This window comes from Podarcis muralis, chromosome 9, assembly GCF_964188315.1.
Source record: "Podarcis muralis chromosome 9, rPodMur119.hap1.1, whole genome shotgun sequence".
Taxonomy (NCBI): Eukaryota; Metazoa; Chordata; class Lepidosauria; order Squamata; family Lacertidae; genus Podarcis; species Podarcis muralis.
In genome coordinates, this window is record NC_135663.1 from 7,025,555 (window position 1) to 8,178,987 (window position 1,153,433).

General features: G+C 43.7%; 2 protein-coding genes and 1 pseudogene across 5 annotated transcripts; 2 read left to right on the plus strand and 1 right to left on the minus strand.

Moving 5' to 3' along the window:
• Positions 1 to 255,052: 255,052 nt before the first annotated feature.
• CTNNA2 (catenin alpha 2) lies at positions 255,053 to 802,461 on the plus strand. 4 transcript variants are annotated; one of them, XM_028744068.2, is made up of 19 exons: positions 255,053 to 255,148; positions 305,532 to 305,638; positions 351,959 to 352,154; positions 373,032 to 373,198; positions 391,909 to 392,028; positions 395,482 to 395,748; positions 413,824 to 414,027; positions 645,007 to 645,087; positions 665,846 to 665,998; positions 711,697 to 711,789; positions 712,122 to 712,278; positions 717,359 to 717,559; positions 739,493 to 739,644; positions 747,698 to 747,811; positions 754,903 to 755,084; positions 762,590 to 762,695; positions 768,955 to 769,089; positions 782,244 to 782,387; positions 801,222 to 802,461. In XM_028744068.2, exons 2-19 carry the CDS (start codon positions 305,537 to 305,539, stop codon positions 801,507 to 801,509), a joined length of 2,862 nt encoding a protein of 953 aa, XP_028599901.1. In that variant the 5' UTR covers positions 255,053 to 255,148; positions 305,532 to 305,536; the 3' UTR covers positions 801,510 to 802,461. The 4 variants fall into 4 exon arrangements, with proteins under 4 accessions (XP_028599901.1, XP_028599900.1, XP_028599902.1 ...); XM_028744067.2 differs by lacking the exon at positions 255,053 to 255,148 and adding an exon at positions 255,348 to 255,591; XM_028744069.2 differs by lacking the exons at positions 255,053 to 255,148; positions 782,244 to 782,387 and adding an exon at positions 255,349 to 255,591.
• LOC114604379 (1-acylglycerol-3-phosphate O-acyltransferase ABHD5 pseudogene) lies at positions 352,959 to 353,729 on the plus strand (annotated as a pseudogene).
• LRRTM1 (leucine rich repeat transmembrane neuronal 1) lies at positions 591,076 to 593,513 on the minus strand. The gene has a single exon (XM_028744072.2). The coding sequence runs from the start codon at positions 593,014 to 593,016 to the stop codon at positions 591,448 to 591,450; it is 1,569 nt and encodes a 522-aa protein (XP_028599905.1). The 5' UTR covers positions 593,017 to 593,513; the 3' UTR covers positions 591,076 to 591,447.
• Positions 802,462 to 1,153,433: the final 350,972 nt, after the last annotated feature.

A 1,153,433-nucleotide genomic window follows, 5' to 3' on the forward strand; every position in this document is an offset into this window, starting at 1 on the left:
GCCTGGACGTTAGGATTCTCCCCAAACCACACCCTTCACTCCCCCTCTGCTAGTGTTTTTAACTGGCTGGAATGTATCTCTGAATGGGGGGGGGGGGCTTTTGCATGCTCAGGTGGAAAGATGTCTTTAACAGGGATGTAGTAAAAACAAAAAAAAAATCCTTCCAGTAGCACCTTAAAGACCAACTAAGTTAGTTCTTGGTATGAGCTTTCGTGTGCATGCACACTTCTTCAGATGCCTTCAGATGGTATCTGAAGAAGTGTGCATGCACACGAAAGCTCATACCAAGAACTAACTTAGTTGGTCTTTAAGGTGCTACTGGAAGGAATTTTTTTTGTCTTGACTATGGCAGACCAACACGGCTACCTATCTGTAACAGGGATGTAGTAAAGCATTGTCTTCTGTTCCATACCGTATTTGTTGCATGTAACACTGTATCCATTCTGCTGAATATCATCTTCTGCAAAACAAAAAAAAAAAAAACCCACCACCCACACCTACATTAGCCATCCCACTGTCCTCTGTTGCAAAATTTCATAAGTTACATGATTTGCATAATTAATTACATATTTTAGCCATTGTGGATAGTAGCCATTGGTAGCTTTAACCTCCATGAACAACAACAATAGTTTCAGGTCAGGTAAGATGACTAGGAATGGTTTCTGAACTTTTGGATATTCCTCCCATTTAGCTTATGGAGTTCAAATCTCCTCTTTTGCTCCCCCTGATCCATAATTCCAGCTCCTTCTTTGCTGAGTTGTCACCAAATTTTTCCTGAAGTAAAATTTCAAGGCATATTTGGAGGTTCCTATTCAAGCCAAAAAAAATATTATTATTCTACAAAAAAGCAAAGAGAACTTTGATAGGACGAGCCAAGCGAAAAGGAGGAGCGTTCCAAAATGATATCAACTCAAAATTAATACCCATTGAAATGCCAGGGCAGGCATCTGCTATCAATGCATAACAAAAAGGGACTGCCAGCTTTGTTGACATGCAAGGGCAAATAGTGGTCTGAAGCTGACTGGCAAGAATTGCATTTCCTTGGCAAATGACTGCACTGTGTACACATGATTAAGCTTCCAGCTTGAAATAATAAACCACGCTGAGTGGACATTTTTATTATTGCCAAAATCGGGGATTAATAGATTCTGAATGAAGTTGTAGCTAAATGCAAATGGCTTGGGGTCAGAAGATTGAAGGGTTGAAAGCTTCAGGGATTTCGCCGGCGAATTTTGCTGAAGCAAAGGTAATTTTTTTGCAAGTCAAGAGTGTGTACAAAAGAGCACAAACACAGCCAATTTATACTACATGAATAAATTCAGTACACATTCCTCATGCATAGATTTTTTTTAATGCTTTATTTGCCATAATTGCATCCATACATCCAAGGCATATCATTTTCTATATATCAAAATTATCAAAATAAAACTCAAACAGAGAAATGTGAAAACAAAAAAAAATTCCTTCCAGTAGCACCTTAAAGACCAACTAAGTTAGTTCTTGGTATGAGCTTTCGTGTGCATGAACACTTCTTCAGATACACATTGAAATGTGTGTATCTGAAGAAGTGTGCATGCACACGAAAGCTCATACCAAGAACTAACTTAGTTGGTCTTTAAGGTGCTACTGGAAGGAATTTTTTTTGTTTTGACTATGGCAGACCAACACAGCTACCTATCTGTAACTAGAGAAATGTGAGTCTTCAAATCATAAGTTTGGTACATAGTTTGACTTCCCATCCTTTTAAACATCTTTTCACTCTAATAAACCTGTTGCCTTAAGTTATCAACGTATTAATAATAAACTAATAATATACATCTGTGTAAACAGATCTTATTCTTACCCTTATATCCTTAATTATTTACAGAGCTTACTCAAACGCTGTAACCGAATTCAAATTGCAAAACTTATTTTTTTAGAGGTCCCCAATAATCCTCATGCATAGAAATGCATTTTCGAATTCTAGAAATACCACCAGGGACAATTGAAGTATGTGACTGGGCTATAGCTCAATCCATTGCTCGCCATGCCATCACCTGTCCAGTTTTCCGTTCCTCTGTTATGTTGCCCTGACTAGAATGCTAGATATATTCAGTAGTTTTGCATTTTCAGACCTTGCTAGTAACTGTAGACTCATGACAACCATTGGCGCATTCTGTGTCAGATGCCTTGGTCCCTCGAGCTCAGTCTACGCGGACCGGGTGGTGCTGTGGTCTAAACCACTGAGCCTCTTGGGCTTGCTGATCAGAAGGTTGGCGGTTTGAATCTGCACAATGGAGTGAGCTCCTGTTGCTCTGTCCCAGCAGTTTCAAAGCACACCAGTGCAAATAGATAAATAGGTACCGCTGCAACGGGAAGGTAAACGGTGTTTCCGTGTGCTGCTCTGGTTTCTGTCATGGTGTTCAGTTGCACAAGAAGCGGTTTAGTCATGCTGCCCACATGACCCGGAAAGCTGTCTGTGGACAAACGCCAGCTCCCTCGGCCTGAAAGCGAGATGAGCGCTGCAACCTCATTGTCACCATTGACTGGACTTAACAATCCAGCGGTCCTTTACCTTTACTTTTACTTTTACCTACACGGATTGGGAGCACACTGGCACCTTCAGATAGGGGGCATTGGCCACCCTAGTTGGAGAAGACGGGGACTGAACCTGGGATCTTCTGCAAACAAAGCGTCTGCTCTGCCACTGAGCTACAGCCCCCAGAAATATCAAACTTATTTAAAATCAGATCATTGATCCACCTAGTTCAATACATGCCCTCCATTTGAAGGACCGGTGTACACTCCCTGGTCACTCCCAGGTTGTATGTGTTCAAGTGTGGTAGCTGCTTCTCACTGTAATCGGTACCAACCATGTGTGACGTTAACATAGAGTGCTGAAGACTACCCAATCAGAACCCAGGGGGGTGGAGTCAGAGGGACTATAAAACCAGCTCTGGGAGGGGCAAAGGGAGGAGTTCGTTGGGAGTTGGGTGGTTGGTTGGAGTGGGAGTGAATTGGGATAGAGTCTGTGGGCAGGTTGAGTTAGTGTAGTGAAATAAGCTGAGTCAGGAACAGTTAGGAGCTAGGAAGACAAGTAAATATCTGAGAGGTGGTTTAGTGAGTGAGAGCAGGTAGCAGAAGTTATAGGTCTGGATAGGCACCCCATGATTGTAATTGACCGATACCGTTTATGAAACCACATGCTTGTTAAACTGCAGTAAATAAACAGAAGTTTATGTTCTAATTTAACCCTGACTGGACTCAGTATTGTACCAGGTAGGGCCTGGGTGGTGGCAGCGAGAAATAAAGAGGTGGCACAGGGATCAGTAGACCGTGAAACGTCTGGGGACCCTGTGTGATCGCCACACCATGCAACAGCCACCTCACCACATCCTAGATACAAGGAAGCAAAGGATAACATCATGTCCCATCTGCAACTAGCCATGCCTCCAGGGAGAGGTTAATCCCCTTAATTTGAGAGTCACTGACCTCTGACAAAAATAACCATGCAGTTGTAGTGATTTTAACAGTGCCTCTGTAAATCCAAATTTGGTAGGAAGAGAATCTCCAGGTGGAGAGGGAGAAATCTTCTCCCTGTCTCTGTCATCATAATTGACTTGGCTGCAGATTAGATAAACTAACTTTGACAACATATTATTGTTTTCAGCTCTTGGCTGAATACATGTTTATTTGCTCTCCCGCTGCTCTTGTGAGAATCACAATCTGCTTTCAATAGCATCCTTTGTGTGGTGCCTTTTTGCTACCCTATTTTATTTTAAATAGATTGCTAAGGAGAAAGAAAGCCTTGTGCCATGTGCTCCATTATCTCTGCACATAAATCAAAATAAACAACAATGGTGAATTAATTCAGCCACATGAGGCCTTTCAGTTCAAAGCGGAGATAGGAGGTTGGGGTGTATAGGAATGTTAGCCAGGAATCTTGAAGGCTTCTTTGCACAACCAGCTCAGTTTGTGTTGATCTCAGAAAAGAGCCAACCCAGGCTGACTTCTCATTGTTTTGGCCCAGAGTAAGGATGGGGAATAAATACAATTCAGCTTGCACTTAAAGGCAAATCTATCAAATTTACATTTTCTGAAACAATAGGTGAAGCAAAACGTAAATTATCCTTTGAAATTTACACTTTTCCACATTTTGCAATGCAGTTCTCCAGCCAACTAATCTGTGCATAGATTAGGGTAAAGAGTGCATATAAATCAATACCATAGCCAAAATAATATACAAAATGCATTATGTACTACAAAATTGCAAATGCAAAAGTGCATATCAGGAGAAATTAACACCCAATGCTGATGAGAATTCATGAGGTCTTAAAAAAGAAAAGAAAAAGAAAACTGATGCAGACATGCAGAGAGCGGGATTTAAGACTGGGAAGATGAGAAACTGAGAGAAACTGAAATTTACAGATATGCCCACCCTAGCTCAGAGTAAGGCAATTGTGACACAGAACTGCTGAGGTTCCAAAAGCAAGCAGGGTGTGTAGTGGAGTGGCCGAAACCATGTTAGATGCTACTCATGTCCTGACAATTGCTCCTGCACAAACACGATGCTAATGAACCCTGGTTCCAACACAGGGATGTGAAACCTTGTCAATCAGGCACCACTGCTTAATTTGGGGACTCCTGCTTAATTCCTAAAAGGTGCCAGGTGCTATTGTAGATACAAAAGGCTTCCTGCTACAGACAGTCACCTTCCACAAGTTGGAAATTGACTGAAATTGGGGGGAGAGAAGAGGGAGTGTGTTCATTTCCATATTCACCCACACATGAGTTAGTTAGTACTTTAAACCTAGCACCAGAAGAAGGCTAGAGTTTCTTCAGGTTTCACATGATGGGAGTGACTAGGGATGTATGAAGGCATCGTTTTCCCTTCCACTTTGCAGTCATCGCACGCAACACTGTTTCCATTCCACTGCAGTTTGTCTTCTGCCAAAACCTATATTATTCATCTCCCATAAATTCCATTGCCGTTATGTTATTTCTCTCCACTCATTTCAGTGCAAAGGAAATGCAATGCAAATGGAAAAGTGGGGGACCATAATCAATAATGCCTTGTTTGTGAATGGAGAGCATTAATAACAGTGCATAAGTAGAGATCAGCCATTTTTGCTCCTATTTCCATTGGAATTTTCTGACACTTATTTCACTTATTTTAAGATGTGGTAAGACATTTCCAATGTATTTTGAGGGGCACTTCTTATTCTACTGAGGGGGGGCCTGGCCTTCTGCTCCCAAGGCCCAACCCGATGGAACCACTATCCTAAATGACATTTGAGAAGGGGTGGGTTTTGTCTAAAATTATGAGCTGATGGGGCTTGTGGATTTCAGAAAAAGTTCCCCCTACTCTTTTCCTCCTACAATTCAACCACAGATCTACAATGGAAATTTCATTAAAGTCTCATATGCAGTCTTGTGACTTTTTTGTATGTCCGCTGACATTGCCTAAACGAAGCCCTCTGTCAACGCTACACAAACCAATTTTAGAGTCCTTGCAACTTAGCCAAAGAAACAGAATACTTTACTGCATTTTCTGCCCATAATTCAGACCCTTTTATAGGTTTCAGCAGGATGATTGGTATACCAGTAAATTCACAAAGGCGAAGCATCTGGAAATTTTAATAAGCTGAACCCCAAGCATCTGATACCATAAATTCTTTTTATTTATAAAAGCCCTAGAATTAGTAAATGCTTTCTAGCTATGAGTCACATTCATTTCCCTTTCACTGGCAGGACGACTCATCAATTCTGTAGCACATATTACATTTACTAGCACTCAAGTCTCATATATATATATATATATATATATATATATATATATATATATCCAGTACATTTTTTTTAATCTTTTACCCAATTGTTTGAATCTGATATAATATTATGAACTTTTGGAATGTACAAGGCAATAAGAACCCAAGGCTTTGGTTATCCACTGCATTGAATGAAAGGAAGACTGCAATGAAGTCATCAACTGGATGAAGCTGTCGAAAGGGATTCCAAAATCAATGGGGAAGTGGGAAAAGAGAAAGTTCATTGGCACTGAAAAGGGGGAATGGAAATCCATGAATATGTATAAGCTAAGAAATCAATTGAATGCCATGGAAGGACAAATTACATTGCCCAATATCTCAAAACGGTACAAGGTCAGCATGGAGCCCTAAATATAGTTTCATCAGTAATCAGGGGGCAATATGGGCTTCTAGAGGCAGAGATTAATTTAAGTGTACTCCCAGAACATGTTATTGTTCCATCAGGATTGCAATCCATCCTGAAAAGGCAGTTTACCTAATTCCCAAGCATTAGAACTGCCTATCCACAGGACCTCTGACTCGCTGGGATTCAGCTTCAGTTTATTAGCCCACACCCAGTCCATCCCTGCCTCTAGACACCCGTCCAACACTTCTGATTCAATGAATTGGAAAGGCAGAGCTGGGTGTCACCAGCATCATGATGACATTGTGCTTCCAATCCTCTGATGATACCTTCCAGTGGCTTCACAGAGATGACAAACAGCATGGAGACAGGATGTAGGCCTGTGAAACCACATTGTATAAATGTCATATGGCCAAGGAGAAGTCCCCCTTTGCCACCTTCTGGAAATAGCCCTGCACATAGGAGTGGAACCCCCATGTGCACCTTCAACCCCCAGTCCACAGAGGCAAGTCAAAGAGATACCATCTTCAATGGTTTCAGAAGCCACTGAGAGATCTAAGAGGGCAGGTCATCAATCAGGATGACTAACGTCATTTCAGTGCCCAAACAGGTTGAAATGGTTCTAGATCAGGTTCAGGAAACCTTTGGCCTTCTAGGCAGTGTTTCCCAACCGGTGTTCCGCGGCACACTAGTGTGCCGCGAGACGTTGCCTGGTGTGCCGCGGGAAAAATTAAAAAATTGGAAAGATATCTGGAGAGGCGGCCTTCAGGCGAGTTTTAATTTTAATTTTCCTTCTCCCACTTAATGCCCCACGCTCGCCCGAGCAGCTTGCAGTCCTCGGTAACCACGGCGACCCGAGGGAGGGGAGGGAACAGGGAAGTCGAGGGCGGCAGCGAGCCGCGATGACGTCAGTGGGCTGCGCCGCCTTGCCCTGGCACGCTGTGAGAGCCCCGGCTAGTGGCGCGAGCTTCGGAATAAGTGGGATCCGCGTGCGCGAGACCGAGATCGCGGGTAAGGAGCTCAGCCCTGGGCAGGAGGAAGCGGGGCCGCGCGTGCGGGCCACATCCCCACAGAGAGCGAGCCTCCCCCGGCCCACCACTCCGGGCAGGTCCACTCGCATGAGGGGGCGGCGATGGCGACGGCCGGCAGCTTGCCTGCAATGCCATCCCTCGAGCCCGGAGGCTACCAGATGCGAGTCCTCTTTCCCACCCTGCTCGGGAGTCCAGAGCACTTGGTCGCATTCAGGATCTAGAGTGGGGAAGCGGGGCTTGTGTCTGGGCTGGACACATTGGGCTGCCTGTGCCGCTCGACCTGCGGGGAGAAATCAGGGTGGGAGTCACGACCGTGAGGCAGGGCTGCCAAGTGTGGCAGAAGAGGACACGGCCGTCGCACCTGTCCTTAGGTAGGAGCTTCTTCCGTGTCGACCTGCTGCCCTAAAGTCTTGGCTTTTTTCTTGGCTTTTTGGCGGTTGGCACAGAAGGAAGGCAAGGGGGAGGGGAAAAAATTGAAACTTACACTTTCGTGCGTCCCTCCCGGCGTGACACTGCGCGCTGACGTCACGGGGCTGTAATGGTGGTGTGCCTCGAGATTTTTTTCATGAAACAAGTGTGCCTTTGCCCAAAAAAGGTTGGGAAACACTAGAGATAAACTAGAGATAAACTGAACTAGAATCTGAACTATAAATCCCATCATCCCTGGCCATTGGGCATGCTTCCTGGGGATGACAGGAGTTGTAGTTCAGTAACTTCTGGAGGACCAAAGTTCCCCCACACCTGGTCAAGGTAATACACTTCTTCCAAGTATGCTGCCCTGAACCCACGATCAGCTTCTCAAGCACTTCTACGTTAAGGCATTGCAGATGATGGTATTCCTTGCATCTTGTGTCAAGATGTATTGCAGTGTTATGGACAGAGGATTTCATTTGGCACCCCCTTTTAGAAAAGTAGTACAAAACTCACAGATGAATATACAGATTGGAACCTAAATAGCAATCTTCTCCAAAGATTGTTCTGTGAATCTGGAACAGAAATAATAATAATAATAATAATAATAATAATAATAGTAATAATAATAATAATTGTACCCTGCCCTTCCCGGCCAGAGCTGGGCTCAGTGAGGCTAACATCATGGAGTTTCAAACTGGGAAACAAGGGGTATGCATTAGCAAACCAAGTTTCTTATTAATGACAGAGATCATAAGAATTTTTAAGGGGCAAATCTATGGCGAAGAGTTCCAAAGAGGTAGACTGACACTTAGGTAGGCTTCTAAGCAGCAACATTCCCTGGTTTTTTCTCTCACACACCTTCCCAAAGAGGAGGTCAGAACTTTCCCACATTCACTCCACTTAAGTACCGACAGTCAGCAGAGAATTCCCAGAAGATCCTTGAAGGCACAGAGGATTTGCATGTGGATGGTTGCCAAAGATGAGTTCCAAAGAGTGGAAGTTAAGCAAGACTTGAAAACTCCCAGCTTGGGCTCCTGAAATCTAGGACGAAGAAGACATCATGGGAAGGGATGTTTGCTGTTGCTGCGTTTGGCAGCAATCAGCTTCCAGTCACCACTGCTACAAGACTTGAGTCATACTCCAGCCACCTGCGTCAGACCCAACAGTCTTCTTCCTTTGTTGACAGGCAACACAGGGCTTAAACCAGGAATCCTGAAGGAGATGTGTGAGTTCCTTTCTCAATGCACCATTTTGAAAATTCATAGAATCCTAAAGTGGTCATGCCTGGTGGATTCCCCCCCCACACACCTTTTCCCTTCCCTTGTTCTGTCATATCCCACATTGCCCCTTTGTCCATAGCCTGCTGATCTGGTTTTAATCATTCACCTGTCCACAGGAGTGGATCTGCCTGTTTCAATCCCATGCCAGCTGCAGCAGCGTCCAATCATAAATCCATTCCACATTGTTTTCTGCATATTTTTGTGTGAAAAACCTGTCCCCAAATTGCAGTTAAACTGGATGATCCCCTAATATTGTGGGAGAGACACAGCTTAGCAGAAGGGCATCCACTTTTCATGCAGTAAGTTCTTGGTTCAATTCCTGGCGTCTCCAAGCAGGGCTAGGAATGACCCTTATCTGGAAACTCAGAGAACTACTGAGCTGTCTGATAGGGCTCGTTCACACCCCCATTTGCCCCACTATTTCCCCCTGGGAAAACCTGTGATTTACCGCTGAAATGGATCAGATGGTTTTCCACACATTGCTGTTTGTTCTGATTCGGTAGTAAAGAATGTTTTCCAGGGAAAGCTGTGGGACAAATGCAAAACCACTGGACTCATGCCTAGAAAGTATGGAACAAGTGGGAAACTGCTCAGATATGTGTTTTCTAGGCATGGAACCAGCAAAAATGTGGACAAGCCCTTAGTCTAGGCAATACTGAGCTACAGTGGTACCTCGGGTTACATACGCTTCAGGTTACAGACTCCGCTAACCCAGAAATAGTACCTTGGGTTAAGAACTTTGCTTCAGGATGAGAACAGAAATCGTGCTCCGGCGGTGCGACGGCAGCAGCGGGAGGCCCCATTAGCTAAAGTGGTGCTTCAGGTTAAGAACAGACCTCCAGAACGAATTAAGTTCTTAACCCAAGTTACCACTGTACATGGATTCATATGAGCCAACTACTAGGGGCCGAGCTCCCTTCGGCCCCCCAATAAAATATTGAAGGGGGCTGGGTCCCCCCAAAGTTGATGGGCATTGCTATCCAAATAGTGTGTGCAAGTGCCACATCATGTGAATGGTTATAGCCATCTTCAAATAACTCACGGGCTGTCACATGGAAGAGAGAACAAGCTTGTTTTCTCCTGTTCTAGAGGGTAGGACTTGAACCAAAGGCTTCAAGTTACAAGGAAGGAGATTCCGACTCAACATCACAAAGAACTTTCTGACAGTAAGAGCTGTTCAGCCGTGGAATGGACTCCCTTGGGTGATTGTGGACTCTCCTTCCTTGGGGGTTCATAAGCAAAGATTGGGTGGCCATCTGTCATGGATGCTTTAGCTGAGATTCCTGGTTGCACTAGATGACCCTTAGGGTCCTTTCTAACACTACAATTCTCTGATTCTCTAATGCTTTAGCAGAGTTTCCTGCATTGCAGGAAGTTGGACTAGATGACCCTTGGAATCCCTTCCAACTTTGCAATTCTATGAATCTATGTGGGATGGGGCTTACCTCGGAGCGTCTCCACCCCCATCGTTCTGCCCAGACGCTGAGGTCCAGCACCGAGGGCCTTCTGGTGGTTCCCTCACTGCGAGAAGCCAAGTTACAGGGAACCAGGCAGAGGGCCTTCTCAGTAGTGGCACCCACCCTGTGTAACACTCTCCCACCAGATATCAAAGAACAACTACCAGACTTTTAGACATCTGAAGGCAGCCCTGTTTAGGGAAGCTTTTAATGTTTAACAGACCACTGCATTTTAATACTTTGTTGGAAGCCGCCCAGAGTGGCTGGGGAAACCCAACCAGATGGGTGGGGTATAAATAATAAATTCTATTCTATTCTATTCTGTTCTGTTCTGTTCTATTTTATTCTATTCTACCTGCCCCCTCCCCAATATTTTATTTAAGTTGGCCCCCCTGCATGGATCGGTGATCTAATAAGTCAGTTTCATTTGTTCCTAATACAGTGGTACCCCGCAAGACGAATGCCTCGCAAGACGGAAAACCCGCAAGACGAAAGGGTTTTCTGTTTTGGAGGCGCTTCGCAAGACGAATTTCCCTATGGGCTTGCATCGCAAGACGAAAGCCCATAGGGAAATGCTGGCGGTCGGGAGCAAAGACTTTCGCCCACAGCCGGCCTTCAGAAGAGGACCTCTTCTGAAGGCCGGCGGGGGGCAAAAGTCTTTGCTCCCCCCCGCCTGCCTTCCCCCCGCCTGCCCCGGCGATCTTAAAATGCTGGCGGGCGGGAGCGAAGCGTTCGCTGCTGACCCCCAGCATTTTAAAATCTCCCCCTGTCCCGGGGAGATTTTAAAATGCTGGGGGTCGGGAGCGAAGCGTTCGTGTCCCGGGGAGATTTAAAAATGCTGGGGGTCGGCAGCGCTTCGCTCCCGACCCCCAGCATTTTAAAACGCTGTTCCGAAGCGGGGAGGGGGGGCGGGGACACCTGCCCCAGCCGCCCCACTTCGGAACGCTGTTCCGAAGCGGGGAGGGGGGGCAGGAAGACCTGCCCCAGCCGCCCCACTTCGGAACGCTGTTCCGAAGCGGGGAGGGGGGGCGGGGACACCTGCCCCAGCCGCCCCACTTCGGAACGCTGTTCCGAAGCGGGGAGGGGGGGGCGGGAAGACCTGCCCCAGCCGCCCCACTTCGGAACGCTGTTCCGAAGCGGGGCGGGGGGCGGGAACACCTTCTGAAGGCGGGCAGGGGGCGAAAGTCTTTGTCCCCCCTGCCTGCCTTCCCAGGGGCTTTTAAATCTCCCCGGACAGCGGAGAAGTCCTCCGCTCTCCCGGGGCGATTTTAAAATGCCGCCCGCCAGCATTTTAAGATCGCCCGGACAGCGAAGAAGTCCTCCGCTGTCCCAGGGTTTTTTAAAATGCTGGGGGTGGGAAGAAAAGCCCTTGTCCCCCCCCCAGCCTTCAGAAGAGGTCCGGGGACAGACTGTCCCCGGACCTGGTCTGAAGGCGGTTTCCCTAGGAACGCATTAATTGATTTTCAATGCATTCCTATGGGAAACCGTGCATCGCAAGACGAAAAAACCGCAAGACGAAGAGACTTGCGGAACGAATTAATTTCGTCTTGCGAGGCACCACTGTATGTGCATTATTAAGGCACTTCCTTATAAAATAGTTTGTACACATTTCTGTCTAAAATATTAAGTTTGAGTATGCATTTTAAAATTCAGAGAAGTGTGCAATCCAATTGATAAGCACTATCTGATCTGCGTATATGTATCTGGGGACTGCAGATTAGGCCAGTTTCCCTTTAAAATGTGGACAAAATTGCCCTCCATCCCTGTCTGCCCATAAACTTGCAAAGACTTGGCCCTATCCATCTTTGTCGCCCAACTCCCTGGATCCTTGCAAAAACTTGGAGATGGGAGCATCTGATGCTAGCCAGCCATCGCCTGCAATATTCTCAACTTGATTTTTGTATCTACTCTATGCAGAGGCTAAAAAAGATATCAATAAACTCAATCGACTCCTCTCTCGCTTTCTCTTTTTGGCACCACTTTTAGTAACTGACCTTTCAGCCATCCAGGATAATCAGTTCTGCAATGTGATTGTGCAAAAGTGATTTTTCTCCCTTGCTTGAAACTTGCTCCCCGTTAAATGTCATCACGCGTCCTTGAATTATGGAGAATGCTAAACAGTATCCACTAAAAGCACATGCAGAATGGAACGTGTCTTGTTATATTTAGGTAGTTAATGGAAGGAGGGAACGATAAGGACTTACAGTCCAATTTAGAGCAATTTAAATTAATCCCCCACCCCATGAACTAATATTAACTTGGAAGTGGTTTTAATTTCCTTGAAGCAATTAAAATACTGGATGCGGGAGTCATAAAAATGCATGGTTCAAAATAATTCCTCGTTGCTTCTGGAGAGATGAAAACAAAGTTATCAACCCTCAGATTCCTTCTCTCCCCCGCCCCCAAGTACCAAATGTTAGCAGTTAGGTGTGTACCACAAACCACAAAGGATGCTGTGTAGTGGAGACTCTTGCACTAGGGCTATTGGGACATAGCCCTGTGAATGAGAATATCACACAAATTTTTAAAAGCTGCCCCCCCCCCGAAAAGGAAATCTTAAAGCCACAACTCTTTTCTGATGCACAGACCTTTTATACTCCCATTTGAGCTCCTGCATACATTCGAGTCCGTCTTCTGTTCCCTCATATCTCTGCACCTCTCAGCCAATCCTAATATAAAAGTGGCTGGGGAAACCCAGTCAGATGGACTGGGTTATAGCTATTGCAAAGAGATCCCTCCCATGTGTCTCTAGACAGAAAACCCATGTAAAATATGAATATAAGGATGACTGCCAATTTTTCAGCCCCAAATGTGCAGGTTCCCACTCCTTCCTATTGCAGTGAGGGTAATCCAGGGAGATTACATTGCCTGGGGAGGACTGAGGTACTTCCCGTGCTATCAGAATCATACATCTGTTCTGAGCATGCTCAGAGCTGTTTCCTTGAAGGCCGAACCCACAAAACATATTTCATTCAAGTAAATGTGATGCAAGAATGTTTGTCTAGAAAACACAGTAGGTGGGGGAGTCCTCTGGCATCTTAAGAGGAGAGTTACAGAGCAATTATATGCATGTCTACTCAGAAGTAAGTCTTCCTTGGGACTTATTCCCAGGTAAATGTGCATAGATCACAGAGTATGAAAGAAGGATCATGTGTGTTAGGGAAATTGATGAAGCCAATGTAGATTGATGACGGCATTGCAGGATGCTTCTTCAATGTTGAGAGGATATAATTTGTGAATGAAGAAGATTGGTGTCCCTAAGCATACACAAAGTGCCTTTTCCTCAGTCCTGCATAATTGCAATTCAGTGCCAGCCAGTGCCTACAATTGCTGTACTGAACCACCCATGTTTTCTATTCATGGTTACAGATTTTCACTTCATAACTGTCACTTAAAACATACATTATCCTTTTCAACGACAAAATGGTTGTTGCAAATGTGCTCAGCAGGAGAAAATCTCATTTCATTCCTGCAGTCATGCCAGTGTGCCAGATTGAGTTAAGCAAGTTTAAATTGTGAAACTCTGTACGTGTGCCATGTCACTGTTAATATATATATATATCAGCAGAATTGTCATTGCTGTTATTGCTGCTGTCATAATTTTGTTGTGAGGAATGAAGCAGCATAAATCATGGAATGTGGGGTTGCTTGCCAGTTCAAGTAGAGTGAAGCACATCATCATCTGGGACTAGAGTGGGGAAGTCTGTAAGACCACAGCGTCGAGGGTCAAAAATCGCCTAGCTGCCCCCTGGTCACAGATGGCAATTTACTTGTAGAATTTACATATATGAAGCAGCACTCCAAATTTGAAGAATAGTGGAGAGGTTACTTCTGGTGGGTAAGTGATCAGTTATACAGAGAAACCACTGTTTGCAAATTGACTCGATATAGCCAGGAAGGGTGTATCGCAAAATTGGCCTGCAATTTTTACCTTGATAGGAGCTGAAATTTCTGGATAACGTCAGCCGAGGAAACAATCGAAGAGTTGGCTATTTCATGCAAACTGGGAAATTATAGGCACGGAAAATTCAATACAGAGATGCCTATAAATGGTGCAGATTTGAATAATTTCCCTTCTTTGCAAAATTCATTTTGTAGTTGGTTACTCTTTTGTAGATTCCTGCCTCCCTCCACCTTGCAGAAACTCTCTACTCAATCCAGTGGTGTCTGGTGGCTGCTGGGACTGGTAGGGTGGATCTAAAGGAGCCCACCAGTAGGTGGCGCTGGAGTCAATGGCAGGCAGAGACAACTAATTCCCATTTTGTCTCCAACCTCCTCCCAGCAGAGTTCTAAAAGGGCAACACTGTCACTAAGGAAGAGGAAGGTGACCCACAGGACTCGATGTGACTTAGAAGATAAGCAAGTGGGAGCTGGCTAAGGATAGGCTGGATTTTGTGGGGAACTGTCCAGTTTGCCATAATGGATCAAGCTCATCCTTCCAGCCATCTCTCTGGCTTCTGAGATTATCTGGACAGGTGGAAAAGGGACGCGGGTGGCGCTGTGGGTTAAACCACAGAGCCTAGGACTTGCCGATCAGAAGGTCGGCGGTTCGAATCCCTGTGACGGGGTGAGCTCCCGTTGCTTGGTCCCTGCCCCTGCCAACCTAACAGTTCGAAAGCACACCAAAGTGCAAGTAGATAAATAGGTACCACTCTGGCGGGAAGGTAAACAGCGTTTCCGTGTGCTGCTCTGGTTCGCCAGAAGCGGCTTAGTCATGCTGGCCACATGACCCAGAAGCTGTCTGCGGAGAAACGCCGGCTGCCTCGGCCACTAAAGCGAGATGAGCGCCGCAACCCCAGAGTCGGTCACGACTGGACCTAATGGTCAGGGGTCCCTTTACCTTTACCTTATTTATCATATTATATTTATTTATTTATATCCTGCCTTTTTCTTAGGCCAGAACTCAATGAGGCTTACCGATAAAGTAGGAGGAAAAAGCTAGAAACACAGAGAAGATAGTAATTAAAAAGCAATTAAACATTAGAACAATATATAAAAAATTCTATTTAAAAATACAGATAACAACAGCAACAATAGAAATCACAGCAACAGTCCTTTCCAGGCATTTTCCAAACGTCTCTTGACCTAAAAAGTTCTTCACCTGCCAGTGGAAGGACAACAAGGAGGGAGTCCATCTAACTTCTCTAGGAAGAGAGTTCCAAAGTCTGGGAGCAACCACCGAGAAGGCCCTGATGTTTCCTTGATATTTCCCTGTTCATTTCTGCATTATATTTGAGGTTTCACATGATGTAAAAGCCAGTTCTGGAAATCTAGTAAAATCGAGTGAAAGCTTAGCGCTAATTTCTGTGTTAACTGGTTCCAGGAAAAAAAATCCTTTTGCAACACAATTTCCCTAGGAAAATTGTGCAAGTAAAGTGACAAAATATGGGACAGTATGCCAGTTTAAAGTCATTTCCTGCCATTTTCATAGAGGAACAGAAGCATGCATGTGTGGAAAGGTTAAAGGTGCAGGGACATTGTTCAGCGACATTCACTGCTGTGCCGCACCACACGCACTGGTGGGAATGAAATTTAGCAGGGCATGTTGATAAATTGGTCAGAAAGCTACAGTTCCATAATGCAACAAGGACTGCAATGAGAAAGAAATGTTAGAAAACAGGAGAGAAGCACTAAGTTATAATCAGGAAAACTAACACAATATTCCACATGATGGAATACACCCTGAGCGGTGGTGGCAGGAACCACGTACACAAGATACTTCCTGTGAAGGTGAAAATAGGCATCTAATTCTGTGCTGCTTCCTCAAAATGGTCCTTTCCCATGTTGTTGTTGCTGTTTAGTCGTTTAGTCGTGTCCGACTCTTCGTGACCCCATGGACCAGAGCACGCCAGGCACTCCTGTCTTCCACTGCCTCCCACAGTTTGGTCAGACTCATGTTTGTAGCTTCCAGAACACTGTCCAACCATCTCGTCCTCTGTCGTCCCCTTCTCCTTGTGCCCTCCATCTTTCCCAAAATCAGGGTCTTTTCCAGGGAGTCTTCTCTTCTCATGAGGTGGCCAAAGTATTGGAGCCTCAGCTTCAGGATCTGTCCTTCCAGTGAGCACTCAGGGCTGATTTCCTTCAGAATGGATAGGTTTGATCTTCTTGCAGTCCATGGGCCCATCCCATGTACATACTGTCAACTCCTTGCAAAAGGAAAATGCAGAGAAACACTCTGTTTGGCAGGACAGGGTGTCAGGCAGCTCTGAGCCTTGCAGCCAAAGTTTTTCTCTGCACATCTAAGCAAATATTTACGTCCAATTTTATCTATGTAGACTATTAGCCAAATGGACCACGAGTGACAGAAAGCACTTTGAAACCAAGCTGGGACGGACTCAGCTGCATCCCGAGAGATTGTTCAGGATTGTTTGTGCCTCCGGCGAAAAATAAAGCAAAACAACAAAGCCTCCAATGACAAACCTAATCTAGCAGCAAATTTTGAAACCTTCATGGTGCACAAGATCTGTATCGAAATTACTAGTAAGCAGAAGTACTGGCAGCACCCAGCACTGTCCCTGCAAGGCGTACAATGATGGCAGTTTGGTGTTCTTATTGTGGCCTCCAAGTTGGAATCTGTTTCCGTAAACTCAAGCCCCAAGGAGCTGAGCAAACTAGGAAATTTTGCAGAACTGCAGAGCGTTACGCGGTGTGAATTCATATCTCTACACCCCAGACGTAAGCTGGCACAGACCGACATCCCTCTCTACTCTGGAAGCGACGGGAACTGTACCTCTGGAAGGCTGCTCTAGAAACATACAATTTTCATCCTAAGATCCTTTGTAGCACATTGCAACAGTAGGTAGAGCCATAGGTGAAATACAAAAGCCTGAGGAGCTTACACCGGTTTACATTAAACTAGCATGTTGTTGATGTTTAGTCGTTCAGTTGTGTCCGACTCTTCATGACCCCCTGGACCAGAGCACACCAGGCACTCCTGTCTTCCACTGCCTCCCGCAGTTTGGTCAAACTCATGCTGGTAGCTTTGAGAACACTGTCCAACCATCTCGTACTCTGTCGTTCCCTTCTCCTTGTGCCCTCCATCTTTCCCAACATCAGGGTCTTTTCCAGGGAGCCTTCTCTTCTCATGAAGTGGCCAAATAATTGGAGCCTCAGCTTCAGGATATGTCCTTCCAGTGAACACTCAGGGCTGATTTCCTTCAGAATGGAGAGGTTTGATCTTCTTGCAGTCCATGGGACTCTCAAGAGTCTCCTCCAGCACCATAATTCAAAAGCATCAATTCTTCGGCGATCAGCCTTCTTTATGGTCCAGCTCTCACTTCCATACACCACTACTGGGAAAACCATAGCTTTAAATATACGGACCTTTGTTGGCAAGGTGATGTCTCTGCTTTTTAAGATGCTGTCTAGGTTTAAACTAGCATAGAACCATAGAATTGTAGACTTGGAAGGGACACCAAGGGTCATCTAGCCCAACCTCCTGCAGTGCAGGATTCTCAGCCAAAGCATCCATGACAGATGGCCATTGAATCTCTGCTTTAAAACCTCCAAGGAAGAAGAGTCCACTACCTCCCGAGGGAGACTGTTCCACCATCTCCCTTAGGAGGCGGTGGACTCTCCTTCCTTGAAGGTTTTTAAGCAGAGATTCACAGCTCGGTTCTTAATTGTATTTTTATTGGTATTTATCTGTGATATTTTTATGATGCTGCAAACCATTTAGAGCCTTCTTTGAAGTACGCCACGGTAAATAAACAGCCTCAATAAATAAGTGGTGAGTCATACAATTTGGATGCTTCTTCACACAAAACAATTAATAAATCCATAGCTGTACCGCAGTGATTTGTCTACAAGACGGTTGATAATAAGAAGGGCTTCATATAGATCAAGGAGAAACAGCTTCATCAAGTCTCTTGCACTAGGAAACTGACAGAGTTCAGCTGTAGTGAAGCAGGTCAGCTGTACTCAAGATGAAGCAAATACTTAAAATACCAAGGCGGGGGAGGGTTGACAGAGAGAGAGAGAGAGAGAGAGAGAGAGAGAGAGAGAGAGGAAAGAAAAAGAATGAATGAATGAATGAATGAATGCCAGGAGGAGGAGGACATTCTAATCTTCAAATAGGTTGAGCTTGAGAAAACAATTCTACCCTAGGAATGTCAGATGTCCCCTTTTTCTCTGAATGATTGATTTTTTAAATTTATTTTTTTAAAAAATATTTATATCCTGTTTTCTTGGAAAATTCAAGAATCGAAGGAGAGACAAAAAAGAGTTTCCTAAAGAAGAACATTAGAAAAGTAATGGAAGCAGTCACTGAAGCACTCTCAGATTATAGACAGGTGATTTTAGTATTCTCAGAGGCCACTATCTGGACAGAAGATAGCCAACATGGTGACCGCCAGCTGTTGTCGAACTACAACTCCCATCAGACGCAGCATGGCCAATGGTAAAAAAATGATGGAAGTTGTAGTACAACAACATTGGGAGGGCTCCGTGTTGGGTATCCCCAGTCTATATGGTGTCCCAAGCCCTGGCTGTATCTTTTCCTGCATGGTGCAAGTCAGGCTTCAGGATACAACGGGTGCCACTTAGCAACAAGGGTGCCATCATTATGGCATCGTACACACATGCAATATTATATCAAATCCAAAAGAGAGACAGCACATTAAAAGTCAGTGTGGTATATTACTTAAAGTGTTGGACTGGGGTCCAAGAGACCCAGATTCAAATCCCCACTCAGCCATGAAGCTCCCTGGGTGATTTTGGGGCGGTCATTGTCTCTCTCTCTCTAATCTACCTCATAGGGTTGTTGTGTAGAGAAAATATGGAGAGGGGAAGCCATGTGTTCTGCGTTGAACTCTTTGGAGAAACGGTGGGATATAAATGTAATGACAAATGTGTGTATGTTTAAAAATGTGATGATCTTTACCTAATGACTGGAACTAGGGGATGATTTATTTATTTGAAAGAACTTATAAACCACTTCATATTTAAATTAATTCTAAGCAGTGTACAACCTATAAAAACAAAGAGGCATGAAAGTGTTTAAATACCACAACCTAAAACCAATAAAACAGCAGTATAAAAACACATAAAAGCAAATCAACCAAATTTCAAAAGACTCTTTTCCCCACGCTGGATTGCAGATTAACCCCTTTCCTTCCTTTGGGTTCTTCACGCTGATACGCCAGTCCAGGCTTCCCCAACATTAGACTACAACTCCCATCAGTCCGAAGCAATACAGTACAGCCATGTTGGCTGTGGCTGATGGGAGTTGTAGTCCAAAACAGATGGAGGGCACCAGGTTGACCAAGGCTGTTTGCTATGTTGCTATTGACATTGAGCAAGGAGTTGTCTCCCTTGATTTGCTAAGCTGCTTCAAAGAGAGAGGGGGGGCAGAGGGGGACTGGCACCTGAGGCGATGAGGTGGAAGGCAAGCAACTCTAGTTTTACTTTATATTTTAAAAATGCCACCCACCGATTCCAGACTTTTGAGCGAGGGTGAGTTCTGAAGTTGCTTCTTCAATAATTGGCTGCAGAGGTGCGGCAGCGCTTTGTTCCAGGGCAAGTTCTGTTTTGGTGTCTGAAACACCAGGGGTCCCCACAATTTGAGGTGGCGGGATGCCAACGGCCATTGTTAAGTGTACACAAACAATTCAGTCAGGGACCATCATCTTAGGCTGTGATCTTCTACAATCTTGTCTGATAGCATGTCCCATTTACTCAGACGTATGAGTAGATATGCATGGCATTCAAATGACAAGAAAGGAAATTCTGATTTAGTACAAAGGGCCTGTTGGAGGTGGGCTCTGTTCACCCTCTGTGTGGGCTCCATATGCACCGACACCCCAGATGCTCAACTCATCAGGGGAGCACAGCACTTGCCCTGGCCTGGGCCTGGCAACCCACGCTATGCCAGGGTTATAGATAGATAGATGATAGATAGATAGATGATAGATAGATAGATAGATAGATAGATAGATAGATAGATAGATATAGATAGATAGATATAGATAGATAGATGATAGATAGATAGATGATAGATAGATAGATGATGATAGATAGATAGATAGATGATAGATAGATAGATAGATAGATAGATAGATGATAGATAGATGATAGATAGGTAGGTAGATAGATATAGATGTGGGTGGCGCTGTGGGTTAAACCACTGTGCCGCTTGGGCTCGCCAATCGGAAGGTCGCAGTTCGAATCCCCATGATGGGGTGAGCTCCCGCTGTTTGGTCCCAGCTCCTGCCAACCTAGCAGTTCAAAAGCACACAGTGCAAGTAGATAAATAGGTACCGCTCTGACAGGAAGGTAAATGGCATTTCTGTGCACAGCTCTGGTTTCACCAGAAGCAGCTTAGTCATGCTGGCCACATGACCCGGAAAAACTGTCTGCAGAAGCGGACAAACGCCAGCTCCCTCAATCTGTTAAGCTAGATGAGCGCCGCAACCCCAGAGTCGTTCGCGACTGGACTTAATTGTCAGGGGTCCCTTTACCATATATATATATATATATATATATATATATATATATATATATGCATGCCGGGGGATGGGGAGCTATAAAGGAAACATGGTGGCAATTCTAACTCCAGTCTGCAAAGTTTACAGTTCTCATTCTCCCACTGTTTTTAATTCCAGTATATGAGAAAACCAAACAGTTTCAGGGAGAACACAGTCTGTGGTTTGCATTGCAGAGGGATTATCTGTATTTAATTCTTTAAAAAGGAAGGAAGATTCAAGGCAGGGAACTAAACAATACACATTTCCTCTCCCCATTCTGTAAATCTCTGTTTTAAACCTCATTTCAAAACTGCTTCTTGAAAGGCAGAAAGCAGATATAGATAGTGCCCAGATCCTCTACTATCCTGTCAACAGAGCATGAAATTTATGAGTGTTGGGCTGGAAAGGTCCCAGTTCTTATTTAAGAAATCCCTGGAGATAAAAAAATAAAAGATAAAGATAAAAAGAGCTGGCATAAAACAAGCGCTGGTTTACAATTAGTGCAGTGAAGTAGAACTGTTATTTACTTACCTATTAGTGCAGGCTGTCTGGATGCATATAAATGGGGGAAATATAAGTTAAGTGGTTAATGTGCATAGGCATTGAACATAAAATCATAGAATTAGAAGGGATCCCCAAGGGTCATCTAGACTAACCCCCTGCAATGCAGGGATAACAGCTAAAAAAGCCCTAGCGGATGGCAATGCAAACTCTGCTTAAAAGCCTCCAATGAATGAGAGCCCATCACCTTCCGAGGGAGTCGCTCCCACCACTGAACTGTCAGAAAGTTCTTCTTAATGTTTAGCCAGAATCTGATTTCTTGTAACTTGGGGTTTGGGTCCGACCCTCCAGAGCAGGAGAAAACAAGCTTGCTCCTTCTTCCATGGGACGGACCTTCAGATATTTGAAGATGGCTATCGTATCTCCTCTCAGTCTTCTCTTATCCAGGCTAAACATACCCAGCTCCTTCAACTGTTGCTCATAAGGCTTAGCTTCCAGAACTTTGATAATCTTGGTTGCCTTCCTCTGCACACATTCTTGGGTAGTCAATATCCTTCTTGAATTGTGGTCCCTAGGACTGGACACAGTGTTTCAGGCGTGGTCAGACTGAGGCAGACTAGAGTAGTACTATTGTTTCCCATGATCTGGACACCATACTCCTGTTGATGCAGCCTAGAATTGCATTATCTACTTTTGCTGTTGCATCACACTGTTGACTCATGTTAAACATGTGGTCTACAAAGGCCCTGAGATCCTTTTCACATGCATCACTGGCAAGCAAAGTGTTCCCCATCCCATATTTGTGCATATGGTTACTCTTGCTTGAGTGCAGAACCTTGCATTTGTCCCTATTGAATCCTCATCATCATCTCATATGTGTTTCTGTTCTGATTTTAGTTATAGCCCAACTCTTCAGTTTGTAATTGTCAATTGTTGATATAAAAACCTCAACTTGCCTGCCAGCTCTTCCCTTGCACAGCCTTCTTGTGTTCTATACAACATTAGCAGCACACCTTCTGCAATCTTCACATAGCTGCTAAATGTCAACAGCCTTGGAATTTGAAGCCTCTAGGATGCTACAAACATGCATCCATCTGGACCAGTTCACAATTGCCTACAAGCTCCCATTTCCCACTGCTCTGTAGGTAACACAAAGCAATTCATCCTACAACTCTGACAACAGCTACTGAGCAATGCCCAGACTTTGAAGAGAGGTGTGAAGCTGCTTGTGCATGTGAGCACATTCTCCAACATTTCCCCGATAAAAATAGAGACGTCCCATTCCATAATGATAATTTTACTATTTATACCCCACATATCTTAGTGGGTTGCCCCAGCCACTCTGGGCAGCTTCCAACATATATAAAAACATAATAAAACATTAAACATTAAACAAACTTCCCTATACAGAATTGCCTTCAGACGGCTCAGGGATCGGATAACTCACTGGAAAATAGGGACACTTGGAGGGTCAGGACGTCCCATTACATAATGATATTAATAATTTTATTATATGTACCCTGCCCTTCTGATTGGGTTACCCCAGCTACTCTAGACCACTTCCAACATATATAAAACAGAATAAAACATTAAACATTAAAAAAGATTCCCCATACAGGGCTGTCTTCTAAAGGTTGTAGTTACCTGTTTGGTTCGGGGGGTCACAAGACTCCACACCCCTTGATGAAAATAGAGATGTCCTAAGGAAAAGTGGGACATTCCGGGATCAAATCAGAAACTGGGACAGCTTCTGTCAATCCGGGATGGTCCCTGGAAAATAGGGTACACACACACACACACACACACACACACACACACACACTGAATCGAATCTATCTGCTAATGAGAACTATGTGATTGACATTAACCGCTTGCTTATTTCACTAACTTAATTAGGACTGTCTGATAAACACACAAAGAGAGATCCAGGTCTCTCTCACACACAATGGGGAAAAGACAGGCTTTGAGCTTGGATATTTAGCATGAGGACCTCTTGCACTAATGGTGCAATGCTACATTGAAGTACTTTCTGGCAAGAAGATGAGGTGAGCAGTGGCGTAGCGTGGGGGGTGCAGGGGGGGCCGGCCGCACCAGGCGCAACATCTGGGGTTAGGGCAAATCCACAGGTTAGGGGGCACAAATCCACGGGTTAGGGGGCGCAAATTACTTGCCTTGCCCCGGGTGCTGACAACCCACGCTACGCCGCTGGAGGTGAGGACAGATGTGGGGTAGCCTTTCAGCATCCCTAGGAGTGACAATGTCTACCATATCTCTAGTCTCCACATTTGTTGTTAGCATTGGGAGAGTGCCTTTCAGCCCTCTGGCGGCTGCAGGGAACGATCTGATCTCCGTGCTATTTAATATCTACATAGAGCCATCAGGAGCGGTCATTAGGAGTTATGCAGTGATATTATTAAGACAAATTGTAAACAACTTAAAGCATAAGGAGGATTGACATAAGCACGTGCAGCAAGAAATAATCAAAAGGGGATATCAAGGGGGAAATTAGTAAATAGGCTTCAATTGGATATGCAGTAAATAAGTAACCGCAGAAAGGAGGGGGAGGGAAGTCGCGGGAAATGCAGATTGATTTTGTAAAGATTTTGCCCTTTTTTGTTAAAACATTTGTAAAATGAAAAAATTAAAATTAAAAAAGGAGTTCTGGATAATGTGCCATCGGTTTGCCGATGACACTCAGGTCTGTTGCTCCATGACATCTAAATCAGGAGAGACAGTGTGGTCCCTGGACCATTGCTTGGGGCAATGGATGAGGAAAAACAGGGCAAGATCAAATCTGGGCAAGACAGAGGCACTGTGGGTGAGTAGTTCCTTTTCCCCAAAACATCATTTTTATTTGATTTTACAAATACAAAATTATAACAATCCAAATGCATATCCATTTATAGAGATTACTCTGAATCTCATAGCTTCCCCTCCCTGGGCCCTATTCTCAACATATATAATTGCATATTGTTCCACAATCCCTATTTTATATCAATCCATATTATCCATAAACTCCATTATTTGACCATTGACCCAAACCCCCAAAATGTATTTTATATAACTGACTTTTTTACCTTTATCCTCTGTATATCACATTTTGTTTGTTTTATTGCTATGGCTGGTGGCTGATGCAAATAAAGATTCATTCATGGTATTTGTTACATTACAAGTGAGATTAAAATTGAGATTAAAATCCTGCTAGTGTTTCCATCTGCTTGGATTGGTCTCCTAAATAACTTACAAATTTTTCCCATTCTTTTTTTAAAGCTTTTGTCCTCTTGGTTCCTGAGTTGTTTTCCAGTCAGCTTTGCCATTTCAACATAGTCCATCAGCTGGGTTTGTCATTCCTCTCTGGTAGGGACTTTGTCTTCTTTCCATCTCTGGGCTAGTAGCATCCAAGCAGCTGTTGTCCCATACATAAAAAGCCTTTTCTGATTTTTTGGGATGTTGGTACTTATAATTCCTAATAAAAAAACTTCTGGTTTTTGTGGTTTTTTAAAATAAAGGTTATTTTAAACATTGTGGTTGAGTAGTTCCTGTGTCTGAGAAATTGGTCAGCTGTCTAACCTGGATTGGGTTGTACTACCCCTGAAGAAGCAGGTTTGCAGTTTGGGGATGCTACTGGATGTAGCTCATAGCTGTCAGCTTTTCCCTTTTCTTGCGAGGAATCCTATTTGGAATAAGGGAATTTCCCTTTTAAAAAGGGAAAAGTTGACAGCTATGATTTAGCTTTGTCCTTGCAGGCTCTGGTACCCTCAGTAGCTGAAAGTGCATTTGACCATCTTACATTAAGGGGTGTACCAAACTATGTTTCTCCCCTATCCCCCATACAATCTACAACTGAAATAAATGCATGAAAATGACATGTGCTCCCTGATGGTAGCAGTGATTGCGTCTTGAGGCCCCAAGCCAGCCCCCAGTAAAAAAAACTACACACGGACACAGAATTAAGGTTGATGGGTAACATTAAGGCCACAACTTTATTGATTGCAAATTAAATGTGAGTGGTATTGGCATAGGCATTGGCTGGAGACTATAACTGACTACTGCCCCAGTTGACAGAGTCTATGTAGGTAAACCTATCGGGGCAGCAACATTAGGGTTTCGCCCGACAGAAGCTTACTGCGAGGTTCCTGTGATCCCGGCATGGCCCTAGCCCATCAAGAGGACTTCGGACGAGATCCCGGACCTCCACATTCCTTTAAGGGAATACCTTTTGATCATTGAGGGGCAGGTGATGGCCACAGGTCCCTTCCACACACAAAATTAAGCCAATGCCTAACCACCAAACCTGGAAAGTTGTGACGATTGTTAAGGGGGTAGGCAAAAAACCAAGTGGCCAGTGCCAATTTGCCAAATGGATAAAAATTCCTACCCGGCCCCTGTCCCAAGACAGGCGACTCACACAAAGTCCAAAGCAAGGCTGAGAACCTACACTAAGGGCGGGAGGGCGGGTGTTTAGCAGCACCAATCAAGTGCCTAGGGAACTCTTGCACTAATGCTTATATCATTCCTTAACCACCCCCACCCCTTTCCTGATTGGCTGTGACCCATGATGCCTATTTAGAGAAATGAAACTTAGACCTAGAAATGAAACCTATTTAGTCAGGGGTGTGTCTAGGGACCCAGTCACAAGAAGGACCACCTTCTGAGGATGATCCCGTTTGCATTTGCTTTGGAAGCTTCTTCCCTTAAAATTTTAGATCTCACGGAGATGGCAGATCTTCTTACTACAGAAGATCTGCAGAAGTGGCTCCATGATGGACTGTCCAAAAGGAGGGGATAAATTATGACCACTGGGGTCCCTTCCAACAGTACAATTTCACGATTCTATGAAATAATAAAGGCTTGGATCCAATGCCAGGCCTGTGTGGAGCTGACCACTGAAATTAAAAGGCATGTTTAACATATTCCCATTAATTTCAATGGCCTGCTAGGAACAGGATTTTGTTGGATGCAATCCAAAAGTCATGCATTCCTCAAATTCCATTTAACACATTCCTATTCACATCTGATTGCTAGGATATTTAATAGCAGCCTTTGCTCCAGACCTTGATGTGGGCATCAGTGTCCACTGTTAATGAAAACCAGTATGAGAAATGGCAGTTGCTTTTAAAAAGAAAAGAAAAAGAAAGAACAACAATAACTTTGTTTCTTAACTTGCATCCGTGTTTCTTTCTTGTACTCTTTTTCTTCATTGTAAGAGTTTAAAATAACATATAATAAAGTTGTCTGCCCCAGAGCCTTTTGACATCAGTTCTTGAAAATTTCCAATCCTGAGGAAGCAGGTTTGCAGTTTGGGGATGCTACTGGATGTAGCTCATAGCTGTCAGCTTTTCCCTTTTCTTGCGAGGAATCCTATTTGGAATAAGGGAATTTCCCTTTTAAAAAGGGAAAAGTTGACAGCTATGATTTAGCTTTGTCCTTGCAGGCTCTGGTACCCTCAGTAGCTGAAAGTGCATTTGACCATCTTACATTAAGGGGTGTACCAAACTATGTTTCTCCCCTATCCCCCATACAATCTACAACTGAAATAAATGCATGAAAATGACATGTGCTCCCTGATGGTAGCAGTGATTGCGTCTTGAGGCCCCAAGCCAGCCCCCAGTAAAAAAAACTACACACGGACACAGAATTAAGGTTGATGGGTAACATTAAGGCCACAACTTTATTGATTGCAAATTAAATGTGAGTGGTATTGGCATAGGCATTGGCTGGAGACTATAACTGACTACTGCCCCAGTTGACAGAGTCTATGTAGGTAAACCTATCGGGGCAGCAACATTAGGGTTTCGCCCGACAGAAGCTTACTGCGAGGTTCCTGTGATCCCGGCATGGCCCTAGCCCATCAAGAGGACTTCGGACGAGATCCCGGACCTCCACATTCCTTTAAGGGAATACCTTTTGATCATTGAGGGGCAGGTGATGGCCACAGGTCCCTTCCACACACAAAATTAAGCCAATGCCTAACCACCAAACCTGGAAAGTTGTGACGATTGTTAAGGGGGTAGGCAAAAAACCAAGTGGCCAGTGCCAATTTGCCAAATGGATAAAAATTCCTACCCGGCCCCTGTCCCAAGACAGGCGACTCACACAAAGTCCAAAGCAAGGCTGAGAACCTACACTAAGGGCGGGAGGGCGGGTGTTTAGCAGCACCAATCAAGTGCCTAGGGAACTCTTGCACTAATGCTTATATCATTCCTTAACCACCCCCACCCCTTTCCTGATTGGCTGTGACCCATGATGCCTATTTAGAGAAATGAAACTTAGACCTAGAAATGAAACCTATTTAGTCAGGGGTGTGTCTAGGGACCCAGTCACAAGAAGGACCACCTTCTGAGGATGATCCCGTTTGCATTTGCTTTGGAAGCTTCTTCCCTTAAAATTTTAGATCTCACGGAGATGGCAGATCTTCTTACTACAGAAGATCTGCAGAAGTGGCTCCATGATGGACTGTCCAAAAGGAGGGGATAAATTATGACCACTGGGGTCCCTTCCAACAGTACAATTTCACGATTCTATGAAATAATAAAGGCTTGGATCCAATGCCAGGCCTGTGTGGAGCTGACCACTGAAATTAAAAGGCATGTTTAACATATTCCCATTAATTTCAATGGCCTGCTAGGAACAGGATTTTGTTGGATGCAATCCAAAAGTCATGCATTCCTCAAATTCCATTTAACACATTCCTATTCACATCTGATTGCTAGGATATTTAATAGCAGCCTTTGCTCCAGACCTTGATGTGGGCATCAGTGTCCACTGTTAATGAAAACCAGTATGAGAAATGGCAGTTGCTTTTAAAAAGAAAAGAAAAAGAAAGAACAACAATAACTTTGTTTCTTAACTTGCATCCGTGTTTCTTTCTTGTACTCTTTTTCTTCATTGTAAGAGTTTAAAATAACATATAATAAAGTTGTCTGCCCCAGAGCCTTTTGACATCAGTTCTTGAAAATTTCCAATCCTGAGGATAGAATCTCATCTGTCCAAGGTCACAATGGCTGATATCTCAGAAGTTCATCAGCAACTGAACTATGCTGAATGTTATCCTTAGAAAATTCTTCTCACCAATTTCAGATTTCTTCTTGTGTCACAAGAACCTTGGGTTGTTTTTTTTAGATTCCATTTTGGTTTCCATTTTGAGTTCAAAGCAAAAGGCTTGGGGCCATGGAACACAAAGCTTCCCTAAAAGCAGAGGTCAGCCCCAAGAGCTTGGTGCTTCCTAGGAGAGCATGTCCGCTACATACTGGATCCAAATGAGCCAAATTCTGCATGGCACATGGTGAAAGTGGATAGAGAAATGCTTTTTATTACACTGGAACCCATGGGCATCTAGTGAAGATGAATGTTGGAAGATTCGTGACAGATAAAAGAAAGTACTACTTCACACAGCCCATAGTTAAAGGATGGAACTCAGAGTCCTTTTTGTTGGGGATAATTCCAATGGAAATTTCCAGGTGTCAAAAAAGGTTATTTATGTATGCCACTACTGAATTATGGTGCTGGAGGAGACTCTTAAGAGTCCCATGGACTGCAAGAAAATCAAACCTATCCATTCTGAAGGAAATCAGCGCTGAATGCTCACTGGAAGGACAGATCGTGAAGCTGAGGCTCCAATACTTTGGCCACCTCATGAGAAGAGAAGACTCCCTGGAAAAGACCCTGATGTTGGGAAAGATGGAGGGCACTAAGAGAAGGGGATGACAGAGGACAGGATGGTTAGACAGTGTTCTTGAAGCTACCAACCTGAGTTTGACCAAACTGCAGGGGGCAGTGGAAGACAGGAGTGCCTGGTGTGCTCTGGTCCATGGGGTCATGAAGAGGCTGACACGACTAAATGACTAAACAACAACAACACTGCAGCCCATGTTTTGTTAGCCCAAAAACAGAAAATGAGTGAGGTCCCAACTAAAGAAGAATGGCAACTTAAACTGATGGAATATGCACAACTTGCAGACCTAACATATAGAATAAGAAGATATAGTTTAAAGAAGACTGGAAAACGTTTATTGAATATGTAGGAGAAAACTGTGTACACTTGAAAACGTCGGCAGCATTAAGATAAATTCAACAGTGTAAATGTTGAATGATGGATGTAATAATGGAATACTGAATGGTCTAGTCTATGTAAAATATACAGGGATTTATGTTATGCAAATGAACCATGCAAAGAGAAGAAGGGAAGTCATTGATATTTTAAGGTTATTTAAATTGATACTTTAAATTGTAAAACTAACTTGGATGGCTTTGAAAGCGGGTTAGACAAATTCATGGAGGAGAGGGCTATTGTTGGCTACTAGCCAGAATGGCTATGCTTTGGCTCCACAGCTGGAGGAAGCAATGCTTCTGAATACCTCTTGCTGGAAGCTGCTGGAGAGGAGAGGGCTCTTGTGCTCACAGTCTGCTTACTGTTTGTCCACGTACATCTGGACGGCCACTGTGAGAACAGGATGCTAGACTAGATGGGCCATTGGCAACAAAGTGCCCTGATTAAACAAACAACTGTTTCCGTTAATATTTTGTTTGTGTCAGTCCATACATAGGCCAGATACTATTCAAAAAGATTTTAACAGCATGGGAGAAAATAATCAATTTTGCTCATCTCTGTAAAAGTTGCATTAAAAATAGGTTCTTTTTCCCCAACACTGCAGAGGCAGAGTCATTCATTATGTGGAATAGCAAAATCATCATCATCATCATCATCATCTGCCACCCATTACAGCAGAAGGAAGGCAATTAAATCTAGCTGTAGAAAAATATGCATTGACAAATCTGCATGAAGAACATAGAGCAAGTGGAAGAATATAGATTCAGGTAGGTAGCTGTGTTGGTCTGACGCAGTCAAAATATATATAAAAATAAAATAAAATAAATTGTCCAGTAGCACCTTAGAGACCAACTAAGTTTGTTCTTTTGTGTGCATGCACACTATATAGCCACTCATACAGCACAATTCATCACAATTCATCCTAATTTCCATTTTACATGCTCCCAAATATGGAAGCTGGTTGGGATAATCCATTTATTGTTAGAGCACCATAGATAATAATAATGATGATGATGAACACTGCCCCTTATTATTGTGTATAGGTAAGATCATGCAAACCAAAATTTGGGAGCTTGAGGCACCCAGCTGGGAAGATTTGAACAAAAAAAAAATCTATTATTTATCCTTAACCATAGCTTAAAGGAGAGAAAGGGAAACAAAAATATAGGAAATGACACTTCCTCTCCCTCTCCAGCATGGACTGATACTGTAGGATCATTTACACTTGCAGCAGTCTCCATGAATGTTGAAATTGCAACAGCGGGGATCATCTACCTAGTTTGTAACTTAAGGGTTAATTCTGTTAGTGTTAAAGTCTACCAGCCATAAGGGGGAAGGGTGGAGGTGTTCTTTAGCAACTAGCAGAGCAGCATGATTTTTACTGAGGTAGCACATGCTCTGATTTGCTGTCTGGTTTCTGAGGGAGCTTTCCCCCTACATGTTTAGTTGAATGCCTCCCTGCTATAAACAAGGCCTAAACTAAGAAAGCCCAAACATCTCTGTTCTGTTTTTCCTCAAATTATACAGGTGTTTGTTTTTTTGTTCAGTATCAAAGTGTTTTCAGGATTTCCTTTCTCATCAGCAGCCATCTCTAGGCCTTGCTTTGTATGCTCTCCATCCCCCAAGCTTGTGGAACAAGGCCTCACATAGCCTCTCAAAGACTTGGATTGCCTGGATTGTTACCTAGAACAACATGAGAAGAACTTGGTGGGCTACCTTTGCCTTCTCTGCCTTCTCTGTGAAGGCAAAATCCATTATGGGAGTGGATTTTGGGCTCTGTTCCAGATTACAAAAGTTGGGAGAAACCTTGAAGGTTAAAAGACCCTCCTGACTCAATGCACGGTCTGCAGTGCAAGATGCAACCATTGGTATCTGTCTACCCTCCTTGCTTAAATATATCCAGCAAAAGAGAGTCTCCTGGCTCCATTGAGGAACAGCTCTTAATGTCAGAGTTTCTCTTGTTGTTTTTCACTGAACTCTGCTTTCCTGCAATTTCCACCCATTGGAACGTATGGGGCTGCCTTGTACCGCGTCTCCGACAAAAGGACCAAGTCACCAGGAACCCAATTAAGAGTGATCTCCATATAAACATATGCATCAGCCTCATGCCAAGGACACTGAGTAATTACAAGCAAAGGCCGCTACGTGAACAACAACGCAACACTCCAAAGAGTACAGCACATGGAGACGGCAAAACAATTATCCAAACAATCCAGGACAGGATCTCCAAGGCTGAGCGTCATTCCATAGCTCGTCAGACACCAATTGGAGGATATACAAGGATGGCAGCTGTTAACCCTTGATTGCCTCAATTCTTCTTTCTGGGTTTTCTTCCTCTCAAGGAAAATCCTGCTGAAAACCTGTGAGATGCTCCTGAGAATCCAAGTACAGTGGTACCTCAGGTTAAGTACTTAATTTGTTCTGGAGGTCCATTCTTAACCTGAAACTGTTCTTAACCTGAAGCACCGCTTTAGCTAATGGGGCCTCCTGCTGCTGCCGTGCCACCAGAGCACGATTTCTGTTCTCATCCTGAAGCAAAGTACTTAACCCGAGGTGATATTTCTGGGTTAGCGGAGTCTGTAACCTGAAGTGTATGTAACCTGAAGCATATGTAACCTAAAGCGTATGTAACCTGAGGTACCACTGTATAGCCAAGACAGTTTCAAATCCAAACAGTTCAATAAAGGAGGATTGTTTTCAACACACATAGAGGAGGGGTGAACACATAAAAGCTGCTGGTCCTTCAGGCTCAGTATTGTTGACACTGACTGACAGCAGTTGTCCAGGACAACTGGACAACTAACTGACTTTTAGAAGACATCTGTAGGCAGACCTGTACTGGGAGGTTTTTAATGTTTGAGGTTTCTTGTGTTCTTTGTTGGAAGCAAGAAATCAGATGCTGCAATCAGATGCTCTGACATTGAGCTTCCCCAGAAGCAGTGGCGATGGCATCCTGATGCTCACACTTCTCAGCTTAGTGCGTTGGAAGCAACTACATTGCTGGATTGGGGCACCCAGGGCTGGCCTGCCCATAAGACTAGGTTAGGCAACCACCTCAGGTGGCAGGACCCCAGGGGTAGCAGATCCCAGGGTTGATCTTTCTCTCCCCCCCCCCCCAATATTGATCTTCACTCACCCCTTCTTCCCTAGGGGGGAGAAGGGCACTCCATTTTGGGGTACACCTCAGGTGTTGAAATGCATTGGGCCAGCCCTGGGAGCATTGGCTTATTTTCTGTTGCCCAGAGGGAATCGTTGTTTTCTCCTTTTCCCAAATAGAGATGCTTTTAAAGAAAAGCAATGTTTTAAAACGTTTATCAGTAGAATCAGCTGCGAGTAAATCGCTGCTTATTTTGGATCAAACTTCCTGTGGCTCACAGCCATGAGAAACAAATGACCGACATTTGATATGTTGTTATCACGTTGTCACTTCTTTTGCAGCTTAACCGAAAAGAAACTATTCCCCCCCCCCCCCAGTGCCTCTTCAAGAAGTTCTGGTCCGCTCCATCGTGCATTCCAGCTGCATTCATTTTCTTGCTGTGTATCAGTACAAAGTGTGTTAAAAGTCCTGGAATCATAGCATCGTAGAATTGGGAGAGACTCTTAATGCAGGAATAACAGCTAAAGCATCCCTGAAAGATGGCCGTCCAACCTCTGCTGAAAAACCTCCAATGAAGGAGAGTACTCTAAAACTAACAAGAAGCATTAGGCTTCTGTGCAAACACAATTCTAGAACACTAATTAGAAGGTTGCACATTTATCAACAGAATATTATGCTAAAGAACTATGCAAAATGTTGCCTGCCAGAGACTATTTTCCCCTTAAAATTGTGCACATAACCCATAGGACAAATAAAGGTTGGATTCACAGACTGGAAAAGGCAAGCGGGACCAACATCAAAATGTTGCAGCATGGAATATGCCTAGTCAGTGTTTCAGCCAGCTTTCCTTCTTTCAAGATCTTCTTCTTTGGTGATCACTCGTATTCGAGTAAGATTGTCTTTCATAAACATGGGTTTAACACTGAGTCTGTCAGTGACTGTGGAGGCCAATTCTGTTTTTTTATATATATATAATTTTTTTTATTAATTTTCCAACATAAATAAAAAACAATACAATAAACAATACATAAACACACAAACATATAAACACATATAATTTCACAACCTCTTTTTCATAAACCTTACTTCCCCGACTTCCCCATACCTCCCCCTTCTGCATCCCTATTTCAAAATTTCTTCAGCAACCCCTCACTTCAATTGACTGATTACTCATTTTCTCCCCCCCCTTTCTTCTATTACTTAATCAATTTACAGCTGTAATTCTATATTTTCTTAACCTTGACATTTTAGCACTCATCAATTTTACAACAATTCTTAAGGTAAACTTTAAATTTCTTCCAATCTTCATCCACCGTCTCTTTTCCTTGGTCTCGGATTCTGCCGGTCATCTCCGCCAATCCCATATCGTCAATCACTTTCGTCTGCCATTCTTCCAGCGTGGGTAGTTCTTGTGTCTTCCAATACTTTGCTAAGAGAATCCTTGCTGCTGTGGTAGCATACATAAAAAACGTCCTATCTTTTCTTGACACCAATTGGCCGACCATGCCCAGGAGAATTGGCCTCCACAGCCACAGCCTCCTGGGATGTGGAGGCCAATTCTGGATCCACACGTCCTTCCACAGTGGGGACATAGGTTTCCAGGCGGAAGTTGATCACGGTGTGGATTTGCCAAGCGTGTCTTCCTCTTAGCATGTTTCTCCCTTTCATCCTGAGATCGATTGTCTTCAAAGCCCATGTTCTCCAATTGGCTGTTCTCCAATTGGAGCACTCGAAGGCCAGTGTTCCCAGTTGTCGGTGTTTATACTACATTTTTTTAAAAATTTGCCATGAGAGAGTCTTTAAACCTCTTTTGTTGACCACAAGCATTACGCTTTCCATTTTTAAGTTCAGAATAGCGTAGTTGCTTTGGAAGACGATAATCAGGCACCCACACAACATGACCAGTCCAACGAAGTTGATGTTGAAGAATCATTGCTTTGACAATGGTGATCTTTGCTTCTTCCAGTACACTGGAAGTACACTGCTTGTCTTCCCAAGTGTTGTGTAAATTTTTAGACATTGTTGATGGAATCTTTTGAGGAGTTGGAGATGGCGTTTATAAGTGGTCCATGTTTCACAAGCATACAGTAAGGTTGGTAGTACTATAGCTTTGTAAACAAGCATTTTGGTTTCCCTGTGAATGTCCTGGTCCTCAAACACTCTGCACTTCAATCGGGAGAAAGCCGCACTCGCAGAGATCAGGCGATGCTGGTTATCGGCATCAATGTCAGCCCTTGTGGAAAGATAACTGGCCAGGTAGGAGAAGTGTTCAAGATTTTCCAGTTACACCATTGAGTTGGATTTGTGGCACTTTGTGGTTGTTTTGTGCTTGTTGGTGCAGCACTTTGGTTTTTTGGATGTTGAGCGATAGGCCAAGCTTTTCATAAGCTTCTGCAAAGATATTTAGGATGGTTTGGAGGGCAACCTCTGAGTGCGCACACAAAATACTCTATGCCAGGACAGAACAAATCCAGTTTGTAACTCAGAAGCAGTGGCTGCTCTGACTCCCTGAGCAGTAAGTAGGTCAGCCAATCTGGATTGGGTTTGAGAGCATGGCCAGAGATTGCAATTCAGCACTTTTTCAAACCCTGCAGTACCAGGATTTCTTGTTCTTCTGTAGTTCTGTAAAGAGACATTTAGGCAAGGAAGCACTTCAGCTGGAGTTATCCCCACTCCCTGTTGTCTAATCTTTATTAGTAGTTTGTTCATCTCAGGGATGTTGAGGAAATTCAATTCGGCTCACATTGCAAGGTGAACGCCTACCTAATAAATCACAATTTCTGAAACAATGTGCAACCCAAAACACAACCATCCTTTGAAATTTACACTTCATTGAATTTTGCAGTGCAGTTTTCCAGCTAAGTTATATGTACAAATATGCATATACGAGGGTCATCAGCCCAGCACCTTCACTGTACTCTTTATGGCACCTGTCAAAAATATTTTTGTTTGGGCAGACCTATCCAGACATGTAGAAAGTTGACTTGTGTTTTAGTCTGGTTTTTAGCTTGTTGATTGTGATTCTATTTTTGAAAATTTTAAAAGGTTGTTAATTTTTTCTTACTGATAACTTCATTGCATTATTGCTTCATTCTTTTTGTACATCACTTTGACAACAAACACGACCAATGATCAGGGATGATGGGAATTATAGTCCAGAAATATCTACAAAGTCACATCCTGCTTATCCCTGATCTTGATGTTTATTTGTTGCTTTTTCTGCCACACCATTTGAGTTGTTCGCTTTTGTGACTGCTTGGGGGAGGCTCCTTGCACATTGCATTAGAGACTGATTTCCCCCCAGAATTCAGTTGTCTCTTGTTGTGGGTCACTTCTTAAAATGCCTTTTGCATTTTAAAACACCTAGTGGGTCTCTACAAGCACTGCAACATGGTCTACAAATATAGCAAACATGGATATCAATAAATGTAGCATTCTTGTGGGGAAGGCAAAAAATTAATAAATAACCTACCCTATCCCACCTGATCCCTTTCAGTAAAGTCCATCACAGACACCCATTCCTTTCCTTCATACTCAGCCCTACCAAAAAAAAAATCTACTCAGCTCTATTTCTCCTTTACATCTGCAGGTGAGGCAGTGGAAGTGCTGGACCAGTGTCTTGCCTTGGTAATGGACTGGATGAGAGCCAACAAACAGAAGCTCAAGAGTGAGGCACTGTTAGTGGGTAGTTCCTTAGAGCAGATGGGTGGGAGCTCACCTGCTCTTGATAGGGTTACGCTTCCCCTGAAGGAGCAGGTTTGTAGCTTGGGGGTACTCCTGGATCCTTTGCTGTCGCTCAAGGCTCAGGTGGCCTCAGTGGCCCAGAGTGCTTTTCATCAGCTTCAGCTGGTGGCCAAGCTGTGCCCCTATCTGGACAGGGATAGCCTAACTACTGTTGTCTATGCTCTGGTAACCTCAAGGTTAGATTACTGCAATGGGTTATATGTAGGGCTGCCTCTGAAGACAGTTCAGAAACTTCAGCTGGTGCAGAATTCAGCGGCCAGGTTGCTCATTGGACCAAGACAGTTTGAGCATATTACACAGATCCTGGTACAACTGCACTGGCTACCGATTAGTTTCCGGGCTCAATTCAAAGTGCTGTTTTTGACCTATAAAGCCTTAAACATCTCAGGACTGCAGTACCTAAAGGACCACCACTTTCCATAGGAACCTACCCAGACCCTGAGATTATCCTCTGAGGCCTCTTCCTCGAGCGGTCCGGAGGCTGGCAACACAAGAACAGGGCCTTCTCTGCAGTGGCTCCCTGTCTGTGGAATGCTCTCCCCAGGGAAGTTCATCTGGTGCCTTCAATATACACCTTTAGGCAGCAGGCCAAAACATTCCTTTTTAACCAGGCCTTTGGCTGACCTAATCAACATCCTATACCCTTTAAAATGTGGCTTTTTGGGGGGGGGTGTTATTGGATTATTGTTTTTATTTTGATTTATATATTGTGACCTTTTTGTGAACCACCCTGAGACCTCCAGGTATAGGGAGGTATATAAATTCAATAAATAATAATGATGATGTTGATGATGATGTTGCAAACTCACAGTGGTGGTGGTGGTTTTTTAAGACATCAGAAGAACATCAAATGTAGATGTTGATTAGGGCAGCTTCTAAAGTGGCAAGCACACACTGCTCCCTCCTGATCACATAGCTTCGTCTAACATAAGTTGGAGAATCATCCAACTTCCCTGAGTTTGCAATCAAACTGAGACGGCTAATTAAAAGAGCTACCCAAACATATAAAGCTTCTAATCAGATGGTGAGTATTATCAGATCTTTGCAAACTGGTTATTAATGATGAGTAATAGCTTAACAAGGCTGCAAAGCTAAATGCTACAGCAGAAACAAGGTTAGGATAACAGTTCGGTCCTCTGGGTTCATCTGAGGAATAGCAGCAATAGCAATGCAAATTGCCTATATGACATCACAATTTTCTCAGAACTGTTGGAGCAGCTGTGGGAAAAGAGGCCACCTATGGTGGGACTGCCCACAGATGCAGTGGTACCTCGGGCTACAGACACTTCAGGTTATAGACTCCACTAACCCAGAAATAGTACCTCAGGTTAAGAATTTTGCTTCAGGATGAGAACAGAAATTGCGCAGTGGCAGCATGGAGGTTGCAGGAGGCCCAATTAGCTAAAGTGGTACCTCAGGTTAAGAACAGTTTCAGATTAAGAATGGACATCCAGAACGAATTAAGTTCTTAACCCGAGGCACCGCTGTATTGAAATTCTGGACAATGGTTTGTGAAGAAGTGACCAAATGCTCACACGATGTTAGAGAGGAGGTTGAGGAGTACTGCTCTGATGAGCAATGGTGGGAGCCTCCCCCACCCTGCTCCTGACCAGGATCCTGAAGCTGCCCAGGAGCAGTGGAGGAGTATAGATTTGGAACAGTGGTTTGCAGAGGGGCATAGTTCTGAAGACAAAAGTTGGGGCGCATTGGGGGTGAACAGCAAAGCGAAGATGAACTGGAAGAGAGAGAACTAACAGACTCTCTCTCTCTCTCTCTCTCTCTCTTTCTCTCTCTCTCTCTCGTATTCAGCATATCAGTCCAAGGTCACATAGAGCGGATAAGGTGGCTACACGAAAAGCACAGTGGTTGTGAGATCAGGTTTCAAGGCACGGAAGTAACTAGGGGGGAAGTGGGTGGAAACCTTAATTGGGAACACCTTCATTCTGAGAATGGCTGCTTTGTTCTTTTGTTGTGATCATTAAACACTCTTTAAATGGTAGGTGACTCTTTTCACTTTGTTCTGCTTATCTACCGCATAAGGGGGGGGGGGGGAGCCGAGTCCCCAAAACCTGATACACATCCCATTCCAACCACCTTCACTACAATTTTGCTTACTAAATCTATGGGATTACCAGTCGAAAAAGTTTAGCACTCAGGAACTCTTGACATGGGTGCTAGAAGATGCCAGGCCCTCAATTGCCCCCAAATGGAAAACCTTACAGGAGTTGCAACTTTTGCTCTGGTATTTTAAAAACGTGGAGTTCAGCATTAGCTGAAAAAATAAGTCATAAATTACATGTTTCAAAGGCTTAGAGGACTCTGAAATATCCTATGGTGTTTGGTGGGATTGTGTTTTATAAACAACACATACAGATGCACAGGACTCCCTCTCTGCAACAACATGAAATTTGGATTTCCTAATGGTCTTAAGTACTTTAACAACCTAATATTCAGTCTCTCCTGGATGAGGTGCTCCTTTTTGTACTTTTATTATTTTTATTGCATTGATTTTACTTCAATAAAATCTTTAAAAGGATAATAAAAAAGCAAAAGCAATATGTTCCAGAGCTCACGTTACCCTCAACAAGTATAAAATCTGTATACACAAATGGTTGAGTTGCACGCTCATAAAGTTAGTCACATGTAGCATTCAATGAGTGTACTATCTGTGTGAACAATAGTTCCACAAATGTTCCCTGACATCTTCAGGTAGGACTGGGAATGTCTCCTGTATGAAGTCCTAGGGCATGGGTAGGCAAGCTATGGCCTGGGGGCCGGATCCAGCCCAATCGCCTTCTAAATCCGGCCTGTGGACAGTCCGAGAATCAGCGTGTTTTTACATGAGTAGAATGTGTCCTTTTATTTAAAATGCATCTCTGGGTTATTTGTGGGGCATAGGAATTCATTCTCCCTCCACACAAAAAAATACAGTCTGGCCCCCCACAAGGTCTGAGGGATAGTGGACCGGCCCCCCTGCTGAAAAAGTTTGCTGACCCCTGCCCTAGAGAGCTGCTACCCATCTGTGCAGACAATGCTGATCTGGATAGACCAGTGGTCCAAATCAAGGATAAGACAGCTCCCTATTTTCCTTTGCTTTTGTAGACTCTGCCTTATATTTACTATCTACATTGGCTCCCAGTATGTTTCCAAGCACAGTTCAAAGTGTTGATGCTGACCTTTAAAGCCCTAAACGGCCTTGGCCCAGAATACCTGAAGGAGCGTCTCCACCTCCATCGTTCTGCCCGGACACTGAGGTCCAGCGCCGAGGGCCTTCTGGCGGTTCCCTCACTGCGAAAAGCCAAGTTACAGGGAACCAGGCAGAGGGCCTTCTCAGTAGTGGCACCCGCCCTGTGGAACCCCCTCCTGTCAAAGAGAACAACTACCAGACTTTTAGAAGACATCTGAAGGCAGCCCTCTTTAGGGAAGCTTTTAATGTTTAACAGACCACTGTATTTTAATACTTTGTTGGAAGCCACCCAGAGTGGCTGGGGAAATCCAGCCAGATGGGCGGGGTATAAATAATTCTATTCTATTCTAATTCTATTCTTATTCTTATTCTTATTCTTATTCTTATTCTTATTCCTATTCCTATTCCTATTCCTATTCCTATTCCTATTCCCATTCCCATTCCCATTCCCATTCCATTCTATTCTATTCTATTCTATTCTATTCTATTCTATTCTATCAATACTCACCTACCTGCCCAATTTCCAGATCCTACTTGAGTCCTTCAGCTTCCTAAAACCTAAAACACACACTTCAGTTCATCTCCCTTCCAGTTTCCATCCCACATTCATCATGCTCTGTCTTGCCCATTTCTACACAACAACCAATGCAGCAATCTGGATTGCCCCCACACTCCTGGCACAACAGCAGCTAGCATTCCAACACTGTGCCTTTTCTTGTTTGTAAAATGGTGGAGTAATCATCAAGATCAGGCTACATTTAAGCTGTCGTACAATGCTTCCAGATCGATTCCAAATATCATTCTTTTGTTCTTTAACCTTAAGGTGACACATGTAAAAACAACAACACAAAAAACCCCAAACAGTTTGTGTGCTATGCTGAATGTCCCTAAATCTCCCTCAGTCGTGGAAGGAGCCAAACTGTTGCACAACATGCCACCAGGATTTCTCCCATGTGTTTCTGAAGATCCTGCTCAGAGGAGGGGATGCTAATGACATAGAAGAAGCCAAAACAAACATGTCATTGCCATGGAGAGGAACCAGCAGACGTGTGCTCCCAGAGACTTAAGCCTTTAGTGCTATTGTTATCCCGTTGCTTTTTAGAATATTGGTTGCTGGGAAATCACAAGCGGGGAGAGTTCTGCTGTGTTCAGGCCCTATTTGTGAGCTTCCCATAGGCATCTTGTTGGTCACCATGAAGCCAGGATGCTGGACCAAATATGAGCTCTTGGTCTGATCCAGCAGGGCTCTGCTTCTGCTCTTAGTTTTACAGAAAAAAATGTACAGTGGTGCCTCGCAAGACGAAATTAATTCGTTCCGCGAGTTTTGTCGTCTTGCGATTTTTTTCGTCTTGCGAAGCACGGTGTCAGGAAAGTTTTGGGAAAGCTTCAAAAATCACCAAAGTCTTTAAAAACCTCAAAAAAGGCTACCACACCGCGTTCTATGAGTTGCTCCTCGAAGTCAAGTCACAACTGTATTAACGGTGTTAAGAAAAAGGAAACAAACTTGCAAGACGTTTCCGTCTTGCGAAGCAAGCCCATAGGGAAAATCGTCTTGCGAAGCAGCTCAAAAAACCCTTTCGTCTAGCGAGTTTTTTGTCTTGCGAGACATTCGTCTTGCGAGGTACCACTGTAGCTGTGGAGCTTCATTCACAATGGCTATGTCCTACCTCCTCTGTCAGAAACAGTGTACTTCTGAATCCTAGTTGCTCAGCATGTTCTTGTGAAAGTCAATACTTTCCTTACTGGAAAGAGTTAAAACGTTGATCTCCCTGCTTGCATATGGTTGGGAGGAGGTCGACAAAGGCTTGATCATGTAGAGCAGGACAGGGGGACAAGGGCAGGTAGAGAGTCTATGACCTTCCTGTTGTTCTTGGACTACAATTCCTATCAGCCCAAGCCATCATGGTCAATGGTCAGGGATGATGGGAGTTGTAGTCCAACAAACATGTAGAGCAGTGTTCCCCAACCTTGGGCCTCCAGCTGTTTTTGGACTACAATTCCCATCATCCTTGACCACTGGTCTTGCTAGCGAGGGATGATGGGAGTTGTAGTCCAAAAACAGCTGGAGGCCCAAGGTTGGGGAACACTGATGTAGAGGGCTGTAATTCTCCCATTCTGAATGCACTTTACCCTAGAAAAGCCCTAGGAGCTTTACACATTGCCTGCCAGTATATAGTGCTGCTTTAACATGGCTGCTAGGAGGCAGAATATTATTCATCACATTTGCATCGTAACCCTCCTTCAAGGAGCTCTGAGAGGCATTTTGCAGCCTTATTCCATATATATTTGATTATAAATCCGTTGAGCTGACATCAGCGGAGCTTAGCATTTAGCTTCACATAAAGCTGGTGAGGTTGATCAATCTGATAAAGGGTCACAGCCAGTGAGCTTCATAACTGAGCGGGGATTTTATTCTTGTGCTCAACAGCTGCTATGCCCCATATATTAGATTCCGTTTCTTTTAAAAAGAAAACCCCAAAATTCTTATTTGAACATTGGCTCCGCCGTGGGTTATTGGGAAGGTTTCAAAGACATTGATCGGCAGCAGATGCAGGGCAGGCAAATGAATGCACTGCCAACCACAGCACATAATTAGTGTGTGAAATTACCCGCTGCAAGATGTGGTTGGTGGCCTCTTGGGGATGAAGCACATTCATAGAAGACAGGTCCATCAATGACGTCAGTTTGGTCTTGATGGCTGGGTGGTTCAGAGATTGTATGCCACTGAATATCATTTGCTGGGGAGTTTTAGTAAAAGAAGGCTACTGTCTTCAAGCTCTGCTTATGGGCTTCCCAGAGTCATCTGACTGGTCATTGTGGAATCAGCATGCTGGACTAGATCTATACCTCTGGTCTGATCCAGCAGGTCTCTTAAGTTACTATGGGTAAAAGGTAAAGGTAAAGGGACCCCTGACCATTAGGTCCAGTTGTGGATGACTCTGGGGTTGTGGCGCTCATCTCGCTTTACTGGCTGAGGGAACCGGCTTACAGCTTCTGGGTCATGTGGCCAGCATGACTAAGCTGCTTCTGGCAAACCAGAGCAGCGCACAGAAATGCTGTTTACCTTGCCACAGGAGCGGTACCTATTTCTCTACTTTCACTTTTACATGCTTTCGAACTGCTAGGTTGGCAGGAGCAGGGACCAAGCAATGGGAGCTCACTCCGTTGTGGGGATTCGAACTGCCAACCTTCTGATCAGCAAGAGATTTCCCTTAATGCAGTGTGGTTTCCCCTCTTGGGTCCTGTTTCAAAGACCTTCATTTTAGCAAGGTCCCAAAGCAACCCCCCAGCCTGATTCTGGAAGGGGTTTCCATGGAAATCTTCCTACACTTGTGGTTGGAAGTTAAATCCTGCTGACTTGGCAGCACAGTCTGTTCCCTCCTGGGAACAAGCAAGTGCAGCCAATGCAAAGTTTAACCCTGTCTTCCCATCAAATGTCATCAACCGATGGGCAGCTGGCAACAGTTGGGAGAAAGTGGGTTCGTGGGCCAATTGGACCCTATAGCAAGTCGAGATTGGCCTGTGGGCCAGAGACTCCCTACCCCTGCTTTGGGAGGACAATGAAAGGGGTAGTGCCAGAATCCCCACTCAACATCTACCCCACAGTTGGGGAATTTATGATCCAACAGTTGGATTCCAACTTCCATCAGCCCCAACCAGCATAACTAATAATAATAATAATAATAATAATAATAATAATAATAATAATAATTTATTTATACCCCACCCATCTGGCTGGGTTTCCCCAGCCACTCTAGGCGGCTTCCAACAAAACACTAAAATACAATAACCTATTAAACATTAAAAGCTTCCCCAAACAGGGCTGCCTTCAGATGTCTTCTAAAAGTTTGGTAGTTATTTTTCTCTTTGACATCTGATGGGAGGGCGTTCCATAGGGCGGGTGCCACTACCGAGAAGGCCCTCTGCCTGGTTCCCTGTAACTTGGCTTCTCGCAGCGATGGAACCACCAGAAGGCCCTCAGAGCTGGACCTCAGTGTCCGGGCAGAACGATGGGGGAGGAGATGCTCCTTCAGACATACTGGACCGAGGCCGTTTAGGGCTTTAAAGGTCAGCACCAACACTTTGAATTGTGCTCGGAAACGTACTGGGAGCCAGTGTAGGTCTTTATATGGTCTCGGCGTGTGTTATATGGTCTCGGCGGCCGCTCCCAGTCACCAGATGATGATGGGCACTACAACCCTACAGCACTGGAATGCCTCAGGTTCCCTATCGCAGATTAAGCCTAAGACTGTGTGATTTTATTGCACAAGCCCAGTGTCAAAGCAAGACTACAGAGGCCTCTTGTTATTGTTGAATATCTGCTCTCCAAGGTCTTCCAAAGGATAAGTCCAAGCACCATTAGGATTCTTGGATGTGATCTGCTTGAAAACAAAAACAAAGAACCATAAATCACAGAGAGGCTCTGTTGCTTCCCAGCCAAATGCTTAAAGCCTTGAGGGCAGCCACCCTGACCTTTCTCCTTTTAGGCCCAGCTGTGAAGGAAGAGCTAAAACATCATTAGAGGGTTTTGTTGCACAGTGTAAAAATCATTTTAGTTTTTAAAACTTTCCTTTTGTTCCTACTTAGGTGGCTTCCTGTTGTTTGGAGACAGGCTCCCACCAGTTTCTGGGCAGAGAACCTTTCCTGAACACAGGAGTTGCCTCTTGCTCAATCGCACCATGGTTCAAGTAGCCTGGGATCCTTCCTGTTCCGAAAGCAGCTGGCCTTATACACTTTTGAATTTTCAAAAGTAGGGTTTATAGGCAGATGAAGCCTGGTCCAGATGTTGTTAGGATTTATTTAAACTGCTTTTAGCCCTGTCTTTGGCCCGAAAACAAGAGCGGCTTACGAACATCAATTTTAAGATAGTCCCTGCCCTCACAATCATATCGTAAAATATATCATTTATGATCTAAAATGACACAAAAGGAAACTGGAGGAGGTGTAAAAAGCAAACACCATCACTAGTTCTTAGTATGTGCTTCTAACAATGGATCAAACCAATGGATTCAAATTACAAGTGTGGAGATTTCAACTAAACATTAGGAAGAACTTTCTAGTGGTAAGAGAAGAAGAAGAAGAAGAAGAAGTTTGGATTTGATATCCCGCTTTATCACTACCCGAAGGAGTCTCAAAGCGGCTAACATTCTCCTTTCCCTTCCTCCCCCACAACAAACACTCTGTGAGGTGAGTGGGGCTGAGAGACTTCAGAGAAGTGTGACTAACCCAAGGTCACCCAGCAGCTGCATGTAGAGGAGCGGAGATGCGAACCCGGTTCACCAGATTACGAGTCTACCGCCCATAACCACTACACCACACAGTGGAACGGACCACGTTGGAGCGGAGGTGGACTCTCCTTCATTTGAGGTTTTTAAACAGAGGTTGGATGGACAGCTGTCAGGGATGCTTCAGGTGTGATTCCTGAATTGCAGGGGGTTGGACTAGATGGCCCTTGGAGGACTGCTTCCATCTCTACAATTTTATGATTCAATAAACAACTGGCTAGAACGGAAAGGGCTTTAGGAGAAGAGGAGCCAAATGTTCTTGGTGGAGATGACCTATAGCTCCATCCCTCCTTTCAGTGGCACCAATTCCATGGGGCCCAGGAGGTCCAGGCACCCCAGCCTCTGTCCCTCCCCTGTTTTTCTTTCTTGCCCACCTAGAAATATACTTCGCTCTTTCTGTACCCCCACAAACCATTTTTCTGCCACTGACTGCAACTGCTACCCAGCATGGCCAACAGCCAGGTATGATGTAGCCAGCAGCCTCAAGGGTGGCCCTGCAAATGTTCCCCACACCTGGTCTAGAGGATGCTAACTTTTTTACCACTCCCTGTGTCTTTATGCTGCAGCTTTCCGTGCCAGCATTAGGCAATTTTGTTTATCTCCTTCATGCTGTGAAACCTACCAATTTCTGCAGATGAAGCCATGGCTGAATGCACAGGAGCAGGCCAGGCTATGTTTTTTTGGTCAGTTGGCAACCGTACAATCACCTGAAAGGAAACTTTGCCTGGAGGAGAGAGAGAGAGAGAGAGAGAGAGAGAGAGAGAGAGATTACTTGCATTCCATGCTAACAGCAGAGACATAATGGTCTGACATACTATTATTTTTTTATAACGTCAGTAGCTTATGACTCATTCCCAAGAGAGGGAGGTTTTTTTGCCCCTTCCTGGTCAGTCTTCATATTAAATCTCCATTTAAGCACCACACACTTGCCACTTACAGTGCTACTTTATCTGCATCCTAAATAGGTACACAAAGCTTTGAGAAAGACCGAGAAAAATTAAGCTTATCTGGCTTTTCATTGTCTGTTTTGAAAAGTTAGCTTCTGTTTCTTCTCCAGTCTTCGTTCCCTTCAAGGAAATTAATGGACCTCTTTGAAAATAAATTCATGGCATAAGCCTTTACACGAGAGTTGCCACAGAGTGGCAAATAGGATTCGACGGAAGTCTGGCTACACCGGAAGAGAGAGATGCTGGTGGGACACACCGAATATGGTGATGAAATGGCCAAAATGAGCCAGAGTTGCAGGATGTGAGCAGATGAGGTGAGGACCAGATGCTATCCTAGTGCACATCAGCCATTATCTCCAGTTCCTGCTCAACTGCCAGCTGCTGAGCCCGCACGGAATTCATCATGCATCCAACTATTTGCCCTTGAAGCTCCAGCCACAGATATCAGCCACAAGAAACCCACTTCACCCAATTTATATACCACTCAATGATATATAAATCTAAGTAGTTTACCAAAACAAAAACAAAAAAGGTGGTTTTGCCCATCTCTGATATTGCCAGTGGAGCAATTTCATTGAGTGCTGAATTCCTTCCCAATGACTTTCCATTATTCAAGAAGGTTTAAAAGAAGTAAATAGCCACTACCCCATACACAGTCTCTTCCACGAACTCATCCCATATTCCCCCAACAGAGCACAGGATATAGTGTGATTCAGCACCCAGTGGGAGAAATTAAACTTCATGCTACATCGATTGTACCATCACTTCTCTCTACTGACTGGAGGCCTGCAAGGCAGCTTATATCCAACGCAACATCATCTGGAGGAGCCGCAGATTTCCCATCTCTGGTTTCTTGCGTGCCAAGGCCCTGTGACCCCACAGTTCCTTAGGGGATGGATAACCAGACAGGACAACACATATAGATTTATGGGTTCAAATAGGCCACAATTTTATTGGTTGCAGATGTGAATGCTTTGGCATAGGCATTGGGTGAAGCCAAATTATACCACTCCAGCCCATCTGCTGGGAGTGAATCTAAGGATAGACCACCACTTGGGGGGGGGGCTATGACCTACATCAAACAGGGAAACCCTCAAGGGGTCCCCGTTGCAGGAGTGATATGGCCCTAGCCCCCGCTTGGGCGTTGTACAGAAATCACTCCCCATGGATCCGTTTAACAGGATGCCCTTAACCCAAGAGGGGCAGGCAGAGGCTAGAATCTCCTCTCCAGCCAAGACCAAAGCTTACCTGATGCCTAACCTAAGTTGTGACGATTGCTATGAGGTAAGCAAAGAGCAAATGGCTGGTGTCAACAGCACCTACCGATTATGGTGAGCGGACTACTTGCCTATGACACTGTCTTTTTGTTTATAGCTCACTCTCCCTCCTCTCTTCTCAAGCAAAAGTGTGATGCCTTCAAGAGTAAACAAACCTAGACAGAATTCTCCCATCATCATGGCAGGAAGAAGAATTAAGTCTCTTGATTATTCTCATCGCCAGGTCTCAGCCTGGGGAATATGACTCATGCTGCAGTAAACGGATCACAGGCAACAATAACTTCTGGATTTTGGGCCTGTGTCTTGTATGCAATCGAGTTCTGTCCCTTGGTCAGAACTTTTGCAAGTTCCAGCCTCATGGATCAGCCAGTGTGGTGTAGTGGTTAAGAGCGGTAGTCTCGTAATCTGGGGAACCGGGTTCGCGTCTCCGCTCCTCCACATGCAGCTGCTGGGTGACCTTGGGCTAGTCACACTTCTCTGAAGTCTCTCAGCCTCACTCACCTCACAGAGTGTTTGTTGTGGGGGAGGAAGGGAAAGGAGAATGTTAGCCGCTTTGAGACTTCTTAAAGGGAGTGAAAGGCGGGATATCAAATCCAAACTCTTCTTCTTCTTCTTCTTCCTTTACACTTAGAAATGAGACATGAGTATCTTCATCTGTGTTACTGCAGAGTTTGTAAAGCCTTTCCACCATTGTGGCCCAATTGATGCCTATTTTTTTAAAAATAAAATCCTCTCAATGTCAAGCCTGTGTTTGTGACGAAAGCCAAGAAAGGAGAATCCTGGGTACTGTAGTTATGGAAGCCGCCCAGAGTGGCTGGGGAAACCCAGCCAGATGGGCGGGGTACAAATAATAAATTATTATTATTATTATTATTATTATTATTATTATTATTATTATTATTCCTCCCCTCATGGCAGCATCATTCCCCAGAATTCTTTGGGAGAAGTCATCTGCTTTAAAAGTACATTGAACATGCTTTAAATGTATAGTCCCCATGGAACACCCTGCCTTCAGATGTCAAGGAGATAGAGAATTACACAACTTTTAGAAGACATCTGAAGGCAGCCCTGTATTAGGAGGTTTTTAATGCTTGGTGTTTTATGTTTTTAGATATGCTGAAAGCTGCCCAGAGTTGCTGACAAAACCCAGCCAAATGGACGGGGTATAAACAATAACATTATAACTATTACTATCACTAATCTAGCCTGAGTGAGCTCCCCAGAAGCTGCCCTCCCAGGTCATTGCAGTTTCTGCTAGTGGTTCCCAACCTTTTTTTGGCCATGCCCCACCTAAGCATCTCTAAAATCCTGGTGACGCCCCCCCCCCCCGACATAGAATTCTTGTTATTCAAAAAGTGAACTCCTTTTTAAAAAATCTTATATATAATAATTTTTATTAAGTACAAATTAGAAAACATACATATTTACACATTTACATACATATTTACAACAAAAGAAAATACAAAGGAATAAGGAAATACATATAACATATAACCAAGGAAAAAAATTAGAGAATACTTTGCCTCTTTTCATATTTACAGTTATTTACAGTTAAACACCCCCCCCCCAACATAGAATTCTTGTTATTCAAAAAGTGAACTCCTATTCACGTGGAGAAAGCCTAAAAGGCCATTCACTGTTAATAACTCATTCTCAAATTGCCCCCCTTAAAAATTGAAGTGTCCCCCTGTGGGGCATGTGCTCCATGTTGGGAACCACAGTACTAGAGGAACCACATGCCAATATTTAGTCAATAATGAATACATCATGCCCTCCGTGAGTACTTCTCCCTGGCTTGAATGTGTCCTTGAGCTATGATAATGCCTCTTGTTTACATGGATGGAGAGCTTGCTTAGGAAACTATGAGCCCTGAGAGGCTGGAATGTAACCTGCTGTACAGAAGTGGCAGCCATTGCTCTACCCAGCTTTGCCTCTGGCCACACTCAGCACGGACACGGGCTCCCTGCGCAGAAGGCTGCATATGACAGAAAGAGGCCCACAGGCTGAAAAGCATTCTTCATTCCAGTTCTAGAGCAACACAGTGCTCAGGACGGTGCACTTCACACTGGGTGAATGGAAAGGAAGGTCATATCTCTTTATGACATGCCCTACTTGGTGTCCTGGGTACCACTGGTTAGAAGGATGAAGATTATATGAATTTCTCCCTCCAATAAACAACATCTCCCTTATCTCTCTACAAAACATTGTTCACCGTTACTCACTGCAGTAACGATATTACCAAGAAGATGCTCCCAAGAGATCAGAGATTTTACCTTTTAACACAAGAGGTACCAACAAACATTGGGGTTGTGTGCCAGATCTGGCCAAATCTTGGATAACAAACTGAGAAGGTGGGGAGAGAAGGAGACATGCAGGCAGTGGTTATGGGTCTTATTCACCCCCCACCACACACTGCATGATTAATCAGGGTTTTGTGATTTCACATGTTCCCGCTTGGTCTCACAGAACCTTGTCTCATAAAGGCCAGCAGTTTCCAAACAGCATTTACCTTCCAACATTTCTCTGAATGAAAATAGGGATGTCCAATTCTATGATGATAATTTTACTATTTATACCCCACACATCTCACTGAGTTGCCCCATCCACTCTGAGCAGCTTCCAACATATACAAAAACATAATAAAGCATTCAACATTTTTTTTAAAAAAATCCCTATACAGGATTGCCTTTAGATGGCTCAGGGGTCAGATAACTCCATACCCTCCAACATTTTTCCAATGAAAATAGGGACATCCTAAGGAAAAGTGGGACATTCCAGGATGAAATCAGAAACCGGGACAGTTTCTCTAAATCAGGGATGTCCCTGGAAAACAGGGGCACTTGGGGGGTTTGAAACAGGTCTGGGACCACAGGTGATGCCACCAAACGTGTGATAGACAAGGGCATAGCCACAGCAAAATCCTACCCCTCACAAGCACAGTGGAAGAGTCTCGGAGGGCGCAGCAGAACTTCTATGTGGTCACATGCTGTTAGCAACAATCAGACCCTCAGTCCACCTAACAGTATTGCCTGCACTTTGGGATGCGGGTGGCGCTGTGGTCTAAACCACTGAGCCTCTTGGGCTTGCCTATCGGAAGCTGGGCGGTTTGAATCCCCATGACGGGGCGAGCTCCCATTGCTCTGTTCCAGCTCCTGCCAACCTAGCACACCAATGCAAGTGGATAAATAGGTACCTCTGGGGTGGGAGGGGCACGGGTGGCACTGTGGGTTAAACCACAGAGCCTAGGACTTGCTGATCAGAAGGTCGGCGGTTTGAATCCCTGTGACGGGGTGAGCTCCCGTTGCTCGGTCCCTGCCCCTGCCAACCTAACAGTTCGAAAGCACACCAAAGTGCAAGTAGATAAATAGGTACCACTCTGGCGGGAAGGTAAACAGCGTTTCCGTGTGCTGCTCTGGTTCGCCAGAAGCGACTTAGTCATGCTGGCCACATGACCCAGAAGCTGTACGCCTGCTCACTTGGCCAATAAAGCGAGATGAGCGCTGCAACCCCAGAGTCGGCCACAACTGGACCTAATGGTCAGGGGTCCCTTTACTTTACCTGGGGCGGGAAGGTAAACGGTGTATCCGTGCGCTCTGGTTTCCATCGCGGTGTCCCATTGCACCAGAAGTGGTTAATTCATGCCAGCCACATGACCCAGAAAGTTGTCTGTGGGCAAACGCTGGCTCCCTCGGCTGGAAAGCGAGATAAACACTGCAACCCCATTGACTGGACTTAACCGTCCAGGGGTCCTTTACCTTTACTGCCTACACTGACTGGCAGCAGCTCTCCAGGGTTCCGGACAGGAAGCCTTTCTCAGTCCTTCCAAGAGATGCTTAGGGATCAAACCTAGGACCTTTGATGTATGGAGCATGTGCTCTAACACTCTGGCCTGATAAGACACAGCTTGGGCTAGTAATGTGACTATTACTCATAGATCCTTTGTATTAGAGTGACACCATGAGGCTTTGGAGAGTGCTTGCATCCAGTTATCTAAGCCAGTGTTTCCCAACCTTTTTGGGCAAAGGCACACTTGTTTCATGAAAAAAATCTCGAGGCACACCACCATGCCAGATGGGGAAAGGTCACTTTTTACTTATGTAAAAAAAAAATAAAAAAATAGTAACAGCATAGAAGGTAATGGTTAGGCTAGCATCCCTCTTCCAAATATGCTAGGTTTTTATTTGCAGGGACTGTTCTACATGGGAAAGCATTCAGCACTGTCATTCTCCCATCTGCCATCTGAATTGGTACTATTCTGGGTCAACTTACTCTGCTGCATGTGTAGATGAAAATGGCACCAAGTGTGGGGGAGGGGGCAGAACAGGTTTCAGATACAGGATATTAAGCATACACGTACTTCAGATTGAACTGGTTGCTTGCTTTGCAAGTTTTCATTTCCCAAATGACTGCCTTGGCAAGCGCAATACCTACCAGGCTCAACGCCGGTCTCGCGCTGCCGCTTCCCGCGCTCTCAAGGACCCGGGAGGAGGAAGGCGTGAAGGGAATCCCGAAGGCGCGAAAACCTCGCGCATGTGCGAAAACCTCGCGCATGCGACAGCCCCAGGGGCGCCGACTTGTGGGAGGTACGTTCGCAACCCGCAGTGTTCGCAACTCACATTGCTGTGTCTGCGCACACACAGGTTGTGATTTAGCGCTTCTGTGCATGCACAAGTGCCGAAACCTGGAAGTAACCCATTCCGGTACTTCTGGGTTTCAGTGCATCCATAACCTGAAAATGCTTAAGCTGAAGCATCTGTAACCCGAGGTATGACTGTATGTACCAGTCCTAAGGAACTGGCCAAGTAAGGCAATCAGCATCTGCAGGTCCCTTGACAGACAGGAGAGAAGCCACACTCTTGGATTTCTGTTGGTAGATGCCTCTTCCTGAGATGCTTGTATTATGCTAATCATAGAATCATAGAGACAGAAGGGACCCCAAGGTCATCTAGTCCAGCCCCCTGCAATGCAGGAATCTTAGCTCAAGCATCCCTGACAGATGGCCACCTAGCCTCTCCCAGGGAGCAGAGACCGTCTGAACAGCTCTTATTGTCAGAAAGCTCTTCCTGATGTTGAGCCGGAAAAGTCTTTCAAAGCTGCTGCACACCTTTGTTTGGGGTCCTCCCCTCCTTGCAAATGTCAGTGGGAAGGAGGGCTCTGTTTCAACAGAAAAATAAAGATCCCCCCTTTCTTCCAGCTTCCACTCATTCGTCTCCGACTGATAATGGACTTGGGAGGCTTTGAGCCCCTTGGGGAGCTGAGCTGTAAAGGACAACCTCCAATTTTCATGCATCAGAAGGAGCCCAGGAGCCCCATCGGGGCTTACCCTGCACAGGCTGGTTCCCCCCCCACACAAACACACACACTGGGTTGCAATTTTGTGGGTCAGCTTTGGCTGGGAGAGGCAGCCCCCCGTTAAGTCTCTGCCAGCCCAATAGCACAGCCCCGCCCCCCACCAAGTCCATGGCAGGAGACAGGCAGCAGCACCCAGACCCCAGAGGCTGCCCTTGGGACTGGCGTTCCCACACTGCCGCCTCCGCAACAAAGGCCAGCGGCCAAGTCCCCCCCCCCCAGCCGCTTCCTTGGTCCCACAGGAAAGCCAGGCAGGGGCTGCACATCCTGCCCTCCGCCTCTTCCTGCTGCCCCCAACAGACAACCAGGCCTGCAAGCTTCCTCTTCTGACATCGCCCAGGCCCCCATGCAGCCCCCCACCAGCAAAACGCCCAGGAGTTTGAAGGGACCCGAGGGCCACGCAGCCAAGGGATCTAACTCTGCAGGGAAAAGCTTCCTGTCTTTCCTCTGCCCCCTCCCCACCGGAAAGGGATGGTGGCTGCAGGCTCTGCCCCCCCCTTAACATCTGCAAAATGATTAAGGCTGATACATTGTGTTACAGGATTTTATCTAGGTAACTTCCCTGAGCTGTCAAGTTGAAAGGGTACATTCAGGCATAATATTTGCAACATTTAACAACTTTAAAGATGTGCCCCCCCCCTGTAATTTCCATAACAGTTGGAAGGTCAAAAATATAACCTCCTATGACAACTCCTGCAACCCATGAGCTTTCAGACAAAGATCATGCATGGACAAATGTAAAGATCTTTGGAAAGTATTGATCGAAACCACAGTAACAAACGAATCAATGTATCTTCAAGGGAAAGAATAAGTAGATCCATTTGCATATATAGCTCTGTAGGCTTAATTATATTCCATTGCTATTTTGTTATTGCTCTTTTCCTCTGCTTCTATTTATTTTTAATGCATGTAACCTTTTTATTCCCCCTCCCCCCCCCCGCCAATTTAACTCCTTGTAATACTCTCAATAAAATATAAGGAAACAAGAAAGGAGATTCCCACAAAACATTAGGAAGGCCTTTCTGGTGGTGAGAGCAGTCAGACAGGGGAAGGGGCTTTTAGGGAGAGGTCGGGGGGGCATCTGCCAGGGATGCTTTAGCTGTGAGTCCTGAATTGCTGGGGGTTGGACTGGATGACCTTTGGGTCCCTTCCACCTCTATGATTCCATGACCTTTAAGGGAAGTCACCTCCATCTTCCTCTCAGAGCAGATGCCCACAAGCCCTGGGCGGGAAGAGCCAGAGAGAGAGAGAGAGAGAGAGAGAGAGAGAGAGAGAGAGAGAGAGAGAGAGAGGAGGACATTCCTAAGAACCGGCAGCTCAGCTCTCGCCTCCCTCCAGGAACCAGAAAAGCCAGTTTAGGGCTCAGATCTTTCCCACAGGCCTTTCTGAGTTCTTCTCCGGGGACACCCCAGGATGGCCAGAGCGTCACAAGAACCGCACCAGACATTCACCAGACCCCAAATCTTTCCCCCTTCCTGGCCTGAGAGGCTGCAAATTCTACCTGCCTTCCCCCCTCCAGTTGATCAACACACAGAGACGCAGGTGGCCAGGGACCCACCTGTGCACACCTGAGCCTGCAAGGGGCAGCCAAGCCCCCTTCACCGCCTGCCCCCCCCCGCCAGCCCCCTCTCCCCTCCTCCCTAGGCGGCAGCTCCGCCATGACCACAAACGGCGGCGGCAGCAGCAGCCGCGTGCGGCCCGGGCTCCCCTCGCCGGCCGCGGGAGCCAAGGCACGCGACGAGGGAGCCAAGGCGCGCGATAATTTTCTTAAATTATGTCAGCGGCGCCCGGCAGAGCAGCCCTCTTGGCCACGGCAGCCCGGCTCTCCCAGCCCCCGGGGGCCGCCCTCCTCCCTCGCGCACCCGCAGCGTTCCCGCCCGGGAAGGTGGCGCCCCCAGGAGAGGCGGCGGCGACAGCAGCAGCCGTGCGCGGCCCGGGCTCCCCTCGCCGGCTGCGGGAGCCAAGGCGCGCAACGAGGGAGCCAAGGCGCGCGATAATTTTTTTAATTATTGGGGGGGCGGAGCCGCCCCGCGTGTGCCTATGTGGGGCACGTTACAGCCCCGTGACGTCAGCGCCACGCAGGCAGCCAGGCAGGCAGACGGCGAGAGCCCCGCGCTGGGCGGCCTCTCCTCGCCGCCGCCGCCCCGCCTCTCGCCGCCCGACTCGCCCGCCTCCCTCCAGGCAACATCTCGCGGCACACCAGGCAACGTCTCGCGGCACACTAGTGTGCCGCGGAACACCGGTTGGGAAACACTGATCTAAGCCACCCACCAGGCAAAGATAGCGCCGTGCAGAGAGACCTTTAAAGTTCCTTGTAATGGAACTGTAATCCACCTACCGCTTAAAGCCACCCGTTCCAACACTGGCATTATTAAAAATAAATATTAATCAGCTGCCCTTTAGCACTATCACCTTCTTACCCCCACTGTTTCAAATGGTGACGTGAAAAATATACGATTTGTTCTTGGCGAGGAGCTCAGAAGCCCACTCCTCTGTCCTTTCTTAAAAAAACCCCGCATCCTTTTTTTATACCATTTCAGAGCCTAATGAGGAGAGATTAAGAGTCATCATGGATATTACACTCTGCTCAGTTGTGGAGTGCAGGCTGTACATTACAAGTGGCATAGATAAGCCCCTCTCCTTCTGAAGATTCGTCAAACAGGTAGCAAGGACCAAGTTTGCAACATCTAGGCTGGGGCTAGGGAAGCTGTTTCAGCTGGAGGGCCACTTTTCCCCGTTGGCAACTTTCCAGGGGCCACACACCAGCGACGGGCAGGTCCAGATGGCAAGGCAGGCAGAGCAATGGTTGTGACAGTTAAGACCACATCCCTGTTGTGCAAAACCCAGAGGGTTGGGGTTTTTTTTTTGCACACATACAAACACTCCGTTCAAGGGCTACTAGCCATGATGGTTGGAGGCAGGAATGCTTCTGCCAGAAGCCACAGGAGGGGAGAGGGCTCTTGTGCTCAGGTCCTGTTTGAGGTTTCCTACAGCCTGGGGGTCATTTTGTACTCATAGCTGTCCATGGAGGCGCAGGTCAATTCTGTATTCAGGGCAGCTGTCTACCAGCTCCATCTGGTATGCAGGATGAGACCCTACCTGCCCGCAGACTGTCTGGCCAGAATGGTGCATGCTCTGGTTATCTCCCGCTTGGACTACTGCAATGCACTCTACGTGGGACTACCTTTGAAGGTGACTCGGAAACTACAGCTAATCCATAATGTGGCAGCTAGACTGGTGACTGGGGGCGGCCGCCGAAACCACATAACACCGGTCTTGAAAGACCTACATTGGTTCCCAGTATGTTTCCGAGCACAATTCAGTGTTGGTGCTGACCTTTAAAGCCCTAAACGGCCTCGGTCCAGTATACCTGAAGGAGTGTCTCCACCCCCATCGTTCTGCCCGGACGCTGAGGTCCAGCTTTGAGGGCCTTCTGGTGGTTCCCTCACTGCGAGAAGCAAAGCTACCGGGAACCAGGCAGAGGGCCTTCTCAGTAGTGGCACCCGCCCTGTGGAACGCCCTCCCTTCAGATGTCAAAGAGATAAACAACTACCTGACATTTAGAAGACATCTGAAGGGGAAGTTTTTAATGGGTGACATTTTAATGAAGCCACCCAAATAATAAATTATTATTGTTGTTGTTGTTGTTGTTGTTGTTGTTGTTGTTGTTGTTATTATTATTATTATTATTATTATTATTAACATCTGGGTGGCCACTGTAAGAACAGGATGCTGAACTAGATGAGCCATTGGCCTGATCCTGCAGGCTCTTCTTATCTAGAGACACTGCTGCCGCTAACCAGAGCCGGATTTAGGTTTGATGAGGCCCTAAGCTCCTGAAGGTAATGGGGTCCTTTATATGTCCAGCTCTCCTTTGTCAACAACAAATTGTCGCTGTTTTTTTGTGTTGAATATATGCTATATGGTAATTTATGGACCTAATAGGTATCTAAAGCCATTTGCACATAACAAAATATGTATTTTATCAAAGTAATTGTTGAACTGAAATACAATTAAGAAGAAGTATATTAATAGTGAAATAATTATTAAACTCTAACTGTATGCAGGTTTTACTTTATTTGTTTTTTATGTTATATTTTGGAAATGTACATCCAGTTGTTTTTTCCCTTTAATTTTTTTGGGGCCCCCCAAGAGAGTGGGGCCCTAAGCTATAGCTTGTTTAGCTTATACATAAATCCGGCACTTCCTCCAAGTATGCCGCATTAGTATGCCTAATTCCAGTTTCCATAATTCACTAATGATGGTGGGGAAAGATGCACAGGCCCTAGAGAACCCAGGTCTTGTGGCCTTTGTTGTTGTTTTTTTTGGTCTTGTGGCTTTTGTGGCTTTTGTGTCCCTGCAGTATTTGTGGGGAAGGGGAGTTTTGGGGAAACTGATTTTGCATTATCTTCCCAATAATTTGGAATACCTTTTGTGTTTTGGTTTTCAGTCCCTAACCTCTGACTTGTACATCATTGGGAGCATTACTGGGTTCTTAGTCTCACCCATTTGCCTTCCAATGAAATGAGTGCTTTCTGACTTGTCATGTCAACCACGGTAGCCATCTTGTGAATGGACACCCCCCCACACACACACCATTTTGTGATGGCACAGACATTTTCTTAAAATACTCAAAATGTGCTCACCAAAGAAGCTGTGTATAAGATGGTCCTTCCCTTACAGATTTCATTTCCAGTAATGGGGTAAGGGCCACTGCTCACTCACGGAACATCTGCTTTGCATGCAAACTGGCATCTCTATGTAGGAGTCGGAGAGACTCATGTCTGAAACCCTGGAGAGCTGCTTCCAGTCAGTGTCAACAATTCTGAGCTAGATGGACTTATAGTCCAACTCAGCTTCCTGTTTTCCAAGCAATGCCTCATAAGAACTACAGTTGCCATGATGCAGCGTAACTGTGGAAGAAACATTGCCATGCAAAGGAGCTGTTAAGTTTTCGCTAGAACTTCAGGTACATTGTTCTGACCCATCTCAACCTCACATGTTAATGTAAATTCTACATTAGCTGAAATTCATAAGCAATCCTACATTTCCTCCTAGGCTATGCCTATATGTTTTCTACTGGCAGTTAATCACCTAGGAATAGGGGTTGATGAATCTGCCGATTTCAGTTTCTCTCAGCTTGTCATTTTTCCAGTCGTAAGTTCAATTTGCCACATCTCTGCTTCAGTTTGTGATTGAAAAAGAAAAGAAAAAAATTGATTGGCAGTTTAAGGTGGATTTCTTCTGATATATACATTTCTGGACAAGCAGACAGACCTGTTGCATGTAGACAATATTCATCAGAAACATGGGAACAGTGTGGACAATTTGTACAATTAAGATTTGTCTTGAAGAAAAAAAATTCTACAGTAATCAGATCTAGAATATGACAATTCACAGCACTTCTTCCCCAAAAGCATTTCCTTTATGTTATTAACCCAGAGGGAACAGAAAAGAGAGGAAAATGTCTGGGAGCAAGACAATACGTCTTGATGAGCCAAACAAGAAAAGAAACTTTGGGAAATTCTAGAGCAAAATTTCCACAAAACGTTAGGCCAACAGGTGATGCATTTATTGCATAAGATGTCCCGTGATTGGCATTGGAACAAAATGCCTGTGATGAGGCTGCCCTAAAAGTCATTATCTTGCAGCAGTCGAGATCATTTCTGCAAGCTCAGAAATACCTTTAGATTCTAGATGAATGGGAAACTCAGTGGGACGTCCTTGGTTAAAAGCTGCCAATCATGGCAATGGCTACCCGATGCTTTTAAAAGCTGATGAGATGCCATAAAATCCAAGCCTTCATTAAGTCTTCTGAGCCAGGGCAGGTGTGGGGATGAGAGGAATACAGATAAGCATGCTGTGCTGAAACATGCAGAATTCTATATCGAATCAGAAGGCAAGATGGGGATCAGAAAGTTTTTTCAAGTTAGAGTCCCAAGGTAGCATCCTTTTCATAAACTACATAGGGACCCCCCTTTTTTTTCTTTTTAGAAAAGCAAGACAAAGATGTACCAAGCCACTAGCTAAGAAAGTAGATTCCAATCACTTCCGCTTCTGAGTCCATTGTTACATCACAGGCAAAGGATAAAACTTAGACATTAAGGCATCCCAAATTTCTCAGAATAAAGTTATTTGAGCAGGGGAAACTGATGGATAATCCCACCTCTTCTCCCCTTCCCTGAACAGTATTTTTAAAAAAACTCTCCCAATTTCCCCAACCGCAAATAACATGGAGAACGTTGGGATATCATTTTCATTCAGTCCAGCCTTGAACTTCCCACCTGAGATCAATTCTCCTAGCTTCAAGCACCAGGTTGCAGAGGACAGAACTCTGCAACCACCACTTCTACAATACAGACCACACAATACAGACCTCTTCAGGTGTTACAACAGCAGGGATGAGTGTGTTAACTCCACCACCTCTCTGTCACCACCAAATTCATGGAAGGCAAAGGTCTGAAGAGGTGAAGGGGGATTTGGGGAGACTTTCTGCACTATTTAGAACTCTGATTTTCCAGTGTTCTGAAATTACACAAGAAGTCTCTACAACAGGGAACTTTTCCCAGCTTGAGGGCCACATTCCTTTCTGTGCAAGCTTCCAAGGGCCATTAGCACAATTGTTGTTGTTGTTGTTGTTGTTTAGTCCGACTCTTTGTGACCCCATGGACCAGAGCACGCCAGGCATTCCTGTCCTCCACTGCCTCCCTCAGTTTGGTCAAACTCATGCTAGTAGCTTCGAGAACACTATCCAACCATCTCGTCCTCTGTTGTCCCCTTCTCCTTGTGCCCTTCATCTTTCCCAACATCAGGGTCTTTTCCAGAGAGTCTTCTCTTCTCATGAGGTGGCTAAAGTACTGGAGCCTCAGCTGCAGGATCTGTTCTTCCAGTGAGCACTCAGAGCTGATTTCCTTCAGAATGGAGAGGTCTGATCTTCTTGCAGTCCATGGGACTCTCAAGAGTCTCCTCCAGCACCCACTCACCCACCCTTCTCTACTCTCCTGTTAAACAAGCAAGAGTCACTTTCAATCTCAGGGATGCGTCCAGCGAGACAATGTCATTTGAGGTGTGGAGTGGGGCTGGTGAAGGTTGTGTTCTGGGCAAAGGGTGTGCAGCCCAGGGAAAGGTCTGGGGGAGCAAAAGAGGCATGAATGGACAGATTTGGTCTCCAGTCCTGAGGTCTTCCAACCCTGCTCCAAAAGTACAGGTGGCTTACTCCTTCACACCTGTGACATCCACAAGTTGTAATGCAATCGGAACAGTGACAGAGCAGGGGCGGAGCTAGCATGCTCCTCCCCACTGCCCCCTCCCTTGTGCATTTTCCTTAACCTAATTGTCACATTGGAACCCTAGAGCGCTTTAAAAGAGGATCGGACAAAATCATGGAGAGGACTATAGATGGTTCTTAGCCAAGGGTGCCAACTTGAATAAAATATTGGGGTGGGGAGTGAACCCAGCCCTGAATAATTGGTCACAGGATGTGGCGATGGCAATGCGCATCAACTTTGTGATGCCTGGCTCCCTGAAATAATTTATTGGAGGATAAAGGGACTTCAGCCCAGAGGAATTGGCTCCTATGTTCTTAGCCATGATGATTATGATTTGCCTCCACAGCTGGAAGCAGTAATGCTCCTGCTTACCAGTTGCTAGAAGATGCAGGAGGGGAAAGGGCCAGAGATGTACCCAGGCTCCCTTGCACCCTTGGCAAGTGTGGGATGTAATCCATTGGTACAGTCAAGTGCAACATTCCTTATTTCCCTAGAGTGGGCACAGGCAGGGGGACATCCAGTCCGTGTAACTTCCTGTTCCACTGGTCTGGAGATTCCTCCCCCTGCATGTGACCTGGGAGATGGGAGTAACTCTGGTTGACTCCATAAAAGAGCCGAGTCATGCAGCCATTTTCTCAGTCTCTAGTTTTGTGTTTCCATTGTCTTGCTGTTCTATATTTTGCTGTCATGCTGCTCTCCTGCAGCCATTCTGTTGTCTTAATGTCATTTTTGCTGTCTGCCGGCTCTCAGCCAGCGGCATATGAGTTCAGTCTCCATATGAGATGAACGCACAGATTCTTTGTGTAACTAACAAGTAAAGCCTGCCTTTCAGGGATCATACCGTGAACTGAAATGTGAGTAAACATTTTGTTACTTTACTCAGAAAGACTATTGTGTCTTTATTCTTTTAGGAGGGATAAAAGGGGACACCGGGAATAAACTTAACTAAGAGTTTCAAACGAATCTGCAAACTAGCTTCCAGCTATAGTGAGGGGAATCTGCTCTGCTACATCACTTACTAGCATGAGCGAAGGAAGTGTAATACTTATTCAATATATCCTTTCCTGCTATCCTTAACACTCCCACAGCAAGGAGCTATATCAGCACCTCCAAAGCAAGGAGATGCCATGGAAAAGAAACTCAGAAAGTTTCCTTTTTGTCACCTTTTGTGCTCCACCAGCAACTTCCTCTACAGCAGGGGTAGGAAACCCGAGGCCCATGGGCCAGATGCAGCCCAATCCCCTCTCAATCCAGCCCACGGACGGTCTGGGAATCAGCATATTTTTACATGAGTAGAATGTGTGCTTTTATTTAAAATGCATCTCTGGGTTATTTGTGGGGCATAGGAATTTATTCATCCCCCCCCCCCAAAAAAAATATAGTCCAGCCCACCATATGGTCTGAGGGACGGTGGACCGGCCCACGGCTGAAAAAGGTTTCTGACCCCTGCTCTACAGCTTTAGAGGTCAGGTCTGGTCTGCTCCTCTTCCCCTCCTCTTCCTCCTTCATCAGTCTATCTACCTGCCTGCCTTCCTCCCTCTGCTCACTTCCAGCATTCCTCAGCTGGACTTCCCAGAGCAGTGGAGAACAGTCCACTGGACAGCTCTGGACAGCCCAGAGCTCAGGGAATCCAGATGATCACAGAGCCAAGGGTCCAGATGGAGAGCTGGAAGCAGCAAGGTAGAGCCAGAAACCAACAGGTGTTGTTTCCAGCATCTGACCACTGCTGAGAGCTCTGTTTAAGAAGGCTGAAGCTAGCTGGTTCTCCTCAGTGCCTTCTCCTCCTGTCCTTGAAGGCTGATGCTCAGCAGGTGGAGTCACTCCACCTTCTCCCCCTTCAGGCTGCTGTTCAGTAGGTGAAGCTGACTCCTGGCCCATGGCACCCTGGGCCTGGGCCCTTGGCAGGCGCGCCAACCTGGCCAAGCCCTAAGTCTGCCCCTGGAGAGGGCTCTTGTGCTCAGTTCCTTGCTGGTTTCCCGCAGGGATTTGGTTGGCCTGTGTAAGAACAGGATGCTGAGGTAGATGGACCATTAGTCTGATCTGGCAGGCTCTTCTGTTCTGAAGTGGGCTTAAATTTTGCCAGAGCTGGGGGGACGGACCCTGAACATACAACACAAATCTCATTTTGAAATATCCTTCCTCCGCCACCCTCCCATGCACAACTGTCTGTGTGGTTTGGAAGCTTGCAAGTTTCCCAGCATATTTGCTGTTCCGCCAGAAGAAAGCATCTCACTTCCTCTTCAGGTTCACCCGGGACGGTTTCCATGGACTTCTTATTGAAATCCTTTTCATAAATTTCTCAGAATCAGCCTTTAATAGCTGTTGACACTCGGAGTCATTCCCATTTAATAACGTCCTCCCCCACTGCTGCAGCCTATTCACAGAGGAAATGGGAAGAATATGAAATTTCAATATGCGATAGAACGTACTGTAGCAAATCTTCAACAGGGGGGGGGGGGAATGTACCTCTGATCCCCCCGAGGAAATATGGTTTTAATTGCTTATTCCAGCAGATATATTGCTTATTTATCTAAATATCAAGTTATTCAGATGGGGAGAAGGCGAAGGAAGAAGTGAGGGAATCGGCTGAATTGTACTGTGACAAAAGCCATTTATATTTTTCAAGTGATGCGTTGGCTGCTTACGCAAATATGATGAATCCTCCTAAGTAATACAAACATTTCCGTTCTACTAATATGTACCACTGCTAATAAATTAATCTTGCATTGCACTGTAACCCCAAATAAAAAGAATAAAGAGACACGACTGATGGGATAAACTGGGCCAGCAGCTTTATCCGAAGGTGCAAAATGCTGTTTTAAATGCTGTTTTAATTGTATTGTTATGCATAGCCTTTTTAAAGCAAAATTCTGCAGCAAAATCTGAAAAGACTGTGTGGGGAACAGCAGAGAGAAAGGCTACTTCTTTCTTGCCTTTCTATATTTGGGCAAGACTAGCCCTGTCCCGGACAGAAACCTCAAGATCAGGGGTACCAACTTAAATAAAATATAATAATTGAACACATGGTGTGGTGCATGCACACCATTTGAATGGCAATGTCCATCAACTTGGAGGGGCAGCCCCCTTAAATATTTACCATAATTGGGGGGTTGAAGGCACTCAGCCCCTAGGAGTTGGCTCCTATGCCCAAGATCATTGAATGGAAGTTTGTTTTTAATTGTCATTGTTTTCCGAAAGTTTTGATCTCGCTGCGGAATGGAAAAAGTCCTGTGTTCCCCCTCCACAGCATGAATGATGGTAAGGCAGAGAAAATTCCATCAGAATTCCCTCTGCGGAAAAGGAAAGGAAAAAAACATCAGAACAACTTGAAAGACCAAGAAAGGAAGAAATAATAATAATGCAGGGAGCATTGACAGAATTGGTTATTGCTGTAAACGTGCTGCAATCTTGCAGGAAATAATTAATATTTTATCTCGGTTTCTTTCGCACGATTCAGCCCTTTCATTCCCTTCTGAAAGATACAAAGGATGTTTGCTGAAACAGAAATGGCTGTGTTCTCTTTTCTTCTCCCTCAACACAAGGGATTACTTACTATTAAACCGTGTTTGCAGAATAACTTTCAAAATGCTTTTTGGGGAAAAGCTCTTGTAGAACTAAATAGAATCTTTATTATTGAAAAAGGAGGGAGGGAAGCTTTGTTCTTGAGGTTCCTCTGAGACTTCCAGGTTTGCTCGGGTTTTTTTTCTTCCTCATAGCTTATCATTTGGGCAACATTAACAGGAAATGGAAAATACCACCATCTTCCACTTCTGCACTTCATCGAAGAAGAATGAGCGCTTTGGTTGGCCCTCTTTGAGCAGAAGTTGCTGAATTACAACTTATTACTAAACTGAAAACTATGCAAAGGCCTGGTCTGAATAGAGATATTGGATTCTTGTCTCATTACATATGCTAAAGCTATTTTTGGTCATCTGCACACTATCCCTTGCTTTTTCCTGTAGGACTAATTGCAGTTGTTAACAGTCGTCAACAGGTTTACCATACCCATTGAGTCAATCTCCTACTACCCTGAGAAAAACCCCACCCCGCCCTCCCACTATATATAAGGGTCTGGTGACTTCTGTTTCTGTGTACTGTGGTACCTCAGGTTACAGACGCTTCAGGTTACAGACACTTCAGGTAACAGACTCAGCTAACCCAGAAATAGTACCTCAGGTTAAGAACTTTGCTTCAGGATGAGAACAGAAATTGCTCTATGGCAGCGGGAGGCCCCATTAGCTAAAGTGGAACCTCAGGTTAAGAACAGTTTCAGGTTAAGAACAGATCTCCGGAACGAATTAAGTTCTTAACCCAAGGTACCACTGTATCTGAAGAAGTGTGCATGCACACAAAAGCTTATACCCAGAACAAACTTAGTTGGTCTCTAAGGTGCTACTGGACAATTTTTTACTGATCAAGCCAGACTGGATTGCTTAACTAAAGAGATTCAAACAAATCTGCAAACTAGCTTCGTGCTGAAGTGAGGGTAATCTGTTTTGCTACATCACTCACTAGTGTGAGTGAGAAAGGATAATATTTAATCAATATATCCTCTTCTACTATCATTAGTACAGTGGTGCCTCGCAAGACGAAATTAATTCGTTCCGCAAGTTTTTTCTTCTTGCGAGTTTTTCGTCTTGCGAAGCACGGTTTCCCATAGGAATGCATTGAAAATCAATCAATGCGTTCCTATGGAAACCGCCTTCAGACCAGGTCCGGGGACAGTCTGTCCCCCGACCCATTCTGAAGGCTGGGGGGGGGGACAAGGGCTTTTCTTCCCACCCCCAGCATTTTAAAAAAACCCGGGACAGCGGAGACTTCCGCTGCCACCCGCCAGCATTTTAAAATCGCCCTGGGACAGCGGAGGACATCTCCGCAGTCCCGGGGTGATTTAAAAGCCCCCGGGAAGGCAGGCAGGGGGGAGCAAAGACTTTTGCCCCCCGCCGGCCTTCAGAAGAGGTCCTGGACCTCTTCTGAAGGCCGGCGGGGGGCGAAAGTCTTTGCTCCCCCCCGCCTGCCTTCAAAAGCCGTCCGGGATAGCGGAGAAACGAAGGCTGGCGGCAGGAGGAGGTCTCTCCGCCCCGCCGCCAGCCTTCAGAGGAGGTCCGAGGACAGTGGGGAAGACGCGCTGCGCTTCCCCTCTGTCCCGGAGATTTCCCTATGGGCTTTCGTCTTGCGAAGGAAGCCCATAGGGAAATTCGTTTTGCGAAGCGCCTCCAAAACGGAAAACCCTTTCATCTAGCGGGTTTTCCGTCTTGCAAGGCGTTCGTCTTGTGGGGCACCACTGTACAACTACTATCATTAGAGCCAGTGTGGTGTAGTGGTTAAGAGCGGTAGACTTGTAATCTGGTGAACCGGGTTCGCGTCTCCACTCCTCCACATGCAGCTGCTGGGTGACCTTGGGCCAGTCACACTTCTCTGAAGTCTCTCAGCCCCACTCACCTCACAGAGTGTTTGTTGTGGGGGAGGAAGGGAAAGGAGAATGTTAGCCACTTTGAGAGTCCTTCGGGTAGTGATAAAGCGGGATATCAAATCCAAACTCTTCTTCTTCTTCATTAACATTCCCACAATGGCTTCCCCCTGATAAACCTGGACACTGAACTAAAGGTGCTGAGAGTTATTAGGAGACTGCTATCCCCGCCCCCCTGAGCTGCAGTTCCCAGAGTAGTTTAAGAACCAATTCCTCTTCACAGAGAATGCTGGGAAATGTAGCTCTGGGACGGGGTGAATAGAGGGTATTCTAACAAATCTCAGTACCCATGAGTAAAGCTCCCAGAATTCTTTTGGGGAAGCCATGACTATTTACAATGGTATGATAATGTGTCTATGGTTAGCGCCATCGGCTAATGGCGGATTCTCTCCGAGCTCCGGAGAGAATCGGCTCCGCAGGATCGGGTCTTGTCCGCGGCGGCGACGCGGGGACCCTTAAAAATCACAGGCGCAGATGCCTGTGAGCGTGGTGACTCGGCGGGCACCATTTGCGCCCCCCCAAACCGCGAAGGAGCCTTTTTAAAGGCTCCGGAACGGGGACGGGGTACGGCGTGGTGCTGTGAGTAGACTGCTATTTCTGCGGAGCGAAGCCGCATGCCATTGTCGGAGAAGCGCTGACTTTTTCCTTGGAACATTTGGACCTAAAAACAAGAACCCATGAGTAAAACGGAATTCGGAATTTAAAGAAAATTCTGCTGAATTAGGAACGAGCGGGGAGGGCTAAAAAGGAAGTCCCCTCCCCCCTTTGTAGATATTTTAAAGCAAAGAGCTCGCCATTTAAGGTCGAGAGAATTTTTTTAAAAAAAGTAAAAAGCTTTTAACCTTCACGGTTTGACACTACAAGAATTTTACCGGAGGATAAAAGTAATTCTGGGAGTTAAAGTTTCACCCCCCCCCCAAACCCGGGGGCGTCCCGCGAGAGAGCCTGTTGATGAAGTACTGAAGAGTTTGACAGCTGTCAAACTAGCTGGCAAAAGGAAAGGAAAAAGGGGAACTTTGTCTTTGTCGCTTATGCTGGTTACATTTGTTGCAATTTTTGAAAATAAGAGAGAGCTGATACAAATTAATTTGTTTACTGGGTTTAAATTGAAAGACAGTAAAGCACCAAAATTCCCCCTGTGGGGGGTTGGGACATTACAAGAATGGCTGAAGGAAGTAAAAATCAGACTGAACTCAATAGAATACTTATTCTCCTGGGAAAGTTACAAGACCAGACCGATGTTTTGACTACAAGTGTGAACACTTTGGTCTTCGCAGTAAACAACATTGTTGAGACTGATAAGGAATGGAAGCAAGAAATCTACACAACTGAACAATCAGAGAAACTTGAGAGCCACGAGAATATGGAGAAGGAGACACATGCTGCTTTTGAAGAAAAGGAAGGAGGAGTTCTAACCTTACAGATGCTAATGGAGAGTTACAATTTGGGGTCTGGCATGAAGGTAAAACAGGAGAATAAATACTTGAGGTGGAAAGCCCGGCCTGAGATGGAAACTGAAGACCTAAGGATTACAAATATGACCTTTGGAGGGTCAGTTGGAAAAAACATGGATCCTGTGGGGTTGGAGCCCCTCCGAGCCTTGGGGCTTAACATTAAGGACTGTCAAAGAGGTCGACAGAGAGGAACTGAGGGTGACTTGAGAGCCTCGGATGTGAGATCTCCAGGCTAAACAGGACATGATGAACATTTGTTTGGGACCAAAACCGGGAAAGGGGGGGTGGAGTCTGATAATCCAAGGGGTATTCAATTATAAATTACTTTGTTTTAATGTGTTTGTTATTTACATGGAAGTTGGGAAAGCCGTGGAAGGGGAATATCGGTCGACTTTAAGAAATAGGCTTAAGAATAAGAAATGATGTATAAGTATTGATGTTTAAGTTTAGACAAGTTAAAATTGGTCTTTAGAATGGTTAAATGAAAATGAAAATAAGAGTTGCAAAATAATTTAAGGAAATGGAAGAAAGAGGAAAGGTAAAATCACAGTATGTAAAATTTATTAAGCGAAAGTTGAGAAATAAATAATAAGGATTTGCTGGATTAACATTTGAATTGGAATACAAGAAGGGGAGGTGTGAGGAGGTCTGAGAAAGAAGTTATATGAAAATAAGCAATTGAAATTTATATGTTTTTTAATTGTCCTTTTTAAGGTTTTTTTGTATTTTTGTTACTTTTTTTGTTTATGTTTGTTATTGAAAATGCTAATAAATATTCATTATGGTGTGAACACAAAATATTTGAGGGGGGCAGCTCCCCCCAAAAGATTGATGGGCATTGCCATTCAAATGGTGTGTGTGTGCCATGTCTTGTGCTCAATTTTGTGGGGTGGGCCTTATCTGCCTCCCCACCTCCAATATTATATTCAAGTTGGCAATGCTGGACTTCCGGGTTGGCGCCATCGCCGAATGGCGGACTCCCTCCGAGCTCCGGAGGGAGCCTGCTCGGCAGGGGTTGGGTCCTCCCGCGCCGGCGACGCGGGGACCCTCAAAAACCATGGGCGCTGAAACCCATGGACATGGTGACTCGGCTGGCACCTTTAAGCCCCCCCTCGACCCGTGAAGGAGCCTTTTTAAAGGCTACGGAACGGGTGACGGGGGGGTGCTTTGAGTACTCCGCTTCCCCTGCCGAGCGAAGCCGCATGCCATTCGACGGAGAGCGCTGACTTCTTCCATTGGAAATTCGGACTTAAAGTATAACCCGTGAGTAATTGGAACTTGGATTAAAAAGGACAAAATTTATAAAAAATTTGGAACGAGCGGGGAGGGCGTAAAAAGGAAGTCAGCCCCCCCCCCCCGTTGTAGAGGAGTTAAAGCAAAGGACTTAACATCTAAGATCGAGTGCAACCCTATTTTGAAAAAGTTATTAAATTTCGCGATGGAAAATTATAAGACTGAGCTGGAGGAGAATAGTGGAAGTGAATTAAAAAGCAACCCCCCCACGGAAGCTGGGAGCGTTTTAGCTAGAGCGCCTGGAGAAGACAAGGAGAGGTTTTGACAGCTGTCAAAGAGCTGTCAAAGCAGAAGAACAAAAAAGAACTTTGGTGCAAGGACTTTACCGGTTACATTTGTTATAATTTGGATTTAGAATGTTTAAAACAAGGAATACTAAGTTACTATGATTGCTGGTTGTGATCTGGAAGGGAACTGAGTTATTGCAATTCACCTAGAGGAGCTGAGGGATATTACAAGTTGTCAGCACTGAATTTGAACAGAACTCTTTATCTCCTGGGAAACTGCAGAAATGGAACACTATTTTGGCTACAGAGGCTTACACATGTAAAGCAGACAATGGATTTATCTACCGATGTTTGGTTCCTGAATAACAGAGCCTTTGCAGAGGAATTTAGAGACTTTTTGAATTGGAACATCTGTGCAGGAAAATAGGAAAAGAAAAGGAGGGGAAAAAGAGGAGACAGATCAACAAGAACAACAAGAACAATCGACAATTGGATAAAGCTGGAAGCGGGAACATTTGGAACATCCAGAAAAAGTATGAAGAAGTAAAACTGGAGTTTTCACTCCCAAGTATAAAAAAGTCTGGATGGGAAAAATGGGCCCTTTCGAGATAGACTCCTTCCAAGATTGGATATACAAAATTAAAAAAGACTGGTAAAGGACTATGGTTTTTTTAAAAAAATGTGGGAGCTACAGGAAGACATCAGATTCGAGAAATATTGGGGACGCAACCGGGGAAAGGGGGATGGAAATTTGGAATCCAAAGGGTGTAAAACTACATTTTATTTTATTATATTTTAATCTATTATGTATATTAAAGGGGAGAACGCGTGGAAGGGACTAAGTCGATTTTAGGAGGTGGGCTAATATTTTTAAATTGGGATAATGACACTAAGTTTAAAATCTGGGATAAGAAATTGCTGAACTTATTTGTAAGAATTGGAATGCAAGAGGGGGAGGGGAGGGGAAGTCCTGGAAAGATGATATGGAAAATAAGACTCTAAATTGGGATGTTTTGTTTTTGATATTGTTATAATTGGAAATGCCTAATAAATATTATTAAAAAAAAAACAAGTTGGCAATGCTGAGTGTGAATGTGGCCTCAGTGTCGTCACTTGTAGAACTCTGCAAGCAAGAAGATGGGAACAAAACTGCCTATCAGTGGCTCTAGCGCCACCTACTGGTGTCCTTCCTGCCTTCCACCCTATCATTTCCAATGGGTATTAGCCACCACTGGTGAGGCAGGAGAGAGAGATTGCTTTCAATCTGAAATTCTACACAGGGCAGGCAGCAAAGGAACAGGAGAAAGATGGAGCCAAACGTAATCTGGTGCGTGTGAGGGGCTTAAAGTCAGCAGCATATGCCTAATTGCAGTAGGGAGCGAGAACAAAAAGGTTAAGTTAAAGGATCTGGGCGGAACTTGCCCTCCCCTGACTAAGAGGAAAGAAAGACACAATTAGGTGCGTCAGCAGAGTGTTCTCTGCTGACGGGTTGCTAATGTAATAGGGGTGTGACCTTCAGAGCTGCCACTGGAAAATGTCACATTGCACATAAGGTAACAAGATGGCTGTGGCCACAATTAGCTTGAGAACATGAGGAGGCTGAACTTAGTGGGTGAGCACATTGGCATGGAAATCATCACATCACCTATGCAAGGAGGATATCAGGTCTGCATGGTGATGGAGAGCCTGAACAGCGAAGCAGGAAACCTCTACTTCAAACCTTGTTGCTGCCATGAATTGACTAGGCATTCCTAGACAAGTCACTTGCTCAGCCTCAGTACCTCCGCCTGCAATATGGGTATAACAGCAACAGCAGTAATAGTGGCTACATTGACAAAACTGCATTTCCATACCGTGTGGACAGTGTATGTAGGTGTTAGATGTAGGAATGTAACAGTAGAACAGAGGTGAGGATTGTGTGTTTCTCCAGCTGTTGCTGAACTCCAACTCCCATCAGCCCCAGCCAGCTTAGCCAGTGGTCAGAGATGCTGGGAGTTGGAGTACAACAATGTCTAGAGGGCCAAAGAGTCCCTTTCCCTGCACTGCACTGACATCTTCATGCCTGTGGTCAAAGCATAGTCAAGGTCTAATACTCTCTTTCTTAAATTTATACCTTGCCTTTACTCCAAAGAGTTCAGGTGGCCAGCATAGTTTTTCCCACACATGAGGTGGGTCTAGCTGAAAGAGGTGACTGGACCAAGGTCACCCACGGAGCTTCATGACTGCTTACGAATTTGCATCTGGGTTTTCTCAGTCCAAGAATCTAACCACTACACCACATTGCTCTTCACGTCGTCATCGCCCCCCCCCCCCCGTTATATACAGTTCCTGGAAAAGAACAGTTGTTAGAGTGTGATCAATAGAAACACTTGCTTGACTGACTTTTTTCTGACAGATTCAGACAAGTATGCAAATTTATTTCTTGATTTAATTGTTGCTTTTTATATGTTGGTTAAAGAATAACATGCACTAGGTACAATAAAAAGGAGAATTCCCTGAATGCCAAGATCCAGGTTTGGGGCAAATACTCATTGCTGAGAGGACCCCAACTGATATTTAAGATTAAAACACTTGCAGCAAAGTAAAATGTGTATATATAGGCTGTCAGACCTTTAAAATATCCCTTTTGGAAGTTCCTTCCAAAGTTCCCCTCTTCCCATAGCAAAGAAAAAGACTATGCGTTTGGTAAGTTAAACATGGTTTACTTACAAACTCTTCAAATGTCAGATTCATGTGCTTTCCATACAGCAGCAAGAAAACATAGGCAGTGCAACCTAGGTTCCCAAATGGTAAATATTTCTAAATTATTTGTATAGAAACACAAAGATGGCTTGCTTAAGCCACATGATCTACCTCCTTACTAGTAAGGTTCACCTGCTGGAATGATGGAAAGTGGGAGAACAAAGAGCTTCAGAGTAACCTAGGGGGGATAACCTATCTTAGCCTGACAGGACAGTTTATGGTTTTAACCCCTTCGCACAGTAATTAGACTTAAGCATGTTGGTTATATGAGGCTGGATATCCCACGTTAATCAACACATTGGATATCAGCACATTTCAGGCCATAGGGAGAATATTTGCTCTGTATGAAAGACCCCACTTTCTTGGATTCAGAAAGCTTAGTGAAATTCCACAGTGGGGAGGTTCGGACATTTCTTAAGGGTCTTAATTCCTAGGCCACATCTCATAACTTTCGTCTGTAGGCTGGTCTCATAGCAGATGATTCTACAGAGTACTGTGCTCACACAGTGACTAATAAGATGGAGGCAGGAGTTAAATACTAAGGATCTGCCTACCTGCAGTGCTTCAGTTCCCACATTACCCTTGAAATGAAGGAAGATGGGGAGGCAACCAGAACAGCTGGCCATACCCCTGTGACCTAATTGGTCACAACCCATGACTTCCCAGCAGCCCTGCCAGGTCTAGAGGGTACCACCTGCTACTGAATGAGGGCCAGGCATCCCTTTCTTAACCTGAGAAGACCATTGACAAGGAGGCACAGAGAAACAACAGCATCACATCCAAGCATCCCCACCCCACAAAAAACCCACACTCTTTAATATTGATTATCTACAAATACATTGCATTGCTGCCAGGGCCAGATTTAGGTTTGATGAGGCCCTAAGCTACTGAAGGTAATGGGGCCCTTTAAATGTCCAGCTTTCCTTTGTCAACAAGAAATTGCTGCTGTTTTCTGTGTTGAATATATGCTATATGGTAATTTATGGACCTATAAGGTACCTAAAGCCATTTGCACATGCAGAATGTAGGCATCCTATATAAAGAAATGAGCAAACCAGTGGTATTTTAGGGAGCAGGCTAGCAGGCGGGGCCCATTACTTACATCATAGGAGCCTACACAACACAAAACACTGTTGCTGTATTTAGGTTTTATTTGTTTTTTATCTTATATTTTGGAAATGTACATCCAGGTTTTTTTCCTTTAATTTTTTTGGGGGCCCCCAAGAGAGTGGAGCCCTAAGCTATATACGTAAATCTGGCACTGATTGCTGCAGTGGTGTCCTTCCAACTTCTTCCTTTTCGTTTGTGGGAGGGGGGGGGGTAGGGAAGCAAAACAAAAAATGGTCTAGCATTTATCCAAACCATTAATAAAACTTTCCCCTGTAGCAGAATACTGTGCATCACGGGTCTCTCCTTAGTTGAGGATCTGAAGACATATGTTCCCTCACTCTTCACTGGCAAAACCAAGCCTGGGCTCCACCATCCATCCATCCCCTCCATCAATAATATTCCGCCTTGCTGGCGACGCTTTACATTGGCTAGAGGGATTGTCTTCCTTAATTGCGCCATTCATCCTCGGTGACATCTCAGCATACTTCTCTCCCGCTCCCGCGACGCCAACCCAGAGACAAGATTGATCATGCCCCATCATAGGTTCTCATTACAAGGTTGTGAAAGCATATTTATGGCAGGACCGCGGCAGTCTTCTCTGTCCCTGTGGCCAGTTGATATGTAGCCATTTCATAGGGCTGTGGATGAGGACAGAAAACACCTGGGGTTGGAGAGCTTCTGAGATGACGAGGAATTCCCTGTTCTCTGGGAACACCCCGGCAATGCAAGATAATTCCTTCTCTCACTCAATGTCAGCCTGACAAAGGAGCAAGAGGAAATGTTGCTGCTTGGGCAGGGGAGTAGTTTAGAGAAAAAGTGAGCAAGAAGTGTCACAATAGAAGTTTGTAAAATCAATCATGGCATGGAGAAAGTGGATAGAGGGAAGTTTTTCTCCCTCTCTCATAATGCTTGAACTCGTGGACAACCAATGAAGCTGAATGTTGGAAGATTCAAGACAGATAAAAGAAAATACTTCTTCATGCAGCACATAAACTATGGAACTCGCTGTCACAGAATGGCCACCAACTTGGATGGCTTTTAAAAGAGGATTAGATGAATTCATGGGGGATAAGACTAGCAATGGCTGCTAGCTATGTTGGCTATGTTCTTCCTCCATAGTCAGAGGCAAGAATGCTTCTGAAGGCCAGTTTTTTGGAAACCACAGGAAGTGAGAGTGCTGTTGTGCTCGGGTCATGCTTGTGGGATTTGAAATGAAATGAAATGCTTTATTATCACTTGTACAATTTGTATGCAATGAGATTACACGAGCACCCCCCACTCAGTTCTCTTTGTCTAAATTCCCCTCATTCACTGACGCACACCCACCAAACCCGAAAGTCAGTTGCCCTGTTGTTATCTTTTCATTCAGCAGCCTAACAGCCCATGGATAGAAGCTGTTCTTTACCTTGTTGGTGCGACTAATCATACTTCTATATCTTCTGCCTGAGGGCAGGAGATCAAGAAAGTGCCGGCCAGGGTGTGAATCATCCCCGAGAATTTTCCTCACTCTCCTGAGGCAACGTTCTTCCGTTATTTCATCCAGCGGATTCACGGGACAGCCCGTAATATCTTGTGCTGTATTCACCACCCTCTGTAGGCACTTCCTATCAGTTGATGTCAAACCAGCGTACCACACCATGATGCAGTATGAAAAGACACTTTCTATTGTTGACCGGTAGAAGGAGATCATCAAATGTTGATTGACATCGTTCTTCTGCAATACTCTGAGGAGATGGAGTCTGTTGGGCTTTCTTAACCACCTGGGTTGTATTAATTTTTCAAGTAAGGTCTTCACTGAGATAAACTCCTAGGAATTTAAAGGAAGAGATTCTGTCCACACAGCCCTCCCCGGTGTACAGCGGGGCTAGTTCTCCTCTCTTCCTCTGAAAGTCCAACACCATCTCCTTTGTCTTGCTGATATTAAGGTGCAAGTTGTTCCCTAGGCACCATGTAGATATTTTTTTGGATTTCCAGAGGCATCTACTGGATCACTGTGAACACAGGAAGCTGGATGAGATTGGTCATTGGTTTGATCTAGCAGACTCTTCCTATGTTCTTGAGTTCCTATACTGAAGCTCCTTATACTGTTAGACCACTGGTTCATCAAGCTCCATGATATCTGCACTGACTGGAAGAAGCTCTCCTGGATTTCAAACACAGGTCTATTCCAGCCCTACCTGGAGAAGCTGGGGGTGCCAACCTAGGACCTTCTGCATGCAAAGGAGATGCTCTACTAAGCCACAACCCTTCCCCTCTCATGTAATCTGCCATTGCCCTCTGTTTCTGCTTTCCGAATGACTTTGGTAAATCTTTTAAACCCATCTTCTTGTCAAAGTGTATTAAAATTCAAAGTAGATGGCAGTAGCAGCAGCAGCTGGCTAATTTCTGTGCGCAGTGCAGCAACTTGCTTCCCTCGCTTGCAACAGAGAGCTGTTGCTTAAGACTTCGATCCCACATCCTTATGCATAAATCACATTTCAAGTCAATGAGATGTACCCGCCAGATAACAGACAGAATGTCATTACCTGGATTTCAGAGCCAAGAGGTAAGCTAGGCTGCAGCTATGAGTTACTATAACCTGAAAGCCTATTCTCCATTGCAAAGCAGTCTAGCTGGGACTCTACCCCCCCCCACCTATTTGTCCTCACTGAGTTCTAGATCCACCTTCCCCCAACCTAGTATTCTCCAAATGTTGCTGGACCACAGCTCCCATATCCCCTGACCATTGGCCATGTTGACTAGGGCTGATGAGAGTTGAGGTAATAGAGTGTTGGGGATTCTAGATGTTGTTTGATCCCAATTGCCATGTGGATGGCACCAGGCTGCAGGAGGTTGTAGATGGCCTGTGATATGTGCACACAGAGGGAGTTTAGAGACTGACTTTGGAGAGCAAACACGGTTGGAAGAAAGGCTTGCAGGACCTTGGACAGATCACAAGAAACGATTTGCTCCAGTGGAATCCCAGCTGTACCTGAACCATAAGTCTCCTGGCCCTCAAGACAGTTTCTATGTTCCACCACTTTGTTGAGGCATCAGTATCCTTAAGGAGGAAGCCTTCAGACTTGGAGCTGTGCACTCCATCACTTCTCTAGTACTCTGCTTGGAGCATTCCCTTTGCTTGTGAGTGTGCATTGGAGACCTGTTCCTCGGAGGCTATTTGGGGAAGAATGGTTTCTGGAGACCTGGGTTCAAGGGTCCTGAGCCCCAGAAGCTCTTGGCTACCAGATTTAGGCTTGGTGTGATGCATGAGGCCGATACCTTTGCAGGTGACACTAGTGACCTGAATTGGACTTGTAATGCGTATGGGTTGCTCGTGCGTAAGCTGCCGCCTCTCCAGGCTAAATTGCCTTGTTAAACCTTTCTGACTGGACAGCCCTTCTCACCGTGGCTGCCTCAGTCACTAGCAGAATCTGTCAGTGGGCATTTCTTAAACCTCTTCCAACATAAAAGTTGTTTGACGCCCAGTCTCCTCCTCCTCTCACTGCGCAGAAGTCTTCTGCGCAGGGAGGGCGTGGGTAGCGGAGGACCTGCGCTCTCCCCGCTGGTGTCCAGTGAAGAGTCCTGGAGCCCTCTCGCTGATTCCCCCATCTGCCCCCCTTTATCCCTGGTGTTGCGCTGATTTGCTTCCCCCTCTACTGAGCTGCCTCTCTCCCTGCTGGGCCCTTCTCCAGCATCATCTGAGAGCCTTCCCTTCGCCTCTAACTCCGATGTCAGTTCCTTGACAGGACTGATTCTTCCCCTTCCATGCCAAGAATCCAGAATCATGACAACGATGAGCCAGGCAGACCACTGAACCCTGATCTCCCCTACCCAGGTTTGCTTTTTATTTCCCCACCCTGGTTCTCATTTAAAGGAGTGCAACAGAACTTTAGGCAGTGGCATCCATCTCTGCCAGCTCTGCCTTTGTTCTGGTCACCTTTTTAGCTCATCATCATGTCTTGAAAGCCCTGGTATTCCTCTTAAAGTTTGTAAAGCCATCTGCTGCTTAAAAAACAACAACAGTGTTGGAATAACTCTTGGTTCCTGCTCCATTTTACATTGTCAGCTGCCATTTTGAGTGTAATTTTGCAACCCAGTAGTACAAAACAGAAACAAAATCAATTTCGCTTAAAACCCAGGACAAGTTGTGGGGCAGTTAAATCTAAACGAGAGAAGATATTTCCTCTGCATTCTTGGACTGTCCTATGCATCTCATTCAACAAGTGGGAGACCAAATGTGTCTGGCCAAATCTTCCATCCTCTGTGAGTTTGCCTTCCCCTCAACTGCATCAGATTTTTTTAAACTTTTGGGCCACACTGCATTTCATGGTGTGGTGAAATGTAGAATATAATGGCTAAAAGAAAAAAAGAAACATTAGGAAGGACTTTCTGAAAGTAAGAGCTGTTAGACAGTGGAGCTGACTACCTCAAAATGTGGTGGACTTTCCTTCATGGCAGGTTTTTAAACAGATGATGGATGTTCGTCTATCAGGGATTTCTGCATTGCTTGGGGTTGGTCTAGATGATCTTTAGAGATCCATTTCAACTCTACAATTCTATGAAAGCTATAAGAAACACCAAAACCTAAAGTTATTTGTTGTGGGTGTTTTGTTTTGTTTTGTTTTGTTTTAAGATTCTTAAAGAAACCTTAATCCACACAAAAATAATTTTCTAAGCAAGCCAAGGGAAATTTACCTATCTCTAGAAACCATGCATTTAGCAAACTGTGCAGCACCACACACAGCTTCTGTGTCTCTTTGCAAAGATACAGCCACTAGCTTTGGGTATCATATTTTCTGGCACACCTGTGGCAAGAATCCCAGAAATGTGTTCATCTCTTTGCCGTTATAATCTGCTTAATAGTGTTCCTAGCTAAGTGTGATGCTTTAGCACAATGCCAATAAAACATGATTTACAAATTCTCTTAAGAGCTAAATTACATTCACAATGTGCACAATTAAGAGAGAAAGTCATAAAATGTGCCTAATTGCATTTGCCTAATGCAAAGCCTGATATATTTAGCATCATTTTTCTTGGCATAGGTCCCAACCAGCTCTAGAAAAGGGACTAGTCTTTTCACATTGTGGACAGGGCAAAGGTCCAGTTCTCATTGCTCAATTCTTCCATGCAATCCTATATGCTAGTAAAGTACTAGCATTATATCACCACCTTGGGTTCCATGATGGGGGAATGGCAGAAAAGGAATGTAAATAAAGCTGGGTGGAACATTCTCAATATTAATTTTGTGTCACACATAAAGCAATTGTGCAATGAACAGAGCACAGACAAATATTTATGGGGCACATTTATGACATTATTCAACAAATTGGCCTCCTTGTCTGTGGATTTGACCACAAGGCACAATGAGCAAGAACTCCACAGTGGAGATTTACTTCTGGTTTAAATGCTACAGGATGTAGACCAGAAGCCCTGAGTATGAAACAGTGGTTTCCTGCTCCCAGCGCCCATAGAGCTTTGGGTCAGATGGGAGAACTGCTGGCAGTTCCAGAAACGGAACTCAGTCAACAGCCCAGAATTCTGCTGAGCCAGAGTCAGGTGACAGCACAGGGTGAACCCATTGTCACCATCACAAAAGTCCTGGGACCTGCACCAGGCTTTGCTGCCTTCCGCCACCCTGCTGCCTGCCTGCTCTAATACTTTGGGCCTGAACATCTGACAGCTTCTGCTTAATACAAGACACAAAATCCCATTCATTTTCATTATTCAATCAATCAAAATGTTTATTCAGCTTTACGCCCATCATGAAACACAACACAACAAAACAAATCAAATAAAACAGCGGACTCGTACAAACCACAAGTAGTATAACACAGTTCACAACTCACAAGGACAGATATTAGCCATTCATAAGAAAAGATTAAGATTAAGATTAAAAATTTTAGGCACTACACTAAAATCAATATCTGATGTCATTATAGAAAATTCTTATAGCTATCAATAATCTGCTAACATTCCATTCCGTCGCTTGTACGAGAGGACGGCTGTTAGGAATTTAGCAACCTGTAGGGTAATATAGGGATCCACATCTTGAAGAACTCAGGCAAGCTGTAGGTCTACTGGTTTGTCAGCCATAGGCTGGATTATGGAGTTTAGTATACTAGCACGGGCTGAACTGTACAAAGGGCAGATAAACATAACATGATGTAGAGATTCAAATGTTTTAATTTCACACGCACACATTGTAGGGACTTGGCCTTTAGTGAATCTATGTCTCAGCATGTTTGTTGGAAAGACATTGAACCTAGCTCTAATGAAGGCAATTTCATTATTAAAAATGTTGTCCACTGTGGATATTTGTTGTGGATATTAAAATCATACTTTCATTTTGTAATTTGTTTGTCAGGGACGCACTCATTTTTGTTATTCAACTTCATGTGTGTATCTTCCTAATCTCTGCTTATTACAATGTTGGCCTGAATGACATCAACATTTTTTTGTTGCCCCAGAATAATGCAGTGCCCAGGACACTGTTTGCAAATAAGATAGCAACTACTAGGAGTCAGTCACTGAGTGCACCTCTGCTGGCACCAGAGAAGGCAAACCTCTCACCCCAAAATGAGCAAGCAGACATTCAAAATCCTTTGCACAAACTGGATAATGAAAATGAACTCTGCTGATATCCTTTCTTTCTTTTTTGCATAGATTTTGTAATTAATGAAATCATTTTTTCATATGTTACAAAACAAACACACACCCTGAAACACACATGAGGAAGCAGAAGGTCCAGCTCATTGCAGCTGTTCTTGGGGAGCTGAAACAAACTTTTCCAAGCTGTTATTAAAAAATCACTTCCTTTCCTTAAATGTGTTGGGAACTCAGCATAGAGAAGAAGAAGAAGAAGAAGAAGAAGAAGAAGAAGAAGAAGAAGAAGAAGAAGAAGAAGTTGTTTTTATACCCCGCCCTCCCCAGCCAAGAAGGGGCTCAGGGTGGCTAACACCTGGTATAAAAACAATTGATTAAAATACAACAACAACAAAAAAAGATTAAAATACAACATTAAAATGCAGCCTCATTTCAGTAGAAACTCAAATCAAAAACTTTCGGGGGATGAAAATGTCAAATCTTCACCAAGGCCAGCTATCCAGACTGGTCCTACGTGGGCCAGAAAAAAGCCAGGGAAGTCCCCAAATAGGAGTTCCATCACAGAAGGAGAAAGGAAAAAGGAAAGAGGGGAAGGGGATCAAGTTGATTGCAAGCCAAAGGCCAGGTGGAACAACACTGTCTTACAGGCCCTGCAGAAATAAACCAGATCTGACATTGCATTCTCTTAGTAGCATCAAAAACCCAGTACAAGCCCATATATGTATTAATCCTTGCTGTCTCTTCTTCCTTCAACCCCCAGTCAAAACAAAAAAAGGAAAAAACACAACTCTGCAGCATCAGATGTCAAGCTTAGGGCACCCTCTTGTGTCCATATGCCATAAATGCATGACTGACTTTTGTTCTGTAGCTGCTTGCTGTATACTGCTGCTGCTGATAAACTCATAGAATGGTAGAATTGGAAGAGACCCTAAGGGTTATCTAGTCCAACACCCTGCAATGTAGGAGTCTCAGCTAAAGCATCCATGACAAATGGCCATCCAACCTTTGCTTAGAAACCTCCAAGGAAGGAGAGTCCACAACCTCAGGAGGGAGACCGTTCCACTGTTGAACACCTCTTATTGCCAGAAAGTTCTTCCTGATGCTTAGTCTGAAAAGGACCCCCTTGCTTAGCAAGCCCTCTGGGAAGAACTGGTTCTAAATGTGAGACAAGAACTGATTAATCTTGAGTCTTGTGCCACATCAATGCAAAACGATGCATGCATAAACGCTGGGGCACCTGCAGGTTGTCATTTCACACAATGTAGCTCCTGTGATATATTTCAAACTAGTGAGAAGATATTGTAAAGGATTTCCATTTTCCCTAATACAGCTAACAAAAGAACACCATACAGTGGTACCTCGGGTTAAGTACTTCCAGAGGTCCATTCTTAACCTGAAACTGTTCTTAACCTGAAGCACCACTTTAGCTAATGGGGCCTCCTGCTGCTGCCTCCCCGCCGGAGCACAATTTCTGTTCTCATCCTGAAGCAAAGTTCTTAACCCGAGGTAATATTTCTGGGTTAGTGAAGTCTGTAACCTGAAACGTATGTAACCTGAGGTGTATGTAACCCGAGGTACCACTGTATTTCCCCCTCTTTTTAATCTACACGGGATTGGCTGTTGCAGACTAAATTATCACAGCAGGCGGAGAAAAGGCTTGAGCTGCGGCCTGTGATGGATCAGCCTGCATCTCATGTTTGGCCATACAAAGAGGGCATGGAGGAGGGTGCCAGAGAAGGCAGGAGATGCAGCAATGCCTCCAGGGAGGAGGAAACGGGCACTGAGGATGAAGATCACCCAGAAGAGGTTTGCTTGGGAGAAAGTGAAAGCAAGGGTGAAGAGTAAGGTTACCAGATTTCTTTCAATTAATCCAGGGACACTCTAAATAAATAAATACTACACACTTGGGATGTTGATGCTGCAGCTATAGTGGTGGCAGAAGGGCCGCCGCCGCCTTGACCTCAACTGCCACGTTTCCCCTTCCTCCAAGGCTTCTATCTCCTTTCTCCATGAGCCTGGGCAGCCCCTGAGTTGTTGGTTCTTCAGCGGTGGGGAAGTGGTGCGCAGTGGGTCAGGCATGGAAGGCGGAGAAGGAGGGCCGAGAGCGGCGGTGGCGAGACCATCGGAGCATCCCCAATCCCTGCAGGAGGGAGCAGGGATCCCTCAGCTGGAAAGGGAGAGATCCCCGCCCCACTCCTGCTTGCATGCAAGTAGGAGTTGGGAGGCTGCTCCGATAGGCAGCATGAAGCCTCCCTTCGCAGTTTAGTTGTTGGGATCAGGGAAGGTGGAGGCAGCCCGGAAGCTGCATCTTAGAGCCCCTGCACCACCATCATATGGGGACTTCCAAGCAGCTCCTGAAGCCAGCCAGAGCCAACTGCTCCGGGCTGCTGAGACTGCCGCTGCTGCGTTTCCTGGGAAATTAGATGAAATCTGGGGACATTCTGGGGATGGAATTTGTCCGGGGACTTATTCGCAAATCCGGGGACTGTCCCCAGGAAACGGGGACATCTGGTAACCCTAGTGAAGAGTGCCCTAGGCTGAGTTGTCAGGATGAGGCAGGCATGGGAACCCGGAAGAGGGCAGCTTACTGGAGAGTGAGCACAGAACCAGTGGAGGAATTATAAGAGAAAGGAGCCCAAACACTCCCCTCCCCTCTACCACTGTCATCTCAAACCCAAAGGTGGACAAGGAGCATATGACCCCTGCATGTGTAGACTGTCTTGCCAGAGTGGTGCAAGCTCTAGTTATCTCCCGCTTGGACTATTGCAATGCGCTCTACGTGGGGCTACCTTTGAAGATGACTCAGAAACTACAACTAATCTAGAATGCGGCAGCTAGACTGGTGACTGGGAGTGGCCGCCGAGACCACATAACACCAGTCCTGAAAGACCTACATTGGCTCCCAGTATGTTTCTGAGCACAATTCAAAGTGTTAGTGCTTACCTTTAAAGCCCTAAACGGACTCGGCCCAGTATACCTGAAGAAGTGTGTCCACCCCCATCGTTCAGCCCGGACACTGAGGTCCAGCTCCAAGGGCCTTCTGGTGGTTCCCTCACTGTGAGGAGTGAGGTTACAGGGAACCAGGCAGAGGGTCTTCTCGGTAGTGGCACCCGCCCTGTGGAATGCCATCCCATCAGATGCCAAGGAAATAAACAACTACAGTTGTACCTCAGGTTAAGAACTTAATTTGTTCTGGAGGTCCATTCTTAACCTTAAACTGTTCTTAAACTGAGGTACCACTTTAGCTTATTGGGACCTCCTGCTGCTGCTGCCACACAATTTCTGTTCTCATCCTGAAGCAAAGTTCATAACCCGAGGTACTATTTCTGGGTTAGCGGAGTCTGTAACCTGAAGCATCTGTAACCCAAGGAACCACTGTATCTGACTTTTAGAAGATATCTGAAAGCAGCCCTGTTTAGGAAAGTTTTTAATGTTTGATGTTTTATTGTGTTCTTAATGTCCTGTTGGGACCGATGGGCAGGGTATAAATTATTATTATTATTATTATTATTATTATTATTATTGTTATTATTATTATTATTATTTCTGATTTGGATTGAAACCTGCCCTAATAGTAGTGCCCTATTTAAGGACAGAAGAGGCAAGCCCTGTGTTATGGGCACAACTCTCCAGGGTAGGCATGAGGAGGGGGATGAGGAGTATCGTGAAGACCAAAGGGATAATGTCGGATGTTGGAGCACTGAGGAAGATGGAGAGACCCATGCTGGATGACATTATGTAATTGTTTTATATATGGAAGTTCTCTTAATTGTTTTTAAATTTCTGGTTGTTCTTAATTGTCTTAGAGTGATCCAGAAATGGAATTAACCAAATAAATTAATAGAGGCATGCCCTCCTTTTTCCCTCCACCCATCAAAAGTTGCAGTATATTATTTGTTTTGGTTCAGTAGAAATGAGAAGCTGGGAGTGGAAGGGGCTCTGAGTCCTTAAATTCACAACTTTATACTTTATCTCATTGAACTGGACAGCTATCATTTTCTTCCCCAAAAAGGGGGGGGGGGGGAGAGAGAATGGTTTATTAGTTTAAACCAGTACTGCTTTATTGTATCCTTGGGGTCTTAAACTTCTCAACCCCCTTTCCTTTCCTAAGCTTATAAAAGCACTTTTAAAACCATTGATGGATGATCTGTGATATCTAAAGAGCTTTTCCTGATCCCTTAGCTTACCCTGCTCTTCACGCACACACAAATGCTCCCCTCCCTCCTCCCAGCCTGCTCTGGGCATTTTGCCTAAACCATTCCTTCTCTACTGCTTGGTCTTATTCCCAAGGGAGGAAAGGATCCATCAACCCTGTATCGATCTCCATGTTGTCAGCATAATTTCCTCGTATCAATTTCCCTTTTTCTTGGCTCCAGCCCCACGGTTGCTAGGCCCATTCAGAAAGCTCTCAAAGGCCAAGAGGTCAGCCTGCAATTCTCACATGCACAGAGAGGTGGTGGAAGAGGAAGAGACTAGGATTGTCACAGGCTTTTTGCAGAAAGAAAGCACACCTCTTTCCAACACCATGAAATACAGTGAAGACCTAAACTTGCAGCTGATTGATGATCAGTCATGATGGCGAAACCCCACTTGGGGATGAAAGGAGAAGCTGAATTCTGTACACGTCTAAAGACTAACTTACCTAATCTGCATTTACTGAAACATGACTATCCTTTAACATTCGCACCTCTCTGAATGTTGCAAGGCAGTTTTCCAACCAAGTAAGGTATACAAGATGGGACACGGGTGGCGCTGTGGGTAAATGCCTCAGCGCCTAGGGCTTGCCGATCGAAAGGTCAGCGGTTCGAATCCCCGCAGTGGGGTGTGCTCCCATTGCTCGGTCCCAGCGCCTGCCAACCTAGCAGTTCGAAAGCACCCCCGGGTGCAAGTAGATAAATAGGGACTGCTTTCTAGCGGGAAGGTAAACAGCGTTTCTGTGTGCGGCTCTGGCTAGCCAGAGCAGCGATGTCACGCTGGCCACGTGACCCGGAAGTGTCTCCGGACAACGCTGGCCCCTGGCCTCTTAAGTGAGATGGGCGCACAACCCCAGAGTCTGTCAAGACTGGCCCGTACGGGCAGGGGTACCTTTACCTTTACCTTTACCTTAAGGTATACAAAAAAAGCATGTACTGGAGTAAAACGTGCCCATAAATGCATATATTAGTGAAAATAACAAACAACAGTGCATTGTATTCAGGGAGTTATTGCTTTGCAAAAATTGTGTACATTAGCCAAAATTGCATACAAAAATGTACGCTTCAGGTGAGATTCGCACTAAAATGCTGAGGAATTTTCCTGAGGGTTTTAATCACAAACTGTAGCAGAAATGTGGTGAGTTGAATTTAAAACTGGGGGGGAAATGGCAGTGAGAAATAAAAAATGACATAGACACCCACCTCTGCTGTGGTTACCCTGTAGGAATTGCCATATGGGCTGAGAGTCATGATTGGTTCCACTGGTGTGTTAACAGTGTTGACTTCTCCAACACCTCACCCCTCCCACCATACTTCCTGGTAAGTGTCAATGACTCAACTGCCAGGAAGTCATTTGAGTGATGTTGCCCCACCATGCCTTCCACTTCTTGCCCCTTCCTGTACTGATGAAAGTCTCCGCTCGCCGCATATGCTACCCATGACAAAGAGTATCTCCAGAATGTGAACTTGTTTGTTTCATGGAACCCCATGCAGAAGACCATCTCCAAATAAATAACCTGCTCTCCCAGAACCTCCATGTTGTTGGGATTGTGTTCCAGTTTATGGACCTCCTTGCCAGTTCTGGGGAACCTGTGTGAATTCCCGTGTGAAGCCATCTGCTCCACATCTCACAAACTAAGGTGAGGATCCAAATTTTGTCATCCACCAGATTTCTTGCTTCCCCATATGTTGCAATGCCATTCTCAGCAATTTGAAAGCATTGGTATATGTAGCTTAGTGTGTGTACAGACAGTAAAGGAAAAAGACTCACAGGTGAGGTGGCAATGAGATGCAACAACAGGTAAAAATACTCAGAAGTGCCATGGATGATGAGGTCTGCCTGACACCTTTTCTGAGATCTGACAAAGTCATAGCATTTCCCCCTTAGATTTTTTATTAACTCAGTGCTTACTTTCGGAGGGGGGACAGGGGGACGCGTGTTGGGATGCTTCCAAGGAAGTGGGGGCATTTGGCAGGCCCCAGCTGGCTCCAGCCCACCGGCCAGTTGCAGGGCGATCTCCAGTCCGTGGATCAGCATGTAACTGTGACTCGAGCTTCAGAAGCCTTCAGAAGCTGAGCATGCAAGCCAGCAGAGTAAAAAAAACCAACTCTTCACAACAGAAGGGCAGATAGAGGCTGTGTAAAGCATATTTCCAAGCAGTTTATTCAGGACAAAGGAAAAACATGTCTTCTCCCTTTCGTGTCCAAGCAAGCAGCATAAGCAAAAGCTATACACACAACGGAAGTTCCCAGCAAGCTGTGCTGGAATGTAAACAGGCATGGAGTGTAAACAGACACAACAGCCTGTTCCTCTTAAGGTGGAATGGAATATCTTAGCAACGCGTACACCTACATATTTTGTGTTGCCCTGACTGACCAATGGACATGCCAGCTGTCTCCGCAGTAGCAGCATGGACTGGAGCTCCATCATTTTCCCCTCCGGTGCCCAGGGAGGGGCGTCTGGAGTGGCCATGGTGGAGGGTCCTCCTCCTCTTGCCAGGTTAGAGCCAGCCAATGAGTGCTCACCCCTCCTCATTCAAGCCGACCCCACCACCATTGCCAGGGGCCTTCCCATCCTCTTAGCGCTGCTGCCGCCTTGAGTCCCTTGTCTGGAGGTTGGGAAGGGGTTGGGGGAGGGAGGAGGGGGGAGGGGAGATGGAGAGGGTATTGTGAATTCTTCGTGGTGCTTTAACAGAAATGCTCAGAGTTCCAGGTTCTTCAGTGTGGTATATTTATTGTGAGCTTGCCGATCAGAAGGTCGGTGGTTTGAATCCTCGTGACAGGGTGAGCTCCCATTGCTCAGTCCCTGCTCCTGCCAACCTAGCAGTTCGAAAGCATGTCAAAGTGCAAGTAGATAAACAGGTACCACTCCAGCGGGAAGGTAAACAGCGTTTCTGTGCGCTGCTCTGGTTCACCAGAAGTGGCTTAGTCATGCTGGCCAAATGACCCGGAAGCTGTACACTAGCTCCCTCGGCCAGTAAAGTGAGATGAGCGCCGCTACCCCAGAGTCGGCCACGACTGGACCTAACGGTCAGGGGTCCCTTTACCTTTTATATATACAAATATCTACAGGCTCTAATACACGAGCAGTTCATACAGTCAAACAGAGTACCTGGCTGCACCTTAAGGCAAATAGGAAGACCTCTAACTCTCTCTGACCACACTCCTCTACACCACCCCATTACTGCTGGACAGGTTTCCCTTTTAAACCGATGACAGCCAATCAACTGACAGCACATTACTGCTGAGTCTTTCTGACCCAGCACTGCCATAGAAAGTATTGCAGGCTGACTGCATCAGCCAGTTGCATCAGCTAGCAACCTCAAGTCTGCAGACTTACTATCTCACACAGCATTCTGTGAATCCCGACAGAGGGAGCAGCCAAAATGAGAGTACCCCTAAACATTTTCTTTTTGTTGTTGTTGTTGTTGAAAATAGCATTGGATGAACTCTTGCCTGACTGTTCAGGGTGCAGGTTGCTTTATTTATGTTTTATATAAATTGCATGTGTTTTTGCTTGACGGAACATAAGTGACTGAACATAAGGGCATAAGAAGAGCCTGTTGGACTAAGCTAGTGGGCACCCAAATATCTGTGGGATTCCCTGGAAGATCCATTCACTACTTTCCCCTCCTGAAGTTTCCAGCAACTAGCATTCAGAAGAATAACGGCCTCTGCTTGTAGAGGCAGATCATAGCCATTGTGAGGCAGATCAATAGCCCTCTCTTCCACGAACGTAACCCCCTTGTCAGTGGGGGGATGCCTGCACCCAACTCCCTCAACCAGAGAGGTCTCCACAGAGCACACTGGGCCTGAGGGAGCTTCACTGAGAAGCTGCAGTCCAGTGGCTCCCCACACGAGGCAGATGCTTACAGGAGCTCCTGGCAAAGGGTTCTGCATCCCTTCAAACTGAGGAAGGTCCTTGCCCGAAGGGGGGATTATCTGATAAGTCATATCCGTGTCTCTATGCAATTTGTTTTGCATTGCGCAAGCAACCCAATATGGCATTAACACTAAATCCGATAAGGTGGGGGAATGGTCCTGTGGGCGCTGATAGAAATCTCCAGATTCATTTCCTTGTTGTTGTTTGCTTGGCAGCTAATCAGGATTTGGCAGCTGGGTAAAAATCTCAGCGCAGTCAGACATAAATATGTAAAACAGAGGAGTAAGCTCTCTGGTTAATTTCCAAGGAGGCAGGGGACTTAGCGGGGACCACAGTTGCTGTGGCAACCAAGCATGACAATGTATCAAACAAGTTAATTTTAGGAAATCAACTGTTTCTGAAAGTTGTTAAATAAACAGATGGGTTATGTCTTAAAACAGCTCTGGAGCATTTATTCTCCCAAAATAAGGATTGATGCAGTTTGCACAATACCTGCTCGCATGAGTGTTTTGCTGAGAGGATAGGGTACTTTGAGGGTACGTTGAGACAAGAATGGTGCAACCATTCACCTGAGCACCCTTGGATCTGGTTTTCACCTCTATAAGAGATATGAGGACCCTTCCCCAACCTGCTGCCCTCCAGATATTTTTTTAACTACAACTCCCATCATGCTGGACCATTGACCACGCTGGCTGGGGCTCATAGGAGTTGTAGTCCAAAATATCTAGAAGGCTGGGATGATCTGTGGGTGAGGCAGCCAATGATGACTCCGTTTTATGGTCTGACCTTCAGGATACTTATAGCCTCCACAAGAATGGAGCACCATTTTCTATATTCCACCCCTGGAGACTGGTGAGCTGGGTGGCTTTTTTAAAACAACAGCAACAATTCTAGGGTGTTTTACTGTACTTTTATTCTGCCAAAGCCCTAGCATCTGCTTGGAATGAGGGTTTGGCCCCCAGACCATGGATACACTCACTCCTAAATATCCTAAACTAAAACATAGAGACGTTTTTGGATCCTTGTTACACCAAGGAGCTGAAGGCAATGAAACAATGGAGCCAACAGCTATTATTTTTATTATTATTACTAATATTGCTAATTTATAAACAGCATGACAGCCTATGGCCATCAAGGCTGTGTAGAAAAAGATAAAATGAAATTAAAAACAATTAAAACCCCTCCCACAATTAATATTTAGTAAATGACTGGGTTACGCTTCAAGGAAAGCCTTCCTAAGCACAAACAGGTTACAGTGTTGTATATAGGAAACGTGCATGGAAACTCAATTGCATCCCAGAAGTCATAACACCCAGACTCACCAGGTCACCGTCAACTCTTAATTAGAAGCAGATAATCTCACCCTGCCAGGACAGCATGGAGCTATTTGCCTGCTTACTTTCTGGGGCTCTATGAAAAAATAATTGTAGCTGCATGGGACAATTGCAAGCCACAACTAATTGATCTTCTCAGTGGTGCCTGGTTCTGCAGGAACTATGCTAGCACAAACCCTTAACAGCATGTTTTCTCCTCAGTGAGTATCAATTTATTTTTCTGTGGAGTTTGGTATTCAGGTACATGGCCTGCAGAAAACCGGTATGGTCCAATGAGTAGGGCTTATCCTATTGCTCCTGTCCTATTGCATGAGGAAGTGGGAATCAGGGCTGTTTCTAACCCCACAAGGTCAACCAATATAAGAAAGAAATATTCCATGACAACCTCATTTCTCTTCCATACTATCAGCCTCGGCTGGTCCCTAAATCAGGAATTTTTCTGATACTCCCACCATCGTCAAATGAAAATACTAACTCTAGTTTGCTGAAAGAATAAGGAGTCAGTTGGCTTCTCTCACCAACTATTATTAGCTTGACTGTCCCTGTGTCTCAGGCTCTTGACCACTGCTGACCTAGTCTAGGAATAACCAGAGCTTCCAAGTTATCACTCTGATCCTCCTTGAGCAGCTGGAAGCTTCATGGACTTGGTCTATGCAAGCATGAGGAACCATGGGCCTGGGAAACAAATATGGGCCTGCAAGCCTTTCTGTGTGGTCCTTGGCTCTCTCCAAAGGTCTTGCCCCATCTCCACAAGCCACATTCTTCACTGGTCCAGTTCCACCACTTCCCTGAGTGTCCTTGAAGGGTTATAACCCCTCTGAGTTGCTTGGATGGAGGATTTAGAAGTGAGAGAGAGGGGTACACCACCTTCTTTTGTCCAGTACTTTGTCTCTCTACACTTCCCTTAGTGATGACCGTCACTGACTACATGCCTTCACTTGTGCAAAGCCCACATTTACAGCTCTCATGTTCTCCAAATGTACTGTCTATGATTCAAAAGTTTTACCATTTCTCTCTGTCTGTGTGTGCTTCTGTAGAGCATGGACATGTGCAGAGTTCCCAGTCCTCTTTCTTATTGCTAGCTGTAGCCTAACCACAAGTTGTATTTACTGTTCTGATGCAGCTAGCTTCTTACTGGATAAGTAAGCAGCTTTCTTACTTTTGAAATACGACAGGTGCTAACCCTCAGCATCACCCAAATGAAATTAATTTCATTTCTAAATTTCTCCTACAGTTTCAATCTGTGTTTGAAATCAATAAATGTGGCTTAGCAGGAGAAGTGGGGAGATCAAATTTTGTTTTTGTTTTAAATATGTAAATTCTTCTTATCCTAATACAGTCGTACCTCGGAAGTCGAACAGAATCCATGCCGGAAGTCCATTCGACTTCCAAAACATTCGGGCACAAAGGCGCGGCTTCCAATTGGCTGCAGGAAGCTCCTGCAGCCAATTGGAAGCTGTGGAAGGCGTGACGAACATTTGGGTTCCAAAGAACATTCGCAAACTGGAACAATCACTTCTGGGGTTGCGGCGTTCAGGAGCCAAAACGTTCAACTCGCAAGGCATTCAGCTTCCAAGGTATGACTGTACACATGTACTTTTCAATAACCTAATATATTCAGTGTAAACTCTTCCAAATATCATTGTATTTATCCAAAGACCATGTCTATAAGCTGTCTGTTCATATGTTGCCAATGTTGTCATGTCATCAAGCCATAGATTAAGGGGAATTGTAACTCTATTCTTCCAATTCATCATATCAGTCTCTTGGCCACCATTATTGTGTGCAGAATTCATTTTTGCTGCCCTGTTGTCAATTTCCATACAATAGGTATATAGTTCAAGAGCATATTTACCTCTGAAAATCTTAATTATTTCCATGAAGTCTTGTTTCTATAGTCTGGCACTTTCTCCCAAAACTCAGTAAGTGTGGGACACAGTTAAAGCATATGTTTCAAAGAAGCATTGGTCCATATTGAGTGGGGAGATCAGATTATCTCAAAATATAATCATATGATGACAAGGTGCCTACATATTGTTTGATTCACTACCATGGCTCTCGTGGTTTCCCTCACCTTATGGCAGTGATATAACTACATCCCATATCAGCATTTAACATTGCACTCTGTCATGTCTGGGTCTTCACTGACTGCGTAATATCACATGACATAGCAGGTGTTATTGTCTGCCGCAGAGACATCAGAGCTGGAGGCAGTTTCAGTTCCTTTTCCCCAAGCACATAATAATGTATGCAAAATGACACAAGTTTATGCTCTCAATTGTACAAATGCAAAAAGAAAATAACTCTGCACACCTATAAATAGATTGTATTCTATTGCAAGAACATGAGATTCCACACTACTAAAGGAATGGCAGAGAACTAAACCGAGGACCTACCATGTCAATGTATAAAAAAAGGATTTTCCAAAGCAAGTACTGGATAATTCACCAGTCGAAGGAGATGGGTTGAGAGTTTCTTGGTAATGGCCCCCTAAGTCTGCATGATTAATTTAACAAAGGAAGCAGTTCTGAGCCAGAGAGGTAAATGGGTAGAGCCCCCACCCCTAAATTGTCTGCTAGTTAGAAATTTAAAAGGCAGAGTTGGGGTGTGTGAGCTAGAAGCTAGAGGCAGGCTGTGGGCTGGGACAGCTGAGAGACAGAGCCATGCCTGATTTCTGCTGGGATCCAAGGCTGTGCCTATGGGAGAAGCAAGACCTTATTGGAGGGACTGGGAGAGTTAATGCTGTGAGCCCCTCCATTGTAGGCTAAGGTTGTAAAGGTAAAAGGTAAAGGGACCCCTGACCATTAGGTCCAGTCGTGGCCAACTCTGGGGTTGTGGCGCTCATCTCGCTTTATTGGCCGAGGGAGCCGGTGTACAGCTTCCGGGTCATGTGGCCAGCATGACTAAGCCACTTCTGGCGAACCAGAGCAGTGCACGGAAACACTATTTACCTTCCCACCAGAGCGGTACCTATTTATCTACTTGCACTTTGATGTGCTTTCGAACTGCTAGGTTGGCAGGAGCTGGGACCGAGCAACGGGAGCTCACCCCATCGTGGGGATTCAAGCCGCCAACCTTCTGATTGGCAAGTCCTAGGCTCTGTGGTTTAACCCACAGTGCCACCCGTGTCCCCAGGCTCAGGTTGTATATATGTGTAAATGAACCATATATCCTAAAGACATAACAATCTCTGTGGCACCTCATTCCAAGGAAACTAAAGCCTGGTTAAGCACCTGGAAGCCCTGGAATCTCATGCCACTTGGAGATTAAGGTGGAGTGCAACAGCAGGCAGACTCTAGAATTGTAACATGCAGAAAAATAATATTGCTAAAATGTATATGATAGTACTATTGTATGTCATTCTTTAAGTCTTATCCCATTTCTCTTTTCAGTGTATGGTTCTGCTTCTACCTGTTATTACAAAACAATAAAATACATGTTGTTGTTGTTGCTTAAAAAATTCTGCAACAGAACTGTTTAAACAGTACAAGCCTATGCATGTCTACTAAGAAAAAAGTACTGCTGAGTTCATTGGGCTTTTTCCCACTTAATTGCTCATAAAATTTCATCCTCCTTGCCATTGTGAAGGCTAGAAACTCAGCTTTGTTTATTGCCAGGATGAGAAATCTACAACCATCTAGACATTGTTGTTGTTTAGTCGTTTAGTCGTGTCCGACTCATCGTGACCCCATGGACCAGAGCATGCCAGGCACTCCTGTCTTCCACTGCCTCCCGCAGTTTGGTCAGACTCATGTCTGTAGCTTCGAGAACACCATCCAACCATCTCATCCTCTGTCGTCTCCTTCTCCAATCTAGACATTGCTGGCCTTCAACTCCCAAAAGCCTCAGGCAGCATGGCCAATGATCAGAGATCATGGGTGTCAAAGTCAAGTTACATCTGGAGAGACACGGGTTCTTAATTCCTTGCTTAAAGGAACAAATTTGAAATTCTCATGTTCTTAGCAAGCTATGAGCTAGCACAGGCTTCCTCAGCCTCGGCCCTCCAGATGTTTTGAGACTACAATTCCCATCATCCCTGACCACTGGTCCTGCTAGCTAGGGATCATGGGAGTTGTAGGCCAAAAACATCTGGACGTCCAAGGTTGAGGAAGCCTGAGCTAGCAGATTCTTTACTGTGGCCAGGCCGTTTCTCTACTAATTCCACACTCCGTTCAATCATTATGTGTTTAATGGGGATCTCAACTTCATGGGGACCTTTCCCATAGACCTAATTTGCCATATGAACCAATCTGGACCCTGTATTTATCTTCTGAGGCCCTTCTTCATGTCTGCACAAGAGGTCTGCACAAGAACGGGCCTTTTCTGTGGTGGCTCCCCATTTGTGGAATGCTCTCCCTGGGGAGGCTGACTTGGCATCTTCAATCCACATCTTCAGTCACATACTTTCCCCTAGGAAAACCAGGCCTTTGACTTTTAACTATCTGTGGCCTTTTACATGTGGGCGGGCTGTTTCTAATGTATTTCTATTTCCTCTTGGTTTTAATGTATGTAGGGTTTACTGTCTCTCTGCTTGGGTGGTTGTACGTTGCTTTGGGCTGCCTGCAGGCATCTCTTTCTCTCTCTAAAAAGAAAAATGCAAATTTGTACCATGTGCCTTGAATCCTTTGAATACCCAGCAACGCCCTGCTGGACCTGCAAAATATCTACTCTAATATTGGCTAACAAAGGAATTCATCTGATAGAAAGGAGATCATTGACTGATCTACAAAAAGGATCTGATCAGCTGACAGAACTAATCAGCACAGCCCAACACCCCAAAAGGCCTTTGTCTAACCTGAGGTAGGTTGCAAGACAGATGGTGAATGTCGATAGCTGCTGGTTGTTCCATAGTTTCTAATTCTCTCGAGCAGATAACAGGCAGCACCGAGAGGCGCTCAGAGCTAAATAATTGGTTGATGACTAATCCCTTCTTCAAAAATGAGAAAGCAATCAGTCCTGTGTTTTGTTGTCTGGGCTTTCCTCTACAGGTGGTATTAAACTTGGAGCCAGCCTTCCTAACGATAATATCCACAAAATGAATTTCCCCAGACTGGCACTTAAATTAAATTTAACCAGAGGCCTGACATGATTTAACAAAATCTCGGGAGGTGGGGGCGGGGATCTAATTCTTTGTCAGAGTAAAAACCACACGCAGAGAGAGGAAAAGCAGGGCAGCAAATGTCTAACTGTGTGGCTTTGCGGGGCGATTTGCTGAGCCTTTTAGAATAACATTTATGAGGATAACTAGATAACTGAACTCCAGTGTTCTGGAAATGTGTGTGTATACACACACATGCACAAACACATTCTTAGAAGACACACTCAGGAAAACCAGAGGAGCCAACATCTAACTGTGTGTCTTTCTTGGTGATGGGACTACAGCAGCAGAAGCTGCGATGCAGCAGTGGAGACCCTCTGGCTGTTCCTCCCAAGCCCACCAGTCAGTTCTCTCTGTTGGAAGGCAGAGCTGTGTGTGCCACACAGTCTGTTCTGAACAAATAATCTGATGCCTCAGAGATGTGATGAAGCATTAGTGATGCTAAAGATAAAATTCTGCTGCTGACCCGGTCGATTTCTGAACAGGGAATGAGGACCAGGTGCCACCTTGTCCTTGCATTCAGGCAGCAAAATGTCCTGGGCTGGCCCTGTTTGTATAATAATAATAATAATAATAATAATAATAATAATAATAATAATGTTTATACTCCGCCCATCTGGCTGGGTTTCCCCAGCCACTCTGGGCGGCTTCCAACAAAATATTAAAATACACTAGTCTATTAAACATTAAAAGCTTCCGTAAACAGGGCTGCCTTCAGATGTCTTCTAAAAGTCTGGTAGTTGTTTTTCTCTTTGACATCTGGTGGGAGGGCGTTCCACTGGGTGGGTGCCATTACTGAGAAGGCCCTCTGCCTGGTTCCCTGTAACTTGACTTCTCGCAGCGAGGGAACCGCCAGAAGGCCCTTGGCGCTGGACCTCAGTGTCCGAGCAGAACGATGCGGGTGGAGATGCTCCTTCAGGTATACTGGACTGGGGCCGTTTAGGGCTTTAAAGGTCAGCACCAATGATTTGAATTGTGCTCAAAAACGTAGAGAGGTCTTTCAAGAATATGTATTAGGATAAGTAGATAACAAATCTAGTGCTATGGAGATAGACACCCACCCACACACACACACACACTTTCATAATTGGAGTGTGTTCTCCCCCCAGGGGACTCATTAACTGGGCAGAATTAGGATGGCTAAGTGTCCCACTTTATGGAGGACAGCCCTCTATTTGATGGGTTGTCCAATGATGGTCCTATGTTTGGGAGTGTCCTCTATTTGAGGGCTGTCCAGCCCAAGTCTGGTTTAAAAGTGAGGAACTATGAAAAGGAAGAGCAGGTGAGCCTTGAAGTTGCTCATCAACAGCTAACAGTGTACAGTCAACAGACCATAGAACAAGCCACTTGGTGTCCAATGCAATTGCATGCACCTTATTTCTGTTCAAATTTTAGTTGCTGTTTCTAAATTTGCATCTGATGCGTATGCATTACTGTATGCAAACTGGTGTTCTCTCTTTTGGTGATGCAAATCTTCTGCTTTGGCCATGCATCACGGGCCACACCCTATGGAAAATGCAACGCTGAGCAATTTATATCAAATAGCCATGCTCAAAAGTGATGCATACATTAATAGCCATAGTCTGTGCATTTATACGCTGCATTTCCACAAATGCATTGTTTGTGCTGCGGTTGGTGATCCAAACCAGCCTTGCAACAGCCCTGAAAGGTAGATCAGTGTTATTATCAGCATCTTGCAGGTGTGGGACTGAGGCTCAGAGAAGGCGGCTTTCCTGGGGCCACCTGCTGTGGAGTCTGTGTCCATTTCCAGCTTCTCCCAAACTGGTGGAATTCTAGCACAGGATATTTGTGTCCTGAAACATCCTAGCACATTCCTCTACATTTCCTCTGCTATCTTTATCTTTTAACAGGGAGTGATCTCAGCGAGGAGAGACATGAAAACGAAATTTAACAAGCGCTAAGAAGTGTATTTCTGGCTTTTCCAAATGTGTGCGCGTCTGTCTTTTAACTGAACTTATAAATCTGGAGAAGATATAACGGGGAGTGTGAGCGGGGGGGAACCTTGCCTGAAGAAAGATAAGGAAGATGAAATGATAAAAGTCAGAGGCAAGCTGTTAAACTAATTTAGCAATCGAATGAATGAAAGGATGCAGAGCTTTTATCAGGATGGGTTTGTACTGCCTGCAAAATTTGCCTGGAGCATCACTGACCTTTAAAATTACATTCTGCGCCCAAATATTGTTCTGTTTTTGCTATTTTGCAGCCTCTGTTTATCAAGCTGCTCCCTCTCTATTTACCTTGGGCCTTTCAGAAGCAATTATACAAGAGATGAGAAGCAGCCGCAGATAATATGGGCATGGAGCAATAAAAGGAAAGGAGAGAAGGAGAGATTCTTGGGCATAGCTGAGCAAGAAGAAGACTCCAGACCCTACTGCACAAGGCCAGGTAGAATGGTGCCTTTTCCCATTTGGCCCCGTGTTTGGCGGTGGGGAGAGTACCTTTCCCCTCCCTCCACTTCTGGTGCTCCTGGTTGACATCTCAACCCATGGGCTCATCATCGGAGGAAGACTTAGGAGGCCCCAGCATTGTACCAAGTTTCAGGTCTGGCTCCATCTGGAGATGGCGAGCCAGGAGCCTTAGCTGAGTCCAAAGCAGGGCTGCGCATACAGGAGTCAGCCTTATGATGGCATGGTTGATTGAGTTCTGTAATCATGTAATCATGTGATGATTGATTCTATAAGCCTGTATTGTATTTAACTGCTTGTTATGAGCCTGAACACTAGCTGTGCCTGTGAATACTTTCTTTATCCTGAGCAAACCATTTTGTATGATTGGGTAAGGTATAGTATGAGACTGATATTTTCTAAATTTTATGGTTTACCACACATTGTAATTGGAGTGCTATTTTGTATCATGCAGCTTTTCGGACTGATGAAGCGTGTAGCGAAACCTGTAATATAACTGGAGAACAGGTCTCCTTTTGCCCACTTGCGTTATTCTCACCAGGGTGGTGGCTCTGATTTGCCTTCCCATGATTGATTGATTGATCCATGCATACAGCTTTCTGTTTCCAACTCAAGACCCATTGAAGAACATCTCATCCAGTTCAATCTTTGAAAAACAGCTTTGAAAAACTTTTTCATATTCTCCAGTGTGCTACCCTTGCCATTGTGGCGGCACAGGATTGCCGTTCTGTGATTGGACATGCTGCTTGTTGAATGGTTCATTTATACAGTCTGTATAACATTTACTGCACATGTAACTTGTTAAGATAGAGTTGTACATTTATCCATTCCATGTTTACAGTATCTCCAGGCTTTGTCTTGCACATGACACCTTAGTATGCTTGTTGTTTGAATGGTTACAAGTCTATCTCTATCTTGCTATTATTCTAGTATATTTGGTTTTAGACTTATAAACTAGTTTGTGGTGTTGTTGTTTTGTAGTATGATTGAGTTCTGAGCCTGTGGGGGAGATGGTACCTCAAAGGCCAGACTGAAGCCCGCCCCATCCAGAGTAAAAGCTTCCTCTGAAGGAGACCTCTGGACCAAGGCAGCAGATAGGAGTCAGCTGAGGTCAAGGTGTGGTTCCAGGACCTCACAGAATCATAGATTTATAGAGCTGGGATGGACCCCAGGTGTAATCTAGTCCAATGCGGAAATTACAGCTAAAGAATCCCTGACAGATAGCCGCCCAACCTCTGCTTAGAAATCTCCAAGGAAAGAGAGCCCACAACCTTCCAAGGGAGTCCATTTCACGGTCAAACAAGAAAGTTCTTCCTAATGATCAGTTGGAATTTCCTTCCTTGCAATTTGAAGCCTTTGGTTTGGGTCTTTGTGGGATGTAATCCGCTGGGAGCAGTCAAGTACAACATTCCTTGTAATGCTAGAGAAGACATGTGAGGGAAAGTTTGGTCCAGCCAGTCGAAACTTCCTGTTCCTCCTGGCTGGAGCATCCTTCCTTTTGCATGTGATAGAAGGTGGGCGTGACTTAACCTGTCCAGGTAACAAAAGGAGGAGTCATGCAGCACACCTCTCTCTTTCTCCATCTTCCTTTCACTGTGTGAACTGCTGGACTGCTAGCTTGCAGTCACTGGGATTATTCTCCCACATGGGGTAGATCCACATGTGCATATTTGTAACTAAGTCTGCCTTCAGGGATCACACTGTGCTCTGCCTGATGCAAGTAAACTTCTTTTATTAGCTTTGAATAAGATTGTAGCATCTTTATTCCTTTAAGAGGGATTCAAGGGAACTTACCAGGAACATGCAATTCAGTCTAAGACAGACTGAACTGTATAAAAGTGAGAGGCTCACACGAGCCTGCAACCAGCTATCCTCTCTGCTGTGTAAAGGGGAATGCACTATGCTAAGTAAAGAAACTTGCTAATGCAAGTTAGGAAGGATATTAATACATAATATATCCTCTCCTGCCACCCTGAACATCCCCACAGTTTTCCCCTCTGGAGCAGCAGAAAGCCTCCAAATTAATCCACCCCATGCCAGACTGGAAGCGATGTGCCAGCTCTGTGCTTTGACTTTAACTGGAGCTGCTGAGCATGACCTTGGACTGCCTTGGCCTTGGCCTCTCACCTGCATTTGTTTGACTATGGAACACCCTGATTGTGGTCTTGCCTCCCAACTGACCCTTTGTTTTGTATTCCAGTTACCTGGACTAGACTTAGTTATAGTGGTGATGGTGGTGACCATGATGCTGGCTGAGAATGGGTTTGATCCTGCCTTGCCCTAAGGGTTCCTTCCAACTCTACAACTCTAGGATTCCTGGTCTCCCAGGTCCTGATCTGGCACTTTAGCCTGTATATAACAGAAGGACTTATCCAAGTCCTTCAGTGTCCCTTAGATGCCCTGTGACCCTGCCATCTCATGCCTGTTCCAACATCACTTTAGCAGGGTGTTCAGATGTTTCTTTGGGTGTTCCTGGAAATTAGCAGGGGACATGTTTTATTTTCCCCTCTGGGAGAGGAAACAACCATGCATGTTTTCCATTCCAGAAAGAAAACGCGCCAATTAATTTGGAGTGGGGGGAATGAAGAAACACAACCAAAGCCTGATTCTGCCCCAGCCTTTCAAGTTGTATTAGACAGAGCGGTGAAAGCAATCATTAAAAGCAACACCCTGCAAGCATTTGGCTTGGTTTACATGGAGGCCGAAAGCAAAAACAACATAAAGATGGATGAGTTTGTTAAAAAGGAGAGCAGAATTCAGGTGTCGCTTGTGGAGAAAATGAATAGCCCTTTCTTATCCCTGGGAACCGGCCACAAATTCAGCTTTCCTTAATGACCCAGGTCATTAGTAGCTTACAGACCGACTGAAAAATAGTGACAGCCTGGCATTCACTGATAGAATGAAAATGGGGTGTCATTCAAGGTTGATGTCAGGGAGATGCAATTCAATGGTTGTGGTTTCTGTTTGGGCACCAAACTCTTGAGTAACTCCCATTCACTTCATGGAGGCTTACGTAGGAGAGGCATAATGGCTGGTACCCATTAATTGTATTGGTGTGTCTTGTGATTTTGTACCATACAATGTTGTGTTTTCATACAAGTGGGGCTTGGTCCCTACAACTGGCAGGGAGGACCCTGTTGTAATGCCAGCTCTGGGTGCTGCCTGACTACCATTGACATTTGTTGGGGTCTTTTTGGTGGTGGTTCCCCATTTTTGGAATGCCTTCCCTGGTGAGGCGTGTCTCTCATCATTAACACACGGGGGGAATTTGAAAACACTGTTTACTCAGACATTGGATGGCTGAAAGATACCATTGCTGGCAACAAACCATTTCTTATTTGGCATTTTTCTTTGGGGAGGGCAGAAGGGACACTGAGCTGCTCAGTGTGGTTAAGCAAACACCTGAGCAAGAGTTTTGGGTGGAGCTTCCCGAAATGAAATTTTGCACCATTTCAAAAATTTCGCAACCCTTCAGAAAGTACATATTCCATAAGACAAGTGAATTCAAACAACACTTGCTGGCTTTGAATTCCTTTGTTCAGCCTGGAAACCTTTCAACACAGAGACTCATTTGTTCTCTTTAAATTAATTGCACAAATACCTGCAGCGTCTTGTGTCAGTTAACGATTTATCCCCACAACACATGGAGAATGGTGAAATGCAGGACAAAGAATGTCAAATGTTGGATCTTAATATACAGATAGTGATTGGGCAGACAGCAACGGTGCCTGGAGACAGACAGACAGGTCATGCATCTATAGCAGTGACCAGAGGAGGAATGACTGGTGAGAGGAATGCACAGAAAATAAACACTATGATGCATCTGTATAGCAGTGAAACTGGATGCCTTCACCTGCCCCAGCTGCAATGAAGCATATCTCTCCCTTATCGGTCTCTACAGCTGCAGCAGGCACTGTGACTTCCCAATGGTTTGACATCACCCCCAAAGGCACACTCCTCCATTGCCTCCCGAGACAGATGGATACCAACCAGGGCAGCCATTTCATTCTTCATAGAACCATCTCATCCAACCCCCTGCAATTCAGGTATCTCAACTTAAGCATCCATAACAGATAGCCATCCAACCTCTGCTTAAAAACTGCAAATGAAGGAAACTCCCAAAGGAGTTTGTCCCACCCACAACCACTCAAGGGAGTCCTTTTTCCTTCCCGGAGCTGCAGCTGTCATTGGGTATTGTATTGTGGCGCATAACAAATGCATCACCTGCAATCATGCATACGTTCCTCAGCCCCATATCAATGGAAAGATGAGAAACAAAATTGGCCGATCCGCCCATCTTTGACCCACAAGGCCAAATGCAGCTCAACAGCTGAGTAACTGTCATGATCCTTGACCATCTTAAGAACATAAGAAGACTCCGTTGGCTCAGGCCAAAGGCCCATGTAATTGAACATTATCTTCCTGCTTTTGCAGCTAACACCCAGCTAATGGCATGCACAGATCGCAAGCCACTAAGCCAAACGCAATGAAATGAAGAGATGTGGCAGGTTCCTGGAAGGCCCATAGATATTGTTGTTGTTGTTGTTGTTGTTGTTGTTGTTGTTATTTTAGGTTTTCTTTTTTAAAAACACACACACAGTTAATCTTAAACAACTCACTGGTTTAGGATTTTATGAGCCAACCTCTACAGGGGAGAAAGCTATGCAAGCAGATCCAACTTGATCTTAAAAGAAAACTAATTACATCAACCCCGTGTTCCTTCAAACAGGCTTTTTTAATCGAACAACGCTTACATCGTGTAGGGTGCTTGTGAAAATATAAACAGCTATTCACCTGCTGAAAATCCCATTAGAGCAAAAAGAAAAGAAGGTGAATTGAACTGAATGAAAGCCTGAACTTTCTCAAAATGTATTTGGAGTTTGCTGTTTAGTAAATAATTAATGGGTACAAATCCTGGCTTTGGTTCAAGATGATAAAAGAGCAGGTATTTTAGAGACCAGAGTAAGTATTTCAGATACCAATATTCCCCCAGGGGCATCCAAACTCCCCACTGTTGACAAAACTGAAAATATAAAATATATTTTTATTTTATTAAGTGGCATCATAACTTCCTAAACTTACCGTATTTTTCGCCCGATAAGATGCACTTTTCCCCCTCCAAAAATGAAGGGGAAATGTGTGTCCGTCCTATGGGGTGAATGCAGGCTTTCGCTGAAGCCTGGAGAGCGAGGGGGTCAGTGCGCACCGACCCCTCTCGCTCTCCAGGCTTCAGGAAACTATCCGCTAGCCGTGGGAGACCCAGCTCTCTCAGGGCTAGCGGAGAGCTTGCCTGCACCCAGAAGCTTGGGGCGCGCTGAGCTCCGCACGCCCCAAGCTTCGGGCTTAGCACAGCGCACCTGGGGGGAAATAAAATTTTTTTTCCTTTATTTTCCCCCAAAAAAATGATGTCCGTCCTATGGGCCGGTGCATCCTATGGGGCGAAAAATACGGTACCTCCTTCCTTTTCCCATGGACTATGCTTTTCTGGATTCATTGCAGTGTTGAGAGGACTGGCCCCCTGATTCAAAATATTAAGGGGGCTAGAGCCCCTTGGAGCCCATATACCCGGCGCCAGTAGGCACGTCTGTGCAATTGAGAACTGTTGTGGCCATTTCATGAGCACCACAACTCTCTCATCCTCAGCTGCAACACATGCCAAAATTTTCCCCCACATAGGGTTGCCACCTGTCCCTAGAAAAAGGCATTCGTTCCTTTTCTGGGGGAAAGTGTCCCCTGTCCTGTTTGGATGCCTTTTTTTCACATATTTGAGTTCAATCTATTCCTCATCTTCAAAACTGCATGGGCAGAGGGTGGGTCCGGTTGCAAGAGGGGAGCCAAGAGTGAGAATGAGAGTTACCACAGAATGTGAGCAGAAAGGGGGGCGGGAGGAGGAGTTTGAGAGGGACAGAGTTTTTGCACAGGCAGAGGGTGGGTCGTGGAGAGCAAGAGAGGGTGGCTGCATGGGCCTGGTTTGTCCTGTCCAGAGGGGGCGGGGTTTGCTTGGGCAGAGGCAGGTGTGTGGGAGGGTGTCGAAAAGTGAGAGGTGGTGTTGCACTTTGCAGGTGCCTTGTGCATCTGGTTCGAGGGAGAGTTTGCATGGGCAGCAAGAAGGAAGGATGGCTGGCCAAAGAGCAAGATCGGAAGAAAAATAAATCACTGAGTGCAGTGCAGCAGCCAAAACACAAGGGCGCTTGCCCCCCAAACTCCTTCCTTGCAAAGGTATTGGTGAGCCAGCTCAAATTTTTGCTTTCTGATTGTATTTACCCTTGTAACTCAAAGTGTTTTATTGTTATTATTATTTAATAAAGCACCGTAAACCATGTGAGCCATTGCAATAGATTGCTTTGAAGTCATTTCTGCAGCAGGTAAATGAAGTGGTAGCCTCCCCAATTTGCCCTACCAACCTGTCCTATATTTTGCCTGACCAAAGGTGGCAACTTTACCTGCACATCATGGTTAGGCTTCTACAGGGAGAGGGAGAATTCTTTTGGCTTAGAGGTTGTATTGCAACGAAGCAGTAGATCAATCTTGTTAAATAAAAAAATAAATAAATAAATAAATAAATAAATAAATAAAATTGCACACAGAAATGTAAGCAGAATTACACTGACACTGATGAATTTCCACAACAAGGTTTTTCTTTTAAGAGAAAAGATCTTTTAAGAAAAAAAGACTATATCTGATGTGGAAATTAACTTAAGATTGGGGGAGAGGGGGAGGAGAATGAGAAACTGAGATGGACAGATTCACTGATCCCTAATTAAAACAAATTTACAAGTTCTACGACAAAAGCCAATGGAAAGAAACAAATGGTTTGCTCTTGAATTATCATTCACATTTATCTTGCCCTAGTATTGTTAAAGGCTCTCATAATTTATCACAGGTTTTTAGCATTCAGTTCCATCATTCCTCAATAACTATTGGCCTGTTTGGGTAATTAGCATTAGCTATTGAACATTCCAGCGACTTTGCTATTGATCTACTGTGTAAAAATGCTTGATCTATAGCTGCAAATATTTGACTGATCCATGGATGCTCTGTATTTATTTATCACAGTTGAACAAGAACATGCCCTATACGGCTGACAATAAAATAAGCACAAAAAGGAGACGGTCACATGAAATATCACAATACAAAATCCGGCATGGCCGATGGTCCATCAATATTTGTAGGGCAATATCTGGAGAGTCTGTTTTCCTTACCCCGGGCTGAGAAACTTAGGAATGAATCAAGTGGTAGTTTTTGGTTCAGACATTGCCTACCCTCCAACACCAGAGTGAGGCAAACCAGGACATGACCTCGACAAAGGCAGCACCCTGTCTTACTCAAACCCGGCCCCTCTCTTGGCTCCCTCCCTCGCACCTTCACTTGCCGCAGCTTGCCGCAGTCACCGCATTCACTGCAGCCGCCACCACAGTCACCGCCGCCATACTTACGGAAGCTGGTGTCCACTTCCGGAAGCTGGTACCACTTCCGAAAGTGGGGCCCCAGCTTAGAATCATAGAATCATAGAGTTGGAAGAGACCACAAGGGCCATCGAGTCCAACCCCTTGCCAAGCAGGAAACTTCTGGAAGTACCGTATTTTTCGCCCTATAGGACGCACTTTTTCCCCTCCAAAAATGAAGGGGAAATCTGGGTGCGTCCTATGGGGAAATGCAGGCTTTCGCTGAAGCCTGGAGAGCAAGAGGGGTCGGTGCGCACCGACCCCTCTCAGTCTCCAGGCTTCGCGGACCTCTCCGCAAGCAGCGGGAGCGCTCCCGCTGCTTGCGGAGAGTTGCTGGCATGCCGAAGCCTGCGCGTGCTGAGATCAGCGCGCCCAGGCTTCGCGGACCTCTCCCAAAAAAAACTAGGTGCGCCTTATGGGACGGTGCGTCCTATAGGGCGAAAAATACGGTATGTCAACCAAAAAGATGTAGTGGAAGGAGGAAGAAGAGTGGACAATGTTTGGGAATGAAGTAAGTTGGCCTTGTCTTTTGGTTCCATTTTTTGTTGTTGCTCCACACTCTGGTGTGAGCCAACTAGACTTACTTCACCTATCCAGGCAGGCATTGGACTCTTCTGGCCAGGAAGGAGACAAAGAGGGCTTCCTGTTCCCGTTGAGCCTAAAGGGAGACATTGGACACCTGCGGTGCTTCAGATATGAAATCTTCATGGCCCAATGCCGCTCCTCACGTGCACTTGAGAACTCCTACAAGAGCAATTGTCATGCACAAGCACACAGGCACATTAGCATTTCTAAGAAAAAAGCACACCAAGAACTCAGGCAATGTAAGTTTCAATAGTGGGAGTGGTCCCTACTCGCAAATAGTCAGATTCGACATTTTCCACACACAGAGAAGCTCAAGATACACGTTGATCTACCCACACATACCGTATTTTTTGCTCTATAAGACTCACTTTTCCCCTCTAAAAAGTTAGGGGAAATGTGTGTGCGTCTTATGGAGCGAATGCAGGCTGCGCAGCTATCCCAGAAGCCAGAACAGCACAAGGGATTGCTGCTTTCACTGCACAGCGATCCCTCTTGCTGTTCTGGCTTCTGGGATTCAGAATATTTTTTTTCTTGTTTTCCTCCTCCAAAAACTAGGTGCGTCTTGTGGTCTGGTGCGTCTTATAGAGTGAAAAATACGGTAGTTGTTTTCCCTGAGAAACGTAGAAAATAACAGGATATATTTATCCGAAAGTCTTCAAATTTACACAACCCTTTAAAAATTAGCTGATGAAGGTGAATACCTCAAAACAGGGCCCTGTCCTGGTCTCTGATCCATAATTGACTTCTGACTTCTGCTCAATGATTGAAACTCTTCACGTCGAATCTGACTATGGACTAACATGAACTTATCTCTACTCATAAACTCTTATTTCTAATTCTGTAATGAATCTTTATGAATTTGAGTTTGTAATCTCTGTTAGAGTTTGTAAACTCTATTTGAGTTTGTAATCCTTGTCAGAATACATACTTTTGAATGGATTAGTCTTTGTTACTATTGACTGTTGATTTGTGAGTAGGGACCACTCCCACTATTGAAACTTACATTGGCCTGAGTTCTTGGTGTGATTTTTTCTTGGTATATTTAATAACATTAGCATTTCTGACAGGATGTGCAAACACTATTTTGATCCTTCTGGCAAACCCTCACCACGATCAACTCCCACCTGAAAACCTGTGTCCCCACTGTGGAACAATGTGTGGATCCAGAATTGGCCTCCACAGTCACTTGGGGACTCACTGTTAAGACTGTGTTCATGGAAGACAATCTTACTCGGCTACGAGTGATCGCCAAAGAAGAGGAATACCATGTTTTAAAGCAATGGCATGTGGTGAAATTTTCCATAGGGGAATAGTTAGGGCCAGAGGCACCAGCTTGAGAGGGTGATGGGAAGGCAAAACACACGGCATGCGTCTCCCTCCCTATGCCTTGGAGAAGTTTCCCAGGCTTTGGGAAGGTGGTGCCAGGGGAACATTTAGGGGACTTATCTAGTAGAGATAGAAGGGAATAGCTGCAAGCTTTAACTTTATTTATTTTGGTCTGGGAGTCTAATTCTCAACCTGATTTCCCTCTCTGCTGCTTTGAAAACATTATCTACTAGCACTGCATTCTTTTGTTTCATTTTGCCTAAGGGACTACGCAAGCCCTCGTTTCTTCTCAGAGGTTTCCTACAGCCACCGTTAAAGGGATTTTGCAAGGCCTGAGCTTGAAGCAAAGCTCTTTGCAAGACCTCAGCTTCTCCGCAAGCTCATTAGCTTGTCCTATGGCTGCTCTGGGGCAGGGGATGTGGTGAAGGTACATCATAAATCATCCTGAACTTTTGGGACTGGGGCGAGAAAGAAATCCAAGCAAGCAATAAAATAAGCCTTAAGGCATTTTGAATGAAAGAAAAGCTTTTTACAAGATAATTAAAATACAATTGGCTTAGCCAGCTACAGCACCATTTGATTTTAAGGGATCTCAGTTGTGCCCAGTGCAACTTTAATGGGGAATGGTGAGATGTTCCCAAAGCAGAGATGAGGAGATGATGTTAAACTGCAGCTCTTACCCCCCCCCCCCAATTACTGGCCGTGGTCACTAGGGCTGATTAGAAATGGAGTCCAATAACATTTGGAATGAAACAGGTTCTCATACAAACATAGGCAGCTGCCTTAGTCAGATCATTGGTCTATCTAGGTTTCTGGCAGTGGCTGCCTAGAGTTCCAGGCAAAGAACATTCTCAGACCAACCTGGAGATATTGGACATTGGACTGCATGATCCATGCTGGATCAAACCAAAGATCTTTCTATCTAGCTCTGCATTCTGCCTCTAACAGTGGCCAGCTGGATACCTCTGGGAAGCCCACAGGGCAGACCTGAAGGCAGCAATTCTCTCCCACTTCTTGAAATTGGCACCTGACATTCAACAGTATATTTCTGCTGAACATGAAGGGTCTGTTTAGTGACTGTCACAAATAGCCATTGATAGGCCAGCTCTCTCTGCATTGCACTAATCACTTCAAAAAGCCAACTGAGCTATCAGGTATCAAGGACGTTCTTCAGAGTTTCCTTTTAAGAACCCCAAACTAATCATTGCAATAATGGCAACACCTCATTAAATTATGATTGACGGTGATAAAAGAATTAATTCCGCCAGAGTCTGAAGAGTAATTGAATATGCTGCTATCTTAAATGACTTCTGTCCTTGCAGTCATTCTCACTTAGAAGCTGAAGATGCCATCTGTTGGGGCTTTAAAGTGAGAGCATCATTAATTTCTTGCCATCCAATCACAGCGTATGAAGAGCAATCGACAGCCCTGTTTATTCTTTCTTCTCCAGCTGATGATGGCATTGTCACACATTTTAAACTAGGAAATGACAACCAGAGCCCCAGGGGTTCAGTCTGGGGGTTTCCTTCATACTTCTGGAAAAGTGCCCCCCCCAAAAAAAACCCTCCTCCATTTATTATACATCTCAGATGCTCCTTCTCATCCACACTACAGCATTCTTGTTTACATGGAGTAAGGTAAAGGTAAAGGGACCCCGGACCATTAGGTCCAGTCGTGACCGACTCTGGGGTTGCGGCGCTCATCTTGCTTTATTGGCCAAGAGAGCCGGAGTGCAGCTTCCGGGTCATGTGGCCAGCATGACTAAGCTGCTCCTGGCGAACCAGAGCAGCGCACGGAAATGCTGTTTACCTTCCCGCCAGAGCGGTACCTATTTATCTACTTGCACTTTGACGTGCTTTTGAACTGCTAGATTGGCAGGAGCAGGGACCGAGCAATGGGAACTCACCCCGTTGCGGGGATTCGAACCGCCAACCTTCTGATCGGCAAGTCCTAGGCTCTGTGGTTTAACCCACAGCGCCACCCACGTCCCTGTTTATATGGAAGCATACCTATAATCAAATTGTAAAGTTGGAAGGGACCTTGAGGGTCATCTAGTCCAACCCCCTGCAATGCAGGAATCGCAACTAAAGCACCCGGGATAGATAGCCACCCCAGCTCTGCTTTAAAGTCCTACCCATCTAGTTCAGCTTCCAGGACTCAGGCAAGTACCTTAATGCAGCCTTCACCAACTTGGTGTGCGCCAACTGTTTTGGACTGTATTTCCCATCAGCCCCAGCTAGCATAGCCAATGGTCAGGGGTGATAGGGGTTGTAGTCCAACAACATCTGGCATGTATGTATGTATGTATGTATGTATAAATCTGGGTGGCCCAACTTTTCATACCAAGTGGGCCACAAGAGTACTTCAATGCAGAACCCACAGACCACACACTGCCTTGTTGGAGGGGTGAAGCTAAAATCTGAAGCCAGGCCTTGCACTACCCTCCCAAAGCTAGCTAAGCGAGGGACCCTGCCAGAGCCCTCACGCCACTTCTTTTACAAAATTTCAGGAATTAGTTAGCTTTTTCAAGCTTCTCTTTCTGGCAAATCACTGTCTGTTGCCCTGACCGCCTCCAGGTTGGACGAAAGTGCTACCTTGCAGCAGTGATCACCAAAAGCCGTGAAGGATCATTGAACCAGCAGATTACCTGTCTTCTCCTGCTCTGCTGGGAAATATAAATGTATTTCTCTGCTGTAAAGAATCTAGGAAGGGAAAGTGAGATGGAATTTCAACTTTTAAGGCTTCTGAATGTGGCCTCCCTGGAGGACGGTAACTCTTGGTTAGACATCCATGTAAGTGCTGCAAGATACTGTTATGGTTTATTAATGTGCAGTCATTGTGACCTCCAAGGGTTAATTAATAATGCTGGAATCTTTATGCAATTGCCTCTCAAAAACATTTCATGAGCAAAATCCTGTTCCTGGGGTGATAGGCAGTTAGAGTCAGGGACTGATAGAGAGGCATTAATCAATAAAGAGGCAGTGCAAAAGAGGTCTGCCAATTTAGGAAGTCGGCTGCTTACATGATAAGGAATTGTAGAATTGTAGAATTGGAAGGTGCTCCAAACCCCTGCAATGCAGGAATCACAGCTAAATAGTCCCTGACAAATGGCCATCCAGCATCTGTTTAAAAGCCACCATGGAAGGAGCATCCATCACCTTCTGAGAGAGTCCACTGAACGTTCAAAAATCTCTTACTATCAGAGAGTTCTCCTAATGTTCAGTCGGAATCTCCTTTCTTGTCATTGGAACCCATTAGTTCAAGTCCTATCCTCTAGAGCAACAGAAAACAAGGTTGCTTTGGCCCAGTATACCTGAAGGAGCGTCTCCACCCCCATCGTTCAGCCCGGACACTGAGGTACAGCTCTGAGGGCCTTCTGGAAGTTCCCTCCCTGTGAGAAGTGAGGCTACAGGAAACCAGGCAGAGGGCCTTCTCAGTGGTGGCGCCTACCCTGTGGAACGCCCTCCCATCAGATGTCAAGGAAATAAACAACTACCTGACTTTTAGAAGACATCTGAAGGCAGCCCTGTTTAGGGAAGTTTTTAATGTTTTATGTTTTATCATGTTTTTAATATTCTGTTGGGAGCCGCCCAGAGTGGCTGGGGAAACCCAGCCAGATGGGCAGCATGTAAACAATAAATTGTTGTTGTTGTTGTTGTTGTTGTTGTTGTTGTTGTTGTTGTTGTTGTTGTTGTTGTTGTTGTTGTTATATTCTATATGACAGCTCTTCAGATATTTGAAGACAGCTAACATATAATTTGATTTGATTATTTAATTTCTATACCACTATATATAACTGCCCACTCACAACTGGCAGGTGCAGCGAGTCTATTTTGAACCTAAATAGCACAGTACAGTACTTCAAAAATGTTTTCAGCAGTGTGCCTCTCTGGGTTCCCTGCTCCCCTCTGATCCCAAATGACAGAGCATATGCTTGTAAATTTCAAAGTGCTAATTAAACTAAACGTGCCTAAGTAAGGAACTTTTAATACATTTCTTCCAAAAAGAAAAAAGAAAAAGGAAAGACAAACATGGTCTCCCATTATCAAGAAGGAAAGCAAATACCAGTCTGCTAAAGGAGTTTTAATGGGCTATGCTATCTGCATTTCAGATGTTGGCCGCCCACATTGAAATCTTTTGACTCCAACATCCACATTTAACCTCTCCCCACAGAAAGTGGCACATTGGAGACCCTGCTTGCTCTGCTCCGGCACAACCGCTGTAGTGTTTTGTGGTTATTAAAGTCTATGGGGTACAGCCGCCAAAGCACTCGCTGCCAGATTACTCTAATCGAAAATTGCACGATGCAAAATTGAACCATCCTTTAAGAGCTCAGGAAAGGGAGTAATTGGAATGAAATTGAAATCCTTCCCTCACCCTGCCCCCCACTAAACTAAGGAGTAGTGGCCTGGTTTTTAATCCCTTCTAACATAGAGAGACCCATAGACTGCAGGATCTCTGGAAAGCTGATTGTTGGACTGAATTCTTCATGTGAGGGCGGGTGGTGCTGTGGTCTAAACCACTGAGCCTCTTGGGCTTGCCGATCAGAAGTTTGTCGGTTCGAATCCCCACAACAGGGTAAGCTCCCGTTACTCTGTCCCAGCTCCTGCCAACCTAGCAGTTTGAAAGCATACCAGCACAAGTGGATAAACAGGTAGCACTGCGGTGGGAAGGTAAACAGCATTTCCATGTGCTTAGTCATGCTGGCCACATGACTCGGAAAGCTGTCTGTGGACAAACGCCGGCTCCCTCAGCCTGAAAAGCGAGGTGAGCATCGCAACCCCATAGCTGCCTTTGACCAGAGTTAACCATCCAGATTAAACCACATTTACCTTTTAACATACCTTTCAACGAGACATCCCATATTTTTCTTGCTAATTAAAATCTTGAAAGATAAAATATTCTGGTGAAATATAATAGTAGTGGCAGGTGCTGAACTTCAGTATACTTTATTCACCTCTTTTATTTATACCATATGTGCTGCATCAGGAAGATTTTGGACATAAGATGGCAGAATAGAGTCTCAAACAAAGATGTGCTCTTCTATGTACAGATTCCCAGCATGTTCGCACTCCTACCTCAGTAACATCTACACTGGCTTGGTCATGCTTACAGAATGGAAGATGGCAGGATCCCCAAGGATGTGTTCTAAGGGGAGCTGGGTTCAGGCAGCAGGACAGTTGGCAGACCAACTCTGCTTTTCAAAGTTGTCTGCACCATGACATGAAGGCTGGCAACATTGACCCTGCCATGTGGGAATCCTTTGCAGATTATCACAGTGCCTAGGGACAGGCGGTCTGGTCATGTATCCACAGCAGTGAGCAGAGGAGGAATGACCACTGGGAGGAAGACAGAGAAAAGAAATGCCATGGTGCATCTGCAGCAGAATGGCCAGACGCCTTCATCTGCCCCAGCTGCAGCAAAACATGTCTCTCCTGTATCAGTCTCTGCTTCCCCAGCAGGCTCACTCCTCCAATGTCTGCCAAAACAGATGGATGCCTACAACATTTATTTATTCGATTTCCCTTCACTTCTTAGCTGACTAGTTCCCAGAGTGGCTTACAGTAACAAAGTAATCACATTAAAATGCAACAGAGCAGCAATTAAAATGATATTTAAAATCCATCAGTCAAAACAATCAAGGGCAGGCGGAATGACAGATCTGTTGGTTAGGGAACCAAAGTGTAGCAAACCCCACTGAGTTATAATTAATAAATCCTGAACTGCTGATTCAGGTGTTTGTGTTTGGGGAATGAAGGGAATGTAGCCTTCAAGCTGAAGAACATTCCCTACCCTGTTCTACACCCATTTTTTTTCTATTAAAAAGAACCTGGACCTGAGCTCAGAAGGTCATTCCACAATAGGGGTGCCCATAAGGATCTGGTAACACCTTGGATCTGGTAGATTGTTGTTGTTTAGTCATTTAGTTGTGTCCGACTCTTCGTGACCCTGTGGACCAGAACACACCAGGCCCTCCTGTCTTCCACTGCCTCCCGCAGTGGTCAAACTCATGCTGGTAGCTTCGAGAACACTGTCCAACCATCTCATTCTCTGTTGTCCCCTTCTCCTTGTGCCCTCCATCTTTCCCAACATCAGGGTCTTACCCACACATTAAAGTTCTGATGTTGGGGGCATCCATAAGAGACACTCTCCCACTGATTTCAAGAATCACCTCAGGACAATGAGACAATTCAACGGGAGAATAAATTCACTGTATTTATTTTCCCCAATTTGAACAGTATTTATTTTTCCCCAGTTGTGATTTTCTTGAGTCAAAATGAGAGTACCCCTAAACATTTTTAAAAGAAAAAAAGCACTGCATTATACCATAAAATTATATATCAGTGGAAAGATAATTTAATGAAGATTGTACTGTAATGCAATAACTTTTATGAAGGATTATTTATTACAACAGCAGTCATAAAGAAGAAACATGAAACAGACACAAAAAATGAGATATACAGATTAAATTGCTGTGTTGGCACTTTGCGATAAATAAGTGGGTTTGGGGTTGCGGTTTGGGCACGCGGTCTCTAAAAGGTTTGCCATCACTGCTCTATAATCACTGCTTTATGACTATAGTTCTGAAGTAAACAAAATGAAAGTGTAAAGAAAGAATCCAGTGCATATTCCTACAAGAATTTCAGTTGCAGCCAGTATAGCAATTTGAGAAGCGCTTTTTAGGTCTATCTGAATCATCTTTAACTCCATATTCTGGACCATTTGCCATTTCTGAACACCTTCCAAAGGCAGGAGATTGCAGCTGTCCAGTCATGTGGTTACCAGGGCTTGAATCAGTGCCTAGGTCTCTATTCACCAGGAGAGGGTGCAGCTGGCACAGAGTTGGGAAAAGTCGCTCTTGACCATCAATCAATCCCACATAAATATGAAACAGCACAGCCTGGTTCAGAATGCACCCAAACTCTTAGAATCATAGAATAGTAGAGTTGGTACCCCGAGGAACATCTGGTCTACCCCCTGTAATGCAGGAATCTCAACATCCTCAACTGAAGGCAAGACCACAACCTCCCAAGGGAGTCTGTTCCTGAACCCTATCACCCAGTGGGGTTGCTATCATATCCAGCACCATGACACCACAGAATTGTAGAGTTGGAAGGGACCCCAAGGGTCATCTAGTCCAACCCCCTGCAATGCAGGAATCTCAGCTAAAGCATCCAAGACAGGTGGCCACCCAACCTCTGCTTAAAAACCTCAAATGAAGGCGAGACCACAACCTCCCGAGGGAGCCTGTTCTTGAACCCTATCACCCAATGGGATTGTTACCATAACCAGAACAGCTGGGATACCTCCTCCTAGTTTAATAGGTTAAAAAGGTGCGTCTTCAGCAGCCCAGCTGGTGCAAAACATATTGCTCTTCTTTTGTTTAGACCACATCAGTGAGGACCAGAGGGGGGTCTTGTCATCTGAGCAATCCAGGACCTCCATATATTGCCAGGCTTGTGCCCCAGAGAGGTCACTTTGGTGTGGCTAACACAGCAAAAACAATGCAGCAGCTACGAGTCTCCAGTCTCCAGATTGACTTCACCCCTAGCAGTCTCACTCCATTGTTTCTCAAGACGGACAGATGCCAACAACATCAACAACTTCAGCAGTCCCCAAAAGCTATGTAATAGAGGTTTCCTGGGCTGCCACCCTCTGAGTGCCTGAGTTCAGTGAAACAACCAGGAAGGCCTCTTCCACTGATCTTAGCATCTGGGTTGTCTGTATGGAAAATCCAACATGACCTAGGGAAGATATTGGGTAGATTGGTGTACTCCCAGCCCTCTCCCACTCACTAAGAACATAAGAAGTGTCCGGCTGGATCAGCCCAAAGGCCCTTCTTGTCCAACACCTTGTTCCCACAGTGGTCAACACCATCGGGCAGCCTGAAGCAAGATATGAGTGCAACAACACTTTGTGTTGCGCACTCCAAGAACTTGTATCCAGACACCAATGAGTGTCTAGAGCCTCATTGTATCACAGTGATTGGACCATGCTGGCTGAAGACATCTTGCTGCTTCAAATGGAGCCCAAATATCTCTTGCAAAGATCAGAATGTTAATATGAGGGTATGGGATACACCTGATGAGAGAAGGAAGGATGGAAAATGTAGTTTTCTGGACATGTCCTAGTTTTTATGGAGTCAGAGAAATGCATTTGTATGTATAAAGCAAGCATGGAGAACGTGTGGCCTTCCAAATGACATCGGACTCCAACTTGTATCCATCCTCTCTATCACGGCTTTTCAGAAAGGTCCTGCTGCAACATTCAGACACCAGTCATGCCTTCATGGACTCAGGTGAATTCAGGTTGCTACAGTCTGAGGGTGCGGACCAACCCTTTGCAGAGCAGATTTTTGCACTTCCTGGCTCATTCTGGTGATGAGCCAGGAGGTGAGCTTGTGGTTTCTTCTGCTGGCAACAAGAAAAGCATGGAGGACGTTCCATTCATTTCCTTAAAGCCATACATAGTGATGGAATCTTTTTGCAGTCCTGTGTCAAAACTGTTTGCACTGCATACTCTGTACCCATTAGGGGACCTGCATTCAGAATCCAGCAGCTGTCTGAGTTAAGTGCTAAATATCCACATTGGCAGGTGCTTCACAGTGGAAAATCCATTGTGGGTTTTTTTTTTTCCTCCCTCCAAGCCAAAGCAGGTGCTACAAGTGATGGGCTAATTGCTCCATTACTTGTCTTTAGAAACTAAGGAGGATAGTTAACAGCAATTAAGTTGGGAGTAGAAGGGCTTATGGGTGGGGGGCAGAGGAAAAGGATAATTTGTCAAGTGCTGCCCAAGTCTAGGTCTTTGGACCTTGGAATCCAGGACTGACTGCATATGCCCTGAGTGCCCTTTTTTCTAGATCACATCAGCTAGAAATACAGTTAAAATATTACATTTATTCTCACAGATGATACATTGGAGATATATATTTGTTTGCTGGCACAAATACACCCCTAATGGCTTTATGGAGTCTCCTTATAAAAGCAGAACAGGATTACCTGCCATTGCAGTTTGTTTATCGTTCCAAAATTGTTTGAACCATTTCCAGTGTTGTTCAAATTCCATGCAAGCATACATTTCCCCGGCTTGCTCAAATAGCCCAAGTTAATTTATTTGGGGATGCCATATCCCATCATTTAATACACTGTTCTCTGAGTCCTGGTATCTGATTTAGTTTCCTTTCGCTTGTAAACAGCTCTAACTGCCACAATCATATCTAAGAAAGGAGCCTTTTTATCCTTAGCCACCTGCCCTTTAACGTAAGTTAACAAGAATACTTTAGGGTCAAGAGAGAGGTTATTGGGGTGTTTTTTTCATAAAGAATTTTATTTATCACTGCCAGAAGTCATTTCCAGAATCTCTTGGCTTCTTTGCATTGCTGACAGCAGGGATAAAAATCTTCTCCCTCTTTGTCGCATTTCCAGCAAACATCAAAATAATCCTCCTATATCTTCTATATTTTTTAGCAGAGCCATTAGCACAGCTTTCTTTTAGAGATGTAGCTGCTGTGTATTTATATATCTGGCTCCACATAAATTTTCACGAGTCCACTGATGCTGCTCTTTGAAAATCCCTATTCCTGCCTGATCCTTCTTAATGTTTAATAAAATATTATAAATCGGAGATAATGACTTTTGGGGGTTTGTTCACTAAGATCGGTTCAAACTGGGTCAGTGGTCTAAAGCAGCCCAGGCAACCTGATACCCTCCAGATCTTCCCATCATCCCTGACCATTGGCCATGCTGGCTGGGAATGATTGGAGAGCATCACATTGGAGATGGTCGGTTAAAGGTCATTACTCCCTTGTCTAATCCTTTGCTGCAAAAAAAAAAAAAAAGCCTTCTAATATGAAATATGCATAAAGAGGAGTGCATCTCCTTCTGAAATAATATGTATATGATTTAGCATTGAAAATCGTTTCATCTTAAATCTTATTACACCCAGGCTGATATTTTTGGCCAAGCTGGTCTTGATCATTTGTGGATAGAGAGTCAAAAGAAAAGATAAGGCAGATGGGAGCATGAGGAGGAGATGCTGTTTTCGGCTTTCCATTGTGGTATCTGATGGGCCACTGTGGAAACAGGATACTGGAGTCACGGGCCTTTAGTCAGACCCAGCAGGGCTCTTCTTGTAATCTTAGGAAAGTGCTTCCTCACAAAATAGAGGGTGGTGGGAAGGGAGACATTTCTAAGAATTTACCGTATTTTTTGCTCCATAAGACACACTTTTTTCCTCCTAAAAGGTAAGGGGAAATGTCTGTGCGTCTTATGGAGTGAATGTGTGGTCAATCGCTGGCTCCCTTTCTGGCCCCGCCCCCTTGTCCAGGCCTCCATTGTTGAATGTTCTGCAAACGGAGGCTGTTTGTTTCCCCAGCAACATGTGACTGGCTGATTAGATTATCTGTCTGGAAACGCCTCCCTTTCCTTTCCTAAAGAAGCTGCAGAACTGTGAGTTGAACCCCATAAAAACAGGATTTTTTTCCCTTTGCAAAGTAAGCTCAACAACTTTGAGCTGATCCTCAAAAAAGGGGCATTTCCCCTTTGCAAAAGAAGCTGCACAGCTGTGAGCTGATTCCCCCAAATATGGGGCTTTCCCCCTTTCCTCCTCTAAAAACTAGGTGTGTCTTATAGTCAGGTGCGTCTTATGGAGCGAAAACTATTTTGCATATGAGGTTGCTTAGGGTGGGTTTTTAATTCTAATTTTCTCCCCCCCCCCCACTCTCTTGTTTAAAAATGCTGCTCCTGCCCTAAATGCTTTGGGTCCAGGATACCTATAAGTTCATGATGCTGATCGTCCTTTGATGTCTGTTAGAGATGCTCTGCCCTTCCCCATCACCATCCAAAGTGTGTTTGCCGGGCATGCAGGGCTTCCGCTCTTGCACCCAAGCTTTGGAACTCTTGGAAGAACCATGCTGACCCTTCTCTTTCCATGTCTATCAAAATGAAAACTGCCTTGGTTAGATGGGCTGTCAGTTTTGATTATATGATTTTTAAAAAACAACAACAACAACATAATCAATACTGCCATTTAGATACCACCTACCTGCGAGTGCTGAATGGACAGCACCTTTGGGGTGTCTGTTCACAGACCATCAGCTTTGAGCGCTTTGACATCTCCTGTAATGCTGCTGGGAATAATTGGATCTTTGCTGTGACCTTCATGACTGAGTGGGAATTTGAACCCTGGTCTCCCAGGCCCTAGTCCAGTAGTCTGACCACCGCACTGCTCTTCCCCCTCCCCCTCTCTCTTTCCCCCTCTCACATGACAAAGTTGACCGCCTGGGGACCCTCAATAAGCTGCTCTTAGCTCTTTGGAAGCACAGCAGCCTATGAGTGCAGTCAATTAATCCATCCATCACGCTTGAAAAGTATTTAATTAGTTTGTTGAATACTCCTCCACCTGAGCTTTGGGGATGGGCTGTAAGCTCAAATAAATAAATGAAATAACCCAAATATAGAAATGAAAGATTGAAAATGAGGAATGGCCAGCCTTTCTTTTGCTGGTGCATGTTTTCCAGCTTGTTCTCTCTCCCTGTTCACTGTCACTCCCTCTCTGTCTCTCTGTGTCTCTCTCCATCACACACACCACAATTTCCCTCCTTCTCTTGCAGTTCCTGTAAGCTGAGTGAATACTTCCATCTGAGACCTGCCTGGTATAAATGATTCATTGAGAACTTTTGTCAACCCTATTAGCGGTGCAGGAATCGAGGTAAATGTCAAGCCATCTCTGTTAATCCCGCATCCAGGCAGCTGGGAGTAGTTCTCCACCAAGCAATAATGTGTTTGATCTCCAGGAATGTCTGTGTTGATGGCGCACTCTGTTTTGATGGGTTAGCAGCAACAAGTCTTGCTATCAGAGACACGGCAGCTCATCTTCCAAGCACAGGGAGATCCCACGTGTTTGTGTGGATCAGGGCGGAGGGATATTATTATTTTTTCACACACTAGAACAGGTTTAGTCAACATGGTGCCTCCAGATGTTTTTGCACTCTAGCTGTGAAGGCTTCCCATAGATGGATGGTGGGCCATTGTGGGAACAAGATGCTAGACCAGATGGTCCTTTGGCATCCTCAAACAGGACTTTTCTTATGCTCTTGATGTGCCCCTGCACTAGAGACTGTGTGTGTGTGTGTGTGTGTGTGTGTGTGTGTGTGTGTGTGTGTGTCAGGGGGTGGATGATGGCTGATTATAGCCCAAACCAACGTGACACTTGGCTTCTACATGCACACCTATGAACACATTTAAGATGTGCCTTTGACCTTTCTGCATCCATGGTTCACACATCCACCAATATTTATGTATTTACTTAGACAATTTATTTACCACTTGGGCATGGCTTCCAGAAAATGGCTTGGTGGGCCAAATGACAATGACTGGTGGGCCAAGTTTGGCTCATAGGAGCCAACTTCTAGGGGCTGAGGTCCCTTTGCCCTCCATAAAATATTTGAGGGGACCAGGGCCCCCCAAAGTTGATGGGCATTGCCAGTCAAATGGTGTGCATGTACCACATCTTGTGATTGATTATGTGGGGTGGGGCTTGCCTGGCCCCCCATATTTTATTCCAGTTGGCACCCTTGTGGGCTCATGAGCCACAAGCTTCCCACCACTACTTTGCAAACACTGATGGATGTGTTATTCAAGAAATCCCTATCTCCTAACCATTCATTTCCAATTAAGGAAGCATCAACCAGCCAATCTAGCTAACAAAGGAATCACCAGCCAGAAGCAGTAAGAAAATGGTTGCATCTATATGCTTGCAATATCATTGGGGTGTGGGGAGATAATGGCAGTGCCCCACTGATGAACTGGAGTGGGCTTATAGCTGACTAGCAGAGCACACATTTGCTTTATATGTAGGGTGTGTTCTTCTCTTGTTCTTGTTTTTCTTCTTCTTTGTACCTTCTGCTTCTGTAAAACAAAGCAATTTTTTAAAAAAGATTCATTACAACTTGGGGTTACTGTGTGGAATGGATTGGCACTTCATAAGTTCAGGATTGACATAATGAAGTGCTCTCTCAAATGCCCATGTACTGAGCATGCCAGAGGCACTAAGAACTGAGGATAGAAGAGAACTGTGTCCACTTCCCATTTTATTGCAAACCTAGCACATTTGCATTTCCCGAAAAGCTCTCCTTTCTAACCCTGACTTCTCCAAATTTTGTGATGCAGTTCTCCGACTAAAGAATGCATACAGAAATTGTGTGTGCTTATGAAAAATGCACAGAAGAAAGGAGGATACTGGTGAAACTATGGGCAAAAATGAAATGCAATTCTATTAAGGTAAATAGTAAGGCTGTGCACAGTCCCCAGTACTCTCAGTTTGGGGCAGGGGACATGCTGGGGCTCCCTGTTTATCCATCTTTCCACCCTGTGCATTTCCCCCTGACAGCATTGGCTCACTCCAGGTAACCCCACCCTACCCAGGGCATTCTGGAGTTGCTGCAGTCCAGACCTCCCAAAATCAGTTTCCTTCAGTTTGGTATTCCGCTGAATTCCCTGCACAGCCCAAGCAATTGATTTGAAAGATCCATATACTCAGCAGAGTAGTGTACCTAAGTCTGGACATAGGAGAAATGTGCAGAAAAAAATGCATATGAATTTTCATGCAGGCTTTTTATTATTTTATTTTTTCCAAAAAAAATTGAAAACATCTGCAGAAATGGGGCAAAGTGAACTTAAAATGACAGGGAGAGATAAACCAAAACTAATGCGTTTCCCATCCAAACTGGGGACTGGGAACGAGGGTCCATTTTTATTTGTAGAAAGGCACTTGCCCTCTGTTGCAAGAAACCAGGAGCAATTGTGGCTTATCATAGTATATTTGTGTGCACCTGCAGCAAAAACACAGGTGATCTCATTGCTCAGTTCACTGCAGGTGAAAACTAATTTTTCATTGCAGGCAGCATCCCTTAGAGGTCAGTGTCAAGTAAGGCATGATTTCTTGTATTGCTCAAAACACAGAAGCCCCCTCCGGTCATGTTATCGGATATGACAAATGACATTAGCTGAAAAGTTGAGTCAAGAATGTAAGGTAGGCAGAGGAAGGAACTGAACAAGGTTTGCTTTTTAGATACATGATTCCATTTCACCTCTTACGTAAATTTTACTCTTGGTTTGACCTCTGATTGCTCAGAATTCACCTTGAGAGGGGCACGAACACACGCAATCTTAGATCTTGTTGTGCTGTCTCACATCCTGCAGGTGGATGTCTTGCTGACGCAAGACAGATACTGAAAAGAGCACAGGACACCGTGACTCACAAAGCTTGTCTTCTTTGAGCTTTGATGTATGCCTTATATTGTTAGGTACAATGCTGAAATCTTTTCAATACAGGGGTACCTCTAGTTGCGAATGGGATCCATTCCGGAGGCTCGTACGCAACATGAGCAGAAAGCAACTCGCATCTGCGCATGCATGGGTCGTGATTTGCCACTTCTGCGCATGTGCATGATGTCATTTTGCACGCCTGCGCATGAGTGAGCGGCGAAACCCGGAAGTAACCCTTTCTGGTACTTCCAGGTCGCTGCGGGACGCAACCTGAAAAGAAGTATCATGCAGCAAACGTAACACGAGGTATGACTGTATGTTGGGGGGCCCCCTCCATATATGATGCATAAAGAAGGAATGTCATGGTAAAGAGAGGGAGGATTTTGTGATTTTGAACACTTGTGTAGCATCTGACAGAGTGAAAAGCCAGCAATCAGGGCCGGCCCTATCATTAGACACAGTCAAGCAGCAGATGCTGGAGTCGTTGGAGGATAGAGCTGTGTATTCCAGGTGGCTTGCCCTGGGTGCCCTAAGCTAGCCTCCTGCCTTCAGGTGCCATGGAGAATGCTACTTTATCTCCACGTTTAAAGCAATATTCAACTGCCAATCTGGTTGGCTTTTGTAAGTGGGCAGCATCTTGTCCTTTGCTTCAGGCAGCAAAATGTCCCGTGCTGGCCCTGCTGTCAACCTGTTGCACAAGGGTTTAGAGCTGAGCTGAAACCCATTAATTCACATCATCTTCTTCTGCTGAATCATGCCCCACAGTTTTCCACATTCAGCCTCCTTGGCCCATGCTGCAGAAGTAGTAGTCCTGTTGGAGGAAACTTAAAAAGGGGTTCCTAGACTGGAGGCGTCCCTCCCCAAAAAAACCCCAAAGAAAAGGATGCAGGCTCCAAGTGAAAAGATAGGCCTCTATTGAAATACAAATGCACCTCAAAAATAAGGAGGGGGCTGCAAAGAACCACATCCAAAGCAATGGCTTTTATACACTTCCAGATTACTCATCTTAATAGCTACAACCCAATGACATCATCCTGAACCAATCAACATCATTTAGTTCTCCAGATCAGCTGTCATCATAATATCATGTGATTACATATAACAATTTTTCAGTCTCTTTCTTTATTAAGCCTTTGACTAACTTTCCTATTTGTTAAATGTTTCCCAATACCCCTTTTCATATGTCTACAAAACAACTCAAGATTACTCACAATTGCCATGCCTAGCGGATTCTCTTTTCATGAACTCCATAAATTATAGCAGTTTATTCTTTTCAGTGTTCTGGAATGGAAATTTTCAACATGCAGCACAAGTTCTGTGCTCTTAAAATGGTTGGGCACAGGCCTTTTCAGTTTAGCTAGGCCATGGGCTCAAAAGAAAATGGAATCGTCAAAACGCTAGCTTTATGAAATTATTAATTTCTCCAACGGTCCAAAACATTTGGAGCGGGGGCACCAGGTTGGGGAAGGCTGATTTACAGATGAAATGTCTATGCAAGCAAATGAGGCCGGAAACAGTGAGAGGAAAGCGTCAGAAGCAAAAGAACTGAAGTGTGTTGAACACTAACACAGAAATGCAAATGTCTGCTGAGATATCTCACTGCCTCCACTACCACTGCTTCTTTCAGCTGCATCAAATGTGCTCCTTTGAGAGTAAATCTTGAAAATAGAGGATATTCAGTGCAGTCCTACATGTGCCTCTGCTTTGGCAAGTGCTGTGTGTTAAATGTCAGCCTCACAAACATCCCCGGAGTAAGGCGTAGGGGAAGCAGAGATTTGTTGGAAGCCAAAAATCTGTGCCCGCTCCGATAACGCAGGCGCCCGACCAGCAAAGTTGAAACTGGTTCTGTTGAAGGCGAAAGCGAAGGGAGGGACTTTCCGCCACACGGAAGCCTGTCAGCTGCTAAGTCGCAGATGTTCTTTTATGCGCTGACCTCCTTCTTCTCAACATCCAGAGGAGGAGAGCGAAAAACAAACACCCCTCAAGGAATTTGGTCGCAGGGAGTTAAGCACGCGGCCAAGCTCACTGAAAAGAACAAGCCGAGGAAAGACCGGGTTCATGATGGATTAGACAAGCTCCCCGCTTCACAGTGAAACTCAAGAGAGTTTGCAAAGCTTGTGTCTGGTCCAGGCCTCTTTTGATAGTCTTGTTTTTGTCTTCAGCTGTCATGGGGCTGCCTGGCTCTCCTCTTCAGCTGAGAAGGAACACCAGGATTCTGCTGGGATTTGGCTGGCACGCACGAGCTGGCAAAAGGTGCTTAGAGTCTCTAAGGGGCCTTGATTGGTTTGGGCTGGAAATGGAATCACTAGTCACAAGTGGTGTTCGGTGGCATCAGGGATCATTCAGTTTGTAACATAAGGGGTTAATTCTGTTCTCAGTGTTAGACAACTACCTGGGACGTGGGGAGAGGAGGTGTTTCTTAGCAGCCAGCATGATGTTTACTGAGGCAACTCAATGCTCTGATTTGTAGTTCTGAGGCTGTGTAGTTCTGAGGGAGTTCTCTCCCTGTATGTTTAGTCGAATGTCTCACTGCTATGTTCGAGACCTGAAGTAAGAAAGACAAGATCTCCCTGTTCCTTTTCTCTCATCTTATGTACTGTTTTGCTCAACTTGGTCAACCAAGTGTCATCAAGACTTTTGTCTCTCTGGACTCTGCCTGCACTGTTGAAGTGACTTTGCTTCCACCCTGTTTCTTCATTGAGGGACTGAAGCTTCAGTCCTCTGTTGAACTTCTGTCTCCAAGGTACTTGATCCTTTCTCCAAGGTATGTTGAACTCCTGTTGAGTTCAACACACCTTGGATAAAGGATCAAATAGAGTTTGAACTCCAAGTGTAAAAAGAGACCTGCATGATCTTGTCAGGTGTGTCCTGCTATGATCTATGAAGGACTATCAAGTCTCAGAGAAGAAGAAGAAGAATTTGGATTTGATATCCCGCTTTATCACTACCCAAAGGAGTCTCAAAGCAGATAACAATCTCCTTTCCCTTCCTCCCCCACAACAAACAGTCTGTGAGGTGAGTGGGGCTGAGAGACTTCAGAGAAGTGTGGCTAGCCCAAGGTCACCTAGCAGCTGCATGTGGAGGAGCGGAGACACGAACCTGGTTCACCAAATTACGAGTCTACCGCTCTTAACCACTACACCACACAGAGCCTCAAATCCCCTTTCATTCATGTAGATCATGTTATGAGTCTCTTATTCCTGAATCAGGAAGAAGGTCCACATCGTCCAACACCCTGTTTTCCCAGTGGCCGACCAGATACCCCCAAGGGAAGCCCATGACCAAGACCAGAGTGTAACAGCCCTCTCCTACTTTTGATTTCCAGAAATTGGCATACAGAGCAGAACAAAGCCATCACAGTGACTTGCAGACAACAATAGCCTCCACTATATTCTGGCAGTGGGTGGAACCATAGACTGTGTTGGGTGGGGCCAGAGCCAATAGGGGGTGTGGCTACCCATCTCCTTCTTCCTCCCCACCCTGTTCTGAGACATTGCAAGCAGAGAGAATAGAACCTGCCACACACAATATGGTGGATAACGTGCATAGAAAAAAAATTGCACAGTAGTTTCTTTTTTCCAGCAGAATGGGGAAAAGGGAAATCTCAGAAATTTCCTCAGCGGGGGTGGGGGGAGGGGGAGAAAAATGTCTTCTGGCAAATTTTGGCTGCTCTCTATTCCTCACTTTATTTCAGAGCCAGACTTCATTAGAGAAGCTGTTCGACTCTTTGATGCCTGCAGTCGGACATGGAAGCTGCACAGCCATGCCTCAGGATAAACAAGGATGTAGCAAAGAGTGAGGCAGGACACATTTCATTCTTTAAGCTCCATATATTTGGGCTGCTTTCTTTACTGCTTCCTCTGGTGCAGCTTAAATGGGGCAAGGGGATTCCAGAGGCGTAAGTCAGGAAGGCCACGGCCCACCGTTGGGTTCAATCAGCTTTGTAGGGAAAAGAGAGGTTTGATCCAGACTTAGTCAAGACCCTCCCAACGAGAGAGACAGCTGCACTGGTATTAATTCTGTTTTTTGCTCCAAAGCAGCCCGGGCAAGCAATTTATGGCCTCACTAATTTGCCATTGCTGCCAGGGCTTATTGATTTCATTTTTATCTCTACATGGCCTTCAGGCTGTATTCGCGGCGTCTCAAAATGGAACTCGTATATTTGAGAGAGGAAAAATAAGTACCGGCCGTAGCTTTTGCAGGTGATGTGGGGATTTTATAACTGAGGAGGGGAGAGGGGAGGTGTTGTGTATTACAAAAATGGCAAAATGGCGTAGCTGGTAATATTATGGGAGAATATTGAGATAAATTTTATGGCAGTCGTACAGAGTAATTTGTATGCAGGGAAAGATAAAACCAGCTGCTGTCCATCGCCCTACGGGCAAGCAGGGTTTAGAAGGAAGATGAGGGCCAAAAGTACTTTTACATCGCCATCTGCAAGAAGAACATCGCTATCTGGAAATTAGAACTACATTAGTTTTAGTCAACTGGATCTAACAGAGGGAAATCATCAGAAAATGTGTCCCAGAACTGTAATACCTTTCCCCTGCACTTTCACGAACCTTTCTGAAAATCCAAATATCAGAATTAACCAGATATAATCCTTACCTAAAGCTATTTCTCAGGTTGCCACCTCTCTCCCTGACTGAGGATCCTGTGTCTTAATGGTGGAGAATGCTGCTCCCACCTTGAGTGGGTGTGAATTTGCCACACCCCAGATCCATGGGAAGAAAACCCCAAATGGTTTTGACCTGGGGAGGATTATTATTGTTATCAGTGGGACACGGGTGGCACTGTGGTCTAAACCACTGAGCCTCTTGGGCTTGCTGATCAGAAGGTTAGCAGTTCGAATCCCAGTGATGGGGTGAGCTCCCGTTGCTCTGTCCCAGCTCCTGCAAACCTAGCAGTTCGAAAGCACGCCAGTGCGAGTAGATAAATAGGTACTGCTGTGGCGGGAAGGTAAACAGTGTTTCCATGCGCTCTGGTTTCCGTCACGGTGTTCCATTGCACCAGTAGCGGTTTAGTCCTGCTGGCCACATGACCTGGAAAACTGTATGTGGACAAACGCCGGCTCCCTCGGCTTGAAAGTGAGATGAGCGCCGCAACCCCAGAGTCGCCTTTGACTGGACTTAACCATCCAGGGATCCTTTACCTTTTTATCTATTAATATTATTATTATTGGGAAGGGTCAGGTGGGCCATCTGGCCAATAAGCTGGCTCTGCCACAAACACACTGCAGCGTCCTCTCCCTCCCTCTGCAGCATGGGCTTTGCTCGTTTCCTGTGGGGAGGCTATGTAGGCATTTTTTGGGGGAAGCCCTTGATTAGCTTTGGGGCTTCTCTTTTTCGCTGCTCCATACCACTGGAGTGATGTTTTTTGTTTGTTTGTTTGTTTGTTTGTTTGTTTGTTTGTTTGTTTGTTTAATTGGCTTTTAGTCCAGGCATGAAAGATAAATTAAGATCTGGTGGGGTAAATGCCTGAGGAATTCCTGAGTTAAGGGCACTCTTTGTCACCCTACACTGCCCTAGCATTGGGTCCTTTGTGGTGTCCTTTAGACTTGACAGGCTCTCCAGAGTGACAGCCAGCCTGGTGGGGCTACAGGTCAGCGTCACATAGCCAGGAGGAAGAGTTCCTTCCAGCCCTTTGCTGCAGTGACACACTGCACACAGCTACCCCCAGCGCTCTGAACATGAGTTTTATTTTATTAGATAAAGCTACACTTCCTGTTTGGCTATATTGATGGGTCATTCCTGTTGTTTTTACAACCCTGTATTGGAATAGATAAGATATTGTCCCTTTAAGAGAGTAGTTGACGGCTGTTACAGCTCATATAAATGGAGAGATATATCCAGTGTGGAAACAGACATTGTAACATTAACTTATAAAAGTGCTGATAGACTCTTTCATCCAAACCACCAGGGGTAACTTTCTGTAGTGCAAAAATCCAATAGGGTTCCAGGTGATCTATAATGGTCGTAAATTTATATTAGTATAACATGATACTATCTGGATGCAGTTCCATATTTTTGTTTTCTGGGAGAACTGTTGAGAGCCTTTAATATTGTGCACCGTAATATTTGCCACTGCGCTAAAATATAGCACTTATGAGACACGAAGAAGGACAGTAGCTCAGTGGTGGAGCAAACGTTTTGTGTGCAGAAGGTCCCAGGTTCCATATTCAGCATCTCTATGTAGATTTTGGAATGGCAGGCATTGATGAACTCCTGCCTGCAATACCAGAAGATAAGGCTATGAATGGCTGCTGATATGATGGCTATGCTCTGCCTCAATGATCAGAGGTGGTAAAGTTTCTGAATACCTGTCAAGGGGCTGTCAGGAGAATGCAGGTCATCCACAGGTCAGGAAAAGGACTTGAGACATGAAATGCAATTCAATTTTATTCACAAAATTAGAAACACAACGGAGTCCATCTGTCACGGTATGGTTCATGGGCGACCGAAGTCCTGGCAGAGGACATCAGGACCAGGGGCAAGATGGTGGGGTGGGAGCAGGAACGGGGGTCCAGAAACCAGGAGTCAGGAAGCCAAGAGTCCGAGGGTCAGAGAACCGGGAGTCAAGAAGCCAAGGGTCCAAGGGTCAGGAAGCAAGGAGTCACAAAGTCAAGGTCCGAGGATAAAGAAGCAAGGAGTCACAAAGTCAGGGGTCTGAGGATCAAGAAGCAGGGAGTCAAGAAGCTGAGGTTCAAGGATCAGGAAGCAAGAAGCCAAAGGCAGAAAGCATGTTGCTGTGGCAAACAGCTGAAGGGAAATGCTGACCTTATAACCCTTCCCAGATCTTGCCACCAGGTGCTGTGAGTTACCAATCGGCCTCACCTGTGAGGCCGCGCCTTGCCTCTTCAGAACAAATTTAAGAAGGCCCCAGTCCTGCAAAGTCCTATTGGTCACAGGGCCTGGCTCCTGCACACACACCTGACACTATCTGGGCTAGTCTTCTCCAGTTGAAGATGTTGCTGGAACTGTCATGTGGCCCCTCCTCCCCTCTCTAGCCTCCTTAGTCTTGACTCCTCCCAAGTAGCTGTAGACTGCAGCAAGGGAGAGGGTTTCTCCTCTGGGCCTGTCTAGGCTGTTGCTCACCAATGTGCAGGACTTTTTGCATTCTGGGTGTCAGGGGAGAGTCAGTAGGAATGCTAGTCCAGATGCTGAGCAGTAGAACCAGCTTCCTCCTCCTCTGACAGAGAGGAGTCTGCTCACACTCTTGGCACCCAGCCCTGTCCTAGAATAGCTTCCTTCTTCTCCCCCCCCCCCCCCCATGTTCACTCAAAATTCCTGCTTCTAGCACCTCCCAGCTCATCCCTTCGGGAGACTGATCCCCTGTGTCCCACCACCACTGTTCTGGGTCTACTGTTCTGGCTTTACCATCCCTCACTGTTGTCAGACAGCAAAAAATTAGGGCAACTATCTTTCAACTCACAAGTGAAGAATGAGCCAGCCCTTTGGATCCTATTGCAATTATCAAGAGGGTTCATTGTCTGGACTTCCTCTGGGCAACTCTCTCTTGTTGTCATGGATATATATTACTAATCATACAACCACAAGCCACTGCTGCAGTGAAAAATTTTGCTTATTTAGAACAGTGAATTCTCAAGGGCCCCAGTGATTTAGATTTCACTTCTTCCTGTTCTGCCCCTTGTCTAATTTTCACTCTTTCTGCGGTTGTTTTTTTTTTAATGCATCTGATGTTGTTTCATTTTCCCACCACCAAGAGACTGCGGAGAAGACTGAAGCCGTTATCATGTCACCAAACAAATTAGCATCCTGACAAGCTTGCTTGCAAAGGCAAAAGGTGCTAGCAAAATGGGTATCGTTGTGGAAGGCAATTATTTGGTTTTAAATGGTAAGAGATCCTGTGGGGAACTGATAGTGACTGAGAGTATGCAGGGCAACCGAGTAATAAATCCAAAGGTGGGGTAGGGGAAAGGCTTCATGTTCCTCAATCCATGGGTGGGTGGGTGCTTTCCCTATTCAGACATTATATACAGTATATATACAAACATACAGAGAGAATTTTGTTGTTGCTGCTGCTGTAAAGTACTATAGACTTTGATTTCCAGTGCAGGAACATACTCAAATGTTTCTGAGTGCATTCTAAACATAACAAGAGGCTCTGCCTCTCTAGTTAAAGCTCTGTAAAAATATGTTTGCAGTGAAGCAAGAGGTAAATTAAAGCCTTGGTAATATCTGACTGGTGTATCATAGCTATATACCTCCTCATAATTTGGAAGAATGCCATTCCCACTCTTATATGGGAGTGAATTTGCCACGCCTGGTAACTCAAATGATTTCACCCTGGGGAGGAGCTGCATGAATTGTCAACTGACCAATCTGGATTCCTCAGTTTTTACAGGTCCATACAATACACTTCTCCATCCTGCCAAGCCAAAAGTGTCGTTGCAGTTCAAGGACTCATTCCAGCCAGGACAAGCACTGGGCAAGGTCTTGGGTGGTTCCCCATCTCTGCCTTAAATATTGTAACTGAAATAAAAGATATAGAACTGGTTCAGAATGGTAGGGGCCTGGATGTCAAAGAGCAACTTTGCTGAAATGTTAAGTGCAGCCTTCTATTGACCCATATTTCCAGCTGCAAATTCTACTAATGATGAAATAAATGACAGACTACATGATTCCTACAAAGCCTTTAGGAGGTGTTATTCAGTTCTGTCAAAGGAATTGTTAACAAGTCCCACGGTGAACTGACATGGAATGCATTAATATCTGCAAAAAAAGATCTTCCCCATAATTAGAAGAATTGGGCAAAACGTACGCTGCTTCAGTTAGAAAATGGATTTCCTAGGTATGGGATGTGACAGGCATGGATACATTTTTAAACACCAGTAATACTTTTCAAAAATAACCCAAGAGCTTTGTGCAACCTTATTATGGCTCAAAATTTGTAGATGACAGTTACTTCATTAGATGCATGGGATGAAATCCCAGGTTGTTACACAAACACACACATACAAGAGGTTGTAAAGAGGACAAAATTGTGGAGGTTGGAGTTAAATGGGAACTGGATTTGTTTTTAAAAAATCAATTGATGCTTAAATATATGCAAAATGACCCTTCACCTCAGCAAGAACTGGTGAGAACACACTTGCTACAATCACATTTACCCGAGTAAATTGTGTAAAAATAAATTGATTGATAAAATATTGACTGTATAGAAATGCAGGTAAAACTAAGACAGTGGTTGGCAGTGGTTGGTGGTGGCCAGTGGCGTAGCGTGGGGGTGCAGGGGGGGCCGGCCGCACCGGGCGCAACATCTGGGGGTTAGGGTTAGGGGGCGCAAATCCACAGGTTAGGGGGTGCAAATTACTTGCCTTGCCCCGGGTGCTGACAACCCACACTACGCCACTGGTGGCGGCAGAATCTTTGTAGCACTGTTGAGTGAATGAGTAACTGCGGCAGGTAAGGAAATCGTTGCTTCTCTTCAGAAGATCCAAATGAATAAAATAAAAACTTTTAAAACTAGCAAGGGGGTCTATCACTTTTACATTTTCCCATCTTAAATTCAGTTCTCCGCATTTCTGCAGCAATTCATGATTGATTTGTTTTCACATCCTCATGAAAATTCTTTTCATTTCAATTTCTTCTAATAAACACATCTTTGTACGTAGTTTTTACTTACTTTTTTCTTCTTCACATTTTTGCAAGCTATTCCTCCTAATGTTATTTTCACAGATGTATTCATTTTTACATACACTTTCCCCAAATATGTGAATTTTTGTAAATATTATTTGGAGAACCACATCATCAAATTTGGATAAGTGCACATGTTGAAGGATTGCTGTTTCAGTTCTCATATTGTTCCTAAAAGGGAAAATTTGATCAAGTCATCTTTAAGCATGTATGGGGTCTGTATGAACTGACAAGGTTCAACCCATAAGCCAAATGTACACAAGTCTCCAGCTCATTATATTAACTTTGCTGGAGTTTCTGTAAAAATAACTGTACACCTTCATCTATAATGTTGGGTCCAAATTTGTTGTTAACATGGAAAATGTGATTTAAGAATGTTACCAAAAGCCCTGAGTAACTGAGAGAGCAGATTCTGAGCAGAGCAGCCGAAAATCAACTCATCGCATTGATTTCCCTTCCGAGAACCACTGCCTTAAAATGTAACTCAGCTGAGCACATAAACGTTTAATAGCTGTATATAAAAACATGAATGTATACCTATCTCGGACCACTGGAGCTGAAGTCAGGAGGGATGTGCTTTTGTATTCATTGGCACAAATCTCTCTCTTTGAGTGCTGAGTGGAGCGGTGCAAAACCCTGACCCCTTTGGTTGCTGTTGGAGATCTGACAACTCTGGAATGTGCTGGTTGCAGTGTTGTATTTGCTTTTACCGCTCCAGCCCCGAAAGAATCTGTGCCTTTTGAAAATTTTATGTCCTTCCCTTTGTTTGCACCGTTTCGAGTTTAGTGCCATCAGCACATTGCAGGCGGTGCTGTCTATTCAGCAAAGACACTCTTGGAAAGAGGAAAAGGTCAGCACTCAGGAGATTGAAATATGGGAGTTCTCTCTGTCCCTCGGGAGGACCACAGTCCTCTTATCACAGGTACACACAAACAGAGGTTTTCCGGGGGTCCCTTGCGCCCTTGGCAAGCAGCTGTATTGGCGCCCCCTCCAGAAAAAATAATCACTTTACTGCCAATGCCCATTAGAAATTACAACGTTTGACATGACCCATGTACTCAAAGCTTTTGGAGTGAGGGCAAGTTGAAGGATGGGGGGAGGGAAATGCATTCCTTTGCTTTAGCTGAGATTCCTGCATTGCTGGGGGTTGGACTAGATGACCTTGGGGTCCCTTCCAACTCTACAATTCTAGGATTCTAGGATTTGTGCCGTGATGCAAGGACAGGAAGCTTCTCCCACGTTTGATCTCATTGCAACACCAGTATTCTTCTTCTTTTTCTATGGCAATCACTCATTGCTGAGTAAGATTGTCTTCCATAAACATGGTTTTAACAATGAGTCCGTAAGTGACTGTGGAGGCCAATTCTGGATCCACACGTCTTGCCACAGTGGGACATTGGTTTCCGGGCAGGAGTTGATCACGGTGTGGATTTGCCAAGTGTGCCTTCCTCTAAGAAGGTTTCTCCCTTGCGTCCTGAGTTTGAGTGTCTTCAAAGCCCATGACACCTTTGGTAAAGGCTGTTCTCCAACTGGAGTGCTCGCAGGCCAGTGTGACACATCTCCCCCACACATAGCCAGTGTGGTGTAGTGGTTAAGAGCGGTAGTCTCGTAATCTGGGGAACTGGGTTTGTGTCTCCACTCCTCCTCATGCAGCTGCTGGGTCACCTTGGGCTAGTCACACTTCTTTGAAGTCTCTCAGCCCCACTCACCTCACAGAGTGTTTGTTGTGGGGGAGGAAGGGAAAGGAGAATGTTAGCCGCTTTGAGACGCCTTTGGGTAGTGATAAAGCGGGATATCAGATCCAAACTCCTCTTCTTCTTCTTCTTCTTCTTCTTCTTCTTCTTCTTCTTCTTCTTCTTCTTCACATAGTCCATAGTCTGATATTTTTGCACATATTCCGTGGCCACTGCACATGGTGGGAGCCAGTTTTGCCAACCCCCAACACGTTTTGCCAACATGTTTGTGTACGTCTCTGCACACAAACCTCTCTTGCTCAGAAGTTGGGCAGTCTTTTATTTGAACCCTTCTTCCCTGCTCAGTTTTTATGTTAACATGTTTTGCAGAAGCCTTCCTAAGAGTCTCAAAGCCAGCTGGAGCTGTGAAAGATGTTCTCTAATGCTGCTGTTTGCTTGGAATGTAGCAGACTGGATGGAGCAGTTCAATGAAAACAATCTCGCCTCACCAAATATGGGGAAGGGATACAGGTCAGTGGTGTAGTGGTCTGGGGTTGCAGAAGGTCAAAGGCCCATTGCTGTTTCTGCAGTGGTGTCCTAGAGCCAGCTAAGCAGCATGTGTGCTCCAATACTAAGCATTTAGGAACACAGAAAACACAAGGTGATTCAGTGTCAAGAGAATGCTGTGCAGGTTCACCATTCTGTGTATTGAGCGAGGTGGACCAAGATTCTTACACAGTGAATGTTCTTTTGTTTTCATTTTTTTAAAACTGGCTTTGACATTTTTCAATCAGCTCTAATTACTATCTTGGCTTCAGAAAACATTGTTCAACACACCATTCTTCATGTGCATCCTATGTCGATACAGACCTTTTGACAGTTTTCAATCAATGTCACCCTTTCTCTGACTCAATGTTCTCAATAAGAGGAGTTGACATGCCTGATTATTAATGCTTGCTGCCAACCTACCCCCAATTTCCTAATTATAGCTAAAGTAACACAGCATGGGTTTGTTCATATTCTTCAGTAGAGCTGTACTTTCTCAGTTGTAACCAGCAGAAGACTTCAGGGTGGGTGTTATTTGCTTTTAATACTTGCCTCAACAATTCATTGCCCCAAACAATATGATTCTATCTTTAGCCGTATAAATCAATATCACTTGCATTCCGCAAGCTGAGTGACATTTCTGAAACCTCCACCCACTCCTGAGTGTAAAGAATGTGGAAGTGGGAAAGGTCTATCAATGCCCCATTTTCAGTTATCCTGTCCTGCTTGCCACTTTCATATCACTTGTCACCCAATTGGAAGCTGGAACAGAACCCAATATTCCTTCTCCTCTGCTGCAGTGCTATTATGAAATAGACTCTTCAGGGAAAGAGGTAAATATGTCTTTTTTTCATGACTTTACTGGGAAGGAGCCTGACAATATTGGTTCAACTACCAAGAAGGCCCAGCTATTGATAGAGACAGAAGTCTAAGGACACTTTCAAATTTCATTATATTCCAAATGCTGAACCTAAGAAATTAATGAATGAATCTAGCTGATATTTGAAGTATTGAAGGGAAGGTTCCAAGCCAGTGGAAGAATACAGTCTAGACTTCTTTTCGAAACCAGGATCTCACCTAGGATAGATTTGTTAACATGGCAAAAGGTGGCCCATATCAAAGATTTGTTAACATGGCAAAAGGTGGCCCATATCAAAGATGAATCCTCCCCTGGCTAGACAGGGGTTGCCAAGGTGACAGGGAGGGGTCAGGCTGTGCTCACATGAAAAACGTGCCTCTTAAAAACTAGGTGGGATAGCAGATGGGTGGGGAGGAGCTGCTTAAAGCAGGAGTTTCTGGGAGCAAGAATTGGGAACAAAGGGCAGAATCGTCTTGACTGCTGCTTGGAGAGGCTGCAACCCAGAGATTGGGAGCGTGGCTAGATGATCTGGACTCAAACTGGCTGAAGCTATGAGAGGGGTCTTGGGGGATGTTCTTGGAGTATAATGTTTTCCACCATCTCCATGGAAGACTTGAGGTGCATATAGGTGTACAATAGACTATATAGCAAAAGAAGAATGGATACAAAAACTTGTGGAATATGCAGAAATGACAAAAATTACTCGGAAAAAAAAAGAAATCAAGATAACAAACTTTTTATTAAAAAATGGAAATGGTTTATTGAATATTTGCAAATAAACCATAGTAAGAGTATATATTTAAAGTAATAATTTATATATATATATATATATATATATATAAAATACCCCGCCCTCCCCAGCCAAGGCTGGGCTCAGAGCGGCTTACAAGGAATAATAAAAACAAGTTGAATGATAACAACTTAAAAACAAAATTAAAATACAACATTAAAATATTGAAGCATTAAAATATTAAATGTAGCCTCATTGCAGGAGGAGAAGGAAAAGAAAAAAGAAAGAGAGGGAGGGAATCAAATTGGCTCCAAGCCAAAGGCCAGGCAGAACAACTCTGTCTTAGAGGCCCTGCGGAAAGAAATCAGATCCTGCAGGGCCCTGGTCTCATGAGGCAGAGCGTTCCACCAGGCCGGAGCCAGTGTGGAAAAGGCCCTGGCTCTGGTTGAAGCCAATCTAACTTCCTTAGGGCCCGGGACCACTAGGGTGTTGCTATTTATGGACCTTGAGGCTCTCTGTGGGGCATACCGGGAGAGGCGGTCCCGTAGGTACGAGGGTCCTAGGCCGTGAAGGGCTTTAAAGGTCAAAAGCAGCACCTTAAATCTGACCCTGTACTCCACCGGGAGCCAGTGCAGCTTGAAAAGCACTGGGTGAATATGCTCCCATGGCAGAGACCCCGTGAGGAGTCTCGCTGCAGCATTCTGCACCTGCTGGAGTTTCTGGGACAGCTTCAAGGGCAGCCCCGCGTAGAGCGAATTACAGTAGTCAAGCCTGGAGATGACCGTCGCATGGATCACTGTGGCCAGGTTGGGGCGGGAAAGGTAAGGGACCAACTGCTTGATGCGGCGAAGGTGGAAAAATGTCGCCTTGGCTGTTGCTGTAACTTGCGCCTCCATGGAAAGGGAGGCGTCATGGATTACACCCAAACTCTTAACGGAAGGCAATGGCACTAAGTAGATGAATAAATGAGTAAAATTAAGTTAATATGGAATATGCAGGAATGATAAAGAATAAATTTAAGGAACCACAGAAAGAGGGGGAAAGAAGTCGAGTTTTGAAATGTCAAAATGATTGTATTTTTTTTTAAAATGTATATAACTGAAAATCATAAATAAAATAATAAAAATAAATAAAAATAAATAAAATATGTATGCTATAGCCTCTGTCGTGCTCTGAATTCACAACAAACCTTGGTTGTGTGCCTCCCACCCCTGGAATCTTGCAACTACTTGGCAGAGATTGGGGTAGCATGTAACAATAGTCAGCCATAATGCGATAGGGATGGGGGAAAGGACTTGCATGAGGGAAAATCGCAAGATGCTTTTTGTAACACAGCTGCCATTGTATGGCGAGTCAGTGTGCTTAGTTAAAACCTTATGGGCTAGGAACTTGAAAAATCAAAAGGTACATTTCTCAAAAAGCCCATGCTTGCACACAGATTATTTGAAGTGCAGTGTGCAGATGAGTGGAATGCAAAAAAAAAAAGTGATGAACAGTTGGACCCATTTGAATTGCAATAGCACATCGCATGATAAATCTTCAGATCTAGCAGAGAGACATCAAGGACTGCTGAAGAGTTCAGTGGAGTTTGAAGATGCATTGAGTTCAGGGGAGCAGAAGGAAGCTCAAATTGGTTTTCTTATGAAAGCCCAGCCGTCTCTTCCAATTCCTACCCTGTGCTTGTGAGGTATTTTCTTTCAGATCAGAGAATCTATGATGGGGGGGAAATATAGACAAATCTTCTCCAGGTGTTCTGGCCTGTGCTTGAAAAGGTGGTGCAGGCAGCAGCACAACAAATCATTTTATTTCCACTCCAGTGACATTTGCTACATCAAGGGGTTTACCTCTGCAGAAGTGAGCGCTTTCATAAATAGAATCAAAAAGGGGAGAAGAGGCAGATAGCTCTGGCAGAAGCAAACACGGGAAGAAAATCAGGCAGAGTTGTGATCTACTGCAGTTGCAGAAAGAATGAAGACATCCCCTCCATCAGTTACCATTAGTTGCTGTTGTTTCCCTTCTCTTTCCGTCACTTGCCCTCAGTGTTCAAAAGCAACAGCAGACGAAACAAGAGGCAACCCCTGCTTCCCTTTACAAAAATATGTTTAGATTCCCCTTGCCTTTTCTTTTCTCTGAGGATATGATCTTAATGGTCTTGCCTGGGTAACTGCTTCTCAGCTACCAAGAAATGTCACAGGAGTGTGCAGCTGCGTAATCACACAGTTCAAAGTTGGAGTTAACTCTTTATTAGGAAAAACATGAGCTCCACAGACTTGGTTGTGTGTCAGGCCTAACGTGCCTTGCAGCTCATTCCCGGTGGTCTTACTCCATGAAAATCAGTTGCTGAGACGGAAAATCCCTGCCTCCTCACAGCTGTCTGTGTCTCCTCCTTGCCAGGGCTTTTCCTAAGCAATCAGAGACTGCACCTGCGTGAAGCTACCCTCTCCTTCCTCCTTTTCATGCCTCTTTTGGTTCTGAGAGACAAGAAGAAAGGGGAGCAGGCGTGAAAGACACCTGTAACTCTTCACCAGCCAAACTCATCTCTGCCTCTGGGCCTTCCTCATCTCCTGCTTCAGCTTCTGCCTCTGGTTCTGATCTTCTCTCTGCCACAGATTCTCTCTGCTCACCAAGCCCTGTTTCCCCTTCCACCTCTGACACCTCCTCTTCCCAGTCTTCTCCCTCTGACTACTCATTGTGGTTCCACCACCGCTCCTCGGGTTCTGAGCCTTCTTCCCTTGGTGGTTCCCCAGCAGATACTTCCCACCATTGCTCTGCATCCAGCCAATCAATGACAGCAGAAATTTCTGTATACTGAACTATTTTAATGCTGCTTTGGCTGCTTGTTTGGGTGTTTGGCATATTGTTGTTGATGTGCTTTCAAATGAATTTTTATAACCCATTTGGATGTTTCCTTTTAAATAGTTGTTCTTAAGCTACACTCACATACAAGGCCTTAGCTGAGCATGTTTGGCAGGTGAGAAGTGAATGGATGGATGGATGAAAATCCTGCTAATGCCCACACCACCTAATGCCTTCACTGAAGGTGATCAGGTGCAACCAAGGCAGGTTCTCCACAGAACTCTTACCTGGTAATACTTCTCGCATCTCTGAAAAGCCACCTTTAGCCTAATTCCTTTGGCCAAACTGTTCAGCGCTCCCTCCCAAATGAAAGAAAGCCTACAGGTGTGTGGCAGCATTTGATCATTAAAAGACAAAAAAGGGGGGGCATTACAATAGCAGGTGCAGTTCAATGAAAGCACATTGAGGACAAAAGGAAATCCTAATTTCATATATACACTAATGGGGTCTGAAATGGTGGGGACTGATGGTGAAGGAGACATTAGGGTCATGGTGAGTAGCTCAATGTTAAGCCAATGTGTGTGTAGAGGCTGTGAAAAAGCAAAATCTATGCTACGGAACATTAGGAAAGAGATTGAAAATTAAACTGGCAATATCATAAAGCCTATATTATGATGGGGTTTGAGCTCACGGTGCCTGAAAGAAATTGTTGGGTTATGGCGAAGAGCCTCATGAAAAGGTCAACACAGTGTGTGGCTGCTACTGCAGCAATAACAATAAAACCATGGAGGCTATATCTTATGGCATGCCACCCCAATCTCTGAGCAGTACAAGATTCAGGGGGTTCCAAGTGCTTACCCCAGGATTCGTGTTTCCTTATGGAAATAAGGCACAGGGGAGACTGTGGTGTCTTTATGATATATGGTTTATTTACACATATATACAACCTGAGCATACGATGGAGGGGTTCACAGCAACAACATCCCAAAAGGGTCTTGTTTCTCCTATAGCCACAGCCTTGAATTCTAACAGAAATCAACCATTGCTTTGCCTTTCTGCCTTTGCAGCCTTCTGCTTCTGCTTCTAGGTCACATCACCCCCTAACCACTCTACTCTAAACTCTGGCTTTATCTGTTGAAGGAGGAGAGCTCCACCCACCTGTCATCTCACTTGTGCCCCTTGATCCTTTGTTCTCTTGATGGCCCATCACAAGGGAGCTAGCCTGGCTTGATTAGCTTTTAACATTTACTGGATCCAGGAATTTAGAGGGGTCTGGCACGTCCAAACTTTTTGTGACGTGAGGTGAGGGACAAGATGGCACCCTCCTCCAAGGCACATACAGAAGCCAATTGGACTTGAAACTGGAGAAGGAACAATATCTTCAACTGCAAGTGAGGGCAGCAGGCTAGCATAGGAGGTACAAGGCAAGCCACATGGCATTCACAGCTCTGTCCACTCCCCACAGCTCAGCATCTGCCACCTGAGGCAGCTGCCTCACTCTGCCTCATTGTAGGGCCGGCCCTGGTATGGGCCCTCAGTCTGAACCAACAGGGCTCTTCTCATGTCCTTATGTTAATCAACAACCTGCCAACTTGCCATGTCCATCCACTGCACTCTCTGAGTTTGGCAGGGAATTCCCTTCCCACTCTCTGCCCTACATGCCAGGAATAGAATCTCACGGTTTCTCGCTCAATTACTGCAGTGCAAATCAATGCTTGCAAGGCAACAGCTCAAAACCAATCCATAGGTTCAGGCTGTTAGCTAATGACAAACAGAGGCGCCATCTCCGTCATCCAGTCTGGGAATGGGCTGGTTGAGGGGGAAGCATTGGAGAGAGGGTGGACCGATGCAGCCGCCGCGATGCCGTGCTCCTGTAAAACAAAGTGTCAGAGTCTTGTGGTGCGGCAGAATCACTCCCTGCGTCCCAGCTGCTGGCAAAATTGTGTTTCCTGACCTCCCAATTGATAGCTGGAGAACCTTCTGCAGTGACTCTGCTTATTAGCACTCCAGGCATTGGAATAAAAAGGGAGCGCTCCCTTGTAATTATCATCCTGACAGTGGTATTTGCACAGGTGTGAGCTTTGGAGGGAACTCTGCAAACCTCAGGGGCTAACTACAAGCTGCACATTAATGCACAAAACACTGCCCTGTTTAAGACATTCCTCTGCCAATCTAACAGTCATGACTTCCCCCAAAGAATCTTGGAAGCTGTGAATCAATTCAGGTGCTGAGAGATGTTAGGAAGCCCCAATTCCCTTCCTGGAGCTACAGTTGCCAGAGTTCCCCGAGAAGAGGTTTTGATTTTTTAAACTACTCTGGGAATTGGGGAAAGGGCAATGCCTTTAAATGCATAGTGCCCTAAATATATGGTGCAGAGGTGGCCTAAAGGGGGGGGGGGGATCACTTTGTGTGAGTGGGTATTTATTGCATTTCTTTCTTTCTTTCTTTCTTTCTTTCTTTCTTTCTTTCTTTCTTTCTTTCTTTCTTTCTTTCTTTCTTTCGTCTTCATTCATTCAGTTTATATCTCATCTTCCAACTTGCTGAAGGTGGAACACATGATTGCCGCCTTCTCATTTTATTCCTCCGGACAAACCCTGGAAGGAAAGTAGGTAAGTAAGGCTGAGAGATAATTCATTTTGTTTATTATATTTCTATGCCTGTTTTCACTCACACAAGTCACAAACCGGTTTAGAAACAGTAAATGGCAATAACAGAACAGAGCACCACAGCCGCAACACAAAGCATATAGAACGATTAAAAGATCCTCAGTAGAACAATTACAGATCATCAGTAAAACAACCACCTTCTATTAAAAAAAAAATCTGTTCGCAAAACAACTAATGAAACAAGCTAAACAGTGCAGCCACGACAAAAGGCGTGTTATAAGGTTCAAATAGCATTACAGCACTCATAATCCACAAAACATTATTAACATTAACAAACCAAACTAAGCACTGTTGGGATTCACGCACTCACTCTCCCCACCCCCATGACTCAGGATGATAGATTTGTAGAGTTGGAAGGGACCCGGGGGTCATCTAGTCCAACCCCCTGAAATGCAGGAATCTTCCTCTCAGTTCATCAAAAGACTGGAGGGTGGGGCAAGGCAGGAAGGAAAAGCCATTGCCTGATGGTCAGCACAAAGTCACATTCCCCTCACAGATAAGGGCTGGTCCAAGGTCACCCTACAAGCTTCATGGCTGTGTGGGGTCCCAGTCTGACACCCTAACCACTACAACATAAAAGGTAAAGAGACCCCTGACCATTAGGTCCAGTCATGGCCGACTCTGGAGTTGTGGCACTCATCTTGCTTTATTGGCCAAGGGAGCCGGGGTACAGCTTCCGGGTCATGTGGGCAGCATGACTAAGCTGCTTCTGGTGAACCAGAGCAGCGCACAGAAACGCCGTTTACCTTCCCGCCAGAGTGGTACCTATTGATCTACTTGCACTTTGACGTGGTTTCGAACTGCTAGGTTGGCAGGAGCTGGGACCGAGCAACGGGAGCTCACCCTGTCGCAGGGATTCGAACCGCCGACCTTCTGATCGGCAAGTCCTAGGCTCTGTGGTTTAACCCACAGCGCCACCCGCATCCCTTAACCACTACAACATACAACATACTCCTGGCTATTTAGAGAGAAGAAGAATCAGAAGGTGGAGAAGGAGGAGCAGTGAACCCCCTCCCTGCCTGCCATTTCCCCACCCCAAATCACTCCCTCTGAGTTGATTTCCCCTTGTCCATGAGAGTTTGTGGTACTTATTTCTATTTCACCTCATAAAGATATGTTTTGAACACCACTGTTTGGTGGAGGGCATGATTTGGAGTGGAGGGAGAGGGAAGGGTTAAGCACCCTTTCTCCCCGGGGCCCAGGCTTATGTGATGCCTTTACTTTTTGAAAAAAAAAGGACTTGGAGCTCTGTTGGGCATGTTTTCGTGTCACACATTCTCTCCCCCACCCCCAATGCGTCCCGTTACAATATCTATTGCAGCTGCTCTTGTTTCACTCCTGCTACCTTGGGCTACCCAGGTAGGTCGTGCCTGAGATCCTTGTAATCATTTAACAGCTCTGAGACATGGGGATTTGCTCAGTCTTCTAGATAACAGAGCCGGAACGTGCATACACAATTCAGCAGACAGGCAGCTTCAGCTATTGCTAATACTTAGAGATCCAAGAGGAGCAGGTGTGATAGGAATCAGGGCTCATTCCACCCGCTCCTCTGGCATGTCAGCTGTATCAGGCATCCCCTCCCAGCCCAGCCAAGTCATGACAAATAGCCGCTATCAAACTTAAAAAATGGACACCTGAGTTTGATTTTCTCCTCTTCCCTCCCAGTTCACTTTCCCTTTCGTGTCATGTATTTTACATTGTAAGCTCTTCGGTCAGTGACTGTCTTGATTTAATTGATGACATGTGAGTCACCCTGGGAGCAGTGGCGGAGGAAGAGGAGTGCAGGGGGAGTGCACCGCCCCCAGCAGTGTGATCCCGGTGGGGTGCCATCACAGCTCCACCCCTGCCCACGGTGGGCACCACGCCCTGCAGGCTGCATGCCATGCCCCTGTGGGCAATGCGTCATGCCCCCGGGACGCGCACCAGTCCTGCCTGCTCTCTGCCCCCGGTGCCGAAGCATGAAGCTCTGCCACTGCCTGGGAGCCTTTTTGGCTGAAGAGTTGAGCGTGGTGACTGTGGGTTGCCTCCAGAAGAAAAACCCTTAACATATTCAAAGAATGCACAAAGAGCTCACATGCCTCAGCAACCTAGCCTTGCCTCCCCTACCTCCCAGTGGCCACACATCTACTCAGCTTGTGCATTCAACACACATGGGAAGGAGCTGTACATGCATGTGCACAGAGCTCCAGTAGGAGGTATCATGATTGGTCCAGCATTCACCATCTTCTGGAGAAGTTTGATGCATGTACATCGGGCTGATTCCAGAAGCTGGCACGAAGCATAGCTGATGTGCCAAACCTGGCAGGAGGACATGGCTACTGTGTGGTTCTGCACTCCACAATATGTTGCAGGATTAATTGAGTGGTGGTAGCGAGAGGTGGTGATTCTGACACGCACCCACTCAAGTCTTCTGCTGTCTCAGTAGAGCAGCTGCAATAAATACAGAATAACTGATCACAGCCCCGCTGGAATGCAAAGCAAGAACAAAAAGGGCTGATGACCCACTAGGCTAAATGTATATCTGATTTACAAATGAAAACGTTGCAGTGGAAGAGTCTCAAGAAATGGTCATGGCCCTGGAACAGGTTCAGAGTCTTCCTATGACAGTATCTGCTCCCCAGTACTTCCCAAGCGTTCCCATGCCAACACCAGAGTCTGCATCTCATTCTCTAAAAGCAGAGAAGGTGCATCTGTCCCCAGACTCAATGGTTTCAGACTTCTCAGAGAATCAGGAAAGACACCCCCACCCCAGGAAATTCCTCCGAAAATGTCCCTACATCTTGAAAACTGTGTTGCCTAGAGGAAGCCAATGGCTGTGGAATAAGACCCTAGCTAGTAGTAGTGACTGGTGCCCATTTGAACTAGTAAGGAAGGAGGCAGAGGTCACAAGAAGGAGGTGACTCAAGAGCCAATGACAAGCAATTTCCTCCCTATCCTAGCACAGATGATTAAGCTCTAACAATGGCTCCAAGACACTGCTAAGCCAACTTGCTTTTTCTGCCTGAGTTGTAAGACTGCTGGCCATGGTACTGAACCAGCCCCTTGATCCCTTTCCAAGGTTCTGACTTTGCCTTATTTCCAGGTCTGTTGCTCTCCACCTTGCTTGAGCCATCATCTTCCCTTGATGGACATCAAAGACATCACAGTGGATCAGGACAAAAATTACAGCTGTAGCAGAAGCATTGTGGGTCACTGCTTAACCTACCTCTCAGGGTTGTTGTGATGGTAAAATGCAAAGGAGGAGAACCCTGTATGCCATCTTGAGCTCTTTGAAGGAAAGGGGGGGATATAAATATAACAATAACAACTTGATTAATAAAGCACATGCATTTGTATATGGACACCTTCCAAGGAACAGCCTCCAAAAAGTTAAGGGCAGTAATTTTTGGGTTTTCTCATTTTATCTCCACAATAGTCCTCTAAGGCAGGTTAGGCTGAAATAGACTTAATGGCCCAATGCCACCCAATGAGCTGTGCAGGGATTTGAGCCTATGTCGCCCCATTCATCTAGCTATTACAACACCAACAGCTATAAAGCCAAGCATGTACAATGGCTAAGCAGCAATGCTTCTGCATACTAGTCGCTGGAGACCACAGGGAAGTGCTCTTGTGTTCTGTTCCTGCTTCAAAGTTCCCCACAAGCATATGGTAGGCCACTGTGAGAACAGAATGCTGGATTAGAGGCTACTGGTCTGATCCAGCAGGCTTTTCTCGTGATCTTGCATCTACCATACCACACCTCTGAAGGAGGACAATACCTACAAATGATGCAACACTCTGTCCACTCACCACACTGGTTGCTGTGTTGAATTATGTGACTTCACCAGGAAACATGTCGCTCCAGTTCATTTCAGTGGTGTATGCACAGGGGAACATCTTGGTGCATTATGCCCACGGTTTCATGAATTGCCAATAGATAGAGAAATGCAGTATGCCTATCATATATGCTACCAGGTTCTCTCATCCATCCTTTAGCATAGATTGGTTTGGGGGTGTTTTGTAAGCCACAGAACGAGAGCTCTGATGCTTCTGCATGTGCATACTCTTAGCATCCCTTTTTAAAACAATAAAAAAGAGAGAATGGAATACTTCCTAATCATGGCTAAGTAAGAAACCCAAAATTACTATTTACCCTCTGCTGGGATAGTTACTTACACGCAAAGTGACAAGGTAGCAAACAGCCCACACACACAATTGCTGTGATTATCCGTTCTTTGTTGTTTGAGATATATTTATTTTGGGAAGAGCTGCAATGGCTTATGCATTTTTACTTGATATGAACCCAGCTCAGAAGCTGAATTTTAAGCCTCGTCTTGTGCTCAAACTCAGGGGATGTGTGTGCGCGTTTTCCAAAAAGCCAATCCCCTTTGAACTGCATTATGAAATACAGAATACCTGTATTCTCCCATCTCCTTTCTCACCTTGGTTTTCAAGAAGCCATATTAAATGTACAATATCCTCCCTACATTCTGCAGATCCACTGCTTCTATTATGATGCCAGTAAAGGGAATGTGGGCTGCTCTATAGAATAGATTATCCACATTGGCTATTGTGCCGGCTTCCCTTGGTAGCAAAATTGGGCACAGAGTCTAGTTTCATTATCTCAGTAAATGAATTTAGCATAAGTGAATTCTCCGCAGTACACACACAAAAATCTCTTGCTGCACTTCCCTGAAGCTCAGCATACAATTCTTGACAGCATAATGGGGTCCAGAGGTGGAATTACTTCCCCTCCAGGGCAAGGGATAAGTTGATAGATGTGTCAGAAAGAATCTCTCACCAACATTTGTGATTAGCTGTACATCTGTGCTGGAGAAAAGACTAAGCGGCCGAACACTGAGTTGAGCCACTGGTCCATCGAAGGCCACTGTTGTGTACAGTGACTGGCAGACAACAATTCTCCAGAGTCTCAGGTAAAGAAAGCCTACCCAACCATGCTAGCAGAGATTGTTTTAACTGATGATGCCAGGAACTGAACCTGGGGTTTGGGGCATGCAAAGTATGTGTGCTATCTCTAAACTACAGCCCTTCCCCTCTCACCCATGCCCAGGAGACTTGGCAAGCTGTTCATGAGTGAAGCTGGCAGAGGGTCCAGGATAATGCCCTAGGTGAGAACTGCAGTCACAATAACACCTTCACAAGTCTGCCTCTGAGAAGTCTGCAAGCAGATTTGAGTGCAGCACCCCACTGTGCTCCTAACATTGCCTAGTCCTTTTTTGAAGGCATCTAGGTTGGCAGCCATCATTGCCTCCTGTTAGAATAGCTATGCAAGTATGTGAAGAAGTTTGCCACCCTGCTTCCCCTTGCTTCCATTCCCCTCCCTTTCCTGTATTGTTTTCAGTGTGGAATTTCAGATTGGAAGATCTTCAGGGCAGGGACCTGTATTCTTGTATACAGTTAGGCACTCTTGTTGTGATAGTCATCACCATCACTTGGGTAACTGTGCTTTTTTAACATCCTTCCCAAATTGAACCATCTCCTGTTAGCTCATCCCCGTTTCCCAGGCTAGCATCTTTTCACACTAAGACTGTGTGGGCTTTTCTATGCATACGGCAATGCAATGCCTCAGCGCAGAAACAGGCAAATAAGCATGTGCAATGGACCTGTGTTTCTGCACATTTAACAGGGGCTAGCAAGTAGATAAATAGGTACCACTCTGGTGGGAAGGTAAACGGTGTTTCTGTGCACTGCTCTGGTTTCGGTGTTCCGTTGCACCAGAAGCAGCTTAGTCATGCTGGCCACATGAGCCGGAAAAACTGTCTGCGGACAAACGCTGGCTCCCTCGGCCTGTAAAGCGAGATGAGAGCTGCAACCCCAGAGTCGTCTGTGACTGGACTTAACTGTCAGGGGTCCTAGGCAGCTCCCCAGAGTAACTGGCCCAGGCAGATAGAAACAGAGCCAGGCTGGGCATGGCTTGGAAGTGTCGGTGCTTGGGTTCGGATCTTCCAATGCAACCCCAGCAGTTATATATGCCACTGTGGGCAGCCAAGAAGCATGCAGAAGGGGGCAGGGGGTGGGAAGAGGAAGAGAAAAGGGGAGGGGCCAGAGAGTCAGGCCACATTCACAACATTTAAAGCATTGTTAAAGCTCTTTAATACAGTTGTGGCTTCCCCCAGAGAATTCTGGGAGCTGCATTTTAACGGTGCTGAGAGTTGTTAGCACATCCCTATTTCCCTCATAGAGGTACAGTTTCAGAGTTGCCTGTGAAAAGAGATTGTTACACCCAGTGCTTTTTTCTCCCTGGGGGGATGCAGGGGTACGCATACCCCTAAACATTTTGTGAATCTAAAGTTTGGTCTCATTGAGGGGCAGTATTTCAATATGAGTAGGGAAATGAGAGTACCCCTAAACATTTTTTTTAAGGAAAAAAGCACTGGTTACACCACTCTGGCTCCCTGAATGCTCCTGCTAGGATTGCCATATTTCAAAAAGTGAAAATCCCAACAGAAACCTTGTTTAGTTGGGGGGTGGGGTGCAAAATATCAAATATTTTTTTGAAGTTTTGGAGCTATTTTTAAGGGAAATCTACAAAAATGACATGGCCGACATGGGTTGCCATATGTCCAGATTTTCCCCGATGTTCAGTGATTTCCACCCAGGCACTGCTTTCGACGCCCAGTTGCCTGCTATGTCCAGGAAATTCCGGAGGTATGGCAACCCTATCTGAGTATTAACCTTTAAGGCTCAGGACCCCAATATCTTCTAGAACACCTCTCTCAAAATGAAACTACCTGATCCATCCAATCTTCTGAGATCCTTCTCCAGGTCTGCCCTTTGAGGGAGGCTCACATGTGATGACAAAGGAGATGGTATTTTTACTTGTGGCTCACCATCTGTAGAACTCTCTCCCCCTTGAGATCTGCCTGACACCTTCACCAACATCTTTTTGGCACCAAGGACTTGACTTTCCCATAGGAAGGACTGAAATTACCGTATTTTTCTGTCTATAAGACGCCCCCATGTATAAGACAACTCCTATTTTTTGAGCCCAAAATTAATAAATACATATTTTAAACATTCCATGTATAAGATGACCCCCAAATTTAAAATTAAAGAAATTAGGGGGGAAATATAGTCTTATACAGGTAAAAATACGGTATGTTGTTTTGCTGTCCATGGACTGCCCAAGCTTCCTGTTTCTGTTGGGGGGGGCATGTTGTTTGTGCGAGAGAGATGGTATAGTGTATTTATGTTAATGTTTTAAAACGTGTTGTAAGGTGCTTGTAGACTTTGGGGTAGCTAACAAGCCTAATAAATCGTCATCCACACTATTACTGATTTCAATGGGCCAGGATAGCTCAGTCGGTAAGATCTTAATCTCAGGGTTGTGGGTTTGAGCCTCATGCTGGGCAAAAAGATTGCTGCTTTGCATGGGGTTGGACTAGATGATCCTCGTGGTCACCTCCAACTCTACAATTCTATGATTCTATGTCCATCTGAATCAAACAACAAACTATATTAAAAGCAATCAAAGGTCATCAGCTCTTGAGTCGGGGGAAGAGAGAGACAGCAGGAGTTCACAGGTTGCTCAATGACACTCAAACTCTTCAGCCTCACCTGGTATGCTGTGTGTGTGTGTGTGTGTGTGTGTGTGTGTGTGTGTGTGTGTCTTCTGATAACTTAAATATTTGAAAGCAACTAAGCCAGTGTTCCTGATTCAGCTTTTTTCTTTTGACTTTGACTTGACATTAAGGGTCAGAGACCTGAATCATCTAAGACTGCAGTTTGCAAATTATTTAAACCAGATGAAAAATATATGCTGATGGATCTCTTGCAGCCTGTAGGGCATGACCCATTAATTCCCATATGGATGCACTTGCCAACATTTCAAATTACTGACAGTGAAATCAGACTACCCCTGTTCTTTTGACAACAGCACCTTCCCGTCCACACACACACACACACAAAACACAGCTGTGAATTTTATTATCCCTATAGAATCACAGAATATGCACATCCCACTATGCAGACACATGGATTGACCATTGAGCTGGGAGATACCAGAAACTCTATTCGCTGCACAGAAGCAGCAATTGTGAGCATCCTGAAAGGACAACCACAGGTGTTAACCATCTGCCTTAAACATGAGGTTTACATGCTGACAGGCCACAATAACTGGCTGGTGGGCCACGTTTGCCTTTGAATCACAGGATCATAGAATGGTAGAGTTAGAAGGGACTCCAACTCCCATCAGTCACAGCCAGCCTGGTCAGCAGTCAGGGGTGGTGGGAGGTGGGAGGGGTGGTGGGGCCACCAGTTCCCTACTTTTACCATGTTGCACACAAGAAAGCATAGGCGCTAATTCATGGGGGCCAGCTCTTTTGGGACCCCCGATAATTATTTTTTGGGTGGTAGGCTCCTCCAGTGCTCAGACCAGTCATGGGCAAAACAACAACAAACCTCTGGTTACGTGAAACATATTCAATAAACACAAATATCTGTGCATCTGTGCATCTTTTTAATCACAAACAACATTCTCTCTACCTTCCACCCACTTCTAGTTGAGAAGAGTAAATTATTTCTCTTCGCACCGGAATAATTTCCTTTTGCCCGGATTTTTATTTTCTGTAATATTTCTCTGCTAAAGACTCTGGCACTTCGAACTGCTTTATTTTGCTAATCTGGAACTAAAAGGGGAGCAGGGAGGGGGGAAAGGGAGAGTTGCATACAGAAGGAAATGCATTATCTAAACAAGGGTTGGTTCCCTCCTCCACCCCATAAGGGGCAGGGGAATAATAAATGCATTCAGATAATGTGTTCTGTTTGCAACATCCAGATGTTTTCAGAATCTCTCTGCATTGAATTTGGGGGGTGGAGAAGAAGCACAGTGTGTGTGTAGACAATACCCACGGCTCTTTTTTTAGCTGGAGCTTACCCTTCTTCTTCTTCTTCTTCTTCTTCTTCTTCTTCTTCTTCTTCTTCTTCTTCTTCTTCTTCTTCTTCTTCTTCCTAATTGTTTAAACCCATTCATGAACCAAGAATTTATACACTGACCACTAACATATGTTGTAGATATTTTCCCGCATTTGTTGTGCTAATTTTGTGATATACAAACGACATGAGAAAACTTGGTATACTTATTTGTATAGCATTATTCTTGTGTATAAAACCCCTTTTTTAAAAAAAGGGGGGGGGAGAGAAAAGAAAAATAGCACTGACAATACCCCACCTCCCTGTTGCATAACTGTAAATGTTGAGGTCACCCAGGGAATTTGATTACCAGTAAGTTCAAAACAGCACACCCTCACATACACCCTCCCCGAAAATGCATAAATAATCTGGAATCTGCAGTCTGCAATTATGGGGGAGGAAGGAATCTGGTGAGCTGCTCTGGATCCAATCCACCCAGAACGATGTGCACATCTGAACATCTGGAACCTGCACATTGTTGAATTCCCCTCTCTCTCACACACACTCACACATATTCCAGCAACCTAGACAAGCAGGTAGCTTGAACTCCAGGCTCATATTGCCACATGTGTCAAGAAGACTGTAGCAAGTCCCATAAGACCAGCCTGGGTGCTGGATCAGCCAAAAGACCTTATGGTCCACCATCATGTATCTCATGAGTCAGAGATGCCTCTAGGAAACCTGCAAGCAGGAACTGAGTGCAACAGCGATCTCCCAGCTTATGATTCCTTGCAACCTCTTCACAAAGAACTGAGCTATACAATCATTTCATGCATGTGTAGAGACAGATTGTACCTGCATTCAGCGTAATGTGTAAACAGACCTGCGGTAATATTCTGCACCCTATTTGTGGGCAGAGAAATTGAGCTGGAGTGGAAAACCATTTCTGCTTAGAGGTTTTGACAATTCAAATGATATATGGAAACCCTGTTAAATAAAATAAAAATGAATAAGGGGCTGGGCACACCTTCAGCAATGGGTGATATTCAGCTAGGCTTCACTCAGAGTTAGCTTATGGAAACCAGTGGAGATAACTTAGCTATCTTCATTCTTCTCAATGGGTCTACTCTGGGTGAAACGTAGTTGAACAGTACCCAATGGCAGTAGCATGGTGTGTGGGGTTTTTTTGGTCTCCTTTTGTCAGATTTTCTTTCTGGGACGGCTTTGCCCATGGCAGCAGCCTGGCCACCATTTTGCTTCTCCTTCACAGTGTCCTTGACCCAACCTCATTCCCAGACATTGTAGGGAGGGAGGTAATTGTGGGCGCTGCATAAAATAAAAATAAAAAAATGGTGGTGAAAATTTGGAGATAATCCTTGAAAGTGGTCTTTTTCGGGGTGGGGGGTGAGAAAAATAATGTTTCTCTTCTGAGAAAATGTTGGCTCAGCACTCAGACAAATTGATGGCAGACAGGTTAGCTGTTAGTCATAGGAGCTATTAGCTAAATGAGACTTCCATGTAGAGCAGTTTGTCATTGAATGCCAAATGCTGGAGGAAAAGAGGAGAAGGGCCATCACCCTTGTGAGCTCTCATCTGCTTCCAAGAAGCATCTGGCTGGGCACCACTGGAAGCAGAATACTGGGCTAGATGAAAGCTTTACCCAGTCTAGTAGGATAAAATACATTTGCCTAGCAGTGGAAATATACTGTTTTGAATGAAGACAAGGGAGTACGACTGTTAGAATTGCAAAAACAAGGTGAGGGGCTTTGGGGTATCAGTACTTGCAGGTCTAAAGCATGGCTAGGCAAACTGAGGCCCGGGGGCCGGATCCGGCCCAATCGCCTTCTAAATCCGGCTCATGGATGTTCTGGGAATCAGCATGTTTTTACACACGTAGAATGTGTCCTTTTATTTAAAATGCATCTCTGGGTTATTTGTGGGTCCTGCCTGGTGTTTTTACATGAGTAGAATGTGTGCTTTTATTTAAAATGCATCTCTGGGTTATTTGTGGGACATAGGAATCCGTTCATTTTTTTTTTCTTTTCAAAATATAGTCCGGCCCCCCACAAGGTCTGAAGGACAGTGGACCGACCCCCTGCTGAAAAAGTTTGCTGACCCCTGGTCTAAAGCTTGAAAATAAGGTCCCAAAACTTTGTTCTCAGCCGTTTGGCCAATATGGGACATACACCAGGCCTTCTGTGTAAGGCTTGTTCACATGTTACATTGGACACTATACAAGCTGTCTCTATACATATACAAGTGTTGGTGTAAAAGAGTGTAAGCTTGTTGATTTGTACACTTCAGCTAACTATGCCAGTGTGGTATAGTGGTTAGAGTGTTGTCATGGATTGGACTCAAGGGAACAAGAGGGAAGAGGAATGGTGGAGCTCTCTCTCTCTCTCTCTCTCTCTCTCTCTCACACACACACACACACACACACACACACACACACACACACCAGTTCTCCTGATGCTGCAGGAGAAGACGAATGCAGCATTGATTTACAGCAGGGGTTTGAGGAGTCTGAGGGAGGTCGCAGCTCAGAGACTGATGAACAGCAGAGTTGTGAAGTGTTAGAAGAAGAGGGAGGGAGACAGAGGCAGGGCAGCCAGCTCACACATTGTCACTGGAGAGTATTTCTGAACCCCCTCCTCCCAGAACTCGTTGTTCATTAAGAGTGCAGGAACAAAAGACTCAGAGACATTTGGCCACGAGCAGTGGTGGAGGAAGCCTCTCGGACACCTGGGGTAGAGTGCCCAGGGGTGGGATGAACCACCCATAGGGGCAGGGCATGGTGTCCATAGGGGCAGGGTGCCCGGCACCAATAAATAATAATAATTATTATTTCTTATTTATACCCTGCCCATCTGTCTGGACTTCCCCAGCATAGGGACAGAACAGGGTGCTCGGCGTCCTGTGCCATACCTACAGGTGCCACAGTGTGCCCAGTCCCTATGGGCGCCATGCACTCTGTGCCATGCTGCCCCATGCCGTCCCTATGGGCGTCGCTGTGGCGCCCATAGGGATGAGAGGCAGCACGCAGCACCCATAGGGATGGGGAGTGCAGTGGGGCCTCAGCTGTCCTACAGCTGGGGGGGGAGGCAGCGGGCGGACAGCGCGGAGCCTGCAGGCACTGAGACACATGGCTCATGTGCGCTGCAGGCCCCGCAGTGACGAGTGCCACCCACCATTTTGTCACCCCCCATGAGGGTGGCACACGGGGCAGACTGCACCCCTGCACTCCCTTCCTATGCCCCTGGCCACGAGTAGCTACCATAAGGGGAGATGCTGTTGCTAGGAAGGAGGGAGGAGGAGCCCAGTTGGAGCAATGCCATTGTCAGGGCTTGCTGTGTTCTGTTGTCCCTCGCTATTATGAATGAACTCACTCGTTAAAAAGGACTCTACCTTGTTTTCCGTGCTCTTGCTGCAACCGGAGGAGGAATAGCTTTACTGAAGCCTTGACAAGTGTCAGACTAGGACCTGGGAGATGTGGGATCAAATCCTCACTTGGCCTTTGAAGCTCACCAAGTGATGATGGGCCAGTCACTGCCTCTCAGCCTAACCTACCTCACAGGGTTGTCATGGGATGGGGTGAACCATGAAGGCCACCTCGAGCTCCTTGGAAAAAGGTGGGATATGAATGTGACAGACAAACAAACAAACAAGCAAACAAGCAAACGGTACACAGAGTGTACACTCATAGAATATAACCTGGGAACATCCCTTTAGCCTTTCACTGTAATTGCAAGATCTCTCAAACTGTTTGGCTTCTATCTCTGCTTTGGAAGGTCCTGTATATAGTGTTGCAAGCTTTAAAAGGTACACCGGTCTTTGGAGGTAGAGGATGAGATCAGATTATCCCTCCCATTTAATCATTATGTATTACAAGTTTACTTACACTGAGCGTGGTGGAAGGTAGACTATAAATAAATACTTTCATCAAAATTATTGTTCTTTTCCTCATGTTCTTGCATCAGGTAATCTTTTATCTTCTCCATTGTTTCAGTCGTCTGTCTTCTGCAGACTTTAGAAAAATGCTAACTATATAAAAAATAACCTGTTATTGGGGTGAAAGGATAATGAATGAAAGAGGCAAAGTCAAAATGTGGTAGCTGATAAATCTCAACATTATTATTATTATTACTGGCTGATCTTCACCAGGGGAATCTACAAAAACACATATCCGCAAATAGACAATTTAACTATGGCATAAAAATAATCCTCCCAGTAACTGTGAATCTGCCAGCAACATTAAAGTGAAGTCATTAAAGCGAATATATAACCATACATTTATATAATAACCCTAGCAAGATTTGTGGGTATGTTTCTTTAGATTCTCCTGATGAAGATCAGGAAGCTGAACTGAGGAATGATCTATTAAATAATCAGTGCGTCTTATGTTGCCTTGGCTCCCTGCAATCTATCTAGATTTCAGGGGTAGCCCCCTCCTTTTCTTGGGGGATGGGAGATGGCCTTTGCTGTTTGCAGCGAGTTAATGTTAGAGGAAGCATTTCTCTGAATCCCACGCATTGGAGGACAAACTAAGCAGAAAATTGTCACTTGCTGAACAGCACCCTGACTGCCTCAGAAACCACTCAGTAAGTCTGCATTCCCATGATCTAAATACTCCAACACTTGTAGCTCAGTAGCTGTGGTTTTTTTAACAATTTAAAAAACCAAATCGTTGTAAACCTTTTGGTTGTTTGCATTTTGCTGAGAGGCGAGAAGGTTTCTAGAATGGCTCAGCAATTTGGAAGCAGCAGGCTTGCACACAACCAAGTGGTTGCCATTTGGGAAGACTGGCTGCCCTTACTCTCCCAGGGCTGTGGACCTTCTGAAAGAACATGATCCCAAGCAGAGGTGAAGTGGTGTGGGGTTGTAGGGGTTGAGGCCCTACTGCTATATCTGTAGCAGGGTCCTATAGCTGCGCAATCGGCTTGAAATGAGAGCTTTTTAGCTGTTGAGAAGAAGTTATCTCGCTGACTGGAGCCAATCAGAGTGGAAGGACGTAAGTCAGCCACTGAGGAGTGGCTCCTAGGGTCACTCTGGAGAAGGCACACAAGAGGAAGAGTGGAATGGATCAGAGGGCTGGATTGCTCTGTTAGTCAGTCATGGTTGCTGTGCAACTTGACTTGGGAGGAGAGTGGGGTTGCATTCTGCCCAAGGCAGTTGTTTTCCTCAAGCGTCAAAATGTATTGGCCAACCGTAAAGACATATTATGCAAATATGATGATAAAATATCTGCTCAGCTCTATATTTGTATTGCCATGCTGACATGGACAGAACTTCCTTTCTTTAAAAAGATGAATAAACCCAGTTTAAAAGAAAAAAGTTTAAGAAGACAATGTACATTTGTAATATACTGTACTGTGTGTTTTACTTTCAGTGAATTTACAGTAACTCTGAAAAGAGAATATGCGAGTGAAAATTAGTCGTTTTGTTTAAAATCAGTCTTTAATGTTGTTAGATGTATTGGTCTTTTGTAATTTAAAAAATGTTCAAAGTCATTTTTAGAGTCTTTCTATAGATAAAGGGGAAATGGATGGATCCTCTTCTGAACCAGCAACGTCTCCCTTACATTCTTAGATCTTCAAATTTGTCCATGCACTGAATGCAATAAAAGCATCACAGTTTCCCTACAGACCATCTACTGTGCGAACAACCTACTTTCTCAGAGAAAATGTTTCCCATTTAAAATAATGATGGGATTTCAGCCGGAAGAGCAAAGTGGGGAAATGAAGTCTGCAGCTCAGAAATCAAAAAACGTGGCTGTGATTCACTTGAGTAAACATGGTTCTGTGTGAAACCCAAGCCAAACGATCAGGCTGTGCAAGTGAAGCGCTTGATACCTCCTTTAATTTTGAGTGCACAAAATCAGACACTCCTGAGAAACATCCTTTCATTGCATGAAGTTGGTGTTTTGTCCTCCTTAATGTCAGGGACACAGCACCTGTAGGAGCCTAAATTGCTTACGTGTTGCCCTTGAAGACGTATCAGGGGTGGAAAAGCAGGCTCTTGAGCTACAAGCCAAGAGGCATCATGCTTATTATCTGGTGGTGGAGCTCCTCTAGGAGAATCCCAAAAGAACATAGGAAGCTCCCTTTATAATGAGTCAGTCTACTTGTCCATTTAGCTCAGTATGCTCAACACTGATTGGCAGCAGCTGTCCAAGGTTTCAGGCAGGAGACATTCCCATGCCTTGCCTGGAGATCTGAGGATCTTCTGCATGGACCCCTGAACCATGGCCCTTGCCCTATAGCATATAACAGTACAACCTCTTCATTGTTGTTATGGATTATTCATATTGCCACAGGGAAACGGGTGGTGCTGTGGTGTGAACCACAGAGCCGAGGGCTTGCCGATCAGAAGGTCAGCAGTTCGAATCCCTGTGATGGGGTGAGGTCCCGTTGTTCAGTCCCAGCTCCTGCCAACCTAGCAATTCGAAAGCACGTCAGAGTGCAAGTAGATAAATAGGTACCGCTCCGGCGGGAAGGTAAATGGCATTTCCGTGCGCTGCTCTGGTTTCACCAGAAGCGGCTTAGTCATGCTGGCCACATGACCCAGAAAAACTGTCTGCGGACAAACACCGGCTCCCTCGGCCTATAGAGTGAGATGAGTGCGCAACCCCAGAGTCATCCGCAACTGGACCTAATGGTCAGGGGTACCTTTACCTTTTATTCATATTGCAGGAGCTCTGTCTCCCATAAGGAGCAAGTCTATCTTGTGTTGTCATTAGTTATTTCTCCCCTCCAAAAAATAAATTCCTAAAGGTTAATGGCAAATTTTGCATGAGAAATTGCTCCGAGCACACTGATAAATTGAATGGATATTTTCACTGCCTACACAATGCAATCTACAATGCAATATTTATTTTCCTTCTGTATTTAATACTAGCATGATTAAAGCTGCATCGCCTACAATTATACTGCGGCTGTAATTAGCCTCTTGCTGCCCTACCCATATTTCCATACTGACATGACAAATGCCTAGATTGCCCTGAACTCACTCAGCAAAAGGGCAGTGACCTTAGTGTTTCCCAGTACCTCCCATAGCCAGCTACAGGGCACAGTCCATAGATCCCAAGGAAGAGAACGACTCCAATGTCTCAGCAGCAGTCTGTCCTCAAGGAACATAGGAAGCTGCCTTAGAATGAGTTGGAGTAACACTCCATGGAGACCAGTATTGTCTACAGTGACTGACAGAGAGTCTTCCCCAGCCTGGAAATGCTGAGGATTGAACCTGGATAGAGGACAGAGAAGAATGTGTGCGGACAAAGGAGAAATAATAAAACTTACCTCTGTCTGGAAGGAAATGTGACGTTTGTGCTGAAATGTGCTCCCTCCTCCTGCCCCCAAAGGTGTCTGCTGCTGCTGCTTCATCTTGTTTTTCTTCTTCTTCTTCTTCTTCTTCTTCTTCTTCTTCTTCTTCTTCTTCTTCTTCTTCATATTCTTCTTCATCTTCTTCATCATCATCTTCATCAGCATCTTGTTCTTCTTGTTGTTCTTCTTCTTCATCATCATCTTGTTCTTCTTCTTCATCATCTTGTTCTTCTTCATCATCTTGTTCTTCTTCATCATCATCTAGTTCATCATCATCATCATCTTGTTCTTCTCCTTCATCATCTTGTTCTTCTTCATCATCATCTTGTTTTCTCCATCATCATCTTCTTCTTCCTCCTTATCTTGTTTTTCGTCTCTTCTTCTTCCTCCTCCTCCTCCTCTTCCTTGTCCTCTTCTTAGCATCACCATTAACTTATTACTTACCTTCTGCACAAATAGTCTCAAAAACACAAACAGCAGGTATTTTTAAAGCAAAACAGAAAGGACACAAAATAGACACTAATGGCAGAGACCTATTCATAAAGCCCATCGGGGGGGGGGGGGGAGTTTTCAATTATTTCCAGAAAGTGCAGGTTGTAGGTGCCATAGGTGCTAGGGAGGGGCCTCAGGACACCCCTGAAATTTTCAAGGGGGGGTGGGCTCCCTCCATATCCTGCATGTGATGTGAGCATGTCGCATGACAATGGCCCCCTGAAGCGCAGGGAAAAGTCGAAGTGCCTGGTGGGCGCCTGCCATATCTTGACAGGAAGGGTGCCATACTGAAAGCTCTGCTCTAAGTTAATGCAGATCAGGCTTCTGGGTACTTGCAAGAGAAGCTCTTCCTGCAGACTGCAGTGATCTGCTGTGTATTTGAGGTATAAGGCAGCTTCGCATGTAACCTGGTCTTGAGCTTTATAGGGCACCAGTGTTATGAACTTGGCTCAGTAGCAGGTTGGAAACCAGTGCGAATTCCACACAAAAAGGTGTTATGTGCTGGTGGTAGTTTCTCCCCACAAGCAACTTAAACACCACATTCTGCACCAGCTGCAGCCTCCAGAACAACCCTAAGGGTAGCCCACATTGAGCACATTGCATTAATCCAGCCATGAAGTTACAAATGCAATTGTGCTGGTCCATAATGCTGTTATTCGATTGCTTGATGCACTTGTTATTTATATAAAAAATACAGTTTGAATCCATTCTCCCCACCCCTCAAAAAAGCATCCCATGTTCAGATGAATGGAGCTATGATTACATTTGCCTAATCTTCTTTCTTCGCTGCCTTTGAAATCCGGCACAGTGTTTGCAGGCCACATATTGACAGCAGTCTCAGAAGGCGTTTTGGAGAGGCAGGTTTGATTGCAGTGACAAACCTCTATTCTTTTCCTAATAAGCACCAGGCAGAACCTGGGCAGTGTTGCATGTGCGCAACCGGCGTCAAGGCCACTGGAGCGTAGGGAACAATTGCCTTAATCTGCACAGGCAGGACTTGATGCAAAAGATGAACACTGTGATCCTATTAAGTCTGCTACACTCAAGCTCTTAACTTGTACTAAGGAAGCCCAGTTTCCCTACCACCTGTCTAATAAGAATGCCAACGTTTGATCAGCAGTGGTATGTGATGGGGGTCAGAGTGGCAGTGGCACCCTAATGCAGTGGCTCTGCCACTCGTCACGATGGGGTGAGATGGCTCTGGAGCACAGGCACCGAGTTGTGCCCAACATTGGGAGTGCTGACGACATGCGCATGATGAGCATCATCCATGTGATGTCACATGTGTGGCCTCCTCCGGATGCAGCATTTGCATGGCAGGCCAAATTAATTTCATGAATGGGATTGGTTCACTGCTGACTTCCCACCAGGCCAAGTAGCATCAGGAGATGCCATGTGGCCTGGGTTGACATTCCACCAGGCCTCCTCTTCCCCCTCCAGATTGGGGGGGGGGGGCTGAGTCCTGTCCCAGCGGATATTGGGGAAACTATAGAGGCCTCCGCCCCATAGAGTTGGCACACCTGCTATGCTGTCAGAAGAGCAGCAGCCTCACAGGTATGTGTGGACCAGCAGAGCTGTCAACCCAGACCTCCTCTGAACTTACCACTGCCAGGAGGCTGCCACTGTTGTGTGTTCAATACAAATAATATAGCATCATCATTGGATATCAAGATGTCAGAAGAGCCCTGGATATGGGCAGGGTAGCCTATGTGTAGAATAGTTTGCCCCCATAATCAGGGTGCTTAAAAAGTGCTCACTGGGTAAGATGTTTCACATCCTTTGTTCAATTCATGTTCAAGAGTGAATTTGGGATGCTAATCCGTGTTTGCAGTGTTGAATACAGAAACAGGATGCAACAGCTACTCTATTTCCTCCCGATAACATTAGAACTCATGGACATCCTGTAAAGCTGAATGTCGGGAGATTTGGGACAGACAAATGAAAGTCCTTCATCTCACTGTGCATAGTTAAGCTATGGAATTCACTCCCACAATAGGCAGTGAAGGCCAGTGACTTGGATGGCTTTAACAGAGGATTGGACAAATCCATGAATGGCTACCAGCCACAATGGCTGTACCAGTTGCTAGAAACCACAATTGAGGAGAGCTCAATTTTGAGCTCAGGTCCTATTTGCAGGCTTCCTGTGGGCATCTGGTCAGCCACTGTAAGAGCAGGATACTGTTGAATTATCTGTTCTAGAACCTTCCTTGGTATTGATGTCAAGCTCACCAGTCGGTAGTTACCTGGGTCTTCCTCCCCTCCCCCCTCCTTTTGAAGTTGGGGACAACATTTCCCCACCTCCAGTCTGTAGGGACCTCACCTGTTCTCCAAGAATTCTCAAAGATAAAGGGCAAAGGCTCTGAAATTACATCCACAAGCTCCTTTAGCACCCTTGGATGCAGCTCATCAGGCCCTGGAGATTTGAATTCATTTAAAGTAGCTAGGTGTTCCCTTACTACCTCTTTTCCTATCTTGGGCTGCAGCTCCTTCCTTACATCATTTATTTTGCTGGGCATCAGTTTCCTTTTGGGTGAAGACAGAGGCAAAGTAGGTGTTGAGTAATTCCACCTTCTCTCTGTCACCCAATAGCATTTCTCCATCTTCCCCATGCAGAGGACCTCCCACTTGTTTGTTCTTCCTCTTTTTTATTTTTAACCTCTCTTGCAAGCCTGAGCTCATTCTGAACTTTAGCCAGCCTGACTTCCCCCTGCAACTGTTTGTGTCTTCTCCTCCTTTGTGATTTTCCCTTTCCTCCATTTCTTATGTATGCCCTTCTTAATTCACAGCTCATCTGTGAGCTCGTTATGCAGCTACATCAGTTTCCTTAGATGCCTCCCACTTTTCTTTTTTGTTGGTATTGTCTGCATTTGGGCCTTCAATATTTCTCCTTTCAGAAACTCCCATCCTTCTTGGACTCCCTTCTCTTTGAGTATTTCTGAGCACGGGATCACACCCAGTAGCTCCTTAAGCTTTTCGAAATTGGCCACCTTAAAGTCCAGAGTGCGTGTCCGACTACACTCAGTTTTCCCATACCTCTGTATCCTAAAACCCAGGAGAACATGATCACTTCCTCCCAAGTTTCTGAGCACTTCCACTTCAATCAGTTTCTCCCTATTGGTGAGGACCAGGTCCAAGATAGATGATCCCCTTGTTGGTTCTTCCACCTTCTGAGAAATGAAATTGTCAGCGATGCAATGGAGGAATTTGTCAGACCTTACACTTTTGGCCGCGGGTGGCGCTGTGGGTAAAACCTCAGTGCCTAGGACTTGCTGATCGTATGGTCGGCGGTTCGAATCCCTGCGGCAGGGTGAGCTCCCATCTTTCGGTCCCAGGTCCTGCCCACCTAGCAGTTCGAAAGCACCCCTAAGTGCAAGTAGATAAATAGGTGCCGCTTTATAGCGGGAAGGTAAACGGCGTTTCCGTGTGCTGCGCTGGTGCTGGCTCGCCAGAGCAGCTTCGTCACGCTGGCTAGGTGACCCGGAAGTGTCTCCGGACAGCGCTGGCTCCCAGCCTCTTAAGTGAGATGGGTGCACAACCCTAGAGTCGGACACGACTGGCCCGTACCGGCAGGGGTACCTTTACTTTACACTTTTGGCAGAGTTTGAGTCCCAACAGATATTGGGGAAGTTGAAGTCCCCCTTGATTACTTTTTCTCTCCTTTTTGAATGTTTGGTAATCTGCTCTAGTAAGGCATCATCCAAGTCTTCAGTCTAGCTTGGCAGTCTATAGCAGAAACCCACAGTAAGGTCACTGTTGTTTCTCTCTCCTACAGTTTTTACCCATATACTCTCAATTTGCTTTTCATGCTCCAGGTCATGGATTTCTTCATAAGTGTACACATCCTTTATCTACAATGCTACTCCTCCTGCCTTCCTGTTTGGTCTATTCATGAGCTAAGTTTGATTGCTGCTGGTTGCTAACTCCTCCCTCAGCCTGGCTTCCTCTCAGCTGTAACTCCTCCCCCTCAGATCCTGTGTTCCCACAGAGCGATCAGCTACACATACCCTCAGGCCTGCAATGAAAGAAAAGTAATCAGGAAAAGTAATCAAGCCTCTAGCAGAGCACTCAGCCACTCCCTGAGGCTTGCTATCAATCTATCAAAATTTTAAACAGCTCAGAGAAGCAGGCAAGCAAACTCCAAAAGACAAGCTCACTCGCTTCAGTCTCCTCCAGCAATCCTTGTTCCTGGTTGCAAGCTCTGGTCGTGAGCTCCCAGGATCTGCACTGAGCTAAGTTTGACAGCAGCTGTTTGCTGCTGGTTCGCTTCTCTACACAGCAGAAGAAAGAGCCAAAAATATGCTGCTCCAGAACTAAATAAAAATGAAGCAAGCTAGAGCAAATATCTCATCATGAGGGCTGAGAAATTTTGCATTAACCGACAAGCACATAGAGGAGTGATAGCTAAGGAGACCAAAGACACGAGTCAAACATGACACTCCCTGTTCCCTACCCCACTGAGATGAAAGACTATCACATCTAAGCGAAAACTGTAGGAGGCTGCAGCAGCAGAAAAAGATTTCTTTTCACTAGGAGAGAAAATGTGAAGCTTCTGGAGAGAAGCCAGACTCTGTGATGGAACAGAATGGTTTTTTTTAAAAAAAATGACCACTTTTCCCATGGCTCGGGCATTGGCTGGGTTTGCACATCATGCTAAGCCAAACTTTGGCTCGGCATCAATGTGCAAATGCACAGGCTGCTGGAGAGGAGCTTACAGCTGCTTTGTTCCTCCACGGTCCTCAGAGCTGCCTGCCACATCACGCTGCATTAAGCCCAAGTTTGGCTTTACATGTTGTCCAAGCCAGGGCTCATGGTTAGACTCTCTCCCAATTAACCTCAAGCTGTAATCAAACTTTAGCACAGCTCAACAGGGAAGCAAAAAGGACTTGAAAAGAGCAAAGAGGCTGTGAACTCCTTTCCGGGAAACTGCATGGCTGTTTACTGTCTCCAAGATCAAAGGCATAAAAACAGGAGACAAACCCGTTGGATCAGGCCAATCGCCAACTAATCCAGCAACTTGTCCTCACAGTGACGATCAGATGCCAATGGGAAGCACACAAGCAAAACGGAAGCACAGCAACATTCTTGTGTATGCTTGTGTATCAGGGATTGGCTGGATGAGGCAGAGTGGTGGGAGACTCCCACCCAGAAGCCCCCCAAGGAGGACAGGGAAGACAAGGACTTAGAGTCTGGGTGGTGAGTCCTGGTGGTGAGGCAACAGGGAGGAAGAGGCTGGGAAAGAGGCAAGCTGGGAGGTGCTGGCAGCCAGGGGTTGGAGTGATCAAGAGGAGTCAGAAGAAGAAGGCCCTTCCAGGACAGGACAGAGGTCAGTTTCCAACAACATCTCAAGCTGAAAAAGTCGAGCCAGGGAGAGCCCACTGTGTTACCTTCTGTGAATAAAAATCAGTTGCATTCCAAGCCTCCAGCCTTGTCCTGACTTGTGGAGACCTATATTTCTCTGCCAGCCTCGTGACATTGTGATTCACAGCAAATGCCAACCAGAGGCATAATGCCTCTGATAGTAGAGTTGTTGTTGTTGTTTAGTCGTTTAGTCGTGTCCGACTCTTCGTGACCCCATGGACCAGAGCACGCCAGGCACTCCTGTCTTCCACTGCCTCCCACAGTTTGGTCAAACTCATGCTGGTAGCTTCGAGAACACTGTCCAACCATCCCATCCTCTGTTGTCCCCTTCTCCTTGTGCCCTCAATCTTTCCCAGCATCAAGGTCTTTTTCAGGGAGTCTTCTCTTCTCATGAGGTGGCCCAAGTATTGGAGCCTCAGCTTCAGGATCTGTCCTTCCAGTGAGCACTCAGGGCTGATTTCCTTCAGAATGGAGAGGTTTGATCTTCTTGCAGTGCATGGGACTCTCAAGAGTCTCCTCCAGCACCATAATTCAAAAGCATCAATTCTTCGGCGATCAGCCTTCTTTATGACAGTAGAGAGTAGTAGCCATTGATAGCCTTGCCCTCCATGAATTTGTCCAATCCTCCTTTAAAACCATCCAGGCTGGTGGCCATCACTGCCTCCTGTTGGAGCATGTGCCATAGTTTATCTATGCACTGCATCTTCCAATATTCAGCTTCATTGACATCTTGCTTCTCACTGCCAATCAATGGGGCACACCTGGGGCTAATGTGCTCATGACCTGTTGCAGGCTCCCAATAATCATATGATTGGCCACTGTGAGGAACACAATACTGGACTTGATAGGTCTTTGGTTTGATCCGCAGAGCTCATCTTGAGTTCTCCCACATTTCATTCTGTTTTCTTCTATTTTGTTCTTTTACATGATGCAACATGAAGCAGATAAACAAGATTTTTGCATTTCTCACCTATAAATAGGAATATGGTAGGAGTTGCCTGAGTTTTGGATGCATTTGGAGCTTGAGTTCCTCCCCAGCGGGGGAGATGTATGATAAATCCCATTTTCAAACAGGATGTATGACGAGAAGCAGAAACTCCTTGCTTAAGTGCTGTTATGCTGTACCTTGTCATGAGCAAAACTACTGCAGCACAGGCTAGTCTTTTCATCCTTCACCCCCATCTAATTCTACATAAACCATAGAAAACACAGTTGCTCCACCACCTGTAAAGCCTCACTACTGGTTCCATTCCTCACTCACACTCAAGTGTGACCAAGAGATGGAAGGCTGGAACTGACTCACATATAGACTGTCTACATGTCTGTCACCCTGATGGGTGGGAGAGAGAACTTGCATAATAGGGGGTTCACATTATTCCATCCCTCCCCTGAAGAGTGTTAAAAGCATGGTGAGGTGATCACACTTGCCAGCCCCGCCCTTGCTGATGAAGATGTGTGCAGTGGCCACGCTCCCACACCAATGCACACAACAGCTGCTCTCCACCAGACATGCGTTTGGTGCTTGTGAGAAGCGGTCCCATATCAGTACTAACACATGGATGTAAGATTCCGCTATTAGAAGTGTGAGGTGAGATCCTGAGTGGCCCAGGATCTGCCCTCAGTGGAAGAAGAGCCTGCTCACAACCACTGAACACATGGCTGTGGGGAAATTATTCCACCCTGAGAGCCATATTCCCCCATGAGCATCTTTCCAGGGGCCACATCCCAGTGGTGGGAAGGACCACACAGTGAGAAACACATTGGATGGGACAGTGAGAAGGGCCCCCTCAAGGTGGGCCCAGACTGACTGAGATGAAGAGAGGCAACCCTTCTGAAGGACCACAAATTAGTGGAGGACAAGGTTCTCAGAGGCTACCTGCCATGACGACTATGCTCTGCCTCAACGGTAAGAGGAAGTAACATTTCTGATTGCCCATTGCTGGGAACTGCAGGAGGGGAGAAGGCTCTTGTGCTCGGGTCTTGTATGAGAGTTAACCACAGGCATCTGGTTGGCCACTGTGAGAACATGATGGTGGACTAGATGGGCCATTGGCCTGAATTAGCAGGCTCTTCTTATGCTACGCACCTTAATGACTATTATAAAGTTACGGCTGTGAGGATAGGTGGTCCTAAACATACTTGGGGAAAGGAGAATTGACACTGTACGGTGTGTAAGATATTTATCTCATGCGGCAACACAGAATGAGCTTGCGTGGACTCAAATTCAGAGGAAGTCCCAGGGAAGTGAATAGGGCTTGCTAGCTTGCTTTGTGGGCGCAAGACTGCACCTTTGATAACAGCTGAATGTGCGCTCTCTCTCTCTCTCTCTCTCTCACACACACACACACACTCACACACACACACACACACACACACACTCACACACACACACACACACACACACACACACACACACACATACAAACACACTGCAGTCCTGCATTATCTTGCCCAGCACAGCTATGCCATCAGTATTAAATTGCTTCTCTATATCAGTGCTGCATTAGTCACTCAGTGTTATCACCAGCTCCTTCTTGTTGAGACAGCTTGATCTCCCCACTGCTTCATTTTACCTCCTTAACCACTTGCTCTTCTGCACCTGAAGTCCCTGTGAAGACAAATGGAGGGCTGGAGGGCAGGCACAACCCAAAAAAAGAACAACCCTCATTTGTTTTCATGCTCGTATTGGCCAACAACCAAGACTGTGGACTATTCTCAGCTTTTCTCTCTCACACACACACCTTCCAGCCCATTCCTGAAATGTTTGCCTGGGTTAATTTAAAACCAGCATACATGACTCAATGGGAAGGTGCATGACATGAAATTCTGACTGCACAATTAATGGAGCTTGCATGTTCCCTGATACTCTGTTATGGCCCATGCAACAACATGTCCTATTGGTTGCCCAATATAGAGCCTTATTGGCTACATAAGAAGAATCTGATGGATCAGGCCAATGGCCCACCTAGTCCAGCACCCTTTTCTCAGAGTAGCATCTCATCTTTATCTGGTTCACTTGATACATAAAGGCAGCATTTGATGAACAGCAGTCAAGCAGAAGGTGTTCTTCTCATAATGTGTCATAAGCTGGCAGAGGTATGAAGGGTGATATCACTCAGTCCTATGTGGGCACCTGGCTGCTGACTAGCTAGCCCTGTCTAATGTGTACAGCAGCTGCCCTGTCCACCTGGCCAGGAAATTGTCACATGCTCCTGGATCTGATCACTGTGGTGACAGTGGTGAAGAAGAGATCGCTCCCAGGAGACAGCCAGAACCACCACTGATATTGACGAGGTGTTGCTGCTCTTGTGGACATGCAATATCTGAATAGACAGGACTGTAGAACTCCATATAGAACCACAGTGTGCTTGCTTCTCCCTCTTTCCACCCATTCTGGTTTCCCTGTGTGTTCTGTCTTTCTAGATTGTGAGCTTGAAGACATAGACAGCCTTAATACTGTTTTCTTGTATGTTGCTCTGAGAGCATTTTGAGGGGAACGAGGAAGAAGAAATGCCTTCAATAAAAGATTTTTTTCTACTGCAAAGTGGTATGCCGCTTCCCATTGCACCTGGGCTGGCAAATGAATCTTACTTCCACTCTGCTAACAGAATAGCACTCTCCAATGCAGCAGGAGGGACACGGGTGGCACTGTGGGTTCAACCACAGAGCCTAGGGCTTGCCGATCAGAAGGTCGGTGGTTCAAATCCCCGCAACGGAATGAGCTCCCGTTGTTTGCTCCCAGCTCCTGCCCACCTAGCAGTTCGAAAGCACATCAAAGTACAAGTAGATAAATAGGTACCGCTCTGGTGGGAAGGTAAACGGCATTTCTGTGTGCTGCTCTGGTTCGCCAGAAGCAGCTTAGTCATGCTGGCCACATGACTTGGAAGCTCTCTGTGGACAAACGCCAGCTTCCTCAGCCAGTAAAGCGAGATGAGCGCCGCAACCCCAGAGTCGTTCGCAACTGGACTTAACAGTCAGGGGTCCCTTTACCTTTAATGCAGCAGGAAGTGTGTGACAAGCATACATAGCTCTGATCCCCAGCAGAGGGGACACTGCTGTCCCTCCCATTATGCCACCTGAGATAATTAACTCAATCTTTATCATTGTAGTCCATGGGTCATGATGTCAGTGATGAGTGCTAGGCACTTTGTAGCCATTTGCTCACCTGCATGTTGGTAATATAGAAACCCCCAGGTCTCTACCACCACTTCAGAAGAGTGCTGCCTCTCTCCTTTCTCTCCTTCCCATGGCCACCACTACACAAGAGCTGGTTTTCCACTTTCGGCAAACACCTTCCCTAACTGCTGAGCTGATTCCGCCTGAGTCCCTCTGCTGCAGCCGTTTCGCTCTGTCCTTTTGCAAATGCTGAGGCCCTGGTAGCTTCCCCTCAAATGCCCCCACCTGCTAGTCACGGCTCCACAACTCTCACCCTGAAGGCATCAGACTTCAAGGGGTGAAACAGCCTTTTCTAATTGGCCGTCCCAACTGAACCGGCAGAACCCAGTTTCCGCCTACCCCACCAATGCAGAGCAAATGTTTTGCGAAGCTCACACTGTGATCCCAACGTGCTGCTCCTTTCTAAAGGCAATGGTGATTTCTCTGCATAAGAGGTTGTTTGATGCTTCAAGCAGGGTGGCTGTGCAAGGAAGAATACAGTCACACACACTGGCTGGAAGAAAGAGGTTTAATCTTAACAACAGCATTCAAGCGCATGGTATTCACTATCTATTATACATGATGCTGTCCCAGTTTCTGGGAAGTTAAAAAGACTCCTTTCTGAATTGCCAGCTCCCTCGCTGGGAAGATATGAGTCAGGATTATGTTTGTCTTGCTTATTTTATTTCCTGATCCTTGAGATCTGGCCATAGAAAGGAAGGGGCACGTAATTTATGAAATGCAGCAGTGTGCCATTATGTCCAGCAGTGCAGATGGCTTTAAAGGGAGATTAGACAAGTTCTTGGAGGAGAGATCCATCAGTAGCTATTGGTCATCATGGTTATGGAACCTCCAGTTCAGAGGCACTCTACCTCTAAAGACCAGCTGCTAGGGAGCAGCAGTGAGAGAGGGCTGCTGCTGCGTGCCCTGCTTGTGAGTTTCCATGGGGCACCTGCTTGGCCACTGTGGCAAGTAAGATTTGTTTTTTGTCTAGATCAGGGGTGTAATTGTGGGATTTGGAACTTAACAGGTTAAGTTTTACCCATGATGCCACAGCATTCTGACATCAGCTTTTAGAAGCTGGGAGGAGCTGGGAGGAGTTACGTTCAGTTCTCTCTGCGTTTGAGTGAGAGAGGCATGTTTGCAATGGCTGCCAGCAGCGATGGCTGAACTGTTTCAATAAAGAGCTGTAAATAGACAAACCTGACTGTGTGTGTCGGTAAAAGGACGTGATAGTTTTCCCGCTGTGTCCAACTCTGCTAAGCCGTGAACTGGAGGGAGCAACAATGGCGCAGCTTTTGAAGAAGTGTGCCGGACCCGTTGTAAACTGCTGATTGACGTTCGTAAAGTAATCAGAGGTCACGGCTCATCGATCAAGCTCTGCAGATCGAATTTCGCCACAGGTTATGGGTACTTAATTACCGCTTGTAAAACTATCACGGGAGCTTTGAAGTTGCGGTTTAGAGCAACGGAGCACGGCAGGAGACGGAGGCCGGAATCTGAGGCAAGCAGCTGGCTGAAAGATGCAAAGTGTTTGCCTGTGCTGAGGACTCGTTTCTCCACGGACAGGAGCCAGAGGAGCTGGTGATTTGTGAGTACAGCTTGGGGCCCCTTGGGAGAACGGGAGAAGATGGCAGAGAGCCAGGATATACCAGTGGAAAAGCTCACTCTAAAGAGTTGGGCAACCTGGAGGCAAAGAATAAAGGGGTGGTTCCTGGTCCATGGGCTTTGGGGAGCAAGCCAGAGGGAGCCACTACCACCAACCCCCAGCGCCGAAGCGGCTGGAGACGTTGCAGGCTGTGAGGCTGCGTTGCCTGAAGATAGCCAGCAGAAAATGCAAAGAGAGCTGGAGATGCTCAAGGCATGCGTTGATGCATCGCTGAGACCCCACTTGGAGGGTGTGAAATCAGCGTGGGCTGCCTGGAATGTGCTGAAAGGTTTGTGCGAAGTTTCAGCGGGAGGCCAGGGCCCTGCAGACGCTGGACTAGAAGCCCCTATTCCCCAATCAGCCTCAAGGAGCGCTGATGCGCAGATCGGGGGGGCAAAGAGTTCCAAAGGCAAGTTTAAAGGACTTTCCACTTGTGCTGAAACGAAGAGCAGCTTCAAGGGGGGCGAGGCTGGTGGGAGGCGCCGTTCCAGAAGGAGGAAGGCCAGGCCAGCTGGGAGCCCCGGGCAGTGTTTTTCCACTGAAGTTCGTTGTTGCTACATTTGCAATTCAGCTGACCACGTACGTCGAGATTGCCCCACCGGAGCAGAGAGGCAAGGCAGGAATTTGCCAAGGACACTTCTCATGGGAACCAGTCGGGTTTCCATGGCAACAGGCCTGGGAAGACAGGCAGGCGTGGAACTGAGTCTGGTGGACGTGACAGACACCAGGAGGATTCTTATCAACTCGCAGCTAGTCTGGCGTTGTCTGGGGACAGCTCAACCAGCTGTGGGACAGGCTCAGAGCTTTGTTTCGTTATTGACTCTGCAGCAAATTGCAATTTGATTCCAGATACCCCTGCTGTCGAGATGTGGAATTGCAAGGCAATTCCGGCTGGGAAAACTGTACTTTTTGCAAATGGACAGAAAAAGAATGTAACTAATGCTGGCAAAATGTATGTTTCTATTTTACAGGAGAAGTTGGACTTTTGTACCGTTCCTGGGATGCACCACTGTCTTTTATCTGTGCCTTATTTGTTGAAAAAGGGGTTTAAGGTTTGTTTCGAAGATACTGTCTGCACAATCTCCAAAGGAGGGAGGATATTTGCCAAGGTTGAAAAGGGGCAAAATGATCTCTTTGTTCTTAAAACACCTCTGGAGGGTGAGGGGAAGGTTGGGAAAGCACAGGCTTTACGTGCAAAAATCAACAACCACGAGCAATGTGCCCATGCATGGCATACAAGAACAGCTCATGGTTCCCTAGAGGAACTACAGGTGCTGCCGGAGGTTTCCAAAGGTTGTAAAATTACAGAATGTGGATATGCTGTAAGTTGTGAAACCTGCAGGCTGGCAAAGGTAAAAGGATGCAGTTATCCAAAAGTGAAGAGGGTAACCGAAAAACCTTTTGAACTGGTCCACATGGATTTGTGGGGTCCTGTAAGGGAAGCAAGTCTGGGAGGTGCAAGGTTTCTCCTGACGGTGCAGGATAATTTTACGCAGAACACTTGGACCCATGGTCTCAAATCCAAAGATGATGCAGCACAGCTGATCAAAAGATGGATTGAGGAGGTGGAACAAAGATTTTCCACCAGAGTGCAAGCGGTGACCAGTGATAGAGGAGCTCAATTTACAGGGTCTGCTTTGCAGAAATTCTTTCACAAGAAAGGGATACGTCACGCAGTGACTTCACCCAAACAGAGAGGGGTGGCAGAGCTGAGAAGTGAGGCTCTGGTTCAGGCTGCACAGGTGATGCTGGCAGATGCTGGGTTACCTCCAAGGTTTTGGCTGGAGGCAATCAAGTATGTGGGCTTCACCTGGAATCGTACCTACAATTCACTGGTAGGTGACACACCTTTTGGGTTGTTGCATGGCAGGAAACCCCAGGTTCATTTTTTGCGAATGTTTGGTGCAAGTGCATCTGTGCCGGTACCTACTGCTTTGCAGGGGCCAGATGGATCCAAGTTCCAGAAAATGATCTTCTGCGGGTATGAGCCAGCAGCACGTGCATGGAGGTTTGCATATCCATCAGGTGATCAGAGTAAGGTGCTGATCAGTAAACACGCTGAGTTCTTTGAGCAGGATAAAAGGTCAAAAACTGCTGTCCAGCGTGATCTGCTCTCAGAATGCCTGTCTGATTCTGAGGAGGAAAGGGAGGCAGAGGCTGATCCCGATGATGAGGACCAGGTCCAGGATCAGGGTTCAAAATCCGATGATGACGATCAGGTCACTGAACAAAGTCAGGAGCAAAGTCAGGAGCAGGATGACGTTTCGGTGGCTTCTCCACAAGATGTTAAGAGAGCACCCAAAAGCGAGCCTAGTTCTCCTGTGAGTGTAATGGAAAGGATTCGAAAACGCTTTAAGTCAGAGGGGGAATCCCGTGATGCTGAGGACACACCTTCTGGTGGCGGTGAGTCAGACGTAACATCTGAGTTTGTGCCTAGAAGGTCCAGTCGCACAACAAAGGGTGTTCCACCTGAAAGATATCAGGCCACAAGTGCGTGGATAAGTTTCGCACAGTGTGATTCTGAGAGTGTTGAAGGGGTTCAACAGGTGCCTGGGAAAAATGCTGGAAAGAGGCACAAGGCAAAGGGAAAGGTGTTGAACTCTAAAAGGGTCTTGTCAGAATGCGCGGCAAAGGGGGGTGTGGGATTTGGAACTTAACAGGTTAAGTTTTACCCATGATGCCACAGCATTCTGACATCAGCTTTTAGAAGCTGGGAGGAGCTGGGAGGAGTTACGTTCAGTTCTCTCTGCGTTTGAGTGAGAGAGGCATGTTTGCAATGGCTGCCAGCAGCGATGGCTGAACTGTTTCAATAAAGAGCTGTAAATAGACAAACCTGACTGTGTGTGTCGGTAAAAGGACGTGATAGTTTTCCCGCTGTGTCCAACTCTGCTAAGCCGTGAACTGGAGGGAGCAACAATGGCGCAGCTTTTGAAGAAGTGTGCCGGACCCGTTGTAAACTGCTGATTGACGTTCGTAAAGTAATCAGAGGTCACGGCTCATCGATCAAGCTCTGCAGATCGAATTTCGCCACAGTAATACCTCTAGAAGCTGTTTTGCTACAAGGCCCATCAGCTTCAGCAAGCATGGCCAGCAACATTTGGAGGGTCAATGGTTCCCCACACCTAGGCAAAGATGGACCTTTGTTCAAATACAGGAGAACTCTTCTTGTGGGACACAGTCACAGAACAGATTTTTTTAATGGTGCCAAACCAGCTATAAGGTTCCCTTAGCTGAGATCCAGCTCTGAGGGCCTTCTGGCCATTACTTCATTGGAAATAAACAACTATCTGAATTTTAGAAGATACCTGAAGGCAGACCTGTATAGGGAAGTTTTTGATATTTGATGTCTTACTGAATTTTAATTTGTTGGAAGCCACCCAGAGTGGCTGGAGCAACCCAGTCAGATGGGTGGCATATAAAATCATCATCATCATCATCATACATCTAAAATGCATTTACTTTCTTAAACCTTCATATTTACTTCACATTTCCACCTCCCCACACTTCCTATGTGCTAGACAAATTTCACAGTCATTGGAAATGTTCTCCCACCCATTGGGCAGATGTGACGATTGTCCTGGTTTGCTAATTTCAAGTGCTAGTAAACAGCCACTATTCTTTTGCTGCCTTCATAGATTGTAGCTATGTTAGAGCTATATCATGGATGGATAACTTGATGAACACATTGACCAAATGTGGGGGGAAAGGCAAATTCCAAGTCCAAGAATGTGCTATCTCCCTTGCTACATCTAGGGCTTCCTTCTGTGCCTAGGCTGCACAACTTAAGAGCACCAGTGAGGGCTCACACACAGGACAAGGTTGTAGCTCAGTGATGGAGCATCTCTGCAAGAGAGCCTCTGCAAGTCAGCGTAGGCAATTCTGAGCTATTATGATCAACTGACACATTTCCTCTGTTCCTAAAGTTCCTCTCTACCATGCTTGCTTTCTAATTATTTTCTACAGAAGAGCATTCCCAAAGTCAATGGGAACTAAAATCCACTTAAGCAACAATTAAGTGGATTAAGTGGACCTATCAGACCTCATCCTATTCTGATTCTAAATGTGATAGATAGAACTTTAAGTACTGCATGGACTTGCATTCGAAATAGTGGTGTAGTAACCAGAGCATTGAGATTTGATGGGGGAGACTTGGTTCCAAAACCTTTACAGCCCTAAAAGTCTTGAGAAGATGCTATCTCTCACACTTACCTAGTTTACACTGCCACTCTGAGATCAGACTGGCATAGCCTTTTGTCTGCTGGTGGGGTATGCATTAATTTTCAGGTGTGCACCAGTGTGCCATTGGTAGCTTCAGCTGTAGGTTACAATAAATCTGCTGGTCACAGCTGCTCAAGAAACCTCTTTTGCATTGTGTGTCTGGATCCGAGGGTCGAAATGACAACGTTAATGCCTGGTTATGAAATCCACTGCCGATGTCTCCATTGTTTCACAGATGCTTTGCCTCCCTTTCTCAAAGTTACCCATTGCTTTATGCAACCATCAATTCCATGGCGCCTAAATGCGCAGCATATTTTCGTCAGGCGTCAGCCACGAGGCTGCAGCAAACAGGACTGTACAAAAGATCCTCATTTGAAATGACGACATGCAGTCTTTCAGCCCCAGCTGAACTCCTTTCATTTCTAGTTAGCTTTAGAGCAGTATTTTCAGGGACCCAGAAATACATCATTGCCCACTAATAGCAGTGGTGACCTCCGATCCCAGCATCTGGCGTGTGTTTTTTTTCTTTTTCAAAGCTGCTTTATAAAAAAGGCTTGCTAAATAATCCTGCTAAGAGTTTTGGTTATTTGCTTGCTCTTTATATTCCAATTCCTTCTGACCTTTTTATGCTGCTAATTATCAGAGTGCATTTTCGTTTCGGGCTGAAGCGACGCAGCTCCACACTGCTTTAGATTTCAATTGACAGTGACAGCTTATGGGCTCATAATGTTATTAAGACATTCTCCTTGAATTCACGACCTCACCTTGAATTGCTCCATGTCAGTCCCGTTTTCCACCGACCGACCCACCCCATTTTTTTTGTTTTACTAGCATCCCTTTAAAAAACAGACAGCACACATTTATATGGGGGTGATTTCACAGTGTTTCTCATGGAAGTGAGCTCTGCCCGTGACTATGATAGTGAACCTCCATGTTCAGAGGCACTGTATCTCAGAATGTCAGGTGCTGTGTACAAAATGCAGGGAAGAGCTGTTGTTTTTGTACACTCTTTTTAAGCTTCCTGAACCACCCAGTTTGACACTTTTAACTGAGTTAAGATTTAAAAAGGATGTGTACAAAAAATGGAAAAGGGGGAAAACCACCAAAGAGGAATTCAAACAAATAGCCAGCACATGTAGACACAGAGTCAGAAAAGCTAAAGCACAGAATGAACTCAGGCTTGCTAGAGAGGTTAAAAGCAACAAAAAAGGCTTTTATGGATATGGTCGTAGCAAAAGGAAGAACAAAGAAACAGTGGGGTCACTCAGAGGAGAAGATGGAGAAATGCAAACAGGGGACACAGAAAGGGCTGAACTCCTCAATGCCTTCTTTGCCTCAGTCTTCTCCGATAAAGAAAACAATGCCCGACCTGAAGAATTTGGAGCAAATGATTCAGCAGAGGAAACACAGCCCAGAATAACTAAGGCGATAGTACAAGAATACTTGGCTAGTTTAGATGTATTCAAGTCTCCAGGGCCAGATGAACTGCACCCAAGAGTATTAAAAGAACTGGCAGATGTGATCTCAGAACCACTGGCAGTCATCTTTGAGAATTCCTGGAGAACAGGCGAAGTCCCGGCAGACTGGAGGAGGGCAAATGTTGTCCCTATTTTCAAAAAGGGGGAAAGAGAGGACCCAAATAATTATCACCCAGTCAGTCTGACATCAATACCAGGGAAGATTCTGGAGCAGATCATTTAGCAAACAGTCTGTGAGCACCTAGAAAGGAATGCTGTGATCGCCAATAGTCAGCATGGATTTCTGAAAAATAAGTCATGTCAGACTAACCTGATCTCATTTTTTGACAGAATTACAAACCTGGTAGATGAAGGGAACGCAGTGGATGTAGCCTACCTTGATTTCAGCAAGGCATTCGACAAGGTGCCCCATGATATTCTTGTAAAGAAGCTGGTAAAATGTGGTCTTGACTATGCTACCACTCAGTGGATTTGTAACTGGCTGACTGACCGAACCCAAAGGGTGCTCATCAATGGTTCCTCTTCATCCTGGAGAAGAGTGACTAGTGGGGTGCCACAGGGTTCTGTCTTGGGCCCGGTCTTATTCAACATCTTTATCAACGACTTGGATGATGGACTCAAGGGCATCCTGATCAAATTTGCAGATGACACCAAACTGGGAGGGTTGACTTCAAAATGACCTTGACAGATTAGAGAACTGGGCCAAAACAAACAAGATGAACTTTAACAGGGAGAAATGTAAAGTATTGCACTTGGGCAAAAAAAATGAGAGGCACAAATACAAGATGGGGGACACCTGGCTTGAGAGCAGTACATGTGAAAAGGATCTAGGAGTCTTGGTTGACCACAAACTTGACATGAGCCAACAGTATGACGCGGCAGCTAAAAAAGCCAATGCAATTCTGGGCTGCATCAATAGGAGTATAGCATCTAGATCAAGGGAAGTAATAGTGCCACTGTATTCTGCTCTGGTCAGACCTCACCTGGAGTACTGTGTCCAGTTCTGGGCACCACAGTTCAAGAAGGACACTGACAAACTGGAACGTGTCCAGAGGAGGGCAACCAAAATGGTCAAAGGCCTGGAAACAATGTCTTATGAGGAATGGCTAAGGGAGCTGGGCATGTTTAGCCTGGAGAAGAGGAGGTTAAGGGGTGATATGATAGCCATGTTCAAATATATAAAAGGATGTCATATAGAGGGAGAAAGGTTGCTTTCTGCTGCTCCAGAGAAGCAGACACGGAGCAATGGATCCAAACTACAAGAAAGAAGATTCCACCTAAACATTAGGAAGAACTTCCTGACAGTAAGAGCTGTTCGACAGTGGAATTTGCTGCCAAGGAGTGTGGTGGAGTCTCCTTCTTTGGAGGTCTTTAAGCAGAGGCTTGACAACCATATGTCAGGAGTGCTCTGATGGTGTTTCCTGCTTGGCAGGGGGTTGGACTTGATGGCCATTTGCTCCTTCTTCAGCTAGCTTATTTCCATTACAATAAAAATCTCACCCCTAAATTGATTTCACAAAAAGGGGCGGAAAGACCTCTTGATACAACTTATTTCCTGTTTCCGGCTTCTGTTCTCTTTCAAGCGTAATTCCATCAAACCTTTTGAGAAACTTCCTTAGTTTCCACACATTTGTTTTTCACTCCCACCTCTGACAACCCCTGAGAATTTCCCTGCTGCTCTCATTCTTATTTTACCTGCTTTCAACTCATTTTGAAATAATAGTCAATCTTCCTTGTTCTGTTGAATGCTTGCATCAATTGCATCTTTCTAGCAACTAGGGGGTCCCTTTACGATTAAAAAGTATTGCTTCCGATGTATGCAAAACATTGCTATTCGACAGATCTTAGAATAAGCTTTCACACCAAGCAGTCATTGATTAACACTGCAATAAAAGCTAGATAATTGCGTGACAGGATTCACATTCCTTGATAAAGTGTCCTATAATAATTCGCAAACATTGCTGATCTTTCATAGGATTCTTTAATCCTCTTCATTCACTAATGAGTGTGCATGATATACTCATTATAGCAAATGTTTCAGGAAGAGGGAGCTGGGGATGGGCTTTTATCATTAAGAGGAGCGTGCAAAAACCCTTCTGTTCACTAAAGCTCAGAAGCAGGAACTAGAGTAGCACAGACAGAGTGGCATTGCTCACCTCCCTTCTCAACACAAGCATTGGTGCTGGTTGCTGAGATGTAGAGGAGGAGGGGCAATGTGGTGCAGGCATGGTGGTAGGAACATCAGATTAGCTTCGCTGCTGTGCTCGTACCACACTGAGCTCCTTGCACCTTCCCTATCTCTCTCAGGAATCAGAAGCAATGCTCAATGCGTTGGGAAGGCAAATGAGCAGTGCCACCTTACCTGTGCCATCCCACTGCCCACGATCGCTGACTTGAGTCTACAGATGAAGGAGAAATTCAGTTCAACTTTAAAGGTGAGCCAGCCTGAATTCACTACTTTCCAGAACAAAATGCGAACCCGAAAGCGAGTCAACCTTTGAAATTCGCTCTTCTCCGAATTTTGCAGTTCACTTCTCCAGCCAAGCAATGTGTACAAAGATGCATATATAGCAGTGCAAATGACACACAAACATGATTATATTGGGCAAATTTGCATACATCAATATGTATATCGGAAGAAATTTGCCATGAAAAGCGGTTGGATTTTCACAAGGACTTTTTTTTTAAGGAATTCATAAACTGAAATGTGGAGCGCTGAACTTAAGAATGTAGAAATGAGAAAGAGAGACAAAGTGAAATGGTGAAATTTGCCCATTCCTACTGGAGACCCGTAAATCTGAAGCATAAAACTGCTTTGAGTCGCCTTCGTCTTTGATGGAAAAGGAGTTGCCATGACCTACTTCATAGTTTTATTGCAAAACCTGACCAGGGAACAGTTGTAAGACACATTCCATCCCATCCCGCAAATCTGCAGTCAGTATATGGCTGTCAACGCAACACATGGGGAAATGATCCATGACTTGACCCTGCTAATAAACTCCCACTGCTACCTTTAAAATAAACACTCCCTCAATTTCATTGCCTTTTACAGCAGCTTGGTTAATGCCGCATAGGTAGCAGGTTGACCTAGAACTGAGACTAGCAAATGCACAACTGAGACAGCTTTAACAGGAATCAAAGTAATTAAAGGGATTAATATATATCCAAATGGGATTAAAGGTTGGTGGAAAATTTAGGCTCTTTTCAGGCATTTAGCCTGATCACGTGACCCCCCCCCCCAATAAGCAGGGGGCTGGGGATGTTTACAATATCCACAATATCCCCAAGTATGTAGGACATGCCCCACTCTGATTCACGTTTCTCTGAATTTTGCAGAGCAGTCTTCCAGCCAAGCAATATGTACAAAAATGCACATACTAAGGCAAAGGATGTGATAAAATTCATATATTATTGAAAATAAAAAAAAAATGCCTTATATATGGTAAAATATAGTTTTAATTTTAATTTTTTTATCTTTATTGAATTAAAATACAAATACATATACATACATAAAGATAAAAAAGAAAAGATTAAGACAAGAAAAGGAAAAGGAAAAAAGAAAACATACAAAACAAGAATTTGCATTATTATGCAATCATTCACTGAATCTCTAAATAAAAGACTTCCAGTTCTTCTCATTGTACTTGTATTGTTATTTACGTTTAATACAGAGCCTTCTATTACCCTGGTTTGTTTTCGTGTACTCTAATAAATTGACATTTGCACATTGTGTTTTACAAGGATCAGTTTAATTCCACAAGGAGATTGCTATTTGGACAATATGTTTTTAGGTAATATTTGAATATATTCCATTCTTTGTATACTTTCTGGTTTGAGAGCCCTTTTACTTTCCCTGTCATCTTTGCCAGTTCAAGGTATTCAATCATAAGAGTCTGCCATTCTATTATCGTGGGTGGTGTTTCATTTTTCCAATTTCTTGCCACTCATATTCTGGCTGCTATTGTTCTGTACATAAACAATGGTCTTATATCTTTTCTGATTTCTGTTGACATGTCAGCGGTAAAATATAATTTTTAGGGGAAATAATTTTTTCAGAAATGTGTATTAAAATGCTGGGGGGGGGAATCATGAAGACTTCTTTTTTAAAAAAATATACAAAATGATGTAGGGACATGGGCATAGCCAGGAGGCAGGGGGCAGATACCCCCCATCAAGTAAATTAATAAAAATGCTTAACTAAAAGTAGAAATTGTGGAAAGATTTTGGCAGATTTTTCTGAGTACCTGGGGTCAAAAGAAAGTAAATTAAAATTGTTTGGTAAGACATTTTGTTCTGAAACTGCTAGACAGAGGCCATCAGAGGATGGTGACGGGTGGATACCCCCCTCCCCAACATAAATCCTAGCTATCTGCCCCACCCCCCTGCAACATAATTCCTGGCTAAACCCATGTGTGCAAATACGGAGAATTGAATTTAAGATTGGGGGGAAATGAAAAATGGAGAGAACTTAAATTGACCTTCTTGCAATGGTTTGCAAAGGGCTTGTGTGTTCAGTCTCCTTGTAACTGGAGACACTCTTTAACCAGCATGTTCAGTTGAACAGACTTAAAAGCTGCATTATATCTTTCTGCAAATGTTAGGAGTGCAGAAGGCTGGCTGAGAGCACATAAGGAAGCTGGGTGCAGGGCTGGTGCATAGGTACCTGGTTACTTTCATTTTCCTTTCTGCCAAGTGGTTGGGCTGAATGCCTGAAGAGGGCTATAGGGTTGTAAGTTGCTATACGGTTGTAAGTTGCTGCCATGGAATGGCCAAGTTAGGACAGTGAGAATGGAGGATTGGTTGACGACCTGGGGGAGGGCTCCAGCAGGACGTGTATCAGGGACTGTGCTGAGGAGGCCTGCACTGAGGAAGAATGGTGGGAGCCGCCACCCCCTCCCCCTGATCCTCAATCTTCCCAGGAGCAGGAGGACAGTATAGATTTGGAACAGTGGTTTGCAGAGGGGCACAGTTTATAAAGAGAAGCTAGGAAATACTGGATGGGGAACAGCTAGCAGAAGAAACACCAGAAGAGAGAGAGTTAACAGATTCACAGTATCTGGACAGCATTCACACACACCCCTTCTCCAAAGACACGGAGAGCTCAGAAAGTGTTAGAACAGAAAGCGCAGAGGCTAGAAGCTCAGATTACAAAACGTAGGAGTGATGTAGATTAATAGGGATGGGGAGTAAACCTTAATTGGGAGCACCGCTATTTCTAGTCATGTGTTCTTTTCTCCCTCACTGTGATTATTAAAGAATCTAACTAGTAAGACGTTTCTTTCATTTTATCTCTTCTTATTTACTGCCATGGAGGAGAAAGCTGATTCAACGAAGCCTGACAATGTGAGAGCCTCTGCCAGAAGTGGGGCAGTCTGCTAGTGAGGATCTGGGGTTGGGGGGCTCCCTCAACCTGCTGTCTTGTCTCATCCATCCCTGCTACAACAGTCATGAGCCTTGCCTCCATCTCCATCTGACATTCCTATGTTGCTCCTAGCACTGCCTACCACTACACTATCAGATACTGGGAGTAGCTCTGTCTACTGAGAGAGGGATGTTCCACCACAGTAAGCTGAGCGTTAAAGCCTTTGTGGGGGAAATCATTATCTGAGTCTTTTTTCTTCAGAAACTGGGAGCCAGGACAGTTACAATCACAGCTTCCGATAAGAAGAGCCCTGCAGGATCAGGCCAATGTCCCCTCTAACCCAGCCTTCTTTTTTCTCGCAGTGGCCAAGATGTTGTGCCTTATTGAAGCTCGGTATACTTGCTAAAGAATATGAAAGCCCTATCTGTCTAATTAGCTTTGTATTTAAATCCAGAGCCTAATTCCTCTCTTCAAGGCAGACGAAATGAAGTACTTCTGCACACATCACAGAGTTAAACTATTCACTGTAGTGAGTTAATTGGTGTTGGGCACCAATATGGGTGGCTTTAAAAGGAGATTAGACAGATTATTGGGGGATATCAATAGCTGCTAGTCATGATGGCTATATTACTGCAGCTTCAGTAATATATGCCTCTGGGTACCAGTTGTTGGGAACCACAGGAGGGGGAAATGCTGTGGGCTTTGCACAGTGAGCATTCATGTGCTGGCAACTGTAGGTCAGCGTGAACATATGACACCCGTATTACGACCACAGAATGTAGGATTGCCATATTTCAAAAGGTTGTTGAGCTTTTCTTGAAAAAATCTCAGAAAAATTGAAGTTTTAAAGTTATTTTTAAGGGAAATTGCCCCGAATGGCACTGCCAACAGGGGTTGCCATACATCCAGATTTTCCTAGACATTTTGTTTATTATTATTATTATTATTATTATTATTATTATTATTATTATTATATTTATTTATTTATTTATTTATACCCCGCCCTTCCCGGTTCAAAAACCGGGCTCAGGATGGCAAAGAACAAATTTAAAACATTTAATTGTAAAAGCAGCATAAAATACAGTATAAAAACATGAATAACAATAAATTCAAAAATCAATTTAGGAGTAATAAGCATTAGATAATCCCCAGGGCTAGCTGGCTGAATTGGTCCTACTTGGGCCAGCGAGGAGGCCAGGGGAGAATTAGCTGTGGGGTCTCAGAGCGGGTGATCTTCATAAAAGGGGAGGGAAGGGAAGGGATATAAAAGATCAGGCTGAATTCAAATTAAAGGCCAGGCGGAATAGCTCTGTCTTACAGGCCAGACAGAATGAGGTTAAATCCTGAAGGGCCCTAGTCTCCTGGGACAGAGCATTCCACCAGGTTTCAGTGATTTCCGCCTGGACACTGTTTCCGACGGCCGATTGCCGGCTATGTCTGGGAAATTCTGGACGTCTGGCAACCCTACAGGATGGAAGATAGCAGGATCCCCAAGGACATGTTCTACAGAGAGCTGGCTTCTGGCACCAGGCCAATTGGCAGACCAACTCTGCACCACAAAGATGTCTGCAAGTGTGACATGAAGGCTGGCAACATAAGCCCTGCCATGTGGGAATCCCTTGTAGATGACCGCAGTGCCTGGAGACAGACAGTCAGATTGTGTATCCGTAGCAGTGACCAGAGGAGGAATGACCGCTGGGAGGAGCTTAGAGAGAAGAAACGCCTTGGTGAATCTGCAGCAGCACAACCAGATGCCTTCATCTGTCCCAGCTGTAACAAAACATGTCTCTTCCTTGTCTCTACAGCCACAGCAGGCTCTGCAGGCTTCCAGCAGCTTGACCTCACCCCCAAAGGCCCGCTTCTCTGTTGTCTCCAGAGACAGATAGATGCCAACAACTATGACATCTCCATTAGCTGATGGTTTGCTAGTGGGCACAATTCCAAATACTGGTTTTAACCTTTAAAGCCCCCCATGGCCAAGGCCCTAAGTACCTCACTGAACGAGTGGTAGACTCATAATCTGGTGAACCGGGTTCGCTTCCCCACTCCTCCACATGCATCTGCTGGGTGACCTTGGGCTAGTCACACTTCTCTGAAGTCTCCCAGCCTCACTCACCTCACAGAGTGTTTGTTGTGGGGGAGGAAGGGAAAGAAGAAGAAGAGTTTGGATTTGATATCCCGCCTTTCACTCCCTTTAAGGAGTCTCAAAGCGGCTAACATTCTCCTTTCCCTTCCTCCCCCACAACAAACACTCTGTGAGGTGAGTGAGGCTGAGAGACTTCAAGGAAGTATGACTGGCCCAAGGTCACCCAGCAGCTGCAAGTGGAGGAGCGGAGACGCGAACCCGGTTCCCCAGATTAACAGACTACCGCTCTTAACCACTACACCACACTGGAGAATGTTAGCTGCTTTGAGACTCCTTCGGGTAGTGATAAAGCAGGATATCAAATCCAAACTCTTCTTCACTTGGAGAAAACCAGTTTGGTGGTGGTTCCTGAAGTGTTCTGTGCTCTTTCTTCAGAAATGTGCTTATTTTCCTCTTTGGTCTCTTCCCGGAGGCATGTAAAAACATTTGTATTCTGAACGAGCTAAGTGTCTGTCATTGTTTTCACTGTTCCTCTGAACTTGAAATGTGTTTTAAAGTGTCTTTAGCTGCCTTGCTGTTGACTGATTTTTCCATCCACTGGATATGCGCTTTTTATACACAAACAATCAGATAGACACAACACATTCCCTACCCACATGCCTCTGAGGAACCATTTCCGCTAACTGCCCAGGCTTAAAATCATATTTACCTCTGAAGGCTTTTGCAAATATCCCAGGAATAAGCATATTGGATGTGTATTTGCTTAAGGCTTATACTGGAAGCAGATATAAATGTGCATTTCTCTGTGGGAGATGGCGGTTTTCTGCAGGGATCTGATAAGGATATCAGAACAATGTGATATCAACAGTGCACACAGATACATTGTGTGTGTGTGTGTGTGTGTGTGTGTGTGTGTGTGTGTGTGTAAAAATGAAGATTTCTATGGGCGCTGTTTCCACCCTCCCACTTCAAAGACTGGTTCCTTAATCTATCTTGAATAAGGAGCAAAAATCTCTGTGCATCTCTTTGTCAATCATTTTCCTCCTCTTGGGGTTTATAGATGTACTTCTTAAGAGAAGCATTGACCTGATAAGAATATGGATAATGTACCTCTGAACTCTTCAAAGCCTCTGTATTACAATGATACCAAATGTAAGCTGTTTCTTTAAAAATCTGAAAGAAAAACCTGAAGCCGTGCCTTTTTTTTTTTTACCTATCCACCTTTCAAATTAAAAAAACCCTGACCTTGAACCTTAACTTAGCAGGCAATTTTCTCAGCAGCCAAAGCAGTGATTTAACAAGTAGTCACATTTTTCAAGATCACACATAGGAATAATACACAGTGTTACAAAAGCTGGGCACCACCTCTGCTCTCTGCCAAGCAGTAGCAGGAGGTCCCAGGCACTCACCCTGGGTCTGTGTTCCTTTGAGATTCAAGACACAGTAGAGACTGTCCTAGCTTTAAGAAATATGATTTATTCACATATTTACACCTTCTGTCTCCATGGAGGGAGTCCAGATCTTATGGCATGGTCTTCTCAGGAAGGGCTTGTACCCGACAGCAGTTCAGCATTGGAGTCAATGGCATCTCTCCCAGCCAACCTTCAGCCATCCTGCCCAAGATGGATCCCAGTCTTCCCCTCTTTCTTCCCAGCACACCTTGCTAAAGACACTCTTTTCCTCTCACCTCAGACACCCAGTTACCCTGGCAAGGTCTCTGTTCACACCTCAGGGCAAGAAGGGAGGACAGTTGACTTGCATTGCCCATGGCCCTGTATTGTTTCCTCATGGCCCTCGCTTGGCCAAGTCACGTTGCATGGACTAGCTCAGGAACTCCTCTGCATTTCTCCCTTCATAAATCAGCCCCCATCCCACAGCATACATTTTGATAATGGGGACAGAGCAGAGCTGTTTTGAATGCTTATAAAAGTATAAACGTGAATGCACTTTGAATGTCCTCTCAACTTGTAGAATCTGCAATGCAGCACCCACTGCCCCATATACGCATTTGTCTGTATTGTGATCTGGATCAAGCATGGAAGTAGCGCCACAGTTATATGTGGTTCTTTATAAAGTAACATAAACAACTACAACAGTTCCCTGTTCCAAGGAGCATGCAAGTTAAATTACATCAATGCCTATCATACTCTTTCCTAAATAAGTAAGAGAATTAATTTGATTCAGTGATGGTACTTTTTATTCTGTTTTTTATGATTTTATAATTTTATGATGTTTACATTGTTTTATTGTGTACTGCCATGATTTATTTTCAACAAGTGAGGGGTTTAGAAATACTCATAAATAATAAATATGCATAGAATTTGGCTTGATGGTTGCCATTAATTTGATTTTAATTTAATTTGATTTAATTAATTTTATAATGAATGTTTTAGAATGTCGGATTATTTTGATTGTTGTTAGCCGCCCTGAGCCCAGCTTCGGCTGGGGAGGGCGGGATATAAATAAAATTTATTATTATTATTATTATTATTATTATTATTATTATTATTATTAAAGCAAAATTCAAGGTGGCTGCATGCATTCTAAGTAATTTCTGTTTTGACGAGGACTGTCATTCCATCAGGTACCAGGAAGGACAGAACAGACACCAGAGAAAAGGTTTCAGCTGCTCAATCAGTCTAGCTTCAGACATTCCATAACAAATGTTAACTGCAGCACAAAACATGTGGAATGCAATGAGAGAAATCAGGGTGTGTTTTTTTAGTAGTTAAAAAAACGAGCTGGAGCAACACTACCTTGTCATAAGCATTATCGTTATTAGGCACATCTGTGTTTTGTTCACACAGGTTCATCCTTTACTTTACTAGGGAGAATAGTTCAAAAAAGGGGAGAGATCGATGTCATAAGTGCTAACCAATAGACACATGAAACAGCAGATCACATGAATTTTCTATTTGATTTGTAGACTTTAAGGTAGAAACACAGCTGGTGCTTTTTTAAAAAAGATGGAAAAATAAAGCTACACACAGTAGCTTCATTTATTTTTTGTTTATTTTATTTATTAAATTGGTATACTGCCCTCCATCTGCAGATCTCAGGGTGGCTCACAATATAAAAATACAATATAAAAGCAGAAGACACAAGATAAAAACAAGGAGAAAACACACCCACCAATAACGCCCGCCCTTCCCCAGCTGGGCAGCCTTATCTGCCTTCGTGAAAAGGAGAGGTTGGCTTTTCCCTGGTTCAACCTGAAATGAACCGACCCCTTGCAAAACCACTGAAGAGAGAATGACACAGGAAACAGACATCTATGCTGCTGACAGTGATGACAATATCAAACTGCTCTCACTGCTCATCCCCATTCATTATTTACAGAAGTGTCTACTCCGTGCTATGCAAAGACAAAGGCGAAGCGATGAGGCCCTGCCTGAAGGCTCGCAATCAAACAACAGCAACACAAAAGCGAAGGGCAATCAGAAGGGCAATGGTGTTGACCCCCTTAGTATCAAGGACTAGAATATGGCTTGTCAGTCTGGAGGATGCGGTTCCTTCTTAGAACAGGAGAGGACCTGCAATAAACCCTGACTTTGAAGCCTAGGAACTCCTGGTTTGACCACTGGCATCAAGGAGGGAGGGAGGGAGGGAGGGAGGGAGGGAGGGAAGGAAGGAAGGAAGGAAGGAAGGAAGGAAGGAAGGAAGGAAGGAAGGGTGGGTCCTGCCAGTGGTATAGCAGGGGGGCAGGGGGGACATGGCCCCAGGCACAGAATTCTGAGAGGACGCAACCCGGCACCCCCAGGGCAGGCTCCCTCGCGTTGACCATGTGGCTGCCACCTTCCAGAGCCGCAGGGAGGCAAGACGCATCCAGGGTGGGCATTCAGGAGTGGCAGCTGCAGTGACACAGTGGCATTACATGCCCTGGGCGCTGCCAGAGCATGCTACGCCACCTTCCTCCTTCCATACATAACTACTAAGCCCCTTTCCACCCAGTTATGAAGTCACCATCATCACCTGTTCTACAGCTACTTTCGTACGTCTCCTTTCATCTTCACTCGCATCCCAATGCATCCGACTCCCTCCTTTTTCAAACCGTCCTTTGCACACACACACACACACGTTTCCCCTCCCGTCTCCTCCTTCCTTTCACAGTTGGAGGCAGTCGTGCTTCTGAATAGCAGTTGCTGGAAACTGCGCCAAGGGAGAGTGCTCCCTTGCTCAAATCCTGCCTGCGGGTCCCAACTGCAGGCATCTAGGTGGCCATTGTGGGAACAGGAAGCTGTAAGCTTCATTTGTCTGTAAAAGAATATATGGAGCATCATATGTTCATGCAGATGCATAAGAATGTTAAGAAGAGCCTTGTGGATCAGGTAAATGGTCCATCATGCTGAAATCCAGCATCGCCCGAGCTCTGTAAGTGCAGCTTTCTCCCGATTGAAGTACAGAGTGTTTGAGGACCAGGATATTCACAGGGAAACCAAAAGGCTTGTTTACAAAGCTATTGTACTATCAACCTTACTGTATGCTTGTGAAACATGGATCACTTATGAACACCATCTCCAACTCCTCGAAAGATTCCATCAACAGTGTCTCCAAAAAAATTTCCACATCACTTGGGAAGACAGGCAGACTAATACCAGTGTACTGGAAGAAGCAAAGAACACCAGTGTTGAAGCAATGGTTCTTCAACATCACCTTCGTTGGACTGGTCATGTTGTGCAGATGCCTGATTATCGTCTTGCAAAGCAACTACTCTATTCCGAACTTAAAAATGGAAAGCGTAATGCTGGTGGTCAACAAAAGAGATTTAAAGACTGTTTTAAGGCAAATATTTGAAAATGTAGTATAAACACCAACAATTGGAAAACACTGGCCTACGAGCGCTCCAATTGGAGAACAGCCTTTACTAAAGGTGTCATGGGCTTTGAAGACACTCAACCTCAGAATGCAAGGGAGAAACGTGCTAAGAGGAAGGCACGCTTGGCAAATCCACACCATGATCAACTCCCACCCAGAAAACCATGTCCCCACTGTGGAAGGACTGGCCTCCTCAGTCTCTTACAGACTCATTGTCAAAACCATGTTTATGGAAGACAATCTTACTCAGTTACGAGTGATCACCAAAGAATTAGATAGACCAGCATCCTGTTCTCACAGTGGCCAACAAGATGCATCTGTGAAGTCCACAAGCAGGACCTGGGCACAAGAGCACTCTCTCCACTTGTGTTGCCCAGCAACTGGTGTTAGAAGAAGCTATTTCCAATTAGGCTCATGCAGGAATACTCTCAAAATCTGAGATGAGGAAGGAAAACATTTTCATATAAATGCAGCCATAGAACCCTGCCTTTTTAAATTTTAGATATTAACCCCTGGCCTGTGTTGATGCAGAAAGACAACAGAAAGAGCTGAGTAGAGCTGTATATTGAGCATTGCTCAGCTACCCCAAGGAACTGCTATTTTGCTACACACGAACAACAGACTTTAGCCAACAGCTGCTCAGCTTTTCTTTCAGCTTTGGAGAAAAGAAATCCCAAAGCAGTCCCAAGAAGTAAGACTTGTAAATGATTTACTTTTAGTTCATTGTTAATAAATGATTCCTCCCCCCCCCTCTTTTTTTCAGGTTGCTACGAACTCCAGCAAAGTAAAACCCCACTGTGATCCTGAGATGGCTGCATGCACAGAACGGTGTTAAATTTAGCCACCGCTGTGTTTGCGTATTGGAGACAGGGGTATTTACTTAAGTTAATGAGGAATGTGATCGACTCTAATATATGTATGCAAATGAAAGTAATTAGCATGAGTAAATGAGGAATAGGTTCCAGGGGAAGTTTGCTGTTTGCTTTCTAGAAGTTGTGTCTGTCAGTGATCAAAATAAGATTGGTAAATCTTCCTTTCCGTATGTGTGTGTGTTGTAACAACAAGGATGCTATTATGATTTTCTGGACTTCAAAATGTTAGGGTTCACCACAGCAATTGGCACGTCAAATGTCAAATGACATCACCGCCCTGCCCCCCTGGGACATTCACTGCTCGCTGTGGACAGCCCTCCCCCCAGACACTCGCCCCACCCCCAAGGGCGGCTAGCCCCACCCCCAGGTGCACAACATGTGCACCACTCTGGGTGCTGGAGCAGCTAGCTCCACCTCTGCGGCCAGGCACTCTCAGTTGCTGACCTCTACTGCAGAAATTGGGTGTGCACACCTCAGTTCCATTTGTTTTATCAGTACCTACTGCATCAAACTCCCTCAATAAAGATGGGAGCGGGGTAATGTGACTGAGTTTGGGGTGTTTAAAAACTGAAACACACCTGGCCAGTAACAGATGAGAGGCCTGATATTCTCTTGATGTGGTAGCAGTTACTGATATCCAGCAGCAAGGAACCTAAGCAATTTATTTATACATACATACATACATACATACATACATACATACATACCCACCCCACCCATCTGCCTGGTTTTCCCCAGCTACTCTGGGTGACTCCCAACAGAATATTAAAAACACCATAAAACATTAAACATTAAAAACTTCCCTAAAGAGGGCTGCCTTCAGATGTCTCCTAAAAGTCAGATAGTTGTTTATTTCCTTAACATCTGATGAGAGGGCATTCCACAGGGCGGGCGCCACTACCGAGAAGGCCCTCTGCCTGGTTCCCTGCAACCTCACTTCTCACAGGGAGGGAACCTCCAGAAGGCCCCACAGCTGGACTTCAGTGTCTGGGCTGAATGATAGGGGTGGAGATGCTCCTTCAGGTATACTGGGCCGAGCCCATTTAGGGCTTTAAAGGTCAGCGCCAACACTTTGAATTGTGCCCAGAAATGTACAGTGTGAAAGGAAAACTTGTGACTACTTATCCCTCAGCCAGAGGATCAAGGTAACGATGATGCACATTGAAAACAAAACTGGAATTTTATGTAAACGTTCTTGATGAGGGTTAGCACTTAATACAGTCATACCTCAAGTTACAGATGCTTCAGGTTGTGTTGGGTGGCAAACTGCTGAAACCCGGAAGTACTGGAATGGGTTACTTTCGGGTTTCTGCGGTCACACATGTGCAGACATGCGCAGACGCGCCTCTGCAGATTGCGAACATGCATCCCACACAGATCACGTTCGCAACCCGAGCGTCCACTGTAGTTACTTTGATAAGGCCACTTTACTTAAAACTTCCACTTTAAGCCTGTTTCTGGTGAAACCCATTCCTCCAAGAAAGGCTATTTGTTCCAGCCCCTCGTAGGATCTTTTCCATCCCCTGACCGGTGGCAGCAGCAGGAGGAGGAGGAGCTGCCAGCCACAGAGGCCGTTGTTTGGGCAAACCACCCTGCCTTAGCATGTATGTTCCGTTCTTTAAAACTGTTAGTTTGTTGTTGTTTGTTCAAATTGTTTTAAGTAAGCATGGAACCAAAGTCAGCCCAGGTAAACTGTGCCTTGGACAGCGGTGGCTGATTTGAAACAACAAGAACAAAAAAGCCACCTGTAAATGGCTAACGACATCGAATTCATATCAGTAACTAGTATTTTTTACATGAGAAACGCTGCTTAGCAACACACTTCCCAAAGATCATTTGAACAGCCAAGGTTGCTTACATTGGAGTGCACTATCAACATATTTGTGCCGTACTGTACATTAAGGCTGCAGTCCTTTGCAAACCTAAGCATCCTTCAAATCAGTGGGGCTCATTTCCAAGTAATCATGCTTTGCATATGCTATATCTTTGAAGACTATGTCCTATTTGTTGTTGAGGGGAGCAGCATGTACAAATTCAGTACCTATCCATTATTAAATAAAAGTTAATGCTTAAGAATTGATGATAATGCACAATAGAGGAAAGTTTTGAGATGAATACGTCATGAGAAAAAAGATTCAGGCCCCATCTGCACTGTAAATTTAAAGTAGTATTATACCACGTCAAACCATCACGGTTTCCCGCTCTGAGCTTCACAGTTGATGGAGGCTTGAACCTCAGACTCTTTGGTCCAAACCACAGCATTACACTGGCTGTTGGATGGATGAGTCCCAGACTTTGTTGTTGTTTAGTTATTTAGTCGTGTCCGACTCTTCGTGACCCCATGGACCATGAACTGCCTCCAGCAGTTTGGTCAAACTCATGCTGGTAGCTTCGAGAACACTGTCCAACCATCTCATCCTCTGTCGTCCCCTTCTCCTTGTGCCCTCAATCTTTCCCAACATCAAGGGAGTCTCCTATTTTCATGAGGTGGCCAAAGTATTGGAGCCTGAGCTTCAGGACCTGTCCTTCCAGCACTCAGGGCTGATTTCCTTAAGAATTGATAGGTTTGATCTTCTTGCAGTCCATGGGACTCTCAGTCCCAGACCAGATGAACCAATAACTGTATAAACTTCTTTTGCATTATTATTATTATTATTATTATTATTATTATTATTACCCCGGCTACTCTGGACGGCTCCCAACAAAACACTAAAAACAAAATAAAATTTTAACAGGGCTGCCTTCAGATGTCTTCTAAAAGCCAGATTGTTGTTTATTTCATTGACATCTGGTGGGAGGGTGTTCCACAGGGCAGGCGCTACTACTGAGAAGGCCCTCTGCCTGGTTCCCTGTAACCTCACTTGCCACAGTGAGGAAACTGCCAGAAGGCCCTCGGCACTGGACCTCAGTTTCTGGGTTGATCGATGGGGGTGGAAACGCTCCTTCAGGTATACCGGGCCGAGGCCGCTTATGGCTTTCAAGGTCAGCACCAACACTTTGAATTGTGCTCGGAAACATACTGAGAGCCAATATAGGTCTTTCAGGACCAGTGCTATATGGTCTCAGCAGCCACTCTCAGTCATTAGTCTGGCTGCCGCATTCTGGATTAGTTGTAGTTTCCGAGTCACCTTCAAAGGTAGCCCCACATACAGTGCATTGCAGTAGTCTAAGCGGGAGATAACCAAAGCATGCACCACTCTGGAGAGACAGTCTGTGGGCAGGGAGGGTCTCAGCCACATACCAGATGGAGCTGGTAGACAGCTGCCCTGGACACAGAATGGACCTGCGCCACCATGGACAGCGGTGAGTTTTTAGTTGTATGAATATGGAGGTGAGTCATGGGCAATTTACACCCACCAGGAATGATGCCTCGTTGCCTTCCATATGTGCTGCATCTCTCAAGCCTGCATCCCCAACAAGTTCACACTCTTGCCCCAGCAATGTCTGCACTGGCTTGGCTATGTCCACGGAATGGAAGTTGGGGGGATCCCCAAAGATGTGCACTATGGGGAGCTGGCTTCTAGCATCAGGCCCATTGGCAGACCGTGCCTGCATTACAAAGATGATGGCCGCAGTACCTGGAGACAGACAGTCGGGTTGTACATCTACAGCAGTGACCAGAGGAGGAATGACCGCTGGGAGGAGCACATCTGCAGCAGCACAACCAGACGCCTTCTTCTGTCCCCGCTGCAGCAAAACATGTCTCTCCTGTATCGGTCTCTGCAGCCACAGCAGGCTCTGTAACCTTCCATCAGTTTGACTTCACCCTCAAAGGTACGCTCCTCCATTATCTCCCGAGACAGACGGGTGGCAACCTAGTTGTATGAATATATTGTAGTAATGTGCCCTAGGACTTCCTAGGGAAGGGAGAGTACGAAATCTTGCAAGTAAAACTTTTTTATATGAAAAAAAGAGAGAGTAAAAGAATATCTCCCAGCATAAGGCAGCTTGACATGCTCAAAGTCCTTCAAAGTCCTTTTGAGAGTTGCAAGAGAGTCCAGTAGCCAGGAACAGCTGGAGCCTCTGTGACCTGAGATGATCTCCGCCTAAAACAGCTGGGCTGTTAAAATATCTTTGGTTTCTCTGTTCGTGGACTGGCATGGGGGGGGCAGGGGAGAGGGGAGAGGGGAGAGGAAGAAGCACTTCAAAGAGTGAGCCCCTTTGCCCAAAGCATTAAGATCTGAGAGTCGTACTGCTGAACATGGTTACAATTCCCAAGCTAGACCGAGATCAAAAACGGGAGCTTCACGAGCTCTCCCTGACAATAAAGCTAATCACATTAGCCACTTCACAAGTAATAAATCTTTCATTTCCATTTCACTTTGATTCTTCCCTTTCTGGCTTCAGCCGCAATGGGAAGTGGTTTTGCACACAATCACATTCAGGCAAAAGCAATGCGCAGAGTACACATTTGGGACCGCTTTGCGCCAGCTCTTAATAGCAACATTGCCTCTACAGCCGTTTCAAACAGCCGCAAAGCCAGGGCAGTGGGATTCTGCAGAAAGTTTTGGTCCTCCAGTGCTCAGGTCTCAGGCTTTAGCATCCCCTGGGGGCAAATGCAAGGCTCTCGCATCTGTTGCCACCCCCACCTGCTGCAGAAATAGCAACTTAGCACTACCTACCAGTGAACCATTTCTCCCTGCAGTCATTTCTGCTTCAGTATTTCCCGGGTCTCAGATCTCGGCCGTGTGATTTAGACTTTGGGGCAGGGAAGCTTTTTGGCCCAAAGACCACATTCCCTTCACACAGTCACACACCTGTGGTGAATGGGACAAGAGGCAAAAGTAGGCAAAGCAACAGGTGTGAATTTTACCTTTTGCACAGTAGGATATCCTCCATGCAGGCAAGCGAGAAGAATATTCAGGCAGGCAAGGACCCTCAAGGTGGATGCAAAGCAGGGCTAGGGAAGAGGTGTGGCCTTGTGAAAGTCACGAGGACCACATAGAGAGGACTGGAGGGCCACATGTGTTTTTCTAAGGGCACTGCTAAAAAAAGCAGGTGAATGTGGGTGTCAGGGTACTTCCATTGAAAGGGGGAAGGGGGCAGAAGAGCACAGGGAGCCTCCAACATTGCTGAGCAGTAGCACTTTTTCAGGCAGTGGAGAGAGTCAAGCCTTTGGCGAAGCAGAGGGGGAAAGGAGGGGCGAAGCGAGGCAAAGGCTCACAGATGTTACTGTGATACCAAGCACCTCGCTCAGCCAGGCTGGTTGGGAAACAGACATGCCGCTTCCGCCGCTCAGTTTTCGCAAGAGGGTCAAACGTAAGGAGGGGAGGTGGAGATTTGGGGTCTCTAAGTTCTTATGCTGGGGGCGGGGGACAGGAAGAGGCCACTCCCGGAATCTGCAAGTGACTGAGACAGACATGAACTTTGGGTGTCTGCACTGTACACAGTTTGCACTAAATAAAACCTGTAAAAAGCAGGTCGGAGTCCTGGCTGTTTACTCGTGAGCAACCACCTGCAAACCTGACAGTGGGGGACTAGAGATTCAGAAGAGAAACAAGATTGGGTCTGACTCCCTGCCCAGAGTGCAACTGGTAGCAAGTCTGAAGGAAAATACTAGCTCAGGGCTGAATGAGATGGGATGTGGGAAATTCCTGACTGACCTCGCAGCATCTTATTCAAAGCTTGCTGGGGGTGGGGCACTCTGTTGCAGGACAGTGGCCCTGGATAAGAGGGTTTACTGTTTCCCTGTGTGGTTTCCCCAACCAAAATCTTACTCCCTGCAATGCAGGAAAATATCAGATGATTCAATCCCAGATCTTCTGCCTAGTTAAGAAGAGCCCTTCTGGATCAGGGGCCTAATCCAGCACCCTGTTCCCACAGTGGCCCATCAGATGCTGTGGGAAACCCAGGACCCTCGGGCAAGATTCCCCTCCCCTCCTGTGGTTTCCAGCAGCTGGTATTCAGAAGCATTGCTGCCTGCCAGCTGTGGAGGCAGAGGATAGCTATCATGGCAAGCAGCCGCTGAAAGCCTTATCGTCCACAGATTGTTCCAAATCTCATTTAAAGCCTTTGAATAAACATTCATAATCTTTTTTTTGACAAGAATCAGTTAAATAACTTAAGGATTTACAGTGGTACCTCGGGATGCGAATGGGATCCGTTCCGGAGCCCTGTTCGCATCCTGAATGGAATGTAAGATGCGACGGCGCATCTGCGCATGCGCGGGTCGCGTTTTGCTGCTTCTGTGCATGCGCATGATGTCATTTTGAGCGTCTGCGCATGCGTGAGCGGCGAAACCCAGAAGTAACGCGCTCTGTTACTTCCAGGTTGCCGTGGAGCACAACCCGAAAGCGTTCAACCTGAAGCACATTCAACCCGAGGTATGACTATATACAACTTTGTAACATGCAGAGAACAGCATCCATAGAGAAACTAAAGACTGAAACTGAGGGAAGTCGGGGGGCGGGTTGTGAGGGAGGGTGGGGGGAGGGAGGGAAATGGGGAAAAAATAAGGATGATTTTTTTTGGATAATATGTTTTGTTTAAATCTTTAATAAAAATTATATATATAAAAAATAAGAAACAAATCTTGTTTAAAGCCATCCAGTTCAAGCCCAAGCACTGAAGCAGGAGGGATGCAGCGGAAGATAGAAGACTTCCCCAGGCAGCAGCAAATAGAGAAGAAGGGGAAACTACTGTTGGCCTGCCTCTCTATTGCCCAGCAACCCTTTTTTGTTCTGTTCCCAGGGGAACGGTCTCTTCCCAGCAACGCTGGGCACTTTGTTCCACTCCTCAAGTCTCCCAGCCCGCCCCGTCCCCACTTTAGAATGTCAATCTCTGTGCGTATGGAAGAAAACTCATCTACTGAATATGACATCCAGGGATAGAATACACGCGTCTGCACAGAGGGACGGGCAACATTTGCATTTAATTTCCTTGCTTCTTAACATAAAGGAGAGGAAAGAGAAAAAGAAACCCTTCTCTGCCAGCATTTATATTTCCATGAATTGCCTCTGTTTCTTTGGCAGATCTCTAACAGGCTGAACACAAAAGGCTGAGGTGCTTTTCTTCATGCTGCAGTCACTGCCAGGGAAGGCCAGGAACTCGCTTGGCATGGAAAAGAGGGCATCTTCCTGATCCGCTTGCAGCAATGCGGGGGGGGGGGGGGATTTCAAAGTGGGACTCCAGAGGTCCAATCCCAAACAGCGACATTGATAGCAACATTCTCTACCAAGGCCACTAACAGTTCAAGAGCAGCGGCAGAGAGTTTGCTATTTCCACCCAGGGCAGGACTCAGAGGGAGTTCGCTGCAGCCACATCAGCCCAGCTCTCACTGCTGCTGGCAGCCCTGTGCAGAGTGGAGAGGCTGGGGCAGAAATCTTCTCTTTCGCAAGCTGGAATCGGCACCACTATCATTGCAGATGCACTCCAGTCTGGATTTCTGCTGCAACTGAGTGATTCCTGACTCAAATATTTCCCTTTGCAGCAGGGGCGGCGGGGGGTGGGGAATTCTTGCCTCTGAAACACGAGAAATCCTTCCCTCTTAGCCCCAAGTGATCACTTCAGTCTAACCATTTATCCTGAGGGCAATTCTTAACTTCAGTCTTCCACAGCAATTACTCCAACACAGCAGCTCTTAAAATGTGGCCAGGGGAGCACCTGGGGCCTCTGATGTGCTTTCAGGGGATCTGGGAGATCATGATAGAAATAATCGAAAGTGCTGAAGACCTCAGGGCGGAGAGTAAGCAGCCGCAATTCTTAGTCATTTCCACTCAGTGCTGAAGGGAAAGCTTGCTTTTCTGTGTACATTTTAAACAGACAACCAAGAACCTTGCCTAGAGCCAAATGGATGCAGAAATTCGGAAGAAAGGGAAGGGAGGGATAGGGAATGGAACCGCAGAGAGAGGGCCAGGTTTCATAGTGGGAAACATATAGGCAATGGACCAGGAAGTGTGCAGGGACATGGGCTTTTTTCAGCTGGAACTCACCGGAACTGAGTTCCGGCACCTCTCGGATGGGTGCCATTGCCATTGTAAGAGAACAAGGAGGCATTTATGGTGAGTTCTGGCCCTTCTTTTTCTAGAAAAATAGCATTGGTCAGAACCCTCTGCTCAACATCCTGTTTCTGAATATGTGGCGGTGGTCTCAATTTAAACTGGTGGGATGGAGACAGGACCTGTCATAGGAACAACTTCTCTCACAGGCGCACATACACATGGTTGCACTTAATGCAGCCACACACACCTCTGACACTGGTGCACACTCCATACACACACACACACACAGAGAGAGAGAGAGAGAGAGAGAGAGGCCCCTTTCTCTCTTCCGTATTGTATGAGACTCAGCTCACAGATCCAGCCACCTCTCCACTCTCCAATTTGTGTGTGTTGTTCCTAGCTAAGTTCCTGTCTCTCTCCCCCCCCCCCCACCACCCTTTGCTCTAACCCTCCTTCTCATCTTTCATGAGCAGGCTGATTAGCTATTGAGCTGTTTTCTCACTCCCTCACTAGCTTGCTTGGCATCCAGCTGGGCAGCTGTTCCAACAGCGATTTGCAAAACATTAAAGCAAACACAGGAAAAGGAAAAAGAATAGCACGGACAAAGTGAGCCATCGTCTTTCAACAGAAATAGGGAGAGGACCCTCACTGTGGTCCCTAATAACGTGATGATATATTGTGAGCCTTGTCTAAGGCTCCATGCAGTGCATTGTCAAACTAGGGAACTTGCTCCCCCAGGAGGCACTGATGGCCACCAACCTACATGGCTTTAAAAGAGGATTAGACAGATTCATGGAGGAGAGGGCTATGAATGGCTACTAGCCAGGATGACTATGCTCTTTGGTCGAACCACGGGCACCTCTTAGACTATGTAATTGTCCGAGCTGAAGATTTCCATTATGTGCTCCTTACCAGAGCTATGACGAATGCTGACGAGTGCTGGACAGATCACTGACTAATATGTTCCATGTGCAAAATGAACACTCAAACCCTTCAAGATCCTATTAAGCGGGATTGCTTCCAAGCGACTCTTAAGCACCATCTGCTTTTGGAGTTCTACCATTCCTCCTCTGCCCAGTCCCTGACATAGAGCTGCAGTATGCTGATGACAACACACTCAGAGGATGACCTCCAAACCATCCTAAATATCTTTGCAGAAGCTTACGAAAAGCTTGGCCTATCGCTCAACATCCAAAAAAACCAAAGTGTTGCTCCAACAAACACAAAACAACCCCTCTGCAGCACCACAAATCCAACTCAATAGTGTAACGTTGGAAAGTGTTTGTCACTTTTCCTACCTGGGCAGTTATCTTTCCAAAAGGACCAACACTGATGCTGAAATCCAGCATCACCTGAGCTCTGCAAGTGCAGCTTTCTCCCGATTGAAGTACAGATTGTTTCAGGACCGGGGCATTCACAGGGAAAACAGAAATGCTTGTTTACAAAGCTATTGCACTATCAACCTTACTGTATGCCTGTGAAACATGGATCCCTTATAAACGCCTTCTCCAACTCTTCGAAAGATTCCATCAACAGTGTCTCCAAAAATTTTTACACATCACTTGGGAAGACAGGCAAACTAATGCCAGTGTACTGGAAAAATCAAAGATCACCAGTGTCAAAGCAATGTCTCTTCAACATCAGCTTTGTTGGACGGTCACGTTATGCAGATGCCTGGTTATCATCTTCCAAAGCAACTACTCTATTCCATTTCCGAATGGAAAGCGTAATGCTGGTGGTCAACAAAAGAGGTTTAAAGACTCAAAGTAAATCTTTAAAAAACGTAGTATAAACACCGACAACTGGTAAACACTGGCCTGCAAGCGCTCCAGTTGGAGAACAGCCTTTACCAAAGGTGTCATGGACTTTGAAGACGCTTGAACTCAGAACGAAAGGGAGAAACATGCTAAGAGGAAGGCACGCTTGGCAAATCCACACCATGATCAACTCCCGCCCAGAAACCTATGTCCCCACTGTGGAAGGACATGTGGATCCAGAATTAACTTCCATAGTCACTTACGGACTCATTATTAAAACCGTGTTTATGGAAGACAATCTTCCTCGGCTACAAGTGATCACCAAAGAAGAAGAAGATATAAATTGCATGAGTTTTTGTGTGACTGAACATAAGTGACTGAACATAAAAGCATAAGAAGAGCCTGTTGGACTAGGCCAGTGGCCCAGTGGGCACTTACTTGGCTACAAGTGATTGCCAAAGAAGAAGTAGAAGCTCTGGCATCACAGTTAGAGGCAGCAATGCTTCTGAATTCCTGGTGCTGGAAATCATGGGAGGAGTGACAGGAGTGAGTTGGCAGTAAATCCCACAAAGTAAGAGCCAGTGTGGTGTAGTGGTTAAGAGCGGTAGTCTCATAATCTGGGGAACCGGGTTCGCGTCTCCGCTCCTCCACATGCAGCTGCTGGGTGACCTTGGGCCAGTCACACTTCTCTGAAGTCTCTCAGCCCCACTCACCTCACAGAGTGTTTCTTGTGGGGGAGGAAGGGAAAGGAGATTGTTAGCCGCTTTGAGACTCCTTAAAGGGAGTGAAAGGCGGGATATCAAATCCAAACTCTTCTAAGAGGAGTCAACTCTTTGTTAGGAAAAAAACAGGATCTGCACAGGCATGTCAAGCCTAACGAGCACAGCAGCTCTTCTTTGGTAGGTCTTGCCCCTATGAAGGAGTGTCACAGACTGCCTTCCCACAGCTGTCTGTCCGCTCCTGCCCAGGGCTTTTCCCAAGCAATCTGAGACTGTGCCTCTGTGCCTGTCTTTGCTCCTCCCTCTTCATGTCTCTTCCAGTTCTGGAAGACCAGAGGGGAGGGGAGTTTGTTGCAGCAGGAGCGGGGGACACCCATGCCTCTTCAGCAGCTGGACTCCGTTGTGCCTTTTATCCTCCCTCCCAATTCCAGTGAGGAGCTATACGTTCATGAAGTGGAGATATTTTTCTGCTTTGGTTACTGCTTTCTTGGGGCGACCTGTGTTGCAAAAATGGGAATTGAAATTAGTAAACAATTAAGAGTCCTAATTCTCTCTTTCTTTCTTTTCTAAATCAATCAGGCTGAATTATCTGACACAAGAGAAATGAATCTTAATGGGAGCTTTTGTTTGTTTGTTTGCTTGCTTACTTACTTTCTTGCTTGCATTTGGAGAAAGGAAATGCATTTAAAACTGGAAGACTTTAATCCAACAGAAAACGATGTAGAAAATAAATCTAACAACAGGATGCAATTATAAAACCAATATTGATTTCTGCCAAGTAAGATGCCTAGTCTGAAACCAAATGGTTCCTAACCTCTGTGTGTGTGTGTGTGTTTGTAGATTAGATAGATGAAGAAGAAGAGTTTGGATTTGATATCCCGCCTTTCACTCCCTTTAAGGAGTCTCAAAGCAGCTAACATTCTCCTTTCCCTCCCTCCCCCACAACAAACACTCTGTGAGGTGAGTGGGGCTGAGAGTCTTCAAAGAAGTGTGACTGGCCCAAGGTCACACAGCAGCTGCATGTGGAGAAGCGGAGACATGAACCCAGTTCACCAGATTACGAGTCCACTGCTCTTAACCACTACACCACACTGGCTCTCTAGATGATAGATAGATGATAGACGATAGACGATAGATAGATAGATAGATAGATAGATAGATAGATAGATAGATAGATAGATAGATGATAGATAGATAGATAGATATAGATAGATAGATGATAGATAGATAGATGATAGATAGATAGATAGATAGATAGATAGATAGATATAGATAGATAGATATAGATGATAGATAGATAGATGATAGATAGACAGACAGATAAACCAACACACAGATGGACAATAGAGTTCTTTGAGAGTGTCAATAAGCATATAGAAAGAGGTGACCCACTAGACATTTTGTACATGGCCTTAAAAGATTTGTGGTAAAGTTCGTCATTAAAGACTCCTGAAAAATCTTAGTAGCCATGGCATGAGAGGAAAGATTCTCCTTTGAATCAGTAACTGGTTTAAGAGCAGAAAGCTAAATGGACAGTTCTCACCATGAGATGGGATGTGAGGCCACCCAAGGATATTGGGTTCAGCACTTTTTAACTTGTTCATCAGTTACCTGGAGTTAAGAGTTGAGCGGTGAGGTGGCCAGGTTTGCTGACAACACCAAGTTGTTTGGGTTTGTAAAATCAAAAAAGGAATTGTGGGGAGCTCTGAAAAGGACTTCTCCAAACTGGGTGAATAGGCATTGCATAGGCACCTCCTTCTATCACATTTGCAGTCTGAATAACAAAATCCATGCATGCATTTAACATATCATCCAGTTGGACTCTTGGCCATTTTGCAGTAGCAGCACAATCTTCATCAACCTGATGACCACAGTTCTCACCAGCTCCAGCCATCTTTGACATCTCAATTAAAGGGAAAGGAGTCATTTTACAATATAGTAATCACAATCAGCATACAGAGGGAGAAACACATGCACAATTTTTTGGAGGAAAACCTGCAGAAACCAGAAACGGAGAAAGAGAATGAGGTTTGGATGTAAACAGAGGCAAAGTTGTGTTTGTGTATGTGTTTGTTTGTTTGTGCGTGCGTGCGCTTGTTTTGTGTGTGTGTGTGTGTGTGTGTGTGTGTGTGTATGTGTGTACACACAAATAAATAAATAAATTTGCTTATAACACTATTTGATCATTAGTGTCCGTACATGCTTTAATTTAACATTAAAGAAGAAAGTCCCTTGATTATTTACACCCACATGGTTTTTTCTGCAGGATAAACATATTTCTTTTTACAAAAATAGATAACCCACTCCAACACCTGATATTCCCCGTCTGCTTTTTACATAATCTGTTAACACACTCTATTTAACTAATTTCTCTTTATAATTTTCTCTGTTCCTTAATATCACTGCTAGTTTTTTTAATCAGGTATAGCTATTCCCAGTTTTTTCTCATTACATATTGTTCATCTGGTTGAGGGATAATTTTCCCAGCCCTGGCACATAACACTCAGAAATGCTCAAAACAGCACCTTTGCCTGCAGAATATAACAGGGGGTGCTTTTCATGGTGCATAGGGAAGAACTTAAGAGTCCTGCTGGATCAAGCCAAAGGCCCGTCTAGTCTATCATTCTGTTCTCCTGGTGGCCAACCAGATTGGATGCCTGTGTGAAACCCAAAAGCTGAAACCCAAAAAAGAGTGCAACAGCCCTCTCCCCACTCTGGTATTCAGAGGCATACAGCCTCCAACTGTGGAGGTACATAGACAGTTACCACCACCACCCACGAACCATCATTCCCAGCTTTACTCTCCATTACTTTGTCTAGTCTTCTTTTAAAGCCATCCAAGTTGGTGGCCATCACTGCCTTCTGTGGAAGCAAATTCCATAGTTTAACAGATGCACCTTCACCAGAACTACACTTCCCAAGGTTCTTTGGAGAAAACCAGGGTATGTATAAATGAGCACAAAACCAACATAAATCTGTCATGTCAATCTGCCCCCCTTCCCCACGCATTTAACTAAAATGATCAGACATTGCAGTTTTCAAGGGCCTCCCATTCCTTTCTGGCAACTCCAATTCATGTGACTCATAGTTTCATTAAACTTATATACAAAAGTTATTTATGTAAAGAGCACACACATTGTGTTCGACAAGGCTCTCGGTTATGCCGGGCATTTCATAAGTTAAGAAAACTGTGATTAAACCTTGTTAAGATTCAATAAGCGCAGCAGAGGTTAATTAAATCTTTATAGATTTATCCTCCATTCGGGGTTTCCTCTATTGCAACGATCATTGCCAACTTGGTGATGGGAGAAATTGAGAACTCCGAGCTACATCAATCTTTTCCTTAGATTGCCATGGCAGTATGAAATAGAAGGGAAATTGAAGGGGGAAATAGAAAGAAAACATTGCTTTGACACCATTTAGATGGCAAGTGGAACACTTTCTCTCTCATACAGACATTAAAGAATGAACTCCAAAATTCTATCCCTTTTCACACATTGAGCAGATGCATTTGGGGGGGTGTGTGTGGAATCAGAACCATCAGGACTGACCCAAGATACTTTGCTGTTTGAGACCCAAGTAGGAGCATCTCTACCCCCATCGTTCTGCCCGGACACTGAGGTCCAGCTCCGAAGGCCTTCTGGTGGTTTCCTCCCTGCGAGAAGCCAAGTGACAGGGAACCAGGCAGAGGGCCTTCTTGGTAGTGGCACCCGCCCTGTGGAACGCCCTCCCACCAGATGCCAAAGAGAAAAACAACTACCAGACTTTTAGAAGACATCTGAAGGCAGCCCTGTTTAGGGAAGCTTTTAATGTTTAATAGACTATTGTATTTTAATATTCTGTTGGAAGCCACCCAGAGTGGCTGGGGAAACCCAGCCAGATGTTTGTTTAGTCGTTTAGTCGTGTCCGACTCTTCGTGACCCCATGGACCAGAGCACGCCAGGCACCTCTGTCCTCCACTACCTCCCGCAGTTGCTGGGTATAAATAATAAATTATTATTATGAAGTAAGAAGGCAACGTTTTCTGTCCCGCCTTGTATTTGACAGTTGCAGCATTGTTTTCATCCTGCTGCAATTCATCATCCACCCAAAAACTACATTATCCATCTCACTGTCTGCCATGGTGGCATTATGTAACTTGTGTAATTTACGTAATCATTAATGATGGTGGCAGTGGTAGCAGTAGTTGGTGTTGTTGCTGCTATTTACTTGTACCCCTCCTATCTGACTGGATTGCCCCAGCCACTCTGGGCAGCTTCCAATACAATATAACAGAATACAGAGAAACATCAGACATTAAAACAGGTGTCTTCTAGAAGTCATTTAGTTGTTTATTTCCTTGACATCTGATGCGAGGGCGTTCCACAGAGCAGGCACCACTACCAAGAAGGCCCTCTGCCTGGTTCCCTGTAACCTCACTTCTCACAGCGAGGGAACTGCCTGAAGGCCCTCAGAGCTGGACCTCAGTGTCCAGGCTGAACGATGGGGGTGGAGACACTCCTTCAGGTATATAGGGCTGAAGCCTTTTAGGGCATTAAAGGTCAGCACCAACACTTTGAATTGTGCTCATAAATGTACTAAGTACGGAGTGGGGGGAGTTATTTCAGCAGCCATGTATTTTGTGGGGGAGGGATGAAATCAAAATGCTTTGTAATAACCCATGCTTGAAGGTTTTTCCACATAGCAGTCACAAATTCCTGTTTAAATATATGTAAACAAGCACAACAAAGTTGTGCCCCATGATATTCTTGTAAAGAAGCTGGTAAAATGCGGTCTTGACTATGCTACCACTCAGTGGATTTGTAACTGGCTGACTGACCGAACCCAAAGGGTGCTCATCAATGGTTCCTCTTCATCCTGGAGAAGAGTGACTAGTGGGGTGCCACAGGGTTCTGTCTTGGGCCCGGTCTTATTCAACATCTTTATCAACGACTTGGATGATGGACTCAAGGGCATCCTGATCAAATTTGCAGATGACACCAAACTAGGAGGGTTGACTTCAAAACGACCTTGACAGATTAGAGAACTGGGCCAAAACAAACAAGATGAACTTTAACAGGGAGAAATGTAAAGTATTGCACTTGGGCAAAAAAAATGATAGGCACAAATACAAGATGGGGGACACCTGGCTTGAGAGCAGTACATGTGAAAAGGATCTAGGAGTCTTGGTTGACCACAAACTTGACATGAGCCAACAGTGTGACGCGGCAGCTAAAAAAGCCAATGCAATTCTGGGCTGCATCAATAGGAGTATAGCATCTAGATCAAGGGAAGTAATAGTGCCACTGTATTCTGCTCTGGTCAGACCTCACCTGGAGTACTGTGTCCAATTCTGGGCACCACAGTTCAAGAAGGACACTGACAAACTGGAACGTGTCCAGAGGAGGGCAACCAAAATGGTCAAAGGCCTGGAAACGATGCCTTATGAGGAACGGCTAAGGGAGCTGGGCATGTTTAGCCTGGAGAAGAGGAGGTTAAGGGGTGATATGATAGCCATGTTCAAATATATAAAAGGATGTCATATAGAGGAGGGAGAAAGGTTGTTTTCTGCTGCTCCAGAGAAGCGGACACGGAGCAATGGATCCAAACTACAAGAAAGAAGATTCCACCTAAACATTAGGAAGAACTTCCTGACAGTAAGAGCTGTTCAACAGTGGAATTTGCTGCCAAGGAGTGTGGTGGAGTCTCCTTCTTTGGAGGTCTTTAAGCAGAGGCTTGACAACCATATGTCAGGAGTGCTCTGGTGGTGTTTCCTGCTTGGCAGGGGGTTGGACTCGATGGCCCTTGTGGTCTATTCCAACTCTATGATTCTATGATTCTATGAAAGTTTGCACTAAAGACTGTGCAATTGTAATGCACTACTCAGTTGTATAATTTCATACATGTGTCCCCTAATTGCACATCCAAGCCAATACTCTTAGAGTATTAAGCCACTTGTTACATTGGAAACTAAACAAAATAAATAAAATAAAGTAAAAAAATAAAAAATCCTTCCAGTAGCACCTTAGAGACCAACTAAATTAGTTATTGGTATGAGCTTTCATGTGCTTGCATACTTCTTCAGATACCACATGGAAGGAATTTTTATTTTTTTTACTTTATTTTATTTATTTTCTTTTGTTTCAACTACGGCAGACCAACACAGCTACCTACCTGTAACTTGTTACATTGGACTTCAAATGTTTGCTTTGTACTGGCTAATACTACATTTTTTAAACCAAAATTACCAAAAGCCAATGAAGGAAACCAAAACAAATACTTTTTTCCAAAAATGAACTACATTAGTTGCTGCTAAAAACTCACCAGCACTGGAAACGGGCTTCAGAACAACTGCCTCCAGATTCTTTGCTTCATACTTCAGAAACCCACCAATCACTGACATGGCGTAGGGAATTTTCTTGTTCTTCTAAGCCCCTTTGTTGTGCTTGTTTCCATATTCATGACAATTCAAATAATTTGACATTGTGCGCTTCCAGATTAAATTGCTTTATTTCCGCCGAGACATTAGAAGCATGCCGTTTCCTTCACAATCATTTGTGTAGCGCTGGGAATCATTTTCCCTACGTGAGTGCATTGTGCCTGTACATTTCCTGTACCTGAAAGTTCGAGGTAACTGCCTAAAATTAATGCCGAATTGCTCGGCATCACTCTCAATGGAGCGCTCGTCTCTGAAAACACCCCGTCAAAATCCAAAACGGCACATGCTAAGAAAAGAGAGACCGGGGCGAAAAATCAGGAGCATGATGTGAATGGGAAACCAGACTGAGATGCGTTCCTCGCAACAGGGGATGTCACCACATGGGCCAATATAAACGAAATGTTTACTAAGAGAAAAGAAAGGCTTGCTGCACAATCCTCTTGAGCAGGGGTCAGCAAACTTTTTCATCAGGGGGCCAGTCCACTGTCCCTCAGACCTTGTTGGGTGCCAGACTAATTTTTTTTTGGGGGGGGGGGGGATGAACGAATTCCTATGCCCCACAAATAACCCAGAGATGCATTTTAAATAAAAGGTCACATTCTACTCATGTAAAATCACGCTGATTCCCGGACCGTCCACAGGCCGGATTGAGAAGGCAATTGGGCCGGATCCGGCCCCTCAGGCCTTAGTTTGCCTACCCATGCTCTTGAGTCTTCTTGGTGCTAGGACTTATTATTGTTGCCCAGGAGGTCTGCCTTTCTTAGAAACCGACTCCAGGGACTTCAGGTAAACTCAGCTTTATTTTCATATAAAAAAAAAGGTAAAGGACCCCTGACAGTTAAGTCCAGTCACAGACAACTCTGAGGTTGCGGCGCTCATCTCGCTTTACAGGCCAAGGGAGCCAGCGTTTGTCCGCAGACAGTTTTTCTAGGTCATGTGGCCAGCGTGACTAAGCCGCTTCTGGTGAAACCAGAGCAGCGCACACAAATGCCGTTTACCTTCCTGCCGGAGCGGTATCTATTTATCCACTTGCACTTTTTGGCGTGCTTTCGAACTGCTAGGTTGGCAGGAGCAGGGACCGAGCAACGGGAGCTCACCCCGTTGTGGGGATTCGAATCACTGACCTTCTGATCAGCAAGCCCAAGAGGCTCAGTGGTTTAGACCACCGGCGTCCCTTTATTTTTATATAGTAGACAGCAAATCTCCAAGTTCACACTGGCTTGCTCCTCCCCATCACCTCTACAGGAAGTTTCCCTTTCAAGTACTTCCTCTTGACCCTGGACTATCTATATGCACACTCAGATGGCCTCAGGGAGCCAGTGCCACACACGTTTAATGTGGGCAACATTGCTGAGGATCTGCCCGGTTTCCAGCCTCCTGGTCGTCTGCCTGATAACTGGACTTCCTGATGCTTTACTCCAGGTGTTTTGCCTGCCACCAGAGCAATTTGCATGTCATGCCAAGCAAAAGTTGCCAAATAGCTTTTCAAATATCAAGACCTTTTTGTTTGCAATGAGAAAGGCAGAGAGACGTAGGAAGGAGAAGAGAAAACAGAGACACAATGTAAACACACACACTTGGGCAGTGGCGTAGCGTGGGTTGTCAGCACCCGGGGCAAGGCAAGTAATTTGCGCCCTCTAACCCGTGGATTTGCGCCTCCTAACCCATGGATTTGCCCTAACCCCAGATGTTGCGCCCGGTGCGGCCGGCCCCCCCTGCACCCCCCACGCTACGCCACTGCACTTGGGCATTAAGATGTGTCCTGTTTTGCTAATAGGTATAAACTGTGGGAGGCAGTGGAAGACAGGAGTGTCTGGCGTGCTCTGGTCCATGGGGTCACGAAGAGTCGGACACGACTAAACGACTAAACAACAGCATAAAGGTGGTTGCTTGATCTAAAAATGGTGAAGCCTGTTATTTAGCCCATTGGCCTTCAAGCCGTAGGTCACAAGCCATGAATGGGTCATAGAATCATAGAATTGTAGAGTTGGAAGGGACCTCAAGGGTTGTCTAGTCCTCTAGTCCAACTCCCTGCAATGCAGGAATCTCAGCTGAAGCATCCATGACAAATGGCCATCTAACCTCTGCTTAAAAAGCTCCGAGGAAGGAGAGGGTCTTGTGGGAGAATATTCCCTCTGGGCATTCAACAGAGGCTCACACCAAATTCTGTTAGCCAGACTTTATTAAGCAGTGCATTACAGTACAGAGTCCAAGAGTGTCATGTGAGAGCATTTCATTAATACATACCCTATATAGGAAATTTAGGTCATCTTAGCTGTTTATTCTCTAGCCAATCACCTTCTGCCATCCCAGCACCTCACTATCTCTTCATCCAACCAAACTCCTTGAAAATACTTCTGTGAGCCAAGTTTTTAGTTGTATGTGCAGAGCCCTCCTTGCACATTATCCAGAGTTGTTTTTCACTTTTAACAGTCAGTGTTGGGTACTTCCTAAACAGATTCTTACCAGTTTTGTGGTCAGTCCACACAGTCTTAGTCCACACAGACATGGGTTTTGCAGAATTTCTACCTCAGTCACAGTCTGATCTAAATTAGCTAGCAAGATCAATGGTACCACCAAACAAACACATAGTAAAATAAGGAGGAGGAAGAGGTGGATCCCCAAATTTACATTTGGGATAAAGGTGGGTATTGGATCTAATGGTGGTGGAAAACCTATGCTTTTGCCAACACCAGAATAAGACAATCCCCTCTCCTTCAGCCGAGACTCTTCCAGCACAACCAGAAAACCTTCCTCTATCATCCATCAATCATAGACAACACAGACTCTATATCTGGCCACCAAGTTCTCCCCTACATAAACCCCCCAGATAGCAATCAGCCATATGCATGTACTCAACCTACCACCACAGGTAATTTCACCATTTCCTATCTTGATCAGGTCAGACCATTTATCAAGAGAATCCTCACATTCTTTGGGAAACGGATCACCACGTTGGGGCATTAATGGCTAGCTAACAAAATGTTCATTTTAATTTTATTGCAGTACTCCATGTCCCCGGTCTGTGCTGCACACTGGTGCTATCCAGATGTTGTTCTCAGCAAGCTGAGAGATCCTTTTGATGAAACGTCCTCTCCAGGAATGCTCGGAATTGGCAGGAGCACAGCATAATCCAAAGGGCTTGCCTTTTACATTGTCACAGTCCTTGTCTTGATTTAAAAGCCTGGCTCTCTATGGATCCTGCCAGTGAGCAATCGTTAGATTCTGGAGAGAGAGAGAGCCAAATTGACCCTCCTGGAGCATCCAACAAATCATTTATTCATGTCAGATCGTCTTAAACCAGCAAAACCTGGAAGGTTGCCCACACACTCAACTCAACTCATAGACATATAAAAAGATAATGGATAAAATTTGACCTACATAAATAATCAATAAAACACTGTGAGCTTCACCATTTTGGCAGTGCATGGTGTGTGGATGTGGATGTACTGGGGGCGGGGGTGTAGCTCAGTTTTTTTAATTCCCTAAATTCCTGGATGGAGCAGCAGCCTGGGCTCTGACTCAAGCAAGGAGGGACAGGCCAGATTCATCAGCTTTATGAGACAAGAAGAATATTGCTGTGGGTTGGGCTGGGTCAGTCTAGATGATGCCCTGAGTCCCTTCCAATTCTCGGGGTCCCGGAGGCTTAGCATCTAATAGAGGATTCTATTGCTGAACAAGTCAGACACGTTTCTTTGTAAGACAATGACCTCTCCAGCATCCCTAAAGAATGAGCTATGTTGCAAGAGCTAAAACTATGAGATGTTGTTGCCCTTTAGGACAATGTGTGGGCCTTTCCTCCACCCCACTCACCTAGCAGCTAGGTATGAGAACAATAGCCAGAGTGGTGTATAGGAGCTGAGCTGGAAATAGGCTGGAAGCTGAAGACAAAGAGACATGCTTGCTCTGGCTGGATCCAAAGCTGTCACTAATGGAGAAGCAAGATATTTGGGTGCCTTAATGCTGTAAGCACCTCCATCTTCTGCTCAGCTTGTGTATGTGCGTAAATAAGACCATATATCCTAAAGACAGCACAGTCTGATCTGACCTTCATTCCCAGCAACCCAAACTTGGGTAGGACGCGAACCAATGGATTCAAGTTACACGATTCTGACTAAACATCAGAAAGAACCTTCTGACTTGACAATGAAATGAACTCTATTGGAAGATTGTGGACTCTCCTTCACTGGAGGTTTTTAAGCAAAGGTTGGATGGTCATCTCTCATGGATGTTTTAGTTGAGATTCCTGAATTGCAAGAGGTTGGACAACATGGTCCTTGGGGTCCCTTCCAACTCTACAATTTTATGATTCTATGAAGAGCCGGAACCCATGAAGTGTCTCCTCAGTAGAAGGTTGGAGTAGTGTGTAGCAATATGTTGGTGCACCTGCCTTGTGCACCATCCTGTCTCTAGCTCAGAAGATCCAGTCCATCTATCAGCATCAGGGGTCAACTCAGGAGCCAGCACCATGTCCATGCCTGATCCACAGTTGAACCAGGTCATTTTGAGTCTGCACCATCTAAGCCAGAGAAATATTGGAGGGTATGTATTTATACCCCACCTTATTCTCCAAAGAGTTCAAGGTGGTGTACATGGTTCACCTCTTTCTAATTTAATGCCCACAGCAACCCTGCAAGGTAGGCTAGGCTGAAAGTGACTGACCCAAGATCACCGAGTGGCTGAGTGGGGATTTGAACCATCATCTCCCAGGTCCTAGTCTTGCACTCGGACCACTACACCACACTGATGCTCAAATAGCCAAACATCTGAAATAGCTCTGAGAAATCCAGAAGGAGAACACCAATTAGGATCAGGCACTTGAAGTAAAGAGGCCTGCACCTGGCATTTGCTCTATTTCCAGACAGAAATAACTCAGGAACTGGCTGGTGTAAAAACATGCCCTCAGAGAACCGGGCACTCATCTCCCATCAGCACATTTTCATGACCCATTAATAGTCAATTTGTTGACTGCATGTTCTTTCCTAAGGCATGCAAAAAACAAACAAACAAACAAACTCACTTTATGCTTACTGAGTAGTTACCAAAAAGCCTTAGAGGGCATCTTGTGTCTAATTTTTCTTTTATGTCATCCTCATTATTTGCCCATTCAGTTTGTTCAATGGAATCACAGCATCATAGAACTGTAAAGTTGGAAGGGATGCTGAGAGCCGTCCAGTCCAATCCTAGCAATTATTTCTCCCATTTGCTGCTTGCGCGCAAACACTTGGGATAGTTCCGACTTTGAATTGTGCATCTATTAGTCATTTTGACCCCTTTAAATTTTTTGCCCTGGCAGAGAGGAAACTAGCATGACAAAAGACACAGGTCTGTTAGATCGAAGGGGAAACATTAGCACCCAAAATGCTAAAATCTATTTTTGCTATAGGTCCCAAAGGGTTTCTAGGATTACAATGCCCCTCCACCTCCACTTATTCTGACCTTTAGAGGCTCAGTACTTGTCAATGTATGCTTAATAGACTGTGCAGCAAAATATATTAGTTCCCAGGCAACAGAATTTAAAATCTTATTGTCCTGGCAAACCAAGACAGAATCCATCAGAAATGTACAAAGTTAATTAGCAAAGCCAAAACAGTTCAGAATTTTAAACCTTTAGTTTAAAAATAACTTATTGGATTAGTTCCACTACTAGTAAGCTCAGAGTTGGTGTTGTCTATGAGGACCAGATCTACTGAATATTTATCTGTTTATTATATTTTAATGTACTCTTCCTCTGAAGAGCACAGGGAGGCATTCATTCCCTCTTTTTTAATCTCTGTAACAACCCGGAGAGGTGACTTAGGACAAGACAGAATGTGAATGTCTCAAGATCACTGTATTAGCTACAGAGCTGAGTGGAGTTTTGAATGTCTGCAATATACATGTTAAAGAGTATCATACCACCTTAAACAGCCATGGCTTCCCCCTAAACATTCCTTGGAACTGCAGTTTATTCAGGGTGCTGAGAATTGTTAGGAGACTAGGGTTGCCATATGTTCGGGATTTCCTGGACATTTTGGGGAATTGGCAGTTGTCAACAGTGCTCAGGTGGAATGTATGGCAAGGAGGTGTGGATTTTCCATTTTAAAAAGCCCATCATCTTTTTTTTAGAGAGAGAGGTCTTGCCAAAAAAAAAAAAAAAAAAAGCTGAACAGCTTTGGGCAAAACTAAAAAAACCCCAACAACTTTTGTGTCCATATTTTCCCTTTTGGAAATATGGCTGCCCTACTGTTGACCTCACAGAACTACAATTCTTTGAGTGGCTTAACAATCAACTCCTCTTCCCAGAGAACTCTGGGAATTGTAATTTGTGGATAACAGGGGCCCCCTGGCAATTCTCTGCACCATTAACAACCTACAGTTCCCATGATTCTTTGAGTGAAGCTTTGACTGTTTAAAGTGGTGTCATAGTACTTTAAATGTATAGGGTAGATGGGGCCAGGATCTCTCTAGGTCTAGCTACAAATTGTAAACACTAAACCATACCATTCTTGGTTCACGAACACATGCACCTGTATTGTCCAAACATAAGCAGTATCATCTGGGAGCTGTAGTTTGTGAAGGGTGCTGAGAGTTGTTAGGAGACACACACCCGTTCCCTTCCCAGAGCTACAATTCTCAGAGTTCCATGTCAAGAAGGATTGAATGTTAAACCACTCTGAGAATTGTAGCTCTGGGGTAGGAGGAGGTGACGCGGCAGCTAAAAAAGCCAATGCAATTCTGGGCTGCATCAGTAGGAGTATAGCGTCTAGATCAAGGGAAGTAATAGTGCCACTGTATTCTGCTCTGGTCAGACCTCACCTGGAGTACTGTGTCCAGTTCTGGGCACCACAGTTCAAGAAGGACACTGACAAACTGGAACGTGTCCAGAGGAGGGCAACCAAAATGGTCAAAGGCCTGGAAACGATGCCTTATGAGGAACGGCTAAGGGAGCTGGGCATGTTTAGCCTGGAGAAGAGGAGGTTAAGGGGTGATATGATAGCCATGTTCAAATATGTAAAAGGATGTCATATAGAGGAGGGAGAAAGGTTGTTTTCTGCTGCTCCAGAGAAGCGGACACGGAGCAATGGATCCAAACTACAAGAAAGAAGATTCCACCTAAACATTAGGAAGAACTTCCTGACAGTAAGAGCTGTTCGACAGTGGAATTTGCTGCCAAGGAGTGTGGTGGAGTCTCCTTCTTTGGAGGTCTTTAAGCAGAGGCTTGACAACCATATGTCAGGAGGGCTCTGATGGTGTTTCCTGCTTGGCAAGGGGTTGGACTCGATGGCCCTTGTGGTCTCTTCCAACTCTATGATTCTATGAATACAGGAGTCTCCTAACAACTCTCAGCACCCTTCACAAACTACAGCTCCCAGAATCCTGCGGGGGGAGCCATGACTGTTTAAAGTGGCATCAAAGTGTTTTAAATGCATGGTGTGAATGCGAACATAGCCATAATTACTACCATGAGGTGATTGCCATCGATACAGGGTCAAAGCAAGGTGCAAAACACTCTTTGTGTTCATTCTGGTGCTTTCTTTTTTAGCGTTGGGTGTCTGGTGGGGAATATGTACAGTTGGTAAATCTGCTTAACACCTTTGCAGAGTGGGTATGGCCTGTGAAGACTCTCAAGGGCCTGACAGAGGCATCTGAAGGCCACATTCAGAAAGTAGACTTGAGGCTTCCCACCCAAGCTAGAACATTCCATCGCAGTGCCACAGATCAAAACTGCTCTGACTGAAAGGAGTACACCCTGGTTATATTTATTTGCATTTGAGGAAATTAGGCATTCTCACGCCAAGGAGAGCAGGCAGTTCAGATTACGCTGTGTGTTTTGTGTGGAAACAATGGCTTTCTGCTGGAATTAATCAAAGGTTCCGTACATATGTTAGACGCTGCTGTTTTCCAAGCAGACAGAGCAGCAAAGCAGAAAAATTACCAGCGTTAGCGACTAATTAATTGCATGTGCCAATGGTAATTATGAAAGGATAATGCTTGGTATCAATAGTATGTGAAATATTAGGAAGCATTCTCTATTGTGGGGATAGAAGATGAAAACAATATGCAGATTTTTTCCGCAACTGAAAATGATTCCTTGAGCACTGTTGAAAACACATTGCTTCTTCTTTTTTAAGTGAACGAAAAACTAAAAAGATACAAGTCGTATTGTGCCCATATTTGCATCAGGGCAGGAGATGATGAAAGAGCATTACTGGATTTTGTCATCTCCTAGACTTGATACTTTATTTAGAGTATAATTTCCCACAAGGTCTCTGTATTTAGATACACTCTCCAAAATGTTGAGTCCCTAAACGGGGATGCTGTCTTCCTGTCCATGCTCCTGTGTGAGTCATTTTACCCATGCAAGATAATGGAGCCCAAAAGATGCACTGATTGGGGGGCCATGCTCTCATGGTGCCCCCCAAAATGTGTGTGTCAATTGACAGGCCCTCTGCTGGTTTTACAAAGTGCTCTCATGCTCTTAATAATGTATGGGTTGCCCATACATTGCATGAATTCAATCTATAACACTCATCCGTGTCAAGCTGTGAAAACACTTAAATCTTCCTAGTTTATTCTTGGATGGAGGAGCCGCCAGTTCAACAAAAGTGTGGCAGATGTTAGTTGCAGCCGCCGTAATATTCAGAACAATATTTCAAAACCTTTGGAGCCACGGGATTCAGCTTGAATTTTGCTTTGGACTAATTTCAGTGGTAGCTCTGGAAACAGCCGCTTAATGTGGGCATGTCTAGGCTTATTAATTCCACCAGCAAAGCCAAGGATGTAGCGAGAAGGCTTCTATTTAAAGCACTGGAGTAAACAGGCACATTTAGCAGCAGCCCAGGAAGCATTGTAATAAATTCGCATGGAAGCTCTTTGGGCTTCAAAGTAAACAACAGAAACATCTGCCAACTCCAGGGAGGGCAGCCGTCATCTAATCCGAAAGGACAGATTCCAGAAGAGGAGCCCAGCTAGTCTGTAGCTTCAAAAAGGCAAAAGGCACCAAAAAAACTTAAGAGCTGCTTCGCACATGCATAATCATTGCTCAGAATCTCATTGATCACCCGTTGTTGCTCAGCTAAATGCATGACTGAAAAATGTATGAGACAATGTCAGGTGCCATGAAAACTCTGCCTGTGTTGTTTGCCCCACGCTGTCCATTTCACACACACAGGTTGCCACATAATAAATAGGTAGGTGAGAACTCAGCCTAACTGGAAGAGGTTAATAACAAGGCCGGCTCTACCACTAGGCAGTGTGAGAGAAGCACCTCAGGTTGCAGAACCTGAGGGCATTGGAGTGAACACAGCTGTGTGTACTATGCAATTTGCCCTCCACCCCCTAAACTAGGCTACTGCCCTCAGGTGCAGGTGAGGATGCTGTCCCATTGCCAGTGCTGAAATGAGATTCATGCGCCAGTCCGGTTGTGCTAGGAATGGGGAGAAAGCACCGTCTTTGCCTCAGGCAGCAAAATGTATTGGGCTGGTGGTGAACAGGGGTTCTGGGTTTATAAACGAGAGCCTGCAGGATCTGGGGGATTAGGAGTAGGATTCATAAGAACGTAAAAAGAGCCTGCAGGACCAGGCTAATGGCTCAACTACTCCAGCATCTTGTTCTTACAGTGGTCAACTACCCAAAAGCAGGACCAGACCACAAGAGCACTGTCACCTCCTGTGGCTTCCAGCAACTGGTTTATGGAAGCATTATTGCCTCCAAAATTCAGGAACTGCGGGGGCCCAGAATGTGGGAAAATATGCCCCCAATGAAGAATGCTAACTGGCAAGAGTGACCATTGGGAAGAATGGTCCACCCCACATATGCCCTCTTGGCAGCAGAGTCACTGTTGCCTCCCAGGAGAGAGAAGGCAAGGGTGGGGATTCAAACCCTGGTCTCCCAGGTCATAGTCCAACACTCTAACCATTACATCCCACTGGTTGTCCAGGGATAACTGGATACAAGCCAACATTCATATTTCAACTTCTGCTTCCCGTTAGAAGACCACCTCAAGACACCTCTGTACATGAAGTCTTTTCCACCACTGCCTGTGTTGAGTTCTATCCTTAGTTCCTTGCAAATTTATCACTCTCCAAGATCGAGAGTGTTGGAATTAAAAGGGCAAATAAATTTGCAGCGCCCAATTAAACCACCATTTAATGATTCCAGAGCTGAAGCGCACTTATATTCTGAGAAGTAGCTCTTCTGGAAAACAGAGGGAGAGTTGACAGCTGGGCCCATCATTAAACATTAGAGGTTTAACGGGCCAAAGGCCTGTGATTCCACACACAGTGCAAGTGCAGTTGAGGCAGAGAATAGGCCTGAGCTTGTTGAAAGGTGCAAGTTTCACACAAGCATTTTCAATGTGTTTATGCCAGAAATTCTATTTTAAAGGCATGAAGCAAAAAAGAGGTCACACCCTTATCTTCATGCATAAACTGAAGGTGTTGTAGGTGATTTCTAGCTGAATCACTTCAACCTTCTTCAACCTTCAAATAGGCTTCTCAGTGGCTTCTCCCAGACTTTGGAACTCCCTCTCTAGAGATGTTAGGCTGGCTCCCTCCTTGATGCCCTTCTGCTGGTAGGTGAAGACTGTCTTATGCCAACAGGCATTTGGGAACTGACTAGGTTTTTTTTAAGAAAAAAGAAAAAAGGAAAGAGCTTTAATCGTGCAGTACTGTGTTTATTATCTGTATTTTAATTGGTTTGTTTTATATATTGTTTTAATTATATTAATTACTTTTTCATGATGATCTTTTGTATGTTTTTAGCTTTTTGCATTTTAGCTACATTGTTTTAAGTTGTTTAGCCTAACTTGAGTCCCAGTCTGAGGAAAATGCAGGATATTATTATTATTATTAGCCAACTTTCTGATCAATCATTTCTAACCTACCTCACAGGATTATTGTGAGGATAATAAGTGGAGGGGGAGAAGCATGCATGCCACTTTGAGTTTACTGGAGGAAAGACGGGATAAAAATATAATGATCAATTAATTTAATTAATTGATTAATACCTGGTACTAAATATTGTGCGCTATCAGCACAGGTTCTGTCAGCACAAGTATTTATAATTGCACAATGGAACTTCCTCCCTCCTTTCTCTGTGCTTGCCCCATGGCCACCACCAACCCGCTCCAGAAAATTGAGGGGAACCCCAGAACAAATTTAGGGGGTGCACAGATGGAGGGAAGTTCAATTGCACAAGAAGAAATGGTTGCACAGACAGAAAAATTTAGTTGCTCTTTTCATTAAACTCTGTCCCCTAATTTTAGCCCTCAGCAGAACAAAGTTTTGTTGTCACCAAGGGCATAGCAAATCTCCATATTTCCCCATAAATCCACCGGGTGCAGCTCACTCACATTTGATGCAACAATAATAAATAGAACAAAATACCCAAAATAGTAATAATAATTTTGCAAAGGCTCCTTCATCTCCCACAGTGACAATCAAAGCCAAACCAAGAGGCATGATTTTGTCCAAAGAACCTCCAGAGTTCCTGCTGACTTTGCTCCTTGAAGATCCTCAAGTTGTTTATTTCACTTTCTTGCCTTTCATCCCTCTGCTGGTGTTGTTGCTGGGCTCCGCAAGGGCTTCTCTGAGTTCCAAAAGAGCAGAGATTTGTTCTCTCATTTCTCCTGTCTCGAGTTCCCTGTTCCAGCCCTCATCCCAAGTGAGCCTTCCGCCACACTGAAAAACCTACAATGCTTACCAACAGTCCTGGCAGCTACGATCTTCCTTACCTCCATGCCTTCTGCCACAATGGCATGCTGCTGAAATGCGATTTCTGAACAGCATTTGGAATGCTGCTTCCAAGTCTGAAACCCTATGTCTGATTCAAATCCTTCCCTGCACCTCATGTACGTCAGGGCTCATAACTACAGCTGCCTCCACAGGTCCACTCCCCACACTGAGTAGTAGAAGAATCTTCCAGTTCTGGGACCACAGTTTAAGGAGGATATATCGGTGCCAGCTCCCTGGGACCTTGGGTGCCCAAGCACCCACAAAATTCCCCATGAAGGGCCCAGGAACCCACAAATTATGGCGCCAGTGCTGGCACTCTTGAAGGAAGATATTGGCAAGCTGGAAGGTGTACAGAGGAGGGTGATCAAAACTATCAAGGTTCTGGAAACCAAGCCTTAGGAGGAACTGTTGAGGGAGCTGCGTACAATTCTATGATTATTTGAGAGAAGTAACATTCAGCTGGCAGTGGATCTGAATATTATGGGCTAGTCAAGCTTGTATTCAAATGGGCAAATGAGTCTTTTCAGATGGGCAAATGAGTCTTTTCAGCCAGTGTGTGCATCCCATTTTTTCATTAATCTGCATTTTAAAAATGTATTTAAATAGCGTTTCCAAACACGTTCTCTCAAAGTACACTTTTCTAAACACACATTGATACACGTTTCGATGACATCGTGGGGAAATTTGAAATCTGGTGGGTAGCTATTAATGTCCAATCCACATGTTACCCCACAAGGTGTGGAACGTGTCTGCCCATATTGGAATTAAAAAAGAAACCCAATCCCTCAGTCAACCTGAATTCCGAGGAGAGGAGAGTATTTGGTTCAGCGGCAGCACTTCGTCCATTCGCCAGCTGAACTGCATGCCAGAGAAAAGGAGGGGGCTTACTGCCGACACTTTGAGTCCTGCTCTGAATTTGTCAAGGGCCTGTTTCTAACGAGTTGGTAGCAAAGCCTTGCAAATCCCAGGTGTCGTCATCAGTCTTTTCCAATCCTTCCTGTAGAGCCACAGGGCTCTGCTTTCAAAGGGATAACGGTATTCATGAGGCCATCTCCACTCATTCAAGCATAGCAGGGTCATATTTTCCAATCTTGCAGTAGCTGTAGGTTTCCTCTTGCCTCCAGTTTCACAGTGTCCCACGTGATTATTGAATTTACAGTAGCTGCATGGTGAGTAGCGATCCATTTCCTTGTTTACTTTGGGCTCAGCCGGCCAAAGCCATCTCCTCCATATTCTTCCGCATGGCGGGGGGAGGAATATAGCTAAACAATCCATTACAGCAAATCAATTCTTCTTTGCTTCTTGGGTGCATTTAATTGCCTTTGTAAACTAATTACATGTTATTTGAACAAAGATGGGCTGAAAAGGAGACTTAGAGCACTGTTGCCAAACACAGCTGGGATTCCACCACGTTGATCAGAGCGTTAGATGAGAATCTGAGCACCAGCTTGTCTAAATTGATACATGGCAGTTTTTTGACAACCTAGCACCCTCTAGATGCTTTGAACTACAACTCCCATCAGCTGGAACCAGTACAGCCATCAGTCACAAACCGTATGGCTGCTTTAGACTGCAACCCGCATCAATCACAGTCACCACAGCTGTTTTGGATAACAACTCACATCACTCATATAACAAAAACACTGGGGACTTCCAGACTGCCTTTATTTTGTGGGAGCACCGAGAGATTTGGGCTTGCACCATTAAAGTGGTTTAAAGTCCTCTGTCACCCTATTGCAATAAATCAGCTTTTAAAAAGAAATGGACTATTTGCAGATAAGAAAGTGATGGGGAAATGCATTGACCAATATGGAATGAACAGGTGATTAATGGGAAGATGTATTCAACACCTTACAAGCAAATCAGGATGACTGCAGGATGACTGCTCATTGTCATATAACCTCCCTGAAAACCAATCAGAACAAATGTTCAATCTCCACATAAGCTTTGTACAAGCAAATCAGAATCAACGCAACGAATATGTGTGAAGACGAGCCTGTTCTATTGCAAAGACATAAGAACATAGAAATCTACCTTTTAATGAGTCAGACCATTGGTCCTTTTAACTCAGTAATTTCTACATTGACCGGCAGCAGTCTCCTTGGACCTTCGGCATGCAAAGCAGGTGTTCTATCAAGACCAAAAATGTGAAGGAAACCATGGTTGAAGACTGAGCAGTCAAGAAATGTCCATGGGTTATGAGGCATATTTTGGCTCTGGCTGAAACATCAAAAGATTGACTGATGTTGTTCATGGATCAAGACTGTTCTAATATGACAATTATTAGTCTAACTTTCTACATCACATCTTGCTTTCTCTGTATTTTTGAAGATACCCTTGTGAGGCAAGAAAAGGTGTGGTAGCTCTCTGTTAGGGACTTAACAGGGAAACAAGCAGCAGATTTTACCTGCTGTTTTTATCCCAATTAATTTCGCTACAGGACTGAGGAATCCGCTTCCAAACATATGACAATTGTATTTTAGGAACATATACAAGGAAGCCTCTCCAGTTTTAAAAAGACAGGTCAGTCCAGGGGGCTTATGAAAAGCATAGTGCTTTGAGAAAGTTGACTACAGCTTCCAGTAAAGTGGAATACTTTGAAAGGTCTATCATTATTTCCATATGCTATTGTGGTTGCATGATGTTTGATGACAATTATGTGCAATTTTTCAATTTTCTGGAAATGCATTTTTTAAGGATGCAGGGTTGCCAAGAAGAAGTGGCATAAGGGGGAACAAATATAAAAGTGGATTTGGGAATAATAAATGGCCACAGCTAAATGGATAGCTGAAAATTTGCCAGCTGAAGCCTTGGCTCCTTGCAAGACCTATCAATGGGGCCTTAAAGACCAAGTGCTGCATGGCAAGGAAAGTTTTTGAACACATGAAACTGCTTCATATGTGATTCAGATCATCTATCCCAAGATATTGACAATAGCTCTCTCTCCAGTTTTGGGTAGCCAGGGGGTCTTATTCAGCCCTTCTACTTCCAAGCCTGTTTATACAGGGAGGTGATGATGGCTGCATTCTAGCTCCACTGATACAGAGGCTGTTATTATATACTGCAAAGTTACTGACTCACACTTGTGTGCATGGAAGGGTTAACCTGAGCAAAAGTTGCCAGTGAGTGAAGCATAGCTGGCTCCCAGCAGCCTTTGCTCTCCCCTCTTTCTGTCTCTGCCTGCTTCCTCAAGGAAGAAATAAGCCAATCAGAATGGCTCCCACATAAATGCAATCTCTCTAAAGAGGTTTTTACAGCCTGCATCTTTGCTAATCCAAATGCTGCATGATTCCATTTGTAAGGAAACCAAGTTCTTTCTTTAAAAAAGGTTTTTTGGAACCTTTTTCTTCTTTTTACTGCCAACAGATGGAGACTTGCTTGCTGTAACTCCTGAAACTCTGAGTACAATTTTCAATTACTTACAAAGCTAAATATCTGTGATTTATTCTAGCCTAGGTACTTTCATGGGGAACATTTATTTAAAAGTGGATGAGGGCAGATGTAATTCTAACCAAGTTTAATGTGCTTGGACCAATCACAATTGTGCTCACTCTGCTATGAGAGAGTAAGGAATCTCTTCCAAACCTTTCATCTCCAACAAAGACAGCATACCTTTGAATACCCAGTGCTGGAAATCACAAGTGGGGAGAATGCTGTTGTCCTCAGGTCCTGTTTGGAGGTTCCCATAATGGACATCTGGTTGGCCACTGTAAGAACAGGATGCTGGACTAGATAGGTCACTTGCGTGATCCAGCAGGCTCTTCCTGTGTTCTTAAGACACTTTGTTGAGAGCCCTCAACCCTGGAACTGACCCCACTACAGATGGAAACCATTTTGCACAGGGGTTCTGTTCCTGGTCCCCATGCACATTGGCAGACCATGCATAAGCCTGCCCCACCCTACTTCATCCCATTCCTCCCTCTTCTGGGTCCAAAAAGACCCACATGTTGGCAGTCATGCATAAGCCTGCCCCACCCTACTTCATCCCATTCCTCCCTCTTCTGGGTCCAAAAAGACCCACATGTTGGCAGTCATGTGTCAATTGAATATGCCTAAAACCTTACCACCTGTGGTTCTACAAACACAATCACACACCATATTGTAGCTCAGCCTTCCCCAACCTGTTGCCCTCCAGAGACTCCAGCGCCCATCAACAGCCCATCATCCCATGAATGGCCAATGGTCAGGGATGGAGTTGGGATCCAATAGCACTAGGGCATTGGGAAGACAGCCCTACTTTGCCGCCCCATGTAACTCTATGTGTCATTGTAATAATGGAGAGGGCACTTGGTCTTTTTCCTCCCTCTTGTCCTTTGGAGAGTCCCCATTGGATTGAAGAAGGGCAAATGAGGGCACTAATTAAGGCAAGCCTGAAAGAAAAGAGAAGCATAAAATAGGTCATAGCTGGGTTCTGAGTGAGTAAGGACAAGGACACTTGCATTTGGCTCTTTTGTGGGAGTGGGAGTCAACTAATTTAAAGCAAGCCTCTTAATAGCAGCCCACCTTTTTATCTTGTTGACCAGCATTAGTGGCCTTGGACAGACAAAGGGAAGTCTTTCTTCATGCAAAACCATCATTCTGTTGTAGTGAAGGCTAAGATGGCTTTAAAAAGACTCTGAGACAAAGAAAGCAGATCTGTTCTTTCATGAGATTTTATGCTGTTCACTGCTGATATATTTTCTTTTGATTTAGCTGGATACATAGTTGTATAATAAATAAACATCCATGGCTATGAGTCAAGATGGCTATATGCAACCTCCTTGTTTAGAGGCAATATACCATGTTTTGGGGGGGGCATAGACTGGAAGAGGACCATTGTCTTCAAGCCTTTCTTCTACTTAGGATAGCTATCTCCAGAATCAGAGCCACCTGGTCTCTGAATACTAGTTGTGGAGAACCGTGAGTTGGAGAATATTGTTGTGTTCATGCCCTGCTTTTGAGCTTCCTGCAGTGGCAGACTTTGGTACTATGGCACTCTGAGCTAGACCAAAATTTTGCACACACCACCTCCAGCCTTCGCACTGTGCCGGGCTTTGGGAAGAAGGCACAAGGGCTCCAGCAGGTCCTAGGACCCTCCCACTTCTTTCCGAAAGCAGGGCAAGCCCTAATTAGGCTTTGGGGAGGAGGTGGGAGGACTCTAGGACCCTATCAGAGCTCTCACTTGTAGCTGGACAAATGCTCACTGGGTGCACTCTGTTAGGATATTGCACTCTGTTCCACCCTAAGAGGAACAGATATGTGGATTGTTGTAAGTCACATGTCTGTTTACATTCCAGCACAGCTTCCTGGGAACTTCCATTTGTGTATAGCTTTTGCCTTATGCTTCTTGCTCTTGGACATGAAGGAGCGGACATGTTTTTCTTTGTCCTGATCTATGCTGAATAAACTGCTTGTAAATATGCTTTGCATATGCCTCTGTCTGCCCTTCCATCGTGAAGAGTTTGTCATCTCTGCTGGCTTGCGTGCTCAGCTTCTGAAAGCCTTCTGAAGCTCTGAGTCGCACTTTTGATGCTGAACCGAGGATTGGAGTTCAACCGGCTGCCGGCTGGTGGGTTGGACCAGCTGGGGGCCTGCCAATTGCCCCTGGTTCCCTTGGATGCATCGCAACACACTCCACCTGGAGCCCAGTGTAGAGGAATTGGTCACACAGCCCTAAAACCATCTCTGCTTCCTGTAGGCATCTGCTGTAGTTGTCTACTGTTAAAAACAGAGTGTTGGACTAAACGGACCTTTGGTTTGATCCAGCAGGGCTCTCCTTATGTTTGTAAGATCTGAAGTGGCATGGTGGGGAAACACTAGAAAAATAACAATCCTTGGCAGCCTCCTGGAACAACTTTTGCCTAGACTCCTGCTTAGAAAGCCATGCTGATTTCGCAACTGCCTTATGCACTGGTACATCTAGCCCAGAATTAACTCCTTTGTCAGGGGATCTGAGGCAAAAGAGGTCTTTGCCATCACCTGCTATCTGACTTATTTGGCTGGAGATGCTGGGGACTGAACTGCTTGTCTGATTGTCACACTGTTCTTGTCTGTTGGTTTGGTTGTAAGTCACTGCGGGTTGCCCTGAGCAACATAAAGTGACTGGCAAATTGAATGACTAGAAATCTGGGTCTTTCTGCATGTAAGACAGCCACTGAGCTATAACCCTGGCCCAGTTAAACTAGCTTAAAGACAGTCTTGGACTTTGTTGGGTCCAAAGCAGGTGTCGACCTCCAGGTGTTGCTCTCATCATCCCTGGCCATTGGCTATGCTGATGGGAGTTGTAGTCCAGCAACAACTGGAATCTTGTTTAGCTTAGTTGGCAGAGCAGGAGACTCTTAATCTCAGGGTCATGGGTTTGAGCCCCACATTGGACAAAAGATTACACTGGTCAACAACAAATTTGTTGTCTGCATTTTTTTCAGTTGATTTAGGACGAATCTGATGTGCTGAATCCAAAAATCACATTGGTTTTGCTCAATCAGGTCAAGTTTTTGAGCTATGGCCACATGTCATTTTTTTACGTTTTTGTTCACATGTACGCTTGTGTGGAGCATTTTAGAAGTTGGTGGGGGTAAAATGCCATGTCAAATAATTGTTTTGATTGGAAATGATTATTTTAATGACAAGAAGTATTCAGGTCCGATAGTTCTGGGTGATTATGTTGAAAAGGGATCAGTTTGAAGTCATAAAACCTCGAAATCTTCCATAAATTGGTGCGGCAAAGCATAAAGTTATTTTTGGTATTAAACTTGGTGACCAGGATAAAGCTTGGGTGCCACACATGGTGTGCAAGGCATGCACCGAGACTCTACGTGGGTGGACCAATGGCAAGAGGAGTCTGAACTTTGGAATTCCCATGGTTTGGAGAGAGCCGACAAACCATGTCACTGACTGCTACTTCTGCACTGTTGATGTGACTGGGATCAACAGAAAGAACCGGAGCAGCCTCAAGTATCCTGATCTTCAATCAGCACGTCGTCCTGTAGCTCATTGTGATGAAATTCCAGTGCCTATCTTTGGAGAATTTCCTGACATTAGTGACGAAGATGCCTCCAGTGTTGAAGGACATGAAGAAGAAGTGGTTCTTGAAGATGATGCTTCACATCCATTTCCCCAAAAGGAGTTGAATGATCTAGTTCGTGGTCTCAGCTTGTCAAAGGACTCTGCCGAACTGTTGGCATCCAGATTGAAGGAAAACATCCTCCTCTCTGACAATGCTCACATCAGCTTCTTCCGCAACAGGCATCAAGAGTACCTCCATTTTTTCTCGGTGCTCAAGCTTGGAGTGGCACAGTACGAACCCAAAGATTGGAGACTGTTCATTGACAGCAGCAAACAATCACTGAAATGTGTTCTGCTACACAACGGCAACCAGTTTGCCTCTATACCCCTGGCTCACTCGAGTACACTAAAGGAGAACTATGAAGCGGTGAAGTATGGCCTGTGCGGGAGGAATTGGTGCCTTGCAGAAAAAGGAGAGTCATCAACGACCCTCTGGTGGACAGAGACAGAATTCTCTTCTCACCGCTGCACATCAAGCTCGGCTTAATCAAGCAGTTCACCAAGGCTCTGGACAAGGATGGTGACTGCTTCACTTACTTGTGCCAGGCTTTTCCAGGATTGACCATGGAGAAGTTGAAAGCTGGCATCTTTGATGGTCCTCAGATCCGTCAGCTCATCAGAGATCCAGAGTTCGGAAACTCAATGAACGAAGTGGAACTGGAAGCGTGGAAGGCATTTGTGTAGTGAAGAACTTTCTTGGCAACAATAAGGCCAGAAACTATGCAGAACTTGTCAACAACATGCTGACTGCTTTCAGAAACCTGGGAGCGTCACATATGGACCGGTTTCCTGAGAGCCTGGGTTCAACGAGTGACAAGCAGGGGGAGAGATTCCATCAGGACATGAAAGAGATGGAGACCAGGTATCAGGGTCGCTGGGACGCAGTCATTATGGCTGACTACTGTTGGACTCTGAAGAGAGACCTCCCTGCCGCTGAGCATTCCAGGAGTTCCAAGAAACAGAAGTTCAAGCCCTGAAGTTTGAAAAATGGTGAAGCAACATGCAACTTACATGTACTTACCTTTTTCAATGCCCACCATTCAGTTTACAGTAATCGATGTTTCTATCAGGTAATCAATATATGTTGCTGGAAAAACATTTTTTCTCTTAAAAACATATTTAGGATGATATGTGTTGACAAAAATCAGCTGATAATGCCACAAAAATGTAATCGATTTTGTCACAAGATCTGATTTTTTTCAAATCAACATAGCACAAAAACCTGACCTGATGGAGAGAAACGGATGCCATTTCCTGATTCAGCAGTGCAAAAATACCCTAAATCAATTGTAGAAATCTAGACAACCTTCAAAAAGAAAAAAATTGTTGCCCAGTGTTATTTCATTGCAGGGTGTTGGACTAGATGATCATTGTGGTCCCTTCCAACTCTGAATTTCAATGAGCCCAAGGTTCCCCAGATCTGTATTATGAATAAGGATGCAATTTCATATACAGTTATTGGACTGGGAGTAAGTCTGACTGAGCTCAGTAAGATTTACTTCTGAAAAGAGGCATGTAGCTCTGCACTGCTCAGAACTATCATTGCTTTGTAAGTGCAGGTGAATGTTCAGAAAGAAAAGAATGGCGGCACAATAATTAATTGGGCAAACGAGGCATTTGGCACCAGTTGGGTAGCTGCAGCTGAGTCTTCTGAAATGTTGGTTCGAAAAGTGTAATCGCATCATGAAAATCAGCTGCTCTGCATTCTGATCATCAGGCGCTGATGATATAATTGTGTTATAATGAAAAGTGTTCTGTTGATTATTCCACAGAGACCTTCTTTACAGATAATATTCAAATTTACTTTAATTTGGCATCATTTCAAAGAAAATGCAAATACAATGAGAACAGCTGGGCTGTGAGATTCAAAGCGTATGAAGTGCATCCCTTATTTTCACCCGCTGTCTCTGCAAAGTCCTCTTTGAAAAGTTTCTTCACATAAATAATACTAACCCCAGTGTGTGTTTCTCTCTGTGTGTGCTAAATGCCAGCTTTTTATGCAATTTGGAATTTATGGCCAAAATATGAAGATGCAGCTTCATTCAGCCAGAATACAGAAATAGAATACTACTAAACATTCCAATTCTGCAGCAGAAGCTCCAATACAATATTCTTTCATGGAGTCTCTCTTGGAAGGGAAACGTCTTCATCTGATGTCTTAACCATCAAGGATGGGAAAACCATTCCACAGGGAGTGAGTTGCACTAATGGAGGCCACCACAAAGAAGGCACTGTCCCACATCCTCATATGGTTAGCCCTCCTCACAAAGAGGGGCCACGAGGTTAGCCATTAGGCCACTGGGTTCAGCCTGGCCGAGAGCAGCACTCCATCAAGTAGCTGAATCCTAAGTCATTTAGGGTTTTGTTGCTTATCAGATATCATTGTAATCTATTAGGATGTTTCACAATTGTTAAAATTGGGGAGAATCAAGAGCACCCTTGTTGTCATTTTACATACTGGTGTCCATAGGCCTTTGGCTATTTAAGCAATCTATGGCCTTTAAAACTGTGTTTGTGGTGGTGGAGTCTATTGTTTTTGTTACTACGTTACGTATTATTGTGTTTTATATTGTAAACGGCCCTGTTCTCCTTGGATGAAGGGCAGTATAGAAATTAAATAGATAAATTAATAAATATAAACAATAGCCATCTGAGTCATTTCTGTTCAGATGGGATTGCAATGGAAGCAATCGTTGTCTCCGAAAGCTCGGAATCTGTTCTGGTGCTGTTTTCTTTACCCCATACAATGACAAGCCCAGTGGGTTTGCTGAAAAACAGCAGTACGCGCCCACATTTTAGGAAGTACATTTGGTGATTATGTTTTAACTATCAGCACATCATTTATTGCTCTTAACAGGGCACAGGTGAAGCCATCCGGAGGTCTTTACCCACCATGTAATCACACATTAGGAGCAACCACTTAGAGGGATAGCTATTTTCTCAAAGAAAATTGTGTGCACTTTGTATGCTGTGCATTACAGATTGACCCATTCCCCAGATCTCTGCCCTCTGTGTCTGCACGGTTTATTTTTGTCCAGTGTATTTTAAGCTTCTCTCAGACCTTTCTCAAAGTCCGCTAAGGCTTAGTTTCCTCTGATGCTCAAGTTCTCTACTGTTTCATTCAATCTGTTATGGCAAGGGTGGTGAACGAACCCTTTTCAGCCTGAGGGCCATGTTCCTCTCTGGGCAACCTTCCAAGGGCCACATTCCAATGATGGGTGGCAAAAAAAGAGGCAAAAATGGGCAGTGGACCTCATGCAAATTTTAACTTTCTACAGTAAGCTACTTCTGCAGCTGCACAACTTGAATTCGGCAGTATGTGACAGAACCCCACCCAAAATAATGGCAGCCTTGAAGCACCCTTATTCCAGTATCATATTCTCACAGTGGCCACTCAGATACCTATGGGAAGTCCACAAACAGGGCATGAGCACAGCAGCCCTCTTCCTTCCTGAAGTTTGCAGCAACTGGTATTGATAAACATGCCACTTCTGACAGTGCCTAACCCAATACTGTAGCCACGATGGCCACGTGAAAAGTTATCACCCTGTCTTTTTCCTGCATTTTAATTTTCCCCTTATTGGGTCTCATATTTGCAACTCAATCAGTATTCCGGTGATCTCTCCCCCTCCCCACATCATCCTCTTGCATCATTTTGAGACCTCATCTGGTTCAGATATTTTCCTGGAGTGCTTATCCTATTCCCAATGGCGAAGGAGGCAAGTATCTCTGCTGAACTCCCAGCATAACCACGTGCAGTTATGCACACATTCTGTTGCACCCATCTATTTAGCATTCATTACTTGGGAGCCTCTCGGGGCACGGGTGGCACTGTGGTCTAAACCACTGAGCCTAGGGCTTGCCGATCAGAAGGTTGGCGGTTCGAATCCCCGCAACGGGGTGAGCTCCCATTGTTCGGTCCCAGCTCCTGCCTACCTAGCAGTTTAAAAGCACGTCAAAGTGCAAGCAGATAAATAGGTATTTCTGTGCACTGCTCTGTTTTCACCAAAAGTGGCTTAGTCATGCTGATCACATGACCCAGAAGCTGTCTGCGGACAAACACCAGCTCCCTTGGCCTGTAAAGTGAGATGAGTGCCGCAACCCCAGAGTCGTCCATGACTGGACCTAATGGTCAGGGGTACCTTTACCTTTATTTGGGAATCTAGGGTGGAAGATACAGAACCCAGTGACCTTGAATTGACCTTGCCCTGTAAGTCTAGACCCCATGACAGAGGAGAAGGTCCTCTCTGCCCAATGGAGGATTCCCCCCCCCCCTTTTAAGTTCTGCAGGAACCCTGAAGCAAGACCAACTCAGGAGCAGGTAGACTTTGCATTCTAATGTTGACTCCCTGAAACAGCAGCCCAGTTTCATCTCTCCCAATGCCCTTTATGTTTTGCTTGCACAGGATCTGGCACATAATGTGCGTTAGCCCCAATACTCCCTAAATCCACCCCCACCCCACCCCTGATGCACACACTCCAGCGCCAAGATGCTTTAGCTCATTCCACAGTCTGTTGAAGCTAATTGGAAAAGATGCTGCAACTCATCTATATTCAAAGGCACAGCAGGTGTCTGCCATTTGGCTGGCCCTCGCAATATTCTGTACCCTTCAGAAGATAGAGGCGTTTCGATTGCCTTAATTGAAAGCCAAACTGTGACATGAGTTTCTGCTTTTGAAGAAGTTGGACACAATCTGGATAACATGAGGCATGCCATGGATCTCATTGGATTGCCTTTTTTTTTAAGGGTGGGGGCTTGAGGAACACACTTAACTTTTGACATGCTGATTGCAGGGAGGAAACGTCGAATCAAGGTTGTCCATCCATAGCTGTTCCTTTCTTTCCCAGATCCAGTCTGGGGTCTGTGAATGGAGCTGTAATGGTAGGTTGATGTAATGACAGAGTAAAGTTAGCGAGCACTGGTTTGACAGCTCTGACTTGCCAGCTATTACGATTTCATAGAAAGTTGGCTTTTTCGCACTGGTGTAATGTGAGTAGGTCATTCTTTGATGACAACTGGGACCCAATTCTTTTCTGCAGAAACCAAGCAGATCCACAATTTTTGTGCTTTTATACTTCACTGGGTAGAGCAGGGGTGGGGAATGTGTGGCTCTCCAAATGTTGTTGGACTCCAATTCCTGGACTGTCCAGAGTGTGGGGGGGTGCATGAGGATGCAAATGTTATGCAAATTTCACTGCTGTTGGTAGCACTTTGGGAATGCTGCGGAAACAAGAGGGCATATTTTCTATCTGGGTTTCTGTGCATATATTAGAGAGGACAAGTTCTAGTATCACTGAGGTCAATAGCACATGTTGCACATCTTAAGAACGTAAAGGTTATGGCCTAGAGGACAGAAAAAATTATTTCCACTTCATACTGCACGCATATTTCAAGTATTAAAATAAATGTCTTATTGGAAAGTTTGCAATGGGGGAAATCAAGGAAGTGGTTTATTAATTGTCACTTCTGCAGGCCACACTGTTCAGAGCCAACATCCTGTCCCTGCTGTATGGAGACGTAACAGAATTCATAGAAGCTGGACTTAAATTCCCAAAGGCAATAAGGAAGTTACTGCAAACACAGAAGACAAGGACAATCTCATTATAAGAACAATTAGTGTGAAATTACAAAAAGCTTTGTTCATCTCACTATAATTAAAGACCTTTCTGTGCTTCCAATTTAAGCACCTCCATTGAATTAGCTGCAAAAGTTCACTTTGGGCTAAGTTGCAAGGTTTCAGTCTTAGAAACCATTACAACCAGGAGGGTTTTTTCCCCTTTCCCAATTTGACTTACGAGTGTGATTTGCTAATTAAAATTGACTGCATGTTTAAACGGAAGCGAGGTGGAAAGTTATTCTATTATATAAAATAATTGCTTCGTTATTTCTCTCCTTGTTTAAACTGCCAATTTGTACAGCCAGTTCTCAACAGTGATCATTCATAAGGGGTTGTAATTACATGGACATTATGCTGATATGTATAACGAAAGCTTCATAGAAGCTACACGTGTCATTCATTGGAAAAGGCATCTTTAAGGGTCTAAAAAGGCCACAATTGGTTGTTCTGGGATCAGAATCCTTGTACTTGAGGACTGATTTAGTTGATATGCTAGATTCTCAAGGACTGAATCAGAGGTTGAAGTCTCGCAAACATGACTCAGCATTCACTTGTCAAGATCAGGGATAGCTGACTCATCCCCCCCCCCACCCAAGGTTGTGATCAAGTAAACAACTGCAGGATTCCCGTCAGTAAATCAAGTCCATAGATATATGGGGCAGGTTAGATGTTTGGGGGTTGGCATGGCGTTGCCATGGAAGAAAGGTAATCTCTTTTTTGTATGCTGCCTGGGTAAGTTAGAGCCAACTGGCGGAGTCGATCCCATGGCAAATATTTTAAAATTACTCTGTTTGAATATTAATGTAAGTAACAATTACAAGAATGCAGTTGGCTTCCAGGGTCCCCTTTAAACATTCAGAAACAGCAATGCAGGGTACAGTTTTATCTGCACTATTTAAAGCTCAACACTTGAATCAATCTTCCCTTAGAGTCGAATTAGAGATGTGTGAACACAATCAATGTGTACATAAAAAAAAAAGAATTATCAGTCCAGCAATTACACTTTTCCACTCAAAAGTTCTTCCTGGTGATGGAAAAGACTCCTTTATTGCTGAAATGGTTTTCCCAGTAGTGATGCATGGAAGTGAGAGCTGGACCATAAAGAAGGCTGATCGCCGAAGAATTGATGCTTTTGAATTATGGTGCTGGAGGAGACTCTTGAGAGTCCCATGGACTGCAAGAAGATCCAACCTCTCCATTCTGAAGGAAATCAGCCCTGAGTGCTCACTGGGAGGACAGATCCTGAAGCTGAGGCTCCAATACTTTGGAGAAGACTCCCTAGATATGTCCCTGATGCTGGGAAAGATTGAGGGCACAAGGAGAAGGGGACGACAGAGGACGAGATGGTTGGACAGTGTTCTCGAAGCTACCAGCATGTGTTTGACCAAACTGAGGGAGGCAGTGGAAGACAGGAGTGCCTGGCATGCTCTGGTCCATGGGGTCACGAAAAGTCGGACACGACTATACAACTAAACAACAACAACAACAAATTGCTGAAATGATTATGCCATTACAGTTTAACTTGTTCAACTAGTGCTGAGTAGGGCTGGGTGATATGCCATCCAAAACAGTTTCATAATTTTTGACCTGGCAATATGTCACGAATCTCTCTCTCTCTCTCTCTCTCTCTCTCTCTCTCTCTCTCTCTGTGTGTGTGTGTGTGTGTGTGTGTGTGTTGCACTAATCCTTTGGACCAGCTATGGGTCTGTTTCCTAATATCAGTCAAAAATGGCCACCATTATTTCGTTCCTTTCTTGAAATCTCTGCTGACACTTATCAGGACCCCAGATTGTATCAGGCTGCTATGATGGGGGGTGGAGCTTATTGGGTTCTTTTTGTTTTTGTTTCAGTTATGTATTTTGTGGTTTTATATTCTGATTTTATCCTGCCTAGAGACCTGCGGGTAGAGGGCGGTATACAAGTGTAATAAATAAAATGGCCCAGTTGAAGTCCTTTAACTGGGAGGGAGATTCAGCTCCTCTTATTGAGCTGAAGTTTCACTGTGGGAGTCTTTCTCTTTCCTGATGGCATTTTTTTTTATAGGCCACAAACGTTTTGCTTTAACACAGCAGGCCTTGGGGGGATGAGAACATCACAGCTAAGCTATTTTAAAAAAAGGAAAGAAAGAGAAACAAAAGTGATAACCTAATAGCATTGCTGCACATTGATCAGCAGTAGCTGGTGGAGCTGAACCGTGATGTCATAATCCTGTTATCCAAGCAGAGTGTGTTGAGTTTCTGCTGTTGCAAGGCAAGGACATATACTAGAAAGCTATAATTACAACAACAATTCTTGTTCCTCTGTCTATTGGGTTTATAAGCGAATGCAGTTATGGGGCTGGTGTGGGTAACTGGAAGTTTGCAGAATCCCCCATTATGTTTTGCTCGATAGATCTGTAACTGAAAGAATAAGTGCCCTCTTTTGCAAGTGGAGTGGATCCTTCAGCGGTGTGTAATATCGGAGGCGGAGATTTGCTCAGCAATTCACGGGACAAAAATAGAGCTGTTTATATGGTTAATTCAAATAGGCCCTTTTCACTGACATGCACAACTGACCGACAAACATATCTACATGCCTCTAGCTACCATCCCAAACATACCAAACAGTCCATTGTATATAGCCAGGCACTACGTTACAGCCGTATCTGTTCCAATTCTACAGACAGAGACTCTCACCTAAGAGATCTACAGCAAACCTTTTTAGAACTAAAATACCCAGCAGATGAAGTTAGACAACAGATCAACAGAGCCAGACTGATACCCAGAGAGAACTTGCTGCAAGACAGACCCAAAAAAGAAAATAACAGAACACCTCTAGTCATCACATACAGCTCCCAAGTTAAAACAGTACAACGCATCATCAGAGATCTACAACCTCTCCTGGACAATGACAGTTCTCTTTCTCAAGCTCTGGGAGGAAGACCTTTCATTGCCTACAGACAGCCACCCAATCTTAAACAACTCCTAACCCACAATAATACTACAACCAGACTTAACACGGACACTGGCACCAGAGCCTGCAATAAACCCAGATGCCAACTTTGCTGCCACATACACCCGGACAACACCATTACTGGCCCCAACAACATCACACATACCATCTCGGGACTATTTAATTGCTCATCGTCTAACATTGTGTATGCCATCAAATGCCAACAGTGTCCTTCAGCTCTCTATATTGGACAAACAGGCCAAACCTTACGCCAAAGAATAAACGGACATAAATCTGACATCAAGAATCACAAGACAGAGAAACCAATAGGAGAACACTTCAATCTCCCAGGACATTCTATACAAGATCTCAAAGTAGCTGTTTTACTACAAAGGAATTTCAGAAATAGACTGGAAAGAGAAGCTGCTGAATTGCAACTCATTACCAAACTTAAAACCATGGAGAGACCTGGTCTGAACAAAGACATTGGATTCTTATCTCATTATACATGACAAAGCCATTTTTCACCTTCTCACCCCTTGCTTTTTCCTAAGACCTATTGCAGTCGTTAAGAGTCGTCAACAGGCTCATCACAGCTATCTGCCAATCACCCATTCCCACCACCCTTCTGAGTAATACCCCTCCCCACCTTCTCACTATATAGAAGGATCTGGCAACTTCTGTTTCAGTGTATCTTAAGAAGTGTGCATGCACACGAAAGCTCATACCAAGAACTAACTTAGTTGGTCTTTAAGGTGCTACTGGAAGGAATTTTTTTTGTTTTGACTATGGCAGACCAACACAGCTACCTATCTGTAACATGCACAGGGTCACTTACTTGCATTTACATCTAATCTTTCCTCCAAGGAGCTCAAGGACATAGAATAGTATAGAATTGAACAGTTGGAAGGGACCACAAAAATAATCTAGTCACTCCTCAATATTTCACTCAATGTGGGGTTCGAACCCATGACCCTGGGATTATGAGTCTAATGCTCTGCTGACTGACCTATTCCTCTTAAGACATGTCATGTGCTCCAGGTGTTTCCCACTCACTTTCCCTTTTATCATGACAGCTGTCTTGATGGACTTTCAGCGACCCAAGGTCACCCAATGAGCTTCATGGCTGAGTGGGGTTTTGAATCTTGGTCTCACAGGTCCTCAACTGATACTTTAACCACTGTACCACGTTGCTTGAAGACATTCCAGGAGAACTTCGCGCTTCTATAACCTCTGCTGCAGTTTTTTTAAAAAAACAAATAAAAAATAAATATTGAAATGAATGTTACAATGAATTTACAAATGGCTCCTCTTTAATAAATCTCTCCAGTTCTCCATTATTACACCATCATCATAAATAGCCATAACTGTCTAAAGGTTGCACCAAGAGCAGTTTTGTAATAATTCATTCCGAGCCATGGGCCTATTTACGGAAACATGTAGCAACCCCAAGCTTTTTGTCAGCAAGGTTAATAGTAGCCTTCATTCTCCATTCTTCTTTTGGTCCCACAGGTAAGACCTGAACCATCCTTCCCCAACCTGGTGCCCTCCAAATGCTTTGGACTATAATTCCTATTATCCCCAGCTAGCATGGTCAATGGTCCGACATGATGGGGCCAATAATTTTAAATGTCTGGAGGGAGCCAGTTTACATTCCCCAGCAATTTTCAGATCTGTCCATCAGACCATTTCCCCATCTAACTCACTGAGGGCCCATCTTCATTATATATGTAAATATATATATTTTGAATCCCCGCACAGGGTGAGCTCCCATTGCTCTGCCCCAGCTCCTGCCAACCTAGCAGTTTGAAAGCACACCAGTGCAAGTAGATAAATAGGTACCGTTGCGGCTGGAAGGTAACGGCGTTTCCGTGCACTCTGGTTTCCATCACTGTGTTTCTTTGCACCAGAAGCTGTTTAGATATGCTGGCCACATGATCCAAAAAGCTGTCTGTGGAGAAATGCCGGCTCCCTTGGCCTGAAAGCGAGATGAGCGCTGCAACCCCATAGTCACCTTTGACTGGACATAACTGTCCAGGGGTCCTTTACCTTTTTTTTACCTTATATGTAAAGCTGCATCTAACCTCTTTAAACTGATACAGCTTCCCCCCAAAAACCCTGGGAACTGTAGTTTGGTACAAATCCTCAAAGTTGTTAGGAGACTCCTATTCCACTTACAGAACTCCAGTTTCCAGCATGGTTTAACAATCAATCCATCTGCTTTGGGAACTGAGGGGTGCTCTGCTGCCCTCAGCAGGGAAAATCATTGTAGTTTTCATTTCATTTTTATTTATTACATTTATACAGTGGTCCTCGGGTTACAGACGCTTCAGGTTACAGACTCCGCTAACCCAGAAATAGTAGTAGTTAAGAGTGGTGGACTCGTAATCTGGTGAACCGGGTTCGCTTCCCCGCTCCTCCACATGCAGCTGCTAGGTGACCTTGGGCTAGTCACACTTCTCTGAAGTCTCTCAGCCTCACTCACCTCACAGAGTGTTTCTTGTGGGGGAGGAAGGGAAAGGAGAATGTTAGCCGCTTTGAAACTCCTTAGGGTAGGGATAAAGCGGGATATCAAATCCAAACTCTTCTTCTCCTACTGTCCTTTTGTGTTTGAGTTTCATATAGTGCTTTGCAACTAGGGAGACACCATATCTACCTGTTTCAAATTCACGACACTGTGAAGAGCTCAACATCAGGCCTCCTCTCATATCTTTCCAAACCGACACAAATTGCTTGTGAGAGCCAAACTCAAAGCACTTACCATCAATCCTGGGTCATATCATTGTATCACTTGTACTTATCTTAGGGAAAGTGTCACCTTCAAACGCAGAAAGATTGGGAAGACCAATTACATTAAACATCAGGATCGTCCACCAAGTCTGAGAATGTAATACATTTTATAGACTACAAATGTCCTGAACACCACATAGAGCAGGTTGGGAAGATGACAACAGACCAATGTAATCATTTCAGAAATCACACGTCTACAATCACAATGAAGAAAGCTTGAGCCAATTGCAAGTCATTTTGATTTAGACGAACACAAAACGTGGAAATATTTCAAATAGAAAATAGAATCAATCCAGGGGTGTTAAAAGTAAATGAGTCTGTATCTGTATTGGATTTGAAATTGTTTGACATTGGTTTTTTACAAATATTCTAATTGTTTACATATGACAATAGTTTGTGTGTGAAGCTTTGTAATTGATTTATATTTCTGATGTTTTTATTGTGATATCTCTTCGAGATGTTTTATGGGAAGTGATTCATAAATGGAAATAAATAAGAGAGAACTTTTGAATATCAAGAGTGAACATACCCTAATACCCCATGGACTCAACTTGGATTTAAACCCATAAACCTTTACCTATGCCTTTAAATCTTTGGAGAGCAGCTCCCACAAATCTGCCCACAACTTGGGTTTGTGGATGAAAAACTGATCACTTTTCCCTTATTGGATTATCCATGGAACAGGATAATTGTAACAAATTGGAAAACAGGGCAGGCTGGCTTTTGGATGAGACAAGATGCTATCCATGCACGCATGGTTTTCCTCAGATCCACATTAAACTGCCTTGTGTACAAGCTCTCACTTTCTTTCCCAACCCATCGCCCTCCAAATGTTTTGAACTACAACTCCCATGATTCCTGACTGCTGACCATGCTAGCTGGGGGTCAGTGGGAGTTGTGGTACAAAAACTCTGGAGGGCACAAGGTTGGGGGAGGCTGTGCTGTAGCATCTTTCCTGTGTATTTGGGGTTCCTGAATCCTAAAGAAAGCTATAAAAGAAAGTAGCAGTAGAATCTTCCTCGTGCTGTTCCAAAAAAATGACCTTGCAACTGTTCTCCATCAATTAATAAGAGAGAGAAAAAACAATTGTATTTGAAAATTATCAAGTAGGGGATATAGGTGAAAGTTTCATGAGTGGTTTTGTTGCTGTTGCTGCTGCTGTGCTAACTTTGATTTTGAGACAAAATTAAAAAATTCCTTCCAGTTGCACCTTAGAGACCAACTGAGTTTGTTATTGGTATGTGCTTTAGTGTGCATGCACACTTCTTCAGATCCAGGTTCTTGCATTTTAGTCAGAAAGAAGATGTCAGTCTGTACCTGTGCAAGTTTCTTGGTGAGGTTGATGGACTTGCATTCCATGCAGCTCAATGTGGTGCCTTCCATAGTTCTAGTTACAGGTAGGTAGCCGTGTTGGTCTGCCGTAGTCGAAACCAAATAAAAAAATTCCTTCCAGTAGCACCTTGCTGTTGTTGTTTAGTCGTTTAGTCGTCTCTGACTCTTCGTGACCCCATGGACCAGAGCACGCCAGGCACTTCTGTCTTCCACTGCCTCCCGCAGTTTGGTCAAACTCATGCTGGTAGCTTCGAGAACACTATCCAACCATCTCGTCCTCTGTCGTCCCCTTCTCCTTGTGCCCTCCATCTTTCCCAACATGAGGGTCTTTTCCAGGGAGTCTTCTCTTCTCATGAGGTGGCCAAAGTCTTGGAGCCTCAGCTTCAGGACCTGTCCTTCCAGTGAGCACTCAGGGCTGATTTCCTTCAGAATGGAGAGGTTTGATCTTCTTGCAGTCCATGGGACTCTCAAGAGTCTCCTCCAGCACCATAATTCAAAAGCATCCATTCTTCGGCAATCAGCCTTCTCAGTAGCACCTTAGAGACCAGCTAAGTTTGTTATTGAGGAATTTCATCAATTGAGGAATTCAGATTCTGCAAATCTCTCTGGTGGGCTGCACCATGCATCTTTCTCAGATGCTAATGCTTACAGGAAACTCAGTCAAGGATATCATGGAGTTTTGAGAAAGCATGACAGGTGAGAAGGCTGCAGAACTCCAAGAGATGGTTATGCTATTCAGGAGGGCACTCATTCCCACACATACCTCAGCCACCTTATAAGTAAGTTCAAGCTTTTCTAGAATGAAAATATAAAATCATTTCTCAAGCATCCTGAGACGTTGGTGGGATTGGGGGGACTCAGCTACTTTTGCAGGGGGCAAAGATTAACTCTAATAAAAATATAATAATCTATTATTTATGCCCTGCCCATCTGACTAGAAATTGGAGAGAGCAGAATACAGCACAGGAAGGCAGGGAGCTGCCTTATACTGCATCAGATTATAGGTCCATCTAGCTGAATATTCTCAACACTGGCTGGCAGCAGCTCTCCATCATTTGAGACTGGGAATCTTTCCCAGCCCCAGCAGGGATCGAACTTGGGACCTTCTGCACGCAAAGCAGATGCTGTACCGCTAAGCTACAGCCCTTCCCCAATCTCCCATAGTAAACAAATAAGCAGAACATCCTACTGGCGGTGATTTTATTTGAAGCCAGTGAAGCTAAAATGCCATATTGAGAGCATTTGCTGATTGCTTAACTCAGACACCATCCACGCTCCTACCAGAATGGGAAAGAGCACTGAGCATAAACATTGGCCAAGAATAGCAGAGTGATAGAGATTACTTCCTCTTTAAAGGATTCATCTGTCTCTATTAGGCAGTTCCAACCGCAGTTTAAGCCATTAGCAAGAATGCACCCGGCAAATGAGCTGAAGGTTTCAGTCCAAAACTCAAATAGGCTGCAGAAGCTGCAGGCAGAAATACGCATCTCTTCCGGGACTCAGAGAAATGAGTGTTCTCTCCTAGTCAGTTCTATGCTGAGCAGACATAACAATATCAAGGATGTTCAGCTTTATTCGCAGCCGTGAAGTATGGCCAAGAGAGGTGGTGGCACCTTCTCCTCCTGCAAGAATGCTGTCCAGTGGCTGCAGTTTAACAGCTCCTGAATTTTCAGAGCAGAAGCTCCCCTGTCCTAAGTGTTGGTCCCATGAGTGGCTCCGCAATAATCCAAACTAGTTGTGAGGATAAATATAGAGCTCTTCATGGAGGAGAGGGCTTTTGATAGCTACTAGCCACAATGGCTCAACTCTGCTTCCATAGTTGATCCTCCTTGTGAATTTCCCAAGGGGATCTTATCAGCCATGATGAGAACAGGATGATGAACTAGCAGGCTCTTCTTAAGTTCAGTTGTTCCTCCCTCACACTAGTTGCCTCACCTTGCCTCATGGGTGGGCCAGTCCTGGATGGGGTGGACCTCCTGGTCACACCTCCTGTGTCACATGATTATCACCAGCCTCCTCCTCCTCCACACATTGGGGTTTGAACTTCTGCAGTTGGGAGACAGTTCTGTTCATAAAGGCTCCTAGCACAATGCTGGTCTGGAAACCAAGCCTTATGAGGAATGGTTGAAGGAGCTGAGTATGTTTAGCCTGGAAAAGACAAGGCTAAGAGGAGATATGATAGCCAGCTTAGAATATCTGAAGATGGAGCAAGCTTGTTTTCTCCTGCTCCGGAGGGTTGGATTCGAACCAATGGATTTAAGTTACAATAAAAGAGATTCCGACTAAACATCAGGAAAAACTTTCTGACAGTAAGAGTTGTTAGACAGTGGAGCGGATTCCCTTTGGAGGTTGTGGACTCTCCTTCTTTGGGGGTTTTTAACCAGAGGTAGGATGGCCCGCTGTCATGGATGCTATAGCATAAACAAATGTGGGGTGGGGAGGATGAGCGTATCCATAGACCCATAGAATCGTGGAGTTGGAAGGGACCATGAAAGTCACCTAGTCCTGAAATGCAGGAATATTTTTCCCAATATGGGGCTCAAACCCACAACCCTGAGATTGAGTCACATGCCATATCACAATGCTTTTGGATCTCAGCCCACACTGATATTTCTTTTTTTCTTTGCTTTTTCAATTTTAAGAAGAAGAAGAAGAAGAGTTTGGATTTGATATCCCGCCTTTCACTCCCTTTAGAATAGAATAGAATAGAATAGAATAGATTCTTTATTGTCATTACACAAGTGCAACATTGCACAAGTGCAACGAAATTGGATGCCATCCCTTAAAAACAACAAAAGCAAAACAACAACAACAACCAAACAAACCACATTCCAGCCACACCCACACCAACACCCATCAAACTCCCAGGTCACACTATCGAGTTACAGCATTCAAAAAGGCCACAGCTCTTGGATAGAAACTGTTTTTCAGTCTATTTGTCCTTGACTTGATGTTTCTATATCTCCTGCCAGAAGGCAGTAGTGCAAACAGACTGTGTCCCGGGTGAGATGAATCCTGCAGGATGTTGTTTGCTTTCCTAAGACAACGGGAACCGTACAGTTCTTCCAAAGATGGGAGAGGATGACCAATAATCCTTTGGGCTGTGGTTATGACCTTCTGGAGCACCTTCCTCTCCCTAGCTGTACAACTGGAGAACCAAGCACAAATACAGTATGTAAGAATGCTCTCTATGGAGCCTCGGTAGAAGGACACCAGCAGTCTCTCACTCAGATTGTTCTTCTTCAAAAGTCTGAGGAAATAAATTCTCTGCTGGGCCTTCTTCACCAGAGCAGTGGTATTTGCGCTCCAAGTCATGCCCTGATCGATAGTTACTCCCAAAAACCTGAATTCCGCCACCCTCTCCACCCGTTCCCCGTTGATATACAAGGGCTGAATGTCCGCCTTTTTTTTCCTGTAATCCACCACCAATTCCTTGGTCTTAGCCGTATTAAGAGCCAGATTGTTCTCTCCACACCAAACACAGAGCCGCTCCACCTCGTCCCGATAGGCGGACTCATCCCCTCCTGAAATGAGCCCTACCACCGTAGTGTCATCAGCAAACTTGATGATTTTGTTGCTGGAATAGATGGCTGTACAGTCATACGTATAGAGAGCATAGAGCAGGGGACTCAACACACAACCCTGTGGTGAGCCGGTGTTAAGGCTAAGGGCTGTGGACATATGTGACCCTACTCTAACCCTCTGAGAACGTTCTGACAAAAAATCCAAAACCCAGAGACAGGTGGAGTTGGAGAGTCCAATCGCCTCTAGCTTGGACACCAGTCTATGGGGGAGGATAGTGTTAAAAGCAGAGCTAAAATCCACAAACAGCAGCCTCACATAACTCCCCGGCTGCTCCAGATGGGACAGAGCAGCATGGAGAGTGGTGATGATAGCGTCTTCTGTGGATCTATTTGCCCTGTATGCAAACTGGTAGTTGTCAAAAGTTGATGGAAGACAGGAAATAATGTGACGGCGCACCAGTTTCTCAAAACACTTCATGATGATTGGAGTCAGTGCAACTGGTCTGTAGTCATTCAAACTACTGATTGTGGATTTTTTAGGCAGAGGGACAATAGTTGACGACTTCAGGCAGGGTGGGACAATAGACTGGTGTAAGGACTTATTGAAGATCTTAGTAAAGACCCTCGCCAGCTGATCCGCACAGCCCTTCAACACCTTTCCAGTGATGCCATCAGGTCCAGCCGCCTTCCTCGGATTCGCCATCCTCAATACCTGTCTCACCTCATGCTCCTCTACCGTGAATGAGGGGCCCCTATGGGCTGGTGGCTGTAATACCGGCGTCTCAGGTGGCTCCCTCTCGAAGCGAGCAAAGAAGAGGTTAAGCTCCTCCGCCAGCAAAGGGTCACCGTCGACAGCACCAAGGTTAGGTTTGTAGTTGGTAATTTAAGGAGTCTCAAAGCGGCTAACAATCTCCTTTCCCTTCCTCCCCCACAACAAACACTCTGTGAGGTGAGTGGGGCTGAGAGACTTCAGAGAAGTGTGACTGGCCCAAGGTCACCCAGCAGCTGCATGTGGAGGAGCGGAGACACGAACCCGGTTCACCAGATTACGAGACTACCGCTCTTAACCACTACACCACACTGGTAGGTTCCTGTTGCTATGTTCTTAAATAGAGAAGGGGACTGAACCATGGGCCCTGCCCTGAACTCCCTTGTGGGAGGGCTGGATAGGAATGTCTTAGATGAATTAGATCAAAACAGATCCCGGGGGAAGATGGTTTAACTCCTACTCCCATGATGCCTTCTTCAATCAAAATTGGACCTTAGGTCTGGGGAGAGGCAGAGGTACAATGGTTTTCCGCCTTTCTTCTCCAACAGGAGCAAAAATGGCTTTAGGTGGGAGGTTTTTGATCAGGGAAGTGAAATCTTCACTTGTATTCTCCCCACCCCTCTCCGAGCAGCTACTTTTAAGTCTTGTTTTAAAATGTCAGTCTGATCAAAGGGCTTTCACTATTGTATATTCGCTTGGCCCTTCCTTCTGAACAAACATGCACAGATTCAGGCTGCGTATCACACTTTTAGGACACCAACTGTTCTTTCAATTATCATTCTGGTCACTCCTGGAATCTCATTATAATTTATAATGATACAGATTTCAGAGGGAGTCTGGAGATAAAAGAGTGGAGAAATTAGACTTTTTTCCTTCATTTTGTTGTTTTTCAAAGGCTATCGGCGGCGGCTGAAGTCTCTTTTTTCTTCCTTTTTTTATTCGAATATATTCAATGCTGGAATAAATTTCTAATATCCTGGGATGGGATGTTTAAGGGGTCGTCCGTTCTCAATCTGGCTTCCCGGTGAATTGCTACTTGCAAACAAAACGAATGAAAATACACAGAAGTGTGGATGTGTTAGCAATTAGCATGCAAAATGCTTTCGACCCTGCTTTCAGTCATCTTAACAAGAAACCTGTGAGGTTAAACTCTGCTGGGGGATTGTGTGTGGAAGACTGAATTAGAAGGGATTCTCTCAAGGTTGTCAAGGCAGAGAGGGATTCCACAGAGGGAAGAAGTGAACCCAGACTGCCTAGCTGTCCTCTGAAGCCTGCATATTCTTAGATTTTCTATGGTAGTAGCCAACATGGTGCCATCAAGATGTTGTGGACCACAACTACCATCAGCCCCGGTCAGTGTTACCAACAGTCAGTGATGGTGGGAACTGTAGTCCATAACACCTGGACCGCATCATAGTGGCGACTGAATGGGCCCCTCTGGTTTATGAATATGTCTTCCCAAGCCTTTGGGAAGCCTCACAGGGACAGGCCTAGAGTGTTCAGTGCCTCAGTGCCTCACAGGGACAGACCCAGAGTGTTCAGTGCCTCTGTGAACTTAGATGCAATAGAAATGAGTGTAATTTGTCCAGTACTTGTATTAACATACCCTCCAACACAATGAAGAATAGGATAGAATACTTAGCTCCAGCTAAGTATTGGCAATGGATTTCCTGGATAAAAAGTTAAATGAGTAATCCACTCAAAATTGCTCAGTTTTCTAACTGGTACCATTTCATTAGTAGTCAAAATTGGTGAATTTACCAGCTGCCTATCAAAAGTGGTCGTTTTGGACACGGAGGAGGCAAGATGCAGTGGGTTGCTGAGAATAAAAGGTGTGGGGGCTCTAGGTGTTTTGCTTGTTGTTCAGGGATGTTCCGACAGTTGTAGGGTATGGTATTAACCAGTTGCTGTTCTGCCTCAGGCAGCAAAATATCTTGGGTGGCTTTGACTGCAAGGAGAGGCTGCATACAAGGGAAAGGCATAAATCAGATACCAGGCTGGTTTTTCTTTGTACCTTTTTTAATCCCTCTCCTAAGCATGGACAACGATGAGAGATTGGGGTCGCATCGCTACTAATCCTGAAACTCAGCAGCTCAAGAAAATCCACCTATGGCCATATGAGTGGACAGGGAGGCAGCTGGCCCTATACCCAAAGACCATGGTCACTGGTTAAGGTAAAGGTAAAGGTACCCCTGCCCATACGGGCCAGTCTTGACAGACTCTAGGGTTGTGCGCCCATCTCACTTAAGAGGCCGGGGGCCAGCGCTGTCCGGAGACACTTCCGGGTCACGTGGCCAGCGTGACAAAGCTGCATCTGGCGAGCCAGCGCAGCACACGGAAACGCCGTTTACCTTCCCGCCAGTAAGCGGTCCCTATTTATCTACTTGCACCCGGGGGTGCTTTCGAACTGCTAGGTTGGCAGGCGCTGGGACCGAGCAACGGGAGCGCACCCCGCCGTGGGGATTCGAACCGCCGACCTTTCGATCGGCAAGCCCTAGGCGCTGAGGCTTTTACCCACAGCGCCACCCGCATCCTAGCGCCACCCGCATCCTTGGTCACTGGTTATTTTGCCTAAATCGCATTCCTCACAATGCGGGATGACGGCGACAATTTTGCAGGGTTCAAATACTCTCTGGGTGAAGGCGAATGCTCTGTCCATCCAATGAGGGGACAATATTATATTTCACCACACACACATGCACCTCTCTCCCATCTGGAGCCTGGAAGATGGAGATCTCTGGGGAAAGGCTGGGAAGGACTTGGCAGGCTAAATGGGGCAGAATGGGCTGCTACAATGATAGCAGGTTTGCAAACGTACATGGGATGGAAGGAGGGCATATGATGCACTTCAGTCAAACGGCTGCCCTGCAGCATATTTCGCCATTTAATCTCCAGATCAGCATGTTGACAAGAACGACCTTGATAACAGCGCAATTCACAATCTGTCGGAGCTGGCACGTTGCTTGCTGCTGGGTACGGGCCAGGTGGCTTCAGAAGGGCTAAGCCAGCACAGAATTTGTAAAACGAGAGGTTGTGGGGGGGGGGGAGGCCTGACTGCCCTAGAAGTCCCTTAGCCCTAAAACTGAGGGATGGTCCCAGTTACTCAATGGAAAGGAAAAGTGCGTGCAGAGAATGGCTACCAATGGCTCCTCGGCGCTGGATCTCAGTGTCCAGACTGGACGATGGGGGTGGAGATGCTCCTTCACACATTATATTGGCTTGCTTAATATAGACATTACTAGGGGTTGCCATCCCTATTCACTCTGGTTGCCAGCCCCACAAACCACTTCGCCAACTGCACTTCCCCACATTTGACCAACCCCCTTTCCTTCACATCTCACCTCACCTCTCATAGTTCACCCAAACCCATTTTAAAGGAAGAGGAGGCACTTCACACAGTGGTGGAACAAACTGCTCCTCCCCCATTAAATAGCGCACCTGGGCCACCTGCTGCCTGCATCCTTGCTCATTTGCTTGCCTGCTGCTTGTATGCTGGAGTTGGTGTGGCCACCTATTGGGAGCCATACAAACTGCAGAGCGACGACAGTCTTACATTTTTATGTACAGCATATAGGAAGATATGCGTATAGAAGGGATGGAGAATCTGTGGCCCTCCAGGGCTGAATTCACACTATGGGTGACATTCAACTATGTTTTGCTCAGAGGAGACCTATTGAAATTAATGAACGTGACTAAGGTAGGACCATTAATTTCAAAGGGCCTACTCTGATGAAATACCACCCCATGCCTTTAAAGCACCTTACCAGAATACTGGGAACTGTTGCTTACACCTTTCAGACCTCTGATTTGCAGCACCATTGACAAACTAAAATTCCCAGGATTTGGGAGTGTGCTTTAAATGTTTGGTGTGTACACAACCTACAGGTCATGAGACTCCGATTCCAATCATCTTTGACTATTGGCTGTGCTGGCTGTGGCTGATAGGTGTTGGAGATCGACAGGTACTCCCAGTTCCTTATGTGCACCTTTAAAATAGAAAATGTGGGGGCAAATGAAATGTTACAGGCAAATGTGTGTAATGAAGTTCCAGGGGCTATGGTTTAAAAATAAACTAAAATGAAAGCAGCCTCAGAAGACTGACTATTGCTAAAATGCTTCCCTACTGGCTCTTTTTCCACTTAAAGCCCACCCAAGTGGCTTCCCCCCCCCTCTCTCTCTCCCTACCCCCAGACTTGAAGTTCCAGATGGATATATAGAAAGGAAAATGCTTGCAAGTCATTTGGGGGCTGTACTGTTTAGCTTTCAGCACGTTGTGGCTGAACAACTAACTGCACAGGCTTGCTATTATGCAGGCCGTGTCCTGTCACTTGCCTTCATGACATTTCGAGTTAGCCTTGTTTGCTTTTCCTTGTACAAGTGGCTGCAAATACATTTATGAGACCCGCAAAGCATCCGAACTACTTGAATGGCACAATGAGACATTTTGAGTCCTCAGGAATGCCAGTCAGAATGGTTAGCTCTGGGACCTCCTCTGGGAGCTAGTTCAAATGTAGATGATGATGAAGAAGAAGAGTTTCGATTTGATATCCCGCCTTTCACTCCCTTTAAGGAGTCTCAAAGCGGCTAACATTCTCCTTTCCCTTCCTCCCCCACAACAAACACTCTGTGAGGTGAGTGGGGCTGAGAGACTTCAAAGAAGTGCGACTAGCCCAAGGTCACCCAGCAGCTGCATGTGGAGGAGCGGAGACGCGAACCCGGTTCACCAGATTATGAGACTACTGCTCTTAACCACTACACCACACTGGGTCTCAGGGCACTGGGTAGCACCTCATCATTCAGGCCGGGGAACTCTCGCTTGAATACACCCTATTGAAAGCCCCCCACACATGAAAAAGGAATACATCAGGGAGTTTCTGCAGTACAGACTTATAACATGGTATTGGGCTTTGAAGACATGATAAGTTGGAGATCTATATCTGGCTGTTCCTACATAAGCAAATTCACAAATCATAGGAATATACGAAACTGCCTTACAGGTGTTTTGTCCAGCCTATCCAGTTTTGTGTGCTCTGATGGGGGCAGTACACCAGATTGGATGCTGCCCATAGTTCTCCAATTTGGGGTCTGAAATCTTGGGGTGCTCCTGACCTAGCAACCCTTGACGGCAACGAAATGTATTTCTGGCAATAGGCCAAGTGCTTTCCTCTTATCACTGAATGTCAGCTCTTACATATTAGCGGAAAGAGTTTACAGGTTAAAAACATGATTCTAGGGTGGCACGTTTTATAAATCAAGGGCAGCAATCATGCGCACCTTGCAATAAACTAAGTGTCATACAGTTATATGGCGGATGTCTCCCAAAGTATCTCATAAAAGCACCTTGTATGTGACTTAACTTTCAGTCCTGTATTTACTGTTCCATGTCTTGTTTATCACCAGTATGATCTTTGACGATATATTCAAAGGGCTGAAGTGGATGCTGTATCCAAGCAATTGAAGCAGCCTTTCTGTTGAGATGTCTGTGGGAAAAGGACTGGCAGAGAACACCTGTGCCCTTTATGTGGCAGATATTGGGCCACATACTGCCCTTGAATAAGCAAGAACTAAGTGGCAAATTAATATTTCCCTCCTTTCGTTTGGCTGGCTGTTTCTTCTTTGGACTTGTATAATGCATTGTGCAAGGCGCCTCTGAACTCTGCCGCTGTCTCCCAGGACAGACGGGTGCCAACAACAACAGCATGTGATGTTCTATTACAGGGATGTCCAACCAGTAGATCGTGATCTACTGGTAGATCCCCAGCTGATCCTGGTAGATCGTGGGATCCTTATCATGTACAAAAAGTTACGGGGGGTGGGATGAATCCAAACTTCAGTGTCTAAAATCCCTGGTAGAGGACAAGGATCCTGAGACCATGTTAAAGGTAAAGGGACCCCTGACCATTAGGTCCAGTCGTGACTGACTCTGGGGTTGTGCCGCTCATCTCGCTTTATTGGCCAAATGAGCTGGCATACAGCTTCCGGGTCATGTGGCCAGCATAACTAAGCCGCTTCTGGTGAACCAGAGCAGCGCATGGAAACACCATTTACCTTCCCGCCACCTATTTATCTACTACTTGCACTTTGACATGCTTTCGAATTGCTAGGTTGGCAGGAGCTGGGACCAAGCAACAGAAGCTCACCCCATTGCGGGGATTCGAACTGCCGACCTTCTGATCAGCAAGTCCTAGGCTCTGTGGTTTAGACCACAGCGCCACCCACGTCCCCAAATTCCATGTGATTGCTATAAAACCTAGGGAACAAGCTGTGCTATCATAATGATTAAGGTTTTAAATGATAATTTTAGGTTATATGTTAGTGACTAAGTTTTAATTTATATATATTTTTAACTGTTGCTATATCTGTATTGTCCCTGTTATACCTAATTGCAAATTCAAATGTATCCCTATCATGTTTTATGACTTCCTTGATATTGTATGTGGGCTGGAACTAGTCTGTGACCAAAATAATAAAATTCATTCATTTGTTACGGGGAAAAGGCTAAAAACCTCTGTACAATCCTCCCCCCATAAAGCTCAACAACTCTGGGCAATCCACCCACCCCACACATGCTCCTCCACCCTCCAATGACAATGGGTAGATCACTGCCAGTTTTTTTATACTGGGAATAGATCACAGTCTCTTGGGAGTTGGATATGCCTGTTCTATTATGTTCTAGTTATTTATTGTTTTGAGATGCATTTGAATGAAAAGCGGCATGGAAATGCTAGAAATCAAATCACTTGAGCTGTGGACAAGCCAGTAAAAATTAAACAGGAAAACAAACACATTTTAACACTGAAGAGGGGGAGTGCAAAGAAGTCAGGACAACTACATTAAATTGGTCCTGAGATGATAGAACACTCCTTTAGGGGAACAGCAAGCCTTGCAAACAGTCTTTTTTTTGGGGGGGGGTGGCTGCGTGAATGAGAGGAAGACACAGGTTCTGTTTATTTGTAAATTACATACAGCAAACATACAGCTTACAAAGTTCATGGATGAGAATGTTCTGTGCTTACTATTTTGGGCACTAGCCAATAGGTGCAAGTGTGACGCATTCCATATCACACGCAATGCAGTGTATTAGACACAGTCGTGGTAAGAAAATTGTATTTTCCCAGTGGTGAAAAAAATATTATGATTTTTCTGCCACGAAGGTGCTACCTTGGAGAAAGGAATCTGAGTTTCCCTCTAAAGATTCAGTAATCGCTGCACAACATGATTGCCTGGAAAGACTCAGTGAGTCACCTCAGCCAAAGGTATGAATCCACCTGGAAATGATCACAGCTGTGAGACTAAAACCTATTCAATGAATATATGAATGCTTAGCCGGTTACCTAAAATGGAAAATAATAATAATAATAAAAGACTGAGCTCTCTCAGAAATAATAACAACAATTTTAAAAGGTGGTGTAAAAGAAATCAACTCGTAAACACTTTACTGCATAACTTTGCAAGCTGATATTTTGTTTTCTCCTTTGGATAGATTGCAACCAGATTTCCTCTGGGTGGAAAAAAGTGTATTTCAGTTGCACATTATCAAAAAGCTGCTCCGGATGACCTGTTTGTTTATTCACCATTTATCCTGATTTGCATGTATGTGGTGGTTAGCCTATGTCTTGTCTTTACTGAGCATTCAATCTCATTTGCATATGGGGCTGTTATATGACAATGTGCATTCATCTTCATTAGCTAGCAGGATGTTTACATGTCATTCCTTTAATTGTTCATTCATCTTTTCAGTGTGTTTCCCCATCACTTTCCTAACTGCAAAAGGACCATTTAAAAAGAAGAAGTAGTAGTTGAATTCTTGTGCTAGGGTGCTTTAATCAACTTCAGCTGAGCAAACCCAAAATTTCAGTATGCACTGGAATCCCTATTGCAAAATAATGACAGCCTGGATGCACTCAAAATTCATGCCACAGGATCCTAAGCATGTTTAATTAGAAGTATCAGTAAATGCCATGGGACTTGTGCTTATCCATGCAGCTGCTGCTATATGTGCTTACTCAGAAGCCAAACATGGTTGGTGGTTAGAGCCCACCCGGGGACGGCTGTGGGCAGGATTCCTGCAAACGAAATTAAACTATTTCATATGAAACAAAACACACCTCACTTGTTCCCTGAAATGCAAGACACAGAGGATGGAGGCAATCTCCACCCATTGCCACATGAGCTGATTACTTCCTGTTAACATCCAAGAGGCATCTGCAATCATTTCTTGAAAATAATGGGCAACACTAGCACATTTGTATTGCTGCATTACAGGGAGTATTCCTGCATTGCAGGGGGTTGGACTGGATGATCCTTAGGTTCCCTTCCAACTCTGCAATTCTATGATTCTATATTTTAACTATGCTTAATGTGAAAACGAGACGCGGGTGGCGCTGTGGGTAAAAGCCTCAGCGCCTAGGGCTTGCCGATCGAAAGGTCGGCGGTTCGAATCCCCGCGGCAGGGTGCGCTCCCATTGTTCGGTCCCAGCGCCTGCCAACCTAGCAGTTCGAAAGCACCCTTAAGTGCAAGTATATAAATAGGGACCGCTTACTAGCGGGAAGGTAAACGGCGTTTCCGTGTGCGGCTCTGGCTCGCCAGAGCAGCGATGTCACGCTGGCCACGTGACCCGGAAGTGTCTCCGGACAGCGCTGGCCCCCGACCTCTTGAGTGAGATGGGCGCACAACCCTAGAGTCTGTCAAGACTGGCCCGTACGGGCAGGGGTACCTTTACCTTTACCTTAATGTGAAAACATTGTGTTGTTTTATGAACATTAGGCAAGGCCTGCTAGATCAAAGGACCATGCAGTCCAGCTTCCTTTTCTTACAGTGGCCAAACAGATAGCTATGGGAGGCCCATGGGCTGGACCAGAGTTCAACAATGGTCTCCTAAGTTGTGATTCCCAATAACTGGTATTTGGAGGCCGATGGTCAGTTGTAGTGGAAGCACAACTTATCCATATTGGCTATGGAAAAGGGTTATGGAGAGAAGACCAATTGAACTCAGTGGTGATTTATTTTCAAATAAATATTATTTATTGAATTCATATACTATACTATACCCGGAGTTTCTTCCAAAAGCACCTGGATCTGGTCTGCGACCACTCGCTCCAGAACCTTGCTCAGGAAAGAGAGATTAGCAACTGACTGGTAGTTAGTTAGGTTTTCCGAATCCAGGGGAGGTTTCTTAAGGAGTGGTTTTACCACTGTCTCCTTCAAACAGGCAGGGACCACCCCCTCTCGTAAAGAGGCATTAATCAACTCCCTGGCCCAGTCAGCTGTTCCCTCTGTTAGAATTCCTGCTCCATGATTGCAGTCATGGGATAGTTGTCCTTCACATGACAGTGTACGTTTTGACTCCACAGAGTGGGAAGTGACGGAGTCAGGATGTTTCTGTTACTGTGTCTGTGAAGTGGGACTATTGTCCTTTGTTCTTTCCCTTTGCTGTCTGATGCTAGAGAGGGAGCCATGTTGCAGTGCTCCGTGTGTGTTTATATGTAAATAAAGTAGATTAGCCAAAATGCTGAGTTGCTGAGGTCTTCGCAACTGCGGATCCCTAAGTGTGCCGATGTCTGTTGGCATTGGTCGCTGTGATGTTTGGGCTGAAGAAAGCTTTTAAAGCTCCCAAACGATCGACCAGGAGGGAGAGAACATGCCAGTTGGGCATGTGTCTTTGCTAGGGTCCTACTCGACTGTAGGACAAGTTCCTGATACCCTCCCTGCTGGTTTTTATCAGCCAAGAGGGGCAAGGGTCTAGAGCGCAAGTGGTTGCCCTGACTGATCCAAGCACCTTGTCCACATCCTTGAGCCTTACCAACTGAAACTCATCCAATACAACAGGACTAGACTCTGCTCTGGACATCCCATGAGATTCATCTGCTATAACAGCAGAGTCAAGGTCTTGATGGATGCAAGCGATTTTATCCTCAAAATGCTACCCACAGAATTGGGCTGTGCTGTTGTGATCTTAAACACGATCCCTGGAAATCCACGCGGTATATGTTACAGTAAGACCAGGATTTCAAAAATGTTCACAATTGCCACCAAGTGTGTTTCTAAAAGCTGGATCTGCTATAGAGCAAGACTTTTGAATATATTCCAGGTTTCCAAACCACATTCCTAATAGCAAACAAAGGGTGGATCTTTCATGTGCTGCTCACGTCTGAAAACTACAGGAAGGACCACACAGCAAAGGGGGAAGCTAGGAAAGAAAGAAAGAAAGAAAGAAAGAAAGAAAGAAAGAAAGAAAGAAAGAAAGAAAGAAATTATTCCCAGGACTCTGAAGGAAAAGCATTAATAACAGGATGGTTTTTAATATATTTAACAACAGAAGAGTTTTTATATTGCAGGGTACTTTGTAGAGAATTGATGATATGCACATGTGAGGCTCTATCCTATGCATGTTTACTTGGAAGCAAGACCCACTATGTTCAATGAGTCTTACGCTCAGGTGAGCATGAAGAGGACTCTAGTCACTGCGGTTCTAAATCCAGCTTTAATAAAAAGGGAGATGCAGGGAGATGTTACCCCATCGTCTTTGAAATGTAAACGAGGGTAGAGGGCTCCCCTGGGGTTTTTCCAAAATAAACTACATCTGCTGCTTCCCCTTCAAGCTATTGCATACACAAGCTAGGATAAGTCCTTGGCTGCTTTGAGTGACAGGTTGTTCCGAGCCAGATGAGGAGGAACAGAATGACTGAGGGCATGGCGAGTGACCAAGAGTGCCAGACCTCAGCTTGTTGATGACTTTGCATACAATGCCTACTTTAAACGACTTGTGAGATTTGATAGCTTTACTGCCACACACTGGGCTGCTACTACTAATACCTGTCAGTCTGAGGCCTTTAGACATCAGGAGTGGCAAATGGAACGAGAAAGGACTTGATTAGGTATCTGGCATCAAGGGCCTAGTACTCTGAGGAGGTAAACTTGCATCTGTGCGCTGCTATTTCGGAATGCAGACAGGATCACAGGATTGAACACTCCTCCATACAAATATATTCCTACCAAGTTCATAAAAATAGATGGCACAGAGAGAAGCTAGCTTTATGTACACAAGGATTATTATTATTTGCACAGAGCAGCGTTCAGCCATGAAAGCCAGCAGCACGCAACTGAGACTTTAGTTTTCCACCTCAGAAAGGGCAGGGACTTTCAAAGATAGGATGCACTGGCAGGGCCGGCCCAAACATGAGGCAGGTGGTAGGGACAACCATCTGTTGGTTCCCTGATGGCATACAATTCTTCCTTTGCAGTCTTGCTTGAATTCAAGTCACAGCTGTAAAGGTCCCTGCTAAAACCAAGGTGGCAGGGATTGTCTCCATTCAGTAGTTCTTGAGTGAAGCCAATTCCGGCAGGCTTTGCACTCAGCGCTGATCTGGCCTATAGGAACAGAGGTTCCGCATCTGTGGTGTATACTTTGCAGGAAACACTGACACTGCCCCAGTTCTGTGATGTGACTTGGCCCAAAATGAAAAGGACCAGTGTGCTGCTTTCTCTTCTGCCTCCTCTTCAGTATCCAGTGGTATAAAGATGAAACAAGAAAGAACAAAGCGGAAGCAGAACAGGTCAGCCTGTACGCAAGAGAATGGACACAAATGTGACATTAAAAATTGCAGTGTTCAGAAATTAGTGGGAGAACATTTCACTTTCCCAGGACACACTGCTGCTGACCTCAGTCACCAGACTTCAAGGAAAATAAACTTCAAAAGGACTCTTCAATATGAAACTGCTGAAGTAGAATTTATTAGCAAATGCAGTTCTGTAGAATAGAATTCAGGCTCAGGTGAGGTTGTGGGTTTCTGCCCCACTAGACAAACTATTCTGCTTATGGTGTTCCTTTAGTATAGAAAGCAGGAGCTTATTTCAACCCAAGTCTGCAGTTGTGAAAGGTCATTTTGTTCTTAACTTGTATATATTTGGATCTTTATGGCCATTTCTACACACAAACATGTTTGTTGCTGGCATCCATCTATCTCGAAAGACAATGGATTGCGTCTCTGGATGAAATCAAATCACTGCATTAACATCACCAAAGTGACCTCCCTGGGCAGTTTGTATGAAGGTCCTGGGCTGTCCATGTGACAAGATCCCCCTCTCGGCCACACTGATGTTCAAAGGAAAGCAGAGCAATATGATTTGCACCTGCTTGGCTGCAGGAGTTGCTGGAAAGAGGCATACAAGGTGCCGGAAAGAGGCATACAAGTTGCCATCCAACTGCCTTAGGGACTCCTCTCTGGATTTGTGTAGGGTTTACTCCTGTGCCTTTCCTTCTTCTGAAGATACCCCACAAGGCAGCGGAGGTGTAGGATCCTAGATAAGCTACCTTCCCAGCCCCATCTGCCCCTCACTTCGCTCTACAGCACATGCAGAAACCGCCTTCTTGACCGTTGGACCCACTGTTAGTCTTGTCTGCCCAATCCGCCAGAGCCTGTCTTTGCATGCAGAGGAAGTTCTATCTCAGTGAGGGTTTGAGGCCCATCAGCTACCCTCACCCAGTTTAGATGGCCAGTTGTAGCTGTTCCCGAGATGTGGTCACTTTTGCATGCTGACAGCTTCTAAGAGCCGCAGGTCAGAGCTGAGTGCAGCGTCAGGACTAAAGGTGGACAAACTACCCCAGAAGGAGCATGATGAGTCTCCACCAGAGGTACTACTCCTCCCCTAACACCCCATACAACAAACATCCTTAAGCCACAATAAATGTGTTAGTCTTTAAAGGTGCCAAAAATTTAGTGATTCTAGCCACCATGTGTAACTAGCTCACATTACATAACAGCACATAATATAACTATGGCTGTTTTCTTTTAATCACTGCATCATGCAAGCATGGAATCTGACATCAAATGCACAATTCAGCATATTGAACATTTCACAGACTTTTTATCTAAAAAAAACCAACCAGTTTCTAGCCCACGTAACTGCAAAGTTTGAAAGCATGTAGGGCCATTTAGTTATGACACGTGCTGTTGATAATCTGAAAATATCAAAGTGCGGTTCAATGGGTAAAATTATACAGCAAATAATAATCATGAAACACTGAAGTAAAGTACAGCATTAGAGTTCTAATCTGTAAATGATTGATAAATGCATTCTTATTGGAGAGAAAGTCCCCCACTGAGATCAGTGAAATTTGCTTTCAAGTAAACATGCTGAAGACCGCACTGCAAGATGAATTGCTATTTGTCAGGGCATGTAAGTGCATTACTAGTCTGCACAGAATCTCTTTATCACAGACAGAAGCAGAATTGTTCATGCAAATAAGCAAATATGTGCACATTCAACTTCTCTGCATAACCAGGATGTAGAAAATTGTGGTTTTAAGAACAAAATTCAGGATACCTTGAAAAAGATTTTCAATATTTTTATTCTGTTCAGCATAACATAACATAGCATTTGCAGTCCTGCGGCAACCCATTAATGAATACATTAAAAACTCTCCTTTGCATTCTATATGGCATCTAGACTAAGGTTACCAGATTTTTTTCAATGAATCCAGGGATACTTTTCAACTTAAATGGATTTTGTATGGGGACTGATGTGTAAATCCGGGGACTGTCCCCGGGAAACGGGGACGTCTGGTAACCTTAATCTACCAGCAGCTTTGTCATGAAATGTTGAATCCCACCTTTTGGACTAAAGCGATTATGGATGCATATCTAACACGTGTGATCACGAAATCAAAAGGCTATTGTGAGAGTTTGTGAAAATTAACATTTTTGTATTGCAATTCTTTTGTGGCTCTAGCTAACGTCTAGGACGTCTTTCTGATGGCTGCAAAGCTTTACTGCATCCCAAAGTCAACTCAGGGATGTCACAGGAGCGCACATCCCTCTACACACCCAAGCAATTCTCACCCACCTGGCAGTGCAAACTTGAGTGCCACAACTTGTGTTTTGCTCAACAAAGGCACAATTTGCTAATTTGTGGTCTAACAGCATTTCTGAAAATTTCCTGGAAGCTTTGTTTCAGCTTTATTGATGAGAGTTATTGATGAGACTGGGTTTCAAAATCTAGAAATACTTCCCTGTATTGAAGGGTGTTTTTCCCTCCCTAAATAACCAGACAAAATTAACATCACAGGCAGAATACTTTCTACAGAAAATGGTAATGTAATTGCCTCATCGTGTTTTGTGAGAATTGGAAAAGACTGTCCTTTGGTTTCTCCAACCTGATAAATGTTGCCTTCTCAAGCTAAGAGGAACAAGCATTTTGCTTCAGTTTCACTTGAGGCAGTTAACAGTAATCAAAGAACATCAAGGCTTGTTTCTAACTAGCTGTTACCATAACACAGATAAACACAATTTTGTACCGCATATTCCTCCCCTCGCTTCATCTTCCAGAGCTCATGACTGCCTGGGAACCATGGAGGGAAAAATACATTTTAAAAACTGCTTCTGGTATTCAGCTGTACAGATCATTAGACTGAAGCTGCTCAAATCCTGACATCATGCCTTCAGAAAGGGGGAGGGGGGAAGTAATCAGCCATAAATAACTAGGGAGAATGACACAGTGTAAAGGTATATAAGCATGACCCATAAAAGTCACCTGCGGCTGAAATTACAGTAAATGTTTCCAGGAAAGAAAAATACTGTACCGTAATCTTCCTCTTCATAGCTTCATCTGCTGATTGTGATTCCTTTATTAACGCTGTGGGGTGAAAGGGGTGTTAGGGGAGGGGTAGTACCTCTGGTGGGGGAGACACCATGCGCCTTCTGGGGTACTTTGTCCACCGTTGGTCTCCACCCTGCACCCCATTGTCTCTCGAGACAGATGGATGCTAACAACACAAAGTCTTTGAGCCATTATTATTAAAAAAGAGATTTTCATTATGGCGATTTCTAATCCTATTTTACAGTAGCATGGTTGACTCATTCTCATTTAATTTTCTTGCCCACTTTTAACCAAAAGGTCCCAAAGCAGGTTACAGTAATTTAAAATTACAATATTAAAATCAGTTTTGTTTTGTAAAAAATTGCAGTCAAGGAAATAGGGTGAGCCTTTGGAGTTACCCATCAGTGATGAGCAAGTAAGATGTATCTCCCAAGGGCCTCTTATCTCACAGTCCACACAACTCCCTTCTTCAATAAATCATCCATAGACTTCCTGTGAATTTTATTAGTCGCCATCCCTTGCTGCTCTACACTAGAGTTTAATTTTTATTTTATCATTTGGCCTCCAATGATGCAACTCATAATCGGGAATTGGCTTTGCATTTTTATTTATTTAAGAAGATTTCTACACAACTCAATAAAAAATAAATAAAACCAAGCTGTTTATATATATATATAAAATACCAAAAATCAACAGACTTTAAAAACATGTATAAAATTATAAAGAAATTTATAAAATCAGCCTTAGTAGGCTTGCTATACATTTATAGTTTTCCTCTCTTGATGAAAGTTAATAGCTGGACTATGACATTAGAATGCTAAAAGAAAGTTCAGAAAAAAAGTCAATTTCATATATGTTACTTATGTGTTAATATAGTTGTGAAATTAGCAAGAATTGGATTATTTCAAATCATTATAGTAATACAATACGTATACACTGGTGCCTTGGTTGTTGAACATAATCTGTTTCGGGAGTCTGTTTGACTCCCAGAACGGTTTGAAAATCAAGGCACGGCTTCTGATTGGCTGCAGGAGCTTCCTGCCCTCAATCGGAAGACGCATGGGATGTTTGGCTTCCCATTCGCAAACCGGAATACTTGCTTCCAGGCGTTCGGGAGCTGATCTGTTCGACATCAAAGGCGTTCGACTACCAAGGTACCACAGTATTTAGTGATGGTACGTTTTTGCAATGATGTGAATGTTTGGTTGAAATTGAGGTGTATTTATTGATGAGGAGGGTATGGTGTTAAGCATTGGTGTATATTAATGACTTTTATTAAGCATTAGTAAACATTGGTGAGCATGCTACTTTTTCTGTACTGATTTACCTTTGACCATTTAATTTTTTTTAAAAAAACCGACGAGACTTTTCCCCAAAGAGTAGATTACAGACTGCAAGAGATGATGGATACAAAGAAAGGAACAGAGATGGTCAGAAATAAAGGCAAAGGACACAAGATAGGAAATGAAGCAAAAGAAGGAATGAAGGATGAAAAGGAAGGCATCTATCTATCTATCTCTGTGTGTGTTTGTTTGTGTGTGTGTGTGTGTATAAATATATGTATGTATATATTGTCAGGCTCCTGTTATGTTAGATAAACATATATAACACAAACAATAACATCCAAATAGTCAGAAATTATGCCTTTGTTGTAGCTTTTGAAACCCACTAAATACTTTTTTTTTGTCTTTACAGTTTTAACATGTCATTTTATTTTCAGCATATGCTGGTTTTGCACATATATATTGCTGTTTTTTTTTGGGGGGGGAACCATAACTTGCTTTTACAATTTGATTTTTATTTTAAAAATTGGCATTTTAAAATTTTCGATACAAACAGCTGGTGGTAGAGGAAAGCAGGATATAAATCCTGTGAAGTAAATATACATAACCACAAGTAGGAGAAAGGATCGGATGCAGACAAATTTGTGGAAATTTGGTATTGTTCTATTGATTACACATCTAACAAAGGCAATAATTTTATGCTACTTCAAACGCATGTAAATCTTTGGAGTATCCACTTTGGATAATAGTGTGAAAGACTGTGCACCAGTATTGATGACATATTTCTGAAAGATAACTTATTCTCATGTATTGTTTCCACACATACACACCCCACAAAGACGTAAGCATACAGTAACAGTTCTGCTATGTTCAGAGGTTTGCCTGCCCGTAAAAATAAATATTTGCCTAAAACCAGCAGGTATAGGAAGAAGGGGACAAAGGGGACATATGGAAGGAGAATGTGCATGGATATAGATTGGTAGGCCCTTGGCACAGGTGTGTAGGATCCTAGCTTTTGTGCACATGCATGCACACACACACACACACACCAGCAAAGGGACAGCACCCCTCCCCAATATATGATTTTAAAAAGAAAATAATAACACTTTCCGTTTGATATTTAAAACAACAGTATCACTTAGCATGGTTTTTATTTTGAAATGCACATTGGGAGGGTGGGATGCCCAACATAGTCTTTTCAGTGCTTGGGGTCTTAATGCTGCCCAGTCCCCCCACCCCGACCCTACTTGCCCTCCCTCATACCCTTAACCCTCCTCCATCCACCTGCTCTTCCTCACATCCCTCCCCTTCGCATCTCTAACATTTCCCCTCCCCCCTTACACCCCTAACCCTCCCCCACCCACTTGCTCTTCCTCACACGCCTCCCCCTCTAACCCTCCCTTCCCCCTTACAACCCTAACCCTCCCCCACCCACTTGCTCTCCCTCACACCCTCCCCCACTCCCTTTACACCCCACCCTCCCTCTCTAACCCTCCCCCTTTACACCCCTAACCCTCCCCCACCCACTTGCTCTCCCTCACACCCCTAACCCTCCCCCTTTACACCCCACCCTCCCCACCCACTTGCTCTCCCTCACACCCCTCCCCCTTACACCTCTAGCCCTCCCCACCCACCTGCTCTTCCTCACACCCTCCCTTCTCCCTCTAACCCTCCCCCTACACCCCTAACCCTCCCCCACCCACTTGCTCTCCCTCACACCCCTCCCCCCTTATACCCCTAACGCTCCCCCTTTACACCCCACCCTCCCCACCCACTTGCTCTCCCTCACACCCCTCCCCCTTATACCCCTAACCCTCCCCCTTTACACCCCACCCTCCCCACCCACTTGCTCTCCCTCACACCCCTCCCCCTTATACCCCTAACCCTCCCCCTTTACACCCCACCCTCCTCACCCACTTGCTCTTCCTCACACCCTCCCTTCCCCCTCTAACCCTCCCCCTACACCCATAACCCTTCCCCACCTACTTGCCCTCCCTCACGCCCTTATCCCCCTCTCTCTTCCTGAGGCCCCACAGGCGGACCCTCCGCCTCACGCCCCCCCCCCCCGCGCTTTGTAACGGGCGGCGCGTGGCCGCCGCGGGCGCTTAGCAACGCCGTTGCCATCCCCACAGGCGGCGGCGGCGGCACCTGCGCACTGGCCTCTGGCCGGGCCCTGCTCGCCCGTTCTCTCAGGTAACTAGCACTCCCCCCCCGCCCAACGCTCGCGAGCCGGCAGTGCGAGTGCCCCCCCCCCCCGCCACTGCACGCGCAACGTCTCCTCAGCGGGCGCCACCCGCCGTTATTCCCCCGGCGGCGCAGGCGCGCTCGCGGAACCTTCGGCTGCTGCGCGTCGCCGGCCCTTCCCTCACCGCCGCCGCCGCCGCCGCTTGCCAGGAGGAGGGAGGCGGAGGCGGGCCCGAGCGGGAGAGAAAGGCCGGGCGGAGGACGGGGAGGGAGGAGGACGAGGAGGAGGTAGGCGGGGACCGCCTTGGCCGCCGCCAGTCGCGCTCTCTGGCGTGCGTGAGGAGAGCCAGGGGAGCCCTCGCGAGGCAGCGCAGCCCGCTCGCTCGTTGGGCGCCACAAGCCCGGCGTGAGGAGGCGAACGAGGCGGCTCTCCCACCACGCACCGAGCGGAGGTGAGGCTGGGGCTCAGCAGCCTCCCCCCTGCATCCCTCCCTCCTCCTCTCCTGCTGCTGCTGCTGCCTTTCATCCTCCCGTCTGTCTCGCCTCCTCCCTGGCACCTTCCTCCCATCCCTCCTTCTCTCTCTCTCTCTCTCTCCCCCCCTCTTTTCCTTCCCGCCCCCCCCCCCGCGACTCCCTCCTTACCCCCCCTCGCCTCCCATCTGCCACCTTTCACCCCCTCCCCATCCTTACCTTAGCATCCCTTCCTGCATCCCTCCCTCCATCCCTCCATCCATCCTCCCTCCTTTGTGTTCACGCTCTTTCTCTCTTGCCAGCCAGGCTGTCACAGCGCTCACTTACCAACCTCCTCCCCCATCAAAATGCATGTCTATGTGCAGGATTTAAAATTCTTGCCTCTGCGAGAGGGAACCACATACATGCACATTGTGTGTGTGTGTGTGTGTGTTTATTCCCCCCTTCCACCGCCTCTTTCCCTCCTTTCCCTTTCTTCTTCTTCTTCTTCTTTCTCACATGCGTCTCTCTGTGCGCGCGCTTGGGAGAGAATCAGACAGAGAATCCATCCCTCCTGCCCCCCTCCCCCTGTTCTGAATAAGTGGTCATTTTTCTGCAGTGTGTGTACTGTATATGTGTGGGTATAAAAGGAGGGGGGGGGGAGGACCAGAGGAGCTTTTTTGGGTTTGTGTGTGTATGTCTGAAATAAAGAGAGAGAGAAATATCTTCTTTCCTCCTATTCCTAGGGAAGGGATGCTTGCTTGTGCCCCTTTCATGTTAGCCGGTCCTTTATTCAATACAACATTTTCTTTTCTCTGGGCATCGGTTTTATGGTTCAGCGTATGCGTTTAAACTCGTCGCTGGGCGGCCTCTAAATTACAAAGTCTCCTCCTGCTTTTAATTGTCTCAGTAAGATGCCACTGGGAAAAAGGAAATAGAGAGAGTATAGTTGAAAAAGATAAGCCAGCCGTTTGCTGCCTTTAGGCCTCTTTAAGCTTCTGAGCAACTTCAGGCAACCTGCTTTGTATCTGAGCCTGAGAAGGTCTCTGGTCCCGCCAAGGCATTTGTTGAAAATGATGAAATGACATGAATTTATAACTTAGTATAGCTATTACGGTATAGAGTTATTTATACCCAATTGGTTTGAGTATCTTCCTCTCCAAGGAATCTAATAAACAGAGGTTTTGGGATGGGAAGTAATTGTGTTTACTTGTGAGCATTATGTTGGCAGAGTATTATCTGAACTGTGTTAGACTTTGCGTGCTGAGTTTGTGTTGACTTCTGTGCAAAATGACAGTGTTGAGGAGTGGGCAGAAAGGAGATGCTTGATTTTAAAACCTCTACAATTAGTAGGCATCTGCTTCTCTGATGGTTCAGTGTACCTTTGACTTATCACAGCTGGAAAAGGGTGATGGCATTTCACTTGCAGTTCATATTTTAGCTGCTGGGTTATGTGTCTTCTAATATGTATCATGGGAGTGTTGCCATTTCGCCCTTCCCATAGCAAATATATTGTCAGCAGTACTGTGACATTTTCAACTGTGTTGTTAGATAATATATTACACGTAAATTTCCATTTTGAGTTTGCCTATTGAATGAAGAAGTTTATTACGTACTTTGTCAACCTGAGCCTGTACTCTGGAACTTTGACATTTCCAAAATACTACAATCAGCATTGTGCAGGTTTGTGTGTAACTGGTGGCACATATTTCCTTAGAGATGTTATATTCTGTTAACTTGTCAAAATTATTGGCAGGGTTCTTAATTGTGTATTCTGAATAGGTCGTATTCATTACACTATTTTGTAAAACTGCTTTATAAAAATCATGTTTATTTCCTTAGTTGGAAGAGCATAAAACGGGCATTTCATCATTGATAAAAACAAAATTCTATAAACAATATCATAATTAAAAACTAAATACGTATATAATCATGGCTACTTGTCCAAGTGTTTAATTTAAAATGGTTTGTCTAATGTTGCAAATATATTTAAACTATATTTAAACAGAGCAAGTTTTATCTTTGTAAAACACGGTGAGCAATTGTTAGTAAAGGCATCTCAAGATGTACAAATTAAAACCCTAAATTAAAACTTAATTGACATGTTCAGTTTGGTAAGAACCTATTACGCATGTGAGTGGTTTTAGAATTGAGACTTTTTCATCTGCATTTATGGGGTCTGTTGGTGGCCATGTGAATGAAATTTCAATGTTCTTTCAGGGCCAGAACTCTTAAGGCAGAGTTATGACTCTTATTTTGAGTGTCCTTGCAGAGGGGGAATATTGTTAAATGAGAAATATGACATCAGTAGTGTCACTGATGTGGTTGAGTCAAGTTTGTTACAAATCCCTGAAATATATATGCAATTTTGTGAGAAACTGTAGGACAAAGTGGATTGATGTCAATATACTCTGGATAGCTAAGTTGATAGAGCATGATGAGGCTCTTAATCTCAGGGTTGTGGGTTCAAGCCTCATGTTGGGCAAAAGAGTCCTGCATTGCAGGGGGTTGGACTAGATGACCCCACGGTACCTTCCAACTCTACAAGTTTATGATTCTATGATCTTACAAGGTTGAAATAGGAAGACTATTAGCTGTATACACATACACATGCATGTCCTTAAACTAGTAAGGCAATATTGATGTATAGTGTATTCAAACATAATGTGGAACTTGTAATGTGAAACTCACTGTGGCAGTGTACAACCAATACATTGGTTTTCATTGCATTCACTTAAAATATATGTCTCTGTGTTGGTGTGACTACTCTATAAAATACTATCTATAACACTGCTGTGCGGTAGGTCAGTTTAGAAAATATGTGATTAATGGGGTAGAATGAGTTGCATCTGGGGCAGGGCTAGGTTTGATGGGATCCTCAGTGGTAGCGGAACCCTCCCCTTATCTTGGTAGTGTCAGGTGGGTATAGCAGCAGGTTTTTTTTAAATTATTTTTTTAAACTCATCTAGCTGGCCAGGACTGCTTCTGTTCCTGCCAATTAAATTCCCCCAAAAGGTTTTTGTACACCTGGTAGTGTGTCCTAGAGCGACACTGTCAGGGACCCAGCTGCATTGTGGGGAGATTAATATGACAGGTGATTGCCTCCAAGGAGTGCTGAACCTGGATGACTACAGCTGGTGTTCTGGGTGATGACTAGGTAGGCAGCTGTCCTTCTTGCGGATTTGGGCTGTTGACCACTGTACAGTGGTGGTGAATTGGCACCAGGCCTGATCTGTAGCCCAAGCCTGCCACCAATGATGTTGAAATTCCCAGAAGTCCCCTGCTTTGGTTAGAATGGCTGTGTTAATAGTGTAATCATACACATCTTTACTCTTATGTTCATCTCACCAAGATGTGTTGAAGACTGTGGGATTTAATTTTCTAATCTTGATGGTGCCTTGATAATCACATTAAATGTACATTTCAGACACTTAGAATTCTGCTGGAGTTGATTAGCCAGAATCATAAGCACAGACACAGCTTCCTTTGTGCCCAAACAGAAACAAGCTGGGGATGAATTTTGTCCTGTTTTTGTTTCTCGCTTTGTAGAAGAATTGCATGTGTGTCCTGCTCTGCTGCAAACAAGCTGTTATTTTCTCCACTGATTCAGAAGGGTTTGCTTGCTGGTTGTGCATCACCCATTTGAACTTGCTGTCTGCTACCATTAGCATGCTTTTTCAACTGTTACTAGGAAGTTTTCACAGTTTCAAATAGAAATATTTGAATCTTAATGTTAACTGTGTACATCTCCCAATAAAAGTGCCTTGTAAATAATGTGAATATGAAATTAGGTTAATCATTGCAACCCCAAATTAAATTCTTATTCCTCCCATTGGTTGTATAAAATGTTCAAGAGGTGCACATCTAGGTAAATTGTTGGAATGAGGTCCACTGGCTCCAGCTGGGGAATCCTTCAGCCAAAGAAAGAAAGAAAGAAAGAAAGGATAGAGAGAGAGAAAGAGAGAGAAAGAGAAAGAGAAAGAGAAAGAGAAAGAGAAAGAGAAAGAAAGAAATTAAAAGGAAAAATAGAGGAGAAAGAGCTAAAGAAAAATCTACTCCCTGTGAACCTTGTCTGGAAAGAAGTCTCTTCTTAGCAAGAAGACAAACTTGGCCAAGAAAATGGGCTAATAGCAAAATGCAAAAGGCTTACACTCCATCTCCTTAAAGCCCTATGCCAGTATACCTTGAGCATTTAGGAGAGATTCTGTTGGGCAAGGGCAGAGGGACAGTGCACAGAGTAAAGGAAGAGAAATAAGGATAGAAAGCTAAGTAAGGTAAGGGGTAGGTAACTCTTCTTTGTGTGTTTCTCAGTATAAAGACTGCACTCATTTAAAATCTTTCCCCAAACTCTGATTACTTCTCTCTCTTGTTATACTCCTGAATAGCTTTCTCCTCATTAAAAACTACTCCATTAATTTATGACTTTCACCAAGATCCTGTGCCTTCTTTGTTTCTTTTCCCTCCCTTTCATCCTTTAATCTTTCAGCTTTCCTTATCAAAAGTAAGTTGCAAAGTCTGTCCAGGCCTGGACAAAAAAGTCTTCAAACCACCTGGTTTCTAACTGTCTCAAACTAATTGCACCAAACAAAGGTTTTTATTTCTAAACTGGAATGAAAATGTTGGGTAAAATAAAAACAATATACTATAAAGGCAAACACCTGGGCAATTACCAGATGACAGGGAAAGATGTCTCTCACCACAATACTGAGTGCCCAGTTCATATCTTGAACCACCTCTTCACCCCAGAGCTTATAATAGGAGATTTCCACCCCCTTGAATAGCTGCTTCCTAGATTAATCAAACGGACACAGATAATTCCTAAACTCTGATGAGGAAACATGTAAAATCAAAAGGTACCCAAATATAAAATTGAATAAAAGTAATATTTCATTCCCAATTAAACAAAAAAATCTGTGTTGTTCCAGCATCAACTCCAGTTGGTCACAGAGATAATTTTTCTCCCTTTTCTTGTTGTTAATTAGAACAGGGAATAACCAGAATGTCCTCGTCTAGGGGTCTCTTGGGTGCTGTGGTCAGAGAACTGTCAACCATCCAGACACCCATCTTCAAAGGATGATATAGGGCCCATTGCTGTGCTTGTCTCAAAGTTTGCATGGTAGGAAAAATGATACAGTACATGCATTCAAGAATGATTCAACGGTATCTTTTCTGCTTCTCCAGGCTTCAGCTTAGGCATAATGATCATCACTGCTTTCTGAAACTAAACTTTAGCTCATACAATATGTGGATCTGATCCTTCCATTTAGTTCCCCAGAGCCCAGAAAATAAGTTCAAAGAGGACATAACTAACAAAGGGATGCCTTATTGGCTCCCCAAATGGGTTCAAACACCCACTGACCCTTACTAATGGCTGATGGGTTGAGAGAGAACAACATCATAGAAGCATAGCTGTCAACTTTCAGATTTGAAAATAAGGGATCAGCAGCCTCGAAAATAAGGGATCAGCAGCCTCACCTGTCCCGGGGACAGTCTACGGGATATCTAGCAATCCGGGATAGCAGCAGGAAGCAGTGGGAAATGGTGCTGGAATAAGGGAATTTCCCGCAAAAAAAGGGAAGGTTGACCGCTATGCATAGAAGTGGTGTTTCCAGCTACCCATCCCTTGCTCTTGAAAGCCTTGCAAGTGTTTGCAGGAGAGAGACTGTGAGCAACATTATGGGAGGCGTGTTTCTAGGACTAAGTTGAAACAGTGAAACACTCTTGTTACTTTTGCTGTTGGATGCTGTATGGTGTTTAAGTAAACTTGTTAAATTTATAGTATTGAAATGTTGCTTTTTGTATATTATTATACTTGCTTTTGTTTTGCTATGTTATTATGAAATTGTTTCCATAGTGTTTGTTTGAAACGTATTCCTGTTTTCTTTGTTGTAAGGATGTTTGTGTGTGTGGAAAAGTGGAATACAAATAAAATGAATGAATGAATCTAGGAGCAGGTGCAAACCATGCTCTGGAGCTATAGTCCTAAACGGCTTTGGCTCTGTCTACCTGAAGGTTCTTCTCCACCCATCGTTCAGCCCGGACACTGAGCTCCTGCTCTGAGGGCCTTCTTGGTGGTTCCCTCATTGCGGGAAGTGAAGTTACAGGGAACCAGGCAGAGGGCCTTGTTGGTAGTGGTGCCCACCCTGTGCCCACCCTCCTGTCAGATGTCAAAGAGAAAGACAATTATAGGACTTTCTTTAGACATCTAAAGGCAGTCCTGTATTGGGAAGCTTTTAATTTCTGATGTATTGTGTGTTCTTTATATTCTTTTGGAAGCTGCCCATAGTGGCTGGGGCAACCCAGTCAGATAGGTGGGGTACAAGTAATAAATTATTATTATTATTATTATTATTATTATTATTATTATTAATTATCCACAACATCTGAAGTGTACCATATTGGCTACCTCTGATCTAGTGTGTGTGTGTGTGTGTGTGTGTAATATTAGATATAGCTATTCTCTCTCCTTTTTAAAGGTGAAAAGGTTTGGATGACTTATATACTGTGTCAAATCAGTGTGGTATTGTGATTAGAATGTGAGTGTAAACATTAGAAGGTTCAGCTCATTAAGCACTTATTTATTCTTTAGGCTACAATCTTGTATACACTTACCTGGGAGTGAGTTCCATTGAACTCAGTGGGGTTTAGACATGCATAGGATTGCTCTTATTAAGGACTCATTGAAGAGGGAAGGAGAATTTGCTGACTGAGCTCCATGTTGGCCACACCAGGCCAACTTGATTCCTAAAGTTTTCTGGACAGGCTCTCCCTTCTGACCTTACCTGTCCCTAAGGGCTTCTCAACTTGTAGAGAACAATTGGGCTTGTTTAGTTACTGATTGTAGCCGGAGGGAATTATTTAACCCAGTGATGTTCCATATTAAGGTACCACAAATTTGAGAATGGGTGGAGTTAGTAGTTTATTTAGGCTGCGTACACACTATACATTTAAAGCACATTTGAAGCACATTTTATCCCCTCAAAGAATTCTGGATGCTGTAGTTTGTTGAAGGTTGCTGGGAATTGTAACTCTGTGAAGGTTAAACTACATTGCCCAAAATTCTTTGAGAGGGGAAAGTGTGCTTTGAATGTGTTTAAAAGCTATAGAGTGTACATAGCCTTAGATTCATTACCCTGCTCAGGCCTGCAGGACATTAAGGACCGCCTCTCCCCATATGAACCGACTCAGACTCTGAGCTTGCCATCTGAGGCCCTTCTCTATGTCCCCTCCCTGAGCGGTTTGGAGGGTGATAGCATGAGAACAGGCCTTTTGCCATGGCTCCTCATCTGTGGAATGCTTTCCTCAGAGAGTCTTGTCTGGTACCATCATTACATGCCTTTAGGCACCAAGCAAAAACATTTCTATTTACTCAGGCCTTTGGCCATTAAATAATCTATGGCCTGTTAAATGTGCTTTTTGGGGGGAGCAGTTATTATTATTTTATTATTATGCTGTGTAGTATTAGGCTCTGTATTATGTTTTTATTATTATACTGTGTTAATTAGGTTCTTAATGTTGTACACCACTCTGGAATCTTTGAATAAAAGTTGGTATATAAATCACATAAAAAAGAATAATAAGTGAAATAAAGGTTCTCTGCTGTAAACTAAAGTACATTTATGCTTTGTTATGCCCACATGTTTCCCTATATTTTGCGAACATTAAAACCTGTGTTTAATAGTGTGTGTGTATGTCATGGGGGTTGCATTCCCACGTTTTGGTGCTCTAGAAACAGTCTGGGCTCATTTGCATTGTCTACTATGTTCAGGCAATTCCAGCCTGAATTTTTCCAGACCCCAAGTATTCATGCAAGAATACAGGCTACCTCCAGCCTAATAATTCTCCTCAGTCCACCAAATCACGAAATGACATTGAAGTGTAATGGTGGTGGAAGCATGCCCAGGTATTCTCCTGACAGCTTAAATGCACAAAGCTTGTTCTTTGGTTGGCTGACAATCAGTCAGCTAGGCAAGAAATTGTTAAAGGATTACATGTCCCAAAGAAATTTTCCTCACTGAGATCTTCTAAGTACTTAATCTGTAGTTGAGGTGGAAGAAATCAATTGGGCAGCGATTTTTTAAAATTCCAGTTTTTCTAATCTTAAACTGTGAGTAATTAAGGATAGTGTTTGCAGTTTTTATTATAAGCTTTAGTGTTGCTAAAGCCACATTGAAAGAGGAAAAAGGTTGCCAGGTTCTATGTGGGCCAGAAAAAACACTATTGTGGAAGAAGATTCATCTTACTTCTTCCTTCAGTGTACAGAAGTTGCAAGGACATTGCCCTATACTAAATCTCTAATTTCTAAAAGAGATTTGAGATACATTGGTGGCAAAATTTCCTTAGATTTTGAAGGATATGCTTTGTAACACATCTGTTTTCTGCCTTTCTTTGGGCTGGGATTGAAAACAGCAGTGGGTGAGGCCAGAGCCACTATCTCCCAGCTCTCTGTTTTACATCATTGTGACCATACTACTACTTTCTTGAGAAAGACAACCAGAGGGAGGCATGATCTTGTGAGAGATCATCACATGCTCTCTCATATCCCATTTCCCTGGCCATCCTGCTTGTTGTCTCTCTCCCTGTCACCCTGTTTTCTGCTAACTGTCCATCAGTTTTCCCTGTCTATCTACATTGTCTCATTTTGTTCAGCTTTTGGCTCCACAATTTCCATATTTTGCTGCCATTTCCTTTCCTGACAGAAGAATGAAGGGCAAGGGAAGCTTTAGCAGCTGCTGATTTAAGGTGCATGGGGTGCCTTGAAGAAGTAGCTCCTGACAAAGCACACTTTGTCAGGAATGGCAAGGGATGGGAAAGCAGTGGCTCTTGAAAGGGAAGTGTGGTACTCCCATGGAGGAGAGACTGTGGGCTGTGGTGTACACAGCAGACTGCATTAGTCCATGGGGCCAACATTTCCCCCCTCCTGCTTTCGGTCTTAGTCTCCTTTTTCAGAACCTGTCAAATTGGTACATAGCCAGTGTTGGAGGCACAGAGTATATCAGGTGCTAAGAATCACAAGTGGGGATAGTGCTGTTGCATTCATGTCCTGCTTAAAATCATAGAATCATAGAGTTGGAATAGACCACAAGGGCCATCGAGTCCAACCCCCTGCCAAGCAGGAAACACCATCAGAGCACTCCCGACATATGGTTGTCAAGCCTCCGCTTAAAGACCTCCAAAGAAGGAGACTCCACCACACTCCTTAGCAGCAAATTCCACTGTCGAACAGCTCTTACTGTCAGGAAGTTCTTCCTAATGTTTAGGTAGAATCTTATTTCTTGTAGTTTGGATCCATTGCTCCGTATCCGCTTCTCTGGAGCAGTAGAAAACAACCTTTCTCCCTCCTCTATGTGACATCCTTTTATATATTTGAACATGGCTATCATATCACCCCTTAACCTCCTCTTCTCCAGGCTAAACATGCCCAGCTCCCTTAGCCGTTCCTCATAAGGCATCGTTTCCAGGCCTTTGACCATTTTGGAAAGCTTCTGGGCTTTCCATAGGCATCTGGTACAATGCTGTACTAGGGGGCCTTTGGTCTGATTTAGCAGAGCTCTTGTATGCTTAAAATTTCAAATCTGGTAATGTACATTTGAGGTGCTCTGCTCAAAATTCGTTTGAATGTGCTTTTCTTGCCTCCTGCTGAGTTTTTTTAGTTCTTTGACCTGAGCTTATAGACTTTTCCACAATAATTGTACAGCTTAACAAAACAGTAGTCTGAAAAACTGGTTCGTCTGAAATATTATGTATATAAAGATGGCTTGAGTGTATAACTAAATACATCAATACTTGCTGATGTGCACAACAAATTAATGTGACTCTTAAAAATGGATGAAACTAACTGTTTCCACAACTGTGTTACTCTGGTTTCTGCAGGAAAAAAGGCATGCCTTTGGGTTGGGATGATTTGCCATACATTTTCAGTCCATGGGGCAGGGGTTTTCTGGATTATCCAGTGTGTCTGTGAATTGATACAATGTTGCACATTGCTTCCAAGCATTGTGCATGTTATTCTAACTTTGAAATTTAAGTTTTAACATTTCAGTTTCATAGGTTTCCAAACTTAGTTGCCTAGCATTAAAATATTAATAAGTATGGACAAGTATAATGAAGATGCCTTGAAGCCTGGCATTATGACATGGCCCCCAAATTGATCCAGCATTCACATTTGTGTATGGGGAAGGGTATTTCCACCAGCTTCTATTGATTGTTATGAATCATCTTACCATTTCTATGTCTATTTCTTATACCTATATAATCTGATTTATGTCTGCTGTTTTTGATAGGTTCTGCATGACTAGGAGGACTCTGACACAAATGTGGTATATCCAGAAATAATTTTATTATTTTATACTAATCAATACTCTGCTTCAGAGAAAGATACTGTATTGGAAGAACTGCTTTTCAGAGCTGTATAGTGTTTTGAAAACCTAATATATTTTGTATGCAGTGATTAAAACATCTGCTGTTATGAAGATATGATAGCATTTTAAAAACAAAACTCAAATATAAGTGATATATTCCTTTTTTCTCCCACTGACATTTTTTATTTAACCGTGAAGCAAAAATAACCCGTTGGTTATAGGAACAAAATGTCAGCACTGTTGCCAGCATATTCCAGTGCTATATTTCTTGTACAGTACAAAGTGTGAGATATTTAAGTAAAACAGCAGTTAAATTTATCCTTTGAATATGCCGTAAATCTTTTCACAATCAGTTTCTTCAACACTTGTTTTACTGAATGTTGTATGCCTCCTTTCTACACATAAGAGAGGCAGGTGGGTTTCCCCCCCAACCCCAGCTTAGAGGTATCCTCCAATCCACTGCATTGCCTTTATTGCTGCTGTCCTCTTGTCCTTTCCTTACCAGGTGGTGGAACAAAAATGGGTTCTTCCCCTGTCCCATATTTTGCATTTCAGGGAAGTGGCTTCCAGTCGACTGTAGCCATTTCTGCCACCATTTGACCAAGTGGCTCTGGGCCCACCTAAAGCTATTCTTGACAAATATAGTGCGCATGGTTTGAGCCAGGCCAGGTGGCAGTTGCACAGATCAGGCTGGTGAAGTGGACATAGAGCACTCTGCTTCACCAGCCCTGGCAGCTTCTGTACTGATTGTGGAGAAAGTGAAGCCACTTTTGTAACGACTGAGGAAACCAATTGGGACAATGAAGCAGAGTGTTCTATTCCATGCTTTGCCCACGATTTAAAGCTCCACGTCTGAGCACCCCCTCTAGAGTGTTCTCCATGAAAACCCTCTCTTTAAAGCTCAATTGGGGCATATATCAAACTGCGGAAAACCTGAATTTACATTTGCTCCAATTGAGCACTAAAGAGCAGATTTTTTGTAGGGGAAGTTTGGTGGGGAGGGAGAAAACCGCTTGAAGAACAAGCGTTAAAGTGCAGACCTGTGCATGGAAAGAGCAGGGCTAAAGGTCAAGCGTGGATAAGCCTTAACTTTCATGGAATTCCTGGTTGCCAGTGGTGGCAAGAGTGTAGTAGAGAATAATCACTACGTTTTTCCTTTTCTTTTCAAATGCAGCATACATAGTGATGGAAATAATATTTTCCATATCAGAGCCCTGACATTTTGATTTTATGAAGCTTGAAAATGGAAGCCAAATTAAAACTACTAGTGTAAATAGTTAAAACTTACCGTAATGTGACAGTTTCTATCAATAGCACACTTTGGAAGTGAAGCCTGAATTGTGTTTCCAGCTAAATATACTGGAGTTATCGCTTTCATTCCTGGTTATGGTACTTTTGGATTGTGATGGTGATTGAAAAGGCTATCTTAGATTTTTCTGCTTCTTATTCAACAGTGGAGAGTGCCTTTTGTAACATCTTGGTGGAGTTGCTAACTGTTTTCTTTTTGGGGAAAACATGTATCACAGATTGTGGAAGTAGATTTTGTTCTGTGCAGATAGTTCCTCACTTTCAACTCAGTTCTAAGAATTTATTACTGTTAATAGCAAAAACACATTGTGTTTATATCTCACCTTTCCTTCAAGGAGTTCAAGGCAGTATTTCTGATTCTTTCCCACCCTTCTTTATTCTCATAACAATTCTCTGAAGTAGATTAGGCAGAGAGATAAGTGACTGAATGAAAATCACCCAGTAAACCTCATTCCTGGCGCTGTTTTCATGAGCTTCTATTTTCCATATTAATGCTGCATTCATTAATATTTGTTTGTGAGGAAAAAAAGAATACTGTTCTTTTGTAAGTGGAGAAGATAACAGCATGTAAGGGCATTAATAAATGTAAGGGAAGAACTTGCTGTTGCTGTTGCTGTTGCTGTTGCTGTTGCTGAAGAAAACATAAAACTAACAATTAAAGATAAATTAAGTTCCTAAGCCAACAGATATAAAATAGATGTAAAATTTTGTTTTCTTTTAAACACACAGGATAGCTATCAGTCAAATTGAAATCAGCATGGGGTAGACTTACTGCATGTCACAGCAATATGCAAATCATTATAGAGCAGATGCATCATTATTGGCGGACATAAGTAGAAAGAATGTGAACACGTACTTTTAAGCTCAAATCAAGTAGTTTTGAGGATAGATGAAACCCTTTTCACACACTGAACTAAATTGTGTGAGGGGCGTGAATCCTAGAAAATGTAATTTAAATCTGTAACTTAGCATCTTACTGGCTGAAGGTGCTGATCCTCTCTGCACACAGAGCACTCATGAGCACATATTAATGTGCACACGGGCAAATATTAACATGGGAGAGGGCAGATTCCTATTAAACTTATGCCTGCAGCATGGCTAATAAGTGCTTACATTAATACTATATCTGGTGAAGGGAGGAGCTGCAGGGTAATATATTTGGATGAAGGATGGTATAGAAATTTAATAAATAATAATGATAATATAACCAATTTTGTAAAGATGCTCTTTAGTGCTTTATGAGGAAAGCCAAGCAGTTGTGGTGTGAAATTGTAGTTGCTTTGTACATACTGATTTTGGAGTGTGTAAAGTACTTAAGGCAGGTGTGGGGAACCTTCGGCCCTCTGTGTGTTGCTAGACTACAGCTCCCATCACCTCCGACCACTGACTATGCTGGCTGGAGTTGATATTTTTAAAGGAAAAAAGCACTGATTAGCAGCATAGTTCATGAAGCCTCTATTGAGCAGTATTTTATGGATAGCAGATTTTAAAAGACACCTATTTTATTTTGTTAACACACACCAACACTTTCTCTCAGGTTACACAAAGAAAGGGATATTATTATTGTGACAATGCACTTCACTCCCTCACCCAAGTTGTCCTGAAGGAGCATTGTAAAATATCAGTAGAAAGAGAAGAAAGATACCATCAAAATTGCCAGGAAACAAACGAACAAACAAACAAACAAACAAACAAACAAACAAACAAACAGGTGAACTTTAAACTTGTGCTTGGATCAAAATGTATTCAAATACATTATTGTCAGCAAAATGTCTTCTTCAGGGGCAACAGTCACATATTCTTCTGCTTCCAAAAGGTCCTTTTGGTGTTCTCATTCACACAAGATATTTATCAGAATGCAGTTTCTCTTACCGTACATTCTCTAACAAACATCCAGAATAAACTAGAACTCTGGAAAAGTGAATTTGTGAACATAATAGCATGTAACAATTACTCTTGAGGAAGAGTTACAGATGGGTAGCCGTGTTGGTCTGCCATAGTCAAAACAAAAAAAATTCCTTCCAGTAGCACCTTAAAGACCAACTAAGTTAGTTCTTGGTATGAGCTTTCGTGTGCATGCACACTTCTTCAGATACACGTGTACATATTGTTGTCATGTTGGGCAGAGGAAATAAATGATCCTTCACCTTTTTGAGACCCACTTCTTTCTTTGTTTTTCTGTTCTGGAAAAATAAGCATCTAAAAACTTCCTATAAAGGGGCTGGGGGTGGCAGAAACTGTCTCTTGATTTTTTTTGTGGTATCTGTTACTGGTGAGTATTAACTGCTTTCAATTTTAACCTGAGGGTTGTCATTTGTCCAGTTTTAACTTTAATTTTAATTTATTTGAATTAATTTTGGGATGCATTTTAATCAATTGATTGCTTGTTTTTACGCAAATTGTATTATTTATATGATGTTAGCCGCTCTGAGCCCAACTCTGGCTGGGGAGTGCGGGGTACAAATAAAAATTTATTATTATTATTAATCTATTGGGATGGAATGTATATAGATATTTTGATGGTTTACCATGCAGCATATAAAGACCTATTCAGAAGTCATACATTGTGGCATCAATGATTTTTAGTAAGCCTATGCTGACTTTTGGCTGCATTGCCTTGGACAGCTATGTAAATGCTTACCAGCATATGCAGAACACCATTGCAACTGCTGGGTTTTTTTTTGGCAACTGCCATAGGTTCTGGGCAACTACGGGCATGTTAGACCATGTAGGTTGCTTGTGGCAGTGAGGTTGGCTAGGTGTCCTCTTGATTCCTGCCCATTATGGTTGATAAAATTTAGTAGGAAGGGATCAACAGGATGAGTGGTCACTACCTTTTTATGGGGGGTAGTTATTCCCAGTGCATTGAAAGTGGAAGTGGTGCACCCCTATATTACGAGGTTTTTGGAAAATACTGCCCGGTATCTAATATTCCCTTTTTGGGCAAGAGTGGAGGCTGGCTGGGTGCAGGTATGGCTGGAGGAAGCAATTTTTCTAGACCCAATTCATTCTGGAATCTTAGCACTGACACAGCTTTGCTTGCCCTGACTAATGGCCTGTATTTGGTGAGAGACATGGGAGGGCATGGTTCTCCTTGACCTCTCTGTGGCTATTGACCAAGGTGTCTCAGAGTGCATTATATTACAGTGGTTTTGTTCCTAGCTGCAGGGATGTCACCAAAAAGTAGTACTAGGAGATTGTTGTTTGGCCCTGTGCCTTTTGAGTTGTAAGGTCCTGAAAAAGAGTCTATTCTGTCTCTTATGCTATTTAATATATTTATGAAACCATTGGGAGCTGTTGTTGGGCATTTGGAGCATAGTGCCACCAGTATGGTGATGAAATGCAGCTCTATCCATTTCATCTCAGTTGGGATGGGGAGAGATTGCACTTCCCCTGAAATCACAATCATAGTTTGACAGTATCCCTAGATTCTAATTTGTCACTGAAGTTTCATGTAGCATCTATGGCCTCAAGTTACGTTGCCTATCTTAGGCTGATTTGCCAGGTACGCCCATTCCTGGACTGGGATAGCCTGGCCTCAGTTGTCCATGCTCTAGTAACTCCACCTTAGACTACTATAATGTGCTGTATGAGGGGCTGCCCTTGAAAACATTCTGAAGGCTGCAGCTACTGCAGAATACAGCTGATAGATTGGTAGGAAAGGGAGAACCTTGGAATAGTGGCATTTTACAGGAAAATTTCTGAACCCTTTGCACTGAAGGATCAGCTCTAAAAATAAAATAAAATAAAAGGTTCCCCAAAAGCACATACACATAATAGGTTACCAAGTTAAGGCAATGGAGTAGATTTGGGACAGCAGTGAGGAGACTTTTCAGGCACCATGTGACTGGTTCTCCAGATGCTTGAACTAAAGGTGTTAATTATCCTCAAGTTGCAAACCTTTGGTCAAGCTCTAGTGCTGGCTGAGCTACTTCTTACCCTCCAAGGATTTTATGGCGTTGATGTGAAAAGTGGGAACTTTTAAAAACCTTAGCAGTTTTTAATGTGTTAACTACAGCACTGTTAATTTTACCTCCCCTCGCACTCTAGCAATTCTAATAAAAGTACCATTGACTATTGTTGTGCATTTATCTATTATCCATTGCTGCTTTCCTATTCATGCCTTCATAGATGTTACCTGAACAGAGTGGACATTGAAACCTTTAAGTTTACCACACACTGGACCGTTTGTGAAACAAAGCTGAGAGCAGCTTAGTTTTGGAAGCAGCTTAGTTCCTTTAACAACAAGGGGGGGGGAATAAAGTGAAGATGCCTTAGAAGTTGCATCTTGTACCAAATATCTGATTATACAAGGTGTACAGGGCTGTTGATTCCATAGCTTTACTTAGGTTCAAAGTTCTTACATGTGTATATACTGTTACATGCCACCCCAATCTCTGAGCAGTGCAAGATTCCAGGGGTTCTGGTGTGCTTTACCCAGAGACCACGTTTCCATTTGGAAAATGAGGCACAGCAGAGCCTGTGGTGTCTTGATGATATATGGTTTATTTACACATATATACAACCTAAGCCTGCAGTGGAGGGGTTCCCAGCATTACACTCCAAGAGGAACTTGCATTTTTGATAGGTGCAGCTAGTGATGTGAGGTGAGAATATTCTCTGGAGAATATTCTTGAGAATGAGAATATTCTGCTAGAAAATTCTCCGGAGAATATTCTCCACAAACTGTAAATTCTAATGTAAGAACCAGTTTTACAACCCACATTTAAAAAATCTAGTAAATAATAAGTCAAGCTGTGATATTGCCAGTGTAAGTAATGAATAATAATTATTTTTTTTGATCCAGTTACATTACTGGGCTTTGTGTCATTCACCATCGGCAGTTCTGAAATGTGAGCTACAGAAAACATATCTTATTATTTTTTTAGTTTCAAAAATGCTATTCATTTAATTTGATGAACATTTGAATTCGTATGTATTTCAACTACAGTGGCACCTCAGGGATGATGGGAATTGTAGGCCAAAAACATCTGGAGGGCTGAGTTTGCCTATGCCTGGTCTAAAGGCTCACCCACCCTTTCCTTTACAGTGGTACCTCGGGTTAAGTACTTAATTCATTCTGGAGGTCCGTACTTAACCTGAAACTGTTCTTAACCTGAAGCACCACTTTAGCTAATGGGGCCTCCTGCTGCTGCCGTGCCGCCGGAGCCCGATTTCTGTTCTCATCCTGAAGCAAAGTTCTTAACCTGAAGCACTATTTCTGGGTTAGTGGAGTCTTTAACCTGAAGTGTATGTAACCTGAAGCGTATGTAACCTGAGGTACCACTATATATGAAATAGCCTCCCCCCACCTATTTTGGTGTGACCTTATTCTTAGCAGTTCTGTACCCTTGGCCATATAGTGAATGTGAAGCAAAGAATGTGAATTTGCTGCATTGCCCCATTGAATAAAAGTATCTGTACAGTTTTTGGTTGCCATCTGAACATGTTTACCCATGAATAAACATGTATATTAACTAATTATATCATTTTCAATGCATTAAAATGAATATTCTCCTATTTTAAATGAAAATTCTCTAATATTCTCATTAATCAAGAATATTCTCGAGAATATTCTCCAAAAGATTATTCTCGAGAATTTCACATCACTAGGTGCAGCTCTGGATCCTAACAGACAACAGCCACCATCTTCTCTCTCCAGCCTGCTACTTACTTCTACATTGTACCACTCCAAACTGATCAATTCAACATTCAGCCTAACTTAATTAGCTTTTAACACATGCTTATTCTAGGAGATTAACATTGTCTAGCACACAGTTCGATATACGTACATGGCTCTAGCTTAATACACATTGGGTCTGGCTGAAATACCCATTGGGTCTGCATACCCAGTTTTAACACTCCAAGCACTGACTAACACCTTTTAGACCCAAGAATTTAGGGTGTCTGGCACCCACAAACTCATTCATTTATAGCTTTCAAACTTGGAAGTATAGTAGTGCATACCACATAGACAAGTGAGAAAGGAGAGTTTGGATTTATTTCCAACCACAGTGATCAAGTAAAGAAACTACATAAGCGTTATCATTATTTTGTTCTTTCTCTTTCAAACTCCTTTAACATAAACACCAAATAAATATGTGTTGAAAACATGTACAGCTTCTCTTTGGGGCTGATACTTGCAGGCCAAGTTTCTGCCTGAAGCAAATTTTTACAACTCTGCTTCAGACTTGAGTTTATAGCAGAATTGCTGACATGTTATTACTGTGGCAGCCCTAATATTTCCCCATAGAGGTTGTGGGGGAGGGGGGCCTATTGTGAGTGGCCTGAGGTATAGAAATCATGATGAGACACTTTGGAGTTTCTAGAAAATGATTCAAGCAGTGCAGAATATAATCTTTTTCAGGACAAGGAAATATTGCTATGCAGTGCATTTTAGGAGTGAATCATTGACACTACTGGGATCTGTGTTTGACCTGGGCAAAACGTGATTGGTGTCTAAATGATCATAGTCAATGTGATAACTAATCATTTGTACGATTTTTGACAGCTTAGTGTATGAGAAATGTAGTCTAAAAGGGTCTACAACTGTGGTTCCAAAGCTAGAGGAATCACTCTCTGCATTAGTCTTTGTGCTTTCTCTATATATGCATGAAGTTTCTAATCTTTATACTCAGAGATCTTTCCTCACCAGTGACAGCTTAGCATCTTATTGCTCTTACCACAGTCGTCTTCTTGCTGTCCTTTACTTCTCTCTTCTATTCCTATTTTATATTCTGCTGTGTGACTCCTTTGCCAGGAATAGCCTTTTCATCAAGTCAACTTTCTCCCCTTTAATTACTCTAAAATCTGACAAAATTGACCTTAGTTACTATTGTTTCTTTCTCCTCTGCTGTCTGCTGCCACATAAACGTCCTCTACTATAAATTTAAGATCTTACAACTTTGATCAGTCTCTAGTAGACTGTAAGACACCCACCTCCAACCCCAGAAAGAAGCATAATACAGAATCTAGCACACTGGGGAGAACTGTTATGTTGTGGCAGGTAGTTGCGAAATGTGCCTGTACAAAAAATAATAATAAAAGAGATAGACACAGGAAATAAAAACCAATCAGCTAGTATAAAATCCCAACAAAATGTGACAATGGATTGCCTTTAAGAAAATAAGCCGTAAATAGACCCCCGTGTTGCAATATAGACATGCTGAACAAAATAACACAACACGATGGCCAATAACAATGGCACTAAACACTATTTATAGACGAACAAAAATGATCAGAAATTATAACTAAATCTTTTAATCTTTAAATCTCTAAATCTTTTTCACCAGTTGCGGTAGAATAATTCAAAAGTTCAATATCGCCGGAACAGAGTTTCCGGATAACCAATCTGTTTCGTTCAATGCTTCATCAGCCAATCTTGATCAATTCTTCATCAGCCAGACTTGTAAGAATTAATATGAGAGGGATGCGGTTCAATTTCTTAACCAGGTGAAATTACAATATACATGCGATGAAACCGGTGTCTGTATAAAATAAAATGCATAATACAATATATACAACTAAAATACATAACCAATCTTACATGTAAGTAAATATATATAAACACTGTAGAAAAGTGTCCAAAAGAAGAGCCCTGCTGGATCAGACCAAAGGCCCATGTAGTCCAGCATTCTGTTCTCACACTGACCACCCAGATTCCTCTGGGACGCCTGCAAGCAAGACCAGAGTGCAACAGCCTCCCCACTTGTATGCAGAGGCATAATGCCTCTGACACTGCACTGGAAGTACCAGTATATGAGCCTTGTAGGCTTGGTTTGAGTGATATCCCAGACAGTACTAAAGATCTGACTAGATAAACTTTGGGGTCCTATCCATATTTGTATGTAAGTGAAGATGAGTGTTTAATGAAGCATATGCCATCTCTAGTATGATGTATGTTGCAAATTTGAATCAAATAATTGTCTATCTGGGAGCTATTTTTACACTGATAGGACACAGTTTTGTTTGGCATTTGCTTTCTGAACAAGCCCTGAAACCCTTAAAATTGTTCTCTGTCCGATATAAAATGTGTGATTTGGTGTTGGCTTTGCATGTTCATGTAGGGAGCATGTTCAGTCTACATAAACTCTGAATGTACCTAATGGGAAAGCTAACCTAGTATTTTATTGCATAATTGAAAGAGTGATACAGTATTGAGGTTGTTTGCATTTAATGGCTGCCCTCAGGTAAACCATCAAAATCCTCACTACATAGTGACTTTTATTAAATATATTTACATCTAACATTTCCCACTCTGCCCCCTCAAGTCTTGATGACACATATTGTTAGGAGGCCGTTTTAAAGCAGAAAGGGACTGTTTGGTTTTTCAGATCTAAGAGTATGTACATTTCTTTATAGTCTTTTTGTGCTCTCCTTTTATACATCAATGATTTCCTACGGGGTAAAAAGGTAAAGGACCCCTGGACGGTTAAGTCCAGTCAAAGGTGACTGTGGGGTTGTGGAGCTCATCTCGCTTTTAGGCCAAGGGAGCTTGCATTTGTCCACAGCAAACTTTCCAGATCATGTGGCCAGCATGACTAAACCGCTTCTGGCACAACAAAACACCATGATGGAAACCAGAATGCATAGAAATGCTGTTTACCTTCCTGCCACAGTGGTACCTATTTATCTACTTGCACTTGCTTGATTTCAAACTGCTAGGTTGGCAGGAGCTGGGAAAGAGCAGGTATATACAGTACTTCGTATATACCAGCATCCAAACATCCTTTTTCTGTACCCAATACAAACTTGTAACATGTCCACTCCACATTATATAATTTACTCATTAGTATGGTGATTGATTACCTTGATGGAATCTTCTGTCTGAGCAAAGGAACCACCAGCAGGAGTGAAGAAATTCAAACAGGGTGTCATACTGTCTCTTATATTATACTCTAGTGCAGTGTTTCCCAATCTTGGGTCTTCAGCTGTTTTCAGACTCCAATTCCCATTATCCCTGACCACTAGTCTGGAAGCACAAAGATGGGAAACACTGCATAGTTTCTCAGTTTTAGAGATGGGCTTAGGTCAGCAACTCACTCTTAGTTTTTTTGTTTGACTCCAGCAATTTTCACAAGTTCTCAGATCCTATATAGATGCATGGCAATAAGATTACATAAATCTCCTCAACTGTAATACAGTGGTACCTTGGTTCTCAAACTTAATCCGTTCTAGAAGTTCATTCCAAAACCAAAGCGTTCCAAAACCAAGGTGCACTTTCCCATAGAAAGTAATGCAAAATGGATTAATCTGTGCCAGGCTTTTAAAAACAACCCCTAAAACAGCAAATTAACATGAATTTTACTATCTAACAAGAGCATTGATCCATAAAATGAAAGTAATAAACAATGTACTGCAATCACACAATCAATCAATCAATCAATCAATCAAACAATCAGTAGTTGAACTGGGTTCCACACAATCACAAAAAAGAGCCACAAAAACGCAAATAAATAGCAAAAACAGACCAACCTCAGCATAACACTCAAAATGGAAGTGTGGCACTCAAATTGGAAGTGTAACACTCAAAATGGAGTACGTTCAGCTTCCGGAAAAGGTTCACAAAGCGGAACACTTACTTCCGGGTTTGTAGTGTTTCGGTTCCAAGTTGTTTGAGTACCAAGACGTTTGAGAACCAAGGTACCACTGCATATGAATAATTTTGTCCTCAGTTCCTCCCCTTGCCCATTGTAATGGATGTTTAGCTCAGATTTGAGGACCTGTTAATCTGAATAGTGCCATAGCCACATTTGAGCCCAATGGTAGACAGCTATGCATGTTGGCCTGAAAAAAAGATAATGGTTGGTAGTGGGTGACAGTGGAACTCTATTGGTCAAATGCCTGGCTTGCTGATTATTAGCTGAGTTTGGTTTTTTGACAGTCTTTGAACAATGACTTAAGCTCACTACACCATAAGGTAAAGGTAAAGGTACCCCTGCCCGTACGGGCCAGTCTCGTCAGACTCTAGGGTTGTGCGCTCATCTCACTCTAGAGGCCAGGAGCCGGCGCCGTCTGCAGATACTTCCGGGTCACGTGGCCAGTGTGACATCGCTGCTCTGGCGAGCCAGCACCGGCGCAGCACACGGAACACCGTTTACCTTCCCGCTATAAAGCGGTACCTATTTATCTACTTGCACTTAGGGGTGCTTTCGAACTGCTAGGTGGGCAGGAGCTGGGACCGAAAGACGGGAGCTCAACCCGCCGCGGGGATTCGAACCACTGACCACCATAGCCATGTCTTTTTACAGTAAAAAATTAACTAAAATGATCTACTCAACTTTACTGCCATAAAACATGAAGGCTTAACTGCTGACCCTAACTGCTGCTTGGTTATTCAGTGGCATGCCATTGGAGCCATATTACACCTATTTGGTCACTTACACTTCAATTCAAGTCCAGTTCAAGGTGCTGATGTTGGTTTTTGCCCAAATACTTAATGGAGTGCCTCTCCGGGTTATATGCCAACCTGGCTGTTAAGATCCTTGGAGGGAGCCAGTGGACGATTCCAAATTGGCAGTGATTCAGGTTGGGGCCTTCTTTGGTAGTGGTTCCCTCTCTGTAAGTCATAATTCATAAATTCACTGTCTGTTCAGGACACACCTCTTTACCTAGGCTTCTAATACAGTTTGTCTTTTGGCCTCTGGATCTTTTGTCATTTGTCCTTGGATCTTTTGATTTGTTGCACTGTTCAGCAGATTTGTTCTTACCCTTATTTTAATTTAATGGTTTTAGAGATTTCAAACATGTTTGATTATTTTTTGTGCTATTTTATATTTATATCAGGATTTCTGAACCTCTACAATTTTTTAAAAAAAGTAAAATCAGATATACATTAATACACTAGAGATGCCAGCAGAATTTGTTATTTCAGGATCCTAATCAAATTTCAGGAGCTCTTAATGCTCAGCTTCAAAGAAGAGGCAAGTATTAGGAGCCCAAATTCTATGGCTTGAATTAAAATCAGAGATAGAGAAGATTCCTATCCAAGCATCCTTCCCATCTAGCTTTCCAACTCCTCTTTCCCTTTAAAGTAATTTTATTTCATTTGTGTAGCCTGTGATAGATAGTAGTTATGAGGAAAGGAAAGGAAGAGGATATTTGTTTTCCCCATCCCCAACATCTGGTATGCCACCTTGCAACATGCCAGGAGGACAAAAGTCCCTAACAACCCTTAGAAAATGTAGTTTCCTCAAGGGTGATTTCAGTGTCAGTAGCCCTTGGACAAACTACACTTACCTGGGACAGCCAGGGTCGTGCATTTTCCTAACATGTAGCTTTGAGGAAAATAGGTCTGGCTAAGTTCCAAATTAGCTTGAAAACGAGTGGATCTTTTCTCCATTTTGGGGGGTGATAGTGGGTAACTTGGCTTATTTTTGAGCAACTAAGTTTGGGTGATTCACTCATCTGTAATATGGAGTGGTGGTTTGTGTAGTAGAGACCAAGCTAGAATGAGCTGGGGTTGGGAAGGAGACTGCATTTTTAATTTTGTGATTTGAATGGTTTTTCTGTATATAATATAAGGATGCCATGTGATTCACATATAGCTTAGGTTCTACTTACCCTAAGAGGTGCAGGATGATAAATACAATGGAAACAGGAAAATGTAACCATCTTACAAGAAAACACAGTATTGTGCAATAGAATGAAGCTACTCTGTCTTATTTCATCAGCTTGAATTAAAGAAGTGACCATATTTTGTTTGTTTTTATGGATTGTTCTGCACTGCAGAAAATTTCAGGCAACATGAAAATTATGACTATATAATAATTTATCTTGCCCTTGATTTTCTTATGGAAATGGTATAGTAATGAATATCAGGGCAACTGGAGTTGGAGTGGAGGAGAATTTTGTCAACTCTGATTTACTGGATACTAAAAATCCATTTGGATGCAAATCATCGTTCAGAAACTGATGTGATGTGACATGTGTCATTGCTTTACTACCGTTAAACTGTTTTTTCTTTGGTTAACAAATTTATTTTGAATGAAGTTTTCTTATCCAAGAATAAAGTTAGAGTTAAACGCAGCAAATAATAGAATTACCTGCTTGTCCACTGATGCACACTATCACAGTTTGTTTCTTTGCTGCTTAAAAATACCACAGCAGCTCTGCTAACTCCTCTTTATCAGGAAGGGCAAACGTTTTGGGGAGAATTGTGCAGTTACAGTTAGTTCCTGTTAATATTTCTCCAGGTAAATAGTTAAAATACAAAATATAATGAATGCATTTTAAGTTTTACTTATTATTTGGATTTTTAAAATCTGCTCATTTGATTAAGCTCCTCTGGTTAAGCAAATCAGTGGTCAGTCCACTCTGTATATGTCTTTGTGTATTTTTTTCCTGTGTATTTACAGTGGTACCTCGGGTTAAGTACTTAATTCGTTCCGGAGGTCCGTTCTTAACCTGAAACTGTTCTTAACCTGAAGCACCACTTTAGCTAATGGGGCCTCCTGCTGCTGCTGCGCCGCTGGAGCACGATTTCTGTTCTCATCCTGAAGCAAAGTTCTTAACCCGAGGTACTATTTCTGGGTTAGCAGAGTCTGTAACCTGAAGCGTATGTAACCTGAAGCGTCTGTAACCTGAGGTACCACTGTAGTAGGTTTTTATACCCACTGCCTTGTGGGACATCTTCAAGAGAAGAAAAGGCTAAGGAGTAAGCCCTACACAAATCTTGAGTGGAGTCCCTAAGGCGGTTGGATGGTGTCTTGCATGCCTCCTTCCAGCAACTCCTGCAGCCAAACTGGTGCCAAACATACTGCTCTGCTTTCATTTGGATCACATTAGCCCAGGACCTCCATACATACTGCCCAGGCTTGTGCCCTGGAGAGGTCACTTCAAAGATTCGGGGAGTTGTAATCCAAAACACTTAGATAATGGAGAAAAATTGTTTATCTCAATTGGTTTTAGTACTTCCCTGCTGCTTGTTGAGTTTATTGTTTCCCTGTTTGCAAATGTTGGAGACAGAAGCGATGGAAACCTTCACCTTCCCTATCCAGCCATTATAATAATAAGACATATGATGATTTGAACCTCCTGTGGTGTTCACGTCTGTTACAGTACTTGAAAAAATTGATGTTCTTTACATTTTGTTATGCACCCTCTCTTACATAAAATGTTCTGTGGGTAGGTGTTTGTTGAAAGTTACACTTCTACACAGCATTTTTTATGTCCAGAAAGCAAGCACTTTGTATATAATACTGTTGGTTTATTTATATAGCACCATCTTTTCATGGCACTTTGTTAGTCCCTAGTGAAAGGGACCTGCAACCTTAAAAATAGGCACAAGGGAAGCGACAGAGGCGGTGGTAAAATATGCAATTACTTCAATTACATATACTTGTTACAGTAAGGCATTGAGACTAGAGAGTTGTTCCAAAGTATTCAGGGAACCAGTATATTCTGAAAATGGGTGTGCAGGAAGTAAGGGGATGAGGTATCACAGAGGTGTTCTGGGTGCAAAGATAAGAGGCAGCAAGGGTGGAATGATTTGAAGGAGTAGGAAGCTTTCAGACAAATGAGGATGGTAGGGCTGTATGAGCAAAGATCTCTGGTGGGAATGTATCAGGATATAAAAGCAGAGATAAGGGAGGCAAGGCTTGGGGTTTTAAAGGAGGTAATGTGATCAGAGTGATGAAATAAATTATCATGGCAGCAAAATCATGGCAGCAAAGTTAGACAAACGCAAACATGATGAGGGCATGGATCAAAAAAAGGTGGGGTTACGGGGAAATGCTGTATTTTTCTTCTAATGTTAAAGAAGCATCAATATGATTTTGTGATGAATTGAATATGAGGAAGAAATATGAGAGAGGAGTCAAAACAGAAATTGCTAGACAACAGTGTGAATAGCAAGGTTGTCAATACATAAGCGTGAAAAAGGAGAAGAGGGCTTGGGAAGAAAAGTAAGATGAGTGCTGTATCAAACTTCATCCCCTTCGGGTGAATCTGTGTATGTAGTAAACTCACACAGGCATTTAAACCTCTGCACCCACCCCCCAACACCACACTGGTGATGAAAATCATGCCATTCCTGGTTGACACTTTCCCAGTGGCAGCACTGCTCCTGCTGAAACCTTGGATCAGTGGCTGTCAGGCATCTTAGGTCAGGAAAGCTTGGTGGACTGCATCAGGTTCTCTGCCTTAGGTGCTTCCTCTTGTATCCATTTTAGAGACAGATAAAGTCTATGAAAACTGTTTCAAGGTAAATTTAGTATGTAAGGTGCTACAAAAACCAAGGCTTTTCTTTTTAAATAAATAATAACAAGCTCCCACTGCTCTGCACTTGAATTTTACCAACAAATATATCGTACTTTGCTAATTGACATTTCATGTTCAAGACCCAGATGAACATACATACATACATACATACACAAATAAATAAATAAATAATGACCATTGGCTGGCTATTTGGCTGGCTAATGCTTTAAATGATTTCATTCTGTTATTCGTGGCGTTTCCACCTAGCTTAGTTGCATACCAATTCCCACTCCAGTTCTGAGCAGTTTAAAATCACGATTATGCTCTTTACTGTTCCCAGCTGGCTCTGCTCATAGCTGATGGAGATTCAAAAGACTCTTTCTTCTTCTACTTGCCAATGCAGAAGGTCTCTTCCATCACCCTTGTTGCCACCACCTTGCTTGTGCTTGCCTTCTATATAGAGTCTTCTATAAATAGGTAGCAAGCTTTGCAGATTGGCCATTTCTATTCATCTTAGAAATGTTAGTAGTTTATGAAAGTTGTTTTTAGAACTTTGGTTCATTTAAATAAAACGTAAGATATTTAATTCCTCAGGCACTTAAAATGTAAGAGGCCTCAGCAGATTTGTTTGTATTTGGGTGCTGAATTACTGTAAGGATTATTGTTGTATAGCCTGCTTTCAATTAAGTTTGTTGGCTTTTGCCTCCCATATCTACTGCAACAGAAAAAAAATAGCAGATACATTCATGCACACATACATAGATGTGTGTTTTAAATGGGAGGGGGTTTGAAGATTGAATGTGACAAAGTTTGTGATTGAAAAGTTGAATCAACTGTAAGAAAGGAGCAGAGAATATAGGCACAATAAACCTCTTGATATCTGTAATTTTGCCTGTGATTCATTTCATTGACGATATTAGTTCATTGTTTTGTATCTGTTCTCTAGAACAAAGATATGACGGTGTACCACGTCTAAGGCACTCTTTTCCCTTCCCATTATTCTTAAGTGTTTCTCTCATGATTTTAACAGCTTAAAAAGATATAACAATTTCTCACCATGTCCTTGTGAAAGTCAGTTGTTGAACATCTGCTGACTGAATGGAAGCTTTGTTGTAAATTTACTAACTTGAGATTTTTAGCCCACTCTCCCTTTGTGAGTAGCAATAATTTGTACTATAAGTTTCATTGTATATTAAAATTTGGCAAGTGGCATGACTGCTATCTACCACTCTCTTTTTGTTCAAGGATTAATCATATCTGTTGCAGTGCTGGCAGTTGAAATGGAAAGAAAGTTTGCCAGGTTCATCCTTGCCGAGTAGTATGCACATGTAGGCATTTGCGTATTGGCGGAAAGTTGTTTCTTCCTTGGTGTTAATGCTTTCCCAAAGTATGTGTTTGCTGAAAAAGTTAAGATAAAATTTCTACATGCTGAACTTCAGATACAGCTTGGTATGGATGAGGCTTCACAGTACACAAGTATAGTTGATGAGCATAGTAGTCTGCCAACAGGTTATCCACACCATCAAAAAAAGGGTATTTGAGAATTTTAGGGGAGGGCTAATATAGATGGGATACATTTAAGAAAACCTTATGTGGTGTTTTTCTGAACCAGTTGTAGGTATTATCATTTCTGTTTTATATTTGCATATATAGCATGTCCATGGACAAAGCTGTCACTAAGAAAAAGTACAGACAGAAAACAAGTCGTGGCTTACATCTTAAGGACACGCCCTCACTCATTAGTCACTCCCAACTAATGAGTGAGGGCGTGTCCTTAAGATGTAAGCCACGACTTGTTTTCTGTCTGTACTTTTTCTTAGTGACAGCTTTGTCCATGGACATGCTACTTTATTACTCCATGATCTGTGGGTGCCATCATTCCAAGTATATTGGACAGACCATTATTTCTTGATACTGTACAACCTTTCAGATATAGGGAGGGTTGGGGGACGCAGCAGTACCTAAACATGACTTTGGACAAACTATACTGGAAATGCTAGAAACCAGCCAACAAAAGTAATACTTCTCTACCCAGTTCCTGTGCCAACGCCCCACTGGGCAAGGCCTTGAAAGTGCTGGCTTGTTGACAAAGTTACCATGCTGCCAAATCAGTCTGGACTAATATAGAGTATAATGCTGGCACTGCAGTTGGCAATCTGGCACCATTCCTAGATTTGAGAAGATATTGCCAACATTTAAAATCATCTTGGCCCCTTTATCATTGTCTCGTTCAGTTTTGTTCATGCATCCTCATTAAGTTGCTTCCACCAAATCTGGCAATTTGTTGAAGCAGGCTGCAGTGCTGAAAATGTGATAAGAGTATATATCCCAGTCAATAATATTACTAAGTTGTTGCTTTGAGGTTTTAGAGTGCAATGTTTTAGGGCTACCAAACCTAATTCTACAGTAGAATAAGTCATTCACATCATTTCTGGAGTACTTGTGCTGACTTCTCTGTCAGGCAGGTTCAAGTTAACTTTTGGTAGTGCCAGAGAGACATAATAGTATTCTGCAGCAAGAATTTTCCCTGCTTCATGGATTCTGATTGTTTCGGACTTTAGCATTGTAACAGAATCTCATTACATATTTGCACATTTGCTTACCACATGTTCAGATGTATCTGGGTGGTACAGTGGTGCCTTGCAAGACGAAATTAATTCGTTCCGCAAGTTTTTTCTTCTTGCGAGTTTTTCGTCTTGCGAAGCACGGTTTCCCATAGGAATGCATTGAAAATCAATTAATGCGTTCCTAGGGAAACCGCCTTCAGACCAGGTCCGGGGACAGTCTGTCCCCCGACCTCTTCTGAAGGCTGGGGGGGGGGGGAACAAGGGCTTCTGAAGGCTGGGGGGGGGCTGGGGGGGAACAAGGGCTTCGCTGCCGACCCCCAGCATTTTAAAATCTCACCGGGACACGGGGAGATTTTAAAATGCTGGGGGTCAGCAGCGAACGCTTCGCTGATCCCGGGACGGCAGGCAGATCTGCGCCGGCATCCAGAGCGGGGCGGGACTTAGCGCCCCGCTCGGGATGGCGGCACAGATCTGCCTGCAGTCCCGGGACGGCAGACAGCTCTGCGCTGGCATCCAGAGCGGGGCGGGACTTAGCGCCCCGCTCGGGATGGCAGCACAGATCTGCCTGCAGTCCCGGGACGGCAGACAGCTCTGCGCTGGCATCCAGAGCGGGGCGGGACTTAGCGCCCCGCTCGGGATGGCAGCACAGATCTGCCTGCAGTCCCGGGACGGCAGACAGCTCTGCGCCGGCATCCAGAGCGGGGCGGGACTTAGCGCCCCGCTCGGGATGGCGGCACACATCTGCCTACAGTCCCGGGATGGCAGACAGCTCTGTGCCAGCATCCAGAGCGGGGCGGGACTTAGCGCCCCGCTCGGGATGGCGGCACAGATCTGCCTGCAGTCCCGGGACTGCAGGCAGCTTTGCGCGGCCATCCCGAGCGGGGCGGGCTTCGCCCCCGGCTCCCGATGGCCGCGCAGAGCTGCGCTGATCCCGGGATGGCAGACAGCTCTGCGCCGCCATCCCGAGCGGGGCGGGACTTAGCGCCCCACTCGGGATGGTGGTGCAGATCTGCCTGCAGTCCCGGGACTGCAGGCAGCTTTGCGCGGCCATCTGGAGCGGGGCGGGCTTCGCCCCGGCTCCCGATGGCCGCGCAGAGCTGCGCTGATCCCGGGACGGCAGACAGCTCTGCGCCGCCATCCCGAGTGGGGCGGGACTTAGCGCCCCGCTCGGGATGGTGGCGCAGATCTGCCTGCAGTCCCGGGACGGCAGACAGCTCTGCGCTGGCATCCAGAGCGGGGCGGGACTTAGCGCCCCGCTCGGGATGGTGGCGCAGATCTGCCTGCAGTCCCGGGACTGCAGGCAGCTTTGCGCGGCCATCTGTAGCGGGGCGGGTTCGCCCCCGGCTCCCGATGGCCGCGCAGAGCTGCGCTGATCCCGGGATGGCAGACAGCTCTGCGCCGCCATCCCGAGCGGGGCGGGACTTAGCGCCCCGCTCGGGATGGTGGCGCAGATCTGCCTGCAGTCCCGGGACTGCAGGCAGCTTTGCGCGGCCATCTGTAGCGGGGCGGGCTTCGCCCCCGGCTCCCGATGGCCGCGCAGAGCTGCGCTGATCCCGGCACAGCAGACAGCTCTGCGCCGCCATCCTGAGCGGGGCGGGACTTCTCTGCTGTCCTGGGGAGATTTTAAAATGCTGGGGGTCGGCAGCGAACGCTTCGCTCCCGCCCGCCAGCATTTTAAGATCGCCCGGGGCAGCGGAGAAGTCTCCGCTGTCCCGGGAAGGCAGGCGGGGGGGAGCAAAGACTTTTGCCCCCCGCCGGCCTTCAGAAGAGGTCCAGGACCTCTTCTGAAGGCTGGCTGTGGGCGAAAGTCTTTGCTCCCGACCGCCAGCAATTTAAAACAGGTCCCCGGAGATTTCCCTATGGGCTTTCGTCTTGCGAAGCAAGCCCATAGGGAAATTCGTCTTGCGAAGCGCCTCCGAAACAGAAAACCCTTTCGTCTTGCGGGTTTTCCGTCTTGCGAGGCATTCGTCTTGCGGGGTACCACTGTAGTTAGCTTTTCCCCCTCTAAAGGTAAAGGGTAAGGGGACCCCAGACCATTAGGTCCAGTCGCGGACGACTCATCTTGCTTTACTGGCTAAGGGAACCGGCGTACAGCTTCCGGGTCATGTGGCCAGCAAGACTAAGCCGCTTCTGGCAAACCAGAGCAGTGCACGGAAATGTCGTTTACCTTCCTGCCGGAGCGGTACCTATTTACCTATTTGCACTTTGACGTGCTTTCAAACTGCTAGGTTGGCAGGAGCTGGGACTGAACAACAGGAGCTCACCTTGTTATGGCGATTCGAACTGCCAACCTTCTGGTCGGCAAGCCCTAGGCTCTGTGGTTTAACCCATAGCGCCACCCACGTTTCCCCTCCCCCCCATAACTCTGTAAATATAATTCATATGCAAATTACTAAAGTTAAATAACAATAGAAAATACAGTAATTCCCAGGTTGTAGGATTTTGTTTTTAACAGCTTTTTTATAAGTATGACAATTATATGTAATAAAATATAATTACATTTAATTTTTCATATTGTTTTCTACTCAGTCATATTGCTCAGCAATGCTGGGATTTATTACCTCCCTCCACCCCATAGATTAGTGTATTTTTGTTTCTCTGTGAATGTTTCAGTCCTCAAGCACTCTGCTATTGTACTACCAGCTTTACTGTGAAACATGGACCACTTATAAACACCAGCTCCAACTCCTTGAAAAGATTCCATCAATGGTATCTCTGAAAAAATCTACACATCACTTGGGAAAAGTGTCAAAGCAATGATTCTTCAACATCAACAGTTGGACTGGTCTTGTTGTTCAGATGCCTGATTATCGTCTTCCAAAGCAACTACTCTATTCCAAACTTTAAAATGGAAAGCATAATGCTGGTGGTCAACAAAAGAGGTTTAAAGACTCTCTCAAGGCAAATATAAAAAAATGTAGTATAAACACCAACAACTGGGAACACTGGCCTACGATTGCTCCAACTGGAGAACAGCCTTTACCAAAGGTGTCATGGACTATGAAAAAGCACAAACTCAGGATGAAAAGGAGAAATGCACTAAGAGGAAGGGACATTTGGCAAACCCCCACTGTGATCAACTTCCTCCTGGAAACCTATGTCCCCACTGTGGAAGGGTGTGTGGATCCAGAATTGGCCTCCCTAGTCACTTATGGAACACACCATTAAGATTGTTTTCATGGAAGACAATCTTACTTGGCTTCAAGTGATCACCAAAGGAGAAGAAGATTAGTGTATAGAGACTCAGTATGTAAGGACTGTTACAGTATCTGTCTTCCTGCATTAATCCTTAGGAGGCTTTTTCTTTATTAATAACATGGATGGTTGTGAATCTGAAAAAGTCATAGAATATTATTAGAGTTATTAACATGTATTCGTATTTGACAACCACACCAAACATTTTTCTGCCTTGCATCAGGAGAACATAGGATCAAACTTCAAATTAAAGAAAGAAGCAAATTAATTCCTTGCTAATAACTTTTGCTTGACATGTGATCTGCTTATCTTCTGTTAAATCAGCCAGTTGTAATTAGATCACATTTCAGAGCAGCAGCATGAACTGGAACAGTGCATGTCAGCCTAATTACCAAGGAGTGAAACTTGTAGAACTGTGTATGTATACCAGTGTATCTGTTTGAATTTGACTTGAAGTTATTCCTTTTCCATGGTGCATTTAGAACAACAAATCATTGAAGCGTTGAACAACAAGGATTATTGTCTCATATGCTGTTAGTTTATTTAGTAATTTGTAATGGAGATAATAGAAAAGAGCAAATGGATATAGAAAAGAGCAGAATCAAATCCTTGAAGATTAGTTGTTGTTCAAAAAATAAGTGTATGTTTGTTGTTATAATTTGCCATTTTGTGTTTTTTGATATAAATATAAACAGTGGGCAAAATGCTCAGGCAACCCTTGTAAGGTCCATGTCTGCTTCCTGCCATATAATAATGGTAGTAGTGCCTTGGAGGAAAAATTCCTGGATTGGTTTCCCCACCTAGATCCCTTGATGAGTATCGAGGTGTTCCAGATAGGGACTCCCCACTCTACAGTCACAACTGCATTTGAGTATGATGATACTACATACCGTTCAACTTCCCTCAGATGAATATAAGGACATTTTTCACTCCCCCCCAACCCCCCTGACTCTCTTTGACTCCACAATTCCCCCCCAAGCATTTCCTATCATAAGAAGGGCAAGCGCTACCACTACTACCCCAATGAGACACAGCTCACATGCACTTCACCATCTTGAATAAATCCCTTAATCCCAATTTTATTTCATTCCTTGGTAGATTTACAAAAAGAAAACCCACACCAATAATTAGACGTGGACATACAAAGCATTTTGTTTAAAAATTGAGATTCCTTGCAGTCCACTCTGCTCCCCCAATCTTTCTGCCCAGGCTAGCCCTGTCCTCTGCCGGTCCCTCCAAGCCAGCACACCACATGGGTTGCAGCAGCAACCATAGAGAGGCCTGGGATGCTCCCTTGCCGCCACTCAAGACAGGCACCGGCTCATCCTCCTTCCCAAGCTCGGCAGCGGTAGCACCGGCAAGGAAAATAGGGATATTTCAGGATCATATCAGAAGCCAGGATGGCTTTTGTAATTCCAGGACTATGCCTGGAAAACCGGAACACTTGGAGGGTATGGTACCAGCAGCTTCTATGAGAAACCAACTCTTGTCAAATTTCAATTGATTTGGGCTTGCAGAATACATATGAATTAAATCTGACTTTATTAAAAAAAAAAAAAAAGAACTCTTCTCCCTACCTAGCCCTCTCCCATTCATATTTTATTTCCTTTAAGTTTTAGATAAAAAAAATGAAGTCAGAAATGCTTTGAAATACTTTCCTATGCAAAATGCCAGCCTTTTATGTTAATCTTTGAATGAAATCTTTTGTACTAAAGAAGAGGCGAAAAGTTATGGAAAAACATCTTCAAAGCTGATGCACATAGAACCCAATAGGTAAAATAAGTTATAGATATAGTTCTCATTCGATGTCATTGTTTGAATAAAACATCCTTCTGAGCATTATAATACTAAACATCCTTTAGTATTATAATTTCTCTTTTAATTGGAGTAATACCATTCTTGCAAATGAATGAGAGGGACCTGACTGATATTTAACATAAATGTAACAAAAATCTAAGTAATTGCTTCAGAAGGAATATAGGTGATTACAGGTGATGAGTTTTTTTATCTACTTTTGTGCCTAATAACACAGTCATGTACATTCTACTCAGAAGTTGGTCCCACTAAATTCAATGAGACTTATTTACAGGTAACCCAGTATAAAAGGTAAAGGTAAAGGGACCCCTGACCATTAGGTCCAGTCGTGACTGACTCTGGGGTTGCGGCGCTCATCTCGCTTTATTGGCCAAAGGAGCCGGCATACAGCTTCCAGGTCATGTGGCCAGCATGACTAAGCCACTTCTAGCGAACCAGAGCAGTGCACAGAAACGCCATTTACCTTCCCGCCGGAGCGGTACCTATTTATCTACTTGCACTTTGACATGTTTTCGAACTCCTAGGTTGGCAGGAGCAGAGACCGAGCAACGGGAGCTCACCCCATTGCGGGGATTCGAACCGCCAACCTTCTGATCGGCAAGTCCTAGGCTCTTTGTTTTTTTAACCCACAGCGCCATCTGCGTCCCAAACCTAGTATAGGATTGTAAAATTACTGATTTTGCTGGGAATGGGGCTTAAAGTTAAAAATGTACAAAAGATACACCAATAATATTTAAACATGCAAGGATGTAACCTGCTTTGTCTGTTCTGTGCCTTTGTTCTTTAGACTTTAGAGTTTTCTCTGTGTATGTATGAACATGTTTGTAGATGCTCTAGCTAGTCATTGAATAATCCTGATCACTTGGAATAATGTTTTAACCCCTATCCCCTTCTTCAGTATTATTGGTGGCCTGTTACCAATAATAGTGGAAGTGTTCCTCACAACATTTCCATTGATATATAATTTTATGGTATTACTCTCAAAAAAGTGGTGTTATGAGCCATTAAACCTCGGAAATACACTTTTCCCAAAAGGTTTCCACAATTTTGGCCACTGGTATAAATGCACATTGCTATCTTTTAATATCCTCTTTTTATTACTTTTGTGTGCAGAATCCTAATGCTTGAGTTCTGAACTAAAAGATGCTGAGAACCTGTCCAATCCCTTAAAGCACTTCAGAAGGTGCTTATGCTTGAGAAATTCCACTGGAGTCAAGACTAATCATGTGCAAAGAGATGTTTATGCCTTGCTGCTCCATCAGATGAAACTACTGTATTTAGCAGTTTGTTTCAGGAAAGAGACTTTGATTCCTGCTTCTTCACTTTTTATATTGTATATTTAATTCACCCATATTTATCCTCTGATTACCAATACTGTAAATGCAGGTATTCACAAGCAATGAGCGGTGGGGTTGATGTTTCTCTCATAGAGCTATAGCAGTCATATTTTTGGCCTGCTAGTGGTAACACCCTTGATTTAGAACTCTCTCCTCAGTGGGGTATACTTAGCTGGGTCCCAGATTAGTTTCCTCAGACTAAGAAATACCTTATTTAAAAAAGAGGTCTTCCATCACTCATTCGGGATGGTTTATTTTAAAATCTTAATGTTGATATATAGCTCTCACATCATAGATCTGTGGGAGGAGAGTAAAGGCGGGGTATTTTAATTAGTATTTTATTAGTATTTTTTATTAATGCTGTTTTTAGGATTTTTTAAATGTACGAATGCTTTAAATTTTGTAAGACACTGTAGGTATCCTTTGTGGACCGAGTGTTGTGTGGTAAAAGCAAATAACAGAAAAGTCAGTGGAGGTGGATCTACTAGGAGTTTGCAGATAGTGGGAGCAGTTCAGGAGATTTTTGAAGCTGGGTTCCTAGAAAGTTTATCAGAGATTCAGTGATGGCAATCAGCTTTCCTGAAAGGGAGCTTGGCCAGTGTCCACTGTTGTTGATTTCCTCTACATTGCACAGCCTCAGGTGTGTTTTGGCTGCATTCTAGGCTGTTTTAATTTGCCTGCTGTAAACCCTTCACAAAGCCTAGCAGGATGGCCCCATGCCCAGGACAAACTGTTTGCCTTAGAATGCATTTTAGGGGGCTTGGCAGCACAAAGGGAATTGTTTCTTTAGCAAATGGTTAGCCTTAGGGGAGTCCTTGGAAGACAAATCATTGCCAAAAATAGGAAGTGAGCATCTCTGAAAAGGAGATAGATTGGCTAACAATACAGCAGTGGGGGAAAACAGGTAAAGCAGTCAAAACAACTTTTTAAATCTAATGCATGGAAGTGTGAAATGTAATACAATTGGAATAAAATCCCTACCTCCCAGCTAGTCCCCCTCCCAATTTTTTTTCCTTACTAAGACAAGACTTAGTTGCTATGGTAGCCTATGGCAATTTTGCAGCTATAGAGGGGAATTGCGTGTGATTAGCCTAGCTACAGAAAATCCACATAATCCACAATATGGCTTCCTATATGAAAGAAAGCAACACAAGCTGTAAATTTATAGGTTTGCAAATTGAACTTGTTGACAGAATAAACTTTCCTTTTCTTTAATGCTCTATTGAAGTTAATGAAAAACAACGAACAGAAATTCATCCAGAAAGAAAACAGTAATAAATGTTACATCAAATCACAACAAATTATTACAACTATAACAACTTCCTTTCAATCCATCATGCATCTACCACTTATTTTTTCTAACGCACTATCCATTTTCCTTTATTAATTTCCATTAAAGACTTATTCTCCTGTAAGTATCCACATCACATAAGTTATTCAAGGCCTGCCATTGACATCATGTTATTACAATGTTCCTAAAGGTATTTTTTGTACATGTCCCATTCTTTAATAAATGTCTGTTCACTATGACCTCTCAGTTTCCCTTTCATTTTTGCCAACTTGGTGTATTCTAACAGTTTCCCACTCCAGTTTAGTCAGGATTTCCCCCCCTTTACAGTTTGTAGTGATTAATATTCTTGCAGCTACCATGGCATGCAAGAATATTCCCCTCACTTTTTTTATGTACGTATATCTGTGCCTAGTATCCCCAGGAGGAAGGCTTCCAGTTTTTTTTAATATAAAGGAGATCTTGAACATCCTTTTGAGCATGTTATAAATTAAACCCCAAAATTCCTTTATTTTCTTACAAGTCCACCACATATGTAGCACTGACCCTTCCACTTCCCCACATCTCCAACATTTACTTGAATTGTTTTTATACATTTTAGATAATTTTAATGGTGTTAGGTACCAGCTGAATCACATCTTTATAAAATTTTCTTTCAAGGCATAACATGCGGTGAACTTCATATCTACCTTCCATTGCTTTTCACAAGCATCCATAGGGGGGATGTAACCAAAATCTTGAACCCATTTAATCATTACTGATTTTACCGTAACGGTTGTCATGCCCTTCCAGATCGAAGAGGTCTGTATTTTGTAATATACACCACTCCCTGATCCAGGATAGGCTGGATGCCTCGTAGTAGAGTTTCAGATCTGGCAGGGGAAATCCCCCTCTTTCTTTGAGATCAATTAATAATTTATGCTTAATCCTGGGCTTTCCCCCCTGCCAGATATATCTTGTTGCCAATCTTTGAGGCAATTGTCTGAAATAGAAAAATTATTTATGGTAAAACATTCATTTTGATGGTGGATATTCCCCCCAAAAACATAGTTCTAATCTGCTCCAGATTTTTTAAAATCTCTGTCCAGGTCTTAATGTAATTATCTTGAAATAGGTTGATATTTTTCACCGAGATCCATATTCCCAAATATTTTGCCTTTTTACAAATCATCAAGTTTGAATCAGCTCTCTCCTGTGCTGTTAGATTCCTAACCAGGAGCTTTGTTTTAGAACTGTTTAGTTTGAACCCCACCACCTGCTCAAAATCCTTAATTGTTTCTAATACCTTTAATAAATTTTTGGGTTCTCTGTCGTAATGATGAGATCATGGGTGAACGCCTTTAGTTTGAATGCTTTCTCTCCTAAAGTTATTCATTTTATATTTTTGTCCTCTCTTATTCTCTCCCCCCCCCCCCAGCACTTACATTACCAGAATCAGGGATAGCGGTCACCCTCGCCTTGTCCCTTTTCTTATTACACAGTCTTCTGTAATGTTACCATTAATAATGATCTTAGCCCGTTGGCTGCCTCTTCGATGTTCCACTTGAGAATGTGAAGCTGGAATCTTGCATTCACCCTAGATATAGTTCATCCACTTCACATTCTCTTTCAGAATGGTAAACTTTATTTACTGATTTTAGCTATGCTCATAAATTCTTATACCTTTCATGAATTTAAGAACACTTAGGAGCTGGGGCATTACCTAATCCCTCCTTTTTCATAACTTGGTTACTTCCTTCTCCCTCCCTTGATATGTAAAATAGTTATCTTGCTCACTGGATTATACACACTAACTTTTGTGAGACCAGTTAGGCTTTGTCTAGTTATTTTATGTTTTAGTGGAGAGATTTATTGTGTGTTTCTGTGAGCTTTCCTTGTATCTGTAGAATGTTGTCAGAACTTTTGAGTGTCCACTCAAACGGGCTTGTGCAAGTATGGGTTTTCTGTTTGTTTGCATTAATTGTCTGGGAATAGATGAATATGAAATTGTCAATACTTCTTGGAATGACTTTTCTGGTTTCTTTCTACTGAGACAAGTGTGTTTGTGTCTAGGATGGAATTGTTGCTCAGAAAGCTAAAATCAGGGATTAATTGAATCTTCGTTTTATCTACTCCTGCATTTTGTGATCTAGTACTTGATCTTGTTTTAGTCATTTGGGACATTGAGCTAATGTTACAAAGGGGAATGTAGCTGTATCTTTAACCTGAGCAAAGATAAAATGCAATAGCAACATACAGGTCCTTTCAAAACAGCAGAGTCTGCTAACCAATGAGAAAACCATGCATGACAGTGTTCTTAGAGTCATAACTTTCTGTTGGGTTCCAGGATTGTGTAAGCAGCTGAAACTAACACATCTGATAGGTCCAGCTTTTCCTGTTCAAATTGTGCAGTATTGGTAGCTGCCTCAATCTCTTCAGTTGGGATATTTTCATGCCCTGCCTGTACAGTGCCTGATGAAGTATCTGCAGTATCTGGGGCTCAATATCTGTCTTCTGCTTTTTGAAGTAGTTGCAGATATCCATAGCTAGACAAAAAAAACCAATCTCTCTAGCAACCTATATGGAAAGCCTTCATGCCTTTCTGTCAACCTTCAAACCAATCAAAATGATAAGTTTCTATTTCCCAAGAAAATGATTTTTGCTACGATTTCCTGAGAGCCTTGCAAGCACTTTCAGTTTTTACTCTTCTGGGCTAGTTTTATTCTTGGCCACAGCCTCTCCTTGCTCCTCAGAAAGCATGATCAGGTCCAGCTGCAGCTCCAAGTGCCTCATCTGATCACAAGAAGGCATAACCGATTTGCTTATGTTAAGGGTTTTCAAATCTTGCAACATTTGCAGAAGCATCATCATTAGAGCAGAACAAGCAGCATTCATCTGAACTGCCTACTGGCCCCCAGAAAAGTGCAGTGTCTGGCAACCAGCCTCAACAGGAGTTGTCTCGGAGATCATTCTAAACCTCGTGTTGACTGGCTGGATGTGCATGTATCTGTGTACATTAAAAAAATGCATTTAGGACTCCTGGGGCATGGGGTAAGACTAGCTGATTATTTCTGTGATGGTTCCCTGATTGTTTCACTTGGCATTTATTTGTTTGTGGTTTATGGATTGTATATTTGTGGGAGATTTTCTGTTGTCTAGTTGTTTTGCTCTTATGTTTGTGAGCAATTCCCCTGCATGGGGCACCGAGCGGAAGGGATGCAAAATCAAGAAGATACATAATCGAGAAGATTCATTTGGGGGTGCCAATATTTGGCCTTTGTCAGGGTGCCATATTACCAAAGATTACTAAAGTCTCCACCCCTGGCATAGGTGTAGATATTCAGAATTCTTAATGTTTCTTTGCTTATTTTTCTTTGGTAGGGAAAAAAATCTATCTATTAGTGCATAAACCTGTAATGTCTCTAATCACAATTTTTGTGTGTCCTATAACTTCTGTTTGCCAGTGATATGTGTATTGCTGATCTGTTCATCTGCCTGTATTAATTTGGCTGTGACTATAGGATTAGCCTCACTGTAGTGAAATCTGCTGCTGTTGTCCTGCAAATTCTGCCAACTGGACCCTCATTATACTAAACTTGTCCCGTATTTATTGCGGTCAGCACATTTTCCATAGCGCTTGAAGCCGAGAGCTTAGCAACTATTTGTTTACTTATTTCAAAGAACATTGTTACAGTCTAGACAGCATTACTGGAATGAAGTAATGCTGCCTTGATTATGCCATGTGAATGACAAGCAGAAAACAAAATATGAGGGGGGAAATTGAAAATTAGTTTCTGTGCATTTAATGCAATTTACTTGCAGGAAAAAATTGCTAGCTTCTTATTAATACTCCGAATTAATACTCCTAAAAATAAATAATAAATTCCAGAAGAGTAGTTTGCTAGTGTGCAGTTGAGTGGTCTGCTTCCTTGGAAACTAACATATTGTTCTGACTTTTGTCTGTGAAATCTCAGGCCATAGAGTATCAGTGGCCAACTTTTTTTTGGACAAGTGTGACATTAGTCTTAATATTTTTTTAAAAAATGACTTATGTGTGCTGTGCTACACATGGCGCTCACACTGTACATGTGCTCTATGCTTTGGAGGGTTCTGCATTTTGTCTGCTGAGTCAGGATTTAGGAAAAAGTGCAGTCCTGACTATATCATACCTACATCTATAGGTCCTCCTGTTCCTGCTCCAGCAAACCCCTACTGCCTGTAGCATCTGTGCCATGATGGTCCATGCCGAAGTATATTTCATCAGATACATACAGTGGGCCTGTGCATTTAATAATGTTGGCTGATTCTTCCTGCAAAAGCATGTGTCTAGGATTTAAATTAAGCCTGGGCTCGGTGCCAGGACTTTCACAATGATGTAATAGTTGGGACATTTTTTCCTGTACTTCCATACTGTTTTGAGAGGACAGTGTGTCTGAGCATGTGCTGATTTGTTCCCACATAATGAATAATCATAGTTGGTTGTCACATATATGAGTTTAGGAGCACGGTTTTCAGGTCAGTTTTCAAAATAATGCTTGATGCCAAAGAATGCTTCTATCTTATGGAAAATAGTAGTATTCTCCTAGGCTTTTATGTTAGTTTTAGAACTTGCAAACCAGCACAGAATGGAAATCTACTATAAGCAAGTTAAAGAATGGATTAAAGAACATAATGTGAAGATACATGAACTACAGAGTATAGCTCTGCTTTAACTGTTGCTATGGAAATTATTGTTGCAGGTTTTTGGGATACGTGCAAGGAATTGGAGGCCGAGGAAAGGAAGGGAGGAGAAGAATTTCAAATGTATAGAATGGAGTGAGGCCTCTGTGCAAGTTGGCTGATCCTTATTCAATTGGATTTGGAGCAGGGGGAGGCGGGGGGGGGGAAGCTTGGGGTAATTAATGTGTCAATTTCTATAAGTGAAACCACTGCAGCAAACAATATTTCATCCTTGGCACTTACATGGAAACTTATTTAGTGAAGGAGTACTTTTGTAGTATGGTTGCCAGTTAAGATATCCAGAAAATAACCAGGATGGGAACCTCAGGGTAGGGAACCTCAGGTCTTAGGATGAAATGTGGCCCTCCAAGCTTCTCTTTCTCACCATAAAGATTGCTCTGAGAACTCTGGACCTTAATGCTGGGAACAAAAACAAGCAGCTTTTTTGAGGAGCGGGGTGGGTGGGTGCAGGATGTCAATTTAATAAGCTTTTAAATTCAGGTGCTTTTTATCTCCTTATTCTTTTCTACACATGTCTCCCTTGTAAGGCAGTTATCTTTGTAATATCACATTGGACATGGTAGTTCAATATTTACAGTAGTTTACAGATGTGAAAGTCAAGTGCAGTGATCAAGTGTCTTATCAGATGATACACAGGGAAATGACAAGATGGCAAGGAACTGAACAGAAACCCATAAGTTCTTGTAATAGGGCTAGACTGCCTTGACTGACAGAAGAAGGGAGTATTTGCTTTGCTTTTGTTAATTTCATTGAACTTTAACAAAATGCAAAACTAGACTGCAGTATTGAATGGAAAAGGCTCAGATATGAAAATGAAATATTGAGATCGCCCCAGGCAAGAGAACCATACAGCAGACTGTATTCCAGCACTTCACAGAACTCTTAATTCATATATGGGTATGTTTACAAAACTCCACATACATAAGCTTGGCTGTCACAAAGGTAACTGGGAATGCAAAAGTTCAGATTCTCAGGGACTTTTGGGCTAGCAGACCTTCATCACCTTGGATGTGTTTTGGAACAATGTTGCATAGCCTGGGCTTGTAGCAGTGATTCTTGTAGCCTGAAATTATGAGTGCAGTAAATGTACAAGGACACCAAAATCAATCTGAAGTTCAGTTCCTATTAAAAAGAGGAAGAGTTGCTATGTTGACATTTCTGGCATCTACACTGGGGTAAATAATATGTGGGAATGATAAAACACTGTAATGCAAGGCTGATTTAGTTGTAAACAGAGTGTGAAACGTTTCAGCAATAGCAGCTCACTGTTGATGTAAATTTGCTTTTTCAACTCCTTTGTGTAACTAAGGAGGGGCGACAACTTATTTAGAATATTTTTTGTTGTTGTAACAGGGTTTAAGTCTCAAGAATATCTTGCCTGGTATGGCTGTTTGCTCTCTGCATATTTTCAGTAAAACTCATCTGTTCTGGTCAGGTTTTTTTGGGTTTTTTTAAAATCTCTGGTTAGTTTTTTAGAAGCAAAGTTTTTGGCCTGCACTATAAGAAAGCTGCTTTTACTCTATCTCATAATGTCTTTGATGGTTCTGTTAACATGCATATGTCTCCTCCAGAAGTTTTAGAATTTGCAGGACATTGTTTGAAGCTTGTAGTCACAGTGGGAGTCTATATAGTCAAGCACTAATTAAATCTGGAAACATTTGCCTAAGCAAGCTGACTTTATACCATTAACATTTTTTGCTGTCATTCACAACTCGGAATCTGACAGTTTTGACACGAAATGGTTGCTTTACAGTCTGACAGTCTAATCTTCTGAATTGGCTTCCAATAGTGCTCTGCGCTAGCCTTGCAGGTGGCAGAGAGTTAAGAGAGCTGAACCAGATCAGTGACAGTTTTTAAAATGTTATGTCCAAGAAGCTTATGTAGAATAGGCAAGAAGCTACAACCAATGACAGTTTCTGTTTTGGTTTACTGTGCTTGCCATTTGGCAAGCCAGTTTGCTGAATATTTTGCCAAAAGGGCCAGAGGTCTTGGCAAAGTGCAAGTTCATCCTTATACTCTACATTCTTTCCTAGCACTGGGACAGAGATTATTGACATGTTGTGGGATAGATGATATGGCACTGACTCTAATTCCCTGTCATTGCCAAACCTCTGATCCTTAAAAAGTTGTGCTGGCCTAGGTCCCATTTAAGAAGGGTATGACCTTCAGCTTGTGGAGTTTGTTATCGCCTGGGTTGTAAATTGGTTTATAGATAATTATTGCACTGTGAAATTAAGCTCTCAATTTGCTCCATAAAACAGGAATTGCAGGAAAGTAGCAGTAAACTTCCTCATTCTCTCCTGCCAGTTCCTCCTACCAAGCTTAGTAGACCAACTGTGCAGTGACAGTGATTGTCTCCCCATGGCCACTTTAAAGACATTAAGTGAATGGCTCTAGGTTTTTTGGTTGAATGTTAACCATTAGCATTCAATGTCTGCTCCCCACAGCAAGTGCTCTGGTTTCTAGCTGCAGCAATTTCAAAATGCTAGTGACACTCCGGTCTTCTCTGTCTCCCTACCCTCTCCAAAAACATGGACTGTGATTTATGGCCAAAGTTAGAGGTAGGGAATTAAGTCCACACTTAATTTTGAAAGTGGGAATATGGTGTGTATTCAACTAAGTTTTACTCAGAGTAGTCCCATTGAAATTTATGAACATGTCTAAGTTAGGTCCATTCATTTCAATGGGTCTGAGTGAAGCTGTTTAATACCACCCATTTTTATTTTTTTTAGAAGCTCAGTGGCAAAGGAAAAGTATTATTAGAGTGAGACAGGTTTTCCCTCTATCCTACCTACCTGTGAGGCAAAAAAGAACAAACTTCAGTGCATCCACTTCCAGGCCACTCACAACTCGTAACAGCACAGGTTCGTTATTACTCTTGAGATATTTGGTCACCTTTGGATTTTACTTTTGCAGGCCTCTTGACAAGATCGATATGAAAAATCGACTGAAAACACTGGTTCTCTTGTAAACAGAGTTTGAAAGAGCGAGTTCCTCAAAAATTTCACTGCTAAGAGTATACAGTGGAGAGGTAGTGTCCTGTGTGGGGTAGCATGCCTAGGACAACATTCACCTAAGCAGAAGAGTTAACATGTATGTGCAATATAGAAAAGCGGAAGCTACAACTGATGATAGGATTTGCTAAATTGTTAGAAATTCAGGCCAAATGCTGTGCATCTGTTTTCTAACCTGTGAATGTAGATCCTCTGATAGACCTGAGTCCCATTTTTTTTTCATCTGTCACCGTTTCTCACTTCTCCTATATACTATTAAGCTGGTTATCATTGCCTTCTAATAATAGAAAACACTCCTGGTGACCATTCGCAGGGATCAGGTTTTGATCTTGGAATCTCTTTAAAAGGATTGGGTTTTTGTTTGTTTTTGGTTCAAGGGTGGTAGTGAGGGAGATATAAAAGACTCAACTATCATGGAAAAGTTGCGGAAGGTAGCTTTTAAAAATGTTTTCACATTAAGCAGCCAGTCCATTAAGACATTTCTGCATCAGTTGAGTGCCCCCCCATTGTGATTGGATCATATTTTCACTTCTACATTTCTTTCAGGGGGTGAAGGACATCCATTAGTTTATCCCATTTTTTTCTCACAACAACCTTCTGAAATAAGTTAGACTGAGAGTGTGACTGGTCCAACGTGACCTAGTAAGCTTACTGATGAGGAAAAAATAGAATACAGTGGTACCTCGGGTTACAAACACCTCAGGTTACAAAAACTTCGGGTTACAGACTCTGCTAACCCGGAAGTAGTACCTTGGGTTAAGAACTTCACTTCAGGATGAGAACAGAAATTGCATGGCGGCGGCGCGGCGGAAGCGGGAGGCCCCATTAGCTAAAGTGGTACCTCAGGTAAAGAGTGGTTTCAGGTTAAGAATGGACCTCCGGAATGAATTAAGTACGTAACCAGAGGTACCACTGTGTAGGTTTTCTCAGTCTGACTCCACCATTCTGAACACTGGTTTAAAAGAAACAAGGCTGTTTCTGTTTAAGATATTTGTTTGCTGCTTTCTCATCAATAGCATGGCTGCCTATGCAGCGAAGTGTTCATTAAATCATGAGTACCTGTTTACTCATAAATTTTGTAAAATTCTAATTAATGTCAAGTTATCTTGTTCTTTGAGGAAATTAAAGGATTAATTGCAATCTAAATGGGAAGGTTAGCTGCAGTCAAAGGAGATTATTTTTTTCAATTTAGTAGTAATGACTGTCCAGAATTGTTTAGCATGATCTAACAGAGGTGGGTAACACACCCCATGCATTCTTGATTTCATGTTTTGAACTCCAAAATCCTCTGAGAGAATCAGATGAGGCATTGCTCCCTTTTCCTCTAGGGCTCATACTTGCCATTAGCTCTTCCCTTCGATAACAGTATTTCCCATCTTCAGGTAGGTAGCCGTGTTGGTCTACTGCTGTCGAAATAAAAAATAATAATAATAAAAATGTTAAGTAGCACCTTAGAGAGCAACTAAGTTTGTTCTGGGTATAAGCTTTCGTGTGCATGCACACTTCTTCAGATACCAGATACTTCTTCAGATGCTTCAAAGCATTTTATTTATTTAACCAACATGGTTTGCTCATTAGGTCATGTATGTCATTATAATTGTCTGTACCTGGAAATCTTGAGGGTTCAAGATCATTTGTGGGATGAGGGCAATTGCTGTAAAAGTAATGAATCTCTTCATGATTTTCTTTTCCCTGTGTTCACCACATATATTATTCTGTTAATTCACAAAACTAAAAAATTATTACTTCATCCTGGAGCTGCTCAGTTAAATATTGTATTGGGATTATAAATTCTTTACAGTGACAGTGACTATATTAGCACTGGGATAGAGTCCAGCAGAGGAAAGTAAGGTGGATCTACACCATTTTCTGCATTTGAATGAAGATTAGATGCCTTTCTGAATGAGAGGCAGTGGCCAAATTTAAGTTAATGGGGCCTGATACTGTAATTACTGGAGGAAATTCAATCTTCTATTGGAATCCATTCTGCGAGCTATGCTTGAACTGCAGAGCCAATATTGCTGGTTGTGATATGCATTCCTTTTACTCTCAGGGATTATGGAGAGCGCATTTGGAGAAGTGTAATAGACCCCTTCTATATCAAATGGATTGCATGAAGAACTTCACAGGCGATTTCTTCAAAAGCATTTGAGTACTTTTCTGACACCACTAGGGAGAAAGCTTTAGGCATTTATTCAAAAGTGTTGTCCTCTGGATTGTGAAGTAGTTCAGTTGGTTGAACAGTATTATGAAAATGACTGAATTAAGAATAAGCTATTAGAAAATCAGGGATATAACATTCCCCCCCCCCCCCTTTGTGGTAAGTAAATGCACAATTACAGTACTCAAGTTCCTTTTCCATCTCTTGCCAGATTTCCCAATATTAAATCTCCCCCTATTTATTTATTTATTTATCTATCTATCTATCTATTTTACATATCTTAATACATTGATTATACAGTCCAATATTTGTGTGTGTGTGTGTGTGTGTGTGTGTGTGTGTGTGTGTGTGTATTTTGTTTGTTTTCTCTACAGGCAAAGGGCTTTGTTATATATTTTAGGACACCTGATGCAGCTAGCTAACATGATTGTTGCAGTCTCTCACTAGTTTTTCCTACTGAAAACATATGACATGCATGCATGCATATGTAAGCAGTTTTCAGTGTGTTTTGGGCTGCCTAGCCCAAGCAAGACTGGTAAGCATTGCTTCTTCCACCATGTTGTATGAATCCTTCTTGATAAAAGAGAAGAAATGCTGGATTTCCTTTTTTTCAGGGCAAATGTTTCCAGTCCATATGCTTAATCTGTAGTTTAGAGTTCCCCCTCTTTGTTCCGGGTAGTGGAAAAAACACAACTACAAATCTTAACTATGACTGCACAGGCATTGATTTAATAATTTTTATATTTAAGAATAGTTTGTAGTCCAAGCTGTAGAAATAAAATGCTAGCAAAGTCAGTGTGAGTTATGTGTGACACATATGCCATTTGTAGACGTCATTCCTGCCCAGGGCTAATGTACTGCGGCTTTGCACACTTGCCCTTTTTTATTTTATTCCTAAACTGTGATTATGTTGCTAGGTTTTATCTCTGGTGCAATCTCAAATTATCTATTTTCTACATAACCTTTACGGTAACATCTGAAAAACACTATTGTTAAGTCCGTCTGTTTTCAGGTTGACCAAAACTGGTCCTTGGTTGCCAGTGATCCTGCCCCCGCCCTCGTGTGCGTCATGTGTGTTTATTATTTAAAGCTAAAGTGTGGCAGTCACTTGTTTCTTGGCATGTGCCTGCACCAAAGTAAGTCTGCAGGTCAGTGTTATTTCTGTTGTTCTATTAACATGACACTGGTATCTCGGGTTACAGACGCTTCAGGTTACAGATGCTTCAGGTTACAGACTCCGCTAACCCAGAAATAGTACCTTGGGTCAAGAACTTTGCTTCAGGATGAGAACAGAAATCACATGGCGGCGGCGCGGCGGCAGCGGGAGGCCCCATTATCTAAAGTGGTACCTTAAGAACAGTTTCAGGTTAAGAACAGACCTCCAGAACGAATTAAGTTCTTAACCCGAGGTACCACTGTATAGAAATCATTTGAAAGGCTATAAAACTTTAAAGTATGTAACAAAAGTATGTCAAAACCATAAGGTTTAGTGGTGCAAAACATCCATTGGAACTATCTGCCTGAGTTGCACCATTTTTTTTCTGTAGCTAAAAGACAGCTTGGGCCCCCTCTGTCATCTCTTGGGGGGTTGCACTGCTTGTCAGTGAATAATGACAGGTGCTTACAAGCAATGTGTGTTTTCTTGATATGTTTCTTGATGCTTGCTGCCTTTCTTTTCTCTAAATTTCTACCTTCAATTCTGTTACCTCTGCTTGTCTCTTCAACAATCCCACATTCCGCCCCCATATATTTTTGTTTCCTTCTTTCCCCATCTTTCTCTCTGCCCCCCCCATCTCCTTCCTATTTGTAACTGAATTCTAGTTGTATCTGTTTCCATATATCACTGTGATATCCATAATAGGATTCATTATTTGGTTGAATACAAATTGATTAACCTCTTTAGTTGTTTGTCTTTAGGTTAGACAGCACACCCCTAGGGTATGCAAAGTTGTTTTCTAATATTTATAATCCTTTATATGAGGTAGCTATGTAGCATTTTATAGTACTTAGAAAGGATTTTATGCTAGGTAAAAGACTGCAGAGAACTGGCAGAATTTTTTGGTCCTATCTATTATTATTATTTATGGGACGTGAGTGGCGCTGTGGGTTAAACCACAGAGCCTAGGGCTTGCTGATTGGAAGGTCGACAGTTTGAATCCCCATGGCGGGGTGAGCTCCCATTGCTTGGTCCCTGCTCCTACCAACCTAGCAATTCGAAAACATGCAGTGCAAGTAAATAAATAAGTACCACTCCGGTGGGAAGGTAAACGGCATTTCCGTGCGCTGCTCTGGTTCGCCAGAAGCAGCTTAGTCATACTGGCCACATGACTTGGAAGCTGTCTGCGGGCAAAAGCCGGCTCCCTCGGCCAGTAAAGCGAGATGTGCACCGCAACCCCAGAGTCATCCACGAGTGGACCTAACGGTCAGGGGTCCCTCTACCTTTATTATTATTATTTATTATTATTATTATTTATTAAATTTATATACCACCCTTCATCTGAGGATCACAAAGCGGTTTACAGGATATGTCTGTTCAGACATAAGAAACCATGATTGTTCTTACAAAAATGAAGCTGCATAAGCCTTCGTCTTGCTCTCCTCCCCTCCCCTCCTCTTCTGTGTATATGTGTAGAAGGTCAAAAGCACCCATCCTATAGCTCTGTTGGTAGAGCATGAGACTCTTAATTGCAGGCTCATGGGTTCGACCCCCACATTGGGCAAAAGATTCCTGCATTGCAAGGAGTTGGACTAGATGACCCTTGTGGTCCTTTCCAACCCTGAAATTCTGTGATCTATTTTTGAACTAACTGCAGTTTCCCATTACATCTTAATTCAGGGAACTGTGCTTGCTTTTAAAAGCGGGTAGTTAGAAAACCTGAGTATCAAACCATGGCACTTATGTAGACTTATTTTCATAATAACAAATCATGGATTGTTGTTAAACATCTGAACAGGACCTTTTCTTTGGATGGGTTTATCTGAACCAGTGTGGTCTAGATGGGTCAAATTGTACTTAAGTAATGAATTTAATGGTAAAACTAAGCTACATACTTCTGACTATGTCTATCATCCTCACTGATACAAATGGAAAAAGTGGCCTACGTAAAAAGGCTTGCCAAGGGATTCTGGATATTAAACTATGAACTTTGTGGCCTAGATAGGAGACCTAGCCTGATGAAGTTGCCATAGATCTTCTATGCTGAATCTTCTTCATACACAGATAGAAACAGGCATATGCAATAGCATGATGCTGCTGGACTGGTTAAACTTTGTATAGGGACTTGACCTCCAGCTGGATGCATACTTCACTTAGCACCAGATTCCTGCTTCTATTTGGACACCTTCTGGCCTCTACGCTAGATTTGGATACAGCCACTCAAGACTCCAGCAAAGTACAGTAAACAGAATGGCTGCAAAGATGACCCAAAGAAAGATAGTAGAATATATTGTAAACTGAAAGAGCAGTTGAAATTACTATCTTTTTTGTTCAACACATATTTACTATGCTACACATCAACTTCAAAAATGTTTCCTTAAATGTAAATTTTTGATATATTTTTTCACAAAAAGTTTGTTAATTATAGCTACGGAATGGAAAATGAGTTCGTATTCATTGGAACCAGCCCTAAATCAACAATAATTTAAGTTGCTATCATTGTCATCAGACTTTTAGGAAACTAGGAGATAGCATCTTCTCAGTGTCTTACAGGATTTTTATTTTATTTTTAAAAAAGAATCTTTGGCTAAAAAGACCCCAACAACACATTTGTAGAAATGTTGTCTTACTGATTCAAATCAGAAATAACTCTTAGGGGGAATGTAAACCATCTCTGTTGTTGTTGTTGTTGTTGTTCCTATACATAATTAGTAAATGTAACTCCTTTCTAGTTTGAGGCTTGATTTAAGTTCTTAGTGATATGCAACTTTGTACACAGGTTTAGAATCATAATTGACCGATTTATTGTTTTCTTGCTCTAGGGAGCATGACTTCTGCAACTTCACCTATCATATTAAAATGGGATCCCAAAAGTTTGGAAATCAGGACCCTTACTGTGGAGAGACTGTTGGAGCCACTAGTTACACAGGTAAGCACAGCAATAGCTGCTATTCTGTTTGTTTAGTCATACTTTACATAATTTTCAGTATTTATAGTATGGTGGGAGCATTGTTAACTCATGAATGCAAGACAGAAAGACAAGGTAGGTTAAATATCTTTAGCTGAAATAGTTGTACAGTATTGTACATTTTTCAGGCTTCACCAACATTTTGATTCTGAGGGAGAGGGCGAGCAAAATTTCAAGTCGGATAGAATAATGTTCTGAATTATGATGGGTGGCCTTGAGTTGTCAGGTTTTCTTTGTCACAACTAATCATATACTAAAATGTGGATAGTAATTTAGCATTAAGAAGATGAAGAAGACCTTCAGTACATGATATGAATGTTAATGATGGTTGCATGTCTAAATAGTTCAATATCATTCATAGTTGTTTGCTTGCTGCCATAGTTATCAGAAGTGTTCAATTAACAAAAACCTTTTGTTTAAACATGTTGTGATAAGGCTTTTCCATGCTCATTCAAGTTACAAAATGGTGGGAGATTGCATCTGTCAATGGCCACACTTTTAACAGATGTCTACTGAAAACCTTTATATTCCGACAGGCTTATTAAGGCAATTAAAAATACCTTTTTCTATAATAGTTAAACGATTTTTTATCGAATGCTTTTATGTATAACTATTGCAATCTACTCTGATATTTTTTATGACTAGCGATATATAATTTTTAATAAAAAAAGAATGAATTATAAATGAATATTATATAGTAGCCTAACTTGTGGTTCAACTTCGCCAGTACTTTGGCACTAGCTTGCTGTCAGAAGCAGAGCAGTCCCAGATCTGTATGTTCACTGGAAGCATTACAAGTACCCACCTGGCAACCAGGACCATTCCCAGTGAAAGGACAAAGTTCGGATGGCCCTTGAGAGACTGCTGCCTCTTGAGGACTTTGTCCCCTTGCCTCCACATCTGTGAAAACTTAAGCTGCAAGCTCTTTGAGGTTCATTGTTCGCATATGAAGTCCCATGTATATTGTAGTTCTATATAAATAATAATATTGCTATTAATTTTCCTAGGTTTTTTGTGGCTTACTAACATATGGTTACCAGATTTATTTCAATGAATCCGGGGACCCTTTTTTTTAAAAAAAAAGTTAGATGCTTTATTATCCCTAATTACATCTATACATCAGCTCTTTTGCTATCTTGAGAAGTCTGGAGGAGGAGAGAAACCTGGGGGGTGGAGTTGGAAGCAGAGTTTGAGAATACGACTGTGGGATGTTCACAGAATCACAGATTTGGAAAGGACCTCTGAGGAGCATCTAGGCCAACCCCCTGCAATGGAGGTACCTCAACTCAAGCAGCCTCAACTTAAAAGAACATAAGGCTTCCCTGCTCCAATTTGACTTCTGCAGTTCCCGGCCGTCAGGGACACGCTCTCGTTCACGCTCTCTCACGCTCAGCTGCTCAGCTCTGCATCAGCTCCGCCGCTGCTCCAGTTGGCCACGGGGATCGAAGTCATTTCACCCCTCCGCAGCTTGCCCAGCAGAGAAACCACGCACCTTGGCCCCCTCCTAGGCAACTGCGCACCACTCACCCGTGACTCCCGAGCCTCCCCCAATCTCCTGTCCCTTCCCCCTTCGTTTTGAGAGTTTTACAGGGTTCGAAAGAAGAGCTTTGCACATTGCCCAGCAGAGAAACCGTGTGCCTTGAGCCCCTCTTGGGCAATGGCCGCCCACCTGCAATCTCTCAAAACGAAGGTGGAAGGGGGCAGGAGATTGGGGGAGGCTCAGGAGTCACAGGCGGGCGGTGCGCCGTTGCCCAGGAGGGGCGCAAGGCACGCGGTTTCTCTGCTGGGCAAGGTGCAAAGCCCTTCTTTTGCACTCTTGAATTCCCCACCCACCTCTGCCTCTGCCTGCGCAAAAACTATCTTCCCACCCCTCCAGCTGCATATTACTCCAGGAGAGCAGGGTGTCACGTTTCCCCGGGGACATTTAATGAAATCTGGGGACATTCCGGGGAGTGAATTTGTCCGGGGACAGATTTGCAAATCTGGGGACTGTCCCTGGGAAACGGGGACATCCGGTAACCCTATACTAACACTATTGCAGCAAAATATTAAGGAAAACACTTTTCCTTTTTGATATCATTGGAATAAATGTCTTCTGCCAATTTGTTTCACAGTTGCTTATACCAAAGATAAGATGTCCCCACCCCCCTTCTTCACAGTCACACTCTAAACACTTTGATTAGTAGTTGCAGAAGCACTAGTACTGCCTATTGTGTAATTTTGAAATAAATGAGTGCTCTAGTAACTATTGCTCCTATGTGAAGAGACCCTTATTTTTTATCTCTTATGCACTTGTGTTTTGTAGACCATTTTGTCATTTGTACAAGATAGATATGGAAATATAATCATAATCCAAATTATAGAAGCACAAAGTATTTGCTGCAGAAGAGACTAAGGCATGCCCAGAATATGAAAGGGTGAGAAAGAAGGTCAAATGCACTTTTGTAGGATATAATACTTTAAATATTTATCTGTAGCAATTGATAAATACTGTGGACTCCATTCAGATATAATTGCAAGGAAACATTTCTGCAAATAATCATGAACCAGGGAATTATTAAGAAAAATAATGATAGTAATAGAAGCAAAATAATGATAGTAATAGAAGCAATATCAATGCACATTAAAATATATGCTCTTCACCAGATAAAGATGAGAAATTGTAACCAGTTTTCCTGAAATCTTGCACAGTACAGTGGTACCTTGGTTTAAGAACAGCTTAGTTTGTGAAAAACTTGGATTAAGAACGTTGTAAACCCAGAAGTAGGTGTTTTGGTTTGTGAACTTTGCCTTGGAAGCAGAACATGTTCCGCTTCCTTTTGAGTGTGTTTCATTGGTAAATTGAGTCCCCCACTATGGGAAAGCATGCCTTGGTTTAAGAACGCTTTGGTTTAAAAACAGACTTCTGGAAAGGATTAAGTTCATAAACCAAGGTACCACTGTACAAATAAAAAAAGCAAGATGCATAAAAAGGCTAGAAAACTACTTTCCAGTACGAAATAACTCTGTTTACTTATTTGATTTGATTTATATACTGCCCTTCATCACAAGATCTTAGGGCAGTTCACAAAATAAAATACAAAGTAAAAGCACAAATAAGTCGTTAGAACATAAACAACAAACCAATATCTCCTGGCACCTAAAGATATATAATGAAAGCGCCAGACAAACTTCCTTGGAGAGAGCATTCCACAAATGGGGAGCCACTGCAGAAAAGACCCACTCTCCTGTTGCCACCCTCCGGACCTCATGAGGAGGAGGCACGTGAAGAAGGTCCTCAGAGGATGAACGCACGAGTCTGGGTTAGTTTATGTGGAGAGAGGTGATCCTTGAGCTATTTTGGTCCTGAGCCAGTTAAAGCTTTGTAGGTCAAAACCACACTTTGAATTGGGCCCGGAAGCTAATTGGTAGCCAGTGCAGTCAGGGCAGGGTGGATGTAAGATGCTCAAACCGTCTTGCCCCAGTGAGCAACTTGGCTGCAGAATTCTGCACCAGCTGAAGCGTTAAACCATCTTCAGTGGCAGCCTTGCGTATAACGTATTACAATAATCCAACCTAGAGGTTACCAGAGCATAAACAACAGGAGTTAGGCTCCTTCTTCTTTTCTTCTTTGGCAATCACTCATAGCCAAGTAAGATTGTCTTCCATGAACAAGGTCTTTGCGGTGTCTTTGTGGGTAACTGTGGAGGCCAGTTCTGGATCCACACACCCTTCCACAGTGGGGACATAGGTTTCTGGGTGGGAGTTGATCACGGTGAGGGTTTGCCAAACGTGCCTTCCTCTTAGCTCGTTTCTCCTTTTCGTTCTGAGTTTGAGTGTCTTCAAAGTCCATGACACCTTTGGTAAAGGCTGTTCTCCAACTGGAACACGTGCAGGCCAGTGTTTACCAGTTGTCGGTGTTTACACTACATTTTTTAATATTTGCCTTGAGAGAGTCTTTAAACCTCTTTTGTTGACCACGCAATACGCTTTCCATTTTTAAGTTCGGAATAGAGTAGTTGCTTTGGAAGATGATAATCGGGCATCCGCACAACATGACCAGTCCAACGAAGTTGATGTTGAAGAATCATTGCTTTGACATTGGTGGTCTTTGCTTCTTCCAGTACAGACATTAGTTTGCCTGTCTTCCCAAGTGATATGTAAAATTTTTCAGAGACACTGTTGATGGAATCTTTCGGGGAGTTGGAGATGGTGTTTATAAGTGGTCCACATTTCACAAGTAAAGTTGGTAGCACAGTGGCTTTGTAAACAAGCATTTTGGTTTCCCTGTGAATGTCCCGATCCTCAAACACTCCGTACTTCAGTTGGGAGAAAGCTTCACTTGCAGAGTTCAGGTGATGCTGGATTTCAGCATCAGTGTTGTCCCTTGAGGAAAGATGATTCCTCAGGTAGGAAAAGTGATCAACATTTTCCAGTGTTACACCATTAAATTGGATTTGTGGCTCTGCAGAGGGTTTGTTTTGTGCTTGTTGGTGCAGCACTTTGGTTTTTTGGATGTTGAGCTTTTTGTAAGCTTCTGCAAAGATGTTTAGGATGGTTTGAAGGATATCCTCTGAGTGCTCAGACACTATGTCATCAGCATATTAAAGCTCTATGATGGAGGTTATGGTCACCTTACTCTTTGCTTTCAGCCTACTCAAGTTAAAGAGCTTTTCATCTGTTCGATATATGACTTCTTGGATATAGTTAGGAGACAGTTTGCTAAAATCCTTGCAAGAATTTTGCTGGCTGCAGCTAGTAAAGAAATGCCTTGATAGTTTTTGCAATTTGTTCTATCACCTTTTAAAAAGAGATTGATAATTTACCTCTAGGGACGCGGGTGGTGCTGTGGTCTAAACCACTGAGCCTCTTGGGCTTGCTGATCAGAAGGCTGGCGGTTTGAATCCCCGCGACCGGGTGAGCTCCCGTTGCTCGGTCCCAGCTCCTGCCAACCTAGCAGTTCGAAAGCACACCAAAAGTGCAAGTAGAAAAATAGGTATCGTGCTGGCAGGAAGGTAAACGGCGTTTCCATGCGCTGCTCCGGTTTCACCAGAAACTGTCTGTGGACGAATGCCAGCTCCCTTGGCCTGTAAAGTGAGATGAGCGCTGCAACCCCAGAGTCGTCTGCGACTGGACTTAACTGTGAGGGGTCCTTTACCTTTTAAAGTCTGCTGGGATCTCCTCTCTCTCCCAGATTTTCTCGATGAGCTTGTGAAGTTGTTGTGTAAGTTCAGTTCCGCCCACTTTGAAGGCTTCGGCAGGTATCCCATTAGGTCCACTGGCTTTGTTGTTTTTCATTTGATTAATAGCTGTACACAACTCTCCCAGATTTGGAGATACTGCAAGCTCACCTCTAATTTGTTTTTGCGGAATTTATGAGAGGACCTCAGCAGCTACAAGGGAGTTGCGGTTACGAAGATGCTGGTAAAGTTAGGCTATCCTTATCCAAATAGGGCATAGCTGGGCCACCAGCCGAAGCTGATGGAAGGCACTCCAAGCCACCAGTGCCACCTGAGCCTCAAGTGACAGCAGCGGATCCAGGAGTATCCCCAAGCTATGTACCTGCTCCTTCAAAGGGAGTGTAACTCTATCCAGAGCAGGCAACCTCCCAGCCATCTGGTCTGAGGAACTGCCCACTAGCAGTGCCTTAGTCTTACCTGAATTTAGCTTCAGTTTGTTGGCTCTTATCCAGTCCATTACCAAGGCAAGACATCGGTCCAGCACATCCATTGACTCACTTGCAGATGTAAAGGAGAAATAAAGTTGTGTGTCATCAGCATATTGCTAACAGTATACTCCAAAACTCTGGCTGACCCCACCCAGCGGTTTCATGTAGATTTTAAATAGCATGGGGGATAAAATAGAGCCCTGGAGAACTCTACATTGAAGGCTCCACAGGACTTAAAAGCACTCCCCAGGCATCACCCTCTGGGAACTAAGTGCTCCCCAGAAATACATTTTGTGGAGTTGAATTATCCTTCTTCCATATAGTATGATGGGACCAGTGCAGATTGCAGCTGTGGACTGGAATTAGAATGTCTTCTTGAAATGGAGGGATTGTTATTTTGAACTTCAATTATTTAATTTTGTCTAATAGTTATGAATGTTTGTTCACTGACAGTGCCTTTCTGCAACTCTTGAATTAGATTTATATTCATCTTAAGAAAGCCATTAGGAAAGAATAACAAAATAGGATTGGTAAATGTTCATTAAGAAGATGGAAATGCAAAGTCTTTCTCTGCCCTTGGCAGGGTGGGGAATGAAAATTTCCAATCTAAATAAATACGGTTGGCAGCTCATTTTGCTTCCTTGCTGGCAGCAAGGTCAAGGACAGAAATAATCTTCCACCTCTCAATCATACCTCACCTGTACTGCCCAGATGTCATGATTCAGCTTGCTGCAATGGTTACTCATACAGGAAAATGGTTATGTAGAAAAATGTCCAAAATTGTCCAGTGATTAGGGTACTTTTTAGCCCACAGATCAAGATGTTGATGACAGGTTTATTGGAATAAGTGGACCTTTTTTTGGACAGAATCACTGTCTTCCTCAAGAATCAGGTCAGCTAGTTGGCAGTACTTCTGAAAGCACAGTTGGCATATATGGATGAGAATCCTTTTTCCTAGCTTTGGCTGGAAAACTTCCTGCAATTCTCCTAGGAAATGCTGGACACTAGTCACTAGTTTTCTGTGCTCTGTTCATTTCAGATTGGATCACTGTCGTGTTCTTTGCTGTGTTGCCACTGAAGAGCAGAGATTTCAAGGTGTTTTAGAATTTGGTTGCCCAGTTCTTTACTGGTGCAGGTCACAGAGCCTGTATTTATACTTGCTTTAAAGGAGCTTCATTAATTCCCAGTTAGTTTCATTTACCTTTTTTAAAAAAATCTAAAGTGACTGGGGCCACAATCTGACATTGTTTAAAATTTATGCAGAACTCTATAGAGTATTCAAAACTTGTTGAATATTTATATTAGCTTGTTATATATTAGTTTGTTGAAATCTTAATGTATTTGCAAAGCAGTATTATCACCCCTATATTGCAGACGGTGGGACAGTCTGAGAGAAAGAGTGGTATTTTCTAAGGTTAACTACTGAATTTATGATGGTGGTATAATTCAAACTGGGATACTCCTTATCCATAAGTAAATCAAACATTATGCTCTCTGAGCACATGCTCCCAGTTTCTCAATCATCTGAGGTTTGACTGGTTAGTATGGCACTCTCTGTGGTCCTTTCCTCATTGTAGAGTGTCTTTCCTGTGATGTTTAAACTCTGGAAGCTTTTGGGAAGACCTTAAAAGTGTTTCTGTTCCACTGAGCCTTTTGTCTGCTCTCTGAGTCTTTTATTACGATCCTGGCAACTGGTTTCAAATCTGGTTAGGTTTTGAAATTGTGTTTATTCATTTACTTCTTTGTTTTAAATTTGATTTGTTGTTCAGTTTTGCATTGTATTTTACTTCGTGAGCTGCTTTGTGGCCAAAATATATAAAAGGTGTGTGTGTGTTTGCGTGTGTGTGTATTCCACATCATTGTGTAGTGCTTTGATTAAATATTCTGGTTTTAGATTAAGGAAAATAAAGCTTAATCTATAGATGGGACAATTTGCGAGTGGTTGTGAGTATGGGTGAAATTGTACAATTATTTTGTAAAGTTAATCCTCTAAAACCGACTTCCACTAGGCTTATATTGGAAGTCAGTTAAAAATTATCTCAATAGCCTTGCAAATATACCTACAAAAGTTACTGGAATTTGTCTCAAACCATAAATTAGTGTTATGCTGATTACATTTCAGACACCTTTGTTTGTATTAGTAAGTACATAATTTAGCCCTTATAAACTGTGTTTGGCATAGGCATTAAAAAGAACCTCAAGCATCATCTTCATTACCTTTCTTGGCATATGTTTTCATTGTGCATAGAAAGCCAACTGACCAAAGAGCCAAACAGTCTGGCTTAGTCTTTTCTTGCCAGCTCCCTGGGAGAATTGACAAGATTCCCAGTTGCCCCTTCAGCAAGGCTCATATGTGCAGAGTTTTGAAAACCCCATAGGAATGAGGACTGGTGCCAAAGCACAGTGAACAGTTGTGGCATCTAAGAAGCCAAAATGCCTCCAGCTGAAAATCAGTGTAGTATAGTTTAGTGTATTGGGTTCAGTCTTGCAGATTTAAACATGCCTCTACCAAAGGCTCAGTATTTGGGTTTCAGCTGAAACAGGATGACTTGCATATATTGCAATAAATAACTAATTTGTTGCTGGTGTACATGTAATTAAGACTGGCACATTCTGTGAAAGTTGAAAATACGTGTGCAACAAAAGGACTTGTGATGCTGGGCAAATCAAATTAGAGGCAGAAAAACCAGAGCAATTTGGGAAGTTGCTAGTCAGAATGCCTTTTGACAGCTAAGCTGGCAAGCAAAGAGTATCGTACTCCTTGGACCCTAATCAGAAATGACTTCTAGATTTGGAAGCTTTGGACAGTATGAGTTGCTAGCTTAGTGCCAAAGCCGGCTCTTTGGACAGCGCCCTGGTGCTGAATCATGCAGGACTCTAGCTGCAGGCCTTAGCAATTAAGAGGCCGAAGCAGTAGGAGGGCCATAAAACGAACACTGGAATCAGAAGTATATTTAAGTAGGTTTGGTGCAGAGAAGGTATCAAGAAAACAGCAAGTTGAGCAAGCACTTAAGGCTTTTCCTTCCACACCCAGTTATTTTTTAAATTAACCTATAGATTCCTATTAGAATCTTTAAATCTTATTGTTTTTAGCATAGTGTACATGAGTGGTTTTGTTTTGAATTTTTGCTGCCCTTTTGCAGATGAGCGGAAATCGGGAAGGAAGAACTCCAAGTTACTAAATGGTTTGGGAATGTAAAGAAGCAAGTAGATACGAAATTCACCCCCCCCCCCTACTCAAGATTTCTAAGATCATCTATCTCACTGGCTCTCTCACTCTTAACCTTTGAAAGTATGTTACATAACAAGAAAGTGGCAGAGCTAGTGGTATCTGTCAACTCATTTTAATTTCTTACAGGTTCATGAAAATGCTGTCCATAATATGTTAATAACATGCAATTAAAATATGCAAATTTAGTGTGGCTCATGATCTACTTCCTACTTAGCCTTTGGTGCTGAACAAATTGTCCATTCCTAATTTAGCACAGGAGTCTGCATCTTCACTTCTATGATTCACCAAGATTCATGGAGTAATAGGATTTGACCCTGAAAGGGAATTTAATTTGTATCATTCAGAGCCTGACACCTTAATTATGCTTCTGAGCCAAGGGGAACAAGCAGTAAATGGAATGTAGGACAGATACAATATTTGGCAGGGCAGTTCTATAATCAATATATAGGTTTGGTAGGAAGTGAGTTGGCTACATATTTGCCTCTTTCAGTGTTCAGGTCATGAATAGCATCACTCTTACAATAACTTTTGTGTATATTTGCCTGCACTTCTTTAAGTGAAACAATATATACCCATTTTCCTCAACCAATTCTATAATATTCCCATTGCAGAATATTCCACTATTCATGTTACAGTTAAGCATGTTAATTTTTACATTCTGTGATGGTGCCATACTGGAACAACAGTTCCTTAGTTATTCAGATGTTTTTTCACCTTAATAGTCTGAAATTTGATACTGGGTGATAGAGCTTGATTATACTGAGAAATAACAAAATTTGAAAATGTCTAGTCCAAACCGTGGGACCCTTGGATCTCATATCCAACTGTAGCGGATCTTGGTACTACTGTAGAAGTGTTCTTGGGCTCCTTGATACATAATTGTGCTTGATGCATCCTCTCCTGATAGTGTTTGATGGAAGGCAGATAAAGGAAAATAAGAGCTATTGGAGTCTATAATATGCTTATGAGACCCTCCCTACAGGAGGTATCCTGCAGAAGTTAAAAATGTTAACCACCGAGCACACTTATTAAACGGGCAAGGCACTTAGGTTATGTATAAATTTGGCGGACATTTGCATTCTTTCTCTTGGAACAATACAGTCACAAACACCCAGTCACCAGAAATCATACAGGCAGTCTCTGATTACAGTTTCATAGGCAGGTCCCCCCTGCACCTTGAAAACCCAGCCTATGTATTATATTCTTACTTCATTTGCTGATGGATTATATTTGGTTTACACTTTTCCTCCAAGGTTGACAGATAGGCACAGTTGCTGCACAATTCTGTGATACTTACTTGGTGTTTGATGAGACTTACTCCCAGTCTCAGGTAAACTCAGGGTGAGTACCTGACAGATTGATGGATGCAAAGCACAGAAATGTGTGTGTGTGTGTGTGTGTGTGTGTGTGTGAGAGAGAGAGAGAGAGAGAGAGAGAGAGAGAGAGAGAATCTGACCCCTGAAATCCCACCTGGAAAAGATCCAAGCACACAGAACAGGAGTCAAAGTGACCCCCCCCCCAACTGTTGCCACCCCACGCTATCCCATCCCTCCCATGCAGTTCGGACTATCTCTCTACCTGTCCATCCTGGAGGGGGTGTGGGGAAGAGGCAGATAAGAGATCTCCTTTCCTTATTGATGTGTGTGTGCTGGATGAGGTGGGGATTTTTAAAATCTTTCCCTCACCGATCTAAAATTAGGAGCCCGAATTTCCTCTTCCCTGCCAAGCAGGGGTTTTTTTGCACTGCCAAGATCCACTACTCTGCTGCTCCTCCCCATCCCACCGATTCCCCTGCTCCAGCCCCCAGCCAGGCCCTTGATCTGCATGCACAGGAGAGAATGAGGATTTCCCCTAACTGAGCAGCGGCAGCATTGTCATGTCTCTGCCGATTTGGGGACTTTGGGGAGGCTGTCACCTAGACCCCTCTGCTCCCTCCTTCCTGGCAGGGCTGTAACCATTTCCCTTGGCATTTTTTCTCAGTCTGGCAAGTGCTTCCCTGGCTTTGGGGAAGGAGGTGTGAGAGCTCTGACAGGGTCCTAGAGTCCTCCCGCCTCCTTTCCAAAGCTGGCAAAGCACTAACTAGGCTTTGGGAAAGAGATGAGAGGGTTCTAGGACCCCATTAGAGTCCTCACGCTTCCTTTCCAATGCTGCTATCACTACTACCATAGGAGCTGCTTCCTGTTCCCTGCCCTGGGGCTTCCAAATGTGGCCCACTTGCCATGTGTTGGATCACCCTGGGTTGGTCTGAGAGATTGAGACATGCCCAAAGTCAACCAGCTGAGAATAAATATGCAACTTGTGTTTCTCACATCAAAGCCCAGTATACTTGGTTGTGGTTTGCCTCTGTATTTGTCTTTTGTGTGTTTCTACTATGGATGGGACGCGGGTGGTGCTGTGGGTAAAAGCCTCAGTGCCTAGGACTTGCCGATCGAAAGGTCGGCGGTTCGAATCCCCGCGGCGGGGTGCGCTCCCGTTGCTCGGTCCCAGCGCCTGCCAAGCTAGCAGTTCGAAAGCACCCCCGGGTGCAAGTAGATAAATAGGGACCGCTTACTGGCGGGAAGGTAAACGGCGTTTCCGTGTGCTGCGCTGGCTCGCCAGATGCAGCTTTGTCACGCTGGCCACGTGACCCGGAAGTGTCTCCGGACAGCGCTGGCCCCCGGCCTCTTAAGTGAGATGGGCGCACAACCCTAGAGTCTGGCAAGACTGGCCCGTACAGGCAGGGTTCCTTTACTATGGATGTAGCCTGTATAAGTACTTTTGTTTGACTCCAACATTGAAGACACTGTCTTCTATTTTATTTTTTGTAAGAGGGATAATACAGCTCTCCCAAGCCTTCTAAATATATTACTCCCTAGAGGCAAACTAATAAGATAGTAGTACAAGGACCTGATAATGTAAACAGAAGTAACACACATTAAATAGTTATGCATTTCACACTACATAAAGAGCTCCTAGAATATCATTTAGAATATGGATTAGTTTGAAAGCTAAACCAAGCAATAAATAACCATGTATTTTAATAGGAAATACGCTAATACATAAGTACATGCACCTCCCACCAATTTAAATCCTTAAGTCCCCTTATTTGAAAAACTTTCAAAGAGAAATTGGTACAGATTGTGGTTTCAAGATAAGGTCATGTGAAGAAAGAAATCAGATAGCTGTTTAGTAAGTTTCTAGAAGTGTAAACTAAAAATAATAAGTGAAGTGACCAATTGCCACAATGATTTGCTCTAGTTACCTCAATGCAATTATTTCATCAAAAGATTATTTGTAACTATGTCTGCTTTATTTCTCTCAACCCCCTACTCCCCTCGGCCCAACACAACTTACAGAGTTTGAGGATAGCTTTATCATGCCTTCTTGACTGGATGACATTCCATGCGACAAATTCCCCCTAGCTCACCTCCAATGCTTTCCAGGAGCAGAACACAAAGTGAGGATCATTAATAATTAATAGAAAGGTTTTAGCTGAGAAAAAAATAGAAAAAAGGTATGAAAGCTCTTCCTAAAAACAATATTTATCTCTAATGTAGAATCATAGAATTGTAGAGTTGGAAGGGACCCTGAAGGTCATTACTCCAAACTCCTGCAATGCAGGAATTGCAACTAGATCATACATGATAGATGATCATCCAGTCTCTACTTAAAAACCTCCAATGAAGGACAATCCACTACCTTCCAAGGGAGTCTGTTCCACTGTCAAACAGCTCTTACCACCTGAAAATTCTTCCTAATGTTTAATCAGAATTGCTTGAATCCATTGATTCAGGCCCTTTTTCAACAAGGCTCTTAAGCTGAGATATTTCCTTGTTTGCACCTGTATTGGAATTGTTTTTATGATAATTTTACTGTTGTCAAAATTTGTTGTTTGCCACTGTGGATGGGATATAAATATAATAGATAGGTAGATAGAGAGATTCTCTGTCTAGCATCTTAGGAAGGGATTACAAAACATCCTTAGCATGTTAGTTATTTGCTGAAATGTTCCGTTTTATTTCTGTTCATTTGCTTAATGACATACATTGTTTAGCATTAGAGCTAGAAAAGCTACCCAGTCATCTCTGCTTTTGAAGGGATAAGCCAATTATGAGCTCTTGCTTCCCAGCTTAATTGTATAAATATTCTTGTGTGTGGCCATTTGGAAGGAAATGCTGTTATTTTTCTACTCCAACATCTGAGAGCAGAGTTCTCTATATTCTAAGATATTAGAATATTCTAAGATAAACTGAACTCCCTTTTATCTAATCAATGCTTCACACTTTAAGAACATAAAGTGGATCTTAAAAATGTGAGGAGAGCCTGCTGGATCAGGCCAATGGCCCATCTAATAATTCTAAAATAATAATCCCGTTTTCACAGTGGCCAACCAGATGCTTGTGGAAAGCCGCAAGCAGGATTGGAGCACAAAGGCACTCTCTGCTCCTGATATCAAACAGAAATTCTTACGGTCATTTTCTGTTTCTGGGGTTTCCTGGAGGCCATTATCATAGGGTCATGATGTTTGGTAGTTGCTTCTGCCAGCGCCATATATGTATATGGGGTCGTAGACAGAGTCTGGGATTATTCTCTCCCTCTGAATTTCTGTATGTTCATGTGTTCTCATTCAGTTATAGTTACCCAGTGTAGCTGTTAGCATTGCTCATAGGCATTTCTCTAGCATATTGATTGAGTTGATTATAACCACAAGGGATTTCATTCCTCTATAGTCAGTGTCCTGTGCAATTTGTTTGCCATTGGAATACTGGAAGGTGTTATGCTATGGTATGTTTGTGGCATTTTTTTATTCCTTACTAGACTTCTTTAAGGACTTTTGTATCTGTTTCTGCATTTAAAACTCTGACTATACTTTGCCTTCTATTGCTATTTTAATCCGCTCATGTGGAATCATAATCAGTCAAGCATTCTGAACCATTGCTGAATATTGAGCTATTTCTAGAGGACATATATTCATCTATTGAAGTTTTCACAGCAAATTAAGCATATGTGTGCATTGCAGAACAGAGTGATTAAGCTTTAATTCATGGTTTGAAATGCTTTAATTAACGACACATTGCTACAAAAGTTTATACCGAGCACAATAGTGCAAAATAGTAAAAGTTAAGGCATTTAAAGACATGTATTTAATGTTTAAAAAAGTTAGACCTGAAACAAATAATGCTTTTGCAGTAAATTGTACACTTTGTAGATTTCATGACTTACACAATTTAGAATTCAAAGGAAATTTTCAGTGTTGAGCATTCCATCAGTAGTTGAATGATACATTGATCAATATTGAGCAAATTTTGAACAACCATGGGCCCAGGATAGAACTCTGTGGCACCCCGCTTGTCACTTTTTACCATGATGATGAGGAACCTGCCAGGAAGCTAGAGTAGCAGCTCTATACCACCTGGCAATCCACTTCTGATAAGTAGCCTTTCTTCTTTCCTGGCTAGAATGGTGAATGGTGTTTCTTAAATGGTGTTGTCAATCTGTGATGTTTATGTTTGGGTGTTAATATTTTCTCTTTGCCAAAATACATGCCAAACATAACAATGTTGAATTATACAACGTTCGTAATAAAGAGATTTTATATATTTGTATACATTGCCTTCTTTACACCACATATAGCAGTCTATTAGCAACTGTAACAGGTAATTTAAGAACAGTTGTATGCATAGCAGCATTTGGGTGCAGTTTCTATATGAAACAGATATTCTTAGAGGGATGTGAAGTACCAGTGAAAACATGGGTAGCCTACTCCTATTCTCATGTGCATTGAGCTATCAACCATGACTTCAAGATTTCTCTCCTGGTCAGTCACTGTCACTTCAGATCCCATTAATGTATACATGAAGTTTGGCTTTCTTGCCCCAATGTGCATCAGTTTACACTTGCTTACGCTGAGTAACATTTGCCATTTCAATACCCATTCATGCAGGGATGTTTTTGGAGCACAAATCCTTTTTGTTTTTATCACCCTGAATGCTTTGGTGCTATCAGCAAATTTAGAACCTCACTGGTTACTGTTAACTCCAGAAAAGTTATGGACTTGCTTAAAAACTTATGGACTTACTTAAAAATTATGAACACGTTCAAAAGCACCAACCCAAAGGCGCCAGCTTGCAAGGGTAATGAGGGGGGGGGGGGCGCCAATGTTGCACGTGATTTCCTGATGTTGCATGCTTGATGTCAGGACGTTGAGAGGAGCTGGGGTGGAGCCAAATGCTGTGGTCACATGGCTTCAATGGCCAGCGACTCAGCCCTCTGCCCCCTCCTGGCACTGTCGCTGGCAAGAGGCTGCTTCCACCCTCCTTCCCCTCCGCAGAAAGAGGAGAAGGAGCTGCTTACTGCAGCTGTGCCACACTCCACTCTGCACTGCTCCATCCCCTCAACATTGGATATTGAGGGGGTTCAAAATAGCTCAGACCCTCAGGAGCTGGTGCTCCTCCTATTCCCAGACTTGATGAAATCACACACACATATGTTACACCCAGTGGAGTTCCAAGAGTTAGCAGATGCCTCATTGCTCCAAAATTTTGATTGGCATGCAGAAGGCATTGCCACCACTATCTGTTTAAAGTTACACCACAGTTCTGAAATGGTGAAGCTTTGTTTGATTTGTGTATTACCTATTTTAACCAGGAGATGCTTTAAGTAGAGGAGCTTGTTCTTAGGCTTCTATTTGCAGATGTCTATCAAGATAGAGATGTCAAACACTTTGAACCTTTTTTCCTCGCTGTTTAAAATGTTAGTAAAAAACCTTTAAACAAAAACTAAACATTGATTCCATTTTCTTAGTGGGGTTTTTTTTTTTTTTGTCTTGCAAAAAGAGTTGCAAAATGTCAATAGCTGTGTGAATCAAATCCTGAGGAAGCAAGTTCCCCCATATAACGGAAAAATCAATTACATTATAATGCCTGCAAAACTGGCAGTTCAGAAAGTACTATTATGGTTGAGGAAAGTGGGCTGCAGACCAGGTGTTCTCTTCACCTGTTTACTTTGGTTCTCCGCACAAATGCTGCTGCTGTTAGGGCTGAGGGGGATGTTGTATTAGGCAGGATTGTGGGATCCAAAATTCAAGTTGAGGCTGAATGGCGCATAGGTTTGGAAATCAGTTTAAAGTTATGGGCTCCAAATAAATGCGTTCAGAATTGGAGTATAAGGTTCTGAAATCAGAAATTACCGTTGAGACCAGGTTGGGACCATTGTTGATCTGTTGTCAAACATAGTATATATGAGAAAATGGGCAGCATATAAATAATTTAAAATGTTATTATTATAAGGTAAGATATTGTGGTATCATGAGCTGGCTGAGTCATAGAATTGTAGAATTGGAAGGGACTCCAAGGGCCATCAAGTCCAAACCACTGCAATGCAGAAATCTCAACCAAAACGTCCATGTCACATGGCCATCCAATCTCTGCTTAAAGACCTTAAATGAAGGACAGTCAGCCACCTTCCGAGGGAATCTGTTCCACTGACAAACAGTTCTTACCATCAGAAAATTCTTTCTGATGTTTAGTTGGAATGGCCTTTGTTGTTACTTGAAGCCGTTGGTTTGGGTCCTACCCTCCGGAGCAGGGGAAAACAAGCTTACTCCATCCTCCATGGGACAGCCCTTCATATACTGGAAGATGGCTGTCATATCTCCTCTCAGTCTCCTCTTGTCTGGGCTAACTGCCTCAACCATTCCTCATAAGGCTTGGTTTCCAGGCCCTGCATCATCTTGGTCACTCCCCTCTACACACTTTCCAGCTTGTCAGTATCCTCCTTAAATTGTGGTGTCCAGTGGACATTATTCCAGGTTGGGTCTGACCAAGGCAGAATAGAGTACTATTACTTCCCTTGATCTGGACACTATACTTCTGTTGATTCAGCCTAGAATAATTTGAGTTCCTTGGGCTTCAGCTACTGGGAGCTAGGGCATGCGGCAACTCCATACACAATGGACTACACATCCCTGACCACTGGTCTTGCTAGCTAGGGATAATGGGAATTGTAATCCAAAAACAGCTGGACACCTAAGTTTGGGAAACTCTGTGTTAGAGGATAATAGAGCTTATGAGGGTCCCTCATTGCTGCAATGTAGTACTTGAGCAAGTTTCCATATTTTTACTTCAGGGAACTCAAGTTCAAGGCCAGGTTTGTAAGTGGGCAGACATCGACAAGTAAGCATATGAAGTTGGCACTCCAAATTGATTTTGTTTTCAGCCTGTAATATTGTCTTTTTAAAATAAATTTTGGCTGCATTAGTCACAAATACTGGCGATAAAATGCATCCGCTAGCATTGCTGAGGCTGCTACTAGGAATAGGACTGTGTATTTTGGGTTTCTGAGTGTTACTATATCTCATCAGTCATTTCCTATTCTATGCAGAAATCTTAAAACAATTCTCTTTTTTTGGCCTAGAGTTCTTAGACCATTGCCATGCTTGGCTTAACACACTAAGAGAGATAGCAACAGCCTGCTGGACTGTCCAGACAACCAGCTTATTTCCATCTGTCTCAATAAACCCTGTTCCTGACAGGGTTATTACTGTTACTATAGTATTACTATGCCCACCAACCCGTGCCATCATGTTTTGTGCCCAGTAGACCCATTGCTGCTACTAGGAATCTTTTTTGCTTATTGCATGCCATTTCCTTCCATATAGAGAAGCAAAAGGTTTGTTCTCCCACTCTTTTCCTCCCCCCGCCCTTGAATAGCTGGAATATGGGAAGAGAAAAGCTTTGTTGTCTTACTGTCAACAAAGTAAAGGTAAAGGTAAAGGTACCCCTGCCCATTCGGGCCAGTCGTGTCCGACTCTAGGGTTGACTGCTCATCTCGCTCTATAGGCCGGGAGCCGGCGCTGTCTGAAGACACTTCCAGGTCACATGGCCAGCGTGACGAAGCTGCAGCTGGTGAGCCAGCACCAGCGCAGCACATGGAAACGCCGTTTACTTTCCCGTTAGAAAGCGGTCCCTATTTATCTACTTGCACTTAGGGGTGCTTCCGAACTGCTAGGTGGGCAGGAGCTGGGACCGAACGACGGGAGCTCACCCTGCCGCGGGGATTCGAACCGCCGACCATACGATCAGCAAGTCCTAGGCACTGAGGTTTTACCCACAGCGCCACCCGCGTCCCTTGTCAACAAAGTGCTGCCTTGTAAATGGAAAGGGCCACATAAGCAATGTCTGTTCTGTGGCGTTCCTATGTGGGAATCTGTAATGTATTTAAATAAAGGTAAAGGACTCCTGATAGTTAAGTCCAGTCGCAGACGACTTTGGGGTTGCGGTGCTCATCTCACTTTACTGGCTGAGGGAGCTGATGTTTGTCCAGTTTTTCTGGGTCATGTGGCCAGTGTGACTAAGCTGCTTCTGACGAAACCAGAGCAGTGCACAGAAACGCCGTTTACCTTCCCGCCAGAGTGGTACCTATTTACCTACTTGCAGTTTTTGGCGTGCTTTCAAACTGCTCGGTTGGCAGGAGCTGGTACTGAACAACGGAAGTTCACTCCATCGCAGGGATTCGAACTGCCAACCTTCCGATCGGCAAGCTCAAGGCTCAGTGGTTTACACCACAGCGCCACCCATGTCCCTCTGTAATGTATTAAGAGGTCCTTAATGAGTATTTTTGGGTTAGTCATTGCCTCTCTGCTTCATTTTCTTCTGTTTAAGCATGTTGAATCATGTGGAAAGCAGTGTTCAGCATTTATTTAACACTACTTAAAGCATTAGGGACGCGGGTGGCGCTGTGGGTTAAACCACAAAGCTCGGCAGTTCGAATCCCCGCGACTGGGTGAGCTCCCGTTGCTTGGTCCCTGCTCCTGCCAACCCAGCAGTTCGAAAACACGTCAAAGTGCAAGTAGATAAATAGGTACCACTCCAGCGGGAAGGTAAACAGTGTTTCCATGCGCTGCTCTGGTTTGCCAGAAGTGGCTTAGTTATGCTGGCCACATGACTCGGAAGCTGTACGCCGGCTCATTCAGCCAGTAAAGCGAGATGAGCGCTGCACCCCAGAGTCGTCTGTGACTGGACCTAATGGTCAGGGATCCCTTTACCTTTACTTAAAGCATTATCTCAGTAACAGTAAGTAGCCCAATGTTATTACCCCAATATTGCCATGTGGGGTGAGCTTAGAGAGAGGCTGTGCCTTATTTGGGAGATGAATGAAATAAGGATTCTATATCAGAATGTGTAGTAGTTTTATTAATTAACAATCAATAGTAAATGATTAAGTAAATTGGATATTACATCTTTTTCCTCTTCTGCAGCTGTACAATCACAGATAGGTCTGAAAATTCTGTCTGAAATTAAAACGAAATAACAGTAAGGCAAGAAGGAATAAAGCAAAAGACTCGAGCTTTTTTATTTTATGATTTCCTTTGGTATCTCTAGGGACTCTTTGAAATCAAGTAAACGAACTGTTCTGTGGATGGTAGATGTGAAAAAAGAAAAAGAAAAGAGGCATTGCAAAAAGGAAATACATTTAAGTGCCAACTCATTTTAAGGAAGTTTTATTGCTTAAAGAATGCATTGAAATGCCTTTTAAATTAGTATATGTGTTCATTTGAACAGATGCTGTCTTTTTTAAAAAACAAGCTTATTTGGTGGGATAAAAGAAAAATACTCTCACTGCATGAGTAAATGTAAAGCCGAGATTACCCAAAAGTTTTATTTAAATCTGTTGCCAGATTTATTTTTTGTTTTTGCTGATGCACTCTTAACACTAAAACATTCAAGCTAAATGCCTTACATTATTCATTCAGTTACCTCAATGAATCTTGGGCAGCCTCAGTAATGAAGACCAATACATGTAGGCAGGCTTTGGCAGTTTGACAGCATCTCAGTGGATCTGAACAACCCAGCTGGTTTGCATCCTACAATAAGATTTTTTGAAAGGGTCTCAGATATAGTTGTTGTTTATTAAATTTCTATACTGCTTTTCGTACTAAGATCAATTTTTACAATATAAAAACAAAAAAATACATATCATAATTAGGCACACATGTACAAGTAGACATATTTGGTCAGTATCAGGTGTGTGTGTGTGTTACAAAACAGACACCCACACCTGCAACATACTGTTAGCCATGCAAATGTGTTATAAAATGCATTGGGCCACATTTTAGCTGCTGCTACATTGTGAAGGAACCTTTGATCTTGGGATTCTTATACAGTATGTGTGCAGCAAGAGTGCAGTCCTTCACGAGCCTTTCTCCAGATCTATGAAACCTAGTTCTGCTATGAGTCAGAGATGGCATTGAGTCTAGCAAGCCAGAAATCCCCCAAGGGGCAGACTCCTCCATGAAATTGTTGTGGGTGGTGATACCGGATTAAGAATGAAATCAAGGAAACATCCAGAAGAGGAAATGTTATAGTAATGCATGACTTCAATTATCTTCACATAATCTGGCTACATATGGGCATTTCTCTAGTAACTCATAGTATTTATCACATTTCCTTAAAGGCAGAACCCTGAAATTCACTTCAAATTTTGCTTTAGTGGAGATTTTGGTAGCAACTTTAGGTGAGATAGTGAGCCTGGCAACTACCACCTGTCAATTACTTTGCTAGCTTGCAAATACTGAAAATAAGGGGCTGTAGTTGATTAACTTTCTCAGTGTGCATTGAGTCAATCTCAACATGTACCAGAACATTTATGTGACAAAATAAATAGCATATGATGATTACTTTTAACATCTTGCTACCATATCCACATGGGCCAGTCATTATTTGGAATGGTGAGGCTGCCTTTGATTAGCCATTTTCCTTGTATGGTCCAGCTTAAAACAAGGCCCATTTTAAAAACAAATAAATAGTAGCACATCCACAGCTTATACGTTTTAATAAGCCACAGGAATTGCTATGTGCTGCTAATTTCTTCGACATTTCTGGTCTTCTGAATATTGTAATAGGTTAAAAGGAAAGTGATAAGAAAACTATTTGTTCCTGGGGCTTAATTAGAATAAAGGATGATAAATAAAATGAATTTATACTGTTATGACAAGTAACTCAATATTGCCTTTCCCCATCTCAGTAGAGTTCTACTGCTTCTGACAACAGTGACTAGATATTTCAGAATGCACAACTTGCACACTTTTATAATTGACCGTATGTCCCGTCGGTGTTTTTGCCTTGTAACTTGTAGTATCTCTGCTAAATATCTTGTCATGCAGATACTGACTCTGTATTGTTCCATTTCTGTTATTCAAAACCCTTGCCAATTATTCTTACCATCTGTTCACTAATAGATTTTCAGTGATAGATTTTCTCAGCTCAATTAACATAGTACTAAATATATTCTGCTAGTTCCTTGATAATGTAATGGAATTGACTGATCAATATATTATACTTTTATTTGCATGTTTCAGTTCCCTAGGGATGTGATGGCTGGGGCTCTAGGGAGTGGTGGTTCAAAACATTTGGAAGGTGCCAGGTTGGTGGAGACTGCCCTGTATGATATCGCCTACATATCTATTTTGCTATTCCTATAACCTGTAGTATAGAAATGCTGCTAGTAATCAAATCAAATAACATAAATTGAACATTTTTCTTGATGCAATACAGAACCTTTTATTCTTGGTACTCCCTGTGTCTCTTGTTTATTTCAGCTTTAGTCTTTTTGATTCTGCATCTGTTTACCCAAGGATCCCAGCTCTCTACTCTCTTTTCTTACAATGGTACTCTTTACTTACCTGTCTGTGTCTTATCGCAAATATTCAGATAACCAGCTTTATCATTTCTCCTTGTGAATGTAACATCCCATGCCAACCTTGGTTTGGTTTTTCGGTGTTTGTCTCATTAAGTTCTGTTTCATTGTTTGGTTTACATGGGAAAAAAATCAATAAAAATACTTTTTTAAAAAAAGTATTGGGTTTTATATATTTATTGATTAAAAGATTTCAACACCACTTTCCATTTACAGAAAGAAATGCCGAAGTGATTTACAGTAATAAAACAGAACAAATTAAACAAAAATAATTGGCTTTTGGAATACATTCATTGGGGAATGAAGGAACAGAATATTAAATAGTGGGAAAGGACATTAATTAAAAAGGAGGGATGTTGTAACATGTTTGTATTGTATGTTACATATGGGATGGTTGCGTTTTTCATGTGCCAATTCAGAAGAACTTTTTGAAAGCTATGGATAATTCATTTTCTGAAATAGCAATTGGTGGACATTGTCTTCTATAATAATAAGCAGCTGTTTTTTACTGAAACATTTTGTGTGTGCCTCTTCCCACTCCATATTCAACCCCAAACTGACATATTAATCAGCATAGACAATATGGACCTATCTTATATATTCTGCCTTCACGATACATCCACATCTTCTAAATTTGATTTGCAAAAGCTTGCATAACTATGCTTCTAGAATGAAATATTATCATTTTGTTTACTTGAAGGGATGCAGAAATAATTACATGTGATAAACCTTTTTGATTGAAAGAAGCAACCAGTGAAGATTTGTTGATGCAGTGCAAATGTTACTTCTGGTTTTAGGAAAGTTAGCATATTAAATCCCTATGTGTGGAGAGCCTTGTTTCCCTCACCTGATGTTGATTTAAAGTCTGAATGGCTCTTTGCCAATTTAGAATGATGCACAAGAGGATTTTGTGAATTGACTTTTTAGGCTGATCTGAATGCTGCCTTGAATTTTAGTTCTGCCTTTCCACTTGAGAATTAATTAAATCTCCTTATTGTTTTAACTGTGAAAAGAAGTCTTCATTGTTGGAACAAATCTCACAGTTAATAATATTTAAGCTTATCTTTTAGGTGCAATACCCAAGTGCCCAGTAAATGTAAATTTTACGTTTGCTGTTTTACTGTGCTATGTTGACCTTTTGCTGTTCTTGCTTATTGAAAAAAGAGAGTCTCTAAACACTGTATCAGAAAGTTTCACACAGCAACGGCTCAAACTGAGTTGGAAAGTCAATCTTGCATTGTTATCCATTGAGCACAAACCATTTCCCTTATTCAGAATTGTTGGTTAGAGACAACAACAACAATTTTATTTATGCCCCACCCTAACCTGGGGAGACCTAACCCGGGGAGAAAACAGTAAAGACCTGATGATGAGAGCACAGCAGAGGTTATATTTTCTGAGAATCCTCTGGAAAAATAATCTCTCAGAGGACCTGTTGATGGCATTTTACCATTGTACTGTTGAGAGTGTATTAACTTATGGTCTGTGTGTGTGGTTTGGGAGCTGCACGGTCAGGGAAAAAACAATGCTGTCCAGGGTTGTAAAGACTGCGGAGAGAATAATTGGGTGCACTCTTCCCACTTTGGATCAAATCTATGCTTCCAGGTGTCATAAGAAAGCTGCAGAGATAGTGCAGGATAGTACGCACCCCAGAAATGATCTCTTTCAGCTTCTGCCTTCTGGAAGAAGGTACAGGGTTATAAAGATTGGGACTAGCTCCCTGAGAATCAGTTTCTATCCAAATGCGATTTTGGTTTTAAAGGCAGTGTAAGGTAGTCTCTATGGGAGTATATTGTATTTAATTATGGGGCATCAGTGTTTTAGGAGGTTAACCAGGCTGGGATAGCTGGGATAGCAGGCTTGTTGGTTTTTGAATGTCTGATGTAGATTTTTTTCAGTTTCGTTGTTCTGTATGGGACAATGACAATAAAGATTATCATATCATATCGTACCCATCTGGCTGGGTTTCCCCAGCCTCTCTAGAATTTAGCCCTACTCTTTTCCCACTGGGTGCTCCACCACCCTCTCCCCTGCCACCCTAATCCCTCTGCTCTCCTCCCTTAGCTTAGTGTCCAGCAGCAGGAAGGGGCTGTTTTCCCCTTTTATTCACCTTTAGTTGGGTGTATGTGTTGTGTGGTGCCATCACTATCTGATTCTCAGCACTCTTGGAAGATGAGGATGGCAGGCCCAGATGGAATCTTAACACTGGGTTCTTTGCTATGCAGTGCTACTACTTAAATACCGTATTTTTCTCTCTATTACACGCAGATTTTTTCTCCTAAAAAGGAAGGGGAAATGTCTGTGCGTGTTATTGAGCGAATGTGGGGGGGTCCCTGGAGCCGATTAGGGGAGCGCAGGAACAAAAATCAGCAAAAATCAAATCGTGCGTTGCGTCGGAGAGGGAAACCTGAAAAGAGGAAGTTGCTGCTTTCCTGCATTCTGCCTCAGGGTCTTACTGCCCACTCGCTTGTGTTTCATTGCTGTGTTTGCTCAAACGGAACAAAGAGCAGGCAAATCCCCTCCCCTCCAGGCAAGCAGAGGGGAAAGCAGAGGTCTTTCCTTCTAATTCCTCTTCGTGCTCCTCGCAGGCAGCCAGAAAACATGCAGGAGAGAGAGAGCTGGCTTCGGTTTGGGGAAACCTTTGCCTTTCTTTCCTCCCTCCAGTTAAATCCCTCTCCTGCATTCTTAGCCAGCTGCTTCTCTGCACACCGCTCGCATGCTCCTTTTCCCTTCTGTGTTTTTCCTTCCCTCCCCACTTAAAATGTAGTTAAAAAGCATGGATCCACATGGATCCTCAGGATCTTTGGATTGGGCCACCCCAAATTCACCATCAGATCACATAGCAGCCTGCCCCCCCAAAATCACACACCCACTGTTGCCTGGGGCTGCAATGGTGCAAAAACGTGGTTAAAAAGCATGGATCCACATGGATCCTCAGGATCTTTGGATTGGGCCACCCCAAATTCACCATCAGATCACATAGCAGCCTGCCCCCCAAAAATCACACACCCACTGTTGCCTGGGGCTGCAATGGTGCAAAAATGTGGTTAAAAAGCATGGATCCACATGGATCCTCAGGATCTTTGCATTGAGCTATCCCAAATTCACCATCCGATCACATGTCTGTGGCCACAGCATGAAGCACAAAAATGATACATCCACTGTTTCATTCAGAATTTTTTTCCTTGTTTTCCTCCTCTAAAAAACGATGTGCGTGTTATGGTCAGGTGCGTGTTATAGAGCGAAAAATACGGTAAATCTGAAAGGAAAAGAAGAATGGGACCCCATCAACCCTAGTCACTCTCCTAGTCAACATCAAGTGGTGGAAATAGAAGGAGGGGGTCCTTTAGCACCATTTAGTCTTCCAAATGCATATTGGAAAGGTGGCGTTCATGGCCAGGGCTTCATCAGGTGCTTTGCTGTGTCAGCTGTGGCCCTGCTGGACTTGACATCTTTCCGCAGGGCCTGCAAGACGGAGCTGTTCTGCCAGGCCTTTGGTCGGGGTTCAGTCTGACTCCCTCTCCCCTTTCATAAGAACTTGCATGAAAGTGGCCTCCCAATTTTTCTCACAGGCCCATATAAGTTCAGCACAAACAGTTGGGCCTGGTGAGCATTTAAGGTCCCCAACCCTAATCTGCGGGTTGCCATCCGATTGGATTTTATTCTGATTCTGATCTAATTTGAGGATGTATTTTAATTGATTGTCAGATTTTATGTTAATGTGTTATACATTTGATGTTAGCCGCTCTGAGCCTGGCTTCGGCTGGGGAGGGCTGGATATAAATAAAATTTATTATTATTATTATTATTATTATTATTATTATTATTATTATTATTATTATCTAAAGGTTAAAGGGGCGGGAAGGGTGCAGAAAAATATGCACTGACTGGCGGGAGCCCTGGGATATAGCTGCCCTTGCCAGTTGCTCATGTTGTGCCTGTTTCTTCCTGTGCCGCCTGCAGTTTCCGCTTTTGTCAATCTGCCATTGCTTTCTGTTCAGCAGCTTCAGCTTTTGTAGCTGGAGTCATTTAGGGACCTGCCCTCTCAAGCCAGGTGGAAAAGGCATGCTAGGCAGGTCTCCAAGAACTCACAGCCAAGATTTAAAATTAAATGGCAAATTTGAGAAGGCTTAAGTATGTGGTGAACTGAGAATAGGAATTACCGTATTCTGTAAGTAGGTCAGAGCTGGCAACAGAATCCAGAAGCAGAGCAGGGTCTCCTGAATTAGCGCACCTCCCCCCCAAATTGGACCTTTCTTTCCGATGAAGCTAGAAGAAATAACTTTAGAGATATTAGTGTGAGGGAGGGAAGCTTCTTTTGAAAATCTAAACTTATGTGGTAATCTGAGGGCTGCCTTTTAAAAAATGTCTTTTTTTCTTTTGACGGTAAGAGCCACTCTGTGTGGCTAGAAAGCCTTGCTGTCACCATGCATGCTCAAAATCGGCAAATAAATGCCCTCGGGAGCAACAGGGCTGCCCTATCCTGGAAGGAAAGAGAGTAGCCAATTAGAGATCAGATTACATTTAATCAAAAAATGCTATGCAGAAGCCGAAGCATTGTGAGTTCAGCATTATGATCTCCATATGGCAGCTGGGGCATAGAGAATAGTGGTTTTTCTATAGTAACCTAGCACAGGACAAATTTGAGCCAGGAACTCTTTCACCTGTTTTCTCTTGGCTTTTCCCTGGCCATTAATACCAGTTCCTGGACTTCCTGGTTACTGTGATTTATATTTTAACTTTGTTTTATTGTGATATTTTGCTGTGGTTTTATTTGTTTGTGAATTGTCTTAGTGTTTGAAATAGAAGGCAGTACAGTGGTACCTCGGGTTACATACGCTTCAGGTTACATACACTTCGGGTTACAGACTCCGCTAACCCAGAAATAGTGCTTCAGGTTAAAAACTTTGCTTCAGGATAAGAACAGAAATCGTGTTCCGGCGGCACGGCAGCAGCAGGAGGCCCCATTTGCTAAAGTGGTGCTTCAGGTTAAGAACAGTTTCAGGTTAAGTGCGGACCTCCGGAACGAATTAAGTACTTAACCCGAGGTACCACTGTATATTAATTGTTCATATAAAACAATAAATAAATAATAGCTCTACCAACTGTTGGTAGCCATTTTTAGGTAGCATCCAAACATTTGTGAAAATAGTGCCATGTTCTAAACTCCTGCAGAAGTATCTAATGCTTTTTTTTTGCTGCTTCTCCCTGTGAATTTGATTGGTGAAAATGTAACAGGACAGGGATGAAAAGGTTACATGCGTTTCATTTCCCCCTTCTGAAATCGTACTTTACAAAAATGAAGTAGGTTTTATAAAGGTGATTAATTTGAGAAAGTTGACCAAATGTGAAAAAATAAACTGCATTTCTTCTCAACTGTAATTACTTAAAATGAAATGTTGAACAGGTAACTTAAAAAGGATAGTTAAGTATTTGGCTTTATTGATCTGTCTTCACAGAGAGCAAATGGCAAACAGGAACAAGAGACATTATGTTTAATTAGCTAAATTAAATACCTGTCCAATCATTTCTAGTTTGGCAGAAAACATTTTGTAATATTATACATAAGACACTAAAATATGACACCTTAAAAAGAACTGTAATGATCTGAGGTAAGAGGGTATCATAATTTTATCTTTTTAAAGATATTTGAAACTAAACAAGGTTTAGTTAAGCATTGCTGTTTGTATCAGCGAAGTTTAGACTTTGCACACTTTATCAGCTAAGAATGTGAACTTCAGGTACAAAATGATTCAGCTAATTTACTCTATTGCTATCAAGCACCATAGGAAATCTGAATCAGTATGGAACAGTAGTCTGTTTCCAAAGGATGGGTTTTTAACCACCAGAGTAAGAAGATGCACAGGTGCTGTCACAGCCATCCCACCTGGTGTGCCCTCCTCTGAGAAAGCAAGAGAGGTGATGGAGATGCAACTGCAGAGGCAATGGGTGAACCTAGTGGGTGGGGAGGAGATCCTGCCCAAGCAGGATGGAACTCTGTGACCATCAGCTGCTGCATGGGGAAATTCAATAGAGTGGTACCTCCGGTTACAAACTCAATGCATTCCGGAGGTCCGTTTTTAACCAGAAACTGTTCTTAACATGAGGCATGCTTTCGCTAATGGGGCCTCCTGCTGCCGCCACACCACTGGCGCATGACTTCCACTCGCATCCCAGGGCAAAGTTCGCTACTAGGAGCATCTACTTCCAGGTTAGCGGAACTCGTTACCCGAAGCGTTCGTAAGGAGGACGGTACGTAACCCGAGGTTCCACTGTAGTGCAACCCAGTTTCCATGGAAAACTCACTGGTGTGCCCGAACCAGGTAGGATTGAACTCTGTGGGTAAAGTCTGAGGGAGTTAAGAGGACACTTAATGTCAAGTAAGGAGAGGGAAAGGCCATAGATAGACATACATGTGGATAAACTGGTTTCAGAAGAGAAAGTAGACTATAAATTGCTCTGGCCTGGAGCAGTGTAGCTAACTTCATTGAGGAATTAGAGATGTGGAAAGACAGAAGAGGAGGAGGAAAAAGAGAACCAGTGAACAACAGATGATTTCCTGTCCTAGATTGAAGGTCAGAAACTTTATCAGCTTCATTATTGGTGTTCAGTTCCTTTGTCCTATGGAGATAATGCAATATTATTAAACAGGGTGGTTGGGGTCACTTTAATATTTAAAGTGTTGCTTTAAAATATTAGGCCATTGCATATGTAGTTAAATAACACTATGCTATCTAATTGGAGTACAATGAAGTACAGACACAGCAACAAGGCCCCAAGTTGACAGCTTTACTGTCTAATAGGCTGATGTTGGAAACAAAGAGGGCCTTTGGGGCCAAGTGATAGAAAATGAGTGTGTTGCTTTCAGCTCTGAAAATGTTGAGAATGTTTTGCATGTGAGCATTTGTACTGCGTAATAGATAGACTTCATTAATTTCATAGCCAGTATCCTGTACTCACATTAATTAAAAATGAAGCATCGTTTGGAAGAACCGTAGCATGAACTGTATGGATTGTAGTGGTGGCATTCTGATTATGAGAAGCTTCTGTAGAAGCTTCATGCTGGGCCTACTGAAGGATTCTTGCCCCATCCAAACTTGTCTGTGCATTTGTGTGTATGAGAACATTGTGTATGTATCTGTGGACATGCAGTTCCTCCCTGCAAGTCATCTGGATTTGACACTCTTGCTTTAAAAGCATATTGTTATAGATAAAGTAAAGGTAAAGGGACCCCTGACAGTTAAGTCCAGTTACCAGAGCAGCGCACGGAAACACCGTTTACCTTCTCGCCGGAGCGGTACCTATTTATCTACTTGCACTTTAACGTGCTTTCAAACTACTAGGTTGGCAGGAGCTGGGACCGAGCAACGGGAGCTCACCCCGTAGCGGGAATTCGAACCGCCAACCTTCCGATCGGCAAGCCCAAGGCTCAGTGGTTTAGACCACAGCGCCACCCATGTTCCTTATGATTTTTAAATGAATGCATTTCAAGAGGATTTGATCCTCTTCTGTAATACCTCATAGTTACAGCATTGTTATCAAGCAGATTTTTGTAAGCAAAAGCATTTGTGCCTTTTTGCATGCACTTTTGTTTTTGTGGGTTAGGACATTTAATTGCATGTAAAAGTGCACATAAATTTCATAACATTGTATAGAATCCATCACTTGGCCAAGACAGCTTTGCTTCCTTTCCTATCAACTTCTTCCCCAGTGCTTCCTTCAATTTTACTTTTATACCTGAGTTGAGAAGAAGTGCAAAGCTCATATATTTGATTGTTATCCAAGGACCAGGGTGTCTGATCCTCAATAATTTTTAAGGAGCCACTTGAGTGAGCTCCCATGTCCTGATCCTTAGGACAGCCTCCTGATTTATTGCAACCCACTGAAGAAGAGCTTCTTCCAACTTCCTTCCACCATGGAATAAGCAATATTTGACAGGGAAGGTGTCCTGTCCCCCGTCCCCCCGTGGCATAGAACCCCACAACTCACTGGTCTCTTCCCTGTGGTTCTCCTCCTCCTTATCCCATCTCACCACTGACAGAGCCTTAGTTTCACTCTCTATCCTATCTCCTCTCTCCAGGGCCCCTTCATCACCCTGCTAGTCCCTGGCATTTACTTTGAAATATATCTTTTGAGATAAAGTAATTGAAATGTCATTGAAATGTTAGTAGTATTTGTTGATTTATGACAGTACAGTGATACCTCGGGTTACTGACGCTTCAGGTTACAGACACTTCAGGTTACAGACTCCGCTAACCCAGAAATAGTACCTCGGGTTAAGAACTTTGCTTCAGGATGAGAACAGAAATCGTGTTCTGGCGGTGCGGCAGCAGCGGGATGCCCCATTAGCTAAAGTGGTATCTCAGGTTAAGAACAGTTTCAGGTTAAGAACGGACCTCCAAAACGAATTAAGTTCTTAACCCGAGGTACCACTGTATGGATATGGGTAATGTTTATAGCTAAAATACTATTCAGTGTAGTAGTGACAAGAAAATGGATTCGGCTAGAACAGCTCACACAGTTTCCTATAGGCAGCATGAGAGAAAGAAGGCTGCTAGAAAAATGAGGCGAAGAAGCTTATTCAGAGTTCTGGTTTGTTTGCTTTGAAGGTGACCAGGTGCTTTTCAGTGACCAGGTGCAATTGGCCACTGATGCTGTCCGGGATGAAATATCACCCCAGGCCAATGGAGGTGCTTGTCTGTCCTCCTGACAGCTACCAGACAGAATGTTTGACTCTGTTGAGATCAATGAAAAATCCAGTACTTGGAAAATAAACCATTTGAAGAATGGACTCAGAAGTCCTAAATACAACTTGCATGCTTTTCCATATTTTATCCCTGCCCCTCACCAAAATATGAGAGTTCTGAAAAGCTGTGCTTTGAGGGATGCTACTAGCAAAATCAGTCAGGCAACAAGATAGTGCATTCAAGTGGAATGCTAGCATTACATCTAAAAGGGATAAAGTCTTTATACTAAAATGTCAAGGCTGCCTTTTATTCAGGTCATTGACTGTTTCCAGCAGCTCAATGATATATAAGAATTTTAAGAAGAGTGAGAAGAATACACAGTCATTTATGGTTTGTTGTAAGTGGCACTATGTCTGTGTGTGGTGGTGGGGATATTTATATCAATACTGAGTAGTATTGCTGCATACTAAAACTATTGCAGAAATTCTATTTTTACGTAATAGCTGATTTCCTTTTAGTTATCTTTCTCTTAACCGTGGGCTGATTTATACAACCAGGTGTACTAGTTATAAACTCCCATTCCATTCCTGCAACTTATGGCAAGGTAGTGTGCATTGTGTCTCTGTTTGGAAGGAAACACTTGCATAACTGCACCAGAGATTCAGAAATGAGTATGGAAGTTCCAGTTTTATGTTAAATTAGAAGCAAACTATAAAACAGTTTCTTTGATTTTTCGATGTTGGGTGTTCTTTCAATTTTTGTTTTGTTTTGCTTTAGCGCTCTTTTCAGAAATATTTTAGTCAGTTGACTGAATCCTGTGATTCTTCAATGGCATCATGTGTCATAAAATAATAACATTTGATGTACTAAAGGGTAACAATTTTGTTCTACTTGCTATTTTGTTATACAGTTCTGCTTTCCTTCCACTTGTTATTTTTAACAAAAAAACTGGATATCTGTTTTTGTTGCTTAAAACTCTGTTTCAAAACACCCCCCCCCGCCGCCCTATACCAATGGAAGCCAAACATAAGTTAGCTTTCAGAGTTTTTGAAAACAGTTTGAAAACAGGTCTGATAAAACTGACTTTCTGAATTGGCTTCTGTGGGATAGTGTGGTCACTGCTTAGAAAATGCCTTGGCTTATCTGAGTTATTTTTTGATGTGATATTATTTGCTATTGATTTTGGTCAGGATACAATCCCCTTGTGGACAGGGTAGAATGAGAAGGACAATTTTCCCTTCTGGATGCATCTTCCCCATCCAACTGAATTTCCTATAGAGGTTCCTTGAAGGTCAGGGGTAGCTTTTCAGGTTGCATTAGGGAATGAATATGGAAAACCCTGGGTGCCTGCACTGTGTAGGCTTTTCAGGCTTGGCCTTTTGAAAGAAGAGGGATTATGCCATGAAAGAGCAAGTTGCTGAATGTCGGTTTATTATTGCATTTTATAATGTGAATTATAACCTTTGCAAACCATCTCTGTGTTTTAACTTGTATTTATAATAATTTATAATATAATATATGTCATCTTGTACATATTCAGTGTGACCTTTTAGGAAATTCCTATTAATGAATATATTTACTACAAAACTATTTCACCATTTACTACAAAAGTCATGGTAATTTCTGGATTTCTCCATTGAACTATGCTCCCATGTATGTGTGGTGACAGTCATACATTGCTATCAAGTATATACAATAATATGGCTGCGATCCTGTACACACTTGTCATACATAGCAGGAAGTAAACCCAATTGCACACATGCATAGTTATATTTCAGTGCCCAGAATCCTAAAGAGATACTTGAAGCCAGCCCAAGCCATCAGGTTATGACTTTTTCCTTTTGAAAAACAAATGTGTGCCACCTATGCATATTACAACTTGTTTCTGAAAATCCTATTAAGTTCAGAAAAAGTTTGACATGCAGTTTTATGTATTGTTGTCCCAGAAGTACCAGTTTTAAAACTCTCTGGGACATAGTCCCATTTTTTGTCTTGCTTTTAATCTAGTCAAGGCTAATACCTGTAGGTCAATGATTTCATATATGACATATATAATTTTCTAACAGCATACATCGTAGCACATTGCTGAAGAAAATGTAATTAAAATAACTGTTTTCTTTAAAAGGTCAGATTCAAATGGCATGACCAGGCATTCAACATAGAAGCTAATATTGTAAAGTGCATGTGCAGCAAAAGGCATGTGTGAGTGTGTGTGCATGCCTGTGTTTGTGTGTAGGTTTGATACATCTGTGCCATAACAACAACAACATATTTATAACCCACCCATCTGGCTAGGTTCCCCCAGCTACTCTGGCTGGCTCCCAACAGAATTGTTGTTGTTGTTTAGTCGTTTAGTCGTGTCGGACTCTTCGTGACCCCATGGACCAGAGCACGCCAGGCACCTCTGTCCTCCACTACTTCCCGCAGTTTGGTCAAACTCATGCTGGTAACCTCGAAAACACTATCCAACCATCTCGTCCTCTGTCGCCCCCTTCTCCTTGTGCCCTCCATCTTTCCCAACATCAGGGTCTTTTCCAGGGAGTCTTCTCTTCTCATGAGGTGGCCAAAGTACTGGAGCCTCAGCTTCACGATCTGTCCTTCCAGTGAGCACTCAGGGCTGATTTCCTTAAGAATGGATGCGTTTGATCTTCTTGCAGTCCATGGGACTCTCAAGAGTCTCCTCCAGCACCATAATTCAAAAGCATCAATTCTTCGGCGATCAGCCTTCTTGATGGTCCAGCTCTCACTTCCATACATCACTACTGGGAAAACCATGGCTTTAACTATACGGACCTTTGTTGGCAAGGTGACGTCTCTACTTCTCAAGATGCTGTCTAGGCCTGTCATTGCCCTTCTCCCAAGAAGCAGGCGTCTTTTAATTTCGTGGCTGCTGTCACCATCTGCAGTGATCATGGAGCCCAAGAAAGTAAAATCTCTCACTGCCTCCATTTCTTCCCCTTCTATTTGCCAGGAGGTGATGGGACCAGTGGCCATGATCTTCGTTTTTTTGATGTTGAGCTTCAGACCATATTTTGCGCTCTCCTCTTTCACCCTCATTAAAAGGTTCTTTAATTCCTCCTCACTTTCTGCCATCAAGGTTGTGTCATCTGCATATCTGAGGTTGTTGATATTTCTTCCGGCAATCTTAATTCCAGCTTGGGATTCATCCAGCCCAGCCTTTCGCATGATGTATTCTGCATATAAATTAAATAAGCAGGGAGACAAAATACAGCCTTGTCGTACTCCTTTCCCAATTTTGAACCAATCAGTTGTTCCATATCCAGTTCTAACTGTAGCTTCTTGTCCCACATAGAGATTTCTCAGGAGACAGATGAGGTGATCAGGCACTCCCATTTCTTTAAGAACTTGCCATAGTTTGCTGTGGTCGACACAGTCAAAGGCTTTTGCATAGTCAATGAAGCAGAAGTAGATGTCTTTCTGGAACTCTCTAGCTTTCTCCATAATCCAGCGCATGTTTGCAATTTGGTCTCTGGTTCCTCTGCCTCTTCTAAATCCAGCTTGCACTTCTGGGAGTTCTCGATCCACATACTGCTTGAGCCTTCCTTGTAGAATTTTAAGCATAACCTTGCTAGCGTGTGAAATGAGTGCAATTGTGCGGTAGTTGGAGCATTCTTTGGCACTGCCCTTCTTTGGGACTGGGATGTAGACTGATCTTCTCCAATCTTCTGGCCACTGCTGAGTTTTCCAAATTTGCTGGCATATTGAGTGTAGCACCTTAACAGCATCATCTTTTAAAATTTTAAATAGTTCAGCTGGAATACCATCACTTCCACTGGCCTTGTTATTTGCAGTGCTTTCTAAGGCCCATTTGACTTCACTCTCCAGGATGTCTGGCTCAAGGTCAGCAACCACACTACCTGGGGTGTACGAGACATCCATATCTTTCTGGTATAATTCCTCTGTGTATTCTTGCCACCTCTTCTTGATGTCTTCTGCTTCTGTTAGGTCCTTACCACTTTTGTCCTTTATTATGGTAATCTTTGTATGAAATGTTCCTTTCATATCTCCAATTTTCTTGAACAGATCTCTGGTTCTTCCCATTCTGTTGTTTTCCTCTATTTCTTTGCATTGCTCGTTTAAGAAGGCCTTCTTGTCTCTCCTTGCTATTCTTTGGAAATCTGCATTCAATTTCCTGTATCTTTCACTATCTCCCTCGCATTTTGCTTGCCTTCTCTCCCCCGCTATTTGTAAGGCCTCATTGGACAGCCACTTTGCTTTCTTGCATTTCCTTTTCATTGGGATGGTTTTCGTTGCTGCCTCCTGTACAATGTTACGAGCCTCCATCCATAGTTCTTCAGGCACTCTGTCCACCAAATCTAAATCCTTAAACCTGTTTGTCACTTCCACTGTGTATTCATAAGGGATTTGACTTAGATTGTATCTTACCGGCCCAGTGGTTTTTCCTACTTTCTTCAGTTTAAGCTTGAATTTTGCTATAAGAAGCTGATGATCTGAGCCACAGTCAGCTCCAGGTCTTGTTTTTGCTGACTGTATAGAGCTTCTCCATCTTTGGCTGCAGAGAATATAATCAATCTGATTTCGATGCTGCCCATCTGGTGATGTCCATGTGTAGAGTCGTCTCTTGTGTTGTTGGAAAAGCGTGTTTGTGATGACCAGCTTGTTCTCTTGACAGAACTCTATTAGCCTTTGCCCTGCTTCGTTTTGATCTCCAAGGCCAAACTTGCCAGTTGTTCCTTTTATCTCTTGCCTCCCTACTTTAGCATTCCAATCCCCTATAATGAGAAGAACATCCTTCTTTGGTGTCACTTCTATAAGGTGTTGTAAGTCTTCATAGAATTGGTCAATTTCAGTTTCTTCAGCACCAGTAGTTGGTGCATAAACTTGGATTACTGTGATGTTAAAAGGTCTGCCTTGGATTCGTATCGAGATCATTCTATCATTTTTGAGATTGCATCCCAGTACAGCTTTCACCACTCTTTTGTTGACTATGAGGGCCAACAGAATTAAAAGCACAATAAAACATCAAACATTAAAAACTTCCCTAAACAGGGCTGCCTTCAGATGTCTTCTAAAAGTCAGATAGTTGTTTATTTCCTTGACATCTTATGGGAGGACATTCCACAGGGTGGGCGCCACCCCCGAGAAGGTCCTCTGCCTTGTTCCCTGTAACCTCACTTCTCGCAGGGAAGTAACTGCCAGAAGGCTCAGTGTCCGGGCTGAACGATGGGGGTGGTGATGCTCCTTCAGGTACACTGGGCCGAAGCTGTTAAGGGCTTTCAAGGTCAGCACCAGCACTCTGAATTGCACTTAGAAACGTATTGGGAGCCAATGTAGGTCTTTCAGGACCCGTGTTATATGGTCATAGAAGTAATGTTGGGACTGGAGAAGAATCCCCCACCCCAGATTGTGGATGTCTATAGGTCTGAGTAATACCTGGTTTTCAATATCGCGATATATCATCAAGTAAACTCCACAATATCTCGATATATCATGATATGTATCTGTGTTGGCGGAGGGCCTTGCTGGGCCTTGCCAGGGAAATGGAGGATTTTGCTGGGTATCCCTGCAGCAGAGGAGGGCCTCACCACACCTATCCACAGTGGCAGAGGGCTTCCTGGGAATCCTTGCAGCGGCAGAGGGTCTCACTACACCTATCCACAGCGGCAGCAGGCCTTGCTGTGACTCCCCACAGCTGCTGAAGGCCTTGCAGTGCCTCCCTGCAGCTGTGGAGGGCCTCCCCAAGCATCCCCACAGAGGTGGAGGGCCCCATCGCGCCTTTCTGCAGTGGTGGAAGGCCTTGCCATGCCTCCCCATGGCAGTGGAGGGCTTTAAAATGTAAGGAAGTAGTAGATTTAATAAAAATATTAAATAAACTTCTCTATAATATTTTTAACATACAGTGGTACCTCAGGTTACATATGCTTCAGGTTACATACACTTCAGGTTACAGACTCCGCTAAGCAAGAAATAGTGCTTCAGGTTAAGAACTTTGCTTCAGGATGAGAACAGAAATCGTGTTCCGGTGGCGTGGCAGCAGCAGGAGGCCCCATGAGCTAAAGTGGTGCTTCAGGTTAAGTACAGTTTCAGGTTAAGTACAGACCTCCGGAACGAATTAAGTACTTAACCCGAGGTACCACTGTATTTTCAGCTAATTTAAGAATAGTTCAGGTGATTTCCTAGTCAAGTTGCATCTGCTTCTCCACTCAGAGGTCTAAGTGGAATCTGTGCATGCATAAGCCCCACTGAGTTCAACTAAACTTCTACCTTCCTGGGAGTAAGCCCCGTTGAATTCAGTAGGGCTTGCTTGTGAGTAGATATGTATTTGCTTGCGCTGCTTACAAACATCTTCTGCACCATTCTCACACAGTACCCAACCTCCCATTTTAGCAGAAGGCAGCCAGTTAAATCTCCCCTCCATTTCCCACTGACACAGAAGCCCCCTCCCAAAAAAACCCCCATCCCACCAATTTATCCCTTTTTATCAAAGGGAGGGAGTGCAAGCAAACAAAGACTTAGTCTCCAATCAACAAACAAACAAACAACTTTCCTTTTTAGTATGGAGGAAAGCTATTTAGGGGGATAACAAAAATAAAAACACTTCCTCTATTTTTTTCACTGAGGGAAGAAAGAAAGAAAAGTGCTTTCCACTTCTTTGTTTACATTCCCTGTTGGCGAGTTCCCGCCCCCCACCAGGATAAATAAAGACACGAGACACCATAATTTAAGGTTAAATGGGCGAATTAGGCCACAACTTTATTGAATTCAGGAATGAGAGGCATTGGCTTAGGCATTGGTCCTATCGACTATCCGGCTCCAGCCCATTTGCTGGAGACATGGGAAGGGTTAACACCAGAGAGGGGGAGTCTCCTGCTGAGGCACGTCAACTAGGAGCTCCCCCAGGTCACCACTTGGGGGCGTGCCTTTGGCCCACACCTCCATAGGCTTTGGACAGGGCCACGCCCCCTGGAGTCCTTTATCGGACCACCCTTCATTCACTGGGGGGAGGTGATGGCGTTCCTCCCCCCCCACATCCTCTTAACCCCTTCTTACCAATGCCTAACCGCCAATGCCGAGGAGTTGTGACGAGTTGCTACGAGGTAGGCGAAAAGAAAAACCAAATGGCTGTAAATTGCCAATTGGGAAAAATTCCTACCATGCCCCTTGCGGCGACAGACCGAAGTCCATAGCAAAGTCAGAGACCTACCTAAAGCCTACCTAAAGGGAGGGAGGGTGGGAAAACGTGGGGGCTAGCCGGCGAAAAGAGGGCGAGCCCCCTCTGCGCCGGCCCTAAATAGGGCAGGCCACCCCCCCCAGCCAGCCGATTGGCTGCCTGGGGGGGGGGAAGACGCGGCCGGGATTCCCCTGTTCTCGTGGGGGCTGAAACCAGCCCCCGCTCACGTGGGGGTGGGCGTGAAGCCCGCAACCCCACCTCCTGGGCAGGCCGGAAGTGGCTTTGTCTAGTCATGGGAGATCTCTCCTGGATTGTTAGCAGGTTCTTCATAATTAGCTGAGCTCTGAGAGTTTTTGAGAGCAGGAAGCTCTGCTGAAGGAGTTGGTTTGTGTGCTTCTGAGGGGTTAAAATTGGCTGCAGCCTAGGGCTTCTACAGTGGAACCTCGAGTTATGGCAGGGATCCGTTCCTGAAGCCTCGCCGCAACCCGAAAAATATGCAACCCAAAGTGTCGCTTCTGAGCATGCGCAGATGCGATTCAGCACTTTCTGCAAGCTGAGGGTGGCTGTTAGCCGGAGGCAACATAACCTGAGACTCCACTGTGTCCTTATTTTTCAGTGAGGGGAATGACAACAAAGCAGGGACAGAGGTGACTGTCTTCTTGCTGAGGAAAGTAGCAATAAACATACCGGTACCAGTAAAGCTGAAAGCGTTTGCAGGTTTGTGTGAGGGCTTATCATCATTTCTTATCAGTTAGGAGGGAGGAGGGAGAGAGCAAACAAAGCCTGCAAACTACCTGCAAACTATCTGTAAAGTATCCATTCAGCTGAGCTATTCCCACCCCCCACCCCCGAAGCTGTCAAGTCTCAACCTTTTGTTCACTGGTATATTGCCTTGTTTAAGTACTCATCCACAATGTCACAGTGGTACCTTGGGTTACATACGCTTCAGGTTACAGACTCCGCTAACCCAGAAATAGTACCTCGGGTTAAGAACTTTGCTTCAGGATGAGAACAGAAATCGTGCTCCGGCGGCGCGGCAGCAGCAGGAGGCCCCATTAGCTAAAGTGGTGCTTCAGGTTAAGAACAGTTTCAGGTTAAGAACAGACCTCTGGAACAAATTTAGTACTTAACCCGAGATACCACTGTATTTCAATACAGTCCTACCTTGGTTCTCAAACAGAATCCCTTCCAAAAGTCCATTGACTTCCGAAAACATTCAATAACCACGGCACGACTTCCGATTGGCTGCAGGAGCTTCCTGCACTCAATCAGAAGCCATGAAAGTCGTGTTGGACGTTCGGCTTCCAAAAAAAGCTTGCAAACCGGAACACTCATTTTTGGGTTTGCGGCGTTCAGAAGTGAAAACTTTAGAGTTACAGGACGTTCGAAAACCAAGGTTTTCAACGGTTTGATGATCTATTGCACAGCCCTAGATGTCTAGTTGAGAAACATTCTTTCCAGTTAGTTATGGTCGTCTTATACTTGACTATATCTTTTAGTTCTAATGTGCACTAGTAAAACAGGTTCTGGAGACTGCATGTAAAACTGAAATCAAGGAATAGCCAGAACAATCCTGTTCTGGGTGTGACCATTTCTACCTTTCCAGAGCTGGTGCACCAAGTAGGCCTTGTCTTCCTTGTAAAGCAGAGACCTTTTAAGCCTAGCTTACCAGGCCCTAGGAAGGTGTCACATGGGCTCTGCAGCCTTTCATGAGATCTCACATAGCCCCGTAAGATCTTGCAAGACCTTCCCAGAACTCTGAAGGCAAGTCCGTGAGAGCGTAAAGCACTTTATGCATGATAGCTTTTAAGCTCTCTGCCTTGCATGTGTTTAATTTGTGCAATTGCGTGAGGCTGGCTGCCAAGCATGCAAATTGCAAGGTGACTGTATACAAATGAATAAGGATTTTGCAGGGACAGTTACTTGGACTTGTAGCAAAGTCACAGATGCAAGAAATAAATTAGTTGAGGACTCAGCAAGTAGCTGAGAGAATCAATCTCTTCCTTGAGAAAATTCTGAGCTGTATATAGAACTTCCAGGAAAGTAGTCTCTTCAGCAGAATGTATTTGAGCTGTTGACAGTTATTTGCACTGACCTGTCTCCGCTCTCACTTTACGTACCCTTCCTGCCCTTTATGTCTCTCCAGACTCCCCCAGGTGCACTGGAATTGTACTTTAAACTGCAGGTCTTAGCATTTGAGCTGTGTCAATCTGAGGTTGCTTACACGGGTCTTTCAGTGTTGTGAATCTACAAAGCTACCCGTATTTAAAATTACAGTAGTACCTCGGGTTACATACACTTCAGGTTACAGACTCTGCTAACCCAGAAATAGTGCTTCAGGTTAAGATCTTTGCTTCAGGATGAGAACAGAAATCGTGCTCCGGCAGCGGGAGGCCCCATTAGCTAAAGTGGTGCTTCAGGTTAAGAACAGTTTCAGGTTAAGTAAGGACCTCTGGAACGAATTAAGTACTTAACCCGAGGTACCACTGTAGTGCAGTTATGTCTCTGGCTGCTTCTCTTGTTAACATTAATATGTCTGTTCATCCAAGACTGGAACTTGTATCATTATCCATTCATCACATAGCTTTAAACATTATCCTTTGTTCAAGGTAATGTCATGAAATATATTATTCAAGACTAAAAAACACCTGAAGATTTTCCTTTTCCTTCTTGAGACATATGTTTCACTGCCCAACAGGGTTTAGCAGAAGCTAAGTAAGGTCAGCCCTCCTCAAAAGCAGCTGATTAATTCCAGAGTACTTTCTAATTACTTCTTCTTCTGAAACAACCATTGTCTTGTAAGCATGCTTATTGTCATGCGTAGAGGTCTTGGGAGGGAAAGAAGGAAGGAAGGAAATGACCATTATCCAACAAGCTAGGCATGTCTAAAATTTTGCACAATGTAAGACACTCATACCATGTCTAAAGTGTCCCTTCAACATTCAGATCTATACGTTTCTTTAAAAAAATGTGCCATATCTGTTTAAACTCAGATTCACAGCTCAGATACTGGTGCCTTCAAGTGTTCTACTGAATTTCAGCATGCTGACTTTTTTGTTTAAAACAAGCTGGCCTAGATAATGATATTTTATAATCCCCTTACAGAGCAGCATAAAAACTGCTTAAGCCTTGTTAGCTCGACATCTTTTTAGCACTTTTCAGATTTGGAAAGCAGCCTGAATTAACAACATTTCTTTTTAGGTTTAAATTGAAAAGGAGGGGTGAACTTTGAGATGCTTTGCATGTTGAGATGTTTTGCATGTTTTGTACCAATGAACCCACATGCTACTGCAAGAGAGGGATTTCCCTTTTGGACTGCTTGTGTATGATTTATGACTCATTTGTGCTTGTGTATGATTTATGACATACTCTAGTAGTATGCTCACATAGTAAAATAAAATTAATTTTCTTTATTTTAAATAAAGTACAAACTGATATGTGGTAAAATATGTTTATATTTGTAAATATGTATTTATATTTAAATAAATTTTGGGGTGGAAAGAACTGTATGATACAGCTTTATCTTCTCTTTTAAATCTATTTATTGATTATATATTTTTAAAAAGCAACCACAAAACACTCTCAAATGGATCTAGCAGACCAAGCAATGCATGTTTGCCTGAAAGTAAGTCCCATTATAAGAAGTAGGGCTCACTGCTTAATAAGTGCGCCTAGTATTGCTCGAAATCATCATGTTCAGAATAAGAAATTGAGGGCTCTGCAGAAACAAAGTAAACTGCCCTTCAGAACTCTATTACAGAGTGGTATTCTGTATAGATGACTTCTGATAAATTATTTATTTAGGCTTAAAGTCTGGAAAAATGTTTACCCCTCTTAAGTTTGCTCCATTCTTGTTTAACATTTGGCAAATGTCAGTATGGCTGCTGTCAACACATATATATGAGAAGCTTGACAGTTAATGGGTGAAAACACTTTTTCATAGGCCAGGATCCAAAGAAAGGTGATTTGTCATGCTGTATAGTATAAGGGCACACTTCATACAAAATGAAAGTCCAAGCTTCCATTAGGTACATGGAAAAGAAGTTGTCTGGTTCCATAGATCCATACCTTATTTAAGAAAACTTATTAGAGGATCTATCTAACATTAACTGTATCTTCAGAATCTCTTGAAAAATAGTCATAACCATAATTAAATACTCTCTCCAGCTCCTTTTGCATAACCACCACATCACATAACTATATTTCACTATCATCTGCTTAACATCAGCATCAGTTATTATTTGCTCTTGACCAAATACAAAGTGGCAGATGGCAGACCTCTATCTCATACCATTTTAGAAAATCAAATTTGCCAAACCTCCTTTGTGTTTAATTTTCACCCCATTTTATATTTAATATTTATGCTTCCAAGAAGATGCAACAACTTTTTGATCATTGTATTCGTTCTGTTAGTATTAATTTATTCTAATACTTAGGGCCATGGTGGGTATGTTTTACTTGGTTGTTGTTGCAAAGATAATAGAAAATGCTTTATGTAGTGATAGAGATTCAGTAGATACCACATTCCAATATAATCAAATAATTTTGTCAAAAGAAAGAGTCTTATAAAGAAAGTTTAATATCAGTCAAAATTCATCTAGGTATATAATAAAAGTGTGAAATATCACTAAATCAGCAGTAAGAGATGATGCACTGAGATTTTTATTCCACTTTGTAGACCAGGAGATAGATTGTTCCAGCTTGTATTTAGCCTCTCTCAAACCATGGTATGTGCAAAGAAAGAATGACTGGAGAAGGAAACTTGGGTATATGAATCCCCAGTTCAACACCACAGGACTCAGGCATGATTGCCTTATTAGAAGAGCTTCTGAGGATTAAGCAAAATCCAGCTGGATACTGTACACAAGGTTCCAATTAGCCCTCTCAAGCTTTATTTATTCATTTTTTTAAAGACACATCTATACCACCTTTCAGACTAAAATTCTTCTCCAGGTGGTTCACATAAAACATAACAATAAAATACAATAGACATTGAAAAATATCAACAAAACAATGTCATATTATTTAAACTAGCAGTCTAATATCAAAAGTATACCATAATAGAATCGCCATGATCAGACCACAAAGTCAGATGCCTCACAGCAATTAGTTTCTGTAAGTCAAGTTAAAAGGTATCGTCTTACTCTTATTGATGATTTAGTGATTTTACTCTTTCCTAAATGGTCCATAGGACTGCTTTAATCCCATGACACTGGTATTGAACTACTTGAATATGAGTTTGTTATACACAACTGAATGTTGCCAATATTGAATCTTTATATCTACAGTATTCTAATGGGGAAAATATGGAATTGTTTGGTAGTCCATAACTAGAATGATTTTTTCATACATCTACATATTTGGCAATTTCTTTTGCATTGCTTCCATTAATTCATCAACGTTGAATCATTCTGCGCCAACATAGGAGGCAGCAGAAAGAGAGGACCTGAAGTTCCTTATGCTGTTCTGGGTCCGATGCAGACATTAGTGACATAGTTGCACTATCCATCAGTCTCATGTGGTGTATATATTTCTCTGCTCCACTTTGTGTTGGCTTTGAATCAGTACATAATCTGATGCAGGTCACATGGTGTCTTCAAATACTGAGGCATGGTTGATGTTCAACATCATCTTTGGATTTGTGTACAACTCATCACAGCCTTGGGTATATCACAGCACATAAACAGAAAATCTAATTTACAGTGGTGCCCCGCAAGACGAACGCCTCGCAAGACGGAAAACCCGCTAGACGAAAGGGTTTTCCGTTTTGGAGGCGCTTCGCAAAACGAATTTCCCTATGGGCTTGCTTCGCAAGACGACAGCCCATAGGGAAATCTCCGGGACAGCGGGGAAGCGCAGCGCGTCTTCCCCACTGTCCTCGGACCTCCTCCGAAGCCTGGCGGCTCCTCCGAAGCCGGGAGGTGGGGCGGGAACACCTCCCCCCACCGCCCGGCTTCAGAACGATGCTCCGAAGCCGGGCGGCAGGGAGGGAACACCTCCTCCCGCCGCCCGGCTTCGGAACGATGCTCCGAAGCCGGGCGGCAGGGAGGGAACGCCTGCCCCGCCGCCCGGCTTCGGAACGATGCTCTGAAGCCGAGCGGCGGGGAGGGAACGCCTGCCCCCGCCGCCCGGCTTCGGAACGATGCTCCGAAGCCAGGCGGCGGGGAGGGAACTCCTGCCCCCGCCGCCCGGCTTCGGAACGCAGCGCGTTTCTCCGCTGTCCCGGACGGCTTTTGAAGGCAGGCGGGGGGGGGGGGGAGCAAAGACTTGGAGCAAAGTCCTGGACCTCTTCTGAAGGCTGGCGGGGGGCAAAAGTCTTTGTCCCCCCTGCCTGCCTTCCCAGGGGCTTTTAAATCGCCCCGGACAGCGGAGAAGTCCTCCGCTGTCCCGGGGTTTTTTAAAATGCTGGGGGTGGGAAGAAAAGCCCTTGTTCCCCCCCCCAGCCTTCAGAAGAGGTCGGGGGACAGACTGTCCCCGGACCTGGTCTGAAGGCGGTTTCCATAGGAACGCATTAATTGATTTTCAATGCATTCCTATGGGAAACCGTGCATCGCAAGACGAAAAACTCGCAAGACGAAGAGACTTGCGGAACGAATTAATTTCGTCTTGCGAGGCACCACTGTACTTGCCTTGCCTTTAGTGTCTTGATTTTTCTTTTGTCCAGAAGTTCACTATATGTAGAACGGACTCAAATTGCACTTATGATTTATAACACAGCATAACAGAACTACAGTTTAGTGTCTTTGGAGATAATCTTTTTACAGAATCTCAGTTGTCATTTCAGTAACTGATCCAAGCTTGCATGTGTCTGTCTTTATGTGTGTCAGCTGTATAGCTGAGTTGAATAAAACATTCCTGAAGCTGGAAATTACTCGGTTCATCTTTCTTTCCATGATCTTTTGCTCTCAGTATAGCATGGTAGGCTGCTTTCAGTTCATTGTGTGAAAGCTGCCAAAACCACTTTTCTTTGTTTCAGAGGCTACTAGTTTGTGCTAAGCAAGCTGTCTATTGTAAAAACAACAACAACAGCAAGCCATCTGTAACTTTCAATCACTGAGTATCTATTATTGGTGACATTATACCTTTAGCACTGTTTAGTGCCCATTCCCCTGCGTCCTTTAGCTTTAACTGTGTGTGGCATGTTGTCACTGTGGGAATAACATTTTAGCACTGTGCCAAATACCTACAAGATCGGCTGTAGTTTTATTTTGTATGGTAATAGAGGCAGCACATAAGCAATGAGAGTTTAGTACAGAAGCAAGGATTTGTAAAATTATTCCATAGGCTGTATTGAGGCATTGCACTTATAAGGGGTAATGACTACAGGATTCCACTTCTTTCATTTAAAAATACACTATAAAGCTATACACTATATATCTATAAAGCAACTTTGCTGAACATACCTAATTTTCAGTGCACCTTCTCTCATCAGGTTGCTTGTGATAATAAATAATCATATTGGGATACAAGGCAGGGAAGTTGGTTTGGTTTTCGAACACAAATTAATTTAATTGGTCTGTGTGATTCACGTAGGTTAGGAAAAAAATATGTGCGGACTAGTAACTCTTGTGAACTCATATGCAAGACTGCAGATATATAGTCCAGGATCCATCCAATGTAAACCCTCTGGAAGCGGCTGGAGGGAGAAGACATGTCCTTCATTCATTGGTTCTCCTCAGCAACCATCACCAGAGAGTTTATGGCCAAACTGCATGGTGCACAAGAAGGATAGCTTTCCCATTACCTTAATGATAGGGCTAATGCTGTGCTTGCAATGGGGAACCTGGATGTCCTTTGAGTGGACAGGCTGGTCAAGGTTGCTTGCATGGCATGCCACATTGGGTTTAAAGGGCTATGGGGCAGGTTGAGAAGTAGAGAAACTCAGTGTTTTGTGGTAGAAAAGCAATTCTAGACAGAAGGAGCTAGACAGTCAGAAGCAACTCTTACCCTTTTGTATCTGAGGCTTTTGGGGAGCTCTATCGTACATTCTGCGAGTGTTGCTGGTGTCAGCAGCAAGTTGAATGCTGTGACACAGCTTTAGCCAGTAGTCATTGGCATATTGTCTAGCAATCCACTGGGCATCACTCCTTGCCTTTCTCAGTGTAGCAAGTGTCTTTTCACAGGGCACACACTTGTAGTTCATAAGAACCTTGTGCTTTGCAGTGATAACAGGCTCCATGTCCTTTATGCCAGACTCAAACCAATTGGGGATCTGTTGCTCTCTTTTGCCAAAGAAGGACATGGCTGTGTTGTAGATTGCCTCTTTGATGTGGTTCCACCTTGCAGTTCAGTAGAGCTTGTTCAATGGAATCAGAGAAGCGTTCACAAAGCTCAGATATGACTGATAAAAGTAGTGTGGAAGTTTTCCTCACCTCCTGGCTTCAAATGCTCTGACAACATTGGTTCTCTGTTTGCTCTCAGGAAGAAGGGTAGATGAATAAAGTTGGTGACACCTCTAATCAAATTAGAATGAGTTTTAGACTATCTGCATATTGAGTGTCATTTTCAATTTTGATATAATGATAATGATAATGATAATGATAATGATAATAATAAATCACTAACTGTGCATGACCATTAGTGTGCATGTTGTCTTGGAATTATATGGACAAAGACTAAGCTGTCTAATATAGAATCTTGTTTTTTATGTTTCCTGCTCTCCCTGAAGTCAGTACAATGGTATCCTTGAAGGTGGATTGTAGTCGGAGCTGTTTTGATGTATTTAATAATATTATAATAAATGTGTTTAAGGTGCCACAAGACTTTGCTGGTTTTTTAAAAAAGAAAAAAGAAAATGTTGAGTCATGTGTCTTATGTCTGCTGAGAACAATTGTAAAACAAATTAAAGTTGTAGTCATTAACCTTTTTTTAAAAAACTTCTTTAAAGGTGACAACCCTTGTAAATACAAGCAACAAAGGACCATCTGGTAAAAAGAAAGGTCGATCTAAGAAGGCTCATGTGCTGGCTGCTTCAGTTGAACAAGCTACTCAAAACTTTTTGGAAAAAGGAGAACAGATTGCAAAGGAGAGCCAGGACCTAAAAGATGAACTGGTGGCTGCTGTGGAGGATGTGCGGAAGCAAGGTGTGTACCTCTCTCTCCCCATCTCTCTCCCTGTCTCCCACACCTCCCACCTCTTTGTTAACATCAGATTACAGATGTCTCCTTGATCGTGACAATTTCATTAAAACTGCTTACCGATGCTGGGTATATTATTTGTGTATTGTGAAGGTACCATTTAATTTTCACATATGTGTGCAAGTACAATTTGATTTAAAATAGCTTTAAGATGGCACTACCTCTTCATGCAAGGTTGTACATTGAAAAATGAACAATTTGAAATGCTCTTGGTAAAAGTGCCTCTTGAAATCATTATTGCAGAATTTTGTTATTTTGTTTCATGTGATTCTTCTTCAAAAATTCAACTTTATCATGGGGGAAACCAAAACACTCATTGTACAAGGTGAATTTTCCCCTTGAATCCATCCTCACAGTTATTTCATGTGACTAATAAGCGAAACAATGCTTGTATGGTGTGATCAGACTTTTTAACTGTTTGGCTTAAATGCAGTTGAAGTACCACGTTTAATGGCAAAATTTGGTTGCAAATTTTAAAATAATACAACTATTTTGCTGCATTGGTTTTGGTAGACTCTTTGTAATACAACTATTTTGCTGCATTGGTTTTGGTAAACTCTTTGTAATAAAAACAAAATTTTAAAAGTGTCTAACATTGTGTAGGGTGCAATGATATCTGTTACATTCTATATGCTGTTGGGTGGGTCCCATGATGGCTGGCGGGGGTACTGCTGCCATGGTTGCTCTGTCACTCAGCTCCCAGCTGCTGCCCCTGGAATGGCTCCCAGATGCTGACACTGCCTCTGCGCTGCCATGGCTAAGGATGAGAGTAAGAGCCTGGAGTCTCCCAGCAAAGGGTTCGGATGGCTATGCAGTTGGCTTCTTGCTTGGTGTCCTATATCACTGGTATGCTGAGGAGCAAATACTGAAATGTATCACAAGTACATGCCGTAAACAATATGTCTTCCTATCCAATGAAAATAAAATATGGACACTAATGTTCTCTCACAGCCTCTTGCAGAAAACTCCACTTGTTCTTCTCTATGGGTTTGGAGGAGGTGTTGGACTTTGGGCACTGAACTGTTAAGATCATTGCAAAAACAGGACTGTGTATGCATTTGATCTCTTGGGATTTGGACACAGTAGTAGGTCACACTTTGACACAGATGCAGAAGTAGCAGAAAATCAATTTGTAGAAGAATGGAGGGGGGAAATGGGATTGGACAGAATGATTTTACTTGGACACAAACTGAGTGGATTCCTGGCAGATGCTTACTCACTGTAAAACATCTTATATCAGTGGAGCCACTGGGTTTCCCGGAGAGGCCCTCCTGTGCTGAACATGAGAGGCACATTCCAGTATGGATCAAAGCATTTGGAGCAGTTTTGACTCCATTTAATCCATTGTCTGGTCTCAGAATAGCGGGGCCCTTTGGACTGAGCCTTGTACAGTGCATTAGGCCTGACTTCCAGAGAAAGTACTCGTCCATGTTTGATGATGACATGGTCACTGAATATATCTACCACTGTAATGAGCAATAATCAAGTTTTGAAATGGCTTTCAAAAACATAGCAGTTATATATGGATGGGCAAAAAGACCAGTGCTTCAGCAGATTGTCCATATGCACCAATGCATTCCTATCACTGTGATTTACGGAGCATGATCATGCATAGAGGACAATTCTGGGACCACCATCCAGCTTCTGTGACCAAATTCATATGTGAAAACAATAGCTATCCTTGGTGCAGGTTATTATGTGTATGCTAATCAAACTGAAGACTTCAACCAGAAAATAAAAGAGATCTGCAGTTCTGTGGACTTACACGAGTTCTGTTCTTTGGAAAAGCCAGTCACAAATGCAATTCAAAGCAATACTTTGCTGTATATGATAAAATAAATAAATAAGGGAAACAGAAGTTTAACAAGCAAACACATATTTGTTTGCACCACTTATTTCAAAATGTTTGCACACTTTAAACCTTGCAATGTCTTTTTCTGGAATTTTCCAGGGATGGGGAGAGAAAACTTTGTACATTTTAGCTGGATGATGTTCTTTATATATTTAGATAAGGTGATTGTCTCTCTCTATACTATATTAAACACAACATTTAAAACTGGATTTTAAAATTTTGTTTTGAAGAATGTAGAGCTTTTAAAAATGTGCTCTACACACACAGCAAGTTTCAACATTTTTAATAAAATACAAATTTACAGTATACTATATCTAGCTGTCTGTCTTTGTGTTAGTTGTTAAATATATTACATAGAATAGTCAAAGCTGCACCCTTTAGAGAACTACTTCTCCGTTGTCATAAATATATGCAAATTATGCAGACCTGTTCTTCAGGCAGAATATAAAATTATTTTTTATCAGACAACTAATTGTGTGGAATTTCGGGCTAAAGTGAGATTCACAAACGTTTTTCATGAATCTTTTTCAATTTGTCAAAAGCACCTCCAGTGGAGATAGTGAAAGTGTGTGCCCATTAAGTTTGTGTGGGTTGTATAAGGAAATGTTTGTTCTTCTTCATCTATAGCAATTTTGATTAGGTTGGTGGAATCGTTAATATTTGGGGGAGTAATTCCTTTGTTGTCAGTTTCCGGAGAGAGTTGTGAGAAAAGAGATAAATAATGGCAGCTTGGTACATAAGGTTGCTAGTGACTTTCCATGGGAACAGAACATCTTGCATTCATTGACTTTGATTATGGGCATCTTGTCTGGTGGCAGCATCATTAACCACTTGTCAGTTTCCACCATTGCAAATCCCATTTACTAAAGATACTGTCTCCCAGGCTTGAGTTGGGAGGGGGATGTGATGCTCTGGCAGCATGATACTCCTGCTAAAAACAGCACCTCCTTTCTTCCCTAGTATCATGTAATGCCCTTTATGGCATGACCATGTTTTCAGTCAACATTATGTAGTCTTTTGGTCACCACAACTTGGAAATGAAAGATGTGTAATAATTAAGAGGTTGGAGGAGCATCTTGCCAATAAGCAAAAGCTAGGAAACATACATAAATTTCACAAACCTCTCTCATATCCTTTCTAGTTGTCTTTTTCTATAAACAAAAAGTTTATAGGTTTGCAAAATTTATGTATGATGGGAAAAGAGAACTCTCTCCCCCAAAATACTAGAACTGAATTTCAGACAACAGAAAGTATATGTGGTATCCAGCGAAGTAGTACCGTGAGTTCAAGGATTTCTGTTTGCGCAGTGGAACTTCCTTCTCCTCTCCTCATGCACCTCATATCCTCCTCATATCTGGGTGGTTGGGGGGGACCCCATAGAGCAGATTTGGGGCATGGGTGCAATGAGGAGAGAGCAGAGAAGTTGTGTTGCACAGCTTGAAATCATTGTGTTTATGGAACTACTTTCCATAGGATTCCATAGGATTTCCATAGGATTTCCATAGGATTCCAACCTATTTTTGTTCTTTGTCCTAGTTTCCATAGGATTCCAACCTATGTCTTCATAAAATACATAATTTAATGAAATTTGCTACCAAAATGTGCTTGCCAGAGTGGCACCCACAGGTGCCAATGTGCTTGCTGCTACCTCCCACGGCACCCAAATATCTTTTCCTGACTAGCCTGCTTTAAGTTGGTTCATTTGGACCACTATGAAATTCTAAATAAGACGCCTTATTAAACTTGGCTGCATCATCATTAAGACCAGTGTTGATGTATCCATAACCGTTCATCATATTTTATTGTGGGAAATATTCATAACCTGTTCTAAGTATTTGCCATCAGTTCCAATTGTTATTCAGGTTTGCCAGTTCTCGTTCTGTGAAATATTGTGCACTAAATGTCACTCTATGCAAATATTCTATTGTTAGTCCTCTCAGACTCTCTCTAAATCCATTAATTATCTTTCAGCTCTCAGAAAATGGAGATTGTGAAAGGCATTACATTACCTGTTCCAGGATGATACAAAGCACTTGTGATAAATGAATAGACATTGTGTGGGATCTTAGAGGTGAGGGAGATATGTTCAATTTACCTTTCTCAAGAACACAGAACTGTTTTCCATTTGATAAACAGACTTTAAAAGTTTGTTGTCTAATGAGGGGAGAGCAAAAGCCAAAGCTGCCTTTTCTCAATTCATCATCTACTGCTTTAAATTAAAGTAATCAGTCTGTTTGAGTGCAAATTTTTGTGCTAACTAAATTCTGAAACATTTGCACAGTGATTTACTTCCTTGTGTGATTCACTGTAGTTCAAGGTACTTCTTGCTTTTTTGCTGAATTTCTTCATGGGCACATGCCATAATGAAGAAGTAATTTCTAATCTAATGGGTGGGATGCCTCCTTCCCAAGAACTGCATTCCTGTGGGGAGCAGGGCTTTTTTTCAGCCAGAGCTCAGTTCCAGCACCTCTCAGGTGGGCACCATTGTCGTTCTAAGAGAACAAGGGAGAAGTTGATGATGAGTTCCAGCACCTCTTTTTCTAGAAAAATAGCACTGATGGGGGCAATGAGTTTTGGGGGCACATCAGTCTGCAACTCCCATGCGTCCTCACCCACATAAGAACAGTCTCTAGTCTCATAGCTGTCCATGGAGCTGCAGGTTAATTCTGTGTCCAGGGCAGCTGTCTACCAGCTCTATCTGGTAGAGAGACCCTACCTGCCCTACCTTCAGGCTGAGACCCTACCTGCCCGCATACTGTCTGGCCAGAGTGGTGCATGCTCTGGTTATCTCCTGCTTGGACTACTGCAATGTGCTCTACGTGGGGCTACCTTTGAAGGTGACCCGGAAACTACAACTAATCCAGAATGCAGCAATGAGACTGGTGACTGGGAGTGGTCTCCAAGACCATATAATACCGGTCCTGAAAGACCTACATTGTCTCCCAGGACGTTTCCGAGCACAATTCAAAGTGTTGGTGCTGACCTTTAAAGCCCAAAATGGCCTCGGCTCAGTATACCTGAAGGAGTGTCTCCACCCGCATTGTTCAGCCCGGACACTGAGGTCCAGCACCGAGGGCCTTCTGGCAGTTCCCACCTGAGAGAAGTGAGGTTACAGGCAACCAGGAAGAGGGCCTTCTCGGTAGCGGCGCCAGCCCTGTGGAACGCCCTCCTGTCAAGGAAATAAACTATCTGACTTTTAGAAGACATCTGAAGGCAGCCCTGTTTAGGGAAATTTTGAATGTTTGATTCTATTTTTAATATTTTGTTGGGAGCCGCCCAGAGTGGCTGGGGAAACCCAGCCAGATGGGCAGGGTAGAAATAATAAATTATTATTATTATTATTATTATTATTATTATTATTATTATTATTATTATTATTATTATGGCTCTTGCCTTCAGCCCTTCCCTTCCTCTCCAAATTGCAGGTGCAGGTGGCCTGAACCTGATCAGGACCCTGGTGTGGGGGCAGAGAAGCTTTAATTCTTTGCCTTTGTCAGGTGAACCATTTTCTGCCCAGTGCTGCGCAAGTCCCATTGATCAGTTGATTGTTGGGACTCGCAAAGTGCTGTGAAGGAGGCTATGGGGCTTTCAAACACCCTTTTGGCCCATCAACATCTTTACCTGCTTCATACCCGATGTCAGTTATAGGGCAGTTGGCTGTGGCTTGACCAAAACGACCTCATGGGCCAATGGGGAGTTCTGATGGATCTAATTAGGCACATATGCTGCTGGTTCTAAACCTTGACCCACAAAATTTACATGCTTAAATGATAGAAATGAGATGTATTCCAAACATTGTCAATTTTAAGTTAAGTTATTAAGTATTTATAATATACATTAGCACTTGATTATGTCTGAGTGTCTAAGTGTCAATGCTTATATAATTAACATTGGCTGGGTCTGTATCAGGCAGCGCTGAGGAGCTCGTACTAATGACTCACTGATTATGGGATGGTATTTATATTGAAATGTACTGTGTCAAGAATTCCTGGCCTTTAGAGAGGGGATGGTAAAATGTATGTACAACTTTGCCTCTAGTGCACTGGCATTTTATATTTGTTCATATGAATAGTTTAAATCAGGGGTGGGAAAATGTTGATATACTCCAATTTCCATCTGTCCCAGCCAGCATAGGATGATGGGACTTGTAGTCCAATAACATCTGAAGGACACCAGCTGACCTACCCCTGGTTTAAGCCTTAACTGTTCATTTAATATCTCATTTATTTCACTAGTACTACTCTGGAGTTTTCTCTCTTTCTCATAAAAAATTTTTGGCACATGGGAAGAAAATATTGAAAAACAGGAAATTTGTTGTTTAGTTATAATTGGAATTCTAATTAGACAGTACAGAGTGGAATAAGGATTGGGGCGAGCGATGTAAGATTTGTATGCCCAAATCATGTGTTTTCCATATCATTTTCCTACTGGTATTAGTGGGATTTGCAGTGCACAATCCTAAACTAAGCATATTAATTCAAAAAGAAAATCATTCCGATTTAAATGGATTTTGTTCCGTATTAATTATGTATTTGATTGCTGCCTTAAACACAACTGTGCATTTGTCCTTTGGATTAAAATAGGGCTGGTAGATTTGTTTTTGTCTTCCTCTTTATACTGCCTTTTCCCCCTTCATCTAAAAAAACCCCACATTGCTCTCCTCACAATGTTAACTTTACTTTGAGGAAGCAGAAGGGACATAACTCTATTAGTTTACACAGTATTATTCCCTTTATGCCTCTGGACCATCTTAGATTGCGTTATAAGTGACATTGATTTATTGATTGTGGACTACATGTGCTGGGTTTTCCCTCCAGAATAACTGACCTATGTGCTCTATCCAGCCTAGCTCTCTAGGGACACTTGGCTTTCATTCATATTCTGCAAGGAAATACCATGGGTTGTTTCCGTCTCTTTCAAGTGAGAACATGTTGAACATTATCACTTTATGATCCCATAAGTTCTTCCTCATTTTCAGATGTGCTTTCTTTCTAAAGCTTTCAAACATAGCACAAATAGAACAGACAGGACCCCCTGCCTGCCTTTAGGAGGTGATAACATTTTTATAGCTATTGCACTAGGAAGCTATCAAATCTACACACTATTAAAAAAACAAAAGTTTTGTCATTGAGAGCAAATAATGAGCTTGGGGTGGAAAGTTTGTTTTTTAGTTTAATATAACATCTATGGATTTTCTTCTTGTCTAGTAGGGGTATTATCCTTTATCTTAGTTTTTCCACTGTGCTACAGAATTAGGTAGACAGTTTAAGGTGTCTTCCCTGCCAACCTTTGTTTGGAAGCCACATCTTCCTCCCAGTTTCTTCAAGGAGTAATGGCATATGTAAAAATAATAATGAGTATAAAGTGTTCCGTTATCACTATTTTGGTAACGTTCTATTCTTCAAGCATTTATGCATTATGCATCTCTTGATAAGAGAAGGTTATCCATTTTGCATTAACATAAGCTGCCACAGAATTCTGATTTTTATCAGTAGCAAAATGTCAAATATTAAAATTTTACCAGAAATCAAGACTAGGTCAGTGCTTGTTACAGCTCATTGTGTTTTCTTTTAATCTAACACCCCGTTTTTTGCCTTGATAAACAAGAAAATGGATGTACCTTTCTTACAAGCTGACAGGTATGCTTGTTTATTTTTTAAACAAATGATTATTTCTTTGTAGCAAGACTCCAAAACGTGGACCTTGGCTTTCTTGAAGTTTCCATCTCCTTCTGTCTCAACAACCCCATTTGTTTTTTCCCCCTTTGAAATATTCCAAATTTTATTTCTTGAAGTACACCACGCTTGCTGCTGCCACACTAATTATGCCATCTTCTGATTTATATAGAAGTAGGCTCTACCTAGGGATGTGGGTGGCACTGTGGTCTAAACCACTGAGCCTAGGGCTTGCTGATCAGAAGGTCAGCGGTTCGAATCCCCACAATGGGGTGAACGCCCGTCGTTTGGTCCCAGCTCTTGCACATCAAGTGCAAGTAGATAAATAGGTACCACTCTGGCAGGAAGGTAAATGGCATTTTCGTGCACTGCTCTGGTTCACCAGAAGCGGCTTAGTCATGCTGGCCACATGACCCGAAAGCTGTCTGTAGACAAACGCCAGCTCCCTTGGCCTATAGAGCAAGATGAGCGCTGCAACCCCGGAGTCGTCTGCGACTGGACCTAACGGTCAGGGGTACCTTTACCTTTACCTTTAGGCTCTACCTACACATGCTACCTCCCAAACTGCAGATGCATGAAACGTTCAACCCCCCCCCCCCCACGAGGGTATCTCCACCTCACTGAACACTTGCTCCACACTGGGGACAATTTTGAGGTCTATCCAACTTTTGGCATTATTGTTCTCCTTTCAGAGCATGGGTTGGATATGATGTACAGTGAGCCCGCCACTTATGCAACAGTTCAGTTCTAGGGGTCCAAGCACAAGGGCAAACTTGCTTAAGGCCAGGAATTCTGAAACTGCCCCCATCCCATGACAATCCCTACCTGTCTGTAGCAGACTTTGGGATAGTCATGTGAGGGCCTTGGGGTACATCCTTTCCAAAGGCTGGTAAGCAAGGCGGATGGTTCAAAAAGCTATTTTTATGGTGGGCAACCTGGTGGGGAGCTAAAAAGGGTAAATAGGACCTTAGAAAAAAGCTTTATTCAAAAGTAAAAGCATTGCCTTCCTTACCAGCCTCTGGGAAGGAGGTGTGAAAGCTATGCGAGTTTCCCAGAGCTGGGTAAGCCAGGCAGAGGCCTTAAAAAGCTCTTTCCGTGGCTTTCCATTGACCCACCAGGCCATATAGGGCGAATCTTAATTTGCAGCCACAGCTTAAAGTTTCAATCACCTGATGCCATATGACATCATTGTGATTGACAGGTAGACAACCCCACCAGCCTAACCAAGCGGCCTGCAGAGAGTTGGCCACTTCGGGTCTAGGTAGTTGTGAATTTTGGGGTAGCAGCGGCTGCTGGCCGTGTGAAAAGTATGTAATTGAGATTTTGGCACATGACTACTGTTGCCCAATAGCCGAGACAGGAACACAATCTGTGGTTCTGACCTAGGAAGTGATTACTGCTCCTCTGTAGAGGTTGCTAACAGGTGTTCTGGCAAATCTAGATAGCGAAACTGCATATTGAACTGCAGCCAGGATGAAAGAGCAATTGCTATTGTGCCTAGGATACAGGTGTGGCATATTATATTCCTCTACAAAATGGGATCTATAATCTGCCTTAAGTAGCAGTGTAAAAGCAATACTCTAAGCAGTATAATAAGAATCTGCCTTGTACAGGACGTTCAAGTGTGTGTACTTCTTTTTGCTATTGTGAAAAAGCTCCCATTATATGCATGTCACATTTAAGGTTAGCACATTTATGTATCCATTTCAATCTTAGTACATGAAGTCAATACACTTGATTCAACTTCATTACGCTGCAGTTCGTCTCTCTCTCTCTCTCTCCCTCCCCTCCCCCCCAATTTTGCAAACACCCTTACAAGATTGCATTCCATTAGTGCCTCAAGCTATTTTATTATAAGATTTGCCAATAAACAACCTATTTTTTAAATTGACTTTCCTTTCCAGGCATTGGATTTTGGTGTGAGAATTGTTCTAATGCTGCTTCTTTATTTAGTAAGAAAAAAATACAGTTTGTGGAAGGACTGGTAAAGATTGTATTGGAAGTGCATGCCTGACTAATGAAAGATAATAAAATGCCACACCTCAAGCCTGTATTCTTCTTAAAAAAATAAAATTAAAAAAAACAACAGATAAGTTTGTTTGTCTCAGGCCAAGCTTCCAGCATTTTTTTATACTGTTACTGTTGACAATCTTTATGGAATATTGTACCGCACCAGGGGTTTTATCATCCACAGCTCTGCAGCTCTAAGATTCCTTTGAAGGGCATGTGGGGGAGGATGAGAACATCTGTTCAGATAACTGGTATTAGACTTTTGTCCCTCTTTTACCCTTTTGATTCAATAGGGTCAAAAGGTCTTCCTCTGCCAGTCTGTTCCTGAGAGGGCAGGGCTCCTCCTCCTCATGGAAAAGCACATAAGTTTGGCCCTGTCTGCAGACGCCAGAAGGAGATAGATGGCAAAGGGCCTGCAGGAGACTTGGAGGACAGAAATTCATGCTAAATAATTCCCATTTTGTCATACTTGGGAGATGGGAAGTATTTTCTTGAGTGGTTCCTCCCATTGTTCCCAGAGTGGCTGGGGAAACCCAGCCAGATGTGTGGGGTATAAATAAAAAATAAAAATTCTTATTCTTATTCTTCAGGTGGCTGGCCCTTGTCAGGTGATGATATTCTTCTGTGCTGATGTGTTTATATTTCAGACACGGCCATGCACTGTGCCCATGATAAGGCGTGCCTGCTTGTACAATAACCTGCATGTAGCGATTTCAAATAACTTAATGTAGCAATGAAATATCTAATAGTGAGCCACTTGCCTGAAGTCGCCTGTTTTTTTGCAATCATAAATAATCCTTCAAGGCTCACACTGTCAGAGGTTATGCAGCTGTCCAGAGTAAGGACTTTTTCTATATGGTAACAATTCCTCAGAGAGCCATCAAATAATACAGGGGGTGACCATTTTGTGCAGAGGTTCCATTCCTGGCCCCCCCTCACACATCAGCAGAGCGCACATAAGCCCGTCCCACCCTGCCCCTCATTCTGCCCTCTTCTGGGTCCAAAAGGACCCACACATTGGCGGTCACACGTCAATTGGACATGCACAAAGGGGTCACTGCCTGTACTCTAGTCTAGCGTTTCAGACAGCAGGGTCAATATGGTTCAATTTTTAGCCTGGGTTTTTAATAAGCAATAATTTGGATGGTTTTAACTGCTTTGAATGTTTTATTGTATTCATTCATTCATTCGTAATGATACAGCTGTGTTTTAATGTTATTTTACCTGGCTCTTATTTATTCTTGGAAACAGTAATTTTGGATTCAAAAGTTGCATACAGATCTCAATAATAATCGAAGATCCATTGCTAATGCTTTGTGATTTTCATCCCATTTATTGAAATGTTACTTCTAGGTAGTGCTTTTCCCTCGCAGAGGGTACTTAAGGGTGCACAGTTCCAGCACCTCTTTTGTTGTTAAAAAGTGTGGGACTTACTTTAACAACTTCATGGTGAGTAACAGCACATCTTTTTTGTTGTAAGCATCACACTTTTTAACTGTAACAACTTCATGGTGAGTACCGGCACCTATTTTTCTAGAGAAAAAAAGCACTGCTTCTTAGAATAGTGGGAGTTATGAAATGCAGAAAATGATTATACTTATTGCTATACTTTGCCTCTTGTTGCTTAAAGTTTGCAAGTTTTCAGTCACAAAGGACCATTCATATAAAGATGATCAAAGGTCATTTAAATGAATTTCTGGTTTACATAAACTTATTTACAGCTTGGAGGGATGCGGGTGGTGCTGTGGTCTAAACCACTGAGCCTAGGGCTTGCCGATCGGAAGGTTGGCGGTTCTAATCCCCACGATGGAGTGAGCTCCCGTTACTCGGTCCCTGCTCCTGCCACCTAGCAGTTCAAAAGCACGTGAAAGTGCAAGTAGATAAATAGGTACTGCTCTGACGGGAAGGCAAACGGCATTTCTGTGAGCTGCTCTGGTTTCTCCAGAAGCGGCTTAGTCATGCTGGCCACATAACCCAGAAACACTGTCTGTGGACAAACGTCGGCTCCCTTGGCCAGTAAAGCGAGAGGAGCTCTGCAACCCCAGAGTCGTTCGTGACTGTCAGGGGTCCGTTACCTTTTTTTATTTACAGCTCAGTCTGATGTGCTGAAGTTTAGAGCTACGGTCTGCTGGTATATGTATTTTAGAATTTATACTTTGTGTGAGCTGGAGAGGTGTGCCGACAGCTAGAATGTTTTAACTTGGAACTGGGACAGGATGGCTTTGAGTACTGACCCTCAGTTCTCATATAAACAGAATCTAAGTGAAATAATGTGTTTGTCCTAGGATGCAGTCTTTGAATAAATGTTGGTGTTTGTACATTTATTAAGTTTAAAACTCTTCCTGTCATCTGGACACTGTCTTCTAGCAATTGGTTGTGATCAGATGATAAACTGATTTATTATGATTTATTATGAGGAGGAAGAAGCGAGAAAACAAAGCAGAAGATGGGATGATAAAGGAGACAGACCAAATATATATATATGGTCATGATTTTTTTCTTGTAACTATTTCTGCTGTTTCAGGCTGAGGCTAATCCTGTTTATTTTGTTCAATATATGGTTTTAAAATAAAACAAAGGGAGCAGTACATACCAGTATCATGTAAATTGTAACATAGCTAAATATAGGCATGGTACATAGGCATAATGAAGAATGGAATTAATGTATTGGCTAAGGCTTAACCGAACAAAATTGTGCTGTTAACGGCAAGGTGACATTTGTGAGGTGCTGTACATCAGGTTGATAGTTTTGTGGCCTGATAGATCGTCAAGTTCTGCATTCTCCTCCAGCTTCCCCTGGGAAAGACTGTAGTTACGATAATTAAAATCTATACATTTAATGGCCTGTGCATTATGTGAAGCTGTGGGTGATTGGATCTAAAAATGTTTCACAGCCTTAGGAAAATCCAATATGCTATATAATCTTTAACTGACATTGATGTTGATTTTGTGATCCTGATGCAACTCAGTCATTACTAGCTTTTTAATACATAATGGTACATCAGCCATTGTGAAAAGGGAAAGCAAAAGAAAAAATGATATGGCTCTAAAGAGTTGCCTGGGACAAATAGATGGAAGCTATTTAAAGGAAGTTAATGATGCAGCTTAGCATTTAGAAAGTTAGAGTGGGAGTGTGAATCATTGTCAGAAGAATTGCTAATCACTGTTATTTAAAGTAGTGGTGCACCTTGAGCTTCATTAAATAGAAAGTGTTGGTAACGTTTGGAGCTATTATACCTGACAATCGTGGGTGGATGTCTTTTCTCTCTCCCCTGTCCCCAACCCTGCAGTCTTTTTTGTTGTAAGGCAGGAATACTGTCAGCATATGAGCATCCCTCAGTTTAGGAAACAAATTATTGTGCTCCCTAAGGCTACCAGCATGAGTTTGACCAAACTGCGGGAGGCAGTGGAAGACAGGAGTGCCTGGCGTGCTCTGGTCCATGGGGTCATGAAGAGTCGGACATGACTAAACAACAAAAAAAGCATCCTGGCAGCAAATACTTATGTCCTTAGCAGAAAGGTTGGGGGGGAGGGTGTGAACAGGTAAAGAGAACAGAAAAATACCACATTGGATCCCAGCTTGCATTGGGCTCCATGGGAAAGCAAAGTGATGTAGAGAATAGAGAAGACTGTCCCTTTCCTGTTCAAACTGAGTGACTAACTTGGAGTACCTAGGATCCAGTTTGTGTTGCTTAAGACAGGGTGAGAGGTAATTGTTTCTTGTCCGGTCAGCCTGCACAGCTGGGAAGACATATGGTAAGATTGACCTGCCTTCAGAATAGAGAATAAGGAGGCTCACATCACTCTTGGAGATGCGGGAAGAGAGAGAAAAAATAAGGATGAATAAACTTGTCCAGTAGCTACTGCATATGGCTCATAATTAATCAAGCTCTCCTGTGTCCTTTATGGGTTTTCTTGCAGATCCCTGCAGATTTTTCATTGATTGGTTCTATAGCATAAAATATTGGATGCTGAGTGGTCTAAAGTTGCAGACTCAAGCCAAAGCCAACCCTTATGCCACCATGTGTTCCCCTTAAAAATGCAAATGAGGTAGTGGGTTTTGCTCTCCCTGTCAGTCACTTAGAGTTCTGCTCCTCAGAGTAGAATCATAGTATTGTAGAACTGGAAAGGACCCAAAGGATCATTTAGTCCACCCCCAGCAATGCAGGAATCTCAGCTAAAGCATTTATGACAGATGGCCATCCAATCTCTGCTTAAAAACCTTCAAGGAAGTAGAGTCTACAACCTCCTAAGGAAGACCTTTCCACTGCCAAAGTTTCCCAGAAGAAGCTTTGCTGTTGCCAGTGATAAGCCCCACCCTGAGAAACTGTTGAAAATCTTTTCCTTTTCCTGGATAAATCAAGTGAAATAGCCTCCTAGTTTCTCCCTACAAACAGGGTGGAGAATTTAAAGAGGCCATATACTGTACAGTATGTCTAGCTCTAGAAAACACAGTCTTCTTAGCAGCTCACGAAAATACTCATTAGTTTAGATTAATTTTTAAATCACTGTATACATGTCGGCTCTTGCGTGCTGTGGATTTTCCAGTAAAAAAATAGTTTTTGTTTTTCTAACCAGACCCTTCAACCTCTTCTGCAACATTAGATGTTTTCTAATGTCTCATACTACCAGTGTGCCAAGAGATAATGTGGAAAGATGGCTGAGAACCGCAGATTTCTTTTTCAAAAATATATATATATCCTCCACCTGTGCTAAGCTTTGCCCTATTTTTTCTTAAGTAGGTTTATTTCTGTTTATTTCCAAAGGCAGAATTGCTGAGGTGTGGAGCTTGTACCATTTTATTAATGTTTTCCCCCTCTCTCACTAGATTTTCAAAATGCTCTAGGACTACTTGATATGCATCCTGCCTCTATAATAAAGCCACATCACCTAGTTTATTTTAAAATCTACAAGAAAATCAGTTGACTCATTTCTCCCCTACTTGAATGTCATTCATTTTTTAATTTACATATGTGTTAAATTAAATTTTCTGTTGAGCTTGGCTGAGTGCTATGCTTAAAACGAAGTGTCTGGCATGTGTCACAAATTACTTTTATTATGCACATACACCTCTGTGTTACAGGTTTAGTCTTCAAAATAAAAGTAGAAAGAATGCAATTTATTGATTGATTGCATTTCTAGCGCATTCATCATGGTTCACACAATCCCAGAGTGAAGAACACTAAAGTCCATACATACATACATACATACATACATACATACATACATACATAATTTGTACGCTGCCTTTACACAGTTAAAATCATGCTGAAGGCAGCTTTCAACATGAAAAAAATACTTAATACATAACAAAAGTAGTTATAAACAATAAAAACATCAAAAAGTACACAACCAAATGGAAACAATTTTCACATAAACCATAATATCTAAAATAAAGCTACAAAATATTAATATCAATAACAGCAACAACTCCCATCAGAAAAACATTTCATTTAAATGCAACATATAAAAACAAATATACTAATAGCTGAACCAGTGCCAGATTTACGTATAAGCTAAACATGCTATGGCTTAGGGTCCCACTCTCTTGGAAGCCCCCCCAACAAATAAAGGGGGGGGGGAACCTGGATGTACATTTCCAAAATATAAGATAAAAAACAAATAAAATAAAACCTACACACAGCAACAGTGTTTTGTGTTGTGTAGGCTCCTATGATGTAAGTAATGGGCCCCACCTGCTATATAAAGGCCTGCCATTAGGGCCTCATCAAACCTAAATCCGGCCCTGAGCTGAACCACACCAGCCACTTTAGTAAGATGCTTGAGTAAATCGCCACATTTTTACCTGGCATCGAAACTTCGTTAGAGTCACAGCTGAGAAAAGAGGGCAGTCCAGAGTTGTGGGGCCACATACTGTATCTGAGAGACCTGTGGCATCATGAGAAGCACACCCCACTACGACCTCAAAATCCAGGCAGCTGTAAAAGGGAGCAGGTGATCTTTCAGATACCTGAGTCCCGAGCCATCGAGGGCTGTAGTCAAAACAAGCACTTTAAAACCAGCTTGGCAGCCTGGCAGCAGTCAGTGCTGAGCTTTCTGCACCAGTGTTATATGTTAGTGGTAAGCTGCCCCTGCAAGCAGTCTTGCTGCTGCATTCTGCTCTAACTGCAGGCAAGATAATTTTGCAGGCCTGCTTAGATCTAGTTGAGGCCAAGACAGAGGCACTATCATTGGATCAAAGCAAGGCCAATCCAGGGCAGAGACTCTGGCTTCTTGCTTCTATTATTTTGAGTTAGCTTCACATTTGTATCTCAGCCTTCCTCTAATGAGCTCGGGCTGGCAATTACTGGCCCAAGGTCACCACCTGTTCTTCATGGCTGCATTTCGATTCCAGTATGCATCATACAATTTCGTTTTAATATTATTAATGGAGTGGGTGGTCCTAATTTGCCTCATTCTTTCGTCTACTGCTGGCATTCACTATGCCAAAACTCCTGATTAAGTTATCAGACAATTCTGTGTAGAGCAAGTTAGTATCATGTTTATTTTCATTTTCTGTACAGCTATATTGAAACTATATTAACTCTTCCCAGGATTTTGACAAGAGGGCTTATATAATTTCTAATATATACTTTTGTTAGGGTAGAAGGGGGTAAGGGTGAAACATATCCAAACAATATGTTTCTTGGAATAGGCTTGAGAGAGTGTAGCCCAACCTTTGCCATCCAGGTGCCCTCTAGAGGTTTTGAGCTACAACCCCCAATAGCCCTAGCCAGCATGGGTGCTGGTGTAGTCTCACAAATGTACCATGCAATCCCACCCAGTACAGCCCTGGTTCCAAGAATGTAGAAGATCTTGATTGTGTTTGATTAAGTATTCTCAGCAACTCCTGGTTGTATAATTCAATTCTGGTGCTCATTATTTCACGTAAATTTAAGTTCTTTCAGTCTGTAGAGATCTGCACCAATTTGACAGCTTCCAAAAGTATAAAATCAATCGTACATATTTAAATTATGATGTCAGCTCTTTAACAAGAATAAACTTCTGCAGTTCATAATGTGCTTTCAATCTTTACAGCTTCAAAGAATGTATTAGCGAGTGCAGTTCAGGAACTGGAGGCCCTGCCCTTTATCTTTTTCTACTGTAACATATTAACTACTGGAACTTTGGGCACTATGTATCCTATGGGACCGCCTCCCCTGGTATGCCCCGCAGAGGACCTTAAGGTCCACAAATGACAACACTTTGGAGGTCCCAAGCCGCAAGGTGGTTAGATTGGTCTCAACTAGGGCCAGGGCCTTTTCAGTACTGGCCCCGACTTGGTGGAATGCTCTGTCACAAGAGACTAGGGCCCTGTGGGACTTGACATCTTTCCGCAAGGCCTGCAAGTCAGAGCTGTTCCACCTGGCCTTTGGTTTGGTCTCAGTCTGACCCTTATGTTTTCCTCATGGTTTTGATCTATGGCCTACTTTTAAAATGAGGCTGCATTTTAACTTGTATTTTAACCTGTATTTTAAATTGGTCCCCCCCATTATGTTTTTATTGCAATTTTACTGGTATTAGCCGCCCTGAGCTCTGGCCAGGGAGGGTAGGGTATAAATTTTTTTTTTAAAATTCTTCCTCTTCAAAACTCATTGTGGCTGGCTGGGGGAACAAAATACGAAGCTTGTTAGATATAATTCTGATGTTGAGGAAGGTGAAAGCCTCTTTTTTGTGAGAGATTAGATGGCCACGTATCAGGGATGCTATCATAATGGATTTCCTGAATTGGCAAGGGATGGACACTGTGATCCACATCCTGTTTGGAAAATGAGCAATGAAATTAAGACTCAAGTTGGACATCAAAGGCAGCAGTCTTTTTATATTAATATTTGTGTTTGTTTCATTTGTTCCTCTCTAGATGCAGTGTGCATTGTCAGTGCTGCCATGACATTGCCACATTCTGTGTGTCACAATGTTGTCCAGTATTGTGCCACTAACTGCGAGACCATGTGGATCGGAGCGGGTGATCCTTGGTATATGGGAGGCCACAGTAATGGCGATGACAGCTATAGCAGCCATGGACTGAGCAGCAGAAAATAATTGGCATGGGATAGTGACAAAAGTACTAGGGGAATTGTAGGTTCTTAAAAAAACCCCCGCCTCTGAGGGAAACGTCAGCGTCTGTTTCAAGAAAGGTGTCAAAAGCCTGGGTAACTCTGCAGTTCTTCTGTGAGAAAATTCTTCAAATCTCCCTAGTTTTTAGACAAAAGAACAATGATTTACTTATTTTTAGGACAGACCTAGCCTGGTCCATTTGCTCTTGTTTCTAGAGTTCCATCAGCTTTTCTTTAGAGACAAGAACAGAATGTGTGTGTGCTTCCACAATGACAGTAATTTTCTTTATTCAGAATATTTCCCCACTGCTTAACTGCAAATTAATGTTTGTTAATATTTTATAATGTTTAATATTTAATCAAGAATTTTATTCCCTCCTACCCTGAAAGATATGTTGAGACAACACACATTTTTATCAAGCTGATTTGTACATATGGGTGCTGAAAATATAATGGATTCAGTTTATTTCTTTTGAAGCGCAGTTTCAAGAATGAAGAGTGAGAAAAGTAACATCTTGGTACCCTTATGTATTGATTCAAATTGTACTCTGGGCTACACAAAATATAGCAATAATTAAACTTCAAATTGAGTACCAAGGGAAAGAATCATTTATTGGATGTAGTTCTCAGTTTCAAATGCCTGTGTCTGTCCTAAGGGCTATTTGTACTGCTTTCTGTGTAATATTTTATTTAAATGCACTTCTAATGCCTCTATATACTACCAAGATAAAATTGGATTGTAGAGAAAAGAATGCTGTTCTACTAAACCTCTGTGTGATGCAGAGAAATAAATTTACAATTTTACGAAAGACCACTTCCTTCCCTAATTACACTCTTGGGTGTTAAGATGAGCAGAGTCTTGGTAGAAGTTCAGGGTAGAGATCAGGAGAGGACATTATCTGTGATAGCCCCTAAGATGTAGAATTCCCTTGCCAAAGAGGTGTGCCTGTCACTTTCATTATGTAATTTGTGTCCTATACTCTGGGTTTTGACACTTGAGATTTATTTTTTTTAAGGACCCAGAATGTTCTTGTGACTGTAATTTGTTTTAAACTATATTAGATACTGTATTTTTTACATTTCTGTAACCCACCCTGAGACCTTGTGGTGAAGGATGGGTATGAAATTGAAGTAGTAGTCATAATAATAATGTCTGCTATTAGATTCTACTAACTAAGGGGTACATAGGGAAATGTTGGTTTTCCTGGGGTTTGTGGTATTTGGTACTAATTTGCAAACTTACAGTATACAAATAATCTTCTCATTGGATCAACACTTTTGGTTCACAGTTTATACAATAACAGAGCGAAATGTAACACAGTATCTACCAGATATTAATTCGAGATTTTGGCAAGAGTTCTTCTGAGCTCGGCTGAAAAGATGAACTTCAGAGACTCATTAAAAACTGTGTCAGAGAAGAAGCATATTTTACAAACCAGCTTGGGGAACACACAATTTCAACTGTAGAAATGAATTGAGCAGAAAGAAAATCAGTCCTCCTTCACTGCTCTGGTTAGGTTCACCATCCCCTGTGGCTGATTTTTTAATTATTATTTTTTTTAAAGTCATTGAGAAACTGATTTTAACCCTCTATTTGGGCCCTAAAATGACACTTTGTAAGGAAAGAAAACAGTTGAAAGTTTCTGTGTCATCCGATTCAGACTGACATCATGCGAAGAAGAAGGAACCTTGTTTGTCTTCTGAAGAAAAGCTCTTCTCCTGTTCAGTCCTAAGACTCCCTGCCCCCCATCCCCAGTTGCTTTGGATAGGGTGTGTCACCTACCTTTCTAGTGCAGCATCTGAAATCATTGTGTTGGGCAGGCTTTAGAGTGGTGTGTATATGTTTTAAGGTCGTGATTTAAGAATTACACACGCATTAATTCTAGGGTGCAACTGATAAAACTGGTTGCGTGTCTCCCAGAGGCAGCAAAGGAACCAGCCTTCAAACTGATACTAGGATAAGTGTATTCCAAAGTCTGGCAAGTGTTGCCATACTTTTCGCTGCCCTTGTGGCAGCTCATAGATGTTTACCAGTCCAAGAGCAAATAACAGTAACCCAATCCTGTCTGTCTTTGTTTGCAAAGATTAAGCGGCTTTTATGACAGAGTGGCACAGCAGAACAAACCATTACCATCAGCAAAATATAGGATTTTGTTTGAACTGCCTCCTTGCAAATAATTCAGAGTGCAGCCGCTGTGGCTAGTTCTTGAGAGCAGGCGCTTTCACAATACACCTTTAGGTGCCAGGCAGAAACGTTCTTTTTAAACCAGGCCTTTGCCTGACTTGATCTACATCCTATACCCTTTCAAAAATGCTGGCTCTTTTGGGTTTTTTTTTAATTGGGTTGTTGTTTTTATTTTATGTATTTGATATTTTATGTGAACTGCCCTGAGACCTTCAGGTATAGTGCGGCATATAAATTAAATAAATAAATCAAATAATAAAATAATTGTGCTGGTCCCGGGGGGGGGGGGGAGGTTACCCTTGGCGTGGACAAAGTCCGGTCCTGGGTCACGAGTCTGGAAACAGTTCACAAAGAACGAGGCGGGGTCCGAAGCAGGAAGCCGGGCGGGGACGGGAACTCTGGAAGAACAGGCCTGGGTCCGGGCAGAAGCAGGTATTCAACGACGTTGCTCCCACAACCTGGGACCGGGCTGACTGGCCTTTATCTTCTCTGAGGCCAGGGGCAGTCCCGGCTCCCCAGGAGACCCACCTCTCCTGGCCTTAAGGCGAGCACTCCTCCTGGGAGAAACCAGTTCCCTCCACCTCTCTGCCCTGAGCCTCTGCAGCTCAGGAGAGGCTGGAGGGTTACTGGACCCAGGGGGAGACTCACCTTCCCCTGACAGGGCTGGGAGAGGTGCACTGTAGGCACTGTGTCCTCAATCACCTCCGGAGCCAGAGTGGATTCACCTGGTGCCTGCTCCTGAGGATCCGGCACAGGTGCAGGCGCTTCAGATCCAAGGCCCTGCCCCAGCTCAGCCGGCCCTGGAGGCGGGGACTCCTGTGCAGGCTGGGGTTCCTCCGGTTCAGCCTCTGAATCGTATTCCCAGGCCATCACAATAATAAAACAACTTGAAACTATGATTAATTCTTTAGTATTGGGTACCATAGTGCTTCTGGAAGAATTTCATTTTTCGTTATTGTCTTGTACATTTTTCAAGAAGCAGGGAGTAAGAAGTGGCTTTTGTAACCAGCTTTTCAAACATGCTTCTTTCTAATTGCCCTCCAGGTGAAACGATGAGAATTGCTTCGTCAGAGTTTGCCGATGATCCCTGTTCCTCTGTCAAGCGAGGCACCATGGTCCGGGCAGCACGGGCTCTGCTCTCAGCTGTCACTCGCCTGCTCATCCTGGCTGACATGGCGGATGTCATGAGGCTTTTGTCCCACTTGAAAATCGTAAGACTTCTTCAATACGTTATGCTCTTGTATGCACTGTGATGAGCAAGTGGTGGAAGGGATATGGTATGCTACATACAAAGGAAGGACAACCAGGTTTATATGGGGCTTGTATTTTGTAGTTGCAAATATTTCGGAGAAATATCATCATCAAAACCAAGTATCCCACCAGTATTGCTTCCTAGGCATAACTCTGGCTTACTTCTGTTTGGTAGTGGGGGAAATTCTGCATGGCCACTGCTGGATCTATTCCTTGGGGTTCGGCTTGGCAGCTGAGTACTGTATTTACTTGTTTGAATGCAGAAGTGCATCACAGATAGGAATTGGTAGTAAGAGTCATGGGGAGCGGGAATTTAAGTGTGAGCCCATTGGGATGTATTCAGACGCTCCATCAGACACACCTATTCAACATTACTATGTGTTCTCTGAAAAGCCATTGCTTTTTCACCATGCTTGGTTAAAGTTTCAAACTGAGAATGGATTTTGTTATGCTCATTTAATGTCTATGTAAAACAATAATGACAGCTATTTTTTTGCTTTGTTACACTGGCCATATCATGAATTAATACAGACATCCACACATATTATTACATGACTAATCCATGCGTACTATGTGTAATGCATCACTGGGCTATGCAGGTGCCTTTCCGGTAGTGTGTTGTCATTGCCTTGTGGACATTATCACATTAAAAAAATGGAATGACCATAGTTGGCCTCACGTGCATAATAAGCCACAGACAAATTAATGTAGAGTCACAATAGCTTTATGCTACCCCTAGAATTGAAGGCAGCAGCCTTGAATACCAGTTGCTGAGGACCATGAACAGGAGAGAGGACAGTCCTCACTTCCTGCTTTGTGGGCTGTTCAGAGGCACATTGTTGGCCCTGTGGAAAAACAAGATGCCGGACTAGACAGGGTTTTGCTCTGATCCAGCAGGGCTCATCTTCATTTTCTTATTGGGGCGTGGGGAAAGTGGTTTAGCCGTAACAGGTGCACACTGTGTGTGCTTCTTTGAGAGCTGCTTTTCAGACTGTCCTGTAACATAAGGAAGCTGTAGACTTACCACCCTCTTGTGGTAAAATTAAAGCACAGCAGTGTGCTTTTGCCTGTGAGCCACAGTATGAAATTAATTACATCCAAATGTCAGAACTCTTTTGATTGGAGATGGAAACAGCGAGTGCTTAATGAATCATCAAAGATGGGGAAAAAATATGAAAACCGCAGAGGAATTGCAGAGTGGCAAATGATTTACTGTGGGTTTGTATTTGGTTTGCCACTGTCTGCCTTCCTGCCTACAGAGGCATGTAACAAAATGCTTTGTAATTGGAGCTAACCAGTGTAATGATTGATTTTCCCATTCCTCTCTTCATAACTGAGCATTGCTAATTGTGCTGCTGGCGGAAGATCTGTTGTGTAAACTGGACTGAGCAGAATGTTTATAATCTTTTATTTTCTTGATCAGATCCCCCCCTGCCCCCTTCCTTTCCCCCTTCAAATGGCAGTAGAATGTTGTTTCCGAGGCAATGATGCGTTGCAACCTTTAGCTTGGAATGAGAGCTAGGCAGACTCTTCTTGAATTCTCCAGAACTAGGGTTTGCAATGGAAAATGCCAAATCCTCTCCTGCAGGAAGGTGACAGTCCATGCTTTAATGAACACATTGCTTTTTTACTCAAAAATCAACCACATTACCCTATAAATATTTGCACAGCTAGCAATGCACGTGTGACCATATTTTTCATTTCCTAATGAAGACTGGTCCAACTCACACAATCTCTTGACGCTGCAGACTTTCAAAGTCTTTGTTTGGCCTCAATCCCCTTTCATACAAATGCTTGAAGGACATGGTTGTGATTACAGAACTCAGTTTTTATAGCTTATCTACAGCCCTCATATTGCTAGACTTGATTGATTAATTTGTGGGCATCATGACACATTAATATTTGGGAACACTTACTGGCAGGGTAGGAAAGGAAAATATGTAATCACTTTTTTTTCCTTTCAAGAATCTCTGTAAATCACCATCATCCACTTAATTATATTTTGTTTACACTATTTAAAATTTGGATTACTTTAACTAACTTGTAAACATTAATTTGTTATTACAGCTGTTTCAAGTTAGTTTTGGATATTTCAGCAATAGTCAGTTATTTAACACATTTATAATGCCAACCTTTACATACTCATATACATTGTATATGTACAATGGAGCTTCCACTCTCACTCCTGCCCTCTCCAGCTCCCACCCCCTAGAATTGGGGGACCTTCTACATTAGATTTGGTTGGTATGCAGGGCTAGGAGAGGAAACACAAGTTTCACTGCAGTAGTAGATCTAAGCTTATGGAACACTGAAGACAGCCCAATATTAAGATAGAACTTTCTATACAGACCACCCAGCTGAGACACTAACATAATTTTGGATCCTACCTTGACTAGATTCCTTCCACATCTCTTGTGCCGCAGGCCTCTGCCTTGCTGGAGTAAGAACTGTGAGAAGATGTGAACTACCATAAAGTAGACCAGGTTTAGACTTCAGATCTCAAGATCCTCAAGCAAGTACAATCTGCTTCAACAACAAATAGCTACTTTCATTACTTCGCAATATTTATTCATATCTTCTAATATTGACAGAGTTGCATGAACCATTTTGCTATGTAATTACCTGGAAGTTCACCTCACCCCTTATCTGGTAGATCACTACACTCTGCAGGCGAGGGTCTCAAGCAGAGATCATCTTAATCAGGTGGTTCATTCTACGGAATATAGGAATTGGGCTCCAGTCTGGAATTCCACCCAGTTAAATATTAAACAGGCACTGTTTCTATTCTCTTTTCTGCTGAAGACCTTCCTCTTCCAAAAAAGCCTTTTAAGCTGAGATCTTTTCCAGTCTGCATCTACAATGGAATTATTTTTAAGTGGCTTAATTTTTTTAATTGTTTTATCTCGTTTGTTTGCACCCTAGGCTCCTTTGGGAGGAAGGTACAAATTTAAACTAATATAACAGCACTTCTATAACCTCTAGAGGTTCCATACTTAGTGAAAAGCAGCAAGATTGTGAGAAACTCTTTAGAGTTATTTATAATATAGAGTGGAAGGTTCTTTCACTTTCTTCACACTTGGATGTGCATTGCCCCCACTAACCATGGGGAGGTCCCATTATACAATTAAAATAAGTGAATGCATCTATATATGAGAGAGAAAGATGTGTGAGTTAAGTTCAGTGTGCTGTGGCTTCTAGATATTAGATGTGCTGAGAACCTTTAGTCTCCTGACCCCATTAGAAGCCTTCTACCAATGTGTGTATATTACAGTGGTACCTCGGTTTTCAAACGTAATCCATTCCGAAAGACTGTTTGAGTTCTGAAATGTTTGAAAACTGAAAACTCAGTAGCTGACAGCTAGTCCTCAGGATCTTGCACTCAGTGGAAGCTGTGTGGCATGTTCAACTTCCGAGGCGTTTTTGAAAACCGAAGCATTTACTTCCAGGTTTGTGGTGTTCACACTGAAATGGAGACGTTCAAAAACTGAGGTACCACTGTAGTTCTAAGCCACTTTAAGAGTTCTCTTCAGCTCTGCTAATCCCGCATCACATAATGTAGTAATAATAATCAAATTCTTTGAGCGAAACTTGGGATGGATAAAATTGGCCGGTGCACTTCAAGAACTTTCTGCATCAATATGACAGGCAGGTAGACATATCATCACCTTTAAGTTAGAGAACATCAACCGAGTACAGTAGAACTGTTCATTGTGCCAAAGGAGATGTTCATAAACTATTACACATAAAAAGGGGATAGCATGGTGTCAGGGAACTGCCATCGGAAAGACAGGAGGTGCAAAGGCTCACTGAGGTTGAGAGAGACGTAGCAGCTGAAGAGGGAACCAGTAGGGGGAGATCAGGAACTCCAAGGGAAAGTGAGTCGGAGGGATGGCTCAGAGACGCTTCCAGCGAAAACAGTGGGGAGGTCTCAGGACCTCCTATAGGGACACCCACTCCTCGCCGGAAACTGTCACGCCGAGAGTCCAGGAGACGTGTTTCCGTTAAGGAGCTTTTATGTTGGAAACGATTCCGAAAGCAACCACTTTCGGATTCTGCTAGCGATTGACGCAGCCATGCTGGAGGGGCTCCGTCACAGGCAGAGGTTTGAAAACCTGATCAAACTCTGAGGGACTTGCATTTTACGCACAAGCAGCTCATCATCCCATCACAGCAATCCGAAAGTCCCCGAAAGCCAGCTTGTGCAGGGAGAGGCATCATGAGCGACCCAGCCGGAACCGGAGGAGCAGGAGCAGCTGGAGGGGGTCCAAGCCTGGAAGAAAGGTACAGGGCGTTGGAAATCCAGCTTGCCATGCAAACGGCGAGGCTTGAGGAGAGGAGGGCTCAGGATGCAGAGAAGGGAAAGGAGAAAACCACCCCACTCGCCAGAAAGGTGCCAGGATTGGTGCAGAAATTCGGGGGGGATCCCAGAAACTATCATGCCTTTAGAACAGAGATGCAATACGCTCTCAACCTGCAGTTTGATGACTTCCCCGACGAGGAGTCGCGAGTGGCTTTTGTAATTGGCCATCTCGAATCGGGGGCGAAGGACTGGGTTAGACCCCTGATGGCAGTGAATAATGAGATCCTAAAGGACACGAGGAAGTTTTTTCGTGCCATGGACCTGATGTTTTCCAGCGACATTGAGCAGGGAGTGGTGCGAAGGCAGTTAATGGCTTGCAAACAGGGGAGCCGATCTGTCCGTGAGTACTGGACTGAGTTTACTATGTTGATTCATAAATTGGGGTGGGACCTATCGGCGGAACCCATCCAGATGCTTTTCGAAGAGGGGCTTTCTTCGGCCGTTAAAGATGAACTTTCCCGGGGGCCCAGGGCGGAGTCTATGGATCAGCTGACCAAATCCGCGCTGGCCATAGGAGCGCGCCAGGAAGCGAGGGCTTTGGAAAGGCGGGAAGGGAAAGGAGAACGTTGGAGGGATTTCCGCATTCCAGACGTTCCAGAGCCACCTTTCCCGCCGGCAGAGCCGATGGAAGTTGGAACAGCGCGGGCGCGCGCAGTTTCAAATCCCAGTGAAGGGCGGAAGAAGGAGGGAAAGAAATGTTATCTCTGCCAACAGCCAGGGCACTTTGCCAGAGTCTGCCCACAAAGAAAGGAATGGCAAGGGATGGCAGGAGCTGTTGGGGAAAAGGAGGAGGAAAGCAAGGAGCAAGTAAAAGCCAACGCCTGGCTGCCACCGTCGGGGCACAGCAGCCAGGCCAAAGAGCAGTGAAAGTGCCCACGCCAGAACCTCCCAGACCTGCTTTAGTGATAGAGGTGTTGCTAGAGCTGCCAAACGGACACCCACTACAGATCAAGGCGCTTTTGGATTCAGGCAGCTCCTGTAATTTCATGAGTAAGGAGTTTGCAGCTGAGCACCAGATACAGACCATCCCTTTAAGTAACCCCTTGCAGGTGACCACGATTGACGGCAGAGAGCTGTTGGGAGGAGAAGTTAGCCAACAGACTGTCCCGATGATAATGAGGGTGGCAAGGCACACCGAACGGATAGCGTTTAATGTGGCCACCTTGGGAGGAGCTCCCATCATTTTGGGGATGAGCTGGCTGGCGCTACACGATCCGTTAGTGGGCTGGCATCAGAGGGTGGTCTCCTTTGGGTCAGCGCATTGCCTAGAACACTGCAAGCAGGGGAAGGTTCCGGGAGGAGCCAGAGTCACCCTAGCCGGGATGGAAGTAATGGATAAAGGGAAGGTGCCCCCGCAATACGCAGATCTGAGCAATGTATTCAGCGAAAGGGAAGCAGACAAACTGCCGCCGCATAGACCCTTTGACTGTCAAATCAACCTACTCCCTGGGGCCCAACTCCCAGTGGGCAAGCTGTACGCCATGTCAGACAGGGAGATGCAGGAGTTGAGGGAGTTCATTGACAAAAACCTGAAGCGAGGTTTCATCAGAGAGTCCAGAGCGGTGGGGGGCAGCCCAGTGTTTTTTGTGGACAAAAAAAACACAGATAAGCCGAGACTTGTAGTGGACTTTAGGGCCCTGAATGCAGTGTCGGAACCCCTGGCTTTTCCTATGCCCCGAATTGATGACATTTTGACCAGGGTGAGGAAGGGGAAGATTTTTACAAAACTGGACCTGTGGGGGGCGTACAATCTGATACGCATAAGGAAGGGGGATGAATGGAAGACCACCATGTTCACACCTCTGGGAGCCTTTGAATACCTCGTTATGCCCTTCGGTCTACAAGCGGGCTCGGCGTGCTTTCAAGCTTTTATGAACCACGTCCTGGGACCTTTGCTCTACAAGAATTGTGTGGCCTTTTTAGACGACGTGTTGGTGTATTCGGAGAATGAGGAGCAGCATGTGAGGGACGTTCGAGAAGTGTTGGGCAGACTGCAAGCCAACCAGCTGTGGGTGAAACTGGAGAAGTGCCAGTTTCATACCAAGGAGGTGGAATTCCTGGGGTACCGCTTGTCAGACAAGGGATTGGCCATGGATCCAGGCAAGGTCCAAGCAGTACTGGAATGGAAGACACCGAAGACCAAGAAGGACGTGCAAAGATTCCTGGGGTTTGGGAACTTTTATCGGAAGTTCATCAAGAACTTTGCACACTTGACGGCGCTCATCACCGACTGCCTCAGCAGCAAGAAGAAATTTGTTTGGACGGCGGAGGCGGAGCGAGCTTTTGAAGAACTGAAAAGGGCTTTCGCCTCGGAAGAACAACTTCTGCATGTGGACTTACGAAAGCCCATGAGAGTGGAAACCGATGCGTCCGACCGGGCGATCGGGGCGGTACTTCTTCAACCGGGGAGGAATACGTCGGAGTGGAGACCGTGTGCCTTCTTCTCGAGGAAGCTGAATAAATCCGAGAGGAACTACACGGTGTATGACAGGGAACTACTCGCCATTCACGAAGCGTTCCGGAGGTGGAGACATTTATTAATTGGGGCACAACACAAGGTGCAAGTGTGCACCGACCACAAGAATTTAGAGTATTGGAGAACGGCACGAGTGCTCAACCAACGACAAGTGAGATGGGCACAGGAATTCTCCAAATTCCACTTTGAAATTTGTTATGTGCCAGGCCCAGAAAACGTCAGGGCGGACGCTCTCTCACGCAAACCAGAGTATTTGGAGGGGGAGGGGGCAATCGAAGAGAGACATGTCATCCCTGAAGACCGCTGGGTGTGTGGGGCGGCGCTGGTGGGGCAACGAGAACTGGTAGAGGAAACGGAAAATGATGAATATGCCCAGGATAAGCTCAGAGGTCTCAGGGGGGAGGGCGAGAAACCCGGAGGTTTTGAGGAAAGAAATAGGGCATTGTATTACAAAGGGGCACTGTATATACCAGAAGGTGAATTGAGGGGGAGAGTACTCAAGCAGTTGCACGATAGCCCCACGGCGGGACATTTTGGGCAACACAAGACCATGTGGTTGGTTACCAGGGAATTTTGGTGGCCCAAGGTGAGGGAAGATGTAAAGGAGTATGTAAGAGGGTGTGACCAATGTCAGCGAGCCAAAGGGGAAAGAAGGGCGCCGGCAGGGTTATTAGAACCATTACCCACACCAGAACAGCCTTGGGAAGCAGTATCAATAGATTTTATGACAGATCTGCCGAAGTCCAAGGGGAAAACAGCCATCATGGTAGTAGTAGACCTGTTAACTAAGATGTGCCACTTTGTAGCATGCTCACATGCAGTCACAGCGGAAGAAACAGCGAAGTTGTTTGTAGAACACATCTTTAGGTTGCACGGAGCCCCCTTGAGGGTGATCTCAGACCGCGGCAGACAATTTACTTCCAGGTTCTGGAGGAAGCTCATGAGCTTGCTGCACGTGGAAGTCAATTTTTCGACTGCCCAGCACCCTGAAACCAACGGGCAGGCGGAAAGAGCAAATGGCATCCTCCAACAATATCTGAGGTGTTATGTCGATGACAGAGAGAACGATTGGGTCGAAAAGTTGGCGCTGGCAGAATTTGCCTACAATAATGCGGAGAATGTGTCCACAGGGATGAGCCCCTTTTTGGCTAATTACGGGTGTCACCCCAGGGCATTTCCAGGGGATGGAGGGGAGAGATGGAGCGTTCCAGCGGCCGAACATTTTGTAGAAGAGATGGAAGCGATCCATCATCAGCTCCAGCTCAACTTAGAAAGGGCCAAGGCACAATATAAGAAGCAGGCAGACAAGAACAGAAGGGAAGGTGAAACCATAAGGGTGGGGGATCAGGTGTGGCTGTCAACCCAAGGGTTGCCGTTCAAAGGGGGTTGTAAGAAATTAAGACCCAAAAGATTGGGACCCTTTGAGGTCATTCAGCAGATCAACCCAGTGGCTTTCAAACTCCGGTTACCCAACCACATGAAATTGCACCCAGTGTTCCACAGGTCGTTACTGTCACCATACAGGGGGGGGGGGACGTGAAGGGGAGCACGCCAGGGGACCAGCCTTGGAAGAAAGGGAACGCAGCAATCATGTAGCGGAAATCCTCGATTCTAGGTGGAAGGGAAATCAGGTGGAGTATTTGGTGGCGTGGGAAGGGGAACCGGAGTCAGAAAACACCTGGGTGACTGCAGGGGAGGTCAATGACGAGGTTTTAACAGAAACGTTCCACCAAAGATTCCCGAGGAAACCACAGCCGGTAGCAAGGTTTAGGAGGGAGTATTTCGGCACCACCGACGAGGAAGAGGAACTGGAAGGATTCGCGGAGTCGGAGTTGGAAGAGGGAATGGACTCCGATGACGAGGAGTACCGAGAGACTAGGGACAGCAACAAGTGGAGGGAAGTGTTCGAAACTTCGGACGATGAGGAAGGTTCTTTCAGGGGTTTTACCTCCTCACAGCCCGTAGGGGAGGAGACGGGAGGGGGTGAAGGGGGCCCTGGAGGGGAGGTGGATGTCAGGGAACTGCCATCGGAGGGACAGGAGGTGCAAAGGCTCACTGAGGTTGAGAGAGACGTAGCAGCGGAAGAGGGAACCAGTAGGGGGAGATCAGGAACTCCAAGGGAAAGTGAGTCGGAGGGATGGCTCAGAGACGCTTCCAGCGAAAACAGTGGGGAGGTCTCAGGACCTCCTATAGGGACACCCACTCCTCGCCGGAAACTGTCACGCCGAGAGTCCAGGAGACGTGTTTCCGTTAAGGAGCTTTTATGTTGGAAACGATTCCGAAAGCAACCACTTTCGGATTCTGCTAGCGATTGACGCAGCCATGCTGGAGGGGCTCCGTCACAGGCAGAGGTTTGAAAACCTGATCAAACTCTGAGGGACTTGCATTTTACGCACAAGCAGCTCATCATCCCATCACACATGGGATAGTCATAGCTAACTTTAAAAGAATATTACATGCAAAAATATTTAAAAGTATGATATGAAGAGTTAAAACATATTCTGGGCAGACTTTCCCCCTCTTGTTTAGTTTCAGAATAAGTCTTCCTTCCTGAATAATTTGTCCTTCCAAAAGAGCCAGAATCATCTTGCCACCCATTCCACAATCTCTATTCCCACCTACCCACCCACCCTCCATCTCATCTCACTCTTGTGCTATTATCCAAGTTTTGGTGCTGAAGCAAGGCCACTTAGCTCCTGTTTTGGTTCCTATCAATCATGTCTCCTCCTGGCTTCCTGCAAAACCCTTAGGAAACGGTTGGCCCAGTTTGAGGAGAAACGGCTTTAAAAAGCTTGTGATGCATTCCCCTGCAGGTGTTCCACGCTGTCAGCTCCCACTGGAGCAGATGGGACCTAGGTAATTCTGTTCACCTTTGGAAATCAGGCTGCTCCAGAGAAATTTCTAATTAATTATGTAGAAGTGTCGCTTGGTAGCAAGCTGGCTGAGCTAACAAAGACTTTGACCCTAAAAATAAGTCACTTTTTTCCCTGGCACTCATGTCCGGAACAAGCCACTGTTTCAGACATTCTGATGAAATATTTAAAGGTAAAGGTAAAGGTACCCCTGCCCGTACGGGCCAGTTTTGCCAGACTCTGGGGTTGTGCGCCCATCTCACTTAAGAGGCCAGGGGCCAGCGCTGTCCGCAGACACTTCCGGGTCACGTGGCCAGCGTGACAAGCTGCATCTGGCGAGCCAGCGCAGCACACGGAACACCGTTTACCTTCCCGCTAGTAAGCGGTCCCTATTTATCTACTTGCACCCGAAGGTGCTTTCGAACTGCTAGGTTGGCAGGCGCTGGGACCGAATGACAGGAGCGCACCCCGCTGCAGGGATTCGAACCGCCGACCTTTCGATCGGCAAGTCCTAGGTGCTGAGGCTTTAACCCACAGCGCCACCTGCGTCCCTGAAATATTTACACCTACACAAATCAAGCAGTGTTACAGAAATGACACTTTGTCCCTTAAATATAGTTGCTGACATGAACGTAAATTTGCAGTGTTTTGCTGCAAGCAGACTTTCTATTTGTACCTCTACATATATTTCCCTGAAAAGTTTCAGAAGTCATGATTTGAGGCAGTTATTCTAAGACAATTGCCTAATTCAACTGACATTTTCACAAATATGCAATAGAAACATCTAATGGCCTCACAACCTGTTGTTCTATGCTCTTTTTTCTCTTATACCAACCCACCCACCCCTGGCTGAAGACATTGACATTAATTGGAAAAGGAGGGAAGCTGGTCTGTAATAGAATTTGTCAGCAACTTCATTTGCATAAGAATGGAAGTGATAGTGGTCCTCTTTATCCTAGGATTGTAGCAATTTTCCACGTCACAAAATTAGTATTTTTAGTGGTGGTGAAAAAGCAACTGGAACAAATTGCATGATGATGAGATTCTGGTTTTCACGGTAATTTTCTTAACTGTCATGGCAATCAGGAAGGTTTTGTACCTGCACTTCTTTTAACAGGAATGGAATGAGTTGATGCTATGATTGCTCAGTTATAAGCTGAATACTGTTTACCCGAATACTGAATATTATCTACAGGCACCTACTCAGTTATGCATGTTTTACTGTAGAGCTTGCGGTAGTAGTGGCTTTCCTGTCTCCATCCAGGTAAAATCTCAAGTGGTGAAGCTGATAAATGGCACTTTGAGGTGCAGAAGCTGCCTGGCCTCTACTGAGAGTGCTGAATGAATAAACTTCCCCAGACTGTAATCCTGATCCCCATTTAGAACAGAAGTGTAACTTCCTCTAAAACAGGTTGACCTGCAGCTACCTATCTGGATGAACTACCGTAGCAAAGAGTACCACCTTATCTGGGCAGAATCTTTTGTTCTCCCTCTTCCAGTCCATTGCCATACCCAAATACCGGTTCAGGACAGCTACAGCCTCACCTCTATCTAATTAATCAGATTTCCACCATTTTTTTCTTCATCTATGCGCTAGTCATCTGAGCCTTGTTCTAATTCTTTCAGATCAGGCCAAAGGTCCATCTAGTCAGCATCTTGTTCTCGCAATGGCCAAATGCCTCTTTCCAGAACTGGTAACTGATATTGGGTGTCCATGAGTTAGGAGAGAAAAATAAAGCTTTTCTTTATCCACTCTATCAGCTCCATGCATAATTTTACACACTTCTATCATGTTGCCTTTACTCTCCCTTTCTCTAAAGTAAAAAGCCCCATATTCTTTAACCTTTCATCATAGGGCTTTTGCTTGCCCTTTTCTGAACCTTTTCTAACTGTAGAAAACTGTACATAAGTGTTCCATAAGTGGTCACACCATAAATTTGTATATTGACATTATGATATCAGCAGTTTTATTTTTAAGTTCTTTCCAGATGATCCTTAGCCTTTTACACAGCTGCCATGTCATGCTAGCTGTACTTCAGCAAAGCTTATTCTTCTATATGCTTGTTTATTTTATCTTTAAAAATACTTTCCACCAGTTTTCAAGGGACAGACATTAAGCTATCTGGCCTGTAATTTCCAATATCTCCCCTTGATCGTTCTCTCTCTCTCTCTCTCTCTCTCTCTCTCTCTCTCTCTCTCTCTCATTACAATAGTTATTTTCCCATTGTCAGGTATAGAGGGTGATCTGAGGGACAAGTTGCATATTTTTGTTAGAAGGTCAACAATTTCACATTTGAGTTATCTGTCACCTCTGGGGTGGGTGCCATCTGGACCTGGTGATTTGCCAGTTTTTTTTTTGTCCAGGAGGCCTCAAACTTCATCTCTCATCTACCTCATCTCCTCAGGCTCCTTTCCAACAGAAGTTAGTTCAGCCACTGGGATCTTTCATATGCCTTCTGCTGTGGAGACAGATACCAAGTATTCATTCAGCATCTCTGCAGTCTCCTCACTCTCCTTCAGCATACTTCAACTCCCTTGTAATTCAAAGGTCCGACAGTTTCCTTAGCCAGTCTTCTGCTATGAACGTATTTTGCTGTTGCTGGTCATTATGGGATTATTATTTTTTTTGCAATGCGCTCCTCTCTTTCTTTCTTTCTTTCTTTCTTTCTTTCTTTCTTTCTTTCTTTCTTTCTTTCTGCATCTCTCACTGTCTGATCTTATTTGTTTGGTCAAAGTTTGGGTTCCTGTTTCCCTCATTTGAAGGAAGCCTTCTTGCCTCTAATAGCTTCTTTTACTTGGCTTGTTAACCAAACTGGTGGTATACACCAATATTTCTCAACCTTTTTCCGACCATGGCTCCCTTCCGACTTTGTTTCCTTCCTGTGTCCCCCTCTCGTCGTACTGGTAGAAAGGTAGCTATTTAAATGTTTTGTTTGTAACAGCAACCCCCCTCTCAACACTTCACAATTCTTTGATATTTGCTCGCTGTTCCAAAAAACACGACTTTTTGCATTTTTCAGCTACCACCACAGGAGTAATGCTACAGGACTAATGACCAGGCACACTAGCCAGTCTTGGGTTTCAACATTGCTATTAGGAAGTCTCAGAAAAGAATGTTCCTTTTTTTCTATCATAATTAAATAAGTCATGCCCATAGTTCTGCTGATTAGATCATGTACTCAAAATTTCCTAGCAAAGCTAATGGTATTTGATGCTGGAATTCCTAGATCACACGCCCCCTTCCACTTTACCCTGTACAAAATTTGTAACTGCTTGAATTAATTAAAATACCTCTAGCTACTTCGTTGCTGAGTGACCAACCCAATAACTTCCTTCTAACTGAATCCACAAATATTAAAATTATTCAGTTGCTCAATATTAACCCCATTGGTTTTCCATTTGTAAACCGCTAGTCGTTTTTCAAATACTACAGTTTTCATTTTAATGTAACTTTACATTTTTCTCTTTAATAAAACTCTCACAGATATCCAAGTAGTCCCTTATTTGTATTATATAAATGTGGGCTACTGATGCACAATAAGTCTGAAAGCTTAGAATCATCTCTGCTAGCTGGGAAATATTGATGGCCTTTGCAATCTTCTATATTGTTGACATAAAAAATTGAGAGAGCCCCAAAAGGCATCCCTGTGGGGAATATACTCTGAGAAACTCACTCTAAATGTCTGTTCTGTTCCTGTATAGAGTTTTCTTCAGGACTGATGCTTATCTATGTTGGTATTTAAAAGTTTAAACTAGAGCTGTTCTTTATTGACCTGGTCAAAGGCCAACGCTAAATCAATAAAAGCTACATATAGCTCTTGTCTTGTTCTTTCGACGTATTCTTAAATCAAATGATTTAAAACAAAGCATTGATTGATGGTACTTTTCCATGTGCAGAATCCTTCTTGCCTTCTGCTATAATTTGTCCAATTTTCAAAATGAGATAGTTGATTACCAATGATTATGTTCACATGCCATGGTAAGCCAGACTATGATTTACCTTGACCAATTTTAGGAGCAATCCCAGTTAAAAAATAAGCAGGCAGATTTTGAAATAGTTTTAACTTCCTTTTTAAAGGAATGACATAGCAATGCTAGATTCCTATCCCTTTGAGGCTGTACTTGTGTTGTTAACAAATATAACTGGGTTAGATTTTGGTTCAAAGATTTCTGCTGGAATAACAACTTCTTGCTTTTTTTTGGGGGGGGGTGGCGGCGGCGGAGATAAAAGTGTTGGTATTGATCTAGTGAAATTTTCCTCTTATCGAACCTCTGGCACTGCCTTTTGTATAGAGGAAGCTGCAGACCTCCTGTTAGTCTCAGACTGTCATCAGTGCCACCTGTTAAAGAAAATTCTGGGTTGAGAGACTGCTCAACAGCCCAGCTCGTCGGGGTACAAGTCCCCCACAGGTCCATGCGGTCAGTAAAAGAAGGAAATTCCAGCCAAGCAATTTGGAGCAAAACAGCAGTCAGTAGACTTAGATCCTTTATTGTTGCGCAACAGATTCAACAGCAGCGAGTGAACCCAGAGCATGGGGCAACATTGACTTTTAAAATTTTCCCACCATATCCCAGAATACAGTTCACACAGCATCATCAATACATCATTGTTACATCACTATCATGTCACAAAAGGGGAGGGTTACACAAGATTACAATAGACAGATATGTCAGGGCAACACCCAAGTATAAGATTAGAATAGGCAAACATGTCTTAAGTACCTACCACCCAAAAGTACAATAGAACTTCCTTTGCGTGTCTGGAGCCTGAGGCAAGTCTGGTGATGAGATTTGGCTTCCCTTAGAGAACAATGAGCCCAGCAATTGTCACCTCTGGGCATTTCTTGGGGTAGGAGGTGTGTATACATGTCTTCAAGCTTGGGGAGGTGGCAGGGGAAAGAGTCCCTTTTCCAAGGGAAAAATGGCGTTGGAATGGAGAAACTTGGCAAAGGGGTTGATTTTCTTATGTAAAGGACCCTTGACAGTAAAGTCCAGTCACAGACGACTCTGGGGTTGCGGCGCTCATCTCGCTTTACAGGCCGAGGGAGCCGGCGTTTGTCCGCAGGCAGTTTTTCTAGGTCATGTGGCCAGCATGACTAAGCCGCTTCTGGAGAAACCAGAGCAGCTCACAGAAACGGCATTTACCTTCCCGTTGGAGCGGTACCTAAAGGCCGGCTCAAGCAGGTGGGTGGCACCTGCCCAGGTGAGCCCCGCTCGGTGCCACAAACCCTGCCCAGGGCGGATATTATTTACTTGCACTTTTTGGCATGCTTTCAAACTGCTAGGTTGGCAGGAGCTGGGACCGAGCAATGGGAGCTCACCCCGTCGCGGGGATTCAAACCGCTGACCTTCTGATCGGCAAGCCCAAGAGGCTCAGTGGTTTAGACCAGAGCGCCACCCGCGTCCCTTCTTTTTGATGTACCTAACTCTAAATATAGAAATACATTTTTATTATATAGATTTCATAATTTTATAAATAATATTTTAATAATTCTATAGAAACTGGGCTGGGGTATTGTTTGGTTTTTTTGTTGTGGGTTGTTGCATATGCAATTTTATTATGATTTATGTGGAAATTGTTCAGTTTGGTTCAATTTGGTTGTGTATTTTTTGAGGTTTTGTTTATTTTATTTTATTTTTATTTTATTTTATTTATTTATTGTTTATGACTACTTTTGTTATGTTGTAAGTTTTTTCATGATGTAAGCTGCCGTGATCATGGTTTGAACTATGGAAAGGCAACATACAAATATTAATTTCATTTTATTTATTAAATTTCTAGACGGTGCAGTAATCTAACTTAGAGGTTGCCAGAGCATAGACAACAGAGGTTAGGCTATCCCTGTCCAGATAGGGGCATAGCTGGGCCACCAGCCAAAACTGATAGAAGGCAGTCTGTGCCACTGAGTCAACCTGAGCCTTAAGTGACAGCAAAGGATCCAGGAGTACCCTCAAGCTATGTGCCCACTCTTTCAAGAGCAGGCAGTCTCCCATCCATCTGGTCTAGGGAACCACTAACAGTGCTTTAGTCTTATCTGTAATTAGTTTCAGTTTGTTGGCTCCCATCCAGTCCACCACCAAAGCAAGACACTGGTCCACCACTTCCACTGCCAAAGCTGCATATGTAAAGGAGAAGTAGAGCTGTGTGTCGTCAGCATATTGCTGACAATGCACTTCAAAACGCTGGATAACTCTACTCAGCAATTTCATGTAGATATTAAATAGCACAGGAGACTAAATTGAACCCTGAGATACCCTACACTAAAGGCTCCATGGGACCAAAGAATACTCCCTAAGCATCACTCTTTGGAAACAACCAAATAGGACTGGAACCACTGCAATCAGCGCCACCTACCCCTAACTTGGACAGCTTGTTATTCTGCCCTTTGACCTGAAGATACTAAATAAATCTGAAATTCTGAGAAACCTACAGCAACCAGTCTTTCACATTGGCATAATCTATTAGCATGCCTCTGCTGCTCATTTAAGGCACAAAATGGCAGGTAACAAGGCAGACAGTCCTTCAGATACTTGGACCCTAGGATTTCTAGTGCCTTCTAGTGTTTTATATAAGGCAGTGCCTTAAATTTGGCTGTGCAGATCCTTAAAGACAAATCTAATTTTTCAGCACAGATCCATGACCCAGCTGCCACATTCTGCACCACAGTGTGAAAATATATTTTTATAAAAGCACAAATCACACTCTCTCCTTGCACATAAATGAAAGCAAAATTCCCCACTGAATCATCACTTCCTCCACTATTACAGATATTCATATGGTGTTTATATGCCAGTTTGAGTTGAAAGTGGCTAAACCCCGTTAAAAGGCTTACCTGGATGTTCTTTGTGACTGCTCAATTACATCTACTATGAAGCTTGCATTTTCACAAATGGCTTAATTCCAGGTTACCTAAATAACATAGGTTACCAGCCAATAAGTTAGAAAATCTGATCTAATGCCATTTGTTTTCCTTAACACATTGTCCAGTTCTTCCCATGTGTCCCTCTTCCTACTATTATTATTTCAATTATATCCCATCCTGTGGCTCAAATGAACCTAGGGCAGGAAACACATCAATAACAATATCATTAAAAATATTCTGAAACCAAAAACATTATAAAAACAGTTAAGAAATACATTCCAATGATTTCAGGATTGCCAAGAACAGCCATCAAATGTAGTAGATGGTCTCTCCAATATATCCAGCTTTCTCTATCCAAAACCTTGAGATTTTCTGCTTGATAGATACTGCAATTGAGTAGACTCATGGAATCATAGAATTGTAGAATTGGAAACAAGCAAAATATGGCTAAGGACTGATAGGAATTGGTTGGTTTCCCCAGTCCTCTAACCATTGTGCTTTTTGAAAACTCTTGGAAGAAAGGTTTAAGCACCACAGGTCATATTCCAATATTCTTTTCTCCTGATGCTGCTTTTGTATGGCAGAGTATATTTTCTAAATCCCATCTTACCATTCTAGCTATTCAGGGGGTAATATTAACTTAACATAAATGATATTTTACAGAGGGAATTAAAAATTATTATCTTGACCTTATTTGCGTGTATATGTGTTCATGCTGTTACACACCACTGTTTAGGCGTATAACCTCCCAAAGCAGTTTTCTAATTGTTTTAAACAAGGAAGCATTGCAATACAACAGAAGAAGACAGGGGCAGAAAAACCTTTAAAAAGACAGAATAACACAGAAACACACACACACACAAAACCCAGCATTCTGAAAAGTCAGGGCAAGAAATAAAAATAAACCAACTTCGGCTGGCACAAAAAAGATACCAAATGAGACTTCCTGGGGAGTGAATTTCAAAGGCAGGGTTTTCACATTCAGGGCTCTCACTTTTATTACTCATATCCCAAAGGTGACATGTTTGGTGTGGTCTTCCCTTTTTACCAATGGTACTTTAGTCTGTGTATGGAACCTCAGACCAGTAATGCTATTTTACAGGCATTTTGTATCCATACATATGGTCCAAATAGGCACTTTGACCCTAGAATGGATATATATAGTGTTTTTCAGCTCTTAAAGGTGAAACATTCACATTTTGATTTGACCAAATTATCATTTGTAATCACTCTGTAGTCATCCATGTGCAGAACCATTTTTTCAAGCAGTCTGAATACATATTTTGATATGCTTTTTCATAATCACCAGAATAACTAACTTTTACATGAACCATCCTGAAGTAGTAATTTAGTATGGCAAGTTAGGGTTCTTTTTGAGGGGTTGGGGATTGGGGATTGGCAATGTGATGAAAACTTCAGAGTTGCTCTTTTCGTATAGCAACGAAGAACAACCATGGGTGTATGTTCTTTTCTGCCAATAGTTTTGCAACAGATTGAGTGGAAGCACACATGTTAAAAATGGAAGGTTCAAAATCATCCTGATTGCACTGCTGCCATTCTTTATTTTCAGCTGTTCTTTTGTTACTGCAAATGGGTGGATTAGACAGCATATGGCATATCATAAATAGTTTCAGCACTGCATGTTTCCCCGTAGTCTGCTTTCCCAACTGTTTGAAGTGTACATGCGAAACACACAGAGATATCTGCTATTATGACAGACACCTGCAACCTGGTCCCTGGCTGTTGATTTGAAGTCCCACTCCCATCAGCTCCAGGTAGCATGGCCAATAGCCCGGGATGAGAAGAGTTGTATTCCCAAAAGCCTAAAGGCCACCTGGTTGTGGATGTCTGTGTTATGGGTTACAAGCAGGTGCATGCTAATGCATAAATCCAAAGAACCATGCAATATTTTTCACATGAAATCCACACTGTATCTATGTTTGCAGGTATTTAACCTTTAATCAAATTTTACGTGAAAATCTATTTGCTTCTTGTGATACATGATATAGGCAGATACGTGCCAAATCTGTAATGTGTGAAACACCTATTAGGCTGTAAATAATATCTGAAAATCAGCTGGCAGGAATTTAACCCTCTCTCGTATTTTTCTCCCTATTAGGTAGAAGAAGCATTAGAAGCTGTGAAGAATGCCACAAATGAGCAAGACCTTGCAAACCGCTTCAAAGAATTTGGGAAAGAGATGGTGAAGCTTAACTATGTAGCTGCTAGAAGACAACAGGTGGATATAATTAAAAACACTAAATGAAGAAAAGAAAACAGTACTATTTCAACATAGTATTCAAAGCTTCTAGATCTTTTATCAGTTTCAGAGACTGGGAAAGGGGGTGAGGCTCCAAAGATCCCCTGCATTTTGGGGTTCCTGATGTTATCCTTTCCCATTGCAGCCTCTTCAGCCCCCTGAAAAGCAACTCCAAAAATAACCATATATGCCACCTTGAGCTCCTGGGAGGAAAAGTGGGATATAAATGCAACAGTAAATCTTGTAGAACAGCACAGCATGGGGAGCTGTACTCATGGGAAACTTCCTTGTATCATTTGATGGGTCTACCTTGAGCCGAATTCCAGATTCAGAAATCCCATTGCATTTCCAGTTACCGTATTTTTCGCACTATAGGACGCACTTTTTCCCCTCCAAAAATGAAGGGGAAATGTGTGTGCGTCCTATGGTGCGAATGCAGGCTTTTTGCTGAAGCCTGGAGAGCGAGAGGGGTCCGTGCGCACCGACCCCTCTCGCTCTCCAGGCTTCAGGAAGCTATCCCAAGTCTTGCAAGCCCGGCGGGATGTCCCGCGGGCTCGCAAGGCTTGCGGGCAGCAGCCTGCACCCAAAAGCTGGGGACAGCGGGGAGGCGCAGAGCCGCCACCTCGCTATTCCCCGACCTGATCTGGAGGCTGGCGGGGGGAGAAGCAAGCCTGCTTCTCCCCCCCCCCCCAGCCCCACAAGCTCGGGGGATAGGGGGATGGCGAAGCGCCGCCATCCCGCTATTCCCCGACCTGATCTGGAGGCTGGGGGTGGGAGGAGCAAGCCTGCTTCTCCCCCCCCCAGCCCCACAACCTCCAGATCAGGTCGGGAAATAGCGGGATGGCGGCGCTCCGCCATCCCGCTATTCCCCGACCTGATCTGGAGGCTGGGGGTGAGAGAAGCAAGCCTGCTTCTCCCCCCCACCAGCCCCACAACCTCCAGGCTTCAGGAGAGCCCCACCGCCAGCCCCACAAGCTCGGGGGACAGCGGGAGAGGCGCAGCGCGCCCTTCCCGCTGTCCCCCGACTTGGCTAGAAGGCTGGCGGGGGGAGAAGCCTGCTCCTCCCCGTTGCCAGCCCCGCAAACTCGGGGGACAGCGGGAGAGGCGCAGCGCGCCTTTCCCGCTGTCCCCCGACTTGTCTAGAAGGCTGGCGGGGGGAGAAGCCTGCTCCTCCCCGTCGCCAGCCCCGCAAACTCGGGAGACAGCGGCAGGGGCGCAGTGCGCCCTTCCCGCTGTCCCCCGACTTGGTTAGAAGGCTGGCCCAGCCCCGCAAACTCGGGGGACAGCGGGAGAGGCGCAGCGCGCCATCCCGCTGTCTCCCGACATGGTTTGGAGGCTGGCGGAAGGCTTCCTCCTCCCCCAGCCCCGCAAGCTCCCAGAGCGATGCCAAATAAATTTTTTTGCCTTTATTTCCCCCCCCCCCAAATCTAGGTGCGTCCTATGGACCGGTGCGTCCAATAGTCCGAAAAATACGGTAGGTCACTGGAAGGATGGTGGGATCACCAATCCTAAGGCACCTTTGGGGAAGTGCCATAGCTCAGTGGTAGAGAAGCTGTGGTGCATGCAAGAACTCCCCTGTTCAATCCTCAACATCTGCAGTTAGGACTATGGAGAGGCCCTTGCCTGAAACCCTGGAGTTCTACTGCCATTGTAGACAGTACTGAGCTAAATGGGCCACAGGTCTGATTCAGTAGAAGGCAGCATCCTTATATGCCATCACACACGAATCAAACACCCGTAAGTGGGGGGGATGCCTGTACTACTTCTGAGCCTGGGAATTATGAACTTCAGTCGCAACTTTAGTTAAAAATCCTGCTGTGACTGTGGCTATGCTTCTGTGCCTCCTCTCTTCACCTTCTATTTGGAATCATCTTAATCCTAATTTCTGGAAGAGGTCAGGGTACCAGTGACCCCCTATAGATAACCAAACTACCTTGAGATGAGTCATAACTTCCTGTGCAGTAGTAATGAGGATTTTATTATGCTTTACATGCAGATGTGTGATAAACCCCTAATTGGTTATCTTGTTATACTGGTTTTCAGCTGAAAATTTTCATCCGAAGCGGATTGACACCAGACTGAATGAATCAGGCTGCTACCAGGGGAGGGGGCGTGGAAATGTGTGTATTTTTTTAAATGCAATGCAGCACTTTGAATGTCCTCCTTTTAAGAACCCTAATCATGATGTGCTTCCTTCCCAAATGGGCCATGCAGTGCTTCAATGGGAACAGAGGGCTTGCACTTCTGAAAATTAGGCCAGAGGATTATATAAGTTTAACCCATATTTTCAAGGCTTGGGTACAGAAAATCTTTTTTCTTTTCTTTTTGTACAAAAGGCACTATGTAGGAGGGAGGCAAGACAACTAAAGATACTTTCTTTTAATGAGAGCTGCAATGCCTTGTGTGAACCAAAACATTGTTAATCTTGGGGTGGTTTAAAAAGATGACTCTTTGGCTCATTCTTCCCATTAATGAAGGCAAAAAAGAGAGTGGTTCAAAAGTAATAATATAATATGATCTGCAGTTATAGTCCCATTGTTCCTAAAGAGCCTCTGGGTATAAAAATAAGTAGCCTATCTAGTCAATTTTGCTTGTCATGTAGCCCAAGATTTTAGATGTGCACGCAATTAATTCTGAAGCCTTGCTTCAACCTCCACATCACTCACCTTTTCGATTCCACCAAAAGTCTATTATATTTTTCATAGAGCACACACTTGGGACACATTTATCCAAATCATAGCCCTGGTTCATATGTTCAAAAGTCCCTAATGATGACCTGTTGGAGCTTGCAGGACAGGAATTGTGTGGAGACCTTGTATTTACCCCCCCCCCCTCTTTTGCTGCTGCCACCTGCATGATCAAGACTGTCCTTTTTTGAGTAGCTGCAATTGCGTGGACCTTGTCAGCAGTCCTGTTATGGAGGTGTTGGCTCATACAGTTGATGCAGCTACAGTTCCTGTTAGGATGTAAGACTGCCAGGAGCCCCTCATATGTCCATGGAAGATGGTTTTAGGGCTCTTGAAGAAAAGAAATGAGGTGCTATATTCTGGGTTCTGAATTAATTTGGTTTCCCCCTTGAAGACCCATAGATGTATTTTTCCCCTATGAAGGTGCCATTCCCCTTATCCATATCTCTTGACTATCAAGCAGCAGAGAGCCAGTTTGGGCAAACAGTTTGACTTGGACAACTGGGGTTCATAACAGCTATTCACCCATTTTGCTGAGTGATCATGGGTAAATCACAGTCTCTCAGCCAAGCACATCTCATGGGATAGTTGCAAAAATAAAATGAGAGCATCACCAATGTCTGCTCCCTGAGCTCCTTGGAGAAAGCAGAGGGTCCAAACCAGACTTTTAACATTTCCTCCAAGCCATTGGTTAGGAGGGGGAAATCCCATGCTTATATATGTATGTCTGTATATTTTGCAACAGGAACTCAAGGATCCCCACTGTCGGGATGAAATGGCTGCTGCTCGTGGTGCCCTGAAGAAGAATGCCACCATGCTGTATACTGCTTCTCAAGCTTTCCTCCGTCACCCTGACGTAGCAGCAACCAGAGCTAACCGGGATTACGTCTTTAAGCAAGTCCAAGAAGCTATTGCTGGCATCTCAAATGCTGCTCAGGCCACCTCACCAACTGATGAAAACAAGGGGCACACTGGCATTGGGGAACTCGCTGCAGCGCTGAATGAGTTTGATGTAAGTGTGTGTGTTTTCCCCCCAGCTTGCATGAAAAGAAAGAGGGGGTGCTTACTTTCACATGATCACAATGATTTCCGGGTGTCTAGGAATGAAGGTTAAAGTTGGAATTAATACTACACAGTGAAAAACAGTATGCAGGGCTGGCCTCAAACATTCTGCGTCTTATGGCGCAGAATAAGAAGATGTCTTCTCTTCTTTCCATATACATATACCTAACCAACTGGACCAGCGGTTGAATCTTCCTTTAGTACTGGTGATGGCACTGCATCTTTATCACATCTGTAGGGACGCGGGTGGCGCTGTGGGTTAAACCACAGAGCCTAGGACTTGCTGATCAGAAGGTTGGTGGTTCTAATCCCCGCGATGGGGTGAGTTCCCATTGCTCGGTCCTTGCTCCTGCCAACCTAGCAGTTTGAAAGCACGTCAAAGTGCAAGTAGATAAATAGGTAGCCCTCTGGCGGGAAGGTAAACGGTGTTTCCGTGCGCTGCTCTGGTTTGCCAGAAGCGGCTTAGTCATGCTGGCCACATGACACATGTACGCCAGCTCCCTCGGCCAATAAAGCGAGATGAGCACTGCAACCCCAGAGTCGGTCACAACTGGACCTAATGGTCAGGGGTCCCTTTACCTTTACCTTTAAGTGTAGCACATTAGCTGAGGAGGGGCGGAACGGACCACTTGGTATATACAGCTGTATCCTCGAGTAACTTGCTGCCACTTCCTGCCTCCAGCATCTACCACCCGAGGCAGGTTCCTAATATTAGTTCTGGCCCTGATACAATGCACTAAACTATTGGGATCATGTTATCTGAAAGATCTCCTACAAGCCTACCTGGCACCAAGATTTTCCTTGTAGGCACACACCTTTACAATTAATTCAGTTTCTGTGCATGAGAGATACAGTTTTTCCTTTAGTGGTCCCCAGATTGTGGAACTCCCTCCCCATGGAAGTGCAGACGGTTTTAAAAACGTATTTAGTTTGTCCTGCTTTTTTGTTAATTTAGGCCTTACTGTATGATTTTAATTTGTAGAGGTGTTTTAGTGTGTATTACTTTTTAATCTGCCAGGATTTATTTTCATTACAATTAAATTTGTAATTACGTAAATAAATTGTTAGGTTTTGGTTTGGTTTTGTATTGCATTGCATTGCAATGAATTGTGTCTTTTACTTTTACTTATGTTGCCTCTTGTGGGCTGCTATTCTCAAAAAGGTAGCCTATAAATTAGTGTATAGCTAGATAAGTAGCATGAAACTCTTTCTGGCTTTTCCTGCCAGTGTATCATAAGCCTTGACCAATTGAGGGTTCCATTGAGGGTTCCTGCAGCAAATGTGTGAGGAATTTACTTGGCATCAATGATGGCTTTACATAAAATATTTAGAAACCAACACCAGAGCAGGTAGAGGCTGTAACACACGATCCTATAGTCTTGTATGTTTAGGCTAGTATACACGTTATACAAAATGCCTACAGCGATGAGAGAAATTTCCCAAATATATGCTACTTTAGTCTGATCATGTTCTGGAACTGGCAGAAAATTCCCTCCCTCCCGATTTCCCACATGGTAATATGCACTGCACATTTTAAGCTCAGTAAAATCACCTGATGCTTGGCAGCTTCAAGATAATGCTAGTCAATGCCATCCAGAAAGGACTGCACTGAACACCAGCAGGGGACATTGTGTTGCATCATAATAAACACAATAACAAATAGGATGGAGGACACTATGCAGAGCTTCCAGCAGATACTCTACATAGCTGTGCTTTACTTGCATCCTTTTAACTACAGGTAATTTTTTCATACTTTTTGATGGGCTTTAGAAATGTCATTTTATCTCTCTAGTATAATTTGTAAATTGTTTAAAAAGGGGAAGTGATTGTGCATTATTAATATCACAGTATTCCCAATTTATGTATGAGTGACTTGCTTCCTTTGGACTTTTTTGTTCTTCAGGTGCATGAGATATTTCGTGAGCTTACTATGTATGGCCTTCAAAAATAAGCTTTGTATTTCCCTTGAAACATAAACATCATCCTTTTATAGCTTCATCTGCTGCCTACATTTCTAAAATTGCTCTTGGTTCTTGCATGTATGTGTTAAAGCTATCAAACAGACCTGTATAATGTGAACTTTGCATTACAAAGATTTCAGATGAAGGTCAAAATAAATCTTCTAGAATAAAGTAAGGAGAACAACTTTCTCTTTAAATAAGACAGGACTGATGACAGGGAAAATATTAGAAAGCAGCAGGCCATCCTGGAAAGTAGGCTTTTAAAGAACTGAATCATCAATTACACTTTACAAAATGAGGTCTGGCAAGTATTTTAACTTTGGTTGTTTGCATCTCAGAAACCCCCAAACTGCTATCTGGATATTTCTGCAGAGTAATTGTTGTTTTGTGTAGCAGCCAGAAATGTAATTTATTGGTCTGGAAGGATCATTTGTGCAGATACCAAAATTTAGAAATCCATTACGTGAAACTTTGTATTTTCAATCTTTTTTAAAAACTTATATACCTCTTTCCTTTTATCCTGCATTTAGTATTTAACATATCACTACTTAAAGTGTACCTTAAAAGTGGAGATTAGATTATGGCAGTTACTGTACTTCTTCTAGAGTTACTAGAATACATCTGCTAGCTACTTTATTCTAGGACACCAAAATGTAGAAGATGCATTTAATGATTTGAGTATATAGGTACTAGGGAACAAGTTCCATGCTACCTAAAAAAAGAAACACTTTTAATGAGATACAGTGGGTTTAGCAGCTAGCCAATTTATTTTTATTTCACATAATTTGCATACTGCTTCAGTGTAAACCTCTAAGCAGTTTACAGATAATATAAAATATACCTTGCAATTGTCAAAAGAAGTTTTTTTAAAAGGGCAAAGTTAAAAATCACTTTTAAAAAATCAGAATATAAATAAAACCAGCAGTTCTCTCAAGCCATTAGAACAATCCAACTCCCCTTCTCTTAAAATTATGACTTTGATTGCACTTGGAAACAAAGTGAGTTTTGACACATGTGTGCTGTTTTGCACCTGTGCTTTTTAGTATTCCTCCGACTAGGTGGCTGGTTTTGGCACAAGCTCAAAAGCTGATTACTTTAAATCCCTTATTTGGTCTCAGTGGAACCGTCCTAATTACTGTAATTGATTGAGTAGTTTGTGAGTTAGACAAGAAGCAGAAAGCAAGGATCACACATCTCCACTTGCTCTCCCCAGCTGGGCCAGGAGATGGTGAAATGGATGCATCCCATCATGCATGAAACGCTTTGTCAATCACTTAAGGTCAGGTCAAGGAAATTCAGAAGCACACTCTGCATGCTCCGTTATTCTTTTCTTCCTTGAAGCACAGTTGTTGTTGTTGTTGTTGTTTAGTCATTTAGTCGTGTCCAACTCTTCATGACCCCATGGACCAGAGCACGCCAGGCACTCCTGTCTTCCACTGCCTCCCGCAGTTTGGTCAAACTCATGCTGGTAGCTTCGAGAATGCTGTCCCACCATCTCGTCCTCTGTCGTCCCCTTCTCCTTGTGCCCTCAATCTTTCCCAACATCAGGGTCTTTTCCAGGGAGTCTTCTCTTCTCATGAGGTGGCCAAAGTATTGGAGCCTCAGCTTCAGGATCTGTCCTTCCAGGATTTCCTTAAGAATGGATAGGTTTGATCTTCTTGCAGTCCATGGGACTCTCAAAAGTTTCCTCCAGCACCATAATTCAAAAGCATCAATTCTTCAGCGATCAGCCTTCTTTATGGTCCAGGTCTCACTTCCATACATCACTCCTGGGAAAGCCATAGCTTTAACTATACGGGCCTTTAAGCACAGTGCCAACTTGCAAACACTGCTTTGGGCAGATATTGGTTTCATGCAGGAGCTGAGATCAGGAGTCCCTGAGTGGACCTGATTTGAGTGGGCCTTGCACTCAGTGCTTAACTTGAATTTAGTGCCAACCTGCAATCTGTTTTCAGCAGTGATGAGGTCCACTCAGGGGTTCCTGAGTCGAAGCAGTCCTAGCAGGGCTTGCATTTCGCACCAAATTTTAAAGGGAGCCAAATACAAGCTCTGCTTGCCAATGAATAATTAGGAACATACTTTAAATATTCCAGTTCTCTTGCAGCTGCACCTTTATCTGCCCCATACCTGATATCATAGGTGTCTTTGGGGGGAACTGTCTCACAGGCCAAATTTTGACAGCTTGTGAACCTTATGGGCTGGAGGTACTCTGTACATGCTGTGAGGCAGGGGTGAGTTAAGCTGTGATCATCCAAAGGTTGCTGTGACTACAAGTCCTATCATCCCTGACCATTGGCCAAGTTGTTCAGGGCTGATGGGAGATGGAGTTCAACAGCATATGAAGAGGCACAGGTTCTCCAACCCTACAGAAAGGCCAACAACTCTGATTGCCTTTTAGTCACTTCCAGGAGGGTTGGGTTATCATGTTTTCCCCCACTTCAGGGGCTACCAAGACCTGTTTGTTTTTAAATTGTGAACAGTCCATTTCCAGACAAGCTGGTCATATGTAAGAACCTCGGAAAGTTAAGGGGAACATTAAGAATTTGGTGCCTGAGTTTGCTTCCCTTCTTTCCTCTACCCTCACCCCATATTTCATTTTCTGTCATGTATTTTTAGATTGCAAGCCTGAGGGTAGGAACTGACTTGGTTTTTATTGATTCATAAGCCGCTGTGGGAGTTTTCCTGCTCAAGAGTAGGGTGTAAATGCCTTTAATGACTGAGTGAATAAAGTTGCAGTGCAAATTACAGAAGATAATAGAATATCCTGACTCTTGAAACTAGGAGAGTGAAGTATACCTAAAGGGTATGCACATTGATCATGTAAATGTAACCTTTACATAATGTAAATGTAACCTTTTTTTTTTTTTTTTTTTTGTTCTGTGGGAGAAGGAAAAAAATCAAGTGGCATTTCAAGAATGCACATTCACAAAAACAAAACCATGAATGCTTGAAACAAAGCAAGCTGATCATTTTTGATCAATTGATGGTGCCTCTCGTAACAGGCACTGCAGGAAGCTTTCTGTTCACTAGTGAACCACATAAACGTCCTCTTCCTTAACCTCATAAAACTCCTCTTTTATATATCTTTGTAAACTTAATCCAGAATCCCGATTCTAACAGGAGACCAGCCAGATGCCTGCAGGAAATCAGCCAAACTGCCTTTGGTCCTGGGTGGCGCTGTGGGTTAAACCACAGAGCCTAGGGCTTGCCAAACAGAAGGACGGCAGTTCGAATCCCCACGATGGAGTGAGCTCCCATTGCTCGGTCCCTACTCCTGCCAACCTAGCAGTTCGAAAGCACGTCAAAGTGCAAGTAGATAAATAGGTACCACTCTGGTGAGAAGGTAAACAACATTTCCATGCACTGCTCCGGTTCGCCAGAAGCAGCTTAGTCATGCTGGCCACATGACCCGGAAGTTGTACGCCGGCTCCCTCGGCCAGTAAAGCAAGATGAGTGCCCCAACCCCAGAGTTGGCCCCCGACTGGACCTAATGGTCAGGGATACCTTTACCTTTACCTTTACCCTGGCATTCAGAGATCAACTATCAACTACCTCTAAAGCTTATTTAGTTTGACAGGACGTAGAAAGGAGACTATTGCAATATGAACTCTTAGCATCATGATTAAAATAGGTCAGCTGGATGGCAACTCTGAGCATGGAGGTGTCACATGGACGGCTGGATATCAAATGACTTCTGGCATAACTGATAAACAGATCTATTGTGTTTGCATTTTAAAATGCAAACTGAGGCATGAAAGTTAAAATGGTAAACACAGGGAAAAGTCTAGTAAAGAAGCATCAACAACGGAAAATCATGGGAACCTCTTTGCTAATGCGATTCTAGAATTACTCAGTAACAGAGGAAGCAACAGAATAAAAGCAACTGTTTTCAACAATGCTGTGTTGACAGTGCCAATGGCAAAGAAATGGATACAGGAACAAAGAGCGGGCGTAAGCCTGCAGAAAAAGAACCCTTTTTGTTGCGTCCTTTTGCAAAGTACACTCATGCCATATACTTTGGACATGAAAAATACCCCCTGTGTGTAAATTGATGCACAAATGCACTATAACTGCCACTATAATTACAGAAGCAGCAGCAGCAGCAGCAGCAGCAGGAAAACTGTCAGTCAATCATTCTTGGAAAATACAGCTGGAAACAGGAGAGAACTCCTCAATAATTTAGGCCTCTTTGTGACCTGTGCTCACATTGACTTTCCTCCTCTTTTTTTTTAACCTTTTGTATCACCCCCACCCAATATCAGCCTGACTGAACTGCTGTGCTTCTGTCGTTAGAGGGTGAAGGCAAAGATATTGATAAATACAGTCAATGAAGGGTCAGCAAAGTCAAAATGCTTAAGCATTTTGCTTCCAGCTCCTTTTATTGTCAAAATCCCCCCAGTCTTTTGCTAGGAGGGACTCAGTTCTCCATAGCATGTTTTGTGTGTGTGTGTGTGTGTGTGTGTGTGTGCACAAGCACACACACAGGGAGGGGAGGGGAGGGGAGGGGAGGGGAGATGCAGACAGAAATGGGGTAAATAGGCCTTTGCCCCTCTATTCCTCCAGTGAAATTCTCAACTTTCTTTAAAAACAAAACAAAACAAAAATCTGATAATACCTACTATGTTTAATTTATAGCTTGTGTGTGTGTGTGTGTGTGTGTGTGTGTGTGTGTGTGTGTGTAACACTCCTTGCTGTGTCTCTTTCACTGATTTAGCAATGAGAATTCGCTACCTGTTGTATTTTTTTTGTTGTGTGATAGAGACATCTAGTGGGCATTGCATGGAACATTTCCCCCCCAAGTTAAAAGTTAAAATTCATGAAATGCTCCATGCAGTAAGTTTATTGTGGTAATTGTACTTCACATTTGAAGACGAATGCTTTCATGTATAGTTCATGATATGGCCAAGCTTTGTCTAAGGAATCAGTCCTTTTCTGGCAAATGACTCAGGTCATTCACTCAATAGGTTTAGTTAACATTCTGGCTAACTCCTTTAAAGCAAGACAGTAATAACTGAATATAAACAATATTCAGGATACAGAGGAATGGAAAGAATTCACAGCCCTATTACTGTGGTAGAACTTTGAAACAGAGATAGGGGTGGTGGTGTGTTATAATTATTATTTTCCTGGATTCATTTCCAGCCAGATCTTTCTCTGGAGGCGGAATAACCATTTTGGTTGCCTTTTTTTTTTGCACTACAGTTCCCAGCAGACCCAGCCTGTGTTGGCAGCGGTCAGGGCTGTTTGGAGTTGTAGTCCACAACTTATGGAGGGCATCCAAATGGATACCCCCAATCTAGTGATTCTTGCCGAACCCGGATGTGTAAGTTGCCCCAGTTGCTGCTGTGGCATTGCTGGGACTCTCAAATGCTGCCGCCTCTCCCACCCTCAGTTTTTGCAACTTACAGCAGAAAGCTCTAGAAACCCTATGGCAGGAGCAGAGAGGTCTTGGATACATTTGCATTCCAGTAATCAATCTTGCCACCCACCCAGCTTTTTAAACTGTGGAACCCACTCCCCCAGGAGGCAGTGATGATCACTAACTTGTGCGCCTTTAAAAGAGGACTGGACAAATTCATGGAGGGAAAGTCTATCAATGTATCAGGATTACAGATGTCCCTCTTACACCAAGAACACAGCAAGCTGGCGGTTTGATTGCGCTTAGAGTTATTAGTATTTACACAGTAGTTTCGGTCCGAGCTCATAGCTCAATCATCTGCCGAGGACGACGTTGAGCTCACTAAAGGGCGGGTCCTCCGCCAACAGGATATCCTCCATCAGCTGCCCCTCCTCCTGTTGGACTTACGCCAAGCATAGACCCTTCTCCTTCGTCAAGTCCGTGGGGACTCGGAGGCAGTTCGCCCATCCCCCTCTGGAGCCGTCTCTAAAGGCTGCAGTTCCTCTGAACCTGCCTCTGTCTGACCCACACTATCTTGGGAATTTACAGCCGGCACTCCAGGACAGGAGGGGCTTGCATCACTCTCAATATGGAAAGGAAGGAAGCCTCTGTTTTTCCCCAGCCTGCCACCCCTCCTCTTCAGAGTCCTCGCTGTCGCTCTGGGAAGCGACGTTCCTGACACAATAGCTACTAGCCACAATGACTATGCACCACCTCTGTTTCAGAGGCATTGTGCCTCTGAATGGCAATTTCTGGGAATTGCAGGTGGGCACAGGGCTCTTATGCACACGTCCTGCTTGCCAATTTCCCATGGACACCTGGTTGGCCACAGTGAGAAGGTGTTGCTGTACTAGATGTTCCATTGGACTGATCCAGCCTGCTGTCCTTGTGTTTTTGGGTTGTTCAATCCCTCCCCCCCCCCCCAGTTTCTGGGTTTTTTTGTGTTTTTAAATGGTCATTGATCTGAGATATATGGAAAGGGTACAGAGCCATCAGTGAGCCTTGTTTTACCACTTTCTGACAGCTTCCTAATCTACACTAGCTTTTTGTGACAGCTGAATTAAAAAAACAAATTGTTATTCTTGGATCTCAGTGTTGCGACTCCAGTCATTATAGCGCCTTTCATTATCACAGAGAAATTGTCATCTTTGGAAATATTATGATCAGGAAAAGACTTCATCAACCAGTATATTACCTGCAGATCTGTCAGTGTTACAGCATGCAGCTACCCAAGATGGTATGTTGGGGGAAAATGGAACAAAACTATAGATATTTATACCAGCTTCAAGAACTACAATTGCCTATTACCAAACAAACAGTGTGTTGTCAGACTTGTCAATGTGAGGTGATTTAAAGGTCCATTTCTTCTACATTTTTAAGGAACACTGCCTATTTCAAAATTTAACACCTGCAAATTAATGCCAAGGACGCTGCATTTAAGTAAAAATGATTTAATTTCATGTTTACATGTCTTTTTCTATTGCTCATTCACTTAGGCATTTTTTGACTGACTGCATCTGCCCATGGATGCAGCATTTCATGAAATCCTAAGTGCTGAGGCCAATTCAGCTTTTGGATCAATATTTTTTCCCCTACAGGCCTTGCTTACTACATTCCGTCTGTGCACATTCTATAAAGAATATTGTAATCTACTCTGCCTTGTTATTGTTGTTATTTCAATTTATTAGTCCCTTTCAAAGCAACTTAGAGAGCTTTAAAAACCTAAAGTAAACCTTAGAACAACAAGAAGAAAAATGTAAGTACATTACAATGAAAACCATACCCCAAATACCCAGAGAACAGACCCCGTAAAACAGCATGGGTTAAAACAAACAACACCCTGCTGGCAGCAAAACATTTCAGTAAAGTTAGCTATGGACCAAAGTTAATCAAGGCATGGCCTGTTGAATGCTTTTGGTAATTAAAATAAAACTGGAAAGCCAAGGGAGCTGAAATTGCAAGGCTTTTCATACAGTTGCAATCAAAATTATTCAACGACCCCATTGCAAGTCAAGTTTATTATCTAAATTTATAGACTTTCAGCTGTTTGCAATGAACAAATCAAACAAAAACAATTGAAATAGCTCAATACAACAATGCTTCAAGTGGTCTCCCCAAATTCAGCTGAAATTGCAGCTTATACAGGCTTTTCCAGTCTTATTATTATTTAACCCTCTGAATAGAATCCTTCACAACAGCACAAATACAACAGGTGTTGTCTCAAGCCCACCATATGCAACTAATTAAGGGCTTCTTTAGTTGCACCAGGTGTGCTTGAGCTGGAACACATGAAATACCTGAACTGGCTTGGGGTTTGCTGAATGTCAAATTTGGCTGCATGTTAGAAACACAGTGTACGCTCGGGTTGCGAACGTAATCCATGTGGGATGCATGTTCGCAACCCACAGTGTTCGCACCCCGCGTCTGCACATGCTTGGGTTGCGATTTGGTGCTTCTGCGCATGCACAAAGCATGATTTGTAGTTTCTGTGCATGCACGACCGCAAAAACCCGGAAGTAACCTGTTCCGGTACTTCTGGATTTTGGCGGTCTGCAACCTGAAAAAACGCAAGCTGAAGCGGCTGTAACCCGAGGTATGACTGTATGGCTAAATCAAGAGAATGATCCAAGAAGGTAAAAGAAGAGATTACCATATCACCCTTCACAAACAAGGAGCAGGATACAAGAAAATAGTGAAGGCACTGAGTGTTCCCAGAGACACCGTTGGAAGCATAGTTTGCAAGTTCCAAGTGAAAGGAACAGCAGCTACACTACCTGAACAGGACAGAAAAAGCAAGCTATCTGCGGCAGCAACCAGATGGGGGAAACCCTTGAGTGACTGCAAAGGAGTTGCAGCAAGACTGGTGGCAGCAGGCACCGAGATTTCAGTGAGCACAGTAAAGCACACTAAACGCAGGTTTCCATGCCAGAACTCCAAGACCTTCACCACTACTGACTCACAAGCACAATAAAAGTCAGCTCCAGTATGCTCAAAATCATATAAATAAGCCACAGAAGTTTTGGGATTCTGTTCAGTGAAGCGATGAAACCAAATGGGAGCTTTTCGACCCCATGGATCAGCGCTATGTCTGAAGGAAGCAGAATGCAGCATACGTTGAAAAGAACACTCTGCCTACAGTGAAGCATGGTGGTGGCTCAATGATGCTCTGGGGCTGCTTTGCATTGTCTGCCACTGGAAACTTGCAGCGTGTGGAAGGCAGGAGAGATTCATTGAAGTATCGGGAAATCCTGGGAGGAAACGTCATGCCAAGGATACCTCCAATTCCACTAAGGCTTGGTTGCAGAAGTAGTCCTGGAAGGTTCTACAGTGGCTATCAAAGTCACCTGACTTGAACCTCATAGAAAATCTCTAGTGCTGTCTGGCTATACATCCCGTTTACAGAATGTCATAGCAGCAAAAGGCTGTTCTACTAAGTACTAAAGATGCCATTACTATTTGACATTCTCATGCTTCCACACAGACAGCATAACATTTGGAAGCTGCTTGTTTTGTGGATCAGTCTGAGAGTCACTATAGTGGTACCTTGGTTCTCAAACGCCTTGGTGTGCAAACAACTTGGAACCCAAACACTGCAAACCTGGAAGTCAGTGTTCCGGTTTGCAAACGTTTTTCGGAAGCCAAACATGCTCCATTTTGAGTGTTACGCTTCTGATTTGAGTGCCACAATTGCATTTTGAGTGTTATGCTGAGGTCTGTCTGTTTTTGCTATTTATTTTGCCTTTTTGTGGCTCTTTCTGTTTTATTTTTGTGACTGTGTGGAACCCAGTTCAGCTACCAATTGATTGATTGTGTGACTGCAGTACATTGTTTATTGCTTTCATTTGATGGATCAATGGTCTCGTTAGATAGTAAAATTCATGTTAAATTGCTTTTTTAGGGGTTGTTTTTAAAAGTCTTGAACGGATTAATCCATTTTGCATTACTTTCTATGGGAAAGTGTGTGTTGGTTTTGGAATGGACTTCCGGAACGCTTTGGTTTTGGAATGGACTTCCGGAATGGATTAAGTTTGAGAACCAAGGTACCACTGTATTCTTATATATTTATATTAAATACGTACACCACACTTCATTGCAAGATCAGTTCATAAAAATACAAAATACATAAGAAAAAGCAACAAATAACCCCTCTTCCGCAAATTGTGGATGCTGCATATTTAAGCAGGTTTCAGGTGACTCCTCTCCCTCCACATGTGTGTAATGTTTCCATACCCTATCTTCCTTTTAGATGCATGTGTGCCCATCTGGAAGCTGAGATGGGGAGCAGCTCATGGCTTACCGGCACAGTGGTTTTTCCTACTTTCTTCAGTTTAAGCTTGAATTTTGCTATAAGAAGCTGATGATCTGAGCCACAGTCAGCTCCAGGTCTTGTTTTTGCTGACTGTATAGAGCTTCTCCATCTTTGGCTGCAAAGAATATAATGAATCTGATTTCGATGCTGCCCATCTGGTGATGTCCATGTGTAGAGTCGTCTCCTGTGTTGTTGGAAAAGAGTGTTTGTGATGACCAGCTTGTTCTCTTGGCAGAACTCTATTAGCCTTTGCCCTGCTTCGTTTTGAACTCCAAGGCCAAACTTGCCAGTTGTTCCTTTTATCTCTTGACTCCCTACTTTAGCATTCCAATCCCCTATAATGAGAAAAACATCCTTCTTTGGTGTCATTTCTATAAGGTGTTGTAAGTCTTCATAGAATTGGTCAATTTCAGTTTCTTCAGCACCAGTGGTTGGTGCATAAACTTGGATTACTGTGATGCTAAAAGGTCTGCCTTGGATTCGTAGCGAGATCATTCTATCATTTTTGAGATTGCATCCCAGTACAGCTTTCGCCACTCTTTTGTTGACTATGAGGGCCACTCCATTTCTTTTACGGGATTCTTGCCCACAGTAGTAGATATGATGGTCATCCGAACTGAATTCGCCCATTCCCGTCCATTTTAGTTCACTGATGCCCAGGATGTCAATATTTATTCTTGCCATCTCATTTTTGACCACATCCAACTTACCAAGGTTCATGGTTCTTACATTCCAGGTTCCTATGCAATATTTTTCTTTACAGCATTGGACTTTCCTTTTGCTTCCAGGCATATCCGCAACTGAGCGTCCTTTCGGCTTTGGCCCAGCCGCTTCATCAGCTCTGAATCTACTTGTACTTGTCCTCCGCTCTTCCTCAGTAGCATGTAGGACGCCTTCTGACCTGAGGGGCTCATCTTCCAGCGTCATAACTTTTATATGCCTGTTGTCTTTGTCCATGGAGTTTTCTTGGCAGGGATACTGGAGTGGCTTGCCAGTTCCTGCTCCAGGTGGATCACGTTTGGTCAAAACTCTCCACTATGACCTGTCCATCTTGGGTGGCCCTGCACGGCATAGCTCATAGCTTCTCTGAGTTATTCAAGCCCCTTCGCCACGGCAAGGCAGTGATCCATGAAGGGGTCTTAAACCTTAGCATGCTGTAAATTTTATATCCATATTCCACAATCGTTCTTATGCTTCCATGTCTGTCTTATAACCAATCTATTGCCCAATGTATTACTGAAGATTTTACTTGCTCATCCTTTGTCTCCCATTCCAATAATATCCTATGCATTTTATACAGCACTTTAACATTACATTCCAACAGATCTCTCTCCAATTGTGATATTTGTTCCCCAAACCCTTGTATCCTATCTTTCTTAAATACTTCATTCAAATGATGATATTGTATCCATGTTGTTAGCTTTCCTGATAAATCCTTAAATTCTTTTAATTTATACTCTCCTCCCTCTTGTTTTAATAAATTTCTATAAGTTGTCCAACTTTTGATCATTCCCCCCCCCCCCCTTTACCACTATGGCTTCCAGCGGTGAGAGCCAAAGTGGTGTTTTGTCTCCAATAAATTTTTGTATTTATTCCATACTTTATGCAGGTTTTCCCCCCCTAATTATGGGATTTGTAAATCCTTTATGTACTTTCACTTTTTCATACCACAAATAGGCGTGCCAACCAAAAATATTATCATGACCTTCTAAATCTAAGATATGTGGATTATTCAATGTCATCCATCCTTCAACCAACAAAGACAAGATGCTTCATAATATATCTCATATCCGGCAGGGAGAAACCTCTTCTCTCTTTTGCATCTATCAATATTTGATATTTTATTCTCAGTTTATTCCTTGCCACCAGATATATTTAGCAATATATTTTTGCCATACATTGAAACAATCTGTCTTGCTGATCACCGAAATTGATTAAAACAAAAATAACATTCTTGGTCATACATTCATTTTTATAGTCGACATTCTACCTAACAGTGAAAGTTTTATTCTGTTCCAAATTTGCAAATTTCTTTTAATGGCTTCCCAAGTTTTTAAATAATTATCTTTATACAGATTTATATTATTTGCTGTTAGCCATACACCTAGATCAGTGGTAGTGAACCTATGGCATGCGTGCCAGAGGCAACACTCAGAGCCCTCTCTGTGGGCACGCGTGCTGTCGCCCCAGCACTGAGTGAAATGGCGATCCCAGCCCCTTCACTATCTTGAAAGGGAGCTGGAGGAGGCTGCTAGAGGAGCGCTTGCGACCATGCACACTGCAAGTGTGTGTGTGTGTGTGTGTAGGGGGGCATCGGCTGGAAGAGAAGCGGCCGTAGCCAAGCAGAAGCCCAACCTTCCCGCCCTCTTGGCAGCCTGACAAGGACGGGTAGTTGAGATTTTGCACCGCGCGTAACGTGAGGGGGTGTGAGAGGGTGACTCGGTATGTGTGCATGTAAGAGGGAGGAAGGGAGTGTGCGAGCCCATGTGTTCGAAGTGGAGGTATGGAGGAGGGTGCCAGAGTTCATAAGTCCCTTTCTTAAAATGATTGTGTTGTTGCCGCTGCTGCGTGCCTGCCTGACAGCCACTCTCTATGCGCGTGTGTGGTGGAGTGTATGTGAGGTCCAGGCCAGTGGGGCATTGGCACCCAAAAAAAGCTTATCAACTCAGGGCAATCCTCCCCGCATTATCTTAATTAGTAGTCCCCGCAAACAGGGAGTGTGTTATGCCCGAAAAAATATGATAAATTGCGGTGTTGGCACTTTGTGATAAGTGGGTTTTGCATTGCAGTTTGGGCACTCTGTCTCTAAAGGTTCGTCGCCACTGACCTAGATACTTGACCTTCCTTTGAATCTTTGTCCTGACTCCTGACACATCATGTAATTTATTTTTGCTCTGATTGTTCATTTTTTTTTTACCAAGAGTTTGGTTTTGTCTTTATTAATCTTAAAACCTGCTACACTCCCCCCCCTTATCTCTTATAATACTTTCAGAATTGACTCTACAGTGGTACCTTGGTTTGTGAACAGACTGGTTTGCATACGTTTTGGATTGCAAACACATCAAACCCGGAAGTGCGTGTCCTGGTTTGCAAACTTTTTTTGGATTATAACCCATTTTTTTGGATTACAAACAATTTTTTTGGAGGCCCCATTGGCGAAAGTGCACCTTGGGTTACAACCTGCTTTGGTTTATGAACGAACCTCCGGAATGGATTATGGTTGTAAACCAAGATACCACTGTATTGGTTCTTCTAGAGATATCACCATGTTGTCTGTGAATGCTTTTAGTTGATATTGTCTCTGTCTCATTCTTATACCTTAATTTCTTGGTTACATCTTATTATTTGTGCCAATACTTCTAAAACTAATATAAACAACAATCGGCAGTCTTGCCTTGTTCCTTTAGTTATTTTGCAATTCTCAATCAGGACATTATTTACTCTCAATTTGACTGACTGTTCAGTATATATTGCCCTGACTACTTTTATAAGTGTCTCCACTTTTACAAAAGTGTGTAAAATCATGTGTTGACCATCCCACTACAGACACATTTTCTGTTACTTTGTCATTGGCAGCTAGGAACCTCAGAACAATTAATCATAATCTGAATTACGTTGTCAAGCTTTGATTTATGACTTCAATGATTTTGATTAATTACAAATGTAAATGAACTGGAACACTTTACATTAGTCATTCACTAACTGATTGTCAGTAGCTATGAGAAGTTTAAGGCTGCCATTTTTATAACTTTTGAGTTACCAAAAGTAAGACCTTCATTTATTTATTCATTTATGTTTGTATCAAAACTCATTTTTCCTGTTAAAAATGTAAATATTGAAACAAGGCGCTTTTTTTGTAAAGTGTTAGAAATGATTCTCACATGGGTCAAACTTGAATTCTGGAGTTTCATTTATAGCTCATTTTATCAGAATCAATTCAAATTGTCAAACAGGGAAATACTTTTTATTGAAGTGTGTGTGCGAGAGAGACAGAAGGAGAAAGGGAGAGAGAGAGAATGAACGTGGTCAGCTCTAGTCAGAACTTCAGCTTAGCATGTCATGGAACAGAACTGCAAATAAAAAAACCATTTCCCCTCTATCCCTTTCATACTATATGATTTTGAACGACTGAATAGGGCTCATTGGGTGCAAAAAAAATTCCATGTGCATTTTTATTCTTCTAATTGACTAGGAGTTCTGGACGTGCACGAATTTCCCTTTTACGTTGCTTTCCAAATTCTGTGTAGGCAGTGCCAAGGCTCGTCCTTTGTTATCAGGGGAAGCCATTATGCAGTCTTATTAGTCCATCTCTTCGTAGCACAAAAGTTAAATATTTATATTAATGTAGGGGATTTTGCCAGCCTGTTCTGTTTCATGGCTTTCTTGGTATTCCTACTTGGTTTTATTTCCTTCTTTTTTTGAAGTGCCTTTCGTTTAATGTTTGTGCTCTGGCTGCAGAGAAGAAGGCAACTTTCTGCTTCTGCAGACAGATTTCTCTTATGCCAGTTCTCTTGCAGCCTGTTTTATTGAGCAGCTGGCAGTGTGGGTAAAGTGCCGCAAGACAGGAGGACAAAATGGCACTATTTTTTGCAGCTGCCATCTTGAACCATAAAGAGACTACCATGAGTTAGAAAACAACCCAAGGGTGACCTAAAGCCCCTTATCATTGGGATGAAGGATTCTTCAAAGGGGGGAAGGGATGTGCCACCTGGGATTCTGTCTTGCTGCCTGCACTGGAAATCAAATTGCAGGTGGCTGCAGAAAGCATTAGTGTGGCGATAAAATGTCCTTAACGTAGTAAGACCAGAAAATCAAGGAAATTGTATCCACCAAAATAAATATAGCTTTGAATTGGTGTAAAATGGATCACTTTGTGGCTTTACACTCCAAAAATGGAAGAACAAGTGTGATTAGGAGCTCACCGCTCAGGGTATAATCTATTTGTAAGAACCATTCAATTCAGTAATCTGCTTTTGTGAGCATTTTTTTTTTTTCTGGCTCAAAATCGTTCAGGTTAATCCAATCTCTGCTTTGCTAGATGGTTTGAATGGAAATTTTCAATTCACCTCCTTCTCCTTCTCCAGAATCTGAGTAATTGCTCCCTGCAGTTGCCTTACCTTTGTCTGCATGGGAGGTGCAAAGGTCATGGGGTTGGTACATTAGAGGAAATAAGGGTAGAAAGATCACGTGGGGCAGTGACTGCTTCATGTCACTTTATAGGTAAGGAAAACAGTCTAAGGATATGACGAGGGGTGGCATGAAATACTGGAGATATGAGAAGTGAATTATTTTTACAGTAGGGTTTTGAGATGCAAGAACAGAGGATAGAATTATAGAGTTGGAAGGAACCCCAAGGCTTATCTTGTTCAACCCTCTGCAACGCAGAGAAGTCAACTAAAACATCCATGACAGATGGCCATCCAACTTCTGCTTAAAAACCTCCAATGAAGGTTGCAGTAATCAGGAGATTACCAAAGCATGAACCAACCAACCTTCCTTCCTACCTTCCTTCTTTTTCTTGACACTGAACTGGGAGATCTGAGAGGAAAGGGTGGACATTTGCAATTTTGTGTAGACAAAAGTGATTTGTGACAGATTGAATAAAGGGCAGAACATGAAAAGGACCTGAAGAACGAAGGCAAAGTTTTATATCTGATCAGTAGTGTGGGTGGGGATGTGAATGTAATGTTACCTGTTCCTGTCGCATAACTTAATAGTGGCATCATTTGCATGCAATATTGTCAGGAATCCTATGTCATAAACCTATTTTTGGTGCACAACTGCAGCCACAGGCAGCATCTCTACTGCTTTGTTCCCTGCTTCAAAGAAGCGGCAACAAGTCAGGATTTAGTATTTAACCATGGTTACCTTTTATGTGCAAACCCCAAAACGATGCCAAATGTGTTCCAAACAAGCCACAATATGAAGGCAACTTTAAACTATGTCATTATATTGTGGCTTATTTTGAAGCAATTAACCATTGTTTCCTGATTGGAATGTAACGGGAAACCCTGCCTTGTTTTGGTGTTTCAGCAAAGAGGAACAAAGCAGCCGCAAAGGGTCGGTATATATGTTTGACCTCCATATGCATATCGTGACTTAACAAATGCAGATGCAGCCAATGTTTGCTACATTTCAAAAAGGATGATTTAGGGGGGGAATACACTTCTAATCACTTGTTTTCCTTTGAAGGTTACATTTTTATGCTTTAAGCATTTGCAATGCTTTCCTTCACCAGATATATGTTGAACTTTAATTTTGGAATTTGAAACAATTATATACATTCTTTCAGGACCAGCTGTTTTGGCATGAGTTCCTCAAGTAATTGCTGGTGTGTGTTTTTTTTTTAATTTTCAGAACAAGATCATTTTAGACCCCATGACGTTCAGTGAAGCCCGATTTCGACCATCTCTTGAAGAGAGGTTGGAGAGCATTATCAGCGGTGCAGCGCTCATGGCAGACTCCTCCTGTACTCGTGATGACCGCCGGGAGAGAATTGTAGCTGAGTGCAATGCTGTACGACAAGCCCTCCAGGACTTGCTTAGTGAATACATGAATAATGTAAGTGACATTCTGCTTTTTGATTTCTTGTTCCTCTCTGATTGTTAAATGGCTCCATAGACATGGTTAAAGGTGTATATGCTGTGCTAGATCCTAAGAGTCCTGACCACTCGCAACCAAGGCAGTTTAAGTAACGGAAAGACTTCCACATTTTGAAGTCTTGCAAGTCCATCCTTCGAGGAATGATGTAAAAGCACAGAAGGTTCATTTGTGGTGGTTCGACGCTAAATAATGCTTGGATTACTGCAATATTAGAGGTTACCGCCAACACACTTCCGCTGCGCTACTCTGCATGTGTCGTGGCACTTCTTATTGTTTGTAGTAGAGTTTTCCCCAGAGGCAGAGGACAAGAACAGGAGTCATACTCAAATTCACAGCTTCTTTATTGCTTGAATGGTTGCACAAGCATTTCTGTTACTATTATATACAAACTATTTACATTCCTTCTTTATCTCTCCAGCACGGTATAATCTCAGTCCAGTAATTAACAATCTTGACACAGCAAAACTCACAGTATCAGCAGCACACCTTGTCTTACTTCCAACCTTGTTGTCAGTGTATGTGCTGATAGTGTGTGTGTGTGTGTGTGTGTGCGCGCGCGCTTTCCTCGTGCGGAAATTGCAGCTTGCAACTTCCTCCCTTTATTTGCACCTCCAGCTGACGCCAATCAAGCCTAGGGTCCCACTCCTACACACTAAAGAAAATTCTGGAACCCTCTTTAAAGCTTCCAGGAACTTTTATCTGTTTCTTAAATAATGTTTTCCTAACATGCAAATCATAGGGACGTGGGTGGCGCTGTGGGTTAAACCACAGAGCCTAGGACTTGCCGATCAGAAGGTCGGCGGTTCGAATCCCCGCGACGGGGTGAGCTCCCGTTGCTCGGTTCCTGCTCCTGCCAACCTAGCAGTTCGAAAGCACGTCAAAGTGCAAGTAGATAAATAGGTACCGCTCCGGCAGGAAGGTAAATGGCGTTTCCATGCGCTGCTCTGGTTCGCCAGAAGCGGCTTAGTCATGCTGGCCACATGAGGCGGAAGCTGTACGCCGGCTCCCTCGGCCAATAAAGCGAGATGAGCGCCGCAACCCCAGAGTCGGTCACGACTGGACCTAATGGTCAGGGGTCCCTTTACCCTTTACCTTTAACATGCAAATCATGTATAAAGCTCCGAGAACCTCAGAATTAGAGTCAGTTAAGAGCTTAAGAAGGATTTTCTTTTCTTTTAAAAAATAGCCTATGTTTTGGCCTGTTATTAAATATCTTCTTCTGTGGCTGCAGAGAAGACAATGCGTTAGGTAATTATTCAGCAAACAAATTGAATTGATTATATACAAATTGCATTTGGGCCTATGCATATCCTATGCATACTTACTCAAAATGGGGGGGGGGGAGCCTGCACCGATCTCTGTTAATTGTTTTACTTATCCACATTAACAGATGACTGAAATTACCATCTCAAAGCACCTGCTTATGTATGATGTATTATCTTTTAAACAGCCCCTAAGGAACACCTTTAGTCACAGCAGGCCAAAACATGTTCAGCTGTTTCTAAAGAATAAAACCCACATTTCATAAGCATCTTAAGTTATCTCCATTGTTCTGGATGCTCACCGTCTTTTTGCATTTTTAAAAATAAGTTTAAGAAACAAATTTACCATAGCAATACATTTGTTTTCTAACATTTTATCATCTCGCGAAAGGGGACTGGGTATATCCTCATGACAACAGACAATTCTGACAAAATATCTGCAAATGTTTTTGACCTTGCACTTTTTATATTTCTAAAAAGCTCAAATTCTGCTACAAAATGGGTAGATTCTGCTAGATATGTACTCAGCAGGAAAATGTGCAAATCAGGTGGAGCCTTAAACAGTTACCTTATGTTTCTTACACACACACACACACACAGACACACACACACACACACACCAGTTCCATTTATTAGTTAGAAGCATAATTTCCTCCATTATTAACTGTTATGACAAATGTGGGAATGTGTGTGGGAGGAAGTGAAACTGTAAAGGAAGGATAGCTGTTTGCTAACAGTCTAATTGGAGCTATTAAATGAGTGTGACTTGCGTGAGTTCCCTGGAGGTGCTGAGTAATCTCTATCATTATGGCAAGTGCACTCAGTGAAATATTTGAAATCTATTAAATACAGTGATTTGAATTTCCAGGCATATGAACCACAATCTTTCCTAGGAAAGTACACAATACTTTATATTATTCAGGGACTGCTGCACTTTGCAATATTGGGGGTAGTCTTTCCGTTAAATGGTACATCACAGCAAGATATTTCTGGATTTGAACCATTAATGGCTGTTTGGCAAATGGTTTGCTCTACTATTTCTGTTTCTGAAGTGTACAACATAAAAAACCACCACCAGTCACTTAGCACTTGGTATGTTGCAGAGTAACTTCTTTGTTTGTTGTCAAGAGTTGTATATTTCTGAATAACAGAGCATTTTATACTTTAAGTAAATCATGGATAATACTATAGAATATCTCTTCAGAAGGCTGCATAGGCATCTATCAATGTTCCAAAGCCATTTTTTCTTGACAATTTCATGTACCGGTAATTTGCCATTGCATGTCCTAAACTGGGGTGTCGGTGTGGGTGATAACCTATCCTTTTCAGTTGTGGACTGTACTTATCAAAATGAATTGTTTAGTCCAGCAGTAATAAAGTGCACCGCAAATAGAGCATTATCTATTCTTCACCCTACCTCCTTTGAGATGTAAAGGTTCAAGAAATATTGAGTTATTTATTGTATCCCTCTTAAGAAAATCCATAAATGTGCAGCATAAAAACAAAATCCCCATTGCTTTATTTTATGTGTAGCAAAGGCAACTTTGTTTTAATGCATCAGATCACTTTTACCATTCAGTCAAATGGCACTGACTTCAAAGAATCTCTCCTTCCCAGATAGAAATGGCTTGCTGTATTTTATCAGGTGACAGTTAAGATGTTTGAGTACAATTGACAATAAAAGGTGGATGCAGGTTTATCTCGAGGTGAGAGCTATAAAGTGAGAGAGTTAAAGAACAGGTGATTATGATGATGTGAAATATACTGCTTTGGCATTGCTGAATATAAAGTCTTGTCTTATGGAATTACTGCTTTTTGGTGGAAGCTCTAAAAGGTCTTTCCCTTAGATGGTTCATGGCTGATGGATGGTTGTCTTCCCTTACTAGCAGTGCCTGTTTTTTAAAAATGTGAAAAATTATTTGTGATAGCAGAAGACATTTACCCCTTCTTATGAAACTTTGCTTTTATTTTCTGAAGCTGCGCTTGGAGAAATTCTTAAAGTTGATTTCCCCCCCTGTATACATCTACATGTGTATGTTCTATAGCCATATTAAAACTGTGCCTTAAAGATGTAAAGTGATTTGGAGGGGGGCTGTGGGTTTTGCCCCACAGTTGTGATATTATCCACACAGAGTTGAACTAGCAACGATGAGGAACAGAGCAACTGGCCCTGTAGATCTGTTATGAGAAGTTGTAGTTCAAACAGCTGGACCTTTTATTTGTGAAGACCAGTAAACCATGTCCAATAGTTAGAAATGTTCTGTAATATGTTGTTTCATGAGGCACAGATATTTAACAAGGCTGGTGTGCTTGACTGTCAATATAATCATGTCAATCTTTTTAATCAATATTTTGGATTGCTTTTTAAAAACCGCTTAGAGGTCTTTGGTTCAGGTAAGCAGCATATAAATTAGATTAAATAAACAAATAAATGTGGTGAAGAACCTTTTGGTTCAGTTTTGTTACGAAGAATGTAGAACAGACAACCATAGTGATTAATTTAATATTTCTGCTCACCAATGAAAACAGAATATTCTGTGGGATGAACAAAAAATGTGACCCAATCGGCACTTGTGCTTGTGCTATATTTATAGACTGAACAATTTATATAAAGAGTGGGGCCAATCCTCCACCACTTTGCCATCACAGACACATTGTGATTCATTGAATCACATAGGTTTCTAAAATGTGCCCAACACTGAAGGAGAATGAAAATATATATCAGGCATAGGCAAACTCAGCCCTCCAGATGTTTTGGGACTACAACTCCCATCATCCCTAGCTAACAGGACCAGTGGTCAGGGATGATGGGAGTTGTACTTCCAAAACATCTGGAGGGCCGGGTTTGCCTATGCCTGATATATATCTTTCAGATTATATTCCAAGAATTGAAAGATAGTATTTGTACCTGTCTTTTTAAACCAAGGAGCCATTTTTAGGATTGCTAGCAGTGTCAAATCCTGCTATGCAGAAACACCAGTTATCTCCAACTCAGGGTCTAAATTAGCAACTGATATCCTGTCATTCACAATACCTCCTGCTGGAAACTTTCTGAGATGATTCATGAGCGTTTTTCTCAGTTATACTGTCAGCTGACCAAACCTGCCAATCTGCCTAGTGAATTGTCAGAGAGAAAGAAGTTCTTAGCAGAACTCTCATAGCAGTGGAATGGAGAGTCAGACCCCTAAGCGATGTTGAAATGGGGCTAAACAGATTTGGGATTATTTAAAGTCAATTGGTTCAATCCAATCACATAGCACATCAATGGTTATTTATTTTCTTGGTTTAAACGAGTGGTTGGCTCAATCATTAGCCTCAAGGAATCCTTGGGATAGGGTGACATCATTCTCAATGTGTTTTAAAAAGTGAACAAGATAGCTGGCAGCTGTTGTAAGCAGTTAGCATAATTACAAGTTGTACTTAGTGCAGTGAAAGGCTGTGGAGAATGATAACCAAACCAGAAAGACTGAAATTGAAAACCCAAAGAGATTCCTATACAGTGGGAAAAAACAGCAGAAATGTCCCATATGGATTTTCTATGATAGGAAGCATCAGGGCAGGAGAGAAAGTTGGATTCAGACAAGGAAGGGTCCATTTCAACAAGATGGTCTATCCATCTGATTCTGTTTGAAAGATCTTATATTTCTAAGGTAAAGAAATCATAAAGCATTCAGTGGTTTTGCTCCATGAAGTACAATAAATAGTTTTCATGGACCCCAAAATAAGACTATGTCAAGTAGGCTTGACGGTAAATGAAAGATGAAATATTTTATTGAACACTTAGAGGCAGCTGTTCTAGAAAGCAGAACGAAACTATAATGAAAAAGGTCGCAGGGAAATGAAAATCTATGAACTCACAAGATACTACCCAAGCCCATATTTAACATCTCTGGCTGAGCCTCATGCTTGAAAGGAAAGGAGAATAATTTTTGTACTCCTTCAAATGGTGACTTGGAACTGTACAAGGTTAATCTGGGAGATAGTGAGCAGTAAATTACTTTCATGAGACAGCAAAATATCCATAGCCGTCTCCAACTCACTCATCAGTGATTGGTGCTAGCTGAGTCATCAGGATTGCCTAATTTAGTTATGGTAGCCTAGAAAGGGCTATATATAAATTGATCGCAGTTTTGTATTTCTGGCTTTTCAGGGAATATTGAGAAAATCCAGGCTATTAAATGTACATGCTAGCAATCTGAACATTATTAACTCAGCTAGTTTTGATAAGTCCAAGGAAGTTTTGTCCCTGAGTTTGGATCAGAGATGTGAATTGCAAGCACCATTTTCTTAACACAGTAGACTTTATTGCTTGGAAGAAAAGGATTTGGTGATAAAATCTCATCTTCATCTCAAATGTCAAAGCAACTGAATCCTTAGAAGAAGTGTGTCAAACTAAATTCTGTTTGAAGAGGTAATTGAAATTCTGAAATGGATTGTTTCAAAGCCATTGATCACACTTTCTAGTTTGTCCTCCCTGTATATTGAGGGCATTCATATCCTTGCTGCAGAAAGAATTAACCTTGCCTCCTGATTGCTTGTGATCAAACTCATTTATATTTATTTAGCAAAAAATGCTTAATTGTAAATAAAACCTGTAAGTGATTAGCAAAGATTATAAAAAGTATAAAATACACAATAAACTACATCAATAAAAATCAGAGTTAGAAACAAGTTTTGTAAAAAAATCAAAATATTAGAAACTTCAAATACATATTAAAAGACAACTTTGCATGTCAGTATAGGCTTTCCTGAACAGAAATTTGTTAGCACTAAAAGAATGCATTAAAAAAACAAAAAACCTGCTTAATGTGAATGAGTAGGATGTTCTGGAGTATAGGAGTCACCATATTAAAAAATTGATTCCTTGCAGATGTGAAACAAATGTTATAAAAAGTAAAAGTTTTAAAAGTGCCAGTTTCACAGATTGAAGTGGTCAAGTGGGCATATATAGGGCAAAGCCGTCTGTTTTGTAAACTAGTCCGAAGCCTTTAAGGGCAATATATATACTATGTATACTAATAGTAACACCTTGAGCTTGGCCCAGTAACAAATCAGGGGCCAATACACATCAGGGGTCTTACAGGCAGACAGGATCTCAGTCCTATCAGCAATCACAGTGCAGTATTCAGCACTAACTGCAGTTTCTGGACCAGGCACAAGGAGATCCATACATAGCGTGCATGGCAGTCATTAAGTCTTGAAGTAATGACTTCACTACTGTGGTCAAGCTGCCCCTGTCCAGGAATGAAAACAGCTGCCATTGTTCAGCCTGGAAACTGAGGTCCAGCTCCGAGGGCCTTCTGGAAGTCCCCTCCCTGCGAGAAGTGAGGATACAGGGAACCAGGCAGAGGGCCTTCTCGGTAGTGGCACCCACACTGTGGAACACCCTATGTCAAGGAAGTAAACAACTATCTGGCTTTTAGAAGACATCTGAAGGCAGCCCTGTTTAGGGAAGTTTTTAATGTTTGATGTTTTATAGTGTTTTTAATATTCTGTTGGGAGCCTCCCAGAGTGGCTGGGGAAACCCAGCCAGATGGGCAGGGTATGTATGTATGTATGTATATGTATGTAATGTATGTATGTATGTATAAATAAATAAATAAATTATTATTATGTCATACTAGCTGGAGCTTCTAGAAGGCACTTCTAGCCACTGAAGCTACCTAGGCAGTCAGTGATAAAACTGGATCCAGAAGCAGCTCCAAACTAGATACCTGCTCCTTTAGGGGAGAAGTAAAACCACATGCAGGACAGGCAACTGGCCAGCTTCTTGGACACAGGAACTGCAGTGCCTCCATCTTGCCAGAATTCAAATTCAGCATATTCTCCCTTATCCATCCCAGCACTGTGCCCAGGCCCCCCACAGCCTCTTGTGACTTAGATGTTACGGAGAAATTGTAAATTGCTTTGAGGATTCTCAATCAAGCAGTATATAAATTTTATGAGATAAATAAAACAAATCTGTTTACGAAAAGCACCTTATCTCAAACCTCCTAATGACTATTTGTCTGTTACTGAGGATGAGAAACTGCTATTGTTAGGGTTGCCATTGGTCCGGAATTTCCCAGACATACTGAGGATTCGGTCCTTGGGAACTGTGTCTGGGCAGAAATCCCTGAGATTTCAGGGAAAATCCGGATGTATGGCAACCCATATCGGAAGTGGCGATTTTGGCAATTTCTCGGGGGGAAATAGCTCTAAAACCTCATTTTTTTTCAAATAAAAGCTCACTTTCTGAAATATGGCAACCCTAGCTATTGTGGATAGTGTACACACACACACACACACACACTCTACAAAAGTAGTTTTTCAAACACAAACTACAAAAGTAGTTCAAGACTTGTTTTGCTTCACTTTTCCTTGGTAATCAGATCTTGGCCTTACAAGCCATTGCTCTGACTGCTCAAAAACTCGTACAGGCGGAAGCCTCCAAGCAATCTCTGGATTCCATTATTTAATGGGAATTGCTTGCACTCTGACTATCCTGCTCTTGGCATGTCTTCATTTTTCAGGTCCAGAATACTAGGTTGCAGTCGTCCAATAAGCACAAGTCAAAACAGAGTAGCAGTGTGGAACCCCTAGGATTGCCAATAAGGCATCTAAACAATTTGTTGCAATTTTTTGCTTCAGTGGTCTCATTCCCTCTAGCATGCTGTTGAAATGCTCAACTAGATCTTCCATTCACAGAGGATAGACTGATGCTTTCTCTAAGTTAATATTCGAACAGGCAGCATATTTCTTTCAACAGAGAGACATTCTGTGTCTTGGTTGTGGCAGCGGCAGCAGCAGCAGCAGCAGCAGCAACAACAGCCGTGCTTCCTAAAGGTGCCCATCTTGGGCTTTAGTTCTCAGCTTTTTGAGAACGCTCTATTTCCAGGACTGGAACTTTTCAAATCTCAGAATAATACACTTAAGCTACCCCAAGGTCCCAGCCTTCCTTAGTTGACCATAACTTCAGCAGCAGAAAATTTACTGACCAATCACAATCTTGTGCGAACGTGTGTGGGGAAGGACATTATTGAAGGATAAAAGTTTGATACAACATTGATCTTAGATTTAGGCAGTAACTATACTAGATTAAAAAAATAATAATAGCAGTAACAACATAAAGCTCTTTGACTACTAGTTCATCCTGCGTTACAATTTGTTCATGCATAATCTTACCCTGCTTCGTTGCCATTGTTTCTTCTGTATGTACATTTCAGCCCAGTAGAAATACTGTGGGAAAGCCAATCAGCTTTTGTCCTTCCAAATCCCTCTCTACAGGCCAGTCAGTGAATCAGATTTATAAGCTGAAAATCAGATTTATAAGCTGAAAACCACTGGCCATCACAAGACTGTGAGCGATTGATACATTTTTAAGTAGATGATCCTCATCACAGGGGCGGAGGAAGGGGTGGGTGGTGGGTGCAGGCTGCCCTGGGTGTCACCACTAACGAGGGTGACTAAATATCGGGCGGCACTCACTGTGGGGTCTGCAGTGCACCCGAGCCACGTGTCTCTCCCAGGAGAGACGTGGTGACTTCGGTACGTGCAGGGTCCGCACTGCCCAAACGATCTACCCGCTGCATCCCCCCCCCCAGCTGTAGGGTGGCTGAGTGGGAGAAGGCAAGCTGATTCCGGAGGCCCCACGGTGCGCCACACCCCTATGGGCAGCTCGCCTCACCCTCGCCCCGCCCCTGGGCGCATCACCCCAGGCACCCAAGCGGCTTCCACTGCTGCTGCCTCAGCAGATTGTACCCTGTTTTGTGCATGGTTAAAGGTAAAGGTAAAGGGACCCCTGACCATTAGGTCTAGTTGTGACCGACTCTGGGGTTGCGGCGCTCATCTCGCTTTATTGGCCGAGGGAGCCGGTGTACAGCTTCCGGGTCATGTGGCCAGCATGACTAAGCCGCATCTGGCGAACCAGAGCAGTGCATGGAAACACTGTTTACCTTCCCGCCAAAGCAGTACCTATTTATCTACTTGCACTTTTACGTGCTTTCGAACTGCTAGGTTGGCAGGAGCAGGGACCGAGCAGCAGTTTACAGGTCTCTCCCCTCTAACCATATTGTGGGCATATTTTGGAATCTCATAGCAATACATGCTTTTCTCATTGCACCAACGGACAATGCCAAAAAGTAGCCTGGAGGACCACAACCAGATTTAACAAAATGGTAAAACGATTACAGCCGCACAGTGTAAGGATGGCATTGTTTTACAGCTCTTTCACTAGTTACTATAAAGATGTTGGGAATTCGCCCATACTTAATCATACAAGGATTTCATATTTATTGGCCCAGCTATTAGAAGTTCGCCCTGGATAACAATTTTTGGGGGAAGGGGCTTGTATCTGGCTTAGGCTGTGATTTCCACAAGTAATCGTTCCCTCTCCAGGGGCAGGCAGTCTACTTTTAGTAATATAAGTCAGATATAATTGGCATTTTTTTTTACCTGTGAATTCAAAGGAAAACCTTGCAAATATAGTAGAGACCACTTGCTTGAACTTCCTATAGTGGCTTAGCCTAAGTCAAGTTTTCCTTTCAACAAAACCTAAGGGTAAATTTAACTTTATAATAATTTATTAGAAATGGCATTCTTACTGTATTTTTTAAAAAATAGGTTCTTATGGTCTGTCTTTGTGAGTAGTCTTGAACTTGTATAAAGGTGAAATATAAATATTACACTCTATAGAGTTGTTTTTGTTTTTAAGTGTCAGGCATAAAGTACCAGTGCAAAGGAAATGCAGTTTTTCTGAGCTGCTGAGATAATCTCTGCATCCTGATGAAAAACAGACACTTAATATTGCAAAGTGTGTCTGTGTGTGCTCATGTAGAGACCCCTGAGAGTGCTTGTGCAAACTACATTATTGTCAGAGCTTGGGAAAGTGTGTTTTGAGTGTGCATCATATTGCAATAAAACAGCTGAAGCCAATACATAAAACGGCTTTAGTATGCATCTTCTTTTGCAAATGCAGAACAGTAAGATAATTTGTGGCTTCCAGTTTCTGATACCTCCACTAGGTGCCACTGCAACCTGTACAGTATATAATATAATGCAGTTAGAATTCAGTGCCCTTTATTCTCTGTAGGTAGCAAACACTGTGTGACATCCTGAACGTCTCATATGGCTTTCTGTTTTACTCTTGAGACCTTCTCTTTCCTTTTTGGGGCCAGATTAACAACATTTGGATAGTGTACTCAATAATTAAATAATACTCTAGTTTGCCCCGTTTGGTCATGTGAGATGAATACAGTTGATTTTTTGTACCACTCAGGATCTTACATTTCAGCTCTTGGGTACTTTAGATTATGGCTTGTCTGTCATACTGTGAAACTGACTTACCCTCCATGTTATGCATCCTGCTGGATGGGTCCTCTTATGAATTAGTAACTAGTTAAAGAACAGGATGCATAATGGAAGCATATATGCAGAGTTTTCATAATGTGGTGAGAAACAGACAATGGGATCCTCTATTTAAGGTCTGGTACTAGTGTTATCCCTAAATTATCTGGATAGGTGACAGTGAGATACAAAGTTGGCTAAATTATTAATCAACATTAACGACATCAGAACTGACTATGACTAATTAGGGAGGAGATATTGGTGTCACTGTAGTTTGCTCCATGAAAATGTAAATGCCATGTTACAGATTATTGGGGGTTGGGGTTGGGAATGAAAATAAGACTTGGTTTTACATCAATTGTGGTGTACAGTCCCAGTTTCCTCATCCCAGTTGCCTCAAAAACAGAGCTGGGAAAGCTGCAGGAAACAATAGCTGACAAATTTCAAGGTCTTAGGGCATCTTCCATATGAGGAAACATCTACTGTGCTTGTGGCTTTTTAGTTCAGAAAAAAAAGACACTGGACATGATAGAGGTAAAAAAAGAAAAGAAAAAAAATCCAAGTGATCTCTGCAGCAAAATGTAACAGTATATCCCCCTGCCCCTTGGAATGCTGCTGTTCATCGTACCAGCTGGTTATGCCCTCCAGGATACTCTGGGCTCAAATCAGGTAAATTCACTCCACATGCTATAGCTCCTAAGAGACCCTGAACATATTGTGGTGTGAGATTCTTGGGGTTCTAGGAAATAAGGCACAGGGGAAACTGTTGTGTCTTTAGGATATATGGTTTCTTTGCACATACAGTGGTACCTTGGGTTACATACGCTTCAGGTTACATACGCTTCAGGTTACAGACTCCGCTAACCCAGAAATAGTACCTCGGGTTAAGAACTTTGCTTCAGGATGAGAACAGAAACCGTGCTCTGGCGGCACGGCGGCAGCAGGAGGCCCCATTAGCTAAAGTGGTGCTTCAGGTTAAGAACAGTTTCAGGTTAAGAACAGACCTCTGGAATGAATTAAGTACTTAACCTGAGGTACCACTGTATATATAACCTGAGCCTACAATGGAGGGGTTCACAGAATCAAATCCATAACCACAGCCTTGGGTTCAAGCAGAGATCCTGCCTGGCTCTCTCTCTTTGCTTGCTGCTTTGCTTCTAGCTCACATCCCTGCCCAAAACTCACAGCTCTCAACTCTGGCTTGCCATCTCCCACAGAGCCTCTTCCTTGGTTCTCCTTACAGCTCTCCAGGAGGGTAGCCTGGCTATTCCAAGAATTAGAAGCCTTTTTTTAACACTTGCTGGATCCAGGGATTAAAAGGGTCTCTGCATACAGTCTACTTCAACACCCCTCCCTACAAACTCATAACAACATGTAGTCCTTGTTGGGTTGTCTCCTCTCCCTTTGTGCATTTACAACACCTTTGTTTCTTAGTTTCCTCCTTGTTGGTTCCAATCATGGTGTGAGCACTAAGTTGCTTTACTTAGCTGTTATGGGGTGAGGGCCAGTCTGTAACAAAATATTGCAAGGCGTATCCTTGGCATCTTACAGAAGTATTCCTATTGATGGCTCCAGTCAGCATGGAACAGAAGTCTTATGCTGCAGTTCAGGCCTCTTTTTGGGGTGGGGGGCAGAATTTAAACAGCACTAGGGAGCTGCTAGTTGAAACTCAAGTATACATATTGTGGTTGAAGGCACACAGTTCTGCAAAATGGAAAGACCATCCCCTAATCTAAAGCTTCTACGTTAGCTACTTACTTTCAGCTATCAGCAGCTTGAGCACACCCTTTCCTCTCATTCACTACCTTCCATGTTCTTCTCCTCTTTCAACTCACAAACATTCTGTCTCTCAAACTGCTCTTGGACATTGACTTTATTAGTAAGACTCACACAGACTTCTGGTCCCCTTGCACATTTCCACTGGTGTTGAAATAACTTCCCTTAGAATTCTTCCTAAATGTCTTGCCTTCTCTTTTGACTCTGCTCTTGGGAGAGCTTACTCCTTGCCACTTTTCAGACTTCAAGTCAGCAAAGTTCTTGAACATTAACTTAAAATTCAGTAGATGCTTGGCTTCTTTGCTGGTTTGGGGTCACTGTAAATCATCCTTGGCTTTCTGCTTTTGACTGCAGGCACTGCTTTAGAAGAGACCTGTAAAAGCAGAGTAAAATAAGATAGATGTGTCCCTGTTGATAATTTTTGGCTGTATAATTTCTGTAAGAAGATGTTCGTTATATGCACACACAATTATATTATCAACTTTGCAAAGTGAGCCTTTTTATGTTATAGTGTTAGGCTGAAGAAATTAAGGGATCAGTTATACTGAATGTCTGAGCAGATTTACCCCCCCCCCCCATGACTTAACCAGGGAAAGGGGGATCAATGAATGATTGTACTCTAGAGCTGTGCGGGGTTTGAGAATATGCTGTTGAATGGTTTCTTTAAATGTAAAGGTTCATCATTGTTCCACCAGATGTGTATGTCTTTAAGGGGCCAGAGCAAAATAACGAGACCCAGCTTTACAGCTGTGAAACATAGCAGGTGCTGCTGAGTTGTATTGATTAAGCTGTGTCAGCAACTGGGTATAGTATTGGGTGTAGTATATAAGGAGCATCTTATAAGGAGCACCTAGACAGCATCTTGAGAAGTAGAGACGTCACCTTGCCAACTAAGGTCCGTATAGTTAAAGCCATGGTTTTCCTAGTAGTGATGTATGGAAGTGAGAGCTGGACCATAAAGAAGGCTGATCGCCGAAGAATTGATGCTTTTGAATTATGGTGCTGGAGAAGACTCTTGAGAGTCCCATGGACTGCAAGAAGATCAAACACATCCATTCTTAAGGAAATCAGCCCTGAGTGCTCACTGGAAGGACAGATCGTGAAGCTGAGGCTCCAGTACTTTGGCCACCTCATGAGAAGAGAAGACTCCCTGGAGAAGACACTGATGCTGGGAAAGATGGAGGGCACAAGGAGAAGGGGGCGACAGAGGACGAGATGGTTGGATAGTGTTTTCGAGGTTACCAGCATGAGTTTGACCAAACTGCGGGAAGTAGTGGAGGACAGAGGTGCCTGGCGTGCTCTGGTCCATGGGGTCACGAAGAGTCGGACACGACTAAACGACTAAACAACAACAATATATAAGGAGCAGCACCTAGCTCTCCCATTACCCTGGGGGATGGGTTGGTGGTTGGGTCTGGTTTGTTGTTGTTGTATTTAGTGTAAAAGGAGTTTTTGTTTTTGTAATTAAAACCTTGTTTAAGTTATTTTTGAGTCCCTTTTTAATGCATGGTCTCCCCAGCAAGCTCTCTGCAGCGCTACCAAACTGCAAATAGCCAACATATGCCTCAGGAATTTGCTTTAACCCCTCTATTTTCTGGGTATAACAGGATCTAGGAGGGACCCTATTAAGCTGAAACCTATTTCTTGAGGAAATCTTCCTGGCTTAATCACATAACCCGCAAATTTCCTGGAAAAATCAGGACATCTCATTTTCCCTTGTGAGAGCATGGCAGCCATAATCTTGCACAATTTAAAATCAACATTTCACCCTGAAAAGTGCTTTTTTGGGGCCATGATCTCATGCGGCAGCTCAAAGCGCATGTTTTTGGGGTGCTGTAAGAACACGGCCCTGAAGAAAGTGCATATTTTGGGCTCCATGATCTCGCACAGGAGCACTGATGGGAAGATGAGCATCCCAGTTTTGGGACTCAACTTGTTGGAAGGTATGCAATCATCAACTCTTATTTCTTGGAATTCCTACTGGGCCCCACAATGTGCAAAGGCTTCCACAACCTTATTTCTTGCTCAAAAACATGGCTAAAATGTGCAGCCTTACACAACATGTTGCTTGCTTTTCTTCATTCTAAAGTCCAGCTACATTTTCCATTTCTGGGTTGTCAGGTTTCCAAGGAAGTGCCTTGTACCCAAGCTAACCCTGAGATATCCTCCGATGGAAGGGAGTTGACAGTCCTGTGCTTTGCAGAAATATTTATTTCCCAATGGAAACTCAAGGCAGCTTGTTCCCTGTATGTTGTTTCTTTCTCTGGTGATGTCTGTGAATGAGCCTGAGGCATGTAAAGGCCAAACTAGAGCTTTAATAAATATCCTGACTCTCTGTCTCTCTTTCTCTCTGTGTTTTTAGAGTGGAAAGTCTGTGTGAAGGAACTTTGGGGATGAGGGGCAGTTTATACATTTCAAGTATTTGACAAAGTCAGCCCTGATATTTCAGTTAGCGAACTGGCTAAGCACAGGCTAGGTGTTAATACCATCTGGTGGGGAATTGTACTCAGAGGGGTGGAGAGAATTCCTATGGAATTTGTGGATGCTGCAATTGTGAGAGGGATAAGCTAACATCCAAAGATAGGAATCAACTCAAAACAATTTTGATAGAATGGGAAACTGGGCCAGAATGAACAAAGCATGATATTAGGCTACATGAAGGAGACCCTAGTTTCTAATCACAAGAAACCATAGTGTCACTATTTTCTTCACTAATCTGCTGTTACCTGTAGCACTGTGTCTGGCTCTGACTGCCACACTTTAGGAAGGATATGGACTAAATGGAACATGTTCAGAGGAGGGCAGCAAAGATGGTAAGAGAACTGTTAAACAGGCGCCATGAGGAAAGGTTGTAGGAACTGAATACATTTAGTCTAGGGAAGAGAAGACCCTGCTGCCCCAGAGGGCAGGGTAAGAACAAATGGGCTTAAGTGACAGGAGGGTAGATTTATGTTGAGCATTGAGAGAAACGTCTTAACAAGCAGTTCAAAAATGGAAGCACATACTTAGAGGGCTTCAAGCTGAAGCTGGGTTGATTTCCTGTGTAAAGCAAGGGATTGCACTAAATGGCCTACAAGGCGTCCTCCAACTCTATGGTTGCTTTGAGAGCATGAGAACTTGCCCTCTATCTCTTTGTTGCTTTTGACATGCAAAAGCTTAATATTCCTGAATTTCATTGCTTTGCGAATCTAGGCGCAGCAGGATTGTTAAGCTGCAGAGATTCTGGACAGGTCTGCACATTATAACAGCTGCAGTGAAACACCTTTTTCCCAAAGCAGATGTTGACATTTGGATATCATACAAGCATGCCTGTGCACAAATATATGGCAAGGGAGTCTATTGTGTTTGCACAGGTTGGTGTTGCCAATGCATTGCAACGATGGTGAACCGCAGCATGAAGGGTTCCTTCCACCTCCCACCCCCCATCAGTCTTCAGTATGGAATATAAACATTTCCTTGATATACATGCATTTTTGAATGTATAAGTTTTCTATCTTTGGGTGGCCTTGAGTGTGTGATCCCCTCCCCATCTGCAATTGATGCCTTGCTTTTGTGAACCTATCACCTTTCTTACATGAATGTAAAGATGAAGGCATATATGTATGTTTGATATACATATGTCTTTGCTGTAATCAATATTGCAATTGTGGGTTGTTCGGTTTTTTGCAGTGGTTGTAATGTGAGAGCTTTACAACCCTTATAGCAGATTGTAAAAACACTATATAAAGTGCTTTCTTGGCCAGCCAGAAGATGGCATACTTGCACACTACAATACTTTTCTGCATAATTGAAAGATCTGTATTCTGCTGTGGTACAGCTATAATAAAAATGGAATTTAATAATAATAAACAAAATGCAGAGCTTATTTTTATGAGGTACAGGATCTTTAACAAGGCACTGTATTCTGACGGTTTCTCCAGCATATAATAACGATGTAAATGGTCCTACAAAAGGTCAGAAGGAAGCCCCACTTCTGGTATTTTAACATAAATGTATTAAATGTATTAAAAGATTTGGGGACTTACTGGTGGTTGAGGCAGGGCATCTGTTGGCAGCAAGCTGCTTCTTTCGGAAGGTGATGGGTATATATGAGCAGGAGTTGAGGTAAAATGCTCATCACTGTGTACTCCATGCAGTCCTTAACCAATATATAAATTTTACAGGGACAAAGCTTCCTGTTGCCTTTGTTTAGAGTATAAAAACAGAATCACTTTGTGAATGAACTCCAGTTCTGTATTTCTTGCTCCCAGCTAACACCTATCGTCATCACATTCTGAATCCCAGTGTATTAAATCCCACAGCTGGATATCCTAAAATTAGGGGTGCAGAGAGGATTGCATTTCATTTACTTTGAATGTGCTTTTACCATGTAGGTAAAAAAAGCAGACATCACAGGAGAGACACCTAGTTAGCTGACAATATAGTCACAACATGATTGCAGTGTGAGATGTGGTTCGTTATAATAGTTCCATGTAATCAGTAAATTATAAAATAAGCCGGCAAGCCAGTCATTAAGTGCTGACTTGAATATGGCAGTGTGCTTGGGCATTTCATTTTTTGTCCACAGAGTTTATTGACTAGCAATGCTTGTAAGCTAGTTTGTATTATTGCTGGGGAAAACTTCTCCCCCTATGAAATAGAACAGAAAAAGGAGATAAGAATAGCTGCCTTTAAGTATGTTACACCAATAGGTCTTGAGATGAAATCAGTCCCAGATAAGTTTTACCCAGATGTTACTGTGTATTTTCTCACTTGAAAAAGCTAGCATCTCGCACATTCATGCTGTAGCCTTTTCTAAACTTTCTAACCTGAGGCCATTAATCAACTTCAGCATCATCCACAGAGACAGAGATCAAGGAACCAAGCCATGTACTATTAACGGTACATAACGTCATACGTATTATCTCATTCACTGGCACATTAGGTAACAAAGTGTTTTTGCTTAGAGCTTTCATTACAATCAAGCAGTTTATAAAAGTTGTGAAATAGACTTCCGGAGGCGGCGCGTTCGGCAATGGCTGCCTTCTCCCGTTAAGGAGAGGGAAGCTCCGTTGAATTTGGGTCGTCCGCTACGGCGAAGCGGAGACCCACTTTGGAGAACCACAGGCGGCAGAAGCCTGTGGGCTCGAGACCCGGCGGGCGCCAGAAAGCACCCCCCAAAACGCTGAAGGGGCTCCGGATCGTGGAGGGGGTAGCGGCGCTGTGGGTCGTTTCGCGGTCAACGGAGTGAAGCCGCGTTGCTGTTGTCTTTCAGCGCTGACCTTTCTTCCTGAGACCTCCAAAATTGAGCTGCAACCCGTGAGTAATTTGGACTTTACAATTCTGGATTTTATAAATTTTAAGGCTCTTAAGGTTTCTTAAGAGCTGGAATTCGGCTGAAAGCGGAGTGACGATAAACAGGAAGTCCGTCTTCCGCTAACACTGAACTTGAAAGCAAAGTGCAGGAGGAGTGGAGACAAAGAGAGATGCTTTAATTAAATGATCTGGCACCCTATTTAAAGTGCTTTTTGGACTGGAAAAATTTGTTAAGCTGCTGACCTGTGGACTTAAAGATATCTTTCTTCTGTTGACCTAGTGGATTATAAATTAAACAAAAATCCCAGGTGCTGGAGCTGCCTGACTGTGCACCAGCTTGCAACTTTGAATACACTAAATTGAGACTTGGAAACATTCTGAGCAGGAACTTGATATTTTGAAACAGTGGCAGTCTGGCACTGCTAGAAACATTGTTTTGCCTTAAGTACACTCTGCTTGAAAAATATTACCTTGTGGAGGCTACTGGACGTGGAATTTGACTTCTTAACTTGAATTGGATTAAACTTTCTCCCCAAAGACATATTAAGCTCCCTCTAGAGGATTTGGAACTTACAGCAGTGACTTTGTTTTACTTTCCCTTTCCCGGCCTCTGTTTGACTATTGTATCTGGGACTTCACTTTCTCATGGGAACAACTTGGATTGACCTTGGATTACAGATAACTTTGGAATGAGTGGCGCAAGGAGAAGAGGAAGAACCAAACAAACAACTTTGACTTTATCTGCAGCCTCACAGCGTAGATCATCTGTGCCGGCTTTGCCTTCCACTTTGCCTCCAGACATAGAGGCGGCCTCCCTAATACAGGCAGGGGAGGGTGAGACAGAGGAGCTGCACCTGGAAGATATGGCTTCAGGGACAAGTAGCTCTGTCTTGGAGAAAATTTTGGAGAAACTGGAGGCTCTGGACAAGAAGGCTGATTTGCATACAGCTAAAATTGAACAGAACACAGAAAGTTTGAATAAGTTGACTGGGCAAGTTGCACAGAATGCCCAGTCTATTGGAGAATTAAAGGAGGCTGTAGGTGAAAATCGGAAACTGGCTGAAGATACTAGTCAAAGATTGGAAGAACTTGAGAAAGAAGTAAGACCACTCAGTAAACAAGTTGGAGAACATCAGATTTACTTTTCGATGACAGAACTGCGAAACAGGGAGACCAACTTGAGGATTCGGTCAATACCAGAGGTGGAAGAAGATAATTTTATTGATTTTTTAACTAAGGAATTTGCTAAGTTTTGGAAGTTAGAGGAAAAAGACTTTAAAATAGTATCTGCTTTTAGGCTTGGCAGAGTCAGAAGGATAGAGAAGCCCAGAGACTGTTTGATAACACTGAGATCAAAGGAGGAAAGGGACAAAATTTTGGGCCTGCACTACGAAAAGTCACTTGACATTTTGGGCAAGAGAATTGAAATCTACAAGGATATCCCTAAACAGTTGCTGGACCTCAGATCTAACTACACGGAACTGGCAAGATTGTTAAGAAGCAACGCAATTATATTCAGGTGGGAGTTTCCACAAGGATTATCCTTTACCTACAGAGGGAGAAAGATCAAAATCAAAACAGTGGAAGATAGAGACAAGTTTCTGGGAGCACACGGAGAAGACCTCCACAAAGGACTTGGACTACCAGCGCCAGAACCTCCAGGGGAGCCCACCCCCTCGGATCCTCAAGGACCGGAGAACAAGGTACCACCCCAGAAAGAATAACCAGATTTATCCAGGATGTCTCTGCAGCTTTTGAGCTGGAACATAAATGGCTGTAACAGCCCCGAAAAAAGGTCTAAAATTTTTCATATTTTAAAAAAGGAACAATTGGACATTATATGCTTACAAGAAACACATGTGATTAGGCTCCACAGAAAGGTGTTAATAAACAAAAGGCTTGGTCAAGAATTTATATCATCGGATACCGTTAAAAAGAGAGGCGTAGTGATCTATGCAAAAGAGAGCCTTTCACCAAAATTTCTCTTTAAAGACGAAAGTGGAAGAATCCTCGCAATAGAAGTACAATATCAAGGAGAAAAAATTTTGATATTAGGAATTTATGCTCCAAATGAAGGGAAATCGGACTTTTACAAGAAGTTGCATGAGACCATGCTGGATTATCTGGACTACAACAACGTCATTATGATGGGGGACATGAATGGGGTCGTATCAACAAATATGGATAAGTCACAGAACCAAAACATTACCAAAGAAGGAAGACTACCTAAGACTTTTTTTGAAATGACTGACAATATGGACTGGATTGACATTTGGAGAGTTAGAAACCCCTTGGGGAGAGAAGGAACATTCTTTTCTGAAGCCCAACTGACCTGGACACGAATCGACCAAATATGGATAACTAGAAGTCTGGCACCTAAGGTGAGGAAGGTGGAAATCTGCCCCAAAACATGCTCCGACCATAACGCTTTGAGAATGGATATGACACTGACCCCAACCGGCTCCTTTAGATGGAAGATGAATGATGGCCTGTTTAGAGACCAAAGAATCGTAAAGAAGGCCCAAAAAACTTTAAAGGACTACTTCGAGATTAATTTGAGCACCACGGTGGAAAAAAGAACTATCTGGGATGCAAGTAAAGCTGTGATGAGAGGGTTCTTGATTCAACAGAATTCTTTAAAGAAAAGATTGCAAAATGAAAAGAAAGACAAAATTTTGGAAAGAATCAAAGAGTTGGAGAAGAAGTTAAGATCTAACCCGAAGTCCCAACCGATTCTGAGAGAAATTAAACTTTATCAGGCACAATATTCTAAACTGATAAATCAGGAAATAGAATGGAAGATCAAAACAATGAAACAAAAAACCTTTGAGTCGGCTAATAAATGTGGGAAACTGCTAGCCTGGCAGTTGAAAAGGAGACAAAGACTGAATACAGTAACAAGCTTAGAGGTTGAAGGAAGGAACATTCAGAACCCGGGAGAGATTAGAAAGTGCTTCCAGAGGTATTTTAAAAAATTATACACTCAAGGGCCACAAGATGAAGCAGAGATTACACAATTTTTGGAGAAAAATGGATTAGCAAAGCTGTCAGAAGAAAATAGAACAATTTTGAATAGTAAAATAACGCGACAAGAGATTGAGCAGGCCATCCAGAGTTTGAAACAAGGCAAATCACCAGGGCCAGATGGACTGACCTCTAACTACTACAAGATACTGAAGGACTACTTGATACAACCATTGTTGGAGGTCAGTAATGAAATAATGGAGGGGAAGAAGGCGCCTGAATCGTGGAAAGAAGCATTTATCACATTGATACCAAAGTTGGAAACTGAAAAGACACAACTTAAGAACTACCGTCCCATCTCCCTTTTAAATGTGGATTACAAAATATTTGCAGATGTTTTGGCACGAAGATTTAAGAAAGTTTTAAGTGAGATAATCCATAAAGACCAGGCAGGCTTCCTCCCGGGCAGACACATGTTTGCTAACACAAGGAACATTATAGACATATTGGAACTTTTGCAAACAAATATAAACACTAAAGCAGTTCTAATTTTTATAGACGCGGAGAAAGCCTTTGACAATATATCCTGGAAATTTATGAAGGGAAATTTAAAAGAAATGGGAGTGGGACGGGGGTTTGAAAATGGGATTGAGGCAATATACTCAGAACAAAAGGCTAAACTGATAGGTAACAATGTGGTTACAGAAGGGTTCAAAGTTGAAAAAGGTACACGACAAGGTTGCCCGATTTCCCCTTTACTGTTTATTTCGGTTCTGGAAGTGCTCCTGAATACGATTAGGGGGGACCGGTTGGTGAAAGGGATCCAGGTCGGAGCGAAACAATATAAACTTAAAGCTTTTGCAGATGACCTAGTTTTGACACTACAGGAGCCGGAATCTAGTATGAAAAGAGTATTACAACTGATTCAAAACTTTGGTCGAGTGGCAGGATTTAAGTTAAATAAGCAAAAAACTAAGGTTTTGGGGAAGAACTTGACAGATACTGAGTTGGAACAGCTTCAGGAAGAGACAGAACTAAACATGGTTAAGAAAGTTAAATACTTGGGGGTAAACATAACAGCAAAAAATCTGAGTTTATTTAAAGATAACTATGAAAAATGTTGGTCAGAAATCAAGAGAGACTTGGATAGTTGGTCAAGACTAAAACTTTCTTTGTTAGGCCGAATAGCTGCCATCAAGATGAATGTATTGCCAAAAATGCTATTTTTGTTTCAGACATTACAGATTGTAGACAAGACAGAGTGTTTTCGGAAGTGGCAGAAAGATATCTCTAAATTTGTCTGGCAGGGCAAAAAGCCCAGAATCAAATTTAAAATACTAACAGATGCGAAAGAAAGAGGGGGCTTTGCCCTGCCAGACTTAAAGCTGTACTATGAAGCTGCAGCTTTCTGCTGGCTAAAAGATTGGTTACTTCTTGAAGATACGGATGTCTTGGATTTGGAAGGCTTCAATAATGCGTTTGGATGGCATGCTTATTTATGGTATGACAAAGCTAAGATAAATAAGGCCTTTAAAAACCATATTGTCAGAAAATCAGTTTTTAATGTCTGGATAAAATATAAAGACTTATTGGAGAGTAAAACTCCGAGGTGGCTGTCACCCCTGGAGGCCAAGGCTCGAAAAAGAGCCAATATGGAGGCCAATTGGCCAAAATACTGGGAGATAATAGAAAAAGATGGTGACAACTGGAAATTGCAGAGTTTAGAGAAGATGAGAGATAAAGTGTGAGACTGGTTACACTATGCTCAGATTAAAGAAGTGTTTAAAAATGATAAAAAGTTAGGATTCCAAGTGGAAAAGTCAAAGTTAGAAACTGAACTGTTAGAACCTAAGATTAAAGTACTTTCAAAAATGTATAACTTGCTGCTGAAATGGAACACACAAGACGAAATGGTAAAATCAACAATGATAAAATGGGCCCAGGACATTGGGCACAATATTATGTTTGAAGATTGGGAAAGGTTGTGGACCTCTGGGCTGAACTTCACTGCATGTAATGCGTTGAAGGAAAATGTGATGAAAATGATGTATAGATGGTACATGACCCCTGTTAAATTAGCCAAAATATACCATTCGTCTGATAGTAAATGTTGGAAATGTAAGGAAAATGAAGGAACATTTTTTCACCTCTGGTGGACCTGCCCTAGAGTGAAGGCCTTCTGGGAGACAATATATAATGAATTAAAAAAGGTGTTTAAATACACCTTCACTAAGAAACCAGAGGCCTTTCTCTTGGGTATCGTCGGCCAGAGTGTGTTAAAAAAGGACAGAACATTCTTTATGTATGCAACAACAGCAGCAAGAATATTGATTGCTAAGAATTGGAAAACTCAGAAGCTACCCACTGTGGAAGAATGGCAGATGCAGCTGATGGACTATATGCAGCTAGCCGAGATGACCGGCAGAATTCGAGACCAGGGAGAAGAAAGGATGGAAGAAGACTGGAAGAAATTTAAGATTTACTTACAAAAGTATTGTAATTTGGTTGAGTGTTGAACCGGATGCCAGAGCAGAAAATAACTGTCTATCACTAAATTAGATTTAAGGATGAATTATATGCTAACCAAAATTAAGATTATGAGTAAAATGATAATTTGTTTGAAATTAAGTTAATAATGATGCAAGTGTACACGGGAGGTGTGGGGGAGTCCTATGTAATAACTGAGAGATGTTAAATGGACAATGATGAGTTGTGTTTTTCTAATGCATGTTTTATGTGAAAATTTTAATAAATATATTTAAAAAAATAAAAAATAAAAGTTGTGAAATAAATAAAAATATGCATTTGTTCCACTTTCATGCTATATTTGGTTTCTCCCTACTTACGAGGGACAATGGGTGTCCCTTGCTGGAGATACATGACTACATTGTAAGATGGCCTCACAAGGGAGTCATCACAGTACCTATGCAAAATCCAAGCACAGTTGAGATGTAGAGAGCTAAGGACTTTATCTTTTAATAGCATTAATTTTATTACAGTGGTACCTCGGGTTGCATATGCTTCAGGTTACATACGCTTCAGGTTACAGACTCCGCTAACCCAGAAATAGTACCTCGGGTTAAGAACTTTGCTTCAGGATGAGAACAGAAATCGTGCTCCGGCGGCGCAGCAGCAGCAGGAGGCCCCATTAGCTAAAGTGGTGCTTCAGGTTAAGAACAGTTTCAAGTTAAGAACGGACCTCCGGAACGAATTAAGTACTTAACCTGAGGTACCACTGTATTGTTATTATTTTGGTACTATGGTCAGGCAAATTATTCTGCAATGTGAAAACACAGAGCCTCAGCTATATATTTCTTTGTCTTTTAAAATAGACACTGATTGGATTTTTTAAACACTATCCAAAATACCTTAGGGTGCAGTGTGTAGTAATGCAGTTACTGCAAGGCTGTCAGATTCATTGTCAAATAGTATTCTGAATCCAGGGATCAGATAAATTAGGTTTTAATTGGGTTTTAAGGCTAAGCGGAATAAGTAGATAAGGTTGAATTAGACAGAGAGACATTAATGCAATGAAACCCCTGGTTACTTTTAGTCTATTGTATTAAAGACCATGCCATATATCATTGATAGGAGATGTCACGCTAGAGCTGAGAGAGATTGGCATTGATAGGTAGAAACAAACAGTGCTTCTAATGTAATCATGTTACCTTGAACACTGGAAATCCCAGGAAATGGGCAATCCCATGTTGGTTACTCTATAGTATTTCAAAACCAAAACCAAATTAAGTTTCACAATGCCGGTAGGGGACCATTTGAGCAGAGAATTAAGGTTTTCTTTTCTTTCTTGAAAGAAGGCAAAATAAATTACTGCTTACTCTGAGAGGATAGTAACATTAGCCTATTTATCTCACTTATTAACAAGCTTATGATGTTTTTTTAACAGTGCCAAATGTAATTTTCATTGCAGACATGACCTTTTTCCTAATAACCTCATTTTGTCTTTCATTTAGCTTTTACGTAGACATGTTCAAATGACTGAAATTTAAATAAGGCTGTAAAACTCAAAGCACTGAATTAACTCCGTATTCCATTAGTCAAGTTAAAATATCTATCTGTTAAGAATTGCAACTAAGCAGTGCTTTACATGCAGAAGGGGTTGGTGCTGGCCAGCATTTGTATCTGTAAATCATCTCTTTAAATGGATTATTTGGCAAAATGTCTGTCTGGGTAGTAAACATTTGTTGTTTTCCACTTGGGAAAAAAGAAAGGGGGAAAAATACATATATTCGGAAGAATCCAGTTAGCAAATGAGTGTTCATAGAGTGGCACATGTACGGAAAGGATGCCTCTCTGCAACCTCCACACTCACATCATGGTACTTGAGCTGGCTGTGTGTTTGTTGATCCATACTTAATAAGGGTTGTATGTACCCTTGTCTACCAGGTGGTCTGTGTCCTCAACTTTGATAGTACCCATCAGCTGTTGTGAAAGGGCTGAATCTACGCCCTTCACCCGACAGGTGATCAGTGCACCTGACTTGACTGCACCAAGTCAACTGACATGCAGTATAATAAGGACCCAGGGTGCTGCTTTAAAATTTGCCCATGTCTTGATATCATTAGTTTCTGATGTGCTGGGAAAGCTGATGGGGCCAGGAACATAGGAAGCTGTGTTCTACTGAATCAGACCACTGGACCATCTAGCTGTTATCATCTACACCAGCTAGTAGCAACTCTCTCTTTAGTTGAGATTCCTGCATTGCAGGGGGTTGGACTAGATGACCCTTGGGGGGGTCCCTTCCAACTCTACAGTTCTATGATTCTCTCAGACGTGGGACACTCCCAACCCTAACTGGAGGTGCTAGGGATTCAGCCTGGGACTTTCTGCATGCCAAGCAAATGCTCTGCCAGTGAGTTGCAGCCATCCACTGTTCATCTTGCCATTTTCATGGCTTAAAGAAGCAGCGACTTCCATATTCATTCATGCTGTGCTCAAAAGGAAGGGAACTTCCTCTTCCCTTAAGACAGTGGTTCTCAAAGGGTGTAGCAGGAGAGAATGGCAAGTGTGGTGGAAAGATTTAAGGATGATCAAAGAAACATTTGAACATTCCAGCATAGCATAGCATTAAAATAATTGTTTTATACTTTCTGGATGTCCCATGATCATCTTATGAAGTAGTTGTGTTACATGTTATAAATAAAGCACTGCTATGAGTTATTTCTTTTTGTTTTCCAATGTATTTCTTATCGAGAGAGAAAAATCAGTGTGGCACAAGAAAATTTTTATTCTGAAAATGAGGTCCAGAGAAAAAACTTTGAGAACCACTGCTTTAGGAGTAGTGATGATGAGAACCATCAGCCTCATACCTTGATTAAGCTGTTGGAATCAAGCCTTGTCAGAGGAATTTGCCACTCTCCAGGCACCCGGCTTGAGTTCCTTGTTGACCTCCCCGTCTGCGACTCCCGGCATACAGGGAGATACAGGGGAGATCTCTATCGGCGATCCTCCTCAAACGTGAGAAGAACACACCACTCTTCCCCTCTTCCCTGCCATCCCCAGGGAGGGGAAAGAGACAGACAGAAATGTATTTACATGCCTTTATTTCTGTCTTTTGCAGCAGTACAGAGAAACGTGTCTGCACTCTCTAAACACCAACAGCAGAGAGAGAGAGACTCCACCCCTGTACTTCCAGTACAGGTCAGATGACACTCTGAGCTAACATCCGGTGCTCAGTACAGTGAATAGACTGTCCCTTTGTTCCCACGATACAGTCCCAAACATCAACATCCTGTTTGGCTTTCCAGCCAGCTGGAGCTCGCATTGCTCCTTTTTCATAACAGTGAATATCATACAGTGGAGTTAGCCATGAGGTCTGAACAAATAGGATCTGCAACAAAAGTTCACAATGTATAATCATATGCTCCTATTCAGGTTTCAGAACTGGTCAGTCACATGTTGTCTGCTAGGATACAATAAGCATGACTTCACCTTTTCCCCCAAAAGAAAGTTTTCCAGCTTACTTTTCTGACATTCAGCATTCTGGGGCTCCTGAACAACCTCAGTCCTCATTCTCCTGTTTTGAAGTGTTCCTGTTTTGATACTTTGGATCTTAAAATAATAATCATGCAACACGCCCCCCCCCCCCCCCGCTTCTGATAAACCTGTATAGTTTCTCAGTGGAACTGTTTTGCCTCCATTTTTAATTTCTGTTTGCTATTACAGGAAGTAATGCATGCCTGTAATGAAGATCAGACACATTTTGCCAGAGAATAATTAAGGATGGGGAAAAGTATTTATTGAAGAGAGTTCAGATTACATGCAAAACGACCTTCAACATACTGCTTTGATATTATGGCATAAAGAGGAATTAGTGTGTATGTGTGTGGAAAGTGTCATCTAATCCAGTTTTTCATTTTGTATCTCCAAGGTACCCCAAGCAGATGGTTGCTTGATCTCTTCTTGGAAATCTCTGAATCATGGAGACTCTGTAGCCTTCTTATGTATTCTGCGAGTAATGCTAAATAGCCTTGGCATAACTTGGATCAAATTCTGATCCAAGAAAATCTCAAGCGTGCTTCCCCTTCTTAAACCTTGAGTGTATACCATGGAATTGTTTGTACTTAATAATTTAAGAGATAAGGCTGCCATATTACTAGGGCTCAAAGTGAGTGGTTAAGCTGTGTTAAAGTTATGCAAGTGAAAATGCTAATTGTCCACTATTCTTAATATTCAGTCAGTAAAATCCATGACCCGCTATAGGTATGTGATAACAGTAGACTTTATCTGAGCGATCCACACACATCCATTGTAGAGGTAGCAGACAATAAAACTTGAAGGCTCATTAGCTTGGAATGACCCAGCTGTGTTTTATGCATAGGGGTCATTTCTTTACTAATGAGCCACTAAACCAGATGGCTAACCCCACAGTAGTCTAACTGCATTAGTTTGATTTAGCTCTTTAGGCAAATTACTTCAGGGAACAAAAGTACTCAGCCTTTGAAAGCCTCGTAGGTAGATGTGAGATGGCTGTTACCTTATTTATACAAACCATCCACTCATTTGGGTAGAAATACATAGCATAATGATGATAGTACCTTGTAGCTATAATGGTCCATGGGCTGCCTGTGAGTTGCTCTTTGAATAATGTCATTCTACAGCTGGTTCCTGGGTGGTAAGATGGAAAGTTAATCCACACATTATGCTTATCACATGGCCTGTGTTACTGCTTCTTATGTCTCACATAGTGATTTGGTGGTGGTAGTCGTAATGTGCTAATATTGGCCCACTAGGGCCCTTTCAGATTTGTATAGAATTGTGCAGAATATAGGATATTGGCTCTATCAAAGCTAGGCAAGAAAAATTTGGATTTTTTTGAAGTTTCATTGCCTCAGCATGCAGTCGAAGTAAAAACATCAGTGTGAATGAGTGATACATATTTCCTCTTACTTAGTTGTTCAGACACTTTTCCCTTCAGGACACTGTTGCCTTGGCGGTTCAGATAACCATTTTCACCTTCTCGTGGTTGATTGGTTTGATTATGACTTTGCCACATCATTGTCATCAGGATCAGCCATTGCCATCTTCAGAGAATGTACTCTAAATATGTACATGTTCCCCAAGTCCTGTTGAATATTATTTATATTGACTGGGAAATGTGCACAGTTCCCTCTTTGTAGACAGATATGTACACATCTACCATGAAGTATGGTGAATATCCACAATGGCTGGTTGTTAATGTCTAGCATATGTATAGTGAAAAGGTTGGTATTTTACTGCTGCCTTAAATGGAATTGCACTATCCAGCTGTATGATGTGCTAAGCATTGGCATGTCTGTCTGTCTGTCTGCTAGCTAGCTTAACAAATATCAAACTGGAAATAGATTTCTGTTTCTGAAAACCATATGGTACTCAGTAAAGGCAGATTGTAATTATGATCTAAAGAGGGTAAATTCAAGGCAGAGTTCTTCTCCTTTGACTTCCAGATATGAACTGTTTTAAAACTTTCAGATTTATATTAGATATGATGGCAATGAAAATGTTCAAGGCCATTTCTGTTTATAAACAACACATATCACAGCTTGGCTTATCTAAGGAACAACAAATGCAGAATTTTGTTCAGCTTCACTGATTTCTTAACCAAGTGCTGCTTCTTATAGGATATTTTGTGTTCAGGTAGAGATATACACAGAGAGTGCTGGTTATGAAGAGTGCACGCACATATAAATTATTTTCCTACCAATTAAAATTCATTAAGTCCCCACTCCCCCAATGATTGATTAGTTCAAGATTTAGTTGATTGATTGGCTGGTTAAACAGATGAAAGCTTGCAGCTATGGATAATACATATTTATGGGAAGGCTAATACTTTGCTAAAGAAGAATCAAAATGTTTACTTACCAAACAAAAGATGTGTTCCAGCCACTGAATTTATTTTCCTGACAAATGGATTAATATTGCAGAAAGAAGAGTGAGGACTGCATCCATATGGTTAAAAAGGTGCATTTCAAGAACAATTGATTCATAAGTTGATACTCCTACCAGTTCAGTGGCAATAAAGCAATATACTTTGCCCATAATAACAGGATTGACGATGGGTGAACCCTGCAGTTGATTGTTGATCATATAAATAGTTGTGTGATTCAGCATAGACAAGGGAAATTGCACAGTCTCCTCCCTCAAAAGAATTATGAATGGGTTTTGAAATGGAGCGGTGTGTGTGTGTGTGTGTGTGTGTGTGTGTGTGTGTAATGCAGGGGTAGGTAATGTAGATAATGTTTGGACTCTGGAAGTCATTAGCCCTAGCCGACCTGGGCCAGTGATCAAGAAGGGTGGATGTTTTGGTCCAGCAACTTCTGGAAGAGGGCACCACATTGGCTACCCCTGATGTAAAGGATGTAATTTTGCGGTCTACTTCCTCTCACTTTTTTTAAAAAAAATATAACACTAAGCTGAGAAAGAAGTTCTAGTACCAGTATTGCACAATGGGGAAATGCATTGATTCCAACTAACGGGCCTCATCAACTATATATAGTAGGTGCTCTAAGTGGTTGGTGTCACGGTCCGATTCACGGGCGATCGAAGTCCTGGCTGGGGACGTCAGGACCGGGGGCAAGATGGTGGGGTGGTAGCAGGAATGGGAGTCCAGAAGCCAGGAGTCAGGAAGCCAAGAGTCTGAGGGTCAGAGAGCCGGGAGGCAAGAAGTCAAGGGTCTGAGGATCAAGAAGCAAGGAGTCACGAGGTCAGGGGTCCGAGGATCAAGAAGCAAGGAGTGAAACGCAGCAAGGCAGGGAACGTGTTGCTGTGGCAAAGAACAGAAGGGAAAATGCTGACTTTATACCCCTCCCGGCTCTTGCCATCAGGTGCTGTGAGTTACCAATCAGCCTCACCTGTGTGGCCGCGCCTTGCCTCTTCAGAATAAACTTAGGAATGCCCCAGTCCTGCTGAGTCCTATTGGTCACAGGACCTGGCTCCTGCACGCACACCTGACAGTTGGGGAAGCTGCGTCCATGTGCTGTTGCCCTAGAATAGACAAGGCTACACTATCTGGGGACTGGAGGAGGAAATCAGTACTCCTCACCTGGAGTACTGTGTCCATTTCTGGGCACCACAGTTCAAGAAGGACACTGACAAACTGGAATGTGTCCAGAGGAGGGCAACCAAAATGGTCAAAGGCCTGGAAACGATGCCTTATGAGGAACGGCTAAGGGAGCTGGGCATGTTTAGCCTGGAGAAGAGGAGGTTAAGGGGTGATATGATAGCCATGTTCAAATATATAAAAGGATGTCATATAGAGGAGGGAGAAAGGTTGTTTTCTGCTGCTCCAGAGAAGCGGACACGGAGCAATGGATCCAAACTACAAGAAAGAAGATTCCACCTAAACACTAGGAAGAACTTCCTGACAGTAAGAGCTGTTCGACAGTGGAATTTGCTGCCAAGGAGTGTGGTGGAGTCTCCTTCTTTGGAGGTCTTTAAGCAGAGGCTTGACAACCATATGTCAGGAGTGCTCTGATGGTGTTTCCTGCTTGGCAGGGGGTTGGACTCGATGGCCCTTGTGGTCTATTCCAACTCTATGATTCTATGATTCTAAATGCTGAGATGAGGGTGAGAGTGCCCATCTTTGTAGGTGAATCTGGAGTCTGAAGGAGGTGTAAAGAGATCCAGATGGGATTTGAGGAAGAAACCAACACTCAGAAACAGAACACATACTTTGCATGTAAAAAGCCCTGGCCTTAGTCCCCATGCCTATGCAATTAAAATAATCCAGTTACAGGTGATTGAAAAATCTTCTGCCTGAGATGCTGAAGATCTGCTGCTAGGCAAGAATAGATAATATTGGGCTTGTTGGGCAAATAATCTGAACTGCTGTATGGTAGCTTCCTGCATTCCTGCATTCCTGAGAGATGAAGAGAATGGTCCAGATGAAAGTTGGATGGTGGCCTGCTATGAGTGAGAGATGTGGCTCCCACTCAAGGTAGGTCTGTGATTTGTGACTCACCTTGTTGCCTTCAAATCTGCTAACTCTGCATGCAATACACTTGGTATGTTTCAGAGTTTCCTTCCTGCTGGCTGGTATGATTGCACTTTTTGGAAATTTATATTTGTTGATTTAATAAACTGTTTCTGAAATTATTTTTGTGTTTCTTGATAAGCAGTTCTTCATTACTTGCTATACTGATATTGTTATGTTGGTTGAAATGTTATTTCATGTTCACATTTTTAGATGGAATTGTTACTGTTGTTGAGAGTATGAGGTGTAGCATAGCTGTTGAAAAAGCGTGCTAATATCAAATCAAAATCCTGTGAGTCTCAGAATGGAGCATATTGAGTGATGGGAATATATGAAACCCTTATAATGCTCACAAAATATTGAGGGCAGGAGCCCCAGATCTGTTTAATATAATCTTTCCATCCAAACAAATACTACTGTAATAGTTGTTTTTCTCCCTCAAAGTTCTAATGCTCTGCATCCACAATATATTTAAAATTAGGTGGGCTGAGAGCCTTAGATCTTCCATTAGAAAATGGCCACAAGAACATATATCTTACCACAAGTATAGTGTTATAAATTCTTTTAAGAGACTATAATGTAATTGACTTCAAACGAAGAAGGGCAGAACTGCTGATGTTTGCATGTAATTTTTAATTTCCGTGGGGTTTTTTTTTTTTATTATGTGAGAGAAGCTAAAGTTGGGCTTTCTAGTGACCTGTGGAAAGAACTATTAACAATTCAAAACGGTTCCCAACTGTTCTTGCTTTGACGACGTCTCTATTTTTCTTTATGGGGTCATTTTCATTTCTCTGACTCCTTTCAAGACTTCATGACACTCAACTGACAAAGCCCACCTGGAACATAATGCATGAAGGCTCCAGTGAAGGTGTTGGCAGAAGCAAGATGACACTTGGATATTAAATGCAACCTTTCCCTGTCACTTTGTTCTATATTAGAATCATGAATGGCAGCACCAAGCAACATACCTTTTTTCATCTGCCACAAAAAGAGATATTGGTCAACTAAAGGGAGGAGAATCTCTAGAAGTCTTTCTCCCATCTTTTGTTTTATGGTACTTGGAGATTTATTGCATTCTGTTCATCATTTTCTTTTAATTCTCTTTAAGAGCATAGGAAGAGTCTGCTGGATCAGGCCAATGGTCTGTCTAGTTCAGCATCCTGTTCTCACAGCAGCCAATCAGTTGCCTGTAGAAGACAGGCAAGTAGAACATGCTCCCCTCTTGTGGCTTCCAGTAATGGGTATTCCAAAGCATTGCTGCCTCCAACTGTGAAGGTAGAGCCATCATCGGGAGTAGTGTATTGCATGCACAGTTAGCCCTCCATGAATTTGCCTAATCCTCTTTTAAAGCCATCAAGGTTGGGGTCCATCAATGCCTCCAATGGGGATGAGTTGCATCATAGCTTAACAATATGTTGCATGAAGAAATGCTTTTATCTGTGCTGAATCTTCCAGCATTCAGCTTCATTGGATGTCTACAAGATCTAGTGTTACAAAGAGAAGGAAAACTTCATGTTTCCTTTCGTTTCAGCCCTACTTTATTCATCTACACTTTCTTCATCTTTATCTGAACAGCATAGTTATAAAGATTTCTGAGAAAATATGCTTGCCTAATAAATGGTTAATGCTGCAGCTGCTGCTGCTGCTACTACTACTACTACTACTACTAATAATAATAATAATACTATCAGTAGCACCTTAAAGACCAACTAAGTTAGTTCTTGGTATGAGCTTTCGTGTGCATGCACACTTCTTCAGTTTTGTTTTGACTATGGCAGACCAACACGGCTACCCATCTGCAACTAATAATAATACTGTAAGCTGCTTGAAGTCCAACTTGCTTAATAGCTGATGCTAGTGAATACTATCCCCTGGTCTTAAAAGCAGCAAGTAACTTTGATGCTCTTTGTTCACTGCTTACCTAGTTCTGCAAAACAGGAAGATACCGACCACCAATGCTATTTTATTTTATTTTATTGAGGTTCAGTTTTCAACATGAAAAGTGGACTTCTGAGATACAGAAGTAAACCATCTTAGAAGCCTCTCACCATTTGTGTACTCTTGCTTGCAGTCCAGATATAATACTGCTTCAGTGTCGCTATCCTTTTCCACTGCATGGTCCCCGTCCAGTTGGGAATCACTTAGTTAACATTCTGATGCTACAAAGATAGATATAAGGGCAAACAAAGTCTTCCTATTATGCTGACTCTGAATGAGATCATGGAGAGGGAATATGTCTCACAGTCTTTCTTGTCCAGGTAGCTGGTGTTACCATGTGTCCTCGTCCTCACATACAAGAAAGAAGATTCCACCTAAACATTAGGAAGAACTTCCTGACAGTAAGAGCTGTTCGACAGTGGAATTTGCTGCCAAGGAGTGTGGTGGAGTCTCCTTCTTTGGAGGTCTTTAAGCAGAGGCTTGACAACCATATGTCAGGAGTGCTCTGATGGTGTTTCCTGCTTGGCAGGGGGTTGGACTCGATGGCCCTTGTGGTCTCTTCCAACTCCTATGATTCTATTCTATGATTCTAGGCTGCATATGCACAGAACATTTGTTTTCAGGCCTTTAGCTCAGAGTCAGAGTGCATCATGGGGAGGGTATACTTAGTGGGGGTTTTTTCTTAAAAAAATGTTTAGGGGTACTCTCATTTTCCTACTCATATTGAAATACTTCCCTTCAGTGAGGCCAAACTTAGATTTACAAAATGTTTAGGGATATGTGTACCCCTGCGTACACCCCCCCCCCCGAAAAAAGCACTGCTTATACTAGTGGTATCAAAGGGAATTAACAACCACACAACAAAGTTTAGAATTAACTGGCAACTTTGGAGTTAACTCTAAGAGACTGTATTGACAGAAGGGATCTAGTGCCAATTACTGAGAGAAGAAGCAAGCAGGTGCCAGACTGGCATGTTTAAAGGTTAGACAGAGAAGTTAGGATGTGAATACACATTGTGCTTGAGTGACAGCTAGGATGTGAAAGAGAGACTCATCCCCAGGAATTGCACTGAATCAGAAGGTTGTCCTCAGCACTTAGAGACCATGGATTACCTGGGCTCTTCCTTGCAAATTCTTAAGACAATAAAATACCCTGTATAATCTAGGACTATCTTCCATGAGAAAAGCAGTGATGGGATACTTAGACCTGTATTGCCTGGAACTACTTTTTCAGTGAAGGGAGATACAGTGGGCTCATTCAGACTTACTTTTAATAATAATAATAATAATAATAATAATAATAATAATAATAATAGTAATAATAATAAATTTTATTTATATCCTGCCCTCCCCAGCCAAAGCCAGGCTCAGGGCGGCTAACAACAATAAAACAGTACAAAAGTACAGCATAAACAACATTCTAAAACCATTCATTATAAAAATTAATTAATTCAAGCCACTGGCAACCATTGGGCCAGAGCTCCGCGAAGATTGCCGAGGGAGGGAGTCAGGCTGTGCCCTTGCCAAAGGCCTGGTGGAACAGCTCTGTCTTGCAGGCCCTGCGGAAAGATGTCAAGTCCCGCAGGGCCCTGGTCTCTTGTGACAGAGTGTTCCACCAGATCGGAGCCACAGCCGAAAAAGCCCTGGCTCTAGTTGAGGCCAGCCTAACTTCTCTGTGGCCTGGGACCTTCAAGATGTTTTTATTTGAAGACCGTAAGTTTCTCTGTGGGGCATACCAGGAGAGGCAGTCCCGTAGGTACGAGGGTCCTAGGCCATATAGGGCTTTAAAGGTTAAAACCAGCACCTTAAACCTGATCCTGTACTCCACCGGGAGCCAGTGCAGCTGGTATAGCACCGGGTGAATGTGATCTCGCAGCAAAGACCTCGTAAGGAGTCTCGCTGCAGCATTCTGCACCCGCTGGAGTTTCTGGGTCAGTCTCAAGGGCAGCCCCACATAGAGCGAGTTACAATAATCCAGTCTGGAGGTGACTGTCGCGTGGATCACAGTGGCTAGGTCAGGGTGAGAGAGGTAAGGAGCCAACTGCTTAGCTTGGCGGAGATGGAAAAATGCCGCCTTTGTTATAGCTGCAATCTGCGCCTCCATGGAAAGGGAGGTGTCAAAGATTACACCCAAACTCTTAACGTGTCGCATTTCTAGGCATTGGTCTGTGTTCTATTGCTCTGTGTCCAAACACTTTTGTGTGTGTCCTAGAGCTTTCAGAAAACCCAAATTGTTGTTTGTTCTAGTGCAGCAGTAAAGAGCAGGTTTTCCAGGGGGAAACTGGAGGGGGTGTGTGCTTGGACACAGAGCTTTAAAGCATGGACCTGTGCCTAGAAAGTGTGGGGCAAAATGTAAGTGTGGATGAGTCCATAGTTGTGCATCTACATTGGTGTACACTATCATATATTTGAATAAAGTAATCCAATGCTGATGTCAAGGCAGTTTCAATGAGAAGCAGAGGTGGCAATACAATTTCTCTTTCATCCAATCAATTTTAAAGACATATAGCACCCCCCTCCCAAAAAACCACAAACCTTCCACAACTATTTGTCTAGCATCTGACTACCAAGAAAAAACCAGCAAATCAGCAAATTTCATTATATTCTGCTTTAAAAGTTAAGAGTGGTTTGTTGTTGTTGTTGTTGTTGTTGTTGTTGTTGTTGTTGTTGTTGTTGTTGTTGTTGTTGCTGCTGCTGCTGCTGCTGTTGATTTTCCCATTAGCAACAATTTTAGAAGTCACCCAAGACTTTTGAAAACAACCAAAATAGGACTCTGTTTCAGGTCTGAATCAAGGTGACTCACTGTCTGAAGCAATGAAGTGGGTTCCAGTTTGAATGTTACTGATCTTTTTTTGCACAGACCCAATAAGGATACAACAGAGAGTCTTTAAATCTTGTCGACAATCCTACCACACTGAAATCCCACTCTTTGGAACGGAATTTTGCAATGATACTCCTGGGAGCAGATGATAGGTAGAAGTCATAATGTTTTCATGAGCCAGCTTTGTAACATTTCACGTGGAGGCATAGTCATGGTGGTATCTATTCATAACATTTTTAGAAAAGTATTAATACCAATTAGGTGTATAATGAGTTCAGTCTACTGAACTTCCACTGTGTATAGGAAGCTGGCAGGAGCTGCTAATGGTGTAAGAGGACAACTTATCAAAAATAATAATGCCAGCTATAACTGTGCCTGCCCTGTGCAATTAATTCTTAGGGGGCAAGGTTGTGTTCTTTCTGTGGTTTGTTGTGAGATGTTTTTTGAGCTAAAATCCTAAAGATTTTAGCTTGTTTGCACTGGGCTTTAACTTGATAGCAGTATCTGGGGGCTGATATGACTCATTTATCAGCCAAGCATGGAGAGATTCAGAGTGATACTTCTGTCATTTACTACTGTCAAAATGATCTATTTTCTTACATCCTAGGTACTGCAAAATAGCTCAAGTTTCACATATTGTGCAAGGCAAACTTGTAGGTAGAAATGCCATGAGGAAAACAAACACGGATGGCAGATGTGGTACACCTTAGGGCACAAAAAGGTGGGAAGCTTCTTCTTCGCTCAAAACATTGGATTTGTGGATAAATAGTGAAGTAGAATGACAGGAGTTGTTTTAGTTTGTTGTTCTGAAGCATAGAGTAGGGAGGTGGAGAAGGATAAGAACATAAGATGAGCCTTTTGGATCAGGCCAATGGTTCATCTTGTCCACTGTCTTGTCTCTCAGATACCTGTGGAAAACCTGCAAGCGGAACCTGTGCACAAAAGCACTCTCCCCTCCTGTGTTTTCCAGCAACTGCTTTTTAGAAGCATTACTGTCTCTGACTGACAGTCCCTACTTTACAGAGGCAGAAAATACACCAGGTGGGTCCTATGTTTGCCAGTAATCTGCCATGGACCTAGTTTACCTTGATTTCAGCAAAGCATTTGACAAGGTCTTCCATGATATTCTTCTTGACTAGATAGTAAAATAGGAACAGGACAGCACTGCTGTGGATCCACAGCTGGTTCGACAATTGTACCCAACAAATTCTTGTTAAGGGCTCTGGAGCTCTGTTAAACTAAGCTCAAGGGACTGTGTCAAACTGGAGAGAAGTCTTGTGTGGAGTGGCTCAGGGCCCTGTTCCAAGCTCTGTGCTCTTCAGCGTTTTTTATTAATCACTTAGATGCAGGCATAGGGAGGATGCTTATCATATTTGCCGATGACACAAACTTGGGATGGATAGCCAATGCCATAGAAAGTATCAAGGTTCCAAACAATGTTGACAGGCTGAAACACTGGGCTGAAACCAAAAGATGAAATTCAGTGGAAATATATTTAAAGGCCTGCATTTAAGTACTACAACAAAATCAAATCAAAGGGACAAATAGATGGGGTAGACCTGACTTGGCAGAAGTACATGTGAAAATGATCCTAGCATCCTAACAGTTCACAAGCTGAACATGACCCAGCAGTGTAATGCACCCACTGAACAAGATAATGCAACCAAATTACAGGAAGTTATAGTTCCAGTAATGCTGCACTAGTTAGGTCACATTTAGAGGAGGGTAAATTAAATGATTTAGTGTTTGAAAACCATATGCTATGAGGATTGGTGGAGAGAGCTGGGCCTGCTTAGCCAAGAGAAGAGAAGAGGAAGGGGAGACATGGTAGTTAATACAGTTAACACAGAAGATGGAGCAGACTTGTTCTCTGTTGTTCCAGAAAACAGGAGAAGAATAGACTCATAGAATTGTAAAGTTGGAAGGAATCCCAAGGGTCATCTAGTTCAACCCCCTGCAGTATGAGAATCTCAACTAAAGCATCTATGACAGATGGCCATCCAACCTATGCCTTAAAACCTCAAGTGAAGGAGAGTCCACCTCCTTCCAAGGAAATCCGTTCCACAGTCAAACAGGCCATACCATCAGAAAATTATTCTTGATGTGTAGTCAAAGCCACTCCCGATATAAGAAGGGGGGGTTGCGGGCTCATGCCCACCTACATCCGCGCGGGGTCAACTTCAGTTTACAAGAAAGGAGATTCCATTGGTTCGAGTCCTACCCTCCGAAACAGGAGAAAACAAGCTTGACCCATCTTCCATGTATCAGTCCTTTATACTTGGCTTACAGACCCTTGGTCATCTTGGTTGCCCCCCTCTGCACATGTTCCAGCTTTTCAACATCCTTCTTAATTTGTGGTGCCCAGAACTGACTAATAGGTGGAAATTGCAGGGAAGCAGATTTCATCTTAATAGCTGGAGAAGCTGTTCGGCAGTGGAACATATTGCCTTGCACTGGGGTGGGTTCTCCTTCACTGAAGGTATTTGAGCAGAAGCTGGAGTGCCATCAGGATGCTGTAATTGCATCCTGCATTGTAGATCTTGCATTGAGCAAGCAGTTGGATTAGATGCCATGTAAGGTTACTTCACTTTCTTTTGTCCAAAACTCTATGTGTAGCATGGTTGAACTCTCATGAGATCACATATTGGAACATGCTTGGCATATTGACTTGGTTATATAGCACTTGAAATTGATGAAATACAGGGATGGAGGGAAAATAATTGCTGTGGGTATACCTTGGTTCATGTGTATCATCTAATATCATTTTGTACAATATACCATGATCATGTTACCTCTCACCTTTCATTGTGGTCATGACATTCTGAGTGAGGGCTGCTGAAGGTCAAGCAACTTTAAATAGCTTTGTTGGGCTAATCCAGGCATAGGCTAACTCGGCCCTCCAGTGTTTTGGGACTACAACTCCCATCATCCTTAGCTAACAGGACCAGCGGTCAGGGGTGATGGGAGTTGTAGTCCCAAAACATCTGGAGAGCCGAGTTTGCCTATGCCTGGGCTAATCAAACTATTACATTATAGAATTCAAGATCTCCAGAATTTTTCATCAGAGTAGATGTTAACCAAAGCAGTGTGGGGGTGGGGTGAAGCCATGGAGTCATAATCTGGCCAGAGTCTTAAGGGAGGAGCAGCTAGCAGACATTCAGATTAGGGTATTTTAAGTTTTATGCAGGTTTGAGCCCTGCACCAAGATATTCTGGGAACAAGAAGCATAGAAATGGCTAGTTTTTCATCTTGGAAAACAAAACAACACAAAAGGCTGTTATTCACATCTGATACCCAGATGGAGGCACACTTGAATAACAGACAGTTCCTCTTCTCTCTCTCTCTCTCTCTCTCTCTCTCTCTCTCTCTCTCTCTCTCTCTCACACACACACACACACACACACACACACGGAGGGAGAGGTGGACTATGGAGACCTACTCCTCTGTCTCTCTCTTTCTCACACAGATCACATATCTACTTGCCTCCCGTTTCTGTCTCTCTCTAATCCCAACCAGCCTGCTTGCCTCCCTCCCTCTCTCACATACACGTCCTACTCTTCAGTGGCAGATTTATGGTTTGTTGGACTTGCATGCAGCCAGGAATGGGGGGTCGGCTTTATTAATTCATGTAAATAAACATGAACAGCTTTTTTGTATGTGACAGAACTAGATAGAACTGATGGCTGCTCTGCTGCGGCTCGTTTGGGCTTTTCAAGTGGATGGAGAGGGAGGGGGCCGTCACTCTCAGGCTTCAGAAGAAGGTGTGCAAGGTAGGGAGGGCAGCTCAGAGGCCTTTTTGAAAATGCCCTTGGTGTTTTGCTTCTTGATTCCCACAGTGGTGATGAGGAAGCCTGTCACTGTAAATGAGATTGGGGTGGGGGTAAGGATTCTGGCTCTAGGCAGAGGGCTAACCACAGTCAGTGGCAGTAGGAGATTTATAGGTATGCAGTAAGGGTGTGCTGAGGGACCCCCCTCAGTCACTTGTGGTCCTTCTTTGCATATTGCGTGTGCCTATAAATCTGTTGCTGCCTCTCTGTCACACACTCGAACAATGGGTCTCTTCCTTCTCTCTCTCTCTCTCTGACATTAGGGATCTCTATTGTGTGTGTCCAAACAGAGAGAACACAGAGTGACACCTCCTCCCAGGCCCATCTTTAGCATATGCAGTGCCGGGTGCAAAGATTTGCCCAGCGCTCCCATTTCCCCCCCCCCGGGGGGGTGTAGCTCAAAGTTGTTGAGCTTTTTTAGAGGAGCAGCTATAACTCCGTTTTTTGCAATCATGAAAGACGCTAGATACGTTGATTCTGTAGCTCTTATGCAAAAGAGAATGGAAATGACCCAGCGGCCACAATCACCCAGGGGTTGCAGTTAAGAGCTTAGGCGGCTTCAGCGGCAGGCACTCCCCAGAATTCGGCACCCCGGTACACCACACCCCTTGCACCCCTGGGTAAAGACGGCCCTGCCTTCTCCCATCAGGAAAGCTCCTTTACGGACAACAAACACCCAAGAACAGAGCCCACTGTGGTTTATTCCTCCTTTAAGAATTAGCAACAACCTCAGATATGCAGATGACACAACCTTGATGGCAGAAAGTGAGGAGGAATTAAAGAACCTTTTAATGAGGGTGAAAGAGGAGAGTGCAAAATATGGTCTGAAGCTCAACATCAAAAAAACGAAGATCATGGCCACTGGTCCCATCACCTCCTGGCAAATAGAAGGGGAAGAAATGGAGGCAGTGAGAGATTTTACTTTCTTGTTTTTTTTTTTTTTTTAAGAATTTTTATTGGTTTTACAAAATTTTAAAAACAAACAAACACTTAAAAAGACATACCAACACGTATAATTTCATAATGTTTTTCATAAACCTCTTTTCTGAGACTCCCCCATACCCCCTCCTTTCTGCATCCCAATGTCCATAGTTTTATAGCAACTCCCAATTGTTACTTTCCAACCTCTGTCCTTAGTTGTCTCTATAGTCTGACCTTATATCACTGTATCCCTTTGTTCTTGAAAACCATAACACTCTAACATTCGTCAAGTTTATAATAGTCCTTAAGATAACTTTTAAATTTTCTCCATTCTTCTTCCACCGTCTCTTTTCCTTGGTCACGGATTCTGCCTGTCATCTCGGCCAGTGTCATATAGTCCATCACTTTCATCTGCCATTCTTCCAGAGTGGGTAGATCTTGTGTCTTCCAATACTTTGCGATAAGTATTCTTGCTGCTGTTGTAGCATACATAAAAAAAGTTCTATCTCTCTTTAACACCAATTGGCCGACAATACCCAAGAGAAAGGCCTCTGGTTTTTTAAGGAAAGTACTTTTAAGTACCTTTTTCATTTCATTGTAAATCATTTCCCAGAAAGCCTTAATCTTCGGGCATGTCCACCAAAGGTGATAAAAGGTACCTTCATTCTCTTTACATTTCCAACATTTGTTATCGGGCAAATGGTAAATTTTTGCAAGCTTGACTGGGGTCATGTACCACCTGTAAATCATTTTCATTATGTTTTCTCTTAAGGCATTACATGCCGTAAACTTAACACCGGTGGTCCATAACTGTTCCCAGTCAGCAAACATAATGTCATGGCCAATATCTTGTGCCCATTTAATCATAGCTGATTTCACCGTTTCGTCCTGTGTATTCCATTTCAGCAACAAGTTATACATTCTTGATAAATTCTTAGAATTGGGTTCTAACAGTTCAGTCTCTAGTTTTGATTTTTCCACCTGAAAGCCAATTTTCCTATCCTGTTTAAAAAGCTCCATTATTTGATGATATTGAAGCCAATTTTGTACTTTATGTTTCAATTTCTCGTAACTTTGTAATTTCCACTTATCTCCATCCTGTTCCAAGATTTCCCAATACTTCGGCCATCCGACCTCCATATTGAGTTTCTTTACTGCTTTAGCCTCCACTGGTGACACCCATCTCGGGGTTTTGTTTTCCAACAGATCTTTATATCTTGTCCATACATTAAACAATGCTTTTCTAACAATATGATTTTTAAAGGTACTATGCAGCTTGATTTTGTCATACCATAGATATGCATGCCAACCAAAAACATTGTTAAAACCTTCCAGATCCAAGATGTCTGTGTCCTCGAGGAGCATCCATTCTTTCAGCCAGCAAAAAGCTGCTGCCTCATAGTACAATTTTAAGTCCGGCAGGGCAAAACCCCCTCTTTCTTTAGCATCTGTCAATATTTTAAATTTGATTCTGGGCTTTTTGCCCTGCCAGACAAATTTCGAAATATCTTTCTGCCACCTCTTAAAACATTCCATCTTGTCAAGAATCTGCAAGGTCTGAAACAAAAATAACATTCTAGGCAATACATTCATTTTAATCACTGCAATTCTACCTAACATTGACAATTTCAAATTTGACCATATTTCTAGATCTTTTTTGATCTCTAACCAACATTTTTCATAATTGTCCTTATACAAATTCACATTTTTAGATGTCAAATAAACCCCTAGATATTTCACCTTCTTAACCACCGTTAACCCTGTCTCCTCTTGGAATTTCTCCTTTTCCATATCCGTTAAATTTTTTCCTAGGACTTTGGTTTTTTGTTTATTCAACTTAAATCCAGCTACCTGGCCAAACTGTTGGATTATTTCTAAAACCTTTTTCGTACTAGTGTTTGGCTCTTGCAAAGTCAATACTAGATCATCTGCAAATGCTCTTAACTTATAATGTTTAGCTCCGACCTGCACTCCTTTAACCTGCTGGTCATTCCTAATCATGTTCAGCAACACCTCCAGAACTGAAATAAAAAGTAACGGGGAAATTGGGCACCCCTGTCGTGTTCCTTTTTCTATCTTAAGCTCCTCAGTTATCACATTGTTTACAATCAATTTAGCTTTTTGTTCCGAATATATTGCAGCCATACCGTTCTCAAAACCTTGTCCTACCCCCATCCCATGAAGATTCTTTATCATAAAGCTCCAAGAAATGTTGTCAAAGGCTTTCTCCGCATCCACAAAAATCAGTACTGCTTTAGTATTTATATTCACCTCTAGCTTTTCCAAAATATCTATTATATTCCTTACATTGTCTGCTAGGTGTCTTTTTGGGAGGAAGCCTGCTTGATTCTTGTGAATCTTTTCCATCAACACTTTTTTAAATCTTTTTGCCAAAATGTCTGCAAAAATTTTGTAATCCACATTAAGTAATGATATTGGGCGGTAGTTCTTCAGTTGAGTCTTTTCAGTCTCTGTCTTTGGTATGAGTGAGATATATGCTTCTTTCCACGATTCAGGTGCCTTTTTCCCCTCAAGAATCTCATTACAAACTTCTTTTAGTGGTTGAATCAACCATTCCTTCAAGGATTTGTAGTATCTAGAAGTCAATCCATCTGGTCCTGGAGATTTGCCCAATTGCATATTCTGAATGGCGTCCTCTATCTCTTGTTCTGTTATTCTCTGGTTCAGATCCATCTTACTTTGATGAGAGATTTTTTGTAATCCATATTTATCAAGGAATTTATCTATATCTTCTTCATTTTGCGGGCCTTGGGTATAGAGTTTTTAAAAATAACTCAAAAAGCAATTTCTAATTTCATTAGGTTTGGATATATTCTTTCCATCCACTTCTAGACTTGTAACTGTATTTAATTTCTGCCTTTTCTTCAATTGCCATGCCAGAAGTTTACCACATTTATTTGCTGATTCAAACGTCTTTTGTTTCATTTGCTTTATCTTCCATTCAATCTCTTGGTTCATCAATTCCATATATTGTGTTTGATATAACTTAATCTCTCTTAAAATCTCCTGGGACTTTGGTTTTACTCTTAATTTTTTCTCTCCTTCCTTTATCTTTTCCAAAATCTTTTCTTTTTTCTCATTTTGTTTTTTCCTCTTTATTGAATTTTGTTGAATCAAGAAACCTCGCATCACCGCTTTGCTTGCGTCCCAAACCACTCTTTTCTCCACATCGGCCCTCAAATTTATTTCAAAATAGTCTTTTAAGGTTTTTTGGGCCTTCATAAGAATCTCCTCATCTCGAAAGAGGGTGTCATTCATTCTCCATCTAAATTGACCAGTTGTTGTGGATTTCATTTCCATCTTCACAGCGTTATGGTCGGAGCAAGTTTTTGGGCAGATTTCTACCTTCTTAATCTTTGTAGCCATACCACTAGTGATCCAAATTTGATCAATTCTGGTCCAGGTCATCATTGCTTGGGAGAAAAAGGTTCCCTCTCTCTCCAGAGGGTTCCTTGTTCTCCATATGTCTATCAAGTCCATGTTTTCCGTCATTTCAAAAAAGGTCTTAGGAAGTCTCCCTTCCTTAGTAACTGTTAGTCTTTGTGCCTTATCCATATTAGTGGAAACCACACCATTCATGTCTCCCATGATTATCATATTGTAATCCAAATAGTCCATTAGAGTTTCATGAAGTCTCTTAAAGAAATCAGATTTACCTTCATTTGGTGCGTAGATTCCAACAACCAAAATTTTTTCTCCTTGTACTTGTATCTCCACTGCCAAATATCTCCCTTGTTCATCTTTAAACATCATTTTTGGGGCCCATTTCTCTTTTACATATATCACAACTCCTCTTTTTTTTACTTTGTCTGATGAGATAAATTCTTGTCCAAGTCTTTTATTTGTAAGTAGTCTCCTGTGAGCTCTAGTTATGTGAGTTTCTTGTAGACATATCAGGTCCAATTGTTCTCTGTTCAAAATATGAAAAACTTGTCTTCTCTTCGAAGGCCCATTGAGCCCATTACAATTCCAACTAAGGAATTGCAGAGCCATTTTGTTATTTCTCTGACACTCCTCCAACAGCTCCAAGTTGTTGCTCTTCCTCTGAGGGTGGTGGTTTGTGTCCACGCGAAAGACTCAGAATGTCTAATGCTCTCCTCTGTTCTGCGATTGGGTCCACAGTCCCCTTCTGCAAGTCCTCTTGATTTCTTCCCAGAAATTTATCTTTGTCTTGGATAGTCTTTATTTTCACCTTCTTTCCCTTGTAATCAAAGGACAGTCCCTGTGGGAATTCCCACCTGAAGCGGATAGAGTTTTTCTTTAGCAAAATAGCTAAATCCTTATAAAAACTCCTCAAATCCAAGATGTATTTTGGAATGTCTTTAAAAATCTGTGCAGCTGAGTTTCCAATTTGTAGGGCCTTTTCAAAGTGTAGTCCTAGTATTTTATCTCTTTCTTCCTTAGATCTAAGTGTAATCAGGCAATCTCTCGGGGTCTTTCTATCCTGCTTTTTGCCTAGTCTAAAGGCTGTTGTGATTTTAAATTCGTCTTCCTCCAGATCCCAGCAATCCGCAAACTCCTGTGTTAAGAACTCCGCAAGGTTGTCACTTTCATTCTCTGAAATAAATCTCAATTTCAAATTTCTCTCTTTTCTCTGTAATTCCCACAGAGCCAGAGTTGCGTCATGCTCATGGACCTTCTTGGCAATCGGTTCTAAATTCTCCTGTGTCTCTCCAGCGATAGCTCTCGCTTCTTCAGCAATTTTACATGTAGTGGAATTTTCCTCAACCAGTTTATTTATAGATTCTGTATTCTGGTCTAGTCTTGCTGATATTTCTGTTAATTTTAGTGTATTTTCTGAAGTCTGTTTTGTCAGAGACTCCAGGGATTGATTTACCTTAAGCAGAGCTTCTGTCAGGGCTTCCATAGAAGCAGCTGTCACTTTTTCTTGTCCTGTTGTTCCTGCAAGTCCGGCAGTTACACTTGTAATTGAGCCTCTTTTCTTTGATTGTTGTTGTTGCTGCAGCTGGTGCTGTTGTTGTTGTTTGGTCTTGGCTCTTGTGACTATCTCTTCTTGTGAGCCACTCATGTCAAGGTCGTTTCCCACGGGAGCTATTCCCCACTGGGAAATTCCACTGTCTTAGGCAGTGCCAGCCTTTACCTTACCCTCTAGGGGGAGCAAATCAAAATGGCCAAATACAAAATGTCCAAATATACAAAGAGAATATCCAAATACGTAGGAAAAGGAGGAAAGGAAAAATAAAACAAGTACAGTTGGAGGCTTATAGCCACAATTTCCCAGTAGATACTGTCTCAGCTTGCTCTGATGTACTGTATCCAGGCAGTACAGAAACTTTGTATCCCAATGTAGCTTTCACAGGCAAAGTCAGTTCAGTGTCCTATTCCCTAAAAGGCAGATCGTTTCACAGTCTTAAACAACTGAGGCGGCAGAGGGTTTTTCTTTTGAGTAGATTATGCAGCTACCAAAGTCTCTCTTGCCTCCCCTCTGCCCTGCTAGCTAGAGGGGAGATCTAAAGTCCCAATGTCAGGTTTAATTAAATAAAAGCAAAATCTTTGACGGATGCAGCTTTACAGTTCCGTTGCTTTCACTTTCATGCAGTCGGGGGGAGGCAGACTTCCTTAATTTTGACCTCCCCGCTTTCAGCCAAATCTCCAAATTTTAGTTCCAAATATAGGTTCCGTATTACTCACGGGTTTTTTCTGTCCGTAATTTACAGGAAGGAATCGGCGCTCTCCACTAATAGCGACGCGGCTTCACCCTGCGGGCTGGGTAGCGATTCTCAGCACCGCGCTCCCCCGATGTCGTTCCAGAGCCTTTAAAAAGGCTCTTTCTGCGGTAAAGGGGGGGCGCTTTTGGTGCCCACCGAATCTCCTCGTTCACAGCCTTCCGCGCCTGTGATTTTAGGGGTCCCCCGCTTGCCGTAGCGGGACAGACCCAGGCTCGCAGGGCAGTCCTTCTCCGGAGCTCGGAAAAAGGACCGCCATTAGCGCTGGCGCCGACCGGAAGTCGAGAGATTTTACTTTCTTGGGCTCCATGATCACTGCAGATGGTGACAGCAGCCACGAAATTAAAAGACGCCTGCTTCTTGGGAGAAGGGCAATGACAGGCCTAGACAGCATCTTGAGAAGTAGAGACATCACCTTGCCAACAAAGGTCCGTATAGTTAAAGCCATGGTTTTCCCAGTAGTGATGTATGGAAGTGAGAGCTGGACCATAAAGAAGGCTGATCGCCGAAGAATTGATGCTTTTGAATTATGGTGCTGGAGAAGACTTTTGAGAGTCCCATGGACTGCAAGAAGATCAAACGCATCCATTCTTAAGGAAATCAGCCCTGAGTGCTCACTGGAAGGACAGATCGTGAAGCTGAGGCTCCAGTACTTTGGCCACCTCATGAGAAGAGAAGACTCCCTGGAGAAGACCCTGATGCTGGGAAAGATGGAGGGCACAAGGAGAAGGGGGCGACAGAGGACGAGATGGTTGGATAGTGTTTTCGAGGTTACCAGCATGAGTTTGACCAAACTGCGGGAGGTAGTGGAGGACAGAGGTGCCTGGCGTGCTCTGGTCCATGGGGTCACGAAGAGTCGGACACGACTAAACGACTAAACAACAACAAAAGAATTAGCAATGCCCCTTCAGAGGGCAGAGGATGTGGCTGGCATCAAACATCCCAGTTGCTTCTCGTCTTCATGCTCCTCTTTGGATGAAGCAAGCAAACAGGTGCCAGCAGCACATTGATCCCCCTCCCCCCCAAAAAGCCCTCCTGCTCTCCCCACAGCTCATGTCTGTGTGTCCTGCTGGGGAGGAGGGCATCTGGTGAGTGCTGATGGACTGGTACCTAGAGGTCATGGGCCCTCATCCAGACCCCTGCCAGGCCGCAGTGCTACTGCCAGCCATGTATTTTTACCCATCCCTACTTCTTTCCTGTTTGCTGCTTTGTTAATGCTGAGCTTTGAAATTTCGATCCACTTTCACCTTTTCTTCAGCTGTGCTGAATTGCCACCCACACTCACACTTTTCTTTCTCATGATATTTAACTTTGTCTTCTGCCATCTGCGTTCTTGAATTGGCAGTTGCAGTGTAATATTTGGAATCAAACTGAGTTGAGAGCTATAAAATACTTTGTTTTGATTTAATCCTGTGCTTCAGAGCTAAGCTGGTTTTAGAGCGTGCACCTTTTAATACCCATTAATGTTTACTAAAGCTGTAAAACATTTCCATCTGCATTTGCTAAGCAATGTGCTATATCACTTTATCTGCAGAAAGACTACTTTTAGTGGTGGTGGAGATGAAAGGCTGGTTGCTTCTTAACCATGATTAGGTCATTGAGAGCAGCCCTCAGGGTTGTTTGTGCTATTTCCCCAGTACTGTCCTTCCATGTGCAAATTTCCAAGGTTGTCCCTTCTGCTGCCCTCAATCATCCATCAACATTATATCTCCACTGTCAGGTGCTGTTAGCCCTATCTGGGGTTTTCCTCAACCAAGCACCTGAAAGCTTCTGCTCAGAGCAATCTGAATAATATTACCGTAAATATTACTTATAGAAAAACTCAACAATAACCCCTCCCTCCCCACCCATCCCAGGGTGAAGCAGAACTTCAGCTGATGCAAAAAATGGCAGCCAGGGACGTGTCCTAGGCTCATAAGGGTCTAAACCACTGAACCTCTTCGGCTTGCTGATCAGAAAGTCAGGTGAGCTCCTGTTGCTTTGTCCTGGCTTCTGCCAACCTAGCAATTTGAAAGCACGCCAGTGCAAGTAGATAAATAGGTACCCATGTGGCAGGAAGGTAAATGGCGTTTCCGTGCACTCTGGTTTATGTCATGGTGTCCTGTTTGCCCCAGAAGCAGTTTAGTCATGCTGGCCACATGACCCAGAAAGCTGTCTGTGGACAAACACTGGCTCCCTCTGCCTGAAGTGAGATGAGCGCCACACCCCATAGTTCCCTTGACTGGACTTAACTGTCCAGGGGTCCTTTACCTTTTTTTTAAAACTACAAATGCAATCTCAGCAGGCCCATGGAAGGGAAATTGTAAAATACATCACAAGGGGCACAACAAGGAAGGGTATTGGAATTCTCTACTACTATCTGGGAACTGCGCGGGTGGCGCTGTGGGCAAAACCTCAGTGCCTAGGACTTGCTGACCGTAAGGTCGGCGGTTCGAATCTCTGCGGTGGGTTGAGCTCCTGTCGTTCAGTCCCAGCTCCTGCCCACCTAGCAGTTTGAAAGCACCCCTAAGTGCAAGTAGATAAATAGGTACCGCTTTATAGCGGGAAGGTAAAACAGCGTTTCCATGTGCGGCGCTGGTGCTGGCTCACCAGTGCAGCCTCGTCACGCTGGCCACGTGACCCAGAAGTGTCTTCGGACGGCGCCAGCTCCCAGCCTCTTGAGTGAGATGAGCGCACAACCCTAGAGTCGGTCATGACTGGCCCGTATGGGCAGGGGTACCTTTACCTTTACTACCATCTTTGGTCTACAACTGTCCTCTAATATAAAAAGTAGTGGTAGTCTGTTTTGCATCTGACCATATCCCACAGAGGACAATGTCTCACAGTCATTGTGTGTGGCCCTTTCTTTAGTACCGCAGCTGTGAACTATGTCAAGCAACACACCCATATATAAAGAAACCTTCAGTGGAAGAAGACTGTTTTATCTACCTGTTTTACTTGGATCAACACCTCACCCTTTCCTTTGATTTTGGGACAATTTATCTCTTCTCAAAACCAAACTCAAACCATGCTACCTTGCAGCCTTGACCCTTCCCTCTAGAGTTTGATATGAACCAAGGTGCTGAGAGGGACGCGGGTGGCGCTGTGGGTAAAACCTCAGCGCCTAGGGCTTGCCGATCGCATGGTCGGCGGTTCGAATCCCCGCAGCGGGGTGCGCTCCCGTCGTTCAGTCCCAGCGCCTGCCAACCTAGCAGTTCGAAAGCACCCCCGGGTGCAAGTAGATAAATAGGGACTGCTTACCAGCGGGAAGGTAAACGGCGTTCCGTGTGCTGTGCTGGCTTGCCAGATGCAGCTTGTCACGCTGGCCACGTGACCCGGAAGTGTCTGCGGACAGCGCTGGCTCCCGGCCTATAGACTGAGATGAGCGCACAACCCTAGAGTCTGTCAAGACTGGCCCGTATGGGCAGGGGTACCTTTACCTTTTTAAGGTGCTGAGAAATGCTTATGCTCATGGGAAGCCTAGAAGTGGTGCTGGTTAGGAGGAAAACTTGCTGCTTCCCTTCCACTCTCCTGTGTGGGAGGCAAGGAACAGTATCCTAAACCCATTTCAATGATCAGTTGGTAGAGAGACTAGCTGTATTGTAAGCAGGCCAGGTGATTAATGGTCCAAAGGCTTTCTAAGGATATCTACCACCTATTTGAAAGCAACCTGCTGATGTTGTCAGCTTCTACCAGTCGAGAAGTATAGAAAATGAAATGTTCCATTTGGCATTCATATACTTGTTTTCTTCTTTTAGAGAAACTTTCCATGACAGAGTTTGAGAATCACAGCAGTAAACAAAATTTAGTAATTAGTCTCTGAACTGAAGGAGAATTTCAGATCCATAAATCCAAACCGACCCGCCTTCCTTTTCAATGTGTTAAGTTCAATAGATAAGAACTAGGAAATGCATCATTCTGAATTATGGCTCACCTCCCCCACCTAATAATTTTCCCTTGTGAGATTATAGAAATATCAATATATCCAGGATAGTTTATTTTACATATTCATCTTTCTAAGATATTTGTCAGAGGAATGACATGTGAAAATCTCATAAATCTTTTGTGGTGTGTCATTCTTGCAATAAGCTGCTATGGTAATAGCTACTGCTTCTACAGGTTCATAGTTAATATAATTCTTTGTTACAGTGCTGCCCATTGGCCTGATGGATGCTCAGTTGAGGTGAGGACCTCTTTCAGAAGAAACATTTTCACTTGGGTCAAGATCACGCTAAAGGCTCTGGCACGAGGTGTCCAGCTACCTGTGCCTTAAGCACAACTTTATGTCACCATCTGCTGCGTTCTAGCCCTTCATCTTCTAGGCCTTCTTCAGCCTGTGGCAAACTTCTCAGGCACTGTTTCTGCCACTTTTCCTGACTTCTCTAGCCTTCTGTCTTCCCCTCTTCCTTAGGCTCTTCTTTGCCCAACTCCAGATTCAACTGAACTCACAATAGGGCTTTGTCAGGTCTTTTATTCTCTGTTGGCCAGAGCCAATGACATGAACTGCGCACAGAAACAAAGACTAATAGAGTTTTTTAGATTGACTCTCAACAGCAATTGGATTAGGCCTTTCTGATGCTCCTGATAATCAGTATACATACTAGGAACATTCACTTTCTGCACTGCTAAGTGTCAAAAGTGCTTCTCTCCTTTGGCATCTGTTGGCAGGCCCTCCATACACTGTAACCTTCACAGAGACATGAGGCCTAATTACATGCAGATTTGCCTCTTGTTTAAAGTGCAGGTATTTTAAGTATTGCAAGCAACCTAGTTATTTCATAGCATGATCATATATCTAAGCACTTTTCATTTTACTTTAAATAATACTAAATGGTTTCTTCACAGGCTTGTGATGGTCAGGGATGTGGAATGATAGGTGCAAAGATTGGTACCCAACTGTTAGCCAGAGCATCTGCCTGCAGGCCTGTTCCCAGAAACACACCAAACATGGGGTCTGAAAGAAATGGCATTTTTTAAGAGAGAAAAACACAAGCTTGTCTATTGAAAATGAACATTTATGGGGAAAACAAAAGGGTAAACATGCCATGGCTGTTTTATGAAATAGGGACACTTGATGGGTGTATTCGGTCGTAGGCAGAAGATTACAACTGTACACTTGGGCTTGTCAATCAATAAGGGGTAGCATATTGATTCAACTGTTTTTGCGTGAAGAAGGTATTGGCTTAGCCTATCGCACATCCAGTAACTCTGCAGCTGAAGCCATTAGCACACTCTCCTCTGCATTTCAGGGTGGAGGCTGCTCCTGATAGCTAAGAATTTTGCCATTGGTTACTAGACTTTTCCAGCCTAGCACTGAGAAACAAAAAAAGAATTAAGAGCACAAAATAGAACCAACCTGGCAACATAGATTATTTCAAGAAGACCAAACAGAACTCATGGAGTGATGGTTTTCTGAAACCATTTGTGATTGGTATTTAAAATGTACATTCATTTTTTCCCCAAAATTGAACTCACATGGGGCAATGTTTTTACAGTTATAGTAATAATGGCTCTGCAAATATTATTCTCGCCTTTTACTATAGTAAAAATATGCCTATGTGTCTAACATTCACTGTTGATATGTTATAGTTGTCTGCTTTATCATGCCCTGAGCATCATTGTTATTGAATAACAACACTTAAATGAATTTCAGGACCTTGTTCTTGATTGACTGATGATTGTGGCTTTGTTTACGGAGCACCACAAATCCTCTTGCCATCATGGTTAAAGGGGATTGCCCCACAGCTAACCTTCCATGAATTACAAAGAATGCAGAGTAGGGAGCAAACTTTTTGTTCACTCGATATTTATTGTGCTCAGCTGCCAGGGTCACTAGCAAAAACTAACATACGGTAAATGGTGAGTTGCTATGGGGTGAGTGAGTAGGGTTGCTGTAGTAAAATAATCAGTCTAAAATCTAGCATAATAGTATTGCCCAAATTTTTTTCCAATATTGTGATATGTGTGTGTGTGGAGAGAGAATAAGAGAGAGAGTTTTGAGGCCATACTTCCTGTTGCTGATTAAGTTCCCAGTGACCAAGGCAAATATCCCATTGCTTGCAAATACTACATGCACAGAGTATGTGAGTGAGGGGGAGGGGACTCTGCTGCCCTTTGCACTGACTTGTGAGAAAAGGTGCAAGAGATCCTACATTTTCTTCTGCAAAAGCCCCCCCCCCCGCCCCATACCTCTCCATATATGTAGTGTTCTCAGGGTCACCACAAACAGTGACTGGTCAATGCTAAGCCAGCATTTGTGGACCCATGATTAAAGCAAATGCAGATACAGACTTTGGCTATGTACTTTTGACAGCTCTTATTATATTGGGATGTTTTACTTTAAATGAATGTCACGGTTAAATCTTCCTTGTTTCTTTTGTTCTATAAATGGCTTTGTCTTCAATCTCTATGGCACTGACAGGTATTGATGTACTTTGTCAAGGAAAAAATATCTTCTGCAACTAGGACTAAAAATTCAATGATTTTCAGCAGACTTTCTGAAGATAATAAAGTAATTTGTCTTCACGTGGGGATTACAGTCAAACCTTGAAGGTGGGGAGAAAGGGGAAAGAAAATAACTCAAAATTAAAAGGAACATCTCTGAAAAGACAGCATTTATAGAAACTTGCATTAATTCTTCCCTTGAGTCCTTTCCAGCCATAATAATTCTTTAATAAGGTGGTCTTTAAATTAGGAATATGTCTGCATGTGTATTACATTTGTGATACTGGGCTTGGTTTGTAAGGCAGTTACACCTTTTCAGGGTGTGAAGTGAAGGTGCATTCCACAGCTCTGTAGCCACACCCCCAAGACACACATGTCATAGCAGTCCTTCAATGAAACCTGCAATTACAGTATCCCCAGCCAATAGTGACAAGCCTGTGGCTCCTGTCTTCTCCAGCAGCTTATAAAACCCCATGGATTTGCAGTGGTGCCTTAAGATTCGCTGCACAGAAACTAAACTGTGAAGTTATGCTGGAGTTTAGCTCCCTCCAGAGGATGCTGAGGAGCAAGGGGTGGTGGTGTGGGGAGAGGGGACACACCAGCACAGTGGGGCACTTTTGTGGACAGCTTCCTTTCTTGTTCCCATTTACTGCTTTCAGACAGAACACCTTAGCTGCAGTGTATAGTATCTTAACAAGAGATCTGTTTAACATTCTTTCTTTACTTACGGTATGTCGTGCTATGTTGTAGTTCAATTTCCCTCCTTTTAATCAGGCAATGAATTATTTAATGAATAATACAGGTACAGTAAGGAAGAGGCATTAATGCATGTTCTGGGATTAATCTACAAAGCAGCATTTCTTTCTTTGTCTCTTTTCAAACAAAAATACACAGGCAAAACAATGCTGAGGATGCAACAGGTTCCAATTTTGTGATCCCAGTTTATCTACGCTTTCTAGGGGCATTTCCTGACTCACTATTTTCAAGTGGGATTTAATCACATCCTGGTGAATTCAGGTTGCATAATTAAAACTGATTTGGAAGGCTGGCAAAACAAACCTGTTCCCCAAAACGATTAGACTTTTTACAATAAGGAAAGTCAAAGCAAAATGCACTATAAATTCTGGGATAATATTTGTTTGATGCAATGTTGTCTAATCACCCCACAAACAAATCAGGATGAATACTCATTAAATAGCTGGTGTTGTCTAATCTCTTGACAAACAATTCAGGCAAAATGTTCATTAAACGGGTTGTTTGGAAGCAACCTAGTAAACATGGGTGTGGCATGCAGAAACATACTTGAACTCAAAGTTATACATTGAAAATCATCAGGAGATTCATGTAGGCTATACTACCTGGGTATATTTTACATGACCAACAGTATATAAGATAACAATATATGTTCTATTAAATATATACAAATCTGCAATATTCACAATATGAAGGGGAGTATCTATTAGGTGAGAGATATCTGAAGCAAAGGAGGAAAATGTAGTATTTATCTTGCTACTGTTTTTCTTTTTAATCATGCCATTTTGATAGTTATGTCATGCGGACTTAAACAAGCAAATGGGCCCAAAGGTCTGAAGTCTCATTGGATGCCAAACAACCAGACTTTGCTGATTTGCTATAAGAGAGGTGTGCATAGTTTTGATACAGTAAGACTAGAAACATTTTAGAAATTCATGCAGGCCTTGAAATTCATCTTCATTGTTCTGGTTGTTCAAGTCCCTGTTCTCTATGAAAGGAAAATCAAGTGAGTCGTCTTAACTATCTGTATTAGAAGACAACCTATATGGGTAGTACAGTGGTGACAAAATTTTTTGCTTTCCCAACCCCACATTCCCAGCTTCTTTGCACTCCTGTTGCAGTGATATCTACACTGGCTTGGTCATGTCCACAGAATGGAAGATGGTAACATCAAGACCATGCAGATGACTGCAGTTTCTACAAATAGACAGTCAGGTTGTGGTGGCGCTGTGGTTTAAACCACTGAGCGATTTGGGCTTGCTGATTGGAAGGTCAGTGGTTCAAATCTGTTCAACAGGGTGAGCTCTCATTGCTCTCTCCCAGTTCCTGCCAACCTAACAGTGATGGGAAGGTAAATGGCGTTTCTGTGCGCTCTGGCACTCGTCACTGTGTCCCATTGTACCAGAAGGGGTTTAGTCATGCTGACCACATGAACCAGAAAAGCTGTCTGTGGACAAACACTGGCTCCCTCGGCCTGAAGTGAGATGAGTGCTGCACCCCATAGTCACATTTGATTGGATTTAACTGTCCAGGGGTCCTTTACCTTTACCTTTTTACCATAGGATTGGCCAGAGGAAGAATGGCTGCTGGGAGGAGCACATAGAGAAACAATGCCATGGTGCATCTGCAGTAGCAGAACTGAACACCTTCATTTGCCCCCAGTGCAACAAAACATGTTTCTCTCACATTGATCTCCACAGCTACAGCAGGTGTTGCAACCTTCTTACAGTTTGACTTGATCCTCAAAGGCACGCGTCTCCAGAGACTGACAGATGCCAACAAAAATGATAGCCTATGGGGTATTGATCCATTAGCCCAACAAAGGGTCACAGGAATGGTGCCTCTCCTTCAGTTAGAAAAAGCCAGAGTTCAGGGATTGCAGTTAGATGTTGTGCAAGGGAGCTAGTAAGCAGTGGGCTAGAGAGTCAGAGAGCAACATTTGCGAGGAAATGGTTGGGGTCTGTTTAAGTCCAAGACTGCTGAGGCTATGGAAGAAGCCAGAGCCTCTTGGGGTGTGAAAGTTGTGTACCCCTCCATCATAGGCTCAGATTGTATATACTGTATGTGGAAATAGACCATATATCATAATGACACCAAAGTCTTCACTGTGCTGTAACAGTATAAAATGAATAACAGTTAACTTCCTTCTGTGGTGTTGATAGTAGGGAGAAAATGTTCCACTAAAAACAGGATGATCTGAATAAGCTAACTAAAGTCTTTTGTTAATGCTGAATCTTAAGTGAAAGATTATTGTGCTTACAGTGGCAGAAAGAGTTCTTGCAGTTCTTTTGTCTGATTACATCATTTGCTACATTAAGTTCATTAGGAATATTAAGTAGAAAATAAAGGGCAAGGGAAATGAACCATTTTTTTATTATTATAAATGAGTGATGGATATTGCTGAGACCATTTATTGAGTCAGGATGAATAGCTAATAAAACCACAACTTAGTTTCCTTGACAATCTATTAACATGTGGGGTGCTAAGTGTTTTCATTCAAGCACATGAATACATTTATGAAGAATCAGGCTGTAAGATAAATGCCAAAAGCATTTGGAACCCTAATATTATTTTTTTAAATATGCTTCAATCAGTTTTCTTGCAGTACCCAAAACTTTTGCAAAATATCCTGGTAGAACTGCCTTATTTGGTTCAAGGTGATGAACTGTATAAATAATTATATCATATGTACTGGTTATTGTTTTGCAGTCATTTAAAATGTAGTCTCTTCCCATCTCAGAGAAAGTTTAGCCGGTACTTCAGGTCAGAATTACTACCCTCATCTTCTAGTGTCTGATGGAAGAAAGTTGGGATAGAACGTAAGAAAATTAATAAATCAGTTGGTATATAAACTAGCTAAAATGTTTTAAAAAAGCAAACTAGAGCTGCTAGCCATGATGAATGTGTGCTGTGAATACTAGTTGCTGAGATTCACGATGTGTCTCTAACCAGAGATATACCCTTCCCTTAACATCCCATACAACCTGTGTGTGCCATTTATTAATATACAAAATGATTCACCATATTTTCTGTTTTCCTAACAATAGGATTATATTTTGCTGTCACCCATCCATGTTGTGTTATTGAATGAATAATATTGCCTCTGTAGTTTCATTCAACAGCCAGCAGACATGCTATATACATATTTTAGTCCTTTTTAAGATATGGTTGCGGGGGGGGGGGGGGGAGGGAATTGAAATAAACTCAGCCGAGAATGAGTAGGAAGGCAATCTTAACACACTAGTAGCTATATATAGATTGAAGTATGTGTCTCCACTGCCAATTACCTTCCGTTGTTTTGGTGTGATGGTGCTTTGCATTGCTCAGAGCAAAATTGTGTCTAAATATCTAATACTATGATTTGAAGTAATCCAAAGGTCATCTAGATCAGCACTTATAATCAACATTCCAGCCCCCCTTCATACCATCCCATTAAATTTTCAGCGCAGTATGTCAAAAGCAGAACATGCAGAGCTTTGAGTAACTCACAATCTTCTTAATCTAGCCAGGAAAACATTGGTATTGGCATCAGTCAAATTGCTGATGAATGTGTATGTGGTTTTCAGTTTCTGTCTATCTACCTGTCTGTCTGTCTGTCTGTCTGTCTGTCTGTCTGTCTGTCACCATGGTTAGGGGAGATGCAAAATAGCAAGGGGGAAAGCAGAACCTTTGTGACATCAGCAGTCATAGCTCAACAACTTTGACATGACCCCAATGTAATGGGGTAGATCACTGCCAGTTTTTAATTCTGTAGATCACAGTCTCTTGGAAGTTGGCCACCCCGGCTATAGAGGAAGGGAGGTCCATAGAAATGGGACCATCATTGAGAAAGCCTGGTCCTCTGTGCCCACCATCCTAGCTCACCCCACTGGTGGGCTTATGAAGAGGAAGTGTGTAGCTGATTTCAGTGCACATACAGACTCATATGGGTGTGGATGATCCTTTAAGCAATTTGGTTACATTCTGTGCTAGCTAGAGCTTCCTAACTGTCTTCAAATGTATCTTCATGCAAATAACATTAGTAGCCTGGAAACAACTAACTGGAAACAACTAACTGTGGAAAGATCTTTGCTGCTTCTGTTGACTCTGAACAGAGGATGAAGATTGCACATTCATTTCAGATGTCACAAAGCTGCTGCATCCCAACTCCAGGCAAATCAAATGTGTGCTATTCCCCCATAATATTTCTTAGGGAATAAGTGTTCGGGGGAGAGTGAAAATTTCTTGGGTGAAAATTTGCAGATAATGGTTTAGCATCTTTCCCTCCTCTTAGTAAAAGGAAGCAATTACTTTCAAGCATTTATCCCCCACCTGCATTTTCTTGATAATATTGCTGGGAGAATATATGTGAAGTGCTTTGAACACTTAATTAGCAACAACTTAGCATTAATATAGCATATTATCACCTCCCTGAGATGGTGAAATTTAGGAAGGTTGTTGCTGGCATCGGTCAGTCTTGAGAGCCAATAGAGTGCTTCTTCAGAGGTGAGGTCAAATTGGTGGAGAACCACAGCACCAGCTGTGGCTGCAGATAGTGGTAACTCATTACGGCTGCCTCCCACATTATTTTTGCTGCATTAGCAGGACTGAAGTGAGTGACCTCTCTGCGGTACAAGCCTGGGCAGTGTGTATGGAGGTCCTGGGCTGCCCAGATGATGATCCCTCTCTCAGCCTCACTAATGTGGTCCAAAGCAATACATTTGGCACCAGCTGGGCTGCAGAAGTTGCTGCAAGGAGGCATACAAGACACCATCAAACCACCTTAGGGACTCCACTCCGGATTTGTGTAGGGTTTACTGCTTAGCAATTTCTTCTCCCGAAGATATGCTGCAAGTCAGCAGAGGTTTAAGACCAGAGTTTTCCTTCTCCTAGATGGGATACTTCCCCAAGTTCACGAGTGCCATCTGCCCCTACACCACATTCAGTAACCACCTTCTTGACTGTTGGACCCACTGTTGCTCTTGTCTGCTCAATCCGCCAGAGCCGGTCTTTGTATGCGGGGAAAGTTCCTAACTCACTGAAGGTAGGAGACCCTTTGCTACCCTCACCTGGTTTAGCCAGCCAGTCAAAGCCATTCCTGGGGTGTGGTGACTGTTTCATGCTGACAGCTTATAGGAGCCACAGGTGAGAGTTTAAGTGCAGACTGGGGACAAACTATGCCAGAAGAAACATGGCACATCCTCCACCAGATGTACTACCCCTCCCCTAACACCTTCCCTCTGGGAAGGTAGGCTTTAAGTGAATTGATAACAAAAAGGAAAGAAGCCAAAGTTGTATTGGAGCCCATTTGCTTCTTCCTCAAATGTAACTGAATAGCTGTACACACTTCTTCTGTGTATCTGAAGAAGTGTGCATGCACACGAAAGCTCATACCAAGAACTAACTTAGTTGGTCTTTAAGGTGCTACTGGAAGGAATTTTTTTTGTTTTGACTATGGCAGACCAACACGGCTACCCATCTGTAACTGAATAGCTGTAGGGCTTCAAGCATTTAATCATCCTGAAGCATCCTGGGGCATTTGTTGCTTATTCTGAAAAGAAGAGGAGGCAAGTGCTGAAATGAAACATCAGCTGTCGCATACCAGTGGCTTGGCATAGTTTAAGAAGCTAATGCAGCCCTGACAAGGAATTTTGATTTTCTGCTATTCCTTTCATTTCAAGGTGAAGAAACAACGCCGAAAGGCAGTGTTATTTAATCTAAGCCTAAGGAATGATGCAGCAAACAGGGGGAAAGCAGGCGGAAGGAGACACTATGTTTAGGGGGCAAGATCGCTGGGATGACTAAATTAGAAATTGGCAGTTCACCCAGCTCAGACGAAGATATGTCAGGGTAACTTGCTTAACGTGGCTCAGATGGGTGAGCGGAAACTGGTATAAGCACCCCCAAATGGCTGTGGCAGGGGTGGGACCAGGTAGGGGTGACTAGCCGGACTTTAAGAGTCGCCTGAAAAGAGGAATTGCTTGTCAAACCACTTTGGGAATTGTAGAGGGGCATTGGGGTCTCCCTAGAACTCTTGGCAACCTTGACAAACTACAGTTCTCAGGATTGTTTTTAAAGGGGCAGCTGTGACTTGTTAAAAGTGATATGATATTGCTTTAAATGTACAATAAAGATGGAGCCTTGGAAGCAGGTCACTTGAGTAAGATCCTTGTTCAGTTCAAGCAGAGTGCTTTATACGTTCCATGCTACTCCCACAAGTGTTTTTTCTTTGTTTTCAACAATTGGATCATCAAAACAGACTTTTCCTTCCCCTTGCTCTCGGGCCCCTCCTTCTCTCTCCTGCTGCTTTATTGTTGATAGGGCCAAATGAAGTGCTTCACTGTGACCATTGAGTGAAAGCAAGGACTTCCATTCTGCAGCAGCTAAACATGGACAAGTTACATTGATTTCACTGGGAATTTACTTGTGCTTATCTGTCACATTGTCGCCAAAAGCTACAAATGAGTAGGTTCAAGCATGCTAAGAGCCAGATTTTAAATTATTTCCCATTAGGAGACAAGTCAGTGGTATTTTGTGGCAGCTTAATTGGCCTATTTAGAATAAACATCATCTGTTTCCTATTTCCCCTGAATGTTATACTCCTACTCTTGGACATTAAATGCTCATTGGATGGGCAATCAGAACAATTCCAGCATCAGATAGCCAAAATGAAGAGGTGCATTGCTTTCAAATGTACTCTTATACATTTTCCCTAAACATTAGTCAAAATTTTGGGGAGGGGGAATCTTGATTCATGCAATTTTCCTAAACAAACTACTCCCCTAATATCTTCATGTGGTTGTGTATTTCCCCAGATAACAACATTAGGTGTTTTCATTCTTCGCTTAGTGATTAATTTAACTTATTTCAGCAAAGAGTTTTGAGAGGAGATAATTCAAGTTGATTTAGAAGTGTTTCTGGTTGATTAAACAGGTTTAGGATTGCAACCTAACTCTTGTTTCTAGTGTGAGACGGTGTAAGATTATGTCATGTGCTTTAACTGTAAATTCCTCTATGGCTTGCTCCCAATGACTTCTTCTAAAAGACACTTACTTTCTTAGTGATCTTTCATGTGTTGGGGGTTAGGTAATGAAGCCCTGTTCCACACACTTGTAAGTATTTTTGATCTAGATTTATACACTGCCTTTGGGCAGAGCTTCCAGGATGCTTTACAGAAACAAGATAAAATCCATAAATATAAACAACTTGTTAAAAATGGAAAATGCACTTTAAAAGTAATTTTTACCACTTAGGCATTTTAGTTATTGTGGCTTGAAGGCTTTCATTTGGAAACTAAATAAAAATTAAGTCTAACAGTGTAAATAAGATGTAATTCCTCATATTCAGTTTTGTTATACTCCCCTCCTCTCCCAAATGGTGAAATGACATTATTGAAAGCTGTCAAGATAAAAAAAATATAATTAAACAAACAAAAATGCTAAGGCACTCTATTATCTTCTCTCCTCCTGTAGCATCACCTCATTTTTACTTGGCATATTTAATACATGTGCATGTGGAGGTGGGAGAGAGATTCCTACCCCCCTCCCTTAATTATATTTTAGGAACTGTGAACTTGTTTGCAGAAATAGCCACGGTAGAAGCTGAAATCACTGGGCTTATTGGGAGTGTTGACAGCTTCTGGTGAAAATCCCCCATGCTTGTGTCTGATAAATTAGCCTACTCACAAATTCTGAACCACTTTATTTGAAAGTCACTCTGATTCTAGTGGAACTTATTTCTCAGCAAGTGCTTACCCACATTACCCTCCTATTTTGATGAAATTGTGTGAACCAGTCCCCTGTTCTAGTTCAATCTAGCCAAGTCCCTTTTGTTTGTTTTTCTTGTCTGGTGTGAGTACAGATGTTACACCATTATTTCTTTAAACATGTTTCAGAGATTGGAAAGGGGCTATAGGAATATGCTATTTCTTTTTCTCACACATAAACTCCTTGTCTCCTCCTCTCAGTGGCATTAATCATGGCTCAAGTCTTCAACAATCTGGCTAATGCTAACCAGCTAGATTTGAAAACATGCTTAAGTTCATGGTTAGCATTAACCACTGTTCAGGCCATCAAGGAAGGATGTGGGAAAGGACATGGAGTGCAAGATAAATATTCTAAAACAGGATATAGTTTGCAATGAATTGTTTATTGTATCCAGACAATTGGAAGAACAACTTACAAATGTTTTTCGTATTGGGTCGTTAGTTGGTTCGTTAGTTGGGTGATATCCAACTAACTCACACTCTAATTAGTCCCACTGAGATAAATGGACAAAAGTAACTTAATCCCATTTATTTCAATGGATCTAATCTGATTATGGCTGACACTGGGTATCATCTATTGCTCATAATACACTCAGATAATCATAGAAAGCTGTCTTACACTGAGTTGAACCACTGTTGCATCTAACTCAACACTGACTGGCAAGTGGTCTTCCAGGGTTTCTAGCCCTAACAAGAGATTCTAGGGATTGAACTTGGGACCTATGCAAAGCAGAAGCTGAGCAACTATATCTCTTCGGTATATGTAATGACTACGGTACTTCAAGGTCTAACTAAGTGACATGCTAAATATGTGGTTCGCTGTATTTTGAATAATTGCTGACCATCAGTAGTGATAGAGCCAATCCACCACTTACCAACTCAAAAAGTAGACTTAAGAGTCTTTTCATGTACTATTTAGGACTGCAACCTCCATGATGTGTTTAGGAATTGGCAGAAGTCATAAAACATATAAGCTACATCTCAGAGCCTGCAGTCTATTTTACTTCATTTCTTTATACTTTACACTATCAAATACTTTGTTTTTGAGCTCTTTAAGTTTTTCTTTGAAATATAGATAGAAGCACTTGTTCCAAAATTGCTATCCTGCACTCTATAATCAAGACCTTGTCTGTCATGCTTGCTCACTACAAAGTTTTATTAACCCTGGAGTGAATTTAGTGTTCAGCTCTGACTGTGAGCTACCTGACATGCTGTATATAACAGAAATGAAAACCGCTTGATATATGGTTGGAGGGTAATAGACTTCTCTCACCCAGACTGATAAGTCATTACTAGCACTTGCATTCAATAAATCAGAATTTGTTCCTAGACTGCAGTCTTGGGTGGGTGTTGGAGGGAGAGTTCATCTTGTTTCTTTTAATACTTGTCAGTCTTGCATTATCATACGTGAGACATGAGTTGTGGTGGGGAGGGATTAAGAATAACTGTGAACTTGGTAGCAAAGTGAGCAATGGAGCCAGAAGATGTTGAATCTGTATTCTGGCCAGTCGAACTCTCACATTTCCTCATGCTTACATTCATATATGGTGCATTCTTGTTAACACAGGGTGAAATGGCATTCTTTGAAACAAGGATGGCCCTCCATATATGAAGTATGGCTCAGTGGCTACTTGTCATGCTCTCTGGGACTGATGGGTGTTGGAGTCCAATGACATCTGTTGAACCACAGTATAGCTATACCCACTTTAAATTTTAAAGAAATAAAATGAATTCATATTCTAGTGACCACGGATTCTGAGGAATGAGAATGTAATTAGAAGCACGCAACAGTGTCATAAACCAATGTACCTGTTATTGGTAGTAAGCTGTTGGAATTGGATTATCTGGCCCATTTGGTTCATACATGATCCAGCTATGGCAGCAGACAGTATGCCAAGGCACTATCTCTTCGGAGTTTTTCCAGCTCACAACTGGTGTGGTAAAGCTTGGATAGTAACTCAGGTACTTAAGGACTTAAGGCAGATGTGACACACATTTAAAGCACATGACACACACACACCATAATCCTGGGACCCCTAGTTTGTTAAGGGTGATAGAAATGGTAGCTATGTGAAGGGGAAACTCCACTTCCCAGGATTCCTTAGGGAAAGCCTTATTCTTTGAATGTGTGTTGCATATGCTTTAAATGTACAATGCATATCTAATTTCTGTTGATTCCTGATCCTTGTGGAAGCAACCAATGTCTGTTCTCCCTGGAAGTTTCCCCACATTCTTACTTTGGTTTCCTGCTATCACCCTTTGCTTCTAGCTTACTGCTTGCTGTTACAATCTCCACCCCATTCCAGGGTGTTTTGTAATTCTTCCATGGTTAATCATCATAGAAATGCACTGCCACAGCATAAAACTATATCAGAGGGGTTTTTTTTTTTTTTTGTTTTTTTTAAGGGGGAGGACTGATTGAATGAGGTGTTTATAGCCCTGTTTTGCCACAGGACCATGCACTTATATATAACCAAAATAAGCATTACAGAGCCCTCAAATCTCACCCAGCTCCGGCTGTGGGGGGGGGAGTGTAAAGTTGCCTTGTCAGGCTTCTACAGCTTTATTATTTTAAGTCAGACAGGGACAATTGCTCTGTTATCTTCACAGAATGGAGGAGAGCAAGGTCAACGCCAAATCTATACCCAGCTGGTACTTGGCCAGTTGTTTCTGCAGTTTTGCTTGGATTGATTCTGCTGTTCATGATAAAATAGTGTTCCACCAATAGACAAGCAAGTAGCCAGAAAGAGAGAAAAGTTTTTAAATATTCACCTAGGTTAACTGCAGCACTAGACATATGATATGACAAGTTAATGCTGATTCTACAGACAGTGTTATCTATGGGCGACCTTTAGATGACAGTTAGCTACAGTTGAATGGAATTGACAAATCAGGGCGGATCAACTTAATTTGTTTTGAATACATTTCACTAATTGTTCTTTAAATTAGATTGTAAGAGAGTTCAGCTATAAGCACTTGGAAAGCATATCAGAGAAGAAACTGAAAACTTGCTGTTGTAAGAGAAAAGACTTAATTTTAGGGCCATTTGTACATAAAGTTTCACCCTAACTGATAGTGTTTGAAACATATGGCTGTGCAAGCAGCAGCAATGAAGGCAAGCTTAGATATTTAAGTGGTTGTGATGTAGACAACCAGAATCCAGTCTACACTTTGAGATGTACTAGGTCTATAGGTTATAGAGTGTTCAACATTGCATTAGAAATGCTTTTTAAAATAAGTATTTTGCATTTTAAAAAATGGTTGAAAAAAGACAGAAAATATCACTGAATGTGGATTATGTGAAATTTCACCCAGTGCATCATTGTGTCTTACTTTGGTAGTTGATAACTAAACCAGTGCACTGACTTCCTATCGTCTTCTATATTTATCACACACAGTTCTTTTAAAGCTCCCAATGTCCTTTCCCCGCCCTATCTTTCAGCTCTTATTTCTTAAAGCATCAGTTCATGCTACCTTTCTTTCTTCCGTGCTACATTCTCAGTCACCAAATAGTCCCTTGCACCCATAAAATATGTTTTCCCATTTCTCTTCCTTCCCCAGTTTGAAAACCCTAGTACTCCCTATTGTCCAAATGTAAAGCGCAAACTTATAGGGTGCAGATCTGAGGTTTTTGGGAGCTATGTTAGTTAATGAGGCATGTGCAGTAATGGTGCTAAAAGAAAGAATGATTGAATAACATTATCTGTTAAGCGGATAGGAACCAACCTGTCATTTAATGATGTATTGACTTCCACCCTTTTCTCTTCCAAAGGTAGCAAGGAAACTATAACAATGAATTCAGTTGTTTAACCATTAAAAATACTTTTCATGTACATACACAAATCTGTATAAAGATATCGGCCTGGAGCAAAATAGAATAGGCTGCAATATGCTGAAATGAACATTGTGATAAAATCACCAGTATGTTTCAAAGAGGCAGAGAGCATCTGAGAGTAGCAATAGCAATGCAAGTGAAATGAAAAGACTCAAATAATAATCTATGTAAGAATCAACATTAAATATGCAGGTATTCATCATCACAGAAGCTGAGGTTACCATTGTATTTTCATTGTTCTTATTGATAGGAAATCTTCTACTTATTTTGTTCAAAGTATGCAACTGCAGTTGGTCCAGGATGTAGCGACCAGATTATTACTTAAAATTTGACTGTAAGGTCCATATAACACTGCTCAGAGAACAGGTTGTGTTTACCTTTGGGTCAAGTTTAAAGTATTGATACTCAGTCAATCTTCTACATCCCGAAAAAGTCTGGGTCTGGGATGCTCAAAGGATAACTTCATCCAAAATGTGCCCCTAACTCCCCAACTGTGAATTAGTCATGGCTTCTGGTCCTGCCTGCCTTAACGGAGGCAGCCCACACAACAGCGGGGGCTCATCAGTGAATGAAAAACAAAGATGACAGAGGGTAAATCATCATTGCAAATTCCCCCCAGGGACAGAGGGAATGGGCTTCACTTGCAGTTCCTCTCAGTACCTAGCCCTCACTCCGGCATAGAATGTGTGAGGCAGGGAGGCACTGAATTGGATCTCAGTAGCAATTTCTGTCTGAGAGCCTATGGTTGGTCAGAGTAAACGGCAGTGGGCTAGATGAACCAGTGATCTGAGAGCACGCAACTCCTGTGTGCCACTTGGAGGCTGTCATTTCACATTTGGAGAGCAGTTGGTCTTTGCTACCAGGGTTAGATGACAACCTGTATCAATATGATTCAGCAGTAGTGCATCACCATGCACTCAAACCTTGATCTATTTTTGATTTGTTCTGCCTCTTTGACTTCTCTCCCCTCCCTCCCTCTTGATTTTGAAAGTTGTCATGCTTATTTTACTCAGTACCCCCCCCCCCCACCTTTCTGGATGCACAGATACTCTTTCTTCAACAAGCGCACAGTTAATTTCATTGGCATCAGAAACGTGGAAGCCAATTCCCAGAGGATGTATATCACAGCTAGCCAAAGGCATTAGTAGAAATTCACCTGCAATTCTTCACAATCCTCCATAGATTTTAATCAAGGAAATTTGCAAATCTCACCTTGTGTAGAATTGCCACCTGGCTTATTCTACAATGAACCTGTCTCCACCCCTTCCAAACACTCATCCCTCCATTGTTTAGGTGTACCTCAGTGCTAGCATTGGGCAGTTTTAACTTGGCATGCATTTAAATGACTTTATATATGCAAATACAAAGTGGATGAAATGTCTTTGCCCAGTACCTCCAATGGTTTTGATGACTATCACAATAGTCTCTTTACCATTCATTCATTAATTCATTTGCAACATACTTATTTTTTTACACCAACTGGTCAAAGGGCAGTGTGCATATGTAAAACAATAGAAAGCATTTAAGTAAATAATTAAAGTAACTTTAAAAAACAACAACAACAATCAGTTGAAAGAAGTAGCTACTTTCAAAGCAACACATACCCTGTTCCCCTCTCTCTTAATTGCCTGCATGTTGTTGTTGTTTAGTCATTTAGTTGTGTTTGACTCTTCGTGACCCCATGGACCATAGCACGCCAGGCACTCCTGTCTTCCACTGCCTCGCACGGTTTGGACAAACGCATGCTGGTAGCTTCGAGAACACTGTCCAACCATCTCGTCCTCTGTCTTCCCCTTCTCCTTGTGCCATCCATCTTTCCCAACATCAGGGTCTTTTCCAGGGAATCTTCTCTTCTCATGAGGTGGCCAAAGTATTGGAGCCTCAGCTTCAGGATCTGTCCTTCCAGTGAGCACTCAGGGCTTATTTCCTTCAAAATGGATAGGCTTGATATTCTTGCAGTCCATGGGACTCTCAAGAGTCTCCTCCAGCACCATAATTCAAAAGCATCAATTCTTCGGCGATCAGCCTTCTTTATGGTCCAGCTCTCAGCTCTCACTTCCATACATATTGCCTGCATAGGCCTGGACAAACAGATATCTTTACCTACTGATGTGAATGCCTGCTGAAAACCTGTCTGTTCTGCCAGGCCTATGTAGGCAATTAAAGAGTACATCCTGCACAATATTCTATTGATGTCTGTTTTTATTTTTAACTTTTTTTGATATTATCTGATTCTATGTTTTTATATTATTACAAACTGCTGTGATATTCCCCCCCCCCCATAAATATCTTCATAAATTAATTAAATAAAAGGATGGAATGTTGGTGTGAGGAGATTCCACAGACCAGGGGCCACCACTGAGAAGGTCCTCTTAAGCAACACTGCTCCCTGACCACTGCATCCATGGCAAATGGTTTATTATAAATCACCATACCATCTCATGCCTAGCAACCTGCTTTATAGCAACGATCAGATGAAGAGTATTTCTTGCCACATGTATCTGTACCAGTGATGTATTGACGCAGCCCTATGGCTGCCATGGAGGTGTTGAAGTCCCAAGCAGGCATTCTGGATGCTGCCTCAACATGTATGCTGAAGTCTCCCAACTCCACCTCTGAGGCAACCTCTGCCGCTCTAACAAGGGAGGCAGTGGGTGGCCCATTGGCATCATTCTCGCTGTGTCTCTCAAGCCCAAGGCTAAGAAGAAGCCATCAAGGCTGGTCCCAGAGTGGATCAGCTTCCTGGAGACAGCAACTTAGGACTTGCTGCTTAAAAAAACAACACCTTAGCTTCTGTACATTTGTCAAATCATTAAGAGGTTTGACAATACTTTCAGGGTACAAGTAGTTTTACACGTCTTACCTCATTTACCTTGACAACAAGCTTTCAAGTCACATTAGGATGAGGAAACTAACTTTTCCTGTAAGATGACTATGTTACTGAGATAATTAATGGACCAGAAGATTATTCTGAAGGCTATTCAGCCCGACCATCTGCATCTAGGGAGGTTTTGCCATGGGGATTAGACTCACTCAAGTAACAGCCTTTAAAAAGCGGGGGTGAGGAAAGGTATCAGCTTGCCATATGATGTTACCACTTCAGCTATGTGCATTTTCCTGGCTCTTTTCAGGATCTTGCACAGAGGGATCCTGAATTCTTTCACAGGAAACAGAGGTAGGATCTCTTGCCCGGATTTTCTGGGACCAGGTTCATGAAAGCCATGTTGATTATTACTGAGCTAATAGACCTTTCCCATTTGCTTAGCAAAGTAATACCCTGGTACAAACTACTAATTGTGATTTTAAAATAAATGCTTTCACTTTGCATCACGTCACTTGTTACAGCAGTAATAAAGCTGAAATGCTGCTGCAATTTGCGTGCCAAAAGAAAAGTCCACTTTTCTTTGTCTCTGCCTCTTTAGCTGATGAGTTTCTGCAGGCGCTGCTTCTCCGGGGTGTGCACACCAGACAGCCACAGTTGAATGGCAGGACAAATCTAATCTAATCTAAGCAGAAGGCAAAAGCAATGTTGAAAGTAACTTCAAAGATGTGATTAAACATATTTATAACAATTAGTTTCAAAGGATCCACATTTTAGTAGTGTTTGAGGAACACAGCCTTTAATGAAGCAAAATAAATTACACGCCGGCTCCATTCAGCAAATGAGCACTTTTCTTTCTCTAACTACCATTTATCTTCAGCTCCATTCAGTGTAAAACATCTCAGCATTTCTTTAAATATAGGTATTCACTCCAAATTTACTTTTCATCTTCGCTTCCCACACAGCCACATAATGAAATTGATTATAACATTTCCATTAGATTATCCTACAGAAGAATAAAAAAAGAATTACTTATTCCTTAATTAGATTTTCATCAAGAAAAAGTGATGCAAGACGAGTGTTCCATATCTGAAGTAAGCTCTCGCTACTATTATATTTTTTACTCTTTTTTTAAGGAACACACATTTGCCAGTGTTACACTGTTTAAAAAGGTCTAGATAGATACATGTTCTTAATTAAAATTCAATATTAAAAAAACCAACAAAAAACTTCGGGCTGAAGTAGCTGAGCCATATAAGTACCTGGTGGTATTCAGCTGCTGTTTCTCCACTGATGGAAGTACCCATCAACCGTACAGGAGAGCCCCTGTCTTTTCCAGCCCTAGAGAAGCAGGAAAGACCTGTATTTGCCACAAAAAAACCAAGTTGCACAAACGTTCCAAGGACTTCCATTCTCCTTACATTTACCTCAAGGATAAACACTTTCTCTCCTAAGAGGGAAAGGAAAACACTAATCGAAACAGTCAGCTAATTGTATTATTTATTTATTTATTTATTTATTTATAATACTTATGTACTCCCGTTAACTCAAAGTTCTCAGGGTTGTTAACAATAAAATGCAACAAAATAGACATATATAATAACACCAGAACATAAACTCACACCGTGTATCAAACCCTTTTAGCTGTACAACAGTGATACCCCAGTGTTGGGTTCTGAAGGCATGAGTAAACAAGCACATTTTAATCTGGCATCCAAATATCATCAGAGAAGGCGTCATGTGGATTTAAGCTGGTAGGGAATTTCAAAGTTGAGGTGCCGCAGCTGAGAAGGCCCACCTTCAAGACTCCAGTGTATGGAACAGGTGACACATTATACCCATTTCACATTGGTAAGAACTCCTTGCCTATTGAGATCAAGCAGGCACCTTCACTGTACTCTTTCTGGGTCCTGCCAAAAACATTCTTATTTAGACAAGCCTACCCAGATGCTTAAAAAGTTGAGGTAATTTTAGTGTTTTAATTTCTGTGTGTTTTAAACGAAGGTGGCAACTTGTTCTTGATTTTTGATGGATCCTGAATGAAGGTGACAATTTCTCTTAAAATACCCAAAGTTCAGATTAACCAAAAAATAACACAATTAACAATCAGAAAATCAGCCTGCTTAAACCAACAGCCAAATCAAATTTGTGAAGCAAACAAATGCTAGTTTATAAAGGTAACAGGTGAGATTTGTCTTTCTAAGATGCCTCAGTAAAGTGACTTTTATTAGCAAAGCACTGGATATTACTGGAATCAACTGACACTGGGTCTCTCCCCCCATCTCCTCTTAGGGCTGCATTTATAATGTTCACAGTTCACAAGGCCAGTAGAAATCATGCAGCTATAGACATGTAGGCAATAAACAACTAAGGGAAGGCCAGAGAATTATGTCAAGGGAGATTTGATTCCACCTTTGGTGTGCCTGGGTAAGCTGAAACATTTGGAAACAAGCCGATAAGGGGAAGGTTAAAGCAATGATACTTCACTTTGCTGTTAATAAATGGATATTTTTATTAGTGAACATCTTTATGCATTAATAAACATCCCATGTGTGCTGACTTGGTTGATGTGAAGGGAGAAGGCAAATGATAAAACGAGACCTTGATAATGTGACCAAAATAAAAATAAAAATCTATCTATGGTTATACAAATTGCACTGTCCTTTTATTCTAGGCTTGCTACATGGTTTTAATCCCTTTTAATAACCAAATCAATTTGTTAACTAGGAATCTGAAAGTTTAAAGCAGCCTTTACAATTTGTTTAGCCTCTGAAAGAGAGAGGGGGAAAGAGATTTTAAAGTACTAATAAAGGTCTGTATAGTTAAAGCTATGGTTTTCCCAGTAGTGATGTATGGAAGTGAGAGCTGGACCATAAAGAAGGCTGATCGACGAAGAATTGATGCTTTTGAATTATGGTGCTGGAGGAGACAATCTTGAGAGTCCCATGGACTGCAAGAAGATCAAACCTATCCATTTTGAAGGAAATCAGCCCTGAGTGCTCACTGGAAGGACAGATCCTGAAGCTGAGGCTCCAATACTTTGGCCACCTCATGAGAAGAGAAGACTCCCTGGAAAAGACCCTGATGTTGGGAAAGATGGAGGGCACAAGGAGAAGGGGACGACAGAGGACGAGATGGTTGGACAGTGTTCTTGAAGCTACCAGCATGAGTTTGTCCAAACTGCGGGAGGCAGTGGAAGACAGGAGTGCCTGGCGTGCTCTGGTCCACGAAGAGTCAGACACGACTAAACGACTAAACAACAACAATTAAGAAATAAAATATTTTGACCCATTTTGGAATGCTTCCCTTTTTGGTCAGATGAATGTGCTGTCTTACTCACCCCTTACTGATCCCTTACTGAGCAGCGGAGGGGAAGAAAGGGGGCTGGTTTGCAGAGCTCCACTGGTAGGAAAATGCCTCCCTCACCAAAGCAGCTGCCAGCAGGTAAGCGATGGTGACCAGCAGGGGAGGCCTCTTCAAAAGGTGGAAATTGCCCCAGTAGGTGGGTGGGCAAGGGAGCATCAAACTGCTAACCCACCCCACCACCCAGCCTTGGGGGCAGACCACACCCTTCCTCCTGCCTGCTGGTGAGTACTGACACTGTAAACAATATATAAATAGATTTTAAAATGAAATGAAATGAAAACACTGCAGCTGTGTTGTGGCCAATTAAAAAGAAACTGGTGCAGTTCAGGTTCATCAGTATATGTGTCAGTTTTGGTTTTATTTCAGACATTAACTGGCTTGAAGTAAACAGTTTCCTCAACTTTATAGGCATGACCGAGTTGCTCTTCTCCTTGTCTCAAAAGGGGTCAAGGCTTTTGTGCAGGCATTGGAAGTGAATGTGCACTTTACAGGTGTTGAAAATATCCTGCTGCCACAAACCACTCCCCTGCAGTAAGATAACGGAATTTCCTTTGGGTTGACGGAATGCGGAGCGCTCACAGGCCCCAGCCGAGCATCTTTCCTTTCTGGGATGATAAAGTTCAGAATCACTGGTAGGAAACTGACACTCTGCATGTCAATCCCACAAAAAATGGAAAAGGAATTCCCCTATCGGGCTCATGCTTGCTTAGACTAGATCCACATTGATAAATGAAGGCAGAAGGGTTAGATACATTAATGGAGCTTGCTTTGATCAAGCATTTTTACCTTGGAGGAGTAGCTCAAAATAACAATTTGAAGTTTTTTAAATAAATAAATAAATAAATAAATAATCAACCACATTCAGTGGCAAAGCTGCATGATCCGACACTGGGGGCAGATAGCAGGCAGGGGCGTGGCTGGCGTGCACCCCGGGGGTGTTATGTGCATCCTGGGGGCATGGCACATCACCTGCGGGGGCATGGCATGCCACCCCTTGGGGTGGGCATGCATCCCAGGGGCATGGTGCATCACCCACAGGGGCGTGGCACGCGTCCTGGGTGCGTGGCGAGCCGCCTGTGGGGGTGTGGCTCCTGACACGGTGGTGTGTGTGTGGTACATGTCCGGGGGGGGCAGCCATGTTGGTACCCCCCTCCTCGATGGTGCCGGGGGCGGTGCGCTCCCCCTTCCCCCCCATTCCTCTGCCAGTGGCCACATTCACTTAATTATTTGGAATATTCATCTTTAGAAACTCCTAAAGTTTACATTTGTGTTTTTCTTTCTCAGAGTGATGCTCATCTCACTTCTGAGAAAAGTTGTCTGTACTTGGAGTTCAAGGTAAATGTAGGTAAAATATGAGTCGCTAAAACTTTGCCTCCAACTCCCTTCCTTTGGTTTCCTAGAAAAAAATTCACTTCATCTCTCTACAGTTGGTGGCTCTTATTAGTCCTCAAATAAGTTCCTGAGTATTGAACCTCTTTCTTTGCAAAAAAAAAAAAAAGAAAAGAAAAGAAAAGAAAAGAAAAAGGATCCCAGTTCTAGTGTTTACATGCTTATTCCTGGTTTCAACTGACTCAGAAATGTTGAGTTTAATTTTGTTTCAGTTCCCTGGCTGTATCGCTACAGTTTTGAATTTTGAGCTCCATATCAATTTGCTCAATAAAATATAATATTTTTTATTCTCATTATTTAGAAAACTCTTAACTGTCCAAGGGGGTTAATGCCTGTCCTGATTAATTGGAAATCTGAAAAGCCGTGCCAATTAAAACTTTAATTGAATAATCAGTATAATTAAAGCTTGCTACTCTAAATTTTTCAAAACACTCCAGAATAGTACAATGGTAACTGGTTGATACTTTAACATAATAACACCGGTCTTGAAAGACCTACATTGGCTCCCAGTACGTTTCCGAGCACAATTCAAAGTGTTGGTGCTGACCTTTAAAGCCCTAAACGGCGTCGGTCCAGTATACCTGAAGGAGCGTCTCCACCCCCATCATTCTGCCCGGACGCTGAGGTCCAGCGCCGAGGGCCTTCTGGCAGTTCCCTCATTGCGAGAAGCAAAGCTACAGGGAACCAGGCAGAGGGCCTTTTCGGTAGTGGCGCCCGCCCTGTGGAACGCCCTTCCAGCAGATGTCAAAGCGATAAACAACTACCTGACATTCAGAAGACATCTTAAGGGAAGTTTTTAACGTGTGATTTTATTGTATTTTTGGTTTTTATGGAAGCCGCCCAGAGTGGCTGGGGAGGCCCAGCCAGATGGGCGGGGTATAAATAATAAATTATTATTATTATTATTATTATTATTATTATTATTATTATTATTATAAATTTTGGACTTAATTAAAGTTTTGTTTGTATGTCTTGTGTGATAAATCATACTGTGTGTCATTTTGAGTGTCTATGGGGAACATAGCTAATAAATGTCATAAATGATAACTTGAAAATTTTCTGGTTGGAGTCACCTTGGGTGCCCATGACTTTATGGAAAAAAATACCACACAAACCTCATCACTAATGATATCTCTCACAATTCCCTTTTGCTGAAGCATCAGTGACTGCCATATGTGGTCTGGGATGTTGCCAGGAGGGATGTTTACCAGAAAAAATAAAATGAATTTTCATAGAGGTTAAAAGGGGGTGGGGGAGGGAGGAAAGAAGGAAAGTTTTCCCCTTCAATGTAGTGTAGGGTAGTTCTCAGTTGTTTGAACCATCTTGTAGGTGAAGTGTATTTCAGAAGAAAAGAAAACTTCAAGTGCCTTTGGTATAAGTCCCCTTATCAGCACAGCCTATGACTTATGGTCATGATGAGATTCAATCTAAATGGCTTGGGCCCAGGATACCGAAGGGACTGTCTTTTCCTATACCAGCTGCCCCAGTCCTTAAGATTTGTTGGGGAAGGCTTTCTCTGCATCCTGATGGCAGCACATGTGAGAGGGATTTTTTGTGTGGCTGAGTTTAGACTATGGACCCCCACCCTGCATTTCCTAAACCTCCTTTCCCCTCCTCTCCTTACCATCCGTCATCTAGCTAAGAACATTTCTACTCCAGGCTTAGGAGTTTTAATGATGACCTGTTCTTAAACTAGTTTGCCTATCAAACCTGTCTCTTTTTTGCTCTTTTACACTTTTATATTGTAGTATTAAACCTAAGCACAAATCTTAACCTATTACACAATCTGCCCCATTTCCCCATGCCCCCATTTCATTCCTCTCTGATTTTCTGTGTGCTGTAAGAGCAGAGACCTATTGTCTTTTCCTTTGCGAAGCACCGTGGAGGGAAAGGAGAAGATTTGTACTGTTGCAAGCTTCCCTGGGTGCTGTAAATATTATAGAAAGAATGGGATATGTGCTTTGTGAAATAAGTTACCAAAAAGGATCCTACTGGTAGGTAGGTTTATTTTTTCTGGGGTGGGGTAGGAGAAGTCTAGAATGAATGGTCTTTGAAACTTCCCTGTGTGTAACTCCACCTCACAAATTCAGTCATTATTTGTGGGCACAGAGCGTCAAGTGAACATTGAGAGAGACAATCATTCATTTCAGTAAAGGTGATAGGCACAGGTGCTCAATGAGTCATACGCATATGCAATAGTTCGCCTACATTGAAATGGACAGAGAAGCCTGTTTTTGTAGGAGTTGTGCATGTTCAAGGAAGCCCATGAGAAGCTGTGGATCAGGCCATTCTTCTCTTTCCCTTCCCTCCCTCCCCGCTACAGAATCTGGCATTTGTATGCTGCCACTCACTCATGGAGAATATCTTTAGCAAGTCACAGTTCATTTGCTTTGAATCCTAAGTTTCTGTAAGTTGCATCTTGCCTAGGGAAATATAATTTAAATGACTGTGTTACACTGCATAAGGCAGTATGCTGAGATGCTATAATAACATCCCTAATGATAAAAACATTGAAAAATGAATTTAGTAGTGATAATTCTGAGAAACAAAATGTCTTATTTATCACTAGGAACTGCTGCATTTAAAAATGAGTTCTACATTCACCTTTTTTTAAAGAAACCTTGGAGTCAATTTTTAAACAAGTTTCCTCATTAATTTTCAATTTGTAATGTACATTGTGAAGAGGCATTTTAAATCATCTAGGGATGGTTCATAATAGATTTATCTCTTGAGCCCTAATATTCCTTTCATTATGATAAAACGAATAGACAAAGGAGTAGGGGGAAACTATACACATAAATAAATAGTTAATTATAAGATTTTTAAGCTGCTGGCTTTAAACAGGAGTGAGTGGGAGAGAGAAAATGTATTGTAGTCAACACATAGGATGTGACGGGAAGTAACCCAAGATATATATATATGTGACAATGTGTTATATTTTCTGTTAAAGACATTTCAGTTTATTGAGTTGATTGTCTGTAAGGAAAGTACAATTAGTTGCAACTTGATATTCAGTTTAGGCTTATTAAAATGGAAAGCAATTGAAAGTAGGAAAATGAAGGAAATCAAAATCATTCATTAAATTGCTATACCACCCTTCATTCAAGGATCACAGGGTGGTTACAATATAAAAATGAAATAAATAAAGAAATACATAGCATAGTAAATCAGAAAACAACACACACACACACACACACACAGAGAGAGAGAGAGAGAGAGAGAGAGAGAGAGAGAGAGAGAGAGAGAGTTTAAAAGGCCATAGATTGTTTAATTAGCCAAAGGCCTAGTATATGAAATCCTTTTTCCCTGGTGCCTAATGATATGTAATGAAGATGCCAGGCGAGTCTCCCTAGGGAGAGCATTCCACAAAGGGGAAGCCACCACAGAAAAGCCCCATTCTGGTGTTGCTCCCCTGCAGACTTCTTGCAGAGGAGACACATGGAGAAGGGCCTCATATGATGATCTCAGGCTCTGGGTTGGTTCAAATGGAGAGAGGTGGTCCTGAGCCATTTAAGACTTTATAGGTCAAAAACCAGCACTTTGTATTGTGGCTGGAAACTAATTGGCAGCCAGTGCTGTCATGCCAGGATTGGCATTATATTCTCAAACCGCCTTGCCCCTGTGAGCAACCTGGCTGCTGAATTCTACAACAGGTATAGTTTCTGAACCATCTTCAGAGGCAGCACTACTTATAACATGTTGCAGTAATCTTACTTTACCAGAGTTTACCAGAGCATAGACAACAGAGAATAAGGCTAGTCCTGTCCAGAAAGGGGTTCAGCTGGGCCACCAGCCAATGCTGATGGAAGGCACTCTGTGCTATCGAGGCTGCCTGAGCCTCACACCACAGGATGGATCCAGCAGGACACCCAAGCTGCATACCTGTTCCTTCAGAGGGAGAGTAACCCCATCAAAAGCAGGCAATCTCCCAGCCATCCAGTCTAGAGAACCATCCACTCAGTCTTATCTGGATTGAGTTTCAGTTTGTTGGCTCTCATCTAGTCCATTACTGAGAAAAGATGAAGGTCCAGAACATCCACTGCTTCATGTGCAGATGTAAAGGAACTGCGTATCATTAGCATATTGATGACAACTTAGTCCAGAACTCTGGAAAACCTCACTCAGCAGTTCCATGTAGATGTTAAATAGCACAGATGATAAAATTGAGCCCTGAGGAATTTCACATTGAAGGCTCCACAGGGCTGAAGAGCACTCCCCAAGCATCACCCTCTTGATGCTGAGTTAGGGCATCCACCCCTAACTCAGACAGCTGCTCCAGAAGGATACCAGGCTTGAGGGTATCAAAAGCTGCCCAGAGGAGAAATAACAAGGACACATTTCCAGTCTTTCTCCTGCGCCCATTAATTCCCCTACATGTAATTTTATGTACACCAAACCAACTTTACACTGTATGCACCAGATGGATCAATATCTAGTTGATAAGCTCTTCATTTTGGGCTTGCACATTTCCCCTAATGCACAGATTCACACACTTGAGAACGTCAATCCATTTATTTTATCTTATTTATTTTATTTTTACTGAAGTGGACTGTAAAAGCCATGCAGGAGCTACAGATCTGCAGTTGAAGTGTCTGACTAGCTGCATGTAAGGTTAGTTGAAGAAGGGGGAAATACCAAGAGACCTGCTTGGATAAGAGCCTGAATGAGAGGCTGAAAGGGGTGGAGTTTCCAGCTCATTCATACATACGCACATACACACAGACACACACTCCCTGTCTGTGGTGCTTCATTGCTGAAAGTAGCAGACATCATCTAAGCTCCAGTTTTACTCATGTGGGGAAGTGATTTTGTGCAGATATTGCTATTTTTAATTTTATTTTTAAAATTAAGGGAGGGAGGTATGGAGAAGGGTAAGGGCAGTCCCACTGTTTCTCTTCTAGCTGTTGATGCATAAATAGAAAGGAAAGGAAAGAGCAAAGCAACATGTAGAGCGTCTCCACCCCCATCGTTCATCCCGGACACTGAGATCCAGTGCCGAGGGCCTTCTGGCGGTTCCCTCATTGCGAGAAGTGAGGTTACAGGGAACCAGGCAGAGGGCCTTCTCGGTAGTGGCGCCCTCCCTGTGGAACACTCTCCCATCAGATGTCAAGGAAATAAGCAGCTATCTTATTTTTAAAAGACCTCTGAAGGCAGCCCTGTTTAGGGAAGTTTTTAATATTTGATGCTGTATTGTTTTTAACACTCGATTGGGAGCCGTCCAGAGTGGCTGAGGAAACTCAGCCAGATGGGCGGGATATAAATAATAATAATAATAATAATTTATTATTATTATTATTATTATTATTATTATTATTATTATTATAACAGTCAAGTTTCTGGCTGGACAGCAATCTTTCTTTGAGGGTTGCTCCTCGTTTTCTCTCGCCATTACTGCTTTCTCATCAGCCCACAGAAGGTTGAAAACCAGCAGCTTGAAAATCTGACAAGCTGTGTTTAACAAATGCATTATTAAGTTGTCTTCCCCTCTGCTTCTCCCGACATTATCTCTTAATTGCTTAATCATTCTTGTTTTATATATCAAAAAAAGCTAAAATGGCACTGAAGGAAGGAAATGTCACTGTGAAGATGAAGGTACAGCCAGGGGAGGTGAAGTGAAGAAGCAAAGTACCGTAATTTGGCTTAGCTTTCATAAGCATCAACCATGCTCATGGTGAAAGAGCTCAACCTCCACAGCAGCACCATGTGGAGGAACAGCAGGGAACATGTGAGGCTCCCCCCCCCCCAATAATTCTGTTGAGTGAATGCCTTGTAAAAAAGTGAGTGAACAAAGTGTGACAGTTTGAGACTAAACAACTGGTATGGAAGCAGACATCATTATTCATTTGCTCTTTAATAATGTCCCTCCTTTTCACAGTGATCACCTACTATGATAATAAACTCATCTCTCTTTTTTCTTCCATTTGTTGATGATTTTCTTCTTTCCCAAAATTGTGTATCTGTGAGTAGGAAAATAATCAACCCCAATCATACGGATTTTTGAACTGCTAGGCTAGATTTTATTGTGAAATAACTAAGACAGGTAGCACATGAAATCAGTGTCCTTGATTCATTAACATGTCCTTGGTTAAGTTATCACCAGCTCTGGAGAGCCCTGTTTTGCTTTGCTTTTGTCTTTTTCTAGCTTGTTCACCCAGCTTGAGTCTTCAGTTCTTTTGAATACAAATAGTGTAAAGATTTGGAATTCTTCAGCAACAATGGCCCATAATTGATATGGGAACAATAATTTTGGCAGCAATCTGATGCCAATATATAGGCGTTTAAACCCACTGACTTTCTTAGGACTACATGTGCATCATTTGGCATTGGTTTACAGTCTGAAATTGTTATTTGCCTAAAACAGCAGTCAGGGGTAGAGATTATCCAGTACAGCAATCCTTAATGAGATATTCCATGGACCATAGGAACCAATGAATTTCCACATTCCACCATTTATGCTAAAGATGGTTAAAATGGCCACAATACTATATTTTAATGTGGTATCAAGAAATTAAACCCTCAAGCTCTGCATAAAACATAATTCCTTAACTCCTGAATGCCGTGCCCATTAATGCTAAAGGTTTTATTTAATCATAGAGCAATAGCGAAATATGTGTGCCTGTAATTGCTCACAGCAGAGGTTTCATGGAGGTTGTAACTATTTGTAATTCTGCAGCTGTGTCTTCCTGTAGCAAAGAGACAAAGTTTCTTCATGCTTTGAAATAGTTTGTATAATCTGCTCCATTATTATCACTTCATTTATTTAATTGGCTGCTAAATATACTAATTAGGGTTGTGAGCGGTGCCTGGTGTGCAGTGCAGTAAAAGGGGGGGGGGCAGAGTTAGTATATTTGCTTCCTTAAACATTTGCAAATAATTAGCTATATAGTGTGTTGACTCTTATATCCTTTGTTCTAGTATTGAGTTCTGTTAACCCAACTGGTGCTTAGGATTTTGCTGACACCAAGTAGAATGTGTTTAGGTTTTGCTGAAGTGTCTTCACACAGTGGGTTGGTGGGAGGTTACAGCATATAAATCATTTTAGGAATACTCCGAATTGTGTAAAATTCCTTATCAAGCAAAATAAAGCATGATTATTGGTGAAAGAAACCCAGCAGCCATAAATCTCCTAATAAGGTGACATATTCAGATATGTTAATTCATAGCTTTCATTGTACCCTAAAAACAGACATTGGATTCAAGCAAGCAAGCATGCTACATTGTTGTTACAAGACTGTGTTTACTAATAATCCCGTGAACCTGCAGAATATCTTTAAACTAAATTATGATGGGGACAGAGCCAATATTACAGATTACGGGAACACTGAGTCCTGGGGAAAATAGCTTAATTGATGCACAGGAAACTGAGGTGGTGCTACAGAAACCTGTTGAAGGGCAGGAACCTACAAGAAGGAAGCGGCTAGAGGGAATAACCTGTGGATTCAACTCCTCTATACTGATGCACAGACTATGGGAAACAAGCAAGATGAATTTCAGCTCTTAATAAAGGATGGCAAATACTACCTAATAAGCATTACTGAAATCTAGATGATTGTTCCTATATTGATCAGCTGGCATAGTTTAGAGGCAGGAAGTGCCTGATGGACTTGGCCCTCCAGCAAAGCGGATGCAATGAGCCCTGCTTCCTATTTCTCCCACTGAGCCAGCCTGATGAAATTCCTGCCCCCAGATGACAGTTGAGGGGAGAGAAGCCCTGATAGAGCTGGCCTGTCACAGCAAAGCCGATGATGGAGTGAGCTCTGTAGGTTATGTAAGGGTTGTGTGTGTGTGTTTTCTTTTGAGAATAGCAGTTGTGCCATAACCTTCACTAGAATTAGTCGCCACGGCGCACTTGCCAACCCTTGGGTTCTCTGTTGTTGCTAGACTACAAACCCATGAACCCCAGCCACAATGGCCAATTGCCAGGGATATGGCTAGTTGCAGCCCAACAGATTCTGTGGATTCAGAGTTGAGGAAGGCTGTTATAGAGGTGGTCTGCCTCCCGACTGACCACCTTGGCAGTTTTCAAAACAGGCAGATCTGTAGCAAAAGTGCTGATTAGGTTCCAGGAAAATGAGACACACATTACTGTGTCTAAATCTTGCTATGGGAATTCAGTGAGTCTTTTCAGAGAGGGGTCCAGAGTACTTTTAAAAGGTATATAATTGTATTTGGGCATCTAATCACACATTTGTTTAGGGCTTTTAAAAATAAATAAATCAGGAATTCTCCTTGAATGCCAAAAAGCTATTTCCCCCAAAAAAGGTTTAGTGCATAATTGGCTGCTTCTCATAAAAGTGGATGTCAAGGATCATAAACAAGATGGCAGGACCATATTGCCTGGTGCCACAGGTAGGTTTGAATCCAATTGTGGAGCTGTCTTTCTTAATAACAGCTTGCCTTGTTATGGCCACCAGAGAATGTGCGCAAGTAGTGACTTAGTACATTTCCTGTGGAAAACCATGAAATTTGTGACGAGAATGCAACACATAATTTCAGGTGTGAGTCAAAAGAAATTGAACTGCAGTGGCAGCTAAGATGATGGGCTGCGGTCCGCTATTGGTTGGGAGGTGAATTAATTCCTGCCTGTCCTTCCTTTTCACGTCTGCATATTGTAGACAGTCCATATCGCTTCAGTGAAATTTATGCTACAAGCACACTTTTCTTTAAAATGATAAACATTTAAGAAAGCCACACAAAATCTTTGTGCACACCTTTATTGGGAGAAGAATTCCTCCCAATTATTCTGGACTCTTGCAGTTATGCTTGGCTGTATTGCGTAGAAAAGAATTTTACTGGAAGCAGGGTACATCTAGAAAGACAGAGCTGTGTGTGGTGTGTTCCTTTTTTCTTCCCCTTCAACCCCAGAAAGGATGAAGTGCAAATGGATAAGAAGACGTTTTAAAAGGTAGCATATAGTAAGAGCGGGAAACCATATTCTGTCCCATGAAAAGAAATATGCTACTCAGTTACTTTATGGAAATTAATACTAAGCTATGCATTTTTAACCCCCCTCCCATTCTGCATTGAGTGAACATCGTTTAGCTGTTTCTACAAAGCTAAAGTTATAGCTTTTAAAATCATGTTTAAAACATTGTGCTTAAATATACAGACCATTAAGATGAAGGCTGGATACATTTTAATTTATTTTGTGGGAGAAGGCACATGCTTAAAATATTTTCCCCCCTTTCCCTTTATTTTCCTTTGCAGAAATCACCTGCATGGTTTTCTAACAGCTTTATACAAACTATTGTTTATCTCTGTTGATCATCGGTAGGCAAGTCATCTTTTCCTTCGCCACAGCCCAGAAGTAATACTTTCTGAAGGATTGCTCCAACTTGCTGGCACACAAATACCTCAATTTGCTCCACTGCTACTGCCCATCTAGTCACCCTGTTACCACCTGCCAACCTTTTTTTGGGGGGTGGAGACGGCTGCCATGGCATGCTGTGCCATAGTCTTAATCCGTTGCCGCTCCCTTCCAGGGCCGCCTCTTCTTATTCACCCAAAATTTCCCTCAGTAATGGCATATGTTTATGCAGGCATGACTGGGGTGGCTGGCAAGGACTATTTGGTACCAATAATCAATTGGGACAAACACAGTTAACAGGAGTGGAGAGAAGAGGCATGGTGACCCTTCTGGACACAGAGACCCAGAGCTGCTGCCCTCAGACTAGATGCTCCCACTCCTGAATAAGTCAGACCTCATCCTATTGAGGCACTAAGGGTTTGTAGAAGAACTACTTATGGTGCCAAGGGAGCATGTCATCCACCCTACAACAACCCTTCCTCCTTCCCCTGACCAAACCTCTGGCCCTGGGAGGGCCCTTTCCTCCTATTCCTTTTGTGTTGGCCTCATGGCCAAACATCTTGCCTTCCTTCTTTTTTGAGTCACAGCTCTTCCATTTAGCTTTCTGTCCAATTGTGAGACCGCTTCACACAATGTATCCACCGTGAATCCCACATTAGGGCTAAAATATGGGACCCCACAAGACTTTTTGGCTTCACTTAGTTTCACAATGACCATAAGTCATGGTCTTTGGGAGGCTACAGGAGGAAGAAGGGGTGATGTGTCCCTCAATAGCCACAATCACCCACCTTTCCCGATGGGGAGCTGGATGGAAGGGTGAGGGTTATGTGATTAGGTCCATATTCTTTTACCCAGTACAGTAGATTCCATAAGATCTCTCTCCCCACCCCCCACCTGGCCGCTTCACCAAAGAAAAGTTGCCAGTTAGGTTTTTATTTAGGATTTACTATGAGGTTTTCCCCATCCTTTCATGTTTATGATGGCTTCTTCCTCTCACTTTCCACTGCCATGACATTCACCTAGAAAGCTCTTGATGTTTCACTCTTGCAAACATTTTTGAAGCTAACCAATTAAAAACTGACTTGGGAAAATAATTATGTGGGGTGGTTGGAGCTGAGAGATAAAATGGGATTTGAAACTCACATTAGCTAATGCTTATTTTGTTACTACTATCAGCTACTTTCTGAGTGTTGTGTTTGCAGCTTCAGCTCCTCAACTTGTCATCCTAATTAAACCCAGCAGCATAAATAAAAAAAAGATGTAAAAATGCAATGTGAACACACATCCAGAACGTTTGTAACATTTCATTGCTGTAATTTAATTGTTACTGAGGGTGCCCTGCCTATAAACAAAGGGACCTTGATTTCCTTGAATATAGGAGTCTTCAACCATTAAAACTGTTGGAATCTCATGCATGTGCAGAGAAAGAAAGAGAGACAGACAAACAGAGATACATATTTTTAAACACATACAAGGTGTGTCAATGATACCTCCCATTACATTGCTGAAAATAGAAATATGCTGCTTTTTTTAATAAAAAAAAGATGCTTATGTCTAATTGACTGACCCATGCACTAAAAAATGTCTCAGAATCCAACTACTTGTACACTATAGGAAACTGAAATTAGTTGTCGTGGTCTAACAGATGATAAATGCAAGCAAGTCTTCGAAACAAGATTTTATTATTTTTTAAAATATCTCTGTCGTTTAAAACATGGGATACACCTCTTAAAAGCACCCAGCAGCATTCATGAGTGAAACGAGGCAAGGCATAGATGAGATTGGGCTGTTCAAATCACCCTTTGCACACTCGAAGCAGCATCTGATTGAGGGGAGGAGGGAGAATTTGCTGTAGACCTACCCCATTTGAGAGTCCATTGCATTCTCTTTTGTGTGTGTTGGGAGAGCAGTTCTGTGGTAGTGATTTATCATTATTGGGAAAGAAAACAGTGCAGGCACTGGATGTGAGTGAGTTTTAATGCCACTACTTGCTTATGACAGAGGTGTGGAAAAGGAACCCATCACTTTGGCTGGGTGAACATTACCATTTATTCTGGCTCCGATGTGCTCCCACCAGTGTTGTTTGAAGAGGAGCACACATAACATTAGCCACAATCCATATCTTTCTTGAGAAATGCTGCTGTTTGATGCATTTCCTCTTAAATACAGCATTTCCTTTCTGTATTTGAAGAGTGTGTACATGCCCTTGGTCTCTTGCTTGGGTCTGTCAGACTTGCCATTTCCAGTTTCTGCATATTATTAATATTCATTTGTACTGTACTGGGTTTTGTGTATTTCTGAGAGGTGTGGGTGGTAATATCTCAGCGGCCTCTTGTGTGTTTGTGGTGGTTTTATGTGTGCTTCATCAATGAGAATTCAAAGGTATTGTATGATCACATTAGCTAGTTTCAAGTCACACCTTTTCTGCTTAACACAAAGCAAAGTGTCCTTGCACTAAGTGGGTCAAGCGAAAAAATCAGTCCCTTCTTTGGCCCCAGAACTCTTCAGCTTGTGGCTTTGGCTAAATGAACTACCAATGCAATATTTTATTGACACTTTCCTAGCTAGTTGGAGTTAGGGATATCTCTCTCTCTTTCTTTCGCAAAACCTTATAATGCTGTGAAAAGGAGGGTGCAGTACCCTGATTTTCAAGTGCATTTTTAAGGATTAGGCAGGGATTCAACCAAAAACCCTCAGCTCTGTTTGCAAATGCCCCTGCTCAGATGGTTCCAAGAGGAACTGAGGGGAAACAACCTGCTTTGAGCAGCCCTTTCAACTCATGATCACAACTCCTCCTCAAAGTGAGGGATTTTCCATTTCTTGGACAAGAGGGTGATAGGGAGGAAATGAAGGAGGGCGAGCAGCTTCACCCTCTCAACATTAAGATGAATGTCAGGAAAGATTCGTTGATGCCCTGGGGCAAGAAATAATACAAAGGAGTTACCGATATATGGTGAGAAACCCTGCCCTTTTTTGGAACATTATTATCTTCATAAATTAATAAAATAAAATAAAATTGTCCAGTAGCACCTTAGAGACCAACTAAGTTTGTTCTGGTTATAAGCTTTCGTGTGCATGCACACTTCTTCAGAATGCACCTGAAAGCTTATACCCAGAACAAACTTAGTTGGTCTTTAAGGTGCTACAGGACAATTTCATATTTTTTAAATTTATTTTGACTGCGTCAGACCAACACAGCAACCTACCTGAAACTAAGATATTTGGTTAGCCAGCCATGTTTCTTGGTGTTGATGTCCAGAGAAAGATGCCCTCCATGCCTACCCTGGGCTCATATACACCTGTCCTGTGCTGGCAACATTTCTAGCAACTATCGATCCTGAAACTAATGGAGTGACCAATGCCATCTGCCATATGAGACGACAGCATCCAAAGATTTCATTTTTGATGAAGAAAGCCGATGATGAACTGCTGTGAATCATTTTAAGGTTAAGGTGTTTGGATGTTTTATTATGAAGACTTCATGTTGGCAGGCTTTTTACTATGAAGACTTCATGTTGGCAGGCTCTGTATAAATACTGTAAGTAAGCAAGTATCTTCAGAGTCTAAAAGCTGCCTAAGCTTGACATTTCACATCTAGTTTCTGCAGTTCCTGGCAAGGTGATGAAATTCAACAGACACGTTTCTGGGCTTATCCACACCTCCCTGCTGTGCCCTTTCCAGGCAAAGGTCCACACTTTAAAGCTCTGTGTCTGAGAGGTTTTCCCCCTGTATTGTAGCTTTCCTCACAAAACCCCGCTCTTTAGTGCTCAATCGGAACAAACGTCAGTTCAGGTTTTCCACGAATTGCTGTTTCCTCTCATTCAACTTTACAGAGCGGGCTTTCACAGGAAAAGGAAAGAAAGGAGGGAAGGTAGATGTAGATATGCCCCGTGCTGGCTTTCTACCAGATTTTCCCTCTGCTGGTTCTTTCCTGTCCTCTTTACCTTGACTTTAGATGTTGTGGCCATGGCTATGGTGTTTAACATTATGAGGCTATATTACTTTTCCATTTCCAAAAGTGAATTGTTTCATCAAATTAATCAGTGCCACTAATGAAGAGATGCAATACCAGTAAAATTGGGCAATTTCTAAATTGCAATTAACTTTCCCTGGTGACTGTACATCTCAGGGATAAGTAACCTGTCACCCACAACCTATATAAGTAATTAAAGCACAGTTCGTTGATCCTGCTACATTAGTAGTTTTCAGTAGTTTTATTTAATTAACCACGTCAGGAGTGCATGCTAATTGAGCCGTCACATTTTAAAATATTTACAAGTATTCTAATAAAAAATAATTTGAAAATCCGATAGTTCCAAGGACCAGGCTCCGTTCTCCTACTACATCAGCCAGCCTCTTTCTCTGCCCAGTGCAGTCGAGCATAAGGTGGCTCAAATCCCTGATCTGCCTTCGCTCTTCTTCCCCCACAGCCCTGATATTTCTCTAAGCCCTGCTCAGTTTTAACTGAATATAATGTCTGTTTGAGGGACAGAACAGTGATTGCACTGAATGGAGGCTGGAGAGTTAGGGAAACAGCACTGAGAAGCAGGTGCCACTGGCAGAATTTGACAGTTCCATCAATTTGGTTCAGTACAGGTAAACATGGAGAAAATCCAGTCTATGGTGCAGAGAACATTTTATTTAAATTTCAACTTGTACTTTCCTTATTCCAGAGGTGCTATGGAAATGCAAAAGGAGCTCCACCTCAGGGACCTTCTCTTTATTCTTTAAGCTACAACATGCAAAAACATATCAGGGAAATCTTCTAAAGGTTCACACCTTTATGACAGCTTTGAAACAGTTGCAACAATATTTCTTTACTCCTTGAGCACCAGCAAGCCAAACAGGATATCTTATTGAACAATACATATGGATTTAAAATCCTTCTGCAAAGTGCATTTTGTAGCAACACTATTAACAATTAATATACTACATTTTAATACGCATAAATATAAAATTCCATATGAACCAGTGTCTTTCACCAACAGCGGCTTCCAAAGCAGGATTGGGTTTACTGGTCAGTGGGTGTGGGGAAGTCATATGCCTTAAAAAGTTATGGGGAAGTAGCAAACTGGAACAGATTTCACGAGGCAGAATTACAATGCAGTCCATACAATGTATTACCTAACTCCCAGGTAAGTGAGGTTCGGATCACATCCTTAGCCCCATTTCTGTTCAGTCGAAAGAATTCAATTCTAACCCCACAAAAGCCGAATCAGCAGAACATAATTTCCCAGGTGAAGGCTGGTTTTTTATGTGACAGACTGTGTAACACAACCCAATTTGCTATTTTTATGTGACAGAACAAACTGTGAAATATGTTGCTGTTTTATGGATTTGTACAACTTCAGTAGCGGCGTAGAAGGAATGTCAAACTTAAAATAAAAGCAGCAGTAATGGTCTTGCGTTCTGTAACACTCCCACCTTTTTCTTCTTGTTTTGCGGAGTAACAGAGCGCAGCATTCTTTAAAATAACTTGTAATGTATAGCATGGAGGAGAGTATCTGCCCTAGCTTCTCATAGCTAGTTATCTGCTGCTTATGGCCACATCATGTTCTTCCCACACAGAACATCTGAGTATATTTTCTGTGCAAGCTTTTTTACTTAACACTTATCATGTCTGCACCACCCTTAAAACACCTATTAAAAATCAAGTTTGTTGTTGTTTAGTCGTTTAGTCGTGTCCGACTCTTCGTGACCCCATGGACCAGAGCACGCCAGGTTAAATCAAGTTAAATGGGCCTAATTCTTTCAGATAGTGGCATTATTTCTTTGCTTTGGGAGGGTTGTTAATGTGATGCAGAACCAGATTGTCGCATTCTACATAGCTTGTATCATAGCAACCTTGCACGGAAGCTACATGACAGGATCATGTTAAAAGATTTACAAGGAACTTTTCTTTTTTCATTATGAACCAGGGGGAACCATCCATCTTTTGACAGTTAGGCTTAAAGGAGAAGTGACTCTGCTTCTATTAATAATGCATCTCATTATTTCCAGTAGACCTGGGGGAATTTGCCATTGGGAATGATCCTGATAGCATCTTTCCATATCTTGAGAAGCAGCCTTCCTTTTCAGATGGGGTTCCTTCCATTTTGTAATGTCGCCTTTGCCGGTGTGGTGTAGTGGTTAGAGTGAGCTGGCTGAGGTTATATTGGGAATGTTGTGTTGGAGGAACCCAGAATTGTGGTTATGGGTGACTTCTACATCCACATTGGAGATGCTTCAGGTCCAGCTTGGGAATTCATGGTCTCCATCGCAACCATGAGCCTGTCTCAAATAGTCATCAGTCCAACCCACAGACCAGGACATACCCTTCATTTAGCCCTTGATCTAACAACTACCTTGGCTTGAGTGGCAGTCTACCATTGCCATTTTAAAGATCTTTCACACTGTCCTCTCACTCAGAAAGGTTACGGTTCCAGGAGCATTTTGGGGGCTGCAGTTCTGAGTCCAGCAGGACTTCCTTCTATGTAAATATTGCTAGAATTGGGCACTGTGGCTTATATTGCTTTTCTTTGCGAGTCTGCGACTAGAAGTATTTCTAACCTGCATGCAATATATCAACACAATACTATGCCTCAAACCATTTCTAATGTATGTTTAGGCGGTACCGCTATGCTGTAGCTGTGAGGTACAATGCAAGCAGTAGGGAGGTGAGAGAATTATCTACCAGAAACACAGAGCTGAAGAGAGTTACTTTTAGCCTGCTGGAAGGTCCATGGGGGATCCTGTCTAATGTACAAAAGGCAAGAATTCAATATGAAAAGTGATGTGAGGAAAATGCAGCTGCAAATTGCTGTGGTAGCATTTGTCCTTTCCCTTTCCCTCTTTCCCCTGTTATCTTGCATATGGCAGCTGTGTAAAATATGCAAGGAGAGGTAATGTGTTATTGATTCAGTGCACACACACACACACACACACACACACACACACACACTATTGACATGCATCCTTTGCTATAAAGCAAGCAGTGGGAGAATTCACGTGGAAGAAGCACCGTATTCTATCCTCCCCTCCAAAAATGCCCTTCAAATGTGGGTTTATTCAGTAAAGTCAAAATTAGTTAAGTGATCATGCATAAAAACAAAAAAAAATGTGTTTTTGTTCAGCTCTTTCCTGTAAAGGGGTGGAGCAGCTTAGGAAAATTGTTTGCTCTATATTTATTGCAAAAGTTATGAACAGTAATGGAATCATCAAAGGCCCTGCCTTGCAAGGGAGACAACTAGCTGAAGCATCTCAAACAGATAACGCTCAGCTTTTTTTTTTTTTTTTAACTTCAAAGAAAGAAGCTCCATAAACATCATGGGCAGAGGTTCCTGTTACCAAATTTTATGAAGAATTTGACTCACATTTGCATGCCTGTAGTTAAACACAGGGGTGCCTTTACCTTTACCTTAGTTAAACACATGAACTGTCACTATTTTGTAGGTGAGAATCAGACACGTACCAGAACTTCAGGTTTGTGGAATTAAAATGAATTAAAGCGCCCTGTAGCCCTAGTACAACAAATATGCTTCTTTCTTTCTTTCTTTCTTTCTTTCTTTCTTTCTTTCTTTCTTTCTTTCTTAAAAAGATGACTCTTTGTTGTTCCAATTAGCAGAGAAACTGCCTGGAAAATAGCTTGAAAAGTGTGGGATAAACTAATGATTCATGGGAGCTGTATAAATACCCTGCAAAAAAATCAGGATGAATGCTGGTTGTCACATAACCACCCCATAACAAAATCAGAATGAATGCTCAATAGCAATTGGATATAGTCTTTGTGACTTAACATGGAAACTGCTACCAGAGCCTGTAATAAACCCAGATGCCAACTTTGATGCCACATACACCCAGACAACACCAGCAACATCAAACATACCATCTCAGGACTATTTAATTGCTCATCTTCTAACATTGTGTTTGCTATTAAATGCCAACAGTGCCCTTCAGCTCTCTATATTGGCCAAACAGGCCAAACCCTAATGCCAAAGGATAAATGGACATAAATCTGACATCAGGAATCACAAGACAGAGAAACCAGTAGGAGAACACTTCAGTCTCCCAGGACATTCTATACAAGATCTCAAAGTAGCTGTCATATTATAAAAGAATTTCAGAAATAGACTGGAAAGAGAAGTTGCTGAATTACAGCTTATTACCAAACTTTAACCCATGGAGAGACCTGGTCTGAATAGAGACATTGGATTCTTATCTCATTATACAGGATAAAGCTATTTTTGGCCATCTCATCCCTTGCTTTTTCCTGTAAGACCCATTGCAGTCGTTAACAGGTCTACCACACCTATCAGCCAATCACCCATTCCCACCACCCTTCTGAGTAATACCCCTCCCCACCCTCTCACTATATATAAGGGTCTGGTGACTTCTGTTTCAGTGTCTCTGAAGAAGTGTGCATGCACATGAAAGCTCATACCAAGAACAAACTTAGTTGGTCTCTAAGGTGCTACTGTACAATTTATTTATTTATATATATATTTCTACTGTGAGACAAACAGATCATCTGGAGGAGTTGGCTGGTGCTTTGCCACTGTGAGAACAGGTTGGAATAGTTGTGGCCTGTTGCAGAGTAGGTTTTGTCTCAGCATGTTGAAGGCGGGCATGGCTATAAACTTAAAACTGGATTTAGTAACAGTACAAGTAACTCACAACTTACACACTTGTTACTTCTACAATTTCAACTTTACATCCTAATTGTGTCCAACAGTTAGTTTTCCATCTCAAGGCCAGAATGTTATGCTGGGAGTGCTATAAATTTTTTGTCAAACTCATCCAGAACTTCCACATTGATCGAAAACTGACCAGAGGGCTTCCGGGACGCCGCGGCCACGGGAGGGAGCGCGGGGCAACTCGTCTGAGGAGCCTCGAACAGCGTGGGGGTCTTAGAGGGGTCACGAAGGCTCCGTGAACCCCAAAACCACAGGTGGATATCCTGTTGGTCAAAACACCCAGCAAGGCTGCGTGTGCTCGCCTGTGTTGCCGGCGTTTAACAAGGCTGGAGCCGCAGCGAGAAGGGGAAGCATCAGACTCCATGCTGTGCAGCCTCAGGCTCCTAGTGAAAGCGGCGGACCTCCGACAACAGAGGAAAAGCTGGGAAGTAGTTCTAAAGCTTTGAAAAACAAAAGGAATGCTGAACGAAGTACCCAGCAGAGAAGTAATTAAAGACAAAAGAAGGAGGAATTCACTACTGGCGGCAAGATTGATAAAGGAGTAAAGCGAAAAGCTGGCAGACGTGAATGAAAAAGCAAGAAAGTAACCGCTAGTGAGGGGAAGGAATATCCTCGGTTACTAAGTACATTTTACAAAGCACAAAGTACAAAGAGTTGGAAGCAAGGTAATACTGAGTTTTCTTTTTTTTGATAGAGAGACTCTTTACCGGGCTGGAGAGGAGGAAAGGAGGTTTCTGGGGCATTTGGTTGATGCCTTAACCGGCAGGCTTTTTGAGGACGGTATCGCTATCATCAACTTTCTGGTTTGAATTGGGTGGAAGAAAGCCTGGGTCCCCCCCAGACCTTAACGCTGGTTTTATATCTGACTTCCCTATGGGGTTAAAAAAGGGAGGAGGAAGCCATTTTGAGACTTAACTTGGCTCTGTTATCTGCCATTTCACCTTGCCCTTGATCTACTATGCCTCTGCATGTTTTTGAGATTTAAAGGGACATGCACCAAAAGCCAAATAGGAGAATTTAAATCAGCATAAAGAACACTTCCTGAAGAACCTCCAAGTCTCCTGTAAAGGGCAAACTTTGGTGACGCCAAACTTTTATAATTGCACCCTATAAGAGGGCAAAGAATATAAAAGGTAAAGATTGATTTTTTTGTGTGTGTGTGTGAATAGTCTGACGCCTATTATCTGTTATTACACCCCAAAGCCAGACCCGGTAACTTATTTACCCATCAGAGACTATCTGCGATCCTGTGCCTCACCTCTTTTTGAAAGACATTAGTGTGGTGGACCCTAAGACCTTTTAAGCTTACAAAATGACAAACGGTGCAAAAAAGGGGGTGGCAACACCAGCGGAAAGGAGGCCTTCGAGACAAGAGGATGCCAAGGAAAGTAAAGAAATTAAAGACTATAGTAGCCTGATGGCCGAAATAAGGAAAGAATTTAAAAATAATGAACAATATATTGAGAGAAAATTACTTGAGGTACAGGACATTTTGGACAAGAAATTGGAGGGAGTGGTGGGGGAATTGACAGGAAAGGTTAAAGATTTATCAGTAAGAACTAAGGTTTTGGATGATTCAATGAAAAAGGTGCAAAAAGATATGAAAACCAGTAAGAAGGAGGTGGATGGAATTAGAGCAGAAGTTAAAGAGATAGAAAGAGTTCAGGAAGAGCTGTTGGACAATATGGCTATGATGCAAATGCGGCAAAATCAAACCAACCTGAAACTGAGGGGTGTACCAGAGACCCCAAACGAAAACATTAGATTTAAAATGATAAAAGAGCTGGCAACTTGGTTAAATAAGAGTGAGGAGGAGATAAATGGTTATTTAGTAAACATTTTTCGAATAAGACCAAAATCAGATAGAGCCAGAAAGAAAAAGCTGCCAGGTGATATAATTGTCATGTTCAACACTTTGGAAATAAGAAATGAAATACTACAACAGAACCACATAAAAAGGTTATATATTGAAGGAAACCCAATTATTATTTTTCGAGAAATTCCTTCGAGATTTCTTCGAAGGAGAGAGATATATAAAAAACTAACAAACCAATTGAAGAAGAACGGGATACTGTATAGATGGGAGTTTCCGGAAGGCATTTCATTCTACTTTAAGGAAAAAAGGTTTAAATTAAGCTCTAGTGTTGAACTCCAAAAATTTGCAAGGAGATATGAGAAGGACCTGGGGAAAGTTGAAGGGGAGGCGGAAAGGGAGGAACGACAGAGAGACGAGGAGGGTGAAGGGAGTGAAGAAGAAGAAGAAAAAGAGGAGAGCTTAATAGGAGAAGGGGAAGAACAGGAGGAGGAGAGTAAGGAACAGTAGTGTCTATTTAATCTAGTTAAATTAGTCAGAAGAGTTTAAACAGATGGCTTTAAAAACAATAAGCTGGAATGTGAACGGTTTGAACAATAAAAATAAGAGGAATCAGATTGCACATGTATTGCTGAAAAAGAATTGGGACCTAATTTGTCTTCAAGAAACGCATGTTATAGGAAAACATAAGAGGGTATTAAGCAATAAAAGGCTGGGATTGGACTTTGTGACTTCAGACAAGGTTAAGAAAAGAGGGGTAGTAATTTATATAAAGGAAAAATATGACCCGCAATTACTGTACAAAGATGAGCATGGGAGAGTAGTTGTGGTGCAGATGGTGTTTCATGGAGAAAAAATAGTTGTGGTTGGAATATACGCCCCGAATGAGAAAAAATCAGCATTCTTTTTGGAATTAGACAATATATTAATGGAATGGACGGATCAGAAAATGATATTGATGGGAGACTTTAATGGGGTGGTGACGCCGAATATGGATAGATCAACAAAAAGACGAGATGGGAAAGAAGGTAAATTACCACGATCTTTCTTTGACATGGTAAATAATTTGGGATTGACGGATGCTTGGAGACTTAAAAACCCCACTGCAAAACAATTTACTTTTTTTTCAAATCCGAATCAGAGCTGGGGGAGGATAGACAGTATTTGGGTCTCAAGGGAACTGGTACAGAACCTAACCAAGTCTGAAATTTGGCCCCGAACTTTATCTGATCATAGCGCGGTTTCCATGGAGTTAAAAGGTAGAGAGGTTAAAACAGCCAGATGGAGAATGAATGAATATTTGTTTAATGATCAAAGGATAGTAAATAAGGCTATAGAAACAATTGAAGAATACTTTAGGTGGAATTTAAATGGAGAAACTTCCATAGACATGGTGTGGGATGCAGGAAAAGCGGTTATGAGGGGTTTTTTGATTCAGAAAAATAGCCAACTAAGAAAAGAAAAAGAAAAAAAAGAAAGAGCAGATTTTAACACAGATTATGGAAAACGAGAAAAAATTAACAGTTAACCCTAGTGAAGAGAGTTTAAAACAGAACTTAAAAATATTACAAGCTAAATTTGCTACAATAATTAACCAAGAGATAGAGTGGAAAATTAAGAGGATGAACCAAAAGAACTTTGAATTTGCAAATAAGATAGGGAAATATCTAGCGTGGCAGCTGAGAGAAAGGAAGAAGTTGAGTATGATCAGTAAAATAAAAGAAGGAGATGTGATTATGGAAGAACCAAAAGAAATAAAAAGAATATTCCAAAGATATTATAAGGATTTGTATAAAAGAGGAGAGGAAACAGAACAAGAAATAGATCAATTTTTGCAAAAATTCCATCTGGAACAAATTGTAGAAGATGAAAGAGCAGCACTGGATGAGATAATAACACAGGAAGAGATAAAAAAGGCTATTAAAAAGATGAAAGCTGGAAAGGCGCCGGGACCGGACGGCCTTCCGGCCAAATATTATAAAATATTAATTAACCAAATATCACCAGTGCTGGGAGAGGTTATGAATAATATACTGAGAAATGGAAAGATACCTAACACCTGGAAGGAAGCCTATGTTACATTGATTCCTAAGAAAGAGGTCGACACTATGGAAGTAAAGAACTATAGGCCAATTTCATTATTAAATAATGATTATAAACTATTTGCGGATATAATGGCGGAAAGATTAAAGAAGGTCTTGACTAATAAAATTCATGGTGATCAGACAGGATTTCTCCCAGGGAGACAACTACGGGATAATGTAAGGAACCTGATTGACATTATTGAATACCTGGATATGAAAATAGACAGAAAAGCTGCATTGGTTTTCATAGACGCCGAAAAGGCATTTGACAATGTATCATGGAACTTCCTAAAGAAGGTTTTGGAGAGGATGGGAATTGGCGAAACATTTAGAAGAGGCGTAGAAGCAATATACAAAGAACAGAAAGCAAAGCTGGTGATAAATAATAATACAACAGAATACTTTAACATTTACAAAGGGACCAGACAAGGTTGCCCCCTATCCCCCTTATTATTCATTATAATTTTGGAAGTACTTAATAAGAGACTGAGAGAGGCAACAGAAGTGAAAGGAATTAGAGTAGGAAAGAGGGAATTTAAAATTAAAGCCTTTGCCGATGATATTGTTTTGACTTTGGAAGACCCACAAGATAGTGTAAAAGAAGCATTACAAAAAATTGAGGAATTTGGAGAGGTGGCAGGTTTTAAGGTAAATAAGAATAAAACTAAAATGCTGGTTAAAAATCTAACTAAAGAAGAAACGAAAGATCTAGAACAAAAAGTGGAAATCATGGTGGTGAAAAAAGTCAAATATTTGGGAGTGTGGATCACGGCAAAAAACATAAATCTATATAAAGATAATTATGAAGTTACATGGCAAAAAATAAAGAAAGATTTGGAAATATGGGGGAGGATGAAATTTTCCTTCTTAGGGAGGATAGCAGTGGTTAAAATGAATGTTTTGCCGAGGATGTTGTTCTTATTTCAAACTCTTCCAGTTATTAAAGGTTTAAAACAATGTAAAGAATGGCAGAGAACCCTGATGAAATTCATCTGGCAGGGGAAAAGACCAAGGATTAAAATGAAAATATTAACTGATAAAAAGGAAAGAGGAGGTTTTGCTCTCCCAGATTTGAGTTTATACTATGAAGCAGCGTGCCTACTTTGGCTAAAAGATTGGATAAAATTGGAGAACAGAGATCTATTGGATTTAGAAGGTTTTAATAATTGCTATGGGTGGCACGCATATCTCTGGTATGAGAAGGTGAAAGTCCATCGGGCTTTCCTAAATCATATTTTCAGGGGCCCAATATATCAGGTCTGGGAAAGAAATAAGAATCTTCTTGAAAGAAAAACACCATGGTGGATCTCACCGGTAGAGGTCTTAACAATAAAAAAGATCAACATGGAAGGGAAGACAGCCACTTACGAAGATTTGGTAAGAAATTCAGAACAAGGGCCTAAACTTAAACCGTACGAGGAAATAAAGGATCAATTCACCGGTTGGCTACAATATCATCAGGTGAATGATATGTTAAAGCAAGATAAAAGAAAAATGGGCTTTGAGGATAAGAAATCAAAATTCAATATAGAAATAATAGAAGGTAAAAACAAAACTTTGTCTAAATTATACGACATATTACTGGAATGGCATACAAAGGACGAGGAAGTCAAAGAGGCAATGATTAAATGGGCATCTGACTTCGGCTATAACATCGAATTTGAAAAGTGGTTGAAATTGTGGAATAGAGATATTAAATTTACGGCCTGTACGAGCTTGAGAGAAAATGTTTGGAAAATGCTCTATAGATGGTACCTCACGCCGGCAAAATTGGCTAAAATGTATAGATCAGAAAATAAGACATGCTGGAAATGTGGTGAAGTGCAGGGAGACCTTTACCATATGTGGTGGCAATGCAACAAGGTGAAGGTTTTTTGGGAAGCAATTTATAATGAACTTAAAAAAGTCTTTAAATATACTTTCCCCAAAAGACCTGAGGCCTTTTTGCTGGGAATTATGGGTAAGGAAATAAAAAATGAAGATAAAAAAATATTTCTCTATGCCACCACAGCCGCAAGAATTATGCTGGCACAAAACTGGAAAATAGAAACTATACCTAATGTAAGTGACTGGCAGGTCAAAATGATTAATTATGCTGAGCTAGATAGATTAACAAGCAGAATACGAGACCAAGATGACCAGAAATTTCAAAAAAATTGGTGTAAATTTTGGAAATATATTGGAACGGAGATATAGGAGGAACTGGCGGTATTAGAAAAACTTTATCAGCTAATAACTATAAACTTTAATAAACTAATTACGCTACCTGGGATTTATTTGATACTTACCAAAAGGGTGAAGGGAAGTCAAGGGCTAAGTAGAGCCCAAGGTTTATATTATTTGTTGGTATGATTGTACGTTTTTATTTTTGTATAGCATGAAAATAGGATGAATAAGTTATGTTAAAATGTTTATTTTTGTATGTGTTTGTACTTTTTTCTTTACAAATTTTGAATAAAAATTTACTTGCAAACAGAACTTCCACATTGATCAACGTGTTCAAGTGGCAACAATCGTCCACATCCAGGTGTTCTTGTAATTGAATGAAATGCTAATGAACAAAATTAGTCTCCCTGCATACACATTTACTTGTAATATTTCCCCAAATGTAGGGTCCCCCTCCCCCACAATCCATGTGGTGATCACCTATAATAAGTCCTGCAGTATGAACAGGAATACAATTGATATGCCATCAAATTGTTCCTGACAGAGAGATTTTAAAAGCTTTTAGAGTGGCTATAAAAAAGGAAGTTTTTTCTTCATAGAGTCCACTTAGCTCATCTATCTGCATTAAATATCAAACAGTTACACTGAGTAGATATGACATTTTAAATAAGAGTAAGTGCTGTTTAACTTTATAATTCCATGAACATCTTCTTGTTTCATCATTCTGAGCTATTTTTTTGAAAAAGAAGTTTGGTGATTGGTTTGATTTTCTTTTTTCCTTCTTTCACTTTTTTGTGAGTTGCCATATTGGCAAATCTGAGCCATCTATTTTCACTTGATTCTTTTGATATAATATTTATCAAGGACAAAGACTCCTTCGTGCAAACTCAACCTTTAGTATTGCATGGATTTCAGTTTTAGGGATGGGTCAACCCAGTACTATTTTTATAGAAAAAGTGGTGCCAGAACTCACCATGAACACCTCCCTTGGTCTCTTAGAATGACAATGGTGCCCACCAGAGAGTTGCCAGAACTAAGTTCTGGCCAAGTTCTAGCTGAAGAAAAGCCCTGGATCAACCTGTAAAGAAATTGAGGAGACTTCAGATGGATCAAATGAACATCAACATCATTTCAAGAGAGGCTAGTGCTTGAATGGGCTGCTTTAAAGGGGACTTAGTTGCCATTCATCCAACTACAGGGTTCCGCCAGTCCCTGGTGGTGGTGAGGAGAGAAGAAGCTTACCTTGGGGGCCATGGAGGCTAGCAAGGAGAAGCAGCCCTGGTGGCTCATCCAAGCCCCATATGTTGTGTTCCGAGCTAAAGGAGATGCTTGGAGTGTCCTGATACTAAAGCTTTTCCTTCCACCTGGGATTATGGGGGTTGAACTATAACTCCCTTCATTCATAACTGAAAATTCCTGTGGCTGGCGAAGATAGGTGTTGTATTCCAGATCCCATGTGGAATGTGACACCCGAAATATCAAAACATAGGAAGTACCTTCTCTTGGTTTAAAACAGCAACAACTCACTAAAGAATTGCAGATGTCCAAATGGCTTTTAACCATTGAAAGAAGAGCCATCGTGCTGATAGAGTTGCCACTTTCTACTCTGTATTCATCTCTCTTTTGGGAACTATATCATCATCGTCATCATCATCATCATCATCATCATCATTATTATTATTTATTAACATCTGCAAATCTCAGAGCAGTTCACAACATTTAAATGACAGCTGGAGGATGCACAAGCAAATTAAGAGTGAGTGGCCTGCCAATTCAAGATGAGCTGTGCTGTCTGGTCTGATTCTGTTCCCATAAATCTAGCAGGAATGCACTGCTTTGATGTGGATGTGCTTTCACATAAGTGGGTCTTGGAAGACTCTTCTGCTCTGAAGATCTTCAATGGCAGAAACCACAGCAAACTTTTCTTGTCTTCCAAAGGATGGTGTCCCCAGGCAGTTGCTAATTGTTGGTATAATTCACACTGAACACTTTTTGAAATGCACAAGCTGCTTGAAGGCACACATGCCACATTTACATGATGGAGCAATTCAATTCAATCGTCCGGTCAAATGTCCCTGTGTAAACCAGCTAGCTGTAAGTCTGCAATGGTACACACATATTTATGGGGAAGCAAGGAACACTATCCCAGCACAGTTTTTGCACCTGCTAACCTTAATAATTCTTTCATGGATAACATTGTTCAGATGGTCTTTAAAGTCCATCTGAGAAGTCATTCTGTGACCTCCCTCAGACAGAGGAAGGAGTGAAAGGTAGCCCATATATGTAAGAGAAAAACAGCAACTTAGAGGTAGGGCCATGTATGGCTGAGCACTATCCTGAGCCCTTTGGGATGGGTCAGCTATAAATATAATCAGAATGCATTTGCTTAGCTTACTGGGTAGATTTCCCTAACACGTTCAGATGTTTCCAGTAATGCTTCCTTTTGTTTTCTTAGCAGCTGAGGTTGGACAGAGGAATTAGGGAGATATTCTCGAGCTTAAAGTTCTAATCAAGCAGAAAACCTCTTTATCCTCTACTCCTCTTTCCCCTTTTATCTTTGCAATCATTGAGAAAACACAGTCCTGAATAATAATTTATATTGATTTGTCTTATGTTTCTCTTTTCAACATTTCCCAGAAATTGAACATGATATTCCTTTGTGTACCAGAAGATGAAAAGATACTCTCTTTGCATTTATCCATTTAAAGGTTAACAGGCTAATCCATTAAACCATTGAAAATAACACCCTTGCGTGTATTAGTTTACAAAATAAAATAAAATAAAATGAGACTCAAGGTATTGTGGGAAATGGCTCTTCCACTTCCTCCAACTAGAGAATAAGTTACAGAGACAAAAAAATAATAATCTTCCAATGAATAGAGTTTCTGTGGACATGTTTTAATACACTTAAACACTGCTGGGGTGAGATTACTGAGTCTGTTGTCATCTTTTTCCGACCATTCAGAATCTAGTTGTATGAAGGAAAGTCATGTTTAAGTGCAAAACTAGTTTCAAAAGTTGCAAGGAAGAGGTCATTTCAGTGACCCGTTGCACTTAGAAAGGGGTATGTGTGTGAAAAATGATCATTGACCACTCAAAGCATGAGGTTTGTTCTCCTGTGCAATGCCTCAGCTGGAAAGATTCCTTTAAGGGAAGAAAAGAAGTAGTGGTAAACATTTTGTTCTCTTTTGATTTGCCAGACACCCTGGTGATTCTCTCACTTTCTGCGAAACCACACATACTTTTCAGCTTCACCCAATGTAGCACTTATCAGAATGTTTCATTTTCTTCATCCAAGGTAATGCAAAGTATAAATGTGTGACTTGCATATGCTAAAATTCTTACAGGTCACCTGCCAGCTTTCCTTAATATCTTCCTGAAACCCAGGTACCTCTCTCATTTGGGTTATGCTGGGCCCTTTGATAAATATATCAAAACAAAGAGATGGACCTTTATTTCTTTCCTGCTGTGCTGAATGTCTTTTGAAGAAATCAGGATTCTCCACTACATTTAAAGAAGCCCACATATCTATAAAATAGTGTTCTTTGCTTTGTTCCCTTTGAGGAACATCGCTGGCACAGGTCTTGGGTGAAAGGGATTCACATAACCCTTGGTTCTTTGATGTGGCTTGGAGATGTTATAAAAACCCAAGTTTTTATTATTAAGTTTTAGTCTACAGACTGTAAACATTACACATGGTCAGAATAGATTCTAACAACTGGAAACACAGCTTGAGCTATCAAGGCAAAAAAAGACACTTCCCCAAAACCACATGAGCAGAAGAATGTGTGATAAAGCAAACAATGGAACTCATTGGAAGAACGACAGACAGACTTGTTTCAGCTCAGTACCAGCAACCTGAAGAAACCTGGGTTGCTCCTTAAACCATTTTCTTCCTTGTATCCAATTGCAATGGCAGTTACCAGCTGCAAAAATGTCTCACGTATCATTTTTATCATTTTTTGAATTTGTTAGTTGCCTTAACTTACCCAGAGCAACCCAAAGTGACCAACCAAACAGATGGATACCCCCCCCATAAATACATTAAAACCAAGAGGGGAAATGTGTGTGTGTGTGTGTGTGTGTGTGTGTGTGTGTGTGTGTGTGTGTAAAACACATCACTTTTCTAAGGCCACACATAGTTAAATGCCAAAGGCTTAGTTACCAAGGCATGTTTTTGCCTGACACCTTAAGATACATAATGATGGTGCAAGGCGAGCCACCACAGAAAATGCCCTTTCTTAGGTTGGTACCCTCCAGACCTCTTGTAGAGGGTGGCACACAAAGAAGGGCCTCAGGTGATGACTACAGGGTCTGGGTTGGTTCTTATGGCTCTATGTCAGGGGTAGGCAACCTAAGGCCCGGGGGCCAGATGCGGCCCAATCGCCTTCTCAGTCCAGCCCATGGACAGTCCGGGAATCAGCATGTTTTTACATGAGTAGAATGTGTCCTTTTATTTAAAATGCATCTCTGGGTTATTTGTGGGGCATAGGAATTCGTTCATATTTTCTTCCCAAAATATAGTCTGGCCCCCCACATGGTCTGAGAGACAGTGGACCGGCCCACAGCTGAAAAAGATTGCTGACCCCTGCTCTATGTGGCCAGTTTATGCAACAGAAGAAAAGAGTTTATAGTGCCCATGCTATATGTTTGACTGGTCTCTAATCAGAGGAAAGCTGGCAGGAATTTGTATGATGAGTTAAGTGTGATGTGAGTGAATATTTAAAATCTAATCTTTCCGACACCCCCACTTGAACAACCGAGAATGTACTAAATGAATGAATGCTCGAGCAACTGCATTGCTAATGAACGATCACAGGGAGTTGCTGCATGAGGATTGACTGCTTTCTGCACCGCTCCTTGCATAATACTTTATGTGAATGAGGCTAAACGACAGCCATGGTGCAGCACCACCAGCAGCCACTGTGGTTCTTTTATGTGAGGCTAGGAAAGCTCAACTCAGGCTGTGGTCAGGTCTATTTTTGGATGAAATTTCCAGAGCAACTAGACAGCTCTGTTGAATTTAATTAGCAATCGCAGGATTTTAGATGTCAGCGTGCTCCGCTATCTTTAAACTAAGTGCACGCTCTATCAGTCTCTCTCCTTGTTCATTATAAATGGGCCGCTCATCCTTTTAAAAAGCATACATGATCTTCCTCTTAATTTTTAAACAGTGAAAGATTGGAGGGGGCAGGGGAGAGACCCAGAGGGGACAACATTTTCTGTAAGTGACAAGCCTTTACCAAGCTTCTTGGCTCATCCTCTTTCTCCACTAAAACTGTAGTTTTCCTGATGCAGGCTGGCAGTTCCAGTGGGCTCTCTGCATCCTTTCTTAAGTATAGCCTGAGATTTGGGGATTGCAGAAGTGTGGAAATGACTTGCATTCCTGATTCTGCGCTTCTCTTTAACATCAGAAGCAGGGCTCAACAGAGCTCACCAACAGGGAGATCCCTGAACTGCAGCAAACATCAATTTCACACATCTCCCTGCTTCTGCTTCTTTCCTTTCCTCCCCCTAGTAAGGTGGCTTGTGTATGTCCTTGAGAAAGGAGCCTTTCATGTATGCTGATGGTGTGTGAGGGAAGAGACTTTAAAGATCACAGTTTCCCAGGTTTTGTTAGGCAAGCTTCCAAGCTACCTGTCTGAGCCATTGGCGGTGTTCACATCATACATTTAAAGCACGTCCACTACAATTCCCAGCAACCTTAGCCCAGGGGATGCACTGGAGGAAAAGATTCCTGCATTGGACTAGATGACCCTTGTTCCTTCCAACTCTACAATTCCATGATTCTAAATGTGTGGTGTGTTAGCAGCCTAAGACTTAGTGACTGTTTTCTGGGAAATCCTTAAGCCAAGTTAGTTGAGTGAAGAAGAAAAAGAAGTGGAGGAGGAAGAGGAGTTTGGACTTGATATCCTGCCTTTCACTCCCCTTAAGGAGTCTCAAAGCGGCTAACAATCTCCTTTTCTTCCCTCCCCCACAACAAACACTCTGTGAGGTGAGTGAGGCTGAGAGACTTCAGAGAAGTGTGACTAGCCCAAGGTCACCCAGCAGCTGCATGTGGAGGAGCAGGGAAGTGAACCCGGTTCACCAGATTATGGGTCCACCGCTCTTAACCACTACACCATGCTGGCTCTCTGTGAGTACATGCAAACCATTCACCTTCTTTGTATTTGGAGTTCTTAAGGAGAAAACAAGCATCTTCTGTTCCACAGACAGCACAGGGGATGGATGTCCATACATTAGCTTGTTAGGCTAAGATGTTCCCGAACCTTCTGCTCATTCGTAATGCCATTTCTTATGGCTCCCTTGAAATATTGGCTGGAAAGGAGGAACTGAACATCTCTCCATACTATCAACATTGTTTTAGAATTTTAGGAGAACAAAGGTTGAACCAATGGAAACAATTCAGATTCTAATATTTAACTTTTTTAAAACAAACAAACAACATGGGAGCAAACTGTGTCCTAGTGTAGGATCTGTAGTAGGCACTAATTTGGAGTGAAAGATAAAAAATAAAATTGAAGTGGAAAATCCACATCACGCCCACCCCCACAACCCATACTTTTATGGAAAAAATGATTTGTGTTTTATCTCTGGAAGTAATTATATGCTGGAAATTCAGAACACTGCAGGGCAGAGGAGGGTTGGGCTCCTTACTGGGGGGGGATACCATGGGGAAATTTATCGCTAAATTTCTGCTCATTGCAAGGTTTTAAAAAGCTGTTAGTGTTTGCATGTGTGTGAAATGTGGAGGGGGATTGAGAGAGAGAAGATAATTGCTATGTCATTTGACTTGCTTTTAATGTTTATGGAATTCACTCAAATTACTTCAGCCAACGTAACCAAATATCTGAATCACTTACCCACTTGGGAAAGTTTTTTTAAAAAACAACAGGAACAACAAACAAACAAACAAACAAACAAACAAACAAACAGACAAACGTGTAAATTGCCAGACCTGAGAACTGTTTTCATGAGAACTACAACTGAATTGTAAATGCTATGAGGAATTAAATTTCTGCTAGATTGAACAATGAGTTGAAAGAGAAAGGGGTTTGTTTAAGGTTAGTGTGAAAAAAGTATATGTGCTGGTGGGGAGAACTGATGTGGTGTTTTCAGGGGGAAGATCAATTTCCCTAAATTGTTAACTAGCACCTATCACATTTAGTTTATTGGCATTTTTTTAAGCATATCATATTAGTGTTACATGCTTTTAATAAAAATCTGTTGTTTTTCCACCTCCTCTAATAGCCAAAAGTAGTTGAACTTAACTATTTGATTGGGGGGGGGGTTCAATAAAGAGCACTTAAGTTTGATTTGCCTTATTCAAACAAATCCAAAGCGTTAGTTAGACGTTCAGTTTTTATTGGAATACTTAGAAATACTTTAAGAAGTGCCGACTCAGTAGCATATTGTCACCCACCACCCCTATCTCCAAGCAGTGTGAAATGCTTATGCAGGGTTTGTGTTTCCTTTGAAAATTAGGCGCAGCAGAGATTGTTGTGTCTTTAAGATATATGGTTTCATATACACATATATACAACCTGAGCCTACAGTGGAAGGATTTCCAGCATTCACATCTCAATATGAACCCCACCCCCCACTCTCTTAGGAGTGGTAAGCTTAGATCTACAAACAGAGGAACCAACCATGCTGACTGTCCCTTTCTTACAACCTGCTCCAGCAAGTCCATATGGCTTCTGGCCCCTTGTTCTTCTTCCCAGAAAACCTTTGCCAAACCGTACTTCCCTTTCCGCTTACATCATCGCCCACTGTAACCCTGGCAACCTCTCCCTCTGTGCCTGGCAGAGTCTTCTGACTTGTGAATGGATTCTAATGATGAGTTACTGATTGGTCATTCCTGCCTTTCTTAATGGCCTATCCTGAACCAGCTGTCAAGCTGGGCTGACTTGTTATCCTAAACTCAACCCAGCAGTGTTTGGCATAGTTCTAATCAAACCTTGATTCATCTTAACTTTTACTAATTCCAGGAATTGTGGGTGCACCCACAACTCTGGGGCCCAAACACATAACAGCATTCTTCCCATTTAGATTTTAACAGCCTTATCATTAATATTAACACACCAAATCCACTGAGCTGAATTTTGCTTATTTCCAATAAGTGGGTTTGGGTTTGCAGGGCAAGACTCTGATCTTCTCTTGCTCCCTCTTTCACTTCTGCATAATGACTTGCTAGGATAGCTTCCAGTTTTTGTTGGTTTTTGTTGTTTGTTTTTTTGGGCAAACCATGGTTTACATGTGAATATTACAAAACAATTTGGCAAGAGACTAGAAGTCATTTAGGAGAGGGAACACATGAGCCTGTGACTTGCTTCGCCCTCTTCATGTAGCATTAAATTATAATTTGGCAATACATTTGAATACAGCCTAAGCCTCATAGAATGGGCCGTGGCAAATATTTCACCCAAAGAAATATAACACAAACAACTCTGGGATAACAAGTAGTGACAATGTAACATCCCAAATACAATGAAAAAATCTAATACTGCTTTAAGGCTGCTGTTTAATACTTTAAAAATTAAGTCAAAACAAAAAAAAAATCCTTCCAGTAGCACCTTAAAGACCAACTAAGTTAGTTCTTGGTATGAGCTTTCGTGTGCATGCACACTTCTTCAGATACACTGAAAGCTCATACCAAGAACTAACTTAGTTGGTCTTTAAGATGCTACTGGAAGGAATTTTTTTTTGTTTTGACTATGGCAGACCAACACGGCTACCTATCTGTAACTTAAAAATTAAGGTTAGCTTCTGCTATGTCTAAAAGCAGATGATTAATGGACTAGTTTATTTATTTTATTTTTGTTTGAAGTTAAGGTGACATAACTGTCAGCATGAGTAGACAAGCAAATGCTTGTCTCATGCAGTGTTACATCATGTCAATCAATAGCATTATATTTAGCAGAGCTGCTGTTACTCTTTCTTCCCTTCAGCCAACATTTTGGTTGAAAGTTGAGAGCTTTAACTTTTTTTTAAACTAGACTATATCAGAAACCATTTTACGGTAAATTGGGCAACGTATTTCATAAGAACATGAGAAGGGTCCTGTTGGATCAGGCCAATGACCCATTTGGTCCATCATCCTGTCCTCACACAGACAACCATATCCCCACCAGAAGCCAGCCCACAAGAAGGACATTAGCACAACAGTACTTGACACACTTGTGGTTTCCAACAAGTCATACTGAGAGGCATATGTCAGTGGAGGGAGAACATAGTTGTTGTGGCTAGTCTTCATTGACAGCCATATTCTTTGTGAAGTTCTATAACTCTCCCTTAAAATTAACTGAGTTAGTGGCCCTTACTAATTCTTGTGGGAGTGATTTCTCATCTCTACCTCTTGTAAGAAGAGCCCCGCTAGATTAGGCCAAAGACCTATCGGTTCCAGCATTGTGTTCTCATGGTGGCCAACCTATGGGAATCCCATGAGCAGGACCTGAGGGCAACAACACTCCTTTTCTATTAATTTAGTCTCATGGTTTTTCATTTTCTCTTCTGTGAATCGAACAACACAGTCCCTTGAGTTTGTACAGCTCATGGAAACTATGTGAGGTGCTGTGATGTGAGGAGCAGGCTTGCCCTCAAGCACTGAATTTTGCCCAGTTTGCCAGTTTTTACTCAGATTTCATTTTTCATCTAAATTTTATTAAGGAATATATAAAGCTAACAGAGGTAACAATGGGTGTATATAACAACCAAAAGTAGCAAAATTGTTCTCATTCTTATTTCATACTATGACATGAAAATGCTGACCCGCTAATGCTAAGCCCATGGATTACAACTCCTCTGGGATATCACTGATTCTTGCTAAGGGTGCTGTGCAAAGAAGCTCTCTAATTATTATCCAGCAGATGTCTGGCACTAGTATGTGCTTTGGTATATGTAATAAAGTTCTCCTTAGAAGGACTCCAGTGATGTTTGCCTCGTACTAACTGTAGTTGGTGTCTCAGTTTTTCAACTGCTGCAGTATACCATGGATTCCTATACTAGTTATTCACATTTAAGCTTAGAAGAATTTCCCAAATTTTGTGCAATAGCCAGATGGGTTGCTGCAGCCATGATTAATGCCAGATCTTTTAAGCACTATACCAGTATTTTCCTTTTAAGCATTATGGGACGTTTCCATGTATTCTGCTCCTTAATGTCCATCATTTATTTCTGCTAATGCACCATCTCAAAAAGATGTTACCACTGGACAGTTCCACCAAAGGTGGAGATAAGATCCTTTTTGTTTACAGCGCCTCCGGCATTTCTGTCACTGACTACTTGCTGTGTGCACAAGTTTAATTGGTGTATAGTACCATTTATCAACTATCTTAAAAGAATTTTATCTTGTGTGTGAAAAGATGGATTTATGCTGACATATAACATTCCATCGCATCTCACCTACAAGAACACCTCATTTGTGTTCTTGTAGATTTTGTGATTAATAATATATACCTACAGAGGGACACAAGTATTTCAAACCAGGTCTTTTAAGTTCCCCCTTTGCTTCCAACATTACCAAATCAAATATTGTAACAGGTGCCTAGCATGGCTTCTCAGCTAGCGTGGATGATGATGATGATTTCAAAAGCTACTCTATAGAGTTTGTAGAACCAGATATGAGATAAATGTGAGAAATGAGCCCATTCCTGCCTTTCATGTTTTTAGGCAATGAAGGACATAACAACTACAACTGAAAATAAGAGTGGTAGCCATAGAGGCAAAAAGAGTCATATTCTTTCTTCTACTTGAAAATTGTTGATCTCTATGCCACTACCCTATGAACCCCACCCCCACTTCCACCACCCAAATAAATCTCTGAGATACATTTTCTTTTACTGAGCAATTTACATGGATATCAAATTAATATGCTCTGGTAGGCAACATGTGAGTCTTTTGCAGCTTTAAGAAGTGATATTTCTCATGTAATTTCCTTGATGTTCCTCATCCCACAATTTCTGATCTGGAGTAAAAGCACTAGACGAGTCCCAGACCCATTACTCTGTTTGATTTGTTCAGCCAAGTACTGGTTCTATGCTTTCAGCTTGAAAATAAGCACCGAAGAACAAATTTCACACTTAAAATGAATGTATTAATGATGGTGACAGTGAAGAGCATGAGAAGTTCTTAGACTAACATGAATCAATGGGGAGGGGGGAGTGTACTGAGATAATATAAAATGTAAATTGCTGAATATTGCAATTATCAGGGTCAAAGTAGCTATAGATTAGCATTTAAATAATATTCTGAATTAATGTTTACTTAGCATTTTGCTGACTTAAATAAGTGAGTGGGTGGCTCTTAATACTGGAGGGCATGGAACTTGCTGAAGAACAAGATATGCTCAGTTTCTAATGCTTTCCCACATTATCAGAAAGGCTGATAGCATCATGTTTCTCTCCCCCGAAAAGCTCCAGAAAATTCCTCTAATTTATAACTTAAATGTAGGGACTCTGAAAATAAAAGAAATATGATGCTGAAAAATTGTTCTTAGATTGCGATAGGACTGACCAAATAACAATTTATTATATTAACCTCCCTCTATAACAAACTGCTGTGCCTGTGTTCAAAATGTGGTTCACAAATCAACTTTCTTCTGCACATGTCCATATTTTATACAAGAAATTGATTGGGGGGAAAATGATTTTCTTTTTAAAATTAACTGATGCAAGATTACAGCTATGTGCTGTGTAAAAATCAAATGCCTCTCATTTATGCAATCAATACAGGCACTTGTGTCCCACCTTGATAGCTGGGAACCCTGCAGGCACCCTGTGGAGAAAGAGCAAATGCAGAGTATTTGAAGTCCACTCATATTCCTTCTGGAGCCTCTGAGTCTCTGCCTCCCGAAAAGAAAAAGATTAGTGAGGAAATGTAGAACATAATACATTGATATATGGAACATGGCAAGCACAGATGTATTTAAATACTTTTAAGTGCATTTCAATATACCTTCCCCGCCCCTCAGAAAATAAGCAGGGAGTCAATGTCCCCAGTGATTTAACGCAGCTGAGTTTTTAACATTTAGAATTGTTAAAAAATTATGCCTCTTAGTTTTGCAGGTCTTTCTCAGTTGTATTTGCTTTTCTAAACTTAGCATAATTGTAGCTGTTCTATGCCCCTCTCCTGTGTAAAAACACAACTGGATATATGAACCTCATTTTTTAATGCTCTAATCCAGTGACTAGGGGATGCGGGTGGCGCTGTGGGTTAAACCACAGAGCCTAGGACTTGCAGATCAGAAGGTCGGCGGTTCAAATCCCCGCGACGGGGTGAGCTGCCGTTGTTCGGTCCCTGCTCCTGCCAACCTAGCAGTTCGAAAGCACGTCAAAGTGCAAGTAGATAAATAGGTACCACTGCAGCGGGAAGGTAAATGGTGTTTCTGTGCACTGCTCTGGTTCGCCAGAAGCGGCTTAGTCATGTGGCCACATGACCCGGAAGCTGTACCCCAGCTCCCTCGGCCAATAAAGCGCTGCAACCCCAGAGTCAGTCATGACTGGACCTAATGGTCAGGGGTCCCTTTACCTTTACCTTAATCCAGTGACTCCCTCTCCTGCCCCAGACCACTTGAAATTTGTTGAGGGTCTTGCCAGACCCCATAACGATCCCCCCACTTGCCTGTTGTAGCAATTGCAATGTGTTGTGATAGATGCTGAATGATTTTTAATTGCATTTTTATGGTCAAATAAAAAATATCGCAAATTGTTTTAAAGATAACAAACAAAAATACAATTAAAGCACAATCTTATTGTGCTGTATCCTGTTCGTGGTGGCTGCTCTTGCTGTTCTTCACGGAAACACCTCAGATCACCTGACTGAAGTGTGTGGACCAGTAGTGGCCCACAGACCACAGGTTGGGAACCCCTGCTTATTTCTCATCTACCTGATTTGAAGACCTACCACCACCACCCTAAGCAGCGTCATCGCCCACAAACATTTCCTGAAGAAAAATGTTCAGCACAAATTGGCTGGGACTTGAGGGCTCAATGCATGTGTAAAATCACTTGTTCTTTTCCATTTTTTACCCCATTGCTGCCCAGAGATTGTGGCAACAATTATCTTGGTGGCTGTAGGCTGGTAGACATATTCCCCACTCCTCCATCTGTGCAATGTTAGCAGGATGGGGTCATGGGTGTGTGCTTTTGGAAGGCAAGAGAGGATCCTGAGAAGATAGATCACACACATACACACTCCCAAAAAATTACTGAATGATGGGGAGCATTTCAGTTCTGCAATAGTTCCAATGAGATAAAAGTACTCTGAGAGAGCAGCTGAAGAGAGGGTTCAACTTACTTGCCGATGGGCTTCTAAGCTTTAAATTTGACCTCCCCTGTCCCCTCACTGGGAAGTGAGCTGATCCACCACCATGCCCTATTGGTAATGGGAGGATTAGGAAATGAGAGACTAAAACTGATCCATTTGAGTAATCTAGAATGATTTTTATTTTTATTATTATTATTTGAAACTGTTGTGCTCCTTGGCTCCAGTACAGCTAAAATTAGCTTTTGGGAGTGATCACTGGGTTTGCACAACACAGGAAGAAAGATCCCACTGGCATACCCACAAAGGAAATGACTTATTTTGTGCTGTCAAAAGGGTGCCATTAGAATGCTGAAATTAATAAGGCAACTTTGACTAGTTTATTATTTTTGTATTTTTGACACCCTGTTCCAAAGGCTCAAGGCAGCTGGGAATAGTCTCATATCCACAAAAGTACTGCTAGAACAATCTCCTTGATTATCTTCTGGCCAGCAAATGTCTGCTTGAATGATGCTCAAACCTTGGTTTAGCTCAGTGTGGTAAGGCAGTAAAAAGAAAAGGACTGGGGAGGAGCAAGGTGGCTGCGAGCTTGAGCTTCTCTCTGGGAGTTGACATGTTCTTGTGGCACCAGTAAGCGTGACCAGCAGCAACATCCTTCCAGATCAAAAAGAAGTTGGCAGACGTCTCTGCTAGAGACTGGCTGCAACAGTGCCCCCTCCCCACCATTCTCAAGACGGGGGAAGTTGATAACATTCCTCTACTCTCTTTGCCCCAGCAACTTTGCCCTGACAATAACCCTTATCCAGTGCCAGATTTATGTATAAGCTATAGCTTAGGGCCCCACTGTCTTGGGCCCCCCAAAAAAAGTTAAAGGGGAAAAAACTACGTGTACATTTCCAAAATAAAAGATAAAATAAAATAATACCTTCATACAGCAACAGTGTTTTGTGTTGTGTAGGCTCCTATGATGTTAGTGATGGACCACGCCTGCTAGCCTGCTCCCTAAAATATCACTGGTTTGCTCATTTCTATATATAGGGTGCCTACATTCTGCTTGTGCAAATGGCTTTAGATACCTATTAGGTCCAGAAATTACCATATAGCAAATATTCAACACAAAAAAATAGCAACAATTTCTTGTTGACAAAGGACAGCTGGACATATAAAGAGCCCCATTACCTTCAGTAGCTTAGGGCCTCATCGAACCTAAATCCGGCCCTGCCCTTATCCACAGTGGGATATTTACCCAGGATATTATTCCGCAGAAAACCTGAATTGTCATTTGTTCTGATTTAGTGGGTTTTCATGGGGAAAGGACTGGGTCAAACAAACAAAGAAACAAACCATGGACATGACTCTTTAAAGCACAGACCACTGCCCAGAAAGCACAAGTTTTTCCCATGATTTCTAGCCACAAATTCCAGACATTTTTATTCCCAACCACCACCACTTTCCCTTGGAAAACCTATGGTTTATTCCTGAATTGGAACAAACGTTTTCTGTAGATTGACATTTGCTCTGATTCAGCGGTAAACGACGAGTTTTCCTGAGGAAAGCGGTGGGATGAAAGAAAAACATTGAAATCACTGAACAAAAGGCAGCATGGATGAGCCTTACCAAGCTTCATGCCAAGTTTAAGTTTCCAAATATAGGAACTATTCAAAGAAGAATCTGTCAGAGCATGGGCAGAGTACCTAGCCATCACTATTGAGGCTACATTAGATCTCAGCCTGACCTTGTGTGTGAGAGAGAGATAGAAAGAAAGAAAGAGAGGGGAGAGGTAGATGGGTCAGCATGTGTGGGAGAGGAAGATAGTCACATGTAGGTAGTTAGATGTGCATGAGAGACAGAGGAGGGACAGATAAGTAGATATCTAGGTAGGTCTGTGCTTCTTGTGACTAGATACCAACCTCATCAATGTGTAGGGGAAATGATAAGGATCAGTAGGACATAGATAGCTTGGGATTGTATGGGGTTATGGGGGAGTTGCATTGCCAGACGTACAGTTCTCTGGACATGAAGCCATGAAGGGGTTTATGTGTTAATCCAATCTGATAGTCTTCAAGGTTCAGCAAGTAATTTTTCGTCCTTGCCAAAACATCAGAATAACAAATGTCAAGGGGAGGGGGCATGTGCTTTTTCTGTGCATGCATTTCTTAAGTTCTACACCACAATCGTATGTAAGCCCTGATGAGTTCAATGGGACTCACTGCCAGGCAGGTGTATTGAAGTTACCTTTAACTGATACTGGTGACAGCAGTTCAACTAGTGAAATAGTGAAGTTTGAGTTTTTCCTTTGACAATATAGCATCTCCCTATTGGTAAAATTTGTTTTTGTTTAAATGGGTGGGGTCAAGAGGGGAGGGTTATGGTTTGAGGAGATAAGGAAGGGGCCCAGGGGCTGACTGATACCCTGTGGCCAGGATCCTGGCAATAATCCATAGTTTGGACTACCATGTTATGCGAAGGAGGCCACCCTGAGTAGACTTCTTCTACTGGTTTCAGAGGAATGTAGTCATGATGAACTTAAGCTGGATAGAGGGACCCCATCACTATCAGTGCAGTGTGCCCAAAGCAGCCTTTGCAGGACATCCCCTGGGTATGTCTGAACCAAACTGAACCAAGCACATCGTCCATCTCCGTTTGGAACAGCAATTAATTTATATTCCATTAAGAGCTTTCCCCTGGAGGCATTTTCTTGAACATCATTCAGGCAGACATTTGCTGGCCAGAAGATAATCAAGGGGATTGTTCTAGCAGTAGGGTCTGCGGATATGAGACTATTCTAAGCTGCCTTGAGCCTCCAGAGAAGGTTGCTGAATAAATGTAAAATAATAAACTAGTCAAAATTGCCTTATTAATTTCAGCATTCTAATGACACCCCTTTGACAGCACAAATAAGTCATTTCCTTTGTGGGCATGCTAGTGGGATCTTTCTGTTAGAGCTGGAGAAGGTGCTGCAGAGATGAGTTACTGAATTAGAATTCGACTGAACTGCAAGCTCCAAGATATTCCTTTTTATCTTTGGTAAACACACATTCTAAGGCACAACCTCATGAGTGTTTTCTTCCAGCCAGAGCTTTCTAAGGGCTACCCAAATAGTAAATGTGTTGATATAAATTAAAGTGGGTGTTATTCTCCTTCCTCCTTCTTCTCCCCACCCCCTTTTTACTGGTCTTTCCTTTGTAAGTCAAGCAATGTGACGTGATAGGAGCCGTCGCTCTACTTAGCCTCCCATGAGATTTGATATGCTAACTTCAGAAGTACTTTGATGCTGCAGGTGTCTTGGTCATGTGTGGGATTGAGAAAACTGATGCGTCTCCCCTCCCCATTCTCCTGAACACCCCGGCTACATAATATAGTTATAAAGTGTTAGAATTGGGCCTGATTGTGAGCACTTTATTGCTTATATAGCCTAAGGAAGAAAGAATAGTGTGGGCTTGGAGAGGACATTTTTTATTTTCATTTTTAAAAAACCACCAACTTTTTGGCAGGTGTTCCCCTGATCCTAGTGCTCAAATACTTGCAAGACTGTGTACGCTAGTCAACACTGTATACATAAATATTATATTACGAGAAAATCTACACTAAAATGCTGATGGATTTTCAAGAAGGGTTTTTTTTAAAAAAAAAATATGAAAATTACTGCAGAAATGTGAGGGCTCATCGACACTTCTTCTTGTTCTATGCCTAGAAAGCACGGGTCTAATCGGTTTTCCACTTGTCTTGTGCTTTCTGTGCAGGAGTTCAAGTGGTTTTTCCTTTGTCCTGCCAATTTCCCTGGGAAAACCTACTGTTCACCACTGAATCAGAAAGAAATGTCAATCCACAGAAGTCAGTGGTAAACAGCAGGTTTTTGCAGGGGAAAGCGGTGGACATTCCCTTCATCTATGATCAGAAAAATGTGAGAAAACTGAGGGAAAACAATATTTACTGATTTATCCATCCTCACCTAAATTATACTATGTGCTGTTTGGGACTTAAGCACACCAATCTCCCTCGTCCTTTTCTGCTAGCACTTTCAAAATTCCACAGTTCAAATTGGTCTCAATTGCTAGACTACCACAAATTCAGACTTTTGTCTGATGTCAGGGGGGCACCAATTCATGGGGAGGCTCCCAAATGTGTTCAGCTGAATGTGCTTAGGATTTCTGTGCAGACGTTAATGGGCCCTACCTTTTGAGTAATCTCAAAATACACACCCAAACATTTGGTTTCATAGGAGAATGGAGAGCAGGCAAAACTCCAATGTTTAAACGAAACAAGAACTTTCAGGCACTTGTGTTGCGTGCCCATTCAGTTTGACGTATAGGTCCTCCTATCTCCTCTTACAAAATGATTCCAATCAGAAGAGCTACCAGTGGCTTTTCCTTTAATTATGAAGTCTTTATTCCTATCAAATAATTGGATTTTTATGATACAGATATGCAGTTCCTGAGACTTGCAGTGGGTTGTTTTTTTTAAGTTTTCCTCCATACAAAGAAACTGCAAAACAAAAGAAAGTGTGAAGGGGAGATCATTGAGATATTCGGTTTTCATTTTCCACTTTAAGAAAAAAATGAAAGACTCATGGGTGTATTCATTAACTTGAGTCTCCCTCTGAGCAAAGCACTCCCACACTCTTGTGTCTGCTGCCAAAGGAACAATAAAGGCACTGGGTTGAGTAAATGACAGCAAAACCAAATCAGTTTGCCATCCCAGACAAGTGTGAGTGACACTCTGCATACTATCAATCAGCATTTAAGCTGTCCAAGAAGGTTCAAGGGGGGAACTTGAGTTCCTTTTAAGGATTGCTTTCAGCAGTCATGCTGACACAGTCAGGGACAGTTGCCAGATCTTGAGGTGGGGAGGCTTGAATGCCAAACAAATGGACTTTGTTTAATGAGTATCCGGGAGGTGTTCTTTGTGTGTGTGTGAACTTGACTCTCCACTTCTCAGATTGATGGGTTCAGATTCTCTTTAGAACCTGATGAAGTGTCTTTTGCACTTTGATTTGAAGATGTTTGTCTGTAGGAGGCTGCTGGAAGCTCCTGTTTCCTCCCTCACTTAGCAGGTAGGGCATGCAGTTGGGCTGTGTGATGCCATGGCTACTTCTGTGAAATCCTGGCGTTTATTAATTGCAGTGCTGACTTTTCTGAATTGCTGCCCCGTTCTCCAGTTGCATCATACTTCCCGGTTCTCAGGTATTTGAACACTTCCATGGAAGACTATGATGCAACACTACATTATCAATGGGGTGGTCCTTGTAACCCACCCTGGGACCTTAGGGCGAAAGGTGGGTAAATAATAATGATGTTGATGATGATGATGATGCTTTGGGAGACATAGCTGACTCGCTGTCGGACGTATCTCATGGGGAGACTCTTACATGACAGGGGATTGCACCAGAGCCACCCCACAATTGTTGGCATACTTCTTGGGGTGTCTGATATCACAGAAGTAGGCTGCTGCCCTGAAATGCCACTATGTCATTACCCTGAATCCAGATCTCAAGTTCTCATCCCACAATCTGCTAGGACCTTTCCTTAGCTTGGCCTCCTATATTTCCCAAATGCCTCCTGTGGCGTGGAGGAGGGTTATTGGTTTTTGTTTGTTTTGTTCTTGTTTTTGTTATGTATTTTGTGTTTTTGTCTTGTATTTTATTCTGTGGGCCACCCTGAGGTCTTTGGATGAAGGGCAGTATACAAATTGAATAAATAATAATATTAAAAAATAATGTATCTTCTGGTCATCCGACCATCCTCTGTGCACCATCTCCACAGAGCTCACAACACATCCCAGTCTACTAAAGCATTTGCTGATTTATCTGGGAAAGGGCTGTATGTCAATGGTAGTGCATGTGCTTTGAATGCAGAAGGATCCATGTTCAATCCCCAGCATCTGTGCTGGGAGAGACACTTGTCTGAAACCCTTTAGACTTGTGATCTGTTAGTGTACACAATACAGCTCTGACTCAATAAAAGGCAGCTTCCTTTGCTCCTAGTCACAAAAGCATGCAGTCTTAATAAAGATTTTTTTGAAGTGTCTAGCAGGGGAAAGAAATCCAGTATAGGACTGAATGTGATGTATGTTTGCTTGATTCATTTTGATTTATTGACTTCTTTAATGGATAATTATAATCAAGCATTCCCCACTGACAAGAGCAGCTGCTACCTTGACAAAAAAAATCAAAACAGAAAAACTCTGAAATGCAAACTTACAAGAACCTACCAGGCAATTTGTGTTTTATTTTGGGGGTGACACTTTAGGAGAATGACTCTGCCCTCCTAATCTGGATGGGCAAGTCACTAGAAGCAAGAAGTACCCAAAGGCCATTAGAGAGGCTCTCTTGGATGCTGCAAGACAAAGGCTTAGCAAGCCTTATTAGCATCAAGCTACCTGGCTTCTCTCTAGATGCGGCTGCTTGGAAAGAGAGAGGCTGAAAGCAAAATAACATTGATTCCCCCTTGCATCTCTCTCTACCAACAAAACAAAAACCCATTCTGAGTGGACAGGCATGAATAAGTCACTTATTGTAGCCCTCTTCTGACTTGGTGTTCTGTAAAAAGGTGAGAACTTATAAGCGTATTTTTCGCTCTATAGGACACACCCGACTATAGGACACACCTTGTTTTAGAGGGGGAGAACAAGAAAAAAATAATCTCCCCCTCTCTGCTCAGCGCCCCTTCAGCGAAGTGGCAGGAGAAACGGAGCCCCTTCCATTTCTCCTCCCGCTTTGCTGAAGGGGCGCTGCGCAGCTCTCCCTCTCTGCTGAAGCCAGGAGAGTCTTGCTCTCCTGGCTTCAGCAAAAGGAACCCGAAATGAAGCCTCCGGAGTGCAGCGGGACCTGCGGAGGCTTCAGCTGGCTATCGCTGAAGCCAAGGAGCCTGCATTCGCTCCATAGGACGCACACACATTTCCCCTTAATTTTTGGAGGGGAAAAAGTGCGTCGTGTAGAGCGAAAAATACGGTAGATTCTTGGCTGCTCTGGTGAGTGTCTTCATCACACTTCAGCAGGGTGGCTGTGCTGAGCAGGGAATCTTCTTGTATATCTGGAGGTCCTTTGTGTGTTTTAGAGGGCTTTGTGCCTTTTTCTGTGGATTTAAAGAAGCAGGGCCAACCCAGGGTAGTTTGCTGCATGAGGTGAAGGACTAGACACTCCCCTCCATTCCACATACAGAACTGGCTGGATTGGAAGCTGGACTATATTGGAAGTTACTTCAGCCTGGCAATGAGACAGTTTCTGCCACAGCACCTAAGGGGAGAACATGCTAGCTTAAGGTGTGCAGAGAAAACTATGTGGCACACAAGAGCTTTGTCGTCCAATAGATGGTCTGGGGAGCTCAGGATGAATGGCAGGGGGCCTGATGCTGCTTCTCCTTCTCTCCAGAATCTACTGCCTGAGATGGTCACCTCACTATTCCTAATGGTAGAGCCATCCCTGCTAGAGTGGTGGCACAGGAGTCAGCTGTTGCGGAGGTTGTCATAAAGTGGTGTGTGCCTTTCATTTCAGGTTTGCCAATGCTGAGTTTGTGCTGAAGGCACCAAATTAGTGAGGCAAATTACAGTCAAATGCAACTAACAAGCATAGGGCAACTTAATGCATGAAAGGTTAAGAGCTCCTCATTGCATTCCTAGACTCAGCTGGGTCACATCCCTCACTTGGAAGGAAGGAAGTTTAGTTTCCTTCTTTGTTCATTCTCTTTCACCATGTGAATTCACTGAGGTAGGAGATGCCGGAGCTTATCTGCTACAAGCTCAGACTGTGTGCTTAGAGTTGTTTCTGTATTTTGTAAACCCAATACTTTCTACCTGTGTTCTTTGTTCTGCTGCATGGAATAAACATGAACCTGACCTTTGGAGTTTGTAAGTAAAGCATTTAAAATTACTGATGGAGTGGTCTGTTCTTTGCAAGAGGGATAGAATTGGAGAGCAGCATAAGCAACTCAGGATGAGATATTTAAAAGGTGTAACAGCCTATATTCCTCACGCTTCATACACTTCATGTGCTGCATGATTCTGTGTTTTAAAGCTCTGCTGGAGGCTCTCTCTTGCTGGAGAGTGTGTTTAGCCCTGCACTTTGGGTCTAGGGATCCAGCCAATTCTTTTGTTAATTACCCCGCATGGGTGATCTATATGTATTTCCCCCCACAATTAAATTGCCAGCCAAAGGTTTTCATTGTAACAATGACACTTCAGGAGTTGCATAAGGGGAAGGTCCAGTTTTCTTTCTGACAGATGAACTGACAGCATCATGCCCTCGTTTCTCCTCCATTTCGTCCCTGCAGTCACTCATTCCTCAGATGGACGTTTATGAGCTCTGGAATGATGAGTGCCCAAATGGCAGCTGCAAATGCCAGTATTTTACATCCCAGCCTTTGCACAGAACATCTGATGTGCCGCTGAAAAACAGGATTTTGGCCTCAGATTTGATAGCGGCTTTGAGTTCTGCCGTTGTAAAGCTATGTTTAGGGAATTGTGTTTTGTAGGATGATAGTGATTTGGAAGAGGTTGTGTTGTACACACACATCAGAAACACACTTGCCTGTGATTTTTTTAATCATGAAATCTTTAAGAATTATTGAAGTAACACATAATGGAAATAAACAATCTGGAAACACAGGGTGCAGGGCAAGGAGAGGAAAGGGAAATAGCCCTGTAATTTACTTACCCACACACATAAGCATACATTTAGATTTGTACCCTATAGTAATGTTTGAAAGTTGTGGGTCACCCTATGTTGTGGAATTGCTGTTATGTGTCCTGGGATCTTAACATAAAGGACAGGTTGAATAATGATAATGATACTACTTCTGATGATGACAACAACAACAACAACAACAACAACAACAACAACAACAACAACAACGACAACAACAACTCCATTTCCAGCACAATCAGTATGGATTTTAGTTCAATAAAACACGAGTGTTTTGTGGAGCTCCTGTTTGTTTCTGCGGGGCTTGTTAAAGCAAACTTTCCTGCAAGTTCTCTTTAAAAAGAACTTGTTATTGCTAAAGAGAAGAGAAGGTGGCCCATGCAGAAGGCCCCAAGTTTCAATTTCCAGCAAATCCAGAAAGGGCTGGGAGAGACTTCTGTCCAAGATGCTGCCAGTCAGTCTTTGCAAAGCTAAGTTAGATGGATCAATTCTCTGAATTGGTATAAGGCTTTCCCCTATGTTTCTGTTTTCCTAATTTTATCTGTGCCTCATATATCACAGCTCGTTGCCTCCCATAGTGTTAATGTGCCCCAAGTTTGCCATTTGCTGCAGCTGCTTAACATTGTCCCACTGCAGAGCCAGCACAAAATATGATAACCATTTTTAAAAGAATGAATTATTCCATACAGTTGAAGACCAAAGGAAACAGGGTTCCTAAGCTTGAAAAGTAACTGCTGTGGGATTTATTTATGTGCATGTAATATGTGTGCTTTTTTATTGAAAAATATATATATATGGTTGTAATCATATCCCCATGCATCTCCTTGGGAAAAGGCTGGTTTTGTTTGTCATGAAAATATTGCCATCTTTTCAAGCAGATCTTTTAAAACTCAGATATAAATCTGTGCTTATAAAGCCTCCCCCATCCCTTAGCAAAGAACATTTTATGAGAATTTCCATTTGCATTGCTTCTACATACAAGTCACAAAATCATATCCTGTACACAAATAAACTATTTTGATAGATGAGAGAACGACAGACATTTTACATAGCCTCCCTTCTCATACACCATTAATAATTTTTATTTGTGATTCTGTGTGTATGTGCCTTTTATTTAGAATGTCCATTAAAAAAATGTCAGTTGCTTTGAGACAGCCTAAATTATGGGGGGTTTATGGCACAAGTTGAAGGAACAGGTTCGTAGCTTTATGTTCCCTGTAAATGTCATTCAGCATTTATCAGTGCCATTTGGGCCATTAGTAGATCACATTTCAAAGTTTTGTTTTTAAAGCTCAATGGTGTTGCTTATGGTAATCCATTGCCAACTTGGGAATTTAATTCTAGTCAGGCTAACATATCTGAACACTGGTTTTCTGTCCCTTTATGATATAAAGAATCACCATTGACAAGGTTAACTGATCAGGTATGTGACCTAGTCTAAAGTAACTTGATCAGGACAGTCCCAGTTTTCTTTAAAAATTATGAATGCATATTTTAAGGCTGGAGGCAAATAGTAGTTTATTTTAAAGTCATTTGTAGGCAGTTTGCAAGAGGGATTGCAGCTTTCATTTTATAGACACACTTTTGTTTCTGATTAGCAGGTTTTCTCAACCAACATGTTTCAAAAACATTCAAAACTTGTTTGATCAGGGGCAAGAGTCTTCCTTTAGAGCTGGCCCTGTGATGAGGCAGAGTGAGGCAACTGCCTCAGGTGGCATATGCTAAGGGGCAGGGAGAGGACAGAGCTGTCTTGTGGTCTGCCCTGTACCCCCTCCACTAGCCTACTGCCCTCAAGTGCCATGGAAGATACTGTCCTTTCATCAGGATTGCAGTAAGATTCAACTACCAATAAAATTGTCTTCTGTATTTGCCATTGGGGAGGGTGCCATCTTGTCTTTCGCTTCGGGCAGCAAAATGTGTTGTGCTGACCCTGTCTCCCTCCACCTGAAAACCACTCACACCATGTGTTACTGCACCCTGGCAAATGAATCCTCAACACCTTCAGCTCTCTCAAGAACCATTGTCTGTCTTCACCCTAAGTGGAAACACATAGCTGGGCTCAGCTTATGGAAATAAGGATAAGAGATGTGCTTGGCACCATAAAGACTTTGCTGTAGAGACTTTCAGAAAGTGTTGGCATGTCTTTCCTGGCTGCCCCTGCTCACCCCGCTCTCCATTTGACACTTTTGAGTTAAGAGATAACTGAGTCGCTACTGTGGTCTGATCTTTTGGCCTGATCTGGCTGGGAGCACAAGTCCTTATGAGGCTTCAGTTGCCTGTTTTGCATGAACATGCTATCAATCTGGGCATGCTTTTATTGCAATTATTAGATAGATGAGCAAGAGACCAATGGATCATGGATATAATTGCAGCCAAATAGCTCTACTGCTTTGAATCCCAGCACATTTCCCCCCAAATCCCCACACTGAGTTTCTCTCCGTGCAAGGCAAAATGCTGTGTGTGAATTAGCCCTTTAATAGTAGGGGTGGGAGGTTGTATTTCTAATAGCTCAAAGGTGTGCTGATAACATCTCCCTCAGTCCATTATCTGACGAGTTTTCATTCATTTCCAAAGCAGCTACCTAACTGAAACATGCCTCCTGTATACCAGGAGCCAGAAATGTTTCTAGATCTGGTTTGATCACAGACTTGAATGAAGGGCTCTTGACCAGGTTTGCCTTGCAGGCTAACTCACTTTTGCTTTGCCACTCAGTGACCTTCCCAGATGAAAGAGGAATTGACCTTGGGTTTCCATCTAACAATCTCAGGGTTGTAACCATCACACCACAGCATCTCTTGTAACTTACTATGGACATTTACATTGGTAAGAACAGAAATGCTGAGGCTCTACCTGTCCCCACACCTGATGTCATGTGATGTGAGGCATGAGGCAGGTGGGTGTTGGTTGAGAAAACAGCCTGTGCAAATCCTGGCGGGCCTAAATTGACCTAAGCCTTTGAAGAAGAAGAATCTGGATTTTTCCAGGGTAGTATGGTGGATAGTGTTGTAGCTGGACAAGGTGAGCCTGTGTTTTTCAATCCCTGCTCCAGCAAGAAGTTGCCTGGCTGACCTTGGGCAAGTTATAATCTCTCAACCTCAATTACCTCATAGGATTGTTTGGAGGATAAAATCAGACAACGCCTTGTCCAGTTCCCTGAGCTTCTTGAGAGACGTACGTTCACGGTCACTTGGACAGTTCATGAGGCACAGCATTGGACATTGTGATCTGAGCTCCTGTATTCCAATTTTGCAGCCTTAAGAGGTACCTACCGGACGGATTGATGCAGAGCCTGAACATTAAATGTGTGCCTGCATTTGGGGTCAGAGAGAGTGCTTGAGCTGCTCTTGGTAAATTAAAGAAGCAATGAGAAGAAACCAACTGAAGCAGGAAAGAGGGGCTGGCTATATCATTAAGTCAGGGGCAAAGAGAGGTCATTTGAGCCGGACTGCAAGCACCTACTCATATATGATGCTGAATGTCAAGGGGTTTGTTTATTTAATACAGGTTTTCTCAAAAGAGCAGGCTGGGATTCACCAGTGGGCCTGGGGCCACTTTTGGCTGGACCCCAGTACTGTCCTGTAATTTCTCACTTGCCTTCCTGCCTCCAAGCCAAGCCTTAGACTTCTGGTGGGACCAATGCCAACTCCAGCAACTCTTTGCATGCTGAGTAAAGGTGGCCAGGAGACAGCAAGAATCAAGGTGGGGCTAGGGTGAGGGTGGAGAAGGGATAGTCTATCCCCTCTGAGGGGAAAATGGATAGAGGAGGTATCGAGGGAAATTAGAAAGTGAAATGAAGGGTTTAAATATATGTTAATATTAAATATAATACTATATATGGAAATGGAATGGAAAGGAAGCAGATGAGAACAGAAGGCTGCCACAGGAGGAAGAAGTAAAAAAATGTAAAAGGACCAGGGAGGAGGGATTAAAGAATCTGGTAGTTTGGGGTGGGGTGAGGGTAAGATACAAGTCAACTGTGAAAGGAGATTTGGAGAAGAGATTACAGAAGATTGGTAAAATTACTTTGAGATACACATGGGCTTGAGCTGCTGGAGCATCACCATCTGCCTAAAGTGGGAAGGGTGAGTCACTATACCTCTAGAACAAATTCTTCGCTTGTGGAAATTCAAGCTATGGAACTCCTTGACACAAGGAAAATGTTGTAGCAAAGAATTTAGGAATTTCTAAAGGTAGGGTAGATATCAGTAGAATTATGCCGAAATCCACCTCCCTCTGCCGCCATTTTGCGACTGTGTGTGTGTGTGTGTGTGTGTTCTGTAATTATCAGTCATCTCTAGTGGACCCTGGAAATAAAGCATTTGAGAAACCACAATTTAATGTAGAGGTAGCCAAGATAGTACTCTCCAGATGTTAGACTTCCAGTTTCTCTCAGCCCCAGCCTGCATGGTGAATGGTCATAGATGCTGGGAGTTGTAGTCCAGGAAAAACCAGATAGCACCATTTTGGCTTCAAATAAGTGCAAGAGGGTGGTTGTTATTTTGACACTGCATCACATAGGGAAAAGTGGCTTTCTTCCCTCCCCCCCCCCCACCTGTGCTTTCTGGAAAAAAATAAAAAAAGCTTTCACTGTTGCCAGCATTTCCCATTCACAATGACATTTAGCAGCGTTAGGTAGGATCTGTAGATAGGGTGTCCAGTTATGCATTGCCAAAAAAGGAGGAACCACATTACGTGAAAAGAGCACTTATCTGCATAACATTTGCACATGCTAAACTGTAGATGCCAAATTATTTAGCTTATTATTATAATGTAAAATAGGCATGGAAACCTCTCATAATTGTTCCATTTGGACAACATCATTGCAATGAAATTTAATTTTGGTCAAAATAAATATCTTAAAAAAAATAAAAACAAAGGTGGTTATTGAATGTTATTTCCTAGAGTCCAATGTAAAACGCTTTGCTTTGGGTCTTCTAATGGTATAACCTTTTTCCTGAGTTGTTATTTGGTCTTACCTACAATTGAATGCAGGAAATAGGAAGGTGGAAAAAAAATCAATATTTTGGCCTGCTTAAATCTTGTGTGTATTAAATGGTCTTTGTATGTATTTTGGGGTGGGTGGGTGTGGGGACACATGCAGGAAATTGAGTTTATTATTATTTCCATCTTTTTTATTTTATTAGTCGATAGTGTGGGCGCAGCCTCTTTGAAGAAAGTGAGGTTGGGGTGGAAATACTTTTGCAAATAACCTCTGACATCTTTTGTACTAATGGAAGTAGGAAAGGCAGCATTACAAGCTCTGTCTTTCTGACCACCAGCCATTATACATTGTGGGTGTCTGCCTGTGACCAGAGCCTGAACATTAGAAATGGTGATAAATCTTTCCAGACCGCCATCAAAGCATCCCACTCTTAATATGATTAGGGCCTTGTTCTGACCTCTCATCCCACACAGGTTGTCACCCACCCTTCCAGTTTGATCATATGAACTTGGCATTGGGTCTTTGTGGGTCTATCTCATTAGCGAGACAGTGTGACTCTGGATTCACTTATTGCTGCTTTCCCAGCCTTAGGGGGTTCTCGTTAAAGTGCTGCTGCCTCTGTTTAGGAATTGCAAGCAGCGCTTACAATGGATGGTGTTTGGTTCAGGATCAGAGGTCTACTGTGAAAACAATGTCTGCAAATGAACAGCCCATCTTTTCTTTTTTTTAAAAGAGAAGAAATAAAGTCAAAAATTTTCGTGTGTGTAGGTATAACCTTGAAATACATTATAGCACCATGCTATGTGTTGCATAGAGTTCAAAGAACTGTGTGAACCTTGCCAACTTTTAGGAGATTGCAGACCCTTGGAAATTCATGCTTCTCCACTTCCCAGCCAGTGGTGCCAAAAGTGGGAAAGCAAAGTCAATATAAGAAAAGACTTGCTGGGTCAGACCAATAGACCACCTAGTTTACCTCCCTGGCTTCAGTAGCTGCCACCCAGATGTTTCTGGATAAGACCACAAACAAGGTGTGAAATCAACACTTACTCCCCATTGTTTGTCCCCCCAGCAATTGCTTTTCGGAGGTACACTGCTTCTGAACATGGAGGCTCTATTTAGCTTCATTGTATGTATTAGGTGGGGTAGTGTCACGGATTGGCTGGACACAGAGGAATGGTGGGAGGTATCAGCTGGGGAACCCCCAAGGGAAGAAGGCTCAGAGACGGGGGATTGCTGGGGGGATGACAATGAGTGGTAAGAGAGAGTAGACTGGGGGGAGGATGAGCTGTTGGAAGCTGGAGAAGTAACAGGGTTTCATGAGCAGGAGGAGGCTGTGGTAGAGAGCAGTCCAGAAGCAGAGTCAGAAGCAGAGGCTGGAAAGGAGGAGGGCCAAGAGGCAGAGATGAGACAGGCTGGCGAAGAAGCCAGAGTGTCTCTCCCTCCTGCTGCAACCAGCTCTTCTTTCTCTTGGTCTCCCAAAATATGGAGCGGACTGAATAGGGTGAAGCAAAGACAGACACTGCAATGGAGTCTCAGATTGCTTGGGAAGGATGCAATGGAGGAGACTTAAGGAATTGTGGCAAGGCGGGACCTTCAGTCCCCGTAACTGCCTCATAGGGACAAGATCTACTGAGACGAGCACTCACTAGGCCTGACCTCCTGAGCAGACCTTGCTTCCTTGAATAAAGAGTTAACTTCACTGATACTGTGTGATTTATTGCTTACCTACTCCTGACTCTTGCTTCTGACAGATGATTATTTTTATGCTGTCAGTTTCCCCCCCGCTTGATGGATACTTTTAGTATATTTGTATTGTTCTAATGAATTTTAATTGTGTACATCTTGAAGATCAGGGGTGGGGACCTTTTTTCAGCCTGAGAGCCACATTCCTTTATGGACAAACTTCTGGGGGTCATATGCCAATGGTGGGAGGAGGCAGTGGGTAGAGCAAAAAATCTCAATGTTCGCCTTGTGTAGTAGGCTAGTTTCTACCCACAGCCTCTCTAGCCTGCATCCATGGAAGCAAAATGTATCATCGGAGTTCAAGGGCACATTTCAGCCAGGCAAGAAACACTCTCAGACGTGCAAAACAGGGCCAGAGAGAACTGTGGTTTAGGGAGAGTCTCAAGGTCTGGAAAGAGAGCCCTAGAGGGCTGCATTTGGCTCCCAAGACTGATGTTACTGGTGCTTTTTTATGGGGGGATGTAGAGGTACGCATACCCCTAAACATTTTGTGAATCTAAGTTTGGCCTCATTGAGGGGCCCAATATGAGTAGGAAAATGAGAGTACCCATAAACATTTTTTAAAAAGAAAAGAAGAACTGAAGGTTACCTACTGTACCTCTGCTGTAGGTTGTTGTAAATTTCTTCAGGACTTTTTCTGTGTGAAACAACTTAGGAATTGAGTTTTTTATTATTATCATTATCTAAATTTGGAATGCAATTTAGTTTGTTCCATCTGAGAAAGGGTTTTTGTAGGGCTGGAAAGGTGCAAAAAAAAAGGGGGGGGCAGCTCAAACAAACAAGGGCAGTTCAAATACCCTCCCAAGAAGGAAAAGCTACGATGACTAGAACTTATTGCTTTAGGGCCAGGGGAATACTGTGGGGGTAATGACAGAGGTTTGTAAAATGGTTGATTGTGTGGAGAAATTCCATAGTTTCTATGGGTTTTTTTTTTCTATGTCTGGATCAAGGGAAATAAAATCAGTTCAACAAGATGTCACTTACAATGGGTGGAGGACCTTTAGCCCTTTAGATGTTGTTTGAGTCCCAGCAGCCATCATGGCCTACGGTCAGGGATGATGGGAGATGGAGTCTAGCAATTTCTGGAGGACCAGAGGTTCTCCATCCATGACTTAAGGAGTCCATTTGAAAAATTGCTTCTGCATGATATCCTCAATGTTCCCCCACTCCCCCCCCCACATTTATTGGCTAAGGAAATGGAAAAATCTGCATAGGGTGGTCATGCTAAGTGTAAATTTAAAACACCAAACAAACAAATGCATGCAGTAAACTAAAAACTTCCTGACGCATGGTCCTCAAGGGGAGTTGAAAAGTCAGCTTGGCATAGCAGTGGGCAGAGTGTGTGGGCAGAAGAGCTTCCTCTTAGCTGGGTATGAATGAGCAAACCAGCATAGTTTCCCAGTGCAGCATCGCTGTAATTTATTCCAGTGGTCAAGCCCTGAATGTCTCTTGTTCACTCATCCTCTTTTGGGCAGGCTGCATCAGATGCCTGAATCTCATCACAGCAGGACTGACGGCAAAGTTCAACGTTACTTAACCACCCTTTTCATTCCTCAGTCGTCTCCCTCTCAGGCTTCCCATAGAGATCCTTTTTCATACTGACAATCTGCTTTCCAGGGACAGGAGAGACAGTGAATCCTTCTCTTCAGCCTGGCTGGGATCAGTTGCCATTTGCCTCCTCTCTTTCCACAGCTCTGTCATGAGGTGGCCCTGGATTTTCCGCTTCCCCTCCTCTTCTGCCTGTCCCTCTGCTCTTTAGAATTGCCTGTATACTAAATTGCCCTTTTAGAAACCTGAATTGCCTGGAGTGCATTGGCAGAAATGCAGCAGCTTGCTTGTGGAGCTGGGACATCCCACCAATGGCTTTAGCCACCTCTTCTGAAGGAGATGTGCTGGCTGCCAATAGGGTACCAGATGAAGATCAAGGTATTGCTTTTAGAGTTTAGAGCCCTAAACAGCTTGGGGCCAGGTTAGCTAAGGTTACCTAATCAAGCCATCCCATACATTGCAATCAGCCAGGAGGAAAAAATAAAACCCTCTTACCTGCAGGCAAGCAGCAATCACACCCAGAAAGGCAAACTCTCAGGCTGATGCAAGCAAAACAGACACACTGCTGCTGGCTGGGAAAGAAATTTGAGCAGGGGCCAGGATGATGCCAACCAGCCTCTCCCTGCTTTGTTCTCCTGTACACCTGTTCCCTTGTATACCCCTGCGCACCTCAGTGGATTTCCTGCAGAACTTTCTTTTCCCAGCGATCCTTCCCCCCCACACCAGTGTTACTTTAATATATTTATGTATTTATTGCATTTATATCCTGGAGGCGCACGTCATTGTCTCACAAGACAGATGGATTCCAGCACTATTCCCCCTTTTCACCCCCAGGAGCTCAAGGTGGCATGCATGGTTTCCCCCCTTCTTGTTTAATCCCCACAACAACCCCATGAGGTACGTTTGGCTGAGAGGCAGCGAGTGGCCCCAGGTCACACACAGTGAGCTTCAGGGGGATTCAAAGCCTGGTCTCCCAAGTCCTGGTCTGACACTCTAGCTCAGCCTTTCTCAATCACTGGTTAACATACGTTGTTGGACTATGACTCAGATCATCCATAGCCAGCAGGAGCAGCAGTCAGGGATGAAGTGTTAGTCCAACAACATCTGGGAACCCCAAGCTGAGAAAGGCTGCTTTAACCACTGCACGGCACTGCCTCGAGCGCCAACCTACCTGACAAACATAGTAAATAAAATAAAGCATTTGTTTTCACCAAGTTGCTTAACTTTTTCCACCCTGCACAACAACAACAATTTGAACATGGTGCATTTTTCTTTTCTAGCATTCTGTCAATGTAAGTATTTGAAAGGGTGTGTGTATATTTCTGTGACGGTAAACTTTGGGGAGACAAAAACACTGATAAGCAAAAGTGGGAGTTCTTAAAGTAACTGGAGGGGAACGCAATAAAAAGTTGGCCAGCAGACTCTGAAAGGAAAGGCCTTTGCCACAATTCATGTAATAAGAAATAAATAAATGTAGCTGTAGGTGCCACCTAGTGGCTTCGAATCTAAACTGCAAGTCAGAGATTCACTGAAGAAAACTGAAGGTTTCGGAGATCATCATCAGTTTCCCCTGCTGCCTGCCAGTTACTTTAACTGGGGCTGCAGAGTAATATTCAAGCCCATTTTCAATCCATCCCATTCTAGTTGTTTCATTTGCAATAGGGATATCCTCAATATCCCATATTCCCGCTGATGAGGAGGGAACATGCAACCTCTGTTCTGCATAACATCTTTTCTCTGCAATCATTAAGGTATCCTATAATGCAGAGAAACAAACAGACTAGATAAAAAGATAAAAAGATTGCTGAGTTGGTGTAACTTCCAAGTTGAAGCCTGAGGCCACACATTTGTTCCCTAGGGGAAGGAGATGAGGGCAGGTCTTTGAGAACCATCTCCTCCTATTCTGTTGTTACACCCGTAATGATCAAAGTTGAATTTAGATTATAGCATTAAGCACTGATGCCTTTTTCCTTCCTCCTTTTTCAAGTTCCATCACCAAGAGACATGAGGGTTTAGCCCGCTGTGAATATTTATAAGAATTGCTGCAATGGTTGAGTGTTTTGTCTTGTACAACCACATCTAAAAGCCTTGTTTTGAGAATAATACCCTGAGCAGTAGAATTCAGGCAGGACACAGTCTGATGCCTGGAGTTAAAATAAAATTAAAGACCTTGTTACTCTATGAAAAACTTTCAAAAATTAATCTGCAACACCCCACACAGCACCAGGGGGCTTAAATACTTTATTGACCAAATGAGCATTTGCAGTCTCTGTTGCCGGAGTTAGGAGGACCCAGCAGCCATTTATCTTCCCCCACACAATCCTCTTGCAGCCATAAATCTTTTGCCTGACTCTCTGAGCATTAAGAGTAGGCTGTCATGACTGCCTTTACTTGTGTTCTCTACAAACCAAACCAGAGGTTTCAGTGTTTCGTGAAAAATCATACACAGTTGGAAATGTAATCTCTCCAGGTGCATGCATATGGATGCATTTTCTGTTAACAGCTTGTAAGATAAAATTAATGGGACGCTGGTGGCACTGTGGTCTAAACCACTGAGCCTTGGGCTTACCGATCAAAAGGTCGGTGGTTCGAATCCCCGCGACAGGGGGAGCTCCCGTTGCTCGGTCCCAGCTCCTGCCAACCTAGCAGTTCGAAAGCACACCAAAAGTGCAAGTAGATAAATAGGTACCGCTCCAGTGGAAAGGTAAACACGTTTCCATGTGCTGTTCTGGTTTCAGTGTCCCGTTGCACCAGAAGCAGCTTAGTCATGCTGGCCACATGACCCAGAAAAATTGTCTGCAGACAAACGCCGGCTCCCTCAACCTGTAAAGAGATGAGCGCCGCAACCCCAGAGTCGTCTGCGACTGAACTTAACTGTCAGGGGTCCTTTACCTTTTAAAAAAAAAGATAAAATTAGGAATATTTTGCCTGGAACCAGCAGTCATGAGATGATCTCTGGAGTTTGGCTATTTAATATCAGTTGTTGACTTTACTTCCATCCTGTTCTGCTTCTTCTTTCTTGTTCCAGTAACATTATTTTTCTGTTTGAAGTACTGTATATTCTGCAGGAATCCCACTAGATGGTGCAGGGCAGCAGATTTGTAATATAGAGTGGTGTGTGACGGTCAATGCAGTTGTTTAGTTGGAAAGGAGGGTGTCTGGGAAGAGAGGGGTGAGGATTATGTGAAGGCATACAAACCCCACTGCGGGAGATGTGTTTTAGACTTCTGCCATAGAAGGAAGGAAAGAGAAAAGCTCAGATAAGGTGTAAAAAAACACATTGAAAGAACATGGCGGGAAGGGGGTTTGCTGGTTAAAATACATAGCATCATAGAATGGCAGGGTTGGAAAGGAACCCAAGCGTAATCTAGTCCAACCCCTGCAATTCAGGAAACTCAGCGAAGCATCCATGACAGATGGCCATCCAACCTCTGCTTATGTGTACAGTGTCTACATTTGGCCATGTTTTCCAGAATGGGAATGAGCTTGAGTGGTCCTCAAGTTCACTTGTCTCTTCTAACCCAGCTGCAAGGAGATCAAAAGTTTTCATGTCCATTTTGGATTAACCAGTATTGAGTATTACATCTGAACCATAAACTGTGGTTGATCTTAACTATGATTTGTTGGAAACAAGCCAGATTTGTAACCTGGGGTTGGAAGTTGATGTTTGAAACAAACCATGATCAAAATTAACCACACTTTGTCAGATTTGGATGGCAGAAGGGACCATGGTTAGTTAAAAAGAACAAAAGCAAAAGCTTCCAATACTTTTTGGTCATTTAGGGGTGAAGAGGCCATGGGAAGTATGTGAGAGGTGAAGGCTTGCACATGTTCATTTGTTTCCTAATAAATCATGGCTTATTACGATACCTGACTGCAGGCATTGTGTCAATGTGTTCGTGAGTCGATGCCTATTAATGTTATTACTATATAAAGCCTTTATTTTGTTCTTTGTGCTTATGCAGAGACAACACTGTCCCTGCCAGCAGACTTGTGGTCCAATAGACAGAATACTATAGGCAGAATTCAAAAGGGGAAAGGAACACGGAGAACAACAAAAAATGGGAAAATCAAGGTGCCAATTCTTAGAGCATTATACGTATTTCCCACCAACCATGTTTAACTGAAAGTGGGGCAACTTAGATGGCCTGTGCTTTGCAGGGAAATCTCCTCATGAGGTAGCATTACCCTGTGCTTCATCCCACATTTATCCATGTGCTGAAAATGCTTGTGCAGTTGTGGGAAATTCAGCTACTGAACATGAATTTTATATTTTCTGGGGCTGTGTTTAAAGGTTGCAATTTTGTGATGAGTGAATGAGTGGAACTGAGGGGCCTTCAGAAGAAAGTCCTCCCTGCTAACACCACAGGGATGGATTCAGCAACCCTGCTCTGCTAACAGAAGCCAGAGCAAGGACTCCCACTAGTGAAATAGGGCTCCTCCCTCTCCTCTCCTGGCATCTCCCTGAAATCTACTATGGAGTGGTTGGGAGAATCCCCCAGAACAGCCCAGGGGGGCAGAGATTTGCTTCATCGGGCAGCAGAAATGCTTGCACTGGTGGAACAATCTCCTTACTATAAAGCTGAATTCCTGCTAAAGCATGCCTTGCAGGGGGGTTGGACTATATGACTCTAGGGGTCCCTTCCAACTCTACAATTCTATGATTCTATGCAGCTAACATTTACTTATCTTCTTGCTTGCTTGCTTGCTTGCTTGTTTATTTATTTAGTGGTTTATAGGCCACCCATCACTGTGACTGTTTCCAAGGAGATTCACAATATAGTAGTTTGAAGTATATAATTCAAAAAGAAAACAGCATATAAAGAGACAAGTCTTACTATTATTTATTTATTTATACCCCGCCCATCTGGCTGGGTTTCCCCAGCCACTCTGGGCGGCTTCCAACACAATATTAAAAATACAATAAAACATCAAACATTAAAAACTTCCCTAAACAGGGCTGCCTTCAGATGTCTTCTAAAAGTCGATAGTTTTTTGTTTCCTTGACATCTGATGTGAGGGCGTTCCACAGGGCGGGTACCACCACCGAGAAGGCCCTCTGCCTGGTTCCCTGTAACTTCGTTTCTCTCAGTGAGGGAACTGCCAGAAGGCCCTTGGAGCTGGACCTCAGTGTCCAGGCTGAATGATGGGGTGGAGACGCTCCTTCAGGTATACTGGGCTGAGGCCGTTTAGGGCTTTAAAGGTCAGCACCAACACTTTGAATTGTGCTTGGAAACATACTGGGACAATGGAAAAGCCTTTCTTTGCCTGACCACCAGAAGACATCAGACAAGTTGGGGCTGACAAGAATCCTTGGGAACACCTCTTCCAGTCAATAACATTGTCATTTTGGAGGGGGAATTCCTTTTTTCTGTCCAAATCATGGTCACTTTTTGCACCCAAACATCTATATTCAATTAGAAGAAGTCAAATAAGACCTCAATTTTTCTACACAATTAGAACTGTCTGACTAATTATTTAGTTCAACTAAAAATAGGAATTACTTGAAGCTAAATGAATCACATCAATTGTAATTAGATTCTATAGCAAAAACCAGACTCAAGTCAAGATTATTATTGAGCTGCTAATATGTCAGAAGAGGTAATGGGGCATAGACCAAATTAGGGGTGTATGTGTGTCAGGCAACACATCTGAGGCCCAGGCTCAGAATCCCTCTAGGATCTATGATGTTATAAAATAGATTTTTGGCCCCCACCAACAAGCTTTCTCCTCTTTCTCACATGTACCAAGGTGGAAGGAAGGTGAGCTAAATATTTCATGTTTTTTAGTAGCCCTGACACTTGCTGCGTGTGCTTACAGAAATATTCAGTGCCTGAAGCATGAGCCATGATAGGAAATGGATGCCTTAGTGGGAAAGGATGTGTGTGTCTTGGGGATGCAGCCCTTCAATGCAGAATTGACCGTGCTTGAAATGTGATTACTTTTTAACATCTTGCAGCCGGTATTCTTCAACTGAGACTCATTCTGAATCACATGTGGGTTGTGGTGTTTGGAAGGGACGTGGGTGGTGCTGTGGTCTAAACCACTGAGCCTCTTGAGATTACAGATTGGAAGGTGGGAAGTTCGAATCCCCGCAACGGGGTGAGCTCCTGTTGCTCTGTCCAAGCTCCTGCCAACCTAGCAGTTCAAAAGCAGGGCAGTACAGTGGTACCTCGGGATGCGAACGAGATCCATTCCAGAGTCCCGTTCGCATCCCGAATGGAACATAAGACATGACAGCGCGTCTGCGGGTCGCGTTTTGTTGCTTCTGCGCATGCACGTGACATCATTTTGACCGTCTGCGCATGCGCGAGTGGTGAAACCAGGAAGTAACGCGCTCCATTACTTCCGGGTCGCCATGGAGCGCAACCTGAAAGCACTCTACCTGACTGTATGACTGTATAAGTAGATAAATAGGTACCACTGTGACAGGAAGGTAAACAGTGTTTCTGTGTGCTCTTGCTTCTATTACAGTGTTCCATTGCACCAGAAGCGGTTTAGTTATGCTGCCCACATGACCCGGAAAGCTGTCTGTGGGCAAACACCAGCTCCCTCGGTTTGAAGGTGAGATGAGCATCACAACCCCATAGTCGCCTTTGACTGGATGTAACCATCCAGGGGTCCTTTACCATTTACCTTTTTGTGGTGTTTGCCATCAGTGGTCATAAAATGGGAGCTCCCAAGGTGGGCTTATGTAGGTTTACGTTCAATAGCAGATGTTGTAGAAGCACACAAATTTGCCCTGTCATGAAAGCAGGTTTCCCAGTAAGAAGCATGACAGTTGCACAGTGTTGGGTGGTCATAGGCCTAGAGGGTTCTCTCTTGCATCAACGGTTTGAAGATCTGGAAGTGTGGGACGGACTGCTGACTTTGCCACACTTTCGTATTCGCAAGGGGCAGAATGTGGTGGTGACAGTTTGGTATGAAGATCACAAGTGACCACCTGAACCTGATTATGTGGCTGCCTTTGTTAATGTGGAACAGCTCCTTTACTGCCTGCTTGTAAACAAATTCTCTTCCTAGTAAGGATGCTCTACCCTGCCAATTAGGATGCATAAATCCAATTGACTTTGTCAATAAGATTTAAGACGTCTGTCTGCAGCATTGCAGCATTGTTGCTCAAAAGAACTGGCCCATCTGGACCCTCCTTCTCATTTTGTACCTAAAATATGCAAAACAAAAACAGCTCTCAGCAACTCCCTCTCCTTGCTCTTCTGCACTGTAGGAGCAGATGAGCAGCATCTAGCAGCAGAGGAAGTCGCCTGGAACTGCCTGACAAATAGAATATACAGCAGATGTATTGCAACTGTCCGCTTTTCCATCTGGGAAACCTGGACTCATGACATTCTCCTCCAGACTCTCCACTGACCTAAAACAAACAGAAAATTAAAGGAGGAACAGAAAATATTTTCCACACTGCTGAACCTTGAAAAATACATTGAATACTTAACTTCCTGTTGTGAATGCATTACCTAAGGAAATAGGTTTTGGTTTGGGAGAACGCTTGGGGGGATTGGCCCTCCCCCACATCCATTATTTTGTTAGATGTGCTGGGCAGGTTTTGCAAAATGATGCTTTGCTCTGAGTTAACTGCATTGCTGGCAGCATTTAACTTCCTTCACTTAATTTATATTTGATAGGTATCACTGCAGACAATGGCTTGTCTCCAGCTAAGTTATACTTAAGAGTAGACCCATTGAAATTGATGGACCTAAGTCAGTTATGGACCTGTTGCAGGGTCTACTCTGAGTAAGAGTAATTGTGTGTGTGTGTGTGTGTGTGTCCACATTACACACTAGCTGAGCTGAGTTGTTCTACTGCATTGGTATTATTATTGTTATGAAAGTTATATCCTTCCTCCCAAAGAAGCCCAGGGTGGCAAACAGCAAACAATAAAAAAATTAAAACATCTAAAAGCAGGTCCAATACAGATGTGAACGGGGAAAGATCTGTACTTAAAAGGCTTATTGGATGTGAAAGGCACTGAAAAGACCACAGATATAGTGCCCATCTAACAGTGAATGGAAGGAAATTCCAAAGAGTAGATGCCAAAATAATAATAATAATAATAATAATAATAATAATAATAATAATATCTTTATTGTCATTGCCCCCTCTCGGGGACAACGAAATTACTTGGCTGCTCCATCCACCCAGGTAGGGCACTCCACACAAAATCAAAACAACTATAAAAACACTAATTAAAACAATACAGTATAATACAGCAAGGAAGATTAGATGACTTTCAAAGTCCAGGCTTCCCATTCAGGGCCGAGATCGCTCTGGAGAAGAAGTTGTTCTTAAGACGGCTCGTTCTTGTCTTCATCGTCCTGTATCTCCGTCCCGACGGCAGGAGCTCGAAGAGACAGTGACCAGGATGCGATGGATCTTTTACTATGTCCAGTGCCTTCCTATGGCACCTTGTGGCATAAATCTGCTCTAAGGTGGAAAGTGGGCAGCCAACAATGCTCTCTGCTGCCTTAACAACTCTGCACAACCCCCTCCTGTCCTGGGTAGTACAGCTTCCGTGCCACACTAAAAACACTAAAGGCCTGACTCCTCTATTGTGCAGAATAGAGCTCCTGTTAAGGTGGTACTTGCAGGAGTCTCACACTTTCAGACCTCATTGATTGACTAGGTATAAAAGAGGTGAGTACCTTGGTCCCAAGCTGTACAGGGCTATAGTCACCAAGAGCAGCACCTGGAACTTGTCCTGGGAGCCAGTTGGCAGCCACTGCAATTATTTCAGCAGCAGCATAACATGGTGGTGATATCCTGCCCCAGGGAGCAGTTGAGTTGTCACATTTTGCACCAGTTCCCGTTTTTGGAGGAACTTCTTGGGCAGCCCCATGTGGAGGACTTGGTCTGAAATTACATGCATTCTCTAATGATGGGAAGGGGAAGGGCTCCCAGAATGTTTGGCTGGCTCAGATCACTTATGTTCTGCAGTACTAAGTAATTACTTGTATGGATTGAATTCACCTCAGGTGTAACTTACCACCCAACAGACGTTGGGCTGAGAGTCATCAGTTGATGATCTATTGAGTAAAGTTACTTCCATGGCTGGATCAGTGTGTAGAGCAGAGCTAGAGGACTTTTTCAGCCCACGGGCCACATCACCCTCTGAGTAATCCCCCAGGGGCCACATGCCAATGGTGGGTGGGGCCAGAGGCAAAAGTGAGCAGAGCATGTAAATTTGACCCTTATACGGTAGGCTAATTTCTACACAAATTCACACACCCATTCAGACAAGCATGAAGCTTTATCAAAGTTCAAGGACACATTCCAGCCAGGCAAAAAACCCTTACGGGGCGAAGCAGGACTAGTGAGGCATGTGGCCTAAAAAGAGTTCCCAGGGCCAGATAGAAAAGTATGGAGGGCCACATTTAAGCCCCAGGCCCAGGTGGTTTCACACTCCTGCTATAGAAGGACTAAGGAGCACCACTTCTTTTCTTGCACTGATTATGCAACACGATTGTGCAAATTCTTCCAGAGACATTTTGGTGCCCTTCTTTCTGGCAACACCAAGGCACTTGTTTAGGGCGCAGGTCAAATAGTTGCTCCTCTTTCGCCTGACTCCTGCCCCTTGCTCTCTGGAAGTAAAACAAGAAAACACAGCTGCCATTGAGAACTCTGGGCCTTGCATATGCATTTGGAGAAAGGAAAGAAAAGAAAAATATGCATTTGGAGTATGACATTATCTGAAAGAAAGGGCCCTGCAAGAAACGTGGCAGGCATGACTGGGGAAGAAGAGACAACCAGAATTATTCCCCACCCACTCCTTTGAAATTCTGCCCAAATGATTTACTAGAAATAAAAATGGTGCGTTAAACCACAGAGCCCATCTTTGATTTCAAGCCCTGATGCACCAGTTCCCCAGTGGGAAATGATCCTGGTGGTGGTGTGCGCTTTTCCAGTCTATCTTGCCGTGGCAAGATGGTTGTAAATACCCATAGCTGATGCTTATTGCCATTTGTGACTGGATTTCTAAGGTGTGTTTTAAATGTGCATTTGTATTATATCGATTGGGATTCTGTCTGAAGGTCACCGGAGAGACAGAAACTGAGTTCACCATAGGGATACAGAAGCCCGATTAACTAAAATATGTCTAGTTTTGTGAAAAGTGAAACCTTTCTATCCAGTCTCTTAACATGTATCTTATATGAATTAGTAATGTAAGGCAGTGTTTTCCAATCCCCCTTCATTCTTTTAAAGGCATTTTCCCCCCAGTAAGAAAATTATGTATTGACTGAAGTTAATGGTATGTGGCTTGTGGACATTTCTCCTCTTGTGCCTCGTTGGACTTTAAACTCCTAACAGTTTATGAGAAGTTAAGGTCACACCATCAGTCTTTCAACAGGCATTTTCCCTTCTTTCTAGTGAGAGTTTCAGATTTGATATGAGATTACTGCACACCATCAGGCTTCAGTTATCTCTCATTTGTGAAATCCATGAGCTGAGACAACTTGATCTGCCTTGGCTTTCTGTCTAAAGCTGTGTTTGTAGGGGCCAAGGCAGAGTCTGCTGAAACTAATCTAAGGCAGAAAATTCTGGACTGATGTTGATGCTTGTCACATAATAAGTTGTGTTATGCTGCTCTGAGAACAAGTGCAGTTAAAGTGCATGGACAGTGAGACTAGCCCAATACATTTTGGCAAACCACAAAATAGCACCTCCGTCCCTGCTAGGCAGTGGCGTAGCAAGGTCAGGTGGTACGCGGTGCGGAAAATTTCTTATTGAAATCTACTTGGACTCCCAAGAGACTGTGATCTACTCACAGTATAAAAAAGACTGGCTCTGATCTACCCATTGTCATTGCCAGGAGTTGTACAGCTTTTTTTTAGGGAAGGATTGACCAAAGCTGTTGAGCTTTTTGGGGGGTTACAGGATTTGGGTCCAGAGTTGAGGGAGCTTCTGCTTCTATCCTTCCCTCCAGCCTCTGCTTGTTGTTTGCTCACCTGCCTCCTTCCTGCCACTCCTTACATGCATCCTCCAGGAGCGTGGGGCTGCCAAAATGGCAAAGTGGCACGGCTCTCCACCTTCCCCGATGGCTCGTGGTAGGCAGGAGTCACGGTCGGCCAGAGCACAGAATGTCACCCCCCAGTGATAACACCTGGGGAGGTCCACCCCCACCTTGCTCCAAACCTGCTGCCAGTGAATAAGGGGTGAGTGAAGACCTGCATCAGGATCTGCTGCCCTGTGGATCCTGCCACCTTAGGTGGTCACCTTCCCTTGCCCCATGGATGGGCCAGCACTGATGGACAGGTGTTTGGATGTAAGAGACCTGACTTCAAGTTTTGTTTACATACAGTCATGGGAGACTCTCCTAGCCTCAGCTTCCTGTATTTAAAATGGGAACATCAGAAAACCCCCACATGTTGCTCCTGCCAGATAGCGAAAGATAGTTAAATGAGACTGGGAAGGAGCACAGTGGCACATATTTCAAGATGAGGTATGAGTGAGCTGTGGATCATTGTGAATTGCCTAGTACAGAGGTGAACCTTGGACCAGGGAAGAGGTAGTGTGGTCCTCCAGGTCTCTCTACCTGACCCTCAATATTCTTTCTATTGACTGGCTCTGCTCTGAGCTCTCCCCAAGCCTGGGCAGTGTGTCTGGAGGTCCTGGGCTGCCCAGGTGACAAGACACCCCCCTTGACCTTTCTGATGTGGACCAAAGGAAAGAGCGATACATTTGGCAGCAGCTTGGCTGCAGGAGTTGTTGGAAGGAGGCATACAAGACACTATGCATCCAACCATCTTAGGAACTGCACTCCATATTTGTTTAGGGTTTACTCCTTAGTGTTTTCGTCTCCTGAAGTTTAAGTATGCTTAAATCATTCAGCGAGGCTACTCCCAGGTAGGGGTGAATGAATATGTCTCAGTTTTTCTGCTTCCCAAATTCCCTTCCATGTTTCCACATTGGTATTTCAGTGTAAATTAATCCCAATATACATGTGTCTATTTTTTATTTTATTTTTGCAAAGCAATTTTCACTATTGTAATCCATTTCTGTATACAGTGGTACCTCGGTTTACGAACTTAATCCGTTCCGGAAGTCCGTTCTTAAACCAAAGCTGTTCTTAAACCAAGGCATGCTTTCCCTAATGAGACTTCCCGCTGCTGGTGCCCTTCCACCATTCGGCTTCTGTTCTTAGACCAAGGTAAAGTTCGCTAACTGGAACACTACTTCCGGTTTTGCGGAGTTCGTATACTGAATAGTTCGTAAACAGGGCTGTTCTTAAACCAAGGTACCACTGTATTATTTCCATAATATATGCATTTATAGGCACATTTTACCAAAGTATATGCATTTTTTAATGTGTTGCAAGGGTAGTGATCTTACAGTTCACCCAGCCCTTTCTTTTCTTCTTAAAAATTTGAGGCTGTTTTGAAATAATGGAGATTTGGTGGTAGAGGCTCAACTGGAACAGGATGGGCACGTAATATCTGGCCCACCCATTCATTCTCCTTGTTAGAAATAATCATTAACAGGTTTTCTACTTAATTTCTGGCTTCATAACTCTCTCTGAGAAAGCAAGAATGTTTCCAGATTAATTATTCCCTAAATAATTGCTTAAAATTCCTTTTAAGCAATGGACTTCTGAGCCACCTAAAACTAGCTACCTCTCCTTATGTTAAATACTTACCTTATTTCTAGTATATGTAGACATTTAATTATTATTTTTAATGCACATCCTTCATGCTGGTAGGTCCAGGGATTGTGTAGGCTTCACCAGGAGTCATCATGAGTTGAAGTCTGCTTGGAAGATTTTAGATTGATTGAATCAATTACCTTTTTGGCTGATGTGCAAGAAACACATTTAATGTGAAGTGTTTATTTCCAGAGATGAAAAGTCGGCTCCCTCGCCCCAATGAATCGTGTGCCCTTTGAGTATTCCACTGAAAGGCTCTGGGGGGTTTTGAGTGTTCCATAAAAGAATTATGGAAGAGTCCTGTTTCCCTTTGCTTGCCTGTCTTGATCCCCAAGGGAAGGGGGAACTGTTCACTGAGGGCAGAGAGAGACTGTGGGAGCAGGTGACCAAAGTGTCTTCCTCATAGATGGGAGAAGCTAACCTGGCTTCTCCTTCCCTCCTAACAATTTATATAGATGCAGCCAGTATAGTGATGATGTTTGCATCTTTTTCTGCCAAGGAAGTTCAACTGCAACCTCTCATTACCCTGGTGCAAAACCCACCTGCTTAGGGCAGATTGCACCCATTTTAAACCAAGGATGGCAGATGACTCATTTACTTTGAAAATCACACTTTTTCTCTTTTTTAATGAATTGAAAAGTTTTTGAGTAACCTGGGAACACAGGCTAAGACAATACTAAGTCTTAGATTTACAAGTATAGAATTGTGATGCTTTATATTTGTATGTTTTCATAGAATTGTAGAGTTGGAATGGGTCCCAAGGGTAATCTAGTCCAACCCCCTGCAATGCAGGTATCATCGCTGGCAGATTGCCATCTGACCTCAGTTCAAAACCTCTGGTGAATAGACGTCTACCACCTTCTGATATAGCCTGATCATTTACTCAATAGTCCTTTAAAAGCCAAAAATATATGAACAACACAAATCCCAGAAGCCCACAAAATGTATCCTGTGAATTGTCTCTTTCTTAAATGACTCATCACAGGCAAGATGCAGGGAAATGTCTCTTTGGCTTCAGCTTACAAAAAGTGGCCCACAGTAGGCAACATGAGCACATGAAATTGCCATGTCTTTTTAAACTCAAAGGAAGTAGTTTGTACCTCTCAAAATAGGAGATACTTCTTCTGATGAAAGGTGTAGGTAACAAATGTTGATATTCAGAAACAGGTAATAAAATAATAAAATATTAGAAGGACAAACCCATATCCTTGCAGACTTGCTCAATGCTGCTCAAGTCAGAGGAGCTTTCCTTTACATGAGATTAACATCCAAAAAGTTTTAAATGGACCCTCAACTGTTTTTATAGGAGCACAGAATGACACAGATTTTAGTGGAGCCTCGTTTACTGCTGCTCTCCAAGGTTCTGACCTTCCATGCCTGATTTCATTTATACCTGTTTGGTGTTAATTCAGTGGCAGCACTGTCAATAGAGTTGCTGGATTTCTCCTCTTTAGGGTTTTGAAATTGCATTTTCATTCTCTGGAGCTGCCTTGCATTTTATAGATGTTCTAAATTTGATGACCATCAAGGGTTGTTAAACAATATTCAGTGGTTTTAAAAACCCCACAATAGTTCCCTTTGCTGATACTAGGTGTTTTCTAAAACTGTCTCAATAAATCCGATGAGCAAAAGCCATTTACACTTTTAAGATTCATGCCTTTCAGGCAACCATGCTAATGCATGTTCCTTGAGTCATGAGGAGAGAACACAAGGATGTCATAGAAGGCATCCTGCTGGATCCAGCCAAGCATTTATGTGGTCCAATATGTGGGCACAAGACATCGGTCATGACATCATGTTTGTTGACTGGGAACAGTTATGGACCACTGGTGTTAAGTTCACGGCATGTAATGCCTTAAGAGAAAATATTATGAAAATGATTTACAGGTGGTACATGACCCCAGTCAAACTTGCAAAAATTTATCATTTGCCCAATAACAAATGCTGGAAATGTAATGAGGCTGAAGGTACCTTTTACCATCTTTGGTGGACCTGCCCGAAGATTAAAGCCTTTTGGGAAATGATCTATAATGAAATTAAGAAAGTCCTTAAAAGGACTTTTCCTAAGAAACCAGAGGCTTTTCTCTTGGGCATGGTCGGCCAATCGGTGTTAAGGAAGGATAGGACGTTTTTTATGTATGCTACCACAGCAGCAAGGATCCTTTTAGCAAAGTATTGGAAGACACAAGAACTACCCACGCTGGAAGAATGGCAGACGAAGGTGATTGACTATATGGGACTGGCGGAGATGACTGGCAGAATCCGTGACCAGGGGAAAGAGACAGTGGAAGAAGACTGGAAGAAATTTAAAACATATCTTAAAAAATGTTGTAAAATTGAGGAGTGTTAAGATGTCAAGGAATTTGGAAATAGAGAATTGCAGCTGTAATCAATAAGTTTTAAAAAAAGAACTTAAATGAAATTGAATTTGAATAATTAGTTAATTGGAGGAGTTGCTGAAGAAATGTAAAACAAGGATGCAGAAAAGGGGAGGTATGGGGAAGTCCGGGAAGTAAGGTATATGAAAATAAGATTATGAAATTATACATGTTTATATGTTTGTATGTTTGTGTATTGTGTATTGTTTGTTTTTATTATGTGTTTGGAAAACTAATAAAAAATTATTTTAAAAAAATATGTGGTCCAATATGCTGCTCAAGGTTTGGGAATGCTTGTGTTTGTGTGTGTGTGCACAGACATATGCAGCAGTTATAGAGGCAAATGGCTACAAAATTCAGAGGTGGGTTGTTGTTGTTTTCTTTAATATATTAAGTAGGAGGTGTCATGCTATTTCCCAAGTTCAGTTAGCTTTGGAAGGACATTATCCATCTGTTGATGGCAGAAGGAGATCCAGAACTTCAGCATCAGGCCGCCAGACTTACTGGGGAGGGGGAGAGACACAGAGGCAGAAAGAAGTACCTTGGCTATGTTGTGTGAATAGGGATATTGCATTTCATTACCTTGACCAAATAGTTCAAGGAGCAAGATAAGAACGAGTCCTTTGAGTGATGCTGAAAAGTTTCAGTTGGGTGGAAAAGAAGAGAAAGGAAATCCTCTAGAGCCAGGGAAGCCAGTACAATGGAGTTACTAACAAGGGCAGCATGGGAGAAAACTAACAATTATGGCAAGAAAGGTCACCCAGAGGAACAATGACTTGATTATGCAGCTAATCAAAGAAATCAGAAAGACATTCCTTTTTTTTGGCAGCTTTATCTGCTATTGTTTCCTCCAAACCCCTCTGAAGAATGCAGCCTTGAGAGGATGATAATTACACGAAGGTGTGAAAAGCCTCCCTCCCTTATCTTGGAATTTGTCTGTATTTGTCAGGTTAAAGGACAGTTCATTTTTTACATGTCCACACTTCACAAGAGATGAAAGCTGTGAATTCTAAGAGGTAATGAGTTGTTTCTAGTGATGTATAAAAGAGTGGAGGACTATTAAGGATCTTAAATGTAGCAAATCACATTTGCAACAAGATTATGTGGGCTCTTTAATGAAGCCTAAGAAAATGAGGTATTCATATTCCATTGAATAGGCAACAAATAGCTGAAGACCTTGAAAATTGCTACTTTTTGAGGTGGCCCACAATGACAAAATTTAAGGCATTTCTTTATTTAGTACCTACAACATGTTAGACAATGAAAAGGGGCTATCAGTCTTGATTATGATCTAAAGCAACAGTGGTGGCTGGCACTCACTGACCGGTAGGGCGAAAATCAGGGAGTTCAACAGTAGGTGGAGCCAGAGCCAGTGACAGGCAGAGTCAACCATTTGTAGGTGTGCCCCCATCCTCCTCCCTGTTGAATTATAGAATAGTAACACCTGAGACTAAGGAAGAGGAAACAGTCACCCAAGGGCTATGCCCTAGACTGGTTGTAATTATGAAGACGGAGCATTTGAGGGTAGACTGAGGTCGGTGGGACAAAGTCACATTTGCTGTAATGGGTCACGCTCCACAAGTGGGCAGTCTTCAGGCCTAGTCCCATGCAGCCTGCTGGTTGCCTCATCCCATTGCTGAATTAGGAATTTGGTTCTAAAGGCACAAAAATGGAAGGAAGGAAGGAAGGAAGGAAGGAAGGAAGGAAGGGGGGGGGATAAGTATGAAAGTGGCATATTAGATTGTGTGTTGGACTTGAAGAAAATCTTCAAAATGCCATATCTGAAGTATAATATGGACGTCTTTCTCTGAAAGAAGCTCTGTGTGTTGCATGTCTGTGCTCAGAAATAGTTGAGATATTGCCATTCAGACATATTTCTTTGGCATAGGCTTGACCAGTGTAAGAGTGCATCTGCACTGTTCAAAGAAAAAGTTGGCCAACATCTTAATATGTAGATAATATACTGGACTTATATCTGGAAGCTTGGAACAAGTTTTTTTTTTGGGGGGGGGGAGAGATAGAGACTATAATTTGCCTAGGATTATGCTGCGAGAGCAGACATAATTTGTATCATTTTTTGATAATTTATCTGCAACAGGTGGTTCAGAGAGAAAGGTGGGGGTGGGGAGTGCCTCTTGAAGGTGCTATGTGGTGTTTTCACTGGAAATTAGTGTAATCCACCATAATGGCTTCATGGCTTCATCTGTTTGTGTGCTGTCAAGTGCTACAGGAGGTACACTTTAAATTATAGCTCATAACAGGTTGTGACTGCTCTTAGGTAGCAGTAGATCTTTGGGCTAATGCAAACTGGTTAATCCAAACTGGCAGGATGAAACATAATTGAAATGAATCTAAATCTTTCTCTTGAGTGTACACTGTGACCATGAGGAGTATAAGTAAGTTTATGCTTGTGCATGCTCATTAGAAAACTTCAAAATCCAGCAGATTTATAGTGCAGTAGTGGTCTTTTTAAATGGTTCTTTGTATATTAATTGGAAACCTTATTTGTGCATGTTATTTTATTTTGCACAAAGGGCCAACAAAGTGGCCAACCAGATGCTTGCAGAGGTTTGCCAAGCAGATCCTGAAAGCCGCAGAACTCTGCTCAACTGTGATTCCTAGCAATTGGTACTGCTTCTGACAGTGGATATTAGCTAATAAGCTGATGGTCTGGGCAACAGCTGAAATGACAGTTGAACAAGATTACATGTGTGAGCAGTAGCAACCCTGTTTCGTACCATGACTTCAAGAAATAACAGACTTGTCTTTGTGTGTAGAGATGCTAGCCCACCTTGCAGACTCAGGCTGCTGTAGATCTCTGAAGGTTATGAATGCTGGTCTCATTGCAAGCCCCATAATTCTTCTGGCTGGCTGGAACTGGAGAGACACACAGGGATGGTGCTTAAGATGCCTCTGAATCCAGTGCTGCGCTGCTGGGAAGGACAAGCCCCACTTGAGATATAAATGCTGTGAACTCTCTCTCCATAAAACTCAGGTGTAAATATGTGTGAATAAAACATATTTCATAAAGACACTTGTCTCTGCTGTGCCTCATTCCAAAAGAACATCAGCCCTGGTTAAGTGCCAAGACCTCTGGAATCCTGCTACTGCCTGGCAAAGATTGGGGTGGCTTGTCGCATTATTTACTTTCTCTGGCATTATTAATGTTGTGGCATGACTGTCAATGCCACAACAATAGCAGCAATACCTGCCTGTTGTTACAGCTGTGCCTTAAGCCTTGTGGAGTTTTTGATGCAAGGAGAGCATCATAATCCCATCATAGCAGATCATGCTCTTATTTTTCAGAGCAAGCTGTAGAGCTGACCTCTCAAGTTATGATGCAGTCTAGATAATGGGAATGGGGGTGCTTTGTAGCTGACTTCGCTGGGAATCAGCATTTGCCAATTCTCTCTTGCTTCTTTCTCTTTGTGTGAGTGGATGTGCATGCCTGGTTGCCTCATTTGGGGGGAGGCATTTAAAATGAAACGTTTGAGGAATAACTCACAAAGCCGTTGGTATGGGTTTATTGTCGTCTTTGAAGCTGAGCAAAACTACTGCAGAAGGTAGAAGCATGCAACTATTCTTTCGAGAATTTGTAAACATACCATTTTCATTAGTGTTCTGATAACTCTGCAGATGTGGAAATTAGGAGATAAAAATTAAATTAACTCAGATGATTGCTTTAAACTTTTGTCTGGCATTTTGCAGGCTAGCAGATGTATGAATACCACCTCTTCATTTGTGTTCTATTAAGATTTAGAAAACTCTCTAAGCAACCCTTTTGTTTGAACAATGAAATTTAGAGGCTAATGGATGCTTATTGTTCCATGAAGATGGGCTAATTTCTTTTTTAATCAAAGGAAGAAGACATAACTAGCCACCATTACCACTCTTTCACCTCCTTCAGTTATTTCACGCTGAATCTGGACTTACAAGCACACAAGAGATGAAGCTATCCATATTCATACCATTTCTATATCTGCGGGTGGATTTTCCTCTCTTGGGTATAGTTAGTATGTGGGTCATTTTAGGAATCTCCCTGTGACACAGATTTTGATTGAAGTCAATTTGCATATCAGCTTTTTTGAAAATGCAGTATATCCCCTTTCCTGAGTCTGCAAATATGGAGCAACTTATAACACACAGGTAGACTGACATACAAACTGATGGGTGCAGGATTTCCTGTGTGTTACACATTCACACACTCCATGTATTAATAACGGTAGGCATGGAAGGCTGCTCAAATGTTGCATTTCCTCCCCAAATGCAATAATAGCATTAGCTCTCATGAGCCCCATCGGGATGGTCCGATCCTGAGGAAGAGAGTGGGAGGAGCTGGATAAGGGCCTAAGAGCTAGAGTACCTAGGCCCTAGCAGAATGGAGAAGGTGAAACCAAGGACCCAATAAATGCCTGAACCAGAGGAGGGGGCCAATGATTGAGAGAGCCAGGAGCTGGATCCGAGGGAGGTTGTGAGCCGGTATACAGAGAGGTATCCCAGTAGTGATGTATGGAAGTGAGAGCTGGACCATAAAGAAGGCTGATTGCCGAAGAATTGATGCCTTTGAATTATGGTGCTGGAGAAGACTCTTGAGAGTCCCATGGACTGCAAGAAGATCAAACACATCCATTCTTAAGGAAATCAGCCCTGAGTGCTCACTAGAAGGACAGATCGTGAAGCTGAGGCTCCAGTACTTTGGCCACCTCATGAGAAGAGAAGACTCCCTGTAGAAGACCCTGATGCTGGGAAAGAGAGAAGGGGGCAACAGAGGACGAGATGGTTGGATAGTGTTTTCGAGGTTACCAGCATGAGTTTGACCAAACTGTGGGAAGTAGTGGAGGACAGAGGTGCCTGGCGTGCTCTGGTCCATGGGGTCACGAAGAGTCGGACACGACTAAACGACTAAACAACAACAAACCCCACACTTGTGTTCTTAGAACAGGTGGAAGTCTAAGTGTAAAGGCCACAAAGAAAACAACACACAGGCAGCTTTTAAGCTCAGTAGTAAATTCTGTGCCTCCCACAGAGCCTGTGTGATGTTGTGGTTAAAGAGTTGGAATAGGGTCTTGGAGACCTTGGTTCAAATCCCCCTACTCAGCTATGATGCTCCCTGGGTGACCTTGAGCCAGGGACTGTCTCTCATCCTAACCTACCTTGCAGGGTTGCTGTGAGGATAAAACGGGGAGGGGGCATCTTATACTACCTTGCGCTCCTTGGAGGAAGGGTGGAATATAAATGTAACAACAACCATCGGCAATAGCTGTAATCTCTTCCTCCCTTCCAACCACTACACTGCTGCTTTTGCCGTTTCCTATTCCTTCGCCCTCTTGCACTGGGCCTCATTGCTGCTGATTTTGTCCCAAAGTCTGCTATACTGTTTGCCTGACTGAAGACAGATCTTGCTTCTTCTCAACCCCTTCACTGCACCCCCACAGCTCCTCTCCTTGGCATGGCTTCCTTCCAAACCAGCTCCTCCTTTCCTGCTTTGACTTCCAAGGTTGGTTGGAATATCCATATCTCGCTCTCTCTGTCTCTATATATCCAACTCTTTCTCTCTCTTTCTCTCTCTCCGTATATAACGTGAGAAAAGGAAGGTCTTTTTTCTATCAAGATATCCATTAATGTTTCCGTATTGGCGTAATAAAGCGAATAAAGGAACTTCATTCCACTGCAGATCAAGATAGTTTCCTAAGAATTGTAAATTATACACTGCCTGGAGATATGCAGAGGCTATCTGTTGGCCTTTTAAGGCAGTCTAAATTCAAAGGACTGAAGTAATTCACATAGGGCTGGTTAATATTCCCGTGGCAGAACATCTGATAAACAGAGCAATATCACACAGAACCCATTCTCTCTTTTTTGTAATCTTAGGTGCAGTCATTTCCCCCTCCATAAGGTAGTGAGTTAATTAGCAAATCCAAACGTGTTCTCTGGTAGAAGCCGTTCTTCTCCTTTCCTCTTCTTTTTGCAAGGAGAGCTGCATAACTCACATGGCTATTCAGGCAAAAACCAGACAAAAAAGATTGCTGCCTGAGACCTGTGAGCAAAATTGGACTTAGTGGCTCTGGAGCTGGGATGGGGAACCTCTGGCCCTCCAGGTGTTGCTGTGCTACAACTCCCACTATTCCTGACATGCTGGCTAGGGTGGATGGGAGCCGGGGCCCAACAGCATCTGATGGGCCACAGCTTCCTTGTTGCTGAAAACACAGCACCTGATGCTCACAGATCATCTTACCTAGCAAGTAATTTGATCTGTTTATCGAATGTCTATCCTGCTCTTCCTTCAGAAATCCCATATGGTTGATACCTGCTTAGAAGTTGCTGCTCTAGTTGCCTTGGACCGTTTGCATAATAACTAGTGCATTTCACCCCACTCTGTGCATTAAAACTAGAATTGAGCTGAAATAGAAGATAAAGGCGAGAGAGATTCCTGGATTACAGGGGGTGGGACCAGATAACCCTTGGGATCCCTTCCAAATTTGCAACTCTATGATTCAGAGTGAAAGACAGGGAGAGAGAAAGAGAGAGGGGTTTTTTTTTGGGGGGGGGGACTTATTCCTAATTCAAAAGTACCTCCAATCTGTCTGCAGACTTGGGCTGTGTACACACTGTCACTTGCTCTGTACTCAGTGTGCTCCCGCTGCTGGTTTGGGAAACATTATACACTCAACATTATCCCCCAATCCTTGTCTCTCCAGTGGTCTCTTATGAAATACCATGTTTTGATGTGTTCCCCTCTAAACTAATGTGAATCTGAGTTGAGAAAAAAAACAACTTCTGTTTTATCCAGAACAGTCATACCTTGGATCTCAAATGCCTTGGCTCCCGAACAAATTGGCTCCCAAAGGATCAAAAATTGGAAGTGAGTGTTCCAGTTTTTGAACGATTTTCAGAAGCCGAACGTCCGCCACAGCTTCCAATTGGCTGCAGAAGCATCCTGCAGCCAATCAGAAGCCGCTCCTTGCTTTTTGAATGGTTCCAGGAGTCGAATGGACTCCCGGAACACATTCTGTTCGAGAACCAAGGTATGACTGTAATGTGTACACAGCTCCAATCGGCTGCTGTTTCCACACCATTTCTATATCCAAATGGGCCATTGTCTTCCTAGGAACCATTAACCTAAATCTGACAATTTTACTGTTCCGGGGGGTGGGGGGATACAAATTTTAAATGGGACAGTTAACAGGCATTAATAAGCTACTGTAAACAGGGTTTCTTATGCGCAGGAATGGGGATAACTTTTCACTTTCATACTGAAAGTGTACAGCGAACATTCAGCGTAATGAAAACTGCTGCTAAAATGGAAAGAAAAAAAAGTTTTACCACTATTAATATTTTTGCATCACAGAAACATGGTGAGGCCTTTGTCAGAAAAACAAAAGAAAGCATTACATTTTACACACAATTCCAGGGTAGAGGAAATTTAAAATAGCATTGCAAAGTTGGAAAGGAGCTGAATATTTAATGTAAGGTTTTATGAGAAATACAAAGATTACATTTTGAATGTGACTCAGCAGAAAATGTCTTCTATCTATATTTTTAATCCCTCACATGAAAAACGCTGTAAGACTATTGCCTTTAAATCAGATGTGTTGATAGCACTGCCTGTTTTGTATCAGGGATAATTAATAAGAAGCTCTTCCAGATAAATATTTTTTTCCTTGGTGTTACTCCCCCCTCCACCATCCCCGGTTAAATCAAGGAGAAATAATTACTGTGATCATTAAATTGACCAGGAATGAACTGTTAGGTTGAGAATGTAGGTACATCAGGGCACTAATAAGGGCAACAAGGAATCAGGAGAAGAGATAATGGGCATCCAGAGTGGCTGGGGAAACCCAGCCAGATGGGTGTGGTATAAATTGTTGTTGTTGTTGTTGTTGTTGTTGTTGTTGTTGTTGTGCTGGAATAGGAGCTGCTGAAACAGTGACAGACAATTAAAACCCCATAGTTCCTGGCACTGTGAGTTGACCTGATCCAGAGCATTTATGGAACCATTTTGACGAATGAGGGCTAAGCTAAATGCCAGGCAGTACTCAACAAGCCATCTGGCTTTGGGGATAAACTCTCAACAAAGAAAGAGAGTTGCATATTTAGGGAGGAGACTAAAAGTATGAAACTATTCTGACCGGTGATGTAGAGAAATAGCAAAAGAAGTTGAAAACCAAGACCAAATAAATCAAATAGAGACAACCTAGGAGATATATGACCCTTTCCCTCAAGTTTGCCTTTTAGTCAGCTCTCCATTTAATTCGCTTCTCTGGTTATTCTCCTCTTTCGAATCCCTTATTTCCTTTCTGTCAAATAAAGTATTTTTCTTTCTTCCCTGCACTGCCCATTACCCTTTTCCTGATTTTACCCTATCACTATTTTTTATAATTGTATCCAAGTAATATATATATATAATGGTATCCAAGTATTTCCTTGTAATTGTATCCAGGTAATTTTAAATTGTATCCAGGTATTTTTCTTGTAATTGTGTCTTTACTACTTGTAAATATGAATTCCTAAGGTGATCTTTATGCAATTGTTACATATGGCAACTTTGCAATGGAATTGACCCCCTTGTATCCTTGTTTTTTCAACTTCTCAATTATTGTAACTACTTTCAGGAAAATAAGAATTGGAACCCATGTATTCTAATTGCATCACTGTATTATAACCATGAAAGTATAAATGTTATTTTTAGTCTCAACCTAATCACTTCCACTCAGCTCCCCTTCCTTCTTCTATAAAGTGCCAGACTACCAGATCCATTTCCTTTGACCCTGTGGAGAGGAATTCAGCTGTTAGATAAAACTCTCATCCCTATTATTATTCTAGAAAAACAACAACCCAGTTACCATATCATTTGCCATCTCTCCCTAGATTTCTAGGTATTAATTACTCATGTAGATAGGATTTGCACCCCACCTTGTATCTTGCACCCAAACCTCCCTTTTGCGCCCTGCACCCCTTATCTTGTAAACTGACAAATAAGGCCACCCACAATTGTGATTGTATAAATTTCTGAACTAACCTTTGGACGGGATTCCTCATACCTTTTGTCACCACTGCATAGGGAACTCAGTTGCAACTGAATGAAGGATCTTTGCTTTTTAAAAGCCGCTTGATTCTTTCTCTTCTTGGTTGGACATCACCTGTCTTCTCTGACCGTAGAGGACCCCTTTGGGGCTCCAAACCAAATTCTCTGTGTTTTACATCTCCAACATGATAAATATTCTTAATACTGCTTAGTTTGTTGGTTTGCTTGATACCCCAGTCTTCCTCTCAACGGAACCCCAAGTGGCAAAATGTAATAAACCAATAAAAACTTCTTTAAAATGTTTGTTACCTCTGAGAAGAAGCCAGGAGGGTTCTCTGTAATCCACTAGCTACAGTGGTACCTCTGTCAAAACAAAAAAAATTCCTTCCAGTAGCACCTTAAAGACCAACTAAGTTAGTTCTTGGTATGAGCTTTCGTGTGCATGCACACTTCTTCAGATACAGATATTCTTCAGATGTATTCAGATACAGATATTCTTCAGATGTATTCTTCAGATGTATCTGAAGAAGTGTGCATGCACACGAAAGCTCATACCAAGAACTAACTTAGTTGGTCTTTAAGGTGCTACTGGAAGGAATTTTTTTTGTTTTGACTATGGCAGACCAACACGGCTACCCATCTGTAAGTGGTACCTCTGGTTATGAACTGAATCCGTTCCGGAGGTCTGTTCATAACTGGAAACCATTCTTATCCTGAGGTGAGCTTTCACTAATGGTGCCTCCTGTGCACAATTTCCACTTGCATCCCGGGGCAAAGCTTGCTGCTGGGAGCAGCTACTTCCAGGTTAGCGGAGCTTGTAATGCGAAGCATGTGTAACCAGAAACGTTCGTAACCAGAGGTACCACTGTACCCCCCCCCCCCCGCGTTGAAACAGCTCAAAATAATAGTTCTATAGCACTTCTTCATTGGCCATCTAATATGACTTACATGCCTGAAACATGTATACTTCTGTTCAGCCTGAGCGTTGACACTTGGCCTGCTTTCCATTTGATGCCATTGCTCCATTCCAGGAAATTATGTGTTTCGCTTCAGTGACAAGATGGCGTCCTATATAGACACGTATTCAGAGTAGATCTGGGAAACCTTCTCCATATGCTGTTGGACTACCTTGTCCTTGCCACTTTGCCATTTAGTCTCTTGTTTGCCCTTTGGCTGCTTCCGTCTTGCATTCTTACACTTTATCCGGATCTCACCACTCTTCCTGCTTTGTCATCACTGACCCCTGCTCTGGCCGCAGCTTGGATTCCCAATTAATTGTTTGCACCTAGTTCTGTCTCCGCTGTGCTTTGCAATTTAGTTCTTGAGCTTGCCCTCTTTTTCTTCTCTATTTGCCCATTATACCATGACTCCACAAAGCCAAGTATATATCTCTTCTCTTATATCTGAACGTGAGATATTTGAACCTATCGTGCTTGTTGATGCTTCTGGCAACTAGAAACCATATTTTGAATGTGGTCATTTCCCAGGGACTTTCAATGCAACCTTGCACTGCCCTTGTGCTGTGATAAAATTCTTTTGGCTTTGTATTAGTACTATTATGGTGGTGGTGTCTTAATTAAGTTTGGTTCTTCCATGCATTGCTGTGCACTTATCTGTAATAATTTATTATCAATGAGAAAGTGCTGAAGAAATGAGAGATCGTCTCCTGTAATAATAACAAGCTTTTTGGAGAAGTTCAAATACCTTGACAGATGTAGGCAAGGAATTATTTTCTTCAAAGTTTAACTAAAATAGTGTTAGGCTTATTTTTACTATTTAAAGATACTGAAGGCAAAGATTAGAGCAAAATTATTTATTAATGATCATTCAGTAATCACATTTAATAGCTTATCTGTTTCTGTAAATGATATCAACCTGTTGTTAAGCACAACAGCACTGGATGTGTATTATAACAGGTGAGGCAAAATATGATTTTCCGTTCTTCTGTTCCAACCTACTTCCTCCTCCTCCTCCTCCTCCTCCTGTGATCACTCGTACTGAGTAAGATTGTCTTCCATGAACATGGTTTTAACAGTGAGTCCGTAAGTGACTGTGGAGGCCAATTCTGGATCCACACGTCATTCCACAGTGGGGACATAGGTTTCATGGCGTGACTTGATCATGATGAGGGTTTGCCAAGTGTGCCTTCCTCTTAGCACATTTCTCCCTTTCATCCTGAGTTCAAGCGTCTTCAAAGCCCATGACACCTTTGGTAAAGGTTGTTCTCCAACTGGAGCGCTCGCAGGCCAGTGTTTCCCAATTGTTGGTGTTTATACTACTTTAAAAAAAAATGCCCAGAGAGAGTCTTTAAACCTCTTTTGTTGACCACCAGCATTACACTTTCCATTTTTAAGTTTGGAATACAGTTGTAAGAGGCCACAGGAAATAATGAAGCACTAGCCAATTGCTGCTTCACTAGGACACTGTCACAGCCTGCCTCCCTTCAATACACTAAATGGTTGTGTGAAATGGGTGCAATAGGTTTCACAAGTTTAATCCTATAGTATAAAGGTCCATGGCTCAGTTTGCACCTTGCAATGGAGAGCTGGAAATGGTGCATTTGTCTCAAATGCCTGATACTCTAATATATTCCAGTATTATTTTAATGTGTACATTCAAGTCTCTGGCACAGGTTCTCCCAGTGCTGGCAGCTAATGGGCCCTCTGACATTTGCCAAGTTGGAGAACAATGTCCATCTATCTGTTGCATTTTCACCATAGTGGGTTATGAAGCTTGTATTCATAGACTGTTAAATTGTCAACCAAAACTGATGTGATGCCCATGCATAATGCAAAGATATTTTCTTCATCGTGCTTTAGCTTAAGGGCTTGGATGTGCTTTCCATTTTTCTGATATTTATCCTAGGGCAATTTTTATGCACCCCACACCATCTTTTATGCCAGAAGCCAGGACTGCTGAGCTGCCAGGGCTGGACTTTGGTGGGGCATTTGCCAAGAGAGTGTCATCAAGCAGTGTTGATGACCAGGGGGGGAAACAACAACCCTAAGCGTGGCTTATAACACTTTTTGTTGCTTCAAAGTCAAAAGGAGGCAATTGCTGATATGGATGGGTGGTGGGTGGGTGCAATCGTTCTGAAGCCTAGAGTATATCCCAGCTTAGGGAAGCCTTCAACACATATGGAGAAGTTCCACATGGATTCATAAGTTCCCACTGTAGCCCTAGCAGTTCCTGTTGTACACAATGGATATGTATGTTCAGTTTGCTTGGTTTCATTTTCAACAGCTACATTTTCCTTTGGCAGAGCCAGCCCTGTAGTGTAGAAGTGGCTTAAGACAAAAGATAGTGTGCTCTGTATCGGGCAGGTGCCAGCTATTAGAGCAAGACAGACTGTCTGCATGATGCCATCTTTAATCATGCTGTAGATGTCCTGACATTTGTTGTAAGGTGGCAGTGCCAAAGACACCTGTCTTGCCAGGAGGCTAAGGGAAATTAATCTGGAGGTGGACTGGAAGGAAATTCTTTTGAGCCACTGCAACTATTTGATTCATTTTTCCTTTTCTTTTTTTAACCTTGTATGAGAAACATGGGATGGAAAGTCCAAATAGCTTATGCAGTTATTGAATACATGATTAGGTTTCCTGTGCTTGTTGCAATGAAAATGCAGGTGATAGATGAGCTTTCTTTAATTTTAATAGGATCCCAAAGGTATTCCTGGATGCACTCTGAAATATCAAACATATACAAATACTTAGTAGCTCTTTACTGTGAATTTAGATGTCTACTGAGTTGCTAATTTGTTTTTAAGAGCTCTTGGAATATTGCACATATGAAAAGTGAATAGTGTTGAGATACCATCAAGTTGTAACAATATTTCCTCCCATTTTTAAGCAAACCAATTATTTATGTTTTACAAATGTTATAGTCATAGACAGTTAAATTGTGACCAGGTGTAATTGAAACATTTTGTATATTAGTTTTTGGTCATGGTTTGAATGATTCCTTTAACATGACTACTCAGGCTAATCAAATTACACAACTAATGAGTTGTTGATTGGTCTTCCTAATTTAGAAAGTCAGTCATTCATGTCCACAAACATCTGCAGGCAGTCCACTTCCTCTTGATCCAGGTTGCAACTCAGCAGCATGGACCCAAAGGGAAGCAATTATATAGCTGACCCCAATGTCATCTTTCCATGGTCATGGTTGATGTGAGAGAGACATTCTTGGCCCAGCACTCCACAACTCCATAGCACTAGACTGAACTGCTGCCCCGATCTAGACGAGCCAATGTGTGCATGTTTTTAAGTCATCTTTGAAAGTGTATTAAGCTCCTCATGACCTACCATCAATGCTAATATTATCATTACTAATGATAAGAAACAAAATAATAAAAATAATGGCTATGCACCCTACTCCAATATCCAATTTAGACCACAGCAGGAGTAGTTAGTGTGGTGCCTCTCATTTTGTTATTGGACTCCCAACTTGCACCATCCCTGACCATTGGTTGATTTGGGATGGGGTCATTGTGAGTGGGATTCCAACAGCATATTGGGCACCATGTTGGCCACCCTGGATCACAGCATAGAAGGCAAACATGGAAGTATATGGGAGTACCCAAACAATGTGCTCTGTCAATGTAAGGATTCCCATTTCCCCTCCGAACACTCCTAAATCTCTTCTATGAGTCTCCCTAGTCCCCCCCCCAAGTTGATTTGGGGAGGGTGCAGGGTGAGGAGGGAGGGAAAGTCACATTGCACAAGTGGAAATCCTTGCACTGACATCATGTATTAGTTGGATACTGTCCAACATTTTTAAAGTATAGTTCAACTTCCCGCTCAGCCATGTATGCAATCTTGGGCTTCTTGGAGGGAGGGATATAATTGTCATGAATAATAACAGCAGCAAGAACAAACTCTAAAACCTTATGATGAAATATGACAAAATCAGTGCAAAGCCATCTTCTTTTAAAAGAACTTGTTCTTGTCCGCACAACGCCAGCTTTGTCTCATGCCAAGGGTGGGATCAAATTCTCAATAGCAAAATTAGAGCTCTTCAAATAATAAAATAAAATACCCTCCCCTCCTCCCTTCTGATCCCAGATGATACATTTGGTTTCCTCTTACAAATACTGATTCTTCAAGGTATACACATCTTAATATATCTGTCCTAGAATCTCTTGCATGGCTGCTTCGATCCTATTTGGTTGTTTGTATTTTTAATTGTTGTTGTGTCCTTCTAATGACTGATATAAGGGATTTAGGAATGGAGGAGAGTTCACCAGCAGTTCAAGATAGCTACTGCTCAGCAGGTTTTCTTGGAAATGAAGAATCAACCTGGCATTGACTGGGAGCACTCATGTCCTGTGTGCAGACTTCCTATAGGCATTTGGTTGGCCACTGTGAAACCAAGAAGCTGTACTGGATGGGCCATGGACCTGATCCGGGAGGCTGTTCTTATGTTCTAAAGACTGCAGGATAAACGTAAATGGACCTCTGACCATTAGGTCCAGTCGTGGCTGACTGTCGGGTTGCGGCGCTCATCTCGCTTTATTGGCCGAGGGAGCCGGCGTACTGCTTCCAGGTCATGTGGCCAGCATGACTAAGCCACTTCTGGTGAACCAGAGCAGCGCACCGAAACGCCGTTTACCTTCCTGCCGGATAGACTGCAGGATAGTGGAAACCAAATTGAAACTTCATAGCAAATCCACAAATGCACTTTGTAATATAATAATCATCATCATCATCATCATCATCATCATCATCATCATCTATTTTTAGTTTCATCACTACAGGGCTGAGGGACCTTTGGCCCATGAGTTGTTGCTGGTTCCAGCTTCCATCTGCCCCAACTAAAAAGGCAAATGGTGAGGTTTGATGGGAGCTGGAATCCTACAACATTTGGAGGGCCACTGGTTTCCCACCCCTGTTTTAATAGAAGTAGTTTTTGGTGGACAAATGGGTCAGAGGCAGGTAGCAATGTGCCTCTTTATTCAGAAGTGCGTAGCAGCTATACACATCTGAAAGTTTAAACAAATATCTATGCATGTTTGCGGTCAGGGACAGATAACCTGTCAGTTTTGTGTTTGCTTTTGAATGCACAATATTGTTCGTAGGTGGAAGTGGCGCAGTGCATATTACCATCCCCAGTTCTGTGGGACAGGCTGTTTTCCACCTGCAATGGGATATCACGTTGGGTTAAATATGAAAAGTAATAATAATAGGTAAATGGTACCACCGTTTTCTCCAAGCACATGGCATGAGCCAGATGAGCTTGTGTGCATAGATCAGTTGTTCCAGGCATGGAATGGGAGTGTCTCAGGATCTCTTGCGTGTGCTACGATGTATTTCCGCAAGTGGGAGAAGGTGCACATTTTAGATTTTGTTTCTATTAACATCGTGAAAGATCTTAGGAACGTATGGAAGAAGAAGCTGCTGAGCTTTCTAATAGGTATTTATTCATGTGCAAGAAATATCTGCCTAGTGTAGGCTGTTTTGTAAGAGCTTTTTTCCCCATCTGGCAATGCCAAGATGTTAAACGTTGTAGGTTTTAGGGGAAAGAACATCTTTCATTTTCATTCCTTGCATGACTAAAGTCATTCAATTATCATTCCATTTAATTAAAGAGCTTTTTTATGATTTTATTCTAGTGAAGGGAAAAATGATCAGCCATTAAAATTGTGATTAAATAGTGGGTTTTTTTATTTTTTTATTTTTTATTTTAAAAATGGGGTAGATTACAGGAAAGAGCCTTGGGATAAAGTTAGCAGGGTGGGGCAAGGAGTCCTTCTGATAGTGTGGGAAATGTATTATCAGCAATAAAAATAGAATTGGTGTTATTTACTAATGAATGCAGGACGCGGGTGGCGCTGTGGGTTAAACCACAGAGCCTAGGACTTGCCAGTCAGAAGGTCGGTGGTTCGAATCCCCACGATGGGGTGAGCTCCCGTTGCTCGGTCCCTGCTCCTGCCAACCTAGCAGTTCAAAAGCACATCAAAGTGCAAGTAGATAAATATTTACCACTCCGGCGGGAAGGTAAACGGCGTTTCCGTGCGCTTCTCTGGTTCGCCAGAAGCGGCTTAGTCATGCTGGCCACATGTCCCAGAAGCTGTACACCGGCTCCCTCGGCCAATAAAGTGAGATGAGCACCACAACCGCAGAGTCGGTCATGAATGGACCTAATGGTCAGGGGTCCCTTTACCTTTACTAATGAATGATTAACTTACCTGCCTCTTATTTTACTCCAGTAATTTCCCCCCACCTATTTATTTTGCTCCTTTGAAATAAATCAGTTGGTCATAATGGAATGGGGAGGGGTGGAAATGAGAGGGCTGCATCACACAATCAGATGTGTGTGCAAGTGTGTGTATGTGTGTCTGCGGAATAACAATTCAAAAGTGGTCAAGTTATTACACCTTTTCTCAAAACTTCAGTAAACTGCTTTTTGTTTTGCATCATTGAGTTCTTCCCTCTCAATTTGAATAATAAGCCACGTTTAAAAAACCCCAACAATGACATCTAAAATATATGTGGTTCTGAGATGACATCAGGACATCTGTAGGAGTTGATGACAAATTGGCCAATTTGGTATTTGCCTGAGTTGAACTAACAGTGCAATTCTAAGCTTACTCAGAAATAAGTCTCTTGAGTTCAGCATGGGTCAGCAAACTAAGGCCCGCGGGCCAGATCAGGCCCAATTGCCTTCTAGATCCGGCCCGCAGACGGCCCAGGAATCCATACAGCCAGCATAGCGGGTTCGTGCGATGGTTTTTGTGACTCAGCCAGGCTTGGGGGTCAAAAGTGAGGCAGGCAGCTGCTCGAGACAAGGCCCTCCTCTGTCCGTCGTGTGCAGCAATCTTTTCTTCCAGGGTGGGGAGTGGGGAAGAGGGAAAAGGAGCCACAGTTCGGATTTCCACCATGGAGCTGCTGGCGACTGACCTCAAGAAGGGCAGTTGTGGTGGCAAGGGCTCGGAGGCGCCTCAGGAGTGATGCCCGCCGGTGTCTGTAGCAGTGGTGCTCCCTGCCAGAGGAAGCAGTTCTGTGCTCTGCTGGGGAGGCCACTTCTTAGCTACATGGTGCCAGCCACGGAAATAGCCGTCGCCTCGTCTTCCCTCACTCGGGGAAAAGAATGTTTTTGCTTGAGCGGTGCCAGCCTGACTTAGCGTGGCCAACAGCTTTTCCCTTCACCCACGCATGCACACATGCTCTCCAGGGCTGACAAGAATGGCACACTTACCTCAGCCCCCCACTCCGCCTTACGAGAGAAATAATAACTGTCAATGTGTAAAATGCAAAGGAAGCAGCGTGGGTGTATGAGGGAACATCCCCCCCCCCAAAAAAAAATCATATTTGGGCAATGTTGGGGTTGGTCCCAATAAGGTTTTTTGCAAAAAATGCAGGTCATAATCATGGCAACATATAGTCCAGCCCCCCACAAGGTCTGAGGGGCAGTGGACCAGCCCCCTGCTGAAAAAGTTTGCTGACCCCTGGTTCAGTGGATCTTGCTTCCAGGTATCTGGGGCTGCAGCCTAGTTCACTTGATACCAAGAAACACCAAATCAGGTGGTTTCCCCCCTACCCTTTCCCCCTCCATTACTTTTAATGTTATGGTCCATCCTGCTGCCTTCAATGTCTGTATCCATTGACTGAGTCGTTATAGCTCATACATTTTCATTTGTGTGGAAAGGAACAGAAATTCATTTGTATTGCAAAGGAAGGGTTATGGTTTTTGTGGGTTTTTGTTTTTGTGTGTTTTTTTTGCAATGCAGAGAGGAAAGTAAGATGTGCACAGCTTGTTGCAGCACAGGCCAAAATACTTGCAGTAACTGCTATTGCTCAATCCAAGGGCTATTGGGAAACAGAGCATATTACAGTCGTGTATGTCTGGAGTGGATGATAAGTACAATATAAATACATTTCTAGCCTGGGACAGGCACTGCAAATGGGCTTTAGGACTTTGGCACTTCCTTCTATGCTGGAGTGGTCTGCTGGCCACATTATGAGGTGGTGAAAATTCAGCTGTCTTGGATTTATTTGTGTGCTGTTTGTGATGCCAATTGGTTCTCTCAGGCTTGGGCTGTGACACATGACATTTTTGATGTAGATCTTCACTCACCCCTTCATCCCTGGTGAGGGGAAGGCACCATTTTGTGTTTCACCTCAGGTGCCTAAATGTCTTGGTCCGGCCCTATGCTTTACATAATTGTTTCTACTTGATTTTTTTGGGGGGTGGGGTGGGGGTTAGTCCAGAATGTGGCGCCTTGGCTGTGGTCCTGGGGCTGACTGCTTGGCATGCATTATATCAATTTTAAAAGAATTTCTAGTGATTTTCCAAGATAAATTCAAGGTGCTGTTAACTTTTCAAGTTCCTGTAATCTCTATTAATAGAATTGCAGTTTTATTCCCCTTATCCCATCTCACTCAGGATCAGAGGGGTTATTATGTGTGAACTTTATGCCACTTATTGGTGGATTAAATAATTTCCTTTCTGATTTTCCACAATTTACTATGAGGGAGTTCTGATAGTAATACTGCAGGTAAGAACCTTCATGTAACATGTTGATTTTCCTGCTTTCTATAGATTCCTTCTTGGCCCTACCTTAATGTGTGGGCATGGGTGTTATTTATAGCTGTAATGTTTTATTTTTCTTCTTCCTTCCTTCCTTTTCTCTGCATTTTTCTTTTCTTCTGAGATCTGCCACTAGAGGGAGAGTAGTTACACATTTTGCAACAGCATAGTTTAGTGCCGGTCTTTCTTCATAGGGACGTTTTTCCTATATCCATAAAAAACACACCATATAATCAAATGAACAAACCCCAACTGTCTCATTCTGCTGCCATATCCCTCTTTTCTTAATAGGGTGACCCAAATAAATGCCTTTCATAGATGCAATTGGAAGGGCTATATTATTTACAGCATGGCTATCAATCCCTGTATGTCTTGTATTGCTTTGTATCTTCACTATTGTTGTCCGTTGACTAGGGGTCATCAAAAGTCTTCGAGTGGTGGTTAGGGAGCCATAACTGTGTTGCATCCCTATCTAAGGTTGGTTGAAGCAGTGACAACACCATAATTTTATTTCTTGATGTAATAACTCCTATGGTCATATTGAGATGCTGTTTCACTGTTTTACTAGTGGTCAGGACCGTGTGTGCACCTAAGTGAAACTCCATCAAAAGATGATCAGTTGGATCAGATCAAGATTGCTCTTTCTTATTATTGTTTGATCTGTGCACATGTCACAGAAGTTTATGCTTCCCGTTTTAGAATTGTCCTAGTTAAAATGGGCTTTAGAAGAAGTGAGATGCAGGGCAGATGGAACCCTTAAAGAATAAATAATTGCAGTGGGGAAACCCGCTCCTGTCATAAAAATGCATACAAGTGCTTGAATCCATTCATGCTTGGACTCAATATTAAGGACGCAGTACGTAGCAGAAGTGTGCAGAATCGTGTCAACTGGCATTGTCATATGAGTTTGTTGCTAACCATACCAGCTTGATCATCTTTCATCTTGGCTCTTGAGGAAAGCTGTTGAATTCAACCCTACTCATCATTGAAATGTCATTGCAGGGAGGAGGGATATTGTCTGCTCTCAAAGAAGTGATTATAAGGCCTTTACTGAAGAAAACATCTCTCTCCTCCCTTTATTGTGGAAATGGAAGACCAGTTTTGCACCTGTCATTCCTGGCCAATGTAAACAAGTGGGGACGGAAATACCCTCTGGGAGCTTACAGATGAAATCTGTTTTCTGGACTTCTTTTAGGCTGGCTTCAGGGTAGTCTTCAGGAGGGAACTGACTTGTTCACTCTGACAGAAAAATTGCATAAGGGAACACATCGTGGAGGTTTATCCATTTGATCATTGTGGATCTCTCAGTAGCTCTGGATATTACTGATCATTGTCAGTGGTAGTAGAGCTACTGTCCACTAAAATAAGGTTGTTATTGTTCTTTGCTACTTTCTGGAACTCCCTCTGTTGCATTGAACTGAGCTACCTATTGCACCAGTCTTTAAACAACCTTCCAATAGCGTTTAAAGATTTCTGTTTGACTTTTACTATTTTGTGGGTGTTGTTTCGATTTAGGTTTTTCAATGAAGGCACTTTAACTGAATATTTTAACGTGTAGTATTTTTTAAAACAAACAAACAAACAAACAAACAAACATGTTAACGGTTTTCAGTGGCGTAGCGTGGGTTGTCAGCACCCGGGGCAAGGCAAGTAATTTGCGCCCCCTAACCTGTGGATTTGCGCCCCCTAACCCGTGGATTTGCGCCCCCTAACCCATGGATTTGCCCTAACCCCAGATGTTGCGCCCGGTGCGGCTGGCCCCCCCTGCACCCCCCACGCTATGCCACTGACGGTTTTATTCTAAGACACTTCAAGGGTTTAATGGCAGAAAACCATTAAACCATTTTTATATCTAAATATCTTTTAAAAGTCTTTTAAAATAGTTTATTTCGGCCCTATATCTGGGTCCCAGGACTGAAAAGACTGAAAATTGTAGATTGTCATTCTTATACCTTTACTTAATTTATAATTAGTTCAGTGATTGAATTAAAACCAGTAAATAATTCAACTTATTGGACGGGATTCACCTAATTTGCCCCGTCAGCAGAAATCCTATGCAAGGACTTCTGCTTGTGCAGTGGATCTTCCCTTTTCCCTCCCCGTGTGCCCTGCCCCCATAAAATTAGCTCTGTGGGGCTTGAGAGAATGCCCAGAACAGCACATGGAGGGAGGAAAGGGGTGATTGTTCCATCTGGCAAGCTGCAATGCTTGCACAGAGGGAACATTTGTAATAAGGTAATGTTGAATTCCACCCATTATGTGCTAAATGCACTGATAGATTCCTTGGCTCTCTTATTTTGCCACCAGTTTGGACCTATCTTTATCACTTCTCAGAGATGTATCTTTGGCCTCTCTCTTCTGACTTGTTGGAGGTCAGGAAGAAGGTCCCACTTTAAAAGTCAGCTGTTCTGTCATTAAAACACAGAATTGACTTTTCGGCCTTCCACACTTAACCTTATAGGCTGCCTTCTCACAGACATTTTGCCTCTCTGTCATCACCGCTCATCATTACTGTGACTCTTTCTACTGTTTCAAAAGCTCATTTTGAGGGATTCCTTCATGGGTACCCCAAATATATAGGTCCTTTATACCTTCTTCTCGTTCATCCACAGTGTCCAAAGCAGAACAATGCTGTCATGGGCACTGCAAATAAAACTGAATTAAAACAAAGGGAACAGTGACCATCTGATGGGTGGTGATGAAAGGACTGCTATCCTCATGCTGCTAAGGAGCACAGGGAGAGCAATTGAGGCAGCATCAGGATTGCTGAGGGGTGGGTGCACCAAGTCCCCCTGCTTCCCAGTGGTTCTGATTCAGCTAAGATATGTGCTGCTAACATGTGCTGCTAAGAGCATTGTGTTTTGAACATCAGGATTGCTGGGGAGTAGAGGCCTTAACATCCCCCACTGCAATCCCAATGCAACCTAAATGTCTGCAAGTGTGTGCATGTATTAGTGTGTGCCCACATGCCAATGGCCATCACCAGCATTGCACGCACTCAGCACGGGCATGTGGCCCGTGAGCAACCACACACAACTGCATGCAACCTCTGGAGGCGAAAAGGTTGCTGATCCAACTTATAGGATACTTAATTGAGATGCTAGGGATAGTATAAAGTCATCAGGAGGTTCATACTATGAAGGCTTAGGTAGTTATTTACCCCCCTATTCTTGTGTTACTGGAATAGCATGATTCCTTTTACCTTTACAAACACATGGCATAAACATCCAAAATAAAAATAAAATAAACTATATCAATTATGGTCTAGTTTTATGGGTTTCCCCCCTTTCTTCTGTTGTGGCGATAAAGTTTATTAGATGGTAGGATTGCTCCATGGGAGAGTAGCTTATTTTTAAAAGAAGAAGAAAAGCTCTGCAGTTTCATCCATGTCGTTCAGAATTTCTGTATTTCATCTGATAACTTATTGACACTTAATATATCTCCCCGCACTGCTCTCCTGGATGACTGTGTCCCTGACAACACTAGGTGTTACAATTCTATATAAAAGAAAACTACCCACCGACATTCAGAACTTAATCGTCACGGTTAATTCTCTGGGAGGGAATTTAGCCTGGCTGTTGTAACAGGGAAACTCATAAAACGAAACCTGTGGCTTTCCAGATGTTGCTGCAGTGCATCTTCCATCATCTTTGACTATTGGCATGCTGGCTGATGGGAGTTGTTGGAGACTGACAACATCTGGAAGTCTACAGGTTCCCTACCCCTGGAGCAGACCCACAGGATGGTTTAGGGTCCCTGCTGTAGTGTATTTATCCAAAATGCCTTGATAGAAGATGGAGTATCATCTTACACCAGGCTTCCTTATCACTGCGGGAATGGAGCAATGCTTCTGATCTGAATTACAGAAAGTCCAACATGATTTTGGCCTGTCCATTGTGAGGAGAAGAATGGTGTGCCTGCTATTAATGTGATCAAACTCATTATGGGAGCAGATGAAAGGCTGTGGAAAACAATGCAACTTGTTTCATGGAAATGGTGTCATGGTCAGGATGAGACATGACAAACATTTTAGAATTCAGATCCTATTGGAAAAGGTTGAGACAGGAGGGCAGCATGTTGACACTTTACAGCAAGAGTGACCAATGTGGTGCCCTCCAGATGTTGTGGAACTCTAACTCACATCTGGGTCAGAGATGATGAAAGTTGTAGTTCAGTAACATCTGGAGGGGGCACCACATTGGCTGGCCCAGATTTACACATATTTGCAAAGATTTAAGAGTATTTTCCCTGTCTACAGGGAAAACAGGGGAAAATATTGGCCATAGCTCAGTGACTGAGCACATGATTTGAATGTCAAAGGTTCCAGCACCTCTGATCCTTGTATCTCCAGGTAGGGATGGAAGAGACCCACCTGAGATTCTGGAGAGCCACTGCAGGTCAGTATAGGAGGCTGATTTGTATATAGTGTCAGCTTCCTACATTTCTATTTTCCTCTGAACTGCATTTGGTTTACATGATAGAAAGACCTTTTTTATTATTATTTTAAGAAGAGTTCAGCTACTTGTGGAGTCCGAGAGAATGTATTTCCCTGGAGGTTCTTAAGAAATAATTGGACAAGAGTTTTAGAATGTTCCAGGTGCAGGATATCCTGCTTCAGGGCAAGGGGTTGGTTGGGATTTTCCATTGGGTCCTTTTTAAATCATACAGTTCTGTCTATACATAAATCTCTAGATATGTCTATGTTAGAAACTTAAAAGTACACCTTATTACCATCTCCACATACACATTCATTCACCAAGGAATCATACTTCTGTGAGGAAGTGTTCACAAAACTACCATTCCCAGTATCATTTTGGTTTATATTTATTGCCTATTTATGGCCAATTTTACTTCAGGCAAAGGACCATGTGCCGTGCAGAAACAAAGATGAAGAAAATTCTCTATCTGTATGTGTGTGTTTACAGACACATGCAGACACTCCTCATTCTTTGCTTATACAAATTAATGACAGATTGGACTAAACATATACAGAGCATTAAAAGGGAAAGTGTTCATATAACCTGCAATGGGAGTTCATTGCGTGTGTCTGTGTGCCTTGCATAGTATGTGAGGTGTATTTTGAGAGGAATGTCCAAGCAAAACATCAGCAGGGATTGCAAAGGAAGCAGAAATAATTTTCAGAGGATTAGGAACATTGCTCTTGTGTTTATGTGCATACACACACATCTCCAGACCATCGCTGAGTTTTACCTAAACTAAAATTGATGGTGAACATACTTGGAGGATCTTGCTCATACACCTGTGTTGATTGGACTCTAGATGACATGCCCTTTTTATTTTTGCAATCCAATTCCTAATTGGCATTCTGGTTGAGACCTGCCAGTCAGCCAGAATTTACTCTTTTAAATGTTTACTTTAGCGATTGTGTTTGTATGCTTTGTATGTCACAGCGTGAGTTAAATCCTTTATATACTTGCTTCTGTCACAGGAAGACACTGGATAAATGTTGGTGTTTATAATAACTCCCCGAAGATTCAATATAGGAACCTTGGATGGTAAAATAGTGAAGCTAATCAACGTGATTATGCAAATGTTTAGCTAAGTGGAAGGTCCATATAGAAGCAGTATACATCTGAATACCAGGTGTTGGGGTTCAATAACCCACAGTAGCTATCACCACCATGCTCTGCAGGCAGATTCCCCGAAGGCATTTAGCAGTTGGTCATTTGAAATGGAATATGTGATTAGGTGAGTCATCGGTCTGATCCATCAAAGCATCCCTTATGGTATTTTTAAATAGGAATCAGATATTATTCAGGTTCCTCCAGACAACCTGCTTATTGAACTTTCAATCTTAATTTGTTTGCACAAATCTTACACAGATTATGCCTGGTCTTTATGGAGCATAGAATGTTCAATCAGCCAAACGGCTGGGTTTTTTTAATTTTATTTTTTGCCTGGCACCTAAAGATATGCAAGGAAGACACCAGGTGAGCCTTCCTACATCCCTAGCAGAAACAGAACTTAATAATCTTGACCTGGAGAAGTTCTACTAGAGATTTACACATGTAGCTGGTCTTTTGAGCAGCGGGCACACATTTGGAATAACAGCTAGTTTCCGCCTGTGGCTTCCATACGTTTCAGGTGCCTGCCAAAGTCTCATGTAGTTAATTGGGTTATCACCACTTGTTAATGAGAGCACTGTTGGCAACATAACATTGTAGAATTTGAACTGGTGAAATCTCCCTTTTGGTTGTAACTGTTGATTTAAAGGCTGGAGTTAAAAAGGCTTCCGCCTTGTAGCTTAAGACTTTGCACAGAGACAACTGAGGCAGAAAAGCCAAGGGAAATGGCATCCAAAGCTGTTATAACATTTACATGAAAGAGGAGCAAACATTTAGTATTCAGTGACCTCTTTAGCACAGGGGACTGAAACCCCCTTGGCAGCAGCCACAAATGTATGTTTGCTGTTGGAAAATTGCTTTGGGAAATGGTCTGGACTGGGGAAGCACATTTTCCATCAGGATAAACTTTTGTAGTAAGCAGAGTTTAGTCTTTAAAAAATAATAATCTCCAAGTGTAAAAACATTGTTATTAAATTCTTTTTAAAATGCTGCTTTCTTAGCAAGCCAGACTGTCAGTTAAAGTGCTGAAACACAGACACAATCAGGTTTCCTCCAGAGAGGACAATTTAGCTCTGGTTCTGCACAAACACGAGCTGTTGATGTGAATCATAGAAATGACAGTGGCTGAAATGATTTTTTTATGCACACACACACACACACACACACACACACACAGAGAGAGAGAGAGAACATTTCGTATAGCATTTCTTGAGGCTCTGTGTTCTAATCTAGGTTCTGGTGAGGTCTCAGCAGGCAGCCTTCTGTAAATAATTATCTCTTAACCTCAGGTAGCTGGTGGAGAAATGCATTTAAATTCCTGCTTGGCCATGAAACAAATTTTGTGATCTAAAGAGAATGCCCTTATTGATCAGACCAAAGATTGATGTCATAGAGGAGCGAGCAACCTTTCTTGAGGCCAAGGGGGTGCATTTTTATGCAGCTCTAGACTACTTTCCCCCATATCAGTAGTTGACCCTTCCTTCTCTCTCTTTTCTCTTCTCTGTCTCTGCCCTCCTCTTCTCTCCATTCATATTTCATTCACCCTTCAATTGCTACCAGACTTTTGTTCTCCTTCCATCTTCTCTCCTCCTTAGATGACACAGGCAGGCAGCTTGCAAAGATGTCCCCTCATTCATTTCCAGCTTTCTCAATATGGACCTGATCCTCAGCCTAGGAAAAAGTCCATAGAGGTGAGGGAAGAAGTTGGGGACCATGAAATTTGGGTGCAGCCTGGTCATAACTCCCTCGGTGTCTTCAGGCTCGGCTCTCAGGTGGCGGATTCTGGAGGAAGACGAGGAGGATCGGAAGGCTGGAATACAGAGAAGGCCTTCCTTCTATATGTTCCCATCAAGTTCTAGTGTGGAAGCATGACTTCTGTCTCCCTCCCTTCCTGAGTTGCCGGAATCTAGGAAGGGCTCTGATGGGATGGCCAAGCAGGTCCTGAGCAGTAGGGAAGCAGGTCTGACACTCTCTCCCAGAATCAGGTGCCACCTCCAGAGAAGGAAGGAGAAGTGTCCATGCAGACACAGTGCCCCCCCTTTTTTTTTAAGCCAGCCACTCATGCAGAAATAGAGATTCTCATTTGGAGAATCTGCACTTACCTTTACTTCAAAGCTCGATGGATGTGGGCCTGTTGCTCGAGCGACTTCTCTGCTCTTGTGCCATCTTGAATGTCTTGTTCTCAGATCCCAAACTCATGAACCTTGGCTTCACCACTACTAGCCTCCCTTCCTCTTCCCAATCATTTGTAGGAGTTCTGGCACTGTAATAACTGCTGCTGAGACTGAGCTGTTATTCTGTCTTAATAAAGACTTTGCTCTTACTTGGACATAAGAGCAGCTACTGTCTTGTTTGGGGAAGCGAGTCAAGACACAGACCACAGGCTATGGGCTATCAAATGTTTTCCAACTGCAACATTTAGATAATTAAAATGTTCTAACTATAACTTTTAGATAATTGTAGCTATAACTCCTCCCATCACTGTATTTGGGAGGAACCATATTCCTTCTGACCAGTGTCACATGACTGTTTTATGTAGGAGAAATGATTAGACATCAATTCTACTCGAGTTTCATGGGTGATGCATCTTTTAAAAGTATTAAACCTTGGTCTCCCAGTCACTACACAACTATTGGCTGATCAGTGTAAAAAATTGGGTAGACTGTTAGAAACACTAATTTGAAGATTGTGGAGAGGATGGGAAAACTATATAAATGGATAAAGCTTAACACCAATTTTCCCCATTGCCTTTTTTTTTTTTTTAATGTGCCCAATCAAAGCTCTATATCTACCAAGAAGCTTCTTTCTTAGACTCCTTTCCCCTCCACTGCCTCCCTTAGTAACCATTAGAGCAGAAGGAGAGCAGAATTGTTCCAATGAGGCTGAAGAGCTTAATTGGATAAGCCCTTTCTCTACCAGCTTAATACACACATGTATATTTCTTGTCAGGGACTTTATTGAGAAAACAATTTGAGGTCTTCTGTCATTAAACTCTGCAGTTACACAGCTTGCCTGTTTGCAGGAGGGGGATGAGAAAGAACAGAACAGCACGTCTTGAAAATGAGCACAGAAGGGCAAAATATGTAAACAAGGGGGACTGTGTGCTTACCCAGTAATGACATCAGTCAAGCATAATTTAATACTGTGCCATCTTCATTAAGAGGGGAAGGGGGAAGGTTAGATAACACACTCAGCTGGTTACCAACCTGTTGCACCTGACATTGTATTTTGCTTCAGATCTCTGTAATGTTCCCCACTTTCATGGGGGAGAAGTTTGCATGGCTGGAGGGGTGGGACTTTGCACAACCCTGTATGCAACATATATGCTGGAAGAATGCAGACTCTGAGTCAGTGCCTTATGCAAAACATGAAATCAGTGGAAAAATAATTGATTAGTTAATTGACTAAAACTCTTAGGGCTCAGCTAGACTGGTAAAGAAAAAGGGATTTATATGTGTTGCATGTGCGATATAACGTTGTGCCACCAGATGGCGACGTGGAGTCCCGTTTTTCTCTACCTGTTTTCCCTGTTTAAACTTACAACGCTTTAAACTGAAACGCTTCTCTGATGGGTCTAGATCCAGCCTTAATTAGCCAAGAAGTGTGGCAGCAGTCCTGCATTTTACTGTATGCCAGCATTACTATTCCCATTCTGCAGACATAGGGGAGGTGCTGAGGCAGAGAGAGAATGGCATGTACTGCATGAAGACCACCAAACATGTTTATGATGGAGATGTAATTTGAATTAAAAACTCCTTGTGTCACAACTTACTGTCTTAACTGTGGCAGTGCTGATTTTTATTTTTATTTTAGGAAAAGAAGGGAATGTCTGGAGTAGTACAAAATATCATGGGGGGGAGACACTTTTTCACACACCCTTTTGAAGATTTTAATTAATTAATTAATTAATTAATTAATTAATTAATAGACAAAGTGTGCCACTTCTCTGTGCCTCACCTGATTCCCTTTTGTCTTGACCCGCACTGTATAGTCAGGGCTCACGTAATGAGATGATGTCACACCACCGTCCAGCCAGCCGTGTATGTGCTGCGCTGTGAGGGCAAGCGCTGCCATTGCCGCAGAACAGGAAGGGTAAGCGTGGAAACAGGTGTGAGTTTCCCCACTTCCAGTGCAGTTCCATTACCACCTCCAGAGGGCAGCATGGTGAGAGGGAAGCAGCACCGCTTAGTTCCCTGGGCAAGACAGTGATGCCCTCCTTTTCCTCTACACAGTGGCAAATGCTTGGGTGGGTCCCTGTTTGCAAGCTCCCTGAAGCAGCATTGAAAGGGGGGGGAGAGAAAGAGGCACCTTGTTGAAAGCTCCCAAAATAGAACTGTGAATTCAGTGGCCAATCTTGCTTCAGCCCAAGTTCCTGGAATACTCTGGCTCTCTTAAGATATTAATTATGCTATTATAGTACTATTAATAGCACATTTTTTTGGGGGGTGTGCATTTTCCTACCCACCTTAGCTAATGACCATGCACACATCGTAAGGGGTGTAATCTACCCCATCTCAAGCTCTTATATTCCTTTTTGGTTTTGTAGAGAGGGAATTTAAGGACATAGCCCTTCTCATTAGGATCAGTGGTTCTTAAAGGCACTAGGGCGGGCTGGAGTTCTTTCTTTCTTTCTTTCTTTCTTTCTTTCTTTCTTTCTTTCTTCCTTCCTTTTTTTCGTCCTTCTGCATCGGATCACATTAAGCTAATTCATACCCTACCTCTCGTTTCTCTTTTTGATACTTCGCCTTTCATTATTTATCAAAAAGAAATTAAAGGGAGAGAAAAGAAAATCACATCTCCTCTTTCCTTTTCCCTCCCCTTGAAAATTAGAGTGTTATGGATGATCAATACTAGAGAACAAGAGTGGGGAGGTGGGGGAAGTGGCTTAACTGCGAGGAAAGGGAGCGTGTGTGTTCTTGAATACCAAAAATGGCATGATGTTCTTAATAAAGGAGAGAGGAAGAAATTGCATGCAGCTTGGAGATGCTCACCAGGTTTCACAACAAATGCATTCATTATAAAGCCAGACACAGTCCCATTTAAAAATAAAATAAAATCACAGTGTTCTTCTGCGTTCATGTGGGTTTCTCTCACCCACCCACCAAATTGCATCCCCCCCCCTTTTGCCTTGCCAGAATATTGTATAGTTTAATTTACCTCTTTTCCAGGCTATTTTTCTGACCACGAGGCATTGTCTCCTCTCCTTCCCACCACCAGGTGCCTATGCTGCAGCAAATGTACCTTTGGGCAGATTTTGATTTATTTTCTATTTTATTAGTATTATTTTTTTTTTAAAAAAAACCAACCAAACCAGTCACTCCAAATACTTGTCTGGAATAAGGAGATGCTCCAGCTACACACCGGCTACACACGGGGGAATTAACTGGAATATTAACCTTTAGATTGCTGGCTTTCTCCAAACCACCAGCAAAAGAGAACTGACAAAATGAAGCAATGAATTAATGCAGGCTCAAGAAAAACGAGTGTGTATATATAGCTCTTTCAGGCCGGAGCCTTGGGTGTCTTCGCACCAGACTGGTACATGCATATGGTCAGGACGAGAATGTGTAATAAGAAATCTTGTAGCTTGTTGACCAATCATCCATGAGAGGGAAATAAAAAAGAAACCCAACGGGTATGTGGTTGCCATTGCATTGGCTTAAGAAAGCTGGTCCTAAGCCATGGGTAGGTAAACTAAGGTCCAGGGGCCAGATCCAGCCCAATCGCCTTCTAAATCCGGCCCGTGGACGGTCCGGGAATCAGTGTGTTTTTACATGAGTATAATGTGTCCTTTTATTTAAAATGCATCTCTGGGTTATTTGTGGGGCGTAGGAATTCATTCATCCCCCCCCCCCCCGAAAATATATATAGTGCGGTCCCCCACAAGATCTGAGGGACAGTGGACTGGCCCCCTGCTGAAAAAGTTTGCTAACCCCTGTCCTAAGCAGTGGCATGCCGTGAAATTTTCCATAGGGGAACAGTTAAGTCCAGAGACTCCAGCTTGTGAGGGCGATTTTTTTGGAGGAGGGGGCAATATGACCATTACGTGCCTCCCTCCCTAAGCCAAGCAGAAGCTTCCTGGACTTTGGGAAGGAGACGCCAGACCTCTGACAGGATGCTGGGGTCGGGGCAGGGTTTGGGGAGGTGGTGGGAGGGCTTTCGGACTACCTAATCCCCCTAGTCCACTGACCACACGCCACTGGTGCTTAGAGTGTGCCTGAGTCCAGGGCCTGATGATACAATGGGAGATCTGTTATTCTGCAGCCTGGGTTTCAATATATTTTGAGTGATTCCCTCCACCATCCATAGAAATAGCTGGTTTTCAACAACAACTAAATAATAAATAACAAGCCTGGTACTCTACAGAGAGAAGGGATAGAGGTTAGAGATAGAAAAAAAAATTCCTATTATGGCTGGTAACAACAGCAACAACAACAACAACAACAACAAGCCATGCCTGTCACAATAATTTCTTTAATGTGCTGATATTTTTATGGTTTCATTTGCTCCTTGGTTCTTTTTTTTAAGCGTCCCTAATTTAGAGCTGTCATATTTTAGAAGTATTAGGAACACTTCTCTGTTATCTGTACCGAGCTCTCTAGAAACTCATTGTGGGGCGGGACCCTGCAGCTGGTTCAAACTAAGTGCACCATGGCTGGTTTTGCTGGCAAGAGCAGGGAGAGAATGTGCTCTGGGAAGTAAGTCTGCAGACACCTTGAGGAGGAAGAGAGTTTTGTCTCTTCCCCTCCTTGCAGGAAATGTGGGGGGTGGGCAGGCAACATAACCATTTTTATTTATGCCAGAGTTTCCCCTTGGTGATCCCCTGATAATTGCTGCTTCGCGTGATGGTCTGGTGGTGGTGATATTCCACAGGAGAAACTCCAGTGGCCACAACTGCTGGAGTTCCGCGGAAGAAGCTGAGACAGTTTGATTGATTTACTTTTGTAGTGTTACATCAGCTGTGTACCTATGACTCTCCCTACTCCTTTTCTACTACACTTCCACACCGCCAAGAACAAACATACTCTGAAAAAGATAACAAAATACCCTTTCAAAGCATCCCCATCCTCATTACATCCTAATGCCTTCTAATCTTTCTTGCAAAAGACATGTGCAATTTTTGTATTGTGTTGCCCTTTCATCTTTACTTACACTTTCTGCAAACCTTTTCTCCTCTGCCACTTCCCTAAGACATATCCTCTCCCCCCAAAAAAACACCACACACCCCTGTCAAGAGGGGGGTGAGGGAGAGGGGGAGAGAGAGAGAGAGAAACACACACACACACACACACACACACACACACACACACGTACGTACTCATACTCACTCAGCTTCACTGATTTCTTCCTTCCTTTTTTCCCATTGAATACATTTCTGTCCCAGCTATGCACCCTCTAAGTCATGTTGCTCCCAGTTCTGACAATCTAGGCATTTGGTATAAGTGGGGCTTTGTTCAGCATCCCTTTCCTCTCAGGGGCAGGCAGGCAGTGAAGGAGCACGTTCTATGTGTCCTTCTCCGAAGCAACCTCTGTTTCCCTCTCCGAGCTGGTGGGATTGCTTGCCCTCCTTCCCTGAGCAGGATCTCACAATCTGGGGAATATATTTATAGGTTACTGCCTTTCAGCTGGCAGTTGAGCTCCCCTCCTTCATCCCCTCAATGGGGATGGTAGAGATTGCTGCACATACAATGCACAGCAGGCTTCCCACCGAGACCCCTGCAAGCACTCAAGTCAGTGGCTCACAGGTCCTCCACATTTTCTAGATGCAAAACATATACGGAAAGTGGCACCTTGGCACTGATTTTGCAAATTCTTCCCCTTTCATGCTACAGAAGAGGGAGACCTGGAGGAAGATAAATCATTCCGAATACGCATTCAAAACTCTGCACTGTCGGGGTGCCCAAAATCACGACTGTATGCGCTTGTGTAGGTGTGTATGTGTGTAGAAAAGACACATGCCAACAGGATGGATGCTTGTACCAGAAAACCTCCTGTGAGGCAGGGTTTAAATTTTGGGGGGTGCCTGCTTGTCTGCCTGTCTCATCGCCAGTTTAATTGGTGAAAGCAAACAGATGCTTTTGATACTGTGGTCAGTTAGTTCAGTGTGGGAATTAGAAAGAGCTCCGGTCAGAGCTCTCTCTCCTGTTGCTGCTGTTACACATGCACTTTAAATGCAGTGGTGTTTAATCAGATCTCTGACAGCTGCCTGGAAAGGTGGGAATGACTGCAATCTGATTTGGATTGCAGGAAAGCAATTATTAATTCATTTCTTGTGATAACTTTTCATTGTCTTGAAAGTAGCCCATGGAGTACCAGGGTGTGGATTGGTTGTTGTTTTTTTGGTGGGGGTTTATTACTGGGTTACTTCTTCATTTGCCCCATGTGTTGGGATTTCCCATGTGTCCTGTTCTGCTTATTCTCCTTCTTTCACTTTACCCATTTCCCACCAATTTTGGTGAAACATCTAAAAGCAATTGACACTGCAATGGTTTTTTTATGCAAAATTTTGACAACAGCATGCACTTTGCCTTTCAGAACTAGATTGCTAATACATTATGGTATTGGCTCATGCTGGTAAAGTAGCAGCAAAGGGAATGGACTTCCAAAGCATGACTCTGAAATCAAATAAAATCTTGCAGTACCTGGTTTAAAATTGCAACCATAGGAAGGGGCCAGACATCTTTGCTCATTTCTTCCCATTGGTGCTGCTACTAGTTCTTCTCCCCTGCCTGTCTGCCAGCTTTTCTGTCTGCCCATCCTCTGCACAACTGGAAACACAGCCAATTCCTGATCAAGTTCTTTCAGAGTCTCTAAGTGCCATCTTGCAAACCCTGTAACCTTAAAGCAAAGTCATGCAATTCTAAACAACCATACACATCCATGAAAATTCATGCATATGTCTTGCCACCCCCAACAATCTATCCATGTAGCAACAGGAGTCAAGGAGAGCTGCCCATTATTGGCACGGATTGTATTGCTATCACTTATATATAGCAGTTCCATTCGAGTATTTCTTGTCATACCTCTTTGAATAAAGCATCTAAATATATATTTACACAAAAAGGCACTGCTGATAGCTTTGTACAGATTTATGGGGCTTTTGAAAGCTACATTCTCCAGATATTCACCAAGCAAAGTGCCCAAAAAGGATATCATGATTGAGAGGAATCTGCATGATTTCCTCTTAACTCAGCATTGCACAAAATATGCGTTGTTCTTAACTATGCCACCTTTGCTCCAGTAGGAGGCTGCCTCTAGCCATTCTGCAAATGCCAGAACCTTTAACTGAAGTCTAACAGGGTTTGGGACATGTACATTCAGTGTGGCATTAGGCTTTGCAGGGAAGAATGTGCCCTCTCCTAACTTAAAGCAGCCCTATTTATCGCTTGGGGCTCTGTAATTCAATTTAGGTTGTGCTTTATCAGTGGTTCAGGAGTTGGCCAGATAGAGTAAACATTGTCTATTTCCCTGCCAGGAGAAGGAACTGCTATGTGGGGAGGGGTTTGGGGGGTTGGGAGGGGGAGTCTAGCTGAACTCACGCCTTGTATGCATTTTATGGACCTCTAGCCCCCTCCTCCACCCCACACTTTTATTTATTTATTGCATTTTCAAGCAGGTGTTAGCTATCTCCTTCCTACATCTATTTGCTTCAAAGCAGTGACATTTTGAGATAATTAAATGTAAGATACCACCGTGGCATTTGCTTCTGTCTCTGCCACTCATGAAAAATAGGCAGAGCATGTGTTGTTTGTGGGGGTGGGGGGAACCCACTCATCCTTTCTCCATTTCAACGATAAACTATCTGATTATGATGAGAGAAATATGCACTTGCCTGATTTTGCATTTTACGGAGGGGGAAATTCCACAGGTATGGTGTGTAGGCCTGCATACTGTTCTAAAAGTGCATTTGGTAGATTTGGCCATAGCCTAGGGGGTGACAGGTTTTTAAAAAACACGAGGAAGGGGGCTAACATAATGCAGCCATTTTTTTAGAGGAGCACTGAAAGAAAACCACCAAGTGGCTTTGATGGCAAGTTTTGCTGATTGTACTTAATGACATCCACTCAAGCAATGAGCCAGAGATGCAAAATGTGTGATTTCTCTCTCTCTCTCTCTCTCACACACACATTGACTAATAAGGCCACCTAGGGATGGGCTACGTCCCCCTGCCCCCACTTCTTCTTCTTATATGGTCTCACTGTTGCAACCAGAGGCATATTCTAACCATTCTGTATGCAAAGATACCTTCGGTGCGTTATGCTGAGGATTTTACTCCTGAGCCACATGCACAGAGCTTTTGCCACTACAAATGAATCCCCCCCCTCTCACCTTGCTCTGTGGAGCATGGATTGAATAGTTCCCCTTACTTTTGGGGGGGCTACCACATAAAACAGTGAATTTTGGGGGAGATAGTGGGAGACCTGATATAAGTCTTTGAGTCCTCAGAGGAAGAGGTAAAAATGGCAAGTTGGAGCAGGCTTTCTGTTGCTGTTTTGCCCAACCCTATCCCACCAATTGGAATAATGTGATGGGGTCCATTTTGATCCCAAATGAGAGAGAGAGAGAGAGAGAGAGAGAGAGAGAGAGACTGACAGAGAGGCTGCATTTTTTTGTGTGAGGCTCTTAAAGCAACTTACAGGGAAGGTGTGTTTTTAAGCCCTCTGCAGTGTTGACAGAGTGACACAGCAGCTACTGGAACATCCACTTTTCCAATCAGACCAGCCCCTTGGAGACTATATATAGGTTTTACAGGTAGCATAATAAGGAGGAGAAAATAATTTTCAGTGCCCTGTATTCAAATACACAATCCACATCATGGTACAACCAACCACAAGTACCTAATAATTTTCGCACCATGAACCCATCAAGTTAATTCAAATGTGTGTTTCTTTTTGGCTTACTTTAAACAGCTACATGGGCAAGAGAGATAAAATTCATGCTCCCTCCCTCCCTCTCTCATTCTCTCTCTTTCTGCCCCCCCATATATTTCCATATACACAATCCAGGTAACGTACACCAGTCTGTAAAAACTGTAAATGCTATTTTGCTTTTATTTTAAACATATTTTTGTTGTAGTTTTACAAAAAAAATCAATAATTGGTACTTTTTTACACTCTGATTTTTTTTTCTGAATATTGACAGATCTGTAAAGAGAGCTGTTAATGTGAAATATCTTATTTCTTTTTGAAAGTTGAATGTCTTGAAGGTTTTAAGCCACAATAAAGCTAAAATATCAAGTCTCTCTCTTTTTTGGGACAGCTCCTCTTTTTATTTTTTAAAACAATTTCAGCAAAGAAGGGCATTGGTAAGCAAACGTCAACCCTCCAACTGTCCTTTAATTTGCCCACTGCTATTTGGTTGCACACACCGTGTTAAATCCCCCACTGGAAAAGAATTAAATCACACCTCACATTCCCTTGCTGGCTGCTGGTGGCAAGTACAGGATCCATACTCATTAATGATCACCAGAGCACCTTCAATATGGTTGGGTTTGTAATCAACGTAATACTCCTGGGCTGACATAGCAGCCATTTGATGCATGGTTTGTTTTTGTTTTTGCTTCCTGCGCTGTGTCACAAAACACTGTCTCAGTTGCCTAAGGCTGGCAGGGAAACACTTCCATGAAACGTACAACACCAAAACTACTATGAGGAACGAGAAGATGAGGGCCATGGTCCCTGTGACCACCTTGTGGATCTGAACAGCATTCTCGGTGTTCTCGTTGGGCATAGTTACCGTGATGGCATTTGTCGTTCTATCCCCTTCGATATCCTGCACATCGTAGTTCATTGTGGCAGGGCTGTAGCTGAACGTTTGGTCACTGTTGTTTGCTACAGCAGACAGGAGGTTAATGTCCATCGTTGGGTCGGTTGCATCTTCGCATAAGTGAAAAGCATATACTGCATCTAAGACATCCTCACCCTGTGTGTATTCAGGGGTGGCACAGAGGAGGTTGCTGTCGTAGCGGCCTTTGAAGTTGCTCAGCCAAGAGGCCAAGGCGCAAATGTTACGTCCACAATCCCAGACATTTGCAGAAAGACTGATGCTCACGAGGGACTTCCAGGAGTTTAGGATCCTCGGGTGGATGTAGGTGAGCCGGTTGGAATCCAGCTGCAGGGACTGGAGTTGAGGTACACTTTCAAAAACGTGAGGCTCCATGTATTCAATCTCGTTGCCCGAGAGGTCCAGTTTCTCTAATTTCCATGTCCAGTCCAAGGAATTCACCACGATAGTGACTTTATTCCTGCGTAAGCAGAGGGAGTGCAAGGAGATGAGCCTGGGGAAATGGGCCAAGTTCACTTTCACCAAGTCATTGTGCTCCAGGTGCAACTCTGTGAGTTTGAACAAGCCTGCAAAAGAGTTTCGAGCCAGGCTTTTCAACTGATTGTATCCTATGTCCAGGAACTTCAGGCTGCGGCAGTCTTGGAATATTCGGACAGGCACAAACTTGATAGCGTTGGACCGCATGTGCAACGTCGTCAGCTTCCGCAAGCCGTGAAACAGGTTCGGCTCCAGAGCCTGCAGGTTGTTGTAGGATAAATCCACACTGCGCAAGTTGGGCATGGGCCGGAAGGTGGTGTTGGGCAGTTGTGTGATTTTGTTGGAACTCAGGGTGAGCTCCTTAACTCGCCGCAGCTTTTCAAAGGCATTTTCCTCCACTGAGCAAATGTGATTGTGATCCAGATATAGCCACGTGAGTTGCATTAACCCTGTGAACTGTCCGTCAGGCAGCTCGGAAAGGCTGTTGTACCGCAACGACAAGCCCATCACGCCCGACAGGTTGTGCGGCATCTCTGTGAGATTCAGGGACTCGCAGTAGAAGAGCCTCCCCTCGCACCGGCAGAGCTGCGGACACCCACTATTCACGGCTGGAAGCATTTTGAAAAAGAGACCCAGTGTGCACAGGATCAACCCTGGGGGCTTCCTCAGCAGCCAGTTTAAACAGACACCAATAAGAAGGAAATCCATTAGCGAGAATATCCCCAAATGCGCTCGAGAATGTCCATTGAATCTTTTGTCCGACAGTTCCCTTTACGAATTCTGCATCATATTGTATGTAAAACAGGGGGCGAGGGGGTGGGGGCGAGGCAAAAACAAGAGAACCATGGGGGCCAAAGATTTCACTTTCGGGGCTTTTGCCCTGTTTTTCAAAAAGAACAAAACAAAACAGCATGCAAAAATCTGTACAGCATTAAAGTTCAGAGAGGCATTCAAAAGGTACAAGGGGTCTTGTCCATTTTAGCTGCCGCGGCATAGAAAAGAACAATTCTTTTAGAAAGAAAAAAGAAAAAAAAAAGATCTCTCTCTTCACGAAAGAATGAAATTAAAAAGTGCCTTACCCACCCTTTTCCAGAGAGTGACAACCTCCATTCAGCGGCTTCCTTTGTGTTTGGACTTAATTATATGCAAGGCTCCAAAAGAGCTCTCTGTTGCTACAAATTCTGTCTCTTTCAGCGTTCTGTGAGGCTGGCAGGCTCACAATGTCTCACTTTGCTCCGTCTCAAAGGGCGAGAGGCAAGTCCAGCTAGCTTCTCTCCCCTCCTCTCCACTCTCCTCCCTGATTTTTAAGCTGACTCCCAGGACCTTCAAGTTTCAGAAGTATGGGCATAAGGCTTGATCTTCCTTCCTTCCTTCCTTGCCTTTCCCCCCCTCTCCCTTCTCTCCCCCTCTGTTCTTTTTTTTTTTCTTCCCTCCCTTCCTCTGCGGTTAATACTGTGACGTGGGGAGGGAGAGAGAGGAGGGGGAGGGCAAGGAGAAAAAAAATGAAAGGGGGGAAAAAGAGAGAGAAACCCCTTCCAAAAAAACCCAAAAAAACAAAACCTCTTTACTTAACGGCTTCCCAGGATTTGACATTCCCTTTCATGTCCATCCTTGCAGACGCGGGCGGCGGCAAGCACCAAATTTTTTTGTTTTTGTTTTGTTTTTTATTGACTCCTCTGATGCAGCTTTACCATTCCTTCCCTGACCGGACCGGCGGCATAAAGATGGCTTTATTCCCCATTGCTGGTTCGCCTTGCTGGTTCGGAGATGCTTAAGAGCAGAGAGCGAGAGCGGCAGCCCAGGATCCCTTCCTTCCAGCAGAAGCAGTATGTAGCTACAGCACGCAGAGGCACCGAGCGCTCACTGAGCGTCGTGAGCTCTCGGCGATTGTATGCCTGCGCCGCGCTTCGCAGCAGACAGGGGCGAATGGGAAAAGGGGTGGGCATTAAAAAAAAAAAAAAAAGCCAACATTTTAGTGAACCAGTAAAGGGATATATGTTCTCTGATGAAATGGAAAATACTTTAAGCTCCGCTCGCCTTTGCTCAAACACACACACACGTATGCACACGCGCGCGCGCGCGCAATCGACAGCTGCAGCGGCGAGGCATTTCTTAAGGAGGCGACCAAAACAGGGACCCCTTTCCCTCTCCCCACCAGCCGCTCCTCTTTGTTTAAAGGGTCCCAGCGCATACGAGTCAGGCTAGGGGGGACGGAGGGGGGCTTTCAGGAGAGATGTGTCCAAATTACGACATTTGGAGGATATTTGGTTGCTCGAGATGAGGCACTGACTTTCCCCCCTTTTTCTTTTCTCGTTTTGTTCCTGCGGGCGAGAAACGTGCGTGGCGCACACCCCGTTCCTTTCCCCCCTTCTTCTTTCATTTTGACGCCTGTTTTGGAGCAACGTTTCTTTCTTTTTGCGAAAGGGGGGGAGGGGTAGGAGGCTCATGCAACCATCACTGGGTTCATGTGGGAACGGAATACTATTCGGGCTTCGTACCCTACTGCATCTAGGTGTTTAGCATATGTTCTTCCTAATGACATCTTTGTGACAAAACAAAATTGCAGCGCTATACGCTATAGCATTCGTAAACGTGATGCGTGCGTTTTGGATGCAAGCACTTGGGAATCTAACTACCATGCAGTTTACTTCGTGTGTGTGTGTGTGTGTGTGTGTGTGTGTGTGTGAGAGAGAGAGAGAGAGAGAGAGAGAGAGAGAGAGAGAGAGAGAGAAGGGGGTAAAGCTGGAAGGATTAGACTCCCAGCCCTCAATGACTCTGCTGTTGTTTTGTTCGATAGACTAAGAATTGCCTGCCTGCTAATTTTCGACCTTCATTGGATTTGGAAAAGGCCATTGTTGACAGGCGTTTTCTGCATCCTTTAGTGACTTGGGGAACAAGTACTGCTCTGTTGCCAGGGAAATACTCTCCAATCTTTCCCCCATTTCCCCCTCTTTTCAACATACCCCAAAGTCTGCTGGTTGCCAGTACTTTCAGAGCAGGTGGTTCACGCCTCAATATTTTGATACTTGATTTCTCGATCCTGGCACAGTTGACGTGTTTATCGAGGTGTTGCATAAAATAGGCATGCCAGGTAATAAAAGGGGTGCTCGTTTGAAAGCTGCTCCATTGAGAAGGGTTTTGGGATGGTGGGCTTCTTCTTGTCCTTTGGCTAGTATTGACTGAAATCTTGATTTCTCCTGAATTTGCATTGGCTGTGATGCATCATTGAACAGAAAAGAAAGTAAGAAGATGAGTTAGAATTGCCATTTTGGGAAAATTCTCCCAAACATCACCTATGGAAAATAATGTCAAAAATGTAAGGAGAAGAAGCATTCAGGCACAGTGTATTCAAAGCTTGCATTTATTATTTGCAAAGTTCGGTCTTCACTTTTCAACATTTCTCATTTATTTTAATATGCATACCTGGGCACTTAAGCAAAATGCAAAGCCTGATTCCCAGGTGCATCTCTTTTTGGGGAGGTGAGGAAGACTCAGACTCCTCCCCCTGTTTCTTTATTCCCTGCTCAGGTGGACCTTTGCCAGCTGATCCTGCCCAGTGGAAGCAATGTATACAAAACCAGCATGGAAGTTGGTAGAGAACAAGGCAGGCAGGCAGACGAAAGGATGTAAAATTGATTGCCAAAGGCTGCACAGATGCACTGGGTGGCAACTTTCTGTATCCTAGGAGTGAGTCATGGTAAACATGGAAGGTTGCTTAAGTCACAGTGGATGTGAAAGGCATTGGTAATGCATATCTTCAATGGGTCAAGTGGTCAACCCGAGTTCCTGCTCAAAGATTTTGACTGTCCTCTGCAAATTGAGATGCTGCAAATCTGCCTGCAAGTTTCAGAATTGGTGGTAGCAGTGTGTGGTAGTGATCAGAATACTATTTCAAAAACCTCTTTCGCATATTTCAGTACTTGATTTCTTTAAAGATATGGAATGCTCAGATGAGCTGAAAAAGACACAGCCTCTCTAAGGCTAAAATCTTAGGAGTATAAAAAGATGCCTTATACTGAGTCAGACAAATTGGTCTGTCTAGCTTAGCATTGGCCATCCTGACTGCCAGTGGTTCACCATGGTTTCAGGCAGGGAGTCTCTCCCAGCCCTGCCTAGAAGTGCCAAGGAGACCAATGAAAACACATGTGCTGCCCTAAACCATTGGAGTCCATGTGGTGGTAAACAGCAGAAAGATGTTCTTAACACATGGTTCTAGATGTCTACTGAGAAATGAATCCCAACCTACCTACCTACCTACTCTAAGGTGCATGTGCACAGATTCACAGCCTTAGTCTGCAAAGGTGGGCAGAGTGTAGAATTGCCTTGAGAATATGCAAAAAAGAAAAAGACCTGAGATGGGCAACAACAGGAGTTCAGCCGAAATTAACCTAGAATTCCTTGCCCATGTAAAATTGGGACTGCTGTCTTGGGATGTCTTCCAAGCAGTGCAGGCTGATCTGTTCAGGTGAATGGGGAGCTGCCTCAGCAACCTTATTCTGTTCACAGCCAGCCCCCACCTACTTGCCTTCTATGATAGATCTAGTCCAGAGGATGAAAATAGCCTTTTTAGCTTCCTTCTCATAATGATGATGATGATGATGATGATATTTCTTCCTTGCCCATCTGGCTGGGTTTCCCCATCCATTCTGGGTGGCTTTCAAAAGAACATTAAAAACAGAATAAAACTTCAGACATTAAAAACTTCCCTAAACCTTCAGATGTCTTCTAAAAGTTGGATAGTTGTTTATTTCCTTGACATCTGATGGGAGGGTGTTCCACAGGGTGGGCACCACTACTGAGAAGGCCCTCTGCCTGGTTTCCTGTAACCTCACTTCTCGCAGTGAGGGAACCGCCAGAAGGCCCTTGGCGCTGGACCTCAGTGTCCCGGCTGAACGATGGGGGTGGAGACGCTCCTTCAGGTATACTGGGCCAGTGTTGCCCTTCAAGAATGCAACAAGGAAGGATAGGGGCAAAACTAGAATTAGTTGCCTCTGCCTGTCACTGGCTCTGGCTCCCCCTACTGTTGGCCTCCCTACCTTCCACCCTGCTAGTCCAACATGCAACAGGTGCCATTGCTTCCAAGGGAGCCAACAGTCTCAGGTTTCCATGTTAATATTTTTATTTTATTTTTTAATAGCAAATTTAACTAACAAGAAAAACAAAGTAAGTGGAAGAGGAAAAACAACAACCTTTGTGTGTATTTTAAAACCATGTTGATGCATCATTAAAATGCTGATAATCTGCAATGCCTAGAGTGTTGGGTTCCATAGAATTGTAGAGTTGGAAAGGACCCCAAGGATCATCTAGTCCAACCCCCCGCAGTGCATCACAACTGAAGCATCCATGACAGAGAGATCTGGTTTCCAAATTCCTGTTAAACCATGAAATCATGGGATATTTTTAACAGATCATTACTCCCTAGTCTTTGTTTCCTATCTGCACAAGAATACTCATAGGTGACCTGATTTTTGCTGTCATGGGATGATTTGTGAACAAGAGAAGAACCATGCAAAGGACTCCTTGTAGAAGTGGTATCTACAAAGTATAATTCACTTGTGCTAGTTGTGGGACATAGAAGATCAGTCATTTAACAGACATGGAAGAAATGTATCTCAGGACCTGCACAGAACAGGATGTGCTGTAGAACTCCCCCCCCCCCCCCGATTTTGGTTTTTATTTGGGGGGGGGGAGAAGCAACCACTGGAAACTGTAACTAGGAACTGATGGAAGGGAGACTGGAGGTCATGTGTTAGATACAGTCATACCTCAGGTTACAGAAGCTTCAGGTTGCATTTTTTGGGGGGGTTATGGACTGCCAAAACCCAGAAGTACTGGAACGGGTTACTTCCAGGTTTCAGCAGTCGCGCATGTGCAGAAGTGCTAAATCGCGCTTTGCGCATACGCAGAAGTGCCAAATCACAACCCGCGCATGTGCAGATGTGCAGCTGCGGGTTGAGAACGTGCATCCCGCAAAGATCACATTCGCAACCCGCTCATCCACTGTACTAGACCTGCATCTTTTCTAGAAAAAGTTGCTGAGAACTAGAATAGAAAAAAGCAATGGTATTTGAAAAGGCAGTAGAGGAAGAGTTTCAATTCCTTCCTTATCCTGCCTTTGCTGGTTCCAATTAAAAGCCTCAAGTACCCACTATTTTAGAAAGCAGCAGCATGTAACTTTGGGAGAAATTTTACAGAATTCCATGGATATCTATCTATACAGGCTGTTCTTTCCCCAGCATTCCAAGTAGTAACGAATCAGCAATGTTCTGTGTCATCTTTCCCCCATAAACCATTCCTGGGCTGCAGTCCTTTGCATACCTGGTAGCAAGTCTGATTGGATTCAGTAGAGATTAGTGCTTAACAAAGGGGAATAGGATTGCACCACACTGCTACTTTATGGTAGCACTTACAGTAAACAGATTCTGCTACAAGTGGTTTGCAGCAGTTGCATCCTACCTCCTAGATGTTGGACCCAGCTCTTGTGGTCTATAGCAAGTAAGACCGGTGAGATGACTTCATGACTTGAGCACACCTAGCCCAAGAGGACAAAGAGACTGTGGTTTAATTCTCTATGGAGAAAGCACACACTTGAAGGTGCACTGAGCACACACCCCGTTTTGGCGACTAAGTAGCTGGTATCTCCTCCCCAGGCTTCTGCCCTGAGCTGGACTGCTGGATTAATGGCGTGACCATGCCTCCATCCAAACTTAAGTACCCTCGCCTGATGGGGCATTCATAAACAACCTGTGATTTCTTCTACATGGAAGTTGCTGCTCTGCCTGCCTCTTGAAGCCCCTCCTAATCCTTGGAGACAGTGGGGAAGGGGGCGGAGGGAAGTCTTATCATCCTGTTCCTCTCCAGAACAGTCTCTTCCTCCATTCCTGCCATGTCCTGCACCTCCTCCTTCCATCACTGACTGCTTAGATTTCCCCCCTTCTATTAGCCCCTTCCCTTGGATTAGCTTCAGGGGGCCCTGACTCTGCCACACACTCCTCAGAGACCTGCCAGTCCCTGGCATCTGACCCGGAAGCTTTTCAGAAGGATTCTGGGAGCTCCAGCTTATTACTGCAAGGAAGATGTTTGCTCCCTACAATACCTTCCTTTGCCCATCTCATTCCACATCTGATGTCCTATTGCAGTCTTGAGGATGGCACAAGTAATTGCACAACTCAGAGGAAGATGAGATCAATTAAATCCAATCCTACCTCATAGCAACGTCCTTCAGTGACTAAGCACACATTAATTCCATCAGTATCACACATTAATCCCATGTGGATAAAATTATTAAATTGCTATGTTATTGTTTGCCTTCCTGCAACATTGAACGGGGTGTGCCATACAGGAATTCTTTAGATGAGGAATACAGGTCACCCAAGGTGGCTAAACTTTTCTTGTGCAGAAAAAAGGCCATTCCCTCCCTTAATTAGGAATTCTTATTAAACCAACCACTCAAAACATTACTTCCTCAGTCTCTCTTTGCTATATCAATACCAATATCAATATTTACCTATATCTATATGCAGTGAAACATGTTTCTGATCAAATTATTCTGGAAGTGTCCTCGTTCTTTCCCTCACTTTAGGCTTTCATCGGTGCTAAAACACTACACTCCCACACTCCTCCATTCTTCCCCCAAAAAAATTAAATCTACCCAGTGGCAGATTTGTATAAATTAACAGATTTAAATGAGCTTTTATTAAAACTTAGCTGTTAGATGGTAAGCAGCATACATGTATTTAGAGGAAAGTGACTAAATATATGCAAAATTAGGCAGCAAAAGACCCATTTAAGTAAACTTGTGGGAAAGGAATAAGCCAAAAATATTCATAGTGGTAACACTGGTGTAACTGATATCATTTTTTTTTTAAAAAAAACACTATTCTCTGAATTATCTTATACTAATATATTGCTCCCCCCCATCATATTTGTGATATCCTGTTTTGTTGACACAATGTTACCTTCACATTCATGTTCTCTAGCTTCAAGTCAACAATGGGAGCTACCTACAACATGGGACGCACTGTTGATTAGAAAAAGGTGTTTGCCTGTTTCTCCTCTTTGCGGGATGACCAGATGCAAAATAGGACAGGGATTATCCGGTTCTAATAATCATGTAAAAGAGGAGGGTGTTGTTGTTTTTTACAGGTGTGGCTTGTTCCGTAGGAGTTTTATCTGTGTGTTTTTTTTAGAACCAACTCAACAGTTTTTTTTAGCAGAAAGATGCATTGCTGCTGATGAAACTCAGACGTTCCATATTTATTTATTTTAACAAGATTTATGTACCAGAGTAAAAAAAAAAAGCTAAGTGGTTTGCATAAAATGGTGTAAAATATTCATTAAAAATAGCAATAAGGACACTTTAAAACAGCCATCCTAATAAAATGATCAAGATATAGATAAAAATCAACAGAATTTAATAAATGTATATCATTAAGTTATATGCTAAAGTCGAGATATATATGGTCAAAAATAATGCAAAAAAGGGAACCTGCCTAATATCAATTTCTTTAAAACTCCCCTCCTTCATTCTTAAGGGTACATTCATAGCTCAGTGCTGGAACACTCATTTTCCATGGAGAAGGTGTATCATTCAGACTGTGGTGTCTCCAAAAGGTATATCATATATTAAGGATGGGAGGGATTGCTGAACCCCAAAGCACATCAGTTCCAGCCCAAGATGATGATATGATGGGATTTATAGTTAAGCAGCATTTGGAGGGCCACAGGTTTCATACTCCTGCCGCAGAGCAAGGCTGGGTAAGCCACCTGCCGAGGACCTGGGGACCATTGCTGGGCAAGGTATGCTATACTTGGCTTGACAGATCAGTGCACTGATTCAGTATGGCAGGTATTTCTTCTTCTCCTTTTTCATTTAAAACCGTGTTTCAGCTACCCTTCAGTTAAATTTTCACGGCAATATTGAATAAGGATGATAAAGGACTGGAATAAAAACAAACTACAGAGAGCAGAGCAATGGTTAAAACAATCTTTACCAAAGCAGTAAATGCATAGTGATAGTTCAAACAGTGGGCAGTAAATAATATATTTTCTAGACACTGGGGTGACATCAAGGATGCTGTTGGGTGAGCTTCCTGGGGAGGACATTCCATAAATGGGGTGCAACAACCAAAAAGACCTTGCCTCCTCTCACCACCAGCTAACCAGGTGGTGGTGGAATATGGAGGAGAGCCTCAGTTGCTGAACACAGTGTTTGAATAGACTTATGTGATAAAAAGGCAGTTTTTAGACACCTTTGTCCGAAGCTGTGTAGTGCTTCCTAGGCACTATTGAATTGTGCCCAGAAACATACCTGTAGCTGATTAAGAACTGACAAAATCTGTTACATGTAACCAACTCCAGTTAGCAATCCTTGTTGTCATGAAGTTGCAGAATCCCAACAAAGGCTGCCCTGGCAACCCATGTGCTTTCCTTGCGTGAATATTACATAGAATGCATAGCCTGATCGCAGTTTTTAAAACATGTAGGCATATGGATAAAATGGGCCTGTGTGCAGTTGTTTCATGTGTTGGCTTACACACATTTAGCACATTGCTTCCTTCTGCAAAATACTTCCAAGGAGGAGTTCTGTAATGTGCAAAAAGGCCTTGAGATCACCCAAGAGTGCCTTCTTAGCAATATAAATCAGTTTGCCACATTTAAACGGCAAAGCACATGGAGATATGTTTGCTGGCAGTGTGCCAAAGCTCCAGCATCTTCGAGGAATGAAGGCGTGCGTATACATGCATATATCTAGGCAGCCTACCAGGGTTTAAGAAACTATAAAATATGTGCTATCTTTACACTGGTGGATGAAGTTATTTTCCTTTCCTGTATACTTAATATTTATATATTACTCATGTTTTTATCCACCCTCAGGCTTAGGGATGCAATATGATATAAAGATAAATTAATAATATGTCTCACCCTATTAGGGAAACAAAACTGTGTTTAGGCCAGGCAAACAAGCACATAGAACCTGTCACAATCCACAGATCGGTTGCCCTGTAGATGTTTCAATGATGTTGCATTAATCCGAGCGATTGCTCCAGAGTAAATGGATGGTAGATTGTGTGGTACTTTGAGATGTTCTGTTTACTGTGGCGGGGAGTTGGGAGTGTGGGGATGTTGTGGATAGCAGGAGAGGATATACTGATTAAATATTATCCTTCTTTACTCACACTAGTGAGCTAGTAGCAGAGCACATTTCCTTGCACAATGCTGGAAGCAAGTTGATGATTTGTTAGAATCATTTGATTTGAGCAATCCAGGCAGGCTTGTCCAGATTGGATTGTTCCTGGCAAATTTCCCCTTTGGTTCCCTCTTAAAAACAATAATGACACGACAGTCTTCTCTTAAAAGAAATGGTAAAGTTTATTTACATTCAGTTCACAGTATTGTCCTGAAGGCAACCTTTATCTTGTAGTTACAGGTACATGTGTAGAGAAAAGAAGTCTGAGCTAGGCCTCAGACTTTCTACTTGTGCCTTCCATCCTCTGTAAGGATGAGCCATGTGCTGCTGGCTAAGAACCAGCAGAAGGAAGATGGCAAAAGAGCAGGTGCAAGAGCCAAAGGGCCAAAAGAGCAAGAGAGGGAGATGGTTGCATGACTGGCACCTTTATAGGGTCTGCTAGGGTCACGCCCATCTACTTGGTCACACACCGGGGAAGGATGCTCCAGAGCATGTATGACAGGAAGTCCTCCCCATCTGGAGCTACATTCTCTTTTGTGTGTCCACTCTAGGAAACAGGAAATGTTGTATTTGACTGCTTCAGTGAATGATACATCCCACAGGGAGTGTATCCTTTACGTGCTGCAGTGGTTGAATTCATTTAAGGAAGGGATGTGAAAACTTTGCCTGCCCTCCCAGGCCATATTCAGCTCATCTGTCTTAGGAGTCTCTCCTACCTGACCCATCTCCCTGAGTTCCATGCTGGCTGTAGGAGGGAGGGGAAATGCAGCAAATGACAGGCTGGTACAACCTAGATTTGGGTGGGGCCTAGGAGGTCCCTGACCTCCCACCCCCTTGAAAAAGAAACAATGGGCCCTTTAGAAGTACAACAGCACACATACTTGGCATCTTTAGTGTTGTGCCTTGGTTCAGAAGAGGTCTCTGTTGTCATCATTGCTTCTTCTCCTGGGAGAAAAGTTGTGTGGTCCCCACCTGCTTTGGTTCTCTTATTTGGAAGGTTATGAACTAGACAGACACACAGCTTTGGAAAGAGCGACACCCATATGAAGAATGCCTGGCTTTGATTGGCTTAGAGTGGGTGGTCATAGGCTTGTCCATCTCCCTGCTTATTTTGTGTGTGCTTTTGAGGCTTGTCCTGCTTTAGCTACCAAGAGAGAGAGAAAGGACAGGGAAGGGGTCATCACCACTCTTGCCCTACCCAAACCCTTTTCTATGTGAGATAGTTTCATATTTATTTATCAGACTAAATGTTTTCCCTTACTGGAGATTGATCTGAAGATGAAAACAGGTCTGGAACTGCCTCCTTAAATACAGCCATTTAACCACCCCTTGAGCAGTGGCACTGTCGCAACGGGGTGATCACCCATTGCTCAGTCCCAGCTTCTGCCAACCTAGCAGTTCGAAATCATGTCAAAGTGCAAGTAGATAAATAGGTACCGCTCCGGCGGGAAAGTAATTGGCATTTCCGTGCACTGCTCTGGTTCGCCAGAAGCGGCTTAGTCATGCTGGCCACAAGACCCGGAAGCTGTCTGCGGACAAATTCCAGCTCCCTCGGCCTATAGAATGAGATGAACATGCAACACCAGAGTCATCTTCGACTGGACCTAATGGTCAGGGGTACCTTTATTTTGAGCAGCTGTGTGCCCCCATGTGAGGATGGGAGTGTTTCAATCTCACATGGCCTTAATGCTGGCCAGGCTGGGATGGTGATGGATCTAGTCTCTGCCCCTGTAAAAAAACAATCTAGCATAACAGCATTGGATTAATCATCCTGAAAATGATTATGCTTGACGTTAGCTTTACATTTGAATAATTGTTGTTCCGAAATCTGCCACAAACGGGGGGTACCTAGTGGTGGAGCTTCATGCTCTGGCATTGGGGGCCGGAGAGTAGGTAGGGGCGGGGCGCCCAGCATGGGTGGGGGCAGCCACAATGGCACCCTGCCAGGATCGTGCTGTCGGGGGCAGGGCACCCCCCACACTCCTCTTCCTCTGCCAGTGGGGGTACCACTTGGTTATCTTCTTAAAAGACCATGTTTCTCTTGCTCATCTTAATGATCAGCAGCAATCAAAAGTTTAGAGCTTACTCTTCTTATATTTTTCTAAGCTTATATCCATCAGCAAGCTGTAAAAATGGAATTTGAGTAGTGCTTTTAATTTCCCTTTGTGGCTGGCAGTGGGCAAACTCAAACTTTGATCTTTACTCTGTCGTCTTTAATTTCCAAGTGCAGTGAACCATGGTGCTTTTTATAAAGGGAACATTTAAAGAGAAAATCAGGGAGGGAAAGATGACTTCAAGAGTAGTAAGTTAAATGAGTTATTTCTCTGATATTTACATCCGGAGTGCTGCTGACATTTGGTACACGGACCCTGCTAAATGGGTTTTTTTAAAGAATTTCAGTTGAATAAGGAGCCAATAAGTTAGATTAATGTGACATTTGACCTGCTTCTCCACCCTCACCAAAATGTCACTAATTTTCAGCCCAAGAAAATTTCAAGGTGCTGAGGTAAGTGTTGTTAATTTTCAAGCTGTTGCTTCATTAGCACATGGAATGTGTTATCCTCTGTGAGGATTGGATCTGCTTATTCAGATCACCCTATTTATTTTGACAATGTGCTAAATGCACATCCATTCACTGTAGATGCACTTGCTGTTATCACCAGTAGCTTCCCAGATAGCAGGTACAAGTGTGTAACTATAAAGTCTGTTAATGAGGTGACCTACATGCATATTTATTATTAGTAGTAGTAGCAATTCTAGAATACTTGGATGCAATAGCTTCATGGGTCTTTTCACAGGACTGTTCACATGTATTATGTCACAAAACCCAGACCAAATGTGTACTATTATTATTTGGATTTCTTACCTGCCCTTCACCGTTAGGTTCCACATGGGTTGCAACATTTTAAAGAAATAGTATTAAAATCAGGTAAAACAGTTTACAATCATATTGCAATGGGTTCTACAATTTGAAATTTCAAAGCAAGCAAATGGTATTTGTAGTTTGAAATAAATGGATGAGGAGAGCCTGGCCTCAGCTGTTCGTGCTTTGGACCTCCTGTATGGGCTATTGCAATGTGGGGCTTCTCTTGAAAGATGACCCAGAATCTGCAGCTAGTGCATAATGCAGCTGCTAGGATTGTAAGTGGAGCAGTCCAATGGGATCATGTGTTGCTGGTCCTGAAAGTGCTGCACAGGCTGCCAGGGAGCTAGTTGGTCCAAGTCAAGGTGGCTTGGGACCCAAGTACCTAAAAGTGCACCTTCCCTAAATCGGGCACCTCAGACCATACAGTAGGCAGCTGAGGACAGGTTATGTGGCCATCAGCAGGGCTGCCTGACTGGCATAACAGGGCCTTTACAGTGATCGCTCCCCACTTGTGGAATGCCCTCCCTGGTGAGGTGTATCTACATCCCTCATTATTGACTTTCAAGAGGAATTTCAAAACATTCCTGTTTACCCAGGCCTTTGATAGCTGAAAAACACTGTTCCAGAGATCCCTGAGATCCCTGTTTTTTTTTGGAATTGTTTTAACTGCTTTTAGGGTTGTTGTTGTTTTAATTTAAGTTTTAGTATTTGTTTGTTTGTTTGTTTATTCATTCATTCCCCACCTTTTCCTCTGATGGGACTCAATGTAGTTTAAAGATAACAACAAGAGCCTCAAAAACAGCAACAACAATAAAAGAAAACACAATTTAACATTGATAGAATTACGATAGAGCGAGCGAATACTAAAACTATTAAAAACATACAAATAATTACAATAAAAGCAGTACAGCACTGGCCTTTTCATTAAAATCAGTCAGTTCCCCGAAGCCTGTCGAAGCAAGAAGGTTGTCACCTGCCGGCAGAAGGACAACAAGGAGGGAGCCAGCCTGTGTTGAAACCCCCTTCCACAGCAAAATCAGACAGCACAGGTTCTATAGCGAACCCCCAGGTATAGCTGTGGATCTGGACGTTCATCTGCACTCTTATGAGATGGTCACAGTGTATGCCAAAATTACCAAAATGCCAAATGTGTCCAACACTCTATGAGTTGGGTGGGTGGAATGCAGGGCCCTGTGAATTGACCCTGCTTTTGAGGCTTAACTCAATTTCAGGACATTGCATCATGCATTTCATAGCGTGCAAAGCAGGCAATATTAATGCCCCTTTTCTTTCCATCCAGTTTGGAGATGTAAACCGTTTCCTGTTTTGCTGCCTGCTTGGTGCCTGCTACTTAATGGCTCTGTGTAATGTTGTATTCAGAATTGAATTAAAGACCTTTGTGGTTTACTTGTTGCTGGAAAAGGTTATGCGTGTAAATAAATGAACCAGGCAGCACGGTATCTAGAAGGATGGTCACCAGATACCTCTGCAGCAGCCTTCTCTAGCCTGGTGCCCTCCAAATGTTTTCGACTACAACTCCTATCCATTGTGGATCAGGGGAGTAATATTCCAACACATTGGGGGGAGGGCATCATGATGGGAAAGGCTATTCTATGTATATGTCATAATGTTCTGAAATATTCAGAGGAATGGACCCTGGGACCCTCACAATCTAAAAACAAGAATTGTTCAAGCTATATAGGCATATATGCCACAGTTAGGCTAAACCTAAGCTGTTTTCTTTTCTTCTATTAAAACAGCCACCTCTTTGCAATACCGACACACCTGTTTATTTTTCTAGCTATGGCCTGTTTATTTAGCTGGCTATTTATTTATTTAGCTGTGGCCCGTTTATTTATCTTTCCCTTCAGTCATTCTGCCATATTGCAATAAAGGCAGAACTTGTAATTAGGAAGTAGAGCACACAGGGCCTAACCTGGATCCAAAACTGGGACTGCTTGCTTCAAAATCTTTCAGGGATAAATTCTTTTAAGGTCAACAATCCAGGGAAGAGATGGAACAGGCAGTGCCTCTGCAACATGAAAACTTACATTTATCCAACAGGTTTTATTCTGCTGTTGCATATAACTCTGATGTAAGTGTCATGACAACCAAACTGAGCAACTTGAGAAGAAGAAAATCAGGCTGCTTATGTCAGCAGTCACTTTGAAACACAGTCCCAAATGTGCATCCCGACTTCCCTGTGAGATGGGTTCCTCTCCATGTGCACCAAGCCTGCATGGAGACCTCCCTGGTTCAACATGGATGGAGGGAGCCCTTCTCTAGAGGGAAGCAATAGGTGCACTTGGAAACCCTATTTCCACAGCAGATGGCTGGCTCTGAGTGAATCACTTCAGAATGAAAAGACTTTGCATCACAAAGATGTTCCACTTCACAATTTGTAGCACAAGATTAGTCCAACATGGGAAACAGAGAGAAAGAAACAGTAATCTGCACTTGTCTTTTCATCCTGTCTCACTGCCCTTCCCAATCATTGAGGATCACTTCCTACTTTGTTAAATATTTTCCAGCCATTATCTTACCTGTTCTCACAATAACCACGTGAAAGTGACGCAGTTCAGTGTTACCTTCTTTCACAATTTTGTAATATAAGTTGGAAGAAGATAGCAACTTCTCCAAGGGATTTTATTTGGACACTCTCTCTCTCTCTCTCTCTCTCTCTCTCTCTCTCTCTCTCTCTCTCTCTCTCTCCTAGATGCCAATGCATGACAAAGTATATCTAAACATGGAGTAGAATATGCAGTGCCTTCCTTTCTTTATTATGTTTCCCGCCCCCATTTCATCCCAGTATTGATGTTCATTTGAGATGCACTGATCAAAAACTTAGATGTAGTGAAAGTGTCAGGTAATAATTGATCCCCCCCTCCCTCCTAGGTGTTTCTGGGCCGTGCTGGGGAGACTTGCTTTAGTCTCATCAGAATTGTATGCACCAGAAGAGTGCAGCTGTTGGTGTTTATAAAAAACAAAAGCAAAAGAAAACCCCAAGCTGTTAATTGCATTTCCTCACCTGTTACAAGGGGTGATTCCATTTCATTCCCTGTGTATTGCCCTCCCAGCAGATGTCATATAGTTAAACAACTATATAATTTTTCATAGACATATGAAGGCAGCCCAGTTTCAGGAAGCTTCTAATGTTTTTTTTGATGCTGCTGTTGTTGTTTCTGTATTTTTGTTGGAAGCCTCCCAGAGTGGCTGGGACAACCCAATCAGATGGATAGGGTATAATAAATTATTATTATTATTATTATTATTATTATTATTATTATTATTATTATTATTATTATGTTCCTTGAGCATCCATGCTGATTTGCCTGCAGGGAGGCTAGACAACATTAGCTGTTTAACAAACATTCTCATTTGTTTGTGAGGGAGGTTAGATGATGTTGTGCCCAAGCAAATGTTGTCCCACACTTTCCAGTAACTTTTCCCCATCCATCATAACAAACAGCCTGATCTTTTGGGAAAGTACGGAAGAGCTCCCAGCAGGCCCAGCCCACCCATGAGGTGAGGTGAGGTGACTGCCTCAGGCAACAGGATCCACAGGGTCAGCAGAAGCCAGTGTAGATCTTCATTCCACCCCCATGTTCTACATCCGGATCTTTGCTCACTCCTTCATTTCTGGTGGCAAAGAGGGCGCCATTTTGTGGCTCACCTCAGGTACAAATGTTTTCAGATGGCCCTGGCTCTCCTCCCAGTCAAGCATAAATGGGCAACCTGAATTTTCCTGTATGTGACTGAAGCTCACCTGAAAATGGTGACAGTCTGGAAGCACTCAAGGATGGGGTGGAGAACATATTATGAACAGCAGTTCATGTTTGAGCAGAAATACATGTGCAGTTCTTTCCAGTGAAAAGCTTAGACAGGAAGGAAATTGACACTAAATATATGTTTGTTCTGTGCTTTGATATTCATTGGAATTTAGTACTATTCAATAAAACTTCCATATTCGTGTAAAAACAAATTTTACATCTGATAGGGAACTTTCCTTATTTATATTGCACCTTTCTGGACAAACCAAAAGGCTGAGTTCCGACAGTCGCAATCCTGCTTTTCAAATAGTGAACCCTAGGAACATATTGTCTTCTACTACTGAGTGTGACATCTGGTCCATTCTAGGTCACTACTGCCTGCTACATTGCCTGGCAGTGGCGCTCCAAGGTTTCAGACAGTGGTCTCTCCCAGCCCTGCTAGATCATGTCAGGGGTTGAACCTGAAACCCTTTGCATGAAACCCTAGGCATATAGCCCTTCTGGTTCTTCTTTACAGCATCTGGCATAAGGAGGAGGAAAGCAAAACTCAAAATTTAACGGAGCTCAGTTATTTCCTGTGCCCCCAACCCCGTTCAATCAAAACAGCTTATAATAAAAGTATAAAATACACCAGACAGAGTAAAAGCAATTGGAAAAAATCCATCCATCACAACCATAAAAACGGTGGCAGCCAAAACATCAAAAAGCAGTGCAGAAAAATCTTAGAAACTCCAACAACTGGCAGAATTAAAAGTGTAAGCAGCAAATCTCATATGTCAAATGTCAGCTGAAATATATACATACTTAAAAAGGCTTTGCTAGCCATCTGAAAGATGGGGAAAGTGAAATAGATAAGGTGTGCTCACAAGGAATTAAGGTTTACTCTTGCAAAAGATCCTGGACAAAGACGTGTAAGGGAAGGCTGATGTAACTTTCAAAGATTTCCCCGGGAAATTGTATTTCTCTTCAAAGGTTTGGTAGTCTTTGCAAATGCTCTAGGCATGCCGCCCACCCGCTTGCAGGATTTTAAGCTATTATGCCAGTTGTCATTCTTTGCACATTCCAGCAGATGGCAACTCCAGTCTTCTTGACATCAGATGACTACAGAAAGTAGAAATATTTCTCTCCCCCCACCCCCACCACTGCCTCAATCTTTCATCTATATACACAGATAAGGCATAGATAGACACATGACTCAGTTCTATTTTTACTGGAATCACCCAGTAGAATCTGATTTTAGACCAACCAGAGAGAAATGGCTTGCCACCTCAAAAGCAATAGAATTGCGCATATATATATATATATATATATATGCTTTCGTAGATTTTCACGGGTATAGGTATGCAGGTTTTGGTGTCCTCGGGTGTCTTCCCGTGTAAAAGTTGGGGTGTCTAGGCGACGTTTTGACGAGGTCTCACTCGTCATCTTCAGGCTGGTGCTTTCGGCTTCTTGTTACTGGAACAGAGCAGGATCTCAGTGTTTGAGTTCCTATAAATACTGTTGAGGGGTGTGGTGTATAGCCTCCAATGTTCTGGGCCGAGAGGAAGTTTCCAGGCTAGTGTGCCTTTTCTTCTTTTGTTCCTTAGATATCCCTCAAGCAACTAAGGAACAAAAGAAGAAAAGGCACACTAGCCTGGAAACTTCCTCTCGGCCCAGAACATTGGAGGCTATACACCACACCCCTCAACAGTATTTATAGGAACTCAAACACTGAGATCCTGCTCTGTTCCAGTAACAAGAAGCCGAAAGCACCAGCCTGAAGATGACGAGTGAGACCTCGTCAAAACGTCGCCTAGACACCCCAACTTTTACACGGGAAGACACCCGAGGACACCAAAACCTGCATATATATATATATATATATATATATATATATATATATATATATGAATGATTTAGAGATTGTGTTAAAAGGATTAGTGATTAGATGCTCTGTAAGTTGAAACAAGGTTGAAAACATGGCAAGGCCAAACTGTTCTTTACAACATGTGAGCTTTTTGCTTATGCTCTTGAAACCAGTGGTGCATCGATGTTCAAGTCAGATTGTTCTGTGCACAAGAATTCCTTGATCAGACCTATGTAAAAATTATAAAGAATGATTGACTTGCCTTCAGAGAGGAAGAAAATACGTCAACTGGATGTGTTTGGAATGAAAGGAATTCAATCATTTGAACTGAAACAATTACAGTGGTTTGGGTGATGTAGCTGCACATTTGAAATGATGTAAGCAAGCTCGAATTCTCTGTTCCTCTCCTCTTGAGACCACTGCTAAGCACAACCTTTTTTGTTTTGTGCTTTATTTATTCCACCCTATTTTTCCTTCAGCTCTTGTCTTCTTAACCTTTCCACACAGAATCTGTGTCTGGTGGATACTTGCCTGCAGAACTTCTAGCAGCAAAGGTCAACATCTTCCCTTGAACAAACACCAGCCATAGGCTACAAATAGGTATCAAATATGCAAGTTCCTTGTCTGCTCATTGTAGAAACTAATGCTCTATATTAGGCAGACTGCCCCTATCTCTATACAGACTATAGCCTATTTTCCTAATGGTTTCCCTTTTTCTGGAAGGGCCTTGTTTGTAAACATCTCAATAGTGAATAGGGGCTAGAGAGGAGCACTGATTTTTGTCACCTTGCATGAAATATACTGCTAAGTTCTCGGGGATGCAATGTGCTCCTTGTTTATTCATTTGGTCCATTTGGCATCTGCCTAAGATGATTTCACACCACCAGCTCAATCATAGGGTGGGCTGAATAATAATGTCATGATGGTGACTATATTAACGACACTTAACATTTATGCAGATCTTTGAGTATTTTAAGTACTTCACATAAGTCCTATCAGTGATCCCTGGGATAAGGCTGAGGCTGTGAGAATAGTGCCTCTCCTAAAGCCCACCTATTGTGTCCATTTCAAAGGTGAGAGCTGAACCTACCTGGGATTTCCTCCTTGACTTCTCAGTCTTTGAGTTTCTACTGGCCCTCAGGTAGGAAACTTGGATTGTCATTGAGGGATCCCAAAATTTGGACAAATTTAAAATAACCCTTGGACAAATTTGAAATAACTCCCTATCTCAGCGGTGGATTGGGGAAGGCCCTCCAAAATGGTGCTACCCCAGAGCAGTTGACATTAAAACATAATGCCTATCTTGGAGGTACTCCCTAGCTAACACACCAAAGGAGGAGGCAACCCCAACCACATGGTTGTGGGTAGATTACTGATGCTTGGCAGACTTAGATCTTTCATTTCAGGCAGCCATTGTGGTAAGGTTGCTTCTGAATATTTCAAATTTAGAAGCCCAGGCACGAGGAGGTGGCACATTGCAGTCAGAAAGGGTCCATGTGGTTTAGAGTGCATTGTAGCAAGTTACTACTTGGTAACTAAATGGTCACCCACAGGGTTTAGCATTTTCTTTTATTCTGGAAATGGTCTCTGAATATGTCAGCACAGTGAGCTTGACTGAGTTATATGTAACAAATTAGTGAGCAAGGTAATTAAAACTCTTTTTGGATGTTAGCTTCATCTCTGGAAGGAATCCCCAAGAAACTGACTTTTCAGGTTATATACAGGTCCTGGGTCTATCGCTGCTAAGTGGTTTGTTTCTCATTATCACATTTAGTGCTACAGCAACGACTGCACCAGAGTCTTCATTAAAACTTGCTTAAGGCTAGCATTTTCCCCCGGGTCAATAATGAGTTTAGAGGAATGGATGTTGAAGCGCCATCTCTTCTAGCTAGTGGAGTGAATTATGTCTCATTGGGGGCCCCAGGCCAGCATTTCAAATTTGCCACAAGGTGCTTCATCAAAAATTCTATTTCTGTGTTGAAAATACACCATGCATCTATTAGCAAATGCAGAGCACACAGGAAGGTTTTATGGGCGAGCGCTTAAGATCATGATCTCTCCTCTTTTCTCGGGTGCAGTACGCACTAATGCATGGTGTGTCCACGCACACTTGTGCAGAATGCATTTCCGAATTATGCCACCTGTATTGCTGAGGAGGCTGGCAGCTCTTTTATTTTAAAGGAAGAAAGTGCATTACAAACCGATTACTTATCTGAGCATCCTCCTTTGGGTCATAAAAAAAACTATACATTAGGGAGGGATGAATCTATCTACTTCCAGAATATATATATATTCTTTCTTTCAAAATATTTATTCCTAAAATACACATTAAGAAATGTACATTGAGATGCATTTTTAGAGCCAGGCACTGTGCTTGGCAAATGCAATAGCCAGTGAATGACTGTATTCAGATTTCACATATCGATCTGAAAAGTGTGAATCAGGTCATGAACTGAATCAGAATTTTTGAAGACTGAATTCACCAAGCATCCCTATGTCACAACATTTAGGAGTGGGCTAGGATTTCAATGCAGCACTTGGTGCAGTGACCCATGAGAAGTAGGTGGATCATCTCAGAAACTGCTAATCACAACTCGTCCAATGTGACTTGTTTGCATTAGTACTTCATCAGACACCATGTTCCTAAAGGTGCTATTTCATGTTGGTTAATTAGGGTTAATAATATCAATCTTGTTTCTTTCAGTGGTTTTTGTAGAAGACCATGGACTTCTACAAAATGAGCCTATAGACAGAACCACAATGAGCCTATAGACAGAAACTAACTGCATCAGCAGAGATGACAGCTTGTGAGGGTGATTGGTGGGTCAGCATTGTGCACATGATGTCACAATGTCAGGCGGAGCCAAAAGTGGCAGTTGTGTGACTTCAATGGCTGGTGGCTCCATCTCTGCCTCCACCTGGCACTGCCACTGGTGGGTGGCTGTTTCTTTAATAATAATAATAATAATTTCATTTTTAATCATTTCTTTTTTGTGAAATATTTTTTGTTGATTTTACAAATACGAAGTGTAACTAAACACAAACTAAGGATATCTATATAAAAAGATTCTCTGAATCTCAGGACTTCCTCCCATCCCCTCCTTTTGAGCATCTACAACTGCATATTCATCCATACTCCAGATTTTACATCAAACCATATTGTCCCATAATAATTTTTACACTACAAGTGAATCAAAATCCTGCTCTTGTTTCCATCTGTTTACAGTGGTCCCCTAAGTAACCTCCCCATTCTTTAATAAAGTTTTGTCCTCTTGGTTTCTGTGTATTCCAGTCAGCTTTGCCATCTCAGCACAGTCCATCAGCTTGGTTTGCTATTCTGCTCTAGTAGAGACTTTATCTTCTTCCCAATTCTGGGCTAATAGCATCCGGGCGGCCATTGTTCCATACATGAAGAGTCTCTTCTGCTCCTTTGGTATGTCGGTGCCTGTAATTCCTAGTACAAAAAGCTTCTGGTTTCTTAACAAAAGTTATTTTAAGCATTTTTTCTATTTCATTATATATCATCTCTCAGAAAGCTTTTATTATCTTGCAAGTCCACCACATACGATAAAAGGCACCTTCTTTTTCTTTACATTTCCAGCAGGTACATCATTTTCCTGTAGTTTTCTTTCAATGTACAACTTGCCATAAATTTCAAATCTGATTTCTATAACCTTTCCCAATCTGCCATCTGAATATTATGTCCCAAATCCTTTACCCCATATATATTATTTTTTGAATATACCCCCAATAATGGCCAAATTATAAAAATAACAATTATTTCCCAAATTATACATTTATCAAAATGCCAATCAGCTTCCAATTAATACATTTTAGTTAAAGAGGCTCCACACATGATAGTTTGGGTGTTGTTGTGGGTAGTTGTTTCCACCCTCCTTCCCCTCCATGGCAGGAGGACAAAGGGAAGGAGCCAGCCACTGGAACCACAATGTGCTCAGCCTCTGCACTTTTTGGAAATTGGGGACCCCGACCGTCTCCCCCAAAATATTGAGGCCCAAAAAAGGCTTGGCCCCCAGGAGCTAGCCCCCCCCCCCGATGGCTGACAGGCAGCCACTCCAGATTTCAGACCAGGAGCTGCCCTCAGGCATGCTAATATCCATCAGCACCCTAACTTTAATGTCACAACACCCAACTACCTTACAGGACAGTTGTAAAGACCATTAAAATACTGTGTATGTGTGAAATACTCACTAAAAAGATCTGTATGCATCACTTGTATTGAGCAAAATCAATAAAAGCTTCGCTAACAAATACGGTTGAGGCATTATGAATATATGGAGGAACCAGTCATTACCCCCCATACACACATACACACATACAATCAATACTTATTACATTGGGTTTGCATGCATTTTCTTGTCATTTCTCCCCAGCTCTTCAGATTTGGCAGTCTAATGCAGAAAAGCAATATAATAAAGTGGTTAATATACTTCAGACTTGTCAGTTGCCAAGGCACAAACAGGAAGGTGGGGAGACGTGAGCTTGCGTCAATTGAGCAAAAGACCATAAAGTCCAGCCGCCATTTTCTCATGCAGTTTCTTCAAAACTGAATATCTCGGCTGACTGTAGCAAATGAAGGGGACTTAGGTCTGAAGAAGCAGGCTTGGGGTTGAGACGTCCTTCTGTGAGGTTGTGCAACAAAAGCAGCAAGCCCATGGGACACATTAGTCTCACAAAGCCAGAAATCAATGGCAACATTGGTGTCGTCTTTTCCTCTTGTGAAGGTGCTTCTCCTTATTCTTGCACACAATCATTCCTATAAGGTTTTATTTCTCAGAAAACATTAAAGACAATTCAGCAACTTTTTGAGGTACAGGCAGTGCTTTTTCCCTAGGAAAAAAAGGTGCCGGTATTCACCATGAAGTTGTTGCACCAAGTGCCACACTTTTTAACAACAACTAAAAGAGGTGCTGGTACTTTGTGTCCTTGAGTACTCCCTGAAAAAAAGCACTGGGTATAGGGATGAGTCAATTCATTGGTCCATCTAGCTCAGTATTGTTTACACTGTCTGTCAGGAGTTCTCCTCGTTCAGAAGAGGCATGCCAGGGTGCAATCCTGGAACCTTCTGTACTCAAAGAAAATGTGTTAGGTGGGTATGGCTTGGGGAAACTGCTTCACAGGCCAAATTACGCCAGACCCCTCAAGTGTCCCAAATTATTCAGGACATCCTGAATTCTCAGAAGATGTCCCTGCTTCTTCCAACCTGAATGTCCCAATTTTGCTTCCCAGAGCTGGTCACACCAGAGGGAGGGAGCAAAAGACAGGCGTTTTTTAGTTCAGCTGTGGCGCCAATCCAGAAACAGGACCAAAAAAGAGAAGAAAAACTTACCTTGACGTCCTCTTCTGGAAGTTTGTTTGCGGTGACAGAGGCAGGTCCAGTCTGTGCCGCACCAGGAGGTTTCATGTGGCAGATATTCCTGACCACTGATGTAACTAACGTCTGTTCCCAAAGAGTCTGTTCCCTCAGACCAGTGCTCATAGAAGTCTCTGCACCTGAATCAGGCCTTTCTAGATCCTTGGCATCTCATGGTTGTGAGGGATTCAGTCTGGCCATTTCTCTGAACTTGACCTATCTCAGTCTGCCCCAACCTCTGGCTCTTTCCTTTCCTTCAGCTATCAGGTCATTCTGCATGGAGTTATGTCTGTGGCTGCTCCTTCCTGTTCATGTGCATTTGGTCTTAAGCAGCCTGTGAGGCATCAGTACTTTCAGAACTTAGATATGCTCTGAAATTCTTCATTCCCCGACTTCCGGGTTGACGCGATCGGTTTAATGGCGGATTCCCTCCGAGCTCCGGAGGGAATCGGCTCCATCGAGGACGGGTCTTGCCGCGCCGGCGACGCGGGGGCCCTTAGAAACCACAGGTGCTGATACCTGTGGACCTGGTGACTCGGTGGGCACCTTAAGCGCCCTCCTTGACAGTCGAAGAGCCTTTTTAAAGGCTGCGGAGAAGGTCTGAGGAGCGGAGTGGTGCTGAGAGTCGACCGCTACCTCGGTGGAGCGAAGCCGCAAGCCATTGCCGGAGAGCGTCAACTTTCTTCCTGACATTTGGACTGAAACAAACACCCTCGTGAGTAAAACGAAATTTGGATTTTAAAAGAAATTAACTTTTTTAATTTGGCGAACGGGGGGGCTGTGTCAAAAGGAAGTCCGCACCCCCCCCCCTTGCATGCACGATCTGAAGCAAGGAGCGAAAGCCTAAGATCGGACTAAAAAGATCTTTTTGTCTTTTGGGACTGATAGAAGATTCCATCGATTTGTGAAAATAAGCTTTTTTTTTTTTTTTGTCTTTTTAAGTTGTGCTGGAGGAAGAGGTGTATTTGGGAAAATTTTTGGGAACCCCCACCCGGGATCCGGGAGTGTTCCGCATTAGCCTAGCCTGAAAGAAAGGGAGTTTGACAGCTGTCATCTGAGCTGTCAAACAGCGGAATCAAGACAAGAACTGTATCTTTATATCTCTCTGATCCAAAGGTGTTACATTTAACCAGAAGTGGCTGGAAATCAAGTAACAACAAGTAATAACAAAGTAATAGACTGTTGGTAAAGGGAAAAAAAAATGGCAACCCCCCTAGGGGAGACCAGAGACATTACAATGGCTGCAGAAGGAAAATTACAAGCAGAAATAGAAAGAGCCCTTTTTCTCGTGGGAATTCTACAAGAGCAAGAGATAGCTATGGATAAACAGCTCACGGCTTTGATTTCAAAAACAAGCAACTCTACTGATGGAACTGAGGATTTGACCTTGAAAGATTCTGCAGCTGAACTGGAAAAAGTTTCTTTGAAGTTGGAGGACAAGGAGTCTGGAGGGCAAAAAGTACAGGAACAGGACTTCATGCAGCAAGGGGACAGAGAAGTTTATTGGATTATGGATTTTGAAAAGAGAAAAGTAAAGGAGGAAGATTTTGGACACTATAGATGGGAAGCTGAAATAATGAAGAAATATAACTGGGACTTCCTCCTCTTTTCTGGCATTGGTGAACGGGATTTAAGGGAATATCTGGTAGAACCCCTGCAGCAAGTCCTTTTAACTAGGATTGACTGGAGAGAAGGTGAAGAGACTGCATTAGACATCCCTCGAGACTTGAAGATCAATAAGAAGGATTATCAACAAAACAGGCAGAGAGAGACTCAAATGGTGTTAGAGGCCTCAGATGTGAGGAATCCGGGCTAGGAGTCTTATAAGAGGGCAGATATCTAGGAAGGGACAGATATCCGGACAAGGAGGGAGGGGGAAAATAGAAAGTTTTAAAACTAGTTTATGACTTTTGAGTTTTATAATTTTGACTTATATTTTAATATGAAAATGGGGAAATTTATGGTATAAGAACCTCGATCGATCTTAGAAAAAGAATTTAAGGTATATAAGAAAATGGGATAAATAAGTTGGGCCTAATAAAGGGAATTAAGCTTAAATATAATAAGAAGAGGTTTAAGGAATGAAACAAGAACTTGCTGAATTAAGTTTGAAAATTGGGATGCATGGGTGGGGGTGGGGGGAAGTCAATGAAAGAGGGTTATGAAAGAATCTACTTGTGATTATTTTTCTCTCTCTTTTTTTTCTCTTTTTTCTTTCTTTTTTTTCCCTTTCTTTCTTCTTTCTTTTTTGCTTTGTATTAAAATTTGAAAATCCAATAAAAATTATATTTAAAAAAAAAAAAGAAATTCTTCATTCCCAAATATGGAATGGCAGAGTTATCCATATTTGCAGATACTGCCTTTGGTTTTCTGCTGTGCTATAAAAAATTAATAAATATCACTAATAAATAATAGCACAAATAAAATGATTCAGGTGGACAGAGATTTTTGGGCAAGGCTTTGTTTTAGAATGGATCAAAATGTTACTGGAAATTTGGGGGACCTAGAAATGCTATGTAGTGGAATGACAAGTTTAAAACACCTCTTACAAAGCCTGCAGACTGAAAATGGCAGCTTGACATCAACATAAACGGGGGTTAACTCTGGTTTGTGATGCACAAAATAATTGATCTTTGACATTTCTCTTCCCAAAGAGGTAAAACTGCTGTGGGGGGAAATGTACCCACCATAAATGAGCATGTTTACCGCTCTTGAGTCAGCATTTTGCCCAAACTGCTGCATCATCCCTAATGTCTAATAAAGATGAGAGGCTCTGAATGGGTTAGGCCACTCCCCATCTTATGGTGGCATTTAAGGGAAGGAGGTTGGTTATTTAATGTGCAAAATGTGGACACCAGTTATTTAATATGCAGAAAATTACAAAGTGAGCCAGGTTAGCACTGCAGACTTGGCATGTTGCCTAATGATTTGGGAGAAGAGTGAGTGAGATTAAAAATTAGAAACTCTGGGCAAAAACCCCCACCTGATTCAGTGGCTGTTGGACAAGAGAAATGGAAAACAGTACAAAAAAAACCCAACAACAACAAGCGAGGAAAGTAAAAGAATGAAATTGCAATTGTATTTAAATTAATCCTTTCTATTCTGTTGCTGCCAGGAGGGGTTTAAAACCACTGTGATTCATGAGCTGCCTTTTCATGAGGAGAGACTGGATTCTAACTAGTGATAGACAACTGTCTCTTTCCATTCCTTGACAGTTTTACATGTGTTCACCTTTAAGCCCATTCAGTCTCATAAAACAAATTAATCTGTATTCTTAAAAAATAAAAACCTGCATGAAAAATTGTGTTAAATATGTATTTATGTATGTTCCACACTGCTTTAATATTATTTTAACAATACCTTTTGCTTCATATACACATAGACAGAAAGGCAGGAAAGTATGAAAATGGTTTATTGTAGGACATGCATAGCTTAGCAATAAAAGTTTCTAGTTCTAGTCTAACAACCTATTCCAGAGGAGAACAAAGCAATAATGCTCTCTTCTTCCTGCTCTCAGAGAATATTAAAGATGGCCTTTCATCCTGAGTATGAGAGATAAGTGTGGGAAAGAGGAAGGAGCTGTAAGCAGGATGCAACCTGAGAATATCAGTCTAACACCAACGAGATAGTGTCAGCTAAAGAGGTTAAAGAAACAGGACTAGTCAGAGAATTTGGAGGTCCCTAACTGTATTTGTCTTAACCCATACAAAAGCACTCTTCCACAAGTTGAGTTGCACCCAAACATCCAACACCAAAACCGCACCAGAACCTTTGGGATTTCCGATTTGCACATTAGTCCAGGAGCGACAGATCAAGTCAGTTCATATCCAGATTAGCAAATACTGAACTCCTTAAGCATCCTAATTTTAACCAATTAGGTCTATCCAATAAGGTTCCTGTTGGGAGGGGCAGAGACCCTGCAGTGTATAGAAGCAAGCAAGTAAGTGTCTTAGAAATAAATATAGCTCTTTTGCTTATAAAATAAGATGATAAAATCTGGGTTTCATTTGGTTATTGGTGGTGAAATTATGTTGAACCCACTTCCCACCATTGCATATTCATTGTGATTCCAGAACTCAAGATAATTTAATAGAGAAAAGATCACTCTGTGTCCCCAGGATAATGTTGCAATTATAGGGGTGGGGTAACGAACAGAAACTCTTTTATTTTCCCTTCCTATGATACACACACACACACACACACACACACACACACACACACACATACCTTTTCATCTGGAAACAAATATTAGCTGGAATAAAGACAGCATTTCTAGCAAAGGTTTCACTGCTGTGATCTGCATTGTAATTTCAGATTAAAACAAAATATGTTACCAGCATATAATATTGTTTTCCGCTACAACGCATTGCCAAGCTATATTATTGACTCAAAACAACCCTGTTTTTTAAAGGCATGCCAAACAACCTTAATATTAAGCTCTCCATCTTTCGTCAAACTAGTTATTAATCATTGTTTCATATTTCATCTTTCTCAAGCTGTGCTGGATTTCTTTGTGACTTATTTGAAACAAGGCCAGGCTTTAGACATTCCTGAATTACAGAGGAGAACTTGGATTGGGGCCCTGATATTGCATCATGATACTGTACTGAGTCACATGCAAGGGATAGCCATCTTTTACAACTATATTCTCAATTTCTGTGTAGCATGTGAACAACACATTAGGCTCTAAATTATTTTCCTTCATCTAAACCGGGAAACTACAAGATGTTCAAAGAATGCATGCCTATTGCTATCTGTTGGTTTGCTTGTGTTGCCCGTGAGGTTATTCATTAATTGGCTGGACTGCTATGGTGTCACTGAATGTTCACATTCAAGTGCTGAAAGGGAGAAGTCAGACACAAGATACTAACAACTAGTGCTAGACTTAAGCTGGTCTGATCATTGCATTATTTTTTTTTTAATGCACAACTCCCTCTTGAGTTTCGTTGCGCTTATTCACAGGGTGAGTGTGCACAGGTGACTGATTTCTACGAGGGGCTGTCTTAGGCCTGTAGCCACATTGGATGGGGAATTGTGGAAAGCAATTCAATTTTAAATAGATTATTGCTATTATTATTTTAGTTTTCCTGTTGCAGAAGGTGAAACAGTCTAACTCTTACAGAAAATGCTTACAAGGTTTCCTGTCCATTATGTGTCATAACTTCCTTTCTATAATAGCTAGAGACTTAAAAAATGAGAGAGAGAGGAAAAGCTCAGAGTCTACCCTTTCTGGCAAGCATGGTCCTTGGTGCAATTATTCCAATTGCACCATCATAAATCTGGCCCTGATGGGGTGGGGTGGGAACCTGTTCCATGATCACCAGCTCTATCAGATTCTTCCCTTCTTCCTGTAGTACCAAGCTCTCTCTATGTGTGTGGTGTGCATTTAAATCACTGATACTGCACTGTTGGTGAATGCTTTGTTCATGGGCACCCCCACCTAGTGAACTACAACATTCCATTGTTGGCAGCTCCCCCTGAACAGTTTGAGTGTTTGTGGACATTATATGGCATTATAATTTGCAAGAAAGGAGGGCTTTTTCACTGGCTAGGTTCAAGTCTAATCCTTCTAACCTCCTTTGGGGTAGGTTTGCGGGTTTGTCAGAAGGAGATAGGATCTGTCCATGCAATGCCCACCTCGTGGAAACTCTAGCTCACATGGCCCTTAAATGCAAAATGTATGATGATCTCCGCCAACAGTTTCTAGACCATCTATGTATTCCTACATGGAAACCAGAGACGGAGGTCATGTGCTTCTTATTACAAGGGAGAGACCAGGAGCTCACCAAGACAGTAAGTTCCTCTATCTGATTTTTTTTTGTTGCCGAAGTAGGCTACAGGATCCTGCCCTTGCTGAAAACCAACAGAGATGAGGTGGATTGCTTGCCTCTTCTGCCCTTTGGTGGGTGACTGTGCCATTGGGGTAGCAACAAGATCACACTGGCCTGTCTATTCTGAATGTATTCTGAATGTTCTTATGTGATGCCAATAAAGGTCTCTTGACATTATAAGGCATCACAGACAGGAGTAAAACAGTCTCCGTCTCTCTCCCCCCCCCCCCCCCGGTTTTGTCCTCCCCCCTTTTTCCCCCATTTGGTCTCATATGGTTAAATGAAAATAGTGTAATACAGGTGAAGGAAGAAGGGTCTAAACTTTTCTTTGTCAATGTTTTCCTTCCCCAGAAGTAAAATAAAATAACCACTTAAAAGTGCCTTATCACAAAATAGATCCCATCCTTCGCTGTGGCATTGTTCTTTCTGTTTGACAAAACCCAGGACTATATAAAATGATAAATAGTTCTCTGTGGCAGTTTCTCCCTTTTGCATGTCATTGCAATTTGTTTCTGATGTCAAAAGTGTACATTTCTGAGAACAGAATGGTATTTGGCGAAGAGGACTTTGCTCTGGGAAGCATTTGTCACATTATCCTGCCCCGGGTCTCATCTTTCACTGGGGATGCCACCCTCGTCAGTCATTCTGCCATCCATATTTTCAGAAGTGGGGGGAAGGAAAGTCACAGATACCCACCTGCAATTTGCACTTCTTAACTAAATCACTGCATGAAAAGTGCTTACAATTCGCCTTGATTTACTGGGTTACCCTGAAAGTGACATTTTTATCCTTGAATATTTAAGCATGTGCCATAGCGGGAAGTCACAAGTAGCTCTGTTTTTCCTCGCCCCCCCCCCCCCAAGAAAAACTTTTCTATGCTAAACTTTTTAAAAGATAAGGAGAAACACCTAAAAGTTTGCTTCATACCTAGCCAACATGGAAAACGCTTCAAAACAGGCTTCATTGCGAACTAGTTCAGATAACATTAACATTCATCTTGTAATTCTGAAAATTCCTCTCTTAGCCCCTCTCATCCACTTCTACTCTCGCTTATCTTCTTGATTTGGTAAAAATGACTATTCAGCACTATAATATTTGCTGTGTATTTAAGTATATAGCATACTGGGGAAAGGCTGTAGCTAGAGTACATGTTTTGCAAGAAGGAAGTTCAAACACTAGTCATTTAAAGGAACTCAAGTAGCAAGACTGTAGAAGACCTATCACCTGAAGTCTTGGGGTGGGGAACCTGTGACCCTATTGGATGTTGATGGACTACAACTCCCACCATCCCTCACTCACTATCGATCATGCTGGATGGGGCTGATGGGAATTCATTCATCTGTTTATTTGTAAGCCATCTTTGCACAAGAAGATTGTGCCCAAAGAGGCTCACAAGAAATGAACAACAATACCAATTCAACAGTTGATATCCAATAGTACCCGTCTCCTAATGACACATAACTGTGTTTGCTTAATGAGATTTCCCCTTCTCCCCACAAACATATTACCCAAATCTGCTTCAGAGGGTTAGGGGACTAATCTCTTACCATAAACACCAGGCTCTTCCATACTGTCGTTTAATATGAATACAGTGGTACCTCGCAAGACGAATGCCTCACAAGACGAAAAACTCGCAAGACGAAAGAGTGTTTCGTTTTTTGAGTTGCTTCGCAAGACGAATTTCCCTATGGGCTTGCTTCGCAAGACGAAAACGTCTTGCAAGTTTGTTTCCTTTTTCTTAAAATCGTTAATACCCAGGGTGCATTGCTTGAAACCGTGCTTCGCAAGACGAAAAATTTGCAAGACGAAAAAACTCGCAGAACGAATTAATTTCGTCTTGTGAGGCACCACTGTAGTAAGCTTCCTGTACCTCTGTCAATTCTTGCTTAGTCTCCTCCAAATCACTACCTTACCATACTTCCCCTGCCTCAATCTGGATTTTCTCATACCAGGGGCACTCAAAAACAAAAAGCGCACGAGAAAATCTGTCTTCAGCAAGGGAAAAGTGATTTGGCAAAGAACTTAAGGCAGTACAGGAAGCTTGCTATTCACATTAAAGGGCAGTATAGATGAGTCCTGTATACCATTTTACAAACCTGGAATTGAAGAGCAGAAGCCGGGGGTGGGGGGAGGCACACTTAGCTCAGATTTTAGTCCCCAGATTTAATCCAATGGTCTGATCTTTTATCATTAAAGAGACCAAAAAATAATAATCATTTTTTCCTAGTTGATTTGGAGGCCTAAACGCTCAACATATTGCCACGTTAAATGTGCCTCAGAGAAAATGTAGGGAAGACAGATCCTTTGCTTGTTAGCCTTTTTGTTGCCCCTCCCCACAAGGTAGAGAAGCATGACCTCAATTACCTCGAAGCTCTTTCAAGATCAAACCATAAAACCACTTTTCCCTTCATCTCTAGGATAGCAGCCGTGTGTTTATTTAGATGAATGCCAGCATTGCTTCATAGGTAGTTTGTTGTCAATTCTAAAGGCGCCTTTTGATTTCTTCTTCTTCTCTGCACCCCCTCCTGCAACTGAATAGACCAAGCAGAATCTTGCTTGGAGTTAGTTCTCATTTGTCATCTCAGCGGGGATTATCTGTTACCACTTTGATTTTTAATTTGAGAAAATAGCTCTCCTTTATCTCTTTGGAATGAGCATCCCATGTAACAACTTAGAAGACCTGGAGTTTGTGTTGGTCATTTACACAGATGAACAGGGCTATTAGCCTAAAACTGTGTGTGTTTCAAGTTGTGGCTTAGACTGGCACTGTATTAGCACATTTTCTAAAGCCTAATTTTGGATAAATATTTAAAGTGTGGGCATCTAAATGGCTTCAGAACTTTTGTTATAAGGTTTTATCCTGCAGCTATATTATTTTAATCCTTGCTTTGTAGCACTTGTACTCTGCCCCGTAACATGAAGTCATCTGGGCAGTTTACAATACATAATGCACATCAAGTTATCCTCAGGAAGCCTATGGGTTGTGGCCAACATGATGTGTACCAGTGGGAGTGCTCTGGAGAATAGATGTTCTCTTTGCAAAGGATGAGAGGTTCCTGTGTCCATTTGTAGCCAGCCTGTAGGATCAGGGTTTGATTTCCCAAAGCCATTCCACCTTCTGTCCTGTACACATTGTGGTAGCAGGTCAAATGCCTGCTCCTTGCATTTCTCCATGATGTGTCTTGCTCCTTTTTGAGCAGCTACATGACACAAGCAACACTGGAAGGGGCGGATGAGGTTTTTTTAGGGCCCCTGGTGAAATGAAGGAGGCCTGTTTGGTCATCAGGATAAATCAGCTGCACAGTTTTGCCGCAAGGCAAAGGAAAACAGAAGCCACGCAAATCAGTCAGTTCAGGACAGGACATTGTGCTGAGATATATATCTCGGCACATCCCTGCCAACTTTTGTTACTATAATTGAAAATCAAGGTAGAAACCAATACGCCTGCTAGTCTCAGAGGAGCAGGAGAGAGATGAATAGGCAAATGACAGTCAACCTAATGCTCTATGCTTGGAATAACAGTAATAAGAACAGCCAAGTGGGCCCCTGCCCCCAATGAATGCCTGGTGTGTATGTGTTACCTGAGCCATTGAGGGAGGGAGGTTGTAAATTTAGCATCAAATATCGGAACCCCTTCTCTAATTTGAGTCTTACATAATTTTAATTTAATTATTTTGAAGATTTGAAGTGCAAGCTGTCTACGTCAGTGGAAGTCAGCCCGTTGGGTTAAATGGGGTATAGTCTCACTTGGCTTCCAAGTCCACCTGCCTTCTTAGTCCAGAGGGTGGCCCTGGCTATCTACTTCCTCTTGTTGGTCTCAGCGTTGCCCCTTGTAGACCTCAACAGGGAGGTGGATGGAGACAAAACTAGAATTCATTGACTCTGCATCTATTTGGCTCTGGCTCTTCCTACTGGGGGGCTCCTTACCTTCTGCCCTACCATTGCCAATGAGCAGGGGCCATCCCTGGTCTACATGCAGGTCGGTGGAGCATGCAGGTCTCAGGTTCACTTCGGATCATCTCCATTTAGGGCTGATAACCTGATGGTTACTGGTAGTCGGGGTAGACAGTGAGCCTCCTCCGCATGAATTTGCCTCATCCTCTTTTAAAGCCATCTAAATGGGAGGTCATCACCATATCTTGTGGTAGCAAATTCCACAGTGTAACTATGTACTGTGTGAAACATTTTTTTAAAAAAATACATTTATTTACCTCTCTTCATCTGAGGATCGCAGGGCAGTTAACAAAATAAAAATACAAAAATACATACCATAGTAACAAACAATAATTCCCTCACTCATGGTTCAAAAGGCCACAGATTGTTTAATTAGCCTGAGATAAGAGGAATGTTTTCCCCGAAGCCTAAAGATGTGTAACGAAGTTGCCAGGCGAGTCTCTCTGCGGACAGCATTTCACAAGCAGGAAGCCACTGCAGAAAAGGCCTGCTCTCATATAGCCTCTCACAGAGGATGCACACAAAGAAGGTTCTCAAGTGATGGGTCCAGCGTTCAGGTGTATCTATGGAACTTGCTTCCACAGTAGCAGAGATGGCCATCTCATTGGATGGCTTTAAAAGAGGACTAGTCAAATTCATGGGAGAGAATGCTCTCCATGGCTACCAGCCATGATGACTATGTTCTGCCTCCATGGTCAAAGACAGTATGCTGCTGAATGCCAGTTGCTGGAAACAACAGGAGGGGAGAGGGCTGTTATGCATGGGTCAAGCTTATGGGCTTCCCACAGTCATCTGGTTGACCACTATGAGAACAGGATGCTGAACTAGATGGGCCATTGGCCTGATCCAGAAGGCTCTTCTTATACTCTTTTGATTAAGTACTTCTTTTTCTTTCCACCCTCTCTCTATCTCTCCTCTCCCTCTCCCTTTTCCACTGAGCAGGGTGGTATGGGAGGAGCACATTTGTCCTACCAGAACTCTCAAATGATTGCTTGTAGAGAGGGGTGTTGACACTATCCCAGCAGGTGCCTAGGGGTGCAGGTCCCCTACCTGTGTTCTCTGTGTTGGATAACTTTTATCTTTAAATAAAACTTTTATCAATATACCCAGGACAGATGTTAAGCTAACTGCCCTATAATTTCCTGGATCCCATTTTTTGAAAAATGTTGCTACATTGGCCACTTTCCAGAATTCAGGTATGGAGTCTGATCATCTCAGCTGACAAGTGGCATATTTTCCGTTAGAAGATCAGCAATTTCACATTTGAATTCTTTAAGAACTGTTGGGTGGATACCAGCTGAACCTGATGAGTTATGTTTTTAAATTGTCAATTGGGCCTTGAACTTCATATTTTGTCATCAGTATTTGCCACAGTTCAGTCACAGGTGTCTGCCCTTCATCTTCAGCTATGAAGACGGATATCAAGAATACAAAATGCAGGTTTCCCCCTGCTGCAATTGCCCGATCCAGCTTAAGCATACCTATGTGTCCTTTTCGCCCAACAGCTGGCTTCTTGCTTTTGATGTATGTTTTAGTATATGTTGGACTTTAATGGGTGTTTAATGTTCTTTTTCTGCTAGCACAAGAGATATCTTCTCATAGAATGGAACTTCTCCCTCCTCTCCCCTGCACCAGGCAGGGAGTAGACAAAGGAGAATAAGAAATGCAATGAAAATCAATGAGAAACATATTGCTAAAAACATTGTAATGTCAGTCTATAGTTCCAATATCCTCATGGAATCATAGAATTTTAGAGTTGGAAGGGACCACGAGGGTCATCTAGTCCAAACCCCTGCAATGCAGAAATGCAGGAATATTTTCCCCAATATGGGGCTCAAACTCATGACCCTTAAGATTAAGAGTGCCATGGTTTTATCTGCTGTTCCATGTGCAGAACTCTACTTGTACAATGGCACTTATCTGAATGGATTTTGAGGGGCATGGCTGTGTTCCTTTCCTTCTTCTCACCTGGGTAATATTTCCATTTGTAAAAAAGAAGAACCCTTCATGTTCCCAATAACTTTCTTTACCCTGCTCATTGACCACCTGGCATCCTCTTGGACTTTACGGGACCTCTCCTGTTCTAAGTGAAATATTCCAGCCAAGCTTTTCTTATTGCGGTTTTGAATTACCCCACCAAGCATTCTGGAGACATCTGACTCCCGCTTTCAACTTCCTTTTTTACCATCTCATTTATGAGGAACTTCTTCAGTTGAAGCCATATGGGACTGTATTGGACTTCCTTGACAGTTGTCCACTTGCGTATATTTTGAATTTGATTAGCACTGTGGTCACCGATCCCAGTTGGATCAACTACATTTAGTCCCACGCCAGTTCCTGGATGCCAGTTAGGATTAAGCCCAAGGCTGCCTCCCCTCTGGTCTATTCCAGGGCACAGTCGTTTAGGGTATCTATAAATATTACCCTCTGTGTCATGAGAGCATTCCCTCTTCTGATTCCCTCTTGATTTTATTCCCCATCTCAAGATCTCCCTGAACATTTTTGCACATTCCCTGTTACCCAATAATAAATTATGACAATTCTATGGAGGATTCTGTCCCTTTTAGGATTTCTAGCTTGTTGGACTTTTTGCCTTCCTTGGCATACAGAGAAGCATCACTCCCAGGGCTCTCATCCCTGCTCCAGGGGTAACAGTATCCCACTGGTTCTTGCCATTCTATTGGGTTTCCTTTATTCCTACTAAGTTCTGCCTTTGAGCCAAATGCCCCAACTCCCCCATCTTGGCTGGGAGGCTTCTAGTGTTGGCATTTGCTCTCCAAATGTCTCCAACCAGGTGGATCTTTCCTTATTGCCCTCTGCTGTTGCTTTATTTTCCCGCTCTCCCCCCAATGTGAAGCCTTCAACGTGCCTTAGCTTGAAGGGAGGATTATGGGAACAGAAAGATTTCCCTTTAAAATGTGGCTGGTTTATTTCATGCTCCTTGTGCCAAACGACAGCTAAGGAAATGCCAAAAAACCTCCTCCAAAATAAATATATGAGCTTTAATTAGTGCATAGATGAAAACAGTGTTCATTATTAGTGGCACTTGCTATATTCCCCCCCTCGGGTAATGCTTTTAATTAAGATTTTTGATGGAAAATGTCATGTCAGTTGGTTTCTCCAGCTGCAAGTATCCCAAATGGACCTTTTGCACTGGCTTTGCACTAATGCCCTGTAATTGTGTTTCACTTTCCCTAATTAAACTGACAAGCAAACTTGAATTGCTATCACTTAGAACATTGATCTGAAGAGGTGGCAGGAATATATGGCCGGGTGTTCCTGGCCGGTGTGTCGTATGCAAGATTTGTTGCGGAGGTGCCTGGAATGGTGAGGAACCAAGGATGATTCCTTCCCAGCTGTCACCCTTTGTGTTTCTCTTCCCAGGTCCACTTAATTTAGAATATATATTATGCGTTTCCGATTCTGTCAAGCTTCATGACAGGGTCCTAGAGGGAAATTCTTAAGACTCAAAGAGCAGAGCTAATGCTCAGCAGTGCTTCATTATTTACACTAATGAGAATCTCGTCATCTTCTTAGCCAGCCAGCCATTAATTCAGAGTGATAGGGGGAAGTTATGCTACATGATCAAATTAATCCTTGTACTATTTATTTTTTATTTATTTTATTTATTTTTGCAGTGCAGGTGGGGTTCTGCTGGGGGATGGCCAGCTGGACAAGGCTATAGCTCCCAGGCATGCAGGTCACTGTTCTCACTAAACTTGACATGTTCATTAGAGGATATGTAGTATATGGTTGCTACCTCTCTGTGTATGTGTGTGTTTCAAGAAAACACTAATAATGACACCAGCAGTGGGGTACCTCTAACCCAGGGGCCTTACAAGACCCACCAAGCCTTCACATTTGACACAAAACTCCCTGGGACACAAGCCTGGGCAGTGTGTATGGAGATCCTGGGCTTCCCAGATGGCAAGACCCCGCTCTCAGAATCAGTGATGTGGTCCAAGGGAAAGCAGAGCAATACCTTTGGCACTAGCTTGGCTGTAGGAATTGCTGGAAGGAGGCATACAAGGTGCCATCTAACCGTCTTAGGGATTCCACTTCAAATTTGTGTAGGGTTTACTCCTTAGCCTTTACTTCTCCTGAAGATGACCCTCAAGGCAGCAGAGGTTTAGGATCAGATATTTCCTTCTTCTAGATGAGCTCCCTTCCCAGGCAGACAAGTCCCATCTGCCCCTCACTTCCCTCTACAGTACATGCAGAAATCGCCTTCTTGACTGTTGGACCTGCTATTGGTCTTGTCCGCTCAATCCACCGGAGCCTGTCTTTACATGCAGAGGAAATCCCTAACTCACTGAAGGTTTAAGACCCTTTGGCTACCGTCACCTGGTTTAGCTGGGCAGTCAAAGCCATTTCCCGGGGTTTGGCTGCTCTTGCATACTGACAGCTTCTAAGAGCCACAGGTGAGAGCTGAGTGCAGGGTAGGGACCAAAGGTGGGCAAACTACCTTAGAAAGAGCATGATGTGTCCTCTACCAGAGGTATTACCCTTCCTTATATACCCCATACACCCCAAAGGAGGCAAAAACCTATGGCACTTGGTGTTCTCATTCGGTATTATGGCTATATACATTTTGTATATCAGGTGTGGGGCAGATAAAGATGTGGTTCAGCCAAAAGAAGGTTTGCTATCTCCTCTGTAAAGCCTCTCACAAAGCACTTTGATCAAATACCAGTGATCATCACTCCTTGCAAGTACTGTACAGAACTGTGCCTTTGCCTGCACAGTTTGCTTTCAAACCCTGTGGGCAAAAATGAATAACCTGACTTAGTTGTGACATCAGATGTGCAGCCTCATTCACCGACATCATTGACAGATGTGCAGCCTCATTCACTGCCAAACTTGGCCCTCAGGTGGGTGAGATAAGAATCTAGCCCACTGGTGTGATCCAGTTCCCCACCCCTGAATTGGGCCTTTAAAAACAAGCAAGGACATATCCAAGCATCCACTGTAGTGTAAGGCCAACAGTGGAGATTATCAGTTCCAGTGGGAAGTTGCCTATGCCTACATGACATATGGGGGGTGGATATCTTCTCATAGTCAGCAAGACCTGAAAACCTAGATCATCTTGAAGGTTGGTGCAGAGAATGGTGTAAATGTTAAATATAATTGTTCAATTGCATACTGAAATGGAGAATGCCTATATTGTTGGAAGGGTTTAAGATTAGAAAATTCAGTTGAAGCATACTGAAGCTCTCGGAGCTCTAACAGGTTGCTGAATAACTGTTTATGTTCTCTGCTCTTACACGTGAGTGTTTAACCTTAGGTATTTAATTGCAAATCTCCATTATGAGAGGGAGTTGCCTCTTGGGTCTTTTGTTCCCAGGCACAGTAAGAGAAAGATGTGATAATGAACCCTCTCCAGGAGCTGCAGAGGTTTAAGGCTGGATGCAGGCTAATGCAGGCTATGGGAGAGACAAAGCTTTGATATTTGCTCTGATCATAATTATGTTATATATTTAAGAAGAAAAACCTATCCTTGGATAAGCATATGCTTTATACAACTATTTAGATGTTCTGTTGATTGTTTTTGTGCCTGTTTTGAATAAGTTCTGATTAGTAAAGCTTTTAATCATAATTGTGGGTCCGGACAATTTTTTATTCTTTTTTATTCTAAACAGGTTCAGTTCAAGCTGTGCAACATTAATCTCTGAAATAATAAGTGTATGTCTCCCTTATCTATAATAAATAGATAGCATGATGTGTTACATTAATATTCCACCTTATATGGGCATCCACCTAGATCCATAAAGCTAACAGGACGGAGCCATGAATGGGAGATTTCCCACAAACTGTTATGCTTTGGAAGGATTATTATAGATAATTAAGTAGGTAGTTCTCCTAACTTGGAGCTATCTCTCTGCCAGAGAGTTAATATTCTTCCATCAATGTACTAGGAGCCCCCCCTAACAAGTGACTACACTTGAAAACCTGTTATCTGAATGATAGTTACCTGGAACTCCTCATTATTCAGATTCACAATCTTTCCCCATGTGAGTATAACTCTATAAATAGTACTCACTTCTAATTATTAGATTGGATAGAGATGGCAGACATCTAACGTTGCAAATTAGTATAATGGACTCTACATTGATAGAAGCTGATAAGGTTCTAGAGGAGGGCAGCCCTACTGTGCCTGTAGTGGATATCAAAATGCCAGTAGGCAAGATTTGGGACCCATTGCCATGTTTAATATGCCTTGAAGGAGTTGGGTTGGTTCCCAGGATTATTAAGGCAATGGTTATATGTACTTATTCCCCCATCCCCACCAGTATGTAAGCTGTCTTACATACTGTCGGAGTAGCCAATGTGGTACCCTCCAAATGTTGTTATATTGCAAATGTTGTTATATTGCTGACCATTGGCCATGCTGGCTGGGGTTGATGGAACAACAACTGGGAAGGTACCACATTGGTTTGGACCAGGCACAGGGAAGGTTTCTCCCCAGCTCAAGGGCCACATTCCTTTGTGGCTAATGTTCTGGAGGCCGCATGAGAATGTAGGCTACATTACAGCCATGGAAAATCCAGATTTTCTCTCAGACAAAAGCACCCAAGGTGGGCACAGGTTAATGAGGGAGATTCTTGGGAGTCATACAGAGAAGCCTATACAGCAACATCTATTTCTGCCCCTGTACAACGTTCCTCACTCATGCCCTGATCCTCTGTGGTTCATCTGTCCAGTACTTCTCTTGCTTTTTGCAGTACCATACCTAAAGAGGGATGCTGATGGCTTTTAGGAGCGATTAGTGAAAGGAGTAGGTTGGAGGACTATAAAATAACACTTTGAGGAGGTCCATAGTTTTCCTGTTGTGGACTAGAAGTGTATGGGATTCAAGGAGTAACTGTAAGAACAGTTGGAGGAAAGTTTGTTTTGGTATTGATGTCTTTGGTAATGATGATCCTCTGTGAAACGGAGGCTGCAGTAACAATGATAATCATTGATAATTAATCAATCAAATGAAAGGACTTTTCTTATTTTGCTTGTGATTTGATTGTTCCAATTTAAACCAGGGCCCTTTCCTTCTCTGTTGCAGATTACTGCATAAACAGTATTAAGAACATGTGCTTCCTGTGCATTACCTTTGCACAAGCATCATTTGCGACTGGGAAGCAGAGCAAATGAAGTGAAAATGGAATCAATACAGATTGCAGTTTGCAGCTGGCAAACTGTGGGTCCTTAAATTATGAGTTTGTTGTGGGTGCTACGGTGGATGGTAATTAGAAGATTAGCTCTTTCAATGAAATGTTGGCTGCCATCTAAGCAAAGACATTTGCAGGCTTCCCTCTCAAAGGCTAGTTGCATGCATATATATATATATATATATATATATATATATATATATATATGACTTAAATGGACAGTTAACTAATTAAGAAAAGCATGTTCTTACCTGATCAAAAAGCTGTGCCTTTAAAAAGAAAATGAAAAAAATATGAAAGGAAAGGCATGGAAACTGCTCAGGTCAGTAGTTTTCAGCATCTGGTTGATGATCAGGCCTATGATGGAGGCGTTGACAACACCCCAAGGTGGCCTTGCTTCTCCCATAGCCACAGCCTTGGATTCAAACAGACATCAAGCATTGCTCTCTAATATTGCTCCCCACCTCTCCTAACCCCTCTACTCTAAACTCTGGCTTTATCTGTTGAGGGAGGGGGGCTCCACCCAGTTGTGCCACACCAATCCCTTTGATCCTTTGTTTTCTGAATGGCCCTTCACCCAGGCCTGGCTTGATTAGCTTTTGGCACTTACTGGATCCAGGGATTACAGAGGTCTGGCACCCACAGACATCTAACACTTGAATAATATTAATTATGTTGCATATTTGCTTTGGTTTTAGTGACTGTAATTTATTGTTATTTGTTTTGAAATGAATCATATGACTGGAAAGGCAGGATATGAATTATGCACACAAACAAATAAAATATATCTGCACTATGGCCCTTCTCCATTGCAACTCTCCAAGGACTTAAGGGGAGACCTTTCCTCCCCAAAATCCTAGTTGGTACACCAACATGATAACCTGCAGCCTTGTGTAAGCCAAGCATATAGTTCTGCCACCCCATAGCATCTCCTGTGGAAAGACTGCTGAGAAGTTGCTGATCTATGGGGGTTCTTGTTAGTCCTCTGAATTTTTGCAAAGTCTGTGGAATAACTGAAATAATCTGTCTGCCATTCCTAGCATCATATAGACAGCTCTTGCTTTTATAGCCCTCTAATTTTAATATATAGATGTGTTGGATGGGGTGTTTCTTTTAGAAACATGACTTTATTTCAAGTTGTTGTTGCTGTTTAGTCATTTAGTCGTGTCCGACTCTTCGTGACCCCCTGGACCAGAGCATGCCAGGCACTCCTGTCTTCCACTGCCTCCAGCAGTTTGGTCAAACTCATGCTGGTAGCTTCGAGAACACTGTCCAACCATCTCGTCCGCTGTCGTCCCCTTCTCCTTGTGCCCTCCATCTTTCCCAACATCAGGGTCTTTTCCAGGGAGTCTTCTCTTCTCATGAGGTGGCCAAAGTCTTGGAGCCTCAGCTTCAGGACCTGTCCTTCCAGTGAGCACTCAGGGCTGATTTCCTTCAGAATGGATAGGTTTGATCTTCTTGCAGTCCATGGGACTCTCAAGAGTCTCCTCCAGCACCATAATTCAAAAGCATCAATTCTTTGGCAATCAGCCTTCTTTATTTCAAGTAACAGTATGCAATTCCCCAACTCGCCCCCCCAACCAGCCACATTGATCACAGTTCTTTTATTACGTGATAAAGTAACTGTTTTCCTACCAATGTTGCTTGCATATTCGATCTGTTATTATTATTAGTCACTTTCCTCACAAGTGACCCAAAGCAACTTGCAAGCAGTATAAACCCTACAACTATATACAACCAATATAAACATCAAACCCAGCTATACAACTGAAAATTTAGGTCTTACAGATCCTGCCCCACTAAAAGAGGACTCAAGTACTTAAAGACTTTGAAATGATGTCCAGGTAAAAAGGAACATTTTTGTCTGGCATCTAAAACTAGGCAAAGATTGTGCCAGGTGAGTGTCCCTTGGGAGAGCATTCCACAAGTAGGGAGCCACCACTAAAAAGGTTTGTTATCATGTTGCCACCCTCCAAATCTCCCCTGAAATGTTGATTGCAGGGACTGGGTTGGTTCCCGTGCGGAGAGGCAGTCCTTGAGATATTCAGTTTCTGAGCCACACAAGGCTTTACAGGTTAAAACCATCACTTTGAATCGATACCTTTCACAGGTCGATTTTGCCAACATCAGAATCCCCAACGTCCTAATTTCGGTACTTGTTCTTTAATTGTTTTGAAGTTTGCTTTTCTCACTGTCTTTTTAAAATGGCCAAATAATATAGACTTCTCAGAGGAAAACTGCAAAGCTGAACTTTAAATTATCCTTAAGATGATGTGCAAATGGCCTAGGTAAGAGAACACTGCCTTCATTAACATACCAGGTATCGTCAACCCAGGATGCAGTGCAGGTGTGCTAATGCAGAAGGGACACCAGTGGGCATTCCCAGTTTCTTCATGTTGGACCCCTTCACAGAGAAGGAGATTGGTACCCAGCCACTTCTGCCACAAGCAAATAAATGTGTTTTTACCAGCCAAGTCTGTCAGGAGCAAATTTAAATGGTCCTCAGTAATAATTTGAAGCGTTTGTAGAAAATATGTGGTTTTTCTTTGGCACGCTTGTCCATAGAAGGGAGCAGAAAGCCCAACTAGAAAAATTTTCTTCCGCTATCGAAAGTTTTTTTCTTGCAGTCAGGAAGGAGTGGGAGGACAAGCTGTGTGCGATTGGGAAAACAGAAGTTTGAAGGTAGTTAGTTCTGATGCATTTGAAATAATTCTGAAAGCATTATAAATCATTACCAAAATTGGCTTTGAGTCTTATCTTATTTCACCAGTATGGGAATACTTTCAGATGTCTCATCTATCCATCAGTACATGTGTGCCCATTTCCAAACTTGTCCCATTCTCTTGATGTCATCATTGGCTCCAAGATCATTTCTATTTATTTAAATCTCCCCCTCTCTATCTGTATTTCTCTTGCTCGTGTGTGTTCATCTGTGCTCTCATGTTAATTTTTAAGTGCACTGTAGGAGGATGAGTCTACTACCTCCTGATAAAATCTCCTTGCACAAAAACATATGCCTGTGTTAAATTGGAGGCACCTGTTTTCTTTGGATGTAATAAAGTGGGTGTATTTTTTTTACTCATTTAGAATTGAAATAGTGCATCATTTCCTGAAGTAAAAGTGAAAATCACTGATAGATCTTTGGAATGTGGGTTATTCTAAGAGTTTTGGTGCAAATTTAAATAGCCCTTTGGCTACAATCTAAAGTGTCATTGAGATTTCTCTTGTTTCCTCCCTCCCCCGCACCCCAAAACATAATGATTCATGGCCTCTAAGCCACCTGTTTGAGCTGCACTGTGAATGCACTCTAGTGTATGAAATCAAAGGATATGTGTATTTATTAAATCTAACTATTGTTGCCATCACAAGTTAATGGGTGGTAAAATATTAGTTTAATTGATGGGGTTTTCTTCACCCCCCCTTCCTGTTTTGTTCTGCAAACATGACTATACCTGACTATAGTATATTGGCAGAGGATATGCTGTGAATGAGATGAGTTTAGATCCTCTCCAGATTGCAAGGCTGAGAAAGAGCTTCAGTTGAGATCTTGGAGAGTAATTACTACTTCAAGTATCTAATACTGTAGTAGATTGACCAAACTCCATATGTATATATGCTTCTGTGTCACCCACCCAGTTGTTCTTTTCATACATACTTTCCAGACAGCTCAAAAAGTATCAGAGAATGCGGACCTGAATATCCCATATTTTGACCTGTGTCAAGCTCAGTGCTCTGTAGACCCAACTGACCTTGAATCAGTTATTGTGTTGCATGGTGGTTCTGCTTTTGGGTGGATGGTCAGCTCCAGAAGGTGGTGTTTGGAGGATAGAGGATACAGTGTTCAGCAGTGTGTTGTTGTCAGTATGATGATAACACACAGCTTTGAGACTCCTCTTCACCTTCTGCAAATGAGATGGTGGTTGTGTCCAACAGGCGCCTGGTCACGATGATGGAAGGGATAAGGGCCAGTATATTGAGGCTTAATCCAGACCAAACTAATATGCTGTTAATGTGTGGTTCTTCTGACCAGAAGAGTGGAGTGCAGCCTGCTCCAGATGGGGTCCCTCTGAAAGGGCAGATCCCTAGTTTGGGGGTTCTCCTGGATCCATTGCTGTCACTTGAAGCACGGATGGCATCAATGGCATGGAGTGCCTTCTACCAACTTTAGGTGGTGGCTCAGTTACAACCCTATATGGACAGGGATAACCTGGCTGCAGTAACCTATATTCTGGTAATATTAGATTACTGCAATGTGTTTTATGTGAAGGCAGTTCAGATACTACCACTAGTGCAGAATGCAGCCACCTGAGTGTTGACAGTCGAGGAGACTCAATCATATAGCAAATACCTTGGAACTGCTGCACTGGCTGTACATTTCTGGGCCCAATTCGAAATGCTGATTTAAATAGTTAAACTCTTTTACAGCTCAGGACCTCAATACCTACTGGGCACTCCTCCCAATATGAACCTGCCCAGACCTTTTTCTGGGTGCCCCCTCTGAGGGAGGCTCATGATAAGGGAGGGAGCCATTTAAAGCTAATGTTTTCCCCAGTTAGGTCTGCCTGGCTCTACCATTGATATCCATTTGGTGCTAGGCTAAATCTATTTTCTCAAGCATTTGATGGATTGTGACAAATGGGCTGATGGCCTTTAGGATGAAATATCCTTTCTATTGATTTTGTTTGTTTTCTTTTCTGCTGGGTTTCTTTATGGGCTATTGGAATGATGTCATTGAAATGTATTCTAGATTCAGATAGTTAGCCGTGCTGGTCTGATGCAGTCGAAATAAATGTAAAAATTGTCCAGAAGTACCTTAGAGACCATTTAAAAAAAAATAAAAAATAAACTTATTTTGATTGAAATGTATTTTTTTTATGTTATGCCATCTTGGCTTTTAACCTTTCTGCAAGTTTCTTAGAAACTTCTTTGTAGTCAGCAGCTGAAAAGTCAAATGAATAATCACATTCTAGTTATGTTATATGTGTGTGGCTTGCTAGTGAAAATAAGTGTGCTGGCATAGTTTTGTATCAGGGATGCTTTATAGCCACAGTTGAAGTGAGTCATCCCTTAGGAACGCTTCTCACAACCCAGTCAGCATGTGACATTCAGTGCTTTAGATCAGCTAAAGACCTGCTCCAGCCATGCATGTATGCCTCTTGATGTCACTGCATTTCATTTCATTATTTAGACTCATAGAATTATTGAGTTGGAAGGGACAATGAGGGTCATCTAGTCCAACCCCCTGCAGTGCAGGAATCTTTTGCCCAATGTGGGGCTTGAACTCACAACCCTGAGATTAAGAGCATCATGCTGTACCGACTGAGCACTTTTGACCATTTATACACTGCATAATTGCAATTATCTGTGTATGGTGTACAATAAACTTGATATAATGCAAATAAAGATCAGTTAAAGATATAAAATCATAATTCAGTTATAATTCTAGTTGGGATAATAAAAAGTCTTCAGTAGCTGCTGGAAGTTGAACAGGGAAAGGGGCTATTTGATCTCAACTGGAAGGGAATTCCATAAAAGTCCATAGTACTGAATGCATGGCCCCTGGTAGATACAAGCCATGCATCTGTTGAAGAACACTGGCTGTGACTCCACAGAAGAACTAAGTGACTGAGCAAGGATATAAGGGAACAGGTGGTCCCTGAGGTATTCCAGGCCCAAGTTGTTAAGGGCCTCGTTAATTGATACAACAACCTAAACCAGATCCGGTAGCATATGAGAAGTCAGTATAAGCTTTTGAGCACTGGAATTATGTGCTGGTGATAGTCTGCCCCCATCAGCAGTCTAGCTGCAGAATTTTGGTTAACTCTCAATGATCAGCAGTTGTTTGTGTAAATTGACTTCATTGAATGTTATTTCCTGAGAGACAGTTTAAGAAGGTGTGAACGTATGACATGTGGAGCTCTATTTGTCATCACTCACCCCCCCCCCCACAAACATCATTACTGGATGTTGAGAGTGGATATGAATAGCATGAACCAGCCTTGACTCACAGTGAGTGTGTTGGCCCAGCAAAACCAATTACAGGTCTCTTAATTTGTGGACAAGGTTGTCCCATCGCACATTCTCTATCAAAAGACGCATTCACCCCAAGAGCTCTCTCTGGTAATCCTTGTTGATGTGACCACCTGCTACCATATGGCTGCTAGAACACAGAGTGCCCATCCATCCTTGGGTCATTTGGGAGGGAGGGAGGAAGCAGATGGGGTAAGAGAAGTCAAAAGGAGGAGGAATGTGGTGGCACATATAATTAATGGTCCTTCCTGGAGAAATAAAATCGCCATGTCTACCAAATGTTCCTGTGACTGGGTTTTACTTCCTCTTACTATTACATTCCTGCCTACCAGTTCTGAGATATTAAGGAGAATTTCTTTAAAAGAATAATGATGTTTTCTAGTAGGACGGAAATACTGGGAATCATTTGAGGGTCATCATCCCCGAATAGTAATGCATGCCTTAATAAAAGAGTGTGATATTGAAGTTCTGAATGAGCTGTGAATAACGGTGTCATCTTCCTTGCTGATGATCTGACCATGGTGGGAGGGAGTGAAGAGAGAAAGAGAGAGATGGAAGAAATGTACATTAAGGCACTATAGCTGTTAGATCGATAGATAATCTGTCTGGCTGTCTCTTTCTGGATAAATTACTGGGTAAATGGCACCGGGATGTTTTGGACATACAATGGGTAATAATATGTTAGTAGGTGAGCTGCCGGAGTGGTTTTAGCTTTCACTTGTATATCAGTTGCACAGACTCCACGAGGGAACATTTCATTGTTGGAAAACAATGGCCCTTGTTTTCTAACTTTTTTTTTTTTGCAGAACTATTTGAAAAAGCAGGAATATGTCTGTGTTACGAATTGATGCATTGTAAAATGCCTTATATTTGTGGCTGGTGCTTCTTGTACAGGAAAGGAGGGCCTTGTTTCTTTAAAACCCCTTAATTCTAAGGCTCCCTTTATCTTGCTTTCGTTACTAGAAGCACAATGGCACTTTGGTACAGCAGTAAACTTGAGTGACGTGTACTTTTCCTGCACAGCTTTTGTTGCCACCATACTTTTAGCTAGTAAATAGTGCTCTTGCAAAGGTTGCATTTCTGAATGCAATTGTTGCAGATTCCAATAAAATCAGGACTGGATTCATGTCTGACTGATGCCCCGTATTTGTGTGTGTGTGTGTGTGTGTGTGTGTGTGTGTCTGTGTCTGTGTGTGTGCCACACATACACAGAGAAAATGACTAGCATTTGTTCTCTAGTTTATGGAGCCAAATAATTTATGTCAGTTTCTTAGATCAGTGTATGCTTTTTACTGCAGCTCTGGGGAGTGCAATACATGCGTGTTTGTAATGGCCTCTAGGAATTTCTTTCCAAAATCACAGTTTTGATACGTAGGAATTTCTCAGACGTAGATGGGATTTGATTGTCGGAAACAGTGTCCAGGTGGAAATTGTTAAAAGTCTAGGAAAATCCGGACATACGGAAGTGTAGATTTTTGCTAATGACCTTAAAAATAGCTCAAAAGCTTTGCTCTCTTTTTTAAGATTTTGCAAAAAAAGGTCAATAACTTTGGGCAAAACTAAGAAACAACATCAACAACCTTGGCCAAAAAGGAAAAAGAAAAGAAGCTCAATAACTTCCCCAAAAAAGCTCAAGATTGTCACTTTTAGAAATATGGCAACCCTATGTTAATGAAATGTTAAAGACACTAAGTATACTTTAATAAACACATATATTTCCAGCATACAACAGATGGCATACAAAAAAGGCTGCCAGCAGCTATGATCCATCACCTGTCCTTTCCCCCCTTTCTTTTAAACTATTTAAACTACCGGTATATGTATTCTAGTTCTCTGGATGTCTTCCTTTTCGGATACCTGGATCATAGGTTCAAGTAGAGGGGTTTCTTTCCCACACCAAACTGTCTCACACATTTAATTTCCCTACTTATTAAGAAAGAGTACAACTGAGTGCCAGGTTATACACTGGGGGCAATTTGATTTATTAATAGTTATACAATATGGCTGCCCTTCTGTGATTCTGTGTGTCTGTGTGTGTGTTGATTGTACCCATTACCAGATGAGAGAACATCATGTTAGTATTAAAAGACCTTTAATGATACGATGAACATATCATTACAATAAACATTGTACAATAAAAAAGCAAAAAAACCAAACCAGCTTATAATGCTGTTTGTTCACATTATATCAATACCCTTTGCATTATATCTTAAGGGAAGATGGCTTTCCAATCTCTCAAGCCAACCTGTCATAACACCCTCATTTTTGGGTGCGGGGAACATCCTGCTGAGAGTTTCTGGAGGGTGCAGTTGTTTTGCTCTGGTTATCTCCCACTTGGACTACTGTGCAATATGCTCTATGTGGGGCTACAACTAATCCAAAATGCTGCTGCCAGGCTGGTGACTGGGAGTATCCACCAGGGCCATGTAACACTGGTTCTAAAAGATCTGCATTGGTTCCCAGTACATTTCTGAGTGCAATCAAAGTGTGGGTGCTGACTTTTCAAGACCTACATGGCTTCAGCCCTGTATACCTGAAGGAAAGTCTCCACCTCCATTGTTCAGTCTGGAAACTGAGATCCAGCTCCTAGGACCTTATGTCAGTTCCCCCATTGAGAGAAGTGAAGTTACAGGGAACCTGGCAGAGGGTCTTCTCGGTAGTGGTGCCCACCCTGTGGAGCACCCTCCCGTCAGATGTCAAGGAAATAAACAACTATCTGACTTTTAGAAGACAGGCATCCCTATACAGAGAAGTTTTTAATGGTTCATGTTTTACTGTGTTTGATATTTTAATTTGTTGTGAGCAGGGCTATTTCTCATGCAAAAAGGGTGCTGGAACTCTCCATCCTCTCCTCCTCCCTGCTGTGGGGCTCACAATGGCGCCCACCTGAAAGGTGATGGAACTGTGTTCCAGTGTGTTCCTGCTGAAAAGAAGCTCTGGTTGTGAGCCAACCAGAATGGCTGGGGCAGCCCAAGCAGATGGGCAGAATGATGATGATGATAGATTGGATTATACTAGCAATATACCGGTATGTCAGCACATGGTAATTCTGAAAAGAGGGGAGGTGTTGTAGCTCAGTTTTCTACTGCGAATGCAGAAGTTACTCAGTTCAGTCCCTGGCATCTCCAGAAGAGGACTGGGGAAAGGCCCATGTCTGAAACCCTAAAAAGCCATTGATGCAACAATAGTCTTCATATATTCACATGCTCTTCTGTTGTCTGAAGTGTTGCACAATACCAGCTGCTATAGTGTATCCATTGTTTTATTTTCAAACACTTCTGGAAGTATATGTGTTGTTAATGAGGTCTGGGTGTTGGAGTTGTCTGCAACAGTTTGCTCAGATCTTCTGATGTCGCCTTGTGCTCATTGCACAAAGTCAGACTTTGTCTCTTGCAATTTCCAAGTGCTGCCAGCCACTCATGGCTGTTTCCTGCACTATTAGGAAATACAGGTAACTGATTCATTTTTTGTGGAGTTCATAGTAACCTCTGACTATTCTAGCTTTCAGAGAATAGAAGGCAGCACTAAGATTCAAACTGTGGTGTTCTTGGTTGTTGTTGTTTTAAAAAAAAAATGTGATAAGAGATTAACTAATCTTTAAAGAGACAACCTTCTTCTAAAAAGCAAGATAGTACATACCCTGAAGTCATTTAAAGCTTTCCCTCCCTTAGACCTTTAAAGCTATCCTCTTTGCTGTTTTTTTTATTTGACCGTGAACTATAAAATACAGTTTCCACCCTACCAACTTCCTTAAAAAAACACCAAAAAACCAAACTTGAATCGAGGATCTTTTTGTGTTGATACTTCCTCCAAGGGGGGAAAATGTTTTAAGTGGAAGTTGCCTTTATCCTGCACCTAATGTCTGCCAATGTGAGCCTTGTTACCGTCGTAAGGAACATTTTCCTTCTGTCCTCAAGCTGTTTTGCTGCTTATTATCATGTTTTAACATCCCTGCTGCCTGGCAGGATGGAGATTAGAAGCTCTTAATATTCGTTTTATAGTGAGGAGTATTGCCAGATTTTTTTTTTCCTAGAGCAAAGGCTACAGTACAGGGATATAATGCATTAGCACAAAACTTCGGTGCGATCTACTGAGTCACCTTAATCTCCCCTCTTCATCCTTTTATGATTTGTTTTAAAGTAATCTGCTGCACTCAGCAGTTATCCCCTTAATATTGGAGTTGAAAAACTTAATATAGGAAATAACTCCCGATTGGCGATGAGACAGAAGCAAAGCAGTATAAAGAGGGAGGGCACAATCCTACAGGCCAGGATGTTTTCCCGGGAAACAAAATGGGGGCTATGCAAGGGACAGCAAGAAGACATCCAGGCAGACTTATCAGCCAGGTAGCTGGAGGTTGGATGGAGGGTGGGAAGGTCTGAGATCGGGTGATGTGCTATCTGCTGTAGGTGATATTAAAAAAAATGTGGGATTTGATTAGGCCACCCATGTAGAGTGCAAGAGAGAGAGAGAGAGAAGAAGAATAGAGGTGAAATGAAGGAGCTGAAAAGTAAAAGGGTGTTAAGGTAAAGGTAAAGGTACCCCTGCCCATACGGGCCAGTCTTGACAGACTCTGGGGTTGTGCGCCCATCTCACTTAAGAGGCCAGGGGCCAGCGCTGTCCGGAGACACTTCCGGGTCACGTGGCCAGCGTGACAAAGCTGCATCTGGCGAGCCAGCGCAGCACACGGAACGCCGTTTACCTTCCCGCTAGTAAGCGGTCCCTATTTATCTACTTGCAACCAGGGGTGCTTTCGAACTGCTAGGCTGGCAGGCGCTGGGACCAAGCAGTGGGAGCGCACCCCGCCGCGGGGATTCGAACCACCGACCTTTCGATCGGCAAGCCCTAGGTGCTGAGGCTTTTACCCACAGCGCCACCCTAAAAGGGTGTTATATGTGTACAAATGATCTGATGTGTAGGAGAAGAACCAGCTGACAGTGGAGTCACGTGCATCTACAGAATGAAGGATCTGGCAAGAAAGTATGGCCAGAGTTTGATCAAATGTCCGGGAGGATGCATTGGAGACCTTTTGGGTTTTGCAGTTGGAAGGTCACTCTTGTTTTTATCAAGGGCTGTCCCAAAGGAGTGCAGGCAGCTAAGATAGGTGTTGGAATGAAGTCCCCCAACAGATCACACCTCTATAGTCCCAAACTTGTTTTGCTGCTAAATACATGGCATTTGTCCATATATCTGATACTAATGAGAACCACTCAAAAAGCTGAACACTCCCATTCCTGGACTGTGTTTCCTACAATCTAGGACACCACATTCATTCTGATGCATTTGTGTGCTCCTGGTTAGACAGATTTCCACTTCGGTGGAGGGCAGAGGTGGCTCCTAGCTGTGATGGCTATGTTCTCCCTCCACCATCAAAGTAGTCTGAATACATGTAGCTGGGAAATGCAGTTGGGGAGAGTGCTGGTTCACTTGAATGCTGCTTGCAGACTTCCAATGGGCATCTTGTTGACCACTTTGGGAGCAATAGGCTAGACTCGATGGATCTTTAGCCTGATCCAGGTGGGTTCCCACATGTGATCAAATATTTTTGTGTATACTGGAGTGGCTGCAGCTGGAAGGGAGTGATATACATATTTTATGCAAGCTGAAGTTCCTAATGTCTTTTTTTCCATTGTGTTTTACCTAATTAATTTTTTAATTGTGCTTTATCTTTTGAACAGACTGGAAGGAAGGAGAAAGGAGACCCACTTAACATAGCAATTGACAAGATGACCAAGAAAACAAGAGATCTACGAAGACAGGTACTTCTTGTTCACTGAGCTTTTTTATTATTTAATTTAAGGAAAACTTCCATGCTGGATAGCCAGCTGCTGAGCCAATAATAGACCTAGAGAGATGTGTCCTATTTTAGCAAGCATCTTCTCACACGTCTCAGTGTGGACTCTTTGCTTCTGAAACTGCAGGCTTCCAAAGTAGGCGCTAAGGAGTCTGGCAGAAGTATGGATTTACAAAGGTCTCTTGCTTATTATCTGATTCCCGTCCCCCATTTATTTTTATTTTAAAAATATTACTATTGTCCCCTTCGGCTTATCAATTTTTGATGCGGATCACAAAGCCACGCAAGCAGCCGACAACAATAAAATAAAATTAGCAATGGTGATATGAACCTGAAAAAGTAAAAATGCTGTTTAGAGCAGAGACACTGCGGTCATCCTTGGGTGAAATTACATTTCTCAGGGGCTAGCAGAGTCTTTTGCCTGGGTGCCAGAGAGGGAAAGAAGAGACCTCATTCCCCTCCTTATGGTGGCTTAGCTCTGCCAGCCAGGTAAGCAAAGATTAAGGAAAGTAGGCTTGCTTGTTTTTAGAATGAAAAGGTTTGGGTAGCCCCATTGAGAGGGGCAGGGCCTTGGGCTCAGAGAGGTAAAGTTAGCTCAAATTTGCATTGATCCAAATTTCATTCTTTCCTTTTTTAAAAAATAAACAACTCTGTGCCAAAGCAGTCTGATGTGAACTAGAGAAGGGAGGATCACCCACTTTTAACAGAGTAACAGCATCAGATTAGCTGTAATGTTAACAGATCTAAACTTTAGGGAACCTAGAGCTAGGCTGGATATATTCTGAGCTGTCCTCCCCCTCCCCCTATTAATTTTATTTTTAAAATGTATATCCTGTAACATTGTCATTTCAAAAGACCGGGGGCAGCAGCTGAAGTTGAACCCAAGTGATAGGAACCAGCAGATCAGCCCATTGCTTGAAAAACCCTCAGAAATAAAACATTTGGAAAATGAGACCCACCGACTCTAATTTGAATAAATTATAAAGCAATGAATATGTTGGCTTGTTCTGCACAACTTATCCTACTTTGTTTGAAGAATTTGAATGGGGGGGGGCGACTGCATAATTTGAGGCATTGCAAGGATAACTGAAAGTGGCTTGACTTTTGTCTCCCATCTTAGTACTGTACTGAATTTTTTTTGCCGATGAAGCTGTGTGACTCAAAAGCTCACTTCTAACCTTTAGCAAACCGTCTCATCTAAATGGTGGAATCCCCCCCCCCCACTTGCTCTGTGTTTCTAAATATTATACAAATATTATTGGTTGGCTGCTAAAAGTGATTTGTCAACTAAGCATGATAAATGCACCATGGCCTCTTGCCTGCTCCTTTTAGTTCAGGAGGGGGAACCTTCAGGTCTAGGGGCCAAATACTGCCCCCAAGACTTTCTATTGGACCCTCAAGACTTTCCCCACAACATATTCTCTCCCCAGATTCCCCCTGCATCTCAGGCCATGTCCATTATTGGCCCTGGTTCAAACCCTCCTTGAGTGGTTTTGCCTGCCTAGAATGTGGCCTCAAATTCTAATGATGCCCTTTGCTTGCCAGGATAAAAAGGTGTGTGTCAATTTATGTAGAAACTAGTTTACTATACAAAGGCCAAATTTGCATTTGTTGCTCTGACCCCTTTTCCCTCTAACCCCACCCATCACTGTCATGTGGCCCTTGGAAGTTTTCCCAGAATGGAATGTGGCCCTTGGGGTAAAAAGGGGACTCATCTCTGCTTTAGCTAATGCTACCTATTTTGCTCTTGTAGAGAGTTTCATAGCTGAGCCAACAGCAGGTATGAAATTATATTCCAACGACATAAATGCAGGGAAGTTAATAGCAGTGTTGCTGCTAGGTGCTGTTTTTCAGTATTAAGGCACCCGGCTTGATTTGGCGGAGCTGCTTGCGGCCCAAATGTGTGATCTTGCTAGGTGATGTGATGGTGATTGGTTCAAGGTGCCGGATTAGCTCAAAAAGCTTCTGCATTCAAGATCCCTGGCAAAGTTTATCTGCAATTTGTCATGCAGCTATCTAATACTCTTTCCAGTTTGAGAGGAGTAAACACTGGGCTTTTCTCACTTAACAGTCTTCCTTGGTTATGCTAAACGTATACACCTCCATGCATCCCTTTCAAACATCACTCAACCAGAAAAGCAAGGAACAAAACCCGGCTGCGAACAAAGTGCTTAGGAGCGAGCAGTCATGTCAGAGGCAGCAGCACACAGCTCTGGCTGCCTCTCCTTCTGCTGCATGGAAAAGATGGGGAGTTTGAAGTCTGAACGGAAGTTGTGCCAACTGGCAGGACTCTTTGCTCTTCTCCTGCAGAGAAGCTTGTCAGACAGAACAAAACAAGCCTCTTTCATTGCAGGCTAGGGCAGACAGACACATTCACAGCAGCAGGGTGATTCCCTCCTGCCGGTTATTTTGGGTTCTTTAATGTTTTATATCTTCTGGGGGAGAGGGGGAGTAGAAACAAAAGGAAATCACTAAGTTGATAATTTCTTAATGCTACAAGTTGTCCTACAACAGCAGAGAACACATGGTTCCTCAGAGACTATACTTCTGAAGTGGCATTGCATTGAGTGAGGAGGGCAGACTGAGGAGCTTGCCTTCTATCCAGGGAGACTGCAAGCCTGCCAGGGCCTAGTATCATTTTGTATACATCTCACTGCCTGCTGGTTGCCTGACTGTCACTACCCCAGCATCCCACGTGTTCCAACTTTTCCCTCCAGCCGTTGCAACCTCACCCCGTTTTGGATGGTTTCTGAGCTGACTGGGCAACTGGTCCTCTTCTTCTCTAGCTTTTTAGGCTTTATTCCCGTTCGTTGTCTTAGCTGGGCAAAGTACCTTCAGAGCGCCAGATCAGCTCCCTTCATCTTGAGAAGGCACTGCTACCATCCTTGTGTTCCACCTCCACTCCTGCCACGTTGCAGCAATCACGAGTTGCTGCAGTCAAAGGCTGCTTAAATAAGGGTGGGTATGTTGTTTTCAGCCTGGGGGCCATGTTCCCTTCTAAGCAACCTTCCAGGGGCCACATGCTGGTGGTGGGTTGGGCCAGAGAGGAAAGGAAGCAAAGCAATAAATATGAATTTTGCTTTTGTACAGTAGACTAGCTCACATATTCCATCCAGGCTAGCAAGAGTCATTATAAGAATCCAAGGGACCATTCCAGGCAATAAAATGCACTCAAGGAAGGGTGTGGCCTTGGGATAGGGGGTCTGGGGGTCCCAAAGGCCATATAGAGAGGCCTGGGGCCCACATACTGCCACCCCTGTATTAAAGCAAGCAGGGTCTCCTTTAAGGGTTACCTGAAGGAAGTCAAACCCCCATTTTAGGTTGGCTGTTGAAGGAACATTCAAGTACCACTAGGAGCTCCCCGTGATACTACTTTCCCACTCTGTTTATTGGAGATCTGACCCTGCTTTTTTAAAACACATACATAGGAATAAGGGTGGATAATGGGCAGTGGAGCTCACATATCTATTAAGCACAGTTTGCTGTGATGATCCTATCATTGTCAATAAACAGTGGTTGGATTTTCCAACTAACAGTAATTCACATTCTATCCACTGAGTACTTCCTCTGTGCTCAGTCCCTGGAGTTAGCTCAGTTGGTTAGAGCGTAGTGCTGATAATGCCAAGGTTGCGGGTTCAGTCCCCATACAGGCTACCTGCATAGTCCTGCATTGTAGGGGGTTGGACTAGATGACCATAAGGGTCTCTTCCAACTCTACAATTCTATGTTTCTATGGGCAACCAGGAAGGGGTTAAAAGCATCCCTTCCAGCAGTTGAGAGTTGCACCAAATTTTACGGTAATTAAAGTAAAATCTGAGGTCCCTTGTTGCATTAGCCATCTGAGGAGTTCCAAGCACTGCCACTTTTGATCAGACTAGTGAAAATCATAGAATCATAGAGTTGGAATAGACCACAAGGGCCATCGAGTCCAACCCCCTGCCAAGCAGGAAACACCATCAGAGCACTCCTGACATATGGTTGTCAAGCCTCTGCTTAAAGACCTCCAAAGAAGGAGACTCCACCACACTCCTTGGCAGCAAATTCCACTGTCGAACAGCTCTTACTGTCAGGAAGTTCTTCCTAATGTTTAGGTGGAATCTTCTTTCTTGTAGTTTGGATCCATTGCTCCGTGTCCGCTTCTCTGGAGCAGCAGAAAACAACATTTCTCCCTCCTCTATATGACATCCTTTTATATATTTGAACATGGCTATCATATCACCCCTTAACCTCCTCTTCTCCAGGCTAAACATGCCCAGCTCCCTTAGCCGTTCCTCAGCAGGTATCCTAAGCAGGTATCATCTAAATTTCACCCCTGGGTAAAATTTCAACCAAATTTCACAATTTTTATTTTTAACAACAAAATCTAAGGAATCCAGAGGAAAGTTAAGAGTGTTGTAGAGACCGGCAACATATTTATACATCTCTTGAGCAGACCTAGACACCCTTCCAGCCAAGCTTCCCTGGTTTTATCCTATGGGACTCTTCTGGCACTGCAGCAGTGATGACTCCATAACTATGCCAGACCTTGAGGTTTAGAAAATAGAAAAGGACTCATTCACAGCATTAAATTCAGTGTATGTTGTACTATAGAATTCTCCATCCCAGTTCTTTGGGGATTTAGCTATATAAGAACCACAAATTTATTATATTGTACTCCAGCAGTGGGGAACCTCTGGTCCATGTGGCTGAATGTCCAAATAATTGTGCCTAGGGGGAGTCCTGATTAGGACTGCATTCTCCAAACTGCACCCATCTGCCCACCTGTTACTTCAGGTGTAGGGCACGTAAATATGTGGCTGGGATCAGCTGCAAGCAGACTCCAAAGGGTCTCTCTCCATGTCCATCAGCAGATTGGCATCAAAAGTGAACTCATTGGAAGAACCACTGTCAGTGCCAGTCACCTGAATGGGGACCCCCTTTGAAGTCAAACATGTGATTGGCACTGACAGTGGACTTTCTTCTCAGTGGCTATGAACTGAAGAGTGCTGAGATAAGTTCCCCTGAAGCTGATGCAACACCTGATTTGCACTGATGGCACAGGAACACAGTGCAGGACAACTTGCACTGAGAGGAAGCCCCCTGTGGCTGACAGATGGAGGGCCCAATCCACTTGCCTGTGGGGTTGGGGGATGTAAGGTTCCAGCCAGATCCAGTTCTCTACCCCCTTCTATAAGCAAATGATCATCTGAGACTCTACCTACATCAAGCATTTAGAGCTAACATTTTGATACAGTGGGAGGCATTGGGTGGCACCCCAGTCATTGTGCAGCTGCAAAATCATGCTTATTGGATTTATCTCCACATAACAAAGATTTGTTATTGGAGTCAACAAGGTCTCTGTCCTTGAAATCTGGTTTTATGGAAGCAGTAACAACAAGCTATTTTTTCCATCTGCCAATCTCCCCAGTGACCTTTAAGAAATTAATTATTTGTTATCCTGTTCCTCACAAAGAGATATTATTAAACAAGCAGCAAATTGCCATCAGAAAGATGGGATCTCTGTTTTGTTTAGCAGCTTCAGTGCTGAAGTCAAGGATCAGAAACACAAACAGTAATGAGGACTTGGGGCTGTATTGTCAATATCTATTTTTTTCATCTGACACTGTAAACACATATGGCAGCAAATGCCTCTTCTTCCTGGGTAGCATTGCCTGAAAAGAATAGGGACATTTGTTCGTAATCCCTCACAAAATACCCTCTGATAATTCTACCACAAAGTACTGTACCCAAAGATACTCTGTTATTTTTTTCTAGAACCTGAGAGCACGGTGACTAAGGCAACCCTCTAGGCTTCTCTCAGTGGCCCCAGGTACTCTCCCAAGCCATGTCCCCTCTCCAGCAAAACCTCTTCTCCTCTTATAATCCTTTGTCAAGTGATTTCGCCTGGCAGGAATGTGTCCTTGAGCACTGATACTGCCACTGGCTGGTCTGGGTGGAGGGCATGTGCATGTGTGCAAGCAATATGTCAAAAGTAGTTTACTGTTCAAAGACAATTTTACAATGGTTGCATTTGCTCCTGTCCACCCCTGACCTGTGGCTTTCAGAAGGGAATGTGGCCATTGACCTGAACATGGTTTCCCCTCCCCTGATCTGTAGCCTGCTTCAAACATGAGGCTTAAAGATGCTCTACAGGGTAAGGTTGTAGCAGCTGTTGGTTCTTTCAGGTACTAACTGAAAGACTGCTACTCAGGCTATTTCCTGCACCAGTACTGGAGCCGTTACAATGCTAGAAGGGTAGGAAGGACCTGCTACCTTCTTTCTCTCGGTTGCTGCATTCATGAAGGATCTGTGTGGTGATGGAGAAGGAGCAGCAGTGTAGAGAGAGGCTCTCCAGCTGACTTTGGTTCCTGCCAGATTCAACAATACTTCCATTCGGAGACACTTGTAGGACACCTATGCAATCTGGGCCCTTTGACGTACATTAATGCAAAACCTGATATAAAAGTATCTAGTGCAAAGTTGGGCTGTCTATTTAATTTCCCCTATGCCCACCTAAAAAATAATTTGAAATCATAGAGTTGGAAGGGACCCCAAGGGTCATCAAGTCCAACCCCTTGCTCTGCAGGTGGTTTTCACCTGGGATATGCACTGTTCTTCAGATAATGATACAGCTTAAAAAGAGAACATTCCACTGGCAGAAACTGCTCTTTGCCATTGCAGAATGTTAAGAACTTAAGAGAACACACTTAAGAGAATTAAGAGAACTTAATAGAATACACCTTCCATGGAAAAAGGCAGTAGGGTGACTCTTTCCACATTCTGTGTACAATATGTCTGGCACTGGCGAGACAATGTTGTTATTTTCTCCCCCTTCCCACTGTGCTGGCATCCTGGTTGAGTTCATTATTCAGTCTATTTCATTTCCTCGGTGTGTTTTTGTTAAGACCCTGACCCAATTTCAGCCTCATTAGAAGCATGCTTTGGGGGTTGTGTACACATACACACACACTAAAAAAATATACAAAACTGAATTTTAAATTTAGATTGGGCTGAGCTTATTCCTAGGGATGATTTGTTTTGTGGATGAGGATGTTGAGTTATTGCAATATTGAGCTGCACTCATCTTGCACATGAACACATTAGCCATTGTGGCCATCTCTTCCTAAGGCTGCATGGCGTGCCAAGAGATGAGAGTTCTGTTGCCCTCCAAGAAAATATGCTGTGTATGATTGGTCATGTAGCTTCATCTCAGTGTTCTGGCACTTTTGAGAGTGAAGCTGCATGGAATCAATATCCAGCACAGCTTTGAGCCCCAAAGCATGGATGGAAATTGCACCAGTCTTTGCTCATCTCTGAAATCCCTCCATGTCCAAGAGGTAGGACTTGGTGAACATTTTCATGACTGCAGGAAGGGGCCCCTTTTAACATACTTTCCCACAGTGTCCTGGAAATGATATTACAATGTTCATGTGAGGCAGAGAATGCACAGCAAAATATGGAATTAATTTAAAATATTCTAAAAACAAACACATACCCTCTCAGTTAATAGTTTCAAGGTTGCCAGGAGCAGCACCTTCCAGCCATCAAATGTCTGGGAAAGTTTCAAAGCCCTCCTGAATATTTATAATGAGGGAGATTGATGAAATTCACCAGGAAAAGATTTCCACACATGAGGAGCTGCCACTAAGAAGGCCCTGTTGCAGGTCTGTGATCTGGGCAGGGGCAGTTGTTGTTTCAAACATGCCTCTTCCTTCTTTATTGAAGCAGCAGCAATGGCACAAGCAGATTCCACAAATCATTGCATCATAGATGTGTAAGTTAGCAGAGTCCCAATGTCTTCCCCTGAGTTTGTGGAAGTCCCACAGTTTTCCAGCACTGGTTGTGTTATATTTTGTAGTTGGGGAAATGTGACTACCCCTTCTTCTTCCGTTAGCTTATTCCCTTGTTGATTTTAATGGACAAGTGGAATATATTTTTTCAGTTGACATTACTGCTATTTATTGAACATTATCTGTGACATGATGTAATGAGTGGTGATGAATTCATACAATGCTAAGTTTTGGGGCTGTCTATATTTAAGGTTTAAACTTTACCTGGTCATTGCAGGAACTTTGATTTGTATATGTTGCTTTGGGGTTGTTGTTGTTGTTGTTGTTGTTTAATTGTTGTTGCCACTGTGCTCCCCTCCTGTGCAAAGCCAGCACTAGAGTGGGTGTTCAGCCCCCATTATTTTAAAATTAATATTGCAAACAACCATTTGGTTATTGCTGCACAACAAGTATGCCTACATAGATTACATTGGGGGGTAGGGGGTAGGGAGTTGGATATTTCACTACCAGATCCAGATGGAGCTTGAGACCATTATGCACATAAAACAAACTATAAAACATGGCTGATTCTCGCTGTGTGGAGGGGCTCCAGATTTCAGCACCATGGAGAATGGTGCTTTGGTTGGTTCCTTGCTTTCCCTTCAAATTACTCATTCTGCTACCCCCCTCGCCCAACCGAATGTCTTTCCTGAGATGTTTATCACTGTGACATGGTGTGTGTGTGTTTTATGGCACTCTAAATCACTTCAGAGCAAATGGAGAGTGTGTTAATGTTGCTGATTTATTTTGCCAGGTCTGCCGTAATTTCCTTGCTACCTAATTATAGGGTTCAGATTCATTTACTCTACACATAATGTTTACTGAAGCCATATGTTCCCATGTTATGGAAGACTATATGCCACTTCCTTGAGCATTAACCATGGATGGCTTTCACGAAGGGTTATTAGTTAGTTTGTTTGTCCACCACAGGCCATGTCTCTTGTTCCTATACACACCTTGAGACAGCACTCTGGGTCTCCCCATCAAAACAAGCTCGCAAATGCCTCTGCTCACAAGTTCTGCTCATGAGCTCCCAGAAGCTGGAATCAGCTGAATAGAACTGCTGCTGGCTGCTAGCTCCTCCTGCAACCCACTTCTTTACTCAGCCATATATTTGTATGGAAGTAGTGCTGCTGTTGTGGCCCACCTTACATCAGGCCATGGCCCAGAAGCAAGTACCAACACACCTGTTGAAGATCATTGGCTTAGACCACTCAGAGCACTGTAGGATCCATTGCTAGAAGCAGCCAGAATCACTTTTGTGGAGGATGAGCTTGGCCAAGATGGAATCAGTGGGGGACCCTTGTCTGAGATGTTCTACCTCCTTGCTACTGCTAATCCTGCCCAGTCACTAACCCTCCTCCTCTGGGATTATTCTGCCAGGAGGAGAAAGCAAGGCAAACAGAAGCCCCTGCTCCCTCTTCTTACCCTCTGCCGTCAGCAGCAACAGGGAGGAGGAGGAGCAAGGCCATGGGTCTCTAGGAGTCAGCAGTTTATCCTGACTAGGAAGCAGGCGTGCCACATGCCCGACAATGCCATGCTGATGGCAGCAGGATGAAAGATCCATTGTTTGAAGTGAAAACTGATCCCCCACAATAAAATAAATGGGTAAATTTAGCGCTCCCTGAAACTGACACTTTCCCCTTCAAAAGCTGAAATTTCAGTTTAGCAAAGCCCAAGTCATTTGTTTGGAGATCCCAAGGGCCTCTTGCATGTGTGCCAATGTACTGCATGATCTTAGATTCAGGTAGGTAGCCGTGTTGGTCTGACACAGTCGAAATAAATAAATAAATTTTAAAAATTGTCCAGTAGCACCTTAGAGACCAACTAAGTTTGGCCTGGGTATAAGCTTCCGTGTGCATGCACACTTCTTCAGATACTACATGGGCATTCCACAGTACAGTGGTGCCTCGCAAGACGAAATTAATTCGTTCCGCAAGTTTTTTCTTCCTGCAAGTTTTTCATCTTGCAAAGCACGGTTTCCCATAGGAATGCATTGAAAATCAATCAATGCGTTCCTATGGAAACCGCCTTCAGACCAGGTCCGGGGACAGTCTGTCCCCCGACCTCTTCTGAAGGCTGGGGGGGGGACCAAGGGCTTTTCTTCCTACCCCCAGCATTTTAAAAAACCCCGGGACAGCGGAGGACTTCTCCGCTGTCCGGGGCGATCTTAAAATGCTGGCGGGTGGCAGTGAAGCCTCCGCTGCCGCCCGCCAGCATTTTAAAAAACCCCCGGACAGCGGAGGACTTCTTTGCGAAAGTCTTTGCTCCCCCCCCCCGCCTGCCTTCAAAAGCCGTCCGGGATAGCGGGAAGTGCTTCCCTGCTATCCCGGACTGCTTTTAAAATGCTGGCGGTGGGGAGCAAAGCCTTTCGGCCCCCGCTGGCCTTCCTGGACCTCTTCTGAAGGCCGGAGGGGGGGAAAGGCTTTGCTCCCCACCGCCAGCATTTAAAAGAGGTCCCCAGAGATTTCCCTATGGGCTTTCTTCTTGCGAAGCAAGCCCATAGGGAAATTCGTCTTGCGAAGCAACTCGCAAACGGAAAACCCTTTTGTCTTGTGGGTTTTCCGTCTTGCGAGGCATTCGTCTTGCGGGGCACCACTGTAAATGAGTAGTGTCCACATGGGGATCTGGGGCCAAAATCATGCCTGCTAGTGCTGTCCATTCCTAAGGTCCATCCATACAGGAGCCTTTGTGAGTATCCCTAGCATGCGAGCTATAGCCATGGACATCCACAGAAAAGTTTGGTAAAGGTTCACCACTCCCACCAGATGATTATTTTTTTCTTCTGGTTCTCAGAATTTTGTTTCCTTTTAATGAAACTTCCTGACATTGATAAAATGTACAAACACTATTTTTTTCTCAATTTTGGGGCAGTGGGTGTGCAGAAATTAATTTGCCCCCTCTTTCAGTGTTTTCTCCCCCCACCAGAAAAATTCCAGTGGGTGTATCTCCTTGCCATTGTCACCCCCACTCATTCTTCTGGGTCTAGTCTGCCTACAAGGGGAAAAGTGAAATGAGAAGGTTCTGTGGCTCCCTCATCTTTAGAACATTTGTTGTGGCTGCCAGTGTCTGTGTCCTGCAAAAACTGAGGACACCAAGCCCATGCCTGTTGGGCTGCACATCCATAGGCAGGGATTTAGAATGTGTCCATAGGCAGGGATTTAGAATATGGGTGGTGTCAGGGAGTAGGGCCAACAAATATGATGAAGATGATTCATTATTTATATGCCACCCATCTGACTTGGTTGCCCTAGCCACCCAACAAAATATTTTAAACACAGTAGAACATCAGCCATTCAAAACTTCCTTGAACAGGGCTGCCTTGAGATGTCTTCTAAAAGTCAGAAAGTTGTTTATTTCCTTGACATCTGATGGGAGGGCATGCCACATGGGGGGCACCACTGTTGAGAAGGCCCTCTGCCTGGTTCCCTGTAACTTCACATCTCGCAGGGAGTGAACCACCAGAAGACCCTTGGAGGAAGACCTCAGTCCACCTCAACACACACAATTGTCCATTCTATCAGTATAGGGAAGGTTCAAGTGCTCTGCCACTGAAGCTATTTCCTCTCCCCAAATACATCAGTCAGTTCTCATAATGAGAAACGTTCATTCCCATGGAATAAAAAAGTGAGACTGTGAAAGTGGAAATTTCCCGCTTGTCTCCTAGGGGCTGGCAAGTGTTTTTTTTGGAACCTTTTGATGTACGGTGCTCCCTTAACCTTCCCAGCGCTTACCACAGTCAATACCTTGATTAACGCTAATGCTTAGCTTGGCTAACTGCAGGCGCCGGCCGCCATTTGGAGCAATTAGTAAATATTTAATAAATTCCCTTAGTTTCAATATCTTTTTATGGGGCTGCAGCAGCCATAAAGCACACCCAGAGCTGTTTGGTGCTGGATCCCTGGCCACGTTGCATCATTTTGTGGTGACAGTTATAGCAGTATTCAGCTTGTGGACTCTGCTGAACAGTGGTGGCCGGGGCAGGGGGTGGTTTCAAGAATGAAATCTGTGTGTGCCACTTAAACATGGAAAGTTCTGTAACCCCAGTTCTTTGTGCCAATATGCCCAGCTACTCTCCTTAAAATAATTTGTTATAGATTAGTCATTTTTGAAGAAGCGTACATGTTTGGAAACCAGCTGCCTGTGTAGCAAGAGGAACAAGCACAAAAATGAAGTTCCAACCAAGAAGCCCTGCTTGTGTAGAAACCCTAAATCATTTCAGGTAGGATTCAGGCAGCTAGATTATCTCCCCACCCCTCCATTGTGAGTTAATTTGTCGGTCACAAAACCACGAAGTTCCAAATTCCGAAACAATTGGAATTAGGTTATCTGAAGGAGTCTATCAGTAATGGACATTGCAACCAATGCTCCTGGCATTTAACCAGTGCTGGATTTACGTATAAGCTAAACAAGCTATAGCTTAGGGTCCCAAGTGGGGCCTGCCAAAAAATGTAAAGGGGGGAAATATGGGATGTACATTTCCAAAATATAATATAAAAAACAAATAAAATAAAACCTACATACAGCAACAGTGTTTTGTTTTGTTTTGTTTTGTGTTGTGTAGGCTCCTATGATGTAAGTAATGGGCCCCACCTGCTAGCCTGCTCTCTAAAATATCACTGGTTTGCTCATTTCTATATCAATTACTTTGATAAAATACATATTTTGTTGTGCAAATGGCTTTAGATACCTATTAGGTCCCTAAATTACCATATAGCATATATTCAACACAAGAAAAAACAGTGTCAATTTGTTGTTGACAAAGGACAGCTGGACATATAAAGGGTCCCATTACCTTCAGTAGCTTAGGGCGTCATCAAACCTAAATCCGGCCCTGCATTTAACCTTAAAGGTAAAGGTAAAGAGACCCCTGACTGTTAAGTCCAGTCACGAACAACTCTGGGGTTGCGGCGCACATCTGGCTTTACTGGCCAAGGGAGCTGGCGTTTGCCCGCAGAGAGCTTCCAGGTCATGTGGACAGCATGACTAAGCCGCTTCTGGCGAAACTAGAGCAGTGCACGGAAACGCTGTTTGCCGTTTACCTTCCCGCTGGAGCAGTACCTATTTATCTACTTGCACTTTGACGTGCTTTCAAACTCCTAGGTTGGCAGGAGCGAGGGACCGAGCAACGGGAACTCACCCCATCACAGGGATTCGAACCACCTACCTTCTGATCAGCAAGCCCTAGGCTCAGTGGTTTAGACCACCGCGCCACCTGCGTCCCTTGCATTTAATCTTAGGAACATAGAAAGCCGCCCTGACACTGACTCAGACTATTGGTCCATGTGGCTTGGTATTGCCTACGCTGACTGGCAGTGACTCTCCAGGGTGTCAGGCAGGAGACTTCACCAGCCCTAGCTGGAGATGCTAGGGATTGAAACTGGGACCTTCTGCATGCAAAGAGGCTGCCCTACCACTGAGCCTTAGGCATACCCGATGGATAATTGTGGGAGCCCACCATTTCCTTGATGGTTAACTTCTAGCAGCCCAATATGTGCTTTGGCTCAAAGTCCCACTTCTTGCATACCCTCCAACATTTCTCCGATAAAAATAGGGACATCCCATTGCATCATGATAGTTTTACTATTTATACCTATTCAAGTCCTGGCATCTCCAGGTAGGGCTAGGAATGCCCTCCCCGCAGTCACAACCAGTCAGTGAAAACATTATTGAGCTAGATTGTGTATGCTGGCATAGTATATGATTGCTGGAAAATGCAGGAGGGGAAAGAGCTATTGTGCCTGGGTCCTGCTGGTGGGTTTCCCACAGATATCTAGTTGGCCACTTTGGGAACAGTATATTCAATGTGATGAGTCAGTGGCATCTTGGACTGATTATAAGACAATGTATAAATCTATAAAATAAGATTTTACTGAAAGTCAAGAGGAAATTATTCCTATTAATCAAATTTCTTTAGCTATCCTTGAAATGCTTGCAAATGTCCCACTGAATCTGGGATCTTCCAAATTTGCCTATCAGTATTACCCACCTCATTCTGTCAGTAAGGAGTGGACCTGATGTACGGCATGTTTGTTTTGTGCCTCTTCATGATCCACAGCTTTCTTTTTTAGTTCCTCTGCAAAAAAAAATTAAATAAATATTTGTGTTATTTTATGAGCACAATTCCCAGATCTCCCCCGCACCTTCCAGCAATACAGCCTTTGACTTGAAGGTACGGTTTCTGTCTCCAGATGTGATTAAGTTGCAGTGGAAAGGCTTGCTTCTGTTTGTGCCAATCAATATTTGATTGCGCCCACACAATAGCCAACACAAGTCATAGGGTTGTCAGTGGGTTCTCGAGACACCGCACACTAAACGGGAAAACATTGAAAGCAAAGCTGTTTGCAGCAGTTTGAAAGAAAGGTTTGGCAGACTTTTGTTAGTGGTGATCTCTGAAGCTCCGGGCACTTGATGGAAATAGGCAATCAGTGAGAGCCATAAGTCTTCTATTATGTTATTAACTTGCCATAACAGAAACTGACAATTTAATTCCCTTCATGACAGTAAGCAGCAAACAGGTAATCTGCATGTAATAACAATAACAATAACAATAACAATAATTTATTTATACATACATACATAACCCACTCATCTGGCTGCATTTCCCCAGCCACTCTGGGTGGCTCCCAACAAAATTTAAAAAATAGAATCAAACATTAAAAACTTCCCTAAACAGGGCTGCCTTCAGATGTCTTCTAAAAGTCAGATAGTTGTTTATTTCCTTGACATCTGGTGGGAGGGAGTTCCATAGGGCGGGTGCCACCATGGAGAAGGCCCTCTGCCTGGTTCCCTGTAACCTCACTTCTCACAGAGTGGGAACAACCAGAAGGCCCTCAGAGGAGGACCTCAGTTTCCGGGCTGAACGATGGGGGTGGAGACGATCCTTCAGATATGCTGGACCGAGGCCGTTTTTAAGGCTTTCAAGGTCAGCACCAACACTTTGAATTGTGCTTAGAAACATACTGTTTGTGTGCATCTGTGCAGGGTAAGATCATTATAGAACAATAAAAAGTGGCATTCTAAAGGTCAGTTTAACTTCTGAATGCAGTTGGAAGTGGGGCTGGTAAGAACTGCTGCTCAGTGATGGAGCACCTGATTTTCATGACCTCAGGATCAGTCTCTGGCATCTTCAGGTAGAGATGAATCATAGAATCATAGAATCATAGAGTTGGAATAGACCACAAGGGCCATCGAGTCCAACCCCCTGCCAAGCAGGAAACACCATCAGAGCACTCCTGACATGTGGTTGTCAAGCCTCTGCTCAAGATGAGAGTTACCACATGAGCAGCTGTCTACGTTCTTGCAACTGGAAAGCCTACTATATAAAATTCCCAGTGCACTTCATCTTGTGTATTGTGGCCAGTGTGCAAAATCACTTTATAACAGGTTCGGTTGCACTGGGTGCAGAGCCTTAGGGGTGCTGCAGAGGGTGCCACAGCTATGATTTAGAATGGAACGCGAGAGGCAGTGGGTGCCACATTTTGTTGTCACACAGGGCTTAGCTGAAATTTGAGGTCCTTAGGTCCACCATGGAGCGGGCTAGATGGACCAATGGTCTGATTCAGTATAAGGCAGCTTCCTATGTTTCTGATGACAAAGTAGCCCAGAATGGGGCAGAGGGAGAAAGAGAAGCTTTCCCTTGCCAGCTCCCCACTGCCTAAACAGGACACAGAAACCTGCCCTTGTGATATGCCATTAATTGCTTTAGGTTAAAAAAAATACTAAAGTTGGTTGCTCAAGTTTATGCGATGCAGAGTGTTTCTGCCCATCCGCCACCACGACTAATGCAGGCAAACTCCAGCAAATGTTTTCCGCAGGGGAAGCTGCATAATGAATTGGAGTACACCTGACTTGAATCAGTATTGCATGTCATTTGTACTTAATAGTAGACGTGGTAATAATATTTAGCATTTATATAAGGGATTTCAAGGGTTTTCTGTCATACATCAGCTGAGTAATCCTTTCAAAGCTCTTGCAAGGCAGGTCAATATTGATTATCCTCATATTACAAATGGGGGGAGGAGAGAGGTGGGGCTCAGGCTGTGCAAATAGCTGCTTCCTTACACCCCCTTCAAGAGTCAGCGGCTGCCGCACAATTTGATTACCGGTATGTATTTTTCTGTGAGATTTCTTGCCTACACTGTGAGGTCCCAGGGCAGGTTACAACAATGCCATCAGGTACTGATAGAATCAAGGGAAGGGGTTTGTAAAATTATTAAAACAAGTAAGGACTTCCCAGGCCATACTCTTAGCCACTACAAACACAACATGGTGTTTTGTATACTGCCCACTTCTTTATGGAGCTGGTGATAGCATCTGCTGGTCATGGTTCCAGCAGGGGATATGAGTGTGAGTGGACCATTACCACCAGATAGATGCCTTTGTGCTTCGTGGCAGATGACACTGGGGACACAATAGCAGAGGTGGTAAGGAGAGCTAGTGGTCTAGAGATGGGCATTGTTTCTGTGTGGAGTTCTCTGTGGAACTCTGTGTTTCCCCTCAAAACAACTGTGCTCCTCCAAACACATGCCCCATGCTCACTTGTTGGAGTGGACCTGTGGATGCTGATGCCAAAATGAATTAGTAAGCCTCCAAGGTGTCACAAGTCTGTTTGGCTCTTTCTTTCTTTCTTTCTTTCTTTCTTTCTTTCTTTCTTTCTTTCTTTCTTTCTTTCTTCCTTCCTTCCTTCCTTCCTTCCTTCCTTCCTTCCTTCCTTCCTTCCTTCCTTCCTTCCTTCTTTCTTTCTTTCTTTCTTTCTTTCTTTCTTTCTTTCTCTGCCAGTGACTAGCTTTGCTGGCCTTAAGGAAGAATTGCAAGAGGAACCTGGTCTTTGTTGCAATGCATGGGTGGGTAGGTGAATAAGATTAGCTTTCGAACAGTTATTTACATTGATGAATGGCCCTAATTGGATAGAATAGACTGGTTCTGCTGAGCTAATACCTTTGAATATCTTGTCTGGGGCAATTAATATTCCCTTGTCACGCATCCGTTCAAGCTATTAGAAGAACGCCTTATGTTCACACTCCTGTCACATTTAACAAATGATTTTGTCAAGACATTCCTTATAGGCTATTGTTGATAGATTGCTAAATTTTTGGTATCCCATTACATATGTAAAAGCTGTTAACTGTACCTTTCAACATGCATACAAGGGCACTTCAAAAGCTCAATTCACAAAGACATGACACTTGTTTGCATGAGAGTGCAAATCAAATTTTCTTCTGATAGAGATTGGGTTAATCTAGTGTAGAGAAGTGAAAAGAAGATGTGCTGATATATATTTTTTGGTAAAGAAATTATACAAAGTAGCCTCTCTCTCTCTCTCTCTCTCTCTCTCTCTCTCTCTCGAACAAAACCTATGGGTGATATGCAACTATGTTTTACTTAGAGTAGACCCATTAAAATTAATGGATTTCATTTAGTCATGTTCCAGAATTCCCATGGGTCTACTGTAAGTAGACAAAGGTCAAGGACCCCTGGACAGTTAAGTCCACTCAAAGGTGACTATGGGGTTGCAGTACTCATCTCACTTTCAGGCTGAGGAAGCCAGTGTTTGCCCACAGACAGCTTTCCAGGTCATGTGGCCAGCATGACTAAACCATTACTGGTGCAACGGGACACTGTGATGAGTGCCAGAGCACATGGAAACACGGTTTACCTTCCCGCCACAGTGGTACCTATTTATCTACTCATGCTGGTATGCTTTTGAATTGCTAGGTTGGCAGGAGCTGGACAGAACAACAGGAGCTCATCCCATCACGCAGATTTCAACTTCCGACCTTCTGATCAGCAAGCCCAAGAGGCTCAGTGGTTTAGACCACAGCATCACCTGCTCACTTACTCTAAGTAAAACATAGTAGACTGAAGTTGAGTGATTCCAATTGCATGTTGGAAATGTGACCCAATGGTCATCCTAACTTTCATATTATAGTGTCACCCGCATAATGAGCCACAGTTTATTTTTTGCTGCTGTGTCACACTGCTGACTCACATCAAGCTTGGGGTCTAGTAAGACCCCTAGATTCTTTTCACATGGCAATTCAGGTGTCCCTTGTTCATGCCTAAGTGCAAAACCTTTCATTTGTCCCTATTGAAAATCATTTTGCTAGTTTTGACCCAGTTCTTCAATCTACTTAGGTCATCACGAATCCTGATTCTATCTTCTGCGGCATTGGCTACTCCTCCCAGTTTGGTGTCATCTGAAAATCTGATGAACATCCCCTCAATATCTTCATCCAAATCATGTATAAAAATGTTGAACAACAATGGGCCCAGCTAAAATTGTTGACATCAAACTTCTTATCCAGCAAATTATCACTATCTGCCAAATGCCTGAGAATATAAGTGTTTTCTTGGTGTAGAAAATATGTTAATGATGGTGCCAGGTGGACCTCACTGAGGAGAGTATTCCACAAATGGGGAGCCACAAATGAAAATGTTCCCCCCTTTGTTTCCATCCTCTAAACCTGCCTCAGAGAAGACAACCAGACAATTGCCTGAGATGAAGAACTAAGGGTCCAGCTAGGTTCATACCAAAAGAGGTGGTGTTTTATTCTGCTTTTGTCTTTTAATAAAAACTTTTTATCACTTTGGTGTGATAATGGTCCTTGATAGAGGATCAGATTAGTAAGTGTAGACTAGCATGTTGATTTCATTTGAAATCAAATTATTTTAAAAAAAGAAACGATTAGCATTGAATTTAACAGGTTGGGTTTTTTTAATCATCTGGTTTTATTGATGGAACCTCTGTAGAAGGGGAAGGAAGTACTGTATATGTAGCAAAAAAAACACCCCTACATGTCTTTGAAAGCAAACTAAGAGGTTAAATGTGTGCGCATACACACACACACACACACACACACACACAAACAGCAGCCAAAATATCACTTAAAAATAACAGCACCATTTTCTCTTGTGTCACTCTAGAAACTACACATTAGTCATACTTTGTCCCATTTTTTGTAAGGTAAGGAAAGATGATTGAATCCCTGGGACTGCTATAGTTCGGTGATCATGTAACACTCATTGCTTAGTGCATTTCCTTAAGGTTTGGGGGTATAATTCTTATTAAACATGAAAAGCTGTGCACTCAAAGCCAAGAGGCTTGGAGCCATGTAGCCTGAGGGTCTAACAAGAAATTAGTCTCATTTAATCATATATCTCTTGGGTGGACTGGAGGTCAATTAAGGCAATTGCTCTGGTTTGTAATCCACCACAGAATGTTTTAGCTAGGCAAGGTACACAGATTGCATTGGTGATTTCTATGGGGTTAACCACAATATATACCTAGTGAGATTCAGCTAGGTAGAAATCTGGCTGATGTTGTTCTCATTTAAACCTTCTAGTCCTCAACATAGAAAGCCTCTCTGCCATTGACTGATCCCCGCTCCCTTATTCCTCTTCTCATGCTTTCCACTTTGTGCAACCTAATCTGCTTCCTCCCAGTTTTTTCTTCTATTCTGACTCACACAGAATAGTTGAAGTAGAAGGTAACTCGATGGATCATCTACCTCCATTAGCTGACCTCCATCCCCTGTTATCCTTTCCTCTCCTATTTTTCGGTGTCTCACTGTGGTTCTTAGGACAGAGAAACACATGCTTTCTACTAATTTTGTCTTGCTGCAAAGCAGAGCCTACACTTTCTGTAAAACAAACACCCCCACAATCATTTAGTTCAATGGCTTCCAAACTTACTTTCTTCTTGAGAGTTTTGGTGGACCACTTAAACATTCCCCCCCCGCCGCCCGTTGTAGCTATTGTAATGTTCTGTGCTAGATGCTTTGTGGTTTTTAATTTTACTTTTATTGTTTCTTCTATTTCTTATACACTGTGTGTTATTGCACTGGAATTCAAATTGCAATGCAACAAAATGCAATGTAAGAAATAAAAGAAGCAATAAAATACAATTAAAAATCGATATAGATGTTTCATGCAATGGGTGTTCCATCACCCATCTTCAACTACCAATCCACAGACATGTTGTGCATCACCTGAGCAAACCTCAGACCACTGGTGGCACACAGACTATGGATGGGGAACCCCTAATTTATTCAACTCACCTGTACATATCCTGGGTCTCCTTATACAGTCGTACTTTGCATCATGAATGCCCTGGAACTCGGACGTTTTGGCTCCTGAATGCCGCAAACCCAGAAGTGATTGTTCCAGTTTTTAAATGTTCTTTTGGAACGTGATCATCCAATGGGGCTTCCGTGGCTTCTGATTGGGTACAGGAGCTTCCTGCAGCCAATCAGGAGCCGCAATTTGGTTTTCAAATGTTTTGGAAGTCAAACCAACTTCTGGAACAAATTCCATTTGACTTCCAAGATACGACTGTACATGTCAAATAGGGTCTCTAAGGGGATTCCAGCCCCCTTTCTACAGGCTGTGTGTGAGAGCTTGTGTTACATTATACCACCATAAGATTTCGTTTCTCAGACACCAAAATGTCTTGGGTTGTATTAAGGTCTGTAGCAGTGAGGATCAACCTTCCCTACAGGTTCCATGTTAAGAATTTCCTTTATTTTATCTTGACATCTTATACATTACACTCTCTTGATAACTACCCTGAACATTTTGGGACTGAGTGCCCAAAACGGAATGAATTTAATGAATAAGGCTTCAAAGGGATTTTTTTTTTTTTTAGTTGAAAGAAATCTGTGACCTGTCCCTGCCCTGGTCAGCGCTATCTACTTAATCAGCAACTTGGATTTTTTATTTTGTTTTTTACATTCAAGTTGGTTCCATTTGTTCTTAATGCAAAAAATGAAGGGAAAGGCTAAAAACTTATTCTTACAACACCTTGGTAAGGGACGGCGAATGTATTTATAATGGCAAATGGCAGATCGATGTCGTCGGCACCATGTACAGATAAATGTTCAGCCGCTTACTGCTCTCTGCTTTCTTTTATCACAGCTCCGGAAAGCAGTGATGGATCATATATCTGATTCTTTCCTCGAGACCAACGTTCCATTACTGGTTCTCATCGAAGCAGCCAAGAGTGGTAATGAGAAAGAAGTGAAGGAATATGCTCAAGTGTTCCGTGAACATGCCAACAAGTTAGTGGAGGTAAGATGACAGTGCTCTAGCACCTTGCCTTGGCAGGAATGTGGCAAAACAGCAAAATGGTGTGTAAAAAAAGTAACTTGTGCAGCAAACATATATATAATACACTTACCCTGGAGCAATGCACTCAGTGGGACTTGCATCAAAATAGTTGCATACGCATTGCAGCTGCAAACTTTTAGGGTTTATCCTGAGCCACTATGTACTGTGAAGATTGTCATCAATAGTGGCAATGTTTGCACTTAACAGTTAGGTTGTGATTTGTTTTAGTCATGGTTTGTTCAACAAATCACGTGGATCCCATAGATGAGCAAACAAGCCACAATTCTTGCTTCATTTCCCTGTAAACAGCAAGACTGCTCTGACTGGACATAATGCCAAAACAGAGTTTTAAAAGCTATGGTTTGTAAGGCAACCACAAACCACAGCTTCACATCATGATTTGTTGCTAGAAAACAAGCCATATTTAGTCTACTGGATGTTCCAACAAGCCACACTTTGCCGAAACAAAACATGATTTAGCATTATATAGAAACCAGGACACAGTGTGTGTGTTTGATATATTTTTTTTACTTCAGGAGAGGAGATGTCTTAGGTTTCGCTTAGTTGAAATCTATTTACTTCCTCAGCTTAGTCCTATGGGGCCTTATATTTCACCACAAGCTTAAACTACACCCAGTCGATTGAGGGCTAGCTCATATTTCCTGTGTCTTGTCAATAAATGCCTCCAATATCCACTAGTAGATTTCACTTAAATCTTTGCCAGCCAAGCAGTACAGCAGGGAGGCTGTCTGTACCAGGCACAGGGCCAAATAGATGTTCCAGTGCACTGTAGCTGACACAAATGGATTAGAAAGCACATTGGGTAATTATTAGATTGTCTCTCCAAAATAGTTAATGCAGCATTAAAAATATGCAGGGTGGCTTTCTAGTGAACGGTCCTTATATGCCTAAACTCAACATAAGATAACCAGAAACGCAGTTGTGTTTCTTTTAGACTAAGGTTTACATCGTTGGAGAGTGAAGTGGTTTCAGGATCTCCACCTAAAGATTTGTGCATGCATTGTGTTTCCTATAACACACCTGCATAAAACTCATTGTTTGGCATATTCTCACTGGAGCTGGAACTGCACAAACCTCCAGTATCCTGCATAGGAGTTCACTGCCCTTTTGCTCCACCTAGTTAGCTAGGAGAGAGCTTAACCACAAGCCCATGTTCAGGTGTCATGCTGAGGCAAATCTTGGAATAGCTCAGGGCTTCTTCACACTTCCGCTGCTTCCTCCCCCAGGGAAAACTGTTCTTCAGTGCTCAGTTGGAGTAAACAGCAGTTGAGGGTTTGCCTGGATTGCCATTTGTTCCGATCCATCACTAAAGAGTGGGGTTTCCTATGGAAAGGAGCAGGGCGAGGGGGAAAGTGCTGTGAGTTGGACCCATCCTTTCTAGGCATGGCCAGTGTAGCATGCTTTTCTTTCCAGGGAGTACTCAAGGGTACGCAGTCCTGGCACTGCTTTTGTTGTTGTTAAAAAGTCTGGCACTTACTATAACAGCTTCATGGTGAATACTGGCACCTTTTTTTCTAGGAAAAAGGCACTGGACACAACACAAGTGGAAGTGTGGACAAACCCTCAGTCAAAAAAGACTTGGGAGGAGCAAAAAGGCTGCCAGCTCCTTTCCAGGAGTCCCCATCTTTGCATGGTCCCAGTAAGCCGTAATGTGGCTTGCCATGATTTGTCAATGAGGCTGCTGTGGCATGGGAAACCCTCTCACTGATATCTTCTCTGGGGTTTTGTGGCCACTGCAGATAGCACCAATCTCGCTGTCATATTTTCTGCCATGTTGGAGGACCACTATAAACTTCAAGGCCTTGGGGGTGGGGGTGGGCTAGGGTTGACTACAAACCAACAGAGGGGAATGAACAGGTCCAGCTCCCACTCCCAAGGCTCTGGGTGGGTACTTTATGACTATGGAAACTATCCATGGCTCTCAGTCATGTAGGCTTTTCTCTCCTGCTTTCTGAAAGTGGTAGCCAAGTGCTCCAAATGGTCATTCACAAGAATGAGAAGGCTGATAGAACCTGAGCCTATAGAGGAAACAAGTAATCAAACATATTGAGCCTTTTTCCTATGAATGATCTTCACATAGCAGGGTGGTTTCCCCCCCCCCTTTCCTTTTTGCTTTCAAGCATCTAGCAAGCCTCAAAAAAGAAAAGAAAAGAAAAGAAAAGCTCTCCAGGATTATATGGTTGCTGGGCTACCGAATGGGTTGCTAGTTCCATGGGGAGTTCAGGACTGAGATGACTGGTTTGTGGCAGGAGAGACTTGCTCACTCTCTTCGATTAACAGCAATTGAAAATATATTTGTTTCTCAAGAGAGCACAACTATAGTTCCGTTTTTGTTTTTATGTTTGCTATTGTTGCATGAGTTACTGACCATTTGTTATTGACCTCCTTTCTCGGTTGAGTTGGCAGATCCTCAGTTGTATTGCATTGCTTCTCATGCTACATTTATTTCAACTGAAATTAAAACATAAATGGGATCTCCCCAAAAATGCAGTTAAGGCCCACCCTTTCTGCAGTCTCTATACTTTCTGATGCTATTAAGAGAATGGAGGCCTGTGGTCTGTCTTGACCGGAACTCCCTCAGGTAGAACTGTTGCTTCAGCAGCCTGTGGAAGCTTTATGAAGGGTGCCCAGCCAGAACCTTCATATATTCCTCACCCCCCTCAAAGAAGTGTCTGTTATTTTAAAGGGCAATTGCCCCACTTTGTAACCACAGTCTCCTAAGATGTGGAGGCATGGAGGGCTCTTGCAGTTGGCAGCTTTTAAACTGATTGTTTTCCCCCAAAGGCAGGGAGGGGAAATAAAATGGCAGCCCCCGCGGTCAGTGTCCTCCTCCCCTGAAAGCAGCAGCCACTGTTTGCCACCTGCAAATGGGGGGGGGTGTGTGTCTGTGAACTGGGACAGTTGCTTTGGTTTGGCCCTAAAAGGTTCTCACTTACAAACCTGTATAGGAGGAAGCAATTCCTAAGTGCTGCTATTACTCTTAAAATAATTACTTTGCCCTCCCCCCACTGCAAATTTGCCAGTCTCAGCAGAGCAGGAAAGTTCTTGCCTCCTTTTGGTCCCCGCCTGTTTGGGCTTGCTCTCCTTCAGAGCCTTGTTCCCAAAGACAGTCACTTTGCATTAATAAACTGTAAAGGAGGATGTTGTGAAGCCGAACTCTGTACCAATCACTTTTCCCTCTTACAGGTTTCTAGGGATGTCCAAAATAATCAGCTGTCTGCAAAGAGCACTTGTTGGTGGCAAAGCTGTATAAGCCTATATTTTATGGTGATTAAAATTTGATATAGTGCAGGCAAATCAATAGACTCGCAGGGCAGGATAGTCATTTGCAACAGATGGAACTAAAGAACAGCGCTTCTATTTCTGCTTTATAGTCTCTTTGTCTATTAGGCTCACAGGAGCTGTTCATTAATATCCCCTTGACCATACGGATGTCATTTGGGAAAAGATTTCTTTTGGTTTTGCAAAGTCAGGAAACGGTGTCTTCCTTTCGCTCTCTCCCTTGTGGAATTGTGGCACCTTGTTCTAGATGAGACTTTGTTCTCTTTTCCCTGCTATGCCCTCACTGGATTCCCCAGCTTGCATTGAACCCCTTTCTCTGCATGTACTTACTGTAAGGTCCAGCTATGTCACCCATTTTGCTGGGTGTGTTGTACTTCCCTTTTCTTTTTGATTGCACTCCATAAACCAGGGGTGGGGAACCTCAAGCCCAGGGCCCAAATGTGCCCATCCAAGACTCTTTCTCTGGCCCTTGGGACTCTCTCCCCTGGCCTCACTCCTCACTGCTCCATGCTCTCCTAAACTGATTTTGTCCAGCCGAAATGTGTCTTTGAGCTTATATACTTTATCTTGTTTGCTTGAACGCCTGTGGGTGTGTAGAAACCTCAGATTTTGTGGACAAAATGTAAAGAGACACATCCACTGCTTCCCTGCCCACCACTGCCATATGGCCCCCTGAAGGCTGCACATAGGGGAATGCTGCCCTTGGGCTGAAAATTTTTCTCCACCCTTGCTGTTGCGTGAGAAGAGAGGGAATGAACAGGACTTGAGTGTCTCCTGTGGTATGAAAGAGAGTGAACCTCCTTTTGCAAACTGAGTGTCTGAGCAGGGCATCCAGGCAGCCATTAGTAGCATGTGTGTTGGGCTGGAACCTCCTTCCCAACACTGCTGCTCACCTGGAGTGCACAGGGCAGTGGTGAGGTCAGGCAAGGGTGCTGAGATGAGTGCCAGGTTGGGCGTGTCGCTCCCCCTGGTGATACTGCATATCACAGACCTCATAGCACCAGCCAAGTGTGTGGAGGACACTCTCCACTACTGGAAGGGGCCAGACTCTAAAACTTACATGTCACATAAAATCAGGTTGTGAATAGTGTCCTAGTGTTAGGCTTTTCAAAGCATTCTACATTGTTTTGTCATGATCCTTACAGCTGGTAGAATTATACTTTTGAGTGGGGATTGCAGAGACTAAGTGATGGCTTGCGTATGGCCACCTAGAAGGTGCATGGCAAAGGTAGGATTCAGGTAGGTGATTCCTGGCTCAATGGTTATGCCACTGTGCCACATGCTACAGGCGGCACTAGGCTCCTTATGAGCATGAAAAGCACCCCAGCACACCAAACCAGCAAAACCAAACAGCTTTTTATTGTGCATCTGCTTCAAGAAGTAGTACAATTCACCCACATTTTAGTGGAACTTTATTTCTGAACTGGCATCATTGTGAGAATGGAATGCATCCATGGAATTTGTCTCCAAGTGTGGCAGGAGGTGCTTGATATGTCGGCTGCTTATCTATTTAAGCCTTTCTTATTCCCACCTCTCAATAAACACACACTGACTGCCAGACAGGTGGAATGACAGGAATGGGCACATATTTTGATCCTCCCATTCCCTCACCCCCCCCCAAATGAGCAAGGTAATAGTTTGATGTTCTTCTAAAATGGTTTGTGCTGTTTAGCCCCCACGTGTCTGAGGAGCAAACATGGCTTGTGCCAGCCTTAGGTCTTGGCGTAAGACCCCAGGAGCTGGGGATTCTGGCAAGGAGACGATGCAATTGCAGATCCTGGCTGCAAAGCTCTCCCTGTGGCAAGCTGGCTCTGCAGAAATGGGTCGAACGGGTTGCAGATGGAACGAGGGGACAGCCCAGACAGCTGGTGTTTTGCCGGTTTCAATGCATCCCTTAACAACCTTTACTGGCAGAGTTTGTATTCAGCAAGGGGAGTCCAGGGAGGTGACATGATCAGGACTAATTTGGGTGATAATAGCCCTATGAATTTTTTAAGCGGTGCCTTGGAAGCCATAGATTACCCACTGCCATTGTAACATCTCCCCGGGGGTTGGAGGAGGGTGTGTGTGGCTTGAGCAGGTGTAGTTATGGGCTCCAAAACTTGAATTCCACCTGCATGAAGCTGCTTTTTAGTAGCTGTCTAGGAAGTTTATACCAGTGGAGGCTGCAATAGATAACAAAAGCCGGCCTTATTAAGAGGATGCATATCTGAAACCCCATTCAGAAGGAGGGACTGTATGTAAAGGAGGGCAGGCCTATGAGGGTGTTTCGGGAGGTGTGACCGTTCTCTCTCTCCTATGATGAGCAATGTCTGCCAAAATACCCCTCCCCCAATGCACCCATTGTGCCCAAGATCAGTTGCTTAATATTTGTTCAGTACTCTGCACACCTAGTGGTACCACGTGATTTATTCCTTGAAAGCATTTTCACCCCACTTTTCAGCTTACAAAAAACCAGTAGTAAAACAATCCCTGTCCTCAAGCTTACAGTCTAAAAGACTTGTGCAGCAAGGGAAAGAGATGGGTTTGTAGGAGAGGGAGAAGCAAGCACAAAAACCAGATCTCAAAATTAAAGGTTTTAGGCTCATGCAGGAGGGAGGTTCTGTATAAATGTTTCACTGTGAGACAACCCCCTGCACATATAGAAAACTAGCACTTCAGATAATGGTACCTCATAGAGGGGGCTGTGGTTGTGGTATGCAAATAGCTGAAATAAATAAAACAAGCAGAATCTGAGTGCAACATTTGTGCTCCTCAGCAACTGGGATTCAGAGATATATCGCCTCCTATTGTGGAAGTAGAACAAAGACATTGTGGCTCATAGCCAATGATAACCTTATTCTCCATAAATCTGCAAAGTCTTTCCAAGTGATCTGGATTGGTGGCCATCACTGCATCCTGTGGCAGTGAATTATAGTAGTAGTAGTAGTAGTAATAGTAGTTATTGTTGTTATTTGTTGAAGTACAACTGTGCTTTCAAAAAAAATCATAGCTTGTTTCCTGTAGCAAAACCAAACAAGAGCCCTGTGGCACTTGATGTTAAGCATGTACTAGGCCTCCTTTGGATCAGGTGTGAGCTCCCTTTTGCACCAGAGATGCAGGTCAGTCATAAAAGAAACCATTACCTTTCTGGCCTAGGAAGTCAGGTGGCACCAGAGGGCCAGCATGGTGCCAGCAACTGCTATAATGCTCTTTGTGATACTGCCTCCTCTCAGCCTGGTAATATATTTCAGAGAAAGTCCTCAACCTGAGCACTTGATAGCCATAAGAATTTTGTTAACCATGAAGCAACACAAGACTCTTGGTTGTTCGTGTGTGTGGTTTTTTTTTTTTTTTGTGTGTGTGTGTGTGTGTGTGTGTGTGTGTAAGTGTAAGTGTAAGCAAGAGAGAAAAAGAGAGAGAGAGAGGGAGAGAGAATCTAATTGTGGTAGTTTGGTTTCTGTTCCTGGAACAGGTACCATTATCTGAAATTTGCTATGAGTGCTTAATTAGACATAACATGGACACATTTGAAACACTGATTCACAAAGCATTTTTGCTCATTTTTGTTGGAGGGAGGGTTTTTTTCTTTTTAAGCTCTATCTGTCTATTTACAGATCTCAGTGTTCTGTTTGTCTACCTCTGAATGACCAAGGTTGCAACCATGTGCTCATTTGCTTGGGAATAAGCTCCGTAAAACACAATAGGGCTTCCATCTGAATCAACATGCATAGGTTTGGGCTAGAAGAAATGGAAATCCAGCTATTGCCTTCCTGCCATTTTCAGCAAATAGTTATTTGTTTCTTAATAAAACTGCTTGCCTCTTGATTTGGAACATCCACTGCTTCTGATACTGTGTTCTGTGATCTTCTCTCAGTAAACTCACTTACTAATACCTGCCTAGGATTATCTCTAGCCTTCTTTCTAAATGGCTAATCCCTTTTCGTACCAAAGTTTGGAATGGAGAAAAGAGGAACAAACATATTCCATTGGATTGAACAAATGGAGAGGGCTGGATTAAAGACTCCTGCCAGTGGAGACTTGGGGCTCTTTCACTTTCAGGTACAATTAGCTTTGCAAACGGATGCACAGGCTTCCGTGCTGTCCAAGCTCATTTTGCTGTCTGTCCCTCTCCCCCCTCGTTTTGCAGGACATTAACATGGTGTCGCTGCACTGTATTTTCATGCTGGAAGTTGGAAATGTGGGGCTATTCCTTCCATCAGTCCCAGTTCTAAATAGTCTGTGTTGGATTGGACACCCTGCAGAAATGCACGTGTCATAAAAATAACACACACAACCCCATATCCCACTGTGCAGTGGGCAGTCCTCTGGCTGCAGGGCTGTCTGGTCCAAGCCCAATGGAAAGATGGGAAGGGGGAACCAAGGGACTAAAATCTCCTCTCCTTCCTCTTGCAGTCTGTTGGACTTCAGATGTGAGGTGCAAGCACAAACTTACTTGCTTTTACTTTTTACTTGCTATAATGTTGTGGCTTTGTGATTTAAAGAGGCTCGTGAGAACAAGTTTTGAGCCTCCACACTTCAGAATGAAGGATGATCCATGTTTTATTAGACTTTTCCAAATACACAATTAGTGCTCCTCCGATAGCTACATTGTATCCTGTCCAGGATACACTTAAATGTCTTGCTTGGTCATTTTTAAAGTTATCAATGGCAGCAGCAGCTGACATGTGGGGAAAGTTAAGGTTCCTATTGCTGCAAAAGACTGAGAAATGTGCTCTTGGGTTTATGCAGGGAGGCGGCAAAGACCTCTTGTCTTGAAAGATTGCCTTTTTCCAATCCACCTGGCTGCTCTCATCCATTATAGTGGTGCAAAATATATTTGCCTAGACTTTCTGATGGACAATTAAGTTAGTAAAAAGCAAAAAGGGAAAGTTAGCAAGAAACTCAGTGGTGCTGAAACTTGCAATGTGAAGACCAACTGGAATGCGATGTTCAGTGAATATTGGGGTTATTGGAGAATCCAGAGCATAGGGAGAAACAAACAGAAGTCAACATAGCATGAAATGTCTGCTCAGGAGGTGGCTTCTACAGGTTCATTAAGGGTAGTAGAGCAGATGCCAGATAAAGCCATCCTACTGGGAATATCTTTTTTAGTTCTTGTGGAGGAGCCCATGGAGCAAAGCAGAGTGGTTTTCATAGGACCATGGACAGCTCATAGTGAACAACCTGCTCTGAAAATGATGGAAGTAAATGAGGCCTTTGGAGCAGCTGCCTCCCGTCCCTCTCCTATGTTGCATCCTTCTTTGGCAAAGTAGAGTCTCATAGAAAGTCCAACCATCTAGCTTGAATATGAGAATATCTCCTGCACTATGATCCTCTTTGCACTGGCGAGGTAGTGTAGGAGGCACTTTGTGGCTCAGGAAAGGATATCCATGAAGGTCCTGGTCCTGGTGGCCCAGGTCATAAGAGCTGGTTCAGTGGGCATCTGCCTTGCCAGCCTTAAGTTCAATGTGCCACCAGCATCAGGCTCAGAGCCAGGAATTCAGCTGGCTTTTCAGCCAGTGTTGCTATAGTCTGTGGCTTGATCACTGCTGGAGCCTGGAGTCAGGACAGGAAAGCTCTCCTGCCGAAGCCCAAATAAAATGGAATGGAGTTGTGCAACTGTTCATTTCAACCAGGCTTGAGTGGGAGAACTGCCTGATGTTTTTTACAGCCCTGTAATTATATTGTGTGTGTTTGGAGGGTCCCCATTTTGATTTCCAATTAGGCTTGGTCCACCTTTGGAAACCCTGGAGAATAGACAGATGACAAGCGTCCCATTTCTTGGTACTGTAATGTACACGTCAAGTCCTGGATCTCAGAAAGCTCCTTTGTGACCATATCAGGCATTGTAGTATGGAGGAGGAGGAGAAGGAAGTCTCAGTTTCTCTGTGTGAATAATTACTATTTTCTCATGCTCAAACACCTTAAAGAAATGGTTGAATGGATTTTCTTCAAAGCCCCAGCAAGATTTCACCCACGGGCTCAGAAGCAAGCATGAGAAATTTTCAGCCTCGGGGCAACGGCTCGAGAAAGTTTATACGAGATGGAGAATAAGGGCTTAAGTATGAGTGTGCCATTTCAACCTTAAGAGCCGTGTCATGGTGGATGGGCTGCAGCGTGCTTAAGAAAAAATATGTGTTTTTCTGATCCAGTGTTGACTTTAAAGACTTCTGAAGTTCAGAGGACTGCAGTGGTAGAAGAAATCCTGAAAGCAAGTGTGCCTTCACAGTAGTTTATTGTAGAATTATTATTATTATTAAAAAAGAAAATACAAGGAGAGATCATAGGAATCAAGTGATGCTTATCAAAAGAAGCAAGCACTCTGCATCTCTGGTAAATTGTGTAGACTTAGAAACAGAGGGGTGCTGCCTCATTCTGAATCGGACCATTCTTCCATTTAGCTCAGTATTAGCTACTCTGACTGGCAGGGACTCTCCAGGGCTTGTGGAGATGTTGGGAACTGAACTCTGATGCTCTACTGCTGAGTGTAACATATCAGCCCTCAGTGTAACATATCAGCCCTCCCCCTTTATATATGCACCTGGTAGTGCAGAGCCCAAATGCTCTCCAATGTCATTTTTGTCTCGAAATTGTTGTGGTGGAGGGAGGTATCCCCTGGAAAACCTTTCCAGTGACTAGTTTCCCCCTCTCTCTGTTTCAGAGAATGTGTGTGTGTGTTTCCCTGCTCTGTGGGGTTTTGTGCTACTAACCTATCAGGCTTACCTATTTGATGATGTCACAAAGAACAAGTGAAAGCCCATTAGAGTATCAACAGTGCTGCCTGTGCTGGTCACATGGATGATCTCAGAGAAGACTGCGAGGTTATATGATAGCAATCTTCAAATATCTATAAAGGGCTATCACAAAAGACGGTGCAAGCTTGTTTTCTCCTATTCCAGAGGGTAGGGCCAAATCAATGAATTCAAATTGTAATTCATTAGATTCTGACTAAACGTTAGGAAGAGCTTTCTGGCACTAAGAGCTGTTTGACAGTGGAATGGACTCCCTCAGAAGGTGGTGGACTGGAGGTTTTATAAGCAGAGGTTGGGTGGCCAGCTGTCAAGGATGCTTTAGCTGTGATTCCTACATTGCAGGGAATTGGAAGGAACTATTGGCCCTTTCAGTGCCACAATTATATTATTCTATGAATAAGGGAAGAGACGCGGGTGGCGCTGTGGGTTAAATCACAGAGCCTAGGGCTTGCCGATCAGAAGATCGGCGGTTTGAATCCCTGTGACGGGATGAGCTCCCATTGCTCGGTCCCAGCTCCTGCCAACCTTGCAGTTCAGAAGCACATCAAAGTGCAAGTAGATAAATAGGTACCGCTCTGGTGGGAAGGTAAACAGCGTTTCCGTGCACTGCTCTGGTTCGCCAGAAGCAGCTTAATCATGCTGGCCACATGACCCGGAAGCTGTACGCTGGCTCCCTCACCCAGTAAAGCAAGATGAGCACAACAACCCCAGAGTCATCCACGACTGGACATAATGGTCAGGGGTCCCTTTACCTTTACCTAAGGGAAGTGACAGTAACATGCAATAGAAAGTGTAAGAGCCTTCCTGCAAGGTCCATTCTGTCCCCCCCCCAAAAAAAAAACAGGACAAAAAGGGTGGGTTGCGTTCCACGTTCTCTGTCAACCCTGCTCAATTTCCCATGTCTGTTGACCCTTACAAACCTCTCACTTATTGCCCTGTGCTCTGGGACAGGCCTAACTCTGTCCCTTTTCACATCCAGTGCCTGAATCACCAACCCAATGTCTGCTAATGGTTGCCTTACTCATTTCATTTACTTCTCTGGTGAGTCCCAGGTTTTTATGCCTTCGGATCTGAAGCAAATATGCATCTACACTGTGCTTTCCATTGCAAGTGTCTACGCAGGCATACCCTGCTGGAACAGCCCACCCCACAACATTCCTCTTTCCAAACCGAGTTTTAGCTGCTTCTCTTTCAGCTTAGGAACACAGAAAGTTGCAGGATACTGGAGAGCACCATGTTGGCTGCCTCTAACCTGCACTGACTGGCAGCAGCTCTTCATTCTTTTAAGAAAGAAATGCTTCCCTGCCTTAACTGAAGATGCCGGGGGATTCAGCCAGATCCCTTTTGCATGCAGAGCATGTGCTCTTCCGGCGTCTCCACAATACAGAATTTAATCTCTTGTTTCCTTCCTTAAATTTTTAATATCAATTGCTGCTTTGATTTAATACCCGGCTTCCTCCTTTTAACTACGAGTACTTTTTGTTCATAAATGGGAGGAAATACCAAGCACTGCTGCATTACTGTTTATGTGGTTTCTCCTTTTATGATTCAAAGCAGGCGTTGCTGTTATTTCTGTTAAAAACAAGGCGGACCTGCCATGCATGCAGACACATTTCATCAGGTTGCACTTTCATCTAAAAGAGCCAGGTGCCCATTTCTCTCTGTAGCCAAGACAATTTAAGCTAGGCAGCCTCCCAGTTCAGAGTGTAGGCATTTTAAGCCCTGGGAGGGTGTATTTTGAGTAGAGAAGTTGCAGGACAAAAGAGGGAGCTCAGCCATTTCTGCTCTTTCCGCATTCAGAATCTTCCAAGGTGCCCCCAACCACCCTCTGCACAGCTAGGGTTCCAGATATATGTTTACAGAGTTGCAAATCCACCTAGAACCTGAAGGAACATCTCCACCCCCATGGTTCTGCCCGGACACTGAGGTCCTGTGCTGAGGGCCTTCTGGCGGTTCCCTCGCTGCGAGAAGCCATGTTACAGGGACCAGGCAGAGGGCCTTCTCGCTAGTGGTGCCCGCCCTGTGGAATGCCCTCCCACCAAATGTCAAAGAAAAAAACAACTACCAGACTTTTAGAAGACCTCTGAAGGCAGCCCAGCTTAGGGAAGCTTTTAACGTTTAACAGATTATTGTATTTTAATATTTTGTTGGAAGCCACCCAGAGTGGCTGGGGAAACCCAGCCAGATGGGCGGGGTATAAATAATAAAGAATAAATTATTATTATTATTATTATTATTATTATTATTATTATTATTATTATAAGAGAAAAAGTAGCCGGAGAGCAATTCTGAGTGGGAAAATGGATGGCAAGGGAGACACATCCCGTTTCCCTCTGAAGCTTCTCTGCTCAAAACTGCCTCAACCCTTGGCTGTTTTTGCTTTGTTTTCTTCTTACAATTTTTGCTTGGGGTTTTCATTATATGCATGCATATGGAAAGCAGACCATGGGTACAATATGGAGAAGTTGAGTAATGAAAGAAGAAGAGAAAGCAGAAGCTGCATGAGTTCCAGTGTGGCCAGTATGAAGGTGGTTGACTCCAGTTCATAAGGGTTTTAACTAAACCTTCAACAGAAAGGTTGTATGCCTACATTAGATCCCTCCTCCCCCTGGCTATCAGGAATTTCATATTGGGGGAGTAGCATTGCATTGGGTGGGCAATGTTGGTCCTCACATATAACAGCACACCACCTGGGATGTTACCAAGAAGCTCAGTTCAGCTGGATCCCTGAACGTGGTCCGAAACATTGTGCTTGTTTTGGCTTCACTCTGAGGAAGAGTCTGATGCTAGCACAAGTAATTACAGGGAGCTCAAGCCAAATATAAATTAAGCTTAATCCCAGTATCATTTATTCAGAGGAAACCCCAGTGGCTCCTGCCAAAGATATTCCCCAGAGTCACTGCTGAACAGGGCAATTTCTCCTACAATATGCAATCTATGCAGTGGGATCCCTTAAGTATAAGGCCTAATCAGTCACCAGAACCTAAGCCATGTTGAATGCAGGTATAGTCCCTTGTTTAGCACCAATCAAGTATAACATAGTAGTTGAAAAACATATTCATTCCAGTGAGCATTTCCCCCAAGTAATCTGATTGCATACATTTACATTTCCTGGGATAGTGATTACCTCTTTTAAAATAAACAAAAAAAAGATATATATATATATATTAAAAAAATTGATTTTCAACAAGTTAAAAACACAACACAGAAATTTCTCCGTTTCCACCCTGCTCCCTCCCGGAAGAGATGGTCAGATTATCGAGTCCTGCCATAGTGTTGTTTGTGAACGCAATGGGTGCCAGTGTTAGTTAGAAAATTTTACAAAAGGGTACCATATTTCAATAAAGTAATCCACATCAAAACATGCACCCTTTCTGTCATTTTGGAACCAAACACTGAACACAGGATTCCATCACCAGATCATAACCCAAGATCAGCAAATCAGAGTAAGAATGTATATACACCTACCATCTCAGCCATTCCCATGAGACAGTCGGTTTCAGTCTTCAAGCATAGAAGTTAACATTAGGAACAGCAGTCACTCTAAATCCAAAAGGAATCATTTTAGTAAGGAATAATTAATTCTGTTTGCCATGCTTCAAGCAAGAACCCCCCAGTTCTTGGGGGTCAGGGAATGTAACATTTGCAACGTGTTCTGGGTGCTTTCCTGCTTGCCCTTTTCCTTCCAAATGCAATTAATAAGAGGCAAGTCCACACATGTCCTATATTGTAATTATGACATTTTGTGTTATGTGCTAGTTGCATTGATTTGAGAACTCTTGGTCTGGGGAGTTATTTAGAATTGATGGGAGTTGTTTAAGGGGGGGGACAGAAATGAATGTGAAATCAGAAGCATTACCTTTCTTGCATTCAAAAAATGGTGAAAAACATTAGAACATTTCAGTTTCTCAGTCTTCAAGCAAGATAGAGCATTATGGTCTATTTTACATTGTTACTCCTTTGCTGAATAAATGCGTGTGTGAGAGAGGGGGTTGACACAGGGCTTGGCATTATGTTGGAGAATTACATCATCATAAATGCATATTACCAAATTTCCGTGTGGTATCTCAGCACTAAAAGGTATTTGTGTGTTATATCTTTACTTACCATCTTGATCACTGGTGCAGAGGTGAAGCTGGCAATGGAACCTGAATTGCAGAATTGTGTCTTGAACATGCGCACCAAATTTATTTCCAGTGTTTCAAGGAAGAAGAAGGCAAAGTATCTCTCCATGTTCATCATTAGTATAATAGATGCTGCACTGCATGCCATCTGTCACGCATTTCATAAGAGCCAAGCGGTCTCCTTTAGCATTTCTGTCATGCTAGACTCTGTGGCTCCTTCTGCTAAGTATTACTAAGCAGTGCAGCAGTGCTATATTTTATGATAGCAGCAACATGCAGATTTTTTTGGGGGGGGACATGCTTTAATATGTCTGGAAATGCTCAAACTGTCACGGCGCTGATGATGATTGTGTGATAAATACACTTGTATCTAGCAGTGAGAGACTGACATAAAACTGGGGAAAGTGGCAGTGCAGCAGACGAGTGTCAGCTAAATGAGAGATAGGTAGACATTTTCGATAAAAAGGGCCCTCTGTTCAGATATTAGACAGTTTGTTGAATTTTGTTGGCAACAGCGAGACACTAATCTAAGCACGAAGGCAATATTCCCGCGAGTAAAGGATGAAGACGATGGGTGACAGTTAAAAGCAACCACACTATCCCTGCCGCGCTGTCAAGATGCAGGACTTGTTATGAAGTAAATGAGCAGGAACTTGGCTTGAGGTTCAAAGGCTTGTAAGTTTCAGAAGAGGCCTCAGCTGCCATCCAGCCCAACCCAGTTCTCTGCATTACAGCAGGATTCCCACCTACACTTAAATTATTCATTATGAGCCTCTATCCCAAAATTCCCTGAAACTGTACGCTGTTCAGACACACGTATATCAGTATAATGCATTTGTCAGCAGGATGGTGCAGTTTTATCAACAACCTAGGGAGATCAAGGAGGCAGGATGACTAACTTTCCTTTTGGTTAAAATCAGCTGTCCACTTTGGTTAGTAGTTTCTGGAAGAGAAAACAAGAGTCTTCAATATTGGAGGGTAAAACTTGAATGTCACTTCTATAACCCACCAGAAGAGTAGGCTGAACAGCTGTCGTGTTTCGGAAGGTTTCTGGACATTCTAACAGTGAAAGGGAAGCATTAGTCTTAGCGTTAAGAGCCTGTGCTGCTACTGCAGGAAAAATGGGCAGGTGATTTCAGCTGAGAAGACTGAACAGAGGAAAATGGTTATTATTCTTTCTTTTGGAGTGTAAGTGTATACAGTCTTAAAATAATACAGCTCAGGTCTGTCCAATTTATCAGTTATTAGCCAATGAAACTGAAGGGCCACAGGTGTAAGAAGAGGAAATGCTAGTGCAGGAAAATTATAAATTTAATTGTCACAATATGTGCTGGATGGCTTTTACGATAAATAACACAAATTGACGGAGGACAGCTCAGTCAGTGATTGCTAGCAGTTGTACTTCTGATTACAAAATTCAGGGGAAGACTTTGTTCCCATCATGCCTTGCTTATGAGCTTTCCAGGTCACCCAGCTGGCCCCTGTTAGCAGGTTGAGCTAGGTGGAATCTTGGTGTGTTCCACTTGGAGTTAATGCTATTCTTATGAAAGAACATCCTTATACAAGATATAGGGCAAGATATAGGGTTTTTCTGGGTTGCAATGGGGAGAGAGGCAAGGAGGTTAAGAGGCAGGGGGGCTTTTGGTCAGGAAGTTGGGAAAACCAAGCAAACATGGGGAAGGGGATGTCTGAATTGATCCTGTTGGTTGCAATTAATCAGCAGTAGATCTATGCAGAAACAAAATAGAACAGGTGTCCATCTAATTATGCACTTAGAGGTCAGCAAAGCATAAAGTAATAGCATTTCCCGAGACACTCCTTGAGATAACCTTAAAACCTCATTGCTGATATATGTTGAGATTTACTCAAAGCAAGAGGGCTATGCATGGGAGCTGTTTCTTTGGCTTCCTTTGTTTTGAATTTTGGATGATGCTGAAAGACAAAGGAAATAGCAAAACATTTTAACAAAAGGGAGTCATCAACTGTTAAGAATCTCATGGGGACTCCTGAAGAATGGGATGTGGGGTTGTTTTTTTTATCTGTCTAGAAAGCAAATGAGTTCCTTTTAACATGCAGAAGTAAGATTAAAAACGTCTGTGTTGGAAAGGAAATTATTTGCCACCCTTTTCATTCAGGCAAATCCACTCTTTTCGCCCCTACTGCGCTACTGCGTCCTGAGCCTGCATTTGTGATGTTGTGATCCAGGCTTCTGAGGCTGAATTTAAAACGTCCCCTTACCTAGAGAGTTTGGTGTTGGTTATGATTTTCAGGATGTTTCCTGAGCTAAGGAGAAACTTATGAGAAGATCTCTGCCCCTGTTCTTATTGTTTGCATGTGGTACAGGAGTGGTCTGTTGAAAAAGGTGCTGTTAGCTGAGCTTAGAAATTGCAGTAGGTGAAGGCAGTTCATGGTGTAGGCCAGGAGTTGCAGTACCATGGAGAGCTCCATGTGAGCCTCTTGCTCTGACAAAAGTTGAAAGCAAAACAAGACTTTTTAAAGGCTCTGTCTCCAGACTCTCCCAGACTCTGCCTCCTTGTGGATAACTTACCTTCTTAAAGGGACCCTCCTCTGGCCTGAAGATGAGCACTTTTCCAGCTTTCCATGGCCTTTTGCCTAGTGTGCTCCTAGCACTGCTGGACTACTAAGGTATTGTACGTGGTATCTGAAGGAAAGATGCCTGTGAAGTACTTGAGGGAGATTGTTCTGTGGACTCCCATCTGTCAGCCAGGGAAATATGCTTTTCTCACAGTGCATGAATGTCAGGTCACCTGGGAAAATAACATTTCCCAGAGCTCCTGGTGCCAGGAAGACTACAGGTGTAGGAGGAGGAGATGAGAAGAGACAGAAAGTCTCCTGCTTCCTGGGATGTGACCTGTGGACTAGATAGATTTAAGTCTATTTCGTATCTATGATTCTAGCATGTTATTTTTGTCTGTCAGCAGCTTCATTATTGCTAGTTATTAATATTTTTGACCTAAAGTACAAATCCCTCCATGGTAGAGATTTGAAGCAGCATTGTTGCATCAACTTAGCCTCCCCCACCTCCCCTGGAGAAAAAAAAATTAGACCGTTTAATTATATGACATCCTCCTTGTTAGGATGGGCTTGGGATGGGGCTCATTAAAGAACAAAATTGCTTGATAACAGCAGACGTGGTGCCCGTGCTTATTACAGAGAGATGATTATCTTAGTTAATTTGAAAATGGCCTCGGTGCCAGCAGGTGAACACGAAGGGAAGGGAAGCCTGTAGCCCTCTTAAATCTCTACAAATTGTTCTCGGCTTTGATAGAATAATTATGAGTTAGGCTGTGCCAAAGTGGGGCTTCAAAACTGAGCTGTCTCTGGGATTGCGTGTAAATGAATAAGTCCCTCGTATACAGAACTGAAGAACCAGAAATTTGTATTATGGATTTCAGTCTCCACTGTTCAGATTTTCCCCCAACCATCCCTGCTCTGTGGTGATGGACAGTGCCACTTCTCTCTTCCTATCCTCTACTGTTGGAGGCAGTTGCCAGGTATCAGAAGTTTGTGGGCTTCCCATGAGCATCTTGTTGGCCACTGTAAGTACAGGATGCTTGACTAAATGGGTCCTTGGCCCCATCCAGCAGGGATCTTCTTCTGCTCTTATTTTGATGTTCTCCCTTTTGCTGAAAAAGCACACAGCCTGGATGAGGGTCTGGGTCTCAAATTCAGGTTCACGCAGCATCTCTGTGCTGTGTCACTTTGCTGCCACTACTTCCTCCTCCATTTACCTAGCCACGGAAGTCTTTTCTTGAGGAAAGTGGTAGCAGGCTATGGAAGGCTGCCTCAGGACAGGAAACGGGTCTCTCCCCAGGGGCAGTTGACTTCTGGGGCATCTTTTTTCCTGCCAGAGATCATGAGTCTTAGCTATCAGCACCACATTCCTGGCATAAAACACTTCATATGTAAATTGCTACCAATGTGAATGCCCCATGGTGCCTCTGCTGACTTAAATGAGATCTCACTGCTTGCTGGCCCCTCACCCAAGGAAAGACCTTCTAGACTGTGGGAGGGACAGCTGGGATGGTGGTACAGTGGCAATAATTTGACATGTTCTGGTGCATGTCAAATCAGTCACTTGAAAGAGCCCTTCAAGGCTTTTTGAGTGATCAACATACACATACTAAAAATACTGGTGATGGATTAATCAGTTGATTGAAATGCAGTGATTGGATTCAAGCAACATAAGAGCATAAGAATAGCCTGCTGACCAGGCCTATCTAGTCCAGTATCCTGTTTACACACTGGCCAACCAGGTGCCTGTGGGGAACCACCAAGAAGGATTCAAGCACAGGAGCCCTCTCCCCTCTTGCATTTTCCAGCAAGTGGTATTCAGGAGCACTGCTGCTTCCAAGTGTGGCAGCAGAACATAGCTAATAGCCATTGATAGTCCTCTCTTCCATGAATTTGTCTAACCTTTTAGAGCCATCTGTACTAGGGAAGAGATAGTTATATATCACAAAACTCACAGAGACCTTGTATAAGGAAAAGCGAAGGGGGAATCCCAGTGGGTGGACCTTAAGCTCGAGCTCATCTACCCACATGCGGATGCTCCAGAATTTGCATAGAGAGCACAAATCCATTCACATCAAGACCTAATATGGTGTTCCATCCGCTATCCACTTTGAGCATAGAATTCCCCTTGGAATAGAAGCGAATGGAGAATGCTGTCCCCTGAAGCCATCAGAGCTATAGAACGTTGGCTGAGAAATGTTCAGATAAAACCATTCCAAATTACAAGAAAGTCAATCAGCTTCAAAAAGTGCAGAACTTGAGTTCTGGGCTGCCACAATTGTGGCTGGCTTCTGTACCACCACCCTCACTGTTTTTTTTTTCCCTTTTTTTCTTTTTTAAAGAATTCAGAATATGAGCATCTCTGAGCCTGCAGGTTCATTTGTAAATTATGCATGTTTGTAAGGATTTATACATCCATTTAGTTTAATTTATATTCCGCCCCATCCTCATGGCTCAAGATAGGTAATGATGCTGTTAAAAACCACATAAAATACACTAAGTTGAAAATTAAACACAGACTTGCTTGCTTCACCTCCATCACCAAATGCTGAACCAGCAGAGAAAAGTCTCACATACATGTTCACTTGGAGCAAAGCCTTAGTTTACTCAGTTGGACTTACGTCTTGAAAAGAGGACATTGGGTTGCAGTTCATGATTACTTCTGAAAGCTGCTCAGGTACAGCTCAGGTGAATCTTCCAAAGGGGAAGTAAGTTCTGCAGATAACAAACCTGCCTACCTGTGAACACCTAACCACTATAGCTCATTCATTGGTAACCTCAGACTGGATTTCTGGAAGGCATTCAATGTGGGGCTCACTTTGAGTCTGGTCCAGAAGCTTCCTTCTAGTGCAGAATGCTGTGGCTAGAGTGGTGATGAGACCAGATTACCATGGACACGTGACAGCAGTGTTCAAAGAGTTGCTCTGGCTTCCTATCTGCTACTGGGTCAGGTTCATGGTTCTTCTGTTAGTATACAAAGCCCTGGACACCTTAAGAAGCCCCTTATCCTATATGTCCCAACTGTATCTCAGAAATAAAACTAAGCATTGTACAAAACAGGGCATGAAAATATACTAAAGGCCTAGGTCGGGGGTAGAAAGCGTGCCCCTGCCCCAAGGTTTGGACTTTCAACTCCTATCAGCTCCAGGCACCATAGCCCAGTGTTCCCCAACCTTGGGCCTCCAGCTGTTTTGGACTACAATTCCCATCATCCTTGACCACTGGTCTTGCTAGCGAGGGATGATGGGAGTTGTAGTCCAAAAACAGCTGGAGGCCCAAGGTTGGGGAACACTGCCATAGCCAATGCTAATGAACGATGAGAGTTTAGTACAACTTCTGGAGAGTACCACATTGACTGACCTTGGTTTAGGTAATAATAATAATAATAATAATAATAATAATAATAATAATAATAATAATAAGGCACTGAAACATTGTTTTCCAGGGGCAGGGGGTGGTGTCTATGAGATGGCTTGGGGTCTATTGGATCCACATCCTGCTCAGCTGCTGTTGCAGGACTGCATCAGACCCAAACCAAGCCCAGTTGCTGAGCCAGTTCCAGGTTAGCGGACCTCCCTGCCTGCTCCCCTCACTTTCTCCTGCACTTGCTTTTCATGACGGGGCTGAATATGTGGCAGTGACCCCACCACTTCATAACCCTCTATTGAACTATCCTTGCACCTGGTCCAGAAGTTCCAGCTGGTGCAAAATGCTGTGGCCGGACTGTTGATGGGGATATTTGCCAGTGCATAACTTCACTGCTTAATATGACTACCCATATACTACAGGGTCAGGTTCAAGGTTCTTGTATTAATTTACAGGGCTCTTCACAACATGGGACCAAGATATCTCAGGGACCACCTGATCCCATGCTTCATGGCCCGATCATTGTGCTCTTTGGTGGAGTTGGCAGTCCTCCATAAAGCAGAATATTACAAACAGTGTAGAACAACTTATTAGGCTATCCCTTTCCTTGATAAACCTCAGGCACAAGGCTGAGACTTTCTTGTCCAAGCAGGCTTTTAAAGGTAGTATTTGGTTTTATGATTATAATTATGTATTGCCCCATTTTCTGTGCTTTGTTCTTATATACACTACTGAGAAATGTGAACTGGCAAATAGATGCCATTAAAGAATACAAATAAAAAGCCACTCTAGCCATCCCATTTACCCATGTGGGTAAAAGCCTCAGCGCCTAGGGCTTGCCGATCGAAAGGTCGGCGGTTCGAATCCCCGCGGCGGGGTGCGCTCCCGCTGCTCGGTCCCAGTGCCTGCCAACCTAGCAGTTTGAAAGCACCCCCGGGTGCAAGTAGATAAATAGGGACCGCTTACTAGCGGGAAGGTAAACGGCGTTTCCATGTGCGGCTCTGGCTCGCCAGAGCAGCGATGTCACGCTGGCCACGTGACCCGGAAGTGTCTCCGGACAGCGCTGGCCCCCGGCCTCTTGAGTGAGATGGGCGCACAACCCTAGAGTCTGTCAAGACTGGCCCGTACGGGCAGGGGTACCTTTACCTTTACTTTTAGCCATCCCATTGCAATGGCTCTGCCCCTCCTAGCATCATGTTTATTTGAAAGGTGAGTGTTAGAGGGGACAAAATGGAAAGCAAGAGTCTGAATATCCCAAAAGGCCAAGAGACCCATTTTTGTTTTGTCTGCAGCTGATTGCACTGACTTGGGAATAAATACCCCTCTGTGGGGCAAAACCCCGTCATCAGCCTAGTTCACCCATGCCAGCTAATTGTCCTCCGAATGGCTTCCATTGGGAGGCTGGAGAGTGGTTTAAAAAAAAAAAAATTCTAGAGAAGGAAAAAAAGAAAGACAAACAAATGAGCTTCGCTTCTTGCACACAACAAAACTCCAGCACGTCGACCCCAGAAATAAAGCCAAACCTTCTCTTGTCACTGACTGCTTATTATTCAGGTATCATTCGAATGCAGTTTTCTCCCTGTTCAATATCACTTTATAAACCACGTTGCATGTGCACTGACCCTCGATAACTAAATAAATCCCGGTTGTAGCTAGACAAATAAGCAACAGTGCAAATATACGAGGAGGAGAGAGACCAGGAATTAAAATCAATCAATCGTTAAATCCATGCTCCTCAGAGGAAATGAGGAGGATGAAGGAAGAGTGGATACACAGCACATTTGTTGGGCAGAGAGCTTTAGTCTTTATCTTCTGAGTTGGTGTCCCGCCACCACAAGTTTGCAGATGAGGAGCAGTACTTTGGAGGGAAGGGAGAAAGGAGAAGCAAAATTGTCCATTTCTGACCCCTTTTCTTCGGAGATTGGCTTGGTATGTTGTTGTTGTTTAGTCGTTTAGTCGTGTCCGACTCTTCATGACCCCATGGACCAGAGCACGCCAGGCACTCCTGTCTTCCACTGCCTCCCGCAGTTTGGTCAAACTCATGCTGGTAGCTTTGAGAACACTGTCCAACCATCTCGTCCTCTGTCGCCTCCTTCTGCTTGTACCCTCCATCTTTCCCAACATCAGGGTCTTTTCCAGGGAGTCTTCTCATGAGGTGGCCAAAGTATTGGAGCCTCAGCTTCACGATCTGTCTTTCCAGTGAGCACTCAGGGCTGATTTCCTTCAGAATGGATAGGTTTGATCTTCTTGCAGTCCATGGGGCTCTCAAGAGTCTCCTCCATCACCGTAATTCAAAAGCATCAATTCTTCGGCAATCAGCCTTCTTTATGGTCCAGCTTTCACTTCCATACATCACTACTGGGAAAACCATAGCTTTTACTATACGGACCTTGGCTTGGTATACCTTAGTACGTTTCTTTTTTTCCTGTTCTAGGGGTTCAGAACCAACCCCACTATGGAGGCTGCTACAGTTAGGTGGCAAACCACATGTCTTGCATTTATAACCTCCCAGTTTCAGGCTCTGACAACTCCAGTTGAATTATCTCAGCTGGTAGGACTGGGGGGGGGGGACCCCTGCATGAGATCCTGCAAGGCTGTTTGCTCATCAGAATAGACCATTGTGGGTTAGCTGGAGTAATGAGAAGACTTCATCTTCATATGGCAGACCCGCCCTGAGATACTGGCTCAAGATCTCAGTCTTTGGCCTAGGGAAAGGGTTACTTCCATACCTAAACAACAACGACTTTACCAGCTCATAGATGAAAATTATGGTTAGAAAAGCCACTTTGATTGGTATGCCACCTTCTCTCCTGTACCATCTGGGCTATGATACCATCTGAGACAAAGGCTCTGGAACATATCACATAGTGATCTCCAATCTCAATCTCATGTTATCTGTGGCCCATTAGCAGTAGGAATTCACTATGGGTTCGATTTTCAGACACCTGCATATCTTAGACATTTGTCCATACCAACATACCAACCAACAAATTTGTCCGTACCAACAAATTTGTCCGTACCAACATATCGGTGTCTTTTCACCAAAGCCAGATTAAATGTATTCCCACCAGACGTGTTAATTGGCAGACTGAGAGGTATCCCTTATCAAAATAGGATCTGTGTATGCTCTCAGGATGTCGACTGCATGAGGCATATTTTATTGCATTGCAGACAATATGATCAAGCTAGGGAACTATTGATTAAACCACTATTGGCAAATCGGCCAGGTCAATCTGAAGCCTACGATATCAAATATCTTCTGGATGACAAGTCCAATGATATCACAGTGGCCATGGCAAAGTTTCCTTCAGTATCATATGAATCAAAGATCAACATACCCATGACTAAACAAATAACACTTTGGTCTCCCTTCCCTGGGGGGTTGTCTGTATGAATCTGTGTTTTATTCTGAATCCATGTTATGGGTCGCAATAAAGATTATTATTATTATTATATGGCAGACCCAACAGTGGAACTGTTGCTCCCATAACTGACAGCAGCAGCCTAAGACCAGATCTCATGTTCTGCTGTCTGTCAACAAAGCAGAACCTGCACAAAAATCAGAGTATTAATTACTAAATAATTACTAAGTGTGATATATAACAACCACTAACTATGGAACAAATGTTTGTTTATTTGATCTTTTCCCCCCTGTTGATTACATATGTTACATAATTTTTAAAAACCAATAAAGCATTTTAAAAAAAATCAGAGTGGGAAGGAATTTCTTCCCAACCCATCTCAGTCATGTTGTTTGCTTCCATGTTCGAATCTTCTTTTCACGCATTGGCTCTTCCTTCTTCTTCTAATGTGGTAAAGCTCGCCGAGAACACTATAAATCATTTTTTAAAAGATGATCCTGGAGGATGCATATATACAGCCTTCACAGTTCATTTTGTTTGCTGCATACAGTCACGAAGACATTTCAACTTGCTGGCCTTTCTAAAATAGTAAAACAAAATAAAAATACTGAGGGAGGTGTTGCTGTTACATATTCCCTCTTGCGCTGTTCTTAGGGCCGCCAAGATTTGAATTCGAAAATAATCCCTGGGAAATGGAGCTCCAAAGCAGCCTCAGAATTGGCACAAAAACTGGATTTTGAATGTCGCACACTCTTGGGGGGTATGAAAAAGTGCTTGGTGGAATGAAGCACGCCAAGTTCAGGGTTGTACTCAACAACAAAACCAAAGTCTTTGTTGGGAGAGTGCTGAAGTTTACTGGCTTTCCATACCTTGATAATGACTACCAACTAAAATATTTCCTCCGGAAGAGCTGTAGAGTAGTGTAAGTGTCTTGGAAAGGGGTTGCTAAGATCTGATTACTCTGAGTTCCTAAAGGATACTTGGGATTCATTTGTTAGGCTACAGTTATCTATCTGCTGGTAAACCTCAAGGTTGGATTATTGCAATGGGCTTTCTATGGAGCTCCCTTCGAAAATGGTTCGGAAATTTTGACCAGTGTAGAATGTAGCTGCCCAACTGTTCACAGGTTCAAGGCAAACGGATCACATAACACCAATTCTGTGAAGGCAATACAGGTTTGCTGTTTGCTTTTGAACCCAATTCGAAGTGGTGGGTTTGGCTCAGAACCCAGTGGCTTCTGGGATGCCTCTTCTAACATGAGCCAAGAAAGACCCCTAGTTCTTCATCAAGGCCCTTCTCCAGGTCCCCCTCTGTGGTAGTCACTAAAAGGGAGAAATCCTTTTCAGTTGTGACTCCATCATCTGGGGATATTTTTTCCCCTAAGTATGCTGTCAAAGCTTCCTGTGGTTGTTATGTGAGTGGTTTGGAGAGCAGCATAATCAGGGCCAGCCCGCCTATGAGGCAAGGTGAAGCGACTTCCTTTGGTGGCAGGATCCTCAGCAGCAACAAATTCTTCCTCCAAAGAACACATCACATGTAGATCTTCACTCTCCCCCCTTGTTGCTGTTGTAGATCTCCAGCTCACTTCTTCCCTGTTGTTGTTGTTTTTTTGCGGGGAAGCATTTTTTTATTTGTCTCAGGCACCAAAATGACTTGGGCCAGCCCTGGACACAATATTGCTTGACTTGCGGTGATAAATGTATGTGTGCATAAGAAGAGTCCTGTTGCTCCATTTATTCAATGGATTGAAGACCTGATTACGCTTGCCACCTGTGAGCCAATTGCTTATTGATGTAGACTGCATGAACAAGTATAATGAAATTCTGATATTAAGGGCTGTTCAATATTGGAACGGTCTCCTTTGGGAGGTTGTGGACTCTCCTTCATTGGAAGTTTTTAAGCAGAGGATGGACGGCCATCTGTCATAGATGCTATAGTTGAGATTCCTGCATTGCATGGGGTTGGACTAGATGACCCTTGGGGTCCCTTCGAGCTCCACAGTTCTATGATTCTGTGAAATTTGGAATTTGTTTAAACAAATACAGTAGGTTAAAAATTCTAATTGCTAGCTTAACAGTTGTTTTATTGATATACTTTACTTTTTTTTACTTTGTTTCCACCTTTTAAAAAAAACACTTTTATGTGTTGTATTTAAATTGAAAATGAACAAATAAACAAATAAAAGAAGAGTCCTGTTGGATCAGGCCAAAGACCCATTAGTCCAGCATCCTGCTCTCATTGTGGCCAAACAGATCCCCCAATGATGAGAACAAGAAGTAAAGGGAGAGAACAAGAAGTATAACAACATGATAACATAGTATTATATACAAACAGCAGCATGTGTCATTTGATGTAATAAACCAGAAATGGAAGCTGAGGAAAGTCAACAGGGAGGGGGTAAATTGGAAAATGAATGTTTTGTAATGATATTGGATATTTGTTACGAGAAAAGAAAATCAATAAAAAAAACAAAAAAACAAAAAAACAAAAAAACCCAAACAGATCTCCCTTCTCCCCTCCCAAGAAAAGGAGGACAGTATAGATTCATAACGGTGGTTTGCAGAGGGTCACAGCTCAGAGATAGAAGAGGCTCAAAGCTGGGAAATAATGGGAGAAGCAGAGCAGGAACAGCTGGCTGACACGTTATCACTAGAGAGCATTCCAGAACCCGGCAATCAATGAAAGTAGGAGAGCAGAGAACCCAGAGACAATTGTCCCTAAGCAGACACCATAAGGGAGGTGGGGCTGTTGATGACTGAGAAGGTAAGGGAGGAGGAGATTACTCAGAGCAACGCCATTATCTTAGAGACAGCATGCAGTGTCTCTCTCTATGGATATTGAATAAAATACTTTGGTAAGAGCTTCTTGTATTTCCAATTACTAGTAGCCCGCTGTGAGGGAGGGGGATCAGATTCCTTGAAGCCTGACAGTACTAGAGGTAGAACCACATCATAATGGCTAGTAGCCATTGACAGCCATTGATAGTGCGCATACACCCCCCCCCAGCAACATGTATGCACACAAGTGTGCACACACCCAAAAAACTATAAAAAGTTACGTTAGATAGAAAGCAGGTTCTTAGTTAAATTTCTTTTGCTATTTAATGCCGAGGCTTTCCGAATACATCATTAGTTGTCACCGGAATAAATGCTTAGGTTTGTTTAACCATTCACATTTTAAGGTTCAAATTACAGCCCTTTCTTGTTTTCCTCAGCAGAAGGAAAATATCACCACTTAGTCTTAATCATTCAGTGTTATATTAACGCAAGAACCATTGTGTCTAAAAATAAAGATATTAACATTTTGTTTAAATATATGTTGCTCTTAGATATCACACTGCATTTAACAATCTGCTTAGAGGAAAAGTCAAGATAAATTAGAAATGCAACTTGCAGAAATATATAGGTGGGAGAGGATTGTAGGTGGCTTTTAACAGAGAGGGAACCAAGGAAGGCATACACTGCGGATATCAATTACAGTGGTACCTCGGGTTAAGAACTTAATTCATTCTGGAGGTCTGTTCCTAACCTGACCTGAAGCACCACTTTAGCTAATGGGGCCTCCTGCTGCTGCTGCGCCGCAGCTGCACGATTTCTGTTCTCATCCTGAAGCAAAGTTCTTAACCCGAGGTAATATTTCTGGGTTAGCGGAGTCTGTAACCTGAAGCATATGTAACCTGAGGTACCACTGTACTTTGGTTTTTGAAAGTGAAAATTGCATATTTGTAGGTCTGATGAAGTGTCTGTAGCAACAAGATTCTAAACATTGTTGCAGTGAGGGACATTTCTGTTCAAAGTTCCATCCAGATAACGACGGCCTTCTCCAGGATAAATCCTTTGCATTCTTCCTTTCCTGGTTTTCCATCTCTATCCCACCAACAGACTGTCAGCATTTAATGACCACTGAACATGCTCAGTTAACATTGGGCTGGCTTTTTATTTTGCCAGTGGGCAGGGAGAGTTCCTCTTTCATTTTCCCGCCTGGATGGCCATGCCTTCTTTGCAATGTATTGTCCCTCCTGGCTTGCCATACTAGAAATGTGCCTTCAATTTCAGTTCAGTGTTGCAAGCAGCAATCTGCTGTATGGCCTTTTCTGTCTAGGCCTCTTGTTGTTAAAAGTTCTTGTTGACCGTGTGTCCTCTGTGTGCCCTCTTCTCTTTTATTTTAACCGGCAACAAAGGTGGGAAACTTCTGAGTCACACAAACTGTTTCCTGTTGGAGATATCTCTCTCTCTCTCTCTCTCTCTCTCTCTCTCTCTCTCTCTCTCTCTCACACACACACACACACACTGTGAGGTTTGGAACTTAACAGGTTAAGAAGTTCCCATGATGCCTCAACATTCTGACGTCAGCTTTTAGAAGCTGGGAGGAGCTGGGAGGAGTTTCTGTTCTCTTCCTCCTGGGTCTTTGAGGGGGAAAGTCGCAGGTTTCCTCATGGCTGCGGTGAGCCCAGGAGATCCCTGGGGAATGTCGGAATAAAGAACTGAAATGGACAAACCTGGACTCTGTGTGTGTTTGTCAAAGGCCGTGACAGTTTTTCACCGCTGTGTTTTTCTCTGCTGAGGCGTGACTGAAGAGCTGCGGGAGACGGAGCAGAGTCTGGCAGGGAAGTGTGCCGGGCAGCCATAAATAGCTAATTGAGGATCGCAAATCAATTAGCGGGGGTCACGTCAACCCAATATATCAATTCCACAGGTTATGGGTACTTAATTACCGCTTGTAAAACTGTCACTGGAAGTGCTGGAATGCGTTTGAAGTTTGGCAGAGTGATTTTGCCTGGTGTTAAGAGGCAAAGAGTAGCTGCGGAGCTAAAAGCGGCTGACTGAAAGACACAAAGTGGCTGCCTGTGTTGCTGAGTGCTGGGACCAGCTGGAGCTCTGGGAGCTGAAGGCAGCAAGGAATCGCTTCTCCACGGGTGCCAGAGGAGCTTGTGATCTGTAAGTACAGCTTGGGGCCCCTTGGGAGAACGGAAGAGGATGGCAGGCTGCCAGGTCTTGGAGGACATCCCATGCTCACTTTAAGAAGTTGGGCAACCTGGCTGCTGATCTGTAGTCTACTGTTCTGGGTGCCAGGAAGCCAGAGGCCGTTTGGCTAGCTTTCCAGGAAGCTTGTGAGGCTGGAGGCGACAGCAAGGGCCGGGAGATGGCTGCTTCAGAACAGGAAGGCAAGATGGCGCTGACCACCTTCGTGAGAGCCGGTGCACAGCTGGGAAGGGCTGTGGGCCCCAGAGGGGGGGCGAAGGGACTATTGGCACTGTTGCTGTTGCTGCCAGGTTTGCAGAGTCTAAAAGGGCTGTCTGGGAATGTGCTGCGTGTGCTGTGAAGCTTCAGCAGGAGCCCTGGACAAAAGCCTAAAGATGGCTGGAGCCCCTGTCCCTGATGCTTTAGCCACAAGGAGTGCTGCTGAGCAGGTCGGGGGGGCGAAGGTTTCCAAAGGCACGTTTAAAAAGTTTTCCACTGTACGTGCTGGAATGAAGTGGAGGTTCAGAGTGGGCGGAGCTGGCAAGGAGTGCTTTTCCGGAAGAAGGAGAAGGAGGCCAGCTGGGAGGAGCCCAAGGCAGTGTTTTTCCACTGGAGTTCGTCATTGCTACACGTGTAATGCAACGGGACGCTTGCGACGCTGCTGCCCACGGAGAGCGGAGACAGCTGGGCAGGAAGGTCCCAAGGTCAACCAGCTGAGTTCCCATGGGAGTCAGTCTGGGAGAGGAGGCCAGCATGGGAACGCAAGGGAAGGACGTGTCTCAGACGCTGGGGAGGGTTGTTATTCTTATCACTGCTTCTATGGCAACTGTGAAGAACAACTCCAGCCAGGACACGGTGACACGCTGGGTGTTTTGGATTCTACTATCAGGCAGCACCTGATAGGCAAGCCTGCTGGCAAAATGCGGAACTGCAGGGCTGTTTCAACAGGAACAATTGTTATGTTAGCAGACGGAATGAAAAAATCGGTTTCTGCTGTGGCTAACGTGTTTTTCTCTCCTTTACAGGAGGAGCAAGAGGTCTGCGTTGTGCCGGGACTGAATAGTTGTCGTTTATCTGTATCTGCTCTAATGACGCAGGGGTTCAAAAAATGTGCTTTGAAAATGACACCTGTTCCATTTTCAGAGGGGGGCGACAACTGGTCAACATGGCGAAAAGGGAGAACAATTTCTTTGTTCTGGAGTCACCTCTGGAGGGTGGTGGGAATGCTGGAAAAGCACAGGCGCAGTGTGCTAAGGTTCCCAGTCATGTGCAAAAGTTGCACAGGTGCACAAAAGGGTGTAAACTCCGGAAATGTGGGAGGTCCCAAGGGTGCAGGGCATGCAAAGGTGCAAAGGTACTTGGTTTTCCCGGGTTTGGGAGGGTAGCCAAAGAAGCTTTTGAGCTTGTTCACACAGATCTGTCAGGACCCATGAGGTGTGAGAGTCTGGGTGGGGCCAGGTTTGTGCCATCGCTGACAGATGGCCACAGCCAGGTTGGCTGGTGTCTCTCTCTCAAATCACAGGGGGAGGCGGCGCAACTGATCAAGGATTGGGTTGCGGAGGTGGAACTAAGGTTTTCCACCAAGGTGCAAGGGTTCAAGAGCGACCGAGGGTCACAGTTTACTGGGTCTGCTCTGGAGGAGTTTTTCAAGGAAAAAGGGAATACGTCACCAGGTGACGGGTGCAAAGTCTTCTCAAGGGAGAAGGGAGGCTGTGACTGAACCCGGTGATGGGGATCAGGTCCAGAATCAGGGTTCAAAACCCGGTGATGGGGACCAAGTCCAGGGTCAGGGTTCAGGGCAGGTTTGGGCATCTCCAAGGGTTGTGAAAGGAGTGTCCAGGTGTGAGGCTTCATCTCCGGTAAGCGTAATGGAGAAAGCTCACGGACGGGTTGTCAAGTCAGAGGGGGAAGAGTCTGATGGAGAAGACACAACTGCTGGCCCTAATGGGTCAGTAGGGTATCAGGTCACAAGTGCGTGGATAAGTGTCGCACAATGTGATTCTGGGAGTGTTGAAGGGGTTCAACAGGTGCCTGGGAAAGATGCCGGGAAGGGGCACAAGGCAAAGGGGAAGGTGTTGAACTCAAAAGGTCTTGTCAGAATGGTTTCGGCAAGAGGGGGTGTGAGGTTTGGAACTTAACAGGTTAAGAAGTTCCCATGATGCCTCAACATTCTGACGTCAGCTTTTAGAAGCTGGGAGGAGCTGGGAGGAGTTTCTGTTCTCTTCCTCCTGGGTCTTTGAGGGGGAAAGTCGCAGGTTTCCTCATGGCTGCGGTGAGCCCAGGAGATCCCTGGGGAATGTCGGAATAAAGAACTGAAATGGACAAACCTGGACTCTGTGTGTGTTTGTCAAAGGCCGTGACAGTTTTTCACCGCTGTGTTTTTCTCTGCTGAGGCGTGACTGAAGAGCTGCGGGAGACGGAGCAGAGTCTGGCAGGGAAGTGTGCCGGGCAGCCATAAATAGCTAATTGAGGATCACAAATCAATTAGCGGGGGTCACGTCAACCCAATATATCAATTCCACACACACACACACACACACACACAGAGAGAGAGAGAGAGAGAGAGAGAGAGAGAGAGAGAGAGAGAGAGGACAGTGCTATCAGAGGTCATAACCACCTACTTGGCTCCAGAACCTATTAGGTCAAATGCCTTCAAATATCAGAGGCTATGAAAAGCTCTCTTTTCAAGTAAACACACTCTGTACAGTGCATTTGTTCAGACAAGTTGAGGGCAGGGTACATCCTCCTTATTCTAGCCACAAAGTTTCAGATACATTAATAAAGCACATTAAATCATTGCTAAGTCCCAATGCCTACTTTTCATAGACATAAGGCCTCTTCCCCTTTCCAGTCTGTTATTTTTCTCTTTCTCCTCTAGCTCCAGAACCTTAGAGTTACCATTATCTAAGGATTCAAGCATTCTAATATGCTCAAATTTTGCCAGATGTGTTTTACATCAGGCTCCAAAGTAACACCACCTTAAATTTCCCTGAAATTTAAGCATTACTCACAAAGGGGTACTAAAATGGAGACTTTTGTTCTCTGTTAAATGACTAAGTATGGTATGGCCAGGACTCAATAATCTGGGATCTGCCATAGTCCTCCTTAAAACTGTGTTTGAGCAATCACCTTCAGCATTGTGAAATTCACCAAAAGGTCCCCCAAGAGATGCATTTCTTGTGGGAAATGGCTACCCAAGAGCTTACACTCCACAAAGATTCTTGTGCATTTGGGTTGTCATTTTGGTTGCAATAAGAAAACCACCCACTTCCCCCATCACAGATAAAACGATGGCCTCCTTACCATGAAGAAAATTACACATCCCCTTTTGCAGATGAGCAAGTTTGGGTTTGCTGTGTCACTTTTCTTTGCAAGGAATCAAATACAAGATACAGAGTAATGGAAAACAGGGAAAGGATATTTTTGAAATCCTCATTAAAATCGCAGCTGTTGTGTTAGGAATGCAAGAGCAAATAGTTATGTGTAAGCTTCAGTCCAAGGTGTTCCATCCCTGCTGGAATTAAAATTGAGGATTAGACTGAAGAGTTGGGCCTTCGTTCCCCAGCGGTTTGGCAGGAAAATGCAAGCCAGAGTCTGCTCTTGCACTCACAGACAGCAAACCTTCAGCTAGCCAAAACGGAATGGAAATCTTCCATCTGCTCTTGCCTGCTATAGAGGGCAGCAAGTGCCATTTTTTCAGATTTAAATAGAATGCAGCCGCAGTGTAGTTCTCATTTAATGCAATGAAGAAATGACCTGGTATCCTTCTACAAATAGGAACTTGGTGAGCTGCCTTATACGGAGTCAGACCATTGGTCCATTTAGCTCAGTATTGTCTCCACCAGGGGCAGAGAACATTTGGCCCTAGCAAGCATGGTCAATGGCCAGGGATGATGGGAGTTGCAATTCAACAACATCTGGAGGACCACAGGTGCTACATACTTGGTCTACATTGATTGGCAGCAACTCTCCAGGGTTTCATGCAGGGGACATTTCCAGCTGTTCCTGGAATAATAGATATTGAACAATAAACCTTCTGTGCTCAAGACAGATGCTAAACCACTGAGCTTTGGCGCTTCAGAGATATTCTTCTCTGAAGGAGAAATGCTAGGTTGGGATTAGCTCTTGTAGTAAAATTATCAAGAGCATTCAGACATCAACAGCTAAATTCATGTTTTAGCAGATCATCTTTTTCTTTAATCTAGAGCCCCATTTGGAAACTTATGCATTTTTTAATAATAATAAAAAAACCAATTAGTGTTTTCTTTCCTGTTTTGTGCTGCACAAGAGTGGGTTGCTGAAAATATTTCTTTTAAGTTATGCTTATTAGAAAATCATTACGAAAATTGCGTTTAGTCGGCCTGAAATATTTTTAATTTTTTGTTTGCTTGTTTAAGCACTGCAAGAGAAGCCATCTAATCAGAGGGCTTTGAAATGGAGAGAAAGGCAGCACAATTATGCGCAAACGGTCTTATGTATTTACGAGCTAATAATGCTTCTTTGGAAAAGGTAATCTGCTTTCATGAGTTAAACTGCAAATCTCTGAGGACTGGGATAATATGTGAGGCCTAATCAGGGATATTATCCCCGTAGCAGTCCTTAATCAGATAGGCCATATGGTTTGGTTTACTGCTCAGCTGAAAATTTGTACAGTTCCGTTAGCTCTCTAATAAAGATTAAACTGTAGCCAAAACCCAGAAAAATGCAGGCTTTAATTTAGACATCCCATAATATAGAGATATGTATTCAGTGCCTTCAGTGATTAATGTTGCAATAGCCAAAGTCTACAACAAATTGTTCTATTCCCCCCCCCCCGGTGTTGTAGATTTGTCTGTCTCCCTTCCCCTGCTTGAACCTTTAAAAAATAAAATAGCAGCATTTTTTCATGGTGGTGGTGTTGCTAAAGTATTAGATGAATAAATAAATAAAAACTCTTATTTCAAGCTTACATGGTGAGTCTTAACGCTAAGAAGAATCTTTAAGAGGGAAGCTGAATCTGTTGGCTGTGTGCTCCAGAATCTTCCTATACCACTATCAGATCTCAGCTGGATAGGTGGGATTTCCCCCCCCCTCCCATTTCTGTATTCATTGATGCAGAACTTCTGAAGTTACAGCAATAATTCTGTTTGCATTGTGCCATTTGCAAAAATAAACAAGCAAAGGTTGGTCTGAGCAACACTCACTTTGCCGTTCCTTATCTACAGGAGGGAAAACAAATAATCCTTCATTGGACCCTGGGGTATACCTTTCATCCTGTGGTTTGGAAGGTCAAATAGCAAGCCCAAAGTAGCTCTTAGGCCTGGATCAGAAATATGGAGCCATGTGTGTGCCGGTTGGTGGGGCTTACATCGTGATGAAGACTGCATGGGGCACGAGCCCTGCATGGGGACCTTCACAAAGGCAGCCACTCTCATTTCTGCAATCATGTTTGTTTAGTCGTTTAGTTGTGTCCGACTCTTCGTGACCCCATGGACCAGAGCACTACACCACACTGGCTCTCACTGGCTGATATTACACACGTCACATTGTTGTTGTGGTTGTTTAGTTGCTTAGTCATGTCCGACTTTTCGTGACCCCATGGACCAGAGCACGCCAGGCACTCCTGTCTTCCACTGCCTCCTGCAGTTTGGTCAAACTCATGTTGGTAGCTTCAAGAACACTGTCCAACCATCTTCTCCTCTGTCATCCCCTTCTCCTTGTGCCCTCCATCTTTCCCGACATCAGGGTCTTTTCCAGTGAGTCTTCTATTCTCATGAGGTGGCCAAAGTATTGGAGTCTCAGCTTCAGGATGTCCTTCTAGTGAGCACTCAGGGCTGATTTCCTTAAGAATGGATAGGTTTGATCTTCTTGCAGTCCATGGGACTCTCAAGAGTCTCCTCCAGCATCATAATTCAAAAGCATCAATTCTTCGGCGATCAGCCTTCTTTATGGCAGCACCCAAAATGGCTTTGCAGCTGGGCTCCTCATTTTAAGTGCATTTATGGACCTCATGTGTTCAATCCCCACTGTTATGGTGGTGGTGCTTCTTCATCCCACCGGCAATCATGTAGGGCAGGGCTCACCAATGTTCTACTTTTGAGATGTGGTGGACTCCCACCATGTCTGACCATACTTGATGGGGCTTACTGGAAATGTAGTCCAAAGCACTAATGTTGTCTTCCCCTCATGCAAAAGGGTCAATCAAGCCTTCACAGTGACTCCGTAGCACTGGATCCAGTAACTCTGAATATATTCCTGCAGTGTAGGATGTAGATCCTATACACCAGGGATATAGAAACCTCAACCTGGGGGCTGAATGCACCCCTCCAGATCTCTCTGTCTGGCCCTTGGGATTCCCCATAGGTCAGACACTCCACTAGCCCTGTTCATTGCTAAAACAAGTGATTATACCTGACCATAGTATGACCTTGAACCAGGGTCGACCCAGGATGCTTTGCCACCTGAGGCAAAATGGAAAATGGTGCCCACTGCCACCACCTGAGACAACTGGAGATTGCCTAGGGAAGCCCTGGCATGCTGAAGGCAGTTGCAGACCATCCCAAGTGTCCCTATTTTCCAGGGACAATCCTGGATTTACAGAAGCTGTTCCAGTTTTTGATTTGATCCCAGATTGTCCCACTTTCCCTTAGGATATCCCTATTTTCATTGGAGAAATGTTGGCAGGTATGGAGTTATGTGACTTCTAAGTCAAGGTGACAAATAACTATACAACCTTTAATTTTTAATTAAATTGTCCAGTGACACCTGAGAGACCAACTAAGTTTGTTCTGGGTGTAAGCTTTCATGTGCATTCTGAAGAAGTGTGCATGCACACGAAAGCTTATATCCAGAACAAACTTAGTTGGTCTCTAAGGTGCCACTGGACATTTTATTTATTTATTTTGACTGTGTCAGACCAACACAGCTACCTACCTGAATATACAACCTTTAGAAGGCAGCCCATATAGGGAAGTTTTTAATGTCTAATGTTTTATTATGTTTTTATATATGTTGGAAGCCACCCAGATGGGCTAGGTATAAATAATAATTAAATTATTATTGTTGTTATTATTATTGTTGTTGTTACTATTATTATTATTATTAAAAAGGTAAAGGTACCCCTGCCCGTATGGGCCAGTCGTGCCCAACTCTAGGGTTGTGCGCCCATCTCACTTAAGAGGCCGGGGGCCAGCACTGTCCGGAGACACTTCCAGGTCACGTGGCCAGCGTGACGAAGCTGCTCTGGTGAGCCAGCACCAGCGCAGCACACGGAAACACTGTTTACCTTCCTGCTATAAAGCGGTACCTATTTATCTACTTGCACTTAGGGGTGCTTTCGAACTGCTAGGTGGGCAGGAGCTGGGACTGAAAGACGGGAGCTCACCCCGCCGCGGGGATTCAAACCACCGACCATACGATCAGCAAGTCCTAGGCACTGAGGTTTTACCCAAGGTGTCTCTATTTTCATCAAAGAAATGGGCAACAAGTGCAGGAGGCAGTGAGCAGGGCATTTCTCAGGGCCTAGATGTCCCCAGCTTGCCGCTTGAGGTGATTGCCTCACTCTACCTCATAGGTGGGCTGACCCTGCCTTGAACTGTGATAGTATCTCTTGTTTGCCTGGAGGTATGTGAGTATGTAAATGTCTAGTAGTAGTACAGTCGGTAGAAATGCCGATATGTGCTTTATATTTAGGCATTCAATTACCTCCCTCTGTGTCTAGTGTGCATTCCTGTCTACTCACTGGGAAGCATGCAGACATATCTCAGGCCATGGACCCTCCAATCCAGTCCAAGAGAACCCACAGGTTGCCCCAGCCCCAGCACTCTATGTAGTATATCGCAGTGGCTGTAAATGGAAATAAACAGATTGATTAAATAATGCCAACCATGCAATGATTCAAATCATCTCCCATCCATTGAAAAGAACAACAACACAGAAGCTGTGTTATTAAAATCTTGCCTCTGTTTGGCACGGAGTTAATCTTTGCTTTGTCCTGTCACAGTGTGCGCTGCAGATAATTGGTCATGACTTCATAGGAAAGTTGAAGGCACATCAACATATCTGGGAAGATTTCGTGCCCATTCGCAAGCACTGTGTTCTTTGCGTGGGAGGTGGGTTTGCAGATTTGCCCCCTTCAACATCGGGGACGGTTAAACATCTCTTGTTCCTTGCTTATTTCTCATTGCACTGTTTGTTCAGTGCTTTCTTTCCAATATGGAAAATAAAAAAACAGGTAGAACTGGTGGTGGAGTGGAGGTAAAAAACAAAACAAAACCAGCACCCCCCTTTACTCCACTCTCAGATTGAACACTGAAAAAGAACCCTCAATTTGGGGGAAGACAGGTAAAAGGAGATGGATGTGCCCATTTATCTCTGACCTTCGCAGAAGGAATTCTGTCAGATAGGCGTAATAAATTTTTCTTCTGCGAATGGAAGGAGCATAAATGTGCACCATCAGGAAGTAAAAAGTGTTTATCCGTGTGCCTTAGAAAATAAATCAATCACCTTAATTTCTCCCTGTCGCTTCCAACACTATTTCCCCATCTGTCCCTGTTGGCAGGGGCAGGGTCTATGTATAATGTTGGGGTGGCATTTGGCAGGGAAGAGAGGGGTGTTCCTTAGTCCACCCAAAACCCTTAATATGTTTGTAGGAGGAAAGATGCCAGTGGAACTTTCTGGCCTTTGGCTCAGATAAAAGCTTTGGGATCTCATAATGCACACCTCAAATAAGATGCAAGGATCATAAGGCTTGCAGGCTGGTGGATAGTGAACACTCACCTTTCCACTGAGGACTCTGGGGGCAAGAGAGTCCTTTGCATTGGGATGGATTCTGCCACAACAGGGTTTTTCCACATACAGATTCATCAAAGTTCTTCCACCTACAGCACAATCCTATCCTATTAAGTTCAACGAGACATTTTGCCAGATAAATGTGTACTTGTGCATGTAACCTGAATTTGATGGAGTGATCTTCTTCTTTGGTGATCACTCATAGCTGAGTAAGATTGTCTTCCATGAACACAGTCTTAACAGTGAGTCCGTAAGTGACTTTGGAGGCTAATTCTGGATCCACATGTCCTTCCACAGTTGGGACATAGGTTTCCAGGTGGGAGTTGATCACGGTGAGAGTTTGCCAAATGTGCCCTGCTCTTAGCTTGTTTCTCCTTTCCACCCTGAGTTCATGCTAAGTCCCCAACACCTTTGGTAAAGGCTGTTCTCCAAATGCTCTCAGGCCAGTGTTTCCCATTTATCATTGCTTATACTATATTTGTTTAGATTTGCCTTTAGAACACCTTTAAACCTCTTTTGTTGTCCCCTGGTATTTCAATGGAGTGATAAGTGATCCCTGACTCTCAAATGGTGCCTAGTGGCATCTATTTCAGATTGTTTCAGAAATAAAACAGGGCCATGTTCCATTTTGGGGGGAAATGGTTTGACTTATTTATGAGTCATTCCGAAATGAGCTATGGTTAACTCGTCCATCTGTTGCTTTCATATAAAATGGAATCTCCAATTATAGGTGCTACAGATCGCCATGTGGAGAAGTGGAGCAGGATACAGTGGTACCTCGGGTTAAGTACTTAATTCATTCTGGAGGTCCGTTCTTAACCTGAAACTGTTCTTAACCTGAAGCACCACTTTAGCTAATGGGGCCTCCCACTGCCGCCGCACCGCTAGAGCACGATTTCTGTTCTCATCCTGAAGCAAAGTTCTTAACCCGAGGTACTATTTCTGGGTTAGCAGAGTCTGTAACCTGAAGCATATGTAACCTGAAGTGTATGTAACCTGAGCTACCACTGTATTGAATTTCCAAAATGAGATAAGCAAATCCCAGACCTGCTGGAAATCTGTACCGAAGTGGCTATGGACTAGTTGTGTACTCAACTGCACTCATCTAGAATGAGGACAGCAGACACAGTGAATGGGTTGCACTATGGGACATGCTTTCCTATAATAATAATGTTTAAGGGTGCATGCCCACCCTAATGCAGTCCAAATGGAACACCAAGATTAGCAAAAGGAAGGGAGGGAGGGAGGGAGGGAGGGAGGGAGGGAGGGAGGGAGAAGGAAGGAAGGAAGGAAGGAAGGAAGGAAGGAAGGAAGGAATAGCAAAGAGGGCAGATTCTCTCCAAACTCTTAAAAAGCACTATGCATGCATCACTTGCATAAATAACCCAGGTCTCTTGTCACATGAATCCACTTGTCACATGAATCCACAGCAGACTGCACAAAGCCACTGTCTGCATTTGATCAGAGGAGGAAGCAGGAAGTACCAGAAGATATAAGGCAAATAGGGGAAGGGAAGAAATGGAGGGGATGGAGCACAGGCAGCTTAGAGGAGGAAGGAGGTGGGATGAAGACAGGCTAAAACAGAGTAGGAGGCGAGGGGGCAGGGAAGGGGTGAACGAGAGTGATGAGGGCAGAACCAGATGCAGCTGGTAGGAGGAACTGAGAAGTCAGAGTGAGGGAGGTGGGGTTGACAGAGACAGGGATGACAATAGACAAGGCGGAAGAGGTGAACAAGCACATGAGTGTGGGAGGGCTGTAAAGGAGCAGAGCGAGAGAAAGTAGGAAATGTCAGGAGAAGCATGCAAGCAAAGAGGAAGAGAAAGTAGCAAAATGAGGAAAACAGCAGTGAAGTGGCATGGAAGATGGACCGGTATGGGGAAGGAGGGCAAGAGAGTGAAAGGCTTGTGTGACACCCTCAGTTCTTTTACAATTCCACCAGAGGCAGATTTAAGTGAGTGTGAATGGTTTACCTGCACTGGACTGGGTGCAGAGCTGAGAGGGTGCCACAGGGGGCACCAAAATAAGGATTTAGAACGGAGTGTGGGAGGCAGGGTGTGTGTCAAATTTTGGCATCGCACAAGGGGCCGCTGAAATTTAAAAGCCCAAAGTCTGCCACTAATCACCACTCCAACCCTTTTGTTGTGGGCCCAACATTTTAAAAGTAGAATGAACCGGTCTCCCCAAACTCAATGCAGAATTACTTGCTGCCAAACTGAGAGGTAGGAGATGGTGTGTCCAACTGTGCTCACCTGGAGAATCATCAAAGGTTAAACTTCTCCAAAATGAGGCAAGTCCCTGTTCTCACCAGACAGAGGACACCATTTACATGTTCAACAGTCTTGCTCGCTGGGCTGAGCAAGAAGGAGAATTTATTCTGGATTGTTCCCTCCCAGTTTTGCCTTGCCCTCCACTCAAGATGAAACCCAAGATAAGCCTGCTTTAGCCTGCACCCTGCCTCCCCAATTCACTTTTTGCTTTTGATGAATTTGGCTTGAAAGTTCACAGTGCAAGAAACCAACTTACCTGCATGGTGCTAAATGGCTTATTTTTTTTTATACCCGTTTGTGGAATTAACCATCATTGGTTGTAAAGTAATAGTAATAGTAATAGTAATAGTAATAGTAATAATAGTAATAGTAATAGTAATGCCCTCCATGGACTTTGTTTTCCTAGCTGAGTCAGCTGTCCAGTTGCAGAGCTAATCTCTGTGACCTTCTGATAAAAAGGCCTTTCTTCTTTTACTTCTGTTGAATCAGCCTTACAAAAAGTACACATTTAGCAGCTTGAGCCACTTAATGAATACTAATTTAGAAACCAATTTAGCCAGGTACTTTGGCATGCATATATATTTTATGGGCCACTTGCGTTGGCAAGAACCTAGTTCTCCTTAAATGTATGGATGCTCCCACAGTGACAAATGGACTTAGATCAGTTCCTGAAGGCCGAAGTAGATATGATGAAGATGCACACATGCTGTGTGGATGCGTGTAGAGTCTGGATCAATAGTGCGAGTGTGCGTTCAACTTCTAAAACAACGTACCTCATACAACTCTATCCTCCATCCAGGCAAACAAGGGGTATTATTACAGTTCATAGAATCATAGAATTGTAGATTTGGAAGGGAACCTGAGGTTCATCTATTCCAACCCACTGTTTTACAGGAATCTCAGCTGCATCATCCATGGCAGATCTAACCTTTGCTTAAGCATGGGGTTTTCCAGAGTTTTGGAGTACATTGACAGCCATATGCTAAGGACACACAGTTCTACCTCTCCTTTACGTCTGCAGGCAAGGCAGTGGATGTGCAGGACTGATGTCTTGCCTCTGTAAAGGACTGGATGAGAGACAACAAAGTGAAGCTTGGGTTACACTGCCTCTGAAGGAGCGGGTACATAGCTTGGGAGTACTTCTGGATCGAGACATGGGTGGCGCTGTGGTCTGAGCCACTGAGCCTCTTGAGCTTGCTGATGGGAAGATCAGAGGTTCGAATCCATGCGACGGGGTGAGCTCCTGCTGCTCTGTCGCAGCTCCTGCCAAGCTAGCAGTTCGAAAGCACGCCAGTACAAGTAGATAAATAGGTACCACTGTGGTGGGAAGGTAAATGGCGTTTCTGTGCACTCTGGATTCAGTCACGGTGTTCCGTTGCACCAGAAGTGGTTTATTCATGCTGGTCAAATGACCCAGAAAGCTGTCTGTGGACAAACGCCAGCTCCCTCCTCCACAAATGTGAGATGAATGCCACACCCCATAGTCATCTTTGACTGGACTTAACTGTCCAGGGGTCCTTTACCTTACCTTTATGCTACCTTTACTTCTGGATCCTTTGCTTTCACTTGAGGCTCAGGTGGCCTCAGTGGCACAGAGTGCCTTCCATCAGTTTCGGCTGGTGGCCCAGCTGCACCCCTGTCTGGACAAGGATAGCCTAACTTCTGCCACCTATGCTCTGGTAATCTCTAGGTTAGATTACTGCAATGTATTATACATAGGGACGTGGGTGGCGCTGTGGGTAAAACCTCAGCGCCTAGGACTTGCCGATCGCATGGTCGGCGGTTCGAATCCCCGCGGCGGGGTGCGCTTCCGTCGTTCGGTCCCAGCGCCTGCCAACCTAGCCGTTCGAAAGCACCCCTAAGTGCAAGTAGATAAATAGGGACCGCTTACTGGCGGGAAGGTAAACGGCGTTCCGTGTGCTGCGCTGGCTCGCCAGATGCAGCTTGTCATGCTGGCCATGTGACCCGGAAGTGTCTGCGGACAGCGCTGGCTCCCGGCCTATAGAGTGAGATGAGTGCACAACCCTAGAGTCTGTCAAGACTGGCCCGTACGGGCAGGGGTACCTTTACCTTTATTATACATAGGGCTGCCACTGAAGACAGTTTGGAAACTTCGGCTGGTGCAGAATTCGGCAAAGTGGGGCAAAATGGTTTGAGCACAGCACACTGATCCTGGACAGACTGCACTTGCTGCTGATTAGTTTCTATGCCCAACTCAAAGTGCAGGTTTTGAACTACAAAACCTTAAATGGCTCAGGACCACCATACCTCAAGGACCACCTCTTTCCATATGAACCAACCTAGACCCTGTGATAGTCATCTAAGGCCCTTCTTTGTGTGCCTCCTCTATGAGAGATCTGGAAAGTAGTAACACAAGAATGTGCCTTTTCTGAGGTGACTACCCATAAGTGCGAGGGACGCGGGTGGCGCTGTGGGTTAAACCACAGAGCCTAGGACTTGCCGATCAGGAGGTTGGCAGTTTGAATCCCCGTGACGGGGTGAGCTCCCATTACTCGGTCCCTGCTCCTGCCAACCTAGAAGTTTGAAAGCACGTCAAAGTGCAAGTAGATAAATAGGTACCGCTCTGGCAGGAATGTAAACAGCGTTTCCGTGTGCTGCTCTGGTTCACCAGAAGCGGCTTAGTCATGCTGGCCACATGACCCAGAAGCTGTACGCCGGCTCCCTCGGCCTATAAAATGAGATGAGCGCCGCAACCCCAGAGTCGGCCACAACTGGACCTACTGGTCAGGAGTCCCTTTACCTTTACCTTACCCCTAAGTGCAGAACCTGACATTTGTCCCTATTGAAATCATTTATCTTAGTTTGGAGCCAGTTCTCCAATCTGTTAAGGTAATCTTGAATCAAATTCTGTCTTCTGATGCATTAGCTAGCCCTCCCAGTTTGGTGTCATCTACTTTTTTGATGATGATGAGCATCCCCTCATTTCCTTCATCTAAGTTTCATCCATTTCTTTTATTGCAAGCTCTTTCAAAGCATTGTGACACTCAGGTTGCCACTTGATAGAATGAAGTATATTTGTGGGACTCCCATTAAGAAGCGGTAAACACCCTCCAAGCAGGGTTCTCCATCATTACATACCATGATGATGATGTTGAAGAAGAAGAGTTTGGATTTGATATCCCGCTTTATCACTACCCTAAGGTGTCTCAAAGCGGCTAACAATCTCCTTTCCCTTCCTCCCCCACAACAAACACTCTGTGAAGTGAGTGAGGCTGAGAGACTTCAGAGAAGTGTGACTAGCCCAAGGTCACCCAGCAGCTGCATTTGGAGGAGCGGGGACGCGAACCCGGTTCACCAGATTACGAGTCCACTGCTCTTAACCATTACACCACACTGGCGTATCATGAGTGTGATAAACAGTTGTCCTCCCCGCCGCCTGCATTTTAATATCTTAAAACAGCCTTACCCAACCTGGTGCCCTCCAGCTCTTTTGGACTATAGCTCCCAACAAGCTGGGGCCAACTGTAGCTGCAGTCGAAAACAACTAGAGAACACAAGGTTGGGGAAAGCTCTCTTGACTCAATCTGCAGCCTAACTTGGTGAAAATTGATGAATTGTTGCTTCTAAAAAGCAGGACGGCACTTAAAGTCAGACCTAAGCATTACTGTATTCAGCATGTGATTTCCCCCCCATACAAAGAAAGAGTCCAAGATGACCCACTAGTGATGCACTGAAAAGGCTTCTCTTTTCTTAGCCTGCTACCAGCTTGATGGTTCTGTTGCCATTTCAAGGTACCCTATTATGGTGCCATTAAAGTGGCTTTCAGGTGATATTCAGTGGACTCAAGAACAGGTTAGATATATAGTGCTTTTGGAGCCTTAGGACAGTGCTTTCATCTTGATGATCATAAAAGGGGAAAGGAAGCTTGAAAGATGGCTTATTTTGTAATAGGAGAAGCACATGTCTCTGTCTCGCCCGCCCATCTGAACTTTAATGTTCCTCGCTAGTGTTTAAGGCCCCTAATCCTGCACTATGTCTTTTAAGTTGAAGGATCTGAATCCCTAGCCCTGCCTTTGCATCCTAATTACTGTTTGCTGTAGCTTTTGGGGGCTTTTTAATGAAGATTAGGGGTATCGTTTGATGTATGCAAAGCAGCAGCTGACGAGCAAACACAGCAAATCAGCTGGAGCCTGTCATCTTAACGGAGCATTTCTGACGTGGGCGCTGCAGGGCTGTTAGTGAAAAGGCCAATTCATTTGTCTCCCTTTGAAATAAAAACAAGATCCCTCACGTTTCAATCAAGAGCCGGGCCGGGACGTGTCTGGAAGGCTTTTCTTGGCGCCTAGAATGGCTGTTGCTTCCATAGGTCTTGACACGGCAATGCATGCAAGTTGCGTCCTTGATAACAGTGGAGTGAAATTGGGAGAGCTGGAGGGGGGGGGGGGATGCTACTTGAACAGATGGATCCGGGCTTATATGGTGCTGTGCGTTGGAAACGGGAACAGATTAATGCCACGAGGGGAGACCAAAGGAATGGCAAAAGAGGAACAGAGGCATTTGAACTCATTCATGAATCATTTCCAACTGGTAGCTTTGCCTCTGGGCACAATAAATAATACCCAAGCAGAATATTTATTAAACACATTTTTTGGTTTTAATAGAGAATTAGAATTTGGAGTCAATAAGCTTTTCAGATACCCAAGCCAGATCTAGCTTCATTTTTCACATCTGCCACTCAACTTGCTTTGCTTATTTGTTTGATTAACATTAAAAAGTTTTCAGGCCAGGAGTTCCTCTTCTAAATTTCTTAAAGCTTAAGAGTTGCACATATTTTATTTTATTTTACTTTATTGTGTGTGTGTGGGGGGTGCTATCTGGAGGGAGAGAAGTTCTTGCTTCTGTAGATGTTGACAGAGTGTTTCTTGAAAACCACAGCCTTAATAACAGTGGATAACAAAATCATGAAGGATAAGGCTGCCAGTGGCTAGTAGCCATGATGGCTGTGCTCTGCCTCAATGGTCAGAGACAGTACCTTCTGAAAACCAGTTACTGGGAACCTGCTGTTGTGATTGGGTGCTGCTTGCAAGTTTTCCACAGGTCTGCCACTATGAGAACAGGATACTGGATTGAATGGACCATTGGCTTGATCCACATCATTTGCCATGATTCTGTGTGAGACAGTTCTCTATCCAAACTTAGCATTAGAGATTAGCAACATGGGATATTTATGGGATTTGAACCAGGGCCAGATAACATGTTTGCATTTATTGTTAATAAAAGCGTAGGAGAGGCAGAGGGAGTTCAAGCATGAATAATTCTTCTGATAAATAGACAATCACCTGAGAAAATTTTTCAGAGAGCTATTCACAAGCTACAGGTCAAGAGGCAGTCTATATAGCAGCTTCAGAGGTCTCAACGTTGGAAATAGCCAGAGTTTAGTTTGCCGAAGAGGAAGTGATTCGTGGATGTCTTTTCTTGACAGTACAAAAACACCAACTAACCATTTCCAATGCACCAGAACTTCTCATTCTTTTTCAGTGCAAATCTCCCTGTGCTTAGGACAGGGATGGGGGAGAAATTTGATTCAGTTCACATTTAAAGTTGAATCTACCTAATTCACCCTTTTGGGAACAATATGTTAGTCGAAACACAGCCATCCTTCAAAATGCACACTTCTCCAAATTTTGCAGTGCAGTTCTTCAGCCAAGCAATGTGTACGGAAATGTTCATGCTAGTGTAGAGTGGATTTTTTTTAAAAAAGAAAATAGCATGCAAAGATGAATTATATCAGGGGAACACGCTTTGCAAAAATGTCTCTAGGGGGATGAATTTGCATTTACGGAGGAAATTTCATGAGAACTTTTTTTAAAAAGTCAAAAGTGATACAGAAATGTGGAGAACTAAAGATAAGGTTGAGAAAATGAGAAACCTGAAATTGACAGATTCGGCCGTTCCTACCTACCTAAGGGACCTCAAAGCATAGGGGATCTTTCTGGTTATATGTACTGCATCATGTCCATTCAGCAGTTTGTCCTTTCAGCCAGGAACAAAGATAGATTTAGTAAGGTGAACTTTCTGCCCCCCTTTAGGCCTTACTTTCACTTTGGGAGGTTTCTGACCAAGATTGATGAAGGCTCACAAGAAGCTAATACGCTTAACATGCAATTTCTTTGTTCCTAGGCATTTTTCCGTACAAATAAAAAAGAGAGAGGGGAGAATTCTCCATATTGCCAGCAAACCCATTTTTTATTTTTATTTTTGCTGGCTTTTATTGCAGGTTGCCAATTTGGCCTGTTCAATTTCCAATAACGAAGAAGGTGTAAAATTAGTCCGCATGGCAGCAACCCAGATTGATAGTCTGTGTCCACAGGTAAGCCATATTTGTGCATGAAAAATATGTCTCTGTGTGTATATACTTGGAAGCCTTCTGCAGTATTAAAGAGCATAAGGTGCTTGACATAGAAAAACACCCGGTACGAAGATTAGAGTCTTGTGCCTTCCATTATATTGTTGATTGCCTTGCCCAAATAGCGAAAAATGCATTTGTATACTGAGCCTCGCTTAATGAACGGAGCGATCAAAGCACACAGCTGGGCTTTTAATGTAGTCTTTAATCAAATTGTTATTTTTTTCCCTTGAGAAGGGTCTCTTTCTCTCTCTTTCTCTTTGTCATTGCTCACAAGAACCAATTTTGACTCATAGGTGATAAACGCGGCCCTGACATTGGCTGCCAGACCCCAGAGTAAAGTGGCCCAGGACAACATGGACGTCTTCAAAGACCAGTGGGAGAAGCAAGTGCGGGTTCTCACCGAGGCCGTTGATGACATCACTTCTGTGGATGATTTCCTCTCCGTCTCAGGTAACACCATCCAAACAACATCCATTAAATGAACAGGTGGAATTGTTCCAGGATGAGTCTTCATAAGCCAAGCCAAGCTTTATCAAAGCATGAATCACTTCCCTTAGGGCATCTCTAAGTGATTTTTCAATACAATGAAACTATGAAAAACCTAAAAAGGAACAGTTGCATATATAAGAACAATACAACACACACACACACACACACACACACACAAAGAGAGAGCGACTGAAACAGCAGCATGTGTATAAAATCAATTCAAATCTAATACAGATACCAACATGGATATAAATCTCAACTTATGGGCTTGTTGAAAAAGGATTATATTCAACAGGGCAATAGAGACGGCACCTTCTTGATATATAATGGGAGGCGGTTCCAAAGGGCAAGTGCTGCCATCTAAGTATGTGAACCAGCCCATCAAGAACGAGGCCATATTTTATAATGGTGATGCAAAACATGAGCCATTAAAATGAAAATTGGCTTTCATAAGTATATAATATAAGAAGAGCCCTGCTGGAATCCAGCCAAAGGCCCATCTAGTCTCATAGTGGCCGACAAGATGCCCTAACGGGAAGTGCACAATCAGGATCTGAGTGCGAAATCACTCTCCCATCCTCTGGTTTCTAGTGACTGGTATTCAGAAGCAAGCTGCCTCTGACAGTGGAAGTAAAGCATAGCCATTGCAGCTAGTACACATGGATCCGTTGATAGATCCCACACATGTCCAACCTAGTGCTTTTTATATGAATTATTATTATTATTATTATTATTATTATTATTATTATTATTATTATTATTTTCATAAGTTTTATACTCCACTTGATTGTCAAAAGCATCAAAGCAGTTTACAAAAAGATAAAACAAGAGCCAGAAAAATGAACAACAATACTTTAAAATTTATAAAAGCTAAAATACCAAAACAGATTAAGAGCACCTCAAGTTTCTAAGCATCTGGGTAGGCTTATCGGAACAGGAATGGTTTTTAGCAGGTGGCGAAAAGAGTACAGCGAAAGTGCCTGCTTGATCTCAAGGAGTTCCAAAGTGTAGCCACCGCCACACTAAACAATCAAGTTCTTACAGATGTGTTGTGGGTATTGTGCCAATTGCGCCGGTCAAAGTGGTCAAGTGGGCACATGTGGAGTAAGGCAATTTTGTAGGTGAACTGGTCCCAAGTTGCTATGGACTTGATAAACTAATAGTAACACCTTGAACCTGGCCTGGTAGCAAATCAGCAACCCGTGCAGATCTCTGAGTACAGGAGTTAGTTCCCATCATCCCTGACCACTGGTCCTGTTAGCCAGGGATGATGGGAGTTGTAGTCCCAAATCATCTGGAGGGCCGAGTTTGGGGGTGCCTGAGTTAGATGCTGACAAAGCCTCACTCCTGGCAGTAGTCATGCCACAGCATTCTGCACTAACCGCAGCTTCCAGATCCAGACTGAGGGAAGCCCCACATATAGCGCATTGCGGTAATCCAGCCTTGAAGTAACCAGCGCACGAACTGCAACGCATAATATTACACAGGATAAGTACTTGTACCTATGGGACCACCTCTCCTGGTATGCCCCGCGGAGGACCTTAAGGTCCATAAATAGCAACACTCAAGAGGTCCCGGGCCCTAAGGAAGTCAGATTAGCCTCAACCAGAGCCAGGGCCTTTTCAACACCAGCTCTAGCCTGGTGGAACGCTCTGTCTCATGAGACCAGGGCCCTGCAGGATCTAATTTCTTTTTGTAGGGCCTGTAAGACAGAGTTGTTCCACCTGGCCTTTGGCTTGGAATCAGCCTGATCCCCTCCACCTCTTTCCTTTTCCTTCTGTGATGGACTTCCCTGGCTTTTCTGGCCCACGTAGGACCAGTCTGGATAGTTGGCCTTGGTGAAGATTTGATGTTTTCTCCCCCCAAACAGTTTTTGATCTGGGCTTCCACTGAAATGAGGCTACATTTTAAGTTGCATTTTAATCCTGTTTTTAAGTTGTATTTTAATCAATTGTTTTTATACCTGACGTTAGCCGTCCTGAGCCCGGTCTTGGCCGGGGAGGGTGGGGTATAAATTATTATTATTATTATTATTATTATTATTATTATTATTATTATTACTATTACTCTTTTTGCCATCCCTAATCTTTATTCAGACCAAGAGAGAGGGAGCCTGTCAATGTTGCAATGAGCTTCAGCAGCCACATGTTCAATCTTCGCCTTAAACATTTCTAATTTCCCCCCATAACTCTTTTGTCTGTGCATTGCTATGGAAAGCGCAAGAAGCACATTGACAACTAGCAGAATGGTTTGCAGAGGAAGTTGCCCGGCAACTAATGCTGTAAGACAAATGGTAAATTCTATGCACAAATGACAACTGTGGACCAAGCAGGCATTTTGGAATTGCTTCAGTTGTTGGCACACGCCTCCCAAAATCAGCAGGGTCAGGGACAGAGACTCACCTTCTCTGGGACCATCTGTTCTCCTTGAACCTTGTTTTTTACTCCAGTGGTTCCAAGCAAATAGCTGCCATTTGGCAGTCTCAAGCACTCTTTGCTGATAGGAACTATGCCAGTTACTGCATTATCTAGCCAGTTCATCTGTGGAATTTTGGGTGCACTCTGCTAAAAAGAAAATGAGAAACTTCTAAGCTTCCCAGTGGTTTATAATGGAAGGGTACCATCTGCAAAGTCCCCCAATAGTCAAGCACCTCAACTTCTGTGCCCTGTTTGGTTTCTTGCCTCTCTGTCCTTGTGGTTACCTAAGTCAGAGGCTGTGGGGGCTGGAGGAGGTTCCATCAGCTGTTCAGCAAGGTTTCCTTTATAGAGGAAAGAGCTTTGTGGTTATGCAAAATGAACAATTGCCACTTCTTCCTCTGGGAGATGTGTTGCAAGAAGATCAAAGGAAAGAAGGAAATGTCTTAGCAGGTTTTGTTCCCTGAAAATACATAAAAAGTATTCCATGTACTTTGCACCTGCATGCCTGCAATCTCCAGGATGTAGATGCATTTTGTCAATTGAGGTTTCAAATAGCTGTAAAACAGGGCTTGCAGCGTAGCTGTGCGTCTACTTCATTTGCATTCTTCCACTAGAATTACTAAGCTTTTTTTTTTTGCCTTTTTGCCTTTTTCACAATTAGGCCAGATGCAGAGAAAAGATGGTGGAGAGCTCCCCACCCCCAGTTACTTTTCTTCATGTCTCTTTTTACAAAGTCTAGGGGGGGGGGACTTGAGTAGAGATAAAAAGTGTGTGTGTGTGTGTGTGTGTGTGTGTGTGTGTGTGTTTATATATATATTATGTGTGTGTGTGTGTACACATACATACATATACATACCATTGTTTCAATGGGAAATAGCTTTGTGTCAGCATCTTTATTTATATTTTTAAATTAAATTTATATACCACCCTTTATCTGCAGATCTCAGGTCCTTAAAGATACAAGATAAAAACACCAAATGCATAATAAAAACAAGAACAACAACAAAGCAATAACCCCCGCCTCCCCGCACCCCCTCCCGCAAACACATTTAGAAGAATATAGGGTGTTAGTCTGAAGGTTTGTGATAGTCCATCCACAACTGGAATCTAGCCGTTGACAGCTATTTATTTATTTATTATTTATTTATTTATTTATTTATTTATTTATTTTTATATACCACCCTATACCCAGAGGTCTCAGGGTGGTTCACAGAAAAGATCACAATATATAAAATCAAAATAAGAACAATAACCCAATAGCACCCCCCAAAACAGAGCCACATTTTAAAAGGGTATAGGATGTCAACCAAAGGCCTGGTTAAAAAGGAACGTTTTTGCCTGGCGCCTAAAGGTGTATAATGAAAGCGCCAGGCTAACTTCCCTGGGGAGAGCATTCCACAGACGGGGAGCCACTGCAGAGAAGGCCCTGTTCTCATGTTGCCATCCTCCTGATCTCTTGAGAAGGAGGCAGACGAAGAAGGGCCTCAGAAGATGATCTCAGGGTCTGGGTAGGTTCCTATGGAAAGAGGCGGTCCTTGAGGTATTGCGGTCCTGAACAGTTTAAAGCTTTATAGGTCAAAACCAGCACTATCTACTGGGGTTATGCGGAAATCATACATTGTCCTAGGTAAATAAATCTGAGGAGTGGGATAAAATGTGTCAAGTAAATAAGGCATGCTGTTGGCCAGCCTGCTTAGTTTCAGCTCTCAGCCGAAATTACTCCTACATGCATGACACTACCTTGACTCTCATTGTTCAGCCTGTCAATGAAAAAGGCACGGAATGAATGAATGAATGAAACCTACCGTCTCCCTCCACTCTGTTGAATCTTCCTTTCCTCTATTGTCTTGGCTACTGCTAACATTTATATTGTATGCTCTTTGGGGGCAGGGATCTGGCAACATTATTATTGTTGCTGTTGTTAATATTCTTATTTCTGTCCTACAAGTTTGCCATTCTTTGCCAACAATGGAGAGGGAAAAACACCCTGAAATTTTATGAAAGCTCAAATATCCAGTTGAGTATTCGAACTGAACAAGCTTATGCAAAATAAGTAAATTGAAATGCATAATTTCCCCTGAGAACAGGATTTGGTTTTCTTTAAGGAGGATTTGCAGGGGTTTTTTTTTCCTCCTCCCGTTCATCTCTCCTGGTATGAACAGTGCTGATTATAATAATGAAGTCTAGGCCAGTGCTTAGGGAGGGAGTCATGGTGACCAGCACTGCTAGTGTGACTCCTAGCAGATTTCCTTTACACTAGCTATGAACCAGTGGATTGAGGCATCTGCCTTGTGGAGAGATCCACATTTGTCTCATATGACAGAAATCTGTCATATGCCGTTCTTTTATTTTAATTTTGGCTCTGCTAGCCCAGCTCCAAGCTTCTTAGCGAAATATTGAGCTTTAGTCTACCTGGACTTTAACCTTGTTCACCCAAGGATTCACTGGGTGGCACTGGGCCCATCTCAGTCATCTCATTCCATCTCCACCTACCCTAGATGCTTCCGTAAATTAGGATTTTGTTTGTGATCCATCTCGCAGCCTTGCTGCACAGACAGATCATACCGTTCTTTGAAAGGAGCCACGCAGCAAACCTTCTGTCTTGTGTATCTGTGTGTGTGCAGAAAACCACATTCTGGAGGACGTCAACAAATGTGTGATTGCATTGCAAGAGGGCGATGTTGACACGCTGGACAGGACCGCGGGGGCAATCCGAGGCCGTGCAGCCAGGGTCATCCATATCATTAACGCCGAGATGGAAAACTACGAAGCTGGGGTTTACACGGAGAAGGTGCTAGAAGCGACAAAGCTGCTTTCCGAAACAGGTGAGTGCGGACAGCAAATGGCTCTTTTCTTTTTCTTTCCATTTAAGGTCAATCAACAATCGGTTCTGTGACCTGTGGCAAACCTTGCATAGTGCTGCTTCCGACACAGTCACCGCCACTACATGTTGAAGCACGTTTGATAGGTCCGAACCATGGACAATCAGGCCTGGTGCCAGTGTTCAACCAAGTTGGGCACTCGCCATGACCCCAGGGGCTCAGAAAGGCCCATTACCAGCCAAACCTGGCTGTGCCAAGTTTCCTCATCAGGCCCCAGATGGCCATTTGGGCAGTGGGTAGGTGCTGCTGCTGCTGTTTTTGAGGGGGAGCCAAGCTCAGCACCCATCGCCTTAATTTACCCAGAATGCAATGCCTTAGGGTCCTTTAGATTTATGAAGTTTATAAAATTGTAGAGCTTATAGGTCAGGACAATACATTTTGGGCAAATTAAGCTGGTGAGCAGTCACCGTTGATGGAAGTCCATCTTAGCTCGTATTAAAAAGCTTTACCCCCTGCCTACTCACCTTGAAGATGTTTCTCTAGGGACCCTGTATGGAGGACAGTGAGTGGTATTGCTGTCATTGCTGTGGCAGAAGCAGCAGAAAAAAAAATAATTGTGTGGGGTAGGATTGTGTATTGTGGGGCTGGGCCCCATCAACATCAATAAGCCCCCAGAAGTCTGGTACTGATCCTGTGTGCTATGTTCTCCATGGGTTTGGGATCTTGTTATGGAAACGGTTTGGGAAAGGTTAATGTGACCCTTACCGATGAAGCCGTACCTTTCTTCCTTGAACGCAGCCTGAAAGCACCCTCTTCCTGTACAATTCATGTTTCTTCCAGAGCAGTCAATATTTAGTGGATTCTTAGTTGAGTTGTGAGTTGCTGCTCTCAGGAAACTAGAGTTTCATGCACCTCATACATTTAGAGCATATGTCCCCACTGGCGGAGGAAGAGGAGGGCAGGGGAGCGCACTGCCCCTGGCATCACGATCCCAGTGGGGTGCCATAGTGGCTGCCCCCCCATGCAGGGCACCACTCCCCAACAGGCAGCGTGCCACACCCCCAGGACACATGCCATTCCCCCAGGATGCGTGCCATGCCCCTGCTGGTGGCGCGCCATGCCCCCAGAATGTGTGTCACGCCCCTGTGGGGTGGCGCGCCATGCCCCCGGAACATGCACCAGCCACGCCCCCACCTGCTCTCCACCACTGTATGTCCCCCCCAAAAAACAACAACAACAACCAGGGAACTGTAGTTTATCTCCCACAGAGCAACAGTACCAAGTACCCTTAACAAACTCTGGCTCCCCTGGTTCTCCGAGGAAAGCCGTGTGTTTTATAAATATAGTTGAAAACCACTGCTGTAAGATATCCAGATTGCACCTCTTTAATTGGCTGGTGCAACTATGGAGAGCAGAGAACTATCCAACATAGTGCCTTCTCGGGGTTGTGGACTACAACTTCCAGCACCCCTGACCAGTGCCAGATGTACTTATAAGCTAAACAAGCTATAGCTTAGGGCCCAACTCTCTTGACCCCCCCCAATAAAAAAAACTGGATGTACATTACCAACATATAAGAAAAAAACAAATAAAATAAAACCTACAGACAGCAACAGTGTTTTTTGTTGTGTAGGCTTCTATGATGTAAGTAATGGGCCCCACCAGCTAGCCTGCTCCCTAAAATATCACTGGTTTGCTAATTTCTATATATAGGGTGCCTACATTCTGTATGGACTAGTAGTAACAATTACTTTGATAAAATATATATTTTGTTATGTGCAAATGGCTTTAGATACCTATTAGGTCCTTAAATTACCATATAGCATATACAGTATTCAACACAAAAAAACAGTGGCAATTTGTTGTTGACAGAGGGCAGCTGGACGTATAAAGAGCCCCATTATCTTAAGTAGCTTAGGGCCTCATCAAAACTGAATCTGGCCCTGCCCCTGAACATTGACCATGCTGGCTGGTATTGATGGGAGTTCTAGTCCAATAGCATCAGGAGGGCTTCACATTGTCCAGCTGTATCAATATCTCTCCCATGTCAGGGGATGGAGGCAGTCCCATAAGCACACAGAGGTGTGAGCATGGAGTCTCCTTTTCCACTGGAGGGAGCAAGGAATCTTGCTTTTGCAGAAGATCTGCATATGCACCAGGATGTTCACCAAGCAGTGGATTAGGTCTTTTAGGTAAAGGTAAAGGGACCCCTGACCATTAGGTCCAGTTGTGACCGACTCTGGGATTGCGTCGCTCATCTCGCTTTATTGGCCGAGGGAGCCGGAGTGCAGCTTCCGGGTCATGCGGACTAAGCCGCTTCTGGCGAACAAGAGCAGTGCAGGAAACACCGTTTACCTTCCTGCCAGAGTGGTACCTATTTATGTACTTGCACTTTGATGTGCTTTCAAACTGCTAGGTTGGCAGGCGCAGGGACCGAGCAACGTGAGCTCACCCTGTTGCCGGGGTTCGAACCGCCGACCTTCTGATCGGCAAGTCCTAGGCTCTGTGGTTTAACCCACAGCACCACCCAAGTCTTTTAATTGCCTGTTAATAGCCAGTTATCCCAGACAATGAAACCACCTAGAGGTGTGGACTGGTTTAAATTTATTTATTTATTTAAAAAAACACCACACAAACTGATGAAATGTGCAGCAGGTGTGGATCTAAAGTTCTCCAATGCAAATCCATTTGGGGATCACCAGCTAAATATTCTCTCCATTTCCATTAGACCCTTCATTAATAAAAGGTGAGTGTTTGCTTAAAAGAATAAAAAAATCATTTTGTATTCTGGCATGCTCAGTGTTCAGTTTAAAAAAAAGAAGACATCTATAATTGCTAAAATTTCAGGTCCAGCATTATGCAAAATTTTGCCTATTTGCTTTTCATAAAACTAATTCACAATGATAAAAACACAATAAACCAAATCTGCAGCAGACACATTAAATGGTTCCATGGCATATTTAATGTGCTCTTTAATAAAGCGTGAATTATAATAAAGTACTAACAGCCCTGTAGTAAATGCGTATTTGGCCAAACCCTCCTTTCAGGGTTTTTATGCAAAAAGAAAAAGGAAAAAGTTTAAAAGATCTAATTGCTGTGCTGTGCTGACATAGAGTGCCTAATTGCAGATGCCTGGTTTTTCCCCAAAAAAGTGCACGCTGTATTACATTGTTCATTTGCAAGACGACACAAGAGGGCTCTTTCCAGTATAGTCTGAGAAGTTCTTTTCATACAATTGCATCAAGATCCCTTTGGCATGATAATTTTCCCTGCGTGCGGAAGCGGGTGTGCACAGAATGAATCCTGATGGAGCCACATACATGGTTGTTATCAGTGATGTTCTCGTTGTTTTGCAGTGTAGGTGGGATGAGGGAAGAGGCCAAAGGAGTGGAAGCTTCCTAGAACTTTGGCCAAATCTGCATACTCTAGATTCTGGGAATGATTTTAGCAGATCTCCTGTTTAAACTGGAATTTAGGAGCAGGGGATTTCAAAGCAGAGGGACCATAAAGAGGGGAAACATCTCATTCCCAGTACAGAGGAGAGCAAGTAGCACAGTGACAGAGAATCCACATTGAATATAGAAGGCCCCAAAGTCTCCATGTAGGACAGGGCATTCTACAATTCTGGAGACCTGCTGCCAGTCAGTGTAGCCGATACTGAACTTGATGGAGCAATGGTTTGACCCAGTGGAAGGCAAATTCTTATGCTCCATACTAAATCAGTTGAAGTGAGTCTAAGTATATATTGATATTTGTATCTATATCATCTATATCTATATCATCTAAATCCATATCTATTTCGACACCTCCTGTTTTGAGAAGTTTTAAACGTTTGACTTTTTATGACGTTTTTATATTTTGTTGGAAGCTGCCCAGAGTATAAATAATAAAATAATAATAATAATAATAATAATAATAATAATAATAATAATAATAATTATTATTATTATTATTATTATTATTATTATTATTAGCATCATCATCATCATCATCATCATCATCATCCCCTGCTCTCCTTTCTTTATTTGCAACACTACAGCTGTGTCTGAGGCTTTCGCAATTTGTAACCTCTCTATTTGTTCCATAACTACTTTCTTCTCTGGTCTAGTTCTCATGGACAGCATATTAGGAGGCAAAAATGGTTATTGGTGCACTCTGTTAGGTGGGAACTCCTATGCTGGATTTCATTGTTAATTATCTTCCTGTGGAGGAGCACTCAACTGTGTGAATCCCCACATGCACCTGAAGTGGTACAGTCTGGAAGCAAATTGGCTTCCTCATCCTCTGTCCGTGAGGATAATCCCAGGTCTCTCTCACTGCACCATTGTCTCACAAGTACCCACTCTTTATTCACTCTGTGTTTCCTTTCCTTCGTTTGTCAGCCTCCCCTCACCGGTCTCTGTACTCCATTCCTGAGCATTATGAGTAATTGACTATTCATTTGCTACAGTCTTCCATTATGGGACTCCTAAGAACATAAGAAGAGCCTGCTAATTCAGGCCAATAACCCATCATGTCCCACATCCTTTTCTCACAGTGGCCAACCAGGTCCCTGAGGAGAACCTGTGGGCAAGATTGGAGCACAAGAGTACCCTCCCCTCCTGTAGTTTCCAGCAACTGGTATTCAGAAGCATTGCTGCCTCCAACCATGGAGGCAGAGCTTAGCCATTGTGACTAGTAGCCAGCGATAGCCTTCACAGCAGAGTACATGGGGTTCCCAGGCAGTGCCCCATCCAGGCATTGACCGGATCCCAGAGCTGCTTAGTTTCAGCAAGGTTAGTACATCTGCCTTCAAACCACATCCTTGAGACCACACCAGTGAAGGACCCTGAGAAGTAAGAGGGTCATCCAGCATGGCTGATTGGAAGGCTGGCTGCAAGGGGCTGGAAAACCAGGCAAGTATATTACTCTACCTAATGGTAGGGCCAGCTATCTTCTCCACCCCAGCGGCTCCTTGGCAAGCAAGCTATCCCTGTCAACTTCCCGGCTTTAATATGTAGTAAGACATGTCTGTAGTTAAATAACTCTGGTATAACTCTAGTTTTCTATGAAGGAAATTTGCCATAAATCAAATCACATTTCTGTAATTTGTGCATTCTTATCGCTAATATTCACTTTGCCATATATATATTCATGGTAAACCAATGACTCTGATGCTGGGAGAATGCAAATGGGTATGCAAATAAGTAAGTAAGTTGTTGCTGTTGCACAAGGCCAGATTTTGCCCTAGATGCTTAAACATCCTATTGTATTCGACCCGCATGTGGGTGAGACCATTTTGTACTCCATTTGCTTCCCCACTTTTTCTTTAATTGAACATTTATTCATTTTCAAATGAGGAGCTTTGGAAGATCTAGAGGGGAACTAATTTGAATGATAATAGAAAAGGGGAAACTGGGCACAGCCCTCTCTCATAATTATTATTTACACTTTCACAGATCTCTTCAAGGAAAGCATCTGGATGTTGAGCTGGAAAAATCCACACAGCCTTGCAAAGTGCTATTTTCCCCCAGCTGTTTTTCTGGGGTTAGGCTAGGGTGTATTTTCTTCTCCTTCTCATTTGTGGAGGCATCCATGCTAAGGATATATATGGAGGAAAATAAATTCCTACCGCAGGGCAGGATAGCCTGAGTTCAAAGAACTCCAGATTTAACTAAAACCCTGAAATGTAGCTGGGCTACATCCTACATTGATCACATCAAAAGCCGTCACAAGTAAGCAGGCTGTCATTTCACGAGGAGATTGACAGCCAGTAAACTGGGGGTGATGGTCCCCTTTCCCTGCCCAGTATTTATCTTGGCTTATCTCAGGTCTCCTTTAGCAACTAATTTTCCCTGCTCCTCCCCTCCACCCCACCCCATCTAGGGACACTTAGCAGCTAAAGGAGAGATGAGATCACTGAAGATAACAGAATGGACAAGAAGCCAAACAGTTCTGTGATCCCTGCCATCCTTGTATTGTCAGAATTTCCAGTAGCCTGAGTCTGGCTTACTCACCACTATCATTTTATTATTTGTACCCTGCCCATCTGACTGGGTTGCCCCAGCCACTCTGGGAGGCTTCCAAAATGTTCAAAAATGACTCCTGAACTGCCTCTCCTGATTCGAATGGAACAGAGAGGCAGACCTAGGTATCATCAGCATGCAGATGACACCTCACGACAAACCCTAATGACCTCTCCCCACAATTTCATATAGTTGTTGAAGAGCACAGGGAACAAGAATGATCCTGCAGAACACCACACATCAGTTCCCACAGTTTTGAGCAGAAGTCCCCCACTGCTACCCTCTGGAAACAACCTCGGAGGTAGAAGCAGAACCAGGGCATGGCAAGGACTCCCATTCTTACCCTCAGTGCCACTCAAGGAGAATACCATGGTCAGTGATTTTGAATGCCACAGAGATGTCAAGGAGACTGAACAGAGCTGCCGTCCCTTCATCCCTCTTCTAACAAAAGTCATCAACCAGGGCAGCTAAGGATCTGAAACTGGATTGAAATAGCACCAGGAGAGTTCTTATCTGAATTCACAAAGATTGATTTTCCTAATCAAGAGGGACACATCAAGGAAAAGCCAGGGGTACTCAAGACGTTCCAGGCAAGTGGAGAAATGGGAAGCATGGTTGACTTATGCTCAAGATTGCACCAGCAGGGTAGGGCCACAGGAATATGCTCCTGGCAGCAGTGGTGATGTCAGTTACCAGGAGGAGCAAAGTTGGAGCTTCACAGGAACACTAGTAGTAGCAATGGACTGATTCTCTTAGAGCATCTGCCCCCCCCCTCCAGCCTCTCCACTGCCTTGTTCTTCTCCCACCTTGTAAATGACAATGACTTTGCAGCTGAGAGGCTATTGCTGCAGCTCCTGCTTACCAGGAGAGCCATTCCTGACCGTATCAGCCAAAATTTCAAAAAAGATTAAATTTTATATATCACCATTTGTCAAAAGGCCACAGGGCAGTTAAAGTAGCATAACTACATAACATGAGATCAACTCAATGCAAACAAACAATAAGGTAAAGGTAAAGGTACCCCTGCCCATACGGGCCAGTCTTGCCAGACTCTAGGGTTGTGCGCCCATCTCACTCAAGAGGCCGGGGGCCAGCGCTGTCCACAGACACTTCCGGGTCACGTGGCCAGCGTGACATCACTGCTCTGGCGAGCCAGAGCCGCACACGGAAACGCCGTTTGCCTTCCCGCTAGTAAGCGGTCCCTATTTATCTACTTGCACCCGGGAGTGCTTTCGAACTGCTAGGTTGGCAGGCGGTGGGACCGAACAACGGGAGCGCACCCCGCCGTGGGGATTCGAACCGCCGACCTTTCGATCGGCAAGCCCTAGGCACTGAGGCTTTTACCCACAGCGCCACCCGCGTCCCATCAAACAATACAGCATAATACTTCCTTCTGAATAATAAGGGAGGGGGGAGCCAAAAGAGTGTCTCTCTTCTCGCCTCTCTGCTTGCTTGAAATGTCTGAAGCACCTCTGGGGTTCCCTTTATGGGGCAGGGGGAGTGCCATGCTATAGCTCCTCCCCTCAAGGCCTCACCCCCTTTGATGAAGAGAGAGAAAGGGTTGTGTGACTGCTAGGCAGAAAAGGGGTTGCATAAAAATGGAACTGTAAGATGAAAAGGATGCAAATGTGTAACTGAATACTATTTAGGAGGCTTTTTTATTTTTAAGAATAGGAAAACATCACTAGATTGGGGAGATGTGTAGTCGGAGGAAGAAAGCAGAGGTAAATAGAATCAAGACAGTTAAAACATGCCTCTTGAAAAGTGCATTTTCTTTTCATCTTCAAAATTTGTGGGTTCCCTCCCTCTCCAAAATGTGTTTATATCCTTTCTGTGTTTAGTGGAATATTTGGGATTTTTCCCTCTCCGATCCCTGCCCTATAACATAATGGAAGCCACCGCTTGCGTTCTTGGACTGTCTACAGCCTCAGCTGATCCCATCCCTGTTCCCCGGTGTCTCTGGCATCGACATTAGTGACTGTTCACACGCTGCAGATAAAACTTCCTTAAAGTGCTCTTGTCTCATTACAGTCCCCCTTTAAAAAAATAATGCACAGCACTTGATTACCGCTTTATGCCAGCCATGAAACCGCAAAGATGCATAAACTCAAATATTTGTGCATTTCAGTGAGACTAAATTGCATCCTCTTAATGAGACAGAATAGAACTCTTAAGATATTCTGACATCTCTTGAATTTCCCCTCCTGTAATTATACACAATGCCAGTTTTCTTTCAACCCCAGCTTAAATGATTTGAATTGCAGGCTACATGTTAGGTGGACCTGGCTTTGTACTCTTAAATTTCCATTTATTCAGATGTATGCCACTCATATTAATAGTGAATGGTTCCGCCTGTCAATTTTTGTCATGGTCTGCTGGGCAATAAAGCAGCTAATTTGCTACTGTGTTCCCCCTTCCCCAAAAGTCAGCCACTTCTATTTAACATACAGCAACATGTAGCATCACTGTTATATTTTCTATAGCTGTAAAACAGAGTTGATCTATCTTTGGACTTTACAAATCCTAAATGTGCTTTTCTAGCCAACATTCAGAGAGGCTCGTGAAACTAAGGCCCAATGTCTTTATGCTAGTGTTGTAGCGGAAGAGGAAGGGAAAGCTGGGGAAAATTAGCCTCATAAGAGATAGCAATGAAGGTTGGGGTGAACCAGGCAACGTCTTCAACTTCCTGTATAACTCAGCTGAGAGGGAAAGTGCAAGGAATGATTCAAACCCCTTAAACTTTCCTTTCTTGTTGGGGCTGCCTGTGGGATGGAGTCTTAAGGGTTCTGATCCAGTTGAGTCAGGCTACAAATGTGATCAGGCTAATGGATAGCTGGGCTCCAAGATCTCAACTGATCGGATGTGGCACAATCAAAAGGGATGGAAAGGTCGTCAAAAAATCATCTGTGCAAAGCGTCAATGCCCACCCCATCAGTTTTGCAACACATTGAACATACGCTGACAAGCAAGTGGAACATTTTTTGAGATGCAGCTGCAAAAAATTTAAATAAAAGCCTAGTGCTGTTCTAGGCTTCATCAACAGAAGTCTAGTGTCCAGGTCAAGGGAAGTAATAGTCCCATTCTATTCTGCCTTGGTCAGACCACACCTGGAATACCGTGTCCATTTCGGGCCCCACAATTTAAGAAGGATGTTGACAAGCTGGAATGTGTGCAGAGGAGGGTGACCAAGATGATCAAGGGTCTGGAAACCAAGCCTGATGAGGAACGGTTGAGGGAGGTGATGAGAAGCTGCAGCAGAGAAATCACACAGGGCTCTGCAAGCTCTTGCGAGAGATCTCTGTAACACTCGTGTTCCCGCTTCTCCAGTATTGGCAGTGGCAGTAGACAGGCAAATTAGTGGGATCTGCCACCTTAGGATCCCAGCAGGGTCCCACTGCCGGAGGCAAGTGCCCCTGTTGGCCTAGTGCTAAGGCTGGCTCTGCTTATCTTTTTTTTTTTTCATATGTGATTTATTAATTTGATGAATTCCAACCTAAAAAATCACCCAGCATAGCAACCTCCTACGTCATTTAAGAACATTGTGTTAGTGAATGTAGTTATTCAATAGGCCCCTAGTGCAATCCAAAGACACACGTAGCTGAGAGACTTAATTCTGTGCAAGGTGGAATGACAATGGCAAAATCCCCATTCAAAATGGCGTTGATTATCTTAAGAGAGGGATAAATCAGCATGCATTCTGAAAGGTTAAATCATGCTTCTCTTAACAGCCAGAATTGTTGTAATGAAAGTGTGCTTTGCAAAGGAAGAAGAAAAAAATAACAGTACAATGCCATACAAAGTGGGAATGTGTGGGCATAATTGAATATGTTTCAAAAGATTTTCCACATAGTCTGTCACGAGTTTATTTTTGGAAAACCTCTGATGAAAGGTAAAATATATAAATACAAAAACACCTTTGATGGATTAAGTCCTGGTTAAAGAGATAGGGAACCAAATATAAATCAAGCAGGAGAGGATTTATCCTGCAAGAGCCTAGAGATTGGTAATATGGCTAGCATTGTGTGCTGCAATTAATTAACAGGCACAGAGCAAAGAAGACGAATTCATCAAAAGACAATACATCCCGGGATACAATTAACAGAAATGGCTTTTAGAATGGCTGCAATACAAGGTCAAAGAGCAGTTACTAGCCTACCCTGTCTTAATAGCAGTGCTTTGTATCTGCTTTGTCTCATACGCCAGCTTCAGCCATATCCAGATAATCACCAGTTGGCCAATGTATTATTATTATTATTATTATTATTATTATTATTATTATTATTATTATTATTTTATTGGTTTTACATATATTCACATTACGTAACATCATATCCTCTTATTTTATCTCTTTGGCTCGACTGAGCCTAACGGCTTCCCTCCCTCCCGTCTAATGGTTTACAAAATTCAACTTTGCATCTTTACATTTCGCTTCGTTTCCTATCCTTGTTATATCATTACCTAAAATATTATATTACTGAACCCGAATAGGTAGCAATTTCACCTTACAAATCTTCAGATAAGCCTGCTAATGATGTTAATTGCTTACAGTTGTCTTTCAAATATAATATAAATTTGTTCCAGTCCTTTTGGAATGCTTGATCTCGCTGGTTCTGGATTCTTCCCGTCAGTTTCGCCAGTTCTGCAAAGTCCAACAGCTTCATCTGCCACTCTTCCTTTGTTGGTAACCCCTGTTGTTTCCATCTTTGGGCTAACAAAATTCTTGCCGCAGTTGTTGCATATAAGAACAATTTTTTATCTTGTCTCGGTATCTCTCTACCCACTACCCCCAATAAAAAAAGCTTCTGTTTTTTTAACAAAAGTGTTTTAAAACATTTTCTTTAGCTCATTATATATCATTTCCCAGAAAGCTTTCCTCAGCATGGGTCCTTTGTTTCTTTGTTAACTGCATATTGTATGACATTTAACTCATCATAAATTATCTATAATCTTTGTAGCATATGGCATTGCAGAAGTTAACCAAAGCATGTCAAAGATTTCGTATGGGAACAGTGTTCTTTTAAATATAATATGTATATATCCCATTCTTTGTTAAACTTTTGGTTTGTCTGTTTCCTAATTTTTCATGTCATCTTTACCATGGTCAAATAATTTTGCCTTGCCATTCTATTTTGGTTGGTATTTTATCTCCCTTCCACCATTTGTCTATCAGCATTCTCGCGGCAGTTGGCCAATGTAGTCCATGCAGCGCTAACCTCGAGACCAATTGCTGCAATGCACTTCATTTGGCCCTGCCTTTGAGCTTGGTCCAAAAGTGCCAGCTGTTTCAGGATGCAGGGGCTAGACTGCTGATGGGAACAGACAGAAAATAGCATGTGACAGCATTGTCTTCGCTGGCCACCCATGCAGCATACCTTAACGGCAGCCTGACTCCTTGTATTCCAGATTAAGCATCATGAGTTGTCTCGTGTTTCCGAGGCCCAAATCCCTTCAATTAGAAGCAGAGCATTTTTTGTCTCTCGCCCCACCCTGTGGAACCCTCTTCCAGCAGAGATTCAGTAGACATTCTTACTTTTGACTTTTAGGCATCTCTTGAAGACCCTTTTACTGTGGCAGGCCTTATCCACTGCTTATTTTTGATTAGACATTCAAGTTTATCTGCATTTTTTGGACTATATAATAGGATTTTAAGATTGCTGTCATGCTGCAGTTGGCTTATCACTATGTAAGGAAACGCTGCATGCATTTACAACTTAAATTATAATATTTATTTATTTATAGTGATTTATCTATCAGAGTATTTAGAAAGCACCAGTTCATATAATATCTCTATCTATCTATCTATCTATCTATCTATCTATCTCTATCTATCTATCTATCTATCTAGCTATCTGTCGTATAATAAAATCATTAAAACACCATAAAATCATAAAATACAAATGACCCACATCAAATCAAATTCATTCTCTAAAAAAACAAAGATATTTTCAGCAGGCGACATATCGGAATTTGTAGGTGCCTGTCTGATTCAGTAGGAACAGTGTTCCATATTACTGGTGCCACCATGCTAAAAGCTTTGGTGCATTATTTTATTTATAAGAATATGTATAAATAATATAGTTAAAGAATGAACAGTTGTTCAGCTCAAAATAAAGCACATAAAACAGAGACGGGGAGGGGGAGATATAATGAGGGAGAGGAAAAGGGCACAGGAAAGTTAGATCTCTCAGGCTCATTCCTGCAGGATCAGGCCAGATGTACATTTTGCAGAGTCAGGATTAAGAGTGAAGAGCCAGTGACAAAGTGTGAGCAGGAAAAAGACTCGCTGTTAAGGCTTATGCTCCAGTGTAAGAGCCGTCAGGTCTGACGAGCTGTATCTAGTGCAAGACGAAAACTTGGTCTGTGGCCAAAGTGCTTGCTCTGTCAGCCAGTGAGTCAAGGAAGAAGCATGGATACTGGCACAATACATGAGCCACGTCAGATCTGGAGGTGGGGACTGTCTTACAAAGTGTTTCTGTTGACAAATCACTCTGTTTCTGCCCTTGTCCCTATACAGTGCTACCTTGGTTCTCAGACAACTCGGAACCCAAACACTGCAAACCCAGAAGTAAGTGTTCTGGTTTGTGAACTCTTTTCGGAAGCCGAACATGCTCCATTTTGAGTGTTATGCTTCCAATTTGAGTGCCACACTTCCGTTTTGAGGGTTACACTGAGGTCTGTCTGTTTTTGCTATTTATTTTGCATTTTTGTCTTTGCGACTCTCGTTTTTTGTTTTTGTGACTGTGTGGAAGAACCCAGATCAGCTACTGATTGATTGATTGTGACTGCAGTACATTGCTTATTGCTTTCATTTTATGGATCAGTGGTCTTGTTAGATAGTAAAATTCATGTTAAATTGCTGTTTTAGGGGTTGTTTTTTAAAATCCATTTTGCATTACTTTCTATGGGAAAGTGCGCCTTGGTTTTGGAATGCTTTGGTTTTGGAACGGACTTCCGGAATGGATTAAGTTTGAGAACCAAGGTACCTCTGTACAGTATAACTCAGGGATGGGGAACGTCAGACTTCTGGGTCAAATGTGGCACTCTCCCCATACCATACCTCCTCCCCAGCTACACATCTCCCCAGGCCACACCCATTTCTGGCTCTGCTTTGCATCCTCTTTGAGTGCTTGCGCCTGGCTGGAATGTGTCCTTGAACTTTGATAATGCTTCTCATTGGCCATAATGGAGGAAAACATATGCACGTGTTTGCAACTGGCAACAAAAATAACATCCAGGTTTGTTGCTCTGCCTCCATTTGTCTCTGGCCCTGCTGACCATGGAATGGAATGTGGCCTTTGTGGAACCTCAAAATTATTATTATTATTATTATTATTATTATTATTATTATTATTATTACCCCACTCATCTGGCTTGGTTTCCCTATCCCTGGTGCTACATTTTTACACCGTTTTGAAAACTCATGCAAATTATTATCAAAATGGGGAGCACCTTTTACATGGCATAATTGTTTTTTGTGAAGTACACCCTCTTGCCTGTTTCAGCTCAGCCCTGATATGGTTGATAATTCCATAGCTAATAAAATATAAGCTGGGAACAAAAATTTGCCCTGAGATCCCTTATGAGCTTCATTGTAGATCAGGGATTTGAACCTGGGCCGCGCAGTGTGAGGCTTAGCAGGAGTTTCCAGCATGGTTTGACTTTAGGATGCTTTCAGGACTTATTTTGAAGTGAGATTTGATATTTGCAAAGATTGCTTTTTGAAATAATCCTGCAGGCACATATCCTTGGAGGAAATATGAACTTGTAGGCTTGTATGTAAGTTTTCTGGTGATATTCCCATGAGCCGGAGAGTGGAGGAGTAAGGATTATAAGTGGAGTGGATGGGGAAGAGATTCTGAACAAGGAGAGGTGCAACAAACTGAGGCTATTTATTCTGGGAAAAGGCGAATAAGAAGAAAACCCGGGAGAGGCACACAGGGGCACAACATGTGTGAACATTTGCATATGCCTTTGTTATTGTTCAGATTCTCCCTGCAAACTCTGAAGGTCTAAACTGACTCTTCAAAACAAGGAGCAAACAAGGAATTTGTCTCCAGATGCTTCAGCACTAAGTTTGAAAAGTGCACTGAAAGTTGATGACATTCACAGCACATCTCTCAATCACTGCCTTTTAAGTGTGTGTGTAATTTATATACTACACACACACACACACACAAAATCTTTTTACAGAAGCATGCAAACACAGAGAAACAATTTGCCTTGCAGATCGGTGAGACTCCATTTTGAAGGCCAAGCTAGGAATGTAAAGTTCTTGGATGCCACACAGAAGTATATCAATTGCTAGTTTGCCAGTCTCTTACTAAGGCATTTCCACAGGAGTCCAAGCAGATGATTCAAAATGTACCTGGTTTAGAGTATAATTCTATGTTTCTAGGCTAATCTGTGCCTCTGCCCAGATGATGATGGATTCCAGGGCCCATCAGGCCCAGCCAGCTGGACCAGTGCTCAAGGATGACAGGACTTGTATACAGTCCAATGAAATCAGGAGAGCACTAGGTTATCCATCCCAGTTCTAGGCATTCTTAATCTAAACCCTGCATATTGTCAAACTAGTCAAAAGTGCACTCTCGGTTCTTCCTTTGCACCCCTGACTTAAATTCAAGTAAGGGATATTTGAATTCAATCTGAACTGAAGAGGAAGGATTCGGTGTGCATTTAAGAATGTTCTCTTAGCCCTTTCCTTTGAGGCTGGCTCAAATTGATGTCAGGTGATTGACAGATGAGCAGCCCCAACCTCACTGCTGCTACACCCGTCCCCCCTTCTCCCGGTAAGCAGCAATGACACAACCCACCATTGATCAGATTAGCACCACCGCCCCATCATGCCCCCTCTAGTGGCTGCTAACTATCCTCCATGAATTTCTATAATCCTATTTCTAAGCCATCCAGGATAATGAACAGCACCATATCCCACAGCAGTAAATTCTGCAATTCACAGTTAATTGCAGTTAATTATGCCTTGTGTGCAGAAGTGTTTTATTTTCTTTATCCTGAATCAATTGACAGTGAATGTTTCTAGGTGATCCTCAGTTAATTGACGAGAGAGGCAGAAAAATGAAACATAAACATAATATCTGGTCCAGCGTACCTGTTGGAGGATTACAGAAACCACTGGAATTTCTGGCAAAGCACTGTTGCCCAAATCTAACCAGGCCGTATCTACCAAATCACTAACGTGAAAACTGCTGAAATAGCTAACTCTCTCTCATGGGACTGTATTTATAGTGAAATTTGTTGAATCCCAGAAGGACTTGTATATCAATTTCCAATTGGCAACCTTTGGAATATTTGTGATATATATGTGGATGTTGAATGCATACTAGATTAATTGCCAGTGCCAAATCGTGTAATACTGTTATGGCACTACTGTTAAAAGCATGCTTTCTTTTAATTATGCCCATAACAATCAGGCTCAAAATGTTGGAAATTAGCCACACAAAGCCTTTTATATCAGATTTAAATGTAATAAAACTTGCATGAAATATTTAGAATCCTCTGGCATGGAATTTACCGTCCTCATAGAATGAGACTTTGCCAAACACTCCAAGCTAAATAAAATGTCGTGTTTAATTCTTCATTTTCCCCATTATAATTCAGAAACGAAGGCATTCCCCCCCCCCCCCATAAAATAACTCTGTGGTCTTGATAACCAGTTGGGTCATTTTCAGTTTCAAATAATTACATTTCCATGTGGGCAGTGTTGTGTTGCCAGAGATGAATTTTTTCCTCTTTGGAAAGTGCCAGTTTGAGCAGAAAAAAATTCATTCTGAATTGATACAAATAGCTCTGAAATCTGTTGTTGCTTGTGTGCTAGTTTCCCTTCAACATGATTTGTATTCTCTTGGATTTGGGTTTTTCCATTTACCTTTGGGTGTTTCTTTTGATCATATCTATATTATTGCCATTAATAATTATATTTATCAATTTCCTCATGTGTAAGCAAGCCTCTGGATGATGTACAATGACATAAAAAGCAAAAGCAAACAATTTAAAAACACAGCAAAATACAAACTGTTCAGAATAAAACTAACCAACAGCAACAAATGGTTTGCCACCTTGGCTGCCTTTGCAGAAAGGACAAGTAGAATGATTAACTCAGTCATCACAGTCATATAAAATCCATGGTTGAATCCGACTAAGGCCTGCTACAGTCCATAGAAGATTGCAATGGGTCTCCTTTGAGTAGAGCTTAAGCCAAATGAAACTCTAAAAACTCCACTGTGAAGGCTGAGACCCACCCAGCTGGTGAAACAGACTAAAATCAACCAGTATTAAAATATCATTAAAGTGTTCTAAGAGGTGTTAAAAAGCCTGGCAGAAAAAGGAGGTTTTTCTTTTGCTACCCAAAAAACACCGTGGTAGTCGAGCCACTTTTTAGGGTCCTCATTCCACTGGCTGGTAGTTAAGAGGGGGCGTGATATAAATAGCAATATGATGGAGCACTTTCCTCGGGGTTGTAGCCCATAATAGTCCTACTCAGAGTGGACCCATTGCAAGGACTGACTGTTGCTGACTGTTGATTGGTTTCAATGAGTCTTCTCTACACTTAGTTGGCTACAACCCCATATCTTTTAATTTGTGGTGTAAAAAGTTCCAAATTATGTATATTGTCTGTTTTATACATTGTGTGCTTAAATGTCAGTTAGATCAATTTATGTGTATATATATATATATATAGTGCCAAACAGAATAAATTGGCCACATCACTGTGATCACCTGTGAGCTCCCGTTGTTTGGTCCCAGCTCCTGCCCACCTAGCAGTTCAAAAGCACGTCAAGTGCAAGTAGACAAATAGGTACCGCTCCGGCGGGAAGGTAAACGGCATTTCTGTGCGCTGCTCTGGTTCACCAGAAGCGGCTTAGTCATGCTGGCCACATGACCCGGAAGCTGTACGCTGGTTCCCTCGGCCAGTAAAGCGAGATGAGTGCCACAACCTCAGAGTCATCCGCAAGTGGACCTAATGGTCAGGGGTACCTTTACCTTTATCTTTTAAGGCTTGTAGGGTAGTGGCACCAGTGACTCAAGTCTCGGTCATTTTCCTATTTGTTTATTTTTCTTTAAATGAATTGGTAGAACACTCAGTCGCAAAGCACCCTTCTATATTATCATAAAATCAAATGTACAATTTGTTCTGTGTTTTATGGCTTTAATGATTTCATTGTACATGGCCATTGCATGTTGATGAAACTGCCATTTGTAAATACTCAAATAAAGAAACGAAGGAGGGGAATATATTCAGATTGAACCCTTTTTGGAGGGGGCGGGCGTTTCAAATGCTGGTTTTCATGCCCTGCATTGTTTCAAGTTGTTGCACTGCATAGAACGTAGAAGCATTTAAAGTGCACATTTTCCCATTCATATTTCCAGGGTGCCAGCAGAGCTCTCACGCTGCATCAAGTAAATAATCCCTTTAAAATATTCAGTGCTTTAGTCTCTTATTGCTGGGCCTTGGGCTGCAATTTCCCTGGTCTTCTGCATATGGCCGAGCTAGAAGGCCATAAAGCACATGGGGCCATAAAACATGTGGAACTTGCCCCTCCCCAACCGGTTTCTGCCCTGCTCTTTGATTTCCGTGAATCTTCAGTGCTTGGATCATAGCTGATGTTAGACCAAAAGTGCCTGTTGTAGCTGGTTGCTGTGTCTGGAGAACAGAACGTTAATGGGACCACGAGGGAAGAGAAATAATACCTGGTCCACAGTTACTATACATATTAAAACAAAACAAAAATGGAAGGGGGTATTACTCAGAATGTGAACTTACGAGATAGTTAGTTGGCTTGCTGTTTAGTGGTTGTGCACCAGTCTGATACATGCATTGAAAAACAAATGGCCCCACCCCACATTGAGAAAGGCAGCACCCCACTTTTCGGGTGTAAAAAATGTGTGTGGGGGGTGATGGTTCAGGACACTAAGGTTGAAAACAGTAGCACAACTCTAGCTTTAACCTGGAACACCAGTTTCATATATTCCTTGATGTGCTTTCTGCAAAATTCTTGCCAAAGTTTTGTGCCAGTTTGAAGTGAATTGGATGATGTTGGATGTTGGGGTGACCCCGTGATCCCCGGTTTTGAGGATCTATTGCCCAGTTTGTGGAGCGCTGCAAAATGTGGGGTTTCCGCTGCAAAACTTTTGCCACAATTTTGTGCCAGTTTGGATGGAATCAGACAACGTTGGGTTTTGGGGTCATACCCATGACCCGCATTTTGAGTGTAAATCGCTCCATTTGTGGGGTGCTACAAAATGTGGGGTTTTTGCTACAAAACGGTTGCAAAACTTTGGCACTAGTTTCGAGGAGATGAGACAACACTGGGTGTTAACTACAAACCCAGGTTTGAATGTTCAGTTACTCTGTTTGTAGGGTGCTATAAAATGCGGGGCTTTCACTATAAAATGATTACAAAATTTCGGCACCAGTTTCAAGGGGATTCCAGATACTGTATTGGGATTAATGAAGCTCATAGGCCCTATGAATTTAGGCTGACAAGCAAAAGCATGCCATTTAAACTAGGCAGCTGCTGCCCACTTCTTCTGCCCCATTAGCCAGTTTGGCTCCATCTCTCATCCCTCCATCTCTGTGTCACAGTGCAGGCCCCGTTCCCCAATGCTGCACTCAGCAAGCATTCCCCATTCTTCCTCCACTGCTTTAGTGCAGCAATTTTAAACCAACAAGGAAGAAAATTGGGAGGCATCTAAGGAAACAGGTGTGGATGCATAAGAAGCTTACAGATGAGCTGAGATTTAAGAAGGCCGTGTATAAGAGATCAAAGAAAGGAGAAATCACAAAGGGGGAGTAGACACAAGTAGTCAACATTTCAGGGGGTTGGACTATATCAACTTATGGTCTGTGTGTGTGGTTTGGGAGCTGCACAGTCAGGGAAAAATGCTGTCCAAGGTTGTAAAGACTGTGGAGAGAATAACTGGGTGCACTCTTCCCACCTTGGATCAAATCTATGCTTCCAGGTGCCATGAGATAGTGCAGGATAGTGCACACCCCAGAAATGATCTCTTTCAGCTTCTGCTTTCTGGAAGAAGGTACAGGGTTATAAAGACTAGGATTAGCCGCCTGAGAAACAGCTTCTATCCAAATGCGATTTTGGTTTTAAACACAGTGTAAGGAGTCTCTATGGGAGTATATTGTATTTTAAAAATGGGCTATCAGAGTTTTTAGGGGGCTAACCAGGTTGGAATAGCTGGGATAGCAGGCGTGTTGGTTTTGAATGTCTTATGTAGAGGGTGTTTTTTTTCAAGTTCGTTGTTCTGTATGGGACAATGACAATAAAGATTATCGTATCATATCATATTGTATCGTATCGTATCGTATCGTAGATGACCCTTGGGGTTTCTTCCACCTCTACATTTCCTTGATTCTATTAAAACTGTGCCAGCTGCAGGTAAGTACAGGAATTTGTAAAAGTGTGCCGGCCTCTCCCCGCCTCTCTTTTAGGTAGCCCCTTTCCAAAATGGCAGGTGTCGACACGCTGAGCACACAGACTAAGAAGGCAGCACTGGGAAAGATGTGCCCACTGAGGCATTATAAAGTATGTCAGCAGAGAGAGGAAGGCTGGTAAAATTAATTTCATTTTGGATAGATTAAGTCCTGTAGCAGGCTTTACTCCAGTGAGTCATGTTCGGAGCATAACATTTAATGTAAGAGCTGCTCCTGCCAAACTGTGCACAAAGCAAGTGTCTCGAATCATGCAAAGAGCTCAGTAATGTGAAAGGAGGGGGTTCAAAGTTGCTGCCACTTTGTTCTTCCAAACATAAAGGAACAGCACCCTGCCCCCAAACAACCGTATTGTCTTTTAAAGAATGCAAAGTGTGCTATGGGGGTATTTTTTCACTCCAAAAAACAATAATTGAATACACATTATCATCACTTCTAAATATGTTAGCACCATAACCTGATCATTAAGATAATGCGACTTTTGAAAAGCATTTATTAAAGAGCATATCGGGGAGGTGGGAGAGGTTCATTATGTAGGCCTCTCAGCTGCCAGCTCGGCCTGTAAAGTCTTTATACCAGCATCATTCTCATCATGGTTTTCGGGATTTTTTAAATCCCCTTTTATTGCATCCTGCACAACTTAAGTTTCTGGGGAGAGGGGGAAGTGGGCAAAAGAAGTTGGACGAATTAAGAAAGAGGAGAATGTAGAGGGAACCTGGGTGCATCTCAGAAAAAGAAGGGTCGTGGTTCAGTGGTAGAGCATCTGTTTTGCATGCAGAAAGATTCAGGTTCAATCCCCAATGGATTCAGATTCAGGTTCAATCCCCAATGGGAGAGGACCTGCCTGGAGCCCCAGAAAGTCTCTGCACAGTCATTGTGGACAACACTGGACTGCACTGGTTCCCCCACACAGAGTATACTAATGCTGGACATCAGCCCTGTGTGCAAACAAGTTCCTGTCCTTACGATCCCCATTTTCACAGGATTGTTCATTGCTATTAGCATTTCTGTGCAAGTCAGCAGAGAAGTCTTCTAAGATTTGTGTGTGTGTGTTTTCCAGCTATGAAAAAGCCAGAGCAAGGGTATATATTGCTGAAATAAATATTGAATGTGACCATTATGCATATATTCATAAACTATGTATGCACGCCCCAACCATTAATATTGGGAACTGCTCACGGATAACCATTAGCATCTTTCATGCTCTACACACTGCTGCAAATAAGAAACTGGTGGGTCTTCCGTGTACTTCTCGTGCATCAGGGTTCAGCGTTGTAAGGAACAACCGTCGTCCTTGTTCATGGCGAGCTACGCTGTGGTTTGTTAGTTAAAATTACAGTGGGCAGAAGGTTTCTTGGCTCATTTTTTCACAAATTAAGACTACTGTGTTCTGTAAGTTCAAATGGTCATTTAACAGACATGATATGGAGTAGCCAAGATGACTATTGTTCAGTTCAAAAAAAACAGCCTCTGGCCTGCCTACCTGCAGTTTTGGCTTGGCATGGTTTGTGACGGTGTACAGTAAATTGCTTTTCTTTTTTTACATGGCATGGACGTTGACAAACAGAAAACTGTAGCAGAGGTAGCAATATTAGCAGAGGTAGCAGAGGCTTGACAACCATATGTCAGGAGCGCTCTGATGGTGTTTCCTGCTTGGCAGGGGGTTGGACTCGATGGCCCTTGTGGTCTATTCCAACTCTATGATTCTATGATTACTATTACTATTATCCACCACCACATTACGTACCTTTTAACTTAACTTATTTAATTTTAGATAATAAAATTATGAACTACAGGCTGTACTGACCCAATCTAAACTAAAACAGCCACTCCCCATAACAGCCCCGTGAGGTAGTTTAGGCTGAGAGGCAATAACTGACGCAAGGTCATCCAGGGAACTTCAGCACCGAGTGGGGATTTGAACCTTGGTCTGCCAGGTCCTAGTCTGGCACTCTAACCACTACATTTCACTGTCTCCCTGAGTCAAGCCATTCTACTTACTTGGCATCTCTATGTCATTTTAAGGTTCTCAAAACACTTTGCATACATTATGTCAACACCCGTGACAACAGCCTTGACAGGGATATCGGGATTAGCACCCCCATATTACAGATTGGAGAAGTGAGGCTGAGAGAACAGTCTCACTTGACATAGGAGTTGTAGCTGTTTGAGACCAATTTTTTTTCTCTGACTTGAAGCCACGCCATCATAAGTTTGCAAGTTCTTTGTCACGTAGACTCTGTGTTGATAGAACAAGAGGTTGTTTCATTCCCGTCAGAGAACCACACACCTCTCCCCTGTTGGTGTGAAACTCTTCGGCAAAGTTCTCTGTTTCCTGATTTCTGCGGCAGCCGCTAATTCCGGGCCTGCTGGAAAGTATTGAAGCCCAAGGGCAAGAAAGGGAGGGGTGCGGAATACATGAAAGGCAGCCTGTGTTCTCACAGCTTTTCGTTTGGTTTAATCTAGTTATGCCACGTTTTGCCGAACAAGTTGAAGTCGCCATTGAAGCCCTGAGTGCGAACGTCCCACAGCCGTTTGAAGAGAACGAGTTCATAGACGCCTCCCGCTTGGTTTATGATGGAGTTCGCGACATAAGGAAAGCTGTTCTGATGATAAGGGTATGTAAAGCGCCGGGGGAAATGAAGTGGCTTGGACCTAGAGGGGACGTATCATGGCAGGCGGAAGGGATATGAGAACAATTTGGCATTCGCATGGTGCCGTCATCCGTGAGGTTCGTTGGGCGCCAGAATAAACGTGGAGCAGAGACGGCAGATTAAGTTTGTGTGTGAAATCTCTCTCACTAAAGAAAGAAAGAAAAAGGTTTAGTTCGTTTGATTCTTGCATTTGTGTTTCTTCTTCCATCACAGCTGTGTTTTGTCTTACAACAACCCTGTGAGGAAGATCAAGATGAGAGGGAATATCTTAAACCAGGAGCCTCATGACAAGATGCTCCCTTTTGTGGACTATTTAGCGAATCCAGACTTCCCTTTGCATTGTGCTTTCCAGACCTAGGTCTTTACTTTAAAGCTCCATGTCCAAGCATTGGGGTATTTTTTGTCCCAGAGCTTTCCCTGGGAAAGCCCGTGTTTTTTCGCTGAATCAGAGCAAACAGTAATCCATGGTAAACCTAATTGCCATTTGCTCTGATTCAGCGGTGAATGGCAGGTTTTCCCGGGGAAAACGACAGGACAAAAACAATAAGGCTTAGACACAGAGCTTTAAAGTCCAGGCCTCTGCTGAGTTATGGGAGCTGGCAATGAAAGATTCTTCCTGGGTGAATGTAGCTGGACAGCTTTCTGGGTTCTTTCTAACCATACTGTCTTACAAATGATACTCACAGCCATGCAATTGTATTTTACCAGATTTACTCAAACACATCAGGCCCATTCTAAATGTTGGTCGTGATTGGGATCCTCTTATTTACCCGTGGACAAAATTATACCAAAAAAGTAGATAAGAGGAGAGAGGTTTAAGGGAGGTCTGGAAATGGTGAATCTACAGTTTAGCCAAGATCAGATTTATTATTTATTTGCTTGCTTGCTTGCTTGTTCATTTATATCCTGTCTTTCCCCCTGACTGGGACTCAAGGTGGCTTGCACAAATTAAAACAACACAAATAAAATGCAAAAAGCTAAAAGCATATCATAGAATCAGAAGAGGAGGAGAGCCAGTCTAGTCTAAATACTGATCAGCATTTGAAAGCCAAACATGTGCAACATCCCCCCCCCTTTTATGCACACACCCTTCTTTGGTGTAGAAATTGCACATTTCAATATCTGGTTTTACTATAGTTCAATTGTGTAATGAAGATTAGAACCAATTGTGTCTGTTTGATGTACGTATGCAGCTCGGGGTATGAGATAGGTGTTCTTAATATCTAAATGAATAAATAAATTAACTTGCTGCTCCACTGAACCTCCACAGGGATGGTTTTCAGTGCCTATTCAAGTAAGGAAACTGTCATTTCAACGTTGACTAACCAGTTGATTTGATTTTATCAGGCATTCCTTTCCCCTCTCCTTAATAAACGATAAACAGCGTAATAAGTGAGGGAAGGGTTTTACATGTGGCTTTCTAATGTTGGCCTTACAAGCTTGATAAAAATCCTGAACGCTCCTTCGAAGCCAAAGCAAGTTGTGTCATCTTAGAGCAGTAGTGGAGAACTGGGCCCATTGGGTGGGATCCTTATCCCTGCAGGTCACATTTGACGGTGGGTAGGGTTGCTGTCAATCCCCTGATGTCACAATGTCAGGAGCCCCATTTTCACCCTTCCGGTGCTTTGAGACCCCGACTATGAGCTCAGAGCAGGGGGAGACAACCTGCTGCTCTCCAGATGTTGTCAGACTTAACAACTTCCATCATTCCTGACCACTGGCCAGGCTGCCTGGGGCTAATGGGAGTTACAGTCCAACAAACTCTGGATGGCCCCATGTTGACTATCCCTCACAGGTAATATGGTTGTGTGTGCCTCTTATACTTCTAAATCCCATGGTCCAGCGTTTCAGAGAATGGAGCATACACAATTAGAAGTCACTAAACTGGCGCTCAGATCTAATATCAAGATATAGAGACATAAAGGTAAAGGTAAAGGGACCCCTGACCATTAGGTCCAGTCGTGGCCAACTCTGGGGTTGCGGCACTCATCTTGCTTTATTGGCCGAGGGAGCCGGCGTACAGCTTCCGGGTCATGTGGCCAGCCTGACTAAGCCGCTTCTGGCGAACCAGAGTAGCGCATGGAAATGCTGCTTACCTTCCCGCCAGAGTGGTACCTATTTATCTACTTGCACTTTGACGTGCTTTTGAACTGCTAGGTTGGCAGGAGCAGGGACCGAGCAACGGGAGCTCACCTCGCCGTGGGGATTCGAACCGCTGACCTTCTGATCAGCAAGTCCTAGGCTCTGTAGTTTAAACCACAGCGCCACCCGCATCCCTTATATAGAGACATAGATATAGATAAAAACACAGGGCTGGCCCTCTCATGAGGAAGATGAGGTGACCGCTTCAGGCAGCAGGCTCCACAAGGGCAGCAGATGAATGAATCACATCGCCCGCTGCTGCTGCAGTGGCACCAACAGCTGTGGCTCACTCTTTGTGGCTCACCTCCTTGGCAGCCCCTGGCCGCATGCAACGGGTACAGTGGCCTTTTGGCTAATAGTGGCACTGCTGGTCTTCTCCCACCCTTGTTTCCACTGTAGATCTTTATTCCCCCTTTGTTCCTCATGAAGATCTTCACTCGCCCCTTCTTCCCAGGTGGGGAGAGCACCATTTTGCAATTCATCTCAGGTGCCAAAATGTCTTGGGCAGCTCTTTACATACATATAGATACTTAAATAGACACAAATTCTTAGATAGGAACATAGATATATTCTGAGCTATTCGTTCAGGCACTGTAAGTCTCATGTTTCCCTCTCGTTGTGCCTCTTTAGACTTTTTCTGAAAACCTGCACATTGAAATGATTTGTAATCTCATCAGGCTGTCTGTCAGAGGCATTCATTGTCCCGCAGTAATTGTTCAGGGTACACATCACGGAACAAAGAAAATTATCTGAGATATTTGTCTCATGGCATGTAGGAAATAAAGCCTCTTTTTACAAAACTAGATGAAGGGTTCTCCCTCCCCACAACTTTAATAAATGTGTGGGGGGTTGAACCTTGCCTCCGTTTTGCTACATTTCAGTGATCTGTGGAAGTGAATTGGAAGAGTAAAGAAATAATAATATTCTCTTATGGGGCTTGGGAATCCATTCCCTACTGAACATTGCAGGGTGGAATACTTCCAATGTCATACATTTAGTTGGTAGATTTCAGCCGTTGAATTTGAAATGGAAAGTAATAGGCTAACTGCAAGGCTTCTTCCATCACTCCATAGGCATCCTGGTACATATTCTTTTGTCACACTAACTCGTGGTGTTTCCCCTGAATGTTGTTATAATGAAACCGGCTGGAAAAAAGCTCAAGACTACACACACGCACAGAGAGAGAGAGAGAATTTTCTCCACTCCTTTGTCTCATTTTTCAATTGTCCGAAAGTCAAGCGATTGTGCTGGATGACTCTCCTGCTGTCCCCTGGCAATGCTTTTCTGTTTCTTAGATTTGATCACTGAAACTCAGGGAGCGCAATCCATTTGAACAGTGACATGGACTCCGAATGATGTGTGTGTGTTTTAGTACACCCTTCATCATGCTTCCTTTCTTGAGCAGAATCCTGCACAGTTTTTTTATAGCATGCAGTGAAGATGGCTGGAGACTTTTCACCTTAGTCCACTGGAGCAGGCTGCTTTCTACTGAGTCCGATCTCTGGTCCTTCCAGCTCAGTATTCTATGCACACATTGGCAGTGGCTCCCTGGGGTTCCAGGCAGGGGTATCTCACAGCCCTACCTGAAGATGATGGAGGTTGAACTTGAGAGCTTCTGCATGGAAGGCAGAGGCGCTACTACTGAGCTATGGCCCTTCTCTACTGCTTCCCACTCCACTCCAGTAAAGCCAGAAGGGACGAATCATGTGGGAGGACCAAGAAAATGCAGAAAGAGCCACCCTAGCATCAGCCTCACGTCGCTTTTTCGATGCTCGTCACATGATGCTGCTCATGTAAATTGGTCTCTCCTAAATGCTTCCTTCATTCCTAATGAGACCGCAACTGGTTCACTTATAGGTCCACTGGAGCACCATCAAAGAACACATTGTAGCTTCAGATGCCGCAGCCCAAGGCTGCAGATGGGATGCTGGCAGTAGTGCGAGTGACAACATGCCCACTTGATCCCTGCCCCTCCCAGCTGACAAAATCTATTAGGAGATGACTGACTGGGTGGGTTCAGAAGGTGGTTAATGCCCCAATAGGGGATGGAGTTATGCTCACCACCATGTAAGAGGTGATGGTGTGGCTCCTCTTGAAGAAGCCCTCCCTGGATCCAGAGGTTTTAGAAAACTCTTGTCCAGTCTCTCATATTCCATTCCAAGGTGATTAAGAGAATGGAGCAAGTGAGCTGCAGGTAAGCTTGGAGGAAGCAGACTATCTAAATCCATTCTAGTCTAGTAACAGGACTGGATTTTGCACCTAAACAGTCTTGGCTGCCTTGATGGATGTCCTTTATTGGGAGAGAGACAACGGGAGTCTGACCCTGTTGGTTCTCCTGGACCTCTCAGTGTCTGTCAACCATAGTCTCCTGCTAGGAGCTACTTATTGAGATGGGAGTTGGGGATACAGTATTACAGTGGTTCTCTTCCTGTCTGCAGGAACACTATCAGTAAGCAATGCTAGGATACAGGCGCTTGCCCCTTCATTTTTTAGTTGTGGGGTCCCACAACTGTCCATTCTGTCTCCTAAACTATGCAACATTATATGGGACCATTGGGAGCTGTTGCTCGAGGATTTGGAGAACAGCACCATCACTATGCTAATGACAACCACTTCAGTATCTCCATTCCATCTCAATCAAGAGACGATATGCAAGTGGAAGGAATTATGGGTTGGATGTGGGCCAAAAAACTGAGCTGAATCCTGATAAGTCAGAGATGCTGTGGGTGAGTTCTCTGTGGGTCTAGGAATTAGGTGTACAACCTGTTCTCGGAGGGGTTACACTTCCCCTGAAGGAACAGGTTCGTCGTCTAGGAGTGCTCCTGGCTTCCAACTTGTCTCTGGAGTCTCAGGTGGCTTCTTCAACCAGGAGTGATTATGGCATTCATCTCAAAGAAGCATGAGGCCAGGCTTTCCCAGTCCAAATAGCAACAGTTTTGAAATAAGCAACTCTTGTAGTAGCTTTCAGCAGGCAAATAGTGTTTTACTTATAGGCTGAACCAAGAACTTGTTGATGCCTGTGAAAAGGAAAGTAGGAAGTGCAAAAAGATCAGCCAGATGTATAAAAAGATTAAGTCCTTAATAGACCAGGGAAAGGCCTAATCCTTACAGTAGCTTCCATGTCAGACTTGCCTCCTAATATAAATATCATTGCTAATGACCAGATGCTCTGTTGCTAGTTAACATTCCACATCTATCCATTGTAAAATGCTCTCCATCTTAGTAAACTCTGCAGAAACGGTTGGTGCAAATTAAATACTCAAATCAACAGGGTATTTCAGCGGAGGATCATTTTTTTATATTCAACCCCCCCCCCCCCCCCAAATGAGTCCACAGAATGACTGTAGCAAGAGAGCCTATCCATATTTCCATATTCACGTTGGCATTATCAGGGTGCAAAAAAGAAAGTTTTCCCCTCCTGCAAAAAAAATTACCCAATCACCCCAATATTTCTTGTTTCACTCCTGTTCGTGGTCCTTCTGAGTATCAGATTTGGCTACAAGACAAAAGGTAGCCCCATCAGAGTGAGGGCAACCCTTCCTTCCCTCGCTCTGAATGGGAGAACATTTTTGTTGACATCATCACTGAAACAGGGTGTGTATTTGGCCTATCCAGCAGATTTGGCTGAACCCCAAAGTGATTCAGGCAGATCTAGGCTCTGGCTGACTTGGGTGGAGACAGCCCTGGATAACCGCAAGCCAGGTTGGGCCTCCCAGAGTCATCAGGGGCTGTTGGGATGGGGCAACAGGCGGGGAAAAGGAGACTTAGCTATGCACAGTTGTCCCAAGCAGAGGAACACACACGCACACAGAAAAAGTGAGCAGGATCAAATCTTCTGCTCACCAGCCGGGTGCAATCCTGTGGGTTTTAGGGGTCTGCTTCACCAGCATGTTTCTCATGCTGAACATGCTGGAAGCAGACCCCAGCAGGGCTGGATCCTTCTCTCACCAGCTGGTGGGCAGAAAATTCAATCTTGCTGGCTGTGGAGGTCCCTTAGTCCCTTAGTCACTACACAACACAAGTTCATCCCATGAATTTCCAACAAGACGGAATCCTATGAATTTGTGACCTGGCAGAGGCCTGAGGGAGGGTGTCTGTCATTGTTAATTGTTGTTTGGTTGCAACATGGGTGACAAACAGAGGCTTCTCCCCGGCTGTCCCTGTACTACAGGCAATCGATGTTGCTTGTGCCTGCAGAAGACAACCATGGAAAAGTGCGGGAGCATTGCAGCAGTGTCAGGGGTTCACTATTTATTTGAATTATGCAGGCCTTTGGTCTCCAGCAGTCACTGTTGGACCCCCTCAGGTACAGGGGCGCAGCCTGCCTCCATAGGGGGAGGGATCAATGAGTATGTTTCAGATAAGAGAGAATGACTCTCCCCTTCTTGCTAGGATAAGGTTACCTTGGCTGTTTTCTTCTTATGTGTGCAGAACTCCTGCTGATTTCACGTGGGAGTTAAAGGGAGAACGGCAAGAATAGCAGAGCACAGTCTCGCATTGGGGGAAAGGGGTGTTTGTCCTCTCGTGCACTTTGAAAACAGCATAAAGCTATCTTAGCAATCGAGAGAGCTTCCTGGCTTTTATTTTTGGCCCTGATATCCTGTGGCTTGACATGCCTTTGACACAGCACACACACACTGGAACAGGCACCATGAAAGAAATGCCATTGCCTTATTCCATCTTGCCGGGGCCCTTTTTAAGGCAGAGGGCATCTGCAGCCCTGAAACCCTAAAAATGTTCTAGGGTGTGTGGAGGAGGGAAAACTTGACAAGAACATCGACTTGACATCGTTCAACCTGGACACTGAGGTCCAGCTCCGAGGGCCTTCTGGTGGTTCCCTTCCTGCGAGAAGCGAAGTTACAGGGAACCAAGCAGAGGGCCTTCTCGGTAGTGACGCCCGCCCTGTGGAACGCCCTCCCATCAGATGTCAAGGAAATAAACAACGATCTGACTTTTAGAAGATGTCTGAAGGTGTTCAGGGAAGGTTTTAATGACTGGTGTTTTAATGTATTTTAAATCTTCTGTTGGAAGCTGCCCAGAGTGGCTGGTGAAACCCAGCCAGAAGGGCAAGGAAAGAATGAATAAATAAATAAATAACCCAAGGAGGATTCCCATTTCCTTCACCTGTACTGACCTGGGGATGTTGCACATCTTGTCAGCCACCTCCTGCTGCAAAGTCCCTTGCATCACCATAGAATAATAGAATTGCAGAGTTGGAAGGGACATCTAGTTCAACCTCTGCTTAAAAACCTCCAGTGAAGTCCACAATCTCCCGGGGGAGTCCGTTCCACTGTCGAACAGCTCTTGATCTGCCTAGTAAAATAAATGAACAAATTACACTTCAGAATGTGTCCAGTTTAAATTTCTCTTTTCTTTTCAAGTTCTTAGCTCAAGGTGCCTCCTTAATCTCTTGAAAGATTTTTGCAATCAGTTTGGTGTGATAATATTATTGGGTCTTCCTTTTCCAAAACCAATTATTTTGAAATATCGTGTTCGGTGCGGCGGGACGATGGGACACAGGTCCAGTGGGTGTTAGTCTGCAAAATGTATGTTCACCCCGTTAAAAGAAAATCACAGCAAGGTGATGAGGAATGCCAGTTGTAAAAGAACAGGGTTGGAACAGCTTCATTTTCTTTCTTTCTTTCTTTCTTTCTTTCTTTCTTTCTTTCTTTCTTTCTTTCTTTCTTTCTTTCTTGACAATTCAATTTGGGTTTCTGCCTGCCTTTGCAGACAAGTTAATTTAAAATAAGGGGGGGACAGTGTTCTTTGGGCAGGTAGTTGATGAAATAGAGTTTTTGTTGGTTGGGGTTTGTTGGTATCCTTTGTAAGCCTGCCACCTCTTCTCGTCTATTTCTTGCTCTATTTTTAAATCCAGACTCCCGAAGAGCTAGAGGATGATTCTGACTTTGAGCAGGAAGATTACGATGTTCGCAGCCGGACGAGTGTTCAGACTGAAGACGATCAGCTTATCGCCGGCCAGAGTGCAAGGGTGAGTGTAAAATCTGTGCAACACATTAACACAGCTTCAGATTCCTCAGGGAACGTGTGCTCTCTCGCAAGCTGAAAAGTCTTAACGTGACTGAAGACAGCAGAGTATCAGTTTGGGTTCCCTAGCATCTGAAATTATTTATGACACAGGCGTTCAGTTGACTCGAGAAGTTTATTGGAAAAGAAAAGTTTCACAGAGCTTACGCGATGCTTGCTTCCCCCATGATGAAGGTTTACACCAGGAACGAAGGAATCTCGCTTCCAGCACTGAATGAAGTGCAACTGTTCAGAGGGCCAAGATTTCCTATACCCTTAGAGCAAGATTCTAGATGTCATGGAGAAAAAAGTCACAGAGCTGTCATATGTTTGCTCTCTATCGTGACCATCCTAGATTTGGGCTTCTTGGGCTATATTTGGCACATTTCAATGTTTTATTTGTTTTCAGGAACAAATGTGTATGTGGTGGGGGAGAGCTTTACAGTGATAGTGTGTCACTACTTCACATCCTTTATACTGCTGGAAGGTTGCAGTTGATCACAGGTTTCCATTGCATGTTGCATATATAAGATCAGAAGAAAAACCCTCCTACCTGGGTGAGTCAAAAGCTCCATCTAGTCCTGTTCTCACAGCAGCCAATCAGATGCCTGTAGGGAAGGCCACAAACAGGAAGAAAGCACAATATCTCTCTCCCCAGTCATGATCCCCAGGGCATACTGCCTCCAACACTTGCAAACATGTTGTCATAGGAGGATGACTTTGGAGGGGGGGTGCCAGGGGCTGGGCTGAGGAGGAGGAATGGTGGAGACCACCTCCCCATCCTGACCCTTCCAGGGAGGAGGAAGAGGAAGACAGTATAGATTTACAACAGTGGTTTGCGAGAGGTCACAGCTCAGAGGCAGATGAGGGGGAAAGTTGGGAAATCATGGGAGAGGAGGAGCAGGCAGAGTCGGAGCAGCAGCTGGCTGACACATTGTCACTAGAAAGTATTCCAGACCCTCCATCTCCCAGAATCCAGTGGGCCTTGAAAGTAGGAGAGCAAAGAGCTCAAAGACAGAGGGCATGTAGCAGCACCCATAGAGGAGGTGATGATGATGATAAATGAGGAAGTGGGAGAGACTTTTGTGTGCGTGTGTGGAGATTCACCCAGGACAACACCATTATCCAAGATGATGGGTTCTATGGCTTCTCTCTGTAAAGTCTGAAATGAAAAAGGCCTGTAAGAAAAGTTTACTTGTCTTTATACTTTCCTGGGCAACCAACCGGGAGCCGCTGACAGCATCCTGACACATGTGCAAATGTTGTATGTGTGGTTTTTCTTACCTAGAGGTAGAAGATCAAGAGTTGTAATGAGATGCCCTGATTCTGCCCTTCACTGCGTTTCTTTGGAATGCGCTGATGCTGTGAGCATTCAGGAAATGAATATTTTTTAAAACCACTGAGGACACACAGTGTGTGCCACACTCCGCGAAGTTGTCCATTAGTCATGGTTTCCAGTCTGTTAATTTGTCTTGGAGAACTCTTGCACGTTGCTGAGTCGTCTCTGCAAATCTAATTGCAGCGGAAGACGCTCGTTACTGAATCAGGGCAATTCTGCCAGGGTAATTGTTTCATGATAAAGCGAAGATGCTGTCCCAGGTGACCTTAACTTATGCAAGGAGACTGCCGATTAAGTTGACAAGTGACCCCGGCAGACGGAGATGCTTGAAAAGTGAGGCTCGTTGAACCCTCGGGGTATTTCCACTCTTGGATTAATGGTTTACCTTTTGCTAAGTAGCCTGCAACAGCTGAGATAAGAAACTGTGTTATTCTAGGCCAGAATCCAGAGGCAGACACTATCCAGAAGTATGAAAATGCAGCTCTGTTGATGAGTTTTTCCATCGTTAGTTCTGCTTACTGCTTCCAGAAGAGAAAATTTAGGAGAGATATAATATCAAGACGAAGGGTTAATGCCAGGCAAGATACTTGATTGTGCCTGTTGTGCTAATCCCCTTGCTTGCCAACCAAAAAAACCACTTGCTGATTATTTGAATGGCTGAAGAGTTCTCAAAAAGCAGAATCTGGCTCCAGATTTTGATTTTTGGTTGGTCACTAAGGCTGCGTACACACAGACAGCATTTAAAGTATGCTTCTTCCACAAAGGATGCTGGGAGCTGCAACTGACTTCCCACAGAGCTGCAGTTCCCAGCACCCTTAACAACTTCAGCTCCCAGGATTCTTTAACATGCTTTAAATGTGCTTCAAATGGGTGGTGTGTATGCAACTCCAGCGCTGTGAAACCAATGTGTTCTAAAGGACTGCCCTCGATGCACCAAGCAATAATCAAAATGTGTGCTACAGCACCCAAGACTTTCAGCTGGGCTGATGGGTCTAATCTCTGTGGATCAGGCCCTGGTCTGTATGGCCTTAGGCTAGCCTTTGCCAACCTAGGGCATTCCAGATGTTTTGGACTACAGCTCCTATCAGCTGTCTTGGCTGGGGCTAATAGGAGTTGTAGTCCAAAACATCTGGAGCATTCCAGATCAGTGAAGACTGCCTTAAAGGACCCCTGACAGTTAAGTCCAGTCACGAATGAATCGGGGGTTGTGGAGCTCATCTCGCTTTACTGGCTGAGGGAGCCGACGTTTGTCCGCAGACAGTTTTTCCATGTCATGTGGCCAGCATGACTAAGCCGCTTCTGGCAAAACCAGAACAATGCACAGAAAACCATTTACCTTCCCGCCAAAGCAGTACCTATTTATCTACTTGCACTTTGACGTGCTTTCGAACTGCTAGGTTGGCAGGAGCTGGGACCGAACAATGGGAGCTCTCCCCGTTACGTGGATTCGAACTGCCGACCTTCCGATCAGCAAGCCCAAGGTTCAGTGGTTTACATCACAGTGCCACCCACATCCATTCCGTATTGAAATGACAGTTACATTTCTCTATGAGAGCATCAGAAATTGACACAAAGGCTTTTGCAGCATTCCCATATATAGAGTTTGTTCATAATCCCAGTCCCATTTGCCATTAGCAAAGTAATTACATCAGATAACATATTCCGTGTTAATAGAATTGCTAACCATGACCTCCAAGTAACTGCCAATAATGCTGCCTTCACAATACTACGCAGGTGCTGCTGCAAACAGACTCAATTTCTGTGCCAAAAAGCTAGATTTTGATAAAACTACATGTTAGGCAGTATTTGCATGTATTTCTTCATTTTCTTTCCCCTCCCCCATGCTTTATTTTCCATAATTGCATCTACACAGCAAGAACGTATCATTACTGTTATCTGTAAATACCGCTCATCAAAACAAAAATCCAATTAAAGGATACAAGTCTTCTAACAATAAATTTTGTACATAAACTTTGACTTCCCGTCCTTACAAAAAAAAAAAAATTCCACTAGATCAGAATGGTTACTGAAGATGGTAGAATATGCTGAATTAGACAATCTTTCGGAAAAGATCAAAGATAGGCCCAAGCAGGTGTTCATTTCAAATTGGGAATCTCTTAAGAGATATTTAAAGGAAAATTGTTGCAATTTTAACTTGGTTGCAGCTTTTGAGTAGTCTCTGCAAACAAGCCAAGTTGAAGGGAAAATATATATACATATATGAGTATTAACTTTTATTATCAAATATGCTGATAAGTTGTGCAATAGGTTTACTTAAGTGTTTCTTCATTTTCAATAATCTACTTTTACTATTCAAGGGGAAGACAAGGAAAACCCTAAACTATCAAAACTTCCTTCCAAGCCTCATGTTCTTTTTCTTATTTATTTGTTTTTAAAAATAAAAAGAAATGAAATGAAATGGGAGACTCCCAAGTTGCAGGACTCTTCACCCCCAAACTAATACCTTCATGTTTGTGCAGAGCTGTTGTAGAGCGCATGCAAAAGTGTCCTTGGCTGTGTAAAGCTGGAGGCTACTTGTGGCTATAATACCACTCCACAGAAGCTGTTAGCCTTTTAATAGCTCAGTGTTTTATCTTTTATTAGAAATATATAAAACAGAATATGCATGCCTTGCTGCAGCTCCTACAGAAAAAAAGCACTTTTCTTTTTCCTTCTAAGGAAAAAGCGCTTTAATAAAAGGCACAGGGGTGTCAAGGTTAGTGTGTCAGCTAAGTTGGGAACAATGCCACATATCAGTAACAGAGAAGGGGTTCTGCAAGTCTCTATATGTATACACATCCAGGTATTTATCATCTTGCAGTACGGAACAGCATCACACACATAAAAGAAGCTCGTTTTTCCCCTTTCAGATACAGAGTGCGGGCTCAATTTCTTTACCGTTTTTTCTTTTAATGGTAGAAGCTTTTGCACACTAACATTTCAGACTGCTGAGTTACATTGATAAGGCCTAATTAAAACCCAGGCATTGAATTCTAATTTGATTAACTTGCCAATTTTCTCCATTTTTTTTTATCTCCTGCTTCTAGATAACCTTTTTTAATCCTGGTTTCGGAAAAGGTCAATTATGAATTTTTTAAAAGCCAAGAGCACTTTAAGAATACGTAGAGGGAGACTACGGCTGATTGGAAGTGACATAAACAAGAAAAACTGTAATGACACTTAAATATATGTCACACCCCATTAAATGTGCAACGCAACTTGGTAGAACCCCTGGAGCCAAACAGTATCTCAGCCTGGAAATCATTGCTGAAAGTGCCTATTTGATCTTCAAAAGCAATTATTATAATTCTACTGTTCTGTGTTGCAACTTAGTTGCTGGTTTCTTTGGGAAGTTGAAGTAAGCTAGAATCCACCAGTCCAGGACCAGCATCATCGGTATATTTCATCGGAGAGGCGGTATATTTATTTATTCGTTTCATAAAAATTATATACCACTTGATTGTTTTTAAAAAAATAAAAAACCCTTAAAGCTGTTTACAAATGATAAAAAGTAAAATCAAGAAGAAGACAAAATACATACAAATGTTAAAATACAGATTAAAATCACCTCAGGTTTCTAAGAATCTGGGTAGGCTTGTCTAAACAGGAATGTTTTTAGGTAAAGGGACCCCTGACCATTAGGTCCAGTCGTGACCAATGCTGGGGTTGCGGCGCTCATCTCGCTTTGCTTGCCGAGGTAGCCAGCGTACAGCTTCTGGGTCATGTGGCCAGCATGACTAAGCCGCTTCTGGCGAACAAAAGTAGTGCACGGAAACGCCATTTACCTTCCCGCCAGAGCGGTACCTATTTATCTACTTGCACTTCATGCTTTCAGACTGCTAGGTGGACGGGAGCTCACCCCGTCGCAGGGATTCGAACCACTGACCTTTGCCTTGGATGCAGAACATGTTTCGCTTCCTATTGAGTGTGTTCCATTTGGAAATTGAGTTCCCCCTCTGCTATTGGAAACCACGCCTTGGTTTAAGAACACTTTGGTTTAAGAACGGACTTCTGGAATGGATTAAGTTTGTAAACCAAGGTACCGCTGTACAGTGAAGGCACTTGCTTGATTTCAAAAGGCGTTTCAAAGGGTAGAAACTACTACACTAAATGACCGAGTTCTTACAAATGTGGAACAGGTATTATGTGGCACCTGTCGCAGTGCCAGTTCTGCTGATCAAAGCAGTTGAGTGGGAACATGCAGAGTAAGACGATCTCGTAGGTAAACTGGTCCCAAGCTGCTTGCCAAAGCCTGTTGCCTCTTCAGCATCTAACCATTCCTCCTCTCCTCTTCTGACCTGTCCTCAGTGCCCCACCACCGCTCCCCTGGTTCTGAGCCTTCCTCCTCCGGGGCTTCCCTTGGGGCTTCTCTAGAGGGTTGGAGAACAAGTCAAAGTGTTTGTGCTGACTCTTAAAGCCCTAAACGGCCTCGGTCCTGTATACCTGAAGGAGCGTCTCCACCCCCATTGTTCTGCCCAGACACTTAGGTCCAGCGCCGAGGGCCTTCTGGCGGATCCCTCACTGCGAGAAGCCAAGTTACAGGCAGAGGGCCTTCTCGGTAGTGGCACCCACCCTGTGGAACGCCCTCCCACCAGATGTCAAAGAGAAGAACAACTACCAGACTTTCAGAAGACATCTGAAAGCAGCCCTGTTTAGGGAAGCTTTTAATGTTTAACAGACCACTGTATGTTAATACTTTGTTGGAAGCCGCCCAGTGTGGCTGGGGAAACCCAGCCAGATGGGCGGGGTATAAATTATTATTATTATTATTATTATTATTATTATTATTATTATTATTATTATTATTATTCCCACCACTCCTCTTCATCCAGCCAGTCCCTGACAATGGCTGGCAAGCAGAAAATGAAATAGCTTCCTCCTGCCCTTGAATCTTCTGTTCCCTCCACAGCTGCTTTCCATCACTGAAGGAAACTCTCAGTTGGAAACGGATATGCAACTGACCACACAGTATATATGCATTGCTTAGGCATACATACGAAGGAGCATCTCATGGGGTGGGGTAGAGCCATGTTGGGGAAATATCAGGGTTCAAGCCCAATGCCCTGAGCTGCCTGGAATGGAATCTAGAATCAGTAAAACTGGGCATTTGTTTAAGCATTGCAAGGTCGGTGCAACATAACCTCAACCAGCAAGTAGTCGAGGGTTGGCACACCAAATATGAAAACAGCAGAAAGATTTATATACTTAAAAGAAGCTGGGTCACTGCTGCTTACAGAGAAGGGAGGAGGCCGTGGGGAGGTTGGTAAGAGCACTGGATTGGCTCTGCCACTGAATTAGTGCCACCGTATCGTCCCCTTCCCTAAGCAGTGGTGATCCAGGAAGTTAGCACAGTGACCTCACCTGACAAGCCACTTCTGCACAGACACATGTTAACAAACTGTCTGTTTATCTCAGTATGAAACAACATCTGGCAATTTTGGGGCCAACCATATTTACTACTCTGCTGAGGTTTCTGGAGCCAATGTTTTAAGCCCAGAAGGTGAAACGCACAACCTGTAGGGTGTCTGAAACCATTGATTTACTCCTGGAAATAATACGAATTGCTGAAGCAGACTATCCCAGCCAGTCCTATGGAATTTAGAAAATCGAGCTCTTATGAACTGGTTCCTCCAGTTATGTGCAAGTGAAGCATTTGTTCTTACGACGACTTCAGCTGTTCTTCTTCTTTTAATTGTTCTGTTTTGGTTTCAATCCAGGCTATCATGGCCCAGCTTCCCCAGGAGGAGAAGGCTAAAATAGCAGAGCAAGTAGAGATATTCCACCAAGAAAAGAGCAAACTGGATGCCGAAGTGGCCAAGTGGGATGACAGCGGCAACGATATCATTGTGCTGGCCAAGCAGATGTGCATGATCATGATGGAGATGACAGACTTCACTAGGTATGTATGATGACTCAAAGATGATGTCCTCCTTGTCTGCAGAAGGCATCAGGTTCAATCCCCGACAGCTGGGAAAGTCTCCTGGCCTGAAAGCCTGAAGAGCTGCTGTTGGTCAGTGTAGACAACAATGGATTAGATGGACCAATGACCTGACTCTGTATAAGGCAGCTTCCTATGTGGGTAATTGACGAGGAGTTTAGGGGAGCAGGATTGGTTCACCTGCACCTCATTTCTAGCCAAGCTGGTGCTGCAGGAGGCACTGCAACAAAGGCTTAAAATGGAGAACGTGTGGTGGGATGGGCACTCAATTTTGGCACTGAAAAAACCCAAGTCCTCCACTGATTTCAAATGAGGGATTTCCCTCACTGGAATACAGTGACAGATAGGTAGCCGTATTGGTCTGCCATAGTCAAAACAAAGAAAATTCCTTCCAGTAGCACCTTAAAGACCAACTAAGTTAGTTCTCATGGAACTTTGGAGTGTCAGGCATAGCCCTACTGGCTTTAGCCCAAACGTAGCAGAGTTTTCCTGCACAGCGAAGAAGCTAGTTGCGGCAGTAATGACAAGTCAGCTAGACTCAGAATAACTATTTACAGGATTTATTAAAAAGGAGAAAATAAAACAGCAGAGTTTCTGCATACAAGTAAAAGTAAAATAAACCCTCTCTTTCTCTCTCTCAAAACCATACACAGCACTTCTACTCCTAACAACACCTCAACCCAAACTGTGCTAGCAGTCCCTTGATAACATAGTTGAGTGCTGGTCGTTAACCAATCAGAGTAAGCAGTTTCTAGGTCAAGCAGACCTGGGCTTTCTGCCAAGAGTAAATTGACACCAGCTTGAGTTAATTGTGAGAAGCCAGAATCTGCAAGTTTCCCACGAGAACCAATTAACAGAAACTGAAACTGAAACTGAACACCCCCTCACAGATTCTGCTGAACAATTAACACCAAATACACCTATGTAGAAGATCATTTTTCCAGCAAACCTAAACCCTTGCACATTCGCTTGTTCTTTATCTTTGCCAATGGTTTAGTTAACACATCTGCTACATTTTCTTCACTTGATACATAAGTACAGGTGATTATATTGTCTTGTACACAGCAACGTACATTTTGGTATTTTACAGAGATATGTTTGGAACGTGATTTGAAACCCTCTGTTTTACTTAAGGTTATACAAGCTTGATTATCAATGTAAACTTGTACTGGTTCTCCACAATTTACATTTAAATCTGTTAACAAATGCTTGAAATAAATCACCTCGTTGCACAATTCACTCAATGCGGCGTACTCTGATTCCGTTGATGACACACTTACAACGTCTTGCTTGCGAGACCGCCAGCTGATTAAAGCTCCACCGACCATTATGACTAGTCCTGTGACAGATTTTCTATCCGGCAAATTTCCCCAGTCACTATCACAGTAGCAACTCAACATTTCATCCTCTGAAGAATTTAATTGTAACATATAGCCAATTGTCTGTTTGAGATACCTCAGAACTTGTTTTACCCCTTTCCAGGCATTTAGTGTGGGTTTTGAGACCAATCTACTTCATATGCCTACTGCATAGCTAATATCAGGTCTGGACCACTGTGCTAGATACAATAAACTTCCAATTACAGAATGATATACATCAGGATGTTCAAATTCAGGACTCTCATCTATATGAAGTGTTTTTATGAAACCTGGATCCATAGGCACCACTGCCCCTTTGCAATCCTGCATCCTGTATGTAGTCAGTAGTTGTTTAACTTTGTTCTGCTGACTAATTAGACAGCTGCCATCTTGGGCCCAGCACACTTCCAACCCTAGATATGTCCTAACCGGGCCTAAGTCTCGTCATAATCTTTTCCAGGCCTCTGAGAGTATCCTTGAGCCACTAAACGAGCTTTGTATTTGTACTCTCCTGTCACCAGAGGTTTAAGTTTGTACACCCACCTGCAGCCTACAATCTTTGCCCCCTCAGGCGCTGCTACTGGTGTAAAAACCTTGTGCTCATTCAGAGAGGACATCTCTTCCTCCATTGCCTGTTTCCAGAGCTCTGCCTCCTCTTTTGGTAACTTTAACACATCCTGAAAACTCTTGGGTTCTGCAATTACACTAAACACATTTGCAGTATCTGGGGAAAAACGCACCGGAGGCACTCCTTTGTTTTGTCTTTTAGATCTTCTGGGAGAAAATTTTTCTTCTGACCCACTTTCCTCCTCAGAACTACGACCTCTCTTTTGTTGCTTAGCAACTGGTCTTTGGCTAACTCCACTTTCTTGAGAGCTCTTATCTGAACTTCCCTCCCCCTCAGACTCTGATTCTCTGTGTCTACCTTCAGAGTCATGAAGCTCCTGGGAAGGTTCAAACCAAACCTCAGTATTGGCATGTAGTCTCTCCCAGCCACTATGTTCACAAAAACTGGCATTCCTGGAGATCACAATGCCATTTGTCCCTTCAGCAAAGCGGAAACCTTTTCCCAGCTCCTGGTAACCCACAAACACTAACTGTTTGGTCTTAGGATCTCCCTTCTTTCTCATTTGTTTTGGAATTAATACCCAGGCTTTTGATCCAAACACATGCAAATGGTCAATTTTGGGTTTTTTCTGAAACAATTTAAAGTACGGGGTTGTACCTATAGTTTGATGAAAGAGCCTATTTTGGAGATAACACGCGGTGAGCATGCTCTCCCCCCAATAAGACATGGGCAAATCAGCATCATCAAGCATGGCAAACATCATATCTTGTAAAGATCTGTTTTTTCGCTCTGCAACGCCATTCTCCTCTGGGGGAAAAACGTTCGTTTTTCTATGCCCAATGCCACGCTTTTGTAACCAATCTTTAAAAGCATTTGACATAAATTCGCCACCTCTGTCCGTCTGAATCCTTTTGAGTTTAATGGACAGAAATCTTTCCACAGATGCCACCCAGCCTTTAAACTTAGTGAACACGTCACCCTTATTCTTCATGGGAAAAACCCAGGAGTAACGTGTGGCGTCATCCACAATTGTTAGTGAAAAGCGCGATCCACCCCTGCTTACAGCAAATGGACCAATTACATCCATGTGAACCAGCTGTAGCGGTGCCTCACTAACTCTGTCACTTCTGGGGTAAGAGACTCTGTGGGTTTTAACCTTTTTACACACATTACAATCAAGGTACTTGTTACAACTCTTTAAATTACCCCCATCAGCCAATTCAGACATTTTTAGTACACTTTTCCAGCAAGCATGCCCCATTTTCCTATGCAATAAGTGCACACAGTTGTCATGTATAGCTTTGTTATTCACTGCAGGCTGAGATTTACTGACTACTGCTGCAACTTGAGATCCTGCTTTAAGCCAAAACAAGCCTCCCTCTGACTTAGCAGTGCCTAAAATCTCACCAGCCTTCTTAATAATGCAACTGTCTCCTTCAAAATACACTTTAAACCCAGCTTTTAGCAAACAATCTACAGACATCAGATTGCTCCTTAATGAAGGCACACAAAGTACATTTTGCAGGCATTCACGAAGACAAGGAACAAAAACTGCACCCCCCGAAATCACTTCGGAAGTACTTCCGTCTGCTAGATCCACCTGGCTGCGCTGTGCTGAGTTCTTGGAAACAAACAATTCATCTGAATTCACGATGTGGCGAGATGCTCCTGAATCGACCACCCAGACCGCTTGTTTCTCATCAGCAATCTTGACCTCGCCGGTCACCAGCTGAGCCGACTGTTTTTGTTTGAAGAATTTCTTTTTACGCTGCTGCTGCTGCTGATCTCGTCTCTGCTCCTGCACCGGCAACTGAGACTTGACCAACTCCGGACATTGTCGTTTTAGATGCGCTGAAGACCCACATCGGAAACAACGCCTAACAGCAAACGCTGACTCCTCACCGGTACGCTGCTTTTGCTTCACCTCTGGCACGGCATGAGAACTCCTTCCAAACCGCCCACCTGTAGAAGCCTCTGCAGCCAACGACCTTTCTTGCCTCTTCTGCCATTCTTCAATCAAACGCCCAGTAACATAGCTGACTGATAAATCATGCTCCTGCATGCCTTCTAGAGACAAAACTAAATTATCCCAGCTTTCCGGGAGAGAACTCAAAATAATAGCCACCTTCTCCTGCTGGTCTAACGCACAGTCTCTTTCCTGTAGCGCAGTAAACTTTAACTGTAAACTGTGTAGGTGTTCCTGCATTGTAACCCCAGGCTGTAACATTGCCTTGTACAATGCCTTGCGAATGAACAGCTTGGAAACCGCTGTCTCACGCACATGGAGTTCTTTAAGTGCTTGCCACACACCTCTAGCTGTCTTGATTCCCCTCACATACGGCAACTGGGAATCTTCCAGCCCCAAGACAATTGTGGCCCTTGCTCTTTGGTCTTTATCGAGGTCTTCATCATCAGGCTTCGCAGGAAACTTACTCACCACTTGCCAGAGACGATCCCTCTGCAGCACTGCCTGCATGCGTTCCGACCACAGCAAGTAATTGGAGTCATTCAGACGCTCAAAAGCCATCTGAACTGGTTGTGAGGCCATCTTGAGAGCGATGTCCCTGGAACCTGGAACCAGCTACTCACGACCACCGAGAGAGAAAACAGGAACCACAGCACCCAGCACTCACACGCTGCAGCTGTTGTCCTTGTGTCCACTGCGTCACCAGCTCACCACGGTCAGGAACCAGCCAGGAACAACAACCTCTGGAACTACTGGAACCAACGCCGTTGATGCTGACACCACCGCAACTCAGGCTGGCAGCACAATGCCCATAACCTCATGGAACTTTGGAGTGTCAGGCATAGCCCTACTGGCTTTAGCCCAAACGTAGCAGAGTTTTCCTGCACAGCGAAGAAGCTAGTTGCGGCAGTAATGACAAGTCAGCTAGACTCAGAATAACTATTTACAGGATTTATTAAAAAGGAGAAAATAAAACAGCAGAGTTTCTGCATACAAGTAAAAGTAAAATAAACCCTCTCTTTCTCTCTCTCAAAACCATACACAGCACTTCTACTCCTAACAACACCTCAACCCAAACTGTGCTAGCAGTCCCTTGATAACATAGTTGAGTGCTGGTCGTTAACCAATCAGAGTAAGCAGTTTCTAGGTCAAGCAGACCTGGGCTTTCTGCCAAGAGTAAATTGACACCAGCTTGAGTTAATTGTGAGAAGCCAGAATCTGCAAGTTTCCCACGAGAACCAATTAACAGAAACTGAAACTGAAACTGAACAAGTTCTTGGTATGAGCTTTCGTGTGAATGCACGAAAGCTCATACCAAGAACTAACTTAGTTGGTCTTTAAGGTGCTACTGGAAGGAATTTTCTTTGTTTTGGAATACAGTGGTACCTTGGTTTAAGAACAGTCCTGTTTAAGAACGATTTGGTTTACAAACTCCGCAAAACTGGAAATAATGTCCCGGTTTGAGAACTTTACCTCAGTCTAAGAATGGAATCCAAACGGTGGAAGGGCACTGGCGACGGGAGGCCTCATTAGGGAAAGCGCGCCTCGGTTTAAGAATGGTTTTGGTTTAAGAACGGACTTCCAGAACGGATTAAGTTCATAAACTGAGGTACCACTGTACTTCTTTGAAACCAAAAAACCCTTAAAACCCCATCCACACAGAAAACACCACTGTGAAAACAGGAAGCTGAATTAGATAGGCTTTTCTTCTGATTCAGCAGGGCCTTTCTTGTCATGGAGAAACAATATATCCTTGCCTTCTCCCTTTAAAACTAGTTGTTCATTGTTCAGGGAATATTATTTGCATGGGTGAGTGTTCAGTCATGTGGGGCCTCAGCTTTTGCTTGAAGTAGTACAGCCCATACAGAGATTTGTCACCTTAGAGAGTCTACCACCCAGACCACCTTGTGATGCCTTGAATGCTTCAAATAGAAAATGCCCAGGCAAAGGCAGCACAGAGGAGATTGTCTTCTACTGAATCAGACAATTTGGTCCGTCTAGTTCAGCGTTGTCAACTGCGATGGGCAGCAGCTCTCCGAGGTTTCATGCAGGGGGACATTCCCAGCCCTAGATGGAAGATCGAACCTGGAGCCTCCTGTATTCAGGAGCGTAGAAAGGGGAGTGCGGTCCGCCCCGGGTGCCATCCCTGAGGGGGTGACAAAATGGCACACTGTGGGGGGTGACACTTATCGCGGGGCCTGGCCTGCAGCACGCCTGAGCCACACATCTCTCCTGGGAGTGACGCGATGGCTCAGGGCCCTGCGCTGCCCCAAATGGCAGTGTGGTGCTTGCATCCACCAGGCGGACTCCATGGGCAGCTTGCCGCAGTGCCCTCAGGCAGTGCCCGCTGGGTGGATCGCCACAGCACCCCCGTGCATGGATTGCCCCACCCACATGTGTGGCTCGCCTCGTCCCCATTCCTCCATGTGCCAGAGCAGCTAGCCAGGAGTCAGCAAACTTTTTCGGCAGGGGGCCGGTCCACTGTCCCTCAGACCTTGTGGGGGGGCATACTATATGGGGGGGGGGGATGAACGAATTCCTATGCCCCATAAATAACCCAGAGATGCATTTTAAATAAAAGGACACATTCTACTCATGTAAAAACACGCTGATTCCCGGACTGTCCGTGGGCCGGATTGAGAAGGCGATTGGGCCAGATCCGGCCCCCAGGCCTTAGTTTGCCTACCCATGAGCTAGTGCTCCCCTGCCTGTATTCAAAGCAGATAGTCCACTACTGAGCTAGGCCACCCTTCCCCCAAATGCGTGGAGCTGCATGGGGCAAGGCACAGCTTGTGCATGAAAGGAGAGCTTTTCTGTCTTTCTGGCGTGTGTCTTAAGGAGGCTGATTTTTCCTACCAATGTCCTGACACTTCAGGAACACCTGGATTTTTGCACTCATTACTGTGATGAAGAATTCAACGAGCCCCAAGGCGGTGGGGTTATTCTCTGACCTCTAGTTGCTACGAAGCAGTTCCAGTTGTTGTGAAGTAGAAGGAAGAACTGCAAAAAAAAAAAAAAAGTGACTCTAGAAACAAAGCTGCTTTTTCCCCACTGCTTAATCTTAAATATATGCATTAGTGGGTCATTCATGCTTGCTGCAAATGTTGCTTCCCACCCCACGGAAACCCACATGCCCCATTTCTGCATTTTGAGTTTGCATTAAGCATAGCTCGGGGAATAACAGGGGTTCTATTTTTCCCCCTCTCTCATGAAAAAGCTTTGCATTCCACCAGGGACCCTGTCTTAATGAGCACTTAAAAATGCACATGCTATTAAACATAGTTCATGAGCTTAGAGGCGAAATCAAAGAAAAGTGCTGCCAAAGCATTTTGGAGCATATGAGGGAATCCAGAAGGCTTTTCCTCTATTTTTTTCCTGCTTCTTTTCCTAATCAAGCTATGCTATAATAAGTAGTTGAAAGGTGATGTCGTACTAAATTGGGAAGACGTTCATACTACAGCTCTCTTTCCCCCCCTTTTTTGAAGGTTTTTTAAAAACCTCTTATCCAGGATATTAACTCTATTTATTTCCATAATTTAATTAGATGGCACTGTAATTACCTTGTATTTTCCAGGGGTAAGGGACCATTAAAGAATACATCTGATGTCATTAATGCTGCCAAGAAGATTGCAGAAGCTGGCTCAAGAATGGACAAATTGGCCCGTGCTGTGGCTGATCAGGTAATTTCAATGGGAACAAATCCTCTTACAAATAAGTTTTTGAAAATATATGAGGAGAGCTCTCATGCTCAGGTGCTGCAGGCATCTGGTTGGCAACTGTGAGAACAGGATGCTGGACTAAATGGACCACTGGCCTGATCCAGCCAGGCTCCTTATTAGACTGTTACCATGGTGCCCATGCTAGTGTGCCCCTGGTGTCAGCACGACCAAAGGATTGTATTGGGGTATCATAGAATCAAAGAATCGTAGAATTGTAGAGTTGGAAGGGACCCTGAGAATCATCTAGTCCAATGTAGGAATATGCAGCTGTCCCATATGGGGTTCGAACCTGCAACCTTGGCATTATCAGCACCTCGCTCTAACCAACTGAGCTATCCAGGCTCTCTGTGATTTTCTCTTCTCCGACCTTCTGCCTTACCTGTTGGGCAGGCAGGACAGGAATCACTGTGAAAACTGGATTGTAATAATGATAATAATGAAACTAAGCAGCTGCTTGAGGATTTCCCAAAGTCATCTGGTTGGTCACTGTGAGAACAGAATGCTGGACTAGATGGACAACTGGCCTGATCCAGCCAAGCTCTTGTTTAACGTTCTTATGATCAGCAGAGCCAAACCCCACCAAACATTTTGCCTTGCCTTCATTGTCTGCATCTGGAGTTGTGATAAATGTGTTAAGCTTCACACAGAGCTACTTCCTCCTGCTTATACCTTCCAGATGCTGTAGTCCAACACCCATCATCCCTGGCCATTGGTGCTGTTGGCTAAGACTCGTGAGAGTTGCAGTCCAGAAACAGCTGGCAGGCTACAGGTTCCCCATCCCCAAAATGCCTGTTAACTGGCATTCTTCAACCCTGCTGCCCTCCAGATGTTCTTGGTCCTTGCAATCCCCATTCTCCTGGAAACTGGCCATGCGAACAGGAATATCTGGAGGGCATCACATTGGAAAAGGCTGATGTATATAATGGGCTGCTTTATTCAGGGCTCCTGCCGTCAGCTCTTTCCATGTCTCCTTCTCCCATTCCCGTAGCCATGGCAATGTTTTATATTTATTTTTAACCATGTTTTGAGAGACAGGGGTTTCTTTTAATAATAAAAATATATAGCCTGGTTGTCTGGAAGAAGCTACTTCAATTTACATCTGACCACTTAAGCACACTTTCATAAAGAGCCTTCACCTGGGGAAAACAACTGTGCCAACAAGAGCCTCAGAAGAAGAGTCCCTCATGTACTCAGAAGGAAAGTGCTCTGTGTGTTTCAAGGACAGCTTTTTATGGGGTGGTCAAAGTCCATAGAATACTATTCAACAGTGAACAACAGAGCGTTATGTAATTACAATTTGTTGTGTTGTGCAATGCACTGTGTTCTATATACACATTATGTGTATAGATCTTGGCCTTGATGAAGAGCGGCTCTTGTAATTGGTTGGGGCAAATAAATATTTTGCAGTTATTCTTTCTCATATGGGGACAACCCTTCTTTGTTTTCTCTGAGCCAATCACCGATCTCCTCTGCTCGCACAGAAAGGCATTTTGTTTGCTTACTTCCAGAATGACTTAAAACAGCCTTTCTCAACCTGTGGGTCCCCAGATGTTGTTGAACTACAACTCCCATCAGCCCTAGCTAGCAAGGCCAGAGCTCAGGGATGATGGGAGTTGTAGTCCAACAACATCTGGGGACCCACAGGTTGAGAACCACTGAGATAAAATAATGTGAGACAAGCCAGTCTCTTTGCTAGGTAATGCCAGTTTCCCCCACTCCTGCTGCAAGAGAGTGTCATCCATTTCTGAAAATGCAAAGCCATTAAGTGCTGAACTCAAACCATTCCCAAAGTTTGAACCTGGCTGCTGCTGCAGATGATGGTGGTGATGATTAACCAAGAATGGGGAAGTATTAAAAAGACAGGTTAGCCACTTAAAAACAACTCTGGGTTTTTTTTAAATACCCAATTATATATAACGTGAATTTTCCACCACCAAAACTTTGGAGCCCCTTAATGAGCAAACTGTATTGTAGAAGTTGGTGTACTTTAAAAATTTGTGTGTGATGGCTGATATGCCAAAACATGGGATTTACCAGAATTTCTGACATCCAAGTAATAGATTTTGAACAGGCACATTTATTGTGTTCTAAACAACCCTTCACCAAAATGTCCCAGGGTCACAGCATATAAAAAGGCAATTATAATGCTAAAAAATATCCCCACCCATTACCCCAAAGTCAGAATACAAGGAGGGCACCAAAATCACTTCCTTGATTTTCAAAGAACAGGGTAAAGAGATACGTCTTTAGCAACTAATGGAAGCGGTCAAGAAATGGTGCCAGATGCAGCTCTGTGGGGAGTGAGTTCCACATCCCTGGGGCCATCACTGAGAAGGTCCCCTCAGAAGCTGCAGCCACCATACTTTCAAGATTGATGGAACCATCAGGAGGGCCTGGCAAGATATTTGGGGCCCAAATCTGGGCTCACCCTAATGCCAGCACTCTGCACTACTATTGGGAAGTAAGTGAGCTGGGAGAGCTTGCAACAGCAGTGGAGGTCTCATCATCAATGCCAGGATGCTCCTATAGGGCATCTATCACCATCCAGAGCTTCTTGCTACAATCAGACCAGTCCTCCAAGATGATGCCTCTGCCTCCTGATCTGCAATTACAATTGTAAGTTTTAGGATATAGGGAATCTCCAGGCAAGACTTGCAGAGAGTTCTCCTTGGTGCCCCAACATAAAGTAAAAACTTGATAGCTGGGGCTTGCATGGTTCCACTCATCAGCTGATCAGCACTTTTGCAGAGTGCTATGCAAAAATGGGTCGTCTGATGTCACTGTGATGTCAGGTGATAGACAGGTGGGCAGTCCCTCCCACCCACCCAGGCGGCTTGGTCTGCAGGGGCTGAGGGAGATAAGAATTTAGCCTGCTAGATGAACCCATTTCCCTTCCCCAAGAGTTCTCTGAGAAAGCTCAGAGAAACTGACCTAATTCTATAGAATCATGGAATTATAGAGTTGGAAGGGACCAAAAGGATCATCTAGTCCAACCCCCTACAATGCAGGAATAACAGGTAAAGAATCCGTGACAGATAGCCATCTAGACCTCTGAACTCTCCCATTCCTAATTGTGAGTGATTTACAAAGAAATTAGAGCAGCTATTGGGCAGGAACAGGGGCAGCAGAAAAGACTATTGGAAGCATAACTCCTATTTAAAACCACCCAGGGTTGCTTGTCCTTCTTTAGAGTCTGAGATATGTAGACGTTTTATGGAAGTTTTGAGACCTCTGTGCAATGTAAACTTTTTATGGACTGTTGCATTTTTAATTACTGTTCTAAAGAGGGAGAGAGATCGAGATATCGTAAGTTTTAATTTGCCGCAATGTGCTTCTGTTGAAAGCCTTTCTCAGCTCTCCAGAGAGTTTGTTTTAAAGTTTCTTTCAGATACAAGGGCCTCCAGAGTGGAATAAATATGAGTGTGTTAAATTGTTACTAAGTGGGAAAAGGCTCTCTTTGGGATTCACACTTGAAAGTTATGTTAAGTGTGTGTGTGAAAAAGAGAGAGGGTTGCGTCCAGCTAAAGCACGGCGCACACACACAATGAGAGAAATGTTTCATGGGGTTCTCATATACGGAATTCATAAGAGATTAGGCTTCATTACCCCAGAGAATTTTCACAGCATTGTTTTTTATTTATTCATTTGGGAGATGGAAAAATAAAAGAGTGCCGCTGCTGTTAGGTTGCTCCTCTATATTCTCTTTTTCTGCCAAGTCTTTATCTTGATGGGAGATCTGCTTCTTCCTCCGCTTTGCCAAGTTCCAGATTGCAGTTCAGCTCCCCAGGACTTTCCTGATGCTTCAGTGCTGCACATCTATGGGAAAAGCTCAGTGGCAGCGCATCTGCTTTGCATGCAGCAAACCTCAGGTTCAATCCCTGGCAGCTCCAAGTGAAACCCCCCTGGCCAAAGGCCTGAAGAGCTGTGGCCTTTCACGCCACAGTTGACAGAACCAGTGGTGGATGGCAGGACCAAATCCTCTCCTGAGCAAGGATTAGGAAACCTGAGGCCCAGAGGCCAAATGCATCCCCAAGTCTCTCTATCCGGCCCTCGGGTCTCTCCTCGGGCCACACCCTCTCCCAGACTACATCTGTAGCCAAATCAGACATCTCAAGGAATGGGCGCAGCTGGTGCATGAGTTTGGTGGGGATGTGGGAGAGGGCCTTCTCGGTAGCTGCTCCCAGACTCTGGAACTCCCTCCTTAGGCTAGCTCCCTCCTTGTTGTCCTTTTGCTGGCAGGTGAAGACCTTCTTATTCCAACAACCTTTGGAGAACTGGCTGCTTTTGATGAAAGGGCTGGTGTAATTATCTGTATGTTTCTAATAGATCTTTTATATTTATATATAGGTTTAATTCTACAGTGGTACCCCTGGATGCAAACGGGATCCGTTCCGGAGCCCCGTTCACATCCTGAAGCGAACATAACACATGACTGCGCGTCTGCACGTGCACGGGTCGCGTTTCGCCACTTCTGTGCATGCACGTGACATCATTTTGAGCGTCTGCGCATGCGCGAGCGGCGAAACCCAGAAGTAACACATTCTGTTACTTCTGGGTCACCACAGAGCGCAACCTGAAAACGCTCAACCTGAAGCATATTCATCCCGAGGTATGACTGTATTACTTTAAAAAAAAATTAAAATCAGCAGTGGAGCATATGCCTGCACTGCCCAGGGCAGGAGCGCTCCCAAGGGGGGCATGGCGCAGAGAGTGCCCTCCCAGGCGCGGGATAGCCGCTTGGGTGCCCGGAGCGGTATGCACGCTTTGTAGCCAAGGATGGAGCGAGCTGCTCACGGGGGCTGAGCGAGCCGCCCGCCCGTGACTCCATAGCCTCCCCCAAGCTGTCAAAATGAAGGAGGAAAGTGGGGAATGCCAGCAGCAAAGCAGCACAGGTTCCCCCCCTTACCCCAGCGGCTCGGGGTAGGCTTGGGAGTCACAGGCGCGTGGCACGCCAAATGTCACCCCGCCCCTGTGAGGGCACCCAGGGCGGTCTGCCCCCACCGCCCCCCTTCCTATGTCCCTGTTTTTAATGACCCCATATTTTTAGCTGTTCCTATTTTACCTGTAAGGTGCCTTGAGTCCCTGCCAAGGGAGAAGGTGGGGAATAAGTAAATATAACAAGAACTCCTTTCTCCACATGGGCGCTAATATCCTGTTGTCCCTCTTGTCTCTCTACTTTAACCACAGATATGCCAGTCCAATTTGAATTTTGGGTGTTTAATCAGTATTTCAGTTCTTGTAATCATCTGCATATTACTCTCCTGTAATAAATTGTTTGTTTTGTTTTGTTTTGTTTGTTCTAAGTCTGTGTAATGGTTAATTCCCACTTGGATAAGTGTCATTTGTCCTGTGGTGCACTAAGGCTGTCAGCTCAGGTCCCAAACTTACCTTCTTCATGGACAGGTTCTTAGGTTGCTCTTGCAATTCGGAACATAACCCCTCCCCATACCCCACCATTGGAAGTGAGACATAGAAAGGTATCATTTCACTAATTTATAGAAAATTTGTTGGGACCCAGATAAGTGCATGTTGTTCTTACTGTTGCAGCTGCCGCATCTTCTATTGCTATGAAACAGTCGCCGGCCTGCATCTCCCTTCTGGAACTATCACATAAATTGTCTCAAGTTTTTGAACCAATTTTAAAACCTTCCCAGCACTGGCTTGGTTTGACCAACTTTAATTGTGCCCAGTCCGGTTTTGATTTGTACGATATGTCACAAACAGGGCCACAGGTGGCATTCCGCCGTTGGAGCAAAATGACCCGTTGCCAGTTGTGATGTGACAAAATGGCTTCGCTTCTGTCCTTATGAAAGGTTTGCAGGCCCAAAAGCACCTCTTTTCAACGTGGTCCTTAAGGCACCATTTTAAAAAAATGTGCATTATGCATCAGTAAAACCTCATGTTCAGTGCAAATGGAGCCATGTCCTCAGGAAATGGCTACAGAAATTACTCTACTTTACAGCTCATCAGTTAACTGACAAACAGCTCTGGTTGTGTTTCCTTCCCTCCCCTCTGCTGCTTGTGGGTCCCTTTGTACTTTAAATCACTGTCTTGAGCTATGCGAGAGAACCATCCCTTGTTAAATATGTAGCCAAAGGGTTAAGCAGAACAAATGCTTCTAATATGGTGTTAGCAAACCTGCCCGTTCTTCCCTGTATATTAGGCATATAAACCAAAGCCAATCAAATACATGCTGTTTATCTCTTTTCTTTATCTACAGTGTCCTGATTCAGCCTGTAAGCAAGATCTCTTAGCGTACCTGCAACGCATCGCCCTGTACTGTCACCAGCTTAATATCTGTAGCAAGGTGAAGGCGGAAGTTCAGAACCTGGGAGGAGAACTGATCGTCTCAGGGGTAAGCTGGTTTCTGAATCTTGCCACTGGCATGACCTGCTTGCAAGTGAATTTCCAACCCTTCCCCCGCCACCTCCCTAGTTTGGGGGTGGGGCATGCTTTGAAGAAGCAAAAGACGTCAGCTGATCATATGCAAGTTTCTTGCTATTCTTTTTATTTTAAAAAACGTTATCACCCTTTTATTCAGTTATTTGATTTATTTGGAGCATTTGTACCCTGCTCTTCAGCCAAAAAGGCTCCCGGAGCAGCTTGCATGAAATCAAAGCTAGACGCTCCCTGCCCGCAGGCTTACATTCTAATAAATGAATGAAAAGACACAAGGAAAAAGGAAGGAAGAGGAAAATAAAACTCAGGCGCCAATTTCTAGACAGTTGATCCTATATTGACCAGCTGGCATAGTTCAGAGGCAGGAAGTGCGTGATGGAGATGGCCCTTCAGCTCAGAATATGCAATGAACCCTGCATCCCATCACGGCCTCATGAAATTTCTGCCCCCAGATGACAGCCAAGGGAAGGGTGGTGTTGGTGGAACTGGCCTGTTGCAGCAAAGCTGATGGAGCAAGTTTTGCTTCTCAGCTCTCCCAGTGCTGGAATTAGTTGTCCCCAAATGATAACCATTGTTATTCAAGACTTTATAGCTTTGATCTGCTATCAATAACGCCCCCCTCCTTTTTGTATTTGGCAAAGGCAGGTGGCCCAAGAGAGGAAGAGTCCTGTTCTTGTTATGCACCCTTAGATAATCTGAGATGGGGGGCACAGGTGCCTTTAACCCTATGCATGCCAGTCTGAACTTCAGCAAAGGCCTTGTGAGTCATTTAATGCTCCACAGTTACTCATCACTGACCTGTGCTCAGTGTGCAGGAGTGAGCACATAAGCAATGGGCATGTACACTGTTCTGGAGGCCAAAGGAGCTTGAAGACTGACAGCTGCCAACCCCTGCTCTATGGTGCCTTGCAAAACTGCTTGATCCCCTCCCTTCTACTTCACCTGTTAAAAATTAGCCACCTTTCCAGAAGAAACGTAATTTAGGAAGCCCTTGCCAAGCTATGAATATTATAATTAATTGGATCTTTTTTATATTGGCTCCTTGGAAATCCAATTCCTTTTGTGAGCCATAGTAATTTCCCTCCTCTGTTCTGCTCTGTGTCAAGGGCAAACTTATTGTTAAAGTAGGGAGAGGGTGGGTCATAGGTTTTCACTCACTCAGGCCCCAGTGCATAACTGGGCTGAGCAAATAAAAGCCACCCATACAAAATATGCTTTTAACTTTAAAAACCAGCTTTAGAACATTCACAAAAGATACTCTTTTGGGACGCCTGTGCAGCTTCCTACAAGAGTTTCTTGGCAAGACAAACCCTCTCCCCTCCAAGGAAAGCCACGAACTTTTAATCCTTTGGGTGACCTGAAAAGTGTGCAGAAACCCCTTTTCTTTAAAAAAAAATTAAAACATTAAAATAAAGTTCCCATGTGACCAGAATAACATTTAACTGATTCAACCATATAGGCAGGGCCAGTCATGGTAGGACAAAGCACTAATATGTGCTTGATTCGTATTTTTAATTTATTTGTTAAAGTACTTATATACTGCCAATGCATACGATATCACACAATAGCATGCAGCAGCATATACAATAAAAACAAAGATGCTGAAAATGGCTGGCTGATCAAAAACCCCAACCTTTGCATAGGCCTGTCTACATAAATAGGTCTTCAAGAGATGCCTGGAAAGTCAAAAGTGAGGATGTCTGCCCCATCACTTCTGGAAGAGTGTTCCACAGCATAGGAGCCGTGATACCAAATGCCTGAGGCATCCGTGATGCAGGGAAAAGACTAGCAGCAGCCCTCCAGATGGTCTCAGGGATCGAGCTGAGATATAAGAACTTAGGTGGTCCTTTAGATATTCTGGACCGCAGCTGTTTAGGGCTTTTGTGTATTAATGCCAGCCTTTTCCCATAACAGAAATCCTCTCCCCAGCTTAGTCAACAAAGATGAATCCATTACAGAGCTGTATGAAGACAGGGACTCATTAGCTACTGGGATCACGAGGGGGCAGGGATCACATTTAGCCCCTGCAGCCCCCCTGAAATGTTTGCAATGCTATTGCACAGAGTGCCCAGAACACTCTCACCCAGCTCCCTGCAATATAAAAGCCCTCTGTTCACACGTGTGTGCGCACTCACACGTACGAAACAAGATATATTTCGCTAGTATGCACTACGTGTTGGGTTTGCAAAGGCAGAGTAAGGATTTTATTGTTTTGTTTCTTTATTTTTCTGGGTGCCCCCACCCCTGCCAGAATAATTGTGGCAAAACCTCCTGCAACAGGAGCTACTGGAAATGTCCTGCTTTTCTTCCTCTCCTCCAAATTGGCGCTGTCTCTTGATACACATGCAGCGTGTTGTAATATTTTTTTAAGTCTTGATGTTCTTAACAGCTGTGGGAACACCCCCCTCCCTTCCTCCTTTCTATCTCTCTCATTGCAACAGGCTTAGATCTTCCTCCTTTCTACCCGCTGGCATAACAGGATCTGCTTCCCATCCTCATTAATTATTATCACTTCCACCCGCCTCTTACCAGGCTCCCAACTCAGCACGTGCATCAGCTTGGCTGTTGTGCTTTTTTTCGTTTCTGTCTTCTTCGCTCTCGTTATCTCCGGCGGAAGCTGGCGTTGGGCCGCAGCTCAGATAGTAGCCTTTGCGTTCGTTGTTGTTGGCATACCATCACATGCTGTGAAACCAAAGCAGCCAAACTGATTGACTTCTCCATTCCCAGTTTGGTAGTCTTTAGCATCTGTTGCTTCTGAACTTTCATCACCACTGTCTTTATATATTTTATTTTCTCTTTCTCTCTCTCTTCCATTCAGCCATAATCCTTGGCAATGCTAGCACCATTATCCTTGTGAATAGTTTGCCTTTGGCATTGCCATTTAACAATTTGTGTTGGAAGCCAAACGCCAAACCCAGAGATCACTGGTATTGACTTCACTTGATCTTTCCACTGTGAAATTTGTACAGGAAGATTTGCCTGCTTTTTTGTCCCTTTTTTTTTAGGTGGGAGGTATCATTATGTATCTATCTCCATTTATGTTTGAAAAACATGAGCACGATACCTTTCTGGCAGATGCTTCAAAGTGCTGGGTACTGTATGCTAAAAGACTATCCAGAGATCTGGATTCCAGCTTCACTTCATCTGTAGTCTCCTTGCCTACTTCCTGCTTCCTGCTTCCTGCTTCCATCTTGTTCTTCATTCTCTCTTGGATAGCCAATTGCAAATAAACTGCATTTTATTTGCATAACATGGAAACAAAAAATTGCTCTGGAATCTGCATACAGTACAGTGCTCATGACACCTCCCAAATGATGGTTGAAAAAAGCCATTTTATGTTTTGACATGTGTGACCCAGTCCCTTACGGCCTCGGGTTGGAAAAACAGTTACCTAGAAGAAGATGAATATGCATGTATTGTTGTCAGATGGTGTTCATGCTGAGATATGGGTTGCTTGGTGTTTGCTGTGCCCTTGAGGCCAGAGAACTGTAGAAATACTTAACATGGTTTGTGCAAAGTCAGTTCCTCCCCCCCCCCCCCCCAGCGTTTTCTTTATCCTTTAGGATCTTCATTAAGGATCCAGTACGAGTGAGATGGGAATATGACCTCTCCAGGAATTTTCATTAAGCAGCAAATAATAGAAATGAAACATGACTTAATATTGTTATTGGGAAATCGTTATAATAATAAATGAGAGCTTAAATGGAGTCGTCCCCCGCCCCCCGCAATTGGAGCGCCTTTTCATACATTTGGTTGGGTACAAACAAATGCATGGAAAGGCGCTATTGGAATCATGCCTTGCCTCCAAGCTCCACATATTCAAAGGTAGAAACTGCACATTAGACTAATATGTATAGCTTACTATATATGTACCCATATCCTGGAATGTAAGCATCTTCAATATTATAAAGGCATTCAGGCATATGCACCCAGACTTCATGTAAATGGTTCGCTCGAACATCCCCTTGGTGCTTTCATTTTTATAACAAAATGAACATTTGAGAAAGAGCTGCAGATGAGCGGATGTATTAGGTCTAGAATTGCTAATGATGTCACTCAACGTAGGAAATCTCAGTATATTAATTTTGTTTTTCCTAATTGATTGGATAGCTGAATTTGTGTCTGTTTTCATAGCAATAATGCAATAGTTCTGAAGGGGTGGGGGGAGTAAACTTTTGTTGTTTTTCAATGATGCACACGTACACAGCAGCAGACATCAACTTTAAAAGAGATTTCCCCCTCTGCTTGTTCTAAGAGAGTGCCTGTCAACCACCATTGTTTTGTAAGTTCTGATTAATTGAGCAAACTTGCAACCTTATTTGCGATGGGAGGGGGAATCAACTTTTTGGGTGGTTTGCGATGACAAGCTGTTAATGAAATACTTGTGGGAAACAGTTTGGGGCTGTAAAAGTTGACCTTGCTCCAGCGAGTAGGAAGAGGAGTGGAAGCCTGATTACAAAACGTTGGGGGACAAAGGAAAGGGCCAGGTCACATTGATACCTGGATTGTGAGCTTCCAGAGGCATCTTTGAGACACTTTGAGACATGGGATACTGGACTGGATGAACTTTGTTCCAGCAAGACAATTATTTTGCTTTTAGGCTATACCTGTGTTCTGGTATCTGAACTCATGAAGGGTTAAAACAAGGATGCTGGCAGATGTGCACATGCAAAACCCAACCTCAACATCCATGACCAGGGGTCAGCAAGGTTTACCTTGCCTTGGCTGGTTCACTCCAGCAGACATCCCTCCGTGCGCCGGATTGCGCCGATTTCTGGCACCTGTGTCTGTGCAGACGCGTTTTCCGGTGCCGCGGAAGTGAGTCCTTGCACCACGATGCACCGGTTTAGCACAGTGCGCGGGGACTCATCAAGCTGGTGCCTTCATTTGGGGGTGGCTCATGGGCGCCGCTTTTGGCCCATGGGCTTTAGGTTACCAACCTCTGTCCATGACATTCCAGAAATTCATATTTTTTTGTGAAATTTGTGCACCACTCTCAAAATAAAAAATGTTAAACTGAATGCATGTTAGATAGCAAATAAGAACTCTGACTAAACAGGGTTTCTGGTTATGGTGCCAGTTTCTAAACACACTGAATCACACATCCTTTGAAAGCCCCTTTAGACCTTTGTGCAATTGCATTAGGAACTGCTATAGATCGTATACAGAGCACGATCATATCTTGCATGATTTCTACCACACACAATTGAAGGCTCCTGGTTGAAATCCTGCATGTTAACTGCAAGTAAGGCAGAGAGCTTAAAAACTATTTTTCCCCCAGCACAGAAGAGCTTTTAAGCTCTGCCCTGCTTGGGAACAAGGCAACCTCCCTGTGCCAGCTGCAGAAACCCTGGGATGCTTGTGGGAGGATGGTTCCAGGGGTTTGAGTACACACGTTTTTGTGTATATGCGGAACCCTTGGAACTGACATCTGTGTAAGATGTGATCATACTGTATATAGTGTGATTTATTAAAATCTAAATAAATGGGGGGGGGGGGGTGACCCAGTTGTACTCACCTAGAGTCAAGATTGAGCTAAAAATGATGAACTGAAAAGAGCACCACAACATTATAAATCAGATTATCAACAAGCTCAGCCTTCTTTTATTGTTTGTTTGTTGATATATTTATTTCAGGATTTATAAATCATTTGTACACTCAGAGACCATCTGAGTGGTGTACAAACTGGAATATAAACATAATACAGATCATTAAACAGTATTAAACAAATAAATACCCGCAAGAATTAAGGACCTACAAAAATTGCTGAATTTGGGGAATAAGATACAAAATATAGGCGTGGATGAAAAAAATTTGGTTTTATTGAACTCTTATGGGCAGGGCTTGATCAGCAAGATTATTGCACATAAGTTATTGAAGAAAATCTGCCTTGGAGAACATTATGGTTTCTCTTATATATCAATATCAATATATCAGTATTTATCCTCCTCCCTGCCATGTTTGACAGGAGGAGGAGGAAGCTGGCAGCCAAGACTCCCTTGTAGATGGGTTGTAGGTAAAAAGGCAAGCAGCTGAGAATCAAGGCAGAGGTTAGTTGGGCCTTAGTGGACCATCTTCCACTGGCAAACCCTCTCTAGCACATGTCAACATGGCTCCTTGAAAGTGGGCTTCCACTTTGCTTATCTTCAAGGTTGGAGAAGGACAAAAGTGGTTGGACCAGATGCTCAGTATGAGCATCTTTTGAGCCTTTTGCAAGTGTTGCAGACTTGATCCCTTTTCAAGTTGAACTACAGGGTCCTTAGTTCATTGGGTCTGTGGTCTACCGAGTGAGAGCTACATTGCACTGATTTTTTTTAATATTAGGCAATCCACAAAGGTGAAGAGAAAAGGCAATGAAGAGGGTAGAGAAGGGGATGCATATCACACCAATATGCACTTTTCAAGTCAGTTCAGGCACATTTCATCAGTCAGACGGGGGATTGTTTCTTCACGTAGTTCCATCTCCGTGTTCAGGATCATGAGGTGTAGGTACGGATGGAAGGACCTGTCAATTTCAGTTGCTCATTTTCTCATTTTTCCAATCTTAGATTCAGTTCTCCACATTTCTGCAGCATTTTTCCCTCAAATCATCCTGAATATTCATCAGCATTTTCATGTGAATTTCTCTCAGTAAGACAATTTATGTATGCAGGTTTAACTGATGTACACAATTTGGAAGCAGTTTATCCTAGCATAATTCATATATTTTGTTGTTATTTTTACCAGTGCATTTCTTTTCATGCAACTTTCCCCTAATGTAATGCATTTTTATAAACATTGGTTGGAGAACTGCACTGCAAAATTCAGAGAAGTTCAGATTTCAAAGGATGGCTGTGTTTCTGTTCCCATGTTGTTTCAGAAAGTGTGGATTTGATGGACTCCCCCTTAAATGCAAACCGAATCCAAAATCTCCCCATCCCTAATGAGGAGAAACATACTGAACAAACTGGCAGAATGATCCATTCTGTAGCAATTCCTGCGATTGGAAACATCCCCAAAGCATTGTTGCGTTTTGCAGAAATTGCCATGGAACAAACGACATATGGGAAATGAGCACTAACTATCCACGTTGGTCGCTTAAGCCCTTGGATAAAAAGGCCTCTGCAGTTTAGGTGGTGTCTTGTGTTATCAGTTTACGGCAGATGTGAAAGTAATCTTGCTGAAATGAGCACAGAAGGACCTGGGGGACACTACTGCTGCACATGAGATGGTGTTGAATGTTGTTAAAGGAGGAACTAATTATTACCACCCTGTATGCTATGCAAATATGCTGATCTGTCATTGGAAGTGATGGGAGACAGTGGTGTATTTAAGCTACCTGCTCAGAGCACACCAAAATCCAGACGTATGGTGCGAATTCCCAGCCCAGATCTTTGCATTATGAAAAAGAGGAACAACAAAGCCTAATCTTCTGGAAAGAGAAAGAAGGGGGGGACCCTTTTCAGTGGAAAGGAAACCATCTGTGTCCTGAATTTTGTCACTTGTCTTCCATTGGTTATGATGCTTATTCACTTTCCTCAAGTGGGACACACCTTCTTTTTCCTTTGCTTAAATGCAACTATACAATAGTTACTCTTTTCAAGTCAACGGTTTTCGCCTATTTCTTACATTCTTCGAAGAATTGTCATAAATTCTATATGCCTTACATGCTGTGAGTCCTTATTCACTGGCCTGTCTCCTTCCATCCCTCCAAAACCTGCCCATTCTTATACAGCTTTAGCTAAAAAGTTATTTCGTGTGCAATCAGCACAGAACAAATTGATTACCTGTTACTCATTTAGATTCAATGCACCAAAATACACATGGATCTAAGATTACTACAGCCTTCCTATGAAGTGCATCTCTTCATCCGTTTCCCTTAATAGTTTTCCATTTAAAATTGCGTGCACACAGAGGGATGTATCTGTTTCCATCCTATGTCTACTTACTATCTGATAAAACTTTCCTGTCGCTTGTAAATTTGATTACTCATTGATATAACCCAGTGCGCTGTTCCCTATCTTTTGAAATTTATGATGTCTTCCAAATATTCTGGTTATTTTGTTTCACATTTGACTTGTCAGGCAGCCAAACATTCCCTTTCTCTTTCTCTCTCTTCATTAAATCCTACCCTCTAGCCTTCCTACGACGTTTAAAATCTATCTTATGTCTCAACAAATCATGTTTCCAGTATTGAGGAACCCAAGGCAGATTGTCAACTCTAGCCTTATCAGTACTAACCAGTACTGAAGCATCTTCAGATCGTCTCCAATCAGTTTACAGTACTGTATCAAACCTCTTATTCATTATAATCTAAGAAGGATCCTGTTGCCAGAGTTAGTCAAATTGTCTTTAACATCAATAGAATGCCAGCCATCAAAACAAAGAAGCGAGCAAAGCAGAGCTAGAAGCAGAGGCAAGGGCTTGATAAAGATTCTATAAAGATTCTATTTTTGGTGAGGGTGAGGGTGGGCCAAATTAGTGGTGCCACCAAAATTGCTATTTCCCAGCTCAAAAATATGAATCTCATCAACTCATAATGCAAGGTGAGCATTAAATTAGTTCAACTCTAATATAAAAGTTTTGTGCAAGCCCAAAGCGTCCCGCATATAATTTTAGCCTAAGTATGGGACACTAGTTAGTGCTCACTTAGAGCTAAGGAGATGCTCCTAAAGAGGGGATTTTTATGGCAGTCGGTAAAATTAGTGTGCAGCCTCAGAATTTGTCTGACCAAATTCTGGAAAACTTCCTAAGTAAAGACTAGTTTCTGCTAGATATCTCTCTAGCCCAGGCATAGGCAAACTCTGGCCCTTCAGATGTTTGAGACACCATCCCTGACCACTGGTCCTGTTAGCTAGGGATGATGGGAACTGTAGTCCCAAATATCTGGAGGGCCAGAGTTTGCCTATGCCTGCTCCAGCCAATCTGGTGCCCTTCAGGGGTGGTGGGAGTCCAGCTCCCATCGCCAGAACCAGGCTGTCCGGTAGTTTGAGATGATGTGAACTGCAGACCAACAATATCTGGAAGTTCCCACATTGTCTGCTCCTGCGGAGGCCTATGTTTTAATGACCTCTTCAGTACGTAGCATTAGGACACTAGACCACAAAGGTCTTGGTTCTCAGGTGCCTTGATGTTCAGTGCAAAGTACAATGCTGAACATGGATGTTCCAAGAATGGAAAACACACCACTGAAGTGGGAAGAAGATCAAATTGTTTCAGTAAGAGCAAAACTAGCATTTGACCCCTTTTAATTTAAGATGGCATCACTATACCCCATAGTATACAGTGACTTTCCCCTCCCCCTCCCCCTCCCTACCTTTTAGGACTAGGCAATATAGATTAATTATGCAAATGCCAAAGTTGAACCTCTCTCCTCCCTGTGCCTCCATTCTCCCCTTAATATTAGATACAGTTTGTAAACACATTTTACTGATTAATAATCAAATGCACAAATCTGAATATATGGCCTATCCTGCATTTGGCACTGAGTCCTTGCAGCCTCAGTTCCTTTCCAAGACTCAATATGACTGTTTCAGTAATCCTGCAGAATCTTCAGGGATTAATGCCTGGTCAAGGCTCCAGTCCAGGTACTTTTGCAATGCATATATGATCTATGCAGCCCATTATATTTCTGTGTTTCGGTGTTTTAAGATCTATTACTATGCAAGCTAAGTCAAATAGGGTTTTTTTTTTAAAAAAAACCAACAACACGGCCCTAGGCAATAAGAATACTAAATTTAGTTTGGATGAAGATAACAAAATAATTAAACTACTGGGAAAATATAAATAGGGATGTATTAACAGGATGCATTAAAAAGAAAAATCAATCCAACAGTCACTCTTGGAGGTTGGCTAATTTTCTGAAAATTCTACATTTATTTATTGGCCGTCCCTGGATAGGTACAGGTTGCAAGCCCCAAGATTGAATGCTCGTTTATTTAGTTAGGATAATAAATAATAATAATAATAATAATAATAATAATAATAATAATAATAATAATAATACTGCCCTTCATGAACTACATCCCAGACCAGTTCACAATGTAAGCATGTAGTCCTAAAGCCAGCCAAGGTCAAGCCAAGGGGCTGTTGGGTGCAGCAGAAATGCTGCACCATTGGAGAAGAGGGAGAATTGCCAGCAGAAATGCATTTACATTGCCAGAAGCCCCCTAGTACATTTCTTGGAGGTAAAGGCTATCAATGCCTGCTTCCCACAATGGTTATGTTCCTTCTCCACTGTCGGAGGCATTATGCCTTTGAATAATACCAGTTGCTGGGAACCACAAGTAGAAAGAACATTATTGCACTCAGAGCCTGTTTGCAGGGTCATCTGGTTGGCCACTGCGAGAACACGGCACTGGAGTAGATGGACCCTTGGCCAGATCCACCATAGCTTCTCTCATGTCACAGTGTCCAACCAGCATTGTAGGGGGAAGCAGAGCATTGTGGTGATAATCAAGGAACCAGAAAACCTTAAGCCCCTCACTTCCCCAACTAGTTCCCTAAGGAGTCATCAACTGCCATTCAACTGGCATCGTCAATCCCCTCCCACTGAAGGGGAGAGGAGGGAAAGAACGGTGAAGGAAAAGACCAGGAAAAGCCACTCCCACATCCTACTCTGGGGCAGTGAGCTGGCAGGGCTTTGGAAGTGGCAGTAGCTTCCATGGAAGTCCTTCCCCCTCTACAATGGGATTGTCCTACCCATGATACAAATTAAACATAATGAAATGCATGGCATTGCAACTGAAACAAAGCACTCACCAGCGCAGCAGGCAAATCAGTGTTACCATTATAGTTTTAAACACCATTCATTCCTAACCCAGTGCCTGATCTCTTAAGTGCAGGGGCAGCGAGTGTAGTGCCCTCTGTGTTTCGCTTAGCTCCCATCTGTCCCAGTCAAGCATGGCCAGTGCTCAGGGATGATGGGACCTGCAGTGCAGCAATATCTGAAAGGCACCATGTTGGCTGCCCCTGCCTTAGTGGAGATTTGATGATTGGTGCTGTGCTGGGCAAGTCAAAGAAAGCATAAAAATGTGGTAGGGACCAGGATTCAAGTGATAGTGCCAAATTAAATACCATGGATAGCATAAATGAAAGAGGGGGGAAAAGCTGACATAATAGGAGGCTGCAGGGCTCCAGGAATTTAGCAGAATTGGCTATTTTTATTTTTTGAAATGAAACTCGGTGCTGGCCATGTTCTGCTGTCATGATAAACAATGTTTTATTGTGACACGTACTTGCTGAAGCAAACCTTAAGCCTGCATGCACCCCCATCGCCTCCTTCTGTGCAGTCAGGAGGAGGACTTTGGAAGCTGTTATTTATTTATTTTAACCAACCACAGCTTCCTGTTTCATCCACGTTAGTTGCGAAACAGAGTCTTGCGACTGTCGGCCCAAACCCCTCCCTACCCTGGTAATGTCACAGTTATTTAGACACTGCGCTTGGATGCTACTCATAGCATAGATAGAGAAACTCGCTTCACGCATGTGTTTTAGTTTCTCTTGAAGGCCGTCAAAAACAAAATGTTTTCAAACCTCCCTTCTGTCTGTCAGGAACTGCATATTTCTTGGGGGAGATGCGTTTTCCTTTTAGTAAGGTGTCACTGGGCCTAACTGCTAGACTGAAAAGAGTGATCACCTTTGTATCATTTTGCTGACACTTCCTGGACATTTCAAGTGTGCTTTGTAAATTCAGTGTCTACCATTCACTTACTCCCTCAGCACAGACTATCAGCATTCACACCTCAGTTTTAGAAAAATGCCTGGCAACCATGTTAGGGGAGGTTGTAAATAGCACAGGGAATAAAAATCTTCTGTCACTTGCAGTTAAAGTTCTGCAACGGAATATATGGCTCCTTTGGCCTGATCCTGCAGGTCTCTTCTTACCTTCCCAGGTATTAGAGAAGGCCACTTCATGCCCCTTATCCCTCACCTACAGAACGTATTCTGCTCTGATACACAGACATATAAGGCTCAGGAAAACCAGCCCATTCCTTATTTAAGTTCAGGATAGAAACCATGCCAATAAAAGACTTTTTAAAAAACAACAGCACCACCTTTCTAGTATAAAGTTAGCAAGAGATCATTGTGCCACAAGTGGTCTAGAAACCAGGCACATATGGCATTCCTAAATAGCAGGAGGGCCTGGCTATTCAATGTTATGCTGATTTAACTTTCTCCTTGTTAAACAGACCAAACCCAAGGCATGAAGGGTTTGCATACAGTGCAGCGTTCTTCAACCTTGCGCCCCCAGATGTTGTTGGACTACAACTGCCATCATTCACAGGTCCAGCTTAACCAGTGGTCGGGGTCAATGGGATTTGTAGTCCAATGACATTTAGGGACCCAGGATGTTGGAGAATCCTGCTACAGTATGTGCCAGAGGGACCCCATCTCCTGTGGCCTGAACAGTTGGCAGCTGCTGTTCTGGGATGTTCTCTTGGCCAGCCACACAGAACCAGCCTTTAACACAGCAGCCGGTTCATCCCCAATCGGTTTTAGGCAAGGCCCTAGATTTCGCCCTGTCTGCAAACCTATACAGTGGTGCCCCGCAAGACGAATGCCTCGCAAGACGGAAAACCCGCTAGACGAAAGGGTTTTCCATTTGTGATGCGCTTCGCAAGACGAATTTCCCTATGGGCTTGCTTTGCAAGACGAAAACGTCTTGCGAGTCTCGCCATTTCCCCCCCCCCGCTCCCCCCTTTTTCTAAGCCGCTAAGCCACTAATAGCCTTTTAGCAGCTTAGCCGCTAATCCTTTAATAGCCGCTAAGCCGCTAATAGCGCTAATCCTCTTAGCTGCTAATGGGATTGCTTCGCAAGACGAAAAAACCGCTAGACGAAGAGAATCGCGGAACGAATTCTTTTCGTCTTGCGAGGCACCACTGTACTGTTGTTTGGCTTGACCTGTGCTGAGGGAGCAAGTGAGAAGGATACCAAATCAGGGTTCCTTGTCGCCGAAGAGTCCTTGGCTACTTTGTCGAGCCTAGCTCTTTCAGCATACATCCCCCTCTCCCTCTCACATCCCCAGCCCCAGCCCCACTTCTCCCCCTCACCCCCTACTCTGCAATAGGGCACAATATTTCTCTTGCTCTCTCTCTCACTCTCTCTTTTCTGTATCTCTCGGAAATCAGACTGGAGTTCAAAGCACTTTCACTACCTTTTATGAGGTAGAGTGTGATGTCATAGATGGGGGCAGGGCTAGTCAACTTTCTACCCACCTACCCACCTGTGCTGAGGGAGCTACGCTTGCAAACGGAGGCGGTGACTCTTCCATGGTGAGTAACCTCGTTTCTAATCTCTTTTCTTTTCCATGTGAGCTTAAGTGGTTTTGATTGTGGGAGACTCTGCCCCTTTAAGCGGGATTGGTACAGTCACGTCACTTTCTGTGCTCAACAGGAACAGGAAGGAAGCTTTAGCCTGCTCATTTCCCAGTGTTCCCAACCTAAAAACTGCAAGAGGAAATAATGCAAAACTTAGCTAAGGGTGGCAGGATCTGTCAATTTTGGTTTTCTCTGTTTCTCATTTTTCCCATCTTAAATTGAGTTCTCCATATTTCTGCAGCAATTTGAGTTATTTTTTTAAAAATGCTCATGAGAATTCTTCAGCATTTCAGTGCAAATTTCTCCTGAAAAAATGCATATTTGTATGCAGTTTTGACTGCAGTACACATTTCTGCAAGCAATTTCCCTTAATTGAATGCACTTTTCCATGTTATGTTCACTAATACTGTCATTCTTATGCACACTTTCCCTTAATATACACATTGTTTGGTTATAGAACTGTGTAAGTGCAGATTTTAAAGAACAGTTGCATTTTGGTTTGTATGACGTGTGAATTTCATAAATTCCCCTTGAAACTGGAACTGAATTGAATTCCTCTCCCATCTCTCATCTTGGCTATGGAAAAGCAAAGGTTCTCTGCAAGTTTAATTCTTTGCCTTTCTGTGGGAGAGCACCAGAATTCTGTGCACTCGTTTTTGCTATTATTCACAGCCAATGGCTGAAGTACTGCTTATATCTGTTTGGTTGCCCTATGGCTAGATCCAGAAAGCAGCTTGCCCCAGAAACTATATGGAGAGGTGAGAAATTGTGAGGGACAGGAACAGATACATTGAGCATACCTTTGCTGCCACAGCTGACCAGCTGACTGTACCTGATTGCAAGCCATCTCTAGACATACAGTTGCCATCAAATTTTACTAAAGCAAAATTTTGGCACAGGTGTAGAGGGTGCTGCTTGAGCAGTTTTTAAGAGATGTTTTGCTAAGACCTGAAATGTGTCATGGGTGTGATTGGGTCTGTCATCCTTAGGCCACAGGCAAGTTTCACCTAAAGATTCTTGCTCAGCCAAAACATTGGAAGAATTTTGAGGGAAGCAAAACATTTCAATAAGAGCTGCAAACTTTCTCTATTTTTGTGTGTGTTCATCTGCAGATTCCTAGTATCCATGGTGATGATAGTGGACTGGGGTGGGCAAGGGGGTGAGACAACACTGCAGTCAATGAATTGGACTGCGCCACCTCTGCCAGCTCATTTGGGTTGGCAGCAAGATGCGTAAAGCTGGCATTTGGTGGGTGTGCTGTGCACTGATTGAGAACCTTTGACGTGACATTTGAAACCCAACATATCCAGAAGCACCTTGTTTGATTTGTAGTGGCACGCTCCTGTTGAAATTTATAGTTAATCACAATGTTCAAATGTTTTATTAATAGGTATGATTAATTACCACAGTTATGATGAAGATAACCAAAGATGTATTTACCTTTCCAGGAAAGAATGTATTTCTATTGCATTTAGACTGCACATGTAAGGACGTTGTGTGACCCCTTCACAGGGATGCTGACCTCACACAATTCTTGCATGTGCTGAAATGTCCCTCTCATATCATTCCACAGAAGTCAGCTATGTCAGGCAACTGAGGGGTAAGACGCTCCCATACTGAGTCAAGCTGTTGACCCATCTGGCTCAGTATTGTCTACTGAGCAGCTCTCCAGATATCAGACTGGAGTCTCTGTGAGGGGACCATGGGTCTCCTGGCAACTCTCAGCACCCTTAAAAGACTGCAGTTCCCAAAATTCTTTGGGGGAACCATAACTGCTTACAGTGGCACTATGCTGCTTTAAATATATGGTGCAGCTGAGACTAGAGATTGGATAAGGCACCCACCCATCCCTAAATCTCCACAAATATTCATCTATTTAGAAGCATTTACACCCCACACACTAGGCAGGATTCTGGAGGTGGCTTAAAATATATGTGGAAAACAGTAAAATAGACAGTGATACAATAGACCCTGCAATGGGGCAAAGGGATAGAGTTCTCCAGTGTTCCAGCAAATGCCATTCTGTAGCCAAATCTCCTGGTCTAGAGCTGATTGTTGAAGCAGCTAGATGTTATTCGCAGACAGGCCAGTCTTCCTGACTGAGTGGCTCCTGCTGATGACTCTCACAGCCCCGGCCCTGGTAACAGTCATAGGCAATGCTGGGGGAGCAAAGAGGTTGCAAACCTCCTCCCAGTTCTCCACATGTTGAACATAGATATGTGTCTTGTTGAAGCCCAGTCTTGAAACACCATCACATCTTCCTAGCAGCGTAGCCAATGTGGCGTCTTTCAGATGTTGAATTAGAGTCACCATCATATCTGATGATTGGCCATACTGGCTGGGGCTGATGAGAGTTGGGAGTCCAACATCTGGGCGCCACTGTGTTGGCTACGCTTTACAGGATCGCTGTACTTCTGATGACCGACTCCTAAATATATGACTCCGCTGGAAAGACCTGGTGTGTGGGAGGGATGAAATGTGGTTTGCATATGAACAGCAGTGGGTCATTGCAAAATCAGCCTTCCAGCTTCCCATGTTGAGAGAAAACAGCTGTTCCATCTCTAGAAGTTAGCTCAATATTTGGTCACTTTGGGGGATCAATGGGGCTGAAAATGAAAATCAGGGATGGGATGTCCTTAAAAGAAAAGAATAAAACTCCAGAATCAATACATTATAAAGGTCATTGTGATTTTGATATATAACTGGTTTGGATCAATGAGTCAAAGCCTCCATCCTGCACTCTGTTAAGGCTGCCATTGTGGTTCTGGTTATCTAATCTTTTCAGCTTTTTGCTGCAGGCAAAAATCTTATTTCAAAAACTTGTTTTTGAACAACATGTGGTTTTTCTTCTTCTTTACGGGTCCTCCAGCTGCCACTTGACTCTTCTTTTTATCCCTCAGCATTTGAATAAAGAGAAGGGAGAAGAGATTTCTCTCTCTCCTTCTCTCCCCTCCCCCCCTTCTATACTCTTGTTCTGCCTCTTGGGTACCTATTAAAGCTGTCAAGATGTCAAAGCTCATGCGTGGAAAGGCCAGGAGATGTGTCATGTGAGATTGTCTGCCTGCAGGGTCTGTAAAGTCCCCCCCGCCTCGGTTATTTAATTCTTTGTTGCCAGCTCTGCTTGGGGTCCAGTCTTAGGTTATCTGGGGAGGTGCTAAACAGCAGCTGTGCCTATTCTTTGTATCAAAGCAGAAGGAGGTCAGTTCATCATCATGGGCTTTTTACTGTCGTGACTGATGAAAAATTAAGAAAATTAGAAGAAGCTATAAAAAGAGTCACATGGGACTGCTATCCTTTGAGTACCATCCTCAGAACCTCCTGCAGGCACCAGTCCTAACTAGGTTATCACCCTTTTATTCTACTTTTATATTCAGTATCAATGGTTAGTAGGAATGGTCAAATCTTTCAATTTTGGTTTCTCTCAGTTACCCCTTTTCAGTTCCAAGTTCAGTTCTCCACTAAAATCAACGTTTTATTCCAAATTTCTCCTAACACACATATTTTGGTGCACAGTCTTCCCTAACAGATACATTTTTGCAGATCCATTTCTCCCAGCATAATATATTAATATAGTGTAATCTTAATATAATACACACTGTGATGTATGTTATTTTCATTAACACACTTTATCCATGTTTGTGCATTTTTGTACACATTGCTTGGCAAGAAAGCTGCATTGCAAAATTCAGAGAAGTGCAAATTTCAAAGGATGGGTGTGTTTCAGTTTGCATGTTGTTGCATGTTGTTTCTGAAAGTGCAAGTGAAATAGATCAGCCTTTAAATGTGAACTGAATCTAACTTCTCTGCCCTCTCTAATGGTCAGACACTTATACTTCTCTAATGAGCTGTCTCAGTACAAAAAGCCAAGAAAACTGTCATTGACGACGCTGCTTCCAGAGAGCTTCCGATGGCTATTAGTGACCATGGATACCAGATATTACCCATAGCCATTAATTTGATCATTAGTTTTTCTAGAAAGTGGATTGTATTCAAGGGGGGGGGGTGATCATTCCATTGGACCTTCCGAAAGGCAAATTTTAAAGGTTAGCCAGATGGGCAGGGTATAAATAATAAAATTATTATTATTATTATAGATTTTGGAAGTGGCAGCTTCACAAGTGTTTGGTTAGCAGAAAGGAAGAACCTCTGGGTGCCCAGGGGTTCATAAGAACCTACAAAGTAGGGCTACTTACACTTTCTCCTATTTAAGATGGATTAGACCAGGTGTGGCTAACCTTAACTCTCCAGTTGTTGCTGCATGGCAGCTCCCATTAGTCCCAGCCAGTATGGTCATTAGTCAGTGATGACAGGAACTGGCCAATGTTTAGCCACCCAGCTGGAGATAGTCTGTAGTTGCCCCTTCTCTCCAGTTTTGCTTCTACCTGATGTATTCTCAAGAACATTTAGGATTCCAGTGCAGTCTGAAGCTTTCGAAGGGTGAGCTAGCCTGGGGTGTGTGTTTAAGCAATTGTACTGTTTGTTTGTTTGTTTGTTTGTTTGTTTGTTTGTTTGTTTATGAGGTTGCTCGTCTGCCCTTCACCATAAAGTCCCAGGGAGGTTTACAACCGTACAGTATAAAATTATAAAAGCAGATAAAACCTTTACACATACAAATCAAGTAAAACCATCCAGAATGGAACAGAACAGAAAATCAACAAAAGAGCTGCGGACTCATAAAATATGTTAACGGTCAAAGGCCAGGGTAAAGCATATGGCAAGGACTATACAATGAAGGTGCCAGATACTCTATGGGTAGGGAATTCCACAACATAGGGGCTGCTACAAGGAAAGTCCTCTCCTGGGCTGCTATTCCTCACATGTCTGAGGCTAGTGGAACTGCCAAGAGAGTACTTTCTGCAGATTTTGACACCCAAAGTCAGTGGGGATGGAGACAGTCTTTCATATAGGCTGCCTTAGTTATACAGGGCTTTCAACACCAACAGGAGGACCTTGGAATGCAGGTGCTGAGTGCACATAGACCTGGCAATAATCCACCAAATGCTTGCTCTGTTGGACTATATTTATACCATTGGGGACCACTCTGAGCAAAGATTTTGGGTACCACAGCTTATGGAACCCAATGATAGAACCAGCTAGCATTGAGTGGATCAAATGATAACAAACTGGTTTTTTTGTGGGGGAGTGGGTGGGATGTACACTTAGACTTCAATATGTTTGGTAACAAGTCAGTAGTTGAAACTCATCCCCAGTCTACTTATTTTGTTGATCTCGTTTAATGTATAGTACAAGCACCATAAACACATTGAGCTGAACAGTTTGTTCCAAAGAGGTGCTTTGAACTACTTAATCCCTACTCCAAGCATCTTGGTTTCCAGAAGCAAAAGTTACATTGCAACATATTTCGATATGCCAAAGTGGGAAGTGCAGCTGTTGCCTTGCATTAGAATACATTGTTGTGTGTTTCTGCCACTTTTCATAACAAAAGAATGTCGATTGGAGGAACTAATGGAAAAAGTGAAAATACTGGGAACCTTGGGAGGAAATGATCATGTCATCTTGGGTTTCATGATACAAAGGCTAGGGAAGGCTGAGTGTAGTCAAGCTTTAAGAAGGCCAGTATCAAAAAGCTGAAGGAACTACTGGATGAGGTCCCATGGTCGAAAATACTAAAAGAGGAGTCTAAGATGGATGGGAGCTTCTTAAAGATGAAATATTGCAGGCACAGATGCAGACAATTCCAACGAGAAAGAAAAGTGGGAGGCATCAAAGAAAACCACTGTGGCTGCATAAAAAGCTTACAGATGATTTGAGATTTAAGAAATATAAGAAATGAAAGAAAGGAGAAATATAAAAAGAGTATATACAAGTAGCCAACAGTTGTGGGGTAAATATGAGCGGGCTAAAGCTCAGAATGAGCCCAGACTTGCAAGAGAGGCTTTAAAAAGTGCTCACGGATGGTTCTTCATCATCCTGGAAAAAAGTGATAAGTGGGACACCATTGGTGTTGTCCTGTGCCCATTGTTGTGTCCAGTTTTAAGCATCACAATATAAGAAGGACATTGACAAGCTGAAGTGTGTGCAGAAGCGGGCAATCCAAACAATCAAGAGTCTGGAAACCAAGCCCTACGAGGAATAGTTGAGGGAGTTGGGTATGTTTAGCCTGGAAAAGCAGAGATTGAGAGAAGATATGAGAGCCATATTCAAATATCTCAATGGATATCACATGGAAGATGGAGCAAGCTTGTTTTCTCCTGCTCTGGAAGGTAGGACTTGAACCAACGACTTCATGTTACAAGAAAGGAGATTCTGACTAAACATCAGAAAGAACTTTCTGATGGTAAGAACTGTTTGTGACAGTGGAACAGACTCCCTTGGGAGATGGTGGACTCACCTTCCTTGGAGGTTTTTAAGAAAAGGTTGGATGCCTGCCTGCCATGTATGATTCAGTTGAGATTTCTGCATTGCAGGGGTTTGGAGTTCCCATCCAACTCTGCAATTCTATGATTCTGTGAGTAAAGCCATACATCTCCATACAAAATGAAAGTAACCACAGAATCCCTTATGCTTCCTCCTTTCCAGGACCCTTCATTTCAGTGCTTCAGTTTGAGTAGATTGCATTATGCACAACGGCTATGATTAGACATGGATTTAGAATTTCCTTTCCTCTTACTTCTACTTGGAATGAAGGAGTCTCTAGATGTACGATCTTCGGAAGATCTGGCCATTGTTCAGTGTGGTCTCTTGTCAGGATGATAACATGCAGTAATGAAACTTGCAGGGAACTCATCTTGTAAACATCCCCTTTAAAAGCATTTCCTTGTACCAGCTCCAAATTTCCTCTGCTGAGGCTTGAACCCATCGCTCTTGACATTTCCATCATAGGCTTTGGCCATTCATCAATCACTTTAAAACAACATTTTAAAAGTGCACATTACATTCTCCCTTTGTTAGTCTGTAGACGTCATCAGGCTTGCACCTGGAGCAGGAATTGTAAATGCCTTGGGCTTCATATTCCTTCATCTCTTCTAAAATGCAATTTTTGCAGCCCCCCCCCCCCATGGTAAAGCATACACTCTGATAAAAGCATATCTCCTTGCTTTGGGCACAGGTTTTGTGGAATATTTTTTGTGGCAGATTTTGGGGAGTGGGTGGCGCTGTGGTCTAAACCACAGAGCTCTTGGCTTGCTGATCGGAAGGTCGGCGGTTCGAATCTGCGCAATGGAGTGAACTCCTGTTGTTCTGTCCAAGCTCCTGCCAACCTAGCAGTTCGAAAGCACGCTAGTGCAAGCAGATAAAGAGGTATCGCTGTGGTGGGAAGGTAAAAGGTGCTTCCATGCGCTCTGGCACTCAGCACGGTGTCGCATTGCGCCAGAAGCAGTTTAGTCATGCTGGCCACGTGACCCAGAAAGCTGTCTGTGGACAAATGCTGGCTCCCTTGGCATGAAAAGCAAGATGAGCGTCGCAACCCCATAGTCGCCTTTGACTGGACTTAACCATCCAGGGGTCCTTCACCTTTTGTGGAATTTGTGTATCAGATGAGATGGAAATGCAGGGGAGCAGTTTTTGCTGTTTTGACAAAGAGAAAATGTCACTCACTTCCTCAGTCCCTGAAAATGAGTCGCAAGCTAGGGAAAGGAATTTTTAAGTTATGTCTCTCATGTACCATAGTTAACACTGGCTAAAATAATATTGCCTTCCTTCTTCCACACTTGCAGCTTTCTTGCTGGCTTTCAAGAGCAGGAACTATTTTATTTTTGACAACCGGCCATCTTCTGGAATCCTTCCCGCTGAATACAAAGCAAAGGGACCAGCAATTGTCAGGATCCTTTCCCCTTGCAGAGTTTGTGACTGATGAAGGGAGGAAAAGGCAGGATTTAAGTGTTTCTACCAGGCTGGGAGGCGGCCAGTCATAGCAGGAATACTTGCCATAGGAATAGTTGGGCCGCATTGCTGCATCTTTGCTCACATTGCACATTTCCTCTCAAAGTGTTGGGGTGTTTGCTCTTACTGCAGCATATTCAGGGAATAAAAGCCGACCTGGGATATAGGCCAGTTACATATTAGTGACATTATGAGCTTGCCAGTTACACCTGGAGTCTGATTACTACAAATGGATTACTTCTAATGCACATGTATCCATTTTTAGTTTCTTATTTTTAACCCAGAATGGTGGCACATTCCATCTCTATGCCCTTTGGTGCAACAAAACCGCAGAATGCAGCACCCAGGAAGGACACAGGAAGACTCATCAGCCTGTGTCACAGACAGCTGATGAAAACTGGCTGAGCTTCATGGAGATCCATGTGACTGATGGAGGTGGGTGGTATATCAATAAATCGTCTGGAAGCGATCATAGAATCATAGAGTTGGAAGAGACCACAAGGGCCATCGAGTCCAACCCCCTGCCAAGCAGGAAACACCATCAGAGCACTCCTGACATATGGTTGTCAAGCCTCTGCTTAAAGACCTCCAAAGAAGGAGACTCCACCACACTCCTTGGCAGCAAATTCCACTGTCGAACAGCTCTTACTGTCAGGAAGTTCTTCCTAATGTTTAGGTGGAATCTTCTTTCTTGTAGTTTGGATCCATTGCTCTGTGTCCGCTTCTCTAGAGCAGCAGAAAACAACCTTTCTCCCTCCTCTATGTGACATCCTTTTATATATTTGAACATGGCTATCATATCACCCCTTAACCTCCTCTTCTCCAGGCTAAACATGCCCAGCTCCCTTAGCCGTTCCTCATAAGGCATCGTTTCCAGGCCTTTGACCATTTTGGTTGCCCTCCTCTGGACACGTTCCAGTTTGTCAGTGTCCTTCTTGAACTGTGGTGCTCAGAACTGGACACAGTACTCCAGGTGAGGTCTGACCAGAGCAGAATACAGTGGCACTATTACTTCCCTTGATCTAGATGCTATACTCCTATTGATGCAGCCCAGAATTGCATTGGCTTTTTTAGCTGCCGCGTCACACTGTTGGCTCATGTCAAGTTTGTGGTCAACCAAGACTCCTAGATCCTTTTCACATGTACTGCTCTCAAGCCAGGTGTCCCCCATCTTGTATTTGTGCCTCTCATTTTTTTTGCCCAAGTGCAATACTTTACATTTCTCCCTGTTAAAGTTCATCTTGTTTGTTTTGGCCCAGTTCTCTAATCTGTCAAGGTCGTTTTGGAGTGTGATCCTGTCCTCTGGGGTGTTAGCCACCCCTCCCAGTTTGGTGTCATCTGCAAATTTGATCAGGATGCCCTTGAGTCCATCATCCAAGTCATTGATAAAGATGTTGAATAAGACCGGGCAATGTGAAGTTCAGATTGCGATAGTGGTTTCAGAATGGCAATATATCGCCAGAGGCAGCTTTAAAGCAGAGCATTCATGCCCAGCCACCGGGAAGGGCAATTGCAGGAAAGGACATGCCGGAGCGTTCACTGGGAACTGGTGTAAGGGGCTATTGCTGCTCCTGCCCACTCCCTCCCTCGCTGGGAAGGATGTGACAGAGCGATAGCTGAGTGTGCCAGGGCAGATAGCTCGGCAAGGAGATCACTCTTCCTTCCTACTCCCTCCCTCCACAGCCCAGGACCTCGACATCATGATACTGTTTATCGCTATATTGTGATGGTTGGCTTGTGATATATTGTGATATCTCCCAGTCCTCGTGACTGATGGGATTGCCACAGTACAGTATGTCTTCTCCCTGTTCAGATGCTACAGACCAGCTTGCTCTGAGTCTGGTGGCATCAGAAGCAATCTGGTGGCATATATTCTGAATCTATCTATCTATCTCTATCTATCTATCTATCATCTATCATCTATCTTTCTATCTATCTATATCTATCATCTATCTATCTATCTATCTATCTATCTATCTATCTATCTCTATTAAGTTTCCATTTTGTACTATTAAAATACATTCATATTTTTCACATTGTTTGTTCAAATATCCTGTTGACATCCCTCCCATCTCATGGTTACCTTAATACTTTTTTATATCGTAGCATTATATACTTCTTCCTTTTTACATTTATGTCCTTTCCATTGTCAAAAAAATTAACCAATATGTATCAAGATCTGAATCTGAAATTTAGCATAGTATGAAAGTGTGTGTGTGTGTGTGTGTGAGAGAGAGAGAGAGAGAGAGAGAGAGAGAGAGAGAGAGTGCTTTGTGAGAATTCCAGAATATCAAAGCAAATGGGTTGTGTTGAGGGGCCACTCCAGTTTCACGCTGCACTAACTGGACTCAAGGTCAGTCTACACATGCACCTGAATTAGATGATAAAACATTAAGGTAGTAGAATGGACTGTACCTTTTCAGATGCAGCCCCCACAGACAAACTCCCTTCAGAAAGAATCCAATCCAATCCAATCCAAACTCCCTTCAGAAAGAATATTAGCAACCGGGGAGAAAGCTCTGGTGGTTGTCTAGCTACAGGGATTTACTGATTATTTTTTAAGACTGGAGAGCTGCCTGTGTAGACCTAGCTTTTGAGCAACCTCGGGAATGCTGCATAATTGCCTTGTGGGTTTCTCCTGTTCAAATGAGCCACAGTTCAGGTGAAATCCTCCTGCCAGGTGGAGCAAATTCTTGCAAGGTTGCCGTGATAGATCTGGTAAAAACACAAGCAGTTTGGGTTGAGAACTTTCTGGTAGAATATTTGGGACTTCGGGGTTATGGGACCAGATCTGACTGCTTTGTGCTGGATTCTGTAGCCTTGTTGGGAGCCACCCAGAGTGGCGGGGTATAAATAAATAAATAAATAAATAAATAAATAAATAAATAAATAAATATTATTATTATTATTATTATTATTATTATTATTATTATTATTATGTCTGTTTCACCAAGCAGGGCAGGCTCGAGGTTTCATGGGTGTGTGTGTCTTGGGCCAGCTGTCAAAATCCCTTGTGCTGGCTGTTGGGCATTCTGCATGCAAGAAGTCCCAGAAGATATGCAAAAGCCTTTCTTGTAGATCTGTTGTTGAGAGGGATCCATAAACATTGCCTATATCATGCAGGAAATAAGGCTAGAAGGGCAGCTAAGCATTGCCTCCAAAGTGCTTGTGTGACTCCAGAGGAAAAGGCAAAAGGAGTGTAAGCAGGCAGGGGGCAGACTCTCCTTATTCCTGTGTTTCAAAGTGACAGAGGAGGAAGGGTTGATATGCTCAGCTGCAGGCAGTTCTCCCCCTGCTCTGCTTTTGCACATCTACTGTGAGAGGAGAGGGGGCTGCCAGGCTGCAACCCTAGCAGGGTGGAGACTGCTCTGCAAGAGAAGGAAAACAAGGAAGCTAGTGCCTGTTGCTGCTGTGCAAATCACCCAGAAGAAGCCTGCACACCCGATGCACCCTCCCCCACAAGCTGCTAGTGGGGTCAACTGTAACCAGTGAGGGACCCCTGGGTTTTAGCAGACCTTGCAGCTTGGGTGAATTAGATTGGAATAGTCACTTACAGTTTCTGGAGTTTAAAGGTTTTATTCATGCAGGAACTATTTACAAGATAAATGAAGATGAATGAAGATGAGAGAGAGAAAATAACAAATATTATCTCAACAAGTTGTAAGAGAACAACCAACAAAAGGGCTCAGCTTTAAGTGAGGTAGTTAATTTAGATACAGAGGCTAGAAGCCAGTGGTGGCTAGATTATTAGATAAAACAGTGCCCTTGTTTGGTTTCAAGTTACAAACTCAAGAGAAGGAAATGTATTTGCTTTTCTCCAACATTGGGTCCTGGTTCTTGGTCACCTTGGCACCCTTTAAAGCAGGGCCTGCCACTGTGCATTTGCAATAAAAATATTCTCTTCTCAAACTCAAGTGGGTGCCATATGCTGCAGTTAATATCCTTGAAAGAGGCATGCAACACTTTGTTGCAGGCCCTATTTGTACACTTTATATTTCTTTGTATGATATCCACTGGCCTCTCCCAATCTGATACACTCCAGAAATCTTGCACTACAACTGGCACTGATGGGAGTTTTAATACAAAATATCTGGAAGGTAAAAGCCTCAGTGCCTAGGGCTGTGGGTAAAAGCCTCAGTGCCTAGGGCTTGCCGATCGAAAGGTCGGCAGTTCGAATCCCCGTGGCGGGGTGCGCGCCCATTGTTCGGTCCCAGCGCCTGCCAACCTAGCAGTTCGAAAGCACTCCCGGGTGCAAGTAGATAAATAGGGACCGCTTACTAGCGGGAAGGTAAACAGCGTTTCCGTGTGCGGCTCTGGCTCGCCAGAGCAGCGATGTCACGCTGGCCACGTGACCCGGAAGTATCTCCGGACAGCGCTGGCCCCCGGCCTCTTGAGTGAGATGGGCGCACAACCCTAGAGTCTGTCAAGACTGGCCCGTACGGGCAGGGGTACCTTTACCCTTACCTTTTTATCTGGAAGACACCAGCTTGGGACAGGCAGATGGACACATTCATTTTACTTTACTGGTACCTGCTCCCATCTTCCAGGAGGAGGTGGAATGGGATTTTTAAAATGTAAGTTCCCAAAGGAGAGGTCACATCTGATTCAAGTTCAAGTTCTTCCCCCACCACAATGGCAGCTACCCCCAATCTATATTCCCCAAGCTCTAAGGCTGCATTCTTTCATTTCAGCCTAGTTTGGAAAGTAAGGATATTTTAATGCCATTATTTAGGGTAGTTCACACCACCTTGTTTTAAGTGAGCAGATTTATGTATCAACCGGTCTGATTTAAAATTAATATAATTAGAATTAGCTGTTAGCAGCAATTATTATATATTGCAAACTTAGGTGGAACAATATCTATTACTTCTTCAAGGACTCTTTCTTCAGTTAGATCATTCACGGGACTGAACTGGAATTTTAAGGCATATTTAATTATCTTTTATGATTGCATTTGTGCCTCCTTTCCCCCCTCCCCAGTTATCATAAATTAAATATCTACTTATATTAAAAAGAGAGTTTCATGCATGCAAAATGAGATGCAATTTCATTTTTTAATTTTATTGTTTAAAAATTACGTTGGCTAAAGCAATTAAATCATTCTGTTGAAGAAATGTATCTTTTTGAATGCAAATGCGCGTACGATATGTGCTTGCTCAGGAACACCCTGTATATTTTGGGATTGTCTTTGATATTTGTCATTTATTTAGTTCCCTTGCACAGTGAAGCTGACAGCCAAGCCGTTTTAAGACATCAATCTATGCTTTCAGAGTCACAAGTATTTCTGGTGCACAGCTGTCTACAGCTTTTGCATGTCTGTTGGATGTTATCTGGAGAAAGATAGCATTTGTAGGCCACATTAAAATTCAGAATTTGTTAAATATACAAGTAATTTTGTTTGGGGGTCCCAGTGGTTTTCTTACTAATAATTGAAAAAATGCAAATGAGTGCAACTAATCAGTGGATTGGCCAGCAGTACTACCCAGCTATCTGCCGTAATGAATTAAAAATGCATCACGTCCAGATAAGTAAATTACTTTAAATGGGATGAGGTGGAAAAATGAAGGAATGGAGAAAATAGATTCTTCCTCCCCTCCCTTTCTAAACTTAAAACATGCCTTTGAGTCATGGCTACATACCAAGAGGAGTGATTTTATTATGCTTCCTTGCAAAACGCTCTAGTAATTTGATTTTACCAATATAAGTTTCTCTTCTAGTACACTGTTAATGACTCAGACTTGGTTTAAACATACATTGAGATGAGATGAGAATTAACTGGTAGAACCCTTAAGTGCCAGAAAAGCCTGTAGCACATTTTTGTATTTTTATTTTTTCTGCTTGGAGGAACAGGCTGAATATCACCCTGACGGGCTAGTTTTCATACTTGCAGGGGTTTTTGGGGGGGTGGGGGTTAAATGTAGAGCACTTAAATGAGACACTCCCTGCCAGGTGGTGGCATAGTTCAGTCAACTATTTCAGGATCAATTCATTCTACAGCATGGGTGGATTCAGTCAGAAAGAGGGATGGAGGCAAATGAATCCCCCCGTTTGAATTTCACCTCTGACAATGAATTCTGGAGGGGGCCTTAGGTAGGCCATTGTTAACTCTGCCTGAGCACCTGAACTGCAGCATGGGAAGAATAAATACCAGCCTGTCTTATATAAGGCACTTTAGGTTGTTCAAAAAGCTGCATTTCATGTGCTGTAAGCTGTGATTCTCAATCCTAGACATGGCTGCAGGTTTGATTGTCGCAGGGAACTCTTATGTGGCCTACAGATGGTGTCCATAGTCCGCTTCAGGAATTGCGTATAACAGACTGCATGGCCATGCCTTTGATTCCACTTTATGACTCCTTCCAGATTTCCCTTGCTCTGGTATAGAACATTTTTAGGATAGTGGGGATGTTTGGAATTTCAAGAAAGTTCCGTGGGCGCCCATCACAAAATGGCTGCCACGCAGGGCATTACAGAGCACACCATGGATTCCGCATCTAAAAGAGATGACCCCAAAATACTTTTTGGAATTATCAGGAGAGAGTAGGAGTGGTGTTCAGCTATCTTTCCCCACGAACACGAGGTTTAGTACTAGCTCCAGAGCCTTTCCCCTCTCTCTTACCCCTGGGCAACCTCTGTGCCATCTGCAAATCTGCTTCCGAGGGCTGCAGAGGGGGACCCAAAATAGATTTAGGGGTGTGGATGGAGGAGATATTCTGCTCATTCCATTGTGCAAGGAGAAACCTTTGTGCTGATAAACGTTCACCTTCACACCGTGTTGAATACAACCTAAGATCTCCCACTTGAGGGACTCTCTGTTCCTTCCTGGGTCTGATGGTAGCTGTTTGCATATAACATAATCTCCTTTTCAAATGCAAGCCATTGTTTCTTTGCTATTATAGCTGTCATAACAATGTAACAAAACTCTCTATTCCTTGTTGCTGCCCGCAGCTTCCCCCACCCGCACTTGCCCAGGAGTTGCGACACTCGCTCATGTAAATGCAGGGCCTCTTCCTCTGCTGCAAGCTCCAGTCACATTCACACTCCCAGTAGTCAGTGCAGTGCATAAAATCAAATCCCTTAAAAGGTCTGAAGAGCAATACACGTGCACAACAAAAAGGGGTGTGCTACTGGGGCTAATTCAGAAGTTTCAGGCTTGTTGGTCCCACACCAGCGTTGCAATGTTGCACAACACCTGCTGAAATTTTGCGAGTCTCATCCGAACCTTTTTTAAAAAATCATATTGGAAGCATTTCCCCAAGTGTAGATCAGTACTGTTCACACTGACTAGTAGCAGCTCTCCAACATTTCATGCAGGGGATAAGTGAAATGGCTATTACTCCCAAGTTGTGTGGCCACCTCTTACTGGAGCTAAGCAGTTCTGGGTCTGTTTGGCAGCTGGATGTAAGGTTACTGCCTGGGAACCACATGTACTTTGCCTTTGGTTCCATGATGAAGGAAAGGCAGAATAGAAGGTGACTCGAAAACTACAACTATTCCAGAATGAGGCAGCCAGACTGGTGACTGGGAGTGCCTGTCGAGACCCCTAAAGGATCTGCACTGGCTCCCATTATGTTTCCAAGCACAATTCAAATGTTGGTGCTGACCTTTAAAGCCCTAAACCGTCTCAGCCCTATATACCTGAAGGAGTGTCTCCACCCCCATCATCCAGCCCGGACCCTGAGGTCCAGCTCTGAGGGTCTTCTGGTGATTCCCTCACTACGAGAAGTGAGTTTATAGGGAACCAGGCAGAGGGCCTTCTTGGCAGTGGCTCCCGCCTTGTGGAATGCCCTCCCATCAGATGTCAAGGAAATAAACAACTATCTGTCTTTTAGAAGACATCTGAAGGCAGCCCTGTTCAGGGAAGTCTTAAATGTTTAATGTTTCACCGTGCTTGATGTTTTAGTTTGTTGGAAGCTGCCCAGAGTGGCTGGGGCAACACAGCCAGATGGGTGGGGTATAAAATTATTATTATTATTATCATCGTCATCATCAGAGGCACCATGCACCTGAATATCAGCCATAGGGGAACAACATCAGGAAATGGCCCGCTTGTAGTCTTCATAGAAGCATCTGATTGGGCATTGTGGGAAACAGGACATGAGATCAAATATGCCATTAGCCTGACCCAGCAATATTTTAAAGGTACAAGTCTTGCTGCCCGTCTGCTCCCTCTCTGCTCTGACACCCAGTGCTTGTTGCGAACGAGCCATTCAACAGCCTGCAATGTTTGATGGCAGATCTCAGTGGTAATTTAAAATATCCTAATTTAATAGCGTATGATCGGCTATTTGCCAACAAACACGCAAGTTGCGTCGTAAATCACGCCGCGGAATGGTACAAGACCATTATACCGGCCGATATATCACGGCTCTCTGTTGAGTTGGCATGTTGTTGCCATTATAATGTTACTATCCATCTTAAAACTTGTTTTTCTTTCCGAAAGGGAAAGATGGAAAATAAGCGTCTGTTTGTGTGGGAAGGGGGGAAATGTTCTTGAATCTGGAGATTAAAAATTAATTACCAATCTGAGGGATGCATGACGATGAATCATTTTAACCAATTAATTTAAAGTCCTCATAATTGTTGGTACTGTAGGTAGGTTAGTTTTTCTCTTTCCCTGCCCCGCTGAATATATCTATATCTGTGAGGAACTCTGGCACTATATGGACTTTTAAAAAAATGTTATTATAGCTTGGCAGCAGGACTTTACAGCAGGAATGTGGGATCCCAAGGTCCAGGGCCAAATGAAACCCTCCAGACCTATGTAAATGCCCACAGGACTCTGCCCAGGCATTGAGCCATTCCTTGAGCCAACCCACTTTTACACCCTCCTGGCAGTGGCATATCGTGTGTTGTCAGTGCCTGGGGCAACGTGGAGGGGGTGGGGTGGGAGGGAGGGAATTGAACAGAGTACACATGCGCATTCAACTGCCTAATGGCATCTGTGTCACCCAGGAGATCGCAGCTGCAGAGATAAGAAAAGAAGAGTTGTTCCATTGTCTGGTGAGGTCACTTACTGGAGAGGCCGTTTTCAGTAGTGCCCAGCAACAAAAGTGTGCAGCTGTATTGAGGCAGCACCAGGTGTTGAAATTTCGCACCCCTAGCAAGCACCCCTGTTATACCCCCCATACTACAGCACTGCTGTCTCAGATGTGTCCTTCAACTCTGAGAATGCCTCTTGCTTCCCTGTTTGTTAAGAATGCTGAGACTTGTTTGGAGATCCCTGTTCCCCTCACACAGCTACAGGTTTTCAGAGTGGTTAAACAATTCATCTTCCCAGGGAACTCTAGGAATTGTAAATTTGTGGGGGAAATAGGGGCCTCCCCACTGCTCTCAGCAGCCTTAATGTAACTCGAAGAGTCTTTGAGGGAAGAGGCCATGACCGTTCAGAGTAAAACCATACTGTATTCAGTGCATGGGGCCTTTGGCAGTTCTGCTCACCCTCATGATGTGCAGGAGGGAGCAGCAAATTATTTGGTCTGTGAACAGAACTGACGATCATGTGGCAAAGTCAAGAATCTAAAGATATAGGGAACCAGAGCTAACTGGTATTGCCACCTCTAGTTTGGTCAGAGGTACCTCAAGACCTTCCATGTGCATATTTGCTAAGCTTGCATCCTGCATAAGTGTTCACAGTTATGTTGTGTCTTGAACCTCCTGTTTCAATTGCTATTTTAACTGCTGCAAGTGCTTTACTGCATATTTTTAATGTGGGTGTTTATTTTTTTTTATAAATTGCATACTGCATATTTTAATTATGTGTGATTATATTTTTTCACAACTGGTTTTCACAACTTAGAAGCTTTCTTGGCAATTCATTGGTATATAAATGTAATCCTCATAATCTCAACTGGGTGGGATATTTTCTGGGTTTAATGCAAATATGTGCAGGGGGATGTCAATAAGTCATTTTGTAAATTGCTTTGAATTGCCTCCACCCCCCAAAGAGTGACTAATAAATTTAGTAAAATAAAATTCCCCTCAACTTGGGGGGGGGGGGTAGCCCGTTCAAACATTTTTTTTTGGGGGGGGGGCAAAAGAACCTCGTCACCCAGGAGTTGATGCCTATGGTGCTTACTGCTGAATCCAAACAAATGCCAATTAGGTTTTCTGTAGATTGACATTTGTTCCAATTCAGCAGTAGAATAATAAAATCACAGTGTGGGAAGGGAGCCTGAGAATATTCAGTTGTCAAACCAACTGAGCCGTGGGTTTTCCTGGGGAAAGTAGCAGGTCAAAATTAAAACCTCTCGGAACGATGACTGCAAATCATGGGACAAATCACAACCACATCCTTTCAGCCAGCGATTTCAGGGTTGCTGGGAACAATACCTTTCAACCATCAAACGTTTGAGTAGACAGGAATGTTTTTAAATTCCTCCTGAGAGTCCATAATGAGGGAGACAGACACATCTCACTAGTGGGTCATCTTCTGAGAAATGTTGTTACGTGCATTTGCCAGAATTGTGTCTGACTGTTCTAATATTACACATTTTAGCCATAAATGTTGTGAGTCAGGAACAGCATCTTAATATTCCAGGTTAATAACAGTCTGGGCATTGCATCAGCGCGTGGTTTCCTTTTTGCTTTAGAGCAAGCAAGATCAGGTTTTTGGTGGGCACATGCAATACTCTTCTTTACTGATCCAATTAACCTGGGAGAACGTCTGCTCTCTTGCTCTGCATTGAAAATCACTAATGTATAATGAAATCATCAATCCATTGGCAATGGTGCATAAAAACGTTGGGAAACATCCATTATTCATGCTGTGCAAAGGCAGCTCCATGTGTATGGCAGAATGGCATATATCAGTCTGTATGTCTTTTATACAGAGGTTGTTTATGCACAATACCCTCTTCAGCAAGACAACCAGCTCTGCTCCGTGAGCATTACGTTCCTCCAACCCAGGCTGGCAATAACCCTCCTGTTGCTTCCTTTCCTTTTCCCTAGCTGGACAGTGCCACCTCCCTCATCCAAGCAGCTAAAAACCTGATGAATGCCGTGGTCCTTACTGTGAAAGCTTCCTATGTGGCTTCGACCAAATATCAGAAGGTCTACGGCACGGCTGCTGTCAACTCGCCTGTCGTGTCTTGGAAGATGAAGGCGCCAGAAAAGAAACCTCTAGTCAAGAGAGAAAAGCCGGAGGAATATCAGACGAGAGTTAGGAGAGGTTCTCAGAAGAAACACATTTCTCCGGTACAGGCTCTAAGTGAATTTAAAGCGATGGATTCCTTCTAATTCACTAGGCTTCAACCTTCGAGGGGTTTTCTATTTCCTTCTTTGTTTCTTTTTGTATGCGTACCTGCCGACTTGTATTCATCTGGCATGGGGGAGAAAAGAATAATGAAGCAGTTTCAATGTGCATGCAGCCCAAGACTCTATTAAAGTCATTAAACAGTCCGCAGTTTCCCTTTCCAAAAGACACATGGCAATTCTTAAGTTAAATGGAGGTCCATCATGCTGACCTTTGTATTTCCCCCAAGAGCATAAAATAATGATAATAATCGGCTCCCCTCCCCAAAAAAATTGTAGTGTAAGAACCGTGGTGGGGGAATGGGAGACAGTCAACTCTGAAGGGTGGAAAGCAAATCCTTAATGCATGCAAGAAACATTAGGTTGGCAGGTATATTTATAGATGGGAATCCTGGAAATGGTAGACCATAAAACCTGTATTGCTTTTGTTACAGTGTAATCATGTAACTAGCCAATATGCTTGGATGTGTGGCCCGGGTAATGAGACAATTTTAACTTTGAGTCATCTTCATTATGATATGTGGATTTTTAACCAAGATGATTAAAAAAAAAATAACAATTCCTTTAACTCGCATTTTCTTTCCTTTTTTGTTTCTAGTAGTGTTAATGATGATTCTGTTTCAACGATGATGACTTGAACAAAGTTTTTCTCTTTTTTAATTGTTTTCTTTTTGCCAACTGGATTCTTCTTTTCTGGTGGAGTATGAAGCACAACTTGGTGGTTGACATTGCCTTTTGTATTATTATAATTATATTATTATTATTATTATTAATATTATTATTATTAGAAATAGAACCGGTTATGGAATGTGTAGAGACATGGAAACTGACACATGTGAGAATTTAGAGGCAAATGTGTAGGTGTAGCTTTGGATTACAAGGTATCTGATATACCGTCGTAACCGCTAACTCTCAATAAACTTATTTAACCTTGGAATTTGAAGTACGGCTCATAATGTTCAACTTTTCTGTTGTTTAACTTTAAAATATCCTCTCATCCCAACCCTGTTCTCTGATATTGCGCTTAAATTTGGCAGCTGGGCTGTCAAATTATTTTATATTGACATGTCAGTTGGAGTCTTGGAAGACAAGAAGGAAATTGCTCCGTCTCCTCCTCCTTACGCTCTTGCCTAACCCTTGGCTCTCCCATCTGAGTGTGAAAATCTGTGCCAATACAGTGAACAAGATCTCAGTTCTGTGCAAATGTGCTTGTGCAATGCCTATGTAGAACTAGGAGTCACAGAAGTTGGCATTTGTACTTTTCAAGGCTAAAGAATCAATTGCTAAGATCGCTATGTTAAGGGATGGTGGAATCTGGGGTTCCTTAGAAGAAGAGGAAGAGTTTGAATTTGATATCCCGCTTTATCACTACCCAAAGGAGTCTCAAAGCGGCTTACAACCTCCTTTCCCTTCCTCCCCCACAACAAACACTCTGTAAGGTGAGTGGGGCTGAGAGACTTCAAAGAAGTGTGACTAGCTCAAGATCACCCAGCAACTGCGAGTGGAGGAGTAGGGATGCGAACCCGGTTCACCAAATTACGAGTCTACCGCTCTTAACCACTACAGCACACTGGTTTACTATGTAGGTTGAAGAAACACAACACAGTTCTACAGCTGAATCTAAGTGAGTTTGACTACCTAGATGGAAGATGATGTAGGAACCCGACAGGCGTTCTGAGCTTGTTGGTGGACATGTGGGGTATCAATGCATCATTGCAAATCAGTATGCTTTTGATGGAGGCAGTGTGCCTCTGAGGACCAATTACACTCAGATCTTCTCTATGGGCAGCCCATAGATAACCACTTAACCACTGTGGGAATAGGATGCTGGTCTAGATGGGCCTTTGATCCTATTCCGTTCTTAAATGTAGATTGCTCTAAAATGTCTCCGTCTATATTGCCCCTACAATGCAAATAACAAAAAAGTAAGGATGAAAATGCTATTGATGCTCAGCCAGGTCTGACAGTGCCCCAAGAACATCTTTCACTGCTTATGACAAAGTCCGTCTCCTTGGCAGCTGACATGCCTAATATTCCATTTCAGTGTGTGCTTTAAATTATCACTGAGTTTCTGTAGGAAAGAAATAGACACCCATCACAAATACATGTCCCAGTGACAAAATTCATTATCAGATGTGATAACTTCAGCAGGTCCACAATAGGATTCTGGGTCTGCCTCTATTACAAACTACAGTTGGTACATAGATACCCAAACAGTGCCTTGTGCTGGCTAAGCACATTTGGATTGGGTTTTCCTTCTCTGCTGATATTTTTGGATGTTTCCTTGGATATGTTTTAATGTTGCGGCATTTGTTTTCCAAATTGCTTTCATGATTGTGATTCATTTTGTTGTTTCTTATGCTGTTCATCACTTTGAGTGCCACTGTGGCAGAGAATGGGGGACAGAAATTTAAAAATAAATGGGGAGAAAACTTCAGACGAAGACTAAAGCTGAACTACTTCCACCTTAGAGAGACACACAGTCCAAATAGATTTGATGCACTGGGTGGCTTCTGCACCTACTGAAGTTGATGGCAAAAGTAGACCCCAAAACTAATGGTGGAGCCAACATTGTGCTCCATACATACTACATGTATGGTGACACAGTGGGTAGGATCTAGACTTAAGTGAGTTGAGTTTAGGTCCCATTGAAATGAATGGGGCAAGTTAATCATGACTTATGTCCAACTGATTTCAGTGGGAACTACAGTCAGCTAATTTAGTCTGGACCCACTCCTCGCATTTATAAGCATTTTGTCAGTCACAAAGGTAAGGGGCATATTAGCATTCATGCACCCCAGTACGTACCCCCTAATACCCCCCAAGAGGCACACAATTAGCATGGCTTTGTTGGGGGGCAGCAACCTTCATTTTCATCAAAACGTTTGAAGAAGCCTGCAGCCCAGCATCTTGTTTCTGACAGAGGCTTGTAAGATGCTTCTGAGAAGCACCCAAGCAGGGGCATTAATGCAAAAGCAGTTCCCCTTTTTGTATACCACTTTGGAGCAAAATTACTTTTGTGTGTGGAAGCTCACATCAAATTGGCAGTTAGGCAGACTTTATTCAGTAATGCACTACCAGCCAGAGTCTAAAAGGGATTCTATACATAGCACATACAGGGATTATATATCATCTTAGTTTTTCCATCCTCTAGTCAACCACCCCAGCATCTCACCATCTCTTCTTCTAACCACAGTCCTTGGAAACACTTATTCAACCAATTTTTCTGCAAAATGTGCAGATTCCTCCTTGTACCTTATCAAGAGTTACTTTTCATTCTAGCATTCAGCTTTGAGCTCCTCCTAAATTGGTCCTTACAAGTTTTGTGGTCAGGTCATACTCTTATGTAGTGACGCTGGCCTCAGCGATAATTTCTACCTCACCACCTGGGAATTGGAACACAGAGTTATAACTGCCTCTGATATGCATTTGGCATGGTTAATGGCCAGCCATCCACAAATTCATTTGACCTTTTAAAGCAGGGTATAGGGCAGTGATGGCCAAACTTGGCTCTCCAGCTGTTTTGGGACTACAACTCCCATCATCCCTAGCTAACAGGACCAGTGGTCAGGGATGATGGGAACTGTAGTCCCAAAACAACTGGAGGGCCAAGTTTGGCCATCACTGGTACAGGGGAAGTGCTGTCTCATGGGTTAACTGTGGTTTCTGGTGTCACAGCCAATGGTCCTTAGCAACTCCCACATGACAGCTAGGCTTACTAAAAAACCAGTCCCCATTCGCATGAATGAGACCACCACCAACTTTGAGGAGGGGGACAACTGTGGAGGGAAGGATTGACCTCCCCTCCACCCCAATGTACTGCCACCACCAGAAAGTTGTCCCCATGTGACAAGTAGACTTCGGGGGCGGGGAGGTCATATTAATGTAAGTGGGATCTTTTTGTTTCTGCTTCAACCTTTATATGCCAGGGGGAAGTAGTAGAGGTGGCAAATGAGTGGCCCATCACCAACGTTAGTTCTACCTACTTTTCACTCACTGTGATATGCGGCCCCCCAATGTTTTCCCCAAAGGTCATGTGGACTTCCACCGTCACATGTGTCAGTGAATTCTGTTCCCCATTGCTTTAAGCCAGGGTCGGCAACCTAAAGCCCATGGGCCAGAAGCAGTCCATGGAGGCCATTTAACTGCCCACAAGCCGCCCCCGAACCAAGCTGCCCTCTCGGTGAGTCCACACACTCTGTGCTAAACCGCGGCTCTGGAAATCACTTCTGCAAATGCCCAGTCACCAGAAATCGCAACTGCGCATGCTTCTGCATAGGCGCGATTTTTGGCGTCTGGGCATGCACAGAAGCCATTTCCAGCGCCGCGGACATGCACAGACGCGATTTCCGGCGTCGTGCTGTGCCAGTTTGGCCCATGAAGGATCTCCGTGGGAGTGATCCGGCCCATGCCCGGTAAGCCTTGCCGACCCCTGCTTTAAGCAGTCAGGGATGGGCAGTTATCTGGTATGTCCAGCAGGAGATGGGTTCAAGGCAGGATGTTCCCAGAAAGGGCTGCTGTGCTGAAACAGCAACTGACCAGATCTCTTCTTCAAAGACTCCTTTGACTCTCCTGGCTGTTGCATCATGGAGAGGATCAATGCCTCAAGGCCATAACCTGAGCACTCTGGCAGCCAATCACACTGGCAAAAGATGCAGCATCGTTTCTCAGCTCCCATAACTGCTAAGGCCACCCTCTATGCACTGCTGGGATTCAGGAAAAGCTGCGCCTCCTCCAGTCTTTGCAGACTTTCTCCCTGGTAAGTGGCTGAGATGATGTCGCTCTTATGCCAAAACCATGCAGCTTGGTTGGGAAATATTTAAAGGTCAGTCTACTCTCAGTCATCCCTGCTCTGTGCAATCTTCCCATACTGCTATAGATCTTGTCTCCCCTGAGAATTTATTTTTTAAAGAAAACTTGGCTAGGGGGTAAACAAAATCGGCACGTCTGAATAAATGATCGCCGCAAAAGTGACAGTAAGTCGGCAATCTGGCAAATTTGCAAACTGAAGGCGATGAAGAACTACACACAGTAAATTATTCAGTTCATCAAGAAAATTGTCTTTTCCGAGTGAGTTCTGCTTTAATGGGAAAATCTCTGTTCAGGAGTGGGGGGCGGGGGATCTTTGCAATATATAACAGGCCATCCAATTAATGTAATGAAGGAATATGCACTGTAGAATTATACAAAAATAAGTCTCTGTAATCAAATACAGAGATATATAAAAAACATGCTATAATCCACTTTTTTTTAGTCCTCAGAAGATACAAATGAGCCAGACTCCAGATCTGCCTTCAGTGCTTCATATTTCCCTACAGTTCATTAATTCTCAAAACCATATCAGGCCATTAATAAGCTGCATATCAACTCTGCTTCTTGCAATCCTACTTCCTTCGCAAGTACGTCAATGGGATGCTACTGGTTTCGGCATAGCCATGTATCTCTTAATCATGAAGTCGTGGTAACGTTCCTAAATTGCCCCAAAATGTGATTTGCCTAAGAACTTCTGTCCTTTTCCCTTGGAGATTCAGCCACTGAAAGACAATCTTGTCATGCCATGAATGCAGACAACAGGCAAAAGGGTAAACTGCTTCCTTGGCCCCCAGCTCCAAAGATGCTGTTTGTGCCACTTCCCTTTTGGCAGGTTATTACATATTACAGAGTTTTGGATGGAAGAACAGTGTTTCTTTTTGGCTGCCTTCCCTACACGAGATCCTGTTTCCAACAGGCTTTAAAAGTCCTGGCATGCATTCTCCATGATGTGGCTGTTTCTTTCAGTTGGCTGGACATGTGGCAGAACGCATTGGACAGGCCTTATTGACAGCCTGTCCGATGTGGCCATTCCTTCTGATCTCGGTGAGACGATCATCTCTTACAAAGAGTCCCCTGACCTTTTGCCTTTATAAATGAAAAATGATCTCTCTTATTGCAACAGTCATGCATTGGCATAGGCAAGTTTATATATGTATTAATTTGTAATCTACACCACCAACAGAGCCTAGGACTTGCCAATCAGAAGGTCGGCGGTTCAAATCCCCACGATGGGGTGAGTACTCATTGCTCGGTCCCTGCTCCTGCCAACCTAGCAGTTCGAAAGCAGGTCAAAGTGCAAGTAGATAAATAGGTACCGCTCCGGCGGGAAGGTAAATGGTGTTTCCGTGCGCTGCTCTGGTTCGCCAGAAGTGGCTTAGTCATGCTGGCCACATGACCTGGAAGCTGTACGCTGGCTCCCTCAGCCAGTAAAGCGAGATGAGCACCACAACCCCAGAGTCGGCCACGACTGGACCTAATGGTAAGGGTCCCTTTACCTTTTCCTTTATACCACCAACATTTAGAAGAAAGTATTGTGGCATAAAATCAGCAATAACATTAGGTCAAACAAACAGATGCAAAAGAAAAAAAAATCACAAATCCATAGATCAGGTTAATGCATCAATATAGCGGAATCCTCTCTCAAGAAAAAACTCGGTGTACTGGTAGTTTTTCAAGCCTGCAGTTCTCTGGTTTGACATTATCTTTGATAAGGGGGGGGGGGACAGGCATTGGTTTTGAAACTCCTTTGATACAGATTTTTTCAGGGCTGCCCCCCATTTTCTGCAGATTTCAGTCTAATATAAACAGTTAATATGTAGGGTGAATGAATGCATTGGGACAGAGGGGTAAGAGCCCCTTTCCCCAAGTCTCCACAATTAAAAATACTATCACCATCATTTTATGTGTACGCCGTTTCCCCACGGTCAAAACCATGCTCAAAGAGGCTTACAACATGAAAAGAGTTACGCAATTACAAACATAACAAAAAGTGACACTCATCAGAAAGTACACAGCCAAACCGAACAATTTCCACATAAATCGTGAGATCTAAAAATAAAGATACCCAAGATTAATAACAACAACAAACCCCCCAAAATCCCCCTTAAAGCAGTACCCCAGCCCTATCTAGGTATTCTATGATTCTCCTTCAGCTAATCATTCACTGCAATTCAGTTTGTTCGAGTTTGTCTTAGCCTGCTGAGTGCCACCTTGATGCGACTGGCGAAAAGAATTGCAGATGTTTAAGGCTAAAGATTGTGCTTGAGTGCTTGGCTTAATTAGCGGCAATTTAAAACCAAAGGAAAGAGCAATGCTGTAGTGGATCAGAGGTGAGCAATTTAGCAGTAGCGTGGGAAGTGTGCTGGGTAATTCACTGCAAAACGCACCAACGCACAGGTTCCTTACTGTGCCCTTACTGACAGGCTGGTCTGGGCCAGAAATGGAGAAATCCCCACCAACCCAACCTGCTCGCAAGATGGTCCGTTAACCTCTTCAAACCTAGAAGTTATCTTATTTGCGAGGATATCCTAATTGCTAAGCTATCCTTTAGTGCTGACTTTGCCCTGAGAAGTTAATTCACTGCAATGAACCTCAGTTTAAAGACAACAGTGCCTTTTCTTTTTCTTTTTTAAGGAAATCATTGTCAAAACAAAAAAAAATCCTTCCAGTAGCACCTTAAAGACTAACTAAGTTAGTTCTTGGTATGAGCTTTCGTGTGCATGCACACTTCTTCAGATACACTGAAACAGAAGTTGCCAGATCCTTCTATATAGTGAGCAGGTGGGGAGGGGAATTACTCAGAAGGGTGGTGGGAATGGATTCTTATCTCATTATACATGACAAAGCCATTTTTCACCTTCTCACCCCTTGCTTTTTCCTGTAAGACCTATTGCAGTCGTTAAGAGTCGTCAACAGGCTCATCACAGCTATCTGCCAATCACCCATTCCCACCACCCTTCTGAGTAATACCCCTCCCCACCTTCTCACTATATAGAAGGATCTGGCAACTTCTGTTTCAGTGTATCTGAAGAAGTGTGCATGCACACGAAAGCTCATACCAAGAACTAACTTAGTTGGTCTTTAAGGTGCTACTGGAAGGAAATTTTTTTGTTTTGACTATGGCAGACCAACATGGCTACCTATCTGTAAAAGGAAATCATTGTTATGTTAAAGCAAGGAGCGGGGGACCCTTTTCAGCTTCAGGGCCATATTCCTTCCTAGGCAGGCTTTGCACATGCCAGGGATGGGTGGGGCAAGAAGCAAGAGTGGGCAGAGGAGCAAATGTCAAGTCTACTCCACAGCTGTACAAATATTTGCACATGTAATCAAATATACCTTCCTTCCTGCCATCCAAGCAAGCAAGGAGTGTTCTAACTAGGCGAAAGCACTCAAGGAGGGTGCAAAGCAGGGCAAGTGAGATGGTGACCTGGGGGAAAGGGGTGTGCCTGGGGAAACTGAGGCAACTGTGCGAGCCTTTAACACAGCCATTAGAAGGTCTGGCCAACCCAGAGACTGAAAAGTGCCTGAAAAATAACATGGCCAGATCACCGGTCGCTAAGCAAGACTGGGGTAGCCAACCTGGGGTCCTCTGAAGTACAGCTCATGTGTTCCCTCTGTTGGACTTGCTTCGCCAACAGAGTTGTGCAGTGACTGGGGCGATGGAATAAAAACTTGCCCACAATAGCTTTGCTTCCTTTTTATTTTTAAATACTAATCAAACAGCTGCAACCCAGCACCCCTCACCACTCTACAACAACCGGTACAATACAAAGCATTTGGTCAACTTAAATATAGTTTTCAAAATAATCAATTACCCGATCACATCGCTGCATTCGGTGAAGCAGGTAAACTCCCCCCTGCTAATCAATTAAATTGTTAAGATATTACAGGTGTGTTGAATTGTCAAGAGCTCACAGATGTGCTGCCATGCATGCTATAATTACACACCTCTGAGTATTTTATTATTTTATTATTTATTTATTTATTTATTTATTTATTTATTTATGTATATGTATTTCTACCCCGCCCTCCTCGGCCAAGACCAGGCTCAGGGCAGCTAACCCCAGGTATAAAAACAATTGATTAAAATACAACTTAAAAACAGGATTAAAGTACAACTTAAAATGCAGCCTCATTTCAGTGGAAGCCCAGATCAAAAACTGTTTGGGGGCAGAAAACGTCAAATCTTCACCAAGGCCAACTATCCAGACTGGTCCTACGTGGGCCAGAAAAGCCAGGGAAGTCCATCACAGAAGGAAAAGGAAAGAGGAGGAGGGGATCAGGCTGATTCCAAGCCAAAGTCCAGGCGGAACAACTCTGTCTTACAGGCCCTACGGAAAGAAATGAGATCCCGCAGGGCCCTGGTCTCATGAGACAGAGTAGCACCACTGACCACATCAACATTAAGAAAACTCAACACCCTCACCACTGGGTATGCAGGCTGGGCTCAGATGGACTCTGTCAGGGTTACTGGGGTATCTCACCCGCACAGGAGGCTCACCTGGTGCTTTCATTACATAGCTTTAGACACCAGGCGAAAACAGTTCTCTTCAACTAGGAGTTTGGCTGATTAACATTCTATGGCCTTTTAAATGTGTGGGAGGCAACATATGCCCACACTGCCCAGGGTGGGCATGCTCCTGAGGGGTGTGTAGCACGGAGGATGCCCTCCCAGGCATGCGCACCCTGCAGCCGGGGCCGAGCACATGGGAGTGGAGCGAGCCACCCATGGCAGACATTCGGTACACAGCCCGCCCGCAACTCCCAAGCCTCCCCCAAGCTGTCAAAATGATGGGGGAAGGGGCGAATGCCATTGGCAAAGCGGCACAGCTCCCCTCCTACCCCGACGGCTTGCGGTAGGCTTGGGAGTCGCGTGCGTGCGGCACGCCGAATGTCACCCCCCTCTGGGAGGGCACCCGGGGTGGCCCGCCCCCACTGCCCCCCTTCCTAGGCCCCTGGTTGCAGGGATTTCTGGTTTGTTTAAATTTTAGTTTTATTATGTATTTTCTGTCTTTGTTTTGTATTTTTAAGTTGTGAACCAGCTTGTTATATTCGGACGGAGGGTGGCGTACAAATTTTAAGAATGGCCATCTTCATCGTCATCATAGGCTGAGGCATCTGTGCTTCTTTAATTTCCCATTGCCACCAGTTCACCCGGAATGCTTCCAAACCCTGTTGTGTAGTAAGCTTAGTTTTGAGACGGACACCAACACTACAGACAGATGAATTCGAAACTAAGATGGTTGATTTATTAAACAGATATCATGTATGTCAGGGAATACTGATACTTATGTTGGGGCCGCCCCCCTCACAAATATATTATTGATTTCAATCAACAGTCAACAATCCCACCTGCCCACCGCAGAAGCACCAAATGTCTATTTAATTACATTTAACTTTTGAGTCGCTTCAGTTTTTAAACAAAAGTATCAAAAGCTGCTGTGTGTCCCCAGAGGCCTTTAACTATGTCCTATTAATATTACATATATAATAAAACAATGGCAGGTTAGAATCACAGAATTGTGGAGTTGGAAGGGGCCACAAGAGTCCTCTAGTCCAATTCCCTGCAATTCAGGAATCTTTTGCCCTGAGATTAAGAGTCTCATTCTCTCCTAATAACCCCCAAACACTTCCAAAAGATTTTGCCTCAGTTTGGAGAAGCACCCGAATCTATCCAAAGTGGCCACTTCAGGATTTTCCCAAATCTGATTAACACCTTTGGGATTGCCTTTGTAAGAATCCTAAGCCAAAGAGACCACCCCAGTGCTGCAAAGGTTGCAGGACTCTTCCCAGAATTGGCTTCAGTTCCCTTAAGCCTTTTTGACATGTTGCGTGTAATTGCTGCTGTCTTGGTGTGTCTTGTTTCGAAAAAGGAAAAGAAAAAGGAACTGATCATTAAAAGAAAATTCAAGCAACCACTCTTCTCCCCGCAACCTCCCCGATGACAGGACAAATAATTAAACTGAAGAAATAACAATCTGTATCCTAGCAGTGCTGGCCTTGGAAGCCTCCAATAAAGGAAACAATTATTAGAAGATCACACATCATAGTTATTTTACTGAGATGACAAAACTAATGGTGTAAGCAGAGACCCTTTGCTCAGGGCCACATCTTTCATTATCTTCTTTTTTTAGTTTTCCTTTGTCTCCTTAGATACATCCATCTTGGTCTTCCCCAAACCTCTTTCCCCCTCTTTCTTTTTCAGATGCCTCCTAACCCTTTATTGGGTTTGAAATGACAGCGCTGCAAATGTAATCACCAAGAGGAAAGGATTTCTGGAGAAGCAGGGAGAGAGGCTCCAGCTCAAGTTGGGTGGCCAGACCTCCACATTTGCCAGGTGGGGGGGGGGCTTGACTCCCCAGGTGTGTGAGAGTGTGTTCAACTAAATAGATAGATGATATAGATGATAGATAGATGATAGATAGATAGATAGATAGATAGATAGATAGATAGATAGATAGATAGACAGACATAGATAGATAGATGATAGATAGATAGATAGATGATAGATAGATAGATAGATAGATAGATAGATAGATAGATAGATAGATAGATAGATAGATATAGATAGATGATAGATAGATAGATAGATGATAGATAGATAGATAGATAGATGATAGATAGATAGATAGATAGATAGATAGATAGATAGATAGATGATAGATAGATAGATAGATAGATGATAGATAGATAGACAGACATAGATAGATAGATGATAGATAGATGTTAAGACTAGGTATGCAGCTGCAAACTTCAGGCTGGCGTGAGCTGGCTGCAAATGATAGCATCTGGGAATCTGCCCTTCTTCACTCCCCTCTCCCAATTAACCTCCATCTCCAGGCTTCAGCCCTATGACATCACCAGGGACCTACCCCAGTGACATTACCGGGGCCACCCATAGATCTCAGATTTGGACCCTGAAACTTGGCAACCTTAAGCTCAATAGCTGGAAGAATAGTTACCAGTAGTTACTAAGAGTTACCGCACAGACTCCAAAGATGTTCTCAGACACAAAACCAGGGCTGGTGGCTCCGATGCACCAGTTAGCTACGCTGCAGTCCTCTGCCCTTGCTAGTTCCAAGTTGTCAGCGAAAGCGCCTCTTGCCTTCACCTCCCCTTGGCGTCTAGTTTCACAGCAGATCCCCAGTGTGATCCATATGCTCCTCCACTGTTCAAGGGATGCTCTCCTTGCTCCCCTCCATCGTTATTGCCTCTGCCAGTCTCCAGTGTCCCCTGCCATGTGACTCTCACCTTAAGCATCATGGAAAGTTGTGGTGGCTGCAGCCTCTCCTCTTATATAGTCCTTAGCTGCTGAGCAGAGACTCACTGCCTAGGTCTTGGCTTCAGTGGTTCTAGGTGCTGGTCTGGCTCTTCATTGACTGTTCTGATAAGTCATAGAATCATAGAGTTGGAAGGGAGCACAAGGGTCATCTAGTCCAACCCCCTGCAATACAGGAATGTGTTTTCCCAATGTGGGGCTCAATGACCCTTAGAGTGAGAGCCAGTGTGTTGTAGTGGTTAAGAGCGGTAGACTCGTAATCTGGTGAACCGGGTTCGCGTCTCTGCTCCTCCACATGCAGCTGCTGGGTGACCTTGGGCCAGTCACACTTCTTTGAAGTCTCTCAGCCCCACTCACCTCACAGAGTGTTTGTTGTGGGGGAGGAAGGGAAAGGAGAATGTTAGCCGCTTTGAGACTCCTTAGGGTAGTGATAAAGCGGGATATCAAATCCAAACTCCTCCTCTTCTTTATCTCCTCCTCCTCCTCCTCCTTCTTCATGTTCTACTGACTGATGAATCCCAGCAGATCATGTCCTTTCAGTCATGCACTTTTTCTTCCTAGCCACCCCAGCTCTTCTGCCCCCTAATTCTCCTCCTGGCCCTTGGAAACCATGGAGCTGGGAGTCACGTTCTTCCAGGGTCCTAGCCCCCTCTGTGCTGCAGGGCTGTGTGATCTCTTCTTTCCCATGTTCCTTGTGTTCCCTCCTGTCTTCCTGCTCTCCCATTGGCTCCTTGTCTACCAGGTCCTCTGATGCCTCCCTGTGCTGCTGGGGTGCTGAGGTCTCCTGACCCAAGTCCTGAGAACACCAAACAGCCGCTGACATCCTCCTCTGGGTTCTCCTCACCCTGCTTGTCTTGCCCCATTACCACCGCCACTCCATGACACATGGCAGGGTCTAGTACAAAGACTATAGCAATGAAAAGTCTTGCTATTTTCCCTTTTTGAAACACACACACACCTAATACCCCAAGTACCAGCTGTACTTCCAAGAACATTTTGCAAATTTGCCTTACCTGCACATAGAATATGCTTTTTAAGTTTGTCTTTGGGGATGTTAACTAAAATGGTGGTGCTCTGAGCAGGCTCGTTCCATCCTGCTCCTTTGTGAACTTTTGAGGCTTTGTTAGAAGATAATTAGAAAACGGAGGGCATGGAAGCAACATTCTCGAGAAAGCAGTTGAACCAACGTGGAAATGCTGTCGAGCCTGTCTGGTCCCTCTTCGGTGGACTAAGAAGGGATCCTTCCTCTCTCTCACTCTATCTGCCTTCCTTTGTGGGGGAAAAGAAAGGAAGAAATGTCTTTGTTTAAGAGACGAGCCTCATTAAATTTAATTGCCTCCCTTGTGGATTAGATGGCGAAGGTGTGATTTCTAGATGAAAGGTGGTCGTGTCTTGAAGATGCCGCAGCAAAAAGGGCAGGTGCTGGAAAGGGGCCTTTGTTACACCCCCCCCCCCTAAGAGCAGAGGGAGGAATCAAATGTTTGCAAAATGGCAAAATGGGAGGCCACAAAATTATGCAACACAATCTACCCCTTTAAATGCACGAAGGTTGCATATGGCGGGTAACCTTTGGTTGGTGGAGAGGGTGACATAGACAGAGTCAAAGAAGCCACAAAAGATTAGGGTTGCTGGTCACACATCAACACTGGCTTCTGAATCCAGAAGCATTTGTAGCTGGGTCAGGAGTAGCCAATGGGCAACTGGCAGCAGAACCATGCTTGGAAAACGTTGCTGCCTCCTCTTCCTTCACTCTTCAGCCTTGAGGAGCACCAACGGGGCACCAATGCACAGACTTGCAGGCAGCTGTTATGAATGTCAACTGGTATAATGATGTAGCTTCTAGATATTTTTTAACGGTTTCTCTTTCTCTCTCTCTCAAATTAAGGGCTGTTCCCTGCCCATTCATATCAACTGGATACCAGATTTTCTGCCTTCGATTGCCACTAGGATTCTCTGTTGCTAATTACATTTGATTGGCCTTTTGTTAGAAAAACCATTCATGCATCGTTTGGCATTCCTGCAGCAGCCTTTACAAATCGCAGGCCCTCGTTGGATGAGCTGGCACAGAAACGTAACTTAAGTCCCACTTTTTCTATACAAGTGGAATGGGTGAGCATTTAAAAGTGTTCTCTCTTGGGCCTAAATGGCGTATAATTATATTGTCACATTGGCCTTGGAGCTATAAATTAAATTAGATGATAATGTGCTGACATCATGTTTGTGCACATTTATTCTGCTACGGGGTGAGAACTTGACCCAGCTTGGGAACACATTGCTGTGAATAACTCCATGTTATTCCATGTGCTGTCAAATAGTTTCTTTTCACGGAGACAAAGAAACTCATCATCATGTTTAACATTCCAATGTTGTCCAACGACATTTTGCTTTCCATTCTTAAGTTCAGAATAGAGTAGTTGCTTTGGAAGACGATAATGCCCCTTCCGAGCGTCAGGAGGAGGGGGGGTTGTGGGATAACGACCCCGCCCACACTCGCTCTCGCGAGGCTGGCGCCAGCCTCGCGGGGGACAGGGGATTCCCTCAATTAACATACCCTGAGGCGCCAGCCAATCGGCTGGCGGCATGGGCGGGCCTTTGTAAGGCCACTTAAGGTCGGGGCAGCCCTTGGCTCGCCCCTTTCTACCCTGGAGACGACGCGGTTTGCCAGCTGATCTTCGCTGCTGCATCATTTCTTCCGACGCAAGGAGCCCCAGGACAGCAGGCACTAGGCTACCGGGAAGGAAGCTGCATCGCAGGAGCTGAAATCACTTGAGCTGAAATCACTGAAGGGAATTTTTTTTTTTTTTTTTACCTTTCCTCATTGCGATTTGCGTGCAGCGTAGGGGTAGCCTTTTGCCTCCGAGGCTTGCTCTTCAAGGATTCCTGGGGAACGTGCAGGGGCGGCCGCCCGCGCGCTCCAGCTAACGCCTTAGCAGGAGAGACCGTGCTTCCGATCAGGTCTCCTGCAGTTGCAGGAAGGATCACTCATCGCTCCCTCCACAGCAGCGCGCGTCCCGCCGGCCAGTTGATACCTCCCTCCTGCAACCTTCCTCCTTCGCTCCAGCCACGTGACTCTGCTGTGATTCCCATCCCACCGCTCGGATCAGGTTGTATTTGATTGAGCTAAGAGCGTGGGGGGGGGGATTGTGTTGATCCCGGGGGTTGGAGGCTTGAAGCGCCAGTGGGAAGGGGAGCAGTTTAGCTCACGGTTTCAGCTCATAAGTTTAGCTTAGGCTGTTCCTTGGCAGGGGGGGGGGGTCTAGAATCACTAGCCTCACGCAGCGCTCCCCCATTCAGTTGAGGTTTAAGTAACAGCGATTGCCTTGCTTGGGGTTGCCTCGTTTCCGCTCAGCAGCAGTCGGCACCGTTGCTTAGCTACCAGCTTGCCCCGGTCGCCATTTTGTTTGGACCACGTGACTTCCCTGCGGCCGCCATCTTAGGATAGGCAGTCACCCGTGGGAAAGCCTCCTTTGTTAGCCTTTAATACATTGCCTACAATGCCTATAATTTACCACATTTTAAAACTTATTTAGGGAGTGCACAAATTGTCAGGCAATTACCTCACAAGTGATCTTATCTCCCCGTTGTATTTAAATATATTCTAATTTGGTGCGGAAGTAAAATTTAAAGGGAGATTTAAGGAGCAGTTTAGATCTGCAAGGAGCGGCATAAGGAAACTCAGCCTGCACTGCTTTCCTGCCTTATTGCTTTATTATTACTTGTCGTTATTATTTATATTGCTATATTTTACCTTGTTTCGCTTAGATTGATCTTACTTTGATTTATTTTCCGTGCTATTAATACTTAACCGCTTTACTGCTGGACAAGTGCTCTAGCCTCTCTGTTGCATTTAAAATTCTAATTGGGTTTGGAGGCAAAATTTAAGGGATTTAAGGTGTAATTTAAATTTGCAAGGGCTGCATAACCCTATTGTCTGGCCAGCCAGCAGGACAGCTGTAAGACTAACGACCAGTAATTAGGGCTATTGTTTCCCAGAGCCATTCTTAGTGGTTTCCCTGGCAGCTTGATCTTACTGTGTTTTCCAGGTCACCAGCCAACTACAGCAGGTTAGAGTGATTGTGCTATAGCCCCAGTCACATAAATACATACATAATAAGCAATCACATATATATATAGATTTAAATAAATACATAAATAAATAAACAAACATAAGCAAATAAATAAATAAATTCATAAAAATAAATAAATAAATAAATAAATAAATAAAAAATAAAAAGTTAAAAATAAAATAAAATAATAATAATAATAAATATTAATTTAAATTAAAAAAAAAAAAACAAAAAAAAAATTAATAATAATAGACACTAGATTTGCGTACAGACTTGACTTGACTTGCGCCCACCCCCCGAGGCATTGCGTCAGACTGGGCATGGAGAACAACAGCAACCCCCAACAATCTCAGCGTGGCAATGCCCTAATGCCAACAGGCCCATGTAACCCTCAGGCCTTGGCACAGCTCTTTTCCGCACTGCAATCATTCTACGCGCAGTGCAGGGCACCTATCACTCCCTCTCCGAACATCGTCGAGGTGTCACAAGATTGCATACCAGACACCCCCCCCAGCCAGCAGGGTCAGGATGGTCCCTCCACTAGTACAGCTAACGTGGTGGAGCAGGCCCCCAGCAGGCCACGGACGCGCTTACAAGCCGCTAGAACTCAAAAATCTAAGTCAGGTCCACTGAAAGGCAAGGCACCAGCTAAGAAACCTAGGTCGAGCGCACAAAAGGTCAGGCCGGCGGTGGCATCTACATCAGCCCCGCGGCCGGAGGCGTGTGATGTCCCCAGTGTTTTTCAGGATGACCCTAGGCAACCAAGCACCTCGGAAGAGTCATCATCTGAGGAGGAGCTGCCCCCTCAGCAGGTGGCCGCTGCCAGCGACCCGGCCCCCCGTGATGATGCGCATCGGGGTGGAAAGCGTAAGGCGAAGAAGAAGCACCGGGCGAAGAAGAGCAAGAGGAGGGACACTTCGGACTCCGAGGAGGAAACAGGTACCTCTTCTTCAGATGGGGATAGTGACGCCCCTATGGAGACTTATTGGGGGGAGGGGGAGGACATTGGAGCTCCTCAGTGGGTACATGAACGGAGGGCCAACTCACATAGGAAGGCATTTAATGGCACGCTTGAGTGGAAGGATGGGGCCCTGGTCCCAGACGTAAAAGTCTCGACCAACGCTGCTACTGACTTTATTCTGGGGAACCACCTCTCTAAGAGGAAGAGGAACAAGATTTTGAATGGTAATTACGTGGATATGTTTTCCTTGCTGCCGCCAGCTCAAGTCAAGGGAAAAGGGGAAAAAGTTAAGTACTATGGGAAAAGGAGGTACAGGGTACCCCGAGTAGAGCGAACGTTTGAAAATTGGCTTAATGGCTATCAAGTGTTTATGGCTGTGGTGTCAAGTTGTTATCCTAAGAGGGGCGCGCACCTCGTGTCCTACCTGGCACATGTCAGGAGGGCTAGAGAGATGGCAGGAGAGGAAGCTGCTCTGGCGTATGATGAGGACTTCAGGAGGAACGCCTCGCTGATGTCTTCAACGCGTTGGGACCAAAAGGACAACAATTGCTGGTTTGACCATGTGGGGCCCAATATCGAGAAGAAAACCGCCCAACAGCCTAAAGCCGGTAAGGTGGAGACCCAGCGCCGTAGACAGTGCTGGGACTTCAACAAGGGTACCTGTCAGCGCGTTACCTGTAAGTACCTACATGAATGTGAAAGGTGCTTAGGCAGCCACCCAGCATTCAACTGTTTCAAAGGGAGGCAGCAGCCCTTTCGGGGTGGAAGGGGTCACCTCTCCCGGGGAAACAGGGGTGGCTCCGCCGGACCTACAGCCCCTGCCCAAGGGCCAGCCGGGGCTCGTTACTAACTTCTCCCTAAGTCTTGCGTGCTCTCCGATAAAATTGGAGCCCTTGAGAGCACTGTTGAAGTTCTATCCAAATAGACAGGCAGCTCACCTATTGGACGAAGGGTTTTCTGTAGGTTTTAGAATTCCGGTCGTTTTTACTCCCAATTCTAGTTGCCCCCCTAACCAGAAATCAGTCTTAGAAAGGCCCGACATTGCGCTTAAAAAGATACAAAAGGAGATTACAGCTGGTAGGGTGGCCGGTCCATTCGCAACTCCGCCCATCGAGGGGCTTCATATCTCCCCACTGGGTATTGTCCCAAAGAAGGCCCCAGGAGAATTTAGAATGATTCACAACCTATCCTATCCCAAAGGAACCTCGGTGAATGACGCCATTCCCCAGGAGATGTGTACGGTGAAGTATTCATCGTTCGATCAAGCTGTGAGGTTGGTTCGGAGCTTTGGCAGGGGGGCCTTTATGGCAAAATGCGACATCGAGTCAGCATTCCGCCTACTCCCGGTACATCCAGATGACTACCGATGGTTGGGTTTCAAGTTCCAGGGAGCTTTCTTCATTGACAAAGCAATGCCCATGGGTTGTTCTGTTGCCTGTGCCGCGTTCGAGACCTTTAGCACATTCCTGGAATGGGCCCTAAAGTTTAGAACTGGCTCCGTGGGGGTGGGTCATTATCTCGATGATTTTATCTTGATCGCTAGTGTTGAGGAGGAGTGCAGGTCGCTCCTCCTGGCTTTTGAGTCCTTGGCTAGGGAATTAGGGGTCCCTCTGGCAGGCGAGAAGACCGAAGGCCCGGTCACCACCATGACCTATCTGGGCATCGAACTTGACACCGTAGCCCAAACCTCGCGCTTACCAGCCGAGAAGTTGGTTGCTCTTAGGGAGCTTATCGGCCAGATGCTGCCTTTAAAGAAGGTCACCCTGAGGCAAATCCAATCCCTCCTGGGGCACCTTAACTTTGCCTGCCGTGTGGTATCCCCTGGCCGTCCCTTCTGTGGCCGCCTGGCAAAGTTGTCCAAAGGTTTACGATCACCCCATCATAGGGTACGCCTTTCCAAGGCAGTAAAGGCGGACCTCAATGTTTGGTTGCAATTCCTGGATGGCTTCAATGGCATATCGCTTTGGCAGGATAGTCTGGCACTTCAGTCAGATTTCCAAGTACACTCGGATGCTGCTGGGTCCTTGGGTTTCGGGGTGTACTTCAGGGGCCAGTGGTGCGCTCAGCACTGGCCCTCCTCCTGGCAAGGTAAACCTATACTACGGGACTTGACATTTTTGGAATTTTTTCCCATCGTAGTTGCGATACACTTATGGGAAGACCAATTTAAAAACCATAGGGTCTGTTTCTGGACTGATAATCTAGCAGTCGTGTCAGTCTTGAATAAACAATCGTCACGTTCACCCAGAGTAGCGTCCCTTCTTCGGTACTTTGTCCTTTCCTGCTTGCGGTTGAACCTCCACGCTTCTGCCAAGTTTGTACCTGGTATTGATAATAACATCGCGGATGCTCTATCTCGTTTCCAGATGGAACGCTTTCGCTCATTGGCGCCGGATGCGCAGCAGCAGCCGCAACCATTCCCGGAGCACCTCTGGAATATTGGCAACGAGAAGCATTAAAGGGAGTATTGTCTGCGCTAGCGCCTTCTACCCTGAGATCTTATAATAAGGCGTGGCTAGACTTCACGTCCTTCCGCATCAAAAAGGGGCGGTTCAAGCTTGGCAAGTCACCATCCAAGTCGGAAGTCATAGAGTATATGGTCTACCTTAGAGATCTTGGCCGGGCACCCAAAACCCTCAATATTCATTCGGCCGCCATATCCTTCTTTTCCAAAACTTTGTTTTCCACCGATCCCTGCTCGCATTTCGTAGTGCGGAAGATGCTGGAGGGCTGGCGCAGATCCAGGCCGCACGGCCAGGACAAGAGACGGCCCATAACTTTAGATATACTCACCCGAATCCGCAGTAAGCTGAGGACATTGTGCTGGTCAAGATATGAAGCCAGGTTATTTTCAGCAGCGTTTTCTTTCGCATTTTTTGGCGCCCTACGCATAGGCGAAGTGGTCTGTGAGGACCGCGCGGCTCCTAAAGGGTTATTGTTGGAGGACGTAACCGTGGACAGGGCGCAGGTGTTGTTAAAAATCCGTAGCTCGAAGACGGATCAGCTTGGTAGGGGCGCGTTAGTTCGCCTGCAGGCAACGCAAAAGGCAGGCCCTTGCCCAGTAAAGGATGCTAGGAAATACCTGTTCTTAAGACCGAAGTCTGGTGGCCCCTTCTTCGTACATTCTGACGGTTCGACCCTCTCAAAACAACAGTTCACGAGGGTCATGCGCAAGGCCCTGGCTGCCATTGGGCTCCCTCAGGAGGAGTACGCCGCCCATTCCTTTCGCATTGGGGCGGCAACCACCGCCGCACATATGGGTTTACCAGCTGAAAGAATTATGGACATGGGGCGATGGAAATCTAACGCATACCGGGGTTACATCCGGAAGCCATTCTGAAATCCCCCCAGCTTTCCCCCCCTCAGCTTGTCCCCGGCTCTCCTTCTGATCTGCTTTTCCGGTTCTCTCGTTTCAGGTTCTGGTGTGGTTCGACTGTGGATCCTCGGCCACAGCATCGTTTATTGGGCTAGGCAGCGTGCCGAACAAAGGGGCTGGGATAAGGAGTTACAGCTGCCCAGCTGGGTCAAATTGTCATGGATTTCTAGGAGGGGCATGCGTTGGGAAGAGTTTTTCCCAGCTGTGTCCAAAAAGATAGCGGAGGAAGGACCACCTAGCGCCTTGGTCATCCAACTGGGCGAGAACGACCTGGCGTATAGGAAAGGGGTGGACTTGATGTGGAATATGATAAATGACTTAGAGAGGCTGAGGGCAGACCAGGGGAGCATTACAATACTGTGGTCATCCCTGCTAGAAAGGCGATGTTGGCGGGATGCAGAGAAACCCGTGGCAGTGAATAAGGCTAGGAGGATTGTGGAGCGCACGGTGGCGCGCAGAGTGGCCGCATGGGGTGGCCGCGTTATTCAGCACCCGCGCATACGGTTTGACGCGGAAGCGCTTTATCGCTGGGATGGCGTGCATCTATCTGATGCTGGCAATGACATTTGGTTGGCTGATATTTTTCAAGGCGTGAGGGATTGGTTACAGGTCTGAGGGTATTGGCGGCGAGCCGGTTTGCGGCTCGGTGGCGGTAGGCATTGGCCGGGGTATTGTCATGCAGATGAGGTTGGGGGGGAGGAACGCCATCACCTCCCCCAATGCTTGAAGGGTAGTTCGTTAAAGGACTCCGAGGGGCGACGCCTCGTCCGAAACCTACGGAGGCTAGGGCCTAAAGCGCGCCCCCGAGCGGTAACCCCTCGGGGAGCGCCTAGGGATATGCATCTCGGGTGGCTCCCCCTGTTGGTGTTTAACCCTTCCCGGTCAGACCGGATAGTCGGTTAGGGCCAATGCCTAAAGCCAATACCCTTCTTTCCTGTAATCAATAAAGTTGTGGCCATTTTCGCCCATTAACCTAAAACTCTGTGTCCGTTGTCTTCATTTATTCCACCTGTGGGGGGGGAGGGAATAGCCACACAATGCCCCTTCCGAGCGTCAGGAGGAGGGGGGGTTGTGGGATAACGACCCCGCCCACACTCGCTCTCGCGAGGCTGGCGCCAGCCTCGCGGGGGACAGGGGATTCCCTCAATTAACATACCCTGAGGCGCCAGCCAATCGGCTGGCGGCATGGGCGGGCCTTTGTAAGGCCACTTAAGGTCGGGGCAGCCCTTGGCTCGCCCCTTTCTACCCTGGAGACGACGCGGTTTTCCCACCCACCCGCCCTTTAGGTTCTGCCACTGACCTTGCTATGGGCTTCGGCTGGTCGCCGCAAGGGGCCTGGTAGGAGTTTTTCCATTTGGCTAATTGGCTGGTTTTGTGAGCCACTTGGTTTTTTCGCCTACCTCGTAGCAATTCGTCACAACTCCCTCGGTTTTGGCGGTAGGCATTGGCCGGGGTATTGTCATGCAGATGAGGTTGGGGGGGAGGAACGCCATCACCTCCCCCAATGCTTGAAGGGTAGTTCGTTAAAGGACTCCGAGGGGCGACGCCTCGTCCGAAACCTACGGAGGCTAGGGCCTAAAGCGCGCCCCCGAGCGGTAACCCCTCGGGGAGCGCCTAGGGATATGCATCTCGGGTGGCTCCCCCTGTTGGTGTTTAACCCTTCCCGGTCAGACCGGATAGTCGGTTAGGGCCAATGCCTAAAGCCAATACCCTTCTTTCCTGTAATCAATAAAGTTGTGGCCATTTTCGCCCATTAACCTAAAACTCTGTGTCCGTTGTCTTCATTTATTCCACCTGTGGGGGGGGAGGGAATAGCCACACAATGAGGCATCCAGATAACAGGACCAGTCCAACGAAGTTGATGTTGAAGAATCATTGCTTCAACGCTGGTGATCTTTGCTTCTTCCAGTACACTGGCATTAGTTCGCCCATCTTCCCAAGTGAGGTGTAAAAATTTTCAGAGACACCATTGATAGAATCCTTCAGGACATTGGAGATAGCTTTTATAAGTGGTCCACATTTCACAAGCGTACAGTAAGATTGGTAGTACAAAGCTTTGTAAACAAGTATTTTGGTTTCCCTGGGAATGTCCCTTGTAAACTGTAGTAACACGAGAATCTGGTTGGCATTACCATGGAGAGCATCCGTTTGTGCCAAATACTGAACCATGTTTAACACAAACAAGGAAAGGGAGGAAAGATGGATGCATGCCGGTCACAGGGCTGCCAGGGAATGCCCCAGAGCTGAGGGAGGCGGAGGAACAGGAGCCTTTAGACAAGACAGGAGAGGGAGGGGAGGACAAGCCCGCAGAAGGAATTCAAGCAGTGAGAATGCTCCCGGATTCTGGAGAGCAGCAACACCACTCAACTAGTTCAGGAACAGAGGGAGAGTCAGTGCCCATTCCTTCAGCACAGGACAGGAGGGGGTTAAAACGCAGGGAACAAAGGAGGCGTCTGGGGCTTCTCAAGCTCCTCTGCTGGAGGAGGAGCAGAAAGCTCCCACTTCCTGGATCTGTTACTACGGACGCAGCGAGCTATGTTCTGTACCTTGAACATAATATGTAAATAAAGACTGTAAATATATCTCTGAGTGAGCAGAGGTATTTCTTGTGAAAGTCTTCCAGACCCATCACAATGCTAGAAAGAAGAAGGTGTGCAGACTCCCAGAAATGTACCAGTTTGGAAATGGTGGTGTGTAAGAGGCTGGAGGATTACATCTGTGCCAGAATATGAAGGCAGCAGCAGCCATTCTATGCAGTCAAGTTATAGTCCTTTCAGGCAAGAAACAATGTAATGCAGTTCCCTATGGCTGCTAACCCTGATGACTATGCTCTGCGTTCACTGTCAGAAGCAGCGATGCTTCTGAATACCAGCTGCTGGAAGCCACAGAAGGTGAAAGGGCTCTTGTGCTCAAATCCTGCTTTCAGGCTTCCCACAGGCATCTAGTTAGCCACTGTGAGAACAGGATGCTGGACTAGATGGGCCCTGGCCTAACCCAGCAGGAATGTTCTTACGGTTCTACGGGTTACATGTAAGAACTGGTTAAAAAAATAAGCCTGAGTTTCACGCATGTCTTGCAAGCAAAGACTGGGAAATCGTGCCTGAAGGCCAATTTCAAATCAAAGGGGTTTGGGAGAGGGGGGCGGAATACTGCTGCCAAACCATTCAGTCTTTCCAAGGGCTTGAAACCCCCAGGAACAGTGTTTACTTGATGGGGCCTACCCATGACTCCTAAATAATAGGGTCTTTTTGAGCAAAGCTCCTGGAAGCCTGAGTGTAGGTGTTGTTGTGCTGTGTCAATAATTGAGAGCTCAGAGAGTGGTGTGCGAGGGGAAAGAGCAGCAGGACGAGGGTCCGTTCTTTCAGTCATTGCTGTGGCAGGGGAGGCTGCTATTCTTCAGCCGCTCCAAGCATTTTATGTTATTTCTTTCCCCCCTTTTAAAGAGGCCACCTCTATCGCTGGAAGCCTGGATGTGTTTTTGCAGCTCTTGATTGCACAGGCAAAAAACAAGTAACTGGCTGGCTCGAGACAAGCATCCTCTCTCCAAAGCTCCACATGGCAATAGCCTGGTTGCCTGCTTCCAGCTCTCTAGGGTGGGCACAGTGGTCTCATCTTTGAGTTAAGTTTGCCTTAGGATGAGAGTCACCAACCTGGTGCTCGTGGTGAAATGGGTCAAGGTAACTGTCACGAAATTAAAAGACGCCTGCTTCTTGGGAGAAAAGCAATGACAAACCTAGATAGCATCTTAACAAGCAGAGACATCACCTTGCCAACAAAGGTCCGTATAGTTAAAGCTATGGTTTTCCCAGTAGTGATGTATGGAAGTGAGAGCTGGACCATAAAGAAGGCTGATCGCCGAAGAATTTATGATTTTGAATTATGGTGCTGGAGGAGACTCTTGAGAGTCCCATGGACTGCAAGAAGATCAAACCTATCCATTCTGAAGAAAATCAGCCCTGAGTGCTCACTGGAAGGACAGATTGTGAAGCTGAGGCTCCAATACTTTGGCTACCTCATGAGAAGAGAAGACTCTCTGGAAAAGACCCTGATGTTGGGAAAGATGGAGGACACAAGGAGAAGGGGACGACAGAGGATGAGATGGTTGGACAGTGTTCTCGAAGCTACCAACATGAGTTTGACCAAACTGCGGGAGGCAGTGGAAGACAGGAGTACCTGGCGTGCTCTGGTCCATGGGGTCACGAAGAGTCGGACATGTCAAAACAACTAAACAACAACAACTGTTTTCAGCCAAACATACTTGCAATTGTCCCTCTCTCTCAATTGTTGCTGTTGTTGGCATCCATCTGTCTTGGGAAGCAATTGAGCGTGCCTTTGGAAGGTTGCAGTGTCTGTTGTTGTGATGGCCTGGGAATCTGACGCAGAAGCTGAACCTGAAGAGTCCCAGCCTGCACAGGAGTCCCCGCCTCCAGGGCCGGCTGAGCCGGGGCAGGGCCTTGAATCTGAAGTGCCTGCATCTGTGCCAGGTCCTCAGGAGCAGACACCAGATGAATCCACTCTGGCTCCGGAGGTGATTGAGGACCCATTGCCTGCAGGTTCTCCCCTCCCAGCTCTGTCAGGAGAAGGTGAGGCTGCCTCTGGGTCCAGTAACCCTCCAGCCTCTCCTGAGCTGCAGAGGCTCAGGGCAGATAGGCGGAGGGAACTAGCTTCTCTCAGGAGGAGTGTTCGCCTTAAGGCCAGAAGAGGCGGGTCACCTGTGGGCCGGGACTGCCCCTGGCCTCAGAGGAGATAAAGGCCAGCCAGCCCAGGCCCAGGTTGTGGGAGCAATGACGTTGGAAACCTGTTGCTGCCAGTACCCAGACCTGTTTTTCCAGAGTTCCTGACCATGCCCGGCTTCTTACTTTGGACCCCGCTTCCCCCTTGCTGGAGAGTCTCCAGACCCTCGGCCCAGGACCAGACTTTGACCACGCCTCACGGTAACCCCCCCTGGGACCAGCACAGTTGTAGCTGTAGAGACCTATATGGGAGAGACATGTTTTGTTGCAGCGGGGGCAGATGAAGGTGTCTGGTTGTGCTGCTGTAGATTCTGCTCTCTGCACTCCTCCCAGCGGTCATTCCTCCTCTGGTCACTGTTATGCATACACGACTTGACCGCCTATCTCCAGGCACTGCGGTTATCTGCAAGGGATTCCCACCCAGTGGGGTTGATGCTGCCAGCCTTTATGCCCTCTTTGCAGACATCTTTACAACACAGAGTTGGTCTGCCAGTGGGCCTGGTCCTTAAACCAGCTCTCTGCAGAGCAGGTCCTAGGGCAGGGGTCTGCAACCTGCGGCTCCGGAGCCGCATGTGGCTCTTTTACACCTTTGCCACGGCTCCGGGGAGATACTAGCGAGGGGAGGAGGCGCATTGTGCGCCTCGACACTCCCCACTGTGGCGGGCGCTGTACTGGCTGTGACGTCGCATGGGGGCAGTGCGTGGTTAGTCACGCACCGTCCCGACGTCACCTTCCCGGTTTTGCGGCTCCCAGTTCCCCCCCCCCTTCAGAAACGGGTCCAAGTGGCTCTTTTTGTCTTAAAGGTTGCAGACCCCTGTCCTAGGGGATCCTTTCAATCACTTTCTGTAAAAACAGGGTACAGTGGTACCTCGGGTTAAGAACTTAATTCTTTCTGGAGGTCTGTTCTTAACCTGAAACTGTTCTTAACCTGAGGTACCACTTTAGCTAATGGGGCCTTCTGCTGCTGCTGCACGATTTCTGTTCTCATCCTGAAGCAAAGTTCTCAACCCGAGGTACTATTTCTGGGTTAGCGGAGTCTATAACCTGAAGCGTCTGTAACCTGAAGCATCTGTAACCCGAGGTACCACTGTATTTGCAACCAGGGTGTAGATACTGTAAATCAATGAAGTCTGGGGTGGGACTTTTCAGGAGTGCTCAGATCACTGCCTCTTTGAGGATGGCTGGGAGCACTCCCTCCGGCAAGAGTGCATTGACCATGCATGGTTGGGGTGATGAAATAAAATGCAGAAAGGTGGTTATAATAGGCAACCATTCCTACAAGAAAGGATGCAGCATTTGGGACTTTAGAGGAAAGATGAGTAAAAGGTGATGTGACAGAGGCTTCTAAAACAATACAGTCATACCTCATGTTACGTTTGCTTCAGGTTGTGTGTTTTCAGGTTGCGTCCCATGGCGACCTGTAAGTAACAGAACAGGTTACTTCCAGGTTTCGCCACTTGTGCATGTGCAGATGCACAAAATGATGTCACGCACATGCGCAGAAGTGGCGAATTGCAACCCACACATGTGCAGATGCAGGTTGAGTTATTTTCAGGTGGCGAACGGGCCTGCGGAACAGATCCCATTCACAACCAGAGGTACCACTGTACATGCCATGGGGAAAGTGCATAGAGAAATGGTTTCCCCTCCTCTCTCATGTATTTGAACTTGTGGACATCCAAAGAAGCTGAAGGAAGGAAGATTCAGGACAAATAAAAGAAAGTCCTTCGTACAGCCCATAGTTAACATATGGAACTCACTCCCACAGGAGGCAATGATGCCCATCAATCTAGACAGCTGTAAAAGCAAATTAAACAAATTCAGAGAGGAGAGGCTACTAGCCACAATGGCTGCGCTTTGCCTCCACAGTTGGAGGCAGCGATGCTTCTGAATACCAGTTGTTAGAAACCACATGAAAGGTGAGAGTGGTTGTGTTCAAGTCCTGCTTGTGGGTTTCTCCACAGGCATCTGGTTGTCCACTGTGAGAACAGGATGCTGGACTAGATGAGTCACTGGCCGGATCCAGCAGGCTTTTGGCAAGAGGAGGACTCCCTTGCTCAGCACCTGAGGGCCCGAGGCCTGCCACTCACCACCTGGCCTAGTGCGGGGCTCTATAAAGGACTGCTGCCGCTGCTGCTGGGCAGAAAGGGCTCCATTTTGTTTTGTTTTTGTTTAAATTGCTGTTATTTTTTACCTATGTCATTTTAAACTGCGATATTAATGCTGTAGTCTTAGTTTTAGATTTTGATTTATGTGGAAATCGTTTTCCATTTGGTTGTGTATTTTTTTTTGATGTGGTTTATTTATTGTTTATGACTTTTGTACAGTGGTACCTTGAGTTACATACGCTTCAGGTTACATACACTTCAGGTTACAGACTCCGCTAACCCAGAAATATTACCTCAGGTTAAGAACTTTGCTTCAGGATGAGAACAGAAATCGTGCTCTGGCGGCGCGGCGGCAGTGGGAGGCCCCATTAGCTAAAGTGGTGCTTCAGGTTAAGAACAGTTTCAGGTTAAGAACAGACCTCCAGAAAGAATTAAGTTCTTAACCTGAGGCACCACTGTAATTATGTAAATCTTGTCATGCTGTAAGCCGCCTTGAACATTGTTTTTTAACTGTGGAAAGGCGGCATACAAATAAAAAAGGATGATGATGAAGTTCTTACTATTCACGCACAAAAAATATCTAATAACATGGATGATAGGCTTGCTGTTTTTGAGAGTCTACAAATGTAACGTTTGAACCAGCAACGCCTCTGCTGCCTCTTTCTTTTTACTACCCTTAGAAAACAAATTGAACACCAGCCCACTTGTTTTTCATTTTATTGATGTTCTTGAAATAACTGTAATATGAAGGAGGTTAGCCACAGGGGTATTTTTCTTTTTTGGTGTGTGTGTGCTTAAGCTAGTGAGTTGATGTCGCTGAACTGCAGTTTAAGATGAATGGCTTATAATCCCCAACAGCCTCTCTCCCCCCCCCCCCCCTTAAATAGATGCTAGGGTGCTGCTTACCTCATCAATAAATCAACTGGAGATAAGCTGATAAGAATCAAGAGTCCATATTACAGACATGGATGGAAACAGTCGAAAAGTATTATTGTGGTTGTAACAAACCAAGTCGTCTGAGGAATGGACAAAGGAGTTGGGTCTGTTTAGCCTGAAGGGGAGAAGAATGATAGCTGTCTCCAAACAGTAAGGCTGCATATACACCATACATTTTAAGCACATTTTAAGCACATGGACCTCCCCCTCCCCCCCAAAAAAAAAGATTTCTGGAAATTGGACTTCATCCCTCAAAGAGCTACAATTCCCAGCGCACTTAAAAATACTTTAGTTCCCAGGAAGTGCGTATAGGCTAGGAATATGTAGAAAGTACAATAAGGTGAATCGGAAGTCAAAAGTGTGTGTGAAGTTAGAAGATTTGTTGTTAGTGTGTGTGTAGTTGTTATGGACGTACTGTTCTTTCTTTCTTTTTTTGTCTGTGCTGTTTTATGTAAACTGTTTTGCAATATATATTTGTTAAATAATAAAAATAAAAATACTTTGGTTCTTTGTGAGAAGTAGTGCACTTTAAATATGCCTTAAATGTATGTGTGTGAAAGCAATGGATCACAACCACATCCAAGGATCACAGGATGGTTCTCTCTCTCTCTCTCTGACAGATTTTATTAACAAACAAAAATACTACCCACCCACCCAGCTCAAAAGGCCATAGATTGTTTAATTAGCCAAAGGCCTGGGAGAAGAGGAATGTTTTCGCCTTGAGCTTAAAGATATGTAACGAAGGCACCAGGTGGGCCTCCCTGGGGAGAGCATTCCACAAGTGGGGAGCCACCACAGAAAAGGTCCTGTTCTTGTGTTGCTGCCCCCCCCCCGACCTCTTGTGAAGAAGGCACATGAAGAAGGGCCTCAGATGATGTTTGCAGGATCCAGGTCAGTTCATATGCGGAGAGGTGGCCCTTGAGGTATTGCAGTCCTGAGACATTTAAGGCTTTATAGGTCCAAGCCAGCACTTTGAATTGGGCCTAGAAACTACCGTATTTACTCAAGTCTAATGTGCCATCAAATCTAATGCGCAATTTCCAGAACCTTGAAACCAAAATTTTGTTTTTTGCTGGCGAATGTAAATGTGCCATTGAATCTAAAGCGCACCTTGATTTTCGCAGCATAATTTGGCCAAAAAAAGGTGAGCATTAGATCTGAGTAAATATGGTAATTGGCATCCTTAGCAGTCAAGCCAGGATTGACATTATATGCTCAAACCATCTTGCCCTGTGGAGAACCTGGCCACTGTATTCTGCATTAGCTGAAGTTTCCAAAACGTCCTGAGAGGCAGCTCCACTTACAATGCTCTGCGGTCATCTAACCTAGAAGTAAGTACATCCAGTGGGCACTTAAAGCACATAGCTTCCCCCAAGGAAACCTGGGTACTGTAATTGGGAATTCTGTTGGGAATTGTAGCTGTGTGAGAGAGAATCTATAGTTCCTAGGATAATTGTTTGTAGGGGTGGGGGGACCACATGCTTTTATATGTGCTCCAGGGGTGCTTAAAATACATGGTGCGGATGTGAGCATGAAGAGAAGAAGAATTAGTGTTTGTTCGTCTGATCACCTGCAAACACTCAATGGATTTGGCTTGGCTCTGGAGGTGCTGCCCTCCCGCTGCGACGTGCACTGTAAGAGCTACTAAGGTGTAATTAATGAACAGTCACCGCTGGTTTCTGTAGGTGGCTGAGCCGCCTTGTCTGCCATGTCGAATGAGGAGCAGAAATATGAAGGAGAAGGTGAGCGCCCCCAGGTCATGTGCAGAGCTCTGAACTTTTGATCAGTTCCCCGTTTGGATGATGAAAGATGACACAAGCATGCTTCGAGAGCAGATGCATTTTGCACCGGACTAGTAAGCATATGTTCCTCACACGGCACAATTGGGTTGCATTAAATTGGGAACAATCACCTTCCATGACAGTTGTCAAAACAAGAGGTGGCAAAGGGAGGGGGGGACCCCTTCTGTTGGATTATCCAGTACTTCTCCAAACCGTCACCAGTCAAAAGAGATTAAGGAGGAAATTAGAGAGAACTGTGATTTCAAACAGGTCTTAGGAGAAAGCACATGTAGTTTGGATGAATCATTTGCAATGGTGCCTAGCTTCTTGGGGAGCAGCTTCTGACTTGCTCAGAGTGCGCAGTCAAAATTGTTGGGCGCCCAACTAAGTTTGGCTGCATGATGGCATCACCCATGGAAAGGCAAGAGAGAGCTACTGGGGAGAAAGGAAGCAAATAGGTGCCAGTTTTCATTATAACTGCAAAACTCACAAAACACACACACACACAAAAAAACCAGTCAACAACTCTCAAGTGAAGTATGGTGACATTTTTCGAAAGTGCTCTCTCCTGGTTTTTTCCCCATCCACTGGTTAAAAACATTCAAAAAACATGGCAGGCATTGGACTTGTCTGAGTTGCTTTTAGTAGGAAACTGTTTCCTCTCCTTTTCTAGCCCATGTTGAGTTTGCTAGTTCTGTTGTTCTATTTGTATTTTGTGATTGTTATAGTGTGACTTTACGGTTCATTGTTATATTGTGATTTTAAATTATATAAGCCATGTTGACCGGTATGAGTATATTAGAACATGAGAGGTATAGGGGTTCCCCTCCTCTCCGCCCCATAAAATCAAAATAAATTGAGAGCTGCCTTTGCATATCATTGAAAACTCGCACAACTGACATTCATCTACTTGTGATTTATTATTCCATTTAGATGAGCAGTATTGAACTGTGCACGGGGCAGGCTTTAAAATATAATCACAAGGGAGGAGAAGGTGGATATATGCCTGGGAGTGGGGGGTAGTGCTGGGCTATTATATTGGATTACTTCTGGATCAGTGAAGCAAAGAAAAATAAGACGGCTAAGCGATGAGAGGGGGGGATGTAAGCTATTTGACACTACCAGATGGAATTAATTGGACAAAATATTCATGGAAAACATAGAGAGAAAATCCTTCCACCAGTGACTGACATCCCGTAATAGTCATTAGTTTCATACATGGGCTTAGGAACCAGCCAAAAATGAAGAAGTAGATTAAATAAAATGTAAAATGGGCCCCAGTGTTGGAGAAAATTGCTCAAGACACTCCAAGAATGAGTGTGCTAAATAATGGAAGTAGTAATATATTGAAGTCTACAGGCTAAATTAGAAGCCAATAGATGATATCTCCCAATATTTATGCACAGCCTTTTATCGTAATAGATCCCTGAGTACTGGGCAAAGTGTGCAAAGATATGTTTTGTATACCTTCTGTTGAAATGGATCCGTGGCGTTGGGACGTTTTATCTCTCCGTGGCATTTTATAAGTCTTCCATTACATAGATAGCGAGAAGCCTTGGGATGCTTGTTGAATTTATTGCATGGTACGGGAAGATATTTCTCCCGGTGTCACACATGTGAAAAACAGAAGGGGGAAGAAAACCATTAGATCCATAGCCCAGTTAATGTAAAAGCTCTTAGATGTATAGCCCAAGAGTAACCATGTTTAACTAAAAATAAGCCACACTGACTTCAATGAGGCTGGCTTCCATTGTTGTTACTCTTCCACACGAGGCTCGCTCATGTGATATACCTGTGGATATGGATGCTTGCCCCTTATGGCCCCACCCAGGACACATGCATTGGAATTCATGGATAGGGCCTATGAACATTGCATAGGCTTGGTTCACAGCTTGAGAGGACCCTGAGATGGTCTTGGGTGGATGTGTTCATGCTCTTCCCTTCACACATGGAAGTGAAGATATGTCTTGTGGACGGTGTTACAGCTCTACAACATCCTCACTCAGCCATGGGCCTGTCACCATCTCTTAGCCTAGCCCAGACTTCCTCAACCTTGGCCCTCCGGATGTTTTGCGACTACAATTCCCATCATCCCTGACCACTGGTCCTGCTAGCTAGGGATCATGGGAGTTGTAGGCCAAAAACACCTGGAGGGCCAAGGTTGAGGAAGCCTGGCCTAGCCCTACCTCACAGGGTTGTTGTGAAGATGAAATGGAGGAAGAGAACCATGTACACCACCTTGATCTCTTTGGAGGAAAAGGTGGCATATAAATGTAATTGTAAATAAATAGTTCAACAGCATTTGGAGGAGACCACATTGGCTATCCTTGGTACTGAGTTACGTAGATCAATGGTCTGATTTGGTTTAAGGCAGGTTCTTTTTATGACTAAATTCATCTGACAGAGAGAAGTATGAAAGAAAAACATCTTAAGGTGTGTGTGGGGGGGATCCATTCTTTTAATTATGGGACCCAAAAGCAAGACTTTAATTCTTATCTGCGGCAGGTTTGTCAGCCCAAAAAAGAACAGATATTTCAGAGTGGGCTTCATTAGGGACATAATGGCAGTTATTAGCTCAACCAGAGAATGAGTAAAAGGACACAAAGGTCAGTGAAGAACACTCTTCTTGTTCTTGAAGCTGCCATAAAAATAAGAAATGAAGTTGTCATCAAGGGCCATCAAAGCATGTGATACCACTTCAACCAGTCATGGCTTCGCCAAAGCCTTCTGGGACTTGAGGTTTGTTAAGGATGCTGAGAGTTGTTAGGAGATTCTTATTCCTGTTTGACAATTCCCAGAGTTCCCTGGGAAGAGAGATTCACTATTAAACCACTCTGGGAATTGTAGCTCTGGGAAAGGCAACAGAATGGAACTTGGGACCTTCTGAATGCAAACCACCTGCTCTACTATCAAGCAATATCCTCTCCCCATAGTTCCCCACCCCATAATGCCTGCAGCATGCACACAATGCAGCTATCTCTGCAACACCTGAAACACACTCAAAGTACCAGCCCCTTTCCCTCTCTCCCTCCTGTTCTCTGCACGAGGTTAGTATAGGGAGAACCACATACAATCATAGACCTGGAAGCAATCTCAGATATAATCTAGACCACCTTCCCCAACATGGTACCCTGCAGCTCCCATCAGCTCCCATCAGCATAGCCAATGGTCAGAAAGGAGATGGAGTCCAAAACGTATGGAGGAAACTGGGGAAAAACTAATCTTTATCTCTCTCTCTCTCTCTCTCTCTCTCTCTCTCTCTCTCTCACACACACACACACACACACACACACACACACCCTGCCAGTGCAGGAAACCCTCTACATAGAATAGTAGAAATTTGGTTTGTTCCGTTGTTGCGTTTGTTCAGTAATTAATGTTCAGCTTTAGGGGAAATAATTCCTTGTACAGAAAAGGATGGGAAGAAATTACCCCACACAAGTATTAGTTTAACATTTCTTCAGACAATTGGCAAAGAATAAATTGATCGCCTTCTGCAGGGGATTTCTGCTCTCCCAGGGGAGGCGTTAGATGTCATCTCTCTAATTTGCTAGTTAAAATTTGTGCATGCAGCTTGTGAGGGAGAATTGATTGGAACTCATTTAACTGTTACATGAGCCACACATCGGTAAATATAGAGACTGTGCTGGTATTAGCTGAACCTCTGAGCCACAAAATACATTCTCCCCACTTCTCGTTTGAGGGAAGAATGGCAGCATTTATTTTGTGAATAATTAACTCCCAAATTTAGTCAGCATTCTGCATCCTGTTATAATAATTAGAATCACACCCTATTATTTAGATGATTTCTTTTTAAGGAGAAGAATAATGCTCCTTCCTAGCAGAGATTGGATTTAATTAGACAAACTTCTTCTGCCAAATATTGAAAAGAAGATGACAATTGATGCGCATCAGAACATAAGAAGGGCCCGCTGGATCAGACCAATGGTCCAGACTCTTGTTCTCACAGTGGCCAGACTGATGCTGTGGGAAACCAGCAGGCAGGATCTGAGCACAAGAGCCTCGTCGCCTCCTGTGGCTTCCAGCAACTGGTATCCATAAGCATTGCTGCCTCCAACTATGGCCACCAATAGCCCTCTCAATGAATTTGTCTAATTCTCTTTTAAGTCCAGCTTGGTTGGTGGTAATTTCTGCCTCTTGTGGAAGTGAGTTCCATAGTCTAATGATGTGCTGCATAAAGAAGTACCTTCAGGTGCTGGTTTTAAAGCTCCAGAAGGTCTGCAGGATCTCTCTTTTCGGGCCATGGCTGGGTCAAAGCTTGTAGGACACAATAAAGCCTTCAGGAACTGAGGGGAACCATATAGGGGCTGCAGAATAAGGTTTCTTGGGAGTAGAGGTTCGTATTAGAGTTGGTGGAGGTTGACAGAGAACTAGTGACTGCAAGAGTCTGGATCGAATCAGCCAGGTACAAGAGCTGCAGCACTATGGACAGCTCCCAGGAGTTGGAAAACCTTTTTCCTCCATTAATGTCTCTTCTTCTTCTTTGGTGATCCCTCATAGCTGAATAAGATTGTCTTCCATAAACACAGTCTTAACAGTGAGTCCATAAGTGATTGTGGAGGCCAATTCTGGATCCACACATCTTTCCACAGTGGAGACATAGGTTGCTGGGTGGGAGGTGATCACAGTGAGGGTTTGCCAGGCGTGCCTTACTCTTAGAGTGTTTCTCCCTTTCGTCCTGAGTTCGAGCGTCTTCAGGGCCTATGACACCTTTGGTAGAGGCTGTTCTCCAAATGGAGCGCTCACAGGCCAGTGTTTCCCAATTGTTGGTGTTTATACAGTGGTACCTCGGGTTAGGGACGCGGGTGGCGCTGTGGGTAAAACCTCAGCGCCTAGGACTTGCTGATCGTATGGTCGGCGGTTCGAATCCACGCGGCGGGGTGCGCTCCCATTGCTCGGTCCCAGCACCTGCCAACCTAGCAGTTCAAAAGCACCCCCAGGTGCAAGTAGATAAATAGGGACCGCTTACTAGCGGGAAGGTAAACGGCATTTCCGTGTGCGGCTCTGGCTCGCCAGAGCAGCTTCATCACGCTGGCCACGTGACCCGGAAGTGTCTGCGGACAGCGCTGGCTCTCGGCCTCTAGAGTGAGATGAGCGCACAGCCCTAGAGTCTGTCAAGACTGGCCCGTACGAGCAGGGGTACCTTTACCTTTACCTTTTACCTCGGGACCTCTGGTTAAGAACTTAATTCATTCTGGAGGTCCGTTCTTAACCTGAAACTGTTCTTAACCTGAGGTACCACTTTAGCTAATGGGGGCTCACGCTGCCACTGCGCCGCCACCATGCAATTTCTGTTCTTATCCTGAAGCAAAGTTCTTAACCCGAGGTACTATTTCTGGGTAAGCGGAGTCTGTAACCTGAAGCATCTGTAACCTGAAGCGTCTGTAACCCGAGGAACCACTGTAGTACATTTTGTTTAGATTTGCCTTGAGAGAGTCTTTAAACCTCTTTTGTTGACCACCAGCATTACGCTTTCCATTTTTAATTTGGAAATGGAGTAGTTGCTTTGGAAGACGATAATCAGGCATCTGAACAACATGACTGGTCCAATGAAGTTGATGTTGAAGAATCATTGTTTTGACACTGGAAATATTTGCTTCTTCCAGTACACTGGCATTAGTTCGCTTGTCTTCCCTATGTCTGGACCCCAACTGACTCACAGAGGGCAAGTGAGCCTATGGGAAGCCTGCCAGCAGGACCTGAGTGTACTAACACTCTCCCTACTTGTGATAACCCAACAACCAGTATTCAAATCCATACTGCCTCCACCAGCAGAGGTGGAACATGTCTACCATGGCTTGTAGCCACTGAGAGTCTTTACCTCCATGAATTAGTCTAATCCTTTCTGCAGAGGAAGTCCTTCTCTCAATCTCCCATTTAAGGGAGATGCCTATTTGTGGGGCTTAGGAATAGAGGTGCTATAATTCTTTCCCTGCCTTAGGGAATTGCATTCTTATCCAGTAGCAATGACAGGTATGTAAACATGCTATATTTTAGGAGAACAGTTAATACCATCTTACTTTGTTATCCCCATGCAAAAGTCTAAAACAACTGCATGAATGCAAGTGAACAGGGCTTTCGACTAATTCAATTCAGCTCAAACCCATATCCTCCCCCCCCATATTTTTTCTTAAATTTTCTGTTTTACATTTTAGAATATTCATTTAAACAACCTTAACATATCAATGACTTCCCTTATTCTCTTTCCATGGTTCATTTTGCATAACATAAATCCCTGCATATTTTACATAAGCTAAACCATTCAGTATTCCATTATTACATTCATCAAAACTTACTTACACTGTTGAATTTATCTTAGTGCTGCCAAAGTTTTCAAATGTACACAAATCCCCCCCCCCCATATATTCAATAAACATTTTCCTATATTCTTTAAATGTATGTTCATCTTGTTCTCTTATTCTATATATTAGGTCCGCAAGTGGCGCATATTCCATCAGTTTAAGTTGCCATTCTTCTTTAGTTGAGACCTCACACATTTTCCACTGTTGAGCTAACAAAACATGGGCCGCAGTAGTGGCATACGCATAAATAACCTTTTTTGACACCTGGGAATTTCCATCTGAATTATCTCCAAAAAAAAGGACTCTGGTTTTTTGGGGGGAAAGTTCTTTTAAACATTTCCTCTCTCTTTCAAACCCATATCCTTATGCAGAATTCAAGTTAATGGTTCTTGTAAGAATTTGTGGCTGACCCCATCCAACAAATCTGTTCCTTTATCAGAAAGCATGCATTATCTGCACACCTCCATCTTGCTGCCACTTCCTCGTGGCACGCTAGGCTCCCTGTACACTTCTGCATGAGAGCAGAGATTGCTTAATGAGGTCCATCAGCAGAACACTTTGATCTCTTCCTCAGGCTTGCTGCAGCACAGGAGAGGCTAAAGCCGATTACTTGAGCAGAACTACACAGATCAAGCACTGTATAAATAAATTTGCTATCAAACTCAATATCTCAGAGTCGCACAATGTTAGACATCCTGTGCTGCTCTCTGGGCTATTTTCCAATATGGATTTGTAACCCTTTTTTGTTGTTGTTGTTGAGTGCCTCTGCATACTTAGCAGGCAAATGGATGCATTCTTTCCCTGGAAAAGTGGTTTGCTATGCAAGGAGGGTGTGCATTACTCAGCTGAATCAATAAACACTCAATTCATTAAGTCTTGCATGAAGAATATGAATCTCGGAAAACGTTTCCAACTCCACGCAGACTTAGCTTCTTCCTGTGTCATAACAGCATAGGGAGCCCATGGATCATAATTCCTATCCCAGGAGTCAGCAAACTTTTTCATCAGGGGGCCGGTCCACTGTCCCTCAGACCTTGTGGGGGGCCAGACTACATTTTGGGGGGGAAATTAATTCCTATGCCCCACAAATAACCCAGAGATGCTTTTTAAATAAAAGCACACATTCTACTCATGTAAAAACATGTTGATTCTTGGACCGTCCGCGGGCCGGATTTAGAAGGTTTCGGCCCCCGGGCCTTAGTTTGCCTACCCATGTCCTATCCAGTAATGTAGTGGCAAATTCAGAAGTGCCATGTGCCTTCAGGATAGTCACAGCCCCCTTCTATGATGATGATGATGATGATGATGATGATGATGATAATAATAATAATAATAATAATAATAATAATAATAATAATAATAGATGCATTGCAATGATCAATGGAAATCTCCCTGTGATGCCTTTCAGCTAGAGACACTATTTTACAATTTTCTGTGCATTTACTATTTTACCTTTGGAATCCCTTCCAACTTTACAATTCTATGATTCTATGACTCTGTGTACATGGAAAAACCATTTTGAGTACTCCAGTATCTTCCTTCGGAGCGATTTCCTTTAAGTTCCATTGTACATAACAGAACTTGCACACCATTCTCTAGAAACTGAAGCATGTGTTGCATTTTCAGTGTTCCAAAATGCTTAGCTTAGGTAGTTAGCCTGACAGTTCATAACTGGCCTGAAGTCACCCAAGGAGTTTTCATGTCTGAGTGAGGATTTGAACCTGCGTTTTCCTGGTCCTAGTACAGCACTCTAGCCACCACACCACACTGGTTCTCTTACTAGGTGAAAGGGTTCTTGTTGGAACAAGTCTCTCAGTTTGAAAAGTACTTTATGCCTAATCTGTGTTCTTATACTGGGGCCCTTCTTTCCATGGAGAGAACCATTCATCTACACAAGCAGGTTCTGTCCTATCAAATCCAAACTCTTCTTCTTCTTAAAGCCCGCATTAGTTGTTTTTTGTTATACCACAAAGCAGCGTGCTTCTCCCTGCACTTTTATAATTATCCCTGACTACAGGAGAATGTATGGTCTATTTAACCTTGCACTGCACATTTAGCAAACTCTGTTGGTCTTGTCAGCAGGGCCGGCTCAAGCTTGTGCACAATATTGGACAAAGTGAATCAGACATGGCTGTCTTCCCCTTCTGTAACTGCAACCAACTTTCTTCCAGTCTCTGCTTTTTCAGCAGTCAGTGCTACCTTATGCCTGTGGAATGCAAAAAGTTGCCTTATACCAAGTCTGAGCAGTGGTCCAACTAGTGCTGCTTTGTTTGCACTGCTTGGCAGTCGTTCTGCAAAATTTCAGGCAGGGTCCTCTTCCAGCCCTACGTGGGGATGCTCTTCCACTGGGCTATGGCCCTTTCCCAAGAAGCTGAATCACATGCAAGGGAGTTAAGTCAATCAGAGTAAACTATACTGGTTCTGAATTTCATAATAATTGCTGCCAGTGAAGGATGCTTGAAACTGGCTCTTTTGTGGGGACTTCACTACGCACCTTATGAAGTTGATAACTTGCTCCAGTTGCATGCGCATTAGGGGTGGTCAAATCTGTCAATAATAATAATAATAATAATAATAATAATAATAATAATAATAATAATTTATTTATACCCCGCCCATCTGGCTGGGTTTCCCCAGCCACTCTGGGTGGCTTCCAACAGAATATTAAATTACAATAGCCTATTAAACATTAAAAGCTCCCCTAAAGAGGGCTGCCTTCAGATGTCTTCTAAAAGTCTAGTAGTTGTTGTTCTATTTGACATCTGGAGGGAGGGCATTCCACAGGGCGGGTGCCACCACCGAGAAGGCCCTCTGTCTGGTTCCCTGTAACTTGGCTTCTCACAGTGAGGGAACCACCAGAAGGCCCTCGGCACTGGACCTCAGTGGAGAAGCTTCTTCAGGTATACTGGGCCAAGGCCATTTAGGTTCCTCTCAGCTCTCTGTTTTTCTAGTTTTAAATTTAGTTATGCACATATACACATTTCCACATCAGTTTGCAAGTTGTTGTTAAATCCCCCAGAAAATCCATTTTAGTGTGACTTTCTCTTCATATACACATCTTTGTATGCAGTTTTATCTAATACACATTTTTTGCAAAGTAAAATCCCGTCGTAAAACCTATTGGTGTATGTTGTTTTCACCAATATAGAGACAATTTGCACTGGTATATCCATTTTTGTACATGTTACTAGTCTGGAGAACTGCACTGCAAAATTTGGAAAACTGCAACATTTGAAGGATGGCCATGTTGCAGTTCACATTTTCCGCCTGCATTCAGAATGTGTGAATTGGGTAGGTCCACTTATAAATGTGAACTGGACTGAATTCTCCCCCACTTCCTAATGCACACATCACACAAGACACATGCAGCTGCCACCATTCATTCATTTCCTGTGGCTCCTGTGGTCCCTGATCCCAGATGGTGTGCACGGTGTAGGTTTTCCTCTCCTGCAACTTCACTTTCTCAGCCGCGGAACCTTTACTTTCTCCAATAGGAGTCAATTCAGCCCCAAAATGTCAATTCAGCCCATTGCATTGATGAGCCCTCTGCTCACAGCTATAATATTCAGCAGCGTCTAGAGCAGACGAAGGCTCGAAAACATGGTGGTGCATAATTTGTCTTATTAATTTGGTAAGCCGTGCCGCTTTGCTCTCGTTTTTATTTTGTAAAGTGGTATTTAGCAGTTCTACATCATTCTAATCTCTTCTTGATTATTTCCCATTATTTGGACACCTTCATAAATTACTCGCCAATTTATGATGATGGTTTTACAACTTTTTCAGAGATTAGGCAGTCAGATTGCTATCTTTCTTGGAGGAGATGGAGACGGTAATTATGCTTGTACCTTGGGTATCTTTCGTAGGCCGGTGATTAAATTGTGCGTTTAACAAGCTGCAGCAGCTGGACTTTATTTAAGCCAGCTCTGGAAGAACTAATTGCTGACTGCCAGTGCTCATCCTCTGAACTTGTGGGGAGCAGTAATGATGATTAGAGTATCTCTTGGTAAGTGCAGAGTGCCCAAATATTCTCGCATGTATTGCGGCAAAAGTTGTTTGTGGCAAAGTATAGCTCCTTTGTACATATTTTTAATATGTATTTTATTGTTTTACACTTACATAATAAACATAATTTAAAATACCATCAACAGTAACAATAGCCGCTACTCTGTCATTTCATGGAGAAAGGCGTTAACACCAGCTTAAAGTCAGAACCACTACTTAGAACTTGGGTACTATGGTGCCTTGTGTGAGCCCAAAATTTGGTGCCACCACCTCCACTCCTTGTGCTGCCTTCCCAAATGCAGGTAAGAGGCTGTCCTGCTTTGGGAAGGAAGTGTGAGGGCTCTGGCAGTATACCTGAAGGAGCGTCTCCACCCCCATCATTCAGCCCGGACACTGAGGTCCAGCTCTGAGGGCCTTCTGGTGGTTCCCTCACTGCGAGAAGTCAGGTTACAGGGAACCAGGCAGAGAGCCTTCTCGGTAGTGGTGTGTGCCCTGTGGATTGCCCTCCCATCAGATGTCAAGGAAATAAACAACCATCTGACTTTTAGAAGACATCTGAAGGCAGTCCTGTTTAGGGAAGTTTTTAATGTTTGATGTTTTATCGAATTTTTAATATTATTATTGTTATTGTTATGGCAGAATCCTGGAGCCCTCTCAGCTCCTTCTCAAAGGTGGTAAAGTGCTAGGCTTTGAGAAAGAAGTAGGAGGACTCTAGGACCCCGTCAAAGCCTCACACCTCCTCCCCGAAGCCCAGAATCTTGCTTACAGTACTTGGTTTTGAGATGGATCCCCTGTTTCTGTGGGTTTGGGGAGTTTTCCAAAACTCATTGATTTTCCTGCCATGGGAGAGTGAAAAGAGGTGGGGGTGGGTGGGTTGTATAATGCAGGCAACTAATATGAGCATTGTGAATGGGTATTTAATAGCCCTATGCAAAAAAAATATATTTACCCCTTTTCACCATTCAACATCAATTAATGGAGGGATAGGGAATCTGTAGTTCTCCAATTGTTGTTACTCCAATTCCCATCATCTCCCAGTTGTCGTGAACAAAGATAAAGGATTATGGGAGCTGTGACCTAACAACATCTGGAAGGAGATAGGTTCCCCATCCCTGAATTAATGGGGGATGGGGAGGTTCCAAGAATTATCAAAGGGAAGAGAACATTTTGGTGAAATGTTTATGGTTGGGGTGCAAGGGTTTTTGTTGTGCTTATTTTTGAGGTGGCTGAGGGGTGTTCAGGAGTGTCCTTCCTTCAAATCTCCTCACCAGTGATCTGCACTCCACAGCATTCCCAGGTGCCCACGCTTCAGTCAAAGAACAGGGGAGAACATCACGAGGTGACCTTTAAAGCCCTAAACGGCCTCGGCCCAGTATACCTGAAGGAGCGTCTCCACCCACATTGTTCAGCCCGGACACTGAGGTCCAGCACCGAGGGCCTTCTGGTAGTTCCCTCATTGCAAGACGTGAGGTTACAGGGGACCAGACAGAGGGCCTTCTCAGTAGTGGTGCACGCCCTGTAGAATGCCCTTCCATCAGATGTCAAGGAAATAAGCAGCTATCCTATCTTTAAAAGACATCTGAAGGCAGCCCTGTTTAGGGAAGTTTTTAATATTTAATGCTGTATTGTTTTTAACACTTGATTGGGAGCCGCCCAGAGTGTCTGGGGAAACTCAGCCAGATGGGCGGGGTATAAATAAATTGTTGTTGTTGTTGTTGTTGTTGTTGTTGTTGTTGTTGTTGTTGTTGTTGTTGTTGTTATTCCCATGGGAATTTATTTTTCCAGATTAGGAAGTGCAGACAGTTGGGGAGGCTGCATAGTTCTGAAAAAACATTTACTAGGAACCCCCTCCCCCCAAAAACACACACACATACCCACCACCTTCGGCCACCTCACAACAATTAGGAAATCTCAAAACCCTTCACTCACTGAAATTCTTAAGTGCCCTGAGAATGAGGGCAGGAAAGTGGAAGGAAACATTTAAGAAATTGGAGGATAGATTTCAGCGCTGTGCTAGTACTTCATGCTGCAGTGGGTAAAATGAGTGCAGCAAAGTCAGTGTCACTGAGGTTAGCAATTACCTATCCTTGTGAATGAGTTAGATTATCCTGTTACCCAGGAAGCAGGAACAAAAATAGATGTCAATAACAGAAGCACAGTACCCCCGTCCCCTGCATATAATGCAACCATGATTGCTCTTCGTGGCTAGAAGCGACAAGCAAGCTTGTTTTCTCCAACTAAACATCAGGAAGAACTTTCTGAGAGTAAGAGCTGTTTGATAGCAGAACATTCTCCCTTGGGAGGTGGTGGACTCTCCTTCCTTGGAGGTTTTTAAGCAGAGGTTGGATGGCCAAGTGTCATGATTGCTTTAGCTGAGATTCCTGCATTGCAGGGGCTTCGAACAGAGAATCCTGGGGACCCCTGCTAACTCTACAGTTCTATGATGCTATAATTCTAATTGAAATCCAATTATGGAAAGCAGTTTAAAACAACTTACAATTGCAGAAATGAGATGGAGCCTAAAAAAGCAGACCCCCTCCAGTGTCAAAAGCCAAGCGCCAAAAGGAAATGGCTTATTTGGTTGAGATCCCAGAAGACAAGTAGTCTAAGATGCAGAGACCCTAAATAGAGGGTTATTTGAAGAAAATGTCAAGAGCAGGCAGTGGAGAGAAATGCAGGAACCCATGGGAAGGGAAGGCTGAAGAAGCAGACTTGAGGACAGAGACTTCCAAGAACTCTGGTTGTGGAAGCAAAGCAGACATAGAATTACTAGCAGCTTGAAAAGGCGCCAGCATCTTTAAAGAGCTGCATAGAAGGGGAGGTTTTCACTGCTATGGCATGTACCATGATTTTACCCTTGTTATCCAGCAATTCTAAGGCAGTGAATTAACCAGCCACTGCCATTTTGAATGAATGAATGAATGAATGAATCTTTATTTGTGTTAGCCATTGGCTATAGCAATAAAACAACAGTACGATATACAAAGAATAGAAATTAAAAGCCAATTATATAAAGTACATTTTAGGTGTTTGAATCAATAGTCAAAAATAGTGGATCTTACTCTGATTGCCCCAGCTAAAAACCTTGCAAACTTTGCTGTCACCTGCTCATCTTGATCTATCAAGAGAAAGGACACTGTGGCAGTGGTTGGGCGACCCAGAATGGACAATAAAAGAGGGGTGATAATCTCATTCCTCAAGTCTTTATAATTACTGATTCGGTATTGCCATCTCCACAGGGACATAAGAGTTTTTCGTGTGGAATTTGTTGGAATCGTCCCTCAAGTACAGCCGAGGGCAATGCATTCAATCTTGCCATTTTCTTTATTGACTATGTTTGTAGAATTACTACAGACATAGAATGACTGCAAACGGCATACTGATGTCACAGAGGAAATGAAGTCAATTGAGAGTGAGGGTAATGCTTTCCAAATATGCAAATGATTTTGGAGCAATCAAACCCACCCCCTTGATTGCCAAAGCTGTTTGATACTGTGGCAAATGTTCCCTAAAATCCATAACTTTCCTCTCAGGCTTAACTGCTTACTTTCTAAACCCGAGAAAATAAGTCGAGGAAGAACATGCAAAGCTGGCAAAATTGTTCTCTGAAGGCTCATATCAATTTGCTGAATTAAGTATTGGAAGTGAGAGACAGGAGCTATTGACATTGATATAGGAAACCAAAGCACTGGGGTGAATTTCCGAAGACCTGTGGATAGGAAGAAAGTTGAGCCCAGGGAGATGGAGGGAAGGGGAAATAACTAAAGATTAATATGCCTTGGTGTAAAGTTTAATTACAGGAGCAAAGTTGGGTTGATAGCCTGGTGGTAACAAGGGCAAGGCTGTTAAAGGAAATACAATGAAGCAATATTACATTCTTGATATAAAAAAGCCCTTATTCAAACCTAATAGTGGTAAAGAGTTCCTAAGGGAAAGTGGGGAGTGGTGATAATACAGGAATTTCTCCCAAACCCTTCAAAAACCAAGCCCCAGCAGCAACACAAACTATCACATCTGCATATTATTTCCTGTGTTCTTATTTCAAGCAGGTACAAAAATAATTTTTTTTTCAAGACACTGTAAGTGGTGAGCTTACCACATGCCAGAATTTTCAGAAGACAAGGGGTGAAACTGCACCCATGTTGAAAAAGTTCTTTGGAATTCTTCGTGAATGTGTGGAACGGCAAAATGTAGAAGGTTCCAGGTTCAATCCCTCACATCTTCTGGCAGGACAGAGTGAGCTCCCTGTCTGAAATCCTGGTCAGTTGCTGCCAGACAGTGTGGACCAGTCTTTCTCAAACTTGGGGTCGCAGATGTTCTTAAACTACAACTCCCATCATCCTTGACCACTGGCCATGCTGCCTAGGAATGATGGGAGTTGTAGTCCAGCAACATCTAGAGACCCAAGTTTGGAAAAGGCTGTCATAGACAATACTGGTGTAGACAATGCTAAGATCAAGGTCTTAACAGGCTTGCATGTTGAGCACTCTGCTTTATGGAAGTCAGGAAGATTTTGGGCATCACACGGCAGGACAGGGTCTCAAACAAAGATGTGCTTTCCCAAGTCCACAGTCCCAACATGGCCATACTCTTGTCTCAGCAACGTCTACACTGGCTTGGTCATGTACACAGAATGGAAGATGGCAAGATCTCCAAGGATGTGCTCTACAGGCACCAGGCCCGTTGACAGACCAACTCTGTATTACAAAGACGTCTGCAATCAGTGCAGTCTTTAGCATATGCGCCGCTGGGGTACAAAGATCCACCCAGCACCCCCAAATTTAGTTTAGCCCCCAAATAAACTTTTATTATGCTTATGTCAGACACCACGCTTACGCTTTATCTCTTGGGAGGAAAAAGAAACAAGCTTTTTTATTTGCTCATTTATTTACAATACACTTATACTTAAGTATACAACACCGCCACACTTAAACTTATAAGTATTGTTTAGGCTCCTCCTTAGGAATAACATCAGTCATGTCAAAGGTGCCGCTGACTCCGCTGCCGCATAGCAGTGCAGCTCAATACAATACACAACATAATATTTTGATGTAAGAGTTAATTGCGGGTACATGGCGCCATTGAGATTGACAAGCACTGTCATTGAGTCAAGTGCTGCCTTTGTGAATGACAAGCATCACCGCTGGCGTGGCACGTCTTTGGTAAATGAGCACACAAAGTCGAAAGTCCTTTAGTGAAACAGTAGGTATACATTTTGGTAATGCCTAGATATATATGTATTTTGTTGTTCTAGCTTGATCACAATTATTTACTATTTCATAACAGTTAAGAGCTTGGTGGCTTCAGCAGCATGCGCCTGGCGCCCACCAGAATTCGGAGCCCAGGTGCCCCGCATCCCTTGCACCCCTGGGTAAAGATGGCCCTGTCTGCAAATGTGACATGAAGGCTGGCAACATCACGCTGCCATGTGGGTGTTAGGATCATCCTACTCTCGTGTAGGACCCTGGTAGAGACTCATGCCCAACTGGCATGTTCTCTCCCTCCTGGTCATCATTCGGGAGCTTCAAAAACTTTTTCCAGCCTGAAGATCACAGCGACTGATACCAAGAGGCATCAGCACACTTACGATCCTGCAGAGTATTTGCAGTTTGCGCAACAGAACTCAGTAGCACAGCATTTTGGCTAATCTACTTTATTTACATATAATACACTCAGAGCATTCTGCTTTAGCTCCTTCCTCTTTCTCATCAGACAGCAAAGAGGGGGGGGGGGGAAGGACAATAGTCCCACATCATGGAACACAGTAACACCAAAACATCCTGTCTCTGTCACGTCCCACACTGTGGAATGAAAACATACACTGTCACGTGATAGAAAACAATCTCATTGACTGCAAACACGGAGCAAGAATCCTAACAGTGGGGTCATGCATCCATAGCAGTGACCAGAAGAGGAATGACCGCTGGAAAGAGCACAAGGGGAGAGGGGACACCATGGTGCATCTGCAGAAGCACAACCGGACGCCTACATCTGCTTCAGCTGCAACAAAACAGGTCTTTCCCATATCAGTTTCTATAGCCACAGAAGGCTCTGTAACCTTCCATCAGTTTGACTTCACCTGCAAAGGCACACTCCTCCATTGTCATCCAAGACAGATAGATGCCAACCATGGATGTGAGAAGAGTGCTTTCTATATTTCTATAGCTGCATTCACATGGCAGTTTATTCAGTTTTGATGTTTCTCTAACTGTTAATTCCCACATTTTATTTGAGCTTTCATATGATGTAAAAGCCCCTTTGAAAAGTATAGTGGAGTACAGCAGAACTCTAGTGGAACATTGCATAAGTGTAGCGCTCATTTCCTTTATATTTGCAAACAGATTTTTTTCTGGAAGCAAATAACATGGATACGAGCATTAAACTTGCACTACATTCCGCTATGTTTGCAGAAGTGGCTTTTATGTTGTGTGAAAGCTCAGATATAATGTGAAAATTAACAAATAGGGAGAAGTCATGGAAACAGAATAAACAGCCATGTTAATGCAGGCTGTCTTGGTGCAGCAAGTTAAGCTCTTATGAACCCAATACAGGATTGTAGAATAGATATTGCCAAGTTTCTAGAGTTTGAAGCATGTTGGCAATAACAAATGCATTCTAAATTCTTTCCTTCCACTGCAGGGGATCAAGGCAGCTGCATTTTGGGAGGTCCCTGCATGCTTCAAAATGCACATGAGGCTCTGGAGTAAAGGGTTTTCCTTGGAGAGACTAGACTGCTCCGTAGAAAATTTTTGCCTGTTAGATACATTTTTTTTTCCAGCCCTTCCTGGCACAACCCCCTGTTTCCAAGGCTTTAAGGAAAGCCTTGCATCTCCAGCAGACTCTTGGTTTTTATTCTGCATCTCCCATGCATGACCTCCAGAATTGCTGACTCATGTTCTCCTGGACCATTGCTTTCTCCCGAGTCACCCTGTTTCCTCATTGGCCATTTAAAAGTTGGCAAATGGTTCAGTTTTTGGTTTTTTTTAGAAATCCATACTTTTAGTTCAGACATGGACATATTAGAAGCTGAAGTTAATAGAATTGCAGTCTATGCTTGCTGACCTCTGTCATGAAGGGTGAAATATTTTGGCTTGGGAGCAGGGACTGAGGGTGGCGAATAAAAGGAAATGGAGCCTGATCTAGCAGATAAATGAACTCTCTTTCCTCTCTAGGGATTTCTGTTTGGAATGAACTTATAAAGTTACTCAAGTTCTTGCACAATTGCACATCTGGGTGCTTCTGTGTTTAAAAGACAATATCTAAAGCAAATTATGGTAACTCGGTTTAAGTCTTTCTGTACATTGTTTCTGACAGAAAGGATTGTTAGGAATGAAACTGGAAGAATGGACGGGATTTATTCTGATATAATGTATACCCCTCAACTGTCCCACTTTGAGCAGAACATCCCAGAATTACAGAAGCCACCGTGGTTTCTGATTGGATGTCCTGTTTTGGCTCAGGTAGGAGCACAGCCCATTTGGGAGGCTATGTCAAACAAGTTTCTTTGTAAGACAATGACCTTAACGTCCTGATCAGCATCTCAAAAGAATGAACTAGGTTGCAATAGTTACAACTAAGGAATGGTGCCCTGCAGGCTTTCAGCCTGCTAGGTAGGAGAACAATAGCTAGACAGAGTGAGCGGAGCTGGAAGCAGGCTGGAAGCTGGAGACACAGTGACGTGTTTTCTCTGTGAGCCAGTGTGGTGTAGTGGTTAAGAGCGGTAGTCTCATAATCTGGGGAACCGGGTTCGCTTCCCTGCTCCTCCACATGCAGCTGCTGGGTGACCTTGGGCCAGTCACACTTCTCTGAAGTCTCTCAGCCTCACTCACCTCACAGAGTGTTTGTTGTGGGGGAGGAAGGGAAAGGAGAATGTTAGCCACTTTGAGACTCCTTAAAGGGAGTGAAAGGCGGGATATCAAATCCAAACTCCTCCTCCTCCTCCTCCTCCTCCTCCTCCTCCTCCTTTCTTCTTCTTCTTCTTCTTCTTCTTCTTCTTCTTCTTCTTCTTCTTCTTCTTCTTCTTCTTCTGTGCTGGATTCAAACGTGTGACTAATAGAGAAGCAAGATCTGTTGGGGTGCTAATGGCACAAGCCCCCCATCTTATGCACAGGTTGTATAGACCCCTACTTTTTTGAGCACAAAATAAATTCAGCCAGAGCCAGAGCCCAAACCCAAACCCAAGCCCAGGCCACCCAGGTCAGAGCCTGAGCCTGAGCCTGAGCTGCCCGCACCAAAGCTCAAACCCAAACCCTGTGCATTCACTATCCATGTAAAAATTGACCCCAAATTTTTGATTATTTTTTTAAAAACAGTAAACAATGTCTTATACATGGGAAAATACGGCATATGTAAAGAAAACCATGTATCTTAAAGCCACTGCAGTCTCTGTTGACCTTCTTTCCATGGAAACCAAACCATGGGAACCACCTGGAACCCTGAAGTCCCTCACCGCTTGGAGGCTGGGGTGACAGGTAATAATCCAATCAGCCAATTCTTTGTTGTGGGCTAATTTTATTACACGATTACCAGAATGCAGAGCAGCTTGCCCCAAGGTAGCTCATTGTGCTGGAATAATTTGTGGCTGCTAGCATTCCACTTCAATTGTCCAGGTGATTATTGTAATTTTCTTTCTAATGTGCAGTTGGAAGTCACCTCTCTTCATTTTTTATAATTTATTTTTATTTTATTTTTTGCTTTTCAGCATGCACAAAGAAAGATAAATTCAGCCTATGGAACCGCAGGAGATTGCGACCTTGCAGAAAGCAAAGATCTGAAACTAACTCCATTGCCTCTTGAGAATGGAGAGGCTGAAAGCTGTTCATGAAGCCAGCAGTGCGACAGAGGAATAATCAGATATCCCCGTAGACTGCAAGAGAAGGCAACAATAGCACAGGGAGGAATTTGGGAAATGAGGTCAATGGCACCGTCCCCATGAAGCCAGTGGGGCATCGGAAATTTGTTTCCAAAACTACATCCCTCCGCCTCCATGCTCACAAAATGTTTCTGAGATTCAAGAGTTCTGGAAGCAGTTTGCAATGCAATATGGCCCTCTGCCAGTCAGAGTGGAAATGCCTGTTGGACGCTGAATTGGTGTGCAGCAAATGAGTTCGCTGCTGGATAGGATCAATGGCCCTTGTAATTTAACTACCTGTTATCTGCAGTGCCTAAACTGTCATGGATGCTCCATGTAGAGAGTGTAAGGGGTTAGACTAGATAAGCCCTTGGGGAGCTTCCAACTCTACAATTCTATGATTCTATGATGCTAATCGAAATCCTATATGAAAAACAGTTTTAGATAGATAGATGATGATAGATGATAGATAGATGATTGATAGATAGATAGATAGATAGATAGATAGATAGATAGATGATAGATAGATAGATGATAGATGATAGATGATAGATGATAGATGATAGATGATAGATGATAGATGATAGATGATAGATGATAGATAGATAGATAGATAGATAGATGATAGATAGATAGATAGATAGATAGATGATAGATAGATATAGATATGTAGCAATCACAGAAATAAGCTGGATCCTAAAAACAGACACCTCAAGTGTCAAAAGCTAGGATAAGCAGCATTCCCAAAAGGAAATTGCCTATTTGGCAGTGTCAGGTGGATGCCAGCAACTTCCACAGCCAGTCCCAGGAAAGTACCAAGACAAGGAATGTTTCTTACCATCTGTTTTTTATTTTGTATTTACAGAGAGAGGTTGTGGAACCCAGCCTCTTGGCTAATGGCGTTGTCCCAAGTGAATCTCCACCCTCTCCGTCTCTCCCACTTCCTCATGCGCCATCCCTATGGATGCTGACAAGTGCCCTCTGAGTTCTTTGCTCTCCTACTTTCAAGGCTCACTGGGTTCTGGGAGAGCTGGGGTCTGGAATGCTTTCTAAAGACACTGTGTCCATCAGCTGTCTTCCCCTCCCCCCTGGTGCTTCCTCCTCCTCCTCCTCCTCTCTCATTATTTCCCAACTTTTCCCCTCATCTGCCTCTGAGCTGTGACCTCCCTCAAGCCCCTGTTGTAATTCCGAACTGTCTCCTTCTTCACTGGAAGGGTCAGGCTGGGGAGGCGGTCTCCACCATTCCTCCTCTGTTCAGTCCCTGACAGGTAGAGATCCTAGATGCCTCCAGGAAGCTCAGAAACAGGGCAGAAAGGTAACTGTCCTCCCCGTTGACTTGACCATATTGTTTAGTAATTAGCACTGCGAGAGGCAGTGGAAGACAAGAGTGCCTGCCATGCTCTAGTCCATGGGGTCACGAAGAGTCGGACACGACTAAACGACTAAACAACAACATTTATCCTAGGATCCCCAAAGTGGTTGACATGGGCATTACAGTGCCCCCAGGTGTCCTCCTTGGTGCCCGCTAAGAGCTCCAACCCCTCCCAATTTTTAATTTTAGATAACTTATTTTGGGGACGTTTTTCTCATTGTTTGGTTGGGGTGCATGCGTGCTTGTTTTTTAGGTGGGAACCCCTGATTTTTCTGTGTTTTAACATGTGTGTGTGTGTAGAGGTTTTGTATGTTCTGGAAGGCATGTGTGCCCAGACCATTGCTAGTTTTCCTTCTGTGGAACAGAGAATGCATGATGGACACAACACTTTCTTGGAGCTCCAAACATGCCTCCAGGCTCAAAAGGACTGAGCACCGCAACTTGGCTCTCCCAGCTAGTAGCCATTGATATGCAGACAGTGCAAACTTACACATGAGTACTGGGAAATAAGCCCCCTGGAATTCAGTGGGGCTTCTTGCTTGCACTACAGCCTTATGCTCCCTGTATTAATCTAATCCCTTTAAAACCCATTTAAGGCAGTAGCCATCATTGTATTTATTTAAAAAGATGTATCTGTTCTATAAAATAATCCAAGGTGACACACAATTCCCCCCCCCCAAAAAAAAGGATACAAAGCCCATGAGACAATAAGCATAGTAAAAATACAGAGCAGCTGTAAAACCATCCTAGACAACAGGGGATCTCAACCTCAAAGGCCTTTGAGAATAAAACAATCTTTATGCCCAGTGGCAATGGGTAAAGAGAACTATGGTGTGATAAGCTTCCCTGGGGAGAGAGGATGTATGAGGTCTCAGGTTCAGCTGGTGATATTTTCCACTGAAAGCCCTCGGTAGTGATGGGGCAAAGTCCTTAGCTTCTGCTTGGGACCTGGAGGAATACCCTACACGGCAACGAGTTTTCTTTAAAATGACATTAAAAATGTAAAACGCACAGAGCGCAAAACCAGTTTGGCTTGTTTGAGAGATTCCTACCATGCCCTTTCAGCAACCCCCCAGAGGCATCTTGCCAAACACACACAGGCAAACATATGAAAACGGAAGAAAAGAAGTTAAGATGTAGAAATGATATATATTAAAGCACAGGAATTCTAAACAGTATCATAAAACCATGGATGGCTAAAGTCATTTAATGAAACAATCACAAAGCCTGGGGGGAAATAATGGCCGCATCCTGCCTCCATAGTCAGAGGCAGTAGTGTTTATGAATGCTTCCAGTTGCTGGAAACCGTCCTTGTGCTTGGATTCTGTTGTGGGTTTTCCACAGGCACCTGGTTGGCTGCTATGAGAGCAGGAGACTGGAGTAGATAGATCACTAGCCTGATCCCCCAGGATCTTCTGATTAAAGGCATTTGTCCTCCACCACTATGACATCAGAGTAGACACCTGCAAGACTCCCTGGTGAGAGTATTTCATCATCTGGTGCTGTCACTGGTGAGGTCCTTTCTTCAGTAGCCACCTGCTGCTCTTCTGATGGTGTGAGGACACCTTGGAGAAGTTCTTTTGCTGAAGATGTTAGGATACAGCAGGGACCAGCAATGTGGTGCATGCAGGCACCATTGCACTCACCAGTACCTCCTGTGGTGCCAGCGAAAGGTCTCAATAAACATCCTCTGGAAAATATGCAGTATGTAAGACCAGGCTTGTGCAGAACTAGTCTGAGGCTTGGGGTGGGAGTCTTGTTCTTGGCATGGCAGTGTAAGTCCAGCAGGCATCAGACAGGGGCCAAGACAAATGTACCCAGTTGATCCCCCCTCTGCATGGTGGGCATGAATGTCACACAGTGTGCTGGTCAGTAGTTCAAAGTTGGAATTAATTCTTTATTAGCAAAAACATGATCTCCACAGACTAGGCTGAGTGTCAGGCCTAATGAGCACATCAGGTCTTTCTCCATGAAACCAGTTGCCAAAACTGAAGGTCCCTGCCTCCCCACAGCTGTCCATGTCTCCTCCTCTCCAGGGCTTTCCCCAAGCAATCAGAGACTATGCCTGTGTGCAGTCAATCTCTCTTCCATCCTTTTCATGCCTCTCCTGGTTCTGGGAGACAGTGGGGAGGCAAGCTTGTCACAGCAGGAGGGGGAGACACCCAAGACTCTTCACCAGACTGACTCATCTCTGCCTCTTGACCTCCCACTAAGCAGCTTCAGCTTCTGATTCTTGACTTCTCTCTGCCATTGACTCTCCCAGCTTATTAAGCCCTGTTACCTCTTCCACCTCTGACACCTCTTCCCAGTCTTCTCCCTCTGACCACTCATCATTGTCCCACCACCAATCCCTGGGTTCTGAGCCTTCTTCCCTTGGTGGTTCCCCAGCCAGTTCCTCCTACCGTTCCTCTGTATCCAGCCAGTCCAGGACAATAAGAGACTGTTTGTTCTTCCTGCTCAATTCTAGTTTACACTTGCTCAGACTCTTCTACACTGAAGCCATTATGCCATACCCCTACAGCAGCTATTTTGTGTTATGCCTTGCTCCCATAATAGCCATTTTGTGACTGGTGCCCATGGCAATTTCTTAAAATTCCAAGTGTTCCCACTAGCCATAAAAGTTTGGCAACCCCTTGTTTACAGGCAGGCACATGTTGGAAACATAGATCCTTCATGTACTCTAGTAGTGTTGTGTGTATTGACACTGACTCCTGCAGGGCAAGGGAACAAAGAATCCACCTTTTTACTTTTGTTGTCGTGATGTGAAAAAACAAGGCATTATTTACAAACTTGGTTTCATGGAACACTTCCCCAAGATCAAATACTGCCAAACATGAAGGTTGAACCTCTGAAACAGGGGCTCTAAGTTAAGGCTTCAGGGATGGGGTAAAATAAACCATGAAACAGCCCCCATAGCTTCTTTCCCCCGCTTCTTTTCCTGCTACAGCCTGTTTCATTGTTATAATGGCAGAGGGCAATGACAGTCATGGAGAGCTCCAGCTGCTGGCTGACATAATTTTTGCCTATTCACTAGGCTCCAGAGTGAGGGCAGAAAGCACTACCTTCACTCCGATTAGGCTTCATTCTGTAGCATTGTCATGAAGCCTAATCAGAGTGAGGGCATGTTGTCTGCCTTTTTGTGGCTCCTAGTTGGTAAACAGGCCAACCCAACAGGAAATTTACCCTAAAACCTCGTACTGTTTGCGCTCCATGCCCTGAAGTCATCAATATGTCAAATCTTAGCAGAGAGCAGACTCCTTTTGGACTCTGCTCTAATCAAATCAACATGCACATTGGAATCTTGATGCAATCACATCAAGATTCCTCTTTGCTTGTTGTTTAAGCAGTGCACATAGGTCCTGAATGCACATCAGAAACGTTAATGCAAAAAAGAAGAAGAGGCAGACTTGAAAACTGCTGCAAACTAAAAATGAAGCAATTCTGAAATCAGTTTTAGAAACTCTCCAGGTTAAAGCAGAAGATAGGTAGAGCAAAATACAAAGTATAACAATCCTCTGGGAATATAACAGATTAGAATAGCTGAGTTTGCTTTGCATCCAGCTCAACCAAAATACCAGCCTAAAAAGCTCTCTGCTCTCAGTCATTTTGCAAGGCTTCTTGAAGTCTTGGTGGCTGGCCTTCTATTTGTTTCCCATCGTATATATATATTTTTCTGTCAGAAAGTGTAAATTGTTTCCTGCCACTCTGCGAGAGCTCTCTCCCTTAATGATACGGAAAAAGATAAAGTGCTTATAATGCCATCGGAGGTAAAGGTGCTAGAATAAGTAGTACTTCAGGCACTAGAGTGATATACTGCTACTGGGAGTAAATTCAACAGAGATTCATATACTGTGTTGCTGCATAGTCTATCAGCCACCCTTGGTCATTATCTCCTGGGCCACAAATCTCAAAGGAAGCTTCAAGGTCAGTTTGTCGTCTGTGGATCAGATAACGGTGTAATTGATTGGCAACCTTCTTCGTTCTTCCAGCATGTATTAAAGTTTGAACTAGAGATGGGGAGAGAATTTAGATTTAGTTTGCATTTATAGGCCAACCTATGTAATTTGCACTTTCTGGAGCCATATGTAAACCGAAACATAGGTGTCCTTTGAAATTCACATTTCTCTGAGTTTTGCAATGCAGTCCCCCAGCCTAGTGATATGTAATGAAATGCATATACTAAAGCAAAGTGTGCTTAGATTTGCATTATATTAGGGGATATCGCTTGGCAAAGATTAGTGTAAATTGCATGCAAAAATATGAATATTAGGAGAAATTCACACAGAAATGTTGATGAGTTTTCATAAGGACTTATCAAAAGTGCAAACAGGAGTGGAAATGTAGAGAGCTGAATCTGAGAATGGAAAAAAACAAGATGCCAAGAGACATAATTATTGTCAGACTTGCCCATCCCTAGCTGGGAAATCTTCCATTTAGAATTTTGTATGGTGCAAGGTAGCTAAATACAGAGAAGTTGGTGTCAGGTCTGATGTAAGCTCTGTTCAGATACTTTCTAACCATTCAGATGGTAGTTGGCCTCTGCTAGTTTGAATTTCTGTGGAAATTCAAATACCTAGGGGTATCTCCAGCCTGCAGACCTAATTAGGGCCCATCTGCAGCACACATGTAAAGCATTACCATACCATTTTAAACAGCCATGGCTTCCCCCAAAGATTCTTGGGGTCTGTAGTTTAAGGGTACTGAGAGCTGTTAAGAGACCCTGTTTCCCTTCACAGAGATACAGGTCTCAGAGTGGTTTGACAAGACAATTGCTGTACCAGCCTGCAGCTGGTGTCGTAATCAGGGGCGAACGAAAGCTAACTGACACCTGGGTCAGGGCAAACCGCCGGCTGTGCACCCATTGTGCCGCTACATACAACACATGTGTGGCATCGCTACATACGATGCATGTGTGGCGTTGCTACGTAGGGCACACATGCGGCACCACCATGTACAGCGCATGCATGCAACACAGTGGTTTGCCACTGGCGCCGCTCGAATGCCGTATGGGCGGTGGCCAGATCCTCTGCTCGCAGCTGCAGTGATGGATAGGAGTCCAGTTTCTGAAGCAGAGTTTGGCTGACATTAGGACACAGGTGGCACTGTGGGTTGAACCACAGAGCCTAAGGCTTGCTGATCAGAAGGTCGGCAGTTTGAATCCCCGCGATGGTGTGAGTTCCCGTGGCTCTGTCCCTGCTCCTGCCAACCTAGCAGTTCGAAAGCATGAAGTGCAAGTAGATAAATAGGTACCGCTCCAGCAGGAAGGTAAATGGCGTTTCCGTGCACTGCTCTGGTTCGCCAGAAAGCGGCTTAGTCATGCTAGCCACATGTATGCTGTATGCTGGCTCCTTCGGCCAATAAAGCGAGATGAGCGCCGCAACCCCAGAATCGTCCGCGACTGGACCTAACGGTCAGGGATCCCTTTACCTTTACATCTCTGGCCACAAACCCTCCAGCGTGGTATAAGTGGGGTTGGATATTTGGAAACTTACTTTATTTATTTATTTAGTTAGTTTTGCAGACAATCATTGCCTTTCCCAAAGCAGCTCATATCACCCCAAAAGGAAAGACAGATCCTCTGTTCTTTCTCCGGACTCCACCATTAATCTGTCTCCCTAACCAGACTGCTGTACTTGAAAGGAATGGGTCCTCTTAACTGCACTTCAGGCCTGTTTTTCAGAAGCCAAGTAAATGGCGTGGAAGGAGAGAAAAAATATTCATGGGGCTGAACTTTCCATCTTGTTCTAAACCTTGATCAATGTCGCTACGGGGACATCAAATTCAGCAGCACAATGTTAATCAAGGGCAGTGACTTTTTATTTGAAGCGAATAAGGGTCATGTCAGGGAAGATGTATCTCTTGGATTGTTTATGGCCGCCTTTGCCTGACAGTGATTAAAATCACTGCTCATCTGTTAAAGGTGCCTCGAGAAGAAGAGACAGAGGAGGAGCCCTGCCTGTAATGGTTAATCTATTAGTCAACTTTCTGAGGTGTGACACTGAGAAGTGGTACTGACCACAGAGGATGTGGAGACAAGCCGAGGGATCTACTGACAAAAAGAATCAAGGACTGTTCATTAAGATAATATCAGGCAAAGGGTCATGACTCATTGATAGAGCAAATGCTTTGTAAGGTTCAGCCTCAGTCATTTCCAGGAAAGGCTCCAGAAACCTGGAGAGGCATTGCCAAACAGTGAAGACTAGCCTTCCCCAACCTGGTGACCTCTTGACGTCACTTGACCACAACTCTGACCAGCCCTAGCCAGGCATGGCCAATGGTGAGGGATGATGGGAGTTCCAAAATATCTGGAAGGCTCTAGGTTGGGGAAAGGCTGGTGTTCACAGTAGAAAGTATGACTCAGGAAACTTCCTACCTGAGTGAAGGAAGTGGAGGAGGGCATAGAAAGTATAATTCTGACGGGTATTAGGATTCAAAGCGACCTTAACAGATTGGAGAACAATTAAAATGAATTTCAGTAGGGACATGTGTGGCTTTCCAGGATGACAGAGAGTCATTCCCAACCCTACATGTAGACACCAGGGATTGAACTTGTTACCTTCTGCATGTGAGATAGAAGCTCTACTACTGAGCTACAGCCCTTTACCCAATGATGATGATACTGCCTGTTTCCTTTTCAATCTTTTCCCTAGAAATCCCTATTATGATATTTGCTTTCTACATCATTGCTGCACTGAGATGACTTCAGTCTTGAGATTGGTTGAGAAGTCCCTCCTCCGTCAAGCTTCAGAGGCAGGAAGCAAAATTGTTCAAGCAATTTTGGGGGTTGTTCTTTCAGGGGTGCTTGAGTATTCTGAAACAAAAATACACATAGAAATGGGTAATTTTGTGAGGAAGTGCGATATGCATTTAAAGGCAGATTTTAAATGTGGATTAGGAAGTAGCTGATTCATTCAGAAATGGGATGGAACATGTGTCAATGTGGTGAGAATGGTAAACTGATGGATGCATCCTTTCTTACGTGCTTAACACCAACTGCTCCATGTGAATTATGGTTCACGTGGAAGCTTATGGGGAAGGCGGGATAAGATGTTTATAGTTTTCAAAAGTTGCCAGGTGAGTTATAAGTGCTTTCTGATCTTCAATGCAAATTCCAAGTCATCCATTGGTGGCTGTTTTTGGAGACAGGGGAAGAGTTCAAATTGGACCATTTTGTCTCATGGACGCATACAGTTTTCTTAGTATTCCAGGGGCCTGTATTTGTCCACAGAAGAAAACTTGTAATGCATGTTGTCCTGGTTGAGGAAATCTTTTCTGTTTCGTACTATGAATATCAAAGACTGCAATTCAAAAGTAGTTTACGCAGACACTCACAATTCTTTCTTTTGTATTGCCAAGGTCAGTAAGCTGCAGAGTTATTTTGATGCATACATCCCAGTTATGGAAAATTGTATCCATGCCTCAGAAAATTGCCAATTTTCTCCTGCAAGCAAAGGCAGTTTCCTCCCCCCCCCCCCCATGTGACAATTTGACTCCATATCTCTTTTCCAATCTCATCTCACAGTCACTTGTCTCTTCAACTCATAACTCACTCTCTAGTAATGCAGTCATATCTCGCCTCGTTGCATTCTTATTTATGTATTTTTAATGTTCCTATCATTACATTTTTGGAGTACAAACAATTTCAAGGAAGCCTCCATGTCCAGCCGCTCGCTAGTAAGATTTTGCAATATGTGTGGGATGTACGTGGTCGATCTTCTGAACTGACCGAGGAGCAAAGCTTTTTCGGAGGCGACGCAAGCTCTAAGTGGGCTCGGAATGCAGCTATGAAGATAATAGGTGAAATACATTTACAATTATATAGCTCCTAATATAGATATAACCAGAGATTATTTTATGCTGAGACGAGCCCTTTGCAGTCATTTATGATTAGTGGTGCTTGGGGGACTTACATCTTGCAAATTCTGACGTGATCCATGTCTTCTGGACTAAAGTTTGTCTCTTACCCAATTGTTGTTTTTTTTAAAAAAGAGGGAAAGATTGAAAATGTTTCTTCTCCATTAATAAGAATAGGGGTAAATTTTAAAATACACAAATAAATGAAATTAGGTGCAAGACAGGTTGCAGGATGCTTCTGGGGCTATGTGAACAAGGAAGCAAGACTAGCTGTCTCTCGCTATTGTTTTATTTTTTTGTAAATATTAAATATGGTAGTTACTTGGGTTGTGTCTCCAACTCTATTAAAAACATAGCCAGTCATTTGTGGTCAGTGTGGTACAGCAGAGCTGTGGAGCCAACTTCTTGACACCAGCTTCACTATGGTTTACCTGAATGGCACTGGGGTGAGGCCAGTTGGGGCTGCACATGTCATGAGCCCCACAATGCTGTCAAGTTGAGTTTTGGATTGATGGGCTCCGATACAGGAGGAGAAAGGGAAAGAAGAACTGGGAGAGAGATGAATGGTGGGAACCAGGGTTGAAGCTTCAGCCACTTCAGAAGACAGGAGCAGAGACACTAGGTCTCCCCCAAACTTCCTGCTCAGTGGAGAGCCTCAGTGGGGCTGGAGAGGGCTTTGGGGCAGCTGAGTGGGGAGGCAAAACCAGAGGCATCAGTAACTAAACAGGAGGTTTCAGTCTTGACACCTAGAACCAGGAGCCACCTTTACAGATGGGAGCAGAGCAATCCACTCTGAGCAGACTTTTGCAATCCTGACATTCCCACAAGGCGAATGAGTCTCGCAAGTGAGTGTGCCGTGCCTTGTCATTAAAAGCTTGGTGGACAGGGTGTGTAAACTTGTAGGGGCATCTTCCATTCTTCCATTCAGTTCTGAATTTCTTGCCTTGCCGTTGAACTCCTGAACTGTGACCCCTGAGCCTTTACCCTGCTACTGAGCCTGCATAGCTATTTACCTAAAGGAAGATCCCTCTGCTGGCATGTTTTATGGTGGGAGCCTGGACAGCACAGACACGCCAGTGGAGCCAATGCAGCACTCCCACTGATGCACCTGTGCAATCTTGACCTCGCCATTGCCCTACTTTCCCCCTACCGTAGACCACCCGGCTGCAGCAGGTGTCAGGAAGACACTACCCTTCCATGCTGGCTGGTACAGCAAACAACTTGTGAGACTGAGGAACAAACCCAAATATTTACTACTACTCTTTAGCAGCAAAACTAGAGATTTATTCACTGAGTACACTCAGAGACATTTCAGATGGCTTTCTAAGAGAATTAGACAAATTCATGGCAGATAACGTTATCAGTGGCTACTTCTGATTTGCAGTTGCTGGAAACCACAGGAGGGGAGAATGCTGTTGCACTTAGATTCTGCTTGGTGGCATCTCATAGGCTTTTGGTTGGTCACTGTGAGAACTGGATTTTGAGCTAGATGGCCCATTGGCCTGATCCAGCAGGGTCTTCTTGTGTTCTTATGTGCTGAATTGCCTAATCTTTGAAAGGCATGTAAGACCTCCTCTCTGGTTAAGTCCCATCTTCAGTTAGTAGAATATAATTTCCCTCCAGTTCATAGATCCCCATACTGGACAGATAAATGCAACATTCTCCAAATCACACAGGAATTTCAGGGAGCTGTGTTGTGTTGGTCCATCTGAATATATATATACATATACATATATATATATATATATAGAGAGAGAGAGAGAGAGAGAGTGTTTAAAATGCTTTTTCTTTGTTAGGGTCAACCAAAGTATCACAAAGTTGTGAGCAAGCCTTCCTGTCTCCTGAAAAGCTATGGCAGGCTGTGTGCGAAAAACAGGGGAAGGGGTTATCTTGATGTTCTGGAAATACAGAACTATATGATGAAATGAGTCATGAAGACATGACTCAGTAGCGCTGAAGCAGAAGACCATCTCACTGCAAGATATTCAGTTATAGAAACATTTTGGGCATGTTTTCATACTCATCAAACCACAACAGCAAACGAGCTGGTATTAATGACATGCACAGCAACTGAAGTCATAATTACATTTGAAGACCTTTTCAAAGGATGCCAGATATCACTAAATAATACCCATATTTGTAAACGTTCTGGTTATCTCAATGTGAATCACCACTGTGCCTGTTCATTAGGCTGTCACCATGCAGTCCCAGCAGACGCTACCTGCAGCTTCCAGGCAGAGGGTGGGTTTGCTGCCCCCATGCATGATAAGATATGCAGTAGAAGGAACAGTGGTGAAGCAGGGCTGCTTGGCCAGCCAGGAGGTAACAGGCAGCCTACCTTTAAGTGGTCATATTGGAAGCGTTTGGGCATGCTGGAAGGCTCCTTCTTACCCACCAGGTATGTTGCAGCATGTGCAAGTGGAAGTCCGTTTGTGGGTGGTCACAGCTGGACATCAACCTAAATAAATAGAAAATCCCCATTCAGACTATTGAAAACCACCAGCAGCAAAATATGTTACTCTAAAGCACTAAATAAATAAACCAAATAAATGCACTTTTTAATTAAGTCAAGTGGACCTAACTCAATACAGCAATTTAAATTTGTATAGGATCTTCTCTCTGTCTCTCTTCACCCTACCTTGGACACCGTAACAAGTTTAACAGGCACTTAAAATACATTTAACCAATCATTGTAAACCTGTTGAAATCCTCTGCTCTTGGTGGAAGGCCAGCAGAATGCAACATAGAAATGAAACGTTTGCTTAAAATAGTTTTGTGGAATACGCTCATCCCTAGTATACACTGGGTTGACAAGCTGCCACAGACATTTTGCTTGTTTCCTTGTTCTGCTATAGTGACTCTGGGGATGCCAGAGGAAATTCGGTTTCCTTCACATTTTCATGCCCGCTCAGTGAATTCAGACTTTCCAAAATAATAATAGAATCACAAGAGTTGGAAGGGACCCTGAGGATCATCAGGTCCAACTCCCTGCAATACAGGAATATGCAACCATCCCTTATGGGGATCGAACCTGCAACCATGGCAATAGCAGCATCATGCTCTAACCAACTGAGCTGTCCAGCTGCACTAAATAGGATGCAGTTATCCTGTGAGATTTTGTGATCCAGTTCTCCAACAAAAAAACTGTACAAAGCTTAATATACATGGGGAAAGTGTACACCAAGATCCTTATATTAAAAGATCCTTAATTAAAAGAACATACACAATTTTTCTTAACGCAATGAATTCTTGCATGCTATTTTCACTAATGTAAAGATCTTTTGGTAAACTTCCCCCTAGTCTACACATTTCTTTCACAGGTGTTGAATGTATTTTCTTTAAAATAAAGTTCTCACCTGGTGTCCAGGTGTATTAAGTTTAGCTGAAGAATGTTGGGATTACACTGCCCATCAGCATAGGCTATGGGTGTATAACCTGGGGACTTCTAGATGTTGTTGTTGGGCTCCAACACCCATCAACACCACCCCATCTTGGCCAGTGTCTGAACGATGGGACTTAGAGCGCAATGACATCTGGAGGACTGCAGATTCCCCATCTCCAGTGCAGACAATATTGAGCTAGGTGGACTCATGGTCCGATTTCATATAAAGCAGATTCCTACATTCCTTCCTACAGAGCTCTGTCTTTAGCTAGTAGGTGAGTTACAGTATCTAGTTTGGAAGCAAAGGTGATGGGAATCATTTTATGTAGGGTACGTCTGTTTTCAGAGATGCTACTGAGATCTTCCTTTCGTCTCTCCCCCAAAAAGAAACCTTAACTGAGGAGAAATTAATGAGGAAGAAGCAAGAAAGGCTTGAGTGGTTATGCCACAGAGTGTTCCTAAGATCTTTAATTTCTTGCATTACCATTGACAAGGAGAAGGGGGGAGCCCCCCCCCCATGTAAATGCCGCTAAGCTCTCAGAGTTTTCAAACCAGACATCTCTGCTTTCCTTATTTAACCAATATGTTTAATCAGCAGTGACTAAAATTTCTGTCCAAAGTGCATACAGATTAAAGAAAGTGTAGCCTAATTGAATCACTCCAATTCAAACACGGTTTATTAAATGCCTCCACTCCTTTGGCGTTATTAGACAAGCACGAAAGGAGAGAGGGATGTGGATTAAAAACTGAAACTGCCCAGCAGCTCTGTGCAGAGGCTTAGGTCCGGAAAAGCTTGACAAAGCTCATTTAGCCCAGGTCTTAAAATCCATATGCTTGTTAACGAGAAACGGGCTACTTCCCAACATGAAAAATGGAGTTTACATTCCATGCCCTGTATTTGTAAACTGGTAATTTACATTGATCCACATCTAATTTGCTGGCTCCATTAAGTTCCATAAGGTAAGCATATGTTACGTTGAGCCAGAACTGGAAGGAAGGACTTTACGGGCATCTGTAAGGGGTATACAAGTCTTTTCAGGGGACTGCACTGAATGCCACAAACAGAAGCTTCAGATCATCATGAATGCAATTGCAATACTTGTCAATGCTGCATGTACTAGGTGCTTCCATCAGTTTTGTGCCAGATTGCAAGGCAAACGGGGGTGATTAGGTGAGATTTTCATATTCCTGAGTTGGACCATGCCATTTACAAAGGGTCTCAAGTCAAGCCAGGTGCTCACTAAAGTTCTGAATCATTTTGTGAACTCAGGTGGCCCAAAATGCTGCATTTTAAAAATGTATTTTGTTTTTTGTTTCTTTGTAAAGAAATTGACTAGGGGAGTGCCCTGAGCTTGAGTGGAGAGGAGGGGAAATATTTTGTTTTTACTTACATGTGTGGGTTTTAATCCCAAGGAACATAAGCATAAAAGAATAGCCTGCTGGATCATAGCAATGGCTCATTTTGTCCAGCATCTTCTTCTCACACTGGCCAATCATGGATGCCCGTGGCAAACCCACAAGCAGGATTTTCGCATCATAAGACCATTTCCGCCTTCTGTGCTCTCTAGCAACTGGTATTCAGAAGCATTTCTGCCTCCAAGCAGAGCACAGCCACCTTGGCTAATAGCCATTGATAGCCTTTCCCCGAGTTTGTTTGGTGGCCATCACTGCCTCATGTGGCAGTTAGTTCCATAGTTTAACTGTGCACTGAGTGAAATTACTTCCCCCAAGTATGTAACTCACACTGATTTGGGGGGGATGGATTAAAACACTGTGTTTGTTTTTCACATAGATTAATGCTGCTTTTGCCACCACCAGCCCTTACTCTATGCAAATCAATTGCTCACTTTTCACAGTAGACCAGCCTGATCCAGTGAGCTTGAGCACGATTGCAAACTGGAACAAAGCTCCCAGGTGAATTATGCACATCTCTGGATTTTGCAGTGTAGCTTCAGTGCAGAAAAAGTACACACAAATATGTATTTACCATGAAAGATGCATACAAAATTTGCATGTTATGGGTGAATGCATGCAAAAGCATCCCAGTGTGTGTATTTCCAGTTTAAGAAGCATGTGTTTTACATTAAAAGTGTCTATAAAATGTGCAGAATTTAAATGCAGACTTTTCATGCAGTCTTTCAAAACCTCTGCACGAAAGGCAACAGACAGACGATCGAGTTTCAGTGAGATTCAAATGGGATGGAAGGCTAAAGCCTTTCCTGTTACAGAAAGCCATTGACCCTCTTTGGTGAGTAGAATCTTTTCATATTGAGGCACAGAAGCAGCTGATGGGTCTCCGTTCCCTCCCAGTAAGCAAGTGCAAGTAACCTGCTAGGAAGATTGTATAATGGCTTTGCCCCACCTGGCAATACACTTCTGTTGAGGAAGATGTTCCAAACCGCAGCTGTGCTGACTGGAGTCATTGTAGAGATCACTGCAAGTCCTCCAGTTTTAACCCTGTAGGCTTCTGGCCCAGTCATTATGTGGTGAGCATAGATGAGAGCCAGTCTTCTTTGTTTGCTGTTACAAATATTCCAGCAGCTCTTGCCTTTGATGTGTCTGCATTTCCAGTCAGTATATCTTAATAGCATGGTAAAATCATAGGTTGCCAACAGGATACCCTCAGAGGCTTTCCCTTATGCCTGTAGGTCCTCCCTCCATTGCAGTTAGGCTTGACAGTGGAATAAGTTGCTGTGTGTACTTGATTGTGGCTTACGTGTCGTGGTGGTGTGTGTGTGTGTGACACACACACACACAAATTATGTTTTGGAAATGCTGCCATGGGCCCCAAAAGTTTGGCAACTGCTGGGTTCAGCTATCTGGTTTTCTATACATGCCTTCTTCTTCAGCAACTCAAAGTTCCAGGCTCTTTATTGAAGTTCCTGTTGCCTTCCATTCTCTTCCACTTGACACACCACAACTCTGGTGTGCATTTGCTGAAGTGTGATGCTAAGCTGGTGATTCATTTGTATGGCCGGAAGAAACGGAGAGTTAATCAGCCATAAACTCACAGGTAACTTCGCTTCACTTTTGTACATCCCAGCTTTCACACCTGCATGGATAATCCTTCCGTCTGGGTAATCACCATTTTGAATTTGGATGCTTTAATTTATTTTATAGCACTTTAAAATAATGGGGTCGGGGGGAAAGGCTTTCATACAGTAATGGAAATATGGCAGACCTCTGTATTTGGAGGAGTTAATGGTGCACAGCAGTGGCTTCTCTCATGACCAGACCCTTCTCTTTAACAAACCAACCCTCTTTTACCTGCCCATTCCTGTTGCTAGCAATGATTCTTCACTGCCCCTCTGCCCAGTCAGCTCCTGGGCCATTTATCCCCTTTGTAAAACATGTCTACTTGATTTGATCTTTGGAACTATGTGAACTAGGGCACTGCTGGAGTTTAGGGTATCGTGGAGACTGGGGATAAAATAGATACATTGGGGGCATTTGAAAAACAACAACTAGATGAAGCCTTAAGATAAAGGTAAAAGAAGCCTTCTCTGGGTCCCAGTTCAGAATGCTGACCTGATCCCCACACCTTCCAACATTTATTGGAAGTGATTGCTCTGAGAACTTCAAGAGCAGGAGATTCAGTGGAATGCAAGGCACTAACAGGCCCACCAGCCATTCAAAGGAGATTATCAATGTGCTCTCCCATTGTGACAAATTTGCCAGATTGCATTGTTGAAGGGCCGTTTGTAGTTTAAAGAAGAGATTGTGTGTTGGCTTCAGTGACGAAAGGATAATAACATGAGTACTAAATAGTAGTTTCTCAAATGTCTTAGAACTTGAGTATATTTGGATCAAGCATTTCAATCATCATATGTAGAGGGGGGGGGGCAAAAAAGAAGAGGACAAAGGCCTCTTAGCAATCAATAACAATTTTTTTCCAAGAAATTGAAGGACCACAGAGTAAATGCCCATCAAAGGCAGCTGAAATTATCAACAATTTCCATCAGTGAGAAGATTGTAGAATTGGGCCATGGGACTCATTGGCCCCAGCTTCCTGATTTGAGGCTACATCTTCCATCTACCAGACCTCCCATAGGTCCACATAATTCCTCAGTAATTCCTGCAACCAGCGAGCAACAACGAAAGAGATTTCACAATACTAAAATCTTGATGAGAAGATACATCGCAAGTGAATGGATCAAGTCACATGCTACTCACGAAGAGGGGAAACCAAGCCTTTTTAGAGATTGCTAGCTAATCTAGGCAATTGCATATATAATCTAGATTAGTATTTATCAGTACCTTTGTAAATAAATAATTAGGTGGTATCAAATGCAGTGCTAAGTTAAAGTTACCTAATGGTATGGTTTTTGCACTGACAGAACTTTGGGAACACTGAAATACATTACCAAATATTTTTTGTGTGTGCAACAGATTGCACAAGCATCAGCTGCTGTGCAGGGGATAACACAAATACAAAGCTGGTTGTGCATCAGATTGCACAAAATCCAGCTGTTCGACAAAAAGCAGCAGCTACTGTGCAAGAGATGACACAGTTACAATAATGAAGATTGTTGTGCAGGCAGACTGCACAACAAGAACCAGCAGTTTTACAAGCAGCTTTGGCCAGTGCAACACTTGCACTGGAATCCTTCGCTGTACATCTTTTACACTGCTGCCTGCTGCAGCAGGACTCCTTCGCAGCTGAACAGAGGTGGACACCAGTGCTGCTCCTATGTATGGCCTGAAGACAGATGTTGCCGCAAAAATTATTTATTTGCAAGACTCTTTACTATAAGGCCCCAGGGCACATTGCAACAATGGAACATACAGTTATAAAATATATAAAAGTTAAAGTTTGCTGAAGCTAAATAGGTCTGGGTCTGGCTAATTCCTGGATTAGAGACTACCTGGGAGCTCTCTGCATGCCATCCTGAACTCTACAAAAAAAGAGGCAGAATAGAAATGAAATAAACACAGAAACTGATAGGTTGGGTCCTTCTAGTGGGCTTTAAGCTGCCTCCCCCAGCATCGATGACTCAGTCCTATTAAACAGTTTCAAGAGCCTGCATCCAGTCAAAGCAATTTATTGTTACCTCTTGGCTATTACGAACCAATTCCAGACATCATAAAATATGTTCATTGCGCAATGTTAAAATATACGCATTGAAAAACCCAACAATAAAACCCTAAGATTTAAAATATGCTACATAATACTTTCAAGAGAGATCTGATCTTATTTGCCAAGATAGCCAGTACAAAAATTATTTTGTTATTTTTTATGACCTCATAAAAACGCCAGCTTACTAGTGGAGACATATAGGAAAAATACAAATTTGGAAGTGCCAATGGTCTAGCGGGCTCTTTGAAGGGGAAAAATAATAATAATGCAACAGACAGTTTAAGAGAGGACTTGGCAGAAATTCTACAATTTTACCAGGGGGCCTGCCTATTCAGGAACCATCTAAGAGTCAAACCATTGCGTCCCCCACTTCACAGTGATCTCTGAAAAAGAAAACCTGCCATGATGGGGGCAACCCTTTCAATTCTCAAGAAGCTTTTCATGAAACTGCCCCCATCCATTTTGGCTGAGCACTAGCATAGTCATCATCATGTCAGAAGGCATTGTGGATCACACCTGTGGCATTCTTCAGCTGCAGTACAGTGGTACCTCGGGTTAAGAACTTAATTCGTTCTGGAGGTCCGTTCTTAACCTGAAGCTGTTCTTAACCTGAGGTACCACTTTAGCTAATGGGTCCTCCTGCTGCTGCCGCGCCGCTACCGCACAATTTCTGTTCTCATCCTGAAGCAAAGTTCTTAACCCGAGGTACTATTTCTGGGTTAGTGGAGTCTGTAACCTGAAGCATCTGTAACCCGAGGTACCACTGTAGAGGAAAAGCTAGCTTATGCCACTGTACAATCTACTTGTTCCACTGCTGAACCTTAAGCCAATCAATACATCAGGGAGTTACACCTGAGCAGCGGACCATAACAATGAATGGGAACTTACTAAGCATGAGCACAACTCATTAGGCGTATTCACTGCTTGATGACTGCAACATCAAGAAAGCGTGTTCTCCAATAAATGAGAGCACGTGTTGCGGTGTGGGCCACCAGGCCAGGCCTCTTGTTGCCAGGCAGGTTAATAGTTGTTGCCTGGCATCATGATTGGGTAACCGGGTTGCTGGGGCAAATTGTATGTTGCAAATTGGGTGGGTGGGACCATAGTCTTTAAATATTGGTGCACTCTGGTTTCTCTTTCTCTTTGCAGAGTGCATCGGATCAGGAGCAATCTTCTCATGTCTGGTTACATTTCTTTATTTCTCCCCTTCTTTTTAATCCTCTCTATTTTATTTTCCCCCTTCTTTTTAATCCTCTCTAGTCCCTTAATTAATCTAATTTCCCTTTTTTCCTGTTTGATTTCTCACCCCACCCCTTACCCTGCCCTGTGGGAAGATTCTCCCTGTATCTGTGGTTGCCTTTCCCAATAGGGAGGGAGCCCCCATTAGGGACTTTCTTTTGCAAAGAGGTTTTCCCCATTTTTGCCTGTTTAATTTTGGTGCTAGTCAGGGCTGTTCCCAGCTTAGCTGGTATCACTTTCGTTTATAGTATCCCCAAAGGTTGGCTTTATTTTGGGTGCATGCAGTGCTCTTGGCCGAGTTTTAATCTAGCCTTGGGCGGGCGCACTATATTGAGTTCCTTTAATATCGCAATGAGACTATAAAAGGCAGAGAGTTGAAGCAGGGAGGCCTTCACGGCCTGCTCGGCCTGCACATATCTTTCAAGCCTTAGCCTGCTACAGTTAGCAGTACAGTAAATTGTTAAAGTCTATGTGACATGTGACTCATTTTCTCTATAAGAATTTATCTGTTTGTTTGCAGGCTCACTTGTTGCTAATGTATATCTTAGGCAGACAGAGTGGAGCCAGAGGCTCTCTGTGCCTCCAGTGAGCACTCTGTGTATGCTCTTTATTATGCTGTTTCTGAACAAGTTTATTTTCTTCTAGTTTGTTTTGCCCTGATAGTGGCAACTGCCATTTTAGAGGTGAGCCACTGTGGCTTAGTGGCCAGAGTGTAGGTCTAGGACCTGGGAGTCAGGGTTCATATCCCCCATTTAGCCATTGTTATCAAAACAAAACAAACTGCTCTGTTTGGACTATTCTGTTGCTGGGTAGTTTGGCCCACTTGTGACATTGCTCCCAAAAAGAACTTTGGGTTTCTGGAGGGCGTGCTTCCCTCTAAAGTGCAACAGGGGTACCTGGTCAGGCAGTGGGCTGCCTCGAGTTTGTTATCTCATTGGAAACATTTATGTCTGGCCTAGCAGGTGATCTTAGGGTTTGGCCCGCTTGGCCCTAGAATTTGATGGACACTGGCAGCATTTCCGGCCTGAATGGCTTCCCCCATGTGATGCACAAAGCATTGGTTTCACCAGTTCCTCACATTTAGTCTTTTGCAGATTATGACAGGGCCTTTGCAGATGCCTCCAGAGCTTGCCTCTCCTGCAGAGGTTGACTTGATGGTGCCCTAGATGCCTTCTTCCAGAAGGAAGCATCTTCAGAGGTGGCGATCCAGGAGCAGGGAAAAGGGGAGCAGGGATGATGCTGACACCTCCTTGCAGGTACGTCAATCCTGGGTCTTTAGGGATCATCCTGGATAGCTCAGCTGGTCAGTGTATGGTGCCGGTAATCCCTAGGTTGCTGGATTGGTCCCTATATGGGACAGCTGCATGCTCCCTCATCACTCTGCCCGGACACTGAGGTCCAGCGCCGAGGGCCTTCTGGTGGTTCCCTCACTGTGAGAGGCCAAGTTACAGGGCACCATGTGTAGTACCTTCTCGGTAGTTGCACCCGCCCTGTGGTACGCTCTCCCATCAGATGTCTACTACCAGACTTTTAGAAGACATCTAATGCAGCCCTGTTTAGGGAAGCCTTTAATGTTTGCTGCATTTCTGTAATTAATCTTTTGTTGAAAGCTGCCCTGAGTGGCTGGGGATGTCCAGCCAGATGGGTGGGGTACAAATAGATGATGATGATATTGTGGGAGAGTGGACTACATGATCCTCAGGGTCCCTTCCACCCCACTATTCTTTAAGTTGCTATTCACTATGGGTATGTTAGATGCAGGGCTGCCATCATCCCCTCAGCTTGCTAGGATCGCAGGGACAGGGACATGTGGACCACTTGCGCAGCTCCACATTTCAAATGAAAATTCCCTGAGCAATAGTACCTTAAGCTGGTATGCAGGAAGCTGGCTCGGCAGCAGCTTTGTTGGGACTTTTTAGGGTTTCTGGCCAGCGTTGGCCCTGTAAATTTACACATCTTGGTGGCAACTCAAGGCAGGGCATTCTGCCCAAGTGGGGGCTGGGGGCTAGCAAGCTATAACTCTATACCTCTTGCCCATATTTCCATAAAAATATCTTCCTTGGAAGCCTGGCAAAAAGGTTATCTAGATGGGTCATTTTCCCAAGGTTTGGGATTCCTCTGGCTTTTCAACCAGTGGCTCAGAATACAGCAACTTTAAAGCCAGTCAGAGAGCTACCTGCGGTAGCAAATAAGAAGGTTAGGAAGCAGCTTTCATTGGGACGTTTGGTGGGATCTCCTTGATTCTCCTTCTATTCCTGATTTTCATTTATCCCCTTTGGGGATTGTCCCTAAGGATGCCCCATATAATCCATATTTATCGCATCCCATAGGCACCTCAGTGAATGACTCTCTGGAATTGTTCCGTGAAATATGCATCTTTGGATCAGGCAGTTGAGCTTACCAACTAATTGGATGAGGGCCTGGTTGGCATTATGCGATGTTGAATTGGCTGTTAGGCTGCTGCCGGTTCACCCTCAAGATTATAAGTAGTTGGGCTTTAATTGGATGGTCCTTACATTGATAAGGCGATGCCAATGGGTTGCGCTATAGGCTGTGCAGCACTCGAGTCCTTTAGTGTCTTTATGGATTGGACATTGCGAGTCAAGACTCGTTTAACTGGGGGTACCATTATTTGGATTATCTCACTGGCTGGTTCATGTGACACAGGCCCTGCTTAGGCTTACTGCACGCCCCTTATATTCCCTGAGGAACCGGGTGTTCCATTGGCAGTGGATAGGACAGTGGCTCCTACTGCCCCTTTTAACGCATTCGGGGGCTAGCTGGATATCGTTGCTCATACCTCTGCTTGCCTGTGGAAAAGCTGTTTGCCGTGAAGGACATTATTCTTGTAATACTTCCTCTGATAGCAAATATTGCTTTGTCAGATTCTATCATTGCTAAGTCAGTTAAAAATTGGCATGCAGTGTGGTTGTTCCAGGCTGCCCCTTCCATTCCTGCTCGGCCAGGTGGTCTCATGGCCCGGGGTCCCTTCATCATCCTTTACAGTGGCCTTGAGCCTGGCAGGGCAAGGTTATCACATGTGACCTAACTTTTCTTGAGTTCTCCCCATTGTAGTGTCAGCGCACATCTGGACTGAGGAGTACAGGGACCGTCGGGTCTGTCTTGGTCTGATAACCAGGCAGTGTGAGGGTCCTGGCAAAATGGTCCTCATGCTTTGGCAGAGTCTCCGCCCCCTTTTATGTGCCTTCCAGCTGCACTGCTTAAGGTTTAATATTGCATTTCTGCTCGCTCTATTACGGGATCATCTAATGTTTTTGCTGTCACTCTATCCCGTTTTCAGTTGGAGAGCTCAGATCCTAGGCTCCGGACGCCAGGCTATAGCCAGATTTTCTGGGGCTCCCGTGGCGCTTTGGCAACAATTGATAATTAAGAGGAGTAGTAGCTTACATTTCCCCTTCTGCTTTCAGGTCTTATGAGAAGGCCTGGACTGATTTCTTAGCGCTTAGCTGGCAGTCCTCTGCTATTCAGAGGAACTTGTCTCCATTCTCTGAGCAGGACCTGCAGTAATTGGCCTACCTGCTGCAGATCGGACGCACTGTTAAATCTACCAGAATTCAGTCCGCTGCAATGTCTGCTAGAGTAAAGCTTTAATTTTTCAGAGACCCTTCTAAAAGTGTGTCGTGCGCAGGATCTCGGAAGGTTGGAAAAGACTCCAGCCTTCACAGGACTGCAGGCAGGAAGCCGGTCAATCTTGACCTATGCAGTATCCGCAACAAGTTAAGGCTTGTCTCCTGGTTCCAGATCTAGACGAGACTTCTTTCAGTATTCCATTGTAATTTTGGTGTACTGAGGGTTGGGGAAATTGTGTTGGAGCCAGCACCGGGCTGAGAGTTTGGAGGCTTATTGCCTCAGGTTTTTTCCTTATCTGCTTTGTAGCTTTTCATAAGTGTCTGGAGCTTTAAGTCAGACCTAGTGAGCAGGGTTGCCATCATTAGGCTTCCAGTCACAGGTAAGGTGGGCCCTTGCCCTGTTATTGGATGCCAGAAATATTTGGCTTTTCGTTCCCCTGCGGGGCTGGCTCGATCCTAGAAGTTGCTGGTTCTCATGGGTTGCTCCTTCAGGATATATGTGTTTTGGAGTTGAGACTTGTAGTGCGCAACTCCAAAACTGACCAGCTGGGTCGGGGGGAGGTTGTCCGCCTCCCAGTGACTGGGGTGGTGGGCCCGTGCCCGGTCAAGGATGTAAGGAAGTACTTGGCATTGAGACCTCCTGGGGACGGCCCCCTACTCATGCATGAAAATGGTGCGACACTAGTTCACAAAAGTCATGCGTAAGGCCGTCTCTGCTTGTGGGATCTCAGCCTCTGGTTTCGCCCCTCATTCCTTTCGCATAGGTGCAGCGACTATGGCGGCCCATTGGGGCTTCTCAGCCGCCAGGATCAAGGATTTGGGACATGGAAATCGGATGCTTTCAAGGGTTATGTGCGAAAGAAATGCTGAGTTTGGTACTAATGCTTGTTTGTTTCAACCCTTGTAGATCCCACGCTGGTCCGCATCTGTATAGTGGGACACAGCATCGTTCAGTGGGCTGGCAGCAGAGCGAGGCAGTCTGCAAGGGGAGCGTGTCTCGGCCTCCCACAGCACATGCAAGTGTCATGGTTTTCCAGACGCGGAATGTCATGGGGAGAGTTTATGCCGCTGATTGGTCGCCAGCTGCTCTCGGACCTCCCCACCCCATGGCCATAGTGGTGCAGCTGGGGGAAAATGATGTGGCAACTATTGATTGCCTTGCTTTGTGTACCTCAATCCAAAAAGGGATTTGGAGGCATTGGCAGCCTTATTACCTTCAGTGAGAATAATTTGGTCTCACCTGTTGCAGAGGCAAACCTGGCGCGGTGTTTCCCGCCCGGAGGCCGCTGTAAGGGCCAGGAAGCGCATTAACTCTGCTGTTTGCGGGAAGGTATTGGAGCTGGGTGGTTTGGTGATTTCACACCCAGACATTAATTTTAAGGCTGAGGCCCTTTACTGGGCAGATGGAGTGCACCTCTCCAATTTGGGGAATGATGTTTGGCTGGATGTGGTGGCTACTAAATTGGGTTCATTGTTGGGTTTGTGAGTGGTTGGCGGCGAGCGTTAGAGCTCGTGTGGCGGTTAGGCATTGGTTATAATATGCTGGTGGTGGAGGGGTCAGGCTGGGCTTGCCCCTCCTATTGCGATGAAGGGAATTCCGTTAAAGGAATCCTGGGGCTTGCCACGATTTCGTCCAATCCCTGTTATGGGACCAGGGCCGCCCAATCCCTGTTATGGGAATCCTTGTTATAGGACCGGGCAGGCAAGCTTTCGGGGAGCTGCTGGGGTGAGCGGCGTGGGTCCGACGCTTAGCTCAAGTGACCCCCCAGTTTGACTTTCTCTTCTACTGGCTACCGATCGGACCTCGGGATGTCAGTTCTGTCCCAGGCGGGGGGACAGATAGTCATAACCAATGTCTAAACAACCACTCACTGATTTTGTATTTTAATAAAGTTGTGGCCAAAATAGTGCCCAAAAACCAAAACTAAAATTACGTGTTATGTGTGAAGTTATTTGAGGGGTGGCCTGGGGACCTACACACGCAAAGCGTGTTCTCCAATAAATGAGAGCACGTGTTGCGGTGTGGGCCACCAGGCCAGGCCTCTTGTTGCCAGGCAGGTTAATAGTTGTTGCCTGGCATCATGATTGGGTAACCGGGTTGCTGGGGCAAATTGTATGTTGCAAATTGGGTGGGTGGGACCATAGTCTTTAAATATTGGTGCACTCTGGTTTCTCTTTCTCTTTGCAGAGTGCATCGGATCACCCGCCCGCCCGCCCTCTTTCCGGTTGACCTTGCTTTGCCTGTCATGGGGTCGTCTGCTTTGGAGCGGGGGCCTAGTAGGAATTTTGCCATTTGGTGATTGGCTGTGCCATTTGGTTTTTGCCTACTACTCAGCAATTCGTCACAACTTGTAAGGTTGCGGTTAGGCATTGGTTATAATATGCTGGTGGTGGAGGGGTCAGGCTGGGCTTGCCCCTCCTATTGCGATGAAGGGAATTCCGTTAAAGGAATCCTGGGGCTTGCCACGATTTCGTCCAATCCCTGTTATGGGACCAGGGCCGCCCAATCCCTGTTATGGGAATCCTTGTTATAGGACCGGGCAGGCAAGCTTTCGGGGAGCTGCTGGGGTGAGCGGCGTGGGTCCGACGCTTAGCTCAAGTGACCCCCCAGTTTGACTTTCTCTTCTACTGGCTACCGATCGGACCTCGGGATGTCAGTTCTGTCCCAGGCGGGGGGACAGATAGTCATAACCAATGTCTAAACAACCACTCACTGATTTTGTATTTTAATAAAGTTGTGGCCAAAATAGTGCCCAAAAACCAAAACTAAAATTACGTGTTATGTGTGAAGTTATTTGAGGGGTGGCCTGGGGACCTACACACGCAAATGGCTTTCCTGTGCGAATGGGTCATCAACAATTTAATAGCACAGATATAACTTCTATACTACCTAAGATGCAATTATTTTCAGTGGAGTCAGTTCATGCCCTCAACAGCCAAGCAGCGTGAAAACAAAATCAAGTTGGCCTATGTATGTGTGAACAGGCCTCAGAGATACAAGTTATATTTTTGGTGTCCCCCTCAAAAAGAAAAGAGAAAAGGAGAGAAAGCCTTTAAATCCTCTTTGATATTTGTTTCTCACTGCCAAATCAACAGCTTCTTCAATGCTATTTTTCCCGATTGTTTAAACCCAAGACTCCTTCCTGGGGAGTGATCTGAGTCAATGGGACATTATGTAGAGAATGTGGTGAAATCACAATGCCATATTGCCAATCAAATCTGGCTTTGTGACAAATATACGAAGCCAATTCCAACTGAGGGCAATGTTTCCTGGGTAGAATCGCCATCACTCTTAACTGGCAAACAATACCCCCTCCCCCTTTCGCAGCAACCACTTCCCCCAAGTACTGAAAGAAAATGAGCTTTTTGCAGCTTCTAAAACAATTCATGAAAAATGCTTCCATTTGGCTCACCTCTGCTATAAACATGAATTTGACATCATAAATGTGTAATATGGGAAGGTGTGGATTCACTGTAGATCAGTTTAATGGTAACACCTGCAGCTTGAATTTTTCCCTGTCTTCAATGAAATTTGCTTCCACATTATAATTTGTCTTCTAGACTAACTATGCAATGGCAGCAAATTCTTAATGTGAAATAAACATCCCATTGCCATTCAGGTTTCTGCCGACCTTTCCATTAACGCTGCCAACAAATCCCACTTGGTCCCTGAAGCCTGTTAATTTGGAGTTGCTTCAGCTTGCTTAATAACTCAGCGCCATTGATCCTATAGTCTTCTGGGACAGCCAAGTCACCGACGGCATCAACAATGACGTCTTTTGGGTAAGCTTTATATACTGTTCAGTACAAGAATTTCTCTGAAAAGAGGCTTACTAGTAATCTCATATTGTGATTATACATTTACCAGCCAAGCTTCTTCTGTCCTGGATCAGAAACTGAGATGTCCATCTTGATCTCTGTCTGCATGCTGTATTATTGATTGGATTATAAATATCTCCAGTTGTTCAAACTTGTAATGTTGTATACATATATTTACATTCAACACCTAGTAAGCTTTCTAACAATCTACTGGCTGAAAAGTATGTGATTGCTTTCTGCTCTGTTCCCATTGATTTGCATACTGCTCTTGACGTAGTTGATAAATTGCTTCTTGCGTTTCTTTCTGTTCCATGTTTGTGAATTTGCATTTGTCTGGGTTCCTCTCCTGTCTTCCTGATCACTCTTTCTGAGGCAGTGTAAACATAACCGTTTACCCTGGCTCCAGAGTATTCCCACCGCTGGTGTTTGAAGCTGCATGTACACATGATGTTAGCCACAATCCATATCTATCCTGTAGTTTCTTGAGAAATTCAGCTTTCCTGGAAACCAGCTTCCATCCTTTACGAAAGCATAGGTTGCATTCACATCACAGTTAAGCTGAGCTATGTACACTACCAGGCTGTACAAGTGAGCAGATGGCCGTTTCATGAATAAGAATTTGCAGCTGGGGGGGGGGGCAGCTGCAGTGGGGGACCCCAACAAGTAATGCACAACAGGGATGCTGCTAGCTCAGAGACAGAAGAAAGATCAGGTCCCGACCAAATAAGAATGGTAGATAAAATTAACGGACTATGCTGAAATGGCAAAATTAATAGGAAGACTTTAAAGGTAAAGGTACCCCAGTCGTGGATGACTCTGGGGTTGCGCGCTCATCACGCTCTATAGGCCGAGGGAGCTGGCGTTTGTCCACAGACAGCTTCCGGGTCATGTGGACAGCATGACTAAGCTGCTTCTGGCGAACCAGAGCAGCACACGGAAACGCCGTTTACCTTCCCGCTCGAGCGGTACCTATTTATCTACTTGCATTTGGCGTGCTTTTGAACTGCTAGGTTGGCAGGAGCTGGGACCGAACAAAGGGAGCTCACCCCATCGCGGGGATTTGAACCACTGACCTTCTGATCGGCAAGCCCTAGGCTCTGTGGTTTAGACCACAGTGCCACCCACGTCCCTAACAGGAAGACTTAGAAACCAGGAAGAGCCAACTTTTAATTAAGAACGGGGAAAGTATATAACTTATTGGAAAAAATTATTGCAAACAATTAAGTTCATTAGCAAGATTGATTTAAAACTTGTAGTTAAAAATTAGAACTAAGGAATATTTAAGGATTTATTAAAAATTGGAATTATAAAGGAGATGCGAGGGGCAGCGGAGGAGCAAGCTGATCTGGCACCTGGGGTGGTGCGCATGCCCTGTGCCCAGGGGCGGGGCCAGCTGCCCACGGGGGCGGGGCCAGCCAAGGCAGGACACTCGGCGGGGCCTCCAAGGTGTCGCCTGCCTCCTCCCCCTCAGCTGCCCTACAGCTGAGGAGGATGCAGTGGACGGACCGTTTGGGGCAGCACAGACCCTGTGGGCGCCCAAGCCACCGTGTCACTCCCAGGAGAGATGCGTGGCTTGGGCGTGCTGCAGGCCCCGCGGTGAATGCCGCCCGGCATTTTGTCGCCCCCCTCAGTGGTGACACCTGGGGCCCCCTTCCTCCACCCCTGGTGGGGGGATATAACATAAGGATCCACAAAAGAGGGATAGAGAAGTCAAAGGGGATATATGCATTGTTTTCTGTTTTTATTTGATGTTTGTAAAATTGAAAAATAAATTATTATTTTTTTAAAGGTAACGCCCTCTCTCTAGTATGTACAGCGATGTCCAAAGGCAAGATGAAATGTAGTGGGCAAGAGGAATTGAGCTTAATGTGTTTTAAACCACCTATGTGTACATTGCCATAGTTTCTTGATAGGGGTTTATAAATTTATGCATGGCATAGAGAAAGTGGATAGGTCTTTAAAAGCATTTCATAATCAAGAGATGGGTGCTCATGCCAGTGAGCACAGATTCCCACAAGTATGAGGACTACATAACCCATACTTCTCTGCCCCAATGGATGTTGCTGCACAGACCTGCTTACCCTACAGTTTTTTACATTATTATTTTTTGCGTTTAGATTTCCACACATTTAAAAGCAGCCTCAATTAATCACTCCTGAAAGTAATTTCATTCTTATTATGCAATTATTTTATTTGATGCTTGCAGTTAAAAACATGTAATGCACTTCAATTATGGTTTGTAGGAAAAATGAAGTCAATGACTGCTTGACTTAAATATTCATTTATGAATTAATCTGTCACTTGACATTTAGAGACCAAGCTATTTGTACATCGCTCGTAGCATTGTTATTTTGAACCGAATGAACACATTTGTCTTTGCCTGAGATTTCTCTGTACTATAAATCTGGTCTAATTTATTGTCTCTGACTTGCTATTATCATGTTAGATTGATATGATGAGTGGATTATAATAAACTTAGTTTTTCAAATATAATGACCCTATATAAATGGGATAAATGTAGCTCAGTACTGGTTACACTGACCGCCAGCAGCTCTACAGGGTTTCAGATAAGGGGTGTTTCCTACTCCTACCTGAGGATGCTGGGAATTGAATCTAGAACCTTCTGTATGTAAAGTTGAAGTTTTAGAACTGAGCTAAGGTCCTTCCCTAGTACAGTGGTACCTCGCAAGACAAATGCCTCGCAAGACGGAAAACTCGCTAGACGAAAGGGTTTTCCGTTTTTTGAGCTGCTTCGCAAGACAAATTTCCCTATGGGCTTGCTTCGCAAGACAAAAACGTCTTGCAAGTTTGTTTCCTTTTTCTTAACACCGTTAATACAGTTGCGACTTGACTTCGAGGAGCAACTCATAGAACGCAGTGTACATAGTAGCCTTTTTTGAGGTTTTTAAAGACTTTGGTGATATTTGAAGCTTTTCCAAAACTTCTTTTGCAGCCATTTGGTAAGTTAAGCTTTTAAAACTTTTTTTTGGGGGGGTTTGGATTTTGGGTTGGGGTGTTTGGAATTCAAGGACTTGGTGTTGGGGAGGGGTTTGCAAGAATCTGGAAGCTTGTGTGTTTTTTTCTGCATTTTTATGATTTTTTGTGACCATTGGGGCACTCTGCTGTTTTTTTTTTTAAAAAAATCTGGGTTTGAATTTCTGTGTGGTGGTGGCTGGGGGAACAGAGAAAATTTGAATTGCCAGAGAAATTTGAATTGCGCTTGGCGCAGCCTGTGGCCGGACTGTGTGGCACCAAGTGACTCTGATGCACCAGAGTCAACAGTGGTGCAGGACATTGTTGCCTTGGGGAGGACCATGGGCCTGGAGGTCACAGAGGAGGACATCAGCGAGCTGGTGGAGAAGCACGACCATGAGCTGACCACCCAGGAGCTGGTCAAATTGCAGGCAGAGGCTGCGCAGGAGCAGGCCTCGCTGGAAGAGGAGGAAGCAACTGAGGAACGGCTGTCCTCCAAAGAACTGAGGGACATTTGCCTGGAGTGGAAGGATGTGCAGGCTTTTGCACAGCGGCGCCACCCTGACAAGCACGTGGCACATGACCTTGTGAACACTTTTGATACGAGGGTCATGTCGCCTTTCAGGGAGGTGCTGAAAAGGCAGATGAAGCAGCAGACCATGGACAGGTTCTTCAGCAAGAAGCAAAGAGTGGAAGAGGAACCTTCTTCGAGTTGTCCCCCAGAGTCTTAGAACATGTACTGTACACTTTGTTGATTTTTAAATGTTTTTCTGTCATGTTTAGAAACTTAATTTATTGTTCCTTAAATTTTTGAAATGCTCTTTACAATATGTGTGACTTTAAAGAGCACTTAATAAACTCTTGTTGTACCAAATTTGGCTTTGTTTGGACTTTTTTTGACCATAGGAACACATTAATTGATTTTCAATGCATTCCTATGGGAAACCGTGCTTCGCAAGACGAAAAATTCGCTAGATGAAAAAATTCGCTGAATGAATTAATTTCGTCTTGCGAGGCACCACTGTATGTATGCAGAAACAAACTACACCAAACTGAGTCAATGACAGAATGTGTTGCAGGATATAGTTGAAGTTTAGCACTCATTTTTGTATTATTTGCTTCTAGAAAAAAATCTGATTGCAAAGGGCAGTGGCACAAAAATGCTTTTTGTTTTCTGGTTTAACTGATAGCTTCTGATAATATAGGAGTGATGTCCAGTGTTGTGTTCTGTGGACTAAATCTCCCCCTCTAAATTGTATACTTCCCTTCAAAGTTTAACTAAGTTTTAGTAAAATGTAGATCTATAACAGGATTTGCCAACCTTTTTGGGCCACACTTGGAATCTTGATGAAGTGCTGTGGGAAAAGACCACATGTTTAGTAAGTTAAAAATTGTTTACTTATGAAATCTCTAAAGATCAGGTTCGTATGCTTCCCCATACATCAGTCAGAAAACCCAGGCTTAGTTATGTTAGTGAAAAATAGGATAGCTTCTTATTTCCTTAACATCTGATGGGAGGGCGAGTGCCACTACCGAGAAGGCCCTCTGTTTGGTTCCCTGTAACCTCACTTCTAGCAATGAGGGAACCGCCAGAAGGCCCTTGGCACTGGATCTCAGTGTCCAGGCTGAACGATGGGGGTGGAGACGCTCCTTCAGGTATACAGGACCGAGGCCATTTAGGGCTTTAAAGGTCAGAACCAGCACTTTGAATTGTGCTCAGAAACGTACTGGGAGCCAATGCAGATCTCTCAAGACCAGTGTTATGTGGTCCCGGTGGCCACTCCCAGTCACCCGTCTAGCTGCTGCATTCTGGATTAATTGCAGTTTCCGGGTCACCTTCAAAGGTAGTCCCATGTAGAGCGCTTATTCCAGAAACTTATTCCAGAGATTTTTTCTTACCTGAGAGTATTAACACACCAGTTTTGAAGAGTTAGTGTGGTTTCATGAGGCTCACAGCCCTGTCTGATGTTCACACACACGTCATAAAAAATTGGGGGATCTGGTTTTCAGGATATAATTAAGATCGGTGGCAGGAAGGGAAGACAAATCGGAAAGCAATGAAGTGAGATCCAATTAATGTGTCAGGCAGATTTATGCTCTGTTGCAAAGTAGACACTGGTACGCATTGCAAAATTAACAAGGTACCCATTTATTAATCAAAGCTTGATTGCTTTGATTTAACCAAATTCATCCTCTGTACTATTATGATTATGTATCTTTTGGGGGACAATGATAGTTGAAGGATCACGACTCTGGGGAAGTGAAGAATGAGTTAGGTTCCCATTCACAGATTACCCTTTCGCTTGAGTAATTTCATCAGCTTTGGTTTGGTGAGACAGGTTGTCCATCTGCTGCAAGCGTGCATCATCATGATCTGATGAAGTAGACTGTAGTTTTGACATGTATGCCATAGTAAATTTGTTAGTCTTTAAGAAAGCAGTATCTGTTTTAAGCTATTCTTGTTTTTTTCAGGTATAAAAATAGATTTGCTTTGTTCTGTGCAGATTTCCAGATTCAGCATCTGGGTAAACAGATGCATTGAAAAACTGTAGGGGAAGGTTCCTAATTTGGTGATAGAACATCTGTTTTACATGCAGAAGGTGCCAGGTTCAAAACTCCAGCATCTCCAGTTGAAACTGTTACTCATGTCCTATTTTATTTTCATTACTATAGGGACATACATTCGATATTTGTCACTCCAATCATGCAACGAACCCCAAGCAGATCTGATGACCACTGCTTAAAATATCTAACAGAGAACCAGAGATTACCTTAAAAGTGGCCAAATTTTGTCCTGCGGCTATAAAACTAAGGAGACAAACTGAACAAATCTAATACTCAATGTCTTAACATGCATATTTTAAATGAATGGTTAAGGACTTAACCTACATAACTGTTTTATATCTGTATTATTTACCATGCTCTAGCTTACAGAGTTTAATTTTAACCTATGTATATTTACATGTTCTCTATCACTGTATATGTCTGTATTTTTGGTCTGCAGCCATAATAAATCAATTCATTCATTCAGCATCTCCAGGTGGGGCTTGGAGAGACCCCATTCTGAAACTCTGGAGAACAGCTGCCAGCCAGTGCTGGCAAAGGTGAGCTAGCCAGACCAGTGGTCTGACTCAGTGTAATACAGCTTCTTGCCTTCCTAGATGTAAGTGTGCACAAATATCCTGCGGATTACAGTCCTGAATTATTTAAAGTATTGGTTTCATACTGAAATATACCTTATATGCATTCAGAGTGCTTGAGGATGAAGATGCATACATATTTTATGAAGCTCTAGGTTTCCCCCACTCCCAATGTATTCCTCCTTGCTGGCTGGGTCCAGATGTTGTTGTTATCCAAATGGAGCATTTCAAAACTCCCCTGTTTCACCAGAGCCGCATTTAGCTCAAGCGTTCGGATTAAAACCAGGGAAGATTAATGACCAATCGAATGGATAGGGAGTATGGAACCTGGTTGAGAACACAAATATTTGGAAGCTGTTTGAATACAGGTTCTGTCAAAACTGCATAAAACTTAATGGATGCAATAACGAGACGATAACGAGAATGCCTTAAGCAGCAGGCCTGTTGAGGCATCTTTTCCCCCACATGATTAATGAGACATGGAGGAAAAGTGGGGGGATGCTTGCTCAACCGCTGGCATCTTCTACCCCTTGTCTCCAGCTCCACAAGGTCTACACTTTGGGGAAGGTCTTCAGGGGGAAGCCTGCTTAATCGTAGTATCAGAGAACTGTAGAGTTGGAAGGGACCCTGAGATTATCTAGTGCAACTCCTGCAATACAGGAATCATAGCTAAAGTAAGGTTACCAGATTTTTTTCCAAAGAATCCAGGGATTTTTAAAAAGTAGTATCTTCTCTTCTGTAGTCTCCTCTGTTGCGTGGCCTTCCTCTGGGCCCCAGCCTGCTCTTTTGGAGTGCTAGCCACTGTGGAGTAGGCTCAGGTCAGGCCTGGGCTCGGCCATGTGTCCTTGCCCTCCCAGTGTTCTCTTACCTCTCCTCAGTGGTGGCGGCGGCGGTGGCAGCGGCGTGGCAAGGTCGGGGCTCCCCTCTTTTTTCTCCTTCCTCTTCTCTCTTTCTTTTCCTTCTCTTTTCCTCCTTCTCCCTGCATTGGCTCTGGGGTTTTTACTGGCCCCGGAGCACCACTGGGCAGTCAGCTAGGTTGCCAGGCGCTCTTGCTCCCAGCTTGAATTGGGGCATGGGGGGGTTCAGTGGTTTCCCCAGTTGACACGCTGGACGTTGCCAGTTCCCCGTCGGCAGTGGCAGCGGCAGTTTCAGCAGCCCAGAGCCAGCCTGGCTCTGTCTGGCTTCAGGAGCTGCTTGCTGCTGTGGCGCCCACCATTTTGCCTCACCAGAAGTCCCCATATGATGTGTATTGTGTCGTTGAACCAATCACGCAACATCAATTCCCTACTAATACATCTATAACACTTAAAATATAAATCTGGGGACATAAAAAGAAATCCGGGGACATTTTGGGGACGGATTTTGTCCGGGGACAGATCTGTAAATCCGGGGACTATTTCCAGGAAATGGGGACGTCTGGTAACCATAAGCTAAAGGATCCATGACAAGTGGCCCTTCAACCTCTCTTTTAAATTTCCAGTGAAGAAGAGTCCACCACCTTTCTGAGCGAGTCTCTTCCACTGTCAAACACTCAACCCTGATGCTGCCCCTCCACTCTGAGATATTATCCCTCCCCACGACATCACTGAAGGAGGTTAAAAACTTGAAACTTCAGGTCAAACCCTGAGAGCTGGTATTTTGACAACCCCATGTGAGTAACTATATTTAATCCCTCTGTTGATCTTTATGGTCCTTGGTCATGCTGGAATACTTGGAGGGGCTATGCAGATCTATTAAAAAGGGTAGACCTCATTTCAAAGGTGTTTACTTGTCAAGGTAGAAATGATTGTTTGCATCCTCCTATTTCCAGAGATGAGCTCCTGGGTAAAAGCCACAGCACAGCGATGTAATTTACAGCTGCCCTTGGCCTCTTGAGTTATGTGGTGCTCTTGCTGTGCTAACACACCCACATCATCACAAGGGAACTCAATCTGCTAAAGCAGGATAATTCATTGATTATCTGTGGTGACACACGGGCATTTGCAACCCAGAAGTCAACCTGGCCATACTGAGCTGGCTGAAAGTGTCTTTTGATCAGCATCTCCATCCACACCATGTGACTGTAGCATGTGACTAGAGCTGGATTGGGCTGATATGTTTTCATAGGATCATAGAAGTGCAGAGGAAGGGACCCAGTGGGTCATCTCATCCAATCTCCTGCAATGCAGGAATCACAGATTAAAAAAAAATAAATCTCTGACAGCTGACCACCTGGGATTCTTTATCTGTGATTCCTGCAGTACAGGGGGTTGTTTTTTGTGATTCCCTGATTTAAATTGCATTCAAAGCCAAGGAAGAGGAAGAGCCATAGATTAGTGGAAGAGCACTAAGCTTTGCATGTGGAAGCTCCCGGATTCAATTTGTGGCATCTCCAGGTTGGACTGAGAATGTTTCCTAGATGGAAAGGAGATAAAGTCCCTATCAGAGAAGAATGGCAGATCAAATTGACGAATTATGCCAAAATGGCTTAAATGACCAGAAGAATCAGAAATTAGGAAGAATGAAATTTTAATAAGGAATGGGAAAACTTATCTTAAAGACCATTGTAAACAGTTAAAATCATTAGTAGGATTGGAATATCGCTTGTAGTTTAATGGTGAATTTTGGACACAATGGAGAGGTAAAAGATTTGGATTATTATAAAAGATGCGGGAGGAAATGATTAACAATAGGGCCCACAAGGGGGGGGGGGGAGTCCAAGAGATTCCTTGGAATCTTGTTTTTATGTTGTATGTTGGATATGTGACAGTAAAATTTTAATCGGAAAAACCATATATAGTGTGTGTGTGTGTGTGTGTGTGTGTGTCTAAACCTTCTATTCCACATGTGAGGAAGAAATACAAAAGTAATCTGTCTGTGGAACCTTCTTAGCAGAGTAATGTTATATGTTTTGCAGCTTATTAAACTTGGGAATTAGGCAGTTATACCTTTGTGGTCTGCTGACCTCCTCCTCTTCATTCCTTTCGCGGATAATGAACCACATGTTTTTAGTAAGATAAACGAAGAAAGGTTTACTTACATTTCAATGCAGGCAGCAAATACAGCAAAAGTAGTATGCATAAAAATACTACTAAGTTACAGTATGTAGTCTTAGCTAACATGACTAATATCAGGAGCTTTAGCCATGCACGTCTGGTCACCTTGGAGCCATGCTGGAAATATGCCTCGGAGGCTCTGCTGTCCTCAGAGACAGAAGGAAATATAAGAGATTGTCTCCTTGGTTATAGAGTTCCCAGCCAGAGGAGGCAAAGGAAGTTCAAGAACTCTCTATGCACTAGCCTCGTGCTTGTCTAGCAGAATGTGAATTTGTGATTTTGGCTGCAAACCCCACAATTCCTCCTGTCTGAAACCCTATAGAGCACCTGTCGGTCAGTGTGGACAGTACTGGACTAAATGGTCCAATGGTCTGACTTGGTACAAGGCAGCTCCCTATGTTCCTAAGCGTAAAGATGTTAAGCAAAAGCAGATTGATGGCCCAGACTACCGTTTCAAGCAAAACTTTGAATAGCAAATCCTTTTTCAATTGCAATATGCCCAAGTCAAGCTTTATTTCCTCAAGTAAGCCAAAGTTATCAAAACACAGCTTTGCCATGAAATCCATAATTCTTATCCTTTATCTGTACACATAATATCCAATGTCTACAGATTTGCTGGCAAGCAGGCATAATGTATAAACTATATATACTACTTAAATATAAACAAAGGTATATAAACGATAAAGCAGTTCTTCAAACTACTGAAGAGGGAGAAAGAGATTGAGAGGTGATGAAATGGCCCTTCAGAAATTTACAGTGGAGCAAAGCCACTTTTACTGCATCGTTTTGCACTCATAAATGTTTTGACTTTGAACCTGTTTGGTAGTTGCGTGCTGAGGTCCCACAAAGCCCCTACCCCAATAACTCAGACATCACACATAATTTTTGTTAGGTTTTTTGGCATAATTTTGGCCACAACTTTATTTTATACAGATTGAGAGTGGTTGCTTAGGCATTGGTTATGACTACCTGTCCCCCCCCGCCTTGGGGGACAGCTCTGACTCCTTAGCCAGTCCCGGAGGAAACATGGTCAGAGTCAGATGGAGCTGCGTCACAGACTCTCACTGCTCCGCGCATGTTCCTTGAAGCTTACACGGCCCGCACCCTGCCGTCAGGGTTTGGACGAGGGGGATGGTAAGCTTCAGAATTCCTTTAACGGAATACCCGTCTGCAGCAGCATTGGAGGGGCAGGCACAGCCAATCCATACCCCTCCACCAACCAATTTTAACCAATGCCTAACCGCCAACCTTACAAGTTGTGACGATTTGCTAAGCAGTAGGCAAAACCCAAAAGGCACGCACTAATCAGCCAATTGGACAAATTCCTACTGGGCCCCCGCACCAAGGCGAACGACCCCATGACAGGCAAAGCAAGGTCAAAGCGCAAGCCCAAACAAGGGAGGGCGGGCGGGAGATCCGATGTCCACAGCAAAAGAGAAAGAGAAAGCTGTGGACCCTGCTTATATAAGGGGACTAAACCCACCCCTAAATTGGCAACATCAATTTTGCCCCAGTAACAGCTTTAACCAATCTGCTCCATCCCATTGCCCTCAATGGGCTGGTTGCTAACTGAGGGGTTTTGTTTGGCCCCATCCGCAACACGTGCTCTCTCTTCTATGAGAACACGCTTTGCGTGCTGAGGTCCCACAAAGCCCCTACCCCAATAACTCAGACATCACACATAATTTTTGTTTTGGTTTTTTGGCATAATTTTGGCCACAACTTTATTTTATACAGATTGAGAGTGGTTGCTTAGGCATTGGTTATGACTACCTGTCCCCCCCCGCCTTGGGGGACAGCTCTGACTCCTTAGCCAGTCCCGGAGGAAACATGGTCAGAGTCAGATGGAGCTGCGTCACAGACTCTCACTGCTCCGCGCATGTTCCTTGAAGCTTACACGGCCCGCACCCTGCCGTCAGGGTTTGGACGAGGGGGATGGTAAGCTTCAGAATTCCTTTAACGGAATACCCGTCTGCAGCAGCATTGGAGGGGCAGGCACAGCCAATCCATACCCCTCCACCAACCAATTTTAACCAATGCCTAACCGCCATTCGAGCCCTTACGCTCGCCGCCAACCACTCACAAATTAAACCACACCCTCAGCCTGGACACTAGAGCCTCCAGCCACACATCATTCCCCAATGGCGAGAGATGAACCCCATCATCCCTGTAAAACTCAATCGCCTTGAATGAAATCAGAGGGTGAGGGATTACAGCCCCACCCAGATTCACCACTAGCCTGCTTGCGGCAGAATTAATCCGCTTCCTTACACGTTCAGTGGCGACTGGGCAAGGACTACCACGCCAGATGCGGCGTTGCAACAGCTGTGACCAAATTAGCTTAGTTGACGGCACCCGTGCCGCCAATTCCCCGAGGTCCTGTAATATGGTAGCACGCAGCTCGTAGCAGGAAGAGGAAACCATATCGTTCTCCCCGAGCTGCACTACGATCGCTGAAGGAGGGCCACATTGGAAGACACGCCTTCGCATGAGAGGTAACAATTCCCTCCACAGCATCCCCCTTCTGGAAATCCAGGACATCTGAACGTGGCGCGGGAATCCCAGGCCGTCACCCAGTCCGGACTGGCGAGCTCTGTCCGCAGCCCAGTGCACAATACTGTGCCCTACTATCCAAATACGGATAGCAGCCCGACCTAGGGTAAAACACACATATGTAAGTACAACAACACATTATTTTCTCACGTAGGTTCTGAATGCATCCGAACGCCACCGACCCAGGTCCTTTATCCTCTTAACTGACAAACCCCAGTGAGCGGCAGTTGTAGCCGCCCCAATCCTAAACGAGTGAGGGGCAAACTCAGAAGCCGGGAGGCCACAAGCCTCCACAGCTTTTCGCAACACTCCCGCAAACTGGTGTCTCACCAGCGGGCGGCCATTTTCGTGTATGAACAGGGGCCCTTCGCCGCCAGGGCGCAGGGCTAAATACTTCTTAAGGTCCTTCACCGGGCAAGGGCCGCTTTCGCCCGTCGCAGGAAGTGTAATGACCGCGCCCCTGCCTAGTTGGTCCGTCTTTGAATTCCTGACGTGAACCTGGAGGTCCCTTGAAGACACACTCACATCCTGCATCAACAAACCCCTAGAACCTCCGTCCTGCTTGGGCTCGAGGACCACTTCGCCAACCCTCAGGGCCCCAAAGAAAGTTAACGAAAAGGCTGCTGTAAATAGCCGAACCTCAAATTTCGACCAACAGATGCTCCGCAGCTTAGACCGCATCTGCGCCAGCAATTCAATTGTAATGGGTCGTCTGGAAACGGGCCTGGAAGGAGTGAGTCGCCCCCATCCCTCCAAGGCCCTACGCACTACAAACTTCCTACACGGATCTTTATTAAAATATGCTTTACTAAAAAAGGAAATTGCTGCAGAATGCAGGCGTAGGGTCCTAGCTGCCCGACGCATCTGGAATAGATGTGCCAGGTACCGGAGCACCTGAGCGGTCGAATGGGGGGTGGTGACCTCCCCAGCTGGCTGCCCACTAAATAACAAAAAGTCCGCCCAGGCCTTTTTATAGGACCTCAAGGTAGAAGGTGCAACAGATGCAGCTACTCCCTGTAAGACTAAGTTCTGCCAAGGTTCCAGAGATGATCCGGGAAAATTTCCGGACGTTCTCGAGCCACTGGCACCAAGGACCTGAAACGCTCCATCTGAAAACGGGACAGAGCATCAGCAATTTCGTTAGAAATTCCTGGTACAAAACGGGCAGAAAAAACAATGTTAAAACGCAAGCAATGCAAAACGAAGGCCCGAAGAAGGGCAGATACCCGAGGGGATCGTGAAGACTGCTTGGCCAGTACATTCACCACCGCCTGGTTATCAGTCCAGAAACAAACACGGTGATCCCTAAATTGTTCGACCCACAAGTGCACTGCCACTACAATGGGGAAAAACTCAAGAAAGGTTAAGTCCCTAGTTATAGCCTGCCCCCGCCATGCAGGAGGCCAGCGCTCGGCGCACCACCTGCCATCCCAGTACAAGCCAAACCCCAAGGACCCCGCAGCATCCGAATGGACTTGGAAGTCGTTGTGGAGGTTCAAAGTGTCCTGCCACAAGGACACCCCGTTGAATTCCTCCAAGAATTCCAGCCAAATCGCAAGGTCAGCCCGTACCTGAGAAGGAAGGCGGACCCTGTGATGCGGGGCCTGCAAGCCCGAGGTGAGTCTGGCCAAGCGTGAACAGAAAGGTCGCCCAGGAGCGACCACCCTACAAGCGAAGTTCAGGTGGCCCAGCAGAGACTGAAGTTGCCGCAGGGAGACCTTCTTTAAAGGAATCATCTCCTCAATGACCATTCTTAAGTTGGTTATTTTTTCAGGTGGCAGGCTAGATGTTTGAGCCACGGTATCTAACAAGATACCCAGGTAAGTCAGCTTGGTAGAAGGACCCTCGGTCTTCTCAGCCGCTAACGGGACGCCCAGCTCTTCCGTTAAGGAAGCGAAGGCTTGCAATAAGACTACGCAATCCCCCGTATTGCCTGCAGAGGCGACCAAAAAATCATCGAGATAATGCGTGACACCGCTTAAACCGGTTTTTTCACGTAAAGCCCATTCCAAAAATGAACTAAAACACTCAAAGGCCGCACAGGCAACTGAGCAACCCATGGGCATTGCCTTATCGAAGTAAAAACTTCCTTCGAACTGAAACCCCAGCAACCAAAAATCATCGGGATGAATAGGAAGCAGCCGGAATGCTGATTCAATGTCGCATTTTGCCAGTAAGGCGCCCGGCCCAAATTTTCGGATCATCTTGATTGCGTGATCCAAAGAAGCATACCTCACCGAACAAAGCTCCGGGGGAATCACATCATTTACTGATGTGCCTCTGGGATGTGAGAGATTATGTATTAGGCGAAATTCCCCCGGGGCTTTTTTGGGAACTATGCCCAAAGGTGAAATATGCAGATTGGGAAATGGAGGGACCGCAAATGGACCGGCCATGCGACGTAAAGCTAGTTCCTTACCAATTTTCCTTCGTGCCACCTCTGGCATATCCCTAATTGATTTCTGGTTGGCTGGGTTTCTGGCAACCGGGGTAGAGACCACCGGGATTCTAAAACCTAAAGAAAAACCTTCGCGCAAATAAGACGCCGCCTTGGCATCGGGGTACAACTCCAACAAGGAAAGCAGCGGCTGTAGCCTTACCGGGGTGTAAGCTAAAGAGGAAATCGAGCTACTTCCCTGCTCCCCCGGCAGGGGCCTGGGCTGCGGTTTTTGGGGGCTGTTGAGAGCCCCCCCCTTTCCGAAAGGGGCGGCGGCCAATCTGGCACGCGGACCCGGAATGGTTCCCAGAACACTTATCACACGCATGTGCGTATTTACAAGACTGCCGTGTACAAGCACCCTTATTGAAATCCCAGCAAAAAAGCTTTTTTCCCAACCTGGTAGGGGCAGCCTTAAACTTCTGGGAGTCAGGGGCCTTCTTCTCTATTCGGGGGGCCACATAAGTGGTCCAGACATCCAAGTCCTTCCGATCCCAGCGGGCCGTAGGGATCTTAGCCGCCCTACGCCTAAAATTCTGGTCGTAAGCTAACGCGGCAGTTTCTCCGGCCATTGTGAAGGCGGAACGGACAATGGATAGATACACCCAAAGATGCAATGATCTCCTGGGGTAGGCCGCGGCCACGACTCCAGCAAAAACCTGAAAGCTATCTAGCCAACGCTCAAAGGTCCTGTCAGCCTTAGCTATGATCGATCGCTTCTTTGGAGCAGGCAGGCCCTTATCCAAAGGCTCCTGGCCTTCCAAAGGGGGGGCTAGGCTAAATATATCGACATAGCGGCCGTCCAATATCCTGGAACGCAACTTGGCGGACAGGTGAGCCCCCGGAATGATGTCCCTGGCCGAGTTGGTGGAGGCCTTTACGTCCGGCACCAGGACCCCTTCAAGGCAGTCTAGGACTGCACCATACCTGGCCCTATGGGAATTCGCCCTCCGTTCCCAAACCCATTTCGGGAGCCCCGAGGTTTCCCCGAAACCCCAGTATAACTTAAGGGGCGCTTCCTCATCACTACTAGAAGTCTGGGATGACGCACCTGATGAAGAGGACGAGGTGTCTCTACGTCTCCTCTTGGCACGCCTCTTGGAGCTTTTCTTGTGACGGCGATGTCCACCCGAGGAGGTCTTTGGAGGAAGAGGGAGGCTGTCCTCGACCGACGACTCTGAGGCATCGCCCTGTTGCGGAGTGGCTGGAAGTGACTGAAAAGACACAACCTGTGAATGACCAGGAATCGCTCTGCCCGCAACTTCGGGCTGCGCAGGCCAACCCCGCACAACAAGGCCCCGTGCAGGTGCCCTTCTCCTAGCCCCCGCCCTGGCAGAGACCCGACCCCGTGGCACGGCCACCTGCGACACAGGCGGCACCGAGGACTGAGCCTGTGGCACGTCGGGCAAGTAGCCACTGGCTGGCACTGGCTCTTCCTCTTCTTCACTGGATGAAGACGGTGGAAGCGGAGCATCCACAGGGGGAGCCAGCGTAGCAGAAGAAGTTGACGGGGTCGAGTGGCGATGCATCAGGCCATCCAGCTCCGCCTCCATCCTTGCCAGAGACACCGGGTCACCAGCCAAACTAGAGACCATGGATTGGACTCGTTGTAAAGACTGGCCAGGTTGAGGAGAACGCAAAGCCTGAGATGGGCCTTTTATGGGCCGCTTAGCAGAGAGGGGAGGGGCCGACTTCCTTGTCGCCTTTTTTGGAGCCATGCCTGCTACTGGCTTTGGACAGAAAATCAAATAAGAGGAGATAAAACAAATGAAATTAAGTCAAGATTAAATAGAATTAAATAATAATATAGTACAATAATACGATACAAATTAACGAAATTTACTAAAGAATAAACCAGCAGGCAGGAGAATAACCCCAACGCCCCAAGCGTATTCGGAGGCTCAATCAGTGGTATAAGCAACAGGGATTAACAGGCAAACTTGAACAGGTAAAATTCAACAACCCCTGCAATACCAGATTGGCCACTAGAGGCCACTGCGGTGCGCAGATAACACGAGCAGGCCCTGCAGTTACCAGATCCGGCCAGCAGGGGCCTCTATTAATGAAACAGGGATTAACAGGCAAACTTGAACAGGTAAAATTCAACAACCCCTGCAATACCAGATTGGCCACTAGAGGCCACTGCAGTGCGCAGTTAACACGAGCAGGCCCTGCAGTTACCAGATACGGCCAGCAGGGGCCTCTATTAATGAAACAGGGTGATCACTATGAGGCTGGGCCAGGAGCCAGGGATCGCTTCAGTAGGAGCCCCCAAGCGCCTATGAGAAGGCCCAGCGGCGCAGGTAAGGCTCCGCAGCTCTCACAGTCCCCGCCAGCACCCCTAAAGGGCCCGCAGGGACGGGAAGGGGGAGAGAGGAGGAAAAAACTGCTCCCCCGCTCGGGAGCCGAGAGGCCTCCACGGGCCTCAAAACGAGAAAGGCGGCCCGGGCCGCCCAGGCCTCGGCCGCCACAGACCCCCGCCGCCAGAGGCGGCCCGCGGCGCGGCAGGCCTGGCCGGATGGGCACCCCCGGCGGGCCGCGCGCAGCAGCCGCTGCAGCAGCGAGCCCCGGGAGCCACTAGGCCCCGAGCCGGGAAGGCGGCCTAGGCCGCGCAGGCCCCCCAACCGCGCCGAAGCGGGCCGGGGCCGATCGCCGCGCCGCCGGACGCGACCAACGGCGCGGCAGGCCCGGCCGGATCCGGCCCAGGCGCGGGCGATCGAGGCGCCCCGGCGGGCCGCGCGCAGCAGGCGCTGCAGCAGCGAGCCCGGGAGCCCCTAGGCCCCGACGCCGGGAAGGCGGCCCAGGCCGCGCAGGCCCCCTAACCGCGCCGAAGCGGGCCGGGGCCGATCGCCGCGCCGCCGGACGCGACCAACGGCGCGGCGCGGCAGGCCCGGCCGGATCTGGCCCAGACGCGGGCGATCGAGGCGCCCCGGCGGGCCGCGCGCAGCAGCCGCTGCAGCGGCGAGCTCCGGGAGCCCCTAGACCCCGACACGGGAAGGCGGCCCAGGCCGCGCAGGCCCCCAACCGCCCCGGAGCGGGCCGGGACCGATCACCGCGCCGCCGGACGCGTGAAGGCGCCTCCCCGCGGGCCACAGTTAACCGCAGCGGTGGCAGCGAGACCCAGGGGAACTCAAATGTGAGTAAGGGGAAGGGGGGGGGAGGGGTGGGTAACAGCCGAACCGCGGTTGCCCCGCAGCAGCGGTAGGCCCCGGGAGCGGTAGGCCGTGGTCAGCAGGCAGGCTCTAATGGCCAGGGATAGCCGGGCCAGATACGGCAGGGACCCAGCCCCCCCCGGCCAAAGCCCTCCCGGCCCGGACGACGGCTCGGCCGAGACCGGGCCGCAGCCAGTCGGGACCGGGAGATCACCCCCCCCACAGGGAGAAAACAGGGATAAATTAACAGGGAAGAAAATTAAATTAAAATCAATAATTCGGAAAATTAACTTAACCAGTCGTTTGGGGATAAAATGGATTGGGAAGGAAAGAAAGGTAAAGCTAAGATCAATACGACCAAGATTTCTCTCGCTGTTTCACTCCGGTGTAAAAGATCCGATGTCCACAGCAAAAGAGAAAGAGAAAGCTGTGGACCCTGCTTATATAAGGGGACTAAACCCACCCCTAAATTGGCAACATCAATTTTGCCCCAGTAACAGCTTTAACCAATCTGCTCCATCCCATTGCCCTCAATGGGCTGGTTGCTAACTGAGGGGTTTTGTTTGGCCCCATCCGCAACACGTGCTCTCTCTTCTATGAGAACACGCTATGCTAGAACCTTAACTATCAAAGAATTGCAAGTCCTTCAAAGCTACTGAGAGCAAGTTCAGCAAACGTTCATCCCTTGATCAATGGGATTCCCTGTCCAATACTATAAATGCTTACTTAGAATCCCCTTATTCATCACTTAATTTATATATTGTGTTTATTGTGTTTATACCAAACCTTTCCTCAAAGAAGCTCAGTACATGGTTCTTCCTCCATCATTTTATCCATACAAAGCCCTCTGAGGTAAGGTCAGGCTGAGAGGTTGCGACTTGTGCAAAGTCACCAACTGAGCTTCATGGCTATCTGAGCGGGGGTCTCTATGTTCCTGGTCCAACAATCTAATCACTATACCATAAATATAGCCTTACACTGTATATTCCCACTCAGCCACTTCAATCTGTAAAATGGGCACTGTTATAGGTGTCATATAATACTCATTCCACACTTGTATGAAATCAATATTTTAGTTCCAAACTTTGGAACTCCCTGCCTATTGATATCAGATATGCCCTTTCACTGTTCTCTTTTTGGCATTTTTGTTTACACAAGCCCATCCAAAGAGAGGGCTGACGGGTTTATTTTAATTAATTTTTGTAAGTTTTATATCCTTGGTTTCTACCTGTAAATTTTATTGTTTTATTCTTTTTGCAAACCACTTGGAGGTTTTATTACAATCAAGCGGTATATAAACATTGTAAGAGATTAATATTATGGGATATGCCAAATAGTGCAGATGGTCTCAGGTTTGACCAAACTTCTGGAGAGCTGAGTCTGATTGGTCTGTTTCTCCACAAGAGCTAGAATATCACCGCAAGTCTTGCAGCTGACATGAATCAAAGTTCTGTGTGATCTCCTTTGTCAAAACCAGCAAAGAGCATGAACATGCACAATGTGATGTTGCTCAGTCATGTGATACACATCCCTAAATATTATGGGGGAGAATTCAGTACTGGGATATACAGCTTAGAGCAGCTGGCCATTGTTCCATTGGGAACAGAGATTATCTTTTGCTTTCTCCATTCATGATTTTCTGAAGGTCCACCTTTTGCCTTCCCACATTTATCTCATTGACATTTTGAACTTTCGGGGGGGGGGGGGACTTTAGAAGTTCTGCCAAAGTTCCTGCAAGATGCAAATGGTGTGATATTTCAAGCAGTTTGATCGACAAGCCTGAGGACGGGTGCTGGAAGCGGATCTGTCAGTGAAAATGAAACCACAAGCAAGAAGATACTCTTCACACATAAAGGTGAGCTATATGCCCAGTGACATTTGAGCCTGAAGTGTGACTGTGGAATGATAATTAGAATGTCTGTTTTGTTTCAGATAAGGGTCATCCAAATGACATTTCAAATCAAAGTCATTCTCCTGGTGACAATGGAAAATTCCCAGCATGGAAGAGGCTTAGGATTCAAAAGAGCTTGAATTGTTCATTGCAATGCAAACAACCTAATCTTTCTTTATATCTGTCCCACCACAGAATAAGTAGGTATATCAATTGCTATCCAAAATCCAAAACTCCTCCTCTGGGTTGTGAATTCAGCTGTTTCTTAAGGGAATGACTAGCTCAGTTGTAGAGCAGCTGTTTTCCCTGCAGAAGATCCCAGGTTCCACCCCCAGCATCTTCAGGTACAGAACTCTTGTCTGAAATCTTGGACAGCTACTGCCCATCAGTGTAGACAGTATCGATGTAGATGGACCAATGGTCTCAAACAATATAAGACAGCTTCCTGGCTTTCTATGCAGACACTTCAGAGCAAGAGTGGAAGAGAGAAAAGCAAGTGCAGCTGAAGCTTCTTAGTATATCATAGTTTCAAGTTCTCTATCCCACCCACATCCCCAAATTCTCTGGCTTTTATGAAAAGTAGTGTTATGAATTTGTGGGTGGCAGACCCCTGTAATCCTAAGAAGTGTTAAAAGCCAATCAAGCCTGTCTAGCTGCCGGATGAAGTAATTGCCTGGGCAATGAGCCATTAAGAGAACAAAGGAGACGTGATGGGCAATTAAGATAGCAAAGGAAAGGGGAGATTGTGCCAGATGACAAACCTCCTTCAGTTCTCAGATAGTGAGAAAGACAAAGCTTGAGTTTGAAGGCCAGTTTTGCTGTTATATGACCTAGAGCAGGGGTCTGCAACCTGCGGCTCCGGAGCCGCATGTGGCTCTTTTACACCTTTGCCGCGGCTCCGGGGCAGATACTAGCGAGGGGAGGAGGTGCATTGTGCGCCCCGACACTCCCCACCGTGGCAGGCGCTGTACTGGCTGTGATGTCGCATGGGGACGGTGCGTGCGTTAGTCATGCACCATCCCGACGTCACCTTCCTGCCCGCTGTCAGATCGCGGCTCCGGAGATATATTTGTTTTAAATGTCGCAATGGTTTTGCGGCTCCCAGCTTTTTTTCCCTTCGGAAACGGGTCCAAGTGGCTCTTTTTGTCTTAAAGGTTGCAGACCCCTGACCTAGAGGGAAAAAGCTACAGGATGGAATGGGGAGAGAGAGAGAGAGAGAGAGAGAGAGAGAGAGAGTCATGGCTGATTTCTGCTTGAATCTAAGGCTGTGGCTATGGGAGAAGCAAGACCCTCTTGGGGTGTTGATAATGTGAACCCCTCCATCATAGGCTGAGGTTGTATATATCTGTAAAGAAACCATATATCATAAGGACACCACAGTCTCTACTGTGCCTCATTTCTGAAAGGAAACATAAACCCTGGGTAAATGTCTCAAACCCCTGGAATCTCACACTGCTCAGAGACTGGAGTGGCATGCAACATGTGGTTAAATACATGGGGTGTGGAAATGTGAAGAACTTGAACCTAAGGTTGGAAAAATGGGAAACAGAGAGAAACTAAAATAAATTGCTAAGAATGGGCAAATCTGTCGATTTCAGTATTTCTCCATTTCTCATTTTTCCAGTCCTAAGCTCAATTCTCCACATTTCCACATCAGTTTGCATTAAAAAAGAGAAAAAATGCTCATGAAAATTCATCAGCATTACAGAGCATTTGTCTTCTAATACGCCCATTTTTGGTATGCAATTTTGCCTAATATGCACATTTTTGCAAAGCAATTCATCCTAATATGCACTTTTTATGTTATAATTGCACACTTTATCCTAACAGACACAATTTTGTACACTGTGCTTGATGGGAGAATTGTATTGTAAAATGTGGAGGTGTGTGGAATCCAGATGATGGCTGCCTTTAGCTCACCATTAAATGTGAACTGAACTGAATTTCTTCCCCATCCCTAACCATGCCCCAGATTTTTTTTACCAGATGTGGGTGAGGGTAGTATACTTCCTACACCGAGGTTGAGTTGCCACTTGTTGAATTATTTTCTAATAATTTCACAGCAGACAGCTAAACATACATGTAATGCAGTAAGAAACTTTTTACTTTTAAACTCTTCCCTGCTCAAAGTTCCCACTTCCATCAAAACTCTGGGATACTAGCAGCAATCTCTAAGTTGGAGATATATTTGGAATGCAATTTAACCTTTAAACACTCTGTTTTCTACAGTTCAAACCAGGAGAAGTTGTGTTTAATACTCTATGGGAAAAGGATTCATAATCTTCAATAAAGATGTACGTGGGTCTTTTTTTTTTTTTTTTTTTAGCAGCTCTGCTGAACAGCCATCTGCACTGGTGGCGTTCAGCATCTGTACTTAAAAGCAGCCACCTGTTAACTTCCTGGTGATCCTCACAGCGAGTGTCTCTAGGGATTTTAAACATTTGCGCTTCTTATCATTGGCTTGGATCCAGACGAAGTTGGGTGAAGTCAACGGGATTCAAGGCAAGTCATGACTACTTTATTCTATTGTCTGGGTCCAACTCACTGGGGTTTTGCTTCCACCATTCTAAAAGTTGAGTAATGCATCAAACAATACCTTGATGCAATTCATAGCAGGGCTTCAGAAACGTTTTCTGTGGTGGGACCTCAGCTCAACGCTAGGGAATGTGATTTCATAGAACTGTAGAGTTGGAAGAGACCGCAAGGGCAATCTAGTTCAACTCCCTGCAATGCAAGTGTCAGGGATTGGATTCAAGGGGATGAGATGGAGGAGGAATGGTGGAGATGCCCCCCTTCTCTTGATGCTGTAGGAGAAGAGGAATGCAGCCTTGATTTACAGCAGAGGTTTGAGAAAAGTCACAGCTCAGAGTTAGACAAACGGAAACCAGGGGGGGGGGGAGCAGGAATAGCTGGTAAGCAGCAAAGAGGGAGATCCCCGGCTGTGTCCTGCTTTAAATAAGGCAGGCTACATCCCCAGAGCCAGCCGATTGGCTGGCCGGGAGGTGAGGCGGCCGGGAATCCCCCCAGTTGCGCAGGAGCTGGGTTCCAGTTGCTGAACGCGTGGTGGGGCCATGAAGCCTGCAACTCCACCTCCTCCAAAGGGCGGAAGTGGCTTTAGACAAACAAAAGAGTTGGGAAGTGTTTGAAGAAGGGAACGGGGAGACAGAGGCAGAGCAGCCAGGTGACACATTGTCACTGGAAATTATTCCTGACCCTCCTTCTCCAAGAATTCGGCGTTCGTTAAGAGTGCAGGAACAAAGGTCTCAGAGACACTTGGCCGCGAACGGCCACCATAAAGGGAAATGCTCCTGTTAGGAAGAAGGGAGAAGGGGCTCAGTTGGAGCAACGCCAGTGTCAGGGCTTGCTGCAACCTTTTGTCTATCACTATTATGAATGAATAAACTCATTAAAAAAGGACCCTACTTTGTTTTCTCTGCTTCTTGCTGCCATGAGGGAGGAATAGAATTCCTGAAGCCTTGACAGAAGCCTTGGCAGCAGGAATCTTTTGCCCAACGTGGGGCTTGAACCCTCAACCCTGAAATTAAGAGTCTCATATTCTACCAAGTTATTTACATGGATGATATCCCAGATTCAATTCTGAGCCTCTCCAGTTAAAGCAGGAATGGGAGAATCTCAGATTTGGATGGCCCTCTGTCATACCCTCAAGACTTTCCTCAGGTCACCTCTCTCACGAGCCCTGCTCCCCTCCCTCCTCAGGTATTTTGTCCCTGAGCTGTGATGATGCCTCATAATGCTTTCCATCCTACACAGAGGATGGAAAGAGGTGTGTTTGTGCCTATAGAAACCTCTGGCTTTTGGGTGGGATGCAGACTATTGTCAAAGCCATTGCTCTTCTGGCTCCACTCCCCACTGGTATATGGCTTCTGGAAGGTTGCTTAAGCAGGAATGTGGCCCACTATCTATAAGTGGTCCCCTATGCCAATGTTGAAGAGATAAAATGGCTTGGAAAGTAATACTGCCTTCCCTGACTTTGTGCCTTCCAAATATAGTTGGGACCACGATGCCCATCAGGTCTGCTGTGATGGGACTTGTAGTCACAGAACTGTAGAGTTGGAAGGGACCACGACCCAATAACTTAGCCCAGCCCCCTGCAATGCAGGAATCATTTTGCCCAAATGACAACCCTGACATTAGGAGTTTCATGCTCTACCAACTGTGCTATCCCGGGTGTCCAACAACTTTTTGGAGGGCACCAGGTTGGGGGGAAGCTGGCCTGATAAATATGTTAGTCTTCTAGGTGCCACAAGGCTTTTTGCTGTTTTTGGCTGAAGAGGACAGGGCATTTAAGTTTTATAATGCAGCAAAAGATATAAAGTTCAAAAGCAGACTCCCAAATGATCTTTAAAATCTCCATTTACTGGAAAAATTAAGATCAGCCATGTACCACAAAATGGATCTTTGGGGCTTCTTTTTAAAAGAGGAAAAATGTACAGATCAAAATGAGTGAATCATTATTTTTAGACTGTCTCATTTCTTCGCACAAGTAGCATCTTGTGGGTCTTAATTCAAGCTTTTAATTAACTTCAAAGCAAAAGGTTTCCTAAGATGGCGTACATCAGCTATAAAACACAGGAGTTGAGATTTGGACAGAGTCAGCTATCCAATTACTTCTTACCTTTTACTGATGGGTCAGAAACTCCACTTGTCTGTTTTTATACTACCTGGCAAATTCAGGGCTGGCAAAATCCAGTTCTGCCATCCCTTCAGACATGTGCAAAGAACTAATTTGACTGCAGAAATTACTATAGGCACCCAATGTTTCAAATAACATTGACAGGTGGAACTGACTTTTTGAACTGGTCACAATCCAGCCTCTCCTCTTTTACCAAACACCCATATTTGTCTTGTGCCTTTGCTCATTAGAGGCAATGTTAAAAGTTTGAAGTGAGGTCCTTTCTTTCCACAAACTGCAGCAAAACCCACCCCACCATAATTGCATCTGTGGCCATTAAGTGAAGACAAGCTTAGACATTTTTGAAGAAATGCCAATGGAGTTGAAAGCAGGGCTTTTTATCTGCTGTAACACGTCAGAATGCAGTTCTGGTGCCCCTCAGGTCGGCACTATTGCTGCTTGTTAAGTGCAGAGTGTTTGAGGACCAGGACATTCACAGGGAAACCCCAATGCTTGTTTACAAAGCTATTGTACTACCAACCTTACTGTATTCTTGTGAAATGTGGACCACTTATAAAAGCCATCTCCAAATCCTCGAAAGATTCCATCGGTTCCACAGTGTCTTTGAAAAATTTTACACATCACTTGGGAAGACAGACGAACTAATGCCAGTATACTGGAAGAAGCAAAGATCACCAGTGTCAAAGCAATGATTCTTCAACATCAACTTCGTTGGACTGGTCCTGTTGTTTGGATGCCTGATTATCTTCTTCCAAAGCAACTGAACTTAAAAATGGAAAGTGTAATGCTGGTGGTCAACAAAAGAGGTTTAAAGACTCTCTCAAGGCAAATCTAAAAAAAATGTTGTATAAACACTGACAATTGGGAAACACTGGCTTGTGAGCGCTCCAAATGGAGAACAGCCTTTACCAAAGGTGTCATGGGCTCTGAAGACACCCGAACTTAGGACGAAAGGGAGAAACATGCTAAGAGGAAGGCATGCTTGACAAATCCTCACCATGATCAACTCCCGCCCCACTGTGGAAGGACGTGTGGATCCAAAATTGGCCTCCACAGTGACTTATAGACACACCGTTAAAACCGTGTTTATGGAAGACAATCTTACTTGGCTATGAGTAATCACCAAAGAAGAAGAAGAAGAAGCTTGTTTACAAAAAAAATGCAGCATCCGAGCAGTCAGTGAGAGCAAAGGAGTGGCAAATGCACAGCAGCAGTGGTGCAGGAAGGAGAACTCCAGCTGCTTCACGATGCAGAGAAGCAATGGTCTCCTCTGAGGGTGCCTGCACAGCACAGGCCAGACTGACACTGGAGCACATGGTAAGAGGTCAGAAGATGGAGTTGGTTGTGACCTGCTGCTGCCATGGGCAGGCACATCACAAGGGATCTGCACTGCATGGTGGTGCTCCTCAAGTACTGCTGCTTGGGAGGCTTTACACGGTGAGTCGTCCACAAAGCAACGAGGGTATAAAAAAGCAGGCTTTCAAATTGCAGCCTGGAAAGGAATGTGAGTGAGCCAAGGCACAGGGGTGGGGGGCCAATTCAGATCTCCCTTTAAGATGATGTGGCCCAGCATTTTGCCCTGTGATTCAGTGGCAACAAATTGCAGTGTAACCTGACACAAAAACTTAAGATGACTATACCAATGTTAATAAAGACCATGTAGCTTAATGGTGCTCCCTGCCCCCATCAAGTTAGAATAAACTACTTGTCGTTTCTGTGTTTCTTTACTTGCAAGTGAGATGCATCCTGTTCAATGAGACTTACTCCCAGGCAAGTGTGCAAAGGACTGTGATCTAAACCACTTTGCACTTATCTGTCCTTTCCTTACGTCAACATCATTCTGCTGATACATTAGGAAAGAAGGAAGCTTGCTATAAAGGAAAGCATTTGTCATATAAATCCCCACTTTCACCCCAGTCTTCCAAGAGAGATACTTAATACCTCCTGGATGTGGCAAGCAATTATTGAAGTATATGAATTTTAAGCCAGAAATAGACACTTGGTATACAGAACTGACCGAGTGCCATTGTTAAGCACCTCCAATTCTCCAAGTTATTTCTGAAGCTCCACAAGGACTGCAGAGTATGCAGCAGCTGTGTGAGGTCACTACCAAAGCAAATACTATGCCACATTGTCAATATATTTAGCCAACGAGAAATGCAAGCTTAGAAAAAGAAGTAGACGGAGGGATAGAAAAAGATAGTGGATATTCTTGAGGAAGCATTTAATTTTGAGAGCCAGAACAGATGAGTGTGCAGCTAGGCAGAGAAGAGGGAGTCATTTTGGATTCAGTAATGCCAGTAGAATGACAACTAGGCAATGAGACTGCTGAAAAGTATCCAGCAGGGATGGCCCTACCATGAAGCCGAATGAGGCAGCTTCCCCAGGAGGCAAATTCTGAGGGGTGGGAAGTGGCTAGAAAGGTGTGTCATGTGATCTGCCCTGCAGTCCCTAAGCTAGCTGGCTGCCCTAGCATGGCTGGCACACCAGTGAGGCAACCTGAACTGACCAGCCTTTGGCAGGATGCCCCCCAGCAGGCGGGAGACCCACTGAGGTGGGGACAGGCCCCATTTCAACCAATATCAAGGGAGCTGAAGATGCTTTGGCCCCATAGAGTTGGTGTGCCTGGTCTTTGCAAAGAATATAGAATAGCAAGGCTACTGGCACTTTCTGCAGCATGAATATTGAAACCCACCAAAGAGGTGACCCCAAATGATCCTGTATGAGCACCTGATGTTTTCTTTCTGTTCAAGAAGCCACCTGCTTGTCAGCTGGGGTTTTGTTTTTTTGAAACTGTGTGGCAAAGCCTTCCCATAATATTAGCATATATCATGTGGGTTTGGATTTTGCTATTAACATATGTCAGGGAGAGATGTAATTAATTAGTTTAGAGTGAGATCAGAGTGGCTGGTTTGCACAGCTGCTACCAACATATGCTACGATCCTTTGACATGGATCATGAATCGACTGGAAATGTGATGCGTCTCTCAGGTAGGCCTCATGCGTCACGTGGGAAACGGCTCACGCCCCACAGTGCACTTGCCACGGCACGGAACAGTTCTTAGTTTAAATAACGGTAACTTTATAAAGTTGTGTTTGAATGTGGGCAGCTTTGATGTAAGAAGCAATTCTGTTTGCTATAAAAGGAAAGCAAGCAAGCAAGCAAGCAAATAGAACAAAAAAAATTCCTTCCAGTAGCACCTTAAAGACCAACTAAGTTAGTTCTTGGTATGAGCTTTCGTGTGCATGCACACTTCTTCAGACATGAAGAAGCATGCACACGAAAGCTCATACCAAGAACTAACTTAGTTGGTCTTTAAGGTGCTACTGGAAGGAATTTTTTTTGTTTTGACTATGGCAGACCAACACGGCTACCTATCTGTAAGCAAATAGAAGTAAAAGATAAGGAGACACAAATCTGCTCCTTCTTCTTCTCCTTGATGGGTCATGGGATAAAATGGTAGAGAACCCTGATCTGTGTTTTTCTAAAGCATAACCCAGTGATGGAGATGCTCTAGCTCACAGCCCTAATTAGACCTGAGAAAATTGCTGATTTGTCTTGTGTGCCCATTTCCCTCAAGTCATGTCCACCTGCCCTACCCTGATGTCACAAACGTACAAATTCAGTTGTGAGGCTGCTACCACTTTGAAATCAGCTGCAAGTAGATTGTACTAAAACTGCTTGCAAATGGGCTTCAGAGGTGCAGCGGAATGCAGTGAATTTTTTCAAAGGGGAACAGTTAGCTCCAGAGGTGGCAGCTCGTGAGGGCAATTGTGGTTGGTGGGGGGTGAAACGTGTGTGACACCATGAAGTCCTGATGTTGTGCTATTGAGCACTGAGCCTCCTAAGCCAAGCCAAAGCTTCTTGGGCTTTGGGAACAAGGTGTCAGGTCTCTGACAGGATGCTGCAACCTTCCTGCCTCCTTCCCAAAGCTGGGCAGGGTTTGGGAAGGTGGCTGGAGAGCTCTTGGACCTGTCGGAGCATTGCTCCTCTCTCCCTAAGCCAGGCAGAAGCTTCTTGGGCTTTGGGAAGGAGGTGCCAGGGGAACATTTGGGGAGACTAACCTAGTCTCCCATGTCCACTGACCACACGCTACTGCAGAGATGGTGTCCCATCACCGGATGGGCATGGGAGACGTCGCTGCTGAAATCCATTTGCAAGTAGTTGCTTGCCAAAGGACTTCAAAGGCAAGCCCTTTTCAAGTTGTCACCTGGCATAATGAAACCAAGATAGAGCTATCCCGCAGGAGGTGGTTCAAGGAAGGATCTGGGCTGCTGGCTATATGCAGTTCCGGATTCCTGGTGTAAACTTCTGTAGGAGGAAAAGAACAGGCATATAGATTTCCTTAGCACCTAGAATCCTAATGGTGCAGTATCCCAGGACCTTAGGAAGCACACACAGGCGTTCCCACGGCAGGCATCCATGTCAATGACAAGAGATCAAGAGGCATTATTAGAGTTCAAGGACATATTCTTTGTCTGGAAAAAGCACCCCAGGAGGCTGTGAAGCAGGGCTAGTACAGGCTATGTCTGGGGAGTGGCTGCAGTTTGGGGGCAGTGCCAGGGGTCAGGCAGAAAGGCTTGGGGGCCTGCATTCAGCCCCTAGGCTTAACGTATCCCATTCCTGCTACATAAATAGAGAATCAGTGGTTCAGTAGGGGAAGTTGCATTCTAGTTTCTTTTCTTTCTTTTTTACCTTCAAAAAATCTTTCCTTTTGGAAATTAAATTCTCCAGAGATAAGTAGATTATAATAGATCCAGGTTCTTTGCCCTGTACAACAGCCTGCCAGCGGGACTGCATAAAAAAAACACCTCCCACCTTCAGAGCTTAAGAATAACATGCCGTTTCTCTCTTTTAGTTAATGAGATTAAGAAACTCATCAGCGCTTATCTTCAGCATGCAGTTTCGAAAACATTTGGTACACCATAATTTAGGTATATTCAGTAGCCCAGCCCTGATTCAGGTGTCCTTAATTTCGCTTTCTGAAGGGGGTGCAGACTATGAGCACCAGTCCCACCTACTCACTTCCCACATTGACTAGGAAGAGGGATTGTATTCAGGACAGATAAAAGATGTCATCAAAAGAGGATTAGGCAAATTTATGGAGGAGAGGTCCACTAGCCATGATGGCTATGCTCTGACTCCACAACTGGAGACAGAAGTTTCTCGATACCAGTTGCTGGAAACTGCAGGAAGGGATTGTACTCAATAGCATTGGGATGAGGGATGGCTCAGCAGTAGAGCACGAAACTCTTAGGGTCATGAGTTTGAGCCCCACATTGGGCAAAAGATCCCTGCATTGCAAAGGGTTGGACTAGATTATCCTGATGGTCCTGTCCAATTCTATGATTCTATGAATACTGCTTATGAGTTTCTTTTTTTATATATAATAATATTTTATTAAATTTTTAACAATAAAGAAGTACCAGAACCACAAACAGAGAACAATAAAAACACAAGAGAAATATAAATACTGCTTATGAGTTTCCAACAGCCATCTGGTTGGCCACCATGAGAACAGGAAGCTGGACTAGAAGGACTATTGGCCTGATCTAGAAGACTCTTCCTGTGTTGTTATGTAAGAAGGTTTGGCTGAATACATTTAAAGTCCTTTCTGTATTCAGGAATTCATCAGATTGGGTCCTCCCTTAAAGATGGCATGTATTGCAGTGCGACCTGGACAACCCACACCCTGTGTTGTGGGTGGGTACGTTTGGACAGCCACAACACCCGATTGGTAGGTCTCTTGAAGCTGGGTGCAATCTGGCCAATGGGACACAGTCTAAACGGTTCAAGGGACCTATTTATGCCCATGCACGTGACCCAGAGCTTCCTCTTTCGGTGCGTGCATTCAGAACAACTGCCCACCTCTCCCTACTTTTAGGGCTTGTTGCGCTTGACCTTGCTATGTCGTCTGTCGTTGGGACAGGGGCACGGCAGGAATTTTCCCCACTTGGCTGATTGGCTGTTGCCATTTGGGTTTCGCCTGCTATGTAGCTAATCGTCACAACTTGTAAGGTTGCAGATAGGCTCTGGTTCAGGTGATAGGGATGGGAGAACGCCCTTGCCATCCCTATGTGAAGGGTATTCCGTTAAAGGAATCCAGGGACTCCATAGTTTGGTCAACCCCTTAGAGGGGGTTGTGCTCGTGCCTGGGTCCAGGGGGACATTTGGGTGGCGGAGATAGCCCGTGCCCGGCTTTCCGCTTATCCAGGTGTTCACCCTTGGCTGACCTATGCTGGTGTCCTGGGTCAGCGCTACCTGCATGGCAGGGAGCTAGTCAAACCAGAGCCTATGCAACCAGTCACTTTCTGTAATCAATGAAGTTGTGGCCTAAATTCTGCCAAAAACCAAACCAAAATTTTGAGTCAAGTGTGAATTTATTTAGGGGGGAGGTTTCTGGGTCTGAACAAGCAAATACGCTTAACTACAACCCCCCTTCAGATCTTACTGCTCATTATGGGAAGGTTCTCAAACAGAATTTAAGAACACCTCAGCTGGGCTACTCCATTTCTAATGGGCGGCTGCGGGGCAATTGTTACTTGATGTTTGACGTTCCTCCTGCTTACTCAGGAGTAATCCCCATAGTGGTTAATGGAGTCTGTTTCTAGGTAAGTATTCCTGGGAATGCTGTATAAATTGGCAATTCAGAAGTGTCATGGTCCTGCTGAAGGAAATGGGATTACTCCTCGTAGTAGGTGGCAAGGGTTTCCCCACTGTATCGACTACACCACACTGGCTCTCAGAGCAGATGCCTTGCCACTGAGCTATGGCTCTTCCCCATGGCTACTGGCAGGTTGGGGATGCAGGCAGCAAATGTTAACATTCCCTTGCTCTTAGAGAAGCGATGCCCACCATTTTCCAAGTTGGATGGAGGTGATGCCCTCCATTATTTCTGTATGGTTGGAAAGAAAAGAGTGATTGGGAACCAGAAGGGCACACCATTTAAAGCACGATTGTTCATTACACCCATCAGATAATTTGGTCTAAATAGCTTCATTTCTGTGGACTATTCAACTCTGAAACGGCTGATTCTCACATAACATGCCACATTAACTGCAATCAAAAGTCCCCCCCTCCTTTTAAATAAGAAAAAAAAAGCATTCTAGAGTGATGGAAAACAAGACTGTGTTGGTGTCCTTTAAGTAAGAACTCCAAGATTTGAACCTTAGATTTGAACTGGCCTAGCTGATACCTTTTTGGACCTTATGTGGGAAGTCTTAGGAGTGAGTAGTAGTTCCCAACCCCCAACCCAACCCTCCCAGAATTGCACAGAGCTATTAGTTGTAGGTTCCATGTTTCTCACAGACCTGCAGATTCTGCAATCTGCACAGTTGTGTGGGTTGTTTTCTGAGCTGTGCTATTGTGCAAATCGTGGCAGCTGCCCATCCCTATCGCACACAGAGGCCTCGGCTCATACAACTGCACACTTCTTGCAGCTGTTCTCAATCTGTGGGTCCCCAGATGTTGTTGGACTACAATTCCCATCATCCCTGAGCTCTGGCCTTGCTAGCTAGGGGTGATGGGAGTTGTAGTTCAACAACAGCTGGGGACCCACAGGTTGAGAAAGGCTGGGCCTTAGAGGCTGCTGTAATTAAGAAGTATATAAATTGTCAAGCTAAGACACTTGAAGTTCTGTCTGTTGGTCACAAACACTGTCAGTGGCTTTGCACTCTCCCATGGGTAAAAAGGAGGGCATATTTGAATGAAGGGATGGAGCAACTCCCCCGAGAGGAAAGATCGCAAGACAGGAGCCTTTTTAGTTTGGAAAAGAAGGGCAAGACAAGGACAGGCAAAACAATAGAGCATATGCTCCAGCATCTTGAGTCCCCAAACAGGGGTGCACATCTCCCCACCCCTGCTCCCTCGTGAGTCATGTGACCCGCACAAGTTCACGGAGCCCAAAAGAGACACTTTTTTGGGGGGGGGTCATCCCTGCACAATGCCCAAAAACGTGTTTATGGGGCACAACATGAGATCACAGCCCCAGAAAAGAGTTCTTTTTTCGGGGGGGGGGGGAGAGGGAAAGCGGTTTTTCAGGGGCAAGATCTCGGCACGAAATTGTGTGAGGTCTCGGCACCCAAAATGACTGCTGTGCTCTAATGCCAGAAAACAGGAAGTGCCATTTTTACTGGGACATACTTGCAGGGTATGATAGAGGTGTGTAAAGTTAGGCGTGGTGCAGGAAGGATGGATAAGGAGAAGTTATCTCTCCTAACACAAGAGCCCAGAATCATATGATGAAGCTGAACACTGGAAGATTTGGGACAGACAAGAAAAGAGTATCCCCCCCCCCCCCCGCCGAGCACATAGTTACACTCTGGAGTTTGCCCCCATGAGATGTAGCAATGAGCATAAACCTGGATGGTTTTAAAAGACAATTAGACATATCACTGGAGGATTAGGCTCTCAAGGGTTACCAGCCACAATGGGTATGTTCTACCTGCAATGCCAGAGGCAGAATGCCCCTGAATACCAGTCTCTGGAAGCCACTGGAGGGCGGAGGGCATTTGCGCTTAGATCCTGATTGCAGCCTTCCCATAGGCATCTGCTTAGGCAATGTGAGGACAGGATGCTGGACTAGAATCATAGAATTGGAAGGGACCGCGAGGACCACTCTCCTGCAATGCAGGAATCTTTTGCCCAACGTGGGGCACGGACTCATATCCCTGAGATTAGGAGTCTCATGCTCTGCCAACTGAGCTGTCACTGCGCCTTACTCGGTGGGACTCTGGCCTTATGCAGCAGGGCTCTATTTACTTATGCTAAATACCACCACCTGCTAAACTACATTGCAATCAAACTAGTAATCAAAGCATTGGCCCACACAGAGGGCTGTGTGTGTTTGTGTGGGAAATCAACCATAGTGCTGATACAAGCATAATATGCAACAATGGTGGCATTTTTTTTGTTCAATATATGCTGTTATGGAACTGACTGGTAATTAAATTAGATCTTTGCAGTCTTCAAGCATCATTTTTAATCTTCCAACTTCATTAAATCGACACGAAGCAGCAGAATTGAGGTTCATTTGATTTATAAGCAAATTTGTTGCTTCCTTCAAATTAGAACACCTGTGGCTATTTGCTTGTTTACCATTAACAGAACATCAAGATATAGACATATATTTCCCCTTTAAAAAGGGAAACAATTGACACAATGCTAGTGTGAAGAAAGCAGAATCTGTGAATAAGCAGTTTGAAGAGCATGTTTGCAGTAGCACATGCCGGTGTCCACGTATGGTTGCAGATGGGGATGTGGTTCATGCATTGCAGGGCATTGGACTAGATGACCCTTGAGTTCCCTTCCAATTTTACAATTCCATGATGGGGAAAGGCTTCATTTTCTCTTTCACCTTCAGCACTGTTTCCATTCTGCTGCAGTTGGTCTTCCACCAGAAACTATTATTCGTCCTGCTGTGCACCATGGAGAAATTACACAATTTACCTAATCAATTACATAAATTGATTAAGTTATGTTTTCATTATGTTATAATGAAAAGGAAATGCAATGCAGGCGTGGAAGTGGGGTGCATAGCTGTCATAGTTTCCCCCTTTTTAAGGGAAATTCCCTTATTCCGAATAGGATTCCTCGCAAGAAAAGGGGAAAGTTGACAGCTATGGTGGGGTGTAGTTAATTAAGTAACATTTGCAGACTGAAAGGAATAAGAGCAGCAAATGCCGATTGCATTCACTGGATTGATTTGCATTCCAGAAGAATGGGAAGAATAAGCAAACGCCTGCAATGTTCACTTCTGTTTTCAGAATGCTCTGACACCCATAGCTCTACAAGTAGGTGCATGGATTTAAGATGGATGGATGTTATTCTGTACTGTTTCATAAACAAATGCATCATAGGAGGTGAGGAAAAAATATGAGGGGACAAAACCTGAACTCCTTTGAGGGATGCCAGTATCAACCATCTCAGGTCCTATAATCAGCGGAAGAGGTTGATGATGCCACCACTGTGGGTTGTCCATTTGGCAGTGACCAGTGACAGGGCCTTCTCAGTGATGGGTCCCCATTTGTGGAATCCACCCCACCCCCAGTGTATCAGTCTCCCTTACTATTAACTATTAGAGATTTTTTTAAAAAAATATATATTCACGTTTACCCAGACATTTCATGGTTGAAAGTTCTATCCCTGGCCGCCCTGAAAATATTGGTTTGAGAGTGGGTGATTGCTTTCAGGAGTTTTTGATTATTTTAAAGGCTGTTTTTAGAATGCTGCTCTGGGCCCATTTGGAGTAAGGTATATGAATCTAAATAACAAGAATGAGCCAACAAAAAAAGCAAATAATTTATTACATTCTCTTCCTGTTTAGGAACCTTGTAATTACCTTCAAAAATGTCACCTGAATTCATTGGAAACTAAAGTTAATTTGAAATGGATGACTAGGGCCTCAGCGATACATGGCTTAATGCAGCAATGGGCACAACTATTTAGCTCCTCAAATGCAACATGATTTTTCTGAAGTTAGGCTTTTTTGTGTGTGTTTGGAAATGAGATCTGTCACATATTTTGAAAGCTCCCATTGGAAAGTGCTCCCGAAAGCCTTGAATTATTGCTTTTAAGCAAGAGTTCTTATTTATCTTTGCTTTTGCTTCTGTTGGTTTCCATAATGGTAACATTTTTTTCATTTTTCCCTGACAGTTCTAGTCCCATCCTGTAAGATTTAATATTTACCTAACCAAGATAAGAATTTATATCTCTCATTAGGAGCATGCATCCCACCAGTAATTTGGGCATAAATACTGGCACAGAAATACAGATGCAGAATAATATCATTTTCTTGTTTAAACCCAGATATATAGGATCAGCAGATCCACAGAGATGAAGCCCATTATTTAAAAATCACCTTACTGATTTACATAGCTTGGCCTTTAGTTTCTTTCTCCTCCCCCCACCTGTCCTACCCTTCTTTATTGTCTTGACTGTATTTTTCTGTATATTTATTGACTGCCTGTACTGTGACTTTTGCTCAAGCTGCAATACCCCATCCTTTACTAATAAACAGAGCAATCCTAAAAACAAGAATCTGCCCAGTGTAACCTAGGCCAGCATAATTTAGTCCCGTCTAATTTACTCCAATTCCAAACTCCATTCAGGAGTTTCTGGGAGGTGCTAAAGATGGACAAATCAACAGGTGAGTGTGGGCCCAGGTTTTAAGGATGGGGCCCTAGGTCACATGACAGAGCTTAGCAGGGCTTGGAACAGGTGTAAGTCTCTCCTTCCTCATCCTGCTCCACCCTTAGAAGACCCTTTTGGGGGACTTTCAGTAGGGTAAATTACTCCAGACTAAAATATGTTGTCAGGGTCCCAGATGAGTTGGAGTGAGGGTAAGGTAAGGATGTCGGTGGCGCTGTGGTCTAAACAACTGAGCCTCTTGAGCTTGCTGATCAAAAGGTTGGTGTTTCAAATCCCCACGATGGGGTGAGCTCCCGTTGATCCGTCCCAGCTCCTGCCAACCTAGCAGTTCGAAAGCATACCAACGCAAGTAGATAAATAGGTACTGCTGTGGTGGGAAGGCAAATGGCATTTCCATGCACTCTGGTTTCTGTCATGGTGTCCCATTGTGCCAGAAGCGGTTTAGTCATGCTGGCCACATGACCCGGAAAGCTGTCTGTGGACAAATGGCCTGAAAGTGAGATGAGCGCTGCAACCCCATAGTCGCCTTTGACTGGACTTAACCATCCAGGGGTCTTTGACCTTTTTTGGGGTGAGTGACTTACACCAGTGTATCTTGGCCTGAGCCCTGAGTCAGATGGCAAAGGCCCCTATCCAGTGAATCCAAACTCTCTTGAATCTTTGGTTTGGATTGTGCTGGAAGCCTAAATGTGTGTAGCTGTAGTAGCTCCATATATTCTGTTTACTCTTGCCTCCACTTCCCTTCCCTTCCCCTCCTATCTCACTCACATTGCTCTCTAGCTCTCTCTCCTGATCTCTCTAATCAAAACCAAAATATCTAGAACTGAAGCTCAGGGGCTAACCGGAAGCTGGAGGATGCATGGAGAAGTGGCTGCAGCTGCTGTACTACAACACGCATCAGCTGCTAGGTGGGGAGACTGAGCAGCCTAAATAAAGTCCCACTGGGCCCCTGGTCTCTCTGGGGCTTCCTTCACCCTCACTGACATCCTCTTCAGGCTCTGAAGAGGATCTCCTCACAAGTTACATGGACTATCCAGCTGTCTCCCGAAATTTCCTGGTATGATTCTATTTATTTACTTCCCGGCGCTGCACGTAAACGTGGTCACACACGATTCGATTATGCATAAGCAGGCAGAAATCTGTATAATTGCCTGGTTCGCATGACACAAGACTGCCTACGCTCCTGGAGGAAGGTCACAACAGCTTTGCTTCACCCTAAGCTTAGGACGCAGGTGGCGCTGTGGGTTAAACCACAGAGCCTAGGGCTTGCCGATCAGAAGGTTGGCGGTTCGAATCCCCGCGACGGGGTGAGCTCCCGTTGCTCGGTCCCTGCTCCTGCCTACCTAGCAGTTCGAAAGCACGTCAAAGTGCAAGTAGATAAATAGGGAAGGTAAACGGTGTTTCCGTGTGCTGCTCTGGTTCGCCAGAAGTGGCTTAGTCATGCTGGCCACATGACCCGGAAGCTGTACGCCGGCTCCCTTGGCCAATAAAACGAGATGAGCGTGCAACCCCAGAGTCGGTCACGACTGGACCTAATGGTCAGGGGTCCCTTTACCTTTAAGCTTAGGGTGGGCTTAGCACATTGTCTGAACCTGATCCCATGTTTAAGTTCTCACCTTGCTAGCAACAAACTGTAGCTGAGTTTGGTTAGTGAGGACACAACCATGAGTAGGTTTGGCTGAGATCATAGAATCATAGAATTGTTGAGCTGGAAGGGACCCTGAGGATCATCTAGTCTAACCCCCTGCAATGCAGGATTATGCAGCTGTCCCATATGGGGATCGAACCTCCAACCTCAGCATAATCAACACCACACTCTAGACAACTGACCTATCCAGATGATATGGGAAGATAGGATATGTCCTTACCCCTGAACAAAAGACCTCTGTATATCAGTACAGTGGTACCTCTAGTTATGAACTTAATTTGTTCCGGAGGTCTGTTCTTAACCTGAAACTGTTCATAACTAAAGGCATGCTTTTGCTAATGGAGCCTCTTGCTGCTGCTGCGCCTCCGGCACACGATTTCCATTCTCATCCTGGGGCAAAGTTCTCAACTCGAGGTAACTCTTCCAGGTTAGCAGAGTTTGTAACCTGAAGCTTTTGTAACCTGAGGTGTTTGTAACTTGAGGTACTACTGTAATGGTTCGAGGCAGTGGCTATGAAAAAGAGCAGCAATGTTATCCCTTTCAGAGTGAGCATTGCCCTCCCTCCTATTTGGCTTTGTGATGTGATCACATAACCCAATCTGCTCAAATGTCATCACACAGCCTGCGCTGTCCTCAGATAAGGTATTTTCAGGAAGAAGACATTGTTTTCATTCTTAAAAGTAGGGTTAAAGCAGCAGGCTGGAGAAAGAACTGTGTCAAGAAAGTGAACAGTATTTGAAACTTTTACAGGCACAGCCTTAAAAGATTCTCCTCCCCATCTTTGAAGAAATGGATGGAGCTCATTTTGTTGTATGCACTTGTATTGAGAATGACATCTATTTTCAAGGGAACTCTCTCAGGTCCCCCTTGCTTTACCTTTCAGAATGCCTCATGGGACCCTCAACTAATGGTGTGGAGGCTTTGTATTTCAAAAAGTGCAGTGTCTTCAAAATATTCAACACATTTCAGTTTCAGTTGCATAGGGACCTTACTACTGGCGAGGGAAATTCTGCTGAACTGCAGATGGAGTCCCCAAAGGGAAATGGAAGGATATTGCACGGCAATAATGCAAATCCTAAATGGCAAAGTGAGTGTCCACACTGTTGGGTGAATAAAGTGGTTTTCCGTGTCACATTTGAAGGGTGTGATGTTCAAAATGATGCATGAAGCACAAGCTACAACATGAACTAAGACCTGGGCATGTATTAAGCTGAGACAACGTCTCTTTCTAGGCTGAAAGCATTCCAGAATAGGTTTCCAGCTCAGAAATTGCTCTATGACTACATTTTAAAGCCAATTCAGATTACAATACCTGCTTTTTAAAGCCAATTCAGAGTACGATACCATGTGCCCTTTCTCAATTAAGTATTCATACAGGCTCAGAAAACTCCCCTCCGCTTCAGAAAACAACTCAGTTTATTTTGCATGCAATCTTGACCTGAGGGCAGGGGTGCCAACTTGAATAAAGTATTGGGGCTTACCTGCCTCCCCCATAACTGATCACAAGATGAAACAAGCACACACCATTTGAATGGCAATGCCTATCCATTTTGAGCGGGGGGGGGGGCGATCTCCTCAAATATTTTGAAGGTCCCTAGAAAGTTGGCTCCTATGCCTGAGTGGGACCCTGCTGTGGCCCACTGGTGATGTCATCAGAAGGGTAATGAGGCTGGATCCCTTTAAGAAAAAAAAAGGGGGGCTGCTGCAGTTCTGGAGCAATCACCTTAAGTGGTGAAGTTTATAAGGTGCTCAAGAAAATAGTTCAATGTGTTTACAAATGCATTCCAATTCTGTATGATTGCACCTAATGCATTTAGAATGTGACAACTCTCCATCAGAAACAACTTTTTAAAAATCTAGAAGGTATAATTCAAATGAGAAAAACCATGACATCGAGATTATATTGCTCAAACACAAAATGTCATTTAAATGCATTTTTTAAGATTTCTTTTTTGGAACAGCACTGTTCTCTCTAGCACAGGCATAGGCAACCTTCAGCCCTCCAGATTTTTGGCCTACAACTCCCATGATCCCTAGCTAACAGGACCAGTGGTCAGGGATGATGGGAATTGTAGTCCAAAATATCTGGAGGGCCAAAGGTTGCCTATGCTTACTCTAGCATCTCTTAAGATTCACACCTGTGACTTTTTGACCAATTAGATCCTTTCCCCTCACAAGCTCCTCCCACTTGTGCATCCTACACGCCTTCTTGCCTCTCTAATGCACCTGAATGCATGCAAAATACCTCTTCATTTGCTCTGACGTAACAATCCCCTGCTCAGTCATCTTACAACTGGCTCTGACAGTGGTAATGGCAGTGGGAGGTCATCTCTGGTGCCTGACATGCTGCCAGACATAACTTCATCTGGGAAAGCTAGTTTGCCAAAGTCTACTAGAGATGTCAGCAGTGTTTTTCTTCTAGAAGAAAAGGTGCTGGTACTGCATACCTTTGTGTAGCCCTGGGGGAAAAAAACACTGGGTGTCAGTAGTCCTTGATAGAATTAAATAACTAAGTATAATAATTACATTTCTGTGGTCTATTTGCACCTGGCATGCTATGTCACTGAACACCAGGCACCAAAGTGGGAGAGAGGAGATTCACTGCTTCATTTGGGACTTTTTGGTGAAAAGCCAGGTGAGATGTTGTTGTTGTTTAGTCATTTAGTCGTGTCCGACTCTTCGTGACCCCATGGACCCGAGCACGCCAGGCACTCCTGTCTTCCACTGCCTCCCGCAGTTTGGTCAAACTCATGCTGGTAGCTTCGAGAACACTGTCCAACCATCTCGTCCTCTGTCATCCCCTTCTCCTTGTGCCCTCCATCTTTCCCAACATCAGGGTCCTTTCCATCTTCTCATGAGGTAGCCAAAGTATTGGAGCCTCAGCTTCAGGATCTGTCCTTCCAGTGAGCACTCATGGTTGATTTCCTTAAGAATGGATAGTTGTGATCTTCTTGCAGTCCATGGGACTCTCAAGAGTCTCCTCCAGCACCATAATTCAAAAGCATCAATTCTTCAGCGATCAGCCTTCTTTATGGTCCAGCTCTCACTTCCATACATCACTACTGGGAAAACCATAGCTTTAACTATACGGACCTTTGTTGGCAAGGTGATGTCTCTGCTTTTTAAGATGCTGTCTAGGTTTGTCATTGTTTTTCTCCCAAGAAGCAGGCATCTTTTAATTTCGTGACTGCTGTCACCATCTGCAGTGATCATGGAGCCCAAGAAAGTAAAATCTCTCACTGCGAGATGTAGTGCAGATATGTAGTACAGGTGATGATGTAGTATCACCTACCAGATGAAGTACAGATGTAGTACTATGAGATGTAGTACGAGATGTAGTACAGGTGAGATGTAGTGCAGATATTAATATTGCACAGTTTGTAGCGACTGGAAGCATAATAACGGATTCATTTTGGAAGCAAACATCACCCAGACGCATAAAAAATATTATTCAAGGTTTACTTTCAGAAGTCGAACGGACTTCCAGAACAGATTTTGTTTGAGAACCAAGATACAACTGTATAACATACCCTCCAACATTCTGCTGATCAAAATCAGGGTGCTTGGCTTTTTGGTCCCAAGCTCTCCCAAGAACCAGCTGATTCGTGTAAGAGTATGAGACCCAAAAAGAGCATTTTTTGTGTGTCCTGAGGTCTGGTGTCAGCCTGCTGACTCATGCCAGAGCATCAGACCAAAACATAGGGCATTCTGGGATCCAATCAAAAGCCAGAATGGCTCCTGTAATTCCAGGATGTCCCACTTAAATTGGGACGGTTGAGGGGTATGATATATATATATAAGCCAGCTCCCCATATTACTTTGTTCCTAGCAGACAGGCAGTTATTCCAGGAAGCAGACTTCACGTTGAGGGGTGGAGTGGGCCTCGAAACATGGCTTTGCTTCCCTGTCGGCACACAATTCCCCAACACACGGGAAATGGATGCATAGGGCTGCAATTAAGCTGTGCACCCTTGAGAAGAATCTGCAATTTCTTTTTACCTAAGCGTGGGGAAGCTAAGCTGATGAATTTGAATAATTTCCATGCCAAAATAGCCTCATCCAAGGGGCTCCAAGTCAATAAAGAGGCTAACTCTTTTATAGCAGTACATTTAGGACGAAGGTTGAGTACATTAATTTGGAGCTCTCGGAAGCTAGGGGCCTCTTAATTTTCGAGGTGCAAATGTGAGATAGCTCCCATTGCGCTAAGCCCTGAAATGGGATGGACACAGAATAACCCTGTTATGCAGAGAACTTCATTCATATATATATATATATATATGCTGGAAGCATACTGTTCTCGCTATATAAATAATGTCCTCTATACTCTGTATTTCATGAGTCTTCGTTTTGGATGTGAGCAATTTAGGAGAGGAAAATGTGAGATAACACTGGGGCCGTGTGGGAAGGGAGATAAATTTAGGTTCATAATGAGGGACAGCACAGTTACGTGCCAATGAATACCGGTTGTTAAAACACTTTTCCCGCTACTGAAAAATGACATATCTTGCAAAATGCTTAGCTACCCACATCGTTCATTGCCCTCGTTTTTTTTTTAAGAAACCCTTTAGTACATTAAAGAAAAAATGAGAAAGAAACCCTGTGAAAGTAACTTTTTTTATATAAAAAAGCAAAAGATATAATATGCTAATAGGATACAGGAGGCTTTTGGTAGTTTCTGAAACTGTGTTTCTGTGGATTATAATTGAGGATAATGAAAGTCAGCTCCACTGCTCTCAATTCAGGGCTCTTTCCCTACAAATAAACTTTGAGGCACCACCAAGTGTTGAAATTTTGCACCTCTAACAATTTTGCCCCTGTGGCCCTTGCATGCTACACCATGGCTACACATGTTTACCCCGTGGTAAGCCTTACTCAGTTATCATTATTCCCCCCAGTGGTGGCTGTTGCCCTTTAGGATGGGTACAGCCAGAAGCTGTGACATGCAGCACAACCCTCTATCTGGTTGCACGTAAGAAGAGAACCAGTGCGGTGTAGTGGTTAGAGCGCTGGACTAAACTGCATTTAAGCTCTGAAAAATGAGAAACTGAGAGAAATTGAAATTGACAGACTAATCCATCTCTAATAGGATTTAATGGTTGATGGTTAGTCTTAGAGTGGATTTCCTGGCTATTGATAACAAATCCATAGAACATTAATTTTTAGTCTGCTTAGACTTACCATGTGACTTTTCATATTTCCTCCTTAAATAGCCCCTCTTGTCCTTTAAGATAGGTGATTATAATATACGATGTGCTTTTACCCTCTCAATTAAACAATGACGGATTTCTGGTATTCTAAATCCTTCCCTCGATCTCTTCAAGCTTATATGTTTTCATTTGAAAGGTTTATTCCTGTTCATTGGCAAAGTTGCTCCTTACATTATCTTTGGGTTGAAGTTTTGCCATATGGCCTGTTCACATTTTCTCTCCACCCTCAAATGTGATTTTATCTCAATTCAGATTTCAGCGGGATATTTTTTTTAGGAAAGTGAGCAAAGATATATCTTATTAGGAGAGCTGGATAAGCTTGACCTTGCTATCATTCATAAATTCCAGGTGCAGCCAATATGGAACTATCAAATCCTTCCACCTCCTTGTCGAGTTAAGCCCATACTCAGATCCAGAAATGGACAAGATCAAACTACTACTGGCACCAGCATGTGTGGGAACCAAGGTGAGTTGTTGACAAAAGCTGCTTTCTGATGGCACTTTATTCCATTTCCTCCATGTCTCCTCACCAGATAATTTCCACATTTTATGTGATATTTCACCTCACGGAAAAGCCACTTCAGGAAATCTAGAGGAACGTTAGTACTCATTTGCATGCTAATTGCTTCCAGAAAGAATCCATTTGCAACCCCATTAACCTGGAAGGTCATGGGAGTTCTGCTTTGTAATTATCCACCATTTTCCTGGACAATGCCATGTGATGATATTTGGGCCGGAATTCCAGCATAAAATTCTCTCCTGCCATTTTCATGAGGGAACAGAAGCATGTGTGCTCATAATGGTTTTGGCAACATGTCCAGCCATGTCCACTGTTGTGCCACACCATGCCCACTGGTGTAAATGAAACTTATTGTGTCATGGCGGTATCTCAGTCAAAAAGCCACGGTTACAGGTAAAAGGTAAAGGAACCCCTGACCATTAGGTCCAGTCTCGGATGACTCTGGGGTTGCGGCGCTCATCTCGCTTTATTGGCCGAGGGAGGTGGTGTGCAGCTTCTGGGTCATGTGGCCAGCATGACTAAGCTGCAAACCAGAGCAGTGCATGGAAATGCCGTTTACCTTCCTGCCGGAGCAGTACCTATTTATCTACTTGCACTTTGACGTGCTTTCAAACTGCTAGGTTGGCAGGAGCAGGGACCGAGCAATGGGAGCTCACCCCATCATGGAGATTTGAACCGCCAACCTTCTGATAGGCAAGCCCTAGGCTCTGTGGTTTAACCCACAGCACCACCCACGTCCCAATGCAACAGGTAACACAGTGTAAAAGGAACATTAGAAACCAGGACAGAAGTGCTGGCATTTTAAGCAGGAAAACTAATGCAAAAGTCCTCACATCTGACTGCACCTACCTGGAAGTCTTCAGAATGCTTCAGGACCTTTGCTTCAGGACCTCAATAATCACCCCCTGGGCCCCAGGAACAGAGACAGAGCAGAAGGTCAGATCAGAACAAGCAGTGCACATTTCAGGAAAAAAGCATTCTCCAAAGGCTCTTCCATCCTTCCAGACCCCTGTATCAAGAAATGCCAATAACATATGGACATGTGAAGTTGTATTTTACTGAGTCAGACCATACAGCCATGTAGCCCGTACAGTCTCCTTTTGCTGGTAGTCAGTTGATCTTCTTGTTCATGGGCAAAGGTCCTTCTCATAACCTGCTACCTGGTCCTTTAACCAGAAGCAGCAGATACTGAACCTGGGACCTTCTAGAAACAAAGCATATGTTCTTCTACTGAGCAGTGGCAAACCTTCATTTTGGGGCCCCCAAAGCTTGAACTGATATGGGGACCCCTTCACAACCAGCAATGAGGTCTAGGTAACCACTGTTACCTTTTTTAATGGGCTTGTTCCACGACAGATCACCACACCTTTGCAACATCTGACTCTCAAACAAAGCCACTCCCGACATAAGGGGGGGAGGTTGCGGGCTCATGCCCACCAACATCCGCGCGGGGCTGGTTGCAGCCCCGCACGACCTGGGGAATCCTCGGGCCACGTCAGCCCCAGGGCCAGCCAAACGGCTGGCTGCAGGGGCAGGGCTTGGGTCACTTAAGATCGGCGCGGCCTGAGATTGCCCCTTTCCTTCCTCGCTCCAGCTGCGGTTTCCCACCCACCCACCCTCTAGGTTTTCCCTTGGACTTTGCTATGGACCTCGGTTGGTTGCCGCAACGGGCCTGGTAGGAATTTTTCCACTTGGCTAATTGGCATTGATTTAAAGCCATTTGGTTTTTTTGCCTACCTCGTAGCAAAACGTCACAACGCCTTTGGTTTTGGTGGTTAGGCATTGGTAGGGGTATTATTATGCAGATGAGTCGGGGGGGGAGCTCCATCACCTCCCCCAAAGGATTCCGGGGGGCATTGCCTCATCCGAAACCTATGGAGGCTAGGGCCTAAAGCGCGCCCCTGAGAGGTGACCCCTCGGGGAGTGCCTAGGGATGTGCATCTCAGGGGCTCCCCCTGCTGGTGTTAACCCTTTCCGGTTCTCATGCCGGATAGTCTGGTAGGACCAATGCCTAAAGCCAATACCGCTCTTAGTAAAGGTAAAGGTACCCATGCCCGTACAGGCCAGTCTTGACAAACTCTGGGGTTGTGCGCCCATCTCACTCTATAGACCGGGGGCCAGCGCTGTCCGGAGACACTTCCGGGTCACGTGGCCAGCGTGACAAAGCCGCATCTGGCGAGCCAGCGCAGCACACGGAAACGCCGTTTACCTTCCCGCTGGTAAGCGGTCCCTATTTATCTACTTGCACCCGGGGGTGCTTTCGAACTGCTAGGTTGGCAGGCGCTGGGACCGAGCAGTGGGAGTGCACCCCGCCGTGGGGATTCGAACCGCTGACCTTTCGATCGGCAAGCCCTAGGCGCTGAGGCTTTTACCCACAGCGCCACCCGCGTCCCAATACCGCTCTTACCTGTAACCAAATAAAGTTGTGGCCATTTTTCGCCCATTAACCTAAATTCTGGTGTCCTGTGTCTTTATTCATTCCAACTGGTGGGGGTGGGAATTGCCACGCAATGGGATTGTTGAAAGATACACAAAAAATAATAATAAATCAATTTGAGTTGTGCCGCTCAAATTGCATCTACTAGACCCATTTTTTTAAAAAAGTAATGAGCTCTAAAGTTTCTTCTGGGGCCCCTCCGGAATTAGGGGCCCTGATGCTTAAGCTTCATTAGTTTTATTAGTATCCCCTGCTACTGAATAATGTCTCCCCTTGACAAATCATCCCCAGTCCATTTGGCTTGTTTTCTAAAAGTCACAAAGGGGAAAAAAAGGCATCCTGTATACTTTCTGATTTTTCTTTATGAATACTTCTACCTTTCTAGCCTCTCCCCTGTCTCCTTCTTCTTTCTAAGAGGTGCTGGTACTCATAACATGGTAAAAGTGCTGTGGGTGCCAGCACAAAACGGCAGCAAAAAAATCGAAGATGGTGACCACCATCACACACAAAAAGCACTCTATCCATTGTTAGTTTTTGCAGACGTATTAAAGCCATTGAATGATGATTATGCACATTTGAAGCAGCTCTGAATTATATGATATGTAATTTTGGATTACCTCTTAGATTACCCCATAGTATTCCCCAACCTGGTGCCCTTCAGATGTTTCGGACTATCACTTCCATCAGCAGCCCAGAAAAGAAGTGATAAGCAGGATAGAAGAATGTAAGGGGCATGTTCAAATCACTGCTCAGTCCTGAAAGTTTGCGTGGGCAGATAAATCGCCTCCATTTTCTATGTGAAGTGGCACAGGAAAGAGGGAGGAATTAAATAAATGTGATGCTCCCTACCCTGTTTAAAAGCCTTCATTGTATGAAAATTCAAAAAGGGCTGGGGAAACACCCCCCCCCCTCCTTGGCTCACTTTGAAAAGAGAAATTAAACTGATGGTCACAAATGAAACTGGAGAAGCTTGGTGAGCTTTCAATATTTATAGATTTGGGTAAAAGCCTTTTGAATGGCAGGTGATCTTGACACACATTCCTTGCTAATGGATATTGGTGCTTCATACTCGGCTTTCCCCTCGAGGCGACCAGCTGTTGTCTGTTATTGATTTCAACCAACCTGCTATTTCAAGAGAATTAAGAAAATAATTTCACAACAACCTGCCTCGGTTGCCAGGTATTCATTACCAAATGGAACAATGCGCGAAAGCAGGGATGCAGAACCTGTGGTCTTCTAGATGTCATCAGCCTCCAGCTCTCATCAAGCCCAGAGAGCATGATCAATGGTCAGGGATCGGGGGGGGGGGATTGAAATCAAGCAACACACCTCTGTTTGAGGTCCTGTGTCCAGTCACAGACACAGACACAGGATTTTGCTGTTCTGGCTGATAGTTAAGGTAGAAAAATAGAATTATAGGGATTGCTCAAGAATGTCCAACCCTCCCAGTGAGAGTCAGTGTGGTGTAGTGGTTAAGAGTGGTGGACTCATAATCTGGTGAACCGGGTTCGCTTCCCCGCTCCTCCACATGCAGCTGCTGGGTGACCTTGGGCTAGTCTCACTTCTCTGAAGTCTCTCAGCCCCACTCACCTCAGAGAGTGTTTGTTGTGGGGGAGGAAGAGAAAGGAGAATGATAGCCACTTTGAGACTCCTTCGGGTAGTGATAAGGCGGGATATCAAATCCAAACTCTTCCTCCTCCTCCTCCTCCTCCTCTTCTTCTCCTCCTCCTCCTCCTCCCCTTCCCCAATGCAGGAATAAAGATGTGCACAGCACTGATATAGCTCCTTAAGACATTACAGCTTCTAGACAGAGAGATACCCAAGATTTTGGGTTGGAGGTGATTGACATCACAGTTGACTCAAGGGAGGGGGGGGGACTCCTAAATCACTTCAAATTGCCTCCTTCAGCCCTCACACAGAGCTGACACACACTCCTTCTAGCAGCTGTATGCATGTACTTCTGGACTGATATATTAATACAGTATAGGAGTACTCTGACAGTATAGTCGCTAGAAGAAATGAATTTTTCCACTTTGTGCTGTTTTGTGCTTTGTGACTAAATTATAGTCGTCTCACTTATGAAATATATTCATGATTAGAAGCGAGGAAATTATTGCTTTGTGAAGATTTATGGTTCTGATTTATGACTTACAAATTCTTTATTGGAATTTTATGAAGACTTTATAAGGATTGCGTTAGAGGGGATTTAGCAGAGGGTGCATGTGCGAAATGGTCAATTGTGGGGATATTTGGGCATCATAGGAAGTTTTGTATCTATAAAAGAATTTAATGAAATAAAAAAAGCAAGTCATAAATTTAACTCCAATCCAAGTCAAGCACACAGGTACCATATGTTTCAGCAGAAGCAGCAAATATTGGGTTAGCTGTTCTGGAAAGAGCATTGTTGGAGATCCATGTAAAGTCAAGGAATTTTACATCCTATTTATTTCACTGGAAGAAAGCTCAGCGTATGCTTGAAGTCAATGGGACAAAACTCTTTTAACTCAGGTGGATCGTATCTTAAATACCACTCTCACATACACACTGAAATCAAGTTAATTAATAAACCCAATATTCTGGGTAAGAGCCAATTAAATCATACTCAGAATAGATCCACTGAAATTCATTAATTTGCAATATTTTCTGTACCATAACAACATTAGAAGAGGCTGCAGGATCAGCCCAACATCCCATTTAGCCCAACACCCTGTTCTCACAGTGGCCAACCAGATACCTGTGGGAAGCACACAGTCAGGACTTGAGCTTCTTCTTCTTTGGCGATCACTCGCAGCTGAGTAAGATTGTCTTCCACAGACAAGGTTTTAACAGTGAGTCTGTAAGTGACTGTGGAGGCCAATTCTGGATCCACATGTTCTTCCACAGTGGGAAGTTGCTCACGGTGAGGGTTTGCCAAATGTGCCTTCCTCTTAGCAACTATCTCCATTTTGTCCTGAGTTTGAGTGTCTTCAAAGCCCATGACACCTTTGGTAAAGGTTGTTCTTCATTTGGAGTGCTCGCAGGCCAGTGTTTCCCAGTTGTCGGTGTTTATACTACATTTTTAAAAGATTTTCCTTGAGAGAAGGTGCTGACCACCAGCATTACGCTTTCCATTTTTAAGTTTGGAATAGAGTAGTTGCTTTGGGAGACGATCATCAGGCATCCGCACAACATGACCAGTCCAACCAAGTTGATGTTGAAGAATCATTGCTTTGACACTGGTGATCTTTGCTTCTTCCAGTACACTGGCATTAGTTCACCTGTCTTCCCAAGTGAAGTGAAATTTTTCAGGAGACACCATTGATGGAATCTTTCGAGGAGTTGGAGATGAGCACAGGACTTGAGTACAGCAGTGCTCTCCACTTCCCATTGCTGTGTGGGCACAGAGCAGCTTCCAAAAACAATCAACAAAACAAAATATATTGTCAAAGTAATACAAGATATTTAAAATTGTGCAACACAAGGTATTGTTGTTGTTGTTTAGTCGTTTCGTCATGTCCGACTCTTCGTGACCCCATGGACCAGAGCACGCCAGGCACTCCTGTTTTCCACTGCCTCCCGCAGTTTGGTCAAACTCATAACACAAGGTATATATAAAATCCAAACATAAAAAGGCAAAGATGAGATATTAAACAATGCTAAAGGCTCAGTGCCATTTATAATATAAGTTTTGATGTACATCCCAATTGGCTGGGTATGGGCCTGAGGCCTGTGTGTGTAACTTATAAAATTTGTCAGTTGCTTTATCTTGCGCAGGGCAATCCAAAGCAACTTAGAAACTTAGAACCAAACAAATAAAATAACCTCTCTCTCTCTCTCTCTCTCTCTCTCTCACACACACACACACACACAAATGCACCTCCTTTGCAAATCTGAAAAATGATACATTCCACGCAACTAGCAAAACATTAGCCACTAGGATTGATCAGCTAGTACTGGAGACCTATTCACAAGGCGCTTATTCACTTAAACAAAAACCAAATATGGATAATGTCCTGCCTAGTTTGACCCTTTGACCACAAAAACTCAGTGGTGAAATCATGTAGCTTCCTTCAAACTGAGAACATAAGAAGAGCCTAGCTGGGTGAGGACACTGTCCCATCTAGTCCAGCAGAAGTCTAACCAGAAGTCAAATGGTTATACCCAATGCCTATGCCAAACATCTTACATCTGCAGTTATGGCCTGATTTGACCCACAAAGTATTGTGTCTGGATGGGGTGACGGGAGGTGCAACATCTTGGCGTGCTAGTACCTCCCTTTCCAAGCAGCTGAGGAACTGAAGCAGGCTATTGAAGTTATATAATAGGGGGTATGGCTGGCTCTCCCACAGGCACCTAACACCCAGGCTCAAGAATTTCAGGTGAGAGACTAATAGCTGGCTTCATGTTATGACAGTCCCAGCCTCTGACTGGCAGCTGATTTCCAGGGCTTCCATTTTGAACCCTGGTCTTCTACGTTTACATTTCCTGGGCCCATTCCTGCATTGACTGACCTGGAGCAGGGTCTGATCCTGCAGGGCTTTGTATTCACATCTTTCGTTTCTGATGGCTTTATGCGTAAACCTAATTTCTCCCTCGCTTGCGTCGAGTGTCTGGCTGGCTGCTGCCTTAGCTTTGGTTATCATAAGTCTGCTTCCTGACATTCGGTTTCTGCCTTTGACGCTTTGCCCGCTATTTCTATTTTTGCAGCTTTCCTCTCATGCTCAGTGTACAACCCTCTTCGGTTACACTGTCAGCCTCTGATAATGCTAACGCAAGACAACGGTGCAAACTGCTTTTACTTTGAGTGCATGTCCCTCTCCTAACGCCACAATTTAATTAGTTTGTCTGTCTCTTCCCCAACCTCTCTTTTTTTCTTCTTTTAAGGCAACCAGAAACCAGAGACAGGAAAGTCCCAAGCAAGACTGAGCTTGTCTGAACAGTGTGTGGTGCTTTCTGATATAATGATTTGCTACAACCTCCTGGGAGTAGGTTTGCCTGGTTTCAGAGGTTTAGCCTTCTCCTCAGGGAAGGCATTAAATCTCAGCATGAGAAGCCAGAAGCAACGGATGCAAGCTATTTCCAGTGGAAGTCATGCTCACCCTTCTCTCCCTATCGGAAAATTCAATCTATTCCCTTTTCTTAGCCTGTTCTTCCAGTCTTATTAGCCTTGTGGGGGAGAGCACCTTGGAGGTGGGCGCCATAATCAATCTGTTGAAGGAGGCTAATAATTCAGCACCCAAGGTCAACTAGGAGAGGTGCAGTCTTATTGGAAACACACATAAGTGTCACCAGACAACTTTGCCATGGGCTCAGAAAGCTTCTATGGAAAGAGTAACAAGTTGTCTTACACATATTTTGCAGCCTGACCACCTCCCAAGAGTTCCCGATGTCTGAATGAGTGGACTAATCAGCTATCAGTAAGCAGTAGTGCCTTCTGGGCCATTACTCAAAGACTCTAAGGTCACATCTGTATTATACATATAAAGCAGAATCACACCACTGTAAATAGTCATGTCCTCCCATAAAGAATCCCGGAAACTGTAGTTCGTTAAGGGTGCTGACAGTTGCTAGGAGACTCCTAAAGATTACAGTGATCATGATTCCATGTATTTATGAGACTCCAGATAACTGTATCAGTTAACGGTTGCAACAGCTGCTACAGTTGTCTGTGGCGAACTCTCTTCCAACCCTCTCTCAATGCAGTCTACCTGCCATTTTGCTCATCTTCCATCTGGCAGTGCCTGGGGCTGAGACCTCCACTCACAGAGCTATACAGTAGGTCACACTGCAAAACATCTCATTAAGAAGACAAGAATCTCCAGCTGATGCTTGGTCAATCTTTTATTGGGAAGCTCCAAGTAAAAGGTTTGCACAACTTCTTGGCAGAACCATGCACTGGTGAATTCTGTGTCACAGTAGGGCCAGGGTGAGGAAGGTATGGTCCTCCAGATATTGTTGGACTTCAACTCCCATCAGCCCCAGCCAGCAAGGTCAGTGATCAGGGATGATTGGAGCTGGAGTTCAACAACATTTGTAGAGCCACACGTTCCTCACTCCTATAGTAGGGAGACGAATGTGGGAATCTGATATACCTTACATGTATATTCTCTCTTTCTTTTTCTTGGAGATCACTTGTGGCTGAATAAGATTGTCTTCCATGAATGCAGTCTTACCAGTGTATCCGTAGAAGACTGTGGAGGCCAATTCTGGATCTGCACATCCTTCCATAGCAGTGACATAGGTTTTCAGGCAGGAGTTGATCATGATGAGGATTTGTCAAACGTGCCTTCCCCTTAGTATATTATAGATGAGGAATGAAGACTGAGAGGTACAGGCATGTCCAAGGCCAACTGGTGGGTCCATGCCTAAGCTGGAATTTGAACTTTGAAGTCCAGGTCCCTAGGCATGTACAGTACTTCATCTCCTTGATAAAAAACCCCAAGAAAGTCCTAGCTCATTCAGGATTCCAATCAATTATGAGCTTAACTGAGAAACTGTGATGATCAGAACCAAACATTACTTTTTATTGGCACACATACAGCTTTCCAAAATTATTATTAGGGGCAGCAGTAATTTGTTATTAATCAATCCATAAAACGTAATGGTGTGTTGTACCCATAAGTTTAATAATGGTCCTAAGTCTGCCTGTGCTGCCTCTTTTATGTCTTGGAAGCCACGTTGTCTGGAAATGCATTCCTTAGCAAGAGGCTGAGCTCTGCATGAGATATTACTACATTAAACCCTGATTTATTTGAATAAATACAAGGAGCAATTGCTGAGAATTAACTGCTGCTTGTTGCTGCTACAACAAGAATTAAATTACTGGGCTGAGCTAGTCGTTACGAAGAATACTAGTTCACTTTTTATGTGATTTTATGTATTTATTTGGAAGCATTAGTCCCAAACGCTCAAAGCTTACGCAACTACTAGATAAGTGCTGTGGCACCTTAAAAATGAATTCTGCAGTCTTACATACTTACCTGGAAATCATTTCAGTGGGATTAACTAGGAGCTTGGCCTACAGTATACTTATGTGGTCACTTCAGCATGGGTTAATGTATATTTCACTCATGTCACACTGGATCATGGTTTTTGTAGTTTTAAGTTTATCATGCAGGTGTGTTCCACTTGCTGCCGGTGTCAAATTTCACCATTTGTGTGTAGGGAGCTTGTTATGTTGGGTTCACACCCAAAACTGTATTTCAAGCTGTGTTTATAATGGTCTGTACTGAGGCTATATTCACATGGCAGCTTGTTCCATCTCCACAACTGTTATTTTCCAGATTATAATTGAGCATTCTCATGAAATATAAGCCATTTCTGGAAAACTAATGGAACATAGCACATGCTTAGTGCTCATTTCCATGTTATTTGATTCCAGGAAGGGGGGGGGGGGGACAAAAAAACAGTTTAAAGCCAGAAAATAATAGGAATAAAGCAACAAAATTCAAGGTAGTATGGGGGCATACAGTTCTCTGCTGACGTTTGCATGGACAAATCACAGGGGAACAGAAGCACACATGTGAGGAAAGGGTGGGGATGACACCCAATGATATTCATTGTTGTGTCGCATTTACACCAACTGGTATGAATGAAATTTAAGGTGGCATGCGAAGAAGCACTGAGCCCAAGCTCCCTTATGTTCTTTCCAGATGGAGCCAGGTAAGTGGACCCCTCTCTTTCATTCATCGAGGGAGCAGGGGACCGGCACCTTCTGCATTCTCAAAGTATTGTCAAGTTGTTGAAGGCACGAACTCACACGCGACGTGACTCATTTGCAATTTATGATCAACGATAAAAGTGGTGTTATTTTGCTTAATCACTTCTATCAGTGCTGTGGGAGTAATTGGGCAAGTGTTTGATCAGTGTGGGAGGCAGCGCATCTTCCATATGATATTTGACAAGTGTTTGCTCCTGGTAATATATCCGTCCGTATTTGGGAAGATCAATGTAAAGCAGATGAGGGTTTGAGCATGAAATCTAGGCTTTCTTCATGTTGGGTTGATATATATATATATATATATGCTTCATTCTGCCATCTGATATTTGCTATATATAGGTAAAGAAGGAGCACTCTAAATACGGTTCATGACGCTTTTGAAACTTTTCAAGTTTCAACTGGTTCACTCCTATTTCTGCAGTAATATGCCTTAAAAAATATCCTCACATGGATCCTGCCACATGCAGTGAAACTGAGGGTGACAAATGCCACATTGTTATGTCTTATCACTCCCAGGGGCCTTTGGAGCCGATTCTTACTCCGGCAGCCATGCCTTTTTTTAGTCATTCTACAGTAAGTGGCTATGAGCTCTTTGGGAAATATTAATTGTTTTAAAGGCAGCTCTTGGACCACCTTGAGGAATTGATTGGAATCAGAACTCCAAAGGGGGACTACATTCCATTCTGCACATTTGTCCTGGAAACATAGGTCAGGCAAGTCTACTTCCTTTCATTTTTCTCCTACTTTTCCTCCAGAGAGAATTCTCCCTCTCTCCATTTGATTCTCACATCAACCCCGGGAGGTATCTCCAGCTGAGAGACAGTGACTGGCCCAAGGTCACCCATGACTGAGCAGATATTTGAACCCTGGTCCCCTAGACCAGGCATAGGCAAACTCCGGCCCTCCAGATGTTTGGGACTACAATCCCCATCATCCTTGACCGCTGGTCCTGTAAGCTAGGGATGATGGGAATTGTAGCCCCAAACATCTGGAGGGCCAGAGTTTGCCTATGCCTGCAGCCTAGACGCTAGTCCAGCTCTTTAACCATTATACCACACTGGAAATTGGATTCACCAACCTCGAGCAGAGTAAATTGAACAATGCGATTTCTGTTTCCTGGGTCTTTGGATTTCCTGTCTGTGTGTACATTCAGAACACACACATTGGAAGAGCTGTCCTGCTTGGGCTACAATCACTTCTAATTGTAAGAAATATTTGCATTCATCTGTGTAAATCTACTACCACTTTAAGTGGGTGACAATGAATTATGAGGCAGGGAGGACATTCCCCCCCCCCCCATGTACTACTACTACTGCTACTACTACTACTAATTTATATGCTGCCCATCTGATTGAGGTGCCCCAGCCACTCTGGGTGGCTTCCCCAAAAATGTAAAGGGACACAACGAAACACCAAACATTAAAAGCTCCCCGAAACAGGGCTTTTAGAAGACTTCTGGTAGTGGCACCCGCCTTGTGTAACACCCTCCCATCAGATGTCAAACACATAAACACACAAGGCGGGTGCCACTACCAAGAAGGCCCTCTGCCTGGTTCCCTGTAACATTACTTCCCACAGTGAGGGAACTGCCAGAAGACCCTCGGTGCTGAATCTCAGTGTCTGGGCTGAATGATGGGGGTGGAGATGCTCCTTCAGGTATGCAACACCAGGCATAGTTGTGTAAACTTTGTTCCCATCAGCATCCCCCAGCTTTTCATCTTTTTATTTTAAAGGCAAATGCCAAGAAAGGCTTCACCCAAAAAAAGCTTTGAATTTCTTTCACACTTCGTCTTTCTGCAAACAAAGTTGGAGTCCGCAGCTTCCTTTTTCAACCCTGACAATGGAACTCCCTCCTCCTTTTTGGATAAGGTGATTGTCGGCGGCGTAATCTTTCAGTTAAGAAAAAGGGAGAGAGAGCAGCTACTTCATAGAAACAACCTTCTTAAAAACGTGTGCTTGAGAGTCCTCTCATACATTTCCCATCAATAATTACAGCCATTGCTGAAAATTGTTCGGCATTGTTCGTCTGGCTCTCAAAGCGTCTAAAGCCCACATTCCACCCGACAGGCCCCTACAGAGAAAATTAAGCACAGAAGGAGGGAGGGAATGGTAATTGCTTGAGATTCTGCTGATATCAAAATTGTCCTACTTTAAGAGCAAAGGTGCATGAATTGAGATGGGACTGTAGCACTTTAAGAGGATGGGAGAGATGCCACGACTGGATGCTTCCGTTATGTCAAAACCTCTCACAGGAGGAGTGCAACATTTAGGAGGTGTAATGTGGTGCATTTGCAGGAATGACCCAACCATGGATTTCTGCGTTCTCAAACCATCCCCCATCTATTGATCTGATTCTAGCATTGTTAACGTTTGCGGGGAGGAAGGTGTCTAACCATAACAAAAAGCCTGGGTGATATTTAACTGAATAAATGCATGAGTTGAACTTGCTCAATGGGACTCCTCTATGCCATCCCCAAATCAGCCCAAAGGCTTGGGAAAACACACAGAACATATTTTGGGACACTGAGGGGCTTTAAACATTCCACTTATGTGAAGCACTATTTACACCTACATTCAATACAACAAATCAGGACAGGACAGGACAAATCAGTTAATTTTGGTTTCTCCCGGTCTCTCATCCCCCCCCCCCACATTTCCGCATCACTTTCCTTAAAAAAAATGCCCTGATAAAACTTAGACAGCATTTTAGGAGGCATTTCTCTCAAGCTACATATTTTTGAATGGAATTTCCCCTAACAGAATGCAGTTTTGTGACAAATTCTTGAATTTAGGATCTAACAGTTCTGTTTCCAATTTTGATTTTTCCACCTGGAAGCCTAATTTTTTGTCCAAATTATATGCCTCCATTATTTGATAATAATGAAGCCAGTCTCGCACTCTATTTTTTAATTTTTCAAAACTCTGCAGTTTTAATCTATCTCCCTCTTGCTCGAGAATTTCCCAATACTTCGGCCATTTGGCCTCCATATTGAGTTTTTTTCTGAGCCTTTGCTTCCATTGGTGACAGCCATCTCGGGGGTTTATTTTCTAACAGATCTTTGTATCTTATCCAGACATTAAACAGTGCTTTCCTAACGATATGGTTTTTAAACGCTCTATGTGCTTTTACCTTGTCATACCACAGATATGCATGCCAACCAAATACATTGTTAAAACTTTCCAAATCCAACACGTCAGTATTTTCAAGAAGCATCCATTCTCTCAGCCAACAAAAAGCGGCTGATTCATAATAAATTTTAAGGTCTGGCAGGGCAAATCCACCTCTTTCTTTAGCATCAGTTAATATCTTTAATTTTATACGAGGCTTCTTAGCCTGCCAGACAAATCTAGAGATATCTCTCTGCCACTTCTTGAAACAATCCATTTTGTCTAAAATTTGCAGTGTTTGAAAGAGAAACAGCATTCTTGGCAATACATTCATTTTTATCACAGCAATTCGACCTAGCAACGATAACTTCAAATTTGACCATATTTCTAAATCCTTTTTCACTTCATTCCAACATTTTTCATAATTATCCTTAAATAAATTCACATTCTTAGCAGTCATATTAACCCCTAGATATTTCACTTTCTTAGCCAATGTTAATCCTGTCTCCTTCTGAAACCTATCTCTCTCAATCTCAGTTAGATTTTTCTCTAAAACCTTAGTTTTTGTCTTGTTCAACTTAAAACCTGCTACCTGACCAAATTCTTGGATCAGTTCCAGTACTCTTTTAGTACTAGATTCTGGCTCCTGTAAAGTCAATACCAAATCATCTGCAAATGCTTTCAGTTTGTACTGTTTAGCTCCCACTTGTATACCTTTTACCAATTGGTCCTTTCTAATCATATTTAACAAAACCTCCAGTACCGATATAAAAAGCAATGGAGAAATTGGGCAACCTTGTCATGTTCCTTTCTCAATCTTAAATTCTTCCGTAACTACGTTATTCACGATTAATTTAGCTTTCTGTTTGTCAAGAATGTATAACTTGCTGTTGAAATGGAATACTCAGGATGAAACGGTGAAGTCTGCTATGATTAAATGGGCACAAGATGTTGGACATAACATTATGATGGCTGACTGGGAACAGTTATGGACCACAGGTATGAAGTTTACGGCATGTAATGCCTTAAGAGAGAATATAATGAAAATGATCTATAGGTGGTACATAACACCAGTCAAGCTTGCAAAAATTTACCATTTGCCTGATAATAAATGTTGTAAATGTAAGGAGACTGAAGGTACATTCTTTCACCTTTGGTAGACATGCCCAAGGATTAAGAACTTCTGGGAGATGATCTATAATGAAATGAAAAAGGTATTTAAATATACCTTCCTGAAGAAACCAGAGGCCTTTCTCCTGGGCATGGTCGGCCAATTGGTGCTAAAGAAGGATAGAACTTTTTTTATGTATGCTACAACAGCAGCAAGAATACTCATCGCAAAGCACTGGAAGACACAAGATCTACCTACCCGGGAAGAATGGCAGATGAAGCTGATGGACTACATGGAACTGGCGGAAATGACTGGCAGAATCCGAGACCAGGGAGAAGAGTCGGTGGAAGAAGATTGGAAAAAAATTCAAAGTATATTTACAGAAATATTGTAAAATTAATGAATGTTAGAAGGATGCTGGAATGAACTTACATGGTCTTAGCAGAAAGGTTATAAAGAATTAAGTAAAAATGGATTGTTAATGGGTCAAAGCGTAAAATTTAAGGTCAAATTGCGTTAAGATAAATTATAGAACAAAATTTGAGAAAGAGGGAAAGGACTTGCTGAAATAGCTAATTGAATTAGAATACAAAAAAGGGAGGTGTGAGGAAACAAGTAAATGAAAGATAAAGATATGAAAATACCGGATGTGTTTTTTAAAAATGTTTTTGTTTTTAAATGTTTTTCTTTTTTCTTTTTTATTGCTTTGTTGTACTTTTTTTTTACTGTATTTTCTTTTATCTTTGAAGTATTGTAACTTTTTTATTGTTTGCTTTTCTTTTTTTGTAATTGTTAAACTTTAATAAATATCATTAAAAAAAACAAAACAGAATGCAGTTTTGTGTGTTATATTCAATAATAAATGCATGTTTATGTACACTTTCCCCTAATACAGATTTTTAGTGTGAATTTCTCTTAATATACAATTTTTGCAAGTACCGGTAATTTCCCCCCAATCCAATTGTTTTAAATAATCAAAAATGAAAAGGATTAATGAAAAGACACAACACACAACTAAAGGCACAGGTTGCCCTATAAAATTGTAACTTACATGTGCTAGATTAGCTTTTAGCTAGTTTTAAGCTGAACTGAGTGCTGAAACTTTCAGCTCCCCCCCCCCCCCCCCCCCCGACAAATGCCTAACCCTTTTAACCTCAGAAAACTGAGCTTGTTTTCTAAAGGGGACACTAAGCTGTCTCTTCTACTGGCTAGATCTGCATTGTGTGAAACTCTCTCTATCGGGAGTTTTCTTTTTACCCTTTCTCCAAAATTGGTGGTCAGCCTAGTTTCCTATGGCCACTCAAGCCTCAGCTAGGAGGGGACAGAAAACTAGGCTTCTACAGGCCTAGGGTTCCTACCTGTAGGACTTAGCTCCTAATAAGCTATTGCAGGGGGCTGCATTAGAAGACCCTCAAGGTCCCGTCCAACTCTGCAATTCTGTGATTCCCAATTTCTCAAGTATTCTTTTTATAGATAAATTTCCACTGCAGGATTTGGCTCCCAGGGCAAAGCGGCCTTACACTGCGCCCTTATTAGCCTGAGCTCTTGCTTAAGTCAAATAATTAAATAAACCTGTATTACGTACCCTCTCATTGCCTGGCTGCTTAACTTGTCTTGATGCTACGTCAACTGGGGCTCCATCTAGCTTATGGAGTATCCATTATGAGCATGTGTTTAGATTAACTGCACAATTGGAAGAAATGGTTTCTTTTTAAGTGTACGTATCTTCCATATCTTATCTCACTTTATCTGATTGCACACTGCTTTGATAGCATTTGACTGTGAAGCAGTTTAAAAATCTGTTATGCGAATAAATGTGCGTTTTTGCGGAGAAACGTTGTTCAGTTAGCGATGAATGTGGAACCCCTAGGGACCTAGAGGTGAACAAATGCAGAAGTGGCATGGACCAGAAATGAGCTGGTTCTCCCATCACTACCCTGAGGTCCCTTTGTTTGAAAACTCTCAGCACGTCCTTCCTTAATCGCCTTTCTCCTACAGTGAGCGTATCCGGATCTTTGTAAGATTTGTCTTGTAGATGCTTCATCATCTTGGCAGCTTCTCCCCGAAGTCATTCCAACCTGTCAACTTCCTTCTTGAACCGGGTCTCCCCAGAGCTGATCTCAGAACTACAGATAAGGGCTGTGTCCTTTGTCTCTCGCATCATATACAGCCGCTAACCCCAGCAATCCTGCCATTTGCTGTCAGTCAAACACTGCATCCAGACTCTAGTGCCGAGGAGGCTCTGAAATGGATGCACTTAGCAGGAAAGCGCTCACCTTATTTTAAGCCGGGTTTGCAGTTCCTCTAGATAAATCATTGCACCACTCCAGTTTCTCACAATATCTAGTGCAGTATGGTTTTTTGGGGGTTTAAAACTCCCTGGCCATTGGCTATGCAGGCTGGAGCTGATGTAATCCAGGCATAGGCAAACTCAACCCTCCAGATGTTTTGGGACTACAACTCCCATCACCCCTGACCACAGGTCCTGTTAGCTAGGGATGATGGGAGTTGTACTCCCAAAACATCTGGAGGGCTGAGTTTGCCTATGCCTGATGTAATCCAAAAACATCTGGAAGGCGCATCATTGGGGAAAGGCTGCTGTGTTATCTATGCTGCTTCATCCACCCACCCTGTTTTTAGCAGGCTTTCATTTCCAGATTTGATAATCTCATCTTCACCTGATATCAATGACTTGGTTATATTCACTTTCCCTTATCTTGCCTTGGTCATTTCTGAAGATGAAATGCAGGGATATGTAATTAGCAGCACCTGAGCATTTAACACACAGTTTCAAAGCAAACCCGCTGTTAGATCAATCATTTCTGCTTCTACATTACTATATGATTATAAAGGCAGCCAATTAATATTTCTAGGGTGGGTGTGTCACACCTGCAGTGTGAAAATTATCCTCTAAATATATAATACAGCCTTTCCAGAAGGGCTGATAAAAACTTAATCATTAACCACTCAAATAGATTCTTAAAAAGATTTTAGGAACGCTCTGTCTATCTATCTTGCTAAAGATATTAATTTGCTACTAACTGATCCTTAAATGCTAGGTACTTATTTAGAAAACATGAACAATTAAAATTTATTTTGGGCACACGCTATTATGTAGGATCTGGCGAGTCTTAAGTGGCAGGAAGTTCCTCAGTTCCACAACAGTTACAGTAAGTGTACTGTGAGGTTCCCCAGCCCGTGTGCTATATACCACTGAGCTATGGTTACTCTCTTTGGCATGGCCGGATTTAGGTTTGATGAGGCCCTAAGCTACTGAAGGTAATGGGACCCTTTATATGTCCAGCTGTCCTTTGTCAACAACAAATTGCCGCTGTTTTCTGTGTTGAATATATGCTATATGGTAATTTATGGACCTAATAGGTATTTAAAGCCATTTGCACATGTTGCCATTCAACCAGTCCATACAGAATGTAGGCACCCTATATATAGAAATGAGCAAACCCGTGATATTTTAGGGAGCAGACTATCATTACTTACTTACATTATAGGAACCTACACTTACATTATAGTAACCTACACAGCATGGGTTTAATTTTATTTGTATGTAGGTTTAATTTTATTTGTTTTTTATCTTATATTTTGGAAATGTACACCCAGTTTTTTTCCTTTAATTTTTTTGGGGCCCCCAAGAGAGTGGGGCCCTAAGCTATAAATTGTTTAGCTTATACATAAATCTGGCAGTGGGAAGTGGCAGTGGGAAGTCTTTGGGAAGTTTTGGGTGGGTCTTTTAGTTCCTTGTTTCCTTGGAACCACATCCTTATTTCACAACCTCACCGAAGCCAAGCATAAGGCTTCCCATGAAAAATGTGTCCGTATTGTAAGGCTGAACTGTGAGAAAGAATGAAAAAAGCAGGATACCAACAGAGCTTATAGTTACAACACTGGCTGTTTTCCCAACACACATACATACCTGTGCAAAATCTATTGGCAACTTATTGATTAAGTCATGCTTTGTGCTGCTTTCCCATCCAGAGCACATCATTTTTCACTTTCGTTATGCTTAAAACAAACCTTGGCCAGAGATCTATTCTTTTCTTTCGAAGTAAGGTCTTCAGAAGAAAATCCAGATATCACATTGTACATAAGAAATAGGTTTTTTTTAACCCTTCAGTTGTTGCAACTGCCTCATTAGGACAAGATATACTGGGAAGAGTTGATGTGACCACTAGGCCTGAGCTGTTTTATTTCCTTGAATAAAGAGTTAACTTCATTGACACCTTGTGAGCTGTTGCGGACTTGCTCCTGACTCCTACTTTGGCAGAGGGTAGGGAGCTTTAGACGTTCTAGATCTTTAGATAGTTCTAGATGTTCTCCAAGACCTTCTAGAAGTCTGCACCAATGATATAACCACAGGGAGGTGCCTTTTACAGAGTCAGACCACTAGTCCATTTAGATTGCTGTTGTCTATGTCACTGAAATTCTACTCAATATTGATCCACAGTAGATTCCAATGTATAGTTAGCAGAGTAAAAACTTAAACACGCTGCAGGATTCCCCAAAACATAGACCAGAGGCAATTGTATTTTATCCAGCAGACCTTTACTGCTACTGAAGGCAAATGAGCATAATGGTCATAAATCCAGTACATTCAAGATTGGCACTGTCCATAAGAAATCCAGTTGCATCAGACTTAACTTAAACTTACAATAACTTATAATAAGTCTAAACCTTAACACTAAGCATACTGTGTACAGAACACCACAACAGAAGGAAAAGAGATAGAAAGAGAAAGTGAAATCCAGAAGAGATAAGAGAACCAGTTTAAGCCAGCTGCACCCAGGAATAACCCAAACACCATGAAGTTTCTAACATTTTAGACAGGAGACATTTCCAGTCCTAGTTGGAGATGCCAGTAGGATTTGAATCTGGGATTTCCTATGTGCAAAGAAGATGCTCAGCCAATGAGCTGCACTCCTTCTTTTCCACAGCTTAGTCCAAGGTATGGCATTGACGAGCTGAAAACCAGAAAACACATTCCCTCTCGTGATAATTTCAGATGTCCTACCACAACCCAGATTGCTTGCCAAGGACTAGCATCCCGATGGGCTGTCTGTAGTACCAGCATGAGGTTAAGGGTGGTGGGGTCTTCGTTCCTCGTCAGTGCAGTCTGCGGGGAGCCCAGCTTTTGAATCGCTGACTGCTGTTTTAAAAATGCAATGCAAGTTTATTGAGAGAAGAAAAGAAACTCTCTTTCCTTTGTCACAAGTCAATACAGGTGTCTGATGAATAGGAGAAAGCACATTCCAGGGACACATACTACCTTCTCTTGGGGTGATTGAGTACCCTATTGGAATGATGGATAGATGGATCCCTCCTCATTAGCATTCATACACTTTCTCTCCTGGCACTTGCAATCAGATTGAGTAATAACTTTGACAAAGGGCCCCACCGGTCTTTGAATATCCAAATGTAGCCCTAGCCTGTTCTTCCTAGTAGGTCCACCTTGGGCATCTCTCTCTCTCTCTCTCCCTCTCTCTCTTCTCTCTCTGTGCCATTTACAGTTAATGAACAAATGGCTCTGAGAATAACAACATTACAAGGAAATGCACATTTCATATTTTACTGCCTCATCCCTCCAGCTGGTGGAGTAATAAATAAAACAGCTTAGGAACTGGGAAGGAACATTGAGCAAGCAGATATGGCTGTTTCATGGACTGTTCCTATCCAGAAGCTTTAGCTGAGGATGTCTGCTGCTTTGACCCACCATCCCTCTGGGGTGGGAGGAGAAGAAGGAGCCAGCCACTGAAACCACACAGCACTTGACTCTGTACTTGGCCTCCTCTGCCCCCTGGTTTTTTCGGACATGGGGAGGGGAAAATAATGGGGGAGCCAAAAAGGCTCATACCTCAGGAGTCGGCGCTCCTGTGGTGAAGGCAGGGTAAGAATAAATAACTAAACCAGAATCCTGTACGTGTACAGATAGGTAGCAAAGGGATGGAGATTCGGTTTGTGTGATTTTGGTATTCTTTAGTAGAATTGTGATTGCAGGACTATATCCTGCAAAAACAGCAGATTATAACATTGTCATTTGCTGTGGTTTTCCTGCCACTCGGGGACTAAAGCGGTTCGCAGTGAAGTAACTCTGAAGTATCTGGCACCATGGGGTGTTCAAGAAAAAGTTTGGACTGGCTACAAAGTTTGCAAGCATAGAATTTTCTAATTGTCTCTTTGGACACAGGGAGACGATTGCATTGTTCATGTGTTAAATCAATTACTGATGTGCTTAGTTCTATTTGGGCAATTGCTCTTATCGTTTAGTATAATTGTGGTTCCAATTAAAGAACGTTTGTTCACTTTAACTATTTGCATGATTTGTTCCATTTGACCCTGATAGGACATACACAAGTTGAGGTTACGTGTGTGAGAGGGGGGGCCCTGGATTTCAACCGATGACATTTTAAGAAACAAAAACTACTAAACTTACAAAGAAAGTTGTGTTATACTGTTTCAGACCACCGGTCCACCTTGTCCCCATTGACTAGCAGTGTCTCTCAATAAACTTAGAAAACGACAATGCCGATACAGCTTTATTTATTTTTAAAAGGAGATTTCTGAAGGGCCTGAATACGTAAAAAGATAGTTAATTAGGAATATGGGCCATGAATGGATTAAATGAGGTGTTTATTAGATTAGTCTAGGGTGCACACATAAGAATCTAAAAGGCTTGATAATAGTTGGATATTTTAAGCTAGCATCAATTAATTTGTAGATGATATGAAGGACAGGAGTGGGGTGGAATCCCTGCTGGACTTGCTGGCAAAATAACTGAAGTACTTTAAAGTTTGGATTTGTCTGCAGAACTTTGAGGAGTAGACCAAAAAAGACTTTGGTCATATTCACAGCAGTATGGTACTACTTGTGACAAAGAATTCTGGGAGCTGTAGTTTGTTAAGGGTGCTGGGAGATGTTATCATACACCTTTTCCTCTTCCCAGAGCTACAGTTATCAGCATTCCAACTCCCTCTCCCTCAATCTAGATAATTTAGGAGCAAGTTAAAACACCATTGCTTCCAGTTCAGATTCTTAAAGGACTCTTCTGCAAACCTCGGTGGAATCAGAGAGTTGGCTAGTAGTAACCCTTTTCAGAGACCCAGGCTTGAGAAAAAGAATCACTGGTTGAAATTCTGCCAGCTGCATAGCTGCTGAAGACCAGGGGGAAAAAATGCACCATTTGCAATTTCAGTTCCCAGCGATGTGGTTACCATACTGTAGTGGGGGCAAGCTTTCACAGCTTACTGCAGGTTGCAAAAAGAGAGCCTGAAGCTCAGTGGCAAAAGATCTTAGGTTCAATCTTTGATGTTTCTGGTTCGGCCAAGGTGTGTCCCCTATCTGAAACCCAGAGAGCTGCAACCAGTGTTTGGGTTGACAATAGTGAGCTAGATGAGCCAGTGGCCTGACAGCTCCCTATGTTCCTAAATAATGGCCGCCATATGCATTCATTATTTATCCATTTAGCTCTTTTGCTACACACACACACTGAGTGTGTTTTCATTAATGGACAGAACTTGGGAAAGAAAGAAATGAGCTGAGGTTTCCTGAGAAGCCATCTAGGAACATTAATTAACCAGGAGGGCTCAGTTATAAGAATGAATCTGCAGAAGCCAATGCACATTGTGATCAAAAATATAGAATGCGATGTGAAATAGGAAGTTTCAGTGGAAGAACCAATCAATGTGATCAGTAGAAAGCATTGAACTGTGAATTACGGTGATGGCTTCTCTGCAGAAAAATCTGCCTCCATATCCTTGAATCCCTAGACACTGTTCAGCTGCATTTTTTCTCTTTACATATGTATTGGGAACTTCGGGTGAGGTGGAAGCAACTGGAAGCAGCTTACAGGTAGGAAATGGGGGTGGGATCCATGCGGCAAGCCAGCATTTTATCCCTGCAAATAACAGGTGTCCAACATTTAACCCAGCTAGAAAGTGCTGCTCTTGCCACACTTGTCAAAAACTGTTGACTAAAAAGCCTCTAGAAGCAGAAGTACGTTACAGAATCATAGAACTGGAAGGTACCCAAGGGTCATCTAGACTAGCGTTTCTCAACCTGTGGGTCCCCAGATGTCATTGGACTACAACTCCCATCATCCCTGAGCTCTGGCCTTGCTAGCTAGGGGTGATGGGAGTTGTAGTTCAACAACATCTGGGGACCCACAGGCTGATCTAGACCAACCCCCTGCAATGCAGAAATCTCAACTAAAGCACCCTTTTCTGAAAAATCACCTGTGTAGCCAGTGGTTTACTTCAAGTATATTCCTCTCACTTCAAAGCCATGACCTTCAACAGGAAGGAATGATGAAAAGACCACCTGTGTCCCAAGGTGCTTCAACTTCCTACACAGTCTTACAGTCCCTTGCCATACATCAGAAGGCTGTGCCTGGCAGTATCGTTTGTACACACATGAATCAGAAGGGAGGGGTTGGGCGGTCAGTAGGCATTATAAGACTTGACAACTTCTCTGTCACATTGCGAATCTTTGCATCTGGATGACAACGCACCATCCTGTTACTTCAGCACACTGTGCCTCTGTCCTCAGTACAGAGTCACTTACCACCACCAAATATCTCTTCCTCCTCTGGGGAATGGCAGGAATTGTTCTGCACGCTGTATCTTCCACAGTCACCTCAGTGTGTTCTGAAGTCTACAACTGCTGTTCTTGCTCCTCTGGCCCAGAATCGGTGTCTGAGGGAAACGCATGGAATCGATTTTGCAGCTCCGGTTACATTATGACATGCAACCCCTTGCTAATTGTATGGAGGAAAGAATGAGTAGTTACAGCCGTCTCTCCACACACACACCCCAATACATTTGAAGCACATGACTCCCCCCCAGATTCCTGGGAACTGTAGTTTAGTCTTCACAGAGCTGCAATTCTGAGCAGCTGTAACTAATCACAGTTCCCAAGATTCCTTGGAGGAATTAATGTGCTTTAAATTCACAGTGTGTGTGCAGCTAATATCTTGGTAGCTTAAGGCTACAGCCTTAACCTTCATGCCCTTTGATCACTAATTCCATTTTGCAATGTTACAAACTGCTTCCTTACAAATGATCTCCTGTGCAGGTACATTGTTCTTTGGTCTTTCAGTTGTCTGCCATCAGTGTGCTATCCTTCAGCTCCTCAAGTCTGTTATCCAGACCTCAGCAATGGTGTTGACACATTGACTTCCCATCCAAGTTCCTACTTACCTCAAGAGTTCTGCAAGGGGCGCAGTGATGTGTGGGTCAAGGACAAGCTGTTTTTACCTCAAAGCATGGGTCAATATTACCCATCTCTTTCTTCCCCTCTTAAACCCCCAGCCCAGTTTTAGCAAACTGCTTGCAGGGAGGTGATTAAAGTACCACTGTGAGAGGAACAGCAGGTTTATTCAATTCCACCTTTCCATGGCTTTTCACGCTGATCCTCAACAATGTGAAAACTGTCATCAACAGATTCTGTTTGGTGGAGAGAAATGATTAGCATAAAACTACATGAAAAGCTCCCAATTCATCAACGAGGTCGATTTAGATGAATTTCTATTGCGCCGTGGGGATCCTTCATCTCTAAAATTGACAAATGAGATGATAAAGAAATGGGCTATTGTTGGAGATTATATATCTCTGCCTTTACTTGGTGATAACAGGTTTCATAGGCCAACTGTGTAAGCTGAAGAGAGCTAGAAGTTATATTTAATTTTCTAAAGGAAGCACTGCTTTCAATAACGATTTAATTTGCACTGATGCGCCCCCTTTTTTCTTACAGACCTTGATCATTGCAGCCCAAAATCTCAACAAGCACAGCTCCTGTTTCTCAACCAACAGCTTACCAACTGTCTTTAGAGTGGACATTACATAATATGTTTTTCCCACCCCTGCCAGGCGAAAGTTTAACTTTCTTGGTACTTGAACCCACCGTATCTTTGGGAACCATACAGCATTATTTATCATGTACAATTTAACTATGCCAAGCACGTGTTTCTATGATTATAATTTTGGGGCTGAGTTCAAGGTACGTATCCACTTTTGGTGCTTTCACCCACATACAACTCACAAAATCAAGAGCTATTTCATATGCCACCCTCCTTTTTTCTGTTTTGCTATATTGAAAGTTGCAATTACCTGGGGAACCATCAGCATAGGAAAGGAGGAAACTGCCTTCTCTTCATCCATCTAGGTGGGGAGGAGGCTGAGCAGCCTAAACAAAGCCACACTGTGCCTTTGGTCTCTTCGGGGCTTCATCTGCCCTCACAGACATTGTCTTCAGGCTCTGGGGAAGGTCTCCTTGCAAGTCATGAGGACTTTCCAGCTCCCTCGCACCATTTTCAGGTTTGAATCAATTTTTTTATTTACTTCCCAGCACTGTATGTGAGGTGACCACGCATAAGTGGTTGGGACGCCTGTAATTCATCCCATTTTCAATCTTGGCCATGTTTCCTGCTCTTTATATAATTTGCTCCAGAGCTTTCAAAACTTAGATTCTTTCTTTGAGCACCCAAACCACCATTCTTCCCATTTCATGGAGAACTCATAAAGGTAAGAGAAAGTGTGAAAGAAATCTCAGTTTGAACAATCTGCTTCTTCCAAATCTAGAGGGCCCACTGCTTAACCTCTCTCCCATCCTGCAATATGGTGGTGACAATATCTGTCAAAGCTGAGATTGGCCATGATGCCCACCTTATGGACACAGTGTGCCTGTGAGTACGAGCTGCTGGGGAACAACAGGAAGAGAAGGCTTTTGTCCTCAAGTATTGCTTGTGGGCTTCCCAGGGGCTTCTAATTGGCTTCTAACTGGCCACTGTGGAAAACGGGATGCTTGTACGAAGAGGTTCCAATTCAGCAGGGCTCTTGCAGAGTTGACATATTTGTCCTCAAGGCAAATTTTCTTGCTCCTTGCATGTGTCGGCTGAATCAGTACGTGCCAATGTGCCGCATTTCACTTGCATATTTCTATGACAAGATAGCATGCAATTTGCTTGTCAAATGGGATGCTATCTATCAATCCTTTGATTGGATGTAAGTATGCCTCCCTTTCTGGAGCATCCTTCCAGTTTGTATTGCCTTCCCGTCCTCTAAAAACAAATCTGAAATTTCTTGATTTCTCATCTACAGGAGGTACTGATTGAGCACTTATGCACTTGTTTGCACGCACAACCTTTAATTCCCGTTGCCTTGTGTTCTTTTCAGCTTTACACCTTACTTGCACAGCTATTGCGACATCTGCCTGACAATTCCCTTGCACATATTTCTGTTGTGATTATTCCACCCCACCCCCCAAAACAAACACTTTTCTTTGCCGTTTCATTTAGAAACCCTTTATTTCACTTGGAAATCTTTATTTGCACATAGGGCTGCAGTCAGTGGAAGCCTCTGGGATCACATACCAAAACCAGGGACTTGTTGGGTGGCATTTTAATAGAAGTCAAATTTGTTTAGAGGGATTTATTGGCTAAAGAAAGCCTAATTCATCTTATGTACAGTGGTAGCTTCTGAAAATCGGGATGCGGGTGACGCTGTGGGTAAAACCTCAGCGCCTAGGACTTGCCGATCGTCAGGTCGGCAGTTCGAATCCCTGCGATGGGGTGAGCTCCCGCCTTTCGGTCCCAGCTCCTGCCCACCTAGCAGTTCGAAAGCACCCCTAAGTGCAAGTAGATAAATAGGGACCGCTTACTAGCGGGAAGGTAAACGGCGTTTCCGTGCGCTGCGCTGGTGCTGGCTCGCCAGATGCAGCTTGTCACGCTGGCCATGTGACCCGGAAGTGTCTTCGGACAGCGCTGGCCCCCGGCCTCTTAAGCGAGATAGGCGTGCAACCCCAGAGTCGGACACAACTGGCCCGCACGGGCAGGGGTACCTTTACCTTTTATCTTCTGAAAGCACAATATGCTGCAATGCCAGCTTTGCATATGTTTGGTGAATTTGGGGGAATATGGACATATCTATATTTGGGGTGGCACATTAAAATTCAAAGTAAACCCAATCTCCCCAATCCCTAATCACAGTCCACAAGAGGCACAAGGGGCTTAATGTTAGAATAAACATGGGGACATATTTGTAAGAAATTGATCTCTTAGTGTGGCATCACTGCACTTTGGAACTCCCTGCCTATTGATATCAGGAAAGCACCTTCACTGTACTCTTCTTAGCACATGTTGAAAACATTTTTTTTTTTGTCTAAACAGGCCTACCCAGGTATCTAGAATGCTGATGTGTTTTTAACTTACTATCAACATTAATTTTTCTGAATGTTTTAATTGTGGGGTTTTTTGTAAATTGCTTTGAGGTTGTTGTTTTTTTACAATCAAGCAGTATATAAATTTTATGAAATAAAATAGGGGGGGGAGAGAATGAAAGGAGGGAAGATGTCATCTGAGTTTGTACCAGTGTCTGGTCCAGTGTCTATGCCTGCATTCACATGTGGGGTTTATTGTGTGGTGGTGGTGATGACGACAACAACAACAACAACAATTTATTTATACCCCACCCATCTGGCTGGGTTTCCCCAGCCACTCTGTGCGGCTCCCAACAGAATATTAAAACCATGATAAAACATCAAACATTAAAAACTTCCCTAAACAGGGCTGCCTTTAGGTGTGTTCTGAAAGCCATATAGTTGTTTATTTCCTTGACATCTGATGGGAGGGTGTTTCACAGGGTGGGCGCCACCACCAAGAAGGCCCAATGCCTGGTTTCCTGTAGTTTCACTTCTCGCAGGGAGAGAACTGATTATAAGGTTATAAGGGAACTGATTATAAGGTTTTCTAATGTTCCCTTCATGATGCACACACCCATTCCATCAAATCTCAACCATCATCACCATCATTTTTTATTTTATACCGTCTTTCTATCTTACAATACTCAAGGCAGTTTACAAGCTGAAGAAACAAAAAATGTACATCTTATAACAATCTAATGCAATACAAAAATGTGATAATAAAACAAAACTTTAAAATAAGCAACCTACATCAAACAAAGTAACATTCAACAATTATTAGAATAGTACAAAATAATAATATCAGATTATAAAAGTTAAGGAGAAACCCACTCAACAGTTACAATAAATAATTTCTAAACTATAATCAATAAAACAATGACAAGCTACAGTACATAAAATAATACAATACAAATTGAGAAGCAGAGACTAGAGGGTGGGGCAAGGCAGGTGGAAAGAGGCAATGTCTGATGGAGTCTCTCCCCTCTCCCCTCACAGTTCTTCCCCCAGGACCACGACACCACCAGGTTGCAGCAAATGTTACCCACACATGTCATTCCTCCATGTCATCCCTCCTGTCTTTTTACATTCTGCTGTTGTTCTAGGCTTTACCTTTTTGGCATGACTTTCTATGCTGAAATCCCCCATGACTTCTCATCAGGAAGAAGAAGAAGAAGAAGAAGAAGAAGAAGAAGAAGAAGAAGAAGTCGTCTGAGCCTTGAAATGGGAAGGGAGCACAATGCACACTGTTAGGGCTTGTCATGTGAGCTGCTGTGGCACAAAGCTCTGAAAAAGTCAGGAAAATTGCCACATAAAACTCCCATGCTTTTCCAGGCTGAGAGGGTGCCAAATGGATTTGTTTTTCCAGAATCAAATAACATAGAAATGAGTGTTAAACGTGCACTATATTCAGTTGGTTTTCCAGAAAGCGTGTTCTCACTAAAGGAGAGCACGGGTTGCGGATGGGGCCGAGCAAGACACCCTCTGGGTTGTCAGGCAAGTTAGGCTCAAGGGCTCGAACTAGATTGGTGGATGGAGTTGCTGGGGTAAAATTGATGTTGACAATTTTAGGGGTGGGATCAGAGATTATTTAAGCTAGGGCCACAGCTTGTTCCTTTCTCTTTCGCTGTGGACACCGGATCACATGGAGCACTTGGACTGTCTGGAGGACAGTGATGCAAACTTCTCATTGTCTGGTTACATTTTTTTTTTTTTAATTTCCCCCTTCTTTTAATCCTCTTTAGTCCCTTAAATAATTTAATTCCCCTTTTTCCTGTTCGATTTCCCACCCCACCCCTTACCCTGCCCTGTGGGAAGATTCTCCCTGTATCTGTGGCTTGCCTTTCTTTCGCAAAAAGGTTTCCCCCATTTCTCCTGTTGTAAATTGTGGGGCTAGTCAGGGCTGTTCCAGCTTAGCTGGAATCACTTTCGTTTATAGCACCCCCCCCCCCGAAGGTTGGCTTTATTTGAGTGTGTGCAGCACTGATGGCCAAATTTTAATCTAGCCTTGGGCGGGAGCACTATTTTGAGTTCCTTTAATATTGCTATGAGACTAAGATTCTCAAGAGCAGAGGCATGGAGGCCTATTCGGCCTGCACATAACTTCCGAGCCTAAGTCTGCTACAGGTAGCAGTTAATTGTTAAGTCTCTGACCTCTCTATAAGAATGTACCTGCTTGCAGGCTCAGTTGCTGCTAATGTATATCTGAGGCAGACAGAGGGCGGCAGAGGCTCTCTGTGCCTCCAATGACTATGAGCACTCTGTATATGCTCTTGAACTATGCTGTTTCTGAACAAGTTTATTTTCTTTAAGTTTGTTTTGCCCTGATAGTGGCGACTGCCATTTTAGAGACGAGCCATTGTGGTTTAGTGGCTAAAGTGTAGGACTAGGACCTGGGAGACAGGGTTCATATCCCCCTCTTAGCCATTGTTATAACAAAACAAAACAAACTGCTCCTTTTGGGCTATTCTGTTGCTGGGTAGTTCGGCCTATTTGTGATAAAAGAACTTTGGGTTTCTTGAAGGGATGCTTCCCTCTAAAAGGGCAATCAGGGGTACCTGGACAAGCTGTGGGCTGCCTCAACTCTGCTATTTCACTGGAAACATTTACGCCTGGCCTAGCAGGTGATCCTAGGGCTTTGCCCTAGAATTCGATGGCCTGGAAGCGTTTCCGGCCTGAATAGTGTCCCCATGTGGTCCATGAAGCATTGGTTTCACCGGTTCCTTACATTGTTTAGTTTTGCGGACTATGACTGGGCTTTTGCAAATGCCTCAAGAGCTTGCCTCTCCTGCAGGGGATGACTTGCGGACACCCCAGGTGCCTTCTTCCAGAAGGAAGCATCTTTGAAGGCTGCAATCCAGGAGGAGGGCAAAGAGGAGCAGGGATCATGATTCAGACATCATCTTGGACCTCTACAGGGGTCAGGGTGAGGCTGTCCTGGGTCTTTAGGGATCATCCTGGATAGCTCAGCTGGTCAGCGCATAGTGCCGGTAATGCCTAGGTTGCAGGATTGGTCCCTATATGGGACAGCTGCATGCTCCCCCATTGCTCTACCTGGACACTTAGGTCCAGTGTCGAGGGCCTTTTGGTGGTTCCCTCACTGCGAGGGATGTAACAGGTGCCACGTTTGCAATATGCAAGCGGGAGAAAGCATCTTTGTGTGCCTGCACTGCAGTTTGCTCTGTGCGTTGCAGGGCACAGCGATGCACGGGCTGCATTTGCATTGCATTGCGTGAGAGATTTGCATTTGCATTGCACAGAGGTTGTGTGCATTGCACAGAGGGTGTGTGTGCATTGCACAGAGGGTGCGTGTGCATTGCACGGAGTGTGAGTGTATTGCACAGAGAGTGTGTGCATTGCACGGAGGGTGTAGTGGCATTGCAGAGAGTGTGTGTTGTTGTTGTTGTTTTCTTTCTTTTTTTCTTTTTTGCATTGCACAGAGAGTGCATTGCACGGAGTGTGTAGTTGCATTGAACAGAGGGTGTGTGCATTGCACGGAGTGTGTAGTTGCATTGCATGAAGGGTAGTTGCATTGCACGGAGTGCGTTTTTTGCATTGCACGGAGTGTGCAGCTGCATTGAACGGAGTGTGGAGTTGCATTGCATGAAGTGTGGAGTTGCATTGCATGGAGTGTGTTTTTGCATTGCACGGAGTGCATTTTTGCATTGCACTGAGTGTGTAGTTGCATTGAACGGAGTGTGTAGTTGCATCGCACGGAGTATAGTTGCATTGCATGGATTGTGTGAGCACTGCACGGAGTGTGTTTTTGCATTGCACAGTGTGTGTCTTAAAAGGAAGCTGGCTCGGCGACAGTTTTGTCAGGACTTTTTTAGGGGTTCTGGCCAGCGTCGGCCCTGTAAATTTACGTATTATGATGGCAGCACAAGATGCCCCCTGCCCAAGCGGGGGCTGGAAGCTGGCAAGCAATACCTCAAGACCTTTTGCCCATATTCCCATTTTATTTAGGGATCCAGTTGGATATCGTTGCTAAAATATACCACTTGCCTATGGAGAAGCTGTCTGCCTTGAAGGAAGTTATTTTGTAATACTTCCTCTGTAGCAAGTGATGCTTCATCAGATCCGATCTTGCTGGGTCACTTAATTAATCTTGCATGCAGAGTGGTTACCCCAGGCCGCCCCTTCCCTTCCCACTAGGCCAGGCTGCCTGCGGCCTGAGGTCCCCTTACCTTTCTCATGCAATGGTTGCAATTCCTAAATGTTGAGGTCCCCTTACCTTTCTCATGCAATGGGATCTCATGCAATGGTTGCAATTCCTAAATGTATGCAATAGTAGTTGGCCATGGCAGGATACTTGCACAGGGATTTTTCAGGTTCATGCTGATGCTGCTGGATCTTTGCCCTTTGGTTTTTTATTTCAGGGGCTGCTGGTGTGCAAAGCCATGGCCTCAAGCCCGGTATGGTGAGGCAATCATGTGACCTAACTTTGAGTTTTCCCCTTGTAGTAACAGTTCACATGTGGCCCGAGGAGTTCAGTGACCATCGGATCTGCTTTTGGTCTGATAACCAGGTAGTGGTGAGCGTCTTGGCTAAACAGTCTTCACGTTCCAGCAGAGTCTCCGCCCCTCCGCTCACGCTTTTGAGCTGCACCGCTTAAGGTTTAATATTGATCTTTCTGCTCTCCTGATTACGGGATCCTCTAATGATGTCACTGACACTCTATCCCAGTTTCAGATGGAGCGCTTCAGATCCTGGGCTCCAGACACTCAGCTATTGCCAGACTTTTCCAGACCACCTGTGGCATTTTGACAACAATTAGTAATTACAGAGAACAGCAGCTTCCATTTCCCCTTCTGCTTTAGCTCTTATGGGAAGGCCTGGATGGATTTCTTAGCCTTAAGCTGGCAGTACTCGGCTATTCAGATGAACTGGCCCCCATCCTCTGAGCAGATCCTGCAGTATTTGGTTCACCTGCTGCAGATTGGGCGTGCTGTTATAACTATAAGAATTCAGTCCGCTGCAATGTCTGTTATACTGAAGCTTTATTTTTCAGAGACCCTTGCATAAAGTTTGTAATGCGCAGGGCCTTGGAAGGTTGGAATAGGCTCCAACCTCATAGGACAGTGGGCAGGAAGTCGGTCAATTTTACCTATGCAGTATCTGCAACAAGTTAAAACATGTCTGCTGGTAAAAGATCAAGGCGAGACTCCTTTCAGTATTCCATTGCATTTTGGTGCACTGAGGGTTGGGGAAATGGTTGTTGGAGCCAGCACGGGGCTGAGAGTCTGGAGGCTTATTGCTTCAGGACTTTTCCTTATCTGCTTTGGAGCTTGTCATTAGAGTTAGGAACTCTAAAACAGACCTAGTGGGCAGGAGTGCCACCATCAGGCTTCCCCTCACAGCTGAGGAGGACCTTTGCCTGGTTATGGATACCAGAAATATTTGGCTCTTCATTCCCCTGGGGGCTGGCCTGCTCCTAGTGCATGAAAATGGGTTCCTGTTAGCCAGGCATTAATGTGCTTACGTCGTGCACCAGTTATTACGGCCTGCAGCTTGCCTACCACTGAACACGCCTCATTCCTTCCGAATAGGGCTGCTGCAACGGCTGCACATTGGGGGGCCTGTCAGTAGACAGGATTGTGAATACGGTTCATTGGAAGTCTGACGCTGACAAGGGTTATATCAGGAAGTGTCACAATGATGTCTGTGCTGATGCTTGTCTGTTATTTCCTTTTCTCATAGGAGCAGCGGTGCACACTTGGGCCACAGCATTGTACACTGGGCTGGCAAGCGCGCTGACAAGTCTGGACTGGGGCGCCATCTCAGTCTTCCTGCCCATGTGAACATATACTGGATGTCCAGATGGAATGCTTTGGGAGGAGATCCTTCCTTTGGTGCGGTCGAGTGTGACCTATGCAGGTCCTCCCGCAGTGCTGGTGGTACAGCTAGGCGAGAATGATTTGCCATCTTCCTCCAGCATAAGTTTGCATTCCTGCATGCAGGAGTGCTTGGTTTGAGTTGATGGCAACTCTCCCTGGACTCAAAATAATTTAAGGCATTGGTTCATGGTGGTCTGGAGGGGGGGTTGGAGCACCTGTCCCCTCCAATGCGCAAAGATATTCCATTGAAGGAAACCAAGGATTTGCCATGCTTTTGTCAACCCCTTTCGAGGGGTAGGGCCACGCAAGAGTCCCTGGGAGCATTTGGGGTGAGCTTGAGTCTGATCCTGGTTCATTGCTCCCCCACGCTGTTTACTTGTACTGACGATATGGTGGGGCCCAGTCGTCAGTGCTGCCCTGCTGAGGTCAGGTGCAGCTAGTCGGGAACCAATGCCTAGACAAACTACCACCGAGCAGGCCAGAAAGCATGTCAATATGGCGGTGGAAAATAAAATAAATTAAATAAAGTAAATAAAATAAAATAAAATAACAAATAAAATAAAATAGGTCCTTGCTTTAGGTGGTTCTGTGATATTACACCCTGCTATTTTCTTCAAGACTGTTCCCCTCTTTGGGGCAGATGGGGGGTGCATCTTTCCCCTATGGGGTACGACACCTGGCTGGATGCGGTTGCTTTGGGATTCATTGCTCCCCCACAATGTTGCTGGTACTGACGATATGGTGGGGCCCAGTCGTCAGTGCTGCCCTGCTGAGGTCAGGTGCAGCTAGTCGGGAACCAATGCCTAGACAAACTACCACCAAAGAGGCCGGAAAGCATGTTAATAAGGAAGTGTAAAATAAAATAAAATACAGAATAAATAAAATAAAATAATAATAATAAAGTATAATAGGTTCTTGCTTCAGGTGGTTCCGTGATTTTGCACCCTGTGATTACCTTCAAGGCTGCTGCCAGCTGTAGGGTGAATCTTTCCCCTATAGGGAACGACACCTGGTTGGCTATGGTTGCTTGGGGATTGAAGGAAGGGTTGCATTTGTGAGTGGTTTGGCGGTGAGCTAAGGCTCTGTGGCGGTTAGGCATTGGTTAAATTGGTTGGTGGAGGGGTATGGATTGGCTGTGCCTACCCCTCCAATGCTGCTGCTGCTGGGAATTCCGTTAAAGGAATTCTGGGGCTTACCATCCCTTCGTCCAAACCCTTGGAGCAGGGTGCGGGCCGTGTAAGTTCCCAAGGAGCAAGCAGGGAATAGCTGAGGGTCTGTGTCGCAGTCCCAGCTGTCCCTGGTCTTGTTCCTCCACACGCTGACTCACGGGAGTCAGCGCTGTCCCCCAAGGCGGGGGGGACAGCTAGTCATAACCAATGCCTAAGCAACCACTCACATTTTGTATGATAATAAAGTTGTGGCCAAAATTATGCCAAAAACCTTAAACAAAAATAATGTGTGATGTGTGAGTTATTGGGAAGGGTGTCTTGGGGACCTCAGCACGCAAAGCGTGTTCTCACTAAAGGAGAGCACGGGTTGCGGATGGGGCCGAGCAAGACACCCTCTGGGTTGTCAGGCAAGTTAGGCTCAAGGGCTCGAACTAGATTGGTGGATGGAGTTGCTGGGGTAAAATTGATGTTGACAATTTTAGGGGTGGGATCAGAGATTATTTAAGCTAGGGCCACAGCTTGTTCCTTTCTCTTTCGCTGTGGACACCGGATCTCCCGCCCGCCCTCCCTTGATTGGGCTTCGCTCTGACCTTGCTATTGCCTGTCATGGGGTCGTCCGCATTGGTGCGGGGGCCTAGTAGGAATTTTTCCTTTTGGCTGATTAGTGTGTGCCAATTGGGTTTTGCCTACTACGTAGCAAATCGTCACAACTTGTAAGGTTGGCGGTTAGGCATTGGTTAAATTGGTTGGTGGAGGGGTATGGATTGGCTGTGCCTACCCCTCCAATGCTGCTGCTGCTGGGAATTCCGTTAAAGGAATTCTGGGGCTTACCATCCCTTCGTCCAAACCCTTGGAGCAGGGTGCGGGCCGTGTAAGTTCCCAAGGAGCAAGCAGGGAATAGCTGAGGGTCTGTGTCGCAGTCCCAGCTGTCCCTGGTCTTGTTCCTCCACACGCTGACTCACGGGAGTCAGCGCTGTCCCCCAAGGCGGGGGGGACAGCTAGTCATAACCAATGCCTAAGCAACCACTCACATTTTGTATGATAATAAAGTTGTGGCCAAAATTATGCCAAAAACCTTAAACAAAAATAATGTGTGATGTGTGAGTTATTGGGAAGGGTGTCTTGGGGACCTCAGCACGCAAGTGGCTTTTACATTGTGTAAAAGCTCAAATATAATGTGCAAAATAACAGCTAAGGAAACATCAGGAAAACAGAATAAGCTGCCACATGAGTGCAGCCCATATCTCTGTCATGTGACCTGCTGGTACTGGTGAGTAGCTGCCGACCCCTGATTTAAGCAACGGCATTTCTGGTCATTGGTGATAAGCAGCACCTGTTGGTGGTGGGAGTAAGCTCCTACTAATCTGAGAGACATGATGCAAAATGTCTCAGATCAGTGAGTCAGCAGGAATTTGTGGGCACAATGTAGGATTAAACACTGGAAGCAGAAAAAGATCGCCAGCATCTATTCATTCATCAGTCTATCTCTGCACCACTCATTCAAAAAGTCCATGTGACAGCAAAGCAAGTTAAGACATATAATGCTAAACAAAACTGCAGACATTGAAATTACAGAAACAAACAAACTCAGTAATATACTTAATCAGAGCAGCAGCCACAGCAAAATCAGCCAAATGAGTCCCTTGAAACAAGGACTTTCTGCAGGCTGGCTAAATATGCCTCTTTGGCTTCCTTAATAAGAGAACTACACAAAAATAGCTATAAGCGTCGTTGTCATAAATGTCATCTTGGAAGGTTGTGGTACAGAGAGCAGTGCTGCACCATAAGAACTAAAAAAAACAAAAACAAGGTTAAGCGACATATAGGGACATGGGTGGCACTGTGGTCTAAACCACTGAGCCTAGGGCTTGCCAATCGGAAGGTCGGCGGTTCGAATCCCTGCCACGGGGTGAGCTCCTGTTGCTTGGTCCCAACTCCTGCCAACCTAGCAGTTCAAAAGCATGCCAAAAAGTGCAAGTAGATAAATAGGTACTGCTCCAGCGGGAAGGTAAACGACATTTCTGTGCGCTGCTCTGGTTTCACCAGAAGCAGCTTAGGCATGCTGGCCACATGACCCGGAAAAACTGTCAGCGGACAAACGTCGGCTCCCTTGGCTAGTAAAGCGAGATGAGCACCACAACCCCACAGTCGTTTGCGACTGGACTTAACTATCAGGGGTCCTTTAAGAGACATATGGAATAAGGAGTTCCTTCAGATGCCCTGCAGCCAAACATTGCATTTATTTATTTCTAAAAGCCAGGGTGAATAGCAGGGCTTGGCATTGACTCATAGTGCATCCTCTATTAAAAGGCAAAACAGATTATTTGGAGAATGTTCCCATGTTTCTGAGTTAAATTACACCATTAGGATAATACAGGTGGATTGCAGGCATCTTAAGCTTCTGAATGACTTTGTGGCTTTGTTTGTCCAAGAAGTGCCTCCACTCCCACCACCAAGAAATAGAACCAAGGTAACTGGGAAAAACACCCAGGGCTCGAGTTGCAAGTGGGTGAAGTGGGGACTGTTACTTTTTGACTGGCAGGTCTAGCTTTTAGTTGACAGTAAACTATTCTTCCAGGGCACTTCAACCACTGTGATTTAGAGGAGGGAGTGAATCTGTGTTTGTTTTCCATGTAGATCTGTGGTTTCTGCTATGTATGTCAATAGACTGAACACCACTATAACCATCAAAACCAATGGGGAGCCAGAATCTCACCCCCACCAATGACCCTTGGAGTAACAGGGTCTTTTTCTGCACCATCATTTTCCCTCTACAAAACAAAACAAAGATTTATCTCTCCCAGTGAGGCTATATTCCTCCCCCCCCCCCCAAACCCACAGAGGGGCAGCTGCTAACCTCTCCATAAATGACTCTTGTTGGATACAGGTCCTTGCTAGGGGTGACAATTTCTCCACCCCAGTCTTTCTTGTGGTTCCATGCTCTTCTCCCACCACCTATAATCTTTATTTCACACAGCCCAATGGTAAATTCTTCTATTTTGGGAGTAGCACCATAGATATTTAAAATAAAAATAAAAATGGGGGGGGGGCTTCATCTCCTCAGAAGGGGTCACCATGCCTTCAAATTGCACCCAATTCTGGTAGAAAATGAAAAAAATTATTGATTTGTGTGTGTGTGTTTTAAATCAAATGTTAAAGGAACCCTCCACAAATTTCCTCAATGTATCTGCCTACAAATTCCATCCGCTTTGGCCAAAGGGGTGTGTGCGTAGCTGTTTTTACATTCCCTATTATAGTGAATGGGGAACTTTTAAACATAAAGTAAAATGCACAAACACTGATAGAAGGCGAATATTTGGGCCTGTGTCTACCTCTATTCAAAAGCTGTCAAAAAACTGCAAGGATATTTCTCTTCAGTGGTAGAACATCTGCTTTGCATGCAGAAGAATCTAGGTTCAGCCCCCGGTATCTCCAGGGAGAATTGCAAGACAGCCCTGTCTGAAAACCTGAAGATCAGCTGCCAGTCAGTGCTAGATGGACTTATTGTTTGACTTAGTATAAGACAGTTTTCTATGTTTCTAATTTCAGCTTGTGCTGCTGAAATTAGCCAATTCCTCCACCTGGTTAGTAAAATGGGAGGATTCGTAGTTTGGTTTTCCCTTATCTTGGATCTTTAAATAGCTCTCCCCACATGATGCATGCTTGTTTTGGGGTGACCAGTGCAACCACAAGACCCTGCCTGAGGGCAACTGTGATTTTACAAAGAGGGGAAGAGGTTCATCCCACAGTAGGGTTCAAATTTGCCATCTTTTTTCAGCTGGTGATTGTCCCCAACTCATAAACCCTCCTATGTGTACATCCTTTCAAAGGCCGCAGAGCTGAGGTGAAGAAACAAATGGCTGCTGGTAGTCTATTTATAGCAAAATAACAGAGCCCTGGATTTAAATTATAGTGGGAGTAAATGTGATTGATTAAGGTGTGTTGTCCTTTCAAAATGAAAGCCCAGGCAGACGGGAACTTCAACAGCAAAGTGGAACTGGTTGTCATTAGGATTAATGCTAAATGATCATTCACAACGGCCTTATCTTGCGCTATGCTTTTTATTTTTAAGTAGAATTTTAATAATGGAGGCTTTATTGTGTATTACAGTGATAAGATCCTGTCAGCATTTACTTGGGCTGGTTAATTTACAAGAGTTCATTTTCAATGCAGCTCCAGTGTTCGAAAACTTGCTGGAATGGATTGATAATCTTGTTTCTGGGATTCTTCCCCTTCTTTCGTAAATTGATCTACACTTCCTTCCATCCCCGCTCCTGATTTACTGTTTGTAATTAGGCAATTGCAGAGGGAAAGAAGGCTGGGGAAGGTTTTGGCTGAGTTGCATTTGTCAGAGTGGGGTGCATTCTTTGGGTTGGGTTTTTTGCTGCTATTGGGTGATATACTTTTATAGATCTGCTGCTCTATGAAACAAAATGATTCATATTACTTTTGCTTGAGCATGAGCACTTTTGTACACATAATTTGGCCAGAGAATGGCATTGCAAAATTAAGAGAAGTATGAGTTTTGAAAGATGTCATCATTTCAGTTTGCACATCATTTTGGAAAGTGTGAATTGGAGAGGTTTGCTTTTAATGTGAGCTCAGTTTAATGCCTTTCCCATCCGTGCTTCCAAGTAGATATTTTTGGATTGTACTGTGCATTGTGTTGGGCAGCCCAATTCAATCTGGTACCCTCCAGATGTTGTTGGACTTCATCTCCCATCACCTTCAGCCAGCATTGATGGAAGCACATCTTGAGGGTACCTGGTTAGGGAAGGTTGGCTTGTGCTGGCCTATGGTCATATGTGGGGCAGTCATACACAAACCCAAGGACACCTAGTATCTTTGACATACAATTAGCTTCAAAAACAAGTTGGGATATGAACTCTTGACTCCCTAGTCCTTGTCCGTCCCTCTAATCCAGGTGTAAGGAACCTATGACCTTCCTGGTCTTGTGGGACTCCAAGTTCCCCTTGACTATAGGACATGATAGTGAGTTGACGAGAGTTGGAGTCCATCAGCATCTTGAAGGTCACAGGTTCCCCATCCTGCTCTAACCACTCCCTGCTATTTTTTACTCATTCAAAACTTGCTGTCAGGGAACTGCCATCAGTGCCGGAGGGAGAGCAAGCTCCAGAGGGATCCCAGAGAGCGTCCCGGGATTGGGAGAGGCAGCCCATCTTCTGGGGAAGGGAATCAGCTTAGCTCCAGTGGAGAAGGGGGGCAGATGGGGGGAATCAGAGAGGCGGTCACATGACTCCTTGCCGGGGACCAGCGGGGAGAGGAAGGGTCCTCCACTGCCTACGCCCTCCTTGCGCAGAAGGCTTCCGCACAGGGAGAGTAGGAGGAGACTGGGCGTCAAAGAACTTCTTTGCTGGAAGAAGTTTAAGAAACGCCCACTGACGGATTCTGCCAGCGATTGAGACAGCCACGGGTGAGTGGTTGTCCGGACAGGAAAGGTTCACTCAGGCAACCCAGCCAGGTGTTGGCACAGGCTTACGCACGAGCAACCCCTAGAACCATTACACTTGCTTACCTTTGCAGTGGGCTCTTTTAATGCTTCAGTTTCAGGGGAGGTTAGCTGCCAACAACAGCAGAAGCGTTATAGCTTTCTTAGTGTTTCTATGAATGCCCCCAATTTTCCATGTCTCCCTCTTCCTCTTTGGCCCAAAACATGTTGCTGGCAGATGGCAAGAAGGTGGCTTGTCCAATTCCATGGACAGAAACTGACCATTTGCAGGTGGATCTAATTTCAGCACTTATTTATGGGTTTCCCCACAGGTATCTGGTTGGTTACTGCAAGAGCAGGATGCTGGACAAAATGGGCCATCGGCCTGATGCAGCAGGGCTCTTCTTGTGTTCTTACTGCCAATGGGACTGCATTCTCTATTACACCTGAGCATGGTAGGCTAGCTTAGGGGTGTAGCGTAGACTGCATGGTCCTGTGGGCCAATGCCTTGCCACTTTCCCCACCCCTTACCTTCTATTGCATGAGGAAGCCATATCACTCAGACCAGTAATAGGGCCAGTCCTGTCCTTCAGAATGATGCTGAAGGACAACATTTGTAAAAAAAGTGTGTATGTGTGTTGTTACTTAACTAAAGAAATATTTTGCCAGATTGCAAGAGACTGTAGTGACGATGTGTGGTATTTTCCATGCGACAAATAAACATTTTTCATGCACCCAATATAAAAAAAATATTTATTGTTTTTCATGAGATAGGGCAGATTAAGGGGTTATTCATTATGTTGAATGGGCTACAAAACATTGGCTTGTTCTCTGGCTTCTTCTCTTTTTAAATTTAAGGTGAGTTTTTTTAAAGGGTTTCCAGGCCGTTATCGATCTCTCTTCAGCCAACTCCTTCCCACTCAGAATTCCTCAGAATTTGCAGTGGCATCGATGACAGCAGAAATTGGGCTTACGAGAAACCGATTGTGGCTGAGCACCACATTATAAGCTAATCACAAGGTACCAACTCTTGACTCTAGCACTGTGTATGTGTGTATCTGGGACATGTTAACTTACTTTTCATCCCAGAAGGCTCCCAGAGTGGCTTGGACGAAATGAATTTGTTTACAGATTTTGAGGGTGCTTTTCAATCCAGCACTGTCACTGGAGGCAAAGGTGCCCTTGGTGGCTTGAGTGCCTTTTACCACCATCAGTTGGTAAGACAATGGCAGCCCTTTCTAGATTGTGCCCCACTGAGCTAACTCATCTTGGAATTCTAGTTCCCAGCAATGCTGGTAACATGGCCAACTGCAATCTTATACATGTTTTCAAGAAACTACAGTCTAACTTGCAACAGTGGATACATTTACCTCCGAGTCTGAAGAGCAAGGTGAATATGATGAAAACAAATATGGTACCCATATTTGATCTGTGTCCTGAGGGGTGTCCTATTCTGCATCTCCCACTTCAAACAAATTATTTTACTGCTAGTGGGGCTCACTGTGAGTTCTGCTCAGCATTGTCCGCACTGGATTTTTACTTTATTTTATGAAGAGCGGTACAAAAGTGAAATAATAAATAAATAAATAAAACCACTCCACCTTCTGTGAGGAGCCAGTCCTAAATTATTAGGTGCTGTAAATTGAATGGAATTAATGTGTAGTCTGACGAAGTCTGAATTTAATCTGCTCCCAACATTCTCACACCAGCCCATTCCAAAATCCAATTAACTCACGGGGCTGATTAGCGTGACTAGTCTCCGATTTTACAGATGGCAAACTTCCTTAACCGCGGCAATCTTTTTAATTTCCCCGACTTTAATCCAAATATTACCAAGAGAGTTGACAAAGTGCTCGAGCGGGATCGGCAGTTTATTCTCTGAGATTACACAGGCAGCCATTGCTAAATGTAGAAGCCAGGCAGGGGTGGGGGTGTGTATTGCGTGAAAGCAACATCTTTAAACTTAACAAGAATGATTAGAGATAAGACGCCGAGCTGCAATACACCCGGCAGAATCACACTTTCTTTTCTTTTCTTTTGGTATGGGAAATGCTTAACACTTCCATCTGCTAGCCTCCCCCCACCTCTCTTCACCTTGACATCTGTTTTCTCCATCTGGAATTGAATGAGGAGTTTTTCTGACCTTGCAGTCAGTGCTGAAGCATGGAGCATGTCCACTGGAGCAATCCAGTTTTGTGTGCGTTTTTACCGGCTGAACAATGTAACTAGAAGACAAATGGCTTTTCATTTTAACGACTGAACTTTGGGAGAACCAGTGAGGGCTGGCAATTGTGCGTGGTAGCCCAGGTGGAGCTTGAAAACCTGCAGTGGGAAAGTAAGATGAGCAATGCCTCCCCAAATATTTTCCTTCCTTCTTTCTTTCTTTCTTTCTTTCTTTCTTTCTTTCTTTCTTTCCTTCCTTCCTTCCTTCCTTCCTTCCTTCCTTCCTTCCTTCCTTCCTTCTTTTTTTCCAGATGCTATTCAGCTGCGATTTCATCATCCCTGGTCACAAGCCATGCCAGCTAGGACTCATGGCAGTTGTAGTTCAGCAGCCTCTGTAAGGTGCAGACTCGACTGATACCTGTGTGTTGGGATGGGAGAGGAACTTGGTTCAATTTGCATTTTAATATGAACCCACCTGATCTGCATTCTGTGAAGTAACGTGTGAACTGAAAGGCAGATATCCTTTGAAATGGCTGTGTTCTACCTCCACTGTTAGAGGCAGCCTCTGAATACCAGCTACTGGAAGCCACATGGGGATTGCAGAGTGGTACAATGCCCTGAGTACTGCAATGCACTCCATGTGGGACTACCTTTGAAGGTGACTCAGAAACTACAATGAATCCAGACTGTGGCTGCTATACTGGTGACTGAGAACAACCACCAGGACTATATAACACTGGTCCTAAAAGATCTACATTGGCTCCCAGTACATTTCCAAACACAATTCTAAGTGTTGGTGTTGACCTTTAAAACCCTAAATGGCTTCAGCCCTGTATACCTGAAAGAGCATGTCTGTCCCCATTGTTTAGGCCAGACACCAAACTTCTGCTCTGAGGGCCTTCTGGTGGTTTCCTCATCACAAGGTTGAAGGAAACAAAGTAGAGGACCTTCTCAGTAGTGGAGGGCCTTATGGAACACCCTCCCATCAAGGAAGGGGCTAGGGACCACCTAACAACTCTCGGCACCCTTAGCAAGCCTCATCTCCCAGAATTCTTTGGGGGAAGCCATGATTGTTTCAAGTAGTACCATACAGCCTTAGATGTTTTGGTGTGAGCATGGCCTGAGAATTCTGCATCCTGGACATATTTATGAGCTCTGCCACCCTTCTTATGCCAAATAGCAAACTGGGAGTTGGGGGAAGCTTCCAAAACATTTTATGATTTTCAAGAGTAATGAGTCCAAAATGAAACTGGGCCTTCCCAGAGATCCTTACATTGGGTTGTCAAATCATTACAAACATTGAGACATACAGACAGAGTTCCTCCTCCTCCTCTCTCTCTCTCTCTCTCTCTCTCTCTCTCTCTCTCTCTCTCTCTAAGAAACCAAACAGTGACATTTTATTGGCCCATATGTCACTTCTTCTTCCATGAATCCTCTTCTCATTTTTATGTTTTAATGAATCGGCTTATTTTCTAATGGATCATTCAGCTAGAAATCTGGAGCGAGTGCATCATGGACATATGCTCAATTCAATTGACTGATGGAGGTGACAAAGTGAAGCAAAGCATGAGAAGCTTCATCTGTCTGGTCCACTGAGCCACTCCTGGTTATTTGGGCTCCTGCATTTGGCCGTGATTAAGAAAACACATTGCTCTGGGATATACAAATCCATTTCTGGCTATTTTTAAGTCTTGGATATGTATCCGAATGTAGAATTAATTTACATTGATAAAACTGTTTTCTGAAGCACCAAAGCAGATAGGGGAGGTAGTCTTTCTTTATTTTTAAGAGGAGCGAAGAACAATATTAATGGTAAAAAAGGGATTATATTTTTACAGGATAAATCTTTAGTAATGTTTTGAACTAGCCTGCTTCAAAGAAGGAAATAATATTCTTTGTGATTCAATTATTGTGCAATTAGAATGAGGGTCAGCGATTACTATTTTTCCAACAGCACTAGGAAAGGACATTTGCTCAGGATCTGGGTTTTGCATATGCATAGTTATTTCTTTCTTGCTTTTGTGTTTTTGTAACTGAACAGTCAATTAGGGACGCGGGTGGCGCTGTGGGTAAACCCTCAGTGCCTAGGTCTTGCCGATTGCATGGTCGGCGTTTCGAATCCCCATGGCGGGGTGCGCTCCCATCGTTCGGTCCCAGCGCCTGCCAACCTAGCAGTTCGAAAGCACCCCCGGGTGCAAGTAGATAAATAGGGACCGCTTACCAGCGGGAAGGTAAACGGCATTCCGTGTGCTGCGCTGGCTCGCCAGATGCAGCTTTGTCACGCTGGCCACGTGACCCGCAAGTGTCTGCGGACAGCGCTGGCTCCCGGCCTATAGAGTGAGATGAGCGCACAACCCCAGAGTCTGTCAAGACTGGCCCGTACAGGCAGGGGTACCTTTACCTTTACTTTAACTGAACAGTCATTACAGTTTGCAGCAAGGTGGTGCCCTTCATTGTAGCAGTGTCAAAACTCAGCATCAGGAGAGAGAGGGAGGGAGGGGGAGAGAGAGAGAGTGAGTCATGAGCCAGGTGTGATTACAGGTGGGTTGGGATGCATTTTGGCACAAGAAAATTCAGAGTTTGCAGATGCACAATCTGGTGATCACAAGAGCCGAAGGCAAGTGGTGTATATCAAAATCCAGAGGCTGCCAAGAAGGGTAGCTATCATGACCCTGGGCTTGGTTTCTCTTTGAACTCAGCAATATCAGTAAAGAAAAAGTGTTTCATATGCATTGTATATGCAATATAACATTGTGGCACCAGATGGCACTGTGGAGTCTCGTCTTTCCCTACTGGATTTCCCTGTATGAGTTTGCAGCGCGTTTAACTGAATCGCTTCTTTGACGTGTCTAGATCCAGCCTTTCTTTAGGGGAGGAGATCAAGGAACATAAGTCAGACGGAACATGAATCAAAAGGAACAGGGCTTGTTATGGTGCCTACAGTGGGGTTGTGTTTTCCCCCCAGCTAGCATAGTTCAGTCTGTAACCCATTTAAAAGGCTTGGTGATGCAGACAGCAAAGCAATGGAATATGAGAAATTTCAGAGGCAGGTCCAAATATTAGACATTGCAGTAGTCTAACCTAGAGAATACCAGAGCATAGATGACAGAGGTTAAGCTGTCTCTGTCCAGATAGGGGTACAGCTGAGCCACCTGCCAAATCTGTTGAGAGGCTCTCTGCACTATTGAGGCCACCTGGGCCTCAAGTGACAGCAATGGATGCAGAAGTACCCCCAAGCTGTGTATCCAGCTTCTTCAGGGTGTCTCAGTATTACCTGGCTGGTGCTGATGGGAGTTGGCTTTCAACAACATAAAGTGAACCAGAAGTGAGGGAAATAAAGTCCCTAACCAAACAAAAATCAGTTCTACGTCCGTCCAGGGGCAGAGGAAGGGGTGTGTGGTGGAGGCGGGTCGCCCCGGGTGTCACCACTAAGGAAGGTGACAAAATGTCGGACAGCACTCACCGGGGGGCCTGCAGAGTGACGCGGTGGTTTGGGCGCCCGCAGGCTCCATGCTGCTCCAAAGAGTCTGCCCGCTGCCTCCTCCCCCTCAGCTGTAGGGCGGCTTAGTGGGAGGAGGCAGGCAGACTCCTTGGAGGCCTTGCAGAGTGTCCTGCCCTGGCTCACCCCGCCCCATGGCGCAGGGCATGTGTGCTGCCCCAGGCGCCCAATCAGCTTGCTCCGCCACTGTCCTGGTCCTCAGATTCAGAATCTAAACAGACATGACATAGGAGGGAGAAGGTTTGGGAGGGAGAAGGAAAACCTTGCAGCAATACTAGTTAGCATTACTAGGCTTGTGATAGCTCCCAAAAATATAGGATTGATTCCCCTCCCGCTTGAGGTTCAGCTCTGCACCTGATAAGGAGGTGTTATGTGAGACGCCTTCAACACAAATGGATATGCTTTTAAATGTGATTACACTCTAGAATAGCAAGAGAATGGCAGTATATTTCTGTTCCAACAATGAAAGTGTGTGCTTTATACATAAAGAGATTTTTTTTAAAAAAACCAAAAAACAACAACAACACCACACACTTACCCAAAATGACAGGGCAGGCTAGGCAGGGGGAAAACTATTAAAGAAGTAATCCTATCATGTGAAGCAAACATCATTGTAGTTTATAACAGATGAAAGCCTCTGTCAACAGTGTGTGGTGTAAAAGAGAAAACCAAGCGATTGCTTGCAGTCTGCTCTTTTTCTTCCCACCGTATCTTGTTGTTCAAATATTTGTCCTCCCCCACCCCCACCCCAAAAGAGCTCAGAGAAGCAAATATTATTACAACACCACTGTGAAGCAGGCTACCTATTGGATATAGCGGGCTTAATGGATGAATGGGAATTTGAACCCAGGTCTCAGAATTCCAACTCTTTCTCCATGTGATCAAGAATGGGGAACCTGTAGCACTCCAGATGTTTCACTCAGCACCAGCCAGGCTGGCCAATGGCCAGGGATGCTAGAGGCTGCAGCCTTGCAACAAGATTTCCTATAGTAGTACTACCCTGTAGTAGCTAACCTTCATGGGTCTTGAAGGATAGACATCCATGGAGTGTTTGGAACAAGGTACCCGCAATCTGCCATCTCCTGAGGACCCCACAGCTACATCTGCTGTGGCCTATTAATTGAAATAAAGGTGATTTTTAGATTTCAGTGTGGCATGCCTAGCCGATCTGAGGGACATTTTAAGACATGTCAGTAGCCTTCCTATTGAAAAGATGCCTATTTCAAGCATGGTGTTCAGATGGGTAATAGTCCTACAGATCCACACTCTCTTGAATGATACCAATTATTCGGATCCATTTCAATCTGGAGTCCAGGTTTCACAATAAAATAGCTTTAGGCCACATTCACACCATACATTATGAGGACCAGTTGAGGGAGTTGGGTATGTTTAGCGTGGAAAAGAGAAAACTGAGATATGATAGCCATCTTCAAATATCTCAGGGGCTTTCACATGGAAGATGGAGCAAGCTTATTTTCTCCTGCTCTGGAGGGTAGGACCCAAACCAAGGGCTTCAAGTTACAAGAAAGAAGATTCCAACTAAACATCAGGAAGAACTTTCTGGTGGTAAGAGCTGTTTGATAGTGGAACAGTCTCTCACAAGAGGTGATGGACTCTTATTATCTGGAGATTTTAAAGCAGAGGTTGGATGGCCATCTGTCATGGATGCTTTAGTTGATATTCCTGCCTTGCAGAGGGTTGAACTACTGTAGATGACCCTTGGAGTACTTTCCATACAGTTGTATGAATTCTATGAGTTTAAAAGACTATGATACCACTTTAAGCAGTCATGGCTTTCCCCAAAGTATTTTAGGAGCTCCAGTGTGTTATAAGTTCATCTTAGGTTGGGTAGTTAGCAAGTCTCTGTGGCTTTGCATAAGGTTTTGTATTTTTCTCAGAAGATTGATAAAGAATGTATAATGTATAATTATTTTGGTAATTATTGTGTATAAATTAGTCGCCGATCTGTTGCATGAGTCGTACTACTACTATGGCTGTTTGAAGCAGCATCACAATGCTTTTGATGTATGGGTTGCATGTAGCCTTGGTCTCCTTGATGGGAAGCTTCCGCTGCCTTCCCCTTCAATGACGCCACTTCGTGATCTGTCATTATGATGCTGCCTGCATCCAGTGGCTTATCAGCTGTTCCTTCATGTTTAGACATTGGCAGGGTTTCCTCTACCCAACTTCTAAAGACTCAAGACAAGTTTGCTTTCCTTGCCATCAAGGCAAATTAAAACAACGTCAATGAATGAGGGCAGATGGCACAGATGCAAATTAATCAAATCCATCAGAGTCTTTTAAGCTGCCCCAAGTGTAGTTTTTACTCTGTGTGTAATTTTTTTCTTCATGTATTACAATACTTTGCAGGAGGAATCGGCTTTTGTTCACGCGGACAGGCTGTCTCGCAGATGGGAAGCTAGCCAGGTGCCACATTAGTGGTTTCTTTGAGAGGATTGTGAAGATCTATTTTCATGGCTGCGGCCGCGAGCGCATGATGCCCCCCCTTGGCAATTTTCGCTGCACAAATGTTTACCAATATGCCATCGCGTTAGGAGGATCTGAGGCAGGGTTCTCAAAGGATGCAGATCAAAACACCTTGTTGGGTAATTCTGTATGAAAGGCCTGCAGGCAAAGATGATAGATATGTTCTAAAATGTAAATGATACCAAACGCTAAGGCAGAAATAGGGCACCTCAGACCCAGGGGGGGTGCACATGTGGCCCTGCCGGCCTCTTTTTCTGGCCCTTGGGATTCTCACCAAGCCATATTCCTTGGTCCCATCCTTAGCTGTTTTTGCCCTGCTGGAATAGGTCAGTGCACCCTGATAATGCCTCTTGCTTGTCCAGGTGCTTCCCAGCCAAAGGAATGCACATGGCAGAGAATTAATGCTTTATTGGCAAAGATAACACAATTGCTTCTACAGCTCTAGAATCATAGAGTTGGAATAGACCACAAGGGCCATCGAGTCCAACCCCCTGCCAAGCAGGAAACACCATCAGAGCACTCCTGACATATGGTTGTCAAGCCTCTGCTTAAAGACCTCTTACTCTTACTCTTAATTGATTGCAACTATTCATGGAGCAGTATATTTTATCCAAAGCCATGGCTTTCAAAATGTATACCAAGAAATACTCAGGTTCTTTGGAAGTAGGCCTGGTTAAAGAAAATGTAGTTGATTAATTGCACAATTTCTGATTGATTAGTCATAGAATCATAGAATCATAGAATCATAGAGTTGGAAGAGACCACAAGGGCCATCGAGTCCAACCCCCTGCCAAGCAGGAAACACCATCAGAGCACTCCTGACATATGGTTGTCAAGCCTCTGCTTAAAGACCTCCAAAGAAGGAGACTCCACCACACTCCTTGGCAGCAAATTCCACTGTCGAACAGCTCTTACTGTCAGGAAGTTCTTCCTAATGTTTAGGTGGAATTTTCTTTCTTGTAGTTTGGATCCATTGCTCCATGTCCGCTTCTCTGGAGCAGCAGAAAACAACCTTTCTCCCTCCTCTATGTGACATCCTTTTATATATTTGAACATGGCTATCATATCACCCCGTAACCTCCTCTTCTCCAGGCTAAACATGCCCAGCTCCCTTAGCCGTTCCTCATAAGGCATCGTTTCCAGGCCTTTGACCATTTTGGTTGCCCTCCTCTGGACACGTTCCAGTTTGTCAGTGTCCTTCTTGAACTGTGGTGCCCAGAACTGGACACAGTACTCCAGGTGAGGTCTGACCAGAGCAGAATACAGTGGCACTATTAGTTCCCTTGATCTAGATGCTATACTCCTATTGATGCAGCTAGATACTTAAGCACCCCAATCTAGTGTCTATGTGGCTATTCCCAGGTCTGCGCTCTATGGTGCAGTTGCAGCAATTGGTGACCCCTCCACCAGTTTATGTACCTTCCCCTAATGGGCTGCATACACATAGCTGGAGACTATGCGTGCGTGGAAACTGCCTCTGCTCTTCCCATTTCAGTTCTCTCCTGGTGCTGGGAGACAGTGTTGTGGTAGATGGTGGGGAAGCACTGGCCTGCCTCTTCCTCCTCTTCTTCTGACCCATCATGTACTCCACTCTCTAGCTCTGAAGCTTCACCTGCCTCTGCCTCTTGCCTCCTGCCTGGTACATGTCCTCACAAATCACTGGCCCCCTCTCCTGAGTCAGACTCCAGTCCCACTTCCCCTTTTGCATCCTTGTCACGGTCCTGCCAGTCCCTGACACCTGGCTGGCTGAAGGATAGAAATGGGCGTGTGTAGAACCTAGTGCCCCATCTTCTTCTTCTTCTTTGACGATCACTTGTAGCTGAGTAAGATTGTCTTCCATAAACATGGTTTTAACAATGAGTCTGTAAGTGACTGTGGAGGCCAGTTTGGGATCCATACGTCCTTCCACAGTGGGGACATTGGTTTCCAGGCAGGAGCTGATCATGGTGTGGATTTACCAAGCATGTAGCAGCCCTTTTTAGGATCCACTCTGTTCACCCTGAAAAGGGGGAGGGGCTAGAAAAGGTGCCCTAAACATAGTCTGCCTCCCTTTTTCCCTGACTGGGTTACCGCGCCAAGTGGAGTCACCACCTAGCGGTTGTAAAAGACAAATGAGCTTTGGAACATGGAATATACGGACTTTGTCAGATAACACAGACAGCGACCGTTCTGAACGCAGAACTGCCCTCATTGCAAGAGAGCTGCGACGTTTTAACATCGATATTGCAGCGCTTCAAGAGACTCGAAGAGCAGGTGAGGGACAACTGAAGGAAGAAAAAGGAGGCTACACATTCTTCTGGAAAGGTCTATCTGAACAAGAACATCGAATACATGGGGTAGGCTTCGCTATAAAAAACAACCTTGTGAAGCTCCTGTCAGAAGTACCTACTGGCATTAATGAGCAACTCTCAACCCTTCGAATAAAGCTCACCAAAAACCAACAGGCTACTATTATAAGCGCTTATGCGTCAACACTGGATGCCGATGAACACATTAAAGAAATTTTTTACTCTCAGCTGGATACTGTCCTATCAGAGACGCCCCATCTGCACTACACATTTAAACCAGGATCATACAACTTTAAATAGTCATGTCTTTGCCCTACAACAACAACATTGGGAACTGTAGTTTGTTATGGGTGCTAAGAGTTGTTATGAGATCCCTGCTCCTCTGACAGAGCTAAAATTCCCTGGATGGTTGACAGTCAATTGCACTTCCCAGGGAAAGAGCAAAGGGGTATTCACAGGGTTGCATTCAACAAGCGTGCAATCTGTGTACATGTTAGTTGAGCTGTGCAAAGCAACAACTCTTTCGCACAAACAACTTGCACCTGTGTTCACTGTCATGTGTGAAGAGACCTCAAGATCTGCACCTTGTTTGTGGGCAGAGAAATAGAGCAGAGATGGGGGGGGGGGGACCACAGGACTGAAATCTTTCCTGGGAGGAATAATAACCTGTGAACAAGGCTCTGCTTGTTGGAGCATCCAGGGCTGAGCTCACATTCCAGGGAGGAGGAGGAGGACTCAAACCGAACTGAAGCCAGCATTGCATTTACAGGCCTCGTTCCTGCTGTTTTCATTTTGTTTAACGAGAACTTAACAGGTGAACTGTGAAGAATGGAACAAAGCTAAATGAGAGAAAATTATCAATACAGCACTAACAGTATTAGCATTAATTGAATTATAAACGACATTAGCAGATAGTCTACTTAGCAGGCGCTGTCTGGGAGCTATTAGCCCATAAGAAAATCCTTGGGATGTGCTTCTCCATCTAAGGGCTTGCTAACACTGACTGCTGGGATACACCAATTGCTCCTGAAAAGGCAGATTTATCTCTTGACACACAGCTGATCCATCAAAGTTTTTCACTCATTCGAGTAGGTAACCATGGTTGGGAGATCCCATCAGTGTCTGAAGTATGAGGCTACTTTAAAGTGCACTGATCAGTGAAAAATTCAGTATTTCTTACTTGCTTCATCAGGATTTTTTAAATTTTTTGCTCCCATCGCCCTTTTTGCTATGGTGCATCTCTAGCTCTTTGACCCACCTGAAGCCCTTTGGTGAAAGCGCCATCAAAAGTATATTTTGTACAATGCTTTCCAAAAGAGCAAAGCCTGAGAACTGAGAAGTACAAGCCTAGGCTAAACAAACTTATGAGTTTCATTCAGGCAATCCCTTGGGGCACAGACTGACATTGGGAATGTGCAACATGGGTTTTCACAATTGTCAGGCAGCATGGGGCCCCGAGATTTGTTAGGACTAGAAAACATCAGGGCTGTGTGTTCAATAGTCTCTAAATCAGGGATGGGCATACTTTATCAGGGCAAGGGATGGGCAAGTTTATCAGATCTCTTCCTCTAACTCCCAAGATCTGTTGCCTACAGAAAGGGGAAAGTGGCTTCCTCCTCCTCCTCCTCCTCCTCCTCCTCCTCCTCCTCCTCCTCTTCTTCTTCTTCATTTATTTATACCCCGCCCATCTGGCTGGGATTCCCCAGCCACTCTAGGCAGCTTCCAACAAAAGATTAAAAATACGTTAAAATGACACACATTAAAAACTTCCCTAAACAGGGCTGCCTTCAGATGTCTTCTAAATGTCAGATAGTTGTTTATTTCCTTGACATCTGATGGGAGGGTGTTTCACAGGGCGGGCGCCACTACCGAGAAGGCCCTCTGCCTGGTTCCCTGTAACTTTGCTTCTCACAGGGAGGGAACCACCAGAAGGCCCTCGGAGCTGGACCTCAGGTTGAACGATGGGGGCAGAGACACTCCTTCAGAACAATGTGCTTCTGGAAAAAAAAGGAGTACTAGAAGTGAACTCTCCTCAGATCCCTTTCACACAAGAGCCCACTGCCAACTGGCTTTCTTATTTTCAATAGCCTAACTGAGATTGGAAATTCATCTTCTTGTTGCTGTTGTGAAACAACTGGGATTCAAGAACCTTTGCTGAACAACTGCAAATTATGATGTGAGCTATCAGCAGATCTGTATCACCCCTGGTGACTGGTTCCCATTGGAACTGGAGAGGTAGAAGGCAGGGGGTCCAACTGTAGGAGGCGTCATAGCCAGCTAATTATACTTTTGCCCCATTCTCCTCCCTGCTGAGTTCTAGAAGGGCTACCAGTCACTGCAGCCAGGAGAATGGTGCAACAGCAGCACCCCTCTTCATGTGTTGCAAATGATGAGGAGTTAAGATTTTTGTACCAGCTGCACAACAGAGGAGAAATTCCTGTTTTCTTGCTGCTCTGGAGGCCCTTGGTCTGGCCTGGTCCAGTTTCCTGGATTGGGAAATGTGGCATCTGCATCTTGCTCCTTAAAGCGACATCTGGTTCCTGAGGGTTCTGTCCTCGCCCCCATGCTTTTTGACATGTACATGAAACCATTGGGAGAGATCATCAGGGGGTTTGGGCTGGGTGTTCATCAGTACATGGATGAGACCCAGCTCTACCTCTCTTTCAAATTGGAACCAGTGAAGGCGGTGAATGTCCTGTGTGAGTGCCTGGAGGCAATTGGAGGATGGATGGTGTCTAACAGATTGAGGTTGAATCCTGACGAGACAGAAGTACTGTTTTGGGGGGACAGGAGGTGGGTGGGTGTGGGGGACTTCCTGGTCAACTGTGCCCCTGAAGGAGCAGGTGCACAGCCTGGGAGTCATTTTGGACTTATAGCTGTCCATGGAGGCACAGGTCAATTCTGTGACCAGGGCAGCAGTCTACCAGCTCCATCTGGTACACAGGCTGAGACCTTACCTGCCTGCCGACTGTCTGGCCAGAGTGGTGCATGCTCTGGTTATCTTCCGCTTGGATTACTGCAAAGAGCTCTACATGGGGCTACCTTTGAAGGTGACCCGGAAACTACAACTAATCCAAAATGTGGCAGCTAGACTGGTGACTGGGAGCAGCCCCCAGTACGTTTCCAAGCACAATTCAAAGTGTTGGTGCTGACCTTTAAAGCCCTAAATGGCCTCGGCCCAGTATAGCTGAAAGTGTGTCTCCCATTGTTTTGCCCAGACCCTGAGGTTCAGCACCCAGGGCCTTCTGGCAGTTCCCTCACTGCAGGAAGCAAAGTTACAGGGAACCAGGCAGAGGGCCTTCTTGGTATTGGTGCCCACCCTGTGGAACGCCCTCCCACCAGATGTCAAAGAAATAAACAACTAACATTTAGAAGACATCTGAAGGCAGCCCTGTTTAGGGAAGTTTTTAATGACTGATGTTTTAATGTATTTTTAATCTTTTGTAGGAAGCCACCCAGATGGGCTGGGTATAAAGAAATAATAATAATAATAATAATAATAATAATTATTATTATTATTATTATTATTATTATTATTCCCAGCCTGTCTGTTATTGCAAAATGAGTCTATGAGCAAAGAGAAAGTGATAGAATGAACAAGTTATTCCGGATGACCCCAATTTTATGGTGTCAGAACGCAAACCCCCACCTGCTCCTTCAGAGGCGACACAGAAATCTGCACACACGCCATGGCAACTAACTCTTCTCCTACTCTGCGATGGAAGTGAAATCTTGTCCAGAGCAGTAAACCACTCTTCGTTCAGGCAAAACGTTTTCCCCACTCACCGAGATTGACTGAAATGGGCAGAGATTGCACGATCTCTGAAACATGCTTGCCACTCACAAATTGACTCCGTTTGCCGTCTATCACCCCAAATGCTTCCGCTGCATTTACTGGATGGCTTTAAGACTTGCTGTATTTCAAAAGCTGAGTTTCTTTCGGGGGGGGGGGGAGAGAAAGAAGTCCTTGTAATCCCATCATTCCACAGGGTAGCGTTACAGGACTCACCCGGGACACATTGACTCAATGCTTACTAGTGCCAGAGTCTATTTTCATTCACATCCTCGATGACTGATAAGGGAGCAGGGAACTCGGAGAGATGAGGGGTGCAATCCAGCTCTCCATTTGAAGATGTGGGGTGCAGAGGCTCAGTTACTTCACTAGCTTAAAAGATGGCCAATCTTGTCAAAATGTCAGTAGTGGTTTTTTCCTCCACAGGCTAGCTGGCTGTTTGTGGATTTGAAAGCAATTTCTAGAGGGTGAGGAAAGCCAAGCAAATGCCCGCCCCAAGCTGGGTATCGTTGACAGGGACACATGCCTTTTATGGCATGAGATTGTGCCTCTCAGCTTTTCCCTGTGACGTTCCTTTTCAAATGAGGCATCCAAATACGCTCGCTCTCTGTGATTTCGTGATGCAGCTGTGGAAATGATCCAATTTGACACATAGTTCCAATTCAGTAGATACCCGCTTCAGGATGATTTCGGTGGAGTCACTGATCTATAGGAAAGAAAAGAGGTGGGATAAATCTGTGAGGGTGAACACACCTCCAAGTGTGCAAGTGGTGATATTTCGTGATCAGCGTATGTGTGTCTTAGGTAGCGGTCACAATGATAATAGTGTCTGGTGCAGCTTTTCGTTACAGGGATGGGTGACCTCTCCAAAACTCATATTTATTGGCTAGAAATCTTATTTTAGCTTGAGGGCCACAGTCCCTTGTAGCAAGCCTCATGGGGGCCACATGTCAGTAGCCAGGGCAAAAGAGTATCAGGTATGATAATTTTCTGTGTAGCCACCTACGTTTCAGCCATGCAAAAGCCAGCAATTTCTACACACGTAGACATACCTACATTGCAGGGGGTTGGAATAGAGCAGTGTTCCCCAAACTTAGGTCTCCAGCTGTTTTGGAATACAACTCCCACCATCCCTAGCTAGCAGGACCAGTGGTCAGGGATGATGGGAACTGTAGTCCAAAAACAGCTGGAGTCCCACGTTTGGGAAACACGGGACTAGAAGACTCTTGGGGGGGGTGTCCCTTCTAACTCTACCACTCTATGATTCGATGATCTCTCACCATCCTCCATGCGGGGGGGGGGGGAAGCATTATCACAGTTCAAGTATGTATTTTAGCCTGCTAAATGCACTTGGGGGTGTTGCTGGTGAACTCTGTGGCCCAGGAGTGTGGTTCTTCATCCTTGAGTCCCTAGATGTTACTGGGCTATAACTTCTCCTACCACCCACGCTAGCCAATGTTCAGGGATGATGCAAGTTGTGATCTAACAACATGTGGGACCCAAGGCTGAAGAAGACTAGTTTAGAGAGTGTCCTGAGGGACAGATTAAGAGGCCTGGGCATCCATGTTCAGCTCCTGGGCTTCAGGTTCCCCATTCCTTGTCTAGGTACTTTTCAGAGGGAAAGACTCAGAAAAACCTGGCAACATTTCCCAAAACAGGCCAAGGTCTCAAAAGAGTAGTGGCCCTACCAATGTCTGTTGTTCTTCCCCAACCCCAAAACCTTCTCTGTGGGGGACAGGGCTACTAGTCCCAATGTTGTACCTTCACTGGCAAAGGCATTAAGCTTCTAAATGCCAGCTGGTGGAAATTGCAGGTGGACAGAATGCTGTTGTCCTGCATAGAAAGCAGGAACGCAAAAATGTCTGTATTAGATGTAAGTTAACATAAATTCACTATCTGAGATGCATCCTTTGAAATTCCTCTTTGGATAATGGTTCAAAGAAATAGCTTAAACATCACCAGATAGGACACATCAGGTCAGATAATAATTTCACCAGAGAACAGAACTAACTGCTAGTATGATATGGATTACCCTTAGCAGGGGGAAAGTATCCAAGATTATTGTTCATCTATATTAATCCTCTGTTGCTTGCAAACACTTTGACTCTTTGATAACAGCACAAATCTGCAAAGGCTAAATCAGTTTGTCGGGTACATATGTATTTGTTGCAAACTACTGAATGCACAGATTACTCTCACCGTCACTGGCCCATGGAAAGTGTCGTTGCTGAGCATGATTTACACTCAGGACTCCAATCATAAAGCATCTTAAAAGGAAGAGATGCAAGGCTGCCAGCAACTGCAGAAAGAGTGTGTTGTAAATCAACAGTTGGAGAAGTACCAGTTCCTAAAATTAGATTTTTTGCCTCAAAGACATTTATATATATATTTTTGGAGAGGAGAGAAAGAAATATTGTTTTCAGACTTCATATAAGCATGCAGTTGGATGGGCTGAACTGCAAGATGTGAGACTGAAATTGTGTAATTTTTAAACTGAGCCTGGTTGACCTGGTGACTGAGGATAAAAGCGCCCGGCCTGTGCATTGCCATCAGGATTGCTTCTGCTTCTTGCTTGTAAGAACCATAGAGGAGTCCAGGCCAGAGTGGATGGATTTCAATAAAGTCTTAATCAAGGGTGGAACAATTTAAACCCACATGAAAAAAGAGGGGCTGATATAAACCTAAATGAAGACATGGGGTTATACCTGGATGGAAGGCCCATGATCTTATTCACGAGCAAGGATCAGTCGTGAGCACCAAATTCAACTTAACGTGCTTAATTAAGGTACAGACACCCTATTCAATTAAAATTCACCTCTCATCCCTATTTGAGCAACACCACCCTGGTATCAACTCAGCCAGCTGCAAATCTTGTTAAATATTTTTTATTAATTTTTCATTAATAACAATCCAAGGTATGCCACATTAATACAATACCAAATCATAATACAATTAAAAAAGCCAATTATCCAATTCCAAATTAAACATTTTTGGATGACTTCCCATGTTCTGGTTTTCAGGGAGTGATGTTATTCTTTCGTCCTGATCCAATCCTCTTAATTAACCCAAATACAACAGTTCCGATCTTAATCCTTTATTTTAACAGCCACTGATGTTATGTAATATATCAATATGATATGTTTTGTTTGTATTTAACTATTCCATATCCATTAATTTGCAAGAGAAGTTTGCAGCCAGCTGCAAATCAGTGCCTGTTCACCTTAAAGGTGAGCCAGAAAGGACCCTCTCAGCCCCCCCATCCCACCTGGTCAGTGCCTGAGGGGTTAAAGTACCCTGGGAAGCAAGAAACACACCCTTAAACATTCCTTCAAGGGGGCCAGCAATGAGAGGAAGGTTGGAACAGAGTCCTTTCACCCACCATTTGTGCATGTATCTGCTGTTGCTCATGATATAGTGGACATTTTCTATGAAGTGACTCAGTTGGGTTGACATGCTTAAATTTGAATTCATATTAATCAATTTACTCTTAAAGGGAAACAAAGTATCTGCATTTAAAAAAAATAAGTAAATAAATCAAAACTCTCCAATTTAAAAATTAAAAATCAGATTTTATTTTATTTTATTTTTTTAAAAAAACTTGTTTCTTTTATATTTATGTTTTGTTTTTTAAAAAATCATTTTCTGTCCCCTCCATACTCTGGGCTGCTTGGGGTTTCCTGCCCACTTCAGGGTTTGATGGAGAGTTGCCTTCCATATTCCCTTGTGAGTTGAGTAGTAATGTTTTGGCTACCTAAGGACACACATTCAGAAAATAAGTCTGCAATTATTATATGATACTCTTATATGGACTGGAAGACAGTTCAAACTAATATCAGTGCACTGGAAGAAGCAAAGATCACCAGTGTTGAAGCAATGATTCTTCAACATCAACTTCGTTGGACTGGTCATGTTGTGCAGATGTCTGATTATCATCTTCCAAAGCAACTACTCTATTCCGAACTTAAAAATGGAAAGCGTAATGCTGGCGGTCAACAAAAGAGGTTTAAAGACTGTCTCAAGGCAAATCTAAAAAATTGTTGTATAAACACCGACAATTAGGAAACACTGGTCTACGAGTGCTCCAGTTGGAGAACAGCCTTTACCAAAGGTGTCATGGGCTTTGAAGACACTCAAACTCATGACGCAAGGGAGAAACGTCCTAAGAGGAAGGCACACTTGGCAAATCCACACCGGATCAACTCCTGCCCAGAAACCAATGTCCCCACTGTGGAAGGACATGTGGATCCAGAATTGGCCTCCACAGTCACTTACGGACTCATTGTTAAAACCATGTTTATGGAAGACAATCTTACTCAGCTATGAGTGATCGCCGAAGAAGAAGAAGAAGAAGAAGAAGAAGAAGAAGAAGAAGAAGAAGAAGAAGAGGACGACGACAGACTGGAAGCTTGTAGGCAAGGTTGTGCATGGAGAAGCTTTTCAGGAGTCACAAAACATTCATGAACGTTATATTCTATTGCAGCTTAGTTGTCATGTCCAAGGGAAAAGTGCAATTTGTGTGTGTGTGTGTGTGTGTGTGTGTGTGTGTGTGTGTTTCTCTCTCATTATACACTTTTTTTTAGTGGCACCCTACCTCTCTTAGAATGAATACTGGTTGCAAATTCCAACTCCTAATCCCCTCCTCTTCCATCCCTCCCTTCTGCAGAAACCGTCTGCACACTTTAATCAACTAATGCTCTTTTCCCGAAAGCATCCAAAAGATAAAGTCTCTCTTAATCTTCCATCCTAGATCTAATCAAGTCAATTCAAATCAATTCATTCCTGTGACCTACTTTTAAAATGCAACCAACTTCTCCCTTCCTGCCAGCACTTCAAATAACCAAGAGGGCTTGGTTTTTGTTTTGTTTTTAGTTAGACAACTTGTTGCCTTCCTCTTCAATTCAGATCGAAAATATATCACATATGTAAATACTTAGGGCTGGAGGCTGTGGAAAAGAAAACTAGATATTTGATGGGAGGGATTCTGGGTTTTTTTTGGGGGGGGGGTTGCTTTTGCTTTAGCAAATAAATACCTGTATAATAGACAATGGCTTTGCTCTGCCTCCATGGTCAGAGGCAGTGATATCTGTTGCTGGGAAGGAGAGTGCACTTGTGCCCAAATCTTGTTAGCGGATGTTAAACCATAATTGAACGTTAGGATTGGACATGGAGGAAAGGGTTAATTTCTTCATGGGTGCCAATCACCCTGTGTATGAGATAAGGCAACAGGTGCATGGTCAGTCAAGCTAGTTGCCATGGCAATGGCTCAGTGACGTCTATATAAGCGATTAAGGCATGTTAGCTCGTTAGTCAGCCAGTGAGTCTTGTGCAGTGAGCCAGAGTCTGTATTACATCTTGAATTTCTGGGCATAAATCGCTGAAATGTCCGGGGAAATCCAGATGTACGGCAGCCCATGTCGGCAGTGTAGATTTTTGTGAATTTCATTAAAGATAGCTCCATGTTTTTTGTTTAGACTTTGCAAAAAAAAAAAAAAATGTGTCCGGGTGTTCACTTTTTGAAATATGGCAACCCTACGCTACGCTATCTCAGATTCCCAACATGAGGGGCTCAGGCTGGACCTTGATTGGTCCAGGACAACTCAGGGCCTGATCAGGATTGTCAAACTGGGTTCTGAATCAATTCTCAGGTGCTTTGCACAACTCTTGCATTGAGTCGGTGGTAGCAGTGAAGTTTGCAAGGAGGTGGGGATGGTACCCTTGCCTCCTCCCCACCCCCCAAGAGAGTTTCAGTGAGGAATGGCATTCCTGAGGGTGGAGGAAGAATTTGGAGGAGAACCCCAAAAGAGCTTTAATGAAAGTAAAGATAGCTCAGTGGTTAAACACATGAATTGCAATTCCTGGCATCTCTAGTCAGAAGCAGTGGGTGGTCCCAAAATGCACCCCAGAAATCCACCCCCAATCACTGTGGATGAGTTGTGGATTTGCCACAACCCTAGTCAGATTTCATCAAATGCCCACTGTAGTGAACTGCCATGTCTGTCTTCATCCATGCTGGATCAGATGTGATTTCAACCTGCACCTTTTGCATTCCAACCCAGTACTCTCTGCACTACTATAGACCCTCACATATTTTATGTTTATTGACACTTCACCCCCCCCCCCAACCCTGCCCTACATGGTTCTTGTTTTTCTAATATTGGTCTGAATATCTTTATGCATCAGGAAATTCATGCAGTTGTGAACTTATTTATTTTGGGGACATCTGCGTACCTGATAGCAAATGGATTCCAGAGATGGATATTGATCTCACCAAACGATTGCACGATATCCATCTCTCCTTTCTCCTCTGCTAATCTATGCCCATTTTCATTTAGATTTCCCCTTTGCTGGCACATGGATTTTATATCGGTGACAGTCTCTTTTAATCTTTCGTCTCTCCCGCCACATGGTAATGCACTGATTTTTAATGGTTAGTTGTCAAGGATGACATGTTGAATTGATGTGTAACCTTGGCAACGTAGTCGGTTTCAACTCCGTTTTGGCTTCTGTGACATGTAGGCGTACGGCTATTGGACTGTCTCATTAGAACTGTCGATTGCTTGCCGTGCTGTGGACTACAGGGGTCTGAATTCTTCAGATGAAGTCAGAAAGAGCTGCAACAGCTGACACTTAGGGACAGTCAGCTAGAGTAACACTCAAATGGGGGGAAATAGCTTCCATTGACTTAACAATCATACATTATTAACTAGAGAACCACCATAAGTTCTTCTAGGGGGCTAAAAATCTGCAAACTCCAACATCAAGTAAGAAATGTTGCTATGCTTTCCTTCCTTCCTTCCTTCCTTCCTTCCTTCCTTCCTTTTTAAAAAACCCTGTTTACTTCCCTCAGGCATTCTGAGTGAGGACATTTTTGGCTTTTTGCAAATGTCACAGAAGTTTCAATCCTGCAATGCGCATCCAGATCTCATTCAGCAGTACATATGTTTTGCAGGACATACACCTGCATGTGCAGAAATTATTCTGCATGGACTGATCTCCCTTTCTAGATCAGATCAGACGTCTGGAGAGTGGGACAGAGAACATAACAGATGAAGAACCCTGCTGGATTATTATTATTATTATTATTATTATTATTATTATTATTGGAATTGAAAAACATGCCTGCTTTTAAAGATAATCAGATACCAATGGTATCTTTAAAAGCAGGCATGTTTTTCAATTCCATTTTTTAAAATAATAATAATAATAATAATAATAATAATAATAATAATAAAGTTTTCTTTGGTTATGTCCAAAGCAAGAGGAAGAACATGCACGTGGGAGGTCCTCTGAATGGGGAACATGGAGAAATGTTATTGGGTGACAGAGAGAAGGTGGAACTACTCAACACCTACTTTGCCCCTGTCTTCACCCAAAAGGAAAGTGATGCCCAACCTGGTGATAACAGAATAAATGATGTAAGGAGGGAGCTGCAGCCCAAGACAGGAAAAGAGGTAGTAAGGGAACACCTAGCTACTTTAAATGAATTCAAATCTCCAGGGCCTGATGAGCTGCATCCAAGGGTACTAAAGGAGCTTGTGGATGTAATTTCAGAGCCTTTGCCCTTTATCTTTGAGAATTCTTAGAGAACAGGTGAGGTCCCTACAGACTGGAGGCAGGCAAATGTTGTCCCCATCTTCAAAAGGGGGGAAAGGAAGACCCAGGTAACTACCGACCGGTGAGCTTGACATCAATAACAAGGAAGGTCCTAGAACAGATAATTCAACAGTCAGTCTGTGAGCATTTAGAAAAGGATGCTGTGATTACGAAGACCCAGCATGGGTTTCTCAAAAGTAAGTCATGCCAGACCAATCTGATTTCTTTTTTTGATGGCATTACAAACTTGGTGGATTGTAGAAATGCTGTGGGCATAGTGTATCTTGATTTCAGTAATACTTTTGACAAAGTCCCCCATGATATTTTCACAAGGAAGCTGGTAAAAAGTGGGTTGAACGAGGTAACTGTTAGGTGGATTTGTAGCTGGTTGACTGGCTGAACCCAAAGAGTACTCATTAATGGTTCCTTGTCATCCTGGGGAAAAGTGACAAGTGGGTTGCCGCAGGGTTCTGTCCTGGGTTTGTTTTTGTTCAACGTCTTTGTAAATGACTTGGATGAAGGAATTGAGGGGATGCTCATCAAATTTGCAGATGACACCAAACTGGGAGGGGTTGCTAATGCCACAGAAGACAGAATCGGTATTCAAAATGACCGTAACAGATTGGAGAACTGGGCGCAAGCTAACAAAATGAATTTCAGGACAAATGTAAGGTTCTGCACTTAGGCAGGAAGAACCAGGTGCACAAATATAGGATGGGGGACTCCTGGATTACTAGCAGTACATTTGAAAAGGATCTAGGGGTCTTGGTGGACCACAAGCTTAACATGAGTCAACAGGGTGATGCAGCAGCAAAAAAGCTAATGCTATTATAGGCTGCATCAACAGAAGTATAGTGTCCAGATCAAGGGAAGTAATAGTACCACTCTATTCCGCCTTGGTCAGACCAAACTTGGAATACTGTGTCCAGTTCTGGGCCCCACCATTTAAGAAGAATGTTGACAAGCTGGAACATGTGCAGAGGAGGGCAACCAAGATGATCAAGGATCTGGAAACTAAACCTTATGAGGAGTGTTTGAAGGAGCTGGGTATGTTTAGCCTGGGAAAGAGGAGACGGAGAGGATATATATCATAGCCATCTTCAAATATCTTAAGGCTGTCACATGGAAGAGGGAGTATGCTTGTTTTCTCCTGCTCTGGAGGGTAAGACTCGAACCAATGGCTTCAAGCTGCAAGAAAGGAGATTCTGATTAAACGTTCAGAGAACCTTTTGACCTTAAGAGCTGTTCAGCAATGGAACAGACTCCCATAAGAGGTGGTGGACTCTCCTTCCTTGGAGGTGTTTAAACAGAGGTTGGATGGCTGTCTGTCACGGATGCTTTAGCTGAGATTCCTGCATTGCAGGGGGTTGGACTAGATGACCCTCGGGATCCCTTCCAACTCTAAGATTCTACCCCATAAAGCTACAGTTGCCATACTTTGAGTTTTCTTCTTCTTTTTTTAGGACGAAAAGCTATTTTGTGGAAGAAACACAAAATAGTGATTTTAATCTTTTTGAGCTGTTTCCGCTGCTTTTTTTTTCATTGTGTTGCCATACATCTAGGTTTTCCCAGACATTTTGCTGATTTGGCAAAATTCCCCTCTGACGCCATTTTTACATGCGAAAAGCAGGACTTGTCATGAATTTTCTGGGTGTATGGCAGGCCTACATAAAGCTCTCAAGATCAGTTCGCATCATCTAATACAATAAGGAACATACATATCAAAAGGGCAAGCAATTGAAGGTACAGTCTGATAATGGAGATCAGTAATCTCAAATATAATGCAAATTAAGGCAGCAGTAAAATGAAACATTAAATAACTGTTGAAAAAAAATTTGTGGTTTGGCAAATAGTAATAGTAAGAATAAGAATAATAACCACACTATACCAGTAGATCTCAGGGTTGTTTACAAAAAAAGAGATCAAAGAAGGAGTCTGATGGATGTATCTCTACTGAAGGGACAGGAAATCACAGCCCTTTAGATGTTTCTAGATTCCAACCCTGGCATCTGCAAAGAGCATGGTCAATAGGAATGATTGGAATTTTAATCCAATAGCATCAGGAGGGCTAAATGTTCCTTACTAAGCTCTACTGAAAGGATATGCCAGAGCAGTTGTGCCACCACCAAGAAGACCCTGTTTCTTATGTTTATTAGCTGCATAGCCCAAGATGATGGAATTAATTCTGGAACATTTTTTTACTGTGCACATTTCATAATACACTAGTCCATAATGTCTGACACCTACAGTCTAAGGTGGAGTAGCAGATGACCAGAGGTGGAGCTTCATGCTCTGTGATCAGGGGCAGAGAGCAGGCCGGGGCGTGGCTGGTGCATGTCCCGTGGGGTGTGGCTCACTGCCCATAGGGCCATGGCACGCATCCCGGGGACACGGGGCACCACCTGCAGGGGTGTGACGCACATCCTAGGGGCATGGGATGCCGCCTGCAGGGGCGTGGCTCCCAGCACAGGGGAGGACCAGCCACAATGGCACCCCACCAGGATCGTGGTGCTGGGGGCAGTGCACTCCCCCCCGCCCCCCTCTTCCTCCACCAGTGGGTGGGATCCTCTTGAACTACAGGTGTTAGATTTACACTCTAAACTCAGCAGGCCTCTTTCTCTCTCTGAACACCCATGATCATTCAGAGTCTTGCAAAATGTATTGGAGAACGAAAGCAAGCACCACAAAGGAACTTTCAGGGGAGTTGGGCAGGAAGGAGCTTGGGCTGTGTGCATCCGATCCCAGCCAGGAAACACACACATGCAGTCAAACTGAGCAGGATTAAACCCTCTGGGTTAGCGAAGGATACAATCCTGCTGGAGGTTCTGCTTTGCCAAGGTGTCCCCTGCATTAAATGCATTGTAGAAGCAAACCCCAGCAGAATTGCATCCTCCACTCACCAGATTTGGGTCTGGATCTGGGTTGAGTGTCCCCCAGGTCATCTTGGATTGGGTGGGGTGATGCAAATAACCCTGACCCATAGCAACGTTGATAGAATGGAAGATGTTCAAATCTGGTGAGCAGAGGATGCAACAGAGATATAGGAAAATGTAGTGCTATAACGCGCAGAAAACAAAGAAACCAGAAGGTTCATGGGGACCCTGAACCAACTCAGTGGGCTGGCTATTGGCTTTCTGCTTCAACTCAGAGAGAGAAGAAAGCACCACTTTGCCTTATTATCCAGCTGACACACAGAGCCCTGCTTACCATTTGTTTATCCTGGTCTATTGTTGGTGAGCTAGAAGGACAATCTTAAGCAGAGGCACGTGTTAACAGGCCATAGGTTAAATCTTGATCCTTTAACTACACCATTGAATTATCCAGATGAATAATGGCATGTTATTTGTTCAGCTTCAATTGCCAACAACAAAAATTGGCCTAGGTTGGCACTGGAGATGAGTATTTCCTCCATGTCTGAACAATTGTACTGAAGAACATCGGAATGGACAAATTAACTGATAAGGTGGACAAAATGAGCCAGAGGGAAAAAGTGACTCAATTTTTAAAGTACTGGAGTACATAATGTTTGCTTATCAGATTGCAGAGACACATCTTCTTGGAACCGGCTTTCTCTGAAATGTTTAAAGAATCTTTTAAAAGGGAAGGAAGTGATTTGCTCACTATAATGTCAAAAGAAGCTAAACAGCCATGAAGTGCTACCTTCAGCTCCACAGGAAAGAAAAGAGTTTTGTATTCCATACCCTCCAATATTTCTCTATTGAAAATAGGGACATCCCATTCCATAAAGATAATTTTACTATTTATACCCCACACATCTTATTGGGTTGCCCCAGCCACTCTGGGCAGCTTCCAGCATATATAAAAATGTAATTAAACATTAAAAAACCTCCCCTGTACAGGATTGCCTTTAGATAGCTCGGGGGTCAGATAACACCATACCCATCAACAGTTCTCCAATGAAAATAGGGACATCTTAACGAAAAGTGGGACATTCAAGGATCAAATCAGAAGCCGGGATGGCTTCTGTAAATCAAGGACATTCCTGGAAAATAGGGACACTTGGAGGGTTTGGTATTCCACATTCAGCAAGAGTAGGGATGGGGGAGAAAATTGATTCAGTCCACATTTAAAGGTGAACCTCACTAATTCACACTTCCCCAAACAATACATGAACACAGGCATCCTTCCAAATCCAGAAAAAAAAGAAAGAAAGAAAGGCAAGAGAAGTTTTCAGCATAGCAAATTCCCCCATTTGATTGGGGTTGGAGGATAGTGATACTGCACAGCTTGAATCCTTCCCTAACACTCCTCAGACCACCAGTTCAAGGCCTCCTGTTGTCTCAAGTCTTCAAGTCTTGATAGCAAATTAGCTGGAACAGGGACAGCCAACATGGTTCCATCAAAAAAAGTTGGAGCACAACTCTCATCACTCCTACTCATTGGCCATACTGGCTGGCTACCATGTGGGTTAGCCCTATGCCAGAGGATGATTCATTATCTTGACTAACTTCTGTGGAGAAAGTCATCAAAGTTAAGCATGCATTCCTTTAAGGCAAGAGTGGGGGACATCAGGTCAGGGAGATGAATGAAGCCTTCTAGATCTCACTATTTGCCCACAAGGCCTCTCCTCGTGCCACCCCTCTACACAGGCCACAGCCCTGTGTTGCCCCCTGTTTTTGCCTGGCTGGACTGTGCTCTTGGTGTCTGATAATGCTCCTTGCTTAGAGGAGATGGAGGGTCAGAGAGGTGCGTGTGCATCTGCAGAAGCGAGCCTACCATACCAAGGTGAAACTTAACTTACTTCTGTCTCCAGCCATACCCACCACGGGCATATGGCACCCAGAAAATTGCCCAAGAAGGGAATGTGGCCATTGGGCTGAAAAAGAGATCCTCACCTCGGCCTTAAGGCATTGCGGGCAGCTGAATCTTAATCCAGTGCTGTGAAATGTGCAATATATTTTGTTTTGTAGGAGCGCTTCTAACTGGGGCAGAGTGGGCTACGCTCTGTAATATTTCTGTCACATCACAAATAATTCATCTGAAGGGGCCATCCAGGCATCCCATGATCTCATGACTATATCAATTATGAAAGCAACAATTAAAGTGCTAAGAAGAAACAAACTGACATCAACGTGCGTTTACAGGGACTAACACTTCCAAAAGTAGCAAAAGGGACTGGTTATATGATGCCAAGGTGAAAATGAAATTTAGACAGCAAAGGCATGCAGGGACCTTTCACAAATGTCCTTAATCCTCAGAAATGCCTGGGCACATCATTTTTCAATGCAAATTTAATGCTGCTGTTTCCTTCATGAACCATTTGGCTGAAGAATTTGCCAGTCACTTTAATCATAGGTCTGTACCCAATGTTAGTCTTACTTGGAGAAGACCTACGGAAATTAAGACATTAGGAAATGTAAGAAGACAAACAATTCCATCCCATCCTGTCTTTGTCACAATCAACACTGTTTCCATTCTGCCACTGTTCCGTTTCCACCAAATACTTTGTTATTTGTTCCACTATGCGCTAGTTGGTGCAATTATTTACATAAGTTTCTAATACAGTGGTACCTCAGTTTAAGAAAGAGCCCTGTTTATGAACTTTTCGGTTTACGAACTCCACAAAACTGGAAGTAGTGTCCCAGTTTGCGAACTTTACCTCGGTCTAAGAATGGAATCCGAATGGTGGAAGGGCACCGGTGGCAGGAGGCCTCATTAGGGAAAGCACGCCTCAGTTTAAGAACGGTTTCAGTTTAAGAACAGACTTCCAGAATGGATTAAGTTCATAAAACGAGGTACCGCTCGTTTTAACATTAACAATGTAATTATTTCTCTACCACACATTTCAGTGTAAAGGAAACACCATTTAAATGGAGCTGCTCCATCAAATGTGGATCATTTGCAAACTGAAAACAACAACAGCAAATACTGAGAAGAATGGATTGGCTTGATTTTTGTTCTGGGCATGAGTTAACTAAGCCAAAATTAGCAATTTCCACTTTCATCAGAATTTTTTGACATTACTGTTTTCTGACTTCTGTGCATTAACTTCTGTGGGTTTCCTCTTCTTAAGCTGCCTTTCTAGGATATCATCCTGTCCCGTCATCCCCCCCGCTTGATCTGTGAATTAATGTTATGATTGGACGTTTTAAAAGAATCATCTAGGGTAGTCTCACAAGACAAATGAGCCAGCCTCAGAATTTGTGGACCATCTCCCTGCATCTAGCCTGGTAGCACATGGAAGACCTGTGCAAGTCTTTCAATTAAGCTCCCCTCCCCCCCCAAAAAATGTTATATGCTAGCTACACGAATCTGGAGGTTTCTACAAATGCATAGAATCATGTAATCAAAGAATTGGAAGAGTTGGAAGGGACCCTGAGGTTCATATAGTCCAACCCACATTTTTCTATTCAGGCAAGCAGGAGGCACTATCAGAGATCAATGATATTTTCCAGGCAGGAAAAAGCACAGTGTGTGTGTGGATCAGGACCAGAAAGGGGCATGACCGGGGAAGACCCTCAAGAATCAAATGGAAGGCTGCAACTGGGCTTTGGGGCTGTGGTTCCCCATCCCTCCACTAGATGATCCCTCCAGGTCTATGAAGCATATGAAAAATTTGCTTACCTCTCCATCTCCTTCAGTTCATAGTGCCTGCCCCCTTTGAGTTAATGCACTCATATTTAAATGGAATATTTCATTTTGATATGAAAGTGTCATTATGATTCTCTCTGTTTTCTTTTTTTGGATGCTACTTCTCAACAGTTCTCTCCTATTGCTCGCAACATGGTGATGGATATATTATTGAGTTGGAAGCTGAGGGCTGAGGTCAAAATAATGGCTTTGACATTGTGGACAAAGAGATGTCCCAGTTCACCATGAATCGGCAGACATTGTTCCCTGAAATGCTCTCATATTGCCAGCAGCGCCTTCCTTTATTTGCATCGAAAGTGGTGCAGAGGAGAGAGAGAAAGAGCTTGATGAAAATGAAATTGGGTTAATTTGTGCAGATCAAGTTGCCTTGGATGGGAGGACGTATTTTGAAGAATTCAAGTGAAAGTCTTTTGTGCTGGTCATTTCACATTTCCTTTAAAAATGAGTGCCATTTTCTTGAAGAAAAAAGAGAGAGAGCGCGCAGAATCTCTCCCTCATTTAACGATGCTGAATCATTGTGATGGCTGGCAAGAGAGCATCTAATTGCTTCTGCATGTGAATAAAATCAAAATGAATGAGATTTTATTCACTAGAGCTAGGAGGAAAAGGGGTGGAAAGAAGACTCCATCAATCCTGACTTCTTGCAGGCTTCCCAGAGCCATCTGGTTGGCCACTGTGAGAACAGGATGATGGACTATATAAGCCTTTGGTCAGATCCAGCAGGGATCAAAGGATGCTGCCTTATTCCAAGTCAGACCATAGGTCCGCCTAGCTCCATATGCCCTACACTGACTGGCAGCAGCTCTCCAGGATTTCAGACAGGGTCCCAACACTAACTGGAGATGCCAAGGGTTGTACTTGGGACTTCCTGCATGCAAAGCAGGTGTAGAAGAACATCAGGGGCTGGTGCCTAATGGAAAGGAGCCCCGGAGACATCTGCCTCCACCCCTGATATACTGGGCAACACTAAAGATTAACTGAATTTAAGGAAAGAACATGCCCACCTTTTTTAGGACACAGTTCTCATGAGGGGCCTGATTAGAAGTGGAATCACATGCAGAGGGGCGAGATTAATACTTCCTGCTTGACAAGATCCCAAGGAAAATTGCCCACTACCAAGAAGCTTTGATTAGTGCTGGAAGCAAAGTGTCTCTTGGCACCAATGGGAATTTCTCTCTGGGAGCTAATGGCAGCTTGGGAGCAGTGAGGCAATTTCCATCAGGGCTGTGGCAGGAAAATATATAATCTGTGCACTGCGGTTCCACTCCTGCTTTCTGTCTCTGCTGGTTATACATATCAATCTTTCATGAAGTTTCCACCATGCCTTGACTCAGTTTTATGTAATTCTCTCGTACTTGCCACATATAATTTGCTGCTAGAGATGGAGAACAATACAGGTACGTTTGACTAAATCTTCTAAGGCCAAAAACACAGCCTCATGTCCAGTGACCAGGGCAGTTCTTCTCTACAGAATTATAGAGTTGGAAGGGACCATGGGGAACATTTAGTCTGATCTGCTGCATGGCAGAATCTTTTTGTCCAACAAGGGGCTCAAACTGACAACCCTGAGATTAAGGGTCTCATCCTCTACCAACTGAGCTACCAACAGGAAGAACCAGCTGCACAAATATAAGATGGCGGACACCTGGATTGCCAATAGTGCATGTGAAAAGGATCTAGGGGTCTTGGTGGACCACAAGCTCAAATGAGCCAGTAGTGCGATGCAGCAGCACAAAAAGCTAATGCTATTCTAGGCTGTATCAATGGAAGCATAGTGGGCAGATCAAGGGAAGTAATAGTCCCACTCTATTCTGCCTTGGTCAGAGCATACCTGGAGTACTGTGTCCAGTTCTGGCCACCACAATATAAGGATATTGAAAAGCTGGAATGTGTGCAGAGGAGGGCAAGCAAGATAATTAAGGGTCTAGAAATCAAGTCTTATGATGAATGGTTGATGAAGTTGGATATGTTTAGCCCGGAGAACAGAAGACTGAAAGGTGATACTGAATTTCTGCTCCTTTGCTTACATTCTGTGCCTGAGGAGAACTTTCCAAACTCACCTCTAAAATATGTACAGAAGATGATTTGTCATAGTTTGGGGAAACTTTTGCAAACAACCACTCTTTTCTACAGCAAACTCTTGGTGTCAAAACACCTTCTTTAAAGGAAAACGGTTCGTTGTCAAAAACACCACAGCAGTGTGAAAAACAGTGTCAAAACAGCTTTATCTTCAGAATAATTCAACATCCACCATTACAGATTGTTAATTAGTTTGGAAACTTGCAAGATGCTCTAAATTTAAATGCACAGCTGCAGAGGTAACCCGTGTGCGTTCTTTCAATGGGCCAATAGTATCTACCGTGTTTAATGCAATTATAAAGTGTTCCCAGCAGCGGCTAATTAGGGATGGGTAGATCTGTCAATTTTGGTTTCTCTTACTTGCTGCTTTTTCCATCTTGAGTTCAGTTCTTCATATCAGGTTGCAATTTATTTATTTTTTCTAAAAAAACACCCCACCCCACCTAATATATATATATATATATTGGCAAAGCCATTCTTCCTGATTTAAAAGAATTTTTTACTAATACAGACATTTATATGCATGCACAATTTATGCTAGTATATTCATTTTTGTACATGTAGAACTGTAGAACAGCATTGCAAAATTCAGAAAAGGGTGACTTTTGAAGGACAGCTGTGTTTTAGTCTGCATATTGTTTGGGAAAGTGTGAATTAGGTAGTTTCACCTTCAAATGTGAACAGCATCAAATTTCTCTTGTAGCCTTAGCACTAATGAAGTAAGATGATATTCCTACTGTCCTTTGGGTTTGGATGGAAATAATGAGGACAGAATCCTTGCAGGATTCAAGGCCAATTAGCATTTTTTGTTCTTCTTTATAGGCTACATACAGTCCTTGATGTGAAAAGGACTTGGGAAACCCATATGGGCAAAGCCATATTTAGAATACCTTGTAACTTTGGCCTGTCTTCCATTCATGAATCTTAAAATGGCATAACTATAAATTTAAACAACAAAGGTGAGAATATTTGAGTAGGGCTGCAATTCCTGAATAACTGAAAGTTTCAAGTCTCCCTTACTGTAGACCAGTAACTATTTTGATGTACAGTGGTACCTCGGGTTACATACGCTTCAGGTTACATACCCTTCAGGTTACAGACTCCGCTAACCCTTGGGTTAAGAACTTTGCTTCAGGATGAGAACAGAAATCGTGCTCCGGTGGCGCGGCAGCAGCAGGAGGCCCCATTAGCTAAAGTGGTGCTTCAGGTTAAGAACAGACCTCCGGAATGAATTAAGTACTTAACCCGAGGTACCACTATACATCTGAAGGCTCTTGAGTAACTGAGTTCAGTTTCAACCAATAATTTTTACTGAAGTTGATTAGTGCCTAGTGTAAATTTTAACAGATAAAGTAGAGCATTATAATATATAAAGATTATAGCTCCAGTTCATGAAGAATATAATGGAACTAGAAATTAAAATGATCAAGAAGTTAGCTACTGTACTTTAAGACTAGCAAAGCAACAGGGACTTTTTAACCCCAGGAGGTGGGAGGGAAATGACAACCCAGGGAGTATATTTTTTACAAATCTTGGTCACAAAGTTATGAATGAAGTGGGGAGTGAGGGAGGAATACAGTAACTGATTGGGTTTGCATAAATTTGCAATAATCCAAAAACCAGAAAATGCGCTCTCATTTCTTTATGTTTATGAGAACAAGTGGAAACTCCTCTTACAATGGTGCTGGCCATGTGGTATATTTGTAATTCATTCAAAATTATGCATCATATTTTATCTTCTCCAAAACAATTGAGTCAATGAAATGATTTTTTAAAAAAATCAATGAACTCGTTTGATCAATAGATTTTGACATTGCAGCAGATGTATGTATCAGGCCTGGGCACCTGTCTCTACCTGCACTGCTTAATCATTTTCTTACAAGCAGGTAAAAAGTTATTATAGGGATTCAGAGGTTGCTTTTTGTGTGTGTATAAAAAATAAAATAAACAAGGTATGGGTAGAAGCCATGATGAAGCCATGATGACTGCTGCTTTATTTTCATGCATTTTCACATCTGCTTACTTAATGTGCAAATAATACTTGGTCACAATCAAAATGGCTCAAGCGGGTTTATGACAACCATACGTACACCTGAATGGAAAAGAGAGAGAATGGAATCCAATACCTAGTAATAATTATCTCTGGGAGTCTCAGCCCACCTGACCATTTGGGGGCAGACAGGAGGGTCTTGCCCTCTCTGCCCGGTGCTCCTGGGGTCATTGCATCATTTGCCCGTGTCAGGCTTTGGGGAATCAGCTTCCTCCCCCATGGCAGTAAATAAGAAGAGATCAAACAAAAGAAACATATTATTAGTTAGATTCTTTAATAATCACAGTGAGAGACAAAAGAAGCCATCTACCTAGAATGTCGGTGCTCCCAAGTAAGGCTCACACCCCCTCCGTCCCTATTAATCAACGTCACTCCTGCGTTTTGTAATCTGAGTTTGTACCTTCTGTGTTTTCTGTTCTGAGACTTTCTGAGCTCTTCTCGACCTTGGGGAAGGTGCTGGAGGAATGTTGTCCAAAGTCTGTGAAACTGTTAACCCTCTCTATTCCAATGTTTCTTCTCCTAGCTGTTTCCCATTCAGTATTTCCCAGCTTCTGCCTTCTGAACTATGCCCCTCTGCAAACCACAGTTCCAAATCTATACTGTCCACCTGTTCCTGGGAAGATTCAGGATCAGAATCAGGATGAGGTGGTGGCTCCCGTTATTCTTCCTCAGTGCAGCCCTCCTCAGCATGGTCCCTGATAGCCCATATGGAGGGTGGGCAAAAAACACACACCTTCATTTGTAGTAAGGGCAAAGCCTGTATCTTATCTCTTGGACTGGGTGTTCCTAACTCTATAAAAAGAAATTTCCCAACTCCAATGTATTGCAACGAACGGCATACACATAGCCTACAATCCCATTAAGGTCTCCACCCCACCCTTTGTGCAACATAGAAACACATATAGACACACATACCTTTCATCACAGAACTGGCTATATTGAGTGTAAATTAGTATTTGCTATGGGAATACTGGGTGGAGGGGACATTGCTCTACATTAACCAAGAACTGCATTAGAGACAAAGGTGGAGGGAATCATTCCTTGGTTGCATGAGATACACACAGGAAAGCAGGGGAAGATCTCAAGGGTATGCTTCTTAAATTTATTGTAAATCAAGCCATTCCCATCCTGAATTTACAACAAAGATTCAGGGCCAGCTGTAGACCAATTAAACTCAAAAGTTCACAGGTGTTTAGACGACTGATTATAGCATAAAAGAACACACCTGTTTACTACTGTTCAAGACCCTCCTTCCCTACCAGCCTGCTTTAAATTCAGCACATTAAAAACTTTCACCAAACCAACCAGTTTGCAGGTTGAGACTGATAATTTTGAAGCACAATTTAATTGAGATTTTTTTTTAAAAAAAAGGTAAAGAGCAGACCATAAAGTGATATGCATGCACACCAACAGAGGTTGCTATCCTGATTGCGCTGAGAATCATGAGAAAGGTGCTTGCTCAGCTTTGTATGTTGAGGTCCCAGGTTCAATTCTTAGTATTGCCTCTTAGAATCATAGAATTGTAGAGCTGGAAGGGACTCCAAGGGTCATCTAGTCCAACTCCCTGAAATCTAGGAATCCCAGCTAAAAAATCACTGAAAGATGGCCATTCAACCTTAATATGAAAACCTCCAAGCAAGGACAGTCCAACACCTTCCGAGGCAGTCCATTCCACTATGAAACGACTCTTGCCATCAGAAAGTTCCTTCCAATATTTAGTTGGAATCTCCTTTCGTAAACAATAGGAAGTAAGTGCACAGGAACCCCCCCCCCCCAATAATGTGGAAAGTTGCTTCTATGTGTAGCAGACACCAGGACTGTGCACCAGAGACTGACACCCAAATCACAACGTGAATCAATGCCATTTGGGGTGATTTCTACTGGCAACAGGGCAGGGTATCTGTCAGGAGTCCAGGTTCGCAGCCTGATAACACAGTAAGTGTAGGTAATGAAAAAGGAGGATTTATTTTTGCAAAACAAACAGATAGCTTTGGACGACTTGAACAATGCCTCTGGCATCATTACTCAAGATGACTCTTCTGAATAGTCTTTCTGGCATCTACAGAAGATATTGAACTTACGACCTTTACGTCTCTTTTTTTGCTTCCCATCTAGCAGCCCTCCCATTCACTGACTCTTAGGACTTAGTGGATCAGCTCCAACCTCTTCCTGTTCGGAGAGGCTGTCTGTGAGTCTATTTGCTCCTGTTTGTGCTTCCTGCGAGCTTTTGCTGTGTTCTCGCCTGCTCTTAGCTACTGCCTTATCATCCTGAATGTCAAGGTCAGAAAGAGCTGAAGTCTGCAGCTGCCGGCTCTCCTCTGCCTGACTAACATCTAAGCTTCTCTATTCCTGGCTGCTTTCTGCAGTCGGCTGCAAACCTTCACTTGGAGCTGGCTCATTCCTGACACCATCTCTGGATCATTCGGGGGGCAGGGCGCCTTGTCTTCAGTCACCTGGGAGCAACAGGGTGACAACAAGGTGAATTCAGGGAGCACCACTAGGAGGGTTTCATCTGATGAGCATTATAGGGGGAAAGGCAATCTTCTAGAAATCCTAGTATTGTTGGATGCTTACAGACATGTATTAGGATATGCTGCATCAACTTCACCTTCCTAGGAATTGCTGTAAATCTGATCAGATCTTTTCCTAGTTTTCCATGAAATCCCTCAAATGTCTTCTACCCATCATGAATCTCCAACTTCCTTGTGTTAGAAACTGAGGTATGAAAGCTAGGAGCTAAATGGCCCCTTAAACCTAGGTTATGGGCGCAACAACAGAAGTCTAGGCACACTTTTTTATAACAAGAATAAAAAGCTGCAAATGAAGGAACTGCAACTAAAATACAGTGGTACCTCAGGTTAAGAACTTAATTCATTCTGCAGGTCCGTTCTTGAAACCTGAAACTGTTCTTAACCTGAGGTACCACTTTAGCTAATGGGGCCTCCTGCTGCCACCGCACCACTACGAGAATTTCTGTTCTCATCCTGAAGTAAAGTTTTTAACCTGAGGTACTATTTCTGGGTTGGCAGAGTCTGTAACCTGAAGCGTCTGTAACCCAAGGTACCACTGTGTTATGTTCATTTTTCACATGGTCTAGTCTTTCCCCTGCCCACCCCCCTAATATTCTTAAGGGGGTCTCTTCTCCAGTCTTTAGAGAGTAGGTGGAAGTGGGGAGGCAGAAACAGGTCCTCCTTTCCTTCCACTCTGCAGTTTTAATCTGAAATTTTAGGTGCGGTACTGTGTCCAGAGCTCAGAAACCGCTCTTGCTAATGAAATTCCCTGTCACAAAATGCGCCTAAGAGCAATGGGAGTTTTGAACACTGCTTGTGAATCTAACCTGGGGAGAAGTGGTCCAGAAATTCTGGGTATGTTGACCTAAATGAGAACAGTGCAGGCAGACTTGGCTTGCCTCCACCTTTTCATTAACATGTCTACAATGCTCTGGTTATTTCCCAACTGTTTCACTCATTAAATCTTCTCTTCCCTACTCCTAACCAGATGTTTTTAATGTGCCCCCCGTCTCTTCCTCAAAGCTTCCCTAAGTCACAAGTTGGTTCCATGTTTTGCTTAGTAGCCACAGGCAAGACTGGAAGGCATCCCTGAGCTGAACTTGACAACAGCTAAGTATTTGTCATTCCCTTTTCTTTTGTTTTCTGAGCATGTTGGACTCTGGCTTCCAGAACTCTTAAGCCCAAAGTGGTCCATTTATCCATGCACATTCTCAGTGGTCACCGAGGGCAGAAGTTAAAAGAATTCATACCTTTTTTAAAGGCTGATGTGGGCCTTCTAAGTGACTCAAAGGTTCTGTTTATGCCAAAGAGAATGTTCTCCCTGGGTGGTTAATTTGTTTGTCAGCATCCAAGGAGCCTTATTTTGACCACTGCTATAGACAGAATGCTACAGCTAGAGGTGGTTCCTTGATCTGGATGACGCCAGACTGTTCTTGTGTACTTCTTGACTTTGTGGCTTTCACTCTATGACTGTAAATATTGTGTTCACAAAAAAATATTGCGCAGGATCATAGCTCGGTGGTAAATTCTTGCATGAAGAATGTCCTGGATTCAATCCTAAGCGTCTCCAAGTAGAACTGGGAGAGATCCCTTCCTGGAGCTCTGGAGAGATGCTGCCGATCAGTGTACACAATACCGAATTAAATGGGCCAATGATCCGATTTGGTATGAGGCAGCTTCCCATGAAGCTGCCAAGGCCACGATCCCATCAGTAGATAGCATCTAATTCAGCCCTCCAAAGCAAGTAAAAATAAAATAAGACTTGTACAGTCGACATTTTAAAATAGCAAAAATAGCCTCAGAGGGGAAGCCACATCATATGGTTCCAGATTAATGCCTGAACTTTAAAGTTGCACTTGAAAGGATAACACACATGCCTATCCTCTAGTTATAATTTTTCTCCTTTTTGTATATGCGTTTTCGCTTCAAGTTTTCAGCCTTCAAGCTTCTTCTAGCATATCGAAACACAGTGAAAAAGATACCCCTCCTACTGTTAACGTTCAGTATGATCCCAGGGAACAGCAATTTTTGCCCTTACCTGCCCACGTGAATGAAGTCACACATATCAAGTGGGTTTTTTCTCTCTCCCTCTTTTCCTTATCTAAAGGTTCTCCAACAGATTCCGGCTATAAAAAGCAAGGAGAAGCTGCCTCATTAACAGCTTTCCTCTCCCTCGCTCTCTCTTTTTTGTTAACAATAGCTTGACGGGAAAGAGTAGTTTTAACACTCAACCCGTTCTTCTTCTGCAAGTAATAACCGCAGACTCCTAATCCCTTGATTGGAGTTCTTACTAGTCTAAAATGAGAAACATTAAATTATTATTTAATTTCAAGGAGGAGCAGCCTGAGAAATAAGGGGGATAATCTTAAGAGAAGGGAGAAAAGACACGATGAAAGATACTTTAATAAGAGAAGGACTTTGAAATAGCTTTCTGAATTGTTTCCCCTGAAAAGTTGTAAAGTCTCTACAGCATTTCGGCCTTCTCTTCCAACAAAAGTGCCCTCAGAATACATGGCCTTTTAAGGCCCTTTGACATCAGCAGGTCTCATTCAAGCACCAAGTGAGCCGCTCTAGGCTGCAGCTGCTATGGGCTGGCTGTTCTGATGTCACAGAGAGCCTTGCAAGCCTCAGGCCAGCCAGCTAACTGTTGCTTCAGAACATAAAAACATAGACTCATTGAATCCTAGAATTGTAGAGTTGGAAGGGACCCCATGGGTCATCTATTCCAACCGCCTGCAATGCAGGAATCTCAGCTAAAGCATCCATGACAGGTGGCCATCTAACCTCCAAGGAAGGAGAGTCCACAACATTCCGAGAGAGACCATTCCAAAGTTGAGCAGCTCTTACTGGCAGAAAGTTCTTCCTGATGTTCAGTCAGAATTGTGCTGGGCCTGGGGGTTAACCTGAGCAATGCGGTCCAGGTCCGGTCCCGAATCCAAGGATTCCGTGAGGAGACAATCCGACAGGGCCAAGGCAGGACACAAGGCAGGAAACCAGGCGAGGTCTGGCACAGGATCACAGGCAGGTTCTAGCAAACAGCAGTGTTGCTCCCGCAACCTGGGGTGGGGTCCGGCAGCCTTTTATGTTTGTCAGGGTAACGGCCAGTCCTGATCCCCCGGTGACTCACCTCCCTGTCTCGCCTGAAGGCGAGCACTTCTCCTGCAAGTACTCAGGTCTCTTCTTCTCTCAGACCTTAGTCTCTGCAGTTCAGGAGATGTCGGTGGGTTACTAGACCCAGAGGCCACCTCAGCCTCTCCTGACCCAACTGGTGGTGGAGAAGCTGTAAGTGATGGCCCAGCTGAAGGCAGCAAGGTAATCCCCACAAGGTAATCCGAGTCAGGCCCCTGACTCGGCCCAGCTGGTGCTTGTTGCAGGGGAACTTGTGCAGACTGGGGCTCTTCAGAATCAGGCCCCAGACTTGGTACAGATGCCGCCTGAGGCAAAGGATCCAATGCGGACTGAGACTCCTCTGGTTCTGGGTCTGAGCCCAAGTCCCAGGCTATCACAGGAATCTCCTTTCTTGTAACTTGAAGCCATTGGTTCTGTTTCTACCCTCTGGAGCAGGAGAACACAAGCTTGTTCTCTCTTCCATGTGACAGCATAAGAAGAGCCTGCAGCATCAGGTCAGTGTCTCATCTCGTGCAGCATCCTGTTCTCACAGTGGCCAACCAGATGTTTATGTGAAACCCCCAAGTAAGGTTTGAGTATGAGAGGACTCTCCCCCTCCTGTTATTTTCAGCAACTGGTATTCAGACACATACGTTAATAGTGTGCATCTGTAGACTAATAACATTGTACCTGTTGGAGATCTTCCCAACACAAGTGTTTTCAAAGGGACAAGAAGCTTCTCAGATAAAAGTGGGCCACTCTAGCCAAAGTATGTTATGTTGCACCTCTTCATTCCCCGTCCCTTGGCAATGATTTCCACTTTGGACTGCCTCCAGAGGAAGGAAGCTTCTTCAAGCTGCCAAATGAATAGACTGGCTGCTCTTCTGCCTGTTAACAGCAGCTTGGTCATCAGGAAAAAGCACAGCTTGGTATTCAACATTGTCACCAGCTAATGCCTGCACACCAAGCGACTAATAAAGTCGGGAGAGCTAGAGCCAGCAAAAAAAGGTTGGCAACCCAGAAAGTGAATTGCTTGAATGGATCTCAGATTATATACTCAGAGGGAATGCTTTTTTTAAACTCCCAAATGAAACACAGGCTTTCAAGGAGAAATGGTTGGAGTTGATAAAAAGAAGAGAGAAGAGGCAACCAAACCCATCCAGTGAAAATAAAATCTATGTTGTTGGCAATAGGAACAACACAAACAGAACTGAAATACATTTTCTTCCCTTGAGATCTGTTTCTCTCTCTCTTACTTTGCATGGCATTGCCTGAGTGCTGGAAAAAAAATGTAAACAACTATAGCATTAAACTATTGGGCAACTAACATTTCCTTTGTAACAGTTTGGAAAAATAAATAGCTATAAAACTAAATTAATGTCTGAGACGGAATGAAGCTGTTAATGGAATAAGTTACATATTTGCAGCTTTGCCACTTTTGATGCAATAGTAAATGAGGAGAGACCAAACTCGTGGGAGGGTGTCTATGTGTCTCTTTCTAAGACCCCCAGCCTCAGATATGCATTATGTGATTTAAAGTTGTGGTTAAAGAAAGAGGTAATAATTGAGCACTGTACTGATGTTAAATAAAGGATGTTCGATGGGAACCACTCAGGCAATACACATAAAAAATGCAAGTGGAATGCTGTGAGTGTTTTAATATATATAAAAACAAAAAAAATTCCTTCCAGTAGCACCTTAAAGACCAACTAAGTTAGTTCTTGGTATGAGCTTTCGTGTGCATGCACACTTCTTCAGAATTTTTTTTGTTTTGACTATGGCAGACCAACACGGCTACCTATCTGTAACTGGAATTAATATATATAGTCATACCTTGAGTTACAGACGCTTCAGGTTGCGTGTTTTCGGGATATGGACGCGCTGAAACCCGGAAGTACTGGAACTGGTTACTTCCGGGTTTCGGCGCTCGCACATGTGCAGAAGCACCAAATTGCAACCCGTGCATGCACAGACGCGGCGCTGCGGGTTGCAGGCGCTGCGGGTTGCGAACGTGCCTCCCGCATGGATCACATTTGCAAGCCGAGCATCCACTGTATTGTTTTAACAAGGAAGCAGAAAACTACTTAATACCCCCCACAAGATTCTTTTCCCATCAAGATACGAGCCAATCATTGTCCAAGAAAGGTCTGGAGGAAAAGAAGCCTAGAACTGTAGAGCTGGAAGGAATTTCAAGGGTCATCCAGTCCAGCCCCTTGCAAAGCATCAATGACAGATGGTCATCCAAAGTTTGTTTAAAAACCTCCAAGAAATGAGAGTCCACAACCTCCTAAGATTAATATGGTGATGGAACACATGCAACACATGTTCATTTATGAATGAACACATGCAAAATGGGATGCAGACCGGAAATCATCTAATTTGTCCATCAGTACATTTTGTTTCAGTGAAGACAGATAGCTCTGTACATAAGGTGAGCATCATTGTTAGGCTACAAAGGGGGGGGGGAGCTTCTGTAACCAGTCTGACTAAGCGGGTCCTGTAATTTCCTTTGACTAGTTGTTGTGTCTCGTAGCTGGAATCCATTAAGGACTCTCTCCTTTGTCATACAGGACAGTTCAATCTCAAAAACGTCTGCTTTCCTAATGCAACATCGAAGCCAAATTGAAAACACCAGAAAAGAACATTTGTTAAAGACATAACATTCAGTTCTTCCCTTGGTTGCATTGAACTGACTTCAGATCAATAATGGGAGGGAGGTATATTTGGGGAGGCAATCATGGTCTTCAAAAGCAGGACCTGATCCTTTGTTAGGCTAAACACATCCCAGAATAGTGACAGCCACTGGAGGTAGGCCATAGTTTCTAGATATAGCTAGCTGAACTTGGCTTCCCTGGTTACAATGCACAGAAAAGTGATGATTTCAGAGGTGATGATCTTTTAGGCTCAATGGTAGAATATGCAAAATATCCCCATGTTCAGATATCCCCAGACACTCCAGTTCCAAGGGATGTATGTATGCTTGACACACTAGCAGCACGGCTTATGGGAAAGCATCTGTGTGAAATCTAGGAAAGGAACTGCTAGTTAGACTATTTAGATCACTCAGTGGTCTGATCCAATATATTGTCGCTTGCACCCCAGCCTGTGTTAAGTATAATTGTTTTAATTGCACAGTGAAACGGAAAGTGCTTATATGAATGTTGCTAAGGGTTTAACATTGGAAAGTCCCATTGGAGTATACTAAGCTAGAAAGAACTCTCTCCAAGCTTCTAGCTGAGTTGATAATTAACTGTTGATGTTCTCTGCTAGCCTTTTCCTGTGTGTTTAACCTTAGATTATGTGAGTAAGGCATCCACTTGCAAATTCACCATTTTGAAGGGAGTTGACTTTGCCTTTTCTTCCCAAGCACAGTGAGAGAGGATGTGATCTCCAGGAGCTGTGTAGCCTTAGGCTAGATGCAGGTTGATGCAGGCTATGGGAGAGATAGAAACTTAACGGGGAAACAAGATCTGACCATTAAGTTTCCAGGGAGGTTTCCTAAAACCATAGCTTTGGATTCAGCACAGAGCCACTGTCTGCCTGCCTGCCTGCCTGCCTCCCTGTGTCTCTCTCGTCCATGCATGCACAGACATTCTCACACAAGGTGCAAAGTGAAGTTATTCCCAGAGAGGCAGTCTGGAAATATAAAGTGGGCTTGCAGCATCTAGAAAGATTACTGACACCGAGGGACATGTGAAATTGGGTCCTCTGTTAGCTGGTTATCACAAACAAACCCTTCATGGGAAAGTGTTGAGATTCTCTATAATATAGATTTGGGTGGTTGTTGTTTTTTTGTTTTGTTTTTTTTAAGAGAGAGACATGTTCCTCAGCTCTCTAAGAAATGTGGCAGCTGGAAATCAGGCTTTAATAAAACCCCACACTGCAGTAAACAACCATCAGTGAAAGGAAGATAGGAAGGAAAGTTCATCCAGCTCTTGAGGAAGATTATTCTGTAAAGAATACCTGCAGAGAGACAGCCTCATAAATCAGGAGGGCTCAGACAGGGGTTTGCTGCAGCGCACATAACTCAGCTAGATACTCATTAGACACTTCGGGTTTCATTAAGAAAAATACATCAACCCATGCATAAGCTCTCCCAACCCAAATACATTTCCACCCTTCTTCCAAAATAAGAAATGTGGTTGGAAAGTCATCATTTCAAACCTGCATTTTCTTGTTTACCAAAGCATCAAGCTATATCATAGAACATGACAAGCTTACAGATGGAGGTACCCTGGAGAGTAAGGATTAAGGTGAAAAATCAGGAGTCACTTGAGACCTTCACAGGTTTGACAGATGGAAGGATCTGTCAATTTTTGTTCTCTCAGTTCCTCATTTCCCACCTCTCTTAAATTCAGTTCTTCACATTTTGCAGCCATTTGCATTTTAAAAAAAACCTTCTTGAAAATATATCAGCATTTTAATGTGAATTTCTCCTCATAAACTTTTCTGTTTGCTATCTTGACCAGTGAACCCATTTTTGCAAGCAACTTTCACAAATACAGTGCAATTTGGTATGCTAGTTTCATGAATACCATCGTTTTTATACATTCTTTCCCTTAACATGTGCATTTTTGCAAACATTATTTGATGGGAGAAGTGCATTGCAAAATTTGGAAATGAGAAATTTCAAAAGATAGCATTGTTTTGGTTCACACGTTTTTTTCAGAACGTGCAAGTTTCAATCCCTCCATGCCTTTGATAATTTGGACAGTGTTTTATCCATACATCCAGTGTTTATTTCTTTAAAAAAAGAAAAGAAATGTTTAGAGGTACTCTCATTTTCCTACTCATATTGAAATACTGCCCCTCGATGAGGCCAAACTTAGATTCACAAAATGTTTAGGGGTATGAGTACCCCTGTGTACACCCCAGAAAAAAAGTACTGCATACAACCATACAACATACATAATTCTGTTTGTATGCTGCCTGTCCACAGCTCAAACTATGCTCAAGGTGATTTACAACATGAAAAAAAATACATAACTACATCATAGAAAGTGGTCATAAACAATAAACTGAACATTAAACAATACAAAACCAAACAGAAAATTTCCCACATAAATCACAACAAAAAACCAATGGCAACCCAAACCCAATCAGGGTTTTGTTTTTTTCCAGCTGGAACTCAGTTCTGGCACCATACAGATGGGCACCATTGCCATTATAAGAGAACAAGGGAGTCGGGGTGGAGGAAGGGGGGTGCGGTGGGGGTGGTGCACCCCAGGTGTCACCACTGAGGGGGTGACAAAATGCCGGGCGGCACTCACCGCGGCACCTGCAGCACGCCCAAGCCACGCATCTCTCCTGGGAAACATGTGGTGGCTTATGTGCATGCAGACTCCGCACTGCCCAAATGGTCCACCCGCTGCCTCCCCCCCGCCAGTTGTAGGGCAGCTGAGTGGGAGGAGGCAGGCAGACTCTGGAGCCCCTGCAGTGCACCCTGCCCCTATGGGCAGCTCGCCCCACCCCTGGGCGTCCTGTCCCAGGCGCTTGAGCGGCTTTCTCCGCCACTGAGCATAATACTAGGAGTATCTACTCAGAAATAAACCTCACTGAGTTCAATCCATTTCCCCCCATTTCCCCCGCTGCAAGAGAGGCCTTCATGGTGAGTTGTGGCACCTCTTTTCCCTAGAAAAATAGCACTGTGCCCAACAAACAAACACCCCCAAACAATATTGTGGCCCTTAGTCTGATCAGCAGCCTTGGTTTCTGTAGCTGGAGTCAGTCAGGGCCCTGTCCTCCCAGAATAGCAGTTTGCACACCCCACTAAGAAAGATAATAATACAATGACATTCAAAAGGGTAACAATTGATAGCACATTTGTTCAAAATCCCATTTAAAGCTGTTTAGTCCAATTCATTCAACTACAGCAGATTAACTTGATACTGTGATACCATTTTTTTCAAATTCTGAGGGTCATTTAGACTTCCAGTACTTCCCATTTCCACCCCCTTGCCTCTTAGTGCCCCCCCCCAAGTAATCCCCTGGCAGGTGGTACTGTCCAATTGGCTCTAAAGGATTGTGGAAATGTGAAGGATTGCCAAGTGCCCACACATCTCTCTCTCTCAGTACTAATATGCATTCATTAGAGTCCCAATCTCTGGCTATCTTTCCACTCATAATACCTATATAAGGAGCTTCCCTGGGGTTAAGCTAATATGCTTCCTGATTCCTTAATTGCTTTGACACTGAGAATCAAAGATCATGGAGATGGTTATAATAAAAATAATAATAAACCAATCTCCAACCTATTACGAAAGGTGTGAGCACCGAATCTTAAGTGTTTTGTTGCTTTGCTGTTCTTCTCTCTCTCTCTCTTTTTTCTCTTTCGTTGAGGTAGCAGCAGCAGGAATTATCTCTCGAATCAGATGAGCTGAAACTTTGAGTCATAAACTGCATCCGTGTTATCTTTTCAGCTGCCGTTCAAATTGAATAATTTCACACTCCCCTCGTAAACACAAGTCAGGGGTGAATCTCTGTGCGGAGCTAATCTAAACCAAATGAGGTAATTACTCCGAAAGACAATTCAGTGTTGCAGGGCTGTTTTTAATCTTAAAGAGCTAATATGGAAGTTTATGAAGCTGCAGGTGGAAACAAAGGATTTTTTAAAAAAGGAACTGAGAAGAACAACAGGACTGGATCAGCCATGATGCTAAATATGCAATAATGCAAACTGTGTAGCAATGCACTTATCACAGAATGCAGGAATCACAGTTGTTGTGCTCGAATCCTGCTTGTGTGCTTCCCTTGGGTCATCTGGTTGGCCACTGAAAGAATGGACCAGATCAGCTACTGGCCTGATCCAGCAAGATCTTAAGTTCTTCTGAGAAACGCTGCATGTCCCTGATCACAGCAGTTTATATTTGTGTGTCTCTCAGCTTTCCTTTAGTAATTTCACTGACCATATTGGTATTCGGTAGGGGAAGATGGGTTCACAGAGATGTGGACCATTGTTATATAACAGGGGTGGAGTTTCTATGGTCCTCCAGATGTTAGACAATTCACCATGTTGGCTGGGGCTGATGGAACTTCGAGTTCAACAAGATCAAGAGGGCTACAAGTTCCACATCCCAGTTGTAAAAGATGAATCCATGCAATTTTCCAATTTGATGTTATAGCATTTATTGAGTGGCAGGGAGAGAGGGAATGAGATTTTCCAAATCTTGCAAAAATAAGATTTAGAAAGAGAAGAACCCAGAATGGCAATGCAGATGGTAATAGTAGTTTGGGTTTTCTGCAAACCCATGTATTGTTCTTTTTTAACAGTCCGCACAAACTATTGAGTTTGAGGTTGAGACTCTTTGAATTAAATCTGGATATTTAGCCTTTCTGTTGTCCCTAACGTGCATCTAAACACTGCACTGACCACGAAGTGCAAATCCCAGTGGCTTCCAGCAAGACTCTGTTTTATAGGTTTCTCACACACAGGCCAGGCACTCAGAAAGACAAGATCTGACTGGCTAAGTTATGGTGAGCAAAGGAAAGCCAACTGACTCCTTGAAGAGGGAGGTCAGGATCACACTACTTTCCATCCATTGCTGTGCTCTCTGCAGGTCTGTCTCCATAGGTGACTGCTTAAACTCTCTGATTAAGAACTTGGGTTTAGCAAGTTCTCTGCTGTTCCTTGCTAGACACAGCAAGAGTACTGGCTGTTTTCAGCTACAGCTACAACAATAGCAACAGCAGGAGGACAGGCGATAGAGATATCAGAGAAGTCAAAAAGGTGTGTGTGTGTGTGTGTGCAGGGATGTGAGGGGAGAGGACAGAAGAAAGACAGAAAGAAATGGGGGAAATGGGTTGAACTCAGTGAGGCTTATTTATGAGTAGCTATTGCTAGTACAGTGGTACCTCCGTTTAAGAACAGTCCGGTTTAAGAATGATTTGGTTTACAAACTCCACAAAACCGGAAATAGTGTCCCGGTTTGAGAACTTTACCTTGGTCTAAGAACAGAATCTGAACGGTGGAAGGGCACCGGCGGTGGGAGGCCTCATTCGGGAAAGCGCGCCTCTGTTTAAGAACGGTTTTGGTTTAAGAACAGACTTCCGGAACGGATTCAGTTCATAAACCGAGGAACCACTGTATTGTGCTGCAACTGACAAGGCAAGGTAAACATTCCAGGCCATGTTCATTCACAGAAAATGCAAGATAGATTTATTGTTGCTGTTCTAAAGCTACTTATTTTGGAACAGTGCTGGTGCTAACGAGGTGCAAATTTGTCAATGTGAGTTTTTCATTCCCCCCCCCCCCCAGCCTTAAATTCAGTTCTACACATTTGCACCAGTGTTTTAGTGGGGTTTTCTCCTAATATACACATTTTTATATGCCTAAGATACAGATTTTTCCACAAATAGTGCATATGTATATATAAACATATGTGCTATATTTTAGGCTTTTTTATTCTTCTTTTTGCACCTGCTTGTAAATGCTTTTCATAACTCACTTTGAGGGTTTTTTTCCCCTGAAAAAGTGAATAATTAACAACAACCAAAACACCACACCTACCTCTTTAAACTCCTGGCTTAGCACAGATATCTTATAAGAATGTAAGAACATAAGAAGTGGTCTGCTGGATCAGGTCAATAGCCCATCTAGTCCAGCATCCTGTTCTCACAGTGGCCAAACAAAAACCTGTGGCCCACAATGAGGACCTGAGCACAACAGCACTCTCCCCTCCTGTGGCTTGCAGCAACTGGTATTCAGAAGTTTTACTGCAGAGCATAGCCACCTCTCCAAAGTAAACACAGTTTTACACAGCCACTACCCCCAGAAGGCAGCACTGGTCACTTGCAAGAATAACAGAGACAAGAAGAAAAGAGGAGTTTGGATTTGATATCCCGCTTTATCACTACCCGAAGGAGTCTCAAACAGCTAACATTCTCCTTTCCCTTCCTCTCCCAGAACAAACACTCTGTGAGGTGAGTGGGGCTGAGAGACTTCAAAGAAGTGTGACTAGCCCAAGGTCACCCAGCAGCTGCATGTGGAGGAGTGGGGAAGCGAACCCGGTTCACCAGATTATGAGTCTACCGCTTTTAACCACTACACCACACTGATGAATATTGACTTTTTGATGACGCATTCTACTGCAGGTTTGGCATTCTTCTAGTCCCTGGTTCTTCCCTCCATGCCACCTTTCCCCTAAAAGAATCTACATTAACATTTGCCTCCTTGCATCCCCTTCTGTTTCCCTATGACATTTTTTTGGGGGGTGTAATGGTTCTAGGGGTTGCTTGTGCGTAAATCGGCGCCACCCTTGGTTGGTTGCCTTAGTGAACCCTTTCTGTCTGGACAGCCACGCGCCCGTGGCTGTCTCAGTCGCTGGCAGAATCCATTAGTGGGCATTTCTTGAACTTCTTCCAGCATAAAAGCTCTTTGACGCCTAGTCTCCGCCTACTTTCCCTGCGCGGAAGCCTTCTGCGCAGGGAGGGTGTGGGCATCGGAGGACCCGTGTTCTCCCCACTGGTCCCCGGCGAGGAGTCTTGGAGCCACCTCGCCGATTCCCCCATCTGCCCCCCTTCTCCACTGGTGCTACGCTGATTTCCTTCCCCAGAAGACGTGCTGCTTCTCTCCCTCCCGGGACGCTCTCCGGCATCCCTCTGGAGCCCTCCCTCTCCCTCTGGCTCCGATGTCAGTTTCCTGACAGGGGGGGCAGTCACTTTGCCATTCCTCTGTGCATTGGCTACCTCCCCCAAGTTTAATGAGCTCAGTTGGTAGAGCATGAGACTCTTAATCTCTGGGTTGTGGGTTCGAGCCCCACATTGAGCAAAAGATTCCTGCATTGCTGGGGGTTGGAGTAGATAACCCCCACAGTCCCTTCCAGTTCTACAATTTTGTGTTTCAGCAAACAAGTGCTTGAGTTGTTGGCACGCTAGAGAAATGCCCTGGGAAAGAAAAATATATGGGAGTAGCGCAGAGGATACAACCTCCTACTTGGTTGCTTGAATTTCCAGTGCTGATATATAAGCTATGGCAAACATGGTGATATTTCTCCAGCCTTTCCAGTAAGGAGGTAATATTTCTGCTTCTACCATTCTAAGGATCCCAAGGGTCAGGAGGAGACTAACATAAATTGGGGAGGGCAGTTCTCAAGCAAATTCTCCTTGCTCAGTGCTCAAATATTAGATTCTCCTAATGCAATGTTTTTGAACATTACTAATGATGAGGAATGGCATGAATATATATAATTTCCCTCAGGCAGAATGAACTTTCTGAAAAGATCGTGGGGGAGTGGGAGGGGAGAGTCAGAAGTTTCTCAGAAATTTCCAGGGGAGGGTTGCCAATTACTTCACATCACAAGTTGGCCAAGGGTCTTCTAAGTTTCCTGTCTTGTTTTCATAATCACTTATTTTTTTAAAAGGATGCTACTGCTGAAATATCTTCTCCATAGTCTCCCTCTGATGGCACTTCCTTAGGAGCAAGGTCACGTCACATCATATTGTGACACTTCCACGGCTCTCCAGGAAGTGCAGTCAGTGAAGCAGCAGGAGGCTCTCTGCACTGTTTCTCAGCAGACCATGGTTCCAGGTGAGATCCAGTAGGGAAAGTGGCAACTCCTTAAAGAAAACATTGAGATATAGACGAAGAAGAAGAAGAAGAAGAAGAAGAAGAAGAAGAAGAAGAAGAAGAAGAAGAAGAGTAGTTTGGATTTGATATCCCGCCTTTCACTCCCCTTCAGGAGTCTCAAAGCGGCTAACATTCTCCTTTCCCTTCCTCCCCCACAACAAACACTCTGTGAGGTGAGTGGGGCTGAGAGACTTCACAGAAGTGTGACTGGCCCAAGGTCATCCAGCAGCAGCATGTGGAGGAGCAGGGACGCGAACCCGGTTCCCCAGATTATGAGACTACCATTCTTAACCACTACACCACACTGGCTCCCAAATATCTCCTCTCACCAACCAAGCAGCAGGAAATTAATCCCTGTTTTCTCTGGAATATATGCAAGGCAGTTTGGCCCTCAAATATTATTGATGGATCTGCAAAACAAAGGATGCTTCTGGATGTGCAAGTTGATTAAGAAATAATCCAATCAAGCGTGTGATGTGCAAACATGATCTACATCTGTATTATTCTGCTTAAAGAGAAGCTATGCTTTTCAGTAGGGAATACGATACACAATTATGTAGGTAGCAAGATAATTAAGCCAACTGTGGGTAATAACATGCATGCAATGCACACAAAGGATGCTCATCTGCATTGCAAAAATTGCCCACCTGCTCCTGCATGCCCTGATCATGCAACCCCAATAGACAAGAAAGGGCAAGTTTCACATGAAGTATGCATGCTGATGAATTTAGGATTATTATTATTTTTGCAAAAACAAAACATCACTATGGTTGTTGCTTTTTAATGGGGACAATAATATTCAACGTAGTTGTCTTAAGACTTAAACAGTACCTTTCAAGGTCCAACATCAAAAGCAAAAGGAGGTGTTGTTGTCGTTGTTGTTGTTGTTGCGGTTGTTAATACTTCACCCATCTGGCTGGGTTGCCCCAGGCACTTTGGGTGGCTTTCAACAAATTAAAACATCAAACACTGGTGTGCATTTGCATTGTTTTTCTTCAAATTTGGTCAAAATAGCTTTCCAGCTCTAATCCTGGTTGTCTGAATGTGGCTAACAGTGGGTGACTTCCCCTCTGCCTGGGACAATCTGAACGTGGTTTGCAGGAGCTGGGAACGTAGGTGAGGAGAGAGTAAATAAGTGAGCAATGAGAAAAGAGGTTCATTCATTTGTGCTTTGGATTAGAGATATGCACTTCTTTAAGATGCAGCCAGGGCTGGCATAAAGGCTTGGCATGTTTGGGCATCTGCTAAAGGCTCACAATCCAGCAGGGGACCCACTAACAAGGGACCGCTGGACCTGCTTCTCCTCTTCATCATGGTAACCTGCTTGCTTGTTCACTCACCTCTTGCTCTCCTCATCAGACCACAGTGAAGATGAGGAAGAGAAGCCATTACCTGCTTGACCTTAGCCTCTCTCCTAGGGTAGAGAGGGTGGATGTCCTGAGGATAGTCCCGAGGACTGAACAGAGAGATCTGGAGGGCCAGATTTTCCCCATTCCTGATTTATATCCAGGCCAGGTGAAGAGAGGCCAATTCACTTCCTTAGGGTGGAAACAGAAGGGACATTCTGAAGATGCCCTCTATGCATTATCCAGTGTTTGGAGGGAGAAGTGGAACAGCTGTTCCACATCTGTGCGGCTAACTGTATGAAAGGGGAAGCTTGTGCTTGTAAGCCAGGAGTGCAGTCTCCCCTTTTCAGACACTCTGCTTTAGAGACACCAGGAATGGAGATGAGAGACAGAGTCCCAGTCCACTGTTTGCACATTGATAGGTACATGGGAGTTCTCTAATGAACAACCCTATGCTGGGACCCAGGAGGACAGCACCACCCTCTCCACCCTCAATTCTGTAGCCTCAAGAAACTTGCCACCAGAACAGGAAGTCCCTGATTTGAGTTCCACCTGGATCCTGAAATGCAGTGGTGCGTGTGAACCCAGTCTTTTGAGTAGGACTAGAAGAAGGGATGCATTCTTAAGAAAATAACAATACATGAACCATAGAGGACCTATGATATCCATCATCTTTAAACCTATGCAGAATGGCAAACAAAAATGTGAAAATGCAGCCCAGGTCTTTCCTGTTGTCCTGGTAGGTTTTTAAAGCATAGCCTTCTCTTGCTCTGCATTTATAGCTTTAGTACCTGCACACACACATACAGCCCACTCCATGAGTATCCATCTTTTTATAGCAATAGGCGCTCCAGGTTGTAAATATTGCACTAGTATATGTTTTATTTTACATACCTGGATTCCTCTTCCCTGCCTTCTTTATGCTTCTTCCTTCTGCTAGTAAATCCACAGAAGCCAATCGCCTGATGCAGGCTGTAAAATACATTTTGTCTTCCATACAGTTCAGGAAACTACCTCAGGAACACCACGTGAAAACATGCATTATATAATATTGTGCTGTATCAACAAATAGTGCATTACTGGTTGTATTCGTTGAGAGATAGATTGCAACTTTGCAACAATGGGCCCTTGAGAAGATTTAAGGGGACTAAGGGAGGCACCTATCCTGAAGAGCTCTGTTTCCTCTTCTCCTGAGGAGAAGGGTAGGATCAGGGTAGGATCTTCTCAAAGGAGGCCCAAGGCATTTTGGTACCTAAAGCAGACAATTGCAATAATGACCCCTCCACCAGAGGCACTGACTTGTGCCCCAAACTATGGCTGCCCAGCAGGGTGCTCACAATGAGATGTCATGATGCCATGCCACATTGCGCATGTGCATCGCTGCCCTCCGGCATGGTGCCAGCGACTGGACTGGGGACTCCGCCTTCATTGCAGGGCCTCTGTTGTGAACCACCAGAACCACAAATGCACCCCAGAAGCATTTATGTGGCCACAGTGGGTCCCAACAGGGGCCCCACAGAGCAGGAGGCCCTGGCCCAGTCACTGCTGCAGTGCCAGAGAGTTGGAGGTAAGGTGGCAGCAGCGGCGGGCGGAGGCCGGGCACCCACAGTGAACATTTTGTGAGTGCCCAGGCACCCAGGGCATCCTGCAGGTGGCACCAGTGTCATCCCCTAGTTGGTTGACAATGGAAGAGGGTGCCCTCTGGGGTGAATTCAAACTGTTGGAGAGTAGGAGCACCTGCTTTGGCTGTAGAGACCGAAACAGGAGAGACATGTTTCGTTGCAGCTGAGGCATATGAAGGCATCTGGTTGTGCTGATGCAAATACACCATGGTGTTTCTTCTTCCCCCCCTTGGTGGTGGCAATAATAATAATAGAAAATAAATGGAAATAATTGGCATTTCCCTGTCCTCTAAAGTTCTCCAGAATCTGCTGGTTGAGATGTTCCTGTCTAGTGCTAGGGCTGGCCTGTTCCTATATTCACCAGAAATGAACAAAGCACACCTGGAATGATCAAAGTTCTTGTTGCCCAGAAGGTTGGGGAGCCAATGACCTCCAATGAAGATCCATTGGTGGACAAAGGAAATAGGCTCCAGAATGGAGGTTTGTACGTGTGTCTGTGTCCGTGTATTCCTTGAGGTTGATTCACATTCACTTTGCATCCTTGGCATTTCCATGAGGGAAGCAAACTCTACCGAAGAGCATGAATTTTGGATGATGCCGTGTCCATCAAAGCTTTGCAGAACCGCCATAACATGAAATTTTAAATTGGCCAGGGACTTTGAAAATGTGTTTAACAAACCTTGCTGAATGTTTTGGCATGCCTGGCCTGATTCGTGAAATTGTAACAGTCCATAGAATCAGGCAGGTCTCATTATTTCTGGGCAACTCATCTAATGCAAAGCATGAACCAGAAGGTGTATCTGCACCGCTTAAGTCACAGAACAAGACTTCCCCATGCTTAGCAACGGAAACACACGCAACCAAATGATGCCCTCCACCCCAAAGCCTGCAGCCGAAGTGTTGGAAGATGGCAGTGCAGAAAGCAATAATGGAACAGTATAACCCCAAGGGAAAGCTTCACATGGATGTAAAGCCATAGCCAACTTTGGAATAGTTATTCTTTGCAGTTACTTTCTTAGCAGACTTATAGCCATTTGAGACTTTTGTGTGTCCTGAATCTGAGGGTGGCTTCAGAAGTTAACAGGAAATGTTAGATGACGTACACATTATGGAAACTTTGGATTGTATCCCTTCTTGGTCTTGTTGAAGTTCATGGGCATGTCTAACTTCTTCTTTTTATTGTTTAGTCATTTAGTCATGTCCGACTCTTCGTGACCGCGTGGACCAGAGCACACCAGGCACTCCTGTTTTCATGACTAACTTAGGTCTGTTAATTTCTATGTGTCTCCTTGAGTATAACGTAGCTGCGTATGACCCATAGTCCGTCCTCTAAGGCCATTTGTGGGCATTTGTGGCCAATTAACCATTTGTGGTTGTTTTCCATCTGCCTCTTCACCAATTATCCAAATGCCACATTTATTTCTGTGCTATGTTTTATGGTCAGTGTTTGTAATCTTTGATGTTTTATTGAGGTTGGGGACAGGCCCATCCCAGAATGCAGGCCAAACTAATGAGTTGAGATAGCAGCATTCACTGCTTAGAGATCTTTGAAACATTAAGCAGTATATGCATGCTTTTTAAAACATAACTAAATGCATAAATCCTGCCAACCTAGCAGTTCGAAAGCACGTCAAAGTGAAAGTAGATAAATAGGTACCACTCCGGCGGGAAGGTAAACGGTGTTTCCGTGCGCTGCTCTGGTTCGCCAGAAGCGGCTTAGTCATGCTGGCCACATGACCTGGAAGCTGTACGCTGGCTCCCTTGGCCAATAAAGCGAGATGAGCGCCGCAACCCCAGAGTCGGTCACGACTGGATCTAATGGTCAGGGGTCCCTTTACCTTAAATGCATTTAAGAGATGGGTACCTGCCACTTTCTGGAGATTTCTAGGCCTGCTTTGGGAGTAACAAGTGAGATAGTAAGGCATATCCTAGGCCAAATTTGCCAAACTGGTGCCATCTGGATGTTGCTGGAAGCAACATCTGGAAGACACCAAGTTGGCAAATACTGGCCTAGGATTTTTCTGAGTAATACTATGGTTAGATCCCCTCCCCAGAAGCTTTTGGGTATGCGGAAAGGTGATTCATTTCAAACCCACACATCACAACAATGTAAGCAGGCAATTGACTCAGCAAATTCTAACCAGGATTCTTCTTTATGCAAGGTGACAATTTTATTTTTTCTGCCTTCCAAGCTTATAAAGTCCTTGACCCAAGTTAGTTATAGCATTTCCATTTGGAACTTACATAGAATCACAGCTATTTACCTGGAAGTAGATATTCCATCAGTTGACTGCAAAGCTTGGACGGATGCACTCAAGTGGTGCCTATGCTTACATTTCTTAGCCGATCCTGATACCCATCTCTTCTTATTGCTCTCAGACTCTTTTGTTAGTCATTGGGTGAGAGAGATGGAGAGAAGACATTATTTTGGATAGGCTTTTCTCCTGACGTTTCGGGCAATTATAATTAAAAAACAATGCCCAACTTCTTATTGTTCAAAGACTAGTAGACCTAGATCTACAGGATCTGAAAAATACTGCCAATAAATATTGACCTCTGTTGCTCTATACTATAATAACCCTGCAAATTATGGAATCACCACAGCTCTGTGTCTGTATACATTTACAAGTATAGGAGAGCATTTACTCTTGCTTGCTTCAATGTGCTGCCATCAGCATTGCTAGATGGATGAGTTAATAAGACTCTGGTTAATGAATAGATATGGAGCAGTAGAATTTGTTGAACATGTTCCCCTACATTGTACCCTGTGCAGTGAATGTAGAAGGAGGTTGATTCTCCATCTACTGACAGCTTTTCCAGGAAGATCTCCCTTAAGATTGGTACTGGTTTGCTTAAGGGACGCATCCTCTTGTGTCATGAATAGGGTTGCTGGGGGTTTTGGACCTCGATGCAGGTTTTAAAAACTCTTGGAGGCTTATTGAGAGAAGAAAAAAATGTATAATTATTTGTGTTTGCTTTTAAGTGTAGTGTCTCTTACCTTTGCATGGAATTTTATTGGTCTGTAATAAATCATTTGCCTTGCTAAGGACACCCAGCCACCCACCAAATACTTGAAAAAGAGGTGGGTGGAAATTTGGACTCAGATCTAAAATAGACATGGACATTTCTTTTCTGTGTTTTTTCTCTCCATAGTGACAACCTGTTAATTAACCCAGTCTAATCCCTTGATTTGGTTTACCTATCATTCTTGAGTCCATGCCCTAATTTAAAATGGAGGTTAAATTATTCCCTTTGACAACTCACCCTTTGGCCATCACCCTTTTTGATGGTCAAGGCTGCATTGCGCTACCTTTGCCTGCATTACTTTTTAATTGGCCCCCTTTTTTTACTTATTCATCACCACTATTAATTTTACAATACTTTCTGGCTCTTAAATAATTTCTGGGTTTTATCCTTCTGTCCAGAGTATAAAAAAACCATTTTAGCCTGAGGCAATGAAACTTTAAAAAAAAATTCCAAAACATTCAATCCATTTGTAAAGCCTTCACTGTCTAACCTAAAGTTTAAAAAGAACACCCAACCTCATTTGATTGGGAAAGTGTGGATAATGAAGGGTCCCCTGCCCCGTATTTCTTTTGCCCCCTCATGTAGGGCTAAAACTTGAAGTCAACCAATGAAATTGACTGGAAATAGGTTCAGAGCTGGCAGAAAAAAGTAATCCTTCGCACAACGAATAGCTACTTTAACACAGAGGTGGAGAAGCTCAGGTGTGGGGCTGCATGTGGCCCTCTGACCCTCTTTATACGGCCCTTCACTCTGTGCCCAGGCCACAAGCCCCATTCCAGACCACACACCCTCAGTGCAACTGATCTCAATGGGGCTCACTTCCAGTGTTGATCAGCTGATTGATGCTGTCAATGAGCCCTGCTTGCAAAGGAACATTGGGGAGTCTACTTAAACTTGTTATAGCTCCACCACAAACAGTAGCGGCGGCAAGATGGTGGCTGAGGGGAAAGAGGTGGCAGTAGAACGTACCGTTGTGCAAACCTCAACAAAAAGCACTGTTGGCTGTCAGAACCTGCATTCGACCGAGCTTCTCCGGAATCGCCCTCCGACAATAATTAACGACCTGAGCCTTTGATGAGGCCTCCAGGCACGTTCCCATTACGCAGAGAATCAAAGCAGCAGAAGTGATGAGATTTATGGCTACATCACTATGCTTTATTTTCTAGCTATGCAGACAGAAAAGAAGTACACCCTCTCTCTGTGAGGGCAGAGAGCAACTGAACAAGCAAAGGAACAGGAAACCAGCAACGTCACATCTGTCTCCTGTCTTCCGTGAGACTTCCAACAGCCTGGAATGTCTGGAATGCAAAACAGAGTCTTGTGACTCCAAAGCACTGCACAGTGGCAAACAGAAACTAACACCCTCCCCCTTTCTGTGAACACCACTGGGCAGTGTGTCAGTACAATCTCAGCACAGACCCACTTTCTGTACATAGGTACAGTGTTGATCCTTCGGAACAACCTTGGACAATAAATCAGCAGGAATTCCTGAGAAAGAAGAGGAGAGTGTTGAAGACTTACGTCTAATTCGCAGGTCTGAAAGAGCCACAAAAGGTAGACCTCCAAAGAGATTTGCTGATGAATTTGCTAAAGCAGCCAAAGCTGTAACCGCTGTTAATAGCTCCAAGAAGGTATTTGAACCTTCAAACTTCCAAGAGATCCAGGCTTTGGACTCGAAGGATGCTGAGCCATGGTTAACTGTGACCGGCCCACTGGAGTGCATCAGGTCCCTTCCATGGGCCCAATCAGCAGGTCATAGAGGGAGCGCAGGGGGGACTTGCTGAAGGAGCTGAGCTGGTGGGGCAAGGAGGAAGGGGAGGAGGCGGCTTCTTTGGCTGGGGACGCTGGGCCTCCTCTGCTAATTGACTATTTTTATTGATTCATTCCAGAATTTATAAGCTGTTCTATGCTCATGGACTATTGAAGTAGTATACAGATTTTTCTTTTTTAAGATGGTTATTGTATCATCTCTTCATTGTCCCTTCTATAAGCTGACCAGCTTCACACTCATTTACAAGTGCTGGAAGATCCGCACTGTCTGCCTATTTTCTACCAAGCCAAGTTCAAGGTTTTGGTGTTAACATGTGAAGCCCCTAAGTAACTTGGGACCAGGGTGCCATGCATACTCCCTGCCACCCAGTAGAGACCGATCTGATCTTTTAAGATCTTCCAGAGAGACCCTGCTGGTCACTCCACAGGAGGTGAATGGTAACTTGAAGAAAGGGATGGGAGAGTAATTTGATTCAGTTCACATTTAAAGGAAAACCTACCTAATCCACACTTTCTAAAACAATGTGAGAATCGAGACACAGCCATCCTTCAGACTTTGCACTTCTCTGAATTCTGTGGTGCAGTTCTTTGACCAATTAGGCATATATTAGGGGAACATACATACAGTAGGGAAAATGAAATGTATTAATGAAAATAGCAAACTGGATATTTTGAGAGCCAGTGTGATATAGTGGTTGAGAGGTAGGGTTGTTTAGTGGTTAGAGTGCAAGGCTAGGACCTGGGAGGGAGGCCTGGATTCAAATCCCCATTGGGCCATGAAGCTCACCTTCAGCCAGTCACCACCTCTTATCCTAATCTACCTCACAGGGTTGATGTGGGGATGAAATGAGGAAGGGGAGAACCATGTATGTACCTTCAGTTCCTTGGAGAAAAAGGTGGGATGGAAATGCAATAGATAAACAGTAAATGCACACCCTGCCCAATTTTTATTTGTGAGATGATTTATTTGTGAGATATGGGTTGCATATGGTCCATTGCATTTTTAGACAATTGTATTGAACGTTGGTGGGGTTTTTTTCTCATGTTTGTATAAACCATTTGACTATTTTTATATTATATTATTATATTAAGTAGTATGTTGTTGTTTAGTCATGTCCGACTCTTTGTGATCCCATGGACCATAGCACGCCAGGCACTCCTGTCTTCCACTGTATAGAATTAGTAAATAAATAAGGTTCTTTTTTATGAAGTCTCCCTGAACTCAGAGACATTCTCAGCTCTGCTTCTCCTTGTCCATCTCTTCTCACAAGGACACCTGGGAGTATGACAGATTCTCCTCTGAGGAAGCTGACTAGGCGCCACTGCAATACAATGCCAACACTCCACAAACATTCCTTGCAGAGAGCAAGACGATGAGCTGCTGCAGTTAATGGGATGCAGCTAAGAGAAATGATGGCAGTAATCACATCCCAGCTGTGAGGCTGCTGTTAAGATCTCCCAAGGAACTAGGAGCCCTGTTGCTTGAAATATTTACACCGTAGTATTGAGTATACTCCAGGGATCACTGCAAGGGGCTGAGGATATACGCTGCTACCTAGCTGCCATTTCTTTTCCACCACTAATTGATATGATTTGAGGTGAAGTACCTTTGTGCCTAGGGAATCGTAGAAATGGAAGGGAGAAGAGACCAAGAACTGGTATAAGCAAGGATTTCAGCATCTTTCTATAGAAGAAGAAGAAGAAGAAGAAGAAGAAGAAGAAGAAGAAGAAGAAGAAGAAGAAGAAAAAGAAGAAGAAGAAGAAGAAGAAGAAGAAGAAGAAGAAGAAGAAGAAGAAGAAGAAGAAGAAGAAGAATGTATTATTTATACCCCTCCCATCTGGCTGGGTTCCCCCAGACACTCCCATTAAAATATTAAAATACAGTAGTCCATCAAACATTAAAAGCTTCCCTAAACAGGGCTGCCTTCAGATGTCTTCTAAAAGTCTTGTTGTTCTCTTTGACATCTGGTAGGAGGGCGTTCCACTGGGGGGGGGGGTGCCACTACCGAGAAGGCCCTCTGCCTAGTTCCTTTTAACTTGGCTTCCCACAGTGAGGGAACCACCAGAAGGCCCTTGGTGCTGGACCTCAGTGTCCGGGTAGAACGATGAGGGTGGAGACGGTCCTTCAGGTATACTGGACTTAGGCCATTTAGGGCTTTAAAGGTCAGCACCAACACTTTGAATTGTGCTCGAAAACATACTGGGAGTCAATGTAGGTCTTTCAGGACCAGTGTTATGTGGTTTCGGTGGCCACTCCCAGTCACCAGTCTAGCTGCCGCATTCTGGATTAATTGCAGTTCCCAGGTCACCTTCAAAGGTAGCCCCCCATAGAGCGCATTGCAGTAGTCCAAGCAAGAGATAACCAGAGCATGCACCACTCTGGCGAGACAGTCCGCAGGCAGGTAGGGTTTCAGCCTGTGTACCAGATGGAGCTGGTAGACTGCTGCCCTGGACACAGAATTGACCTGCGCCTCCATGGACAGCTGCAAGTCCAAAATGACTCCCAGGCTGCATATCTGGTCCTTCAGGGGCACAGTTACGCCATTTAGGACCAGGGAGTCCTCCACACCTGCCCGCATCCTGTCCCCCCAAAACAGTACTTCTGTCTTGTCAGGATTCAACCTCAATCTGTTAGCTGCCCTCCATCCTCCAACCGCCTCCAGACACAATGCCCATGATACATGCACCCTATAGAGGCCCTACCTGGTGCCTGTGGGGTCCTGCTTTTTCTGCTCCCCCTATTACTGAAATGTGGTTTGAAAGAAGTCTTCTATTGTAGCCATTACAAGGCTTTTTTCAGACATAATTCTGGCAATTCCCAGGGCTGGGCAATAGCTGGGGAAGGAATAAAACTCATCCTTGCTTGTTGTGGTCACCAAAAGACTGGTTAGGATGCATTTTTCATATTTTTTTCAGAAAGTGTTATCTATTTCCCTCCTCCAATGCCCTACAGGCCTGAAATTTTCCACCTTTGGTTTAGCTTAAGCTTATGGTTACCAGAGGTCCACGTTTCCCAGGGACAGTCCCTGGATTTACAAATCTGTCTCCAGACAAAATCCGTCCCTGGAATGTCCCCTGATTTCATTTAATGTCCTTGGATTTTTATTTTAAGTGTTGTAGATTTATTAGTAGGGAATGAATGTTGCGTGATTGGTTCAACGGCACAAGACACATCATATGGGGTCTTCCGGCAAGGCAAAATGGTGGGTGCCATGGCAGTGAGCAGCTCCTGAAGCCAGACAGAGCCAACTGCACTACCAGGCTGGCTCAGGGCTGCTGAGACTGCCATTGCTGCCGCCACTTCCGAGGGGGAACCAGGGACGCCTGGCGTGTCAACTGAGGGAAGCACTGACCCCACCCCCAAATTGAGCTGGGAAAAGGAGGAGAGAAGAAGGAGAAGGAAGAAGGAAGGAGAAGGAAGGAGGAAGGAGAAGGAAGAGAGAGAGAGAGAGAGAGAGAGAGAGAGAGAGAGAGAGAGAGAAAGAAAGAAAGAAAGAAAGAAAGAAAGAAAGAAAGAGGAAGGAGAAAAAAGAAGGGAGCCCCAACCTTGCTGTACCCCCACCACTGAGGAGAGGTAGGAGAGAACTGGGAGGGCCCAGGCCCGACCCGAGCCTACTCCATGGCGGCTAGCGCTCCAAGAGAGCAGGATGGGGCCCAGAGGAAGGCTGCATGACAGACCACAGAAGAGAATATATTACTTTTTAAAAAACTCCTCTTTAAAAAAAGTGTCTCTGGATTCTTTGGAAAAAATCTAGTAACCTTACTTTAGCTACAATGGGAAATGAATGTTGACAAACCTATCTGTGTTGTTGTTTCTAAGGTAGGGGGAAAAATCGACCTTGCTCTACCTCTCTCTGATGCGCTGCATATGTACTGAAACATCCGCTTGACTCATAGCCTTCAGAGGCCTCAAGAGCATCATTGCGATGGTGGGTTTTCACCAAACAAGAAGACAGCATCCCAGAGTTTCTCCCCCCAGTGAACTCTGCTGCCAGAGCTGGAGCGCTAAGAACTGTCATGGTAACCAAATGATGTGATCAGTGGGCCGTGCCAAAGAGAGCAAGTGGAAGAAAGGTGCTGGTGTCTTTGGGGCTTGTGGCAGGGAGAGAGGAGAAGATGCTATCTTGCAAAAGCTGAGACCTGCACGCTTCCTTCGTGGCTGAAAAAGCATCTCTACAGTAATTGAAAATGTCATAGAATCCCCTGATAGAGCTAGGAAATATAGAACAGCGCAGCCCTGGGTTGTCTCTTGAAGAAACTCAGAGGAAAAGGGGACAAAAAACCCCTCAAAATGACTCGTATTGTATGAGCAATAAGCTTGCACAGTTCAAACAAACAGAATGGCTGGATCTCTTTTGCTCTTTTTCGTCATCAGGACAAGGGCAACGACTCCAACTTCAATCGCTTTTCAGTCTCAGCAGCAAGCTGAGAGCAGACTTGGGTCACATTCACACACTACACTTAAATCACTGTAATACCACTTTGTCATGACTCCCCCCCCCCCAAGGTTTCTGGAAGGCAGTTTATTAAGGGTGTTGAGAGTTCTTAGGAGACCCCTATTCCCCACACAGAGCTACAATCCCCAGAATTCCCTGGGAAGAGGAATTGATTGTTAAACCACTCTAAGAATTGTAGCTCTGGGAAGAAAATCTTGACATTGTTCCCATGGCTGGGAGAATGACCTGGGCATACAAACACTTAGGGGACACTTTTCCTGGTTTGGGGTGAACTTTCACAATTCCCCCTTCCTAGTGCTTTTTTTCTAGAAAAATATATATGCCGGTACTCACCATGAAGTTGTTACAGTAAGTGTCACACTTTTTAACCAAAAAAGGAGAGAGGTGTCGGTACTGTGTGTGGGATATAAAGCTGTCAGTCAAGTCCAACATTCCGAGAGAGGATTAACTGCCTCTATGTGGCAGGCAGTTTTGTCAGTTGGTCGGTTGGTCGGTGGCTTCAAGGAGTGTTGACTGGTAACTGCTCAGATGCAGTCTTCTCATGACTCACTACTATCTAGTATATAGTTTATCTGTTATGTAACCTAAGCCTGCCTCCAGGAACAACTCTGTAAACCTGAATGAATCTGATAGTAAAGTAAAGGTAAAGGGACCCCTGACCATTAGGTCCTGTCGTGGCTGATCTGGGGTTGCGGCGCTCATCTCGCTTTATTGGCTGAGGGAACCGGTGTACAGCTTCCAGGTCATATGGCCAGTATGACTAAGCCGCTTCTGGCAAACCAGAGCAGTGCACGGAAACACAGTTTACCTTCCCGCCGGAGTGGTACCTTTTTATCTACTTGCACTTTGACGTGCTTTCAAACTGCTAGGTTGGCAGGAGCAGGGACTGAGCAACGGAAGCTCACTGCATCACGGGAATTGGAACCGCCGACCTTCTGATCGGCAAGTCCTAGGCTCTGTGGTTTAACCCACAGCGCCACCCAGTTTATGTTAATATGATTCAGATTTATGTGTGTTTTCTTTAAGAGGGACAGAAAGGAATTATCAACCAGGAAGGTATAATTGATAGGACTCAAACGAGTTAGCAACCCGCTTGTCGCTGCATAAACTCAAACAGGGGATCGTTTTAACTCTGCTAAATTATATAAATGTTCCCACACTGCGTACCCTTGAATACCCCCTGAAAAAAGCACTGCCCTTTTCCCTGGCAGCCCCTAGACCACACAGCACTTTTGCGGGAGAATTCAGGGGAGGAGAACCTGGAAAATGTCACCCCCCCTCCACACTTCAAAAACTGGTTCTTTCCTTTTGAAATCCTATTTAGAGGTTCAGCATGCACGCACTCACTCATGGTTTTGCCATTTGCAGAAACTAAGCTCACTAGCAAGCATAAATTAGAAAAATAATTAAAATGCATGGATGTGAAAGGAAGGAGAATTCCCATACAGGTGCCACACTTATAAAAGGAGCTGATTGACATTCAGGAGGTAGTAGGGGTTGTTCTAAGGCATGCTGGCATAAGACACTCAGAGCTGTGATGAAAGAAATGTGGCCAGGATGCTCATGTTTTCCGAAGGGACAGAGATAGGGCAATGGAAAAGAGGAAGTGAGGAAGGAAAGCTTGTGGTAATAATCCAGCAACATGGACGCTGCAAGTCTGGAGATTAATAATGTTCCACTCACTCAGCTTAACCTGCACAGACCTCCTTTGATTGCCAATGAAAGAGCCATGGGGGAGAAGGACTACAACACTGATGAAATAGATTTATGGATGAGCAATACATTATTTTCTTTGATTTGCCGTTGCTAAATTTGTGGGTTTTTCAGATCCTTGGTGCTAACCGTTTAATATCTTATGCATCAAGTTTCACAAGACTCCTGATGGGCTTTACAATTACTAATCCATCATAACAGCACCCGGAGGATTTGCATTCTGCAGTTATTTCTCAGAAAGGAGTTTGCTCACTGAGAAACCCATACCTTGCCATCATGGCTCCTTATCCCTTCCTATACTCAGAAGTGCTGTATATGTTTGCAATGTTGGTTTGGTACAACACTGCTGAGATTATACCATTTCAGACTCCATGTTGAGGACTGGATGATTGAATGCTGTCCCACATAAAGAATAATAATCTCCCTGCATATGGAAAGTTAGCCTGGGAGAGGTTAGCTTTTGATGTGCATGGCGTTGTTTACATGAGAGCACACGTTCAGCCCAAAGGCACCTGAAAGGATGTACAAATATTTAGAAAGCTGATACAAGTTTTAATCTGTTTTTAGCTTATTGGGTTAAAAAAAAAATCCAAAACTAACTCTCAAATTATTGTTGTTAATTCCTCTTATTGATAATTTTATTGCTTTATCTTTTTAAAAACACACACAAACACATATATATCACACCAAATGGTTTTTTACATTTTATTTCAAAAAATAAATAACTATGCACTTTGCCAGACACTCCCATGGGTGTGAAGCCCCAGAAGCCAACATTGTCTTCAACTACTCAGCCTGAGAAGGTAGCCCCTCTCCTCTCCTTTAGCTCCAAGGATTTCCCTTCTGAACCAACAACTGAGCAGGAAGCCACCAGGAGTGACCCCTCTAATTTCCAACCCTTTTGTTCTTCAGACGGGTTGGATTTTGAGACCTCACTCTGGCTTTAGAGCTACTTAAGCTCCCAGGCGCCACCAGACTTTTGCTAGAGCAACACTCCCAACTTGCTGTACTATGTTGCATCATAGTCTGCCCAATCTCATAACTGCAGCCTTGGTGAGCTGTCCATGGTCCTGATATCCCATGCCAATACCCCTGCAATCCCCCACCCCCACCCCTCAAATCCTGAGTCAGGGAGACTCAGGCTTGTCATTTGAGCCTCAAGCCCATGAGTTATTCTGTAGCATATGACCAAGCAGCCAGGTACCAGATTCAGAGCCAAAAGTAACAAGCCATGCAAGGGGATAAATGCATATTTTTTATTATGGAGGTTACAAAACAAAATAAAAACACATTTACCATACAAAGACAGTTAAGAAGAGACTAACAGTATAAACACATCTCTGGGGATTCAGCTGCAGATCAAAACAATCAAAGCTAGCTTGTTTCACTCTAATCCCGAGCCATGAACTCTTTTGCAAGCTGCGCCCAGGCATAAATGGTTAAAGCATCATTTGATCTTTCATTTGAATGGGGGGCATTAGAGCTAGATTTTAATTTTTTTAATGCTTATATGAAAAGGCCTGGATACAGATGCACATATTTCCATTCAGCCAATCAGGGGTAGGAACACATTTCCCTAGCACTAGAGGGTGTGCATGCTGGGAAACCATGTGGCTGCTGGGTGGACTTCTGCACGGTCCCTGTCACCTTGACAGAATCTTGCATGAGATACTTCACACAAGGATCACAGGAATCCTAGGAACATAAAAGCTGTCTAATACACTGCTCCACCTAGTTCAGTGTTTTCACTGAATGGCAGCAGCTCTTCAGGGTTTCAGATTGGCGTGTGTGTGTGCACGCGCACACCTTCCAGCTGTGCCTGGAGATGCTGACGATTGAACCTGAGGAGGTCAATGCTCGACTCCTGAAATGGTTCAGAAACCAACATGCTGCTTCTGCTTGGCTGTAGGAGCTTCCTGCACCCAAGGGGAAGCTGCTGAAGCCACGCCAGACATTTGGCTTCTGAAAAACGCTTGCAAACCGGAGCACTCACTTCCGGGTTTGCAGCGTTCAGGACCTGATTTGTTTGGTAGCCAAGCCTTTCGAGTACCAAGGTACCACTGTAGGTACCATGGTAGGCACTCTTTTCAACTTCAAGTCAGTGCAATTGTTATTGCAAATGTGAAACGGCCTTATGCTGTTAGTCAGTGTGGTGAAGGGGTAAGAGTGTCAGACTAGGACCTGGGAGACCAGGTTCAATATCAACTTGGCCATGGAGCTCACCTCTCAGCTTAACCTACTTCACAGGGTTGTTGTTGTGGGGAAATCTCTCTCTCTCTCTCTCTCTCTCTCTCTCTCTCTCTCTCTCTCTCTGAACACAATGTATGGCACCTTGAACTCACTGAAGGGAAAGGTGGGGTATAAACTCAGTAACTAAATAAATAAGCCATGGTTCTTTGTGGACTTAATCTGGGCTCTTCCTCTGCCTTAGATCCTTCCAACTGAAGACAACAGAGACCTCCTGGTTGTTAAAGCTCATCCTCTACCATGCATATCTGGTCTCCACTCATACTGGCTAGCAACTCAATCTTGCCAGTCTATTTGGAAGGCAGTTGAGGCTCAGGGATGATGGGACCATTCTTCCTGGGAATGAAGGACTGAGTCAAGGATTTTTCCCACAGGAGTTGTGTCAGGGACTAATTGCACCCGATCAAGTGGGTTTTTTTACACTGAACTTGATGACAGGGATGGAGGGTATTCACATTGCCTCCTGGCTTAATCAGTTAAGTAGAGAGGCACTTGGAACACCTTCTCCCAGGCTCCCCAGCAGCAATCAAAGAGTACTTAGAAGAAACCTGCACTGATTAAGCCTTAAAGATGAAACCTCGACACTGTTACAAGGGCTGGTCTTCCTTATGCTTGCTCATTCTGAGCTCTCTTCAACAGCTCCATGAAGACTTAGAAATAATGAATGAGTTACAAGGCAAGCCAGAGATTTACCACTAGAACAGATGGAGGATAAGGATATAAATAACTACTAGCCACAATGGTTATGCTCCACCTCCATGGTCAGAGGCAGCAATGCTTCTGAATACTAGTTTCTGAAAGCCACAGAAGGGGAGAGTGCTCTTGTGCTGAGCTTCTGCTTGTGGGTTTCCCACAGGCATCTAGATGGCCCCCATGAGAACAGGATGCTGGACTAGATGGGGCATTGACCTCATGCAGCAGGCTCTTCGTATGTTCTCAAATGGGGGTCCAAACCTTCTGGATGATACTATGGTAAATTTCTTCAGTAAACACACCATTGTGATGTTTGAGATAGCTTTGCCCTGCTCAAAGCTCCAGTGACCACCATGGCAGCTACAAATGTAAAGTCCTCGGGCCTGTAAATTACAGAGGTACCTCTGGTTACATACGCTTCAGGTTACAGACACTTCAGGTTACAGACTCCGCTAACCCAGAAATAGTACCTCGGGTTAAGAACTTTGCTTTAGGATGAGAAAAGAAATTGTGCTCCGGCGGTGCAGCGGCAGCAGAAGGCCCCATTAGCTTCAGGTTAAGAACAGTTTCTGGTTAAGAACGGACCTCCGGAATGAATTAAGTTCTTAACCAAAGGTACCACTGTACACAGGCATTCTCTCACCTTAACACATGCATAGAAATTAAGTCATGTTGACAGAGGAAAAGCATGCCTGCATGGTGAGAGCTGAACAGCAGGTTGCCTACTCTCTATCAAACTAGTTTGATGCTTACTCTCTGAGTAACTTCTGAGTAACCAGATCATCCTAACAATATCCTCTCTCTCTCTCTCTCTCTCTCTCTCTCTCTCTCTCTACACTATCTATCTTAACATATACTATAATCCGTAATACAATACCATTGTCCATATCTTGGCAGACTTACAGAGGACCATTGCTTCATGCAGCCTCCTGCTTAGGGCGGTGGGTGCGTACAAGACTGTGGTTTAATTTGTTGAGGCATTATCCACTTCTTCTTGTTTTATATGATCTGGGAAACTTAACTTTCTTATACAGCCTAAGTGCAATGTCCATAAAACTACCACAACTCAATGGCTAACCCTTCTGGGTTTCTTCTAAAAGAGTATAGCTGTTGTTGGAATCCCACACTGCAAATGTTCAACCAGCTAAAACAGGGGTCAGCAAACTTTTTCAGCAGGGGGCCGGTCCACTGTCCCTCAGACCTTGTGGGGGGCTGGACTATATATTTTTTTTTGGGGGGGTGAACAAATTTCTATGCCCCACAAATAACCCAGAGATGCATTTTAAATAAAAGCACACATTCTACTCATGTAAAAACATACTGATTCCTGGACTGTCCGCGGTCCGGATTTAGAAGGCAATTGGGCCAGATCTGGCCCCTGGGCCTTAGTTTGCCTACCCATGAGCTAAAATGACACACAGTGATCCCTGACTAGTATTTAGCAAGGCTAGACATGGGGGAAGTAGCTGCAAAGCCAGCCCATCCTCCTGTGCCCAGAATTACTCATCCAGCCAGTGTGATCTCAAGATCATAATAATCAGAATGGAAAACCTGCCAGCTGCATTGATGCATCAAAGTCCTCAGCAGTGTGTTCAGTGGGTTTCTAATTAAAACATAAAGCAGGTGACACATGTTTTGCTTCCTTTATTGGAATACCTGCATTGACAAGGCAGAAATCTATTTCCATTTTACTCATTGCAATGCCTCACCTTTAAAAATGCTGTGGATTTGGCACTGGATGGAAAGACTGGATGGAAAGATCTAGTATACAACTATCACCCACATTGCATGGTCCCTCCTGCAACGCCTGTGCTCTAGTCTCTTCCCAGATAGGCATGGAGGTTATCCTAAATGATTGCAACTATTCATGGAGCAGTATATTTTATCCAAAGCCGTGGCTTTCAAAATGTATACCAAGAAATACTCAGGTTCTTTGGAAGTAGGCCTGGTTAAAGGAAATGTAGTTGATTAATTCCACAATTTCTGATTGATTAGTCTATTGATTACATTTGTATGTGGTAAAACAATAATTCTGAAACAACATACATCCTGTAGTTGTTATGTATCCATAAACAGTGGTACCTCGGGTTAAGAACTTAATTCATTCTGGAGGTCCGTTCTTAACATGAAACTGTTCTTAACCTGAGGTACCACTTTAGCTAATGAGGCCTCCCACTGCTGCCAACGATTTCTGTTCTCATCCTGAAGCAAAGTTCTTAACCTGAGGTACTATTTCTGGGTTAGTGGAGTCTGTAACCTGAAGCGTGTGTAACCTGAAGCGTCTGGAACCCGAGGTACCATTGTACATGTAAGACATAACCACAGAAGTGGCATTTCCTTCCATGAGAGAAGAGGGAAACAGCCCTTATGTTCTTATGTTAATTTCAACATTATATTTGAACTTTCACATGGTGTAAAAGCCACTTCTGGAAAGTTAATGGATATAAAATGCATGTTTAGCTCTCACTTCCATGCTGTTGGATTCCAGAAAAGAAATGTTTACAGCTCCTGGAAAATTATGAGCACAGTGTGATGAAATTTGGGGCAGTATTCTGGCACACAGTTCATTCCTGCTCTTTTTCATGGAGGAATTGGGGGCACGGGTGGAACAGAAGCACACATGTGCAGAAAGGGTGGGGGAATACTGAATTGTTAAATGGGGTTCATTGTTGTGTCACCACACCCAATAGTGTGAATGAAAATTAGTGTGACATGGTCATTGTTGTTGTTTAGTAGTTTAGTCGTGTCCAACTCTTTGTGACCCCATGGACCAAAGCACGCCAGGCACTCCTGTCTTCCAATGCCTCCCGCAGTTTGGTCAAACTCATACTGGTAGCTTCAAAAACACTGTCCAACCATCTCATCCTCTGTTGTCCCCTTCTCCTTGTGCCCTCAATCTTTCCCAACATTATATATTGGTTAAAAAGCCAGAGTTCCATAACACAATTGCAATGTGAAAGGAGCACTGGAAAACAGGGCTGAAGCTCTAACATTATAATCAGGAAAACCAGCACAATATCCCCCACATGTGTCTACACCCCTAGTCTTACATCACTGAACTGACTCTAAAATTCACAACCATGAGGAAACCTTGGATGTATTGCAGGAAGGGATGGAGAAGGGATCTGCAGAGCAGAAGTCAGATTTCAAAACAGACTCGCCTGACTCATTATGTGCAGATCATGAACCAGATCATATCAAGAGTCCCCTTCAGCATCCGTAGCCCTGAGGATCACTTTATGAAGTGTCTGAGGGCTGTGGCGCTGCCTCTGCCGTAACATTTTACTTCCCTTTTCAAAAGCTCCAAAATGGGTCACCCAGCTGTGCACAGCCTGAAGCGGCTGATGAATGGGACTCCTTGCTGTTCCACACTCTGAGAACTGAGGAGCAAGTCTCCCTGGGAGCAATAGGGACCTGAGGACCTCCCATTACTCTCAGAGGGAACTGCACAGATAAGAGCATGGGTGCCTCCATCAGGGATGGACTTTGGTCTTTTAAATCTCATTGGCACCCTGTGCGAGGCCAAAATTCAGCGCCCCCTGCCTCTTGCCTTCTGTTCGGCTCAATTCACTACAGCACAGCCAGGGGTGGAGGAAGGGGGGTGCGGTGGGGGCATTGCGCCCCAGGGTGACAAGGGCTGAAGGGGGTGACAAAATGGCGGGTGGCACTCACTGCAGGGCCTTCAGCATGCCCAAGCCACGTGTCTCTCCTGGGAGTGAGGCAGTGGCTTGGGCACCCGCAGGCTCTGCGCTGCCCCAAACGATCTGCCTGCCGCCTCCCCCTCAGCTGTAGGGCGGCTGAGTGGTAGGAGAAAGGCGGACTCCTCAGAAGCCCTGTGGAGCATCCTGCCCCACCTGGACCCGCCCCTGGGTGCAGGGCACGCACACCGCCCCAGGCACCCGATCAGCTTCCTCCATCTCTGAGCACAGCTATGACACCCTGTGACACACACACCCCAGGATCGGTGGCTAATGCACCCTGGAATATGCTCTAGAATCCTCTCTTTGGGATGAAAATCTTTCCTGTCCTTGTTATTTTCAAATCCTTCCTGGTCCCTACACCATATTCTTTATTTTTCAAACAGTAGGTGCCAATACCCCTGTTGTTGTGTTGAACACTTCAGTTTAGCCGCTCTCATTTCACCCAAATAAAATGCTCCCTTTAAATCTATCACGGGCCTGGGATCTGAGTCAGGAAAGAGAAATGAAGAATCGGCCTCTTCCACCTCAGAGAGCTTCAAGCATCTGGAACTAATCAATTACACATGAATTTATGAGCTCAATATTCCTTTGTCGTCCTCCTGCATAGATCATTATCTGTATTTACATTTCTGTTAAAATGCATTAAGGGGGAAAGTCGCCATCCCATTATTGGCAATTATTTACTGAATAGGTATTTCGGAGCTGTTCAGAACTGTCAGAACTGGGATAACACCCAGTGCTCCAGCATCTGAGAAATAGGTTGCAGAAGATTATGTGGCTTAAATCAAATGCTGAGTGGCACATACAATGGCCCTGCATCCCACCCTCTTTTATGGGAAAAAGCTGTAGCTCAGTGGAAGTGAAGATGCTTTGCATGCAGAAGATCCTGGGCTCAGTCACCAGCATCTCAAGGCGGGGCTGGGTTAAGACTTAGAGCTGCCACCAGTTCTGAGCTAGATTAGGCAGGCTCGGACCATAAACACTTAATTGGTAGAGAAGGCTCTGTGTGATGTCAGGTCCCCATCTCACCTGAGAGGGGCAAGCAAAGAAGTGTTTCCCATTCCTTGTTTCTCTCTCTCTCTCTCTCTCTCTCTCTCTCTCTGACCAGCCATTATAGCGGGTATCTATCTGCTTCCTCCAGCTGTTTTTGCTGTAAATACAAGTATTTTATCTGCATTTATTTTTACTGCTGTTGCTGCTTAGAATGAATGCTCAACTGTGAGTAAACTACATGTTTTAAACTGTCTTTTCAGTCTTTCATAGACACAGAGAGAGAGAAAGAGAAGGGAGGGAGAGAGAATCCTTAGGTCCATTCAGGGGCTCCTCCCACCAAGATGCTACCCAGCCCCTGAAAAGGGCAACTAAAAAAGAAACCCACACTGTCGAAGGAAGGCACTGCAAAAGAGGAGGAGAAGAAGAAGAGTTTGGATTTGATATCCCACTTTGTCACTACCCTAAGGAGTCTCAAAGCGGCTAACATTCTCCTTTCCCTTCCTCCCCCACAACAAACACTCTGTGAGGTGAGTGGGGCTGAGAGACTTCAGAGAAGTGTGACTAGCCCAAGGTCACCCAGCAGCGGAGGAGGAAAGGGCAGAACAGACTTTAACTGCACCCTGATTGCTTCTCTCCTATTAGGCACCCCTGCCTATGTTGTTGTTTAGTCGTTTAGTCGTGTCCGACTCTTCGTGACCCCATGGACCAGAGCACGCCAGCCACTCCTGTCTTCCACTGCCTCCCGCAGTTTGGTCAAACTCATGTTGGTAGCTTCGAGAACACTGTCCAACCATCTCGTCCTCTGTCGTCTCCTTCTCCTTGTGCCCTCAATCTTTCCCAACATCAGGGTCTTTTCCAGGGATTCTTCTCTTCTCATGAGGTGGCCAAAGTATTGGAGCCTCAGCTTCACGATCTGTCCTTCCAGTGAGCACTCAGGGCTGATTTCCTTAAGAATGGAGAGGTTTGATCTTCTTGCAGTCCATGGGACTCTCAAGAGTCTCCTCCAGCCTGATTGCTTCTTTCCTATTAGGCACCCCTGCCTATATGATCCCCAATACTGCCTTGTAGTGGAAGAGACCAACTTGTGCCTTCTTCCATGAAAATTCACCCCTGGTTCAGAGTTTCCACCGCTCCTTTGTTACAAAACATCAGGGAAGCCTTGAAGTTTCAATATTCAAATGACAAACCATCTACACCACTCAGCAGCCATAAGAAACTACAGCTCCCAGGATTCTTGGAGAGAAGCCATGACTGTTCTAAGTGGAATACTAGTGCTTGAAATGGATGGTGAGGATGTGGCCTATTCCTTTCTTGGCCTAACTGTGCACTAGCTCTCTCAGCAAAACCCTTCACACTGCATTGAGAACCAAATAAAGCATTCATATGTTCATCTTTGTGAAATGTTCTTCTAACTATTACCTCAGGCATTCATTTACCTGATTCTCCTAGTGAGAACACATTGACATTGTTAAGGTTAATGGCCCAGTGATTAACAATGAGCATTTGCAGAGGAATGATTTGTTAAAGCCTCATTGTTTTACCATAGTCTTCATTCTTTCCAGTGGAGTAATATGTACAAAAATGCATATAGTAAATTAAAATGTACATAAAGATGCATATATTACTGAAATATATTATTATGGGGAATTGCACACCTAAATGTATGCATAAAGAGAAATTTGCATGAAAGTACTGGTGAATTTTAATGAGGACTTTAAAAAATATATATATAAACGGATGTGGATAACTGAACTTAATTTGGGAAAAATTAGAAACTGAAATTGATAGATTTGCCCATCCTCAATCACATCATACTTGAGCTGTCATATTTATGAAAGACAAAGATGAGGATGGATGTGAGCCTATCAAAGGTTTGTAAAAAAGTTGATTTTTCTTACAAGGCTGTATAAATTTATTTGGGGGTGTTAGCCTTTATAAAACACCTCTTACACCCCAGTTCAGGGAACTTATTCTGGGAAATGCCTACCCTAGATGTTGGATGTTGAATCATATACAGTGGACTCTCGGGTTGCGGGCGTGATCCGTGCGGGATGCCCGTTCGCAACCCACATCTGTGCACGAGCAGGTTTTGATTTGGCTCTTCTGCGCATGCGCAAAGCGTGATTTAGCGCTTCTGCACATGCGCGACCACCGAAACCCAGAAGTAACCAGTTCCAGTACTTCCGGGTTTCGGCGGTCCGCAACCTGAAAAAATGCAACCTGAAGCGACTGTAACCCGAGGTATGACTGTATCCATAAGATAATAGCTGTGGCTACAGGCCTGTAACAGGGATCCTGTCTTTTCAATAAGACACAACATAACTTAAAAAAATAAAAAAATAAATTAGGGGAGGCGCCCAGATTTTAATTTGGTAGGATTAGCTCCCTCTGTAAAGGCTACCATTTCTCCAAATTTCATGCACCTATGTGGAGCGGGGCAGGGCAGAGGAAGCAATGGCCATTTTGTGTTCTCAGTGCAAGTCAACTGGATTTCAAAAGATCTGTTTCCCTTTCCCAATTCCAATTCGGGGGTCTGGTCCAATTCTGGTTGGGTCTGATGCGGACTGCCGAACCGGGCCCCTAAATTGAAATGGAAGGGGAGCATCTGCAGTCCTGGTTATTAGCAGGTAAACACTTCAACCATTTCCACAAAGGGAAAGCAAGTCATCAAAAGGCACTTAGTTCATGCTGCTTTGTAGCTCCTGTTCTTTGTAGTCAGAGGTTACTTTGCTTCCTTTATCTCAACTGCACCTGCTATTGCTGGTGGGCTCAGATGAGACCTTCTCCTTTGATGTTCCTTCCCCTCCTAGGCAGGCTTTATTCTCTATTTTTGGTTCATCTCCTCGGAGGCATCCCAGCCTCCTTTCAGTCTTCTGCTGCGATGTAAGGGGACCACAACAGTTCCCTCTGTGCCATTTCTTTCTCTCCCTTTCTCTCGCAAACATGTGCCTTGATGTGTGACGGCTGTACTTTTCTGCTCAAACAATTATAATTCTGCTGTGATGTTGCAGGGTTTTTCTGTGGCATTGCTTCTGATCTCTGTGCTGTATTTGGTGGAGCTGGAGGCAGTGATGCCTCTGAGTGCCAGTCTCTGGAAATGACAGGAGAGGAGAGGGCTCTTGTGCTCAGATCCTGCTTGTGAGCTTCCCATTGGGGGCCTCTGGTTGGCCACTGCAAGAACAGGATGCTGACCAACATCTGGTATCTCCAGGAAGAAACCCCTGCCTGAAATTCCAGAGAGCATACTGAGCTGGTTGCATTGCTGGCTGATCCTGATAAAGGTAAAGGTAAAGGACCCCTAGAAGGATGCGGGTGGCGCTGTGGGTTAAACCACAGAGCCTAGGGCTTGCTGATCAGAAGGTCGGCGGTTCGAATCCCCACAATGGGGTGAGCTCCCGTTGCTTGGTCCCTGCTCCTGCCAACCTAGCAGTTCAAAAGCACAAAGTGCAAGTAGATAAATAGGTACCACTCCGGCAGGAAGGTAAACGGTGTTTCCGTGCGCTGCTCCGGTTCGCCAGAAGTGGCTTAGTCATGCTGGCCACATGACCCAGAAGCTGTACCTCCCTCAGCCAATAAAACGAGATGAGCGTCACAACTCCAGAGTCGTCCGCAACTTGACCTAATGGTCAGGGGTCCCTTTACCTTTTTAAAGAACCCCTGACAGTTAAGTCCAGTCGCAAATGACTCTGGGGTTGCGGCGCTCATCTCACTTTACTGGCCGAGGGAGCCGATGTTTGTTTGCAGACAGTTTTTCCGGGTCATGTGGCCAGCATGACTAAGCCGCTTCTGGTGAAACCACAGCAGTGCACGGAAACGCCATTTACCTTCCCGCTGGAGCAGTACCTATTTATCTACTTGCACTTTGACGTGCTTTCGAACTGCTAGGTTGGCAGGAGCTGGGACAGAGCAATGGGAGCTCACCCCATTTTGGGGATTCAAACCGCCAACCTTCTGATCACCAAGCCCTAGGCTCAGTGGTTTAGACCACAGCCCCATCCGCGTCCCTGATCCTGAAAAGGCAGCATCCTAAGCTGCTAATGATTTCTTCTCTCATGACTTCATGTGCGTGGGGAGCATTCCATCTCCCACCTGAATGCACCTGTAACAGCTGCCATTCCGATCCTGGACTGGTACTCCTGCAGCCCAGCCTGCTGTCATAGGCTGTCTGTCTGGCAGCCATGTTTGATATGACCCATTCAATCTTTGCAGATGTGATTTCCTTTGAGCAATTATTGGAACAGGCACTTTCGCAAGGGTACAAGGTAATGAAACCAAAGAGTCATTTCCATTTCAATGAACTGTCAAAATCCTATTTACCACTGAGACTTGAACAGCTCTGAAGCAGCTGTTATGTTCTTTTGGGTAAATAACCTGTGTTAAAAAATGTATAAACGTTTATACATGTTTTCCTCAGAGACTCGAGCTGCTGTGAAGCTGGCATTTCTCTTCCCCCACCCCACCCCATGCCAAGCATACATAATACATGGTTTATTTGAAAAGCTGCCTGCATTTATCATGTGAGAAATAGGGGATATTTGGGGGGGCATTGCTTAGGAGGAGGAGGGTGCTTGACATTCCCAAATAATGAAATCATGCTGTTCTGTGTTGTCTCTTAAGGCAAGTATAGGGATAATGATTTACACCAGATACCTTTGCATCTGAGGAAATGACCATGTAAGCATATTTAAATAATGATTGACTGAATGGAAAGGAAGGGAAGGGGGGAAATTCCAAACTGATGTTCTGGTCTTCACTAATTTTCAGTTGTCTGCTCTGTAAGAAATCATGCTTAGTGGGGTAGGAGAGCTGAAAATAATGTCAATATATTTCACATCTGGCAATCAATGTGCCCCTTTGGTTTCAGATAATACGTGGGTAGTTGTTGTTGTTGTTTAGTCGTGTCTGACTCTTCGTGACCCCATGGACCAGAGCACGTCAGGCCCTCCTGTCTTCCACTGCCTCCTGCAGTTTGGTCAAACTCATGTTGGTAGCTTCGAGAACACCGTCCAACCATCTCATCCTCTGTCTTCCCCTTCTCCTTGTGCCCTCCATCTTTCCCAACATCAGGGTCTTTTCCAGGGAGTCTTCTCTTCTCATGAGGTGGCCAAAATATTGGAGCCTCAGCTTCAGGATCTGTCCTTCCAGTGAGCACTCAGGGCTGATAAGCCCGGGACACAAATTTCCATGGGCCTCTAGAGGTTATGGTGGCTCATTTACCAGAAGTAATGTATTTACCAATAATTCTGGGAGGGCAATACTAGAGTCTGTTTGGTCTGAAGGATTTGTTCCAAAGGAAAGCAGAAACAATGCATTTGGCACCAGCTTGGCTGCAAAAGTTGCCAGAAGGAGGTGTACAAGGCACCATCCAACTGTCTTAGGGACTCCAAATTCCTGTAGGGCTTTTCTTCTCCAGAAGATATCCCACAAGGCAGCAGAGGTTTAGGATCAGAGTTTCCCATCTCTTAGATGGGCTACCTTCCCAGGTTGATGTTTCCCACCTGTCCCTCACTTCCCTCTACAGCACATGTAAAAACTGACTTATTGACTGTTGGACCCACTGTTGGTCTCGTCCGCTCAATCTGCCAGAGCCTTTCTTTGCATACAAGGGAAGTGCCTAGTTCACCAAGGCCTTGAGACCTATTGGCTACCCTCACCTGGCTTAGCCAGCCAGTCGAGCCACAGGTAAGAGCTTAGTGCAGGGACAAGGTGGACAAACTACCCCAGAAGGACCATGACAGAGGTACTACCCCTCCCGTAACACTTCATACACCCCATGTATGCACAAATAGTTCTTTAATAATATATTTTTTAACGAAAGACAAAAGAAGGAAGTGGAAGAGGAAAACCTAAGCTAGGAATGGATTATATTCATTGGGAGTGGGAGGGCAGAAGGCTAGGAGACTAACAGGAGCCAGAGCCAATTGTAAGCAAGAAAGAAGAAGGGATCAGGCTGAGGACAGGCTCAGTTTGGTGGGGAAGTACCTCATCTGTCCTAAGCATCCCTCCACCCCAGCCCTGACTTTTCCCTCTTGAGGAGGTATCACCTATACACTGGTTCCTTCTTCTTTTTTATTGTCAATAGCTCATTGCCCTGGAACTAAGGAGACAATCCTCTGATTATCTTCCATCTGTTTTGCTCATTCCATTAATCCTGTTTCACAGGGTTAGCAATCTGATGCTGCTTTTTTTTTATTTAAAAGAAATCCCTTCCCAGGGATTCGGCTCATGACTACCAACATTATCATCACACCCAATGGGAGGTGTCTAATTGAACTGCTGGTTAATGGCCTCTTAAATATTAATTGTTTCATTATTGATAGACGTATTGGGAGAGGGTGCGGACACCCAGCAACATAAACAGAGCAAATCCACCTATCTTGGTGTGTGCTAACGTTGCTGCTGTATGGGTTAGGCTCTCTGGCTTGTTGCGAGAAGCTGAGCGTGATCTTTGGATTACAGGTAGGTAGCCGTGTTGGTCTGCCGTAGTCGAAACAAAATAAAAAAATTCCTTCCAGTAGCACCTTAGAGACCAACTAAGTTTGCTATTGGTATGAGCTTTCGTGTGCATGCCCACTTCTTCAGATACACTGAAAAAGAAGTCACTAGACCCTTACATATATTGGACAAACAGGCCCCAAACCCTACGCCAAAGGATAAATGGACATGAATCTGACATCAGGAATCACAAGACAGAGAAACCAGTAGGAGAACACTTCAGTCTCCCAGGACATTCTATACAAGATCTCAAAGCAGCTGTCTTATTACAAAAGAATTTCAGAAACAGACTGGAAAGAGAAGTTGCTGAATTGCAACTTATTACCAAACTTAAAACCATGGGGAGACCTGGTCTGAATAGAGACATTGGATTCTTATCTCATTATACATGATAAAGCTACTTTTAGCCATCTCACCCCTTACTTTTTCCTGTAAGACCAATTGCAGTTGTTAACAGTCACCAACAGATTTACCACACCTATCAGCCAATCACCCATTCCCACCACCCTTCTGAGTAATACCCCTCCCCATCCTCTCACTATATATAAGGGTCTGGTGACTTCTGTTTCAGTGTATCTGAAGAAGTGTGCATGCACACGAAAGCTCATACCCAGAACAAACTTAGTTGGTCTCTAAGGTGCTACTGGAAGGAATTTTTTTTATTTTGTGATCTTTGGAGTCATCCACAAATGCAGCATCACCGCTGTGCTTTTGGAGGGATGTTGTGGACTCTCCTTCCTTGGAGGTTATAAAGCAGAGGTTGGATGGCCATCTGTCATGGATGCTTTAGCTGACTTTTCTGCATTGCAGGGGGTTGGACTAGAGTACCCTTGGGGTCCCTTCCAACTCTACAATTCTATGCTTGCATGATTCTCCCCACTCCTGTTGTCAGCTAGTGATGGGGGAGAAATTTGGTTGACTTCACATTGAAGGTGAACCTACCTAACAGAAAACAATATGTGGACCGAAATGCAGGCATCCTCCAAAATCCACACTTCCCCAGATTTTACAATGCAGTTCTCCACCCATGTCATGTATACAAAAACACAGATAGTTGGGGAAAGTGTAAATGTAGAGGACCTCTGGACAGTTAAGTACAGTCAAAGGTGACTATGGGGTTGAGGCGCTCATCTCACTTTTCAGGCCGTGGGAGCCAGCATTTGTCCACAGACAGCTTTCCAGGACATGTGGCCAGCATGACTAAACTGCTTCAGGAACAATGGAACACCATAACAGAAACCAGAGTGCACAGAAACGCCATTTACCTTCCCACCACAGCGGTACCTATTTATCTACTTGCACTAGCATGCTTTTGAATTGCTAGGTTGGCGGGAGCTGGGACAGAGCAACCGGAGCTCACCCCATCGCACGGATTCGAACCACCGACCTTCCAATCACCAAGCCCAAGAGGCTCAGTGGTTCAGACTACAGGCTTAACATGCACAAATTAGTGGAGGTAACATATAAAAATGAATTGCATTGTGGGGAAATTGCTTTGCAAAACCTTACATATTGTCCTGAGCCTCAATGAAGGCACAAGTTGGTCTCTTCCACTACAAGGCGGTATTGGGGATCATATAGGCAGGGGTGCCTAATAGGAAAGAAGCAATCAGGCTGGAGGAGACTCTTGAGAGTCCCATGGACTGCAAGAAGATCAAACCTATCCACTCTTAAGGAAATCAGCCCCGAGTGCTCACTGGAAGGACAGATCCTGAAGCTGAGGCTCCAATACTTTGGTCACCTCATGAGAAGAGAAGACTCCCTGGAAAAGACCCTGATGTTGGGAAATATATATATATATATCCAGAGAATATTTGACATCAAAATTCAGAGAAGAGCTGGGGGGGGGGTCATTTTGCTTCTACATTTCTTTTCTTGCGCCCCCCACCCCCATTCTAGCCTTAGATTGTAACTCTATTGGACATAAATACTATCTTTAAAAAAATGGGATTATAGTGTCTATATCTCTCCCCACGCCTTATAGGCACCATAGCAATGAAAAAAGGCCTAATAGAGGAACTGACACTATCTGGGTAAGCTGTAAAGGAGTGTATTATTTGCCTAGAAAATTGTACGTTAAGGAAATTATATGGCACATACTGGATGGAGGTGAGAAAGAACAATATTTGTACATAAGGAGGCTGTGGGGTGTAAAAACAGGAAAAAATACAGGCTGGGGGAACTATTTTGAGATATAGCAGAGAAATGCCAGGCAGGTGGAAAAGGCATATTTATTTGTGTGTCGGTTGATATTGTTCAGTATTCATCACATGGAGATCCCAGCGTGGTTTACAATATGGTATATGGAATTGAATTTGCAATTCCACACACACACACACACACACACACACACACACACACACACAAACCCACTTATAAAAAGCCAACTACAAAATAACTGCAACATTTTAAGAATTGATACAAGTTATTTATGTATTTATTATTCATTATTCATTAATACATTTATATCCCACTTTTCCTCCAAGTTGCTCATGGTGGTGTACATACAGTGGTTCTCCCACTTCCTTTTTAACTTCATAACAACCCTGCAAATTTGGTTATGCTGAGAGTGAGCAAGTGTCCCAAGGTCACCCTGCGAGCTATATGGTTGAGTGGAGGAGTTGAACCCTGATCTCCTGGGTCCTGGCCTTACCCTCTAATGACTACGCCACACTGACTCTTCAGTTATGCCTGCTTTCAGACAGCATTTTATTTCATTTTCTTGATGTTTCCTTACCTGATCTTTTCCATTATCTACGGGATCTTTCACATGTCATAAAAGCCACTTTTTCTCCCCACACTTTCACAAGACATGCAAATGCAGCTTTAGAGCACAACAGCTCGTAATAGCACAAAGTCCTTGAGCAATCAAATCCAGTTCTTCTGAAACTTTAGGTGAACAAATGGATCTTACTCTGTTGCTGAAGCCCAATAATGTAGGTGCCATCTGTGCATCAATTTGAGGAGGTTGAGGAGGAACTACAGTGGTAACTCGGGTTAAGAACTTAATTTGTTCTGGAGTTCCATTCTTAACCTGAAACTGTTCTTAACCTGAAGCACCACTTTAGCTAATGGGGTCTCCCGTTGCTGCTGCACCGCCTCCGCACGATTTCTGTTCTTATCCTGAAGCAAAGTTCTTAACCTGAAGCACTATTTCTGGGTTAGCGGAGTCTGTAACCTGAAGCGTCTGTAACCTGAGGTACCACTGTACAGAGAAACCCTATCTATGTCCCAACAAAGGAGGCTACAGTTTAAGCTGCAGACCCACAATTAGGGATAGAGGAGAAATTATTATAATAATAATAATTTATTATTTATACCCCGCCCATCTGGCTGGTCTTCCCCAGCCACTCTGGGCGGCTTCCAAAAGAATATTAAAATACTGTGATACATCAAACATTAAAAGCTTCCCTAAACAGGGCTGCCTTCAGATGTCTTCTAAAAGTCTGGTAGTTGTTGTTCTCTTTGACATCTGGTGGGAGGGTGTTCTACAGGGCGGGTGCCACTACCGAGAAGGCCCTCTGCCTGGTTCCCTGTAACTTGGCTTCTCGCAGTGAGGGAACCGCCAGAAGGCCCTCAGTGCTGGACCTCAGTGTCCGGGTAGAACGTTCTGTTCACATTTTTTATTCCCGGACCAATACACAAACCAATACATAGCTATCCTTTATATTCACACTTCTTTGACTGTTGCAGTGCTGCTTGCCAGCTGAGAAATGAAGCATTTCATTAGGGGAGAATATTCACAGAAACCTGTATATTAGTAAAATTTTAAAAAAGAAAGCAAAAAGCAAAATAGCATTATATTAGGATGGAAAGGGCTTGCAAAAGTGGGTGAAAGTGTGTGTGTGTGTGTGTGTGTGTGTGTGTGTGTGTGTGTGTGTAAAGCAGTACAAAATTATGTGTGTTTTCACACTTCTTTTAAAAAGTCAGAAACTGATGCAGTATTGGGACAAATGAAACTTGAGAGCTGAGAACCGAGAAATCAAAACTTAGAGCCAGCTGAAATGTTACTCATTGAAATAAATAAAAGAAAAACACTCCACATCCAACTGTAAAAATATAAGGATTCCCCAGCAAACTACGTAGGGAAAGAGTAACATTTCAGCTGGCTCTAAGTTTTGATTTCTCAGTGATATTCTTGCTAGCCAGCAATACATGCCCCTGTCAGAACTGCCTTTCATGCTGCTATTATTGCAGACGTGGCCCACGTGAGTTTTTAACTCTTTACATCCCACCATGCAGCATCTGCAGAAGTCTGGGCATTCTCATTAACCTGCATGTGGGAAGAGCCACATTTCAATGGGCTCTTAAGAGCTAGAAGGAAAGGAAGAAAGATAAAGATTGGCCAAAGGGCACATATGGGTCACTTCCAGCCCCGTACCCACCCAATGATCAGTCCCCCAGTGGCCCTGCCACAGTTTAGAAGAGCTGCGATGTCTGCCATGCAAATATTGCTGCACCGCTAATAGTCCATGCATGTTTTAGGAAGGAAAGGCTAATCTGATCTGAAATACACAAATGACTTTCCAGCACTGGGTGGGACACACTGTGATGGAAAAGTTTGTTTTGCTGGGCAGGTTGGTTCCCCAAGTGTTTTCTTTTTCTTTTTCCCTGCCAGCAAATGGTTAACGAACAGCAGCTTATGATTGACCAGGGTTTCAGGAGAGGGAGTTGAAAAGGAGAGGATTTGGAGAGACAGTTGGGGTAGGTTGGGATAGAGGTTGGGAGATAGGTAAGGAGAGGAGAAAGAGTTGGTTCTAGGAGAAACATCCACTCTGAGGAATATATCACAAGCTAGAGAAAGGAGTCTCTGAGCTTAGTTTGAAGGACAGTGTGTGGTGTCCTGTAAGAGTAATTAGGCCAGGAATTAACTGGGAGGCTGAGGCTGAGCCAGGAGAAGTAGAAGCTGTGAGGATACAGTCTACTTAGGTCTCATTCCAGTCAGGAGGGGAGAGATTCTTCTACAAAAAGAGAAGACTTCCAAACCAGTTAAGAGAGGTGTGTAGAAGATCCTTTGGGTCTGTTACTTGGAGTACCTCAGGAGTCTAAGGGGTGTGTAACTGACGGGAAGTACCACCTGGTTTAAGAACCAAAGTATTACGCGGCAACAGCTGTGCAACAACTGAGAAAGAACTGAAGTGAAATAACATTGCAGTACAGTGGTACCTCGCAAGACGAATGCCTCGCAAGACAAAAAACTTGCTAGACGAAAGGGTTTTTTGTTTTTTGAGCTGCTTCGCAAGACGATTTTCCCTATGGGCTTGCTTCGCAAGACGGAAACGTCTTGCAAGTTTGTTTCCTTTTTCTTAACACCGTTAATACAGTTGCGACTTGACTTCGAGGAGCAACTCATAGAACGCGGTGTGGTAGCCTTTTTTGAGGTTTTTAAAGACTTTGGTGATTTTTGAAGCTTTTCCAAAACTTTCCCGACACCGTGTTTCGCAAGACGAAAAAAATCGCAAGACGACAAAACTCGCGGAACGAATTAATTTCGTCTTGCGAGGCACCACTGTATCCTATGTGTTACCCACTTTGTGTTGTAAACTTCCTTTGTTAAATAAAATCTCTCTTGTTCATTTGATAAAATCCTGCCTGAGACTCCAAATTATTAAGTTTCCCCTCAACCAATTCCCCCACAAGATAATCTGGGGTAGTTTGTAGGAATTTGTGGAACTGGTGTTCTGTGAGGTGGGTGCATTATATTTAAGTGAGGGCAGGCCCAACGGCACCAGGGGGGAACGTGCCCTTGCGCCATTGCAAACACACCCAGCAACCTGCCCTTTTGAAGTAGGCTGTTGAGACTTTGCTTTCTAAGCAAACATATATTATATGGTGAGTGTTCTTCTGTTGCTTTGGAAAGTGTGAATGAAGGCAAACTGAAATAAATCCCTCTGCTGTCTAAGGCAGTGGCAGCAAAGTAGCTTCCTTGACCCCCTTCCCTACCATGAGAAAAGGATTTCTGCCGTAGCAGCCTGCACAAAATGCTTTAAAGGGAGGAAATCACTGCTGTGATAGGATACCTGGGTCTAAACCTTAGTGTCACCATTCTGGACATTGACCATTGAGCATGGGATGGTGCAGTAGAGCACATGTGCCTCTTTGATGTGCCATTAAAGTGATCTGGTGATGATGGCTGGTCCAACAACTGGTCAAGCAATTGGCTCCATAATAGTGCTGCCCTCACAAGAAGAAAGTGGGAGATTATCCAAGCTTTCGCATCATAAGAACATAAAAAGACCCCTGATGAATCAGGTCAAGGGCCCATCTAATCCAGCACTCTTTCTCACTTTGGCCAACTGCATGCCCAAGCAGAACCTAAGGACAACAGTATTGTTTCCACCTGTGATTCCCAGCGACTAGTATTCAGAGGATTTTATGGCCTCCAACATTGGCTTGACAGTCTTATCCTAAATGAATTTCTCTTCTCTTGAAGCACCCGTGTTGATGGTCACTGCATCTTAAAAATGCCTATTGTGACTAGAGACAGGTTCAGAATAATGCTTTCTGGAGATCATTGATTTTTATGAGTTCATAAAATTTGGGAACCTCCAGTTTATGTCTTGTGCCTTCATTCCAAGCTGTGGAATGCCATAGCCCAGTGATCCATCATAAATCAGTCTTGTCCAGAACATAAATGTGAACTTTCTGATGATATCTCCATGGCTGGTGGACAATCAGAACAATTGTTGGCTGTGTAAGAATGAAGGAGGAATGTTGCAATGAAGAAAACTTCACCACCTAAAAAAGAGAATGTTGCCTAAGCTGCTAGGTTAATTTTGGTCAAAACTTTTATTTTGTCTTGGCGGATGGGGAATGAAGGGGTGAGGTGTCTCCTCTTCTGTTAATATTACTCTACATTAAAAATGTATACACCACATCTTCTGAAACTCTGTTTTCTTGTGCTGATCGAGAATAGTAAAAAATGAGAGCAGGGAGACTTCAGTGTCTGGAATAAATCATATTTCTAGTTCCTAGAGTTTATTTCTCTTTCTCTCTTGCCTATCAGTGAATCTACCCTCAGTTCTGTAGTTGATTTTCTGGTCTAGAGCAGTTAACTCCATATTTTGTCAACGTCCTTTATTCTCTCTTTCCAAATGACAAAAAATGACACTCACAAAAAAACCTTCTTCCTCCAATTACTTGTATGCTAATCTCCTCCTCAGCCTCTCTTGCTGACCTCTTGTTTTCCAATTAGCTGCATTCTTCAACAACAGTTTTCAGGGCATAAATCTATTTCCACCCTTTCAACATTTTATGTCCCTCTATAAAATATCCCGAGAGGGCTCCTGTTCAGCAGGAACTCCACAAGTGCAGCTTAAGGTCAAGTTTTCATGTAAGTTACAAGCGGGGGGAAACTTCTCCATGGGGACATGACTCACCTAGCAATACGACACGGAGACAGCATGCTGAGTGGATTAGGAGATGAACAGAGACTGACTCCCCTGACATTTAGCCGAGGAATGGAAGGAAGGGGTCAGTTCTACATGGCAGATATCTGTGTCATATATTTGGTGCCATTTTGGTTCATGCTGTTTTCTGCATGGTTGCTCCAACCCGTTGTCTTCTTTTGCAGAGGTCCCTTAAATTAGCAGTATTCACTCCCCTTCTTCACTTGAAATATGTGCATTTGCTTCTTTTGTAATTAATTATTCCAAATTGCTGCAGCTAGTGCGCTATCAGAGACAGCGTCCAGGAGAGCCGAAGTCCACACGGGGGCATTCTGCCTAGTGCCCTCACCCCCTTCTTTCGAATTTGGGGGTGATTTATGGGCACAGCAAGCAAGGGCAGTTTAACCTGAAACTGTTCTTAACCTGAAGCACCACTTTAGCTAATGGGGCATCCTGCTGCCGCTGCTGCATGATTTCTGTTCTCATCCTGAAGCAAAGTTCTTAACCCGAGGTAATATTTCTGTGTTAGCGGAGTCTGAAACCTGAAGCGTATGTAACCCAAGGTACCACTGTACTCTGTATCCACAGGGCCTCTTTTAAATAACTCACCCTGTATAACAGCATTGTGATAGCCATCTCTAACTGGCTGCCCCTGACCAGCCTGCTGGTACTAATTGACTGGCCCCAGTTGAGAGTGGGGAACCTACTATCATGAAGTTGTCAGTCACCATCAGCTGTCAGCCATCAGATGAGAGAGGGAGGGAGGGAGGGAGGGAGGGAGAGATGGGATAGAGTGAAGATTGTCAGGTGTTTCTCCTTAGGCATTCCTTACCTCACCTCCTCTCAAGGAAGCAGAAAGCGATTTGTTGCTCCAAACCCTCTTAAAATTGATTGCCACTATGCATTTAAGAAACAGATCTCCCAAAACGAAGTTCAGCATTGGGCAAGATCATGCAGATATTATATTGCTGTGGGCGACAATATAGGAAAACAACAACAGAGGGGGGAAAGTAAGCACTAAGTTATACCAGAACTGAAGAAATAAGATACAATTTCAAAGACATGAATAAATTCCAGTTGTGAATGATTCCATTTTAGATGCCTCGTGAGAGGAATGGTTATTAGACTTCTCCTTCATCAGATTGGTTTTGGTTCCCCTCCCACAAAAAAACAAACAAAAACCAAAAAACGGGGGTGGGGGGGTGGCACACCTCACTGACACTTGCATTTTCATCCAAACAATACCTGCAATTGTTTAGGCTCCATGCTTTTAATTGAACAATACTCCAATTAAGCTGTGATTGAATTGCCTCAGGTTTGCCAATGAAGGGTTGCGAGATGTAATTAATGGAGGAAGGCGCAATGGCAGAAACCCCCCTCCACTCCCCACCCCCACAAAATGTGTGGGGAATTGCTAATTAGATCACCTGTTTTAACTAGTTTGATTCTTGGACCATTGCAAACATCAGAAAATCTTGTTTTGCCTTCCCACATCGCAAGAAAACTCTTTGCTATTCAAGATTAATATTCCTTCTGTGATGCTTCAGGTGTCAGCAGAAACATACGTATGCAAATTTGGGGGGGGGAGTTTGGATGGATGCATTTGAACTGTTTCATGGCAGTAGGATAGAATTAGTAATGGGGGAGGAAATTCTAAGTTCTGTTCCCCCCTCCCAGTGGACCAACCAGATATGATGCTTTTGCTTGCAAACCTGAATGTAACTTTTATTTAGATTATTTGCTACTCCGGATTTTGCAATGCAGTTTGGGCATCTTTGAAAGCTGCATCCGAAAAGACATATTTTACATAAAGGATGCAGACAACATGTGTATCTTATGGAGGAATGCAGGGCATGTTTTACACAAACAAAATGAACATACAAAATGCATATAATTTAAATGTGGCTTTTAGTGTTTTCTTTGTTTGTCCGAAATAGAGCTATAACTGGTCACAGTCACACTATACACCTAAAGCACTATCAAAGAACTGTTAACAGCCATGGAGACTATTGGGAACTGTGGTTTGTTTTTTCTTTCTTATTTATTTATTTGTACCCTGCCTTTCCCCCAACAGGGACTCAAGGCAGCTTACAGATAAAAATAAAAATAATAGTTAGATAAGTCATAGTTAGATGGATAGATGAGAGAGAGAGAGAGAGAGAGAGAGAGAGAGAGAGAGAGAATATATATCTAAATATACAACAAAAACACAGAGTATATGAATATCATATATAAATATGCTTATTTAGTTAGTGCAATCTCTTATCTAATTTAATAAGTTACCACTTAGTATATCTTATTGAGGGCACAAGGAGAAGGGGACAACAGAGGACGAGATGGTTGGACAGTGTTCTCGAAGCTACTAACATGAATTTGACCAAACTGCAGGAGGCAGTGGAAGACAGGAGTGCCTGGCGTGCTCTGGTTCATGGGGTCACAAAGAGTCAGACACGACTAAACAACATCTCTTATAACACTTATCTAATTCCATCAGGAGAGAAAGAAGAAATCTCTCTCTTCTCCTATCTCTCATCACACTTTTCATAGTTGTATTAATTCTCCCCCCCCCCTTCTTTTTTGCCAAATAGACTGCAATATTATATACTCTTACTTTGGAGTAAGCCTCATTGAACTCAGTGGGACTTACTTTTCACTATACAAATATAGGATTAAACTTAACACACACACACACCCAAACCCACCCAAATGCTTTCTCCTTCAGCCTCATAAGTTGCTTGAATGTTTCTCTGTTAAACATTTAAGTCCACAAGAATGTTTGGAACCAAACCTCAGTCCTTATTTTGTTGTAAGCAATTTAGAAGGAAGCTGGTAGGATCTCATTTCCAGTGCCTAATTAGAAAGGAGGTAAAATAAACTAACGTACTCCAGGGCTAATCAAGAGAGAGAGAGAGAGAGAGAGAGAGAGAGAGAGAGAGAGAGAGAGTTATGCTGATGCAGCCTTAGTAATTCAGATGCTCCTTTGATGCTTATAAAATCCTACCTTGCAACGCTTGTTAATTTTTTTTATTTTGCAAATGCACTATAAAATTATGCCTTCCTCAATATTTTATGCCTTTTATTTATGTTTTATGATAACAAATAAATGCTTGTAAAATGTCACAGGAAACCGGGTTTTATGTATCTGGGAAAGGAGCCCCCTGCTGTACCAACACCTGTTAAGCAACGAGCCCTAAAGGACTGGCATATAAAGATTCGGTGATTAGAGAGTCAGACAGGACCACAACTTCAGGAAATCAACAAGTCTATATCTGAGCCAGGTTTTTATACGCAGCTGCTCTTCACTGCTCCACCCACCAGGGATGGTTGCGTGTTGAGTCACAGTAGCCCCCCCAATAATTCACACTTCACACATCAATTTTTGTTTAAGGTTTTTGGCATAAATTTTGGCCACAACTTTATTCAATACAAAAAATGTGAGTGGTTGCTTAGGCATTGGTTATGACTATCTGTCCTTGCCCTCAGGGACAGAGCTGGCCTTCCGGACACCAGCGGAAGCCAGCGTGGGAAACAAGTATTGGGTGAGAAATAAAGCCGGGAACCAGACCATTACTTCTCACCCTCATGTTCCTGTGGGGCTTGCACGGCCCAAGTCCGACTCTGGGGACAAGGACGAAAGAATGGCAAGCCCCTGGATTTCCTTTAACGGAATTCCCATTCGCATCATTTGGAGGGGTAGGCACTTACCCCTCCAAGCACCAATTTAACCAATGCCTAACCGCCAACCTTACAAGTTGTGACGATTTGCTACGTAGTAGGCAAAAACCAAATGGCACCAGCCAATCAGCCAGATGGCAAAATTCCTACTAGGCCCCCGCACCAAGGCAGACGACCCCATGACAGGCAATAGCAAGGTCAAGCGAGCAAAACAAAAAACCACCCTATAAAAGGGCGGGAGGGCGGGTGATCCGATGCAAAAACGGCCAAGAGGCCGTGCCCAAGTCTGTCCCCTGTATATATAGACTCTGACCCCTCCCCCGAAATGGCAACCATCAAAACACCCCAGCAACCCAGTTAACCATTTAAATGGTCGGGATTCAATTAAATTTGCCTAGTCACTGGAGGGTGGCCTGTTCCCAACCGCAACACGTGCTCTCTGCTAGGGAGAACACGCTTTCTCAAAATCCTTCATCAGAATTTGAGGTTTTGAATGACTCTGGTGCCATTTCAGTTATCTACCATGGTTCCAATTGTGTGTGTAGATGTGTGTGTGTGTGTGTGTGTGTGTGTGTGTCTTTCTGCATTTTGTGCAAAGGCTGCTTTCAGATCCCACAAATCCTTTGTGTTCTTTCACTCTTCTGCATTAGCTATATCCAAATATGTGCTGAGAGGAATGTGTCTCAGCCTGAGACCTTGAGCAGCCAGTGCCTTACCTCCTAAGCATCCTGATCATTGACTACTAACTACAATGGCTCCGTTCTATCTCATATTGCTGGGGATCACAAGTGTTGCCAGATCAGTCCAGTGATGCACTTTATACATTGCTTTCAATAACATATACATGTGATGCATACTTTCCCTTAAGATACCCATTTTGCTGCACATTATTTGGTTGGAGAACTGCATTGCAAAATTCAATGTGCAAATTTGAAAGGATAGCTATGTCTTGGTTCGCGTATTGTGTCTGGTAGTGTGAACCAGCTAGATTTGTTTTAAAATGTAATTTGAGACATCCTCCCCTATCCCCAGTATACATGAATGCCTATATACTTGACTCTATCATTTTATTTATTACACTATTCATTTATTATAATATATTATATAAATTATACATTATTTATTTTATTTATTACAAGGCTTTTCCTCCAAAGTGGTGCACATAAATACAGGGCTCATGGAGATGTTCAGCAGCCAGTTTGCCCCATTTTACAGGTGAGGAACTGAGCCTAAGAAGGGAGCCTGCAGATGTCCTGGAATTGGAGCTACATGAATTCTTTGGGGATGGTTGAGACTGTAAAAGACTTTAAATAAATACACTTTTTTAAAAGAGCAACCACTCCTTCCTCTGATATTTTTGAAGGACCATTAGTCATACCCTGCTAAACACGCCTGTGATTGACAGGCTGGCAAGGGGCAGCACTTTTAAGTGTAAATGTGATCACAAGAGCACTTCAGGACAAATACATTATGGATAGAGAGAATGCAGGTCCTTTCTCTTCACCCGCTTACTGTGTTGTATGCATTAAGTTAGTGCATATTCAATGCCTCTTTCTCCATATATGTCATCCACGCAGGTGGTAGGATGCAGGAGAAAGTACAGTGCTTGTACCTGGCGACAAAAAATAAAATAAAAATGCACAATGTATTCTCCTGCCTGCTTCCTAGCTGTCAGTCAACAAAGTGCTTTTGATTGAAACATTAATGTCAGTTGCACTAGAAGTCTAAACAAAAACTGCCCCCACTAAAATGCTTCAAGGCTGGGGGCAGATCCATACCTCTGTGTCTACTTTATAAAAAGCATGACTTGATTGATTGATTGATTGATTGATTCATTTATTGCATTTCTTTCCATTTTTTTCCCCAAGGACCTCAAGGTGGCATATATGGTTCTCGTCCTCGTTGTTTAATCCCTGCAACAACCATATGAGAGATAGTGACTGGCCCAAGGTCACCCTATGAGCTTCATGGCTGAGTGGGGATTTGAGCCCTGAACGACACAGGTCTGAGTTTGGCACTCCACCACACTTCACCACACTGGTTCTCAACCTCAGTGTACTTAATGACATGTCATTTCCACACATAGGTACATTTTACAGCCCAAGGACCACATATGCTTCTAGTCAACTTTCCAGAGCCTGAGTTGCTGAGGTGGGCAGGGCCAGAGGGAAAAGAGGGTGGAGCAAGATATGTTAATGTTATGTTGCACAGTAGGCTAGTATCAGCACACACTCTCACCTCCCTATCAAGCCAGGCAGACAAGAGACATCAACAGAATTCAAGGGCACATTATGGCCAAGCAAAAATCTTCAATGACAGTGGAAAGAAGAGCAGATGAGAGGTGTGGCCTGGGGACAGGCCTTAGGGAGTGACCTTGGGGAAAGTGCCATGAGCCAGAGGTTCCCTACCCTTGCTTATGTCCACCCCAACATGCCATGGACTTGAGGTGTTTGTTTCCTTGACAGCGAAAAGATACGGAAATGATCGTGAATACCTGGATTCCAGGTGAGACCTTGCTTCCGGCCAGAAATTTATAAGCAATGAGGAAAGATGCTTGCCTGTTATTTCCCTGCTGAGATGATCTCTCCTAGCAGAATTCAGAAGGTTTTCTGGGCTGATTCCCATTGTGCTTCTTCTGCCAGGTTTCTTCATACTGAAAAAGGTTTCTTCATATTAAAAAAGGATGTGTACAAAAAATGGAAAAGGGGGGAAACCACCAAAGAGGAATTCAAACAAATAGCCAGCACGTGTAGACACAAAGTCAGAAAAGCTAAAGCACAAAATGAACTCAGGCTTGCTAGAGAGGTTAAAAGCAACAAAAAAGGCTTTTATGGGTATGTTCGTAGCAAAAGGAAGAACAAAGAAACCGTGGGGTCACTCAGAGGAGAAGATGGTGAAATGCAAACAGGGGACACAGAAAGGGCTGAACTCCTCAATGCCTTCTTTGCCTCAGTCTTCTCCGATAAAGAAAACAATGCCCGACCTGAAGAATTTGGAGCAAATGATTCAGCAGAGGAAACACAGCCCAGAATAACTAAGGAGATAGTACAAGAATACTTGGCTAGTCTAGATGTATTCAAGTCTCCAGGGCCAGATGAACTGCATCCAAGAGTATTAAAAGAACTGGCAGATGTGATTTCAGAACCACTGGCAGTCATCTTTGAGAATTCCTGGAGAACAGGCGAAGTCCCGGCAGACTGGAGGAGGGCAAATGTTGTCCCTATTTTCAAAAAGGGGAAAAGAGAGGACCCAAATAATTACCGCCCAGTCAGTCTGACATCAATACCAGGGAAGATTCTGGAGCAGATCATTAAGCAAACAGTCTGTGAGCACCTAGAAAGGAATGCTGTGATCACCAATAGTCAGCATGGATTTCTGAAAAATAAGTCATGTCAGACTAACCTGATCTCGTTTTTTGACAGAATTACAAGCCTGGTAGATGAAGGGAACGCAGTGGATGTAGTCTACCTTGATTTCAGCAAGGCATTTGACAAGGTGCCCCATGATATTCTTGTAAAGAAGCTGGTAAAATGCGGTCTTGACTATGCTACCACTCAGTGGATTTGTAACTGGCTGACTGACCGAACCCAAAGGGTGCTCATCAATGGTTCCTCTTCATCCTGGAGAAGAGTGACTAGTGGGGTGCCACAGGGTTCTGTCCTGGGCCCAGTCTTATTCAACATCTTTATCAACGACTTGGATGATGGACTCAAGGGCATCCTGATCAAATTTGCAGATGACACCAAACTGGGAGGGGTGGCTAACACCCCAGAGGACAGGATCACACTTCAAAACGACCTTGACAGATTAGAGAACTGGGCCAAAACAAACAAGATGAATTTTAACAGGGAGAAATGTAAAGTATTGCACTTGGGCAAAAAAAATGAGAGGCACAAATACAAGATGGGTGACACCTGGCTTGAGAGCAGTACATGTGAAAAGGATCTAGGAGTCTTGGTTGACCACAAACTTGACATGAGCCAACATTGTGACGCGGCAGCTAAAAAAGCCAATGCAATTCTGGGCCTCATCAATAGGAGTATAGCATCTAGATCAAGGGAAGTAATAGTGCCACTGTATTCTGCTCTGGTCAGACCTCACCTGGAGTACTGTGTCCAGTTCTGGGCACCACAATTCAAGAAGGACACTGACAAACTGGAACGTGTCCAGAGGAGGGCAACCAAAATGGTCAAAGGCCTGGAAATGATGCCTTATGAGGAACGGCTAAGGGAGCTGGGCATGTTTAGCCTGGAGAAGAGGAGGTTAAGGGGTGATATGATAGCCATGTTCAAATATATAAAAGGATGTCACATAGAGGAGGGAGAAAGGCTGTTTTCTGCTGCTCCAGAGAAGCGGACACGGAGCAATGGATCCAAACTACAAGAAAGAAGATTCCACCTAAACATTAGGAAGAACTTCCTGACAGTAAGAGCTGTTCGACAGTGGAATTTGCTGCCAAGGAGTGTGGTGGAGTCTCCTTCTTTGGAGGTCTTTAAGCAGAGGCTTGACAACCATATGTCAGGAGTGCTCTGATGGTGTTTCCTGCTTGGCAGGGGGTTGGACTCGATGGCCCTTGTGGTCTCTTCCAACTCTATGATTCTATTCTATTCTATTCTATTCTATTCTATTCTATTCTATTCTATGAAAAGAAAAGGAAGGAGTGGGAAATAGATTATGCAATTGCCCTGCTGGAACAACTAGCTTAAAAGCGTCTCCCAGTGTCATTGTCCAGGAGTGTTTCTTTAATAATGGAAGAGTTGGCATAAAAGTCTGTCAAAAGTGCCATGCCATGAAATGTACTCTTTCTGCAATCCCTGTGAATTGTGTGCACTTAATTATTGACACCAAATCAGTTTCAATCCACAGGAAGCGAGGGGTGGGATGGAGGGGGGATACCTCCCAATATGCCTACTGTATTTATCTTTGCCTAATAAATGAAGAAGATTCAAGGGTGAAATGGGATTTAGGTTAGGGTTGGTGCAAAGCAGAATGTCAGACAAAGAACCATCAAGACACTACGGCAATGTAGCTCCAATTCTACAGCGAGAAAAGCAGGATTCTGTAAGCCCTACGCAGTATGCCGTATGATATAATCTTGATACCTTCTAGACTAGATTACTGCAATACAGTCTATGTCATAGCTGTCAAGTGTCCCTTATTTGAAGGGACAGTCCCTTATTCCAGCGCCATGTCCCGCTGCTGTCCCTTATTGATGGATGTCCCTTAAATGTCCCTTAAATGATGTCCCTTAAATTTCAAAGGAAGCAGCTCCTCTCCTTCCCTCCCTGCCAGCCAGGGAGGAGGGAGGCTCCAACTGTGTTGCTTGGCTGTGTTGCTCACCCAATAAGAAGTCTAAGAACGACTGGGGGGTGGAGCTTGCATGCTATGTGTGTGGCTAGTTAATGCAAGCTGAGGGGGTTTTTGAATGCTGGACGCCATTTTGTTGCACGTGCTGCTGCAAACTTTGCAGTGCAAAGCCAGGCCAGGGAGCCATCTTAAGTTGAGGCTGCATAGGCCTTGTGGTGCATGTGATTCAGATTCTATTCAGTTGAACCTCTGGTTACAAAGTTGGTTGGACAGTGTTCTCGAAGCTACCAGCATGAGTTTGACCAGACTGCAGGAGGACAGGAAGACTGGAGTGCCCGGAACAGGTGAGGCTGCAGGTCCCTTATTTTGGCTGCTGGTCCCTTATTTTCAAGGCTGCTGGTCCCTTATTTTCAAATCTGTAAGTTGACAGCTATGGTCTATGTGGGGCTTCCCTTGTACTTGGTCTGGAAACTGCATTTAATATAGGAGTGAGAACCCCTGCTCAGCATATTACCCTCCTGCTCAGAGATCTGCACTGGCTGATGATTCGTTACCAGGCCAAATTCAATGTGCTACTATTAGTATATAACGTCTTAAACAGCTTGGGACCAGCTTACACCTTACCCCATAGGTGCCAACTCAACTGCTTCAATCTGCAGAACTGGCACTTTTACAAGTGCCACATAAGGTTCACTCAGCACTTCTAAGGATTTGATGCATTAGTGTTTTAGCACCTGCTCTCTGGAAGTCCCTTCTTGTTTCCCTGCTGTCTTCAATAACTCCTAAAAATGTTGTTGTTATTGCTTAGGCAAGTCTACCCAGCCATGCAATTTTATCATGCATATTAGCTTACAAACTCTTGATTCTCCCTATATACATAAAATGTAAGGTTGTTGTCACATTACGGTTCACATGGCCTCTGACACATCTTGGTTCAAATCTCTGTTCAGCGTTGAGGTTCACTGAACGAACTTGGACCAATCACCAACTTTCAGCCTAACCTAACTCACAGGATCATTGTGAGGATAAAATGTGTGTATGTGCATCACTATGTACTCTGCTTTGAGCTCCTTGGAGAAAATATGAGCAAGACGTGAAATGAAGAAATACCTCTTTCACTGAGTGTATGATGGCTGGCTGAAACCCCCCCCCCCCCAATAAAATCCATTTGCTTGTTTGTGGTAGCACCTGGACTGTGGACCATCCTCCACAGGCACCACTGATAGTCACCTAGGCATCACCTAACCCTTCCCATATCCTAAAGACTTCTGCAACTGTATGTATGTGCAAGTATTCCCCTGGCTTCAAGGCATAACTGCATAATTGCAACAGAGCCTTCTCTGTCATGGCCCCCAAACTGGCAAGTCCCTTTCTATGAAGGCACATTAGGTGTTATCTCTTTTCAGTATTAGGTGGTCACTGAAGTCACACCTCTTCTCATTGACACTAATGAATATTGTTGCTGATGTCCCCAATCTGGTTTTGTTCACACACATTGGATGGTAAACAGGGGAAAGGTTGTAGCTCAGTGTTGGAGCATCTTCTCTGCATGAAGAAGGTCTCAGGGCCAATCCCTGGCATCTCCAACTAGGGCTGGCAGAGAACCTTATCCAAAACCCTGAAGAGCTGCTGCCAGTCAGTGTAAACAGTATTGAGCTAGAGGAACCAATAGTTCAGACTCAGTAGAAGGCAGCTTCCTATATTCCTATTTTGGGGGGGTGGATGGTCTTATTTGTCAAATTATCTTTCTTAGATGTAACCCTTAGATGTGAGGGGCAGATAACAGGAATGATGATAGTGGCGATTACACTGATGATGATTTCAATGGCTCACATTGAATTCAACTGTATTTAATACTACACACAACAAGGGGCCAATATTCTAAAGGATGCTTTCAAAAACAGTGAAATTTGCCACCCGATCTAGCCTCTATAGTCATTTCCAAAATCTGTTTTCGTTTAGCTTGTTGTAACTGGCACATTTATTTATTTGCTGCTTTCCTTTTTCTTCTTTCATTGTTGCCCAGGTAGGTAAACCAGAATAGAGAGGAGCCTCTGCACATCTTAGGGATACCTTTAACAGAAATACACAAACACTTGACTGTTGCTAAGAGCTCTCCGGTAATCATAATAAAAGAAAAGTGTCACATTATCTTTAAAAAGGAAGCCATACGGGATGTAGCATTTCTCCTGATGGAATTCCTTGCTTCTTTCAGGGACCATTTTCAACAAAGTCTGATAAAGGGGTGTGTGTGTGTGTGATGCACTTATCTTATCTCCAAGGAGGAAAAGAAAAATAAAGAAAGAGGAAGAGAAATATTATCTCTGTCTTGGGTGTAATGACACAGCTGAAGCTTAACAGAGTGTGGGTAGCAAGTGGGGAGAGAGTGGAATAGTTGCCGCAGTGATTTTCAACAATGTTCAATGAATCCCAGGGGCAGGGTCTTACTGCAAACTTAACTGGGGTCTCTCAATGAGACTGATCATGACAAATGGATTTCCATGAAAGATGGCTTCTTCTCCATAGCTGGTTATCCCTGGCAATGCTTAGCTGCGCACAGTTCCAAGGCAATGCAAACTCTGGGTTTGTGGAAGATGCTCTGTCAAGGTGACTTGCATTTCGTTTTAATTTCACTTTTAATTGCATACTGCCTTTCTATCTTACCACACACAAGCTGAAGAAACAACACAACATACAACAAAGGTCACACAACTTGTAACAATCCGATCCGATAAAAAGGTCGCAATAAACACCATCACTCTAAAATAAATAACTCATATCAGATAAAGCAATATTCAATAATTCATTAGAATATAATAGTACACAATAAAATTAACTCTCAAAATATTGGCAAATAATAATTGAACGGAAATTCACTCTTGACAATTGCAATAGATAATTACTAAACTATAATCAATAAAAATGACAGCAAGTCACAATGCATGAAATAGCAAAACCATGTAAAAGGATCAAACTGAGGAACAAAGATACACAACTTATAAAATTATTATTTTTTTAAAAATCCCTCTCGATTCCCAGCTGCTTCTGCTGTTTTAAAAGTCATGGCCTAGGAAAGGCTGTTGTTCAGCTGGACTTCATTTAGGATGGGGAGGCAAAGCTCTCTTGTCCTTCTTTGCCCTTCGTCACTGAGGAAGCTGGCAAGATGCTGAGTCAGTGGTAGCTGTTAATGGGGTCTTTCCCTTGAGTAGCCCTTTCTGCTCATCCTCCCTGTTTCTGACGTTCCCTCATCGTGTCAGTTTGGTTGAAGCCTCACTTTTACCCAGAAAGCTCCATATTGTCTCTGAATTGGAAGATTCCATGTAGCCGTTGTGGGTAGCCTAATTGTGTCATTCCTTACACTTCTAGGGAAATTGGTCTAAACTTAATGTCTTCTACTTCTCTGGCGACCGCTCATAGCCGAGTAAGATTGTCTTCCATAAACACGGTTTTAACAATGAGTCCATAAGTGACTGTGGAGGCCAATTCTGGATCCACACGTCCTTCTACAGTGGGGACATTGGTTTCTGGGCAGGAGTTGATCACGGTGTGAATTGGCCAAGCATGCCTTCCTCCTAGCACATTTCTCCCTTGCGTCCTGAGTTCAAGTGTCGTCAAAGCCCATGACACCTTTGTTAAAGGCTGTTCTCCAACTGGAGCACTCGCAGGCCAGTGTTTCCCAGTTGTCGGTGTTTAGACTACATTTTTTTTAGATTTGTCTTGTGACCGTCTTTAAACCTCTTTTGTTGATCACCAGCATTACGCTTTCCATTTTTAAGTTCGGAATAGAGTAGTTGCTTTGGAAGACGATCATCAGGCATCTGCACAACATGACCAGTCCAACAAAGTTGATGTTTTTTTACCTAAACATAATGTATCTAGTCCTTGACAGATTGTGTTGCCTGCATAGATCTTAAGCACTAACCACATTTTTCAATGAGTAAAGGACAGTTGTTTGGGACATAAATTCTTTATTCTGCTGTTTATAATGCAGTGTGTTTTGATAGAATACTTGTACAGAGTGTACATCCCTGAGACGTTTCGGCTCATCCGTATTCAACTTCCTGTGCTCTGACAGCCCTCCATTGAGGAAGGATCGTGTAAAACTGAAGTGAACCCAAACAGTGCACAGTATAATCGCTCCACTGCAACACTCTAGAGGATTAATATGGTTCTTGTTTCAGTTCATAAAAATCCAACCCTTCTGACATCTAGAATTCAGTGTATAATAGCTTGGCCAAAAAGGGGGGGGGGATATTCTCAAGTATGCATATGATTTACTTCCCATAAAACTGACTAAGGAACATACTGACCTCTAAGAGCAGGAAGGAGCGTCAATCATTCCTGTGGAAGAATTCTAGCCTTTCATAATCCCAATGCAAAATATGTTATGTGGCAGAAAGACCAATACAAATCACCCTTCGCTTCAGATCATGCATACATGATGCTTCATTCATGAGCCGGCTGCTTTAATGATGGTATAAGATATGTGGTGTGGAGGGCTGTTGTGTTTTTGTTTTTTTACATTTTTGTCAAAGAGCAGTTAACTGAAACAAAATTACTGTACGTTGAAGTCTTTGGCCAACCCTACTGTTAGAAAAGAAAGAAAAATTATAGAGGTGGAAGGAATCACCTGCTCTGAAGTGCTGACCTGTAGTAGAATTCCCTATAACTAAGAAACAAACCCATCAACAACTTTTTGCATTTTGTGCTAGTAGACATAAGCGCTGCTGAATTCTGCTTTAAAATTTGAATTTGGAAAGTTTAAGTTTCAATGATTTAAGATGTTAGATAGAAAATATGGTGTTATTTAGCTGTAATGCTAGGAGATAAGGATTTGCTGGACAAATAATTTGAACTAGAAAACAAGAAGGGGAGGTATGAGGAGGTCAGGGAAATATGTTATTGAAATTAAGTTCTGAACTTTATGTGTTTTTAATGTTTTTTTCTTTTCTTTTTTACATTTTTCTCTTTGTTTGTATAAAATTGGAAACTTTAATAAACATCTTATAAAAAAATAAAAAAATAAAATTTGAATTTGGGGTAAATTTCTGTGTTGAAGGAGGAAGTTGGTTGTGACCCTGAAGTTCTTCCACTGCAATGCTATCATCCAATAGTTCAGGGGCAAAATTCTCTCCTGAGTGCACTTTTCATTCTAGAATTCACACAGAAGTAAATCTACAATGTAGTCCTTCTAGGAGGAATACATTGGACTGAGAGCCAGGATGGTGTAGTGATTAGAGCAGGGGCAGGCAACCTAAGGCCCGTGGGCCGGATGCGGCCCAATTGCCTTCTCAATCCGTCCCATGGACGGTTTGGGAATCAGCGTGTTTTTACACGAGTAAAGTGTGTCCTTTTATTTAAAATGCATCTCTGGGTTATTTGTGCGGCCTGCCTGGTGTTTTTACATGAGTAGAATGTGTGGTTTTATTTAAAATGCATGTCTGGGTTACAGTGGTGCCTCGGATTAAGAACTTAATTCGTTCTGGAGGTCCATTATAACCTGAAACTGTTCTTAACCTGAGGTACCACTTTAGCTAATGGGGCCTCCTGCTGCTGCCGTGCCGCCGCTGTGCTATTTCTGTTCTCATCCTGAAGCAAAGTTCTTAACCCGAGGTACTATTTCTGGGTTAGTGGAGTCTGTAACCTGAAGCGTCTGTAACCTGAAGTGCCTGTACCACTGTATTTGTGGGGCATAGGAATTTGTTCATTTTTTTAGATAAGCTTTTAATGTTTGAGGCATTACTGTATTTTAATATTGTGTTAGAAGCCACCCAGAGTGGCTGGGGAAACCCAGCCAGATGGGTGAGGTATAAATAAATTATTATTATTATTATTATTATTATTATTATTATTATTATTATTATTATTATTATCCAAAATATAGTCCGGCCTAACACATGGTCTTAGAGACGGTGGACCAGCCCACAGCTGAAAAAGGTTGCTGATCCCTGGATTAGAGCAATGTTTTTCAACCAGTGTGCCATTGAAATGATAGTCAGGGGTGCCACGGCCAATACTGGCCTCTGTCCCTTTCTTCCTTTCCCTCCTTCCTCTGATGCCCTCTCGTGTCTCCACCTCCCAAAGGCTCATGCAGCTGTTTATTGCAGTGGCCCTGACTACAAGCTCCCCAGATGAATGGTGCCTCTGGGGCAGAGGCCTTGGATTAAGCAAGCAAGTGGGTGAGGGAGCCCAGCCACCTAGACCATCAGCCCTTGCTTTGGGGAATGGACCAACAAGTGGGAGGAGAAGCAGGTATGGAGGTGCCACACTGGCCTTAATTGCTCTTGCTGTGGGCAATGCCTGCCTGGGAGCTGAGTGTCCAGCGCCGAAGGGGAGACTTTCCTTCATGCAGGCCTGGAGATGCCCACTGCTGCCTCCTAAGGTGAGTATGATTGTGGGATGACATAACTGGGTTTCTGAGGCTCAGAGCATGTTTTCCCACAGGGGAGCTGCAGAAAGAATGTAGTAGGTCAAGGGAGCCATGGACTCAAAAAGGTTGAAAACCTCTGGATTAGAGTGTCAAACTAGGACCCAGGGGACTAGGGTTCAAATCCCCACTCAGACACAAAGCTCGCTGGGTGACCTTGACATACTCTCCAAAATTTTTCCAGTGAGAATAGTGATGTCCCATCCCATAATAATTTTACTCTGTATACCCCCAACATCCTACTGGGTTGCCCCAGCCACTCTCGGCAGCGTTCAACATTTATAAAAATAATAATAATAAAACATTAAACATTTTTTTAAAAACTTCCCTTTAGATGGCTATGGGGTTGGATAACTCCATACCCTCCAACATTTCTCCTATGAAATAGGGATGTCCTGAGGAAAAGCGGAACAAATCAGAAACTGGGATGACTTTTTAAAATCAGGGACAACCCTGGAAAATAGGGACACTTGGAGGGTCTGCCTTGGGTCCCAGTCACTGCCTCTCAGCCTAACCTACCTCAGAGTTGTTGTGGGGATTAAATGAGGAGGGGGGCAATTTATATCTCACCTTTTTCCCCTGGAGAAAAAAGGTGGAATATAAATACATGTATCAATAGGACATTGTCACCTGTGCAGTAAGTAGTCACACACACACACACACACACACACACACACACACACACACACACTACTGTTTACTTTCTGCTAACAAAATGTGGCAGGGACATAAAACATTCCAAGAAATCCATATTTGAAGCAGCCGTGGCTCAGCCCCTGCACATCTGATGGGCCAGGAGTGGCATTTGCTGGTTTAAAACATATATAGAAATGTATCTAATTGAAATACATTTTGATCTTGTTCTCACAAAGATATTTCATCTTTCCTTTTTTGGTCCCTGACTTCTTCTTCTTCCTGGTGGGCTTTCTCCGTTATCAGGCATAGCCTTGAGGAGTTTAGCTAGTTAAGGGCTTAATCAGTTCATGACATGGCATTTGATCATAGCGATACATGTCTAAGCCTGGGGGATTTGATTTTTTTTTATTTTTATTTTTTTGCATTAAGCCTTTTTGCTCCAAATCACGTAGAAAGTGAAGTTAGCATCATAGAGGGAGAAATCAGAAACCTTTTAAGAGAATGATAGGCTTTCTTTTTGGGTTGGGGGATGATGATACATTTTAAATTATAGCTGTGTTGAGGAGGAAGAGAGAGAGAGGAGAAGAAAGACCTAGATAATGACCAGCCTGTGAGCATTTCTTAGAGGACTTTGGTAGAAATGGTGCTCTGAAAAATAGTTATGGAATAGCTCTGAAAAGGAGAAAAGGGGCTTTATAGTGGCATGTTTCACTTTTGTCTGATTGCCAAGAAACTTCACTCCTGCAGTCCACATCTTGAGCTGTAGTAGCTCTGCCATCATTCATGGATCTCTGCTCAAGTCAATTCATGCTAAGGGAGGTTTGCAGACACAGTGTAGCTCTAGATATTTCACGTCTTGAGCTGTAGTACCCTACTGGTGAGGCACTGCCTCTATGCACAGACTTTTGTCCATGCTGATCCATGCTCAGTGGTAGAGTACAGTCGTACCTTGGTTGATGAACACCTTGTTTGTCAAACGTTTTGGCTCCCGAACGCCGCAAACCCGGAAGTGTGTGTTCCGGTTTGCGAGCATTCCTTAGAACTTGAATGTCCAGCGTGGCTTCTGCGGTTTCCGAACGTTTTGGAAGTCGAATGGACTATCGGAACGGATTCTGTTCAACTTCCGAGGTACAACTGTAGCTGCTTTGCATTCAGAAGTCCTAAGTTCAACCCCCTGCATCTCCAGTTAGAGCTGGGATAAACATTGACCACATCCACACCACACATTTAAAGCTCTATGACACTGCTTTAAACAGTTATGGCTTGCCCCAAAGAATTATGGGAGTTGTAGTTTGTTAGGAGTTCTGAGAGTTGTGAAAGGTAAAGGGACCCCTGATAATTAAGTCCACTTGTGAACGACTCTGGGGTTGTGGCACTCATCTCACTTTACAGGCCGAGGGAGCTGGCGTTTGTCTGCTTCTGCAGACAGTTTTTCCAGGTCATGTGGCCAGCATGATTAAGCTGCTTGTGGCAAAGCCAGAGCAGTGCACGGAAATGCCATTTAATAATAATAATAATAATAATAATAATAATAATAATAATAATAATAATATCTTTATTGTCATTGCCCCCTCTCGGGGACAACAAAATTACTTGACTGCTCCATAAAAACACTAATTAAAACAATACAGTATAGTACAGCAAGGAAGATTAGATGACTTTCAAAGTCCAGGCTTCCCATTCAGGGCCGAGATCGCTCTGGAGAAGAAGCTGTCCTTAAGACGGTTCGTTCTTGTCTTCATCGTCCTGTATCTCCGTCCCGACGGCAGGAGCTCGAAGAGGCAGTGACCAGGATGCGATGGATCTTTTACTATGTCCAGTGCCTTCCTATGGCACCTTGTGGCATAAATCTGCTCTAAGGTGGAGAGTGGGCAGCCAACAATGCTCTCTGCTGCCTTAACAACTCTCCACAACCCTACCTGTCCTAGGTAGTACAGCTTCCATACCACACACATAAGCCATAAGTGAGCACGCTCTCAATGGCACAGTGATAGACGGCAAGCAGCAGTTTCTGCGGAAGATGGTTTTTCCTTAGAATTCTCAAAAAGTACAGTCTCTGCTGCGCCTTCTTCACAAGCCCCCTTGTGTTGACATTCCAGGACAGATCCTCTTGTAATTCAATGCCCAAAAATCTGAACGTTGTTACCCTCTCCACACAGACCCCATCAATCAAAAGTGGCTAGACATTGCTCTTCTGTCTCCTGAAGTCCACCACAAGCTCCTTTGTCTTCCTTGCCTGTTCCTTGCCAAAGGAGGGAGTCAGGCTGTGCCCTGGCCAAAGGCTTGGCGGAATCTCTTGTGGCAGAGCATTCCACCAGATCGGAGCCACAGCCGAAAAAGCCCTGGCTCTGGTTGAGGCCAGCATAACTTTTGACGTGCTTTCAAACTGCTAGGTGGGCAGGAGCTGGGACTGAACAATAGGAGCTCACCCTGCTGCAGGGCCTCAATCCACCGACCTTCTGATCGGCAAGTCCAAGCAGCACAGTGGTTTAAACCACAGCACCACCCATGTCCCAGCTGAGAGTTGTTAGGTGGCCCCTATTCTTCCTCCCTCAGAGCTACCATTCCCAGAGTGGTTTGACAATCAACTCTTCTTCCCAGAGAACTCTGGGAATTGTAGCTCTGTGAGGGGAATGAGTGGTTTCCTGAAAACTCTCAGCACCCTTCACAGACTACAGCTCCCAGAATTCATTGGGGGGAGCCATGACTGCTTAGCACGGTATCATGGTGCTTTAAATGTATAGTGTGGAAGTGGCCTTCTTGTCAGAAACCCCTGAGAGCCACTACCAATCAGTGTAGACCATACTGAACTAGATGAACCATTGGTCTGACTTGTTATAAGGCAGCTTCCTGTGTTCTTTCCTAAGGGAAGCTTTCAGGCACTACAAAACACCAGCTAATGAACTGGCAAGCCAAACATCTTCCTCTTGCCTTGCTAGTGTAGCGTGGAGCCCTTCAAACACTTAAAAATGCTATATAAATGCTAATAAGACCACCAGCACAAGAATATCTGAGAGAGGGAACTCCACAGTCTTAACAACCGCAGGAAATGTGTGTACCCAGTGTCTGTCTCCCCACACTTCCATTTCATTTAATGTATTTATTTAACATTTATATTCTGACTTTAAATTTTATTTCTCCTGTGAGGCTTCTTCCAAGAAAAACCTTTTGAAGAGACAGTGAAATAAATAGCTAATTGCAAACTCAATTATATCACAAATGATTTATTTAAAAAAACCCACACATTTAATTATATTTTATTTATTAAGTACATTTATACCCCACCATTCAAAAAACTTCCCCAAGCTCACTGGAAACAATAACCAAAGAGCATTAACAACCCATGCTTGCTTAAAATCTTGGACAAATAAAATGGGCTTGGCATGAGATTTAAAACTATAAAGAGTAGGCACCAAGTGAAGATCTTGGTGGTGTTGGTGGTATGGTTCATGGTTGTGGGGCCACCACTGAAAAGGCCCTCTCTTTAGTCATCAACTGCCTATACATTGTTTGAGGGTACATAGGCACCTTGCTGAAGCAAACAGATAGGGTCTGGTCAGTACCTACGGGACTGCCTCTCCTGGTATGCCCCGCAGAGGACCTTAAGGTCCACAAATGGCAACATTTTGGAGGTCCCAAGTCACAAGGTGGTTAGGTTGGTCTCAACTAGGGCCAGGGCCTTTTCAGTACTGGCCCCAACTTGGTGGAACGCTCTGTCACAGGAGACTAGGGCCCTGCGGTGCTTGACATCTTTTCGCAGTGCCTGCAAGACAGAGCTGTTCCACCTGGCCTTTGGTTTGGACTCAGTTTGACCCTTATGTTTTCCCTCCCCTTATGGTTTTGACTTTTAAAATGAGGCTGCATTTTAAATTGCATTTTAATTTCTTTTTTTCTTTTTCTTATTATGTTTTTACTGAAATTTTATCGGTGTTAGCCACCCTGAGCCTGGCTCTGGCTAGGGAGGGCAGGGCAAAAATAAAATTATTATTATTATTACTATTATTATTATTACCTAAGTGAGAGACAGCTCCATGCATTCTACCCTGAGCATACCCTGGAGAAGAGTGACTAGTGGGGTGCCACAGGGTTCTGTCTTGGGCCCGGTCTTATTCAACATCTTTATCAACGACTTGGATGATGGACTCAAGGGCATCCTGATCAAATTTGCAGATGACACCAAACTGGGAGGGGTGACTAACACCCCAGAGGACAGGATCACACTTCAAAACGACCTTGACAGATTAGAGAACTGGGCCAAAACAAACAAGATGAATTTTAACAGGGAGAAATGTAAAGTATTGCACTTGGGCAAAAAAAATGAGAGGCACAAATACAAGATGGGGGACACCTGGCTTGAGAGCAGTACATGTGAAAAGGATCTAGGAGTCTTGGTTGACCACAAACTTGACATGAGCCAACAATGTGACGCGGCAGCTAAAAAAGCCAATGCAATTCTGGGCCTCATCAATAGGAGTATAGCATCTAGATCAAGGGAAGTAATAGTGCCACTGTATTCTGCTCTGGTCAGACCTCACCTGGAGTACTGTGTCCAGTTCTGGGCACCACAGTTCAAGAAGGACACTGACAAACTGGAACGTGTCCAGAGGAGGGCAACCAAAATGGTCAAAGGCCTGGAAACGATGCCTTATGAGGAACGGCTAAGGGAGCTGGGCATGTTTAGCCTGGAGAAGAGGAGGTTACGGGGTGATATGATAGCCATGTACAAATATATAAAAGGATGTCGCATAGAGGAGGGAAAAAGGTTGTTTTCTGCTGCTCCAGAGAAGCGGACACGGAGCAATGGATCCAAACTACAAGAAAGAAGATTCCACCTAAACATTAGGAAGAACTTCCTGACAGTAAGAGCTGTTCGACAGTGGAATTTGCTGCCAAGGAGTGTGGTGGAGTCTCCTTCTTTGGAGGTCTTTAAGCAGAGGCTTGACAACCATATGTCAGGAGTGCTCTGATGGTGTTTCCTGCTTGGCAGGGGGTTGGACTCGATGGCCCTTGTGGTCTCTTCCAACTCTATGATTCTATGATTCTATGATTCTATGATTCTAGGAGCATAGCTAGCTTCCTTATACCGAGAGAGAGAATTGGTTCATCTTACTCAGTACTGTCTACATTAACTGGTAGTGGCAGTCTAGGGGTTCATGCAAGAGTCTCTCCCAGTCATAGAAGCATTGAATTGTAGAGTTGGAAGGGACGCCAAGGGTTGTCTATTCCAACCCCCTGCAATGCACAAATCTCAGCTAAAGCATCCAGGACAGATGGCCATCCAACCTCTGCTTAAAAACACCCAAGGAAGGAAAGTTCACAACAAAGTCCTACCCAGAGATGGCGGGGTTTGCACCTAGGACCTGCATATAAAGCAGATGGAAGAAAGGTGGATTGATTCGGCAGAAACACCAGCATGTGAGGAGAGGCTGCAAACTTATAGAGGGGAATCATAGATATAAAATCCACACAGAAACACATCATTGCTTGTTTCAGCTCGCTTGTGGGAACAACTCAGAGGCAGTGAAAGAAGGAAGGTTAACAACAGGAAGAATTAGAGGAACCATCGGAAATGACTATGAAAAGCAACAGAGATGATCAGAACCCTCCGAACTTGAAGCATGGGAAGTCCTATTAAAAAAATTATAATTTGGCAGAATATTTTGATTATTTGATATGTATAATCGGGAATATTTAATGTGATTTGATTGTTAAAGTGGAAAATTTAATAAAAATGAATTTTAAAAAAGAAGAAGAAGAAAGGTGAAATTCAAATGCACATTCTAGGCTCTTGCCCCAGAATATCTTAAGTTTTGCTAGCGTTGTAAGGCTAGACCAGCCCTTCCCCATGTGGTGCATTCTAAACATTATGGGACTCTTAACTCCCAGCAGCCCCAGTCAGCGCAACCAAGGCTTAGTGATAAAAATATAAGGAAATCTCTGCTGGATCAGGTCAAATGGCCTTCTAGTCCAGCATTCTGTTCTTTACAGAAGCCAACCAGATGCCAGTGGGAAGCTGGCAATAAAGACATGAGCTCAACCATAACCTTCCCATTTCTGATTCCTACCAATTGGTATTTGGAGACAGTGGAGGTGGAACACAGCCATCAGGGCTGTTGGGCTTTGTAGTCCAAAGCCTATGGCAGGCACCACATTGGTAAATGTTGCAGAGACTGAACCCTTAAATAATGTTCAGTATTAGGAGTTTCCAGCTGAATATAGGAGAAATGAGAATGTCAGTTCAGGGGGCTCATGCTTGGTTAGGCAGGAGGATTTTCCATGGAAACTGCTAGATGGAAAAGGGGAAATGAAATTTCATCTGCAAGGTTTGCACATCTCTTTTTCCTACATTATTAGATGGCTCTTTATATCAACTTACTTCCCTCTCACAGTATCCCACACAGTACTTTATGGTTACCATAAAGCCATTTCTTTTTCAATCAAAACTGTAAAAAAGTATATTAAAATATATCATCATTGGACCTCATTTCTGAATATTCAAGTGCTATGCTTCTAGAAATAATATATATATATATACTTCATTTGAATATGCTCTTATTTCTTCAACAGACTACTTACAAGAATAAAAGTACACATTTCCATGAAAATTCCAAGGGCATTCTTTGGCAGTGTTGATTACGTCTGAGACCTGGGGAACTTTGAGAGTCTTTATTTTTATAATACATTTGCTGTCTGAAGACTTTTTCTCTATATAAAAACCCCCTCTATCAGATTAAATAGCTTATATCATTACCTTAGGGTGTCTCTCAATATCTCATCATAACCATCATATTACGCACCTATTCTTTCTTTTCTTTAACCATCATCATCATCATCATCATAACACTTACCAAAACTTTGATTCCTAGAGCAGTTCCTTTTGTGTTTTACCTAGTTCATTCCATTAGTCCATATTATAGCTAATAATAGTAATAGTAATAATAATAATAATAATACCCCCACCCATCTGGCCAGGTTGCCTCAGCCACTCTGGACAGCTTCCAACACATATAAAAACATAATAAGGCATCAAACATAAGAACCTCCTGACACAGGGCTGCCTTCAGATGTCTTCTAAAAGTTGTGTAGTTCTTTATCTCCCTGATATCTCCCTGATATCTCACTTCTCACAATGAGGGAACTACCAGAAGGCTCTCAGAGCTGGACCTCAATGTCTGGGCTGAACAATGGGGGTGGAGATGATCCTTCAGGTATACAGGACCAAGGCTGTTTAGGGCTTTAAAGGTCAGTACCAACCCTTTGAATTGCACTGGGAACACCAAGACTAGTTTGAATGTGGAGTTGAATGGAGTTTGGAATGTGAAATAAGTCCATAGTCACTTTGTGCCTTTGTGTGGTGGCAGAACAGCCAAAGAGTTTACATAATGAAGACCTGATAAAGAACTGCTCAACCCTCCATGGGCCATTGTTGACCACTGGACGAGACTGCACACCTGAGAATCAACCTACGTCTTAATGGTAATGGGGGAGAACCTCAAAGAGGGTTGCTGACAGTGCCAATCAGCTGATTGGGGCTGACAGCAAGCTCCTTTTGAAGTTGTCCACTGGCGGACATGATTTAGATTCAAGCCACATCTTATGAAAAGCCCTAAGCAACTTGGGACGAGTTTACCTATGAGATTGCTTGACCCACATGTGCCCACTCAACCACTTTGATCGGAGGAATTGGCACGTGCCACGTAATCCCAGTTCCACCTTTGCAAGAACTCAATCACTTAGTGTGGCAGCATCTGCACTTTGGAACTCCCTGCCTATTGAGATCAAGCAGGTGCCTTCACTGTACTCTTTTCGGCGGCTGCTAAAAACATTCTTGTTTAGACCCCCCCCCCAGATGCTTAGAATGTTAAGACAATTTTAATCTGTTTTAGTATCTTTATGTTTGTGTATTTTAAAGTATGGTTGTGATTTTTTAATTTGCAAATCATCTTTATTGGTTTCTTTTAATTTACATTCATAGATTCATATTATAACATCTAAGTTCTCCTATGGCTGAACATGTATTTCTAAATAATAATAAAGAAAACAAAAACAAAAACTTGTGTTTAATCGCTTGATTCAGTTGTATTCCTTTTATACTTGACTTCCCTCCCCTTCTTACTTGGGTCCTCAGTTTTACTTATTTGAATGCCTCTCTTAACACGTCTATGAGTTTGTTTTCCTGTTTTTCCACTATATTTTAGGTTGTTTTTTCTTACAGAAGTTATTCTAATCTAAACCAGTCAAAATTTCATTTTCCCCATAATAGTCTTTCAAATATTGTTTGAATATTTTCCAATCTTTTTAAAAATTTTGTTTTGTTTGATCTTGTCCATCTCTGTGTACTCCATTAATTTGGTCAACCAATCTTTTTTAGTCGGTAAACATTCCCTTTTCCAGTTCTGTGCAACCACAACTCTTGTGCAACCACAATACTTTCTTTAAATCTTTTGGAGTTTCATTTCCCACAATCCTCAACAGGAATGCTTCTGGTTTTGGGGGGAATGAGATTTTAAACATCCTTTTTAATTTGTTATACATTAGATCCCAAAACTCCCTCATCTTTCTGCATATCCACCTGTGTGTATCTGAAGAAGTGTGCATGCACACGAAAGCTCATACCAAGAACTAACTTAGTTGGTCTTTAAGGTGCTACTGGAAGGAATTTTTTTTTGTTTTGCATATCCACCAAATGTGATATGTTGTACCCACCGCTTAATTGCATTTCCAACATTTATCTGAGTTTTTATATATATATACATTAAGACAAGTCTGCTTGGTGTTAGATACCATCTATAGAAAAGCTTCATATAGTTTTCCTTAATTGTATAACAGGCTGTGAACTTAAGGTCTTCCTTCCATAAATTTGCCCATTCTGACAGATGTATATTGTGTCCTAGGTCCACTGCCCACTTCACCATAACTGCCTTCACCTCCTCATCCTTTACTGACCACTCTAATAAGATTTTATACATTTTAGATAGGGTTTTCAAAGCCTGTTAGTGATTGAACCCTTCTGAGCTCACGCCATGTTCCTTCCTGTGGCAAACGGAAGTCAAATTTCCTCTCCTATGGTTGTGATTTAGATATGGTTGTGATTTTAATCAGTTTTATTGTTTTGTATTTTTGTTAAATGTTTAGAATTATTATTATTCTTTTTTACAATCAAGCAGAATATAAATAAATTAGATGAATATTTTATCTCTGCAGACCAAGCTCCAAGCGGGCACACTGAGTAAGCCTAGATTGGGCCTGATGCCATCACCCTTTGGCTGTGAGGCCAGGCCAGGCCAGGATTCATCCCAGGCCAATTCAGTCCTTCCCCTTCCTTGCTCTTTGAACATCCAATTTCAGATCTTTCTGCTGGGCCCCACTGGAAGGACACTGCTGGTGGGCAGAAGGGCAGGTTGGCAGCAATGGCGAGAAGCCACCTGAGGCAGGAGAGTTTTGCATGCGGAAGGCCCCAGATTCAACCCCTCAGCATCTCTAGGTAGGACTAGGAGAGAGCCCTGCCTGAATCCCTAGAGAGCCACTGCCAGTCATTATAGACAATATACTGAGCTAGACAGACCAGTGGTATGACTCTGTATAAGGAGCTTTCTATGTTCCTATGTGAAGCATAGGGAGTATTGTGCTGCTAAGTATGCTGCAACTCTGGAGCTTAGGCACTCATTCAGTAGTGGTGCTTGTTGTAGCTGGAGTCTAGAGGCACTTGGGTAGCATTGAAAAGAAATCCCCTGGAAACTCCTTGAGATGAGACTCAGTGCATGATTATTTTCCATGAGACTCTTTCTTTCTTTCTTTCTTTCTTTCTTTCTTTCTTTCTTTCTTTCTTTCTTTCTTTCCTTCTTTCTTCACTATGTGGAGACATTTTAATCATGAGTTCCATTTGCTTTGCATATTCCTGAATATTCAGGGAGGCCAGAAGGGCTCGGCCCCCAGGAGCTGACGCCCTGATTTTTCATTATATTAAATGGGAGTTGTTAACTGAGAGATGGGATTATTAGGTCTAACAATTGAAAAGGTAAAGATAAAGGTAAAGGACCCCTGGATGGTTAAGTCCAGTCAAAGGCAACTATGGGGTTGTAGCGCTCATCTCGCTTTCAGGCCGAGGGAGCCGGTGTTTGTCCAAAAACAGCTTTTCAGGCCATGTGGCCATCATGACTAAACCACTTCTGGCACAGTGGAACACTGTGACAGAAACCAGAGCACATGGAATCACTGTTTACCTTCCTGCCACAGCAGTACCTATTTATCTACTTGCACTGGTGTGCTTTCAAACTGCTAGATTGGCATGAGCTGGGACAGAGCAACAGTAGCTCACTCTGTTGCGGAGACTCGAATTGCCAACCTTCTTATCAGGAAGCCCAAGAGGCTCAGTGGGAGTTGTAAACTGAGAGATTGGATTATTAAGTCTTAGACTTAAGGAGCATAGTATGATCAATGGCTGCTAACTAATGCCTATATGGTACTTCCAGGATCAGAGGCTCAAGGACTGGAGGAATCTAAACACAAGTCTCTGGAGAACAGCCGCAGAAAAGGGCTATTGGAATCTCTGTGTGTTCTTTGGTATATTAAGTAGATGGGGGTATGAATGAACAGAAAAATCTGACCAGAACAGGAAAGGTTGCAAATGGTTGGGCTTTTCTTTTGCAATAACAATCATCAAGTCCTGTCACATAGGCCTCATTGAAATTTGGATCTTAGCGTGTTTAGGTGAGATGGTTTCAAACCCGGGGAAATGTGCACAGCTTCTTATATCAGGAAATGTTAGTTTTAGAACTAACTTCTGTCAGCACTACAGGTATCTGTGGAATGAAAACCATTGCTGGGTTTGCACAGAGGTTGTTTCCATTAAGGATGCCATGAAAAAGGTAAAGAGGGGGAGAGACAGACAGAGGCGATGCAAGCTGTACAAAGCAGCAGCACCTCGGCTTTTTCCACTGAGGTGGGCCGCGGTGCAGACGAGCCCTACGTGAAGCTATTACAAAACATTTTGGATTCATCTGTTTTGCACAATAATATAATAACCATGGCAGATGCAAGAGAGAAGTCGAACCAGGCTCTTTTATCAGATCGCTTGCAGCGGCACGCAACGCGCCAGGCATTCCAGCCACGCAGCCTTCGACGACTGTATTCAGCCCATTCTACTAAAAGATATATATTCATTAACCTAAGGGGGAAATGCTGATTTGGAGTTATTAGGTGTCTAATGCTTATGTATAACTCAGACAATGAACGACTTTTCTATGGCTTTATCTATCTGCTGGCAAAATTACCCTGGAAGGCTGGTGTTTCATATTAAACATCTTGTGTAGTGAAAGAAGATGCAAAAAAAAGAGAGACCCCTACAAGCCTGCAATATTAAATGAGGCTCGTTGAAGGAGTAACTTGAAACCATCTACTGATAAGCAAAAGATGGCTATATACATCAGTCACCACCCACCATCATCAACTGTGATGTCCTAGAACATGGGTAGGCAAATTAAGGCCCGGGGGCTGGGGCCGGCCCAGTTGCCTTCTGGATCCGGCCCGCAGACAGTCCAGGAATCGCCATGTGGATCGGCATGGATCTGATCGTCCAGGCTGTGCCACCGTGCACATTTGGCGGCGCCTCCCCCCTCCCCCCTCCTGACTTCTCCCTGCCCTGCCTAGAGCCGAGAGGAAGGGGGTGGGCTTTGTTGGTGCCAGCAGCAGCAGCAGTGTTAGCACTCAAGTGGCCGCCATTGTAAGCAAGCTCGATTTGGGCTTTGCTGCTGCCAGCCCAGCTCTGGAGTCCTTTTGCGTGCTGCTCATCGTCTTGCTGCTGCCAGCCCTTTCCACTCACAAGACACAGGTAAGCAGCCACCGGGGCTCGTCCGGTGCTGTAGAGAAGGGAGGGGAGAATCGGGGGGGGGTTACCTGATAGAATGTGTCCTTATATTTAAAATGCATCTCTGGGTTATTTGTGGGAATTTGTTCAGTCCCCCCCCCAAAAAAAAAATTATAGTCTGGCCCCCCACAAGATCTGAGGGACAGTGGACCGGCCCCCTGCTGAAAAAGTTTGCAGACCCCTGTCCTAGAAGGTGTACATTTTGTTAGTTATGCAGCAAAGTACACAATTGCATCCTGTGGTGAGAGCACGGGTTCAAATAATTCTGAGTACAGTGGTACCTCAGGTTAAGTACTTAATTCATTCCGGAGGTCTGTTCTTAACCTGAAACTGTTCTTAACCTGAGGTATCACTTTAGCTAATGGGGCCTCCTGCCGCCGCCGCACAATTTCTGTTCTCATCCTGCAGCAAAGTTCTTAACCTGAGGTACTATTTCTGGGTTAGCAGAGTATGTAACCTGAAGCGTATGTCACCTGAGGTACCACTGTAATATGCTCTCAGTCTAACTAACTAATGAATAGGGTCATTGCACATCCGCCAATTGTCCCGATTTAGCTGGGACATCATGGATTGACAGAAGCTGCCTTGGCTTATTATGTCAATCCATGGTGTTCCGTTTCTGCCACTACTGCCTCTTCAAGGCCTCTGCTGAGGCCCCGAGGCCTGCTGCTCCCACTGAAGTGCTTCAGAAAGCAGGGCTGCACTTCTAGAAGTGCGCTTCTGGTGCACCACTGGCTTCTGGAAGTACGTGAGCGGCGTCAGTGAGCCTCGGCGGAGGCCTTGTGGAGATTGCAGTAGCAGCCTCATCATGGAGGCGGCAGTAGCGGCCTCGTGGTGGCAGTGGTGGAAAAGGAGGTGGAGAGAAAGCCCAGCCAGTGAAGTTAAGGCAGCCGGGCCTGGTGTTGCAATGACGGGCTTGAGCAGGGTGGTAGTGGCATGGTGGGTGCCCAAGATTTAGGTGAGAAGAAGTTGGAGGGTATGTCATTAGAGGCATAGGACAAAGGAATGCAGGAAGCTGCCTTATCCCACATCAGACCATTGGACTATCTAGCTCAGTACTGTCTACACTGACTGGCAGTGGCTCTCTGGGCTTTCACACAAGCATCTCTCTCAATCTTTCTTGGAATTGCTGGAGATTGAACCAGCAAAGCAGGTGCTCTAACACTGAACTATAGCTTTTCTCCATTGTGGAGATAAGAGGGAAAGTTCGCATAGGGCCATGAGCACTACACCAAGAACCTTTGAGGAAAGGCATCTTAGTGGATTGCAAGCTGAACACGAGCCTGTAGTGTGATGCAGCTGCAAAAATGTTGCCTTTAGTGAAGCATAGTGTCCAGATCATGTGAATTATACTTCCACTCTGTTCTTCTGTGTTCATCGGGCCACATCTGGAGTCCACTGGGTCAATGTATTTTCTGGGTGCCATTTTCTGGGTGCCATGTTTTAAGAAGGACGTTAGTAAACTGGCATGTGTGCAGGAAAGGGCAATCAGGATGGTGAAACCAAGTCCTATGTGGGATGACTGAGAGAGCTGTCTCCTTTTAGCCTTGAGAAGGGAAGATTAAGGGGAGGCATGGTAGTGGTCTTCATATATCTGAAGGGCTGCTCTATAGAAGACAGTAACCTGTTGAACCTTGTTGTAAGGAGGCACTGACCACTCCCTTCAACCATCCAGCAAGTCCCATTTCTGCAGAGGTCTAAAAATGAATGAGTGAAAATTGCAGTTTAGCAGATTTCAGCTAACATTTAGGAGAAATTTCCTAATGATAAGAACAATTGGCCAAAGGGACAGATTGCCTAAGGAAGCAGTGTGCTCTCTTCCACCAGGGGATTTAAGTTTGAAGTCACAGATAGCGTACCTGTGGCCCTTCAGATGTTGACTGCAACTCCAACCATTCCAACCATTGACTATGCTGACATAGGCTGATGGGATTTGGAGTCACCAACATCTGGAGAACTAGATTTTATTCATACTTAGGACTCAAATTGAGACATGCCTGTGAAAAAGATTGACCACCACTGATCACGTAGGTCCATCAACTAAGAGGACCTATCAACTAAGAGGACCATCCAATGACTAGGATGGCTGCCATTTATAAGCTGCTAAGATTTGTGTGTGGTATTCCTTATTTCTCACACAATGTCAATCAAGGGTACTGAGTTACTCTTGAACACAGTTCTGCAATAGCATGCTGGCAAATTAATCAGGATAATGTTCCATATTTATAGCTCCATCAAGGAATGTTCTTAATCAACAGCAGGGGTTCCCGACCCTTGTGAAGCTAAGGGCTGTGCCGATTTGCATATTATGTCTTTCATCACATACAAGTCTAGCGTTTACACTCTTTTCATAGATTGCTAAGAATTACCTTCCTGGATGTAACCAAGGTCTATCTTATTCAACTTAAGGTTTGGACTACAATTCCTGTCCCTCTTGATCATTTGCTGTCCTGGTTGGGGCTGATGAGACTTGTAGTGTGAAGCACCTGAGGGGCACCAGGTGGAGGAAGGCTGGTTTATGACCTGATTTATTTTATTTTACAGAGAGGTGTAGTATGAAAACATTATTGTGAGCTGTAATTCAACGGTGTATCTACATCCATTCCTTGCCCAAACATGTATGTCCATTATGATCACCACCTCAGATCCACCATGGGGATATGAAGTGCTGGATCCAAGATTTTTACAGTGCAGCTCATGGTTGTGAAAACTCAGGATGAGTCTAACTGGACACAGGATAGAGCCTCTTTGAAGACATACTCTGTGGGAATGCAGGCAACTGGAATTTTTCTCTCTCTGTCTCTGCCTCCATTGTATCAGAGAGGAGCCATTTAGCGGAGAAGTCTAGAGTGGTCAGGGGTCTTTTGCACTCTGGCCCACTTGAGGAGAATTTAGACCACTCAGCAACCCACTGTGAACAATTTGCTCAGCACTTCACTGACAAAATCACTCTGATCCATTAGGACTTGGACAATACAGTTGATACAGGTCTGGTAGATGTGAATTTGGCCTCTGCTTGTCCAGTTTTAAAGGATACTTTTCAATTTGTACCCAAAGATGTGGACAAGATCCTTGGAGATGTGAGAGCTACATGGAGCATCTCCATCCCCATCGTTCTGCCCAGACACTGAGGTCCAGTGCCAAGGGCCTTCTGGCACCTGCCCTGTGGAACACGCTCCCACCAGATGTCAAAGAGAAAAACAACTATCAGACCTTTAGAAGATATCTGAAGGCAGCCCTGTTTAGGGAAGCTTTTAGTGTTTAACAGATTATTGTATTTTAATCTTTTGTTGGAAGCCGCCCAGAGTGGCTGAGGAAACCCAGCCAGATGGGCGTGGTATAAATAAATTAATAATAATAATAATAATAATAATAATAATAATAATATCCTTGCCCTTCCTGGCTCATCAAACAGATCAGTGTGGGACTTGCTGGGTGAGTGAAGGGAGTGATGAATGCCTCCTTACAATAAGACAGGGTTCCTGCATACTCAAAGGAGACATGCTTAAAGACCTCAATTGAAAAAGCCTCCCTGAATCCTACTGTATTGGATAATTATCGGCCAGTCCCCAATACCCCATTTTTGGGCAACATACTGGAACAGGTAGTGGCACCTCAGGTCTGGGATGTTATTGAGGAGATTAGCTGCCTACCTGGGCTCCACAACCAGCAACCTTTTCATTGACCTGACAAGCATATTCGCAAGGCAGCTATAGAAATGGCTCTCAAGCTCTGCCGACTGAACTACCCCGAGCATGAAGAGCACTAAAAGGTCCAGTCACAGACGACTCTGGGGTTGTGCGCTCATCTCGCTCTATAGGCCAAGGGAGCCGACGTTTGTCCACAGACTGCTTCCGGGTCATGTGGCCAGCATGACTAAGCCACTTCTGGTGAACCAGAGCAGCGCATGGAAACGCCGTTTACCTTCCCACCGGAGCGGTATCTATTTATCTACTTGCACTTGATGTGCTTTTGAACTGCTAGGTTGGCAGGAGCTGGGACCGAACAACGGGAGCTCACGCCGTTGCGGGGATTTGAACTGCCGACCTTCCGATCAGCAAGCCCTAAGCTCTGTAGTTTAGACCACAGTGCCACCTGCGTCCCTATGAAGAGCACTAAAAGCTATCAAAGTTGGGGACCATCACTACTTCTTGTGGGAGCAACTTCAATCATTTAGGCAGTTTATGAAGAAAGGCTTTCTATTGTCTGCCCTGATTTTTTCAGCATCCAATATCATTGGATGTCTCCAAGTTCTAGTGTTATGAGAGAGGGATAAAAACTTTTCTCCCGTAATAATTCAACCACCTAGAATTAGGTGGCTCTGCATGTCATTAACTCTGGCTCCACCTACTTTTGACCTCCCTGCCTTCTGCCCTATCAGTCCCAATGGGCAGCACCCACAATTGCATTGCACCTTGCAAGGTCTTGGGTCAGGACACTCATTACAATTGTACGGTTAGCACTGTGCTCTCCTAATTTGCACTTTTGCTAATTTGAGCTGAACTTTGCCAGCTCCTTGCAGCTGCCACTGCACACGAAATGCCTTTCTTTTAAAAAGAAGTATTTGGAGCACAATCGTCCTGCTGTTTCTCTCATTTGCGGAAATATTATAGCTCACAATTTATAGTCGTAGACAAAGATGAGACAAGTTTTCTAACTATTAATATTTCCCCAGCAGCCGCAAAGCAGGACAGCAGCATCCATACTCATCATAATAAATCTGTGGCCATAAATATCTCAATGTATGCTACTGCGAGTTCTGTATTAGGGAGTTTCTACATCACAAAGCATGATTACTCTTATTTCAGGGTTTTTTCTGTGAAAAAGGCAATATATATTCAGTTCTTTTGGCATCCTGCCATGTTCCTGATTCACTCCTGAGGGAAATGAACTATAATGGGTTTGAGTACTTTTTTTTTATTTCTGTAAAAAAAAGGGAAGAAAAAAAGCAATATCCCCCTATTATGATTTATTATGAGCATTGCTAGTTTGCATATCCATAGCATTGGAACCAGTGGCAAACAATGAATACAGCAGCAACGTGAGGCTGAAATGAGGGCGGGGGAGAGAGATAATTTATAGTTGGGATCTTATTGAGATTTTTGATTTGTTTGAGCCTTGAGGTCCCATGTCAGACAGTCCATGAGAACTTCAGTATCCAGGAAGCAAGGCCTGCTGTCATGGCCTGGGAATCCGATTCAGAGAGTGAACCAGAGGAATCCCAGCCTGCACAGGAGTCCCCGTCTCCAGGGCCGGCTGAACTGGGGCAGGGCCTTGATTCTGAGGAGCCTGCACCTATGGAGCAGGCACCAGGTGAATCCATTCTGGCTCCAGAGGTGGTTGAGGACTCAGTGCCTACAGGTGAGTCTCCCCCTGGGCCCAGTAACCCTTCAGCCTCTCCTGAACTGCAGAGGCTCAGGGCAGAGAGGCGGAGGGAACTGGTTTCTCCCAGGAGTGCTCGCCTTAAGGCCAGGAGAGGTGGGTCTCCTGGGGGCCGGGACCGCCCCTGGCCTCAGAGAAGATAAAGGCCAGTCAGCCCGGTCCAAGGTTGCAGGAGCAACGTCGTCGCTGAGTACCTGCTCCTGTCCGGACTCAGACCTGACCCTCCAGTGTTCCTGTCCCCGCTCGGCTTCCTGTTTTGGACCTTGCCCCGCTCCTTGCGAACTGTTTCCAGGCTATTGACCCAGGACCGGACTTCGACTACGTCAATGGTAACCTTCCCCCCCCCCCCCCGGGACCAGCACACCTGCCTAAGATCAGACCCCTTGGAAACTAGCAAGGCTCAACATTTCATTTCAGAATGAATGGAAAATTGAGTTATCATAGAATTGTAGAGTAGGAAGGGTCATCCAGTCCAACCCCCTGCAATGCAGGAATTTCAACTAAAGCATCCATGACAGGTGACCATCCAACCTCTACTTAAAAACCTCCAATAAAGGAAAGTTTTCAGCCTCCCAAGGGAGTCTGTTCCACTGTTTGACAGTCCTTCCTGTTGTGGAAAAGAGAAAGCTAGACTAGGCTTTTGGTCTGATCCAGTAGAGATCTTATGATGTTCTTATTACAGAGAATGACTGGACATAGATGGGATTTCTATTTGCATGGTGCTAACCAGCCTTCACTTAAGACTCGGGAATGGAAGGATATGTTAATTTCAGTTCTCTGAGTTCCTCATTTTTCCAATTTCAAATTCAGTTTGCCACATTACTGCAACAGTTCGCAAATTCTTCTTTTAAACCCTCATGAAAATTCTCCAGCACTTTCTCCTAATAAAGACATTTTTGTTTGCAGTTTTGAGTAACGAACACATTCTTGCAAGCAATTTCTCCTAACAAAATACTTTTTTTCTTACATTTTTACAAAATAATAATAATCATTTTCATGCACAGTGTCCTCTAATATATGCATTTTTTGTAAAACACCGGTTGGAGATCTGCATTGCAAAATTTGGAAACGTTTGAACGTCAAATGGCGGCTGTGTTGCAGTTCTCATTCTGTTTTGAAAAGTGCAAATTTGATAGTCACCTTTGCATGACAACTGAATTGAATTATTCCCCGCTCCATACCTGAGACAAATGCTATTGTCTGAAGATGAACCAAGATTCTCTGTGCTTCTCTTGTTCCATGTTCTCATTTGTGTTACGTAGCCAAGCTCACGGTGAGATGTTTAGATACTTAGCATTACCAAGGCTGAAAAATGGATATGGCCACCGTTTGCTTGTTTTGATCATTTTGTCATAGCTGTGGTGCAGTTCAAGAACTTCCCTTTCCCTTCCTGCCTTTCCTTTGCAGCTCTTTAAAGTTCTGAAGCTGCAACAGTTCAAGAAGATGACAACCTCCTATCAGCCTTCAATTCTGATTTAGTTCTTTTGTTACCAGCTGGAATCCAATTGTACTTGTGAATATCATCCTTTTGGGCTCTTGTAGGGCTGGAAAGAGTTTGAAGGAAGTTTTATCAAATTTAAACTTTCCAAGAAGCTGGCCAACAAGGATCTATCAAACTGTGTCATCTATTCAGCCATCTATCAAATGCTACATTCTCCCATTTATATTAAGGCAATAGCAAATTGTTGTGGAACCTGGGGAAATATACTGTAAACATTCCACTTTTACAAAACTCTTGCTGTATAGAATTTTATTTTCAGATGCATGAAATTCAACTGGATAAAAATACCCCACTGGGAAGATTAAAAAAAGAAAGAAAATTCCAATTGGTTTATGTCTCTGTCAATCAAAGCAACATGATGGGACATTTATATTCTCTTTGACTTTTACCAACAGAAAGCTAGTGGTTCAATATTTCATCTTCTGCCCCAATCAATGAACAGAATACATTCTCCTGGGAGGGGCTAAAATGGAGGTAATGCCTTGATTGGTAACTGTCCCTCCTTATGGAGTTTTAAACCACCATTGAAAACACATATAAGAAGTGTTCACCCATTACATTTAATAACATACAGTATGTGTATCTGTCTACACAATAGTTGAGTTGTACACATGTACAGTAATACACATGCAATGTTTAGTGAGCATATAGGCTGTGTATTTATGTGCACAATGTAAATGAACAAGTGCACACTTTTTCACGTGAGCTCTTGTACATGTGTAGAGACAGCTTGTACTTGAGTTCACTGTAATGTGTGAACACTGAACTCTGGTGCAGATTTGGGGAGGGCACTGAGTACATGTGGGGGATAGATATGGGAGAAAGTTCTACTACAAAAGTATAAAAAGGTAAAGGGACCCCTGACCATTAGGTCCAGTCGCGGACAACTCTGGGGTTGTGGCGCTCATCTCGCTTTATTGGCCAAGGCAGCCGGCGTACAGCTTCTGGGTCATGTGGCCAGCATGACTAAGCCGCTTCTGGTGAACCAGAACAGCGCATGGAAATGCCATTTACCTTCCCGCCGGAGCGGTACCTATTTATCTACTTGCACTTTGATGTGCTTTCAAACTGCTAGGTTGGCAGGAGCAGGGACCGAGCAACGGGAGCTCATCCCATCGCAGGGATTCGAGCATACTGTATGTTAAATTACTGCATACTTTTAACATGGAGTTTTTCCTTTGGCAGCAGCTCCCATGTGATTGGCTGACTGTGAGTCATATAAGAAGCATTCCATTCTATTGTGACTGTTATTCCAGTAATTGTTGTTTTTTAAACTGCTTTCTGGTTCTCTCTCTGCATGTGAGGGAGAATGGCTGCTGAGAGATGTTTCTTGGGATATCCCTGAGGACAGTGTTATGTCAGTGCGATCAGTTTGAAGTGAAACAGAGGAAGATCCCTAAACATAAAAGGGGAGAAACCTGTGCAGGAGCTCTCTATATGGAACAGAGAGAATACTACTGAGGTCAAAGTAAAAAAGACATTTCATAATAAACTGTAAGGCCTGAGTGAGGTAAAACTACGATGCAAGTCTCAACACAGTTTTGTTTCTAAGTCTATGTAAGAAGACTTCAATGTACAATTCAAGTGAGAACGTACCCTAGTTTGAATAAGCATGAGATTGTAAATGTATTCTTCTCAGTTATATGTTTATGAAACTAAAGTTCTTTTGAATATAAAGAGTCTGGAAAGGGTATAGTCTTTACAAAGAAGCTATCAATCACCTAGAAGAATTATTTAGCTTCCTAGCTGTAAGTTACTCCGTTATTTTGCATATCATCAAAATTATATCTATACACACACACCAGAGCCGGATTTATGTATAAGCTAAATAAGGTATAGCTTAGGGCCCCACTCTCTTGCCCCCCCCCAAAAAAAACAACAGGAAAAAACAACCTGGATGTACCTTCCCAAAATATAAAATAAAAAAATAAAAAAATTAAAACCTACATACAGCAACAGTGTTTTGTGTTGTGTAGTCTCCTATGAAGTAAGTAATGGGCCCCGCCTGCTATATATAGGGCCCCATTACCTTCAGTAGCTTAGGGCCTCATCAAACCTAAATATGCCCCCCCCCCAACATGGCTCTATTCCTCAGTAGTGATGCCCCTTTCACACTTTTAACAAATCAAGGGGGCGACAGTGCTCATGGCTTCTGGTGCTTTTAGACTTACTTCCTCTCTATAAGTTGAACTGTCATCAACATTCTGTGAGTCCTGGGACCTCAGAATGACTTACTAGGCTATTTTTGGAGCTGGAAGTGGAGGTGGGGAGTGGTTAAATCTTATTCTATTTGCTTTTAATTACTAACATAGATGCTCCTGAATACTTTTGGCATCCCCTAAGTAAGCAGAAATCTGCCATTTCACTTCCAAATGATAGACACTTGATCGCCTAAGTTCAATATTATATATAATTCTGAGGAAGGATCGGTATGGCTTTGGCAAAGGAAAGGCTTTTCTCACCAATTCTTTGAGACGTTATAGACTTGGGCTTCCAGGATGTTTCTGTCAAAGTGTGCCAGAAATGGATCCAGAGATAATTTAGCAGCTATGGGACTAGGGAAGAGTCCTCTTATGGATTGGAAATCAGTTAATTAAGGAAGAGGAAGCAGGGGGTAAGAATAAACTGACAGTTCTCAGAATGAATGAAATCTAGACAAGGGTTCATCCTGGGACTCATGGAATTCAGTTTATTATAAATGAACTGGATTCTGCATTAATTTGATGCATTATAAGAAAGTGCAGTGAAACAGACAAGTTTGCATGTGTCAGATGGCATCAAATTATGCAAGATGGTGAAATTCCAAGCAGACTGTGAAGAATTCCACAAAGATCTCTTCAAAATGGATGAATGGGGAACAAAAGCAAGAAAAACAAATGGAATTCAGTGTAAAATGAAAAGTCACTGAAAAGTATTTTGTAGCCTGTGGCTTCAGCAGGGCTGGGGAGACAGAAGTAATGCATGGAGCTTATCTTTTGGGTCAGGAGATGGTAGGATGAGGGATGGGGAGAAATTTGATCCAAATTTGCTTATAACAGCAAACATACCTAATTCTCCATTTCTGAAACAATGTAAGGACTGAGACACACCTATCCTTTGAAATTTGTAATTTGTACTTCTCTGAATTTTGCAGTTCCATTCTCAAGCCAAGTAATGTATACAAAAATGCACACACTACGGTAAATGTGTATCAATAGGGATATATTAGTGAAAACTCCATACAAAAATGCATTGTGTTAGGGAAAATGGTTTTGCAGACATGTGAATCTTAGGGGAAATTGTGTTTAAAAATGTGTACATTAGGAGAAATTTGCACAAATGTGCAAGTAAATCCCATGATGATTTAACAAAAAATAAATGAAAATGGATGTGGAAATGTGGAAAACAGAACTTAAGAGTAGAAAAACAAGCTGAGAGAAAAGCAAAGTGACAGATTTGCATATACCTAAGCAAGATTTTGTCCTCTGGCTGGGAGGGCCTAATGTCCTAGTGTTCTTCTTCTTGCAATGAGTTGGACTAGATCTGCCTTTCTCAACCTGTGGGTCCCCAGATGTTGTTGAACTACAACTCCCATCACCCCTAGCTAGCAATGCGAGAGCTCAGGGATGATGGGATTTGTAGTCCAACAACATCTGGGGACCCACAGGTTGAGAACCACTGGACTAGACAAACCATGGGGACCCTTCCAAGTACAAATCTATTACTCTATTATTCTGAACCTTGTCCTCATCCAAGTCCTCAGCTGCATACTACCCAGGTCATGTGCCACCATGAAGCTAGGTTAAGCTCCCTATGTTCGTTCAGACATTTTTACCATTAGCTAATTGTTGTCAGTTTTGCCTGCTCTCAGGTTTTAGCACCTCCTCTTGATTGCTATGGACTTTTTTTTTAATGGTTTGGTCATTGTGGATTATATGATTGTATTTATTTGTTGTGCTGTACCCCGGTATGTGGCATCAGATTATGGGTGGACTATAATGGTTAATTAATTAATAAAATGGATGAACATGGATTTAATCTCAAAGGATGTGTTTTCAATGCATTTTGGTACGTTTCCTTTGGAGATGAGAAGCATTTCACAACATTTGGAGTAGTAGAAAATTAAATGGAAATTAACATTCTGATCTGCAGGTCAGTCGATGAGATGCTCATCAGGTCAAGTTTGCACTGGGATTCATAGAAACTGAAACCGTCAAGCATTCCCAGCAAGAGCATTCTAGCATCACTTGTCCCTCAACCTTCTGTTATTCTATTAAGAATGTCTGGGTAAACTGACACAGTTGTCCCCATGGGGTGGGGTTAAATGGCTTTCAGATCCTTCTCAACCTCCCTGTTCAACACTTTGCTGTTATCCTGCAAGGAAGTCATTGCGGATGGTTGAAAGGATTATAAATCCATGAATCAAGTAGTACAACAATTGTGTCTTTAAAAATAATAACAACAACAATTCTTCATGAAGTGATTTTCCATGTGGTTATTTTGATCCTAGAGCATTGTGTCAAGAGCTACCTTGTAGCCATTATTTCCTAGTGAAGAAATGGTATTTGAGAATGAGGGCGAACCTGGGATGGCAGGCATTATAGTGTTATACATACATACAGAGCCAGTGTGGTGTAGTGGTTAAGAGCGGTAGACTCGTAATCTGGTGAACCAGGTTCGCATCTCTGCTCCTCCACATGCAGCTGCTGGGTGACCTTGGGCTAGTCACACTTCTCTGAAGTCTCTCAGCCTCACTCACTTCACAGAGTGTTTGTTGTGGGGGAGGAAGGGAAAGGAGAATGTTAGCGCTTTGAGACTCCTTTGGGTAGTGATAAAGCGGGATATCAAATCCAAACTCTTCTTATACATGCTTTGGAGTTTATAGCTTGGATATCATTATTCATACAGTGGTACCTTGGTTTGCATACGTCTTGGTTTACATTCGTTTTGGATTACAAACACGTCAAACCCGGAAGTGCATGTCCCAGTTTGCAACCTTTTTTTGGATTAGAACCCTCCCCATTTTTTTTGAATTACAAACAATTTTTGGGGGGGAGGCCCCATTGGTGAAAGTGTGCCTTGGGTTACAACCTGTTTCGGTTTACAAACGGACCTCCGGAACGGATTATGGTTGTAAACCAAGGTACCACTGTATAACTAAAGCATATGCCTTCAGAACACAAGTGCATCATAACTCCCGAAAGTCACACAATACATGCCACGCTGACTGATGTTGTTACACAGTCATGAAACCTCCTCTCCAAAACATTCATCGGTTTTATCTTTACATAAGAGGAACTTCTGGAGTTTTGGAAAAAGGCACCTCCAACCTCCTCTTAATTTCAATATAGAAAGCTTTCCCAAAGTCCCTTCACTTCTGCTCACGTCTATCTACTGTTGTTTTGCAGGTCATTGCCAGTAGACGCAACATTTCTTTGTCCATTACCGAGCCAGGTTTTCACACACAGCTTTCTGCCATCGGCAGAGCTGGCCAGGTTCACACACCGAAGGTTCTCATAGCAAGGAGAAATACTCTTGTGGGGTCACAGGTGGTGCCAATAAAAGTGGGAAGGGACCTATTACCTCCTGCCTCAGGAAACTTTGCTTCCCAGACTATATTTTGCTTTGACTAATTATGCTTATTTGTTGATATGCAGCTCTTCTATGTTGTTCTATTTGAATAAATATATTTGAACAAATCTAACCTTTCTTTCTACCGAAGTATGGTCTCCCGAGTCGTCCTCTGGGTGTGGTGTCGATGGTAAGGCACAAGAGGCAAAGAAAACACCTTCCCCCTCACGAAGGAGCACATCAAATTTACTGAATTGTTTGTTGCTAATTGTCTACACTGTGTTTGATCTGACTTCTGTTCTTTATCAGCAGGAAGTAGCTCAGTGTAATTGTATTTATTTTGCTAATCCCCCTGTGGTTCAATCTATACAACAAAAGGCCTTCCGTGAGGGAACAAAAGAAGGTTGTCACCGGCAATGTGGAGACAAATTAATTAGTGCTCCACCATGTCATGTACGCTGATCCACCCAATATTGGGATTTTCTCTTTTCTAAGGCTGTTTTGTTGTAGGAAAGCGGTTTGTTCACACAGTCAAATGTGGCTTGTGGCATGACTCCTGGAGAGGCTTCTACATAATAGGGGGAATAAATGAAAGAGTCTTTGGAGCCCCAGGAAAAGTCAGACAAAGAGTTCAAGACAAGACACAGCTGAATTAAAAAGATTTTTAGTAAATACAGCTGTACAGAAGGAGGACTACTAGAATCCTTCATGGGTGCCTCAACAGGTCTAGACTTTAGCGTGGAAAAAATAATATTAATAGTATTTAACAGGTGGGACGCGGGTGGCGCTGTGGGTTAAAGCCTCAGCAACTAGGACTTGCCGATCGAAAGGTCGGCGGTTCGAATCCCCGCGGCGGGGTGTGCTCCCGTCGCTCGGTCCCAGCGCCTGCCAACCTAGCAGTTCGAAAGCACCCCCGGGTGCAAGTAGATTAGTAGGGACCGCTTACCAGCGGGAAGGTAAACGGCGTTCCGTGTGCTGCGCTGGCTCGCCAGATGCAGCTTTGTCACGCTGGCCACGTGACCCGGAAGTGTCTCCGGACAGCGCTGGCCCCCGGCCTATAGAGTGAGATGGGCGCACAACCCCAGAGTCTGTCAAGACTGGCCCGTACGGGCAGGGGTACCTTTACCTTTACCTTTAATAATATTTTATTATTTATATGCCACCCATCTGACTGGGGTGCTCCAGGCACTCTGGGGCTATCTGCTCTTTTTGGCGTTAAACAGAGAGATTGAATCCTAAGTAAAACTGATCTGCTCCAGTTTCTGATATGTTTGGGCCCCGGCTTCTGTTCAGTGGTAGAGTATCTGCTTTTCTGAAGGAAAAATCCCTGGTGTCTCCAAATCCTCATAGCTTGGAGGTGCAGCAGTTATAGCACCAGAAATTGTTATAGCAGTTATAGCACCAGAAAAAGTTATAGCACCTGGGTAATTGGTGAGTGTGAGAGAGAAACCCACTTCTTTGTTGACGAGGTGTGTTGGTCCAGCCTGTCCCCATGAGGGGCGGAATTTTCCTCCACTGCATGAGCCTGAAGAAAAACAAATGTGATTGGTCACAGTGGAGGATAGGGCAGTAATAAACTTTACATTCTCCTTTAATATTCAGAGGAGGATATTGTTCCCAATAGAAAGCTTTGGGAACTGACGAGTTTTAAAGCAAATAACTTTTAAAAGTGTTGTGCTGTTTTTTAACTAGTTTTTATTATCTGCATTTTAAAAGATTTGCTTTTATATTCTTTGAATTCTATTATAGTTTAATTATTTTTCAGTGCTTATATTTTTATCTGTCTTGTCTTAATTTGTGTAAGCCACACCGTGTCCTGGTCCAGAAAACAGCATAATATAAAAATATAGTAACAATAAGAAAATGTGTATTGTTATCATTACATAAATTTTATTTGCCAAAAATGGCTTCTAAGTGGCTTACAAGTATACCAATCTTAAAATTATATCCACACATGTTTAAAATACACAGTGAAACCATTTGATCTAAGCATTTTTTTTTTAAATCCATAATTAAGATGCACAATACACATGACATTGAAATAGGTTAACAATTAAATAGCAATTAAAACAATTAAATATAGCTCATGACCTCAGAGTTCCTACAAATGATTTGTTTTTGTTTTAAATCTTTATTTTCAATATTCATAGACTGCTTTTCACCATAGGTAAAGCTAAAGGGACCCCTGACCATTAGGTCCAGTTGCAGACGACTCTAGGGTTGCGGCGCTGATCTTGCTTTACTGGCCGAGGGAGCCGGCGTACAGCTTCCGGGTCATGTGGCCAGCATGACTAAGCCACTTCTGGCAAACCAGAGCAGCGCACGGAAATGCCGTTTACCTTCCCACCAGAGTGGTACCTATTTATCTACTTGCACTTTGTGCTTTCGAACTGCTAGGTTGGCAGGAGCAGGGACCAAGCAACAGGAGCTCAACCCTTCACAGGGATTCAAACCACCGACTTTCTACAGTCAATAAATAAGCGTAGCACAACTTATTTAAAATTCCTGCTGAAATCATCATCATCATCATAAGTAGTTACAGCAAGCTCTTTTGACAGGTGTGTGGGACCTGGCATTCTTATGACAACATGTGATGGATAGGAGGGTGGCTCCACCCACCTGTCAAAATCAGTGTGTGGTCGCGGTGGGGAATTAAGGATCCAGACCCCTGCCTGGATCCAGTCCCCTTCCCCTGCTGTAAAAATTGAATTCACATTTTTAATTGGGGAGAACACATTATTTCATGGAATTTAAATGCCTGGAGAATACCAAGAAACCCATTTTTTAAAAATGCATTTCAATTTATTCCGCAAGTGCAGCTTTCCTCGGCGTCTGTCCCCATCAAACGCTTCTTTAAAATGTGCAGAGAGATAATAGACTTTCTCTGGTAAGCTCCAGTGGAGTTGTTGACAAAGATTTCTGCTGCTGCTTTCCTCCATTATACGAGATGGCAAGCAGAGGAATAGAAATTCCACTTCTGTCCTCCCCAATCCCACAAAGGAAGAAAGAAAAAGAGAGAGAGAGAAACTCCTGACAATAGTTAAGTTAATGAGGATGTGATTAATGGATGCGCAGATGAAATGCATTCTCTACTTCAATGGAAAAAGCCTTAATTGAGACAGATTTAAGTGCTAGACATTAGTTAGCAGCAATTGGAAACAGGAACAACAAAGCACTCAGAAGGGGAAATGCAGCTTCCATGCTGCTCAGCGAAGAATGGTTTGATTTACTCCCTGACAATCACAGGTGTGAGCTAAAGGATGCACCAATTCAAAACAGGAAGCCTCACAGCTTGCGCTCATCAGCATCCATTAGGAAACACTAAGTGCCCTTGTTCTCTTCGCTCTCTGTGCAGGCCAAGTGAGACATAGGGGCAGCCATGTTTGTTTAACCAATCCTACTTCAGCCTGGTTCACCTGCAAAGCAGAGGTGGAAAAGATTTCCTTTTTCCATCAAAAGGAGTGATGGGAATTGTACCCTCCTCCACAAAGGGATGAGCAAATCGTCCAGTATCTCAGTATTTTCCGAGCTTAAGTTCTCAATGTTTCTGCATCAGTTTGCATTTTTAAAGAAAAGAAAAAAAACTCTCCCCAAATTTCAAAGCACATTTTCCATAACATATATATACAGCAGAACCTTGGGTTAAGAACTTAATTCATTCTGGAGGTCCGTTCTTAACCCGAAACTGTTCTTAACCTGAGGTACCACTTTAGCTAATGGGGCCTTCTGCTGCCGCTGCACCGCCGGAGCACAATTTCTGTTCTCATCCTGAAGCAAAGTTCTTAACCTGAGGTACTATTTCTGGGTTAGCAGAGTCTGTAACCTGAAGTGCCTGTAACCTGAAGCATCTGTAACCTGAGGTACCACTGTAGTTGGGAAGGTAGCCCATCTAGGAGAAGGAAAATGACAAGGTTGCGGGTTCGATTCCTGCATTATCCTGCATTGCAGGGGGCTGGACTAAATGATCCTGAGGATCCCTTCTAACTCTGCAATTCTATTAAATGCCTGAGTGCAACAGCCCTCTCCTCCCGGCATGATCCCCAGCAACTTTCATTCAGAGGCACATTAATGCTCACCTCCCAAAACATGCTTTCTCTGAAGTACCTTTGATTTTGAAGAGGTTAGCTTTCAAATTAAGCTTCTTAAAATAAGAAGCACTTAATATAGTTTGGAATAAACTAAATCTTATAAAAATGCAGTCCCTCCCCTTTTCAATATAGATAATATGCATTTATACAAAATCCTAATCTTAAACTACGTGGTCGGCGACAACTTCAGCTTGGTAAACATCATGTGGTCATATGGCATTTCGAGGTTTTGCATCTTTGAATTGGTTTTGTGGTTTTGAGAACTTTTCCTTTGTTTATTTTGTACGAAGATAGTTTATTCAGCTGCCACAGAATTTTAATGTCTGCGTGGTTTTGTTCTAGTGTTTGTAAAGGGTTTTCTTCTGAAGCAATTATTATTATAAGTTTAAATTGTATGATTAAAGCTATTTATACGAATTCTATATTAATTGCAATTACTTAAGCAATTTAGTTTAGTTTAGTTTTTCATTGTTGGGGGAGAAAAACATGCTTATGATGACAGTCTTTTTTAATTTTTCCAGATTATGATTCAGTTTTAATTTCCAGGTGCTGACAGAAGGGTTTCCCCCTCCCTGACTATCTTATTTCACAAAGGGATCCATAAATAGGGAAGGGGATGAGATACTTGTCTTGCTCCCCCTTACCCACCCTACAGCACTTTGACCACACCTCAGTATAAGTAAGAAAAGAAAGATTGTGGGCTGAAAGCTTTCATTAGCTACAGGACAGGTTTAGGGCATCAGAAGCTGATAAAGTGTGGCAGAGAGCATATTGTGAGTCAGTGCAGAAGTCGGGTTGCCAACTGTTTTTGTACCAGCTCTGCCCCTGTGCCTTTTGTAACAGCTTGCTCTGAAGACAGCTGCAGGCGATGGCGTTTATCTCCGTGGAAAGGCTTCATAACCGGCTAATTTCTGCATGTCAAGTTGCTACCAAAAGCAGCAGTAGGTTAGATACCAGGGAGCCAGGGCCGTCTTAAGCATATCTGGCGCCATGGTGCAAAGCTCCCTGTGGCGCCACCCCCACCCCCCGTTTCCCAGAGTTTTTTAGGGAGGACAGCACTGCCAGTGGGGCTGGAGGAGGCAGGCAGCAGCTGGAGGGCGGCTCCTCTGGCGGGGAAGAGGTAGAGGCTGGACGGGGTGCTTCCTGGCTCAGCTGGCCACTTTGTGCCGTGGTGGCCATGGCAGATGGAGGCTCCAGGCATGGCACTGCTTCGGCGCGGCATGGCGGAGGTGGGCGAGGGCAGCGAGCTGATGCCAGGAGGCGCTGTGTCCAGCTTCCGCCTCTTCCCTGGCACCCTCTAGAACTTGGCACCCTGGCGCCCTGAGCCACTAGCCTGTATGGGTAAGACACTCCTGCAGGGAGCGCACAGTAGGGGGATCCATAGCCAGTTGATTCTAGATCCCTCCCTATCACCCTCCTTGCTGCGCTCTGTGAATGATGGGGAAGCTGGTAGGACGTTCCAGAAATCAGGACCAGGTTTAAATAAGAAAGCAGGCAGGTAAGAACTGTCTGAGGCTGTCTGAGATTAGAGGGTCTGTGCCCCATTTGCCTTAATGTGCCAGGGATGGTCAATTGGTAGTGGTGGTAAACTTTAATAAAGGTAAAGGTACCCCTGCCCGTACGGGCCAGTCTTGACAGACTCTAGGGTTGTGCGCTCATCTCAGTCTAGAGGCTGGGAGCCAGCGCTGTCTGCAGACACTTCCGGGTCACGTGGCCAGCGTGACGAAGCTGCTCTGGCGAACTGGCACCAGAGCAGCACACGGAAACGCCGTTTACCTTCCCGCTATAAAGCGGCACCTATTTATCTACTTGCACCTAAGGGTGCTTTCGAACTGCTAGGTGGGCAGGAGCTGGGACCGAACGACGGGAGCTCACCCTGCCGCTGGGATTCGAACTGCTGACCATGCAATCGGCAAGTCCTAGGCGCTGAGGTTTTACCCACAGCACCACCTGCGTCCCAGTAAACTTTAATACATTGCTCCTATTCTTCTTGCTCACATGCAGGCTTTACTTGCAAAGCTGATAGTATGCAGGGTGCTTTTCTGTTCTTTTTTAGGCAAGTAGCCTATTTTTCCACAGGAAGTATCCCCTTTGCCCTTTCCTTCCACTTCCACTTCCTGTTCCTCTTGGGAAGTAGAACTTGGCTTATTCCGCACAAATCGGGTGCTGAGCTGAAGGCAGCAATCTGCAGAGACCGCGGTGCGATGAACAATAATTCTCCAGCTACACTAATATAGCGCAAAATGAGGGCTATTACACCAGAGGAAAGGAAGGGCAGTAATGCCACCATGTCAGCTCTGCAGCGCTTTGCTCTTGCTTGGCACAGATATATAGATATATATATATATAGGACATAGATATAAATGGCAGCATGAGCTGCAAGTCAATTGCAGCTTGAGGATTTCGGGAACTTAATGGCTAAAAAATTTAAAATAATAAGCATCATCACACACTCTGCAAAAATTCAGGAGCAGTCTTGCCTGGTTGCTGCATCCCCAAGGAAATGTTTTGTCAAAACAAAAAGCCAGATGAGTATAGCTAGAGGTCTATATTCTATTAACAATAAATATATTCCTTCTCCAGAGTTTGCATATTAAATGCAGATGCACTTTCCCGGTTCGGCATGATGGGTGTTGGTGAGGAGTTCAAATATTCATTTGGCTTCAGCTCTCTTGCAGTTGTGACTCGAATAGTCAATAACAAAATCAGCAATGCATTATTTTTCCCTCTTCTCCCCCCATCCCCAAGCCGCTCACCTATCTAGCAAGTGCTCCAGATGTCTCACACCAGAGTGCGAGGAAAAAAATATTGTATGTCTTTCGGTCCGGTGTTCTGATGTGAGCCAACTGATTTTGTACCAGAGCACTGGAGCAAAAAAACCCCACAACCCAGATGCTTTTTGGTCCGACACTCTGACACAAGCCAGCTGACTTGAGCCAGAGTGCTGGACCAAGGAACAGGACATTCCGAGACCCAATCAGAAGCCAGGAATGGCTTCACTATTTCCAGAATATCCCGCTTATACAGAAACAGTTGAGCAGTATGCAGCAATGCTTCTGAATACCACTTGCTGGAAACCACAAGAAGAGGGAATGGTCTTGTGCCTAGGTCCTGCTTGTGGGTTGCCCACATGCATCTGGTTAGCCCCTGTAAAGGATGCTGAGCTAGATGGGCCATTAGCCTGATGCAGCTGGGTCTTCTTATGAGGTCTCTGCTACTTCACCCCTTTCCCTCGTAAGCCAGAACAACACCACTGGCAGGAGGCCAGGTAAGTGCTGCCACCTCGCTGACCACTCATGCACACACACAGGCACACAATCATACAGTGGTACCTTGATTCTCAAACTTAATCCGTTCCAGAAGTCCGTTCCAAAACCAAAGCGTTCCAAAACCAAGGTGCACTTTCCCATAGAAAGTAATGGAAAATGGATTAATCCATTCCAGACTTCTAAAAACAACCCCTAAAACAGCAATTTTACTAACGAGACCATTGATCCATAAAATGAAAGCAATAAACAATGTACTGCAGTCACACAATGAATCTAACAGAAACTGAACTGGGTTTCACACAGTCACAAAAACAAAAAAGAGGAACAAAAAACATGAAATAAATAGCAAAAACAGATCTCAGTATAACACTCAAAATGGAAATGTGGCACTCAAAAGGGAAGTGTGGCACTCAAATCAGAAGCGTAACACTCAAAACGGAGCATGTGTGGCTTCCGAAAATAGTTTGCAAACCGGAACACTTACTTCCAGGTTTGCAGTGTTTGGGTTCCAAGTTGTTTGAGTTCCAAGGCGTTTGAGAACCAAGGTACCACTGTATGTTCCGCTCTTCGAAAAGGAGCCAGAATGGCTCACAGCACAAGCTAAGCCAAGATTAAAGGAGAGAAATCAAACTAAGAATATTAACAGCATGTAATCGTGACAGAGAATTACCATGCATAAGAATAATTCAACAGCACATCGTAAGAGGAAAGAATCCCCAGCATAATGCAGGTCAGGCCAGAGATTGCAGGGTTTCTCATCTGTTTCCCTCCATGTATTGAAAGAACAGGAAGGGGGTTAGCAGGACTGCTTGGGCTAGCTCTGTCCGCCATGGGCCTGGTGGCCACCCCCAGCCCCCAATGATGCATCCACCAGCCACACTCTCTCTGCAACTGGAGCCAATAGCCAGCTAAGGTTTTGGGGAATTTCAGGACTTTGAATCTGCAGACACTGGTTGCTTGCCCACCCCTTTGAAAGCAGGCTGAGAAGTGTATAATTGAAAGTCTAATTTACATAGATAAATAAAAGCCATTGGGAAGAGGCCAGCAGGTCAAATGCATTTGGTGAGTGTTATTGTACAGCACCGGGGATAATAATCTGTGATTAGTAAACCAAATCTGGGCTATATGAGTATGCTAAAAGCAAATCAAGCCGGGGACATTTTTATGATGGATAAATCATCTTACATATTAGTGGCAACACATTTGTGACTGGTATTAATTTGGGGAACATGGTGACGGGGACAGTTTTTTACCGTTGGCTCTGGCGGCCACCTGTTTGCTATATTAGGCTTGCTATGGCATCAAAGTAACTCAGGCGTGAGGATCCCGAGACCCGCCAAACTGAAGCTAATCCATCAAATGGTGTATCACAATCCCAGGGACAGCAGGAATGCTGGAAAACCGTGCTGGATTTTGCAAACCCAGACAAAACCAGGAATCTATCTCCTAATGGGATATCTTGCATGGTTGTTGAGCTGTGGTCAACCAGGGACTGAGCCACATTAAGAAGAAAAAATGTTTTAAATGCGTTATTGTCAGAGCTGCCCTAGGTCCCAGCTCACAAAGGACCAATGCCAGTTTGTTGTTATATTAAACGTCTCAAACCCTAGACCGCCGAAGCTCCGTCTGAGTCTCCTCCCCCCAGACACCAGTTTAAGACTCTAGCCTTGCTCCACCTCTTCCTCTGCTCTCTTCTCCTCTGGGCCCGCCTGTCCGCTGGGGTCTCGCCTCTCCTAGACTCTTCTGACGCTGAGTCTCCTGAGTCCTCCCCCTCCCTCCGGCGGGCTTTAGGACCTGGTTCCCCATCCGGGTTTCCTGCTGTGCCGCGCGCCTGTACATCCGAACTTGGCGCGCGCGCCCAGCCGGCCACCTTCCTCCTGACCGTTACACTGCTCCTGTCACTGCTTCCCCCTTCGGGGAGGCTAGCTGCACCTGACTCTCCCTCCGTTCCCTCACTCTGCAATGGAGGCGTGGCCACCTCTGACTCATCCTCTCTCCCTGCTGGAGGAGAAGCTGGCCCTGATATATGTGACTCTTCCCCCTCACTACGCTCTGGTGGAGGAGCTGGTCCTGCTCTCCCGCTGCTGCTTTGGGAGTCCCCGCTGGCCCCTTGCTTCTGGTGTGTCCCCCCTGGGACCCCCCTTGCCCTGGCCATCGGCGCCCCCCTCTGGGAATCTTCTGATTCGCTGGAGAGACTCATTGAATCTCTCGGGCCGCTTTCATACTCCCCTATGCTGCCCTCAGATTCTTCCCCTTTGCTCTCCATCCCCTCTCTCCCCTGTGTCTCTGCTCCTGAGCCCCTGACAGTTATAATTATGCAACACCAGATAGTGCCAGAGAGCAAATAAATAAATAAATTTTATGTAATTTTTACATAGTGTTTCCCCCCCTTCGGTTATAACCATTTAATTTCTGACTTATTTATAGCGTTTCCCTCCCTCCTGTGTGTGGATCTACTCCTGATGGGTCATCAGATTTACAGACTTAATTTAACTGTATACATGTTTGCTTTTGCTTTTTTGTTTGTTTGAAGATTTATATGCCGCTTCACAAACAACCATTATCAAAGCAGTGCACAATAAAATAGGATTACAATATAAAATGCTACAGTTTATGAACTCAGGGTCGTCTCCAATGTTAGCCAACCACCACATCCACACCCTGCTTTGAATGCACTAGGATACTGCAGTAAACAGTTCTGGCTTCTCCCAAAGAATTCTGGGAGCTGTAGTTTGTTAAGGGTGCTGATATTTGCTAGGAGACACTTATACCTCTCACAGAGCTACAATTCACGGAGTAGTTTAACAATAAATCCCTCCTTCTCAGGGAACTCTGAACACTGTTGCTCTGTGAGGGGAAATAAGGGTCTCTTAACAACTCTCAGCACCCTTAAAGGCTGTGGAAGCAGGATGTTAGATTCACTGAGGTTGTAACCTCAGAGAAAATGTAATGAAGATGCAATACAGATGGTACCTAACCCCGGTCAAGCTGGCCAGAATGTACAAGAATAGTAGTGACATATGCTGGAGATGCAACAATGGGGTTGGCACTTTTTTACACATGTGGTGGGAGTGTAAAAGGCTAATAGAATTGTGGGACATTATTTATAATGAACTTTTAAAAAAAAAATCAGATTCTCTTTTGTAAAAAAACCCCAGAAGCCTTCCTACTTGGTATCATGTCCGAAGAAATTAAGAAAACAGTCAGACCATTATTCATGTATGCAACCACAGTGGCGAGGATCTTAATTGCCAAGAACTGGAAAAGGAATAATGTCCCCACAAAAACAGACTAGTTAGCAAAAATGATTGCTAAATCAACAGGGAGAGTAAGAGGAAACACCTTACAAAAAGTTAATAAGGAATGGACTATTTTTAAAGAATACCTTAAAAACTATGTGGAGAAGGTAGATCTCCTGACAGACAGTGAAAGAATCTAGAAAATAAAGAGAATATAACAAACTTAGCCTGGAAAATATTTGGAAGAACAGAACATCAAAAATGAAATGTGTACAGATTAAATAAATGTAAACTAGCACAATGAGAATGGTTGGAAGTCAATTCATTCTGGGTGCGTTCATGTTGGGTATGTATATAGGTAAAGTATGTTTTGTAGATATGTATGTATGTATGTATTGTATTGTTTGATATATGTATTGCATTGCATGTTTATAGATTCTGATGTACAATAAAGGTATTTAAAGTGAAAAACAACAACTCTCAGCACCCTTAATAAATGGCACTTCCCACAATTCTTTGGGGGAAGAAGAAGAAGAAGAGGAGGAGGAGGAGTATGGATTTGATATCCTGCTTTATCACTACCCGAAGGAGTCTCAAAGCAGCTAGCATTCTCTTTTCCCTTGCTCCCCCACAACAAACATTCTGTGAGGTGAGTGGGGCTGAGAGACTTCAAAGAAGTGTGACTAGCCCAAGGTCACCCAGCAGCTGCATTTGGAGGAGCGAAGATGCGAACCCAGTTCACCAGATTACGAGTCTACTGCTCTTAACCACTACACCACACTGGCTCTCGCCATGACTGTTTAAATTGGTATCATAGTGCTTTAAAGGTAGGGTGTGAGTCTGGCCATACTCAGAGTAAACCCATTGAAATTAAAGGACAGGTCTTCCTTAATTTCACTGGATCTACTATGAATAGAATTAGCTTGGATTCAACCCTTAACAAAAGGAAGGCAATAAAACCATTTTCACAATTGTACAATTATTATGTCATTAAATGACCTGGGTGACTCTTGATGGAAGCCTTCTAAAACAATGTCTTTGATAGCTGCCCCTGCCTCTCTCATACTTAAAACTTCCAACATAAACTTCCAACTTCCAACATAAAACTTCCCTATATAGGGCTGCCTTCAGATGTCTCCTAAAGGTTGTGTGGTTACTTATCTCCTTGGCTTAAGGGTCGCATAACTCCATACCCTCCAACATTTCACCGATGAAAATAGGGACATCCTGAGGAAAAGTGGGACATTCTGGGATCAAACCAGAAACAGGGACGGCTTATGTAAATCTGGGACTGTCCCTGAAAAATAGGGGCACTGGAAGGGTCTGCTCTCTCTCTAACTACCTCAGAGGGTCATCGTGTGGAGAAATGGGTGAGACGTGGCAACTATGTACAGTACCTTGAGCTTCGTGGAGGAATATTAAAATGTACAAAATAAATAATAATGACTGGTAATAAAACCTGGAGTGGAGCTTTCTGCAAATCACTCTCTGGCTATTTTCTTTCGGTTGGGGAAAAATGAAAATGTCTAGTTGCTATGTTTTTATGTTGTTTTGTAAAAACAATGACGGACAGTATCATTTCATGACCTAATGAATGGGTGAATAAATAAAATGGTCCTCCAGAAGTGTGTCTTCAATAGACTTTATGACAGTAGCAGCAGCAGATTTGCCAAGTAAATAAACACACACTTTAGTATGAGGGACATTTAGCAGGAAAAAGAAGATTCAATAATAAGTCCTCCCCCAGCCACTGCCTGCCACCAATCCTGCTCCATATCACTTTATTGCTACTCTGGAATGTATTAATAAACTGGAGCATGTTCCATTGATCAGTTTCAGGTTATTATGGGCTATGCAAATAAAAATAAAAATCCAGTAGTGGTAGGCAGGATGACCTTGGAGAAAGGTGAGAAATAAAAATATTATTCCCCTTCCTGCTGTTGTTCAGTCCAATGAAACAGCTGTAAAAAATTTAACGACAGTCATTTTCAGAAATGCAAGAAGAAGAGACTTCTGAATAGATTGCTGTAAAAAACTGTAAAAAAAAAAAAGGCCTTCAGTGCTATAGAAAGATCTTGTGAGAAAAAATACAAATAAAAATAGCCCATTTATGCCATGAAGGATATCCTGGAAAATGCATATATATTTTGCATTTTCATGCACATTTTTCTTAATAGCCTCAATTTTGTCTTAATATACACAATTCTGAAAGCAATTGTCCCAACAGAATTCATTTCTGAACGTTATTTCTCCCAATATATGCACAATTCTGTGCACTTTTCCCTAAGATATATAATTGTTGTATGCATTATTATAGAGGCAGTGTGATGCAATGGTTAGAGTGTCAAACTAGGACCTGGGAGAACAGGGTGGAAATCCCCTCTTGGCCACTAGTTATTTTCAGTCCAGCCTTTCTCACAGGATTGTTGTGGGGATTAAATGAGGAGGTAAAGAACCGTACATGCCACTTTGAGCTCTTTGGAGAACTAACTAAATAAAACTAAGCTGGAGAACTGCATTGCAAAATATGGAGAGCTGCCACTTTTGAAGAATAGCTGCATTTTTCATGTATTGGTTTGAGGAATGCGAATTAGGTAGATTCACATTAAAAGCTGAACCAAATCAACTTCTCCCTCTAGTAGTGGACATTATGAAAACTGCAAGTCAACTTCATAGCCCTAAATCTCCTTCCTTGTCTTTCTGGTAAAAAGGTACCCCTGCCCGTACGGGCCAGTCTTGACAGACTCTAGGGTTGTGCGCTCATCTTCACTCTATAGGCCGGGAGCCAGCGCTGTCCGCAGACACTTCCGGGTCACGTGGCCAGCGTGACAAGCTGCATCTGGCGAGCCAGAGCCGCACACGGAAACGCCGTTTGCCTTCCCGCTAGTAAGCGATCCCTATTTATCTACTTGCACCCGGGGGTGCTTTCGAACTGCTAGGTTGGCAGGCGCTGGGACCGAGCAATGGGAGTGCACCCTGCCGCGGGGATTCGAACCGCCGACCTTTCGATCGGCAAGCCCTAGGCGCTGAGGCTTTTACCCACAGCGCCACCCGCGTCCCTGTCTTTCTGGTAGCACCCACCAATTCCAAATCAAACAGTAGCTTGCCACCCTACTTCATTTGCTACCACTTGCCTAGATATGGAAACCTACACGGTTTGTTAACACATTTCTCGGAACAAGCAATCTTTGCACAAGTTTGTGGAGAAGAGGGCACAGTTGTTGATCTGTACAGCTGAATTCTTGTGCCCACCAACTGTATACAGTCATACCTTGGATGTCAAACGGAATCTGTTCCGGAATTCCGTTCGACTTCCAAAATGTTTGGAAACCAAATCATGGCTTCTGATCAGAAGCCATGGAAGCCCTGTCGGAAATTCAGGCTCCAAAAGAATATTCGCAAACCTGAACCATCACTTCGGGGTTTGTGGCCTTCGGGAGCCAAAATGTCTGAGTTCCAGGGTGTTCAGGACCCAAGGTATGACTGTACTCATTTCACATTGCATGTGAATAACTATTTGAGTGCAGAGGCACACAGAATTTACACTTGTTAAACGTAATGTGTGAATATCCGTGATGTCACCTCATGGATTTTGTATTACTAGACAAGATTGGAGAAGAAGCAAATGAGTTCCTGATTTAAGTGACAGTTGTGAGTCTCCCCTCATATGTAGCCTCACACTTCTTGATAAATGCAACGCATATCTATGAAACTTCAGACCAAGATTCATTCTTTTGCTCTCTCTCCTTTCTTTTTCCCTGAAAGAGAGAGAATTGAATTGACCTGCTTTGGTAAATTCCTAATGTAGTGTGGAAATAGGTTTACTACCCAGAGATGGTGTCATCTGGTTACCTGCCAAGGAATGTTAAGACTCTCTGGAAATCCTATTCAGTGTCAATTTGGAAATCCCAGTGAAGCTAAATGGCTGTTAAATTAAAGGGTCAAAGAAGTGAGGATCATCGGCTGAAATTTCAGCTATTTTCATTGCTATCTCTGTGTGCCATTCATCCAGCTTTTGTCCACTAATCCCAGCCAATTCTATTGAAACTATTTCTTATTAATGAAACAGACTGTTACTCGAATGCAAAGGAGTTCATCATTGCGATGCATAGTCACAGCAGATCACAAGATGGGCTGCTGGGATTCCAGCCACATGTGTATGAGGGCACTGGGTTTCTCCTGTTTGGGGGTTGGGAATCAACCAACACCAACAACATGGAGTCAATATGGTGGGGATGGGGGACCTCAGTTCCAGAGGCCAAATTCAACCCTCCAAGTATCTGGGACCACCAGATCCTCATCAGGCCACAGTCCTTCCTAGTGCACCCCCTTCTTGCTCTGCTTTGCACTCGCCTCAGTGTTTTTGCCTGGCTGGAATGTGTCCTTGAACTCTGCAAAGCTTCTGACTTTATTCGAAGGAGAGGAATATGTGTTTGAGTGTGTGTAGAAAGCAGAATACCTATCAGGAACTGTACATTGGAGGAGGAAAGGTGGAGACCGCTCCCCCTTCTCCTGGACCTTTCCGAGGAGAGGACAGTATAGATTCACAACAGAACGTTGCTAGGCAATCAGCAGATAAGTAGAGGTCTGAGTCTCGGTCAAGTCAGAGTGGGGAGGAGATGGGATGTCAGCCTGAAACGTTGGGATAAAATCAAATGGCAACAGAAGGCAAGAGAGGAAAGGCGGGAGTTTGGCGTCCTTCCTGCTGTGGAAGGGGCCAAACTTCAGACTGACCAACAAATGTAAATGTGAGCAGGCAAGAAGCTGAGCTCTGGATAAGTCTTTTTGTAAATAAATGTACATAAACTTGCTGGCAGTCATTACTTCTTGAGGCACTGAGGTATCGCTCCCGGTGGGAGTAATTCACCCATGTCTCACTACCATAAAGCAGCATGCAAGCCTGGTAGACCTTCATCTTGGTATTGGTTGTTAGCATCACATTCTCCCATACCTTTGGGAGAGGCAAGCCAATATGCTTGTCCAACTCAGCATTGATAGAGAGGTTTGCCGGTTGTGGTGGAACCCAGGTAGACAAAGTTGCCTACCACCTCGAGCATGTGGTCAGAAGAATAAAAAGCTAAGGAGTTAACGCTACCCAAATCTGGATTGGAGTCCCTATGGCAGTTGGCTGGCATCTGGTATGCCTCCTTCTGGCAACTCCTGCAGCCAATCTGGTGTCAAATGTATTGCTTCCCTTTCCTTTGACCACATCAGCAAGGTTAGGAGGGGAATTGTGTTGCCATTTCCGATGAGGCATTTCAGTTAATTGCCCTAGTTGCTAGGATCTGTGCACCTATGCACCAGTTCACATATGGCTGCTTGAAAATAATAAAGCTTATTTAAAGCAAGCAAGTCAGCAAACAAAAAACAGCCTGGCAGTCTATCAAATGCCTTATTAAAAGATTACAGTGTAATAAGTAATTATCACATTTACATCAATAGCATTAGTGGAATTAATTACGTCTATCAACTAGGAAGTGACTGAAATAATGCTGCTCTCCCGGTGGAGGAAAAGTTAAGTGTAAGATTGTGTGAAGAAGCCTGCCAAGTGTGAGGAATCCTTTGCTCAGAGGTGTCCCATCTGCAATCACATTTGGTCTTTTGATAGCATTCACTTCCTCTGCACCTGAAGGTAGCACAGTTCCTTTCACAAGGCTCATTTAAACCACCTCCTAAATTCCCTGCACGCTGAATTACCGGCACGTCACCTTGCATCATGCATGATCAGATATTAGCTGTAAATGTTCCTACTCCTGCTCTATATAAATAGCTGCCCTCTTGGGAGGGCGAGGAAACCTAAATCATAATGACATCACAGCACATGGCCAGTTTCTCCAGTTTTAATTGCAGAGATGTGCAACTAAAAAGTTAATTTCCTTATTGTTCTTGTCATCTAGCTAAGGGGGGAACAGATGGAGGCACTGCTTAGCAACAAAGCAGAGTGGCAGGATGTTCACGGCGGTAACACGTGCTCTGATTGGCTGTGTAGATCTGAGTGTGTTTTCTTCTGTATATTTGGTTGTATGTCACTGCTATGATCAAGGCCTGAAGTAAGAAAGACAAAACACCATTTTTAAATTATTGCCACCTCCCTTCCAAGGAAGAATACATGGCTCTCCCTCTCTCCATGTCATCCTCACAAAACTCTGTGGGGTAGGTTGGGCTGAGAGCTTGTGACAAGTCCAAAATCACTCAGTAAACTTCAGAGCAGAGTGAGGATTTGATCCCTCATTTCCCGGGTCATCATCCTGACCCTAGATCCACTGCACTACATTGGTAGCAATCCCATTTCACACTTAATATGTCTTATGCCCTGACATGTGTAGTTATCTCATCATGCTCCCATATGGACTTACCAACCATTTGAGAACAGAGATGACAGAAATTGAGTTCGGTTAGCATTTTAATGCAAGCCTATGTAATTCAAACATCTCTGAATTTTGCAATGCAAATCTTCAACCACATACCATGTCTCTCCCATATTGGTTTCTACACCCACATCTATCACTCCTAACAACTCTCAGCACTCTGAACAAAATACAACTCCCAGAATTCTTTGGGGGGAAACCATGGTTGTTTAAAATTGTATCATAGTGCTTTAAAAGCATGTGTCTGGGACTGGGCAGAGGAGGAATAGTGGAGACCGCTTCCCTCAAATCCTGACCCTTCCAGGGAGGAAGAAGAGGAAGACAATATAGATTTACAACAGTGGTTTGCGGGAGGCCGCAGCTCAGAGGCAGATGAGGGGGAAAGTTGGGAAATAATGGGAGAGGAAGAGCTGGCTGACACGTTGTCACTAGAAAGCATTCCAGACCCACCATCTACCAGAACCAGGCGAGCCTTAAAAGTAGGAGAGCAAAGAGCTCAAAGGCAGAGGGCACTTAGTGGCACCTGTAGAGGTGGTGATGACGATGATGAATGAGGAAGTGGGAGAGACAAGGGGGTGGAGATTCACTCGGGACGACACCATTATCCAAGAGGCTGGGTTCTATAGCCTCTTTCTGTAAAGTTTGAAATAAAAAAGGACAGTAAGAAACTTTTCTTTGTCTTTATACTTTCCTGGGCAAGCAGCTGGGAGCCACTGACAGCATCCTGACAGTATGGTGCAAAGGCAGCCCTCGATTCTTTTAATGACTTGAGCATTTCCAGTGGAGTATACATTTTCTAAAAATAAATAAACAGCCTCATTCCTTGTGTATGTGTGTGTTTTGTATGATATCTTGATAGGTTCAGCAAATGCACATTTTAAACATCCATCTCGCAAAAGCTTTGTGACATTTCCCCAGAATCTCTCCATCTCAAAGTCCCTTTCCTTCTGATGTAGCTGATTCCCCCCCATCCCCTTGCATGTAAACGTATACCATTCAAACATCTCCTAAACTCTAATTTTATGACTAACGTTTCTTCTGCTGGGTGACTCGAAGAAAATGTCATTTTCATGAGGCTTCAGAATCTAACCAGAGCTATAATTCGACTGTCAAGGGACTAGGCGAGTTCGTGCTACATCAGGAATAAAATATAAGGTTAAAGATGGTTTATCCTGAGGCTGTTAAAAAAACATAGAAAACGAATTAGGTACCTCTGCCAGTCCCAGGAGCCAGGGGAAACCTCATGACCAATTCATCATCTTCTTGCTTTACTGCTACTGCCGAAACAGCTATCCTCTCGTTCCATATTATGGACTCACTATTCCCCCCTCCCCCGTTTGGGAATGCCTCCAGTTCTGCTCTAGAGTGTCCCCCCCCCATTTTTACCCTAATTTCACAACATAATGGGAATGCAAAAGTCAATCCTCTTAAATAGCTCAAGGGTTCAATAATCTTTTTGCAGGAAGAATGCCAAACTGTAGTTTTGGACTACAACTCCCACAAATTCCAGCCAGCTAAGGTGGAAAGAACGTCCACTCTTCCAATAGGGCGTGTTGAATTTTTCAATTTTAAAAAAATTGAGGGGTGCTAAGAAGTTGTAACATGACTTGGGAATTAAAAGATATTTTGGTTAAAATAATATAATTTAGTTTTGCTTGGTAAACAACTACCTAAAAATATTGACTTTTATGTTTTTGTGGAATCACCAATAATTTTAAACTTGCCTTATTAAAGAAAAATGTGAAAAATTGAGTGTAAAATGGCATAAAATCATTAATAATGATTTCCAAGTACTTGAAGTTATATTATATATGCCTAAACATAAAAGACAAAGCAAGTAAAAAAACCAAAACCAAAAGAAAACAGGTGGCAAGAAAACAAAAGAAAAAAGCTTGGTGAATATAAGCAGAAAAGTAAGCAGGATGCTTCAATATCATCAAATGAAATAATTATCTTTGCTGATGAAAATGAAGAATGAAGAGCTGATGCTCAAGATGGAAATTACTGATGTTACGCATTGACATTAGAAAAACTAAGTACGCCTTCTACTTCTAATAAAAAACAGAATACAACACATTAGAAATACAAAATATTGCTATGCAGAGCATCAGATATGTGTTGACCTTTGTGTCACCTTTATGAATGCTGCTCTTGATCACCGAAGAATACAAAAATACAATAGACTTGTAGTTGAGCGCAATAAAGTCAAGAAGGAACAAGGACAAGTTATGAAATCCTTGGATCAGGAATTTGATCCTTGTCAGAAGGGTGAAATGACCTGCATCTTCTTTCATGGTTGTGAAGATACAGCTAAAGTTGTGCTGAAAGCAGACAATTCAGATCAGCAGTTCCCCAGCAGCATTAAAGAACAGCATTATTCTGTGTGCAGCGAACCAGGTGGAAGCTATCTCTACCAGCTCACTCCAGAGAAATGCTCAAGGAGAGAAAAACCAGCTGAAGTTATGGCTAAATAATCTTGTCGATTTCACAAAGAAGCACATTGAGAAGAGTCAGCAGGCTATTGGAGGTGATTCTACAATGTTTACACTGGGTGGGAGGGTGGTGCCAAGCTTGGTCATAAGCTGATCTGGTCAGTTTGTGCCCTCCATGCAGAGTTACCCCTTCAACATTTGATCACAGCACTCGTTGGGAAGACCTTGCCTAATAGCAAGTGGACAGGTAGCATTGGCAAGCTGCTAGACACTGTTACCAAACTTGAAATTGATCCTTCATTGACCAAACTCTCAACTGGAGAGCTTCTTACTTCACTGAGCGACAGTGTCATAAACAATTTATCTACTAATCAAGTATACAGGGATTGAATTACACCAGGCATGCCCAAAGTCCATTTCGGGGGGCCTAATTTGGCCCACTGGCCCCTGTGGCAGTTTATTTCCTGGGGTAAAATAAAAAAAAAAACCTCAACAACTTCAACCCTAAAAAAAGCTCAACATCTTCAATCCTAAGAAAAGGTTAACAACTTTGGTTGACCCTTTTGTCGGCCCTCATGGCATTCATCAAATCTGGCCCTCTTTGAAAAAAGTTTGGACACCACTGATATTACACCAACTGTAAGGACAGAAAACCTTCCCACAGATCTGGCCCTTCTTGAAATTGGTCCAGTGAGCCATTCAAGGTGGTTAACAACAGCAAACAGGCTTTGTCGGATATGGGTTTCAAAACATGGCCTTAAAGTCAAAACCCTCAACAACTAAAGGCTGAGAATGAAATACATCATTTGCATGTGCTACCCCTGCTGTTTCAGCATCAAAGTAAAACACTCCTGGATGGAAGCCTCATGCCACATCTTGTTTCAGCTGCAGGAAGTTGGGCTGCAAAAGAAGGCTGTAGGCGATGCTGTTTTGCTAACCATCCAGCGCTCAGCATGGTACGCATTCAGTAAAATGATAATTCAGACACTCTTGTGCTCAAATGGCAGGTAGGAGAGGAGAGCTGGTGTGCAAAAGCTCATTGACTTGACAGGTGGAGATGTTGACATACTTTCTGTAAGTCTGAAGGCAACACCTTCCATCTTCCCCAGTGCTTTGTCCCTGTTGGAGCTGATAGGCTGGTCTGATGGCGTATACAAACCTCCTTTGACATAGAAAACTTACTACAGTGGAAGTAAAGAAGTTCATTAATGAGCCCATGCAAGTTCCACAGTGGCCCTGCTATGCTCAGTTTATAGAGAAGTGTGTGAAGCAAATTGCAGAGGCTGCAGGCAGGATATATACGCATGAGAAATATGAGGGCTACATCAGAACTCAAGAAGCAAGTTGGCACTGATGTCCCGCAATGAATCAAAGCAAGACTTGATGAAACTTGTTGTTTAAATTTCTTATTAACTGAAGTCATTACTTTCTAATGTTGTTTGATGATTACAAAGTAATGTTGTATGCTTTGTAGGATATGCTTTATGCAGAGAAACTAAAATAGCATCATGTAACATTTCCAGAAGATAAAATGAAAATTCTTTGTTTTTTTCCGGGGGAGCAGTTTATGTGTTTTTAAATCAAACGTGGATTCACAAAGCTAAATGTTGTCCAATCACAGAAATAATATCAGATTTGAATTCCTCACACCCCAAAACATATTTGTAAATCCCTCACTGAAAGAAACTTGCTAAAATCAAGTTTCACCCCCTAAAATGAATCACCCTACTGTCTCAACCACTGTCCAGAAAGGACTGCAATGAAGCCAACAGTTGTGAGGGCAGAAAGTGTTCTTTGTTTCATTCCAAGTGGGGGGAGGGGAAAAGCAGATTGGAGCTTAGACACCCAAACAGCAGTATCTAAGCATTGAACCCCCAAAACAAGGGGGTGTTGATGCAGAGGACTGTTATTGGGATGATTAGTTTATTATTAGGCTGTCAGTATGCTTTTTAGCTATGGTTTTCCCAGTAGTGATGTATGGAAGTGAGAGATGGACCATAAAGAAGGCTGATTGCTGAAGAATTGATGCTCTTGAATTCTGGTACTGGAAGAGACTCTTGAGAGTCCCATGGACTGCAAGAAGAACAAACCTATCCATTTTAAAGGAAATCAACCCTGAGTGCTCACTGGAAGGACAGATCCTGAAGCTGAGGCTCCAATACTTTAGCCACATCAAGAGAAGAGAAGACTCCCTGGAAAAGACCCTGATGTTGGGCAAAATGGAGGGCACAAGGTGAAGGGAACGACCGAGGACGAGATGGTTGGACAGTGTTCTCGAAGCTACCAACATGAGTTTGACCAAGCTGCGGGAGGCAATGGAAGACAGGAATGCCTGGTTTGCTCTGGTCCACGGGGTCACGAAGAGTCAGACATGACTAAATGACTAAACAACAACAAATGCTTTTTACTATGTTTTCATTTTTGTATCATTGATGTTCTATATATTTTATTTAATGTTGTACACTCTCCTGGGATCTTTTGATAAAGGGTGGTATATAAACTGAGTTACTACTACTACTACTACTAGTAGCTCCGCACAACAAAAATCACAAAGGAATGTTCAAAGACTCTGATGCCAACATTATCTGATGAGAAGTTCTGGAGAATACAAAAGCTCGCAGACATTTTGGACACTCCCAACAACAGTGGCTACTAACTCTGATGGCTATGCTCTATCCCCTCTGCCAGAAGCAAATTTGACCCCAATAAAACAGCATTATTAATACTACCCAAATCATATTTCCCTCTTTCTCCTTCATATACTTCAGTTTTGTTGCCTACCAAACAAGGTGATGAAGAATTACTATCCTCTTGCCTCAATTAGAATTAACTTTAAAACCTCCCTGTTTAAACCTGTCATTATGCTACAAATTACCTCTGTAACTTAGATTAACAAGGACGTAAAATGCATTTGAATTAAGATGAGGAGTTTTAGAATGCATTTGATTTTAAATATGGGACCCGGTGTTTATAGTACGGGTGTGTTTACCGAGAATGTCAGTCTGGAATCCCTGCCAGTAATTGAATGCTTGTCTCTGATTGTAACTATTGAAATCTGGTGACTGAAGTAATTAGGAGGCCATTAATAATGGTAGTAAGTGCAACATCAAAGTGGAAAGTGATTGGAAGTGGATTATGTGTTTCTAGAACTTATGTAATGTTATACTTGTTGGCGCTTGGCATGTATAGGTTTGTGGCAGTGCAGTTTTGTGGTTGAAGAAATTCACTCAGACTCCATTTTGTTCAGTCCTTTACTGACAGGTCCAAAGCATTAAGGCAGTTTCACTATATACACAATATACAGGCTTCCCCTAGATCCTTAGTAGAAGGTACAGGCTTCAAAGGCAAAGCAAGTACAACTCACAGCATACATACAGCACAGAGTTCAGTATCAATCTGGCAGAGCTTTACTGTAACAAAGCAAAGAGGCAATGGACAGTCCCCACTTTTTTCCTTCTACTACATTTTTTTAATTAAAAAAAATATTTATTGAAAGTTCAAAAAGTACATACAGTGGTGCCCCGCAAGATGAAATTAATTCGTTCCGCGAGTTTTGTTGTCTTGCGATTTTTTTCCGACTTGCGAAGCACGGTGTCGGGAAAGTTTTGGAAAAGCTTCAAAAATCACCAAAGTCTTCAAAAACCTCAAAAAAGGCTACCACACCGCGTTCTATGAGCTGCTCCTCGAAGTCAAGTCGCAACTGTATTAACGGTGTTAAGAAAAAGGAAACAAACTTGCAAGACGTTTCCATCTTGCGAAGCAAGCCCATAGGGAAAATCGTCTTGCGAAGCAGCTCAAAAAACTAAAAACCCTTTCGTCTAGCGAGTTTTTTGTCTTGCAAGGCATTCGTCTTGCGAGGTACCACTGTAATTATATGTGCACTAAACATGGTGAGACATAAATAAAAGAGAGAAAAAGAAAAAGAGAAACAGAACCCACGTAGAACGGAAAATAAAAGGGAGAGGGAAAAACCCCAAAACTGTATATTTTACAAGGTTGTTATTGTACTTCACCAGATCTTAACCTATTACAGTATTTGTAAGGTTCCATGTGCTGGGTATATAATTCAAGAGTATATTTTGCTCTTAACATTCCCAAGAATGACCACACCGTTGGCTGGTTGCCAGATCACAGTGACCTACTTGGCCTGTTGTCAGGTCAGGTGACCTTCAAATACTAATCACAAGACCTGCAGGTGCAAGATAAGGGAGGCCCATGCACCAATTTTTTCTTAACAGCACTTAAAGGAACCTCAACTACACTGGCACTCCAAATATTGGCTTAGAATATTCTAGTTGAAATGTAAAGTTCTACACTTAAGCAGGAATTAGCACATGCACAAATATAGGACGGGGAGCACCTGGCTTGACAGCAGTATATGTGAAAAGGATCTAGGGATCTTAGTAGACCAAAAACTAGCAACTCTAGGCTGTATCAACAGAAGTATAATGTCCGGATCAAAATAAGTAATAGTACTGCTCTGTATTCTACCCTGGTCAGACCCCAGCTGGAGTCCTGTGATCAGTTCTGGAACCACAGCATAAGAAGGAATTGAGAATTTGGAACGTGAGCAGAGGAAGGAGACCGAGATGAGGGTCTGGAAAATATATCTTATGAGGAACAGTTGAGGGAGTTGGGTATGTTCAGCCCAAGGAAGAGAAGACTGCGAGGTAATATCATATGATAGCTATTTTCAAATATCTGAAGGGCTGCCACATGGAAGATGGAGCAAGCTTGTTTTCTGCTGCTCCAGTGGACTACCTCAGAAGGTGGTGGACTCTTCTTCATTGGATCCAACAGAGGTTGGATGGTCATCTGTCAGGGATTCTTTAGTTGTGATTGCTGCAGGGGGTTGGACTAGACAAACCTAGGGGTCACATCCAACCCTACAGTTCTATGATTCTATAACCCCACATTGATGCAGAGAATCCACTTTACAACATACCTGGATAGGAGGCCATCCAACCACTGCCTAAAAGCTGGCTGAGCCAACACTGGTGTAAGTGTGTGTGTGGGGAGCCATTCTGCGGATGTGGCATGGCTGGATCAGAGGAGGGAGGTGACTTAGGCTTGATCCTAAGCATGGGACACTATTTCAAGGACTTGCTTTCCTTCTGCCAGGCTTAGGCAAGACAATAGGAGCTGCCCCACTGCTGAAAGGGGTTGGATCTGGTGTGAGTATGCCAGGTTAATTTACACCGGCATACCTTACCCCAGCTTCATGCCCATAGGATTGCCCTCTTCATCGCTAAATATCAAAAAGAACAAGCACATCCTCTGTCCTTCTCCCTCCTTTTAATACAAATATATTGTCAGATTGGCATTCATTTTTGTTTTTTAAAACTAATTCCTGAGAAGTGTTGTTACTTTCATATAAACAGAACAAAAGTGTTTTCTGGAACCTGTTGGATTTTGGGAGATTTGAAATGACTACCTGTCAGGGTTGCTTCAAGATCCTAGCTCACAGAGGATCACGCTAGCCAACGGTCATTAAGTAAAAGTCTTTATTGAGTTACAGTTTCCATTCTCAAGCTGCTGCGTGCAACCCTACGTCTAGTAGCTAGATCGGCGAAGCTCCGTCTGAATCTCCGCCCCTCGTACACCAACTTAATATCCTAGCCCTGCTCCACCTTTTCCGCCTGACTGTTCTTCTCTGGGTCCCTCTGCCCCCCTGGGTCTCTTCCTTCCGGGATTCTTCGGACGCTGACCCCCCGGACTCTCCTGTCTCCTTGCGCCGGGCTTTAGGACCCGGCTCTCTTTCCGGGCTGCCTACTGCGCCTCCTTCCTGTGCATTTGAACTTGGCGCGCGCGCCCAACCTTCCACCTTCCGTCTAACCGTTTCTTCGCTCCCAGATGGAGGTGTGGCCACCCCTGACTCGTGCCCTCCCTCCTGCTGTGAGCTGCCAGCGCTTGCCCCCTGGCTCCTTTCCTCTTCCCTGCTCTCTGGCGGTGACGCTGGACCCGATCTCCAACTGCTCTCCTCTGATTCCCCTCTGGCTCTATCTCCCTGGGGTGCCCCCCTAAACTCCCCCCTTGCCTTGGCCACTGGTGCTCCTTTCTGTGAATCCTCCGACTCACTGGAGAGACTCGGAGATCTCGGGTCGTCGTCATCGCTCATCCTTTCTTCTGCCTCCTCCCCTTCGCTCTCTGTTTCCTCCCTTGCCCTTGCCTCTGCTCCTGAACCCCTGACACTACCTTTCACTCCATTGTCCATTCCTCAGAGCAATTCCACACCCTAGAGGAGACTGTTCAAATACCATCTTTATAGTTAGTCATGTGGACAATATCCAGAAGGTTTTGAACATTTGTAAAAGGAAGATTTCCCATCTGGAATTATCAAAGTAGCTGCCTGGCTCTAGTTAGCTAATGTTGTTGGTAAATGATGTAATGGATGAAGTTTTGCATGCACAAAAATACCATCCATGGAGAGAGAATTGATGCTTAAGAGTTGTCTTTCACCTGCAGCATCAGTGATAAAGGAAAATTATGCACTGAACAGTTCAATGAGCCAACAGGATGGATATCTCCAGGCAGTGCTATTTTTCTAGAAAAAGAGGTGCCAGAACTCACCACGAACACCTCCCTTGCTCCCTTAGAATGGCAATGGCACCCACCTGAGAGGTGCCGGAACTGAGTTTTAAAGAATCAAACAACACTCCAGACAAGTTTATTCTGGATCCCAGATGCAGTTAATTACCAGAACTGTCTAATTCTTACAGAAGCTATGATAACAGAAAAAAGAAAGTCTAATAGCAAAGTGTTTTGACTTCCATCTTATTCAGCTTTTTCACAGTAAGAGTAGGTGTAAGAAGGCAGAAGTCAAAATAATTTGTTTAAGACTTTAATATATTCATGGCAGTAACAGCGATACAGGGATTAATAAAGACCAACACACTTGCCTGTATTTGCATTACCCCCCAACATTTCTCCAGTGAAAACAGGGACATCCTGAGGAAAAGCTGGACAAATCAGAAACCAGGATGGTTGCTGTAAATTGGGGACTGTCCCTGGAAAACAGGGACATTTGAAGGGTCTGTCATAGGTGACTGCAGATTGGACCCAGTCAGAGTGGGGAAGCAAATGGGTAGTCATGGTCAGGGAAAGGGGAAAGGCGAAAGGGAGCTTTTTTGATTGACACAATTCAATCAGCACTGGGGAAATCCAGCTTTTTCTGCAAACTGAAACACCGTATGTCCCATGAGCTCAATTCAGGCTGTAGCTTTGTCTAAAATGCCGTGAGTGTGTTTCCTCAGTAGCCACTAACTTTCTGTCTATAAGAACCAATAATGTATTAGGGGCAGGTTGTTCTGGGCAATAATACATAAGTTAACTTGCATGAGCACGTCTGCCACATCTAGACTGGGTGCGCATTGCAGAGTCTTGTTGTGAACCGCAATATATGATTTGTCATTCTGCATGTCATAAATATATGAGCCACATTTATTTGTCTCTATGCATTTTGCTTATGATCCATTCTCATAACAGAGGGAATCAATCTGTCAAACAAAGAATGGACTTTCTCACTTCCTTAGAGTGGTGAATTGACTAAGCACAGTATAAGGGGAGGGAAACCCTAGCATTTTTTGTCATCTTACAAGATAGTTTATTAGATCCATGAAATGCTGCGGAGCAAAAGCATTTATTTAATGAATTATTGCTTGTTAAATAACCAGCTAATAATTCTACCTAACCCCTTCCTTCATCTGTATAGTTCCAACACTCACATCCATTTAGACTCTTACTTTCATGAAAGCTTCATAAATTCATAGGTATTTATTGGAATTTGGTCATAAGATACATTGCTATGACTTTCCCAGAAAGTCCACCAAGGCCACTGATTTGAGTTTAAAACTGTGCTACATTTCTTGGTGAAAGATATCCAGACTAGATTTAGGAGCTCCACATGGCGGAAAATTTAGTGTATCTATTGGTAATCTGTTCCAATGACTTACTGCTACAGCCTTCCTCAATGTGGTGCCCTCCAGATATTTTAAAACCTTAACTCCCATCAGCCCCTGCCAGTGTGGCCATACTAGCTGGGGCTGATGAGAGCTGTAGCCTTAAAATATCTACATGACCTTGTTGGGGAAGGCTGCCCTGCAGTCATGCTTCAGAACTTCTCTCTTAATTCTGGCCTTCAGGCCCTTAACGAGGGCAGCCTGTGATAAAGTGCTGTTCCTCCATTGTCACCCAAGACAGACAAATGCAGCATGGATTGCTCCTATTGAGGATCTCAGCTGACAAGCTATGACTTCTGCTTGGATTTTCTACCAATGGCTATTAAGTAAGACCAGTGGGGCCTGCAACAAAATGTTACAAGGTTGTATCTTTTTCTTCAGTTTTCTAACCAGGCAGGCAGCCAATCTTTTTTGAATTATTCCATTTCATTCTCCCCTAATTCTTTTTACCCCTCATTTTCTCCTCACAACATTTGAAAACCAATGAGTATGCTCAGTGCTCATTGGACTATTCTTGTCATAGGAACCAAATCCTACAGGCCAAGGGGTCTTTGCCCCCCCAAAAATATTTGAGGGGTCTACCCCCCCCCCAAAGTTGATGGAATTGCCATTCGAATGGTGTGTGTGTATACTACTTTGTGTGATCAATTATGCAAGGCAGGTCTTACTTTGCCCTCCCCAATATATTTTTTCCCCAAGTTGGCACCCCGGTTCTTGTGTTTTCTGTCTTTTACTGTACCCCCCCCCCCCACATGTGTTGGGGGGTTCTTGCTTTTTGATAATTTGATGATTCAGAATTCTTCTGGGGCCAGTCTGACTCACCCAGTCAAAGACTAATAGGCCCAGGAGGGGTGAGTAGGGATGGTCTGAACAGCTAATTCCACCCTTTTGCATACCAGGGACACTCTGAAAATGAGTCCACTGTTAGTATATAGGAGAGCTAAGAAGAACATCCAAGTCCAAAGAAAGAAAACCAGATGAGGGTTAATGATCACTGAGGATGGCTGTCACAGCCCTGTTCACCATGGGAGAACTTGGTAGTGCCTAGACAATCACTATTGGAAAAGGAAAGCTAAGTTGGATGGGTCCTTGCTCTAGTCTTGACAGTACTGTTCTTCCAGCAAATCTGTGTTCTTAAATAAAAACACAGATTCTTTCATAAGAACATATGGAGAGACATTATGGATCAGGCTGAAGACCTACCTAGTCCATATCCTGTTCTCACATTGGTCGACCAGGTGCAGATGGGGACCCACATGCAGGATCTGTGCGCAACAGTGCTCTCCTCATTTGTATTCAGGAGCATTCGGCCTCCAGCAGTGGAGGTGGAACACATCCACTGTAACTAGTAGCCACTCATAGGCTTATCCACCATGAATTTGTCTAATCCTCTTCTCAAGTCATCCAAGCCAGAGGCTATCACTTCCTCTAGAGGGAACAAGCTCCATAGCTTCACCATTCATTTTGTGAATGAATTCTTTTTGTCTTCATCGGATGGTCCTGAGTTCTGGATTTATGAGAGGCTTCATATTCTATGGGGACCTAATATACCTTAAGGCCAGCCTCATGAAACAAAACAAGTTGTAGCAAGCAGTTACTGCCATTCCACTGACTCTCAAATTACTGAATGAACCCTCTTTTTTGCATTTATTTCATGCGCAAGATGAGCAATAAAATGCTTATTTTCAAATGCGCAAACATTATTTTTTAATCTTCCAGGGATATTAACATTCAAAGCAAAGAGCAATTTCAAACACATAGAAGCAAGAACCTCCAGAAGAAAAGTGTCTGGCCGACAGTCATCTAAAACAAGCTGCTCTAATGCACAAGACTGTATATTTGTGTGTACTTAATTGTCGATTCTGCTGCCATCCTTCTCTTTTGCATCTGCTGGCTTACTACTACTGGCTGGCTCAATTGGAATTTAAATACAGGCAGAAATGATTTCTTTGGGGGAAAGGGGGAGAAAATACTTAACTGTATAACTTTTTAAATATTTAATACACATTTGCATTTCTGCTCCAGTCTTGCTTCCCAATTCATGTGCCAACATCTTAAGGCCTATGCTATTTAAGTATAAAGCAGAAGGAATGTGAACTAAAGAGTCAGATAAGCATGCAAGAAGACTAATAATGAACGCTAGGGGAAAGTTTCTCAACAGATGCCATTGCTCATATCAGTGGTTTTGGTGGACAAATCTAGGGGAAAGAAGTTTAGAACATAAGAAAAAGCCCTGCTGGGTGGGGCCAAAGGCTCAGATAGTCCAAGACATTGTCCTTAAATTGGCCAACCAGATGTATATAGGCAGTTCACAATCAGGACCTGACCACAACAGCACTCTCACCACCAGTGACTCAAAGCAACTGCTATTCAGAGGCATACCACCTTGGATACTATTGGTAGTAAATATTGCACATATTAATATTGTGCAGTTTGAAGCAGCCGGATGAATGAAAACTGATTCCTTTTTGGAAATAAAGCATTCCCAAGGCCCATAAGTTATTATTCAAAACTTTACTTGCAGAACTTTCTTGAAAACAAAACAAAAACATCAATGATACATCCCAATAGTTCCATAAGACATATACCAGTCCAAGGCATAGGCTCAGTATCTTACAAGATGCATTCTGCCTAAGTTTGTTTACCTTGAGAGGTTCATTTATATCTCCACTCTCACAGAGTCTGGGAACAAAGACTCAAGGCAACTCACTTCAAAATGGGGACCTGCAAATCATTAACACTCATTTGGTCTAACACTCACATGTTAGCTTACCAGACAACAACCACACTTAATTAGCAATCAGTTAAAGCTCAGAGTCCCTTAGAACAGTGTTCCCCAACCTTGGGCCTCCAGCTGTTTTTTGACTACAATTCCCATCATCCTTGACCACTGGTCTTGCTAGCGAGGGATGATGGGAGTTGTAGTCCAAAAACAGCTGGAGGCCCAAGGTTGGGGAACACTGCCTTAGAATACTGCAGTGGAATTTTCCAGTGTTAAACCTTTTCATCAATGCACACAGGCATTTTCCATTCCAGTGTCAATTAAACAATTATACTTAATAGTACATAGTCATTGTGGCTGATAGACATTTGTAGCCCTATCCTCCATGAATTTGTCTAATCCACTTTAAAGCCATCCACGTTGATGGCCATCACTACATCCTGTGAGAGCAAATCCCTCATTTTAACTGTGTGCTGTCTGAAGAAATTTTTTCTTTTGTTTGCCCTAATTTTTCCAACATTCAGCTTCATTAGCTGGACTCATAGTATGATGAGAGAGGAAGAAAAATATCTTGCTTTCCCCACACCAGGGATAATCTTATATGGCACTGTCGTGTCTGCCCTTAAGTTATTCAGGTCCTCAGTTTTATTGATTGTTGAAAGATTAACAAGCTTAACTCACCCACATTTCAACATATCCACCAGCACTCTCCTGAAATCTCCTTTTGGGTGATGACCGCACCCTCAAGTAGAGCAGTACAATCCTCAAAAAAAAAGCAATTGGATAGAACAGGATGAAATTGACATCTAAATGAATGCCACTGAGATGAAAAAGGGTGGAATTAGCTTTTGAGACCATCCCTACTCAGCACCACCTGGGTTTATTAGTTTTTGAGCGGATGAGTCAGAATAGCCGCAGCAGAATTCTGAATTATGTATCAAATTATCAAAAATGAAGAACTCCTGCCCACCCAAAGGTTTAGCCTGCCCACCCAAAGGTTGAGAGCCAGTGTGGTGTAGTGGTTAAGAGCGGTAGTCTCGTAATCTGGGGAACCGGGTTCATGTCTCCGCTCCTCCACATGCAGCTGCTGGGTGACCTTGGGCCAGTCACACTTCTCTGAAGTCTCTCAGCCCCACTCACCTCACAGAGTGTTTGTTGTGGGGGAGGAAGGGAAAGGAGAATGTTAGCCGCTTTCAGACTCCTTAAAGGGAGTGAAAGGTGGGATATCAAATCCAAACTCTTCTTCTTCTTCTTAGCAATGCTCAAATGTTAGCAATGCTCAAATGAAACAACTTCACTCAGTTGTTTCATCGCTTGCTGCATATCCCTTCCCAGGACCCATGCACTTTAACCTGGGAGAAACAATAGTTTTAAAGAGTGCTGGAGGTGGCATACCTGTCCTGGGTCTACTAATTTCTTTCTCTTAACCCACGATCACCTCTGATTTTGCAGAATGAGGAAGCTGACACAAAGTAACAATCACTTCTCCTTGCAGTACATATGTAGTACCTTGCATGACGCAGAAAAGGATGTTATCACTGGCTAGTTAAAAAGAAATAATGAGCTAAATAAAAATGTTTAACGTTTGTCACATAACTCAGTCCCTTAGCCTGCAAAATGAGGCCCCAGCTGACACGATAATAAGTAAATATCAATGTAATACTTTCCAGATCACATAATTCAAACTCGAAAGATCAGTGAACATCTAAGTGAAGGCTCGTTTTTATATCAATCATTTCCTGATTAAATGAAAGTACAATTATTCAGCAAGAAAGGAGACAGATCTAAGCCCTTCATTGATGGAATGGTTAGAGAATGCAGGGGATGACCATTTTCTTCAAAGTTTTTAGCATGCGAGAATTGGAGTATGCTGCCCTCTGCAATAAACACTACCTAAATAACACATTTTTTGATATGTAGGAAAGCATCTTATACACTATTATGGGCTAGTATATACAATTAGCAGAATCAAGTCATAAAGCAAATATTTGCTTGCACCACTTCAGAATGTGAGAGCTTTTACAGCTGGGGCAGGTTACCCATTGTCCACCAGATGACGTTAGACTCCAACTCCAATAATCCCCAGCCGATGGTCAGGGGTGATGGGAGTTGGAGTCCAGAAGTTCCCCATCCCTCTTCTACAAGCTATAATGCTCCCCCATGAAGAAGAAAAACCTGTTAAAAAGAAAAAAGACTAGCACAGAAAGCTATATGTAGATCCAGAAATTCTTGCCTCAAGTAAGTACCAGTTGATGCTGGCATGCCTCTCTCAACTGATGGAGTGTGTCTCAGAGGGCAGAGATGACAAAATTCAGAGTCCGGGGTGTCAGGACTCCACTGTGTGGATTTAGTGGCTCAGAAAAAGGGCCATTGTCACCACAGTGGTAATGCATGAAGAGCACTTAGAAATTAATGAGCAGGTGAAGAATAGAATCAAACTTTTGCTTTTTGCTACACAGTGTTTCCTCCAGTATGTGCCAAACGTTCTGTCTAATCAGCTGGCCCTCTTCCTATTTGCTTTAATTAAGAGAATGTCAACGTGCTTCTCCGTGATTAATGCACTTGATTCCCTCTCATGAACCTACATGGTGTTGTGTTGCTGACAAGTACCTGACATTTTGAACAAACAGGAACAACTGCAGCTGAAGTGACGGAAAGTGATGGATTTTGCTGCTAGAGCAGGATGTAACATGGGAGAAGCTTTATCTTTCTTATTTCTTCCCTCTGGGTCATGATCTAGTTCCTTAGTAATACCATGTATACATAGAACACCAATGCATTGATTGGTTATTGTATTATTTTACCATAGTTGTGTCCCATTTTTTCTCCAAGGAACTTTGGGCAATTTAAATGGAAGAATATGTTTCTTAGTGTTGTCTGCACAACAACCTCATGAGATAGCTTATGCTGAGGGAGAGAGCAACTGGTCCAAGGTCTTCCTGTAGGCTTCACAGATGCGTGAAGATTTGAAACAGTGTCTCCCAGGTCTACATCCAACACCCTGCCCACTTCTATTACACCACACTGGTTTTATGGTTCTGTATCAGATATATCCCAATCTTGACATCAAGACTGGTCCTATCATGAAACTGAGTGAGGCAGTCACTTCAGGTGACAGAGCTGAGGGATGAGGAGGCAACAAAGTTCTGTGGGCCTCATGACCTGCTTTGTCAGTCTGCTGTCCTCAGATGATGTTGAGGGTGTTTTCCAGTTTCAAAGTCAAATTTAGTTGTCTGCTATGTTACAGAGGCTCAGCTGGTCTCTACTAGAAGTCTGTCATTTAAGGTCACCTGTCCTGTGCAATGAAACAGTCTTCCAGTAGAAATTCAGCAGGCATCCTCACTTTTGACTTTCAGGTGCCTTTCAGGAGACCTTTCTCTGAAAGCAGAACTTGGGGGATATTATTATTTAGGATGTTCAATGTCTGCACATCATTGCCATCTGTTGCCCATAATTTCACACAGCGCAAAAACTTCTGGTAGCAGTTGCAGTGCTCTCGCCACCACACTCAATGCAAACTGAAAGAACTGTGTTCCTTCATTATATTTTACTGGATCACACATGGACAAGTAAGACAATGCAGACAGTTAATGCATGGCTAAGTGTAGCTCTGACTGTGAGTAGTATAGCCCAGGGGTGGCCAACTCCCAAGAGACCATGATCTACTTGCAGAATTAAAAACTGGACTGGCAGTGATCTACCCCCTTTTTGGGGGTTCAGGTCAACGTTGTTGAGCTTTCATTAGGAAGTAAAGCCCCGTTTCTTTGGGGTTCAGGTCAAACTTTTTGAGCATTAGGGAAAAGGGGGAACAGCCACTCACCAACAGATCGCTGGGGAAACAAACAGCCTCACTGAGTAAACTCCATCTTCCGTTCTGCAGATTGTGCAACAATGGAGGGCAGGGCGAGGGGGCAGAGCTGGATTCTATTTTACCAATGCTAAGGAATGGGACCCAGTGATCGACCGCGATGTACCAAAAACTCCTGGGATCTACCAGTAGATCGTGATCAACCTATTGGACATCCCTAGTATAGCCTATTCTGATAATTGACTGTTGTTACTCACTTTCTTTCAGCCAGAGACAGGAGAAGATGTCAGAGAGTTCCAGAGATTTATGACGAGTCAAATTTTGTAAAAACAAATTCTGTTCCATCCCTATCTCCTTGTGGGTTTCCTGGAGGCATCTGTTTGGAAAACAGGATGCAGATGAGATGGACCTGTTGTCTAATCCAGCAGGACTTTTCTGGCATATCTTGCAAAGATCCCATCCCACTGGTTCAACATTTCCCACCATGACCCAAAGTTCTTTTTCCTGGTCTGTTGCCAGCTTTTGAGATGCATTGAGCATATGTCTGAAGTTAGATTTTGTATTGTTTTTCTCCAGTGTGCATCACATTACACTTGCCTATGTTGATTTTCATTTGCCCTTTTCATCCTCAGTCTGGATAGACCTTTTTTGGATCTCCCCATAGCTCCTTGCTGTTCTTACCGCCCTGAAGAGGATGGAAGAAGAGTGGTCCCTATTGAAACCTTTGGAACAAAAGGGAAATCTAGATATCCATATGGCACAGGGAAAACACTGAGCTCAATAACTCTTTGAAGGCAATGATAATGGGCCTAATGGGTCCAATTAACAATGATATCCCTGTAGTTTTAGTGCTATATATTTCAGTTTGCATCACTTATATGGGCATTTTAGAGATCCGCAGGGAAACAACTGGATGCGGGTTTAATGGAAGTGATTAGATATATGGGATGGTTGGAATCATCAGAGGTAAAGATCCATTTTGGGTGGTTCTCTCATCTCTGCACAGTAGAAGCTGAGTGAATGAGACTCTGCCCCCAGACATCCTCCACCTGCCTGCCTTCTTGCTTACAACCAGTCAACTTCTTTCCCCTTAAATCTCAGTGTTGCCCTTGTACAACTCAGCAGATAGGAGGATGGGGACCAAACTAGATCTGGCTGGCTCTGGCTCCAGCTGCTGTTGGCCTCCCTGGCTTATGACCTACCAGTCCCAAAGGGCCCCAGCTGCCACCGTCTCTGCATACGTTGAGCACAGGGAGAAACAGCTTTGCCTAGCGAGTCACACTGCTGTGGAAAGGAAAGCATTTGATCGCAAGGCATCACCTCACTTTCCTCTGTCAAAAGGGTCCACGTTTAGGGACCAATAGAAAATGAAAAGGAATCACGATATCCATCACTAGCAGAAGCGTATTAACAACTCCGAATAGTTTGGTGCCAACATAAAATCAATTTCATCTTGCTGAGAGGGATCCATAAAGGAGCAGGGAGGGAGAGATGAGCTTTTTGTGCTGCTTTAAACTGGCGTTTGTTAGGATAGCAGAAAGATGAAGCCATTGGTATTATTATTATTATTATTATTATTATTATTATTATTATTATTCAGTATGACCCTATTCTCTCTTACATGAAGCCATGATTTTCTTGGCAAGTGTACCCTGAACCTAGACAGCAGCAAGTAGTTGTAAGTGTCGCTATGGCAACAGGAGAGCTTGGGGGATTTTGTATCCCCCCCCCCCTGTCCCTTCTTGGGTAAAGTTTAATGAGTCTGAAATTATAAAGAAAACACAGGCAAAAGGCTGCCAAATGAAGGGACGCGACCTGGGGAAGCAGGTAGAAAGAGAAGGTGCACAAAGTAATTGGCATATTCAACGGCACACAGAGGGAGAAAGATGAGAGGCAGATAATGAAATATTATACACCTGGCTGCTCATTTTCATTCCACAGCTATTGTTATTTGCTTAATGGATGGGGGAACATGTCACCTATAAACAAGGAGATCTGACATATGCAGAGATATAAATAGCGAAAGACCATTTGCTCATTAACTATGCCTCAGCCAACTAAAGGCACTCAGAGACTGCGGTGGGAATCTTCCTTGTCCTTCTTTAGAGATATGCCTGCCTGCGGGGTGGGCAGGGTGGAGAGCTGGGTTTCCAACCCCCCCTTTTTTTCTTTCTGAAAAATCTTATGCTTTTAAGTTCCTTTGGTGTTTTTCCTCCAAAGTTGTCAGCAATCACAAAAATGCAATGGAATTTCCTAAGTCTGATTGTGCAAAAAATAATAATAAAATAAACTGCTATTGTTGGTACATATGCCCAAATTTCCAGTACAGTAGGAGGGACTAACTCAGCAATACTACACATGATTTGCAATTTTTTAAAAAATGGGTTCAATCCCTGACACCTGCAGTTTCAAAAAGGGGCAGGTGTAGCCAAGAGGAGTACACCGCCCCAAAGAGATGAAATGTGTCACCCCCCCCCAAAAAAAAGAGGGCACAAATAGCAATAAAGATATGTGTATCCTAATTTATATGTGCAGATGCAAATTTATTAATAATTACTATAATTTAAACAGAATGCAAGATATCTCAACACAGCAGGGAAGGCTGTGACCATGTATGCCTCTGCAGTCTGCTGTTCAGGTGCTGCTAACTATTAATGGTCTACTTCAAGGTCATTCTTCTTAGGGTTATTTATCTTTAAAGCAGACTTGGACAAACAGAGGACCCCTTTAAAGAGGGAACCATCCTCTGATAGCCCTTCAAACAGTCATCTGTAAAATAGGTCACATGGCCAACCTAGTAGGAGCCACTAATTGGGTAAGCAATGTGTCTTAGCAACAGAGCACCTGCTTTGCTTGCAGAAGGTCTCAGGTTCAATCCCAAAAGCCACTGCTTTTCAGTATAGACAATACTGAAGGAGAGGACCAATGGTCTGAATCAGTATAAAACAGATTCCTACAACGAAGAATTCTGTCTGGAACCCTGGAAATCTGTTGTTGGAATAGGCAATACTGAGCTAAAGGTATCACAGGTGTCTAAACCACTAAGCCTCTTGGGCTTGCTGATCGGAAGGTTGGGGGTTCAAATCCCTGTGACAGGGTGAGCTCCTGTTGCTCTGTCCCAGCTCCTGCCAACCTAGCAGTTCGAAAGTATACCAGTGCAAGTAGATAAATAGGTACTGCTGTGGCGGGAAGGTAAATGGCATTTATGTGCGCTCTGGTTTCTGTCATGGTGTCCCGTTGCGCCAGAAGTGATTTAGTTATGCTGGCCACATGACCCAGGAAGCTGTCAGTTGACAAATGCCGGCTCCCTTGGCCTGAAAGCAAGATGAGTGCCGCAAGCCCATAGTCACCTTTGACTGGACTTGACCATCCAGGGGTCTTTTACCTTTTACCTACTGAACTAAATGGCCAGATAGTCTGGTATAAGTCTTCTAACCTAAGTTATATAATATGTTCTTTATTAGGCCCAACTAACCACAGAGCCTAGGGCTTGCTGATCGGAAGGTCAGCGGTTCAAATCCCCACAACGGGGTGAGCGCCTGTTGTTCGGTCCCAGCACCTGCTCACCTAGCAGTTCGAAAGCACATCAAAGTGCAAGTAGATAAATAGGCACCACTCCAGCGGGAAGGTAAATGTTGTTTCTGTGCACTGCTCTGGTTTCACCAGAAGCAGCTTAGTCATGCTGGCTACATGACCCTGAAGCTGTCTGTGGACAAATACTGCCTCCCTCGGCCTATAGAGCGAGATGAGCGCACAACCCCAGAGTCGTCCGTGACTGGACCTAACGATCAGGGGTACTTTTGCCTTTAACTACAGACTAGGGATGGTTGGAAAAATTTGATTTGTCTCGCAATGAAATCCCAGTTTATCAAACGTGCACAGAAACATAACCATTCACTGAAATTCACAAATTTTGCAATGCAGCTGTCCAAAAAGAATTGCATTGTTAGGGAAAAGTTTGCTTAAAGTGACTATATTAGTGAACATGACATCAAATGAATTATATTAGGAGAAGCCACTGGCAAATATGTGTACGTTAGTCAAAACAGCGTGCACACAAATGTGTACATGAGGGGAATTCCAGGCAAAAATGCTGAAGAACTTTCATGGGGACTTTTTTCCAAAACAAATTAGCAAATAGTTGCAGAAATGTGGAGAACTGAATATAAGATTGGAAAAATGAGAGAGAGAGAGAGAGAGAGAGAGAGAGAGAGAGAGAGAGAGAGAGAGAGTGCCAAACTGGACAAAACTTTCCACCCCAGCACAGATTATGAACATGTTTTGTTAGGATGCATGTTCATTGGCCATATGCATACATGTATACATGTCTGTGATTGGCTGGACACTGTGGACTAGTGTCTGGAAATTGATGAGTAAGCAGCAGGAGAAGCGGGGTTGGAGACTGACTTGGAAGAAGAGATTGCTGATGGAGCCATACACAGATGGAGTCTTAGACTGCTTGTGTGGGAAAGATACATAAGCTGAGGTGGGGGACGTGGACTATCTGTTGCTGCGAGGGTGCACACCTTGAGGTAGCTGAGAGATGTCAGACTGGTGAACATGCCTTTTCCTAACTTGTAAGTGTACTTTTGACAATAAAGAGTTAATTCTTAACTCTGGAAATTCCCCGCCTAACAATACCATGACAATACAGGATCTCAGAACTATGAAGGCCAGATATACTGAGGGAATGGGATCTCTCTCTCTCTCTCTCTCTCTCTCTCTCTCTCTCTCTCACACACACACACACACACACTTGCCCTTTTATAGTATTTGCACAGAGCTTTGATGAAGCTGTGTAAATTGAATCCACTGAAAAATCATTGTTCCTCACTTGTGATACAAATAACCTCTCTGTAGTGTTCAATCTGTGAACCTCATCCAAGGCTGTCAATATACCAATCCTCCATGACTTCCCTCAAGAAAATTGTCCCACAAGAACCTCTGGGAGTTTTGAATTGAAAAGGCTATCAAAATAATTTTCATTCTTACTCAAGGGAAAAGATTATTGAAAATGCCTGGAAGTGATCTTAAAGAGACCACCTGAATTAATTTAGCTAAATCCTTGTCTAATCTGATGCCAAGACCTCCAGTGCTAAAGGTGCCACCATACTTTATGCTAAAGATGCTCTCTAGATGTTGTTGGACTCTGATGCCCATCAGCCCCAGCCACCATGGCCAATGGTCAGAGATGATGGCACCAGTGATTTGACAGCATATGGAATGTCACAAGGGAAAGGTCACCTACTACAGTGGATGAACATTAGGTCCAACCTAAATCTTCCTTAGGATGAATTCTGTCTTGTCCGCTGTAAAGAAGAAGCTCATGGCTTGTTTCTTTCTTAGATCAATTTTTGTTTGAAGATTCTTATCAAGTCACCACTCTGTTTTCATAACTAAACAACATAGCAACAGATGCCACCTCCATCACGATGCCTCTGGAACTTCACAAGCAGAATATGAAGGTAATGGTCACCTCCTATTATTTCTTGCTTTTATCAGGTATGCAGAAGTATACTGATTCTTAACATGGAAATTCCATTTAGCTATCAAAGCTCATAGTGGTCCTCCATGAATATGTATGATCTCTAAGCTCACACACTTTTCTGCATCCACATCACTTCAAGGACCATTGCAAGGCAATGAGCCTGGATGTCTTGTTTGTTTAAGGAGCATCCTAATGTAACAACGGATTTCTGATGTTTTAACGGGCAGAAAAACAGCATATTTTGCTTTCAAATTATTTGGACAATGTTGCTTTTCCTTGATAGGAATCAAGCTAGTGATCTGGTACATGCAAAACATTTTCTGAGACAAGCTAACATGGTCTCCTGGTGCCATTCATTAATTAAATCAGAGGATTTGTTTACTCACTAATAATGCATTAAGACAAAGAGTTCTTCTGAGCTGCTCTTATTGAGAATGACGGGTAGTGTCTTGTTTGAGCCTATTCATAAGTGCCTGCCTTCCAATTTGCAGAGTATACCTCCATGAGTTCAAATCCTTCCTGAATAAATCAAATGGAAACATGATTTGAAGCTAAATTTAGCCAGCATACAAACATGTATTTTGGATTCCTAGCAGCATGACAATGAGTTTGGATTCATTATTTAAGTTCCTTTTTCAAGCCGGCTTTCAGGGATACCTATAGGGAGAGTAATTCCAACTTCAGAGTCATTTTTTGGGACAGCACATAATTTCCCAGTTTCTAAGGGGGCTGTATCATTAAAATGGGGGGTGGGTGGATTAAGAAGAAGAATAAAATCATAGAATTGGAAGGGACCCCAAGGGTCATCCAGTATAACCCTCTGCAATGCAGAAATCTCAACTAAAGCAGCCATGACAGATGACCAGCCAACCACTGCTTAAGAACCTCCAATGAAGAAGAGTACACCACCTCTCATGGGAGTCCATTCCACTGCCAAACAGCTCTTACTGTCAGAAAGTTTTTCCATATGTTTAGTCAGAATCTCCTTCCTTGGAGCTTGAAGCTATTGTTTCAATGATTAGTATTGGCTACAATGTTCTGCAGTGCAAATAGAATCTTGTGTAGGTAAATCTGCAGGTAAATCAGCTTCATGTAGAAAGCAGGTGGGACATAACAGGGGAGATTCTGATTTGGCTTTATACCTGTGGCCCTCCAGATGTTGCTGAACTTCAGCTTCCACCAACCATAACTATTGACCATGATTATTTGGGCTGATGGGAGTTGGAGTCCAGCAATGTCAGTCCACAGGATATCCATTCCTAATTTATAACTATGTCTAGGGAAGTGTTCTGAGCTAAATTATGCATAGGAACGGGGCAGATATTTAATTCACTTCACATTTTTATTACAAGCTCTAGCTACCCACATTTCCTGAAACAACATGCGACTCAAAATGTCATGGTCATTTGAAATGAGGAATTCTGCAATGTAGTCCTCCAACTCAAAAATGTGTGTATTTGGGGAACGTGTTCATAACATTTCATATATTCATGAAAACAGCATGCAAAAATGCATTATATTATGGAAAATTGCCTGCAAAATATATGTGGGAATTGCACACAAAAATGTGCATATTTGGAGAAATTCACATGAAAAAGTTGAAAATATTTGTGAGGACTTTTCCTTAGAAATGCAAAGTGGAAATGTGAAAACTGAACTTAATATCAGAAAAAAGAAGAAACAGAAACAGAAACAGAAAGGGACAGATCCGTCCATCCCTAACTGGTCCATGGGGTGACGAAGAGTCGGACACAACTAAACAACAACAACAACAGAATCTCTGCGGCATTCCTTCTGAGAAGAAATGTTTATTTTGAAGTGAAGAGCATTCAAGCTGGAATGGTTTCCATCTGCTTTGGCAGGTAGGAGTATAAAATTATAATTTCTGCATTAGCATATGTTTTATTGCTTCAGCGTTTTGTTTATGGAAAAGAAATTATGGAGGGGAAATTAATGTAGCATGCACCTTCCACTTTTTTTTAACACCATTATTGACTGGCTTGTATAAAATGTATTTCTCCACTAAAATGCAGGTGCTGATTTTATTAATAACGTTAAGAAAATACGTCCTCTGGTGCCAAGCATTTCTAAGCTTTGGATCGATTCCATACATGTCAGGATTATGAGAAAAATGCTATGCTAGTATAGTCGCCACTACGATTCTGTTTAAAGGGTGGGGGGAGATTACAAGGAAATGAGCACTCCTTCTGAGGTGAAACAGCTAAGGAATTTTGAGAAAAGCTCCGCTCTCCAAACGTGGGGATATATAGATATAGATATATAGATATAGATATTTGTTGTTGTTGTTTAGTTGTTTTGTTGTGCCCGACTCTTCGTCACCCCATGAACCAGGGCACACCAGGCACTCCTGATTTCCACTGCCTCCCGCAGTTTGGTCAGACTCATGTTGGTAGCTTCAAGAACACTGTCCAACCATCTCGTCCTCTGTCGTCCCCTTCTCCTTGTGCCCTTTAACAGTGGCGTAGCGTGGGGGGTGCAGGGGGGCCGGCTGCACCGGGCGCAACATCTGGGGGTTAGGGTTAGGGGGCGCAAATCCACGGGTTAGGGGGCGCAAATTACTTGCCTTGCCCCGGGTGCTGACAACCCACGCTACGCCACTGCCCTTTAAGCCATTGCCTGATGGACAACAGAAAGCCTCTTTCCTCACCAAAGAGCCACATTACTTGAGATTCTTTAACTCAGGGGCAGCCAACATGGTGTCTCTCAGACATTGTATGCCTACATCTCCCATCACCCTGATCATTGACCATGCTGGCTGGGGCTGATGGGAGTTGGAGTCTAAGGGAATGTCTAGGATCTTCAATGGTGGTAACTAATGCCAGTGTACTGCAAGAAGCAAAGATCACCAGTGTCAAAGTAATGATTCTTCAACATCAACTTTGTTGGACTGGTCATCAACATCATCACAATTTAATAATAATTTATTATTTATACCCCGCCCATCTGGCTGGGTTTTCCCAGCCACTCTGGTCATGTTGTGCGGGTGCCTGATTACCGTCTTCCAAAGCAACTACTCTATTCCAAACTTAAAAATGGAAAGCATAAAGCTGATGGTCGACAAAAAAAGGTTTAAAGACTCTCTCAAGGCAAATCTAAAAAAAATGTACGTAGTATAAACACCAACAACTGGGAAGCACTGGCCTGCGAGCACTCCAGTTAGAGAACAGCCTTTACCAAAGGTGTCATGGACTTTGAAGACACTCAAACTCAGGATGAAAGGGAGAAACGTGCTAAGAGGAAGAAATCGTCACCATGATCAACTCCCACCCAGGAACCTATGTCCCCACTGTGGAAGGATGCGTGGATCCAGAAGTGGCTTCCACAGTTACTTATAGACTCACTGTTAAGACCGTGTTCATGGAAGACAATCTCACACGGCTACGAGTGATCGCCAAAGAAGAAAGACATCTCCCATCACCCTGACTATTGGCCATGCTGGCTGGGGCTGATGGGAGTTGGAGTCTAGGGGAATGTCTAGGATCTTCTATGGTGACAGATGACATATGCCCAACAGATCACGGCACTCTGCAGGTGAGGACTTCCTGCAGATGCCACCTTACTGGGAGGTCTGGTCCACACCATGTACTGTAGCGTTTTGGCTACCATCACTTGGCATTGCCTCCTCTTGAATGTTAGACAGTGGCCACCTCTGTGGTCTTTTCAATTCTTGCTGGAGACCTCCCTCTTCCAAATAAGCCTTTTAAGTTTAGATCTTTTCTGAATCTGCATCTGCATTTGACTTGACTTTAAGATGTTTCATTGCTTTGTCACTTGTTTGTCACCCTGGGCTCCTTCAGGAGGAAGGGCTTAGGATATAAATTTAATAAATAAACAGCGTACAACTCCCCTTGTTTCAGTTCACTGGCAACAGCAGCCTGTTCCAGTTAAATATAGCTTGTGCTTTAGATCTGTGCTGGAGTCGCTAATTGGTTAATCTCAATTGCTTCTCTCTTTTTATCGCTGTCTTTATCCCCCCTCCCACAAATGCTGTCCTTTCTCTAATGCTTAATGTCACACCTGCTGTTGTCACCTCATAAAAATTCAAACACCTGGGGAAAATATGTCCGTGCAGTGTTTTATCTTTTGGCCTTAAGGTTCCCAGGTGGAGCTGTTCAACAAACATTTAAGGCGTCTGTTAAATAACTCCACAGACTGCTGAGCTTTACTGATCATGAGGATAAGGCCTGTGGGGACCTTGGACAAAGTTATATGTCCATTAAAGTTGGTTTAGGACATTAAGTTGTGGCCTGCGCAGAGAATTTACAGCCAGTGTCTGGAACAGGGTTGCAAGGCTCTAATATGCATTGCGTATCTAGTATTTGTGTACTTATATTCAATTAGAGCAAAATGCTATTGGAGCTGCCTGTGCATTGACAGAGCTCTAGGGAACGCAAACCAAATTTGCAAGAGTATCTGCTAAGCCCTAAGATTTGCCATGTATCTACCTAGGCTTTTAAAAAGAACGGCTTTCTGATTCTAAATTGCTCTGCACATGCTCCACTTTGATCTGTAATTCAGCTCCTGTATAAAATGAAGCTCAGGTTCACCTATTCAGTATAAAGGGGAATCTAAATATGGCCGTCACTATTGCCCCTCTTAGCCAAAGTGGATGAAATTTAGTCACAGGGGCTTTACCAGAGCGCATTAAGTTTGTCATATTGCAGAAAATTATTTGGCAGGTGGGTGGGATTTTTGTAGAAGTAACATAGATTTGCTTTCTTCCATAATCTCTTATGATGGGGGTTCACATTATCTTACATTAACATTATAAAAGGTGGCTGAGCAGTGTATCTTTCTGCTTGCACGTTTTTTGAAACCACGCAGTGCCACACTATACTTTATATCTGGCAATTGCTTGTGCCCTTGCTCCCATAAGAGGTTGTGATGTTCACCATCTTAAAAGGGTTTAAAAGAGGAGTAGGTAAATTACTGGAGGAGAGGGCTAGCAACATCCGCTAGCCACAATAGCTGCGAACTGCTTCCATGGTTGAAGGCAGCAATGCTTCTGAATATCAGTTGCGTGTGTAGGTCCCCGGGCCACCCCTCAAATAACTTCACACATAACACGTAATTTTAGTTTTGGTTTTTGGGCACTATTTTGGCCACAACTTTATTAAAATACAAAATCAGTGAGTGGTTGTTTAGACATTGGTTATGACTATCTATCCCCCCCCCCCCCCGGGACAGAACTGACATCCCGAGGTCCGATCGGTAGCCAGTAGAAGGGAAAGTCAAACTTGGGGGTCATTTGAGCTAAGCGTCAGACCCATGCTGCTCACCCCAGCAGCTCCCTGAAAGCTTGCTGGCCCTGGTCCCATGACAGGGATTGGACGGCCCTGATCCCATGACAGGGATTGGATGAAATCATGGCAAGCCCCAGGATTCCTTTAACGGAATTCCCTTCAGCGCAATAGGAGGGGCAGGCACAGCCTATCCTGACCCCTCCACCACCAGCATATTATAACCAATGCCTAACCGCAACCTTACAAGTTGTGACGAATTGCTGAGTAGTAGGCAAAAACCAAATGGCACAGCCAATCACCAAATGGCAAAATTCCTACTAGGCCCCTGCGCCAAGGCAGACGACCCCATGACAGGCAAAGCAAGGTCAACCGGAAAAGAGGGCGGGCGGGCGGGTGATCCGATGCACTCTGCAAAGAGAAAGAGAAACCAGAGTACACCAATATTTAAAGACTATGGTCCCACCCACCCAATTTGCAACATACAATTTGCCCCAGCAACCCGGTTACCCAATCATGATGCCAGGCAACAACTATTAACCTGCCTGGCAACAAGAGGCCTGGCCCGGCGGCCCACACCGCAACACGTGCTCTCATTTATTAGAGAACACGCTTTGCCAGAAACCACAGGAAGAGAGAGTGAGCTTGTGCTTGAATCCTGCTTGCAGGTTTCCCATAGGCATCTGGTTGGCCATTGTGAGAGCAAGATGTTGGACTAGATGGGCCATTGGCCTGATTCTTATATTCTTGTGTCCTCTGACAGGTTTTACAGACCACCCATTAAGCCTTTACACATCTTCAATAGGCCTTACAATTTGAGACTGTCTAGAAAGTTGCCTGTAGAGTTCTGAAGAGCTCTGGTGTTCTGTTGCTGTTGTTAAACCAGAGCCACATGGAATTTTTTAAAAGCTTAAATGAAGCTTTTAACTTCTGTGCTTCAACTAAAAACAATGCAGAGCTCTTCAGCGCTCCGCAGACAAAATTTGGGACATTGCCACTTCTTGCAAAGCTCTTGGACGTAGAGAAACAGAGAAGTGTTATATATGAAAACAGCTGTACTCGCACAGAAAGACACAGAAACAGAGCGTTCTCTAGCTTTGTTCTGTAGCTGAACTGATTTAGGATGTATTGAGATCATGTTTTGACATGGGAGAGAGAGGAGATTCCTGAATCATCCTGATTAATTTCATTATTCAGCCCACACACAGAGCCAATGCACACCTCTATTAAATGTTCACTTTTAGATGTTCAGGTCAAATACACTCGTTTTCTTCTTTTAATATGTGGAGCCAATTCCAAAGAACACGAGGTGGGCAACAATACATTAATCCAAAATATTTTATGATTTAATCATAGCCCAACTAAACAGCCAAAACCTAACACATAAAGCAGAACATTACCAATTTATAATCTTAGGCTGCAATCCACAATTGGGGGCAGGAGAACAGAAGATATCACCTATAGTCCTGGAAAAGCAGTGTGTGGCTTTTGATGGCAGCAGAGATGAGAGAGCAGAGGAGCAGACTTATGCTCCCCTGGCTTTTTCTGTTTTCTAAATCAGTCATCCATCTATCTATCTGTCTGTCCGTCCACCTGTCCGCCCCCAATTTTCCTCCCATTGAGAACCATGAAAAAGAAATAAACTATGCCTGCTCCAGGGCTGGCATAGTTTTCTCCCCAGTTTCAGGGTCTTCTGGGGGGTGCAGAAGTCCTTGGATCCTTAAAATCCTTGTCTTGTTCTGCACCACCCCAAGCATGCCCCAAATTACCCTGGCATGTCCCATTGCAGGAAGGGGTGAGGTTCACCATTAGAGCATTTGCTTTCCATGTTAAAGGCTGAAGGTTCAACCCCCAGCATCTCCAGATAGGGCTAGGATACAGTTACCAGACGTCCCCGTTTCCCGGGAACAGTCCCTGGATTTACTAATTAGTCCCCATACAAAATCCATTGAAGTTGAAAAGTGTCCTTGGATTCATTGAAAAAAATCTGGTAACCTTAGGCTGGGAGAGACCTCTGACTGAAACCCTGGAGAGGAGCTGCCAGGCATCGTAGACAATCCAGAGCTGGATATAACAATAGTCTGATTGTGTAGAAGATGGATTCTTGTGCTCTTTTTCAGCCTACAGACCACAGAGCTCCAACATTGGCACTGCCAGTGCTGAACAAGGGGGGCTGGGCATTCTACATCAGTTGTCCCACTTCGATGTCCATGCACTCATTCTGCACCCCTACTCCTGAGGTGGGAGACTCAGTGCATCACCCACTTCCTGGCATCATAGGGTTGTAGGGTTGAAGCATTATATAGGAAGACAATAATAGCTAATATGCACATTTCAAAGCTTGGTTCATTTTGAATAGCTCCTTATTTCATTCCCTAAAAATCTCCTCCTTTAAAGAAGAACTTCCAATTAAGAGATATTTGTGGCCTCCAGACTAGTATGAATTTCCTCAAAGGGAGTGAATGTTTTCTTGATTGAAAACTGTTCAGTGTTTTGATTTCAACTTTTATTCATTTTATTACTGATGTTTCAATGTGAGATGAATGTGCCTTTTTACTTTTAACAGTAACAAATTATGGCATTTCCCCCACATTTTATAAACTATGAAATGATTTAATGTAACTTCAGGCTTGTTTATCTGTTAATTATAGATTCCCCTGATGAAGGGACATCTGGGACCTGAAAGACACTGGGCTTTTTGAATGTGTCTGCTTTGAATAAATCTGTTTCTGTACACAGTTACGGATTGTGCTGCTGTTTGTTTCCCTCTTTCCTAGACACATTTTTCACTTTCCATGAAACTGTGAATGGACAGATCAGTTTATAGCTGTTCCTTCTTCTTTTGCACGTATTTTCACTTATAGGTCTGTTCTCTCCCATTTGCACATTAATCTGTGCATTAAAATACCCATGCAAAAAGAATAACATTTAAAATGTGTTTAAATAACATTTAAAAGCATATTTTCACTCCAAGTAAGCTGCAGTCCCATGCCTCATGAGAGGGCATCTCAAAGATACAACTCACTGCCTGATGTCAGAAAGGTAGACCTGTTGTTGGATTCCACACATAACATAAAATAAGCATTGGCGGATTAAAGGCCAGTCTAGTCCAGCATTCTCATAGTCGTCAATTAGGTGCCTCTGGGAAGCTCACAAGCAAGACTTGAGTGCACCAGCAGTTGCACCATAGATTTGTACAATGGCATAATGATATTGACTATTTTATTTTAAACCCCCTTCCTAATAGTTCCTAGCATGTACTCTGCCTTTTGCACAGCACACCAGGTTGACATCTTCATCAAGCTATTCACTATGACCCCAAGGTTTTATTCCTGATCAGTCCCTCTCAGTTCTGACTGCATCACACTTACAAATGCATGCCCATTCACCGAACTTTGAGAGATCCTCTTGGAGCTCCTCACAGTCTTTTTCTTTCTTTCAACCACTTGGTATCATCAGCAAATTTGGCCATGTCACTGTTCATGCCCTGAGTCCAGATCATTTATGAACAAGTTTAAAAACAGAGATCTCAGTACAGATCCTTCAGGAAACTCTCTCTATCTCTCCATTGGGAGAATGGTCCATTTAGTCTTACTCTCTGCTCCCTGTTACTTAACCAGTCGCTGATAAACACAGAGCCAGGAATCACAGGAAACAACATCTTAACACTCTAGCAATGGAAATCCTATAAGCATCTCAGTGCCTGAATAATTATGTGCTGTGTTTGCACTGAAACTGTATAGGGCCCTAGAGGGTAAGTACATCACTTGATTTCCATTTAAGAGGCTGTGCTTGGAAGACAGCTGGCCCACTTGGAGGAATCAATCCTTTTATGTTCTGTCAAAGGAATTGGCCGATAAAATAGGAGATGTCTGATTGTTTGTGATTGGGTATCAAAAAAGACACTCTGCAGGAGAACACCAGGCCTCCCAAATTACATCTCATTTCCCAGGGTTTCTTCAGGTCTCTTGGGAAGTGGCTGTTGCTCTCTGAATCCTCGCGGAAGCAAACGTAGCATCACATGTGTGGGTAGAAGTGGTGAACAGCAGCAGAGCCTGCAGTGGTTTTTTGCAGTGGTCCCAAAGTAGGGGGTGGAATTGGAAGTAGCCAAGAAGGGAGAAAGGTCCAGTCATTTGGTGCAGGCCTGGAACTTGTGCATAGGCTAGGGTAGGACTTGATGTTTGCAATGAAATATTTCAGTCCACAAAGTGAGGGTAGTCTGAGTAGGTCTGGTGTATTGGTTATTCTATTAAAAAGTGTTGAAACACAGCCATTTTTAGCTTTCCTGTTACAGTGAAGCCTCGGTTTCCGAGCGTCTCGGAAGCCAAACAATTTGGAACCTGAATGCCGAAAACCCGGAAGTAATTGCTTCCATTTTCAAACGTGCCTCGGAAGTTGAACGACTTCTGAGGCACGTTTTTCATTTTCCCCCATTGACTTTGCAGCCAGCCCATTGATCCTCAGTTTTCAAATGTTTTGGAAGTCTAAAGGTCTTCCGGAATGGGTTACATTCGAAAACTGAGGTTCCACTTTATAGAAAATGGGGGAAAATCAGAACTTGGTTATTTATGGATTGATTTCTATATTGCCAATTACATTCTGTCTCAAGATGGTGTGTGTGTTTAAGCAAGTATAGTGCACAAGTTTAAATGATAAAATAATAAAACTGTAAAACCATAATACAATAAACAACATGCAAATAACCTCAATGACACCAGTAATTAATTCGTAGCATTAAACATAGTATGAACGTAAAATTCACATTTGTTGCTTTATTCACTTATGAGTCATACTGGTTCCAGTGGAGCACAAAACACAAAACAATACATGCCAGGGTGGGTGAACTGGTAAACTATGATTGATTGATTGCAGGTTCAGGTTCAATGGACACTTTCAGATAATGATTCACATTCTGTTCAAGATCAAGAGGGGGGTGGGAGAATAGAGGTTTGCTCAGTTGTTGTTTGGTTCAGGTTCTGTTTGACTCCCCGCTTATAAATACAAATTACTTTGGTGTGGCTGAAGCAGTTTCTTTGTATTTAAATCTATAAAGTGCCTCTATTTCACACCATGCTGAATATCAGAAAATATTGCCACCAATTTGTTCAATTTACAACACCTAGATAGCTCTCCTGTTTTCCTTGCCTGGCCCATAAAAAGAGTAATCTGCAAGTAATAGCACCTATGAAAACACCAGAGTTTAGTACCCGTACCCCATATACAGAGGTGCTAGAGTTTAATAACACAGAACAGACTGAAATTACGTGAAGCTTAAATGTTGTCTCTCCTGGCATTAAATGGAGTTTCTCTAATGCACAGAACGAGCTGCCAAGAGGATTAACACAGCAGCCCCAACAGAGTGAGGAACATCAGCTTCCAGGAGATACCTCAATTTAGGTCAAACTCAAGATGCCAGAGAAGACAGCAATACATAGAATCATAGAATCATAGAGTTGGAATAGACCACAAGGGCCATCGAGTCCAACCCCCTGCCAAGCAGGAAACACCATCAGAGCACTCCTGACATATGGTTGTCAAGCCTCTGCTTAAACATCCCTAATTTGCACCCACCATATTGTTGTATGCACCCCAATCTCCTAGCGAAGGGAGACTCTAGGGCAGACATGGCCAAACTTGGCCCTCCAGCTGTTTTGGGACTACAGCTCCCATCATCCCTAGCTAACAGGACCAGTGGTCAGGGATGATGGGAATTGTAGTCCTAAAACAGCTGGAGTGCCAAGTTTGGCCATGCCTGCTCTAGGGGTTCCTTCTCTTACGCAGAATTTGGTTTCCTTGGAGTGAAGGTCACTGGAGACTGTGGTGTCTTTAGGATGCACATATATAAAACCTGAACGCAGCATGGATGAAGGACTCAAGGATCAACACTCCAGCAGATCCAACCTCTCAATTAGATTCCCAGGGAGAGACCCAAGTCAGAGCTATGAGTTTGACGCAGAGCAGTACAAGCCTATGTGTTGCTGGCTTTTAGCAACAGCCTAAAAAGACTCTCTCACACACATTGTTATCTCTCCTAGGGTGATGTAGCATCTGTGGGGTAACCAGTCTCTTATAACAAACATGCTTAAGTCTAATTAATGCTTGAAGGGGTTAATACCACTGAGTAAGCTGTCCTGCCAGGCTTAGTTGTGTCACTTTCCTTACTTTGGAAGGAAATATGTAATCAAGCTTTTCTCCATTCTACCTGAGAAACTCAATGTGTGAAGAGGTTTGAGCTGGTTGCTCCAGCTCAGCCACATGGCTTTCACTCCTGTGTTCCTATAGCAATAATTTAGGAACTTTCACCACTTTGTAACTAAACTAAGTTTTTATTGCCTGTGCAACTTTTCTGACAGATGTCTAGAAAAGCATATGACTCTGACCTTTGAAGAGTTTGTAAGTAAACCTATTTTTAATTCACCAAATGTGCGGTATTTTCCTATGCTGGGGGAAGTGAGAAATTTTGGAACTCACTTGGAATGGCACATTTTAAAGGTCTAACAGCAAATATTATCATGCTACACTTTGCTGCATATTTTGTGACTTTAACAATCTGCTGGAGTTCTCTCACCACCCAAAGCCCACTCATCTGTTTGCAGGGCAACAGGGCAGCCTTTTTGGACATGTAAATGATTCTACTTAACTGGCCAGCTTAAGCCATTATCTTACAAAGAATCTGGCCTGACTGGTTCCATGACTTCTTCCACTAAATTCTAAATTTCACAAATGCAGGATCACAGACCTGGAAGGGACCCACATATATCATCCAGAGCAACCCACAGACCTATAACAGGCAGGAAAAAACAGAAGCCTCTTCTGTAGGAGAAGACAACTTCCAAGACATTGGAGGATGGTTTCAGTATAGCACCAGAATCTGGCAAAAGTATGAATAGGGCTATTACTGCAAACCTATTGGTGGTTATTATCTATGATAATCAAATGCAATAACTGTTTACAAGGACAAGATATTTCAGAATTCCATATGCTGGGAACAAGGGGAAAGAGCTGGATGGCTGTTTTAATTCTACTTATTTATTCAGGGAGGAAATTACACCCCATTTGATCAAGAAATTCCTAAGCAGGGTATATCAGTGCATTTTTAAAATTGTTTTATATGCAATTTCTTTAACTGGTTCTTTAAATAAATACAATTGTTTTATATACTCTTTTATTGCATTGGGAAATTGCTTTGAGATGCTTCAGAAGAAGCAATTTGTAAAAGAAATAAGTCAAAACAAAACAAGACAAAACAATTGGGTGGTATCCGCCTAACTTGTTCCATCTACTAAATCCCTCCACGCTCTGCAGCAGATGTGGGGAAGATATGGAACATGAACAGGAAGAGGAGAGGGGAGCTCTGTTTTGCAAGTGTAAATCCTTGCACTGATGGAATGACAATTGGATACTACCCAGAGTGGCTAGAACAGGCTTCCTCAACCTCGGCCCTCCAGATGTTTTGAGACTACAATTCCCATCATCCATGGCCACGGGTCCTGCTAGCTAGGGATCATGGGAGTTGTAGGCCAAAAACATCTGGAGGGCCAAGGTTGATGAAGCCTGGGCTGGAGCAAGCCAGTCTGATATTAGTATTATTTTTTTATCGAATTTATATACTGCCCTATACCCGGAGGTCTCAGGGTATGATGATGATGATGATGATGATGATGATGATGATGATGATGATGATGATGTCATATTCAACTAAATTTTCCCCAGCTTCTGCTTCTCAGGTTCCAAATGCAGCATGATGAACCAAACTGGAAACAGGATGTTGGGCTTGATCGACTGATCCAATAAAGAGATCTTGGAGTTCTTATGCTCCTTGCCATGTTTAGTGCATCAGAATATAGGGAAGGGTGATAAGTGTTTTGTTAAAACATATTTCAAACTTTTGACATCAAAGGATTGCATTTGGCAGATTCAAATCCCCGGGCAGAAGCGAAATTCCTTTGGCATTTCATTAGCCTGTTCAGCCATTTTCCTTTTCACTCTGTTCCTTGCTGGGTAACGTCAGATCATTAACAAACACATATTTTTGACAGGTTTCAATGATTTCACTGCCTTTGTGCTTATGAACTCTGACAAGCTAGCAGACCACACTCCACATTGTTAGGAAAATGAAGATAAGCACAGACGCAGTGCAGTAGGGGGTCCACGTCAATAAGGAAAGAGAGAAAAAGTCTCCAACGAAACCCAGAAATTAGTTTGTTGTTGCGTAGATACCAGCTCTCCTAAGATTCTCAAGACATATTCATTCCTGTTCATAAAAAACATAGGAGTTGCTTAACTAGAAGCTAAAGAGCAACTGGCCATTTCAACAGCTATAAAAAAAGACTACGAAACCGTGGCATTAGAAATAAATATACACCCTAAGGAAAAGGGAAAGAATGGAACCATGACATATGACACAAGAAAACTTCTACAGAATATAACGTCCAAAGCTTTGTAATGCAGAATAAAGGAGAGTGGGCAATGGGGACATGATACAGCTGTAGAAGATTGTGCCTGTTGTAGAAAAAGTGGTAAGATGTAACTTTTCTTCCTTGCCTAGAACTTAGAACCTCACTTAGAACCCAGGACCTTCCAATGAAGCTGAACAGTGGGATACCTCACCTGCACTGCTGGTCCAACACAGTCCACTCTGCTCTGTTGAGAAATTTCTCATCTCATCTTGGGCCTCGACTTGCTGTACCTTCTCTTCCAGTAAGCAACCAGCTTGCAACTCAAAATGGTTTCTAAATAACAGCAGCATTTCTGAATTTCTATTTTATCTACTTTTATGTGTTTTTGTACAGCTGCCTTACTTGATTTGAGTTTGCTTTTTGCTTTTTGAAATAATGTTGTTTTAATGAATATATTGCCGACTTTTTTGAGACTGTGCACTGCTTACAGATTTTCTGAAATATTAAGCTGCTTAGTTCTGCTTTTAAATAAATAAAATAAACAGTAACAATATAATCAAACCTGTTTAAAGACACTAAAAGTATCAAATTACATGCAGCTATCAAAGATCAATAACCCAGAAAGAGGGAGGCATGCAAACGTCTGGTTAGCATTATCAGTAAAATGCCTGCCTTGTATCATTTCACAGATGAAAATAGAGACAAGCTTCTAACACACAATTTCTGTTGCAAAGGATCAATGCCTGAGCACCCCTACATCTCATTTCTGAAGGCTCTATTCAGCCATATGCTTGATTTGTTTACAATAGTTTCTCCCCCTGCCAACCTGCCACCCCTGATTTTAAAAGCCAAGGGAACATTTGTTCTTTTTGACTAATGGTATACTTGAAAATTGTAATCAGATGCAAGAAGTTATTGCAGGTTCAGAATTTCTTTCCCTGGCCATGCTGTTGGCAAATGTCAGGCTGCGCATTGCATGATGTTTTAATGACCATTTGCATGAATTGACATGTGTGCCCATTCCCTACCCGGAGATTAAATTTCTAGGGACCTCAGAGTGAGATCTGGAGACTGACAAATGACAACTGGCAACTCACACTAACACAACAATAGCAAGGCATTCCCCAACAGAAGCATAGTGTCCAGATAAAGGAAAATAACAGTACCAATCTCTTCTGCCTTGGTCAGACCTGGAATACTGTTCCTAGTTCTGGGTAATTTAAGGTGGATATTGGCAAGCTGGAACGTGTACAGATGAGGACCACCAAGATGATAAGGGGTCTGAAAGCAAAGTCTTACGAAGAACAATTGAGGAAGTTGGGTATGTTTAGCTGGGAGAGGAGAAAACTGAAAGGAGATATGATAGACATCTTCAAATATCTTAACGGCTGTCACATGGAAGATGGAGTAAGCTTGTTTTCTGCTGCTCCAGAGGGCAAATTGCAAGAAAGGATATTAGGAATAACTTTCTGACAGTAAGAGATGTTTGGCAGTGTAACAAACTACTTCGGAACATGGTACACATGATTTCATTGGAGGTTTTTAAGCAGAGGTTGGATGGCCATCTGCCAGGGACCCTTTGGCTGTGATTCCTGCATTGCAGGGGGTTGAACTAGATGACCCTTGGCATCCCTTGAAACTCTACAGTTCTAGGAGTCTATGATAGGGATGTTGAATGACCAGTGAACAGGGACTACAAAATACTGGGAGGAAATGCAGCTGGATCCCCAGTCACATTTCCCTCCCCTCATTGGATTTGAAACTTCAGCATAATCTTGTGATATGTTTCACACTGCAGGCCATCGCTTCCCTCGCCTTCTCTCAACATGGTTTAGCTGTCACAGAATCATCTATTTTAAAGAAACACATATTTCTATTAAGGCTACTAGCAGTAAATTGAGACTTTGGGCCAAGTTACTCTTAAGGGAACACGCTGTATTAACGCTAATCCTTTGAAACACATTGTTTCCCATAATCCATTTTCAGCAGATGCCCTATTCTCAAAGGGAAACCTCCATTGCACAAATCATTATGCCCAGGAACTCAGCGTACACTATTTTTTAAAGGGTTGCCTGTCCCTGGGGCTTGAATAAAAGAACACAAAGTCCCCTTCTCTGCTGCAATCGATGCTTGCCGATTTGCCTCGTTCTCTAATAGCCATGCTGGGATACGGACAAACAGATGGCACTTACCAGGAGGTCAATATAGAATCAGGACTACTCTACAAGCCATTCGAAATTGGCTCAATGGTTTGCTGTGCCAAAAAGTGCTCCCCTGTGAACACTGATATCTATGAAACCAGCATCAGGGGAAGCAAACATAATAATTTTGGAAGAAAATAATTTGTATCAATGCAAATTCTGAACCACAAACTTTTGCAAAAGAAACAAACCAAGCTTCTGTTCGGTCCATTTTAAGGTGGCTGAAAATGACCTGTTACTATTGCCTAAGCTCACTGAACTAATAGGAGCCATAGCCAGTGGGAGCTGCCTTTTAGTGTGTCAAATGACTGGTTCATGCAGTTCAGTATTTTCTACATGGACTGACAGTGGCTGTCTGTGTTTTAGGCAGGTAGCATCCACCAGCTCTTCCTGAGGGAGTAGATGGACCATTGGCAGACACTTAGCATGTTCTTGCTTGGAGATGTTGAGGATTAAACTTGGGACCTTCTGCATGAAAAAGCAGGTGCTCTCCTACTGAGCTATGGCCCTTCCCCATTGTGCTGTGCTAAAAAGTACTGAAAATCCCCCAGGGTGGAGATTGAGTGGGGTGATGCAGTGGCAAGGTTGAGGAAGCTCTAACTGATACCACCTAATTGTAGAAGGGCTCAGTGGTAGGTTCTATCCTTGACACATCTAGGTAGGGTTGGGAGAGGGCCCTGCCTGAAAGCCTGGAGAGCTGCTGCCAGCCAAGGTAGACAATAATGAGATAAACGGATCTAGGCTCTGACTTGGTATATGGCCCTTCCTCTTTCTCAGCACATTTATTTACTGATAGAAGAAGAACAGGCTTCAATCCCAGTTTCTTATTAAATATTTTCTTAGGCATGATCAGATCCTCCCAGTTGATTGTTTGATGGTTTCCATCTACTCCCAAATTCCATTTTAACTTCTGAAGGGTTTAATACTTCAAATTTGTCAATGCTGAGCAGATTCTGACAATATGGCTGGGGTGTGGTCTGCTCACATAGGTGTCATAGTTTGCAAGTTGGAGAAAGTGAATAGAGAAAGGTTTTTCTCCCTCATAATACTAGAACTCACAGGCATCAATGAAACTGAAGGTTGGAAGATTCTGGACAGATAAAATGAGACATCTGGGTATAGGGTGATAAATGAATGAATGAATGAATGAATCTATGATTCTAAGTCCTTCTTCATGCAATACATAGTCAAATGATGGAACTCTCTCCAACAGGAGGCAGTGATGGCCATCAACTTGGATGGATCTAAATGAGGATTGGACAAATTCATGGAGGACAAAGCTATCAGCTGTTGCTATGCTCTACCCCCACAGTCAGACACAATACTTATTGCTGACTACTAGTTGCTGGAAGCCACAGGAGGGGAGAGTGCTCATATGCTTGGGTCCTGCTTGTGGGTTTCCCACAGGAATTTGGGTGGCCACTGTGAGAACAGGATGCTGGACTAGATAAGCCATTGGTATGATCTGGCAGGTTCTTCTTCTGTTCTTAAGTTGTAAGCTTATGTAAGACAGCGCGTCTCCCATGGAAATGAAAGCACAAGGCTTTTTACAATACTTGGCCTCTGACTTGTCATCACAACTGACTCAGAGATAATAGTAGGATAGTTCTATGCACACTGTGAGCCACGTTCTTTCTGTCATGCTACTTCCAAGCCTCTGAAAAGCCTTTTATTTGTCTCCAGCTTGATAGTAAAACTCTTTTTGCTGGTGAGTTTCTGTCTCCTCTGGAAAAGAAAAAAGAAAAGAAGTGAGTCCTTTAGGTTGTGCAAAAAACAAACCCCCAAATTGGCTGTGTTTTGCTATACCTGTAATTGTAGCCATCCCTGTTCTATTGCTTTTCAAATTTTCTGCATCAATATCCAAAGGTTGGCTGTAAGACATAGATTTTCTTCGCTGCCTCCATTAGTCAGCTTGTCTTCTGGCTCTACAAGTTGTTTATAGGAAGTAGGGACAAACTATGCTCCCCGCATCCCGCTTCCTCCTTCTTTGTCTGGGTACACCATTGATTATGTGAGAATGTTAAGAGAAGAAACAGATCTGCTCCAGTAGCAGAGCTGAGATCACTCGAGCATTTTGGTGTGTGTGTGTGTGTGTGTATGTACCCACCCACAATAAAACAGTGTGATCATTAATGATGTCCCCACCAAGCAAGACTGCATGCTAGGCCAGGAAGCAGAATGTCAGCTATAAATAGGCATACAGAACAATCCAAGAAGGAGGGGATGGAGAAGTAACCGTGGACAAGTTGCTAACTACACAGGCGGCATTTATTTTCCCCCTAATTCAGAGACATGTTGCAGGATTGCATTGAAGGCCCATAGCCCAGCGATAGAGCATCCACTTTGCATGCAGGCAGTCTCTGGTTCATTCCCTAGCATCTCCAGGAAGGGATGGGAGAGGAAATCCTCACGAGACAACTGCACCAGTAAATGTAGACAATATTGAGTTAGATGCACCAGTGCTCTGTCTTTAAGGTGGCTTCCTATGTCCCTAAGGGACGCGGGTGGCGCTGTGGGTAAAAGCCTCAGCGCCTAGGGCTTGCCGATCGAAAGGTCGGTGGTTCGAATCCCCGCGGCGGGGTGCGCTCCCGTTGCTTGGTCCCAGCGCCTGCCAACCTAGCAGTTCGAAAGCACCCCCAGGTGCAAGTAGATAAATAGGGACCGCTTACTAGCGGGAAGGTAAACGGCGTTCCGTGTGCTGCGCTGGCTCACCAGATGCAGCTTTGTCACGCTGGCCACGTGACCCGGAAGTGTCTCCAGACAGCGCTGGCCCCTGGCCTCTTAAGTGAGATGGGCGCACAACCCCAGAGTCTGTCAAGACGGGCCCGTACGGGCAGGGGTACCTTTACCTTTACCTTTACCTATGTCCCTAATGAGAAGGCTTTGGATATATGCCTTTCCCTGATGTGTCTTGGCATGCCCAGTTCATCCATCCCCCCCCCCCTCTGCTGACACTGGAGTGCTTTGCAAGATCAAACTTCCCTCTCTGGGGTCATCCCTCTCTCTGTACCCTCAGATGGGAGACCTGAAAAATATTATAAGGCTCCCAGTGGCTACAGGGCTGCGGTCTCAGGACAAAGAGACACGCTCAACCTATTTATTGACTCTGCTAATTTATCTTACTTTCTCCTTGACCCAAAAGGACATCAGAAGGGTCCTCTGTATCCAGGGGCTGATGGTTATCCACCAGCAGCAGTCTACCACACACACACACACACACACACACACACACACACACACACACACTTTTCACCCCACTCACAGATATATGCAGTGAGAAGAAGGTGGGGGGGAATTGCAGGTCAGGCTTTGGTTTAGGGTTGCCATTGGGGGAAAGTAGGGTCCTTGTGCTTTTAACAACTGGGTGGCAGGACAAAATTCATCGTGCTAAACCTTTGCTAATATGGAAATACAATTATTGGGGAAACTTCACATGTTCACACTACTTGTGTGGCCCCTGATTGATTTATGGGCCCCCTGCCCTACCTGCAAAAGGAGACACAAGTTTTCATAGGACACAAAGCAAATATGCAAATGTTATGCAAATTGAAGATTATAGTTATGCAATTATTGTTATGCAAATTGAAGATTGAACTGGAACGTGTCCAGAGGAGGGCAACCAAAATGGTCAAAGGCCTGGAAACGATGCCTTATGAGGAACGGCTAAGGGAGCTGGGCATGTTTAGCCTGGAGAAGAGGAGGTTAAGGGGTGATATGATAGCCATGTTCAAATATATAAAAGGATGTCACATAGAGGAGGGAGAAAGGTTGTTTTCTGCTGCTCCAGAGAAGCGGACACGGAGCAATGGATCCAAACTACAAGAAAGAAGATTCCACCTAAACATTAGGAAGAACTTCCTGACAGTAAGAGCTGTTCAACAGTGGAATTTGCTGCCAAGGAGTGTGGTGGAGTCTCCTTCTTTGGAGGTCTTTAAGCAGAGGCTTGACAACCATATGTCAGGAGTGCTCTGATGGTGTTTCCTGCTTGGCAGGGGGTTGGACTCGATGGCCCTTGTGGTCTCTTCCAACTCTATGATTCTATGATTCTATTCTATGATTCTAGGGCCCAGTCTTCACACACTGCATAGTTATACTATGGAACTGGCTTCCACAAGATCAAGGGATGGCCACCAACTTGGTGTCAAAAGTCTCTGCACTTTCATCATTGCAAAAAGTAGAACCATCACTATGGAACTGGCTTCCACAAGATCAAGGGATGGCCACCAACTTGGTGTCAAAAATCTCTGTGCTTTCATCATTGCAAAAATTGGAAGCATCACAGAGGGTTCATCACCTGCATTGAAACTGCAGCTTCCTAGCTGTTCCACACTTTATGTGGTAGTCATATGTACATTCTATCCAGTCAAATGCTGCTGGGTCAGCCAGTAGCCCTGACTCCCTTGTCACATTTTAGGTAGGCTGCCTACCTTTATTTAATTTTTTCAATGTGCCACATGTACATTTGTTCTTCATTCCCACAGATTTAGCCAAACTAGTATTTAAACTTCAGGTTGATTTTGTACGTTTGCTTCCCACCCTCTGCTCGACCCAACCTGACAATTAAGCATGGTTTAGAATAGGCATTCAGTGTGTTCCGTCCTAAATGGGAGAGTTTTGGTTCATTACAGTCATTTGCTGCTGTAGTTGTAAATTAGATAATTACTCTCTATGCTTTTCAAACGGGGAAAAAGTGTGTATGTGTATGAAAAGGGGTTTTGTGTTTTGTTTTGTTTTTGCTCAGTAATGTGTGCATTTTTTAGTCATTTAACAGCATCACAAAATAATCTTTTTGAGTGCTGCACCAATGTAATGGTTGCTAAAAGCAGCAAACTGAAATAGGAAAATGGTGGCTAAGATACAGAGAAGCAGAGTTAAGGCTTTCTACACCTAAGCAGCTTGAAATGCAGGAAGGATACCCCCTCCTTCTGCGTGTGAAATCCCTTTTTAAAATGTTGCTGTTGTCATTTCCCCTCAATGTCAAACTCCAATTCATAGATTCTATCATCTGTGCATGTGCTCTCATCTGCTCATGTGCAGTGGCTGCCTGAAATGTACACACCTCAACTTAACTGCATCTTCTATTGTCTCATCTGATGGAAGCTGATTTGAGGGAATGTGCATGAAGCATTGAGGGAATGTCAAGAAGCTACAGGATACCTATGGATTGTGGTTAATATCATGTGTACTCAGCCTCAAACACCAGAGAATCCAAGCAAGCGGTAACGTGTACACAGCCTAGATTTCCCCTGAAATTACCACACAGGGAGAGCAAAATGTTTCTTGGGTGAAACAATGATGGAATCCTTCCTTCTGTGGGTTCCATATTCATGCAGCATTCTTCCTCACAAAAACAAACAAACCCTGGGCCTATTTGTCGGTAATTTGGCAGGTGTAATCCACTCGGAAGAGGTTCCTGCACCCATAATTTTAATTTCCTCAAAGGGGGGAAAAAGTTGTAACCTTTTCTAGGTTCCGTGTTATGGTAAATGGGGAGCACAGAGCAATCTGAAAGCCTAAACACATGTCAAAGCAGATAGAGCTCAGAACAACTCAGAGACAGATCAAATTTTTTTTTAAAAAAACCCACTGATATAGATACATGGTGAATCTCTGGTGTCATGCACACCCTTAGTAAATAGTAACATAGCATAACAAGAGTGGGAGATAAAAAAATAATAATTGCATTTAAAGAACATAAGGCAGTTCCAACCGTGCTTGGTCTTCTGCAAAAACACCAAAGAGTTTAGTGGCACATTCATTGTTACAGAAGCTTAAATGGGTCAGAGGAAGGTTGTTGTTCGGACAAAGCACAACATTGCATTTTCCCAACATTTCCTTTCCTGATATTTTCCACATTTTATGTGCTGTTTCACATGACATAAAGCCCACTTCTAGAAATCTAGCAGAATCTAGTGGAAGTTTAGCAATCAATTCCATGTCAACTGCTTCCAGAAAAATATTTTTCAACCCTGTTAACCCAGAAAATTGCTGGGTTTACCCTGTCATTTCCTCACTGCTATCTTGGCTCACACCATTTGATGGAATTTAGGTCAGTGTTCTAGCATACTGTTCTTTCCTGATGTTTTCATGGGTGAATCATGGGGCAACAGAAGCACACATGCACATGAAGGTGGTGCTATGTCCAATGACACCCACAGTTGTGTCCCCCTATGCCCACCAATGTGAATGAAATTTAGCATGACGTGGGATGCTCAAAAAGTTCCACAATGCAACTGGCAATGCAGTGTAAAAGAAACATTAGAAACCAGGACAGGAGCACTCACATTATAATCAGGTAAACTGCTGCAATAAACCCCACACTGGGATGTATGAGAAAGGAGGAAAAATAGAAGGAAAAAACCAAAAACCATCTATACACTGGCTACTGCAAAGTGTATAGACACAAGAAGTTTGTGGAGGAAAGGGGGCACTATTGTTTCAGTGGGACAGGTCCTGACTCTGTGCAGCCAGCAAGGTCAATTTGTTTCTGCAAATAGATTTCGCTCTCCTACAACAGGCCAATCATTCCATGAAGTCCCAGAGGTTCTATCCTTCACGGTCTCCCTCCATTCCGACACGATTCCAATTGGGGATGTTATTAAGCATTATCCACAGTTAACCTTCCTGCCAGCCCAGTAAACCACTGCTAGGCTTGATCTCTCTTTTCCAGTCACTTGAAGCTGTTGCTTTCCTTTGAGCCAATCTGATTTCATCTCCCAAGTGAGTTGCACTCTGTGTTACCCCCTTCTTCCAAACAAACTTGCCATTACAGTAAGATCATCATCCTGGGTCCTGCTCTGGGTACTCAAACCTTTGGATGTTAGGTGTGTGGTTGACTGGCGACTGGGTCTTTTTGAAGTGGCATCCCATTTATGGAGGGGGAAATTTGTTTGGTCCACTTCTCACAGCAGACCAACCTTAATTGAAGCTCAAGAAGTTGATTAGGGATCTGAACTCTGGATTTTCCCGTGCATTTTGGGTGCATAAAAAGCATACACAAAAACATTATTTTGAGGAACAACAGAACATACATTTTACTACTGGAGGCATTGAAAGCATTTTCCTTGGTTGTTGTTTTTTTACATAGAAAGTACAAAATGTGTATAATAGGACAGAATGGCAGACAACAAGTTGGAATGGGATGTAATAGCACACAATAGGGTGAATTGAGAGCCAGCAAGACCAAAATGGGACAGAATTAGCTGCTCACCCTATCTCTAGTGGCAACATTACTAACTTTTTAAAATGAAAAACCATGACTGAGTGGTAGAGCACATGTTTTGCATGCAAAACTAAATAAATCTGAGTTCTAACCTCAGCATTTCTTGAGTAGCTGTATGTGCTTCATCTGCTGAATTACCTCTTTTTCCATTGAAACGTGAAAATAATAGGCTTGCCAACTGACCTGCAAACTCCCAGCTGGGCCTGCTCCTGTGTCTTTCTGTGCAGAATAGTAACCCACACTGGCTTAACCATGTGCTCTACCACTGAGCTCCTGTTTATATATTGGTGCTCCAGAAGAATAAATGCACATGGTTTGAATCGCTGGTGAAATGTATGCTTCCCTACCTCACCACACCCCAAAAAGATGGTGCCTCTATTGTCTTTGGGTCCAAAGAACTTGCTTCTGCCTTTTCAAGTTTGCTCTTGCCATTTCTGAAACCTTTCACAGCATGAAAGAGCAAGTACCAAAATAAGCACACGAATGCAGCTGCGTTTCTGGCTACAGCACAGATGATTAAAGCCACGTTGGGCGGGGGCGGGGGAAAGAAAAATCAATGCTGCTTTTCAGTTTACCATGTACCCAGGTAATAAATGCACAGCCACTGTAGGAAATCCAATCAATGCTGTTTTGGTTCAAAAATGTTATTAGCTCAACATCAGTGAATTAGTTTAAGATGGGGTATGGCATACAAGGCTCTAAGGGAAAATGATGTGTGCACTTTGTACTAAGGGGGGATTTGTATGGAGAATTTGTTTGCGTGCGTAATTCATAGCATGAAAATGGGGAAAGGGTCAAGCAGTCCCACATGCCTCCCCAAACTGGCTTTTCAAAGTAGAAAAGGACTGTTTGATATAGTCCAATGGGTAGAGAACCTTTTTCAGCCACATTCCTATGTGGGAAACCATATGGTTAGATGTAACTGATTGTAAATTTGTAACTTGCACAGGTTACATTCCACCCATGGAAAAGTCAAAGGTTTCTATGCACACACACACACACACACACACACACACACAATCTGTCACGAGACTGACCAGAAAATTCCGGGTTTCCGCAGGTCAGGAAAAAACTGGAGGCTTGGAATGCAATTGAATTTTGCTCACAGAAAGTAACACAGCAGGGTCTCCCTGACTTGACTCCTTCTGCTTGAGATGTTGCTGGAAGGGCCTTCTTCTTCTGAATCCCACCCCCACCCCCATCGCTTCAACCTCCTGCTTTCAGCATCTCCCAGCTCGTCCCTTCCCCAGCCTCCCTGTTATTGCACCACCAGGACCCGGGGTCTAAGGGTGTGGGCTGAGAGAGTCCCAGAGATGCCAAACAGAGATGTCAGGACAGAGATGCATCTGGCTCCTAGGCCTAAGGTTTCCCACTCCTGCTCAAGTCACATGTGTTTGCGTATAATGTATAGATTGGCCCTTCTGAAACTAGAGGTTCCATTTAGCTGTTGCGGCTACTAGCTCAAGCTCAGGGATGGGGAGTCATCATGGTCTTCCAGAGTTTGGTGGTTTGCATTCAGAGGGTCCCAAGTTCAACCCCCAGCACCTCCAGGTTGGGCTGGGAAGAGATTCCTGCCCCAAACCCTAGAGAACTGCTGCCAGTGCATGTAGACAATACCAGGTGGACCAATGGTCTGACCAACAGAAAGCAGGTTCCTGTGTTCCTAAGGGTTAGGGATGCTGCTGTGGTGAACTCAAGAAGAGCTCTGCTGGATCACGCCAAAGGCCCATCTAGTCCAGCAGTCTGTTCTCACAGAGGCCAACCAGATGCCTCTAGGAAGCCCCAAAGCAGTACCTGAGAGCAACTGCCCTCTCCCCATTTATCATTCCCAGCAGCATGCATTCAGAGCCATAATGGCAATGTCTATTTTTTCTTCTTCTTCACAAAGCCATTTCAGTTTTACAACATCTTGCAATAGTAAACGGCTTCATTTAATTACAGGTTGTGTGAAAACCTTGACAATCACAAGCAACATTTGAAAGTGTTCCGTTTCTTTCTGTTCCCACCTTGACGCCCCTGCTCCCGTGGTAGAAAATGCCTTTTGTGAAAAACGACATTGTGTCATTTACATCTATTGTTTCCAAGTTCTCTCTATCATATTCCGTTCTAGTTCCAAATGAGGCATTTGCAGTGTGCTGACAGTCCTCCCTCCACATTCAGTGAAAACATGTGGAGGGAACAGAACTGTGTTCATGAGCTATATCCCCTTAGACACCTGCAGACCTCATCCACTTGCAACATTAGTGTGAATGGGGTCTGGGTGCATAAAGAAATATGCTGGAAGGGTTGTTCCATGCATGTGGCAATTGCAATGGACCAGGCTTCCCATTCCGAAGGTTTATAATGTCAGAATGGATGGATCCATTTATTTCCAGTCTGGGTTCATTCATGGATTTCTTTCATCTCGTTTTCTCATTAATCTGTTGTTGTTTTTTAAAAAGGTCTACATTAAAACTTGCATTTAAATACATATTTTTATCACAAAATATGGATTTAAATAGTATTTTACCTCACATGAATTTCTTAATGTATTTTATCCCAAAGCACAAATTTTTAACATATTTGTTTCATGGCTTTTCCTGTTGGCCTCCGTCTTGAGTCCAAGAATAGGACTCAAGATAAGTTATAGATGAGCATTGGAAATGACCCTCCTGCCTTGACCTTGTGTGTCATCTTACAGTGGATTTCTCTATGCTTGATCTTTTTGCTGGTGAGGTCATGAGGATCCAGAAAGTTCATTCTTCCTTTGGAAGCCAGGTTGCAATAATGGCAATGAGATAATTGATCAGTAAACGAAAGGCACCTGCTGCAGGTTTCAAGCCTGAATCTTCTGCTTTAGACTCCAAACTCAGACTCCCTTAACCAAATGGGAATCATATGGAATGGAAAATAAAAACAAGATAGAACAATTACGCTTCCAGGCTGAGTCAGACAATCTCAAACCATAGTTGTCATTATCAAAAGACAAACCCACTTAGGAAGACCATCTCTTCAGGCCAACCTTCCAGATTATAAATTTCTTCCTTTTCTGTAATTTCCCCCAGGGGCACATATTTGCAGTTTGGGAGAGTTCAGATACAAACTAAGCAGGAATATGCTTGGTTTGACTCCAGCTAAAAATCCCATTTTTTGGAGGGGGGGGGGTATTGTTTCCAGAACAAGATGGGTGGCAGTTTCACACAGTGGCGCCCCCCCCCCCCATTCACACATCCATCAGCCTCTACGTCAACACATTTTGGTACATTTATTGAGACAATAGCTGTATCACAAATGTCAGAGGAGTGTGAAATCTGAAGGATGACTAGTAAGGAAATGTGCATCCGATTCGGATGAATCCCAAATTCCAATGCAAAGTGGGGAAGCTTGGCGGGATTGGGGGTTTACCAGAGGAAAACATGGGATCTCTATGAAACAGCAGTCGTCAAAGAGGGGGCTCTGAAGTGCATCCAGACATAAAAAGCATCTGTTGAAAGCAAAACTAATGTCTCTAAGCTTACCATGGTATCTTAACACTTGTCTGGGATGATGGAGAGTAGGAGAGAGGAAACACCAAGGTGGGGAGAGGACAGGTGGAATGAGTGTTGTGATCAAGTTTGTAATCAGAGGAGACGATTTCACCCAGAAAGCAAACCCTTTTTAGTTCTTCCTATCCCAAGATCTACATCATACGTGTAGATCTATGCATGTTGAAACTATTATACGTGGTGGAATTGTAAAATAATTAGAAATTATTGGGAGATGATTTATAATGAAATGAAAAAAATGTTTAAGATAAAAGAGTTAAAAAATTTTAAGTTAAAAGACCAGAAGTGTTTATATTAGGTATTTTAGGACAGGATTTACCAAAAGATAAGAAAAAGTTATCTATGTATGTGATGACAGCGGCCAGAATTTTATTAGCCCAAAGATGGAAAAGCGATGAAATAACAACAAAAGAACATTGAAAAGAAAAGTTGATGGAATATGCTGAAATGGCGAAGTTAACTGAGAGACTCAAAGGTAAGAACAATAATGACTTTTTAAAAGATTGGGAACCTTTTATGATGTATATACAGAAATAATGCACTGAAAATCAATTGCAGGATTTGAGAAATAAACTTACAATGGACAAATACAAATAGAAAACATAAATATGAAGTAAAAATGAGAAGAATAAATAAATGACACAACCTTAATTTTAGTATATAAGATATATAAAATTATAAGCAGAAGAAATAGATATGTTATAAACCAGGAAGAGAAGTTGCAGGAAGACGTGTGATTAAAATTGTAAAATGTAATTTGAATGTTTGATTATGCTAAAATTTCTTCAATAAAACAAAAAATAAAATAAAAAAGAAAGAAATTATGTATTACTGGAGGAGAGATGAAAAGACATACATCTGATATTTGGGGGGACAGCTGCGTGTCTCCAGAAACACCTCTAATTCCTGCCTCAGTCATGGTGTAGATGAGACCATCAATGCAGTTCCTTGAAAGTCAACTATGCTATTCAGTTAATTAGACCCTCTTCTTCTTGCTCATTTTAGGATGCAAACAGCAGAATCATTGTAGAGCTAGAAGGGACCTCAAGGGCCATCCACTCCAGATCTCTGCAATGCAGGAAACAGAACACAACTTTGGCATCGTCAGGAATGAACAGTTTATTGCATCTGAAGCATTTAGATGCTGCCTTTCCATCCAAATCATCACTACGCTGCTCCTGTAAAATAAGCGCCCAATAAAGCCGCCAAAAGCACAAAGCAGGAGTGCTCAGACACCACTGTTGCGTGGGAACATGGTGAAGAAAAGCTCCTGGTTGGCCTTCCCCAAAAGTTCAACAGAAGAGTAACACCTGAAGAATCTCATCTTCCTTGTTATGTACACTTTATAGTCCAGAGAAGACTCATAATAAAACTCAGGGAGCCTTTGGACAGTCATCCTCTATCCCATTTCAGATACTATGTCCAGCAGCTTTCCCAGAGTCCAAGAAAGAACTAGAGATTTTTAATCCTTATTTTAGAAATTGCCTTGGGGGAAAAAATCGAACAGGTGGAAGCTTCCAAATGTAGCAGCTTGTTGTTCCTTCTTGAGGGCCTCATGATGGCTGCCAGATTTAATAGCACAGGCTGGCATCCAAACTCTGGTGAGACACATCACATCACGTTGAGTTAAGATACTTGTTGGCTCTGTGCAATCATTTCTCTCTAACCCGAAAAAAAAGAGAGAAAAAAGAAAAGCTCTCCATGTTGTGGATCACTGGACAGAGAAAACAAAACCTTAACACATTAAGTGCCTGCCTTTTGTATAGATTGCTTCCAAGTACTTGTGATGAGGCTAGACCAATGGATGATCTATTTTCATTTCCATGGAACTTGATGCTTCACAGAATCAGGGAGCCTTGTCTTATAAGATTAAGGGAGGGCTGCAGCCACTGGAGAACATGTGCTCTGAATCCAAAAAGTCACAGGTTCATGGTAAAGTTGGGAAATGGCTCTTGTTGGAAACCTTGAAGACCAAACCTGATGTTGTTAGCCTCCAACCCCCATAATCCCCAGCTAGCATGGCAAATCATGGGTGGCGGAAGTTGTAGTCCAACAATATCTACTGACCCATGGCTGGAAGAGGAAACTGCAATGGTCAGCCAGGGTGAATGGATTCTTGACCATGAAGGCTGCAGGCTGCAGTTCAGTGGTTCATCGCATGGGGCAGCCACACAAAGATTCCTCCAGCTCTTGACACCATAGCTACATGGTAATAAGTGATACTTGAGTGGCATCCAGTCAGTCAAATGTATTTGTTGGAAACAACAGGCCATCACAAGAGTGGCTTCCACATTGCCCATGTAATATTTCCTGCTCATACTTAGAAGGGAGGATGAAAAGCCACTTCACTTCTTGGGAAGGCTGGGTTGTGGGCTGGCCACGAGCTCTCTTCATGTGCGGGGGGCTGGCCCCATGCCATTGGGGGGGGGGTTCCCTGGTCACATCATTCCCTTGGCCGACCAATCCAGTTGACCGGGAACTGTCCCTCCTGGTTTCCCGCTGCTACAGTTCTCTTCCACGATTCTATGATTGTACCAAAGGCTCCCTGAAATGTATCAGAGTTGTTATCCTTACAGTTCTCTGATCTCTCTCCTGAAGCTTCATCTTGCCTTTGCATTCTGGCTGCAGCCAAAATGGAGTCCACATTCATTTCCCCAGGTACATCACCATTTTAAGTTCTGTGTCACAAAACCTCTCACCAAATTTGATCAAATTGTGGTCCATGGTCTAGCTAGGAAGGAAACAATAAAACTTTGCTTGTTTCATGTATACGTACATTTAGGACTATAGAATACTTTCTTATGCTGAGTCAGATCATTGGTCCACATGCATTTGTGCTTATAGGCAGTGACTCTCTAGAACATCTCTTGCCAACTCAGTGTCTGATGGGGATTGTTGTCCAAAGCATCTAGAAGACACCAGGTGGATGAAGGATGCTTTAGGATTCATTGCAGTCTTTCCTAGCCCCACCTGGAGGTGCCCAAGATTGAACCTGAGATCTGTGTGCAGAGACTGAGCTGTAGCATTGAAGAACAGCTCCACACCCCACCCACTCAACAGTGTAGGCAAACATTGCTTAACATTCATAATGTGACATTTTTTCAGGGGGCTCAATGCTAAGTTTGTGAGCTCTAATGCTGAATAAATAATAGTATCTGAATATCCTGCAGTAGTGGTTGAGGTGACTCTTAAATTCAGGACTCCTCATACAAACCTAGCTCCTCTATGTGGGCCAATGATTATTTCTGGTCCCCTTAAATTAAATCATATATATACTCTCACAGATCTCAATGGCTCCTAGCCACGAGAACTCCACAACTTTGCCTCCACAGCCAGATGCAGCAATTCTTCTAAGTATGAGATGTTGGAAGCTACAGGAGGGAAGAGTTCCCTTGTGGTTGGGTCCTACTTGAGGGTTTCTGACAGGCATCCTGGTGGCCGCTGTGAGAACAAGATGATAGATAGGCCAGGCATCCCCAAACTAGGCCCTCCAGATGTTTTGGGACTACAATTCCCATTATTCCTGACCACTGGGTCCTGTTAGCTAGGGATGATGGGAGTTGTAGTCCAAAAACATCTGGAGGTCCAAGTTTGGGGATGCCTGAGATAGGCCATTAGCCTGATTCAGCAAGGTCTTATTGCGTTTCTATGCTTCTATGTTCTTTGAGCTGGAATCAAACTCATTCATCACCCCAAACCTATAAATAAATAAAAAATATGGTGGGGGGAGTAGTAGGACAAAGTAGATTTATCTATAGTTCCATACAATGTGCACATGCTAATTTGTAAAGATGGGAATTTGCAAATAATGAATATAAGAAGATTCTGGCCAACTGACCTATGTGCCAGCTCAGTCTGCTGTCCAGGGTCCTGACTGTGGATGGCACCCTCCCCCAATCAGCTGTCCTTTCTCTGTGTTGAGATGTTTAAACTTGGTCACTGACTGGGCTTGGAGCCTTTCAAACACAGCACCCTTTGTGTAAAGGACTGTCCTCTGACAGTCCTTCAAATAGGGGAAACACATCTGTAAAGCTGTACACAGGGCCAACTTAAATCCAATGTGGGAACTGTGCTTCAGTCTTTTCCAATTTTGAGAATATGACGTCGCCCAGCACCCTGATTGTCTCGTGGATCATTGGCAGTTTGATGCACTGGAGGAGTCTTATGATAATCTCCATGCAGGCTAAGGGGAAATTAAAAATGTGTTCCTTTCTGATGGGCTGAAATTTGTATCAGTGCCCTATTCCTCCTCCCCCCACCTTGCACTTATCAGTCAAAACCCTCTGGTACAACATGCCGCAGTTACTGTTTATGCATCTGTAAAAATAAGAGGATTCTGTTGCAATACCTCTGCGGGGAATCTGTTCAAATTTTTGCCTCTTCTCCTTACCCTGAATAGCATTTTTAAAACATCTGTTCCCATTGTATCTTATCACCCCCTCCCTTTTATGTGTTG

Coding starts and splice junctions, on each gene's coding strand:
- CTNNA2 (XM_028744068.2), top strand. CDS start 305,537: ATGACTTCTGCAACTTCACCTATCATATTAAAATGGGATCCCAAAAGT. Junction 305,639..351,958: donor TGGAGCCACTAGTTACACAG/GTAAGCACAGCA, acceptor ACTTCTTTAAAG/GTGACAACCCTTGTAAATAC. Junction 747,812..754,902: donor TCGCCGGCCAGAGTGCAAGG/GTGAGTGTAAAA, acceptor GTTTCAATCCAG/GCTATCATGGCCCAGCTTCC.
- LRRTM1 (XM_028744072.2), bottom strand. CDS start 593,016: ATGGATTTCCTTCTTATTGGTGTCTGTTTAAACTGGCTGCTGAGGAAG.